This window comes from Panthera pardus, unplaced genomic scaffold, assembly GCF_024362965.1.
Source record: "Panthera pardus isolate Hobbes unplaced genomic scaffold, ASM2436296v1 HiC_scaffold_16, whole genome shotgun sequence".
NCBI classification, from domain to species: Eukaryota; Metazoa; Chordata; class Mammalia; order Carnivora; family Felidae; genus Panthera; species Panthera pardus.
In genome coordinates this window covers 58,976,255-59,984,462 of record NW_026526721.1, presented here as the reverse complement: position 1 = coordinate 59,984,462, position 1,008,208 = coordinate 58,976,255, and the positions used below count along the sequence as shown (strand labels likewise).

General features: G+C 39.8%; 12 protein-coding genes, 4 long non-coding RNA genes, 1 other non-coding gene and 3 pseudogenes across 57 annotated transcripts; 10 read left to right on the top strand and 10 right to left on the bottom strand.

Moving 5' to 3' along the window:
- Positions 1-5,058: 5,058 nt before the first annotated feature.
- QTRT2 (queuine tRNA-ribosyltransferase accessory subunit 2) lies at positions 5,059-29,656 on the bottom strand. Of its 3 annotated transcripts, XM_019448422.2 has the most exons (9): positions 29,466-29,656; positions 25,290-25,510; positions 23,516-23,571; positions 21,235-21,311; positions 19,171-19,383; positions 13,558-13,757; positions 11,264-11,415; positions 8,802-8,919; positions 5,059-7,211 (listed from the first exon to the last, which is right to left on the bottom strand). In XM_019448422.2, exons 2-9 carry the CDS (start codon positions 25,487-25,489, stop codon positions 6,980-6,982), a joined length of 1,248 nt encoding a protein of 415 aa, XP_019303967.1. In that variant the 5' UTR covers positions 25,490-25,510; positions 29,466-29,656; the 3' UTR covers positions 5,059-6,979. The 3 variants fall into 3 exon arrangements, with proteins under 3 accessions (XP_019303967.1, XP_019303970.1, XP_019303968.1); XM_019448425.2 differs by lacking the exon at positions 25,290-25,510; XM_019448423.2 differs by lacking the exons at positions 25,290-25,510; positions 29,466-29,656 and adding an exon at positions 24,007-24,724.
- Positions 16,371-17,374, top strand: LOC109266414 (60S ribosomal protein L7a-like; annotated as a pseudogene).
- Positions 29,657-29,748: 92 nt separating the features above from the next.
- Positions 29,749-118,996, top strand: CCDC191 (coiled-coil domain containing 191). 5 transcript variants are annotated; one of them, XM_019448413.2, is made up of 17 exons: positions 29,749-29,955; positions 32,066-32,104; positions 39,043-39,184; positions 42,738-42,878; positions 46,851-47,029; positions 48,686-48,909; positions 51,910-52,060; positions 64,087-64,277; positions 75,943-76,192; positions 82,749-83,206; positions 83,983-84,095; positions 86,211-86,293; positions 87,056-87,157; positions 97,733-97,876; positions 102,808-102,960; positions 103,480-103,625; positions 117,820-118,996. In XM_019448413.2, exons 1-17 carry the CDS (start codon positions 29,866-29,868, stop codon positions 117,962-117,964), a joined length of 2,751 nt encoding a protein of 916 aa, XP_019303958.2. In that variant the 5' UTR covers positions 29,749-29,865; the 3' UTR covers positions 117,965-118,996. The 5 variants fall into 5 exon arrangements, with proteins under 5 accessions (XP_019303958.2, XP_053759330.1, XP_053759331.1 ...); XM_053903355.1 differs by lacking the exon at positions 42,738-42,878; XM_053903356.1 differs by lacking the exon at positions 97,733-97,876.
- LOC109266415 (ATP synthase F(0) complex subunit B1, mitochondrial-like) lies at positions 89,280-91,221 on the bottom strand (annotated as a pseudogene).
- Positions 95,627-99,860, bottom strand: LOC109266417 (uncharacterized). The gene is made up of 2 exons (XR_002079707.2): positions 99,253-99,860; positions 95,627-96,706 (listed from the first exon to the last, which is right to left on the bottom strand). It is a non-coding gene; the product is annotated as an uncharacterized LOC109266417 (long non-coding RNA).
- An 838-nt stretch (positions 118,997-119,834) lies between the features above and the next one.
- Positions 119,835-131,674, bottom strand: ZDHHC23 (zinc finger DHHC-type palmitoyltransferase 23). 4 transcript variants are annotated; one of them, XM_019448419.2, is made up of 5 exons: positions 131,559-131,674; positions 130,807-131,078; positions 128,107-128,817; positions 126,463-126,630; positions 119,835-124,352 (listed from the first exon to the last, which is right to left on the bottom strand). In XM_019448419.2, exons 2-5 carry the CDS (start codon positions 130,956-130,958, stop codon positions 124,085-124,087), a joined length of 1,299 nt encoding a protein of 432 aa, XP_019303964.1. In that variant the 5' UTR covers positions 130,959-131,078; positions 131,559-131,674; the 3' UTR covers positions 119,835-124,084. The 4 variants fall into 4 exon arrangements, with proteins under 4 accessions (XP_019303964.1, XP_019303966.1, XP_019303965.1 ...); XM_019448421.2 differs by having other exon boundaries at positions 126,463-126,621; XM_019448420.2 differs by lacking the exon at positions 131,559-131,674 and adding an exon at positions 131,363-131,478.
- Positions 131,092-134,163, top strand: LOC109266416 (translation initiation factor IF-2-like). 4 transcript variants are annotated; one of them, XR_008422456.1, is made up of 3 exons: positions 131,092-131,741; positions 132,773-132,854; positions 133,492-134,163. XR_008422456.1 is itself a non-coding variant. In XM_053903363.1 (2 exons), exons 1-2 carry the CDS (start codon positions 131,239-131,241, stop codon positions 132,801-132,803), a joined length of 534 nt encoding a protein of 177 aa, XP_053759338.1. In that variant the 5' UTR covers positions 131,092-131,238; the 3' UTR covers positions 132,804-134,163. The 4 variants fall into 4 exon arrangements, 1 of the variants encoding a protein (XP_053759338.1); XR_008422457.1 differs by having other exon boundaries at positions 132,773-133,599; positions 133,926-134,163; XR_008422455.1 differs by having other exon boundaries at positions 132,773-133,599; positions 133,777-134,163.
- On the bottom strand, positions 132,576-234,755 carry GRAMD1C (GRAM domain containing 1C). Of its 4 annotated transcripts, none has more exons than XM_019448418.2 (18): positions 234,623-234,755; positions 228,885-229,034; positions 214,663-214,747; positions 206,506-206,609; positions 205,820-205,915; positions 192,855-192,935; positions 168,060-168,178; positions 163,969-164,101; positions 160,756-160,918; positions 154,072-154,209; positions 148,244-148,362; positions 146,526-146,668; positions 145,630-145,733; positions 143,900-144,076; positions 142,755-142,812; positions 140,679-140,789; positions 140,347-140,452; positions 132,576-134,295 (listed from the first exon to the last, which is right to left on the bottom strand). In XM_019448418.2, the coding sequence occupies exons 1-18, from the start codon at positions 234,647-234,649 to the stop codon at positions 134,215-134,217; spliced, it is 1,995 nt and encodes a 664-aa protein (XP_019303963.2). In that variant the 5' UTR covers positions 234,650-234,755; the 3' UTR covers positions 132,576-134,214. The 4 variants fall into 4 exon arrangements, with proteins under 4 accessions (XP_019303963.2, XP_053759336.1, XP_053759335.1 ...); XM_053903359.1 differs by lacking the exon at positions 132,576-134,295 and adding an exon at positions 139,780-139,887; XM_053903361.1 differs by lacking the exons at positions 205,820-205,915; positions 206,506-206,609; positions 228,885-229,034; positions 234,623-234,755 and having other exon boundaries at positions 214,663-214,679.
- On the top strand, positions 156,651-156,801 carry LOC128777544 (U2 spliceosomal RNA; annotated as a pseudogene).
- Positions 234,756-264,819: 30,064 nt separating the features above from the next.
- ATP6V1A (ATPase H+ transporting V1 subunit A) lies at positions 264,820-326,553 on the bottom strand. Of its 5 annotated transcripts, XM_019448409.2 has the most exons (17): positions 325,870-326,425; positions 309,249-309,300; positions 308,218-308,313; positions 297,875-297,969; positions 294,311-294,439; positions 291,043-291,257; positions 290,624-290,761; positions 288,013-288,164; positions 283,881-284,043; positions 283,236-283,344; positions 278,054-278,176; positions 277,582-277,696; positions 276,972-277,035; positions 274,937-275,140; positions 272,299-272,393; positions 270,304-270,475; positions 264,820-267,172 (listed from the first exon to the last, which is right to left on the bottom strand). In XM_019448409.2, exons 4-17 carry the CDS (start codon positions 297,957-297,959, stop codon positions 267,080-267,082), a joined length of 1,857 nt encoding a protein of 618 aa, XP_019303954.1. In that variant the 5' UTR covers positions 297,960-297,969; positions 308,218-308,313; positions 309,249-309,300; positions 325,870-326,425; the 3' UTR covers positions 264,820-267,079. The 5 variants fall into 5 exon arrangements, with proteins under 5 accessions (XP_019303954.1, XP_053759327.1, XP_019303953.1 ...); XM_053903352.1 differs by lacking the exons at positions 308,218-308,313; positions 309,249-309,300 and adding an exon at positions 326,539-326,553 and having other exon boundaries at positions 325,870-326,064; XM_019448408.2 differs by lacking the exon at positions 308,218-308,313 and having other exon boundaries at positions 325,870-326,424.
- A 128-nt stretch (positions 326,554-326,681) lies between these two features.
- On the top strand, positions 326,682-353,505 carry NAA50 (N-alpha-acetyltransferase 50, NatE catalytic subunit). 2 transcript variants are annotated; one of them, XM_019448411.2, is made up of 5 exons: positions 326,682-327,022; positions 348,400-348,533; positions 348,958-349,077; positions 349,506-349,572; positions 350,538-353,505. In XM_019448411.2, exons 1-5 carry the CDS (start codon positions 327,015-327,017, stop codon positions 350,713-350,715), a joined length of 507 nt encoding a protein of 168 aa, XP_019303956.1. In that variant the 5' UTR covers positions 326,682-327,014; the 3' UTR covers positions 350,716-353,505. The 2 variants fall into 2 exon arrangements, with proteins under 2 accessions (XP_019303956.1, XP_019303955.1); XM_019448410.2 differs by having other exon boundaries at positions 326,685-327,022; positions 348,397-348,533.
- Positions 342,597-342,699, top strand: LOC128777486 (U6 spliceosomal RNA). Its single transcript, XR_008422738.1, has one exon. It is a non-coding gene; the product is annotated as a U6 spliceosomal RNA (small nuclear RNA).
- A 5,785-nt stretch (positions 353,506-359,290) lies between the features above and the next one.
- LOC109266405 (uncharacterized) lies at positions 359,291-360,574 on the bottom strand. The gene is made up of 2 exons (XR_002079705.2): positions 360,490-360,574; positions 359,291-360,239 (listed from the first exon to the last, which is right to left on the bottom strand). It is a non-coding gene; the product is annotated as an uncharacterized LOC109266405 (long non-coding RNA).
- Positions 360,575-363,815: 3,241 nt separating this feature from the next.
- USF3 (upstream transcription factor family member 3) lies at positions 363,816-422,102 on the top strand. Of its 4 annotated transcripts, XM_053903349.1 has the most exons (7): positions 363,816-364,095; positions 395,922-396,046; positions 398,983-399,047; positions 400,176-400,204; positions 402,082-402,164; positions 407,297-407,393; positions 410,052-422,102. In XM_053903349.1, the coding sequence occupies exons 3-7, from the start codon at positions 399,001-399,003 to the stop codon at positions 416,516-416,518; spliced, it is 6,723 nt and encodes a 2,240-aa protein (XP_053759324.1). In that variant the 5' UTR covers positions 363,816-364,095; positions 395,922-396,046; positions 398,983-399,000; the 3' UTR covers positions 416,519-422,102. The 4 variants fall into 4 exon arrangements, with proteins under 4 accessions (XP_053759324.1, XP_053759325.1, XP_053759326.1 ...); XM_053903350.1 differs by lacking the exon at positions 398,983-399,047; XM_053903351.1 differs by lacking the exons at positions 398,983-399,047; positions 407,297-407,393.
- A 13,527-nt stretch (positions 422,103-435,629) lies between these two features.
- SIDT1 (SID1 transmembrane family member 1) lies at positions 435,630-545,765 on the bottom strand. 5 transcript variants are annotated; one of them, XM_019448399.2, is made up of 26 exons: positions 544,798-545,765; positions 503,668-503,789; positions 502,479-502,649; positions 493,540-493,585; positions 489,821-489,922; positions 489,119-489,202; positions 487,548-487,635; positions 486,276-486,347; positions 485,765-485,858; positions 473,946-473,989; positions 459,791-459,862; positions 458,367-458,512; positions 457,451-457,524; positions 456,140-456,206; positions 454,754-454,827; positions 453,217-453,340; positions 452,890-453,007; positions 449,985-450,121; positions 449,210-449,318; positions 446,323-446,337; positions 444,960-445,036; positions 442,406-442,452; positions 440,196-440,301; positions 440,011-440,121; positions 438,969-439,082; positions 435,630-437,561 (listed from the first exon to the last, which is right to left on the bottom strand). In XM_019448399.2, the coding sequence occupies exons 1-26, from the start codon at positions 545,005-545,007 to the stop codon at positions 437,499-437,501; spliced, it is 2,487 nt and encodes an 828-aa protein (XP_019303944.2). In that variant the 5' UTR covers positions 545,008-545,765; the 3' UTR covers positions 435,630-437,498. The 5 variants fall into 5 exon arrangements, with proteins under 5 accessions (XP_019303944.2, XP_019303946.2, XP_019303945.2 ...); XM_019448401.2 differs by lacking the exon at positions 459,791-459,862; XM_019448400.2 differs by lacking the exon at positions 446,323-446,337 and having other exon boundaries at positions 544,798-545,764.
- A 10,818-nt stretch (positions 545,766-556,583) lies between these two features.
- On the top strand, positions 556,584-622,054 carry SPICE1 (spindle and centriole associated protein 1). 12 transcript variants are annotated; one of them, XM_019448393.2, is made up of 18 exons: positions 556,584-556,704; positions 565,852-565,950; positions 569,430-569,477; positions 579,947-580,090; positions 584,161-584,263; positions 585,346-585,452; positions 588,086-588,201; positions 598,188-598,378; positions 598,538-598,675; positions 599,246-599,511; positions 601,694-601,825; positions 605,206-605,353; positions 606,241-606,465; positions 613,483-613,973; positions 616,610-616,793; positions 619,612-619,714; positions 620,709-620,796; positions 621,764-622,054. In XM_019448393.2, exons 2-18 carry the CDS (start codon positions 565,852-565,854, stop codon positions 621,815-621,817), a joined length of 2,637 nt encoding a protein of 878 aa, XP_019303938.2. In that variant the 5' UTR covers positions 556,584-556,704; the 3' UTR covers positions 621,818-622,054. The 12 variants fall into 12 exon arrangements, 10 of the variants coding, with proteins under 10 accessions (XP_019303938.2, XP_053759320.1, XP_019303940.2 ...); XM_053903345.1 differs by lacking the exon at positions 556,584-556,704 and adding an exon at positions 558,080-558,191 and having other exon boundaries at positions 584,182-584,263; XM_019448395.2 differs by lacking the exon at positions 556,584-556,704 and adding an exon at positions 558,080-558,191 and having other exon boundaries at positions 598,188-598,330.
- A 5,314-nt stretch (positions 622,055-627,368) lies between these two features.
- CFAP44 (cilia and flagella associated protein 44) lies at positions 627,369-778,944 on the top strand. 3 transcript variants are annotated; one of them, XM_019448383.2, is made up of 36 exons: positions 627,403-627,494; positions 634,217-634,292; positions 634,392-634,496; positions 639,116-639,271; positions 639,806-639,965; positions 643,826-643,988; positions 648,260-648,362; positions 653,080-653,296; positions 655,479-655,593; positions 659,345-659,509; positions 661,449-661,604; positions 662,516-662,563; positions 663,341-663,440; positions 663,976-664,070; positions 667,215-667,424; positions 668,070-668,180; positions 672,700-672,861; positions 689,349-689,585; positions 695,665-695,810; positions 696,823-697,093; positions 700,416-700,471; positions 700,625-700,787; positions 702,471-702,601; positions 713,546-713,742; positions 715,365-715,539; positions 738,712-738,889; positions 751,595-752,095; positions 754,601-754,804; positions 755,042-755,237; positions 765,496-765,606; positions 767,191-767,321; positions 768,598-768,714; positions 769,741-769,942; positions 773,665-773,825; positions 775,030-775,164; positions 778,348-778,944. In XM_019448383.2, the coding sequence occupies exons 3-36, from the start codon at positions 634,397-634,399 to the stop codon at positions 778,537-778,539; spliced, it is 5,565 nt and encodes a 1,854-aa protein (XP_019303928.2). In that variant the 5' UTR covers positions 627,403-627,494; positions 634,217-634,292; positions 634,392-634,396; the 3' UTR covers positions 778,540-778,944. The 3 variants fall into 3 exon arrangements, with proteins under 3 accessions (XP_019303927.2, XP_019303928.2, XP_053759318.1); XM_019448382.2 differs by lacking the exon at positions 634,217-634,292 and having other exon boundaries at positions 627,369-627,494; XM_053903343.1 differs by lacking the exons at positions 627,403-627,494; positions 634,217-634,292 and adding an exon at positions 638,567-638,636 and having other exon boundaries at positions 634,406-634,496.
- Positions 778,945-782,339: 3,395 nt separating this feature from the next.
- BOC (BOC cell adhesion associated, oncogene regulated) lies at positions 782,340-818,191 on the bottom strand (the record flags this gene model as incomplete). The annotated part of the gene is made up of 18 exons (XM_053903344.1): positions 782,340-783,084; positions 784,099-784,292; positions 784,750-784,826; positions 785,042-785,277; positions 785,979-786,200; positions 788,491-788,613; positions 788,943-789,048; positions 789,532-789,713; positions 790,050-790,256; positions 790,757-790,867; positions 791,308-791,467; positions 794,820-795,127; positions 796,244-796,516; positions 796,898-797,191; positions 798,848-798,991; positions 800,826-800,972; positions 817,083-817,361; positions 818,047-818,191. Coding segments are annotated over 18 exons (3,396 nt in total), but the record flags the coding sequence as incomplete, so codon positions are not given.
- Positions 818,192-903,394: 85,203 nt separating this feature from the next.
- Positions 903,395-915,033, top strand: LOC109266396 (uncharacterized). The gene is made up of 2 exons (XR_002079701.2): positions 903,395-903,460; positions 914,779-915,033. It is a non-coding gene; the product is annotated as an uncharacterized LOC109266396 (long non-coding RNA).
- On the bottom strand, positions 905,515-911,470 carry LOC128777254 (uncharacterized). The gene is made up of 2 exons (XR_008422452.1): positions 907,958-911,470; positions 905,515-906,203 (listed from the first exon to the last, which is right to left on the bottom strand). It is a non-coding gene; the product is annotated as an uncharacterized LOC128777254 (long non-coding RNA).
- Positions 915,034-1,008,208: the final 93,175 nt, after the last annotated feature.

Genomic DNA, 1,008,208 nt, shown 5'->3' with positions numbered 1-1,008,208 from the left:
CCCTTTTTTGCTCTGTTCCCAACCCCATAATGTTCCCGTGAGATGGAGTTGCAAAGACAGACAGAGGGGTAGGGGTGCCCCCTCTAATGAGGAGACCAGTTAGGTGCCCATCTGGCCATGTTCCCAAGTAACTTAGGTGATGCTTTGCAGTAGCGGTCTCAGCTTTGTGACTTAGGATCAGAAACGATTCCAATTTTGCCATAAACTGTATGCCGTTCACCACGGAATCACAGACAGGCCCACTCAGACTCCCTGGGCTTTTGGGGATCTTAAGGGTACCTGCCCATGGAGCCACAGATTCAGTCCCAACTGGAGGACCAGGTTGCACTGCACATTCACTCACACATTCAGACCAGAGGTTAATACATTCCCTCCCTGGGAATCCCAACCTGTGAGACCTCTGAAAGGTCTACAGGAGGTGATCAGGCTCTCCTTCCACCTTGACGGGTGGATCTGACCGGGTCAGGGGCCCTAGGCCTTACCAGTATCCGATGACAGGTCCAGGTCCTCACCTGCCAAGTCCCCTCGAGCCCAGCGGGAACAGCAGGGTGGGGCCAGCCTGAGGCGACAGAGTGGGAGAATGACGCATATCAGGCAGGGAGCACCTTCTCCACTGCGATTCCTCGTTCCATCATCGCCTCACCATTTTCCCAAACCGGTGGCAACAATGGGCCAGCGCGGTTGGGTTTCCTGGTCAGGGAACCGAATGTTACGGAACCTGCTCTGGATCACCCGGTGGAAGAACCAAGCGGCACTTGGGCATCTTGGAAGGCAGGAGGTTTATTTCACATCAGTGGGCTCAGAGGAGATTGTTCTCCAGAGGTCTGAGCCCCGAGCGCCGGAGCGCAAGCGTGGGGGACAATTTTTAGTCTGTTACTTCCGCATTAGTAGTAATTTGGCGCGCATGCGCAACAAGCAACGTAGGAAGAAGAACCCGGAAGGGGAGTCTTCGGATGGGGACTGGAATTTCCCTACCAGTCCTGTTGGCCATTTTATCATTTTTCCCTACCAGACTGACTAGAAGACAGAGGCCACTGACAGAGGTAAGGAAATTGCAGTGGAGAACTAGTGTGGTTGATGAGAGAGAATAAATCTGTTTTTTGACACGTGGGATTTGTGGTAATAGCTGAATGTTTGAGTGGAAAAGTAAAGTTGAACTGACTTTTTCAACATGACTATAAGCAACTTTTCTACTCAGACAACATGAAATTGGAGAGTCTAACCAAAATCAGACATAGGATAAAAAAAGAAAAAATCGAACATATTCTGTCACTCTCTTTTTTTCTCTTTTGATGTGTAAATTACTATGTGGGGAGAACTGAGGATATTTGCATAGCTTGTATTTTCTTCAGCATGGGGAATGATAAATGGAATTATGATGGAAATGTTATTGTTAAACCAAATGTTAAACCAAAATAAAAATAAGTAAGTAGGGAATAGAAAATGCTGGATTATGTGGGTAAATATTTTAACTTTTGGGGGCGTGATTTGAGAAACTCTTACATCTATTATGTCACTGGATCTTATGAATGGATTTATGGCTAACGCAAATGATACTGGGATGTTGCTAGACAAGATTTTAACTATTTGGAAGGAAAACAGATCCTCAGAGGGGAAACCATTTTTCCATTCCATCCGTAAAAACTACAGGAAAACTTCACCAGACTACTGGGTTTATAACGTTCAGTCTGGAGGGCTAATCTGACCTAATTTCTTCATACAAGAAGCCTCCTAAAGACGCTTGCCCTGTTTCTCAATTATTGGAGGATCCCTCACCCCCTCACCTTCTGGGTTCTCGCCACTTACTTTTATCTCCTCCCTCTTGTGCCTTATTGCTAGCAGCTATAAAGCAGTAGTTATGAAAGGGTTAGGAAATTTTTATTTGAAACAGAGATGAGTGTGTGGTTTGGGAGGGAAGGGAAAAAGGACTAAACAAAAGGAAGTGACTCTAAGCTGTTAGGAAAGAGAAGACCATTAATAGCAACATCTTGATTTTATTAGGAGGCGAGCTGAAGCCATTCGAAACAGGCAGGGAACTAGGTGATAATAAGAGAAAATATGCTTCTCAGACAAAGGAGCAGACAGCAGGGGACAGCAGTTCAGGGAAGGAGGCGAACATCAGGGACAGTGTGCAGAGAGGACGTGCTAATCCCTCTGAATCATACCGGCAGAACCACGGGTCGTTTGAACTCCTTGGCAACTTCAGCCTGGTCTCAAAGTGCATGGTGAGGAATGAGAACAAAAGAAAAGTTCACTGTGAGTTCCTCTTGTCAAAGCAGAGGAAATTGCTTTGAGGCCAGCACTAGGAGATGCTAATGGTACAAAGCGAACCAAGTAAAAGAAGGAAAAAAATGTGCCAGGTCACTGGGAGCCTGCCTAGCATAGAGAGACATAAAACCACCACTGATGAGACATTCAGCCTAGGTCCTACCACGCACTGCTGTGCGAGTCACTTCTAACCAGTGTTCAGCTGGCTACAATCCGAAGAGGATGCCTCAACAGCTACAAGAATATTCGTTCACTTGACAAACTGTAATTGCACCCTCACTGTGTTAGGCCTATTGCTATTAATGCCGGTAGGTGCAATAGGAGCCCGTATGTCCCGGTCCCAGCTGGCTTTGTGAGTCAGAATCATTGGAAAGTAAGTTCTGGGCAATCACTGCTGACCCTGGAAGGCCACCACTCAGCAGAAAATACAGGATGATGTAGGAGAGCCAAAGTGGTAACTGGAAAGAAACGTGTGTCTGTTTAAACTCCTTGAAAGACCGACTGACTGCTGGTCTTCGTTCTCCAGGGCTCACAGTTCTCATCCATAAAATTGTCTGAACAGGATGATGCTTTCTTTTCCCTTTGAGCAGATTTAGAATGGTGCTAGTTGTTCTCGGGGGATCCTGCCATGGAGTTGGGACAATGTGGGGATCTCTTAATCTGGGAATGTGTAATCAGCTGCCGGAGCTAGAAACCAGAGGTGCTTTTTCTGTATGTTTTGATGAGTCACTGAGAAATTTAAAAATGCTAAAGATGTCAAAGGTTTCCCTCCAGATTCTAAACCAGGGGCTGCAAACTCAGCACACCTAGGATTTGTTTGGCTAGCAGAATATTTTTAAAAAATGGAACCAGCATTTACAAATTGTGCGATTTCTGAAAATCCAGATTTGGGTCTTCGCTGAGACACTGGAAGATTTGACAGCAGTGGATCCACAGCAGCGATTGGTTAGAGGTGGGTAGCAGCTGTTCCAGTTTAGATGAAGCAAAGCACCTGCTCTCTGGTCTGACCATCTCTATCCCTCATTATGGTAACCATATAATTTGTCATCCAAACTAAGGCACTTTTGAGGGTAAAAGAGGGTGCCGTTGGTAATTATGCCTGGACGCACAGACACAAAACAGGGCTATTATGGGCAACAAGGATGTATGGTTACCCTAATTTACGTTGCTTACACTGGGTTCGATTTTTTTTCCCCCACTGTTATTTGGGTCATGTGGTCACAAGTCAGGGACTCTCCCAAGAAAGAAGGGAGAGAAAAGGTGTAAGTAAAATGAGGATGAGACCCAAACGCTGAAAAAAGGGAAAGAAATGAAAAAGAATATTAAAATGAATGCCAATTACACAAAACCTTCAGGTAAAGGCAGAGCCTTGCTGGTGGCTGGCTCAGCATGTAAGTTTGACCTTCCCGGCTCCCTGCCCTCCATTGCACTGTCAGTTTTAATAAGCTGTAATCCCATAGCTACGAGCGAGACTAATCAAACTGCAGAGAGCAGCCTGTTTCTAATCAGGAAGGCACAGGATAATCATTTAACTCTGTGGTTTCTCAGTGAGCTCCAAGCTGCCTGGACAGGAAAAAAAAAAAAAAAAAAAAAAAAAACCATCCTGGATAAGATAGTTGCTTACACACTCTAATCTTGACCTTTTGATGATCTTTGTTTGAAATTTTTATTAAAATGCTTTAATTACACAAGTATGTGGCTTAAAAAATATTTTAGAAGAATCTTTTCCCTTTATTCCCAGAGAATAACATATCGCTCCCCCAAGATATCTAGGACACCTCAGACTCTTATTGATTCCCCGAGTCCACTTGAACTGATCACAGACCTCAACCCTTTCAACGCCATTCAGGACGTGATTAGAGTCCCCAAACTGGGGGCTGAAGGAATTGGGGAACATGGAATGGCAACCCACGCTGAGCACCTACAGGTGCCAGCATGGGACTGTGGACTACATAGGCCGGTATTGGCCATTCCCCATTGGAGGAGTGGGAGCCAGGGCTGGGCTGCAGTGAAGCTCCAGAAGCACCCCATACATCAGGCCACACGGCCCTTCTATTCTCTCCTCCCTTCCCTTAGCCCCCTCAACCCAGGGGCAAGTCACAAGAAGCTATTTAGTGTAATGGTTAACCGCAGAGTTTTAGTCAGATGCCGCTGAAGTTTAACTTGGGAGCTGACTAGTGGTAGGCCCTTAGGCAAACTACTCAACCTTCCAGAAATGCCTGGTAGGCCCCCAGGCAGGCTACTCAACCTTCCTGAAACTTCGTTCTTAACAGATGAATAATAATACCAGCGCTTCACGGCCTCGTTCTAAGGGTCAACAAGATATATATGGAAAGCACTTACAAAGGTACCTGGTACATTAAAAATGCTCCCTAGGTCGTGGTTATTATTATTTTTATTAATGTGCTAGCATGGTCTTAAGGCCCCTAATTATATAATTTAAAGAGACAGGTACATTGTTGAATCTCCTTGGATTCTGCATTCAGCGTTAAGTGCCCTTAAAACAATGACTACACATGAAATAAATGTAGAAAAAAATCTTTTTTCCAGTGGAGAAAATTTCTAGTATCATGGAAATTTAATATTTTGTTCAATAGACTCACTACTATTTACAGAAAAGAAGACAGTATATTTTTTTAATTAAAAGTGTTTATTGGCTATTGACTTTAATAGACTTACATTAAAGGAAAGAAACATTTTTTTCAAATGTGCTAATAAGAAAAAGACCCAGAAAAATGAACAATGCTGGGGAGAATATTCAGTGTTTTGAACATAAATAAAACTCATAAATTTTATATGGATTCTGGGATATTTATTAATATTCCTCCAACGAAGGATTTGACATTGAACAGGAATACAAACATATGAATAAGTCTAATCTATTTCAAAGCAATCAGCTCTTTGAGAGCAGAAACTCTTCATAAGTACCCTTGCCATTCATGGCAGAGAGATTATAGGAATGCTACGAACCTTCCTAAACCATTAATAAAAGAAAAACATATAGATACCCAACACATAAACATATAGTAACCACATAATAATTAAACACAATGTTCAGTAATGCCCACTGAAATGAACAAACAGCAAAATATATTCTAATAATGTAAAACAAATATATTTCATGCTCCTATAAAAACAAAGGCATCTTTCTGGTTCTGTTGTTTTTACAAAAACTGTGTGTGTACACAAGTGTATATATATTCTTACAGAAAACATGACAAATATAGAAAAGCCTAAAGAAAATGAAAATTACCTGTCGCACCATCAACATGAATGTCACTCTTTTGGTGAGAGCAGAAAACTCATAGAATCAGAGATGCCCCAAGAAGATTTCACAGCCTCAGGATCTGATGCCAATTCACCAAGCACTTCAGAACTCACAGGCTAACCTCTTTCTAGGCTTGCAAACTTCTCTACTATTGCCCGATTCTAGCATTTTGCCCACTGCATTTTTCACCAGGCCAACAGTGATCAATAAACCAGGACACAAGAAGGCTGCCTCCAATCTAAAACTTTTTGTTCCCCAATCATTAGAGCTGGATGGAATTTTAGAAGGTCATGTGGTGCTATCCACCATACCTGCCCCTGTTTGTTCAGGAGGAAATAGGCAAGGGGAGGTTAAGTGATTTGCTCAGGTGTCACAGCTGAGTAGAAGTGAAACCCAATCTTGTAATTGCCAGGCCAGGGCTCCATCCAAGTGGGCACATAGTGAGTGATGTACAGTGATGGGGCTACACTTGTTATGTGCTTAGACTATTAATGAGCCCAGGGTAGACCATAGTGGATCTGTATGACCAGACAAAAACATCTGGGCAAACTTTTCGGCTCATAACAGGCCACTGCATGGACATAGACAAGTCACATACGGATAACGTGGTCAAATGAAAGAGTGTATCCTGGGCCAACTGATCATAGGAGAAATGTGTGAGCCCCACATTCCATGAAGATGTGAGCCTGGTTAAGTCCCAAGAACTTTTCTGATTGACTGCAGTACTGGGGCAGGTTGGAAGGCAGAAGTGTCCAAGAGGGCCCTGAGAATATAATTAAAACTAGGAAGCTCTTAAATCAGCTAGATGCCTTTTACAGTCAACAGCCATATGTCTACAGAAGTCATGCTGCTCATGACCAATCATCTCCTTTCCAGCTCTAATCCAATTCAACAAACCCACACAATCTCATCAACCCCACTTCAAGGCTGTCCCTTCTCATCTAAAGCTTTCGTCTTTGACTAAACGAATCTCCATTGACTAAAAGAGTTAGCACTGAGGGGCGCCTGGATGGCTCAGTCAGTTAAGTGTCTGACTCTTGATTTTGGCTCAGGTCATGATCTCATAGTTGTGAGATCGAGCCCCGTATCAGGCTCTGCACTGAGCATGGAGCCTGCTTAAGATTCTCTCTCTCTCCCTCTGCCCCTGCCCCCACATGCGCAAACATGCGCTCTCTCTCTCAAAAAAAAAAAAAAAAAAAAAGTTAGCATTGAAATATTAAAGGTCATGGTTTAATTCTTTCTGATCAGTTGGGGTCACTTAAGTCTTTATATGAAATCTCCTTTCTCATGGAGGCAGAGTTTGATACAAACATTCCTTATTTGCATAGACCTTATTCTCAAATACAAATAATTAAAGCTAAGATTGTTTCTCCTTCTCTTCTTCCTGTGTGACAACAGTGGGGCAGTCTCAGTGTGAAGAGTCTGATTTGTGTATGCCAGGTCTCAAGACGCTTGCCTGCAGATGAGCTCTTTCAACTGTGCCAGTCTGTCACTTCTTAGTGCTTCCCGGATGGAGTGGAAAAAACCAAAATAGTGTTCAAAGTTGTGCATCATAAGCAGGACTCCAGCCAATAGCTCGTTGGTCACCAGCAGATGGTGGATGTATGCACGAGTATGATTCTTACAGCAGTAACAGGAACACCCTCTCACAAGTGGATCAAAGTCCTCCTGGTACCTGAGAAAGGAAGTTACAACAATATTCCAGTAAGTGAGGAATATAAGAAATCTGCTATCTATTCTGCTGGTACATAACCAATAGTTAATAACATCACTGGCAAATGTAGTGCTAGTCACCTGCTTAAGATGACAACGAAGTGAAAAGTTAACACAGAGCATGAGTCAGGAGACTCGGGAGTCTTCTTCTGACAGATATAACCTCCTGGACTGAGGCTTACACAGGAGCATCAGGAGAGTCACATGATCACTCCCTCATGCCGAGCTTTGTCGTCACACTGCAAAGGCACACAATGATAGCAAACGCTGTTCTGATGAATGATACTTTTTTCCCACTCGCCACCAGAACTAGGACCCGAAGACACAATATGACCTTTCACTTGCATAGATTCCTGTGGTTTACAAAGCACTTTGACAAAGACTGTCTCACTTAATCTCTGCCGGAGGGGAGGGGTGGGGGGGGAGTTAAGAGGAAGGGCCTCAGAGCTACCACACCTAGGTTTGATGCCTTGCTCAACTCAGGCAAGTCATTTAACCTCCCTCTGTGTCTTTACTTTTTCATCTGTAATGGGAATAAGTGTAATAACAGTACCTACCTTAGAGACTTATTGCAAGAATTAAATGAGTTGATATAGCAAAGGATTTGGACACTGCTGGACACATACTAAGCACTACATGTGTCACTTTTTATCAGCTCTTAAGTTAAACAACTTGACCAAGGTCACAGAGTCAAGAGCAGTGCTAGGATCTGAACTTTAGGTCTAGTGCTGGCAATAAGAAAACTACAATTTCCAGTTAAATCTATAATGTAAGGGAATTTTAGTAGTAACCCATTTATATTACCCTAGCATTTTAAAAACAGAAATGAATCTCCTTGGCCATTTTCCAAGAAGTTAAATGTGGTAAACATCACCATTTCAGACCTACAATCAAGAAGCCCCTGTAGAATATAGATTAGACCTAGGATTTTCATATTCTTTCATAAATTTTCAAGTCTGTACTATTACTAGATAGACATAAGTAAGTCTGAATCCCTAGAGTGTTCCTTTACATAAGACCAAAAACACTCCAGCACAGAAGTGAGAGTACCAAACACAGAAAACCCCCTCACTGGTTCACTAATAATTACCACTTTAGGCCAAATACAAAGTTACAAGATCTTTTAGTTCATTCTTTATAGAGGGAAATCTTTTATTAAGATTTATAATCTGTATATAACCAAGATGACCTAAGTTCCTTAGAATTTAAACACTTTGTTGTTTTTTATCTTGAAATCTTTATCTTGCTCTGTCATTATTTAAAGTAATTGGAAAGAGTAGAAGACACCAGACAATGTATTTGGCCTAATGTTTCTGACAGCTCTTCTAAAACAACAGTTATCTAGCCTCGGTTTTCTGACAAGACAAAGTACACAAATTCATCTGCAGAAAAAAAGTTTTTCTGGAACTGAATTTGAGAAGGCCCAAATAATATCCAACTATAAATATTTTATGAAGTCATAAACTGAAAAGGGAACAGTTACATAAACTTTTAAAACAGACTGAAATTAAAAAGTCAGACATCAAAATCCAACCTTAAAAAAATTCCTTACTTTTTTTCCTTCAGATTAATTTCAAATGATGTAATTTCTTGGTTGCAACTGGTTGTTTTAATTTTCTTTGTTTGATCTGCGTGTTTTATTTCTTCCTGTGTCCCATTTTGTTGTGATACTAAAGGACAAATCAACAAAAAGTCTTGAATGAAAATCAGATAAAGAGTGGCCATTGGGAGATTTTTATTCTAGTTACTATTTTATGCCCTTTGACTCTGTAATTCCACTCATGAGAATTTATCCTAAGGAAATGACACAAGGAAAGTAGTAATATGGACCAAGATGATCACTGACATTCTCTAGATTATCAAAACTTGGAGATTCAACAATGTCTAAGCAAACTATGGTTACAAGTATGTAATATATAATCTTACTGTCAAGGAATGATTTTAAGAAAACAGGGAGTGTGTGTGTGTGTGTGTGTGTGTGCGCACGCGCGCGTGTGTGTGTGTGTTTGGAGGGGGGTGGAAATCTTTTTTTTTTTTTTAATGTTTATTTATTTTTGAGAGACAGAGACAGAATGCAAGTGGGAGAGGGGCAGAGAGAGAGGGAGACACAGAATCTGAAGCAGGCTCCAGGCTCCCAGCTGTCAGCACAGAGCCCGACACGGGGGTCGAACTCACCAGCTGTGAGATCATGACTTGAGCCGAAGTCGGAAACTCAACCGACTGAGCCACCCAGGAGCCCCTGGAAGCGGGTGGAAATCTATGTGTGTGTGTTGGGAGTTATGTCTCATCAAAATGTACATGCAAATTGTGCTTTGTAACTGCCTATGTTCCAAATAGATTAAAAGTAGAATATAGTTTTAATTTATGTATTCTGTATGGAGTCCCTGGAAGGAACTCAGATTATCCAGAACTAAATGGGGACTTGAGTTGTTCCCCTGAACTCTTTAGAAAAGAATGTTCCTGGATTTATAAGAGAAACACCAGTTACTATGCAAAGAGCCAGCTGTCTTGAACAGGGGCAAGCAGAGAAGTATTACTGGGAAGGAGTAGTAACAAGTTCAGGGTTGGCCCAAGGAGAATAAACAGATAGCACTAAGAAGATAATTTTGTCCAGATCAAAGGAAAGAGAGAAGTGACCTCAGCATTGAGGCTGTTATAATTTTGCTGCCATGAATTTGTATGCTGATGTGGAAAACTGCAACAACGCCCTGGCTTTTTGCAAAATTCTTGTCACTAGGGGGAACTATATTAGTTCCTATACAGGCAACTTACTCCTTTGCAATTGTCACTTTGTAATTGGCAAAAGACTTTAACTTACTATACACACACATACACAAATATGATTATTAATAATACTTTAATGGAAAACAAACTGTTTCAGTTTTCCTAATCATGAAGAAACACCTTTCTCTAGCCAAAAAGGAACTTGTGTGTTCCTGAGAATTCAGTATCGGGTTCTTTGTACAGTTTTACATATTCATGGTACAGAATAACAGTTATCCATGTCTTTATGGAAATAATTAAGCTTGTAAATGAACATTTATAGAGTTTGTGGTATGCTTTTTCATCAGCATACATTATATTCTGGTCAGTTTAAAAGACAGTAAAACTGACCTTCTATATATAAGAATTTGAACAAACCAATTTGTTTCCAGAATAATTCAATTTCGGTTAATGGTTAGTTTGCTTTATAAAACTATAACATCTTCTGGATGAAATTTTAATAACTTCTGGGGAATAAAGTGAACCTTTAAGAAGTCTCTGGCCTGAGTTCAATGTAAGGCTGGTGGTGACGGAGGAGCTCAAAGGACAGCAGGAAGCAGGAAGGGAGAGCCCCTTGCGAAGGCCAGCGGGCAGACTGGGCATGCAACAGCCACCTGAGAAACTGGGACCCCAGCCCGACGCCCGTAGCCCATATCCTAGTTCTTTTCCTACCGTCAGTTAAATGTCAGACTCTGGAACTGATTTTCTTGACTTCTAACTAAACAATAAAAGAAGATGGTGGTACTTCAAAGCAATATTAGCAGAGGAAAACAGCTTTCACATCTCTGTGAAAAACCCAAAAAAGCGAAAGTGACACTAGGATCAGATGGGGTAAGACTCTTCTGTATTTTGATAGCATGGCCTTGGCAAAAAGCAGACAAGAACTCTTTTGTGAAAAACTGAATTAACTTTTAGTAAGCAGTTAAAAGGTTTTCTGTTCTTAGATTTTCATCACTATCCACTCTGAATGTTCTTTTTTCAAATTGTTAATAGAAAGTGTTTTGTTTTTCTTGGTTCTGCTCACTATAAAATCACTTCCAAATAATTGATGAGCTACAGGGATAGCACTAAGAACCGACCGGGTTTTGTGTGCCAACATGCCAGAGCGTATAGATAAGAAACAAAAATGTAGTTTTATAAAAGGCTGATGTTACAGTATGCACATATCTCTGGCTTGTGACTCAAGCCAAAAATGAAGAGGAAATAGAAGATACTTGAGGCTATCACAGAGACTAACTTCAGAAAACCTACACGTCTCTTCAGGGTTCGGCTGGTAATCAAAGCTGAAAGTCAGGGCACATCCCCGCTCTGTCACTTGATAAGGGAAGAAACTCTCAAATAAGTCCACTCCTCTTTCAATACACTCGAGCACCTCATCTGGCCGGCTGACTCCACAGATGAGCCTGTGAAAACAACAGTAGGAACACTGACGTGAGGACAATGCCAGACTGTGTAGCAGGCAACAGATAATAAGGTGTGGTGGAAAGAATGCAGGACTTGGGCAGCAAAGGGACCTGGGCTCGAATCCCAGTTCTGCCCTTTATTTACTTACTGTGTGACTTTAGGGAGGTTTCTTAACCATTCTGGGTTTTAGTTTTCTAACTTTAAAAACAAAAGCATAATACATAGCTCACAGATGTGTTGCGAAGATTAAGGAGTTAACTGTAAAAACACACAGAGGAGTTTCAAGTCCCAAAGAGAAGTTCAGTAAAAGTTAGTTTCCTTCCCCCACCAATTCCTTCTGAACAGCCTCCCTAGTCTTCAACTGAACTTTACAGTCTATCTATCCACTACACAGATTTTTTTTAAGGGTGCAAAGCTATAGGTCAACTATACTTCACAATTTTTAAAAGATTAAAAAACAAAAAAAAGTACAAAGCTGTGTGCTTTATTTCCCCCTCAAATACTTTCCATGCCTTAACTGTATTTTACCTATAGTTTCTTTTTTATAATTGGTTCAACAAAGACATTTTTATCTGTTGTATTCTTCATAGGTTCATTTACAAAGCAACTCGCGCTCTCAGAATTTGAACTCTGCCCACAGGATCTAAAACTCTATTTGGCTTTATTCTTCTTTGTATTTTCTCCATTAATAAAAAGTCTACATGGAATGAGGTGGTATTTTCAGAGGTAATGGGTAAGGCATTCTGGGAGGGTTAATCATACTCAACCAGGTTTTGCCACTAAAACAAGAAGGGGAGACACCCTGGATCAGGGTTGGCTGGCTGGCTGCTTTTCTTTGTTTTTCTACCCACAGTCCCTTTTATGAACTGGCAGAGAAAAGCTAACAGACTCCCTGATTTCTAAGAGAAGTCCAAAAAAATCTTATGTAATATTAAACAACCAGAACATTTATATATATGACTACAGTTTCCTTCAACTAATGTTTTAGAACTCCTCTCCAACTAAAGATGGCATTTCTACACACATATAGGATGAAAAACAATCCCAGCACTCAAATCCTGTAACAGACATCTGTGAGCATTTAGCTCAAAGAAGTCTAGAAAATGACTGGAAATACTAGTGCTGGACTGTTATCTGCACCAGAACAAGATAATCACAGGAGGGAGAACAATGAACACAAGAGAACCAGGTTAAAACGATGGGGGAAGTTCTGGCTGCACTGGCAAAGGGTTGGTGGTTCTGGCTGTTCAACTCTGTGTTACAGGGCTGTATACATGTGTAAAAATTCATCACGCTGTCCATAAGATTCATACACTTTATTGCAAATTATCCTGGGATTTTTTTAAAGTGGTAAAATTTACATATACTATATAGCATCCAACAGTCCGAGAGGTATAAAGCAGCATCCCATAATCAAACCTCTAAACAGGTGTGTAGGGAAAAAAGCATAAATATTCACACCACGTTGGACAAAAAACTAGAGATTAAAAAGCAAAACAAAACAAAACAAAAAGAAAAATGGCGGTAGTATAATAAGAAAGACATCAGCTGTACTCAGAACCTTAGGATTTTTAGCTTTAAATCTTGTAGATCACCTCTCTACACCAGTACATACTGAATCCTGTTTATGGAAAGAACTAGCCCTATTAATGATGCCAGTACCCTTGATTTAAAAAAAAATGGCAGTTACTACATGCCTCAAATCTAAGAACTTCTTCCAGGTTCTTATTACTACAGCCCACCTTCGTTCTGCTAGGCACCCCCGATCTGTCCTTAACTTCCCTTGATTAAGGCCACAGTCCCATATGACTTTATTCCTGTCCCCAGGGGCCATGTTACAATGAAGAATATTTGCACTTGGCACAAAAATGAAGGGAAACAGTATAACACCTGCCCTCCCTTATGAGGATCAAATAAACTAGTTCACATGACAATTGTCCTCGTCTATATTCTGAAATCAAAGGCAGGACAGCTGTGATGGAAACTCTTCCCACAGTCAGCCTGAGCAGATTCAGCCCAGAAAAGGCATAATCAGTTCATCAAAAGACATGCCCATGTAGAGACTCGGCATAATACACAATCACCAGCACCCCTGCATTGAAGCCCACGAAACTTGGCCTGCGTCCTAACTGAACACTAGCCTGGGTTTGTCCTCCGGCAGCTCTGCAGTGACTGATGACAGCAAGTACAGTCTAGTTTCCAGGGTTGTGGGATTCCCTTGAAAGCCATCCAGAAGGAAGCCACCTACGGGCCGCTTGGCTGTCTCTCGTGCTGACCTCAGTCTCTCCTCCATCACATCTCCACCTTCAATCACACCAATGATGGTACTTTTCCGAAGGACCTATAGGAAGAAAAGACTGGATGCTTTAACTCTTTCCAGTAGTGGAAACCTTCGCTTACATGGACTATACATGGAAGACCAAGAGATAGAAGAGCTCTCAGTGCAGTTGCTACAGCTGAAGCATGAAAGGAGGATGATACTCCCTCCTCCCCAAGAACCTTTAGGGCTCCAAAAACCACAACTTGAAAGCCACCCAAATAAGTAAGAAAAGACTGAGTAGAAACTGAGGCAATAAGCACATATAGTCATGTTTGAGCTTAGATTAAATTAACACCGAGCAAGTACAATTTAGGTTACCTCCAAGTCTCTTAGAGATGACTTTAAGAACTTTATGGTTGGGGGGCACATGGGTGAGTCAGTGGGTTAAGCGTCCGACTTTGGCTCAGGTCATGATCTCACGGTTCCTGGGTTCAACCGCGTGTTGGACTCTGTGCTGACAGCTCAGAGCCTGGAGCCTGCTTCAGATTCTGTGTCTCCCTCTCTCTCTGCCCCTCCCCTACTCACACTCTGTCTCTCTCTCTCTCTCTGTCTCTCTCTAAAAAATAAACATTAAAAAAAGAAAAGAACTGTACAGTTGGGAACTAACTGTCCATTTGCGAAAAACTAAATACTTTGCACACCATCTTCAAAAACAAATCCCACAGGGCCCTATAATCTAAACATAAAAACAGAATCATAGAAGTATCAGAAAGATATATTCAAGTTTTTATAATCTTAGGGTAAGAAAGGCCTACCTAAGCAAGCTAAAGCTTACCCAAAAAGGCTAACATATTTGAGTACAAAATCATCAAAACTTCTCTAGTGAAGCATACTCTCAACAAAGGAGTTGAGAGGCAAAGGAGAACTCACTGCTTGTTGGAATAGATACCATACTATACTTATACCATAGAAAAGCCTCCAACAAACCTTCTAAGGAAATGACAACCCACAGACATCTGGGCAAATATGTGAATGTGAATAGGAACTTCTGAAAAATAAATGTGAATGCCCTGTACACATATGGAGAGCTAACTAAATCTCACCAGTAGGGAAATACAAATTGGCAACAATTAGGTACCGTTTTTGCCCATCACACTGACAAAATTGTTAAAAGACAGATAGTGACACAGTGGAGGAAAAAGTGTTAGAGAAATGACACATACTCTGATAACTAAAGAAGAGTAGAAATTAGTTCTGCTTTTTGGGAGGGCCAACTAAACAAAACTTGTCAAAATGTCGATGCTTTAATCCTATGTCCTAAAATTCCACTTATAAGAATCTCTCCTACGAGTATATTCATTCATAAGCACCAAGCTATATTCACAAAATGTTTAGAATAATGAAAAACTGGAAACAAGTATACATTAATAGAGTAAAGGCCTAAATAAATTATGATACATTCATAGTGTCTTCCTACTCAGGTGTTTTAAAAAGAATGCAGTGGATACAGCAACATAGGCATTGATAAGAAATGAAATTCTGAGATACTGCTAAACAAAACAAGCACACTTCTGAGCATATGACCATATTCGTGCAATAAGAACCCCATACAGTCATGTATGTATGTAAACACTATGTATATGCAACTAAAAAGTAAGGTTTGCATGGAAAAATGCAAATTGACAGTGGCTCTCTGGTAGAAGAGAGGAATGGGGAAGGAGCCTGGATTGCTGTGAAAAGGGAATTTCACTTCTCAGTTTAAGCAAGAGGGACACAAACAGAAGGAACACTTGGGCTGCTGTGTACAGAAATGAATTAAGAGTGAATATGGCTAAAGGATGGGTAGGAGGCAACTTTAATAATCCAGATGAAAGACCAAGAGGACCCAGACTAAAGCAGTGGCAGTGGGTGAAGGGGAGGGGCAGGATCTGAAAACTCATCAGAAGGTACAATCCACAAACTTGACCAATTAGTTGCCCAAGGAGAGGGGGAAAAGTCTGGGATGACTCCTAGCTCCTGTTTTGGAAGTCCAGAGAGAGGATGAGAAGAGCAAAGATAGAAAATTCTAGGAAAACAGTGGAGGGTGAGGCAAGATGATCATTCTGTTTTGTGCATTGTGAGTTTGAGGTATCAGCCGCTAAGTATACAGACCTAAAGTTTCAGACATGTGTGATACAAATGTGACTGCCCGGCTAGAACGACAGATGCCTGGAATGCTGCTGCCACTCCCCATGGCAGACATGGCTGACAGATAACTCTCTTCCTGCTGCACCCAGGCACAGCTCCAAGCACCTTGGGATGAAACCCATTTGCCATCCCTAGCCTAGGAAATATATAAAGAAAAGAATGCCAGCAACAGTATTTAAGTATTTAAGGGCATTCAGAATAACAGGATCCAGGGGTGCGTGGGTGGCTCAGTTGGTTAAGCATCCCACTTTAGCTCAGGTCATGATCTCACAGTTTGTGAGTTTGAGCCCCAGATTGGGCTCTGTGCCGAAAGCTCAGAGCCTGAAGCCTGTTTTGGATTGTGTCTCCCTCTCTCTCTGTCCCTCCCCTGCTCATGCTCTCTCTCTCTCAAAAATAAATAAACATTAAAAAAAAAAGAGAGAAAGAGGATCCAGTGAGGAAAAGAGGTATGCAGACATACAAAGTAGGCAGTTACACAGGCCTGCCCCTTTCCATGACTGACACAGCCCTATCTGGAAAACCTCCTTTCATGGATGTAAAAAGCATAATCATATAACTTACTATCTAAAATGGAACATAGGTGCTCTCTCCTCCAGCCATCCAAGATGCTGGAAGGAGAGAAGCCTAAGGGGAAGAAGGTGGCTCTGGCCTCTGCTGTCATGAAGAAGCAGGAGGCCAAGAAGGTGGTCAATTCCCAGTCTCAGAAAAGGCCCAAGAACTTTGGCATCAAATAGGACATCCAGCCCAAAAGGGACCTCACCCACTTTGTCCAGTTGCAACTATATCCAGTTGCAGCGGCAAAGGGCTCTTCTCTATAAACGTCTAAAAGTACCTCCCACAATTAACCAGTCCACTCAGGACGTTGGTCTTGGATGGCCACACAGCTACTCAACGCCTAAGCTGGCCCACAAATACAGACCAGACAAAGCAAGAGAAGAAAGAGATTGTAGGCCTGGGCTAAGAAAGCTGCCAACATAGGGGATGTCCCCACTAAGAGGCTGCCCGTCCCTCAAGCTGGGGCTAATACTGTTACCACGTTGGCGGAAAACAAAATGGCTCAGCTGGTAATGACTGCACATGATATGGGTCCCATTGAGCTGGTTGTCTTCCTGCCTGCCGTGTGTCCTAAGATGGGAGTTCCATACTGTATCATCAAGGGGAAGGCCAGGTGGGGCATCTGGTCCACAGGAAGACCTGCACCACTGTCCCTTCACACAGGTTAACTCAGAAGACAAAGGAGCTCTGGCTAAACTGCTGGAAGCCATCAGGACCAATTACAATGACAGATATGATGAGGTCCGCCATCACTGGGGAGGCAACATCCTGGGTCCAAAGTCAGTGGTTTGCATTGCCAAGTTGGAAAAGGCAAAGGCTAAAGAACTGGTCACCAAATTGGGCTAAGTGTGTGCTGTTGCTTTTCCTGTACATAATAGTACTAAAAAGTTCCCTTTCAAGAAAAAAATGGGACACATGTAAGAGTAATAACCATGTAATAATCATGTCAAGACAATAGCATGATTATAGGGATAGAGAGAGGGACCAACACACAGCAATAATGTGAAATGGTAAGGCTGACTAGCATGGAAGAGGGGCTTGAGGCTCATCCAGCTGTTCTAATAATCATGCTGTCACACTCCCTGTCCTCCTTTCTACTCATGGAAACATTACTCATCCTACAAGGATAATTACCAGCTCAAAACAATTGCTAGTGAGCAACGCTAACAATTAGGACCCACGGCAATGTCCCCACGCTGAACTCTTACTGCAGATACTGAGCGTTCTATTCAGAATGACAACTAAGGTCTCTTCTAATCATTTCATGTACACTAACGTTGGTAGCCAATTACATTTTTTATTGGTACACTTAAGATACCAATGTTCTTCAGACTCAATGCGCTTTGCCACAGTGGGACCTAACCACTGCTCAGGATTCCTCCACATCAATGGTGTCAATGCTTGAATTCTCCCCTGTGGTCACACCTTCTCTTCTCCCACTAGCTCTGCTCTCTCCTAGTGAACTTCATTCACTCTGCACCCAGGATCTCTGATTTCCTGCCACAGCTACATCCTCCCTACCCTGTCATACCCAGCTACCATCAACAAGCATTTATCGAGGGCTTCCTTATGTCAGGCATTCTGCTACATGATGGAGACAAAAATGATGCTCAGAAAATGAGTTTAAGGAGATCACAATGTAATAAAGACAAACACGTGAAGAAATCATTGTACTACAATATAACCTGAGCTATATAATATGGCCACATACAAATTAAAGGGGTGGCAAAGGATGAACAGAACTTCCCGGAAGGGTCAGGGACAGCTTCCTAGAACAATGAATGTAATGGAATGAGCTGGACCTGGAAGCAAGAGAAGGAATACGACTGGAGATAAGAAAAAAAGAAACAGCCCAGAAGGAAGCCCATGTACAGCGACAGCAGAATGACACAGGGTAACACTGCTGGGAACTGCAAGTGACTGAGAAGGTCCAGAGTGCCAGCTGCAGCCAGTCCTGAGCTGGAGAAGTGGGCAGAGGCCAGGTCACAGCAGGCTGTCCCTGCCACATAAGCACTGAATGGAAAGTCATTAAATTCTTTTCAGGAAGTTCTTATGGGCTCATATTCGTGTTTTATGAAGACTTCTCAGACAGCAGAGCTGAAGATGGATTGGATGGAAATGACACCAGAGACAGAGAGAATAATTAAAAGGTAACTGCCCATATAAGAGATGATGAGGTTATTCTGCCTCAAGGTAGTGATAAGGATGGGGAGGAGGAGGCAGATCCTAGAAATCAAGAAGGATTCCTAGGAATCAAGAAGGAGTGGACAGTCGGATATTAAATTGGGTATTAAACGAAGCCTTGAAAGACTCAAATTTCTGGGCTGAGGAACTTGGTGGCTGCTATAAACCGAGAAACAGAAGAAAACAAGAGGTTTGAGGAGATCAGATACTGAGTTTGGTTACTCTGAGTTTGAGGTGCATGTGAGGGATATTCTAATACAACTCGGCTAAAGTCCACTTTATACAATTCTGAAGCTAAGCAGAGTGATCTTGATTATACATGAAATTTCAGAATTATTCAGCAATTAAAACTAAGGGAAAGCTGCCCAGGGAAAAAATCCAGAGTGGGGTGAAAAGGAGCCTAAGACAGAATCCTAGAGAGCAAGAATAGTTATGGTTCAGGAAAAGAAAACAGGAGAGTAAAAGAGACCAGGAAGTGAGAAGCAGAGAAGCGGGAGGAGGAGCAGAAAAGGAACCTAAGTAAGGGACAGTTTCAAACAGAAAGGAGTGGTGAGCGGTACAGCCTTACCTCTGACTCTTCCTGCAGCCGGAGACAATTATCCAGGAATAGAAGTGATCGATCAACAGACTTTCTGGCTCTTTTTATGGAAGTTGCTTCCTCACAAGATGCCTCTCCATCTGAGAGGCACTGGAACCAGTCTGGCTGAAGGGCCTGCTGAATTGCCATGAACTTGGAAGCAGTCATTTCGACTCGTCCCCCAACACCCCACACCGACACAGACTGTCAGGGAACAAAATAATGAGGAATCAGCAAGAACAAAATGCAAATAAAAAGAATAATAATAAAATGGTAAAGCAATAGTGAATTTAATTCCTCTTTACAAATGGAGATATGGTAGCAATTCAATATCCTAGATATGGTGAGTAGAAGAAGCTTCCTGCACCATTTTCCAATTCTCCAAGGACCTTATAGCTCTTAGAGAACCCTTTGGTGGCCACACAGCCAGCTTCTGAGCTAGCCCCAAGAATTCTTTGTTATACTTCTCTAGTCCAGTCTTCTATTCTCTGAGGCCCCACCCCATGCATGCTGTTCCTAAATACACCACAGACTTCAATCTTTCTCTGTCTTTGATCACATTGTTCCTTTTGGCTGAAATGCCCTTCCCTTCTTCTCTGCCTGGTAAAATACTATGCATCCTTCAGGACAGAATTCAAATACCATCTACTGTATTGTGCTTCCCAAACCTATCTGAGCATAATCCATCACTCACTCTTCTAAGCTCTTACAGTAATTTGTACTTATTTCTTTCATGAGAAATACTTTTATAAGTACCTTATAAGTACTTTTATAAGTACTCTGACTAGAATATCTCAATTCATGTTTGTACCCCAAAAGCCTAGTCTAGACCCTTACATATTATTGAAGGTTAGTAAGTATTTACTAGCTTGAGTTAGATACAGATAAAAAAAGTAAGTCAGATAATACATAAGCATCTCTATATAATGTTCTTTTTTTGGTTACTCCTTCCTCTACAGTATCTTTCTTCTTAGAAGAGATTGACAAGGACATAAATGGGGAAGCCACATACATCTTTTTATTCTGGCCTAAGGCTTAATTAAGAACACTATTTAGGGGCACCTGGGTGGCTCAGTTGGTTGAGCGTCCAACTTCGGCTCAGATCATGATCTCATGTTTCGTGAGTTTGAGCCTCACATCAGGTTCTGTACTGACAGCTTGCTCAGAACCTGGAATCTGCTTCAGAATCTGTGTCTCCCTCTCTCTCTGCCCCTCCCCTGCTCACACTCCATGTCTCTCCCTCTCTCTCAAAAATAAACATTTAAAAAAAAACCAAAACACTGTTTAAATAAATCCTCTTTCTTTTACAAATGGGGTAGATAACAGAAGTAAAAATATCATCTTTTGGATTAAAATTACAAAATAAAGTTTAAAGCAGAAGAATAATTTAAAATACTTAGTCAAGATTAACAGATATTGTTGACATCAATAAAGTGGGTACAGGAAAAGTAATTGCATTTGTAAAGCAGCAGTATATACCGAGGCCTTGCCAGAATGTAGTCCTCAGAGACAAGACCAATGTGCCATGTCTCAGGTGAAAACTTGTAATGAAGTCCTTTTGATACTGTTCTTCACTAGCTAAAATCTCTGGCTGTGCACCCAGCTTTTTCAAATTCTGTTCTAAAAGCAAGCAGTATTACACTGAGACTCTACTATATATAGTTATACATGTGATAACACTCATCAGCAACTTCCCTAGCACTTCCTGAGGTTGTTAAAACTGCAAATAAAGCATGGCATAAAAAAAATTATTGCTTTCTATCATCATAGCAATTTTTTTTTTCGCCATGTACTTGACCTTCCTTCATCCCCCAATTTTTTGCAACAATGAAAATGCTGAGGATCTATATTCCTTACCTTAACTCCATCCACAGGCAGCCCTACTCTAATTCCTATAAACCACACCTCCCATTATATTCACAGAAATAAGGAAAAGGTATAAAGGGGTCAGGAATGGGATAGCAACCCAGACAGTGGGATCCAGCATTGGAGGGATACAATAGGCTGACTATCTGGGACAAAGCTGCAGCCTTGGAGGCCCTTCTGAGAACACACCTTGTTTGTTACATAACCGGCTGGGCAGGGGCTGACTGGATCATGCAGGGAACAGTACAAGAGCGATTCTGGCATGCCTGTATAGACATAGAAAAGAACTCTTGAAAGCACTTACATCAACAATTACACTGTGTTGTAACAGAGTGCAGCTTTATAAGTGTACTGCTGGATAAAGCACCTCTAAACATAGTAAACTGTTCATATCCGATCTCAGAATTATAAGAGGCCTGTCAACATGAATGAAAAAGTTACCTTTAAAACCTACTCATCTGAAAAAAGAATTAAAGGTTCATGTCCAATGACCAATGAGTTGCTACAAAAAAAGTACATCTTGAAGTATGAGATACAATAAGTGTTTAGGGCCACATTGACCCTACTTGATTTGTTTTGAAGAAAAATTTGATATCAAGTATGTTCATTCTAGGTACCATCCAAAGGAACTAGCTACTGGAAAGATAAAACAATATGGTCAAAAGGTAATCTCATTAATAAGCAAGCCATCCCACAACATGGGACCTTGAGGCAGAATTACAGGTAAGCTACAGGATATTGAAAATGGATCAAATTCTCAGTAAGTTTCATTGACTCAAGATGACAATTTCTTAGGTTGTTTACTCAAAAATATTGTCATTAAAAAAAATCCAAAAAAGTGCTTACTAAACCATATGTGCTTAAATTTCATATGCAACTCTGCATTTTACTTAAAAAAGGATTTCACTGAAAAAAGACCCAGAAAATAAAGCAAACTAAAAAATAAAAACAAAAACAAAAAACAACTCTGCAGTTCTCCACCTATTTCCATAATTTCAGTTAGTATGGTTATCCCTAGAAAGCTTATTTAGCTATTTTCACTCAATTATATATTTAATTACATATATAATACATATATATGTATGTATTTATACTATATATTTATAATTGTATACTTTAAAGCTGGTTTTAAATTGGTTTCGGTCTAGGGGCGCCTCGGTGGCTCAGTCAGTTAAGTGTCTGACTTTGACTCAGATCATGATTCTCATGGTTCTTGAGTTTGAGCCCCACGTTAGGCTCTGTGCTGACAGCTCAGAGCCTAGAACCTGCTTTGGATTCTGTGTCTCCCTCTCTCTCTGCCCCTCCCTGCTCATGCTTTGTCTGTCTCTCTCACTCAAAAATAAACGTTAGTGGAGCCTGGGTGGCTCAGTTGGTTAAATGTTGAATTTCAGCTCAGGTCATGATCTCACGGTCCATGGGTTTGAGTCCCACGTTGGGCTCTGTGCTGACAGCTCAGAGCCTGGAGCCTGCTTTGGATTCTGTGTCTCCCTCTCTGCCGTTCCCCCACTCATGCTCTGTCTCCCTCCAACTCTCAAAAATTAATAAATGTTAAAAAAAATTTTCTTAATAAACGTTAAAAAAAAATTAAAATTGGTTTCAGTCCAAGGAAAACATTACATAAATTCCTCTACGGAAATACAAGGCCTTGTGACTACCACCAAGTTATCATGAAGTTTCCCTCAGAAGCAGAGGACTGAATAACCGATGGAAACTAAATTTTCATTCACTTATGTGAGTCTTAGATATTGGGAGAAAGCTTCAGGAGAAAGTTGTCTACAGAAGAATGGATTCTCAAGCTGGCACTGCTAAGCTTCCCTACAAACAAATGGACACATACATTTGCATATAAAATCCTATTTCTGGAACAAAAGATAATAAATATTAACATGAAAATATAGCTATAGGTAAACACTTGGTCTTCTGCATTATGTTTTAGGCTCAAACATGCTAGACTGCTTTGAATCTTAGGTATGTCTCATGCAGCTTTTTACCTCTGGGTCTTTGCTCTGTGCCTGGTGTGTCTGCCCACACGTGTGTACTTCCACCACTGTGCCCACCTCCTGACCTGGGTAACTCCTACTTTTCCTGGACTCAGCTGAGATACCCCTTCATCCTCTTTCTCAAGAATCCTTTCTTTAGTCCGACCTCCTTCCACACGTACCCCCTACAGCAAATTATGTGCTCCTCTCTCTGGGCTCTCATGGTACATGTACATATTCCTAATACTGCAAATGCGGTCACTGCATCCTACTACAATTACCTATTAATCTTTATCCCAGACAGGCTCTGAGTTCCACTGGGGAAGCAACTGTTGCTATTCATCTTTGAATCCCAATGTGTGGTTCTCAGATGCCCAATAAGTGCTCATTAAATTAATGAATAAGTAAGTGTCTGAATGAAAGATCAGTCAACAGCACCTCCAAACTTCAAATTAATACATCACAAGACAAACACAAATAACAATTTTTACCTATAAACTTTCCAATTCCTTCCTTATATTCTGCCAAGACCTCATGGTGTTCTGCCCTATGAGCAAAACAGAAAAATACATAATGAATTGTCCTACAGATACTCGATGCAACAGCTGACAGTAAATGTAGTGTTGAACAACAAAGCATGCCATTATTCAAGAGTCCCAACTCATTAGGCTGTGTTCATTAGCCAGAGCATAGGTCTTCACTTTACAAGTGTTTCTGTGGGAACAGAAACTGGCAAAGATTAAGTGCTTCCAATACCCGGATTTCCTTCCTCCCCTATTATTAACACAATATTGCAGAGTTATTTCACCATATAGCATGTTCTTCAATGAAGGATAAAGTCAGTATGTACATTACATAAAATGATTTAACTCCATTAGTTTTGTTTTCATAAAATAGTACTAGTAAGTACATATGCAGATAAAGGGAAAAGTTTGAGGCTGGTACATGAAGACAGACTCTAGAGTCTAAGTTTAGTTCTTACCTAGCATTCCCTGCCTGTCACCTCTGGGAGTAATGGCAATGAAAGCCACCATACTGGCACGGTTGGATCAGAAGAATAGTGAAGCAGCTCTGGTATGTAGGTCTGGCCTGTGGCTTCCAGATTAGGGTCAGATAATGTATAATATTTGGTATCTCTGATTTCACTCTAAAAATCTACAAGTTTTTGTACATATAATCAAAAAAGTCTTTTCTCCCAAAAAACAAACAATCCAGGGAAGAAATGGGCAGAAACATGAATAGACATTTTTCTAAAGAAGACATCCAAATGGCTAACAGACATATGAAAAGGTGCTCAACATTGCTCATCATCAAGGAAATACAAATCAAAACTACATTGAGATACGACCTCACACCAGTCAGAGTGGCTGAAATTAACAACTCAGGAAACTACAGATGTTGGCGAGGATGTGGAGAAAAGGGAACCCTCTTGCACTGTTGATGGGAATACAAACTGGTGCAGCTGCTCTGGAAAACAGTTTGGAGATTACTCAAAAAATTAAAGACTGAATTACCCTATGACCCAGCAATAGCACTATTAGGAATTTATCCAAAGGATACAGGAGTGCTGTAGGGGCACGTGTACCCCAATGTTTATAGCAGCATTTTTAACAATAGCCAAATTATGTAAAGATCCCAAATGTTCATCAACTGATGAACAGATAAAGACAATGTGGTGTGTGTACACATACACACACACACACACACACACACACACACACACACACACACACACACAGGAATACTACGCGGCAATGAAAAAGAATGAAATCTTACCATTTGTAACAACATGGATGGAATTGGAGGGTATTATGCTAAGTGAAATAAGTCAGTCAGAGAAAGACAAATATCATGTTTTACTCATATGTGGAAGTTGAGAAACTTAACAGAAGACCATGGGGGAAGGGAAGGAAAAAAATATATATATAATTACAAACAGAGAGGGAGGCAAACCATAAGAGACTTAAATATGGAGAACAAACTGAGGGTGGAAGGGAGTGGGGGGTCAGGCATCAGGGGGGCGGAGAAAATGGATGCTGGCGATTGAGAAGGGTACTTGTTGGGATGAGTACTGGGTGTTTTATGTAAGTGAAGAATCATGGGAATCTACTCCCAAAGCCAAGAGCACACCATATACACTGCATATTAGCTAACTTGACAATAAATTATATATTTATATAAAAGTCTTTTCTCTTTGCTGTACTTTATTAAGGTATCTAAGCTGCTGCCAGAGTTGATACTTAAACGATCAGATCTAACACTTACAGTGAGGACAGTGTAAGCTGAGCCATGGCAGGAACCCCGTGGATAGCATGCAGTGTCTGATGGGTCAGGTGTGGGGCAGAGCCGGTCTTGGTGTACAGAAGGCAGGCTGGAATGTCCATGGTGCGGTCTCCTGTTTTGCCCAGGTTTTTTATTTTTCCTAGGCGACAGCCATTAACTACCTTGGTAAGACTCAGCTTCATTCTGGGGGATTCCTCTAGGTCCTGATAAGAAAAGAACAGTACATTCAGGGGTTCCATGACATCTAAAGGCTAAGCATTTTACAAAGAAAGTAACCTACAAGATGATGAATGACAGCATATTTATTACTACTTCCAGCCTACAACTGTTTTAGATAGCAGGAAGAAAGAAATGGGAAAAGACCTGGACAGAATAAGATACCTTCTCCAAGTCTTAAAGCAAAATGATGACATCAACCATATTTAAATTCAGTCACGGAATTTTTGTGCTGAAGAAAAGCAAACAAACAGAAGGACAGGAGTAAAGACTAATCATGGAAAGAGTGTGCACTTTTTCACCAAAGGCTAACTTTCAGCCTTTAAAATGTATATAGAGGAAGGCCACACTATGTAAGCCATACTGATTACTGATTTGATTCATTTTTTTCTTTTTCTAATTTGAGAGAGTGCTAAGCAACATAGCAATTTTTCCTAACATGTTGTTACATAAAGAAAGCAGGTTCCAGGGGCACTGAAGTGGCTCAGTCAGTTAAGTGTCAGACTTTTGATTTCGGCTCAGGTCATGATCTCACGTTCATGGGATCAAGCTCTCTGTATTAGGCTCTAGGCTGACAGGGCAGAGTCTGCTCAGGATTTCCTCTCACCCTCTCTCTCTGATCCTCCTCTACTTGTGCATGTGTGCTCTCCTCTCAAAATAAATAAACAAACACTAAAAAAAAAAAAAAAAAATGAAGAAGGCACATTCCAAATCAGCATCCTGGTGTTTATTAAACTACATGGAACAATATACATCAAAAGATAAACAGAGATAATCTCTGAGAGGTGAGATTATCTCCCAATTTGTTCTTATATTGCGTCCAAATAGAGGTGAGAAACCACATGGAGCATATATGCAATTCATAAGCAATTTAACACTACTTTTATCAGGGATCTTGGCGACTAGTCCCTGGTCCTTTTGTGTGGCAAACCCTGGAGCCTGATCTTGTCCACCCATCCTAATGATCAAAAATCGACATGTCACCAAAGAAAAAAGTAAACAAGGAAAAGTAGACAGCTACATTTAAGAAAAAGTATTGTAATAGATAAAACTGCTATTGTCAGTGATTCTCTGTATTGTGAGAATGGATACAAATATTAAGAATTCTAAAGAAAGCATTAGAGAATGACCTTCAGCTGGAAATCAACATTTAAAAAAATAACACACAACTTTGTCCAGAGCTGGAAGAAAAAGAACCACACCTTCCTTTTCACTGTTCAGTTTATGGTAATTTTTATAAGTGCATCCTTTTTCTAGGGGCTCAAATACAAAAAGTTTTTATTATGGAGTAATGTAAATACAAATACACACATATACATGTTCATATATATGTTTTTATTGTTTTTATTTTTTTTAACGTTTATTTATTTTTGAGACAGAGAGAGACAGAGCATGAACAGGGGAGGGGCAGAGAGAGAGGGAGACACAGAATCTGAAACGGGCTCCAGGCTCTGAGCTGTCAGCACAGAGCCCGACATGGGGTTTGAACTCATGGACCGTGAGATCATGACCTGAGCCGAAGTCGGACGCTTAATCCACTGAGCCACCCAGGCGCGCCCATATATATGTTTTTAAAAAATGCTTTGGGAGGGATATAATCCACCAAACCAAGCAAATTTCTCAAGAAACAAACCAACAGACTCCAAAATATCAACTGCTTTTTATTTGCCTTCATCACCCTTTCCGTGTGGGTCACTCACTGTAGGAATCTTCTAAGATTTGTGGTGTGATGCTTTTCTAAATATACATTCACACTTCACTTCTACAGAGTTCTTGGGAAAGTCTTAAGGAAAAACCATTATAAAAACCATTTGGAAATGATTCAAGGAAAAACCTTTATGGCTTTAAGGACAACTGATAAGCTGTCAATGGATCTGTGCCTTCACAAGGGCTAACAAAAATTCCCCACACCTCTGGCAGTACTATACCAGTCCTAATGCTTCCAGGGCCACACATTCCCCACACTACCCTCCACTGCTAGCATTCCTTCAGGAGAGAAGGGATTTCTAAATGTGTATTAGATGAATTTTCTACAGACTGTCATGGACAGATGACTGCAATACGCTGAGACAAGCTTAGGTGAGTACATATTTTTGTTAAAGAAAAATTGCATACATATTTATAAACACATATGTACACATACACTCTAAAATGTTTGTATATGCCTAGAAAAAATTCTGAAGGACTTCCAAACAATATGGTGCGCTGACTTGACTCAGACACACAGAAATGATAGGCTTTAAAATTCTAGAAAACAGTAACAGAAGATGAGACAGAGACTATTCAGAGGAAAAGTACCCTAAAATCCTTACACAATTTGGGAGGAGGGGAGAGATAATGAATAATGTAAAACTGTTAAGTATGTGTGTTAAAAATTTTTTAAGTAACCATTAAAAGATTAATGACAGAATGCATAATTTCTAAACTCACTGGGGAAGGATGGGAGATGATAAAGAAAAATTGGTTGCTATAAATAAAAGGCAAAAAAGAGATGAGACCAAAAAGCTCATCAAAAATAGAAAACACAAAATAAGATGGTAGAAGTAAACCGAAATATGTCAGGAATCACAATATAAGATAACAATTTCACATAGTAACTTCAGTAAATAACATTTACTGGGCATACACTGTCCTTTACATATTAACCCTGATAAAACGTACCATCATATCAACCTCATAAGACAGATGTGATTATTAAATGCATTTTACACATGAGAAAACTGAAGGCTAACGGAGTCACCATTTGCAAAGTGGCAGAGCCAGTACTTAAATCACCGAAGTCTGGCTTTAGATGTTGTACTCTAACAGGCTGGTAGCCTATTAGGAGTCCCATCTTGTCCATACTCATGTGCAATGTTCACACATTAACTGTAATGTTACCATACAATTTTATAGTCCTATTTTCCATTTTGCTATAGTGTTCTTATTATTGTCCTTGTTTTCCCTTCTCTTCCTTTATCCATTCTCCCAGCCTCTGCAACCTTTCTCCATACTCATAAGAACATTTAAACGTACTCATAGATGGGAGTGGATGTTTTTTATAAAAAATGGAAATACACTACACTGTATGCATTTCTCTGCAATTTGCTTTTCTCCCAGGAGAAAATGGGTATCTTTCCTGAAGAGGAGACACAGAATTAACTTACTCTTTTAAAATAACTACTTCATGATATTACATAGTTTGGATGTGACACAATTTATTCAACCATCACCCTTGTGACAGGCACTCAAGTTACAGAGCAGGCCCTATGATCTCTGCAAAAGTCTGAGGACACAGCTCCCCTAATCTCATTTCCACCATCTCTAATCTACTTTACATTATGTTTCCTGGCAAAGCGCTATGTTTATGTTGATTTTTCATCATTACAACGCTCCAGTGAGTTAGGTACTATCACTCCTAGTTTGCCGATGAGTTAATGAAGGGTCCGCGCTGTTTTAAACAGGTTGCCTGAGGTCAGCCACAAAGCAGGGTTCAAAGCTCCCATTGTAAGCCTACCACCCTGCCTGTATGAACCCATGTATCCTAGAGGGTAACGTCTCCGGGTACGTCTAAGTTCAATCAATAAGGATGGATTTTTCTTCACTCCATGCCTCCAGTGGCCTCAGACCTCGCGAAGCCCTGAGCTCAAGGATTCGAGATCTTCCCAACCCTCCCAAGTACCCTGTGCCGTCCAGGAAACATTTCCGGCTGAGAACTTCATTCTTGAACAGAGGGCAGTCGAAAGGAGGCCCTTTTCTCTCAGAGATGAAGTGAAGCTTACAGGATTTGGGAGAATCTGGATTTAGAGAAGCCAAGATCCATCAGAAGAGCCAGAAAAGGGAAGGAGAGACATGACAGAAGTACAACTACAGTTACTGCAACACAATCAGTGAGCCTCTGGGGGCGACGCGACTCAACCACCCGCAGTAGCCCCCATTCTTTCAGGGAAAGGGGGGACTTACCTGCACAACTCCCAACTTTTTTGGCCTTGAGACCCCTCAAACTCCTCGCAGTTCGTTACCACGTGTCCGGCTTGCAGGATTCTCGGACCCCTGAACCACCGCCTCCGATGTAGAGCCAATCAGGGAGCACTGCGTCATCACCGGGCGCCAGTAAAAGGCAAAGGTAATATTAAAGCGAGCTCCGGTGACTGTGAGGCCGCCGGACGGCTGCCGTTGCCATGGGTTACCGACCTAACTTGTTCCGCCTGAGCACAGCCTCCTGGGAGTGGTAGTTCGACGGCGCCCCACGCCTGCCTTCTTTGCGGGCGGAGGAACTACAACTCCCAGGGAGACCCGGAAGCAGCCTTGGCAACGGAGCGGTCTTTCCAGCTTTGCCTTGGTCCGGGCCTGAACCTGGAAAATGCTGCTGGCGCCCCAGGATATGTCCTCTTCAAGGAAGAGGACGGGGCCGAATCGCTGGAAACAATTTACCAGGAAGCCGAGTCCCAAGGTGATCCATCCCAATCGGGAGCTCTGGTGGGTGCGGGGACCGACCCCGTGGGCAGCCGAGCCGGGCTGCGCTTCCTCCTTCTTCCCCCAGGGGCATCCTTACTTGGCTCCCCCTTGCCTTGACTGCCCTGGAGCCAACATTGCCCTGGGGAAGGGGGCCTATGAACTTTGGGGTCTAGGTACCTTTTGGCTTTGATGGGCAGTACCGTGAAAGAACTGTTTCCATCAAATGCTTTTCACAAACCGGAGAGGTCTGGTAGCACCCATCCGGGTGAAGAGAATTCGCCAATTCCCTCGCCTCCCATTCCCACGCCCACAATTTTAGGGAAGTTCCCACACATTTCATTGTTTTAAAAAAAGGGGTTCCAATTTTAGATCTGTATTGGAAGGGGAAAGTCTTCACGTTAAGTCCTACGCCTCAGAGTCCTCCCCTTCTAATTTTACATAAATTATCAAAAATGAACTCAAGAATGCAAGTGGATATTGGACAGACCAATACTTGATTCACTTAAAAATTTCTGAATTCACCAACATTCAGAAAAATAATTCCTTTTTATATCTGTTACCTCCTTGGATGCATTAGCATCCAAAGACATGGATAACTGATAACCCCATTTTAAACTTGAAGCATACGCAAATGCCATGTGCAAAGTCGCAGTCACACGGTGTGTGCCGTCCACAGACTACCTTTTTAACAGTCACAAAAATAAATGCTTTAAATGTGAGAGTACTAAAATGGAGTGGCTTCTCAGCTTTCAGCTCCTGAGCAGTTTCACCAGCTGTTTTCACCCTCAAGTTACACTTTCTTAAAAAAATATATTCTATAGACAACGTGACCTTTCTTAGGGCTCTAGGCAATTGAGCTTGCAGTTTATTTTAAATATACTAGCTAAATAATGCACCGGACGTAGTCCACTTGGTGAATATCTTGCCCAGAATACGGGAGGGTGGAGGTAGGAGGATTAGAGAGACTTGGAAACAGAGTCTGCTCATATTGTAATGTAGTAGTTTCACAATAGATTGGATCTCAAATAGGTTATTGGTATAGACTTGATTATGAAAGGTAAAAACTTGGGTCAATTTCTTAAGACTCCAAAAAGGAAGGATTTTTGCTGCCAGTGCTCATTGTAAATGCCTGGAGGATAAAAACGTAAAAGCACGAGGGCTTCTTAAGGTTCAGTTGTTTTAATAGCATCAGCTCTTTGTTGCAGTGAAAAAGCCACTCAGTTGTCCAACTGCGTTGATTAGTTATCTTGAGGTGCTGTGAAGGTGACGTATTATGTGAGAGAGTATTATACTTTTCCTTCTTCTGTGTGACAGTATGTTAGTTGAGATATTCCCTTCTTTATTTAAAGACCCACCTGAATTATTAGCAAAGCAAATACTTACCTCTATTTGTTAAGTGACTATTAGAGGGAATTTTACAAGCTTCTAAGAGTTACAGAAAGTGAAGAAAGGAAGTGTCTTACTGGTCTGGTTTCTAATTTCATATTGATATCTGACTGACATGGGTAAAAATATTTGTGATCTTTACTTCATTTTCTGCTTTGTAAAACAGTAGAAGATTGCTTATCCCTCATGATATGCACCGCCTCCTCTCCCTAGTTGTTTTTGGACCAAATAATATTCCTGCTGTAGGTAAGATAGGAAAGCCCCTGGCTACAGGTCATTTTTGAAAAGAGGGGCCCAGGGAAAGGGGCATACCCTTCTCCAAGCAGATTTGCTTCCATGATATTTGAATGATTTGGCTCATGAATTGGCGCTTGTTTGGGTTTTTATAAGATATGATCATATCTATCATTCCTCTATTTTGGTTCTGGAGAGCTTTAAAAAAAAAAAATACTGACACCTGGGGCCTATTCCAGACCAATTAAATCAGAATCTCCAGGTGGGCCTAGGCAGGAGACAAAAACAGAAGATGTCCCAGAGAAGGCTCCGTGTTTTTTCCTCTGACCATCTCTGTGTTCTTTTCTTGCTTAACTTGCTAGTGAAATGCCTTGAGGAAAGAAAAAGGACACTTTTCCATATGCTTTAGTCAGAAGGATAGATTAAAAAGGCAAAGTTGATAAAGTTATTGCTGTGTATTAATATTCTGTATATATTATCTACAGCCTGCCTTTGACCCTGACAATGTGGAACACTGGATTAAGGTAAGGATATTGCACAGTTAGGATAGGAAGAGAGTTAAGAGTCAGACATAATCAGATGGAAAGGAATACTAATCTCCATTTTGCAGTTTTTATTCTCATGTTAACTACGTTGCCTTAGTTGTGTTTTTTTAAAAATTTTTTAATGTTTTTATTTATTTTTGAAGGAGAGAGAGATAGAGCATTAGTAGGGGAGGAGCAGAGAGAGAGGGAGACACAGAATTCAAAGCAGGCTCCAGGCTTTAAGCTGTCAGCACAGAGCCTGATGTAGGGCCCAAACTCACAAGCCGTGAGATCACAACCTGAGCCAAAGTCGGATGCTTAACTGACTGAGCCACCCAGGCACCCCTGTTGCTTTAGTTTTATATTCTTTAGTATTTTTTTTCATTCTGTTGCTTCTCATGAAAGTGTGACTGACAAGAAAATGAATATAGACATACTCTTTCAAATGCTGTGAGGATCACGTGAAGAAGATTAAAGGAGCAGGAGAGGAGAAGCTGTAAGAGAGGATGTGGCAGCCTTCCTAAGATATTGGAAAGACTGTCCTGTAGTTACATTGACCTATGGGACCAATGAATTAGGTGAAAGCTATGCATGCATCATAAGAATTTTCTAATGACTGGAGGGATCCAAACATGGAGAGGGCATTCTCCTAAAGAGATGTGTTTTCTTTTTTGTTTTTTAATGTTTATTTATTTTTGAGAGAGGGACAGAGACAGAGCATGAGCAGGGGAGGGGCAGAGAGGGAGACACAGAATCCAAAGCAGGCTCCAGGCTCCCAGCTGTCAGCACAGAGTCCAACATGGGGCTCGAACTCACGAACCGGGAGATCATGACCTGAGCAAAAGTCGGAGGCTCATCCGACTGAGCCACCCAGGCACCCCAAAGAGACGTATTTTCTATCAATGGAGGTATTCAAGTGGATTCTAAATGGCCACTTAATGTTAGACTAATGAAGAATATGTTTGAGCATTCTATGATGAGGGGATTGGATTAGGTAACTTTCTGAGCACTCTTCCAGGCCTGAAATGTATATTTTTGAATGCAAGTACCATTTAAGTTGAAAGTACCATTAAACTACTTCAGGTGCCTGCCTCTGAGTGTCAGCTTGGCAACTTGCCATACTCAATTCATTTGTGCAGCATATGTTTCAAAGTCATGCAGCATTTTCCTGGGAAAATATCATTCTGCCTGGTAGTATTTTGAAGAGCTATTACTTACCTAAATTGACAGGCATTATGAGCACCAGGCCAGATGGAACCTAGGCTAGATGTAATCAATGTTATTTATCCAGACAGTATTTATGAAGTGCCTTCTAGATACCAGTGCACTCTGTTGGACACTGAAGATAAAATAGTGCTTGGGGCAGGTACTCTCTGCCTTCCCAGAGTTAATAGTCCAGCAGGGGTTAAACAACTTAAAACTGTTGGGAGAATTAAAGATGTAATGGAACCATGTGGTGGGGGACACTAATATAGATGGGCCAGAGAAGGCCTGCTGGCTCCTGTGGAAGGTCTGACTTAGAAGACAGCTAAAATGGACCTGCCATTGTGGAGGCTAGCCTCTGGGAAGCCCACTCCTCAGCCTCATACTAGGCTTACTTAGTTTACATGTCAGTGCTGAGAGTTCAGTGCCAGACCCCTGCAGGGCTTAGTTGCACATTTAGTTACCGTCTCCTCCGGAGGGGAAGATTTAAGTGGCACAGAAGGATAAAATTGTGCTCTGACTTTCTACACCATTTTCCTCTTTTATGCGGTTGACAGCTTCATCAGTTAGATCTTTTATCATTCTTCTAAAACTTGTGCAGTAGCTCTGTCTCAGTTATGCCCTCAAATCTTCCATCTCAGAAAAACCCCCCAGTAAGTCCTTACTTGACCCTGCATTCCATTCTGATTGTGGTACATCTTGTTGTTACCTAGTGTCTTTGGGTGTATAGCCTAGACTCCCTGCCCTTTCATTTTTATTATCCTCTTGTGTCTACAGTAATTTCCCTCCCTGTTTCTGTTTCTCACCACAGAAATGGTTCTTATAAATGACTTCCTGATCAATCCTCTGTTATCTTCTTCATTCTCAAACTTTGTAAGATTTGTTTGATACAGTTATCACTTTTTTTATTCTAGAAATCCTCTCCTTATCTTTTTGTAACAGTCTTATCTTGCTTCTCCTATTATTTTTCTGTTCATTCCTGTCTTCTTCTCTAATTTTGTTCCCTACTGTATCCCAACTCTGGATGTACCCTAAACAGTTACAACCTCCGGACCTAAGACTTCAAATCCCCTTAAGTGGACCACCGTCTCAAAATCAGCTTAGACCTTGTTACATGGAAGAAGGGGGAAGAGGTATCTGGAAAGGGTGTGGAGCATAGTGAAGTTTGAGAAAGGGCTTTCTTCAGAACAGAAAAGATCACCAGGCAGCACTGGGGGCTTGGCTAAAGCAGGTAACTAAAATCTTATGTGATACCAAAAATTGACAGATCAGATTGATCCAGACTTAAAAATTCTCATTGGAGAGACAAAGATACAAGAGATTTGAGGCTTATATAAGACAGTAGCTGAATATCCATGCAGAGTAGGAAGGAGAGGACCTTTTAAAGGACTCCTAAGTTGGGAGGAGAAGACATATAGTGACTAAGGACTTGTTTAGGTGCAACACCAATCTAGTGGAGGAGGGGGAGCAAAAGAGGCCAGCAGACAGGAAGCTGATGAGGGGAAAGGGGTTATCAGCTTTGGGGCTGAACAGTGGAAAATTCTGTGTGATGTAGTGCAGGATGACCAAGTCAGTAGGTTGCTGAAGTACAATTGAGAGGAAGGCCATTGGAATATAGATCAAGCAAACTCTGAGGCTGAAATGTTGGTGAGTCTTCCTCAGAGATGTTGAAGTCACTTAGAATCAGGCAGATGCTTGAGTAGAACTGTAAGTTCTAGGGGAGCTCACCCAAAATGCCAACAGTTCACTATGATTTATAATTTATCCTCATCCTGATTTGATACACTGACTCATCTTTTTACTCCTGTGTATTCTGTTACTTTGTTACTTAAGCTTTCTGAACATTTTCATTGATTCTCTATTCTTGAACCTTCAGTGATTCTGCATGCCATCCAATGAAACTCTGTAAATTCTAGATGGGTGTTTAAGTCTCTCTGTCAATCTACCTGTAATATCAGTCAACCCGTAACAGCCCCTTTGCTGATACTCTGTGTGACTCCTGTCAGGCTGGTCTCCTTCCCATCTATCTTACCTTCACTTTGACTTACACTGATCTCCCCCCTCCCCCACCAGCCTGGAATATTATTCCTCTCTGGTGTGTGTGTGTGTGGGGGGGGGGGGGGTCAATCCAGATCCTTCCCTTAAAGTCAGCTTGAGATGCACCTCTCAGTGAATAGCTTCCCCTCACCCACCTCAACCGCCTAATCCCATTTTATCTAATACTTTTTTCTTTGGAATTATTTTGGCATTCATACACAACAGAAACAGCATCAAGCATTTGCTTATATACAGAGTGATGAAAAAAGAATTGGGCAGTTTCAAAAATATCTTACTCCTGAAACTATTATATATAAACATGCAGTTTGTACTTGAGGGTATATTAAGAATCTTGTGCTTGTACCTCCGAACGTTGAGGAAATTGGAGTCCATTGTAGCTGTTGTTTCTGCCATTGGGTGGACAATGGGATTGATGTGTGCTGTGGGACATGAGGAGCTCATATTGAGCATTTATAAGATCATGGGAATAATTGAGGTAGTTCCTTTACAAATTATATACTTGCATGTAACATAATTACTGAGTAACTTTACTATTCAAGTAACTCTGTTCAGGTTTTCAGGTTTTCTATGTAATCACCCTGTGTTACTTCAGAACTATGAGTTTTTTCTTGCACACATGGCATATGAAAAAATAGGTAGGTAGATGAAAGTGAACTCTCTGAAAAGTCACTTTTAGTTTTGTTTTCCCCTTAATGTCCACTAAGGTAGTAGGAACGAAGCTCGCCTTCAAGCCTTCAACCAACTTACTTAAAGAATAAGTTGTTGGGGCGCCTGGGTGGCTCAGTCGGTTGAGCGTCCGACTTCAGCTCAGGTCACGATCTTGCGGTCCGTGAGTTGGAGCCCCACGTCAGGCTCTGGGCTGATGGCCCAGAGCCTGGAGCCTGCTTCCGATTCTGTGTCTCCCTCTCTCTCTGCCCCTCCCCCGTTCATGCTCTGTCTCTCTCTGTCTCAAAAAATAAATAAATGTTAAAAAAAAAAATTAAAAAAAAAAAAAGAATAAGTTGTTAAGTTGACACTGTTTGTTTTAGTGAAATATAACTTAAGATAAACCTCTTCCATTTCTCACATATTTATTTTGAAAGAAATGGTAAAGATGTAATATTTTAAACAAGGAATACAGACAATTTCTAATCCTTAGTATCATCTATTTTTTCCCCAAATTTTCATTTTAAGTGATATCCCAAACACTTGCTTTGTCAGAGCTGAGCAGACATTTCTCTTTACTCCCTTCCTTGTAAGTTATCGGTCTGTGCCCTTCTTCAGTACCCAAATCAGTCTTCCCCATCTCCAAGTTCTCTACCTCCTTTGATAAGAATCTGTACAAATTCTAACTCACATGAGATGACATACCATACAGAGTTCTTTCTTTCATTCATAGCCTGAGGAACTGAGTCTATGATCTGGGTTTGTTTACTTTTTGTTTGTGAATGTTGGTTTAAAAACTGAAAGTTGATCTATTTTATTTGCACATTATTTACATATATATGTATATAGCATATACACACCTACAGAATATGTGAAATTCATCATGCTGTCTTAGAATGTTAAAACCTTAAAGGGAAGGAATATATGCCCAGCGAATTGTGACCATCTACTGAATGGCATATTGACCATCATAAATTTGGGCACATCAGAGACCAAGAAATAATGTGGGAAACAGATCTCTCCCGAGTGATCTCATAATGAGTGAATGATATTTTCTTTATTTTAACCCTGATTAGATCGTGTTTTCTTCTGATTCCTATCTTTTCCTGTGTGTTCTATTTTCCACATCTTTTTCAAATTACCTTTGGCTTTTCAGTTTTATTCCTCTGTTTCTAATTCAAACTTAATATATGAAATCCTTGAGAATTTAAATGGTAAAGTCCCTGGCAAATTTTGGCAGAGGTACTACCAGTTTTTCCATGAAGAGCAAGAGGAAAAATCATTTCCAAAATAGGTCAGGCAACAATATAAACTTTGGGAAAGTTTAGCTTTTTAAAATAAATCCTGCATGTATTCCTTTTTTCAACAAACATTTATGGGGCATCTGTTACATGTACTGGGGGTTTCATGCATGAAAAGGACAAAATGTCTGCTCACATTCTACTTAGGGGAGACAATAAATGGTAAAATATAAGGTCATAAGTGCTACAGAGAAAGAGCAGAGAAGGAGAATAGGGAGAGCCACAAGGAGGGTGGTTACCTTCCTTTCATGTAGTGTAGTTCGAGAAGGACTTAGGATGAAGGTGATATTTGAGTAAAGACTTGAGGAGGCAAGGGAAAGTGTTGTTTGGCTATCGAGGGAGAGCAGTTCAGCAGAGGGGGAACAAATGCAAAGGCCCTGAGGTGGGACCATGCTTGGCATCTGTGAAGAGGAATGAACCAGTAGATCAGTGTGGCTGAAGTTGAGTGAGCAATGGGATGTAGCAAACAAGAAGGTTGGAGAGCTCACCAAGGGCCTCATGGTACAGGACCATGAAGCGCATTGGAAGGACTTTGCCTTTTACTCTGAGTAAAATACAGAACAATTGAAGAGGTTTTTTTTTTTTTTTTTTTAATGTTTATTTATTTCAGAGAGAGCACGAGTGGGGGAGGGGCAGAAAGTGAGGGAGACACAGAATCCACAGCAGGCTCCAGGCTCCGAGCTGTCAGCACAGAGCCTGATGTGGAGCTCGAACCCACAAACCGCGAGATCACGACCCGAGTTGAAGTCGGATGCTCAACCGACTGAGCCGCCCAGGCACCCCAAGAACAATTTAAGAATTTTGAGTGGAGTTATGTTATGGCTTTCATTTTAAAGGGACTATCTGCTGTGATGGGAGACTATCACAGAAAACCTGTCAGGAAAGTGCAGTGCCTTGGACCAGGTGATAGCAGTAGAGGTGACCAGAAGGGGTCAGATGCTGGATATAGTTTGAAAATAGAGTCAACAGATTTCCTGACCAATTGGATGTGGGGTAAGAGGGAGAGACTATGTTCAAGGAGGACTACAGGGTTTTCATCCTGAAAACTAAAAAAGTGGAATTGTTACTACCAGGTGTGGAGGAAAGCAAGTCTGTGGGGAGGGGGAAAGTCAGGGATTTAGTTGTAAGATAAATTATTTTTTGTTGTGCAGATAAATGCAAATATGAACACAGTTTGCCCACCTCCACCAATCCCATGAATTGGGCCACATTTTACTGTTGAATTAAAACATTCTGGATGACTACCGTTCAGTGACTCTATCCCAATTTTATTGAGCCTATAGTTTGTTTAATATATGATGGGAGGTTCATTTCAGGGGTAGTAATTTAAGGAAGTATAGCTACTCTGCCTCTGGTTCATATTCGTATGCAAATCCTAGTGGCGTTGGAGCTAATAAAATATTCTATTTTTTATTTGAAATAAAATATCCAGGTGTCAGGATCCCATCACTAATGCTCTAAACAAAAATTATCTACAGTCTAAATAATCTTTTGTTCAAATATAAGCATTGTGAATACCTGTTAAAATTTGGCAACATATTGTTGTAAATTTCATGTTTAAAAAATGAAATTATTTGGGGTGTTTACACCTCAGAGTTCCTTCAAAAATGGAAAAATGGAAGTATTTTAGTAGTTGGTAGAAAATCAGTTCCATGAGCAGGAGAAAAATTCTTTAGCCCTGGACAAAGTTGTTGTCATCTTAATGGATTTCTTTTTTCTGTTATATTGAAGAGGGTGGAGAAAGCCTCAGAATTTGCAGTTTCAAAAGCATTCTCTGCTAGAAATTCTGATTTATCCAGAAGGCTTTGGAGCCATATCATAGATTTAGAAACACCGGAGCAAATAGAGGATCATGATGAAGTCTATGCAGAAGGTAAGAGAATACATTTTTTGCTGCAATGTAAACAGTTCTTTAGAATACAATTTATTAAAGCATAACCTGTAGTGCATTTCAAAGTACAGAATGGAAGCTTTTCTTTCTCTTGCTGTTAATTTTTGTGTCTTTCTATCTTCCTGAAACTAATCTACTCTGGAGTAAACTCCAGTGTTACAAGTAGTGCTCTATTTAAGGCCCATTTTGTCTCCTGAAATAGAACCACATTCAGAGGCAGTTTGATATGGCACAGCTAACTGGTGAGTGCTGTAAGGTATTAGTCCTGTTACACAGAGGGCAGCATGATAACTTCATCTGGTATTATGAGATAATTTGACCGCTAGTTTGTAAATCCACTTTATTCCTTATGAAGAGAGTCTAAAACTGATCTAACCTCCCTACCTTCCCAAAGCATTTACTCCTCTGGAATTTAGTATTTTAGTTTCTCATGCTCTGAGAAGCTCCAGCACTTAGGGATGAAGAGATCAGGAGGAACCAGCAAAGAAGACTGGAAAGGAGAGGCCACAGAGGTAGGAGGAAAGTCAGAGTGGCCATCTCCTGGAAGCCAGCTTCCATTTGGATTATCTATGTCTCCATTTATTCAGATTATGTCTTCGTTCAAAAAACATATATATAATTATTCCTTTATGTGTATGATTATTTGTATATCTATATAATTTATTTATAATGAAAATTTATACATTCGTAACAAAATATATATTTATTTTATATATTATATACATGTCAATATATATATACAATTAGTACTCTGAGCCAGGTACTATTTTAGATACTGGAGGAACAGGTTATGAACAAGAGAGGCAAAGCTCTTGCTTTCATGGGGTATATATTTTAGTGTAAGAATAAAGAAAACTGAAAGAATTATTAGGTAATGATAAATCATTCAAGTTTTCACCTGAATAATAAGAAGGAGCCAGCCAAGTGGTGATGGAGGAAGGGCATCCCAGACAGAGGGAAAGGCAGCATCAAGAGTTGAAGTACAGACAAGCTTGGTGTGCTTAAGGAACTGAAGGAAGAGCAGTGTGGCCGGAGCTTCCCAATGAAGATGAGCTTGCAGGAGTGAGCAGAAGACATATTACATAGGGCTCTTATAGGCCTGGGAAAAGAATTTAGACTTTATTCTGAGTATGAGAAGACATTGAAGGGTTTTAAGCAGAGGTTTAGCAGCACAGTATTTGAATTATATGAAGAATGGATCATAAGGAAGAAAAGGAGGGAAAAGGGAGACAAGTGGGAGGCTATTGCAGTGGTCTGGGTGAGCTGTAATGGCACTTGATCTTGGTGGTTGGTAGTATTGGAGATGGAGAAAGGAGATTGATTCAGAAATTGGCAAGGCTACATCTTGCCCACCCTATCTCCTAATCCACTAGTGGGAATGCACAAAATAGTGTTTACTTACCCCATTTCCCAAGCTCCCTTTACCATGAAACTCTTTTTATCCTGAAGTCCATATTCATATCTTGAAGAATTAGTGATACACATTAGAAAGTACTAGTATACAGACAGAACATGGTTTTCAAAGGTTTGTATCCTTTTTTCCTTTCTCATCAACTATCTGTTAATATTCAATAAGAACCAATGTTCTGAGGAACATTCTTTGAGAAATTCTGCTTAATGTAGCCTTAGAGCCTCTGATCCAATATGAGGTATTCCTACAGTTGAACCCTCTAAGAGAAGTTCCCTTTCTTTTTTCTTTTGGGGCACTTCATAGTAAATCCCTGTTTACTAATGAATGACATTTAGCAGATCTGAGTTAGTCTACACATAAATTATTATACACATAACTGCATGTATTACTGTACACAGGGTTACTCAGTAAATATCTGTCCCCTTTCTCTTCCTGCCTCTGAAAGCCAGTGATATTTGTTATGAGTATACTTTTCACACTTAGTTTCTACTACCTTGATTCATTTTTTTCTGTTTCATATGATATGCATTGCTAGCTGTATTAAATGCCTTTTGGCATCATTTCATGTAATAAACATTCCATTCTCTCAGAGCTGTGTGATAATGGTAATAACGATGGAGATAGTGGTGAAATATATACTTTTCCTTTTTGAAAGCCCTCTGACCTACCCATGGAGCTGTCTGATAATGACGACAGTGATGAAGGTCATGCTAAAGTAGACATTTTCTCCCATACCTATCTATTTAAGAAGATTTTCTGAATATCACTAGGAACTTGGCTGCCAGGATGTCACACTGTTTGATTTTCCTCTTACCTCAATGGGCCTCTCCTTCCTAGTCTGCTCTCCTGCTTCTGCTTCAGCTCTTTAGCCCCTAAACACTGGAGGTGTTCAGAGCTTATTCCTGGAACCAGTCCTCTATCCATCTTCCTCCTTCGGTGATCTTGTCCACTTCTATGGCTTTAAATACTGTCTGTATGCTGGCAACACCCACACTTATTTCTTCATCTTGGACCTCTTCCCTGAAATCGAGAGTGATATAGCCAATGCCTCTTTGACATTCTTATTTGACATTTCTTGTTTGTATGTCTCATAAGCATTTCAAACCAAACTAGTCTAAAAATGAGCCCCTGATCTTCTCTCCAAACCTGCTTTGCCCTTGGCCTTCCTTGTCTCAGTAAATGGCATCTCCATTTTTACAGTTGCTTAGGCCAAAAACCTTATAGATTTCTTTCTCTCAATTCCCATATCATATATCGGCAAACCAATTCCACCTCAAAGCATTACTTTCTAAAATTGGACCATTTTTAATACTTCCACTCTAGGTCCGGGCTCCTATCACTTTTTTCCTAGATTATTGCAATTGTCTTTGAATTGGTGTCGCCTACTTCTACGCAAGGGATTTTCAACCTCAGCACTATGGATGTTTTGGGCCAGATAATTTTTTTTTGTGGGGGCTGTCCTGTGCATTGTTGGATGTTTAGCAGCATACCTGGCCTCTGTTACCCCAGTTGTGATAACCAAAAATGGCTGTCGACATTGCCAAATGTCTCCTCGGGGGCAGGATCACCCCTGGTCTAGAACTACTGCTCTAAACCTGATCCCCATGTTACCTCTTTACTTTGTCTCCTACATTCCCCCTTCACTCACTCCTTTCTACACTGCCTCCTTGCTATTTCTCCAATACTCTAGACATTCTCTTCTGTGGGGCCTTTGCACTTGCTTTCCCTCTACATGGAATAATATTGCCTTACATGTCCATATAGCTCACTCCTTCACTTTCTTCTCTTCTTTGCCCAAATGTCTTCTCAAGGAGGCCTTCTTTGACCCCTTCCCCCCAGTTTAAAACTATCAATACCTACCTTCCATTTCTTGTACATCATTTCTCCTTTTCCTGCTCTGTTTTTCTGATTTACTTATTGTCTCTCTTCTCCAATTAGAATGTAAACTTCATTGGTGATAGGTTTTATTTGTCCTGTTTTGTTTGCTGCTCTATTCACAGCATCTAGTACAGTACTTGACACGTTAGATGCTCAATTAATATTTACTGAATGAATGAAAACAGTGAATGAAGAAAGTCTCTGAAGTAATTGAAATATTAAAAAGATTTTTTGTTTCACTGATAGCTCAGGAGCTAGTCAACGACTGGTTAGACACCAAACTTAAGCAAGAACTAGCAAGTGATGGTGAAGATGCTAAAGACACGGTATCAAATATCCCTTCTGTGCCGGAAGCCACTGGGCATTCGAAATATGACAGGTTTGATGGTAAGAACTTGACTGATTGTTTTAAGCTTTAACATCTAATAAATGTATCTAAGAAATCTTTTTAATTGTTTGGAATAATACATGATATATTATTTGACTTTTCTGTGTTTTTGCTTAGTTTTATAATTAGCTTTAATTTTTCTTGGTTCAATTTAAATTACTTACCTATATCCTCAGTAAATTCATAGTGTTTTTCAAATTAAAAGTATTGTTTGTAATTCTTCTTTTGATTATAATAGCAATGCATGCTATTTGAGTGTCTTCCCATGTATTGTTGAATGACTCCTTACTTTGATAGGGGCTACATTTAAACATTCTTGTATCATTTTTTAAAATTTTTCTATTTTTGAGAGAGAGAGAGCGAGAGAGTGCACACAAGCCTGGGTGGGAGGCAAAGAAAGAGGGCCAGGGAGAATCCCAACTGTCATCGCAGAGCCTGACACAGGGCTCAATCTCATGAACTGCGAGATCATGATCTGAGCCAAGATCAAGACACTTAACTGACTGAGCCACCCAGAAACCCCTAAACATTCCTTTATCATTTTATATTTATGAAATGCTTCATGTATCTTTATAAGAGAGCTTATTGTTGTGCACAGAGCCAGTTTGTGAGGGTTCCTCAAATGTACTCAGAATTTGATATTATTTTCCTCAGCATAAAGGTAGGCCTGGTGATGGTGGTGGCAGATCCTCATGTGTGACTCAGACACCCTGGGTAAACTCACCTGGCGGCATTTTTCTTGTTTAGGGCTCTACAAAATCAACAAAACCCCCAGCCCAGGAATCACAAAGTCATGAGCTCTTAAAGTTAGAGGAATCCTTCAAGATCAGTTAATCTGATCTCTCCTCTTCACCCCCTCAGACAGAGATCCTTCTATAGTATCCCTAACATGGAGTGATATAATCTCTGCCAGTAGAGGAATGCCTGGGTGGCTCAGTCGGTTGAGTATCCAACTTCGGTTCAGGTCATGATCTCACAGTTCGTGAGTTCAAGCCCTGTGTCAGGCTCTGTGCTGAAAGCTCAGAGCCTGGAGCCTATTTCCAATTCTGTGTCTCCCTCTCTCTCTGCCCCTCCCTCACTTGCACTCTGTCTCTCTCTCTCAAAAAGAGATAAACATTTTTAAAAAATATTAAAAAAAACCACAAAAAACTCTGCCAGTACAGCTCCCAGGATAGGAGGAGCCCATTTCAGCTGTTGTGAGGCTCTACTCCTCACACATTCTCTCTTGGGAATTTGTCCTCTATAACTTTTACCCTTTAGTACAACAGAAAATAATATCATGTTCCCTTTCCCAAGAAAACTGTTGTTTGTTTGTTTGTTTGTTTGTTTGTTTGTTTGTTTTGTGGGTGATATAATCATATCTGATCTCATATACTTCAATGTTCCTGGCTTAAATACACCAGTTCTCTCAACAGTTCTTTATGTCACATCATTTCTAAATCTCATTATCCTGGTTGCCACCTTCTGGATGTTTTCTAATTTATTAATGTCATTACTAAAGTGAGGCATTTCCAGACTTCATATTTATTCTGAAGCATATATGGAATATAGTGAAACTATTACTTCCTTTCATATGGTGCTAATAGATATAGTTATATTTCTTAGACTGGCAATTTTCATCTAGTATCATACCATCCCTCACACATCTTTTGCTTGTAGAGTGTTTTGTTTTCCTCATTTTTTAGATCAAAACTGAACAAAGGTATTATGGAGCCATTAAAGAGGATATTACCAAAAATATTGATTAATGTGATTATCTCAATAGACACAGAAGTACTTAACAAAATCTAACATCCAATCCTAATAAAAACTCTCAGCGAATTAGTAATAGAAGGTAAATTTCAACCTAACAAAGGTCATTTACATAAGATGTACAAAAAACAAATACCAAAATGACAAATATAAATCATATCTTGTCAGGAATTACACCTAATGTAAATGGATTAAATACTCCAAATAAAAGACGAAGATTTTAAAATATGAACTATATGCTGTCTGCAAGTTACACAATTTAGATTCAAAGACACAAATAGTTTGAAAGTAAAATTCTGGAAAAAGATATACTGTGCAATTAGTAACCAAAAAAAAGTGAGAACAACTTAGTAATATCAGAAAAAATAGACTTTAAGAAAAAAAATTGTTGGGGCACCTGGGTGGCTCAGTTGGTTAAGCCTCTGACTCCTGATTTCGGTTCAGGTCATGATCTCACAGTTTGTGAATTCAAGCCCCGCATCAGGCTATGTACTGGCAGTGCAGAGCCTACTTGGGATTTTCTCTCTCCCTCTCTCTCTTTCTCTCTCTCTGCCTCTCTAATGCTTTCTCTCTCTCTCTCTCTCTCTCTCTCTCTCTCTCTCTCTCTCAAAAATAAATTAAAAAAAACTGTTATTAGAGGGATGACTGGGTGGCTCAGTTGGTTAAGTGTCTGACTCGATTTCAGGCTCAGGTCATGATCTCATGGTAGTGAGATGGAGCCCCGCATCAGGCTCTGCACGGGGCATGGAGCCTGCTTAAGAGTCTCTCTCTCCCTCGCCTTCTGCCCCTCCCCCACTTGTGCTTGCTCTCTCTCAAAAAAAAAATTGTTACTAGGGACAAAGAAGGGAGTTTTATAACGATAAAGGAACAAGTATAAACATACATACACCTACAAAAAAGCCCCAAAATATATGAAGCAAAAACTGACAACGTTGAAGGGAGAAATAGATAATTCAACAATTCTCCAAATTATTTGGAAACCTCATACCCCATTTTCAATAATGTATGGAACTAAACAGAACATCAACAAGAACGATGTTCGCTATCCCTAGTCATCAAGAAAATGCAAATTAGAACTACTTTGAGTAACCACTACATACCTAATAAAATGGCTTGTATCCGAAGACTGATGACACCAAGTATTGGTGAGGATGTGGAGTAACCGGAACATTCCTGTACTGCTGATGATTGTGTGAAATTGTATAACCACTCTGGAAAACAGTTTGACAGTTTTTTAAAAAGTTAAACAGATACTTATACGATCAAGCCATTCCACTCCTAGGCATTTTCCCAAGAGAAAAGAAAGCATATGTTCATACAAAAACTTGTACACACATGTTTATAACAACTTTATTTGTAATAGCCAAAATCTGGAAACAACCCAAATGTCTATCCCTGAATAAATGAACAAATCATGGTATACCCATACAGTGGAGTACTAATCAGCAATAAAAAGTGATAAACTATTGATATAACATGAATCTCAAAAATAATTATGCTGAGTAAAAGAAGGCTGACGAAAAAAGTACAGAGTGTATGATTTAATTAATACAAAATTCCAGAAAATGTAAATTTATAGTGTGAGAAAGCAGGTCTGTGGCTGCCTGGGATAAGACAGAGAACGTGGGGAGGAGTGGGAGGAAGAGCTTGCAAATCAGCATGAGGATCCTTTTGGAGCTGACAGACATGTTCCTTATCTTGGTTTTAGTGATGGTTTTACTGGTAGATGTATATGTCAAAACTTATGGTAGGCTTTAAATATTTACAGTTTATTGTATGTCAATTATACCTCAATACAACCATTTGAAAAAAAAAAAAGCAACGGACGGGGCAGTTGGCTGGCACAGTCGGTGGAGCACATCACTCTTAACCTCAAGGTCGGGAGTTCGAGCCCCATGTTGGACGTGGAGCTTACTTAAAATAAAAAAATGTAAAAAAGAAGCAATAGAGTCTTCAAGGATGTTTAGACTGAAATAGTATCTTTTATGTTTGGCAATGAAGGAATCTTTAGTGACTTGGGGAGGGAAGATTCATCATTTTTCCTCTCAGCTGAAGGTAGTTAATTGCTGAGGGCTGTACTCACCCAATTGGAATTATCAGTTACTGTTTATTAAACACCCACAGCTTTATATTTTTGTTATACCAAGGTTATTTACTTAAATATGGAAATTGTACTAAATTTTTTTTCCCTCTTTTTGTTCTTGCTCTGTCTCCCCCAGAGTTATGTGGCTATTTGGAGGAAGAAGAGGAAAGTACCACTGTTCAAAAATTTATAGACCATCTGCTCCATAAAGAAGTGGTGGATTCTGGAATGTTGGAAGATCTTGGAATGAATGGAAACCAAGACAAGCAGCAGCAGAAGGATCCTCGCCTTACCATGGAGATGAGACATAAGCAGGTGGGAGGGAAAAACAAAATTAAAATGGGTAACAGGAAGCAATCTTTGTGTAGCACATTTAATAAGCTTAAATAAAGACTTAGGCTTTATTATGAAAAAGGGTGCCATCTGTGGTTTGGTTAGAAAGAATAAAAATAAAATATAAGAACTTCAGAAGAAAAATAATGCTCATAAACTGAGGACAGGAAACAATTTAAGAAAACCAAAAAAGAGAACAATTGATTTTGAACAATGGAGTGGTGAACTAAACTTTATATTAGTTTGTATGTGATATTTTCTATTATAAATATGTAGATTGGTTTTGCTTGAATTTGGTTTTTGAACTGTGACATCAATATATTAATATCATGAATATTCTAGTGAGTGTTATAATGATAATTCTTTTCCAGACAACTGAAAAATTCACTCATTTTGTGATTATAATTTGAAAGGGAGGACAGATCTGAATTAAATCTAGTTCAGCTGTTTTGAATTAGAAAGGCATATGGGAACTTTCTTTTCTTCAAAGGGAATAAATAGTGGGTTATAGGAAAAAGATGCATCTCCACTCTTTGTAGGGGAACTTTAGGAAATCAGAATGACCAAGTCTTTTCCACATGTCCAGAACTAAGACTGAACTAAAATAATTGCATATACATTTTATGCTACCTTTTTATAACTCTGAATTTCTGATTGTTTTAAATTATTAAGATGTGCCTAATCAGCACTGGAGATATTAGAAAAATGGGTAGAAGTATGATCCTTTTGGGTTTGTGAAAAAAGGGAGGAGAGAAGGTTTAATAAGAGATTGTCTTCTCATAAGTGGAGAGTAAGGTGAGGGTAAAGGTAAGTGACCTAGGAGGGAAAGGAGCACTCCTGTACTTACAGTTAGCCAAGCCTCTACAGAATCAGTATGCTTGAAAAATTGACTGTGCTTATTCAGAAATACCTGTGAAATTCATGGTTTTGATTTCCAAATAAGAGCCAGAATCATTGATATATTTAAATAATGATAAAAACGAATAAAGGGTAGGGGGCACCTGGGTGGTTCAGTTGGTTGAGCATCCAGCTCTTGATTTGGGCTCAGGTCATGGATTGAGCCCTGCGTATGACTCCATGCTGAGACTGGAGCTGCTTAAGATTCTCTCTCTCCCTCCTTCTACCCTTCTCCCCCACTCACTCTCGTTCACTCTCTCAAATAAATTTTTTTTTTTTAATGAATAAAGTGTGTGGTGTTCTTAAAGCAGTATATCACTGTTCTATCCTTCACAATGTAGCCTCCCCCAAATATCCATATTCTTTCTTAAATTATAATCAGCCTGCAGACCGGGCCCAAATGAACAGCAGTAGTGTATATCTTGGAAAACTTCAGGGGTCAGAAATTATTACTAAGTAAGCATCCAGAATGTGGCATCTGACCCATTAGATTTTCAACTTTTCCGTGATGCAAATCATTCCCAGACTCTTTGGGAGTCCTCCTACCTGACTTCATCTAGACTTTTGAATTGGTTTGTACCCAATAAACATGAATTCTTCCTATTTTTCTGATAAACAGTGGGCTTCTGGGCCAGAATTTTCAAACTGGGCATATTGTGAACTTGAAAATGTATTCTAAGCTTTTGCATATCCTTTTCTACTTGAAAGGCTGCATTTCACCCTTGTTGTATTCTCTTTAAGGTAAAAGAAAATCGCCTAAGACGTGAGAAAGAACTAGAGCGCCAGAGAATTGAAAAGACCCTGAAAAAATCAGCGTTGTTAGAGGCTCAGTATTTGGTGCAAGAAGAGAAGAGAAAGAAGGCTCTGGAGGCCAAGAAAGAGGAGGAGGAGATTCAAAGGGAGATGGTAAAGCTGCGGAGGGAGATAATTGAGAGGAGACGCACTGTGGAAGAAGCATGGAAAATGTAAGCCGGTCGTGGTGAGCAGTGTGGAGTTTTTTTGTTTAAGCAGTCATTTTGGAAGTACTCTAAAAAAAATGGACATTGTAATAGCAAAACACAAAGGAGAAATCACCCACCATTCCAGTATCTTAACAAATTATTTAACATTTTTCTGTTTCCTCTGGGTCTTGATCCCTTTACATACTTAAGGTACATTTAATTTGTTATTTTGCTTGTCATAATTAACATATTGCCCAGAGTCCTGAGATCTGTGTATTACCCCACTGAGTTCCTAGACCATAGTTTATGTAATGACCTCCCCGCCCAACCTGATAAGCATTTCAACTCTTTCAGGTTTGTCACCATGTAATAATGCAGTGAGCTTCCTTAAGCATAGAGCTTTTTATATTCTTAGGCATGTAATTACTGAGTTAAACGGTACAGGCCTTTTAATGACTCTTGAAACACTGCCAAATTGCTTTCGAAATGCGTTATACTTATTTACACTATTGCTGGCAGTGGGCCAGATTAGTACACTCTTCTCAGCATTGGGGAGTACTATCACTTTCAGTATTTTTGCACTTTTAATAGGTATTATATTAGTTAGTTTGTATTTCTTTCATTACCTGTATATTCGCTCACTGTGCCTCAGCCTGTGTGAATTGTGTGTCTTACCTTCTGATAATCCTACAGAATCCTCATTGCCTTCCAGCCACTGATCAAGAACGGGAATATCTGACATAAGAGGAAAATCAAAATAGTCTTCACTGGATGTAGTACTATTATGTACTATCCTTATGCAGAAAATGAGCTTCCTAAATGAAATACGTAACTAATGTATTTATTCTGAGAAACAGCACTGATGCATAAATTGGAAAAACCTTGGAGCAACATGCCTCAAGTGACTGAATACTCAAAACTCAAAGGCTAGAAAGACCTATTAGATAATCCCTTCCACCCCACCAGCCTACACAGCTTTTCCCCCTGTGTTCTTGATTGCTCTCATTCTACCCAATTTAAAACAGCTCGGCAGTGGATGTGGGCTTCACTCTTCCAAGTGCCAGCCTCAGGCTTCCTCCAGACGCCATTCCTTTCAGAAAGCAATCAATAGTGTTTTAGGGAGTTTCTCGCTAAGGGCAACCTTACTTTTCAGGTTGCTCTTAAACCCTGAAAAATCTAGGCAGACCTAAAATAAATTATGAAAACAGGTAACATTTGATTGTAACAGGATGCTCTGTTCAGAGTGGGCACTCATCAAATGTTCACTGACCACTCATTTCTTTTAAAAGTTAAAATCTTGTCCATGAGTCCAGCGATTCAGATAATATGCTCTACTGCTAGCAGATGAACTGATTTTAAACGTTCTAGAAAGTAATTTGGCAATAAACAACAAGAGCCGTAAAAATGGTGTTATCACTTGACCTGGGAGTTCCAGTCTTAGGAAAACTCTCCTAAGAAAATGATCAGAAATCCAGGCAAAGATTTGTGCACAAAGATTATTAATATAATATTATTTATGATCAACATTGATAAATATTAGAAAAATTGATAAAAATGGTGGTACAATCAGATATCACTGACATATTGTCAGTGTTTGTTTTCTGGGTGGAAATATGGATGGCTTTTATAGCTCTGGTGTTTCACAATGAGCAGCTATTACGTTCATAACATATTATAATGTTATTTTAGAAAATCAGATCCATTGTATTAGAACTGTATTTCTTTAAATGGCCACTATGATCTGCCTACAAGTGTCTAATATAACATTATTATGGCATCTGGAGAGAGTCAGTAAAATTCTATTATTGATAGACCTTTTTAATTTTTTTGTAAGCTATCCTAAATCTGCTTCCCTACATAGTTTCAAAGTATCTCCTCTAAGAAATCTTTAATTACAAAGGGAAAAATGGCAACTTTACACTGGAGAGGCCCCTTTAACCAAGTGATGGTCAACAGCACAAGTAATAAGATACAACATTGTGCATCCCCTGTATGTATAGGAGAATTAATGAGAGCATGTTTATAGAGTATTCTGGCATCCCTCTCTCAGTTTGAGTTTCCACAACTGTGAAGTGAAATTCAGAAAGACCTGAGTTTTCACAGCTGGTTTGTGGGCCAAAGCACATAAATCCTGAGTCCTGACTAGGTGCTGTGTATACGACATCATCTTACACACATACATGTACACGTACTTTAGTACATGCCAGTAAGAAAGCAGTGGCTGTGAGCTTGCTTGAATTGGCAGGTGAGAGAGAGATGACCTGGGTGAGAAAGAATAGATGGGTGAGACAGGGGATGACCAGAGACATGAGCAACACATTTACTGAGAGATTCCTGTCACTTGTTGAAGGCCTTTTATTAATTGTTATTCTATTTTTTTCTCTTTTCAGCTGTTTTAGAATTAATATAAATTCCCTTCCCTCTTTACTCAAGAATACCTGATTCTTTTATTATTTTTTCCCCTAGAAGCCTTGTAAAAGCCTTGGAGTAAAATTCTCATCCCTTTCTTACCTAAGGTCCTTTTTTGTCTCTCCCTCAGAAGAAAGAGAACTTATGTCTACAGTAGAAAACACCTAGGAGTTGTTAACTCTCAAATTTTGATCAAAGTATCGCTCAGTGGTAAACTCAGTAAAAATACTTTGCCAAAGGGGCACTTGGCTGGCTCAGCCCAGAGAATGTGTGACTCTTGATCTCAGGGTGAGTTTGAATCCCACATTGGGTGTAAGAGATTATTTAAATAAATAAATAAATTTTTTGAAAACTTTACCAAAATATCTATAGGGCCTTCTATTTTTCAGAGCATAACAGTTTTATTTCATTTAGTGTATATTTTATAAAGGAGTAAACTAAGGCTCACAAAAAAAAAAAAAAAAAGAAAAATCATCCTATTATGGACTTTTAGAACCAGATCTAAAAATCTGTCTTCTGATGGAAAATTCAGTGTTCGTTCCACTATGGTAGGGTGTAATTGCCCATTGTTAAGTCTCTTGTTCCTACATGTATTTTTAAAACTGTTATTAACAGAGAGAAGAAAAAGCAGGAAGAAAATTCTCAAAACAATACAGAAGAAAGCATCTTTCAAAGTGATCATATTCTGGATGAAGAAAAAATGGCAAAAGAAAGAAAGAAGAAACTGAAAGAGTTATTAATCCAGACTTTCAAGGAAAATCATCAGGTAGGAATTGTAACATACCTTTATTCAGCATAAATGACAGAGGGCTCTCTATCAGAGATACAACAGTGTCACACTAAGCCCAACTGAGGCCTCAATGCAAATACCAGAATTGCCCACACCACTATGCTGCCCAGCGGACTTAGGGCCTGGGGCAGTGCTCCATGGACCAAGAATTCCCTGGTCCCAGGGCTATTCTTATATGTACTCTGTGTGATCCTGGGAAGTCAGGTGTGAATTTGGGATGGCTTCCTAAATTATTACCCGTTTCAGAGTAGCATGGAACCACCAGTGAGGTCTCTGATAGGTTTTGAAAGCTCGGCTTCTACGGTCTTCTGGATTATTCAGAAGAATTACTCAGAAAGTCACTTGCTTTCTGGTAGCTATGATCTTAAAGCAAGATACACTTTTCCTTTTCATGGGTCTGCATTTTCTTTTACTCTTTTCTCCCTCTCTTTTACTTTCACTTTTTGTAAAATTAACTGGTCAATTTTTTATTGACAAATGAGCATCTTTTCCAGGCCATTTGAGCATAAATTTGTTTCAGTGAAGTGGGATTCACAATAGTGTGCATTTGAGGCTTAAAACATGTCAGGTGTGGAGCACCTGCGTGGCTCAGTCGGTTAAGCATTTGACTTTGGCTCAGGTCGTTATCTCACAGTTGGTGAGTTTGAGCCCCGCATTGGGCTGTGTGCTGACAGCTCAGAGCCTGGAGCCTGCTTTGGATTCTGTGTCTCCCTCTCTCTCTGCCCCTCCCCCACTCACACTCTGTCTCTCTCTGTCTCTCAAAAATAAATAAATGTTAAAAAAATTTTTTTAAAAACATTTCAGGCGAAAGGGATTACTTGGAGGATTTGTAAAATGAGAAGGTTGGATGAGAAAAGATAAACATGGATATATTTTATGTCTTTTATAACACCCACCTATGGCTTTAGACTTTGCTGAAATTCAGCAAACAGTAGTGGAATGAATGCAGGAATGCATGGATTTAACAAGAGAAAAGAGAATGTCAGGATGATATTGAGGAGTTTAATAAATGTAGGACAGATTTACAAAAGCCCTGAAAATCAGAAACAGGAATTTGAATATAATATTGATAACTAGGATATGAGCAACAAAGTAAAGGAGTGTAAGCAATTTAAAAAAAGAAAGAGGGGAGCACCTGAGTGGCTCAGTCAGTTGAGCTCCAACTCTTGGTTTCAGCCCAGGTCATGATCTCATGGTTCGAGGGTTCAAGCGCCACATCAGGCTCCACACTGACAGTGCACAGCCTGCTTGGGATTCTCTCTCTCCCTGTCTCTCTTCCCCTCTCACTTCCCCAACTGACGTGCTCGTTCTCTCTCAAAAAACAAAAAAACAAAAAAAACCTTAGACACATTTGATGGAGGCATTTTGGACTGATGGGCAAAAAGTCATAATTGTTGAGATATAAACCAACAAGATTTCTGGTTAGGGTTTTGGCTTTAGGAATAGAGAGGGTAACATAGTAGGAGGAAATATTAAGAATTGGGATTAACCTTTTGAGAAAGATTGGCAAGGACTCTTAGATGCTGCATCTTTCACAAGACAGATGGCATTGGTGTGTCCTCCTAAAATAACAGTTCAGATTTCTGAAGGAAAATAGGAAAGGAGATGAGTACTCAGGGGGCCACCTAGAGAATGTGTGAGGAAAACGTGCCATGGTATATTGTCCAACCAATGAGAGATTAATAAGACATGTGTTCTCTGTAAGCTTAAGTTTTAAATTTTATTGAAGTTCACTGTACAGGAAGAAATAATGTATGTTTTAGATAGAAGTGGCTAGGTATAAATTTTAGACATGTAAAGAGTTTTACGAAATTAATGGTCTACCTAAAATAGATTACTCAGGTTTTTTTTTTTTTTTTAAGTTTATTTATTTATTTTGAGAGAGAGAGAGAGAGAGAGAACGAGCTGGGGAGGGGCTGAGAGAGAAGAGGACAGAGGATCTGAGGTGAGCTCTGAGCTGTCTGCGCAGAGCCCCATGGGGGGCTCGAGTTCACAAGCCATGAGATCATGACCTGAGCTGAAGATGGATGCTTAACCGACTGAGCCACCCAGGTGCCCCCAGATTACTCAATTTTAAAAGGACCAGCCATGGGGTGTCTGGGTGGCTCAGTCGGTTAAGTGTCCAACTTCGGCTCAGGTCATGATCTGTGAGTTCAAGTCCCGCATCAGGCTCTGTGCTGACAGCTCAGAGCCTGGAGCCTGCTTTGGATTCTGTGTCTCCCTCGCTCTCTGCCCCTCCCCCACTCACGCTCTGTCCCTCTCCCTCTCTCAAAAATAAATAAACATTCAAAAAAAATTTTTTTAAAGGACCAGTCAGGAATTCCTGGGTGACTTAGTCAGTTGAGCATTGGACTGTTGATCTTGGCTCAGGTCATGATCCCAGGGTCATGGAATCAAGCCCTGAGTTTAGCTTGGAGCCAGCTTAAGATCTCTCTCTATCTCCCCCTCCCCCTCCCCCTCCCCGTCTCCCTCTCCCTCTCCGTCTCCCTCTTCCTCCCTCTCTCTCCCTCTCCCCCTTTACCCATCCCCCACATGCACACATATTCTCTCTTTAAAATTAAAAAATTAAAAAACGATCAGCCAGTATAATTTAAAAATTTGAGACTATGAGTAAATGATCTCTACTTCACACAGATTCTGCTTAGTGATCCTATACTTTATTGTTTTTAAGTTATTTTGAAATAATTGTAGACATACAGAAAAGGTTGCAAAAACAGTACACAGAGTACCTGAATACCCTTCACCCAGCTTTCCCCAATGTTACCATCTTATGTAAGCATAGCATAAATATCAAAACTAGGAAATTAACCTTGGTACACCACCATTAAATACATTAACTAAACCACAGACCTTATTAGGATGTCACCAGTTTTTTCACTAATGTCCTTTTTTCTATTCCAGGACTCAGTCCATAATTCTACATTAGGGAATACCTAGGAGTATATATACCTAGGACTCAATCCATAATTCTGTTTCATCTAGTTGTCACATCTTCTTTGTCTCTTCCAGCTTTGTGACAGCTCCTCAGTCTTTCCTTCTCTTTTATGACCTTGGCATTTTTTTAAGGGTACTGATCAGGTATTTTGTAGAATGTCTCTCAGTTGAGGTTTTCTGATATTTTCTCCTGCTTAGATTGAGATTATACATTTTTGGTGAGATTACTTAAAGAAGTGATGCTGTGCCCTTCTCAGTATCGTATCAGGATGTACAAGTGTTAATATGCTAGGTTTCTATACTATAAAGTTACTATTTTTCCTTTGCAATGTCTTAGAAGAAATATTGTAAAACTATGCAAATACCCTGTTTCTTCTTAAACTTTCACTTAATAATTTTGGCATCTATAGGTAGATAGATCTTGCCTGCAACATTAATGTATTTGTCTAATGATGATTTTGTATTTCCCTCATTTCTTTTCCATTTATTAACTGAAATTCTTCTAGAAAGAAAACCTGTCCTTTCTCCCCAATTTATTTATTTATTCAATTACCTACTTTTATCAGTATGGGCTCCTAGATAGGTATTTTATTCTATGGGTTATAATCTATTATTATCGTTGTTTACTTTGTACTCAAATTGTTCTAACTTTGGCCATTGGGAAATCTTTCAGGTTGACTTCTTTGTTCTTTCAAAATATTTCCATTGTTTTGGGGGCACTTGCTTTCTTTCTGGCACCATAGGACATTCCAGGCCCATCTTGTATTTTCCCTGTTCCAGCCCTGGAATGAACCACTTCTACACGGAACTCTGGTTTCTTTATTGGAGAATAGTATTTAGAAACCAAGATCTGAATAGTAGGTGCTCTCCATGCTCCTGGGGTGTCATTGCTTGGCAGACAGAGCTGGGAAACATATGTGTGTGTGGTAACCCACGCATGCACCCACATTATTTGTATTTCTGTGTCTGCCTATCTGTATACATACTAAAATTCATGAGTTCATACTGGTATCTCTAATTCCAGTGCAGTAACACAGGGGTCATGCTATTCTTCCCTCTTCCTTATTTATAACTTATTTCTATAACTGTCTGTATGTTTATTAAAATAATCATAAGTTCATAATGATACCTTCAACTCTAATCCAGCACCACGGGTTTCAGTATAGCCCCTCCCCCTTGCTGATTTAGAATTCCTTTTTCAGACAGTGAGAAACCTGACACCCATTATCAAAAATCTATTTACTTATTCTAATATACTATAGAAGTAGTTTCAGAATTGCCAACCCATACTGCTATGTAAACAAATATACTAACCAGAGTATAGTATTTGTACATTATCTTCATTTTCAATCTTATGCAGCCAGAATATTGTTACTTAGGTTGGTTTTGCTCTTCCCCTTCCCTTCTCCCTTCCCTTCAGTGTGATTATGTTGTTCATTTGTAATATTGTCAGTGAACCTGTAATTCTGATTTCTCCAGTGTATATGAGTATAACTGAGACATGGAGAGAATCCACCTACCAGACTCCTCCAGCTTTTACATAGACTTGGCTGGAGACAGGATAGGCCTCTGGTAAATGCCATGGAGTAGCTCATTACCTTGGCCCTAGTCCACATTCCTACCCTGGTTCTAAAGGAGCCTAAAGCTGCCCTTGGGAAATGAAACTTAAAACATTCAGCAGCCTAAATATGATCACAGGATAAAAAGGGGGAAAATGCCTAGCTGGCTTGCAGAGAGTGATTAGATAGCAGGAAACTCTTGTCAGCACCCTCAAAATGGTTCACTGGCACAAACCCAACAGCCAGCTATACAGAGTATTTACAGGAAGACTGGAAAGAATCTGTTTCTAGGAGTTGTTCTAGTTCAATCTCCTTTAATTCTTGTAATTCTTTGTGCTTTGACTGTGGATTCTATTTGTTCCCCCCTAAACAATCTCTTAACATCACATTTGGGCCAAGTTATTTAATAGGAGACTTTCTGAGAGAAACTGAGTGAGCCCTCTTATCCAAACAAAAGCTCAGGTGCAGCACTATGCATGCGTCTTTCCCACATACTTCATTGCCAGCTCTCTTTGTTTTATTAAAAACATCTGTTTTTGCATAGAAACTCTCTACTTCCATTTTCTCTCCTAGTTTCTCTTTGATCTTGCAGTGAAATCTCTTAGGGAGATTCAGCTGTCATTGCTAATTAGCAGAAACAACAAGGGATTAACTATGAAACTCATACTATTTGGAAAATGGCCTTCTGAATTCTTGCCCTATCTTGAAATACATTTTATGTCTTGTTAATAAGATAAGAAAGTCTATGAAACAAGACTTGGGAAAGTTGAAGAGAACAATGAAACATGGGTTAATACTAACTGAAATCTTAACTCTGTGGGGAGGGTTTTGGTTTGCTTATTTGGTTGGGTTTTTCTGTTAGAGAGTAAGATAATAGTGACCCCCTAAGAAATCATTGTTAATGTTATGCTTATGGCATAGCGCCTTCCAAAAGGCCACCCCAAACTAAACCAAGGGAACATGGGGATATATGGAAAAGAAGCCTAGATTTTTCTAACAAGATGATGAAAACAGTAGTTAAGTACCTCATTTATATAGCACAATTCATCCCTAGAGATCTTAGTTACATCGGGACTGCCTACACACCACTGAGGTAAAGCCATTTCTGAGCTGAAACATAGCAACCATCCTCTCAGCAATGTTGTCTGTGTTTGGGGAAAGAAATGAAGGAAAAGCCTTTTTGCAAATAAAACTGTAGGGAAAGAAATGTCAGGCACACACATGAAGGACATTGGCTCTAAGCTATTGGCGAAGACCATGTGTGGTATCATTTTAGGAGGGGTTTGAAACATTATTATGTTTTACTTCCTGTAGCTAACTCTGGAAAATATCCAAGTAAAATTTGATCGGTATTAGTAAGGAGGTTGTTTAGTTTGTTGTTCTGCTCTTCCTTACCCTCATCCTCTGAGTAACTAGGGTTTCCCATTCTCACAGAAGGGACAGTGAGAGTCCGGTTACCAAAATATCGTGCTGGGGTTTTGCTTTTCAAAATGCCATGAAGCTGTTTGATCCAGAGGTTCCAATTCATGTATATGTAATTGTCTTTTGAAAAAAGTTCTGATTAAATTCTGCTTTAAAAAAAAATAAGAGCTTTTGGCATAAATGGAGCCCATTCTATAAAATTTTATGAGTTGACTATCATTTCCCCTAAATGCTAGACATTTTGGGTGAATATATATAAGGATCTTGAGAACCATATTGGTAGAAACAAATGACATTACATCATTGTCTTACTGTCAGACTACCCTGGAGGTGAACCTAACATTTGTCTAATATATTCTGAGATGAGCTGTACTCTCGGCATAGTTTGAGGGTGTGTGGCTGGGGTGGGAGAATGCACAGGGAGTGGGGATTGGTAGGAGGGAAGAAATTTGGAAGAGGAAGAGAGAGGAAAAGAGAGAGGTGATGGGAAGCAGTGGGTCTGCCCTCCCTAAGACAGGAGGCCCTGAAAACTGGTCTAAGCTACATTGAGGAAGGAGCCTTATCCTAATGAATAGTCAGGTTATAGGCTATATCATGATCATTCTTTAAAAGATCCAGGGATATTTGTTGGTTAACAATTTACTGTATGAGGATGCCTAGGTGGCTCAGTCGGTTAGGCATCCAACTCTTGATTTCAGCTCAGGTCATGATCGTGGCTCATGAGTATGAGCCCCACATCTGGCTCTGTGCTGACAGGTGTGGAACCTGCTTGGGATTCTCTCTCTCCCTCTCTCTCTCTGCCCCTCCCCTGCTCGCACTCTCTCTCTCTCTCAAAATAAATAAATAAACTTAAAAAAAAAAAAAGAATTTACTATATGGTAAGACTAAGCAACTTCTTTCTGAAATTGTACTATTTCTGAAGAGAAGCAGAGTTAGATAATTAAAGCAACATTATTGCTTAGCAGAATTAAGAATTTACAAAATGCCCTAATGTTGGCAAATACAGTGACACATATATGTGTGATGTGATTTAATGTCTGATGTATAGAATTTATTTTTAAATACTCCAGGGGAAAAAAAAATGAATGGAGGAGACATAAAACAAGATTAGCAAAATGTTGATAATTTTTGAAGCTGAATGAGGGGTTTATTCTTCTACTTTTGGGTATGTTTAATTTCTGTAATAAGGGGTATTTTTGTGTGTGGGATTTTTTTTTTTAAGTTTAAAAAAGGAAGGAGAAAAAAGCTAAGTACAGAAGTTAAAAGAGCATCACACCTTCCAGGATATAACAAAAGTAGCTTTTTGTCTGTAACTGGTGTTAACATTTTGCACAGTGGTTTTGCACAGTGGTAGTTGTCCAATTGTAGGCCTTTGGGCTTCTCCGTGGAACCAGGCGTTGTCCAAGTCTCAGTGCTGTGGGCAGGGAACTGAATGTATTTTCCCTAATGTAATTAATTATAGGAGTATTTAACGTTGGGGTAGGGGACACAATGACTTCCTCTCTTTTCTTTGGGGCGTAATGATGAAAATCAGGAATAGGGTGCATCACAGGGTACTCCTTCCCAGGGGCATGCATTTTTGCCTGAATAAGGATCTTCCTTTCCCCACCCCCCAGGATTGCATAGGTTCTATGGGGCCTTTAGCCTAGCTCTATTGGTCCCCAAAAGGAAAATAGTTGAGGATTGCCTCCTGTTGTAGCTATAGAGTGCCTGTTCCTCTTGGCCAGGGAGCAGCAAGGGGTCACCTGGGGCCCCACAGAGCCTGTGGCTTTATTGCTAACATCGGAGCCTTGGTCAACTCCCATCCAGCACTGGTTGCACCACAGTTAGTTCAGTTCTGTTCAGCAGAAATAAACTGTAAAGTTGTTGACATTTTTGTCCTCTTTACAATGCATTGTTTATTTTTCCATGACTGAGAATTTTGATGCAATTATCACGGAGATTTCTGACAAAAGGGAAATAGCTGAGGAATTTTGATGAGTTCCCCACTTCATTAATCAGAACAAGCGTCTCTAGTGACAGGGTCAGAATTACAACGAAGATTAGATAGCAAATTGCTGTTCCACCTGATGCCAATCATTCCCCACGACAGTAGTGTGATTAAACGTCAGGGAAGAGCTTTTCTTGCCAACAAAATGAGGGCAACTCCAGTGCAGGTAATAAATTTAGCAGGGCGAGCTGTCATTTCTCCTCTTGAGTGGAGTCCTTAACGATCAGAGGATGTCTTATGGAAGATTTTGAGAGGATGAGAAGAATTTCCCTTAAAAACTTACTCAATTTCACTTTGTGTAGTATTTTATTTTATAAATTATTATAGATATGTATTTAGGAACAGTCTTTCCCACAGTGATTTTCTGTATTTTACTTACCTGTACGAAGCCTTAACTCTCACCACAACTACGTTAAAAAGATGTGCAAGTTAGTGAAAAGAATATATGACCGTAGTTGAAAATCTGTCAGAAACAAAACATGGTACAGAAATAAAGGAACTAAGTAAGAAATGGAGGGAGGTCAGAATAGTTGTCTGATGAGTTAAAACATTAAATTCTGAGGGGCGCCTGTGTAGCTCAGTTGGTTAAGCGTCGGACTTCGGCTCAGGTCATGATCTCACGGTTCATGGGTTCGAGCCCCGCGTTGGGCTCTGTGCTGACAGCTCAGAGCCTGGAGCCTGCTTTGGATTCTGCGTCTCCTTCTGTCTCTCTGCCCCTCCCCTGCTCATGCTCTGTCTGTCTCTCTCTCTCTCTCAAAAATAAATAAACATCAAAAAAAAAAAAAAACCATTAAATTCTGAAACCAAATTTATTGAATAATATGTATTAAACAGAATGTATTCCTCTTCCAACACAGTTGTGACTTTCAATAATAGTTCTTGTTTCAAAGAGCAAAAGGATAGAGCACTATTGTAGTGGCACTGAAGAGGAGAAGCAGGCCCGGGAACAGCAGGGACTCAGCTGGGGGGAGAGGTAATAGAGAGAATAAATAGATCATGACTATGGAAGTATGCCACTTCTCATTACTTCTAAATAAAAGCAGAGTGCTAGCATCTCCAGAGAAGACAGGACTGAGAGTATTTTCCTTTCCCAAATACTTCCCTCCAAGTACATTTATGGGAATCCTATTTGCCCGAATAATGTTTGCCATGAATCAAGAATAAGTAAGTGGCTATTTTTGATTCACACTTTTATTTATTATTTTTTACTTTAATGAGATTGCTCTTTTGAGTAGTCAATCACAAGTGAATTTCGAGAAAGCAGTTGCTGTGAGGGCTCCTGGGTGGCTCAGCTGGGTGAGTTTCCAATTCTTGATTTCTACTCAGGTCATGATCCCAGAGTTGTGGGATCAAGCCCTGCATTGGGTTCTGCTCTGAGTGTGGAGACTGCTTAAGATTCTCTCTCTCCCTATGCCACTCTCCCCTTCTCATGCTCTCTCTCTCTAAAATAAAATGTATTAAAAAAAAAGAAAAGAAAAGAAAGCAGTTGCTGTGAGTCTGTCACTTTGCTGTTACTAACTTTTATGTAGTGAAACTGAATCATAGATCGTTAAAACTGATCATTTTGCTCTTAAAGTCTAATCTTAACTATTTGACAGACATATAATGACAATAGCATTTATTAACACAAATTTTGCCCTTTTAAATTCACATATGTTCCAGCAGTGCTCTTCTACCATAGTAAGGTATATATTGCGTTTTTTCTCTTTCAGTATAAAAGCAGCAAAAAATTTGCCCTTCATTTTTAAAAAGAAGACTTTTTGCCTAATATAGATTGGGTCATCAGGATGCCAGAATATTTCAGTATTAACCTTAGGTATGCCACTAGCTTTTCACTCTGTGAATTTAGTGATTAACCCTTCTCTACTTGAAGTTTAGCTTTGTAAAGTAAATCATAATATCTGCAGTCTCTCCATTTGGTAATGATGGTCTACAAATTAATAAAACAGTGCATGTAATATTGTGCTTACAGCAATGCTTTGAACTTTGTAGACAAGGAATATAGAAATCCAAGAAGGACACTATTAATAGTGTTATTATTGTCCAGGTGGATTATGTTTATACTATTTCATCATTAGAAACATTCCAGGAGTTAAAATTAGAGATAGCTACACACAGAATATTTCATCAGATCGTTCAGGAGGAATATCTTAAATGAATCTGGTATTTTCTTTTGACAATGACACACAAGTTAACAATATATTTTTTTTCCATGGTCTATTTTGTGGGTTAGATAGGCGAATAATGCAAAAAGTATATCCCCTCAACTTGGTAGCTATGTGTCTTTTCTTTTTTATGACTGCAGGCATATCCTGTATTCAGCAAATGTCCCTTCCTCTCTCCCTCTCTTTTCCCTTCTTCCCTCTTTTCCTCCCTCCTTCCCTTCCTTCCATGGCATCTAAGGTAAACGTCTGCACAGTATTCCCTCATTTGACATAATGGAAAGGGAACAAGGGCTTTTTAAAGTTTGCCATGGTTTCTCCTGATAAATAACAATAGGGAAGATTTTGTAGTTTGTCTAAATGGAAATATAACTGAATTCTTGTTATTCCTGGACAAATGGTCTATTTCTAAGAATTCCAACATATGCTTCCTTCCTAATGTTATCAATCTTTCAATTTATATATCCTCTCTCCCTATAATCTCTCAAAAGGAGAGATTATATCTTAACTTTGTTCAGAGTTCCCAAATTTAAACGCAGTGGTGGTTGCTTACTAAATGTTGAAATAGTGAAAGATAAGTATTGTTACACAGATAGAAGCAGTAAGTACAGATGATCCTGGTAGAGCTAACAAGTGCTTGAAGCTGGTCATTAGGCATTCCCTATACTTCCCACAAAGTCACTTTCTATGAAGTTACTTTGTGTTTTATTGCTACCAACACGGATTTTCCATATCCATTCATGGGACCCACTCCCTTCCTTCTGGAGGCTCACAGTCTAGTAGAAACCAGTGAACAGGTGATTATAATACAGTGTAATGAGAGTTTTGATAGAAGAAGCAGAGGTTGCTGAGAACACAGTGGAAGGGCACTGAGATTTGCAGAAAGTAGTTGGTGATAGGAGAACTTCCAGGGAGAAGTGAGTCCTGAAGTATTCAGGTAAAGAGAGGGCAGAAATGGAGGACCAAGAAATTGGTATGAACATAGGAAGGTGTTAAGCAGTGTGGTTGATATAAGGCCAAGAGCTGAAAGTTACGTGATGTGGGAACATTAAGTTTACTGTGAAGGTGGAAGATGAAGGCGACGACTAGATCTCAGAGATTTTCTTAAACCAGAGAGTAAAGTACTTCTCTGGGGATATCTTTAGGGTCAGTGGAACTTGTCTTACTTGTTGTCAGATGCATGGAGTGGAAGATCACAAGTGTCCTGAGCATCTAGTCTCTCTAGACCTGCTCACCAAAGCTCTCCCATGGTCATGGTAGCCCAGCTGAAGCTGTTTTAGCTCTCCTGTTTCCAGACACCAGAGACCCCCATTCCATCCTCATGGGATCGTCTATATTCCTTTGTGTAGGATATCAGCAGGTGTTAGTAACAGAAATTAACTAATTGGTTGGTACTTTATTTTATTAAGTTTATTTTATTTATTTATTGGGGAGGAGGGCACAGAGAGAGAGGGAGAGAGAAAATCCCAAACAGGCTCTGCACTGCCAGCACAGAGCCCGATGTAGGGCTCGAACCCATGAACTGTGAGATCATGACCTGAGCTGAAATCAAGAGTCAAATGTTTAACCCACTGAGCCACCCAGGCGTCTGAATCAGTTGGTATTTTAAGCTCCAAGACAAGTTGGCCATCCTCCTAGAAGCAGGTGTTTCAAGCTTTTCAAACAAGTCCCTTAACTGGGGTCTTAGATATGACTGCTACTCCAGCTTCCCAAAGGACTGGTGCCTGAGAATGAGAATTAAGTACTATAGTTTAAGACATGAGCCTCAGCTGCATGACTTGAATAGTTATACTTGGTTCTCCTTCCATCAAGATGACAGTTGCTAGATTTGTTAGAAAAAGTATGAGGGGGATACCTGAGGTGACAGCTCTCAGTATTAGATATTACAAGCACTAGAGCCAATCAGTGGTGATTTTCCACATGTTTCCATTGCAGTGTCAAAAACGGTATTTCTCTGCCTGGCACAAGCTGATCCTTGATCATAGGGTCAAGCTGGGAAAAGCTGGGACCCTGTCTGACTGGAAGTTTCAACTGAAAGTCCTGCGGGCCTGGAGAGACTACACAAGATCCCAGAAGTTGGCACGGGAGACTCAAGCCATGGAAAATTACCTTAGGGAAGAAAACAGGTACTATTATCTGTACCATGAAAATCCTTCTGGTGTATTATAGGACATTTTTCCTCCTGAAGAATCCCAAAATAATCTAAAAATTATGTTCACTAGAATCATCTCATCCTTTATAAAATGTGGTAATCACTGTTTTTCTATATTACATCCCAAACTAGAAAATTTTAACTGAGGGGCACCTGGTGGCTCAGTCAGTTAAGCATCTGACTCTTGATCTCAGCCCAGGTCTTAATCTCAGGGTCATAAGTTCGCACTGGGCATGAAGCCTGCTTAAGAAAAAGAAAAAAAAGAACATTTTAACTGAAAAGTATAAGCAAAGATTTCATTAAAATATACTGATGTACATGCTCTCCTTTTGAAGAAAACAAGTACTATGTTTTTTCCTTGCCCTCTGGATGTCGTAGCATTGCACCTTGGACCATTTTACCAATTCAGAAGACAGAGTTTGGTTTATATGCCAGTAATTCTCACTGATGGAAATACCTGTCTCCACGCTGAATGTTAATTAGGAACACAGGGAACATCCATCTGCCAAGGTGATTCCCCCCACTCCTCTGTCTTCTGTCCCACACCTTATTTAGAGGTTTTTGACACCTTTATATCATCTGTCTCTTATGCTTGTGAATGACACAGAATTTGTCTTCAAATAAAACTTCCTTTGTTCTGTCATCTTAAAATTATATACATTTTCTTCTATTCATTTCCAAGTTTAGCTCTGCATCCTTGAACCAAAATCATGGGTATAGAAGGAACCATTTGTTTGTTTGGGGACAGGAGCAGTTTATGTGCTTATGTGTAATCACTTCTCTTACCAGCAACTCTTATTCAGGGTGAAAACTTGAATGAATTGTGTGTGAAACCATTGTTATGTAGAAGGAAATGCTGCCCCCTGGAGTTGTGCAGCTGTGTGACAGCATCAGGCCCTGGGGTGGATACACAGGAGTCTGAAGCCCTTTTATGAGGAAGACAAGATCTAGAAGCAGGACAGGGGCTGAGCAGCATCATAAACCATAAAGTGCATAAATCATCCCCTCTGCCACTGAGAACTTAGCAGAAGTAAGTGTCACACTGAGCAGGCTCCTACAGAGTGCCAGGAAGGGCTTGATCAGGAAGGTGGGTCTTGAGCCGGACTTTGTACCATAAATAGGATATTCCTAGGTGGGGATGGGGAGATGAGGTAATGGCACTTGGTGTTAGCCATTCAGGTTGGCCAGAGATCATCAAGCATGTGGTTTCTCAAGTTCATCAATTTGTGAAAGGCCTTGAATGCCAAGACAAGGAGTTTAGGAATTCTTTGGTAAATAAAGGTGAAGTCTTGATAGTTTTTAAGCAGAGGGATGACTTAGTCAATTTCCCTTTCTTTACAGTATGCTAGGGGGAAAAAAAAAAAGGTCAGCTTAGAAAACTCTTTCCCATAATTCATTTCTAAGTTCTTAGGACCTAGCGATTCATATAAGGAATTGGGATGATAGCTTACTGAAAAAGGAATAGCTAGCAAGATATGCTGGGTAAAGGAGAGAAACTGGAGGTGCTGTAAAAGGGAAGTGACATGAATGATGGTATGAAGGGAGTGGAAACTGAGTGTTGAAGTTAAACATGGCTGTGAAATTTACATACCAGAAGAAACTTGTAGAAGAAAAATATGAAGAACTTGAGATTTCATTGCAATTAAACTGCTTAAATATGAAATCACTAAATGGGGATTTCATAATAGCATTATGTGCCAATTTTTTTTTTTAAGATCTTAGAACGTCTCGTATCTGTGAATTATTTTCAGGTGTCTATTTTTAAACATTCAGAATGGGTACTACATTTTTTTTAAGTGCCAGAGTTAGAAAATACTTAACTTGTAATAATTTTTTTACTACAGAACTTTAGAGCAAAAAAATTTAGAGCAGAAAGCCACCTCAAGGATCGTCTGATCCTGCCTGTCATTTTACATATGTTAAAAGTAAGGCCTAGAGAGAGTAAACGACTCTCTCAAGGTCCAAAGGGCAAGAGTAGCTAGTCCAGGACTAGACTCTGGTCTCTTTGCTTCTGATCCAAATGCTCTTTCCTGTACCACACTGCTTCTGTACTAAATGTTATATAACATCTAGGTGGTGGTTCCCCAAGACAGCTGTATTTTTCATTTGTGTGGCAATTTACTTTAGATGGCTGCAGAAGAAAAATAAAGCAGTAATTAACAAATGACAAGACATGCTGGAAACACATTAGTAGTAAGAAGCTACTAGATACAAACCATCCTTTGTGCTGCTTTCCCAAATCCCGGGCTGTCTGCATGTTTTTCTTTGTTCTAGAAAGAAGGATGGGATATTAAAAGTGGGGAAAAGCTCTAAGTTAGCTACTATAAGCAGAAACCAAGAAACATTAGTGGGATTGAGGGTGTGTGGAGAGCTGGGTTCTTTTCTGTGTTCATCAGAGTTTCTCCTAGTATCTCAGTAGACACCAAATACACATTTGCTGAATAATAAGTGAGTCAATGAGGAGTTTATTTGCTTCCTCTTTTGCAATTTAACTTGACAGTGTTTTCAAGTATTTTTTTCCCCAAAGAATGAGCTCAAGGGATATAATGGGTTACTAACCATAGAAACTAAACACTTACCAGATTGGCAAAGCACAGGTGGTTCTGTGGCCCATCCACCTGGACATGGAAATTATTTGCCATGCCCGTTACTCAGATGTCAGCTGTGTCTTCATCCTCCAGCTCTTGCATCCGCACTTGTTTCTGACACCTGAGATTTCCCTCACTGGCCAGTTCCCCCATGCAAGGCCTAGCTTTCCTGGCTTCCTTCCTTCCTTCCATCCTTCCGTCCTTCCGTCCTCCCCTTTTTCCTTTCTTTAATTTTCTTTTGTTCTTTCTCCTATTTTTGTCTGTCTCTTTTCTTTTAAAAGTAGTTATGGTAATGGTGTTATAAAATTTCAATACAATATTATAATATAATCTCAACCTTAACAAATATTCCCAAACCTGAGAATTTACTTGCTTAGGTAATACAATAAAACCCTGGTGCACATGCTTAGTTAGACCCTTTGATGTGGTGGTGTTGGAATTTGAACTGTATTTTTACTTTGCTCAGCATGTTTACTTTTAAAAGCTGACTTCATTTCTTCCATTGCTCCTCTCTCCCTTCCTCTCTTAAATTTATGGCGAGCCCTAGACAAAATTAGGAAGGAGCGGGGTTTTCGACGTCTTCCACCAGCCCTTTTTGAGCCCCTGATTTCTCAGTTCTTCCCTGAGAAGCACCTCTGTTTTCCCCTCATTAACCTCTACATTACTTGCAGTCCTGCCCTCTCTTGTACCAGAGTTCTGGGCCTTTCCTGAAATATGCTTTTATCTCTTCCCTTTGTCCCTCAAGCCCCTCATGCTCTTTTACTGTAATCCTCAGTTGATGTTATCCCTCTCAGGAAACTGTGTATACTTTAACAGGCATGGTCTGGAAACAGTGCCCAATATGTAAGTGTTGGGGATTTGAGGGTACTGTGTGGCAGGCCAGTGGGAAAACTGGCCCTTTGACATCCCTCAAACTATGGTGTTCATTTGTTCACTTGTTCTTTCATTCTGTTTGATAGAATTTATTCTTTCAGCCAACCAGCTTTATTGACATTTACTGGGTACTAGGCTCTCTCCTAAGTACAGGGAGGAGGGACTTGAAAAAAAGTGTTAAACACTTGCCTTCTAGGAGTTTTCCATTTAAGTGAAGTTAAACATGGCACCCAACTACTAAAAATAATTGCAACAGAAGGCAGCATAAGATAAATACTCGAGAGTGACATGGACTTGGCTATCGTGCGTTATAATCCCCTGAGGAGCTTTTTAAAAATAGGAATTCATGGGCCCCACCTTCTGAGAGACAGAATGTGGCTAAGTAGAAGAGGGCGTTTTTCAGTTTGGGGAAAAACTGGTAAATCAGCACATAGCTGGGGTGAGCCCACATGCTAGCCTAGAAGAGGGGAGGCTGGGTTGAAAATAGACTGTCAGGTCCCCATTTTCCCACACCTCATTTGAGCTTTCTTTTGGGCAGTCACTTACAGCGCCCCTCTGTGAATCATGTTTGATGCCCTTCCCTCCATGCTCACCTGGTATGAAGGCAAGAGGCCAGAAATTGCGTGGCTTCTGAAGCTGGTCAGGCTCCTCATATGTCTGTCATAGAGGCAGGGGGCCCAGATTTGCACTGCCTGGCTCACTTTAAAACCCTTTCAGACAGAATTGTGTTATCTTCTTTTTCCCTGGGGGCTACCTGGTGCATTATTGAATGCATTAGCTCCTTCATTCCTGCTCCTATTCATCCCAAATGCGACTGCTTGCACCGCTGCTGTTTTCATGCGTCAGATTTCAGGACTCAGATCACTAGTGTGTGCTTATTTATTTATCATTTTTCATATCCTTTTAAAAAATTCAAGACACTTTTTAGATATCTAGTAGTTTTGCCCTGAGACACTGTTATCTTCCATGAGAATTTGTTCTCTATGTTTAGGGTGTGTGTGTGTGTGTGTGTGTGTGTGTGTGTGTGAATTAGATCTTTTTAAAAAAACTCCTGTAGAACAAGCAATGTAAAGCCTTTTTTTTTTTTTTTTTTTTAGGGTGATACCATTTTTAGGAGGAATCTGAGGCTTAGAAGCTTCCAGGTACTTATCTAGTCACCCCTATCTATTCAGTTAGTCAGTGTTCTCCTGATTTATAGGTTCTAGTTCATGCACTGATCACTAAGTATCAATTCAGGTGTTGTTATAAACAGCATGGTTCAGGGGCACCTAGGTGGCTCAGTTGGTTAAACATCGACTTCAGCTCAGGTCATGATCTTAACAGTTTGTGAGTCTGAGCTTTGTGTTGGGCTCTGTGCTGACAGCTCAAAGCCTGGAGCCTGCTTCAGGTTCTCCCTCGCTCTCTGCCCCTCCCCTGCTCATGCTCTGTCTCTCTCTCTCAAAAATAAATAAATATGTTAAAAAATTAAAAAAAATAAGAAACAGCATGGTTCATATTTAAACTCTTATTTAAACCCTAATAGTTTATTTTCTTTTTTTAACTTAAATTTTATTTTATTTTATTTTTACAATTTATTTATTTAAATTCAAGTTAGTTAACATACAGTGTAGTATTGGTTTCAGGAGTAGAACCCAGTGATTCATTACGTATATATAATACCCAGCGCTCATCCCAACAAGTGCCCTCCTTAATGCCCATCACCCATTTGGCCCATCCCCTCACCCACCTCCCCTCCAGCAACCCTCAGTTTGTTCTCTGTATTTCAGAGTCTCTTATGGTTTTCCTCCCTCTCTGTTTTGTGTCTTATTTTTCTCTTATTTTTTTTATTATTAATTTATTTTTTTGTATTTTTCATTTACATCCAAGTTAGCATATAGTGCAATAATGATTTCAGGAGTAGAATCCAGTGATTCATCCCCTACATATAACACCTAGTGCTCACCCCAACATATGTCCTCCTTAATGCTCCTCACCTGTTTAGCCCATCCTCCCACCCCAAATCCCTCCAACAACCCTCAGTTTGTTCTCTGTATTTAAGAGACTCTTATCTTTTGTTCTCATCTCTGTTTTTATATTATTTTTGCTTCCCTTCTCTTATGTTCATCTGTTTTGTATCTTAAATTCCACATATGAGTGAAGTCATGTGATATGTCTTTTTCTGACTAGTTTCACTTACCATAATACCTTGTAGTTCCATCCACGTAGTTGCAAATGGCAAGATTTCATTCTTTTCGATTGCTGAGTAATATTCCATCTTGTGTGTGTACGTGTGTGTGTGTTTACACAAACACACACCATATCTTCTTTATCCATTTATCCATTGATGGACATTTGGGCTCTTTCCATACTTTGGCTGTTGTCGATAGCACTGCTGTAAACATTGGGGTGCATGTCCCCTTCAAAACAGCATACCTGTATCCTTTAGATAAATACCTAGTAGTGCAATTGCTGGGTCGTAGGGTAGTTCTATTTTTAACTTTTTGAGGAAACTCCATACTGTTTTCCAGAGTGGCTGCACCAGTTCGCATTCCTACCTGCAGTGCAAAAGGTTTCCTCTTTCTCCTCATCCTTGCCAACATTTGTTGTTGCCTGAGTTGTTAATGTTAGCCATTCTGACAGGTGTGGAGTGGTATCTCATTGTGGTTTTGATTTGTATTTCCCTGATGTTGAGTGATATTGAACATCTTTTCATGGGTCTATTAGGCATCTGGATGTGTTCTTTGGAAGTGTCTATTCATGTCTTTTGCCCATTTCTTCACTTTTTTGTTTTGTTTTGTTTTTTGGGTGCTGAGTTTGGTAAGTTCTTTATAGATTTTAAATACTAACCCCTTATCTGATATTAGAAGATACTGCAAATATCTTCTCCCTTTCTGTTGGTTGCCTTTTAGTTTTGCTAGTTGTTTCCTTCGCTGTGCAGAAGCTTTTTATCTTGATGTGGTCCCAATAGTTCATTTTTGCATTTGTTTCTCTTGCCTCTGGAGATATATTGAGTAAGAAGTTGTTCTGGCTGAGGTCAAAGAGGTTTTTGCCTGCTTTCTCCTCTAGGATTTTGATGGCTTTCTGTCTTACATGTAGGTCTTACATCCATTTTGAGTTTATTTCTTTGTCTGGTGTAAGAAAGTGGTCTAGGTTCATTCTTCTACATTCTTCTACATGGCACTGTCCAGTTTTCCCAACACCTTCAGTTTGCTGAAGAGACTGTCTTGGTTAGCCCATTCATTCTTTAGTAGGATGGTCTTTAGTCTCCAATAATTTGTTGTCTTTCCAAATTTTTTTCTTGTGGTTGATTACAAGTTTCATAGCGTTGTGGTCTGAAAATATGCATGGTATGATCTCGATCTTTTTGTACTTGTTGAGGGCTGATTTGTGTCCCAGTATGTGATCTACTCTGGAGAATGTTCCATGTGCACTGGAGAAGAATGTATATTCCACTGCTTTAGGATGAAATGTTCTGAATATATCTGTTAAATCCATCTGATCCAGTGTGTCATTCAAAGCCGTTGTTTCTTTGTTGATTTTCTGCTTAGATGATATGTCCATTGCTGTAAGTGGGGTGTTGAAGTCCCCTACTATTATGGTATTATTATCAATGAGTTTCTTTATGTTCATGATTAATTGATTTATATATTTGTGTGTTTCCACATTGAGGGCATAAATGTTTATAATTGTTAGATCTTGGTGGACATACCCCTTAATTATGATATAATGCCCTTCTTCATCTCTTGTTACAGTCTTTATTTTAAAATCTAGATTGTCTGATATAGGTATGGCTACTCCAGCTTTCTTTTGGTGACCGTTAGCATGATAGATGGTTCTCCATCCCCTTACTTTCAATCTGAAGGTGTCTTTATGTCTAAAATTGGTTTCTTATAAATATCATATAGATGGATCTTATTTTCTTCTCCATTCTGATACCCTATGTCTTTTGATTGGAGCATTTATTCCATTAACATTTAGAGTGAGTACTGAAAGATAGGAATTTATTGCTATTGTGTTGTCTGTAGAGTTGGAGTTTCTGGTGGTATTCTCTGGTCCTTTCTAGTCTTTGATGCTTTGGGTCTTTTTTTGTTTTTGTCATTTTTTCTCCCCTCAGAGAGTCCCCCTTAAAATTTCTTGCAGGGCTGTTTTAGTGGTCATGAACTCCTTTAGTTTTTGTTGTCTGGGAAACTCTTTATCTCTCCTTCTATTTTGAATGACAGCCTTGCCAGATAAAAAATTCTTGGCCGCATATTTTTCTGATTCAGCACATTGAATATATCCTGCCACTCCTTTCTGGCCTGCCAATTCTATGGATAGGTCTGCTGCGAACCTGATCTGTCTTCCTTTATAGGTTAAGACTTTTTTCCCTTGCTGCTTTCATGATTCTTTCCTTGCCTGAGTATTTTGTGAATTTGACTATGATATGCCTTGATTGTCAGTTTTGTTGAATCTAATGGGAGTTCTCTGTGTTTCTTGGATTTTGATGTCTGTGTCTTTCCACAAATGAGGAAAGGTTTCCACTATAATTTGCTCACATAAAAACCTTCTACCCCTTTTTCTGTCTCTTCATCTCCTTGGACTCCTATGATTCAGATGTTATTCCTTTGTAATAAGTCACTGAGTTCTCTAATTCTTATAATGTGCTCCTTTGCATTAGTTTCCCTCTTTTTTACTGCTTCATTATTCTCTACAAGTTTATCTTCTATATCCCCCCCATTCTCTTGAAAAAGAAGAAAGGCTAAAATGGATTTAATATCAATCATAGTGACATGAAGCTTCCATAAAATCTCCAAAATACAGGGTTCAGGGAACTTCCGGGCAGGTGAACACATCCACATTGACACCCCAAATACACGGGGACAGAAGCTCTTGTGCTTAGGACCCTCCCAGACCTCACCCTATATATCTCTTCATCTGGCTGTTCATTGGTATCCTTCATCTTATATCCTTTAATTAACTGGTAAACATAAATGTTTCTCCAAGTTCTGTGAGCTACTCTAGCAAATTAATCAAATCCAAGGAAGGGGTGGTTGGAACTTACAGTCTATAGCCAATTGATCAGAAACACAGGTGATAGATAACCTGGTCTTGTGACTGGCATCTGAAGGTGGTAGGAGGAATGGGGGAAGATACTTATGGGACCGAGCCCTTAAACTGTGAGATCTGACACTGTCTTCAGGTAGAGGTGTCAGAATTGAGTTGAGTTCTTGGATACCCTGCTGGGTGTACAAGAATTGCTTGTTGGTGTGGGTAAAAACCTCCACACATTTGGTGACTAGAGTGCCAGAAGTGAGGTATTCTCTGAAAACGTAAAAAAGACACATAGGTGACAAACAGTGGGGAAAAACTGGATTTTTCCCTACATGGGAAGGAAAATGGAGTTTTTCCATTATATATGGTCTTTAGCCTTTCTGTGCATGCAGTTATGTAAGTATGATGCTCAATTTATACACTCGTGCCAGAAATTCCCATATTTCATCTTGGAAGCATATTGGGACTGGATGTTTTCCAAAGGTAACTCTGTCCTTCATTTTATGATTAATTGGGAACTGTGTCTGAAACCATTTCTTTTGGTTAGCATACCTAAGTATTGCATTGGATTGAGGTTTTAAGACATAAGTGATTTTTCAGTTTCAGAAATATTTATGTTTTTAGTGTTAATCTTTTAAAAAGTATAGAAATTAGCTTATTTGGACTATTGTCACTCTGCTGAGGTGAACTGCAGAGGAACGGGAGTAAAACCAGCCTTGTCTCTGGATCCCTGCCTTCTTCATGTCTACTCTTTCATCACAACCCTCAAATGTAGATATTTTAAACACACTTTGAAATCCCCTACATAGTCATTATAGAGTGGCCTCTAAGCACTATGGTGAACATGAAATTTTTACCCATTTTCTTACTGTTTAGTCTTTTTGTTATACTTGCAGAAATATTTTTCTCTTTCCCTTTTTATAGTGTCCAAATAACTTCTTCCATGACAGTCAGAATCCTAGATCACTTTTTGCTGTTTATGCTGTAAAGACATGAAATTAACACATCAGATAAATTTCACACTCCCCCCCCTTCCTGAGCAGATTGATGTAAATTGAATTTCACATTAATCAGACAGAGCAATATACATCTTCTATCCAGTGGAAATTTATGATTTTCACTTACTTAAGAAAAGTGCTATAGGCTTTCTATTTCTTTCACTATTTAAACATTGGTATTTTGGGAGCTTTTTCTTACCTGCATTGCTACCTGATTTATTATCCCTATTTCCTCTAAAATTTTTATTTCAAGGTTATTCTGTCTCATACTAGATAATTTATTTCCATCAAATTAAACTCCATGTATAAATGTTTATATTACCACCTATATTGTACTTTTATCACAAAGACATCAGTCTGTTAATCAAATATTGAGTACCTACATTAATACAGTAGAAGGAAGCAATTAAATACAATGAAATCCACTGTTGGCAGAGTTGTTGTTAGTGTTTATCCTGAATTTCATTATTTCAGTGGACTCTACTCTCACCAATTGGTTGTTTCATCCAATGCCTCTGACATAGGTTAAATTCTATAATACTAGAATAGTCTTTTTCAAACTAAGGGTTTTAACCCATTAATGGGACCTGAAATCAGACTCAAGATGAGCTATTTTTTAAAGAAATGGAATGCATCAGAAATGTCAGAATGCACCTCTGGTAGTAAGGGTAAATATTGTTTGGTGAAACTTTTGTTTCATTTAGATATGTTTTTGTTTCAAACATACACATATACCTATAAACTTGTATGTTGAGCCATGGTGTAACATTTTTCTTACTGTAGGTGCCAGTCAAAAAAGATTTAAAAGTCACTTAAACATTTAAGAACTCTAGAAATGTTCTCCTGACTCAGTGACTTAAGAACTTTATGATTTTTTTTTTTATGTAACCCCAAAGAGTCTTTGAGGAGTGTTAAGCATTATGGATATTCAACAGAAATGGGTATACAAATTGTATTCTAGAGAGCATATTCGAGTCACTTTTACAAGATAAAATCAAGTAGGTGTCTAGATAATAGATTTTAAACCTCAGAACTGACCCCTGATGCAATATAATAAGTTCCAAACTCTATAGCTTATTTATTCAGGGACAATAATTATCCACTTTTAGTGCTCAGAGACCTCCATGCTTGAATTCTCAAATGGCTGTCAGAAAAATGTCTCTTAATGGAGATCCCCTTTGGGAAGGGAGTGTAGCAACAAGCATTACCCAACTCCACTCAGTGATGTCTCCTAATGTCATGAAGTATCTGGGAATCAAAAAAAGGTCTTCCTTACAAAGAGAATTAACCAGACTCATTACTAGACTCTGAATGAGTTCCATGTGGGCAAGTGCCTTATCTCTGACACGTCTTTCACACTTGTCTAGTGTTTAGCAAGGCAGTGTTTTATTCATTCAGTTTAAGCATTTGGTAAATGAATCCTTCTCTTTAGAGATCCTGTGTCTGATCAAGTTCTTTCCTAAGATCCACCCTCCTGGTTTCATACTGACTTTTGTTAAGTTTTATACTTAATTTGTTATTGACAGTTCACTTGTTAAATCTTGTTCCGTTCCCTTTCTCCCAAACCTGTCTTCATTTGCAAGCATGGCTGAAATCTCCCTCATGCATTCATCTTTTTAAAAGTAGTTATTTAGGGGCTCCTGGGCGGCCCAGTCAGTTAAGCGTTCAACTCTTGATTTCGGTTGAGGTCATGATCTAACGGTTCATGAGTTCAAGCACCGAATCAGGCTCATGCTCACAGCACAGAGCCTGCTTGGGATCCTCTCTCTCTCCCTCTCTCTCTCTGCCCCTCTCCCGCTCACTTGCACGTGTGGTCTCTCTGTCTCTCTCAAAATAAGTAAACTTAAAAAAAATAAATGTAGTTCTTTATATGCCTGTTCTCTTTGCTCCCTTTTACTATTTTATGGTAATTTAGAAAATGTAGTATGTCTTTGTGACATGATAGAATTCCTTCTTCTGAGGTAATGTCTTAAGGTACTAATGCCCTCTACTAGCAGACCTTTTGCACCAGGGAATTTGATAAAGTGATTCCATTTTAGCTTAAATAAAAGGATAAACTGGAGGTAAGATGGAGTATTTCTGGGACTCCTTTAGACTTGTCTCATTTATATTATCAACTAACAAGCGATAAATGGCTTCTTCTTTTTAACGGAAGAACTTTGTTGCTTAGAAAACAACAACTGGCCACTGAATATAACCGGAAACAAGTTCTCCGACACCACTTTACAGAATGGCAGCATTGGCATCGTGCAGAGATCCTAAAGAGAGAGCTGGCGCAAACTAAGAAGGAAACCAGGAAGAGAATGAATGAGCTGCTGATGGCAGCATCACTAGGGAAACTCAGTGCAAATGGGTCACCTGGCATCAGTCTACTTGAGGAAGCAGCAGCCATGGTGGATGCACCTGTAAGAAATGGAGAGGTACAATGTTTTTCCTTTGCTTGGCCTTCTACTTATTAAACACTGGCATCTGAGCTCTGCACCTGTATAGCCTAGGATATATTAGCCACTGTCAGATTGCCTTGACTGGGCTATCTAAAAGATGAAAGCTGTTTATAGTACACAAAGGTTACCTTTCAGTCAGTGTTTATTTTCTTGAGCTGAATCTTGTTTTTATATATCACATATAAACTTTGGTATAGTTGAGACTCGGTAGGGACATAATATAGAGAGGGAATTTACAATAAATGAAAGACTCTTTCACAAATAGATAAAGATTGTTTATACCTTTTGAATTCCTCTTACTTGATCATCAGACATTTCCTTTCTAACTGAGCTTACAACATATATATATATATATATATATATATATATATATATATATATATGGAATTTTAAAGTTTTTGTCTAATAAGAAAATCATATGTTAATTATTGTAATTTGATAGGAGAAAATGAGAGAGGAAAAAGAAAAGTAGCCTATAATTCCATCATCTGGAGATAACCACCAGTAACATGTGGAAATACAGCCATATAGTCTTTTCTCTATTCATGCATATGTAAATTTTTCTCTTTAATATTTATATAACTTAACGTTTCTTCAAGTGACTGAAGATATCTAGTTTTTCATAATACAGAGAAAGTAAGGCCATTTTTTTCCTTCTTAATAACTATATAACTATGCTGTTTTTCTAAAAAAAAAATTCATAATTTTATAATATAACATGTGAATTTTCTATGCCACTAAATCTACTTCTGCAACAGTAGTTCTCAACTGAGACTAAACCACAGATGAGACCTGTTAAATCAGAATTTCTGGTTGTTGGGCACCTGTATTTTTTTTAAGTTTCACAAATGACCCTGATGAATACCCCTTGGTGAAGCACTACCATTCTGTACCATCATTTTGTAATGGCTGTGGATACTCTATCGTGAACCCTAAGCTAGGATATGTTTACCTTTTTCTCTATTGCCGGACATTTAAGTTGTTTCCAGTTTGCCGCTATTGCGAACAGTGCTTCAGTGCTTCAGTGAACATCATTGTAACGAAATCTTTGCACACATCCATTTTTACTTAAATGCTTTGTACTTAGGATAAATACCTAAAAATAGAATGCCCATTTAAAGACTTACCAAATTGCCCTTCCACAAAGGTTTTGCCAAAGAAATGCCTATTTTCCTGTCTAATAACACATTTTTCATTTTTGCTAAGTTGATAAGGTAAAATATTTTTATCTTATTATTGCTTCAACATTTGCATTTTTTTATTAGTGAGGTTAAATATTTTCTTAATGAGCTTTCTTTTTTTGTTTTATTTACATCCATATTAGTTAGCATATAGTGCAACAATGATTTCAGGAGTAGATTCCTTAATGCCCCTTACCCATTTAGCCCATCCCCCCTCCCACAACCCCTCCAGTAACCCTCTGTTTGTTCTCCATATTTAAGAGTCTCTTATGTTTTGTCCTCCTCCCTGTTTTTATATTATTTTTGCTTCCCTTCCCTTGTGTTCATCTGTCCTGTGTCTTACAGTCCTCATATAAGTGAAGTTATATTATATTTGTCTTTCTCTGACTAATTTCACTTAGCATAATACCCTCTAGTTCCATCATGTAGTTGTGAATGGCAAGATTTCATTCTTTTTGACTGTCGAGTAATACTCCATTGTGTATATATACCACATCTTCTTCATCCATTCATCCATCGATGGATATTTGGGCTCTTTCCATACTTTGGCTAATGTTGATAGTGCTGCTATAAACATGGGGGTGCATGTGCCCCTTCAAAACAGCATACCTGTATCCCTTAGATAAATACCTAATAGTGCAATTGCTGGGTCATAGGGTAGTTCTATTTTTAATTTTTTGAGGAACCTCCATACTGTTTTCCAGAGTGGCTGCACCAGTTTGCATTCCCACGAGCAGTGCAAAAGAGCTCTTTTTCCGCATCCTCACTGACATCTGTTGTTGCCTGAGTTGTTTGGACAGGTGTGAAGTGGTATCTCATTGTGGTTTTGATTTGTATTTCCCTGATGATGAGTGATGTTGAGCATTTTTTCCTGTGTCGGTTGGCCATCTGGATGTCTTCTTTGGAGAAGTGTCTATTCATGTCTTTTGCCCATTTATTCACTGGATTATTTGTTTTTTGGGTGTTGAGTTTGAGAAGTTCTTTATAGATTTTGGATACTAACCCTTTATCTGATAGGTCATTTGCAAATATCTTCTCCCTTTCCATCAGTTGCCTTTTAGTTTTGCTGATTGTTTCCTTCGCTGTGCAGAAGGTTTTTATTTTGATGAGGTCCCAGTAGTTCATTTTTGCTTTTGTTTCCCTTGCCTCTGGAGACGTGTTGAGTAAGAAGTTGCTGCAGCCAAAGTCAAAGAGGTTTTTGCCTGCTTTCTCCTCGAGGATTTTGATGACTTCCTGTCTTACATTGAGGTCTTTCATCCATTTTGAGTTTATTTTTGTGTATGGTGTCAGAAAGTGGTCCAGGTTCATTCTTCTGCCTGTCGCTGTCCAGTTTTCCCAGCACCACTTGCTGAAGAGACTGTCTTTATTCCATTGGATATTCTTTCCTGCTTTGTCAGAGATTAGTTGGCCATACGTTTGTGGGCCCATTTCTGGGTTCTCTCTATTCTGTTCCATTGATCTGAGTGTCTGTTTTTGTGTCAGTATCATACTGTCTTGATGATTACAGCTTTGTAATACAGCTTGAAGTTTGGGATTGTGATGCTTCCTGATTAGGTTTTCTTTTTCAAGATTGCTTTGGCTATTCGGGGTCTTTTCTGGTTCCATACAAATTTTGGGATTGTTTGTTCTAGCTCTGTGGAGAATGCTGGTGTTATTTTGATAGGGATTGCATTGAATATGTAGATTGCTTTGGTTAGTAGACATTTTAACAATATTTGTTCTTCCTATGTAGGAACATAGAATGTTTTTCCATTTTTTGTGTCTTCTTCAGTTTCTTTCATAACCTTTCTATATTTTTAAGTGTATCAATTTTTCACCTCTTTGGTTAGGTTTATTCCTAGGTATTTTATGGTTTTTGGTGCAATTGGAAATGGGATCAATTCCTTGATTTCTCTTTCTGTTGCTTCATTATTGGTGAATAGGAATGCAACCGTTTTCTGGGCACTGATTTTATATCCTGCAACTTTGCTGAATTCATGGATCAGTTCTAGCAGTTTTTTTGATGGAATCTTTTGGGTTTTCCATATAGAGTATCATGTCATCTGCGAAGAGTGAAAGTTTGACCTCCTCCTGGCTGATTTGGATGCCTTTTATTTCTTTATGTTGTCTGATTGCTGAGGCTAAGACTTCCAATACTATGTTGAATAACAGTGGTGAGAGTGGACATCACTGTCTTGTTCCTGACCTTAGAGCTGAAACCTAAAAACTGAGAGCTTTCCCCCATTGAGGATGATATTAGCGTTGGGTTGTTCATATATGGCTTTTATGATCTCGAGGTATGCTCCTTCTATCCCTACTTTCTTGAGGTTTTTTATTAAGAAAGGATGCTGTATTTTGTCAAATGTTTTCTCTGCATCTATTGAGAGGATCATATGGTTCTTGTCCCTTTTTTATTGATGTGATGAATCATGTTAATTGTTTTTGCAGATATTGAACCAGCCCTGCATCCCAGGTATAAATCCCGCTTGGTCATGGTGAATAATTTTCTTAATGTATTGTTGGATCTGGTTGGCTAATATCTTGTTGAGGATTTTTGCATCCATGTTCATCAGGGAAACTGGTCCATAGTTCTCCTTTTTAGTGTGGTCTCTGTCTGGTTTGGAATCAAGGTAATGCTGGCTTCATAGAAAGGGTTTGGAAGTTTTCCTTCCATTTCTATTTTTTGGAACAGCTTCAAAAGAATAGGTATTAACTCTTCCTTAAATGTTTGGTAGAATTCCCCTGGAAAGCCATCGGGCCCTGGACTCTTGTTTTTTGGGGTTAAATATTTTTTGTAATGACTATATATATATATATATATATATATATATATATGTATATATGAAAATGGATATAGATGTTTAGTGACTTGTCTCTTCATGTCATTATACTTTTTTTTGCTTGATTATATATATTTTTCTTATTTGTAGAGCTCTTTATATTAGACTATTGATGCTTTTATTATGACGTATTTTGCAAAATTGTTTCATTTTTTTTGTCCTTTGGGTAAGTTTTGGTGTTTGGTACTATACAGAGTTAAGTTTTTATAGATTTTTTTCTTTCATAATTATACTTGTCATATTTGAAAAGCCCTTTGGGGAAGGTCCCCTACCACCTCACCTTCACCCCAAACCCCTCCAATCTTTCACATAACACTGTTGAGCACTTAACTCAGACATGTAAAATAAACTGGGCACTAAAGAGGCCCCAGTCTTGCTTTTTACCCTGATTTCTGCCAGTAAGTAGGCTGGTTTTAATTTAAACCTAGTCTCTTAGCAAAGGGCTATCATGAGGATGCTTATTGGGACTTATGTAACATTTTGGTACCTTCCCCTAGGCAATTTATCAACCTTTATGTCAGCTAGATAATTTTACTTCCATTGAGACCCAGGAGAGTCCTCTATCTTAAGAAATAGCTGTGTGGAACCTTTTACTTTACAAAGTTACACTGTTGTTATCTTTAAATTTAGAAAAGACAACAAAGTATTTTTTATTTTCATAAAACAGAAAAGTTACTATGTCTAATTTTCTTACTATATGTAAGATATAAAAAGAAATAAAAGCCTTTAAATCTCTGAAATCAACTCTGAAAAAGATATTCTTAAAAGAATATTATAAAAAATAAAGCAAGTGGAAATAAAAGGATATAATATTCTGTAGGTTATTAGATAAACCCTAACTTTTTCCACAGTGTAGAATATAACACAAATAAAATATAAAATCTTTAGTAAGATGCTCACTAATAACACAATTAAAGTGACTAATGTACCACAGATGCATACATTATACCTTGAAATTTTTCAAAATTATCAGCTTATAGATGATTTTCGCTAATTACACCAGCCTGTTCAGTCCTGTTTCACCAAATACAGCAAGTACCGTTAAACTTTCTTTCATTCTTTTATTTTTACCTTGAAAAGTTACTGTGATCCAAATGAAATTTTGCTGTACCCAAGGCTTTTACAGTCTTGCTGGGTTAATAATGCACCATTATCACAAAGTTTAAAAGGGCCTAAAACGTATACCTTGCTTGATGCTAAATTACTTAAGCAGATGTTCTCACAAATAAATATCCATTGACATTTCTGAAGTAGAAGGTTATTTTTTAGTCTTTAACATGTCAGAGTTTCCATATACCGTATTTTTCACTTTAGCTGAGTCTATAGGAAATATTTCCATCATCGTGAAAAATATTTAGTATGGTACCCTCTAGCTAAAAGCTTCTAAGATATAAGATAGTTCATAGTATTTTTCTCCCTGTATCATCGCAGATGGCAGAATCAAAAACTGGTCAGACCTTAGGACACAGAACCTAGAAGAGACATTTTAACTATGTGTTATTTTGGTCAGGATTAGTTTTTCTGATTAAGAATTCTGTTTCCTCCCCCTCTATATAGAACTTATACGAACGAATAATAAGTATGATATCTCAGTCTGTTGAATGAGGTCTGTTATATGATAAAGCTTTAACTCATATGCTAAAATATTGTATTATCGATAATAGTATTATATAATGCAGATATTTGCCCAGTGGTCATGGGCTTGCAAATATTTCCCACAGATAGTCTGGGAATAGCTGGAGACTATAAACTTTAATCCAGGCTTTGATTCTGAAAATAAATGAATGAATAGGTGAATAAATAACATACATACATACCCTGTGATTAATTTATTTGTGGCAAGAGGGGCATTGAGAGAACAGAGCTATTATTCATTTGTAAAGGTATTTGCTAGTTTTCAAACATTCTTTTTCATTTAATTTTTTTCTGAAAGTTTGTTTATTTTTTAGAGAGAGAGAGAGCACAAGTGGGGGAGAGACAGAGACAGGGAGACACAGAATCCGAAGCAGGCTCCAGGCTCTGAGCTGTCAGCACAGAGCCCCACGCGGGCTCAGACTCATGAACCACGAGATCATGACCTGAGCCAAAGTCGATGCTCAACCGACTGAGCTACCCAGGTGCCCCAGTTTTCAAACATTCTTGACAGAGAGTATATCCTTTGCCACAAAATTCAGAGTTAATTCATGCAGATTAAAATTCCTGTAATATATATCTGGAATAATTCTGCCTAATTGACAAATGATCTATCCAAATTAGAAATTTCTAAGAGCACAGTTTTCTTATTGTAAATGTTCTGGCCCACGGCAGTGGTTTGTACAACTGTAGCCACTCGCCCACCTAGTTTCCATGGTGAGCAGCAGTGCACATTCTGAGAACAGCTCACAGATCTACGGCTGGTAGCCTCTGAGATAGCCAGGCCAAGAGCACAGGGCAGTTGTGCCATTGAACCAAACGAGGCTGACTAGATGAGGTTGGATCTCTTCAACATAGTCCTTTAAATAGCTGAACTGTAACATGCTCCTTCTTTCTCAGGTGACTGGTGGGCCGCCTTTGTGGGAAAAGCCTCCCTCAGGGAGCAGTGGTTGCATGCCCAGCCCCCACCTAGGAAGACCAACAAAGAGCAGCTTGCATTTTCCCTTCCAGCATGTCCCTTTGAACACATATGACAATAAGCAGCACGAGACTCAGGATGTTGAGCCGTCCCAACAGCCTGGCAGCAACAAGATCATCAGAACCACCAGCCAGAAAGCAGAATCCATGTGCATGGGTCATTTCCATAACCGCCATGTCTTCCAGCAACAATTGATTGAAAAGCAAAAGAAGAAACTTCAGGAACAGCAGAAAACAATTCTAGAGCTGAAGGAAAGCCAGCGGTTAGCAGAGGCTCGGTGGGCAGCAGAGAGGGCTGCAGCAGTCACAGATGCACAGAGCTGCCAGCTGTCAAACCCCAGAGGAAAAGAACCTAAAAGAACCTGCCAGGTGCTTCCAAAGTATGTCCATTATATCAGAACACTCTTTGGACTCATGATTTGGGTTTTTTCACCTAGTGTTTGAGAGGCCCCTGAACTTCTTTGCCCAGCTTCCAGACTCCATGATCTGTCCCTTTCTTTTATTGTGTACTCTCAAAAGAAAGAAGCCCCTTTCTCATAGATATTTGAGGCCACTAGCGACCTATGAGTTGTATAGTTAGCATTTGTGTTGTGGCTATCTTTGTCTGAGGAGCCCTGTTGCTATACCAGTAAAAGAGAATAATGCTTCCTTGCTTACTCTAACTTGATTTCTGGGTTTCTGATTATGTTTAGTCCTGAGAAGCCAGGTTGGACAATATCAGGTGCAAATAGAGCATCCCCTGGACTGGCTAGATACCTAGGTTAAATGTGTAGTTGGTTTGGATAAAAGTAAACATCTTTGAGCCTGAAATAAGAATCCAGATTTCTCAAAAGTGGTTTCAGATATGCTTGTGACATACTCAATACATGTGATAAATGGTAGGATAAGAAGTGGGTGATAGATACCTATTGATTTGAAGCCCTGGGATGGGAGTCTGAGCACCTGACTCACCTTGCAGACTGAGGACAGTCACTCAACCTTCCCATGCCTCCTCACACCAATTTATCGAGTGGGTATAATATGCAGTTATCTTAGAGAGTAAAGATTAATGAAAATTTGTGAAATGCTTTGAGTTCCTCAGGCTCAAGAGTTTTGAACAATGCTGGTTATTGGTCTGAATTCTTTCCTTTTTTTTTTTTTTTTTTTTAACCCCCAGCTCGCCTGTTGCTTCCCCTGGAACTGATGGTAGTAGAAGTGACTCCCAAAATTCTCTCTCTGGAGCCAGAAGGAACCCAAGGCAGCTGATGGCACCCCACCCCATACTGAAAGGCAGGGCGGTCTTGGTGGTGGTCTGGTGGGGGTTATCTTCCTTCCTGAAATAGGATATGCTGGGACTGAATCCCAGCAACTCCTGGGTTTTGAGACTTGGCAGAACCTGGTCAAAGATGTGAGGAGACCAGTGCACCAGAGAGTTCCACGGCTTTTTTCCTGCCCCTTCTGCCAAACTTTTTGGCCTTCCCACCCAATACAAAAAGAACAAAAACAAACTGAAAGATGCATCATCTTTCTGCAATATGAGATTTGGACTGTGGGAAAAAAATGGGACAGTTACACTAATGAGAAAACTCTGAGTAACTGCTAACAACAAACACTGATAAAGATCACCTGACATTATACTTTGTTAACCTTAAAATATTGATCCATTTACAGCAATCCACATCAAGTTACTACATCATCTTATAATGAGTTGTACCTTGATGGTGATAATAACATTTTGATGCATGTGGTAATCATTATTTAAACCAAATAATGCTATGAGAAGAAAAGCATTCTCCACCTAGTGAATCTGCTAATTGTTTTTACTGAATACTCAGTCATGCACTGTATATGTTTGTATGTAGAGGTAGGCACATTAGCAGTTCAGTTATATTGTGGTTTGTAAATCTGATTTTTCACCTATGGCAAGATAGTTGCCCTAATAAGAAGTGACGTCACCTGAAGGCACGCTGTGCCTGAAGTCCTTCCTTTTCATGAAGAAAGTAGCAGGCTTTGCATTGACTCTTTGCCAGGACGGCAATCTATGCCATCTTTGTCTACCCCTGAGGATGGTCAGGAAATGCCTAGTTCAGTGTGCTTGTTTTTAAAAAATTATTGTTTGGATCAAGCGGTTATCATATTTTAGAACTGCAGGCTCCTTTTCAAGTAGTCTTTAATGATTCGCTCTAGAAAACATGGGGAAAGCGCTTATTACCAGAGACTCTGCTCCTCAGGGCTCTTGCTTTAATCCTCTAGTCTATTTCTGCCTCCTTGAAGACAGCCTCACTGCCGCCATCTGCAGCTTTCCCACTATTCTTTTTCTAGGAAAGCAGACACTTAATATCTGTAAGAAATAGCCTGGTGAGTTTTTTGTTTATTAATTCTTGAAAGTTGGACTTAAATTTTTCCTATCACGGCACAAGGAACCAAAAGTAACTTGGCTGACTTAGGTGGGCAGAACTTGATACTCCTCCCACCCGTGCCCATCTTCCTGTAAAAGCCCAGCTGATGACAGAGTCATATTATCAGACCATCTTGCACATTTGCTTCTTTTGGATCGATATTTAATAGACTGTCAAGCACAGGAGTCTGACACTTGAATTCACTCAGATGCCAGTTCTCTAAATGCCTAGTACAATTCCATTTTCTGCCCATCTGGATATCTATTCATGCCTTAAAACTAAATTTTAATATATTCATCGTGACCCCAAACTTCAGTTTGTTGTTGTTGTTTCACCTACAGACATACTTACATGTATGTATGTAGTATAATGACTTAGGGAAAAAATAGCAGACCCAATGGGATTTGAAGACTGATTGTACTGTCAAAGTCTGTGTCAGATGTATTTAAAGTTTTCTACATTCGTTAAAGAAATGATCAAATTAAAATTCTGGTTTCTGGGGGCACCTGGGTGGCTCAGTCAGTTAAGCGCCCGACTCTTGATCTCAGGGTCATGAGTTCAAGCCCCGCGTTGGGCTCCATGCTGGGCGTGAAGCCTACTTAAAAAAGAATTCTGGTTTCTGGGTTTCATTAAGAAAAGTATCATCAAGGCACATTCTCTTATTTAAATCAGTAAACATTTATTCTAATAGAAAAGTAAACAAAAAAACAATTTGCAAATTGTTCATCACTGCTGAGGATAGGATTTTAGGTCTTTAACTTGTACGGGGTATATAAGTAACACATATATACTCATATATTTATAAATAGCAACTACAACTTCTATTTTATATGAATTTTTTATTTATATATTTACCAACAAATAAATAAATGTTTCTGAGATTGTAAACACCCAACCGGCAAGAAAACCCTAACAGTAACACTAAATTTTGCTATAAAATGTGGAGACATTTCTTTTGCAATGTTCCTTATATTTTTTATATCGGAGCTCTGTTACTATTTTCTAGCCATGGAAGAGAGAGCAGTTCAGCGAGCTGAACGTAGGCGGATCTTGGCAGAGAGGAAGAAAAAACAAGAAGAGGAGAAATTGGTAAATCAAGAATGAAACCCCAGGCAAGAAAAAAGATTCGTATAGGTCTTTATTTAAAAAAAAAAAAAAATGATCCTCATTTTTTTTAAACAAAAAACAGCTTGTTTAAGTGTTTTGAGACAAGAGAGCTAGGTCAACTTTAGAAATGGCTTTTTACCCACTGGCCTGAACTCTGAAAATTTTAGGAAAACAAAGGTAAAAAACAGAAACACCATTAGTGTAGCAGGAAGGAAATGTTATAAAAGTTGATGAGAGCCAGCAATTGGGAAGATCTGCACATTTAGATTTAGATGTCTGATCTGGTAAGCTGCAAAGGTGAGTAGTTCCTGTCATACAGAGTTGTGACCTAGACTGTCAAAAGTAAATTTTGTACCTAGTAAGAAAAAATAAATAGTTCTAACAGTTTGGGGTGGGGGGGGGTTTGAGTGTGAAATGAAAGAAATTTCCGACACTTTATAGAGTTTGGACTTAGTGTTTCACAGGTGAAAATAACTAAAAAGTAATTATTTTTTACTGAAAAAGTAATGTCCTTTTCTTGCTTAGTATCACCTTCCCAAGTAGAAGATAATTATTTTGGAGATACTTTTAAGTTACACAAGTGATCACCTATTTGTTGGGTTTTCTACTTTTATCATGAAGTATAGGCTTCTTCCAGGGACAGAGCGGGCACTTTGGTAGATACTTGACTTTCTTCAATATGAAAAATCTTATGTCCATACAAATATAGCATTCTTATTGTTTACTGACTCTAATGTTGATTAGGCCCAGTTAAAGGCCCAAGAGGAGGACCGTCAGAAGAGGGAAGCAGAAGAAAAGGAAGCTCAGCTTAAGAAAAAACAAGAAGAGAAGAGACTGCAGAAAATGGTTTGTAGCAAATGTTTGGTCAGCCATACATAGCACCTGTCTCTTAAAGCCTATTGTGTGCATTACTGTGGCCCTCTGCACCTTCTCCATCCCAGAACTTCCAACCAGAACACTCTTTTCACACCTCTACCCTTTTTTTCTACCTTAGTTAGTGAAAACCTGCTCATTCTTCAGCTTAAACAGAACTTCTTCCAGATTAGCCTTTCTTGCCTTGTACACTCTCTTCTCCACCCAAGGTTAAGTTCCCCTTAATGGACTCTGGAATGTGTTTTCTTCAAAGCATTACCAGGGCTTGTAATTAAGCATATGTTTTGTGGTTGTCTTATTGATTTCAGCATCCCCAACTAAACTGAAATCTCCTTGAGAATAAAGGGAGCAGTCTGGTGCTGCTCACTGTTGTTTTGGTTAGCAGTATAGTAGGCATATAGTAGGAACTCAGCAAGTGTGTTGAATGAGTGAATAGATGAATGAACAAATAAGTGAACAAATGGAGGAAAATACACACAGAAGAAATAAGAGCTGAAACTTTTACTTTCAAGATTATTAAATTCTGGTTGGAAAGATAAGGCCTAAAATTGCACACCTGTCAGACAATGTAGTCCAGCATATGCTGTCTTGTGCCTCAAAGTCCAAAGGAGATCAAGAGAGTCATATAAGGCAAGACCTATTAAGATTTGGGGGATATTATAGATCTTTTTGTAGGAAAGAGATTCAAATTGGAAATTGTATTAGTCATGATTCTACAGAGAAATGGAAGCAATAAGATATATGTATAAGGAAGAGATTTATTATGAGGAATTGGCTCACATGATTATAGAGATTGAGAAGTCCCACAGTCTGCCATCTGCAAACTGTAGACCCAGAAAAGCCAGCAATGTAATTCCAGTCTGAGTCTGAAGGCCTGAAACCAGGATAATTGATGGTATAGATTCCACATTAGGAGCAGGACAAGACCAATGTCCCATCTCAAGCAGGCAGCCAGAAAGAAAAAAGAGGCAAATTGTTCCTTGGACGATGCCATTTGGACATTTGGGAGGACAGTCTACAAAGTCCATAGATTCAAATGCTAATCTCATCCCAAAACACATTCACAGACCACCCCTAAATGTTTCATGTAGGCATCCTGTGGCACATTCAAGTTAACACATAAAATTAACAAGTCTACCCCTTATCAACTTGGCATCCATACATATCTTCTTAACTCACACTTGATCTCCAAATAAAGACAACAACAAGATCATAATTCTGCTTAACTTGATACAACTATCCTGCGTACAAGTGAAAGCATACTAGCTCCTTCCCCAGAAGAGGAAGTAAAGTTGTTGAGTGATGTTTACTCTTCTTGTTGCTGTCCCATAACTTAAATACCGTGATGTAAAATTAAAAATACTTAAACACAATGATACAAAGTCAATACATCTTATATTACTGTTCATTGCAGAACATTTGAGAATACCAAAAAAAAACTTTTTTTAAATCTATGAGCTCAGCACTAAGAGGTAACTATTTAATACCTTAGTATATTTACTACTTTTTCTCTAAGCATCTCTCTCTTAATAGACTGATAACCTGGGGTGGGGGAAGGGGCGGTGTATGTAGCTTTTAAGCTCCTTTTTTGCATTTCAGAGTCTATCATGAGTTTTTTCACTTGTCATTCACAATTCTTCAAAACCTATTATATGCTGAAGGTCATTTTTTAAGTTTTTAAATTAAGTTAGTTAACATAGAGCATTACTACTAAAATGTTAACATATTTGTTTCAAGTGTAGAATTTAGTGACTCATCACTTACCATACAACACCGAGTGCTCATCACAAGTACCCTCCTTAATACCCATTATTTTTAAAAAATAAACTTTTTCTTTTGGATAATTTAGGCTTACAAAAAAGTTGCAAAGGTAGTACAGGGAGATTTCCTACAACCCTCACTTAGTTTCAGTTTCTCCTTTAATGTTACCATCTTATATTACCATGGTACGTTTGTCAAAGCTAAGAAACCAACATTATTACATTACTATTAACACCAGACATTATTCAGATTTCACTGATTTTTCCAGTTTTTCTAACTTTTTTGCTGTGTCTTCACGTAGTGGAAAGAGCTAAGGAGCTTTGTGAAATCAGATTTCACCGATTTTTCCAGTTTTTCTAACTTTTTGCTGTGTCTTCACGTAGTGGAAAGAGCTAGGGAGCTTTGTGGGGTCTCTTTTATGACAGCACATCCCATTCTGAGGGCTCCACCCTCATGACCTAAGCACCCAAAGGCCCCACTTCCTAACACCATCACTTTGGGCACTTTGGTAGATACTTGACTTTCTTCAATATGAAAAATCTTATGTCCATACAAATATAGCATTCTCATTGTTTACTCTTCCCTTTCTGTATCCGCTAGCTCAGTCTGTAACCTTAAAGCCTTTGCCTGTGTGAGGTTCCCCCTCCACTTAGGTGAGATATGGGGGGCAAGTCTGGGCAGAGCTCTCTTCCCCCCCAGCTGCAGTAGCAGTCCACTAGTACACTGAAGTAGGGCCACTTGCAGATGAAGGCTTTGTTTCCCAAGGGAGAATAGTTTGGGCAGATTTCACAGTGACTGCTGTTACTCTCCCCGAGCCAGAACCATGGTAGGAACTTTATCTGGATTCCCTCGATTCTCTCTGTGACAGCCTGGCGGAGTTCCTAGAGCAAAAGCCTGCAAAAAGGTGGGAACCTCCCTATCACTATGACCTGCAGATAAAATATAACATTAGTCCAAAATGGTAGACCAAGAGATGTGTCATATAGACTAGTTTCCATTTAGTAAATCTACTATAGCTGTTTCAATAAAGATAGATGCATGTTCAAACTGTGTTTGAGCTTTCTTTGCAAGCAACTTCAGATCTAAAATACATTTGACAGTTGTCTCCTTTGCTTCTGGGCAGTCATGCTCTCCACAGTGTATTTCTCTACCCAGTTTATCATGAGGTCTTTTTCCTTCTGATGCATCATATTCTGCACAGGCAATTCTTTACCTCCTCGTGTACTTGATACAGCCATTCCTAGTAAGCAACCACCAAGGCCATGGCAGCATTATTCCTCTGGACAAAAAGATAATGACATTTCTGAACTAGTGCCTGCTATGACTTCTCTGAATCAGTCACATCCTGGATGTATTTGATGGGAGCCTGCTTCTCTTCTTCTAGTTGGGATTTTTTTTTCTTATTATCTGTTTACAGTATGAGGTACCATATTTTCTAATTACATAGATGAGCAACCCTACTGTTGATATGGTAGAGAAGGTTTCTGGGGCAGTCTCATGTATTTCTTCGGATAAGAAATACAAGATAAGTCCTTTGACATGTTTCAGGATAAAAGAACTAAAACAATTCCTTAGGGATAAGCCTATGACAAATTTGTCCTGTATATTCAGAAAGAAATGGTTCAGGGTTAAGACATGACTGCCCTTTCTGAAAGGGCCGACCTTGTTACCTACATTTTAGCTGGTGCTAGAAATTCTGCATTCTTCAGAGGAGGCCACTGTAGCTATGGCAGGAAGTATGACCTGGGACAGCATGGTCATTCATTGATGATCCAAGTGATGGTGGCTTAGTGTTTCTGTGTCCCTGACAGGGTAGCTTGTCAGATGTAGCAGTATGATGGCCACTTGTGGGTCTCATTCAGTGACCTTTTGAAAATAAAAATCTAGGGGTGCCTGAGTGGCTCAGTCAGTTAAGCATCCAACTTCAGCTCAGGACATGATCTCACAGCTCATGAGTTCTAGCCCCACATTGGGCTCTGTGCTGACAGCTCAGAGCCTGGAGACTGCTTTGGGATTCTGTGTCTCCCTGTCTCCCTCTCTGCCCCTTCCCTGCTCATGCATACACTCTCACTCTCTCTCTCTCTCTCTCTCTCTCTCTCTCTCTCTCTCTCTCTCTCAAAAATACACATTTTTAAAAAATTATAAAAAAGAAAAAAATCTAAACTTTAACATCCCATTGTCCATTTTTCTGAAAAGCTTACTTTCTAGTAATATTTATCAGGCAGTAACTTTTATGGATATATAAATATGTTTTTGATTAGTAGACAGTTGATGAAGTTTTTAAGTCTTCCATAATTGTGTAACAAGCATATTTGTTCACTAAACAAGTATCTATAGAGCCTCTACTATGTGCTAGGCATCATTCTAGGTATTAGAATAGAGCAATGGAGAAGATAGACAACACTTCTGCCCTCGCAAAGATTATATGCTACCTGGGGAGAATAGGAAGTAAACAAGGTAACAAAGAAGTAGGGAGGGAGAGGTAAAATGGGGGAATGAGGGAAGCAAGATGGAAAGGCTTCTCTGAGGAGGTGATATTTGAGCTGTAAGATGCTAAGGAGGCTTCTGCAAGGTCCAGTAGGGGCATGTTAAATGTGAGATACCTATTACACATCCAACTGAATGTATCAAATAGCTGAATATATAAGCCTGGATATGAAGATTGTAGTAAGGAACGTGAAAGTCAAAAACATGTCAATGTTATTAATGCTCTGGGAATGGATGAAATCAGCTTGGGAGATTGGTTGGAGAAGAAATATAAGGGTCCAAGACCAAGTCCTAGAGTGTATAAATAATTACTGAGGATGAGAAGCTAATGAGGTAGAAAGAGAACCAGAAGAAATTTTTGTCAAAAAAGCTGAGAGAAAAACCATTTCTGGAAAGGGGTTGATGGTAGTTAACTGTACTAAATAGTGCTGAGTTCAATTAAAAGGAGGACAGACTCTTTGATTTGGCAAGATGGAGCTCATTCATGACTATGAGTATAATCGGGGTCACATGGGATCAAAGAAGATTCTGTCATGGCTGGTGATTGTTTTTTCTGCCTTATTTTATTTTCTAAAGATGGGAGTTACATGTACATAGTTGCATAGCAATGGGAATGATCCAGTAGTAAGGGAGAAATTCATGATACCAGAGAGCAAAGGGTATAAATTATAGGAGTATATAAATGTTCCAGAATATGTGCCAGAACACAATGAAAGGGTGGCTTATAGTGGACAGAAGGCAGAGAGTTTGGGAATGGTGTTGACTGCCCTGTAGTCTTCTTACTTCTTGCTGTAATTTCTGGTCTTTCAAAGTAGTAGTGGTGGAGAAATATACACATGCACATATACACGTTCAGATTAGTCTTATTTTTTGCACATCACTTGTTGAATAATTTAAATCAGAAAGATGCCCTAATTTTTTATCCCTTCTTAGCCTGAGTGAACTATGCTATATGAAACCCCAATATAAGTGCCATCTCAAAGCAGACACCATCATTTCATGTAATCCTTTGTTTTATGTACAGGAAATGGAAAATATGGTAATATTAATGAAATACAGTGAACTCTTGAGGAATCCTTAATCAAGAGGTAAAATATATATTTAAATAATTTGCTGTGGAAACCGAATTTTGGCTCAAGCAGCTTTCTATTAAATGTTTTTCTATTTTTTTCATCGAAAAGTAAACTTCAAAGAAGGCTATTTTAATTTGCAACGATGTGGAAGGAACTAGGGTGTATTATGCTAAGCGAAGTAAGTCAAAGAAAGACAAATACTGTATGATTTCACTCTTGTGGAATTTAAGAAACAAAATAGATGAACATATGGGAGGAGGAAAAAAAGGAGAAACAAACCATAAGAGACTCTTAAGAATAGAGAACAAACTGAGGGTTGGTGGAGGGAGGTGGGTAGGGGATGGGCTACATGGGTGATGGGTATTAGGAGGCCACTTGTTATTGATGACCACTGGGAGTCGTATGTAAGTGATGAATCACTGAATTCTACTCCTGAAGCCAATATTGCACTGTATGTTAACTAATTAGAATTTAAACAAAAATTTGAAAAGAAAAAGTAATAAAGACTCATTTTCCCTGCTCCATCCAAAAATGGGTTTTCTTTTGAACCTACAACATCAGCCATAGAGTTGTAATTCTAGGAAAATATTTACACCATAACTTAGGTGTGTGTGTGAACAGGGTTGGTGAGACAGGATTTCTCCAAAGGCTTATTGTCTGTGTTGAATTACTGTCTGTAAGTTGCAACTGCCATCTCAATGCTGCAGGGACATTTCAGTGGATGTGAAAATGGCTACTTTTCTGTTTTCCTCCCCACATAACCCTCAGCTGCTCCTTGTTACTCATTAAGAAAATTCTTATAAATGATTTTTATTTCTGACCATTCAGTTCAATATCTCAAGTGTCTGGAATAAAGATTATAAAGATAATTTTATGTTAGTGATTTAGAGAATGTGGACATTTCATCTTAAGGAATTTGTACTGAAACCGGTAGTTTGGAATGGAAGATCAGGACAAATCTCCCTTCCATATTAGAAATGTTCCACTTGCTTCTCTAATTTTTTTTTTTTCTTGCATAAGACTCAGCAATGAAGCAGCTTGTCAGAATCAGCTAATTCAGCACACTTTTCCTCAAGTGAAATTGGGGGGGGGGGTAGAAAAAGAAGCTTAAATTCAATATTTTTATATTTACACTACATAGATGACAACTACTGTAAAGTCTTTGCTTTTGTTCTTGTGACTCTCGTAACGGGTATCAGTTGCTACCACTCACCTTTTTAAGGTAGTTTTTTCTCTCACTTTTATTATAGCTCATTTTTATTAAAAAGAGAAATACAAGAAATCCTAATACCTTTACAGTAAACCATTAAGATTCCGTCATCTTCCTCAGTCAGCCTCTCGGGGTGCAGTTCTTCTTTGAAGAGAACGGAGGTGTCTTTTCTCAGTGCATCACCACGGATGGTTAAGCTTTCTCCTCCTCAGAGAAGGGAGGGCTGCCTAATGATCATCAAATATTTTTAACTCTTTTTTGGACTTATTTGTTCATCACGTTTTTAAAAATCCCAGTGTAAGAATATTATTGTAGGCATTAAATGGAGTATAGAGTATCTTTAAATTTAAATAGGGTATTATTTACATATAAATCTCTACCCCATAATCCAAATGAAGGGACTGTATTGCTACATTTCCCATAATAATGAGGGGAAAATATTGATTGCTCTTCTAACTAGATGTTTTACTTTGGGGGAACTTAGTGACATGCAAATCATCTGTGAACAATACTGAATATATCTAAGAATATGTACAGCATTCATTCGTGTAGTACTTATGACCAACTTGTCCCCACCCTCTTGGCAGAATTGTTTCCCATGATGCTCCAGTGTTCTGTTACCATGATTAGCACACTGTTTAGTAGTTATATGTTGAAATTAAATTAATTAGTTATTTGTTGAAATTCATTAGTGTTTGGGTCATGGCATTTTTACTTATTTTTTGCAGCTTTGCTGAGGTATAATTCTTCCTAATGAAGTGACCCTTTTGTCATGATATAATGACCTTTTTTATCTTTTATTATAGATTTTGGCTTAATGTCTGATGTAGATATAACTACCCCTGCTCTCTTTCGTTTGCATTTGCATGGAATATCTTTTTTCCATCCCTTTACTGTTAGTTTCTATGTGTCCTTAAAGCCGAAATGAGCCTCTCCCAGGCAGCAGATGGTTGGGTCCTGGGTTTTTTTAATCCATTCAGCCACTGTATGGCTTTTAATTGGACAATTTAGTCTGTGTGCATTTAGGTTTTTGTTTGTTTGTTTTAGAGAGAGTGCAAGTGGGGGAGGGGCAGCGAGAAAGAGAGAAAGAATCTTAAGCAGGCTCTACGCTCAGCATAGAGCCTGACACAGGGCTCAGTCTCATAACCCTGAGATCATGACCTGAACTGAAATTAAGAGTCAGATGCTTAACTGAGCCACCCAGGCACTGCAGTCTGTGTTCATTTAAGGTAATTGATAAGGGGCACCCGGGTGGGTGGCTCAGTCACTTAAGCATCCAACTTCAGCTCAGGTCATGATCTCACAGTTCGTGAGTTGATGCCTCACATCAGGCTCTGCACTGACAGTGTGGAGCCTGCTTGGGATTCTCTCTCTGCCCCTCCCCTGCTCATGCGCTCTCAAAATAAATAAACTTAAAAAAATAAATAAAGTAAATGATAGGTGTGGACTTACTCTTGCCATATTGTTTATTGTAGTTTTGTAGTTCCTTTATTCCTTTCTTCCTCTCTTGCTTTCTTCTTTTGTAATTTAATGATCCTCTGTAGTGGAATGCTTTGATTCCTTTCTCTATCTTTTTTTGTGTACTTACTATAGGTTTATGCTTTTTGGTTATAAGGCTGACGTAAAACATCTTATAGTTATAATCGTCTGTTTTAAGCTGATTAAGTTTGTATACAAACTTCTACATTTTTATACTCTCGCTCCCAGTTTATGTTGATGTCACAATTTACAGTTCTTAATAGTGAGTATCCATTAACAAATTATCACTATAGTTATTTTTAATACTTTTGTCTTCTGACCTTTATACTGGAGTTATAAGTGATTCACCCACCACCATTACAATATTAGAGTATTCTGGATTAAACCACACACACACACACACACACACACACACACACACCCCTTTACCAGTAAATTTTATTGTTTTATAATTTAATATGTTTTCATGTTACTAATTAGTGTCCTTCACTTCAACTTGAAAAAGTCCCTTTAACACTTCTTGTAAGTCTGGGCTATTGGTAATGAACTCTTTCAGCTTTTGTTTGTAAAACTCTTTTATCTCTCCTTCCAATTCTGAAGGACACCTTTGCCAGGTAGAGGGTTCTTGTTGGGCAGTTTTTTTCTTTCACGCTTTGAATATATCATCCCACTATCTCTGGCCTGCTAGATTTCTGGCTGAAAAACTGGCCGATTGTCTTATGGGAGTGCTCTTATATGTAACAAGTTGTTCTTCTCTTGATGCTTTTAAGATTCTCTCCTTGTCTTTTAACTTCTGACAATTTAATTATGTGTTTTGGTGTGTGTGTCCCTTTAGATTCATTTTGTTTGGTATTCTTTGGGCTTCCTGGATGTGTATGTCTGTTTATCTCCCCAGGTGAGGGAAGTTTTCAGCCAGTATTTCTTTCAATAAGCTTTCTGCTCCTTTCTTCTCGAACCCGTATAATGGAAATATTTGTACCTGTGATGGTGTACCATTAGTGCCTTAAGCGATTCTTTGCTCTGTCTTTATGTTGGCTGATCCTTTCTTCTACCTGATGTAGTCTACTATTGAACCCCTCTATTGAATTGTTTCAGTTCAGTTATTGTATTCTTCAGCTGTATGATTTATGTTTGGGGTTGTTCTTTAAATATATTTTGTATCTCTTGGAGAAATTCTGTCTTTCCTCATGCATTGCTCTCCTGACCTCAGTAAGCATCTGTACAACCACTGTTTTGAACTATTAGGCAAGTCACTTATTTCATTAAGATTGCTTTCTGGAGATTCATCTTGTTCCTTTGTTTGAAAGATATTCCCGTTTCTCTATTTTTCTTGACGCTCTTGGTCTCTGCACATTAGATAAAGCAGCCACCTCTCCTAGTCTTAACAGAGTGGTCTTATGTAGATGAACCTTGTCAGCTTGGCCCAGGTTCTTGGTTGTCTCTCAGACCTCTGTGATCATTCAGTCTGCTGCCTTTGTTCTTAGTTCCCAGTAGTTGAGCCTGTACCAAGACCTGTCAGTGTTCCAAAGGGGAGAATCTCAGTCAGCACCTGGATGCAAGCTGATTAAAAACTGTACCCTCAGGCAGCAGCTGGAAATGTAGGTAACTAAGCCCTTTTGAGAGAAACTATGAGATGTGTCTTTGCCTGCTCCCTCTGCACTGAGCCCAGGTGTGTAGCCACAGGGGGAGAGGGATGCTTCTAAACCCATTTAAAAACTGCTTCTTTGTTACAGTCCTATAGGACCTGTGAATATAAGCTCCATTGGCTTTCAGAGCCGGGCAAACCAGGGTCCCATCCCTCAGGTGGTTGTCATAAATGTTGGGTAACCAGATTGTATCCACACTCCTTCCAGAGAGATGCTGGTGGTCTTGTTTTATCACTGGAGTGAGTTAGAGGGAGAGGACAGGGGAAGGCCCCATCAGACAACTTCAGTCTCTGGGGAAGACTATAGCCAACCCCTAAATGTGTGCTAAATTAGAAACTGGACCCTCAGGAATTAGCTTATAAAGTATGCCATCAAACTCTTTCAGGGAAATACTGGGAGATGGGCGTTTTTGCCTGCTCTCTCAGGGCTGAGCCCCACAGGGATGGCCGTAGGGAGTGCTCACACATCCATTAAGAACCATTTCTTGGTTTTGTGTATCTCATGGACACAGGCTCCACTGGCTTTCAGAGCCAGTTGTTTTAGGGGCCCTTCCTTTGGGTTGGTTATTTTAAAAGTTGAAATACTAGATGTGCAGTCCAAACCCTTCATTCCTCAGAGAGAAGTTCGGAGTTGGGAGTTCCCTTCCTGTTGTATGGTGCAGTGCCAGGGATGGGGTTCAGTCAAGAATGTGTTTCAGCCTTTCCTACCCACTTTGATGTGGGTATTCTCTCATTCACCTGATATGGAAGTCACTCAGCTAGTTTCTGGACTTCTTTTAGAGGGAAATGCTCCATCTGTGGCTATACACTGAGTGCATCCAAGGGAAGAGGGAAGTCCAGGACCTCCTAGGTCACCACCTTCCTCAGCAGTTTTACTTTTTAATTTTTCCCAGAAAGAACTAGAGAAGCAGAAGAGAATTAAGAGGAACCAACAGCTGGAAGCAGCAGCTAAAGAACATTATGAAAGAGTGTTGCTAAGAAAAAAAGGCATGGAGCCTTGGAAAAGATTGAGAATGCAAAGCAAGCAAAACATTCAGGTATAGTGTCACGAGCTTCCTCCCAAAATTACAAAATGAATAAATAGAATTTTCAAATAGAATAAACCCCCAATTAGGATTGTTTGTTTGGTGCTTAAAAGCCAGAAATATTATTCCAGACCTACTATTTGAGTATATGTATTTCTTTATTTGGGATAAGAGCTCACATTTGGTCATCAAAGATGGAGGAAGATTTCTGTAATTGGGTAAGTTGGAAACAAAGTGAGGTTTGTTTGTTTTGTTTTGTTTTTAGTTTTAGAGAGGGAGTGGGGGGGAGGGAGAGAGAGAGAGAGAGAGAATGAATGAATGAATGAATGCATGCATGCATCCCAAGCAGGCTTCATGCTCAGCATAGAACCCAAAGCAGAGCTCGATCCCACAACCCTGGGATCGGACCTGAGCCAAAATCAAGAGTCAGGCACTCAACTGAGCCACCCAGCTGCCCCAAAATTAGTAAATGTTTTTTATTAAAGACTTTCAAAGTAAGATAAAGAGAGGCCTTTCTCAATTTTAGCCATGTTTTTAATAAAGAGAAAATGACTACCATAAGGAATATTAGTCAGGTTTCTACTTCAATAAAACTGCATAACAAACAGCCCTCAATAATCATTGGCTTATTTCTTACTCACATGTCTGTGGCCCAGTTGTGGATTACATTCAGATCTCTCCAAAGCCTCTTTCTGGCTTCAGCAGTAATTTAGGCCATGCTTTTACCTGGTAGATGTCTGAGGTACCAAGACTAAACCCAAATATGTACACCAATACAAAGCCTCTGCTTGTATCACATCCACTAACATTTGATTGGCCAAAGTAAGTACCAGAGCCAAACTCAAGGTCATTATGGGAGAAAAAGGTTCCTACTTCATTGGGAGGCACTATGATATGACACACAAAAAGTATGGGTGTATAATCCTATTATAGGGACAATAATCTACTCTGCCACACAGAAATAGATAAAATCAAATAACATTAAACTTCAAATTTACCCACTACATAGGGCAGGACATTCTAAACTAAATGATCAGAAGCTCAAAATGGATAAAATGTTATTTTCAAAATGCTGTCTAATAATAAGCACAGTAATCTATACTAGTTATGACCACTCTTACACATTTGGCCAGGTTAATACTGAAAAGTAAAACTAGCATTTTTGATTATGAAAACCAAATATAATAAGAGTCCCACAAAATTGAGTAATGCTGTGGGTTATACCTCTGTGCACATGACTTAGGCTGTTTTTTTCCTCCCTACCTAATCTATTCATTCTTCATTCTCTTTGTTCTCTTCCTGTCTTTCACACTTTCTTTCTACCTTCCCAAGATGTCCTTCCCACTGTCTTTTCTCTGTCCCTGATTTTTTGCACTCAGCCTCCTTACCAGTGGTTCTGGAACTGTTGAGTATTCCAGACCTGCTGATGAAGTCATTTTGTGGTGATCAGGCCTGAGGGCAAGAGGATCCATCTGTGCCCTAAGCCATTGCTTTTTGCTTTGGCTTTTTCTTGTAATGAGATAGGAGGGCTGACTCCCTGGTCTTCTGAATGAATGAATCTGGAAATGAAATTTGAAATTTGAATTGAAATTTGCTTCTTACAATATACTACCAAATGATAAGTTGGTTATATCTGATAGTTTGCTATCCAACTGAATTTCTAGTTTTGTTTTACCTGGCTTTTGTATATTTTGGGGAGATTTTCAATTATTAATACACAAAGAAAAAGTAGACAGAGAGTGGAAAGACTCACTCTTATATTTTTATAAGCTCTTCTTTTGTCCTAATTTTTTACTAAACTAAACCAAAAAAGGTATAACATCTTGGAGGCTCCTGGGTGGCTCAGTCAGTTAAGCGTCTGACTTCAGCCCAGGTCATGATCTCACAGTCTGTGGGTTTGAGCCCTGCATCAGGCTCTGTGCTGACAGCTCAGAGCCTGGAGCCCTGCTTCAGATTCTGTGTCTCCCTCTCTCTCTCTCTGTTCCTGCCCCGCTCATGCTCTGTCTCTCTCTCTCTCAAAAATAGACATTAAAATTTTTAAAAAATTTTAAACATAAGGTATAAGATTTTGAAATGAAATTGAATCTATGGGTGAATAACCAAATGAAAAAAATTTTTTTTTAAGTTTATTTATTGGGGCGCCTGGGTGGCTCAGTTGGTTAAGCATTTGACTCTTAGTTTCAGCTCAGGTCATGATCTCAGTTTCATGAGTTCAAGCCCCATGTCAGGCTCTGTGCTGCCAGTGTAGAGCCTGCTTGGGATTCTCTCTCACTCCCTCTCTGCCCCTCCTCCACTTGCACTGTCTCTCTTTCTCAAAATTAATAAATAAACTTTAAAAAAAGTTTATTATTTTTGAGAGAGAGAGAGAGCACAAATAGGGGAAGGGCAGAGAGAGAGATAGGGAGACACAGAATCTGAAGCAGGCTCCAAGCTCTGAGCTGTCAGCACAAAGCCCCAAACTCATAAACTGTGAGATCATAACCTGAGTGGAAGTTGGATGCTTAACCAACTGAGCACCTAGGTGCCCCCAAATTAATTTTTTTTAATTTATTAGAATATAAAAATAGGAGTTTGAGTCCAAAAGGACAATTATAGGCTTTAAAAATAGAAAATCCCTAAATAGATTATTAAAAATAATAGTGATAATAAATGAATAATATAAAAACAAGAGGACAAAACATAAGAGACTCTTAAATATGGAGAACAAACAGAGGGTTTCTGGAGGGGTTGTGGGAGGGGGGATGGGCTAAATGGATAAGGTGCATTAAGGAATCTACTCCTGAAATCACTGTTGCACTATATGCTAATTAACTTGGATATAAATTTAAAAATAAATAATTAAAAAATAAATAAAAATAGAAAAGCCCAATTAAAATAAAAATAGGAAAACAGTTCTGAAACCAGTATTTCCAAACTTTTCTGTTCGTAAAACCTGTTTTCTTTTTATCTGGAGAACTTCTAAAAATGAACATTCCCTGGTGCCCCCTCCAGGTATTCTCAGTAGGACTGAGTTGTGGGCTGGTATATGTGTCAGGGAATCTGCATTTTTTAAAAGTAGCCCAGGAAATTCTGAGTGGTCTGAGCACCACATTTTAGGAATCACCTCTGCAGCTTATGACAAGAGTATTAGCTTCCTATTGTTGGTACAAAAAATTACCACAACTTTAGTGGCTTAAAACAACCCATATTTGTTATCTTAAAATCAGACTTGCGGGGCAAAGGCACGTTCCTTCTGGTGGTTCCAAGGGGGTATCTGTTTCCTTGCCTTTTTCACCTTCTAGCGGCCACCTGCATTCTACTGCCCCCTCCTCAAATCACTCTTCTCTCTTGCTTTCATGTCACATGTCCTGATACTGACCCCCCTCCCCCCCAGCCTCTCTCTGACAAGGATACTTAGAATTACATTTAGGGCTCTCCCACATAATCCAGGATAATCTCATTTAAGATCCTTCACTTAATCACATTTTAAGATTCTTCACTTAATCACATTTGCAAAATCCCTTTTACAATGTAAGGTAACATATTTCCAGGAATCAGGCCATGACTGTCCCTGAGGGGCCATTATTCAGTCTATCACAACAAGACAGTAGAATTTTAGAACATTAGCAGTCCTCTCCATCTCTTTCAATATGTAATAAGAGAACTGAGCCTTAGAGAGGAGAGCGGACGTGCTCTAAGTTACACAGCACATTGGTTACAAAGCTAAAGTGTGGCACCCGTTTCTGCCAGAAACCCTGCCCAGGTCTGGCACTGCTTTGAGCTGTGTAAGAATCAGAGTATTTGTGTAGACAACAACCACCAGCTGAAACTTAAAAAGTAAAATGAAGTAAAAGAAAAAGTTCTGGAGGACAGGAAAAGGAAGGGGTTGCTTCTTTACCCATCAGAGTTGGCTTCCAGAAGAGATAGAAGAAAGAAAGCCAGTTCAACAGTTCCTGGCTTATTTGTAACATGTTTTCAGAAGGGTTATTTAGCTTTTCCCTTAAACTCATATATGCTATATGCTATTTATTCCAACATCCATTTTCAGAATTTCCATGGGATTTTCTGATAATCTTTTTCTTCTTGGTTCTCTGTTTTCCCAGAGAATAAAAATCAGGGAGAATAGGAGGCTCCCCTTGCCTTTCGGCTCCCAGGCCAGGATGAGTGAGGACAGGCAGTGGTCTCAAGGGCCACAATGGCCTCCTGGATGGTTATTTTGACCAAGAAATATGACTGTCAGGAGATTCGCTTGGATCATTTACAGTGCTGGATAGCTAGACAAGGCTTGGGAAAATTTCTAATTGTCTGGACAGGATTGAGAGAGAAGGATTTTTCCCTCCTGCCTCTTAAAAGAATGTAACAGTTACCTTTTAAAACCCATAAACTCTGAGTTACATGTTTGTTTTGATAGAATGATGCTCTGAACCTTTTAAGTTGGTAAGACATTAAATTATTCATCATGTTATTTTCCTATCAAATGTTTTTGTGGTTTATTGATAATGTCTAAATTTCAATTCTGGTGACAGCTCATACTATAAAACTAATTGAAAGTATTGGCATTTCTTCAGTTAGATGGTGGTTAAGTACATACTAGAGAAGTTTATTATGGAGTTGCTGTCTAAGCTCCAGGAGAACAAACTGAGAATGTCAGCTACTCACTTCAAAACTCCGTGCAAGTGAAATATAGCTTTGGAGGTTCATTCCATTTCCCTAATAACCAGCCAGTCACTGTGGTCTTTAGGGAGTCATCGCTGAAAGACTATACATGATGTGAATCCAAAACCCCCATAAAAAAGGGTCAGTAGTCAAAGCTCTTAGGACATAGTCTGAATGTCCTTAGTATTCTTACCTCTACAACTACCTACATGTGTTTTATAGCATCGTTTGCTAAGGTGATTTGTGCTTTCTTAAATGATTAACCATATAAAGAATAATTTCCTTTTCTCATTTAAAAACTTCTCCAGGTGGCAGAAGAACATCACTCTTTGGCTCTACAGAGGAAATGCCTGTTGTCTTGGCTCCAGTATAGTCAGGAAAGCCTGGCTAGGAAGACAGCCTGGGCTGATCAATTTTATTGCCAGATACTGCTTAGGAGAGTTATCCGGAGCTGGCTACAGGTAAGGCCACAGGGAAGGAAGCTTTAAATACATGTCCCTGCTCAGTCCCATGTAAGAAAATCAGATGCAATCCAGATGTCCATAATCATTGTTTTTTCAAGAATATAGAATAGTCAATTCAGTTCCTTGCTTTGAAATGAATATGAAAATGTCAAATCAATTCTTAGTATAAAACATTTCACAGTTTCATAAGCTGTTTATAAAGTGTAATGTATCATTACATCAGCTTTTGTTTTTATACTCATTTCTTGTTTCTTGTCCCATAATTGCTCAAGTGATTTTACTAGAACCCTACCCCCATCCCAGGCTTATAATTGTTTCTACACCTCTGGTTCCATTATTGTTTAATACATTGCAGAGGATATTATCTTGGCTGCCTTGTTGTCTTTTTCTCCTTCTGCCTCCAGTGTCCTTTCTTCCTTTGTTTTGTGTTTGTTTCAATTCTCTTTTGTACTGCTTATTTGTTCCAATTCTTTATGATATTATTTGTCTCACTGTTATTCCTGTCCTCATCCCTAGTACATGACCGAACTGGAGGAAGACATACGAAAACTGTGTGTACATTTTCTTCAGAAGAAGATGTTCAGGGCCTGGTTTAACATGGTCAGGGAGGCCAAGACTGATTCCCAGAGCAAGCACAAGATTGCGGTGGAACATAGTGACAGGTGAGGTTCTGATTTCTGAGAAAATTCACTCAGACTTCACAGCTGCTCTGCAATATATTGTTTTATGTTTATTTATTTATTTTGAGAGAGAGAACATGAGCGGGGAAGGGGCAGAGAGAGAATCCCCAGCAGGCTCCACATTGACAGCATGGAGCCCGACCGATGTGTGACTAGATCTCAGAAATGGTGAGATCATGCCCTGAGCGTAAATCAAGAGTCAGACACTCAGGAGCCACCCAGGAGCCCCCCCGCCCCTTTTTTTTTTTATTATTTTATAGAAAGAAAAACAGCAATCAAGACACGAGTTGGAGGCAGAGAGAGAGGGAGAGAGAATCTTAAGCACATTCCACACTCGGCATGGAGCCTGACACAGGGATCGATCTCACCACCCTAAGATCATGACCAGAGCTAAAATTAAGAGTCAGATACTTAACCGGCTAAGCCACCCAGGCACCCCTGCTCTGGAGTATATTCTATGCCCAGAATATGTCTGAAAGATGAGGTGGGGGCTAGGAGAGCTGGACACTCGAAGATACCAGAGAAGGGTGAGAGTCCTAGCTTGCCCACTGACTACAAGGACGAAGGCAAGGCAGTGAACTCCTAGAGCTCCAGGGTCCCGGTCTTAAAATGAGGAGGAGGAGGATGCCTGCCCTCTCCACCTCTCTACCTCACAGGGGCTTCCCAGAGGATAAAATGATAGGAAATCCATGAAACACACCTGAGCAAAATGTATCGTATACTTTATTAGTCATAAAGGTTTATCTTTTTTTTTTTAATTTTTTTTTTTTTTTTTAACATTTTGTTTATTTTTGAGACAGAGAGAGACAGAGCATGAACAGGGGAGGGTCAGCGAGAGGGAGACACAGAATCTGAAACAGGCTCCAGGCTCTGAGCTGTCAGCACAGAGCCCAACGCGGGGCTCGAACTCACAGACCGTGAGATCATGACCTGAGCCGAAGTCGGCCGCCCAACCGACTGAGCCACCCAGGCGCCCCAAGGTTTATCTTTTAAGTTCAATTATTTTAACATTTATTGTGAAATATAACACAAATATAGAAAAATGTGCTTAATCATACAAATACAGCCTACTGAATTACTGTGAATTGGACACTCGTGTCATCATCACTCAGGTCAAGAAACAGGACATTGCTGGCCCCTACAAATCCCCACGGGCAACTTCCTAATTGCAAGCCCTGCCCTTCCCTCCTAAAGGTAAACTACTCTCCTGACTTTTAAATAATGAGCACATCCTGGGGCACCTGAGTGGCTCAGTCAGTTGAGCATCCGACTTCAGCCCCAGTCATGATCTTACCATCCATGAGTTTGAGCCCCACGTCGGGCTCTGTGCTGACAGCTGGGAGCCTGGAGCCTGCTTCGGATTCTGTGTCTCCCTCTCTCTCTCTGCCCCTCCCCTGCTCGCGCTCCATCTTTCTTTCTCTCAAAAATAAACATTGAAAAAAAATTTAATTAAAAAAAAAAACAAAAAAAAACAAGCACTGCCTTGTGTTTCTTTTCCCTTTAACCTAAGGATGAAGCCTTCAAGGCTATAATTTCATGTTGCCTGGTTTGGAACTTTATATAAGTGAAATCACATTGCCATATTTTTATAATACAGTGATGTTTCATTTAGTCCAGTGTCCTTGCAGAATAAGCTATTCTATGTAAGTTTTTTCTTGGTTTTCTACTTTCAGGCATTTTGGATAGAAATGTTCTAAATTTCATTACATACTTCCCTTTGAGAGTAAATAAATGACCTATGTTTTGGTGATCGGTTGTCATTGCTTATGAGCATAATGTGGTGGGCATATATCTCCAAGCTCTGAGGTGGCAAGATTGTTGTGTAGGTAGAAAAGTGACCCTTTCCTCATTACACCCAGATTCATTTTTGGTTGCTTTGTTTTCATTTGTGTGTATGTGCCTATGTGAGTGTATGGTTTTTATAAAAGTGTTCCTATCTTGTTGCTGCTCGGGTGCCCACCACCAACAAAGCCTGCTCACCCTTGTTTAATTTACAGGTTACTGAAATCTGTGGGCTGGGAAAACCTCAGTAAGTTGATTCTAATTTTGTCTAAAATAAAATAAGCAATGAGGGGCGCCTGGGTGGCTCAGTCGGTTAAACGTCCGACTTCAGCTCATGTCATGATCTCGTGGTTCATGAGTTTGAGCCCCAAGTCAGGCTCTGTGCTGACAGCACAGAGCCTGCTTTGAACATTTAATTTTTTTTTAACCTCTATTTTTGAGAGAAAGGGAGAGACAGAGTGTGAACAGGGGAGGAGCAGAGAGTTAGGGAGACAGAATCCGAAGCAAGCTCCAGGCTCTGAGCCATCAGCACAGAGCCCAGCGCGGGGCTCGAACTCACAAGCTGCGAGATCATGACCTGAGTTGAAGTCAGATGCTTAACCGACTGAGCCACCCAGGTCCCCAGCACAGAGCCTGCTTTGGATTCTTCCTCTCTCTTTGGAGTCTTCCTCTCTCTCTGTTCCTCCCCTGCTCGCATTCTCTCTCTCTCTCTCTCTCTCTCTCTCAAAAATAAAAAAAAGACTAGTAGATAAACTAATTAAAATAAAATAAAAATAAAATAAAATAAAATAAAAGTAAGCAATGAGAAAGGGTACTCAGAGGATTTGCCTTCGAATAAACACTTCAGTTTGAAGGCTGAAGTTTCCTCATGTGACCCTGGACAAATAACCTTTTGAAGCCTCCTCATTCCCTGTTTGTAAAATGAGAATAACAACAGAACCAATCTTAGGGAGTTGTTGAGAAGACTAAACAGGCTAACACAGTACCTCACTTAGTGCATGCTTAGCCCCAAATAATAGCTATGTTTTGTTTACTGTCATTATTAATGTGTTGTTATTAAACATGTTGTTTGTCCACTTTTCTTTCTGTTTCTCGGCTGCCATGTACAGACTGAGAGACTTATTGGGGCGGCCGCACAGGACAGCTAAGAGAGGGCTTTCGCACACACCAGAGGGTGGGGTGCAGTGTCAGTGTTTCCCTTTTCAGGCAAGGAGACTGAAGCTACAAGCAGGTAGGTAAACTGCCCAAGGCACACAAATAACAAATGGTGGAGCCTGGCCTCTGATTCAGGCTTTCTGACTCCAAACCATTCTCTTCTTGCTATATCCATCTCCTTCCCCAGTTTTCTAATTCAATCTAATTCAATGTAAACTATAAAATATAGTAGTAAAATAGTGGTCCTATTCACTGAATATTCAGTTATGAAATCAATGTGGGAATCCACACATTCAACAAGAAATAAATTCTCGACCAGTGTCTATTTGATATAAAAGCGTCGCAGAAAATTCATGGCTTCGCTCTTTGCTCCATTCCCCGGGCACCAGCCCCATTGACCTCCTGGTGTTCCTCAGACAAACCTCACGTCTGCTTCACAGTTTTCACATGACCTGGATCAATGCACCTCCCTGACCACCCCATCTCCTGTCTATCCACTGACATGCCCTGTTTTCTTCATAGCACTTGAGACTCTCTGAAATTACATAATTTATTGTTTACACATTTATTGTCTGTCCCTTCCAGCAGTGGAAGGGCCACATCTGGCTCACTACTGTGTTTTCAGTGTGTGACAATGCCCAGTACCCGGGTGCACAGTAGATACTTGGTACATAAATGAACGGATTTTCTTACAGGAATGACACTGTAATTTAGTCACGGGTCTTTTAAAAGGACCTTTAACAAGTTGATATTCAAAGTTCTTATTCAATGTTATATGAATGAAAGAATATTGTCTAGAAAAGCTGTGGGTGAAAGAGAAGGAAAGAGAGACATTTGTAAGTGTGAGGCCTCACCTTAAAGTTGCAGTAATTCTGTCAGATGATCCTAATAAGAGCATGAGGTGTAATCTTATATATCTGTATCAATTCTCAATATATTACTTTATAATTACATATAGATTTCTAATTTTATAAATCTGGAATTTTATACTTGGTGGGGATGAGATGTCAGCCAGACCTAAGTGTCTCATTATCACTACTTCCTGTGTAGTTCTGCAGTTAGAGCTCAGCTGTGTGCCTGTCCAGTGCCTCTCAGATGAACCGGTATATATTTATATTTTTATACTATAGATACTATTCTATTTGTTTTACATATGTGATGGCATTGGATAAGTGACATCTCCATGATTAAGCAATTATTGTTATCCTCATTGTTTTATTTTCTTTTAATTCCAGTATAATTAACATATAGTGTTAGTTTCAGATGTACAATATAGTGATTCAACAATTCTATACATTACTCAGGGCTCATAACAATAAGTGCACCCTTAATCCCCTTCACCTGTATTATCCATTCCCATACCCCTCTCCCCTCTGGTAACCACCAGTTCTTTATATTTAAGAGCCTGCAGGAGGGAGCTGTTTGTCTCCTTTTTTCTTTGTTTTGTTTTCCACATGTAAGTGAAATCGTGGTATTTGTCTTTCTCTGACTTATTTCACTTAGCATTATACCCTCTAGATCCATCCATGTTGTTGCAAATGGCAAGATTTCATTCTTTTTTATGGCCTTCATAAATATTTCATCATATATATACCACATCCTCTCTATTCATCTACTGATGGACACTTGTGTTGCTTCCATAATGTGGCTATTGTTTTTTTGTTTTTAAATTTTTTTATGTTTCTTTATTTTTGAGACAGAAACAGAGCATGAATGGGGGAGGGGCAGAGAGAGAGGGAGACACAGAATCTGAAGCAGTTCCAGGCTCTGAGCTGTCAGCACAGAGCCCAACACGGGGCTTGAACCCACGAACCGTGAGATGATGACCAGAGCCAAAGTCGGACACTTAACCAACTGAGCCACCCAGGTGCCCCCATACTGTGGCTATTGTAAATAATGCTGCAATAAACATAGGGGTGCATATAATTTCAAATTAGTGTTTTCACACTTTTGGTAAATACCCAGTAGTGGAATTACTAGATCATAAGGTAGTTCCGTTTTCAATTGTGGTAAGAACCTCCATACTGTTTTTCAGTGGTTACACTAGTTTGCATTCCCAACAGTGCACAAGGGTTCCTTTTTTCTCTACATCCTCGCCCATATTTGTTGTTTCTTGGGTTTTCAATTTTAGCCATTCTGACAGGTGTGAGGTGATATTTCATTGTGGTTTGGATTGCATTTCCCTGATAATGAGTGATGCTGAGCATCTTTTAATGTGCCAGTTTGCCATCTGTATGTCTTCTTTGGAGAAATGTGTCTTTCATGTCTTCTGTCCATTTTTAAATTGGAGTGTGTGTGTGTGTGTGTGTGTGTGTAATTGTATAAGTTCTTTATATATTTTGGGTACTAACCCCTTATTTGATATATCATTTACAAATATCTTCTCCATTCAATAAGTTTTCTTTTTGTTTTGTTGATTGTTTTCTTTGCAGAAGCTTTTTATTTTGATGTAGTCCCAATAGTTTCTTTTTGCTTTTGTTTCCCTTGCCTTAGGAGACATATCTAGAAAAATGTTGCTATGGCTGATATCCAAGAAATTACTGCCTGTGCTCTCTTCTAGGATTTTCATGGTTTCAGGACTCACATTTAGGTCTTTAATCCATGTTGAATTTTTGTGTATGGTGTAAGAAAGTGGTCCAGTTTCTTTCTTTTGCATAAACTGTCCAGTTTACCCAGTTTATTGAAGAGACTTTTTGCCATTGTATATTCTTGCCTCCTTTGTTGAAGATTAACTGCCCATATAATCATGGGTTTACTTCTGAGTTCTCTATTTTGTTCCATTGATCTGTGTGTCTGTTTTTGTGCCAGTTCCATTCTGTTTTGATTACCACAGCTTTGTAGTATATTTTGAAATCTGGGATTGTGATACCTTCAGTTTTGTTCTTCTTTTTCAAGACTGCTTTGGCTATTCAGTCTTTTGTGGTTCTATACAAATTTTTGGATTATCTGTTCCAGTTTTGTGAAAAATGCTGTTGGTATTTTGATAGGGATTGCATTAAATCTGTTTTGTTCTCCCAATTCAAAAGCATGGAATATCTTTCCATTTGTTTGTGTAATCTTCAATTTCTTTCATGCATGTTTAGTTTTCAGAGTACAGGTCTTTCACTTCCTTAGTTTATTCCTAGGTATTTTATTATTTTTGGTGCACTTGTAAATGGGATTGTTTTCTTAATTTCTTTCTGCTACTTCATTGTCAGTATATAGAGATGCCATGGATTTCTGTATATTGAATTTGTATCCTGTGACCTTAATAAATTCATTTATCAGTTCTAGTTTTTTGGTTGGGTCTTGAGGGTTTTCTATAGATAGTATCAATCATCTTCAAATAGTGAAAGTTTTACTTCTTCCTTACCAATTTTGATGTTTTTTATTTCTTTTTCTTATCTGATTGCTGTGACTGATTGCTTTTTCTTGACTGATTGCTGTGTTCAACAATATTATGTTGAACAAAAATGGTGAGAATGGACATCCTTCTCTTATTTCCTGATCTTAAGGGAAAAGCTCTCAGTGTTTCACCACTGAGTATGTTATTTGTGGGTTTTCCACATACGGCCTTTATTACGTTGAAGTATGTTCCCTCTAAACCTACTTTGTTGAGGGTTTTTATCATGAATGAATGTCCTGCTTTGTCAAGTGCTTTCTCTGCATCTACCAAAATGATCATATGGTTTTTATCCTTTCTCTTAGTGATATGATGTATCACACTGATTTGCACATATTGAACCACCCTTGCATCACTGGAATAAATACCACTTGATTGTGGTGAATTTTTTTTTTAATGTATTGTTGGATTCAGTTTGCTAGTATTTTGAGGATTTTTGTATTTATGTTCATCAGAGATTGGCCTTTAGTTCTCTTTTTTTGTATTGTATTTATCTTGTTTTGGTATGTGTTTAATACTGGCCTCATAAAATGAATTTGGAAGCTTTCTTTCCTCTACTATTTTTTGGAATAGTTTGAGAAGAATAGGTTATCAACTCTTTAAATGTTTGGTCGAACTCACCTGTGAGTTTGTCTGGTCCTGGACATTTGTTTGTTGGGAATTTTTTACTGATACAATTTCATTGCTGGTAACTGGTCTGTTCAAATTTTCTATGTTTCTAGGAATTTACACATTTCTTCTAGGTTGTGCAATTTGGTGGCATATGGTTTTTCATAGTATTATAATCCTTTGTATTTCTGTGCTATTGGTTGTTATTTCTCCTCTTTCATTTCTGATTTTGAGTCCTTTTTTTTTTTTTTTTAATGAGCCTGGGTAAAGGTTTATCAATTTTGTTGATCTTTTCAAAGAATGATCTCCTGGTTTCACTGATGTATTCTGTTGTGTTGTTTCTTGTGTTTTTGTTTTGTGTTTTAGTTTCTATGTCATTTATTTCTGCTCTAGCCTTTCTTATTTCCTTCTGGTTTGGGCTTTGTTTGTTCTTCTTGTTGTAGCTCCCTTATGTGTAAGGTTACGTTGTTTATTTGAGATTTTTCCTGCTTTTTGAAGTACGTCTGTGCTGTATAAACTTCCCTCTCAGAACAGCTCTGGCTACATCCCAAACATTTTGAACCATTCTATTTTCATTTTCATTTGCCTCCATGTATTTTTTGACTTCCTGTTTGATTTCTTCATTGACTCTTTCATTGTTTAGTAGCATGTTATTTAACCTCCATGTATTTGTGGTCTTTCCAGATTTTTTCATGTGGTGGATTTCTAATTTCATGGCATCGTGGTCAGAAAAGATGCATGGTATGACTTTGATCATTTTGAATTTGTTGAGACTTGGTTTGTGGCCTAACATCTGATCTGCTCTGGAGAATGTTCCATGTACACTTGAAAAGAATATGTATTCTGCTGTTTTAGGATGGAATGTTCTGAATATATCTGTTAGATCCATCTGGTCCAATATGTCATTCCAAGCTATTGTTTCTTTGATTTTCTGTTTGGATGATCTATCCATTGATAAAAGTGGGGGGTGTTAAGGTCCCCTACTATTATTGTATTACTATTGATTACTTCCTTTATGTTTGTTATTAGCTGCTTTATGTATTTAGGTGTTCTCTTGTTGGGTGCATAATTAATTGTTATATCTTCTTGCTGGATTGTTCCCTTTATGATTAGGTAGTACGCTTCTTTGTCTCTGCCATAACACATGGTAATTAAAATGGCAAAGAGTAGTGATAAAGAGAGTTTTAAAATCAGCAAAAGAAAAGTTACATTCAAGGAAAACCCCATAAGGCTATCAGCTGATCTTTTAGCAGAAGTATTGCAGACCAGAAGGGAGTGGAATGATACATTCAAAGTGGTAAAAGGAAAAAAATCTACAACTACCAATATTCTATCCAATAAGGCCATCATTCAGAATGGGAGAGATAGAGTTTCCCAGACCAAAACAAAAATTAAAGAAATTCATCACCACTAAACCAGCCCTACAAGAACTGTTAAAGGGAACTCTTTGAGTGGAAAGGAAAGACCATAAGCAGGAGTAAGAAAAGCAGGAAGCACAAAAGCAGTAAAATTAAGCATATCTATAAAAATCAGTCAAGACAGGCACCTGGATGGCTCAGTTAAGCATCCAACTTCGGCTAAGGTCATGATCTCATGGTTCGTGAGTTCAAGCCTCGCAGCAGGCGTTCTGCTGTCAGCACAGAGCCTACTTCAGATCCTGTCTCCCTCTCTCTCTGCCCCTCTCCCGCTCATGCTCTTTCTCAAAAATAATCATTTTTTAAAAATTGGTCAAGAGATTCACAAAATTAAAAAATGTGAAGTATCACACAATATACCTAAACCAAGGTGGGGTAGATAAAAATTTAGTACTTTTATTTTTTTTTTTTACTTGTATTCTTTTTAATGTTTATTTTTGAGAGAGAGAGAGACAGAGTACGAATGGGAGAGGGGTACAGAGAGAGTGAGACACAGAATCAGAAGCAGGCTCCAGGCTCTGAGCCCTCAGCACAGAGCTCGATGTGGGGCTTGAACTCAGGACCCATGAGATGATCTGAGCTGAAGTTGGATGCTTAACCGACCAAGCCACCCAGGTTCCCCTTATTTTTATTTTTTAAATTTAATGCTTTTAGAATGGGTTCTAAACTTAAGTGACCATCAATTTAATACAGACTGCTATATGCAGAAGATGTTATATATAAACCTAACAGTAACCACAAATCGATACCTGGTAATAGATATGCAAAAAATAAAGAGAAATGAATCCAAGTATGTCACTAAAGAAAGCCAGTACACCATGAGAGGAGAGCAAGAGAAGAAAGGAGCAGAGAAGAACTGCAAAAATAACCATGAAACAAGTAACAAAATGGCAATAAGTACATACTTATCAATAATTACTTTTAATGTAATGGACTAAATGCTCTAATCAAAAGACATAGGATAGAATGGATAAAAAAGCAAGACCTATCTATATGCTGCCTTTAAGAGACTCATTTCAGACCTAAAGACACTTGCAGATTGAAAATGAGGGGGTGGAGAAACATTTATCATGCAAATGGAAGTGAAAAGAAAGCCAGGGTAGCAATACTTACAGCAGACAAAATATAGTTTATTTTTTGTTGTTTATTTATTTTGAGAGAGAAAGAGAGCACAAACTGGGGAGGGGTAGAGAGAGAAGGAGAGAGAGAGTCCTAAGCAGGCTATGTGCTGTCAGCACAGAGCCCAGCATGGGACTCAAACTCATGAACCGTGAGACCATGACCTGAGCTGAAATCAAGAGTCAGATGCTTAGCTGACTGAGCCACCCAAGCGCCCAAAATAAACTTTAAAACAAAGACTGTAACAAGTGACAGAGAAGTACTTACATTTCTGATATTGCCTCAGTACTATAGCTCTGAAGCATTTTGGAATGATAGGCCCCTTCATAGGAATAACAGTCACAGACCTACTACACCCCCAGAAATGGGCATATGCACATCTCATACAATGTTACACAAAATGTCAAAGAATCTGTGGACCTCACGTTAAGAATTCTTATATTGGTGACTCACAACACATTTGTTAACACAATACATGCACATGTCATCTATCAAGACATACTTGCCAAGCATAAAAATGCCTAATAACATGGTGTCTGGCTCCCATAATTCAGCAGAAAATGAAGAGTAGATAGATACATGCTTACATACAGACCATAAATAAGTGCCAAACCAATGATTGTTACCATGTGCTGTAAGAGGAGTTCAGAGGAAAGAAAGATAAATGCAGGCAAAGATAGTCTAGGAAGATTTTTCTCGAGGGGCAGACCATTTCCATTAGGGCAGAACAGTAGGAGATAAAATGTACAAGTCAGAAAGGGGGGAGGGGAGCCAGGAGAAAGATGTGAACAGAGGTAAGAGTCGGAAGACAGGGTCGAGGCCTGGGTGGCCAGACAGCTGAGGACAGTAGATGGAGGACTGGATAGGAGAAGGAAGAAAGCAAATGTAGTTGCACTCCTTGAAGCCTTTTTGTGCTTAACTTCCACCAACAAAAATCACCAATATCAGAAAGAGCAAATAACCATCAGCCACGGAACTAATGGGGACTGTGATGCCTTCTAGGGTTTTGTGAGAGAGTCAAGAAGCCAGAATAAATCCCATCTATGCCTCTAGTTGTGAAAATATAAACTTAGCTACTCTGCATTTTTGTTTCCACAACATAACTCTATTTGTAATTCCTTCTACACACCATGCTGTTCTTGTCTCTTTGTCTTTACTCAAGACATGCCGTCTTCTAGAAAAGCCTTTTGTCTGACAAAAACTCCGTTCATTCTCTTTCAAAAATTTCAGATGCTTCTCACCACAAGACTGGTGGGTACCCTGTGCCTATCTGTACCATGGTAGCTCCTCACTGCACTGATCTGTTCACCAGGTTAACTCCCTGTGTGGGCAGAGACCATCTGGCTTACCTTCTCATTCCCAGTGTGCAGGTAGTTGTGTTATCCTAAAAGGCCACTGCAGGTCTCCCTAGATGCAACATGTGACCCTCCAAAACTGTGATTCCAGAAATTGGCATCAGGGTAATCTTTTCTCAACTGAAATTCAAGGCTGTTTTTGTTACTGGAGGTGATGTTACCAGTGGCCTTTTTAAACTATATACAGACACACCTCAGAGATCCTGTGGGTTCCATTCTAGGCCACTGCAATAAAGCAAATATCACAATGAGTCAAATGAATTTTTTAGTTTCCCAGTACTTCTAAAAGTTATGTTTACACTGTATTAAATATGCAATAGAATTCTATGTCTTCAAAAACAATGTACATACCTTATTTAAAAACACTTTATTGCTAAAAAAGGCTGACCATCATCTGAGCTTTTAGGGAGTCATAATCTTTTCGCTGGTAGAGGAACTGCCTCAATGTTAATGATTGCTGACTGATCAGGGTGGTGGTTGATGAAGGCCGGGGTGGCTGTAGCAATTTCTTAAGACAACAGTGAAGTTTGCTGCATCAACTGACTCTTCCCCTCCCAAACAATTTCCTCTGTGGCACATGATGCTGTTTGATAACATTTTACTCACAGTAGAACTTCTTTCAAATTTGGGGTCGATGGCTCAGTCAGTTGAGCATCTGACTTCAGCTCAGGTCCTGATCTCGCGGTTTGGGAGTTTGAGCCCCGCGCTGGGCTCTGTGCTGACAGCTCAGAGCCTGGAGCCTGCTTCAGATTCTGTGTCTCCCTCTCTCTGCAACTCCACAGCTCACGTGCACGCTCTCTCTCTCAAAAATAAGTAAGCATTAAAAAAAATTTTTTTTTAATTGGGGTCGATCTTCTGATCCCCTGCCACTGCTTTACCAACCAAGTTTATGTCCTATTTTAAATCCTTTGTTGTTTCAACAGTCTTCTTGGAATCTTTACAGGGGTAGATCCCATCTCAAGAAACCACTTTCTCTGCTTATCCATAAGAAGCAACTCCTCATCCATTAAAGCGTTATATGAGATGGCAGCAATTCAGTCCCATCTTCAGGCTCCACTTGTGATTCTAGTTCTCTTGCTGTTTCTACGCCATCTGCAGTTACTTCCTCCACTCAAGTCTTGAACCCCACAAAGTCACCCAAGAGGGTTGGAATCAGCTTCTACCAAACTCCTACAAATGCTGATATTTTGATCTCTTCCTGTGAATCACAAATGTTCTTAATGACCTCTAGAATAGTGACTCCTTTTCAGAAGGTTAATTTACTTTGCCCAGATCCATCAGAGGAATCACTATCTATGGCAGGTACAGCCCTAAGAAATGTTTATTTTTTGTTTTTTATTTTAGAGAGAGAAAGTGGAAGGGGCAGGGGGAGAGGGAGAATCTTAAGAAGGTTTCACACTCAGCACAGAGCCCAATGCAGGGCTTGATCCCACAACCCTAAGATCATGACCTGAGCCGAAATCAAGAGTTGGATCCTCAACCCGACTGAGCCACCCAGGCGCCCCTAAGAAATGTATTTCTTAGGTAATAAGACGTGAAAGTCAAAATTACTCCTTGATCTATGGGCTGCAGAATGGATGTTGTGTTAAGAGGTATGAAAACATTAGTCTCACTGTCCGTCTCCTTCAGAGCTCTTGGGCGACCAAGTGCATTGTCAGCAGTCATATTTTGCCAGGAATCTTTTTTTCTGAGCAATAGATCTCAACAGTGAGTTTAAAATATTCAGTAAACCATGCTGTTAACAGATGTGCTGCCGTCCAGGCTTCGTTGTCCCATTTACAGAGCACAGGCAGAGTGGATTTAGCAGAATTCTTACAGGCCCTAGGGTTCTTGGAATGGTCAGTGAGCACTGGCTTCAACTTCAAGTCGCCACTTGCCTTATCTCCTAACGAGAGAGTCAGCCTGTCCTTTGAAGCTCTGAAGCCAGGCACTGACTTCCTCTAAGAAAATCCTGGACGGTGTCTTCTTCCAAAATGAGACTGTTTTATCTACGTTGAAAATCTGTTGTTTAGCATGGCTACCACCTTCATGACTGATCTGAGTTAGACCTTCCAGATAACCCCCTGCAGCTTCTACATCAGCACCTGCTGCTTCACTGCACACTTTTATGTCATGGAGAGGATTTTCCCCTTAAACCTCAGGAACCACCTTCTGCTAGCTTCCAACTTTTCTTCTGCAGCTTCCTCATCCTTGTCAGCCTAACTAGAATTGAGTTAGGGCCTTACTGTGGCTTAAGCTTTGGCTGAAGAGAATGTCATGGTTGGTGTGATCTTCTATCCAGACTAGTCAGACTTTCTCCGTATCAGCAATAAGGCTGTTTTGGTTTCCTAGTATTCCCGTGTTCACTGGAAAAGCATCTTAATTTCAAGAACTTTTCCTTTGCATTCACAACTTGGCTATTTGGCAAAAGGCGCCTAGCTTTTGGCTTCTTTTGGCTTTAGACATGTCTTCCTCACTAAGCTTAATCATTTCTAGCTTCTGATTTGCAGTGAGAGGCATGCGACTCTTCCTTTCACTTGAACACATGGAGGCCAGTTATTAACTGACCTCGTTTCAATATTGTTGTGTCTCATGGAATAGGGAGGCCTGAGGTGAAGGAGAGGGATGGGGAAACGGCTAGTCGAGCAGTCAGAACACGCACGTTTATCACTTAAGTGTGCCGCCTTGTCTGTGCATGGGTTGTGGTGCCCCAGTTACAATGTTAGTATCAAAGGTCACTGATCCCAGATCACCATAACAAATACTGTGATAATGAAAATGCCTGAAATATTGTGAGAATTACCAACATGCACCATAGAAACACGAAGTATAAGTAAATGCTATTGGAAAAGCAGAGCCGACTGACTTGGCTCAGTGCAGGGTTGCTGCCATAAACCTTAAGTTTATAAAAAATGCAGTATCTGTGAAATGCAATAAAATGAAGTATGCCCATACGTCTAAGTGCCTGGGACTCAGTCTGTGACTGTGGTACTGCACTTGCATTTCCAGCATCTTTGCCTTGAGGTGTTTGGCTGCTGGAGCCCTCGGTCCACTGGTTCTGTCTTGAGCACAAGGTGCAGGCTGTGACCACATCACCCGGGAATGTCTCATGGCCTGCATTTTCAGAGGCCACTGGGTGCTCCACTCAAATGTCACCTCAGAGAGGGTTTCCCTGACCCCTGGATGAAAAATAAAAACCCATCAGTCACTCCATCCTGTTTCACTGCTTAATTTTCTTCATAGCACTTCTCACTGTCTGAATTCCGATTCTGATCTCCGTATTTCTTATATAACATTTTATTCAAAGAATTATTCTTCTACTGATGGAAAGTAAACTTTTCCCTTGGTGTTTTACCTTTTTTTACTTTTTATTTTTAAAGGAGGATTCTCTGGATCACATTTCAGACGTGGAAGAAGTTTGCAAACTCTATGAAAGAGGAAAGAATAAAAGAAGAAAGGCGAAAGCAACTCCGCAGGAAGGTAGCTGAAATTCTCCCGGACTTCCAGATGCCCGCACCACCGTGACTCCCATGGCAGCAGCAGACGCAGGCCTTCGTGTCCCAGGAGTCCTTGGGGGACGGTGTGCACGTGCAGTGCGGCATGTGGGATGGCCATCCGCACATACGTGCATATGCCTGCTTTGTGTTCTGTCAAATACTTCTTGGACTGGAGGAATTATCTGGGGAATTTTCACTTCCTTCTTTGACCCTTCTTGGATTGCTAATTCATTAAAGCATTTATCACAGCAGGAGCATTCAGAAGAACAGTCTAAAGCTCAACTGTTCAAATGTATCCTATATATTTTTAGCATCATAAACTTTAAAAGGGGACAAGTGTTTGCTTGCCTGAGTCTTTGAAGGAAAACGTGTTCTTATGGTTTAACATTGGTCGTTGACAAATGTACCTTCGATAGAATTGAAAGGTAGCGAGTATTTGGAAAAGGAGTCACAGGTGCTCAGTTATCTAGAAGGTCAGCATCAGCAACAGACATGCTGCAAGGCCCCATCCTTCTGCCCACCCCTGATGGAAGAGCACGTATCAGATGGACTTCCATGCAGCTGTGGCAAAGGGCCGGCAGCGGACCCTCATTTCAGAGAAACTGCGGCATCGGAGATCCCTCCTTTTGGAGCATCCTGACCAGCGTGAAGGGGATTCCAAAAGCCAACAGCTCCATCAGAAGCAGTCTGGAAGTTCGTTAACGTGTGTGTTCATGCTCACAGCTGCGGCTTCTAGGTAATACACCCGGTCTGTCTTCTAGTCTTCAGCTCAGTTTGATCCATGTACGGAGATACTTCTCTCTGATTCAAAGAAGGATTTACCTTTAAGGTGCAGAAGACTATAAACACTGAAAAATGCTCTCCTGTGGACTGTCTGAATTACGTGCTAGAAAAAAACACTTCCTCACAAACAACAGGTTTACTGTAACAAATCTAAGTATAATAGAGAAGGGCACCCAGTAAAACCAGAAGGCCCCTTGCAGCTCCGAGGTCACTACTGTTGTTTGGTAACTGGAAATTTTAAGCTGGTAAAATAAAACCGCGTTTGCTGTTCAAGAAACCGCTGTTGTCTCTCGCTCCCTAGAAGGGACGTGCTGTTGTGCCACCAGCACAGCCACCCCCATCCTTTGTCTCCGGAACACATGTGAGGATTTACTCAGAACTGACAAAACGCCCTCGACCGAACTTTATTTCTTCTACAGAGTCCCCGTCCCCATGCATCCTTTCCTTTCATGTGAGTATCCAGGTGTCAGCTAAAAACTCTTTTTAAGACCAATAGGCACCAAAGAAAGTGGGACTGAAACGAACTCGTGCTTAATCTCTTTCCAACCAAATCACCCTCCACCACCCTTGCGTGTGGTGCAGCCCAGAACCCTGGCGACCATTAGCACCCAGATGCCAAATATCAGCTTTAGGGCAGTGCCAGGCCTGCAGATAAGGAAGGATGAGCCCCTTAAGTCAACATGCCAAGGGCCCAAGTAAATCTCATAAAGCTTAGGTTTTCTCTCTTAAGCGTTCCTTTATTTCTCCTTCACCTCAAGCATCAAATTAGACAGTGAGTCTTTTAGCAACCCATATTGTGACTGGGCCAGTGAGGACTTTTTACCTATTTCGGGAACCTTCTAAAGACACACGGGAAAATCACTTTGTCAGTGACCTCTGCTTCTTGCTGGACTATCCTAAGACATTAGAAATATTACTGCTGACAGAATGTCCAAATAAGCAGGATGCCTGGCCTATAAAACTAGAAAATGTAACCGGCAGGAAAAGGACAGTCCAGGGCTAGGGGTAACTTAGGTCACAGGACAGGGACCCCTCAGTGGCCAAAGCAGCCGCCCAGCTCTGACACAGGCTTCCCTTACAGCAAAACAGTTCAGGAGACACACTAAGAAACACCATTTCCCTTAAAGAAAGCACTTTATTTTCTATTTAAGCAACTCGGTCACAGTACATTATTTTACATAAATGGCAGTAATTTTTTAAATCTCCACTTAAAAGGCCTTGTGTCTGAGTCTGAGGTGATAAGAGGATATGAACACAAGTATAAAAACAGTGCAAAACGTTTAGCCCGTAGCCTCCAGAGTTGGCGTCGGGAATCCCCTCGCATGTTGCTGGGCCAGTTACATTAAACATTGAATAGTAAACATTCCTGGGTGTCCTTTAGTCTAACATCAGACCCAGAAATGTAATCAAGTGAAATGGCTCCACCGCCCCCAACAACTCAAACCATCCAACCCCCCAGACCATAGGCCCGCAGCAGGTTGAGCTCCCAAGTTCTGTGACATGACGTCTTGGCAGTGGTGCCGTGGGAAGAAATACAGGATGTCTGTCGCACTGGGAACCAGAACAGACTAGCTCTGCTTTTAAAGCTTTGCCTTTAAAGTATGAATTCTCTAGGAGTAAAGGTGCCACCAGGAAGGCTGGAGTAGCAGGAAGTCAAAAGCCCAACTCAGAAATGTAGCCAGAAATGGCCACAACCTCTAAGAAAATTGTCTCCATTAACCACTGGGTCTTTGCTGCTAAAACTACAGTGAAGCACTTGGTGCCGACTGAAGTGAGATTAACAGCCCATGAGCAACAAGATTACATTTAGCTGATTTTGAAAGAAGTGTCTATTCACCACAGCAAACGCCGGGGAGAACATAGGGGATTTTATTCAGCACGAAGCACAGCTCTCATTCTCCCCCTGCATCACCTTGGCAGTGTTTGATATAACGTGGCAGAAAACCAGATTCCACACAGGTGCCTCAAGCAAAAGTCTCTACCATCCCATGCTTGAGGAAATTCTCTTTTTTTCAAATTCAGGGTACCAAAATATGGCTCAAATGAAGTCCTATAAACCCACTTACCTCATCTAAAGAGACCCTTAAAGCTCACAAAACATTGTTAAACATCCTGATCAAGACTGTGCTTCTAGATGTCGTATTTTTGCTTATATTAGTTTTGTAATAAAAAGCTAATTTCCTACCCAAAGGAAATTAGTCTATTAAGCAGATGGTCAGTATTCCAGCGAACCTTACTGGCATTGTTTTCTGGCAGTGGAAGATTCTAGTATAGAAAATTTTCTCTTACTAAAAATATTAGAAGTACCAAGGACTATTGCATAAGAGAAAGTTTGTAGCAGCCTTTCTGCTAGGCAGGTGGCACAGTGGAAGATAACAATTACTTCATTCACCAAAGGACAACACTACTTGAATGGCAAAGATTTCCAGCATCATAAGCAGACACAGAGGTGGCTGAGGTGAGGTGAGCAGCAGTGTCCCTAAAACTCACTTAAGGCTTATTAAAGGTCAGTTCATTTCAGGGGGCTCCGCCGTAACCACAAAGTACTCTCTGGGTATCATAAAAAACATTTTAAATACTGAAGGACTTTCTCCTTTCATGCAATCCCGATCCTTAACTACTTTTTCCCTTAAATCCTCCAAATGGACTCATTTCTCTTCCCTAGGAATGATACACAATGGCATGACCACGATTATAGAAGCTCATTTATAAAGCTCCATATCCAATATGTTCATTAACAGGCTGAGGATGGGAAGGGGGGCCTTGCCTCTATGGCCAACAAACTGCTGGTTTATAGGTTTGCAGACCAATTCCCCCACGGCCACTATCACCAAATGTTTCTCTGGAACCATTTGTTCACAGAGGCCTTGTCGTTTAAAAGGGAAAAAAAAAAAAAAATCCCTCAAATAGTTCCAGGTCATAACAAGATGTAAGAATCTAGGAGTGTAGACTAAAGGTGTATGAGGGCCTACAGAAACCCTGCTCACAAAGAGCCCCTTGTTTGCTGCTCCTTTTGGTGCAAATATTTCAGTAGGCTTTTACCCCCACTAAACCACTGAAGTTTTCAAAAGTTTGAGCTTTCTTCTGAAAAACACCAATCATGAAGATCTCGAGGAACTTAAAACAAGCCTCTTAGTTCCCACCAGCCAGAATAATATATAAGGAGCCCTGCAGGTGAGGGAGCCTGAGAGGCCCCATGCGGATAAACTCGAAGGCTGCGTGGTTATGAAGATGGCAGTCGCTCTCAATCCTCCCACATGACCCTGGTCTTTTGGGGACTACTCCTCTTTGTGTCTGGTTTTGATGGTTGTTAAAGATTTAGCAAGAGGCTCATATTACCGACTATGCTAACATTTCTATGAATTCTATCATCAACTGTTTAGACAATCAGTTGCCTACACATCTGGTGTTTAAGAGATGACAAATAGAGGTTTCTGGCCACATGTGCTGTCCCTGACATCATTACTCTCTCGAACTCACACAGAAAAGAATCAGTCCTATCAGATCCAACGTTAACTCCAAACGAATGCTTGACTCTGGGCCAGGGCAAGGGCATCACTGTAGAAACCACAGACTGCTAACATCCCCAGACTTGCTCTTTGGCTCGTCCCAGGGGAATACGGAGCCTCTCATTGGTTAAACAATCCATCTCTGGGGAGAGCAGCGACCAGCCTGATATAAAAATGTGGTGAGTGTCTTAAGGACAGCTTCGTTTCATGGCAGAACTAGGGACGGTGCCAGCTCCAGAGGAAAAGTTGCAGGAAGGAGCAGTATTTCCTCTCGACATTTATAAACCTCTTACTACGGCAGCATGCACAGAAAGACGGGAAAAGCTGGCAATATTTCCCCTATATGAAGCTATAAGCCAAAGCAAATTTAAGGATTCATGAATTTTCTTTGGGATTGCAAAATAAGTACACGTATAAAGCCAAATAATTCAAGATGGTATTTTCCCCATCCAAAATCGCCTTATCCTAATTCCATGGCAGAATAGACCCATTCTCTATAAGTACTTAATCTTCTGTACATTTTCAGTTTAAAGATACAATTAAAGAGACAACTTATTATTTTAGGAAGAGCTAGGGAGGAATCGTAGTCCATTAATTAATGGAAACCACATATACCCTGTTTCTTCTCTCCAAGTGAGATACTTTTGTCTAGGGAACGGTGAATGAGAAGTAATGTGCAAGTAGGAAGATGTCAGTCAATTCCTCAGAGAGGTCATGCCAGAAGAATTGTGAATGCCAGAAGACTGGTTTTTGCAACTGAGTGCTGTAACGACAGTGTCTGAATTACTTACATGAGAAAAAAAAAAATCAAGCCCTTGATAGTAACCAGCCACTCTACCCAGGAAAGAGGGTAAAATGCTCCCCACGGGGTGTCTGTTCTCCTCTTCCAGCCTCATCCTAAGTGCTCTAGCACCTTCCCAGGTGAAGCATGGAAAGAGGGGAAAAAACAGTAATGGCTATTGGAGTTTGGAGTTATGTAGAGTAAATCCAAAGAGAATAAATGTATAAGAAATAAGATGAAAAACAAGGACTCGTCACCTGAATTCAAGACCAGCGTATACTACACGACCAGTAATCGTAACTGTTATCAAGTGTCCCTTCAAGATCAGAAGATCGTGTAAATCCATCTGGTCATCCTCTACCCCGTTTGAGTAGTTAATGTCTAATACTTCAAAGAGAGAAGTTGCCATAACTGTACAATATGGTATTTCAGGATCTTTCTTCCATTCTGAAAAGCTGAAAGTGGATTACTCTGATACTTTTGGCTTCAGTATTCTGATCTATAAACAGTTTTCTCAGTCTTAGAACCTTCCTAATAATACTTCATACCTGTTGAGTGCTTTAGTCATTTTCCAGTGCTTTCCACATACCCCATCCCTCGCACGACCCTCACGACTGTGAGGTAAGCCAGGGCAGGTGCTATTAGTACCCCCACTTTACAGATGAACCTGAGACTCGGGGAGGTGACTCAACTAAGGGTCACATGGCTATCAGGAATTGAAAGAGGGACTGGAAACTACCCTAATCCAAACTCTTTCTCCCCTAGTAATGGATGGGAACCGCTTCTATCAATCTGTGCATTAGCAATCCACATCCTTTTCCACATGGTGACTGAGTTAGTTAACAAGGTGACTGGAAAAGAATGGCTCTACTTTTACTGCTTCGATAAAAAAATCTCTTAGGTTGAAGTCAGGAAACTTCATTTCTTCCCAGTCCAATGTCTAAACCTGAGCATGGCCCTATACAGCCTTTAGGAAACTGGGGATAAAAACGAACATCCTGTGTGAACACTGAAGTGTACAATGGGAGGGAGCAGAGGGAGGGGCCGCCCCTCGCAGAGCCACACAGAAGGCACTTCAGACAATGTCTTCGGCAGGGTGGTGGAAGGGGTGGGCACCCAGGGTGGAGAACTGGTACCAGTTCCGCAGGAAGCCCCGGTTGTACTGGCCTGTGTCCACGATGAGCCCACAGAGGAGCCGGCGCCCCGTCTTCTGTCGAAGGGCCTGCTGGACTTCCCTCTCGGTGACGTTGTAACTGATGTTTATCAGCTGGATGAGGAAGATGTAGGCCATGCCCGCCGTGATGATCACAGAGTACCACACGCAGGTGAAGGACAACGCTGAGCTGGGAGGAGAAAGGGCGGGTCAGGACTACCAATCTCTTCGGTGGGTAAGTGGCACCATTCTAACATTTGACACGCGCAGTACTCGTTACGAAGGACTCTGGTGCCTTCCCCAGTTATCCTGATTGGAAGATACTTTTCCACCCTCAGGACACCAGAACGCTTAACACAGAACTATTCCCATGTCCTATTTTATGCTATAATTATCGGTGCCTCTTTTTCTAGAATGTTGTTATTACAGTAGCAAGGACGTTTTTGTATTTGGTGTCCCCCATGCGACCAACACAGTGCCTCACAGAACAGCATCCCGAATCTATCGAATGAATGAACAATTCCAAAATCGTTCTTAACTGAGCAGATACTGCTACAAACATCCTCCAGGAAGCTGTGGGTGGGAACGCAGGAACAGTGCTAAGGCCCTGCATCCCCATTTTGTCAGTACGATCAGTACAACATTGATGGACACAAACCGCTATAGGTCCTGATGTCTATAAATCCAGCCTCCTCAAGCCAACAGAATCACACTGGACAAGAAAGCTCCTTTCAGCTCATCAGTCAGACTGCGAGGAGAGGCTACTGATTAATGTCTGCCAGTTGACTCTTTTCAAATATTTGCAAATGAAGGGTCAGCTGGAAATGAACCCATCCCAAGGAATCTTCATCTGTTAAGCTGAAAGTGACTCAGAGATGATTAACTCACCAGAGATGAGGAAAAGCAGGCTCAATGGGGTGACGTGAAGCACCTGTATGGAGGGTGAGTACCAACGGCGGACCATGTTCCTCATTCCATGTCAGTGGCCCCCAGAAAGCTCACAAAACTCATGCTTAGCAACACAAAGACGTGCCCTGCTTTGGGACTTTATCACCCACATTTCACAACCTACTAACACTCTCAGTACAGAAAGAAAAGGAATTGGCCCTGAGGAGGAGGACCAATCTATTCTACTAATGCTCACAAACCTCTAGATGGAGAATAGCAACAGGAGATCTGGCCACAAACTAATGTAAACAAATACCTCCACAGAGGCACTATGTAGGGAAAGCGGGGATTGTTCTGAAAACAAAGAGTAAGAAGAAAGAAAAGGAGGGTGCCTGGGTGGCTCAGTCTGTTAAGCATCCGACTTTGGCTCAGGTCATGATCTCACAGTTCGTGGGTTTGAGCCCCGTGTCAGGCTCTGTGCTGACAGCTCAGAGCCTGGAGCCTGCTTCGGATTCTGTGTCTCCCTCTCTCTCTGCCCCTTACCTGCACACACTCTGTCTCTCGAAAATGAAGAAAGAAAGAAAAGAAAAAAGAGAGAAAGAAAGACAGACACAGACAGACAGACAAGGACCATGGGGCAGAGCTGTCCTAGCTCAGACTGGGGACCACAGACCCCACACAGCATCCTCCTCAGAGGAAAAGGTGGAAGAGAGGACGCAAAGAACACAGGCAGGGGGCCCACAGCGCTCTGGGGAGGGGCTGGCTACGGCCAAAGCTGCAAAACCCCGGCTTCCCACAAAGCATGGAGATCTCCACAATATATAAATGTGCCCCAACCTAACAAAGGAAATTGTGACCTAGATACCACAGTAATCATGAGTGGTGATATTTTAAAAAGTAGAACAGGAAAAACCAATGGAGGTTACAAAGTAAAGAAATGTTACAGAAATTGTGAGCACACCACAAAAGGGTCAGAAGCAATAAATCCAGATAGGGCTAAAGAGCATGAGAAAGCCACAACAAAGGGAGGCAAGATTGTCTTGCCTTGACAATCTATGACAAAATAGACCACACACATACCCTGGGACCGCTCCTTTATGGCTTTAGTTTCACTACTGCTACCTTGGCCATGCACGTGGTCATCTATCTGACTCCGGACTTCCCTGCCTGAGCCCAGCCCTCCCTGCAGTGTACTAGTTCCTCAGTCTGTAAGGGCCAACGGTCAGCACCCTAGAGAAACACACCTGTCCACTGCACAATTCGGTTGGCAATTTCAAGGATACCCAGCATCCGATAATCTGTCCCATGTTTTGGTTAAAAACTGACGTGGCAGCAAATCACAGCCCCTTACATTAACGGCAACATCTGTTCCCTCTTCTACGGGCCTTTGTGCTACGGCAGCCACATCTCACCTGTAATCTGCGTAAACTCCAGGACAATAGAAGAGAGCTGTGAAGACACTTCTATCTCTACAAATGGTGTCCAAGGTCAGTGTTATCCCATACACCGAGGTTAGCAAGAAGATCGAAAGGGCAAGTATAAATGCTTGATGATTTGATTCTCCAACACAGCTATTTATCCTCAAAACAGCATAAGGGAAAGAAAAAGCAAACATTTTAAAAAGTTCTCGATACAGATGGTAGCTAGATTCATCATGGTGATCATTTCATAATGGACATAAATGCTGAATCACTACACTGTGCACCTGAAAGTAATATAACGTTGTAGATCAAGTACAGTTCAATGAAAAAGAAGGGGGGCCTTGCCTCTATGGCCAACAAACTGCTGGTTTATAGGTTTGCAGACCAATTCCCCCACGGCCACTATCACCAAATGTTTCTCTGGAACCATTTGTTCACAGAGGCCTTGTTGTTTAAAAGGGAAAAAAAAAAAAATCCCTCAAATAGTTCCAGGTCATAACAAGATGTAAGAATCTAAGAGTGTAGACTAAAGGTGTACAAGGGCCTGCAGAAACCCTGCTCACAAAGAGCCCCTTGTTTGCTGCTCCTTTTGGTGCAAATATTTCAGACTTGAGGTTCACTCCCAGCCCTCCTGGCCTTGCTGCACCCTCCTCCTCCCCTACGTCCCCTTCTATGGGCGAGGGGGCAGGCTACATGACCAGAATCCTCAGCATCCTAGCCATAAAAAGCAGAATTCCCTGACCACAAGTGCCTCGAGAGCTACAGAGCAGCAAACGCACTACTTACAGCATTCAGAATCAACTACACCATTTTAGATTCGCTCAGTGAAACAGCAACACTGTCTTCAAAAGTTGCACTTCATATAGTATGGGTGTCCTAGTTTGGCACCGGCCAGCTGGAAGGTACCAAAAAAGCCCAACTTTCACGGCACCTAGGTGGCTCAGTCACTTGGGTGTCCGACTCCCGATCTCATGGTTTGTGGGATCAAGCCCCACGTCAGGCTCTGTGCTGATGGCACTGAGTCTGCTTGGATTCTCTCTCTCCCTGTCTCTCTGCCCTCTCCCTGCTCTTTGTCTCAAAATAAATAAATAAATAAAACTTAAAAAAAAAAAAAAAGCGCCCACCACTCTACGAATAACAAAACAGGAAGGTACCTGGTACCTGGTAGGGCCTTCCCTCAACAATGCAGACCAGGAGTCATCAGAATGGTAAAGGATGGATGGTGAGGGGACAGGGTCACCTACAAATATGGGAACACTTTCTTGAGCTCTGTGTTCAAAAGGCACAGCACAGGGAAACGTGCCTATACGGATTCTGATCCCTTCTTTTTTTAAAAAACACCATTCGACTGCAGATACTTCTCTTGCAGGAAGGAGAAGGTAACAGAGGGGCAGCTAAGAAGGGAAAAGCAAAGTAGCAACACCACCACCACCCTTCAGGAAATGACTGAGGGGACTACATCTGTGAGACTGGGAAGCTGGTGACTCAGTGGGAATATCATGCCAGCACACAAATATCTGCAAGGTGTAAAGCTGGGAACGAGTGAGATTTTAGGGTGGCGCAAAGGAGGAGCAAACACAGCTAGAGTCTCACGTGAATTTACACTCTGCAAGCCACCAGATTTTCCCAACATACCAGACACAGTGATGATCCATTCTCCTCACACAGATGCCACAGATCCGGCAATGCCACGCCCGCGCTGGTCGCACCAGCTGGCACTTGGCACACCAGTCTTCCTTGACCTTGGTAGGGCTTCCAACCAACACCCTGGAAGAGCCCTTAGGCTCATCCTTCAGCGTGCGGTTGTTGAGACTACCCGATGATTCTGTGCCCGGGAACCCTTTGGTCTTCTCCTGCCCTTTTCTGGTCAGGCATTCAGTCTGGCCGCTGCTTAGAGGTCTGTCATTGCTTGCTGGATTTCTGAGGTAGCCTGGATTCTTCTTGGCTCTGTACAAGGCTAAGAGTATCAGAAATAACCCGCAGGTAAGAAGAGCCAGCTGAGTGGGTCCCACACGCCCTTTGGGGACCACTTCCTGCAGGAACACATAGTACATGTAGCCCAGAGAGAACAGTCCGAGGCTCAGGAAAAACAGAGTCTGTTCTTTCCTTCTGTGAGTGAGGTAGTAGTACCACAGAGCCAGCACAGGAAGGGAGGTCAAAACCACCCCCCCCAGGAGGAAATGCCAGGAAGCCACGCGGAGGAAGACGGGCAGTAGGACGAGCGGGGGAATGATGCTAATGTTAACTTTTTTGGCTCCCCTAAGCCAAGGAATTCGGAGGCGATCAGAAATAGTATCCATGATTCTTTCACAAGTCTCCGGCTGCACGGATTTACATGTAATCCATCTATTCAGAAGAGCACAAAAAGAAGGCACTTCACATGGGGTTTGCTAAACAAAAAAACACTCAACACCACAGGCCAAACAGCAAGATAAATGATAAAAGAGGCCAAAGGCCAAGTATTCTACTTCTATACTACTAAACATGAGCTTTTCGGATCACGTATCATTTTTTAATACGAAAGAGACTAGCTACCGTTTAGAAATGTAACAGTTAAAAACCACTTCTCCAGGAAGCAAATATGTAGGAATACACACATATTCTGTACAAGTACTGATTACGTTTGGGGGCGTATAGAGACTTAAGATCCTCAAAACAATTCACAATCTAGTTGCAAAGACAACATGGGAATTCAGGAAATCTCAGGACAAAGCAGCAAAATCGCCTAATGAACTCTTGTGGGCAAACACTGAGGAGTGCTCAGAGGAAACACTTCCGGGTGGAGTCTCTAGATGGGTCTCTGTGAACAAACGTGGGCTTGGCGCCTGATCTCCACGGCTGGCTGGCACTGGTGTGGGGAGCTGGGGGGGGACAGGAGGCAGGGAGGCCGCCCAATGCAGAGGCACATGTACAGCACAAACCTGTCCTGTGCCAAGGAGTAAACCTGTCCAGCAAGGCCAGGGGGCTGCCTAAGAGTGGAGATCAAACCGGTAAGAGAAAAAGGACTAAGCCTCGTGGACACGCAGTATTTGTACATATTTTTTGCACACTTGGGCTCCTAAGACAACGATCAGCTCAAGGAATAACTCTGACCGTAGACAGACAATTTGGAAACGTAAGGTAACACCTTGAACGTTGAGGGGAGATAACTACATGGGAGTGGTACTGAGCAGCAGGACAGTGGAAAGACCGGGAGCCTATCTCCAGAGACAGGTAAGGAGAGAATGCAGCAACAGCCCAGGTCTCAAGGGCTAGGAGAGAGGAAGAGCTGGAAGGTTAATGGAAGAGCTGTGGTCTCGACTGATGGAAGTTGTGGAAACAGCATCATTTTTCCATTCATTAAAGCAGAGTGCTCCATTTTCTCAGTATGGACTTTAGACTGAGTCCATTTAAAAACACCTGTAAAAAAGACTACAGACACTATCAAGGAAAAATTACAAAAGGACTATGGGGTCTTCAGGGCTCTAAACTACAATGTCCCAAGAACACTTTTCATGTCAAGATGGATGCACCAAGCTCTAAGTCAACAATGTGCCTCTGTGGTGACTTTTTTAACCAGATATAATTATTAAAGGGAAAAGCAACTTCCCAAACGTCCTTATTCTTTTCCCACATTATGCTTTCCATATGGCAACAGTTTTTAGATACATAATTATTTAGAAAATGGATAAAACCTGTTATTACTGTTGGGCACAAAATTTTTCTCACTGATGTTAAAAATCATTTTTTGGATAGTAATTTCCAACACTGGGCATTAATGGTGAAAACAAAATCCAAATACAATAATATCGGTCAAGACTGTGTTGCTGCCCATGCTGAAAACAGCCAGTCGGGGGAGGGAGGGCCTTCTGGCAAGACCAGTTCCAACAGCAGGAAAGTGATCCTTTGCCCTCAAGACCCTTTGTGGCCAGGTGCAGTCCATCCTCGAGTAGTTGGTCGCTAGATGCTGAGACCACTGAGAATGTAAGCACTTTCTGGTACTAATGTGTTCGTTTTAAATGTACGGATTCTGCGGGTCTGTACTTTATTTTTTTATACATTTAACTTGCCACTATCCCTTTATTTGCCTGTTCTCTCCATCATCTTCTCCCTTTAAAAATGAAAAAAATAATTATGTGCTACTAAACTGAGCCGAATAGACAGTTGTGCAGTTGTGCACTACCCAATAATTCATCTTTACAAAACCCTCACACTTGACATAAAAGACGACTATTTCAGACCCTTGGAAACAGCATCGGTAGCAAATTCTAGTGTTGTGGATGGCTAAGCTTAAAGTATGCATGGTAGTTCTCAAAACGGCCAGGGGGTCAGCATCAAGAAACACTCCGCCCTTACCTATCGCACCCTTCATCGAGATCTTGGCAATCGCACAAACAGGCAGCCACGTGGTTCTTTTCCCCATTTCGATCTATGTACTCGCAGCAGCACAGGGGCTCCAATTCAGGTTCTTCCGCTTTGTTTGTCTTCACTGGCTTCATACTGCCCATCTGTGTCACGATTTCCACCTGTCACCATGAGTGGTAAGAAGCCCTCAGAAGGTAAAGGTGGAAAGAACACAACTCATCTTGTAAACACATCCACGCCTCTCTCTGATTATCCGCCAACGCCTGAGAAATCAAAAATGAGAAGAAAGAGGGGGAGGGGGTGTCTCGTTCTCATCATGCTTTTCTCTCTCGGCTTGGCCAGACAGGGAGCTCTAAGGGCTCCCAACCGCGTTCACCGTCCCTTCCCACCAGGGCTGGAGCCGTCTGGGCACCAGCCGTTCCCATGGTGACAGCCGACCACACAGCCCAGGACAGCCAGGGCGCGGGCGGCTGCGCTCACCTGCCGGTGCAGGCTGGGGAGGGCCGAGCGGTCCCCGCCCAAAGACTGGGCGCAGGTGGAAACTCACCCTCGGGGCTGCGGCCGGCGTCTGCAGCCGGCTCCGGGGAGGCCACCAGGCGCCCGCGCAGCGCTCAGAGTCGCCGTCCAGCCCCACCGCTCCGGCTCCGCACAGGGCGCCCCTCTCCCGCCTCCGCCGACCGTGAGGACGTGGGCGGGCCGCGAGCGCCGCCCCGCCCGAAGAATGACCTTGGAAAGGAAGTTACCTGCGCTCCAGGGCCGAGGTGCGGCTGCAGCCAAAGAGGCCGAGGTGGCGGGGAGAACGGCCGGTTCCTCCCGAGGCGCGGACGCGTCTTCCCAGCTCGGAGCCGCTGGGCTCTCGGTGTGACTGCTGGAGTCTCGAGGACCCCGGCTCCGCTCCGCCGCGCCTTCGCCGCCGCCGCCCACCTGTGAGCACAGCCGGCCGCGGCCCGGGCAGTGCGCCCGCCTCCCCGCCGCCCCCCTGCCCGCCGGGCTCGGTGTGGCAAGTCCGCGCGCGCTTCCGGGTGCCCCGCCTCCGGCGCCGGGGATCCCCGCCCGTCCGCACGTGCGCCGCCCGCCGCCCCGCGGGGCCCGCCGGTGAGGCCCCTCCCCCGGCCCGCGGCCCTGGCGCCCGGAGGACGCGGGGATCCGAGGACCCGAGGACGTGCTCCCGGGCGCGGGCGCCAGCGGCGAGGCGCAGGGCTGGCCCGGCACCTCCGCCCCTCCCGGCCCCCGTGCGGCCCCGCCAGTGCCCGCGGGCGGGCGGTACGTGGGCGGGGCAAGCCCAAACCCACGGCCGGGGGAAGTGCCGACGGAAAGACGGGAACCCCGGGAACCCGGAGGGTTCCCAAAGTACTGGGGACTCGTGGGTGGGCCACCCTTCATTCAGACGCTGGCAACAGGCTTAGGGGGAGATCTCCACCGCGAACTGTTCCCGAGGTACCGCCCCCAAATTCTCCAGCCTTCCCTTAAAGGCCCATCGCCGTCCCTGAGCTGTTAATTTATAAAGCTTGTTCATTTTCATGATTTCTGGCAAGCAGATTCTACATTAGACCAGCAGGCCTACTAGTACTTTTGTTCCAACAGTCTGCATATTTGAAATGAAATTGCCCGAAGATGACCGTAGAGTCCTCTTTGGGTTTTATTTTTGCACAAAATTTTAAGAGTGTAGGCCCATATACACTTTTTCACTGTAGCAGCGTTTCTAGTTATTTTTGTTTGGGTTTTTTTTTTTTTTTAAACAGAAAAAGAAAAACTACAACTCAGACATTTTGGGTTTTATTGGTATCAATTTACATTAACAGGCTGAAATGCAATTAATTGAATTCTGCATGCATACATGTTCAATCTATAAAGCAACTTTGTTAATTTCCTTTGAGGTATGTTTATGAAGTACAAGTTTTAAATAACATCACAAGAACATTCAGCTTGCCACTGATCATTTTTGTGAATTTAACAGAGAACAAGTCTTCAAGTTTAATATCCAGTGACTCTTGCTCACAGCCAGACACTTCATAAATCCTTTTTTTCAAAAACCCCAGGTAAGTACACTGGTACCCCAATGTAGGTTTGTTGGGAACCACCCAGAGAAATCCATTTTCCCTGTAATGAAGTTAATACTTTCATTCTCTACAGGCATCTCAAAAATGACTTTAGCTATCTCATGTGGCTTTGGTGACTCTGGGGGAAAAAAGAAACATATAACTAAAGGGAAGTAATTGTCCAAACAGTAAGAATAGATACAAATTACTCGGCACTATCTTTCTCTTGTTCCAAAGACATCATATTGAGACATACATGCCTAAAAAATTGTTGTGAAAGAGCCAAGCTTCTGTCTGGCCTAGAAGTTCAGTCAGTGCACTAGGGATACAGTGCCCCCAAAAGTTTTTATTGAAGAGCTCAAGTTTGTGTCTGGTTATAACTTCCCAACTGAAACAAGCTACACACGTGAATGAGTAAGTGAAGACATATATGACTCCTGAAAAGTAATCCACAGATTATTTTCAACCAGGGGTTCGCTTCCACCATGAAAGAGTGCTAAGCTAAAGCCACACTTAGTTCAAGTATTCCTTTGATCGGCCACTAAGTGCCCAGATTTTAACATAATCCTCTCGTTTTTAAAATCAGCACGTGGTTCTTCATTTTGAGTGTTGGTACCCTACATGTCTCCTTTTCCAGAATTTACTCTTCCACCATTTGATACATGAAGAGGCAAGATAATCTCACCTCTCATAGCTCCTGAAACATCTATCTTCAAAAAGATACAACGGCTGAAGAACCTTTCAGGTAATAATTACCAAGTTGCAGATTCAGAACCTGACTACTGAATTCCCATGCTAAAGAAAAAATGAAGACACTGTAATATTTACAGTACACAAACTTAGAAATGTTATAATACATGCCTGAAACCTGGTCCTTCACAATTCATAATGATACAGAGGTTTATTCTTAAATTTTCTTTAGCATCTTCAGTGTATCTCAACTGGGAAAGCAGCCTGTCGAACACGTACTGATTCTGTACTAACAGATAAAGCATCAAACTTCAAATCTCACTGTAAAAACAAGGCCATACTACTCAGTTCGGAGTGTCTCATTTTCTTTTTGTATTGTAGAAATTCAAGTCCACAACGTATTTCACCTGAAATATCCACTGGAGAATACTTCCACTGGAGAAATCCACTGCTTAGAATTACGTATAAGAAGTGAAAGAATGGATCATTAAGGCCATCAGAGACTAGTCATCACATTAATGTTATTAAAAAGATTGTTCATATTAAAAGTACCAATAATGAGAAAATATGGAAATGTTCCTGTGACAATTAAAATCCTTCATCCTCTGGTTTTCTTTAAGACGTTTTCTTTTAGTTCCAAGTATCTCTACAGTTTCAGGCCTTGAGATCACTAGCTTTTGACAGTCATGCCAGTCTTGTTTTTATTTAGTAGATCAAAAGTTCTCTGAAGCATAACAAGTGAGCTCTTTAACTGCAAACAAAATTAATTTTCAAAATAAGATTAAGTTTCACCTGCTTATTTTTATGCCAAAAGTTTACATTTATATATTTGATATAGTTTTGTTTCTACTGATGCCCAGATAAAAGACTGAATTTATACAACAGCCAGCTGCTTCGGGTGTGTGTCAGTACGCCTGCTCAGGAGCTCTTCCTGTCCACTGTACCCCGCTCTTCTCCCCGCACTGTCCTGTTGCACATTCTGCCTCCCAGTAGGTTGTTTCCTTAAATGGTTTCTCAAGTGGCAGTGGTCTTGCCACTGTCTCCTGAACGACTCAAGTGCCACCTCCAGGCCTTTGCTTGCTATTTCCTTCACGCTTGTATTCACCCATCTAAAACTTACCCATCACCACCGTCTCCGTGTCACCTTCCCTAGTCATCCTGCCTTTAAACTCCCAAAGCATTACTATGTACTTAACACTTAACTGTGTACTTTTTTTTTTTAATTTTGAGAGACCGCACTGAGGGAGAGAGGGTGGAGGGAGAATCTCAAGCAGGCTCTGCTCCGATGGGGGGGGGGGGGGGGGTGGGAAGTGCGATTCCATGACCCTGCAATCACAACTTGAGCCGAAACCAAGAGTCGATTGCTTAACTGACTGAGCCACCCAGACGCCCCAACTTTGTATTTTTTTATAGTCTTTAACAATATATCTGATTTTTCTAATAAAATTATAGGCAACTTGAGAGCAAGAATTATTCTTCTTTGTATTCATTCCTTTGTTCATTCAGTAAATGTTAATTGCTTACCTCTCACATGCTGGGTTTGTACTAAGCACTGCATATACAATGGTGAACCAAATAGGCACCATCCCTGCTGTCCTAGAGCTGACAGACTAGTGAGGGATACAGGACTAAAACGTACCATCACATCTATACATATATGCTCACACAATGCACTAAATTTCTGACTGGAGGTTCATAGTGTCATTTTCTGAAATTACGTCAACTAGAGGAGAATCAGGCCTACCTAGCTCAGGATGAAAACTGAAGTCTGCTTTGGTCATGATCAATTTGTGGTGGCCTGTCAGTACCCAGGAGAAGATGCCAAGTCAGCAAGTGACCGCATGAGTCTGGAGCTCAGGGAAGAGGTTAGGGTAAGGGAAGTAGATCTGGGAGTCAATGGCACACATGGCACAACCTAGGGGAGTGGATGAGGCCACTTGAAGGGAAGGAGAGGAGAAGGGAAGAGAATCTAACGCAGAAAGTCTGGAGCATGGACCAGGAAGAGGTCAAGTCGAGGAGATAGTTTTAACCAGCAAAAAGTCATTTTACTTTATGCTCAGTAAAAAAAGCCAGTCACAAAAGACCATATAGTATATGATTCCATTTATATGAAACGTCCAGCGTGGGCAAACCTATAGAAATAAAAAGCAGATTAGTGACTAGAAGCTGAGAGAATGAAGCATGGTGAGAGGCTGCTAATGGATATAGGGTTTCTTTTGAGGGTGATAAAAATGCTCTGGAATTAGTGGTGATGGTTGTATAACTTTGTGAATATATTAAGAATTCTTTAAAAGGCGAATTTTATAGTATGTCAATTATATCACAATAAAGCTGGATTTTTTTTTATAGTTTTAAAGAAGGCCAGATTAGATACATTTCATGAAAAGAGTGGTCAGCTCTGTCAAATGCTTACACTGTAAGGTGAAAACTAAAAACAGCTATATTAATTTTAACAGCCAGAGCTCACTGGGGACTTTAGCCGGAGCAATATCAGTGGAAGATATGGGGAAGAAAATAAGGCAGGAGTGACCTGAAGAGCGAATACTGGCTTAAACACAGGCATCCAATTTTACTTCCTCCTGAAACCCACTAAAAGCACAATAAAGGGACTCTTTAAAGGCATACATCCACAAGGACAGGGAGAACAGAAAAGGCAAAACTTTGGAAACAAGAAAGCAGATGGATGACTTAGGAGACCAGAAAAAGTGAACTCCTAAGCGAACTGCAGAGAAAGCTGAGAACCAACCAAATCTACCCTGAAGGATCCTCAAAAGCCTCAGGAATTGACAGGAATCTCTGAAAGTGGGAATATAGAGGAAGGGACTAAGGTAATGACTGAATGGCATTTGTGCTCTTCTACTACCTGGTAGAGGTCTACAATTTTATCATCTGGAGAGGATCTCTGGTTGACCCAGGGACAATAAGACACCATTTAGGACAGTGGTACAATCCCCAAAATGGGGATTGTATAAAAGAGTGGTGAGACCATCTTCCTCTGCCCTGCCCTCCTCCATCCCTCTACTTTGGCTCTCCTCCTAAAATGCCAGCAGCCAGCCCTTAATCCTTTGGGTGGAGACTGGAAGACACTTCTTTGTAGAAACTGACCAATCTAAGAGGAAAGACCCAAAGACAGTGATATCAGGGTTTCTCAACCAACAGCCCAGCCAGATCTACAGAGAAGTTCAGGAGATACCAGCCCAACCTACATTACGAGCTTAACAACTTCTGATCCACACAAGCAGACAACCAAGGACTACAGACATGTAACGAAATCTCCTAACTTTAAGAACAGAAATCAAAACAGGAAAGGATCTTGATGGAAAATAAGTATGCAAGAAGAAGGGAAAAAGTTTTTAGCCATCAGTAATATGATCAGAGAGATGAAGATACTATAGTCATTTAAAAAGATCATAATGCCATAAAAAAAAATTCAGAGAAGTCTTTGGAATCAAAAACTTGTTAGCAAAAATTGAAAAAGGGACAATTTAGTGAAGATTAAGTTGAGGAACTCTGAGGAAGCAGAACAAAAAGGCAAAGATGGAAGCTGAAAAGAAAAAGTAAGATTAGACAGTCTGTCCAAAAGAAGGTAGACATCTCAATTATAGGAGCCGCAGAAAGTCAGAAAAGAGAGTGGAGGAGAGGAGATCATCAACTGTATAATTCAGTATTTCCTAGAACTAAAGGGCATGAGTTTCCAGATTAAAGGATGAGGAATGGTAATAGCTTCAGAATTTTCAATAGCAACACTAGAAGCAGAGAAACAATGGGGCAATGTCTTAAAAACTCTGAAGAAACATTGTTTCCAAGCTAGAGTTCTCTTCCCAGCCAAACTATTAATCAAGGGAAAGGATGGAGTAAAAAACTTGCACACAGATTAAGTCTTCAAATATTTACCTCCATGCTCTCTTTCTCAGGATGTTACTAGACAATATTCTCCATTAAAAGGAGGGAGTAAACCAGGAAAGCAGAAAACATTCTGGATATGGGAAACAGAGGAGGTGTTCAACAGGAAGCCCCAGGATGGTGGCTGTGTCCCTGCAGAGAGGACCCCTGGGCCTGACTGGACCCAGCCAGGAGGCTCCACCCACAGAATACCCAAGGGGAATGAAGGTTATGACAGGAGACTTACAAACAAACAGAGCTTTAGGAGATGACATACTTATAAATAATGGTTAATTAACCAACAGTAGTAAGACAATTTCAGGAATAAGAAAAAGCACAGAAAAGAAAAAGTAGTCCTGGTTTATTCCATCGCTCAGCTCAGAATAGCAAACTTTGTCAAAATAAACACTGGATGCTGATCATACCAAGATTATAACTTCTTTGGGAGCATGGGGGATCAGAAATGGAGGCAGGAAGAGGTGAAAGAAAACAAAACAAAATGTTTGTCTTCCATAATGGGTCAAATGATCATGTCTAAAACTGAAAAACCAAGAAGTATCAGTACATGCTTGTTGTTTATAAATATGGAGGTACACACCAAAAGAAACTAAAAGAGTTAAAGATTGTTGTATTTGGGAAAGTATATAGTGGGACTGCTTTTTTTCTGAGCGAGCCTGGTAGAACAAATTAACCATGTGAAGGAGTGACTTTGGTGACAATAAAACCTTAAAAAAGTGAACAGGTTATGAAGGATAAAGTAGTGGCAGCCACCACAGGCAACTGGGAAAGAGCCCGACTGTGAAAGGGAGCAGAGAGAGAAGGATGTGGATGGCGTGGGTGCTTTGATGTAGAAGAGACTAGAGCAGGGGCCATGTGCAGATGGGAAAGATCCAGTTGAATGAGGGAGACTGAAATGGGAAGCCTGAGGGTGATGGACGAACAGGGTCTCCCACTAGCACATGCTGGAACTCTCCTCACAGGCAGAGCGATGCTCTGACAGCTGTGGACAAGAGGACAGAGTGCAGCAATTGGAGGGTCTGTAGGTCTGGTTACGGAAGGAGAGGAAAACTCTCTTTTCTCTTTGAGGCACAGTCATCAGTTGAGAGTTGGGGAAACAGGAGGCTGAGGAGGAAAGTGCAAATATGACCTATTCCCACTGAGAGTGGGAGGGGAACGGCACCAAGAGCTGTAGATACCGCGCATGTGACAAATGCCTAGTTGAAGCACCTTTAAGTTGGGGCAACTTTAATGCCCCACATGGCATCCTGAGAAAAAAATGAATCTTCTAAAAACCAATGCCCAGAAAAAAGGGATGGAAGGAAACAAAATATTAATAGTGACTATGTCTGAATGCTAGAACTATAAGTTTTCTACTCTTCTATCATTCTCTTTTTTAAGCTTGAAAAGTACGCATGTACTATATTATGACAGAAACAGTAATCTTATTTTTCAAAGGGAATCCTAAGTTTTGACTCATGGAACTGAGTATCACATATTGATGATACTGTCTTCAAGAAATAAATCTTCAGGAGCACCTGGGTGGCTCAGTTGGTTAAGCGTCCAACTTCGGTTCAGGTCATGATCTCACAGCCCGTGAATTTGAGCCCTGTGTCGGGCTCTGTGCTGACAGCTCAGAGCCTGGGGCCTGCTTCAGATTCTCTCTCTCTCTCTCTCTCTCTCTCTCTTTCTCTGTCTCTCTCTCTCTCTCTCTCTCTCACTCTGCCCCTCCCCTGCTCATGCTCTGTCTCTCTGTCTCTGTCTCTCAAAAATAAATAAAACATTTAAAAAAAATTTTTTAAAGAGATAAATGTTTATAGCAACACATCAGAACAACCTAAATGTTTATTCTTTAATGGAGGGCTGGTAAAATAAGTAATTATGGTACACTTATACTGTTGAATTCTATGCACTTGTTAATAGGAGCTGCTTTTATGCTAATATGGAAGCATCTCCAAGATATATGGTGAATAGATAAAAACAAAATAATCAACAGTGTATACAGTGTACTTCTACAAAAAGTTAATATTAAGCATAAATTTTTATATAGAAGTATCAATAAAAAGAATGAGGTAGATGTATACAGTTGACCTTTGAACAACACAGGTTTGAACTGCGAGGGTCTACTCACATGTGGATTTTTTACAGGACAGTACTGTAAATGTGTTTTCTCTTCCTTATGATCTTCTTAATAACATTTTCTTTTCTCTAGCTTACTTCATTGTTAGAATACAGCACATAATACATGTAACATATAAAATATGTGTTAATCAAGGGGCACCTGGGTGGCTCAGTCAGTTAAGCATCCGACTTCAGCTCAGGTCATGATCTCAGTTTGTGGGTTTGAGCCCTGCGTTAGGCTCTGTGCTGATGGCTGGGAGCCTGGACTGGACCCTGCTTCAGATTCCGTGTCTCCTTCTCTCTCTGCCCCTCCTCCCTTGATCATGATGTCTCTCTCTCAAAACTAAATAAACATTAAAAAAATTTTTTTTAAATAAAATAAAAATATGTGTTAATCGACTCTGTTATCAGTAAGGCTTCTGGTCAACAGTAGGCTATTAGTAGTTAAGTTTTGGGGGAGTCAAAATTATATGTGATTTTCAACTGTGCAGTGCTCGGCACCCCTAACCTTGACATTATTCAAGAGTCAAATGTACATGCTGATATGGAAACATCTTCAAAATATATTACTAATTGTAAAATGAGGGTATGCAATGGTGTGTACAGTATGCTCCCATTTTGAAAAAAAATGCAAGTGACTATACATATAAAATGCATAATATAGAAACTGGCAAGGATAGTTGTCTCTAGGAGGGGGGTTTCTTCAAATAATGGTATGGTAAATATTCTCACACAACCAGAAGAGTAACTGCTTCATACTGGTATGAAAGTACTATGTAGTGTGGTACACAGAGTTGCCTACCTGTTCGAGCATCACGATAGAGTCTCGGAGCACTCCTTTTAAATGATGGGCCTGGTCTTTGTTCTTCTCAATACTTTCTGCTCTTGACAGCATACCAGAGGCTAAACTGAAAAAAAAATACCATCTGAAAAATAAGGGGAATAGCTTCTAATCTTGTCATTTCTAGAAATCATCAGTGTCCTATGAATTTGGAAACAAAGCAAAAAATTAAATTAAAAAAACCTTATGACTAAAGTATAGTTAGCAAACCAAAATCTCTAAACCGGAATTCAGTTTTCTGCAGCTAGAGAATTACTGAAATAATAACAGGTTGGGGGGAAAAAAAGACTTACTGCAGAGATTTCTCTTCTTGGAGGTGGAGACGGTAAAGGGACTGAGCAGCAGATTCTATCCTTGACAGCTTCAGAAACAGCGTCACATTCAACAGAACTAGCAACAGCAAACTAGGCAGAGCAAATTAATTGTACCTGGTTAATCCACTCTTATCCAGACCTAAAGCATTGCCATGTGCAGAACAGACACGCAAAACCTTTAAAAATGTACGTTGTCCAGTCCGTGAGTTCGAGCCCCGCGTCGGACTCTGTGCTGACCGCTCAGAGCCTGGAGCCTGTTTCGGATTCTGTGTCTCCCTCTCTCTCTGACCCTCCCCCGTTCATGCTCTGTCTCTCTCTGTCTCAAAAATAAATAAACGTTAAAAAAAATTTTTTTTAAATGTACGTTGTCCAGAGCAGTTTCCAATTATTGTTATTGTTTAAATCAGTTATCTCTATTTTATGGTATGAGGTAATTAGGTAAAAAGCGGATGGTGAGGAAAAAGTTAGAAGGTACCTAGAGTGACAAAAAGTCCTCAAAATGGCAGGTTGGGATTGTCCCTGACATCTCTTCTCTCTGCAAGGAATCCCAGCCAGTGCTGATGAGCGACCACCAGCTTAGAAATCTACCAGGTAACCTTGAGAGATCTATTTTTGGGTGCTTTCAGCTTAAGCAATTATACCCCCATTATGCTGCACTTCAAAAAGGAAATGATGATCAATATGGACTTGATCTTATGTAGATAGTCATGCACCTTATTCCCTGTGAAAGCCAAAACAAATTTTTGGAATTACTATTCAGCAAAAATCTCTTCTAGTTCAACTTAGACAAAGGAAGTATCAAATCCCAAATATGCGTGAATTGCATCATATATAAAATCTTACATGCTAAATGGATTTACTGTATTGGTTCTCACAGCAGCCTTTCAACTGAATGGAAGTATTTCTTATTACACATATATACAAATATATAGGTGACATCATATCTTTCCTATTCTGTTAAAATATTGACTTCCCTTAAAAATGCATAGAATTCATCTTTACCTGCCCAAAGAAGATTGTTTAAAAAAATGAAAACTAAGGAGGAACAAGGAAATCAAATCTATGAAATTATTGTGGCACTGAAATGGTATATAGATCAACATTTCAACCTCTGACTATAAATTTTCTACATAGTAATACAAAAGATCACTGCTAATATTTAATATTCAAAATTATTAGAGCAAACCGACTTAAACAGAATATGAAAGCCTTTCGTAAAGCTCAAAGGTATATCAAACATTTGTATGTTCTGAAAGTTATAATTAGAAAAAACAGAGGATATAAGAACTTCATTCCAAAGTATATTCACCAAGAGTGTATCACCCAGTCAGAACCAATTCAATTAAATCTAATGGACTACCTCAATATTAAAATACATCCATGTAGATAATAGTAGTCGAAATATGTCTGCCTAAGTAGATTCCTATAGAATACTCTGAAGTTCTTGCTCACTGCTCGAGACCTTCTGACCCAATCTCTGGCACTCAGGCATAGAAATCTGCATTTTCACAAGTGATCCTAGAGGGTAAGGATCATTGGTCTAATCAGATAGAGCAAAATAGCACTATTGGCATTTCACCAGCCTGCATATATAAATATTCTCTTTAAATCTATGGAACTTCCAGTAAAAACCTATGATGGTAGAAATAAATCAGATTAATTTTTGAAAAACAAAACATTTATTGAATGTGTACTTGGGGTATTCCCTCAGATTTAATAATTCTCCTGAAAATCATACATCAAAAACTGTCAGACTGAAGTATATAAGAGACAGAGCATGAGCAGGGGAGGGGCAGGGAGAGAGGAAGACACAGAATCCAAAGCAGGACTCAAGCTCTAAGCTGTCAGCACAGAGCCCCACGCAGGGCTTGAACTCACCAACTGCGAGATCATGACCTGAGCTGAAGTGGAATATTTAATCGACTGAGCTACCCAGGCGCCTCAAATAGTGGCAATTTCTACACAATAACATACAAATGCATTCAAATCCTTTTGGAAACCATTAAAAGATAAGTGAAGGCACAAGCAAAATAAGCATGCAAAACAAATACTTACAAAATACTCATCACCACAATAAGAGCAGTATTACAGATTTCCATTTCCTTTTTCTTTCCTGCAGATCACAAACACACAAAAAACTTACATTAGAACAGGATTGTGATTAACACTGGTTAAAATTTAACTTCACTTGAAAAAAAATGGAGAAGAAATTTTGTACATGAATTGTAAAAACAACTTGATATAGGATGAATTCCCAGCACCCTTTTTTTGATTTCTAATATCCTGACTAATGTGAAACTAATGTATGAAAAGAAAACCTATGTTTGGCCTACATTACAATTAATTTACTCTAAATAAACAAGCAATTCAATACATCACGTATGATCTCTAGTGAAGTTCCATCTCTGCAAATAATATTTGAACTGGGTTTATATACAATGCTTCCCTCCTTAATTTTTTTAATCACCCTCACCTGTTCTCTGTTGCCCAAACTTTTAAATTCCAAAACTAAAGAGCTTAAATTTAAATAGTAAATAAACATTCACACTAAGATATAAGCCTTAGAAGAGGATTTGATAATGTAGAATGAGGATGACAGTTTTATAGTTCTAAGAGAAAGGGAGTAAGAGTAGAGGCAAGATGTCTTCAAATTTGAGAATGGGGATAATAAGAGTCAAATTCCATCTTTGCAATTTGCTGGGTTGGACCTGACAGGTACAGAAGGACTGAAAGCATATCATCAGTTTAGTACTTTCAAGGGTTAGAAGTCAAATGTCTGTAAATGCTAGGTAGGAAGTTAACAGAATGAAGCAGCCAGCAGCCAGGGACAGTGGTGGGGACTGGTGACTTGGGAGCACATGCTCTAATGGCACAGCTTCTACTAAGCTCCAGCAACTGTTGCTGTGAAGAGATTTGGGTCCAGAGCTGTCAGATGTGAGTTTTTACATAAAAACTCCCACCTTTTAAAATATCATGTGGGCCAAATAAAACACCTCTATTGGCCATATGCCTGCCATTTTGCAACTGCTTCTTTACACTTACATATTAGTTATACTGAAGGAAGTCCGAGTTTGATAAACATGATCAGAAAAGGAGAGGAAAAAGGGAAACCTCCTTTCTGATGTGTCCTATAAACAAGAGATGTATACTGCTTCATAAGTAAACTAAAATCTTCCATCTGTTTACTACATAATAGCTACCTGAAATATCCCCTTTGGCATCCAAGCCCACATCTCCAGAAGAGCGCTGAGAAGAAAGTTTAGGAACTGTTTCTGCTGTTCGGTTGAATGTTCGCCTTCTCCTTCGTAAGCCACTAAGTTTTCCAGCGTCTTCAACGGACTGATTTAACACAGATTCTTCCATTAATAAGTTTGATTCTAAGAAGGAAAAAAAAAATCTTTAGACAGCAGAGAAACCTTCTTGACTATAAGATGTGAGGGTAGGGAGGGGATTGTTTTGTTTTCAGTTTTGTTTTTAATTTTTTTAAATTGTTTTATTTATTTTGAGAGACACAGAGAGCGTGAGCAGGGGAAGAACAGAGAGAGAGGGAGACACAGAATCCAAAGCAGGCTCCAGGCTCTGAGCCTGATGTGGGGCTCAAACCCACAAATCATGAGATCATGAACCGTGAGATCACGACCTGAGCCAAAGTCGGACACTTAACTGACTGAGCCACCCAGGCACCCCTTCAGTTTGTTTTTTTAAAGCCTTGGTAACTTTCTTTAACTATTACTTAGGCTCTTGTGGCCTAGATTCAAACCTTACTATTAATAAAAAGTTTTGGAGGATAAAGTGATCCTATAATGAGGCTTCACTATTCTAGGAAGAATGAACTGTATTAATAAATGATGGAATCATCAGAGCAAATTCACCATGTGCTATATTAAATATTAACATAATGATTTCAGTTATGGAAACAACAGGCTACCCACTTACACTGGATCATTAGAAGGATTTCCAAGAAAGACTGTGGTACTTGATGGTCAATATCAAAGGAAGGAGGAGCATATAATAGTTCTAGTTTATAAATGAGGGTTTGCAAAAAATAAGTACTGGTAAGAAAAATCTGCAAACAACCTAAAAACCTCATTTTTGTCTTTTTTTTTTTTGACCTTTCCTTCACCAGATTTTTTATTAGAAGCTCATTATCCAGTGGCCAAACTAATTTTTGAATAACATTTTCTTTGCTCCTGATTAGGAGTTTAATAATGAATAGCCAAGAGAGAAGAGCAAGAAAAATAACCAACAAACTAGATAATCAAGCCTTACTTTACCCTGAGTTGACTGACCCCAGCTTTTCTTTAACCAGAATTAATTATGTTTATGTATATATATATTTTCTTTCTCATGTTTTATTTTAAGGAATATCCAAACAGAACTATATCACTTCCCCAGTCTAGTCCCTGCCTCCACCAAATCCATACACGTACGTGTTACCATTGCTAAGTGGGCCTGCATAAACCCAAGGAAGCTGCATTGATAAGGATTGCGGGGTAGAGGTGAGGCCACCAAGGAACACCAAGTGCATATTTGTGATAAGTTATGCAGTTTCTCACTACAGTCAGCCTTCTTGGCTCCTTGCAGGGAGTGACAGCTCCTCACTGTGTGATCTTGGACAAGTCACTTAACCTCTCTCTCTGTTTCAATATTTATTCTTTAGTAAAATAGAAAAAAAAATAATAGTACCTACTGCACAGTATTGTAATAGGTTGATATTTATAAAGCATGCAGAACATGTCGGGCATATAATAAGCATAATATGAATGTTTGTTAGACCAATGAAAATTAAAGTTTCCAAATTCCAAGTCAGGTAGTTAGGATCACTTCAGTGGGAGTCAATTCAACGTCATCTACTGTGAATCCAAATGAGGTTATCAATCTGTTTTGTTAATATCTTTACAAAAATAGATAAACCAAGAAATTTACAAACCAAGCTGTCTGAAATAGTCCTCCAATGAACTCCAGGAATTCTTTTCAATTAGAGATTTGATAATGGCCCATGGTTGTTTTCTGTACTTCACATCTGTAGAAACTCTAATAAAATACGGAGGAAAACAGCTTACTTAAAGGATAGAATTTAGTTCTATTATAGTTGTATTTATAATCTAAATGTAAGATATGTCCACTGGAAAGCCAAAGGACTCAAAGTCATTAAGACTATGAAAGAAAATTTATGCACTGATGACAACTTTTTAGAAAATTACTATATGCTGCTAATAATTTCATGAAATTTTCCTTCTAAGTACTTGGCATTTTATTTTTTCCTTTCTCTAGCCCTGAATTTTCTTTGCTTAAACAGCAATAAAGGCTCAAAATAAATTCTAAGTTTTCTAAATGCCTTGTATAAAAAAATCTGTAGTGGTCATAAATTAGGTAAAAGTAACTACATTAACTAAGACCAGGCAAAGCACATGGTGGCACATCACTATCTTTAATACACCAACATTTCTTATTTCCATTGCAGCAATGTGCTCACCATGTGCTCCTCAAGAACTCACAGCTGCCTTGACATAAAACAGGGTCCTGTGACTAGTTTTGGCCACTGGACGGTGAACACAGTTCTAGAACTCTCTTTTCCTGTAGCAACTGAAACAACACATATTCTGGATGGTGCAGCTACAGAATGTCAAAGTGTTCATCAGCTTGTGGCCTTGAGTAAGGAGCTCCACCCCTCTGCTGACCACTGGTGGTCATATAATTTGAGCAAGAAATAAAGCTTGGTTGTCTAAGGCTACTGCTAAGATTTTAGGATTGACATGTTCCAGAATAAAATCTCACCTATCCTGACTAATATTTCATTTACGATATTCATTTACGATAGCTCACCTCAGCCGGCATTTCTGTTTTGAGGATCGGATGATATGGTATCTGTTCAGGGTATAGAAGTAATCATGGTAGGGAACATCATGTGTCAGTACTTCTGAATCTACCAAATAAAATTGTGCTTCCCGACTTTCTTTATACAGTGTCTGTCAAAATAAGATTAAACATTTTTTTTGCATGTTCAAGTTTAATATATCAAATTCCTTGCCAATTTAGAACACATATACTAAAATTACAAAAGACATGAGAAGCCTATATACAAACCCAGAAGAGCCTTCATGTTGGCTACGCAATCTATGAATTGAGAAGATGGGACCTGCAGAAAGAGTATTTTTTGCCTGTCATTTCATTGTACCATTATTTTTTCCTTCTTTTAGGTATGAGGAGGAAGTCTCTTATGTATGTCATTAGTTTATAAAAATTTTTAAATGTTCCTGATAGGGGAACAATTTAAAATTCAAACTGGATGAAGCAAAGACCCACCCCAAAATTCATAAAAATTTAACAATCACCCTTCACCAAAAAAGTGAAGGAAGTTTGGGGCACCTGGGTGGCTCAGTTAGGTGTGTGACTTTGGCTCAGGTCATGATCTTGTGGTTCTTGGGTTTGAGCCCTGCATCAGGCTCTTTGCCGACAGCTTAGATCCTGGAGCATTCTTTGGATTCTGTGTCTACCTCTCTCTCTGCCCCTCCCCCTCTCATGCTCTGTCTCTATCTCTCAAAAATAAATAAAAATGTTAAAAAAAAATTTTTTTAATGAAGAAAGGGGACAACCAAAGAAAACACTGCCTACCTTAACAGGATTTGGAGTGGTTACTGGCCAAACCTTCCTCATTTTAACCATACCCTTTCAACCTATCCTGTAACATTATCAAAGATTCTCCAATGTCAAAATACCAAACTTTTCTTAAATAAGTCCTGTTAAACACTGGACAAAAACCATAATAGCATAACTCGTTCAGATGTTAAGATATTTTCTAACTATTTGCAGAACAGATACACTATACCTCAACATAAATTGGTCAAACACAAACTCTACTATAAAGACAGTGCCACACTGGCCAGAGTAGAGCACTGAATATCTTATCATCTCTTCCCATACATCACAGCACCCCTCTAGTTATTTGGCTATAACTCTTGGCATGATCCCGTATATTGGATTCCAGTAGTGTTCTTTATTAAACCATTTATCATGGAAAAGTTAAAACATACACACGAGTAGAAATGAGGTATAATGAACCCTCATAAACTCAACAGGCAGCTTCAACAACGTTAACTCTTGCCCAGTCCTGCTTCATCTGTACCCCATCCCCACATTCCCTCCGTCTACCACCATGCTCTCCCTGGCTAGATTACTTTTAAAGGATACCCCAGATATCAGAATAATTTTATTCATAAATATTCCAGTGTATCTCTTTATTTCTTCAGTGTGTCTCTTTAAAAGATATTCTTTTCTTTAAAATACAGCTACAATACCATTAATATATGTAAAAAATTAGTAATTCCTTAAATCTCCTAAATATATTTTTAGTTGGTTTGTTTGAATTAGGGTTGGTTGATTTGGTTGATATGCCTCTTCAGTCTTTTTTAATCTGTAATAGTTTCTCCTCCCTTTTGTTTTGCCATTTATTTCTTAAAATTGTCTTGTTAACTGGGGACAGTGACAGGTTTCTCTCTTCCCACATATATGATTCTTTTGGAATACTGATGGAGGAAACATACCTGCTTTTCAGTGGCAGTGGTGCACTTTCCAGTAAGTGGATTATTAAGGATTATAGTGTAGGTCATGGTTCTCAGTTGATCACCTCCAGGTTCTATTTTCCAAGGGGTGGACACTACATCTAATCACAGCAAACGTAAAGAGTTGGTTCTAAAACTCTGAAGAGTATGACTTGAAATGGAATCAGAGGTAGGGCTTTTTTTAAGTATAATTAACATACAGTGTTGTATTAGTTTCAGGTGTACAAAAAAATGACTTAACAGTTCTATACTTTACCCAGTGCTCATCATGGTAAATGTACTCTTAATCCCCTTCACCTATTTCACCCATCCCCCCAAACACCTCCCCTCCAGTTACCACCAGCTTGTTCTCTGTATTTGAGTCTGGGGTTTTATTTGTCTTTTTGTTTTTTCTTTTGTTTTCTTAAATTCCACATATGAGTAAGATCATATGGTATTTGCCTTTCTCTGTCTTATTTCACTTTGCATTATTACCTTCCAGGTTCATCCATGTTGTTGGAAAGGGCGAAATCCCATTCCTTTTTTTATGGCTGGGCAATATTCCATTACACACACACACACACACACACACGCGCGCGCGTATACATACACACACACAGACACACCAACACCATCATCACCTCTTCTTTATCCATTCATCTGTTGATGGACACCTTGGTTGCTTCCAGATCTTTGCTATTGTAAATAATGCTGCAATAAACACGGGGTGCATATATCTTTTTGAATTGATGTTTTCATTTTCTTTGGGTAAAAATCCAGTAGTGGAATTACTGAATCAATGGTAATTCTTTTTTTAATTTTTTGAGGAACCTCCATACTGTTTTACATAGTGGCTGTGCCAGTTTGCACTCCCACCAACAGTGCACTAGGGTTCCTTTTTCTCCACATCTTCAACAACACTTGTTATTCCTTGTGTTTTTGATTCCAGCCATTCTGATAGGTGTGTGGGGTATTTCACTGTGGTTTTGATTTGCATTTCCCCAATGATTAATGGAAAGAAGTAGTTTTTAATTATTTAAATTTTTATTTTTGACCAGTCCTAATATCCTTTTGACAGTGTTATCATTTTAACATTAAAGAATAGTAAAATTAAATGTAAGGCCCTCTTCTTGTATGTGACATATTCCCCATCTTTGATCCATTTACTTCTAAATTGTTGTCTATTAACACACTTTCTTTTCTTTAGAAAAGAAAATTAAAAGTTGTTTCATCTGTAGGCTTCATTTTAAAGTCCCCAGTACCTGTGAAGAGAAATATTGGCACCAACCTTATTAAACAGAAACAGAACACTTTAACATTCCCATCATTGAGACAAACCTTGAAAGACATTTGCCATTATGCAACAATAAGACCTTGATCCCAACTTGTGGAAAAATCATGTAATGAGAAATCATGTAATGTTAATGGCTTATCTGTCAAAATCTTTAATCAAGAAGGGGGCTATGAAATGTAATGACATAACCTTTTCCAAGTTGAGAAAGCTATAGGATAATCTCTGTATTAATGGCAAGATCTTGTTAAAAATTCTCTCTTAGGGGCGTCTGGGTGGCTCAGTTCAGGGGTGGCCAACTTCGGCTCAGGTCATGATCTCATGGTTCATGAGTTCAAGCCCGGCGTCGGGCTCTGTGCTGACAGCTCAGAAGCCTGGAGCCTGATTCAGATTCTGTGTCTCCTTCTCACTCTGCCCCTCCCAGACTCACACGCTCTCTCTCTCTCAAAAATAAATAAACATTTTAAAAAATGAAATAATGTATATAAATATATAATTCTTATTTTCCTAATAACTACACAGTGAGTAAAAATAACTTTGAAGAGAAATATATTTTTAGAACATAGCATAGGTCATTTAACAAGGCAAAGACTACGTAGGTATAGGTAATGGCATCGTGAACTCTTTTGCAAAAATCTGACTAAATCACCTAATGCTGTTCACACAAATGGACTTAGGCAATTAGTATACTTGACTGCTATTTGTCAACATCTTAAAATATAGAAGACTTATCTAATCTATCAACCATCACCAAAAAATGAAGCAAAGCTTTGTGATATAGACAATTTTACTCAACTTCTTTCATACAGCTAGGCCTTGAGATTTTTTGAGGGACCCTGAAGCTGCATTTTGAGTATGTGGAAAAAAATCTTACAACTAAACTCAAAAGGCAGTATCACAAACTATAGAATCTACCCTACAGAATTATATATATATAGTTATTTAGTTATTTTTAATAATCTGTACACCCAACATGGAGCTTGAACTCATGACCCCGAGATCAAAAGTTGCATGCTCTTCCAACTGAACCAGCCAGGCATCCCTACCATACAGAATTTGCTGTAAAAAATAATTTATTTAATTGTCCATGAAAGAAGATACAAAATTTATTCTAAAATACTTTTCAAGCAATTATTTTGGTCCTATGTCAGTCTGTTTCAAAAAAATTATACAAATAATCCATTGTTAATTAGCAACATAATTTTAAGGTATCATTGGACTCTGCTATAAAATTGCACACTACTCAACAAAAAAACTATTAACAAGGGTAAAAGTATGTCTTCCACTTGTATTGTAACCAATGTTACCAACAATCCTACTGAATCATGTACCAGAACATCATATAATTAACAACATTTTGGACTAGTCAAGCCCCCCAATACCTAAGTAAAGCTCATCATGATATAAAAAATCAGGGATGAAATTATTTTTAAAATACAACAATGTACAAAGGACACATCAGCCACTTGATATACTGAATTAAAGTAATAAAAAGCAGGATCTGCAGAATCCTTTATGAATCCTTTGATGTAATAAAGTTTTAAAATTGGCAAACCTTCATTCCATTAGGATGGCTGTTATCACAAAGACTGAAAATAACAAGTGCTGGCAAGGATATGGAGAAATTGGAACCTTTATGCATTGCTGGGGAGAATGTAAAATGATGCAGCCATTCTGAGGGGAATGTAAAATGATGTAGCCATTATGGAAAACAGTATGGCCATTCCTCAAAAAGCAACCACAGAGTTACCTAAGAATCCAGTAAGTCCACTTCTACATATATACCCAAAGGAATTGAAAACAGGGACTCAAACAGATATTTGTATATCAGTGTTCACAGCAGTATTACTCACAATAACTAAAAAGTAGAAACAACTCAAAACTCCATCAATGGATATGAATGGATACACAAAATATGTATATACATAGAATGGAATGATATCCAGCCTTAAAAAGGAATGAAATTCTGACACATGCTACAAGGATAAACCCTGAAGACACGCTAAGTGAAATAAGCCAGACACAAAGGGACAAATATTGTATGATTCCACTTATTTGAGGTACCTAAAGTAGTCAAATTCGTAAAGACAGAAAGTAGAATGGTGGTCATTAGCAGTTGGGAGAAGGAGGAATAGAGATTTATTTTTTAGTAAGTACAGAGTTGCAGTTTGGGAAGATGAAAAAGTTCTGAATATGGATGGTTTTGATGATTATACAATGCCAATGTGCTTAATGCTACTGAAATGAACACTTAAAAATGGTTAAAATGGTATATGTTATGTTATATACATTTTATCACAACAACAAAAAAAATGGTGAATTTTGGGAATGGCTATATGGGTTTTATTATACTATTCATGCAACTTTTCTGAAAGTTTATAATTTTCAAAATTAAAAAGTGGAATAAAAAGACTTAAAACTGAGTTTTGAATTACAAAAGCAGTGTCATACAACTGCTAACAAAGATTTAAAAGAACACCTATTTAGAAGTTCCCTAATTTAAAAAAAAGATCAAGTAGTGCTGAAATTTTAGTTTAGTGCTGAAATTAAATTCATAAATAATTGACTATACAAAATCTTTTCATGAAAAAAGAAATACTTCTTAGTATTTTTAAAAAGAAGCCTTTGAAACCTATTCTCAAGAAATAGAACTTTGATTACCAGGTAACAACTTCAGAAGATAGCAGAATGGTATACAGTAAGCAGATTCTCTTTGGGGGCAAAACTTCTGATGAATTGTAGGTCTAAACAGCACCATTCCTATTACTGTCTATACTTGTAATTAGCCAGAAGCTTTTGCTTCCAAAAGCCATTTAAAACATCAGATAGCAAACACAGTCATCCATATTGAAGCTAGATAAATATCAGACACCTGGTACAGTTGTGAGTCAAAGAACAAACTTCATTTAGTACCAGCATGGAATAACCTACTAGTTCCTCGGGGGTCTTTGCAGCCATAAACATGACAGGGCAATATCAACAAGCATCATCTTAGAAAATTAAGAAAAATATTTTGAAATATCAAGTTCTCTAGGTAGACATAAATAGCAAGAAAATACAAAACAGATTTTGAAGAGATATAGTTAAATATAAGCTACTGCGTGAAGAGGAAAATTTATATTCCTCAGATATTCCACATTTTTAAAACTAGAAGAACAGAAAAAAATGATTTTTTAAACAGAGAGTTCTTAATTACAAGACTCAATTGCTATCAATTAGAAATCACTTTGCTATACTACTCTGAATAAGAATAAATTATTTTTTGTATCTAGAATCCATATCAATGATATAATCTATGAATACATAGAAGTTTCAAATAAAAGAATAATATCTAATGGTTAATAAAGTGGCTCAATTATAAACTATATTTAAAACTGACTGTAGAATAACTTTCTCTTTGACTATGTCAAATGATTAAACTTACATGAATCTCTGCTGCTGCTGTTTTATATGTTGTATAGCAATCTAAACCATGTGCTCCCACGGTTTATAAAATATTTTTGAATATTTAGGATAAATTCAGTTTCAAACTATAAGCTTATTTGAGATGTTTAGCAAAATAGAACTTTTAACACATAATCAGTGCAATCCTTTTTATGAGTCTAACTAATTTCCTAACTGGAATATTTTTTTTTTTGGTATTTTCATTGAGATATACCATAACCATTGCAATCTCAAGTGTATATCTAGCTCCATGAATTTACACAAAGAAAACACACATGTGTACCAGATCAAGATAGACTTTACCAACATCCCAAAAGTTCGCTCTCACTCTTTACCTGCCCAATTCTCCACACAGCAAATACTATGCTGATTCTATGTCCATAAATTAGTTGTGCCTGTTTTTGAACTTTATATAAAGAAATCAAAGTATGCACTCTTCTGTGTCTGGCTTCTTTTGCTTAACGTTATATCTGTGAGATTTACTGATATTGTTACAAGTAGCAATGATTTGTTTTGTTTTTTTTTTTCATTGCTAGTATAGTAATCTTTTGTGTGAACATACACAATTTGTCTATCCATTCTATTATCCATACCCACCATATATTACTGGTGGGTATCTGGGCTGTTTTGTTTTGGGACCATTATTAATAATGCTGCTATGAACACTGTAGCACATGTCATTCAGAATACACATACCTACTAGTAGAATTGGTGAGTCATAGAGAATTTTTATGTTCAGCTTACTGCCAAACCATTTTGCAAAGTGATTGTACCAATTTACACCCTACTAGAATCCAATTGTTCTGCAATAGAATCCTTTTAAATTAGGTTCAAATAACTGAACTGCTACATTAATAAATATATAGGGTTTTAGTTTTCAAAGGGTTTGAACCTCATTGTAGGTAGGATCTGACTAATTGAACAATTACACTGCTTACATGTAAAGTTAACCAAAACGCTTAAATATTAGTTTATCTATCACCAAAATAAAATCAAAGTCTAATTTTCCCCCTGACAACATAAATTAATTTATATAGGCTTAACTCTTAAAGGATAATAAAATTCTCCCAAATTTATCATTAAACACAAAACCAACCTATTATATTTCTAGAATTGGCAAATCTCTGCATGAAGCGTGAACTGGTGAAGAGCAATTCAAACATTCTCTCAGCACTGATATGAAAAACACGGTTGATATAAAGTCTTCCATGAAGATCTTTCTCAGGCATATTTTCTGGGGAAACAACAGCAAAAGGAAACAACAACAACAAAAAACACAGGACTGAAAGGGAAGAAACTAAGGAATGGTAATTTCAAGATTTCGTTTTTGTTTGTTTGTTTTGGCACAAAATGGTTTTTAAATGTGATTACAATGATCAGCACATTCCAAAACACTATTAAAACTCTAAATTGGCATTATATACATATGTACTGTATATAATTATACATAATATATATTTAATTAAACCATATAGATCAATATTTCAGTCATCAAAACCCTAAAGATATAAAAATATTTAACCTGAATGATATCAAACTCTTGTACTACATCACTCAAAAGAATACTTCAAAAATGATAAGGTTAATACTGGGATATATAGGGATATATCTACCACAGCAATTAGCAGGTCCTATTTCTGAATGGTCATACATTCAGTAGATATTAAGTCATGAGTGGCTCTAATATCTGCTGCACTCACCAACTTGGTAGCCTGAATAACGTTTCAAACCTGACTTAAAGCCACCTGCCCCAAGACAAGTCTTATCGTATTCACAACCTATTCTCAATACCATACGTTAAAAGAACTAAGAAATCCTTCTGAAAAGTATTCTTCAAAGCTAAGTAGAGCCCAGTGGAATATTTAATTTTTCTGGGAACCTGATAATGATGATGATGTTGAAAACTACCAGTAGCAAATGAAGAAGCAATATCTGCTCACCTCTCCTCATATTCCCTGGAAACATTATATAAAATAGCCCATGCTTATATGGTGCTTACTGTATATCAGGCATTGTGCTAAGCACCTTACAAGTACCCATTCATCTTATCCTCACAGCAATCCTGTGAGATGAGTGGTATTATCATCATCTTCATTGTATAGATGAGGAAACTGAGGCAATGAGAGAGAATTGCCAAAGCTCCATGGCTAGTGAGTGACTGAAATGGAATTTGAATTCACTACAGCTCCAGGGCAGCACAAACTTAACCTCTATTTTATTGCCAGGAGTTTAACTTAAAAGAATCAAAAAGGAAATTAAAAAAAAAAAAAGACAGCTAGGAATAAGAATCTGATAAAGGAAATAGAGTAAAGCAATCCAATATGAAATTTTAATGATTTCAGGATTAGGATTATTTATTATTTCAAGGATTATGCTCCATCAATACAGAATAAAAACTGTGACAAAAGCCCCCCATATTACAGATATCATGCTCTGACAACTGTCTGTGTAGGCCATCTGTCAATATTAAGCCATGGGAAGCAATCCGGTCAAGCAAAAGGCAGTAGTTTAAGAATCAGAAAAACTCTTCTAGTTCTGCCTTCACCCCAACTATTCCTTTTTCTCCCTCATCAAATGATTTGTGTTTCTCTATTTTGCTACAGGTGCAAAGAACTTAGGGATATCAGACGATATTGATTTACCTTCTCCCTGCAACAATACTTTGTGTAGGCAAAAGCTAGTCACAGAAATTTCAAATAATGGCTCCTTCCATAGAGAAATAAATCACTGAAACTAGGTAATATGCTAAGGTTTTCTGAGATAACTTCCCAATTAGGCTTGAGAAATAGCTTTTTCTGAAATAGAATGTATGTTCATCGAAAAAATTATTGATATATTCACAAAGAAAACAAACAAGTATAGATGATTCTATTAATCCTGTTCATTTCCTTCATGAACTTATCCTGAATTGTAATTATTATCTTTACTGGCCTGTTGACTTGTTTATTGCCTCTCTCCTGCATAAGACTCTAAGTTCCATCTGAGTAGGGATCATGTCAATTTTAAACACCTATATACATTATGTATTTGGCACATAAAAGTGTTAAATAACTATTTCTGAATGAATGGCTACTGAAAGTGCTTTTAAAAAAGTATCTTACGGTCAATTTTTATTTATAGGACTTCCATTTTGCAACCATATTTTTTAACTTTTTATTTTGGAATAATTTTAGATTTACAATCAATGAAGCTCGGTGTTATTGTTACCCTTTTCCAGTAATGTCCTTTTTTTGTACAAAGATCCAATCCAAAATACCACACTGCATTTCATTGTTTTATCTCCCTCATCTCCTCCAGTTGTGACAGTCCCTCACTCTTTCCTTGTTTTTTAATGGCCTTACATACTTGAAGAACTCTGGTCAGGTATTTTGTAGAATGTCCTTCAATTTGGGTTCATCTGTTTTTTCATGATTGTACTGGGGTTGTGGATTTGGGGAAGAACACCCACAAAGGTGAAGTCCCCTTCTCATCAAACTCTGGGGATCCAGGGTATCAGCATGAGTTATGATAATGGTAACCTTGATCATTTGGTTACGGTGGTGTCTGGCAGGCTCCTCCTCTGTAAAGTTACCATTTTTACCTTTCCATATTCTGTTTGTTAGAAATGTGTCACTAAGCTCAGCCCATGCTCAAGGGAAAGAGAATTAAGCTCCACTTTCTAGAAGGGGGAGTATGATCGCTTCTCGGCCTTTTGGCTAAGATCAAGTGTAGAAGGGGGAGTATGTATGTATATTATTTGAAACGCTGTAAGGAAGGCTTGTGTTTTGTCCCCCATTTACATATTTATTTGATTATTTGTATCAGTATGGACTCATGAATAGTTATTTTATACTTTAGGTTATAATCCAATACTATCATTATATATTTTGTTGCTCATTTTTTTTTTTTTTTTTTTTTACTTTGGCCATTAGGAGCTCTTTCAGGTTGACTCCTATGCCCTTTTGATACACCTCTTTTTTTTTTGAAGCATTTCTTTACTTCTGGCCCTACAAGAAACTCCAGCCTCATTTTGCATATTCCCCACCTCAGCCCTAGAAGCAGTCATTTCTCTAAGGAACTCTTAAACTGTAATTTTTCAAAAGTAAGTTTCCTATTCACATTTATGAAGGAAACAAACTATACTCACATAAACATTACATTTTCATATTTCATTTAAACTCAATTAGTTGATCAATGATTCTATATTATGACTGACAAAATGGAATTTGTGGTATTACTATCAGAAATTAATAATACCTTCTGTATGGAAATTAATTCAAGGAAGTAAGAACCTGAAATAAACTATTTCCATCTGGGATTATTTATGTATGACATTCACAGTACTTTAAAGCCTCCTATCCAAGTAAGATCACCAGTGATATTGCTGTGACATATGAAGCTAGCAAGTGGTATTTCAAGTAGGGAAGGGAACAGCACTCAACCTGAGAGCAGGTTACTATTTCCAATAAAGAAGAAACATCTCTTGAATTGAAAATATTCAAACCTATCAGTTTGAAAGTAGCCAGTGGAAAAGATGGGAAAAGTGAGTCAGATAAATAAATATGAGAGGGACATGGGCATGAATGAAACTAAAACCCTATGTGGACAGTGTTTTGAGAGTTCACGAAAAATGTACCAGATAGGTATGCAAGAAAAGCAGATGTGGAGTTTAATTAAGTAACTAAGGACGCACAATTTGTTTGGAGTTTAATTAAGTAACTAAGGATGCACAATCCTGAATCTTCTTAAAAACTGGTGACCTGCTGTCTTCTTGACATAGTTTGAGGGCTTTCTTTACATGTGAAAAACCAAGTTCAATTTGAGAGTGTTGTTTAAAAACCTGCCTCAGGTAACTATGTCAGGGTTACCTGGTTTAGTCTCATGGTGCTTCCCTGATGTGCTAGACTATTTCATGGCTTTTCTCTGCTTTCCCCAGAGACTTACTTGGCCTCACCTTTATTAATTAGCATCACCTGATATCTGATTCCTATTTTTCTTTGCATGAGTTTCCAATTCATCTTGGTCTGTCAGCTGTAGATCATGGATTCTAATTTTGTTATTCTTATGTGTCCCTCCCCCAGCCTAAATCTTTGCCTCACTTAGCTTCCATTCTCAACATAAGTGACTTTGGTTAGGGCACCCTGTCACACCAAGTTCTGATCTAAGCAATTAAAACTAAACTTAATTCTGTCATGACACAGCCCTGGTATCTCATGACATCAGCCAGTTTGTCAGCTTCCACTCAAGGCTCTACCTCCTGGGGCAGATGTTTCACAGACTATCCATGACACGCATAGAACAGGGCAGGTGAAAGAAGTAAACCCTGATAGCAACAGAAATGTTATTTTGGCCAAAAATACAGCCACAATTTCATTATACTTGTAGATGTGGATACATTGTGTCAACTCATCTTCATCTGCCAGGTAACTCCTAGCATCTTCTCAAATTCTCTGCACTCCTACCCAAAACTGAGCGTGTAGTTAATGAGCTGCAGAAAGCCTATCAGCAACAGCACTCTAGATAAACAAGGTTCTTCTACAGCTTATTCTATGAAATATTACATATCAAATTTTCAAGTTCATATATGGCTTAACAGATTAAAACACAATGCTCAGCATTTTGTTCAGGAGGTGGCAGCCCAGAACCCATTTCTGGAAGTACAGAAATATCCCTAAAAAGGCTCCCTTCAATCTTGGTGGGTGGCCTACCATAGCGTAAGAACATTAAAAAAAGAATGAGTCAAAGCAGATTCTAGGCTAACTTTTCCTATATGGGCTTCAGTTAAACTCCACATCAAAGGGAGCACACTAGTTTCAGGCCCCTCTGTAAGATATCTCATGAGGATACATGAGTCTAGAAGGAGTCTCTCCTTCAAAATGGTACTCTCCCAAAGATTACAATCTGTAGGTGGCAGAAGAGAGAAAAAAAGGAAATCCTCTCATTTCTCACTCAGACTGCTTACAATGGTAGATCAAAATACTATGATTTTAAATAAGATGATGTTTGGTTTAGAATACTCTGCCATCTACCTAACTCTCCCTAAACCCACACACAGATTTCCTGGGATGGTTTTCTTCTTTTGACCTTTCTTATTTTCCCCCCTTCACTGATTTCAAGTATCTTCATAAGGTCACAACTTCCAGAAAATGAAAAATAGATTCCTTATAATAGCCACTTACGGTAAGCCTGAAATTTTGAAATCTACTTAGGGGAAGCAACAGAAGTACTTGATTTGTTACCTAATAAGGAAAAAGTCATTACATGCACCTTAAAGAAAACCTCCACAAAAGAAGGCTAAATGTTACATGTAAAGTCTTACTGCTGTAAAACCAGTCTTTAAAGGGACATCAGCAAGAAGGAAATGTGACCAGGGCTAACATGCAATACAGCAACTACACTGCTGTTATTCTTTATTTCTAGATATGAACACAACTTCTATGAGATATATTATCCCTTATGTAACTTATCATTAATGTTAATTTTTTAGGACCAATAAGGAAGCTTCTTTTTGAGGACCATTCTTATAAAAGAGCAGGTGAGAAAGAAGAGGGGGAAAATTGTTTTGGTGTCACTTACCTATCTGGCCACTGGGTGCCAGAGTAGGTCTTCCTAAAGTCAGAGGTTCAGTCAGGCAGATTACTAATTCATACACACTGCAGCACACCAGATCATGAATGGTAAGGACACTAAGAGAGTCTAGTCATTCATGGAGCTCAATCCTCTTAAAAAAAACTCTCAATTATGTTTTCAAAAGAACTCAACAACTGTCCAAATGCATTCTATGATTTTTAGGAACTACTGAATTTTTATTTACATTTTCAAGATCATGGATTTAGTTTTCATTAAAGATACTTACTACAGTATTCCCAAACCAAAGTCTAACTTGATATGGATTTGGTTTTCAGAGATTGGGTCTTGGTTTGCTTTTGGATTTGGATTTGATTTTAGATTTGACTTGGATTTAGTTTTGGTTTTCATGGATTTGGTTTTCACTTACAGTAAAAGACTTCAGGAGATCCCATACCAGGTCTAATCTGAATAGTAACTGAACTAGCAAATATAGTCATGTCCTACAGATCGAAACCACTATAATGTCCCCATTCCCAATATTCTGAGCATTGCCAGATAGAAAGCAGATACAGTAAAATCCACTAGCTTTGTACCCTTTCCTGAAAGTGGAAAGTAGCCACTACTCGGTATCTTTCCCAATGTCTCCCCACTGACTTCAGATGTCAACAATCTTACAGTGAAAAAAAAAAAAAAAAAAAGAAAGATTCCTTAAAATGCCCACTTAATAAGTATGACAAGCCCCAGGTTTTCAGTATTAACTTAGAGAAAGTAGAAAATGGTTTTCTATAAAATTTCCTTTAAGCAGCTGGGTTTTATTTTTATTATATTCTCTACTTTTGCATCTCTCTCTTTTTCCTTCTTCTTCTTCTTTTTTTTTTTTTTTTTTTTTTTTTGGTAGTCAAAAAAAAGTATAATTATGGTGTCTGTAACACCATGCAGATTTTTATTCAGGTTTGCTTTTCCATTGCTACTGCTCCATCTCCATTGACTTCCGGCTTGGAATTTTAATAGCTAAATGTGATGGAAATCCTCACAATCCAGGCTTCTGAAAAGTGGAGATGGGTTAGATCTGGCAGCTTCTTTCCCCTATTTTCTATCAACTCCCACCATTCCTTTGGTTTTTTATAGAGTGAGAATGTGAATAAATTCTCAAACTGCACTCACCCAATACAAAGATAAACATTAAGAGATATAACTGAAATGTTATTAAAATTTATAAGAAATTCTTTACCTTCATCAACAGAATCTGAAGTGCTGCTTTTGTCCAGAGAAAGATATTCATTTTTATTCAAGTCCAGTGATTTTGATGGCACTCTACTTAACCTCTTCTCGGAAGTTAGTAAAGGACTCTTTTTGATCTGTTTCTCACTTGGGGGTTCCTCTTTCCCTAACCCCTAAAAGGAAAACAATCCAGTTTAAAAAAAAGATTATTGGCTTAGATTTTAAAGTGAGATCTTTAATAATAAAGACTCTTGAAAATACAGCTCTTTGGAAAATGTGTTTGTTATGTTTGCATCACATTTCCAATACAGTCCATAAATATTGGTAAACAATAATATATGATAATATATTCTGAAATCATCTTCTGACACAGTACTGAACAATAAATTTAGGAAGAACATCATATAAGAAGAACTCACAGTCAACATCATGTGAGCATCACTTGAGCAGAAGGGAAAGGGGAGCAGAGGACAACAATAATAGAGCAGTAGATTCTTTAGGGTGGGCAAGGGAGAGGAGTCAAACCCGATTAGTGTCCCCAGACAATACCTGCCCCATCATCTCAAGGAAGAGAACTCCCCCATTCTGAAGACCAGTAACTACAGGGGAAAGAGAAAGCAAATAAAGAGAATAAGAGTCACATAAGAGTACAGTGGAGGAAAGAGGTTCAACAGGAAACAATTTCACAGCAAACTCCTAAGAACACAGTTGGCTTTGCTGTTAAAGAACTAAGGGATTGGGCATTAAAATATATCCCATATATGATGTATCTATACTTTCTGAGAATGGTTTAATCAAGAGATGTCGTTTCTATAATAAATTTAATGTTAGGCATTAAAGTATGAATGCTATTGCTATGTTAGTATTCAAGTAGAACAGTATTAAAATTAGGTTTAATAGACCAGCATAAAAAATATCAACTACATAGCAAAGTACTTTCTTGCATTGAAAGAGAGCATATCTGTAATCCTTACACTTCCTGCCCCAGATCTTTGAGCAGCAGTGAAACTCCAGGGAGGATACGGGTTTCTATTGGCCACTCAGAGAACAGAATAACAACTGGGACCCAGGACACAATTTGTGAAAGGATTAAACTACCCTCATCAGAGAACTGATTCTTCAAGCAGAGATTACTGCTAAAATTGAGACTTGATTTATTTGGGAGTTCCACACTGCAAAGCAACATGCCTACTTAGCTGATCCAGAGCCTCTTTAGCAGATGCTGAGTAAGTTTACACACATATTTCTCCTGTTCTTTCAATTAAGGTATGGCTCCTATTATAAGGAATATAGACAAATACTTGTAGGAAAAGTAACAGTCACTATCTTTTCGTGGTTGACATTTGAACAGTTTTTATTTGTGTTCTTTTCTATATTTCCTGAATTTTTACAAAGAATATTAATTTTATAACTTAAGAAAGACCTATTTCATCTTAGAAAAAAAATGTTATTTCTCACTTTTTGTTATTTCCAACTTTCTTACAAGTAAAAAGGAAACAAAGTTAGTGACATATGATATTTTTTGCCATATGAGAATCTATCTCATCATACTGTTCTTGAATGCAAAAAAAAAAAAAAAAAGGACTGAACTATATTGTATCCCATAACCTGAAAATGACAATGAATGTATGACCAATCTTAAAACATTAAAATCTTCCTCTACATTCCATTCCCTTTCCTTAAATGAAATATGACCTCCCTCAGGGACAAAACTAGAAGGAAGAACCAATGGATTAACTATTCTAAGAGCAGGTACAGAAGACAATGTCAAGGAGGTTGTAAGAAAGACTCAAGATTAGTAATTTTGAGAATCCAATCCTCAAAGTCAGACTTTTATAAAAGGATCAGGAGACTGCAAGAGACCTCCTGTCCTGTTACCTCCCCAAAATTGAGTGGTTTGGTTTTCTCCATGAGAACATACAAAAAGATTAGCATCCAGAGTCACCTCCCTTACTACAGTAGTAAGTTCCTAAGGGTCTCTATATAAATAGTTTTACAAGAAATCCACATACAAAATCTGACTGAGATAGATGAATGATGCCCGAAACAAGCTGATAACTTGGTGGCCTTTACACATTCTATTCAAAGTTTTCCCAAATTTATTCACAGGAGATGCTGAGAGCTCCATCGGAGAAATAAGAAAAGGCCCATTGCTGGCCACATGTATATTCACCCTCAATTATAATAGCTTATGGTTACTGAATACTTAATATGTAATAGGGATTGTTTAATGCAATTTCACATATATTAATTCATGTCATCCTTATAAAAAAAAAAAAACCTGTGGAGTATTATAGTCCTCATCTTACAGTTGAGAAAACCAAAGCATAGAAATGTTAAGTAAGTTAACATTTAAGGGCATTCAGGTAGCAAGTGGCAGAGGCAGAATTTGAAACCAAAGCTCTGCTTTAAACCAAGAAATTCAGCTTTGGTCCCAGACTTACATCCCCAGTCAGCAGAATGAAAGCTCTATAGTAGGAGCACTTTCAGCGCTTACAGTGCGGTCTCTAAATACCATTCTTCACTAAGAACGATGGCCCATTAGGAAAATGGTTAATACTAAGTCTGGGACAGTAAGTGTACAAAGTGTGCCTGGGACATGTTGTTGTGCCAGAAAGAAAGGAAGCCATCAAAGATTATTGATCATTTCTAAAACACAAAGGAGCCCACCTGAAGGGGCTCCTGTTGCCAGAGGAGACAAACTGAGTATTAAAAAAAATAAATAATGGGGGGGGGGGAACAATGGGCTTATAATGATATTTGAAAAAATAAAGGAAGAAACTAACTAGTAATTAACCAGATGTGCCTGCTTTCATAGTCAGCTTACAAAGCATTTACTGTTACTCAAGCATGCTACTCAGGGTTCTCATCTCCCCCTTCAAAACAAATTCTTTTCACCACACACGACTTACCCTGAGAAAAATTCTGCTAACTACGAATTTCTCTATCATATTTTATTTTTAATGATGCCTATCCCCCTTGTAGACGGATGCTCAGGGAACTGTCTGGTAGTTTTGCATCATATCCAGCTCTGAACAGAACAATATATTATTCCCATATAACCTCAGTTACTTAAAGACTTAAAACCTTTTTCTTAAAATAAAGGAGCAGCCTGACATCCTAAACTTTAAAAAGTTTGTACACTTTGTTTTTATTTGATCTTACATTATGATGAACACATGACAGCATCAGATATATTTTAAAAGGGATATCATACACTAACCCCTTTCGGTGAATTTCCATCAATTGACTCTGTCTCTGAAACATGATTAACTGATTCTCGTGTAAAACTGATGGACTTGGAAAATTTTTCATCTCTCGCCCCACAATCATCCAAGCTGCTTCTTCCTGGACTTCTATAAGAAACACATCATTATAGAAATATAACCAAGATCAATTTCATACAAATAAGTGATTTAGTCTCCCTACTGAGGTCTTCTCTATTATACAGCATTTTGACAACAAATGGTTTTTTGTAATGTAACAAATAAGTCCTACTTATAACAAGACCATCTTCTTAAACCACCTGCAGATGACTTTATTTCTGAAAATAAGATGTGCTCATATGAGACATTATAAATGTCAGAAACCATTAAAAAATTAACCAAATACCAGCGGCAATAACAGCAAGTAACCCAATGAATATTATAGCTTGTTTGAATTTCAGTTGGGGACCGCCACAAAGCTTTCAAAGGTACAGACTAGATGTTTGGGTTGGATGCCAGTCAGCACCAGAAGGCAGCTCTGGATTTCCTTTCTTCTGACTCAGTTCCAGCTGAGGTGGTGACTCCCTCCCAGAAGGGGGTGCTCCTGATATCTGAGCACAGACCCCATTGATCAGTCCATGCCCCTTTTCTTGTTCTTCTTGTTCCTAAGGACCAGGTTTAAGGAACAGCTTTCAAATGGTCATAGGAACATGACTACAACAAATGTCCTGGGACTTGCTTTTCCTCTTTCTGGGAGGAGCATAAAGAAAGGAAAATCTATTAAATATAAAAGAAGTACAACTGATCTAATTTTCAGGCCTCAAACTTATTGAGCAATTAATATTCCTATGTAATCATTGCTAGATAGAGACTTAAAGCTCTTCTAAAATAAAGTAGCAGCCTAACATCTTTAGCTAGATTATCCTGAGGAAGGAACAGAAAAGCCAAAGGGCCTTTCATCCCTATTCTACCCCACCCAAATAATACTTAGGTCTGCCGCCAAGTCACTCCTGGCTAGGCAGAATGGCAAGGCTGAGGGGGACGCAACAAGAAAAATGGCCCTTTGTAGCAACGTGGATGGAACTGGAGAGTGTGATGCTAAGTGAAATAAGCCATACAGAGAAAGACAGATACCATATGGTTTCACTCTTATGTGGATCCTGAGAAACATAACAGAAACCCATGGGGGAGGGGAAGGGAAAAAAAAAAAAAAGAGGTTAGAGTGGGAGACAGCCAAAGCATAAGAGACTGTTAAAAACTGAGAACAAACTGAGGGTTGATGGGGGGTGGGAGGGAGGGCAGGGTGGGTGATGGGTATTGAGGAGGGCACCTTTTGGGATGAGCACTGGGTGTTGTATGGAAACCAATTTGACAGTAAATTTCATATATTAAAAAATAAAAAATTAAAAATTAAAAAAATTTAAAAAAAAAAATTAAAAAAAAAGAAAAATGGCCCTTTGAGACTAGCCCAGCAGCTGAGTGTCTGCATCTGAGGATTTTAAGGATGGGAGTGAGTTGTGGAGAAATACAGAAAGGAAAAAGGAGGAGAGAGAGTGATGGAGAGATTGAAAATGAAGACAAAGAAAATGGAACAGCTGAGGAAATAAAGGTTTGAGACAGATACACTTCTTTTGGAAATAGGAAGAAAGGGAAAAGGAAGAGAAGAGGAAATAAGAATCTGGCCACATCCTCTCTGAGAAAGCACTCAATTGCGAGAAGAAAGTTTTCTGGTGACCTCAAAAAGCTAGACCTTACAGTGTATAAAGCACTTGGTCAAAAATATTTATTCTCAGGTGCCTGGGTGGTTCAGTCTGTTGAGCATCTGACCTGGGCTCGGGTCATGATCTCACGGTTCGTGGGTTCAAGCCCCGCACTGGGTTCTGTGATGACAGCTTGGAGCCTGGAGCCTGCTTTAGATTCTGTCTCCCTCTCTCTCTGCCCTTCCCCCCACTCATGCTCTGTCTCTCTCTGTCTCAAAAATAAATGAACATTTAAAAAAAACTTTTTTATGGGAATACAAGCTGGTGCAGCCACTGTGGAAAACAGTATGGAGGTTCCTCAAAAAACTAAAAATAGAACTACCCTACAACCCAGCAATTGCATTACTAGGCATTTATCCACAGGATACAGGTGTGCTGTTTCAAAGGGACACATGCACCCTGCATTTATAGCAGCACTATCAACAATAGCCAAAGTATGGAAAGAGCCCAAATGTCCATCGATGGATGAATGGATAAAGAAGATGTATACAATGGTGTATTACTCAGCAATCAAAAAGAATGAAATCTTGCCATTTGCAACTACGTGGATGGAACTGGAGGGTATTATGCTAAGTGAAATTAGTCAGAGAAAGACAAAAATCATATGACTTCACTAATATGAGGACTTTAAGAACCAAAACAGATGAACATAAGGGAAGGGAAACAAAAATAATATAAAAACAGAGAAGGGGACAAAACCGAAGAGACTCATAAATATGGAGAACAAACTGAGGGCTACGGGAGGGGTTGTAGGAGGGGGGATGGGCTAAATGGGTAAGGGGCATTAAGGAATCTACTCCTGAAATCATTGTTGCACTATATGCTAACTAACTTGGATGTAAATTTAAAAAAATAAAATTAAAAAAAAATTTTTTAATAAAAAAAAATATTCTCTTCTTCACAAGAAACCCCTTGAGTTGGCAGGGACCTTGGAGATTATCTAGTTTAACTACCTCATTTCAGAGATGGGTAAAGTGAGGATCTGAAAGGCTAAGAGATTTGCTTGAGGTTGTGCAGATACTTGGTGGCCAAGTCCAGACAAGAATCCAGATCTTCTTTACCATAACCCAAGGCTCTCTGCATTATGTCAACTGTTTTTCTACCCAGCCCCAGTACCTAAGAGACACTAGTAAACTTTACAAGGAGAGTAGTACAATGGAAATTTTTAACTTTACAGAAAACTAATAAAATATGCATGTGCAACCACGTAAAAAAGTCTAAAATATTGATGCTGAGCTGAAACAGTATAAAGAGGATCAGCATAACTAGAAACTACCTAAATAGAAGAAAAAAAAAACTGTAAACATACTGAGACTTCTGAAAGATTTCCATTTTTAACTTGCTATAGAATTTTTAAGAGTTTTATTAAGATATAACTCACATTCCATAAAATTCACCCCATTTAATGTGTACAATACAGTGGTTTATAGAGTTGTACAGCCACAACCACTATCTAGGTTTAGAGCATGTTCATCAACAAAAAGAAATCCTGTGCCTGTTAGTAATCACTCCCCATTCTCCCTTCCTCCCAGCCCTTGGTAAATACTAATCTACTTTCTGCCTCTATAGATGTGCTCATTCTGGATTCCATTTCACATAAATGGATTGTACAATACGTGGTCTTGGGTAACTCACTTCTTTCACTTGCTTCTGTCACTTATAATGTCTACTATAGAATTTTAATGTATTATCCTTAATTGTTTTTATTGCTACGACCTCAATTACCATTGGACAAAATGCACTTTTACTTGTATAGGTTAATAAAAATATCCACTCTTCCAGTGAATCCCCATCAATCAAAAATAATCTCATCTCTGAATTTATCATATTATCTATTGCTCCTTTTGGCCTTTGTCATTTTCAACCCTGTATTATAAGTATTTGCATTCTCCATAGTACTATCAGCTCCTTTCATTAATGCATTCAGTATTTATTGAGTGTCAACTACATGTCAAGCACTATGCTAGGGTTTCCTTGAGGAAACATCATATCATCTTTGTATCCCTCAAAATACCTACCAGCTAGTTTATTTTATTGTTATCTACAAGCTCAGAGATGTCACTAGGTACTTCTTCAGACCCTTAATAAAAAGTTTTACTAAAACTATGCTTTAAGCAAACCCTAGATAACAGAGTTACAAAATTAACAGTTCCTTGTATGTCCTATATTTGCTTACCAATTTAGCAAACTATTCAATGTCCTCACCTTTCACTTCATTCCACTACAAAGACCAAAGAGGCAAATTCCACCCAAGGACAATTTAATAGAAATTCTAAATTGGTAAAGTCTAAAATAATTCTGCTTTAATTAATGATTAATAAGTTGTGATAGTTAACATTTTGCTCTACCTTGGCTGTACAGTATCTTCGATTGACAAAGACAAGTTTTCCATCTCTTCAGCATTTAAGCCTAGCTCATTACCATAGTTCTGCTGGAGCAGCTGCCAGAATTCCTGTCTGGTCAAGCTCTAAAATGACACAAAAATTACACTGAATATTGGAAAATATAAGATACTACAACATAGTGATACAAACATGAATTTTGAGGTCAAAATGACCTGTTGTGCAGATTCTAAATGTGAAAGTTTGGTAGTTATTTGGCCTTTTCAAATGACAGTTTTCTGCATGTATAAAAAATGGGTTAACAGGGGTGCCTGGGTGGCTCAATAGGTTTAGCGTCTTACTCTTGATTTCGGCTCAGGTTATGATCTCACAGTTCGTGAGATTGAGTCCCACCTCAGGCTCTGCACTGACAACATGGAACCTGCTTGGTATTCTCTCTCTCTCTGCCCCTCCCCTGCCCGTGCTCTCTCTCCTTCTCAAAATAAATAAACATTTTTTAAAAATGGGTTAACAAAACTTACCTGACAGGGTTGATACTGGGAGTAGATAAAATGATGACTTTAAAGTGTATAACATAATAACTACTGTAAATGAGAAGTAAGAGGTTTCAAATTGTCTCTTCATAAAATAATTTGTTCATAGTATTATTGGGCAATCACTAATCTGCAATTTAAATTCTACAATCCAGGGGCCCCTGAGTGGCTCAGTAGGTTAAGCGTCTGATTTCAGCTCAGGTCATGATCTCCCGGTTCATGAGTTCAAGCCCCACTTCCAGCTCTGTGCTGACATCTCAGAGCCTGGAGCCTGCTTTGGATTCTGTGTCTCCCTCTCTCTCTGCCCCTCCCCAACTTGTGCTTTGTCTCTCTCTGCCTCTCAAATTAAAAAAGAAATTTTCTTAAAAAAGAAATTTAAATTCTACAGTCCAATAAATAAATAAATAAACAAATAAATAAATAAATTCTACAATCCAACTGTCTAATATGACCACTGGTTCAGCATTCAGTGTTCTAATCATCAACTCAAAACCATTCTCTTAATCCATAATGTATCTGAATATTTTGACCATTTTTAAGACCTTATATATCAGTAAATTTTAAGTTATATTTCCCTACAATATAAAAGGCAACAGGATAGAATTCAGAGTATTTCCTTTAATTCATTTATAACAAAATCCATCTTGTTCTTTCTTTATAGGTAACATATCAGTGTTAAAATCATCTAAAACAAAAAAGTCATGCATGCACTGTAGAGCAAAACAAAAACAATAATAATAAGATAACCAATGGTCTGATTTCTAGAAATATTTTAGGTGGTTAATTACATGATTAAGCACAGTAGAGGGAGGCAGCATAACACCTGAGGCAACTGTTGGCAAGACTATTTCTCATTCATTTAGCAAATATTTATTTAGAACCTCCAAACATGTATCACTGCACTACATGGCTAAGAATAAACATGATATATACAAGTTAAGCTCCTTGTTCTCAAACAACTTATAATATAGTTGAAGAACCATGGGAGACTTTTAAGTTAAATATGACAGGCTATAATATTAAGTACTAAAGTACTGATACAATCAACTTACTATAAAAGTCTAAAGGCAAGGGTGCCTGGGTGGCTCAGTCAGTTAAGCGTCTGACTTCGGTTCAGGTCATGATCTCATGGTTTGTGAGTTTGAGCCCTGCGTAGGGCTCTGTGCTGACAGCTCAGAGCCTGGAGCCTGCTTCAGATTCTGTGTCTCCCTCTCTCTCTATCCCTCTCCGACTAGTGCTCTGTCTCTCTGTCTCTCAAAAATAAATAAATGTAAAAAAAATTTTTTTAAGTCTAAAGGCAAGAAATATTACTGTGGATTAGCGTGATCAGATAAGGCTTCACATTGGCTAAATGTCTTCAGCAGAGCTGAAGGAAGGACATGAATGGGGAAAATGGAGAGAGGAGGAAATTTGGAGAGAGAGAAACCAACACACAAATACAAAATAAATACATAAAGAACATAGGTAATGTCTGTTTTGCAGTCAGTTAATAGTTTATTGACCTAACTGGGGTAAAAAAAAAAATTAAGTTGGAAAATAGAGATAAATATAGGGAGATTTAAGGGGGCCAAATATATGCCTTAAATTCCTCCCTGATATTCCCCTTAACAGATGCCACTTCCTTTTTTCTTTCTCCTTGTTTCTTCTCCATGTCTAGTGGCTATGGAATCTTTGTTACATTACACTAGATGACCTGCACTATATTTGACAGAACCTCGAAGAAATTAAGAAAAAAACTTCTGCATTTTAGACCACTAGTTTCCAATTTGCCATACCCAGACTGGTAAGATTCCACAAGAGTAGCTAATGAAAATTCAGACATTACTATCAATATTTCAAAAAATAAAAAGTATCCAAACAATTACCTACAATAAAGTTATTCAAGCTAAGTAAAATGTCAGGCCCCTTTGAGGCTGAATTACATTAGCCTAGAGCAGTTATTCAGGCTCATAAGAAACTCTCATTGCGGGGCGCCTGGGTGGCGCAGTCGGTTAAGCGTCCGACTTCAGCCAGGTCACGATCTCGCGGTCCGTGAGTTCGAGCCCCGCGTCAGGCTCTGGGCTGATGGCTCGGAGCCTGGAGCCTGTTTCCGATTCTGGGTCTCCCTCTCTCTGCCCCTCCCCCGTTCATGCTCTGTCTCTCTCTGTCCCAAAAATAAATTAAAAAAAAAAAAAAAGAAACTCTCATTGCAAATAATGTTTGTCTAATAAACAATAATGTTCTAAGATTTTATTATTTAGTTATATGCCATTTGCTTGGTGGACAAGGTCTTTGGAAGACTAGTGTCCACAAAAGAAAAATAAAAAGGATCACTAGTGGTAGAGAAAGTTAAGGAACTTGATTCTTGATCCTAACACATTTCTTTTCTGATTCCCACTCCAAAAAAGCCATTTGTGTACAGCAGTTAGCTCATACTAATAACTCAATCTTTCAAAGACATTACCTTTGAAATACTTCTAGTGTCATAAGTGGATGGTTAATTTTATAAAGAGAAACAAGAAATATTTCAATATACTTGTGGAAGATTATTTTATAAAAACTTCTCTGAAATAATAAATATCAAACTATTCCAAAAACAGACTAAAAGAAGTAGATAAAACAATTATAAATATTCAGGTGACTTCCTACAACTGAATGACATGAAACTTAGACATAAAATATTAACAATAAAAACACAATTTTATTTGACTACATGAATGTTTTAAATACGTTATCAAAAACCATCAAGATGTGAATAGTTAATAGGGTAATTTCAATATACTTTTTCATTTCTGAGTTTATATATATATAGGAACTTCTATACAAAGTATAAAGTATTTATATATAAAGTATATGTTTACATATATAAATATAAATCTATAAAAATATAAAGTATATATATAAAGTATCTATGTATGTAGATTAGTGGAAAACAAAATAGAACTCATTTAATTCACCATCTTTTTTTAAGTTCACCATTTTATAGATCTGCTCATTTGTTAAAAACAAGTTTTTCCATAAAGTTGATCAGAAAAGACAAAAACGTGGTCATTTATAGTCATGTTGAATATTTAAACATTAAAACATATACCCAGACTGATATTCATAATTCTCTGAATAACAATAATTTTCTAAAGAGGTTGTTTTAAAAAACATCCTAAATTTTAACCAAAGGCTGACCACCTACCTGCAAACAATGAAGAGTCCTGGTTCAGCCTGCAGGGTACTTTAACAAAATAAAGATGAACCAAGCAGCAATCAGATACGACTCAAAAGTCAGAAGATCAATTTCTGGCCCAGAAAGCTTTGTATTCTAAGTATTCTGCAAAGTCTTTATCTGCAGCAGAGTTCCCAATATTTAATGACAACTACATAAAATCACTGTTTCAATCTTCTCTTTTTGTTATGAGAGGCTTTTCCTTATGAAAGACAAGTCCTACAGAGTTCAAAGCACATTATTTGTCACTTCCTGGTTTGTAGTATCAGCACTCTTTCCAAGGTTGCAGGTCAGAATGCAGAATTGGTAGTTACACCTCACTCTACAGGTTCCTAAGCCACTCCTACTAGAAGAGGATAGGTAAACAGGGTTTTATTAAAGGGACCGTTCTCAATTTCTTCTGTTACACAGAAGATTAGAAACAATAAAATGCAAATGAAAATATCTTGCTTATGCTCAATTACTATGTCAATCTCATTTTAAGGATTAAACATATCAAGGGCTAAATTTCTTCCTCCATGCTATCACTTTCTATTCATTTCTAGCAATGTCATTATTACTTCTTCATATGCCACTTCTTCAGTATTGATGTAGCACCTCATCAGACTCATGCATTAACCCTTTATCACTATCAAAGATTGAGTTCTTGAGTATTATAAATGGAACACCAGGAAATGGCACGAAGAGTGAGCTATTCAGGTCAAGCAATTCCAATAAGCCCTCGGCACATCATTCATCACTGAAAAGTTTACATCTTCATTACTCAATAGTTCTTCCCTTTAAAAATATTTTTTACTTTCTTCAGAATAATTTCCTGGCAGGGACCTGGGATATAATAAACACACAGAGAGTCTCATCTACCAATTCCAATTTCTTTCCTGAAGAAAAATGTTCCTCTAAATAAAAAAATCACAGCTTGCCCGAATTTCTACCTAGGTATTCCATTTAATTTAGTAAGGTGTTAGACAACATCAAATGCTACTCAATGAACTGCAAGGATATCCTTTTGGGGGGTTGCCAAAACCTAATCATTTAATGCAACAGCAGAATGAGGGACCAGAGCAACACTGGAGAATAGCACTCCCTCAAACAAAGAAAGCACACATGGGGGATACAGTACACTGTCTAAAAATCAATGCTTTTGGCATGTTATGGAAATTCTCATGGGTTGCAATTATAGATAGATATCCTTACTCTATTATGGTAACCAAACTGCTATGAGAAAAATATACCTTAGCTATACTGTAAATGATCATATATACTAAGATCATATATACTTATATGCTAAATATAAAAATTCCTATAGTAAACCATCAGTAAGTATTCAGTAAATTTAGTAGGTTTACAAGGGAAAACAGAACCTAAGACTGAGCCCCAAGAAAGCCTGGCACACAAAGGAGTGGCCAGCAAAAAAAAAGAATGAAGGAAATACCAGACAGGTAAGAGGGAAGTCCAGAAGGAATGATGTCATGGAATTCAAGGAAAGAAGGTGCTTCAAAATGGAGGGAGTGTGGAATGTTGCTGACAGATCAAGTACATGGAGAACATCCATGGCAAGTGCAAGCATGCCAAGGAAACAGCCTGGCAAGCCAGTTCACCAAGACTAGCAGGTGGAAGAAGGGAAAAGGGGGGGGGGGGGCGGAAGGAAGAGAAGGGAGAAGGAAAGAGTCAGTGGGGAAGAGGGAAGCAGCCAGGGCATGAGGGGCTTTGTATGCCATGCTGAGGAATATAGGGTTTACACTGTTAAAATATGAAAAGCCAGGGCACCTGGGTGGCTCAGTTGGGTTAAACATCAGACTTTAGCTCAGGTCATGATCTCTAGGTTCCTGAGTTCAAATCCCATACTGGGTTCTCTGCTGTCAGTGTACAGTCTGCTTCAGCTCCTCTGTCCCTCCCTCTCTCTCTCTCTCTCTCTCTCTCTCTCTCTGCTCCTCCCCAAGTCGTGGTCTCTCTCTCTCTCTCTCTCTCTCTCTCTCTCTCTCTCTCTCTCAAAAATAAACATTAAAAAAATTAAAATATAAAAAGCCACCTAATGGTTTCACATAGAAAAGTAAAAAGTTCAAACCTGGTTTTTGAAAGATACACTTTTAAAACCATTATCACTTTGGTAACAATCTAAAGGACAAATTACAGTGTTAAAAAGAGATATTTAGGAGACTATTGTAATGGCTCAAGGTAGAAATGATGAGGGCCCTGGTGAACAACACAACATGGTTGGGGAAGGAGAGGTAAGGAACAAGGATACATCCAGGTTTCTGGCTTGGGTGACCAGGTAGAAGGAGGTACACTTCACCAACTGAGGGAAAACAGGTGGAGGAGTTCTGCTAACCAACAAGGTAAAACAGAGGGAACAATATAAGAATACAAATACTTTTCCATTACCAGGCTATTATATAGAAAACGTGACTAAAACAGTTAGCAATTTTACACTTATTTTTTCAGGCAGGTTTGAATGTTGTACTTAGATTTATAGCACTACTGGAAAACTTCTAGATTTCCAAGTACAGGAATTCCAAAACAAGTGATCACTGGGGAGAGTCACAAGAAAGAATAAGGGGATTTGACAAGACTGAGGAGTCTGCAGGAGAAGGCTGGATGACACTCTTCCAAAAGGTCTCAGAATTTGACATTAACTTCCTAAACTGACCGCCTTTTGGAGAATGGCCCCAGCACTGTCAGTGGCCTGTAGTTGCACTCAGAGTGGCTAGCTTTAACAAGCCACACTCATATACTGCATATACTCTGTCAGTGGTAAATGCACTAATGCAAACAGGGGGACAGTCCTTTCTAGTCACTGGAAATCTTTCATTCCGCCACACAGGGTGCTCAACACCTTGTAAGTCAGGTATTACTAATCAGAAATTTGCATGATAAGCATGGGATCAGAGCAAAGGTAGACAGTTTAAAGGACCAACTGTGATGTTGGTGTGGACTGATGATTCATCTCTGTACATTTCTCTAGCGATCTCAGTTGGCCTCTGTAACTCTATTTTTCTGTCCTAAGTTCTTGGCCTAAGTCCAGCCAACCCCCCTTCAGACTGACATATTTGTTCTTTATACATACGAGTATAATCAACCAACTGTTTTATTTATTTTTAAAATGTTTATTTCTGAGAGAGAGAGAGAGACAGAGAGAGAGAGAGAGAGAGGTAGGGACAGAGAGAGAGGAGGAGAGAGGATCCAAAGCAGGCTCTGCGCTGACAGCAGCAAGACCAATGCGGGGCTGGAACTCATGAACTGTGAGATCATAACCTAAGCAGAAGTCAGATGCTTAACCAACTGAGTCACTCAGGCACCCCCAACCATTTTAAATCCATTTTTCCCCAACACACCTGAGGAATAGGACACCCTTTTGTCATTCTCCTATTAGCAATTCCCAAAACAGAAGCTGGAATGACATGAATCAAAATTTGGAGGGGGGGGGGGGTCTGTGTATATCAGAAGAGCTCCTCTCATCACCTTACCCCTAGTTCTGACACATGCCCCTGCTTCTGACCTTAGGAAATAAGTCAGAAAGCCAGTCTGTCTCTTTAAGCCTTAGAATTTAAAATGAGTGCAAATTTTTGCTCTCAGAGACTCTGGTTTTAAATAATCAGTCTCAAAATGTATTCTTAAATTTGCATGAAGAGCTGGCTTCATAGCAGCCCCCACATACTGGCAAGAGAGACCACCATTATCTCTCTGAGAGAAAAATAGTACAAAAAGAGCAATTTGACTCTATACACATCCTGCCTGTATTGGCAGGAACATGGAACATGAACACAAGGGACATGAAAGGATTAATATTGAGGCTTGAGCTTTAACCAAAAAAACTTTTAACTTTTAAGCTTTGTTAAAAGTAATAACCTTATAGGGGCGCCTGGGTCTCAGTCAGCTGAGCATCTAACTTCGGCTCATGTCATGATCTCACAGCTTGTGGGTTCGACCCCTGCATCAGGCTCTGTGCTGACAGCTCAGAGCCTGGAGCCTGCTTCGGATTCTGTCTCCTCTGCTCCTCCCCTGCTTGCACAGGCGTTCTCTCTCTCTCAAAAATAAATAAACATTAAAAAAATTTTCTTTAAGTAATAACCTTATATATTCATCCTGTTTTCTTGATAATTCAAGTATACAAAAGATAACGTTCCTTTGGCAACTGAGGATTCTTCAGTGTTTCCAAATAATCATTTGTTCTCATGTTGCATAGAGGTTTAAAAAACTGAGTTAAGGCATACCTTGACTGTTGTTTCTGTAACCAAATGCCTGTTTTCTCCTCATCCTTTGCCTTTTCCTTGAGCAGAGAATTGAAAAAGTCTTGTTATTTATTTTTTTTATTAAAAAAATTTTTTAATGTTTATTTTTGAAAGAGAGAGACAGAGCACGAGCGGGTGAGGGGCAGTGAGAGAGGGAGACACAGAATCTGAAACAGACTCCAGGCTCTGAGGTGTCAGCACAGAGCCCAACGCGGGGCTCGAACCCACAAATCACAAGATCATGACCTGAGCCAAAGTCCGACACTTAACCGATTGAGCCACCCAGGCCCCCCAGAAACAGTCTTGTTATTTAAATGTAATGATCATCTGGAGTCAAAATCATTAAAGTTTTTTACTAAACTGAATCAAAAAGTATTTATTGAGCATCTACTATGTATAATGTAACACTATAACTTATTGTCTACTCTTGAGAGTAAAGGGCATTATTGACAGAGTGCCAGACGATACTGAGTAAAACAAGATGTATGCCAAAGTTCTATAGTGAATACTGACCTGATGACTATGAACAATGAACACTATGAACAATGAACAAGACAGACATGGTCCTTATCTTCAGGGAGTTTATAGTCAAGCAAGGAGAACAGAAGTAGAACACAGAATTATATGTATAATGAACTTTACAAAGGAAAATTGCAAGATGTTATAGAAAGGTAAAGGAATGGACTTGACTTGGTCTCATTAATGAGTTCCATTTCAAACTAGGGGCGGGAAAGAAGCAGGCACAAAGACCATGCTTGAACACCTACTGTAGGGGGAGCGGGGGAGAAAGGCAGAACATTTAAGAATGGGGAGGGTGTGTTGAGATGAAGCTGGAATGGTGGGCTGGGGCCTGATCATGGGGTCACTAGATAAAATTTTAGATTTTTATTCCAAGGGAAATGGGTATTAAGCAGGAAGCTAATATTGGTAGGCATACATTTTAAAAAAGATAAATTTGGCTGTAGTATTGTTCAGAGGTCAAAAACTTCCTGTGAAAGGCCATACGGTAAATATTTTAGGCTTTGTAGGCCAGTCTCTTGCAAATACTCAACTCTGCTGCTGCAGTGTGAAAGCATCCATATAATAAATAAAAAAAAGAATGTGGCTATGTTTCAGTAAAATTTTATTAATGGACAAGGAAATGTGAATTTCATATAATTGTGCCATGAAATATTATTCTTCTTTTGATTTTTTTTAAAACAACTTAAAAATGGTAAGCCATTCCTACTTTGTGGACTATACAAAAACAGATGGCAAGATTGTTTGGCTCTGAAATAGAACATGGAAGGGGTAGGAGCTTTAAACAAAATAGCTGAGGATGGGGAAAGGCCTACAGTATTATCTTAAACCATGGTTGCACACTTCTTCACAAAAGACAGAAACCACCAATTGTTTGTATCAAAGAATGGAGCTGCCACTGTCTTTTGGCCCCACAAATTGCAGATACTCAACGTGCTGTCTATAAAAATGGTGCTGGGGAGCCTGGGTCATCATCTAATGGGTAATCATCTGACTTTAGCTCAGGTCATGATCCCACTGTACAGGAGTTCAAGCCCTACCTCAGGCTCTGTGCTGACAGCTCAGAGCCTGAAGCCTGCTTCAAATTCTGTGTTTCCCTTTCTCTTTGCCCCTACCCCGCTCACACTCTGTTTCTCTCTCAAAAATAAATAAGCATTAAAAAAAAATTTAGGAAAAGGTGCTAAGCTCAAAGGTTGTGAACTAAGCTGAAGTGCTATAAATTACTGCATGACTAACCATAGTGACAGGTTAAACACATGTCTACACACTGAGGATTTATGTTAAGCTAAGTCAAATATCTGAAATAAACTGTTCTTTCTGAAGCAATACATCAGACGAAGCTTATGAATGAAAAAAATGTACTTTTAAAAGCATTCTTTCTGAAAGGCATCGTATTTGCCTCTAGCTATTTTCCTTTTTTGTGGATTTATTTTACTGGAGAAATCAATTAAACACACAGAACACACACACACACACACACACACACACACAATTTAAAAATCATTTTGTTGGGGCGCCTGGGTGGCTCAGTCGGTTAAGCGTCTGACTTCGGCTCAGGTCACGATCTCACAGTCTGTGAGTTCGAGCCCCGCGTCGGGCTCTGGGCTGATGGCTCAGAGCCTGGAGCCTGCTTCCGATTCTGTGTCTCCCTCTCTCTCTGCCCCTCCCCCATTCATGCTCTGTCTCTCTCTGTCTCAAAAATAAAAAATAAAATAAAATAAAACGTTAAAAAAAATTTTTAAAATAAAAATCATTTTGTTGTATTTACCTTAATCTTTTTTCTAGATTAGTTTGCTTTGTTTTTAAGGCCTTGTCATGTAAGAAGTAAAACTAAGTAAGACATACTTACTCTTACTCTCAGATCCCCAGTCACAAGTAAACATAAATATAATATTCTGAACTTAAATTCTCTAAAAATATTTTGTAATTAAATTTTTTTTCATTTTACATATTTGAGAGAGGGTGTACATGGGAGAGAGGGGCAGAGGGAAAGAGAAAGAAAATCTTAAGCAGGCAACACGCTCAGCACAGAGCCCAACACAGGGGTCAATACCACGGCCTTGGGATCATGACCTGAACTGAAATCAAGAGTCACATACTCAACCGACTTAGTCACCCAAGTGCCCCTAAAAATATTTTTGGGGAAAAAAAAATATATATATATGTGTGTGTGTGTGTATGTGCATAATATATATATAAAATGTATTATTCAAATGGCTTAAGTTTTTTATAGAATTTTGTAGTTATACTGTATATTTTATGGATTTTGCTTTTTTGAAAGAATAGTATTATGAAAGATCAAGAAATCTAAGCAATGCGGCTTTATCACTTTCAAAAACTAGAAGACAACTGAAGTGTGTAAAAATTGCAGACAATACTAAAACTATACCAAGCACTTAGCATTATGCCTGACAACTAACACCTCATAACTGAGAATTGCTACAATTGTTACAGATATTAGTATGTTTTAAAAAACTGTTTTTCAAAGATCACTAGGAAAATACAGGAAGGGTGGTTTTGGTTTTGTTTTCTAGCTCCTTTTCCAGGTGAATTCCACAATGTTTAAAATTCTAGTGAGGTCAGTTTTATTTTTTATTTTTTTTTAATTATTTAATGTTTATTTTTGAGAGAGACAGAGACAGAATGTGAATGGGGGAGGAACATAGAGACAGGGAGACACAGAATCCAAAGCAGGTTCCAGGCTCCAAGAGCTCAATGCAGAGCCAGACACGGGGCTCAAACCCACAAACCCAAAAGTGAGATCATGACTGAGCCGAAATCAGACGCTTAACTGACTGAGCCACCCAGGAGCCCCCATGGTGAGGACAGTTTTAAAACTGAGATCTCACCTCCAACTTTAGTTGGAGTTTAAGTTCTGTATTGTATTTAACACACAATATGCTTAAACATTGATTTTGTTTTAGTATATAGCAGAAATGGTTACCATTCTGTTTATTAAAATGAGGGTATGGTATCCAATCAAGATAGTCACAAGTTCAACGTGAAAGAACCAAATAATCCAAAGATATAAAAAGCAAAACTACAATAAAGATGGTGACACTCCTTTTGTACACATCAAGAACACAGGTGACATCAGGATCTTTTCAAAGAGGTTTACATTTTACTCCCACCCAGTAAATGCTTTGGTGGCCTTAAAAGTACCATGGAATTACCTTTCTTCCTCCCACTTCAAAGAGCTTTTAAATTTTTTTTTCATTAAAGTTCAAATCTGTTTCTTCCTTGGCTCATCTGTAAACCTAAACTTTATCACTTCTCTGGAGTTGCTTGTTTTCATAAGGATGTATCTCAACTTTCTCACCTGTAAGTGCAAATGGTATGTGGGGAGGATGCACATAACCAAATGCAGGTTGCAATAGCAGTCTTTGGCTCCTTATTAAAATGAGGGATGCAACTGGGGGATTCCCAAAAAACTCAGAAAACTTGGCATTGGAGGGTAGCATTAGACAGGTCTCTAGGGCAACACTGGCGTTTTCAGCCCATACCAGTAAGAGCAGCCCAGTGTAATTACAACAAATAACCAAACATGGTGGGCCTAACATAGGGGAAACAGGCTTTCTGCAGCACAACGCTGAAAGGGCAACGCAGAGCTGTAGGGCAGGAAGTCTTTGTGCAGCTGCCCCATACTCCTGCAGGTGGCTGCCGCACACTACCAGACCAGGCATCCATGGGCCGCCACCCCTAGCATTGCCCAGGCCAAGAACATGGGTACAGGGTTCTGGGGAGCCTGGGTGCCCAAACACCAAAAAACACTTATGGGGACGAGGCGAGCTTGCACATGGTGCTTCACTGCCAGTCTTGTCTATTCACTTAAGGAGGGAGGAGGGGCTGGGCTCAGCAAGCTCCCCACCCTCACCCATGTCTCTCCTCTCTGCTCCAACTGGGGACTTCCAGGCCACTTCTCCATGTCCCCAGCACTCTGAGAAAGTGAAAGCAGCCAAGTGGGGCACTGTTTGGTAGACCGTAACTTCAGCAGCTGCCCCAAAGTTCGAAAACCATTCAACCCTAAGAGCCACAAAGGCCACAATTTGTCCACTCCAGTGAGTGGCTTAGCTGGAGAGTGGGGAGGAGAGGAGGTAAAGTTCTGGCCTCCAATGTTTAAGCTTCAGCTGCAAAGAAGCCTTTCTTACCAGCTGGAAATCTCTACACCACCCCCCAAGCCATTTTTTTTAAAATGACAGATTCATTGAGCTATAATTCACATATCACAAAATTTACTTTAAATGTACAATTGAGACGTTTTTAGCATATGCTGAGCTGTACAATTATCACCACTAAGTCTAGAACATTTTCATACACCCAAAAGATACCCAAATCCATTAGCAGTCACTTTTCATTTCTCCCTCCTCCTGGAAACAAACTTACTCTCTACTTCTATGACTTTGCCTATACTGGACATTTCATAAAAGCAGGATCATGCAATATATGTTCTTTGGGGACTGGCTTTTTTCACATAGCATAATGTTTCAAGGATCATCTATGTTGTAACATGTATCATTACTTCCCTCATTTGTATTGATGAATAATACTCTATTTTGTGAATAGACACTCTGTTTACCCATTCATCAGTTGATGAACATTTAGGATATTTCCACTTTTTGGCTTTGTGAATAATGCTAAGAACCTTCAAGTGCAAGTTTCTGTGTGAATATATGCTTTCAATTCTCATGCATAAAAACCTAGGAGTGGAATTGCTGGGTCACGCAAAAACTACGTTTAACATTATAAAAACTGCCAAACTGTTTTCTCAGTTTTCAAAATTTTAGAACCCCACCAGCAATGTATGAGGGCTCTAGTTTCTCCACATCCTTAACTGTTGTCAAGGTCTGCTTTTTATTTTAGCTGTCCCAATGAATGTGAAGTAGTATCTCGGTGTGGTTTTATGTTTCCTGAATGGCTAATGACATTGTGCATCTTTGCATGCACTTACTCGCCATTTGTAGATCTTTGCAGAAATGACTATTCAAATCCTTTGCCCATTTTCTTAATAGGTTATTTGTCTTTTTGTTGTTGTTGAGTTGTAATAGTTCCTTCTATGTTCTAGATATGAATGCCTTATCAGAAACATAACTTGCAAATATTTTCTCCTAGCCCTTGAGTTGTCTTTTCACTTTCTTGATGGATACCTTCAAGTGTAAAAGTTTTGAATTAAAGTCCAATTTATTTTTTTGTCACTTGAGGTTTTGGTATCATATCTAAGAAACAACTATCTAATCCAAAAGTCATAAAGATTCACAGCTACAGTTTCTTCTGAGAGTTTTATACTTTAAGATCTTACATTTAAGTCTGTGATCCATTTTGACTTAATTATTGTATACCATCTAAAGTAGGAATCAAAATTCATTCTTTAGTATGTGCTATCTAGTTGTGCCAGCACCATTTGGTGAAAAGACTTCTTTCCCTGTTGAATTATTTTGGTACCCTTGTCAAAAATCAATTTAAGGCTGGTAAGTGTAAGATTTTATTTCTGGACTCTCCATTCTATTCCATTAATGTATATGTCTAGACTTACACCAGTAAACTTACTGCCTTGATTATTGCAGCTTTACAGTAAACATCAAAAAAAAAAACAGTGCAAGTCCTCCAATGTTATGGACTGAATTGCATTCTCCTAAATTTTATATGTGAAGCCCTAACCCCCCAATGTGACTATATTTGAAAACAGGGACTTTAAGGAGAAAATTAAAGTTAATGAAGTTGCTATGGTTTGAATTGTGTCCTCCCCCCTGAAATTCATATGTTGAAGCGCTAACTCCCCATGTGATATTATTTGCAGGTGAGGCCTTTGGGAGATAATTAGGTTTAGATGAGGTTAATGAGGGCGGGACTCTCATGATAAGATTAGTGCCTTTATAAGAAAAGACACCAGAAAGTTTGCTCACTCTGGCTCTGGCTCTCTCTCTCCTTCCCTGCTATGTCAGGACACAATGAGAAAGCAAGAAGTATTCTCACCAGAACCCAACCAAAGCTGGCATCCTGATTTCAGACTTCCAGCCCCCAGAACTATGAGGAAATAAATTTCTGTACCTTTAGCCACCCAGTCTACAGCATGTTGTTATAGCAGCTTGAGCTAAGACAGAAGTCATGAGGGTGGGGCCCTAACCTAATAGGACTGGTATTTATATAAGAGGAAGAGATACCTTGGGGTGCCTGGGTGGCTCAGTCAGTTAAGCATCCAACTCTTGATTTTGGTTCAGGTCATGATCTCACGGTCCTAAGTTCAAGGCCCACGTTGAGCTCCATGCCCAGCATGGAGCCTCCTTAAGAGTCTCTCTCTCTCCCTCCCTCTGCCCCTCTCCTGCTTTCATGCTCTCTCTCTCTCAAAAAAACAAACAAACAAACAAAAAACCCACATAAAAATAATGAAAAAAAAAGGGAAGAGATACCAGGAATGTGCATGAACAGAGGGAAAACCAGTGAGAAGGCTGCAAGCCAATGAGAGGGGTCTCACCAGAAATTCACCCTGCCCATTCCACGATCTTGGACTTTCAGCTTCTGGAAGGGTGAGAAAATACATTTATGCTGTTTAAGCCACCCAGTCTGTAGTATTTTGTAATGGCAGCCCTAACAGACTAATTCATCTAGTTTTATTCTCCTTCTTCAAGATTGTTTTGACTATTCTGGGTACCTTGCATTTCCATATGAGTTTTAGGATCTGCTTGTCAATTTCTTAAAAAAAAAAAAAGCCAGTTGGGATTTTGATAGGGATTGCACTGAATCTGCAAATCAATTTGGGGAGTATTGCCAACTTAACAATATCAAGTCTTCTGATCCATGAGCATGAGACTCTTTTCACTTGTATTGTTTAATTTCTTCTCACAATATTTAGTAGCTTTCAGTGTTCATCTTAAAGTTCTTTTGTTAAATTTGTTCCCAAGTATTTTATTCTTTTTGATAGTATTATAAATGAACTATTTTTGGGGTGCCTGGGTGGCTCAGTCAGTTAAGCATCCAACTTCGGTTCAAGTCATGATCTCACAGTTCACGGGTTTGAGCCCCGTGTCGGGCTCTGTGCTGACAGCTCAAAGCCTGGAGCCTGCTTTGGATTCTATATCTCCCTCTCTCTCTGCCCCTCCCTCATTCATGCTCTCTCTCTGTCTCTCAAAAATAAATAAAAGTTAAAAAAAAATTTATAAATGAACTATATTTTTTTTAATTTTGGATTGTTCATTTTGAGTGTATAGAAATATATAATTGATTTTTGTATTTTGATCATATGTTCTGCAACTTGCTGAACTTATTAGTTCTAATGGGTTTTTATGGATTTCCTTAGAATTTTACATATACAAAAACATACTATCTACCAGTGGAGATAGTTTTATTTCTTCATTTTTAATTGGATGTCTTTTACTTCTTTTTTTTTTTTTTTTTTTTTTTTTTTTTGCCTAATTTCCCTGGCTAGAGCCTTCAATACAATGTTGAATAGAAATGAAAAGAAAGATTGTAATTTGGCCCAGGTCATGATATCAAAGTTCATGGGTTCAAGCCCTGCCTAGGGCTCTCTGCTGTCAGTGCTGAGCCGGCTTTGGATCCTGTTTCCCTCTCTCTGCCCCTCCCCAGCTCTCACGTGCGTGCACACACACACTCTCACTCTCTTTCTCAAAAATAAACATTAAAAAAAAAGAAAGGAAGAAAGAAATGGTAAGAAACTACATCCTTGTCTTGTTCTTGACCTGAGGTGGGAAGCATTGATCTCTTACCATTAAGTATGTTAGTTTTATTAGATCAAAGAAATTCCCTGCTAGTCCCACTTAATTTTTTTTTTTATCATGAAAAGATGTTGGCTCTTGTCACATTTTTTCTGTATTGATTGAAATGATCATGTCATTTTTGTCCTTTATTCTACTAATATAGTGTATTACACTGACTGAAATTCATAGGTTGAATCACCTGTATAAATTCTACCTAGTCACAGCATATAATCATTTTTATATGTGGCTGGATTTGTTTTGCTAAATTGGCTTGGATTTTGGTTTGGTTTTGTTGAGCATTTTTATGTCTATAATCATAGACAAAATGAACAGAGACACAATGAACATAAAAATTGTCCAGTAGGTTTCTTGTGATGTTCTTTGTCTGGTTTTGGTTATCAAAGGAACAGTGGCCTCAATGACTGAATTGGGAAGTATTCTCTCCTCTTCTATTTTTTGAAATACACTGTGAAGGACTGATGTTAATTCTACTGTAAACATTTGGCACAATTCACCAAAGAAGCCATCTGGACCTGAGATTTCCTTTGTAGGTAGACTTTTTTTTTTATTGCTAATTCAATCTCTTTTGTTGTTATAGGTCTATTCAGATTTTTCATTTCTACTTGAGTCAGTTGCAGTGTTTTATGACTTTCTAGTCACAAGTGTGTCCATTTCATTTAGACTAATTTGTTGGCATACAATGTTCATGGTAAGAATCCTCTTCATTTTGTTTTTTTTTTTTAAATATGAAATTTATTGTCAAATTGGTTTCCATACAACACCCAGTGCTCATCCCAAAAGGTGCCCTCCTCAATACCCATCACCTACCCACCCCTCCCTCCCACCCCCCATCAACCCTCAGTTTGCTCTCAGTTTTTAAGAGTCTCTTATGTTTTGGCTCCCTCCCTCTCTAACCTTTTTTTTTCTTCCCCTCCCCCATGGGTTCCTGTTAAGTTTCTCAGGATCCACATAAGAGTGAAAATATATGGCATCTGTCTTTCTCTGTATGACTTATTTCACTTAGCATCACACTCTCCAGTTCCATCCACGTTGCTACAAAAGGCCATATTTCATTCTTTCTCATTGCCACGTAGTATTCCATTGTGCATATAAACCACAATTTCTTTATCCATTCATCAGTTGATGGGCATTTAGGCTCTTTCCATAATTCGGCTATTGTTGAGAGTGCTGCTATAAACACATAGGGGTACAAGTGCCCCTATGCATCAGCACTCCCGTATCCCTTGGGTAAATTCCTAGCAGTACTATTGCTGGGTCATAGGGTAGATCTATTTTTAATTTTTTGAGGAACCTCCACACTGTTTTCCTGAGTGGCTGCACCAGTTTGCATTCCCACCAACAATGCAAGAGGGTTCCCGTTTCTCCACATCCTCACCAGCATCTATAGTCTCCTGATTTGTTCATTTTAGCCACTCTGACTGGGGTGAGGTCATATCTGAGTGTGGATTTGATTTGTATTTCTCTGATTAGGAGTGAGGTTGAGCATCTTTTCATGTGCCTGTTGGCATCTGGGTGTCTTCTTTAGAGAAGTGTCTATTCATGTATTCTACCCATTTCTTCACTGGATTATTTGTTTTTCGGGTGTGGAGTTTGGTAAGCTCTTTATAGATTTTGGATACTAGCCCTTTGTCTGATATGTCATTTGCAAATATCTTTTCCCATTCGGTTGGTTGCCTTTTAGTTTTGTTGGTTGTTTCTTTTGCAGTGCAGAAGCATTTTATCTTCATGAGGTCCCAATAGTTCATTTTTGCTTTTAATTCCCTTGTCTTTGGGGATGTGTCAAGTAAGAAATTGCTGCGGCTGAGGTCAGAGAGGTTTTCTCCTGCTTTCTCTTCTAGAGTTTTGATGGTTTCTTATCTCACATTCAGGTCCTTTACACATTTTGAGTTTATTTTTGTGAATGGTGTAAGAAAGTGGTCTAGTTTCAATCTTCTGCATGTTGCTGTCCAGTTCTCCCAGCACCATTTGTTAAAGAGTCTGTCTTTTTTCCATTGGATATTCTTTCCTGCTTTGTCAAAGATTAGTTGGCCATACGTGTGTGGGTCTAGTTCTGGGGTTTCTATTCCATTCCATTGGTCTATGTGTCTGTTTTTGTGCCAATACCATGCTGTCTTGATGATTATAGCTTTGTAGTAGAGGCTTAAGTCTGGGATTGTGATGCCTCCTGCTTTGGTCTTCTTCAAAATTACTTTGGCTATTCAGGATCTTTTGTGGTTCCACACAAATTTTAGGATTGCTTGTTCTAGCTTCAAGAAGAATGCTGGTGCAATTTTGATTAGGATTGCATTGAATGTGTAGATTGCTTTGGGTAGTATTGACATTTTAACAATATTTATTCTTCCAATCCATGAGCACAGAATCTTTTTCCATTTCTTTATGTCTTCTTCAATTTCTTCATAAGCTTTCTATAGTTTTCAGCATACAGATCTTTTACATCTTTTGTTAGGTTTATTCCTAGATATTTTATGCTTCTTCGTGCAATTGTGAATGGGATCAGTTTCTTTATTTGTCTTTCTGTTGCTTCATTGTTAGTGTGTAAGAATGCAACTGATTTCTGTACATTGATTTTGTATCCTGCGACTTTGCTGAATTCATGTATCAGTTCTAGCAGACTTTGGTGGAGTCTATCGGGTTTTCCATGTATAATATCATGTCATCTGCAAAAAGTGAAAGCTTGACTTCATCTTTGCCAATTTTGATGCCTTTGATTTCCTTTTGTTGTCTGATTGCTGATGATAGCACTTCCAACACTATGTTAAACAACAGTGGTGAGAGAGGACATCCCTGTCGTGTTCCTGATCTCAGAGGGAAAACTCTCAGTTTTTCCCCATTGAGGATGATATTAGCTGTGGGCTTTTCATAAATGGCTTTTATGATGTTTAAGTATGTTCCTTCTATCCCGACTTTCTCGAGGGTTTTTATTAAGAAATGATGCTGAATTTTGTCAAATGTTTTCTCTGCATTGATTGACAGGATCATATGGTTCTTATCTTTTCTTTTATTAATGTGATGTATCATGTTGATTGATTTGCGAATGTTGAACCAGCCCTGCATCCCAGGAATGAATACCACTTGATCATGGTGAATAATTCTCTTTATATGCTATTGAATTCGATTTGCTAGTATCTTATTGAGAATTTTTGCATCCATATTCATCAGGGATATTGGCCTGTAGTTCTCTTTTTTTGCTGGGTCTCTGTCTGGTTTGGAAATCAAAGTAATGCTGGCTTCATAGAATGAGTCTGAAAGTTTTCCTTCCCTTTCTATTTTTTTGGAACAGCTTGAGAAGGAGAGGTATTATCTCTGCTTTAAATGTCTGGTAGAATTCCCCAGGGAAGCCATCTGGTCCTGGACTCTTATTTGTTGGGAGATTTTTGATAAATGATTCAATTTCTTCGCTGGTTATGGGTCTGTTCAAGTTTTCTATTTCTTTCTGTTTGAGTTTTGGAAGTGTGTGGGTGCTTAGGAATTTGTCCATTTCTTCCCGGGTGTCCAGTTTGTTGGCATATAATTTTTCATAGTATTCCCTGATAATTGCTTGTATTTCTGAGGGATTGGTTGTAATAATTCTATTTTCATTCATGATTTTATCTATTTGTGTCATCTCCCTTTTCTTTTTGAGAAGCCTGGCTAGAGGTTTATCAATTTTGTTTATTTTTTCAAAAAAACCAACTCTTGGTTTCATTGATCTGCTCTACAGTTTTTTTAGATTCTATATTGTTTATTTCCGCTCTGATCTTTATTATTTCCCTTCTTCTTCTGGGTTTGGGGTGTCTTTGCTGTTCTGCTTCTATTTCCTTTAGGTGTGCTGTTAGATTTTGTATTTTGAATTTTTCTTGTTTCTTGACATAGGCCTGGATCGCAATGTATTTTCCTCTCAGGACTGCCTTCGCTGCATCCCAAAGTGTTTGGATTGTTTCATTTTCATTTTCGTTTGTTTCCATATATTTTTTAATTTCTTCTCTAATTGCCTGGTTGACCCACTCATTCTTTAGTAGTTGTTTAACCTCCATGCTTTTGGAGGTTTTCCAGACTCCAAAAAGTCTTGTGGTTGATTTCAAGCTTCATAGCATTGTGGTCTGAAAGTATGCATGGTATGATCTCAATTCTTGTATACTTATGAAGGGCTGTTTTGTGACCCAGTATGTGATCTATCTTGGAGAATGTTCCATGTGCACTCGAGAAGAAAATATACTCTGTTGCTTTGGGATTCAGAGTTCTAAATATATCTGTCAAGCCATCTGATCCAATGTATCATTCAGGGCCCTTGTTTCTTTATTGATCCTGTGTCTAGATGATCTATCCATTATTGTAAGTGGAGTATTAAAGTCCCCTGCAATTACCACATTCTTATCAATAAGGTTGCTTATGTTTGTGATTAATTCTTTTATATATTTGGGGCTCCCGTATTCGGTGCATAGACATTTATAATTGTTAGCTCTTACTGATGGATAGACCCTGTAATGGTTATATAATGCCCTTCTTCATCTCTTGTTACAGCCTTTAAAGTCTAGTTTGTCTGATACAAGTATGGCTACTCCAGCTTTCTTTTGACTTCCAGTAGCATGATAGATAGTTCTCCATTCCCTCACTTTCAATCTGAAGGTGTCCTCAGGTCTAAAATGAGTCTCTTGTAGACAGCAAATAGATGGGTCTTGGTTTTTTATACATTCTGATACCCTATGTCTTTTGGTTGGAGCATTTAGTCCATTTACATTCAGTGTTATTATAGAAAGATATGGGTTTAGAGTCATTGTGATGTCTGTAGGTTTCATGCTTGTAGTGAAGTCTCTGGTACTTTGTGGTCCTTGCAACAGTTCACTCACAGAATCCCCCTTAGGATCTCTTTGTAGGGCTGGTTTAGTGGTGATGAATTCCTTCAGTTTTTGTCCTTTATCTCTCCTTCTATTCTGAATGACTTGCTGGAGAAAGGATTCTCGGCTGCATATTTTTTCTGTTCATCACATTGAAGATTTCCTGCCATTCCTTTCTGGCCTGCCAAGTTTCAGTAGATAGGTCTGTCACTAGTCTTATCGGTCTCCCTTTATATGTCAGAGCATGTTTATCCCTAGCTGCTTTCAGAATTTTCTCTTTATCCTTGTATTTTGCCAGTTTCACTATGATATGTCATGCAGAAGATCGATACAAGTTATGTCTAAGGGAGTTCTCTGTGCCTCTGGATTTCAATGCCTTTTTCCTTCCCCAGATCAGGGAAGTTCTCAGCTATGATTTGTTCAAGTACACCTTCAGCCCCTTTCTCTCTCTCTCTTCCTCTTCTGGAATTCCTATTATATGGATATTGTTATGTTTGATTGCATCACTTAATTCTCTAATTCTGCCCTCATACTCCTGGATTTTTTTATCTTGTTTTCTCAGCTTCCTCTTTTTCCATAATTTTATCTTCTAATTCACCTATTCTCTCCTCTGCCCCTTCAATCCGAGCTGTGGTCACCTCCATTTTATTATGCACCTCATTTATAGCATTTTTTAGCTCCTCCTATTTCTTAGTCCCTTGATCTCTGTAGCAATAGATTCTCTGCTGTTCTCTATAATTTTTTCAAGCCCAGCGATTAATTTTATGACTATTATTATAATTCTTGTTCCGTTATATTGCTTAAATCGTTTCTGATCAATTCGATAGCTGTCACTACTTCCTGGAGTTTCTTTTGAGGAGAATTCTTTCGTTTCGTCATTTTGGATAGTCCCTGGGGTGGCGTGGAACTGCAGGGCACTTCCCCTGTGCTGTCTGGAGTAACTTGTGTTGGTGGACGGGGCCACAGTCAGACCCGATGTCTGTCCCCAGCCCACCACTGGGGCTACAGTCAGACTGGTGTGTACCTTATCTTCCTCTCTCCCAGGGGCAGGACTCACTGTGCAGTGGTGTGGCCCCTGTCTGGGCTACTTACACACTGCCAGCCTTGTGGTGCTGCTTTGATGGGATCTGGCGTATTAACCGGGGTGGATCCACAAGGTGCACAGGGGTGGGAGGGGCAGGCTCAGCTAGCTTTGCTGTGGGTCGTCCCCTGTAGCACCGGCCCTGCAGCACCGGGAGGGAGGCCAACCTGTCAGAGTTATGAATCCACAGAAGCACAGCGTTGGGTGTTTGCGCAGTGCACAAGCAAGTTCGGTGAACTGGTTCCCTTTGGGGTTTCGGCTGGGATGGGAGAGGGAGATGGCGCTGGCCAGCGCCTTTGTTCCTGGTCAGCAGAGCTCTGTCTTCCAGGGCTCTACACCTCTCCCTCTTGTTGTCCTCTCACCCTCCCACTCTCTGAGCAGAGCTGTTGACTTATAACATTCCAGATGTTAAGTCCCGCTGGCCATCAGAACTCATGCAGTCCGGCCCCTCCACTTTTGCAAGCCAGACTCAGGCTCTGCCTTGCCAGGCGGGCTGCCCCTCCACCGCGCTGGCTCCCTCCCGCCAGTCCGTGTAGCGTGCACCGCCTCTCCGCCCTTCCTACCCTCTTCCGTGGGCCTCTTGTCTATGCTTGGCTCCAGAGAGTCCATTCTGCTAGTCTTCTGGTGGTTTTCTGGGTTATTTAGGCAGGTATGGATGGAATCTAAGTGATCAGCAGGACGAGGTGAGCCCAGCGTCCTCCTACGCCGCCATCTTCCTGAATCCTCTTCATTTTGTAGGGTCAGTAGTAATGTTTCCAGTTTCACTTCTGAATTTAATAATTTTAATATTTTTTTCTTGTTCAGTCTAGCTAAAAATTGTCAACTTTATTGATCTTTTCAAAGAAAAATCTTTGGTTCTGTTGATCATCTTTTTGAAATCTCTTTTTCATTCACTTCTGTTCTAATGTTTAGTACTTCCTTACTTCTATTTCCTTTAAGTTTAGTGTGTTTTCTTTACTCTAATTTCTTAAGGTGAAAAGTTAGGTTATTCATTTGAAATCATTCTTCTTTTATAATATAGATATTTATAGTTATAATATCCCCCTTTTAGCACTGCTTTAACTGTACCTCATGAGTTCTAGTATGTTGTCTTTTTGTTTTCATTTAACTCAAACTATGTTCTAATTTATCTTGTGAATTCTTCTTGGACTCTGGTTATTTAGGAATTTTCTATTTAATACCCACTTTTTATGAATTTCCCAAACATCTGTTATTGAGTTCTAATTTCATTCCATTGTGGTCCACTGTATTATTTCAATACTCTTGAATTACTAAGGTTTCTTTTATGGTCTAGCATATTGTCTGTCCTGGTGAATGTTCCATGTATACTTGAGAAGGATGTGTATTCTGTTTTGAGTGGACTGTCCCTTAGATGTCTTTTAGTTCTAGTTAGTTTATAGTTTTGTTCAAGTCTTCTGTTTCCTTGTTGATCTCCTTGGTTGTTCTACACATAATTGAAAGTGGGGTGTTGAAATCTCCAACTATTATTGTTGAATTGTCTGTTTCCCCCTTCAATTCTGCCAGGTTTGTTTCATGTATTTTAGGGCTCTGTTATTAGGTGTATATAAGTTTATAAATTGTTATGGATTGACTCTTTTAGTATTATAAAATATTATTCCTTGTCTCTATTAATTTTTGTTTTACAGTCTATTTTGTTTGATACTACCGCAGTCACTTCAACTTTCTTTTGGTTACTATTTGTATGGTATATTTTGTTTTCATCCTTTTATTGTCCATCTGTTTGTATCTTTAAATCTAACATATTTCATATAGATAGCATATAGTTGGATCAAGTTTTTTTTTCATTCTTTCTGCCTACCTCTGCCTTCTGATTAAAGTGCTTAATCTTTTATGTTTAATGATTTAATGGCTATGTTTAATAGCCATTTTGCTATTTTTTTCTATGTGTCTTATATCTTGTTAGTCCCTCTATTCTTCCATTACTGCCTTCTTATGTGTGAAATAGATCTAGTGTACCATTTTAATTCCCTTGATATTTCTTTTACTATATTTTTAAAGCTATTTTCTTGGTGGTTACCCTGAGGATTTGCAGTAGTCCCTCCCCCCTTATCTACAAGTTCAGTTTCCCCAGTTTTAGTTACCCAAAGTCAATCACAGGAAGTAGACCGTCCTCCTTCTGACATACCATCAGAATAAGTAGCACAACAATACATCACAATGCTATGTCATTCGCCTCACTTCATTTCATCATGCAGTCATTTGATAATCTCATATCATCAAGAAGAAAGATGAGTATAGCATAATAAGGTATTTTAAGAGAAAGAAAGATACCACATTCACATAACTTCTATTATAGTATATTGTTACAATTATTCTATGTAGCTATTTTTATTAATCTCTTACCATGCCTAATTTACAAATTAAATTTTATCATAGGTATACACATATAGGAAAAAACATAACATATATATTAGTTTCAGTACTGTCTGCAGTTTCAGGCATCCACTGTGGGTCTTGGACCATATCCCCTATAGATAAAGGGGAGACTACTATACAGTCAACATCTTAACATAACTATGGATTCTATTTTGCTTCGAGTTTCTTCTTGGAATTTCAATAGTCTAGTCAAAATTAACTCCAAAAACATAAAAAGGAACTTTCGACTCACAAACACTGTTGAGGTACACATTGGGATGTTGCCATTATAATAAGTACCTGCCTCTGGTATGAACACTTACCTTGTCTAATAGTACATTCTGCCACAACCTAAAGATACTGAGGTAACTTCTGTCTCTGGCACCAAAAGATGTAAAGAAAAACTGCAAAGAAAAACAGAACAATGATTTTAGTGTCATTAAAAAAAAGTGGGAAGGAGTGTCATGAGGATCTGTTGGCACTTGCTATGGTGAAAGCAAACTAATATGACACCATTACCTACTTTATATTTAAAAAAATTTTAATGATTATTTTTGAGAGAGAGAGAGAGAGAGAGTATGGGAGCAGGGAAGGGACAGAGAGAGGGGGAGACACAGAATTCAAAGCAGGCTCCAGGCTCTGAGCTGTCAGCACAGAGCCCAATGTAGGGCTTGAACGCATGATCCATGAGATAATGACCTGAGCCGAGTTGGATGCTTAATCGACTGAGCCACCCACGTGCCCCTATATATTACTTTTGTTTCACTCTTTGCTAAAACAGAAGAAAAACAGGTAACTGGTACATGAACGAGGTATCTTTAAAAATTGTATCTTACAGGAAGTACAATTTTATCAATATTTACTCAGGAAAGGAGCTTGAAATAGGTAGATATTGATGTACATGTAATTTAACTATTAAAATAATCTTCTTAAAATTTTTTTTTACATTTATTTATTTATTTTGAGAGAGACGACACATCGTGCAAGCAGGGGAGGGACGGGGCGGGGGGGGAGAGAGAGAGAAAGAGAGAGAGAGAGAGAGAGAGAGAGAGAGAGAGAATCCCAAGCAGGCTCCGCACCACCACCATGGAGGCTGATGTGCGGCTCAAACCCACAACCAGTGAGATCATGACCAGATCTGAGATCAAGAGGCAGATACCTAATCAACTGAGCCACCCAGGTGCCCTATTTTAAAGATCTTAATTTCAAATAATATCATCTTTCATAGTCTTCTGAAAAATCCAGAAATAGTTAACTTCTACTAATTATATATATATATAACACTCCCATGTTAAAACTTAACTTTGGTTTGAATGCTATAGAAAAAAATAGCATGTTTCAATCTTTAATTCTATGTTTGGTTTTAGCTCTATCTCTTCCTCTGCATTTAATTGATTTTGCAAAGTCACGTTTTGAAATAGGCTTTTATGAGAAAATCTGACAAGTGACAGCACTAACGACAGTCTCTCAGTGTATCATCTCTTCCGACCCCATAGTTAGTGACTTTTCATGACTGAGTGGTTATTTTTAGGGATGAGAAAGCTCAGTTGTTGTTTGATTTGTTAAATAACATGTCAAACAAATAATGTTTTGGGTGTTTATACTTTTCATAGAAAGATTTTAAAGTGCTATTTTCTAGTTAGTAAATTGAAATGTTGCTATATATATACTCCATAAAGGAAAATTTTTCATAACAAGCATATATCTAGATTTTCCAAATATGATTACATACATAATATGTAACTTAACGATGACTACTTACTATCCTCTATCTCATTTTCTTAGACCCAAATCATTTTTTTTTGTATTTTTTGTATTGTAATAATCTTGCAACCTTTTTGTTCAGGTATATAGATAAGAAAAACCTCCTCATCTCTCTTTCACCACTGTCTTATGCTTACTAATTCCCACGTCTTAAACTAAATAACTTATAATCTACTTTATCCACTCATGCATACAATCTACCACTTAGTTCTACAGGTCTTAGTTCCTTGGGTCACTTTTCTTTTCCTTAGTTTCCTCATCTGCAAAATGGGAATAACTATAGTAGCAAACTTTTGTAAAAATTAAATGAGAAAATATATGTAAAGAACTTAACACAGTGTCTTAGAACAAATATATTCAGCAAATGCCAGTTGCTATTAAAATTAAAATGCTTGACCCTGAAATTTCACCAAATATGTGAGGAAAAGTCATACATGAGCTCTAGAAGGCATGGTCAGGCTGTTCACTGCAGCACTGGTGGGTAATAACAAAATATTGGAAATGAACTAACATTAGAACAAGGAAACCATGGTAAATTCATTCTATGAAATACTACACAGCACATGTATAAACAGAAATAGCTCTATCTGTATGTGCTAACCTGTAACTCCAAAAACTGTTAAGCTCTTTTTAAGAAAGGAAAACTGAAAAACAACATGTATAAGATAGAATTTGCTTTTAAAAACAAAGCAGAGGAGGATCCAAGATGGCAGAACAGCATGGAAATTTTTTCTGCATCTCGCTTCCATGATATACAGCAAGATCAACATTAAACTATCCTGCAAACCTAGAAAACTGATATGAGGATTAACACAACAATCTGCACAACCTGAACCACAGAACTCAGCAGGTACACAGCATGGAGAGGTAAACTGGGGAAGAGAGAAGCTGCGGAGGGCAGGGATCTGTTTTTGCTTGCAGAGAGAGGACAGAGATGGGAGGAGAGTATGGGAAAAGCACCCCCCGCCAAAAGCAGCTGGAAAGAAAGTGGAAACGTGGAAACAGCCTCAGGGATTGAACTATAAAGGGCGAAAGAGGAGGGTTTAAATTGCATTAAGACTCTACAAACAGGGGGAGCACAGAGTCTGAAACTCCACAGCTCAATACCTGGTGGTGCTCTGGTGGGAAAGGCGAATCCCCAGGAGCAGAGTGGACTGCAGGAGATCCTCAGGTCACACAGGGAGAAGTGGTCCCACTACTCAAAGGACATTTGGTAGAGGCTGTGCGACCACCCAGTCCCAGCAGACCCCAGGGAACGACCACATTCACTGGTGCCAGAACAAGGTCGTTAAGGGTGAAGCCTGGTGCCAGACATGTGTTGTGATTTTCCACAATCCCTAGAATGCTGCTGCTACACGATTGCGTGAACTTTTTCTGGGGCGGATTGGCACCCAGCAGCAGTCGATGGGCATCAGCAGCAGCATAGACCTGCGAACATTTCTGGATGTGGATGACACCTGGCCATTGCTCGGTGAGACACTCTCCCAGAGGATCTGAGAGGGTTAAAGCTGCAGTCCCTCAGAAGTGAGGGGTCGGGGAACAGAGCCACATCTGAGATAAAACTCAGGAGGGAGGTGCCTCCTGGCAACCTGATGGCTTGGACACAGACAGTGTAAAAGCAGGAAGTGGACAGAAGCCGGGGACAAAAGACAGGTGCACAATTACTGGTCGGGGAGACCACATAGTTCCGATACTAGAGACTGGTAGCTGGGTGACACCATTTTCACCCCTCCTGCGCATGCGCATACACACCTACAAGCGCCACAACAATCCACCCCCAGCAAGCTAAGTGGTGCCATCTAGTGGAGAATGGAGCCATTACACTAAGCCCAGACCAACTGGGCCAACCTCGCTCTTTAGGATCACCACAAATCTCTCCGCCTGCGTAGTTTATGGACTATAAAGTACTTCATACTTTGACTTCTAGGAGAAAACACGTAATTTCAATTGTATTTCAGTCTGTTTGCTGCTCCATCTATTCAATTGTCTTTTTTTTCTTTCTTTTTCATTTCTTTTCTTTTTCTTGAATACAGAAAGAGAAAAAATTTTTATTTTCAATTTTTATTAAAATATTATTTTTTATACTATATTTTTTACTTTTTTGTAAATTTTTCAAATTCTATTTTACTTCCATCATTTCATTTTATTCTATTTCACTGTATTCATTTTCTCAAATTTTCAAAAGTTTTCCTTTTTTTTGTTTTTCTTTTTTTATTTTCTTTACTTTTTATCTTTTTTCCCCTTTTTCTCTAATCTATCAAGCTCCTTTCAATTACCAGACAAAACATACCAGTATCTAGCATCATTTATTTGATTTGTGTGTTTATGTTGCTTTTAATGTTTCCATTTTATTTTTTTCACCTTATTAATTCATTTTCTTCCTTCAAAATGACGAAACAAAGGCATTTGCCCCAAAAGAGCAGGAAGAAACAACAGCCAAGGACTTAATCAACAGAGATACAAGCAAGATGTCTGAAGCAGAATTCAGAATCACGATACTAAGAATACTAGCTGGGGTCGAAAATAGATTATAATCCCTTTCTGTGGAGATAAGAGAAGTAAAAGCTAGTCAGAATAAAATAAAAATGTTATAATTGAGCTGCAATCTCAAATGGATGCCATGGCAGCAATGATGGATGAGGCAGACCAGTGAATCAGCGATATAGAGGACAAATGTATGGAGAATAATGAAGCAGAAAAAAAGAGGGAGACTAAGGTAAAAGAGCACAATTTAAGAATTAGATAAATCAGTGACTCACTAAAAAGGAACAACATCAGAATCACAGGGGGTCCCAGAAGATGAAGAGAGAGAAAAAGGAGTAGAGGGTTAGGTGAGCAAATCATAGCAGAAAACTTTTCTAACCTGGGGAAAGACACAGACATCAAAATCCAGGAAGCACAGAGGACTCCCGTAAAATTCAACAAAACCAACCATCAACAAGGCATATCATAGTCAAATTCACAAAATACTCAGGCGAGGAAAGAATCATGAGAGCAGCAAGGGAAAAAAAGTCCTTAATCTACAAGGGAAGACAGATCATGTTTGCAGCAGACCTATCCACAGAAACTTGGCAGGCCAGAAAGGAGTGGCAGGATATCTTCAATGTGCTGAATTGGAAAAATATGCAGTCAAGAATTCTTTATCCAGCAAGGTTGTCATTCAAAATAGAAGGAGAGATTAAAAGTTTCCCAGACAAACAAAAATTAAAGGAGTTCATGACCACTAAACCAGCCCTGCAAGAAGTTTCAAGGGGGACTCTCTGAGGAGAGAAAAGACAGAAAAAAAAATACCAAAAGCAACGAAGACTAGAAAGGACCAGAGAACACCACCAGAAACTCCCAACTCTACAAGAAACATAATGGCAATAAATTCATATTTTTCAATACTCACTCTAAACATCAATGGACTAAATGCTCCAATCAAAAGACATAGGGTAATGGAATGGATAAGAAAACAAGATCTATCTATGTGCTGTTTACAAGAGACCCACTTTAGACCTAAAGACACCTTCAGATTGAAAGTAAGGAGATGGAGAACCATCTATCGTGCTAACGTCGCCAAAAGAAAGGCAGAGTAGCCATACTTATATCAGACAATCTACACTTTAAAATAAAGACTGTAACATGAGATGAAGAAGGGCATTATATCATAATTAAGGGGTCTATCCACCAAGAAGACTTAACAATTGTAAACATTTATGCTCCAAATGTTAAGCACCCAAATATATACGTCAATTAATCACAAACATAAAGAAACTCACTGATAATAATACCATAATAGTAGGGGACTTCAACACCCCACTTACAACAATGGACAGATCATCTAAACAGAAAATCAACAAGGAAACAATGGCTTTGAATGACACACTGGACCAGATGGACTTAACAGATATATTCAGAAAATTTCATCTAAAGCAGCAGAATACACATCCTTCTCCAGTCCACATGGAACATTCTCCAGAATAGATCACACACTGGGACACAAATCAGCCCTCAACAAATACAAAAAGATCGAGATCATACCATGCATATTTTCAGACCACAATGCTATGAAATTTGAAATAAACCACAAGAAAAAATGTGGAAAGATAAGAAATACTTGGAGACTACAGAACATCCTACTAAAGAATGAAAGGGCTAGCCAAGAAGTTAAAGACGAAATTAAAAAGTACATGGAAGCCGATGAAAATGATAACACCACGGCCCAAAACCAAAGGTGATCATAAGAGGGAAGTATACAGCAATTCAGGTCTTCCTAAAGAAGAAAGATAGGTCTCAGATACACAATCTAACCTTACACCTTAAAGAGCTAGAAAAAGAACAGCAAATAAAACCCAAAACCAGCAGAAGACAGAAAATAATAAAGATTAGAGCAGAAATCAATGCTATTAAAACCAAAAGAAGCAGACAAACGAAAAAACAAACAAAACAAAACAGTAGAACAGATCAATGAAACCAAAAGCTGGTTCTTTGAAAGAGTTAACAAACTTGATAAACCCCCAGCCAGTTTGATCAAACAGAAAACGGAAAGGACCCAAATAAATAAAATCAAGAATGAAAGAGTAGAGATCACAACCAACACAGCAGAAATAAAACAAGAGAATATTATGAGCAATTACATGCCAATAAAATGGGCAATCTGGAAGAAATGGACAAATTCCTAGAAACATATAAACTACCAAAACTGAAACAGGAAGAAATAGAAAATTTGAACAGACCCATAACCAGTAAAGAAATCAAATTAGTAATCAAACTCTGCCAAAAAACAAGAGTCCAGAGCCAGATGGCTTTCCAGGGGAATTCTACCAAACATTTAAGGAAGAGTTAATGCCTATTCTCTTGAAGCTGTTCAAAAAAATAGAAATGGAAGGAAAACCTCCAAACTCTTTCTATGAAGCCAGAATTACCTTGATTCCAAAACCAGACAGAGCCCCACTAAAAAGAACTACAGACCAATTTCCCTGATGAACAGATGCAAAAATCCTCAACAAAATATTAGCCAACTGGATCCAACAATACATTAAGAAAATTATTCACCATGACCAAGTGGGATTTACATCTGGGATGCAGGGCTGGTTCAATATCCACAAAACAAACAATGTGATTCATCATATCAATAAAAGGAAGGACAAGAACCATATAATCCTCTCAATAGATGCAGAGAAAGCATTTGACAAAATACAACATCCTTTCTAAAAAAAACCCTTATGAAAGTAGGGATAGAGGATCATACCTTGAGATCATAAATGCCATATATGTAAGACCCAACACTAATATCATCCTCAATGGGGAAAAACTGAGAGCTTTCCCCCTAAGATCAGGAATAAGATAGGGATGTCCACTCTCACCACTGTTATTCAACATAGTATTGTAAGTCTTAGCCTCAGCAATCAGACAACACAAAAAAATAAAAGGCATCCAAATCAGCCAAGAGGAGGTCAAACTTTCACTCTTCACAGATAACATGATACTCTATATGGAAAACCCTAAAGATTCCACCAAAAAACTGCTAGAACTGATCCATGAATTCAGCAAAGTTGCAGGATATAAAATCAATGCACAGAAAGTGGTTGCATTCTTATACACCAATAATGAGGCAACAGAAAGAGAAATCAAGGAATCAATCCCATTTATAATTGCACCAAAAAACATAAAATACCTGGGAGTAAATCAAACCAAAGAGGTGAAAAATCGATACACTGAAAACTATAGAAAGCTTATGAAAGAAATTGAAGAAGACACAAAAAAAATGGAAAAACATTCCATGCTCCTGGATAGAAAAAACATTTATTGTTAAAATGTCAATACTATCCAAAGCAATCTATATTATCCAATGCAATCCCTATCAAAATAACACCAGCATTCTTCACAGAGCTAGAACAAACGATCCTAAAATTTGTATGGAACCAGAAAAGACCCCGAATAGCCAAAGCAATCTTGAAAAAGAAAACCAAAGCAGGAAGCATCACAATCCCAAACTTCAAGCTGTATTACAAATTTGTAATCATCAAGACAGTATGATTCTGGCACAAAAACAGACACTCAGATCAATGGAACAGAATAGAGAGAACCCAGAAATGGACCCACAAACATATGGCCAACTAATTTTTGACAAAGCAGGAAAGAATATCCAATGGAATAAAGACAGTCTCTTCAGCAAGCGGTGCTGGGAAAACTGGACAGTGACAAGCAGAAAAATGAACCTGGACCACTTTCTTACACCATACACAAAAATAAACTCAAAATGGATGAAAGACCTAAATGTAAGACAGGAAGACTTCAAAACTCTCCAGAAGAAAGCAGGCAAAAACCTCTTTGACCTTGGCCACAGCAACTTCTTACTCAACACGTCTCCAGAGGCAAGGGAAACAAAAGCAAAAATGAACTACTGGGACCTCATCAAAATAAAAAGTTTCTGCACAGCAAAGGAAACAATCAGCAAAACTAAAAGGCAACTGATGGAAAGGGAGAAGATATTTGCAAATGACCTATCAGATAAAGGGTTAGTATCCAAAATCTATAAAGAACTTATCAAACCCAACACCCAAAAAACAAATAATCTAGTGAAGAAATGGGCAAAAGACATGAATACACACTTCTCCAAAGAAGACATCCAAATGGCCAACCGACACATGAAAAAATGCTTAACATCACTCATCATCAGGGAAATACAAATCAAAACCACAAGTAGATACCACCTGACACCTGTCAGAATGGCTAACATTAACAACTCAGGCAACAACAGATGCTGGCAAGCATGTGGAGAAAGAGGATCTCTTTTGCACTGCTGGTGGGAATGCAAACTGGTGCAGTCACTCTGGAAAACAGCATGGTGGTTCCTCAAAAAATTAAAAATAGAACTACCCTATGACCCAGCAATTGCACTACTAGGTATTTATCCAAGGGATACAGGTATGCTGTTTAGAAGGGGCACATGCACCCCAACGTTTATAGCAGCGCTATCGACAATAGCCAAAGTATGGAAAGAGCCCAAATATCCATTGATGGATGAATGGATAAAGAAGATGTGGTATGTATATATACATACACACACACACACACACACACACACACACACACACACACACACAATGGAGTATTATTCGGCAATCAAAAATAATGAAACCTTGCCATTCACAAGTACGTGGATGGAACTATTATGGGTATTATGCTAAGTGAATAAATATATAGGGTATTATGCTATGTGAAATTAATCAGTCAGAGAAAGACAAATATTATATGACTTCACTCATATGAGGACTTTAAGAACCAAAACAGATGAACATAAGGGAAGGGAAGCAAAAAAATATACAAACAGGGAAGGGGACAACAACGTAAGAGACTCTTAAATATGGAGAACAAACAGAGGGTTACTGGAGGGGTTGTGGGAAATCGTTGCACTATATACTAACTAACTTGGATGTAAATTTAAAAAATAAATTTAAAAAATTTAAAAAAAAGCAAAACTATATGTGTGTATGTATATACATACATACAACTATATGTTTATATATACATACACAAAGGAAGAAAGTCTAAAAGATACATACCAAACTGGTAACAGTGTCTGCCTCTAAAAAAACATAAATAAATGGAATTGGGGGTTATGGCATGGACCAAGATGCTAGTTTAAAAACTGTTTGATGATGATTTTGTTAGGGAATGCAATGTATTCATGTATTAATTATAAAATTAAGACTATGCTTATTTTAGCTCTTCTTCTCTTCCTCAACAGCTCAGTCCTAAAGCTATTGGTGGAACAGAGAAAAGGAGGCATCCACACTGGAGGGGAGCGGAGGGAGAAAAGAGCTGCGGTAGCCCAAAACAATGTCAAAACCCGAAAAGAATGAGGAAGTTGTCCACATAGAAGGGTTGCCTTACATGGAGTATCAGAGACCAAGCAGGTAAGAAGGGCCTCCATATATGAGGGTGATCTGGAGCATGGTTTCAGAACAAGAACACGGTGAGGGGCCCAAGTCAGAGCCCATCAAGGGTGACCATGTAAAGAGGTAGACTGGTGTGGGTGGCAGAGCCCAAGCATGGCAAAGAGTGTGACCATGAACAGGAGCAGCCTACAAAAGCATGTCAGAGCTGAGCAGGTGAGGGTGACACAGCGTGATAGAGTCCATGAGGGTGGTTTTGTGCTGGGGAGTCAGAGCCTGAAGAGGTGAGGGTGGCAACCACACACAGTGACAGACTGGCACAGAATATCAGAGCACAAGCAGGGAATGGAGGGCATCCCTTTAGAGGGTTGACCTGGCACAGGGTAAAGTGAGTGCAGGGAAGGTGCTTGGCATAGGATGTCAGACCAAGCAGAGTGAGGAGTGCTTTCACATGGTGAGAGCACCTGTGTCGTGATGGGATGGGCAGCAACTGGACTGGAAAGTGTCAGAAACCAAGTCAGGTAAAAGGGCATCCATGTGGGGAAGGAGCGGCAAAGAAATGAAGTTTGATTACATAGAGGCCAACTGATCAAGTAAGTAAATATACTGAGGATAATGGGAGCCTGGCTTCTCACAGTCAGTGAAGAGAGTTACAAATATCAAAGGGAGGAAACAAAACTGGACTGTGTAGTGTTGGACAGGAATTAGAGATTTCAGAGTGAATTCTTGGTTTATGACAGATAAGTAGAAAGACACTTATGTACAAATGGCTATATATGTGTGTATATTATGTGTATGGGTATGTAATTATATATACATTACATATACCCTTATTCTTACTATTTAAAGGGCTCAGGAATATGACACCCCAATAGCAATGAATACACTGGCTTCTAAATATCAGTCTTCCCTTAGAAGAAATCACAACTGGGGCCTGGGGGGCTCAGTCAGGTAAGTGTCCTACTCTTGATTTCAGCTTGAGTCATGATCTCGTGGTTTGTGGGTTTGGGCCCCACACTGGGCTCTGAACTGACAGCATGGAGCCTGCTTGGGATTCTCTCTCTCTCTCTCTCTCTCTCTCTCTCTCTCTCTCTCTCTCTGTCCCTCCCCCACTCATGTGCATGTGCACACTCTCACTCTCTCTCTCTCTCTCTCCCAAAAATAAATAAACATTAAAAAAAAATAAGAATGAGAACTTTTTGGAGAAGTGACTGATTCCAGGGCTGAGGCAGAGAAAGCCTGGAACACCTTATGTCAAAAAGCAAGGAAATGCTCAAACAATACTAAGAATAGTCAGAAGGTCACCACAGCCACCTTAAGGGCCTGCAACTGTCCAAATCTGGGACAATTTGAGCATCAAAATAAATAATGCTAGTAATGGATTAGAACTCACTGAATAAAACAAGAAACTATGAGGACAGGCTGATATAAGTAAATGAATGAATAAATTTAAAGTTTGATGAAGAATTGTATATTTATATAGTTTCAGAGTAGCTTGCTACAAAATATTATTACAAAGGAAAACAGACTACAGTAAAGTCTGGCAGATTAACCATCTTAATCAAGTGATCCAAGTGAATATCACCAATAATGGTAGAAGCTGAAGTCATGGGCCATCTGATAGGATGCAGTGTAAAGAACAGAGTATCACTTTCATGTCATGTCTGTCAACATTGCATAACCTACATTTAGTTACAAGGAAATATTAAACAAACACAATTGAGGGATAACTTAAAAAATAACACCTGTAATCTTTAAAAGTATCAAGGGCACAAAAGTCAAAAAAGACTAAGGGACTATTTCAGAATAAGGAAATTAAAGAGCATGACAACTAAAAGTAATTATGTATTTCTAAACTGCATCTAATTGCTATAAAGGATGTTATTAGAATATCTGGGGGAACTGAAGAAGGTCTGAGGATTGAACAATGGTAATGATCAATGGTAATTTCTTGATTTTGATGGTCAGCTTGCGCTTATGCAGGAGAATCTCTTTGTTGGAAATACATGCTAGGATATTTGGTTTGCTGTCTGGAGTAATGAGGTTTCAGAGTAACAACTTACTCTCAAATAGTTCCAAGGGGATAAGTTCTTTGTACTGTACTGGGGAGTATTCTGGAAGGATAAGATTATTTAAAAATAGGGGCACCTGGGTGGCTCAGTCAGTTAAGCATCTGGCTCTTGATTTTGGCTCAGGTCCATGATCTCATTCATGAGTTCAAGACTCAATTTGGGCTCTGCACTGATGCCAAGGAGCCTACTTGGTATTCTCACTCTCTCCAACTCTCTCCGCCCCTCCCTTGCTCACACTCTCTCTCTTTCAAAATAAATAAATAAACTTTAAAAAATAAGTAAATAAAAATAAAATTTAAAGTGCATTTGAAAGAAACTGTAAGATTTAAAAGTATCATTACAATGATTCAATGTCATGATAGTGTTTCTCTCCCCTGCTTCTCTTTCCTTTCTTTTTCCTTTCATTGCCTCCCTTCGTTCCTTCTGTGGTTCCTTCCTTCTCCTTCCCTTTCATTCCCTTCTTTTCCCTTTTTCCTACTTTCCTTCTTTTCCTTCCTTATCTCTTTTGCTTTCTCAGCATTATGCTTTTTTTTTAAATATATGAAATTTATTGTCAAATTGGTTTCCATACAACATCCAGTGTTCATCCCAAAAGGTGCCCTCCTCAATACCCATCACCCACCTTCCCCTCCCTCCCACCCCCCATCAGCCCTCAGTTTGTTCTCGGTTTTTAAGAGTCTCTTATGCTTTGGCTCTCTCCCACTCTAACCTCTTTTTTTTTTCTTCCCCTCCCCCATGGGTTCCTGTTAAGTTTCTCAGGATCCACATAAGAGTGAACACATATGTTATCTGTCTTTCTCTGTATGGCTTATTTCACTTAGCATAACACTCTCCAGTTCCATCCACGTTGCTACAAAGGGCCATATTTCATTCCTTCTCATTGCCACGTAGTACTCCATTGTGTATATAAACCACAATTTCTTTATCCATTTATCAGTTGATGGACATTTAGGCTCTTTCCATAATTTCGCTATTGTTGAGAGTAGCATTATGTTTCTAATGTCACACACAGAGCCCTGATCAATTTTCCAGGTGGGTACAGAAAGATTCTTCATATATCCCCACTACAAAATGGCAGATATTGTAGGCAGGATCATAAAAACAATGGCAGTTAAAGATAACTGCTACCCTGACTGCCATCCTAAAAAAAATAGTATAATGATTACGTGTTTACTTGTATGCTACCCAAATCTCTCTGTTCACCAGAACCATTTGTTTTTATTAGTTGCTACTGTGCAGGTATTATTGACTACACAATATCATGGAATTACTAGGGCATTTAGAAATACTGATGTTTTGGTAATGTTTACCCTACCTACCTCTTATAAAGAAGAAATGAAAAATATGAGAGAAAGTTCTCTGTGAACTATAAAGCACAAAAATTGTTAGCAGTCATTTAATTATCAGTGAGTACTTAACCACACAGAAATTTAGTATTAAATACAATATATCTCTATTACAAATTCCTAACTCCAAGAAGAATTGCCTACATCACCAACACTGATGAATCAGTATGATGCAGATTTTCTCCATGTTACATAATAAGGCAAAGGTAGAAAAGTTTTTCACCTTTTCACTTTCTGTAACAATCTGGATAGCATTTGGGATGAGTCGAGCAGTTTTCTCCTTGGTCATGAAGGTTATGTTCTTTAATGCAATACAAATCTAAACACGTGAAAGAATGAAAAATTATTAAATGAATTTTTCTGAAACATATGCAGCACAAAATACGAAGTATGGCATCAATCTAATCCAGAATATTCTGTTGAAAAACCTGAAGGAGTTAATAACCACACGCTTGCATTCTCTGAGAAAAATAGGGTAAGCAGTCAGACGTTCTCCCCCAGCAGTAATTTCCTCCTCAGCTCTTATCTCTAACTTTAGGACAGAGTGTGAAAAGACATGTGGGTGTTCATGTTCCACATTAACACATACACACACAAACAAAATTCAGACAGTCTGTCACATCAGACATGATTTTGGCAGTCAAATGGATGTATGTTCAAGCTTTTTTCAACCTGAAATCTCTTTCTCCAACTGTATTAAATATGTACAAATGGAGCTTGATGTATTAAGAAAATAGATTACACACTTCTACGATACATAAATATATCACGCGCATATACAAGTACAGATATACAAATATATATAAATTTACTTCGGAATCTAAAGTACATTGTTTTTAGGAGGACTATATATATATTTCTATCTATGCAATTATTTGTATCAACAAGTCAAATCAAAATACATCTTACTGTAGTTTCCCATCTGAAGATGTTGCTATAGAAACACAGCCAGTTTTCTGAAAGATAGAGACGTCCCTGAAGCAAAATGTCCCTCTGAAGAGCACAAGCATAATCTAGATACACAAGGATAAGGAACAGCTTATTCACAAAAATCTGGCAACTTTATAACTTTATATTACTTTAACACATGAAAAGTCATCACTCTTTGTTCAATTGTTTGTTCGTTTATTCACTCACTCATTCAGATACTTTGGCCATCATACACCAGCTATTTTGCTGGAAACCAGGATTACCAAAAACGTACCCTGCCCGCATGGAACACAGTCTATAAGGGAAGGTATACAATGAAAGAATTACCAAAGGAAGTATAATGATCAAAGTGTAGAGAAAGCTATGAGAGAATATAACAAGGAGTACACAGGTATGGGGGGATTGGGCAGGGAGAGAGTACATCAGGAAAGTTCTCCAGAAAAAAAGTAGTCTTTAAACTGAGATCTAAAGATCAATAAATGGTCAGCTGGACCATAAGGAAACAGCATGTGTGAAGACCCCGTGGCAGAAAGAAACACAGCACATTTCAGTAACTATATAAAGATGTCTGAGCTAGAGAAGCTGGAAAAGCTAGATCATATAAGGTTCACAGACAACAGTAGACTGTGGACTTTACGAGAAGCCATTGATGAGTTTTAAGTAGAAGGGGCATGATCAGATGTACATTATTAAAGACTACTTTTTTCACACTGTGAATATGGATTCAGATAAATGAGTTGGAAGTCCAGGGGAAAACTGATGGTGGCTCAGACCAAGAAATGACAGTAGTAAGAGAAAGAAGTGGTTAGATTCAGAGATATTTAGGAGGTACTACCGATGGAAAATTGGTGATTAATTAGACGTTGGAAAAGGGTGAGGGAGGGGACAAGGGCTACTACAAAAATTATATACATTTTAAGTTAGTTTCAAAGTTGATCCTCACTGCCTCAGCGCTAAAATCCAGCAAAATCAAGAGTGTTCTGGTAAATGCTGCTATTTACCAGTAAGTTAATATCATAATTTAGATTTGGCTCTTTGGCTAATGTAAACAGTATTGCTAAATTATCAATAATTCAAGATATAAAGATCTGCTATGATATTTGGTTTACCTGATAAATTTTAAAACTATATGAAGTGATTAGCAATTTTAGGAAAAAGCTGTTAAGGTTATGAATCTCAAAATATTTAAATTTCATCATATTAAATTTCTAATTTAACTAAAATACTAAAAATTGAGCCAAGTAATTCAGTCTTTCAAAATGTTTCCTTCAGCAAAAGAAAACTGAGATGCCCCCAAAATCTTAGTAAATAATTAAGTAGATTAAGTTACTCATTACTAGTACACATCTCTAAAACAGGAATTGGGCTAAAGGTCACCATGAGGTGTCCTGAAATTTTTATATAAGCCACTGAAACATTTTATTAATTTAATGCTTCTCACATTTCAGATCAGAAATGCCTGGCAGACTTATTAAAACAGATTGGTAGGCCCCTCCCCAGAGTTTCTGATTAAATATGTTTGGAGTAGGGTGAAGAGTTTCATGTCTAACATGAGCCCAAGTAACACTAACATTACTAGTCTGTGCATCACGCTATGAGAACCAATGCACTATTTTACATTAACTATGTTCAAAGCCCTAGCAACCAACTGGATTATTTTAACCAAAGACTATTTGACACAGATTGACAGACTTTTTTCAGTGGTTTAAAAAAGGGTTTCCCTCGAGGCACCTGGGTGGCTCAGTCGGTTAAGCATCCAACTCTTGATTTTGGCTCAGGTCATCACGGTTCATGGGATCGAGCCCTGTGTCAGGCTCTGCACTGACAGCACTGGGCCTGCTTGGGCTTCTCTCTCCCTCTCTCTCTGCCCCTCCCCCACTCACATACACACACTCTCTCTCTCTCTCAAAATAAATAAATTTTAAAAAACTTTAAAAAAGGGGGGGCTTCCCTAAAACAGATGTATTTTATTGTAATAAACTTATACCTCAATAAAATTTATTTTTTGTAAAATGGCTTCTTAGCAATATGGCCTATGCAGGAAATGAAAAAAAAATTTAAGGCAGGAAATTTTACTTTTTTCTACTCCCAATTTCCCTACTGATAAACATGTAATTGTCATTTCAGAAGGCAATATTCTACCTGATTTGAGTCAAATGACAATCTGATTCATCTAGAATGGGATAAGAAAATGTTTATCAAAAATTGTTTTATGGATTTATAACTTTATAATTTGTGACTAGAAAGTTAGAATAAAATTAAGTAAATTAACCAAGCAACATAGGTCACTTTGATGTGTGTGTTAACATCAACTTACTAGCTATTACATAATCAATTTCAGAAAAATTAAATGGCTCCTATTCTTAAAGATTTATTTTAATAACTATAGTATAATGAAGGATACAGTGGAAATATGTACCAAGTGTTATGGAAATACAGATAGAGTGAATCAGCACCATATACTTCTACAGTAAGGTTGTACAATAAATAAACAAGATGTCCTATTATAGTTTTATCAAAGAATTTAGGCATATCTATCCATAAGGGAGGTGAATTAAAAGAATGTGTTTTTAAACAATCATGTCAGGAAACACACATCCCAAAGTATTCTTTGGGAGCCCCATAATGGGAACACTGCTTTTAAAAAGACTTTTTGGAGGCATCTAGAAGCTCAGCAGGTTAAGCGTCTGACTCTTGGTTTCGGCTCAGGTCAAGATGTCACGGCTCATAGAGCCCTGCATCGGGCTCTGTGCTGACAGCACTGAGCCTGCTTGGGATTCTCTCCCTCTCCATCTCTCTCTCTCTCTTTCTCTACCTCTCCATTACTTATGTGCACAAACACATGAGCACACTCTCGCTCTCTCTCTCAAAATAAATAACTTTAAATAAATAAATAATAAAAAAGAGTCTTTGGAATATTTTTAGGATTGCTTTCAGATTTAATACTTAAATTATAAAAGATAAGCATTCTCCTTTTTCACACTTAACATTTTTTATGTTGTTCTGTTTGCTTTTTACCTGAGACAACTGTAAAGGTAAATACAAATAGAAAAAAAATTAATTTTCCCTAATGCAAAAAGGGAAAAAGACTCCCTCCTCACTTCTCTTTGAGCATTTTCTTCAGAAAATTTGTAAATTCTTTATTGCTTCTTTGAGGTACATGTGAATCTTTTTAAAAACAAAATAAGCCCCTTGCCAGGTTTACAATCCAGGAATGTTTTCTCAAGGACTTAGGAGCCATCTCTTGGAAATGTAAACATCAAGAGAGATAGCCCCCTATCTCCCAGTTTCTGTAATAGGGTAGGAGCTTAACTTCGGTGGGCAACTTGCTCCAAGCTGCAAAATAAACTTTTGTCATAAAGATACGAGTTTATTTTTCCTTTGCATAAAGCCAGTTAACTAACACAGATAGTAGCCCCAATTATCAGGTGAATTTATGATGAAATTGTGTGTGACAAACAGTACTATCATGTCCTCTTACTTGAGGACTAGTTATCACTTATCTTTAGAACATGTGTAAAGGGTTGTATCTGCTTGGCTATATAAAAGGGTGAGATTTTCTTTCTGTCTCTCTTCACAATCTCTTTTACAGATTACCTGTGAGCATATCTCATTCCAGTTGAATGCTTATTCAATAATAAAACTGTTTTCTTTCTTTTCTACTTTTGTGAGAGGTTTTCTGGATTGGTAGGGTATTTTGTTTTTAATTGTATTTCTCCAACATAACATTTTCTTTGGCCAGGAATAAGAAGAGTAAGAATAAAGAAGGCACAAATGAATATTAGGAGTGAAAATGTGGACTCCAGCTAAAGTAGATGTTTAGAAATATTCTAGGGATAGTTAGTTGTTTAATCAGGGATTCATACTTGGGATAAGTCACCTAACAATTTAATTAGGACTACACTCCTTCAGGAGCTACTAGAAGCCCTTAGGCTACCTTTATTACTGTTTAACAACAAATGTTTGGCTAACTAGCAGAGACACAGAAAAGGGTTTTCATTAGCAAAATTAGTGGTTTATCAGCATACAGGATGTTAGACATGGGATCACACTGGTGAAATCAGTTGTATAACTATACATGGATTGGTTATCTTTTAAAGACCCTCTTCATCATCAGTATTTTATGTACAGAGAAAAAGAACCTAGTAAGCTCTTACCCTTAGGTATGGCACTTGTGTTACCTTGATCAGTGCTTCTCAAACTTTAATGTGCATATAAATTACCTGGAGATACCACTGAAGGGAGATTTGTGTCTTCTTCCCCATACGCTTAATTATTCAAGCATTTATTTTTATCAATATATACTCATGGATATTTTATTCTTCAGGTTATAATCCAATATTATCATTATTTATTTTATTGCTCAAATTATTCTCTCTTTGACCACTGGGAGTTCTTTCGAATTGGCTTTTTTTTTTTTTTTTAGCACTTCCTTACTTTCTGGCACTACAAGCTACTCCATAGCCACTCATATTCTTTTTTCACTGCCCCAGCCCCAGAATGGACCATTTCTTCAAGGAGCTCTCATTCCTTTTATTGGGGATGGTATTTAGAGACCAATATCTGGGTAGTGGACATGCTGACTGCTTACTAAGGTATCACTGTTTCTAGGCTTGAGCAACAGACAGAGCTAGGGAATAGATGTATATATGCTAACCCATCCTTGAGTGCAATATGTCACTTGTATGTAATACAGTTAGATTCTTTTCTTATTGATGGAATTTCAACCTGGGATCTCCTGATATTCTGGTTGACTTTTTCAACTTTTATACAATAAAGTTACCTCTGTAAAGGCTTCACAAATGCAATTATGTTACCACCACCCCAGTACCATATAGAACCATTCCATCACTGTAAAAATTCCCTTGTGAAACCACTCTCCTTTCCCAGTGTCCACAAATCTGCTTTCCATCCCTATATATTTGCATTTTTCATAATGTCAAATAAATGGAATCATAAAACATGTAACCTTTTAAGTTTTGTTTTTCTCACTTAGAAAATGTATTGAAGATTCATCCATGTTGCAATGCATATTAATAGCTTGTTCCTTTTTATTGCTGAATAGTATTCCATTATATGGATGTGCCACAGTTTGTTTATTCATTCACCAGTTGAATGACATCTTGGTTATTACCCATTGTTAACAAAGATGCTATAAACATTCACGTACAGGACTTTTGTGAACATCAGCTTACAGTTCACTTGAGAAAATAACTAGGATTGCCAGGTCATACGGTTAAGTGCATGTTTAACTTTACAAGAAACTGCCAACTTGCCTTTAAAAGCAGCTGCGCCAGCCTGCATTCCCACCACCAGGAGATGAGAGCCTTGCAGCCTCATCTTCATTTGCTGCTGTCCATTGTTTTGTTGTTGCTGTGAATTTTAGCAATTCTCACTGCCAGGTAGTTTACTTGTGCTTTTAATGTGCGTTCCCCTATAATTGATGTGGAGGATTTTTTTACATGCTTATCTGTCCTCCATATATATCTTGGGTAAAGTGTATTTACCCATTTTTTTAATTGGGTTGTTTGTGTTCTTATTGTTGACTTTTATTTCCATTCTAAATACAAGGATTTTTTTTTAATCAGATATGTGATTATCAACTATTTTCTCTCAGTCTGTGGCTTGGTACAATTAAACCTGGTTTTAGTTTTCTACTTTGTAAAAGTCTGTATTTTGCAAGTTTTATACAATAAACAGGTTCATTGTATCAGTGAGAGAAAACAAAAAAGTGTAAATTTTTTAAAACAAATTCACATACTGAAAAATACCTAGAAAGCTATACAAACAATATGAACTAAATTTATATGTAGGTGTTATGGTTACCAATACTTTTCAATTTTTTTCCTTATATTTTTCTGCAGAGCTTTAATGTTTTATAATGAATATGTATCATTACATTATCAGATTAAATTCTTTCAAGAAGGCAGTGATAAGTATGATAAATTTTACACAGGTTTCCTTGAAAAGTCACTTGATTTCAAGTGACAAACTGGAAAGAAACACTTGCAACACACATGAAAAAGATCTAATTTTTTAAACATCTAACAAGCTACTACAAATTAAGAAAAAGACAAAAAAAAAACAGAAAAATGGGCAGAGTTTACAAAATGTTCACAGAAAAAGAAATACAAATGGTTTATACATATATAAATAGATGTTCAACCTCCTTTATAATTAAAGACATGGCATATTTCAACAATGATTAAGTACCATTTCTAACTACCAAATTTTACTAAAGCAAACTTCCTGAGATGGGGCAAAACAGGTACTCACATACACTTCTGATGAAAATGCAAATTGGTACAGACTTTTTGGAGGGTAACTTGGCAACAGGAAACTTATTAAATACTTATTACCTTTTTACCACAATTCCACTTCATAGAATTTATCTTACAATGTATGTGCACATATGTGCTAAAACAAATGTAAAAGTTTCAATGCAACATTAGTGGAAATAGTAACAGACAGGAAGTGATCAAAATGTCCATCAATAAAGGATTTGTTAAATAAATTACAGTACAGAGTTCATTTAGTTGAATATGGGCAGGCATTAAAAGAATGAAGTAATTACTTAAGTAAGGCTACTAAAAAGAGCTCTAAACAAGGTTCAAAGAGTAAACACAGTATGTTCCCAATGAAATTCTCTTAGGCGGGGGATGCCTGGGTGGCTCAGCTGGTTAAGCTTCTGACTCTTGATTTCGGCTCAGGTCATGATCTCATGATTCCTGAGATCGAGCCCTGCATCGGGCTCCATGATGACAGCATAGAGCCTGCTTGGGATTCTCTCTCTCTCTCTCTCTCTCTCTCTCTCTCTCTCTCTCTCTCTCTCTCTGTCCCTACCCCACTTGCATGTGCGCTTTCCCTCTCTTTCTCAAAATAAATAAATAAACTTTAAAAATAAAAAGTAATAAAAAGAAATTCTGTTAGGAATATACATATATACCCCTTGAAATGCCTACAGAAAACTTCTCGAAATATACATAAGAAATTACTCTAAGTGGCTATACAGCCCAGAAAGTATGTTGGAATAGTCTTGGTTGGAAGGGCGACTCACTTCTCATTATATGCCCTTATATAGCATTTAAATATTTTGTCATGAGAATACATTGCTTTCAAATGTTCTTAGAAGTTGTTTTAACTCATTACGATATTTAAAGTACTGAGCTGAACTACAGAAATTCAGTTACATTGTGTTGAATACTGCCCAACAGTACCAGAAATCAGAAATTTCTATGAATAAATGGTTTAAATGAAATATATACTAAAATTAAAACCTAGTTGTATATTTTGATTATAAAAAAACATATTAAGCTTATATCAAAAATTAAGCACTTTTGTAAGAAAAATCGCTACAGTTTTCCTCTTCAAGTCTATTTAAACAAAATCTACCTGAAAGATTACATGAGGGGCACCTGGCTGGCTCAGTTGGGAGAGCCTGCAACTCGATCTCCAGGTCATGAGTTCAAGCACCATATTGGGTGTAGAGATTACTAAAAACTAAATAAATAAACTTGGGGCACCTGGATGGCTCAGTTGGTTGAGCAGCCAACTTCAGTGAGGTATGTTCTCACAGATCATGAGTTTGAGCCCCGCATCAGGCTCACTGCTGTCATCAGCACAGAGCCCACTTTGTATCCTCTGTCCCCCTCTCTGCCCCCTGCCCTCCCCTTAAACTCTTAAAAATAAACATTTAATAAATAAATAAACAAACAATTTTAAAAAGAAGGATTACACGAAAAAGAATATAGCCCCAGAAAATTTTACAAAATTGGCTCTATAATCTGTTAAGGAGTACCTTTTTCCGGGGAAAGTTAATATATATTGAACAGCAAATTTAAATTTTTCCTACAAAACCATATGAAACAAGCACCAGAAGAAATTGTGACAATGATTTCCTTTTAGTTCTATTTTTCTTAGCTAGTACTGAATATTTTTATAAGTCAGAAATCACTCCTCCCCAAATTATAACTTAGTTTTACATTGTCTAATTAGAATGATAACATGCTGCTTATCTTAAAAAATATTTTCTGTCTAGCACAAAGGCTCAAATATTCTACAAATATTGTCACTTGTCAGTTCTCTTTTGATAATGAGGTAGTAAAATGGTTTTTTGCAACTTCCTGTCTGTTTTACCTGCTATCAGCTTCTCTGTATCAGGTAAGTGTGTGAACTGTCTTTTGTATTCCTCATTCCTGTCTTTATAGGTGGCACTTGAAATCTGCAACAATAAAAAGATTAAATTTCCATTTAATTATAATCTTTATTAGATGAACTAAAAGGTAGTGTCTTGAACAAATTTAAATGGACTGTAAAATAACATGCTTCTTATGCAATATTTTGTACATTTTTATATGAAAAACTAGATACATAAACATTTCAAAAAACACCAAAAGCAAGCAAAGGAAGCTCCCAGCATGCTGGAGTAAGGAGTTTAGCAAATTCTCTCTACAAAAGCAAATAAAAAACTATCAAAAACATCATCTCAAATTATTGGAAATTGACCAAAGGCATGCAATAAACTGAGAAGCATTTTTTTCATGAAAATCTACCAAACTTAGAAGCAGCGGAAGTCTGTGGCACTGTTTCCTTGCCCAGTGGCCCTTACTCATCCTCCCCCATCGGTTAAATCACTGTGACAGTGTGACAGTTCCACGAGGGCAGTTGTGTAGGCTATGAAAACTAGCAGCTATGCTGAGCGAGATGACTGAGATGGTTCAGAGTGGAGAGCAGAAAAGCTATGCTCAGAAGTGAAAGGGAAAATTCTGAAGCTATCCACAAGAGTGTGAGGTTGTAGTCTCATTTGTGGCAAGAAATAAGCCCACTGGCAGATTAGCAGCAGACTTAACAAAGAGACCTTGGAGGAGAGACAGCCATAAATGGGGTTCATAAACTTCCCATGTATTCCTGGCTAAACAGAAGCTGCATGCATAGGTAGCAGAGACTACAGAGTTCCCATACTATCCACACATTCCTGGCTAGAAACGAGTCTTGGGGAAACATAAAAATTGGGACAAACTTGAAAACAGCCTGAACATTGAATACATTCCCCAACCTACACACAGATCTCTCAGCAGAAGAAAAAAGTCTTACTGGCTCTATGTATTTAAGCACAATTTCCAGGGCACCTGGGTGCCTCAGTTGGCTAAGCATCCAACTTTGGCTCAGGTCATGATCTCGCGGTTCGTGAGTTCAAGCCCCGCATTGGGCTCTCTGCTGACAGCTCATAGCCTGGAGCCTGCTTCAGATTCTGTGTCTCCCTCTCTCTGCCCCTCCCCTGCTCATGCTCTCTCTCTCTCTCTCTCTCTCAAAGAATAAATAAACATTAAAAAAAACTTTTTTTTTAAATTTTTTTTTTTTTAACGTTTATTTATTTTTGGGACAGAGAGAGACAGAGCATGAACGGGGGAGGGGCAGAGAGAGAGGGAGACACAGAATTGGAAGCAGGCTCCAGGCTCTGAGCCATCAGCCCAGAGCCTGATGCGGGGCTCGAACTCACGGACCGCAAGATTGTGACCTGAGCCGAAGTCGGACGCTTAACCGACTGAGCCACCCAGGTGCCCCAAAAAAAACTTTTTAAAAAAGCAAAATTTCTGACCAATCACTGGCTGACATAAGGGGTGACCACTAGGAAGCCAGCCTTGAAAATAAAAACAACATGGGGCGCCTGGGTGGCTCAGTTGGTTAAGCGTCCAACTTCAACTTAGGTCATGATCTCACGGTTCATGGGTTCGAGCCCCACATCGGGCTCTGTGCTGACACTCAGAGCCTGGAGCCTGCTTCAGATTCTGTGTCTCCCTCTCTCTCTGCCCCTCCTTCGCTCGTGCTCTGTCTCTCTCTGTCTCAAAAATGAATAACCATTAAAAAAATTTTTTGATAATAATAAAAAAAAATAAAACCAACAACAATACTAAGCTGAGCAGAGATAAGACAAATAGATTTCACAGATTTACTCTAGGCAAGTTACTAAACAAACAAAAATCATCAATAACAAGCTTTAGGGGTAGGGAGGATGCAATTAGAATCCACAGTTGCTACAATACATTATCTTAATAGTACAATGTTCAACAAAAACTATGAAACATGCCAAGAAACAGAAAAATGTGACTCATACTAAGGAAAGAGAAAAGCAGGGAGTAGGGTCTTTCAGGGTCCCCAAATACTACATTTATCAGACAAAGACATCAAAGCAATTATTACAAATATGTTCAAACAACTAAAGAGAATCATGCTTAAAGAATTAAAGAAAAACATGTCAATAGTGATTCAACAAATAGAGAATCTCAACAAACACATTTTTAAAAAATTTTTAAGGAAAAAAAAGGACATTCTGGAGTTGAAAACTACATTCACTGAAATAAAAAATTCACTGAAGGGGCTCAACAAAAATTCAATATAGCAGGGAAAGAATGAGTGAACTTAAAGATTATTAGCAAAAATTATCCAATTTGAAGAACAGAGATGAAAAAGATTGTAGAAAATGAACAGACTCAGAGACCCATGAGACAAAATTAAGCGATTCAAAATACACTCAGTAGGTTTGAGCCACCTAGGTCATGATCTCACTGTTTGCGGGTTCTGTGCTGACAGCTCAGAGCCTGGAGCCTACTTCAAATTCTGTGTCTCTCTCTCTCTTTCTGCCCCTCATCTGCTCACGCTCAGTCTCTCTCTCTCTCTCTCAAAAATTAATTAAAAAATATATATATACACAACAGAAGCAATGAAAGGTAAAGGGCAGGCAGAAAAACACTTGAAGAAATAATGGTTAAAACTTACAAAATCTGCAGAGAAATATTAATCTATAGATCAAAGAAGCTCAATTAACCAAGAAGGACAGGGAAATTGTTGGACAATTGTTGACAACTGAAGGACAGTTAAACTGTGAAAGACAAAGAAGAACATGAATGCAGCAAGAGAAAAATGCCATGTACATACAGGTAAAAACTAGTATAATTAATGGTGATTTGTCAACATAAACAATGGAGACAGCAGACCTGCTTCAAAGAAATGTGAAAGGAAGTCCTCAGACTGCAAAGAAAGGCTATAGTATGGTAAACTCAAATTCACAAGAAGAAATGAAGCACACCAAAAGTGGAAATATCAAAAGTAATTAATTAAAATATATCCTAAAAGATATCTGACACAAGATTATTTTAAAACTTACATGGAAGAGCTCCTTCCATGATGAAAACACTCAGCAAGAAAGCAAGAATGTGTAAAAACTGGATCACCCACACACTGTGGTAGGAATATAAAATGGTACCGCCACTCTGGAAAACAGATTGGCAGTTTCTTAAAACCTAAATATGTAACTATCAATGACCCAACAATTGCATTCCTGGGCATTTACCCCTAGAGAGGAAAGCTATGTTCACACAAAAACCTGTACATGAATATCTACAGCAGTTTTATTCATCATAGCCCTAAACTGGAAATAGCCCAGATATTCTTCAGTGGATATATGGTTAAAACTATGGTACATCCATACCACGGAATTCTACTCAGCATTAAAAAGGAATGCACTGGGGCGCCTGGCTGGCTCAGTCAGGATCAAGAGCATCCAACTCTCAACCTCTGGGTTGTGAGTTCCAGCCCCACATTGGGTATAGAGATTGTTTTTAAAAATAATAATATATATATACATATAATAATAGATATGTACATATTATATATGTACATTCATACATACATAAACTTTAATGAAATGTTAGTATACAAAATAGATGGATCTCCAGGGAATTATGATGAGTGCATAGCCAATATAAAAGGTTACATACTGGTGGCACCTGGGTGGCTCAGTCGGTTAAGCGTCTGACTTTGGCTCAGATCATGATCTCATGGTTTGTGAGTTCAAGCCCTGTATCGAGCTCTATGCTGACAGCTCAGAGCCTGGATCCTGCTTCAGATTCTGTGTCTCCCCCTCTCTCTGCCCTTCCCATGTTCATGCTCTGTCTCTCTTTGTTTCTCAATAATAAATAAACGTTAAGAAAATTAAAAGGTTACATCCTATATGATTCCATTTATATAATATTCTTGAAATGACATAATTATAGAAATGGAGAATAATTATAGGAATGGAGTGGTTGCTAAGGGTTGAGTAGGGGGAAGGGACACTACAAAAAGGCTGTGTCTATAAAAATAATTCTTGCTGTGATGCAAATGTTCTGTATCAATGTCAATATGCTGCTTGTGATATTGTCCTATAGTCTTGTAAGATGTTGTCATTGGGGGAAAACTGTTCAAAGAGTACAGGGTATCTGTATCATTTCTTACAACTCCATGTGAGTCTAAAATTATCTCAAACTAAAAGTAAAAAAAAAAGTAAAAGAAGAAAGTTCATAAGGTTAGAATAAATGTGTTAATTCTATGTAAAAGGGGGAAATGCTTAAAGTAGTTTTAAAGCTGATTCAGAGGTCATTCCCCATACTCATGTTTGTTCTCCTCCGTAACATTTTCACCAGAGAAATAACACAAGTAAAATCATTTAATTATTGAGCAAAATGTGACTAGTGTAATAGAAACTCACTCTTGTATGTGGCTCATGGGATCGATGTCATTGCTTTTAAGTTCACATCTCATGTCTAAGAAAAGGTTTTTTGGAAAGGTAGATAGAGAATGCTGAGCTAGAATTTTTGTATTATTTTAATTTGGTTTGCATGTGCTATTTAAACTTTCTCATCGTCCTACTCTCTCTCTCTCAAAAATAAAAATAAACTTAAAAAAAAAAAAGGAGGGGGGCGCCTGGGTGGCACAGTCGGTTAAGCCTCCGACTCTTGGTTTCTTTCAGCTCAGTTCATGACCTCATGGTTCATGCGGCTCTGAACTGACAGCAGGAGCCTGCTTGATATTCTCTCTCTGTCCCTGTCTCTGTCTCTCTCTTTCTCTCTCTCTAAGTAAAAATAAACCAACTTTAAAAAAATAAAATAAAATTTCTCATTGTCCTAGATAATCAAAAGGATATACTTAGGTTGAAGCCCTAATTAATAACCCAGTAACACATTACTATTTCAGTTACTTTCCACATTCTCCACGTCATTTATTTAAATATGCTAATTTACTGCTAATTTCTTAGTAGTCATGCTACTTTACCAAAATATTTTTCCATGTTGATATGGTCATCTTTAAAGAAGTATACATTGTTTTTAATGAAATATGAATTTTCTTCCTTCAGCCCTCTATTGCTTTGGATAATCAAATTCAAACCTTACAAAGGAAGATTAGGACAGCAGTCTAAAACCTAGTGCTTCAATCAGGTTTTTGCCCCCAAACTGTACTTTTTAATGTGACTAGAATCCTCTACTTTGCAAATCCAGTAGTCAATTTTCAGCTCTCATCTTATTCTACCTATCACAGTAGGTCACTGTGTCCTTAAAAGACTTCCATCATTTGCCTTTGAGGATGCCACACTTCCTAAGATTTTATCTCAGTAGTCAAATCGCAGTTTCTTTTGCTAGTTCCTGCTCCACCACCTGAGGTTCTAAACACTGGAGAGTCTACTTCTTTTCCCTATCCATATTTTTTCCCTAGGTGATCTCATCCAATCTTTATAAATCTGTTTTATTTTTTAATGTTTTTTTAAGGTTTATTTTGAGAGAGAGAGAGAGAAAAAGCATTGGTTGGAGAAGGGCAGAGAGCAGGAGAGAGAGAATCCCAAATATGCATCTCCAACTTCATTTTCCCAACTCCCAAAACTACTTCTTCCCCCTGCTATCTGCATCTTTCTCTTCTCCTAAGCGATGCTTCCATGCACCCCGTTGCACTGATCAAAAACCTAGAAATTATTATCCTTGATCTTTTTCTTCTTCTTCACTCACCATATCTGACTCCATAAGGAAACTGTCAAACAAGTCAATCTTATTCCCGACTCTTGCCTTCCCACAGAACCCCACTTCCATTTTCCTTTCTTCACATGGTTCATCGGTGTTCTTTCTTTGTCCCTCATAGGGCTCTCTCAAATGGCACCTCCTCAGAGAAGATTTCCCAGACCATCTTGACTGAAAATGCTACTCCCTTCTATGTGATTCTCTACACCTTACATGCTTCTATTATCTTTAGAGCTTCTATCACTACCTGACATAATATTACACATTTGCAAAGAGAGAGAGAGAGAGAGAGAGAGAGAGAGAGAGAGAGGCAAACCATTAAAGACCTTTAACTATAGAGAACAAACTGAGGGTTGCTGGAGGGAAGGTAGATAGGAACATTGGCTAAATAGGTAATGGGTATTAAGGAGGGCACTTGTGAAGAGCACTGGGTGTTCTATGTAAATGATGAATTACTAAATTCTACTCCTGAAACCAATATTACACAATATGTTAACTAACTAGAATTTAAATAAAAACTTGAAACAAAAAAATATTATACATTTGCTCAGGTGTATACTATCCATCTCCCAGTCAGCTCTAGAATGGCAGAGACACCTCCGAGTTCACTTAGAATAGGCTGGTGCATAGATGACACTCAAATGAATTATTAAGACTATTCCTGGGGGCCTGGCTGCCTCAGTCAGAAGAACATGCGACTCTTGATTTTGGGGTTATTAGTTCAAGCCCCATGTTGGGTGTAGAGTTTAATAAAAAATAATAATAAATACACTTTAAAAAAGACTTCTCCTATCTTAATTGATATACATCTACCTTTATCACTTATATAATAATTTCTCTGCTCATATATTCTTTTCATTTACCGTGTGAGAGACTCACCGTACCTCCTGATTCTGATGTCTTTCATCAAGAGTAGAACATTTTCAGCTATATTCTTTTTGAATGTTGCCTTTATGTTGATCTTCTGAAACTTCTAATGGAATCATAATGGACTCCTCTACTTTTCTCCTTATATCTCAAGCCATTCTCTTTAAAATTTTCTATCTTTATCTCTCAGTGGTACAGTGTGAATAACTTCCTCATATATATCCTTCAATTTGCTGACTTTCTCTTTATCTGGTATTTCCCACATCCACTGAATTTTTAAATTATTATTTCAATAACCATATTTTTCATTTCTAGAAGTTGAATTTGGTTGTTTTCCAAATCTGCCCAGTGTTTTTAAGAATGTCTTATCCAGGGGCACCTGGGTAGCTCAGTTGGTTAAGTGACCGACTCTTGATTTCAGCTCAGGTCATGATCTCATGGTTCGTGGGACTGAGCCCACGAACAGCGCCCTCTGTCAGTGCAGACCCTGCTTGAGATTCTCTCTTTCCTCTCTCTCTGTCCCTCCCCCAACTCATGTGCATGTGCACACACACACACACACTCTCTCTCAAAATAAATAAATAAATAAACAGACAAACATATTAAAAAAGAATGTCTTGGGGCGCCTGGGTGGCTCAGTCGGTTAAGTGTCTGACTTCGGCTCAGGTCATGATCTCGCGGTTCGTGAGTTCAAGCTCCGCGTCAGGCTCTGTGCTGATGGCTCATAGCCTGGAGCCTGTTTCAGATTCTGTGTCTTCCTCTCTCTCTGACCCTCCCCGTTCATGCTCTGTCTCTCTCTGTCTCAAAAATAAATAAACGTTAAAAAAAAATTAAAAAAAAAAAAAGAATGTCTTACCCACTTATTGCATGCTTAATTTCTTCTATTAAGTCTTAAATAATATCAAATAATGATTTTATAGTCTTTACCTAGTAGTTCTATCCAAAATTTTGAAGCAACTAATATGCTATTCATTGAATATCCTTCTGCTCACTCATAAAGTATTAAATTCAGGTCCCAAAACTTCATGAGAGATCAACTATAGTTGTGTACTCTCGGGAATATTTCCCTCCCCTACCACCCCAAGCCCAAGTTTAGACAAATAAGCTTCCTTGTCTTTAATGGGCAGATGTAGGTGGATTTTTTTCTTAGCCTACCTTTCACAGAATGTATAACTCTTCAAGAGTCATGGCTTTATAAGGAGTTCTCCGTTCTAATTCATACAAGTCCAAGACATGTCTTCTATCCCAGTGTAGCCATTAAAGTTTTCGTTACAGAGACTAATAAACTCCCCAGGGCTGCCTCAACATTAGCTCATGTGCTTACAACTCTGATAATCAGTTCCCTCTTCTTTTTTAGCCCTCGGGTAGTTCCCTTGTTATTCCGTGAGCCCAGACATTCAATTTATAAACATGTTTGTAACATTTCATACAGCATTTCTAGGTACTTTGTAACAGAGGAGTTTTTAAGTTAAATGGTCCTCTTTCCCAGCCTAAATGTCCATCAACTGATGAATGGATAAAGAAATTGTGGTTTATATACACAATGGAGTACTACGTGGCAATGAGAAAGAATGAAATATGGTCCTTTGTAGCAATGTGGATGGAACTGGAGAGTGTTATGCTAAGTGAAATAAGCCATACAGAGAAAGACAGATACCATATGTGTTCACTCTTATGTGGATCCTGAGAAACTTACCAGGAACTCATGGGGGAGGGGAAGGGAAAAAAAAAAAAAAAAAAGAGGTTACAGTGGGAGAGAGCCAAAGTATAAGAGACTCTTAAAAACTGAGAACAAACTGAGGGCTGATGGGGGGTGGGAGGGAGGGGAGGGTGGGTGATGGGTATTGAGGAGGGCACCTGTTGGGATGAGCAATGGGTGTTGTATGGAAACTAATTTGACAATAAATTTCATATATTAAAAAAAAATGGTCCTCTTTCCATATTGCCAGAAATGTTAGTTCCTATTCCTTTATAATTAAATCTAAAATTAATAACATATCTAGATTTTCAAACAAAATCTATAATTGAATATTAATGAATAAAATATTATTTTCAAATCCAACAGAAACTAGAAAATAAGTTCACTCTTTTTTATCAGCTACCAAAGTCAATGTCTAAAATATCCTTTTTACCTTGAATAAATTCAAGATATTCTGTGTGGAGGGCAACGTCTGATTACAGAAAACACCTTTTCTAAAGTTGCCGAAGTATGTTTCAAACATACTAATTAATCCTCTTGGGTTTTGTTTTTATTGTTATTTAACGGTATAACATTAATTAATCCTCATGGTGTACCTAATTCTAAATCATGTTTGTGGTAAGTTGTATCCAATAAAAAAGCTTACTTGTGAATAACATGACTATGATCATGCTTATTATAAGTCAATGATAAAGTACAGAGTCAAGACTTATGATTTCTTGTATAATTAGAAAAAAGTTTATTATGATCTACAAAATTTCAACTCTAAATATTTTCTACCAAAACATAAGTATAGTAGTTATTATTTGTACATATATAATGTTTCAAAATCCATACTTGTTTTATCCTTAAAATGTTTTAGAACAAAAATATTCTTAAAATGACAAATTTAAACTCTAACCTCTTTTAAAACTCTCCTATTCTTTCTTTTTTTCCCTGTCTCCCTTCCAGATTCAAAGATCTGAGGAATATGAGATTTCATATCTTCTTTATTCTATGTATACTTGCCAAGATTTTCAAATATACACTCAAAGGAAAACACCCCTAAACAAATTTTAGTTACACAATTCAGAAAACTTTATAAATGCCTCCACTTTTAAAATACAATTATCAAGTAAATCAGCTATTAAAGAAATAAGTATATACAAATGACAAATATTTTTAAAGAGAAATTTAATATTAATGAAATATCAACATAAAAAGGAATGCCTAAAATTAAGTACCTTATCCAAAGCACTATTATTTCTATTAGAAAGCCCAGGTAAGGAGTGCCTGGGTGGCTCAGTTGGTTAGGCATCTGACTTCGGCCTAGGTCATGATCTCACCGTTCCAGAGTTCGAGCCCCATGTTGGGCTCTGTGCTGACAGCTCAGAGGCTGGAGCCTGTTTCAGATTATGTGTCTTCCTCTCTCTCTCTGCCCCTCCCCCACTCACACTCTGTCTCCCCCCGCCCTCTCTCTCAAAAATAAACATTAAAAAAAAAAAAAGTCCAGATAAGTATGTCATTTCCTAAACATAAGCAACAGAAAATCTCAAATGCTTTTTTCTACTTTTAAAAGTTACTAGCTCAACATCATGAAGAGAAGTTACATTAAGTAAATGCATCTTCTGCAGACCTCTGAATGCTTTTCCTCTGGAACATTAATCTACCTGGAATCATCATTTTAGTCAGGAAAAAAAAAGTGTTTTTTTTGTTTGGTTGGTTGGATGTGGGGTTTTTTGCGGTATATTTTTACTAACAGTTAAAGGGCAAAAGGATAAATATTTGTTTGCCATTAAGTTTATTTCAAGTTTATTCTCTTCCTTTTCACATAATTATTGTTATACTGGGACTTAAAAGTTATTAATAAAACTAATTTCTCACACAGTAGGATTAAACATTTTCATTTTTAAATATAAAAGAAAATAAATATAACCATTAAGATTCCTATCTTTAAATTACAGGATTGAAATAGAATATCCACAGCTATTGATCTCACTGTCCAGTGCTATGGTAATTTGATCAAACTTCTTTAAAGTCCTACTGTCAGCTGCTAACTACCCTAGAAGTAAAACAAATAAGTCAATAAAACGGAAAAAATAAAGCGCTACTGTCAGAAAGACAATCACTAGCCAATCTGTCAAGCAGAACAAGATTAAATGCATAGAGTCTAGAAGAAACCAGCCTCAGCAACGACAAAAAAACTTAAACTTTGTTTCACTGTCTTGTATCCTTTTGCCAAGTTTTCACAATTTTTTATTTGGGGGGAATCATCAAAATATCCTTTCCAATATTACAAATAGCAGGTCCTCTCTCTTCTCTAGCACTTTTCACCCCTTTCTACCACTCTTAAGGAAAAGTGTTCCACATGTAACATACTCCTACTATATATGCCCAGAGTTTTTTATGACTGATACGCAGCTGCCAGAAATGTAAATTATGAGCACTTGCTAGCCAAACACCTCCTCCACCTTTTTCCCTATTGATTCAAGACACACTAATGTTGCAATACGAAGGCCCGATCTCTCATTTTAGAAATGAGGCGACTGACAGGTTGAACAACATAGTCAAGAGTACCACACAGTGAAATCACCAGGCACAGAGCGTACACACTCTATCCCAAATTTTTTGTTCCCAATCTCCAATTCATTAAATGATACCATGCTTCCCTGTAGATTCACCATTGTGGAACAACTGAGTTAGCCAGGCCAAAATATATGAGTTAATCGACACTAGTGAATTTTTCAGGTCCTGGGAGCTTAACTCTTCAAATAACAAAACTTTAAAAAGTTATCAATTCTTGGGGCACCTGGGTGACTCAGTTGGCTAAGTGTCCGACTTCGGCTCAAGTCATGATCTCATGGCGCGTGGGTTCAAGCCCCACATCTGTGCTGACGGCTCAGAGCCTGGAGCCTGCTTCAGATTCTGTGTCTCCCTCTCTCTCTGCTCCTTCCCCGTTCACACTCTGTCTGTCCTCAAAAATAAATAAACATTACAAAAAAATGTTTTTCATTCCTCAAAACAAAGTGCTTGTAATTAGCATATAGACCTAAACTGAGACAAAGTAGACTTTCAACACTCTAAACAAGTGCTTCTCAAACTTGAATGTTCATACAAATCTCCAAGAATTCTTGTGAAATAAAGACTCTAATTCAATAGGTCTGAGATTGGGCCCAAGACTCTGCATTTCTAATCAGCAGACAGGTGAAGCCAAGTCTGTTGGCCCCACATACTACAGTTGGAGTAGCAAAGGTCTAGAACACATACCTCTTTTCTTCCTCTCTCCTATTTCTAAATCCTCATTCCCCTGCTTGTTCCTTTTTTAGCTTTACCCTTCTTCTTAGGTTAAGCCTGCAAAGAAGAACCACAGTGACTATTTAGTCCTGTAGATAGCCCTTGGAATTACAAAGGTTTTCCAATCCATAACAAAGCTACACGATCATAGTGCAGAAGGGCCAAAACACTACAGTAGTCATAAACTGTCTCTGAATGAAACCAAGAATAATATAATCAATATAGATGACATGATTTTCAGGAAGTATAATTATTTGGTATATTTGTTAGCAATTAAACATTTTCCTTCAGATATGTTTTTAAAAAACTTAAGTTTCTTAATAGGAAGTCAGAAACTTATTCATGTTAAGATTCAATAACATTCACCGGACTTCAAGCTGTATTACAAAGCTGTAATCATCAAGACAGTATGGTACTGGCACAAAAACAGACACTCAGATCAATGGAACAGAATAGAGAGAACCCAGAAATGGACCCACAAACGTATGGCCAACTAATCTTTGACAAAGCAGGAAAGAATATCCAATGGAATAAGGACAGTCTCTTCAGCAAGCGGTGCTGGGAAAACTGGACAGTGACAGGCAGAAAAATGAACCTGGACCACTTTCTTACACCATACACAAAAATAAACTCAAAATGGATGAAAGACCTAAATGTAAGACAGGAAGCCTTCAAAACCCTCCAGAAGAAAGCAGGCAAAAACCTCTTTGACCTTGGCCATAGTAACTTCTTACTCAACACGTCTCCGGAGGCAAGGGAAACAAAAGTAAAAATGAACTATTGGGACCTCCTCAAAATAAAAAGCTTCTGCACAGCGAAGGAAACAATCAGCAAAACTAAAAGGCAACTGACAGAATGGGAGAAGAATATGTTATTTGCAAACAACATGTCAGGTAAAGGGTTAGTATCCAAAATCTGTAAAGAACTTACCAAACCCAACACCCAAAAAAACAAATAATCCAGTGAGGAAATGGGCAAAAGACATGAATACACACTTCTCCAAAGAAGACATCCAGATGGCCAACCGACACATGAAAAAATGCTCAACATCACTCATCATCAGGGAAATACAAATCAAAACCACAATGAGATACCACCTCATACTTGTCAGAATGGCTAACATTAACAACTCAGGCAACAACAGATGTTGGCAAGGATGCGGAGAAAGAGGATCTCTTTTGCACTGCTGGTGGGAATGCAAACTGGTGCAGTCACTCTGGAAAACAGTATGGAGGTTCCCCAAAAAACTACAAATAGAACTACCCTACGACCCAGTAACTGCACTACTAGGTATTTATCCAAGGGATAGAGGTGTGCTGTTTCGAAGGGGCACACCCCCCCCCAATGTTTATAGCAGCGCTATCAACAATAGCCAAAGTATGGAAACAGCCCAAATGTCCATCGATGGATGAATGGATAAAGATGTGGTATATATATACAATGGAATATTACTTGGCAATCAAAAAGAATGAAATCTTGCCATTTGCAACTATGTGGATGGAACTAGAGGGTATTATGCTAAGCAAAATTAGTCAGTCAAAGAAAGACAAATATCATATGACTTCACTCATATGAGGACTATAAGACACAGAACAGATGAACACAAGGGAAGGGAAACAAAAATAATATAAAAACAGGGAGGGGGACAAAACATAAGAGACTCTTAAATATGGAGAACAAACAGAGGGTTACTGGAGGGGTTGTGGGAAGGGGGATGGGATAAATGGGTTAGGGGCATTAGGGAATCTACCCTTGAAATCATTGTTGTACTATATGCTAAATAACTTGGATGTAAATTATAAAAAAAGATTCAATAACTGAGCTGCTAATTATGAAGAGAATAATGGTACTTGTACTAATCCTTATAACCTATTAATATTATTTCTTTTTTAGGCTACTGTAAAACTACAAGAAATTCTGCTACCACGTATACCTAAGAGTCAAGAGAGCAGCTTTCTAATGACTTAATATTTGAAGTACATATGTCTCATAATCTTCTATAAATTTCAGTTATAGTTGCAGTATACCAGATTCTGTCAAATATCTTATAACTCTGACAGGAATTGGTAGATTTGGAATGAGTCCTTTAAGATAATAAATGCTAGCATTCATATGGCAATAGAAATGTTGTTCCTACCAAAAGACACTATACACCTAATCATGAGTCTCAAAGCAGAAGTCTCATTTTACAATGGGGAAACTTGACCCACATCCCAGTTCTGCAACTAAGTACAGTGCAAAGAGAATATGAAACTCCTAACTTTAAAACTTAGCTTGTAATTACTATATTCTACAGGTCAAACATTGTTAAACTTCCTTTTAGGTATCAAAACTAATTCTTTAAATCAAAGTTATGTAAAATAGCTGGTTTCTCAGTAACATTTAGAAATATGGTTTCTGCATAATGTTAGTCTCTTGCAATATAGTGAACAACAACGTAGGTAGAATCCAATTCTGTGCTGTAGTTTTCTCCCAGGAAAACTGAAGCAGATAATTCCACTCCATCAAACCAGACAACAGTGCATTCTAGTGGCCAAAGAAGAGCATAATCAGAAATGTCTCAGACTCTGGTAAAACTTAACTGTCTAAAATCAAGAAGCTAATAAAATATTATAAACATTATATGAACTGCTATAAATTTAAAGAAAATTTGCATTTAAGATTTAAGTGAAAATATAAGAAAGAAAAAATATTACCCAAAAGCTCCAGTCACCACTCCAGTTATGTAAATTTGGCCCCTGTTTTTTTGCTGACACTGTATTATTCTCATCCGCAACTGGGCTAGGATTCTCCTCTAACTCTTCCTGTGGCTCAGGGGCAAAGCTTGAATCCCCTGCATTTATTGCCTGGAAACAAGTATCAACAATTTAAATTACTTATTGAGAAATGCTCATTTTAAAAATGAAAAGAGTTAATGTTCAAAATACACAAATTAACTTGAAAACAATATTTAAGCATTTAGGAAACAGTAATTAACATGTTTTTTCTTCTACAGTTCATATATTTACACATGTGACAAATATTCTCCAACTACTACTACTCATTAGGTAGTTTAATTGGCACTGGGAATTCAAAAATGAATAAAAGGAAGTCCTTAGCTTCCAGAAGTTCACAGTCAGCTAGAGGAATAATTAAACAGTAAAAAATACCATGTAAGGGGGATGATAATTAGTTCAACCTCTTTGGAGAATAATTTGCAATGCCTCCTCTGGTCTAGAATGGGTATAAACTAAAACTCTGTGCACATGGAGTCAACAATGGTTATAGTACTAAGAAAGTGGAAACAAACTTACTAACCATAATTTGTGGGAAACTGGTAAATTAACTCTGATTTATACAAACAATGTAGTTAAAAATCAATGAATCAGGCATTGACCCCCAATCTATGGAGCATTCTGGGGAAAGAGTACACTCTGTGCAAGAGATGGACCCATTTGGGCAGTCACTCATGAAAGAGAGTCATTTTGGAGTAAAAAAAGAGAGAGAGAAAAAAGAGCTGGGAGGAGGGAAGGGAGCAACCATTGTGAGAACACATGGCTCACCTGGACCCTTAAATACCTCTGTTGTTCCTGCTGTTGCCCTGCTGCCACTGGTACCTATGCCTCTATTGTAACAAAAATCCTGATCCTCCAGGTTACAGAGAAAAGCAGCCATGGAACCCATGTGGCACAGCAAAGGGGTAATTCAAACTCAGCTTCAGCTCAGGGTTGGTTTTTTTGTTTTTGTTTTTTAGTGTTTATTTATTTTTGAGAGAGAGAGAGAGACAGAGGGACAGAGAGAGAGACAGAGCATGAGCAGGGGAGGGGCCGAGAGAGAGGGAGACACAGAATCTGAAGCAGGCTCTGGGCTCTGAGCCGTCAGCACAAATGTGGGGCTTGAACCCATGAGCTGTGAGATCATGACCTGAGCTGAAGTCAGACACTTAACTGACTGAGCCACCCAGGCGCCCCAAGCTCAGGGTTTTTAAACTCCACAAAGTAACCACATACCCCTACCCCTGTAGGGGGTAACACTGATTTGAGGCTCTCTGGAGGATGAAATTTATAAATATGAAATGATAGGACTCCCTCCACTTGAAATATATTCACTCACCACCAAAAGAGATAGAGAAAAACAATAAACAAACAAACAAAGAAACAACAACAAAATAGAGAAGTCCACAATTTGGCCCAGTTGGAAATCCAAAATTTACTAAAATAATTTATACAACAAAAGGTAAAGATTGGCTTTTATATCTCTATAGCCCAGGTTTTTGAATTAACTTCAACATCTGCTGAAATGCCTTAAGTGGCAAATTTTCATGACTTTAATCAATACTGGGCTCAAACTACAGTTATACCTGGAGATCCCACTAAATTTAGGGAAATACTCAACATAAAATAGATAATAAATAGGTATGTCTCACTTTAACCACCAGAACTTCTGTCTTGCTGAAATTCTTCCAGGTAATGGTATAGTACACATCACCCTAAAATATTCCATATTGGCAGTGGATGCTCTGACCCAACAATAAATTTAAACAGAGTCTTTGGAGCATACAAATGGCTTTTTAAAAAGCCATGAACCACTCCCTCAACCCCTAGCTAAAATAGTAAATACAACTCAACTCAATATAACATTAAACAGGGCCTTTGAGGATTGGGATTTATTATAAAAGACCTAATTAGTGAAAGAGTGATTATCTCTATGGTTTCTCCATTTAACAGCCCAACATGGCCTACTAAAGTTGGAAAAATGAATGGTGCCTCACAGTTGATGACTGTGCCCCTGATGCTGTGTTCCCTCCCATGAAGGCCCCTTTACCACATACTATTGAAATTACTGACTCTATCCAATCAGAAACTGGTAAATATATGTTATAATAGGGGCGCCTGGGTGGCTCAGTCGGTTAAACGTCCGACTTCGGCTCAGGTCATGATCTCAAGGTTTGTGGCTTCAAGCCGCCCATCAGCCTCTGTGCTGTCAGCTCAGAGCCTGGAGCCTGTTTCAGATTCTGTGTCTCCCTCTCTCTCTGACCCTTCCCTGGTCATGCTCTGTCTCTCTGTGTCTCAAAAATAAGTATATATATATTATATATACATATATATATAGGTTATATATATAACATATATATAACCTATATATATGCTATAATAAATTTGGCTAATATTCTGTTCAGTGTCTCTTTCAACAAGCTCTCAGTCACATTTTGCCTTCATCTCTAGTAGGACACTATTAATATACCTTTACAGAGCTAGGCACAGCATACCTCAAAAGGCTTGCCCTTACATGCAACTTTTACAGGCAATATTGTAATTGTAATTATTTTGCTCCAGGAGCACAGGTATGACATTACATTGCTTACATCCTCCTCTGAAGACATTCTTTTGACATACCCATTCAAATATGCACAAAAGAGCTCACGAAAAGGGGATGGGCCATTGCCCCAAACACAGCATTAAGGCCTGCCACCTTAAATTCCTGAAAACCATTTGGTACACCAAAGGTCACTCCATCCCTGACAATGTCAAGAAATTACTATTGACCCTCTTAGCACCCATAACACTAAAATAAGCCCAACATTTCTTAGGAGTTTTGGGCATCTAGAGCAATATATTCCTCATTTACAAACTTTACTTAAGTCTGTTTACACTATTACTTGCAAATCAGTCATGCTGAATGAGGATCCTTCCCAAAAAAGACTCTAATATTTGTCAAAATCACAACAGACACTTCCATTAGTACTATTCCCCTCTCCCCCAAACACACACACACACACACACACACACACACACACACACACACAGAACTCTTCATTACAGAGACTTTAGCAGCTTCTTTCCATGACTCTTGGAGTCTCTCAACCACCCATGGTGTCTATAAGTTGTCTATAGGCTTCTAATGCAAGAAACTATCCCCCAGGTCCCACGTTATACACCATTAGAGCAGCAGTCACTGACAGCATACTGGACTCTTCTGGAAATAGAGGCTCTACAAACCCTGAGCCTGTGACCCTCCATACCCAGACCTTCTTAGGTCTTAGAAGCAACACCTTGCAAGCTCAGCACAACTACCAAGGCCTCCTTGCTCTGGGATAAAACCAAATCTGAGCCCCCTAGCATATCTTACCCGCAAGAGGGCATGCCCTCCCCTGTCCTCATTCTTTCATCAGATGTCATGGTGCTAGAAAAGGCCATCACTCTTCTGAACCCCTTGTTAACCTGAAGAGTGACTTGGGTTCAAATGAGTGAACAGCAGTTGGAGTCTGTACACTCTAAATTCCCATTTGAAGTCTGACAGACAAACCTACTGTTCAGTGAACAGCATTACCACCATTACACATGATGGAGCTCTCTGGATATCTACTGCTTTTCATCCCTTAACCAAGATGTCCCTGATAAAGGTAAGGACCCAAGGGTCAGCACAACTGGCTGAACTTCCCATAGTCATCTTAACACTGGATGCTCTGGCCAACAGTTGGCTCCATCTGCACATTTTTACAGACTCTTGGGGCACTGCCTCAGAGCTGCACCCTTTGGGATAAAGCACTCTAGAAATCTGTTTCACAGATACTCAAAATACAAATCAAGATCACCATGTCTTGGGGCACCTGGGTGGCTCAGTCAGTTAAGGGTCCAACTCTTTATTTCTATTCAGGTCATGATCTCATAGTTTGTGAGATGGAGCCCGAAACTGGGTACTGCACTGACAGCATAGAAGCTGCTTGGGATTCTCTCCCTCTCTCTCTGCCCCTCCCCTGCTCACGTGTACGTTCTTTCTCTCTCTAAATAAATAAATAATTTTTTTTTTTTAAAAAAAGATCGCTCGTGTCTCTACATATACTAAACCCATAATAAAAGACCTCACCAAGATACTCCTTATGCCTGTTAGAGTTCCAGAAGATTACTAATAGAGACCAAGGCACTCATTTTATTTCTCAAAACACACTGTTGTGCTCTTGAACAAGGCATTCCAGGGAACTTTCATTTTCCTTACTGGGCACAGGCTGGAGACCTAGTAGACAGCCATGATGGCTTACCTACACTAATTCAAATTCAACTAAATGAAAAATCGTACCTTTCAGTCATTAACCCAACATCTGGGTGAACTGTGATAAGGAGTCTCATTCAATTTTTTAATGTTTGCCTGCTGACAGATTTTAAGCCTCACCCGTCCTTTTTCCTCTTCTTTCCCCCATATGGGCAAGTGGGTGAGAAATTCTGGGTGCTCTCACCTTTGGTGTGGGTGAGAGAGTCAAACCAAGCAAGCCCCAGTCCACACACAGCAACCCTTACCCTGATCCCACCAGGGTAAAAACCTGGATTAAACTTCCTTTCCTTGTCTTTTAAATCATTTAGGATCTGCTTGAGAAGCCTGACCTACTTCTACTTTTTCATTACGTATTTAATAAGCCATTGTATATATAAGTAATAAGCCTTCTCATATATTCATGGTGCATGTGTGGCATAATTCTACATCCAAATCAGACTTTGTAGAGTGGCTACAACAGAATCCTATCTCTCTAACTTATTAGTTGTGTGGTCTTTGCCAGTCAATTTCTCTAAATCTGTTTTCTCCACTCTACAGTAGGGGTAATAACTCTCGGTAGTCTAAACTATAAACTCATTGAGAACAGGAATCATGTGTCTGTTGCTCACCATCTTATCCTAACACCAGTGCCAGGGACAGAGAATAAAATAACTGATTGGGTTCATTAACATGTATCATGCCTATTTCATTAAATAATGTTTCTGAGGCTCAGTTGAAATAGTACATTCACTTGTTCATTCAACAATTATTCGAATGTCTCTACCATTTTGTAACCTGTAAAATGCTACTCACATAAAAGGTATCGCACTGATTGCAATTCTCTAAAATATATACACCCAACCAACGTAAAAGAAATGAGCGTAGTGTTCATAAATGCAGGTAGCCCTGGAACAAAAGTAGGCTTTCACCCTGAAGGTTAATCAGCAAGATCTTCCGTTTATCAAATAAGACAGTGAGCAAAGAACAAAACTAGTTGGAACCAAAAGCTTGGTTGACAGCACAGTTATTTACGCTAGAGTCCTGAGCCCTTTATTCAAGAGCTGATAGTTTAGGGAGGCGGGTGAGACTGGATCAACGTGATGTCGGGTCAGAATCACGACAACGGAACGTGAGTCGGTGGGGCCTGAGGCTGAGACATCTGGACTAGGACATTTCGGGACCAAATTCCTGCTTTCCACGCCCACAGAGAAGCAGACTTTCCACCATCGCCGCGAGGGGAAGGCTCGCAGGAAGCACACGAAACCGTTTCCTTGGTAACAACTTTCCAAATTACTCCAAAGAGCACGGAGAAAACGGAAGGGAGGAATTAATTATCATAACCTGAGAAGGTTCAAACAACTATCGTGAAGAAAACTGCCGGGTGCAGCCACCGCTTGGGAAGCCGCCCCAGCGAAGAGCCGCTTACCTGGCGAACAGTCAGAGCGCCCTCCATCGCGGCTCCTTGGGCCGCAGCGGAACCGCGCACGCGCGCCCCGCGTGGGGAGGGGGCGGCCCGGCGCGTGCCCCGCGACCACCCCCGGCGCGCGCTCAGGACTCTGGGCCACGCACGCCCCCACCGCGACCTCGGAGGGCTACCTGGGATCCTGCCTGCGCGCCTTGCGCCCTCTGGCGGCAGTCGCCTTTGGCTAACTAGTGAGAATGTAATGTTAATTTGTTAGCGCGCAGACCAGTCTTTTACTAGCATCAAAATAAGCCCCCTGTACTTACCTACCTCCCAGTACCTACCTCCCAACCTCAAACTCCTGTGCCTGTCGTGAAACGGCTTCCGGGCATTAGTCACTCCTCACAAAGTCCCTCCTCAACCTCTTTCACACAATACATACTCTGCCCCAGGGTGCGAAAAGGTGAATTGCTTGGCAAAGTCTTGTTCCTTCAAATAAGGGCCTGAAGTTATAATTAATAGTTAAAAGCTATTGAGTGTTTTCACTCTTATGTGGATCCTGAGAAACTTAACAGAAACCCATGGAGGAGGGGAAGGAAAAAAAAAAAAAAAAAAAGAGGTTACAGTGGGAGAGAGCCAAAGCATAAGAGACTGTTAAAAACTGAGAACAAACTGAGGGTTGATGGGGGGTGGGAGGGAGGGAGGGGAGGGTGGGTGATGGGTATTGAGGAGGGCACCTTTTGGGATGAGCACTGGGTGTTGTATGGAAACCAATTTGACAATAACTTCATATATTGAAAAAAAATAAGATAAAATATTTTAAAAAAAATAATGTGACATGAGATGATAAAAAAAAAAAAAAAAATCTATTGAGTGTTGGGACGCCTGAGCGGCTCTGGTCGGTTGAGCGTCTGACTTCAGCTCTGGTCATGATCTCACAGTTCATGAGTTCGAGCCCCTCATCGGGATCTGTGCTGACAGCTCAGAACCTGGAGCCTGCTTTGGATTCTGTGTCTCCCTCTCTCTCTCTCTCTGCCCCTCCCCCACTCACACGCATGCTCTCTCTCTCTCTCTCTCTCTCTCTCTCTCAAAAATAAATAAAACGTTAAAAAAAAAAGGTATTGAGTGTTGCCAATCCTGGTTCCTTCCCCCCTCAAAATACAGCTATAAAAGACATTCTAGAACAATTAAGGAAGACTGAATGTGAAATATATATTATTTATATGTATAAATGTATTGATTAGTATATTAAATATATTTACGAAATAAATATATTTCTTCCTTGTTACAGAATAAATAACGGTTTGTGGATAAAATTATTGATATTCATTTATGGATAATTACTACTTGGTGGTTATGTTGGAGAATGTCTTTATTATTAGAAAATTCATGCTCAGGTGTTTAGGAATGAGGTGTCATGATGCCTACAACTTGATTTCAAATGCTTCAACAAATATAAATGCCACGGCTGAATGTGGAGTCCTCCCCAAATTCATACGCTGACATATAATCCCCTTCTACCATTTGAGGACACTGTTGAGAAGACTGCAACTATGAATAGGGTGTGGGTTCTCACCAGACACAGAATCTGCAGGTGTCTTCATCCTGGACTTCCCAGACTTCAGAACTGTGAGAAATAAATCTTTGTTGTTTACAAGCCACCTAACCTCTGGCATTTTTTGTTCTAACCGCCTAAATAAACTAAGACAACAGATAAGGGGAAAGAGAACGCAAAATAGCAAAATGTTAGCAATTATTCCATCTATGTGGAGGGTACACCACTATTCAGTTATTCTTTTCCTGTTTCTGTATGTTTGAAAATAATCATAATGGAAAGTGGAAGAGGGAGAAAAAGTCAACTCCGCTTCCACAAAAAGTCAGATATTGAGTATCTTTTTTAAAAAAGTATTATATATAAGTTATTATATATAAGTTATATATATAACTTATAAGTTATATACAATAAGTTATATATATAACTTATATATATATTATATATATAACTTATAATATATATATGTTATATATAATATATATATTATATATATAACTTATAAGTTATATATATATATAAGTTATTATATATAAGTTATAATATAACATATATTATATGTTAAGGAACAATTACCTAATAAGATAATCAAGAAAGGATATATTCTTGTTTTTGTTCTGCAAAACTTAGCATAAACTGTGTTTTTCTTCAATGTTGTGTACAAGAATAGGCTGAAGAAAAAATGCCTATTATTTGAACCAGAAGCCATGCTAAGAATTCTACTCTGGATTGAAAGAATTTAATATTGCCAATATTTTTTTAATGGTACAAGATGAATGTGGTTATTATGTAAAGTATTTTAAAACTAATATTTAAATTTTTTTAACTTTGAAACAATTTCAAACTTACAGAAAAATTGCAAATATATTACAATAACTTTTTCCCTGAGCCATTTGAAAGTAAACTGTCAACAGTGTGCCCTATAAACTCTGAATATTTAGGTGAATATTTCTTGCATACAAGGACATTCTCCCAAACCATCATAATATGACCAACAAAATTGGGAAATTAACATCATATTACTACATTCTAATTCTCACATCACACTAAAGTTCAACCAATTGTCCTAGTAAGATCCTTCATAGTAAGAGAATATAGCCCCAAATCACATGTTATCATCTGTTGCCATATCTCCTTCAATGTGCAATATTAAATGCCCCTTGCACAGGCTCCCTCCTCATCCATCCCACCCTAACCCCCTTGCCCAGCCATCATGGTCCCTGCATTCTGCATACACCCCTTTCCTACTCTGCTCAGGTTGTATAACCCCTCACAGTGCCACCCCCACTAAATTATTTAATTTTTTTGAAAAGGTGGAAAAAATGAAAATAATCTGATAAAGAAAGGTCCTAAGGTTGGGCTAGGTGAATCACTATTCAGGTTTTAGACCAATTTTAAAAGGGTGACATTGTTTTTAAATAGAGATTTCGAAGTTGAGGAGATAAAGAGGAAACAGCAAAGACTGAGAAGGAATGGCCAATGAGGTAGATAGAGAACCTCATCCTGAAGTCAAATAAAGTATCTCAAGGAGGATGAAAAAAATCAGAGATGTCAACTATTGCTAACAGGTCAAGTAGGATGAGAACTGAGAATAGTTCTATATCGCTCTATATTTATCAATCTGGAGATCATTCGTTGACCTTGACAAGAACAATTTTGGTTGGAGAGCAGATTCAAGAGAAAAGGAAAGGTTGTAGAAGGCAATATGTATAAACAACTACTTGGAAGAACTTAGCTCTAAATGAGGCAGTGAAATAGGACAGAGCTGGAGGGGAGATTTAGGGTCAAAGGAGGGTTTATTCTTCCGCTTTGTCTTTAAATTTTTTTTTTTTTATAAGATGGGAACAATAACAGCATATTTGAATACACATGGGAATGACCCAACAGACAGGTAAAATTTGTGGTTCAAGAGAGGCAGGGAGAGCTTTGGGAGTGAAGACCTTGAATAGATGGTGGGGTAGGCTCTACTATGTAAGTGGATGGGCTGGACTACAACGGGAACATGGACTGTTCATCCTTAGTATTGCGAAAGAATATATGGCACAGATGCAGGTAAGTGAATAGATGTGACAAGATGAGTCTGTGCAAGTTCTCTTGTGACTGCTTCCCAGCAGCCCCTGACAGCCAGAAGATGGCCTGGTGCTCAGAGCAGAGGCCATGGTGGTCTGTTGAACATGAAAAACTACACATGTCACTGGTGTTTTTTAAAAGCCACTTTGCAAGCATGATAGAGCAAGGGCAAAGGAAGTCCACTCCATATTCAGGTGTAAGCAGACAAAAATGGGGACATGGTTCAAACCACAAAAATGGCAAAATATCCCCTTATGCTGGCTAAGGTGAGTTAACTGCTGCTTCTTTCTCATTCACAGCTTTCACTGCATTTTGTTCCTCCCACCTTCTACATAAGATTTATTAAGATACTCAACCATACAATTACTACAGCTTTTGTCAACATATAATCCTGGAGAAAGCCCCACTTCTTAACTCATCCTCCCAGAATCACCAAAAACAGAAACCCAAATCCTATAGTAAATCCTCTCTAACACCGTTTGACTGAGATGTCCTCATGATTCTCTATGGTGTGTACTTTCGCCTTTGTTGCAATGAGTCAATAAACCCAACATTGCGGTCTTTGGCTGAAGGGCATTGCTATTTCGCAGTGAAATAAAACACAAGGCTGAAAGTGATTTATGGAGGACAAGTTGTTGGAAGTTTGAGGAAAGGAAAAATTATGAGATACTTGGGACCATAGGAAAATAAATGGAATAACATATTAAGAAAACAGTAGGATTGCCATAATACCAATGCCAAGCTGAGATTTGTGGCCATGTATTTAAAGTGAAATCACCCTGGGGTGCCTGGCTAGCTCAGTCAGTAGAGCGTGCAACTCTTTTTCTGGATCAATTTCTTTTAATTTACATTCTACTTAGTCAATATAGTATAATATTGGTTTTAGGAGTAGAATTTAATGATTCATTACTTATATAACACCCAGTGCTCATCGCAACAGGTGCCCTCCTTAATGCCCATCACCCATTTTAGCTCATCCCCCCACCCACCTCCCCTCAGCAACCCTCAGTTTGTTCTTTATAGTTAAGAGTTTCTTGGGGCGCCTGGGTTAAGTGTCCAACTCTTGATTTTGGCTCAGGTTATGATCTCACAGTTTATGGGTTCAAACCCTGCTGGCAGCACAAAGCCTGCTTCTGATTCTCTCTCCCTCTCTCTCTGCCCCTCCCCCACTCTCTCTTTCTCAAAAATAAATAAAATAAACTTTAAAAGAGTCTCTTATGGTTTGCTTCCTCTTTTTTTTCCTTCCCCCCTATGTTCATCTGTTTTGTTTCTTAAATTCCACATATGAGTGAAATCATGGTGTCTTTCACTAACTTATTTTGCTTAGCATAATACACTCTAGCTCCATCCACATTGTTGCATATGGCAAGATTTCATTCTTTTTGTTGGCTAAGTAATATTCTATTGTGTGTGTGTATATATATATATATATATATATATATATATATATATGTATATATATATATATATATACCACATCTTCTTTATCCATACATTAGTCGATGGACCCTTGGGCTCTTTCCATAATTTGGCTATTTTTTATAATGCTGCTATAAACATTGGGGTGCATGTGCTGGTTCTAAGTAGTATGTTTGTATCCTTTGGGTAAATACCTAGTAGTGCAATTGCTGGGTTGTAGGGTAGTTCTATTTTTAACTTTTTGAGAAACCTCCATACTGTTTTCCAGAGTGGCTGCACCAGTTCGCATACCTACCAACAGTGTAAGAGAGTTCCCCTTTCTTGAGTGTGCAACTCTTGATCTTGCAGTTGTGAGTTTGAGCCCCATGTTGGGTATAGAGATTACTTAAAAATAAAATCTTTTTAAAAAATAAAGTAAGCTGGAGCGCCTGGGTGGCTCAGTCGGTTAAGCGTCCGACTTCAGCTCAGGTCACAATCTCACAGTCCGTGAGTTCGAGCCCCGCGTCGGGCTCTGGGCTGATGGCCCAGAGCCTGGAGCCTGCTTCCGATTCTGTGTCTCGCTCTCTCTCTGCTCCTCCCCCGTTCATGCTCTGTCTCTCTCTGTATCAAAAATAAATAAACGTTAAAAAAAAATTTTTTTTTAAATAAAAAAAAATAAAGTAAGTAAAGTAAGATCATACTAACATATAAAGAGCTCCTGGAAATTAATACGGAAAGACTGATATGGAAATTGATCAACTAAAAAATTGTTAAGGTATATGTCAGAAGTTCACAGAAAATGAAATACAAGTGTCCCTTTTTAAAGTGCTCATTTTTACTCAGAATTTTAAAAAGTAGAAATAAAAAACACATGGAAATACTATTTTCACCTACAAGACTGACAAAAGTATAGTAGTTTGATAACACAATCTGTTTGTTGACAAGACTGTTGTTGACAAGTCTCATGGTGGGAGTGTAAGGTGATACAGCACTTGGCAATAGCTATAAATGTTACAAAATGCATACACTGTTGCAGCAATTTCATTTCTGGGTTTTTTTCCTATAGATTTATTTGCAGACATGCAAAATAATGTGCAAAGTTATTCACTGGAGAATTGTTTGCATTAGCAAAAAGTGGAAACAAATGTTCATCAATGAAAGCTTGGCTAAATAAACTATGTACATCCATCTATTGAAATTCTATGCTAGATTAAAAAAAAGAAGAAGAATGAGGGGCACCTGGGTGGTGCAGCCGGTTAAGCACCCAACTTCAGCTCAAGTCATGACCTCATGGTTCCTGAGTTCAAGCCCTGTGTCAGGCTCTGTGCTGACAACTCAGAGACTAGAGCCTGTTTCAGATTCTGTGTCTCCATCTCTCTCTGCCCCTCCCCTGCTCACGCTCCTTCTCTCTCTCTCAAAAATAAATAAACGTTTAAAAAAATAAATTAAATTTAAAAAAGAATGAGAGAGAATGACATCGACAAATAAGACAGAGTAGGAAACTCCGAAAGTTTGTACCTCCACAAAAGCAACAAATAAGTTAGCAAAAAAGGTCAGGACCTACTTATTTGGAACTCTGGAATCCAATCCAAAGCTTACAACAATCAGGAAATGCTTAATTAAGAAAAAACAGCTGAGTCTCAGTAAGAGAGCTTTGTGGCATTTTAATTTACCCTGGTACCATCCCCCACTCCACAATAGCCCACATTCCTGGTACTAGCTCCTGGCATTGGAAGGAGTAGCACAGAACTTATTAAAGAATTGGAGTTGCTTGCTTTGACCTGTCTGGTGGCTCCCTGATGGACCAGCTCAATGATCTGCCTTTATTTCACCTAACTCACAACTCTCCCAGGGATAGGGCAGATACTTTAAAGAGGAGGGGTGGAAGCAAACATTTGTGGGCAAATGATTTAGCCACTGCAATTTGGAGCAAAGGAAAACAGTTGAGGCAAACTGTGGGCAACCTGAAAAGTTTGGGAGGAAAGGCTGGGGAATAAGGGCTTTGAAAAGCTCCCACAAATTTCAGGGAGTCTGGAAAGTCACGCATATGCCCAGAGCTGGGAGCATGCACAGAAAAGACCTAAGAAGGCCCTAAGTTCTTGCTTAGGAGGAAGGAAGCACAGCAGGAAGGCAAAGCAAAGGCAGAGTTGTAAAGTCTTCATCCCAGACCCCAACCTCCCAAAGACTGGGAGGTTTCTTTTCTTTCTTTCTTTTCTTTCTTCTTTCTTTCTTTCTTTCTTTCTTTCTTTCTTTCTTTCTTTCTTTCTCTTTCTTTTTTCTTTCTTTCTTTCTTTCTTTCTTTCTCTCTTTTCTCTTTCTTCTTTCTTTTCTTTCTTTCTTTCTTTTCCTGGAGTTTAAAAATCTCTGCCAAATCACTAGCTGATCACTGAGCTAACAGAACAGAGATTTCTATGCCCATGCATGATAATGATCGTAAATTCACAAATTTAGTTCGGCTCATGAGTAGTCACATTTATAGAGACAGTAGAATGGCGGTTTCAAGTGGCTGGGGGTAGGGCACAATGGGGAGCTATTGTTTAGGTGTATGGCCTTTCAGTTTGGGAAGATGAAGAAGTTCTGAAGGGGGCAGTGGTGATGATAGCACAGCAACATGAATGTACTTAATACACGGAACTGTACACTTAAAATGGGTAAAATGGTAAATGTTATCTTATGTGTATATATATATATATATATATATATTTTTTTTTTTTTTATAAATTTTAGTTAACATACAGGGGCACCTGGGTGGCTCAGTCAGTTAAGCATCCAACTTCAGCTCAGGTCATGATCTCACAGATTGTGAGTTTGAGCCCCACGTTGGGCTCTGTGTTGACAGCTCTGAGCCTGGAACCTGCTTCAGATTCTGTGTCTCCCTCTCTCTCTGCCATCCCCTGCTCATGCTCTGACTCTCTCTGAAAAATAAATAAACATTAAAAAAATTTTTTAAAGAAATATCAAGCTTCTAAAAGCCAAGGAAAGACTGAATTATTGCTCCATATTAAAGGAGAAGACATACGGCAATAAAATGCAATGTGTGATCTTGAATTGGATCCTGAACTAGAATTATTTTTTTAATTGCTATAAAAGGACATTATTGGGACAACTGGAAAACTTTGAATAAAGTCTGCAGATTAGATGATAGTGTTTATTAAAATTAATTTCCGTTTTTGATAATTATACTATGGTGAGAATGTCCTTGATTGGGGGAATATATTGCTGTCTATTCATTTAGGTTTAACTGATGTATTTAGGCTTAACTCACTCTCAAATGGTACAGAAAAAAAATGTGCAGAGAGAAAGAATAAGCAAACAAATAAAGCAGACATGGAAATGTTAATAATTGGGGGATCTGAATAAGGGTTTATGGGAAGCCTTTGTACCATTCCTCAACTTTCCTTATTTCATAGAATTAAAAACTATTATAAGCTGTCAAAATAAATAGAGTGAAACACACCTGCACAGGTGTGTGTTTTTCTGCAGGGGCACAAGTTCGAGCGCAGAAAGGGCTGAGTTGGATTTAATTAGAGTTGATTTTTACCATGTGAACATGCTAAAGCAAGAGAGGCTCAAGGGAGATGAATGTGCATACAGGTGTGTGGGAGTAATCGTTGTCCTTAGAATCCAAACTGGGAAAGAGGCAAAGCAAAGGTTAGAAGTATGAAGGACAAATGAAAAATATTAGGATTAAAGGTTGGTAAATCTAGTTGGGGTTGAAAGATTGCTAGTGATTGCTACAATTAAGAGTTCTCAGTTCTATGTAGGGGCACCTGGGTGGGTCAGTCAGTTGAGGGCCCGACTTCGGCTCAGGTCATGATCTCACAGTTTGTAAGTTGGAGCCTCGTGTCTGTGGTGATAGCTCAAAGCCTGGAGCCTGCTTCAGATTCTGTCTGTCTGTCTCTCTCTCTCTGCCCCTCCCCGCTCGTACTCTGTCTCTCTCTCTCTCTCTCTCAAAAATAAATAAAACATTAAAAAAAATTTTTTTAAGTTCTCAGTTCTATGTAAATGATAACATGACAGAAAGAGTCTCAGAATGTTTCTTATCTGGCAAAATTCATAGAAATTTGGATAAGTACATTAATTTTTTTTAAGTTTTTATCTAAATTCCAAAAAGTTAGCATATAGTGTAATACTAGTTTCAGGTGTGCAATGTAGTATTTCAACACTCCCATATAACACCTGTGTGTTCATCACAACAACGTATAAGTGCATTAACATTTTTAAAGAAAAAAATTAGAGGTGACGAGTTGGAAAAATAGGAAGTGGTGCTTGTAATTGAGACTATGGATAAATTGCAATTATAATGATGAGTTCTCTTCTATGAGCCTTAGAGTGGGTGGCTGCCTAGAGCAGACAAGATGATGGGGGCAAGGTCACTGAACTAAGAAACCGGAGATTGGAGATATAATCTTAGTGGATATTGAAATCACCAAGTACTACGGTCTGAATGTGTCCCCCTCACCAAATTTGTATGTTGAATCAATCCTAACCCCAAAAGTGATGGTAGCAGGAAGTGGGGCCTTTGGGAGGCTCTCTGCTCTCATGAATGGAATTAGTGCTCTTATAAAAGAGACTCCAGGAAGCTCCTTTCTCCCCACCCCACCATGTAAGGACACAGACAGAAGGTGCCAGCTATGAACCAGGAAGAGGATGTCACCAAAACACAACCATACTGGCACCTTCATCCTGGACTTCTCAGCCCCCAGAACTATGAGAAGTAAACTTCTTTTTTTATAAGCCACCCAGTCTATGGTATTTTGTTAGAACAGCCCAAATGAACTACGATACCAAGTATAAAAATAATTGCATAGAGGAAAGTGACCATGAGCAAAGAACAAAACTCTTCAATAAAAAAAGAAACATGAATGAGTCTGTAGACAATTACAATAAAGACAGGTAGTCTGTGGCATTCTTTTCTGACATAAAATTCAAAGCTAGGGTTTTAGGGAGGAGTAAAGGAGAAGAGTCTGGAAGTAATAGAAGGAAAGAAGGCAATCACTTTTTCTCTGCAACCAGTCATGTTCCAGTTACTATGCTGCATGACACATCACCTAAGACCATAGTGGCTGAAAACAGCAATAATTATTCATTATCTCTCATGGTTTCTATGGGTCAAGGATTTGGGGACAGCTCAGTTGAAAAGTTCTGGCTCATAGTCTCTCATGAGGTTGCCCTCATTAGCCATGTGGTGCTCCAGTCATCCATCAAAAGGCCTGGTTGAATCTGGAGGATCCATTTTCAAGGTGTCTCATTTACATGACCCGCAACCTGGAGCTGCCTGTTGGTTTGGGACCTCAGTTCCTCTCCACAAGTGCCTCTCCAAAAGGCTGCTTGAGCCCTCATGGTATGGCAGAACCTTTCCTCAGAGCATGTTGTTGCAAAAGACCAAGCTGGAAGTTGCAATGCTTTTTATGACCTAGCCTTGGGAGTTGCACACTGTCAGTTACACCACCTTCTATTGGGCTAAAGGGTCAGACCTGATCCACTGTGGGAGGTGACTATACAGGGCATGACTCATGGGAGGCAGGATTGTTGGGGGCCTTCTAGGAGTGAAGCTCCCACAAGTGGTATGACAGTGTGGGACAGAAAACAGCCACCACTTGAGAAGGCTGTAGGGAAAGCAGTGTCCTCAGGGGGAAGTGAGATTTCAGTCACAGCAAAGTGAAGAGAAGTTCTAGAGAATATTCAGGGGGAAAAAAAAAACAAAACCCAAAACTCTGAGAAATTAGAAGATAGGGAGTTTTGTTAATGTTTGATCTTGAATTCCACAGCATACCAAAAAGGAATTTGAAAGTTGGGGATGGGGGAGAGGGCAAGGGGTTCGATAGAGCTGCACGGTGACAAGAGTCTGGGGGTGGGGGGAGCTGGAAACCTTGGGTGTCTTGTACTGAGTGACGTAAATAAAATTGTAGGGCATAACAAGATTAGTCTTGATGGCTATATTAGTCTCCAGGGAAACAGAACCAATTTTATGCATATGGAACAAACTACACAATCTGCCTTCTGCAGGCTGAAGATCCAGGAAAACCTGTGGTACAGTTCTGAGAATCTGAGAGCCAACCGTTCTAAAGTTCCGGCCCAAGAGGAGGAGAAGACTGATGTCTCAGCTCAAGCAGTCAGGCACAGAAAGCAAATTCTCCCTTCCTCTAACTTTTGTTCTATTCAGGAGCTCAACAGATTGGATGGATGATGCCCACCCACTTTAAGGAGGGCAAACTGTTTTACTCAGTCTGCAGATGCAAATGCTAATCTCATTTGCAAACACCCTCACACAGACACAGCCAGAAAGAACATTTAGTCAGATATCTGGGCACCTCAGGATCCAGTCAAGTTGACACATAGAATCAACCATCACAATGTATTTGAGGCAGATAGTTGTGGAGAAGATATGGGTGTTAAGGAGATAGATACGGGTATGACCAGGAGCATACAGGATCCTTGGACCACCTCTTTATTCCTTCTCACTGAGCCCCATAGGCCGGGCCAAAAAGGGAAAAGTGAAAAAAGAAAGTATGCCACTTTTTGCCCCTTTACTAAGTGAAACTTTCCTGAATGATAACTCTCTCACTTACATTTTATTATTAGAGCTTACAAACGTCACTCTTTCCACTTTTTTAATGTTCAGTATGATTGACTTTAGCACAGATCCCTCAAAAATACCATTCTTAATTTTTATGTCTTTTTCTAATGCTGCTAATCCATAAATGGTGAGTTAATGTATCTGTACATACGTATCTAATTTTGTTCCTTGCCAAAACTCATCAAAACCACAATAAGAGGAATTGTGGACAGATAGGGAGAACAGGAGAGGATACCAGAGCAAGAAAATTTCATAAGCTAGAAAACAATGGAACAAGGGGTAACTGATTTATAAAACTGAGCAAGCCAGGTTCTCAACTGATATTGGGGAAAACTGAGGACTCACCAAACTTATACCTCAGAATCCTGAGAAAACACAGGAATTGACACCACCAAAATAACCCTGGAACTGGTGATAAAGAAGGGGAGAGGGATTAGAATAGCAGCTAAAATAAGGAGAACGAGGGTCAAAGTTATTAGAAAACAGTTATGTGTCTAAATCATCTCTGTACGTCCAGGCTGCTGGGCAATTGTATGATTTTTTTAAAGGTGGTATTTTTCCATTGTTAATCTTTTATTTTTTCTTTTTTTGTTTTGAGTTTATTTATTTTCATAGAGAGAGAGAGAGAATGAGAGCAAGTGAAGAAGGAGCAAAGAGAAAGGGAGAGAGAGAATTCCAAGTAAGCCCCATGCTGTCAGCACAGAGCCTAATGTGGGGCTCCAACTCACAAACTGTGAGATCATGGCCTAAGCCAAAACCAAGAGTCAGATATTTAACCGACTGAGCCACTCAGGTGCCCCCAACTGTATGATTTTAAGATGTACAATGTCCCCCGGAATTTTCCAGCCTAAGAAAGAAGCTCCTGGAAAAGCTGCCCATTGAGAAACCAGTAAAGACAAAATGTAGGATACAAAAAACTGGAAATGGAACCACAAGACAGATGAAGGGAGCCCCTAAGTTGAGGCTGAAGGCAGATCCCAGAATAACAGCTGGGGATGGGATGTTGGAGGCACCATGTTTTATACTGGGGCTGTGCAGCTCAAGAGACAAACCAGCTGAGCACTGTCATCCCCAGGATCCTCCTTCTCCTCTTCCTCCTCCTCCCCTTCCTCCTTCTCCCCTTCCTCCTCCTCTTCCTACTTCTCTCCTCCTCCTCCTCCTCCTCCTCCTCCTCCTCCTCCTCCTCCTCCCTCTTCTTCTTTTTGTCATTTACCTTCTTTTTAGCTGAGGATGGAACCCCCCCCCCCACCACAGATCTTGCTCAGGTTCTTTTCTGTACTTAGCTTGCGAAGTCCCTATTCTTCCCCATGCTCTGCTGCTTTCTTCCATAGGTTTCTGCTTTAACTTTCTCCTGAGAGCTGGAAGTAGTCAGGGGAAGTCTAGAAGCAGAAAACACAGAGCAGTCCACTCTCTCTGACCATACTTTTGCTAAATGTCAGTATCTGGTCCAGGGGCCCAAACTACAGTGAGCCCTATGCTTTCCAGGATACCAGAAGTCCCTGCCACTGACTTCCCTAGAAACCATTTTGGTAAATGCTTGGGGAACCTGATGCCAAATCATGACGCATCGGCTCTGTTGAGTCGATTTTCTCCTAGAAGTCATTATCTGATGGTGGCAACGTCACTCTTCCTCATACAGAAAGATAGGTGCTTGCTACTTGGCTGTGCTTTTCTTCTCTCTTTTTATTTTTTAACTAAGAAATGTATTATTTAGGAATACATATAAGGTAAATCTATGAATTAAAACAGCAACTGATTAACACAAAAGAGTAATGTTTATCTTTAAAGGAAGGAAGATGGATGCAGTCAAAGGAGGGATGGCGGGTGGGGGGGGGGTGGGTTCTATGTTACTCAAATATTCTATTTCTTTTTTTTTTTTTTAACATTAATTCACTTTTTAGAGAGAGTTTGAGCAGGGGGAGGGAAGAGAGAGAGGGAGACACAGAATCCAAAGCAGGTTCCAGGCTCTGAGCTGTCAGCACAGAGCCCGACGCAGGGCTTGAACTCATAAGCAGTGAGACCATGACCTGAGCTGAAGTCGGACATTTAACCGACTGAGCCACCCATGTGCCGCTAAATGTTCTGTTTCTTATTCTAAGTAATGGATACATACATATTTATATTACTTGTTAAATTGTCCATGTAAATATTATATATTTTTCTGTATGCATGATACATTTCCCAGTATTTTTAAGTAAATAGAAAAACAATTAACAAAAATAATTTTACTATTATTTTAGTGTTACTCATTGAATATTAGATCAACAGAAAAGTCTTAGTGTTGATTTGAATAGTTTTTGTAAGGTGCAAGTGGCTGCAATATATTTTTCACCTAATAAAGAAAAGCCAACAGATAAGTTTAACAGAGAGCCAAAAGAGGTTTAAGACAGAGAAAAGGTAACATTTCCTGGGAGAGTAGGATGAGATCCCCTGGACAGAACTTTAGAGATTGGTCAAAGCGAAGGCTACATATGAACTAGAAGCTAGTTGGGGCAAAAAGAGAAAAGTGCTGAGAGACTTCCTACGTCATTTGCTAAAAGTATCAGGTTTCTAGATTGCATTTTATTACACTGTGAATTATTTAAATCCACCTGGAAGCCAGTTTCTGAAACGGAATGCCTCATATTAATTATCTAATGTGGCCCTGTAACTTATGATGTTAAATAAATAAACACACCTGAGGTTGACCTGCCATCCCTCACACCTGTCTCCTATCCCTGTGCCTTAACACACAGGGATATGTATAACTTCACAATGTTAGCATTGTTATTTTACGTAGGAATATTTGCTTTTACAAAGATATAGGCATATGCTTTCTAATAGACTATTGATAGTGTAATTAAATTTAGAGATCATCAAACATGTTGAGACAATGTTTTCTTTTATATAATATTCTTCCTGAAAGTTAGACATATTTAGAAACTACATTATCCATTTTATTGAATCTAACAGGCCACAGGAGTATCATTTTTTAAAAATCTCTAGCGAGATCATTAGCAATTTAGCAGTTATAATTCATGGATAAGTGTTCATTCTGCCTACTACAGATAAGAATAGAAACTGTGTTCATTGTGGTTAGAACTCATGCTAAATACATATAAATTGTAAAATATGTAGTATTTTTTAAGTTTATTTATTTATTTTGAGAGAGAGCGGGGAGAGAGAAACCTGAGCAGGGGAGGGACAAAGAGAGAGAATCCCAAGCAGACTTGGTGCTATCAACACAGAGCCCACTGTGGGGTTCAATCTCACAAACCATGAGATCATGACCTGAGCCAAAATCAAACACTGGATGCTTAACTGACAAGAGCCATGAAGGCACCCCAAATATGTAGTATTTTTTGTATAGCTATGTTTGTTGGAAATAGAGACTACTAATATCAGTGGGTAGCTTACCTTGGACCACACAATGGTGCATTTAAAAGTAAGTACAGGGGCGCCTGTGTGGCTCAGTCGGTTAAGCAACTGACTTTGGCTCAGGTCATGATCTCACGGTTCGTGGGTTCAAGCCCTGCGTCGGGCTCTGTGCTGACAGTTCAGAGCCTGGAGCCTGCTTTGGATTCTGTGTCTCCCTCTCTCTCTGTTCCTCCCTTGCTCATTCTCTGTCTCTCAAAAATAAATAAACGTTAAAAAAATTTTTTAAAGTAAGTACAGCCCCTTGGAAAACAGCATATATGTGTGATCCAGATCCTAGAACAGAAGAAAGACATAGAAGAAAAAGATGTGGAATTGAATTCTCAATTCCCTCGACATGAAGGCTACAGTGTGAAGGCCTTCTTTTAGTGAAAATTTCTCAGAAGATGCTTGCCTGACCATATTCAACATGGTTGGAAAATTCAGAATATACAGTTATTTCTATTCTGTGAGAATCTCTGTGGAGGAGAAAATGGAGCAGAGGGAGGAAATGAAGGTAATGTGTTTAGTTCAGTTACCTGGGAGTTGAGCTTGAGAAGAATCCTGGGAGTGACCTACTGAAGGGAGTGCTGCTTTGGAGACATGTTCAGGGAACCAGAGAAGCAGGAATGATGACAGATGTTTAGCTGGATCCCACAGGGAGCTCTGGAGAATGAATGTCATCACAGACTTGGGTCTCCTTGAGGCAAGAGGATTGGTCTTTTTAAAATTATTATTGCTATCATTAAAATGTTTTATTTATTTATTTTAATTTTTTAATGTTCATTCTTGATAGAGTGAGAGAGAGACAGAGTGTGAGCAGGGGAGGGGCAGAGAAAGAGGGAGACACAGAATCAGAAGCAGCCTCCAGGTTCTGAGCTGTCAGTCCAACGTTGGGCTCAAACTCACGAAACATCATGATCTGAGCCAAAGTCGGATACTCAACCGATTGAGCCACCCAGGCTCCCTGAAATGTTTTATTTATTTTTGAAAGAGGGAGAGAGAGAGGGAGAGGGAGAGAGAGAGAGAGAGAGAGATAGAGAGAGAGCAGCACGGGAGGAGCAGAAAGAGAGGGAGACAGAAGATCTGAAGTAGACTCTGCACTGACAGCAGGGAGCCCAATGGTGGCTCAAACTCATGAACCACCGTGAGATCGTGACCTGAACCGAAGTCAGAGCCACCCAGGTGCCCTTGAGGATTAGTCTTTGATACCCTCATATTGGCTTGTGACCACTGGGTGTGGGGGTTGGGGAGAAGCGCAGACATAGTGTGCTTAACCTTCTAGGCATTGCCAGATATGACACCTGCTGTGGGTTGAGGGCGAGTTTCAGTACAAATGTACTGTGAGTTCTTAGCAGCCAACATCCAGTTGGTCTGGTAAAGGAGCTATGGCCAGTTCACCAACAGGACAACTACAGGTACTATTTTTATTTGTGTCCTTTTTCCTTTTATCCTAACACCTCATCATTTTCTTCAGTTGCATATTTTAACTCCAGAACTTTTTTGGTAGCAGCCATTAATGCGTTAAAAATAGAACTGGAAAAAAAAGTAGAACTGGATTTTAATATTTAAACACCTTTTTATTTAGCCTCTGGGTTCAGTGCTAACTAATAATGTAAATAAGCAAAATAAAAAAAGTTAAATTACTTTTCATAAAGGCCACCAAAAGCCTTCAGTATAAATAAGGCATATAGTTGGGTGGTTAAGGGAAAAGCCTTGAGTAAAATAGAAGTGGGTTTAAATCCTGGCTCCGATGTCCACTAGCTGTGTGAATATATGCAAGTTTCTTCAATGTGCTTCATCTGCTTCTTTATCTTGGAAAAAAAGATAACCCCTCCTTAGAGTTGTGTGAGGTTTAAGGAATACAGGATAGAGTTCGATTTCTAATTTTGGAAATAGAGTGGGCCACATCATTGGGCCAACCTTCCCACTAAGCATAACTAAAAATACTTCATAAAATATTTTCAGAAATCTTGTGTAAATAATTAGAGAGCTGACAAGATAGTAAGAGTTATCAAGCCAATGTCTAAGGAACACAGAAAAATGAGTCAAGTAATGAAGCTGCTTTTGCCCTGAAGCTGCTTTTGCCCTCAGTTTTCAAGGCCCAGGGAGGAGAATGACAGAAGATAAAATCCCAGCATGGAGATTCTAACAAGAACCACATTCCCATAAAGCAGGGAATGAACTTGAAGACAACCCATCCCGTGTTCTCACCTATAAGAAACTAGAAGGTAGTTGGGGAGCACAGATCTGAAAGTTTGCAGTTATAAACCAACCATTATTCTGCTTTGCAGACCATATCCGCAAGACCTAGGTGGTCCAAAGAAACTTCAAGCTGTGAATTTAATTTAAAGCCATCCTGGGGGGCGCCTGGGTGGCTTGGTCGGTTAAGCGTCCGACTTCGGCTCAGGTCATGATCTCACGGTCCGTGAGTTCGAGCCCCGTGTCGGGCTCTGTGCTGACAGCTCAGAGCCTGGAGCCTGTTTCAGATTCTGTGTCTCCCTCTCTCTCTGCTCCTCCCCTGTTCATGCTCTGTCTCTCTCTGTCTCAAAAATAAATAAACGTTTAAAAAAATAAAATAAAAAAAAAATAAAGCCATCCTGGATGTCCTTTTTTCTAGGAGAATCTCAGCTAATAATTATAGAAGGGATGATAAAATTGGATATCACAAGTGTGAAATAATGGGCCTAGATTTATGGTCTCCAATAACCCTAACCACTAACCACAATTTGCTATTTCAATTTAAGTTAGTTAATATTACAGTTCAGTTCCTCAGTCACACTACTACATTCCAAGAGCTCAATTGACTTAGGTACCATACTGACAGCATCGATTTAGAACATTCACTCAACTGAAAGTTCTATTGGGCAGTCTCAATCAAGGCAATAATCACCAATGACTGCTAAGATCATTAAGTGGAATACAAGGCTGTTAAAGTCAATGGATTGGCTGACAAAAGGTAAACCCATGATCAGTTTTTTTAAAATATATATATTTAAATTTATTTATTTATTTTGAGAAGGAGAGAGAGAGAATGAGCGGGGAGGGGCAGAGAGAGAAGGAGAGAGAGAGTCCCAAGCAGGCTCCCCACTGTTAGTGTGGACTCAGACGTGGCGCTTGAACTCACTAACCGTGGGATCATGACCTGGGTGGAAACCAAGAGTTGGACTCTTAACCAACTGAGCCATCCAGGAGCCCCAAGGTCTACTCTTGATTAAAAAAGGCTTAAGAAGCATAAGAACTAAATGTGCTGTGTGGATCTCATTTACATTCTGATTTGAAGAAAATATATATAAGAATTTATTTAAAAACAATTGGGGAAGGGGTGCCTGGGTGGCTCAGTCGGTTAAGTGTCCGACTCAGGTCATGATCTCATGGTTCATGGGTTCCAGCTCTGTGCCGAACTCTTGCTCAGAGCCTGGAGTCTGCTTTGGATTCTGTGTCTCCTTCTCTCTCTGCCCCCCCTCTACTCACGCTCTGTGTCACTCTGTCTCTCAAAAATAAATAAACGTATTTAAAAACAATTGGGGGATGTAAATACCATCTGTGTATTAGCTAATATTAAGAAATTATTTTTGCTAAGCATAATTGTGGTTATGTGGTTATGTAACTGTCAGTTACTGTGATTAGGTAAGAAAAAAAAAAGCCCTTAATTTTTGGAGCTGGATTTTGAAATATTTAGTGGAGAAATGTCATAATGGGTATAGTTTGCTTCAAAATAGTTCAGCAAAAATAATAAATAAAATGTGGCAAAATATCAATAATTGTTCAACCTCATTAACCAGCGCATTGGGGTTTATTATACCATTATCTCCACTTTTCTGTATATTTGAAATTTTTCATGATAAAAATTTTATAAAAATTAAGTGCCGTGATTAGGGATGGGTTGGAAAGCAAAGGGCTGGTGGGAGGGAGGGAGGTATGGTTACAAAGAGTCAACAGCAGGGATCCTTGTGGTGTTCGAACTGTTTTGTAGATACATGAACCTACATATGTAATCAAATTGCATGGAACTAAATACACACACACACACACACACACACACGTACATACACACACACCAAAAGAAGGAAACCTGGGGAAATGGGAATGAGACTGCTGAATTATATCAATGATATTATCCTGGTTGTGATAATTATACTACAGTTTTGCAAGATGTTAACCATTTAGGGGAACTGAATAAGGATACATGTTTTTCTGTATTATTTCTTATGAGTGTATGTAAATCTACAACTTTCTAAAAGAAAGTTTAATTTAAAATTAAAATTAAAAATAAGTAAAAGTGAAATAAATAATGACATAGCCATGCAACATAACATCATTTGGCCTTTAGAAACAATGATATAGAAGTTTGTGCAAACAAATGGTTAGCTCTCCAACATGTATTAATAGGTAAAAAAGAAATCTGATGTGTAGTAACATGTATGTTATGCTTCTGAGTGTTTTTAAGTATGTATGTGTGTATGTGGGAAATTTCCAGAAGTATAAACAAAAAAAGTACTTTTATGAAGTATACCTTATGCTAGGGTTTTGAGGTGTTTTTTAAGATTTTGTTGTGGTAAAATATATATAACATAAAACTTAACATTTTAACTTTTTTTTTACTTTTTTAAAAAAATGTAAGCTCTACACCCAACATGGGTCTTGAACTCACAACCCTGAGGTCGAGTCACATGTTCTACCAACTGAACCAGCCTTAACATTTAAACTATTTTTATGTACAGTATACAATTTAGTGGCATTGAGTACATTCACATTGTTGTGCGACCATCCATAAGAACCATTTTCACCTTCCCAAACTGAAATTCCATAGCCATTAAACTATGACACCCATACCTCTTTCCTCAAACCCCTGGCAACCACCACTAATCTTTCTGTCTATTAATTTGGCTGCTGTAAGAACCTCACATCAGTGGAATACTACAGTATTTATCATTTTGTGACTGGCACATTTCATTTAGTATAATGTCTTCAAGATTCATCCATGTTGTAGCACATGCCAGAATTTCCTTCCTTTCTAAGGCTGAAGAATATTCTGTTGTGTGTCCATACCACATTTTATTTATCCATTTATCCATCAATGCACACTTGAGCTACTTCCAGGTTTTGGTAGTTGTGAACATAGGTTTATAAATAAATATCTGTTCAAGTCCCTGCTCCTTATGCCTCTTTGAAAAATATTTTTACAAGTTTATTTTGAGAGAGAGAGAGCGCAGGGGTGGGGCAGAGAGAGGATCCCAAGCTGACTCCACTCTGTCAGAGCCTGAGGCAGCGCTTGATCTCACCAACCCTGAGATCATGACCTGAGCTGACATCAAGAGTAGAATGATTAACCAACTGAGCCACTTAGGCGACCCGAAAAAAAATTTTTTAAGAGGTAAATACATGTTGGGCACCTGGGTGGCTCAGTCGGTTAGGCATCTGACTTTGGCTCAGGTCATGATCTCACAGCTCATGAGTTCAAGCCCCATATTGGGCTCTGTGCTGACAGCTCAGAGCCTGGAGCCTCCTTCAGATTCTGTATCTCCCTCGCTCTCTGCCCCTCCCCCGCTCACAATCTGTATGTGTGTGTGTGTCTCTCTCAAAAATAAATAAACATTAAAAAAAAATTTTTTAAAGGAGCTAAATACATGCATTGCTAAAAAGTATTAAATGCTTACAAATAAATGTCATAAGAATTGTACTGGGCTTCTTTAAAATTTTTTTAATCGATATTAAGAAACTTTAAAGAAGATAAAAATAGGGACGCCTGGGTGGCTCCGTTGTTAAGCCTAGGACTTGGACTCAGGTCATGATCTCACCTGAGATCGTTTGTGAGTTTGAGCCTCATGTCTGTGGTGACAGCTCAGAGCCTGGAGCCTGCTTCTGATTCTGTGTCTCCCTCTCTCTCTCTCTGCCCCTCTCTGGCTCACATTGTCTGTCTGTCTGTCTCTCTCTCAAATATAAATAAACATTAAAAATTAAAAAAAAAACAAAAGAAGATAAAAATAAATGGAATGATGTAGTATGTTCACAGATTGGAATACTCAATATTTTTAAATGTCAAACATCTCTCAAATTTAGATTAAATATAAGTCTAATTAAAATTACAATCTTGTTCTAGAACTGCAACGAACAGGCAAAATAAGAACAGCAAAGTGGTTAAGATTTATCCTATTACACATCAAAATTTATTAATAAAACTATAGTAATAAAAACAGAGTAGTAATAGGACAGAGATAGACAAACATAAACAATGAAAAATGGCAGGGACCCCTGAAATTCCTCACTTATGTGAACTCTTGATTTATGACAGAAGTGATACTGCATAGACATGGGGGAAGAATGGACTTCATAGTCACTGGTTCTGTGAATATAGGGCATATTCATGTGGACAAATGAAATTAGATTCTTATACCTTCCACCACACCAAAATGTGACAAATGATTTTTTTTAACTTTTTTTAAATGTTTATTTTTGAGAGAGAGACACACACACATGCACACACACACACACACACACACACACACACAGAGCGTGAGTCGGGGAGGGGCAGAGAAAGAGGGAGACACAGAATCCAAAGCAGGCTCTAGGCTCTGAGCTGTCAGCACAGAGCCCTATGCGGGGCTCAAACTCACGAACTGTGAGATCATGACCTGAGCTGAAGTCGGTCACTTGACTGAGCCACCAAAGCACCCCAACAGACAAATAACTTAACTTCCAGAAGATAATATTAGAGAATATCTTCATGAATTCCAGGATTTTCAAAAAAATATACAAAAATGTACCAATCATGAAGGATGAATACATTTGATGATATTAAAATTCAGAACTTTTCATGAATGTAGGAACAGATAATTATAAACAAATTCTTAACCTATGTGAATTTCCAGTGGAATATGTGAAATTCAGGCAGAATACAGGGTGATTTTTCATTCCTTTACATTTCAAAATATCTACATCTTTGGCCTTGCCCATTAAATGTCCCTGACCAAAAATTCCCCACTCAAAAAACACTCAAGTGCACAAACACACGTTCAGGGTGACAAATTTTATGTTCATTTTCATTTTATTTTTTATTTTATTTTTAAAAGAAGAGTAGTACCATTTTTTTAATGTTTATTTCTTTTTGAAGTAGAGAGAGCAGGGTGGGGGGGTGGTGATGAGGCAGAGAGAGAGAGGGAGACAGAAGATCTGAAGCAGGTTCTGTGTTGTCAGAACAGAGCCTGATGCTGCGCTTGAACCCACAAACCATGAGATCATAACCTGAGCTGAAGTCGGATGCTTAACTGAATGAGCCACCCAGGCACCCCAGGGTAAGAAATTTTAAAGACCTTCATAAATTTCCCCAAAACCCCTAGGGATGATGCCACCACCATTGAGAAACTCTTAACTTTGTCTTGGTTCATGGCTGCCTGGAATAAAGGTTACATCTCCCAACTTGTTTTACAGATAGGGCTTTGTAACTCAGTACCAGTCAGTTATGTGTTAGAAATGTCCTTAAAGGAAAAGGATATGTTATTCTTATTTCTGATGGATAGAATATGCTTTGTAGGCTTGATGGCAGGAGCTGGAGCAGCCATCTTGGACTTGAGGATGAAAGACACATATTAAGGATGGAGAAGAGCAAACATACTTGGGTAGCTGAAGATCATTATCTTACTCACATGTGCTTACACTTGTGTAAAAGAAATAAGCTTTGACCTATTTTAACCACATTATTTTGGATTTCTGTCACTCAAGTTAAACCTAATCCTAACTAAAACTGGTAGATATTTTCATCATCCCTATTTTACGGATGAGAAAACTGAGAGGTTAATTGTTCAGGGTCACACAGCTATCAAGTTGCAGAGCTGGTATTTGGAACTGGACAGTCTATCTTGAGATCTTATGCTCTTAGTGACCATGATATTTTGTCCCTGCTATCGGACAAAGAGGAAAGAGCCTACTGGAACAGGAGCAACTGGTGATAATTTAAGTATGAGATAATTGTTGGAGTGAAGTTCTCAGGAGATGATGAGGATGGTAAGGAGAACAGCTGTTTCAAAGCTCTAGTATGAAATACACATATACATACATTTAGTTAAACATTTTATGTAACTGTAATCCAGGAATTCTTTTTTCAAAAAGCAAGCCCATTGTTCTTGTCATGTTTGTGATATCACTTATACTTTGATCCATTTTGCTGTAAATTCAAGGTGTATCTCTCCATTTCGCTCAATATATAGACTCTATAGCCTGTGTTTCTGTTTACAAAGTTTCTAGGGATTAGTTTAATTTCACGAAAATGTGTTTTGAGAGGCACCTGGGTGGCTCAGTCGGTTAAGCATCTGACGGTTCAGGTCTGATCTCGCCGTTCACGGGTTTGAGCCCCATGTCAGGCTTTGTGCTGACAGCTCAGAGCCTAAGGCCTGTTTCAGATTCTCTCTCTCTCTCTCTCTCTCTCTCTCTCTCTCTGTCTCTCTCTGCCTCTCCCCTGCTCACGCTCTGTCTGTCTCTCTCTCAAAAATAAGTAAAAGCATTTAGAAAATTTTTTTAAAAAAAGGAAAATATGTTTTGAGGATATGGTAAAGTGACTCTTACTATAGGCCATTGAAAAAAATTGTATTCATGTATAATTAACATACAGCATTATATTAGTTTCAGGTATACAATAGAGTGATTCTACATAGGCCATTTTTTTAAATGGGCAAAGAATTGTGAATAAAATTATTATCTAATAAATGGAGGGCTCAAATAAATTGATCACTGAATTTGGGATAAAATACAGGCAGTGTGGCACATCCAAAATTCCTATTGGAAAGTCCAAAAGACACCTCCAAGAAACAAAACAGCTTCAGAAGTACATTGTGTTACTTCTTACTTGAGCAAGTCTGAAATAACAGGAATTTGGGGTGCCTGGGTGGTTCAGTCGGTTGAGTGTCCAACTTTGACTCAGGTCATGATCTCGCGAATGTGAGCCCTGCATTGGGCTCTGTGCTGACAGCTCAGAGCCTGGAGCCTGCTTTGGATTCTGTGTCTCCTTCTCCGTGCCCCTCTCCCGCTCACACTCTCTCTCTTTCTCAAAAATAAATAAACATTTAAAATAATGTAAAAAAAAAAAAAAGTATTTGGCAAGCACTTACATTTTAACAGGCACTAAACCGATCGGTCTGGTTTTTAACTTACAGGCAGTGTTGCTGAAGTTTCTGGTTTAAAGTCTACCTTCATGATTTTTGTTGTATCTTTTTACTGTCTATAACTTTCTATACTTAAGATTTGTCTTTAAAAATAACTCACTTGGGGTGCCTGTGTGGCTCAGTCGATTAAGCGTCCGACTCTCGATTTCGGCTCAGGTCATGGTCTCATGGTTTGTGAGATCAAGCCCCGTGTTGGGCTCTGTGTTGACAGTGTGGAGCTTGCTTGGGATTCTCCCTCAAAAAAAAAAATAAAGAAAGGAACTTAAAAAAAAAACCTCACTTAATGTTTACTGGTTTGGCTTCCTCCCTATGTAAATCCTTGAAACCTTGGATATGAAGTATTAAATGTTTGCCTCTTATACGTTAAAATGTATACTACGCATGTCTGTCTCTGAAAACCATCTCACGGACACAGAGCCATGCTGTGCAGATATCCCTTCAAGGAGGGACGTGTGACGTGTCGCTCCGCTGCCAGGAGAGTTCAGCAGTCTCCTGCTGTTAGCTCCTTCTGGGTCAGGTCTGCAGATGCCACCTCACCTGAGGTCATGTCTTCACAGGGCAGCCTCAACCTGGAGTACAAGGGAGGCAGGAAGGCCCAGCCATTTCAGCCAGATGCATGTCAACTCTCACAGGCAATATTTGCTCCAGACCTTCCCCGCAGGAGTGGTCAAGGCTTCGTCAGGCCTGCTTTGTATTTTGATTTCCACTATGCACACCCCGTTTTGCCCCTTCTTTTCTCAATGTTAATTCCAAAGGTACCACTCATACCCCCATCTCCATCTCAGTAGGTTTCCAATGAATCCAACCTGCAGCACCATGCTACTGTCCTACACTGTATTTTTAGGACAAGTGTCAAAGGTCTTTCTAATGACTTTAAAATAAAGCATGAAATTTATTTATTTATTTTTTAAATGTTTATTTATTTTGAGATTGGAAGAGAGAGAGAAAGCAAGCCGAGGAACAGAGAGAGAGAGATGGAGGGAGAGAATCCCAAGCAGGACCCGTGCTGTCAGCACAGAGCCTGACATGGGGCTCGAACTCACAAACTGTGAGATCATGACCTGAGCCAAAATCAAGAGTCAGACGCTCAACTGACTGAGCCACCCAGGCGCCCCAAGCATGAAATTTAAAAATAAGGCCATGAATATGATTTTATGTGATTGAAGGCGGTCTGGCTTTTATACAGGGTATCCAAAACTTTTAGTGCAATTTTAAGTCATCTAATCAATGCTTGATGTCATTGGCTCTTTGGGAGTTATAACAGGATAGGAGCTATTCAGATGATGGTTGAAAAATCAAACTAAAAAAATTGTCTTAGTGGATTTTTTTATTTAATTTTTTTTCTAATGTTTACTATTTGAGAGAGAGAGAGACAGAGCATGAGCAGGGGAGGGGCACAGAGAGAGGGAGACACAGAATCCAAAGCAGGCTCCAGGCTCTGAGCTGTCAGCACAGAGCCCGATGCAGGGCTCGAACTCACAAACAGTGAGATCATGACCTGAGCCAAGGTCAGACGCTTTACCAACTGAGCCACCCAAGCGCCCCTCTTAGTGGGTTTTGTTTTGTTTTTTAAAGAATTTGAATCCCAAGACAAATGCTATTTTTAAAAAATGGACTAAATTATATTCTTTTAGAATTATATTCACAAACTAAGCCTGTGTGCGGCAAAATTCTAATATGTCACAGAATTTTGATTCCCTTTTGAATTTTCCTGCATGTAAACAAATGCACAGGAGAGAAACAGCTGATGCATTCAGTAAATACCCACAACTACTATAACAATCCTGCTTGAAATCTGTACGTATAACAATTGCGGCTGTTGAAATGTCATGATTTAGGAACATTCTGTCCTACTGTCAGACTATTCTGAATCTAAATCAGTCAGAATACATGGAAATCAGCAGAGCAGTGTTTAAATTAAGGTCAGTAACAAGGGATGGTTCATAGGATAAAGAGTTCAACAAGATTTTGTAACACTGAGACTGTGGTAAACCTAGTTAACATTGGGAGAATACTTATTTAAGCCTCCTTTGTTACTTTTCATATCTAAGCATGAATAAAAATACTTGTTCCACAGAAATTGCCCATGGTAAGAATTACCTGGGACGTTTGTTAAATTGATTCCTATATCCTTTCCCTAGAATAGATTTCAACTCTGTTCATTTGGGGTGGGCCTGGAAATCTCTGTCATAAGTACAGCCCCATAGATTTCTTCAGAGTTTTAGAAATAGCTAATTAAGACACATGTGCTTACTTAAAACATCAAAACCTTTTAAAATAGTCATCCATTGCTGCTTTGAGGACCATGATATGTATTCAGGAATGTCTGAACACATACTTGTTTCATTTTTTTTTAATTCAAAATTTTTTTTATTTATTTTGAGAGAGAGAGAGAGAGAGAGAGAGAGAGAGAGAGAACGCGTGGGGGAGGGGCAGAGAGAGAGAGGGAGACACAGAATCTGAAGCAGGCTCCAGGCTCAGCTATCAGCACAGGGCCTGATGCGGGGCTTGAACTTGTGAACTGTGAGATCGTGACCTGAGCCAAAGTTGGACGCTCAACTGACTGAGTCACCCAGGCACCCGGGTACATGCTTGTTTGTGAGTGGCTATTGTATTTTATGATGGTGTGCTTCATTAGCTTCACTGTTTTGATTACAGACTGTTCCCCAATTCCTGGTCACCTGTGTGACAAATTAAGTTACTAGTTGCAAAGAGAATGGAAAGTTCCTGAATTGAAAGATTGAAATCTATCACCACTTCTACAAAAGTGCAAGTTTGAAAATTAAACAAACAAAAACATGATTTTATTATTAGGTAGAATTTAAAAGAATTTTATTATTATTATTTTAAGTTTATTTATGTAAGAGAGACAGAGAGTGCTTGTGGGGGAGGGGCAGAGAGAGGAAGAATCTGAAGCAGGCTCTGTGCTGACAGCAGAGAGCCTGAAGCAGGAACCGGGAGATCATGACCTGAGCCGAAGTCAGACACTTAACCGACAGTCACCCCAAAGCATTTAAACCCACCATATTATCTTAGTGCAAAACTACTTTAAATAAATAGAAATCCTTCAGTGTAAGCTTTTTTCTTTTGGTCACCTATTACATATGACATATATACAGAAAAGTGCGTAAATCCTGTGTGTGAATTTTTACAAAATGAACACCCCATGTAATCTGGACCCACAAAAATCAGAGCGTATTCAACACCCCAGAATTCCCCCACATCCTAGCCTCCTGTTGTAACATCCCCTTCCTTACCATGTGTGACTGCTATCCTGACTTCAAACACCATGTACTAGTTTTATGTTTTTGAATTCGATATAAATGGGATCATATAGTATATATTGTTTGGTTTCCTTAACTAAACATTGTATTTTTGAGATTCATGCACCTTGTTGCATTAACTCTGGTTTCTATAGAGTATTTCATTGTGTGAACATGCAATTTGCTTATCCATTCTTCCAAGCTTTGGGGCTTTTACAAATAGTGCTGCTATGAACATTTTGGTACATGTCTTTTGGTGAACATACACGTAATCATTTCCGTTGCATACAGACCTATGAATGGGATGCCTACGTTATTAGGCATTCCTAATTCAACTTTGCAGATACTACCAAAACGAACACACAGATTTATGTTCCCACGTGTGGCAGTTCTGGTTGTTCCTCAAACTCACCAACACTTGTATTCTCTGTTCTTTCCATTTTAGTCCTTTGGGTGGGTATGAAATGGTATCACATTGTAATTTTAATTGACATTTCTCTGGTGACGAGAAGCTAAGCATCTTTTTCATGTATCAATGCGCCATTAAGTGAGGAGCTTGTTCAAGTCTTTTATCCATTTATCTATTAAGATCTGTCACTTTTTTTTTTTTTTTTTTTTTGATTTGTAGCTCTTTATGTATTCTGGATACAAGCCCTTTGGAAAATATGTCATTGTTTATTCTTGTTCCTCCACACTTCGATGACTTCTTACAATTTTGATTAAAATGGTTATCTATTTCTAGACTCACCTCTCTAAACTCTGGCTCAAACTCTAACAGTTTCTCAGTCACATTTTCCTTTTTAAATAAGTGAGTCACCACACTGTCTATGACCACCTTGTTCGGCCAGTCATTTCTCCCTACTTTTCTTCTGGTTTATCTGTCTTTATGGCTCACATTTATTCATACCAACTTCCTGGTTCTGAATGAAACATACATACATAAGGAAAAATATATACAGTATGATTTAGTATAGACACTAAAAATCAGGAGGCCTGAATTTTATTAAGTAGCAGTGTGACATTGGGCAAATCAGTTAACCTCTCTGGACTTCAATTTCCTCTTTTGTGTTAATGAGAGGGTTGGAATAAATGACCAACATCCTCATTAATGCAAGAAGCTGCTTTAAACCCCACATCTATTTATAACCATACTTGGTGTGTATACTATTTTCACTTTAAAAAAAACTCTTCAAATACAGAGGCAGAATGTAGTGTGGTGATTAAGAGTATGCTCTCTGGAATCAGGCTGACTGGATTCAAAGTGTGTCTAGATCCTTTTATTGGGTGCTTCCTTATTTTGCAGAACAATGGCTTTTCAGTGACTTATTGAATGATCTTTTTCACCCTGGGTTCTTAAGAAGCCTGAAGCAGTTGCTAGCAGTGCCCATCTAAATCTCCTTGGCCATGACTACCATTTTGGTGCACACCAGCCCAACCTCCCCTAACTACCTGCACCCAATCTCTTTGCAGTGGTTTCTGTGGCCACCAGTGCCTGATCTACCTACATGCAAGTGCTGGGCATTGACTCTCCCAATCTTTGTGGGAACAGCCTTCACTGGATGACTGACAGGAGCTGGCTATCAGTCAATGACTGATGAAAGTCCCCCAGTTCTTTTGTACCACAGGTGGGATACCTGAGGTGCATATACTTCGGTTGTTCCCAGAATTCCCCAGCAGCATTATGCTTAATATTCTGAAGTGTTGACTTGCTTGATAATGAACTTTTACTGGCTTCTTTCAATTTTGTCTGAATTCTCTCCTCGCCTACTGGTGTGTCCTGAGCTCACATCCCAAATAAAACTCCCTGCACTCAAGCACTTGTCTCAGAGTCAACTTCTGGGGCAACACAAACGAAACGGAGGGCCTTAAAACAACTTCAGTGGCATTTTATAACAGCTCATTTGGGAAAGTTGCTTTCCTTCTTTGTGCTCTTATATTGTAGCAATATATTAAAAGAATAACCCAAAGATACTGGGATATTACCAAGTGGACTATAAATTATCCAAACATTCTATAATGAATATGCTTTCCTATGGATTTTTAAGTATTTCTCTAGATAAACTTGACACTTGGTAGTAATACAGAGTTGTTCATTTCACACTGTTTCTTTACTCCCTTGGAAGTTGTTAAAAATACATTTAAAGAAATAAAATAGGAGTGCCTGGGTGGCTCAGTGGGTTAAGCATTCAACTTCAGCTCAGGTCATGATCTCACAGCTCGTGGGTTGAGCCCTGCATTGGGCTCTGTGCTGATAGCTCAAAGCCTGAAGCCTGCTTTGGATTTTGTGTCCCTCTCACTCTCTGCCCCTCCCCCACTCACGTTCTGTCTCTGTCAAATACAAACAAACATATTACAAAAGTTAAAAAAAAATAAAGACATAAAATATGTCCCAGTAACATGCTGTTACATTGGATCTTAACTGATTTAGCTTGAAAAATCTATGAATGAATAACAAGGTTTTAGTCATTTGTCAAAAATAGAAATGAGTACAGTTGATCTCCTTTAATTTGTAAGTGCATTTTTAGAAACGATTCACTTTTTCAACTTAAAGTAATATTCAGAATGGCATGCGATTCTGTGTACTACATTTCCAAATCATACAGGTTATGATTATAGGGCTTTTTATAGTGAGCTTTATATAGTCTATAGTGAGAGTCCCAACTCAATCTCATGATCTTAAGGAACAATCTATAAAGAAAGGGAGAAACAAAAAATTTAAAAGTTCACACTGAGAACAATAAAAAAAAAATACAAGGTGGTATGTTTTTTAGCAGATCCTGCCACATGCACACACACACGAAAAAATGTTAATTTAAATCCACTTTTTATTCTTTCATAGATTTTAACAATTATACACAACTTTTAACATAAAGATAGTGAAATCTCAAGGATATGGAGGCAATATATATGGCCTCTTCTATTCGTTCTTCAGGATGGAAGGAAATTTCCAAAGGGTACAATGTGTGAGATTTAACACTGGAAAAATACATATGAAACTTGTTTAACTGGCTCCACTTAGGACCAGGCATAGCACAATAAATATAGAACTGCATCATCTTTTTAAAAGATTGTTGTAATTTTAACACATTCTTACTAAAGAAATACGATCAGTGACCAATTTGAAGTTCTACAACATACAGATGAAGGGACACTTACAATGAGTATCAGAGCATCTTCTGTCTCTAGCATCTTCACACCCATATATCGGCATTCTTCAAAGGGAGTAAGAATTACATTGCAAACTCAGAATGACAAAAAACAAACTTGGTCAAACTCTCTTCATCATATCACTCATTACTATCATAATCCTGGTTTGCTGGTAGATTTAAGGTAGGAATAGAACATTTTTGAAATCCTTTTCAATTCCACTGGTCTTCGGGCCTCTGGGTGGGAGGCCACATTGGAAGCAAACTGATTAAGCAGCACCATTAAGTCCACATCTCAACGAATCATTGCATAATTTTTATATTTTCCAATATTTGGAAAAGTTAAAAAAAAAACAAACCTACATATGGAAGAATATCTATCCTGAACAGCAAGCCACTGTAAAAACATGCAGTTTGCAAGACTGAAACAAACCACTGCTGAATTCTCTACTTTCCTTGACGGACCAAAAGAAATACATGACCTAAAAATTTAAATAATAATATACTGAGGCATAAAATAAATACTTTATTTACGCTATTACATTTGGGTATTTGAGGTTGTTAGGCATGTTCACATGCCCTTTCCTCTTCCTAAAGAGGAAGCAATGGTGCCAGCACTATTGGTCAGAAAGAATTAATGAGAAACTGTTGCTCTCAGAGCTGTTCTGCAGTGTGCCTTACACAAAGACAGAAATTATTACTTTAAAACATATACTTAAAAGACAGGATGAAATTATCTTTTTTTCACATGACCCAGATTCTGTTATTAGCAGATAAAAGAATTAATTTCATCCTTATTAAACCGGATGAAAACTGCTATGCTATTGTTACAGATATTCTGAAAAGTCTTTTGAGCCAGTAAGCTGGCAAACTGGTTGTTCAAAAGTTCACTGAGCAAACAAACATGCAAACACATGACACACATCATTATCTTGCAAAAATGTAATGCCACTCTGGCCCCAAGAATCACTACAGTCCAGCTGGTCCTTAATGGTGCAAACAGCCTTAACCACTACTGAATATCTTCTCTGTGGCATTTTACTGCCCATCACACTGCCACATGATTCTTAGAAGCTTCGGCTTCTAAGATGTTTGAGGAAAAGAAAAAGGGCACGAAGTGGATCAAGTTCCCCGTGATTGTTTTAAATGTGATTTTAAAAAGACTTTCCTAGTAATGTAGTAGGGTAGTCCTTGATACTGCATTTTTCATACTGAAATAAAATATGCTTTAACAAGATGATGTTTAAGTTTGACCACCTGGCTCCTTTTCCACTTTTTTAGAGGGTACTGATTCATATACTGTGCTGAGTCCCACAAATGCCTGTTTTAAAAACAGTAGAGTTCCCAACAGTTTCCTATAAACATTCCTGATTTATACTGGGGGAGGCAATGCATAATTGGAACATTAATCATTCATGGTTTTAAAAAAGCAATTATATCCTGCAAAGCAGCTACTTAGCAAAATGCTAAGCTGCAAATAACCTTACCACATAGATATTGAGTCATTTCACAGAGTACCTGTCAAAACGTGTAGAAATCTGGCCTTCCGCTCCAGATCTATTGCAAAGAGAGTACATGCAATAGTCCCATTTACAATTTAATGGTGATGAGGCAAGGGCAAACCTAGGACAAGGAGGCATGTCACCCTACATATGAGTTTACAGTAGTGTAGCCATTATATATCATATTTACTACATTCACCATTCGGAGAAAGGATCAGGGAGGCCCTTCAAACACTGGAACAAAGGAATGTTTGTTTCATAGAAGACCCACCAGATAAACAGGGGAACAAGCGATAACACACATAGGCACTAGTCTCAAAGCTGCACAACAAAGAAGCAAAGGGTTTGGAGATGAGAAATTTAGGAAACTATACACAGAGGAGAGACTGCTGAGGAAAAGAAGGAAAGAAATCACAGTTCTAATCTTCGAGGCTACGGAATGCGTTCTGCATGTCTTCAAGAAGTTGTGCGTAGTCAGCCTTGATCTTTGCTTCACCGTCTTTTACCGGATCCTGAAAAAAGACATTACAGAATTCAATTTACCTTTGGAAAAGAATTTTCAGAACAAGTAGTAAGTTACGTATGTTTAATATATTTTGAGTATTAGGTTAAGTGAGGTACACTGCTAAAACACAGGCAGGGGTCAAAATTATCCTTATTTTCCTATAAGAAGAGAAATGTATAAATGGAGTAATACTCCAACCTAACAGAAAGAAGACAAAATTTTAATTTTGTATTTTGCCTGCTAACTGTATTCAACGACCAATAGACGATTTATCCTCAACAATATGCAAAATATGGGAAAATTATGCAGTATCACACATTACATTCATTCTCTAGCATGTACAAGATAGTTGGAATTAATTTAGTCAAAACATAATTTACTGTTCAAGGTCTCATAGTATCACATTGGAACAAAGGAAGTAAAATTTCTAAAATAATCTTAAAATGTGTATTTTAAATCCTTATGGAAAACAACTTAATTGAGCAGTATGTATAAAAGAGGCTTTAAAATATTTAAGCCCTGACTCAATCATTTCACTTCTGGGAAGCTATAACAGGAAAATACACAAAACCAACTACATAAACAAAGCTGTCCATACCAACAACTGGAAATTTCCTATATACCTACCAATAGGCAAATATTATTCTCCAGCCACAAAATAATGTTACAGAAGAATATTTAATGACATAAAAAATTACGGAGGTATTAATTTGATACAATGTCCATGTAAATAGAAAAAAAGATATCACCTTGAATCACATGATCAGAAATCATCACTATATTATTTATCCTTGCATATATATATATATATATATATATATATATATATATACACATTTTTTTTTAAAGTTCACCTATTTATTTTGGGAGAGACAGAGAGAGCATGAGCAAGCAGGGGAAGGGCAGAGAGAGAGGTATAATCCCAAGCAGGCTCCATGTTGTCAGCGTGGAGCCTGACGTGGGGATTGAACCCACGAACTGTGAGATCATAACCTGAGCCAAGACGAAGAGTCAGCCGCTCAACAAACTGAGCCACCCAGGTGCCCCTTATCACATATATTTTTTATCCTCTTCCTATGAATGTATAATCTCATTTATTTATTTAAAGTATAACTAATATACAGTGTTATATAAGTTTTAAATATACAATTATAGTGATTCAACACTTCTATACATTACTCAGTGCTTATCATAGTAGCAGTGTGTTCTTAATTCCCTTCACCTTCCTTTCACCCATTCCCCCAACCCATCTCTCCTCTGACAACCACCAGCCTATTCTCCACAGGAGTCTGTTTTTTGGTTTGCCTCTTTTTTCCTTTGTTTGTTTGCTGTGTTTCTTAAATTCCACATATGAGTGAAATCATATGGTATTTGCCTTCCTCTAAATGACTTACTTCACTTAGCATTATACTGTCTCAATCCATCCAGGTTACAACTGGCAAGATTTCACCTTTTTATGGTTAACATTCCACTGTACATGTGTGAATGTGTCTGTGTATCACATTTTCTTTATCCATATGAATGTTTAATCTTTAAAAATAAAATTTGGATCAAATTACATATGGAATTTTTTTGCAACCTGATTTTTTTCACTCATTATACCATAAACATTTGCTCAGATCTTTGGATATTCTTTGAAAAAATGATATTGATGTCTTCATAATACTCTTGCTATAATGTACACACTATAATGTACTGTTGATCCTGTTTACCCTTGAATGACATTTAAGAAGTTTAATAAACAATCTTTGGGGTGCCTGGGTGGCTCAGTCGGTTAAGTGTCCGACTTCGGCTCAGGTCATGATCTCATGGTTCGTGGGTTCGAGCCCTGCATTGGGCTCTGTACTGACAGCTCAGAGCCTGCAGCCTGCTTCAGATTCTGTCTCCAGTTCTCTCTGCCCCTCCCCCGCTTCTGCTCGGTCTCTAAAATAAATGAACATTAAAAAAAAAAACCTTTTACATACATTCATATCAAAAGTCTCTGATTAGGTGCACCTGGGTGGCTCAGTCAGTTAAGTGTCTGGCTTTTGATTTTGGCTCAGGTCATGATCTCATAGTTTGTGAGACAGAGCTCTGTTGGGCTCTGTGCTATCAGTGAGGAGCCTGGTTGGGATTCTCCTTCTCCCTCTTTCTCTGCCCCTCCCCGGCTTGTGTGCTCCCCTCTTTTGGAAGGCACCTGGATGGCTCAGTCAGTTGAATGTCTGACTTGGCTTACTTAGGTCATGATCTCGTGGTTTATGAGTTTGAGCCCCACATCAGGCTCACTGCTGTCGGTGTGGAGCCTGCTTCAGATCCTCTGTCCCCTCTCTGTGCCCTCCCCTGCTTTTGTTCTCCCCAAAATAAACAAACATTAAAAAAATTGTTTAAAAAAATGTTTTTTTCTGATTATTGTATGTCAACTGTACTTCATTTAAAAAGAAATCTGGTTATTGGGTCATATGTTTTGAATTGAAGCGACAGGACTCATAGAGTGTGAATATTTTAAAATTCTTGTTACAGTGACTATTTTTACAGATTTACTTTCAACCTATAGTGTAAACAAACACTATATATATAACACACTTTCACAGAATCGTTCTCAATTTCTCTAAAGGTGATTAGTAAATATACTTGGATGTCTTAATTTAGAAATAATTAAATACAACCCAACTGATCAAATATTTTAAAAACAATCATACACATTTGGATTTCTACTGATAATCTCATTTAATTATCTATTTATGGCTAGAGTAATTAAAAAAAAAAGAATTCACCTCAAAGTTAGAAATGATGCGTAACAGGATACTTAGAAGTAAACAGCAGAAGTCATTTCAGGTGAGCATGGGGGTAAATTGGTAATAGGTACTTGAGGTTAAGTAATTGCTGCCCAGCTATGATTTTAGCTCTAAATTGCCCGGCAGTTAAGACAAAAGGGAAAACGTGTCAGCATTTATTTTAGACATGACATACTATAACTTTTATCACTAGAATTCTTATTTGAACATAACTTTAAGGTCTGTTCTGGTCCTGAGCATGTATGAAAATGATAAACCCAAGTTTCACACATCAGGTCTGTGGAGAAATAGATTGTTTGTAAATAGTTAAATAATTCAAAAGAAACATTTCCTACTAAAAAAGTTAAGTAGAAACAAAATATACCTTGAATTTCATGGAGGAAAGTTTATAGAGGATCTCCCCCATGTGCTCACGGATAATGGACCATGTGATTTTATTGTCACTCTGTGCAGTGGTTTCAACAGCTCTACGGGCCATATCATAAAACGCAATCATGTTGGACAGCATCCCTACTGTCTTGTAGAATGGGCAGAACCTAGGGTAAAAATGAAAGTCAAAATAATTAACAAAATAAAATCCAAAGCAGGCTCATATTTCATCTACAAAATACCAGAGCATTAGCTTCTTTATTTAAATATGCAGACTACTTACATTTATCAGATAATAAGGAACGAAAAAAAAAGTGGTAAACACTAACAACTATGTATCCAGAGTTTTTGGGTAGAGATGGGATATGGAGTGAATGCATAGATGGAGATATATATTCATTTATTTATCTTAAGGTGATGTTCTTTTTTTATCTATTAAAATAACTAAAGATGGGGTGCCTGGGTGGCTCAGTCGGTTGAGTGTCCGACTTCAGCTCAGGTCATGATCTCGCGGTTTGTGAGTTTAAGCCCCGTGTCGGGCTCTGTGCTGGCAGCTTGGAGCCTGGAACCTGCTTCAGATTCTGTGTCTCCTTTCTCTGCCCCTCCCATGCTCATGCTCTGTCTCTCTCTGTCTCTCAATAATAAATGAATGTTAAAAAAAAAATTAAAAAAAAAAAAAGAAAATAACTAAAGAGGAAGGACAATTAAACAGTACTGCTATAATCTAATGACTGAGTACTGCTATAATCTAATCTCTGAGGGTCTGTTTTCGTACAGTGCAGTTAAAGGAGTAACCCAAATGGTAAAATAACTGAGTTGCAAAGACTCCCTTGTGATAGTGGGGTGAAGGTTTAATGAATAATAGGAAAACAGAAAACTGTAATTTCCTAAAATGAACAGTAGCCCCTTCCCCCATTAATGTGTTCATTTTCACTTACCCATACCTTTTAATAATGAGGACACACACATTAATACTCAACTTGGATCACATGCATTCTTATCAACTTCCTGACACATTTAAACACACTTGTATGCACAATTTCATGAACATTCTGTATTATGCTTTCCAAAGAATTTTCCCCTGGTTGAGTTATTTTTGTATGGGTGGCCAGAACTTAACTTCCTGATACAGATTTTTGAGATTTATGTTATCATATTTTCTGCTTCTCCTACATTCTCATAATCCTCCTATTTGTTCAGTTCCTTCTTCAGTCCAACTATGATCTGAGGGAGAAAAGCTAGCCTATGATGAAAGGGCTCAATATTATCAAAGTTTAAAAGAAATGGGGACTTGGGCACCTGGGTGGCTCAGTCGGTTAAGAGTCTGACTTTGGCTCAGGTCATCATCTCACAGTTCGTATGAGACCCGTGTCGGGCTCTGTGCTGACAGCTCAGAGCCTGGAGCCTGCTTCGGATTCTGTGTCTCCCTCTCTTTCTGCTCACACTCTGTCTCTCTCTTTCTCTCTCTCTCAAAAATAAACAAACATTAAAAAATTAAAAAAAAATTAAAAGAAATGGAGACTTTAAATAAGCCACAGTAGATGCAGAGACAAATGGGACATCTAACAGAGACTGGCAGAAAGAAAGAGACTAAGTCTACTGGGAAATGAAGCACGAAAGTAGGACATACTTATTTAGGAAAAGAGTAGAAGAGGCATGGGCAGTTGTAAGAGGCATTGAGAAAAGCTTCTGAAGGAGGCAATGATCCCCTCATTCTGCACACTATGCCATAATCTAATCTACTTAAAGATGGCTGGGCAATGAGTGAAAATACTGTCATAACTGCACAAATAAGCAAAATCAAGACAAGGGGACATATTTGATCGTTAGATGTTTGTTATAACAATCCAAAGAACATAAATTGAGTCAGAGTTGCGTCTGCATTTGAAGAAGAAAAAAAAAAAAAGAATTCTAATGTGAAGGCAGCTCTTTCTTCAAAATCCAACAGAAAATCCTCAAATAAAAAAAGAAAATAATCAGGATAGGTTACCTGTCATAAGGAGTATACCCATTTTGTTGTAAGAAATCATCTTTGATAAGTTTTGCTACTTCCAGAGTGATTTTATCTGTTTCTGCTAGAGAAGCCTAAAAGAGAAAAAAATATATTTTTAAAAATTTACTTCCATAATGTGGGATCAGTGATTATAAGCAATTAAGCAAACAAAAACTGTATAATCAATACACAATCACCTATCATTAATAAATTCACTTTATAACTGCTTGTTAATTTTTTTTTATTGTGGTAAAAACCATTTAAGATAAAAATTTCCATCTTAACCAGTTTTAAGTGTAGTTCAGTAATGTTAAGTATATTCACATTGTTGTGAAACAGATAACCATAACTGGTCATCTTGCAAATCTGAAACTCTACATCCATTAAATAGCAACTCTCCTTCTCCCCCTCTCTCAGACCCTGGTAACCACCATTCTACTTTCCGTTTCTATGAATGTGACTGCTTTAGACGAAATCATACAATATTTGTATTTTTGTGACATATCCAATAGAGTAAAATCTCCCTTTTTATTATTCTTTTTTAAAGAATAGTATTTGTGATAGCAAATGAATTTTTGAATGGTTACTAATTTGTACAGAAGATGTAACCAGGAATTTGACTGGCATCACATCAAATTTATAGATTAAAGTGGTATCTACCTAATAAGTCTATCTAAGAGCTTGGACTGTCTATGTCTTCAGATTTTGTTTCATTTATTAGTTTTAAAATGTTTTCCACAGAATAATGTTATTTTTGATTAGTTCCTACATTCTCATTTTTGTTACTATTGTCGACACCTTATTTTTAGTTTTATTTTCTAACTGCTATTGCTAATACAGAAACATTTTCTTGATTTTTTGTTTATCTTGAAACCCTCACCAAACTTCTATTAGTTCTAATCGTTTCTCTATTAATTGTTATTTTTCTTATTATATAATGATATTTTAATTTCTTTCTTTACAAGTTTTCTCTTTTCTTACATCATTGATTAGGTCTTCTGGTATTTGAGCATTAGCAGTGATAGTAAGTATTCTTGTTTTAATCCTGATATTTAAACAGAATGCATCAGAAATTTTTCCTTTAAGTAAAATATTTACCCTGGGTTTTAGTCTATTACCTTTAACAAATTAAGGAAATTCCCCTCTATTCCTTGCTTACTAAGAGATTTTTAAAAACTATAAATAAGTAATGAACTTCAAATGCTTTTTCCGCATTGGTTGAGATATCCCTTTTTCATTACATTAATTACATTGGTGAGTTACAATAACAGATTTTGTGTTGAATCATATTTGCATTCCTGAGATAAACTTTACTTGTGTTATTTTATTCTTTTAATACCTTACAGAATCTAGTAAACAGTAATATTTAATTTAGGAATTTGATATCTATATTCACAAACAAAATGCCCCTGTGATTTTCTTTTCTTATATTGTCCTTGGTTCTGGAGGTCTTCTGTTTCTACTTCCTCTTAACCAGGGCCATAGTACTCATTTATAAAAAATGAGTATTTAATATGTGTTAGTTAGCTAATAATACTATCGGTTGTGGAAAAGAAATTAGGAGGTGACTTTATAACATATAATAAAAAGAACAGAGCCAGATAGAGAAACAGACATCCTGACTAGCACTGCATACCATCTGAGAAGTCATTCAACTCTGGAATTTAATCTGGCTAAATTTAATTATACCATCCTCCTTTGAAACATCAAGACACAGACACAAGAATACAAGTCACGTGTTTAAGGTCACACAGCTATTATAAAAAAAAACAAAAAACTAGCATCCAATCCTTCTGATTCCTAGCCTTGGTGCTCCTGCAAAAATAAAATTGATCCAAAGCACGGCACTTCTAATTTGGTTGGTGATGGGTATGTTCTATTTCAAGAAATAAAAGTAAATCCAGTGTTTCTTTCTCATCTACAATATAACCAGGACCATGCAAAGCACTATAGAGGTCAAAAAGAATATAAAGGCTCTAACAATTTAGTTTCTCCTTCTGGTTGACCATTTTGAAGTGCAAGCCCCTCTTCTTTAACCTAGGAAAGCTCTGTGCCTGCTTTGACCAGAACATAAAACAGAAGTGATAGATATACTAGTTTGGGGGCCCCAGCTTACGAGGCTGTTGGTTTCCACTTTTTTTCTTTTTATATACTCTGTCTGACAGCCCTAAACTGCCATGTGGAGACACTACATGGACGGAGAAATGTCCAGCTAACCCATAGCCATTCTAGCCATCCCAGCCCAGGCACTAAACCTGCGAGGGAAGAAACTTTCAGATGACTCCAGCCTCAGCCACCATATGACTGCAACTGTATGAGGGGCCCAAGCAAGAAAGTCCAACAGTCAATCAGCCCCGAAACTACGAGCAGTAAAACACTGTTCAAACACTCAAAAGTATTGGAGTGGTTTGTTATTCAATAGTAGATAATCAAAACAATAATCATCTTTCTACCTTCCATAACATAAATAGGACCCTCAAATATCTACTGGATAAAGGCTAAGCTAAAATTCCATTATTTTAAAAAACATTTAATAAGGACTCATTTTGCTAGGCAAGAATCCAAGGTTCTCTCTGTCCTTAAAACACACCAGTATAACTCCTGGATCTGTTCTCCATGGGGCTTAACCACTTACCTTTCCGACAAGTTGTACAATTTCTGCCAGGTCTTCTTCTTCCTGCAGAATCTCCTTAGCTTTGGTCCTCAGAGGAACAAATTCTGTGAAGTGTTTGTCATAGTACTCGTCCAACGCACGCATGTACTTGCTATAGCTGATTAGCCAGTTGACAGAGGGGAAATGCTTACGTTGAGCTAGTTTCTTATCTAAGCCCCAAAACACCTGATGTAAAAAAAAACCAAAAACAAATTCAATGATTTTTCTTAAATAAGTAAATAAATAAAGCCTTGAAGTATATTTGTTTGTTCTAAATATGCAATTTTGTAATTTTTTGGTCAAATTATCTTTTTAGTATATACCATGTGTAACTGAAATAGAATAAAACTTAGAATTAAAAAATATATTTCTTTTAGTTTCAGGAGAATTATAGTCAAATTCAAATTGTATCTGAATTTCCTCAATAGTATGGCAAATCTGATAGTAAAAAAAAAATTGACTCCTTTGAAGATTTATTATGGTACAATATAAACAGAGGAACCAGAAAATGTCTATAGAGAAAGAACAGATTCTTCCCTTTGATTAAAAACCTGGAAACATTCTGATTAACTTGGATTCCCTATCATGAAGGGTCAACTCAATAAGTCTACCAATCATTTTTCAAAGGCCAAATGTTCATGTATCTTTTAGTCATTTTTTAAAGTTTTCTACTACTTTTTTTTTTACAATTTTTTGATGTTTATTTATTTTTGAGAGAGAAAGAGACTGCCCGAGTGGGGGAGGGGCAGAGAGAGACAGGGAGACAGAATCTGAAGCAGCTCCAGGTGCTGAGCTGTCAGCACAGAGCCTGATATGGGGCTCAAATTCACCAACCGTGAGATCGTGACCTGAGCCGAAGTAGGCTGCTTAACCAACTGAGCCACCCAGGCACCCCATTTTGTTTTGTTTTTTAATGTTTATGTACTTTTGAGAGACACAGAGTTAGAGCCGGGGTGGGGCAGAGACAGAGAGGAAGACACAGAACCTGAAGCAGCTCCAGGCTCTGAGCTGCCAGCACAGAGCCTGATGCAACGCTCAAACACACAAAAAAGGTGTGAGATCATGACCTGAGCCAAAGTTGGATGCTTAACTAAGCCGCCCAGGAACCCCCTATATTTTATACCTTCTTAACTTTACTCCTCCTTTCCCGGCAATTTAAACTCAAAATGTTAGCAAAGGTTAAACACCTTGAGAGCTGTACATTTAGCCTGACATTTCTTTTTATCAGACACTGACAGAAATGTAAGCAAATATTCTTTTTCTCACATGAATAATACTTATGAATATATCAACATTTATTTTCTTTACTATAGTCCTGATTTGTATACATCTTTCACTTAGGCTTCTCTTAATGGCCAAGTTGGCTAGCTATCCACTACTATTCATGCCTTGTCACTGGGAGGCAGCTGCGTAGGCAGAAACTACACTTTCCAGCTTTGCTTTCATCTGGGTGTGGCTAACAGAATGAGTGGGGGATTGCACTGGAGCCCAAAGTTCACACAGTGGGTGTGCCTTCTCCACAGTTTCCCCATGTGGCAGCAAGATGCAGATGGTTAACAGTCTAGGTGATGATGGTGGAGCCCAAGCTGGAAGGACCTCTGGTCTGTGAATTATTAGTATATGGAAAAGAGCTGCCCTCTGATAGGATCATCTGCTTTAGACCATACTATGAGGAAAAAGAAACTTCTACTGGGTTTTTGTCATTATGCATTTTTAGGCCTATTTGTTTCTACAACCAGGGTTACTCTCATTTAAAGGGTAGTATTATTCTAACACTAATAAAACTTTGCTATTCCAGATATATTTTCCACTTACAAAAATTAAATTTCATAAATCTTCAGCAAAGAGCTAAGAAAGAATGGACAGAATAAAAACTCTCAGTGACAAGAATGTTCCTAAAACAAACCTTCCTACTGCCTACTTTTTAATGAGTAAATTTAATACTTCACGATGATTAGGTAACACTAGGGTAAGGGGGGGAAAGCTCAGAAGTTGACTATGCTAGGAAAAGGTATACCTGAACAATACCAAGAGTAGCGGATGTAACTGGATCAGAAAAATCACCACCAGGTGGAGAAACCCTAAATTTAAAAGAAAAAAAGTCATTAGAAAAGCTTAAGAAAACACAGCTGGTATATGAAAGTAAAAGTTTTTTAGAAGTTAATTTTAATGTAAATAACTTTAGAACTAACCTTTGAAAAGAAAATCTACATACAAATATTAATAAAAATCAATACTAAATTGCAAATAAGAATGGTAACTATTGAATGCCTTCAAGTGCAAAATATGAGAGACATAATCAGTTTCGTGACTCTAATCGAATACATGAAGCAGGAAGGAAGAAAAAACTCTAAGAACAAAGTATGGCTTTAGGTAGTGATCATGGATCTTCACTTTGTTTTTCAATACAAACATGTCTATAATTTTCTAAGTTACTCGTAAGATATTGTGACTTGAATATAAAAAAATCAGTGCAGAGATAACCTAAACGTGTACATTGTAAAGAGCTCCTCGGGTGACCCTGCAGTGGTTAAGAACCACTACCCTCGGAGGAAGCTGAGTATTTTCTCTTTAAAATATATGACTTTTTATTCTTCTTTTGAAGAGTAAATAGTTTAGGTGCTTACGCTCCTACAATGCTGACACTTCCTTCTCTTTCAGGATTTCCAAGACATTTCACCCTGCCTGCTCGCTCATAGAAAGAGGCCAGACGGGCACCAAGGTATGCAGGATATCCACTATCTGAAAAGCAAAAAGAAAATTTTTTCTTTAACTAAAAAAAAAAAAAAAAAAAAGAAAAAAATTTTAATGTTTATTTTTGAAAGAGAGAGACAGAGAGAGAGACAGAAAGAGAGCGAACGGGGGAAGGGCAAAGAGTGAGACACAGAATCTGAAGCAGGCTCCAGGTCCCATGCTGTCAGCATAGAGCTCGACGCAGGGCTCCAACTCAGGAACCATGAGATGACGACTTGAGTGAAGGTGGATGCTCAACCAACTGAGCCACCCAGGAGCCCCGTGAAAAGAAATTTAAGGGAGGTTCTAAGCCAGTCCTAAAAATCCTATCAGCCTTTTAATATAATAAGCAATACAAAGACTCACCTGCAGGCATTTCAGCTAAGCGACCAGAGATTTCTCTAAGGGCCTCCGCCCATCTAGAGGTAGAGTCAGCCATCATACTGACGTGATAACCCATGTCACGGAAATATTCTGACAGCGTAATTCCTAAATTGGGGAGAATATTACAAGTTATAATTCTATAATGTAGAATCCTGACTTTGTCATCATTAAGAAAACTTTAAAGCAATAAGTACATGAGGCAGACTGTTAGCTGTTCATCAAAATCCCCCTTCTTTTGTGCATAAAGCCAAATTATATTTCCTAGCTTCCTTTGTATTTAGATATGACCAGGTAACTGACCTCTAGCTAACAGAATGAAAGTCGAAGTAATGAGTTCCATCATCAGGCATGCCACACATCCTTCCATGCTCTTTATTCTTTCTGGCTTACTGAGATGGACAGGACTCCCAACAGCCCTGAAAGTCAGGAGTTGAAAACGGAAGAGTACTTTTCAGCCTGGGTCCCAGCCCAGAATGACAGAATGAAGAAGAGTCCCCCTAACCACTTAAAAAAACATCTGTTATCCTGAGCAATGACAAATTTGGGTTTATTTGTTGCCATAGCCTATTCTAATATTGTGTATTTAATTTTTTTATGTTTATTTATTTTTGAGAGAGACAGAGCATGAGTGGGAGAGGGACAGATAGAGGGAGACACAGAATCTGTGTCCAGGCTCTGAGCCTGACGCAGGGCTTGAGCCCACAAACCGTGAGATCGTGATTTGAGCCAAAGTCAGAAACTTAACTGACTGAGCCATCCAGGTATCCCAATATTGTACATTTTAAAAACCAGGAAAAGACTTTTTCTCTATTTTTTGTTGAGACAATTAAGTCTGAAATTAATTCCCATTGTAGCTTTTGTCTATCACATATACATATACCAAAAACCATCAACTAATTAGCTTATTTTTCAAATGCAACAAATGTTAACACAAGTAATATCTTAATTATCCAGATCATTCTCCTGTGTATACCAGGTTCTGTTCTGTTAAATCACTCAGAGTAAACCATTTAGAAGAAGCTAATAGACAGGAAGAAGTCCTGGGTTCTAGCTCCTGTTCTCTGATTAATCTCCACAACTAACTTCATTTCCCAGTGTGATTTCCTAATCTGTTAAAATGGAATAACTCTTGTTCTACCTACTTGTATATATTGGATGAAATGATATGTATAAACGCCTTTACTAAATTATAATAGTCTCAAAATCTAACGCCCTGATTCCTTTATTTTACCAGTAAAGAAAAAGTCTTATATAAGTAAAACAAAATAGTACTCGAAAATTCAGCGCTTTACTATTTATCATATTGTACTTTCAGAATAAGAAATCGATATCTGAGGCTTCTAAAAAAATGATTCCATGAACAAAGTCTTTAAAAAAAATATTGCTTCTCATTATTAAGTTTTAAAAAAAGGGGTGCCTGGGTGACTCAGTTGCTTAAGTGACCAACTCTTGATTTTGGCTCAGATTATGATCTCAGGCATTATGAGATAGAGCCCTGAGCACTGCGTGGAGCATGCTTGGGATCCTTTCTCTCCCTCTCTTTCTGCCTCTCCCCGGCTTGCACTTTCTCAAAAATAAACAAATAAACATTTAAAAACGCTTAAAAAAACAATAGTTATCACATATTTCAATCTGATGATAGGATCAGATCCTCACTTATATGAGCATACATAGCTGCACTTTAAGCCTCTGTGATAATGTATTAGGGAGACTTGGTGGAAGAAACAGATACATATAAGTAAACTTCAAAGAGTTTTCAGTGCCTACTAGTTAAAAAAAAAAAAAAAAAAAAAACCTCAGACAAAATAAAAAAATGAACAAACTGGGAAAACACTGGCCAACTCATGACAGATAAAAGACTAATTTCAAAGAGCTTTTATAAATCAGGGCTCAAACAAGTGAACCAAGAGATCGTGATCAGAGCTGAAGTCGGATGCTCAACCAACTGAGCCACCCAGGCGCCTCCCTGCCTTTTTTTTTTTTTTTAATGTCTTTTTATTTTTGGGAGAGAGAGCGCAGACTGAATAGGTATCTATAAAGCAGGGATAGTAAACTGTAAAATCTAGGTGCTGAGTACATCAGCGTTCACTGTATGTTTGATAATTATCATTAGGAAGCATTACAAAACATAGCACTGGTGAAGATGTGGGGAAACAGAACTCTTGTTCACTCATATCCTTTTTGAAGAGCTATCAATATCTAAGATCCACATTAACAGTTGTATGCTTAGCAATTTTACTTTTATAAACTTACCTTACAAAAATGTACAAAGAAACACATGCACAAAACATGAAAAGAAACTGTAAAAAACATACACAAGGATGTTTTAGTGAATGAAGGTTTGTGATAGCAACAAACAAACAAACAAACAAAACAAAACAAAACCCAAAACAAAAACAAAAAACAAACAAAAAAAACCTGTCAATAACTTATGTGTCTACCAGAAGGATGCTGGTAAAATAGATTATGATACACCCATACAGAAGGGATACTGTGCAGCCATTTAGAAGAAGTAGGTAGACTTCTTGTCTTAAAATAATAGGTGAATATATCTCTTTTCCCTTCTCATAAAAGTAGTCACCAAACAAGGAGAACAAGAAGTATAAAAAACACAAACTCTATTACCAAAAACTAGGGGACATGTTTAGCTACACAACAAAATAATGAGGAAAGCCACCTAAATGAGGTAAAACCCAAACAAGGATGTGGGAAGACCCCAAGAATTCAACTGAAGCTGAACATCTCAGATTATGCTTTTGTAAAACTGGGGCAAAGCCAAGAATCCTTTGTTTGGAACACTGCACAAGGGATACTGGGTACTGGCAGGAGTTCCATGGATCCAGTATGGCATCAAGCAGAAGCAGGGTGATGGGGACAAACAAAATGCAGGTAGGCACTCTTTTACAGTGAGGAAAAAGTGGGTGAGGCAGGGTAGAAGAGAAAGAATGCACTGTAAGTGACCTTGTGGCAGTAGATTTCTGTTGGCAGGAGAAGATCAAAGTAACTTACACAACTCCATGCCATAACAAACTCCACAGATTGCCATGAAGCAATCCTGTCTCCCTTCCCATCTCCTGCAGAGATGAGTAATAGTAACAATACATATCAGTATGGGAACTACAAAAAATACAAGAAGAAAAAGGACAGAAGAGCAAATACAATGATGGCCAAAGAACCTGCCAAGGAATAGGTGAAAACTGTGACCACGATAAATTAATGAAAGAAACTGTTAATAACACGTCCTACCACACAATAAAATCTCAAGGAATATACAGTAAGGTCAGAAAAGAGGTTTCATGAGCCAGCAGAGCTCAACAAAGAGCTGGAAGAAAAAATAAAGCCATTACAGAAATGAACGTTTCATTAGCAGCAAAGCAAAGAATAACCACTGAATATCCTGTGAGCAAATGAACAAAAGGCTAAATAAAAAGGATTAGAAAGGGTAAGATATATAAGGTAAACAGATAAAGGAGATCCAATATGTCTAATTTGAAGAAGATAACCATAGCAGAAGAGAAAAGTTTGGGAAACAGTTCTTGAAAATTTTCCAAAATGAAAGACATGTTCATAAGCTGAAAAAGTTCGTAAGTTGACGTTTCCTACGCCTCAAGAAAAATTTATCAAAACTATCAATACTGGCATATACCTTAATAAAGTTGTAAAACTTTTTTTTTTTTAATTTTTAATGTTTACTTATTTTTGAGAGACAGAAAGAGACAGTACATGATTGGGGGAGAGGCAGAGAGAGAGGGAGACACAGAATCCAAAGCAGGCTCCAGGCTCTGAGCTGTCAGTACAGAGCCTGATGCGGGGCTTGAACTCAAGATCTGTGGGATCATGACCTAAGCAGAAGTCAGACGCTTAATTGACTGAGCCACCCAGGTGCCCAAAGTTATAAAACTTTAAATTGAAAGAGAAATTCCTTTGGGGAAAAAAAAAAATCTTCCATAAAAGGAAAAAAAAGCAGGTTGGCTTCAGATCCCTCCCTTGTATTTAGTGCTACAATAAAAGTTCTCAAGGAAACAAACATTGATCCAAAATATTTTATACTCAACCAAACTACTATTAAAATTTAAAGGCAGTATTGGGGTGCCTGGCTGGCTTAGTCGGAAGGGCATGCGACTCTTGATCTCAGAGTCATGAGTTTGAGCCCCATGCTGGGGGTAGAGATTACTTAAAAAAACAAAAACAAAAACAAAAACAAAAACAAAAACAAAAACAGGTGTGCCTGCGTGGCTCAGTCAGTTAAACATCTGACTTAGGCTCAGGTCATGATCTCATGGCTTGTGAGTTCGAGTCCCATGCTGGGCTCTGTGCTGACAGCTCGAAGTCTGGAGCCTGCTTCAGATTCTGTGTCTCCCTCTCTCTCTGCCCCTCCCCTGCTCACACTCTTTCTCTCTCTCTCTCTCTCTCAAAAATAAACATTAAAAAAAAACAAACAAAAAAGAAAATTTAAAGGCAGTAGAAAAAAACAAACTTATGAAGAAATAAGAATTCATAGAATGTAGTTTCCCTGAGACTTTCTTGAGGAAACTTTCAAAAGTCAGATTTTAGCCAACCGCAAAATAAATGGAGAAATTATAGCCAAAAGAGTGCCTGTGGGGACTGACTCCGTTTTACTCTAGGTTTAAGGCTAATACGAATATTGTATGCATGGTTACACATAGAATGTGAATATCATAAATCTGAAAATGTAGAAATAAAAGTACCAAAAAGCGGGGATAGAAGTGGGAGCAAATATGGGAGGTAACACATAAGTGCACTGATTTTCTTATCTTTTATATCCAACCATCAAAATATACTAATCCAAAGGTCATCATTAAAGTTACAGACATACAGATTTATTTGGAGTTTAGAACAATGGTAAAAGATGTAATGAAAAAAAAAATGGTAGTAGAAGATAACATCGTTTTCTGATTATTAACAAGATTGAGACAATTCTAGAAATATACTGACATATCCTCATATGTACATAAGGCATTTTTTATTTTTATTTATTGATTTATTCATTTTTGTGCAGCATTTTTTAAAAGCTAGGAATATGGTTGTACACACAAAGTATTTTAGAATGAAAGGAAAGTTCTTTGGAAAAAGAAAAGGTTTGGTGCTAGCTTTAAACTTAAGAACAGATGTACACTGCTTTTATTTCAATTCATATACTCACCAGTATAAATAGAAGCTTCTCTAGCAGCAACAGGCATATTGGAGGTATTGGCTACCAAAGCTGTCCTCTTCATAATTGATTCCACCTTACCATCGACTTCCATCGTGAGCTAGAAGCAAACAATCGATTATGACCCTCCCATTTCCAAACAGAACATTTTAGTCCCCGCTTTTACAACTTACCCATATTTAATCCCTCTTATAATCAGTTTTCCCAAAGTAATAGTTCTCATCACTCCAACCTCTCCTCCCTGCCCCACTGTGCTGGAAAGAAGATAGGCATTATTTCCACTGCATAAATGAAATCCATTATTTTATGGAAAAAGGAATATTACTTTAGCAACCTAGTAGATCATATAAAGCCAATATAAAGTTCCCATCTACAAATATTTTGTCTATTTTATCTTTCTCCCAATAACTGAAAACCATCAGACCACAAATAGAAACTTTAAAGTATTTGAAAAATTCAAATTCCTTTCCTGGAATATACAAATTGAATCACACATATAATCAGAAAATTCTTTAAGAGATCCTTGACAAATCAGAGCATTGCTCTAGGTCCAAGACAAAGCTTTTTTAATTGCCAAAGGAAGTTGGTTAGTGGTATTTTCTCTAAAATAATATTTGAAGCTTTGTATGTACAGACCTCTGGGAAGTCCCGGAGGACTTCAGACATCTCATTTCCTCGTTCACCACATCCTACATAGATGATCACATCACTATTGGAATACTTGGATAGAGACTGCGATATCACTGTCTTTCCACAGCCGAAAGCCCCCGGGATTGCAGTAGTTCCTCCCTGTACACATCTGAGCGGAGAAAACAAAGTGTGGATTACTACACTTGCTAATTACTACTAACAAATAAAGTAGGTAAGTGACACAGAAAAACAAGTTGAAGAAAGGAAAGCACTTTGAAATATTTTCATCTGTATCTACATATATACACAAAGATAGATAAACAGATACAGTAATTGCTTCCGCAGCTGGTACCTGTAACAGTGTATGTTTTTTATTGTCATTAACCATCTCTACCACCTTTAATAGCTAGATTGGGAGGGTACATGCCATAAAGTACCTGGGGAAAAGGAATATGAAAATAAAATAGTACTAATGATACTTGGAATGTTTATATAAATTAGTTCATGTAAGCACAATATAGGAATTACAGCTAAAAGAAAAATTTAAACAACTTTTCTAAGTTGTCTTGAGGCAAAAAATAAGACCTAAGAAAATCATATCTTGCTATAAAGGTTAATGAACAAAGAATTTTGTTAAGGTGTTATGCCAATCCCCTTTTATACACTGAATAACTATTCATAAAGTACTTCCTAGGCACTAAAACTGTTTAAATTGCTGGAGAGACACCAGCAAATAAGATAGCCATGTTTCTGTACGCAGAGCTCACATTCCAGCGGTGTAAACCAAAGTCAGCTGGTGGTTATAGTGCCATTTAGCAGCTACATTCAAACTTTCCCTAAGAAGTGGCAAGAGAGAGTGAAATATCCTTAAGGGCAGGGCAAAGTGAATGGTGTGGTATGTGTCTGTGTGTGTGTGTTCACACGCCAAGTGTGCATGTAGAGCAGGAGGGTGTGGGCAGGAGAAATGAAATTTAATGCTAAGGGAAATTTCTTTGCAATACTGTTTTATTATAAAATTCACAGAAACATTATGACCTTAATAATAATGACAGACTTCTTCAAAATTAAACTAATACACATTAAACATTTTTTTTCTTCTTCAAACCTTTTTTTTCTTTTAATACTTATTTATTTTGGGGGGGACAGCACAGGTGGAAGCGGGGCAGATAGAAGGGGACAGAGAATCTGAAGTGGGCTCTGTGCTGACAGGCTGACAGCAGTGAGCTCGATGTGGGGCTTGAACTCACAAACTGAGATCATGATCTGAGATGAAGTTGGATGCTCAACTGACTGAGCCACCCAGATGTCCCTCTCCTTCAAACCTTTCAGTGACTCTGATAAACCACGAGGGCATGTCCATTCATCCTATAGCTTTGTATACCTCTCTCAAATCACTTTTAACTTGGATGGGGAGGCAGGGCTGGGTGTGCCCCAGTTTGGAAGTTCAGCAATTCAATGTGAAACATGCTATCAAGAGAACATCCGAGGTGCTAGGGGAAAACACAGGAAGGGGTCCAAAGTCTGACACTGGATTGGAGTAGGGTCAGGAAATCCTTCTGAAGGGAAGGACCTGAAAGGAAACAGAAATTAGCCAGACAAAGGGAAATAACATTCTAAGCAGAGGAAATAGCATATCCAAAGGTCCAGGGGCAAAAGGGAGCACTGCTTGAGGAACTAAAAGTCCTTCAGGATGCCTGGAAGATGATGCATAAGGAAGCTGGGCAGTCAAGTGGCTGACATGTTACTGGAAGGTAAGCAATAGCCAGATCACAGACCAGATGGTTTTATAAGGAGTTAAGGAGTATATATTTTTTTAATATTTATTTATTTTTGAGAGAAAGACAGAGCATGAGTGGGGGAGGGACAGAGAGAGAGGGGGACACAGAATCTGAAGCAGGCTCCAGGCCTGAGCCATCATCACAGAGCCCAACATGGGGCTCAAACCCACGAACCGTGAAATCATGAAGATAAAGAAAATGGCAAAATGATGAAGAAGTTGGACACTCAACTGACTGAGCCACCCAGGCGCCGCAGGAGGATTTAAGAGCAATAAAAAGCATTTTGGGGTTTCAAGCAAAACAGTATAGGACCAGTTATGTGTTTTAGATGCATCATTATGTAATATGGACAATCCTTTAGAAAGAAGGCAAGACTAAGGAGAAGTCTAATTAAATGTGATTATGGCAGGAACGAGGGTAAGATCCTTAATTAAAATCATGGAGTAGGGATGAAAGATGCAGATAAAAAATACCTGGGTAAGAGAATAAAAGCACTTCTTCAATAATTAGATGTGAGCAGGTAAGAATGATCCTTGAGAGAAATCATAGATTTTAGATTCAGCATTCACTGGATGGATAATGATAGCCGTTGAAACAGGCAACAAAAAAAGATGAACAAGTTTCAAGGAAGGGAGTGGCGATTAAGATGATGATTTTAGCTATGAACATACTGACTTAGAAGTACCCATTAGATGTTCAAAAGGAGAGGCATGATCAGAAGTGAAATGTGAGTCTGGAACTCACATAAGATCTGGGGGAAGATACAGATTTGGAAGTCATCATATGTAGAGGAAGATTTAAGTCATTAGAGTGGACAAAGTTATCCACATAGGGTAAGGGGCCCCAGAAAGGGAAAAACTCTAAGAAATATCAAAATTAAAGGAGAAGGAACTTGCAGTAGAGAATAAGGACTTGTGTATAGAAGCTAACAGGAAGAACAAAAACAGGGTATTTCAAGGAGGAAGGAATCAGCAGCAACATTCAACATTCAAAGTCATAGAAATTAAGGAAATACTAAAACTTATTTATTGAATTATCAGTATGGTAGTGAGTGAGAATGTTAGTGACAGTAGTTTCAACTGTGGGCAAGCCAGCTGGGCAGGCACTGTGAATTACAGTGGGAAAAGTGGAGATGGCTAATTTATTTTTTCAAGGAGTCTGGCTGTGAAGATGAGGAGACAAGTAGTGGAAGACAGAAAGGAGAAAAGGATAGAAGGTAGATATTTTTTCATGAAATGGGAAATAAAGGGAAGATAACCTACAGAGGGAGGTCCCTGAGGAGACATGAGGTAGGATAAGCTCCAGAAAGAGGAAAAATGAGAGGGGACGAATGGAAGTGTACATTAATGGAAGGAGTTTCACATGTGAAGGCTCTAGTATGATCATTTGTTGCTAATGAAGAAGGAAGAGTAGAGCCCAGGACCTGAGGCAGGTGCAGAGGTCTGAAACAGCTGCTGAGGAGAGCAGGAGAATGGGAAAGAGAGAAATGCAGTAGGATTTGGGACCCAGCAGTGAGATACCACCTTGCACTGATTAACTGAATTTCTCAGCAGCCTGTGTGTAGACTTGGGAGCAGGAGGTGGCTGGACAGATTCAGTTGGGATTTTGCCGGGTGAGTGTGACAGAAAACAAAGGAACAAGAAAATATAGTCTATTGGCCAGTATCCATAAGAGTGACAGACTATTAAGCTTAAGCTGGTTCCTGAAGGATATGGAAACAGGAGGTGCTGACTAATAAGTCACAGGATCGAAGATCTTGTGAGAAATAGTGAGAACAACTCAGAGGGTAGGTTTGAAGGGTTTAAGTGGGACGTATGTGGGTTCATGATTCAGAAGTTGAAGGAGTTACTGTATCACAGCTTCTGTCTTTTCTGTGAAATAAATGATGAAGTCTTTTTGTTGAAAGTAAAGCAGAGTATGGTAAAGTCTGAGATTTAAAGACAAGAGGTTTGAGGTTTTTAAGCAGTTCATGAAGAAAATGGCAAAGAGCAGACTATAAATTAAGAAAGATTCCTGGGCAGCACAGAGAGCCCAGTTGATTTTAGAAACCATATTTATAGTGACACCAGTCTACTAATTCCAGGACAGCTAAATAAAGACAGCTATATTGTTTGGGTACAGATTTTCTGGAAATTTTATTTTTTCAAAAAGTGTTAGAAGTAATGCTCTTTTTGCAACTGTGTCAATGATTTCACTCCATAATAAACATTGGCAATATATGAACATTTTTAACTAATTTACTATTATTTCTCCAGATAAAATTCATTATAGCATTAGCACATAAGATATTTATAAGGCAGGGAAACAATAACCACATATAATCCTCTGAGGAAAAACCACAGGACATAGCTCAAACTTACGGAAAAAGGGCATCAAGGACCCTCTGGCCAGTCAACAAGGGATGATTAGCTGGCAGCTTCTCAGTGACAGGCCGAACTTGACGTACAGGCCACACTTGGACCATGCTAAACTTTTCCTTTATACCTTCAAATTCAAGTTCCAAGACAACATCCTATAGAAATACAGTAGGATGTTAAGTACAGTCAAATTTATGAACATTTCTTCCTCTAACATCAAAGTAACCCCAAATTCCTCTTGGGGGTAGAAAGCTAGTATGTGGAAGTGGAGGAGATTTATATTTCTTATTGCCAATCTTTTTATATATATATGTTTATTTATTTTCAGAGAGAATGTGTGTGAGCAGGGAAGAGGCAGAGAGAGAGGGAGGGAGAGTATACCAAGCAGGTTCCATGCTGTCAGCACAGAGCCCAACGCAGGGCTCAATCCCATGAACTGTGAGATCATGACCTGAGCCAAAACCAAGAGGTGGACGATCAACTGACTGAGTGACCCAGGTGCCCTGCAAATCTTTATATACAGTTCTAATTTTTTTTAACCAGGTGCATTTATTAGTTTTAATGCTTAAAAAAATAGGAGTTGAGAAAGACCTATTTCAAATAATAGAAGAATAGTTAAAAAAAATGATATGGATATGCACAGGGACAGGTCTTAAAAAGATACAGAAGATACTCTTGGGACTGAGGGAGAAATGAAAGTTTTCGTATTACTCTTTCCTTTGTTTACTTTATTATAGTGCTCTTATACCGATTTAATAAAAAATACTTATTAAGAACCCTAAAATATCTAATAAAGTAAAATATTTTTAAATATTTACAAAAGCAAAAAGATAATGAGTAATACTCTAACATTTATGAACACTGAGATGGTTTCAACTACTCACAAATAATCCCAATGTCCACAGACTTATAGCAATCTATAATTTTGTTACTCCATGAATTTGAACTGTCTACCTCAGAGTGTTCCTTCCATGTGTGTGAGTCTTTAAGCTGGTAAGGCTAGCTGATTGCCCAGAATCCCAATCTAAATCTTTTGTTCTCTATATTTTGTAGAGCAAAGACTTACTCTTGAGAAATGACTAGAAAATTGTTTTCACTCACATTTTATCTGGAACAGATTATTTGTTACAATAGTCTTCTTAATAAAGTTATCTTCATACCCACAAAGACTATTATAAGTCTACTGTATTTTACTGGCTAGCAATAACATTAAAGGACTAAGTTTTAAACAACCTACCCAGAGTTAGAATTCATATAATCCATTATACAATTAATTATGCAAACATAGATTAACAGTTAAAATCAAAGACTACTCTATGCCTAAAGAATCAGGGCTTTAAGACGAGCATAAATTAAGAAGGAGGGAAAATGTTATATTAGATATTGCTTTCCCTTAAAAAAACAAAAACAAAAAATAACTCACTATGTTCTGCTTTTTGTATTCCCAAGCCCAAGTTCAAAAATAAAATCTTTATAAAAAATAATTATGGCAGTTATATACAGGAAACAACAGGTGTTGGCAAGAATGTAGAGAAAGGGGAACCCTCTTACACTCTTGGTGGGAATGTAAACTGGTGCGACCACTGTGGAAAACAGAGTAGAGTTTCCAAAAGTCTAAAAATAGACCTACCCTATGATCTAGCAATTGCATTACTAGGTATTTACCCAAAGGATACAAAAATACTGATTCAAAGGGACACATGCACCCCAATGTTTATAGCAGCATTATTAACAACAGCCAAATTATGAAAAAGAGCCCAAGTGTCCATCAACTGATGAATGGATAAAGAAGATGTGGTGTGTGTGTCCTAGCAAGAAGCTAAAACACACACACACACACACACACACACACACACACACACACACACACACAGTGGAATACTACTCAGCCATAAAAAATGAACTCTTGCCATTTGCAATGATGTGGATGGAGCTACAGAGTATTATGCTAAAAGTGAAAACAAATCAGTCAAAGACAAATACCATATGATTTCACTTATATGTGGAATTTAAGAAAAAAGCCAAAACACAAATGAACACTGGGGGGAAAAAAAGAGAGGCAAACCAAAAAACAGACACTTAACTATAGACAACAAACTGAGGTTTACTGGAGGGGAGGTGGGCAGGAGGAGGTGTTATAAATGGATGATGGGTATTAAGGAGGGCACTTATTGTGATGAGCACTGGGTGTTAGTAATGCATCACTACACTCTACACCTGAAACTAACATTATACTGCATGTTAACTAATGGGAATTTAAATAAAAACTTGAAAAAAATGAATAAGGGGATCCAATGTACAACATGATGACTGTACATAACAGTACAGTACTATATACTTGGAAGTTGCTAAAGAGTAGATCTTAAATGTTCTCACTGCACACACACAAAGGTTAAGTAGGTAAAGTGCTTTGATGGAAATGTTAACTAACCCTATGTGGTAATCATTTTGCAATACATAAAGGTATTAAATCATCATGATAAAAAAAATTATGGGAGTTAATTAAAACTCGCACATTAAGTATCATTTCTATGCCTATTTAGGACACTAAAACAGGTACTCTTGGGACTATCAGGGAGGGCCACACTATGAGATAAAGTGTATATATACTTACTGAGGTATCATAATTTCCAGGTGGAGCAATGTACGTTACAGTTCCTCTGTTTCGCGGGGGTAACATGATTTTGTGTTTGATGAGTGAGTTCTCATTGACAATTCCATAAATATCTCCACCAGTGATGTGACTACCAACCTAGAGAACAAACGTATTGGGTGTTTAATGTTCAAATAAACATCAAGCTGTTTAACATTCAAATAAATGTCAGGCAGATTCATCCTTGCTGCTATTACTTAAATCATTTGCTTCATTTATCAATAAAACATATTCTATAATTCTTCTAGCAGATTTAAAGAAAAAATTAAACTATACTTCTGTGGTCTGTTTTTATTAGACTAAGGAGTACAAAATAGGTCATTAAACATCCATTTCACATTCTTTCACCAATGTTAGAAATCTTGGTTTCAAAGACATACCCGCAGGTTTTTGCAAGGTGTAAAATCCCATTTGACATCTCTGCTAAGAGCAGACACATTTACTCCTCGGGGAATGTAGATACTTTGGGTCTGGCTGCTGATATCTGACAAAGGTCTCTGAATGCCATCAAAAATAGCTCCCATGATGCCAGGCCCAAGCTCTACTGAGAGGGGTTTACCAGTGCGGAGTACAGGATCTCCAACAGACACACCCGCTAGAAACAGTAGTTGAGGAAAACTCACTCTGAAAGTTTAGAGACTCTATAAAAAGGAAGTATCACAGTTTAACAGGAAATGATACTTAAGAAGCTAAAACAGAAATTCTCAAACTTTCTCAGTTCACAACATCCTTAGTGTTCCATTAACTTTTTCAGGCCACAGGTCACTGTGACAAAAGATGTATCTAATAATTCCACTTATTAAATAGTTCTATCCAAACAACTTAATAAATATGTATGTCCTAATAACTGAATGACACTCTGAGAGAAAAATATATAGACTGAGAGAAAAAAATATTTTAATTTCATTTTTAAACAACATCAATTCTTACAAATGGGATGTAAGTGCTTACTGGGCACTGTACCATTTTCAAACCTTGGAATCAAACTGAATACCTGTTCCACATTCATTTTTGTACAATACTTGCTTTTCAGCTTAGCAATCACCAAACACTCAGCTTCCCAAAGATATGACATCATTGACAAGAATACAGTGCGCCGAATAATGAAAGTGTTTATTAAACTGAAGCTACTGGTTCACGTGATGTCTGACAACATGTCTAATACTCCCGTGTTAACCTCAAAACTTTTAAATATCCTGGGGCATCACATGAGTTTGCTGCAGCTGCCCAGTATGCCTTCTGCACAGTCTGGGAACCACAGAGCTAACAACAGCAGCAATATATGGTTAATACATTGTTCCAACTCTCCTTAATACATGATTTCAGCTATACTACTGAGGAATATCAATCCCCTAGAAAGGATACTAGTAAGTGGCACAAAAACTTAAAATCTTAAGAATTAAGAAGTGGTTGTGGAAAGCAAAAGAATAAAACCTGCAAGTAAGCACACTGAAATCACATTGCTCTCACATACTTGCTGACAAGAGTAAAATCACTACAACTTTTATTGACAGCAATTCAGCAAAATCAAAAATTTAAATGCATAAATCTTGACCCAAGAATCCAACTTCTGTGAATTCATCCTATAGTTACACTATAACACTGTTTATAACACATATAGACTAGATACAACCAAAATTTCTATCATTAAAGAGATCAATAAATTATATATATTCATATGATAGAATTCTATGTAGCTGTAAAAAAAGAATAGGAGCTTCTATGAATTGCTCTAGAAAGATCTCCAAAATATATTTTCATTTCCATTATGAAACTTTTCAAACCTAGAGCAAAGTTCAGACTTTTACAGTGAACTCTCATATCTACCAGTTAGATCCTACCACTAACATTTTCCTATACTTTTCACATACCTATCCATCTTGCATAAAAAAACGTAGGGTACAGAACAGTGTATATAGTATGCTGTCTTCTGGGGAAAAAAGGGAAGAAAGGTAACATATTTATATTGGTTCATATATAACCTATAACCTATAAGGGTATACAATAAAAGGAATTAATAAAAATGGCTGCACGCATGCATGTGTTTTGAAAATTGGCTAAATACAGGACGACGATGGTCAAGAGGGTTGTCACTGTATACACCTTCATTTGTTTTTATCTTAAATCTTCAAACCACGTAAAAGATTGAATAAAAGATAAAGCTAACAATAGAAAAAGTCTTTTAAAAAAGTCTTTGATTAGTCATGATTTCATAGCTACAAAGACTTCTAATTTTATTTAAATTTCCAGATGATTTTGTTTTGATTTAGCACACCAGTACACACACAGAGAGACAAATTACCTGAAAAAATGTATTTTAGTATGACAAAAAAGTTGTACCAAATAATTCTTCGTAAAATAGTCAAAAAACTAATGCCCCTATATTTCTTGCAACATTATTTACAACAGCCAAATATGGAAGCAACCTAAGTGTCTACTGATAGATTTAATGGATGAAGATGATGCAGCATACCTGTGTGTATATATACATAAAACACTGTAACATATATGCATATGTGTATATTACACAAGAGAATATTACTCAGCCATAAATAAGCATGAAATCTTGCCATTTGCGACAATATGGGTGGACCTAGAAGGTATTATGCTACATGAAATAATTCAGAGAAAAATAGAGAAAAACAAATACCATATAATTTCATGTATATGTGGAATCTAAAAAATTAAACAAATGAACAAACAAAAACAGAGACAGATTCATAAATACAGAGAACTGGTGTTTGCCAGAGGGGTGAGGGTTGAGTGGATGGGTAAAACAGGTGAAGGAGATTAGAGGTACAAACTTCCAGTTATAAAACAAATTGGTCACAGGGATAAAAAGGTATAGCATGTGGAATATAGTTAATAATATTGTAATAACTTTGGTAAGATGGTAGCTATACTTATAATGGTGAGCATTTCATAAAGTATATAATTGTCAAATCCCTGTGTTATACACCTGAAACTAATATAATATTGTATGTCAACTGTACTTAAACAAAAATAATAATAATAAATAAGGAGAATTACTACTACCCTTAAGAGTCAATTTAAGTAAAACACATAAATTAAGTTGAAAAAAAAGTAGTTTCTCTTCACAAAGTTTAACACATTATCTCTTTTTCATAGAAAACTGAAAATAAATACTATGCCTAAAAGCCAAAATTATGATAATCAAACAAGAAGTAAAGATTTCCTAGTGCTAAAACCATAATGTAACATGTCATCTAGCATTATTTATTAGAATACAGGCAGACAGTAGTGACTGATTTATTTATGAATTCACTATTTTAAACAGAAATCATGACTGGAGAATTTTAACCATATAAATTGATATTGCTAATTCTGTTTATGCTTTCTTCTACAATATGTGTCACTCTTAAGAAAAATTCTAATTGGTTTCCCCTAAAGTTTGTGAACTACCAAAATACAAAGAGCAATGAACGTTCAGAAGATAATATTAATTTCTTAAAATAAGATCATTAATTCCTAGTACCTTTCCTCAAAATTCCTGTAAAGATCAGGTTTCTTTATAACACCAGCATTTCATGCGTCTGATATCATTGGTTGTTGCTACTTCCACCTTTGCTATAAATCCCTAAATTCTGACTTGTAGAAAGTGGCAAGAAATTGAACCAAAAAGGATACAGGTTTCTTCATACACCTGGATAGTAGCCATGTCACCCTCCAGTCGGATAATCTCTCCAACCAACTCACTGTGGCCCACTCTCACCAGCTCATACATGGCTGCACCTGCCATGTCACAGGCTGTAACCACTGAAAAGAACAAATGAGTGTTGTGAAAACTTAAGATCCTGTGAATAGTTACAGATAATTAAAATATCCGGTTAACCCAAATATACATCTCTCTTACATACTCATAAGAAAAAGAAAACACCCACTATGAAACATACATACAGTTTCACAAAAATATGCATTTTTAGCATCCGATATAGAGGTAAACAAAATGTATGTGTTAGGCTAAAGCTTGTTCATTTACATAATACAGATGAAAATTATTTTCAAAAAGTCCAAAGTTCTCTTTGGCAAACCTAGCAGCATCGAGACACACTTTGATCATGCCGGTTGCTATAATACATGGAATGATGGATTTGGGAATAAAAAAAAAAAAATGTTTAAACTAAAATTGGAACAAGAGCTGCACGGCAGAATGCCACACAAGTATCAGTTTGCTGTGTTGTTTTGAGAAACAAAACTGTTGTTTATTCCTTTGAGAAATAATATTTAAAACAACATCTTTACTTTCATTTCTAACACTTCCCATTAGTGGCTCTTAAAACTCTTCTGAGACAAGGACCTCTTTGATAAACTAATAACAGCTCTACCTAGAAAAACTCACATATGCATCCAAAAAATTTTTTTCAGGGGTGCCTGAATGGCTCAATCAGTAGAGCATGTGATTCCTAATATCGGGGCTGTGAGTTTGAGCCCCATATGTTAGGTGTACAGATTACCTAAAAAATAAAATCTAGAAAAAAAAATTGTCTTTCATAAGGATGTTTATAATTAGTCATTACCACTGGGTGAAGTCCTGATTAAGAATTCCTATTTCTTAAAATATATTTTTACTGCTTATTTGTTTTTGAAAGACAGAGACAAAGCATGAGCAGAAGAGGGGCAGAGAGAGGGAGACACAGAATCCGAAGCAGGCTCCAGGCTGTGAGCTGTCAGTACAGAGCCCGATGCGGAGCTCGAACTCACTAACTGTGAGATCGTGACCTGAGCTGAAGTTAGACGCTTAACTGACAGCCACCCAGGTGTCCCAAGAATTACTATTTCTTATAAATACTGAACCAGAATTTATACTTACTATTTTAGATCACATTGTCTAGTAAGTAAAAGTTACTTTTCTGGTAGGTGGGGAAAGTTGTACATTTTCAGATCTGTGTAGCAATAACTTTATTTTTATTTTTTATTTATTTATTTTTTTAAATGTTTATTTATGAGAGAGAGAGACAGAGCATGAGCAGGGGAGGGGCAGAGAGAGAGGGAGACACAGAATCCTAAGCAGGCTCCAGGCTCTGAGCTGTCAGCTCAGAGCCTGACGCGGGGCTCGAACTCACAGACCGCGAGATCATGACCTGAGCCGAAGTTGGACGCTCAACCGACTGAGCCACCCAGGCGCCCCATAGCTTTATTTACTTATTTTAACGTTTATTTATTTTTGCGGGAGAGAGAGAGCATGTGCACATGCATGCACACAAGTGGGGGAGAGGCAGAGAATCTGAAGCAGGCTCTGCACTGTCAGGGCACAGTCAGTGTAGAGCCCAATGCAGGGCTCAAACTCACGAACCATGAGATCATGACCTGAGCTGAAGTCAGATGCTTAACGGACTGAGCCACCTAGGCAGCCCAGAATAACTCTATTTTTGATGTATTTAGCCTCCTGATACAATTAATTAGAACCATGTACTAATATCCAAGGGGAAACTATTAAAGTATTAATATTTAATTAACTTGTGTTAGAACAATGAAGATTTGTTAATTTCATAAATATTTACCTCTATACCTACTATATAAGAGTTAAGATGCACTGAAATGTCAGAGATAACTAAAATTTTAAATCATATTTCATAAACCCAAAAGTATGCCATTTTTCTATCATTTTATTAAGTACTTAAGAATTAGAAATAGGTTCTAGGAGCAGTTTACTACAAGTTGCAGACAAATATTTTTACCTAAACTCTTTTGATGGTATTCTTTTTTGCCTTTTCCCTAAAAGTTCTTGAATATAGCCTGCCTTTCCTAAAGACACTTCTGATCATCAAGGGGAAAACTGTTACTTGGAAAGGCAAAAGAAACTGACAACACTGAAATGTGTTTTTGCCAATGAGTTCAAGCTCAAACACCAAGTTCTAAGCTATAGAAACTTCTTAGGGAGAAATAAACACTGTGACTTACTGACCTCATTTGCATAAACACCAGAAAAGGGTCATTACCTCCACTGTGATTAGAACAAAAAGACTATAGCATGAGGTTTATAAAAAGACATAAGGAGGGGCACCTGGGTGGCTCAGTCAGTTAAGTGACTCTTGATTTTGGCTTAGGTCATAATGCCAGGGTTGTGAGATCAAGCCCTGCACTGGGCTCCGTGCTAAACATGGGGCCTGCTTAAGATTCTCCGTCTCCGTCTCCTTCTCCCTCTCTCTCCCCTGCTTGTGTACACATACTCTCCCCTCTCCCCTGCTTGTGTACACATACTCTCTCAAATAAAAATTAAAAAAGAAAAAAAGAGTCATAAGGAAAAATAAGTATCCATGGCACTAAGGATTATAAATCAATGAGTGGCTTTTACCATGGAAACTATGAATCATATTTTGTAGTTGGAGTAAAATGAATGAAAACTAGAATGAGATATATTATTTAAAATGCAGTACCCCAAGTTTTGGCAGAATAAAACAAAGTTTTTAACTGCTTTCTATTATCATTCTCATGTCATAAAACTTCTTTCCCACAGATACCTAGTTATGTGAAAATGTAAAATAAACATCCAGAAGCATTTATATATTCAAAGAGCCAAGGTTGATATTGTTGAGAAATGCTCTGAAAAAAATTACTGACGTTCAAACCACATTAACATATATTGACTGAATGCCTATTATCTGCAAGGTGTTACATACTAAAAGCAATAAATTTTATATTATATAGTCTTATTTCACCTTACATTTAACAAAAAATTAAGACATATCTAAAACTCTGAACACCAATTACACACATACATAATAGATAGGATATCACAAATTAGTGCCCAATAATTATTAACTTAAGATAATGAATGCAAAAGGGGTGCCTGGGTGAATCAGTCAGTTAAGTGTCCAACTGTTGATTTCAGCTCAGGTCATGATCTCATGGTTCATGAGATCAAGCCCCACATCAGGCTCTGTACTCTGCTTGGGATTCTCTCACTCCCTTTCTATTCCCCTCTCTCTGCTCCTCCCCCATTCAGTTGCACACATGCTTTCTCTCAAAATAAATAATAAACTTGATTAAAAAAAAAAAAGGTAATGAATGCTAAAGCAGCTCTTATGATGGAGGTATTACCTCAGTCTTATATCAACTATGAAATCTTTTAGGGGCAAATAGAACTTCTGTGAGTGAACAGAAACTAGCGTTATTTTACCTGAAATGCCCTGAAAAGACATTAATTGAAGTTAGGAATCTTTACTATTGAGATTATTACATATTACTTACCAGGTCCTGAGACCCCATGCACATAACCAAATGTGCTTTCTTTATCTTCATCAAGTATTTTGGGTAGCTTGGAGAAATCCATCATGTTAATTTACCTATGGTTAAATAAAAAAAGTTTTAATTACAAACCATAAAACAAAAGAACTAAATTAACTCTCATCATCGGTATTCTTGAGTTATTACCACTTCTTCAGAGAAAATATACAGTTCTTAAAATTTGCCTAAAAGTACCTCATTCTTGGATGGTCTACAGTTATTATTAAAATTCAAAATTACATATTCCTATGCAAAGTACTCCAAGAAAATACCAAGGAGTGTAATAAACAATGTGAAGTCTTTCCAATGGCTTACCTAGTCCTACAATATCTTGTCCTCTCTGCCATTGCCATTGTGATCTTTCCAACTACTCTTCCCCTTAATCATTCTGTATATAATATATACAAACTATAAATATATATACATATATGCTTACATATAAATACATATACATATACACATACATACATTCTGCCCCAGGGTCTTTGCACATGTTGTCCTCCTGGCTGGAGTACTCTTCTCCCAGATAACCACTCCTATATTTCCTTCAGGTCTTTACTCAAATTTCACCTTCTCTGAGGGGCTTCTCTGCCTATCTATTTAAAATTGCAAGAAATAGGGACTCCTGGGTGGCTCAGTCAATTGGCTGTCTGACTTCAGCTCTCTCACAGTTGGTGAGTTTGAGCCCCACACATCCGGCTCTCTGCTGTGAGTGCAGAGCCCACTTCAGATCCTCTATCCCCCCGGCACTCACACGTGAGCACTCCCTCTCAAAAATAAACAAAACATTTAAAAGTAAAAAAGAAAATTGCAACTTCCCTGCTTTACTTTTCACCATCTGACACATTACATCTTACAATAAAAAAATATTAATGTATTAGCGATCTTTATCTTTACAATTTTTCTGGGAGCAATTTTCCTTTTTCTTCTTCTTCTTTTTGCAAAACACACAACAGTTTAAGAAATTCAGTTTGGCTTCTTTATTGATGTGCAATCTCAAAAACCCAAAAAATGAACAATTCAAATCCAAACAGAAAACTGATTGCGGATTCCAAAGTAGAAAGTTTATTTTTGACTGCTGGTCTCACTTAATAATTATTGGCAATTTAACAAGGGAGATAAAATACACATACATATAAAATCTAATAATGTCCCAAAACAACCATAAAGTAAGGGTCATGGATCAGTAAGTAATAAAGTACCAAATAACATATACTTATTTACTAAAAGTACAAATATTAGAATGATTAGGGAAGACTTCTTGAAGGTCAGGTAGAATTAGCATCAACTAAGAAAAGAAGGACAGTAAAGGCATTCCAGGTGGAGAAATAACAAGAACAAAAGAATGGAAATAAAAATTTCAGGAACAGTTAATAGACAGTATGAATGGAATAAAAGGTTTATATTAAGGCAACAGTGAAAAGTAAGGATGTAATGGTAGAGAGACTAATGTGTGGGTCTTGAAATGAATGCCAAGTGGACTTTAGCCTATAAACAATAGGAAAATAACCAAGGGAGAGCTGTTATGAGAAGAATGATGTTTAATTCATCTAACAGATTAAAGTAGAGGAGGGGATGGAGGCAAGATAAGAAGCTGGAAAGCTCTGGAAATGGTTATGGGTTGAATGTCAATGGAATTCAATTTATTAAATGTTTATTGAGCTCCTACCAAGGAAAAGGCCCTGTCTTGAACTTAGGGAATAGGATTGTGAATAAAAGGGGCTTTCACTGGCTTTAAACAAAGGACTATAAAGCAAAATGACTTTAGTATTCAAGATGACAACACCCTGGGAGCAGAGGAGAAACTAATTCAGATGTGGGAGAAGTGCAAACCAATGTAGATGAGGTAGGGGGAACAGGTAGCTGGAAAGAATACAGAAAGACAAAGGAAAAACAAACCTTGAGCTCTGGGAATTAATTCAAGCACAGCTGAGTTGTGTTTTTGTCTTTTGGAGCCATGAAGGATCACTACAGAACCATATACTCCATGGGACACAATTTGTAATCCATTAACCAAGATACCAAAGAATTGGGGAGGAGAGTATAACAATGAAGTCCTTAACAGTGAGTGGAGTTCTGTTGGATACACTTTGTGGCTTCAGAAGGGTAACAGTGGATACGGCTAACAAGGAAGAACCCAGTGATTAAAGAAACAAATATGAGTGAAAATAACGATGAAAACCACACGGAGATATGGGAGACCTTACAAGTGAGAGGAATACGATCAAAGGGGCAAGAAAGGTACCAAAAACTTGAAGATGGCATCAGTGATAAGGTAGAGACTATCATCAGGCTGGTGATTTATGGTTAAAGGTAGGTTATACTTCCACTCATTGGAAACAATGTAAGTGAATTAGAAAAAAATAAACCAGATACCACAGTCACAAATGTCACAATAAAAGAGCAAAGATTTTTGTGTTCTCAATAGGAAAATTAAATTAGAGGAAGGGCAGTTGAGGGAGGAAGTAATGAAAAGGGGAAACTGGCTCACTAGGATTTTCCAGCTTCCTAAAGATGCAGTAGAAGGGGCTGTTAAGTAATCAGGTATGAAACTGCAAAAGACTGGAATACAAAAAAGAGAAGAACAAGCTTTTCTAGAAACTACTTAGACAATAAGGGAAAAAACAAAGTTTAAAGACAAACATTTATTTGGGAAATGGGTTGGGCAAAGTCTTCAAAGAAGTAGTGAACAAACAAATGAGGTCAAATTTTCATCTTCAGAAAATAAGAAAATTTCAAAGTCAGAAAATAACTTGATAATCAGTCTTATTTCTTCCCCAAATATGAGTATTTCTTATATAGCTTGCATGATACATGGTCACTTGCCTATTAAAGTGGAAATAGCATGAAATCTTGAGTCAGCAGACTTCGGACACTTTTTGGATCTACCAGGGACATGCTGCAGGAGGATCTGAACAAATCAAAATCTCTTCATATCGTCATTTGAAAAGCAGGAAAAATTCTACTACCTACCCCAGAGATGTGGCTGAATTACAAATTTGTTGAATGTTCCTCGTGAAATATAAAATGCTTACAAGAATTTCATGAGTAATACCACTATTCAAACAGGGCTTGAATTTTGAAAAAGCCATTCTATTTTTAAAAATCTCTCCTTAGAAAATATCATATTCCACATAAATCTAGCTCCCCACTGCTTCTACCCTCTTGGCCGTTTCTTCCAACAGCTGTAGCCACAGACTAGAGACCTCTCCAAGGAAATTCTCTTTAGTGCCTTAACTCTCCAACAGTTTTTTTCAGATCTCTCTCTCTCCAGAGGCTACTCTTTTCTTTTCAAGTAGAGCAAACAAAATAAAAAAATTGCATTCTGAACATTTTATGAGTAAGTACTGAAGAATACTTTTTCACCCATCCTGGCTGCTTCTTTTTATCGAGAGAGACCAAGGCTTTGAGTCAGACAGATTGAGTATGAATTTTTAAGTTGCATCCTTGGGCAAATCACATTCTCTCAACTTTTTGAGTCTCATTTTCATCTATAAAATCTAATGGGGTTGTTGCAAGTCACCTAATGGTAACCCTAACAGAAAAATAATAGTGATGGGGCGCCTAGGTGGCTCAGTTGTTTAAGTGTCTGACTCTTGGTTTCAGCTCAGGTCATGGTCTCGTGGTTTCGTGAGCTCGAACCCTGTGTCAGGCTCTGTGCTATTAGCACAGAGCCTGCTTGGGATTCTCTCTCCCTCTCTCTGCCCCTCCCCACCCACACTGTCTTGGGTCTCTCTCGAACAAATAAAATGAAACTAAAACAAAAAATAGTGATGACTATCAACTTTATTCTGTTAATGCAAGTTAATCTTGCCTAACTTCCTAAAAAGTACCTAGTGTAACAAATAAACAGCACTTAGTGTATTCTTACCCTCTTGTTACTTGAACCAAATCTAGTCACTTGGCTAGTTTTTTTCTTAGCTATTATGTACACTTTACTGTAACTTTATTTTTTAAAACAAAATGGATTTTAAGCATCAATGATGTGTTGTGTGTTACAGGTTGAAAACAGAATGGAGTGAGAAGACACAATCTCTCCCCCAAGGAGCTTCTGGCCTGGTGGGATGGATATAAAGACAAATAGGTAGTTACAATAAGTGATACATGTGTTGTCATAGGAGCTGTGCAGGCTGATCTGGGAGAGCATAAAGCAAAGGTACGGAACCTAGACCTGGGCAGGATGGGAATGACTTAGAAGAGGCTGGGCTGAGACCTGCAGGATGAACAAGGAGACACTAGAGTATACAGCGGAGCTTTTTCACAGGTGATTCAAACTTTCTGGGGTTAACAAACGTATTCTGGAGAGTTCATAAGACAATAAAGGTTATCTGTTCTGATTTTTTAAAATAAGCATTTATATACATTCCCTTTAAAACAACAGTGACAGCCTGTAAGTGTATGAGCAATGATTAGCGGAAATCAGAGGGTTTATTCATGATTCAGCTACCATGTGGGTTTATCACTCAGCTGAATAATCCTAGCCACCATGGAAACTAGTGTTTCTATAATCTTTAACTTTTTATTTTTAGGCATATATTAATTTATGCCAAAGACAGGAGACCTTAGAAACAGTAACATCCAATTAGAGAATTAAGAGCCTAAATAATAATTCTGTAAGTTTACTTAGAGATGTTTTCACTAGATCCACAAATCTGTATTCATCTGATTAATATTCTTATACAGCAAATCAAGAGGATTCTACTTTTTAAAAAGTCAGTGTTAAGAGGAGAAAAAAATGGTAACAATTATGAGTAACTTAGCCTTTTCTATTCCGCTGAGTTATATGCAGAGAAGTGGTTGCAAATATATCCCCAGCTCTTAACACATCTTTCAGGATAAAATGAGAAAATTATGAAAACATCAGTTTTTGAAGTATAAAAAGCAGGAATTCCCAGCACTTTTCTGTCCATTTCTGATGTTTTAACATAGTTAAATTTTAATCTTGGCTCCAGCAACTCAGACCTTTACGCCTGCTGTGCTGCTGCCCGGAATGTGTTTTCTCACTCCCATGAACAGTCTCCCTGTTCCCACTGTCAGCCTCAATGCTCTTACCCTGCTTTTCTTCACAGCACTTATAAACTGACTACCTGAAAGAATATAATTTTTCTTTTTATTTCATTCTTTTACCATCTGTATCACTCCCTAGAATGCAAGTTTCATGACGGCACAGAAAACAATCCCTGGACAAAGAAAAGAAGCTCTCAGTGAATAGTTACTTAATAACTTCCAATACCACCTCCATTTTACAAATGGGAAACCTAAGGAATGGAGATTTAAGTAAGTTTGCCCATGATCACAAAATTGGAGAGAAGTAAAGGTGGGATTTGAATCTCGGCAAACTGACTCCAATGCCTCTGGGCCTTACGGCCTGTACTACTCTGCCTCCTAAATTCACAAGGCTGGTTTCTATTGTCTGCATCTAAACAATCTTATATGGTATGAAGGACAACAGTCTCTGCCTCAAGGCAATAGTTTTATCAAATTAGACTCAGGGGGAGCCTGGGTGGCTCAGTCGGTTGAGCATCAGACTCTTAATTTCAGCTCGGGTGGTGATCTTGTGGTCATGGGATCCAGTCCCATGTCACCTGCTTGGGATTTTCTCTCTCCCTCTCTCTGCCCTTTCCCAACTTGTGCTCTTACTCAAAATAAATACATAAGCATTTATAAAAAAATTAGACTCAGAGATGCAGCATCCAGACCCTCCTTCAAGAAAGGACAGTGGAATGTCATCAGTGGACAGCCAACAGCCGCCAGTCAACCCTTCAGAGTCTGCCTCAGTCACAGAGCTGCCTTGCCCACGTTCACACCCTTCACAGGGGAACCTGTACCTGGTGACTGAGCAAAACGGAGGTATAAAGACCCAGCCATGTCAACCCAGATGTGGGATACTCTTATAAGTAACATTCACTCCAGATTTCCCTACAGAGTCGGCTAAGGCTTTTCTAGGCTTCAATTGCATTTCAACTTCTTCCCTTCCAACTTGGAGTCTGTCTCCTTCCCTTCACATATGTGGATCCCTAACAAAGATCTTATTTATACAATAGACTTTCTAGGCATCTGATTCCAGAGAACCCAAAATGCTCACGTATTGAATAAAGTAAATAATTACTCCCTGGATAACTGAAACTTAGACTCACACTTGAACCACAAAGATCTCTGGCCTGTTTTCTTAGTTATCTTGTAACTAGTTATTCTGTGAAAAGGGAAGAGAGATACAAAAGTGGCTTTAGAAAGCAGAGCACTTAGGGTAATGTTTGGGCTAAGTCAAGCTACTGACACAGAGGTCAGGTCCCCTTACAACCAAAGCCTTAGTTTCTACAAGGAACTTGCTTTTTGTCCTTCAACAGAAACTTAGATAGAACCCATCAATAGTAGTTAGAGGAAAAGAAGTCCCAATTAAGAGTTTATTTAACTTCTAAAGTACTATTTTCTGATAGAGTTGGAAAATATGTTCTCCATGTCCAGAAGTTTTTGGCTCTGACTTCTTAACATTTAAACACTTTGAGAAACTTCCAAGGACTGGTCCAAGGAAATGGGCTCTTCTGAAAATTGAATTTTCAATTCCCACAGCACTGAGATAAGGGTTCCCAATGTACTTCTAAAATTTTTTCACCAAAGCACCCCAAGAAGAGAAAAACAAGTAAAGAGTGAATAAATACCCACCAAGCTCTTTCCAGTCCTGACAGAGAACAGGATGTTATAGAAGTCTACTGTAAGCAGGGAAATTTCTTTGTATGCTCTTGTACATTCTCTTATTCCAAGCAAGTTTTGCACTCCATCGTATACAATATCTATTTTATAAGATAAATAGGAAATTGCTTCCTTCCCACAAGTAAAATAAAAATTATTCATTAGATAGACATATTATATTCACTTGATCACTGAACAGGGCTGCTAATATAGCAGTTTGATAAGCATATTCATAACATACTACTTTGCACCCATTAATCACCCTTCATTGTTATCTATTAAAACAGTGAAAATAAAAATACCCCAGTATCCAATGGAAAAAAGACAGTCTCTTCAGCAAATGGTGTTGGGAAAACTAGACGGTGATATGCAGAAGGATGAAACTGGACCACTTTCTTACACCGTACACAAAAATAAACTCAAAATGGTTGAAAGACCTAATGTGAGACAGGAAACCATCAAAATCCTATAGGAGAAAACAGGCTGCAATCTCTCTGACCTTGGCCACAGCCAGCTTCTTATTAGACATGTCTCCAGAGGCAAGGGAAATAAAAGCAAAAATGAACTATTTGGACCTCATCAAGATAAAAAGTTCTGCACAGCAAAGGAAACTACCAATAAAACTAAAAGGCAACTGATGGAATGGGAAAAGATATTTGCAAATGATATATCAGATAAAGGGTTAGTATCCAAAATCTATAAAGAACTTAACCAAACTCAACACCCAAAAAACAAATAATCAGTGAATAAATGGGTAGAGGACATGAAAAGACACTTTTCCAAAGACATCCAGATAGCTAACAGACACATGAAAAGATGATCAACATCACTCATCATCAGGGAAATACAAATCAAAACCACAGTGAGATACCACCTCACCATTGTCAGAATGGCTAAAATCAGTAACTCAGGAAACAACAGATGTTGGTGAGGATATGGAGAAAGGGGAACTCTTTTGCACTGCTGGTGGGAATGCAAACTGGTGCAGCCTCTCTGGAAAAGAGTACAGAGATTCCTGAAAAAAATTAAAAACAGAACTATCCTACAACCCAGCAATTGCACTACTAGGTATTTATCCAAAGGATACAAAAATGCTGATTGAAAGCAGCACATTCATCCCAATGTTTATAGCAGCACTATCAACAATAGCCAAATTATGGAAAGAGCCCAAATGGCCATCGACTGATGAATGGATGAATAAGATGTGGTGTGTGTGTGTGTGTGTGTGTGTGTGTGTATGTGTGTGTGTGTATATATATATACATATATATGTGTGACATACACACATACACACACACATATATATATATACGTACACAATAGAATACTATGATCAAGAAGAATGAAATCTTGCCATTTTTAACAACGTGGATGGAACTAGAGTGTATTATGCTAAGCTAAATAAGACAGTCAGAGAAAAACAAATATCATACGATTTCATTCATATGTGGAATTTAAGAAACACAACAGATGAACATAGGGGAAGGGAAGGGAAAATAAAATAAAATCAGAGAGGAAGGCAAACCATAAAAGACTGTTAAATACGGAGAACAAAAGGTTGAGGACTGCTGGAGGAATGTTGGGTGAGGGGATGGGTTAAATGGGTGATGGACACTCAGGAGGGCACTTGTTGGAATGAGCACTAGGTGTTATACGCAACCGATGAATAACTGGGTTCTACTCCTGAAACCAATACTACACTGTATGAAAACTAACTTGAATTTAAGTAAATAAGTTAATTTTTTTAAGGTTATTATTATTATTTTTTTTTTTTTTGAGAGAGAGACAGAGTGCAAGTAGGGGAGGGGCAGAGAGAAAGGAAGACATAGAATCTGAAGAATTTAAGTAAATAAGTTAAAAAAAAAACCCACATTAAAATCTGTTTCATTATTTAATGCTTATGCCTCTACGTGAAAAAGCATAGGCTTTTAAAGATGTATAAGACAACATTTTAGGGGCATCTGGATGGCCCAGTTGGTTAAGCATCCGACTTTGGCTCAGGTCATGATCTCGTGGTTTGTGAGTTCAAGCCCCATGTCAGACTCTGTGCTGACAGCTCAGAGCCTGAAGTCTGTTTCAGATTCTGTGTCTTCCTCTCTCTCTGCCCCTTCCCCGCTTACACTCTTTCTCTCTCAAAAATAAACATTTTAAAAAGACAACATTTTAACTTGAAATAAGCAAATTACATCGCAAGTTACGTTACACTGAAAGTTAATCTTATCCCAAATCTCCATAATGTCCAAAATAACATGATATGATTTCATGCTACATTAAGTTTTATATGCTATTTAATAACTCCTTCCTATTACAAAATACAGCTATTCTTGCTGCTTTCCATCATTTAAAAAATAAAAGCATAGGGGCACCTGGGTGGCTCAGTCAGTTATGCGTCAGACTTCAACTCAGGTCATGATCTCACCATTTGTGAGTTCAGGCCCCCACATCAGGCTCTCTGCTGTCAGCACAGAGCCTGCTTCAGTTCTTCTGTCTCCCTCTCTCTGCCCCTTCCTTGCTGGTAGAAGCATGTCCTCTCTCTCTCCCCCGCAAAAATAAACATTAAAAAAAAAAAGCATGATATCTACCTTAAAAGCAACTGCTTTTATTAAAACAATGTGGTATACATGGTTGCACTCAGAGAAATCAACTCAACGATTACAAAAAAAACCTTGTCTTTACTTTCTCGATTCCTACTTTAAGGATAAAAAGTAAATGCAATTTACAACTAAGATTCCTATAGTCACAAATTGTAGGGTTTTCTACCCATATTTGTAAAAAATTAAAAACAAAACAAAACCCTGCTATAGAAGGGGAAAAAATCCAGTAAGTTAGCACAGGCAACCATCTGATCTAATGAGTCATCAGTCTCTCCTCCACACTGCAGAACAGTGCAGTAGCAAATCACAACACTAGAGGGTCACTTCTGTTTCTTCCATTTTATAAAGTTCTCTCTAAATTGCTACTGATTGAAGCACTATACCTGGTAATTTCATCATTCCAGAAATACTGGTGGCTAGTGGGGGCAAGTATGAAGTGTTATGTAAGGGCTAAATACCAAGGTTCCATGACAATGTTATTTACATATAAAATCCTGAGACACATACTACTTAATTTTGTACACAGTTTACCTTCTTAGAGAAAGGCAAAATAAATCAGGTTGATAGTCTTAATGCTTGGTCAAAAAGTTACAGAATAAGTCATAACAAAGTAACAGTAATAAGCTAATAACATTAACATAACAATAGCATAATAGTAATAAGCTAATAACATTATATTTCTAGAGTACAGTGTTAAATCATTTTGTGAAACACTTTCCTACTCATTCTACTTAATCAACCCACCTAGTATCTCCATTAGAAAGTCTTATGCACCAGATGACAATGCATAACTAGATTTCCATTTGTATCTTGCCAATAAAACCCTAAATTGGTTCAAATTTTGATAAGCCCATGAAAGTAATTCCAGTTCCTTTGCAAATGACTGGTGGGAAATGAGTGTGTAATGATGTTTTCTCTAATAAGAGGTAAGGCCAAGTCTGTTGAAAAGCTTGTGGAAATGATTTCTTTGCTCTTTAAAAGATACAGGTCATGAGAAACATTTTTTGCTTGGGATGTGCTCACCTGCACGGGACATGAGCAAACTTGGGACCTTGTAGGGAGCCAACCTAAGCAGACAGGCCACCTTGCATCTGGGTCTTTGTTGCTTTTACTGGTCTACTAAATTAATCAACATTAGAAGAAAGAGTTTTAAGAATAAATATTTTCATGTGTTACACATATTTCGTATTGCTATTTAAAAAAAGAACAATGAATAGACCAAGGGTTAAGAATAAAGGCAAACATAAGGTCATTACTCACATAGTTTACAAAAATTACTGAGGTGGACAATGAGGAAATGTGCAGACAAAAGTGGGAACCAAAGAGTAGAGAAGTACAAAACAATTACTGGTGGCAAACTGGACTAATGGAATCAGGTAAAATTTATTTCTATTGGAATGAAACTTTTGGAGGACATGCACACATGCCTCTCTCCATTTATCAAACTAAAGGCATTCCTGAAAAGGAATAGTAAAGATAAAAGCTAGGGTAGACACTTCAGTGGAAAACAGAATTCAAACTGTATCAGCTACGCTTTTGGTTTGTTGACAGGCCTGTCCATGAACAATTTTTATAGGATTTCTAGAAATAAACAATTAGATTCCTTTCACTTCAAATTTTTAATAAGTAAAACTGTACTATATTGAGTGTGATAGTCCAAAGTTTTAGCCAAAACAACCCCAAAATACTGGTGGTGCCTGAGTGGCTCATCAGTTAAGCACCAACTCTTGATTTCGGCTCAGGTCGTGATCTCACAAGTTTCTGAGATGGAGTCGCACATCGGGCTCTGTACTGACAGCATGAAACCTGCTTGGGATTCTCTTTCTCCCTCTCTCTCTGCACCCCCTCCCCCCACCCTAATTCATGCATGCATGTACACTCTCTCTCTCCCAAATAAACTTAAAAAATTTTTTTAAAAACACAAAATACTGTATTTACTGTATAAGTTGTATGGTATGAATTTATAGGCTAGAAGCCTATGATAAATGGTAAGCCATAACATGAACATATTTGAGTATTCCTGCCTTCAAGGAGCATATTTATCATTTTCTTACCCTTCCCTCCAAACATCAAAGTGCCTTGCACAGCAGTAACTTGATAAAATGTCTGAAATTAAAAACAGATAATATCAACTACTATTCATTAAGCACATATTACACTCCAGGCATTATGTTAAAAAATGGGCACATCTCATTTAACACTTAACAACAGTCCTATGATGATGGTATTGTTTGCTTAGGAAATAGGTTTTGAGACCCAAACAACCCACTGAAGACAACAGTGCTATAAACTGGTGAAGCACAGATTTAGTCCGATTTTAACAAGTAGGCATTTCATAACAAATAATTCAAAAGACCTTATATTACCAACAGTTTTAATCTTCATTACCTCTCTTTTTATTATTTTTTTAAATGTTTATTTATTTTTGAGAGAGAGAGCATGCAAGTAGGGGAGGGGCAGAGAGAGAGGGAGAGAGAATCCCAAGCAGCCTCCACACTGCTAGTGCAGAGCGCAATGTGGGGCTCGAACCCACAAACCATGAGATCATGACCTGAGCAGATATCAACAGCCAGATGCCCAACCGACTGAGCTGCCCAGGCACCCCTATTACCTCTCTTTTTAAAACCACGGGTGTCTATTTTCTATTAGTAACTGAGTCTATGTTAGAATTACGAAGGTTAATATTCTTGCAAAAGAAAAGAGATGAAAAAAAGATGACAGATCATTCAAAAGTTAAAGAGTAAGTAGTAGAACAACCAAGAATTGACTGCTCCTAAAATATCCATCTCCTAAAAAATTAATTTTTAAAGAACAATGCATAATGCCGTATTTTATTAACACTTAGCTTCATAACACAAACCTAACTGGTTATAACAGCAGGGAGAAAAAGTAAATATTAATGAACTGCAAAGTAAATGGGCATATCTCAGAGGAAAATAAGCATCTTTGAAGCAAGTAAGAATATTAACAAAAACAGACTCAATTTTGCTACTGTTAAAAGCAGGGAATAGTAGTGGAAACTTGCTGGTTAATAGACTCATAAATTTGGAACAATGAAGCTACCTAACTAGTACCTGAGTGAGAAATTCCATCTTATTTTTCTTATTTCTTAAACTGGAGGTACAAAGCTCTAGTGAGGCTAATATTAACATCCCATTTGACTTTTTGTGAATTTTTAGAACATTTTCTTAATTTTAGGTTCAGAAGAAATGAGTCCAAGAAGAAAGTCCCTTAATTTATATCCTAACTTACCTAAGATGTAAACAGCCAAGAAGAGAGCCAAATGATATAAACAGTAAAGAAAAAAAAGCCTTTAATACTTATACTTTTCTTTAAAATTTATTTTCAAAAGCAGTATGCTTGCAATTTTTAAAGTATCCAAGGGAAAGTCTCATCACTTAAATATTACTGACTTATCTCCTCATAAACAATTTTTGATAAAAATTGTAATCAATACTGTAATACATTTTCATATACTGTTATTCACAAGTATCATCTTAAACTGTGTAATATTTTATTAAATGGATACCATAGCTTACCTAATAATTCTCCTTATTGGGTACCTAGATGGCTTCCCATTTTTTGCTATTTTTATTTTTTACACTTTGCTAGTACACTTTTATTGATTTTAAGTTATTGATTAGAGGAAGCCAAGGTAAGGCAATCAACTAAAAGTCCATAAAGATACTCTTTATGGTGATGTCACCTAAGAGCAATTCTCACACACATACACTCCTACCTAGAAGTAATACCGTATTCCATCTAAGATACCATCAATTGTTACATACTCTTTTATTACACTGCAGAAACTGCAGGACAGGCATTAATTTCAGTTGCTAAAATGTGGGGGGGAGAAAGTATTTCCTAGAAACAATCATATATGGTATTAGAACTAAATACAGTGTAATAATATTTAGATAGGTCAGACTTGCCAACCCTCACTAGAACAAAGACTAAAAAACAGAAAAACAGATTTCTAAACCGATAAAATGATAGCCTTTGAGTTGCTACAGATTTCAAAAGACCTTCATACTGTCTTGTTGACTCAATTTATGCACAATTAAATTTTTTTAATCCTTTATTTATTTTGAGAGAGAGACAGAGTGTGAGCAGGGGAAGGGCAGAGAGAGAGGGAAACACAGAATCCGAAGCAGGCTCTAGGCTCTGAGCTGTCAACACAGAGCGTGACGCAGGGCAAGATCATGACCTGAGCCAATGTTGGACGCTTAACCGACTGAGCCACCCAGGTACCCCAATACATGCACAATTAAAAATTATTACTAATATTTTAGATCAGTGCAGATTTAAAGCAACAAAATATCAAATTATTACAGGGCTACACTCCAAGAATAAATAAAAAGTAGATAAAGAATGAGATGGTGAATTGATTAACGGTCATAAGGATGACCTATAACCAGGGTGCCTGGGCGGCTCAGTTGGTTGAACATTCATTCGACTCTTGATTTCGGCTCAGGTCATGATCCCAGGGTTGTGGGACTGAGCCCTGCCTCGGGCTCCATGCTGAGTGTGGAGCTTGCTTGGGATTCTTTCTCTCTCTCTCTGTCTCTGCCCCTTCCCCATGCACATGCTCCCTCTCTCTCTCTCTCAAATTAAAAAAGAAAAAAAAAGAATGACCTACAACCATCAAACAAAGGCCACTTTGGGTTCATTATTTTCTAAAAAATATGGGAAGCAATTTGGCAACTGCAACAAGGTCCTTAAAAATGTTCAAACTCTTTGATTATAAACTGAACTTCTGGGAATACATTTGACACATGGATAAGTATTTATTTCCATATGTATGTAATGCTGCGAAAGTGAAAAACTGGAACTATCTTTAAAATCTAACAACAAAAATGAAGCATTAGTTTATCTGAAATCCTACAGTCTTCCCCCAACCCCTAATGTATTTAATCATAATAATTAAATTTCTTGTGTTAAACAGTCTGCATGTCCAAGTTCACAGTATCAAGGACTGTCCTTAGCAAATTCTCTTCCAAGAGGATCCTTAACCTTCATGGTCTCTGAGCATTTTGGACAGGTTGTCTCACACAAACTGCAGATGAAGTGACTTTACCAATTAAAAAAAATGTCAGCAGTCATGCAAGAGAATTGTCCCCTTCAAAAGTAGTCAACCTAGGAAGTTCGCAACCACTTTAAAAAAAAACTACTGCTCAAAATACTTAGAAAATTCTCTTGACAACTGCCTACAATTACCATATCACTCTTCTAAATGTTAATTAATGAGACATTTTCTGGATTGCTTTGCCAAGAAAACATATCACCAACAGCCAAACTGGCCAACTAAAAACAATACATGTATTTAAGAACGATGTACATACAAGAGTCAGCACCAACAATGTTGCAGTGAAAATGCTATTACATTTGTGTCATAAAATGATGTTTATGTATTCAGATGGATCCATCTTGTCATTTATTTCATGGATTTGAATAGAAGGGATAGAAGGTTCACAAACTGTGCAAAGGCACATTAACCCAGTGTTTATAAAAAGCATCACCATAAACAGGTTCACCTTCAACTCAGGAATTCACAAAATCTCTATAATGAAAATATGACCCAGAGGATAAAGTGTGCACAGAAGGGAGAAGAATGCTGCCTAGTATAGGTGGAAAACATTTTCAACATGGATTTAAAGATATGACTTTAGTCAAAAGTTCACAGACATTTCCAATTCAGAGGGTAAGAAATCTGCATTTCTAGTGGCTTGCCTAGTATTCCATGATTAATAACAACCAGAGTTATTTAACTAAATTGTCTGTGGGAAGAGAAGGATTTAATTACAGATAGAGATTTTCAAAAGCACAGTTTGCTAAGGAATTAACTTCCTGGTATGTGCTCAACAGCCTTCAATATCGCTCCTTTGACATACTTGCTACCAGTATAATTAAAAATCTGTGAACAGAGCTGTTCAATATCTGTCTCCACTGCCAGTCTGTAAATAACAGGGAAACAGGGACCACACCTGCTTTGTTCGTTGAGTACCCCTAACTGCAAAGTAAAGCATCCTGACACATAGTAGGTAATTACTAAACATTGCTCAGTGACAATACTGGCAAAAGGTGTATGGGAAATAGGCAAGCTCATTCACTGAGTGAAAACTGATATAACTCCTTTGAAGTGCACTAAATACACATTCTGGCATAATGCCCAATGGCCAAGATCTAAAAAAAACAGTATTTAGCTGAGGCCAAAGCTGAAACAAGATATCATCATCAAAGAATGACCTTCTAATATAAAAACTTATGCTATAAGTTAAAAATGTTATACTGTTAGCAGTTATTTTACTTAATATTATGAATGCTAGAACACAAAATCATTCTACAAAGAACAGATAAAATCTCCACTGTTCTGTCTGGTATTATTAAAATTCTATAAACATTTATCAGCTCAAAAAGGCTATATAACACAGACGTAAATGGACAACTGACTTTTGACAAAAATACAAAGGCAAATCAGTGGAGAAAGTATAGTTTTTTAATAAGTGGTAGTAGATTAAGTCTCTATGCAAATGCAAAAAACAGGTACTTCAAGGGACACCTGGGTGGCCCAGTCAGTTAAGCGTCCGACTCGATTTCTGCTCGGGTCACGATCTCACTGTTCGTGGGTTCGAGCCCCACATCAGGCTCTTTGCTGACTGTGGGGTCTGCTTGGGATTCTCTGTCACCTTCTCTTTCTGCCCCTCCCCACTCACTATCTCAAAAATAAAATAAACATTAAAAAAATGTACTTCAAGCCATACCTTGTACCTTATTAAAAAAATAAGCTAAAAACGGATGGTAGACCTAAATGTAAAACCTTGCTTTGTGTTCTTGGACTAGGTAGATTCATTACACACAATACTGAAAACACAATCCATTAGAGAAAAAATTGATAAACTGTAATTCATGGACATTAAAAACTTTTTTGTTCTTCATAACATTGTTAGAACAAAAAGCCAAGTTCCATATTGCACGAAAATATTTGCAAAGCATAAATGTAATAAAGGACCTATCTAGAATATATCTTAAAACTCCCCAAAACTGGACTTAAAGAGCACAATTAAAAGATGGGCAAAGGGTTTGAACATATACTTCATCAAAAAAAATATATGGATGGTAAATAACTACATGAAAGATGCCTAACATCATTAGAAAGACAAATTAAAACAACAACAAAATGGCACTCTATACATAATAGAATGGCTGAAATTAAGAAGACTTACCATAGGAAATGTTGGTAAAGACACAGAACTAGAACTATCATATACTGCTGTAATGTAAAATGATACAACTACTTTGGGAAAAAATTTAGCAGTTTCTTAAAAAGTTAAACATACGCACACACGTGATCCAGTCATTCTACTTGGTATTTACCCATAAGAAATGAAAGCTTATGGGGGCAACTGCCTGGCTCAGTTGGTAGAACATGTGATTCTGATCTTGGGGTTGTTAAGTTTGAGCCCCATCTTGGGTGTAGAAATTACTTAAAAAAAAAACACAATCTTAAAAAAAAAAAATACTTAAAGGGGCACCTGGATGTCTCAGTTGGTTAAGTGTCCAACCCTCGATTTCGGCTCAGGTCATGATCTCACAGTTTGTGGGTTTGAGCTCTGTGTAGGGCTCTGCTGACAGTGTGGAGCCTGCTTGGGATTCTGTCTCTCCCTCTCTCTGCGCTTCCCCCACTCACTCGCACGTTCTCTCTCTCTCTTTCTCTCTCTCAAAATTTTAAGTGTCTTTGGATCACATTAAAGAATTTGGGTCAGTCAGCCTGCTTTTTGAATTAATAATAATTTTTTCCCTTTCTTGAAACAAATGAAATAGAGAACATTGAGCAGACGTATATTGTGTTTAAAACAATTCGTGGGGGTGCCTGGCTGGCTCAGTTGGTTAAGCATCCAACTTTGGCTCAGGTAGTGATCTCATCGTTCATGGGTTTGAGCCCCACACTGGGCTCTGTGCTGACAGCTCAGAGGCTGGAGCCTGCTTTGGATTCTCTCTCTGCCTTTCCCCCACTCATGCTCTGTCTCTCTTGCTCTAAAATAAATAAACATTAAAAAAATTTAAAAAAAATCTGCAGATGATGTAACTGCTCACTAAAGCCCCCCACTGCCTAATTCTGCAAAACCTAAGACTAGGACTTGCAGATTACTGAAAACCCATTTTTCACAAGAAAATATGTAATTATTTGTACATTTAACTATCACACTCTCAATGGTCTTAATAATTGGCAATCTGATTCCCTATTTAACTATTTGAAAGCACTTCCATAATTATTAACAATCATAGCATTTTACTTTTAATAATGTACATTGATGATTGCAGCATTTTGCTCTTTCAATGATATGCATTCAAACTACGATTTATAGCATTTCAATGTATAAATCACATAAACAGCATTTCAATTTATATCCAGAATACTTACCATTATTTGGAAGTAACAGGAAGTCCAAAGGTCATACCTTGTTCCCATACTGACATTGTTACATTGATTACACATGATAGGTTACCTATGCTATCACAAGATGGTAGATCACTCATAATTCAGGGATGCTAAATGTAAAGGCCTTTAGCTATTCAGCTTCCCAAAGACTCAAGCTAAATGATTTGGCAGGTTTTAGCACAATACCGAAGACAAATGTGAACTTCTGTGCATTGCTAAATTGGAGAGTAATTTGGCCATACACACCGAAACTTGAAATGTACATATCCTTTGACCCAGCTCTTCCATTTCTAGAAATTATGTGTACAAAGTATTCTATTAACAAAATATTTATTATAGCACTGTTTCTTACAACAAAAGATTGGAAATGTCCACTAAAATAGAGACTACATAACTTGTGGTAGGATAAGAGGCTATAATAATCAGTAGCATTAAGATAGAATCTCTGGAAAGAGACTCCCTGGGTTAAAATCCTGAGTCCTATTACTTACGAGCTGTGTGACACTGTTGGGCATTTAACTACCCCATCCCTAATTTGCTTCATTTGTTAAATGGGGGAAATGTAACAACCATCGCATAAGGTTGTTGTGAGGTTTCTATGAATTAATGTAACTCAAATGTTAAGTGCCTGGATCAGTAATAAGCTCTCAATAAATGTTACAGATGATAATGACGACACATTAGTACAATTTAAAAGAATGATGCAGGTTTACCTGAACGAATGTGGAAAGATCTCCAAGATACCCCTGTTAAGTAAAAAACGTAAGGTCCAGAATAATATGTATTCGTGAACAAATACATGTAAGAAAAGAATAAGGTCTAGGAGAAAAGGAGAAAACACACATATATATAAATACATAATTTTTACTCATTTGTACGTGTACTATCCATTCAACTTGATTAAAAATATTGTTGGATGATTCAGTGAGTGCCAAAACAATTAAGCCAAGTAATAAAACTACACTGTATATACTTAACTGAGCAAAGAGTACAGTAACTAATAATGACAAACATTTATATAAATCTTACTATGTGCCAATAGGCCTAATCACTTTTCTTATATTACTTTGATCCTCACAACACTTAATGAAGTAAATACTCTTATTATCTTTATTTTAAAGCTGAGAAAAATGCAGAAAGATAAAAGTAACTTCCCCAAAGTCACACTGTTTGGAAGCAGCAGAGCCAGGATGTGACCCAGTCTGTCTTCAGTACTTAGGTCCTTAACCTCCTTGCTGTATTGCCTCTCAATACTACTTGAAAATTACTTTTTATTTACATATAACCCAATTCTTTTCAAAAAGAATTTGTACAGTTTGCAATAAAGAACATATATACAATCAAGTTAATAATATTGGTAACAAAAAGAGGAAAACAAAGAGTATCAACCTAAGAAACAAATACAGATGCTTTATACATGCAAGGAATCCAACTCTAAAGCAGCTGCCATGTTCTATCACAGCCTGAATGATTTAAGTTCAGCCTCTTAAAAGAACTGAAATAAAGTATTAAATAATTGTAAATACTTTTAATTTTGCCTCTTTAAAGACATTCTTATTTGAGGGGCGCCTGGCTGGCTCAGTGGGTAGAGCATGTGACTCTTGATCTCAGGGTCATGAGTTCAAGCCCCACAATGGCAGTGAAGCTTACTTTAAAAAAAAAAAAGAAAAAGAAAAGAAAAAAGACATTCTTATTTGAAGCCTTCCTAAGGAGAATTACTCATGTACCTAGGGTTTTGTTTTGTTTTGTTTTTATTAACTAAAACAAAATGTTTATTTGCAACCCGATCTGTTAATGCCTATGATTTTCCTACACATTTTTAATGACAATTTCTTACTGGATACCCAATGGTTATCACATATACAAAATTAAGGAGAATTTATGGTGTTATCAGGATAAATAACACACTTTCATCTCAGACATCACACTAATTAAGGCAAAAAATATTTCAGACATTTGCCATTTCTGGTCAAGTGGTATTTCCCCCCTTATTGATTCCTTCTTTGACCTATCAGAACTTTTATTTTTTAAAATGTTAATAGTTTTGGGGCGCTTGGGCGGCTCAGGAGGTTAACTGTCCGACTTCAGCTCAGGTCGTGATCTCGTGGTTCACGAGTTTGAGCCCCACATTGGGCTCGGTGCTGACAGCTCAGAGCCTGAAGCCTGCTTCAGATTCTGTGTCTCCCTCTCTCTCTCTGCTCCTCCCCAGCTTTTGCTCTGTCTCTCTCTCTGTCTCAAAAATAAATAAAAACATTAAAAAAATAAAATGTTAATAGTTTTTTTTTCTAATAACAAACACTACATATTTGTTGTAAAAATAAAAACACATAATATAGGAAACTGTAAGGAAAAAAGTAAAAATCACCTGAAATGCCCATCCAACCACTCTGAGATGGCTGCTAAACATTCTGGTGACTATCCGTTCCTGTAATTCATCTTGTAGACACACAAACAGGTAGTTTTACATACATATGTTATTGTGGATACCCTTTTTTCTTTCCTTCTTTTTTCTTTTGCTTATTTCCTCCCTCCAATGTTAACAACTGTACAAGCATATACAAAACTCAAAGTGTTTTTCAACTGTTCTATAAAAATGGGATCTCATTATATACATTTCTCTAACTTTGCCTTTGTTACTTAAGATACATGATGGAGATCCTTTCAACTCATCAGTATAGATTTAACTCCCATTTTTTAATAACTGCAAAAATATTCCATGATATGCCTGTGCCATGATTTATACAACAATACCCTATTGACAGGCATTCCCTTTGTTCCCAGGCTTTTGCTACTACAAAACATTGCTGCAATCAACATTCACCTAAATGCATGCTTGGTTACTGGTATTTCTTTTTATTCTTTTTTTTATTTTTGAGAGAGGGAGGACCGAGGATTGGAAGTGGACTCTGCACTGACAGCAGTGGGCCTGATGAGGGGCTCCAATTCATAAACCATTAGATAATGACCTGAGCTGAAGTTGGATGTTCAACCAAGTGAGCCACCCAGGCACCCCTGGTGTTTTTCTTTTTTTTTTTTTTTTAGTTTTTTTTTAATGTTTATTTATTTTTGAGAGAGAGAGAGAGAGCGAGAGCGAGCACGAGCAGGGTGAGGGGCAGTGAGAGGGAGACACGGAATCTGAAGTAGGCTCCAGGCTCTGAGCTGTCAGCACAGAGCCCGACACGGGGGGCTCGAACCCACGAGCCATGAGATCATTACCTCAGCTGAAGTCGGATGCTCAACCAACTGAGCCACCCAGGCACACCTGGTGTTTTTATTTCTAAGGAAAAGATTCCATGGAGTGGGAATGTTGAATGGAAGAACATATATTTTCAATATTAACAGGTATTGCCCTAATTATTTACTAAAAAAAAACTTGTAACAATTCACATCTCCACTAGCATCTTATGAGAAAATCCTTTACCTAAGCAGAACCCTACGAGCAGTAGGTTTACCACATAATTTTTGCTAGTCATAAAATAATATTTCATTGTTAGCATATCAATTACTAGTGAAGTTATACATTTTCTTTTAAGTATGCTGAATGTTTGGATTTCTCTTCTATGAAGTTCTGGTCATATGCTTACCCATGTTTCTATTGTGTGGACTTTTACTTAACATGCAATAGGTCTTATAAGTGTTAACTCTTTATCTGTTACACTCTGTATTTGTTATTTCAAACATTTTTTTTTCAATTCGCCTTTTGTCCTTTATCTTTGCCACTTAAAACTACCACATCTAGACTATATGTATAAAGAAAATTCAATAGATTAATATTTTAAATATGTTATTGTTTACATTTAAGCTTTTAATCCCTCCAAAATTGTTTTGTGTGGGTATGCTGCAAAGCAGCAGCTCAATTTTATTTTCTTCTAGACAGACAAGTTATATCAGTTATATTTATTATATACGCACCATTTTCTCCCAGTGGGTTGAAATATCACTTTGTCAGATATTAAATTGCTTTATATGCTAGGATTTACTTCTGCTTTTAAAATTTTGCTGTGCTTATATAAGCCTAAAAATATGTCTGGACCCATAAAATTAAATAACTTATTCAGTTATCTGGATAAGTTGAAACATTTTCATTTAAGATATTCAGAGAATTAAGAAGAAATCATTATTTAAATGTCTTAATTCTTTATATCAAATTAAAAAGAAAATGCTAGTGCCCAAAGCAATAACTATTCATTGTAGAAACTCAAGTATACAAAAGGTAAAGTAATAAATTCTAAGTCTTTCTTTAATCTCCTAATCCAGAGATAATCACTTATTTTGATGCATTTTCTTCCAACTTTTCCAATAAGTATATACAATTACTACTACATAGTTCTTTTTTTAATCATGCTGTTTCTTGAATTTTATGAATATTTTCCAATGTCTTCTCTATTTTACTTAAAAAAAAATTTTTTTTAACGTTTATTTATTTTTGAGACAGAGACAGAGCATGAACAGGGGAGGGGCAGAGAGAGAGGGAGACACAGAATCCGAAACAGGCTCCAGGCTCTGAGCTGTCAGCACAGAGCCCGACGCGGGGCTCGAACTCACGGACCGTGAGATCATGACCTGAGCCGAAGTCGGACGCTCAACCGACCAAGCCACCCAGGCGCCCCTCTATTTTACTTTAAAAAAACACTCCATTGGGGTGCCTGGGTGGCTTAGTCAGGTTGAGTGCCTGACTCTTGATTTTGGCTCAGGTCATGATCCCAGGGTTGTGGGTGCTCAAGCCCCACACAGGCTCTGTGCTGAGTGTGGAGACTGCTTGGGATTCTCTCTCTCTTTCTCTCTCTCACTCACTCCCCTTCCCCTGCTCTCGCTTTCAAATAAAAAAGATAAAATAAAAAAATAATAAAATAACACTCCTATTTAAAAAATTTAACTAAGAAATAACTAAAACAAAACATAAAGTCTGGTTGCTTTTCAGCATTCAGACATATCTGGAGCTCTTCTGCATCATACCATTTATTTTCAATAAAATATGCTTACTTAATTTTCAGAAAAGAAAGAAAACATGACATGTTGTAGGTATAATTTTTAAAAAGGTTTATCACCGGAACAATAGCTTTTTTAAGTTTATTTGTTTATTTATTTATTTTGAGAGAGACAGTGCAAGTGAAGGAGGGGCAGGGGGGGGGTGGGGGTGGGGGACAGAGAATCCCAAGCAGGTTCCGCACTGTCAGCATGGAGCCTGACATGGGGCTTGAACTCACAAACTGTGAGATCATGACCTGAGCCGAAACCAGGAGCCAAGATACTTAAGTGAGCCACCCAAATGCCCCAAAAGAACAATAGTTTTTATAGGTAACATTAAGATTCAAAACTGAAAATTTTACTGTTAGAAGCTAGTTATATTGATACCAATAAAAACCAACAACAAAAATCGCAGGTTAAATCTGAAAATACCTATGAATACCAATTTTTAAAAATAGTCTAATGACAGTTGTGAAACTTATTAACTACAGATAACTACAAATATAAAAAGGAGTTTCAAATAAATTAATCATTAATTTCACTCACAGTAGTTAATTTTAAAAATGGCTTTGTGAGTTTCAAGTAAAAAGAAGAATCTATACTGTGAAAATATACATTCATTCCAGCTACCTTTATAAATACAAACTCACAAAAAATATATATGTATTTATTTACACTATATATAATATGTATGCACTACATACATAAAAGAATACACTTATACAAACCAGAGCCAGTTCCATTTCACAAGAGGAAAAAACAGAACTGTAAAACTTTAAAAGGTTCTACAAAAAGAAATTAAATGGAAAACACTGACAATTTATTTCACCAAATACAGAAGTTGACATTAAAGAAAATTCAATAGTCTCTTAATAAAATCTTTCCTTAGAACAAATGAGTAATAATTTTTCAGGATTAAGGTGAAACATAAACTCATGATAACTATACTTCAATTATTATTTAATTTACTGATATTTTTTTCCAATACAAAGCCACTAATCTTTGTGAATCATCAATGTAGAAGGGAGAATATTTCACTTCAGTTCATGTCTCCATTATATTCTCTATATACCTGTCTACTTCATCTGAGGATAAAAATAAGATATAAAAACATGTAAAAGGCAAAATTTTTAAACATAAACATAATCTCAAAGTCCCTGCTCTATAGCTCTGTACAAAAAAAATTTTTTTTTTAATTTGAGAGAAAGAGAGAGAGAGCAAGAATGCAAGCTGGGGAGGGGGGCAGAGGAAGAGAAAGCGGGAATCTTAAGCAGGCTCCATGCTCAGCGCACAGCCCGATAAGGGGTTGGATCCCACAACTCCAGGATCATGACCTAAGCAGAAATCGAGTCGGACGCTCAACCGACCAAGCCATGCAGGCACCCCATTAGCTCCATACAATTTTAACATATTTCTATAACACACTGTAGGACTAAAAATTTAGAAACAGAAGAACTACTTCCTTAAATTGATTCCAATATTAATAAACATAAGCTTTGGAAAATCTCTAAAGTATTAAGTCACTGCAGTTGCCAAAATAATGGGACTTATGTTGATATTTCTCAGCTTCTATTGATAAATCTGTTTTAGAATCTTTGCTGTAAGTACATTTTTCTTGGTCCTCTATTTTTTGGTAATAGCATCATTTCAAATTCTACTTGTTTCTCCACCCCCAAACCTGTTCCTGAATTTATAGGATGTCTTAAGTCTCCTTTAAAAATTCAATACATAAAACCAAGCCAGACATGAGTAAAGTTAACAAAATTTACAAAGTATGTACTAGGCTTCCTGCATTCATGATCTAATTTAATGGCACTTATGAGATAAATATAAGAAAATTTAAATTTAAGGGTTCCTGGGTGGCTCAGTCGGTTAAGCGTCCGACTCTTGATTTCAGTTCAGATCATGATCTTACAGTTTGTGGGTTCGAGCTCCTCATCGGGCTCTGTGCTGGCAGTGTGGAGCTTGCTTGGGATTCTGTCTCCCTCTACCTCCCTCTCTCAGAGTAAATAAATAAACTTAAAAAGAATATACATCTATAGAACACTTTAGCTTAAATTAAGTAAATTGTCCAAGGTCACACAGCCTAAAGTAGTGGTAGGGCCAGAACATGCACCCAGGTCTATATGATTGGGAAACCTATTCTCATAAAGCCTACATTATATTGCTTTACATTTAAATACCACCTAGTTTTTAAAATACTTTCACATAGATTATCTAGGATTTATGTCACTTGAACTCACAATACCTGTGAGAGGAGAATTCCTAAGTATAAAATTCTAAGCCCCTACTCCCAACTTTATTTAAAAAAAACATGTAAATAAAGCGGTAGGGCTGAATGATGATCTTCTGATTTTAACTCTAGTGCTATAACACTTGTAGCCTAACAGAAAACCATATTTTTAAGTACAACTCACTGTTCTTCCCTTCCCTTTCATACTTGGATGATAACCATACTTATTAGTAACCATATGCTGTGAAAATAAGTTGGTCAGTGCATTAATAAAACCTATCTGGTTTATCTCCATTCCTCTGACCATGATTTAGATGGTTATTATTACCAATTTATATTTGAAAACTAATACCTAGTGCACAACCTTAGAAGGAGCTATGATTTGCAACAGGTTTAAAAATAGTTTAATCTTCCCGTTCAATTGTCACTCATTCAATAAACAATTTACTAAGGACCCATCGGGTACTTCAGCATCCTGGTTCTGAAGACACAACTGTAGAGACACTATCCTTGAACTCCTAGGAGCTTTATGGTTTACTAAAGGAAAGCCCAGACAACAGTAATTAAATACAATGTGCTAAAAGTGAAAACAGAATAGAAAATATTGTGTAATAGTCTATAGGACCAAATGTCTAGTTCTGCCAATAGGGGGAGAAAACACATTCTTGGTGGTGGTGATAATCTACAAAGGCAGTGAAATATAAGAAAGACTTCAGAGTAAGCACACAAGCAGTGTCAGGGACCTTAACACAGAAACTCTTGTGGGTCATTTACTGTTGGACTACAGCACAATTCCCTAATGAATGTTAAGGCTTCTCCATGTAATACTCATAAACTGATAAAGCTAGTTTCAGATATGTCTTCCCAGCTTCAAATCACTTGTTTGTTTCTGTGTGAATTATGCATAATGTTAAAGCTCTTTTTCACATTCAACTTGAGGAGCAATTTAGTCACCAATTCCTGCTTCCAATTTCATTAGTGGTCTAAGCTACTGCTTTCATAGTTCCCTAAAATTGGGGAAATTGTGCGGTAAAATTGCAGACTCATTCACAACCTCTTTCATATTGACATTTTCTCCTCTAGTACTCAATGCTCTTTAGCTGGTTTTCTCTTTCCTACTTTGGTCTCACCCAGACAGGACTGGTTTGGACTTCTGGGGCTCTTAAAAAATGTGTCCTATTTGGTGGAATGTCACCTGGCCAATGAAGCAACACTGCTTATGTTTTTCTCTCCTCTAGAGATCAGGGAACTTCACTCTGGAGCAAATTAATGGATGGAACTATATTTATATTCGTAGCAGGCATGGCTACATAAACACACCAATAGATTAGGAAAATAGCACCAAATGCTGAAACTGTAAATCAGAATAGTGGTCTTCTTTATTACTTAGGGAAAGCAAAAAACATTTTTAAAGTTAAGTTTTCTAGCAAGAAGCATCCATAGATCAGTTTTTCGATTTTGAAATTACTATAAAAATATTTTGATAAATTAATATTATGCTAGAATTTTTAACCTTTTGTTCACTTTAACAAAATCAGTTTATTGTAGAGAATTTGGATGATATAAAAAACCAAAACCATTCACATCCACTACTCAAAAACAGATTCCATCTTTCTCACTTTTCAGCTTTTTAATGGATTCTTCCATTACACTGACTAGAAAATTACAAGGTTTAATAGAGAATATGACTTTTCAGATTTTAAAAAAGTGTAACTTAAATTTTAAAAATCAAATCTGTCATTTTTTGTAAGGCCTTTCAATTTAAAAGAACTAGAAGATTTCCTGAGTTTGAGGTGTAAATAAAAGAGTTTAACCCCAAACTGAAAAACACTCTTCCCTAAATCACACTGTTTGGGGTCAAAACACTGGTTACTACATTACATATGAAATGGGATTACATTGGGTTGGGCAAAACCTAAGCAAAATAGTTTCTGCATTTTCACAAAACACTATTCATCAAAATCTGAAGAAGTCCCTTGGAGTTACACAATAGGGAAAGCTAAGAGGGAATACAAGTGCTACTTAATATAAATTTATTACTGGTCAAGGAATTGATTGGGAGTGGCGATTAAGTAGGATTTTAGGGAGAAATGGCAAAAAAAAGAATGTCAAAGGTTGAAAATATGAAGTAAACAATATCTCGACTTAACCTCCCTACCTTTAAGTTTCAGGTCAAATACATTTGGTTTAATTATATTTCCAACCCATCAGTTTCTCAAGAATTACTTCCCGTTCGGGGAAACCTAGTCACTTTCCCATAAGCTAGTCTGGGTCTCCTGTAGAGCAAGAAGCCGCAACACCATCATCTTTCAACAACTCGCCATTCAATTGAGACTGTCGCATTACCAACACCTCCTGTTTTGAAGATAGTATATCTTTATTGTTTCAACTATTTTCTCCCTTCCTGCACCATAACATCAGAGAAGAGAAAGGTAAAAGGCCCTTCCAGGCCCAACCAAAGTACGTGAACATCTACAAAACGCCTCTCGCAGGGATGTCAGATAAAAAACTCAGAATGACTGAGAAAGCACATTCGGAAGAAAGCTTTACAGTGACTCCGCAGTGAGGGCCACATCAGTGACATTCTCTCCCAAGCCTGTCTCATCGGATACGCCTCTGCCTCCAGGGTTTTTCCTACCTCCCCGGCTCCCCAGCCGGCGGCTGAAGATACAGAGTAGGGCCTCTGCCAAAGAATGGGCTTTCGGAAACAGGACCTGAAGACTACTGCAGACCCTGAGAAATGGCTGAACCAAAACCACTACAGTAAGCCCCTGACTCCAAGTAGGGAACCATAATGGCCGCACTCATCCCCAACCCCAGGAAAGGTGGACATCTCACTCCTAGGATGCGGGGGCGACCACAGTAGGGGAAGCGAGGGTCAGGAGAACTGGAGAAAAGAGCTCCCAGTCAGTGCAGGATGACAGCGGGGAAGAAGCCCTGGACAACTGAGGCCTCCGTTCACACTTTCCCTTCTCTTCCTCTTCCCACCCCTTGTCCTATCCCCACCAGTCACCGATTACCGGTCGCCGCTCACCTGCCCGGGCGCGAGGTGCAGAAGCAGTACCGATCACGGAGCAGAGGCTCTGTCACTGCGGGAGGGGAAATCTTCAGCTGCAGAGAGGGGCGGGCCTAGACAGTCACGTGACCTCGAGCTCCGCCCCGCCGTCCCAGGCGGGCGTGATGCATTTTGGGGGCTTATATTTTTGCGGATCGTTGGAACATTAATGTTCTTGCGATTAGAGAAAAAAACACACAAAAAATCACAAAGACTACGTCGTAAACTGTAATGTAGCAGGCGGCGTGAAACAGGTTAAAGTGCATTGCTAAGGAAGTGACGTTTATGCTACGATCTAGGGACCGGAAATAGCGATAGCGTTGTCCCACAGTGGCTGGCCGGTGAAATCCCAGGTTTAATCCCAGGCGATCACATGATCTCAAAATTTGGATCGTGCTGGACGGAGGCCAAATTATCTGGCCGATTGTTAATTACGCTAGTCTTAAAAACATCTCATTAGTTTGAGTCTACCCCAGATTTCTTTACATTTAGAAGAACAATCTTTATAAAATCTTATTAGGAGACAGTGTTTGAAGGTCATTCTAGAGACTACCCACTGGAAGAACGGGGTCGAGAAAGGTAGATCTGGCTAAAGTGAGAGAAGAGAGGGAGGGGTGGAAAAATCCGGATTTTACCGCCAGGGCCTACCGGGCAAGCCCCACAAGTAGTGTCGTAAGGGATGGGAGGAGAAAGATGACGCGAGAAGCCACAGCCCAGTAGGAAAATGGAGGTCGTGAAGTAGAGGGGGAAGGGTGCACGGAGAACAGCAGTGCGGCTGCGCGCGAGGCGGCCGGCGCGCCGGCGCGCAGAGGGGGCGGGGTGAAAGGTCACAGCGCGGCGGCGGGTCTGGCTGGCGGCGGCCGCGGGCGGGAGTCGATTGCCCGGTGTGCACGTGTGGAGAAGCGGCGGCACAGCGCGGCGGCGGGAGACACTCCCGCCCCCTTCGGAGACGCAGGGCTGCGCTCGACTCCCGCGGCCTCCGTCATTCGCTCAGCTCCCTGCCCTAGGTGGGGAGGCCGGCTTGTGGGGGTTGAGTGGCCCGAACTGAGGGCGCAGAGAGCTCAGGGCGGCGACGACAACGGCGTTGATATCCGCGGTAACAACGGCCTCAGCAGGCGGGGAAGATGAAAGGGTGAGAAGGGCAGCCGGGCAGGGCCCGGCCAGCGGGGGGAGAGGGGCTGCGAAGGAGGGGAGAGACTCCGGGCGAAGACCCGGCGGAGGGAGATTTCTGGGATTCTCTCTGCTCAACGGAGGAGGCGGATGCTCGGCGCGGGCTCTTGGCGGGCTGAAGGGGCAGCAGGGGCAAAACGCGGGGAACGCAGGATGTCGGCCCGGAGGACGAGTGTGGGTTGAGCGGAGACTAGCAGCCGAGGGGGGCAACAGGGGAAAGCTCTTGTGAGGCTCCTTGGGCCTCCTACCTGGGAGCGGACGACTGAGCCACCCCCGGCCCGCCACTCCAAGTGGAGTGATCTGGTTGTCCTCTTTAGACCGAGGCTCAACGCTAGGAACTGCGGTCTTTGACACCTTTCAGTCTTATTTACACTTGAGAGCTGGACAGAACCTTCTGGAGGGAGAAGGAATTGGAATAAAGAGCATCGGATGAGTATTAAGAGCTAGTGACTCAACTGGATTTGGGTTGGGTCAGAGCGAGTGGAGGAGGGGGAGAGAGCGTGAGCTCTGTAGTGTTGGGGTGCCAAAATGTTTAAGGAAGTATTGCCGATCAGTAGGTGGAGCTATTGCTCCAGTAGTTTACTATTGCCCCCGTGCTGTGAGGGGGTTCTTGGTTACTCCTCAGAAGCTTTTTTCAGGTGATTAGAAAAATTAATACTCTTTCATAGTTTTCCTCTTGGATCAAATTAGGGTTTATATTGGTTCAACTCTTCCCATTTGGATGATGTCACCTTACTATTAAATTACATACTGTTAAAATATTAATTACGTAACAGTGTTTGAGAATATTTCCTAAATCAAAACCGTTTTTGAAGCCTTCCTTTTATCAGTTTTAAAAGCTTTCTGAGATTTTTTTCTATTGTAGCTAGTCAAAGAATTGTAACTATGTTCGAGCTTCCAAACTGTTCAGCCTTTTGGGTATGAAATAAAAGTCAACTTTCGAAATAATCTCATGCTGCCTAAAACAAGGCTCTGAATATTATCTTGGTATGTATATGTGTGTGGGGTCGAAGAGGTCCAAGAAAGTTTAATTTGGCCTTAGGTCTGTAATATGATTCCCTGCTCTGATTTGCTTTAAATATTGGAAATCCATTCTAATGCTTAATTGTATGGTTTGCACTAAAATTTAGGAATAATGAATTTTTTATAGTACCTGCACTATTTCACGTCAAATTCTAAAGAGTTCCAATCAGGATATTAATTGAGGTATGGGAAGTATTTGTAGTATTTGAATCATGAACTAGAAAGTTTGGCTATTTTATATATGATCCAATATAATTTAGTGAGATTTTTCTTTTTTTTCCCTTTAGTATGGACGCTGTTTCTTACTCATTTTTGTATTCTCATCAGCGAGCAATACTTCTCTTGTTCTGTTAAGAGTACTAAAAATGAGGCTGAATAGTTCCCACGGTTGAGACTCTGCATGGATTTATAAAGGAAGGCCTCCAAGAAATTATTCTGGGTGTTTAGAGCCAAAATCCTTGGTCTAGCTCTGTCTTGCTAGGGTGTAATGTTCTTTCTGATACCTAACTTGGCAATAGAAATGGGGTCAACCAATGATATTGTTCACAATCTTCCTTCAGTTAATACACTCATGAGGCAATTAGCTCTTTATTTAAAATGGTGTTTTATATGTGTAACAACATGATGGTAACAAATCCCGAGAAACGAGTAACTGGCCAAATTTAGAGAATGAAGAGTCCTTAAGTCTAGTTCCTATCACTTAAGATTGGGAGCTTAAAGTTGCGTTCCTCCTAATGGTAAATTTTTAAGATGATTTCACTATTCCTGTGAATAGTCCCTTTAACTTCCCAAATGAACTAACTCCCAGGTAAGATGGGACTTTAAAATGTTTTTCACTTCTAAGTCTTGATTTAAGGCACTGAACAAATGAAGATAATGGGCATTATTTGAAAGATTCTAAGATCCTTGAGTTCAAAGACTTGTATCATTATACACAAGGTGGTTAGCGTTATAGTCCTGACTCTTGAAGAACTTCTAATTCTAACTCAATCTACTATTTAAATGTTTTATATTGTTGCCTATATTCACTATCATTTTCAAACTTTTTAAAGTTACTATTTGATTTTTCTTCATATTTTTACTTAGTTTTTATTGGTAGTAGCAGGAAGACATTCCATTGTGTTGGCATGCATTTGCCTTTCCTCCGTAGGAAAGTAGATAAATTTCCAGTTTTTCATTACTGCATGTATTTATTTGCATGGTCTAGAAATTTGAGGTATATTACAAGATACTGTTTCCTTTTTATCTATTATTCCTCTCTATGGAAGGTGATATTTAAGCAAGAAGTCACAGCAATGACAGAGATGGCAATATAATTAGTATAATAGAAAGTAAAACTGAATTCATTTACCTTTCAATTGTAGCAAAGGGGTATAAATTCTAATAAAAATGTCTTTAACAAGGTGTGAATACATGCAAAGATGGGAAAGTAGATGACAATAATATAAGTATAGTATACAGAACAGTGTAGTTTACTAATTAAAATATTAAAATCAAAGATTCTGCAGTCAAAGGAATCTATGTTGAAGAACTCAGAATAATGATTATCTTTGATAGCACAAGGGAGTTTTCTGAAGTGCTAGAAATATTCTCTATCTTTACCTTGGATATTGATTGCATGGATGTATATGTATGTTTGAAAAATCATTGGACTGTGAACAAGATTTGTGCCCTTTACCATACAAATTCTGTACTTCAATAAAACAGGTTTTTTAAGGTTGTATTGCTGTTTTTGTTGGGGGACAGGCAGTGAGTCTGAAGGAGAATTCAGGAACCTTTGTAAACCTCCAATTTGTACTCCAAGCTTCTATGAAACCAATAATTTGTGGGATGTGGATGGAGATACTGGATTTTAAAATATTTTGTAATGTTCCTTGCTGTATTGAGATGAATTCACATAAAATATAACCTACCTGTACCATGATTTGTTTTAGAAAATCAATAAAATGACCTAACCAATATAAGGGAGAAATAAAGGGAAAATAAACTATAAGATTTCATTTTCAATAGGTAAATGACCAGGTACAACTACATCATAAGTCATGAGATTAGATGTTTGCATCTGTTTGTAAATAGCATCATTATATAATTTAGAAAGTAGATCTGTTACCAATACAGATGTGTGCACTGGTGACTAATGCAGTGTTGACATCAGTGTTGTGATTTTTTTCCCCAAAATCATGGACAGTTGTTGGTAAAATTCTGAACACACGAAGAATAATTAAGAATTTCTGGGTTGAAAAAGATTTTTAAAGGTTATCCATATAAAGCATTATCTTTCAAAGATAGTGCTTTTGCTGGACCAAACTAACATCTGTATTAACTTTCACTTTGCTTACGTTTTCAATTTTGGCCTGTGGAAATCTTTTGACTTCTGATTTTCTCTTCCAGGTATTAGCTATGGCTTCCAGCTTTGTGCCATCTAACAAGATAAAACTTCTCAATTCTTTATTTAAATACCTTTTTTTTTTTTTAAGCGCAACCTACAGAAACCATTAAATACCAGTTGCAACTGATAGAAACTTCCTTTTCATCATAGAAATGAAAATTGTGTGTATTACAGTTTAATAACTACAAAACTATGTAATTGTCCTATCATGAACACTGCTTTCTCTTGATCTGATCTCTTCCATCAGTTTCTATATGCATTCACTGCCTAACTTATTGGGAAAATGTTAGTCCTGTCTAATACAGTAGTGACTAGCTACATTTGGCTGTTGAGCAGTTGATATGTGGTGTGTGTTACTGACAAACTAAATTTTAAATTTTAATTACAATTTTAAATTTAAAAACTGATACTCAAAGTTGTTGGACAATTTTTTGGTATGTTTGGAACAATGTGGATATGTGAATCTACTATAAATTTTGTGAAATGTAAATATAAATAAAATATTTGAGAGGAAAATTAGCATCTGAATTGAGATATGCAGTGTAATACACACTGGATTTTTAAAAGACTTGGTATAAAAAAAGATTTTTTAAAAAAGGGAAATTAATAATTTCTATTTTGATTACACGTTGAATTGATTTCATCTGTTTTTTGCCTTGTTAATGTAGGTACTAGAAATTTTTTAATTACATCTGTGACTCTAATTGTATTTATTTTGGACAGTGCTGGACTAGACTCTGAAAATAAAAATTGTGTAAAACATGATCTTTTTCCTCAGGATCCAATTTTCAGATGGAGTTTCTAAATAGTAAATGTGCAGTTTGTGGGCCAACAGATAGTGTATGACTGGTTATGCCTCTGATGAAGGATTCTGAGGTCACTCTTGGTTTTAGATTAAAATATTGTAATCCACTTACTTTGTCTGCTATGGATGGAGAAGGGATAAATTGGAAGTATGCATTTGCCTTTCCTGAGCTAGGGTGATCTGTAATTCTGCCTCTATCATGGCTGAAGCTGTTAGTAGAAGACCCTTGTTTTTGAAGTCCAGAGGCTTTTTCTCAGTCCTCGATAGTATGGCAGTAAATGCTTGTGTATAAAACTACTTGATACACATTCTTATTTCTTTTGGATAATTCCCTAGAAGTGAATTTTTTGGATCAGAAGGTGCTGGCATTTTAAAATCTCTGATATTTGTTGCCAATTGACCTCTAGAAAGATAGTGGCAGTTCATACTGCCAATGGTGTGTGAGTGCCTTTTTCTTCTCCAAGGGCTAATGGGGAAGGGGAGGGGCACTTGCAGAAAATAAGGAAATGGAGGAAGATGTTTCATCCATCAGTGGTATAAATTACCTTTTTCTGGGATGAGTAGCATACGTTGAGCATTTGTAAAATGATTTCTTTACAGGTTGGATTTGGGGACATACTCGCTTAATAGTCTTAACTCTTAATTTTACTTTGCTGGTTAGATGATAAATGGTATTTCTCTCCCCACCTTTTTTTGTTACTGTTAATTTGATTACTTAGGTTGGACATTTCCCACTTTTACTGGCCATTTGTATATCTTTGCGGCTTACCTATTACTTGTATAGCTTATCAATTTGGATATTGATTGTGTTTTGACTTCAAATTACAAAACAGTCAAATATAGTATTTAGAAAATGGGGTTGAGACATTCAAATTAGTGAATATTGTCAGAGTGATGCCAGTTTAGGACCTAGAACATGAGAAGAAATTTTTTACAGAGCTTGCTAAACTAGTGTAAGCAAAGAGAATTGTACTTAGCAGCATTTTAAACATTTATTTCTCTTTCCAGAAAACTAAAATATATTTAAATATATACTTGGATTGCCTCCCCATCTGTATAGATTGTTATTCATAGCATAATTTATTTTCATAAAGGAGACTTATTTTTAATGCAAAAAACATTGAACTAAAAGCAACCACGTTTTATAGTTCAGTGTGCCATTAACAATAGTTAGCAGTAGGGTCTCTAGTAGGTTTTTTTTACCTCTGGGAGTTGGTTTCTTTGTCTTTAAAGAGAACAGCTTGAACCTGAACAGGAACAACTAAAGGTTGAAATTCATGTGCCCTTTCTAGTCTGTTGATAATATTTTATCAGTATTTAATCTGCTGATAGCTTTGATGAATTTTCAAATTGCCAAAAAAAAGTGATATCATTGACTATTAATATCTACCATGACTGCTATGGCATGTGTGTCACTCGTTTGCCATTCCTGGTTTCTTATCAGCTGTAACTTTTCTGTGATACCAAGAAACAAAAGTTTGGAATCATGGGGCATATTTGAACTGTTCTCTTTTAAGTCGCTTTCTTCATTTTGCTCTTGTGTCTGCCTTTTGAGACCTGCTGTCCCATCCCTCCCCCTCATGGCACTTTTACTTTTTTTTTTTTTTAATAGGTACCTAATACCAGACCATAGGTTCTCAATCCCACAATAGCTCTAAGATAGCACCCATAGTCTACTAATATATTTATAGGTATAGTATCTTTAGTTTACTAATGAAAAAACCATTACAGAGGTGAATCAAGAAGGCAAGGAAGCTCAGTGAATTCTGGAATTTTTGAGTAGCTTTATATGGCCAAAAACTGGTGGGAGAGAGGTAGGGTGAGGCCAGTGGCCATACGTAGGTGATGAGGGCTTTATTTGCAGTGCTATTCGAATTTCATTTGGCAGATTATATGCAGCTCTTAAAAGATCTTAAGCATTAGAAATAAAGTGATCATATTTGTATTTTCAAAAGATTATTCTGAGTGTGTTGTGATGGCTTTGTCTCCGTTCTAGTCTTATTTCCCTTAATTAAGCCATTAGAATTTGTGTTGAAATGATGCTCTGAAGCATACTGCTTAGAGAAGGGATATAGGTAAAAATAGGTTATGAAGATATTTGGCGAGCAGAATTAACAGGGATTAAAATGGGATGTAAGAGTACATCTAAAACTAAGTTTTTTATATTGGATGGGTGATGGGACTATTCCTAAAAATAGAGAATAGAGATATGTGTTCCAATTTCCTATAGAGGATGATGAGTTCAGTTTTCAATGTGTTGAATTTGAGATTCCTGTAGAGATAACTAGTAAGCAGTTGGGAATATGTGTTTGGATTCAGAGATTTGGAAGTAAAAACATTTAGGAGGTAGTAAGGGAAAAGCCATAGCTGGGAAGGAGTTCTCTTAATTGAATGTATGGATGGATGATCACAGAACATTTTTTCAAAGGATAATTTGGTTATTTTCAGGTTATTTAAGTTATTTCATTTCAGGTTATTTAAGTAGGTTATATCTGATGTGTGTTTAACACTTCTAGTATCCCAGCAAATAATTGCTGAGATTTTTGCACACTTGATTCTTGCACTCACACAGCTTGCAGAGCTAATCCACTCACCACCACTTTTTTGATACTTGTAAAACCTCCAAAATAGTGAGTCTCAAGGAGGGTCACACCTTCCCCCCTGCGAATCTGGTAATGTCTGGAGACATTTTGGGTTGTCATAATGGGGTGGAACGGTTAGTGGGTAGAGGCTAGAGATGATGCTGAATATCGTACAGTGCTCCACCACAGAGCCCCTCACAACCAAGAATTATCCAGCCCAGAGAGAATATCAGTAGTACTAAGATTGAGAAACTGCTCTAAAATCTAGATGAGAGAAAGCCCATCAGTTAAATTAAAGGCCTAGAGATTCTTGGACTTACTGGGAGTAATTCATCAATTCCTTGAAATATTTGAGGTCCTACCCTAAGTTCTATAGTTCAGTAGAAGAGGTAAGGTATAAAAATAAATGCTTAGAATGGTACAGAGATACTGTGCCTAGGAAGGGTACAAACAGTATAATATAGATGAGGTGGAAATCTCAGCGGGATGACAGGTTAAGACTTCTTGAACAATTAGTATTTAAGCTGTGCTTTGATAAATGCTCAGTGGACTTGTAAGTTAAAGGAATTTATCTTTTATGTGATTTATTTGAGTGTAGAACCAGATTAATGCTAGCTAAGGTAATTACCTACTCTAAGCCCAAGTTTTATGCAAATCCCTTTTATCATTAGTATACCTTAGATAAGTGTTTCAGGTTTGGTATTTCTCTCAACCTTGAGGAGTAAAAAGGACTCCTTTGAGGGGAGTCATGGGTGGCTGATCTTGCACTATAATGGTAATGTGTAGACATAGGCCTGGTTCTGGCTTTGTTGATAATTGGCTGTATAATTTACAGGTACATCTGTCTCTGGGCTTCAGTCCCATCATCTGTGAAATGAAGGGGAATGGACCCAGTGGCTTCCAAGTTCCCTTCCAGATCAAACACTCTGCACAAGAAATGACCAAGCAGTTAAAATTTTGTGCTGAGGTGTACTCAGTACTCATTTAAAATATAAATGGTTAGGCTTTAAGTTTTATACAGTTATTCATTTTCTCTTCAATGTAACTTAAAAAGTCAGACTTTATAGAGAAAGGCCTACTTTTGTGTAGTCATATCTCCATCTTGTGGCCCTTCAGAATATTGCCACTAAATTTTGTTTTTATAATTATGGGCATAATTGACATTACTTTTAATAGCTTAAAAACATTTGAGTGCTTATTATCTGATGTTGCTGTGCCAAATACTTAATATGCATTATCTCATTGTGACACAGTGTTTGTTTTAAGCCACAGGTAAAGTTTTGCTGCTACCACAGGGGCACCTAGTTAAGCATTTGAATTTCCATTCAGGTCATGATCTCCTGGTTCGTGAGTTCAAGCCTCATATCAGGCTCTACACTGACAGTGCAGAGCCTGCTTCAGATTCACTATCTCCCTCTCTCTGACTCTCTCCTGCTTGTGTGCATGCGCTCTCTCTCTCTCTCAAAATAAATGAAAAAAAAAAAAGGTTTTCTGCTACCATATTTTAAGTGCAAAGATGGTATGAGATTTGACAGAGTAACAGATTCATCTTCTGGTGCTGATACAAACAAATAACTAACAAGCTGTATAAAGTAGGAGGCCAGTAGCTGTGTTCCAAATCTAAGGACTTGATATACAAGGGCACTTTTGCTATATCATTCACCATCCTCCTCCCCCTTTTAGATCTTATTCTAAAATCTTTGGTATGAAGAAACATTGGGGTTTGTTACGGATTTGAAAAACAAAAAAATAACGTGTCACATGAATTTACTTGAGCCAAAAGAATAATTCAGTTTGTTTAATTACTACTATATTCAGTTTTTTACAGTTAGGGTTATAAACTAGTGCCAACAGGAACCCAGGAACAGGCAGATAAGGTAAATGAGTAAAAAAAAAAAAAAAAAAGGCCAGAAATGTAGGCTTTATGTAAAAGCTTCTGATTTAAATATTAGCAACCAACTTAAATTAAAAACAAACTGTTGAGTCTACTAGATGTAGCAGATTTGACTTTTAGTCCAGGAATTTGAGGCTTATCTACAGAATAGAGGTCCTAAACTGATAAATTAAGATAGTTTGTGTTGTTAAATTACATTGAAATCTTACCTGAAGTAAGTAAACAGTGTAGTGATTAAAAACCATTTTTCAAGAGTCAGGCTGATTTGAATTTGAGACTAGCTCTCAATACTAGCTATAGTGTAATACACTGTTAACTTACATAAGGAAAATGATTCCATATTTTATGTGAAATCCACTTCTCTGTGACCGTTAGCCTCTTTTTCCCTCACTGGAATACTTGGATATGGAAATTTACACATATGCAGTGCAGTGGGAAGTTTATTAACTTAGGTGGGTATTAAATTTGTGTGGTTGATATAAGAAGCTTTAATCATTAAAGATTCCATGGTGGGATGTGGAAATCTGAGTTTTTAACTGGCAAGGTGATTCTGGTGTATAGCCAGGTTTGGAATCCGTTCTTGGATTTTGTGACACTACTTCTCCAGACCTTATCCCTCCTCTCTTGAAAATTGTTTCTCAGACTTCTTCATGGGCTCCTGTTCGTTTACCCCTAAAGTTCAAGTATTTTTTTTAGTAGTTGTGGTTTTAAATGTTCTAATTCACTATGATACTTTTTTTGAGGAAGGGAAAGAAAGTGTGCATGAGCAGGAGAGGTATAGAGAGAGGGAGAGAGAGAATCCGAAGCAGGTTCCTTGCTGTTAGTGCAGAGCCCATACAGGGCTCTGTCTCATGAACCATGAGATTGTGGCCTGAGCCAAAATTGAGAGGCAGACGCTTAACTGAGTGAGCCACCTAGGTGCCCCTCACTATGATATTCTTGGTAATGTGATATGTTCACATAATCAGAGGATGTATATTATGCAGTATTTTTATTCCAGGAAATAACTCTCAAAGTGATGTGTTACAAAAGGGGATTTTTCCTTATGAGTTAAATTAATGGAAAAACTCTGCATGCATTCCCTCTAGTATCTGTTTTTATCTACCTAATATCAACATTGCTTCTAATCACATTAGGTAGCATTTAAACTACATTATATAGGGGCGCCTGGGTAGCTCAGTTGGTTAAGCGCTGGACTTCGGCTCAGGTCATGATCTCACAGTTCATGAGTTAGAGCCCCTCATTGTACTCTGTGCTGCTCAGATGGAGCCTGGAGCCTGCTTCAGATTTTGTGTCTCCCTCTCTCTGCCCCTCCCCCCCCCAAAATAAATATTAAAAAAAATTTTTTAACTACATTTTGTAAATAATTTTTCAAATGATAAATCTTACCAAAACAATGTTTGATAGTAGTTTTAATGGGGAAAAAAAATAATGTCAGAACATGTAGGCCATTTACACCAAAAGTAAAGACTGTATAACAGACTATCCTGAGACTTACGAATTTATAAGAGGAAGCCTATACCAGAATGGAAGGCTCATTTTCATCCAGCTCTCATTCAGCTTTTCTGCAAACTGGAGGCTTGGTACACCTGGCAGTTGAGGGGTTGTGGTTGTTAAAGGTTTGAAATTCTTGCCTTTTACTGTTTTTCAAATAGAGAATAAAGCATCAGATGCTTTCTGCTATGAGTTTTAGTATCAAAATTAGTGTTTGTTCTTTCTTGGACAGAGTTGGCTACAAAACTTAACATAAATGCAAAATATTACAGCTTGTAGTTCCTTATGTAATAAGTAACGTATGTTTGTTTTATTTTTTGTTACGGAAATTTTCAAACATCTTCAAAAGTAAATAGTGCATTGAGCCCTCAATGCATTCAGTTCCAATGAATAATATTAATTCTCATGTTCTTTCATCTTTTACTAGTAGTTTCCCTTTTTCGCTGGAGTACTTCAAAGGAAATTCTTGACATACTATCCCATTCCATCTGTAAATACTACTGTATGAATCTTTATCATGGAAGGACGTTTTTAAAAAAGTAATTCTAGGGGCGCCTGGGTGGCTCAGATTCTGTGTCTCCCTCTCTCTGACCCCCCCCCCCCACCCCTGTTCATGCTCTGTCTCTCTCTGTCTCAAAAATAAATGTTAAAAAAAAAATTAAAAAAAAAAAAAGTAATTCTAATACTGTTACATCTAATATCATCTTAAGATCTGACACCCAATCTGTATTTGCTTTTTCTCATTTGTCTTGTAAATGTCTTTTTCAAATCAAAATCCAAAAAGGTCCACACGTTTTCATTGGCTGAAATATCTCATAATCTTTTTTTTTTAATTTTTAGTGTTTATTTTTGAGAGAGAGAGACAGACAGAATGTGAGTGGGGGAGGTACAGAGAGACACGGCAACAAAGAATCCAAAGCAGACTCCAGGCTCTGAGCTGTCAGCACAGAGCTTGATGTAGGACTCGAACCCAAGGACCACAAGATCATGACCTGAGCCAAAGTCAGATGCTTAACTGATTGAGCCACCCAGGTGTCCCTTTATCATCTCTTAATCTGACAGTTCCTTCTTCTTTTTTAAAAAACAAAGTTACTTTAGAATAGTTTTTAGCTTTACATTTATGAAGATGATACTGAGAATTTCCAGTTCCCCCTATAAGTAACAGTTTACACTAGTATGGTACACTGTTAGAATGAAAAGGGAAGCCAAAAGTTGGGCAAAAATAGTTGCAAATTATATATCTGATAAAGGGCTTGTCCCCAAAATATATAAATATAAATAAATATATATATATATATATGATATAAAGAACTCTTACAACTCAGTAATCCAGTATAAAAATGGGAATTCTTTTATTAATTAATGTTAAAATTGTAGGTTTATTCTCAGGCCTAGACCGGGGACAAAATACTTAAATAGACATTTCACCAAAGAAGGTGTACAAATGGCTAATAACCATAAAGAAGGATGTTCTACAGTATTAGTCATTAGAGAAATGCAAATCCAGTGAGATTATCACTTCACACTAGTAAAATGGCTATAAAGAGACAATAAAAAGTGTTGGTGAGGATGTGGAGAAACTGTTATTGGTAGGGATGCAAATGGTGCAGCCACTTTGGAAAACAGTTTAGCAGTGTTTTCCATTACTACCATAACAAATTACTACAAACTTATTGGCTTAAAAGCGCAAATCTGGGAGCGCCTGGGTGACTCAGTCGGTTGAGCATCCGACTTTAGCTTAGGTCATGATTTCCTGGCTTGTGAGTTCGAGCCCCGTGTCAGGCTCTGTGCTGGCAGCTCAGAGCCTGGAGCCTGCTTCAGATTCTGTGTCTCCCTCTCTCTGTCTGCCCCTCTCCCACTTTCTCTCTGTCTGAAAAATAAAAATTAAAAAATTAAAAAAAAAAACCACAAATCTGTTACCTTGTTCTTGAGGTGAAAAGTCTGAAATGGGTTTTACTGAGCTAAAGTCAAGGTATTAGTATGAATGGTGATTTTAAATAGTACCCCCCACCCCCATTCATGTTTATTTGGAACCTTGGCACATGACCTTATTTAGAAATAGGGTTTTTGCATATGTAATTAAGATGGTCATACTTGATTAGGGTAGGCCCTAAATCTGATGGCCATTGTCCTTAAAGGAAGAGGAGGCGGGGCACACATGCACAGAGCACCATGTGAAGATGGAGAAATGCATTAGTTGTTACTGTCACAAGCCAGGAAACATCTGAGGCCACCAGGAGCTGGCAGAGGCAAGGAATTCTATCCAGTCCAAATCCAGAGAGCATGGCCCTGCTGGCCTGATTTTGGATTTCCAGATTCTGTAACTTCCATAGAATAAATTTCTTGTTTTTTGTTTTTTTTTTAAACGTTTATTTATTTTTGAGACAGAGAGAGACAGAGCATGAACGGGGGAGGGTCAGAGAGAGAGGGAGACACAGAATCTGAAACAGGCTCCAGGCTCTGAGCGGTCAGCACAGAGCCCGACGCGGGGCTCGAACTCACATACCGCGAGATCGTGACCTGAGCCGAAGTCGGACGCTTAACCGACTGAGCCACCCAGGCGCCCCTAAATTTCTGTTTTAAGCCATCGAGTGGTAATTTGTCAAGGTGGCTTTAGGAAATTAATACAACATTGTGTTTCTTACAGAAGTTCTAGAGGAGAATCCATTTTCTTGCCTTTTCAGCTTCTGTAGGCTACCTGCATTCCTTGTTTTGTGGCCCTTCATCTTCAAAGCCAGCAGTGTAGCATCTTGAAATCTCTTGCTTTTGCTTCTGTTGTCTTATACTTTGAAGGACCTCTGTGATTACATTTTGGGCCTACCCAGGTAGTCCTGGTTAATCTTCCCATCTCAAGGTATTAGTCACATCTGCAAAGTGCGTTTTCCATGTAAAATAACATAGTCAAGATTGCTAGGATTGGAACATGGACATACTTTGGGGGTTGTTATTCTACCTACCAAAGGCAGTTTCTTTAAAAAGTTAAGCATATTTGCCATACAACCCAGCAATCTCATTTCTAGGTATCTCCAGAGAGAAAGTAAATTTATGTCCACACACAGACTTGTATGCAATACTCATAACAGTGTAATTTATAATGGCCCATGAAGTAAATATTATTAAAATGGCCATCAAGTGGTGAATGCCTAAGCAAAATGAGGTATATTCATACAATGGAATATTGTTCAACTGCTGACACATTACATCATGGATGAACCTCAGAAACACACTACATGAAAGAAGTGCAGTGCAAAAGATCATGTTTATTGTATGATTCCATTTATATGAAATGTCCAGGAAAAACAAATCTATAGAAAGAAAGTAGATTTAGTGACTGACTTTGGGTAGGAAAGGACATTTGCTTCAGATTTGCACAAGGGATTTGGGGGGTGTGATGTGAATGTTCTAAAGCTGAATTGAGGTTATGGTTGCACATGTCTGTAAATAGTCTAAAAATCATTGAATTGTGCGCTTAAAATAACAATTTCAGGGGTGCCTGGGTGGCTCAGTTGGTTAAATATCCAACTCTTGGTTTTGGCTCAGATCATGATCTCAGGGTTTGTGAGTTTGAACCCTGCGCTGGGCTCCACACTGACAGCATGGCACCTGCTTGGGATTCTCTCTCTCCCTCTCTCTCTCTGCCCCTCCCCTGATTCACCGTGCTTGCTCGCTCGCTCGCTCGCTCTCTCTCTCTCTAAGCTTTAAGGGAAAAAAAAAAACCCATGAATTTTATGGTTTATAAATTATACCTCAAGGCTATTTAAGAGAAAAATAGGGGCACCTGGGTGGCTCAGTCAGTTAATTAGTGTCCAACTTGGGCCTGGGTCATGATCTTGCGGTTCGTGAGTTTGATCCCTGCATTGGGCTCTGTGCTGACAGCATGAAGCCTGGAGCCTGCTTCAGATTCTGTGTCTCCCTCTCTCTCTGCCTGTCCCCCACTTGAACTCTGTCTCTCTCAAAAATAAATAAAACATTAAAAAAAGTAAGATGTAAAAGGTAGGAAGGGGCCTCAGATTATTTGCAGTATACTAGCTTACAAAGGACATGTGTCCATAATACACTTGAAATCTACTTTTTTTTAATGGGCAAAAGATTTGAACAGCTCCTTTACCGAAGAAATTCTGCCAATGGCAAAGAAATACATGAAATAATGCATAATAATAACATCATTTGTTACTTAGAGACATGCAAATTAAAACCACAATGAAATGTCACTACACACCCATTAGAATAGTGTAAATTTTTAAAGGTTGACAGTGCCAAATTCTAGATGCAGAACAACTGGGACTCTGATACATTTATAACCAGTGTTACCTCTCTTTGGTATTTATTCAGAAGCAATTAAAAATTTATGTTCAGGGGCGCCTGGGTGGCTCAGTCGGTTAAGCGGCCGACTTCAGCTCAGGTCACGATCTTGCGGTCCGTGAGTTCGAGCCCCGCGTCAGGCTCTGGGCTGATGGCTCAGAGCCTGGAGCCTGCTTCCGATTCTGTGTCTCCCTCTCTCTCTGCCCCTCCCCCGTTCATGCTCTGTCTCTCTCTGTCTCAAAAATAAAAAAAATAAAAAAATAAAAATTTATGTTCACACAAGAACCATAGAGAAATGTGTATAACAACTTTATTCATAATCACCAATAACTCTAAACCTAAATGCCTTTCAACACAAGGATAAACCATAGTATATCCATACTATGGAATATTATTTAGCAATAACAAGGAATGAACTGTTGATAAAACAGTGTGGTAAATGTCAAAAGCATTATGTTGAATGAATGAAATCAAGCAAATGGCTATGTATTATGTAATTCCATTTAAGTGACATTCTTGAAAAGGCAAAGATATGGGGAACAGAAAACATTAATGGTTGTCTAGGACTGGTGGTAAAATTGAACTAGAGAGGGTCATGAGAGATTTTGGGGGTGATGTATCTATATCTTGAAAACTATCATTATACATGTTGTAAAAAGTAGAACTATACAGGAAAAAAGCGGATTTAATTTTATGTAAACTTTAAGACATGTTATTAAGTTTATTTGGGGGGGCGTGGTTAAGCAGAGAGAGGGAAAGAGAATCCCAAGCAGGCTGTGCATGGAGCCCAACACATGGCTCATCTGACAAAAGGTCATGACCTGAACCAAAATCAAGAGTCAGACAGACACTTAACTGACTGAGCCACCCAGGGGCCCATAATACTTTTTAAAAGCTGAGAATGAAAGTTGATCCCTCCCAAAAGGCTTGAAAAATAAAGAACAACTAATAGTTGTTACATACAGAAAATTTGCAAGCTGGTGGATTGGAATAGACTACATCAATAATTATATTAAGTCTGGACAGACCAGATACTTCAGTTGTCAAGTGCTTGCTTCGGCAGCACATATACTAAAATTGGAACGATACAGTGAGGATTAGCATGACTCAATGTGATGACATTTTCCCTTTTTTCTTTCATGCTATTTTAATAAGTAAAAGTAATACATGTACATTGCATAATATTTGAAGACTTATGTAAAAAAAATATACTCCAGTTGTCAAATTAGAGGAACGAAACTCTATAGTATATGCTGTGCACAAAAGAAACTTTAAATATAAGGATAAAGAGAGGTTGAGAGTAAAAGATGGTAAAGATACATGATGCAGCATTGATTAGAAGAAAGTAGTATGTCTGTATTGATGAATAGGGTAGACTTTAAGACAGGGAATATTACAGCAGTTCATCAACTCATAACAGTCCCAAATTTATGCCCTTAGTAATATAACTTGAAAATACATGAAGCAAACATTGACAGAACTGAAGAGTAAGAAGGAACACTTTGAAATTTTGTTCAAGGCTAAACATAATCTTGATTGATAAGAAAGCCTGTCAGGAATATAAAGAAATAAAAACAGGTTTGTCAGAATAAGCTTTCTTGGGGGTATCATTTAAATAAAGATTTAAAGGAGGTAAGAGTAGTAACCTGCAGCTAAGGATAAAGAGGCTATCGACATAGAAAGCTGCAGGTGACACAGATTTTGGGAAGATCAGAGATCTGGTTTTGGATATGTTTAATTTGAGGTGTCTACTACAGATGCTTTGGAGTTCAGGAGTGACCTTTAAGCCAGAGAGAGATTTGGAAGATGGCAGCATTAAAGCCATAAGATTATGATATTGTCAACCTAGAGAATAAGTGTAGATAGAGAAGACCGGCAAGTACCATCTTGATGTGCAAGCTCCTCATAAAATTGATTCTCCTTCCTCTCCAATCCCAGCTTCCACATTTACACAAAGCACACTTTTTTTTTTTAACTTTATTTATTTTGAGAGAGAGAGCGAGCGTGAGTGTAAGAGGGGCAGAGAGAGAGGGAGAGGGAGTCCCAAGCAGGCTCCATGCTATCAGGGCAGAGCCTGGCGCAGGGCTCAGTCTCACAAACCTGGAGATCATAACCTGAGCTGAAATCAAAAGTCAGACACTTAACTGACTGATCCACCCAGGCGTCCCTCCCCCCCCCCACTTTTTTTGTAATTTTATGGTTTTATTAACCCAAATGCGACATGCACATAAGCTATCTATTCATTTTCGTTGCTGCACAGCTTGGCTTTGGGATTGGTGGCTCCGATGGCCAGCTGGCTACTCTTTCCCCAATGGCTTTGTGGCTCTTGGGGGAGACATTGTAAGCAGTCTCTGCACAATTAAGATTTGTTGCCCATCAACAAGATTTGTTGCCCTTCAAGCTCCTTGACATTGTGACCTAGGAGCTTCCAGAAGCTACTAGGCAGCATGTGCTCTGTTTTCTTATTGCCCCCATTAGCAGTGTTGGGCAGCAGCATCTGGCCCTTGCACCCTATTGTCAGTGCTTCTGAGTTTCTGCCAGTTGCGCTTAATTTTGACACATCAGCTGACTGGCGCTGGATGAACTTCTTGGTCCACTTTTTAAGCGTCTTGGGCTTCACCAGAGGGTGGCCATGATGCCAAGTGGGAGATGGCTGCCACCTCTGCAGGCAATGCATTGGTGAGGAAGACTGTCACAGAGTACACACAGTAAGGTTTGTTTTACCAAATCAGACTGTCTGTAGTTTGGAGAATACATCGTTGCTATTTTGTTCATGTTCTATGCTCTCCTTAGAATTCATTTCTTACCCTCCTACAGAACAAACTCTTAAGTCACCCTTCACATCTGTTTCCAGGATCACTTTTATTCTAGTATTACTTTTGTACTGTGTGCAAGTGCTATTACTAAGATACTGTGTTTCATAAATATATATATATATATATATACATAATTATGTATGTATGTGTAATGTATGTATATATGTAATGTGTGTTAATATATGTGTGATCAATATATACATATACCTGTATTTCCTACTAGGTATAAACTCCTTTGCATTCCAGGTTTTAGCACATAGGTGTTCAAATATTTATTGAAATAGACCCGGTTTATGCTTTGAATAGGCAACTATTATGTTCATTAAAACTTTAGAAAATTTCAAATTCACAGAATTCATGAAACCTCTGTTTAATTTTCTAATAGAGACTTTGGAATTCCTTTTGACTTACTTTAGAAGTTCTTTTCACTTCTAAATCTTATTGTGTGCAGTCATGTTCTCATTTTCTTAACATTTCTGCATAGCACTCTATGCTTTTGATACACGTTCTTTGCTAAATTATAAATTGCTATTACTCTTGATATATTTAGAATATCCACATCTTAAAATAATTCAGAGCTGAGTGGTCAAGATTACAGAAATATTACATTTCAATCAGACATATCATGTTCATGAAAGTTAAACTGTATTTGAAGGTGAATTTTGCTGACAAAGTTATATTTAATAGATGCTTAAACAGCCACCAAACGATATTCATAGTATACCAATTCTGTTTTGAAGTGTGTACACACACACACACACACACACACACACACACACACACAGAGAGAAAAATATAGGGAGACTATATACATCAAACTTATTTCTAGTAGTCTTACAGGATTTTCACTTCCTGAGTAATTTCTATGGTGATGGACTTTTTTTTTTAATCAAGACATGCTATTTATTTATTTACTTGATTAGACAGGGAAAGATTAAGCTGGTGTTCCCTAATGATTTAATACAGTGTTCTGTATTTAAGCTTTTTCTGCCTACTCTGATGGAAACTTTTTTAGTAGTTAACTTTTATTTGGTTTAATTCTAGCACATTGTACCATAACCACCTTTTCCTTTTGTATGAAGTCAAGAAATACCTGGTTGTTATTTTAAAAATTATAAAGATGCTTGAAGTGTGGTGATTACCTAGAAATCATTCTTTTTTTTTCTTTTAAGTGTTTATTATATGTATGTATGAATTTATTTATTTTAATCTCTGCACACAATGTGGGGCTCAAATTCACAACTCCAAGATCAAGAGTTGCGTACTCTTCCAACTGAGCCAGCCAGGCGCCCCACCTAGAAATCATACTTAAACTTTGAAAAACACGTGGTCTTTCACTATAATTTAGGAGGTTGGCTTCCTAGGTTACGTTTTTCTTTATTGTTTACTATTAGACTTCATAATGTAGTTTTTCAGTGATTGTTTTAAAATACGGAGACTGACTCTTTGATTGCAATACTCAATTTGGGGTGTTATACTCAGTGAAAGAGTAGCATTCTGCTAAGTGAAATAAGCCAGCCAGACAATGGTATTGCTTACATGTGAAATCTAACAACAAAAAAATCAAACTCATAGAAACAAAGTAGATAAGGGGTTGCCAGGGTGGGGGGAATAGGAAGAGGTTGGTAGAAAGGTATAGACTTTCAGCTATAAGGTGAATAAAGTCTGAGGATCTAATGTATAACAGGGTGACTATAGTTGATACCACTGTGGGTATAATTGAAACTTGCTAAGAGAGTAGAACTTAAATGTTCTTACCAAAAAAAAAAAAAAAAAAAGTGATAGTTGTATTAATTATGGGAGGAATCCTTTTTCTAAAAAAAAGAATAGTGTAGGTAAGATGTGATCCCTGTATTTTAATGTTCTGTACTTTACAGCATAACACTATCTACCAGTAAAAAACCTGAGTGGTAGATGGTGGTAAGTGAGCCTAAGTAGGTTTTAATTAGAAGAGGACTTAGGGTGAAATGTTATTTCCTTCAGCCTTAAAGAAGACAAAGCCAGGGTGTGCTTTTATGAAGAGGGGAGTTGTTCTTAGGGAGATAAAACCTAGTTAAAGAACACCTGAATCTCACAGAGGGAAGTCATTTTAGTTATAAAATACTTAGGCCATTTACCTATATTTAATTATATGTCTAAAATTGGAAAAGAGTGTAACAGAGAAATCTCTATTTTTTACTGTGGTGTTGTCCTCTTAATAATTTGTGTGGCCACTAAGAAACTGTGTGCTCAGATCTTAAGAAAATATCAAGATACACAAGAGTGGTTGCACAGTAAGTAATAAAAATGAAATAATTGAGGCAGGAAGGCTAAAGTTCCAAATGAGCATAATGGTCTGTAGTAAAGTTTTTGTGTTATTAAGAACTATAATTTATTCATAGTTTCTGATAATCTGAATTGTAACATTTCAGAGAATAGTGTTTTTAAAATTATACACAATTAAAAAAAGTTTTTTTTAAAGATTGTATGTTTAAGTATAATCTTTATACCCAACATGGGTCTTGAACTTACAACCCCAAGATCAAGAGTTGAATGCTCTACCCAGTGAGCCACCCAGGCGCCTCTCACAATTCTGACTACACGTTTTTTGTAAATGCTTTAAAGCTTTTTCTGTATATTAACAAAAGCTATTTTATTATATGTTATATATATTTAGATTGTGCCCCTCCCTCCCCCCCCCCAAATAGTATATCAATGTTTTTGTGGTAATAAGATAAACATATCATGCATGCTTTATTTAATCAGTTCCCTGCTGAGGACACTTAGTTTTTTTTTGTTTTGTTTTTTTTTTTTAGCCATTTTAGAAGTGTGAAGATTAACATTCTCATTTAGTTATTTCTCCCAACAGTTTTCAAAACCTATGTACATATGATGCAAATGATCAATTAGGGTGTATTGTCTGTACTTCCCTGCTGTTGACTAATGCCATTGTGATCTGGAATTAGCACCCAGTGCGTAGGACCCACATTATCTAGCTGCTTGGTTGACATCAGATTGTTTTATTTTTCAACTCATTTTTATTTCAGTTTGATCTTCTTTTCTTTAAAGGATTTTATCATCTACTGTTGTGGTTTTTAAGAAGGCCAATAATGCATGTAGGCAACTCCACTAATGATACTGCTAGTGGTAATAGGAAGAAATAATATGCGTAGATGCTGTTCAGGTTTGTCTTGTCACATTTGATCAACCTTTAGCTTATGGTGGAGAAATGGACTTGAGCTATTAAAAAAATCCTTTTGTTGACAGAATTATAGGCAAAACAACTTTTTTACTATGAGCCTGAATCATTTTAGATTTAATTCCTTTTCCCACAGAACCAATTGTTTTGATTACATAATGGTTTTTCAGAAATGCTACCGTAGCATTCTTGATAAGTAGTTTTCAGATAGATTCCCCCCTCCCCCCTTTCCTTTGTTCCACTGCCATAGATTCTACCTCTGAATCTGTGGGGTGTGAGGTCTAGGAATCTGGATTTTGAATACCACCCCATGTAACTGATGTAGTGGTTCCTAGTTCAATGTATATAATTTTTGTCCATTTGGATTATTTTTCAGAATAAATTTCTAGAATAGACTTGGACAAAGATGTACCTTTCAGGTTTTTGATACATAGTACTAGATTGTGTTCCAGAGATACTGTATCTATTTACATTTTCACCAGCAGACTATAAGAATCCCATTTGCCACCCCCTTGTCAATATTTGGTCTCATCAGTCCTTTGGATCAGTAATAGTTGTCTAAAAACTGTAAACTACAAGGAAGATTTTGGCATTTGTGTAGATTATTAGTCTGGCCTTCTGAGTAATTATTGTTTATCATATTTGTCTCTAAATATATAATCATATGAATGCTACAAATTGAATCTGCATAGAATGGCTGGCAGAATCCTATAAATGGTAATCTTTGTAGGAATATAAAGTCAGTATGAAAGGTTGGATTTATCAATTATGTAAAAAAGACTTGGTACTAGTATGTTTATCTTAACAAATGAAGCTAATTATATTTTATTGAGTACATTTTGGTTTGTTCCAGTAGCCGGATCGAGCTGGGAGATGTGACACCACACAATATTAAACAGTTGAAGAGATTAAACCAGGTCATCTTTCCAGTCAGCTACAATGACAAGTTCTACAAGGATGTGCTGGAGGTTGGCGAGCTAGCAAAACTTGGTATAATAGTTTTTTCTTTTCTCATTTCATTTGTTTTGTTGGTGTTCTTGACCCTTAGTTTTTAATATTTGAGCAGAGTTAACTAATTTAATCTCTTTATTTTACAAGTGAGGAAATGGGGGTGATCCAGGTTTTGAGAAGGATCTCAGAGAAATCAAGACAAAATATTTGAATTTTAAAAGAAAATGCTAAATACCTTCTCTCTTATTTAGTATGTGCCTGTATGTTTCACATATATGTCTACTCTAGATGCTTAAATCCGTAAAAAGATGTAGAAAATTTTTGAGGCTTTTGCTATTCAGAGTAGTTGATAAAATTTAATGCTATGATAGCAGTAATTTAGCCCTTATAGAAGGGGAGGAAGATTCAATAAAATGTGTTATTCTGTCTTTTGAACTTAATATTTTTACATTTTCCATGGCAGCATATTTCAATGATATTGCAGTAGGTGCAGTGTGCTGTAGGGTGGATCATTCACAGAATCAGAAGAGACTTTACATCATGACACTAGGATGTCTGGCACCATACCGAAGGCTAGGAATAGGTAAAATTATTTGTTTTTTTGTGTGTGTGTGTAAAGAAGCATAAATACATCATTACTGTTTCTGGCCCAATGAGTGAAACCATTTCTTTTGAGAGTATTGGGAAAGAGTTACTGAATTATATAAGGCGGAAAATAACTTTATTTATTAACCTAATTCACCTGGAAGCCCTATATAGATTTGTCATCAATGTCCCTTTTGCTTTTTCTGTTTTCCTTTTCTCTGGAAGGACTTGTATGTAAAGGTTGCTTTTCTACTAGCAGTTTTTAACATATGTAGATAGTAGGGAGAGAACAAATTTTTCAAAAATCAGGTGGTCTGGTGTTTACCTCAAATTCTTTTAGGATTCAGTAAACAGTAAGATGGCATTTAGATGTGTAATATAAACATTATTTTTCTAAGATTACTTACTTGTTTGTCTTGTTAATAGGAACGAAAATGTTAAATCATGTCTTAAACATCTGTGAAAAAGATGGCACTTTTGACAACATCTATCTGTAAGTTAAATGATATTTAATGTTCTTATGTAAAGAATTTAATAAATTGGCAATAGAAATCTTTACTGGAAACTTTAAAATCTGGTTCCTTATTTCATTGCCTTTTGGAAAAAGCATGGAAGTAGTGGTTATGAAGTTTTTGTTTTGTTTCAATAATAGATCAGGAACCTGAGATAAAACTTTCTCATTTTGCTTTATTGTGTTGGGGTGGGAGCTTCTGAAGTCACAGGGATGAAACCAAGATTAAAATTATAGTCTTCAGAATTGAAGAATTAGTATCGTTAATACTATTCTTGTGCCATCTGTTTGCTTTCTGGGTTTTGTTTAAGGTTCTCAGTGACATGCTCATTAGTAGTAGAGTTTAATAATCAAAATCAAAGAGTATTTATCTGATAATACCAATGTTAAGATTATTCTCATTTTAACTTTGGCACTGGGAGAGATTAAATTATGTCATGCTGTTCTGAGGAGTAATTGACAAAGCTCAAATTTATTTTTAAAATAATAGCATTTTTTTTTTATTAGAGGCTATATTTAGGCATTTGAGACAATGTATCATTTTTCTGTCATTTTTTTCTGCATGTATTAATATGGTCATTGGATCATCCCTGTGGTTATTTACCCATTTATAATTCCAGGAATCCTTTCTCTCCTTGCAATGAAAAACGTTATGCTAGCTAGGATACTTTACCCTTTCTTGATTGTAAGAGTAAACCCTATTTGAGTCTCCTAAATTCAGCCAGCTGTCTTGAAGATGTAACAGGTTAAAGGTGTAAATTTGTCATCCAAGTTTTTCTGAAATGAATACTCAGTCTTTGTTGATATCTAGTAATTGTGAAGAGAATCTAACAAATGTCTGCAGTATTCCAGCTCCAACCAATATGAAGCTATTTGCAGAATACGCAAAAGCTGATGAATTCTTAATTTTTTTTTTTTTTTTTTTCTGATACCCTCTTATATCTTAGGCATGTCCAGATCAGCAATGAATCTGCAATTGACTTCTACAGGAAGTTTGGCTTTGAGATTATTGAGACAAAGAAGAACTACTATAAGAGGATAGAGCCCGCAGATGCTCATGTGCTGCAGAAAAACCTCAAAGTCCCTTCTGGCCAGAATGCAGATGTGCAAAAGACAGACAACTGAACAAATTAGAAATGAACTTTCTTGCACTTGCTTGTCGCCAAATAAAAGAGAGGCCCATTGATTTTTTTACCCCATCTTTCTTTTCCCCCTCCTACCTTGTTCTTGTTTGTCCTCCTTTCTTTCTTTTTCCTTCCTCTAAAAGGTTTAATACTTCCAAGGACTTTCAAAATTAATCATGTTTGGATTGTTTTAGTTTTCTTATTTTTGTGAGGTGGTTTGATTGTAGGAAGGAGGAGGTATAGATCTGTTTGGTTTCATAGTTAAGATATATATGGTCCCAAAAATTTGGGTGTCAGTGTCAATTTTTTTTTTTATGTCCTGCTTTCACATTGAAGGGCAGAGCCTACGAAATGTTGTATATATCAAAAGACGAAAAGAAACAGCAGCAATATCTTGTTCTCTAATTCAAAGACAAGTTTAGTGTGTTTGTGGTACTTTGGGTTTTCAAGACTGTGGGATGCTAATCCCTAGACATTGCCTTCACTCCACCTTTTGTCCTTCTGAGTGTTACCTCAGGAGTTGGACCATTGTTATCCTTGTAAGAAATACTAAGCTTATTTTGTTTTTTAAGCAGTCATTTCTTTCTTCCTTGCTGAGGGTGGGTGGGACAGTTTGGGTAGGTAGTGTTTTACTTTGGTCTCGGTATTTGAGTTACATGAGTGGGCTGGTTGTTGGCAGGTTTATTTTTCCTGCTGTTGATTGTTATTAGTGGCATTAACTTTTAGAGTGTGGGCTGGTGAGATTAATTTTTTTTAATATCCCAGCTAGAGATATGGCCTTTAACTGACCTAAAGAGGTTTGTTGTGATTTACTTTTTTTTCCTGTCCTTTTTCTTCAGTACACCCACAATAGTTAGTCTAACCTTAAAAATGGGAGTTGATGTCCTTATAGGTCAATACCCCTAAATAAATCTGAAGCAGGTATCGTCTCTTGGACATATTAAAAAACACCTTAAAAGGAAGCTTAGATGGATTTGTGGCACGATAAATGCATTTAATGTCAGCTAATGCGGACTTAAAAGTATGGCCACTGAGCATTTGATTATATAGGAGAGAGTATCTAGACAGTATTTTTGAGAATAACATAGCTGTGCTATTGCTTATCTGTTGGAGAACATCCCAGATTTGCTTATTTTCTGTGCCTATGATAATGAGTTTAAGGATTTGGGGGAGGGGGAATTGTTAAATAAATTGCTTCTATTCTTGGAAAAGTAGAAGTTTAGAAGTGTTAATAACACAGATTTCACTGTGACCTCCTCTACTGACCTGACTGGTTTATGCCAGATCATTTTCTGGCACATAGAGAGTGGCTTGGATGGGTTGATAACTTTTTGTAAGATAGGAGACATCTGAAATTTTCATGTTTTCCTCCATTGTCCCATATCCAATATTTAAAATTCTCTAGATTGCCAATACTGGTGGCCCATGAAATGTTCTCATTAGACTTTAAAACAATGCACAGGGCTTGAATTTTCTTGTCATTTGTCTTTAAAAGAAAGTTTGATTCGTAATATTTATCCTCATGTAAATTCTGATAATATAAGTCTCATCTCTCCAAATATATTAAATGACAAAATTATTTTACACAGTGTTTATGCACAGTTTGTAATCTTAAGTTCTTATTTGAGAATGTGAAAGTACAAAGTATAGTAGACTTCAATGGTCTTAATTGAGTGCCAAGAGTAATATAGAAAAGGAAGATAGCTGAATGAGTTTATAAGATTCTAATCTTAAGATAGTAAAAATGTAGAAAGACCATGCTGGTTTCTTGGGTATCAATTTCTTAAGCAGTCCAAATACAAGTTTAGAAAAAAAGGGCATTAAGCACCTTTACCTTCATGGATAAGCTTCAGCTTGCTCTTGCCAACAGAAGAGTGCTTGAGTTACAGAAGGCATACTTAGTTTGAAGAATTCAGCCTTTTTGTAAACTTCCAGATATCAAAATAGATTTTGATATATAAATGAGTTTTCTGAGATGACACTGCCTCTATTTCTATAACCATTTCACCTGGACTATCAGTCCAATGAATGTATCCCTAAATGTGGTTGTTGAAAACTGAATAGCTGCCTCATGACAATTAAGTACATGTTATTTAAGGAGGGGAAAAAAATTACATTTTGAATTGAGTGTGTAGGCTTCTTATCATCATACTTTCTTTTTCCACACTAGATAATGACTTTAAATTGTAAATGTTTGAAAAGGGTTAATTGTCCTACATCAAACTTGTATTAAGTAATTCCATCCATTTAAGGAAGAGGAGGATGTAGAAGCCGTAGGAGCTGGGCACTAGTTCATACACCTGTGAGTCGGTAAAGACTCAAATAATGTCCCATGTTGAGTTGGTTATTTTGGAACGTAAAAATTGTTGAGGTAAAACAATCCTATTAACTGGAAGATCAGAGAATATATCCATATTTTTTTGGACAGATAGTTTTTACTGTGGGGCAAATAGGTAAAAATTATCCTGTTTTGTTATTGCATTTGGGTCCTAAAGAAAAGAATCTGTAGAGAAATCTATGCAATATATAATTTGTCCAGATTAGTTTTAATTTGGGGAAAGAAGTTCTAAAATATCCCCAAAGCAATTTATTCATCAATTGAAAGTCCTCCAAAAATAGAACTATTGGGAAACTGGTTTGTGGGTGGAAAAGAAAAGCTCCCTCAGTTTTTTGGAGGGAATAACTTTAAAAATACTTAAATGGCTAAGTTTACTTGGTGCAGTTAAAAATTAAACTTGTTGATTTTAACATTGCTGTTACATCTGAAATAAACTTATGTGATGTTCTGGTAGTAATCTGTGATGTCTGATAAATGTCAAAGAAAACCCTGCACTGTGTTGAATACTGAGATCAGCAGTTTTACTAGTCATTGTTTACTTTTGGCCATACTCTTTTATTTACTTTCACATATCTTTAAGATCTAACTTAAAACATTAAAATAGGCCAAGGGCAATCAAGGCCTCCTAATTCAGACCTTTTGGAACTTGCTAGAAATACTGCTGACTTTCTGCAGTTCCGTCTCAATGAGAGAAAAAGTAAGATCCAAGGAGAGGTCTTACTTAAGTTGTGAAGTTTTAAATGTAGTTGTTGAAAACAACTGACACTTTTAAGCTATGGTCTAATCAGTAGTGTGCATTGACTACAGGTAATGTATATTTAAAATTTTTTTTGTTATGAAGGAGTTTAGTCATTGAGTTTTGGGAATTACTTAAATTCTTTCTGAGTACCAAAAACAAATTTAAAATGTTGTCGTTTAACTGTATTCATTGTCTTAGAAGTTGTAATTAGAATTTTGCTTATTCAGGAAACAGGGGTGATCTTTGCCCCATATGTCACAGTTATCGTTGTGTAGCCCATCATCCCAAAATTTAGCAGCCTAATCACTAATGTGTATAGTCACCCACAGTTTTCTAAGTCAGTAATCCAAGAGCATCCCAGCTGGGTGGTTCTGGCTTGCGGTATCATCAGGTTGCAGTGAAACTCAGCCAGGGTCGCATCATTGAAGGCTTGACTAAGGCTGGAGAAGCAGCCTCTAAGATGACTCGCTCCACCGAGTCACTGAAGGGACTCAGTTTTTCACTGTATGGGTGTCTCCATAAGACTGCCTGGGTGACAAGCGGTGCCTGCCTTCCTCTAGAGCAAATGATTCAAGAAAGTAGACACCATACTCTTGTATGACCTGTCTTCAGAAGCAACATATCATTTACTTCTGCCACATTCTGTTGGTCACACAGACCAACCATTGTACCATCCTGCTACAGTATGGGAGGGGAATACACAAGGATATAATTAGCAGGAGGTGGGGATCACTGTGGACCTCCAACCACATTATGCTTGGAGAAAATGTTGGGCTTTGTTGACAACCAAGGCAAGGTAGTTGGAAAGCTGCTTACTCTCTGAAGGGTTTAGTTTCCTAAATAGGGGTTAGAATGTACTGTAATTTACCATTCAGAGTGTAAAATAAAAGAGCAAGTGGGCCTAAAAGTTCTGTTAATGGTTGAATTTGGCAGGGGCTGGGGTAGGGGGGCGGGGTGTATAGTAATCTTCCTAGGGTGTGCTTTTCTAGCTGGGTGATTTGAACATTCCTAGAAGTTGGGTGCAGCAGTGATAAGGAGTGGTGAGCCTACAAGAATTTTCAGGGAATAAATCATGGCAGATGGTTCTGGATTGGATTTCCCTTATAAGGCTATACTGTAGGAATTAAGTCCCAGTTTATGATACAACCAAGTAACAGCCATATGGGGGAAAAAAGGCCTTGAGTCAGAGTTTTAAATGTTGATGTAGTTATCTTGATAGAACATTGGGGAATGTGAAGCCAGAAAATAATCTGTTATTGGGGAGAAATTCTCAACCTTTCCAATTCTCCAAAACACTGGATTCCTTAGGTAGAAATCATTTATCTAGAATCAAAGTCTACTCCGGGAATGGTTGGGAGCATAAAGTTATTATGAAGCAGTCACTACTTAAACAGCATAGAAATTACCTTTAAAAAAAAAAAAAAAGTAATCTCTAAAGAAAGTAATCACTAGACCCAACATGGGGCTCAAACTTAGAACCCAGAATTCAAGAGTTGCATGCTCTACTGAGCCAGCCTGGTGCCCCCAGCATAGAATTTAAATTGAAGAATTAATGGCCTGTTTTCTATTAATTTCTGATGAAAGCTTAAATCCACCATTTGGGAAGCTACCCTAACAGGAGGAAATACTTTGCAGTTTATGAACTTTGATATTCTTGATTTACTGAAACTAATTTACCACAAAGTTTTCTATAAAGATTTGAGCAATCATTCAAATGCTGTTTGTCACTAGCAGTCTCCTGAAATATGCTAAAACTCTTAGGTACCATATGCTTAAGTGAAATTTGAATACACAACTTGAAATTATTATATATAACAAAATCTGGTAGGGTGAGAGCTTTATAATAGCACCCTCAAAGCAGTTTCACAACTTTCTTTGTCCTTCTCTTCCTCAGTGAGAAAGCTATCTGCCTTTTGCTGATTAAAAAAAAAAAGTTACAAATTGTTCCTACTAATTTATTGAGCACCTACTATTGTAAGCTCTAAGAATATGTCAGTGAGCTAGGCAGATAAGACTTGGGGCCTCTAACAGGAAGTAAAATTCTAATTATTTGGAATTCATGTCTAAGTAGAGTCCTGCCTCTTTACTAAAATAATGATTAGAGCCTCCGAGGATGTTGACTTTACCTTAACTTTGGAAGGAACTTGGAGTGGAATATTTCCTTATACAGACTTGCTTTCTCATAATAATAATAGTTTAAATGAAAAAACAAAACTAATTCCCATAGAAGAGCCGAGACTAAAAGTATGAGAGGGAGTGCAAAAGACTAAAAGGAGGAGGAGTGCAAATTAGGAATATGCAACAGAAACCATCTAATTTACATTGTAGAGATTCTGCTTGTCTCCGTGGACTCAGCCTATTCCAGTCTCAACTTCCTGGAGGAAGCTACAATTTAGAAACAACAGACTAGCCCAGACTGGCATCTTAGCTGGAGATCATACTATCAGCCAAATTAGGCATGACCTTCCACACAGCTGACCTTTTGCACCAGACTCCTAAGCGGGAACTTCTGCATCCCTCCGTCTTCCTTCATCATTTGGTTTCTGAGTGTTAACACAGGCTTCTTCAAACCCTGATAACTGATGCTAGGAATGACCACCTATTAGAGACTTGATTCAATTAATTTATTTTACATATAAGCAAATCTACATGACCTTTGTTTACGCTTTGTGCGAGATTCCTCATACCTCGTCTTACATACTAGGTTGTAGTTAAAACACTGGTAACTCCTGCAGTTGTAACTACCACAACTATTCCATACTTACTGGCTTCTCTAGAGTTTGGGGGAAAATATTTAAGACAATTTGACATTGGTTCTCAATACAAAATGAATAATTATTGTTAATATTGTTCTTTTTGTACCTAAGTGTGAAAAAAAGCACTGTAAATGTTAAAATGCTTTGGAATTGAAAAACCCAAGATATCTGAACATTTCAATACAGAGCAAACTAAGTTTAATAAAAGCTAGATACAAATATAAGCAGCATTCTGCCTGCACTCACCAGCTAGAAAATGGAAAACTATCACAAAGGATGAGTAAATTAGTAAAATCTATGAGTTGTATATATACAAGACATGAAGTTCTTTGGAACTTAGTGAAAAAATTAATGGAAGAAAAAGTGATGGTATATAGCACATTCATGGATGTAAAGAATATAAAGTGCCTCTAAAAATGCAGAACAGGAAAGTCTAACAGGCATATTCAGGAAAATTCCGGAAATCACAAAGTTTTAAAAAAATACGGTCAGAGTGGAGCAGCTGGGTGGCTCAGTCACTTGAGCCTCTGACTTTGGCTCAAGTCATGATCTTGCAGTTTGTGGGTTCAAGCCCCTCATCGGGCTTTTGCCCCTTCCCCACTCGCTCTCAATAATAAACATTAAAAAATTTTAAAATATGGTCAGATTTAAGCAATTACAAATGTATATAGTAAAAAGACTGGAAAATGTTAGTTAAGAACTTACTCTTTAAAGAGCTCATATCTAAGAAAAACATTGAGATTTTGATAATAAAAACAATTTACAGAGGAAATTATCACAAAGGAAATATAACTGGGGTACCCAGGTGACTCAGTTGGTTAAGCATCCAACTTTAACTCAGGTCATGATCTCACGGTTCGTGGGTTTGAGTCCCGTGTCAGGGTCTGCTGACAGCTCAGAGCCTGGAGCCTGCTTTGGATTCTGTGTCTACCTTTGCCCCTACCCCGCTCATGCTCTGTCTTTCAAAATTAAACATTTTAGCGAATTTAAAAAAAAAAAACCCAAAGGAAATATAATTAATGATGGAAAGGGGAATTCTAATAAATAGGCAATTTATAAAACTATGCTTTATTTTACCTAATGCTGAGAATTTGGAAACATTTATGTCCTGCCAGGCCTAACCTACTTGCTTGCACTGGATTCACTCATTGCTTTAACACATATCGAAAGTTTACCATGTATCAGGCACCGATCAGTGCTCCGTATATCTTATTTAATTTACACAACAATCTTTGGTGGTAGGAAACTTTCATTAGCTTCATTTTACAGTTTTAGAAACAGGCTTAGAGAAGGTAACTTTCTCAAGGTCATAACTAGTTAATGAGCTAAGCTGGGATTAGGGTCCATGTTTTGTGACTCCAGAGCCCAAGCCATAACCACTCACAACTTAAGTTTGGAGAAATAAATCTTACTGACATAATTACCAAGTGGGGGGAAGTCACCTGTATAATAATGTTCACAATGAATAAGTGGAAGCCACCAAAATGCTGAATGATAAGGGTAAGTATGTCAATATTACGTAGCTTTTAAACAATATGATTAAAGTGGAAGAAGGCAAGATACAAAATTGTACACAATGAAGAATAGATGGGACAAATAGAAAACCAAGATGGAAAGAAAAGCCACATCACTACAGAACTTACTGACAGTAAAAGGATATTGCCAACAACTTTATTCATAAACAATTTAGGGGTGCCTGGGTGGCTCAGTCAGTTGAGCACCTGACTTTGGCTCAGGTCATCATCTCCTGGTTCATGAGTTTGAGCCCTGTGTCGGGCTCTGTGCTGACAGCTCAGAGCCTGGAGCCTGCTTCAGGTTCTGTGTCCCCACCCCACCCCCACGCCCTCTGCCCCACCCCTGCTTGTGCTCTGTCTCTGTCTTTCAAAAATGAATAAACATTTTAAAAAGTTAACAAAAATAAATTCAACAATTTAGACGACATTTCAAAATTTTTTGAAAGACACAAATCACTCAGGACACGTGAAGAAATCGAGTGTAGCAGTTCTGCAAAAGGTTAAACATAGAGTTACCATATGACTCAGCAATTCCATTCCTATGTATATACTTAAGGGAACTGAAAACATATGTCTACCCAAAAACTTATACATGAATGTTTATAGCAGTGTTATTCATAGTAGCCAAAGAGTAGATGAAACCCAAATGGCCATTAACTGATGAATGAATAAACAAAATGTACCATATCCCTATAATGGAATGTCAGCCACAATGGGTATATTGTATGGTATGTGAATTATAACTCAATAAGCTGCTTATATAGGTTATATTGCATATCACATATCTAATAAAGAATATGTATCCCAGGGGCACCTGGGTGGATCAATTAGTTGAGCAACTGACTCTTGATTTCGGCTCAAGTCAGAATCCCAGGGTGGTGGGATCGAGCTTTGCATAGGGCTTGGTGCTGACAGCACAGAGCCTACCTGGGATCCCCTCTCTCCTCTCTCTCTGCCCTCCCATGCTTATGCTCTCCTTCTCAAAATAAATAAATAAACCTAAAACTCTTGGGGTACCTGGCTGGCTCAGTCAGTAGTGCATGTGACTCTTGATCTCAGGGTCATGAGTTTGAGCCCAATGGGCTTGTAGACATTACTTAAGAAAAAAAAAAAAAAAAAGACTTCAAAAAAAAAACAACCCTTGAAAACTCAATAAGTAACAAAACTCAATAAAAATGGCCAAAGATTTTGAACTACAGTTCACAAAAGATACATGAATGGCTAGTAAGTACATGAAAAGATGCTCAGTATATTAGTTGCTAGGGAAATGCAAATTACAGTCACAATGACATACCACTACACACCTATCAGAATGACTAAAATTTGAAAAGAATCACCATACTAAGTGTTGACAAGGATATGGTATGATTCAGATTTCAAACCTGCATATTCTACTGGTGGGAACACAAAATGGTACAACTTTGAAAAACTGTTTGGCAGTATTTATGTGTGTATACATTTTAAAATTACTTTTAATTGCAGTATAGGTAACATACAATATTATAGTAGTTTCAGGTGAACAACATAGTGATTTGACGTTTATATATATTAAGAAATGCCCACCACAATAAGTGTAATACCACCTGTCACCATAAAAAAAGTTATTACTATATTATTGACTATATTCTCCATGCTGTACTTTACAGCCCTTTGACTTATTTATAACTGTAAGTTTGTACCTTTTAATCCCCCTTCACCTATTTCTCCCCTTTGCCCACCTACCACCCCTGTGGCAACCACCAGTTTGTTCTCTGTATTTTTGAGTCTGTTACTGGATTTTGTTGTTATTGCTGTTGTGTCACTTGATTTGTTTTTTAGATTCCACATTTAAATGAAATCATATGGCATTTGTCTTTCTCTGTCTGACTTATTTTACTTAGCATAATTCCCTCTAAGTCCATGTTGTTGCAAATACCAAGATTTCATTTTTTTATGACTAAGTTTGGCAGGTTTTTTTTTTTTTTAAAGATAACTTACCATCTGACTCAGCCATTCCACTGGATATTTACCCAAGTATTAGCCAAGGAAAATGAAAGCAAATGTCCCTAAAAAGATTTGCGCACAAATGTTCTAGCCTCTTTATTTGTTAATAGTCAAAAACTGCAAACAGTCCAACTGCTTTCCAACTTGAGTATATACAACATATCCATACAATGGAATACTGCTTAGCAACAAAACCTAATAAATTATTATTATTATTTTTTTTTTAATTTTTTTTTCAACGTTTTTTATTTATTTTTGGGACAGAGAGAGAGAGCATGAACAGGGGAGGGGCAGAGAGAGAGGGAGACACAGAATCGGAAACAGGCTCCAGGCTCCGAGCCATCAGCCCAGAGCCTGACGCGGGGCTCGAACTCACGGACCGCAAGATCGTGACCTGGCTGAAGTCGGACGCTTAACCGACTGCGCCACCCAGGCGCCCCAAAACCTAATAAATTATTGATGCACACAACAAAGTGGATGAATCTCAAAAAAAAAAACAAAAAAACAAAAAACAAGAAGAGGTATGCTGAATGAAAGAAGACAGACAAAAAAGAGTATACACTGAATGCTTCCATTCACATAAAATTCTAGAAAATCAAAGTGAATTATAGCAACAAAAAGCAGTTTAATGGTTGCCTGAGAACAGATGAGGGCGAGAGGAAGGGATTAAGGAGCATGAGGAAATTTGAGGGCATTGTTTTTGATTGTGGAGATGTTTGCAAAGGTGTTTACATACATCAGACTTATGTTGTACATTTTATTTATGTATTTATTTATTTTTAACATAAAAATAAATTCCAGGGGCTGGAACTCACCAACCTATAAGATCATCAATTGAAATCAAGAGTCAGGTGCTTGACTGACTAAGCCATCCACATGCCTCAAGCTATTTTGTTTTTAATTTGTAAAGTCACAGACTGGTGAAGATATTTACACAACACATATCTGAGAAGGGACTTTTATCCAGAACATACTGATTTAAAAGTGGGCTAAAGATCTGCACACTTTACCATAGATGCAACTGGCCAATAAACATGCAAAAATATTCTCAACATCACTAGTAATTAGAGAAATGCAAATTAAAATCAAGAGAAACCACATCTCACCCACTATAATGCCTAGAATTAAAAAGACTGACAATATCAAGGGTTGGAGATGATGTGGAATCTCTGGAATCTGCATATATAGCTGTTGAAAATATGAAATCTTGCAACCACTCTGGAAAATAATTGGGTAGTTTCCACGAGAAATACCGAAGTAGATTTCAAGAGATTCGCTTGCATCTCTGCCATTTATTGCTGAAACCTTCTAAAAAGAAAACACCAGCTTGAAGCTTCTCTTGCCCAGCGCATAGATCAGGGATCACGGCACCGTGGGAGACCCCATGCACCTGGCACGAGGGGGCGTGGGGCGCCCAGAGGTCTGGGACAAGAGGACAAGCACACTGCCCACGTTTACACCCCACCGGGCCCTGTACTCATTCCCAGGAAAGAGGCACATCGCACAGCCCCTACCTCGGGACTTGAAGGGGATAGGTGGAGCCTCCCCTCCACCCCGGGGCAGACCATGAACTCAGGCCTGGCTGTCAGCGCCCTCCATTCCTACTCCTACATCCCCACCAATAGAGAAAAAGAGATGTTAGAAAATGAAATTGAAGATGCCAGCGAGGGGCTTGTATGTCATGCAAATAGTCTTTCAGAGCCACCGAACGGTCTTAAGTATGTGAGTGAAAACCAGATTCACCCAGGCTGTGTGAAAAATGGACTAGGCCTGGAGGCAGGAAGACCAGTTTCACTTGGCCACCATATTTCATCACTAGTTTATGAACTGCAAACACATGCCAGCTAGCCTGAAAATTGGACTGGTGCTATTATTTGATGTATTCCTCTCATATCCAGTGTAGTAAACCAGTGTTGAATGCACAAAGCCGATAGAAAGATCTATGATTAGAATTTCAGCTTCAGTCAGGAATGAGGATGAAATTAAAAAGCTAACATTCAAATCTTTGGTCAAACAGAAATTTCTCTTATTTGATACTTCTCAATTATGTTAGAAAGGTATTAATGTGTTATTTTAAACAGTGGTCCAAAGAAACTCTTAAATTCTGTTTTCTGAACTATCCAAACTGTGTTATTTTATACTTGATAAATTGTAGTTGTTTAGAAAATAATACACACCCTAGATATGATATTTATTAACCAGAATAGTTTCTTTTTTTTTCTTAAGTAGACTCCATGCCTAATGTAGTGCTGGAACTTACCACCCGGAGACCAAGAGTCAGATGCTCCACCAACTGAGCCATCCAGGCGCCCCTAGCCAGAATAGTTTCTTAACAAGAATACTTTATACTCTGATCATAATGGAAATGATTTCCTACATCTGGACTTATTAATACTATACAATTTCATGGAGGTGCCATTAGCATTGCCATTAGGTTCTGTATTGTAGAGTCTTCCTCATCTGCAGCTTTGATTTCAGTGTGCTAAGTCCATCCAGAGGCTAATCAGAACTTCATACGCCTAGGTGGACGAGTTGAAGAAAATACCCAGTCTGTTTGTAGTGCCACAGTTTATAGGCAACGTGAAAGGCTTTCTGTTTCATCACACCTTTTAAACATTACCATGGAGTTACTGTTTAACTTCACACTTTTTCTCAATACAAGGGCAGCGTCTTCTGTGCACAGGCTTCAGTAATTCCCACTATGCCTTGCCCTGTGTGCATCTCCTGGAAGTTACCTGGTCTGGCCCACGGGCGTCTATAATCTGGGACATTTCCAAACCTGGTTGTGGAAGCGCTTGGGAATTTTTCACCACCACTAGGTGGAGGACACCTGTTTCCGGAGAGGAAGAGTTGTGAAATATGAAGCGAAAGGAGGAAAAGGGAGTTATGACCACGGTTCCAGGGCTCCAAGCCCATTTTGCAGTTAGGGGACCCGCAGGTCTCCATTCATGACCCGCGGCTCTACACCCCTCAAATCTAGGTCTCTAGGAACTCAAGCTTGAGGTTCCAAAATCCATCCCCCAATGCCCCATACTGTTTTCCCCCAGCTGGGAGGCCGCCAGAACATTTCTGAACACGGTCATCTCCAGTTCAGAGGAATCCATGCTTTGTTGTAAACGCAGTATAACAGATGACCGCAACCTACAAATTCGAGCAGCGTCAGGTTGGCAATGATCTTCCAGGGAAAGGGCAGTGTGAGACGTCTGGATTCTCTTCCCCACTTCTCGTGACGGAGGGATCATTTCCCTTCCTACCCTCTAGGCTAAGAGGAGCTCTCTAATCGTTCTTGGAAGACTTCCACACCCTCTTCCTTTTTAGTTTTTTCACTTCCAAACTATTGAAAGACGTGACAAGCAGCACAGAGAACAAGATATAAAGAAGTTTCTTAAAAATACCTCGTTTTCTAGGTTCTCAAGTCGTCCCCTTTAAGGAACCAGGCCCACCTCTCTCCCATTCACCTACTGGCTTTCCTTGCTGCCCATCACTCTACCTTTAAGAATATTTCCTGTTCCTTCAACCCAACTTGCACACCTCCGCCCCCCGGCCCTCCTCATTGGGCCGCCCGAGGCCCGTTCAGTCTTCGGTTTTCCCTCCAACTCCTCCCGCCCTCTAGCCTAGCGCAGCGGCGTCCCAGGTTCTGATTGGCCACCGCGGCAACCTCCCCGGGGCCGGGTTGGTGGGCTGAGTGGCAGGGGCGGGAGCGCGGAGCACCTAGGGTAGGCTGTTCGCTTGCGGAGCGGCGGCCGCGGGAGGGGCGGGGAGGGGCGGGGGGAGGGGGGCTGGGAAAGTTGAGGCCGCGCTGCCGCCGGGTCTCCGGCCTTGAGGGCTCGGGCTCGCTGCGGCGGCGGTGGCCGCAAGAAGAGGCGGCGGGGGCGGGGGGAGAGGAGGGCCTGGGCCCGCGCTCCCCCAGCCCCAGAGGAGCAGGCGGCGGCCGCGGACGGAGAGATTCGCCCGGGCGGTCGGACACCCCTGCCGTACCCGCCTGGGATCATGACCCAGGCGGGGGTCGCCGCCGCCGCTGCCGCCGCGGCCGAGACCGCGCAGCCAGTGGGTGAGTGACTGCGGGAGGGGGCCGCTGACAGCCGGGGCGGGGGGCGGGGGCCGGGGCTGCGGGGGCGGCTCCGGGGGGCGGCTCCGGGCTCTGCTCCACCCACCCCCTCCCGGTCCCGGAGACTAGGGCTGCTCGGAGTGTGTCTCCTTCCTGGGGACCCCTGAGTGCGGAGCCCGGTGGGGTGCGAGCGTGGGCGGTGCACCTACCCCTCTTCTCCCCGGTCTCCGGCGCCCCGCGCCCCCTGGTGCCGGGCCGGTGGGGAACTAGCGCTGCGGCCCGGCTCCCAGATGCGCGCGGGGCGAGAGAGGCTCCACGCTGCCCTAGGTGCATAAAGAGCCGGGCATCAAGGTTCACACCGGATGGCCTTTGCCTGCCTCCTTCACCTTTTCCTGTCTCCTTCATCCCCACTTTATTCCTTGCTCTCTGAATTTCTTCGGACCCACTGGTCCGACTCATGAGACTTGCTTGTTAAGTCTCACCCCTACAGTCAGAGAGTTAGGCTTGCGTTTTCATTTCAGAAGCCTTTCTTTTCCTTTCTTAATAGGATCGGCACACAAGCATATGGCCAACTCTTGAAATCTGGCTCCATATTTCTGAAGAAATATTTCTGGACTCTTTTTCATGTTTCACATTTTGATCATTGGATTTTCCAATACTCACTGTCCTCTCCCCGCCCCACGGTTACGTTGGGATATGGCCGTACGAGTTTATTAACTTTGTCTGGAAATAAGAGACTACACAAACCTGTGTGTGTGTGTAATCCCAGCTAAGAGCTTCCAATTTACGTTCTCATAACATTAAGTAGGTATACTGACCTAACACTACCAAAAATAAGACAGTTGTGGCTAACTTAAGTTTGCATCAAGAAGAAGGTTGCTTACCTATAGACAAAGTACAGATTTCTTGAATAAACACTTTGGTGAGTAACATGGAACCTGAAGCTTATCGGTACCTTTGCTTTTTCTTTAAAAACAAGTGAGCAAACAAACCAGCCTGCTTTTTGAAGGATCAACAGGCTGCCCTACTCTCTAATCATCTTATTGATTTTTACCTCTCACATAGGACACTTGTTCAATGTAGCACAGAGTTACTGTATGGGATACATTTGTTGTTTCCCTTTATTTGTAAAGGATTCTGAAGCAAAGTACTTTGTAATCATTGCATGTCTGTAACCAGAAATAGTATAATGTCTCCAGGTACTATAAGAATGAATGCTTAATCTCACATTTTGATCTAGTCTAAGTAACATGGCTCTTGTATATGTAGGTATTATATTCTATCTATATTTAAAAGAGGAGTTTTGTAAAATCCAAACATGATTGCAGCCTAGAACATTCCTTAATATGAAAGCACTTCATTGCAGGGATATAAGGGCAGCATAGGATTGAAATATTTATTTTCTCAGTTAGTTGTCTATAGGACATCATGGAAATGTGAACCAGTCATGTAAGAGAAATTGATGGGTTACATTGTCAACAAGGGAAAAGAAACACTAAGGAAACAATGTTCAAGGTTAGAAGATAAACTTCAACAGGTAATCAGCTCAGAATTGTTACTTATAAACAGAGACTGAATTCAAGCTTAGGTCTTAACCATACCTGTCATCTTTTACTTTTCTAGCCTCAAGTCCAGTCGTTCTGAATCTGGACTGTAGAGTAGAATCACCTTGTATGCTTTTACATTATCATGTCCATGCCACTCCCTCCAAAGATTCTCATACTTATTTATTTATTTATTTATTTTTTATAAAAAAAAATATTTTTTTTTTGCATTTATTTATTTTTGATAGAGAGAGACAGAGCACCAGTGGGGGAGGGGCAGACAGAGAAGGAGACACAGAATCTGAAGCAGGCTCCCGGCTCGGAGCTGCTAGCACAGAGCTCAACACGGGGTTCGAACTTACAAACCACAAGATCATGACCCAAGCCAAAGTCCGATGCTTAACCGACTGAACCCCCCCAGACGCTCCTTTTTTTTATTTTTTAATGTTTATTTTTGAGAGAGAGACACACACATAGAGTGTGAGCGGGGGAAGGGGAACGTAGAGCAGAATCTGAAGCAGGCTCCAGGCTTCACGCTGTCAATACAGAGCCTGATGTGGGGCTCGAACTCAGACTGAGAAATCATGACCTAAGCCAAAGTTGGACACTTAACTGACTAAGCCACCCAGGTACTTTTGATATGGGGTGAGCCCTAGCCAAAAACATAGTTTTTAAATTTCCCCAGGTGTTTCTATTTAGCAGTCATGGTTGACAACTACTGAGTCTAGAACAATGTCCAAGCTGCTAGGTTTGTGTTCCTGGCTCTGCTGAATCAGGCCTTCACTCATGTGTCCAGTTTTTACCCAGTGCTTCCAAACCTTTGGACCTCCTCATGGTCCCGCAACTCTGTAGTTCAGATCTCTTGCTTTTGTTAATGACATTGGTCATTCTTAGCACGTGGGCAGTCCTCCTTGTGCTCCTCCCCACCGACAATAGTTCTAACTCTACTTTTATAAGGGTTTTCCTAACAGCTCTAACTCTTAGCTATTTGTTCCCTTTGAACTTTTATGCCACATATTGTTAAAAACACTCCCTTTGTGTTTAATTTTTTTTTTTTAACGTTTATTTATTTTTGAGACAGAGAGAGACAGAGCATGAACGGGGGAGGGGCAGAGAGAGAGGGAGACACAGAATCAGAAGCAGGCTCCGGGCTCTGAGCTGAGAGCCATCAGCTCAGAGCCCGACGCGGGGTTTCGAACTCACGGACCACGAGATCATGACCTGAGCTGAAGTCGGACGCTTAACCGACTGAGCCACCCAGGCGCCCCAAGACTCCCTTTATGTTTATACCATATGGTGGTTTAATTGTATATGTGTTTTATTACTCTCAAGCTTAACAGCAAGGAGTACTTTACTTTTTGGCTCTTCTACAGTGATTTGCTAAGACTTGGATTGGTTTGCTTTGGAATCCTTCTGACACTGCTTGCAACCCTAGTTTCAGGTTTGATTCTGTCCCAGATGTTTGTGTTGTGGTAGCTTTCTCTCACCTTAACTTGCATTGAATTCACGTATGGATGTCAGTGTCTTCCATATCTTTTCCTGTTGTCTTCAGTAGGTTGGTTATTTTCTCCTCTGTGGCCCCATAACATCTTGTACTTATTTCTGGGATAATGCTGGTTATGTTGCCATAGTATGTGTTTATCTACCTTTTCTATCAGACTGCTCTCTAGAGCCTCCATGTTGAGCAACTCAATGAGGCATGTCTCATGTTGTATTCTTAATATCATTGCAGCATGGCAAAGTTAGAACCCCCCAAACATGGGAAGTGTGTTCTCTTTGTCCTTGTAATTTTTAATTTTTTTATTTTTTAAAGATTTTATTTTAAGTTTTATTTATTTTGAGAGAGAGAGAGTGCACACAGGTGCGAGCAGGGGAGGGGCAGAGAGAGAGAGAGAGAGAAAGAGAATCCCAAGCAGGCTGCATGCTGCTCAATCTCATGGTTTGTGAGATCATGACCTGAGCTGAAACCAAGAGTCTGAACTCAACCAACTGAGCTACCCAGACACCCCTAAAGATTTTATTTTTAAGTAATCTCTATACCCAACATTGGGCTTGAATTTACAACTCCAAGATCAAGAGTCACCTGCTCTACCAACTGAGCCAGCCAGGTACCCCCATCTTTGTAATTTTAGGACCCAACATAGCACTTGTCATTAGTAGGGACTAAATAAATGTTTGCTGAGTAAGTGACTGCCATGTTATATATTATGCAGAGATAGCCTTATACATCTTTAGCATAGGTTGATTTGACATGGGTTGATTTGCTATTAAATATTTTTATGACTTCTGTTATGGATTTGGTAAGGATTAGTGGAATTTAAGTAATTATGGTTGTGGCAGATCCCTTAAACATGTAATCTTCCTTCCAATATGCATGGGGATGTATACCTTGAGTCTTTTACTCTGAGCTCTAGAGGTTCACTCTTGTTATCCAGAAAATATTTGCAGAACTCTCACTAAGAGAAAAGCTTTTAACTGTCCAGTTGGATAATTTTTCTTTTTCTCATTAAATTTTCCATATGAGTACAATTGCACTACTTCAGAAGGCCAGATCTTTTAATTAGATCAGTAGAGCATGATAAGTTGCTCCTATTAATGTGCTAATACTGTGTTTTAAATTCAGTTCATCAAGTATTTATTGAGTGCTTACCATGTGCCTAATACTCATAGGTGCTAAAGAGAATACAGAAATAGTAAAAAGTGGGGACTCAGCTCTTAAGTTTTTAGACTTATTGGAAGGATTGAGGAACACTGTTTCAAATAATTAAGGGACTGAACATGGTACATTAGATGCAGATTTAAACATAAATACCCCAAATCTAAGATGCAATGATTAATACTATGGAAAATTAAGAAAGACCAGATATTCTTTCAGTAGAATTTATTACTCCCATATACTGAGTACTAATTGTTGAGGATACAAATATGAAAGATGTGGTTTCTACCATTTAGAAGCCTTACAGGCTAGTGAGGAAAACCGGGAAGCATATAAAGTGTATTTCATGTTAAGATATTGTGAAGTATTATGTCAGGATGTTTGGGACTAACCTGTAGGCATCAGAGAAAGTTTCAAAGAGGAGAAGTTAGGAATTTTCAGTTGGAAGATTGATATGAACATTCCAGACGAACTAACAGGTACAAAAGCATGGAAATGAGAGGGATCGCTTCTTGAGTAAGGAGCTGCAAGTAGATTGGTATCAGTAGAAACTGGTATGTTAAAGAACGTGGACTTTGGAGTCAGATACGTGGTTTGCAAACTTTTATTACTGGTAGGAATAAAAGACCCTTGCAGGTCTTGTCTGTGTAGGGTAGCAGTAATCTAGTGGTAACTTCACTCTTAGTGTTAATACAGAGAGGTGCCCCAGGATTCTCTGGTTTCCATCTATGCTCCTGTACCTCCCCTTTTAACTATTGCCTGGCTGTGTGTGGAGCCCCAGATAGCCTTGCCTCACAGTTAATGAAGCCATTATTGTGTCCCCTGGTGAAAGCATCTTTGCCTTAGCTACTGTAATTTCTTTAAATTTTTTTTTTCAACGTTTTTTATTTATTTTTGGGACAGAGAGAGACAGAGCATGAACGGGGGAGGGGCAGAGAGAGAGGGAGACACAGAATCGGAAACAGGCTCCAGGCTCCGAGCCATCAGCCCAGAGCCTGACGCGGGGCTCGAACTCACGGACCGCGAGATCGTGACCTGGCTGAAGTCGGACGCTTAACCGACTGCGCCACCCAGGCGCCCCATATAATTTCTTAAACAGCAGAAGCCACAGGGAAGGGGACAAAGAGAAATTTGTGGTGTAACCATGAGACATACCACTTCTACCTCTACTCTGATTTCTCTTTGGTAATGAGCAATAGAAATTGCCTTTGGCTAACTTAAGCAGAAACTTTATGGATAGATTTATGGGTAGATATTGGCTAAGCTCACAGAAGTGAAGGAAGGCAGAATAATCAAGCCATAGAAAGGCCTGGGTACAGCATCTTCCAGGATCCCCTGGGCCCATAGGGCTAACTGAGCCCCAGCGGCCTTTCTTCCTTGTGTGGTCTTATAGGTCAGCCCTGTGCCCACACCTCAGAGATAAGCCCATGTTTGATGGTCCTATCAGACCTCAGAAATCAGGCAGAGAAGCTCTCCAAAGGAAAAGTAAGCTATTATTGCCAGAAAGCTAAAAAACAACAGATATTTCCTACAGTGTTCATTGGATTTGATAGTGTGGAGATCTTTTGCAAGCAGTTATGAATAAAACCCAGATAATGGTGAAGAGTGGATGAGAAGTGAGGAAGAAGGGACGGTGAGTATAAACTACTGTTGAAGAAGCCTGATGGTTGGGAGGAAGAAAGAATGAGACCACAGGGAAGGAGTTACAAGATCAGAAAAAAAAAAAAAAATTTTTTTTTGCCTCTTAAATGAAAAGAAAAATTGAATAAGGATATATTTAAGTGGAAAAGCACTAACAGAGGAGGAGAGATTAATAATATACGAGCGAGAAGAGATATTACCTAATAAGATTACTAAGAAGTGAGAATGATAGAATCCAGAACAAACGTAGAGAGTTTAGTGTTAGCTAGAAATATTAGGGAAGATTTTAGAGAGGAGGACAGAATTGCTTTAAAAGGTTAATAGTATTTGAATAAGCAGAGCAAAGTGGAAAGGTCACTTCAATAGGCAAACAGCATAGATTTAGCAAAATATGAACTAGCTGATAAAGAGCATAGGGAAGAACCTGTCTGTATTGGAGAGAAGGGTAGATGACATGATTAGCTTGATACCCCTTCTCCTATGTGTATTGTATTAAGTGGAAAGTGGATAAGTGAGACTGGCCAGTGAAAAGATGGTGTTAGGTAGAGCCATGAAAGCTAGGACCCAAGAGTTTGGATTTGATACTGGGAAATAGTACTGTAGATTCTGAAGCAGGAGTACCGTAAATTGGAAAGATTCCTGAGGCACTGGCATATGAAACCTTTGAAGAAGAGGGGAAAGACTGGGAACTGAAAAGACTATTAAGACACATACATGTGGGGCAACTGGGTGGCTCAGTTGCTTGAGTGTCCAACTCTTAATCATAGCTCAGGTCTTGATCTCAGGTTGTGAGTTCAAGCCCTGTGTTGGTCATGAAGCCTACTTGAAAAGAAAAGAAAAGAAAAGAAAAGAAAAGAGCCAGACATGTAAAACAGGGCCTAATCTGAGATTGTAGGAATAAACAGGAGGAGATGAACATTGTGAAAAGAATTGATAGGATTTGGGGAGAAATTTTGAAGATTAATTTTGGGTTTAGAGCCTGGGTAAAGTTTTGATGTCAGTGATAAAAATGGAGAAATTGGAAGTAGGTCTCTTAAGAGGCAAGGCAATTCAACATGTTGTAAAAACCTGTTAATTGGTTTTGAAATGAAATATTCTGAAGAGAACTTGTCTAACCAAAAGTTTGGGACAAGATCTGTGTTGAAAGTTGGCTTTATTATAAGAAATAAATAAACAAATAAAACAAAACATAATGCCTTTTACACGGAAACAGTTTGAAACTTTGTAGAGAGAAAGCAAATAGAAGAGCAAATAGCATTGAGCCTTGGAAGTCAAAGTGAGAGACAAGGATTCATGTTAGAGAAGGAAAATGCATAATTGGGGAAGAGGAAGACAAATTGGGAGAAAAGGGAGACAACAGCAGCCTCCAATCCTGCAGAGAGAAGAGGGAAGGCAGAGAAAAGATCTCTGGTGTGGGGAAGAGTAGTCCAGACCTCTAAGAAAGCAGTTTTGGTGGGCAGGGACAATCAGAAGACTGCTGCCATGGGTTTAGGAGGGATTGACCAATGCAGGAAAGTGAGAAGCTTCAGAGGAATAGTAGGAAAGAAATGGAATGATAGAAAAGGCAGTAAATTTTTGTTTAATAAGTTCCGATTTTGGAAGCAAAAGAGAAAATGGTTAAGGAGGAAATAAAGTGCTAGAGAGAAAGGAATCAAATATAGAGTCCTTCTCCATAGATGGAAGAGTTATCATTGGGATGTTCTGGAGGGCTGAAAGGATGCATGGGCAGAGTCTGTTATGATATATGTAGGATGCAGTGAAGGGAGTCTTACTGGATGACCTCTGTCTTCCCAGTGAATTAGGGGGGAAATGGAAAAAAGGCAACTATCATGTACTGAGCTCTTGCCATGTACCAGATACATTGCGTGATCCATTAAAGGTATTATCATATAAAATCATAACAGTTCTCCCAGAGGTTGGTGATAGTCTCTTAATTTTAAATGTGAAGATGCCAAGACTTCAAGGAATACTTATTTTATTTTACTGTTTTTAAAGTTTTGAAAATTTATTTATTTTTGAGAGAGAGAGAGCATGTGTGTGTGTACACATGTGCGTAAGCATGTGCAAGTGGGAGAGAGGCAGAGAGGGGGAGAGAGAGAATCCCAAGCAGGCTCCATGCCGTCAGCACAGAGCCTGACGTGGGGCTCAATCCCATGGACAGTGAGATCATGACCTATTTTATTTTTTAATGGAGGAACTTTTTTTAAAGTTTATTTCTTTTGAGAGAGAGAAGGAAAGCATGAATGGGGGAAGGGCAGAGAGAGAGAAGGGGAGAGAGAGAATCCCAAGCAGGCTCCATACCAACCAGCACAGAGCTGGATGCAGGGCTCCATCTCACAAACCATGAGATCATGACCTGAGCAGAAACCAAGAGTTGGACGCTTAACTGACTGAACCATGCAGGCACCCCTCAGACTTAAAAAAAAAAAAAAAAAAAAAAAAAAAAAAAGATTATTTTATTTTATTTTTACAATGTTTATTTTTGAGAGAGCATAAACAAGGGAGGGGCAGAGAGAGAGAGGGAGAGAAAGGATCTGAAGCAGGCTCTGCACTGTCAGTGGAGAGCCTGACATGGGGCTCGAACCCATGAACCCAGAGATCATGACCTGAATGCTAGCCAGATGCTTAACCAACTGAGCCACCCAGACACCCCAGATTTTATTATTTTGACTTAAAAATTTTTATTTTAAGTAGGCTTTACCTCAATGCAGAGCCCAACATGGGGTTTGAACTCATGACCCTGAGATCAAGACCTGAGCTGAGGTCAAGAATCTAACACTTAACTGACTGAGCCACCCAGGTGCCCCTTATTATTATTTTTTTAAGTAATCTCTACACCCAGTGTGGGGCTCGAACCTACAACTCTGAGATCAAGAGTCACACACTCACTGACTGAGCCAGCCAGGCACCCCAGGGAATACTTATTTTAAAACCAAGTAGCTAGTAAATGTCAGCTTTTTGATTCTAGGTCTGATATCAAAGACTATTGCCATTCTCCTATACCATTCATTCATTAATTTGAGGTGACAGATACATGGGGTGTTAGTGATTATATTGGCTGTGCTTCAGAATTACTTTTGGGGTCTAAAAAAATTCCTGCACCCTGCACCAGTCATTCATTCCTTCACCAACATACTTTAAAAAAAAAAAAAAAATTATTTATTTATTTAGAGAAAGTGCGAGTGGGAGAGGGGCAGAGACAGAAGGGAGAGAGAGAGAATCCCAAGCAGACTCCGCATTGTCAGTGCAGAGCCTGATGCGGGGTTGGAACCTATGAGCTATGAGATCATGACCTGAGCTGAAGTCAGACGTTTAACTGACTGAGCCACCCAGGTGCCCCACCAACATACTTATTACCTACTATGTTATGGTTCTCCAGAGAAAGAGAATGAATAGAATGTATATCACAAGAGGAGCCCAAAGCATCATATAGCATCATATGGAGGTGGGAGGGAGGTGAGGGCTTGTGAAAAGGACACAGGAACAAGCCCAAAAGAGTGCCCAGTGGCCAAAGCTCGAATAATTTCAACAATAAAATAACTATAGCATTATATTTTAACCCAAAGGGTAAAATATTTGTTTGAGGCAATACTGATATAAATGAATTATTGAATAAATAAATTGGAGAAGAGACAAATCTTCTTTGCAGAATAATTAAAAAAAAATTTATTTAGATACTCCCTTCTCTAAGAGATGGAGATTAATTCCCCTCTCCCTGAGTATGAGTTAGACTTAGTACCCACTTCCAAAGACTAGAGTATGGAAAGGGAAAAATAGTAACATAGGAGTAATTACTGGAGTCATGTTAACAGGAAATTTAAGGAGGAAAGTTGGTGTGAAAGACTACATCTTTTATGACTTCAGTATGATCTAAGTAATTTAATATAAGGATGTTTTATTTGTATAGTGAAAAAAATCTAGTTAAGTAACAGAATTAAAAATAGGAAAGTAAATATACATCTTTATTAACATTGAAAAGCTGGTAAGGGTGTCATCTAAAGATCAAAAACACTGAGGAATTTATGAAAAATGCAAAGCATATGGAATCAGGTTGATGGCAAAACTATACAGTTTGGAGAAATTGCAACCCATTACAGACTTAAAGGGGAAACAGTAGGAAAGTGAGTTTTCCCACTGCAATTCTGGAAAATCCCAAAGCTTAGAGACTTTGCAAAGTAGGAGGGGCTTGAGGTTGGTTGTCTTAGTCCATTCAAGCTGCTATAACAAAATATAGACTGGGTGGCTTATAAACAACAGAAATTTATTTCTCACAGTTTTGGAGGCTGAAGTCCAAATCATGGTGCCAGTATAGTTGGATTCTTCCAGGTTGTGTTCTACCTACTTCATGCTGTAACCCCTCACGTGGGGGAAGGGGTAAGCAAGCTCTCTGGGACAGCTTTTATAAGGGCACTAATCCCATTCATCAAGGCTTTGCCCTCATGACCTAATCATTTCCCAGAGGTCCTACCTCCTAATACCGTCACCTTAGGATTTAGGATTTCAACATAAGAATTTTGGGGGCTGGGGCGCCTGGGTGGCTCAGTCGGTTGAGCGGCCGACTTCAGCTCAGGTCATGATCTCGCGGCCCGTGAGTTCGAGCCCCGCGTCAGGCTATGTGCTGACAGCTCAGAGCCTGGAGCCTGTTTCAGATTCTGTGTCTCCCTCTCTCTGACCCTCCCCCGTTCATGCTCTGTCTCTCTCTGTCTCAAAAATAAATAAACGTTAAAAAAAAATTAAAAAAAAAAAAGAATTTTGGGGGGACACATTCAGACCATTGCAGTGGTCAAAGGTAATTAATTAGCAGACTTCAGAACAGCTGTGACGGGACCAATTACAATACCTAATTACAGTTTTTCCTCACAGGCTAAAGTAGTAGAACATATTTATATAAATTGAGGGCATCTCCATCCTGGGCTTTAGGACCAGAGAGAGAATCAGGGCTATATTTTAGAGAACTTCCAGTTGTCACTGTGAATGTAGAGCTCCTTCCTTCAGAAGCCACCCACCTAGCTGTTCACCTCCTCCATCCATGTATGATACTTGTGATAGCCAGAACTTTTATGATTAGCATGCACATTCATGGCAGGGAGAAGAGTGATTTTTCACATATATTAAAGCATTGTTTCTTAGTGGTAAAAACACATTAAAATCACCGAGGGAGCTTTCTTTAAAAGGATAATTTCTACAGTGCATCCAGAATTGAAAACTACTATGCTGGGGAAACCAACTTTATCTGCCAATTCACTTAACGAATTCTCACTAAATATTTAAGGAAACCAATAGGATGAAAGAGTGACATCAAGCCGAACGAAAAGAGGAATTGATTTTTGAGAAAACAAATTGAATGTAATGGACAAAAGATAACATTTTTGTTTAAAAAAATTCTAAAAAATTTGAGAGCATGTGATTTCCATAAAATAGCAATGGGTGCTATGAAAAAGAACAAAAAAGTTTTTGGAAATTAGAAACATGTTTTCTGAAATACAAACTTCAACAGCAGGCTGAATAGCAACATGGTTGTAATATATGACTAATGAACCAGATAATCAAACCAAGGAATTCTTCTAAAATATGGTATGGGGCACCTGGGGGCTCAATCTCTTGAGTGTCAACTTTGGCTCAGGTCATGATCTCATGGTTCATGAGTTTGAGCCCCACATGGGGCTCGCTGCTGTCAGCCTGTCAGCACAGAGTCCACTTTGGATCTTCTGTCCCTCTCTCTCTGCCCCTCCCCTGCTTGCACTCTCCCCAAAATAAAGAAAATATATTTTAAAAATAAAAATATTTTAAAAATATGGTACAAAAAGACAAGAAAATTATGAGCTGTTGGACATGCAGGATAAATCAAGGAGGAGAATTAACCACTGGAGCCAAAATTCTACACAATTTCAGTAAGTGTGGCATGGGAGATGGGCAGTGGGCAGTTGGTGGGTAAGAAATAGAGTATTTTAAAACTTCTGTAATGGGGCGCCAAGGTGGCTCAGTCAGTTGAGCATCTGACTGTGGCTCAGATCATGATCTCACAGTCCGTGAGTTCGAGCCCTGCATCAGGCTCTCTGCTGTCAGCACAGAACCCACTTCAGATCCTCTGTCCCCCTCTCTCTCTCTCCCCTCCCCCTCTTGCATGTGTGCTCTCTCTCTCTTATTAAAAAATTAAACATTAAAAAAAACCTTTTGTAATGAGAGGGGAGGAGACCATAGATACTGTTTTTTTTTGTTTTGTTTTTTAATTTATTTTTGGGACAGAGAGAGAGACAGAGCATGAACGGGGGAGGGGCAGAGAGAGAGGGAGACACAGAATCGGAAACAGGCTCCAGGCTCCGAGCCATCAGCCCAGAGCCTGACGCGGGGCTCGAACTCACGGACCGCGAGATCGTGACCTGGCTGAAGTCGGACGCTTAACCGACTGCGCCACCCAGGCGGCCCTAGATACTGTTTTTAAGAAGAAGAAAATATATTTAAGTTGTAATATGAAGATAGGTTATCAATAAGCAATTCCTTTTCTCTCAGCTTTGCATTTCTTTGTGTGTCACTTTCATCCTCACACTGGCTTCTTTTTTTGCATGATGTCTGTAATGTCCATATTTGGAATTCTATGCATTCTCTTTAAAGTGGAAAAGGAAAGAGGATAGCTACCCATACCGTCAAGGAAAAGTCCTGAAGTTTGCTATATTTGTACCAATCTGAGACCAGTCACTGTGCCTCCAAAAAAGTCATTTGCCGAGACTCGCCAAGGTCCGCCACCGAAGCACAAAGCCTGGTTTAGGGGTACATACCTAAGTGAAAAATCAGGGAGTTCCATGAAGTGGAGAGGAGAAAATATCAAATGTCCACTGTAGTGTGTTTCTTAGAATTGCTAGGGAAATTCATAAATTGAACGGATGAAAGAGGAAAAAAGGTGTTGAGGAAAATAAGAAACAAAAAAATCAGGCAAGGAAAAGTAAAAAAGCATAGGTGGGAGGAGAGAGAAGAGAATATGACCACATGGGACAATATTTACAATAAATGTGACTGGAATAAATCCTCTCTTGTTTTTCTTTTCTTTCTTTCTTTTTTTTTAAGGCTCTTAGATTGTGTAGAACCAAATCTCCAGATTTGTGTTATGTCAGACAAATATAAAACAAAATAATGTAGACAGTTTAAAAATAAAATACACATGTACATGCCCCAGGCAATTGTTGAATATATTTCAAAGAGCAAACATTTTCTTTTAAAAATACTTATATAATGTTATACCTAAGTAGGTAATAATATATTCTTCTTAAATACTCATTTAAAAAAAGTAGGGAGGGGTGACTGGGTGGCTTCGTCTGTTGAGCATCCAACTTTGGCTCAGGTTACATGATCACGGTTCATGAGTTTGAACTCCACATTGGACTTGCTGCCATCAGCATGGAGCCTGCTTCGGATCCTCTGTTCCCTTCTCTCTGTCCCTCGCCCACTTGCACTCTCTCTCTCAAAAATAAATAAACATTAAAAAAGGTAATAAAAACTTTTTGAAAGGAGGGGTGTGACACCTGGCTGACTCATTTGTTAGAGTGTGCAGCTCTTGATTGCTGGGTTGTGAGTTTGAACCCCATGTTGGGTGTAGAGATTACTTAAAAGACAAATACTCATGTAACACTTAATAAAAATATATCATGTAAGAGGGCTATAAAAAATCTCAAATTCTAAAAATTTGACACTTCAAAAAATTTTTATTTTTAACATTTTTTTAAATGTTTATTTATTTTTGAGAGAGAGTGCATGAGCTGAGGAGGGACAGGGAGAGACAGACAGAATCTGAAGCAGGCTCCAGGCTCTGAACTGTTAGCACAGAGCCTGACGCTGGGTCTGAGATCATGATCTGAGCTGAAGTCAGACTTCTAGCCGACTGAACCAGCCAGGCGCCGCCTCCCTACCCTCCCCCCCCCCCCGCCCCGCCCCAAATTTTATTTATTTAAGTAATCTCTACATCCAACGTGGGGCTCAAACTCACAACCCAAAGAAGATCAAGAGTTGCATGCTTCACCGACTGAGCCAGCCAGGCTCCCCTAAAAATCAGATACTATTTATTGCCAGTCATAATGCAGGGAAACAGCACGTGTGCGTGCACGCACGCACACGCACACACACACACACACACACACACACACACACACACACAGAAATTAACAAAATGGGAACCAAAAAAGAAATATAACTACTTGGAAAGTTTTTTGTTTCCACTCAAGTCAGAGGAAATAAAAGTTGAAATTACAAGGAAGAAAAAGTCAAGATAATGAAAAGCTAATCACAGAAAAAGAAATATAAATGATTCATAACATATGAAAGGGTATTCAGCCTCATGAGTTATCAAGGAGATGCAAGTTAAGCAATAAGATATCTTTTGCCTTTTGGGATGAGAAAAGCTTAAGAGATGTTGATTGCAGCCTTTTTTTTCAGGATTGTTTTTAATAGCAAAAATAGTAAAAGGGAAAGAGAAAAAATGAGTATTGATCAATGGGGAACAGCTAAATAAATTATGGCTCCATGCTGCATAACACTATGTAGGTATTAAAAGAATAAGGTAAATTAATATGTACTTACCTGGAAAGATGTTCATAATGAATTTCTAGGTAAAAAGAAAGCATGTTTCAGGGTGACAGCATGATTTCATTCATTTTTATAAAAAATTTATGTGCATATGATAATATAAATATACATTATATATATTATATATAATATTATATACATATTATGTTATAATGTGTATATTATATGTATTTATATGTATATATGTATATGTATGTATACATATATATGTATACATGTATGTATATTATAATGTGTATATAATATGTATATATATTATATATATTATATTATATATGTGTATGTAATAACTCTGTAGAAAGATAAAGAAAATTGGTGTCAAATTGATTCCCAACTAGGGGAGAATAAAACTGAATATGTGATAGTGGGTACTCTAATTTTTCTCCCCCCGAAAAAGGGATGTAGTTACAGATAATATTTACTTTCTTGGTTTTCAGTATAGTATTTATTTTTTATTTTTTTAAATTTAATTTTAGAGCACATGAGTGGGAGAGAGGGGCAGAGAGAAAAAGAGAATCTTAAGCAGCCTCCATGTTCAGCCCCGAACCCAATGTGGGGCTTTGATCCCACGACCCTGGGGTCATGACCTGAACTGAAATCAGGAGTCTGATGCTTAACTGACTGAGCCACCCAGGGACCCCTCAGTATAGTAATTTAAGACATAATTTAAAATTTAACTGAAACTACATATTATTTAGGAATCAATGACTATTGAAAATACCACATATTAAAATCTATGGGCTGTCCTTGAGGAAATATTATAGTCTTAAATACATTTATTAGGAAGACTGAAAAGCAATTCATATTGTAGAAGAAAAAATGCATTCAGGTAGCAAAAGATTAAAATTCTGTATGAGGATATACAGTAAGTATTTCTTGTACCCTTTTCCCCATTCCCCTCTTCAAAGGCGATCCTTCCAGAGAAATTCTGTGCATTTGTCAACATACACATTTATGTTCTCCTCCCCATCCCAAAGGATAGGTATTATATATGTTTGTAATTTTTTAAGTTAAAAAAAATATATACTTATATAAGTATACACATATGTACATTTATACATATGCATATTTACATGTACATATATACATATGTGCGCATGTGTGTGTACATATGTATAGTTTGCTAGTGCTGCCATAAAATACCACAGACTTGGTGGTTTAAATAAGAAATGTTTATTTTCTTACAGTTCTGGAGTCTAGAAGTCCAAGATCAAGGTGTCAGCAGGTTTTTAAAAAAAATTTTTTTTTTTAATGTTTATTTATTTTTGAGACAGAGAGAGACAGAGCATGAATGGCAGAGGGTCAGAGAGAGAGGGAGACACAGAATCTAGAGCAGGGTCCAGGCTCTGAGCTGTCAGCACAGAGCCCGACGCGGGGCTAGAATTCACAGACCATGAGATCATGACCTGAGCCGAAGTCGGAAGCTCAACCAACTGAGCCACCCAGGTGCCCCTTTTTTTTCATTTTTTAAAAAATGTTTTTATTTTATTTTTGAAACAGAGACAGAGCATGAGCGGGGAGGGGCAGAGAGGGAGACATAGAATCTGAAGCAGGCTCCAGGCTCTAAGCTGTCAGCACAGAGCCCAATGCGGGGCTCAGACTCACCAACCATGAGATCATGACCTGAGCTGAAGTCAGACACTTAACCGACTGAGCCACCCAAGTGCCCAAGGTGTCAGCAGGTTTGATTTCTTCTGAGGCCTCTCATCTTGGCTTGTCGATAGTTGCCTTCTTGTGGTATCCTCATGTGGTAGTTCTCATGTCTGTGTGGTCTGTGTTTTAATCTCATTTTCTTATAAGGACACCAGGCAGGGGTGCCTGGGTGGATCAGTCGGTTAAGCATCTGACTCTTGATTTCTGATCAGGTCATGATCTCACAGTTCGTGAGTTTGAGCCCGGTATCAGACTCCATGCTGACTGTGAGGAGCCTGCTTGGGGTTCTCTCTCCCTCTCTCTCTGCCCCTCCCCTGCTCATGCTTCTTTCTCAAAATAAATAAATAAATGTTTTTAAAAAAGGATACCAGGGGCACCTGGGTGGCTCAGTAGATTAACTGTCTGACTTCAGCTCAGGTCATGATCTCACGGCTTGTGGATTCAAGCCCTGTGTCAGGCTCTGTGTTGACAGCTCAGAGCCTGAGTCTGCTTTGGATTCTGTGTTCTGTGTCTCCCTCTCTCTGTCCCTCCCCCACTTACACTCTGTTGTGTGTGTGTGTGTGTGTGTGTGTGTGTGTCATAAATAAACGTTTAAAAAAAAAAAAAAAGACACCAGTCAGATTAGGGCCCACCCTAATGACCCATTTAAAAAGATTTTATTTTAGGGCACTTGGGTGGCTCAGGTTAAGTGTCCAACTTCAGCTCAGGTCATAATCTCACGATTTGTGAGTTCGAGGCCTGTGTTTGGCTCTGTGTTGACAGCTCAGAGCCCGGGTACCCCTCTAATGACCCATTTTAACTTAATTACCTTTTTAAAGGCTTTATCTCTAAATACAGTCACATTCCAGAGTACTGGGGGTTAGGACGTCACCATATGAATTTGGAGGAGACACAATACAGCCCATTTTATAATCATATATATTATATATTTTATATATATAATATATATACACAGACATATATATTGTACATACATACATACATTTATATTATACATATGTGTACATACATATACATATATTTGGATTGAATGTTTAGGTATTATGATTCAATCTTTTATTTTTCAAGTTTATTTATGTTGAGAGAGAGCACGTGTGCACAAGCGAGCATGAGCAGGGGAGGGGCAGAGAGAGAAGGAAAGAGAGAATCCTGTGCTGTTAGAGCGTGGAGCCCAAAGTGGGACTTGAACCCACGGGCTGTGAGATCATGACCTGAGCCAAAACCAAGAGTCGGACACCTGACCAACTGAGCCACCCAGTTGCCCCTCAATCTATTTTAGATTGAACCATCTGAAATTATAGTTTCTAGAGGCAGAAAAAGTCAAATATGGGCAATTTCAGATGATTCAACATAATACTGTAACATATTTAATCATTCTTTTTTTTTTTTTTTTTAATTGTTCTTTTGATGAGCCTTTAGGGTGTTTCCTTGTCCTTTGCTACTTGAAACAATTTTATAATGAATATCCTTGAATAAATGTCCTGTTGCACATACATGAATATGACTTGTAGAGTAAATTTCTAGGAGTTATTACATCAGAGAGGTACATATTTCTGTGGACCAGATGTGGGTCCACAGTATGTTAGGAGGAGCTGGTCTGGGCACTCTCCCTTAGGCTTTCCATCACGGGCAGGACTACCTCAGCAGAAAGAGACTGGGCCCTAAAGACAGAGGCAGAAGTTGGGGGTGGGGGAGAGAATGTAAGAGACAGTGTGGGGAGAGGCATTACCTGCATCAGAGGAACTGTACTGAGATATTCTCAATGGATTGTTTGTGACTAAAAATAACTAGAGGATTTGTATCATATAGTCGTGATCAGTAGAGTCATGGGATCCACCCTAAATTTATCCAAGGAGCAGGATCACCCATGGAAGAGGTTTGAACTGAGAGTGGAAGGTATTTTGTACTATTTACATTTTATGTGTCCTACTCCTTCAGCGTAATAGTATGTACTAGTATGTATGTAGTATGTACGTAGGTAATTGCTTGGACTTATGTAGAGAAAATGTCTGGAATTGATACCACCAGACTGTTAAAAGCAGAGGGGCATTGGTACTTCATACACATCTCTGCTGTTTAAAATTTTTACAGAAGTTATTTTTGCAATTGAATTTTTAAAAACTTAATAATGGAATTTAGTTATATATTCTTAACCAGGAGTATTTATAGCTTGTATGGGAAGAGCAAAGGAAGGGTAAGAGTCTAACAAATTCTAAACTGTCCACAGTGGGTATTCCTGGAAAATATGATAGTAGAGCTGAGGAACTTTTCCATTTAACTTTATATATTTCTGTATTCCTTAAAAATAATTTTTATGCAAATTGGTTACTTGTGTAGTTCGTAAGTAAAAATTTAAAATCTTTGGCTTATTTCTTTTTCTTGAGATACGGTTTGACCCAACTTCACAGTGAAAGCTCCAGTGGCAGGACTTCCTTAATTTCCTTTTTGTATATATGACATAGTATCTCCAGGTTGGCATTTAGGAACCACCCTGACTGATAGCTCCAAGCAGGATGATGATGCGATTCACAGGAAGGAGCCAGCAATGTTGTTAAAGGATGTAGGATTTCTGTAATGGCAAAGGAAATTAGGACTTCTGATAGCAGTTATAGAAAGCAGAAGACAGCACAGCACACTCATAAATACGTCCTCAAGTGCCTGCCAAGACGGAAAGCTGCTGCTAAAACCAAACACTATGAGGAAGGATTCTTTGGGCTATGAAGAGTACCCCTGTGCTATCCCTGAACTCTAGAATACAGATGTGCCAGATTTCATGAGTTGAACCAGGTAGACAAGTAATAGGATGTTCTAGGTAGAGGATTATTAACCTAAAATATAGTAAAGATGATAAATGCACATAATGGTTCATATAGCAAAATACAGAGAGCAAAGATGCCTACAGCATTAAATAAGATAGAAATTAGAACGTACACATCCATGATGTTAAATATAAAACTATAATCACAATTTTGTATATTTAATGATAGAGAAATGCTCACCTTAAGTAAAATGCAGAATACAAAGTTACTTATGGTTTAACATTTGTAAAGTGCATACAAAAAAGAATTACAAAATCCACAAGAATGTCAATGATGATTCTTGTGTATTCTGGTTGGGTGATGTGATTGAGAGTAGTTTCATTTTTATCTTTATGTTTGGCTTTTCTAGGTATGTATTACTTTTACTATAAGGAAAACCTGTTATAAAGTGTTAAATAAGCATATAAAATGATTTATTTTAATTATACTAATGGTATAAATGGCTGCAATCCAGACCAGGGATATAAGCTTAGTTGTGTCATTATTTTCATGGTTCATACTCTAGTTCAGTGGGTTAAAGCATTTTGATTGGCGAGAACTAAGGATTTACTAGAGGTCTCAAATAAAGACATAGAACACATTTGAAAAACTGCCTATCTGTGTTCATCTTCCATAAACATTTTGAATCATTGTAAAATACTTAGGAATGCGTTAAGCAGCAAAAAACCAGAATTAAGTGTAGAGGTTGAAAAGATTTTCCTCAAACCATGGGCAAATATGTTTAAACAATGTGCCATAAAATGTTTTCAACTAAGACATTTTAATTCTAATTCGAAATTTGATGATAAGAATTAGGTTTTTCTCTTCATGATATCTAAAGACACAATTCATTTTATGTTATTATATTTATTAAAATTTTTTTAAGTTTATTTTGATAGAGAACACGCATGAGCAGGGGAGAGGCAGAGAGAGAGGGAGAGAGCAAGAAACTCAAGCGGGCTTTGTACTGTCAGTGCAGAGTCCAGTGTGTGGCTCAAACTCACCAACTGTGAGGGCATGACCTGAGCTGAAACCAAGAGTTGGGCACTTAACCGACAAGTGCCCCAAGACACAATTTAAATTAATCTTTACCATTAATTTGCTTCTTGGTGGAAAGAAAACACAATTTGCCCCTGAACAGTGAGACCTAGTTTTGTTTAATTTTTATTTTATTTTATTTTATTTTATTTTATTTTATTTTATTTTATTTTATTTTATTTTATTTCATTTCATTTCATTTCATTTCATTTCATTTCATTTCATTTCATTTCATTTCAGTTTAAGTTTATTTTAAGAAAGAGGGGAAGGGCACAGAGAGAGAGAATCCCAAGCAGTCTCTCCAATGTCAGCATGGAGCCCATGCTTGATCTCACCAGCCGTGAAATCATGACCTGAGCTGAAACGAAGAGTTGGATGCTTAACCGACTGAGCCACCCAGGCGCCTCTAGACCTAGTTTTTTAAAAAAATAAGTGCTAGTACTTATTTTCGGTAGCTTCACATTTTCTCTGTATTAGGAAAATTGGGGATGATTGGTAGCTAAATAGAATTTTATGTTGAAAGAAAACAGATGTATAAACTGATGAAAAAGATGAATGGGTAGAGAATTTCAGATTACCCAAAGAGACATCAAAAAATTTCTTTTTTTTTTTTCAAGGATGATTGAGATACAATTCACATACTGTAAAGTTTACATATTTAAAGTGAAATTTAGTGGGTTTTGGTATATTTGTAGACTTGTGCAACTATCACCACAGTATAATTTTAGAATGTTCATCATCCCCAAAAGAACACAGACCTCCCATCTAACCCCCCTCGTTTTCCTCAGGCCTGGCAACCACCAGTTTACTTTCAGTCTCTATAAATTTTCATGTTCCAGAACTTAAAGTAGATGGGATCATACAATATGCAGTCTTCTGTGACTGGTTTCTTTCACATTGCATAATGCTTTCAAAGTTCATCCATGCTGTAGCATGTATCAGTACTTCATTCCTTTTTATTGCTGAATTATATTCTGTTGTGTGAATATACCACAATTTATCCCTTCTTAGTTGATATACATTTGGGTTGTTTTCCTTTTTTGGCTATTATGAATACTCCTGCTATGAACATTCATGTGCAAGTTTTTGTGCGTGAACACTTGTTTTGAGTTCTCTGGATTATATCTCTAGGAGTAGAAATGCTTGGTCATATGTTAACTCTATGTGTAACATTTTGAGGAACTGCCAGATTGTTCCAAAGTGGCTGTACCATTTTTTTTTAGTTCCACCAGCCATATATGAGGCTTCTAATTTCTCCACATCCTCACCAACACATGTTATTATCTCTTTTATTTTAGCCTTCCCAGCAGGTATGAGGTCATATCTCACATGGTTTTTATTTATATTTTCCTAATGGCTAATGATGTTGAACATCTTTTCATGTGTTTATTGGGCATTTGTATATCTTCCTTAGAGAAATGTCTATTCAGATGCTTTGCCCATTTTTAAAACAAGTTTATTTTGAGAGTGAGAGAGAGAGAAAGCGCAAGCAGGGTAGGGGCAGCGAGAGAATCCCAAGCAGGCTCTGTGCTGTCAGCTGGGTGCCCAAGGCAGGGCTCCATCTCAAGAATGGTGAAATCATGACCTTAGCCCAAACCAAGAGTCAGACACTTAACCAACTGAGCCACACAGGCACCCCTCCCCCATTTTTAAATTAGGTTGTCTTTTAATTATTGAGTTGTAAGAGTTCTTTACATATTGTATATGCATTTCCCTTATTAGATATTTGTAAATATTTTCTCTTATTCTGTGGGTTATCTTTTCACTTTCTTGATGGTGTCCTCTGACCATAAACACTTAAAATTTTGAAATCTAATATATCTATATTTTTCTTTTGTTGCTGGTGCTTTTCATTTTGTATCTAAGAGTTTTAAAGTGTTCGCTATAATGTTGAACTGTGATATGATTCTCTCTGAGTTAATTTTTGTATGTGTTATGAGATAGGGGTCTAACTTCATTCATTTGCATGTGAGTAGCCCATTACCCTGGCGTCCTTTGTTGAAAAGACTGTTCTTTCTCCCATTGAATGGTTTTGGCATCCTTGTCAAAAACCAGTTGGCCACAAATTTAAGGGTTTATTTATTGGCTCTTAATTCAATTCCATTGATCTATGTGTCTTTCTTTATGCGAGTACCACACTGTCTTGATTAATGTAACTTGGTAGTAATTTTTAATATTGTGAGCTGTCTTTATTCTTTTCAGTCTTTCTAAACAGTACTGACAGGGGCGCCTGGATGGCTCAGTCGGTTAGGCGTCCAACTTCACCTCAAGTCATGATCTCGCGGTTTGTGGGTTTGAGCCCTGCGTTGGGCTCTGTGCTGACAGCTCAGAGCCTGGAGCCTGCTTCGGATTCTGTGTCTCATTCTTTCTCTGCCCTTGCCCCACTTGTGCTCTGTCTCTCAAAAATAAATAAATGTAAAAAAAAATTTTTTTACACAGTGCTGACAGTAGGCTTCCACTTTAAACATTTAGCACCTGTCTAAAGCAGATTATTTGAATATTTTGTTTTATGAAAAACCTATAAATCCAATTGCTTTTTATTTGCATATGGCTTCTGATTGATGTTTTTGTTTTCTTATGAGCAGGAGCCATATGAGAAAATAAGTTTTTTGGGCTAGATATTACCACTTAACGTATGTCCAGGACAATAAGATATATATTGAAATGGAAGGAATATAATAGTTGAAGACATGGTTTTGCTAAAATGTACGACAGTGTGTTTGCTTTGCTTTTTTTTTTTTTTTTTTTTTTTTTTTTTCAGGGGGTGGCAGAGGTGGGGAATCACTATGAAAATAGTTAAGGACTTGGGATCTGGAGTCAGATAGTAGTAAGTTGGAATCCTGCCTCACTATTTATTAGCTGTGTGGCTGTGGACAAATGACTAAATTATTTTAATACCACTTTATAAATTAGTGAATATCAGATTAGACTCTGTGTATAAAATAATTATATAATGTGTACAGATAATTATATAATTATGTGTCTTAAAATGATTTTTAAAAAGTGTCTACCACCATGGGGCACCTGGGTGGCTCAGTCAGTTAAGTGTCCAACTCTTGATTTCAGCTCAGATCATGATCTAATGTGTGTTCAAGCCCCACATTGGGCTCTGTGCTGACAGTGCATAGCCTGCTTGGGATTCTCTCTCTCTCTCTCTCTCTCTGCCGCTCCCCTGCTTGATCTCTCTTTCTCTCTCTCAAAATAAATAAACATTAAAAAAAATTTTTTTAAAGTGTTTACCAACAGAGCATTGATTAATCTGGAGATGTCAAGCATTTTCTATTCATAGCAAAATTTTTTGCTTTTGTCTTCATTTTTTGTTTGTATTTATTATTAAGATATAATTCACATGTCACAAAACTCACCCTTTTAAACTTTAGAATTCAGTGATTTTTAGCATATTTACAAAGTTGCATAGTCATCTCCATACAAGAACATCATCCCCCAAAGAAACCCATACCCATTAGCTGTCACCCTTGATTCCCTCTCTCCACTCCTAAAAGCACTAAACTGCTTTCTGTCTCTGTGGATTTGCCTGTTCTGGACATTTTGTATAAATGGAATATGTCACCTTTTGTGTCAGGCTTCTTTCATTTCCATGTTTTCAAGGATTACCATGCTGTAGCATGTATCATTACTCCATATCTTTTTATTGCTGAATAACATTGCCTTGTGTGGACATAGCACATTTTACTTATCCATTCATCATTCACATGGACCTTTGGCTTGTTTCAACTCACTGGCTGTTACGAATATTTCTGCAACAGACATATGTGCACAAGTTTTTGTGTGAACGTGTGTTTTCAGTTTTTTGGGGTGTATACCTAGGTGGCGTTGCTGGATCATAGAGTGACTCTGTGTTGTAACTATTTGAGGAATTGCCAACCTGTTTTCCCAAGTGACTATACCATTATACATTATACATTCCCACCAGCAATGTATGAGGAAATAGCACACTTTTGATAAACATATTTTTTCCAGCTTTATTGAGGTTTGATTGACAAATAGATACTGTATGTACTTAAGGTATACAACATGATATTTTGGTATGTGTATACATTGTGAAATGATTACCACAGCTGACCTAATTAACATATCAATCCACTCACATAGTTACTTTTCGTGGTAAGAACAAAAGATTTTAAGATATTCTCTCTTAGCAAATTGCAAATATACAATAAATTATTATTAACTGTAGTCATCATACTGTACATTAGGTCTCCAGAACCTATTCATCTTATAACTGAATGTCTGTACCCTTTGATCAACCTCTTCCATTTCCCCTATCTCTTAGCCACTGGTAACTACCATTATGCCCACTATTACCATGAGTCCAACTTTTTTAGTTTCCACATATTAGTGTGATTATGCAATATTTGTCTTTCTGCATCTGGCTTATTTCACTTAACATAATGTCCTCCAGGTTGATTCATGTTGTCACAGATATCAGGATTTCCTTCTTTTTAGAGGTGAATATTCCATTATGTACATATATTTGTCTATAAAATATATACATGTGTATATATGTAAATATATATTTATATATTTCATTATGTGTGTGTGTGTGTGTGTGTGTGTGTGTGTGTGTGTGTGTGACATTTTCTTTACCCATTCACCCATCAGTGGACACTTAGGTTGTTTCCATGCCTTGGCTGTTGTGAATAATGCAGTAATGAACATGGGATTATAGATAGTGTTTCCATTTCTTTTGGATACATAGCTAGAAGTGGGGTTGTTGGATCATACGGTATTTCTGTTTTTAATTTTGAGAAACCTCCATACTGTTTTCCATAATGGCTGCACCAATTTACATTCCCATCTGTTGTGTATGAGGGTTTCCTTTTCTCCATATCTTCACCAACACTTGTTATCTTTTGACTTTTTTTTTAAATTTTATTTTTTTTAAACTTACATCCAGGGGCGCCTGGGTGGCTCAGTTGGTTAAGTGTCTGGCTTTGGCTTGGGTCATGATCTCATGGCTCGTGAGTTCAAGCCCCACATTGAGTTCTGTGCTGACAGCTCAGAGCCTGGAGCCTGCTTCACATTCTGTGTCCCTCTCTCACTCTGCCTCTCCCCTGCTCATACTCTCTCTCTCTCTCTCTCTCTCAAGAATAAATAAACATTAAAAAAAATTTAAAAATAAAAAAAATAAAATAAAAAATAAATTTACATCCAAATTAGTTAGCATATAGTGCAACAATGATTTCAGGAGTAGATTCCTTCATGCCTCTTACCCATTTAGCCCGTCCCCCCTCCCAGAACCCCTCCAGTAACCCTCTGTTTGTTCTCCATATTTAAGAGTCTCTTATGTTTTGTCCCCCTCCCTGTTTTTATAGTATTTTTGTTTCTCTTCCCTTATGTTCATTTGTTTTGTCTCTTAAAGTCCTCATATGAGTGAAGTCCTATGAGTTTTGTCTTTGACTAATTTTGCTTAGCATAATACCCTCCAGTTCCATCCACGTAGTTGCAAATGGCAAGATTTCATTCTTTTTGATTGCTGAGTAATACTCCATTGTATATATATACCACATCTTCTTTATCCATTCATCCATCAATGGACATTTGGGCTCTTTCCATACTTTCGCTATTGTTGATAGTCTTTTGACTTAAAAAAAAAAAAAGTTTATTTATTTTGAGAGAGAGAGGGAGGAGAGAGTATCCCAAGTAGGCTCCATGCTGTCAGTACAGAGCCCAATATGGGGCTTGAATCCATGAACCATGAGATCATGACCTACCTGAAACCAAGAGTTGGACACTTAACCAACTGAGCCATAGAGGGCCCCCATTTTTTGATAATAACTCTTCTAATAGGTGTGAGGTGAAATCTCATTATGGTTTTGATTTGCATTCCCCTGATTATTAATGATGATGAACATCTTTTAATGTACTTGTTGGTCATTTTTATGTCTTCTTTGGAAATATATATTCTTTGAATGAATATTTTTGAAAGAAATTTCAAGGGATTGATTAAGTGGCAGGGACCTTGAGAGAGCCTTTTGAGGTAGTGTTCTGTATCTTGATCTTAGTGGTGGCTACATGAGTATATTCAAATATATAAATTTATTGAGCAGTGAACTTAAATTAGTGGCTTATTGTATATGTAATATGTCAATAAAAAAGAAAAAAAATCCGTACTTCATTGTACTTTTTATTGTTTAAAGTAGACCAGGGGAACTTTGTTTCAGAAGTGAAATCTGAGCATCCTTACTAGGCACAGAAAATTCGTTCACAGTCTAGTCCAAGTTCTCTTCCTGTCCGCACCTCCTGTTTCCTTCCCTCTCTCCCATAATTTTTATATTCCTGCTGCAATCCTCAGACTCACAAGACATTTTTAATGTTTCACTGCCTTTGCACTTGCTCTTCTGCTAACTCATATCCTTTCTTCTCTCCATCTTGACTGACAAAAATACTATGTATTCTTTAAAACCTAGCTTTCTTTGAGTCCCACAAGAAACATGCCTGATTCTGTGTTCTTTCATAGCATTTTATTAACAAATCTTTGAGGTAGCATTTACCAGTTTTTAAATTCACTTTTAAAACCTTTCTATTTTAAAAGAATTATAGACTCAAAAGAAGTTACAAAAATACTACAATGAATCCATGTACTGCTGACCCAGTTTCCCAGAGTAGAGATATGTAGCTGTAGGACAATAACACAAGTAGGAAGTTGACATTCATTAACCAATTTTTTTAAATTCATCTTCTTTTCAATTATTTTTTAAATTATCTGTGCTGCCCAATATGGTAATCACTAGCCTCATGTAACTATTTAAATTACTTAAAATTACATAAAATTAAAAGTTTGGTGGTCTCACTAGCCACATTTCAAGCATTTAATATACACATGTGACTAATGGCGACCATATGGACAATGCAGGTATAGAATATCTGCATTGCACAAAGTTCTTTTGGATAGCCCTGATCTAGACTGTGTTCTACTTGAGAGAAGACTTGCCTTTTCCATCTTTGTATCTGTAATTCCTAGGCAGTGGGGGCACTTGGTCTATACCTGAATGATTGAGTCTAGTCCTACCCTCTTGTTTTACATGTGAAGAAACTTGGGCCCTAAGCTGTGATAAGTAAAATGATGCCTAGCTTTTCAGTAGCAAATCTAGAATTAGAGCTCATTTTCCCAATTCCAAGTTCACTGTTCTTTCCAGGTGGCCTCATTGGTTGTGAGCTCACTGATTTTTATTAGTTTTAGAGGGAGAACAGTGTTAAAATAATGCACTTCTCAGACTTTAGGCTACAGAAAAATCAACTAGGAAGCTTGTATTTCTGGACTTGTCTTTCCTAAGATTCTGATTCAGTAGGTCTGGTGTAGGGCGTAGGAATCAATATTTTAAACGTATGCTTAGTATATGTGGTCATAGCATAAGGATAGCTCAGAAGAGAGAGCAACAGAACAGAGAGCCTGGAAATGGAACTGCACTAATATGGACATTTGATTTTTAACAAAGGTACCACTGAAGAAAGGAAATGTTTTCAACAAATGATGTTGGAACAACTAAATATCCATATGGGAAAAAAATGAACTTTAACCCCTACCTCCTGCCATACAGATCATTGATCTAAATATGCCAATATCATAAACTTTGTAGAAGCAATCATAGTAGAATATCTTGGGAATGAGTAAAGGTTTCTTGGACAGGCCACAAAAAGAAATAATCATACTTCATCAAGAACTATTGCTTACCAAAAGGCACAATTAAGAAAAGGCATAGGTAGGCCACATAGTGGGAGACAATATTTGCAAAATATGTTTCAGACAAATGACAAGTATGCAGAAGATATAAGTAACTCAGAATATATGAAGATTTTCTGTAAGTTAATCATAAAAGGACAAACTGTTGTAAACTCTTAAGTCTAAAGTTCTCTTTTGGCCAGCAAAAGAGGGGACACAGGATTAAAGCGAGAGACGGCTAATGTCCAGGAAAAGACAAGAGCCCTGAATAAGGGTCCTTGCCTCGTATTTATTCAGGTCAGAAGGCTTGCAAACGTGATGGGCATGTACAAAGAGACAAACTAGGAACATTAACTTGGGGACGTGAAGGAAAAGGGGGGTTTTGAAGATATACAGTGTTTGGGGTTTGGGTCAATATTAAACTCCCGGTTCCGGGCAGATGGATAGATGGTTGTTAACAGCAGACCGGAAGCACCGTGCCTATTTATCTTAGCTAGCCTAGGGGATGAGACAGATAGGGGGAATAACCACAGGGCTAATAAGGCACCTTTTCTTTTGTTCACCATCTCTGCTCTGGGCTGCTTTGCCTGCAGCACAGAGGTCCATAGTCCAATTCACCAATCAATTTACCTAACCTGGCTCTATTCTCCCGTGAAAGCAGCTTTTCTGCTATAGTACTAAATTGGGAGCATTTCCACCTTGAACATCTAATCTTGTTTATTTTCATATACCTATGTATTGGGCACCTTTGTGCCATTTCTATTTCAGGCCTTTGCCTCTCTCTATTTTGGGGGGTTCTGCAACCCCTCTGTATTTTGGGGTGCCTTCACACCTCCCTAATCCTGGCACCTTTGTGCCTCCCTATTTTCGGGGTATCTTTGCACCCCCCTATTCTTGGAGTGCCAATCTGGTTTACCCAAACTCCGGTGTAAGCATTTTATGACTTTGTATTTCTTTATCCCTTGTTAATCCATTTGGTGTAAGCCTGGAGGATTCCTAAGCTTGTCCCCTACAGTAAACAGTCCAATTAAAAAACTGGCAAAAAGATAGGGCGCCTGGGTAGCTTAGTCGGTTAAGCGTCCGGCTTCGGCACAGGTCCTGATATCACAGTTTGTGGGTGTAAGCCCTGCATCAGGCTCTGCTGACAGCTCAGAGCCTGGAGCCTGCTTCTGATTGTGTGTCTCCCTCTCTCTCTGCCCCTCCCCTGCTCACGCTGTCTCTCCCTTTCTCTCTCTCTCAAAAATAAATAAACATTAAAAAAAAAAAAACTGGCAAAAAGATATGAGCAGGCAAAACAAGATCTACAAATGGTCTTAAATTTTCTTCAATGTTTATTTATTTTTGAGAGAGAGAGAGAGAGAGAGAGAGAGAGAGCGAGCAGAGGTGGGGGAGGGGCACAAAGAGAGGGAAATGCAGAACTCAAGCAGGCTCCAGGCTCTGAGCTGTCAGCACAGAGCCAGATGCAGAGCTGGAACTCACGAACTGTGAGATCATGCCCTGAGCCAAAGTCGGATGCTTAACTGACTGAGCCACCTAGGGGCCCCCTACAGATGGTCTTCATATGCACATAAAAATTTATTCAATGTTATCAATCATCCAGGAAATGAAAATTAAACTATAATGAGATTCCACTATTTAACCACCAGAATAGTTGAAATTGATAAGCAGACAAAGCCCAATGTTAGTAGGATATTGAACAACCAGAACTCTTACATTTTGGATGGGAATGCAAAATGGTACTGTCACTCTGGGGAAAGTGTGACAAATGTTCTTACATAAGTCTTTTTGTGGATATACTTTTTTTTTATTTCTCTTGGGTAGATACTTGGGAGTGGAACTGCAGGGAATATAATAAGCATTTCTACTCCTGGGTATTTACTCAACAGAAAGAAAGACTATACCCATGAAAAATGTTGCACAAGAATATTCATGGAGAGCAGCTTTTCTTCGTGGTCACCAAAACACAGGAACAGGTGTTCATCAACGGAAAATAAACAAGCTATGTTATAAACTGACACACAGTTATACATTCATACTCAGCAATAAAAAGGAACAAACTACTGGATGAATTTCAGAAATAGCTGAGTGAAAGGTTGACAAAACAGAATTCTCAGTTAATGCATTGTAAAGTTCAGTAGAGAAAAAAATGAGAACACTGGTTGCCTCTGTGGGAGAAGGGGAAGGTATTGACTAGGAAGGGTCGTGAGAGAACTTTCTCTGGTAATAATAATGTTCTGTACCTTGATAGGGATTGGGTCACACAGGTATGTGCATTAGTCAGAACTCACTGAATTTTACACTTAAGATTTGTGCATTTTACTATACATAAGCTTTACTGCAAGAGGAAAAAGCAGTTTTAAAAGTTGTGATTTTGATACAAGTGATCTCAAAAGTACACTTTGAGAACCATTGGATTTGACTAATTTCAGAAATAATTCTTTCTTACCGTAAAATATAGTGATTCATAGATTATTAATGTAACATTTTGAATTTTTTCTTTAAAAATTAAATATTGTATTAAAAGTAACATTTCCTTATTAGTAGGTTAATGAGTCAGTGGACAAGCGTTTATGACATTATTATATAGTTCATTATTTCAATAAGTATTCTTTGTTTTAATAAGTGTTCTTTTTTAATGTGAGGAATGCAAGCTTAATATCAGGAGGAATAGCATATGGAAACAATTGTACACTGATAGATGTAATTGAATTTGTTAAAATGTGGTTTGAGATGGATATTTACAGTGATGTTTGGTAAACTGGGTGATGTACCTCTTTCAGTTAAACTCTTGCGTCTCACCCCCATGCGATGAGTATGTTTACTTATGTGATAGACCTCTAGTATCATTTACTTTAAGATTCTAGATGTTCAGAAGTTTAGAACTTTAACATCATGTATCTTACTTGTAACATGAATCTGCAAACTTTCAAAAGTGCTCACAAGTTTTACAGTTTCAAAACTGAAACTGTAATGTTAATGACCAAATGCTGACTCACCGGCACAAGGGACATCTGACCTTACGGGTTTATAGGTGAAATTATGTGTTCACCTGTCATGCCCTATCCCAAATAATCTCTCCTCCAGTAGGGTGTTGGTCAGATGCCAGAAATTCCACCAACTAAAGATACCTGCCTGTGTTTCTAAATTTTCCTGATAACAATCCCCTGGGGGCATTCTAAATTTCAGACTCCTCCCTTAAAGATTGGGATTCCTCCCTTAGAGACTGATTCAGGGTCAGGCTGACAGTGGGCTGACAATTCCTGTTTTTTAACTATTATCTTGTTGAAAATACAGATTCCTGGGCCCTACCCAGTACTTCTCATTTGTGTAGGATGAAGCCCCCAAATCTACATTTTTTGTAATGTTTGTATTTATTTTTTTTGAGAGAGCGTAAGCCAGGGAGGGGCAGGGAGAGGGGACAGAGGATCTGAAGCAGGCCCTTCGCTGACAGCAGCAATCCCGATACGGGGCTCAAATTCATAAACCGCATGATCATGACCTGAGCCAAAATCAGACACTTAATCCACTGAGCCAGGTGCCCCCAAATCTGCATTTTCTGGAGTATATTCAATGCACAGTTCTGAAGGCTGTCATCCTAGTGCCGCTGCCTTCGTGGAAGATCCTCGAGTAAGTTTTGTCACTCTCACAAGTGAGAAGAGGGAAGTGGGAGATTGAAGGAAGATAATTTTAGAATTGAGGACAGACCTTAGTGTAAGACATAGGTGGAGGACAATAAGAACTTGAGGGACAGTGAGCATGCCTAAGAGAAAGGAGAGAATCTCCTGGGATCTGTCCAGTGACTACAGTACTTGCTACCATTTTTGTGGGAGTGGAGCATGAGCCGCCTATTGGAGAGTGACTTTTTTTTTTTTTTTAAACATTTATTTATTTTTGAGACAGAGAGAGACAGAGCATGAACGGGGGAGGGTCAGAGAGAGGGAGACACAGAATCTGAAACAGGCTCCAGGCTCTGAGCTGTCAGCACAGAGCACGACGCGGGGCTCGAACTCACAGCCCTCACGGACCGCGAGATCATGACCTGAGCTGAAGTCGGCCACTTAACCGACTGAGCCACCCAGGCGCCCCTGGAGAGTGACTTTTTAAAGCAACTACGTTCATTAGCTTTCGGATCATTCTGTTTGCCACCAAAAATCTGCCTGCATGCCCTAAGTTGCCAGTTGTTTTACATGCTAATGGAAACCTAGCCACTGTAAACATTCATTGATTTTTCTCTTGTGTAGTAAGAAGAAAACATAACTTATAGACCATCTTCTGGCAGAAGATGATAGATTTGGATCAGAAACGGGAGGTGTTGGAAGCCAGGAATCAAAAGTGAAGAACTTCTGCAAGCCCTTGGGTGATAAAGGTGACAAGGACTTATTTACTCACATGTCCCGCATTGTCATTATGTAGTAACCTGATGTGAGTTTGTTGCTTTTAGGCTGATGTATACCATCACACATGTAGGGGAGAGTAAGCTGCTGGAAGTGGGACTTGAGTGCACATTTCTCCTCAGGCTGCTTCAGTCAGTACTTCCTGTCATTACCTTGTCTGCATTCACTTCTACTCATTCCCCAGGACCCTTCCTCCACCTTAACAGGGCTAGAGCCCAGTCTGAAATGGCTTCATTATTATTCATAGCTAACATTTGTTGAATTCTTTTTGCTGCTAGGCACCGTGCTGCTCTGCTTCCCTGCATTTGTCATTCCCTTCTCAAAACAACCCAATGGTCCAGATGCTATGATTTTGATCCATTTTGTAGATGAAACATCTGAGGTTCCAAGAGGTTATATATCTTGCCCAGGACCTCACAGCTAGGAAATGGCAGAACCAGATTTTATTTTATTTTATTTTATTTTATTTTATTTTATTTTATTTTATTTTATTTTACTTTATTTTATTTTATTTATTTTATTTTATTTCATTTTATTTATTTCTGTATCTGTTTTTTTTAATTTTTAAATGTTTATTTTTTTAAATTTATTTTTTTTAATTTACATCCAAGTTAGCATATAGTGCAACAATGATTTCAGGAGTAGATTCCTTAATGCCCCTTACCCATTTAACCCATCCCCCATCCCACAAGCCCATGAACAACCCTCTTTGTTCTCTATATTTAAGAGTCTCTTATGTTTTGTCCCCGTCCATGTTTTTATATTATTTTTATTTCCCTTCCCTTATGTTCATCTGTTTTGTATCTTAAAGTCCTCATATGAGTGAAGTCATATGACATTTGTCTTTCTCTGACTGACTAATTTCACTTAGCAGAATACCTTCTAGTTCCATCTACATAGTTGCAAATGGCAAGATTTCATTCTTTTTGATTGCCGAGTAATACTCCATTGTATATATATACCACATCTTCTTTACCCATTCATCCATCGATAGACATTTGGGCTCTTTCCATACTTTGGCTATTGTTGATAATACTGCTATAAACATTGGGGTGCATGTATCCCTTCAGAACAGCATACCTGTATCCCTTGGATAAATACCTAGTAGTGCCATTGCTGGGTCGTAGGTTAGCTCTACTTTTAATTTTTTGAGGAACCTCCATACTGTTTTCCAGAGTGGCTGTACCAGTTTGGCAGAACCAGATTTTAAACTCATGCTTTCTTTCTTTTTTTTTAATGTTTATTTATTTTTGAGAGAGAGCGCGTGTGAGTAGGGAAGGGTCAGAGAGAGATGGAGACACAGAATCTGAAGCAGATTACAGGCTCTGAGCCATCAGCACAGACCCTGACATGGGGCTTGAACTCACTAACCATGAGATCATGACCTGAGCCGAAGTCGGACGCTTAACCTACTGAGCCACCCAGGCACCCCTAAACTCACGCTTTCTGATTTCCGATTCCATACACAGAAAATGGTAACTGCACTTGCACCTACTCCAGTGTACCACAACAGCTATCCCAGTTGGACAGACCACTTTTGAAAGGCCAGGCCGTCAGTCCCTGAGATTTAAAAGCATTAAAGTTTTCATTATGAAATTTTTAAAGATCAGAGAAGAGAAAGAAACCACCTATAATGTTGCTGGCCTTACATAACTATGACTATTATCTTCATGTATTTGCTTTCAGGCTTTTTTGGCATATGAATATATTTCCCTATAGTATATATAGTATATATATATACTATAGGGAAATATATTCATCAAAAATATATATAAATATATTTATATATATAAATATATATATAAATATATATAAATATATATAAATAAATATATATATTATTTATTTATTTTGAGAGAGACAGTGTGTGCATATAAACTGGGGAGGAGCAGAGAGAGAGGGAGAGAGAGAGAACCACATGTAGGCTCCGCACTGTCAGTGCAGATCCTGATGCGAGGCTCAAACTCATGAATCATGAGATCATGAGATCATGAGTTGAGCTGAAGTCAGATGCCCAAGCAACTGAGCCACCCAGGTGCCCCAGTATCCTGATATTTTAATTTAATTTAATTTAATTTAATTTTATTTTGTTTTGTTTTATTTTATTTTTTTAAATCTTTATTTATTTTTGAGAGAGACAGAGACAGAGCAAGAGCAGGCTCCAGGCTCTGAGCTGTCAGCACAGAGCCCGATGCGGGGCTTGAACTCACGGACCGTGAGATCATGACCTGAGACAAAGTCAGACGCTTAACCGACAGAGCCACCCAGGCGCCCCTCCTGATATTTTAAATATAAGTAGAATTTTCCTACTCCTACCCAGGTATTAATGAGTGTCAAGTGATGATGTAAGACTTCTAGCAGTTTGAGAGAAGGATAGCAAGTGAGTGAATGAATGAATGAGCTTGCTTCCGTACAAGGAATATTCCTTGTATGGCTGTTTGTGTGTACATGTTTGTGTGCTTGTCACTTGTTTTTTCTGCATTCAGAGAGGAGAACCAGTGTTCTCATTTAAATTTTGTAGAACACTTCAAATATTATGAACAAAGAACATACTCTCCCAACTCAAGTATGTTTTACCTGTTTTTCCAGGTCTTGCTCAAATCCACACCCCCTTTTTAAGCCTTTCTAGATTTCTAACCTGATAATGATCTTTCTCTACTCCAGTCTTCTCAAGAACTTTCTGGCGATACCTCACATTTGACATTCACCATGCTCTCCACCTGCTAGTTATAATATTTTTTGTCCTGTTTTCTTATACCTTTTTCTATCCACAGCAGCTAATCCAGTGCTTTTTTGTGGTGTCACTTTTGTTTTTTTAGCATTTTGGTATTCAAACCAAAGTGCTATTAATTTCTCTAACATACTAGAATAACTTGAACTTTCTGGCGTGTTCTTCCATGCTGTGTAGGTTCCTATCACTGTAACCATGCCAGAAATGACAGAGAATGAGACTCCTACAAAAAAGCAGCACAGGTATGTAGTCCTGGTCCAGAAATAATATAGTTTGGGGAGATGAACAGCAGAATTAGTCCCCACTTTGTGAAATAGGCAGTCCTCAGGGAACTTTCATTAAATGCCTGGAAGACCATTATTCTTCAGAAATATGTGTGAATAAATAAATACAGGTTTACAGAAGGGAGTACATAGTTAAAATTTACCTGTCCTCCTTATTTTATGGACAGTGTAACAGAAATGACAATGAGCAATTAAAATTGTATAATACCAAATCTATCCTAAGTGTTTAGTTTCTCCTGAAACTTTTACTTGCTCACAGTATCACAGTCTTTGTAGATTGTTAAGTTCATTTAGGCCGAAGTCAATTTGAATAGACATTTTGTGACATTACAATTTTGTGACATTACAATATGCACGTCAGTACAACATTACTTCTGGTTCTTTGTATAAGCCCCCTTCTGAATTTCTAGCATTTTAGGCAGTGTTTCTGCTTAAAATTGCATGGTCAGTGCTTTCGTTAATATTAAAATCCCCATTCTCTTTCCTTACCAAATAACTGTTAGGGATTGCTAATGTATTGAGTAATTGTACATAAAAGGGAAATCAATGGTTTGAGTAGATTAGCTTTTAAGAAAAACTAAGAGTTTGGATAAGCTAAGGCACACAGATGCAAAAGATGGCTCAAATGCCAATTGTCTGTGTGTTGGTGCTGGTGGCTGCCATGGTTCCCCACCCCCGGGGATTAAAAAGTTCCTTTCTACTGTTGCTTGTACCCCTGACACACTCACCGCACCCCTTGCCAGGTGCCAGAGCAAACATCAGAAGTCACCTACTTGGTACATCACTTTGAGAGTTGACTAGCTCTTTAATTACATTTTTCAAATAGTTAACATTTTCAATGATTGATTCACTTCCCAACCATTGACTTTTGGGTATGGATGAATAGAGAATTGTAGAATTTGGAAATTGTAGATTCTAAATTTATACTGATGTACCTGCAGTTAGGTTTTCATACCATAATAAGATGGTTTCTTACTGATGCAACAAATACAAATTCATAAAATTTCTGTGGTTCTCAACATATAAAGTGGAGAAAATGTTTTCCTGTTATTTTCATGTTCCTTTTATCTGCACTTTTTGTTTCAGAAAGAAAAACCGGGAGACACACAATGCAGGTAGAAACAATTTCAATTGTATTTGTTAGCATTTTTGCATTCACAAAGAAATTATACTGTAGTCGATTGTAAGGTTTTATGTTACAAGCATAGAATCATTATTCCCTATGTTTTAGGAAAACGTTCCTTTACTTTGTTTGTTCCTTTATGGTTTAATTGGCAAAACACCCCTCGAGTCTCATGAAGATGGCTAGTTTATCATCTTCTGATTCATTGTCTATTTAGATAACTCGAGGACTAATACGCCTTTGGAACTAGTGTTTTAAGTGATTTCACCCACTGAGGAAATTGAGCTCTACTTCTCCCAAATGGGATAGAGAGAATGTGTCTGCAGAAGTTCCAGAGGGAGCTGGCTGCCCAGAGGAGCAGAGGAGAGATGAACAGCAGGCTGTGGAGCTTAAAAGTCCCTGAAATGTGAACAGTCTTAAATGAAGTTGTGGAGTCCTCAGTCACAGGAAGAAATGTAGAAAATAAATGTTTGATTTTATCTCAAATGTCCAGATTATAGGCCAAAGCCAGATAAACATTTATAGAAGTGATTGTGCCTACATTTATATTTTGGTACATTTTAGAACACTTTCTTTTCCAGGGGTTACAGTCAGATTGAAAACAAAATATTTTAGAAGTTAATGTCTATTACTCTATAACTGATATTCTTCCTTTCCCTAAGGAAAGGACCCTGGGGGAATTTTTGTCTATGGGAAGATGGGGTGAACACTGATGGAATATTGCTGTTTTCCAGAATGAGAATTTCCTGCCTTTGAATTCCCCTTTATCACTGTGGGTCTCAATGTTGGTTTTTTCTACCTCCATACATGAAAAAATCCACTCCTGGGTAATAACAAATACTGTTATTAGAGAATTTAGAAAAAAGGTGATATCATACTTTATTGTTTTCCCTTCTTTGGCCAAATGAATTAAATCTAATCTTTTTAGCCATAGGAGCTAAGTATTTTTATTGGAACCAACTCACATGGTGTCATAAATATGTCCTGATAGTAATTTATTATGAGAGAGTAATTAGATGTCATTGAAAATATGTCTTTACTGCTAGATTGTGAAGCAAAAAGTATGATTTTGCAAAACAAGAGCTGCTTATGGTTAATCTGAAAGATCACTGGAATCTTTTGTTAGGAAGGGAGGTTTTAGAAACCCTTCTGACAGTAAAAGCCAAGACTAATAATATTTCTACTTACAGTGTCTTATTGAAATTATTTAGATCATCTCATTCCCTCTTGCCCTTTCCATACAATCTTTAAAGTTGTGGCATGTAAGCCTGGAAGATTTCTCAGTTAATTTGGTTGAGATGTTGCCAGTTGCCCAGTTTCTTATGGGAAAAATCCTATGTGCCCAGAGTGAGTAAACGAGACTCCTAGAAATTTTAAGTCATAACTGATAGCTGTTCTATTTCAAAAATGCCTTCTAGACATCCTAAAAGGTGTTTGAAGGTTCTGTAATCTGTCTAAATAGGTCTCATTTGCCTATTTGCTATAAAAAGGCAGCTTTCTACTAACTTAGCTTGTTAGTAGGGGTTCTTAAAATTTAGTTATCACTAAAATGTCCAGTAATTACTTGAAACATAATAATGGCCTAACAGTAAAGTAATATTAGCATTTTCTGTTTTTAATTTGAGTTTAATTATTATAGATCACATTTTTAAAATGCTAATAAAAGTATTGCTTATATCAGTGCCCATAATGCTAGACTTATAATGCAGCATTCTTAGAAATTGTCTTGTAGTTATTTGTCTTCAGTAGATACTGTTTGATAAAATTTTGTTAGAGATTTCTTTACCTAAAATTTCTTTACCCAGGGAGAATAGTGAGCTATAGCAGTGTACCATAAGGTCTGATAAATGGATTTTTCCCCCTATCTAGTGGAGAGGCATAGAAAGAAGAAAATCAATGCTGGAATAAACAGGATAGGAGAGCTGATCCCATGTTCCCCTGCCCTGAAGCAGGTAAGAAGTCTACTCCTATTTTCATTCATTACTTGTGAACAGATAATTCCCTAAGTTGTTTCATTGCTCAGAGTGCTTATTTTTGTTTCCTGTCATTTTTGGTTTTTGGAGTTAATCATCGTCTCATTGTTTTTCATTTGCTTAATTTTCTATATACCTATCTTTAATTTTTCCCATACTGATAACAGTCTTCTAGTAGAGTATTCTACATGATCAAGTGGACCATATAATTTCTAGATCTTTAAGATCTTGAATTATTCAGTCCCACGATTACATTCATTTCTGTGCTACAGTACTTACCAGGCATTTCTTTTATTTTCTGCCAATGATATTTTTTTATTACCTTTAAATTCTTACCTAGAATCTTCCAAGGATCTCTGTTTTATTCTCCATGCTCTGTCAGCCTCCACTGGCACTTAAATCTCAGCTTATTAAAGTTTTCTCTCATGAAGATAGCTTTTTGTTTCTTCTGATAATGAGGATAAAGTGTGCTTACTGAAAACAAAACAAAATGGAAACAATATGGAAGTCATAAAAAGTTTGAAAAATAAGTTGACATCCTACTCCTAGGTTGTAACTACTATTACAAATGTTGTTACACATCTCTTTGGACATTGCTTTATGAATATATATGTATATATATATTTGTAAAATATGTTTCATATATATATTCATAAAACGTTTCATAACCTGCCTTGTCATTTTCACTCAGTCGTACATAGTAGACTTTTTTTCATATGATCTCCTTTCTTTTTAATGATTATATAGTGTTTCATGATAGTGAGATATCATAATTTGTGTTAGCCTTTTTTGGTTAATTGTTAGTTAAGTTAATATATAAACATAACAAATAGTACTAAAAAGCTTAAAACAACATTAGTCTCTGGCTTGCCTGCCTCCCACATCCAATACAGCAACTTAAAGGCATCCATTCTCTACTGTTTCTTTTGGCATTCACCTTTGTATTTTGAAATAATATGCGTATATTATTGTATCATACTTTTTCTATTTTAGATTTTATCTATTGACTTTCCCTTGTTAAGTCCTCCCAATATAATTCCACCACAACTTTTGATTAAATCAGTATTCAGTTCTTATGTTATTAAGACTGTAAATATTGTTTATGGTGAGCCAAAGATTAGTATTATTATGTTTTGTTTCATATGAAACTTTTTTGGGGGAGGGTTGGTAATTGCCTCATTGTTATCAGTTTATATATACCTATCTTTTTATTTATTTATTTATTTATTTACTTTAGATTTTTTAAATTTATGTTTTATTTTTTATTTTTATGTAAGCTGTACACCCAGTGTAGGAAGTCATGACCCCGAGATCGAGTCACATGCTCTACTAACCGAACCAGCCATGTGCCCCTCTATATACCTATCTTTATTTCTTTCCACACTTTCAACAGTCCCTTAGTAGAGTTTCTACATAGTCAAGTGTACCACATAATTTCTATTTTCTCCTTTTTCCTTTGAAACTTTCCTTCTGGAACCCTCTGCCCTTCTTCAATCTCAACTGGTTGGTCTTTTGCAACTCTTCTGTTTTCTTCCTTTCTTTCTTTCTTTCTTTCTTTCTTTCTTTCTTTCTTTCTTTTCTTTCTTTATTTTCCTTCTTTTCTTTTCTTTCTTTCTCTCTTTCTTTCCTTTCTTTTTCTTTCTTTCTTTTCTTTCTTCCTTTCTTCCTTTCTTTCTTTTCTTCCTTCCTTCCTTCCTTCCTTCCTTCCTTCCTTCCTTCCTTCCTTCTTTCCTTCCTTCCTTCCTTCCTTTCTTCCTTTCTTTCTTCCTTCCTTCCTTCCTTCCTTCCTTCCTTCCTTCCTTCCTTTCTTCCTTTTTTCTTCCTTCCTTTCTTTCTTTCTTTCTTCCTTTCTTTCTTTCTTCCTTTCTTTCTTTCTTCCTTTCTTCCTTTCTTTCTTTCTTTGTTTTAAGTAGGCTTCACTCCCAGTGCAGAGCCCAGGGCAGGGCTCTACCTCATGACCCTGAGATCAAGACCTGAGCTGAGATCAAGAGTTGGACGCTTAACCAGTTGAGCCACCCAGGCACCCCTCTAACTCTTCTGTTTTTAATTTCAGGTCTCATGATTTTAATTTCCAAGAGTCTTTTTCTTATTCTCTTTGTCCTTTTTCATGTCACATGTTTTGTTTCATGAATACAATACCATCATATCTCTGAGAATGTTATATAGGTTTTTTAAAATAATTTTTCTTCTGTTTTCCATATTGTCTTTCTTCTGATTTTCTTTTTTTCCCCTTTGTTTTGAGGTTTTGTTTTTCATTTTGGAGACTTTCCTTAAATGCTTGGTGATACTTAACCGTTCTCATATTTGAGAATGAGTCATTAAAATTTAAAAGCTGATTGAATAGGTTGATTTTTGGTGCCCTAACTATTGAGTGATTGGTGGTAAGCTAGTGTTGTTGTTTTTGTGGAACTGAAAAATATCAGTATCTTTTTATTTTGGGGGTAGCTGTTAACTTTTACCTTCCAGAGAAGAATCCTTCAGCCCCTGATCTAGGAGTGGAAAGGAGTTTAAAACTGGTTGCCATATTCTGGGAGCTGGGTGGGGGAAGGTGTGCTGCTTTAGGAGGAGAATTTTACTTTACCCTCCTGTCTTCACTGAGGAGTCTCATCTTGTCCACTTCTGTGCCATGCATCTCCAAGGCTGAAACTCTCTGGTTCAAATTTCACAGAAAACAAACTTGTCTCTTGTGGTTGGGGCAGGAATGAGAAGTCATGAAGCTGCATAGGATATGTGTGTGTGCTGAGGGTGGAGGGTAGTTTTATTACTGCGTAAGAAGAGTCTTTCCACCAGTCCCCTCAATTTTTATCCCATACCTCACCCCACCTTTTGTGGTGGCTAGAGAGCTTCCCAGTCCTGGATCTCCCCAGGCTTTCAGATGGCCAGATCAATTCCTTCTGCAGGATGGTACTTTTGTCTTGCATAAACATGTTATCTATCTATCTATCTATCTATCTATTTACTTAAAGTACTTTGTTTTCTTACATGATCGCAAATTTAAGGGCAGGCTCTATGTCTGCAGATTTTTTTTTTCCTCCACATCTCAATGTACAGTAGCTTCTCAGGAAATATTGATGTTTGCCCAGGAAAATCTTATTTTCCTGCTTTTGACGGTCATTCCTACAAGTTTCTCTGAAAGGAAACTATGATCATTTCACTTCCTTGGTGTCCTAGCATGTGCGGTGGAAGTCAGTATTTGGCTTCCAGAAGCCGAGTAGATTAAGATTTTCTTCACTATTGCTATGTGTCCTCCCTCAGCCCATCTGCAGTAGGGAGGCGGATGGGCATTATTATGTTCTGCCTTTGTATCAATTCTTCCTTTAAGAAAGAACAATATCGGGCGTGTAGGCGCTCAGTTGGTTGAGTGTCTGACTCTTGATTTAGATTTAGGTCATGATCCCAGGGTCATGGGATTGAGCCTTGTGTTGGGCTCTGCACTGAGCATGGAGCCTGCTTAAGATTCTCTCTCCCTCTTACTCTCTGTCCCTCTACTTCTGCCCCTCTCCCCTGCTCGTGCTCTCTTTAAAAAAAAAAAAAAAAAAATTTTTTTAATTAAATAAATAAACGAAATTTTACAAAAAGGCAATAACTATTTTTTTCTCTCTAGAGTAAAACGTTTCCTAGATTATATTGGGTCTCTGTTGGGACTCAGTCTAAGAAGCCCAGAATTGCAATTTTGTGAACCAAAGCCCTAAATCCCTGATTCCTACCTGAAAAGAACTATCTGATAAAGTACTGGGGATATTTAATAATAAGCATACTGGAATAGAAGTTAAACATTCACTGCAATATTAATAGCTGAAGAATAAGAAACCAAAATGCCTCTTGGTTAAATAGTTATCACACTATACTGGAAAATAAAATAAATACAGCCTTTAGAAAGTATAACATAGATATCTAAACCCTATATGGAAGTATCTCCAAGATATATTTGTAAATAGAAAAGAAAAATGTAGCATACTGCTTATAGTATCCTTCTATCTGTTTTTTGTTTGTTTGTTTTTAAAGATAGATCCATGTATCAGCATAGAATATTTCTGGGAGGATACACAAATAACTATGACTGTTGCCTCTGGAAAGAGGTATAGGGAGCTAAAGCCAAAAAGAATGTCACTTATGTTTTATTTTTAACAATTGTTCATAGGGTACAAACAATATTAAAGTCTAGAATCCTTACAGGGCCTTGAAGGCCCTCTCCAGCCTCTTCTCCTCCCACTCTTCCCCTATATACTTTAGTTCTGCTCACCTCACCAGGGCCCTCCAACGTGCCAACACAGCCCTGCCTAAGGGCCTTGTCCTTGCGGATCCTGCTACCTGGACCCTCTTCCTCCAGATATCCACAGGGTTTACTTCCTTCAGGTTTTTGCTTTGCCTCACAGAGAGGCCTTCTCCAGCCTTCCCATGCAAGATAGATTACAGTACAGTACCTTAGTTTGGGCTCCTATAAGAAAAATACCATAGACTGAGTGATTTAAACAACGGAAATTTATTTCTCATGGTTCTGGAGGCTGGGAAGTCCAAGATAGAGGTGCCAGCTGGTTTGGTTCCTCGTGTCTGCTCTTCCTGATTATGTCCTTGTGTGACAGGGAGTGCAGTCACCTCTCTCATGTCTTTTCTTCTAAGGGCACTGATGTCATTCATGAGGGATACACGCTCATGACCTAATTACCTCCCAGAGGCCCACCTCCAACTACCATCATATCAGGGATCAGGGTTTCAACATGAATTATAGGGGGACACAAACATTCAGTTCATAGGACAGAGTGACCTTTGCCATCTCTCTGGGCCCCTCTTTACTCTGTTTTATTTTTTCTTCCTAGCACTTAGCCCTACCCAACTGTATGTATGGAAAATACTCCTGAAGGTCAGGAATTTTCTCCGTTTTGTTTATTACATCCCCAGTGCCTAGAAACAGAGCCTGACGCATAGTGGCTGTTCAAATTTAAATACTTAGTAAATGAAAAATGAACAGCAGAAGCATTTGAATATGGCGCCCATTTTAAATTTTGAAAAGATACATATCACATATATGTGATAAAACCAAAGCTTTAAGTTTCTTCTGGCAAGTTCTTACTCTTCAGTGAAACTTTTAAGTGGTTAATTCTCTTTGGCAGAGCAAGAATATGATCCTGGACCAAGCCTTTAAATATATAACAGAACTGAAAAGGCAAAATGATGAACTCCTGCTTAATGGAGGAAACAATGAACAAGGTAAAGATTTGAAGATTCTTCATTTTTGTTGTTTTTTCAGTGTTCAGGTCTTCGTGTCACAGGGCAACTTATATGAGGATACAGAGGCTTTTTTTGACCAGACACATTGTTAAGATTGTCCATGCATTCGGTGGGCCAGAGAATAGTGTTGCAAATAAATTCATCTTAGTTTACCTCTTTTCCCTCTTCTGTGAGCAACTCTAATCTTGCAGGCATACATAAGTTTGATTTTGGACTCTTCCGTGCACTTCATATTTGCTGAACTCATGAGACAAATAATGCTGGATCGCTTTTATTCCACTTGGATCTTCCAGCTAGGGGAATCCCGTGAGAGGATATAGGGGAGAGTCCTGCTCAGTGTAACTTAAAAACAAAACAAAGACCTGCCTGGGCCAAGATTTAACTGTGACTTAACTCAAAAGGTCAAAACATTCCGTTCATAATTGTTTATACTGCATGTAATGTGTGTATCAGACTGCCTGATCATTTAATGAAATTTGATTTTTATTATTTTTTAGATAATTACATTAAAAATTAAGTTTTTATTTTAATTCCAGTACAGTTAATACATAATGTTATATTAGTTTCAGGTATACTGAAATTTGATTTTTAATTAGAAGTGACATTTTTATGCTATATAAGTTCTGTTTTTCCATTTGCACTAGAGAGATTTCCTTGTAAGAGCTGAAAAGAAAAATGCCAGGCAAGTGAAAAGCTCAGAATGGTAGGCAGTTTGAATTGTCCTTTATTTATGGCTCTGACAAAAACGGAGAAAGAATTTCCTGGGACAACTCAGTAGGTCACCTTAAAAGGAGAGGAACAAAGGTAGAATTTGCTGAGGTGGGGGCAGTGTTGGGCTACGTTTATTGTATATCCAGAAGGTCAGCATTCTGAATTCTCTTTGCTTGCCTTAAGTTAGATGACAGCTTACCCCCTCCCCCACGTCAGCTGTCTTTTACAGTCCAGGCCCTGTTTTATGATGCTGTTAGGTAGTTAGATTCATCATACATGTTTGGTAAGCACTCTGAGGCATCCCATAGAAGAGATATTAAGACTGGAATGATGTGTAGACTTTTCTAAGGAGAGCTTCTTTGGTTTCACACCCCAGAGGCTGAGGCAGTTGAGTTACATTAGGGAAAAGGGAACGTTTTGGAAAAATATAAGTTGCGTAGGGCTCAGGAAAGGCTGAACAGGTAGGCCAGGGCTTGGGGCAGCACCTGAGGCAGCTTAAGTCTCACTACATTGTCATCTCTGTCACCATCCTTTCTTTGGCTCTTTTTTGTGCATCTGCTCTCTTCTCTTTTCTCCTCCCAGAAACTTCCCACATATCCTCTGTCCATAAGACAGGCTGGGTCGTAGTCTGAGCAGCGGCCTTGGGAATCAGGCCCACCTGGGTTGAGTTTCATCTTCACTTATGCACTCAGTACCTGTGGCTATTTACTTCACCTCTCCGATCTCAGTTTCCCCATCTTAAAATGAAGATAATCACAGCACGTGTCTGGTTGACTTTAGACAAATTTATGTAATTACTCTGAGTCTGTTTCTCACATCTTAAAATACTGATGAGAGTAGGTAGTTCCCGTCTCATGGTTGTTATGAAGATTAAAAGAAATAATGCAGATAAAGTACTTTGAGTAAAGTTGGCATATAGTAATTACCATCATCATTGTTGTTATTATTATGAAATGAGACAATGAATGAAAAGTGCCAGGCATGTAGTAAGTGTGTAATAAGTGAGGACAATCATCATTATTATTTGGTCCATAAAAATTGTCCCTTAACTTCTGATGCCCATGGCACATTGGCATCATTCTTCTGTGTCTCTTATTTTAAATGTCTGAGAAAAAGAATCCATTAGTCTCAGCTCATCCTTGTCAGAACAGAACTTTTTATTTCAGGCCACTTCACAGGGCATTGGCTTTGAAGATTGGCTGCCTTTGGTGGATGGGGAGGGGAGAGATCTACCACTGTGGCAAGACAGATGGGATGTCTGGAGTCACAGAGCATAAATACCAACAGCAAAGGTTGCCCCAGTAGTAGGATCCATGGGTGAAGTTCTCTCCCTTAGAAAAGAGTAGGGCTGTGACGGTAGCATATGTCCATTGGCCCTGTCAAGGGAGATTGAAGTTCCATTATTGATGCTTTCTTTGGTGCTCTACTACTTTACCTTCAACCTGTTCCACTGTCTCTGGCATTTCAAAGAGTAAAATAGAAGTGAGTTTAAAGCCATTTATAAAAGAGATTGACTATTACCACCACAAGTAATGTTAGCTGTTATAGCATGTAAATGCTATTATATTGATATTCAGTGTTATTTTCCTAGCATGTGACCATGATATCAGTGTGCCTTCCCTTCTTTTACCTTGGTAGCTGCCCCATTGGGAATTTTTGAATTGGGAATTTTGAGATTTCTACATTATGAGTAATTTCTGACCTTACTTTTAAAGATATTTATTTTTAAAAGGATAGGATAGAGGCTTGTTACACCAATGTAAAAAGGAGAAAGAACTTGCATTAGAAAAGAACTGAAGATTCTCAGATGAGGTATTTCGAAATGCTAGAATTAGACTTTGGTAGTTAGCACACAGTTTTTTCTTAAGTTACTGTAAGTACTGACACTACCAGGTAATTGTTTCATTTTTATTTTTAATATTGTAGCTGAAGAAATTAAAAAGCTACGTAAACAATTGGAAGAAATTCAAAAAGAAAATGGCCGATATATTGAATTACTGAAAGCAAATGACATATGCCTATATGATGACCCTACAATCCACTGGAAAGGAAATCTTAAAAACTCAAAGGTCTCTGTTGTTATTCCCAGTGATCAGGTTCAAAAAAATATCATTGTTTATTCCAACGGGAGTCAGCCTTGTGGAAATAGCCAGGGAACAGCTGTTCAGGGGATAACCTTTAATGTTGGTCATAATTTACAAAAGCAGACCGCCAATGTGGTGCCAGTACAGAGGACTTGCAATCTTGTGACTCCTGTGTCTATTTCTGGAGTTTACCCTTCTGAAAACAAGCCATGGCATCAGACCACAGTTTCTGCATTGGCTGCCAACCAGCCTGTTCCTCTTTGTCTTCCTGCTACCATTCCTGCTCAAAATATTCTCGAGCTTTCCACCTCTGAAAGCGAATCAAGCGTGCTTGGTGCCACCAACGGCCCACTGATCGCAGTTCCCATTGGGCCTGAACCTCACCAACATCGTTCCGTGCACACGTGTCTAAGTGATCAAAGTTCTCCTGAAAATAAGAATGGGCAAGAGAGCCCCAAATTATTGAAGAAAACAGTCCCTTGTGCCACAGGCGTCCCCACCACTTCCTCAGCGACTGCCACTAAAGTGCACCACGGAAGCCAGTCCTGCCTGAGCATCCAGGATTTCAGAAATGATTTTCAAACCACCTTTGTTGTCTCAGTTACCACCACAGTCTGTTCCCAGCCTCCCAGATCTGCAGGTGATGCTTGTCCAGTGAGCATCAGCAAGGGTGCAGACTCGGCGAGTGTTACTGCAGCGGTGGCCCCTTCTGCCCCTGCAGGAGGGAAGACCACCACTCCTGTAAGCACTCTTTCTGCAAACCCTTTGGACAATAGTTGGACTCTTTCTTGTTCTTTGCCTTCTTCCAGTGTTAGTGCTTCGGATTTGAAAAACATTAATAGCCTTACCCGAATTTCCTCCGCTGGAAACACACAGACGACGTGGACTACTTTGCAACTGGCGGGAAACACTATTCAGCCCTTAAGCCAGACACCTTCTTCTGCAGTGACTCCGGTATTAAATGAGTCTGGTAGCAGCCCTCCCACGACCAGCCACAGTAGACATGTCGCTACGGGCATCAACGTGAATAATTCCTTTCCCGCAGATGGGCAGGTGGTTGAGCAAGTAGTTGTCACCTTGCCTTCTTGTCCATCTTTACCTATGCAGCCACTAATTGCCCAACCACAAGTTAAATCTCAGCCTCCAAAAAGTATCCTTCCATTGAATTCAGCAATGCAGGTGATTCAGATGGCTCAGCCAGTTGGGTCGGCTGTGAATGCAGCTACAGCTAATCAAAATGTTATCATTCTTCAGCCCCCCAGCACCACCCCTTGCCCAACAGTGATGAGAGCAGAGGTTCCCAACCAAACAGTAGGTCAGCAGATAGTGATCATACAGGCAGCTAATCAGAATCCTTTGCCGCTCCTCTCAGCTCCACCTCCTGGTTCTGTTCGACTCCCTGTCAGTGGAGCCAATGCTCTACTAGGGTCTAATAGTTCAGTGCAAAATGTTTCGACCCCCCAGACTTTTGGAGGAAAGCATCTTGTCCATATATTACCAAGACCTTCATCTCTATCAACATCTAGTTCAACACAAACTTTTTCTGTTACCATGTCAAACCAACAACAGCCTCAAACCATTTCTTTAAATGGACAGCTCTTTGCTTTGCAGCCTGTGATGTCCTCATCAGGAACTACAAATCAAACCCCTATGCAAATTATCCAACCCACCACCAGCGAAGATCCAAACACCAATGTTGCCCTGAATACATTTGGAGCTTTGGCCAGCCTCAATCAAAGCATATCACAGATGGCTGGGCAGAGCTGTGTACAGTTGTCTATTAGCCAGCCTGCCAATCCCCCAACTGCCGCAAGTAGTCAAACCATCCCAGTTCACAGTGTTTCATTAACAACAACGGTAGCATCTCCCATGACAACCGATAATTCTGCCACACTACCCAGTACTTATAGTCTGGTAACTACTCCCTCAGTGAACACTGTAGCTTGTTTACCTAATGTGAAGTCAAAAAGGTTTAAGAAGCCAGGTGCCAAGAAACACTTAGCAGCTCACAAGTCCGCATGTCCCCCGAATCCAGTCAGAGAGGTGGGCAAGTTAGCCTGCCCCGGCACTGAAGCCACAGCAGAGCCGTCATGTGGTGATGGACTGCTGGAAAGCCTCCCTGTCGTGTTACCGTCTGTCACCATGTCCCAGGCAAATTGTGTGAGTGTTTCTGGTTCACATTCTTTGGATGTTCTGAATCCTGAATCCGTGATACCCGAATCTGTCCCCAAATCTAAGTCAACAGAAGAGTCTAGCTCACCCTCCCAAGCATCTGTAACGAGTGAACATTTTGTAATGGCCCCAGCAAAATCCAAAGATTCTGCCCCCATTCTGCAGCAAGAGGCATCTCAGGATAAGCCACCAGCTAGTTTGACATTGTCAGATGCTGCCAAATCCTGCACTTCAGCCAGCGTGTTGATTCCATCTCCAAATGATCCCCACCTTTTGGTTTCTCAGGTTTCTGGGCTCTCATCCACCACTAGCACTACAAGCACTGACTGTGCTTCTGAGGTAGAAATCATTGCTGAACCTTGCAGGGTGGAGCAAGACTCATCAGATACGATGCAAACGACAGGTCTGTTAAAGGGGCAGGGTTTGACTGCATTGCTGTCTGGTCTTGCTAAAGAAAAAGACCCTCAGAAATTGTCTCTTTCGGTGCCGGTGGACCATCCTGACTTTCCTTCTGAAAATTCTAAAATGGCGGATTCAAGTGTCGATTTACATCCCAAACAGGAGCTGTTACTGATGAACAGTGATGACAGAGGTCCGGGGCAACACCACTCCTGCGTCCCTGATCAGGAGGTTATTAATGGCTCTTTGCTTGTCAGCAGGCAGGCCGACTCTCCCATGTCCACCAGCTCTGGCAGTAGTCGTAGTTTCTCAGTTGCATCCATGCTTCCTGAAACAACGAGAGAGGATGTCACCAGCAATGCAACAACGAATACCTGTGACAGCTGTACCTTTGTAGAGCAAACTGATATAGTTGCTCTTGCTGCAAGAGCTATTTTTGACCAGGAGAACCTTGAGAAGGGAAGAGCTGGCACCCAGGCTGATATGAGGGAGGTTACTTCAAAGCCTTCTGAAGCCTCACCTTTAGAGGGAGACCAGCCTTTCAAAACACAGATGTCTAAAGAGAGTGGCCCAGGACAGGCAGAAGCAACACCAAATGAATTTAATTCTCAGGACTCAATCGAAGCAACTGTGGATAGATCCCTCGGAAAACCAAGTTGTTCTGTAGGAATCAAAACATCAAATGCCTCTTTACAGGTTTCGACTTCTCAGCCACCAAGCATCACCAGTTTAAGTGTCAATAATCTTATCCACCAGAGCACCATCAGCCATCCTCTGGTCAGCTGTGCTGGTCTATCCCAAACTGCAGAGCAAGCACCTGTTCCGGCAACGGTTAATCTGACCGTTGCATCTAGTTCCTACGGTGGTCAGCCTCCCGGGCCAGCTCTGATGACCGAATATTCCCAAGAACAGCTAAACACCATTACTGGCACCATACCAAATCCACAGGTTCAAGAGCCACTCTTAAAGCCAAGTCAGGAAAGCCGCAAAGACTCTGCCAAGCGTGCTGTCCAAGACGACCTTTTATTGTCTTCAGCTAAACGTCAAAAGCACTGTCAGCCAGCCCCGCTGAGGCTTGAAGCTATGTCGCTGATGAACCGCACTCCGGACAGCATTTCTGATCAGACTCAGATGATGGTCAGTCAGCTCCCTCCCAACTCTGCAAACTCTGTTGTGCCTATTAGCAACCCAGCACATGGAGATGGCCTCGCACGATTATTTCCACCGAGTAACAATTTTGGGGCCCCTGCATTGAGACAAACGGAAGTTCAATGCAGTTCTCAGAATTCAGTTACCGAGCAGCAGCAAACCCAGGCCAGTCAACATCTCCAGGCCCTGCAACAGCATGTTCCAGCCCAAGGGGTATCTCACCTGCACGGTAACCACCTCTACTTAAAGCAGCAGCAGCAGCAGCAGCAGCAGCAGCAGCAGCAAGCAGGACAGTTAAGAGAGAGGCATCACTTGTACCAACTGCAGCGTCACGCGCCTCATGCAGAGAGCTCTGTCCACTCTCAGCCACATAATGTCCACCAACAGAGAACTCTCCAGCAGGAAGTCCAGATGCAGAAAAAGAGGAATCTCGTTCAGGGCACTCAGGCCTCTCAGCTTTCCTTACAACCAAAGCACCATGGAACTGACCAGTCCCGCCCCAAGAGTGGTCAGCCACATCCCCACCATCAGCAGATACAGCAACAGATGCAGCAACATTTTGGAAGTTCCCAGCCAGAGAAGAGTTGTGAAAACCCTTCGACCAGCCGGAGCCACCACAACCATCCCCAGAACCATCTCAGTCAAGATATGATACACCAGCAGCAGGATGTTGGAAGCAGGCAGCAAGGTTCGGGGGTTTCTTCTGAACATGTATCTGGGCATAATCCATTGCAGAGGCTTTTGACTTCAAGGGGCATAGAGCAACAAATGGTGTCCCAGCCCAGTATCGTGACTAGGCCTTCAGACATGCCCTGTACTCCACACAGGCCAGAGAGAAATAGAGTTTCAAGTTATTCTGCCGAGGCACTTATTGGAAAGACATCTTCTAACTCAGAGCAGAGAATGGGCATGTCACTTCAGGGTTCCAGAGTTTCAGATCAGCTTGAAATGAGAAGCTATCTTGATGTTCCCAGAAATAAGAGTTTGGCCGTTCACAATATGCAGGGTCGCGTGGACCATACTGTTGCCTCGGATATCCGCCTTACTGACTGTCAGACGTTTAAACCAAGTGGAGCCAGTCAGCAGCCCCAGAGTAATTTTGAAGTACAGTCTTCAAGAAATAGTGAAATAGGTAACCCGGTATCATCATTGAGGAGTATGCAGTCCCAGGCTTTTCGAATTAGTCAAAACCCTGGTCCACCACCAATCGACCGCCAAAAGAGATTATCTTATCCACCAGTTCAGAGTATTCCGACAGGAAATGCCATCCCACCAAGGGACAGTGAGAACACATGCCACCAGAGTTTCATGCAGAGTTTACTTGCCCCTCACCTTGGTGATCAGGTCCTTGGAAGCCAGAGGTCACTCTCAGAACATCAGAGGAACACACAGTGTGGTCCATCCTCTGCAATTGACTATAATTGTCCCCCAACCCATGAAAGTGTCCATATTAGAAGAGAGAGTGAGAGTCAAAACAGGGAGAGTTGTGACATGTCCCTAGGTGCGATTAACACCAGGAACAGCACCCTGAATATTCCTTTCTCAAGTTCTTCTTCTTCAGGAGATATTCAGGGTCGAAACACAAGTCCCAATGTGTCTGTACAGAAGTCCAATCCCATGAGGATAACTGATAGTCATGGGACCAAGGGCCACATGAACCCTCCGGTCACAACCAACATGCATGGGGTTGCAAGGCCAGCTTTGCCCCATCCGTCTGTGTCTCACGGAAATGCTGAACAAGGGCCTCCTGTACGTCCAACTAACTCTTCAGTTCCCCAGCGATCAAGGCATCCCTTGCAAGATAGCAGTGGTTCCAAAATTCGTCAACCTGAAAGGAATCGTTCCGGAAACCAAAGACATAGTAATGTCTTTGACCCAAGTCTTCCCCATCTTCCTCTGTCCACTAGTGGCAGTATGATTCTTGGACGCCAACAAGCCACTACAGAGAAGAGAGGAAGTATTGTTCGTTTCATGCCCGATAGCCCACAAGTACCTAATGATAACTCAGCGCCTGACCAGCATACACTATCACAAAATTTCGGTTTTCCTTTTATTCCCGAGGGTGGCATGAATCCACCAATAAATGCTAATACTTCTTTCATTCCACAGGTTACTCAGCCTAGTGCCACTCGAACGCCAGCTCTTATCCCTGTAGATCCCCAAAATACTCTGCCGTCCTTCTATCCCCCCTACTCCCCTGCTCATCCTACACTGTCTAATGATATTTCCATCCCCTATTTTTCTAATCAAATGTTCTCAAATCCTAGCACTGAGAAAGTAAACAGTGGAAGCTTAAATAACCGATTTGGATCAATTCTGTCTCCTCCTAGACCTGTTGGTTTTGCTCAACCAAGTTTTCCTCTGCTCCCTGACATGCCACCAATGCACATGACCAATTCTCACTTGTCTAACTTTAATATGACATCTTTGTTTCCAGAAATAGCTACAGCTCTTCCCGATGGCTCGGCAATGTCACCTTTGCTTACAATAGCAAACTCCTCTGCCTCTGACTCTTCCAAGCAGTCCTCAAACAGACCTGCCCACAACATAAGCCATATTTTAGGTCATGACTGCAGTTCAGCTGTTTAAATACTGATAGACTAAATGTAAATGTATCGGGTGAGATTACAAATGTGTTTGTGTGTGCATGCACACATAATGCACATGGTGAGGGAGGTGGTGTGTGTGTGTGTGTATGTCTTTGTGTTTGTGTAATCAGTTTCCAGTTATCTTCCGAATGTAGGGAAGCCACGTCAGAGATGATGCGAATACTGGGTTGCCAGCAACAAACTATCTTTCATTTTTAACTGCACGGTGTGCTTTTTAAGTTTTTCAAGCGGAGTTGCATTTTCAAGTTTGATTTGTAATCTTATATTCCCTAAATACTTACCAGCTGGAAGTTGGGGGAAAATCCCTTTGGCGTGTGTGGGGTAGTAGGAAAGAACCTAGATTTTAAATTTGATTGCTGATCATTTGTAAAATAGATAACTTGAGGTATTTGAGTTGCTCTCCAAAAATACAGACACTTCGATATAACGCAGTGGCTCATCACCAAGTGCTTGGCTGATGACAGCATCTAGAACGGTTTCTTGCCCCTGGCAGGTATTGAATTAATGTAGAATGAATGTCCATGGTTCAAATCAAGCAGTTAGCAAATAAATGAGTTGCTCGATCAGCCTTTACTCCCAAGGTTTGCTGTAGGTAGAGGCTTCTTTCTTAATGATAATAATGCCTAAGCTATCTGAATTTTAATGTCTCATTCTTCAAATTAGGGAGCCATGTTATCTTTCAGTGTGCCAAGATCCTGGAAAGCAAAGGTCTTCCTTACTTAGCCTTAAAAATAGCAATCTGAAAAGCAAAGTACATAGACTTTGTCCATTTTGTGCTTGCATTTTTGCATCAGGTCCTAAGGATAAAAGCAGTTGTATTGCAGAATTTTACATGTGTTTTGGCAAAGATTGTTGCTTCATCGGTGAACTTTGTTTTTAACATTTTCTTCATTCTATTTATTTGAGCTTGAAATGCTTTCTTTTATATTTGTTAATCATTAGGGACTGCTCAGTAAATAGTGTGTTTGGAATTTACACAGTTATATGAGCCTTACTTTTTAAATATTTCTGAGCAGAGTCTTAAGCTCTGTCAGTGTTTTCATTTATTGATATTTATATTTAAAAGATGGCATTGTATGTTACATTATTACCCCATATAGTAGAATTGTAATGAGAAGACGAATTTGTTCATTATTTTTCCTGATGGTAGATGTGAAATGGTGCTTCAAAAAATTGTCTCTGTATATGTCTCTGTGTGTGAGTGTGTGGGGGGAGGGGGAGAAGGGGGACAGAACACAGACATAGATTTGAAAATATAAACTGGTCCTTTAAAAATTGGCCTGCCATCTGGAAATGGAAATTGAGACCTGAGACCTGCTGAAGTATTGGAAAACTGGATGTTAGGGTTTTTAAAAGCCCCACAGAAGTTAATTAATTATGTACACACACACACACACACACACACACACACACACACACACACACTCATATATTGAATTTTGAAAACTTAAAAAAAACCTCTGAAAACAACCATATATACTCATATTCTCAAACCTATTACTTTTTGTTGTTGTTATATTCTGCCAAATATAGGATCAAGTGGGAGAGATACATATACATGGTTCTGTCTGCTCTGTTAATAAAGTAAACCCAAGAGCCAGCATTTTATTTTTTCCTCCTTAAAAATGCCTTCTCAGGCTGGGTCAGAGCTGTTAACTCTGGCGAATACCTCTTGTGAAGACTCAGTGGAAGGGTCACGTGTGCCTCTTGAACTGTTCTTACCAAACTTTCCTCCCTCCTCCTGCTGCTGACTGAAGCAGCCTCCTGGGAGCAAGAAAAAAAAATGTAAACAAGAAAAGCTTCTGTATTTTCTCCTTCAAAATACTCATGGGGAAGAATAGGAGTTACTTAAATAAGACAACAGATAAACACAGTAGTTAAAACTTTTAATTGAGGGGAAACATGAGATTTATGGCTTGTTTTTTAATTGAGTTTTAGGTTGTAACATTCAAGTTTTTCTCTGTACTTGAAAGGTCCAGCCTGCCAATTTCAAGAAAGGTAGTGTTCAATATGTTTGGTTATTCATTCTCCCTTCCTCCGTCTCTCTGTCTCTCTGTCTCTGACACACACACACACACGCGCATGCATGCACGCACGCACGCACAGCGTGGTGGCTATTGAGTCCTGAAGAACTGGGCACTGTTAGATAGAACGAAGGTAACAGGCTAAGGAGAAGATCAATTTGAACATTGCAATAGAAAGGCCTCAAAGCCTGGCACTTTCAGGTATTTCTCTGTTGCATTGATTTTATTTTTCTGCTCAGCCCTGTTCAGAGATAGCATTTACATATTTCAGAGCTTTCATTCCAAGAATGTACTTTGATCTCAAATGAGCCCCTACCCCTAAGTAAGGCTTATTTGACCCTCTGAAGAAAGATATGACTCTCTGCAAATAATTTGGCTCCTGCTTACATGTAGCTCTAATTATCTTACAGACATGTGCATATATATGTAAGAGATCATTGTATATATGGACTCAGTTCTGAAAGTGTTCAGAGAAGAGTAATCTTATTTGATTTAAAAGCATGAGTGTACAAGATTTATCAGCAGTATATTAAGTATTTGATAATTAGAGCTAAATGATTTGGGGGAGGAATTTTATTTAATATCTAGCAATCTCTGGATATAATTTTTGGCAAAGGTATGGCAGAAAACAAATAGTAAACTTTAATGTTATTCTTGGCTTGCTCATATATGACTATAGAATGTAAAACCATTTCCACAGATAATTTTGTAATTTATGAAAATACACAAACATACAAACCTATGAATCATAAATGAGAGTCATTGATTAAATTGTTTTTCTCTCTTTTAGTGTTACTGATCACATAGAATCAATTAGAGAAAGTAGTTGACTCTGACCATTTAACACAGTAACTTCTAATGAAGTGAAAAATTTCAGATACTTCATCCTGTATAAACTTTTAATATGTCAATCATGGATAAAAGAAATCAAGTTTGATGTCATTTCTCTTTTTGGGATATTTTATACCACTTCAGGAAATTTATTTTTGTTTATATCATAAGACCTTTTGGGGGGACCAGGGATGGCATCTTTTTTCTAAGTAAGGAGCCACATCCCCCAGTGATCATGCTTTATAAAATTTAACATATTAGAACTGTGGAAAGAGAAGAATGAGGAGGGAATATTCTTTTGCAGCAATTTCCATTTACGTATCAGGGTGAACTGCAATAAAGATCCATTTTTAAAAATCAGCCTTCTTAAAATACAAAATTATTTAAACATTTTAAAGATAATTAATTTGCCTTGCTCTTGCCTTCTAACATTATTCATATCATGGAAAGGCTGAAATTTATACTCCAAAAAAATGTGGAAACGTGTTTTAATGGAGGTAAGGTTGTAAAATTTTGAGAAAGGATAAAGACTCACTAATAAGCATCTTCTCAGCTTTGTCCTCCCTTTGATAGATAGGTACCGAGGCTCCTCTTTTCTTCCATCTGCTGCGAGTCAGCAGGTGGCAGGGAACCTGCTCATTTCCTTAGGATGATTACTTCTCTGCCTTGAAATGTTTATTGGGCCCACCAATCTACTGGATCATTGTGTGACAGTGAGTCGTGCTCCTAAATCAGTGAGTGAGTCCCAGTTCCTGGCTTTGGGAACCACTGTATCTCCTATTCTATCAAGAGGTAACAAGAATTTCTTGAAACAAAGTTAGTTCAGAATTAATTTAAGATACTGAATGCGCCATACAGTTAGTTCTCTTCCTTGTTTTGATGAGCTTGCTTTGGTTTTTGTTTTTGCTTTTCCTCATGGAGGAGTTTAGAAAGCTCAAAGGTGGTACCTAAATCAGATGGCTTTGGGTTGATACTTTAGGAACCTGGAGGTCGTACTTCTGTTGTCTGTATAAATTCTGCCTTTGCCTGGAGCTAATTGCCTATGGCTGTGTATATCCAGAGGGCAATAATAATAGCCAAATAAACTAGTGTGAAGTTAATCTGTGAGTGATGATTTTATGATACCTATATGCAAGTTAAAGGCCAGAAACTCATTCCTTCTTGAACTACCTTTTTTGGCCAAATGCTATGAACAGAAAAGAGTCCTTTTTTTTTTTTTTTTTTTTTTTTTTGACTTAACCATATTTTGTCTGCATTCTACACCTTCCTGTGTGAGCTTGACGGTGTTTTTACTGGAGTCTGTGGGAGACACCAAGTTTGGATTGGGGCAGTCCAGCATGAGGCCCTTCTTGGACACAGAGCTTCTAGTTCTGCCCACATGCCTCTATCCTGGTACTGCACTTTACTTGAAACTGTGCCTCTGGTCCTAAGACCAGCCATTGGAACATATTACCCACTCCTGTGTTACATAGCAAAGGACCAGTCGGAATGGTACGTGCTGTGTAGTCAAACACCTAGAAGACAAGAACAGCTGATGTTTCTCACTGTTGCCTTATCATTCTCTGAGCCATCTTTGATGCCGATCTTGTAAAAAGTGTACTAGAAGCAAAACTCCTTTTAAACTCAGAGCTTGTAGGTGGTGGTCATTCAACATCCTTGTTTCTGTATTTGCACAAACCCTATCCACCGCAGGGGTCTGGCGCACGCATGTGTTCAGATGCTTCCTAAACACGAGCCCACTTGGGTTGAAAGTGGATATAATATTCAAATTGGTGTTATTTTGGATGATAATCTGCATAATCTGTCACTAGAGATCTCATGAGACATAGAAGATAACTCTTCATTTGTAATTTAACACTTTTAAAGAAGATGATCATAAGTTGTGGGGTTTTCTTTATTTTTTTGGCTCAGTTGTGTATACAGCTTGGCACCATATGATGTCCCAGGAACTTAGAGCTTGCTCCATCTAACTCCTTCTTCACTTCTCTGGATCTCTTTACCCCCATCCCTCAAGTCTTAAAACCATTTTCATCTGTGAGGTCATTGAGGCACTGGACTTGACTATATTGGTAACCTTTAAGGGAGTTAAACTGTTGATCTTCCAAGAAGAAAGGGACCAGACAGTGTTGCTTAAGATGCTGCAGTTGTGTTACTGTGAAGAAAAGATTTGCTTCCACTTTCAGCAGGCTATATATATATATATATATATATATATATTCATTTTGGTAAAAATAGGTGGAAAATCGGAAGACATAATTACCTTCACAAATTATTTATAGATACACTGGGTGAGAGGCTTACTGTAGGGCAGTCGCCAGAAAAAGCTAACTGTAGTCTTTCAATAGTGTAATATTTGTATCTATTCCCATGCCAGCGATGTCTGCTGTGTACTGTGTCCTATTACTGTAAATCACCTGGTTTATAATACTAATGGGAACTAATTTGTTTTGTAATGGAATCCAGAGCAGATATGTATAATATGATCAGGATTGTCCTCCCTGTTGTAAATAAGAATAGGTCCTGTTTATTTTGACATCTTTTTACAAATGCATTGTATTAGGGTGTGAATATTCTGAACCATGCTCTTGTTTAAAGTTTTGAAATTTTTATTGGTAAATGTAACATTTTAATGGTTGTAATAATTATTTGTATAGATATGAATATAGTATTTTATTTAAGAAAATAAACTTTGCATTTTTGCATTGTGAATTCTGTCTTTTCTGATCATTGCCGCGTGCCACCTCAAACCTGGTATTAAAACAACTTGTCTTGTATACCAAAGTTTTCTGTTCAAGGAATCTTCCAGTATTACCACAATGTCTGAAAATGATACTGTGACCCACTTCCCCTGGGGACTGTGTTCCTGATCAAAGAGTCAGCCTCAAATAAACCAGACCAGTGCTATAGTGTTAGAGCAAACTATACACCTCTGTACTCATTGTAAAAAGTAAAATTAGAATCCCAGACCTGGAAGAGTATTGAGAGAAGATTCAGTTAAAGTCGCTATAGTGGAGGAAACTGAAGCACAGAACTTTGGAACCAGAAATGGGTCTTTCAGTATAGCTTCCCACATCAACTTGGTTACTGTTTACAACCATGAAGTTTAAGAGGAAAAAACAAGTTGCAGGGGAGCTCGAACAGCACAAAGTGATAGAAGTTTAAATGCCTATAAATGAAACAATTTCTTGCTTAGGGATACCAAGAGACGTGATAAAAATTGTAAATTAAGGAAATGACAAACCCAAAGTTCAGTACAATGGGTACTTCTTAGGAAAGGAGGGAGGGGGGTTGTATCAAGGATGGGTACATCAAAAGCACTGGTATGTTCCATTGAACCAAATAGTAGATAGGTGTTTGTCTCATTTACACCAGGAGATTTTGTTTTATAAATGAATAAACTATATTCTAATATTAAAATGGGTAAAATGAGGATGTTAGAGATCATTTATTCCCATATCTCAATAAAGCTCTTTTTAAAAAATGTTTATTCAGTTTTGAGAGAGGGAGAGACAGAGACAGAGAGCCAGTGGGGGAGGGGAAGGGGAGAGAAAGAGAGGGAGACACAGAATCTGGAGCAGGCTCCAGGCTCTGAGCTGTCAGCACAGAACCCGATGCGGGGCTCAAACTCACAAACTGTGAGATCATGACCTGAGCCGAAGTCAGACACTTAACCCCCTGAGCCACTCAGTTGCCCCAATAAAGCTGTTTTTTTTTTTTAAGGTATTTCCACAAAGAAAATTTCAAGTGGTTTTACTGGAAAATTACTTTAAATATTAAAGGAAGAAATAACACTGATCTACCATGACATAGAGAAAGAAGGGATCACCTACAAACTTGTTTTAGGAAGTTAACAACTTTGGTACCAAATCTGTCACATTATAGCAAAGGAAAATTATAGACCAATATCCTTAATGAACATAGATGTGAAAATTCTAAAGATGTCCACAAATTGCATCTAGTGATGCAGGGAAAGAATTGTGCATCATGACCAAACAGGATTTACTTCAGGAATACAAGGTTAACATTTTAAAATCAATTTAGGCATCATTGTCTCAGAATAAAGGAGAAAAAAAACTATATGGTAACTCAGTTGATAAAATTCGGCCTCTATTTGTGGTAAAAACTCTAAACAAAATGAGAAGGGAACATTCTCAATCTGAAAAAGCATATCTACAACCCAAACAAAACACCAAACACAGAACTACAGCTCATATTATACCTGATGATCTCCCCCTGAAGTCAGGAACAAGACAAGGATGATCATTATTATTCTGTCTATTCGACATCTTATTGATGTTCCTAGCCAGTGTATTACTGAAGAATAAAGCTCTTCACCCAAAACTATGAAACGTTGCTGGTAGAAATTAAAGGATACAAATATTAAAGCATTTTGTCGCACACCTGAAACTCATTTAACAGGGCAATTATATCTCAATAAAACCATTTAAAATTACTCTAAAGCTCTAACACTTCAAACAGTGTGATACTGGCACAAGGAAAGATAGTGGACTAATGGGAGGGAACAGAAATCTCAGAAATAGATTACACATTATAGTCATTCGATTGACAAAACTGCCAGTTGCATTTCAGTGAGTAAAAGGTGGTACTTTCAATAAATGTGGCTGTAGCAGCTATCAGTATGGAGGGGGGAAAAAGACCCTGGGCCTCCCTACTCCACACTATACACAAAAATTCCTTTGTAGTCATAGGCCTACATGTAAAAGGTAAAACACTGAAGCTTGTAGAGCAGTGGTGCTTAAAATGTAGTCCCAGAATCCTGGGGTTCTCTGAGACGCTTGCAGGGCATCTGTGAGGTCACAGTTATTTTTACGATACTACTAAGATATAAGATGCCTGTAACTGTATTGGCATTTGCACCGATGGGGCAAAATCAGTGGTGTGTAAAATTGTCGGTGCTTTAGCACCAATCAAGGCAGTGGCACCACTGCTGTGCTAATTGTCATTGTATTCCTTTTCTAAAAAATTTGAGTATAGTTGACACATGATGCTACAGTAGCTTCAGGTGTACAGCATAACATTTGTTTGTTTACTCATTCGCTTTTAGATTCCACACATGAGAGAAATCCTGTGGTACTTGTCTTTGACTTAATTCACTTAGCATAATACCCTGTAGGTCCATCTATGTTGTCACAAATGTCACAGGCTCATCTTTGTTATGGCTGTGTAAAATTCCTGTGTGTGTTTGTGTGTGTGTGTGTGTGTGTGTGTGTGTGTATCACATCTTCCTTATCCATTCGTCTGTCAATGGGCACTTGGGTTGCTTCTATATCTTGGCTATTGTAAATAGTGCTGCAATAAACATAAGGGTGCAAATATCTTTTTGAATTAGTGTTTTTGTTTTCTTTGAGTAATACCCAGTCATGGAACTATTGGATCATACGGTATTTCTATTTTTAATTTTTGAGGACTCTCCATACTGTTTTCCACAGTGGCTGCACCAATTTACATTCCCACCAATGGTGCATCCTCACCAACACTTGTTGTTTCTTGTCTTTTTGATTGTAGCCATTCTGACAGTTGTAAGGGGATATCTCATTGTAGTTTTGCCTTGTATTAGCCTGATGATTAGTGAGGTTGAGCATGTTTTCATATGTCTGTTGGCCATCTGTTTGTCTTCTTTAAAAAAAAATGTCTACTCAGGTCCTCTATTTTTTAATCAGATTGTTCTTTTGGTGTCGAGTTGTATAAGTTCTTTATATATTTTGGATATTAACCCCTCATCAGGTATATCATTTTCATTTCTCTTCTCTCATTCACTAGGTTGCCTTTTTTTTTTTTTTGTTTATAGTTTCCTTCTCTGTGAAAAAGCTTTTTATTTTGATGTGGTCCCCATAGCTTATTTTTGCTTTTGTTTTTCTTGACTTCGGAAAATATTGCTATGGCCCGTATCAGGGAAATTACTGCCTGTCTTCTCTTCTAGGATTTTTATGGTTTCAGGTCTCACATGTAGGTCTTTAATGCATTTTGGGTTTATTTTGTATATGGTGTTGGAAAGTGGTTGTTTCATTCTTTTGCATGTAGCTGTCCAGTTTTCTTGGCACCATTTATTGAAGAGACTGTCTCTTCCTCCTGGTATATTCTTGCCTCCTTTGTCGTAGATTAGTTGACCATATAAGCTGGGTTTATTTCTGGGCTCCCTATTCTGTTCCATTGATCTATGTGTTGATTTTTGTGCCAGTACTATACTGTTTTGATTATTACAGCTTTGTAGTATTTCTTGAAATCTGGAATTGTGATACGTTTAACTTTGTTCTTTTTCAAGATTGCTTTGGCTGTTCAGGGTCTTTTGTGGTTCTGTACAAATTTTAGTATTATTTGCTCTGGTTCTGTGAAAAATGCTGTTGATATTTTGATAGGGATTACATTGAGTCATTGTACTTTTAATCATCATAAACTTACAGTTAAAAAAAAGCCAATTTCATTTCAGAATGTTCTTGATTAAGCAGTACAGATTAATACTTTTGTTAAAACTTGGGTCATAAGTACACTTCCTCTTAATATTCTTTAAAAATTTTTTTTAAGGTTTATTTATTTTTGAGACAGAGAGAGATAGAGCATGAATGGGGGAGGGTCAGAGAGAAGGAGACACAGAATCCAAAACAGGCTCCAGGCTCCGAGCTGTCAGCACAGAGCCCGATGCGAGGCTTGAACTCACAAACCGCGAGATCATGACCTGAGCTGAAGTTGGCCGCTTAACCGACTGAGCCACCGAGGCACCCCTTAATATTCTTTTTAAACATTGCATTAATATGTAGTATTCTATGAGCACACGGAAAACAAACATAATGCGCTTCTGCTAGAAACCAAAGTATGGTGGTTGTGGTAGGAAAAGTTACTAGTGTGTGGATTATGGAATGAAATAGTGGCTTTCTTCATGGAATACTAGTTTTAGCTGAAAGAATTATTGAAATCTATGATTATTTGGCATTCTCAAAAATTAATGAAATGAGCTCATCACTATATCCAGTACTGTAAGTTTGAAAGGTTTCCATTAAGGACTTTCTGATGAAGTCAGTGGTAGTATCAATGAATTATTTTATATATATGTTTTATATATATATATAAACATAATACTATATATGTATTTTATATATATAAACAATAATATATATATGTTTATATATGTGTGTGTGTGTGTGTATACACACACACACACACACACACACACACATGGTTTTTTTTTTTTTTTAATCTGAGCTGAAATCAGGAGCCAGATGCTTAACCAACTGAGCCACCCAGGTGTCCCAGTATATATATTTTACATATGTATACATAATTAAATGTGCAAATGTTTGGAAGATTTCCACAATTCAGTGAGCCAAGATTTTCCAAACGACCAAAGGATGCTGTGACAAAACCGTGCATGGATAAAATGATCCATTCAAATTGCAGGCTAGACTGGGGTGCCTGGGTGGCCCAGTTGGTCAAGTGACCGACTTCGGCTCAGGTTATGACCTTGCGGTTTATGAGTTTGAGCCCCACGTCAGGCTTTGTGCTGGCAGCTCAGAACCTGGAGACTGCTTCGGATTCTGTGTCTTCCTCTCTCTCTGCCCCTCCCCCGCTTGTGCTCTGTTTCTCCATCTCAAAAATAGATGAACATTTAAAAAAATTGCAAGCTAGAACAATAGATTTTAATGTTGCAATACATGAAATGTTCACTGATGATAACTTCAAATTCCACATTGCAACTAATCTTTGGGAAACTACCATTTGTTGAGTTTTGGTGGAGTATAAAAGAAGAATATCTACAGTTGTCTGGAAAGACTACTCCCCTTTCCAACTACGTATTTCTGTAAGGCTAGATTTCCTTCACATACATACTTCAAGCAAAACACATACTTCAGCAGAGTGAAGGAAGAAATTATTAGGAGAATCCAGCCATCTTCTAGGAAGCCAGACATTAAATAGATTTACAAAGATGTGGAACACTGCTACTCTTCTCACAAGTATTTTTTGTTGTTGTTTTGGAAGATATAGTTATTTTTCATGAAATATGTTCTTTGTGTCATGTAATGAGCTTATTGTTACCTATTTGTAAATTTTCAATGTTTATTTCTGTAACGGCAAATATTGATAGGTGTAACTCAGAAATAAAACCTCTTTGGGGTCTTCAATAATCTGTAGGACTGTACATAGGTCCTGAGACCACAAAATCTGAGAGCTAATGTTCTAGAAGAAACCATAGGAAATATTGTCTGGCCATATCTATAAAAAATTGTTACTTGAGACTTCATTAAAATTGAGAGTTTTTCATCAGCAACTCACATACTGGCAAAGATTATATATCAAAAAGAAAAAGACTCATAAGCTGATTTGAAACATTGGCAAAGAATTTGAAAAAAGTCTTCACATAAATGACCAAGAAGTTTATGAAAAGGTGCTCAACTTCAGTCACCTTGAGAGAAATGCGAAATAAAATACAATGAGATACTGTTACTCCTCACACAGAAGGGAGAAAATGGAAAGAACTGACAAATGTCAAGTGTCGGCAAAGATACAGAATAATTGGAACTCTCCTATGGTGCTGATGAAGGCATAAATTGGTATAACCACCTTGGAAAACTGTTGGCACTATCCTCTAAAATTAAAAGATTTACCAGGGGCACCTGGCTGACTCCGTTGATGGGGTGCAAGTCTTCATCTCAGGGTAGTGAATTTGGGCCCCATGTTGGGTGTAGAGATTACCAAAAAAATAAACAGACAAACTTAAGAAAAGAAAAAAAATAACAACAACTGAAGACTTACCAACCCCAGGGCACCTCGGTGGTTCAGTGGGTTAAGCCTCTGACTTCGGCTCGGGTCATGATCTCATGGCTCATGAGTTTGAGCCTCACGTGGGCTCACTGCTGTCAGCGTGGAGTCTGCTTGGGATCCTCTCTCCCCCTTTCTCTCTGCCCCTCCAATGCTTGCACGCTCGCTCTCTTTCAAAAAAATAAATAAAACATTAAAAAAAAAAAAAAGACTTACTTACCCTATGACTCAGCAATTCCATAGTGCACTCTGTATATAGCCTGGAAGTAATGTTTGTGTAAGTTCACAATGGACACGTATAAGAATGTTCACAGAAGCTTTTTTTTTTTTTTTTTTTTTTTTTTTTACAGCAGCTAAAAACTGGAAATGACCCAAACATCCATCAGTAGGGGAATGGGTAAAGAAATGCTATATACTCACAAAAAGAAAGTACTAATACACATGGGTGAATCTCACAGACATTATATTGAATGAAAGAAGCCAAAGAGATTAAAAAGAGAAGCCACAGACATTATATTGAATGAAAGAAGACAAAAAGGAGTATCTACTGCATAATTCCATGTATGTGTAGTTCGAGAACAGGCAAAATTAACCTATAAGGAGCAAAGCCAGAAGAGTGGTTATCTCTGGGGTGGGGATTTAACTCGGGACAGGCACAAGGATATGGGAAATGTTTTCTATCTCAGTGTGGGTGGTGTTTACATTGGTGTGTATGCGTGTGTATGTGTGCACATACATGCCTTACTGAACATAGTTTATACATCCCTAAATAAAAAGGTTAAGAAAAAATTATCTACGGAAGTCTGAACTGATGTTAGTTTTCTCTTGATGAATTTCTAGAATTGGTAAAATCTAAAAGCTATTTTACTGTCATTCTTTAGAAAAAGAAAAAACAATGCCACTGTTTTGTATCTGGCTCTTGTTGCCCGGCTGTGTGACTTTGGGCAAGTCGTATAACTTCTTTGAATCTTTGTTTATTTGTTGGAACATTATCTATCCTGCCTCACAGGGCCGACATGAGGGACAAATGAGGTTTGATATTTGAAAGTATTTTCACACAGTTGCAAAGGAACATTTGAATGTAAAGTGGCAATTATTTTTTATGAAAATCCTCATTTCCATCTCCCCTACCTAGGAGACTGAAATTCAGGGAACACTAGAATACAGTTTCTTGGTCAATGTCAACAGCCCCTTTGACCTCTCCTTCTTTCTGTTGGATATTAAGGAGATAATGTTAATTTGCTACCTACATCAGTTCAGAAGTCTGGTAGGTTGGTTAAACTGGTATCAATGTGCCACTTAATTTTTCACATTATCAGGTAAGCTGCAGATTTGGGGGGAGATACGAAAATCCAGCTTTTAACTAAGTTTGTGCTGGGCAGGTCTGGTTTTGTTTTTGCACATTGTTTAATCATATTCAGATCTGTGGTTTGGAAAGAGGCTGAAACCAAATTGTGGTAGTGGAGAACTTACTGCTTCAGGGAAGTTTTCTGGGAACTCATGATTCAATTAAACTAAATCCTATTTTTTTTAAATGCTGCTGAGTGACGGATGTGCAAATTCACATTAAATATAAATATATGTATATATATAAAATATATATTATAACACACACACTATATATATATATATATATATATACATATATATACATATATATGTGTATATATATGTGTGTGTGTATATATATATATATATATATATATATATATAAAAGCCCAACAGATAGCTTAGTATAGGAGAAGAAAATTGGTTAGTATATCAGTGTTTCAAACCAAGTCATGTTCTTTTTTGTCTTATTTCTGGACACATTTAAAAACATTTACCACTATTATCATTATACTTCAAACGGAGAATTGTAATTCCTCAGTTCAATTGCGGCTAGTTCCTCTGCCTGAATTCATCAGGATGAAATCACTCCCTTGTATGAGGGGACAGCTGGGCACAGTCACCAAGTATGAGGATGGGCCAGCCATTGACACTAGTGGTAGATTCTACCTGATCTATTGGACCAGCAGAGATCAATCTTAGAGGTAGCTTTGGAAGACTTTTTGCCTTGACGATTTTTTTAATCTGCGAATTTTTTTTTAATGTTTATTTATTTTGGGGAGAAAGACAGAGTGTAAGTGGAGGAGGGGCAGAGAGAGAGGGAGACAACAGAATCCGAAGCAGGCTCCAGTCTCTGAGCTGTCAGCATAGAGACCAACATAGGGCTCAAACCCACAAACCGGGAGATCACAACCTGAGCCTAAGTCAGACACTTAATCAACTGAGCCACCCAGGCACCCCAAATCTGTGAATGTTTTTTAGGAAATAAAAACCTAGGACTATATTCCTGTACTTTCTCTCCATTGTTAATTTTGTTTCTGGAGCAGCAGGCTCCCAGTGGAAACCTGACACCTCATGTTACATATATTTTAATTTAAAATGAATCTTTGGACGTGTAGCCCTTTGCCAAGGACAATCACTGAATTTAGAAAAAGGACTTTGGTTCTTAACTTTTACAAGCTTAGAGACTGAAGCAACAGTCTTCACATGAATCCAGCTGTTCCAGCTTTATAGAGCCAAAGTGATCCAAAGCCATGATTTTATCAGTTTCATTGTTATTCATGTTTATATAACAGACACATATCTTCGGAATTTTGCTGAAACTTTCAATTTTTGTTAATCTGTTCAATAGTCATATAATTCTAGGCTCTGTTTTGCATGTATAGATACATGCGTAAATAAGAGTTGACCCTTCCTTACAACATAATCCGTCTTCTCTTTTCTCCGGTCTCGTTACCTAGGCTACTCCTTCTGACTGTCAATCCAGCTTTCTGCAGCAGTCACTTCATCTAGTGAACAGTGACTTCTTTAAGTGTCAGTTTCTCCATGAGGCAAATGTTCTAACAGTGCCTACTTCATGGGGTTGGGTGGTTCAAGATTAAATATGGTAATGCATATAAAACCCTTGACAGAATGCCTGATGACAAATGTTTGCTGTTTTAATGATCAATTCTGCTGACTTTAATGTTCTACAGGTCAGAGACGGGAACTGAGGACAACAGTTTCCAACAGGAAGACTCTACTAAAAGGGCAGATCGAAAAGCTCAGTGCCCTGTTTGTCCTCCAGCAGGGACGGGTTGTTGCAATTCCTCAGAATTAGGGAGTTGGAGCAGTTTTTGTTTGTTCAAGGATGGATTGAGATATCCCCACCCCAACTCTCTCTCTCTTTTTGGATCTCTGTTCTCTGCTAAGATCAAAATTGGGACTTTCATTTTTCTTATGAAAAATTGGAGGTGGTCATCAAAGTACCTCTCAATTTTTCTGACTTCTCTCCTTTTATCTGGGAAAGACACAATTATTCTCCTCTTCTGGGCATGACAGGGCAGGCTGTGAGAGTCCAGTAGGCTGTGGGCTTCCCTCTTAGTCCAAGTGTGATATTTTAAAATATTGTCCAGTCCTGTAGTCTCAACCCGGTGGAGCCCGGTGGTCTCTTTCACTTTGCTTTCAGTCGGCCTGAAAACAAGTAAATAACATCAAACCCACAAAGGTACCACGTCAAAACATGTCCCTCCTGCTTGGGCCCAGTCCTTCTCCATCCCTTCTTACAAGGTCTTCCCTAAAATGATGGTCCAGTAAGCTCTCTCCATCATGTGAGCCACCAACACCATTACCAGGTAAACAACTTTCTCTTTCTTCATGACACAAAGAAGCAGCTATCTTCCCCTCCACATCCCAACCAAGCCTCAATTTACCCTCTTGTGTAAAGCCTCTTGTATCTCCCCATATATAGCTTTTAGGGATGGTTCAGGCTGCCATCTGTTGCCTTCCACTTCTGCTTTCAGAGGACACTACTGCTTGAACCTGACCTTTGAATCTCAGCTGGGTCTTCCAGGTTTACATACCTTATTCCTGCCTCATTCTCAGTTTCCCTTCTCTTTCATGCTTCACCCACCTCTGCATTACATTGTTCTAGCACTCGCAGGCCAACTTGGAATTCTCAGACATCTTTGGTGTAGTTTTAGCAATAAGCCTCTTCTTTCCAAGTTACCCGTCGCTGAGAATAGCACCCACCTCTCTGATCCTGAGAAAGTCCCCTCTAATTATTTTATTTGTTTGTGTGGTAGGACTGGGAACCATAGAGGGAGAGAGCCTGCACCTCCGAAAACATCTCTTCTGGAGACCCAGCAAGTATCCTTTCCAAGAATTTGAGATGCTATGTTGTATCAGCAGCAAGTTTAGGGCTTCACACATGGGGATAAAAATTGCTGGTACCTATTTGGACTTTTTTCTGCTCTGCGCCTAATGATAAGATTCTCGGAAGGCCACTCTCTTCTTGGAGCTCTTTGCCCACTTAAAATGAACAAATTATGATGATGTGCTTCATGTCCATCTTCCTTTTTGGACCACAGATCCTGTGACGGAAGAAATTGTGTGCCTTTTGCGCATTGCTGGGTCCTGCTCCTTGTGGAGCCTGGCCCAAATACTTCTCGATTAACCATTAGCAGAAGCCGTATTTCTGATTCTGTGTAAACGGACAGAGAAGTGGACAGAGAAGTGGTAAGGAAGGAGAGGTTAAAAGAGAAATGGATCCCCTAAAAAAGTAGGTTACTTTATCAAGTATTTGATATTCAGATATTATATCAAGTATTTGATATTCAGAATATCAAATATTCAAGTATTTGATATTTGATATTCAGACAAGGTCTGAATTTGTGCTCTTCCTCGAAGGGACCTGCCTGGTACTGGGTACTGAACCTTGTGAAAGGCTCGGATAGGTGACATAATAAAAATCATAAAGTGCAAATCAGCTCTTTTCTGTGATGGCAATGTTATAGCCCCGTAAAAGAGACATCCTCTGAATTATTTTGGATTTTCTTCTGTTTAAATGACTTAGAGTCCTAATTCAAGAAGAATGTTAGAACATAGGGTAGATGAGGAGGCCAGAAGAAAGCCATACTACGATTGGGTGTCAGTCTTCTCTTGTCCTGACTTGAACATCTTTCACTGTTTCAATCTCTTATTTGCTAAATCAAAACTATACTGCTGAACAAGAGATAAAACACCTAGACTTTATTTAGCCCTTGACTGAGATGTGATATGACTTCAAGGCCATTCTATGTTAAAATATGGTGGTTAATTATTGTTCATCTCCAGAGAAATGGGTAAATCCTGAGATGACAGAAACTCTAAGGCAATGAAAAGGATGTAGGATAGAGCCAAGGAATTTTTTTAAAATTTGAAGTTCAGGAAAAGTTATGAAATCTCCTAATCCAGGGATATTTAGGAAGAGGGCAGAGTCCATTTCCCTAAGATTGGGGAGTAAAGGGGAATTCTGTGTGAACAATGGTAACCACTTAGCCTTCTTTGTGTTTCAATGACAATAGCCAGACCACACGTCAAGGAAAAGTGTAATAAGTCCTGCCTTGGAGTTCATAGAGCAGGGGTCTCTTCTTACAGAGGAGTCCCATCCAAGCAAAACTATTACTATGGCCTTTTAGAAACTCATGGTGAAGGCTGATCTTTGACTCCTGTGAAACTTTTTTTGAATTCATGTGTGTTAAGGCCGAAGATTTGACAGGCACTTTACCTCCTTGACAATGGTGCTTTAATATTGAGGAGACGTTAAAACCTAGTTACACAATACATGTTGTCTCCACCAAACAGCATTAAAAACAACAACAAAAACACCTACCATAAACCGGGCAGAATCAAGGGTTTTCCATTGCTTCAGGCAGAGGCAGATTGTATCTTTACTCACAATGCCTTTCCTTAGTTTCACCAGGGATATTAGTCATTTCAAAACCTGAGGGACATTCCCCTGCTTCTTTCTGGAGCCAGATTTATTTCCCATCTTCATGCAGGCTGAACATCCAGGCTTTCTCTACAGAACATTTGGGAGGGGGTAGGGAGGGGCGGGGAAACATTTGCCATGGCTTTTGCTGAACCACAGTAGTAACAGCTACTCGAGAAAGGGAGAAAATTCAGGTTTTCTTTGAGATTCCCAGGGCAGAGATGGCGGTAATGAGGTGTGACCTACACAGCCAGATTTTCCACTTGGCCCTAGATTTGGTAGTGATTTTTCATCTGGGTTGGGGTAAGAGTATTAAGGGCCAGAGGCAGTGACATGCAGCCATAAAGGGTGGGGTGGGTGGGTGGGGGGACACTGGGACTAGGAGGTTTGAGAACTCTGGGCAGTATCTTTGAAGGTGAAGAGGCCTCCCAAACCCTTCAGGGCCTCCTGGAACTGAGGACAGGAAACAGGACAGCAGATTTCAATGGAGAGCTTCTAGAGGAGAGAGATGCCAGCCCAGTGGAGAGACCCGCTCTTGCCCTGCCCCCCCCCCCATGGGATTCAAGAGGGACGGGGTGACAATCTTCTCTGTCGTGGCACTACTCCTGGTGCTCTGCACGTCTCTACTTTTGTCCCCTAATGTACTGTCAAGTGGGTGTGTTAGGCAAGGATCAGAGTGTTCCAGCAACTTGCCTGAGGTCACACAGTGAGCACGTGAACATACTTGTATGAAAATCTGACTCAAGAATCTTTCCAGGCTCCACTGTTCCTTCTGTGAATAATGTTTATCTCTGTTTCTCCCTTTCCCCTAAGTTTTACACAGAGAGACTATCTCCCAGAATGAGAAACATTTTGGATGTTATTTGATTTACCGACACAGGCATTTTGTGATCTCACAGAACATTCTGGTGGCTGCTCAGAGCTACAAAGGAAGCAGCTGCCACTTTCTTTGCACCAGGAGCTGGCTTGGTGATCTCCTTCAGTCATGGAAAGTCCCTTCCCCAGATAGACTCTGGTTTTCCACTGGCTTCTCCTGCTGCTAAAATAAAATCAGGCTAATCCCTCAACCATCCAACGTCAACAGGTGGACTTGCCTTTCCAGCATTCGTGAGAGGTGTGAAGAGGTCATTTTTTTATGCGCACAGCTTTGCTCCCCTGGCTGCCACATCTCGGTCCTGCTCCAGCTGACCTACTCCTATTACTTCTGTGCCTCGTCTGCCAAAAACCTCTTCACAGTGGCTGTTTTCTCCGGTTACCCTCTGGCTGAACTTGGCTTTCAGATTAATCTTCCCTTCTCTTTAAAGAGCGAAGTCCACGAGCACAGACAAAAGTTGCGTGGGCATTGTTCTACACAGGGACAAGGGACCATTCAGCTGGGAGGCTGCCCCCCTCCACCCCGGCATTCCTATCAACCACGGATGCAGTCGGACAACTTTCTCATGTCCTCCAGCCATGACATTCGTACTGTAGAGAGAAGTAGCAACAACTACATTTAGAATTGATAGTTGTAGGAGCAGGCTTGGTCTGGGTTTTTAGTCCTGCTGCAGAGAAGGGAACTGACCACAGTGTGTGAGTTTACAGCATAATTTAGACATGATGGGAATAAACGGTCAAGAACACCGCAGCACAACACAGTTCAGAGTCCCCTCCCCATTCCCACAGATACATTTCCAAACAAGCTGCTGGACCAGGTAACGCATCTCACAATTTATTCACTTTGGGCCACAGGGCCACTTGAACAGACTTTGTCCACATTTCCTTAGTGCACCCTTTTTTTTTTTTTTTTTTGATTGAAGCCATCAGTGCATTAAAATAAAAGAATTAGGTCAAATGAGCCATTATTAAATGGATTCGAAATTTGTTTTAGATGTTAGACTATCACAACCATTTTTATAGGTGGCCTTTATATAGCCTATGGAAGCCAACAGTTTTTAAGGAAGGAAGAATAGTAGAAAAGCAATGATAAGTTTGGGGACATTTTAGAAAAGAAAATCACAAAAAGTTTCATTAAAACATCTTTGTGTTTTTAAAATCTGGAAAAGTTTGCTATTGAAACTTCTGCAATGTGACTTTGAACATTATACAAATATTTTAGAGACAGTAATACTTTTTTAAACAAAAAGGACGCCTGATCCATTTCCCTAATGAACGATCAGGAAAGCAGAGGTGACAGGTGACTTCAACTTCACAGGCAAATATATATAGGGTGCACATTCATATGTCTCTTTTCTGATTACATCTTCCTCCAGGTACCACGGGTGCTTGGTCCAAATGGGGCGTGGCAGGGGCAGAGATGCCAGACGGTGGCAGTGAAGTGGGCTTTGCAGCACCTTACTGGCGAGAGAATGAGAATCCGGTGCAACCAAGAAGCAATCCTCAATCAGCTTGCTCTTTGCAACTCAAGAGGATGAGTAAAATGTGTTCATCCTGAGAGTTACTTCTAGAGAACTTCAGAGAGAAAATCTGGAGGCCCTAACCTGCCTCAAGTGACAGGTAAGGGGCTTGGTCGGTGGCAGAGGACCCCCAGTGCAGCATCTCTGGTTTGAACAATTATTTATTCCCCACAAGTGACATGGGCACAGAATCGAGCTGTTAGAATTGGACGCTCGAGGAGGCAATTTAAGCTTTGCTGCATGTGCTCTAGGCACCCACTTCCTTAGGGTGAGGTCTGTTTGCTGGAGGCTGATGTCACCAGTCTCTTAGCCCTGTCGGTCATTTCTCTCACTCCTTCTGCTGCTAGAAGAGTTTTTGGAGCTGGTGAGAGAACGCCAGGGCCTAACCCAGGAAAGCAGAGCCTGAGTTGTGGGGTCAACACACAGCGGTGGCATGAAGACACTAACAAGTAGGTGAGTACCCAAGCCTTGGTCCTGGGAACAGTTACCTGTTAGGACGAGTGCGTGACAGAGCCCAATCCAGAGCCCTTCTAATGGGGTCAGGAACCTGGGGGACACATACAGCGTTCCTTCCAAGGAGGTGACTAGCTGGTCCTACTAAGCCCTAGGACGTGGGTTCAGCCCTCCACCAGACTCTGAGGAGCTGTATCACCCCTGGACCCTGGAGAAGCGAGTTGGTGCTCTGGGATGTGTCAAGCAGCAGATACCGTGGGGGTGCGAAGGGGGCCCATCTAAAAAGTGTCTGGGCAGGAGATCTGAGCTGCTGGCCTCTCCGGGCCTGGAGGCAGCTGGACAGAAGAGGGCAGCATCACTCTGTCCTTGCCAGCGAGTCTCAGAGGAGGGCGGGAGGGGTCCCAAGACAGAGTTGACTTGGATGCAGCTTGTTGTCCACGTTTAGCTCAGGGCTGCAAACACAAGGGGATGGGTGTCTCTAGACTCTTCAGGGATTGCCTCTGTTCAGACCCGTGGCTTCCCCTCCACCTCCCTTCTTGCAGGCTTGAATCTCCGTCCTGCCCCTGTCCTCCCTGTGTGAGCGCACACCAAGTTGACCTGACGAGGTGAGTGGAGCTTTTGGCAGTGGTGACTTTGCTGCGGTCCCTGTATTTTCATGAAACAGCACCGAGATCGATTCCTCCCCCTCCCTTTCTTAGTGCTGGAGGCTCAGAAGACAGGGATCTGGTCCCTCCGAACCACGTCCAGGTCATCATCCAGGGTTAACAAAACCTGGAATGGGAGGGGCAGAGGAATGAAAGCAGTTCACGGTCACAGCCACAGTAAGCCCAACTTCCTCTCTGAGACTCACCTGGGTTGACAGCACAGCGCCTTCCTGTCCTCTGTGGCAGTCTGCAGTGCTGTGCTCTACATGGGCAATTCTGATCACCTAGTTCATCTATTAATTCCGATGTGTACCAAGGGCCTATTATGTGCTATTCTAGATGCCAGAAACAAAACTCCCTACCTTCTTGGAGCTTACATTTGAGAGAGCTTCAGACATGAAGCAAATGGGAACAATACAGCCATGTTAGTGATGTATACAAAGTCCAGTGTACTAGATAATAATATGTAATGAAATAGTAACCAAAATTAAACTATGGAGGGAGTATAGGAAGTATGGGGTAGGGAAAGGTTGAAAAAAAGTGCTGATGGGTGGCCAGGGAAGTCATTACTTAAGTCATTACTTAAAAGGGGACATGTGGCCCAAGATCTAGAGGAAAGGAAATCTTGTTGCATAGAGTATTGCTATACAAGCAATGTATACTCTGCCTCCATTTTCAGTTCCCTCTGCCACCACTCTCTTCACATGGAAACTTTCACTCCACTTTTGTGGTCTCTGTCTCTCTCATGAAGGTGTTGTTCATCAAAACTACACGTCACGGAGTGAGGTTTATACAGATTGTTGAACTTCCCCAGATGGCCACGAGGGGGCAGCCCCGCTCCACTCTCGAGGCCGTGTGGCGGCAGAGCCCGCTCACCGTGAGCAGTGCTGGGAGCACAGGTCTCCCAGTGTTGTTGCTTGCTACCTGTGCACAGGCACAGCGGACTTTTAATTTGGAAAAGTCTAAATTAGGATGAAAGGAAGCCAGCAGTGATCATCCATTGTTAGAGTATGCATAGCTTCTGGAAAGGTGTTTGGGCTACAAGAAATGGAAGGATTACAGGAGAGATCTGGGACAGACCGGTTAGAAGCAAGAGACCTGGCTGCTATCCCCAGCCGCTCCAGAAACTTGTAAAATATTTGTGGGATATTCAGTGAGACTGGAAGAGGAGGAGGAATGTGAGCACAAGAAGGAAGAATCTAATGTTTCTGAAATTTGAGTGAGTGCCAGAAGTGATTCCTGGGGCGATTCTGGGCATGTGAGTTCTAATAACCGATTCAGTCTAAACGTTGTGCCATTTAAGGAAAATCATTTTGTTAACTGTATCTTGAAATATTGGAGAGTAAAAGGAAAATGAAAATAAATATCTAGCTGAAGGATATAATGTGAAAAAAGATATAAAAGAATTTGTATATTAAATTATAATGAGGAATTAGAAAGAGAAGTTAGAAATACAAAAAAGTAAGGAACGCAGGGGAAGAAAGTACAGGATGTGAAGAGAGAAGAAATTGACAGACAGGTATTATAAACTCACCAAGAATGAGAAAAACAGGGCTGTGGCAGAGAGGAAGTGCCAGATGTCATGGTCATCAAAGAAATCGAGCAGGATACACTCCCGGTTCTTCTCCCGGGATTCGGCTGGGGTTCCCTGGAGGAAGGTGAGGCAGAATGTGGGTGAGCACTCCTACAGTTCAGCTGTTTAGAGGGCTGAGCGTCCAGAAAGCTACAAAAATGCTGTTGGATGCCCGGCCCAAAAAGTTAGCTTCCAAGAAAACATTAGTCCACACGAAAACTTGTACACAATGTTCACAGCAGCCACACTCATAAGAGCCAAAGAGTGGAAACCATCTAAATGTCCCTCAACTGATGATAGGTAAAATGTGCTGCATGCATACAATGGAAAATTATTCGGCAATTAAAAAGACATGAAGTACCAATATACGCTACCACATGGATGAATGGATAAGCTAGACTTCAAAACCACATATGGTATGATTCCATGTGTATGAAATGTCCAGAACAGGCAGATCTATAGAGACCAAAGATAGATTAGTGGTTGCCTGTGGCTGGTGGTTTAGGGAGAAATGGAGAGCGACTCCTAGTGGGCAGGCTTTCTTTCTAGAGTGATAACAAATGTTCTAAAATTGATTGTGATGGAGAGCTAAGGCTTCCTTTCTGCTACTCAATGTATCACTTATTTCCTAGGCCTCAGTTTTCCCATCTATGCAATGGATTTATAAACACCTGCAGCTGGGTATTTGTTTATGGATAGGATTATGAGAAGATACAGTAATGAAGGTTTGGCACACGTTAAACATCCATGGGCAAGAGAGTCATAATACAACACGTAATGAGCATCCAATCTGCTGTGTTTGGAGGGCTCACACCTTGACGAGGCCTACTCTGACAATGACGACAGCATGCCATTTATGTGTGGACATTAAACACCATCCCTTTTAGAGAAAGCTTTCATTTCAAAGACAAACAGCAACAAGCACACGGAGAGGGAAGTAGGAAGATCAAAAAGGCAAGAGGGAGGGAGAACATTTCCTCTGAAAAGAAAACTGCCCTCTTACCTCCCAGCTGCTGAGATTCTGGAAGAAAAAGTACAGGGCGGAGGCCCACACCACAGCCGTGGCCACGATGCAGAAGAGCGGGATGGGGAGGAGCTTCTCTGAGCTGCGGAGCTGTGGATGGAAAGCAGATGCAGCTCGCGGCCTTTTCGGACCCAGGGCAGGCGGCTCCCGGTGCCCACTCTCACCTTCATGATGATGTAAAAGGCCAGGTAGAGCAGCAGGTTACAGATGAAGATCCCCAGCATGTAGGAAGCGAAGTCCCGGGGTCGATAGATCAGTCCAAAGAGGGCGCTGGGTGCAGGGAGGGATTAGTATGTAGGCAACAAGCTGGGTTTGTAACAATGTTGGCTTTTTCACCTCCACTTTGGGGAGGAAGGGAGTTAAAGAAAAACCTCTAATGCAAGTAAATTACAACACCTCCTTCAGACCTGGCATTTTTGATGATTGTAAGGTTCCCATAAGTGGATGTACCACAATCCTCTTTCCTCTCTAGTTGAAATAGTTTTCCTTTTGCCTTGCGGCTTTTCATTACAAAGAACAGTGCAATGAATAAATCACTACCTTCAGACATATTATGCTTTTCCCTTTTTTTGCATTTAAGATTAATTCATTAGACTAGATTACTAGAAATAGAATTATCTTGAAATTGGCTTGCCACACATTATCAACAAAAAACTGTCTATGGTTTTTATTATTTATTTAAAAATGTTTGTTTATTTTTGAGAGAGAGAGACAGAGAGAGAGAGAGAGAGAGAGAGAGAGAGAGAGAGCATGAGTGGGGGAGGGGCAGAGAGAGAGGGAGAGAGACAGAATCCCGAGCAGGCCCCACATCCAGCATGGAACTGGACTCGGGGCTTGATCCCTTGACCATGAGATCGTGACCTGAGCTGAAATCTAGAGTTGGAAGCTCAACCAACTGAGCCACTCGGGCTCCCCTATGGTTTTTACATTAATATTGAAGTTTAGTTTGGTTGGGGTTTAGCACTGCTTTTTTCCCCCAAATTTCTTTTAAAATAACATTCAAGATTCACATGAAGTCACTCCATGTCTTGTAGTGTCCATGGGAAACTGAGGATGGAGAAACAAAGAGGAAGCCAACCCTCCACCAGGTTCCCATAGTGCCAGTGTGTTGTCACATCCCATTCATCCCTGCAGACCTTGCTGCCCAAAGAGCGCCTGTGTAAGAAAAGAGAGGCCATTTACCTTGTCTTGTGAGCAGATCGTGGGTTTGGTTTTGGTCATGGGAGGGGTGGGGACACGCCAGGTGTTTGTGAGCACTGGGGACATAGTTATCAGTTGCTCATTATCAAGGGGTTGGTCCCTTTTCTCCCATGAGCACCCTGCACCCTATCTTACAGAGTCATCAGGACTGTGGGGTCCTCCCTAAAAGAGAGGTCAAGAAGAGTGCCACAGGTGACCACTGCCAAGAATCACCCATCTCAACGTGTCTCTACATCAAGGAGGGGTCCTTCACAGGCATGGTGCTTACCCCGAGGTAATCCCTGGGTGACAACATAATGGGAAATTTCTTCCACAAGCATATGCCCCAAGTAAGATTTGAATTCTCAAAACCCGATTCTGGCTTTACCCGAAGGTACGCCTCTGTTTTCAATCCTTTCATGTCTTAAAGGGGGGCAGGAGTCATCTTTCTATCAAAGGTCACTGACCTTTTTAGCATATCAGCTAAGAACCACTAATAAAAGCAACTAAACTTACTGACTTGGGGGAGACTAATGAAACAGCTCACTTACTCACATTTTAAAGTTGAGAATAGGTTGTATAAAATAGTTACAGATAACAAAAATATACGTCTGTTGTACTGTTCTATTTTGAAGCCATCGGAGGGAAAAAAGCCCAGGTAATAATGAGGGAAGAGAAGAAAAGGGATATTGGTGCAGTAGGAAGATTGAGAACTATAGGGCAAGAAATAAAGAGGAAAGAGACTTGTACACACACACGCTCATGCACACACGCAAACACACACACATTTAGTAAGAAAGGGAAATGTCTACTGGGTAGCCTTGATGGAAAGATCTACAAGACTTTAAAACTATGCTTCATGTTTGTAACTTTTAGAATAATCTCTAGCATCTAACTATCTACATAGTCTATCCATGTAGATAACAGATTTGATGTTGGTCTTGTGGCACAAATGAGCTCAATGCATCAAGGTGCTGAACGCAGCACTTTAAAAGAGACCACCGTTGGTACACAAGGCTTCCTAGTGTGTTCTTTGTGGAGGAAAAATACCTTTCTTCCAAGTCCCTAGGGCAAGCACAGTCCTACACGCTCCTTAATTTCACATTTCTTTATATAAATGACAGCCAAGGAAAGCTAAACCGCCGTGTTACAGACATCAATAAAGAGAAAAACGTGTCTTCCTAAGACTACTTACAAGGACCAGTTAACCAGATTCCCCACGATGAGCAACACCATTCTATCCTGGAAAGAAAACATCAGATGAGAGACTGCACACATCTCTTTTCTTTTGACCTACTTGTAGGGGCAGCATCAATTATGGGGAAACAATTGCCTGGTGAAAAGAGTTTCCATGGTTCTAAGAGAGCTGTGCCTGCAGGCGGACACTAATCTCCTATGGGAACAAATGGCGAGGCCTCGGTCTGTGAACGGATGTGACTTTGTGTCTGTTAAAGAAAACACGGCGAGTAAAGCAGGACTCTTACTGTTTCCCCCACCAGTGTGTAGGGTAGCTGGGCACCCCGGCCCCACTTCTTGAGGAAGTTGGTGGTGTGTGCAGATTACTTGGTAGCGAAAAGAATTCTGCCGTTGCTGTAATGTAATCCAGCACTGTTTCCCTGCGCCGTTACTTAGCGAGCCACGAGGCAGCTCTCGGGCCTCACCCGTATGGCTCCCATTTCCTCTCCATTACTCTGACTCCAAGGAGGTCCTGCAACGCTCAGGCTCCCGGTCTCTAAACACACAGCCTTAACACTAAAGATGTTGGTGGTGGGTGAACTAGGAGAGGTCCATCTCAAAGGAAAGTTCCTCTGATAGAGATTAATTCACAACCTGGCCCTGCTTCTTTGCATACAATGTAAAACTTTTAGGTGGCATCTGACTGTACTTTAATTAGCATGTCCTCATGGACTATTTAAAAGTGCTGATTCTCTGTCTTTGTGGGTGATCCATCTAGCTTGGAGGAAATATCTTCCTTTAAAAAAATTAGCTCTGGGGCGCCTGGGTGGCTCAGTTGGGTAAGCGTCCGACTTTGGCTCAGGTCACGATGTCACGGTTTGTGGGTTCAAGCCCTGCATCGGGCTCTGTGCTGACAGCCTGGAGCCTGCTTCCGATTCTGTGTCTCCCTCTCTCTCTGCCCCTCCCCTGCTCACACACTGTCTCTCTCTCTCTCTTTTTCTCTCAAAAATAAATAAACATTAAAAAAAATAAAAGAAAAATAGTCTGCTAGAAAAAAAGACAGTCTGCATCACATAATGTGAGTAAACAAACAAACAAAACATTAATTGCTCCTCATGGCTCACAGCTAAGGCAGGCTTAACTCTCAAAATACTCACAGGTCCTACTGTTTTTTTTTTTTTTTTTTTTTTTAATATTTATTTATTCTTAGAGAGAGAGAGAGGGAGAGAGAGAACACAGGCACAAGCAGGGAGGGGCAGAGAGAGGGAGACATAAAAAACTGAAGCAGGCTCCATGCTCTGAGCTATCAGCACAGAGCCCAACATGGGGCTCAAACTCACAAACCACGAGATCATGACCTGAGCCAAAGTCGGACGCTTAACCAACTGAGCCACCCAGGAGCCCCAGCCCTACTGGGTTTTTAAGTTCTCATGTAAATAAAACCCTTCAGCCTCAGTCCCCTCAACAGAGTTCCTGCCCAAGCTCTAGAGGGTGAAAACATTCTCATATTCCTTTATGTCAATATGATCGTAAACTATTTGATCATAAATTATTAGCAGGTACTTCGTGAACTCCTGTGTGTCAGGCCCAAATAGTATCAGGAATTCTGACCACAGCATGGTGGAAAGGTTGGGGTAATGGCTTCCAGCATGTATGTGGCCTTCCTAAGGTCACTCACTGGCCAGAGAGCCAAGATATAGCTGGGACCAGGGTCCCAATCTTTCTGCCTAGTGTAGAAATGTATGATATACTGAAAATAGTGATGGAGAATTTTTAGAACTTGCATTTCAACCAGTCAGTAATAACCACAATTTTGAAGAAAATATCCTTGCTTACTGTAAAAATCAAACAATGTACACAAATCAAACCAGTGTATGGTGTGGCAAGTGTTAAGTTCTTTTTTAAAAAAAGTTTTTAATGTTTATTTATTTTTGAGAAAGAGAGACACAGAGCATGAGCGGGGGAGGGGCAGAGAGAGAGGGAGACACAGAATCTGAAGCAGGCTCCAAGCCCTGAGTTGTCAGCACAGAGCCCGATGCGGGGCTCAAACTTGTGAACTGTGAGATCATGACCTGAGCTGAAGTCGGATGCTTAGCCGACTGAGCCACCGAGGTGCCCCTGAAAGTGTTCAGTTCTTGATGAAAGCAACCGGAGTGACAGATGCCCAGTTTTCTTGGGACAAGCCTGGTTTATGCCTGCTGTCATGGTATAATTATCCAGTGAGTGCCCTTTGCACTTCCACAAGTGAAATAATCATACCTCTTTGGATGACACCCTGCCTTGATCCTTCCCCATAGCAACTGTCACTGTTCCGTAGTTTTGTATGTATACACAGATTTCTTCTTTAAACACTAGCAGTATTTCATGTATTAAAATGGATCTATCCCAGTCTGTTTTTTATGACCAAGAAGAAGAGTAAGGAACATGCTTCTTCCCCCTGCTTGGAGCTCAGCCACCCTGGGCCATCTGGCCTTCTTGATTTAGGGAACCTGAGTGTCTGCCCCGAGCCTGCCCCTCATACTGTTCCCCTTCTCTCTGGGACAAGGCCAAGGCACACAGGAGCACGCACGTACCATATACAGAGGCCGGCTGCACTGCTGGACGAAGTCCGTGTAGAACACCATAGCGGCCCTTCGGAAAATCCCCAAATCTGCCGATGACACAATTGCATAGTAAGGCTTAGTCAGAGATACTACAGAATACTCCCATACGGCCCAAGATTTTAGGGCCAAGATGATGTCGTCTTCACCTTATAAAAATGGTGCTTTGTACTTATTAGGTCAGCAACAGATGTTTGCTTTAAAAAATGGTGCCTGTGGGGCGCCCTGGTGGCTCAGTCAGTTAAATATCCAAATTTGGCTCAGGTCATGACCTCACGGTTTGTGAGTTTGAGCCCTGCGTCAGGCTTGCTGCTGTCAGTGCAGGGCCCACTTTGGATCCTCTGTTTCCCTCTCTCTCTGTCCCTCTCCCTCTTTCTCTCAAAAATGAAAAAACATTTAAAAAATTAAAATAAAAAAAATTGTGCCTGTACATGCCTGTGCTGTCCTGTAAGGTGTGCTGTATCCAGGCATCATACTGCAGAAACAGGCAAGTGAGGTGGACCCATGTGACAAATGCTCACAAATAATTTGAGTGGCCGGCCAGCGCCTCTATTGTCTCCATCAGCTAAGTTCCCCTTTGTGTACAGTTTACTGCAGAGGTGTTTCCTTTATAGCAGAGGTGTTATGGGGCCCCTCCAGGTACCTTAAAACATCTGCTCTCTCTAGAGGATGGGAAATCTTAGCCTGTAAAAATTCGAATCTGTATTTCTCCATGTGGTTGTAAGTCAGTAAGAATTGAGCCAAGGGACACTGAAGTCTATGGAGCACATTCAGAGAGTCTAAACTTGTACTGCAACAGTAATCAAAGGAATGCAAGTTACGATGGAGAGCAAAAGATCGGGAAGAATTTTTAAATGCGATCCTTCAAAAGCATAGAATGAAACACAGCACATGTGTGTGTTACAATTGTTCTATGAACAGAGTGAGGGTCACAGGTGGAGCTGTCTTTCTGTGAACAGTCTACACTTGTAGACATCACAGGCAAGGCTGAGGTCTGCTCAAAGCAAGCATTTCAACCAGGGCGGACCCCAGCTGTGTTGTGAATGCCATTCCTCCTCACATTTACCCTTGGGGTCAATTTCACCAGACTTCACTAGACCAGATATACTGAGGAAGGGAGGGGATGGGATGGGTCCATGCAATAGTCCAGAAGACGTGCAGGGCAGGCTGGGCTGGAGTGTATCCTTTCCTCTGAGCCTCTCTCTGGCCCCCTCCCCATAAGCTGATCCTGCCCAACCTGGAAGGGGTGTTCAGAGAGCCAGGCTGGCAGACAGTCACACAGGTCGCTGTGTTAAGAAAGCAATCTAGAGCCCTGGGAAGGGTGGCTGAACATTACCTGTGTCAGACACATCTGAATCGGTGGGAAGCAGGGAATAAATGAGAAAAGAAAATGATATAAGAAGGTAGCCAAACAGGTAAACTACTGGTCATTTTATTTTTCTCTCAAAATGATGACTTTAGTTTTATTTTCCAATTAAAAAAAGTAATGTTTGCTCACCATAAAGAACACAGAAACTTCCTGCCTGTCTCAAACGTTCAGACGTTTCCTCTTCTTCAAAGAGTGAATCAGAATCTGTCTCTCCCTATCTCCTTTATGCACCACTTGCATTTTGCAATCCATTCTCTCTCACAAGTGATCCCTGCCATCCTTTCCTTGGGCTCTGGTAGCAGAGTCATGATCTGGGCAAGTGGCTCTATGGTTTTCTGTCCTCCTTAGGAGATGCTCTGCCCCATTGCTGCTGCCTTTCCTGTATCCACGTTCATTTGCAGGTGCGGCCTGAGGGCCACGGAGAAGGTATGTCATTGCAGAAAGCAAAGGCAGCTTATGAAATAGGCGGAGAGGCTGGTGTTGTCTGAACCACTGTCCACTAACTCAGCTTCCTGCCTTTGGACTAAATTTAGATGCAATCATTGTCACCATAGAACAGGACATTTTCCTTTGGACTCTGGTAAGTCTGTGACCACCTCGGGAAGAGGTGGGTAGAGAAATTGAAAATACTCAGTAGTGCTATGCACTGGCTGTCTTCCATTTACCCTTGCAGACCCATTTGCTGCATCTCTGTCCTGCACCAGGCCAATGAGCCTGACTGTAGGACCACGTAAGTGGATTTGCTCACTCTCCATGGATTTGGACAATGGGAAGCCCCAGTAGGAGACTGGAGGGACACAGGAAGAAAAGTGAGCTCAGGGTACTTATCCACCTTCTGCCCTCCCTGTGAGGTTGCCTTAGACTGGCCGTGTCTTTCAGGGTGACTTCCTCTCCTTCCACATTTTGGTAACTACTTCCTTCCTGTCCTCTCCTTCCACATTTTGGTAACTACTTCCTTCCTGTCCTTTGGACTAATGGACATGAGAGTTTCTCTGCTACTTACCCCAGGTTGCCAGATGACCACGTTCATTCTCCTCTACCTTGACCTTGTCTTATGAACAGTCCCTTTGTGACTAAAACCTTCATCTTTGTGTGTGACATCTTTTTCCTGTTGAGACCCTACAGACTATTACATGGTCATAATATACTCCATTACATCTCTCCTTTTTCAGAAGGTAAACCAATACGGTACTGCAAAATTGTATGGGGCAAAAGTGGTATAGATATATTAAAAGTTCCTGTATGTATTATTAATGGTCACACTGTTACATACATCTGTATTCAAGTTTATTTTTCCAACTCAGGGAGCAACCAGAACAACCATGCTCCAAATTATTTTCCTTTTCAAAGTTGACTTTGTATGCCTTCACTCACCTTTGAATCTGGAGGATGGGGCATGACCAGAGCATCAAGCCAAATGCTCTGCACAACCATTTAATGATGCTTCCACTGGGCGATTTGGAGGTACATTGGCTCTGTTATTGCCACGGGCAAATCTACTGACTGTGCCACAGGGGAAAACTAAGCTGCCAAAATGAGAAATTGTTTTATTCAGCTTTCTAATCTGAAGGTTACTTGGTTATGTAGAATCACTCTTAGACCTGGCTGTATTTTAAAGGCCCTCATTCCCTAGTGAGTAAGGGGTCTGCCGGGCAAATGAATACTTCTAGGCCACATTCTGAATTCCCAGACCCCAGAATTCCCTGCCCAGATGGACCTGAGTCCCCTCGCAGAACCTGATAGCCCCCTTCCTTAGTCTACCTTCCTGAGGACAGATGGTACCCCTGGAGCGGGCACTTCTAGGGGCAAGGAAGGGCCAGCTGAGTGCTGGGCAAGAATATCCATGTACATACTTGTGAGACCCCTTAAGATGCAGGACAGAGCCAGCATGGGAAGAAGAGAGGGGCGGGGGCTGGGGACCAGCTCTCCGATACAGTTATGTTCTGGAGTGTCCTTCTGAGGAAATGACAATTTTAAATTTGAACCTGGACCTTCTAGGTTGTAATGAAGGCATATATATTTATCAGTTTGTTGGCCTGCTTCCCTGCCTTCCTCCCTCCCTTCCTTCCTTCTATCCCTGTATTTAATAGATTTTTAAGTCTGCTTTACAACTTAAATTTTTTTTTAGTGGGCTTTTATTTACACTCTTGCTTTGGGCTCTGCAAATACGAGGGTTCAGCCTGTGCTTATACACAATTATTTTTCTTGAAATATACAAAAGAATATTTAAGTGTGGCTTCCTGGACCTTAAACGGCCTGGGGATATTTAAATGCTCTAACATGACTTCAATCTATCTGTTCCTGTGCATGCTGACTGACAGCAGCAGGGCAGAAGCTGGTTCCATGGAGCACGCAGTGCTCTAATGTGATATGTTCACATTGTCGGGGTAGTTCAGCAGGTCACCCACCTGTTATGATTCCTAAGTCTCAAAACGCTCCAGTTCCAGGATTTGAAAACAATATAAAATTCATTCTTGATAACCATGTAGGCTACTTAGAGAAATGCTCGTTTTAAATGTTACAATCTGAAAGCTATTTCTCTAGGTGGAATGAGTGGAGTGCTGACCAACCATTCTTCAAACACACTTTCAAAGTCTGTGAGTTATAAAGCACTGGGTCTTGGGGCTGGGGGTCTGCTTCAGGTCTGAGTATGACCACCTTAGTTTCTCAGTTGGAATCAGAACAGTGGCAATAGCTCATTGTAATCCTACACAGAAGAGGACGTTATAAAATACCCAGAATTCAGAGCACGTGTTCATGATGACCAGCAACACTTCCATTTAGGGTGAGCGAAGACAATGCTTTCTTGAGGTAAGTTAATCAGTGTGTTAGTGTAGAGCAACAGGTGACTCACCTATCTTGAAACGACCCATGTAGTAGATCTGGGTGCTAAGGGCTAGAGATGCCAGGATATGGATTGCGGAGAAGATGATCCAGAACCACAGGTCGTTTTTCCCAAACACCTAGGAGTAAAGATGGAGGTTACCTTCATCCGGGGTTTTCCCCACAGAACTCCAGAAAATCATTCTCTCATGTATGCATAAGGAGTCAAAAACTGAACTGTGCATGCATTTTGATCCCCCCACCCCCAACTTCTGTGAGCTCACAGGGATCACACTGCACAAAAAAGAATGGCTACCTGGCCAAGCAAAAATGGAAGAAGGAGGAAATGGGTGAGGCACCGAACAACAGTGAGGGGCAGTAGGTCTAAAGCTGGGAGCTAATGCTCTGACAATGACTGCAGACAATGGACATGTGTCCCTGCACATTTAGAAAGCCGCTTCTGCTCTTTTAAGTCTGCCTCTCCCATCAGCTTGAACATCTCTATTCCATTCTCACATGAGTCAGGTCCCAGCTTTACAGTGGAACTCTCCAGGGGTAGTTTTACAGGTGCCTATTACATTATCAGAGATAAATAGCTAAGTAACTGAATAAAATGTCATGAATTGACTCATGATGGCCATGTGGCAGGAACCAAGGATTGTAATTAATTCAAACCTGTTCCCCTGAGGTCCACCAAACAAATAGCAACAAAACAAAACAAAACAAAACAAAAAACAAAAAACAAAAAAACCTCCCAAGGGGGCATGTTTGGAAAGCCGGGCTGAAGGCCACGGGGAGGGACGCACCACTCCGAGGACAGTGAGCGTGATGACCACCGCGAAGGAGGCGTAGGCAGCGTAGGCGCTGGCATTGATGTCTGGGTGGCGGGTCTGGTAGAGCTTCAGCATGCAGAGGCCGGCGATCATGTACATGAAGGAGGTGTCTGAGGGCACACAGGGGGAGCCAAAACAATCAGGATCCAGTAGGTGACAGACAATTTCTCTTTAGTCTTGAAAACCCCCTGCCTTCAGGCCCTAGAATATTTGCTGCCCTCAGTTTGTGTGGAGACCTCCAACATGGCAGCCTCCACAGGCACATTCTCTGGCCAGACCCCACATACTCCACTCACAGAAGAAAAGTATCTGATGATAGGATAAATAATTGACTACCCTGCTTGCAGGGGTATTTGCGTTTAAATGCTGGTGTTCAACAGCAACAGCAAGAGTCCATACTGGTGACAGTTAGGGCACTGTGACCATGGAAAGAATGCTAGGTGGGTGTGGAAGGTCCTTATCCGCATCCCAAAATATAACCACATTGATTGTTCAATATATAGCTCATATAATTGATTACTCATATATAGCTTTACAGCCTAGGGATGGAAAGTAGCTAGAAATTAAATGTGGCTTAGTTGTATGACAGTGATGGAAATGCAAACTGGAACAACAAGGCAATGTCCCATATTACTCAAGAGTGTAGCAAAACATTTCAATGTCTGATGGTAACATATTAGTGATGATATAAGGAAATGGGAACTCTCAGGCAGCTAGTGGGAGTAGGAATCAATACTCTGGAGAAACTTGGAAGTTCTTGGTAAAATGGTGACTGGTCCAGGTGACTCCAACATTCTACTTCTAGGTGTCCCAGGGAACCTCTCTCACATGTGCACAAAGAGAAGTATGTAAGGGTGTTCACTGAAGCACTGTCTACAATAGCAACATATTGGCAACACCTAAATGTTGTTCAGTAGAGGAATTGACAAATGTAGTATACATATTTTTATTACAGAAGATGACAGTCCTTAAAAATGGAAGAACTGGATATCTTTGATTCAATATTCATAAATCTTGAAAACATATTGTTGGACGAAAAAACGTTGCAGAACATAGTTTGATAGGTAAATATCAATTTACTACAAATGTAGTAAAATTATAAAAACTGGACTGATAAAATATCAAATTAGTCAAGCTGTTGCCTCTGAGGATGGAAGAGGGGAATAAGTTTGGAAAACAGTTCAAAGAACTCAACTTTGTCACATTTTCTTTCTTTCTTTCTTTCTTCTTCTTCTTCTTCTTCTTCTTCTTCTTCTTCTTCTTCTTCTTCTTCTTCTTTTTTTTAATTAAGTAATCTCCATGCATAACACAGGGCTTGAACTCATGACCCTGACATCAAGTGTTGCATGCTGTACCGACTGAGCCAGCCAGGCGCCCCACAACATGTTATTTCTTAAAAGGTAGATTTAAGGAAGGTATTTTTAAATGTTGGCATTTGTTCATTCTGAGTGGTGAATGATATTGTTCTCTGTAGTTTTCTCTGTTAAAAATGTTTCTAAATAAAAAAAAATTAAATGTGGCAGAGAATTTCTGTGGTGTTCTGGGCTCACAGAGGCTAGAGTACAAAGATAAAAATGACTTTTTAAAATTCTTCTCCTTGAGTGTGGAGGTCACTACTACTGGCACCCGTTCTCACCTTTCTCCTTCCTGACAGCATATTAGTAACTCAACTGTCTCAGCCCCATTTTCAATTCAGAAATGCATGCCTTTTTAGCCTACTGGTTTCAGCAAAGCTAACCCCACCTGTGGTGCGTCGGATGGTTCTCACTGGTCTAAAAGGTGATCTGCGTCCTTTGCCACCATGATTGATGTCCCAACCCAGGCTTGAGCTAACCAGCACCTGGAGAATAATTCTGGAATGGCTCATGACTATTTAAACTATTGAGGTGTGGAAGAATGTTATCTGGGTGGGGGGGGGGGGGGTTCGCAAAGAAGTTTCCTTGCTCTTTTGTTTTTTTTTTTTAATTTTTAAAAATGTTTTTATTTATTTTTGAGACAGAGACAGAGCATGAGCAGGGAAGGGGCAGAGAGAGAGGGAGACACAGAATCCGAAGCAGGCTCTAGGCTCTGTGGGGCAGAGAGAGAGGGAGACACAGAATCCGAAGCAGGCTCCAGGCTCTGAGCTGTCAGCACAGAGCCCGACTCGGGGCTCGAACTCACGGACCGTGAGATCATGACCTGAGCCGAAGTCAGACGCTCAACTGACTGAGCCACCCAGGCGCCCCAGAAGTTTCCTTGCTCTTAAATGAAGGCTCGTGGAAACCAGCTTGCTGTAACCACCAGACATCATGAAGTAGATAGAGACAGGAAGCCAGGACTCGCTGTAGCTATTTTTGCCATCATGAGTTTCCTGATAGCCTGAGGATAAAATCAGCCTGCAGGCGGCATAACCCAAGGGATTATGGAGAGTTGGAGCCAGAGCCACCAGATAAATCAACTGCAAGCCCTTTCCACCTTTGGACTTTCAGAAGGTGAGCTGATAATTGTCCTTATTATTTAATCCAGTTGAATTGGGCTTTCTATTACTTTCGACCCAAAGCAGTCTAGTTACTAAGTTAGGCCAAATTATACTGAGGAAACTTTCCAGGTGTCTGTTGAATTCTATCTGCCCTGCTGCCTAATACTTAGCCCATTGCCCACCTGCAAATCTAGTCATGGGATCATCATTCACTGTTGAGTGTTTTCTAGTCTGAAAGTGGTCAGAGAGAAAAAATGGTACAACATGTAGAAACCACACCCTGTGGGGAAGTGCCCTTGAATCACTTTAGCTCACATAAAATATTTAATTCTTGCATGCATGACCTTGGTATTTTGTGGAGGGTCCCAGGACCAGACTCCCATAACTTAAATTTGTGTGGTTGATGTAAATTCTAATTACCAAATTGGAAGTTGGAGTAATTAGGACAGACATGGTAACAAGCACTGAGCACTCCTTCCATCATCAACGCGATGCCCATAGCATAGAAAACACCAAAGTGTTTAGGAATCCCATAATCCTGAAAAAGGAGAAAGTGTTGTCAATGGAAAGACACCAATCAGTGACAGAACCACAGGATCTGGAAACCCAAGCTTCTGGCCTCCTGTTGTTCATTACACATAACCCATCACCACACCATCAAGCCAGATGTCCCTCCCCTTTGCAGATCCTTCTTGGAACCATGACCTTTCCTAGCTCCCACATCCAATTTACCCTCCCTCTCCTCACCATGGCAAAGATGTCCTTGGCTTCTAGGGCTCTGCGATGGAGAATGTCTCGGCGCAAGACTATCAGCAGGAAGAGGAAGCCCAGGAGCACGTGGCCCAGGTTACTGAGAATGTTGTTGAAGGCACTAAAGGAGAAGGAAACCATGAGAGAGTTGAGGTGATCCAAGATATTCAGAGAATGAATGAATGCTTGAATGAGTGAGTACACTCAGCACTCCATGTTTTCTACCTAGACTTTTCATAAGATTTCAGGACTAGCAAATCATCAGAGATGATCTTTAACCTTACTCCTCTATTTTAGGATGCCTAACCTGTGATCACGTGCCCATTTCCTCCCTGGGATGCCTGTGTGGCTTCCCCAACACCCACCCAATCCTCTTTTATCCTGACGACACTGGCATGGAATGAATCCCAGGAAACAGAGCTGCTCCAGAAATGGGCAGTTTGGCCAAGTGTTTCAGCTACACCGTGAGAGGGAATTCTCATAGATGGACCCATGCTATGTGTGTCAATATTCAGCTCTGTAATAGTGACGTGTCAGCCGGTCATGGTCAGTTGCTTTATTTCAGGAAACTGAGGCTGGTTCAGTTCTGGAACAAGAAGTCTGTTCTTTCCACTTCACTATGTTCTGGTGGCTAGACCATGGCCTTGGAGGCAGCAGGCCTGGGTTCAGGTCCTGGCATCACTAATAGTTGAGGGACCTTCTCCAAGTTCCTTTCTAAGCCTTAGTGTCTTCATTTGAAGATGGAAGTGATGCTAATCCTACCTATCTTATGGGGTTGTTCAGTGAATTAACATATGAGTAGCTCATGCCCGTGGATAAGTGTCGTCACAGCTAGGACCTGATGTTTTCAAAAATGTCCCTGTCTTCTTCTTAGGAATGTTTCCTGAGGCCCCTACAGGAATGAAAGGAAGGTATCTGGTCTCAACTTTTTGATTTCATCCCTCCTTACCCTTGACTTGGGTAGTAATCCATAGTTGTTTTTAGTATTTTTTTTTTAAATGTTTATTTATTTATTTTGAGAGAGAGAGAAAGAGAGCAAGTGGGGGAGGGGCAGAGAGAGAGAGGGAGCCAGAGAATCCCAAGCAGAACCTGCAGCTGTCAGCGCAGAGCCTGACAGGGGGCTCGAACTCCTGAACTGTGAGATCATGACCTGTGCTGAAACCAAGAGTCGACCGATTAACAGACTGTGCCACCCAGGCGCCCCAGTGTTTAGTATTTTTAAAAACTGAAATCGGGGGCGCCTGGGTGGCTCAGTCGGTTAAGCGGCCGACTTCGGCTCAGGTCACGATCTCGCGGTCCGCAAGTTCGAGCCCAGCGTCGGGCTCTGGGCTGATGGCTCGGAGCCTGGAGCCTGCTTCCGATTCTGTGGTTCCCTCTCTCTCTGCCCCTCCCCCATTCATGCTGTGTCTCTCTCTGTCTCAAAAATAAATAAACGTTAAAGAAAAAAAAATTAAAAAAAAAAACAAAACTGAAATCGCATCTCACAGAAAGGAATCTCTAAATGTCTCATGGGCAACCAGAGGCCAGGGCTCACCTCAGGACGCCCAGTGGGTGAGCACAGAGGAAGTTGTAGTAGCAGATGTCCTGATTGCCTGTGACATTCACCACCTGCAAAATCAAGAGCGAGAGGAGCAGATGCAGTTTTTCTCCCTCTACTGAGCCCACCCTGAAACCACAAAAGGCAGGCAATGCTCACAGTGATTTACCATATAACCAGTGTTCCTTCTCAGCAGGGGACGGGTCATTGTCTGCTGCCTTTACGCAGCACGGGCTAACTAGGACCGTCATGATATGTTCTATTTTCTGGATGCATGTTGGGAGGGTGTGGAGCTATCCCACTCTCTATGTGGAGTGATAACCACAGGGCATGTGGACGGGAGGAAGCATGTGTTCAGTTTTCCATTTTTCTCACCATCTCTATCATTAAGAACCTTCCTAGACCATAGCACAGCGGTATCTTCTGACAGGGCCCTGGAGTAGTAAGAGAGTATGGAGATTATAAGCAGTGGTGCCCAAACCTCATAAAAGTCCTTGTCCTCATCACATAGTGAGTAGGAGACTGGCCAAATTATTAGACCAATGGCTTTCAAACTTAGAAATCTGTACATTAGAATCACTAGGGGTCTAATCAGTACTGATGCTTGGTTCTACTCTCAGGGGCTTGGACCTAATTTGGTATAGGGTACAGCCTGGACACCAGGATTTCAAAGCTCCTCAGGTGATTTTAATGCACATCAAAGTGTGAGAATCACTGCATTAGAAACACCATCAGCCCCTTGTGCTTTCTACGTAGGCTTTCTTGCATAAAATAAGTGCTAGAGAAGGTCATTATGTGGTCTGGACCCAAGGTTCTATGAAGGCGCAATGGGGATTCTCAAGGTGTTTTAATTATTATCTTTGTTTATTTGTTTTTACTCTATTTCAGTTCTTATTTTATATTTTCTCAATTTTATTATCTTATTAGCTTTTTAAAAACTTATTACCTTTTTTTAAGAAGCTGTTTGTAGTTTTATAAAAAGTACCCTCAATGAGAGGGCACAGGCTAAATTAAATACCAGGTTTCTTTGTTTTGACTGGAACTTTATTTACTCCGCTCATTACCCCTTGATAATCAGAAGTTCAGACTGGTAAATAACAGATATAGTTGATAGATATTATGATTGAATGAGCTTACGGTAATGACTTCAGATTGGTAGACAAAATAATACGAGGTCCCAGGCCCCTCTGTGATAAAACAGTTGGGAACTAGATTTAAAGATTCATCAAAGATGAAGCAACGGAGATGTCTAATTTGAAGACGAAATCGGAAGTTAATTCTTGGACTGAGATCAAGTTATATAGACCTTTCTCTGCAAGTCATAGCAAAGATCTCTCCCTGCAGCACGAAAGCTGGGATTCTGGGGTTCTGGGCGGTACTCACTGTCTGGTAGGTGATGACCAACTGGATCACAGGCAGTGCATAAAACACAGCAAGGGTGATGATGTTCCTAAGCAGCCAGAAAGAACCGGAAATAGTTATTTCCAAATTAACAATGGAATTTTTGCTCAATTTTTTAACATAAGAACGCTTCCACTCCATAACTCTCTAATTAACTTGCAAAAGTAATCGGAAACTGATTATGCAGTTCCCGTTTCTTCAGCCTCCCACCCCTACAAACATTGGTAAAACTGTAAATGATACCTGCTTCTGTTTTAACCAAATTATTGATGAGGGCCTATTTCTTAGGTTGTTTTAGATTAGATGTTAGATGTTTTCGATTAAAAGTGACCAGAGCGCAAGTAACGGGAGATGGATCACATGAAAGGATGTGGCTCTGTTACATAACTCTTACTTCCAAAATGATGGTCCCACTATGAAATTCCATGGGGCCCCCACTGTCCCTTGCTTCCCTCGAATACCTGTATCCAAGTAAAAGGGCGTCCTTCAAGAGAAAAAAATGGAAAGAGCTATCACAGCATCAGCCTGGGATTTCTGAGGGGAGAGGGGTCCCCTGCTAGGCAGCTCAGCCTCTTGGCTTGGAGAGAGGCTGCATCAGGGTCTATTTAGCACTGGCTGTGGTATCATTTCCTTTCAGTGTGGTTCGCAGCTACTCTGAGACGCTGTAGACATCTAGTCCCTGAAATCATTGGCTTTTGTAAGAGCAAGTCTGGGTGAGAAGATGGAATGGCTTCAGTTTAGCGTGTCCCATGGAAGATAGTGACATGTTATTGTTAGGTTGCCTTTCTGGAAACGGATTGAGTGTGTTCCCTAAACATATGGGATTCTACTACTATTCTTATGATTATTTTTAATCACTATGAACACTTTTTTTTCATGTTTTTTATTATTTTTAATTTTAAAATTTTATTTAAATGCAAGTTAGTTAACATATGGTGTAATAATGATTTCAGGAGTGAAATTTAGTGATTCATCACTTACATCACTTACATATAACACCCATCCCATCAATATAACATATTACATATAACACTTATCCCAACAAGTGTCCTCCTTAATGCCCATCCCCCCACTTTACTACCATTCTTATTTTTACTTTTATGTATTTAATTTAGGGCTGGCTGCTTTTTGTAGTTTATTTTTGTTTTTCTTATAGAATGTGGCATGAATCCTTGAAGCATCTATATCTTTGCCTCATTAAACTGAAAGGTGTGCCATAAGTGATCATGGCTTTTACTAAGAAAATTTTCATTTTACTTAAGGGAACCATGGTCCTAGTGGCCACCTACTCACCAGAAATAAATTTTATATTTTTTGCTGACAATCCTCCGGTCCTTCCTGGACAGATCTGACAGGTAAAGGAACATCTAAAATATCAAATAAAAAAAGAATGCAAACATGTACTTGGCTTTTTTTTTGTGGAAGACACACAAAGGAAAGCTTTATAAATTCTCAATCCAATCCATTGCTAGGGATTAAAATTATTTAATAAACTTTTCTTTCAATTTTGTTTTTCCCAGAATACCCTAATACACACCCTAGTATTTTCTCTGAAATAGTAAGAATTGGCTGATGTAGAAAAACCTGTTGGGAGTCTCAACTGCTTCTTACATCTCAGGAACTGGTTTTGCCATTTTTGGAGATGTCCACTGTGTGGTTCTTGAATTATACGATTGAAACTGTGCAGTCCACTTTCATATCCCTTACTGGATACAACACAATATAATAATTATATGCCAAAAAGAAATGAGCTTTATTCCTGAGGGATGATAGGTACAGAAACAGAGAGTTTTCCCAGGTATACCCCTCATGAATCTTTTCTTTCATCTGGTGGATCCACTTCAGACCCTGAGTATTTTTTTTTTAAGTTTTATTTATTTAAGTGATCTTTACATCCAACGTGGGGCTTGAACTTACAATCCAGAGATCAAGAGTCACATGAATTACTGACTGAGCCAGCCAGGTGCCCCCAGACCCTGAGTGTTTTAATGCACTGCTCTCCTTAATTCTCTCACCTTCTTCCTCCAGAAAGAAATGCTAATTAGCAGGGTATTGCTTTTAGTCTGTAGTTATATTTTATCTAAAAAGCCCTCAGGGAAATATGGTTTCCCTTGAAGGGAAAAAATAAAGGAAACTGAGACCTTTGCTGAAGGTGTATTTGACTGTTGAACATTCTGCCCTTGCCAAGAGTACGGCCAGGCAGAGGTACCTTGGTCCGGATGATGTTCTTATCACTCTCAATGTCTGGCATGGTGTCGAAGTCACTCTCCTCCACAGAGCTGTCCGTGTCCGACTGGCATGGCTGCCCACCATCGGAGGAGGACATCTGCCTGCCAGGACTGGAGCTTGACTCCTCTGAAAGAGAGAAAACTCATCTGCCTTCCGAAGCTAGGAAGAACCCATGCAGTCTATCCCTCTCTGCAAAAAAGCAGTACTGACTCATTCTTGAAGATGTTGTGTTGGTAAAAACGAACTCCTTACCCACAACACATGTTCTTTCTCTTAATTCCTCCTCAATGGACTTCTACTTTGCCGCTTCTCCTATTTTTATATTTAAATTGTCTATTTCTAGGGCTGAATGCATATTAAGAACATAAAGGCAACTGCTCTGTTAACTACTTGGATGCAAAAAATAAGATTATGCTTATATGTCATGTTTCATATTTTATAATATGAACATAAATATATAAACATACACATGCACAGTTATGTATAGCATCGACCACAGACCCGTGTAAGCACACGCATATCCAGCAGCTATACATTGCTCGTGGGTAAAGTATTTGTACACTGAAACCCCCCACATGCCGCATCTATGATTATATAATGAGAACAACACTCTCAGGAAGAAGAATCCTTGTGTTCTCATGAATGTTTCCCAGAGCAGATGGGAATTTGTGCAGCTTGATGAGCACATGAGCTGAGCCTACCTTCTGTTTTATTGCTTCTGTTCAGTTAGTTAAAAAAAAAAAATCCTGTTCTTGCAGAGCCAGAAATAAGTAGCCTGCATGAAACCCACATGCTTCTCAAAGTTACAGTACACCAGAGTAGGAAGAAGGACTCCAGCCCATCTCCCTGACATATTAAGCAAACCATTCACAGACCCACAGGAATTCTGTCTCTTTCAGGCCACGCAATGAACATTGAGGGGTTGCCATGTGAATGACTAGGTTCAATTATGAAGTTAGCCAAAATGAACGATTGTCAGGCTACAGCCATGTTCACCTGCAGCACAGCCTTAGTCTTCTGATCGCCCTTACTCCACTGAAACCTGAGAATGAAAGAGCTCGTCAATTGATTTCGGGCTCCCTGACACCGGCTCTGACATACTGTTCATGCCCTAAACTCAGGCCGGGTATGAAAACATCCCCACACGGACTTTGGGAGTTGATGGCAACCATGGTAGGGAATTCTGCTCAAGTGTGGCTAGCACAGAATAACAAACTAGAGAAGGTTGGAGCTGGAAGGAGCCTTCCAGATCTTCCAACCAATTTCTCTTATAAAGAGAAGACAATCTTAGATGATGACTGCCTTGCCCACTCACACAGTTAATAGTGGCTGGAAGGCCCTTTTTATCCTATTCTCTGGAGAATTAAGAAATACTTCAATGAATGGACTCATAGTAGGCAATACCTATTGCCCCATAATTGCTTCCTTCAGGGGTGCTGGCAGCAATGGGATGTGACACCGCCATATTTCCAGAGCCTGTTAAAAAGAAAAGCAAACACTTCATGTCCAGTTGCTAAAACAACACAACTCTAAGTAGCTTGAATCATCAGTCCAATATAAAACTCACCAAACTGTGACCTACAGGCAAAATCTAGCCTGCTACCTATTTTTGTATAACCCTTTAACTAAGAATGGTTTTAGAATGTGAGACAGGAAACCATCAAAATCCTAGAGGAGAATACAGGCAACAACCTCTTTGACCTCAGCTGTGGCAACTTTTTACTAGGCATGTATCTGGAAGCAAGGGAAACAAAAGCAAAAATTATCTATTATGACTTCATCAAGACAAAAAACTTCTTCACAGTGAAGGAAACAATCAATAAAACTAAAAGCCAATCTATGGAATGGGAGAAGATATTTGCAAATGACATACCAGATAAAGGGCTAGTATCCAAAATCTATAAAGAATTGATTAAACTCAACACCTAATCAATAATCAAGTTAAGAAATGGGCAGAAGACATGAACAGACACTTCTCCAAAGAAGACATACAAATGGTGAACAGACTCATGAAAAAATGCTCACCATCACTCATCATCAGGGAAATACAAATCAAAATCACAATGAGATACCACTTCACACCTGTCAGAATGGCTAACATTAACAACTCAGGAAACAATGGAGGTTGGTGAGGATGCAGAGAAAGGGGAACCCTCCTACACTGTTGGTGGGAATGCAAACTAGGGCAGCCGCTCTGGAAAACAGTGTGGAGGTTCCTCAGAAAGTTAAAGATAGAACTACTTACTCTATGACCCTGCAATTGCACTAAGTATTTATCCAAAGGATACAAAAATACTGACTTGAAAGGGCACATACAACCCAATGTGTTACAGCAGCACTAACAATAGCCAAATTATGGAGAGCCCAAATGTCCATCAACTGATGAATGGCAAAGAAGATGAGGTTTATATATACACAACGGAATATTACTCAGCTATCAAAAAGAATAGCATCTTGCCATTTGCAATGATGTGGATGGAACTAGAGTGTATTATGCTAAGTGAAATAAGTCAGTCACAGAAAGACAAATACCATATGATTTCATTCATATGTGGAATTTAAGAAACAAAACAGATGAACATAAGGCAAGGGAAGGAAAAATAAAATAAGATAAAAACAGAGAGGGAGGCAAACCATAAGAGACTCTTAACTATAGAGAACAAACTGAGGGTTGCTGGAGGGGAGGCGGGTGGGGGGATGAGTTAATAGGTGATGGGTATTAAGGAGGGCACTTGTGGGGATGAACACTGGGTGTTATATACAAGTGATGAATCACTAAACTCTCTTCCTGAAACCACAACTACAGTATATGTTAACTAACCTAAATTTAGGTAAAATCTTGGACAGGAAAATAAATATTTTAAATGGTTGGGGAAAGAAATCAAAAGATTTCATGACAGGTAAAAATCACATGAAATTCAAATTTCAGTACTCATACATGAAGTCCTGTTGAAACACAGTCACAGCCACTTGGGTATGTCTATGGCTGCTTTTGGCTATGGTGGCAGCGTTGAGCAGTTGTGACAGAGATGATACGGCCCTGTGAAGTCTAACATATTTGCTATTTGGCACTCTACAGAGAAAAAAAAATCTTCCAGTTCCTGCGTGAAAGTATTGCAGAATCACAAGAACAAAAGAGCACAGGTCCTGAAATCACTTTGAGGAAGGTCACCACTGAACAGAAACACAGAAGTATCTGTCTGTCATTAAACCGCTGTAATGTGGAGGCTTTCAAAATAGCATTTAGCAGCACCTTAACCACTGGCAGGATAAGTCCAGATAGGGAGGAAATCACAGCACTCCTTGGAGCAATCAATGGTGAAAACTGAACTAAGGATATGGAAGAATATGAGATATTTTGAGAGATATTTCTGTATCTGTTGCCAAATTTTTGTTGGCAGTGAGAGATAAATTAAGATAATGTTCCCCAAACTTTTCCACTGAAGTAATCCTTGTAGCACAGGGAGTGAACTCATCCCTCTGTGTCTGGTGCAGTCATCTGGAGCCATGTCACCACCAATATCAGAGAGAAATAGCTTCCAACCTTCTCCTTGGTTGTTAGGCAAGATGCTATTCACTGAGTTTATTCACCTCCGAGAATTAGGTGGATCTGAACAAGGAGAGGAGAAACCACAATTAAGCAGGGTATCTAGGCAGTTTCTCTGACTCTGACTTCATGCTACAATATTTCCAGGAGCCACACTCATCTGCGGAGATGCTTGAAAATGTTTCTTACGCCTCCTGAGCTTTGTCAAGGATCTAGGATATTGTCAGGCTGGTGGGCATTTCAGTATAGTATCTTCCTTCTGAAGTGAGATCGCTTGTATCACATTACAGGCAGAAAGGTCTGTGTGTTACCCAGTCAGTCTCTTATTGCAGAGAAATAGATTTTCAGTGAAGACACATAACTGAGGATATTCTATGATACCCTCACTGTAAATGTATTTCCATTTCTTCATTGAAAATGCAGTTTGTTACAGTTTGCGTTCATGCTGCAGTATGTAACCCGCACAACGGAACCAAAAGCCTCACTGGTTCACCATTTACCACAGCCAGCTCTCCTCATCCACCTCTCAAACTTCCTTCCGCTGGTGGGCAGTAAAATCATTCACGGTTTTTCAGGCCAATTTGTAGGCTTTATCATATCTTTTAGTCTTTTTGTGTCCATTCATTTCCTTCATGAAGAAAAAGATTTAAGGGGCGCCTGGGTGGCTCATTCGGTTAAGCGTTAGACTCTTGATTTCTGCTCAGGTCGTGTTTTCATGGGTTCATGAGTTCGAGCCCCATGTCTGCTTGGGATTCGCTCCCCTCTTTCTGCCCCTTCTCTGCTCGTACTCTTGCTCTCTCTCAAAATAAATAAACTTAAAAGAAAAAAGAAAGGAAAATATTTAAATCCTGAGTTCAAAATATTTAGTCAGGTGATGAGAGATGGCCTTGGAGACTCAATTTCCTTCCTCCTTTTGGTAGCTTAGCCAAGAGCTGGCTCAGCCAAGGTCTTTAACTAACACAGCATTCCTGGCAGGCAGGGTTGTTCCCAGGCCCTCAGAGTGCAGACTCCCTGGCACTGTTCCTAGGCCTGGAGATTCCTTGACAGATTTCTCATCACTTCAAGAAAGTAGATGTACCTTGGCCTTTCTTGGGCTTACCCGTAAATATGGAACGTGGTTTCACCACCATCTTTGCTTTTCATCCAACTTCAAGACAAAGAAACAGGTTATTTTCAGACCCGTAAGTATGAGGTATTAAATTTTTTTGTGCCCAATAATAACGTCATGTGGAGATGTGTACAACTTGACTGACTCTTCGTTCTAGGACAGATTTGGTCGTAGTTACAGCACAGAGCTTTGCTGCTGGATACTACTGACAATAACAAGTACTACTTACTATGACCCCCACCTCTAGTACTGCTATGATAACTAACGCTCTCGCTGCTATTATATATTATAGAACTACTGCATCTCACTACTGTGGTTGTTGATGCTAGTTGATGTTTATGGAGAACTTACTGCATGTCAGACACCCTTTTAATTTCTTTTCAAGAATTTACTCATTTAAGTTTTCAACAGCCCAATGAGGTGGGTACTGTTCTCACCATTTTAAAATAACAAAAGAGAGGCACCGAGAGTGGTTTGTTGTATTAGTTTCAGTCAAAACTTATCTTCTTTTTATTTATTCATTTATTTATTTATTATTGTTTTTTAATGTTTATTTTTTATTTATTTTGAGAGACAGAGCAAGAGTGTCGGAGGGACAGAGAGAGAGAGAGAGAGAGAGAGAATCCCAAGCAGTCTCTGTGCTGTCAGCACGGAGCCCGATGTGGGGCTCGAACCCACAAACCCTGAGATCACGCATGACCTGAGCAGAAACCAAGAGTTGGACGCTTCACTGACTGAGCCACCAGGGTGCCCCAAAACTTATCTTCTTAATTGAAAAACAACACCAGGATTTTCTTCCAGTATATGAATAACTGGCAGCGAGCATGTTACTTTCATGGAGTATTCAAGAATATCTTTCAAAAAGACAAGGAGGTTGAGACTTGTTCTCATCTCCACTATAATAAGCTGATACTTTAAAGAAGCATCTAAGGGCAACATTTGCTTTTTAGGTTGTCTGCTACTGCTTACCAATGATTTTCTATTGGGTCATTTCCCTCAGTGTCTTTCATATTTGTCTCTTTTCAAGCTCAAACTCCCTCTTTTAAAGTTTTTAATTCAAGTGTAATTAACAAACAGTGTGATATTAGTTTCAGGTGTGCAACATGATTCAACAATTCTGTACATTCCTCGGTGCTTATCATAAATGTACTCTTAATCCCCATCACCTATTTCACCTGTAACCCCACCCACCTCCCTTCTGGCAACCACCAGTTTGTTTTCTGTATTTAAAAGTCTGCTTTTTTAATTTGTCCTTTTCTTTGTTCATTTGTTTTGTTTCTTGAATTCCACATATGAGTGAAATCATATAGTACTTATCTTTCTTTGATTGACTTATTTCACTTAGCACTATACCCTCTAGGTCCATCCATAGTATTGCAAATGGCAAGATTTCATTCTTTTTTATGGCTGAGTAATATTCTATTACACACACACACACACACACACACACACACACACCCTACATCTTCTTCATCCATTCATCAACCAATGGAAACTTGGGCTGCTTCCATAATTTGGTTATTGTAAATAATGCTGCAAGAAACATAGATGTGCCTAAATCTTGTTGAATTAGTGTTTTTGTTTTCTTTGGATAAATACCCAGTAGTGGAATTGCTGGATTATATGGTAATTCTATTTTTAAATTAAAAAAATTTTTTTGAATGTTTATTTATTTTTGAGAAGGAGAGAGAGAGAGAGAGAAAGAGCGTGATCAGGGCAGGGGCAGAGAGAGAGGGAGATACAGAATCTGAAGCAGGCTCCAGGCTCCGAGCTATCAGCATAGAGCCCGATGTGGGGCTTGAACTAATGAACCGCGAGATTATGACCTGAGCTGAAGTCAGATGCTTAACCGACTGAGACACCCAGGTGCCCCTATTTTTTATTTTTTTATATTTATATACTTTTGAAAAAGAGAGGGAGAGAGAGAGAGAACACACAAGTGGGGGAGGGACAGAGAGAGAGGGAGACAGAGGATCCAAAGCAGTCTCTTCACTGACCGCTTAGAGCCTGATGGGCGTGAACCTACGTAAGCTGAGGTTGGGTACTCAATTGATTGAGCCACCTGGGTGCCCTGATTCTTTTATTTTTTGAGTCACTTCCACACTGTTTTCCACAGTGGCTGCACCAGTTTGTATTTCTACCAACAGTGCATGAGGGTTCTTTTTTCTCCATATCTTCACCCACACTTGTTATTTCTTGCCTTCTTGATTTTAGCCGTTCTGACAGGTGTGAGATGATACCTCATTGTGGCTTTGATTTGCATTTCCCTGAGGATGAGTGGTGTTGAGCACTCTTTTCATGTATCTGTTGGCCATCTGTAAGTCTTCACTGGAGAAATGTCTGTTCATGTCCTCTTCCCATTTTTAAATTGAATTATGTGTTTTTATGGTGTTCAGCTATATAGGTTCTTTATATATTTTGGGTATTAATTCCTTAGTAGATATGTCATTTGCAAGTATCTTCTCCCATTCAATAAGTTGTCTTTTTGTTTTGTTGGTGGTTTCCTTTGGTGTGCAGAAACTTTTTATTTTGGTGTAGTCTCAATAGTTTATTTTTGCTTTTGTTTCCCTTGCCTGAGAAGACATAGCTAATGTTGCTAAGGCTGAGGTCAAAGAGATTACTGCCTGTGTTTTCTTCTAGAAATGTTATGGTTTCAGGTCACACATTTAGGTCTTTAATCTATTTTGAGTTTATTTTTGTGTATGGTATGAGAAAACAGCCCAGTTTCATTCTTTTGCATGTAGCTATTCAGCTTTCCCAACACTATTTGCTGAAGAGACTGTATTTTTCCCATTGTATATACTTGCCTCCTTTGCTGTAGATTAATTGACCATAAAAGTGTGGGCTCATTTCTGGGCTTTCTATCTTGTTCCATTGATCTATGTGTCTTATTTTTTTTTTTTTTTTTTTTTTTTTTTTATAATTTTTTTTTAATTTTTTTTTTTTTTCAACGTTTTTTATTTATTTTTGGGACAGAGAGAGACAGAGCATGAACGGGGGAGGGGCAGAGAGAGAGGGAGACACAGAATCTGAAATGGGCTCCAGGCTCTGAGCTGTCAGCACAGAGCCCGACGCGGGGCTCGAACTCACGGACCGTGAGATCGTGACCTGGCTGAAGTCGGACGCTTAACCGACTGCGCCACCCAGGCGCCCCATATGTGTCTTATTTTTATGCCAGTACCACACTGTTCTGATTACCACACATATATTTTTTTAAGTTTATTTATTTATTTTTGAGAGAGAGAGAGAGAGAGAGAGAGCAAGTAAGGGAAGGGCAGAGAGAGAGAGAATCCCAAACAGGCTCCTCACAGTCAGTGCAGAGCTCCACATGGGGCTTGAACTCACGAACTGTGAGATCATGACACGTGACCTGAGCCGAAATCAAAAGTTGGATGCTTAACCAACTGAGCTACCCAGGTGCCCCTGGTTACTATATCTCTATAGTATATTTTGAAATCTGGGATTGTGATACCACCAGTTTTGTTCTTTTTCAAGATTGCTTTGGCTGTTTGGTCTTTTGTGTTTTCAGACAAATTTTAGGATTATTGTTCCAATTCTATGAAAACTACTGTTGGTATTTTGATAGGGATTAAATCTGTAGATGTAAGATCTACATTACATATAAGTTCTACCATTACCCTATGTCCTTTTATAAAGATGTAATTTTAAAATTATTAAATGTGTAAATAAGAAGTGAAGAATGACACTAAAATCATAAAATTCAGAATTTTTGGCATTTTGGTGCTACTGAGAAGCCCTCTACCACGAGAGGCAGAAGTGTGCATAGGAAAGTGCTTGAGTTTGGTTATGACAGGAGGTTGAAATGGTTTGTGGGAGGCAATGTTTTTGTGGGTGTAAACAAAGGAGAAAAAAACCCACAAAACCTAAAATCAAAGCTAGTGAGCAAACAAAAACAATCGCTGTTTTTTTAGGTGACACTTCATTAAAAAGCAAAAGCCAGCTGTGTGGGTCTGTTCAGACTTGGATGTGTCGCTGATTTCTGTACTTAGCTCTGGCTCATGATTGAGCAAGCTGTGATTCTAATCTGGTTGTTAGCCATTTTCACTCTGAGGCATCTGCAACATCACTAATTCTAGGATGGACAAGAGAACCAAGATTTTCACGGGCAAGACAAGTGCCAGAACATAAAGATGTTTTAACTTTGTGGACTTTTTTTTTTAAGAAATGTGCTCTTAAAAAAAAATTTTTTTTAACATTTATTTACTTTTGAGAGACAGAGCAAGACAGAGCATGAGTGGGGGAGGGGCAGAGAGTGGCGGGGGTGGGGGTGGGCAGGTAGGGTACACAGAATTCAAAGCAGGCTCCAGGCTCTAAGCTGTCAGCACAAAGCCCGATGTGGGGCTGGAACTCATGGAACGCGAGATCATGACCTGAGCCGAAGTCGGCCGCTTAGCCGACTGAGCCACCCAGGCGCCCCTAACTCTGTGGACTTTATAGGCACAATTTAAATATGAGATTGGCAACTTTGTATAACAGTATTCTGTTAATTTTTCTAATGTTTAAGACCTTCTCAGAATGCAAAAAACCAGAACATTGGCTCCCAAACTTCAAGTATGCTCCCAGAAGGAGAGTTATATTTATATTTAACTCTATGGTATTTAGAAAGAATTAAACACAAAATATCAGTTTATAGGACAGACCAAGATGTTCTGGCTGGGAATAAGTAAACATATAAAGTTGTGAATGAGCTCATCTTAATGAAGAGAGTTATTCTGGCATCTTTTTCTCTGAGCATGAGCCCTTTGCCATCTGTTTACTTACACTGCATAAGATATGTTTGCATGTTGGCTTTTAATATTAAATGCTCAACATGAGGAGAAAAACTTTACTTCATTTTGAGCATGTTTGGATCTTTCAGATTTCATATTTATAATTGTCTTGCCTTCTGTCTCTGGACTCAGGAGGTTGGAAGTTGAAGAGGTAGTCAGAGATGATGGGAACTAGCTGCTGGAAAATTTCAGTTTTATGCCAATAGGCTACCTATCCCAACTAGTCTCAACAGATGAGGAGAGAGTTCCAGTCCAAGATGGCAACATGGGAAGACACTGAGCTCACCTCCTCCACGGACACACCAAATCTACACCCATTTATAAAGCAATTCCTCCCGAAGAACCTAGGGCTGCCTGAGTAGCTTCTGTGCAAGTAAAGATAGAACAGCAAGAAAAACAAAGACATGGTAAGGAAGGGCACTATGGGAACTACAGTGGGAGGGACCATGAACAGATCTGTGTACCTTGGGGCGCTGACAAAAACCACGGTTTAAGAGGGCAACTAGGGGCACCTGGGCAGCTCAGTTGGTTAGGCATCTGACTCTCTTGGTCTCGGCTCAGGTCGTGATCTCATGGTTTGTGGATTCAGGCCCGAGATGGGCTCTGCACTGACATCTCAGAGGCTGCATGGGATTCTCTCTCTCACTCTCTGCCCCTCCCCTGTTCACATGCACACGCACATTGTCCCTCTCAAAATCAATAAATAAAAACACTTAAAAAAAATAAAAGGGCAACTCGAATATGAAAGATCCGGCCTTCAAACTCCAGCAAACGGTGGGAGAGCTACTGGAACTCTCTCTGCTGGGAGGGTCTGGCCAGGGTCTTGGTTCGTTGTCCCCCTCCACCTGGATGGAGTACAGGGGAGCATGGCCCAGGTGTCATAGCTGGCCCACCTCCTTAGTGCACATTAGTTTTAGAAGTTCTCTCTGCAGAAAGATGAATAAACTTTAAATATAAACCATATACAGTGAAGCCTTTCTACTCTAGTAAAATTTTGCCACCAACGTTAAGCATATCTATTGAAGAGAATGTTTCTGAGGGGAAAAAAACAAAAGGGCAGGGATCCTGAGTCCCCAGTGGCAAATTGAGTAAAATCTCTGTTTTTGGCACTCCTTGTAACCTATCAGTACTCCATGGCCACATTCCAGATTCCAGCATGGAGAGGAAGAAATACACGTCATGTTTAGCTGGTCACTTTTTCCTCCCACCATCCCACTGGGCTCAAAGAAGTGGCCTCATTCTCTCTTGCAAGAGTTTCTCTGCCTTGTCTTCTTGCTGTGGTAGCCTTCAACCTCTCCCCTTCTCTGGGGTCACAATGGCACGTGCAGTGGGGTAAGATAAACAAAGTGAGTCTGGAGGTTTTTGTTTTGTTTTGTTTTTAAGTTGAGAGAATGAGGAAAACCACAAAAATGAGATTTCTCTTAAAGAAAAAGTGGCAAGAAAAGCCAAGAAAATTTGTAAAAAGAAGCATCAGGACTAGAGTTTGAGACCCATTGCCACAGAACCTGATGGTGGCCTATGCTCCTTGACTCCTCCAAACTCACACTGCTTGTCTTCATTCCCTCTGCACCCTGCTCTTTGCTAAGAGGCTGATTTGGTAATGGCTCCATGGAGGGAAGAATTTGATTGGCCATTGGATTCTTAAATCTAACAACTTGTCACATTTGTTAAGCTCTCTCACTTGAGACAGTAACACTCTCTTACCCTCAGGTTCCATGCTGATAGCTCATGTGGTCCCAGAAGCCTGTGAGACATACTTCATTCACCTTTCTCTCCAGTTGTGGCTGAATTTCTCTATAGGTTCTTTACAATGATGTGAAATGTGGGATTTTTCACTGACAGGGCCACTAAAGGTTTTTAGAGCACAGAGCCTTTCCTAGTACCCCTCACAATACCCCAGAGGTCCCTGCCTTCAGTGCTAAGTGATGAGTGGGGAATACAGTAAAAAATGCCTTCATGGCCTCAAGAAAGTCTTTACAAACACTATTTCCAATTCACCTGGCTCCACGAAATTATCTCCATCTTTATCCCATGAAGTATGAAAGACATCTCTTTGTTTTAAGCACAATCGGAACCAATGTCAATATTTTTCAAAGAGAACTTAAAGAATGGCAGGCAAATGAAAGAAAAACAAATACAGGGGAGCTGACAGATACTCCAAATGCAGCCTTCCTTTTGTTATGTAACTAAAACAGGGCTGCCACCAATTTGACAGCCTGTAGGGACCTGGCTCCATGTTTTCTGCGTGAAACACAGGCAAGGTGAAAGCATCAGGCCCAGCTCCTCAGATGTCTAGGTCCACACTGATTTGGGTGGACACCATGCCAAGCCTAATGGGATCCTCCTTCCCTTTCAGACACTGCTCCTAGCATTTTCTCTGATTAGCAGCCCCCCAGGGCATTTCCTATAGCTCTGAGCTCCACTGAACTTCCTGTAGCCCCTAAAGTCACACTGATCCTGGCCCTTGGGAGAGAAAGAAATATTTTTTAACTTTTTACTTTTATTCTTATCTTGAGAGAGATAGCATGCACAAGCAGGGGAGAGAGGAAGACAGAGAACGGGAGAGAGAGAGAGAGAGAGAGAGAGAGAGAGACTTTTTTTCTTGTAATGTTTTTTAATGTTTAGTCATTTTTGAGAGATAGAGACAGAGCATGAATGGGGGAGGGGCAGAGAGAGAGAGAGGGGAGACACAGCACCAAAGCAGGCTCCAGGCTCCAAGTGGTCAGCACAGAGCCTGATGCGGGGCTCGAACCCATGAACTGCGATATCATGACTTGAGCCGAAGTCGGGTGCCTAACCGACTGAGCCACCCAGGCGTCGAGAGAGAGAAAGAGAGAGAGACAGAGAGAGAGAATCTCAAGAAGGCTCCATGCTCAGTGTGGAGCCTGACATAGGGGCTCAATCCCATGACCCTGGGATCACAACCTGGGCAGAAATCAAGAGTTGTATGCTCCACCCACTGAGCCACCCAGGGGTCCCGAGAAAGACATTTCTATATCCTTGCTTCTCTGCAAACCTTCCTCCCCTGAATGTCTCACATTCATTTCAGTGCCCTTCACTTGCTTGTGTCTCTTGCTCCAGGCTGCTTTCTCAGTGCTCCACTGGATATGCTTAGGTTCTTTCCTAGAGTAGAGTGTGCCTGCTCTGCTCTTGTCTCCCACATCTAGGTCTCATTTCACTTGTCATGTCCCTTCTCTCCCTGTAGCCTGTCCACATAACAAAGGTGCTGTATTTCCTCCCTATTTCAAAGTCCTTTGTGATGAACACTCCTAGTCCCTACTTCCTAACTTAGCTGGGATTTTGTCCAGGTATCCTCATCAGGCAGTCTGTGTGTTTAAGTCAGTGATTCCCAATTGGGGGTAGGGGTGGGGGAACCATTTTGCCCCCAAGAGAACATTGTCTAGGGACATTTTTAGTTGTCACAAGGAGGGAGTGTACTACTGGTTTCTAGTAGGTAGAGGTGAAGAATGGAGTTAGACATCCTACAATGTACAGGACAGCACCCCCCCCCCCCAACAAATAATGATCTGGCCTGTAATGTCAATAACGTTGAGTTTGAGAAACACCAGTCTTAGAGGAAGATGATCTCATCCTAGTTCTGTAAGGAGGCTTGATTGATCTGTAGGTAAATCTATTCCTTTGCGGTGACTGGTTTAACAAGCAAATGATCCACTCTATGCCAATGAAACATGAGCAGTTACTGGGTGCTTCTGAAAAAGTCCTTCCCTTTGGACATTGTCAGGTGAGGGTGTCAAAGTGATTCATCTCACCACTGGCACTGGAATTAAAGCAGAGCCAAGGGAATGGCAGGGGAAAGGACCAGGGCCACCAGACTCAGTCAGTCCTAAGTGCACCCTTTTGTTCAACTTCCAGGGAGACGAGCATCTATATTGTTTAAGTGTGGTTTGAGATACAATTTGTTGTTATTTGCAGCTATGTGATTCCTAACTGATGCATCTTTACTCTTATCTTCTTTCCTTCCCTCCATCTCTCCCTCCTTTCCATCTTCTTTCTTTTCTTTTCTTTTCTTTTCTTTTCTTTTCTTTTCTTTTCTTTTCTTTTCTTTTCTTTTCTCTTCCTTTCCCTTCCCTTTCTTTTCTCTCTCTCTCTCCCTTCCTCCCTCCCTCTCTCCCTTTCTTCCTTCCTTCCTTCCTTCCTTCCTTCCTTCCTTCCTTCCTTCTTTCCTTCCTCCCTCCCTTCCTTCCTCCCTTCCTCCTTTTCTTCTTTCTTTCTTTTCTTGTCACTCATTCACTTCTGCTTGCCATCTGAAGGGTCCCTTCAGAGCTAATTTTCAGAGCTTTCTTGATCTTAGATAATGATCTGAGCTAAAGTTTCAGCTCTGTCTACCTACACTTCACTGTTCAAGAAACTCTTCTGAACACGGAAATTCTTTCAATTATCAATACGGTAATAAAATACTTCATTGATACAATAAAAATAACGGACCATCCCTTCACAGAGCACCAATGGGATTGGACTAATCAGGCTTTCTAAGTTCAACTGGGACCTAAAATAAGAGCAAAACTTGGAAAGCACTAGAAGAAAAAGGATGAGATCCAGAGAGAAGACAAATTCATTTAAACATTTTACGAATAAAAGAGAAAGTAGCACTTAGTATTTTAAAGACCCTAGAGCAGGTGTCCTTTGATAGTCTTTCATATTGCTAGTTGAATGTTGTCAAAACCAATTGCCTGGGTGGCTGGAAAATAAACATGCTGACATTGAGGAAGACAAAAGTCAAAGGAAGGCAGGAGAAGCAGAGTGAGAAATGCTCCTGGTGGGTGGGTAGGGGATCAATTTGTGTTTCTCTAAGACTCTGTGGGCTCAGTTAAGTACAGAAAACACAGAACTGAACATCTGCTGCATGTGACTTAAAAATCAAGTCTCATTTCATCGTTCCTTTTCTAAATCATCACTCTGTGCCAAATAACTTATGAACACTGAGTAACTCATGCTTAGACTTTTTAAAAATGAGGATATTTACAAAAGGTGTAAACCTCCAGTTATAAAATAACTAAGTCCTGGGGATATAAGGTACAGGCTGGTCATTATATTGTGTATTTGAAAGTTCCTAAGAGAGTAGATCTTTTTTTTTTTAATGTTTATTTTTGAGAGATAGAGAGAGACAGAGAGAGACAGAGTGCGAGCAAGGGAGAGGCAGAGACAGAGTGAGGCACAGAATCTGAAACGGGCTCCAGGCTCTGAGCTGTCAGCACAAAGCCTGACGAAGGGCCTGAACCCACGAACCTCGAGTTCGTGACCTGAGCTGAAGTCAGATGCTTAACTGACTGAGCCACCCAGGCGCAACACCCACCCCCTGCCCCCGCCCAAGAGAATACATCTTAAAAGTTCTCATCGCAAGAAAAAATTTGTAGCTCTGTGTGGTGATGGATGTTAACTAGACTTAATCGTGGTAATCATTTTGCAATATATACAAATATTGCATCATTGTGTTGTATACTCAAAACTTACAATGTTACATGTCAGTTATTTCTTGATTTAAAAAAATGAGGACATTTAATTTTTAAAAAATTTTTATAAAAAGATCAGGTAATTGAGTTTCTTTGTTCAAATTATCAGAGTGGAGGAAAGGGCACATTACAATGGTCAAATAATCAATTATTCTGGATTTCCCAAAGTTATTACACTTGTTAGTCTCAAATAATTCAGGTTTTTAGCCACTTGAACAATAACAAAAAAGCCTCTATTTCAATTTGGGAAAATTGAACTGTGTATTAGAGTTGAGACAATAAATTCTTATTGTTCGCAAGTTGGCTTTGGGATGAAATAGGTGTGAACAATTTATATCCTATAAAAGATTAAACTTCTAAAGAAGATGAATGGCTGATAAATGAGCCATGGACAATTGCAAGGGACACTCTAAGCAAAGGGTCTTAGTAGGAGCTCCATATCTCAGTACTTACCAACTCTGAAAACTGGTTCTCACTAGCTCTGCTTTCTCTAGAAAGACTGTAGATTAGATTAGTCCGTGGGATAGGAACCAAGGGAGGGTTTGGCAATGATGAAAGTCAGAGAGACAAAAGTGCTAAATGGGATGTTGCCGCACACTCTCTATCATTCGAACTGACTTTTCTTACCAGGGACTTTTCTTACCATCACTGGAACCAAAGCTTCCCTCAATGGATTTTCTTTGAAATCTGTAAACAAGAACATACACATGCTCCTAAGACCGTGAAAACTTCAGCATTTTACATTTGTTGCAGATTTGTCTGCTAGGATCTCTTAAAACAAGCCTTTGCATGTGGAGAAATTGGAACTCTGATATGTTGCTGGCAGGATTGTAACATGGTACAGCCACTTTGAAAAACTCGAAAGTGAAACAGACTTACCATCTGACCCAGCAATTCTGCTCCTAGGCATGTACATACATACATAAATTCATTTACTTATTTTCAGATTCATTTATTTTCAGATAATTCATACATCATAAAATTCATCCTCTAATGTGCACATTTCAATGCATTTTAATATGTTCACAAAACTGTAACCAGAACATTTTCATCACCCCCCCCCCAAAGAAATTTAAAACCTATTAGCAGTCACTCCCCATTCCCCACTCCTACACTTTCTGACAACCATGAATCTACTTTCTGTAAATTTGCCTGTTCTGGAAATTTCACATAAATGGAATCATAGCATATGTGGTCTTTTTTTGACTGGCTTCTGGTTCATCTATGTGGTAGGATGAATCAATACTTTGGTCTTTTATGTATAAGTAATATTCCTTCATTTTATTTATTACTTTATTTATTTATTAGTTTATTTATTTATTTACTTATGTGAAAAAATTTTTAACGTCTATTTTTGAGAGAGAGAGAGAGAGAGAGAGAGTGTGAACGGGGTGGGGCAGAGAGAGAGGGAGACACAGAATCTGAAGCAGGCTTCAGGCTCTGAGCTGTCAGCACGGAGCCCGACGTGGGGCCCGAGCTCACAAACCGTGACATCATGACCTGAGTCAAAGTTGGACACAATTGAGTGAGCCACCCAGGTGCCCCTAAATAGTATTTCTTTGTATGGATACACCATGTTTAATTTATATGTTTACATTTGGTGGACATTTGATTATTTCCACTTTTTGGCTATCATGAATAACACTGCTATGAACATTTATGTACAAGTTTTTCTGGGTATATATGTATTAAATTCTCTTGGGTATACACCTAGGTACAGATGTGCTAAGTATGAGGTAACTGTTTTGTGGGTTTTTTTTCCCCAAACTTTTCCACAGAAGCTTTATAGCAGAAACTATTTTATGTTCCTACTAGCAATGTATGGAGTTTCAATTTCTCCACATCATTACCAACTCTTGTTGTTTTCCATTAAAAAAATATTATAGCTAGCCTAGTGGGTAAGAAGTGGTATCTCCTTGTTTTTTCTATTTTCATTTCCCTGATAGCTAATGATGTTGAACATCTTTTCATATGTTTATTGGCCACTTGTAGATCTTTGGATAAATATTTATTCAAACTCTTTGCCCATTTAATTTATTTATTTATTTTGTATCACTGGCTTGTAAGAATTCTTTATATCATGTGGATACTAGACTCTTACCAGATAGATATATGAGTTGCAAACATTTTCTCCAATTTTATGTGTTGTATATTCACTTCCTTGATAGCGTTCTTTAAAAGTGTAAAAATTCTAATTTTGATTAAGTCCAATTTATCTAATTTTTTTGTTACATGTTCTTCTGGTGTCATATCTAAGAAATTGTTGCCTAATTCAAGGTCACAAAGATTTAAACCCAAGTTTTCTTCTCAGAGTTTTATAGATTTAGCTTCTATATTTAGATCTTTAATCTGTTCTGAGTTAATTTTTCATATGGTGTGAGGTAGGGGTAAAATTTCATTTTTTTCAGGTTGATACCCAGTTGTTTCAACACATTTGTTGAAAAGAATATCCTTTCTCTGTTGAATTGTCTTGGTACCCTTGTCAAAAATATATTGATCATAAATGTAAGGCTTTATTTCTGAACTTTCAATTCTATTCTATTGATTTATATGTCTTTCTATATGTCAGTGCCAGAGTTTCAATCATGTAGCTTTGTAGTAAGTTTTGATATCAGGAAGTGTAAGACCTCCGCTTTGTTCTCTTTTTTTCATGAGTATTTTACCTATTCTGGGTCTCCCCACCTTGCATTTCCTTATGAATTTTAGGATCAGTTTGTCAGTTTCTGTAAGAAAGTCAGCTGGGAGTTTGATAGGGATTATTTTGAATCTCTAAGTCCATTTGGGGAGTGTTGCTATGTGTTTTAGTTTGTATTGTTGCTGTAACAAATTATCACAAACATAGTGGCTTAGAACAATACAAATTTATTATCTTATAGTTCTGGATGTCAGAATTCCAAAGTACATCTTCTGTGGCTAAAATCAAGGTATGAAGCAGGGCTGTATTCCTTCTAGGGGCTGCCAGGGGATTACCCTTTCCCTTGCCTTGTCTAGCTCCTGGAGGCTGCCTGCATTCCTGGACTCATGGCCCTTTCCTCCATCTTCAAAGTATGTTGCGCTGGCCCTGCTTCCATCATCACATATCCTCCTTCTGCCCTAGACCCTCTTGCCTCCCTCTTACAAAGACCCTTGTGATTAGATTATACCCACATGGATAATCCAAAGCAATCTCCATAACTTTATCATATCTGTAAAATCTCTTTTGCCATGTAAAGTAACATATTCACAGGTTCTGGATATTAGAATGTGGACACCTTTTAGGGGCCATTATTTTACTACACCATCTTAATATTAAGCCCTCCAAACCATGAACATGGGATGTCCATTTACTTAGGTCCTTTTTAATTTCTTTCAAGGATGTTTTGTCATTTTCAATGTACAAGTCTTTAATTTGTTAAATTTATTCTTAAGTATCTTATTATTTTTGATCCTATTGTAAATGGAATTGTTTTCTTAATTTTATGTTTGGATTAGTCATGGCCAGTGAATAGAAATAAAACTGGCTTTTGTATATTGATCTTGTATCCTGTAATCTTGATAAAGTCAGGGTTTCTTTTTGGAGGTGATGAAAATTAGATAGTGGTTTTAGACAGTTGTGCAACTGTGAATATACTAAAATTAGACAGTTGTGCAACTGTGAATATGCTAAAAGTCATTGAACTTTATACTTTAAAAGGGTGAATTTTGTGGTCTGTGAATTAGATCTCAATAAAACTATTACTAAAAAAGCCAGATATATCATTTGGGAACATCTATCAAACATTAAAATGTGAATCACTGTCTTCTTGCAAAATGAGCTTCCCTTTTGGATGTGAGGTTGGTCAGGGAGGAGGAAAGTTAGGGATTAGATGTGTTTGTGCTTTCATACATACTCTTACTTCTAGACAGAGACTCTAGAAATTGCACACCCCAGATCCTGGTATGTCTGGTGGAAGAACTTCTCTTTATACCTCTTTTGTTCCTAGAGACAGCAAATTCATCCCTGCCACAGGGCCTTTGCTCTTTTTCTTTTTTTTTTTTTTTTTGAGTGTTTTTTTTTTTTTAATTTATTTTTGAGAGACAGAGCACAAGTGGGGGAGGGGCAGAGAGAGAGGGAGACACAGAATCTGAAGCAGGCCCCAGGCTCTGGAGCTGTTGCACAGAGCCCAACCCACAGCACGGACCTACCAACAGTGAGATCATGACCTAAGTCCGAGTCGAATGCTCAACTGACTGAGCCACACAGGCACCCCAGGGCCTTTGCTCTTGTTCTCTGCCTGGGCCACTTTCTCCCCAGATCCTCACATGGCTAGCTCCTTCTTCCTATTAAAGTCTTCCTTCTGAGATATCTTCCTTGCTGAACAAATCAAATCTAATGTAGATTCCCAATCCAACCATTCCCTCTCACACTACAGTGTTTTTTTCCCTCCTGTCACTAGCTGAAATTATTTGCTTTATTAATTACTTGCTTGCTTATATGTTTCCCCTCTGTACAATGTAAAGTCTGTTAGAGCAGGGATCTGGACTGTCTTGTTCACCACTGTATCCCTGAATGCTAGGACAGAGCCTGGCACATAGAAAATGATAACTAAATATTTGTTGACCCAGCAAGGCAGATTATTAAGAAGGGTTACAATTTGGCCTGACTGTTCTAGCTGGCAAATGAGGCTGTGGTTGAGTCCCTTTTGGTAAAAATTAAGCTTTAAATTTAATTCCAGTACAGTTAGCACACAGTGTTATATTAGTTTCAGGTGTACAATATAGTGATTCAACACTTCTATACATTACTCAGTGCTCATCACGTTAAGTGTACTCTTAATTCCCTTCACCTATTTCACCCATCCCTCTACCTGCCTCCCTTCTGGTAACCATCAGTTTGTTGTCTATAGTTAAGAGTCCGTTTCTTGGTTTGCCTCTCTTTCTTCCCCAGCCCCTTTTACTTGTTTGTTTTGTTTCTTAAATTCCACACAACAGTGAAATCATATGGTATTTGTCTTTCTCTGACTTATTTCACTTAGCATTATACTCTCTAGCTCCATCCATGTTGTTGCAAGCAGCAAAATTTCATTTCTTTTTTTATTTATTGCTGAATAACATTCCACTGTATATATACCATGTCTTCTTTATCCATTCATCAGTTGATGGACACGTGGGCTGCTTCCATAATTTGGCTATTGTAGATAGTGCTGCAATAAATATAGGGGTATGTGTGTCCCCTTTTTTAGTTTTTATTTAAATTCTAGTTAATGTACAGTGCTATCTTAGTTTCACGTGTACAGTACAGTAATTCAACACTTCTATACATCACCCTGTGCTCATCACAACAAGTGCACTCCTTAATCCCCATCACCTGTTTCACCCTTCCCTCACACCCTCCCTCCTCTGGTAACCATCAGTTTGTTCTCTGTAGTTAAGAGTCTGTTTCTTGGCTTGTCTCTGTCTCTTTTTTTCCCTGTTTGCTCATTTGTTTTGTTTCTTAAATTCTACACGAGTGAAATCATATGGTATTTGTCTTTCTCTGACTTATTTCACGTGGCATAATACTCTTTTTTTTAAAAAAAAAACACCTTATTTTATTGTTTTATTCTCAAGTTAGTTAACATACAGTGTAGTCTTGGCTTCAGGAGTACAACCAAGTGATTCATCTCTTACATATGACACCCAGTGCTCATCCCGAAAAGTGCCCTCCTTAATGCTGGTTACCCATTTAACCCAGCCCACTATCCCCATCAACTGTTAGTTTGTTCTCTGTATTTATGGTCTCTTATGGTTTGTCTCCCTCTCTGTTTTTACCTTGTTTTTCCTTCCCTTCCCCATGTTCATCTGTTACATTTTTCAAATTCCACATATGAATGAAATCACATGATATCTGTCTTTCTCTGACTTATTTTGCTTAGTATAATACCCTCCAGTTCCATCCATGTTGTTGCAAATGGCAAGATTTCATTCTTTTTCATTGCCAAGTAGTATTCCATTGTATATATAAACCACATCTTCTTAATCCATTTATCAGTTGATAGACATTTGGGTTCTTTCCATAATTTGACTGTTGTTATTAGTGATGCTATAAAACATTGCTATAAAAATTTATCTTTGGATAAATTCCTGGTAGTGCAATTGCTAGGTCATAAGGTAGTTCTATTTTTAATTTTTTGAGGAAGCTTCACACCATTTTCCAGAGTGGCTGCACCAATTTGCGTTCCTACCAACAGTGTAAGAGGGTTCCCCTTTCTCCATATCCTTGCCAACATCTACTGTTTTCTGACTTATTAATTTTAGCCCTTCTGACTGGTGTGAGGTGGTATCTCATGGTGGTTTTGATTTGTATTTCCCTGATGACGAGTGATGTTGAACATCTTTTCATGTGTCTTATTAGCTATCTGGATGTCTTCTTTGGAAAAGTGTCTATTCACATCTTCTGCCCATTTACTCACCAGATTATTTGTTTTTTGGGTGTTGAGTTTGTAAGTTCTTCATAGATTTTGGATACTAACCGTTTATCTGATATGTTATTTGCAAATATCTTCTCCCATTCCATCTGTTGCCTTTTAGTTTTGTTGATTTTTTCCTTTGCTATGCAAAAGCTTTTTGTCTTCATGAGGTTCCAATAGTTCATTTTTGCTTTTATTTCCCTTGCCTCTGGAGACATGTCAAGTAGGAAGTTGCTATGGCCGAGGTCAAAGAGGTTGCTGCCTGTTTTCTCCTGTAGGATTTTGATGGTTTCCTGCCTCATATTTAGGTCTTTCATCCATTTTGAATTTATTTTTGTGTATGGTGTAAGAAAGTGGCCTAGTTTCATTCTTCTGTTTATTGCTGTCCAGTTCTCCCAGCACCATTTGCTAAAAGAGTGTCTTTATTCCATTGGATATTCTTTCCTGCTTTGTCAAAGATTAGTGGGTCATATATTTGTGGGTCCATTTCTGGGTTCTTTATTCTATTACATTGATGTATGTGTCTGTTTTTGTGCCAATACCATACTGTCTTGATGATTACAGCTTTGTAGTACAGGCTAAAGTCTGGGATTGTGATGCCTCCAGCTTTGGTTTTCTTTTTCAACATTACTTTGGCTATTCAGGGTATTTTGTGGTTCCATATAAATTTTAGGATTGTTTATTCTAGCTCTGTGAAGAATACTGGTGCTATTTTGATAGGGATTGCACTGAATGTGCGGATTGCTTTGGGTAGTATTGACATTTTAACAATATTTGTTCTTCTAATTCATGAGCTTGGAATGTTTTTCCATTTCTTTGTGTCTTCTTTAATTTATTTCATAAGCATTCTATAGTTTTCAGCATACAGTTCTTTTACCTCTTTGGCTTAGTTTATTCCTAGGTATTTTATGGTTTTTGGTGCAATTGTAAACGGGATCAATTCCTTGATATCTCTTCCTGTTGCTTCATTATTGGTGTATAGAAATACAACCGATTTCTGTACATTGCTTTTATATCCTGCAACTTTGCTGAATTCACGTATCAGCTCTAGCAGTTTTTTGGTGGAGTCTTTTGGGTTTTCCATGAAAAGCATCATGTCATCTGCGAAGAGTGAAAGTTTGACTTCTTCTTTGCCAATTTGGATGCCTTTTATTTAGTTTCATTGTCTGATTGCTGAGACCAGGTCTTGCAACACTATGTTGAACAACAGTGGGAGAGTGGACAGCCCCATTGTGTTCCTGATCTCAGGGGAAAGCTTGTAGGATGATATTAGCTGTATAAAGCTGTATAAAACCATATATGACTTTTTTGATGTTAAGGTATGTTCCTTCTATCCCGACTTTCTTGAGGGTTTTTATTAAGAAAGGATGCTGTATTTTGTCAAATATTTTTTCTGCATCTATTGACAGGATCATATGGTTTTTATCCCTTCTTGTGATCCCTTCTTTTTATCCCTTAATGTGATGTATTATGTTGATTGATTTGCAAATATTGAACCAGTCCTGCAGCCCAGGAATGAATCCCACTTGATTATGGTGAATAATTCTTTTAATGTATTGTTGAATATGATTTGCTAGTATCTTGTTGAGAATTTTTGTAGCCAGGTTCGTCAGGGATATTGGCCTGTAATTCTTTTTTAGCATAATACTCTTCAATTAGTGCGTTTGCACTTTTTGGGTAAATACCTAGTAGTGTAATTGCTGGGTTGTAGAGTAGTTCTATTTTTAACTTTTTGAAGAATCTCTATACTGTTTCCACAGTGGCTGTACCAGCTGGCATTTCCACCAACAGTGCACGAGGGTCCTTTTTTCTCCACAGCCTCACCAACACCTGCTGAAATCCCTTTTTAAAACAATCCTTGTGAGATTAAGTGGCAAGCAATTATATGCACTCATAAAAGATGATGTGTTGGGGGCACCTGGGTGGCTCATTTTGTTGAATGTCCGACTCCAGCTCAGGTTATGATCTCACAGTTTATGAGTTCAAGCCCCACATCGGGCTCACTTCTTTCATGGAAGAGCCTGCTTCAGATCCTCTATCCTCCTCTCTCTCTATGCCCCTTCCCCACTTGTGCTCTTTCAAAAATAAATAAAACATTAAAAGAAAAAATGATGTGTTTGTGCTAACAGGCTGTACCCACATTTGCTATAGATTTAGGAGCTGATAAGATTCTTCAGTAGAGGTTAAATGATTTAGAAAGCTAGGCTGAGGCAAACTGTATTCAGTGAGCAAAGGAGAAGATCGTAAATGAGAACTCTCCTAGATTGATTGCAAAATGGCTACACCTCATCTTGTATTTAGCTCCTTAAATCAAAAGGTGGAGTTAGTGTGTTCACCTCTTGAGTCTGGACTGTCCTCATACTTGTTTTGGCTAATAGAAAGGAGAAGTGATATCATGCCACTTCTGAACCTACATCTTAAGGAGGCCTTAAAGTCTTCTATCTCTCTTGGAGATACAACAAACAAGGGCTAGCCTGCTGGAATTTGGGAGACCACGTGCAGCTGAGGCTGGTCTAGAAGAGTCAGCACCTAGCTCACTAGGTGATAGCACTCTATAGCCACACCCAACTGCGACCTCTGAGCCCGGTCTGGATTAGCAGTGTCATCCTGCTGGCCCAGAGATTTGTAAGTAAACTTAACTATTTCTGTATGCCATTGGAGCTTTTATGGTTGATTTTTATGCAGCATTATTGTGGCCATAGATAACTGATGCAAGAATCAAGGGAGGGATGAGTACTCAGGGTTGTGCAGTTTGAACTCAATGTCTGGTAGGGTGGTTGAAAGAAATGAATAAGAGAACGTGTATCCAGTGTTTGGCCCCGGTCCTGCACATTTATTGTAGTGACTCCTTACATACTTGCTGAATGGATTGTGGCTGGCAATGGGAGGGGGATGGTGTTTAGATTCAAGCCAGTATAGCTAATACTTTGGATTCTTAGCTTCCTGAGAGCAGGGCCATGTCTCTTATCCATATTTTCATCCTAATTTCATAGCATGTACTACAAATCCCATGTGTATTAATAATAAAGTACAGAGAACTTATCAAGCAAATGGCATTATGCTCCAGGACTAGTTTCATTTGGTTTTGTAGAAAACTTTGTTATTTTTGCTTAGTTCAATGAGAAAGAGTTCTGTTAGCATTTTTCCTCAGTCTATTATTTTATTTAGAATGCCAAATGGTTCTTATGTCTCCAGATTTCAATTTTCATTTTCGCTATATTTGGGAAGAATCTATGCTTGTGCGATTGACTATAGCAAAATAATCTGGCAGCCAGAGGTTTCAACAAAGCCTTATACCACAGCTTTCAAAACCTGTGCTTCCTGCTGTAGCTGCATGACAATGTCAGGGACATTGATATCCATCTCTACTTTTTTTGTCTGTATGATGATTATGCATGCTAGCTAACTAAAGAAGTGAAATCCTATTTTCTAAAATCTAAAACATCAGGAGTAGAGACAGTCTTCCTAAGAGAGCATAAGAGATGAACTTCTTTTTCCATGATCTGGGAGTTCATCTGAATCCAAATTGACAGCTTTTGGGATCCTTTTCCATTCGAATCCATGCTGGGGTACCAGGCTTTTGGTCTGGCCCCCTTGATCAGGACTGCCCTCTCTCGCATGCCCTTACCACTCCAGACCTGTATTGACCAGCCTGCTTCATAGGTAAGGCTCTGGAGCCACGTTGCCTGGAAATCCAGGCAAATCCCAGCTCCCTCATTTACTGGCTGTGAATTTGTGGTCAAACTGCTTCACCTCTCTGTGCCTCAATTTCCTTAACTGTCAAATGGTGATAATACTAGTGCTTGTTGTAGGGCATCAATTGAGATAATCTCAGATAATCACGGTGCCTAGTAAATGTCAGTGATTATGATCTAATAAATTAAGTGGGCTGATAATCAGTTAATGTATATACTTTCAAGATATATTTGCCTGTGAACTGGGGTTTTTGTTTTTAATTTCTTATTAGAAAATAACTTCAAATTTACAGAGAAGTTGTAAGAATAAAATATAGAATACTCACATATGCTTTATCTAGATTCATTTGTTAGCATGTTATCCCATTTGCTTTATCATTCTGTATGTGTGTATATGTATATAACTACATATATGTTATATATAATTTTTGGACCATTTGAAAGTAAGTTGCATATGTCATGAACTTTTATTCTTAAATATTTCCGTTTTTAAAAAGTAAGCTCTATGCCCAATGTGGGTCTTGACTCACAACCCCAAGATCAAGAGTCACATGCTTTACTGACGGAGCCAGCCAGGTGCCCTAAATACTTCCAAAGAATAAAGATATTCTCGTGCCTAACCATAGTATAGTTGTCAAATTCAGCAAATCTAACATTGATAAGATACTCTAATCTGTCTGTATTATAATTTTGTCAATTGACCCAATAATGTCTGTTATAGTATATTCTTCTAGTAAAACATCCAATCTGAGACCAGGTGTTGTCTTTAGTTGCCCATATCTCTTTAGTCTCCTTCAATCTGGATCATTTGCACAGCCTTTCATTTGTCTTTAATAGAATGCTTGTCATTTTGGGTTAGTTTGATTTTTCCTCAGGATTATATTCAAAATATGTATTTCTGGCTGGAATACTGCATGAGTAGTGCTGTGTCCTCAGATTGTCACATGTGGAGGCACACAGTGTCTTACCTTCCCCGTTGCTCACATTAATTTTGATCACCCAGTCAATCCTTGTCTAAGTTCTCCATTGTATAGTTACTATGTTTTCCCTTAGAATAACTAAGCAACTCGTGGGGATACACTTTATGGTCATGCACATATTTTGATTTTCATCAGATTTTCCTCTTAGTTTTAGTATCCACTAATTATTCTTAACCTGATATATGCAAGATGATGATTTTCCAATTCCAGCACTCCCTCCATTTTTTCCAGTCAGCTTTTGGCATTCTTATGTAGGCAAGCTGTGTGCATTTGCTAATGACTCGCTTCCTCAATGTATACCTGTTTTATTGACTTTGGATTGTATCTGGAGATATTTAGGTCCTTCCTTCCTTCCTTCCTTCCTTCCTTCCTTCCTTCCTTCCTTCTTCCATCAATATGGATTCATGAATTTCTACTTTTCTCAATGGTTTATAATTTATTACTCTCCTTAAGTATTCTGATGCTCAAATTGTTCTAGATATGGTTAATGGTAGTCCCAGGGTTTTAAAATTCAATTTCTCAACTGAAAAGCTTTGTAAAGTCACAGAAGAGAATTATTTTTTTCTACTGATGCTGTTAAATTGCCCAATAGTCTGAAAACTCTGGGCTGGCTTTGTTTTCTTCAGATGTTCAAGAGGGGAAAGAACATTTGTTTATTGTAGGCCTTCTGCCATTCTTTTGTAGTTGCTTCACAGAGACCACAACAAAGTACAGAATTTTCAATGTTTGGGCCTGCTCAGAGACACCAGGAAAAACTGGAGCTCTTTTTATTAGGGGCTCCAATCTCTTGGGAAGGGAAATTGTCTTAGTCAAATTACAATATAATCATTTCCTTTTTTTTCCCTTCAAGGGACATTTTACTGGAAAATTGATGCTATAATAGTAAGAAAGCACTTGGCAATGCAATATCAAAGCACATCACTCCTGCTATTTATTATACCTCAAGGTTTATTTTAGATATTAAATTTACTTGTTGATGGAATTTTTAAAGCTGTTCCTAAATCTCCATATTAGGAAGAACTCCTCATTTCCTACATTCCATAGGATTTACAGTATTTCCTGATCCAAAAAAATACCCAAGCTGTCTTTCTGTTGAGGTTTTATTAACTATGAAAATAACTAATACTCTAAACAGTACTCACTCTGTGCAGGACATTGACGTAAACACTGCAGCTATACAATTCTATGAGGTAAATTATTATCTCATTTTTGAGGAGGAGGAAACTGAAGCACAGAGAGGTTAAGTAACTAGCCCAAGGTCACACAGTTAGTGGTTGAGGTAGAGTTGAATCTGGTCAATATGGCTGTAAAGCCTAATGCTCTACTCACCACACAGAGACAGGCAAAGGGGGTTAACATTTCTTGATACTCTTGACCTACCTGATATAATGAACAAACGCAATAAGCAGGCATCCCAAGTAGAAGGAGAAGAAGATGAGGAAACTGAGAAGGATGGATTTCACATAAATAGTTTCTGTGGGAAGAGAAACAACTTTGGTCAGGGTGTCCTCAGGAAAAAAGAGAACCATGTTTGGGACAGGATGGCTTCAAGGGCTCATCTCCATCACACCCACTCTTAAGTCCTAATATAATTCCATTCAAAGCAGCAAAGCTACTGGAGGTCACCCAGACATTCTCCACAAATGGCTACCTATCACAGTGATGACTTCCCAATGGAAGCCAGGAAGGGACTTCCTGTATACAATGTCATAATTGAGTTCCCTTTCTTTCTGGAAGAGATTTAACAACATGCTTTGATTCTCTCTTCTGTCTCCAAGGTAAATATTAGTTTTCTTATGATGTTTCTCTGGAAGGATGACATTAGTGTTGAAGCATATGATTGCCTTCGGACATAGAAATCTTTCCATGGAATCCTAGAGCCAATACTGACCTTTAATGGAAGGAACAATGGTCACTTTAAGGTTCTTTGCTCGTTGTAGATTCCAGGTTTGGTTCTCCTTTTCTGGTAAAAAAGAAAAAGGCAAAATAGATCAGATACTTGGTTCTTGGCCTTTCATCTAAACAGTTGTTCAAAAACTGTCCACAATTAGCTCTGGTTGTTGAATTTTCTTTTAGCAAGAACTAGAGGAAAACCTAACTCCCAAAGCTGCAAACTATCTAATATGGCTTTTGGCTAAACTTTCACAATAGCCTTTGCCTCACTGCATTTTTGGTAGTATTGAAGAAGTGAGACTGTAGCCTCCCTTCTTGAGTAAAGAAAGCTTGACTCATCCTCTGATATCCATGTGGCCCAATATGCCATAGACATCTGAAGAAAATGGCTACAAAAATAGAAAGCTGTCTTGTCTTTTGCTTTGCATTATTCTAGCCAATGAAAAAAAATTTTTTTGTTACATAGTCATAAAATGACTTGTAGTTTGCCAAAGAACATTGGACACTGGCAAAACTCTAGAGTTAGGTAATCAAGAGATTAAAGAATACATGAAGAATACATCTCACCTGAATATCAAGAGAACCATATTATACTGAACATTAAACACCCTCTGTGTTGATCACATGTGGCTCATCAGCTGCTGGGGGTCTGTGTTTTCAATCAATAGCCTCTTGCATTCCCACAGTAGTGACTGGGTAGTTAGCCATAGCCATTTGCACTATGCCTAAGGGTATTACACACAGTCCCTGTCATTGGGATAAATGGTCCTGCTTTGCTTTTTTACTGTCTTGCAAGGCATAATTTTGGCAACTGAAATTGAGAACTCTGAATTTTCCTTGTATGTCCTTCTGGAAATGAGGACTACTGATTAACACAAATGGCTCCATTACTGCTGGCTACCAAACCAGTCTTAGACAGTGGACCTTGATATGCTACATAAAATCATTATTTCACAACAGCAAATATTTGTTGAGTAAAAGGCAAACTGAGTGAATATACCTCACATGGTCTGATAGAGCCCAAGACTTTGAAAAGATGTAGTGCACTAAATGACATTTTGTAGTATCAGTAATCCTTTTAGATTTATCATTTTCTACTCTATGTTTTTTTTTTTTTCAAAGATCTCTCAGACTGCCTTGCAAGTTACTGCTGATGATCCCCAATGAGAATTAGAGATGGTAGTAAGGGGCCATGGGGAGCTTTTGGCTTCCCTTCTCTTCCATTTCATTAGGTTTTTCTAAGTCGCAAACATTCCTCACTATCTCTTACCCTGGATAAAGAAAGATCCTCCACAGGCATAATCTTCAGGCTTTATCACAAATACCACGAAGAACTGCTCGCCTGGAAAATCCTTCTTCTGCATAAGACATAACAACTTATGATAGCAAGAAAGGATAGCAAGAGGGGAGAAAGTCCATGGTGGTGGGGGTGGGAGCAGAAAGAGATGAAAGAGAAGAAAAGTAAAGTTCACCCCTGCTCCTAGTTTCTTAGAAAGAACTTTCAGATACCTATGATCTACTCCAGAGTTTAGCCACAATCAAATAATTGTTAAATCCAAAAAATTAAACAGGTACACTATTCTAATCTCAATCTATCTTGTGCCCACTTATGTGCTTAGAACTGTAATAGGCCCCATGTAAAAAAATATGTCAACAGCCTATGTTTAATAATAATACTTGTACTTTATATTTTTAAAATTAACATACTTTATTTTTAGTGTGTTTTGGGTTCACTATGTTCAGGTTTTATTATTTGAAAATCCAATGATACATGACTTTCCTAACAGTCACACAGTCACAGTTAAATAATTTAGGTTAGGGATGCAAAAGTGAGACCTGCGTTATAGTCCTGGCTTTGACTTTCTCTAAGTGTGCTTCTCTGTGCCCCAGTCTCCTTATTCATGAGTGAACAGGAGCAGAGATGTGGGATTATCAAAACTGAGGCACTAGGAAATCAAAGCCTAAGAGAAGTTTTTACATTTGATAGCTAAATCCTCATTTTTTGTTCTTTTTTTTTTAATGTTTACTTATTTATTTTGAAAGAGCAAGAGTATGAGCAAAGGAGGGGCAGAGAGGGAGAGAGAGGGAATCCCACACAGGCTCCACATTGATGGCGTGGAGACTAATGCAAGGCTTGATCCCCCAAACCGAGAGATCATGACCAGAGCCAATGCCAAGAGTTGGAAGCTTAATCGACTGAGCCACCCAGAAGCCCTCATTCTTTGTCCTTTAGTAGACAGTATCACCTTACTTTGGAGAACAGATGAAGTTGTAGGTACCTTAAGTAAATACCACCTTAAAGGCAGGGACAGAATCTTTTTGAAAATCATTTTTGCTACAAAATTACCATTGAAATAATTTAATTACAAATAACAAAAGGGCAAATGGCTGTACACATGAGGTCCATATTCCTTTGAACCTATCCATTCTGTCCAGAGTTGAAGTCCTTTTCTGGATACTGTTACAGGTATACAGAGTATTAGAATATGTTTAATTGTCTTAAATGTATCAGATAAACTTTACACTAAATTGGCATCTCCCAATAAGTACACTGGCATCTCACCTTACCTCTCTAAGCAATCTGTCAGATATATGTCCCACTGCATCATGGGTTCCCAAGACCCCCTAAGGGGAATGGGGCCCCTGGCAGAGCACTATTGTCCACCATGGCATGGTCTTTGATTTCATGAGAAGGAATCCTTGTTTTAAAGCCAATCATAAAGGAAAGAGATCCAAGGACACAGTGAATGACAATGCGTTTTGAATGCTCGTCCAGCAGGTAACCTGACTATAAACTGTGCATCGTCTTTGACAATAGTGACCACCAAAGTGATGTCTCACCTGCAGTGTAATGGCAGCTTTCTTGGTCATGGACTGATAGACACCATTAAATTCCACATTGTGGTCGAGATCATACACTGGGCACTACAACATGCATGAAGGATAAAAAGGAAAGCATCACTAAAGCCATACTACACACAACACACATTCTACCCAGAGGATCACAGAGCAAGGGGTTCCTTACTAAGCCAGAAAGCATGAAAAGTTTTCTCTGAGGAAAGTCATGAAACAGTCCTCCTAAAGCTTAGTGCCTTGCCTTCTAAAGTCCTCTAAAGGTCACTTTATATCAAAAAGAACTGAAAAGATGGTCTTCAAGTATATAACACCTTTCCCATTTTTTATTAACACATTTGAGGCAGAAAAGGGCCCATTGTTAGAGTAAGACTTTTAAAACAGAATAAATGATAGGTTTCGATATTTCTTGTGCAGCCCACAATTTGGTCTTCCTTATTCTTTGTCATAATCCTCCCTCCCTTCTTTCCATTGCTTATTTTGGTGAGGAGTCAACTATTCTCTATCTCCCCAAATCAATGTCTCCAAACAGACAATCCACTTGTGTGCACAAGATACTGTTTTTATTATTTAACAGTTTTGCAGGAGATACATAGTAAGAGGACGACATAGTCCCCACCCTTCTCTTTCATTTACCCTGTGACAACATAATGCTCCATATTGAAAAACTGACAAGTTATTAAGACTCACCATGATATTCTGGACTGAGACAACAGAACATGGATAAGCCATTTCAGACCTGACTTTAATAATAACTGAGTCCACATCATCAGGAAATTTGTATAGAAAATACTGAGAATAAGAAAAAAGAAAGACATGATTTGTTAATACTAAGTAATGTTTACAGTTATGAACTCAAAACTAGATTTACATGAATAGGATTGTTTCCTTTCCAGTACAAGGCACAAAGTTCAGATGTAAATCTCCATTCATTCCATCAGCCATTCATCTCATACATATTGAGCAACTGCTCTGGGCAGGGCTCTGGGTTCTGTGCCAGATTATTAGGGATAAGCAGTGAACAAAACAAGGTAGCCATTTCAGACAATGTCATTTCATTTGCTAGCATTTGTTTCCCAACTAAACTTGGGTATACTTCATTCCAGTTTCTGCTTAAGAAAATCCCTCCAACCCTTTGAACTAGGGATATTCAAGATGTAATCTGAGCCAAGATTTACTTCCATGGGATCATTTTGAAATAGGAAATTCCACTTTGAAAAGCAGACAAGTGGTTCTTCAAGATTCTTAACCACCTTCCTATAGGCGAGAATTACTACCAGGCCCACTGGGCCCCTAGACTTCTTGCTAAAGAATCTGTTTCCTGGCTGGAATATAGAGAGACAGTATTTCCATTCAAAGATCAAGGGCTACATCTATTCCCTGAAATATGTTCACAATTTTGAGCAGGCTGAGATATTGTTTAAAAGTATTTCTCAGATATCGTAAGAATCAGGAAATCAGAAGTTATACCATTTACCTAGATTAGATTATGAATCCACCATTTATTAACGCTGAGTTTTAAACATATTGCTAATAAATGAAGAAAGGGGACTTTTGTCAATAATTATAAATGTGGTAGCTGGTTGAGAAGCTTAACATTAAATATCTGATTAAGATTTTGAGGATACCAACTAAAACAAGCTCAATATCCTAAGACTCTAATAAATCTATCAGGTTTTTTTTTTTTTTTAAATGTTTATTTGTTTTTGAGAGAGAAGAAGAAAAGAGAGAGCTGAGGGGAGGGAAGTAGAGCTGGGGTGGGGGTGGGGGGCAAAGGATCCGAAGCAGGCTTTGTGTTGACAGCACAGAACCTGATGTGGGGCTCAAACTTATGAACCTTGAGATCATGACCTGAGCCGAAGTTGGAGGCTCAACCGACTGAGCCACCCAGGCGCCACAAATCTATCAGTTTAAAGGAGAGGCAAAACATGTAAAAACTTAATTTTGAATTCTAACATCCTCTTTACTAACCTTATTCTGAGAATCAGAGAATAAAAATAGAATATTTTTCAATAATCCAAAGACTTCTGATGGGGAAAAAAATAACCTCAAGATTAAGGAATGTCATTAACATTGCTGTTTGGAAGTCTGTTCACACCTTGTCACAGATGGCAACACTTCTAAGAACCCACTTCATTTTGACCTTTCATCTTGGACCCTGATTCAATACATGTAAGACAGAGGTCTATCCAAAGGCGAATGGTCTGGAATTCCCAAGAGGTGTTCTTGGTTCCTAGGGAAGCCAAACTTTGTAACCTAAGAGCATTGTTATGATTACTGTTAGCAATAATGAGTATCATATCTATTTCTTTTTATTATAGGAGTTGGTTTTGTGCAAAAATCAGACATCTACTGAAGCTTTCTCTTTTTGCCAAAATATTATCAGTCTTCTTTATCTCTAAATTACCATAAACCCCAAATAAATACTTTTGACCCTTGCCTCGAGAATCTACTTTAATCAGAAAGAAGCAAATGACAAGTACCCAAAGCAATGGCTGGAATTTAGGCCACAAATCACCATCTTGGGTCTTCATTACCCACCCAGTTTCTGTAACCTGCTTCTATCTGATAATCAAGGTTCTGTAAGAATGTGCAGTCATTTGGGTGGTTTTATATAAATAGAAAATCTTTCCTACAGTTGAAGGGGATATAAAATCTAGGTCAAAATGGGAACAGTTAATAGTAAAGTAAAACTTTCATAGACATCAAATAATTTCTATTTTGTTTTTTAGTTCTAAGTATGTTTTACTCTAGTTTGAGATTTATATACAAACTACTTAGAATTTCATATTTACATACCTTTTTTAAAATGAGAGAAAGCTATAATATATAATCCTCACTGATTTTCTTTTTTAAAAAAAAATTTTAATGTTGATTTATTTTTGAGACAGAGAGACAGAGAGCGAGTGGGGGAGGGACAGACAGAGAAGGAGATACAGAATCTGAAGCAGGCTCCAGGCTCTGAGTTGTCAGCACAGAGCCCAATGTGGGGCTCAAACTCGTGAATCGTGAGATCATGACCAGAGCCAAAGTTGGACGCTTAACCCACTGAGCCACCCAGGCGTCCCTCATCACTGATTTTCTACAAACTGAGAGTGCATTTCAGCATTCAGTTAGTTACCATATTTAGTATATCTCCATACAGCACTATTACACTATATTCTTTGTGTGGTTGGGATGTAAGTTTTTCCTCTCTTTTCAGATATCTCCCATTGCACCTAGCAACTAGTGTTTTCACATATTTCATGAATTAAGTGGCCAATAAATGTTGAGGGCAATTCATGTGGGCCTGTAGTCCTCTTTTGTCACTGGGTGGCAGTATATATGCACTGTGGAGGCCTTCACTGATGGGAAATTGAAGTCTTAAAAGATGCATGGGAGTTGGCCCACACAGGTTTGGGGGGCTGATTGTGCACATCTCATCCCAACTCTGTATTCAAGGGCATCATGTTGGCAGCTTAAGATTGGCCATAATGGAGGTATTTACACCACAGAAATGGGCAAATGCTACAAATCAGGGGTTTCTCTCTGGGAACTGGTTGTTAAATATTTACTAACACATAAGTGTTTGTAATAGATTTAAACAGTATCCATGTATTGTGTTAATTCCAGTTTTAATACATTTAACGCAAAAATTAAGTAGCCATTTATGACCTAAGCTGTATTACAGCCTACAGAAGATTTACAATAAATATCGGGACATTAAATAAATCTGTGATAAGCCTGCTATTGCATAGACTTAACTCTTTCAGAGGCTGTGAAAAAATAAAAAGGTAGCTAGAAGTGTCCATGGAAAAGCAGCTTAAAGTTTTCATGTATGTTTTTTCATGTATTTATTCTGCTTATGATTATGGTTTAATGGAGGGCACAACACAAATATCTAATTCTTCTAATGTCAGCATTCCTGTTCTCTCTTTATGACAGGAGAAACTATTATACCATAACACTCTAGAAATTAAAGTATGTCCCATTTTTATTGTATTTCTCAGTTGATTAATTATTTGTGTACCTGTTTTGTGTTTGGCCTTCCACTCTCTGTCCCTCCCCATTTTGATAATAAGGTTCATGACGGCAGGAGTTATATCTCCATCTTCTTCATATCATATCCGCAGCACCTAGTTCAGTCTAGTACTGTCCTTGGTGCATAATAGATGCACAGTTTGCTGACAGTTGAGCCAAGGAACATCTGAAAACAAATGGCACGCCTCTCATTTCACACCAGTTAAGGGGATAAGATCGAATGTTGTGTCTAAAGTCCCAGTAATATGAACGACATTCCAAAAATACAAATATATCTCAAATTGTGAAAGGTCAAGGGCAATGCCACATGCTGACTCTGCCTATTACCATGGGTTTGTTGGGTAATGTCAGTAGGTAGAATCATGATAACCTTGAAATGCTTCACTTACCTGAGGTTGAGAGGGGCTGGCAGTGAAGTGAAAGGCAATATTTGTCCTGAGAAATGTAAGTGGGAGAAAGAAAAGGGGGAAAAGTGAGAGAAAAAGCTAAGTTAGCAAGCAAAAAATATTTATGTAAAAGAAAACCACCCTAAACTAGATGCAAGGAGAGCCTTACTCTTTGTGAAAGGAATTCTAGTCCTGTCAAACTGACCAAGTAAACTGCATGGGGACTTGGTTTCAACTCTCAAGAATGATCAAACTGGGGAGGGATCAATTTTATGTCTCTATATACCCATGATGTCATGCCTATGGAAATAATCACTTTGTTTGGCCTGAATTTTGGGGAACCTGAGCCCGAACTTCTTCTGGGGCCCTTCCCAGCTTCATCCCTCGGTGCTTTCTAACAAGTCTTTCTTCCCACTGCTAGTTTTCCTTTTAAAAAAGTAAAACAGTTTTAAAAACCTTATTAAAGATTCCTTTATAAAGGACATGTCAAGACATTTAACAAGAGGTTTATAATTGGAGGTGTTGTTTAGAAGTCATAAAACTTGAGCACTGTTTCTAAATTTAACGACCAACGATTTTAGGCTGTTGGCAGACTGGGCTCAGAATTTAACAATGGGTGCAATGTGTATGTATTTACTCTCAACAGATATTATCAGTGTCAAGGATTCATTCTGCTGAAGCACAGTGGAAAACTTGTGGCTCTAAGTCAGCTAACGAAGCCAAATCTAGTTGTGTGTTTGATCCTGAGATTCCACAACCAGAGTCAGGACCCTGGTGGCGTGCGTGGCTGGGTAGTGTTGTGTCATCTGCTATTACCAGGGCAACATGGGGCCTTCAATTCTGTTCGTTGCCAGGTCAGGGGAAGGAAAACGACACTGATTTTCTTGGCTAGCAACAGACAGCATGAGATTTCCAGATGCAACCAGTATTCTTTGGCCAGGAATTTCTTTTTTATACTCTGAAAGTATGGGCATCGATATGATTTTTTCCCCTTGTCCTTTATGTTTTCTTTACCAGTATAATCACATACAAACTTCCAAAACATTGTTTTCTTTAAGACTATCACATTTAAGTCCTCTCTTTCTCATAGAGTCAACAGTGTGTGTAAAATAAACATCGTGTCTGTTGCAGATGAAACATTTTGCTTCCTTCCCCATGGGTCCTGTCAGAGGCTGGGGGAGGTTGAATTAACCAAGAGTCGTTAACCAACAGAACAAAGCTAACTGAGACTCTCGTATACCTCTAGAGAAAGAGGTATAAACATTTCAACTTATTTGTTTAAAAAAATTCAACACAGGAAACAAAGGTTTATTTGATAAATAAAAACTAAAAGCTGACTTTGTTCCCCTGTTTTGGTTAGTTTGAGGGAGGGGGGAAGAGAAAGAGACCAGATGGTGTCAAGAGAGGTGGGTGTGCAAATAAGGGAGGCAGGAAAAGAAGAGGAAGAGAGAGGCCCATGGAGAAGGTAGAAGAGAGAGGAGAGATACATACAAAAGAAGAAAAAAAAAACAGAAGAAAAAAGAAAGGGGGTTTGGAAGAAAGGGTAGGTGGGAAGACAGGCAGGGACAAAAGCTAAGTAGTTTTTGAGGTGGGTACCAGAGAGGACTGTGAGATACACGACATCTTCTTCATCTTAGGATAGCCAGCCCCTGGCACAGAGCCCAGTGGGCGTGCAAAACCCCCACTTTGTTTGTTGAAGGAAATTATGCCCTATTATTCATTTGGACTATGGACTTCAGAATATCATTCCCTGTTATCTCCTTACTGCCATCTGTTATGAACTCCCTTCGCTCACCCCAACCCTTCCACCCACCTTCTGGTCATGTGTAACCCTCTACCTCATCACTCTGGTCTCAGTAGAAGTACAAACTCTGAATGGATGTGCTACATCCTATCCTTTCTTCCCTCCTCTTGGACTCTGCTTCTACAAAATTCAACAGTCCTATAAATTTTATACACTCTTGGTTTATAAATATACTAAAATCTCAACCACTTTCAAAATAAATAGTAAACAAAAACGCCCCAACAAAATGCCTCCCTTTTTCCTATATTTTGCTCCTTTGATGTCATTTATATCCTCCCTCTCCTTCACAAACTAGCTTCTTAAAATAGTATTCCGCTCTCATCCCTCATTTGTTTTTTCCTCTCCCCACTGCCATCAGGATTCTTTTCCCACCATCCCCCTGAAGTTGCCTTTGCTGAGGGTAAGTCACCTCCTAACTGCTAAAGCCAGTGACTTCATCCTTAACTTTACCTCTCTGTGACATTTGACTCTGACGACCACTCCCTCTGCCTTGAAACTTTCCTCCCTTGGGCTCTGTGACACCTGCTTTCCTTGGGTTTTCTCCCACACATTTGGCTATGCCTACTCAGCTTCTTCTGATAGTTCTGTTTCTCAGACGACCCCTTACATAAGTACGTTCCCCACAGTCCCATTCTTGACCTTCTCATTTTCCTTAGCCACGTACATTATATATCTATACAATATATAATGGCAATTAAATATTATATATTACATATTATATTTAATACTTTGTCATTAATATAATAGTAAACATTATATTTAATTACTATATATTAAATGTATATTCAATTGCCACAAAATCCATACAAATGTCAGTGAATCTCGGGTTTCCATGTCCAGCCCAGGGCTATCACGTGAACTCCAGTCATGGAGGAGTAATTATCTGCTGGGCTTCTGCACATGGCTATCCCTCAAACATTCAAACTGCACATAATCAAAATGGAATGTGCTGTAATTTCCCTGTTCCTGAGCCACTAGGTCTCTTTGGTAGGAAACCTCACCAGACTTCTGACATCATTGCTGGAGTCATCTTGGACTCCCTTTTTATTGACTTCCACATTTGATTCATCACCAAGTCTTACTCTTAGTGTAAATGTAACCTGGATGCACCTGACCCACCTGAAGCACTATCTTTGCCCAATATAGCATTCACTAAGAAAACAATTGGAAAAGTAATGGAAATCATTACTGTGGTCTACCCTCAAATACTTAAGGGTGATTACCTAGTGTGACACATGACCAAATGGTCTAAAAGCCTCTTCACTTACCTATTTTCTCAAAAAAAATCTACCACTTTCACAGCTTGGTAGCTGAACTATCTCACTCAAAACTCTCTCAACACAGACTCAAATCCTTGATTAGAAGACTGGAGGAGGGTCAAAGGCTGCAGGTACTCATATAGGACTATATATTTTTTATTCTGCCACATGTATTTTTTGAATTTGTGAATTATCCTTATGTATATTACTTAACTCCTTTTCTCCCTGACAACTTTATTGCTGCTATAACACATTCAGTCCCTAATCATTGTTTATTCTTCTCTACTCAAATAACTTTTCATTTGTCTATATGTCTCTGCCCTCTCCTCTCTCCAGTTCATCTTCCACGTGACTACTAAATTCATCTCTAAAAATCAAATTTGTTTATCTTATTCCGTTGCTTGAAATCCTTTAGTGGCTCCTGTAACCTGAAAGGTGAAGTCCAAACTTCCTGGTTAAGCATAGAAGATCTCAAAATCAAGGATTGGGTACTGCTACCCGTGTCTCCACCCTGTCTCCTCTTACTCCACTTCAGGCACCGTGGGCCTGCCTCCTTGAAGCACTTCTACTCAGGCTGCTGTCTGTAAGCCAGACCTTGCTTCTGAGCATCATGCTGCTGTGTGTCCAACACCCTGCCAAGCATCTGTACGTCACGTTCAACATGTCCCAGAGTGAACTTATCCTCTCTTCCTTCCTTCCTCAACATCTCATTTTCCCTTAGTGACCTTTTATGGGGTAGCAGGCCACCCTCGACTCTCCCATTTCCCTTACTCCTCATACCCCATCAAGTTTTGTCAATGTCACCTCTAAATTCTTCCATTCATCTCATTATTATCTTGACTGCTGCATCCGCCTTCAATTTTCTGCATCCAGTTTCGTCCCCTTCAAATCCTCCACGCAACCATTCCGACTTAGACAACTACCAGAATTTCTTCACGCTCCTTCTGAGCTCCGCCCAGCCCATGATCAGGTGCCTGCCTGCTCCGACGGCCTCCTGCTCCTTCCTGTCTGCGACTTCACACTCCGCAACATGAGTGAGGGATAGTTGGATGGCAGGGAGTAATGTTTTAAGACAGAATTTTATTTTTAAGACTCAATTGAAATAAATGCTTCATGGAATTGAGAAAGATATTTAGGGCAACATAAACATTGGGAGGACAGCTTTAAACACAAAGTAGAAATAGCATATTATAGTGGCAATTGCTCAGAGCTGGGAGTCAGAAGTAGCATCTAGTCCTGATTTTATCCTTTCCTAGCTGTGTGTTTGGATTAGCCACTTAACCTCTCTGGGCACCAGTTTGCTCATCTGTAAAAATGAGGTGAGTGGATTCAATTTCAAAAGTTCCTTTCATTGTTAAAATATATGCTTCTAGAAAAAAATCCTGAAACATGGTTCATATACCTTCTAGTGTGCCACTCAAAAACTTGCAACAGAAACTGCCATGTTGGGAATTTTTGAGTTGATTTTTCAGCATCTCTCCCAACACCTAGACTTCAGATCTCACCACAGTCCCCAGCTCCTGCTTGTTATCATCATCCTCTGGATTTCTGAGTCACCAGCAAAGTTGGTGTGGGACAAACCAGAGCCAAGGAGAAAGAGACATACATATTTCAGTAACCATCTCTTCTCAGACTTATCTTATTCTCATAAAAACCCTAGTAACCATACAGTTTGAAATGCTCTGAATGTCTGGTTGCTGAGGTCATCACATGATAAGAGGTGGAAGCAGAAAACAACACGAAGGAACAGATTTGCAGTTCCAGCAGCATGCACATCATTCATTAACACTTGCGCAGACCTGTGACCTTATGATTTCAGTTTCACAGAATTCAGTTCTCCAAAGGGTCTAATTAGCCTCACAGGAAAACCAGCCCTAGAATTCAAGTACACTGCCACCAGATGACAGTCACAGGTCGAAGACACAGAGACCAATCAGTAAATGCGATGCTTCCCTGAAGTTCAAACTGTACTCTGTTCAAGTAATGTGCGACAACCTCCTTCAAACGTATCACCGTGAATTCCCACATTGTTTAATATCATAAATAGTTAAGTATTAAAATCATTAAATGTAAGCACCATATTTAGAAATTGCTTAGAGGTAGTGGTTCTTAGCTCTGGCTACACATTAGAATCACCAGGGGAACTTTAAAATTATATATACTAATGCTCAAACCTCCCTCCTAGAAACTCTGACTTAGTTGATCTGGGTGGATTTTGTCTACCAGAGAAACTTTTTCTGTCTTTTTTGGGAGGAGGGTGGGAGTGAGAGTTTTTTGCTCTTGAAATTACCATGTCACTTTTTTCTACACCAAAATTAATGGAGGGACTTGGAAAAAATGTTGTGACCACTCCTCCATCCTTCTAACCATTCACTCCTCCATCTGTCCATCCATTGCTATGGGCACACATTGTCAAGAGCTGCACAGAAGACCAAGGTAAATATCCGATTCCTATTAGCAACTCTACTGGCTATCGACTTCTTTATAAACTGCCTTAGAAAAGTTAAGGTGAGATTTATAATAGAACAAAACATTCTGATTACAAAAATAAACTGCAGAAGTATTATATACTATTTGTAAATATTCTGACTTAAAAAAATTAATCTTTTCATTGAAGCATAAAAAAACATATGAAAAAAACACAAGTCATAAATATGTATCTGAATGAATCCTCACCACGTAAACAACCATATACGTCCTCTTTCCTCTTCAAAGTTACCACTATCCTGACTTCCAATATTGCAGAATAGTTTTGCCTGTTTTTAAACTTCATATAAATGGAACAAAACAGTATGTATTCCCTTTGTCTGGTGTCTTTTGCTTAACATTGTGTTTGTGAGAGTTATCCATGTTGCTAGGTACGGCAATGGTTTGTTCATTTTTATTGTTGTAGAGTATTCCCTGGGATGAATAGGACAATTATATATTTAGGAGTTGGATTTATAATAAGTAGGTGTGAAATTGCATTGTCAGTCTTTGCAAATTATAGAAATTGGTACGTGTAGGGAAATCTCCTTATAGTTTTAATTTGGTAGCTGATAAGGCTGGGTTTTAGGACCATTTGGATACCTTCTTTGGTAAAGTGTCTGTTAAGCTCTCTTCCTTATTTTTTTTCCAATGGGCTTGCTTTATTATATTTTAAAAAACAGGTATAGAAATAATACAAGTCATTTCAAATAATTGACTTGTGATTTGGTTGGTTCTGTCCACTGTTGATTTGTTCTCTATTTCATTGTTTTATGCTCTTATTTTATTACTTTCTTTTACTTTCTTTGAGTTTTATTTTCTAACTTCTTGAAATGGACACTTACCACACTGATTTTCAGCCATTCTTCTTTCTTAACATATACATTTGAAGCTATACATTTGCCTCTAAGCAGTGCTTAGTTGCATCCCAGAAGTTTGGATATGTCATATTTTCATTATCATTTTTTTCAAAATATTTTCTAATTTTTACGGTAATTACTCTTTGACTCATAATTTATTTAGAAGTAAGCTACTTAATTTCCAAACATTTGGAGACTTTTATAGATATCATCTTGTAGGTGATTTCTACCTCAATTCCATATACAGGATTTCAGTTCTTTTAAATCTATCTATCAAGACATGCATTAGAGCTTGGCAACTGGTAAATGTTGCATGTGCACCTGAAAAGGTTAGGCTTTCTATCATTTTGAGATACAGTTTCTTAAATACATTAATTTGTTCAAGCTTGTTGTTCATATTCACTTGCTCCTTATATCTTAAAGGGCTAGATAGCAAATATATTAGGCTTCCAGGCCATAATGCCTCCAAACCAACTACTCACCTTTGTCATTGTAGTATGAAAGTAGCCAGAGACAATATGTAAATGAATGGGTGCAGCTATGTTCCTGTAAAACTCTAGTTACAAAACCCAGTGGCCAGTCTGCAGGCCACAGATTGCCAATGCCTGTTCTATCTAATTATGTTTTGGTCTATTTATTCTATGATCTATAGAGAAATCTCTGCAATTGCAAATTAGTCCAATTATTTTCATTCTGTAATTTTTGTTTGTATATTATGAAGTGATGTTAGCAGGTGCATATAAATTTAGAATTGATTCTTTTAGAAATATGAACTGTCCCTCTATCTTCAGTAATGCTTCTTGCATTAAGGAATATCTTGTAAATATGATACACTACAAATATGATATATACAAATATGATATATATGATATATACAAATTTATTTAACCAAAATTTCTCTTGGTTAGTATTAGTATATTTCTTTTACTATCCTTTTATTTACGTTTATATATTCTTTTTTTTTTTAATTTTTTTTTTTAACATTTATTTATTTTTGAGACAGAGAGAGACAGAGCATGAACCAGGGAGGAGCAGAGAGAGAGGGAGACACAGAATCGGAAGCAGGCTCCAGGCTCTGGGCCGAGGGGCTCGAACTCACGGACCGTGAGATCGTGACCTGAGCTGAAGTCGGATGCTTAACCGGCTGAGCCACCCAGGCGCCCCACGTTTATATATTCTTTTATTTAAGATTGTACTCTTGTAAGCAACACATAGTTTCCTTTTTTTTCCTAAATCTCATTGACATTCTTAGTCTTTTTCTTGGCATATTTGAGTCTGTTTATATTATATATATATTTTTCATTGGGTAAATGTAAACATTGATTCAATTCCTGAGACTCTTCACTCTCTGTTTCAAAGTTCTAGTGAGAAGTCTAGGTCACAGGATTTTTTTTTTTCTCCAGTATAGTTTCTGCCCCTGAGATCTCCTCATTTTTTTCTTAGAAAACATATTGTTCCAGTGAAGCTGAGTCTGGCCCTATGGGCATACAGGCTTGCACACACCTGGGTGCCAGTCTCCATCTTCAGCGGTACCCAAACTCATCAGTTCCAAGAGTCTTCCCTGTAAGAAGCCAGAACCACAGAAGAGGTGATAATGGGGGGAGGGGGAGCAGGCAAGAGCTTGCCTGTTTTTTTCTTATTGATTTGTAGAAGTTCTTTATATATCCTGCTATGAACCCTTTACAGTTATGTGTCTTTTAGTCTATGGTTTATCTTTTTGTTCTCTTAGTGAAACATTTTGATGAGTAAAATTCTAATTTTAATATAATAAATTTAACAATATTTTCTTTTAAAATTTATTTAAAACAGAGAAGAGGAAGTGGTCTGAACCCTTGAGAAGGCTTAGTCTTAGAAGAGAATGAGGCAGAAAATCCCTGAACTTTCTGGCCTTATTAAGGAATGACCTTAGTCTTTCTGTTTAAGTATTCACACAGATTTATGCAATATTTTACAAAAGCTACCTTTGGAAGAGAACAGATCCCTTGGAGATAATTCCCCCAATTGACTTTATTATATGTATGTCTAAGATGAACAGTTTGAGATGGTGAATCCCAACTGGTTTTGGTTTCAAAGGATGGTAGTGCAAGGAGAAGGAGGAAATTACCATGAGTTTTTGCACAAAGGACAAAGCCACATAACATTATTTTCTACCTGTACACATTCCTACCAGTAAGGACAAGAAAAATAGGTTAAGGTATTCCTTAGAATAAAATCCTTCAGGAGAGTGGAACTGATGCATAATGCAAAAGTACCTGGTCACCAGGGCCTCTTTCTTGGACTACAGACAAACGGGGTCCTCACAGACCCCTGAGAACAGATACACCTATGATGTCAAGCACTGTTCCACTCTGCGCCAGTCCCTACTGCTTCCCTGTTGCACAGGTTATGGCCCTGCTGCCCAGCTGTGAGTAGGTGAGTTCAGAAGGTTCTCAGACAAGACACCAAGTGCATAATTTCCTTCTTGAGTGCTGACTTGGAAAGTGGATTGAACATGCCCAAGCACAGCAGCAGCAGACAAATGAATAGAGAAAGGCCACAATAAGTCCTGCTTACTGTAGCTGGAAGTGCTGAATCTTGGTAACCAGCAGTTTGTACGGAGCCCCCAGGGGTGCCATGGAGGCTACATCTACAAATATCAGTTGCTCCAGAGGTCCTGTTTCATTGGTTGCTTCGGAGGGACATAAGGTGCGGCTCACTTCCTGGTAGTTGTAACTCCTCTGGTATCTGTAGCAGCCAATGGAAGGAAAAACCAGCAAAAACAAGAGAAAGAGACTCAGTGAACATGCAGGGGAAAAAGCCGATCTTATTTCATTTCTCTCCAAATTTGTTTTTGAGTCCTTATGTTTTGAATTTCAGACTGGACCTATTGATAGTGATTTAGAACTAGTGTCTTTGGCATAAGCTTGTGTGATGTGATAACAGGGATTTGAGTACTTCTCAGTGCTGGCCAGTTCAATTCAGTCATGCCTACATGATACTCAATGATCTTCCTAATTCAAGGAGGAAAATATACCACATTTTGAAGGGGAAACTGTCCTGGTAAAACAACCAGTTGATTTCATATTTCTACTCAAGCTTTCACTGAATGGAACATAAAAAAAGCGCCCCAGAGCCCAAGTCAAGGCTGTGAGAGTGACTATTTTGATTCTCAAATTACTCAGCCACTAAAAATGATTTAACACCATACTATGTATATATGTCTGAATGTCTTCTGGTTTTTTTCTTAGTAGTGCTATATAGTACCTTACATAGTTTCTCTGCAAAAATATAAACTTCCTGAAGGCAGGGATTTTGTTTTTCTTCCCCCCACCTCCCACTGCTGTATTCTTAGCTCTAGAACTTAGTAGTGCTTAATAAATACTATGGAATGAAGAATGCATACTCTGTGGGCATTCTGAAGAATGGAGGAGGTGTTACTCATTTACGTTGACTGATGAGCCTAACCCTATCCTTAGTGGATAATCCACTGACCCAGAGCTATAGAATATTCTGGATATAATCAAAATGCTAAAAGTTCTTCCGGTGCTACAAATCTACGCAGAGTGTTTATCTGAATTCTAAGGGGATGGAAGTTAAACATGCTCGAAATGGTCAGGCTATGTGCCATGATCATTATTTGCCCTTAGCATACAATGTCAGCATTCCAAAAGCCTGATTTGTCTTTACTAGGGAAAATGCCAATTAAGATCTAAATCACTGAAAGAAACCAAATGTAAAATTGTCCAGGAGAAGATCCACTTACAGTCCTTGGAAGAGCAGAGGAACCTGCCAGGACAGCACCGCTTTTTGCTGGCGAACCACAACGAGGACTGGGTAGTCGAGGTTCTCGGAGGAACTGTTCACATATACCCGCACAGCATTCACCTGGGAGCCAGGGCAGAGAGGGGGATAAAGTAAATCACACACACACACACACACACACACACGCACACACAGCATATGCATCATAGCTGCTACCTGACATCATCTTGGGTGAAACCAGATTCTGGAAGCTTCAAATGGCAGGCTGAATATTTCGAATTGGGCAGTCAATACAAGGTTTTGGGAATAAGTCCACAAGAGAAAAAGAAATTGAATATAAACACTACAGATTCAAATACCTTAAAAAAAAAAAAAAGACCTACAAGCTCCTCAATTGCTGACAAACTTTAATTTTGTTTTTGGAAAATCATTCTGTGCTTTAATCCAAAATGTTGTTGCCACGTTTTATTCAAGCCTAGCAGATGGCCTGATGCTCCCCTAGCAACAGATACCATAGGGGCTGAGAATTCTTCTCTTTGCCCTGCTCCGAGGCATAAATCAATCCCTGAGACAAAATGCTTTTCTACATCAGCAGCTCCATGGTTCCTTCTGAATACGCATTTCAACCCAAGGATTTAACACTATCAATGCTGTTTTAAAGACAGAAAATTGAATTGAACTGTGGCCCTCGATCTAGATAGTTTTGGTGTTTTCCTTCAGTTTTTATAATACCATAGGCTAAATGGAAAGAACAAAATAGAAAAAAGACAAGGTAAGAAAGAAAAAGTAAAACTTGATCTTTCACATGAGACTCCCCCCACCACCCCAATGTTGTATGAAAGCCTTAGTGTTCTCTTGAAAGCTTCTTTATTGGGAAGAAGAAATGAAACAAGAAAATCTTGCATTTAAGCCCTGAAGAACTATACATATTGAAAACAGAAACTGAGGGGCACCTGGGTGGCTCAGTTGGTTTAATGCCAGACTCTCAGTTTTGGCTCAGGTCATGATCTCACAGTTCGTGACATGGAGCCTTGAACTGGGCTCTGTGCTGACTGCAGAGTCTGCTTGGCATTCTCTCCCTCTTCCTCTTTGCCTCTTCCCTTCCCATGCACACTCTCTCTCTCAAAATAAATAAATCAACTTGAAAAAAAATGAAAGTTGAGGGGAAGCAGAACCACATGGATATCATATGCTACTCTTTGGTTCTCTTATATCATTCTTCATTAAACCACTTTGCTATTTTAATGTTGAAACAGTCCAAGAGTAATTACTTTGATAAGAAGCACTTGCTCATGAAGGGAACATTTCCTTGTGCCTAAACTCTACATGTTTCCATGGAAGTTATGGTGCAGCCGATAAATGCCAACACCCTACCTCTAATGCAGACCTCCTTCCTAAGTTCTGGATGTTCCATAGGCACCTCAATCTCAACCTGTCAGAAATGGAATCTATCATTCTCTTCATCTTTAATTTCCTCTAAATTTCTTTGCTTCTTGAACGGCCTCAGCATGCAGCCATTTCATCTAATGACAACCATTAGATGAGAGTCATCCTTGATTCCTACTTCTTTAGCTTTTCTCAGTCAATAGGTCATCAAGTTTTATTGCTTCTACCTCCTTCACTGTGTCCATATCCAGACTCTCCCCGCTACATGATGCTGTCATAGCTCTCGTAGTTTATCTCCTCATCAACAGTACCTTAGCTAGTGTTATCCCCAGGACTCTGCCCCCTCAGATGTCAATTCCATCTTGGCATCCTCCTATATGAAAAGGCCTTTAGTGGCTCTGGGAATTTTCTGATTTACCCCAACACCTGGATGTGCAATTGGCATCTTTTTTTAAAGTTTATCTATTTTGAAAGAGAGCGCACATGTGAATGTGCATTAAATCAGGGGAGGGGCAGAGAGAGGGAGAGAGAGAATCCCAAGCAGGCTCCACACTGTCAGGGCAGAGCCCGACCCAGGGCTTGATCTCATGAACCGTGAGCTCATGACCTGAGCCAAAATCTAGAGTTGGATGCTTAACCAAATGAGCCACCCAGATGCCATGCAACTGACATCTTAAATGAGGCGATGGGCAGCCTTGTGGGACTGAGCCCTTAACCTCTGAGATCTGATGCTGAAACCAGCTAGACCTGAACTGAACTGCAGGACACCCAGCTGGTGTCACAGTGTTACCTGATGTGTGGAAAATCCACCCATTTGGTATCAGAAGTGTTGAGTAGAAGAAAATGGAAGTGAGTTTTCCTATAGACAACAACAAAGCATTTTTGTCATGTAGTCAATTATTATTTTTTTCTTGGACACTTCTTCCATCACTTTTAAAATTGAGCTATAATTCACACACCACACAACCCACTCTAAGGTGTACAATTCAGTATTCACAGAATTATACAACCATCACCACTATTTACTTCCAGAATATTTCATCACTCCAAAGAGAAGCCCTGTACTCATGGCAATGACTCCTCACTCCCTCTTTCCCCTAATCCCTGGTAACTATTAAACTGATTTTTATCTCTATGAATTTACCTATTCTGGACTTATGGCATATTATATGCTCTTTTGTATTTGGCTTATTTCACACAGCATGATGTTCTCAATGTTCTTCCATGTTGTAGCATGCATCAATGCTTCATTTCTTTTATTGCTAAATGATATTCCATTGTATGCATATCCCACATTTTTTAAATATATTTTTTAGTTTATGGACATTTTGGTTGTTGCCACCTTTTGGCTGTTTCGGTTGTTACAAACAATGCTGCTATGAACATTTATATACACGTTTTTGTATGAATATGTTTTTAATTCTTTTGAGTGTATATCTAGGAGTAGAATTGTTACATGACATGGTAACTCTATGTTTTACTTTTTGAGGAGCTGCCAAAATGTTTTCCAAAGAGATTCATCATTTTACATTCTAGCAATTTACATTACTGGTAATATATAAGTGTTTCAATTTCTCCACATCCTTGCCAACACTTGTTACTATCTTCTTGCCTATAACTCTCCTAGTAGGTGTGAGTACCTCCTTGTAAACCACATGGTATTTTAACTGTTTACCTGCCTAGCTTTTTTTTTTTTTTTTTTTTTTTTTTTTTGTGCAAAAAGATGGTTTTATTAAAGCATGGGAACAGGAACTGTGGGCACTGCACTAGGGTTTTGAAGACTAGTTATATACTATAGAGTTGGGGGAAGTAAAGGCAAAAGGGAGGTCTCCAAAAGGACTTTCATATGCTAAAGAGTACTCCTAAGATACTGGACGCCTTGCTATTTTCCAACTAAGGATGTTTTCTCTTTAGTACGGCATTAACATTAAGACAGGAGGGAGTTCCTGGAGAAATGTTATACTTTGTGTTTGTCTCAAGTATTTGTCAATGGGATGCAGGTTATAAGGAAATTTAATGTTATTTAAATTTTATTCTTGCCTTTGTTCCCCACATCATATGGAGGGGAGGATGATACTAGGGGCTCCAGGAAACAGAGTATATAGGTCTCTGGAGACTAGGCTGTTGATAAGATTGCCTTTTTCTTGTAATTTACTAAGACATATTGTAAACTGATGGAGACTCCAGTCCTGCATGACAGTGATCTCTATCAGTTAATCATTTGTTTTCCCCTTTCCTTTGTTCTTGGGCAGCCAGGAGTGCCTGAGGAACGTCACACATATCCCACCTGGGGGGCTGGGGGAGGGTGTTGCTTGTGCTTTGCCCTCATCTTACCTTATGATCCCTCATCCTATCCCCCCTGAACAATTTTGACGCTTAAATCTTTAAAGTTGCTGGAGGCAGAAGGTCTCATCTTCTGTAATTTCTTCCTGCTGAATGGGGGCATAAAGACGTCCCTACCTATGGGTCAACATTAGCCAGTCTGGGAATGTATAGGGGAGTTTCGATAGGCGATAGGCGGAGGCAGCTGAATACATCCTGCACTCTTTTAGGAAGGTGCAAACTTTATGTTTGGTATCCCTAGTGTTGACAGAATGAATTAGCTCAGAAGCAAGCTCACTTTTGTGGTGCATAATACGAACACTCACCAGCATTATGCATGCAGCACATGATTTAAAAGCACACTTTTAGGCTGGCTTAAATCTACAGCAGTCAGAACTGAGGTACAACCTAAGGAAAGCTGTGAACTGGACAAGCTTCATCTTTAGCCTGTCTGCTCCCCTTTCTGGACCTAGAAATGCAGCCTCCTCTTCCCTTCTTAGGTACTTAGTACCAGAAGGGATTTCCCTCCATTGTTTTTTCACACTTTAAGACAGTGATTCTTAAATTTTAGCGTGCTTTTTTTGGCATTCAAATCCCTCAAGCCCACCCCTATAAATTTCTGATTCAGCAGATCAAGAATAGAACTTAAAAGTAAGCATCTTAAGCATGTTGCGGGATTCTGATGCACATGACTTGGAGCCTACACTTTGGGAAGTACTGTTCCAACGAAACCATCTAGTGGATGACCACGTTTGTCAGCAACTTGCCAACTGCCCATTATTATGATATGCACAACCCTGAGACCACCAAATGTCACTAGCATGTCTGGAAGCTGGTGTCGTCTGGGGCTAAAACTGGGTTGGAAGGAAGGAAGTCTGTAGGGAGAACAGATGTATCACCACCATGGTTACCCCATTCACTGCTCATTGCCACACCCTAATTTTATTCCTTGTCTGGCTCTTGTAATCCACTTACTTTTGTATTATTTAATAATGATCTTACTAATTATAATAAAAACAAACTCAGAGATACTGACATAATAAATTGCAGAAAAATATATTAGAGTAGGAGATCGAACTGGGCAGTTTTTTTTTGAGACAAATAAATAACGCATTACCCCCAGGAAGGGATAAAGAGTCCTGTTGAAATTTTGCTTTGCTTTTTCAGAGGCTAACACACAACTGAGAAGATTGGATTATATTTGCAGCAGTGAAATACGCCATGTAAAGGCAAAAGTGAATGAAGGACAGTGTTGACCATGCATAATGGATCGTGACACCTTGTAACAGACCATTCTTAAGAGCCAAGATTTTCCCTCCTATTGCTTTTTTTTCTGTTGTCATGAGCACCTAGCAGTGCTCCCCCCTTGCCCATGGGGCCTATGTTCCAAGACCTGCAGCGAATGCTGAAAACTGCAGATAGTACCAAACCCTATTATAGCATCTTTTTCCCACACATACACACTTATGATAAAGTTTATACATTAGGCACAGTAAGAGATTGATAACAATACCTAATAATAAAATAGAACAATATAACAATAATTGTAATAAAAGTTACATGAATATGGTCTCTCTGTGACTCAAAATACCCTACTCTACTGTACACACCCTTCTTGAGATGATGTAAGAGGATAAAATTCTCACATGATGAGATTACTTGACACGAATGACATAGGCATCATGACATAGTATTAGGTTACTGTGGACCTTCTGACCATATGTCAGAAGGAGAATTATCTGCTTCTGGACTGTGGTTGACCGTGGGTAACCAAAATTGTGGAAAGTGAAACCACAGATAAGGGGGGGGGGTTCTGTATGTATGTATATGTATATGTGTATATATATATATATATATATATATACACATACATATATACATATATATATATATACACATATACATATATATACACACACAGTATATATATATATATATATATATACAGTATATACATATATACAGTATATATATATATATACAGTATATATATATATCTTCTTTCTATGTTTTTTTTTAATTTTTTTTAACGTTTTATTTATTTTTGAGACAGGAAGAGACAGAGTATGAACAGGGGAGGGTCAGAGAGAGGGAGACACAGAATCTGAAACAGGCTCCAGGCTCTGAGCTGTCAGCACAGAGCCCGATGCAGGGCTCGAACTCACGGATGGCGAGATCATGACCTGAGCCGAAGTCGGCCGCTTAACCGACTGAGCCACCCAGGCGCCCCTCTTTCTATGTTTTTTACAAGTAAGGGGTTGTGTTATAGCTAAGGGAGAAAAATTATTTAAGTATTCTCATTACTGATATTATATAGATCACAATTATGAAAGATCTTAAAGCTTTGAGACTCCCAATTTAATCTTTTGGAACATATCAATAGGGGAAAGTTCAAAATTATAAGTAATATAATTCTGTTGCATAAAGAGGATGAAAATGAGTTTAATTTAAAATCTGGTTTGGTTTTGCTAAATTAATGAGGCTGTAGGCTCTATTAGTTGGAACATCAGATTATAAATCAGAGATTATTGGTTTCCATTATTAAGCATGGCCCTGTTTTCCTGTGTGATCTTGAAAAACAGAGTCTACTTATAAAATAGCTAAAATAGAATTTGCTTTTCCTAATGTGTGTTGTTTTAGTAACTATGTTATTTTCAGAAGGTGTTTATCTTGGGAGTGTTTAGGTTCTTTGATCTTTCCTTCCTTCCCTCCTTCTTTCCACCCTTTCCTGTTATCCTTCCACGATCTCTCCAACATTCATCAAACATCCCCTGAGTTAAGAGCACTGGGATATGAAGTGGGCATACTAAAGGCAATCTTTTTTTTTTTTAATGTTTATTTTTGAGACAGAGAGAGACAGAGCATGAATGGGGGAGGGTCAGAGAGAGGGAGACACAGAATCTGAAGCAGTTACCTTTTTTTTTTTTAATGATTATTTTTTTTTTATTTTGAGAGAGCGAGCCAGGGAGGTGCACTGAGAAGAGGAGAGAGAGAATCCCAAGCAGACTCCACACTGTCAGCACAGAGTCTGATGCAGGGCTTGAACCCAAGAAACATGAGATCATGACCTGAGCTGAAACCAGGAGTCAGATGTTTAACCGACTGAGCCAGCCAGGTGTACCTTGAAAACAATAATCTTAAATTTGGTGCTTATCACTTCTGTGTATGTATATTTTACTACAGATGGATGATAGGTAGATAGATAGGTAGATAGATAGATAGAAAGAAAGGTTTTGCTTGTTTACAAAGTTTATGTAAATGAGATCACGTAGTATGTATTCTTCAGCAACCTGCTCTTTCTCTCAATTGATATTCTTCAGTGACCCATACTGGTCCATATCATAGTTTATTTATTTCATTCTTGTTCATAATTCCTTGTGCTTATGTAAGAGGGTTCTTCTTGGGTATAAACTTAGTGGAAATGCTGGCATGTAATGTGAACCCATATTCAGCTTTAGCAGAGATTGCCAACTTGCCCTCTGAAGTGGTTGTACTAAATAACATTTTCATAAGCGATATGCAAGAGTTCCTGTTTCTCTGCATCCTTGAAAATGTGGTATCATACTTTTGAGGCTTTACCTTTCTGTGAGTGTAGAGGGCTAAACATCTTTACACATATTCTTTGGTCATTCTTCACCTCTGCAGTTGCTCTTCATATAGGCTTTACCTATTTTTCTGTTGAGTTGTTCTGTTTTTCTGTGATTTCTATATGTTCATGCTCCTGATGTTTTGTCTGTTATATATGTACCAATAACATCTCCTATTCTATGGCTCATTTCTTTCCTTCATTCATGGTGTTTATAGTTTCTTGATTTCACAGTGAAACAATAGGAGAAGCCTATATCCATAGTGGTGCTCAATGGAGTCAGGGATTCAAAATGGTGATAATACCATGATCTGACCAAGCACTGTGTGCAGACTGGGATGCAAGAAGCTTGGGTTCCAGTCATGATTCTTCCATAGCTGAGTATCCCTGGGGAAGTCACACCACCTCTATGTTTTGGGCTCCTCATCTGTAAATAGTATCTTGGGACTAGATCATCTTGAGCACCTTCCCAGATACAATAAATTTCTCTAATGAGTCAAGGTCATGTGCACAGGCAGGCAATGACAGGACCTATGTGGACAAGTCCAACTTAACTACAGTTGGGGGAATGACCAACCAGCTTCTGTGCTGTATTGCCTGACTCCCCCACACAGATAGCCACTTTGATCCTTGTGTGCCCACAGTACCTGCTTACATTGCTACCACAACATCATCACATTATGCTGTTGGTGATAACATCATTTGTCTCTCTGACTAGATCATGAACTCCTCAAGGACAAGATTATCTTTAGGGGCACCTGGGTGGCTCAGTTGGTTAGGAGTCCGACTTCGGCTCACGTCATGATCTCACAGTCCATGAGTTCGAGCCCCGCGTCGGGCTCTGTGCTGAGAGCCTGGAGCCTGGAGCCTGCTTCAGATTCTGTGTCTCCCTCTCTCTCTGCCCCTCCCCCACACATGCTCTGTCTCTCTCTGCCTCTCAAAAATAAGAAAACTAATAAAAATAAAATAAAATGAAATAAAGGTAATTGTTTTCAAAAGCTTTGAAGGAGCTGAGACTTTATTTACCCCCATTGCCACAGTTTCATTGATACTATGGAAGACAGACTTCTGGGTTAGGGACAAAGGACTTTATTCCTCTTGTCACAGCAAGCAGCATGAACATCAGCACATTTGCAACAGTTCCTCTTGCCATCAAGTACCACTAAGGTGATGTGAATGGGCCCAGATTGCTGCCCATATATGGGTAGGCTGCACAACAGAAGAGGAACCGTGAGCTTAGGGAATGCATATCTTTTAAAATGGGCAGCAAACCTGCCTCACCTTTGCTCCAGAGACTAACACTCTATCTTCTGAGGCTGTTTGCTATACAAATATTCTTGAGACAATAGTATAGAAAAAAATTCAGTCAGTGTCTCCCTGTAAGATGTGCAGAAATCAAGAGACCCATGAAGAACTGTCTCCCCAAAATGATTACTCTGGGGGATGAAGGACATCTGAGGACAGTCTAGAATCTAGCTACTTTAGGGTGGGGGCAAATAGAGAATTCTAATTGTCTTTTTGTTTCTAAAAAAAAATTTTTTTTACTTTTATTTATTTCTGAGAGACAGAGATAGAGCATGAGTGAGGGAGGGGCAGAGAGAGAGAGAGAGAGACAGGGAGACACAGAATCCGAAGCAGGCTCCAGGATCTGAGCTGTCAGCACAGAGCCGGACACGGGGCTTGAACCCACGAACTGTGAGATCATGACCTGAGCATGAAGTTGTATGCTTAACTGACTGAGCCACCCAAGCGCCCCTTGTTTTTTTTTGTTGTTGTTGTTTCTTAAGCTGAGTTGTGGGCACACAGGTGTTGCGTTATTTTCTATACTTGTTTACATATCTAAAATATTTCATAATAATAAAAAGGAAGCCATGATGTTTTACCCATTTCTGAGGGACAGCCCTCAGTTTATGTGGTCTCTTTGTTGTTCAGGGATGCAGCAAACACTCAGTTACCAACACACTCTTGTTGCTCTTCTGGCTTATTTTGTTATAGTCTATCCTTATTTTAGTGCTGGACCTGCTTATGCTAACTTCACTGATTTCTCTCTCTCTCTCTCCCTCCATTTCTCTCCCTCTCTCTCTCAGCTAGCTGCAGAACTTTGCATTGTCTTTGCTCTAAATAACACAGCTCATTTCCCCTCTGCTTTACCCTGGAAAAGAAATATGGTCAGGCCCATATTGCCCTGATGAAGCTAGCACTGCCCTAAACGGTAAGCTGCCTAACCTAGATTCTGTACCAGGCATACGAATTTCCTAGGTCTGCTATAACAAAGTACCACAAATTGGGTGGCTTGAAACAACAGGAAGGAGGTGGCCTGGAGTCTGGAGGCCAGGAGTCTGAAATCAAGATGTCAGCCAGGCCACATTACCTCTGAAACTCTGGAGAGAATCCTTTCTTGACTCTTTGTACCTTTTGCTGGTGGACATCAATCCTTAGTACTCCTTGGCTGGCAGCTACATCACCATAGTGTCTGCCTGTTGTCACATGGTGCTTTTGTTACAGAACCAGGCTGGAACGCTGGTGGAAAAACCAAGCAGCACTTGGAGATCTTGGTGGATTGGAGATTTATTTAACATTGGCAGGCTTAGAGGAGACCATTTCCTCCAAAGATCTGAGCGCCGAATCCAAGTGGGAAGGGTAATTTATAGCTGTCAGCCTCCATATATGGGCGGGGTGGGGGGGTTCATGCACATGGCAAACAGGGTAAGAAGAACCCGGAAGAGGGGTTTCTAAGGAGCTTGTTTTAGTCCCATCGGCCATCTTTGGCACATTATTCATTTCTCCAACATTCCCCTCTTTGATGCCTTTTAAAAAACTTTCAGTAGGCATCACCTTTCAGTTTTACAGGTTGTACTCTCGGAAGGCTAAGATACGTGCTGCAGTTTGGCGAGCAACAGTGTTTTCAATAAAATGTACCAGGGTATTTAGTATGCAGGAGCCAATGGTCACAAGTAAAATTGTGGAAAGGAGGGGCCCTGCCAGGGCAGGGAGCCAGGGTGCCCAGTCTGTGAGATCCCATCTTCTCCACTGACTGATATTTTCCTGTTACCTATGTTGAATTCTTTCCTTGAGTTCCTTAACTTTAGTCCTGACTGTTCCTGATTGGTTTACAAATTAGCAACATTCTTCCCCCAGAAAGATACAAGTCCCTCCTTTTTCTGAAGTGAGGAGATCGAGGGCTCGCCTATTTTGGAGGGACACTGCTGCCAGGGAGTTTATTTGGCTTTGTCAGGTTACCAGGGAGTCTGCCATCCGTTCCACGTCCAGCTTGTTGGTGCAGTCTCTCTCAGTCCAACAGCAAGAAGCAAGATCAGGGCTATGACACCAGTAAGGGGCAAGGGCTGGCAGAGTTGCATCCGAACCCCTGGGCTCAGTCCACACGTTGATTCCTCAAGCTTCTGCTGTGCACAGGCCAGCCAGCTTCTGGGGTGTGGCTGGAGCAGGGCTGGAGATCTCAGGGGCCAGTGTCTTTTTGAGGGTCAGTTTAAGTGGGTTCAATGGATCTGGATCACTTCTCCAGGTTGTGGGTTCCTCTGAATTGGCCTTCTTAACTCTGGAGTGATGGACCCATGGGGTGATAACCTGAAACTGAATCCTCTATTTGGTTGTATATCTGTAAAGTCCACCTCCAAGTCTTCGAAAGGGGCGGGTTTCTGATAACTGTCAGATCAGGTTTAGGGAAGATATGGTTTGCATATTTAGGGATCCATCCTGTTTTCTAGTTGTTTAAATAATCATATGCCCATGGGGTCTTATTATTATCCCCACAGAATAACAAGCACAGATTGTCTATACATGAAATACTGTGACAATTTTTCTGCAGTTTACCTCAAGTTGTCTAGTTTAGGTAAACAACAAACATTTAAAGACAGTCACAACTAGAATTTAATATCCATAATGGTGCATTGTTGAAACATAGTTTTTCTCTCTAAAAACCCCCCTTTCCAGAGATAGCCAAATTGAGACCAATGCATTTGTAGAACAAGTCCAGTCTTAACAAACCTGGCCTAATTATTTATATAAGCCCAGCAAGAATAGCGATTGATCATGAGGATCTTTTGAAGTTTGCTTTTCTGGAACCTTTCATAAGGAATCTCCAGGTTGAACTTTTAGTAGCCTCTCCAGGCCTTAGAAGCCAAGCCAAATACTTGCCATCAGACAGGCCTGCAATACCTGTAGAATTGGGCGAATTCCTCTTCATGAGGTCCCCAAGATATCCTGAGGTTCCTGCATCTGCCAGGAAGTGACCTTCTTTCCTCACCTGGTGGGGCTGCTGGGAGCTCTGTAAGCAAGGTATCAGGCCAACATTTCCAAGGATCTTTATGGCTCCATGTTTCATAAAGCCAACCTTAGTTCCTTAAAGTTGTCTGGTCATATCTGAGTCTATGAATGTCACTCTCAAATATGACCTTCCAGTCAAAACTTTGGTAAAATAACCAGTATTTCCAATGGTGACCAGTTATAAGATGAACAGATTCTTATTGAACTTATGCAAACAATTGTAATTGTCAGAAAGAAAGAATACTCAGAGAGTTTTTGAATTTCAGGGGAATTATGTAGAGAGAAAAGATGAATGCTTCAGTTCACAAATGAATACTTTATGACATTTTTGTATATCATAGATATCTTGAGAGAAAGTTTCCTTAATCTGTAAGAGGAAACATTAGAGAACCAGCAATATTTTTAACAAGAATCACAAAACTATAATCTTCCTCAGTTCATTTAATCACCATGTTCTTAATCCTTGTTCAATTAGAATGTAGCTTTTTAGTTCTGGAAATTCTTACCCATTATAGTACTAATCTTAAAGGTGTCAAATACCTGTATTTGTCCCCAAAGTCCTTTTTATAAATCTCCTTGAAGAAGAAACATGTTTTGGTGAGAGAATAAGAACAATTATAAATAACAAAATCTCAGAAATAGACATTGTTAAAGATCTGATGAAAGTTCATTATGATGCAATTGACAAAGAAATTCAGTTATTTCCGTGATGCATAACACTTCAAGTAAGCAGAATATTAAGTGATGACATTATACCAAAACATTAAAACTTTAGGAACTGCATATATTTGGACAGTTACAGCATTTTTACCTGTGCAATACAACCTAAGGGTTACCATTGTATGACAGTGCTTTTCCAAGTAACTTAGCATCCCAAATAAAAGGGCCCAATTGGTCAAAAAGACTTCACCTGCCATTCAAATCCTGGGAAATTTGTTAAAACCCCAGGATGTCATAAGCACATCCTAAATAGGATTACAGATCATTACAGATCTTAAAATTTTATTTACTCAACCAAGGTGGCAATAAAAGATCCCAAAGGTGAGTGTATAGCATTATATAGTTGCTACCAAAAACTAGCTCCTTTAACATTGAGAAGTTTTAACTAAGTAATCAAAGACCTGGTAGAAATGAAACCTAAAACTTTGGCTTTCCCAGAAGACAAACCTTTGTTTGCATTGTCTTATCAAGAGCAGATCAACGGTCCAAGAAAACTTTGTAATTTGAGCACAGAGAAAAGCAGAATTTCAACCTTATGCCAGTGTACTTGTAAAATTCCATTCATCTCAACCTTAGTCCATCCTGAGCACACATAAAATTCCTTTCCAAAGATTTCCCTTCATGAACCTTCTACAACTTTGCCTTCAAACTTTGTCCCAAAGCCATTTCTCTCCAAATAACCAGTCTCATTTAGAACAAAAGTACTTTCTTCTACCCTCAATAAAACTGTATTTCCATTCCTTATATCTCTTACATACCTCCTACTTTCCTACATACAGGATTGCTTTCTTTATTTCCACCAGTCTTAAGTACACTTAGCAGGATTTTAACTCTTAGGAAACCTTAGTCTCCAACTGAGGACTTAGTAACCAACTGAGAGGTGTTTACATCAGAATTTTTTTAGATGGTAAATTCGTGAACCAATTAAATACAAAGCATGTTTTCCAATAGGTATGAATAGCCTTGATTTCTTAGCAATAAGAAGTTAAAAACACAAACCTATGTTCAATAATCAAAGCTTTAGCATTCCATCCTATTTGGAAAGTTTCAGGTAACCAAGGACCTTGAAAGTTATGTTAACAATTACCCATGAAAACTTTGAGACAGACAAAATTAACTATCATTAACAAATCGCAACAGAGATAACATGAGCTTATTTGACCTTTGCTGATAACTTTAAAGATAGGTCCAACAAACTTAAATTAAACACTGAATATGTTTCACCTGTGTCCACCTAAAAGTCAATCCATTTTTCCCCATTGTCAATTTTCACCTGGGGCACCAGTGGAGGTATCTGAAATGGGTGGTCCAAGGGGGTGCACTTTGCTCCTTGACCTGGAGGGTGGGAGGAGGAACCAATGGTGCCTGAGACACTGAGGATTGTATAGGACCACACCCAAGTTGGTACAGAAACGTGAGGGGGAGGGGAAGGCAGAAGCAGCAACTGCTTGGGAATATTCCTTAAAGTCCCTGTCCCGAGGTAGACTAACCACATTTGGCTCCAATTATAGCCGTTAACCTGGGAAATGAGGGAGAATCCCTCACATCTATTAGGCAGAGGAACAGGGAGAGAGAGTCAGTGTCCCCTTTAGTCTGATTCTATCTTGGCTAGACCAATAAGGTCCCCTTCTTGGGGTTCCTCCTGATATCGGCTGGATTTCTGGGACTTTCCCTGGTTGGGACACTTATTCTTTTTAATGTCCTTCCCTTGCAGTAGGTTCATTGACCACTTGCTAAGGAGGTTCTGGGCCTCCCCCCTTTTGGCGGCTAGACCTTCCCCATCCTTTTGTCCTGGCTCTTTTGTGCATCTGGAGCAAACAGGGTTTAAGCCTCGCAAAGTCTCTTATAATAATGCCAGGGGCATGGGGGGAAATCCCCTTGCTACTAGGCATATTTATGGGCTTCTCAGCCCCTGCTCTGGTCTCTGGTCTTGGTACCAGCACATGTGGGAGGGGAAGAGAGATGGGCAGCGGTGATGGAGAGACAGGTGGGGAGGAGTTTCAAGCTCAGGGGCAAGGGGGAGGGACCCTGATGAGTCATAAGGAGGAAGAAAGATGATATCTTCCTCCGTCTCCTGTAAACACTAGGGGAGCGGTGGGTCACTTCTTTGGCTCCCTGGGTGAGTTTCCAGGTAAAGTGGCCAAAACTCCTGCCTGGCTCCACCCGCCATGGACAAATCACACCCAAGGCAGAGCATTTCGGGAAATTTCAAGCCAGGAGTTGATGCATGGAATTTGATCAGGCTGACCTGGGTCTCTGGAGACAATATGCCAGATGCAACGGACCATCGGGACATCAAAGGTTACCCCAGAGGGCCCCCACACACACCAAAAGTGGGCCATTTCAACTCACACGGGCCCCCAACATGCCAGGGGCTATCCCAATTCCAGTCTCCCCAAAACCCCTTCCTTGCTCCGTCCTGACCCCACAATGCTTCCGGGAGGCAGAGTCGCAAAGACAGACAGAGGGATAGGGGTGCCCCCTCTAATGAAGAGACCAGTCAGATGCCCATACGGCTGTGTCCCAAAGGAACTTAGGTGACGCTTAGCGGTAGCGGTCTCAGCTTTGTGACTTACAATCAGAAACTATTCTGATGCCGCCATAGACTGTGTGCCATTCACCATGGAATCACAGATAGCCCACTCAGACTTCTTGGGCTTTTGGGGATCTTAAGGGTGCCCGCCCGTGGAGCCACAGAATCGAACACAGCAGGCAAGTTAGACCGAGTCACACATTCACATTCACATACACACCAGAGGTTATTACATTCCCTCCCACAGAATTCCTACCTGTGAGACTTCTGAGGTCTCCGGGAAGTGATCAAGTCCCCTTTCCACTCTTGCGAGTGGGCCTGACTAGATTGGGCCCCAGCCTTACCAGTTCTGACATCGGGTACAGGTCCTTACCTGCCAAGTCTCCTTGAGTCTGGCGGGGATGGTGGAGTGGGGGTCAGTCTGAGGCAACCTAGAGGGAGGCTGCCAAAATTCGGGCAGGGCGCGCCTTGTCCCTTGCGATCCCTCATTCCGTCACCGCCTCGCCATTCTCCCAAACCGGTGGCAACAATGGGCCAGCGCAGTTGGGTTTCCCAAGCAGGGAACCAAATATGTTACGGAACCAGCGGAATGCTGGCAGAAAAACCAAGCGGCTCTCGGAGATCTTGGTGGATCAGAGATTTATTTAACGCCAGCAGGCTCAGAGGAGACTGATTCTCCAAAGATCTGAGTGCCGAATGCAAGCAGAAAGGGTAATTTATAGTTGTCAGCCTCCATATTTGGGGGGAGGGAGGTTTCGCACGTGTGGCAAACAGGGCAAGAAGAATCTGGAAGAGGGCTTTCTAAGTCAGAGACCAGAGCTTGTTTTAGTCCCATTGGCCATCTTTGGTGCATTACTTTATTCATTTCTTCAACACTCTGTGTGTCTGTTTCACAAGCTGATGCCCTTTCTGTGCATGTCTGTATCCAAATTTCCCTCTTCTTAGTGCAAGAAATAAAATCTAGGTCTACATATTTTTCTTCACTATGGCATAAATTTACAGAAGATAGTTTTCTAAGGCTGATTCAGGAATAAGGAATTTTAAACAGTCACATCAATAACTATAGAAATTATTTTAATGCTTATCTCTCTTTTAAAAAAATCCAGTGTGATTTTTTTCCAGGGTCCACCTGAATGACCTCATCTTTACTTGATTACAGCTGCAAAGACCCTACTTCCAAATAAGGTCACATTCATAGATTCCAGGGGTTAGGACTTCAACATATATTTTGGGGGGGGAGGGAACATAAATCAACCCTAACATTAGATTTATAGGATTTTTAAACAATGAAGTCATTCTCCAAGACTGAATCTCTCCCTGACCATCACTATCTTCAACTTGTACCCACCTGCCAAGACCCTTTGAGCTGAGTGAAGCAGGCCTGCTGGGAGGGTCCATTATGTGACTATTGTATGAAAACAGCTTCCCCTGAGCAAAGTGGCCTTGCAGTTCTGAATCCCTTTCTTTCTTTTTTAAATTAATTTATTTTAGAGAGAAAGAAAGAAGGAGGTGGGGGGGGGGGGACAGGGGCAGAGGGAGAGAGAATCTTAAGCAGACTCCACACTCAGTGTGGAGTCCAACATGGGGCTTGATCCCATGACCCTGGGATCATGACCTGACCTGAAATCAAGAGTCTGATGTTCAGCTAAGTCCCCCAGGCACCCTATGAATCCCTTTCTTATTAGAGGTTAGAAAGTCCTATTAAATGAAGCATTTCATCCCCAAATTTTCATAACTACTAGAAGGAATGAAGTTACTTTAATCACAGATTATACCTTTTTTTTTTTTTAAAGAGATAAGCATTAAAATAATTCCTATAGTTATTGATGTGACTGTTTAAAATTCTCTCTGCCTGATTCGGCCTTAGAAAACCATCTTATGTAAATTTATACCATAATGAAGAAAAATATATAGACCTAGCTTTTACTTCTGGCACTGACATCTACTATCTGGGTGACCTTGGACAAATCACTTAAATTCTCTGGGCCTCAGTGTCCTCAAGTGTAGAATGGGAACAGTAACGCCCAGGCTATCCACCTCCATAGACCATGGGCAACAGTATTCTGTGACCTGCAGAGCACCAGGCCCAGCAGAAAGCAGAGGTGTCCCACCAGGGCTTTGGGTTGGGCAGTGCTTTTCCGCTTTCACGGACACACCAATCAGTGTTGATGTCTTTCATGTGTGCAGACACACTTGTAAGTCCAATTGTCCCTGGCAAAGGAGAAGTTTATATGGTTCATCTCATGTAAGATATTAATTTCCTCTCACCATTTGGCTTCTAGCTTTCCTGGAACAGTGTATTCATCTTGTTGAAAAGAGCAGTTTACCCTTGGGAGCTATTTATTCTCTATAGTTGTAGATTCTCAGCATTTTGCATTCAAAGCACTTTTTTCTTCTTATTTTATTTATTTATTTATTTATTTATTTATTTATTTATTGAGAGAGAGAGAGAGAGAGTGCGCATGAGTGCGCTAGGGGCAGAGAGAGAGGGAGACACAGAATCCAAAGCGGGCTCCAGGCTGTGAGATGTCAGCACAGAGCCCGATGTGGGGCTCGAACTCATGAATTGTGAGATCATGAACTGAGCCAAAGTTGGACACTTAACTAACTGAGCCCCCAAGGTGCCCCTCAAAGCACTTTTCTAAGCACCATGATTTACATACCTCATCTCACCAATTTCATTATGCCAACAATAATCTACACACAAATATATATATATAAACTTTCCTCTTTAGGCTTATGATTTAAATTTTATATTGAGCATTTCAATTCCAATAAAAACATGGGAAACATTAAAGAGAGGTATAATAATTGGCAGGCCAGGAGTACAGAACAATACACAGTCTAAATTCCAGCTGCTTGGCAATGGACTTTGTTCATTCATTAAATATTTGACTCCCTGTCCTGTACCAGGCATTGCTCTGGCACAGGAGATACATTACTAGGCAATGTTGATATAGTGTGCCCTCATTGAGATCACAGGTTTGCCTACGGAATGCCAATTAAACAAGGAATTGCATTAATATTTAAGTTCCTGTAGAAGTCCATGACATAGATTTTCAGGTTGAGTATTATCCTAACGAGTGAGTAACATTAACCAGAACAAGAGAAATGTCCAAACAAAGGGAACAGTGTAGTAGGTATGAGGAAGGAGGGAGGGAAGGAAGGAAGGAGAAGGCAAGAAGGAAGTTTGAAAAATTAAGAGAAAATCAGTTTGACTGAAGCTGACAGTGTGTGAGGAATATTACAGTCCCGAAGAGTCTTAAAGCCATGTGGGAGAGGTTGGGGCTTTACTCTAAGGGCAACAGAAAGCCTTTGGAGGGTTTTAAGTGCCACCACCCATTGCCATGGCCATTTCTGGAAACCAAGGTTGCCTCTGTTGCTGCTGAACAGCTGCTTCCCTGCATCATTTGCCCCCAAATCAAAGTCTGGATTGGTAGTACCGAGGCCACAGGCCATGCTTGAATTTGGTGTGTGTGTGTGTGTGTGTGTGAAAGCAGGTGCTGCTGTTCCACTTGTGTACAAGAAGGAGCTCTTGCTCCAGCAGAGACTTATGAAATGAGGGATTTCCCCAAACATATAGGAATGGAGCTCAGATGTTAGGCAGTCAAACCATGGCCAAGTTGGAAAGTCTTTTACATGGAACACCAAGACCACTCTATACAACAAATATTCCACACAGCACACTGGGAACTGCTGTCCTACATATTTTCTTCACAAGAATGGGTGTCAAGTATATCCCAAAGACCGTAACCTATAAAACTTATGGACTGTATTACCCAATTTTATACTCAATTGTATCATTTTTTCCATGTTTTATATTTGGTCATTGTTCCATGCATTTGTTTTGTCTCTCTTGGAAGATTTTATCTATGACATATTTGGGATCTAGCAATGTATCTGACAGTACATACACTACAAGTATTTACCTTTTTTAAAAAAAATGTTTATTTATTTATTTTGAGAGAGAGAGAAAGAGCACAAGTGGGGGAGGGGCAGAGAGAAAAGGAGAGAGAGAATCCCAAGCAGGCTCCATGTGCTGTCAGTGGAAAGCCCCAAGCGGGGTTTGATCTCACGAACCATGAGATCATGACCTGAGATGAAATCAAGAGTCAGACGCTCAACCAATTGAGCCACCCAGGCGCCCCAAAATTTCCTGTTTTTATGTGAGTGGGGATAGTCCAGCTAAGCTTGCAGCTTTCAACAAGCCCTAAGAAAGCACTCCCACGATGTTGAGTAAGTGGCTGTTATTAATTCTTCAGCATTATTTCTACAAAGATTTCTTTCTCCCTATTTGTTTTCTTGTAGGGCCTCTATTATGTTGATGTCATGACTGGGTCTGCCCTCCCAATTTCTTAATTTTTCTGTTGATATCCTACATCTCTTTAGGTAGATCCTCCAGTTCTCTAATCCACTGTTCATTCTAATATCCAACCCATTGCTGAGTTCTTTATATAAAAAGTGTTATTTTTAACTCTGAGGTTTCCAGTTGGCTCCTCTTTATAACTGTAACCTGCTTTACTTTAACAAAGCCCTTCTGTCCCCATCTCTTTCAGAATATTCACTTTGCTTAGTTTAAAGTCTTATTCTTCTTGTTTGTTAATTCAGCTACATCTGGTAAAGGCCATCCAGTTTAACATCTCTCAGGTAGCTTCCTTCTGCAGATGTGTTGTTATTTTATCCTATGAGCTTGAATTCCCTGGGGTATCAGCTACCTGTGGCAGTACTGAGAACCCCAGAAGGGAGGTGTTAAACATCAGGGGGTTTAGAATAGAGGGAGGTTCAGAGAAGGAGAAAGAGGGAGAGAATCCAAAGCAGGCTCCATACTCAGCATGGAAACTAATGTAGGGCTTGATCTCATGACTGTGAGATCATGACCTAGGCCAAAATCAAGAGGGACTGGAAGGAAAGCCCCCTTAGGGTAGACAGCCTCTGAGTTGACCACACCCCTTTTACCCCCACACACGGGTCCAGTCTGTTCCCGCTCCATATAATTTTACTTCTACTCCCCATCCACACACTGTTTTGCTCCCATTGTAATAGGCCAGCCCATGAACTGTGAAGGGGGTTGAGGGGAAGGAGGGAATGCTTAGAGACAGCAGGTGGACAGCCACAGTGGTTATCCTCTGCACTCAAGCAGGCCCTTGCAGACCTTAGCTCGTGGAGCCCAGCCAGCCCTGGGCTGGGGTTGCTGGTTTTCTCTCTCACAAGGGCACTAAGGCAGGGCAGGTGGCAATCCACCTAGGCCAAACTGAGGGAGGCAAAAAGCACAACAAAAAAGCCTTCCTTCAACCTATTCCTCACCAGTGGCCTCTTACATTGTGGGCTGCCATTTACCTCTAACTCCAAGAGCTAACCATATTCTGTCTCTCCAGGGTTTCTCATAGACTTTGAATTAGTTCCTCTGTCCCCTGACCTTCCTCCGACTTTAGGCATCTCCAGACTTGCTTCCTGGGAGACAACTCCCAGGTATCGGGATCTGATAATCTCTTCTGCATGATCCCTTTTCTCCTCTTTACCTTTCCTGTCTTTTTCTATCTCCCACTTAAACTCCATCTCCTTATAATTCCCTCACTCTGGAGTACAAGTGGAGAGGGTTGAAGAGGGAAACATAATTATTTTATGGTTTGAGGCAGAATTCAAGGATCCACTCCTTAGATTTTATTTATATGCTGAGTGATTGCACTGCAGGCAAGTTTCATCTAGAGCTATTCTGAGGCCTAATTAATTAATGCTTTGAAGATGGGAAGGCACTAGAAAATTATTGTTATGGTTGTCAGAGTTATGATCTGACACTTATAAGCAGTTTTTTTCTGTAGTGGCATTAAATTTATTTTATTTATTTAAAATGTTTGAGAGAGAGAGAGCGAGAGCGAGAGCGAGAAAGAGAACATGCAAGCAAGGGAGGGGGAGAAGGAGAGAGAGGGAGAGAATCCAAAGCAGCTCCATACCCAGCATGGAACCCAGTGTGGGGCTTGACCTCATGACTGTGAGATCATGACCTCGGCCAAAATCAAGAGTTGGATGCTTAACCAACTGAGCCACCCATGCACCCCTGTAGTGGTATTTATTGCTAGACCAGTGCCATTTATAATTTTAAATAAGTATTGTCAGGATATAATTATTACTTATAGGAAACTGCTTTCTAAACAAGACAAAACTGATCGTCTGCAAACATCTTCCGAAAACAAAATTTCTTGAGGTTAGCAGAAGAGGCCTCAGGGAAGGCCATGTTTAAGAGATGAAACTATTTGTAATCGGAATGAACATGGTGACTGGGATGCTATATGCTACTTGAAATTCTCTGATGCTCAGATTAGATGTTCCTCTTTAATGGGCATAGATAGAATGCTATAGCACCCATTTTTCTGCCTCTCACATCTTGGTCCCTGACCACGTCTGGATTCATATAGCTGTCTTTGAACAAATGCCCTTGCTTGAGAAGACTGCATGAGAAATTTTGGTGGAGTTGACTCGGGGCCTACCCAGCATCCAGATCCTTTGCATGTTTTAGAGGAGCTTCCTCTACCCTATCGAATTGTGTGAGTTTTGTGGGAGGCAAGGCTGCTGCTGAATGCCAAGGGAGCCAAGAATACCACCTATGCTCAGATAGTTGGATGCTTCCACTTGGTATGTTCAATGATGATTACATGATACAAAGATGAAGGGAGAGTTTAGAATTCACTGGCAATACAGACACCAGTAGTGTCCATGGCAGCAGGGTCCAGGGGTGACCATATCTAATGGTAGAGGAGGTGGTGGTTCCCAGTGGAGCATCTTGATGAAACCATTCTATAGCGTGACTGTTGCTACAATTTCCTACAGTTTAGTCTCTTTTGGTCTCCAATCATAGTCTGAGTCTGGCATCTCAGGTTTGTGAGCTACCTAATATCCTTCTAATAAGTTATTTTTCTGGTTAAGTTAGCCATTTGATTTCTGTTGCTTGCAACTAAGAACTTTGCCTAATCCTATATTCTCTTTCCTTTTCTACTTCACTCATACTGCAGCTATTTTGGAAACTTACTGTCCACAAGCCAAACCCCCTCTGCATACCCAAATGTCATCCTATTTGCCTCTCCTTATCCCCCACTTTTTGTCCCTTTATTATGCAGATAAACATTGTCTCTGTCCTAGAAAGCTGTAATTGCTCTGCTTTGGTGAAAATGGTATGGGGAGAGAGTGGGAACAAACATGGAATTTCTTTTTGCAAATATTGGAAAGGACAAAAAAAACCTATGAGCATTTTCATGTCAATTGAAAAAAAATTTTTTAACGTTTATTCATCTTTGAGAGACAGAGAGAGAGATAGGATGAGTGGGTAAGGGGCAGGGAAAGGGGGAACACTGAATCCAAAGCAGGCTCCAGGCTCTTAGCTATTAGCACAGAGCCTGACACAGGGCTTGAACTCACAAACTGTGAGATCATGACCCGAGCCGAAGTCAGACGCTCAACCGACTGAGCCACCCAGGCGCCCCTCATGTCAATTTTTAATATATTCTCCCAGTTTAGATAACTAAAATGGTTATGAGTCAATTTGTCCACAACAGGGCAGTTAAATCTAGAGAGACAGAAACAGTTGGTCATTCCTGTTTGCTATGGCTTATCTTCATGGCTGTTTAATGGAGATCCAGAAATACCAGTTCTCAGGATTAATCCTGTCCTTGAGTGACACATAGGCTAACTGCTTGGGTCTCCAAGCTGCCCTGTGTCTGTCGCAAAGGAAACCAGCACTGATAAAAATCAACCACCAAAGAGATGAAGCTCAGTCCTCTGGGTCCACAGGGAGTCCAAGTAACATCATGGTTGGTGGGTGGCTACGGCTCTGAAACACTGAAGAAAATCTGCCAACTTCTACATTTTACTTAGTGTCAGTCCTGCTGGCCTGACTCAAATAGATGAAGGAAATTGTAAGGGAATCCAACATAAAGCATGATCAAATGACCTGACTGAAAGCGTGACTGTGGTATTTTAAATTATTTGTTTTGTTGTTGCTAAGTATACAGATGTGTTCTTGTGGGAGGGAGAATGGTCTAGTAAAAATATCTTGAAGAAATATACTCGAGAACTGGAGTTATGTTCCGGGATTTGCTTCACACTAGTTACATGATTGTGGACAAGTGACTTATTTCACTGGCTTTCAGTTTTCTCTCCTGTTGAGAAGACACTGGGTGATTTAAAAGGTAGTTTTAGCTCTTAAGTTTTAAAATACAATTATCCCTGGGGTGCCTGGATGGCTCAGTCAGTTAAGTGTCAGACTCTAGTTCAGGTCATGATCTCGTGGTCTGGTCCGTGGGTTCAAGCCCCACGAGCTCTGTACGGGCAGCCTAGAGCCTAGAGCCTGCTTTGGATTCTGTGTCTCCCTCTCCCTCTCTGCCCCTTCCCTGCTCGCACTCTGTATCTCTCTCAAAAATAAATAAACCTAAAAAAAATTAAAAATAAAATAGGGGCACCTGGGTGACTCAGTCAGTTTAGCATCCAACTTCGGCTCGGGTCATGATCTCATGGTTCATGGGTTTGAGCCCCGAGTCAGGCTGTGTGCTAACAGCTCAGAGCCTGGAGCCTGCTTCAGATTCCATGTCTCCCTCTCTCTCTGGCCTCCCCAGCTCGAGCCCTGTTTCTCTCTCTCTCTCAAAAATAAATAAACATTAAAAAAACAATAAATAAAATAAAATAAAAATAAAATAAAATAAAATAATCCCTTTCCATCCCAATTGTTTCAAGTGATACTTTATATGTTTCTTTTAGTGATAGAAAAAAGAACAGAAAAAAGTCTCAAATGCAAGCTTAGTTACGCTTCTATAGCCAAAAAGACTTGACAAGAAAATCCTGTTGATGTAAACAAAGGAAATAATGGCACACAAAGTCAACACAAATATATACTGACTTTCCAAATAGCATATGTTCTTCATCCTCCACTATTGGTATTATTAAAAAAATTTTTAAAAATGTTTATTTATTTTAGAGAGAAAGAGGCAGAGTGTGAGCAGGGGAGGGGCCAAGAGAGAGGGAGACACGGAATCTGAAGCAGGCTCCAGGCCCTGAGCTGTCAGCCCAGAGCCTGACGTGGGGCTCGAACTCATGAACTGAGAGATCATGATTAGAGCTGAAGTCAGATGCTTAACCCACGGAGCCACCCAGGCGCCCCTTCACTATTGGTATTACTCAAATTCTATAGCAAAACTTTAAAAATCAGGAGACCAGCTCTCTAGTAACTGAGATTACCCACCATGGCTTTGAATGAGGAAGTAAGAAACAAAACAAAATGAAGAAGAAGGAACGTCCTTGCCAGTAGCAAAGCCTCAAACAAGAGGAACAGCCAGAGAAAAGAAAGAACCTTGAAGGACCAACAGTATTCGTAAAAGATTTGCAAGACAAAAAGGATGGGAGAAGCAGGCAGCAGAAGATACACAGAAAAAAGTAGCAACAGAGAATGGTAGAGATTAGAGGTGGTGGCAGCAGAATGGAAGGCTGGGAACGATGACAAGAATAATGAGCCCCAGGTAAGGAGCTGCTTCAAACTCTTTGGTCCAAGGTGGGCTATAAATGTACACACACACACAACACTGTAATACTAAAAACATAGGGTTTTCTTTTCAACAAATGGTGCTGGAACAATTAGATGTCATATATCAAAAAAAAAAAAAAAAAAAAGATTCTAGACAGAGACCTTATACCTTTTACAAAGTAAACCTAAAATGGATCATTAACTTAAATGTAACATTCAAAGCTATGAAATTTTCAGAAGATAACACAGGAGAAAATCTAGGTGATCTTAGACTTGGTGACAACTTTTGAAATACAACACCAAAGGCACGACTCATGAAAAAAAAATTGGTAAGTAGTACTTTCTTAAATTTAAATACTTTTTTATTTATTAAAAACTTTTTTAATGTTTTTATTTATTTTTGAGAGAGAGAGAGAGCACAAAGCAGGAGAGGGGCAGAGAGTGAGAGGGAGACACAGAATCCAAAGCAGACTCCAGGCTCTGAGCTGTCAGCACAGAGCCAAAAGAGGGGCTCAAACTCACTAACCGTGAGATCATGACCTGAGCTGAAGTCGGACGCTTGACTGAGCCACCCAGGCGCTTGAGTACTTTCTCAAATTTAAAAATGCCTGCTCTGGTAAAAAAAAAAAAAAAAACCAACACTACTTTTTTAAAGCTTAATTTATTTTGAGAGAGAGAAAACCCACAGATGTGGGAGTGGGGAGGGGCAGAGAGAGAAGGAGACAGAACCCCAAGCAGGTTCCTCAATGTCAGCACAGAGCCCGATGCGGGGCTTGAACCCACAAACTGTGAGATCATGACCTGAGCTGAGATCAGGAGTCAGATGCTTAACCAACTGGGCCACCCAGACACCCCATTTTATTTACACGTTTAATGGTCCAATCAATGGTAAATACTCCAGGTAGCCAGAGGGTACTTTTACTCAGGACTACATGCTACTTGATGATTTAGATAAACTTTAATTTTGCCACCATTTTCAGAAATAAAGTATTTTATTTAAACACTTATGAGTTTAGCCAAAACAGGTGGTCTGTACCTTCAAAGAAGCCAATACTTTCATAATTACATATAGATACCCCTGGCCAGCCTTGGGATCAACTGTAGAAGGCTGGGTCCCAAATAAACTTCCTTAAAATTATGGGCTGAGAACTAGTTCTTGAAAAGCTTTTCAGTGGAACAGAGGGAAAATTTCCCAGTTCTTGGGAGCTATGACAGGGAAATGGATTCCTATAGATTTCCTGTCAGAAAAGAAGGCTTACACTCAACTTTCTTTGGACACATTTTTCAATATAAGATACCTTCAAACCAGTTTCACTCTTCTTATCCAACCCATTGAAAAATCCCTTGTTCCATCTTGTATAAAATCAACATTTGCATATCCTTCTTTCTAACAGCAAAATCAATTTATTTGTCTATTATTGTCACTTCAAATAAACTGAGGGGATAAGGCAAATGAGAATTTGAAGTAATTAATTACTACAGCAAATCATTTCAATTAATTTTATTATTAATAACATTTAATATGTAATGTACATTTGCTATATGACACTCAGCTTTGCTTTTTCTCTCTCCAGGAATGGAGCACTATCTTTTGACAGGTAAATCAATTGTTTCTCCTGTATCAATAATTTTACACATGTTCTTAGAAACTCATTACATATGAAAGCAGAAGGATCTCAGACTGAGGACTTAAGGGTTAAGTCGGACAGTTGGTTCTTATTGCTGACCTTAGCTTTATTTATTATTATTTTTTTAATATTTATATTTTTGATCGAGAGATAGAGCACAAGTGGGGGAGGGGCAAAGAGAGAGGAAGACACAGGATCTGAAGCAGGCTCCAGGCTCTGAGCTGTCAGTACAGAGCCTGATGTGGGGTTCAAACCCACGAATCATGAGATCATGACTTGAGCCAAAGTCAGATGCTTAACCGACTGAGCCACCCAGGTGTCCCTGCTGACCTTAGTTTATTTTGAGCAAAATACAGGTCCTTAGGGTTTGTTTTGGTTTTGGTTTGCATAGCCACTAAAATACCTCAAAAAAAGACCTTCAAATTTTCCATTTTCACATTATCCAAGAAAAGAAAATAACGTTTAAAAATGTATTTTTTTTTTTTTTTTGGCAAAACAGAAAGGACTGTGATTCTATTGCCTGAAGCATCATGATATGTTTGATATTTTCCTTAGCAAATGAGCAGAAAGGATGGTGAGGCCCCAATTCGAACAGCTCATTAGATGTGCCTTTAAATCATTAATGCACCATCTTGGTGTGTTGATGTGGAGCTTCTGTTAGCCCCAGAGTTAAACAATGTAGGAAGAGCTGGCTGTCAAACTCTGGCTGCTGCATGGCAACGTGTGATAATTATCAATCAGTCTGAAAGGAAAAAAGAAATACTGGCATCTTCTTGAAGCAAAGAAGTTTCACGGTTTCACAAGTATTAAGTCCCTTGGTCTTTTACATTCAAGCCAACGGGGAGAAATGACACAGGAGACCCTTCAGGTAACATGTTGAAACCAAAGCGGGAAAGGAACGAACACTGAAAATCCCTACATATTGTATCAGATACCTTAAAATACCCCTTCAGAAGGGGGCAACACAACAATATCATCAAAACGAAATAACAACCAAAAAACGAAACCCAAAACTATAGCAAGCCTACTGACATGGCACTCAGGAAGAAACAAATGGAATGTGAGAGAGAAACAAAATGGAACTTTAATACAAGCTCAGCACTGGTGGCAAAGGTGGAGGTAAAAGAGGGAGACAAAATAAAACACTTCCAGGTGGTGGAGCCCTACGGGAAGCCTCTGAAAAGAAAAGAAAACCAACCAAAGGAGAAAAGAGTAGTGTTTTAGAAACAATAATTTAAAGATTTCATTTACTGGCTTTTATAAGACAAGGAGTTAGAAATGATCTTTTTGGCAAGAAATTTCTCCTACTTGTCAATAGTTAAGAAAAAAATTAGGGATGCCTGCCTGGCTCAGTTGGCAGAGCATACGACTCTTGACCTCAGGGTCGCAAGATTAAGCCCCGCATTGGGCAGAGAGCTTACTTAAAAAAAAAAAAAAAAAAAAAAAAAAAAAAAGTTGTATACATTCTTTACATTCTTTACACTCATATGTGGAATTTAAGAAACACAACAGATGAACATAGGGGAAAGGAAAGAAAAATAAGATAAAAACAGAGAGGGAGGAAAACCATAAGAGGCTGTTAAATACAGAGAACAAACTAAGGATTGCTGGAGGAGGTGGGGGGGGGGCGCTAAATGGATGATGGGCTTTGAGGAGGACCCTTGCTGGGATGAGCACTGGGTGTTGTAAGTGATGAATCACTAAATTCTATTCCTGAAACCATTCTTACAGTATATGTTAACTAACTTGGATTTGAATAAAATAATAAAAAAAATATAAAGCCAAGAATTAAAAAAAGGGGCGGGGGGCACCTGGGTGGTTCAGTCAGTTAAGTGTCTGACTCTTGATTTCAGCTCAGGGCATGACCTCATGGTTTGTGAGTTCAAGCCCTGATTCGGACTCTGTGCTGACAGCAGGGAGCCTGCTTGGGATTCTCTCTCTCTCTCTCTCTCTCTGTCCCTCCCACAAGCACACACTCTCTCATTCTCTCTCTCTCAAAATAAATAAATAAACATTAAAAAAAAATTACAGTCTCACACATGGTTAAAAAAAAGAGAGCACTGAACTTTAGTGCTTGAATAAAGATAAAAGATGTAGTTTTCTCTTCTCAGTGGGAGGAAATAAAGCTCAGAGAGGAAATAGGATTTGCTGGAGGCACACAGATTGTTAAGGAGATAAAAACACACATTTTCTGGTGCCCCACACAGTGTTCTTCCCCAATACTGCTCAGCCTGTCAGTGTTTTGTTGTCCTTGCCTTAGGAATGTAAAACATGTTTTTTTGTGTGAAATATTTAGAAAATACAGGAAAGACCATTAAAATTCACCATAATCTCACCACGTAGAGACAACGTAAAGTTTATTGTATTTCAAAAATCCCTAATGAAAACCTACATTTAAAAAAACATACTGAGAACTCCATAGTCAAGGACTTGAAATGGATAAAATTTTGAAACTGAATTCAGGCACTCAGATATTCTAGCTGCAGTGATTACTTATATAATTTGTTTCACTATTCTGGCTTTCAGTTTCTCATGAGTAAAAAATAATTATATGCTTATCCTTTTAACTGCAAATTCAAAACTGAGGATCACTATACTTATTAAATGGTCTAGAGACAGATTTGCTTGGAACCCAACAGATAATCTGGATAATGGGTTGCAATAGATGCCCTAGATGATAATTGATGATGTCATCTTCCCTTGTGATTCCTTAAAAGCCACTGAAATATTATTATTTTGCTAGTGATGGAGAAGTACAAATCTGCACCCCCCGTTACAGTATGTGTTTTTCCCACACCACCAAAAGATTCTCAGACATTAGCTGGGTGATCTGCAACTCAACTCAATTCTGACACTCTCTACTATCTACTTGGAGATAGTGTCAGATCCGCAGGTTAAGAGTTCAGTTCTAGGAGACTACCTCTCCACTTCTTCCCACCTTCAGATGCCAATCACAAAGTCCAGGTTGGGGGTGCCTGGCCAGCTTAGTCAGAAGAACATGCAACTCCTGATCTCAGGGTGGTGAGTTGGAGCCCCAGGTTTGGTGTAGAGATTACTTAAACAAACAAAAAAATAAACTTAAAAAAAAGAAAAAAGTCCAGGTTGTCACCTGACTAACCAGCTATAGATCAAAGATTCCAACAACCCCCTTCTTGGGTTCAATTAATTTACTGGAGTGGCTCACAGAACTCAGTGAAACATTTTACTTCCAAGATAACCTGTTTCTTATTACAAAGGACATAACTCAGGAATAGCCAGATGAAAGAGATGCACAGAGCAAGGTATGTGGGAAGGGGTGTGGAGCTTCCATGCTTTCGGAGCGCACACCTCTCCCTGAATCTCCACGTGCTCACTGAGAAACTCTCTGAGCTCCATCCTTTAGGGTTTCTATGGAGGCTTCATTACATAGTAAAGATTGATTAAATCATTGGCCATTGGCAATTCAAACTCCAGCCCCCTCCCCACCCAGGAGGTCAAACGGGGATGGACTGAAAGTTCCAACCCTCCAATTATATGGTTGGTTCCCTCTGGCAACCAGTCCCATCTTTAGGGTCTTTCCAAAAATCACTTCATTAACATAAACTCAGGTGCAGTTCAATGATAAGATATCTTTATCACTCTTATCACTTAGAAAATTCCAAGGGTTTTAGGAGCTCTGTGCCAGAAACTGAAAACCAAATATATATATATATATATATATATATATATATATATATACACACACACACACACATATATATGTGTGTGTGTGTATATATATATATGACTTGTTATAATCATGATATTACAGGAGCAAAGAGAAGAAACCTACTTTCTGGGTTGGAGTTAAAAGAGAGATTCCTTAATATGCCCACGATAGACAAGGAGTGCGACTGACTTGAAGAGGAAAAAAATCACCTGTTATCCATAAAAATTTTTTAAGAAGAATAAATAAATAAATGGGAGAGAAAGAAAAGCTCTTTCTTATAGTAGAATATCAACCGATAAATGTGGAATGATGAATTAGGAAATGACTAGTTGGAAACCACTATGGTAATATCTGATTTAGACAAGAATAATCAATGGATGTTAAAACTGGTGCTTGAAAGTTTGATGAGGGATAGAATATTTATAGTCTCAAGGTATTGCTCCACAAGTTACTTTTTTGATTACAAAAGGAAAATAGTAACTTTACAGTGGAGAAACCTGGGAGAGACCATCCTAACCACGTAACCCACGTTACCACAATAACAATAGGAAAGCTTAATATCATGTGCCTCTGATATGATGCACTAAGGATACAATATCACTTGTGTGATGATATACTGAAAATGTATACCCTGAATCTAATCATGAGGAAACATCACACAAACCCAAATTGAGGGACAATCTATAAAATAACTGTCTGGGGCACCAGGGTGGCTCAGTTGGTTAAGTGTCTGGCTCTTGATTTCAGGTCAGGTCATGATCCCAGGGTCATGGTATGGAGACCTGCTTCAGGCTCTGTGCTTAGTATGGTGCCTGCTTAAGATTCTTTCTCTCTCTTCCCCACTTGGCTGTGCCCCTCCACTCATCCCCAACCTACCCCCAACTCATGTGCTCTCTCTCTCTCTTTAAAAAAAAAATATTGAGCAACATTTAATAAATACATACATACATAAAATAAAATAAAATAAAATAAAATAAAATAAAATAATATAACTGGCTGTACTCTTCAAAAACATTGAGGTCCACAAGGTAAAAAAAAAACAACCCAGATTCTTAACTATAGAAAACAAACTGGTGGTTGCCAGAGGGGAGATAGGTGGGGGGATGGGTGAAATAGGTGGAGGGGATTAATTTAATTTAATTTAATTTAATTTAATTTAATGTTAATTTTCTGATTTTCATCATTATTCCATGGCTATATAAGAAAATATTCTTGTTCATAGAAAACATACACTGAAGTATTTAGAGACAAAGGAGCATCATATCTGTAGCTTAGTTTCAAATGTTTTGGGGAAAAATTTGCTTATGGGGAGGGAGACTGATAAAGCAAATTTGGCAAAAAAAAATGGGATATTTGAGTGAAGGGCATATTGGAGTTCTTTATATGGTTCTAACTTTTCTGTATATTTGAAGTTATTTCAAAATTATAACTTACAGAAAAGAATGGAGAGAGGATTCTGAGAAGATGGTGTCAGTAGCAGCAGAGAATTTAAATCTCAAGTGTGCCTTGTGAAAATAGGGCAACTGGGAAGACAGAACAAAAATTTCATGGAGAACATTTACCAAGATAAGGTACCCTGCACAAACTCCAAAACATGACTGGGTGGGAAAAATTACCAACAGCTTCAACACCTGTGTGGTATCAGCAATTGTGTGGGTAGAATCAGAAGGAAGCATGGGGCTCTGCTGGCTCTGAGAATCAGAGAACCCAAAATCCATCTAAAAGTGCTCCCTAAAAAGATGGGAGGGCCAACCTGAGAACAGTAGTTGAACCTGGAGGCAGCTTTATAGGCTTCAAGTTGTGAGTAGGTGTAAGAACACTTGAGGAAATCCAGACCCTTCTGGAGTAGTCTGGGCCTCATGGATTCTCAAAACTAATCAAAACTCCTTTCCTAGAAAAAATTCTGCCTGACGAAAAGCTGTGGGAGTGGAACCCAAACTGAACAGGATGAAGCAAGAACAAAGGAAAGAGGAAGTCTCCATAAAATGGGGGAGAGGACCTATGAAACTTCTCAGAAAGAAAATCATGTTTTGATCACCTCACCACGATAAGAGAAGAAAGCTAGGAAAGCTATCCAGGTCTATCTTTCCCTTCTAAAGTAAGAAAAACTCAGGGTGCCTGGTGGCTCAGTGTATTGAGTGTCCCACTCTTGATTTCAGCTCAGGTCATGATCCCAGGGTCGTGAGTTGGAGTCCTGAGTCAGGCTCTGCACTGAGAGTGGAGCCTGCTCTTTCTCTCCCTCTGCCCCTCTTTCCCACTCATGTTCTCTCTCATTCTCTCTCTCTCTCTCTAAAAAAAAAAAAAAAAAAAAAATATATATATATATATATATAAGTTAAAAAAATAAAATAAGGAAAACTCATCTAGAGTAAAGATAAGCAATAGACAAGGACTGCAATTGAATCCCACACAAAGTCATTGCAAGTCAAAGGGAATAAGGAGGAGAAAACACCATTTCAGATGGTGAAGGTATGCCAGAAAGCTGTACCTATAAAACAGATGGAAAGCATAGCCTAACATTTCCAAATTTCAAATTATGAACATTTTAAAATCTATGAAAAAAGCCATAAATCAGAATTTTAAAAATTCAGAAATGAGGTTATTGGAGAAAATGAAGTTTTAAAAAAGAAATGGCAGAACTCAGGAAAAGATTACAAATAAATTTTAAAATTATGTTATAAATGAATATTTAGTATGAAGGAAATAAGGAAAATAGAAGATGGAAAGGAGAAAAAATTTAATCTGGGCAGGATGTAAAAAAACAATTCTAGAAAAATGGATAGCTATAGGAAACAATAAAGAAGGGCCAACATAAGTATAAAGGGAATTCCTAAAGAAGATAACCAAGCATTGGAATAAACGAATGTTAAAAACTGTAAAGAAGGGTGCCTGGGTGGCTCAGCCAGTTAAGCATCCAACTTCGGCTCAGGTCATGATCTCACAGTCATTAATTCCAGCCCTGCTTTGCGTGAACTCGAGCCCCACTGCAGGCTCTTCACTCTATCTCCCTCTCTCTGCATCTCATGAGATTCTCTCTCTCCCTCTCCCTCTGCCCCTTGCTCACTTGTGCATGTGCTCTTTCTCTCAAAATTAAATACATACATACAATAAAAACTATAAGGAAAATTTCTGGAATTAAAAAAAGATCATTGAAGTTATATATTGAAAGATTACATCACATACTTGGGAAAGACTGACCTACCAGACCCGGTCTGTTAAAACTATTGTATTTCAAAGAAAAAGGAAAAAGAGTCAGGAATCCAGGCAGAAAAATGAAATTGCTGCAAAGGGAAGAATCCCTTTTATCATCAGTTTTGCCAGAAGCCAAAGGAATAATATGGTTAAAACTGAAGGAAAAAAAACTGTAAGCCAAGGGTTTTATATTCAGCTAAACAGTCCTATAAATACAAAGGCTGTGGACAAAGCGTTATAAACCTGAAAGGTTCCTAGAAGATCCTAGAGAATAAACTTTAGAGAAAAAAGGCTGGAGGACATTAATATAAGGACGAGTTGTGTATTTTTAATATATAAGTACCTGTAGAGCTAAAACTAAATGTTGTTTGTAAGGAAGGTAGTCTAGCTCGTAATGACGATATGCTTTGACAATATAGATAAGTACCACTAACCAAAAATGGGATGAGAATGGGAAGAATAATGAAATAATGAAGTTAGATGAAAAGTAGATAAGTTAATTAATTTTTTATAGGTATTAACTAGGGTTTAGATTTTGGGGTTGGAAAAAGAGATGGAGAAGAAGATACCGGCTAATTTCAATATTGCTCATCACAGAGAACTAAGAGATGAAATTGGAAGAGGCTAATGGCATTATATAAATATATTAGTAAAGAGGAAACTATTAGAGCAACAAAAACCTGCTTTATTTGTGTTTAAGTTTATTTATTTTAAGGGAGAGAGGGAGCAAGCGTGCACATGAGAGAGCTCAAGTGGGGAAGGAGCAGAGAGAGAGGGAGAGAGAGAATCCCAATCAGGCTCTGCACTGTCAGCAGACCCTGGGATCATGACCTGAGCTGAAATCAAGAGTCAGATGCTCAATCAACTGAACTTCCCAGGCACCCCAAAACTGCTTTAGTTTATAGGCTATAAAATTTTAAATGGCTACCTATAGAAGAACAGAGGGAATGAGATGCAGGGAACAGAGGTAGAAGCTGGACTTCTGCAAATATATCATGTTTTATAGATTTTTATTTGTTAGTTTTCAAACAAAATTAAGAAGCATCCCTGAAATTCAAACATAAAAGGACACAAATGAACCTAACAAGTTGATAACATAACTGCCCTGAAAGGGTAACATGACTGTCCTGCTACCTTACTTTAAAACATAGGAATTTGTCTCGACATCAATTATGAAATATGCCCTAAGGTAAAAGGAACTGTAAAAATAAATCTTTAACTGTTGCCAGCAATCTTATTGTTTGTGGCAATATTAGTAGTTATCTAAAACTGTTGTGTGTATATTAAAGCAAATGAGTAAGTTGTTATCATCGAGAAACAGGGTTTTTGGCACAGGAGAAAGGAAATACATACATGTGTAAGATGGATGAGGTTAAGTAAAAACCCTGTGTTTCTGAATTTGAATCAGAAGTACTAGTATGAACTCACGATACGGTCTCTCCTTTAGCTCCATCTATTGAAAAGATTTAGAAAAAAACTTACCAAGCCATTAGCAATACTAATGGCACTAGCAGACTGACTACTAGCATACTGTGGTCTCTATTTGCTACTCAAAGGAACCTGACCTTCTGGAAAAATGGCTGATTCCATGTTGGCGACAAGAACTGAATGTGACGATGGGGTGCCTGGGAGGCTAAGTTGGTTAAGCATCTGACTCTTGATTTCAGCTCAGATCACGATCTCACAGTTGGTGAGTTTGAGCCCTGAATCAGGCTGTGTGCTGACAGTGGGGAGGCTGCTTGGGATTCTCTCTCTCTCTCTCTCTCTCTCTCTCTCTCTCTGCCCCTCCCCTGTTCACGCTCTATTTCTCTCTCTCAAAATAAATAAAATAAACATAAAAAAAAAAGAACGGAACCTGATGAATCTGGAATAACTTTTCATACCAGAAAGCAAGGAAGATGTTAGAGAGCACTTGGATTTTATCAAGAGAATTCAGGCTCCAACTCAAATTGGCTTTCACTGGCCAAGGAACAATTTGAACATAAAGTTAGTAATGACAATGGGTCGAGGCAAATCAAATAGGTTTAAATTCATGAGCTCATGATTATGCTAAATGAAATCTCATTGATCATTATTATAGGATGCTAGGAGACCAACTCATTATATTGAAAATTGCTAAATAAAGGTAAAAAAATGAAGACTTTATCTCATGTTTGTTTACATACAGTAGCCTAAGGTGCCCAAATAGCTGATGAGGAGAGGTTTCTTATTATAGAACTATTCCAGCTCTTTGGGGCGCCTGGGTAGCTCAGTCAGTTAAGCATCTGACTCTTGATTTCTGCTCAGGTCATGATCTCATGGTTTGTGAGATCAACCCTGTGTTGGGCTCTGCCCTGACAATGTGGAGTCTCCTTGGGATTCTCTCTCTCTCTCTCTCTCTCTCTCTCTCTCTCTCTCTCCCCTTCTCTCTTTGCCTCTCTCCTGCTCACATGCACATGCTCTTGAGAGAGAGAGAGAGAGAGAGAAAGAAAGAAAGAAGAAAGAAAGAAAGAATAAAAAATGAAGAAGTATTCCAGCTCATAAACAGGGGTGCCTGGGTGGCTCAGTTGGTTGAGCATCATCCCACTTTTGATGCTCTTGATTTCAGCTCAGCTAGTGGGATCCAGTCCCACGTTGGGCTCTGAATTGAGGGTGGAGCCTGCTTAAGATTCTCTCTCCCTCCCTCTTCCCCTCACCCCTGTCCACACTCTCTCTCTAAAATAATTTTTAAAAAACTTCACCCATTAAAAAAAAGAAGAAATATGTGATAATTAAAATATTATCACCTTGTTGGGGCACTAGGTGGTTCAGTCAGTTAAGCATCCGACTGCTGCTCAGGTCATGATCTCATGGTTCGTGAGTTCAAGCCCTGCGTCAGGTTCTGTGCTGACAGCTCAGAGCCTGGAGCCTGCTTCAGATTCTGTGTCTCCCTCTCTCTCTGCCCCTCCCCCAATGGTGCTCTGTCTCTCTCCCTCTTAAAAATAAAATATTTAAAATATATCTATATTATCACCTCGTTCCTAATGAATTCATGAAACTAGGCAATAATGACCAAAGGTGGCTATCATCACAAAAAGAGACAACCAGACACTATGTGCCTCCTGGTAAAATATACCACCACTTTCAATGTAGTATTGTCAAAACAGAAATCTGATCTATGTTTCCATACCTGAAAGGCCTTTCCCCTTTCTTTCTGCCTATCCAAGTTCTGCTTATCCATTATGACCTTTCCAAGCTTCATTTCCTCCAACAAAGCTATCTGTGGGATGAATGACTTCTCTAAGCTTCTTGTAGTACTCGGAACAGTGCCGTCCAAAGAAAACATAATATGACCCACATACGTGTTTTTAAATTTTCTAGTGGCTACTTTAGAAAGTACAAAGAGGGGTGCCTGAGTGGCACAGCTGGTTAAACATCTGACTCTTGATTTTGGCTCAGGTCATCATCTCACGGTTTGTGGGATTGAACCCTATTGTCGGGTTCTGCCCTGACTAGTGCAGAGCCTGCTTGGGATTCTCTCTCTCCCTCTCTCTCTGCCCATCCCCCACTTGCTCACATGTGCTCTCTCTCTCTCTCTCTCAAAATACTTAAAAAAAATAGTACAAAGAAATAAGCAAAGTTAGTTTTATTACTATATTGATTTAACTTAATATATCTAAAATATTATCATTTAAACATATAATCAATAAAAAATATTAATTACACATTTCATGTCCTTTTATACTGTCTGAAATCTGGTGTGTAATCTATACTTACAGTACATCTCATTTTGTGACTGGCCACATTTCAAGTGCTCAATAGCCACATGTAGATAATGGCTACCATATTGGACATCACACACTTACAGAATCCATTATATAATTTAGCACATGACTGTCAGGTCTAGGCAGGAAGAAGATGGGTTCTTTATAAAATCAGACCTGTAACTGAAGTAATGTCAGCCCCTAAACATCCTTATAATATGTTGATGCTGCGTTTTCAGACACACAGAGGAAATTGTGGGAGGTGACTGCTATGGACTGAATGTGTCCCCCTCTGCCACCAAATTCATGTTGAAGCCTAATCCCCCACGTGACAGTATTTGGAGGGGAATTAGATCATGAAGTTGGAGCCCTCATGATGAGATTAGTGTCCTTAAAAATGACGGGAGAGAGCTTGTTTCTCTCCCTGATCTCTGGGCCATGAGAAGACACAGCTGTGAGGCACTGTCTACAAGCTAGGACGCCAGCTGTCACCAGGCACCAAATCTGCTGACACTGTGATCTGGGACTATCTAGCCTCCAGAATTGTGAGAAATGAGGTCTGTTTTTTAAGCCACCCAGTCTATGGTATTCTGTTCAGCCAGATAATGTGCTAATGAGATGATTTCCTCCTCACAAACAAGCAGGTCAGTAAGAGGAAGTATGAAGTATGAAGCCAGCAGAGGGGGCTTCTCTGCCTCAGTATGTAAGGAACACAGGAAGAGTACATCTCAGACTAGGGGAGCTGAGGCTATCACATCCAAGGTTTTAATTCTTTTATGTAACCAGTAACGTGTGGTTAGAAGTTACTACTGGAACATCTTGATATGTATTTCATCGTTCATGAGAATTGGCTAGGCTTTTGGAATCTGGATCCAAGAGGCAGTATAACTGGTTCTAGATCTGCAACTACTGGTTGATATGAATAAAGCCAAGGATTGTTCCTTGGGCATAGAAAAGCATATGTCATTAAAAGATACATGTCTCCATGTCTCCATTGAATAAACAAAAGAAGTATTTCCAGGGAAACATTTCAATTTTAAAAATCTATGGTGACCAATGTATTCTGTTACTGAAAGCCTCCAAGAAGACATCTTGCTGCATGGTAGTTTGATTTTTATTTAAAAGCTCCTTATCAGCATCTAGCCCAAGTTTAAACATTTGATTATTGCCACCACCTGTCTCTACAAGAGTATTCTCATTTCTCAATAAACCTGCTTTTGTGCCCTCTGTCCCAGTCAAACATATGCCTGGTGACTTTCTCAACAAGGTGATTTCCTTCTAGTTTAGTTCCAGCCCTGTAGTTCTAGAACACTCTGTTTGCCAAAGTAAAACCCTACTCCCCTGGAAAGGAGTCTCCAGATACTTGCCCTCCAGGGAAATGAAATGACTCATGACCTTGCCTAACCTGTAACTTGATCTTTATTTTCATTTTTCTTCTTTAAAGCAGTCACTCCATTCTTTCAGTTTTTTTTTTTTTTTTAATGGCAGCTTCATATTTACATTACTCTGCCTAGAAGGTCTGTGAGACCTTTCCTGATGCTGACCTCAGCTAATTAGCATGACAAATGCTTGGCTAAATAGTTCCTTGGGACAGTGTTTGGTAAGGGAGATGCAGTGGCTGACAGGAAAGATTAGGGCCAAAGGCTCCCAAAGCAGCTTCCTCTCCTCCCCAAAGCCTAAACTGAGAATAGCTTTTCTCCTCCAAACTGAAGAAAAAAATAAAGGCAAACAGAACAATGGCTTGATGAGAAAAGGAAAAAAGATTAAAACTCACAAAATTATACTTTATTATGTCTTTTTCTAAACCAAATTCTTTGTGGCACTGAAGAGCAATTGGTGAGAAATGACCCCTACAGGGAAGGAATCCCTGACCAACACTTTGTCAGATTAAAGGAAAAAGGTCCTGGCCAAGCTTTTGCTCTTGGGTTCATAGATCTTCACTTAGCAGACCCCTTCAGTAATGATGGCAAAACTGCTTCTCATGAATAACAAGAATTTAGAGTGGGAGGCTAGCATTTGGGGTAGGGAAGTAGCCAATAAGATGGTGATAAGGCAGGGCCTAAATAGTAGTGCCACCATCTTGAAATTTTCCTTGGTGGGGAACAGTCGGTAAACATTATGACAGTATTGCCTAGATTTCTGCTTTCATCTATCACTTATCCTGTGCTGTTCTGTAATTCCATTATGCTATTCCAAACCTTCAATGAAATCCTGCTATCTCCAAAAGCATTGTGTTCATGTTATCGTAAGGTGGGATTGCTAGTATAAACACTTGAGTTATCTACCAGTCCCATGGTTCCCAAATGTATTTCTCAGACTAGTGAACTTTTAGGGACTGCTGGGGTTGTCAACTTTTTATTGTATTATGCAAAGATATTTTAAAAACTAATTTTTCATAAAACAAAAGGTATTTATTTAATAAAGGTACCATTGTTTCATAAAATAAAAGGTATTTAAAAAAATTTTTTTAAATGTTTATTTTTGAGAGAGAGAGAGAGAGTGTGTGTGAACAAGAGAGGAGCAGAGAGAGAGAGAGACAGAATCCAGAGTAGACTCCAGGCTCTAGCTGTCAGCACAGAGCCCGACATGGGGCTTGAACCCACAAACCATGAGATCATGACCTGAGCTGAAGTCAGATGCTTAACCAACTGAGCCACCCAGGTGCCCCAATAAAAGGTATTTAAACATGTAGAGAGGCACCATGGAAAGGGCCTAATTTCATAACAACTGTTAAAAATGTTTTTATCTGGAATGGTCTCACACTCTGAACCAATTAAAAAGTACATATTCTATTTTATTTAGTTTTATTCCAGGTTCCTCAAATCTTTCTTTACTTATTTATTCACTTTTCAAAGACATTAGTAAACCTCTCATGTGCCAAGCACTGTGCTAGGTACTGGAATATGGAGATGAACGTGACTCTGCTCTGTCCTCAATCTCTCACACTGTTCTAGGAAAGTCAAGCAAGCAGTGCACCTGTGCTGTGGTAGAGAAACTCACGAAATATTAAAGGCGAAAGGCCAAGCAACAGTTAAAAAAGTCAATCTATTTCTTTTATTTTAATGTTTATTTATTTATTTATTGAGAGAGAGAGGGAGGGAGAATTGATTGAGGGAGGGGCGGAGAGAGGGGAGAGAGAGAGAGAGAGAGAGAGAGAGAGAGAGAGAGAGAGAATCCTAAGCAGGCTCCTTGCTGTCAGTGCAGAGCCTGACATGGGGCTTGGTCCCATGAACAGTGAGATCATGACCTGAGCTGAAATCAAGAGTCGGACGCTTAACCAACTGAGCTGAGCGACCCCCCAGGCGACCCCCCAACACGGTCAATCCATTTCTAAGCAGAAGTGCAAGGAACTACTAAAGCCTGATGTCAGAACTTTGCACATACCATTTGAGTTTCCTTACTGATGATTTAGGGGGAAACTGACAGGATACCCCAGAGATCACGGAATTTTTTTCTGATCAAATTATAGGGCTAGTAACACAACTCATGTGCATGTCAGCTGGCCCATACTGCACACTGGACAGGAAGAGATGAGTTGTATGGAACTGGGGCGATAAAAGCTGCCCCTCCTACTTGTTCACAATAGAATGGCTCTGCAGAGTCACCCTGCTCACTTCAGGACATACAACCTGAAGGTCAGCAGAGGACAAGCCAGGGTCAGGGCTCTGCTGCCACGGTGACAGCACCTTAGGATTTGGTGCCAGCCTGGGGCAGGTACACTGGGGAGTTTTTGTTGTTGTTTTTTTTCTATGCCCTAGAGGGTACCATATTAGAAGGAAAGACCTAACTGTGCATTTTGTTTTTACATTATATAATCAGAATATATGTGTCAAAGGGATAGTTGCTGTGACAGTCATTTCCTCCCCTTGTGTCACCTCCGTTCCTGACAGAAATAGGTCTAGAACTTTCAGACAATTACCCACCCTTATTTCACATCAAAACCTCCATAGATCAGCTGCTGGCTGCAGTTCAGACATCTCTGGCCAGGTCTTGTGGCTTTCTCTGAAGTACATACGTGTGACAGTAGTACAAAAACACAGGAAATGACTATTGAACACACAGAGGCTCGGCAGGCAGCTTGCGTCCATTCTCACACATTCCTATTTTAGATTCTGAGCAGCTCTCCCTCCCCATGCGCTATGAAATAGAAGGGTCTGGCCGAATCATCCAAATGAAATGAGGTTCCTTCTGAGAACCGCAGGGGATTAGAAACAGCGGTGCGGACCTTTCCCTCCGCAACCCTAGAAACCTTGAGTTTCCTAGAGAAAGGCCCACCAGGGGGCAGGAGCCACGGAAGGTGCAGGGAACCTGCGCCTCTACAAAGCCCGAAATGCCAGGGGACCAGGCCAGGGAAGGTGCGAGATGAACCGGAGTTGTCCCGGAGGCCGGTTGCGGGGGATGCGGCAGCTCTGGCAGGGCAGTGATTGCTTTGAAGAGAAAAGGGAGCGAGGGTCCTGTGGTCCCCAAGGGCTCCCGAGGTCAATTCCCGGGGGACCCAAAGCAGCGACGGGGCTCTGAGATCTGGCAAGTTCCTGGGAGTCGAGCGAGGAGAGCGAGTGTCTTACCTGGCCAGGCTGGCTGGTGTAGTTGAAGGAGTAGATGTTCTCGGTGCTGAGGCTCACCACCCCGCTGTAGACGCGATCGAAATCGGCGCCCCTGGCGGGGTCGCGGGGGTCTCCGCGCGCCAGGAGTTGCGCGGGGCGCGGGGATGCCGCCGCCCGCAGGAGCCAGGGCAGCAGCGCACAGAGCAGCGCCAGCCGCGGGCAGCCCCGCATGGTGGGCGCCGCGCCCCTGCCGCGAAGCAGAGCCTCCCTGGCGAGGGGGCGAGCGCAGAGCTGGTCCTTTCAAAGCCCCCTGCGGGCCCCGGCGCTACAGCGCAGCTCGGGCGATGCCAGGCAAGCCCCACCGGCGAGTGCTGGCAACGCGCGCGCGGGCGAAGGGTCGATCAAATATTGATGCAGCCGCCTGGGGTCTCCGCGGGAGGTCGCGGGCCGAGAGTAGTGGAGGCGGGGGGTAGGGGGGTCTCGGGCTGCTGCTGTGCTCTCCGGCTTCTACATCGTTTTCCTTCCCCCTTTCTCATTTCTGAGAATCCCCCACTTACCCAGCTAGAATTTCAACAGATCTCTTCCCTACTCAACCTCAAAAAAAAAAAAAAAAAAAAAAAGGCATAAGATACATTAGAAATGTTCACTAGTCTTAAAGAGTCAACCTGACCAGCCACCGAACAGGAAATAACAGTCTGTCTCAAGTAAATGTGTACCCTGGCTGCAAGAGAAGAAATAGAAAGCAACAGAGCCTGTCCCCAAAGAGGGTGCACGAGTTCGCTTTTCCTGTCTGCTACCTGCAGAGAACTCCTGCCCATCTGAATGATGGCTATTAATGCTCAGTTCTTCCTTCTCTAACAGCAACCCTTCCCAGACACCTGTTTTATTTATCATCTTCTCTTCTCCAGGAGTGCCTCACATCATCGCTTTCTCTCTCCCTCGCTGTATGTAGTAAATATGTACAGTCATAAAAGCAATGAATAGACAGGGTAAAGGAGACAATTTCGAACACCGCCTGAAGTCTGTTCCCGGAAGTTGTCAAGGACGACTCAGAGCAGCAAGGCTTATGCAGTGGGCATTTCTTTCCGCCCCAAGTTCTTGCCTACTTTACCTCTGCAATGATTTCTTAAATTCTGGGAGAATCCCTGGGATTCGGGATTGTTTTTCAAAAGAGAGAAACCACAGTCCATCATTAAAAGGAAATACCCTTCTGGCAAAATTTAGGGGATTCAATTTGAACACTTGAAGAGGCAGATGAAGGGTGAGGTGGGCAGAGGATCCCAGGGAAGTCTTTGTGGAATGTCGAACAATCACACTTCAGGTGTAGAAGAGGACTTACTGTTTTATTTTAGCTTCAAGTTATTTGTAAACTAGAAAATAAGATAATTGCATTGAACCTGAAGGATCATTTAAAGAGAAGCCACGAAGAAGAGATGATGTTCAAAGAGTTAAGTTACAGATTGAAATCCTAGCATTTACTGTTCAAAGGAAGGTTTTTTTTTTTTTTAAATTTAAAACTTCATTGAATTCCTATAACTTACTAAAATACCAAAAATTTGTTCCAAACATTTGGTATAATGTTTTATAACTGTGCAATCAGAAACCAATACTGATGGAAGATTGAGTTAGAGACTCCTTATTAGGATAATTTTCACTTAAAAAAATAAAGTTTAAAGTGCAGCTCATTGTTTTGAGAAATATAATAATTTCATCCAGAATTTGAATGATATTAAACCGCTGTATTTCAAATGTCTATGCCTCTTTTTAGGATTTAACAAAATTTCATAAACTTGAAGTTTCTAAAGTTCTTCCAGTTTAACTGGACTGGCCAGTTGAGGCACCCTCTAAGGGATAGGGTCATAGAGTTCTGCTCAATACCACAAGAGGTAAGGAACTCCTTATCCTTCTTTTGGGGGCAAGTGGCTACTTATTAGAATGATATTTCACATTCTAAATTGGAATCTGCCTCTCTTCCACTCACTGGCATGAATTCTGCCCTCTGGAGCCATAGGAATAAACCTAATCCTTCTTCCACATGACAGCCTTGTAGGTATTTGGAGGAGCTATGACCCTAACTGTAAGTAATGAAATTAGAAGCGATGAGAACAGATCCTTTATCTTAGCAAAGAACCCAAAATATTTACTTTAAAGCCATTATAGATGATATATATATACTAATTTGAATTACATATTACAAATCACTCTATACTGTGATCTAATCGTCATTCCACAGAATGACCTTAGGTAATTAACCTCCCAGGATCACAAGGGTGCTGTAAGGATAAGGGGGGTGGGAAGAAGAACGTATTTGACATTGTATTAGAAAGTTTAAAATGTCATATGGCCAAATATTGTTATTGTATGACTCCTAGTTCAACAGCTAAAAAGTTAAATATGGTCCATCAGCCAGGCTTGTAAAATATCTAACAATCCCAAGCTTGCACTGTGAGAGGCTAAATACACAAACAGATCATGACCAGACCATATATGAAAATAGACCTCTGACCCCAACCTCTACAGCAACTGGTCCTGGAAGACAAAACACAGTCTCTGTAGCAAATGGCCCAGAACAATCAGGACTTGGTCAGTGACTGCCAGCTTCCCCAGTTTTTGCCTCTGCTTCCAGCTCAGGATCAACTGGAGGAAGCTAAATATGCTCTACAAACCATAAAATGGCCCACTTCTAGTTAGCCTGCTCGCAGCTTCTCTGTGCTACCGAGGTCCAATCAGAGTATTTCTGAAACCTTCCCTTTTTTTTTCATTATAAAGCTTTCCCAGTCCCCTGCCTGCCTTTGAGTCTTGGTTAACCACAAGTGATGGTGGCTTGCTACAGCAAGCTCTGAATAAATAACCTCTGTTTTCATTTGAGTGGTTTTTGTTTATGTCCCTAGTTTTCCTTGAAGGTTCCGATGAGACGTTGTCTGCACTGCCTGTCACCGTGGACTCCATCCTTTAACCAGATGTGATACACACCAAGGCCCCTGCGCCTTACCCCTCGCAGTGTTGAGTGTGTGTTGACATGGTAAGTGAGCTTTTTGTCTGAGCTCCCCTTTCCTCGCTTTTGAGTTCTGTGGCTACCTAGTCTCAGTTGGATACATGGGTTTTGTTATTGGTTCCCATTTGTTTGGCATCTTTGGTGGAGTCAGGCTGTTCTTTTTCATCCCTTTTTACTCTCTCTTCTGCTTCTGTTTTGTGCTATGTTGTCTAAAAGTATTGTTTGTCACAACGTAGAACACTGGGCCAGCATTCTTTTGGACAAACTTTGCTTTGGATCACCTATCCTTTGTTTCATTTGTTTTGTCCTTAGAGTTTGGTTTTGATCCACAGAGAGCATTCTGTTTTTCCACCTGCCTTCAGGTGTAGGTCGTTGGGTCTACATTTGGAGGCAGCTACCTTCAAGTCGTGATCTCAAGACTCAAAGTGCACAAGCATCGTTTTCAGTTGCCAGCTCTTACAGGCTCAGCTAAGTCTAATTTTTCTCTTCCTTTTGGAGAAGTTCCTGATAAGTGTCTGCTCACTACAGTTCTAATTATTATTTTTTAATTAATTAACTTATTTTGAGAGAGACAGAGATAGTACAAGTGGGGGAGGGTGAGAGAGAGAGAGAGAGAGAGAGAGAGAGAGAGAGAGAGAAAATCCCAAGCAGACTCCATGCTGTCAGCACAGAGCCCAATGCAAGGCTCGAACCCATGAAGCCATGAGATCATGACCTGAGCTGAAACCAAGAGTTGGACGCTTACCTGACTGAATCACCCAGGCCCCCCTACAGTTCTAATTCTTACACCTATGTTTCAAGTGACATAACTTCACCAAGGATGACCTGGGCCTTCAATGGCCACTCTGTGGGACACTAGACTTGAACAAAATCATTTGACAGGTGTCTTAAAAAAGAAAAGGAACGAAGTTTTCTCAGATCCAATGGGGCCTACTTTTTGACTGGTTTGCAGAGGCCTTCAAATGAAATTTTGTGTTCAAAAATTGTTTCACTAAAATATTCTTTGGTCAAAGCTAGTGAAAAACTTGGCAAACTTAAACAATAATCTAGATTCATTTCCATAGTAAGCCTTCCCCCTCCTGGTCCTCCAGTTGCCTTCCTGTGGCCCCCTTCCCTCTAATATTCCTCCTTCTGCACCTCCTCCTTCCTCTTTCCCTTGTCCAGACCTCCTATCTTTTCCCAACAATTCTCTAAAACCTCCAAATGCTAATTGCCTCCAATGGTCTATCCCTCCCATAAGCCAGGTATGCAGATGACTATAGAATTTAAACCTCAGACCCAAGATGAATTAAGAAAGATTTTCCTAATCCCAAACAAGACTAGCAAAGATTCATAGAAGAATCTGTAATTCTTTGGGTGCACATAACCCAGAGTTGCCTGACCTATATCAATTTGTATGCATGTTGATCAGAACCTCCAGTGCTAAATCCTGGATAACACAAGCTGATTGGACCAATCTGGAGAGGGACCTACAGGATTCCTCTCTCCACAAAAAGCCTTAGGGTCAGGAAATGGGCTTGAAAAATAAGTCAAAATCTTCTTAAAGCCATACCTGAAACATTTTTAATAAAAGTTGATTACATCATAATTCAATGGTGTAAACACAAGGATGAAACTACAGGAGATTTCAGGATAAATAAAAATGGCTTTTGCCGGCACTAATCTTGCTGTATTAAATCCTGTCATCTTTGCTTAACTTCTTCTTTGGAGAAAATATAGAACACGAGTGTAAGTATTTCAGATAACTCAAAGATTTGTCCCTATCTCCCAGCCCTTAACTATAACTCTTGGGTCCTTGATCAAAAAACATCGTTTCCTGCTCTGTGATACCATATCTACAAATTTATTAGCGAGAGATATACTTCACAAATAGAACTGTAATATTAAAAACGGACACCAGAGGGACTATTTCTTGAGGTTTCAGAGGACTTGTCAATTCCTCATCAACTTGTGTCTGTTCTATATAATCCTTTCCTTCTCCACTATACTTAATGTATACTCCAGATACAGATCTTGAGATTGTACTTGACACTCTATGGGCTAATGTTCCCATGGACATAGGAAAAATAATTGGAACAGAATCTATTAAAGTTCAGATAGATATTACCAAACTGTTACCCACACATCACCAAGGGTAGAAACCTAAGCCAAAAAGTCTTTACGTTTTTAGTTGAGGGCCTTATATTGAGAGTCCTTTCATAACGTGCACTAATCCTTGTAACATTTCTGTCCTGCCAGAAATGGAAAGAATATATTGATTTATTCAAGATCTCAGGATATCAATACAATTGTTATCTTTCCTTCCCCATTGGTACCTAACCCAAATATCATCCTGTCATCAGTTCCTCCCCAAGCCACCTCCCTCAACGTAGTGGATCATTGCTGTGCCTTTTCGGGGTGTATCCCTACACTGAACAGTCAGTATTTTTTTTTGCCTTCATCTGAGAGGACATGGATATACATGGATAGCTAGGCCCTAAGGGTTTTTTGAAAGCCCCCTCCTATTTTCTTAGGTCCTTAATCAAGAACACAAAGATATGAGTTTCTCTTGTGGTTTATTTCTGATATAATATATAGATGATTTCCTACTTTGTTCAGAGAAGTCTATAGCTCTCAGTCTTAGCAGAAAAAAGGCATAATGTCGCAAAAAAGATAAATTACAATTTTGTGAAAACATAGTAGTATATTTAGGGTAGGGAGGGAAAAACATTCTCTCATGACAGGGTAAAGACAATCCACGACTATCATGGACCTTTCACAAAACTACAACTGAGATGATATCTGGGTCTCACTGGATATTTCAGACAAGGGGTGCATTTTTTTTCTGAGACTGTGGCACCTCTTTATGAAATGGCTAAGTCTTCAGTAAGATCCACTGTCTTCTGGGGTCCCAGGTTTTACACAAGCTTTCTTTAACCTGAAGAAGGCTCTTTGACAGTCTGCTTCTCTTGACATCCATAACAAAAGAAACCCTTTTGCTTATTTGTGCATGAGTGTTCTGGGGCTTAAAGCCTTGGAGTTTTAATTCAACTTCATGGAAACCATCAAAAACCCATCACTTGCTGTAGCCTCACCCTCACCCCATTGCAAAGGCTGATACCCTTTGTGTTATGGCAATACTGCCACTGCAAAACTTGTCGATGCTTCTGGGGAATTAGCTCCAGGTTCCCTGTTAGACTTTATGGTTCCTCATGCAGTACAGACTTTACTGCTGACTGAAAACACACAACACCTTTCAGTGAGTTGATTAACCTCTTATGAATTTCTGTTGACCCTCTCCCCCTTACATTACTATTGCTGCAACACCCTAAATCCTACCACTCTTCTGCTCTGAAGAAGAGGAACCCCATAACTGTGTTACTTCAGTGATGGGACTTTTCTGTACTTTGCTTGGCTTTATTAGAGACTTACACTGAGAATCTTGACCTAATATTTGTTCATGGGTCATACTTCAAAATTGAAACTGAAGTTATCAAGCTATCTCTAATGCTGTCACTAACCTAAACTGTCCTTTATAGGATAGTCCTCTATCTGAGGTAAAGTTAGTCCATATGGCAGAACTGATAACACTTAGAACTTGTTAACCAGCCAAAGACAAGATAGTAAACATGCATGCAGATAGCAGGTATGCTTGTGGAGTAGTACATGATGCTTTTAGAAACAAAAAGGTTTCCTCACCTCTGCTTTCCTCACCACCCCATCGAAAGTGGACAACAAGCTCAGGAATTTTTAGATGCATTTCTACTTCCTAGTGAGACAGCTATTGTAAAGATTGAGGCCCATGGTAAAGATTGAGGCCCATGGTAACAGAGATAATATGGAAGTTAAAGGACATGCTTTGGCAGATCATTTTGCCAAGAAGCCAACAAGCTGTCTTAACCAAGTTTATGATACTAACTAAACCCCCAAAGGATAAATCTCTGGATTGAGTCAAAGAGGCTATCATCAAATACTCACATTTAGCCTCTGATTTGGAAACAGAAGAATGGAAAAATGCAGCATACCCTTCACTAAGATAATCCTCAGCATGCTCAAGAAGGCCATTTGGTGGCACCAGAAGATTTCATGGATATTAGCTGAATTTCTCCATGAAGCTACTCATCAGGGTAAAGACAAATTGCTTACTATTTCAAACCAACACTGGTGGGAAACTTTAAAAAGACAGTGGAGATTATTTGTGGGTTATGTGTTACTTGTGAACAGCATATCCTGGAAAAACTGTAAAGATGAGGCATGGTAGGAACCAAAGCCTCAAGGATCCTTTGAATACCTTCAGATGAATTTTATCCAGCAATCACTCTCCACAGGATTTGTTTATTTTTAGGATGGGTTGAAGCATTTTCTTGCTGAAAATCTTGGCTGAAATTTTTTTCAGTCTCTGAAAAGCTACTTGATTTTGTTTCCAACCTGGGACATACCAATTTTTATATTAAATGACCAAGACATGATTTATATGAATCCTTTTAAAAGAACTTTGTAAGGCATTACCCCTTCTCAAAAACTGTGCTGTCCTTACCACCTACAAACTTCTGTAAAAATCCAAAGAAACATGGTGTCCTTTAATTAAAATTAGCAAAACTGTCAGAAATACTCGAGCTTCCTTGGGTAAAAGTACTCCCACTAGCCCATATGGCCATCTGATCCATTTCCTCAGGGACACATTGGTTATGTTCTTATGAACTGTTAACAGGAAGGCCCATACATTTAGAAATTATATGCCTGATATTAGACTCTTCTCTGCTGCACGGATATGTGGCAAAATATTGTACTATACCCAGTCCTATCATGAACAGCTTAAGCCCAGCTTCCCACAACACTTCTAAAATAGGCTCCTTATGGCCATTACCCAGAAATTTCATGTTGGAAGAGACATTGGATAAAAAAAAATGCTCTTAAACCTCACTGAAAGGTATCTTATCAGATATTATTACAAATCTTGCCAATATGAAGAAGAATCAATGTCATTAAAAGATATAAGCAGTTGTGGAAACAAAGTCAACTGGTATGAGAACAAACAGACTATTTATTCAGAACTTAATATAGGGAGGATTTCGGCCACTATCACTTGCATTTGTCAGAGACTCAAAGACAGGAGGGGAGTGGAAAAGGTTTATAGTGAAGGGAAGGGAAGACTTCAAAAACACTGATTCGAAGTTGGAATGGGGAAGCTGGAGGTAGACTAAGTAGAAGCAGGATATCTTATGGTTTGGGGAACACATTTGGCTCACATTTGGACCACCCAGAGAAAGCTATATAAACAGCTTTCTTAGTATAACTGACATATTTCTTAGTATAACTTCACATATTTAAAGCACACATATCACCTGTGTTATATACATACATATCCATGAAACCATTATCTATATATTCATTACTCTCTAAAGTTTCCTTCCTCCTTTATATCTCTCTCCTGCTTCCTTCCTTGTTTCCTTTCTATTCCCAAGTGACAGCTGGTCTGTTTTCTGTCACTATATTAGTTTTCATTTTCTAGAGTTTTATATGAATGGATCCACACAGTATGTACTTTTTTTTAGTTTGGCTTCTTTCGCTCAGCATAATTATTTTGTTAGAAGAGTTTTGTTAAAAATTTTCTAAGAATTTTTACATCTATATTCATGAGAGATATTGGTGTGTAGTTTTTCTTTTTTTGCTTGTTTTTTTTTTTTTTTTTTTGCTTTTGTTTGTTTCTTTTTTTTTTTTTTTTTCTTTTTTGTAATGGTCTGGTTTGGGTATCAGGGTAATGGTGGCCTCAGAGTGTGAGTTGGGAAGTATTCCCTCCTTTTCCATTTTTTTTGAGATAGTTTGTTTAGAATTGGTGATATTTCCCTCCCAAATGTTTGTAGAATTCATCAGTAAAGCCATCGGGGCCTGTAGTTTTCTACGTGGGAAGGTTTTTTTGTAACTGGAATTTAAATTTCTTTAATAGATACAGAGCTATTCATTCAGGTTATGCATTTTTTTTTTTTGAGAAAGCTTTGGTAATTTATGTCTTTCAGGAAAGTGGTTCATTTTATCTATATTATCAAATGTATTACCATACAGTTGTTCAAAATACATTCTTTGCATCTATAGAATATTTCACCTTTCTCATTCTGATATTGGTAGTTTATAGGTAATTTTCCTGATCAATTTGTTTAGAGGTTTAGCTATTTAATTAATCTTCTCAAAGATTCAACTGTCAGTGTCATTAGTTTTATTATTTTTGGCCTATTTTATTGATTCAGTTTTAATATTTATTATTTTCTTTCTTCTTACTTTGGATTTAATTTGTTTTATTTATCTAATTTCTGAAGGCAAAAGCTGAGATCACTGATTTGAGATCTTTTCTAATATAGGTGTTTAGTGCTATATGTTTCTTTTGAAGTACTATTTGAGTTACATTTCACGAATTTTGTAATGCTGTATTTCATTTTCATTTAATTCAAAATACATTGTTTTGATTTCTTGTTGACTAATGGCTTTTTAATAAGTATATTATTTTTCCCCAAATTTTGAGGGATTTGACAAGAATCATTATATTACTGATTTCTAATTTAATTACATTATAGTCAGAGAATATTCCTGGTATGACTTGAATATTTTTGAATTTATTGAAATTTGTTTTATGGTCCAGATTATTGTCCATCATGCTAAAATTTCTGTATATACATGAACGGAATGTTGTTCTGGTTGTTATTCTTCTGGTTGTTAGAGTAGTGTTCTATAAATATCAATCAGGTCAAAACGATTGATAGTGTTGTAAAGCCTATTATAACTTTGCTGGTTTTCTGCCTACTTGTATTATAAATTATTCAGTGAAGGGCATTGAAATTTCTTAAAAAAGTTTTTTTTTTAATGTTTATTTTTGAGAGAGAGAGAGAGCGCATGCGCGCGAGCATGGGTGGGGGATGGGCAGAGAGAGAGGGAGAAAGAATCCGAAGGAGACTCCACATTGTCAGCATGCAAAGCCCCATATGCGGCTTGAACGCAAGAACTGTGAGACCATGATCTGAGCTGAAGTCAAATGCCAAACCCACTAAGCCACCCAGGCACCACAGGGCATTGAAATTTTTTACTATAATTATGAATATTTTATTTTACAATGCAGTTCCATCAGTTTTGCTGCATTTATTTTGAAGCTCTCTTATTAAGTGAATAAATGTTTAGGATTTTTATATATAGGATATATATATTGGATTTTTACATATTTTTGATTGAATGTCCTTTTTGCCATTGTGAAATCATCTTTAAATTTTTTTTTTAATGTTTATTTATTTTTGGGAGAGAGAGAGAGAGAGTGAGTGGGGGAGGGGCAGAGAGAGGGGGAGACACAGAATCTGAAACAAGCTCCAGGCTCTAAGCTGTCTGCACAGAGCCCAATGCAGGGTTCAAACTCACAGGCCGCGAGATCATGACCTGAGCAGAAGTCAGCCGCCTAACTGACTGAGCCACCCAGGCACCCCTGAAATCATCTTTTTTTATCCCTGGTAATATTCTTTGCTCTGCAAACTAGTTCATCTAATACTGATAAAGCCATTCCAACTTTCAATTAACTAATGTTAGCATGATATATCTTTTTCCATCTTTGTGCTTTAAACTTCCATTTTTATATTTAGTGTATGTTTCTTCTAATAGGCATCAATTAAAAAAAATACAATCTGACCATCTCTGCCTTTTAATAGTGGTATTTAGACCATTTGCAATATTTATTTATTTTTAAAGTTTATTTATTTATTTTGAGAGAGACAGAGACAGCATGAGTGGGGGAGGAACAGAGAGAGAGGGACAGAGGGAGAGAATCCCAAGCAGGCTCCACAATGTTGGCACAGTGGGGCTTGAACTCATGGAAACTGTGTGCTCATGACCTGAACTGAAATCAAGAGTCGGACATTTAATCAACTGAGCCACCCAGGCAAACCTAGACCATTTACATTTAATATAATAATTGATATGAATCTATCATCTTGATATTTATTTCCTATTTCTCTAGCCTGTTGTTTCCTTTTTTTGTGCTTTTTCTGCTTCTAGATTAATCAAATAAATTTTAGTATCTCTTTTGTAATGTCTTTTTTTATAAATATCTCTTTTATTATTTTAGTGATGGCTTTAGGTTTATGATGCACATCTTTAACTTATTACATCTACCTGCAAGTAATATTATATATGTCAGGAATAATTTAAGAACCTTACAATAATAGACTTCCACTGGTCTACTCTGGCCTTTATACAATTGTTCCTGTGCATTTTACTTTTACATATACCATAAACCTCATAATACATTTTTATTATATTTATTTAAGTAGTTAATTACTTTTAAAGAGATTAAAATTATAAGAAAAATAATTGTATATATTTATCCCTAAAGGTATTTCTAGTGCTCTTCATTATGTAGACTCAGATTTCTATCTGGTATTATTTTCCTTCTGCTTCAAGTATTTACTTTAACATTTCTCATAGTGAGGATCTCCTGGTGATAAATTGTATCAGTTATGTGTGGAAGCAGTTATGTGTGGGAGCATTCTCATTGAAAAAAATATTTTTGACAGAAAAGAATTCTAGGTTAACACCTTTTTTCTTTCAATACACTTAAATGTTCTATGCTGTCTTTTTGCTTACAAAGTTCTAATGAGAAATAAAATGTTATCCTTATTTTTGTTTCTCTGTAATGTTTCTCTCCGGCAGCTTAAAACATTTTTTTAAAAATTATTATTACTGGTTCTGAGCAATTTAATTATTATGTACACTGATGTAATGTTCTTCATCTTTCTTTTGTTTAGGTTTTGTTGAGCTTCTGGAAGGCAGATTTGTGGGTAAAGATGTGATAGAAGGACTGAATTAGCAATGGGAGCTTATGGAAATTCTCTTCAGATTGCTTCAGTGTTATCAATCAAGTAGGAAGCAAGGTCACTGGCTAAGACTGAGGACAGAAGAAGATACGTTGGCCATGACAGAAGGTATAAAGTCGTCCTGTAGGAAGGTGGGAGAAATCACTGGGGCATCTTTTTTTTTTTTTTAATTTTTTTTTTTAACGTTTATTTATTTTTGAGACAGAGAGAGACAGAGCATGAACGGGGGAGGGTCAGAGAGAGGGAGACACAGAATCTGAAACAGGCTCCAGGCTCCGAGCTGTCAGCACAGAGCCCGACGTGGGGCTTGAACTCACTGACCGTGAGATCATGACCTGAGCCGAAGTTGGCCGCTTAACCGACTGAGCCACCCAGGCGCCCCTACTGGGGCATCTTTAATATGGTCTTCAGGCATCTTTTAAGGGCACACTTAAAATTAGTAATCATGAATTTAAAGTTAGCATGTTGGGTGTTTTTCTCCTTCCAGTTTCAGCTGCAAAGATGCAGGCACTTAGGAGTTTTGCAATGGCCAGAACTGTGGTTTTGCCCAGAATTACAGTAATTCAGAGAGGGGCAGGGACTTGAGAATGTATGCAGGGAGTGATTATATTGATTGACCCGTCAATATATGTACATAAAATTTCCCCAATCAGAGTGGAAACTGTTTCAAGGTAGTTCTTTGCATCTAGAAGGTGCTGAAGATGTATTTGCTGATGATCCCTGTACGGATGTGTCTTAACAGTAGAAAACCAGGGACTAAACGAAGTTGTCTTACTGGAGCAAATTAACTCCATTTTCAAATAAAATGCTTTGTAAAGTCCTTACCATAGCCTACACAGCTCTTCCTGTTCTGGGGCTAACCTATTAAGTCAGCTTCTCTAACAAGCTCCCACTGCTCTCTGATCTCCAGATATACTGAACTTCCAGTTTTTTGTTTTTGTTTTTGTTTTTTTTTTTTTTTATTGCATTTGCCACACAGCTTTGCGTATGTGGCTCCCTCTGCAGGAATGTTTTATTCTTTCTTGGTAGCTGACCCATGCTTTTCAGCTTTCCTGAGTAATTCCAACAAATATTCCTATAAATTTCGTATCTAGTTAGTATCTTCTAGCACTTGTCACAGTCCTAATTTTACATTTGTGTCTGTTGACAGCTGTTTACTACTATGCAGTAAGCTTTCTGAAGACAGGGATCTTGCCTATTTTTAGATCCCGCAGGACCTAGCATTAGTCTATGGCACATTGATAGGCGGCAATATTTCTGGAAAAAAAAAAGGTGAATGCAAGTCAAGCTTCGTGTGGAGAGCGACATCTTTCTCTTAGAGAATTCACGAGAAACTGGCTAATGCTACATGCCTACCCTCGAAAGCTTTGCCCAGAACCTTGCACAGAGCACACGGACGAGGGACTGCCTCCACCCACCACACTCCCTGCCAGCCTTTGGGACGCGCCTGCGCTCTGGCCCCACCGGATGTACGGCCCTCGGGTAGCCTAGGCAACATTCCGGAAGTGGCGGGCTGCGTTAACCTGTGGCGGGCCCGGCAGTTCTGGAGCTTGAAGTTTTAGTGGCGGTGGAGGCAGCCGTCGGGAAACGGCAAGGCAGGTTGCGATGACGTGGCGGAGGCCTTCAGCCTGCAGCCCGACCGAGTCTTAGGGACCGGGCTACAGGGCGGAGAGAACGGTGGTGGCGTCTCCCTTCTGTTCCCTAGAGCTCCGGGCGTCTGGGTGGAGGATCTTTACTACGGAAAGCGCACGGCGACTCTGTGTTTTGCTAGTGTGTGTGCGTGTCAGGTTGCGTGTCTGGGTGTGTTGCTGTCTGGCACGCTCCCCTTAGGCGTACCCTGAGTGTGTGCACCGCTGTCGGGCACTTGTGCGCAGAGCTGAGAGTTGGGGCTACCCTGTTGTAGCTTTTAAGGAGTTTACAGTCTAGTAGGAGACAGACTGACTACCCAGGGTACTTGGGGACTGGGAGGGTCATTTAAGTCGACTGATGGCCGGGAAAGAGTGTATCAGGAGGGGCAGCTTGAATGAGTGGGAGTTAGCCGCGTGGAAGGAAGGGAGTGAAAGTGTGAAGGGTGTTCCACGCGGAACGTAAAGAATGGGTGGAACTACTCGTGAAGACGAGAGCTGAATGTATGGGAGATGTGAGGAGAAAAGACTGGAAAGAAAAGTCAGCCGGGCCGCAAGGCAGGGAGAGGGTCCGAGTGCCTCCCTGCGGGAGGGAGCAGTAAAATCTTTTGGGGAAGAAAGCAAAGGGCTGAGAGCTATATTGTATTCTTACATCTGGGTAGAGGATTGATTGAAAGGACAGTGTTTGGAAAGGACAGCGTTTGGACTTGTTTCCCTTTCATCAGTTTTCCACTAGTCAAATCTCATCATAATTTACCTTATCTAAAATCCTCCAGTGACTTCCTATGGGTTCTTTAGAATAAGTGTTCAAATTACTGTAGCTTACAAAGCCATGATCTGGCCTCCGCCTTTCTTTTTATCCTCTTTTTAGCCTCTCACCTCAAATCTGTTAGTCAAACTGCTCAAACCACTTGTAAATGCCTTTTCTGCCACCGGAAACATTTTTTTCCCCCACTTCTAGCTTTATTCATACATTAGCTCTCAGCTTAAACATTTTGGGGGCAATTAGAGGAATGCAGTGGTCTTTTCTTACTTTGTAGAGTAAGGTATTTCCATGACACTGAATTTACTTTCTGTGTTACCCATTTTTTGTAATTACTCATTTAATTGTGGTCTTCTGATAAACCCTAAGCTCTGTGAGGGTGCAGCCTATTGTACTTTCTTTCTGTATCTCGTGACTGGCGCTTGGCAGGTGCTTTCAAAATATTTGTTGAAATAATGTATAATGAAATGAGCAAATGGGTGAAAGGGAGTTCAATTAGGAGAAATGAGAGCTTGGACAAAAACGGTGGTGGTAGAAATGAAGTGGGGATAGGGGAGAGACATATTTCAGGGAAAGAGTGAATAGATCTGTATCTGATTGGAACAGAAGATGATGCTAAGGTTTTAAACCGGAGCAAACAGAAGGATGGTAATTCTGTAAGTTCGGAGCACGCCAATTGTATATCAAGAACTAGAGGTTGGTGGGGAGGGAGGAGCATGGATGATAAGCTGTATTTTGACTACACTGTATGTGAGACATTTGGAAGATGTGCCCAGAAGGCAGTTGGAAATGAGGTGTGTTGAGGAAAGGTGTGGAGCCTTGATTTGTGCTTGTTTGCTCAGTGCATTTGTAGTTTTGCTTAAGGGTGTGGGTGAGATCACTGAGGGAAGAGGTGAACTGCCTATTGGTGATCTAGCAAACAAGCTGCATAAGAATTGGCACCGTATTAGACCTGTTTACTATTTTATCGCCAGTGTCATCCAAAAAGAATTATTGCATGAAGAGAGAGGGTGTCCAATGGAAAGACAAGAGGATTGGGATACAACTGGGTGAGGCTTCTTGGTTATGTGGTATCTGAGGAGGCGCCAACAGAGCCTGCAAAGAAAGGGATAGATGAATAGGAGAGAAACCAGGAGGAAGAGTGCCATGGAAGTCAAGGGAGGGGAGGGCTTCCAGGAGTGGGAGTCTGTAGAGTTGGAAAGGGCTTGAAAGGTAAGACGACACCAATAATTTTATCTGTTAGGAAGCTATTGATATTTTAGATTTTCTCCAAACAGGCCTAGATTTTCTGGGCTGTGCTGATTTTGTACTCCTTAGTACTACAAACCGTCAGAATATCTCTACAGTCTGACATTTCAACATGTAAACTATAGCTCCCGTATGAAATCTGATTTCTCTGAGTAGCACAAGAATCTCTCTGTCAGACCATAGAGTCTGATCCTGGGTTAAGAAAAATATGGTCATCTTTATTGGTGATGTTCAGGAGAACACTTTTCAGTGCAAAGGTGGTTCCCATGTTACAAAAGTTTGATGTGTAACTGTGGGTTAGTACATAAAAGTGCCAAAATATGCCTCTCCTTCATTCCTTCATGAAATTTGTTGGTGGAAGGAAGTCCATAGGTGGGATAGCAGCTTAGTTCTACCTTTGTGATCTTAGCACACACAGGCTGAACTTAGAGTTGGCCAGTACATTAGTCTCCTGTGCTGTGTTACAAATTACCACACACTTAGTGACTTAAAACAATACTCATTTATTATCTCACAATTCCTGTGGACAGGGTACCATGCTTAGGGTCTCACAAAGTTGTGATTAAGGTGTTGGTGGTCTGCATTCTCATCTGGAACCCAGCTTGGGAAAAATCTTCCTTGAGGCTCACCTCACTTAGGTTGCTGGCAGAATTCATTTCCTTGTGTCTGTATGCCTTGTATGCCTTGGGAGGGGGGCGTGGTGGTCTTCATACTGACTTTCTGCTGGGGGCTTCCCACAGTTGTCTGAATTCTGTGCCATACGGCCCCTCCCCCCTTTTTAAGTAGGCTCCACGCCCAGTGTATGCTCTGTGTGGAGCCCAAGGTGGGACTTGAACTCATGACCTTGAGGTCAACACCTGAGCTGAGATCAAGAGTCAGACGCTCAACCAACTGAGCCATCCAGGCACCCTCCCTTCCCCCACCCCCTGCCCCCACCATATGGCCCTTTTTACAGACAGTCACAGTGACAGTTGGCTTCTTCAAGGCCAGCAGGAGGACTCTCTTGCTCTACTCTCCTTATATAACATAAGGCTTATATATAAGACTTATAAGACTATATATAAGACTTATATAACGTAATGTGATCAAAGGAAGGATATCTCACATTTGTCTTGTTTTACTGGATAAAACAAATCACGGGGGAAAAAAAACTAAATAAGCCATGGATCCTGCCCAAACTCAAGGGTCAGGGATTATACAATGGTCATGATTCATTGTGAGTTGTCTTAGAGTAACCACAGCCAGCTTTGCTAGGCTAAATTGAAGTGAAAAAAAAAAAAAAAAAAAGATAACAGTTGTATACTCAGTTCATTCAGACTTTCATAACAAAATACTAGACTAGATAGCTTATAAATGAGAGGTTTTTTTCTCATAGTTCTGGAGGCTGGGAAGTCCAGTATCAAGGCTCTAGCATGGTCGTGTTCTGGTAAGGCTCCTCTTCCTGGTTCATAGCCAGCATACCTTGCTGTGTCCTCACATGGTGAAAGGGGTTAGAGATCTCTCTGGAGCCTCTTTTATGACGGCACTAGCCCCATTCATGAGGGCTCTGCCTCCCAAAGACCCCACTTTCCAAAGGCTCCATCCATCTCCTAATTCCATCACTTTTGGGGGTTAGAATTTAACATGAATTTGGGGGGGACACATTCAGACCATAGCATATCCCTTCATTTCACCACTGTTTTCGGCAGTGAATATGGAGGTGTTTTGAACCTAACATTTTCTTATGCTAAAATTGATAACTGTTGATATTTCCACAAATAATACTCAGGCATTTGATCAATTGTTTATATTAATTTCCTTGTCTCTTTGCTTAAGAAAAGTTCTGTTTGAATACATTATATTTATCATCAGAAGTCACCATTAGTGTACAAATAGCTATGATTTAAAAAGTACTGCTTTTCCTAAATTTCAAATATTGTGATGTTGAGGGCCTCACGAATGAAAGAAACAAGTACCTGGGCCTTTTGACTGCTCATAAGTTTTTGCATACTTCAGATTCATGGTAGGTTTTTCACAATTGAGGCTTGTAGAATTTCAGCCCCTGAATAAGTATAGGATTTTAAATAATGTAACATGAAATGAATTATCTTAGGAGTAACCTGGGTTCATTGTAGAGAATTTGGAAAATATAGAACCAATCAGACATAACACAGTGTTGGTACCATTTTCTAGGCGGTGCATTACATTTAGACCTGGTGTTGAATGTCACCTCCAAGCTGCCCATTATTTGTGACTTTGAGCAATATAATATACGTAATCTCTCTAAGCCCCATTTTTCTCATTTGAGAAATGGTTAATAGCTACCAGTGACATCATCGTCATTAATCCTAAATAGAACTTAGTATGTGCGAGGCAGGGGATCTAAGCACCTTATGTATTTAATTAGTTCCATTTTACAATTACTGGCAAAGCTGGGATGTGAACCCAGACAGTCTGGTTTCAGAGTGTACTCTTTTTTTTTTTTTTTTTTTTTTTTAAATTTTTTTTTCAACATTTTTTATTTATTTTTGGGACAGAGAGAGACAGAGCATGAATGGGGGAGGGGCAGAGAGAGAGGGAGACACAGAATCGGAAACAGGCTCCAGGCTCCGAGCCATCAGCCCAGAGCCTGACACGGGGCTCGAACTCACGGACCGCGAGATCGTGACCTGGCTGAAGTCGGATGCTTAACCGACTGCGCCACCCAGGCGCCCCCAGAGTGTACTCTTAACCACTGTGCTGTATTGTCTCTCAAGAAAGTATGTGCCTCATAGCGTTGTGGGATTAAATGTGAAGTGCTTAGCATAAATAAGTGCTTATAAGATATATTAATCAACAATTAATTAATAATGTATGTATATCCCATTATACTGTATATATGCAGTGGAATATTACTTGGTGATGAAAAAGACTGAAATCTTTTCATTTGCAACAATGTGGATGCAACTAGTGTATGATAATAAGCGAAATAAGTCAATCAGAGAAAGACGAATATCATATGATTTCACTCTTATGTGGAATTTAAGAAACATAACAGATGAACATAGGGGAAGGGAAGGAAAAATAAGTTAAAAACAGACAGGAAGGCAAACCATAAGAGACTCTTAAATACAGAGAACAAACGGAGGGTTGATGGAGGGGAGGTGGGTGGGGGATGGGTTAATTGGGTGATGGGCATTAAGGAGGGCACTTGTGGAATAAGCACTGGGTGTTATATGTATGTTATGAATCACTGGGTTCTACTGAAACGAGTACTACACTATATGCTAACTAACTTGAATTTAAATAAATTAATCTTACAACTAAATCACTAATTCAATACATTATGATACACATGCTTAGCTTTTTTAAATGTTGAAAAAAATTAGTGAAACAATTCCACTTTTAAAAAATATCAAGTATGGGGCGCCTGGGTGGCTCAGTCGGTTAAGCGTCCGACTTCGGCTCAGGTCATGATCCCACGGTTCGTGGGTTCGAGCCCCGTGTCAGGCTCTGTGCTGACAGCTCAGAGCCTGGAGCCTGTTTCGGATTCTGTGTCTCCCTCTCTCTCTGCCCCTCCGCCACTTGCACTCTGTCTCTCTCTGTCTCAAAAATAAATAAAAATAAATAAATAAATAAATAAAATTGGAGTATTTGTGTTTCTATTGTTGAGTTGTAAGGTTTTCTTTTTTTTAAAATATATTTTGGATCCAAGTTCCTTATCAGATATGAATTGCAAATATTTTCTCCCATTCTGTTGGCTGTCATTTCATTTTCTTTCTTTCTTTTTTTAATGTTTATTTTTTTGAGAGAGAGAGAGAGAGCATGAGCAGGAGAGAGGCAGAGAAGGGGAGAGAGAGAATCTGAAGCAGGCTCCATGCTATCAGTGTAAAGCCTGTTGTGGACTTGAACCCACAAACCGTGAGATCATGACCTGAGCTGAAGTCAGATGCTGAACTGACTGAGCCACCCAGGCGCCCCCTCATTTCAGTTTCTTCATGGTGTCTTTTGAAGCACAAAAGTTTTAGATTTTGATGGAGTCCACTTTATTTTTTCTTTGGTTTCTTTAGTGTTCTATATTTAGTGTTATATCTAAGAAACCATTGCTTAACCCAAGGTTCATGAAGATTTATGCTTACGTTTTCTGTTGGGAGTTTTGTACTTTTAGCTCTTACACTGAAGTTGGTAGTTTAAGTTAAGTTGTATATATGTTGTGAGGTAGAGGTCTTAATTCATTCTTTTTTGTATGGATTTCCAGTTGTTCCAGCACCATTTGTTGAAAAGACTGTTCTTTCCCTATTGAATTATTTCTCGGCACCTCTGTTGAAAATATACTGATTGTAAATGTAAAGGTTTGTTCTGGACTTTTAGTTCTATTCTATTCCACATTTTTAAAATGGTATTTATGGTTCTGCCACTTACTGTGTGACCTTCACAGTTGGTTAACTATTTGTCCCTTGGCTGTAAAATGAGTGACAAATAGTAAGTACTTAATGGAATTATTGTTAGAATTAAAGGAAGTACTGTGTAGGAAGAGCTTACTTGGAACACTACCTTGTAGACAGCATGCACATAATATGTGTTAGCTAATGCCATCATTATCACCATCTTCACTGTCCTCATCATTATCAGCATGATCACTATAACACAAGTTAAAGATTTTTCTCTAACTTGTAAAAGCCAGGTTTCTCTCTTTGCTGGATTGTAAAACCTGAAAATAGATAACATGTTTGAGGAATGAATATGATGGATTAAGACAGAATGCAAAGAGGACTAAGGAGAAGCCTATGAAAATACTTGCATTTAGGTGTTTTTATTACAGTCGACTAAATAATTTTTTAAAATGTACATAAGGAAAATACTACAGTCTTTTGTTTTAAGATAATTTGGAATAAGGGGGTCAGCTGGAAAGTTCTGTAATTATTTAGCTGTGTAATGAAGTTCATGTATATGTGTTGCTTGTTAAAAGTCATATATACATATTGTAAAATCCTAGTATACAGAGACTATGAGTCTTTTTCAAATTTTGTGTAATGTTTAGTCCAGTATCCTTAGCATTGCTATTTCAAGTGCCAAGCAAATGTTGGCAATTTCCAAATGCTAGTTTAGTATCAATAGTCATCCCCATTTAGTATTATGTGGAAATATACTAGAAATGATATAACTCACTTGTTTTCTAAACTTTGGCCACCTTTATTTTAAGTAAACACATACATATCTGGTAGTGGTTTTGAATGCTAGAATGCTTAATAAAGAACTCCAACTCTCTGCCTTTTTCCTTTTGCTTTTAGATTGTTAGCATGTTGACTGACATTTTCTCTATTAATGGTGAAGTTTAACTGATGACAAAGCTTGTGACTACTGCCATAGCTCTGTTTTAGGTCATAATTCTTATTCCTGGAGTTCTTTGTTAAGCAAATATACATAAGTTATTAACTTGAAACCTGATTTCAAGTTAAAACCTGTTTTATTATAGTTATCAGTACAGTTTTCTAATTGTGAAGTAAAAGAACCAAGTATTTTTGGTAGGCTGTTCCCTTCATAATGCTTAAATTTTTCTACTGACACTTTATTTTCTTAGATGTCTTTGTTCCCATCTGGTGATACCTAATTACCACTTTGTCTTATATTTTAAAAATGTGGTATGATTATTACTTCTAGATGTCACTTGTCAGAGTGAACCGTTATGGTACCCGAGGAGGAGGAAGGAAAGCGCTGAAAGTAAAGAAGAAGAAAACGTCAGTGAAGCAAGAATGGGATGTAAGTCTAGGCGGGATAATAAACCTGTAAGATTGCTCTGGAGGAATAGATGTGATGACATGAACCTAGTCTACACAAGACAGTGCTTTAAATGTAATAGGGCTCAATAGATTTCTGGGAGTGTTTAAGAGCAGAATCCTTTGGGGATTTTTTTAAGAATACACATGCGAGGCTCGTAACCTCTACCTCCTTTGAAGAAAGAATCTTAAGAGAGTGGGGAGTGTTTTTAAAAATCTCCCCTCCCGAACTTTGTTTTTTTTTAATTTTTTTTTTTTTAACGTTTATTTATTTTTGAGACAGAGAGAGACAGAGCATGAACGGGGGAGGGGCAGAGAGAGAGGGAGACACAGAATCGGAAGCAGGCTCCAGGCTCTGAGCCATCAGCCCAGAGCCTGACGCGGGGCTCGAACTCACGGACTGTGAGATCGTGACCTGAGCTGAAGTCGGGCGCTTAACCGACTGAGCCACCCAGGCACCCCTCCCCTCCTGAACTTTGAAAACTCACTGCTTAAGGCAACTGTAGCTAACCTGTGTTGCTGAAGTCTGAATTTTTTTGGTACTTTTTTTAGATTTGCCCATGGCAACCAGTGACATCATAATCATATGAGTGGCATTTTTGGCTGATAAAATGGGTGATTCTTACTCTCTCTCCTGAATTGTTTGTTTTTCACCTCCCGAGGCTGGTCAGTTTCAGTAGAAAGGTTCTGTTAAGATGTAAGACAAGTCTCAAGTACTTGGGACATGTGATCCCTGGCTTCCACTCTGATACTGTTTGGTATTATCAAGGGGATCTTTATCTTGTGCAGCTTGGTACTTTAGTTTGGACCATAACACTTTAGGTTCCTTTTCTTTCTAGTTGTGGAGAGCAACTAGTCAGGGACTACTTTGGATCTCTGGGATTCTTTTGGACTTGGAAACTTCTGGGCAAACTGACAGCCTTTTTGAAGTGGGTCAGGGGGACTTATCTGTGTTTATATTACTTTGTTGTCATTTGATTTGCTATAAGATATTATAAGGGTGTGACTCTAAGGTAATAAATGAAACTGATTAAAAGAAAAAAAAATACATGTGATAACTTAAGTTGTCTACTTCAGAGTGGTTACTGTGGGAAATTTAATATTTGTTCTGATATGCTGCTATTGCTCAAAACATAATCGAAACCCACCATTTGAAATTACATTCAGAATGTTCCTCATTTGCTTTTTTATTATCTCTAGTGCTGGAAAAATCTGTTTTTTGTAGACTGAACTTGAAAGTAGTTTTAAGTCATTTGGAGTAAATGGTGAATGAAGGAGGAGAGATCAAACTGAATAATACTGTTTTGATAAAAATAATGAGATTTTTTTGAAATGGCTTATAATTTATATATAAAGGCAATTTCAAAAGAAAATAGTTTTAAGCAATGGTAGTATTAATGAAATTATATTTTCTCCCATGAGAACTAAATCCATGCATATAACTTATATGCTTGAATTTTATTATGATTATTAAGAATAATTCTCAAGATCTTATAGTTATATCTTGTACTTTTTTTTAAACTCTTTTTTTAAAGTTTATTTTTATTTTGAGAGAGAGCGAGCATGCAGCATGAGCGGGGGAGGGGCAGAGAGAGAGAAGGAGAGAGAGAACCACAAGTAGGCTCCTTGCTGTCAGCACAGAGCCTGACTCCGGGCTTGAACCCATGAACTTTGACATCGCTACCTGAGCCGAAACCCGGAGTCAGACACTCAACTGACTCAGGTACCCAGGTGCCCCTGTCTTGTACTTTTCTAAATTAATATGAAAGGAATGGCAGTTTTAGTATAGAGAACGCTTGAGTTAAGTATGAACTGTGACCAAAAAGTTAGGTCTTTGAATATATCCATCTTCTAATATAAGCCATTTCACCAGACCCAGTTCTATTTCTGTTAGAAGTAGAACTCTAACTTGTTTTATTTCCTGCCTTACCAAATCTGTATGACAAAATGGCTGAAGTCATTTTGAAAAGGGCCAAATGGTAGGGCAGCTACTTAAAGTTGTGTAGGCTGTGCATAGCTTAGTTCCAAGGGGGTACTTTTACATGGACTAGAGTAATAGCGGGAGTTCCTGGAGTTGTGCAGTGTGGTAGGCCTGCCATGTAGGTTTAGTACCTTTTTACATAAGTGACTATTTTCATATTTTATGAAATTATACAGTGCACTCAGACTTTATCCCTTATTATGTGTGACAGATTCTATGCTTAAGTTGTTTGCATGGATACAGATTTAACCTCTCTGTAGTGGTCACAGTTTATCTTTCAGGAATCTTGAGAGGTGCCTCATTCCGGAGTGCATTTTGAAAACTACAATTTTAGTTAAACTTACTCATTTTGAATTACATACTACCCTGTTTTATTTATTGTTTTAATGGAATGTATGACTGCTTGGTAAATACACTGCTTATTTTCTGTAAGACATCTAAAAATAGCCTGTTATTTTTTAACCAAGACAACTAACAATAATCCATATTAATATTTAGATTGAGGATACTGGTTCCTGGACAGAAATTCGTTTTGGTCCCAGGAGTTTGAATCCATTTTCAGCCATTAAAATCCAGTACATACTCATACCTAACCAGACATAAATGAACAATATAAGGTCATAGGTGTGATATAACTTTCTGGAGGATGTGAAAAAATGTGATAAGAAGTTTGAATAATAAAACTAACATTTTATTTTAATTTAAATAAACACATTTGTTTTATATATTGAGAATATAAATAATTTTATTTATTTGTTTATTTACTTTGAGAGTGTGTGAGCAGGGGAGAGGGGCAGAGAGAGAAAGAGAGAATCTTAAGCAGGCTCCTTGCTCAGCATGGATCCTGATGTGGGGCTACGTAGGGCTCAATTCCATGACCCTGGGATCATGACCTGAGCCGAAACCAAGAATCAGAAGCTCTACCAACTGAGCCACCCAGGTACCCCTATTTCAGTTTAAAATAGCAGTTTTATCTTGCTAAAATGAGATGATCAGACAAATCCCTTAAGTCTTTAAAGAAAGGTTTCTTGGAGGTTAGCTTGCTTATTTAGTTAAGTACATAATCTTTTAACTGAGGCCCATCTGGCATATAGGAGAAAAAAAGGTACAGAAGGCTTAAACTAAGAAAAGGAGATTTTTGAGGGGCGCTTGCCTGGCTCAGTCAGTAGAGCATTCAACTCTTGATCTCAGGGTTGTGAATTTGAACCCCACACTGAGCATAAGGATTACTTAAAAAAAAAGTTAAAAAATAAAAAAGAAGGTTTTTTTAAAAAAGGAAAATGAATTTATCAAAAATAAACTAAAATTGATTTTAAATGTTTTTTAACCTAGTCTAAAGAAAAATTTTCCTGTAAGAAAATAACCCAAAGAAAGTTAATAAACATTTAAGTCCTATTTTTTAAAAAATCCAATATATACTAATATTTTGCAAGAAATCTTTTTTTTTGTTGTTTTTAAAGAGAGGTCCTCTTTTTTTGCAGAATACTGTGAATGATCTTACAGTTCATCGGGCAACTCCTGAGGATCTGGTAAGTTTAATATCAAAAGTTAAGATTTATTCAATGTTTCATTTAGTATTTGGTTTCTGACATTCAGAATAGAAACCAGAGACACTTCCTGGAAGTTGTTTAGTTTTATTTAATCTTATGTCTATATAAAATTGAAAAGCGTATCTTCAGTATTTCCTGAATTTACCTAGGAATGTCACTTAGTGTGTATTAAAATTTTATTAGATAGGTTTGGTTTACAGTTCAAATCTCTGTGGTCAGTATTGTCCTGTACACATCATAGATATCTCTAGCTTTATTTTACTTCCCTATACAAACGTACTGGTCTAGTCAATGTACTAATTTATTCCTTGAATATGCCATGTATATTTCCACATTTGAGCCTCAATTCATGCCGTTTTCTTTACTTGGAACAGTTTGTCTGCCTTTTTGTGTGCATGTCCAAATATTACTTTGCTTTCTTATCCTAGTTCAAGGCTTACTTTTAGAAAGGTTTCTACTGTAGATTTTAAAAAAAGCAGCTTTATTACAATACAATTCACATACCATAAAATCCACCATTTTAAAGTGTACAACCCATTGGTTTTCAGTATGTTCATAGAGTTATATACCTATCATCATTTTCTAATTTTAGAAGATGTTCATCACTCCCTAAAAGAAACCCTGTACCCATTAACAGTCACTCTGTATACTCCCCCTCCTTCTAATCCCTGTCAACACCTAATCTACTTTATGTCTCTATGGATTTGCCTATTCTGGACATTTCATATAAATGGAATATAATGTGTGTCCTTTTGTGTCTAGCATAACGTTTTCAAGGCTCATCCATGTTGTAGAATGTATCAGTTCTTCATTCCTTATATTGCTGAATACTGTTACATCATATGGATATGCCATATTTTATTTATCCATTTGTCCATTGTTGGATATTTGGGTTATTTTCACTTTTTGACTATTATGAATAATGCTGCTATGAACATTCATTTACAAGTTTTGGGTGAACATATGTTCTTAGTACTCTTGTGGTATACCTGGGAGTAGAATTGCTGGGTCATATGGTGCCTCTATAGTTAGCTTTCTGAAGAGCTGCCAAACAGTTTTTCACAGTTTTTCACAGTGGCTGCACTATTTACATTCTTTTTTTTTTTTTTTAATTTTTTTTAATGTTTATTTAATTTTGAGGCAATGCGAGAGACAGAGTGCAAGCAATGGAGGGGCAGACAGAGGGAGACACACAATCTGAAGTGGGCTCCAGGCTCTGAGCTGTCAGCCCAGAGTCCAACGCGGGGCTCGAACTCACCAACTGTGAGATCATGACCTGAGCCGAAGTCGGACGCTTAACCGACTGAGCCGCTCAGGTGCCCCTGCACTATTTACATTCTTATCATGCATGAGGGTTCCAGTTTTTCCATATCCCTTGCCAACACTTGTTATTATTGTATTTTTGGTTTTAGTTTTCCTGGTGGGTGTAAAGTGGAATCTCATTGTGGTTTAGATTTGCCCTAATGACTCATGATGTTAAGCATCCTTTTGTGTGCATATTGGCTCTTTGTATTATTTTCTTCTTTGGGGAAATGTCTATTGAGATTCCTTAGCCAGTTAAAAATTGGATTACTTGTGTTTTTATTTTTGAGTTGTAAGAGTTCTTTACACATTTTGGATCCAAGTTCCTTATAAGATGTATGATTTGCAAATACTTTCTCCCATTCTGTTGGTTTTCTTTTCATTTTCTTGATGGGTATTTTTGAAGCACAAAAGTTTTTAATTAATTAATTAATTAAAATTTTTTTAAATTTTAACTTTTTTAATGTTTATTTTTGAGACAGAGAGACAGAGCATGAGCAGGGGAGGGGCAGAGGGAGAGGGAGACACAGAATCCAAAGCAGGCTCCAGACACTGAGCTGTCAGCACAGAGCCCGACGTGGGGCTCGAACCCACAAACTGTGACATCATGACCTAAGCCGAAGTCATATGCTTAATTGACTGAGCCACCCAGGCGCCCCTAAAAGTTTTTACTTTTTTTTTTTTTCTTTTTTTTTCTTTTTTTTTTTTTTTTTTAATATATGAAATTTACTGTCAAATTGGTTTCCATACAACACCCAGTGCTCATCCCAAAATGTGCCCTCCTCAATACCCATCACCCACCCTGCCCTCCCTCCCACCCTGCCCTCCCTCCCACCCCCCATCAACCCTCAGTTTGTTCTCAGTTTTTAACAGTCTCTAATGCTTTGGCTCTCTCCCACTCTAACCTCTTTTTTTTTTTTTTTTCCTTCCCCTCCCCCATGGGTTTCTGTTATGTTTCTCAGGATCCACATAAGAGTGAAACCATATGGTATCTGTCTTTCTCTGTATGGCTTATTTCACTTAGCATCACACTCTCCAGTTCCATCCATGTTGCTACAAAAGGCCATATTTCATTTTTTCTCATTGCCACGTAGTATTCCATTGTGTATATAAACCACAATTTCTTTATCCATTCATCAGTTGATGGACATTTAGGCTCTTTCCATAATTTGGCTATTGTTGAGAGTGCCGCTATAAACATTGGGGTACAGGTGCCCCTATGCATCAGTACTCCTGTATCCCTTGGATAAATTCCTAGCAGTGCTATTGCTGGGTCATAGGGTAGGTCTATTTTTAATTTTCTGAGGAACCTCCACACTGCTTTCCAGAGCGGCTGCACCAATTTGCATTCCCACCAACAGTGCAAGAGGGTTCCTGTTTCTCCACATCCTCTCCAGCATCTATAGTCTCCTGATTTCTTCATTTTGGCCACTCTGACTGGCGTGAGGTGGTATCTGAGTGTGGTTTTGATTTGTATTTCCCTGATAAGGAGCGACGTTGAACATCTTTTCATGTGCCTGTTGGCCATCCGGATGTCTTCTTTAGAGAAGTGTCTATTCATGTTTTCTGCCCATTTCTTCACTGGGTTATTTGTTTTTCGGGTGTGGAGTTTGATGAGCTCTTTATAGATTTTGGATACTAGCCCTTTGTCCGATGTGTCATTTGCAAATATCTTTTCCCATTCCGTTGGTTGCCTTTTAGTTTTGTTGGTTGTTTCCTTTGCTGTGCAGAAGCTTTTTATCTTCATAAGGTCCCAGTAATTCACTTTTGCTTTTAATTCCCTTGCCTTTGGGGATGTGCCGAGTAAGAGATTGCTACGGCTGAGGTCAGAGAGGTCTTTTCCTGCTTTCTCCTCTAAGGTTTTGATGGTTTCCTGTCTCACATTCAGGTCCTTTATCCATTTTGAGTTTATTTTTGTGAATGGTGTGAGAAAGTGGTCTAGTTTCAACCTTCTGCATGTTGCTGTCCAGTTCTCCCAGCACCATTTGTTAAAGAGACTGTCTTTTTTCCATTGGATGTTCTTTCCTGCTTTGTCAAAGATGAGTTGGCCATACGTTTGTGGGTCTAGTTCTGGGGTTTCTATTCTATTCCATTGGTCTATGTGTCTGTTTTTATGCCAATACCATGCTGTCTTGATGATGACAGCTTTGTAGTAGAGGCTAAAGTCTGGGATTGTGATGCCTCCTGCTTTGGTCTTCTTCTTCAAAATTACTTTGGCTATTCGGGGCCTTTTGTGGTTCCATATGAATTTTAGGATTGCTTGTTCTAGTTTCGAGAAGAATGCTGGTGCAATTTTGATTGGGATTGCATTGAATGTGTAGATAGCTTTGGGTAGTATTGACATTTTGACAATATTTATTCTTCCAATCCATGAGCAGGGAATGTCTTTCCATTTCTTTATATCTTCTTCAATTACCTGCATAAGCTTTCTATAGTTTTCAGCATACAGATCTTTTCCATCTTTGGTTAGATTTATTCCTAGGTATTTTATGCTTCTTGGTGCAATTGTGAATGGGATCAGTTTCTTCATTTGTCTTTCTGTTGCTTCATTGTTAGTGTATAAGAATGCAACTGATTTCTGCACATTGATTTTGTATCCTGCAACTTTGCTGAATTCATGTATCAGTTCTAGCAGACTTTTGGTGGAGTCTATCGGATTTTCCATGTATAATATCATGTCATCTGCAAAAAGCGAAAGCTTGACTTCATCTTTGCCAATTTTGATGCCTTTGATTTCCTTTTGTTGTCTGATTGCTGATGCTAGAACTTCCAGCACTATATTAAACAGCAGCGGTGACAGTGGGCATCCCTGTCGTGTTCCTGATCTCAGGGAAAAAGCTCTCAGTTTTTCCCCGTTGAGGATGATGTTAGCTGTGGGCTTTTCATAAATGGCCTTTATCATCTTTAAGTATGTTCCTTCTATCCCGACTTTCTCAAGGGTTTTTATTAAGAAAGGGTGCTGGATTTTGTCAAAGGCCTTTTCTGCATCGATTGACAGGATCATATGGTTCTTCTCTTTTTTTTTGTTAATGTGATGTATCACGTTGATCGATTTGCGAATGTTGAACCAGCCCTGCATCCCAGGAATGACTCCCACTTGATCATGGTGAATAATTCTTTTTATATGCTGTTGAATTCGATTTGCTAGTATCTTATTAAGAATTTTTGCATCCATATTCATCAGGGATATTGGCCTGTAGTTCTCTTTTTTTACTGGGTCTCTGTCTGGTTTAGGAATCAAAGTAATACTGGCTTCATAGAATGAGTCTGGAAGTTTTCCTTCCCTTTCTATTTCTTGGAATAGCTTGAGAAGGATAGGTGTTATCTCTGCTTTAAATGTCTGGTAGAACTCCCCTGGGAAGCCATCTGGTCCTGGACTCTTATTTGTTGGGAGATTTTTGATAACCGATTCAATTTCTTCGCTGGTTATGGGTCTGTTCAAGCTTTCTATTTCCTCCTGATTGAGTTTTGGAAGAGTGTGGGTGTTTAGAAATTTGTCCATTTCTTCCAGGTTGTCCAATTTGCTGGCATATAATTTTTCATAGTATTCCCTGATAATTGTTTGTATCTCTGAGGGATTGGTTGTAATCATTCCATTTTCATTCATGATTTTATCTATTTGGGTCATCTCCCTTTTCTTTTTGAGAAGCCTGGCTAGAGGTTTGTCAATTTTGTTTATTTTTTCAAAAAACCAACTCTTGGTTTCGTTGATCTGCTCTACAGTTTTTTTAGATTCTATATTGTTTATTTCTGCTCTGATCTTTATGATTTCTCTTCTTCTGCTGGGTTTAGGCTGCCTTTGCTGTTCTGCTTCTATTTCCTTTAGGTGTGCTGTTAGATTTTGTATTTGGGATTTTTCTTGTTTCTTGAGATAGGCCTGGATTGCAATGTATTTTCCTCTCAGGACTGCCTTCGCTGCATCCCAAAGCGTTTGGATTGTTGTATTTTCATTTTCGTTTGTTTCCATATATATTTTAATTTCTTCTCTAATTGCCTGGTTGACCCACTCATTCGTTAGTAGGGTGTTCTTTAACCTCCATGCTTTTGGAGGTTTTCCAGACTTTTTCCTGTGGTTGATTTCAAGCTTCATAGCATTGTGGTCTGAAAGTATGCATGGTATAATTTCAATTCTTGTAAACTTATGAAGGGCTGTTTTGTGACCCAGTATATGATCTATCTTGGAGAATGTTCCATGTGCACTCGAGAAGAAAGTATATTCTGTTGCTTTGGGATGCAGAGTTCTAAATATATCTGTCAAGTCCATCTGATCCAATGTATCATTCAGGGCCCTTGTTTCTTTATTGACTGTGTGTCTAGATGATCTATCCATTTCTGTAAGTGGGGTGTTAAAGTCCCCTGCAATGACCACATTCTTATCAATAAGGTTGCTTATGTTTATGAGTAATTGTTTTATATATCTGGGGGCTCGGGTATTTGGCGCATAGACATTTATAATAGTTAGCTCTTCCTGGTGGATAGACCCTGTGATTATTATATAATGCCCTTCTTCATCTCTTGTTACAGCCTTTAATTTAAAGTCTAGTTTGTCTGATATAAGTATGGCTACTCCAGCTTTCTTTTGGCTTCCAGGAGCATGATAAATAGTTCTCCATCCCCTCACTCTCAATCTAAAGGTGTCCTCAGATCTAAAATGAGTCTCTTGTAGACAGCAAATAGATGGGTCTTGTTTTTTTATCCATTCTGATACCCTATGTCTTTTAGTTGGCGCATTTAATCCATTTACATTCAGTGTTATTATAGAAAGATATGGGTTTAGAGTCATTGTGATGTCTGTATGTTTTATGCTTGTAGTGATGTCTCTGGTACTTTGTCTCACAGGATCCCCCTTAGGATCTCTTGTAGGGCTGGTTTCGTGGTGACAAATTCCTTCAGTTTTTGTTTGTTTGGGAAGACCTTTATCTCTCCTTCTATTCTAAATGACAGACTTGCTGGATAAAGGATTCTCGGCTGCATATTTTTTCTGTTTAGCACACTGTAGATATCGTGCCAAGCCTTTCTGGCCTGCCAAGTTTCAAAGGAGAGATCAGTCACGAGTCTTATAGGTCTCCCTTTATATGTGAGGGCACGTTTATCCCTTGCTGCTTTCAGAATTTTCTCTTTATCCTTGTATTTTGCCAGTTTCACTATGATATGTCGTGCAGAAGATCGATTCAAGTTACGTCTGAAGGGAGTTCTCTGTGCCTCTTGGATTTCAATGCCTTTTTCCTTCCCCAGTTCAGGGAAGTTCTCAGCTATAATTTGTTCAAGTACCCCTTCAGCACCCTTCCCTCTCTCTTCCTCCTCTGGGATACCAATTATGCGTATATTATTTTTTTTTAGTGTATCACTTAGTTCTCTAATTTTCCCCTCATACTCCTGGATTTTTTTATCTCTCTTTCTTTCAGCTTCCTCTTTCTCCATAACTTTATCTTCTAGTTCACCTATTCTCTCCTCTGCCTCTTCAAGCCGAGCCATCGTGGATTCCATTTTGTTTTGCAATTCGTTTAAAGCGTTTTTCAACTCCTCGTGACTGTTCCTTAGTCCCTCGATCTTTGTGGCAAGAGATTCTCTGCTGTCCTGTATACTGTTTTCAAGCCCAGCAATTAATTTTATGACTATTATTCTAAATTCACTTTCTGTTATATTATTTAAATCCTTTTTGATCAGTTCATTAGCTGTTGTTATTTCCTGGAGATTCTTCTGAGGGGAATTCTTCCGTTTGGTCATTTTGGAGAGTCCCTGGCGTGGTGAGGACCTGCAGTGCACTTCCCCTGTGCTGTGGTGTATAACTGGAGTTAGTGGGCGGGGCCGCAGGCCGACCCGATGTCTGCCCCCAGCCCACTGCTGGGGCCACAGTCAGACTGGTGTGTGCCTTCTCTTCCCCTCTCCTAGGGGCGGGATTCACTGTGGGGTGGCGTGTCCCGTCTGGGCTACTTGCACACTGCCAGGCTTGTGTTGCTGGGGATCTGGCGTATTAGCTGGGGTGGGTAGGCAAGGTGCTGGAGGGGCAGGCTTAGCTCGCTTCTCCTTAGGTGATCCACTTCAGGAGGAGCCCTGTGGCAGTGGGAGGGAGTCAGATCCGCTGCCAGAGGTTTGGCTCCGCAGAAGCACAGAGTTGGGTGTTTGCGCGGAGCGAGCAAGTTCTCTGGCAGGAACTGGTTCCCTTTGGGATTTTGGCTGGGGGATGGGCAGGGGAGATGGCGCTGGCGCCTTTGTTCCCCGCCAAGCTGAGCTCTGCCGTCCGAGGGCTCAGCAGCTCTCCCTCCCTTTGTCCTCCAGCCTTCCCGCTTTCCGAGCAGAGCTGTTAACTTATGACCTCCCAGACGCTAAGTCGCGCTTGCTGTCGGAACACAGTCTGTCCGGCCCCTCCGCTTTTGCCAGCCAGACTCGGGGGCTCTGCTTGGCCGGCGAGCCGCCCCTCCGCCCCGGCTCCCTCCCGCCAGTCCGTGGAGCTCGCACCGCCTCGCTGCCCTTCCTACCCTCTTCCGTGGGCCTCTAGTCTGCGCTTGACTCCGGAGACTCCCTTCTGCTAATCCTCTGGCGGTTTTCTGGGTTCTTTAGGCAGGTGTAGGTGGAATCTAAGTGATCGGCAGGACGCGCTGTGAGCCCCGCGTCCTCCTACGCCGCCATCTTCCGGAACCCCCAAAAGTTTTTACTTTTGATGAACTTGTTTATCTATCTTTTGTCACCTGTGCTTTTAGTGTCATATCTAAGAAACCATTATCTAACCCAAGAGTCATAAAAATTTACTTCTGTTTCCTTTTAAAAGTTTTATAATTTTAGTTCTTATATTTAGGTCTTTGATCCATTTTGAGTTAATTTTTGTATATAGTGTAAGATAGGGGTCCAACTTCATTCTTTTCTAAATGAATACCCTGTTGTCCTATGTACCATTTGTTAAAAAGACTGTACTTTCTCCATTGAATTATCTTGACACCGTTGTTGAAAATCAATGGTCTGTAGGGGCGCCTGGGTGGCTTAGTCGGTTAAGTGTCCGACTTCGGCTCAGGTCATGATCTCACGGTCCGTGAGTTTGAGCCCCGCGTCGGGCTCTGTGCTGACAACTCGGAGCCTGGAGCCTGCTTCGGATTCTGTGTCTCCCTCTCTCTCTGACCCTCCCCCGTTCATGCTCTGTCTCTCTCAGTCTCAAAAATAAACATTAAAAAAAAATTAAAAAAAAAAAGAAAAAAAGAAAATCAATGGTCTGTAAACATAAGGGTTTGGTTTGGACACTAAGTTTTATTCCACCAATCTATATGTCTATCCTTATGCCTCACTACGTTGTCTTGATTATTATAGCTCTGTTCTAAGTGTGAAGTTTTTTGAAGCTGCCCAACAATTGGTATCTCCTCTGAACTGTGGTTGTACGTACTGTGTATGAGGCATTGAGTATGTGCCACCTAATGCATATCATTTATTTTTACATGTACAGTTGGCGCTTGAAGAGTGTAGGAGTTATGGGTGCCAACCCCCTGCACCGTCAAAAATCTGTTTATGAGCTTTGACTCCCCCAAAACCTGACTACTAATAGCCTACTATTGACAGGAAGGCATACTGATAACATAAACAGATGATTAACATGTATTTGTATGTAATATGTATTATATACTGTATTCTTACAATAAAGGAAGTTAAAGAAAGGAGAATGTTACTAAGAAATCATAAGGAAGAGAAATTACATTTATAGTACTGTACTGTATTTATTGAAAAAAGTCCATGTATAAGTGGATCCACGTAGTTCAAACCCTTGTCATTCAAAGGTCAGCTGTATGTTCCCAATCTCCCTGGGCAGATTGTTAATGCTTTTGAGGGATAGGGGCTGCCTCTTATATGTCTCTGTGGACCTGGGAATCTTAATCCTAGTAGATACTCATTAAATATTTGTTGAGGATAGTAATGATCCCCTGCTGACTTAAATTTTTTTATTATGAAAAATTTCAAATTTATGTGAAAATGGAGACAAAAGTATAAAGATCACCCATACAGTGTTCACCCAGATATAATAGTTATTAAAATTTTGCCATATATGCTTCATTTTTCATACCCTTTTCTTCCTTCACTGTAGCATTTTAAAGCAAATCTCAGAGAACGTGTCATTTTGTGCCAACATATTCAGTTTGCATTTAAAAAAATGCAGATATTTTCTTATATAACCACAATGCTGTTATCATACCTAATAAAAGTAACAATAATTTTTTGGTATTGCCTAATTCCCAGTCCATATTCGTATTTCCCCAGATGTCTCAAAAATGTCGTTTTCATTTGTTTTTGGTCTTCAGAATCTTTGCACGGTATTTGGTTGTTGCAGTACGTTTTATCAGATGCCCTATAGATCTTGTTCTCTTCATAGTTCTGAATACTAGAGTGCTTGTGAAGCCAGTATCTGCTCCTATTCCTTAGCCAGCTCTGTGAACTCTCCTCTAACTCTTAAGTTGTGGTTCAAATCTCTGCTTCTGCTTCAGCAATTCTACTTTCTTGGAGTTCTGCATCTCCAGCGACCCTCTTCCACATGCAGCCTTTGCAGGGCTCTAAAAAATAGTGCATTGTTAGTTTTTGGTAGTGATGTGAGTATTATGAAATGGGTGTGCCTTTGCCAAAGGTGACTCAGTGGGCTTTGTATCTTTTACATTGTGGTTAGTCACTGTGTGTGTGTGTGTGTATGTGTGTGTGTGTGTGTATGTAATTGTACATATACACACATACATAACTGAAAAGTTTAATAAAACACAGTTTTTAACTTTATTAAATGTGATGCACTCTTAATATTTTCTATTCTATATTCTATTTTATTTCAAAAATGTTGATTTGACCCATGAATTGATTTTGCCACTCATTAAATTAGTCTTCACCTGCAGTTTGAAAAATAGCAGTTTATTGAATAGTCTTGTACAAAGGAGGTAAAAATTGATATTTTTTTTCATTTTGTCTTTTTGCTAGGTCTACTAGTTCTAGAGACTTCTTTTTTTTAATCACTTTTGAAAATGTAGAAGACTGTGAAAATTTTGGTTGTGAATATGAATAAATATATATGTGTTGGACCAGAAAAATATTTTTAATAGATGAGTTAGATTAGGTGTTCTCACCATCTGAATAGGTAACATCTTTGTTCCTGAAACATTCTTTTATATTTTTTTCCTTTTGTACAGATACGTCGTCATGAAATACACAAATCAAAGAACAGAGCATTAGTACACTGGGAACTGCAAGAAAAAGCTTTGAAGAGAAAATGGAAGAAGCAGAAACCAGAAATTTCTCATCTTGAGAGAAGGAGATTATCTATCATGAGGGAGGTAATGCTGAGCTGCATAATATTAGAGAAGAAAGTGATAAATGGGGTTCTCTCTTTCCCCCTAAATTTGTTTCACATTGGAGAAGGTCTGGCAGATGATTGCGTCCTTATACAGTGATCTACACATGGACTTTGAAAAAAGCAGCAGAGTGACGATTAGTCTAGTTTGGAGGTTTGAATTCCTGCTCTGCAAGTTACTGTTTGTGTGACTTGTCTGACTGTATTGTTAAGAGATTTTCATGATATGTAGTAATAAAGGGATTAGGACAGTCCTTGGCACATAATTAGTGTCATATATATAATTACTTTTCTCAGTTCACACAAGTGATGTTAGATTGATTACTTTGCAAAGAAAAAATGTGTTAGCCATTTGTCTTTGGCTTAATCTTTTGACAGATGTAGGGTGTTTGGATAAGTGATCAGATGTATAGGAATAAACAATATGGCAAATAAGAGGAAACCACAGTAAAAAATCTTTTATTTGGGATGATATCACTGTAATCATTGTAAAAGAAATGTACTTTGTCGTGTTGCTTCTTGTTCATTATTGAAGCTTATGGCACTTGGATGTCTGGGTGACCTTTCACTGCAGCTCTAAATCACTCTGTCTTTTGAGGAATCCATTAGGCTTCTTAGTGAAATGTAAAAGTCTTGATCTTATATATCAGCAGGAAGAATTCTAGCTCCCAAATAAATGTTTACATGAACTTATAAAAAGAACAGTGGATGGAGGGAATATGGTTCTTTATAGATAAGTATGTTTTGGTGATCTTGGACCGTCATGCATATTTCAACGTTATAGGGTAATTCTCAGTGACCAGGAAACAAGGCAGCCCCTTTGAGGTGGCTCTGGGCTTTTGTGTCCCATCTCTTGTGGCTCCTGCTCGGGTTCTGAATTGCTTCTACAAGGAATAGGTATGGTAGAAGTAGGGATCAGAGGAAGAGCCGTGAAAGAGGGTGTGTGAAGTCTCTCTGCCTCCACTCCAGGGCCGCTCCTCAGGCTCTGGTGTCGTGGTTCTCAACACTCACTGCACAGTAGATCAGGGTTGAGAACTTCCATTAAATAATCACCACATTTGGACCAAGATGTAGCTATACAAGGATATTCTGATTTAGTGGACCTGTGATGTGGGTATTTTTTAGACAGTTTTTGTGTAATTTTAGTACATTGCAGGATTGAGAACCTCTGCTGTTAGTAGGATTCAGGTACTTCCATTTAACCATATATTTTGGAGGTTATCCATGTCGGTATGTAGAAATCTACCTTTTCTTTTTTTTTTTTTTTGGCCAGATAGTATATAGATGTACCACAGTTTATTTATTTACTGCTTTATTTGTGGGCACTTAGGAAGTGTACTGGAGTAAAGCTTAGGTTTCTGGAAGAAGAATGACTCCAAGATACAGTGGTTTAAACAAAATAGAAATCTATTTCTGTTTATAAAACAATTGAGAAGAAAATGGTAGTTGGTTGGGACGCTGGGGCCCTTTATTCCAGGACTTCCACCTCTTGAGTAGAGAATGGCTGTTCCAACTTCCTTCAGCTGTATTCCAGCCAACATGAAAAGGGGAAGAGAATGCATGCTACTCCTTTCACATACTGCCCAGAAATTCTGGCTTGTCTCCCATTATCCAGAAATTCATCACATGACCATTCTCACCTGGAATGATGGTCAGGAAATCTAGCTATGTACTTGGCTAAAACTTGGGGATTCTGCTGTTGAAAGGAAAATGGAAAGAAAGGAGATTGGTGGATAAGTGGCAGGTCTGTCACCCACAGATTATTACCTGTCTTGGTTCTACAAATAATACATTGAATATCCTTGAATGTTTTTAAGTACATGTAAAACTTTATTTATAGGACAAATTCTTAAAAATGGAATTGCTGAGTCATCTGTTATTTCAGTGTTCAATTTGTAATGTCTCTGTTCAGGGATGTGAAGGGATCAAATGAAGAAGGCTTGTTGAGAATATTCATGTAGGCAGTTATCATTATGTATTAAGAGCTACCACTACCCGTCCAGCCCCCAGGGCTGGACTCCTGGATTAACAAAAATTCAGAGAAAAGCTCTTTGGCATTTGCTGTAGGATGCATTCATGTTATGGGAATCAGGCAAATGAGGGTCCAGATTCAGAGAGAGGGAGACTTTGATGAAGATTTTATAAATTCTAAAAGTATAATAACTTCCCAAGTCTCTCTGCAATTTCCTATTTCAATCTGGTTTTTATTATCAGAGAACAAAAGTGCTAGGATGGGATATTTTTTATAATGTTTTTGAAGGAATCTTGGACAGTCCTTTGCAAATCCAGGCTGTGTACCACCATTCATAACTTTGGCCTTGTGTTCTGTGAACCCATCTGGGAAAGTAATGTATACAGATGGGCTTCCAGAGATTGGCTTACCTATCAAGAGGATGAGTTTTAACCGAAAGAAGCGATAAGTAAATCTAGAAAGAGCAAAAGAAAGCCAATACACTGATCTCTGGTCTCTCAAACCATCTGTCCCTAGAAGGCTGGGCAGACTGGCAGAGTACAACAGGGCAGCAGCTTTACTGGAGACTTCATTATAATTAATATCAGGTCTTGATATGATAAAGTTATTCCTCTGTAATCTGCTTCTGTCAGTTATATCTTTTTATTTTGATGGAAGGTCAGTGATTTTTTTTTAAAATAGTAATATCAAACTGCTATTAGGAAATATTCTGTGTGTAGTTTTCCTAGTTTAAACGATAGATTATAATGTTCCATTTACTTTCTTTCCTAAGCTCTAATTGCATGTATTGTATGTACTTGCAAGATCGCTAACCAGGGACTGAAATTTGGTTCATGGGATAATACACTTTAAGTTGTAACAACATTGTCAAATATCTCTAGAATGATACAGGTTTTCATTGTGTCTACATCCTGATAATACCCCTTTGGGTTTGGGGAAGGTGGTGGTATTTTCATTTCCATATTAACAAACTAAGTTTAGAGAGGTTGGATTTTGCTTAGTATCCCTTGACTGGGCCTAGGATCCCAGTCTTCTCGCTCCAAATGTGCTCTTTGCCTTATAGCATTCCAAAGCTTACTCTTTGTGGAAGGAACAAATTCAGGACTTTATTCTCATCTAGTGAGCTAGCCAACATGGTTGGCTACAGCAGGAGAAGAAGGGAAATAGAATTTTATTCTTGTTATATTTGTCAGTGCCCTAAAACAGTAACTAAGGTTATATTATATACCTGTTTCCATGGGCTAGAGAGATTCTGGTAAGAGCATTTGTTGCCAGATGCTTTATTGTTTTGAATCATTGTTGGAAACTGTGGGTCGTTTCCAATTTTGTGACTCCTTTCAGTTTAAGAATGCCATCTGGCGGTGGTGGCTAGAGTTGACTTGCCTGCATGTCCTTGCTTGTAATTATGAAAGTTCCTAAGTTGAAAGTGCCTAATCAGAGGCACTACTGTAATGGTATTGTTTTGGTTCTCATCCCCCCATGATAAAAATCCATCTTGTTTATAAATACAGAAGCATCACTTTGTTTGATGCCCTAAACCTCATATCTTAGCTCATATTCTCTAAGTTGTTGATCATGATCCAATAGTAGGTTATGAAATACACTTTAAAGGTTGAAACACCTCTGAATTTATGGCTCAGAGATTTATGTCTTTAATCAATGTTTTTCAAACTGTGGATCGCAACTTTTTAGTGGATTGTGAAATTGAGTTAGTGTGTTGTAGCCATTATTTAAAAAAATGAAATAGGAGCTAAAAGGAAAATTTCAGAGTGGTTCTCAAAGAGTAAGGTTAAGTAAAAACTTTTATTCTGTTATATATTTACATTTGTTTGTGTGCTGGTTCGCAGTTAAATAATGTATTTCTTACTTGGATTGTGGCCAAGCACATGAAATCTATTAATTATTGTAATAGCCCCATCTACTGGTACTTAAGGATATTGTCACTGAAGGATTTTAGAAAGGTAGTGGCCTTTGGTTATTTTTATGCCTGCTACCTTTGTATGGACTTTTCCTTTGTGATTTCATAAGTATATGTATATATATTTTTCTGAGTAATATATTTATCATTAACACGTATCTAGATTCTTTCTGATCAATACCAGATGCAGGATGTTTTGGAAAAATCTGATCATTTGATGGCTGAAGCAAAAGATCTATTTGTTGATTTTCCTCGTAGGCGCACAGGTAATGTATTCAATTCAAACAAAAACTTCTTTTTCTTATTAACCATAGCCCATAGCTGGCTATTTGGAAGAATTTTAAATCATTTCTCGGGCACCACTTTATTTATTTATTTATTTATTTATTTATTTATTTATTTATTTATTTATTAATTTATTTAAGTTTATTTATTTTTGAGAGAGACAGAGACAATGCAAGTGGGAGAAGGGCAGAAAAAGAGGGAGGGAGAGAATCCAAGCAGGCTGTACGTCATCAGTGCAGGGCTCGACACAGGGCTTGAACCCACGAGGACGTGGGATCATGACCTGAGCTGAAACCAAGAGTCATCTGCTTAACTGACTGGGCCACCCGGGTGCCCCTTGGGCACCACATTATTTATATCACAAGTATTCTAGAGTGGATAACATATAAGAGTTGTTAGGCATAGACTCATTATAATTTGTTTTTTTTCACTAAGAATATTAACTATTACAAATTACTGAGCTAAGCAAAGGTAAATTGTTATTATTTACTAGGATATTTTATAGGGCAATATACAAGATTTTATAATTTAAAATATGACTTAATTTCGTTTATTAATATTAAGTTACCATATAAAGTATTTGTATTTGTGTAACTTGAGTAAAACTTAATTTGAAGTCTAAATCTACTTCAGTCTCTCTCTAAAAGGGACTTTGCCTCTGTTCAGATACATAGCATCATTCACTTTAATGTGTATGTAATCTATTGTTTAATCCCTAAAAATAGATCATTAGTTTTTAGTGTAAAGTTTCAATCTTGGCTTAGCCATTTATTAGTGTGACTCAGGGCCATTTGCTTCATGTCTCTGAGTTTCAGTTTACTGGTCTGTAAGATAATACTAGTAACAATCTCATCAGATTTTGTGAGGGTAAAATGACTTAATATATGTAAAAGTACTTGGAACAGCGCCTGGCATATAGTAAGTGTTTATATGAATGTGAGCTGCTATTATTATTATTTAAGATTTTCATGTGATAACAAACTTATTAGGGCAATGTGTATTGTTTGTAAAGTCAATTTAACTAAATGAAATAAAATCATCATTACTTATTTTCCTTCTGCAGGGTTTCCGAATGTAACAGTGGCTCCTGATTCCTCTCAGGGTCCCATCGTGGTAAATCAAGACCCTGTCACCCAGGCCATTCTTAGTGAATCTGTCATAGAGCCTCAGGTAATGTGCTATTCTCATAGCCATCATACTTATGTGGAAATTAAGCTTATGTAGGTATTGTGGTAAACATTTCAAAAGCTTAAATATCAACAGATATCTAGTTATGGTTGTTAGAATTGTTCTTACTGAAGCATATTGCACTCTCTGTGAGTAATGTTTGTACCAAAGAAGACAGGACTGGATAATGATAGCTACCTTTTATTGAGTACTTACCTACAAGGTAAGCTATTATTATCTCCGTTTAGCAGAAGAAAAACCTGAGGTTTGGAAAAATTAAGTGCCTTGTCCAAGATCACATAGCTTGTTGGCATCAGAGATGGCCTTCAAGCTGGGTTCCATCTGCCAGTATGGAAGGAGTGGGGAGTCTTTTCACTTGCATTTTGGAATCAGGTGGATCTATGTTTGTATTCTATTACTTACTAGCTCTTTGATCTGGAGTTGATTTCTTAAGGTGTCTGAATTGGCTCAGAGTGTTTTTGGTTTTTTTGTTAAATGGGAATAGAATATACTTATTATGGTTGTTGTGAGGATCAGCTGAGATGACTTATGTAAAATGCCTAGCATAATTCCAGATACTAGCTCTTCATTAAATGTTAGTCCCTTCTAATAGTGTGTTTAAAAAGTAGCTACCCAGGAAACTTGGGATATATTGTCTAGTTAGATGGGAAAATTTATTTTAGTAGTAAAATGTTAATTAACCATATCCTAAGCTAATTGAAACCATTAATTAATTAATGATTAATTCATTAATGATTAACTCATGAATCAAAATGTTTAGAATTTTGAGATGGGACACATTTTTTAAAAGCACTTGAAGAATTTAATACTAAAATAAAACAACTTCGTAGAACTGATTAGGACTCAATACCTGTTTAATGCAATTTCCTAGGTTATGTATATGTCCTATGAAGAAAAGGAGAATCATCAATTAGAGGGTTGATCCTAGGGAATTATAAGGTCCAAAATCATAAAAAACCATGTTAAGTATTGTTTTCTATTCACAAAGGCAGTTAAGTAAAATTACACGTTTTAAATAGCCAACACCCATTAGCCGTATCTCTAGCCAAAAACCATTGTTTCGGCATTTACTAAAAATGTTAGCTTTCAGATATCATGGTCTCTTTTATGGGGATGGGGAATTGGCAAGAGGTGATATTAGAGAGACAGGGAGGAACTAGGTAGTGAAGGGCTAAGGAACCAGAAAGTAAGAGTAGAGCCACCAAAAGATTATAGGAAGAGTAGAGTCATGATGAAGTCGACTGTAGAGTGAAAGATGGGTTTGGGAGGGAGGAGACTGGTGAGAGGATCTGATTAGAAGACTCAGGATAGAATTTATTTACGTATGTATGTATGTATGTATATATATTTATTTTTGAGAGAGAGTGTGAGCAGGAGAGGGGCAGAGAGAGGGAGACAGAAGACCCAAAGCAGGCTCCACACTGGCAGCAGAGAGCCTGATGTGGGGCTTGAACTCAGGAACCGTGAGATCATAACCTGAGCTGAACTTGGATGCTACCCAGGTACCCTAGGATAGAATTTTAGTGAGAAGTAGTGGGAGCCTAACCTAAGCAGTGGCAGTAGAGAAGGAGGTAGGGGGGAAAAGGGATAAATTTGAGAGATTTTAAAAAGGAATAGAATTGACAGGATTTGGGAGCTGATTGGATGTGATGTATGAGAAAGAAGGATACCTCCCAGTTTGCTGGCTTGAGCATATCAGTAGATAGTGATGCTGTTCATGGTCTTAGGTAATATGGCAGGAACAAGGCTTCTGGAAGAATAATAGGAGAGGCTTAGGAAGATGACTAATTTGGGACATGTTTATTATATGTATATAGGATGTCTACTAGGGATATCTTTTAGGCAGTTGGATATAATTGCCTAGGGCTCCAGTGAAATCTGGGTAAAGGTAGAAATTTGAGAATTCACAGTATTTTACTTGTGATTGCAGCTTTGGAACTACAATCATTCAGAAAGGGAATCAGACGAGAGGAGAAAAGGTCCAAAGGGAGGACCTTGAGTCCCATTAGATATTAAGAAATAGTAGAAAGAAGAACCAATAAAGGAGATTGGGAATAGAGAAAAAAAAAACAAAAAACAACAGGGAAATCTGGTATCATGCCAATTAAAAGGAAGAGTGTATCAAGAAGATCTTGAAGGGAAGAAAGGAGTGGTAATTAATGTCTAATGAATCAAAGAAGTAAGGGAAGGCAGAAACTAAAAAAAAATAATCTGTTTGATCTAGGAACAAATCAGAAGAGGATGTTGACCTTGTAGAGACCAGTTTGAGTGGAATGGTAGGGCAGAAGCAAAGTTGTAGGGCACAGATGGTAAATGGGAAGTGGGGGGCGACTCTTTCAAGAGGTTTGGTGGTGAAAGGGAGAAGATACAATGAGAGAGACTTGTTCACATTTAAATGTGGATGAGCTGAAGCCTGTACAGAGGGAGAGGTTGGAGAGGCAGGAGATAGAAGGTCATGGAGTAGAATGGAGGTGAGAGGGTTTAGGTTCTAGAGCACTTGTGGAGATGTTAGCCTTAGAAGGAGGGACCTCTCAATTGTTACGATAAAAAGAAAGAAAGGATGAGTGTATATATAACCAACTTGTATTTTTATTTTTATTGTTACCTTGAGAAAGGCTCTTAATGAAGTAGATGATGAAGAAGAAGAAGGAACTGTTAACAGCCAGTCTGGAGAAAGTGAGAATGAATTGGATAACTCTATCAACTCTCTGTCAAATACGAATGTAGACAGGTATGTATATGTGGCATAAATCTCTACAGTGCTTCCCTTTCTTCCAAGTATACTTCTTTTGATTTTCAGCTTTATTGAGATATAATATAATATTATATATATATTGACATATGTTATTGACATATTATAATATTGGGTCTATTTCTGGATTTACTATTCTAGTCCATTGGCCTTGTCTCTCTAGTTATGCTCTAATACCACACTATTTTAATTAGAGTTTGTGGTGTTTGAATAGACTTGCCTCGTAGCTGTTTTTTAATTCAGAGTTTTCTTAATGATTTTTACATGTTTATTTATCCATGTGAACTTTAATATCAATTTATCCAGCTTCATAAGAAAAGATTATTGGTATTTTTGTTCTTTTAATAAATTAACTAGGCAGGGGCGCCTGGGTAGCTCAGTCAGTTGAGCGTCCGACTTCGGCTCAGGTCACGATCTTGTGTTTTGTGGGTTCAAGCCCCTTGTCAGGCTCTGGGCTGACAGCTCAGAGCCTGGAGCCTGCTTCTGATTCTGCGTCTCCCTCTCCCTCTGCCCCTCCCTCCCCCTTTCCCCCTCCTTCCCCTGCCTCAAAAATAAAGATTAAAAAAAATTTAATAAAAAAATAAAATAAATAAACTAGGCAGAACTGACATCTTTATTATGTTGGGTTTTACTATCCAGGACAAAGTATATTTTTCCATTTGTTAATGTCTACATTTTTGTTTTTGCAGTGTTTTAATATTTTTCTTATATAGATTTTGCTCATTTTTTGTGGTTTATCCCTAAGTAGTTAATGTTTTGTTGTTGTTGTTATTCTCTCAAATGGGATTTTTCTCTTCCATTATACCTTCTAAGTAGTTGTTTGTGTTTACGAAGCCTGTTGATTTCAGTGTGTTATCTTGATATTCTGCTAACTTATTGAATCTTGGTTGAGTTAGTTTTAGCATTGTTTTTCTAGAGTTTTCCAGGTATTCCATCATGTCATCTGCAAATAGACATAGTTTTATATATTTTCTAAGTGTTATATCTCTAGTTGGTTTCTTTTGTATATTGCAGTAGCTATAGGACAGTATTAAATAATAGTGGAAATAGTGAAAAAAAAAAATAGTGGAAATAGTGGGCATCTATGTGTTGTCCCTGATCTGTGAAAGTGACTCTTTTGTTTCCTCTTAAGTAAGGTGCTGGTTTTAGAAGTGAAGTTTTTGAAAAAAAAAAAAAAAAAAAAAAAAAAAAGAAGTGAAGTTTTTGTTGTTTTTGTTTTTTGTTTTTTAACAATGCTAAGGAAAGGTCTATCAGTTCTTATTTTGAGGTTTTGTTTTTTTTTTTTAAAATCAGGAATGAGTGTTGACTTTTTCAAGATCTATAGAGATAATCATATAAGTTTCCTGCTTTAGATCTATTAATATGGTGCATTAGATTATGGATTTTTTAATATTGAACTATTCTTGCATTACTGAAATAAATTCCACTTGGCCATGGTGTATTCTTTTCATTATTGTAGTGTTGGATGTTGTTTGTTAATATTTTATTTAGTATTCTTGCGTTAATATTCTTAAATAATATTGTCTATAATTTTTTAAATATGTAATATCAGATTGAGGTAACAATATTATACTTGATTTCATTAGAAGCATCCAGAACATTTTCTAATTGTTTAAGTCCTAAAACAATTTATGTAGTTTGGGACCCTGTGTTCTTCAAAAGGTTTGTAGAATTTCCCTGTGAAACTATTTGAATGTGGTGCTTTTTTGTGGTGAAGTGTCATAATAACTTTTCTTCTTCCATGGAGAGTGGATTAAACTTTCTACTTCTACTCAAGTCAATTTTGGTAAATTATATTTTCTTAGGAAATTATCCATTTTTTGTAGGCTTGTCAATGTATTTCCATAGAGGTGTACAAATAATTTCTGTACTTCTAAAAAATGTCTTTTGCTTTTGTGCTTATCTCCCCTTCTTCATTTCTTTTTGTCCTCCCTCCCATGTTTTACAATTAGGTTAGTTAGTGGTTTGTCTATCTTGTTAAATTTTTAAAGAACCAGGATTTCGATTTATTAATTAGAGCTACTGTTTTTCTGATGTCTTCTTATCAATTTTCACTTTTATCTTCGCTTCTTTTAGTTTTCTTTCATTTACTTTGCTTTTTTCTACTTTGCTTTCTTTTGCAGTTGGTAATTTAATATATTTATTTTCATACTTTATTTTTAATTGATAAATACGTTTAAGGTTCTGAATTTTATTCTGGTCTGTGCTTTAAATGTGTAACATATATTCTAATACGTAGTGCTTTATTATTTTAGAAATTAGGTAATTTCAGTTTATATTTTTTCTTTTACCTAAGAGTTGTTTAGTAGAAGGTTTTTTTTTTTTAATAAATTTTTTTTTTTTTAACGTTTATTTATTTTTGAGACAGAGAGAGACAGAGCTTGAACGGGGGAGGGTCACAGAGAGAGGGAGACACAGAATCTGAAACAGGCTCCAGGCTCTGAGCTGTCAGCACAGAGCCCGACGCGGGGCTCGAACTCACGGACCCTGAGATCATGACCTGAGCCGAAGTCAGACGCTTAACCGACCGAGCCACCCAGGCGCCCCGTAGAAGGTTTTTAAAAAATGTTTCCAGACAGAGGGGCTTCTTTGTTTTTGGTTTTCTTATTTCTAGTTTTATTATACTCAGAGGGTGGTTTATGATATTTCTACTTGTAGAGCTTAATGATGTTTTCTTTGTGGCCTAATATATGATTAAATTTTTGTGAATGCTCCATTTGTGTGCTTGAGAAGAAGGTAGATTCTGTATTAACAAGGTGTAAAGTTCTATATGTATATCCATAAAATTTACTTCATTGATTATGTTGTTTACTTTTTCTGTGTCTCATTTTTGCCACAATGTTATATATTGAGAGTAGTGTATTAAAGTCTCTGTTAGTGTTTTCTATTTTTCTTCGCATTTGATGTTTACGTATATTTAATTCTCTTTGTAGTTGAATACCTTCATCCTTGTATGGGTGACTGCTGTGTTTTTTGCTACATGGATATCCAGAAGTCTTGTATCTTCATTGTGAAGTATGGCTTTTAGCATTATGAGTGTCCTTTTTCATATTTAATACCTGTGGCTTCAGTTCTACTTTGATATCAGGAGTGAAATCTCTGCCTTCTTGCTTCTAATTACCTGGTTCATCTTTGCTCATCCTTTTATTTTAGCCTTTCTAAATTGTTGGGTGCTGGGTGTGTCTTTTATTTTCAGCATAGAGTTGGGTCTTGCCTTGTTAGCCAGTTTGAGAATCTTTTTTTCTTTAATTAGTAAAGTAAGCTTGTAATATTTATTAATATGGTTGATGTGTTTGATGTCAACTTTGTCAGATTATTTTATAGTACTATGGTGTTATACTGTAATTACGGTTTTCTTTCTCTTTGTGATGTTTTCTCTGTTCTCTTTTTTTTTTTTTTAATTTTTTTTTTTTTAACGTTTATTTATTTTTGAGACAGAGAGAGACAGAGCATGAACGGGGGAGGGTCAGAGAGAGGGAGACACAGAATCCGAAACAGGCTCCAGGCTCTGAGCTGTCAGCACAGAGCCCGACGCGGGGCTCGAACTCACGGACCGCGAGATCATGACCTGAGCCGAAGTCGGCCGCTTAACCGACTGAGCCACCCAGGCGCCCCTTCTCTGTTCTCTTAAAAATTTCTGTTGATGTCTAGGAAGTTGGTAATTTTGTTCTGGTTGGTTGCCTTTATATCTACCTTTTATAGAGGGTTTCAGTCCCCTATTTTCTTTAATCTTTTGTTGTCTGGTGTGTTGGCATTAAGTGGTATTTTGACTTCTACCTGCTTCCTGTACAACAAATAAGTTATTCTGTATTCTCATTCTTTCCCTTTTCTCTCAGGCCTTCTCCTCTTTTAGCTGCATATTTTTTGCTTTGACAGAACATAAAACATATTATTCTTCCCTGTGTATTGCCATTTTGGTTTTAGTTTTGGAGCTACAATTAAATATAGTAAATGGTCATCATTGGTCTTTTTTTGATGTTTCCCTAGTTAACTCTTGGTTGGATCTGTCAGGGCTCATGCTATAGCATTTGTGAATATAGTATTCCTTGAGTTCTTGAAAGGCTTAAAAGTTTGAGGGACAGCTTGGCCAGATAGAAAATCTTTGATTGATGCATTGTTTCTTTGAATTTCCCCATTTTCTTGAAAATGTTCCTCCATTCTTAGTTTGCTTTGAATGTTGCTTTGACAAGTCTGATGCTCGAATAATGTTCTTGCCCTTATAAATAATTTGGCATTTTTATGTAGGTACTTAATTTCCTTTATATTTAAATTTTGTTTCTTCTGTCTTTAAAATTTAATATTGCTAAGCTGTGTCTTGGGCTTACCTTTCCAGGTCAGTTTTTCCAACACAGCTGTCCTTTTTGTGTATAGATTCAGTTCTTTTCTTTCTTTCTTTCTTTCTTTCTTTCTTTCTTTCTTTCTTTCTTTCTTCCCTTGGATTGTAGTTTCAAATATTAGTTTGATATCATTGTTTTTCTTTTTCAGAGCCTCCTTTTATATACATAAAATGATGTTTCTTGTCTTCTATTTCTAGTACTTTCTAACCTTTATTATTCTTCTATATATTTTTTTGTTTTCCTATAATTCTTCAGTCTTCCTTATTAAATGTTTATTTAGCAATTCTCCATTGGATGCATTGTAATTTAATCTTTATTTCTGAGTTTTTCTTTTTCTTCTTATTCTTTCCTGAGTTCAGTCACTTCTTATTTTGTTTCTTCTTGGATTTTGTCCATATCTGGTCTTAGTGTTGGAATTTCTGATTAAAGATACATATCTCCAAATGCTTGTTTAAGTATATTTAATTCCATTTAAAGTGTTTTGTCACAGTTTATTTTCTGCTTTTTCTTTGGAGGGGAGAAATTTTTATTAGCTGGAATATTTCAATTAAATTTTCTGTTTTGTTATATTGTCTTTGTATGGATATAGACTGTTTTAGTTTGTGTATTTTGTGGAGAGGGTTGGGGGTTTGGGGTAGTTTTTCTCTCAGTTACAGTGAAGCAGAGTTATTTTAAAGGGTGCTTTTTTTTTTTTAAGTATCAGTAGGTGGAAGTTGGTTTGTCTTCCAGTACTGTTGTTCTTTTTTGTCTTAAACCGTGCTCCCTAGTTAAATGTGTTAAGATAATACACTTCTTTTTGCCCTCAGCACTCACCTCCTAAGAACACTTCTTCCTTCCTGTTCACATCAAGAAGTGATGCCCTTCCAAGATAGACCACCTTGGGTTCCTTACACTTCTTAGTAGTATTATGATGCTTAGGTTTGGGGTTTTGTGTGTGTGTGTGTTTTTCTTTTCTTTTTAAGTATTTGCATACCTAGAGTATTTGCATATTTTCTTTTTGGAGGTAATTTTGTCACCATTAGGCTCTCAGCTTTCTTCTTTGTGCAGTCGTTTTGAACTGTCCTCACATCCAGCTAGAGTTTCTGACAGGAACTCAGGAAATATCTTTGCTGGAACTTGGTGTGTGTTTTTCTACTAATAAGTAATTTGAAGTTAGTAGTATTTTCTGTATTCCAGTAATGTAGAAGGTATGGGTTATATGCTGTTTTTGCTCTTCCTGTTGCCTTGTCTCGTGGGTTTTGGCATAGAGTGATTCAAATTTAGCTGGTCACCGTTTTCTTAAGGACACCTGGAAACATGTATCATCTTTTAAGCAGTTTTTTCTTTCAGAACCCAAATACAACTAATCTTATACAAATTGCTTTTATTCTTTACATTTGAATCAAATTACTGTTTTTTATTTGGGCAAGGTTAGTTTTATCTCATCAGTTGTGTGAATAGACAGTTTCCATTTTTTTTTGAATACCTAATATCTCAAAATGTTACTTGTTAACTATTAAACATGAGGTATCAGAAGAAGCATTAGACTTGGAATCTGGAGGGTAAGCCTTGGGTTATTTAACAGTTGGATAATCTGTAAGTTTGTATTTCCTCACTTGTAAAATATGAAGGTTAGAACTCTAAGGTGCCTTCTGGTTTGAAAATTTCTGTAAATATATGTTCCTGTGTGGTGTAAAACAACAGAAATTTATTCTCTCACTGTTCAGGAGGCAAGAAATCTGAAATCAGTTTCATCGGACCAATCAAGGTTTTGGCAGGGCTACATTCCCTCCAGAGCTCTAGAGGAGAATCTGTTCGTTGGCGCTTCTAGGGTTTTTTTGTTTTTGTTTTTTGCTTTTGTTTTTGTTTTTTTTATTATTTTTAAAAAATGTTTTATTTACTTTTGGGGGGGGGGGCAGACAGATGATCTGAAGTAGGCTGTGAGCTGACAGCACAGAGCCCCATGTGGGGCTTGAACTCACAAGCCGTGAGATCATGACCTGAGCTGAAGTTCAATGCTTAACTGACTGAGCCACCCAGGTGCTCCTGCTTCTTCCGGGTTTTGATGGCTGTTGGTCTTCCTTGGCTTGTGGCTGCATCATTCCAATCTCTGCCTCTATCTTCTACCTTCCTCTCTTTGTATGTTAAAGTCTCCCTTTGCCTCTCTTGGACATATCTTCAGGTTCTACCATAGTGCCCCCAGTGAACCACATGCAAAATTTATAATTACCCTCATTCCAGTATTCCCCGGTGTCTCAGCATGAACTCAAGTTCAAAATCTCCTCTAAATGTTATCAACTCAAACCAAATCTTAGCATTTAAAGGAAGTATGGGTGAGCTCTGAATAAGAGCCATCCTGGGCCAGTATTCCTCTCTGTGGATGATCCTGTGGAATTAGAAAACAAGCTATCTGCTTTTATTTATTTATCTTTAAATGTTTCTTTATTTTGACACAGAATCCCAAGCAGGCTCCATGCTAATAGCACGGGGGTCGATTTCATGAACCACGAGATCATGACTGGAGCCAAAATCAAAAGTCAGACACTTAACTGACTGAGCCACCCAGGCACCCAAACAAGTTATCTGCTTCTCAAATGCAATGATGGAAGAGACATAGGATAATTATAGACATTGCCATTTGAAAATCCAAGGAAGAAAGGGGTCACCAGTCCTAAGCCACTTTGAAACTCAGCAAGGCAAATTCCATTAGGTTTCAAAGCTGGTAATAATCTTTTGTGACTTGAAGCTTCACCCTTTGGGTCCATGGCTCTGTCCTTTGGGCCTGTGGCTCTGTCCTTAGCCTATGCACGCCTTTATACCTGCAGCTCTGGCTTTGAAGTCATTCTTCATTTTCCTTGAAGCCCATGCTTACACCAAGTAATTTTATCAGCCTGTTTGCTGACTATAGAATTTTGGGAGTTTGACACCCTTCCTTCACTTTATCCTATCTCTGTCCCTTTCAGTCCAAGCTGGCAGTATTTCTGCAGGTATAACATTCTCAAGAGACTTTATGGGTCTCTTTTGTATGTTGTATGCCATTAGATAAGAGGCCTTCCAGAGATCTTTCCTGGATAATCCCATCTATATTGCTGGCCTCTGTTGAGATCATTGAGGGGATCCATGAGTCAGATGCCTACTCTTTTCATATTAGCAAAGCATCGTTCAGCCATGCACTTGACCTTCTGTCCAGGGTATGCTTTCCTAATAGTGTCTCCTAATTTGAGCATCTTCTGCATTCTGGACAGGCTGAAAATTTCTCAAATCATCAAGTTCTGGTTCCTTTTGGCTTAGTAGTTCTTCCCTCAATGTATTTATTTCCTCCTGCATTTCACTCTAAGTAGCAATAGGAAAGCAGGCTGTACCTTCAACTCTGCTTAGAAATCTCCACAGCTAAATATCCAAGTTCATTGCCTACAAGTTCTGCTTTCTACACAACTCAGCTAAGTTTTCTGCCATTTTATAATAAGGATTGCCTTTCTTCCAGTTTAATAACATGTTTCTCATTTCCTTCTGAACCCTTCCTCCAGTGGTAGGGTCTTTAATAGTCATATTTCTACCAGTATTCTGTTATGATGATCGAGGCTTTCCCTACCATGTTCCTCACTTCCTCCTGAACCCTCAGTGCTGGGGTCTTTAACATTCATATTTTACAAATAGCCTATTTAAGGCAATCTAGGATTTTTCTGTCATTCACCTAAAAATTCTTCCAGCCTCACTGTTTTCAAATTCCACAGCTTCTTTCACATTTTTAGTATTTTGTTACGCTAGCACCTCATATCCAGGTACCAAAGTCTATATTAGTTTTCTGTGGCCACTTTAACAAATTACCATAAACTTGGTGACTTAAAACAACAGAAATTTATTCTCTCACAGTTCTAGAGGCCAGAATCTGAAGTCAGTTTCACTAGGCTGAAATCAAGGTGTTGGTATGGCCACATTCCCTCTGGATACTCTAGGGAGAAATCCAATCCTTGCCTCTTCCAGCTTCTGGTGGCTGCTGTCCTTCCTTGGCTTGAGTCCACATACCTCCTGCCTCTGCCTCTGTCTTCACATTACCGTCTCTGTGTCAGAATCTCTACGTTTCCCTCTTATAAGTATACACTTGATTTCATGTAGGGCCCATCCAGATAATCCAGGATCATCTCTTTTTCTCAGGATCCTTCTTAACTTAATCACATCTGCAAAGGCCCTTTTTAGTCAGATAAGGTAACATTCATAGGTTCTGGGGATTCAGTTGTAAGTATCTTTGGGGAGGCCATTCTTAAACCTACCATAAGTAGCATTGTATCATTTTTCTTATTATTTCATATAACCTGACTTTTAAAAGTATAAACATTAGAGACAGTGAGTTCAGATTGGTTTGGACTTTCCTAACTTGTGCAGAAATCTCATTACAGCACTTTTCTTAGGATTTATCCTGAAGGTTGGACTTAGAGCTAATACTGTTTTACAGAGAACTCTTTCTGATGCTTTGATAACTAGCCCCCTTTGAATGGATTGCATTATAGGCCTTTTGCTAAATATGTTTTGTAGCAACTAATGTGCAATGTGCATAATTTGCTTGAAGGCAACTCCCTTAGGTTGACATTTGTGGAGCCACTAAATAAGATTTCCCTTTTCCTCTTTTTTTTTTATAACAGTTTTATTGATTTATAGTTCACATACCATACAATCCACCCACATAAAGTATAATCAATGATTTTTAGTATATGCAGAATTGTGCAACCTATAGTCAATTTTAGAACATTTTCATTACCCTAAAGAAACCCTATATTCTTTAATAGTCAAACCCCATTTCCTCCCAAGCCCTTTAGCCCTGTCTGATCTATCAGATTAATCTATTTTCTATCTCTATATATTTGCCTGTTCTGGACATTTCATATATATGGAATCATTCAATATGTGATCTTTTGTGTCTGGTGTCTTTTACTAAGCATGTTTTCAAGATTCATCCATGTTAGCATGTATCTTCGCTTCATTCCTTTTTATGGCTATGTAATACTCCATTGTGTGATTGTAGTACGTTTTACTTTTCCACTCATCAGTTGGTGGACATTTGGGTTGTTTCCACTTTTTTGTCTCCTGCCTCTTCTAAGCCTCCGTCCAACTGAGAAAAAGACAAAGGAATCAGGTGATTGGAGATAAAATATCAGCCTTATCAGTACTAAAGATGATTATAGCAAAAGGCTTAGTGCTCTAACTCCCTGTACTGCAAGCTCTTCCATTCCTTCCCCTGCTCCCAGAGACTCAGGGCAGAGTCTGCTCCAGTCCCTTCAGTTCAGCGATGAGCGGAGGCTATGTTCTGAGGATAACCTTCACAGGAGAGAGAAAATAGAAAAGACCAAGCCATGTATTTTCTCTGGGAAAGAGGGAGGAGGATGGGGCCCATATCACCGAAGTCCAGAAAGGGCAAATTGCTCCTGTGATTAGGAGCCATGTAGGTAGGAAACTGGGAGGAAGATGGAATGATTTCTTCTAACACTAAGAAGACTGGCATTTTAGTCATCTGTCTTATAAGTTGAAGAAAATGTATTTTTTCTTTGATTATGAAGTATTAAAAGCTCCATCAAGCAAATATGTAAGCAGTTGAACAGTTTAAATGACAGCATTTATTAATTTTAATGTAGCTTGTTGTCTCATAATTTATAGGTTCCTCCACCAACTAAAGGAAGATAATTCTGACTTAATTAAAAAATTGTGGACTGATATTCAGCAGAAAATAACAACACAGTCACAAGTAACAACCCTTCCAGAAACTCCATCATCTGCTCCTCCATCAGGGGAACAAAACGGTTTGCTCCCCCATTGTCTTACTTCTCCCAGAACAGTGACTTGTTTTAGTATGTTCTTTTTTAAACATAGCAATTTTTAAAGCAATGGTATTTAGTCTTGACTGTCTTTACCTAATTGAATAAGATACTGATAGATCTGTTAATTGGAATGCTTAAAACTTTTTTGTTGTTCACTGGAGATTCTTTTGGAAATACTTTTTCTTTTAGCTGCTCTGAATGCTACCAATGCTGTCAAGAGAATCCACACCAGGCTCCGATCTGAAGAATCTACTGAGACTCTAGACTCAAGCTATGTTGTGGGACAAGTGCTGAACTCAAGGAAGCAAAAACAGTTGTTAAATAAAGGTTCAATCCCTTAATTTGCCAAGATGAATTAGTAAACACATAACTTGATACAACTTCTTTAATCTCTTAGTAAAGTTTTTCCCCTTAAACTCATCCAGTCAGAGCCAACTGATTAAGACTTTGTTGAATGGTGGCTAAGAAATGTTCTATGCCATGTAACTCTGTAGAAAGATAGTTTTAGTGACTTTGTTATACACAGTGTAAACCTGTATGGATTTTTATGACAAAATGGTTATAACTTCTATACAAACCTTTTATAGGGGCGCCTGGGTAGCTCAGTTGGTTAAGTGTCCAACTCTTGATCTCGGCTCAGGTCATGATCTCACGGTTTCATGAGGTCAGGCCCCACGTTGGGCTCTGTGCTGACAGCATAGAGCCTGTTTGGAATTCTCTCTCTCTCCTCTTTCTCTCTGCCTCTCCCTGACTTGCACTGTCTCTCTCTCAAAATAAATAAATAAACATTAAAAATTTTTTGTTTATAAATTGTGAATAACAGTCAAAGGTTTCTCTAGTAGCTTTCTGGTATAATTTTTCTTGGTCTTATAATAGAATGACTTCTCTCATTATCAGTGAAAGGAAAACTGGATTCTCATGTTCCTTCCAAGCAGAAAAAGAGCATACTAACAGCTAGCACAGCCTCCACAGACTTACCAAATAGCAATAATTCCAGCCTGGATGTCCTCAAACACATGATAAATGAAGTGGAACATGAAATGGAAGAATATGAACGGTGTACAGGACGTGAGGTCAAGGGACTGCAAAGTAGTCAGGGTCTCACAGGCTTCACTCTGTCTCTGGTGGGCTCCCTCTGTCGCCTGGTTCGGTACCTTAAAGAGGTAAGAGCAAGAAGTTATTAGAGTCTCCTCTTCAGGGTGCGGGTAGACATGCTTAGAGTTGTTGTTTTTGTTTTTGTTTTTTTTGTTTTTGCTCTACCCTTAATTTATTGCAGTCTCCAAATGAAATATAGTCAAATCTGAATAGCTTTATTTAAAATATCTCCGCATGGGGCGCCTGGGTGACTCAGTCGGTTAAGTGTCGACTTCGGCTCAGGTCATGATCTCGCAGTTCGTGGGTTCGAGCTCCGTGTCAGGCTCTGTGCTGACAGCTCAGAGCCTGGAGCCTGCTTCAGATTCTGTGTCTCCCTCTCTCTCTGCCCCTTCCCTACTTGTGTTCTCTCTCTCTCACTCTCAAAAATAAATCTTAAAAAAATTAAAAAATAATAACTAAAAAATAAAATACCTCAGCTTTAGATTATCTGCAGTGAAGTTTTATCCTCTTAATTTTCCTCTGCATGCTGATTTATGTATCATCTAATATACTGATACATGGTCAGCTAAGTGATGTTGATTTTAATATGAGCTTTAGTAAAATATAATTAGAGGGGTTAATCTGCTATAAATAAGATCATGTCTTATGCTGATATTGAATATTATTGTTTGGCAGTATTAGATTCAGTAGAACTACTCAACGTGTCCTCCTTGTGATGCTTTTTCTGCTTCCTACTCCCACTTTAGTTGAGTTTGGAGAGCGGCATACCTGTAATCTATAGACACAGATGGGGAAAGTTCTTCATGTTATCTGTGTGACTAACTCAGGCTTTGCATTAGTGTCTGAAGTGGGAAATATTTTGTTGTTGTGAAAATAATTTATAAAACTAGCAGGAATTGTTTTTTAGTTCATTTGTGAATAATCAGTCTTCAGAATGCTGTGGAATTAGAGTTGGGTAAACATTTCATCTTTCAAAAAATCTATTTAAACTATTATTTTTTTATACATTTAAATTTGTTAAATACAACAAAAATGTTCAAGGACATTTTATTATTAAAATTGTTGGTTCATTGCTCTAATTCAAATTTTTTTAAATGTTTATCCATTTTTTGAGAGAGACAGAGCACAAGTGGAGGAGGGGCAGAGAGAGAGGGAGACACAGAATCTGAAGCAGGCCCCAGGTTCTGAGCTGTTAGCAAAGAGACTGACGTGGGGCTCAAACTCATGAACCATGGGATCATGACCTGGCCGAAGTTGGATACTCAACTGACTGAGCCACCCAGGCGCCCCAGTCTCTCTAATTCAGATGTTCCAATTTCTCTGGAGATGTCCTCCTAAAATTGCTTTTTAGTGAAATATTTATTGTATGGTCAGACTTAGGAAAGTCTTCACATTCTTCCACCCTTAAGTTAGGAATCTCTAGGAGTGTACTTTTGGCTCTCTGAAAGTATTACAGGTTTAGAAGCATATACTTTTTAGCTAATCACTTGCTTTATGAAGTTAAACCATTTAGGCCTGTCATTTATTTTTAATTTTCTTTTAACAAACTTAATTTTTGAATTGGTGATGCATTCATACAGTATGAAATTCAGAGAAACAGAGATACAGATAAAAATTCTAATTCTCACCTTTTTTTTTTTTTAATGCTTATTTATTTTTGAGAGAGAGCGAGTGTACACACAAGAGGGGGAGGGGCAGAGAGGGAGACACAGAATCTGAAGCAGGCTCCAGGCTCTGAGCTGTTAGCACAGAGCCCCTCGCAGGGCTCAGACCCACAAGCAGTGAGATCATGACCTGAGTCAAAGTCGGATGCTTAACCGACTGAGCCACATAGGCGACCCCTAATTCCCGTCCTTAACTTCCATTTAATGGGTCTGCTTCCTCGGCGCCAGCTCTGACGACCAGGTGTGAGTGTGTCCTTCTAGAGATGCTCTGTGTGTATTCAACCAATATGTATATGTACTTCCCCTCTCACTTCATTCTGCAAAAGTTGTAGTCATTTAATTCCGCATACCATTGTGTTTATTGTGTTCTATTTAAAGAAGGGAAAAGGATACAGTATTTCATTTTAATGAAATATAAACCTTTTAATAAAATATTTCATTCTCATTACTGTCACATAATATATACTCTGTAAGTATTTTTTTGACAGCTTTGAGTAGAAACTTTCAGTTTTCAGTACTTGATGCTGTTGATAGTAGTTTAGTTTTGGATGGGAGTTTTATTGATGGAAGTGGATTTTTTTTGTAGAGTGAGCTCCAACTGCGTAAAGAAGTGGAGACAAGGCAGCAACTGGAACAAATGTTAGGTGATCATCGAGAGCTCATTGATGCTCTTACAGCTGAAATTCTTCTTCTCAGAGAAGAAAATACCGCGACCCAGGTACTTAGATGCAATCTCAAGCTTTTCTGTGTTTAGTATCATAAAACGTCTAAGGATATATAAGATTCTCCAATGGGTGTTGTATGGAAACCAATTTGCCAATACATTTCATATTAAAGAAAAAAAAAGAATATATAAGATTCTCTTCTAGTTGCCTTTGGTTTTGTTATGCTGATGTGATTACCTCTCACTTCTTTATTATCATCAATGGTAGCTTTTATTGAACATTTATTACATTGGAGGTACTATAGTAGAAACTTGGACTTGAAATACATATAGAATAAATCTACTGTCTTTAAGAAACATATTATTTAGTGGGGAAGACAGAATCTACATTTAAATGGTAACTACCAATATTCTAGTAGTTGATCCAAAATGTGAAATAAAAAAATGTTATGATAGCTACTTTTAATTTCAAAACATCAGGGGATACCATTTGAGGAAGCTTGCTGTAATCATATGCCATTTAAAATTGTTTACAGTATCTTCACATTTATTATAGAAGTCCTCTTTGCCACTTGTCTGGATAATTGCTTTTTTTTTTTTTTTTAAACGCTTAGACAGGGGGTGTCTGGGTGGCTCAGTTAGTGAAGCATCTGACTGTTGGCTCAGGTCGTGATCTCATAGTCGTGAGAATGAGCCCTGCATCAGGCTGTGCACTGACAGCGCAGAGCCTGCTTGGATTCTCTCTCTTCCTCTCTCTGTCCCTCCCCTGCTCATGCGTGCTCTCTCTCTTTCTCAAAAACAAAACCAAAAAACTGAAAATAAAAAAAATTTACACAGTATTTCTTCTAGGAAATCTTACTGCCTCAATGCTATGTTCTTCATTTGTGCCTTTTGGATATTCTTTGGATATTGCTCTCCACTCTGTGTGTCTATAGATTTGCCGAATGTGGATATTTCATATAAATGGAATCTTGCAATTTGTGATCTTTTGTGTCTGTGTTTTTTTTCATTTAGCATAATGTTTTCAGGGCTTATCTATGTTGTAGCATGTTGTCAGTAGCTCATGACTTTTTTTGTCCACTAGTATTCCATTATGTGGATACACCACATTTTGCTTATCCATTCATCAAGTGATGGATTTTTGAATTGTTTCAACCTTTTTGTATATTATGAATGAATAATGCTGCTGTCAACAATCATGTACAAGTATTTGCGTGAACACAGGTTTTCAGTTCTCTTGGGAAAATGAATGGTTTTTAAATGTACTAACTGGCTCAACAAATCTTTATTGATTTGGGCCTGGCACTGTTCTAGGTGTAGGAAGTACAGTAGTGAACGAAGAAGAAATCTTTACCCTTGTGGAGTTTATATTCTAAATAAATCCTGGGGAAAAAAAAAAGTGGAGTATATTGTAAGTTAGATGGTGGTATGTGGTATAAAGAAGAATAAAGCAGGTAAGAGGCATAGCAAGTACCTAGGATGGGAATTGTAATTGGGGTGGGCCATGCCTGTGAGGAAGGCCTAAAGGAGGTGAGGGAGCGAGTGTGCAGGTAGCTAAGAGAAGAGCAGTCTCGGCAGAAGAACAGCAGGTGCAAAGGTCTTGAGGTGAGAGCGTGGCTGTTGAGCGCAAAAGCATGAGGACCAGAATGTCTGGAGTCGAGTGTGGAAGAGTAGTAGGAGGCAAGAGCCAATAGATAAGCTGTGTCATGAGGGCTTGCAATCTGGGTAAGAATTTGGGTTTTTATGTTGGGTGAGAAGGGACACCACGGAAGGGTTTTGAGGAGAGAAGAGATGTGATGGGATTGAGGTTTTATGAGGATCACTGTGGGCGGCTGTGTGGAGACTAGATCAGAGATCACTGCCCTTTCTCGGTTCATGGTGCCCTTATTATCTCAAGATCCCCGTAGGCTGAAAGAAATACCCAACAGTTTCCTTTATTAAGTAGTTCGGCTCAAACTACTTAGTAAGTATTTATGTCTCAACAACTTAGATGCTGTTTGGAAAAAAACCCACAAAATATCAAAGTATTGATAGAAAAAGTTCTATTTGTATTCATGATTAAATAACCACAATTATTTACTGATGGGATATGTCTACCTGCTGGGTACTGTACAGCTTCTCAAAGCTTGGAATCATTTTGGATATTGCCATTCTTATTTCCTATTCCACAGTAATTTTTATGCAGTGTTGCTTTTTATCATAGCAGCTACTGACAGCCCAGCTTCATGAAGATACGACATCATGAAAAGGAATGTATTTTGATCTAATATGGAAGCTGTGAACCACCTCAAGCTAGGAGTTCACTGGTGCCTGACAGATGTTGAGCAGCAGTGTTTTCCTTAAAAATATAAGATGTCCTGTGGTGCCCCTGTGGAGGCCCAAAGTGCTTCAAACCTTTTGGGGAACAGTATAGAACTAGACTCTAGGTGGTCAAACATGGAAGCAGAATGTTACAGACAGGAGTTAATGAAATAATCCAAGTGAGACATGGCAGCCTGGTCTAGGTTGGAAGTGGGAGAGGCTGTGAAAAGGGACTAAATTGTGAATGTATTTGGAAGGCAAGCAGTAGGATTTGCTGATATGGGGCCAAGGAGAGGATGTGAGAGAAGAGTCAAGGATGATTCCAAAGCTATGGACTGAATATTTGGAAGGATAGAGGTGCTGTTGATGAGGTGGGGGTGTTCAGGGAGAATTTGGTTGCGCACATGTAAAGTTGGAGCCTATGTGAGTTCTAGGTGGAGATGCTGAGCAGGTCATTGGAGAGGAGTGTGGAATTTGGGAAAAAATTTGGGCTGGTATGAAATTGTTTAGTAGATTTCATTCACTAGTCCTACCAATAATACTTCTGACTTCTGGCCATCTCTGATTTTTATCAAATGTCTGTACCTCTTGGATATATACATATATATATATATATATATATATATATATATGTATATATATATATATATGTATATATATATATGTATATATCTATGTATGTATCTCTTCTCTCTGTATATATTTTCTCTTAGCATTATTTTATATACGTTACTATAAACACTTACAGGATCACGTTTTTTTCAGTTTAAATGCCCGTATAATATTCTGTTAAATTTCCTGCACCTGATATACTTGCCTCTTGGGGTAGCTTGAGTCAGTTGATACCATCTATATAAAAGAGGTTTTATAAATCAAAAGCCCTATAAAAGGTTAATCCTTATTATTCTGGCAGTGTATTTATTAATAATATTCTGTGATACATTTAACCATTCTTCTATCATGAGACTTTTAAAATATTTATGATTACGTGTTCTTACAAAGGCACTATTTTAGTGTTTGAATGGAAGTTCAAAGTTCCTAGACTATTTAAGATAATGATATGGTTATACATATCTAGGTGATGATTTGATGTCTGATATGTCAATGATGTTATTTAATTCTTTTTTCTCCAGGCAAGGCTTCAGCAGTACATGGTCACAACAGATGAGCAACTTATATCGCTCACACATGCCATGAAGAACTGTCCTGTGATAAAAAGCAATGAAGAAAATCAGGCATCAGAAAGGGGATCTACGAGTAGGAAAATTATAGACAGTCCAGGTAGGTGTGGTCTTATTACCCCAGGTTGGTATTAAAACACTGATAGAGTAAACAAGACTGTAAACTTACGTGGAGTTATTGGTTGTTGGTACATATGCAGCACTGTCACTACTTTGTCAGTATGGCAATGGCCACTACTATTTTCAGCTAATATTTATTGGGTTATTGCTGTATGCCAGGCACTTTTTGAGTGTTTTACATGTGTTATCTCATATACCCCTCATAATAGTCTTATGAGGTAAGTATCTTTGTTATCCCCATTTTCTCCATGAGAAAACCAAGGCTTAGAGAGAACTGGTAACTTAGCAAGATCATACAACTAGAAAGTAGCAGAACTTGCTTCCTATACCAGTGGGGCTTTCGTGCCAGCACTTTTCATCACTGTGCACCAGGCTCAGGAGGAGAGGAGATGGTCTTGGAAAGAAAAAGAAATACCGGGTTTTAGAAATTCTGATGGTTTGAAAACCTTTCTTCACTTTGTGTACCTTCATATGCCACAGGCTGAATAGGGCATTTAGGCCTTTTCATGTTTTTTGCTTCTAAGTAATATCTTGATGAGTGTCTTGTGTGGAGAGTGTTTTATGTATGTAGGAGTGTTTTCTCATGAGGGATTCTAAGAAGTGGCTGAGTAAAATTTGACTTGTGTGAGATACACTCAATGGCTAGGGCAGGCCTAGAGGGCTAGGGGCCACCAGTGCTTTTCTCAAAAACGGCCTCTTCTTCCCGGTGCTGCCCCCTCACGAGTTACGGCTAAGGAGGATGTGGCCTAGAAAGTGAAGGCTCTAGAATCCATGTGATTTTACCTTTTATGGAAATGCATGTAAGTATAAACACCTGCAGTGTGTCCATGGTTTCTTTAAGTGCTAATGGCCTCTCATCTTCTTCAGAGGGCCCAGCTGTAAATGCTGACGTCTCTGTGCCGTTGGTGTTCCGAGGGGAAGAAGTGGCTGCATTGGCACAGGAAGACTTGCCTGTTAAACTGTCTCAGGTGCCAGCCCCTCCGGGTAGTGCGAACGTGGCCACCAGTTTTCCGGCACATGTATTTGAGCCAGCTGTGTTGTTGACACCACCCAGGCAGAAGAGCAGCTCCGGATTCTCTCCCTTGCAGGAAGGTGAGCAGGCTTCTTCTAGAGTGGTGTGCCTGTTGCCTTTTTATGCCTTAAAAATGTAACACTGTGTCCATTTTTACCTGATGAACTGAATTTTGAAAGCTGTTGATTGCCACACATAATCTTTAAGCTGGAGGAGGATTTTTCAGGGTTGTTTATATCATGTGTGTTGTTACATCAATGGTGAAGTATCATGTTGAATTTCATTATGTATCTGTTGTGTTGGACATTGTAAATATTAAATCAGATCAAAGGATCAAAGTCCTCAGCATTAAAATGCCGAGTAAGGGAAATCTTCTTTTCCCTATGTTCCAGGAACATAGGAAAGGGTAAGAAACAGGAGGAGATTATCCTCCAGAGAGTAATGAAAGCTTAACCAAAGAAGGGTAAGAGCTGTGACTTTTAGGCATTTGTAATTCAGATGTGGTTAACATCTTTCTCATGGAAAGTGTTTAGCTTATTAGTCAGTTGAGGTAATTTTATAATGAAAATTAAAAATAGCTTTAGAGCCACTTTTTGCAGGACATATATAAAGAATAAAAACATTTAAATTTAAAATTAGGTCAGAGATTCTTCACTTGGGGGCTCATGGATGGTCTTTAGAAGTTCCATGGAATGCTTCATTGTTTGGAAAATTATATTTATTTGTCCACCTGTGCATTCTTCTAGAACTATAGCCTTTTTTCCCCCATTTTCAGAACAGTTCTTTAATCAAAAAAGTACCTTAGACTCTTCTCCAGTGTTTTTAGAGAAATATTAATTCAGCCTTGATTTGCCTACATTTTTATTTCTTTAAAAAGAGTGTTTACATTCTTGAATAGGGGAACAGAATAATAACTTTTTTTTTTTTTTTTTTTTTTTTTTTTTTTGAGAGAGAGAGAGAGAGAGAGAGAGAGAGCATGAGCAGGGGAAGGGCAGAGAGAGAGGATGCATGCAGTGACAGTGCAGAGCCCAGCGTGGGGCTCAAACTCATGAACCATGAGATCATGACCTGAGCTGAAATCAAGTATGGCGTTTAACTGTCTTAACCACCCAGGCGCCCCCACAGTAATAGCTTTTGTTGTCACTGGGACTTACAAATTTTGTCAGATTTTCTGTACTTTTCAATAAAGGACAGGAAGAGGCATTAAGGTTAAAGAAAATGGCAAATCCTTACCATTATAAAATTTGTCTTGGCATTTAATATGTGATTGCAGAATCTGTCAGATCTGCGTGGCGTAGGGAGACAGTGCTAGACTGAGAGTCAGAAGTGCTGAAGTCTTGGCCAACCCAATGACTAGCCGTGAGGCATGCATTTTCTGCATTTCATTTTCCTAGCTCTAAAGTGAAAGATTTTTCTTTTATCTTTAATGTTCCTCGAGCTCTGTAATTCTGTGATTCAGTATTTCCTCTTCAGAGGCTACAGAGTATTGTTAAGTCTTGTTAGATTTAGGAAATATGATTTCAATTCTGATTTCTGTTCAGGTTAGATTTTCATTCCTTAAAGTAATCTTTCAAATGTTTACATGGTATTAGTAAGCTTGTCTAATGATCTCTTTTGAGATATTCTAAATTATTTTCCATTGGTGATAGTAAAATAGCTTGAAATTCTTTTAAAGAAATAATGACGGTAAATATTTTTACTCTGATTACAAATAATACTAAATGTTTACTAAAGCAAATTATTTGGGGACTATTATAGACAACACTTTGTTAGCAGGTTTGCACTGAAAATAACATTATACATTTCTTTTACAGTGTGCAGATAGGATAACCTTTGAGTGTGTATTGTTAGTTGAAGTTTTATCATCATATTTTTCAGCATTTTGTTTAGAATGCTCGCATGTAAAGAATTGTTCAGTTAAACTGAACATGTGGATAAAGGTAGGAGATACATAGGGCCCTTGATCAGCATTTAGTTGTGCTCTAGAACAACTCTGCCTGATAGAACATCCTGTAGTGATGAAAATGTTCTATGTCTTTTCCATTCAGTATGGTAGCCACTAGCCTCAGGGGACTGTTGAGCACTGGAAATGTGGCTAATATTACTGAAGAACTGAATTAATAATTTTACTTAACTTTAATTAATTTGAATTTGAATTTGAATAGCTGCATATGCCCAGAGGCTATCATAATGGACAGGCTCACTCTAGAATTTCCTGTCAGAGATATTTTCCTTTAGCTACTAATCGACTTCTACTTACAGCCACACTTTTTGAAAGAGTAGTATATTAAGCTGTTTTCATTTTCTTATCTCCCATTCGTTTTTTACTTTCGGATGTTAATTCTAATTTATATTTCCATGTGCTTAAAAAAAAAAGCACATACAAGGGTCTCTTCCTCTTTCATCTTTAGGCCTGTGCTAAGAGGGAATCATTTTTTTCCAATTTGATTTCTGCTTATCTTGTGGTGGTCTCCATAATTAATATAAAATATTTTTGTATTTCTTTGCTTAGATGTCAGTTTACACAATAATTATAGACTCTCCTTTATTAAAGAAGAGGGTTTAAAAATTTTATTTTTTATTTTATTTTTGAGAGAGAAAGAGCGCCAGCAAGGGAGGGGCAGAGAGAGACAGGGAGACACAGAATCCAAAGCAGGCTCCAAGGGCTGAGCTGTCTGCACAGAGCCTGACTTGGGGCTCGATCTCACGGATGGTGAGATCATGACCTGAGCTGAAGTCAGACGCTTAACCGACTGAGCCACCCAGGTGCCCCGTATTAAAGAAGAGGTTTTAATTAACATTAACCTACTTCTCTAATTTGGAAGATTACATTTTAATTTTTAATTCTTCTGTTGTTTAACTTTGTGTTTTCAAATACTTTTTATTTCTTCTTGGTTCACTTTAGGCAGTATATCTCAGCTTTCTGCTATGTAAGACAAGGATCCTGGCTCCCCTTTCTGGCTCTCCTTTGCTTCTACTTCCCACCTTCAGTCAGCCTACCTTTCCTTTTACAGGATCACAGTTGGTAACATTTACGTTGTTCCATTACCACACTTACGTCTTCTGTGTCTTGTCTACAGATGGATACTGAAAGTTGAAAACAAATGACAATTATTTTTTGTTTTGTGATCCATTGTTACTATCAATCCTTGTGCCACAGGAAGGAAAAAGTTCTTCTGAAGATCAAAGTGAAATTTGTGTGTGTGTGAATTTCTTTATTTCACTTCATCAGTTGCTCAGAATCTTTAAGCTTGCTCTGCATTTATGGTGACTTTCTTGCTCAGTTTTTGTTTTGCCTGGAATTTCAAATTGCTCTTACCTCTTGTTTTCACAAGAATAATGTGCTTTACACGTGAATAATATCTTCTGGTCCTTATACTGTCTGTGGCATGGAATCCACTTTCATCTCAGAGATACTTTGCAAAAGCTCTTCATCCCCTGGTCTGGTCTTGACTGATTGCTCGCTGGGCCCACTGCACGCCTCTTATCTTGGGAATTGCTAACATTACACTCCTGGATTGCATCTACTATTTCCTGGATGCCATTTCTTCTTCTTCTTTGGTTTTCTCCCTCAAGTTTTTGAAAGAAATCATCAGAATGGGTATATAGAAGGTAAACCCTAAGTTCTTAAAAATTAGAGAATATTTTTACTTTTCTATTATACGTGGTTGATAATTTGTCTAGATACAGAATTTTAGGTTCATATTCGTTTCCCCCTGAGAAATCAAAGGCATTGTTCCACTGATTTTTAGTATCTGGTGTTATGGTTGAGATGTCAGATGCAATATCTAATTTTTATTTCTTTGTATTTGACCTACTTTTTCTCTGTGGAAGCTTTAGGGTTCCTTTGTTGTAATTCTGGCATTGCATAATGTGTGTCTAAATAATAGTTTTTTGTTTTTGTTTTTTTTTTTCTCATTGCACAAAGAGGCACCAGTGAGACCTTTTGGACTAAAGACACATGAATTTCTGCAGTTTTAGAAAACTGTATGTTGACCTTTTGGATTATTTTCTTATGTATTTAGCTTTATATCTTCCTTCTTATATTCTGGAGGATTTTTTTCATTTTGTGTTCAAACCTGTCTTTTAGATTTCTTTAATTCACCAAATTGTATGTTTAATTTCTAAGCAAGAGCCCTTTCTTATTGTCTAATCTGTTTTCATTGATGCTTATTACAACTGCATTGTCTTCTAGAAACTCTCTTCTGAGTAGACCATTTAGAATTTTGTTACATTATCTTCTGTACCTGGATTTTCCTTCTCTTCCTCTTAGTCTCTTGTTCTGTTTACCTATCCTGGTTTTTCTCTTTGTGCTGTCAGTTTTCCTCATATGTCTGGTGTTACTTCATGGCCCATGATAGTTAAGAATAAATGACATGACTGAATGTTATAGGTGGTTGGCATACATTTGCTCTTCTGTGTAGGTGAGTCTTGGTCTGTTTTCCCAGTAGGCTTTCCCTTCGGCAGTTACTTTGTATATGTGGACATGCTCTGTTAACTGCTGGCCTCCTTTTAGGGTATGCAATATGCAGGTAAGATCGAGCTGTTCTACTGGGGCTACCACATTTACTTTCCCCAATGCTGTTTTGTTGTTGTTGTTGTTTGTTTGTTTGTTTGTTTGTTTTTGCTTTCAAGGATGGGTGGGGGTAAGTAGTGAGCACAGCCTGACTAACATAACCATACAGTAGACGAACTTCCAAGTTATTCTCCAGTTTTCAGTCCTACTTCTCACTTTCTCCCTCTGTACTGTCGTCTTTGAGCTAACAGCCTTTTTAGGGTTCCCCCAGAAAGACTGGCTTTTACCTGTAGCTTCCTTAGAATACATATATGTGTTCAGCACCGTGTCTTCTGCTCAATTTCATTCTTTCACATCCTTCTCATCTACTTTCAGTCTTTCAGAAATGTGTTGAAGTGTCTCATTTGCTAATGACTCTCTTCCTAGACCATTATCTTTACTGATGTGGATTTTAAAATTTTTTAAATTTCATTTCCTTGTTGTCAGTGAAAGGAAGCGAGCCTATGGTATTGAACTAGGAGCATCTGTCTCCCCAGTTCACTCCCTATTAGGTCATTTCACCTAAACTACTCTTGCTAAGAGCTCTGGTGGCCTCCACATTAATAACTCCAGTGTATTTTTCTTCTGTCTTTGTGTTCTAGTTCTTACAGTAGCATTATATATGATTAATATATAATCATACCACATTTGTTTCCTTCATACCACATTCTTATAATATTTCTCTCTCCTTTCTGGCTGCTCCATTTCAGTCTGCTTTGTTTTCTAGCTTCCCCTCCTTTTTTTTTTTTAATTTTTTTTAATGTTTATTTTTGAGACAGAGAGAGACAGAGCATGAATGGGGGAGGGTCAGAGAGAGAGGGAGACACAGAATCTGAAGCACGCTCCAGGCTCTGAGCTGTCAGCACAGAGCCCGACACAGGGCTCGAACTCACGGACAGTGAGATCATGACCTGAGCTGAAGTTGGACGCTTAACCGACTGAGCCACCCAGGCGCCCACCCCCCCTCCTTTATGAAGCTCTAAACACTGACTTCCTTCTTTGTTGGTATTGGTTTCTTTTCTGACTCTATTCTTTTTCTCCAGATAATCTTGGCTTCTAATACTATGTATATGCCAGTGACTTCCAACTTTGTATCTTAGCCTAGATGACTCTCTTGAGTTCCTGACCCATGAAGAATCCATCTGCTTGGATGGATATTGGGATAAATCATAAGGCACCTTAAACTTATCCTGTTCAAAATGGAATTCTTTTTTTTAAATGTTTATTTATTTTTGAGACAGAGAGACCAAGCGTGCATGAGTGGGGGAGGGGCAGAGTGAGAGGGGGACAGAGGATCCAAAGCACTGACAGCATGGAGCCCAATGTGGGACTCAAACTAACGAACCCTGAGATCGTGACCTGAGCCGAAGTCGGTTGCTTAACTGACTGAGCCACCCAGGTGCCCCCAAAATGGAATTCTTGGTAGCTTCCGTTCCCCCAAATCTAATCTGTTCTTATCTTCTCCATCTCTAAATTGTATCACTACCCACTCAGCTGTGCGTGCCATCTTGATCGGTGTTTCCTTTACTCCCCACTTCTAGTTCATCACTCTTAGTTATGTTGCTAAAATGTTTCTCAAATTTATTCACTTCTCCATCTTTGTAATCAACATACCTTCATCAGAGCTACTGTCATCTTTCTTCTAGACTACCATGGCTTACTGGTCTCCCTACTTCCATTCCTGGGCCTTCCAAATAACCACAGCATTTATGAAATATAAATTGAGTCGTTGCCAAACCTTCTCCAGGTTTCATTGCTCTTTGATTAAATTATAAAATTCCAGGGGCACCTGGGTGGCTCAGTTGGTTAAGCGTCTGACTTCGGCTTAGTTCATGATCTCACGGTCATAGGTTTGAGCCCTGCATCGGGCTCTGTGCTGACAGCTCAGAACCTGGAGCCTGCTTCAGATTCTGTGTCTACCTGTCTCTCTCTGCCCCTCCTCTGCCTATGCTCTGTCTCTCTGTCTCTCAAAAATAAATAAATGTTAAAAAAATTATAAAATTCCTAACATGGCTTAAGTTTCTGTATACCTCTCCAGGCTCATATTTTTCCAGTTCTCCCTTATTGCTGTGCTATGCTAAACTCGCCTCATTTCTTTGCTCTTTCCTATTTTGGGACCTTCACATATGTTGTTCTCTCTGCCTGTAATGTTTTCGCTCTGCTTTCTGCCACATACGTAACCATTTAAAAATTTTACTTCTTCAGAGATGCCTTTCCTGACCATCCTCAGTTTACATTAGGTATTTATACTCTCCCTGCCCCCAGGATTCCCTGGTATGAATTAATACATGTATTAAAATGTGAACTTGGCAGGTTTTTTTTTACAAGGATACTGACGAAGCCTTAAGGAATATGAAATTGTCTGTGATTTGATTGTTAGAGGTGGCATTGCTGAAATATTCCCTGCTGAAATAATTCAGGCATTCAGAAGCCAAACCTGTCTACTGAAATACATCTCTAACTACCATGATGAGTAATGAAAAGATTATAGTGCGAATCTATGGTTAAATGATGCATGTTTATTCTGTTATTTTATCTACAGTATTGAGGAGGACTGTTCAAACTCGCCCTGCTCCACAAATTCCTCCAACTGTGGAAATAATTGAGAAGGAACAAAATTGGGAAAGGAAGACTTTACCTACTGGCACAGACAATCAGAATCCAAATGAAGAAAGTCACCTCTTCACTCAGAGGTGGAGGGTCTCTCACATGGGGGAAGATCTGGAGAACAAAGTCCAGGCTCCTTTTGTTAACCTCTCACAGCCCTTCTATAGTTCCCATTCACACACTCAGCAGGCCAGAAACCCCGAGTTCTCAGAAGAGCCCCCGGTACTGGGAGAGGGGCAACAGCTTAGAGCAAATGAGGCGTTAATACAAAGAAAGGACATCATGGCCCGGATTGCAGAGTTGACACTGCAGAACTCAGCTATCAAAGCACATCTGAATAATATTATTGGGCCAGGAGGAGAGCAAGGGGATGGACTTTGGGAATTAAACAAACAAGAGACCAGTCATGCAAGTGACGTGGCTTCAGTGAGTACCAGTTAAGGATTGACTAGTAACATTTAGGAGTTTAACTATATTGCTGGAACATCTTAAGGGCCTCCTTTCCTGAAGTGATCCTGGATATCTTTGAGGCTGCTACTCGAAGGTTTATACTTAGTCATGTCCTCATCACAGAGTAAGGAAAAGTTATTTATCAGTTTATTTAACACATACAGTAAAAGAGGATAATATAAAATAGAACACAAGGAAAATGAATGAGGAAAATAGGACAAGGTAAAATATGAAAGAAAGCCAAAATTAAACTGGGAATGAAGTTGTAAATATAAAATGTAGAATTAGTATGAATTGAAAGTCTGCCACACAGCTACATTTTAATTGAAAGCATTTCTGCTCTTAATTTTTTTTTAATGTTTGTATATTTTTGAGAGAGAGAGAGATAGAGCATGAGCAGGGGAGGGGCAGAGAGAGAGAGGGGGAGACACAGAATCCGAAGCAGGCTCCAGGCTCTGCGCTGTCAGCCCAGAGTCCAACACGGGGCTCCATCCCATGAACTGTGAGATCATTACCTGAGCTGAAGTCGAATGCTTAACCAACTGAGCCACCCAGGTACCCCAAAAGCATTTTTACTCTTAAAGGGGCTTATACAAGAGAATTATGTGTAGCTGGCCCTCAACTCATGAGCAGTTAATTTTTTAGGATGCAGAATACATTTTCCTATAGAAATGATGTTTTAAAGGATTATTAAAGTGAGACTTTAATGTATGTATGAGTCATCTGGAGATTTTTCTAAAATGCAGTTTCTGATTAAATAGTTTTGAGATAGCACCTGTGCATTTCTAGTTAGTTCCCAGATAGTAGACTGAGGATTCTACTTTGAATAACAAAAGTCTGCTTATTATAGTCCAGGAGTTTTGTAAGTTAAATAAACTGTAGGCTAAGCTGGTAACTTAAAATCTTCATTTTCTTGTTTGTGGGGAGAAAAGGAATTCTAAGTTCCAACTGGTAAGTGTTTATACACACATGTTCTCATGCTGGTCCCAGTGATGGGGGAGACTTCCTTTTATCCCTTCATGAGCCAAAGTGGCTCCTGTGAGGGTTCTGATAGGGGATGGGATAGTGTTTTGGCAGTGGGAAGGAGCTGGGCACCTTTATGGATTAGGGGGGCTCCAGAGGGGATTGCTTCTATAAAGAGCTTTACCAATGTTAGATTTGGGGCTTCTATGAGGAAGTTCAGAAAGGGGCGGGGGAACAAGGGCCACTTCTGTCAGCGCTGGCTCCTGGGAGATAAGGGCAATGTGAGTACGGAGTCACTGAGTTATTACTCGGTCAGAAGGGACTAGCAGAAGAGGAGAAAAAAATTAGGAGTGAGCAGGACATCAGTGTAGATGTGTGTAAGTACAAATTGCCTTAATTTTGAGTCACTGAAGGTGTTTCTATGTTTACAGAGTTTTGACAGTTATTCAAAACAGGTTAACTAAGTCTTGGTTTTAAAAAGGCAACAGAGTTAAAAATTGAATTTGCCTTCTTGTCTAATTAGTATATAGATCGGGCTAGTGGACACAGTCTAATATTTTTGTTTTCACCACCCTCTTTGTCATAATCAGAATTACAAAATGATCTTTACATTGTTTTGCTTATCTCTCTCTTTTTTTTTTTTACTAATGGGCATAAGCTACAAATTAGTGATTTCTATTAGGAATTGTTTTTTTCCCAAAGGGACATATTTAACTAAATGAAATAAGAATGACACATATATTCCTCTCAGGAAGTTTCATACTAAATGTAGTTATATTCCACATGTATATGTATATGTATATGTGTTTTTTTTCACTCTACCTCCCATATTCCTTTACAGTCATCACCTTTCTCAAATTAGATCTCTGAGGCCAAACGTGGCCTGGGGAGGCTGACCTGTGGTCAAGGAGAGCGATAAGATTCCTAGAAATCTTTGCCAAATAACTCATGGTACATGTATGAAGATTGGGGTGACAGAAGCATCTCTCAAGTACAGCAGATCCTCTTTTGTATGTTGCGATTCAAACTGCACATCTGTCATTACAATTATTCAGAAGCCAGGTCACTAGCAGTACTGTCTTTGCTCATGTGATCTTTTGTGCCCCTCAGCAAACGTGAAGAGATACAGGAAAGCTTTGCCTTACAGTACTCCCCATGGAGAGAGGGAGTAGAAGGTCTGTGTGGTACCAGTAGCAGAAGGATTCATATCCCTTTCCGTTAGCCCTAGTTTTTCTTTTTTTTTCCTTTTTTTTTTTTTAATGTTTGTTTACCTTAGAGACAGAGAGAGAGACAGAGCATGAGCAGGGGAGGGGCAGAGAGAGAGAGGAAGGCGCATAGTCTGAAGCAGGCTCCAGTCTCTGAGCTGTCAGCAAAGAGCCCGACTCTGGGCTCGAACTCACAAACCATGAAATCATGACCTGAGCTGAAGTCGGACACTTAACCAACTGAGCCACCCAGGTGCCCCAGCCCTAATTTTTCAATTAAATGACTTGTAGATTTTATTCTTTGCCTACTATTCAAGTTTACATATAGCAAGGGTGGTGAATACTAACTAGCTGGCTTTTAGTAGAAGAGTTTATGTTTACAAACAGTCAAAATTGTTTGGATTATTTTTGATATGGAATTTGTGCCTTTTTTTTTTTTTTAAGACTTACCCAACAACACAGCCTTTCACACCAAGTAGCATGGAGGAACGGATTGCAGAATTGAATCGGCAGAGTATGGAGGCTCGTGGAAAACTCTTGCAGTTAATAGAGCAACAGAAACTTATTGGTTTGAATCTTTCTTCTCCACCAGTATCACCTATTCCATCACCTCTCAGAGCATGGACTGGTTGGTCACAAATTCATGATTTAAAAGCTAGACACATGAGAGTTTTCACTTTCTTGATTTTGAGCTGAAAGAAATCTCAGAGCATATATTTCAGTGCCTTCAATTTTACATAGAAAGAAATAGACCTGAGTCATGTCAATTTTACATAGAAAGAAAAAGACCTACGTCACAGAATAAGTAACAGAAATAAGACTAGAAGGCCAGTCTCTGGGTAGAAAGCTATTCCATGGTGCCTGTAGGTAATCTTTGGTGTCTGAGTTCCTAAGTTGCCCTATGTGTAAGTGGGATTCATTAAAGTGTATGATTCACTTAGGATATTTGCTGTGACTAAGTGTAAAACATAAGGATTGGGGTGCCTGGGTATCTCAGTCAATTAAGTGTCCGACTCAAGTTCAGCTCAGGTCATGATCCCAGGGTCATGGGATTGAGCCCCATGTCAGGCTCCACACTGAGGGTGGAGCCTGCTTGAGATTTTTTATCTCTCTTTCTCTCTGCTCCTCCCCGCCCTGCTTGTGCCCTTCCTCTCTCTAAAATAAATTAAAAAAAAAAAAAACCAAAAACCCTGAGCATCAAAATGATTTAGAGTTTCATCAGCAACAAATTACAAGTTATTTTGTTAAAACTAATTAAAACATTTTTATTTGTAAATTAAACTTTCCATTCTGTTATTACTTTTAGGAATGTGAAAAACCAGAGGGGGTTCTAAATAATAGAACAGCAACTAAAAAATTAGTTGTCATAATATTTATATTCAAAAAGGTACTGATGAAGTGGCTCTCAAGTTGTTCTTTAGGCAAAAATTGAATTACTAAGACCCTCAAGAGGGTCGAGCTGTGTGAAAGCTATAGAGAAACTAATTTTGGCTCAGGATAAAAGAAGGACAATCTTTATATCAGTAACTGGTATTTTCCCTAAGGTGCTCAAGCATCGGTGTTTTAGAGGGATTCATATGTCCTGTGGTGGTTGAAGAAGGAAGGCTACCTTTAAGGTATCTGCCAATAAGACTTTTAGAACATTTTTATTCCAGTGTAATCATCATACAGTGTTACATCAGTTTCAGGTGTACAATATAATGATTCAGCAATTGTATACCTTACTCAGTGGTTACCACAACTAGTGTACTCTTTTTTAAAGATATTTATTAATTTTTGAGATGAGAGAGAGAGAGAGAGCACTAGAAGGGTGGGTGGAGCGAGAAGGAGAGAGAGGATCCCAAGCAGGCTCCAAGCTGTCAGCACGGAACCCAATGCGTGGCTCAAACTGACAAACCTTGAGATCATGACCTGAGCTGAGACCAAGAGTCAAATGCTTAGCCAGGTGCCTGCTGGTTAGTGTACTCTTAATCCCCTTCACCTGTTTGACCCATCCTCCCACCCACCTCCTCTTTGCCAAAAAGAATTTTCCTTTCAGCTACAAATCATTTCTGTTTTGAAACTTCAGACCAAGAGAGCAGACTCTTGAAAATTACTGGAAAATGACGGATAATCCGTTTCCTTGGGGATCTTTCTTTGTTTAGTCTAGGCTTCTTCACATGACAGCTTTGTCTGCTGTTCTTCATAGTCACGAAGCCTAGAGACGACTTCTGATTAGAATGAGTACATTAAATCACTCAATAAGTCTGAACATCTATTACCTGCCAGCCTGTTCTGGGCCCTGGGGAAACTGCTCCAAACAGGACAAATCCCTGTCCAGCTTGACTACTTTAGCATTCAAGTTGGGGAGCAGGCAGGAAACAAAGAAGCAAATAAGTAAATAATGTTAGTGCTAAGTGCAGTGAAGAAGAATAAAGCAAATCACTCTTAAGAATAATTTTGTAATTACATTAGACATCTGTGTGTCAATAGTTCCTTAAGGTTTAAAGTACTTTCATTACTGTTATTTAGTCCTCAACACATCCTGTGAGTAGATAGAGCTGATATTATAGCTATTTGCTACCTGAGTAAAGTGAGGCAAAAGAGGTTAACTGATTATCTAAAGCAAATTGGTAAATTTGCAACTGTGTTCTTTTCATTCCAGTGGTTATCTCCAAGATATTCTTTTTTAAAGTAAAATTCGTGCTTTCATGAGAACCTTCGTGCACTATGATGATAAAGATAAAAATAAATCATATGCCATGCAAAACCTCTTTTGTTTTCTAGAGTAATGGAGGAATATGTTATACAATTAAATATGTATTAAGTATGTAAATATTAAAGCCCAGAAATCTTTGGTGTTAAGTAGTGATTCATAGGAGTCTCTGAAACTGGGGGTAAACATTAAGTCTTTCATTAGTAGATAGTAAATATTTGTTAATTGATAACCTTCTTGTGAAATACTGAAAATGAACACAACTATACTTGCCATTGGCCATGTGATCTCCTCAGCTGCCTTCCCCCTACATAAGTTGTCTTCAGAAATCGAATAATGTAATAGATTTAGAAGATTTGAAGTTTCACTAAATGACTTCAGAAATTTTCCTTTTTCTTTTTTCTTTTTGAAAACTTGAGATAAGCTGTTTTGACAAAAATCACAAGTTTTTTAGGGCTAGCTCTTAATTTCTGTTTTTCACTTCCAGATCTGACATGATACCACTTGTCTGAAGATTCTGGCATTGTATGACCTGGCATGCTACTGAATTGATACTAGTAACTAAAGTTTCTTGTCTCACAGTTCATTTTGAAAAAAAATTCTTCCAGTGTGTCTGTGGGTCATATTGAAAATATAGAAAGAACCCCCAAATTTATAATGTGAAATTTTATAGTAAGATAGAAATCAAGTTAAATTTTTGCTTTTATTTTAATGAAAGTTAATGAAACGGATATTTATTTTTATATTTTAGAAGGAGGAAAGAGGACGATTGAAGTATCCATTCCAGGAGCAGAAGCCCCAGAAAGCTCAAAATGCAGTACTATCTCTCCTACCAGTGGGATAAATTCAAGAAGGTAAGGTTACAATGTGAAAATAGTTACTTAAAAAAATCAAGAAAGCGATTAAGTGTATTCTCTTTGGGGGAAAAAAGAAAGTGCATAGTATCTGACTTAGGTTCAGGCAGACTCTGTCTTGTAGAGAAAATAAAGTAATGGGAGAAGAGAATTTCTGGGGGGGAAAAGGAGTGAGGACGAGCTTTAAGTAGAGCAGTGTGGGTTGTTACTAAGAACAAAAATAGGATAGTAGCACATATATGGAGCTCTTGGTAGGTTACGAAATTAGGAGATCACATATGACAGGGTGAGTAACTGAACAGTAGTATTTTTCTCTTTTACAGTAAATGAAACTGAATCTCAGAGAGCTAGCTGATTGGGTGGTTTTTCTAGACGGGTCACGTGGTTGGTAAATGGTGGCACTGAGGATGGACCTGGCTCTTCTGTCAGCACTCTCTGTGCTTACCATGACACTGTGCTGCTGATCCAAGGCTCGTTACTCTTCCACCCCCTGGCCTTTTCCCCCTCACCCCCACACATGCACATGCATTTTTCCCCTTTAATATTAAAAATGTTACAACATGATACTGTCACAATGGATGCCCTCATTATACATTTGTCCAAACCCATAGAGTGTATAACAAAAGCATGAACCCTAATTTAAGCTATGGATTTAATTAATAATAATGTATCAACAGTATCAATTGTAATAAATGATGCAAATGATGCAAGGTGTAGGGGAAACTGGGCAAGGGAGGTGAAGGGTATATTGGAACTCTCTGTACTTTACACTTAATCTTTCTGTAAACCTAAAACTACTCTAAAAAAGAAAGTCTATTATTTAAAAAAAAAAAAGACTTAGGTTGGTAAAAATGTTGTAAATAATTTGGATGTAACTCAGCCAATCTTTTTCAAACTCTTGCCAATCCTGAGATTTGTCATTCTTCTATAATTCAAGGTTAGTAATGGTAGATCACGCTCCCACCCTCTTTTATTTCTCATTTCTCATAAATAGGTCTTCAGGGGCTACTAGTAATTCTTGTTCTCCATTAAACGCCACCTCAGGAAGTGGGCGATTCACTCCTGTTAATCCAAGAGCAAAGGTATGTGATAAAATGTAATTGTGAAATGTGTGTAAGGGTCAGGAGAGTGAGGGTGGAAGGTGGCCGATTTGGTGATTTCCATTATTAATGTGACATGAAATTCTCAGAAGAATTCCTAATTCACCTTTGCTAAAAAAAAAACGAAACAGCCATACAGTTTCTTTTGTGTTCTGGGGTAGCTAAGGAGCAAGGTGAAATTCAATAGGATTTCAACATAGACTGGAAATTACTGGTTTCAGGCAGAGCATTCCTACATGGCACGACATACAGGTGTGCCTTGAAGTAGTAGGTATACCGAGATACTGGTTCCCTCAGTGCTTGCTGTGGCTGTGTGGGACTTGGGATACACAGAGCCCTGGGGCCACTTTCCTTGTCCCTTTACCCCAGTGTGCTGTATCAGAGTGTGCCACTAGTTAGAGAGGTTACGGTGAATCAATGTTGTACATATTCCTCATGTGTTCTGCTTTGTTCTAGATTAGACCAAATAGTGAATGCTTCAGTAAACACTGAGTATTTATAGCCCAAATTAATCGATAGGCTCATATCCCAGTTGCCTAGCACTAGAAGATTTATCCTTTATTGTTTCCTATATCCTAAAAAAGTTATAAATTATTTTATTTAATTTGCCCTTAGTTTCTGGAATTTAGTAACAGATTTAGTTTACTAAGATCAAATACCTTTGTTATTTTAAGAAGTTGCACATACAAGTTGTATAAAACACTGGATTTATCCTTTATTTAAAAATTAGGTTCCCTCAATCAATAAGGAGATATGTTGACCAGGGAATCAGTTATTTGGGAATTTCTCTATTGGAGAATTAAAATTACCAGCAGCAATTTAATTTTCAGTACCATTTGATGGAATAGGATAACATGATTCTGTGTACTTGATCTAAATAATTGTAAACCTGGAATGGGCTTATGTTTCTGATTACTTTCTAAATCCTTTTTGCATCTTTGTTCAACAGATTGAGAAGCAAAACGAAGAAGGCTGGTTTGCTCTTTCTACCCACGTGTCATAAATGAAGTTAGTTGTACAGTTTATTCTTGGTAGCATGTTCTTGAACTTCCATCCCCATATCCCTGCCCCTGCTTGCAAGTTTTCATGTCCCTTTAGATAAAACCTTCAAAGATCTTGTGACTTAGTACTTATGGAACAAAGAATAAAGCAGTTATTTCAGTTTGGACCTTTGCAAATAAATTTCCAACAACTAACCAACGTACAACCTCCTTTGAATAAAATTTTGACTATAGGAAAATTGAAGTTTTATATTCTGATAATTTCATAACTAAGGTTTTTCTAACACAGTTTTACCTTTATCATCTTTATTCAATAGTTTTTTTTCTTTTTGTCTTAGTATATCTTAAATGATGTATTTCTTTTATTTATTTTTTTTCTGAAGAACTAAGTTGCTTTGCATATAGCTTACAATAAAATGGGCTGTGGTAGTTAATGTCTGGCTTTCGGAAAAATTTAACACTCCCTTTGATCTCTTTTTGGGAGGGAAGTCACTGTTGTTCATCACTTTCCCATCAAGTGGAATGTACAGCTTTAAAAAATAGGTGTGGGAACATTTGCTTATATTTACTTACACAGGTAAGAGTGGTTGTATGAATTATAAAATTCTTATATAGTCTTCTAATGTGAAAATGTCATCAATAATGATAGTGCACATCAAATAGATAGTGATCATAGAGCTTATGTTGAAACAGAAATGAGTACAAAAAGTTGCAGTCAACTTTCCCAGCCCTGAATCTACTACACGTTCAAAGTAGTTTTCTTCAAGGCACCTGTTTGGCTCTCAGACACTGGTTTTTATTTTAAAATTACTTTTTAAGTTATTTCTGTCCTTTTGCTGTATGATGAGAATCCTCAGCTTGGAATGGTGGGAGTGGGGTTGGGGAAACACATTGGAACTACTTGGGGAACTTTTTCAGACAACGCTGTCCCTTGTCTTGCAGTTATAAACCACTGTTCTAGGAAGTGGCATATGGGCTTCATCATTATGGTGACAAAAATAAAAATTTTTTCTAGTATCACTGAATGTATTTTCATGAAGTCATCTGACCTCATTTGCATTATTGCAGATTCTTCCATCTGTATTGTACTTTTTGAAACCTGGTATTTAATAAGTACTATCCCTGCCTGGAATATAAAACCATTTTAGTACCATTCCTTCTGTTATTAAATGTCAAGTTATCTGCTTGGTTTGTGAATGAATTCTTTTTTTTTTTTAATTTTTAAAAGTTTTTACTTAAATTCCACTTAGTTAACATGCAGCATAATATTATTTTCAGGTGTACAATATAGTGATTGAACACTTCCATACAGCGCCCTGTGCTCATCACAGCGAGTGCACTCCTTAATCCCCATCCCTTATTTAACCCATCCCCACACCCACCTCCGTGCTGGTAACCATCAGTTTGTTCTCAATAGTAAGCAGTCTGTTTCTTGGTTTGCCTCTTTCTCTTTCTTTTTTGCCTTTGCTCGTTTGTTGTTTCTTAAATTCCACATATGAGTGAGATCATAAGGTATTTGTCTTTCTCAGACTGACTTATTTTGCTTAGCATAATACTCTCTAGTCCATACATGTCATTGCAGATGGCAAGATTCCATGTGAAGGCTTTCTTTTGACATACATTTTTCTTTTTCTTTTCTTTTTTTTGTGTTTATTTATTTTTGAGAGAGAGAGAGTGTCAGCAGGGAGGGGCAGAGAGAGAGGGAGACACAGAATCCGAAGCAGGCTCCAGGCTCCAAGCTGTCAGCACAGAGCGCAACGCGGGGTTTGAACCCACAAACCATGAGATCATGACCTGAGCCAAAGTCAGACATTTAACTGACTGAGCCATCCAGGTGCCTCTGGCATACATTTTTCTTAATATTCTTCAACTGGTTGGCTCTTTACTTTTTTCCTTTATAACTCTTTAAGCTTCAAAAGCCATGCTTTTCAACTTGGGGAGCACTGAAAAAAGACCAAACTGACTACCTGGGGAGTGAGTCCTTGGCATGACATTTTAAAAAACTGCTTAAGATGATTTAATGTGCAGCCAGAGTTGAGAACCAGTGCTCACAAACCTCCACAGGTTTGTGGAGCTCACATTGAAGTATCTGTCCTGCTAATATTTGTTTTTGTTGATAAAATACAAAAGTAGATTGAAAATACTCCAATAATAACAGATACAGAGAAAAGAGCTTTATTAGGCTTTCTAAAGCAGTGCTTCTCAACTTTGGCCACCATTCATCACTGAGGAAACTTCTAAAATTCCCACTGCCCAACTCTCACTCCAGACCAGTTAACTTATACTCTGGGGGCAGGACACAAGCATCAGCATTTTGAGAAACCTCCTCAGATGATTCCAGTGTATAGCCAAGCCTGGGAAACATTATAAAGATTTGTCATCCCTAAATCATAAAGTGGTGCATGTTTGGTTTTAATTAACACTACCTTGTGCCCTCTTTATTAGCTTTCAGAGCCAGCTGCACCTGTATGAACCCTGACCAGCACCATCAGTAGGATCACCAGGGGTACTTGTTAGAGATGAAAATTCCTGAGCCCTACCCCAGACCTATGGATCGGAAACTCTGTTTCTGTTTTAATAAGCCCCTCCTGTCATCCTGATGCATGCTCAAATTTGGGAACCATTGGATCTATGGCATCACAAAGCGTGTACTCTGCTATATTTGATGATTTGTATTTACTTTTACAGTTCAAACTCAGAGTACTTGTATTGCTTATATATAGATTCATGTTTTTGGTCAACACATGACTTCTCTAGAATGCCCCAGAAAGCTGCTAAGCATTTGCTAAACTTGAGTAAAATTGTCCATTTTCCGTATTACAGCTTGGGAGAGAAACTAGATTGATAATCAAATCCACAGTTAATGATATAATCATTCCTATAGTATATAGTGGAATTCTTTAAGTTAGCAGAATTTAATAATAGTTTATGGTTTACTAAATGCCAGATAGTGTTTTAGCCACTCTTCATGATTTTATGACACCTTTATGAGGTAGATCCCATTATCCTTACTTTGCAGATGAAGAAACTGAGGTATGAGAAGTACCCTCTCAAGGTCACACAGCTTGGGAATGGTGGCCCTGGGATGGGACATAGGAAGTCTTTCTACACAGCCTAGGCCGTGCTGCCATCTTACAGTGAATATGGTGTTGGAAACCCCATAATAGCAATAGCTATCTTTATAGAGTTGTAATTGTGGTGGGCACGGTGCTGAGCTAAAAGTAGCTCCATTATTTCAATAAAACTGTGAGTTAGAGGTGTTTGAATGCCACCCACCTCCCCATTCCAGACGAGGAAATTGAGCCCCAGAGGTGAAGTAAGTTGCCTAATGTCGGAATGTATGAGGTAAAGCCACGACTTGAGGCTCTTTTGAAAAAAATTACTGGACTTCTCCTACTTACGAGAAATAGCTAATTTAGCACAGTGGCTAAGTCTGCAAGTATTGCAAGCAGAAAGCTTGGATCCAAGTGCCATTTCTGCCAGTTGGGCTGTGTCCCTGGGCAAATTAATCTCATTTTTCCCATTTGAGAGTCAGACATGATATGTCTTCTAGGATTGTGAGGAGTAAGTGAGGTGAGTATATGTAAATATGTTAAGAACAGAGCCCGACTCACGATAAGCATTCAGTAATGATGACTGCCAGTTTTTTGGTATACAAAAAAATACACTATTTTCTCTGTGCTTCCAGATTTTTAAAGATGTTAAATAGTGAATTTATAGTGGTTTTCTCAGATTAACAATTGGACCCAGTGCTTTAAATTTAGAGTTTATTTCACCTGAAAAGATATTTGGAAGTTGAAAGAAAACATGTTGAGAATTTTATTTGAAAATGTAACTAATAAGCTGTTTAATTTTTTCCTGTTTTCTGGCTTTTCAGACACCCTGCATATGCCATTTATAATTAAGAGCAAAGATAATGATCCTTTTTTTTTTTTTTTTTTTTTTAAGTCAGGAGACTTTAAGTCAAGAATAATTGACTAAAGAAAACATTTCAATATTACCAACAAATGCATGGTATAAAGGTTTTGGAAAATTGTTGTGTAACATTATGGAAAACAATAAACAAAAATAGAATATAGCCTTTTAAAATAAACTATTGAGAAATAATTTATATGCAATAAACTACATCCATTTAAAGAGAATAATTCATTGACTTTTGGCAGACAAAACAACCACAAGACACATTTCTTTCATGTCTAGAAGATTCCTCCTGTCTCTGCAGTGCGCCCCACCGTTTGCTCCAGCCTTGGGCAACCACTGATGTGCTTTTTGTCATCATAGATTGGTTTACATTTTATCTAAGTGGAATCATAATTGCACTATTTTGTGTCTGGCTTCTTTCACTCACTATTGAGATTCATTCATGTGTGTGTCAGTTTCTTCCTTTTTACTTCTGAGTAGTATTCCATTGTATGAATGTTTATCCATTCACCTGTCAATGGCCATTGGCTTTCTTTCCAATTTTTGGCCATTGTGAATATAGCTGCTATGGACATTTACATTCAAGGCTTTGTATGGACATAAATTTTTGTTCCCTTGGGTAAATACCTTGGACATGGAATGGCTTGGTATATATTTAACTTTTAAAGAAACTACCTTACAGTTTTCCAAAGCGTTGTGCCTTATTACATTCTTACCAGCAGGGCATGAGAGTTACAGTATCTACACATCTCCCACGTTCGGTGCTGGCAGTTTTTGAAAATTTACCCATTCTGGTAGGTGTGGTGTATATGCATTGTGGTGTGCATCTCCCCGAGGACTACTGTGAAGCATGTTACCATATGTTTACTGGCCATTCATACCGCTGATACGATGAAGTAGTCAAAGTCCTTTGCCCATTTGAAAAATTAACTTGTCGGGTTTGTTTTCTTATTCAATTATAAGAATCCTTTATTCTGGATACAAAGTCCTTTGTCACTTATTGCAATATTGTAGCCGTTTTAATTAAATTCCAGTTAACATACAGTTTATTAGTTTCCGGTGTGCAATGTAGCCATTTTAAAATGATATTTGTAACCAGTGACTTTAGGTACTTAAAATTCAATACTGAGCGCTGCCTGTACCACAGACCGGCTGAAGAGCAAACTGCTAAACCGAGATCTGTCAAGGTAGCCCTATACTTTGTGTGCCCAGCGTCAGGAGGCCAAGGATCCCACAACATACAATCTGTTACCGTAAAAGCCAACAGAGATAACAGCAGAAAATAAACAACTACTAAATAAGCCTTGCGATGTAGCTTTGCGGATGATAGTGCGCAATCAGGGCTCCTTTGGACCATTTCTTTTTCTTTTCTTTTTTTATTCCTGGGCAGATATCTAAGAAAGTATTCAAAAGTCACTTCGTTTATCAATATACCATTCTTAGGATAATTATAATATAAACTGTATATAAAATTAAAAATGGGATGATAAACTCATAGAATGTTGGGCTTTTCTGTTTGTCTCCAACTTGGGTCATGTGGCACGAAACAGCTGGGACCAAAGGGCGAGTGACATTGAGGGTCCCAGTGGCACCGCCGCGGGATCTCCCAGAAAACCAGCTCCCGGTGGCGCATGCGCCTCGTGGCCACTCGGCTCCGCCCGCCGGGAGGCGAGGCTTCGTTGCCGTGGTGACCTCTGTAAACGGAGACCCGGGGCTGACGCCGGGACTAGAAATGCGTGGCGGCTGTCGGTGCCTTGGGTAAGTTTGGAGCCTGGCAGCAAGGCAGTTCCCGCGAACTCGTCCTCAAATCTGTTAGGGAGTCAGGGAGCAGCTGAGCCTACTAGGGTTTCTCTTAGACTGAGCCAGCGTTGTCCAGGCTTGCTGAGACGTAGTCCTTCGTCCTTGCTACGATCCGTTCAACAAACATTGAAACGGCTAGTATTGGCAGGCATGGAGCTAGACACTGTGGGTACAAAGTGGACACGGTTCCTGCCTGCAAGGAACTCCTAATCCGGCTGGGGCGGAAGACAGCAGACCCAGGAGTGCCAGTTAGACCGGGCTAAGCCCAGGCTCCAGAAGCAAGGAGTCTGGTGGGAAAGTGCCTGGGTTCTGGGGTCACGCAAACCAGCCCACACCACACTTAACTGTGTGACACTCGGCACATGGACCCCTCAGCGCTTCAGCTTTCTACTCTCTGAAAAGGAAGATGATAATGCTTATTTCATGGGGTTCTTGTTACAACTAGATAGGATATTACAGGTAAAGTGAGTAGCACATTCATGGCATGTAGTTGGTACAGAGTAAATACTTGTTGCATACAAGTAGATATAGTAGCATATGAGTAAGTATTCAGTGTGTCTGGTCAATTGTGAGTTGTCCCAGATGGCTACTAAGACTTTTGAGAAGGAGAAGGAGCTAAGGAGGGACCAGGAAAGGGGAAAGTGACAGGCGATGAGCTGCAGACCTGAAGATGAGGGACCGTTGTGCCATGCCAAGGAATCTGAGTTCTTATTCTGTGGCAGTGAAGAGCCATTAAAGGTTCCAAACAGGAAGAGTAGCACACTAAAAGCTGTGTTTTGAAACTACAAGAGGCAGGTAGAAATGGAGTAGAGAAGAGAGAGAGAGACAAGGTATGAGACTGCGGTAATGGAAGAGGTGAGACAGCATAACCAGAGTAGGGTACTGGCAGTGGGAATAGAAGGGAGAGGGTGAATTCAAAAGGCTTAATAACTGTTTACTTGGCAACAGAACATCGAAACCAACTGCATGAGTTGAGTGAGAGGGAAGACTTCAAAGAGTAACTGCTCTGCTTTCTCATCTGTAAATTGCACTTAACTCATAGAGTTGTTTTGAGAAACATGTGAAACAGTATGTGCTGAATCCTTAGGACGGTGCTTGACACATGGTAATCATTCAGAAAACATGGGCTATCATTATTCTTTCCACAGTGGTATTTCACATTGTAAAGTAAAAACTGAGCATCTGTTTTATATGACAACCTCTGAGTCTTAACATGGCCAGCTCTGGCACGCTGCTGCGGAGTGTTTGAGCTGGTGAGACTGAAGACTGACCCTAGAATGTGGTGGATGAATCCAAGTAGTGCCATCTTGGGGACCATTCTCTCTGGTTTCCAGCCAACCTCCTTCTAACAACACATGCCTTTGCACCACTGTGTAACCATGACTCTTTTTTTTCTTTCTACTTCCTCAGGATTGTCTCAAAACTTGACAGTATACTCAATGAGTTGGTTAACAGAATGAGTCATAGGCTGGATCAATGACCCTGAGTGTAATAAAAGAAGATTTAAGATAGTTCTGCAAGTAGACTCCTAAACCTAGCTACTTCAGTTTTACGAGATGGGATATGGCTGAGAACACACAAATACGGTGTAGTCATTCTGGTTGGTTACAAGCTGATTATGATGAGTCAGTATATGATGAACCTACCACCTCCCCACCCCAAAAAGATAATGTAATATCAGGCTGCCTTAAAGGAATACAACATTACCACCAGATAAAGTAATAGTTTATCTCTTTTGGAAAATGCCTGGATCCTTCAAAGAAGATACAAAATTGGGAGGGATATTTAATGCATTGGGAAGTAACTTCCTGAGCTATAAGGATGCTGAAAAGAGTTGAAACCAGGTTAGTGAGGAATAATTGAAAGAATTGGGATGCTTTAGCTGGAAATGAGAGGGTCTAGGGAGACAAGTAAAGTTGCTACAATTATTGGTTATGGTACACAGGAACACTTGTATGTGTCCCCAGAAGAACAAGGAGCAAATGGATCTAAATTGCAGGGAGGCAGATTTCAGGTGAGTATAAAATGAACTAAGAACTGGAACTGAGCATTAACCTGCTTACCTGAAATGTTTAAATTGAAGCTGACTGATCATGTTCCTTCATTTTTCCTTTATTCAGGAATGAATACATTTATCCCTTCAATCATTTTATATACTGAGTACCTATGTGCCAGGCACCACTGTTCTTTTTTTTTTTTTTAAAGTTTTTATTTAGTTTTGAAGGAGAGAGAGACAGAGCATGAGCCGGGGAGGAGCAGAGAGAGAGGGAGACATAGAATTTGAAGCAGGCTCCAGGCTCTGAGCTGCCAGCACAGAGCCCGACGCGGGGCTCGAACTCACGAACCGTGAGATCATGACCTGAGCCGAAGTCGGACACTCAGGATGCTCAACCGACTGAGCCACCCAGGTGCCCCCAGGCACCACTGTTCTTAAAACTCTACTGTATTAACTCAATGAGGTCTCAGGACAACCTTATGAAGTAGGTACTAAACTTTGCAGATGAAAATACCAAGGCACAGAGAAGTTAAATACCTGTTGAACACCTCACAGGAGGAGTAAGAGGAGAGCCAGGCTGTAAGCACAGTCAGACTGTAGCCAATTCTCAGCCTGGCCAATACACCAACCTACTTTTCTAATGGTACTGAGCTTGATGTTGTAGATGTGTGATTCTCACGAGTGGGAGGTTGGACTAGATAAGACCTCTTTCAACTCTGAAGATTTCGTGGTCACCTTTATTGAGCCCTGGCTGTATTAGAGGGAATTTGTAGTAATTATGGTAAAAACAACTACGATTTTTGAGTACCTACTATGTGCTTTATATGAACCCCTTGTCCTTAACCCAGGTTCTTCTCTTTGGTTACACAAAAGAATTACATAGGGAGTGAGACCTTGAGAATGCCATGCTGTGAAAGTTTTCCGAAGTGATTCTAAAGTGCAGCCAGAGTTGAGAACTATAGGTATAAAAGATCTCATTTAATACTTAGAATGACTCTGCCAGGCAACCCCACAGTCCCCATTTTACATATAAAAGGACTAAGGGTTAAGCGATGCTGGGGACTTGGCCCTTGGCCAAGCTAACCTATACCCTTGGCCAAACTAGGATGTGGACCCAAGCCTTTCTGGCTCCAAAGCCTCATCAGGTTACAGTACAACTTCCCAATCCCTTTATTATAAACAACCCAAACCTAACCTAAGAAACAAATAAAAACCACCTTATTCCATCTCAGCATTTACACTGCTAATCTCCACATCAGGACCCTACTCAGTTGCCTTTTACAGGTTCTTCAGCCACCCTTTCTGAAACAACAACAACAAAAACTAAGAAAGGATCTCAAATAGTTTAATTTTTTGTCCAGTATTGTTAGTTCAGAACACTGGGAAAATTGCTTGGCTTCCAGTATTTTCTTCCATACTGTAGACAACTTGATATTAACTGTGTTTCTGATATTAAAATTTATTGCTTGGTAATGTTAACCACTTGAGGAGTATATTGTTTGTAACAGAATAGGATAAAGAGTGTACTTTTGTCTTGATACCAATTTACCTTTGATTGTGGTTTAAATCCTTTGTTTACAGAGTGATGTTACCATGATTGTTACTGTATCTGTTACCATAATTGTTTACTATAATTGTTTCTTTCCCACTTTATAATTAACTTGTAAGTAAATTTATTAGGTCTTATAAGCTCTTTATTAGAATATATGTATCCAGGTAATGTTCAGTTACAGTATGGTAAAAATAAATGTATTTAGAAAAAAGAAGACTCAGAAAATGATCTCATGAAGCTTTTATTGGTAGGAAGCAGAAAACTATGATATTTGTTTATTTATTTGCTTAAATTTTTAAAAAGTTTCTTTATTTTGAGAGAGTAAGCAAGTGGGGGAGGAGCAGAGAGAGAGAGAGAGAGAGAGAATCCCAAGTAGGCATCTCACTGACAGTGTGGAGCCCGATGTGGGGCTTGATCTCATGAACCGTGAAGTCATGACCTGAGCCGAAACCAAGAGTTGGATGTTTAACCAATTAAGCCACCCAAGCGCCCCCAAAACTATGAGATTTAAGTCATTGAGAAGTACATGACCTACCACTGCTGGCTTTGAAGGGGGCCATGAGCCACGTGGCCTCTGGAAGCTTAGAAAAACTCCTAGCCTATAGTCAACAAGGAAACAGGGACTTTAGTCCTACAACCATATGGAACTGAATTCTGCCAACAACCTAAATAAGCCTAGAAATAGATTTTCCCCAGAGCCTTCAGAAATGAAGGCAGCTCCGCCAACACTTTGTTTTTGATCTTGTGAGACTCTGGGAAGCAGCGAACTGTGCCTAGATTTCTGACCCCCAAAAGTGTGAGGTAAGAAATGGGTGTTATTTTAAGCTGCTAACTTTGTATGGTGGCAATAGGAAACCAGAGAAGTACCTGTTTATAGACTGAAATGTTATTGAAATTTGCAGACTAAAAGTTATCTTTTGGTTCTTAATTGACTAGCAACAATAGAATATCAGTTTACTTTTGTCAGTAAACCCAATGACTGCTTTGCTCCACTTATTTGGAGCCTGCATCACATGGCAACTTAGAGGATAGTTTATTTTCATTGAAATAATTTAAATGTTGTTTTTTTTTTTTTATCAAGGATATCTTTAGCTATAGTCAGCCTTCATTCAGGACTTTCAGACCATCCTCTTTCTAGTCAGCCTCGGATCTGGAGCAGTGGTTTAGAGAAGTGTATTCGAAGACTGTCATAAAAGAGAATTGTCAACTTTTTCTTAGATTGTAAAGTATTTAAGGTCAAGGGCTCTATATTGCTCATTTTTGTATCCTCCGCAGTGACTAGAATACCATTTGCATATAAATGTGCTTAGTAGTTTCAAGAATTGAATTGATTTACAGTATGAAGAACCTTGAAATGGAGGGAGAAAATGGCATTTAGGTATGTTTGTAGCTACTACCTAAAGAAATTTACTCAAGGTGTATGATAATCTGCAACCAAGCTGCAATAACCAATATGACCTTGCCATATCAATTTTTAAAAATTCTTTATTATAATTAAATATTTATTTTCAAATCATCAACTTGTATAAATGTAGAAAGCAGTCTGCATATCCAATCTGGAAGGGAAGGGAAATTCACTGGATCATTGAATTTGGATTTTAAAGATCTTGCTATGTAAAATGTTTCTATCATTTGATTCCTACACACCTCCCAACCCCAGTAGGCTTGTGTTTCACAATCAGGTGAGAGGAAGGAAGGAAGAAAAGGAAGAAGGAAGAAAGAAGAAAGGGAGAACAACTTAAAAAAAAAAAAGGAACACACGACATACTTTTTGAAAAGTAAAACGTCATCTTAATAACCCAGAAAAATGGCTCCAAAGTACTAAACACAAAATTTAATAACATAAGTGTCATTTTAAGACCTATCTTTCTTGATAATAGCTTTTAAGGAAAACATTTAGACCCTGCTCTATTGTCCCCCAAATCAAGACAGGGCATCATTATGATGTCACTGCCGAAAACAGATGGAATGACCCCCAAGGTCCAAAGGAAGAGAGGTGGGGTTCATACTGCACTCTCAGCTGACCATGTGGTGTGTATCCTATCTGCTCTGGGCATCCAGTCTTTTTTCAGAGACCAGGAAGGGATAAAGATGCACTAGTTCAGTTAATTTTCATAGCAGTCTTGTAAGCCTTGTAAGTTGTTTCTTCTTCGTTATCATTTACAATTGAGGAATTAACGTAAAGGATTATTAACTAGTAATATGGCAAAACTGAGATTCAAACCTGAAATGAACCACAAAATCTGATTCAAATAGAGCTGCCAGCCATGCCATAACAGAATGTTGAGGAAATATGTGATGTTTAGTGTGGAGAAGCGAAGACCTTAGAAGGAAGATAGAGCAGTTGCTTTCAAAGACGTAAAGAAGTGCAACTGAGAGAGCACAGGGAAAACCTGCTTTGCCACTCCCCTCCTTAAAACCTTAAGGTGGCTTTCAGTTGCTATAGAAATAAGTTCTAAACTTCTTAGCAAAACTTAGAGATAGTTCTACAATCTGCTACCGACTTCCTCCTCACCGTCCATTTCACTCTCCCACTCTACAACAGATTGCTTTCAGCCCTTCACAGACACAACCCTCTTTCTGAACTTCCCCCTGCCTAAAACACTCTTTCCAATCTATGCCTGATCAACCTTTACTCACCACCTCCTCCTTAACCCCAGGACATGATTTAATCATCTGGCTAGGCATGCCTACAGGACCCTATTCTTTCCTTTTTGTAACACTGATTGCATTTTAATTGCTCATTTAATATCTTTCTTTCTAAACAACAAGTTCCACAAAGTTAGGAATCACATCTCTAGTTCAGTACTGTAATTTAGTGCCTACTGTAAGACTTGATACATAGCAGGTGCCCTGAACAAATATTTTTTAATTGAAATTAATTAGTAACACCAAGGGGATTAAATGATGGGAAGAGGAAATGGAGGGATGAGCCAAAAAAACAAAAACAAAAACAAAAACAAAAACAAAAAAACCAAAACAGGTGGCAGAGGTTTAACTTTAATGATGGAATATTCTGAGGAAACATGGACTGGCGTGACATTTCACTGTGGACTTCTGAAAAACCAGAGGGAAGCATGGTAAGTTTGCCTAGAGAAAGGGACTAGCTGACTATATTCTGCCATTCTGCAGGTCTCTGCTGGCTGCTCTCCGTCCTGCTGGTGAAGTCATCTCAGATACTGTGCATACATAGTGATCAACACACATGGTATTTGGTGCTTGTGGAATTTGTTAGGTGAGAAATATCTGTAAAGGACTTTTATTTTATAGCTGTGTCCCTTTCTTTTTCTCAATTTTGTGCTTACAGGGGAAATGAAGGAACCAGGTGATCAGGACACTGATGGGGGGAAATTAGATGGATCAAAGAGTGATGGAAGGCAGTCTCAGAGCTCCTCTAAATCTGCATCAAGATGTAAGTAAAGATTATAATATACCCTTAGGCTTTTACTAAATTTAGGTAAAACCATTTTTAAAGAGTTTTTAAGTTTATACAACAGAAATGGTTTACTTGTTTCGTTCTATTGCTAAATTCTAAGTTCTTTAAAAGGGCAGAGACTGTGTTTTAACCATTTAATCTCCAGAGCCTGACACATAGAAGTTACTATCATCTCTATGTTGATAATGATCTCTCTGCAAACCTGGTCTTGCTCTCTCCTGTGAGTCTTTACTGAACTTTTCTAATACAGTATAGTAGAAAGAGCTGGACTTTAGGTTTGAGGCCTGGGTCTACCACTTAGAGACACTTGATCTGGAATAAATTATTTTACCTCTTTGAGCCTCAATTTTCTCACCCATTAAGATGATAATTGTGAGTAGTTTGAGGATTAAATTGGATAACATATATAGAAGAATATCATATACTGCAAATAAAACAGAAATACCCTGATACCAAAACCAGACAAAGACATTACAGAAGAAGAAAACTGCAGACCAATATCCCTGATGAAACTAGACGTGAAAATCCTCAACAAAATATTAGCAAACCACATTCAGTAATACCTTAGAAGAATCATTCACCAGGATCAAGTGGGATTTATTCTCAGGATGTAAGGATGATTCAATATTTGCAAATCAATTAACGTGATACATCATATTAACAAAATGAAGGATGAAAATCATATGAATACCTTAATAGATGCAAAAAAGCATTTGACATCCAGAATCCAACATCTCTCAACAAACTGGGCTTAGAGAGAACATACCTCCACATAATAGAGGCCATGTATGAAAAAAATCCATGGCTAACATCATATTCAATGGTGAAAAACTGAGAGCTTTTCCTGTAAGATCAGGAACAGGATGAGGATGTCCACTCTCGCCTCTTTTATTCAACATAGTACTGGAAGTCCTAGCCACAGAAATTATACAAGAAAAAGAAATAAGAGACATCTATATTGGTAAGGAAGAACTCAAATGGTCACTATTTGCAGATAACATGATACTATACATAGAAAGCCCTAAAGATTTCACAAAAAAACTTTTAGAAGTAAAAAATGAATTCAGTAAAGTGGCAGGATGAAAAATTAATACCCAGAAATCAATTGTGCTTCTATACACTAATAATAAAATAGTAGAGAAATTAAGAAAATAGTCCCATTTACAATTACACCAAAAAGAATAAAATACCTAGGAATAAACTTAACCAAGAAGGTAAAAGACCTGTACTTTGATAAGTATAAAACATTGATGAAAGAAATTGAAGAAAACTCCAACAAAAGGAAAGATATGCCAGACTCTTGGATTGAAAGAATTAATATTGTTTAAATGTCTACATTATCCAAAACATTTTATAGATTCAATGTAATTGCTATCAAAATACCAACAGCATTTTTCACAGAACTAGAACAAAAAATACTAAAATTTCTAAGGATCCACAAAAGACCTTGAATAGTCAAATCAATCTTGAAAAGAAGAAAGCTGGAGGTATCACAATTCCAGATTTCAAGATATACTACAGTAATCAAAACAGTATGTTACTGCCACCAAAATAAACACATAGATTAATGGAACAGAATAGAGACCAGATATAAACGCATGCTTTTATGGTCAATTAATCTGTGATAAGGGCAGCAAGGATAGACAATGGGGAAAACACAGTCTTTTCAACAAATGGTGCCAGGAAAACTGGACAGCTACATGCAAAAGAAGGAAACTATACCACTTTCACTTTCTTACACCATACAAAAAAATGAACTCAAAATGGATTAAAGACCTAAATGTGAGACCTCAAACAATAAAACTCCCAAAAGAAAATAGAGACAGTAATTTCTTTGACATCAGCCATGGCAACGTTTTTCTAGGTATGTCTCCTAAGGCAAGGGAGACAAAAGCAAAAATAAACTATTGGGACTATATCAAAATAAAAAAAACTTTTGCAGAGCAAAGGACACCATCAAGAAAATCAAAAGGCAACCCACTGAATGGGAGAAGATATTTGCGAATGATATATCCAATAAAGGGTTAATTTCTGAAATATATAAAGAATTATACAACTTAACACACAAAAAAACCCAAAACAACCTGAAGACCTGAATATTTTTCCAAAGAAGGTATACAGATAGCCAACAGATACATGAAAAGATGCTCAATATCACTCATCACGAAGGAAATGCAAATCAAAGCCACAACGAGATAGCTCCTCACACCTGTCAGAATGGCTAGACGCAAAAAGATAAGAAACAAGTGTTGGCAAGGATGTGGAGAAAAAGGAACCCTTGTGCACTGTTGGTAGAAACATAAATTGGTACAGCTACTGTGGAAAACACTATGGAGATTCTCTCCACAGAGACTCTCAAAAATTAAGAATTGAAATACTTATTATCCAATAATTCTACTACTGGGTATTTACACAAAGAAACCAGAAATACTAATTTGAAAAGATCTATGCATGCCTATGTTTATTGCAGAATCATTTACAATAGCCAAGATATGGAAGCAACCCAAGTGTCCATTGATAGAGGAATAGATAGAGAAGATGTGACACACACACACACACACACACACACACACACACACACACACACACTGGAATATTACTCAGTCATAAAAAGATGAGATCTTGCCATTTACAACAACATGGATGGACCTAGGGGGTATAATGCCAAATGAAATAAGTTAGAGAAAAAAAAAGATCATATGGTTTCATTTATATGTGAAATCTAAAAAGAAAACAAATGAATAAACAAAAAGAAGAATCAGGTGATCATATGATTACTATAGCTACAAGGTATAATATAATGTCTTATTTAAATCTTATGAATTTGAATGTTTTTAACACTAACTTTTCCCAGTAAGGTCCATTATGAAACCAGAAAGTAAATGAATAAATAAAAAGCAGAATCAGACCTATAAATATTGAGAACAAACTGATGGTTGCCAGAAGGGAAGTGGGTGGGGAATGGGCAAAATGGGTGAAGGGGAATGGGAGATACAGGCTTTCAGTTTTGGAATGAATAAGTCACAGGAATAAGTCACAAAAGGCATAGCATAAGGAATACAGTCAATGATATTGTAATGGCATTGTATAGTGACAGATGGTAGCTATATTTGTGATAAGCATAACATATAAAATTGTTGAATCACTTTGTTGTACACCTGAAGCTAATGTAACACTGTATGTCAACTATACTAAAAAAATAGAATAAAATGTGAGGAATTGTGTAAAAGAATTTTTAAAAAATGGCTTGCTCTTTCTGACAGGGCATCATGGTGTTAGGTGTCATAGGGGAGTCTTGACTTTTGTAGCTCTAATCCTAAATACAGTTTCAGAAATATAATTTTGATTATTCACCTAGAGGAGACCAGGTCCTGGGGAAATCAGTTCATTCACAAAATTGACATTACACTATTTCAATGTATCTGAGACATATCTGGTAAATCCATAATTTCTCCATATCATGTTTTATTTGAGGTGTTTATCTCCTCTTGCTTGGACTCAAGCCTTTCTGTTCAAGTCTCTCTCCATACCACCACTATAATTATCTTTCCAAAAAACATGGTTATATCACTGTCTTCGAAACTGTTAGTCTGCTTCTTGATTTTCCATTTCCACTTTTCTCCACTCCCTAATTTCTGACCCAGGATTGTCTACCTTTTGGTGTCCAGTCCTTTGCAGCATTTTCCTAGGTGGATGGATTTAATAATAATGACCCTTTGTCTAGCACTGCCTCAGGATCTCCCCTTCTATGTCAGATCCTTACAGGGGATGGCCTGTCAAGTGTGGTCTGACCTTGCACCCAGCTCATAAATTAGTTCATATATTGTGGTTCTTAGTATCCCAAATGATAACCTGAAGTAATTTGCTGGTATCCTGAAACCCTTTTTCTTGGTCCTGTGAGAAGAGGTATCTCTTCTGGTTTGGCCACATTCCTGATAGCTCCCCCATACACGCTTTTTTTTTTTTTTTTTGGCCTGGAGACCTGACCTTGTTCTCAGGCTTGCTAAAATATGAGCAACTTCTTACCCTTTGGAATTCTCATGCAGAGTGAACCAGTTTCTGGGTTGTTCACTAAGTAGAGAGATTAAAGTTGACTCTTCCCATACTCAATAAGAGGTAGAGTTTCTCCGTTTGGTAATAGAATGATTTTGGTTTTGCTAATTTTCTCTATTGTTTGCTTGCCTTTTATTTGATTGGCTCTTGCTTTTATTTTTATTATTTCTATGACTTCTATTTTCTTTTTTGCTTTTTCTAGATTCTTGAGGTCTGAGTTTTGACTTTTCTTCTTTTCTTATATGTACAAAAACTATAAATTTCCCTCTAACCATAGCCTTAGCTGCATCCCACAAATTTGGATATGTTATATTTTAATTATAACTTAGTTTAAAATATTTTTAAATTTCTTTGTTGGTTTCTCCTTGATCCACACATTATTTTTAAATGTTTGATTTCCAAATATTTGTAGGTTTTCCAGATCTTATCACAGTTTATTTTTAATTTACTTCTGTTGTGATCAGAAAATATGAGCTACTTTGGAAATAAGAAAATGTTGAATTCAAGATTTAGAAATTATTAAAACAAATTACTTTTAATAGCTGCTATGAAAGAGGATTACAAACTTTTAGAAGATGCCACAGAAGAAACATTTACCGAAGGGAGAGAATCACGTTTAGGCGATGATGATTATTCTATGGAACAATTGGAAGGAAGTTCAAGTTCATTTCAAGATGACTATGTGGAGAGCATTGCAGGTAAGTGTTACTAGTTTCCTATCTGTAATTGTCACTGTTTTAAAGACAAATTGCCCCAAATGAACAGTTATAAATCCATAGAAATAAAAATTTTCAGGATATTTTGCAGTGATAAAAGTAAGAGCTTGGAACATATTCTAATAGGGTAGCATCTCTGGAGCTGTAGATTACATTTCTGAGGATCACATACAGGACTCTCATACTTGGTTTTCTGGGGGTTGGATGATCTCAGGAGTGCTCTACCCTGGATTAGTGAATTATAACTCTCCTTTGGAACTGATTGGGAGTTGCTGTTTGAGACTGCAAAACCATGACCAGAGTTCAGCATTCACCTTTTGTTGATTTCTCTTCCTCCCAAGCACAGGGCCATGTTGGTTCCTCTTCCCATGCTCACTGGTAGGTAGCATCCCATGTTCAGGCCACTTGTAGTACTGCTAGAGTATTGCGGGGTACATATATTCCTCCTGTCTTTGTGAAATACAATTTTAGGACTCACCAGATGCTCTTTTTAGTTAAAATATTTTATTTTTTTAGAATCTCGGTATATGGAAACCCCAGCTCCAGACTCAGAAAGGGCAGAGGAGGAAGTTAAGAAGAAAATATCAGAAAACTTCTTCTATGATTATGCAGAGCTGATTTCGATGCCTTTTGTGACTCCGGATTCGAACATACCACTGGATCTTCTCACACTTGTGTATCCACTCCAGTTACATATGTATAATTTTTGGATTTCAATTTCTTAGGTCAGGGATCGGCAAACTGTAGCCCATGGACCAAATCTGGCCTCCGGTCTATTTTCCTAAATAAAGTTTTATTGGAACACAGTAATTCTCACTCATTTTCATTTTATCTGTGGCTGCCATCACACTACAAGGGCAGAATTAAGTAGTTATAACAGAAGTCACCTGGCCCACAAAGCCTAGAATATGTACTATCTGGCCCTTTATAGAAAAAGTTTGCCGATCCCTGTCTTAGGTAATTCTAAGAAGCTTGGCCCTTAGAGAAGCTGAGACAGAAATACGGGACCTTAATTTAAACTAACCTTTCGTTGATGCTAAATAACCATAAAGAGAAATGATACTTTTCTGGCTGTTCTCTCATGAGACATGATGTAAAGGAGATCAAAAGGCCTCTTATCCTGGTTTACATCCTCTACCAGGCTGGCATCCCTTTCTCAATGCCTACCAAGTTAAAATCATTGATTTCTTAAAACACTGATACAATTGTCAGACATTAGTACTTACACATTATTTGTCAGATGAGTATCAGAGAAGACAACCCTGAGGAAGTAGGGCACAAAATAACACACTTTAATTGGTCTGGAGAATAAGAGTCCATGAAGAATTGTAAAGGTGGGGATGATTAACAAGGGGATTTAGGGTTTGCTGTCACTGTATGATGTTAGGTTTGTAAGGTGGTTAGGAAAATATTTCCATTAATGCTCTTGGCTAGCAGTTTGGTATGCCTACCTTCAGATGACCACCACATGGCCTGAAACACTGACTGGCCTCTTATAAAAGTGTGCTTAAAGAGGAGGGTGGTGTACTCACTGACTCAGTTTTGGTTTTCATATAAAAATAGAACATGTTATTATAGCTTCTGTTTCAATCCCAGGTGTAACTAGAACTAATTCACCTTGAATCTTATAACCTGGAATTTTCTCTTCTGAGGACTTCTTTCGTATATGTCATCTTTGGACAAGTTGTTGATAGAAGTTATGCTGTTGCCTTCCTTCTAGCCTATTTGTTTCAAATGAGGTGGTTTAGCAGTCACCTGGAAGATTTTCCTGAAATACACATGCTCTGATACCTTTCCTGGACCTACTGCATCATTTCTGTGTGTAGAGGGACTTGGGCACATGTAGTCTGAAAAAGTTTACCAAGTACTTTTGATTGTGTTGCCCTCTCCCAGCCCCCAACACTGGAGACTTGTTGCTCCAGGATACAGGGATCTCTGTATTAGAGAGATATGCTGCGATTCCAGATAACAAGTCAGAGTGACCTTGACTTTTGACTCGATATATGAATTACCTCTACTGACGCTGGATGAGTGGCTGTATCTGCTATAGACTTTTCATGAACACTTTCAAAGCTAAGGAAGTCACAAATTCTGGATAGCTCACATTATTAGCTCTTGCAGGCCTTGAATCAAAAGCTGCCTCTCTGGAACATCTTGCATTAGACAGTTCTACTCTCCAGGGTTGGAACAAATATGATCTCTATTTCTTGTGAGAAGCTCCAAGGAGAAGTTAGCTGTCATGTATCCCCTACACAATCCTTTATACTTTATTAATTCAATTGAGTCAACTTCAGTTTCAAAGTTCAGTGTCTTGTAAGTCAAGAAATGTGTCATGTATTACATATTACCTAAACCATAGCATAATTTATACAAGATGTATTTAAACACAATTTTAAAGTGAGGGTCCTAGATGCTCATGAACAGACAGTGAAGGCCCTGGGTCTCAGATAGGAAGTTAAGAAAATGCAAACCAGAAGACAGGGTGGGATAAAGCAGAAAGGAGTTGAAGGTATAGCAGAACACAATTTAACATCTTCAAAGCTCTGGTTAGGGGATCCGCTGTCATCTGGGGTTAAAAGGGAAGGATCAGACTCTAGTTATACATTAATTAATTCATTAATTAATGCATCCAAGAAATGTTTATTGAATGCCTCATAGGCTCAAGACACTGCACTAGGCATTCTAGGAAGTAGAGATGAGCTATGAGAAGAAGCAGGTTGTAATTTGGAGGGGGAGAGTTTGGGAAGTTACAGTCTCACCCATTCTGCATTTGAAAGGGCCTTTGATCAGAACAGCAGCAGGTAAAAGGGAGTCCTACTCTACCCTGAAATTAGAGATGTTAATACCAGATAAGTGATTTCCAACTGTCACCCAAGACAGTGAAGAGATGGTAGCCATTTCCACTCTCAGTTATTGACACACTATTAGCCCTCCAAGTGCTACACTGGCACTGGGAAAAGAGGAAGGAAGAGGAGGAAAGAAAGGTGAGAGCAGCAGTTTGGGGAAAGGGAAAAGGAAGGTAGGGGAAACTTCCTGCCCATACCAGGAAGATAAGGAACATGTGGATCCCATTCTTTATTTGTAAGGAGGCCTCAGTACCCATGAGATCTGAATAGCTTCATCAAGATCTTTGGATCACATGTTCATTTGCATTTCTTTTTTTTTTTTTTAAGTTTTAAGTTTGTTTGTTTGTTTGTTTGTTTATTTATTTAGAGAAAGAGCATGAACAGGAGAGGAGCAGAGAGAGAGAGGGAGAGAGAGAGAATCTCAAGCAGGCTCTCCTCACTGCCAGTGTGGAGCCTGACATGGGGCTCAAACCCACAAACTGTGAGATCATGACCTGAGCTGAAACTGAGAGTTGGACGCTTAATTGACGGAATCACCCAGAAATTATATATAAAAATTAATTTTAGGTGTTCGTGTCTTTAGTGAGTTGATAAAATTCCCTTTTCTTGAACAGATAAAAAAGCCCTGAAATATTCTGTCTCTTTTTCAATTTAACTCTTAGACAATGAGGTAAGTATAGTTATGTATAGTTGGTTAATAGTTTGTATATACCTCACAATTCAAATTGCATTAATTAAAATTTTCTCCTTTTTTACATTCTATATATTCTTGCTAATAATTCTACATAGTTTTTTCTCTAAAAGTATTCACTTACAAATAAAAATAATCCTCTAAAATCAGAATTTATTTTTTTAAACAAGGGCAAGAAATAAAGATTTCTCCAATGATCCTTTAACTTTTGTGTTCAACGGTAACTCTTAGAAAATAAGAAACCATCTACTTAAGATATACTATGTAATATGTTTCTTTTGCAAACTATAATGTTTTGATAGATTAACCTCATTTAACTTACTTATTACATTTATATCTTAGGTTATATTAATTTGAACTTGAACTTGAATTAATTTGAACAATGTACATTTAAAAGATGTCTTATAAAAACTTCGATTATTTTAACCTTTATTTTGAATTAGTGCAGATTTACTGTATAGCATTAATATACACACACACACACACACACTCATCTATACACCTATACATATTAATGCACTCAGAAAGGAAATGTTAGCATATTTATTATATATACTTATATACCATATACTATTTAGTCCATTTTCATAATTCATATGAATTAAATTTCAATTATATTTATGTAGATTTATTACAACATGTAATATTACTGGTGTTTCAGGATTTCAAAACGTGTCAGAATTTTAAACAGCTGGTCTTTCAACATCAAGAGGCCTTTTTGATACTTTTACTTTTATAAAATTAATCTGCTTTCAGGATTTCCCTGGGAAAATTAAAATATTGACTAAATCAGAGTATGAGGATTTTCACTTAATTTGAAAGCAAGGTTGCATTAGTGACAAATAAAAAACTCTTGAGTTTCAAAGTAAAATGCAACTACTTCAACACTGAGTCTTTATTGAAGGGCACAGAGTTTAAAGACATATTTATTACATTGCATTTCCTGTCTCTAGAATGGTTACTTTGTGTCACTTCTTTTCCTTAACAATATTCCCTCAGTCATTCCTTTGGTTATGACTGTAGAAAGCGGGCCAACCTAAAACTTCTGGACAGCAGTACTGTGATGTACATCGCTGGGAACCAGCTGATCCTTTTGAATTTGAAAACCAAGGAACAGACCTACCTGCGAAGTAGCAGTGGTAGAGGAATTGGTGTTATTGGGGTACGCTGTTAGCGACTTCGGAAAAAATTCCATCCTTTTGTTTGTTTCTTCTGTGGACCAGCCAGGCTGTCAGATGCCAATACCATGGGCAGGATGCCACAATTGCAGGAGATGCAATTCTAAGGCATTTTCAAGTCAACAATTGCAACCACTCCATTCATTGACATTGTCTCTGTGCAGTATCATACTATCACATTAATAATACTATCATTTTACCAATACTTATGTTGCAGATAAGGACACTGGGGCTAATAGAGGGTAAGTGGCTTCCCACAGCCATCAAGTTTTTACATATTAATGCTATGTTGCTATTCTGCAAAAATACTCAAATGAATGGCACAGATGATAATTCAAATAATAAATAGAGATAAGTGCCAGATAAGATATAAGTATATGGTTGCACATTAAGAGATCAAGTATAGATTGTACGTTCAATAATTTTGAGCAGCTGACAGAAGGACTTGTATGTGATTTGAGGCTGTCTCTTCCTTCCTCTTCAGGTGCCTGTCTCCATCAGTCACCTTTTTTCTTGTACCTTCAGCCTCTACTTCCTTAGGGTTTTCATCCTCAGCATTAAAGCACACTAAATCAACTTGTTCTCATCTTAAAAGTCTCCTCTCTAACCATGTATTCTCTTTACACTGACTTGATCTTCCCTTCAAAGCCAAGCTTCTGCTGTCTTTTTCCCTATCACCGCACTGAAATTGGCCTTACTAAAGTGACCAATGGCCCTGAATAGCCAAATCTGAAGAATACCTTTCTAACTGTATCTTATCTGACCTCTCAATAGCAATTGGCCCCATGATTGTGCTTTTATCTTGACCTTTTGCTTTTTACTCTGATTCTTAAAAGTAGGTGATCCTTAAAAGTCCCTAGACCTTCTCTCACCAATAACAGCCTGAGAAGCACATCTTGGTGTCTTTAGAGTCATGAGAGGGCACCTGTTCAGATTAGGCTGCGTGAGACATGGAGAGGAGGAGAAATATGCAGGATTTGGGGCTCATACAAGCTACACTTCCGTAGCAGACATTCAAAGGGTTTTTAGAAGGATCATGAACCAAATAGAAGTCTGCCCTGCTCTTGCCCTGCCTGTCAGATGTGAGCAGCCCATTCAGAACTAGAAGGTGTAGGGGTGACATCACCGTACCCTGTGGAGGTGGAGGGCTTCTGGCAGAAAGGCTGATGCAGCTCCAACAGAGAGACTGGGCCAAGCTAGCAGGGAGTAGTGGGAAATGCTCTTGAGTAGACTAGATGGTAGGGTAGCTTACCTGGTAGGATATTTAGACTAGAAGTGGAGATGAGTGGAGAGGTTTGGAAGATTCTTGCTCTGAGAAGCGAAGCAGGAAGATGAATGGGAATGGAGAAGGTAAGGAAAATCAGAGATCCACAAATAGAACTTAGACTGGCTACGGAAACAGGAAATGGTGCGATGGAAGGGTGAAGGAGAGTCCCATGTTTCTGTCTTCCTTGATCATCTATGTATATATAGCAAGTGTAAATAGTAAAGTCCCTGTCCTCGGCAAGAATTTATTATACTACATTGTGAGTCCAACACTAACTCAGAACATGCAGGGATTTAAGTGAAGAAGCGTTCGTGACCTCTATGAATTCAAAGAGTTCAAAATCCACCCAAAGAGACAGGACTCATATCAAAAAGCAGAAAAACCAAAAAACTAGAGGCATAAAAGTACATGATCCTGTGGCACCAGCTGTATGCAAACACAGGCCTAGCATTAGGGTCGCAGGTTCCATGGAGGGAAGTCAGTCAGGGGCCACTCTGAGGTGTCCTTAGCCCTGAGGTCCACATCATCTGCAGAGTACGGAGAAACGGGGAACTATCACTTGTTTTTCTATCACTTTATGGCCAATAGTAGTTCTGAAGTTTCTATTTTGTTATACAATAAGTTGGCCTGAGGTCAGTAGTTAGAGGTGTATTGTGGTCAAGAATGTTAATCCTAATCCTCATCGGCGCCTGGTCTCTGGGCAGTTGTATGTCCACAGGGACTTTTCTCGGAGTGTGTTGAAGCCTGGATAGGGGTGGGGATTTTCCTCAACTGGCCTTGTCAGTTCATTCTTTCTGAAACAGTTATCTATTGTGGATGAGAAGCACTCTCGCAAGGCAATGGGAAATCTGTGAGAAATGTGTTCTGGGGGCATATCAACTGTCAGAAGATAGGGTGAATCTGTATGTTGAGTATAAAGTAAATGACTCATTAGTTCCTAATAATTAGTTCCTTATTAGTTCCCCACTAAAAATAAAACACCAAACTCAACCCCACAGAGCTTCTGATCTGAAAGGGCTGAAACTTTTTCACTTACTATAGGCAAGATGCAGAAGAGCAAAAGATTTGCCCGAATTCTCATTCAGATTTCTGTGACCACATATCCTATACAATATTCTCCCGTAAATAGGCATCTAGAAAAACATATACCTTAACACATTTCCCCCTAAGTTCTTGGTAGCTACTGTTTTTAATTTTTTTTTTTTAAAGATTTGTTTTTAAAAAGAGAGAGTGAGTGGGGCAGGGGCAGAAAGGAAGACAGAATCCCAAGCAGGCTCTGTGCTGTCAGTGCAGAGCCTGATGTAAGGCTTGAATTCACGAACTGTGAGATCATGACCTGAGCTGAAATCAAGAGTCGGCATTTTAACCACCTGAGCCACCCAAGTGCCCCAGTAGCCACTGTTTTTTTAGTTCCACTTTCTTTTTGGCTCCAACACCTGGCTTGAATCCTACCTCTCACATTTGCCAGCTGTATGACTTTAAGTTACTTAGCCTCTCTGTGCCTATTTCCCATTGGTAAGATGGGAATGATAATGGTATTTGAACTTACAAGGTTGATGTAAAATTTAAGGGGATTAATTAATATAAAACTTAAACAGTGTCTGGCATATAATAAGCACCCAATAAATGTTGGTTATTCTCTCATTGAGTGTCCATCCTATAAACCCAAGCCTTGTTTCAAGCTGAAGGGATGGATGGGTGTTTACTTGACTGGAAGAATAAAAGACCAGTTGTCAGTAAGAAGACAGCTTATATAGGTCTTTTGGCCCCATGTGTGGAGAGAAGAATGTTATCTTGGGTACCAGAATTTAGAGTGCAATCCTCTAAGGGAAGCTCCTGGCCCCTAGGTAGGTATAAAATCAGGAGTTGCAAAATGGTAAGTGAAAATAAGATTCTTTTAAAATCTATTTATTTGTTTGTTTATTTATTTCTTTTGAGAGAGACTACACAAGCAGGGGAGGGGCAGAGAGAGGGAGAGAGAGAGAGAGAGAGAGAGAGAGAGAGAATCCCAGACAGGCTCCTCACTGTCAGCACAGAGCCTGATGCAGGGCTCAGACTCACAAACCATGAGATAATGACTTGAGCCTAAACCAAGAGTTGCATGCTTAATCGACTGAGCCACCTGGCACCCCTGAAAATAGAATTTTATAAAGCACAATATGTGTCTTAAATAGTTTGTTTTCAAAACAGCCTAGTTTTATTTTTAGGCTATCCATTTACTCTTCCTGCACATTGGCTTACCAATGAACAAAAATAACAAGAATAAACATACACTTCACAATTCATATGGCTGTCATTCGAAATGCTAAGCAAATAGTTTATCCACAAATATTTACTATTTTTTTCCTCTGCATCTGGCTTGGAAATATAGTATCTTTCTCACTTTTAGTAAGTTTATATCCATTTGTGGTAAATTTGTCCAAGGTGAAATTTTTTAAACTGAGATGGAACTTACTCTGGAAACATGAGTTTTTCTGTACAAAAATTTAGGTTGATTTATTTATGCAGGGTAAACAATTCATCTAACTTGGTTGTTCTCAAAGAGTGATTCCCAAGCCGGCAGCATCAGCATCACCTGGAACTTGTTAGAGACGTAAATGCAAATTTTGGGGCCCCCTGGCCCTCAAGTACTGAGTCGGGAACTCCGGTGCTAGGGCTTACCCTCTGTGCCTTCGCGAGCCCTCCCTGTGGTTCCGACACGCTCTAATGATTGAGAACCACTGTTCTAGCTCTCCTGATGGCAGTTAAAATAATTGCAGATGTAGAGATGACTTTATTAACAAAAGCAAAACTTAAAATGAATATTCGTAAAGGCTTCAGTTTAAATCACATCTGTTACCAAGTATGTATCAGATGCCCATTTTTTTTTTTTTAGTTTTCTGTTGGAGTGGATCCTAATAAATGATAAAATCACAGATACTGCATTAATAGGGCTATTTATAAGAAAATCTTCCTTTTATTATTTAAGTGAGATTTTACTTTTTATAGGTTCATCCTGATAAAACTTACTTCACTGTCGCTGAAAAAGGAGTTTTCCCAAAGATTATCATCTATGAATATCCTTCTTTGAGGCCCTACAGAATCCTTCAAGGTGAGCCCACTACAACTTTTGAAATATTCCATGTTCAAGGTTAATGATATTCAGGGTCTTCCAGAGAAACCGAACTAGGAGAAGACAGAAGAGAGATTTGTTCAAAGGACTTGCCTCGTGTACTTATGGGAGCTGGCAGGTCTGAAGTTTGTAGGGCAGGCTGGCAGGCTGGACGTTCTTGGGTAGGGGTTGATGCTACATGTTCAGGTAAAATTTCGTCTTCCTCAGGGAAACTTCAGTTTTGACTTTTAAGGACTTTCAACTGATTGAGGCCCACCTAGATTGAAATAGCCTCACATAAAATTAATCACCACCATTTTCGTATAATTTTGTTTTCCATATAATTAATTTTAGTAGTTAGTTTTTTAAAAAGACTGCTTTTTGGAGCAGTTTCAGATTTACGGTAAAGTTAAGGGGAAGGTTCAGAGATTTCCCATATCCCTCCTCTCCCACACATGCATAGCTTTCCCCATTATCAACATCACTCACCAGGTACATTATTTACTGAAGATCAGCCTACATTAGCACATCATAATCACCCAAAGTCTATAGTGTCCCTTGGGGGTTACTCCTAGTGTTGTATTCTATGGGTTTAGATAAATGTATGCATCAGTATATCATACAGTGTATTTTCACTGTCCTAAAATTCCTCTGTGTCCTGCCTATTCATAACTGTCCCCACCTTGGCCACCACTGATCTTTTTATTGTCTCCCCAGTTTTGCCTTTTCCAGAATGTCGTAGAGTTGGAATCATACAGTACGTAGGCTTCGCAGATTGACTTCTTTCACTTAGTAATATGCATTTAAGATTCCTCCCTGGCTTTTCATGGTGTGGTAGCCCATTTCTTTTTGGTGCTGAAAAATATTCCATTGCCTGGATGTACCCCAGTGTACATTTGTGTATTGAGGGGCATCTTAGTTGTTTCCAAATTTTGGCAGGTTGTAAACAAAGCTGCAATAAACATCTGAGTGTAGGTTGCTGCTGTGTGAACATAAATTTTCAACTACTTTGGGTAAATACCAAGAGCATAATTACTAGATCCTATGGTAAGAGTACGTTTAGTCTTGTAAGAAACTGCCAAGCTGTCTTCCAGAGTGGCTGTACCATTTTGCTTTCCCACCAGCAACGTATGAGAGTTCCAGTTGCCCCACATCCTCATCAGCATTTGGTGTCCTCAGCGATTTGGATGTTGGCCATTCTAAATAGGTGTGTAGTGGTACCTCCTTTTTTAAGTTTGTGTTTCCCCGATGATGTAGAATGTGGAGCATCTTTTCATATGTTTCTGTGTTATCTGCATATTTTTGGTGAGGCTACATGTTAAGGCCTTTGGCCCCTTCTGTAATTGAGTTGTTCATGTCTTATTGTTGAGTTTTAAGAGTTCTTTGCATATTTTGGATATGCATACTTTGCATAACAGTCCTTTATCACATATGCTTTTGCAAATTTTTCTCCCAGTCTGTGACTTGTATCATTTTCTTGACATTGCCCTTCTCAGAGCAGGTTTTCATTTTAGTGAAGTTTAGTTATTAGTGATTTCTTTTATGGATCATGTCTTTCGTGTGGAATCTAAAATGGCATCATGATACCCAAGGTCACCTAGGTTGTCTCTTACATTAACTTCTAGGAATTTTACATTTTTTGCATTTTATATTTAGGTCTGTGATCCATTTTGAGTTAATTTTTGTGAAAGATGTAAGGCCTATGTTTTCATTAATTTATTTGTTTGCTTGTTTATTTTTTGCCTATGGATGTCCAGGTGGCCCAGCACATTTGTTGAAGAGACTGTCTTTGCTCTGCTATATTGTCTTCAGGCCTTTGTCAAAGATCAGTTGTCTGTATTTCTCTGGGTCTATTTTTGGGCTTTCTATTCTGTTCCATTTGTCTATTTAGTCTTTCCCCAATGTCATACTATCTTGATTACTGTAGTTGTATGGTATATTTTGAAGTCAGGTAGTATCAGTTCAACTTTGCCCCTTTCACTCAGTATTATGTTGACTAGTCTGGGTCTTTTGCCTGTCTGTATGAACTTTAAAATCAGTTTGTTGATATCCCCAAACTAATAATACAGTTGTTTCTGCACATTATTAGATTCGATTTGCTAATATTTTGTTGAGGTATTTCACATCTATGTTCATGAAAGATACTGTTCTATTGTTTTCTTTTCTTAAACAAACTGTTATTTGTTACATCAATTAAGAATAGTAAAAATAAAAGTTTTTTATTTTACATTCACTTACTCCTTATTCAGTGCTCTTCATCTCTTTATGTAGATGTGTGTTTCTGACCTATATTATTTTCCTTCTGTGCAGAGAACTTCTTTTAACTTTTCCTGCAAAGCAGGTCTCCTGGCAACAAATTCCCTCAGTGTGTGTCAGAGAAAATCTTTGTCACTTTTGAAGGATAATTTCATGGGGTACAGAAGTCCAGGTTGGTGGGTTTTTTCCCTTCAACACTTTAAATATCTCAGTCCATTCTTCTTGCTTGTGTGGTTTCTGAGGAGAAGTTGGATATAGTTTTCATTCTTCTCTAGGTAAGGTGTTTTTCCCCTCTTGCTTTTTTCAGGAGTTCTTCCTTTATCTTCATTTTCTGTAGTTTTCTGGGCATTTATTCCAGTTAGTATTCTCTGAGCTTCTTGGATCTGTGGTTTGGTGTCTGATAGTAATTTGGGGGAAATTCTCAGTCGTTATTGTTTCACATACTTCTTCTCTTCCTTTCTCTTTTCTTCTCCTTTTGGTATTCCCGTTACACATACATTGTATCTTTTGTAGTTGTTCCATAGTTCTTAGATATCGCTTCTGTTTTGCTCTTCAGTTTTAAAGATTCTATTGATATATTCTGTAGCTCAGAGATTTCCTCAGCTGTGTCCAATTTACTAATGAGCCCATCAAAGACATTTTTCATTTCTGTTACAATGTTTTATGTCTCTAGCCTTTCCTTGTTGTTCTTTCTTAGGATTTCCATTTTTCTGCTTACATTGTCCATTTGTTCCTGGATATTGTCTGCTTTATTCCCTTAGCATATTAATCATAGTTGTTTTATTTATTTATTTAATATGTATTTATTTTTGAGAGAGAGATAGAGAGAAAAAGCGAGAAGCAGAGAGGGAGACAGAGGATCCAAAACAGTTTCTGTGCTGACAGTACAGAACCTGATGTGGGGCTAAAACTCACGAACCATGAGATCATAACCTTAGGTAAAATTGGATGCAACTGACTGAGCCACCCAGACACCCTAATCATAGTTGTTTTAAATTCCCAATCTGATATTTCCATATCTGTGCCATGTCTCGTTCTAATGCTTGCTCTGTCTCTTCAAACTGTGTTTTTTGCCTTTTTGTATGCTTTGTAGATTTTTCTTGGTAGCCAGACATGGTGTAGTGGATAAAAATAATTGCTGTAAATAGGCTTCTTATAACATGGTGGTAAGGTGTGGAGGGAGGGGAAGTGTTCTATGGTTCTGTGATTAGGTCTCAAATTTTTAGGGAGCCTCTCTTGACCGAACTTCATAAATGTTTCTTAGCAGTTTTCCCCCCTCAGGTGGGACGGGATGGCTAGAGTTGAGTATTTCCTTCCCCAGGTTATTTAGGTTGGTTAGGCTTTTGTTAATTAGTTTCTCCTGAGGACAGGCCTCATTAAGAGGAGCAGAGTGTTCTGGTGTATTTCAATTTTTTTAAAATGTTTATGTATTTGAGAGAGAGGGAGGGAGGGGGGAGGAGCCATGAGAGAGGAAGACACAGAATCCAAAGCAGGGTCCAGGCTCTGAGCTGTCAGCACAGAGTTCGACACGGAGTTCCAACTCATAAACTGTGAGATCATGATCTGAGTCAAAGTCAGATGCTTAACTGACTGAGCCGCCCAGGTGCACCTGTTCTGGTGTATTTAAAAATGGTTCCTATTCCCCTCTCCCTGCTGAAAGCCTGAGGGTTTTTTCTAGGTGTTTACTGTGGGGACCTGGTCAAGCTCCTGGAGATAAAGTTCACAATATTTTGAGGGCCATCTTATGACTAGGCCTTCCTGGAGTTTTTAACTCTCGGATTTGTCCATGCTGAGCCTCCAGCAATTCATCAGTGGTAGTTCAGGTTTTACTACCTGGCTCGGATATTTTGGCTATTTCTGCTGTGAGTCCCTGCTATAGTAAGTTGCAAATGCTCGTGTTCCCCTGTTGTATCTCTCCAGTCTCAGGAGCAGCCGTTTGCCCTGTGTCCTTCCCTCACTTATGAATCCAAGAAAAGTTGTTGATTTTTTAGTGTGTTCAGCTTTTTATTTGTTGTTAGGATGGAATGGTGACTTCCAAGCTCCTTACATGCATAACCAGAAACCTGAAGTCCTTAATTTTTATTTGGTGAATTTTCCAGTGGCAAGTTTCTAATTATAGATTGATTTCTTTCTGCTATCTCACATGATTTTGGGTCCCCCTGCCCCCATTTCATAAACTGGAATGTGTTCTCAAAAACAATCAAAAGTGTTTTTCTCTTGCAAAATGTGATTAAGATTTCTTCACTCTCCCCACTCACTTAATATAATTCATTCTAAAGCCAAGGGTGATGAATGATTTTGGATTGTTTCTTTGGGGATTCTTGGCATTCTTTCGTCAATGCTTATCACCAAGGATGCTTGCTTGCTCTCTCTTTCTCTCCTTTTCCTTTTCTAAAGAATACACTTTAGAAAATGAGATAAGTGTTGCCTCTGTTCATTGGCCTCCCATTCACCCTTTCAGATGGGACTGAGCTGGCTTATGCTTACGTGGATTTTAACTACGATGGTACCTTGCTAGCCTCTGTTGGCAGCAGCCCTGATCACACGCTGACCATCTGGAACTGGAAAGAAGAACAGCCCATACTGAGGACAAAAGCTTTTTCCCAGGAAGTTTTTAAGGTTACTTTCAATCCTGAAGATGATGAGCAGCTGACTACATCGGGATCAGGCCACATCAAGTAGGTTGTGTGACTGATACAGGTGCTGGTAGATTATCATTAATGATATTTTCTAAGAGGTGACCAGCTGGAGACATCTTTGCTGATGTTAACATTAGGATAATTTTTAAATGTGTTACCTTTAACTGTAGTGCTGCTTTTCTAATTGGATATGGGGATTTTCTTACCAGAGGGGCACCTGGGTGGTTCAGTTGGTTAAACGGCCAACTCTTGGTTTCGGCTCAGGTCATGATCTCACCACTTCGTGGGTTTGAGCTCTGCATCAGACTCTGGGCTAACAGTGTGGAGGCTGCTTGGGATTCTCCCTCTCTCCCTCCCTCTCTGCCCACCCCCCACTTATGCTGTCTCTGTCTCTCTCAACATAAATAAATAAACTTAAAAAAAAAGACACTATAGATAGAAAGAAGGGCTATTTTATTTTATTTTATTTTATTTTATTTTAAAGAAGGGCTTTTAAATGTAGCCTACTGCCTTATAGGCTTTACCACCTCAAAGGGTTTGTATAATGTCTTACTAACATGGCATGTTGACTTTTCAGACCCACCATTAAACTTGTAGAAATACTGTATGATGGATAAGTCATTTTGACTCTGAACTCAGTCTTCATCTGTAAAATAAGAATTATAACAGAATCATTCCTAACCCAGGGCCCTCAATACTAAATTGCAACAGAGTCTACTGTTGATCTCAGTCTCTGGGTCTAAATTTCATGTCGTTTTCACTTTATCATACTCCGCTCTATTTTCTAGGATGGAATGGTTTTGTCCTGTTCTGTCTTCATTCTACCTTGTCTTAAGCATTTATCTAACAATCTTCTACCACCACCCTTGGACTGCTCATAACTAGATTTCCAGCGTCCTTTTTGAGAAAGACATTTTTACCTAAGTTTCTCTTAATTCAATTTAAACCTGGCCCTATTCTTATTCATTCATTAGAAATATAGAATAATTGAACAGATTTTATTTAAAAAAAATTTTTTTAACGTTTATTTATTTTTGAGACAGAGAGAGACAGAGCATGAACGGGGGAGGGTCAGAGAGAGGGAGACACAGAATCTGAAACAGGCTCCAGGCTCTGAGCTGTCAGCACAGAGCCCGACGCGGGGCTTGAGCTCACAGACCGCGAGATCATGACCTGAGCCGAAGTTGGCCACTTAACCGACTGAGCCACCCAGGCGCCCCTAGAAACTTGGGGGAATTCTCAAGTAATCTTCTGCTAGCTATAGGCTAAAAATGTCCAATTCTTTTACATTTGCCCATCATTTAGTAAGGTGCATATTTTCTATGTACTGTGTCTTTGTAGAGAGATGGAAATGGAATAATTTCATGTGTGAAGTGCTATGAAAGAAACAAAGCATATGGAAATGTGTGAACAGAGGACCTACCATAGCCTTGGAGAAGGATGTTTGTTATTTAAGCTTTTGGCTTCATATTGGCTTGTTGATATCATCCATTATCTATTTTATATCTAGTTGGTAGACCAGATTCTTTTTCCTACATGGTTTTCATCATCTGACAGTTCATTGCTTAGACTATTAATAAGAAATATTAATGAATAAATGTTGATTATTACTGCTTTTATGTGCTAGGCACTGTTCTAAGCATTTCTCAATAATTTTATGAGGTTGGTACTAATATGGTCACTGTATACATGAAGGAATGAGGGCACAGTGTTATTTAGAAACTCACTCTTAAGTTACACAGCAAGAAATTAGAATTTTTTGGAAAACTTTTACATGTTATAAAATGGTAGTATCCAATAGAACTTTCTGCCAGGATGGAATGTTCTGTGCTATCCAACCTAGTAGACACTAGCTACATGTAGCTATTGAATACTTGAAATTGGCTGCTCTGACAGAAACACTGAGCTTTAAATTTTATTTAGTGTTAATTTATTAAGTCTAAGTTAAAATAGTCAAACTTGGCTACAGTTGACTGCATAGGACAGCATGAGTCTCAGATATAATATCCACAAAGGCAGGGAGTTTATTTTGTCTGTTTTGCTCAATGCTGAATTCATATTGCCTAGAGCTTTCCTGACAGGTAGTTGATACTTAATACATATTAGATGAATGAATAAATGAGATAATATGTGACGATGAAACATGTAAATGCTTGGGTGATAATAAAAATAAATAAAGCCTCTTTGAGGTACATTCAGTCACCTTCTGGTTTGTTTACAGGTTCTGGGAAATGGCTCTAACATTCACTGGTCTCAAACTTCAGGGTTCATTGGGTCGATTTGGCAAAACAGCCACTACTGATATAGAAGGTTACATGGAGCTCCCAGATGGGAAGGTGAGTGTAGCTACTATTCTACAATAATAAGATTATGTTTCCAAGTGATGAAAATAGATGAAAGCACATTATACATTGTGAAAAGCACTGCCAATGTTAGTACTAATGAATACTATAATTGTGAATATAATGAACATTTCATTTTGCTTCTTCAGATTATCAATTTTAATTAATATACTTCCACAGAATTGTTCTAATCCACATATAAATATTATTTTTGTTTTGTGTCTACTAAATATTATACAAACGCATAACATATTTAACATATTAACATAGTGACATATTGTCGCTTTTTATTACGTCATGGAGTTGCAGTGTTTATAATGTTTATCTTTCCCTCCTCTTTTGTCATGATGGTCCAAGAGGACTTCCTGGCTCAAAGTTGTATATAGTCTTGCAGCTTTTGTTTTTATTGTCAGATTATTATTTAGGAAGATTGAACCACCCTATAGTGGCTCCTACAGACCCACTGTGCCTGTTTATTCTGTAACATTGTTAGTTTATCTTCTCTCTTCCTCTTACAAAATTTATGAGCATCTTGCCTATAGGGTCAGTTCTGCATTAATGATGCATTTGGCTTCCTATTAGGATGAGTTATATAGTATTATTTGTGAATGTCTCCGTTATAAGTAAATGCCAACATACAAATATAATTTTGAGGAACAAAATGGGATACCTAGTAGATATTCTCTACCTAGTATCTACCTAGTAGATATTCTCAATCTGAAATCATGTTGTGTGGGAGGAAATAACAATTCTTGGATGCTGGTTAAATACATATCCAAACCTATAAAATGATCATAAGTCATTTTAGCTTCAAATTCTGAATCCTACAAGAATTAAGCTAGGATAAAGATGGTTAAAACATGCCACAAGATAGATCTTTAGAAGGTTCCGTAGGATTCATGTGTATGTAGGGAGAAAAGAAGCCATTTTATTTATTTTTAACTTGTTTTATTTTTTATTTTTTTAAATTTATATCCAAATCAGTTAGCATATAGTGCAACAATGATTTCAGGAGTAGATTCCTTAGTGCCCCTTACCCATTTAGCCCATCCCCCCTCCCACAACCCCTCCAATAACCCTCAGTTTATTCTCCATATTTATGAGTCTCTTCTGTTTTGTTCTCCTCCCTGTTTTTATATTATTTTTGTTTCCCTTCCCTTATTGTTCATCTGTTTTGTTCTTAAAGTCCTCATATGAGTGAAGTCATGATTTTTGTCTTTCTCTGACTAATTTCACTTAGCATAATACCTTCCAGTTCCATCCACATCATTGCAAATGGCAAGATTTCATTCTTTTTGATTGCCGAGTAATACTCCAGTGTGTGTGTGTGTGTGTGTGTGTGTGTGTATCACATCTGCTTTATCCATTCATCCATCGATGGACATTTGGACTCTTTCCATACTTTGGCTATTGTTGATAGTGCTGCTATAAACATGGGGGTGCATGTGTCCCTTCGAAACAGCACAACTGTACCCTGTGGATAAATGCCTAATAGTGCAATTGCTGGGTCGTAGGGTTGTTCGATTTTTAGTTTTTTTGAGGCACCTCCATACTGTCTTCCAGAGTGGCTGCACCAGCTTGCATTGCCACCAACAATGCTAAAGAGGTCCTCTTTCTCCGCATCCTGGCCAACATCTGTTGTTGCCAGAGTTGTTAATGTTAGCCATTCTGACAGGTGTGAGGTGGTATCTCATTGTGGTTTTTGATTTGTATTTCCCTGATGATGAGTAATGTTGAGCATTTTTTCATGTGTCGGTTGGCTCTCTGGATGTCTTCTTTGGAGAAGTGTCTATTCATGTCTTTTGCCCATTTCTTCACTGGATTCTTTGTTTTTTGGGTGTTGGGTGTTTTGGGTATTTTGTTTGTTGGGTCTGGGTGTTGGGTGTTTTGGGTGTTTTTTGGGTGTTGTTTTTGGGTGTTGAGTTTGATAAGTTCTTTATAGATTTTGGATACTAACCCGTTATCTGATATGTCATTTGCAAATATCTTCTCCCATTCTGTCAGTTGCCTTTTAGTTTTGCTGATGGTTTCCTTCACTGTGCAGAAAAAAGAAGCCATTTTAAATGAGAGACACACAAAAGGAAATGTTTAGAGTTAGGAATAAATAGCTAATATTCGGAATTCTACTTAGGAGGGAGCATTTATGTTGGGAAAGAGTGGGAAACTAGGTTGAGAAGTATGGTTGGGTCCTAGTTAGTGTATGAGGAGATTAACAGCCAGCCAGAACTACTATACATTGGAAGAGTAGAGTTGAAAATGAAGTTATGTATTAATCTGGCCACAAAATGCCAAATGAGTTGGAGGAAGGAAAATCTGGAGTCAAGGAGATGACCTAAGAAGGAAGATATTACTTTCATTTCATTTTTCAGGACAAATGGAAAAAGAAAGCTAGACGTGAGTGACATTTCAGAAGGGAAAGTCTTCCAGGTATCAGTGGCTTTGGGTGGTTTTGTCACTGGACAGAAGAAAGCAAGTCGAGATAAAGATTATCCAAAGTTAGCTGAGGTTTAATAATAGGTAAACCAGGTAGAATGGATAAGATTAGTAGACTGGGGATGTAGAAAAGATGGAGTAAATTACTTGGCATGAAGGAAATGGGGTGCAGAACGCTGGAGCAGGCAGGCAAGAATTAGATCCGAGTTTCCCCAAAGGTGTTTCATGGAATATTAGCCTGCACAGAATCTCTGTAAAAATAAGACTTTCCTGGTCAAATTCCTTTGTATCTAGAAATTTCTTTCAGTGACCTATATTAAAGTTTCCAGGGGATCCTAAAGAAAAGAAAGTTGTCTGATTTTGTTTATCCAAGCATATGTCTTCTGAGTTAATGTTAGTCAGAAGAGGAGCTTTTGAGCCAAGGTTCCTGGGTGAAAATCCTGATTCCTATTGGTATTTTGTGCAAGCCACTTAACTGTTCTGTTCAGTTTTTTTCTTTGTAAAATGGGAATAATAATAGTTAGGACTCCTATTGATCCATATGATTCCCTTGTGTGAATGAGGAAAACTATGTTTTCTGGGAAAATAAAGTGGCCAACCTGCATAACTGTACATGGTACCCTCAATAAATATACCTAGTTCATATGAGGTTTTAAGATTAATGTATGTAAAGTGCTCAAGTATCACTTGGCACAGAATCGATACTTAATTAGTATGTCTTATTATGTAATACCAGTTAAAATTCCTAAGAACTAGTGTTTGGCGGTACATACTTGGATGTGCTGGATTAAGTGGATTAATAGGAACTGGTTCCAGATGATTGTTCTTGTTTGAAATTGGATATTATTATGCTATAATCTTCTGAGTTCAGTAATTTTTCTGAGTTCACAGTTTAAAAAACTTGTAACATTTGATATTATCACTCTTAAAAAGTAGAATCTCATCTATCGAGAGGTTAAAAATGTCTCTAATTTTTGACTCCGTAATTCCACTCCTGGATTAGGCCCTTAAGAGCTAGGCAAAGAAGGCTATTTCAGATATATTTGAAAAATTACCAGCAACTTAGAGCGTAATCACGGTGATGTAACACTGTGCATAATGCTAGGAGGAAACCCATCGCAATGTGATTAGTGCTTGTTTTTGAAGTAGTGAATTTTCATTTCTACATTTTCTTATTTTTCTATACTTACTTTGCTTCTCTTGATTATGTAAGTACAAAATCTTTGAAAATAAATTTCACCTGAATGTGAGGCATAAATATCCATGTTTGTCTGTTTTAATGCACATTCCTCCCTTTCTGCATCCCTGCCAGGTGCTCTCAGGGTCAGAGTGGGGCAACATGCTGGTGTGGGAAGGCGGCCTCATCAAAGTTGAGCTCTGTCGAGCTGCAAGGAAGTCTTGTCATCAGGGTCCCATTAACCAGATAGTGCTGGATGAGGGTGAAGTCATCACTATTGGGGCAGATGGATGTATTAGGGTAAGTTTTCTTGACGCTTGGTCAGGAGCGCCCACATCAAAGACTTACAGATCGCCCTACTGGTGTTATCAGATTTTTACTTCTCACAAAGTTCACTTTATAAAGGACATCTGTGGTCATTTACTCCTACGGCCAGCGCACTTAAAATCATACTTTCCTTGTGGTAAATATTTAAATTCTAGTCAAAATTAATTTATAGCATCTTAGCAGTGAAATTTTCTGAGGGGACCTTTTGTTATTTTGATTCTCTGGTTGAAATAGTAGTTTGGGAAAATGAAAACCTATTTTAGCAGACTATAAACAGTGGACACAGGTGTCCTTTCAAAACACACAGTGTGAATGGGTCATGTTTTAGGGATGAAAGTACCAAACATTCTTATTTTTGACTGAGGTTACTAACTAGAAATACACTCAAAAGTGAGCTGATAGGGTTTGCCTGTGGATACTCCCCTCTCTTTTCTCTTTACACTGGTGAACTCACTTGTCCTCCCCTGTGGACACTATCTTGCCCATGGTGTGGGCTAAGCTGGAACATTGCTCCAGCATCTAAGTCCCCCTAGTAGTTATCAGACCACTTCTCCCACCCACCCATGTATATGGACCTTGCTGCTGCTGGCAAACCTGGAGGCTTATGATTTGCCCTGTGGTCCTTTTGGCACATATTCCTACTGGTGCCTTTCCAAGAAAGTGGTAGTATTCTCTGGACTTTCCTTAGGAAGTATTATTTTCAGAAGTAAGACTGTATTTTAGAAAATAATCTCATCACCCTGTTGACATATATTGAGATTACAACGTCTAGCTATATCTCTCCCAGTCTGTCTTCTTACCATTGGCTTTTTGAACCCAAGTATAAATTTTTGCGTTTACCATATTAAATTTAATTTTGTTAGATTTTACTAATTGCTCTGGAAATTTTTATGTCCTTTCTTTTGTCATATAGCATATTTACTGTCCATCTAAGATATAGGTCACCCCAAAATGTCAAAATACCAACTGAAGGGAAATCTCAAGATTAAAGAAATTAAATACTTCACAGATGGTCCTTTAATGAACACCACTAATTTCTAAACTGGCTTCCTTTTTAAATGTCACCCTAGTCTCGTTAGTCTTTTATAGTAAATCTCTACCTCTAACCCTTTGGGAAAAACCTAGCCCAACTCCCAGGAGTCCATCTGACCTGTGGATCTGGGTCTCTCCCCTGTGGGGCTAGTCTATGGGACAGCACCAGTCCTCCCTGAAGTTACTTTCCCTAAGGGTGAGTTATTGAGTATGGGTTAACGGGGTGGGGTATGTCAACAGATCCATCCAGGGTGGGCTCTGGCACTTTGTGCAGGAAGTCCTTCTCAATCTCTCTGCTGTGTGAGGTGAAACTGCTCCCTCATGCTTTCCATAGTGTTCTGTTGTCTGTCCCAGAACAGCAATCCTTACCTGAATAGTACAGTCTAAATCAACGATTAAAAACACTTTCTCATGACAACCTCATCTACACACCTTTTCTCTGCTTGTAATGAGGATTGAGTATGGATCATGAAGTCTATTTCCCCTTTCCAGAGGCCCACTGGTAAAATCAAAACAGGGCTCATTATAGTGTCTTGCCAAATAACCAAAGCATTTACTCCAAATGGCCACTTTACATGCAGAAAGACCTGATAGACCCCTTGACATCAAGTTTACTCTGGGCTAATTAGAATTTTTATTCAGGCTGAGTTTTCTCACTAAGCTCCATCCATACAAAGGAAACGATCATAATTTATTATCCTCCAGTTGGAACCAATATCCCAGGGGTTGAGTTTTGGCTGGTGTTGTCATTACCCCTACTCACTAATTTGCATGCAACAAGAAGAAATGACTTTTGGGAAAAAAAAGTCAGAGCCTTTTCTTACAGAAAATGTAAATTCAGAAACAGCTGATTGATTGAAATATTTTCTTATTTTATAAGATCTGGGATTTTGAGACCATAGATACTGCTGACACTATAGACGAGACTGGATTGTTAGAGATCGAGCCCATTAATGAGCTTCAAGTAGGCAAGAATGTCAAACTCTTCTCTATGATAAAGATGAGCGACATGGGAAATAACATTTGGTTGGCTCAAGTAAGTTGCATTCTTCCCTCTTGGCTCTTTAAAGTTACCTGCACGTAAAATTAAAGTAGTAACAATTTATTGCCACTGTGTTACTAAGTCCATTTTACTATTAAAACTACTATTGATATATCCTTAATTTTGGTATTTGCTGCCCTACAAGCAATTCTCTACAACCGCATTGGAGATGTAGGATTCATTATAGCCACTGGTAAATCTGCCCAGTTTGGCCTGCACCCATGACTTCCATCTGCTATAGAGAAACCTACACCCATCTCCGCCCTATTCTACTCAAGCACCACAGTAGTAGCTAGGGTCTTTCTATTAATTCACTTCCATCCACTCCTGGAGCACAACAAAACCATTCAAACACTCACACTATACCTAGGAGCTATCACAACCCTATTTACAGCAAACTGTGCTTTAACACAAAATGATATTAAAGAAATCGTTGCCTTTTCTATCTCAAGTCAATTGGGACTTCTACACAGAAAACCACTTAGCATTCTTATTATATTAAACTATTTGTAATACGAAAATGCTTCATTTATTTTGTGTTCTAAGATATATAGAAGTTGCTTTTGTTAAATTTCAATCACACTTTATTTTTTATAAATGTTTATTTTTGAGAGATAGAGAGTGGGGAGGGGCAGAGAGAGAGGGGGACAGAGGATCAAAAGCACTCACAGCAGCAAGCCCAATGTGAGGCCTGAACTCCCCAACCTTGAGACTATGACCTGAGGTGAAGTCGGATGCTCAGCTGACTGAGTCACCCAGGTGCCCTCAATCACACTTTAAAATATATGTAAACTTTTGGTATTACTGTTTGTCCTTTATTTTAACTAGATCACAGGAAGAAAATTTCTTTTTATTTGATAAAAGTTCAAAATGATAAAACTATTGTTATGTATTTAATTTTTTAGGATGCCAATGGAGCCATATGGAAGCTTGACCTTAGTTTTTCAAATATTGTAAGTTGCCTATTTTTCTTTTTTCCTAATTCTTATAATAACAATCTGTTATTCTTCTTTAAAAGATACTTTATCTTTCTCCATATTTGATCATTGTTCCCATCAAAAACTTGTCCAACATGTCCTGGTCCTGAGAATTTATTATCTCTCTCTCTGATTTTATAAAAAAGAAAAGGAGGTATCTCCTATCAAAATCCACCAAAAAAGTGGCAATTGACAATGCCTAATGTTATCAAGTGCTTTACAGTTGTCATAAACTTATGGCATTTTCATTTATATGATCTTCTGTAACCCTCATAGTTACCCTGATGAGCAGGTAGGCTTTTGCTATTACCTCATTTTACTGGTGAAGAAATGGAAAGGCTGCAAGTACAATTCCAATACTTGCTTTTCCTAATTCCAAGAGTCCAGCACTCTATCTAACTTATGCTTTTAAAAATTTCTATTCAGATAAAATCACACATGTGTTATAGGGTTATATATATAAATCTATTATTTTTTTAATGTTTATTTTAGAGAGAGACAGAGTGTGAGTAGGGGAGGGGTAGAGAGAAAGGGAGACACAGAATCTGAAGCAGGTTCCAGGCTCCGAGCTGTCAGCACAGTGATGGACACAGGGCTCGGACCCACGAACCATGAGATCATGACCTGAGCCGAAGTTGGACGCTTAACCGACTGAGCCACCCAGACGCCCACCTATGTATATATTTTTTAAACTTGACCTTAATTTGATGTTAACTTACCTTTGAGCTCTGATAGGGTCTCTTTTATTATCAGACCCAAGATCCAGACTGCCTCTTCTCCTTCCATTCTGGAGCTATCGAAGCCTTGGCAGTCTCTCCTCTCACTTATCTCATGGCCACTACTGCCTTGGACTGTAAGTAGAACTCTAAATGAAAATATAGCTGGCCTCTTTTGTTTTGTTGTCCACATAAAATTTTCTATGTGTTTGATGAAAAGCACTTGACAGTTTTTCCAAAAGGAAGCCTCTTGCTGCAAGAGAGGTGAGTTTTTACATAGGGGAGAGAAACTGAAGTGCAGCAGCCTTGGTTATTGTGAGAGATTAAGGGTACAGTAAGTTGCTCATGAAGATGCTATTCATTTTGGCATTATCCACATTCGTGCTTTTCCTATTTATTTTTCACCTTCGTTCTTTCTTCCTCATGTATGGTGAATCTATGTGGGCTGTGCAAGGTGAACTTGATCAATAGTTGTTTTCTTTATTATCCATGCTTGCAAATTACCTGGTTGAAGATATACATGTAAAATTTTGACTAAAGAAAGCCTATTAGATTATTGGTTGATTGAACTATTTGTGAAATTTCTTGTTATAATGCTCAACATGTAAAGGAAGCCAAGGTTATTTCAAAAGATATATATAATTTATTTCTTTTAAAACTGGTTTTCTATAGGCTCTGTTCGAATCTATGATTTTGCTGGCAAAACTCCTTTGGCTCAGATGAGATTCAAACAAGGAGGTACCGCCCTCACCTGGGTACCCCGACTGGTGAGTTTATTATGATGATCTTCTACTAAGATATATTGGTAAATATGACCTATCAGTGTTATTTCTTGGAAATCTATTTTATACCCTGGGTTTTAGAGGAAAACAAAAATTTTAACTTAGTTTATTCACTCATAATGCAAATCTAGTTCAGATCTAGTGACAGAGATCATATCATTACCTTGCTTTTGTGGTTATGGTCCTGTTTTAATAAAAATCTATTTTTATGCCACCTGCAGGTTAGTAATCATTCCATGTTACAAAATTATTGCCCAACAGAACTTTGGGTATCTATCCTCTATCAGACTCTGATTTCATTCGTTCTAGTTATATTCCTGGTGTGCCTGCAGTGTGCTGGGGCTTGTTCTAGCTTCTGGGAATGTAACAGGGAAGAGAAAGACAAAAATACTTGCCCTCATACACCTTATGCTTTAGTGGGAGGGAGGAGGCAGAAATGGGCAATAGAGAAAAATAAGTAACATACGTGATAATGATAAGAGCTATGAAGAAAATTAGGCAGAGGTAGGGAATTGTTCTTTATCCATTACAATGCAATAAACTACCGTAAAGTGTAGTGGCATAAAACAGCAAACATTTTATTTTGCTCACATTTTCTCTGGATTGGGAAATCATGGTGTCTGGGGGCTGGAATCACATAAAGTCTTCTTTATCACAAGCCTGGCATCTGGGCTGAAGGCTAACTAAGCTGGGCGGTCAACAGGAGTGCCTGCTTAATGGCTTCTCCTTGTGGCTTGGGCTTTACCACAGCAGGGTGGCCTCAGGACAGCCACATACTTCTTACATGGCAGCTAATGACTCCGAGATCTAGTGTTTCAATAAAAGGCCGAAGCTGCTGGCCTTTTATGACCAGTCTCGGAAGTCACATAATGTCATTTATACCATACTCACTTGAGTGAAGCTGTCACAAGCCCCACCCAGATTCAAGGAGGGGATTTCTCCGTGGGAGGCATATCAAAGAATTTGCAGCTGTTTTTCAAAATATCATGGGAGTATTTGGGGAATGTTTTATCTTTACTGTTTTGGGTTGAAGTCAAAGAGAAAATGTTTCAGGACCAAAATAAATGTGGACATGGCTAGAATGGAGGAGAATTTAGTGACAGAATCAAGACCAGAAAGACAACTCAGGCCAGGGAATAGAAGCAGAACAATGATGAGGTTTAGAACAAGTAGAAACCACAGAGTATTTGTCTTACCAAACCTGGCTCACTCTATTCCATTTCATTTACACTCTTACCTGAAGTATTTAAAATACAGCTATATAATTAAATAATTTATCAGATGGTCATTCGATTTCCATAGAATGTTTCTCTTTTTTAGTCTCATATCCAAGTAATGATCATTGGATATCATGCTGGAATTGAAATGCCTTTTCTCTATGCCCTCTCGCTTCTCTAGAAAACTCTGTCTTTATGACTCAGCTTAGGTCAAACATCATCTCCTCTACATAGCCCTCTGTGACCCTATCTTCTAGTAGAGCTAGGTACTACTTCCTCTGATTTTTTTTTTTTAAAGCGCTGCTTATATACCAATTTTATGACACTTATCATATCACAATGTACTAAGATAAACTGCTTTATTGTATCTTTCCCACCAGACTGTTCTTCATGGTGACAACCACACTTTATTCTTCTTTGAACCTCCAGTTCCTCTGTAGTACATTTAGACACACAGTATATGTTTATTGAATGAACAACATTCAAGGAATTGGATGGAGTACGGTTTTCTTATTACCAAGATTCTCATAACTGCCTGGCCTCAGGGATGATCGCTCTGCTCTAAAGAACAGCAGGGCTCTTGCCTTTCTCCTGAATGCCTTCCAAGATAGCAGATTTAGTATATTCAGACGTTGCTAGATTTCTGTCTCCAGCCCATACTTCTTGGAGCTGCAGACCATGTGCCATCCTCATTTTGAGTTTCCCAGGGGACCTCAATCCCAATGTGTCCAAGACTAGATTCATGATACTCTGTTGGCCTCCCACCAGCCCCCCTCCAAAACAATAATGGCAGCAACAAACCACACACACACACACACACACACACACACACACACACACACACACACGTGCTTGGCTTCCTCCTAGTGTTACCTAGCTCAGTAAATGTCTCAGTAATCCCTCTGTCCTCCTCCCCCATATTCAGTTGTCACCAAATAGGACCATTATAACTCTCTCTAAACTATGTCCATATCCCTCCTCTCTGCAATGCCACCTCAAACCCAGTGATCATAATCACTCTCCTGGAGTAAGGTAGCCATCTCTTCAAAGGTCTCCAAAGGTCTTCCTGCATCCTATCTAGGCCATCTCGGTTCTGTTTTGCACAATGCATCTAGGATGACTTTTCTGAAATATCAAGTCTGGTCACATCACCTCCCTTACCCACACATACCCAAGCCCCCAACTAAAAACCTTTTAATGGCTTCCCACTGCTCTTGGGATGAAGACTATCCTTATAAGCTACTTTTTGACCTGGTGCTTGCTTATCCCCCTCTCTGGCCTCTTGTGGAAGCCCTGTTCCCTCACTCAGTCTGCTGTAGTCAAACTTTTTCCTGAGTTACGTTCTTTCCTGCCACATGACCTTTCCACAAGCTATGTCTTCTCCCAGGAGTGTTTCTCCCACCTCCCTAGACTTAGTTAATTTCTGGGCATCTTTCTGATCTCTGCTCCACCATCTCTTCTTTAAAGAAGTCCTCAGTCTAGGTCAGCTTTCTTTGTTATATGCTCTCCGAGATCATTTCTTTCCTTTAGTGTTTATTGCTGTTCAGAATTTAACACTCATCTGTGTGATTAATGTTTGTCCTCCCACTAGATCCTAAATTCTGTGAAACCAGGGACAAACTGTTTATGCACACCCTTGGGTAGCTGGTGATAGGTGCCTGGCATGTGGTAGAAGGATGCGCCGCCAACGTTTGCTCCAGTGCTTGAATTGCCATTATTTACCTCTGTCTCACGATCAGCAATGATAAGGAGCTGTTCTAAAATAGAGGTTACCAGAAAGTGATATAAGGAATTAGCAGTGAACAGTCAATATTAAATTACTTAGCTGAATAAAATACAAAGTTATCTGTTATGTAGCACAACTTTCTGAATCAACTAATTTCACATTTGTTGCATTTAATTTTTATCCAAGGTAAGCTACACTGGAGCACAGATTATCGTAGGATTCGAAGATGGAGTTGTTCGAATTCTTGAACTTTATGATCCAAAAGGGCTCACAGTTTTTGCAGGACGGAAGAAAATTTCAGATGCAGATATTAATTTGAAACAGGTTTTCAAGCCCCATACTGCTCGTGTCACTGCCTTAGCTTATGAACGTGATGGAGAAATTCTAGCTACAGGGGTAAGTGGTAGATTTCCTTTTGTTTCTTATTGAGCTTTCATGGTTCAACTTGTCTTATCAGTCTTCCTACTTGATATAACGTATTTGCTGAGGTACACTTTTTTTTTCTTTTTGCTGATGTGCAGTTTTGAGAAAAATGCAGTTTGCTTTCTTTGTGTTCATATTCTTTAAGTGTAGTCAGTGCATGACATTTCAAAATTTTCTTGCAAATTGAGTTCTAATGCTTATTTTAAATGAATGGAAAATTTCAACTGGGAATTATGATCAGTGTTATGCATAATCAATATTCTATCATATAGGTATGTTCGTATATAAAATTGCCATAAGTGAAGAGAATATGTAAATTTTTCATGCATTGATAGGGGAGCATATGCTTTGTGGAGCTTTTGGTGAGTTAATCTATGTACAGGTATGGTGATCGTTTTTTTCAGAAGGATATTGCAACACTTGGTTTGTCAGACATTCTCATGGGGGACATGAAGCAAATACTTGAAATGTGAATTTTCCCAGCATAATCTGGGATCTATGATTATCATAGGTATAAATATACAGTGGGTATACTGTAACTATTAAATGATACTCTATACTCTGTGGGATAGATTTCAAAAAGAATACATATTTGATGGGTATTTCTCTTTTTCTTAGAGTAGAGATCAAACCGTCTTCTTCTTCGAGGTAGAAAAGGATTATAAGCCAATTGGTTATATTACTACTCCTGGACCTGTTTGCCAGTTAGTGTGGTCTTCAGTTTCCCATGTGAGTAATTATTATTTGTCTTCATGCTTAAATCTAAATTACTGTATAATGAAGTGATCTGGAAGATAGAGAATAGCAGGTGGAATGATTAGTCCCACTCCTGGGTCCTGCAGTGAGGGGTCAGGAATGCTTCTTAGCTTGGCTAGTAGTGTATCACTGAGGAGCCCAATGTCCTACTCACTATCTCCTCTCTCTTCCATGCTCTAATTAGTTGGTCATGATCCCCTCTGAGAACATTGGGGTCTATCAGGCTTTGCTTTAGTAACAATGGTGACTCTATTGAGATACATATGTTGTAATGTGTTGGCTTGGATCTGTCAGTCTTTTTGACATTCAGAAGTTCAGTTCGAAGGTCTGAATGTACTTGCCCTCATCTTTAGCTCTTTACTTCTCTTCTACCCCCCTTCTACCTCCATTTTGTCTTCTAATCTCCCATTGACACTTTCCTAACATCAGCTGGTGATTAGGTATTGACTATTGATCTTATTTAATACCTCTAATTTCCCTAAGTTCAAGCATAGGATAATTCAGTTGTCTAAATATTGATTGAGTGTCTAAACCAGGTGCTGTACTGGGTTCTAGGATAATAATAGTGATGAACTGGGATGCTTGGGTGACTCAGTCGGTTGAGCTTCTGACTTCAGCTCAGGTCATGATTTCATGGTTCATGGGTTTGAGCTCCACGTTAGGCTCTGTGCTGACAGCTAAGAGCCTGGAGCCTGCTTTGGATTCTGTGTTTCCCTCTCTTGCTGCCCTCCCCTGCTCACACTCTGTCTCTCTATCAAAAATAAATAAACATTAAAAAAAATTAAAATAATAGTGATGAACTGCATGGAGGTGTTGTCAGGATTATTGAAGTAACATGTGTAACCTACTTTAAACTCTTCTAAAGAAAAGGGCTATAACAATATAGTGGTATATAGAAAAAACTTTTTTTTAAGTTAACATACTCATTGTTTTCATCTTTGCTAGGCACTGATGTATTCAATAAGCAGTATAAAAACAATCTCTTTTGAAAGAGAAAAAAATGCACCTATTTAAGAAGTGAAGTAACTATCACAGAACAATACAAGGTTTCACAAGGGAATTGGTGACTAAAATATCAGTGGTATAGACAATATGTGCTCTGAATATGGAGCAGGGAAATGTCAAGAAGGGGATAAGTTAACATAACTTATTTTGTACTATTTTATCTTAATTTTGAGAAATTGGTAGGATGTGGGCATTTGGAGAGAAGGTAAGTGCAGATGGTTTAGGTGAAGGAAACAAAAGCTGCCGAGGGAGCTCTGTGTTAAAGCATGAACACAACATGTGGTATTATGTACACCCTTTAATCATTTCCCTTAGATTCAAAGTAAAAAATCCAAAAAAGTTAGGAATGGTGGGTGGGAAGATGGTGGGTGTGACTATAGAGGGGCCTCTTGAGGAAGATCTTTATGGTGATGGGATAGTTTTGCATCTTGATTGTGGTGAATGGTTACACAAATCTACACCTATAAAATGACCTAGAACTCTACACACATTCTATATTAATGTCAATTTCCTGGTTTCCATATTGTTGCCTAAGAAGTCACCAATGGGGAAAACTGGGTGAAGGATACATGGTTCCTCTCTGTACTATCTTTGCAACTTCTTGTGAATCAAAAATTGTTTTAAAATAAGAAGCTAAAATTTTTTTTTTAATAGGCATGAGACGAAACCCCCCCAACATAATTCAAAAGTTATTTCAGGCAGTGCTGCCAATTAGTGCTTGTATTTCTAATATTATTTGGGAATTACTAATGTCAAAGAAAATTACCCTCATTTCACAATATATACATGTATCAAACCATCTATCGTTATATTTCAATAGAGATGTGGAAAAAGGTAAATGACCATACGTAGCTGATATCCTGCATACTTTAGTTGTCTAAATCGCCATAGATGTTAGCTTCCACTAGCTCTCAATGGTCAGACCTCCTGCCTTCCTGAATGCATTAAACTTCTGTGCATTATTTATAATTTGTGTTTCCAATAAGGAAACGTGCACAGAGAATCATTCGGCCTGCCGTGGTCACTACCGTGATCACTTTGGGCAGATGAGAGGCAGATGGGACAATTGGGCAGCTGTGTTCCAGACATGTGACCAGGGCATGAAATACTATGTGGACGAGAGCTATGTATGAGGTAGAATTGACAGAATTTGGTGATCTTTTGAATTTTGGGGGTAATTTTGAAGTGTCTAAATGAAACTCCTTAGTTTCTCTAAGACATGTTCTTTTGCCTACATTATTCTGGGGCCACTGTTCTCTGTTGCTGAAACCAGAAAATCTTGAGAATCATTCCAATCTCTTCCTTACCTCTAACCACCCTGCCCTTCAGTGGTTCACTAAGCTTCTTTGATTATGCATCCTAAACATCCCTGCCTTCTCTTCGATATCCTAGATGTAAACATAATACTGTACATAAAAGTAAATAGCATTCAAATAAATGAAAGTGAAGTGAAAACTAATGGACCATTTGGAGGAAATGAACAAACCCTGTACCCACGCAGTTTAGAGGTGTAAATGCTTTACGGCAAAGGCCCAGCAGAACGTCAGGTTCACTTTGCCGCATTTCCCGTTTCGCTGGAATCCTGTCCTCTCAAGTCCTAATTTGTTTGAGTAGCTTTGAACTTCAGCTTTTGTCTCTTCATCTCTGAGAGAATGCCCAAAGCTCTAGGACACTGCCTTGTGTTTGGCTTCTAGGTCTCATGCAAACTGTTGGCAATTTGTCCTTAGGAGGCAATTGGTCCTTCCTACTATCCGACATCGATTCCTGTCTACCTCTGCACCTGCCTGCCCTCTTCCCTTTTTTATAATAGAGGTGCCCTCTTCCTTCCCACATGGAGCCAATTCTGAGTCCTGTCCTTTGGATTGTACTCTCTCCCACTTTTTTTCAAGATTTCATATTACTTATTTTCTCTTTTCTGTCATATAAGTTTAGCCTCACCTGTTTACTGGATCATTTCCATCAGCATTTAAATATATTCAAGTATCTCCCATGGGGAAAAAAAATTGCTTGACCTCCTGTTCTCCTCTAGCTGCTGCACCATCTTTCTCCTTCTGACTTTTCTAAGAGGATTGATTATTCCTATTGACTTTTGCTAGTATCTACTCTCATCATTCTACCAAATCAGCTCCTGTGAAGACACCAGTGATATCCATCCATTTAACATTTTCCATTCTTCTCTTTCTTGACCTCTTAGCCTCATTTGAACCTGTTGACCCTTACTTTCTCTTTTAAATACCACTTCCCTTTGGCTTTTGTGACCTTATGCTCTCCTAGTTCCCTCGTCTACATCTTGTCATTCCTTTTCAGTCTCCCTCACCCAGTTCCTAAGTATTGTTTCCCTAAGGCTCTGTCCTGATCTCTCTTCTCACTCCCAAGCCCATAAATTCCTTAAAAGCCCAGATGTGCCACTGGATATTTGCAGATGGTATATCCTTTGTATAGCACACCCTTCAAACCTACCCACACCTTACTCTGTAATTGTCTTCTGCTCCTCCTTCACCTTGAAGCTTAGATACCACCTTCTCGGGAAGCCTTACACAGCCTCCTTTATTCTGGTGGCACTCCTGCAACACTTGTTGCGGTTACAATTTACATTTATTTATAGGATTTGTTGAATGACAGGCCCTCTCATTGGAGGTAAACTCCATCATGCCAGACACTGTATTTATTTTTCTTATAATTTTACCCCTAGTGCACTACAAAATGCTAGATACATAGTCTATACATAATAATTATAGAATGACAGAGTGAATAAAAATTTTGAATAATGTGTCTATGGAGTATCAAGATGGGCCTCTGTCTCCCCCCCCACCCCGTTCTTCCCCCACTTGCACTCTCCCTCCCTCTTTCTCAACAATAAATAGGCATTAAAAAAAGATGGGGATTTCCCATACATGGTTAAATATGTGATTTTGGAGCTCAAGGGAGAGGTCTGGCCTAGAGATAGATTCACTCAGAATTTAATTGTGCATGAATGGTAATGAAGCTTTGGGTTGCCTATAAGATTTCCCAGGGAATGTTTATGGAGTGAGAGGAGAAGAGGGTACAGGACAAAAACCTTGGAAATGTCCACAATTAATGAACTTGGGCAGATGGAGGATGATCCATCAAAGGAGGCTGAGACTGTATGTGCCATCCACACACTGCATGTTTCCCTTGGCATTCCTAATTTCAACATTCTGCCCTTTGGGCAAACATATTTTGCAACTGCATTTTTGGCTCAGAAAATATGTTATGGCATCTATAAGGGAAACAAATATAAATCTAATTTTAACACTTAGCTTATTAATAGTAATATAATCGATATTAATAACTGTACATAGTGATTAGTAAGATGATTTATTACTGAAGTGAGGAATTAAGTATTAATTTTCAAAAGTGTACAGTATATATAGCAATGATATTTTTCCTCATTTATAATCTTTTTGAGCTATGCTTCTGAAAACTTGCCTAAATGTAAATGATATATTTAATCTTTCTTTTTTAGCCTGAAAGTACTTTACTGATTTTCTGTGAGAATGGCTATGTTCTTGAAACTCCACTTCCAACTATAAAGGAGGAAGAAGAAGATCATGATGCAGTTTCCTATGAAATCAAAGACATGCACATAAAATGTTTTCATTTCTCAAGTGTCAAATCTAAGATCCTGGTATGTAAGATCCTTGAAGCATTATCTTCTAATATGTTTTGTCTCAGAATACAAAATGTCCTATAAAAGTGCTGGTGAAGTACAAAGAAGAATAAGACCTATACCCTGGCTTTAGAGAGCTTGTAAGCTGGTAGGAAACAGCTGACTGTATTAGAAGGCAGTAGTGAACAGATGTCAAAATCAAAGTGCAAAGAAAATAATTTTAGTGGTGTGCAGTGCAACAAATATGCTTTTAATGGAGAGATAAGAGGAGATCAGAGATGACTAGATGCAGGTGACATTTAGTCACTTAGAAAATAGGAAGGATTTTGAAATACAGCATCCTGTCTTGATAAAAACCCTCAAGAAAGTAGGGATAGAAGGAGCATACCTCAAGATCATAAAAGCCATATATGAACGACCCAACACTGATATCCTCAATGGGGAAAAACTGAAAGCTTCCCCCCTAAGGTCAGGAACAAGACAGGGATGTCTACTCTCATCACTGTTATTCAACATAGTATTGGAAGTCTTAGCCTCTGCAATCAAATAACACAAAGAAATAAAAGTCATTCAATCAGCCAGGAGGAGGTCAAACTTTCAGTCTTTGCAGATGACATGATACTCTATATGGAAAACCCTAAAGATTATACCAAAAAACTGCTAGAACTGATTCATGAATTCAGCAAAGTTGCAGGATATAAAATCAACGCACAGAAATCGATTGCATTCCTATACACCCACAATGAAGCGACAGAAAGAGAAATCAAGGAATCGATCCCATTTACAGTTGCACAAAAAAACATAAAATACCTAGGAATAAATCTAGCCAAAGAGGTGAAACATCTATACACTGAAAACTATAGAAAGCTTATGAAAGAAATTGAAGAAGACACACACACAAAATGGACAAAGATTCCATGCTGCTGGATAGGAAGAACAAATATTGTTAAACTGTCGATACTACCCAAAGCAATCTACATATTCAATGCAATCCCTGTCAAAGTAACACCAGCATTCTTCACAGAGCTAGAACAAATAATTCTAAAATTTGTATGGAACCAGAAAAGATGCCAAATAGCCAAAGCGATCTTGAAAAAGAAAACCAAAGCAGGGGGCATCACAATCCCAGACTTCAAGCTATATTACAAAGCTGTAATCATCAAGACAGTATGGTACTGGCACAAGAACAGACACTCAGATCAATGGAACAGAATAGAGAACCCAGAAATGGACCCACAAATGTATGACCAACTAATCTTTGACAAGGCAGGAAAGAATATCCAATGGAATAAAGACAGTCTCTTCAGCAAGTGGTGCTGGGAAAACTGGACAGCGTCATGCAGAAGAATGAACCTGGACCACTTTCTTACACCATACACAAAAATAAACTCAAAATGGATGACCTCAATGTAAGACAGGAAGCCATCAAAATCCTCGAGGAGAAAGCAGGCAAAAACCTCTTTGATCTTGCCCATAGCAACTTCTTACTCAACATGTCTCTAGAGGCAAGGGAAACAAAAGCAAAAATGAACTACTGGGACCTCATCAAAATAAAAAGCTTCTGCACAGTGAAGGAAACAATCAGCAAAACTAAAAGGCAACAGATGGAATGGGAGAAGATATTTGCAAATGACGTGTCAGATAAAGGGTTAGTATCCAAAATCTATAAAGAACTTATCAAACTCAACACCCAAAAAACAAAGAATCCAGTGAAGAAATGGGCAAAAGACATGAATAGACACTTCTCCAAAAAAGACATCCAGAAGGCCAACCAACACATGAAAAAATGCTCAACATCACTCATCACCAGGGAAATACAAATCAAAACCACCATGAGATACCACCTTATACCTGTCAGAATGGCTAACATTAACAACTCAGGCAACAACAAATGTTGGCGAGGATGTGGAGAAAGAGGACCTCTTTAGCATTGTTGGTGGCAATGCAAGCTGGTGCAGCCACTCTGGAAAACAGTATGGAGGTTCCTCAAAAAACTAAAAATAGAACTACCCTATGACCCAGCAATTGCACTACTAGGCATTTATCCAAGGGATACAGGTGTGCTGTTTCAAAGGGACACATGCACCCCCATGTTTATAGCAGCACTATCAACAATAGCCAAAGTATGGAAAGAGCCCAAATGTCCAGCAATGGATGAATGGATAAAGAAGATGTGGTGTGTATATATATATATATATATATATATATATATATATATATATATATATACACACACACACACACACAATGGAGTATTACTTGGCAATTAAAAAGAATGAAATCTTGCCATTTGCAATGACGTGGACAGAACTGGAGGGTATTATGCTAAGTGAAATTAGCCAGTCAGAGAAAGACACAAAAATCATATGATTTCACTCATATGAGGACTTAGGGAGACAAAACAGATGAACAATGAGGGAAGGGAAACAAAAATAATATAAAAACAGGGAGGGGGACAAAACAGAAGAGACATAAATATGGAGAACAAACTGAGGATTACTGGAGGGGTTGTGGGAGGGGGGATGGGCTAAATGGGCAAGGGGCACTAAGGAATCTACTCCTGAAATCATTGTTGCACTATATGGTAAGTAATTTGCATGTAAATTTTTTAAAAAAGTTGTAATAAAAAGTACGAAGGATTTTGAGAGGATGAAAATGGAGAGGAAGGCAGTAAGAGCTGGAATAACATCCTGAGGGAAGGCAGAGTTGTAAGAATTTGTAGTGCTTTCAGAAAATGAAGAATGGAATTGCAACAGAGGGATGCAGTATGTGGGAGGGATGTGGCAGGAATCTGTGAGCTGCACATGGGCTCCTTAAATACCAGCCAAGATGTTTCAGTGCAATTCTAGACCATTGAGATCCATTGTGAGTTTTTTTCCTCCCTATTCTCTGAAGAAATTTGAAATTATTTGACTAGTTGACAAATGTGACATCAGTTTCAGGTATGCAACATAGTGATTTAGCAAATCTATACATTATGCTCTGCTCAGCACAAGCGTGGCTACCATCTGTCACCATAGTTGTTATGATACCACTGACTATATTCCCTGTGCTGTACATTTTGTCCCCGTGACTTATTCATTACATAACTTCAAGCCTGTACCTCCCACTCCCCTTTACCCATTTTGCCCATTGTCCTGCCCCTTCTCATCTGGCAACCATTAGTTTGTTCTCTGTATTTATAGGTCCGATTCTGCTTTTTGTTCTGTTTTTTAGATTCCACATATAAATCATACGGTAATTGTCTGTCTGATTTGTTTCACTGAGTGTAATACTCTCTAGGTCCATCCATGCTGTCCAAATGGCAAGATCTCTTCCTTTTATTTATTTATTTATTTATTTATTTATTTATTTATTTTTTAAATTTATTTTTTTAAATGTTTATTTATTTTTGAGACAGAGAGAGACAAAGCATGAACGGGGGAGGGTCAGAGAGAGAGGGAGACACAGAATCTGAAACAGGCTCCAGGCTCTGAGCTGTCAGCACAGAGCCCGACGCGGGGCTCGAACTCACAGACTGTGAGATCATGACCTGAGCCGAAGTCGGACGCTTAACCGACTGAGCCACCCAGGCGCCCCAGTTCTCTTCCTTTTAAATAGCTGAGTGATATTCCATTATATGTCTACACCCCATCCTCTTTATTCTTTCCTCTATTAATGGACATTTGGATTGATTCCATATCATGGCTGTTGTAAATAATGCTGCAATAAACATAGGGGAGGGACTTATGTTTTTTTGAATTAGTGTTTTTGTTTTCTTTGGGTAAATACCCAGGAGGAACAACTAGATCATATGATATTTCAATTTTTAATTTTTTAAGGAAGCTCTGTCCCATTTTCTGCAGTGGTCACACCAATTTACATTCCCACCAACAGTGCATGAAGGTTCCTTTCTCTTCATATCTTGCCAACACTTACTGTTTTCTGTCTTTTTGATTCTAGCCATTCTGACAGCTGTAAGGTGACATCTCATTGTGGTTTATAAAAAAGAAAAATAAATGTCTATTTATTTTTGAGACAGAGAGAGAGAGAGACAGAGAGCACATGAGCAGGGGAGGGGAAGAGAGAGGAGACAAAATCCAAAGCAGGTTCTAGGCTCTGAGCTCTCAGCACAGAGCCTGATGCAGGGCTCAAACCCATGAACTGTGAGATCATGACCTGAGCCAAAGTCAGGCACTTAACCAACTGAGCCACCCAGGTGCCCCTCATTGTGGTTTTGATTTGCATCTCACTGATGATGAGTGATGTTGAGCATCGTTTGCGTGTCTGTTGGCCATCTGGATGTCATCCTTGGAAAAATGTCTATTTGGGTCCTCTGCCCTATTTTTAATTGGATTAATTAGGGGTTTTCTTGGCGTTGGGTTGTATGAATTATATATTTTGGCTGTTAACCCCTTATCAGATGTATAATTTTCAGATATTGTCTTCCATTCACTAGGTTGCCTTTTGGTTTTATTGATGGTTTCTTTTGCTGTGCAAAAGCTTTTTATTTTGATGTAGTCCCAATAGTTTATTTTTTCTTTTACCTGCCTTGACTGAAGAGACATATCTAGAAAAATGTTGCTGCAGTTGGTGTCAGAGATATTACTGCCTATGTTTTCTTCTAGAAGTTTATGGTTTTAGGTTTCATAATTTTTAATTTTTAATGAATTTATAATTCATTTTTGTGTATGGTATAAGAAAGTGGTCTAGTTTCGTTTTTTTGAGTATAGCTGTCCAGTTTTCCCAGCACAATTTGTTGAAGAGACTTTTTCCCCACTGTATATTCTTGCCTCTTTTGTCATAGATTAGTTGACCATATAAGCATGGGCTTACTTTTGGGCTCTCCATTCTGTTCTATTGATCTACGAGTCTATTTTTGTTCCAGTACTATTCTATTCTGTTTTGATTATCACAGTTGTAATATATCATGAAATCTGGGATTGTGATACTTTCAACTTTGTTCTTCTTTCTCAAAATTGCTTTTTGCTATTTGATGTCTTCTGTGGTTCTATACAAATTTTAATATTATTTATTCTAGTTCTGTGCAAATTACCATTGGCATTTTGATAGGGATTGTATTGAATCTGTAGATTGCTTTGGGTGTATTGGAAATTTTAGCAATGTTAATTCTTTCAATCTATGAGCATGGAATATCTTTCCATTTGTTTGTATTGTCTTTAGATTCTTTTTTAATCAATGTTTTATAGTCAGAATACAGGTATTTTATCTCCTTGGTGAAGCTTTGTTCCTAGGTAATTTTATTCTTTTTGGTGCAATTATAAATAAAATTGTTTTCTTAATTTTTCTTTCTGCTATTTTGTTCTTAAGTACACAACCAATTTCTGGGTATTAATTTTGTATCCTGCAACTTGACTGAATTTATTTATTATTTCTAATAGTTTTTTGATGAAGTCTTGAGGGTTTTCTATGTATCATATCATACTATCTGCAAATACTGACAGTTCAACTTCTTCCTTACCAGTATGGACGCCCTTAATTTCTTGTCTGAGGTGACCAGGACTTTCAGTACTATGTTGAATAAAAGTGGCAAGAGTGAACATCCTCATCTTGTTTCTGATCTTAGAGGTAAAACTCTGTTTTACCATCAAGTATGATGTTAGCATGGACTTTTCATATATGACCTTTATTATGTTGAGGTATGTTCTCTCTAAACCCACTTTGTTAAGAGTTCTTATCATGAACAGATGTTGAATTTTGTCGAATGCTTTTTCTGCATCTATTGAGATGATATGATTTTTATCTTTTGTTAATGTGTATCATATTGATTGATTTTTGAATATTGAACCATTCTTGCATCTTTTTTTATTGCTTTTTTTATTTTATTTTTTAATTTGTTTATTTTTTATAAGATATTTATTGTCAAATTGGTTTCCATACAACACCCAGTGCTCATCCCAACAGGTGCCCTCCTCAATACCCATCACCCACCCACCCCTCCCTCCCACCCCCCATAAAGCCTGGAGCAGCAGGTTTGTCCTCAGTTTTTAAGAGTCTCTTATGTTTTGGCTCCCTCCCTCTCTAACCATTTTTTTCCTTCCCCTCCCCCATGGTCTTCTGGTAAGTTTCTCAGGATCCACATAAGAGTGAAAACATATGGTATCTGTCTTTCTCTGTATGACTTATTTCACTTAGCATAACACTCTCCAGTTCCATCTACGTTGCTACAAAAGGCCAGATTTCATTCTTTCTCATTGCCACATAGTATTCCATTGTGTATATAAACCGCAATGTCTTTATCCATTCGTCAGTTGATGGACATTTAGGCTCTTTCCATAATTTGGCTGTTGTCAAGAGTGCTGCTAGAAACATTGGGGTACAAGTGCCCCTATGCATCATTACTCCTGAATCCCTTGGGTAAATGCCTAGCAGTGCTACTGCTGGGTCATAGGGTAGGTCTATTTTTAATTTTTTGAGGAACCTCCACACTGTTTTCCAGAGTGGCTGCACCAATTTGCATTCCCACCAACAGTGCAAGAGGGTTCCCGTTTCTCCACATCCTCTCCAGCATCTATAGTCTCCTGATCTGTTCATTTTAGCCACTCTGGCTGGCATGAGGTAATATCTGAGTGTGGCTTGATTTGTATTTCCCTGATGAGGAGCGACGTTGAGCATCTTTTCATGTGCCTGTTGGCCATCTGGATGTCTTCTTTAGAGAAGGTTCTATTCATGTCTTCTGCCCATTTCTTCACTGGATTATTTGTTTTTAGGGTGTGGAGTTTGGTGAGCTCTTTATAGATTTTGGATACTAGCCCTTTGTCCGATATGTCATTTGCAAATATCTTTTCCCATTCCGTTGGTTGCCTTTTAGCTTTGTTGGTTGTTTCCTTTGCAGTGCAGAAGCTTTTTATCTTCATGAGGTCCCAATAGTTCATTTTTGCTTTTAATTCCCTTGTCTTTGGGGATGTGTCAAGTAAGAAATTGCTGCGGCTGAGGTCAGAGAGGTCTTTTCCTGCTTTCTCCTCTAGGGTTTTGATGGTTTCCGATCTCACATTCAGGTCCTTTATGCATTTTGAGTTTATTTTTGTGAATGCTGTGAGAAAGTGATCTAGTTTAATCTTCTGCATGTTTCTGTCCAGTTCTCCCAGCACCATTTGTTAAAGAGACTGTCTTTTTTCCATTGGATGTTCTTTCCTGCTTTGTCAAAGATTAGTTGGCCATACGTTTGTGGGTCTAGTTCTGGGGTTTCTATTCTATCCCATTGGTCTATGTGTCTGTTTTTGTGCCAACACCATGCTGTCTTGATGATTACAGCTTTGTAGTAGAGGCTAAAGTCTGGGATTGTGATACCTCCTGCTTTGGTCTTCTTCTTCAAAATTACTTTGGCTATTCGGGGCCTTTTGTGGTTCCATATGAATTTTAGGATTGCTTGTTCTAGTTTCGAGAAGAATGTTGGTGCAATTTTGATTGGGATTGCATTGAATGTGTAGATAGCTTTGGGTAGTATTGACATTTTAACAATACTTATTCTTCCAATCCATGAGCATGGAATGTTTTTCCATTTCTTTATATGTTCTTCAATTTCCTTCATAAGCTTTCTATAGTTTTAAGTATACAGATCTTTTACATCTTTGGTTAGATTTATTCCTAGGTATTTTATGCTTCTTGGTGCAATTGTGAATGGGATCAGTTTATCTGTCTTTCTGTTGCTTCATTATTAGTGTATAAGAATGCAACTGATTTTTGTGCATTAATTTTGTATCCTGCGACTTTGCTGAATTCATGTATCCGTTCTAGCAGACTTTTGGTGGAGTTTGAGTTTTCCATGTATAATATCATGTCATCTGCAAAAAGTGAAAGCTTGACTTCATCTTTGCCAATTTTGATGCCTTTGATTTCCTTTTGTTGTCTGATTGCTGATGCTAGCACTTCCAACACTATGTTAAACAACAGTGGTGAGAGTGGACATCCCTGTTGTGTTCCTGATCTCAGGGAGAAAGCTCTCAGTTTTTCCCCATTGAGGATGATATTAGCTGTGGGCTTTTCATAAATGGCTTTTATGATGTGTAAGTATGTTCCTTCTATCATGACTTTCTCTAGGGTTTTTATTAAGAAAGGATGCTGAATTTTGTCAAATTGTTTTTCTGCATCAATTGACAGGATTATATGGTTCTTATCTTTTCTTTTATTAATGTGATGTATCACATTGATTTGTGAATGTTGAACCAGCTCTGCAGCCCAGGAATGAATCCCACTTTTGATCATGGTGAATAATTCTTTTTATATGCTGTTGAATTCAATTTGATAGTATCTTATTGAGAATTTTTGCATCCACATTCATCAGGGATATTGGCCTGTAGATCTCTTTTTTTACTGGGTCTCTGTCTGGTTTAGGAATCAAAGTAATGCTGGCTTCATAGAATGAGTCTGGAAGTTTTCCTTCCCTTTCTATTTTTTGGAATAGCTTGAGAAGGATAGGTATTATCTCTGCTTTAAATGTCTGCTAGAATTCCCTAGGGAAGCCATCTGGTCCTGGACTCTTATTTGTTGGGAGATTTTTGATAACTGATTCAATTTCTTCGCTGGTTATGGGTCTGTTCAAGCTTTCTATTTCCTCCTGATTGAGTTTGGGAAGGGTGTGGGTGCTTAAGAATTTGTCCATTTCTTCCAGGTTGTCCAGTTTGTTGGCATATAATTTTTCATAGTATTCCCTGATAATTGCTTGTATCTCTGAGGGATTGGTTGTAATCATTCCATTTTCATTCATGATTTTATCTATTTGGGTCCTCTCCCTTTTCTTTTTGAGAAGCCTGGCTAGAGGTTTATCAATTTTGTTTATTTTTTCAAAAAACCAACTCTTGGTTTCGTTGATCTGCTCTACAGTTTTTTTCTATATTGTTTATTGTTTTATATTGTTTATTTCTGCTCTGATCTTTATTATTGCTCTTCTTCTGCTGGGTTTGGGGTATCTCTGCTGTTCTGCTTCTATTTCCTTTAGGTGTGCTGGTAGATTTTGTATTTGGGATTTTTCTTGTTTCTTGACATAGGCCTGGATTGCAATGTATTTTCTTCTCAGGACTGCCTTTGCTGCATCCCAAAGTGTTTGGATTATTGTATTTCGATTTTCATTTGTTTCCATATTTTTTAAATTTCTTCTCTAATTGCCTGGTTGACCCATTCGTTCTTTTTTTTTTTTTTAATATATGAAATTTATTGTCAAATTGGCTTCCATACAACACCCAGTTCTCATCCCAAAAGACCCATTCATTTTTCAGTAGGGTGTTCTTTAATTTCCATGATTTTGGAGGTTTTCCAGACTTTTTCTTGTGGTTGATTTCAAGCTTCATAGCGTTGTGGTCTGAAAGTGTTCATGGTATGATCTCAATTCTTGTATACTTATGAAGGGCTGTTTTGTGACCCAGTATGTGATCTATCTTGGAGAATGTTCCATGTGCATTCAAGAAGAAAGTATATTCTGTTGCTTTGGGATGCAGAGTTCTAAATATATGTTAGGTCCATCTGATCCAATGTATCATTCAGGGCCCTTGTTTCTTTATTGATCCTCTGTCTAGATGATCTATCCATTGTTGTAAGTGGAGTGTTAAAGTCCCCTGCAATTACCACATTCTTATCAATAAGGTTGCTTATGTTTGTGAATAATTGTTTTATATATTTGGGGGCTCCCATATTCGGCACATAGACATTTATAAGTGTTAGCTCTTCCTGATGGATAGACCCTGTGATTATTATATAATGCCCTTCTTCATCTCTTGTTACAGCCTTTAATTTAAAGTCTAGTTTGTCTGATATAAGTATGGCTACTCCAGCTTTCTTTTGACTTCAGTAGCATGATAGATAGTTCTCCATCCCCTCACTTTCATTCTGAAGGTTTCCTCAGGTCTAAAATGAGTCTTTTGTAGACTGAAAATAGATGGGTCTTGTTTTTTTATCCATTCTGATACCCTATGTCTTTTGGTTGGTGCATTTAGTCCATTTACATTCAGTGTTATTACAGAAAGATATGGGTTTAGAGTCATTGTGATGTCTGAAGGTTTCATGCTTGCAGCGATGTCTCTGGTACTTCATCTCACAGGATCCCCCTTAGGATCTCTTGTAAGGCTGATTTAGTGGTGATGAATTCCTTCAGTTTTTGTTTGTTTGGGAAGACCTTTATCTCTCCTTCTATTCTGAATGACAGACTTGCTGGATAAAGGATTCTCGGCTGCATATTTTTTTCTGTTCATCACATTGAAGATTTCCTGCCATTCTTTTCTGGCCTGCCAAGTTTCAGTAGATATATCCGTCATGAGTCTTATCAGTCTCCCTTTATATGTTAGAGCATGTTTATCCCTAGCTGCTTTCAGAATTTTCTCTTTATCCTTGTATTTTGCTGGTTTCACTATGATATGTCATACAGAAAATCGATTCAAGTTACATCTGAAGGGAGTTCTCTGTGCCTCTTGGATTTCAATGCCTTTTTCCTTCCCCAGATCAGGGAAGTTCTCAGCTATGATTTCTTCAAGTACACCTTCAGCACCTTTCCCTCTCTCTTCCTCCTCTGGAATCCCAATTATACATATATTATTTCGTTTAATTATGTTACTTAGTTCTCTAAGTCTCCCCTCACACTCCTGGATTTTTTTATCTTTTTTTCAGCTTCCTCTTTTTCTATAATTTTATCTTCTAATTCCCCTATTCTCTCCTCTGCCTCTTCAATCTGAGCTGTGGTCACCTCCATTTTATTTTGCAGGTCATTTCTAGCATTTTTTAGGTCCTCCTGACTGTTTCTTAGTCCCTTGATCTCTGTAGTAATAGATTCTCTGCTGTTCTCTATGCTTTTTTCAAGCCCAGAGATTAATTTTATGACTATTATTTTAAATTCATTTTCTGCCGTATTGCTTAATTCGTTTTTGATCAGTTCATTAGCTGTCGCTGCTTCCTGGAGTTTATTTTGAGGAGAATTCTTCCATTTCGTCATTTTGGATAGTCCCTGGAGTGGTGCAGAACTGCAGGGCTCTTCCCCTGTGCTGTCTGGAGTAACTTGAGTTGGTGGGTAGGGCCGTAGTCAGACCTGATGTCTGCTCCCAGCCCACCACTGGGCCCACAGTCAGACTGGTGTGTACCTTATCTTCCCCTCTCTGAGGGGCAGGACTCACTGTGGAGTGGTGTGGCCCCTGTCTGGGCTACTTGCACACTGCCAGGCTTGTGGTGCTGGCTGCTTCAATGGGATCTGGCGTATCAGCCGGGGTGGATCTGCAAGGTGCACAGGGGCAGGAGGGGTAGGCTCAGCTCACTTTGCCTTTGGTGGTCTGCTTCGGGAGGGGCTCTGCGGCACCGGGAAGGAGGCAGACCCGTCAGAGGGATGGATCCACAGTGTTGGGTGTTTGCGCGATGCAAGCAAGTTTATGACAGGAACTGGTTCCCTTTGGGATTTTGGCTGGGGGATGGGTGAGGGAGATGGCGCTTCACAGTGCCTTTGTTCCCCGACAAGCTGAGCTCTGTCCTCCAGAGCTCAACAACTCTCCCTCCCATTGTCCTCCAGCCCTCCCACTCTCTGAGCAGTGCTGTTAACTTATAACCTTCCAGATGTTAAGTCCTGCTGGCTGTCAGAACACACTCAGTCTGGCCCCTTTGCTTTTGCAAGCCAGACTCGGGGGCTCTGCCTTGCAGGGTGGGCTGGCTGCCTTTCCACTGCCCCGGTTCCCTCCTGCAAGTCCATGTAGCATGCACTGCCTCTCCGCCCTTCCTACCCTCTTCTGTGGGCCTCTTGTCTGCGCTTGGATGTGGAGAGTCCGTTCCGCTAGTCTTCTGGCAGTTTTCTGGGTAAATTAGGCTGATGTGGGTGGAATCTAAGCGATCAGCAGGGTGGGGTGAACTCAGCGTCCTCCTACCCCATTCTTGCATCTTGAGGATAAATCCTACTTACTTGATTGTGGTGAATGATCCCTTTAATATATTGTTGAATGTGGTTTGCTAATATCTTGTTGAGGATTTTTGCATCTATGTTTATCAGGGATATTTCCCTGTAGTTTTCTTCTTCTTTTTTAAATGATCTTTATCTGGTTTTGGTATCAGGGTAATGCTGGCCTCTCAGAATATACTTGGAATCTTTCCCTGTTTGAGGGGGAGAGGTATTGACTCTTCTCTAAATGTTTGGTAGAGTTTACCTATGAATCCATCTGGTCACAGGCTTTGCTTTTTGGTAGATTTTTGATTACTGATTCAATTTTATTACTAGTAATTGGTCTCTTCAGATTTTCCCTTTCTTCCTTATTCAGTTTTGGAAGATTGTATGTTTCTAGGAATTTACCCATTTCTTTTAGGTTGTCCAATTTTTTGGTATATAATTTTTCACAGTATTCTTTCATAATTCTTGTATTTTTATGGTGCTGGTTGTTACATTTTCCTTTTGTTATTTTATTTATTTGGGTCTTTTTTATTACTGATGAGTCTGACTAAAGGTTTATCGATTTTGTTTGTCTCTTGAAAGAAGCAGATCTTGATTTCATTGGTCTTCTTTTTCATTGGTCTATGTGCCATTTTGTTCTGCTCTGAGCTTTATTACTTCCTTCCTTCTATTTACCTAGGACTTCATCCTTTTTCTAGTTCTTTCATGCGTAAAGTTAGTTTATTTGAACTTTTTCTTGTTTCTTGAGATAGGCCTGTGCTGCTATAAATTTCCCTCTTAGAACTGCTTTCAATGCATCCCAAAGATTTTGGACAGTTGTGTTTTCACTTTCATTTGTCTCCATGTATTTTTTTTTTCATGTATTCTTTGATTTATTCATTGACTCACTGGTTGTATGTTTAGCCTCCACATGTTTGTGGTTTTTTCTTGTGATTGTGAGTTCTAGTTTCATAGTGTTGTGATTGTAAAAGATGAATGATATGATTTCAGTCTTCTTAAATTGAGACTTGTTTTGTGGCCTAATGAGAATGAGAATGTTCCACATGCACTTAAAGAGAATGTGTACTCTGTTGTTCTTGGATGGAATGTTCTGTATATATTAAGTCTATCTGGTCTTATATGTCATTCAAAGACACTATTTCCCATTGATTTTTCTGCCTGAATGACCTATTCATTGATGTAAATTAAGTGTTAAAGTCCCTTACTATTGTGTTACTGTCAGTTCCTCCCTTTATATCTATTAATATTTCCTTTGTTTATTTAGGTACTCCAATGTTGGGTACATAGATATTTACTTGTTGGATTGATCCCTTCATCATTATATAATGCTCTTCTTTGTCTGTTATTATAGTTTTTATTTTAGAGTTTAAAGTCTATTTTATTTGTTATGAGTATTCCTCCTCCAGCTTTTTTGCTGCTTCCATTTGTAGTGGAATATCTTTTTCAATTCTTTCAGTCTCAGTCTGTTTCTTTAGGTCTGAAGTGAATCTTTTGTAGGCAGCATATAGATGAGTCTTTCTTTTTTTCTGATTTGTCACCCTCTACCTTTTTATTGGAGGATTTAGACAATTTACATTTAAGTAATTATCGATATGTATGTACTTATTATCATTTTGTTAATCGTTTTCTGATTGGTTTTTTTTTTGGAGTTCTTAGTTCTTTTCTTACTCTCTTTTTTTGTGATTGACTTTCTGTAGTGTCATTATTCCTCCCCCCCCCCTTTTTTTGTGTATCTATTATAGGTTTTGTTTTAGGATAGGTTTATAGTTACCATGAGGTTTGTATATTGCTTCCTAAGTATATAGCAGTTTATATTAAGTTGATGGTCATCTAAGTTCAAACACATTCTAAAAAACTTATTTTTTATACCCCTCTCTCCACATTTTATGTTTAGGCTACCATATTTTACATATTTTTATTCATAATTTTCTTCTAATTATGGGCTTTTCTTTTATACTTAAAGAAGTCCTTTTGCATTTTTGTAAGGCCAATTTAGTGATGATAAACTCCTTTAATTTTTGTCTGGGAAACTCTCTTTCCTTTTATTCTGAATGATAACCTTGCCAGGTAGAGTATTCTTGGTTGTAGTTTTTTTCCTTTCAAGACTTTGAATATGTAGTGCTACTCCCTTCTGGCCTGCAAAGTTTCTGCTGAAAATCCAACCAATAGCCTTATGCGCTTTCCTTTTATACTTCTCTCTTGCTATTTTTAAAATTCTTTTTTTATCTTTAACTTTTGACATTTTAATTATTATGTCATGGTGTGGACATTCTTGGGTTCATCTTATTTTGAACACTCCGTGCTTCCTAAACCTAGATATCTATATCTTTTTCCAGATGAGTGAAGTTTTTACTAGTATGCCTTCAACTGAGTTTTCTGCCCCGTTCTCTCTTTTTCCTTCTGGGACCCCCATAATGCAAATATTTGTTTGCTTGATGTTGTCTAAAAGATCTCTTAACTTATCCTGCTTTTTTTATTTCCCCCTTGCTGTTCAGCTTGGGTGATTTCCATTACCCTCTCTTCCAGATCACTGATCCATTCTTCTATATCTTCTAATCTTTTGATTCCCTCTAGTGTTCTTTGTTGTTGTTTATTTGTTTGTTTGTACTTAAGTTATTGTGTTCTTCATCTCTGGTTCTTTTTTATATTTTCCATCTCTTGGTTGAAGGCTTCACTGAGTTCTTTCACTCTTTTCTCCAGCCTGGTAAGCATCTTTATGATCATTGCTTTAAACTCTTTGTTAGGCATATTGCTTATTTCCTTTTTACTTAGTACTCATTCTGAGGTTTTGTCTTTTTCTTTCTTTTGGAACATACTCCTGTTTCCCCATTGTTATTGACTTCCATGTTTATTTTGATGAATTAGCAGAGCAGCTACCTCTGAATTTGAAGAAATGGTCTTGTATCTGGTCGTCCCCTGTGTATGCTTGGCGACTTCTGCTGGCTAGCAGGAGCTGTGGTTGGTGTAGGCTGGGGTTGCAGGGCATTCCATGCTGTGACTGACCTGGTGAGATGACCATAGCTGAAGTGAGTGCAAGTGGGAGGTCCTAGGGGTCTCCATATAGTAGACACCCTGACAGGACAACTAAAGCTGAAGTGGGTGCAAGTTTGAAGGATCCTGGGCCCTTATGTGCAGAGGTGCCCTGGCAGGACAGCTGAAGCTGAAGTTGGTACAAGCTGGAGCGTCCTGCAGTGCTCATTGCAGGGGGTGCCCTGATGGGGTGATAAACCCAGGCCAGCACAAGCCAGTGTGTTCAAGGGGATTCTTTTCAGGGATGCCCTGGCAGGTCAGCTAAAACTGAAGTGGATGCAAGCTAAGGGAGGGTGAGTGGGGGGCTGGACCTTCCATACAGAAGGCACCTTGGCAGGACGGCTGAAGCAGAAATGTGTGCAAGCCAGGGTATTTAGGAGCGTTCCATCCTGAGGATGCCCTGGCAGGACAACTGAAGGTGAAGTAGGTATAAATTGAAGGGTCCCTGAGTGTGCAGCAAAGGGGGGTGCCATTGTGGGGCAATGGAAACCAAGGCTGGTGGAGTCCAATGTGTCCTGGGATGCTCTGTACAGGGGGCACCCTGGTGGGACAGCTGGGCCAAACAGACATCAGCCAGGAGGTCCTAGGGTACTCTGTGTTGATGGTGCCTAGCAAGCTGAAGCCAAAGTGGGTATGGACCTGGAGTGTTCAGGTATGCTTCGCACCTGTGTCACCTTGGTGCAACAGCTGAAGCTGTACTGAGTGCTATCAAGGGGTGTCCTGGTATATACCGCCCTAGAGCCTCCTTGGTGGGATTGCTGGGGCCAGGTGTCTGAGGCTCACTGACGTGGTAGGCTGGTTAGGGTGCTCAGACCCTCTCATCCCATTGACACTGTCATGGTGGAGGGGGAGCATAAACTGGGGTGCTTGTCAGCCCTTCTAACCCAGAGAGAGTTCCAGCAGCTCCCTTTAGTTTGGGAGGGTTTTAGGGCTGGTTCTTTTACATACTAGTTGTTCTTTTAAACCTTGGCTTTTTTCCCCTGTGTTCCAGGGCAGATGATTCTGCTCAGGATGTCTCAGTAGTATCCCTTCCCACTGCAGTTTATGGCATTTGGGATTGGAGGTTCCCTTCATTACTGTGTCTCCACCTCTTTTGTTTTGCAGAAGCTTTTCAGTCACTCCTCCCATTGTGAGATTTTGAGGAGGAGATTGATGTGATGAAATCATATAAATTAGGAAGTAATTCTGAGGGATAAAAAGAATAAAAGATGGGAGATAGGGATGCTAGTGTTAGGTGACTTTTGAAATCACCATTTGATAGATGTGGAAGGCCTAACTCACAGTTTTGCTATTACTATTTTAGTATCTACTAAAATAGAAACACCTTTCCTCCATGGTTATTTTGGTCTACCTAGTTCATGGGTTGATGGAGATGGACTCTGAAAGAAAATGTATTTAGTTTCTCTATTAGGAAAAAAGAAAATAATTTCTATAAAACTAGGATCGAAGCAGGTAATACAGAAATGATTTGAAAAGTTTAAAGATATACCCCCAAATTGATTTATTTTTAAATGACACTATTTGTTACATCAGAGCTGTGAGTTCTTCCTTCCACTTTCTTTTTCATCCCATTACTGTAAATGAATGAATGATTTACAGTTTTTTATCTTAATGTCTCTTGCAAAAGAGATTAATAGAAATAGAAAAGAGAAAGAAACAAAAGGAGTTGAAGGAGAAGGAGAAGGAAGAAAGGAGGAAGCAGCTAGCAGCAGAGATGAAAGAAGATGGAGAAAAGGAATTCCAGGTGGAGGAGGAGGAGGAAAGAGAGGAAGAGGAGCCATTACCCGAAATCTTTATTCCATCAACCCCCTGTCGCATCCTCTGTGGATTTTACTCTGAGCCAGGGAAGTTCTGGGTTTCTTTGGTGAGTAATAATGTAATACATAATTTTGATTAAATAGTTTCTGATCATGAATTTCCAGGCCATTCTTACTTTCTCTTATGGTGAGACCATTTGTTAACTACTATTGAATAAGTTGTGAATTTTGATGAATGAATGTGACTTACAGTTTTTGTGTCATCTTAATATATTTTATGTCTGCTTATAATATCTGCTATCGTCTATAATGATCATTCATATTTCAGGGGGTCAAAGAGAAGAAGAATTAAAGGTAGAAGGAAGGGCAAAGGGCTAAAGAGTCTTCTGGCTGTTTCTATTGTTTCTTTAATTTGAAACTAATTGACATTTTGAAAATAATGGCCACACTATCCTGCAGAGTTTTGTTTGCATTTTGTTATCTGCAGCTATGCTGTGTGGCCACGTGGAAGTCTGGGAAGATGACTATTTTTAGATGGTCACATTGTCACCCTGAACAAAATTGGAACTTGGCTAATATGGAAGAAGAGAAAAATAGATATCAGAGAGTCAAAGACAGAGGACTGTCACAAAGTTGTGATAATTACATTCTCTAATTATATCTTTTCTACTATCATGAAACAATTGATTGCAAAACAAGATTTCCTTCGTTATAAATTTGTCACAAACTTCAGCTCCATTAACAAAAAGACTAATAATTGACACGATTTTATTATACTTCACACATACTGTGATTGTCACAAATTGAAGGTTTGTGGCCATCCTGTGTTGAGCAAGCTAATCAGCATCATTATTTCTACAACATTGGCTCACTTCATGTCTGTGTGTCACATTTTGGTAATTCTTGCGATATTCCAAACTTTCTCATTATTATTGTTATGGTGATCTGTGATCATTGATCTTTGTTACTATTGTAATTGTTTTGGGGAGCCATGAACCACACCCATATAAGACAGCAAACCTAACGATAAATATTGTGTGTGTTTTCACTGCTCCACTAACTAGTCATTCCCCCATCTCTCTCCCTCTCCTTGGGCCTTCCCTGAGATACAAGAATATTTAAATTAGGCCAATTAATAACCCTACAATAGCTTCTAATTGTTCACTTGAAAGGAAGAGTCACATGTTTCTCACTTTAAATCAGAAACAAGAAATGATTAAGCTTAGTGAGAAACGCATGTCAAAAGCCAAGGCAGGACAAAAGCTAGGTCTCTTGTGCCAAATAGTAGGCCAAGATGTTAATGCAAAGGAAAAGGTTTTTTTTTTTTTTAGTAGGCTCCATGCCCAACATGGGGTTTGAACTCATTACCCTGAGATCAATAGTCACATGCTCTATCTCCTAACCAGCCAGATGCCCTCCAAAGGAGAAGTTCTTGAAAGAAATTAAAAGTGCTATTCCAGTAAACACACAAATACCGAGAAAGCAAAATAGCCTTATTGCTGATATGGAGAAAATTTCAGTGGCCTGGATGGAAGATAAAACCAGCCACAACATTCTCTTCAGCCAAAGCCTAATGCAGAGCAACGCCCTAACTCTCTCCAATTCTGGGAGAGGTGAGAAAGCTTCAGAAGAAAAGTTTGAAGTTAGCAGGGGTTGGTCCATGAAGTTTAAGCAAAGAAGGAAAGAAGCCATCTCCATAATAGAGAAGTGTGAGGTACAGCAGCAGGTGCTGATGGAGAAGCTGCAGCAAGTTATCCAGAGGATCTAGCTAAGATTAGTCATGGGGTGCCTGGGTGGTTGTCGGTTGAGCGTCTGACTTTGGCTCTGGTCATGATCTCGCGGTCTGTGAGTTCGAGCCCCGCGTCGGACTCTGTGCTGACAGCTCAGAGCCTGGAGCCTGCCTCAGAATCTGTGATCTCCCTCTCTCTCTGCCCCTCCCCCGCTCATGCTCTGTCTCTGTCTCTCTCTCTCTCTCTCTCTGTCAAAAATCAATAAACATTTAAAAAAAAAAGATCAGTCATGAAGGTGGCTACACTGAACAATAGATTTTCTTAAAAAAAATTTTTTTAATGTTTATTTTTGAGAGAGAGACAGAGTGCAAATGGGGGAGGGGCAGATAGAGAGGGGACACAGAATCTGAACTAGGCTCCAGGCTCCGAGCTGTCCACACAGAGCCAGACATAGGGCTCAAATTCATGAACCATGAGATGACTGGAGCCAAAGTCAGATGCTCAGTCAGCCACCTAGGTGCACCACAATAGATTTTCAATGTAGACGAAACAACCTTCTACTGGATGATGTCATCTAGGACTTTCATAAAGGATATGTCAATTCCTGGCTTCAAAGAATAGGTTGACCCTTTTGTTAGGGGCTAACGCAGCTGGTGACTTAAATTTGAAGCCAGTGCTCATTTACCATTCTGAATATCCTAGGGCCCTTAAGAATTGTGCTAAATCCCTACTGCCTGTGCACTATAAATGGAACAACAAAGCTGGGAGAACTGTTCAGAAAAAAAGAAGATTCCTTTTAAAATATTATTGTTCATTGACAACATAGCTGGTTACCCATGATTCCTGGAGACCTATGATGAGATTAATGTTGTTTTTATGCCTCCTAGCACAACATCCATTTTGTAGCCTGTGGATCAAAGAGTAAAGTAGACTTTCAAGTCTTATTATTTAAGAAATATTTTGTAAGGCTATAACTGCCATAGAGAGTGATTCCTCTAATGGATCTGGGCAAAACCAACTGAAAACCTTCTGGAAAGGATTTACCATTCTAGATTCATGGGAATAGGTCAAAATATCGACATTAGCAGGAATTCTTGGAAGAAGTTGATTCCAACCCTTATGGATGACTTTGAGGGTTCAAGACTTGAGTGGAGGAAGTAACTGAAGATGTGGTGGAAGCAGCAAGAGAACTAGAACTCTGAGTAGAGCCTAAAGATGTGACTGAATGTCTACCATCTCATGATACAACTTTAACAAATGAGCAGTTGCTTTTTATGGATGAGCAAAGAAAGTGAGATGGAATCCCCCCCCCCCCCCCCCCCGCCGGTGAAGATGCTATAAAGACTGTTGAAATGGCAGCAAAATATTTAGAATATGGCATAAACTTAGTTACTAATTAGTAGGGTTTGAGGGGATTGACTCCAATTTTGAAAGAAGTTCTACTGTGAGTAAAATATTAACAGCATTGCATGCTACAGAGAAATTCATGAAAGCAAAAATCAGTTGATGCAGCAAACTTGACCACTGTCTTATTTTAAGAAATTCCGCAGCTACCCCAACCTTCAGCAGCCACCACCTTGATCAGTCAGCAGCCATCAACATCAAGGCAGGACCCCACCAGCAAAAAGATTAAGGCTTTCCAAAAGCTCAGATTATGGTTGGAAATTTTGGGCAATAAAGTATTTTTAAATTTAAGGTATGTACACTGTTAGACATAATGCTATTACACACTTAATAGTCTATGCTATAGTGTAAACATAATTTTTATATGTACCAGGGAACAAAAAAAATCATTTGACTCACTTTATTGCAATATTAATTTCATTAAAGTATTCTGGGATTGAACCCACAACATCCCATATGTGAAGAAAGACTATCACTAATTCATAGTTTGTCCCAGATCCCAGTGTCCCAGGATGCTGACTAGCCAAGGATTGTTGCTACAAGAAGTAACGAGCATTAACTTTTCCCCTGTTCAACTTTTCCTAGAAATGCATCTTTGTTAGAAACTTCTAAGGAGACAAGCAGCAAGAAGAATAGAAAGTAGTGATGGAGGCACCTAGGACTCCACTTATTAGTGCCTTTATACTTTGTCTTTGTTTTATGAAACAGTTGTTGATGACTATAATTGTGTGGGGTTCTAGGGTAAGGGATAAATAAGACATGGTTCCTGACTTCAGGAGGGAGAGAGGCATAGAAAGAACTTCGTATCACGAGGGAGAGAGGCATAGAAAGAACTGTAATACAGTGTAGTAGAGTTCTAGTGTCCTGGAAACATGCAAAAAGTGTTATTTAACAAATATGAGAAAAAAAAATTTTCCTTGTCTTGTCTCAAACAAATCTAACATTCTATGGGGATCCATACGAGTCTTGTCTGCTTTTGTCCACTCTTAGAGTTGATGAATAGTCTCCTGCAATTGTCCAAGGACACTTTCCCCAAAGGCCCTTTGATCCCACCCCTCTCACATCCTCCAGTATTTTGTTCTACAATAAACCACCTAGTCTCCTGTATTATCCACTTCCCTCTGTTTACTCAGTTCTTAGCAGCACATAAACATGCTCTACCACCTAACTTGAAATTTTTCCTTCCTTTCCACTCCCTCTTTTAGAGGTGATCCTAAAGATTATATTATGTACCTTTAACTTCATATAGTTTGACATAAATTTACTCTTCTAATTACAGAGAAAAAGATCATAGAGTACTTTAATGCCATGTATCCTCCCCCTCTCCATTGCCATATATTTTCTTTATATATATATATATATATATATATATATATATATATATATATATATATATATATTTGTATTCCTAAAAGGTATTTTACTATTTTTGTTGTTGTTGATATCATTTTGGTTTGTCCTTTTTCTTACTGTTAATTTCTTTCTATATCTTTGTAGTTGCAGAAGATTCTGCCTAAAAATGTATGTGTATTTAGTGTAGGTCTGCTGGTAACACATTCTCTCAGTTTTGGGAGCTTTTTGGGGGGTTTTGGGGTATCTTCATTTTGCCTTTTTAAAAAAATCATATTTTTGCTGGATATTTTCTTTGCAAACTTTGATGTCTTTTAATCTTTTGTCCTCAATTCTGCCAGCTGCATCTTTTTATTGTTGTTTCTTCGAAACCTGATGTGTCTTTTTCCTTGGTTGCTTTTAAGATTTTGTGTTAAAAGGTATAATTTCTTCATATTTCTCTTGAATGTGTTCATAGTGTTTCTTGAATCCCAATGTAGTTTCACTCAGTTTTTGAAAATTTTCAGCCATTATGTACCACAATATTGCTTCTGGCCCATCTTTGTCCTTGTTTCTTCTGGGATTCCAGTTCTATGTACATTAACCCTTATCACTATGACCCATAGATATTTTACACACACGCTGCCCTTGCTTTTGGTATTTGTCATCCTTCTTTTCTTTCTCCTGCTTTGGTCTGACTGCTTTATCTGATCTCTCTTCCAGATTCATAATTCTAGCTGTGTCTAGTTGCTTTCAAACTAATCTATTGAATTTTTGTCATTTTATTTTTCAGTCCTACAATTTTATTTTTTCCATTATTCACTTTCTTTACAGATTCCAGGTGACTTCTTACCTTTTTCATAGTGCCTTCAAGTTCCTTAAATATATTAATCTTGGTTACTTGAAATCCATTTTATAAACACCTCTCATGATTTTTTCTTTGATCTGTTTGTTCTTTTGATTTTCAATCAAGTCTTGTCTTAACAAGTATGCATAGGGTGTTCTTTTTAATTGAAAAATTGACCTTGTATATGAAAAGCTGTAGCATTAGCTTGAGAATCTGTATATTGCCATTGTCTCCTGGGAATTTATTTTTGTTCTGGAAAGCAGCTAGAAATCCTAGATCATGTTCATATAGTCAGTGACTGAGATGACTCATACTTGTAGGGTGTAGTGTTCTAGGGTTGCAATGGAAAGCCCCGTGGAAGGTGTGTTTACAGTGGCTCCTTCTCCTTGGATGACCTTGGGAATTCTTTCCCTCTCCCTAAGCCCATGAGACAACAGATTGCTGAATTTCAAAGCCTCTCAGATGGCACTTTCAGAGCTGGTAATTGCTTCAGGGAGAAGAGCAATGCCCTAGACTCAAAACTAGCTCTGAACAGCATGACCTACAAAACTGTATTAAATACTGTATGTGCAGAAGAATACTTGAAATAAAATGGAACTCAGTAGGTAGTCAGAAGTGATATCTTCCTTGTATTGACTTTTAAATGGAAGCAAATTATTGTAAGGTGTTTTATTATTGCATAATCATATAGTTCCATATAAATGGACAATGAGTTACTTTATAAAACCTATCTATAATAATAGAAGTCATATAAAAATAGATGTGTTAAGACATCTATTTTTGGTTTTAAAATTTGAAGAATAAAAAAAATCCTTGTGTGGTCATATGTATCTTATATTCAAGTACTACCTTCAATGTTATTTATCTCTTTTCCAGGGTGGCTATGATTCTGGTTTTCTATATCACTGTGAGTTCCCCCCATATAAGAAAAGTATCAATGGCACAGAAAAGAAGGATGAACCTTTTGATTTTCGTTTTCTTGAAGATACAGAGGATAATCCCATCCATACTATCACTTTCAGGTGAACAAAATTTCAGAAAGCTTAAAAAAAAACCTCATTTGTGTCTCTGTTGTTGTCCATTATGAATATTGTTCATTTTTAAAGATGTGTCCGAATGGAGGGGCACTCAAATATTTTCTTTTTAAAAAAATTTAGTGTTTATTTATTTTTGAGAGAGAGAGAGAAAGAGAGAGAGGGAGGAGAGAGAGAGGGAGACAAAGAGTCTGAAGCAGGTTCCAAGCTCTGAGCTATCAGCACAGAGCCTGATGTGGGGCTTGAACTCATGTACCATGAGATCATGACCTGAGTTGAAGTTGGACGCTTACCCGACTGAGCCATCCAAGTGCCCCAAACATTTTATAGTTAAATAAACTGAATGAATAAATAGAATCAAAGCTAGTCATGAAACACTATTTCAAGTCCCTCTGTCAAATATTCTGTCAGAATTTCTGTTTATCACACAATAGGTTTGTATGGACTTACTTTCTGTTACTTAGGATTCTCCTGCATGGTCAGATATGGAAGGTTCAGTGTTACAGTGATCCTGCAGAAATCACAACTTGAATCCTTAGTCCTTTAATAATTGATAATTAAGCATTTATGTTAGTCATTCTTTTGAAGATCAAATATAATAGCTCTAAATTTCAAATTGGCTTTTTCCCCTCTGTTCTTTTGCAGTAGTTTGTTAGGGCTTAAAGATATGTACAGTGGGGGTGCACAATGAAGTCCATAACATCTTTGTTATTAAAATTCAGTCATGTGTCATTAATTTAAAATTATATATCTGGGGTGCCTGGGTGGCTCAGTTGGTTGAGCGACCAACTTCTGCTCAGGTCATGTTCTCGGGTCCATGAGTTTGAGCCCTGCATTGGGTTCTGTGCTGACAGCACAGCAGCTGAAGCCTGCTTCAGATTCTGTGTCTCCTTCTCTTTCTGCCCCTCCCCTGCTCATGCTCTTTCTCAAAAATAAATAAATGTTAAAAAAAGGTATAAAATTATATACCTAATTAATATGAACAATTTATGTTTCATAGCATTAACCAAGATCTCATGTTCTGTGGAATGCAAAATGGAGCAATTCGAGTCTATATCCTAAGTCAGAATAATCCTTCGTTGACAAATATGGTGGACTACTGGCATTTCAATCTGCATGACAATAATTATGGATGTGTTAAAGGCATATCTACTAGTTTTGATGACCGTTTCTTGGTGACCACTGGAGCAGATAGTAATATCTTTGTTTTCACCATTTTTTCTGAATTTGAACTAATGAAAGCCATTAAAGCCAAAGTGCCATCTCCAAGGGTATGCAACTAATAACAACGATAAAAAATATTTTAAAATAGTAATGTTAAATTACTCATTCTTTAAAAACTGAAAAGTCTTGGGGCAGCTCAGTGGCTCAGTCGGTTGAGCGTCTGATTTTGGCCCAGGTCATGATCTTGTGGTTCATGGATTCGAGCTCCGTGTTGGGCTCTGTGCTGACAGCTCAGAGCCCGGAGCCTGCTTCAGATTCTGTGTGTGTCTCTCTCTGTCTCTGCCCCTCCCCCCTTACACTCTTTCTCTCTCTCTCAAAAATAAATAAACATTAAAAAAAACCCCAAAACTCTTTAGACACTTTTACCTTATACTGATACCTTCCTATCAGTATTAAAATTTTGACTTTCTGTTGCTTCTATTAAATGTTAAAGTCATTGAATTTCCCTATAACACTAAAGGTATAGAATTCTCCAAATTAAAAAGACTGAGTTAATTTTTCTATATCAATCACTTTCTTGATCAAAATTTCTTTGTTTTCAAAATGTACAATTTTGCAGATATAGATTTTGCTTTTAACTTATTCACTTGTTGAAGGGGCATACATGGGAATGTATACCATAATTTGTGTGTTTGAAAGAGTTGTAAAAATATTAGTCTTTGTCATTAGAATATGACAATGTGGATCATGACCAAAGATTCAGTTAAATTATTCTGTCCTTAGGCAGAATGTATCATTGGTTTTGTAATGAAGATTGAGGGTTTAGATCCCCAAATTAAATCTGTTTGCCCTACCACAGGACCTGAATTTTCTATTATCAAAGTGGTTCCTTTGGATAAAATCACTAATAACAATTAGAATTGCTCCTAAAGAATAAGGAATTGTATTGGAAAGACCATAATTAAATGGGATGTCAATGTGTTCTTAGGAATTTTAACAGGTAACCAACTTCAAGATAACATACAAAAAAGGTAGGGAAGATTTGAGCAGGTAAATTTTCATTTTTATTCATGGAAGCAAAATTTGGAGAATAGACTGCTGTCAAAAGAGATCCAGCTTAGGAAGAAGAATTACAGAAGGGAAAGTGTATGAACAAGAAAATCTTGATCTTTCTATCTAATGCCAGCTCTCTCTATGGAAATCTATATTGGGTAGAAAAAATCCATTCTACATATGTATATTGGCATCCTTTTATTTGTGACTTCAGTCAGTATTTCTTATGTCATTGGCAGAATCTGCTTTCAAGAAGGCAAAATCAGAAAGAACTGAATCAATAGAGGTCTAAGTTCTGCATGCGTCTGAGATTCTTACTTTAGAACCGGCTGGGAAATGCTTGAAAGTACAGATGCCTGAGCCCCCTCCAAGAGCAAATAAATCAGAATATCTGAAAGGGAGGCCCATGTATCAGTATTTTGTAAAATATCTTCTCCCTTCCCCCAGCCCCCAGGATTCTAAGGTGTAGCCACAATTGAGAACAATTGGCATATATTTGGGCACTGTTGAAAGTAACTCTTTAATTCAAATTTACTGCAAGCAGCTGAGGCCAGGAGACGGCTGAATATCAGTATCAAATCTAGGAAATCACACTGTTAATGGAGAACCAAGGGGCTTTTCTCTGGGCAATAGAAGAATTAAAAAATACAATTCTATCAAGTATAGAATCAAGTATGTTCTATCAAGTATGTGATTAACAGTAACTACAATGTATAAGCCATCACTGTCTCTTGCATTGGTTATGTCTTATGACTTCTTCTAAAGTCCTAAACCTTGGGGCATCTGGCTGGCTCAGTCAGTAGAGCATGTGACTCTTGATCCTGGGGTTGTGAGTTGAAGCCCAACCTTGGATACAGAGATAACTTAAAAATAAAATCTTAAAAAAAAATTCTAGGATTGCCTGGGTGTTCTAGGAGTGCATGTATTTCTCTCTCTCTCTCTCTCTCTCTCTCTCAAATAAACCTAAAAAAAAGTTCTAAACTTTATCTTACACAAAAGTATGTAGATTTACATATATGTATAAAGACTAGTACTGTAATAAAACAACTTGGCCAAAAGAGAGTCCTTATTTCTTTACAATGAAGGACGGCAAAAGAGAGACCTATCTTATGAAAAAGAATAGAGCATAAATTCAATTTTATTTAAGAACTGATTATCTAGCAACCTAAGATTCGGTTTGGTTCACTGGATTATAATTCTTTTTCCTTAAATTTTATGGCATAGCATAGTATCTGAATAAACAAAGTAATTTTAAGTGATTTATTTCATAGTTCCCTTAATTTAAATTACTGTCCTTTCTAAAAGGGGATTCATATTTCTGATTTCCTCTTTCTCAGAGAGAGGAACTATATTCTGTGCCTTTCTCACTGCATGTCTTTTTTAAACAAGATAAATCGAAATGCTTAAAGTTTAAAAAAAACTACATGTCAATTATACTCAAAAAATTTTAATTAAAAAATATTTTTAGTTTATTTTATTTTGAGAGACAGAGGGTATGAGCATGGGAGAGGCAGAGAGAGAGAGAGAGAGAGAGAGAGAGAGAGAGAGAGAGAGAGAGAGAGAGAGAATCCCAAGCAGGTTCCATGCTGGCAATGCAGAGCCTGATGTGGGGCTCAATCCCATGAGCTGTTAGATCATGACCCCAGTCAAAATTAAAAGTCAGAGGGGCGCCTGGGTGGCTCAGTCGGTTAAGCGGCTGACTTTGGCTCAGGTCATGATCTCACGGTCCGTGAGTTCGAGCCCCGTGTCAGGCTCTGTGCTGACAGCTCAGAGCCTGGAGCCTGTTTCAGATTCTGTGTCTCCCTCTCTCTGACCCTCCCCTGTTCATGCTCTGTCTCTCTCTGTCTCAAAAATGAATAAACGTTAAAAAAAATTAAAAAAAAAACCCAAAATTAAAAGTCAGATACTTAACCAACTGAGCCACCCTGTTGCCCCTAAAAAATATATTTTAAAACCTTCCTGTATAGACATAAGGTATTGGGGGGAGAATTAAGCATATATAAAAGGGGATATGCTAAAAAAATAGCATTTTAAAATAAATGACCTAGGAAATTTTGCATGTATCCTTTGTTAATAACACATGATATTAGTAATTCACATTTTGAAGGGGAATTATGGTGATATTAACATTTTGCATGCATATTAGGTTTTAAGACTTTTTCTATGTACCTCTTTAAATCAAGCAGAAACAAATAAATTTAGTCAACTACAATTTTCCCCCTAGTTTTCCCTGGATTATTTCCTGTGAAAGTACCTTGCAAGCCTATAATTATTAGAAATTGGCAGAGGGGGGAAAAAGCTCAGTTTACTTCCTATTAGATATTTTAAGAGAAATATGCAATTTAAAAGTGTTAACCATTTCTCCCCTTTCTACAGTTTGGAATTGAAGCAGAGCCAATTCCAGAAGATATTGAAGATCCCAAAGCCTATAGGTATGAGAATTTTTGATAAATACTAGCCTTGAGCTGTTGCAAAACAACATTTTATAGAAGTTGATCAAGCCAATGGAATTTCCAAATTATTGAGTCCTGATTCCTCTTATGCTGTTTCTGGATCTTACTATCCTTTTAAATTTCTGTTTTCAGTATTGAGAATGCTAGAAGAAAAAGAGAACATGATAAGTTAATGAAAGAAGTGGAAGAAATAAAAGCTGGGAAGAGAGAAAAACTCAAAGCTTTGAGGAATGAATTTCAGCAACTTCTGGAAATGAATAAAGAATTACCAAAGCATATGCAGTTTAAGCGAACAGTAAGCCTTAATTAAATTTGACTTTTAACATACACTATTTCTTTGGATCAAGACTACGATTTTTCTGATAAATAGGAACACTTAAAAAATCTTTAAACTTCCCTTTATCTGGCCAGTGTGTTGGCAGCAGCTAAAATACCGTAGAATTTGACATACAACTTGGTTTGGATATAGAAGAACCTCTTTATATAACAGAGTTTACTTCTGGATTTAGGTACTTCACTTTTCTTTTTTCTTGTGGTGACAAGATATATAAATACAGGTTTGAATCTGGTTTTCAACCCTTAGTGTACCTAGCCAAGATATCTAATCTTTGTATAAGTACGCATATATTTTGATTCTCTGTGATTCCATTTCTATAAATCAACAAATCTATCAAAAAGATAGTACCTGGTTGTCCCACAAAGTTTCCGAAAAATGACTTAGTGTAGTTGTAGCTATGGGGACGATTAACAAATTATTTAAGCTAATTTTGTATTAATGTTTTTCTTTTCTGACTTATCACAAAGCTTCCATCTATGTGTTAGTGATTTTTTTCCACTGTGTACTTCTTCCTAAGTGGAATTGCTGTCAAGAGCTAATCAAATAAATAGCCAGAATTTATCATCCTATGACCTATAATTCTTGAAGCACCTAGTCCATTCCATGTGAAAAATGCTCTGGTGAAATCATAATGGCTAACTCATGGTATTGGTTAAAAGACCAAATCATAATGGTTAAAAGATGTTTATGCTATTTTACTAAGAAAAACCTGGACAGGGGCACCGAGGTGGCTCCGTTGGTTAAGTGTTCAACTTTGGCATAAGTCATGATCTAACGGTTCATGGGTTTGAGCCCTGCATCGGGCTCTGTGCTGACAGTGTGAGCCTGGAGCCTGGTTCGGATTCTGTGTCTCCTTCTCTCTCTGCCCCTCCCCTGCTCATGCTCTGCCTCTCTCACTCTGTCTTACAAAAATAAATAAAATGAGAAAAAGTTGACATTTACAGAATATGGGTAACATAATTCAAAATAAAGAACACCTGAGGTGAGTTCTATGGCTAAGCATTTTTACATACATCATTACTTAAAACAGATACACCCTTGGAAAGAATAACTACTACTTACAATTTAGTGTGAATGAGGGCCCTGGTATTTTTCCCGGGGTACAGGTAAAAAACATGACCCTCCCCCTCCCATAAGTATCTTTATGGGAGGAATGGCTCCCCCCGTGACAGACATTCAGCTAGAATTTGGTGACCTCAAGAAGACACCAAAGACTTAGCTGTCTTTCCTGGGTGGGGTCACATGGGAAGTGGTGCCATGAACTTCTACCCTGTGCCCTGCTGGTTATATACCAGTAGTGGCTTTGGGGTGGTGGAAGTTTTTTTAAAAAACTCTGTATACTCTCCAAATATTCTGTTATCATTCACTGCTTTTACTGTGGGCAAAATCTTTTAAGATACAACTTTATTTACAGTATTGTCAATGATTTCTGAGAACTTTTCTCCATATTTTGTGGAAGTAAGATGAAAAGTATGTTCTTTTCTTTTTCTAGAACAGAGAGAATTAATGATGTCTGGGAGCAAATTATAATGCAACATGAAATTGAGTGCAAAACTGATTCTGTATCTGTGTATGAAATAGGATTGATAACGCACATTGATGAAAGTACCCATTTCGATGAATAAATCTACTTATTTGCAGGATTTTGATCTAGATTCCAAAATTCGTGCTGAGATTGGCAGAAAAACAGCTCATAAGATTCAACAAGTGGAAAAAGAATTAGCATGGGAAAAAGAGAAACATCAACTTGGCCTCATGAAGCTACAGAACAGGTAGGATCCATATTTCCTGCAAGTTAAGATGTTTGAGAACATGTATTTGAATGAAGTTGTTCATAGTGGCTTAATTGAAGTGGTCAGGTAAGAAATACCCTGAGTACCTTCTAACTCTTGAAGTCTCCAGGAATATTCCTGTCACTGCTACTGATATCTTCTTGAGCTTTCTGGGAAATTTGTTTAATTATTAGATTTTTGAACTTGACACCCAAAAAATGATTTAGAAATGGGCAGAAGACATGAACAGGTATTTCTCCAAAGAAGACATCCAGATAGCCAACATGAAAAGATGTTCAACATCACTCATCATTAGGGAAATTCAAATCAAAATCACAGTGACTTGAAACTAACTAACTAACTAACTAACTAACTAACTAACTAACTAACACTGTATGTTAACTAAATAGAATTTAAATAAAAACTTGAAACAACAACAACAAAAAGAAAATGCTACAGAAAAACCAAGTTTCTTCAACAAATACATTGCCTGAAGAAACAAGAGGGATGGAGTAAAAGAAACTTGAGAAATATACCAACAAACTATCCACCAATGTGCGGATCTTATTTGGATTCTTATTCAAATAAATCAATTGTAAAAAAGCATTTTTGAATCAAAGAATATTTGAACACCAAGTGGATATTGGATATTAAATATTTACTATTAATTTTCCTAGGTATAATGATATTGTGGTAGTTACTTTTCTAAAAAGAATTCTTATTTGAAGTATTTATGGGTGAAATATGTTTTGATATTCCAAGAAGGAAAAAACCAAAGGGATAGATACATAAAATTGGGGGATAAAAGTTGATAATTTTTTAATATGATTTGATGAATTTGTAGGAATTCACTATATTATGCCCTCTACCTTTATGTATGTTAAAACTTTTCATAATAAGAGGCTTTCTTTTTAAAAATATATTCAAGGGGCGCCTGGGTGGCTCAATCGGTTGAGCGTCCAACTTCGGCTCAGGTCATGATCTCACAGCTTGTGGGTTCGAGCCCCGCGTCGGGCTCTGTGCTGACTGCTCAGAGCCTGGAGCCTGTTTCAGATTCTGTGTCTCCCTCTCTCTGACCCTCCCCCGTTCATGCTCTGTCTCTCTCTGTCTCAAAAATAAATAAACGTTAAAAAAAATTAAAAAAAATATATATTCAACATACCCATATCAAAGAACATTTACTTCTGTTTTTTAATATTAAGTAATATGCTTTAATGTACCTACATATATATATTGTTACATACTAATGCTTTCTTTTAGTTCTACAGAGTAGACTTTGAAAAGTAGAATTGCTAGACCAAAGGCGTATATGCATTTTTTAATTTAAAATCTGTTGCCATATTTCTTTCCAAAAAGGTTGCAACTTTTTACATTTCCATCAGCAATGTGTATAACTTTATCCTGTCATTCTTACCAACATTTGAGGCTAACACTATTAAAGTTTAAATCTGATGGATGTAAAATAATATAGCTAATTGTTTTTTTTAATTTGCATTTTCCTTACTACTAGGGATGTTTAGCACATTTTTAGTGTTTACCAGTCAATTAGATGTGCTCCTTTGTGAATTGCATTTTAATATTCTTATAATTTTTCTATTGGGATATTTTCTTGTTACCAATTTAGAACTTCTTTGTGTAATAGACATTAACTTGTTATTTATCATGTGTGTTTCAAATATTTTTTATTATCTATAATTTTCCTATAAACTTTGTTGATGCTATATTTTTCTAAGCGATATATGTTAATGTATATATAGCTAAATATGTCTCTCTTTCCTTTAATATATTTTGGGTTTCCCATCTTGGCTAAAAATTTCTCTCCAAAGCCTAAGTTATACATAAAGTCTTCAAATTTTTCTTCCAAATTTGTATTATTTAATCTTTATTTTTATTTTTTTAAAAGAATTTTTTGATACATATTTATAGTGACCCCCACTAGGTCAAGGTGAGGTAAGGAAGGTGTCCTCTTTCTCTTTTTTGTTTATTTATTTTTGAGAGACAGAGAAAGAGCATGTGTGCATGCATGCACAAGCAGGGCAGGGGTAGAGAGAGAGGGAGACAGAGGATCTAAAGTGGGCACTACACTGACAGCAGAGAGCTCCATGTGGGGCTAGAAGGGACCACAAGATCATGACCTGAGCCAAAGTTGGATGTCCAACCAACTGAGGCACCCAGGTGCCCCATATTACTTAAATCTTAAAAAAACAACACATATTGAGTATATCATCAGGAAGGTATTAATCAAGCTTCTAAAGGACTTACTTATTTTATTGTACTTTTTAAAAATCAGGTTTTGGACTTATTTATCCTATTTTTAATTCTTTTTTTTCCATTTCATTAATTCCAATTTTAGCTTTAAGCATTCCCTTCACCTATTTTCTTTTGATTTTATGTCTGTTTTTAAAAATGCCTTGATGGGGCGCCTGTGTGGCTCGGTCGGTTAAGCGACCTACTTCAACTCAGGTCATGATCTTGTGAGTTTGACCCCTGTGTAGGACTCTGTGCTAACAGCTTGGAGCCTGGAGCCTGTTTCAGATTCTGTCTCCCTCTTTCTCTGCCCCTTCCCCACTCATGCTCCAGCACTTTCTTCTCCTCCCCACCTCCAGAAATAATAAATAAACATTGAAAAAATGCCTTGAGATGGATATTAAGTTCCTTTCTTTATACTTTTAACTACAGGGACAATTACGTATATTCCCTTGAGGATTTTTGCAGTGTTCCCTAGGTTTTGCAATTTTTAACTTATTTCTGGATAGTCGGTAATTAAGCTTTTATTCCTTGAGCTAAGAATTATTTAAGATATATTCCTTCATTTCCAAGCAATTAAGGTTTTAAGGTAAACATTTATTATTTATTTCTAATTTTATTGGATTATAATTATAGAATGTATGATAAAAATTTCTCAAAAAAGTGCGTTAAGGTTTCATTTGTAACCAAGGAGAGATTTGTTTTTGCAATTTTTTTGAACTTGTGAAATTTTTTCTTATAAAGGGTCTAAAGTTTACATATATGTACACATATGTGTATTTATAATCAACCTTGTTGATTAACTGCCTTAATTTTTCCATGGCTATGCATTTTCTTTTAGTCAAATTTCTGGAAAAAATGTGTACTAAAAATTTTCGTTGTAAAAAGGGAAAAAACCCACAATGAGCTATCCCCTCACACCTGTCAGAATGGCTAAACTAAAAAACACAAGAAACAACAAATGTTGGTGAGGATGTGAAGGAAAAGGAACCCTTGTGCACTAGTGACAATGCAAACTGGTGCAGCCACTGTGGAAAACAGTATAGAGGTTCCTCAAAAAGTTAAAAATAGAACTATCCCATGATCCAGTAATTGCACTACTGAATATTTACTCAAAAGATACAAAAATGCTAATTCACAGGGATAAATGCACCCCTGTGTTTATAACAGCATTATTTACAATAGTCAATTATGGAAATAGTCCAAGTATCCATCAACTGATAAATAGATAAAGAAGATGGAATAGTATTCAGCCATAAGAAAGAGTGAAATCTTGCCATTTAAAATGACATAGATTGGAGTTAGAAAGTATAAAGCTAAGCTGAATAAGTCCGTCAGAGAAAGACAAATACCATATGATTTCACTCACGGAATTTAAGAAACAAAACAAATGAGCAAAGGAAAAAAAAACAACAACCAGACAACCCAAGAAACAGACTCAACTATGGAGAACAAACTGAACAAACTGGTGGTTGCCAGAGGGGAGGTAGGTGAGGGGATGGGTGAAACAGGTGATGGGGATTAAGGAGTATACTTATGATGAGCATCGGGTGATGTATGGAAGTGTTGAATCACTATATTGTACACCTGAAACTAATAGAACACTGTATGTTAACTCTACTGGCATGAAAATTAAAAAAAATAATACAATAAAAATTTTTTAATAAATAAAAAATTAGATTTTTTACAAACCAAATTATGAAATACATATTTATTTTCTGTTTTTGGCAAATTATTTTTTTTGGCAAATTATTTTATATCTAGTTAACACATGAGCATATACATCTTAAAATCAAAAATAAAATCTAAAGACTTATAATGAAAGCCAACAACTTCCTGTCTAATCTCTCTCATGTACCAATAAGACTGTTCAGAGGAAATTGCTTTTTCTTTGCCTTTTTGAGATGTAATTTACATTCAGCAAAATGCATAAATTCTAACTGAACAGCTTAATAAATTATATATATGCATATATATACATATATATGTATGTGTGTGTATATATACATACGTATATATCTATATCTGTCTATATCCATATATATATATATATCTATTACTCCAATTAAGAACATTTATAGCACTCCAAAAAGTTACCTTTGACCCCCTCCCAGTAAATATCTACTCTCCAGAGATGAATGTTTATCACATTAGTTTGGTCTGTGAACTTCATACAAATTGAATGTTGCAGTACTAAATCTTGTATTTGGCTTCTTTTACTTAGCATCATGCCTAAGATTGTCTATGTTGTTGCAGGTAGCAGTAGCTTATTCTTTTTCATTGTTTTGCAATAGTCTTAATGCTTATACCATGATTTATTTATCCATTCTACTGTTGATGCATATTTGAGTTATTTCTACTTCTTGGCTATGATGAATGTCTATGACCATTCTTGTGCATGCTTTTTGGTGGACATAAACACTTATTTGTTATATAATCAGGAGTGGAACTGCTGGGTCAAGATTATATGCATGTTTGGCTTTATTAGATACTGCCAAATAGTTTTCCAAAAATGGTTCAACCAATTTTTATACCATGATTATCAGCGTATGAGAATTCCCATTGATACCCATTGTGTTAGCTTCTTAGAGCTTCCATAACAAAGTACAACAGACTGGTTGGCTTAAAATAACAGTCAAAAGTTATGAAGGCTGGAAGTCCAAAATCAAAGTGTTGGTTAAGTTGGGGTGCATTTTCTTGGAGGGGAGATATGTTTTATTTATCTATTTATGTTGAAGTATAATTGGCATTTGATGTTATATTAGTTTCACATGAACAGCATATCGATTCAACAATTCTATGTAGCACTCAGTACTCACCACAATAAGTGTAGTCACCATACACTATTACAATGTTATTGACTATATTCCCTATGCTATACTTTTCATCTCCATGACTTATTTGTAATTGGAAGTTTCTAATTGCCTCTTTTTTTTTTTTTTTTAAGTAATCTTTACACCCAGCAAGGGGCTCAAACTCACAATCCCAAGATCAAGAGTTTCATGTCCTACCAACTGAGCCAGCCCAGGCACCCCTATTAATCTCTTCTTAATCCCTTTTGTCTATTTCACCCATCCACCCACCCATCTCCCCTCCAGTTTGTTCTCTGTATTTGAGTCTGTTTTTGTTTGTTCATTTGTTAAAAAAATTCCATATGTAAGTGAAATCTATGGCATTTGTCTTTCTTGTCTGACTTATTTCACTTTGCATAATATCCTCAAGGTCCATCCAGCTTGTTGGAAGTGGCAAAATCTCATTCTATTTTATGGCTGAGTAATATTTCATTGTGTGTGTGTGTGTGTGTGTGTGTGTGTGTGTGTGTGTGTGTAATATACACATACCACAACTTCTTTATTCATCTATACATGGACACTTGAGTTGCTTCCATATCTTGGCTATTACAAATACTACTGCTGTAGCATAGCATATATCTTTTCAAATTAGTGTTTTTGTTTTCTTTGGGTAAATAGCCAGTAGTGGAATTACTGGGTCATATAGTAGTTCTATTTTTATTTTTTTGAGGCACCTCAATACTGTTTTCCACAATGGTTCCACCAAATTACATTCCCACCAATAGTATGTGAAGCTTCCCTTTTTTCCACATCCTCACCAACACTTGTTATTTCTTTTTGATACTAGTCATTCTGACAGGTGTGAAGGAATATTTCATTGTGGTTTTGATTTGTATTTCTCTGGTGATTAGTGATGTTGAGCGTCTTTTCATGTCTGTTGGCCATCGCTTTGTCTTTGAAAAAATATCTATTCAGGTCCTCTGCCCATTTTTTAAAAAAGTAAACTCTATGCCCAACTTGACGTTTGAACTCTCATCACCCTGAGTTTAAGAGTCACATGCTCTACCAATTAAACCAGCCAGGTGCCCTATCCTTTGCCCATTTTTAAATTGGACTGTTCGGGTTTTTTGGTGCTGAGTTGTATAAATTCCATGTGTATTTTGAATGTTAACCCCTTATCGGATAGATCATGTGCAAATGTCTTCTTTCATTCCCTGGGTTGCTTTTATGTTTTGTTGATTGTTTCCTTTGTTGTACAAAGCTTTTTATTTTGTTGTAGTCTCAACAGTTGTTTTTGCTTTTGTTTCCCTTGCCTCAGGATAAATATCCATAAATATGTTGCTGAGGGTGATGTCCAAGAAATTACTGCTTATGTTTTCTTTTAGGAGTTTTATGGTTTCAGATCTCTGTTTAGATCTTTAATCCATTTTGAGTTTATTTTTGTGTATGGTGTAAGAAAGTGGTCCAGTTTCATTCTTTTACATGTAGTGTCCAGTTTTCCCAGCACCGTTTGCTGGGCAGACTGTTTTTCCCATTGTGTATTCTTGTCTCCTTTGTTAAAGATTAATTGACCATATGAGCATGGGTTTATTTCTGGGCTTTCTATTCTGTTCCACTGATCTATGAGTCTATTTTTGTGTCAGTACCATACTATAGCTTTGTAGCATATCGTGGAATCTGGGATTGGCATACCTCCAGCTTTGTTGTTTTTTTCTCAAGATTGCTTTGGCTATTGGAGGTCTTTTGTGATTCCATACAAATTTTAGGGTTATTTGTTCTAGTTCCATGAAAAATACTATTTATTAGTTTCTTCTGAGACCTGGGTAGGAGAATCTGTTCCATGCCTCTTTAAGCTTCTAGTGATTTGCCAGCAAACTTTGGTGTTCCTTCCTATAGATGCATTATTCCAAATCTTCTGCCTTTATGTGGTGTTATCTCTCTTTGTTTTCCCCACATAATCTTTCCTCTGTGCATGTCCAAGTCCCCACTTTTTATAAGCACAGCGACATGTTGGATTAGGACCACTCTAATGATCTCATTTCAACTTGATTATCTCTGTCCAGAACCTATTTCCAATAAGGTCACATTCTGATTGACTGGGGGATTTCAAAGTATCTTTCTGGGTAGACGCAATTCAACCATAACACTCATGCTTGCCATCACCTGATATTCTCATCTCTTTAAATTTCAGCCATTCTATCATAGTATCTCAGTGTGATTTAAATTGGCATTTCCCTGGTGAGTGATTATTTTTAGCTCCTTTTCTTATACTTCTTGGTTATTTGTGTATTTTCTTTTATTAGGTATTTTTTGAAGTTTTTTTGTTTTTAAAACTGGATTGTAAGAGTTATTCACATCTCCTAGATAGGAGTCTTTTGTCTTGTAGATAAATGACACAGGTATTTGTGACACTGTATATATATGACACATTGTGTGCATGCATGTAAAATATCTTGCTCTAATCTGTGGTGTTCCTTTTCATTCTTTTAATGGTGGCTTTTTTTGAGCAGAAGTTTTTACTTTGATAAAGTTCATTTTATCAATATTTTCCTTTATGGTTGGTGCTTTTATGTTGTAACTAAGGAATATTTGCCAATTCCCAATTCATGAACTAATTCTCCTATGTTTTATTCTAAAAGCACCATTGTTTTGCCATTATCTATATTGATTTTCTGGGGGGAGGTTTAAGATGGACATCATGTGTCATTTGTTTCTATATGGATACTCAACTGGCCTGGTATCATTTGTTGAAAAGGCCATCCTTTCCTCACTAGATTGCATTGATAGTTTTGTCATAAATCAGGTCAATACATATATATATAATATATCTCAGAACTTTTATTTTAATTATTCTTGACATTTGATATTGTAAATCCTGTGGCTTTGTTCTTCACCTTCAATACTGTGTAGGTCCTTTAAATAGAATCAACTTGTCAATTTTCATCAAAAAACCCTGCTAAGATGTTGACTGAATTACATTGAATCTATAGATCAACTTCAATATAAGAGATTTTGAAAATAAATATTGAGTCTTTCAATCCATAAATATGATAGATCATGAAAAGAATACACTTTTAATATCTCTTCTAGTGGTTACAACCATACATCTCAATAATCTATTTCCATGAATTTATTAATCATTACTTACTGATTTCCTAGTATCACAGGTAAGGATTTTGTTTACCTTAATACACTCATGTTGGGGTGCCTGGGTGGCTCAGCTGGTTAAGCATCCCGCTTTGGCTCAGGTCAAGATCTCATGGTTCGTGAGTTCAAGCCCCACACTGGGCTCTGTGCTGACAGCTCAGAGCCTGGAGCCTGCTTTGGATTCTGTGTCTCCCTCTCTCTCTCTCTCTGCCCCTCCCCCACTCATGCTCTGTCTCTCTTTCTCAAAAAAAAAAAAAAACATTAAAAAACATATGCTCATGCTTTCCCCTCTACTGTCCTGAGCATATAAAATGTAACAACTGATTTAATGTGCTTGTCTGCTAGATAGATAGGTAGATAGATAGATAGATAGATAGATAGATAGATAGATGATAGATAGGCAGTCTTCTGGGTCTGTTTCTATTAATTGAAAATTTTTGTTTATTTTGTGTTATATTTTTCTGCTTCTTTGCCTTCCTGAAAAATTTAGATTGGATGCCAGACATTATGAATTTCACAATGTGGGTGCTCGATATTTTTTATACTTTTAAATATTCTTGAACTTTGTTTTGGGATTCAGTTAAATTACTTAGAACTAGTCTGAGTTTTTGAGGCTTGCTTTTAATCTGTGTTAGTGGGGGTCAAGCAGCCTTTAGAGCTGATTTTTCCTCACTACTAAGACAAAATCCTGAGTGGACAAAATCCTATTCCCATGTATTATTGGGCTTCTGGGAAAACAAGCTATTTCGACCTGTGTGAGGTCTGGGGATTTCTCTGTGTTCTCTTCTGGTGATTCTTTCCCCAGCCTCAGGTAGACTCCTTACATGCATGTGGTGATCAGTAATTACCTGAAGGCTAGAAGAGAGACGTCTGCAGATCTCCAGAGCTCTCTTCCTGTGCAGCAGTTTCTTCTCTGAAACTGCTCTGTGATTCATGGCTTGTTACCTGATATTAAATCCATGAATATTTGAATCTTGGAATGGTATCTAGATGACTACCTATCAAGAGATGAAAGTACCTTATAAGTTCTCTCAGGAAGAACCTTCGACATAGTATCCTATGTTTGGCTTTAATAAATATGCATACTATATTTGTAAGTGTATATATATTGCAAGTATGAATCTTGACTCAAACCAGCGCAGCTCATTGTCCCAGGCTGCTTGCTTCTTTCATTTGTTTGATTCTATGGCCTCTGTGCTCTGCTGGAGCAGGCAGTTTTTGGTGAGGCCAGAAACTCCTGTTCCCAGAATCGAATGCACATGCAACCATTATCCTTGGGAACTTTTGTTTCCCCAGAGGCTGTTGGAAGCAGGGAATATGTACCCACAGCTCTAGGACCCAATTTGCCCATCCTCTTCCTTGTCAGGTGGAAGCTCTTCCTCCCCAGTCTTCTGGCCCTCAAATACTTGTTTCCTTAATTCCTGGCATTCCCTTCCCTTCCAGGCTGCATCCTCCTTCCTCAGCTTTGCATCTTCAACAAACATATGGAAGGAAACACATTATCTAGATATCTGATGGGATTAGGGGAGAGAATAAAGTGGTACCACTGAGTAACACTGGGTAGTACCAGTGTTTTCATCTTCACCAATCTAATAGAGCAAATGTGATAACTCTCGGTTAAATCATTTGCATTTTTTCTGATTATTGGTGAAGTTAAGCACTTCTTTTCATACACTGATGTTCTTCAGAGGATTAGTCTTCTGAACCTTTCTTTTCGTATGTTTATAGTTCATTTATATTTAATCTTCAGAGGAAGATTCCTTGTTCATTTTCCTTTGAGTTCTGATTTTCTTCTTAATTTGATTCACTACTTCTGTATTTTTCTTTTATACATATTGCAAATGCTTTATCCTACAATGCCATTTGCCTTAAACGTTGTTCGCATTTTTCTAACTGTGCATAAGTTTTATATTTTTATGGGATCAAAACCATGCATACTTTCCCTTCATGTTATCTGTGTCTCATGAAAAGACTAAAATTTAAAGAGTAAAACTCCAGTGGGCAAGAAAATAAAGTTTTATAGTGATGAGAAAGGTACTATGCTATGAGGGAAAAGGGAAAATCAGAAATAGTAAGCCATTTTAAAAGAAGAAATAGAGTTAAAAGGATTGCATTAGAAAAATAATAAGAAAGATAAACTAGGAATAATTACTATATACATAAGTTAAATTCTAAAATTAAAAGATGGGAAAATAATTATGAACCAGTGACAAAAACATAGCAAGAATTAAGCATTAATTGATAAAGAACAAATATCTTTGGGCTATAAAAGAAAAGTGAACTGGAGAGTAGTATGAATTTGAGTTTAATATTTTTTATAGAAGCAAATAGGGTAACATGTGAGATATATATATATATATATGTATACATATGATAATAGGTATCTCATGAGATAACAGGCAGTAGAGTACATTTTCTTACAGTTTAAGATCCATTTACCATTAAATTACAGTGTACCTGAAAAATTTTTGTTTTTCTACATATTAGCCAAACAATGGCATTATATACTAATAATGAGTTGTTTAATATTTTAATTAGAAAATTCTACTTGCTCTTTAACAAAGTCCTATGCAACTTCTATCACATTCTTGTTGGTTAATGCATTTTCCAACTTTGGATCCACACAATATAGTATCATTTATAAGCATAGTTATTGTGGTCCTATTTTATTACTTAATCATGCAGAATGATTAAAATGGTATAATTAAATGATTAAAATGGCTATGATCGCAAATACTTGTTCTATTTTTTTTTTCAGATTTCGTGATTCATTGGAAAGTGATACAATTGTGGTTCACGCTATACAAAGTGATCACAAGATATCCTCCTATAGGCTTGTGAAGCCCTCTAAGTACTCCAAGTCCAAACGACCAAGTCAATCAGAAAGAAGAACAAGCAAATTGGAGAGATTTGAAAAAGAGGGAGCTGGAAGAAAGGATAGCCAGAAGGATACAGGTAGCTTAAATGACAGAAAGTCTTTGAATCCTTATTAAGATTTCAAAACTGAATAATATTTTTATGGGCAGAACTTTCAAACCCTTTCTGGTTCTGGTGACTTGAGCTCACTCTGTTATTTCCCTTTCCTTAGTCCCTTGGATAATAATCAAGAGAGCTAGATGTGAGTGGTTTGGCTGAGGATGAGAGGCCATGTTCCTCCAGCAAATGCTTCACACCAGGTCTTTGATGCAGGCTGCTAAGGAAAACCCACCCTGGTTATGTGACTGAAGTGGGTAAAGAATACCTAATGCTGCTAATTTCTTACTTCCCGCTTTTAACTCTTCTTAAATCTAAGATTTCCCCAGTTGCTGGTTTCGAGGCAGTGTTTCTTTACAGATTCTTGGGCTCCATCCCAGAGAGTGGGGGTAGAGCATTTCAAACCAGCTTCTAAGTGCTTATGCTTTAAACTGATGAGCTGAGAATTCAGGCGTGAAATGTACTTAATCTCTGTGGCCTGCCTGTTGTAACTGCCTTCAGGGTGACTGCAGATGAGTAAGAGGAAGACAAGAATTCTGGGAATGACTTGTAGAGCCCAGTCAAAAATAAATAAAAGGCACTGCAACTAGTCCCCATGATACGGTACTGACATTAATACTGTTTATCCTCTTTATTGAGAAAACGCTACTGGCTCCTTTCTGCCTCTGGGATAAATTCTGAAATCATTATCCTGGTATTTAATCCTTCCACAGTATATTCCTATTCTGTTTCCTACAAATTCTGTTTCCTAGTGCATTTTCATACTGTTCTACTGGTGTTTTTAGCCTATTGTCTTGCTTAATGCTCCCTAAATATGCCAGATACTTTTAGACCCAGGCTCTGACTGGAATGACCAATTCACTCCTCTCTTCTCTGAATTCTACCAGTTCTTAGAGATTCCAGATTGAATTATACTTTTGTTATAAAGTCTTTCCATGACCACCCAAGCCACATTAAACTCTTCCTTTTCCATATTACCATATATTTGAAATATGAAAAGTGAAATGGTGAGTTATAACTATATGACCATCCCATATTATTGTTTAACTTTCCCCCCAAAGTATCTCTAGAGTATATTTCTTCATAGCTTGAACATGAATTAAGAAATTGCCTCAGTAGACATTTAATTTAAAAATTTTTAAATCATAGGTTTGATTGTGTGTTCCTGACTACTTTTTTAATTGGCCACAGACCACTGTAATCACTATAGGTCACCTCAAATTACATACGTCAAATAGGACTCGCTGATTCCTCCTTCTCCCACCATATCACAAGCGTTCCTACCCAACTTCCCAGTATATCTATCAGTGCCCCCTCATTATTTACCTTGTTTTCAAATTACTTGATATATGTCTTATCTTGCCAACTTTTCAGTAATGTACATTAGAGAAAATATCGTGACTTATATCTCTTTATTATGGTATTCTAAAATACATATTATGGGATTGAATTCATGGTAGTTGTTTAACAAATAATGTGATTTACAGATTCAGTGTATTCTGTTTGTTTTAATGTGGCAGGGTTAAAACATATTTGAGAATTTCATTTTGATGTTTCAAAAAAATTGAAAAAAAATAAAAGAAAAATGTTGACTCTCTGTACAGGTGAGAGTATTAATGTACCAGAAGAACCAATTATAGACAAAGGGAAGAAATTTCGGCCTAAAACCTTAAGTGAAATTATGGTGGAAAATCAAATTGAGAAAACGAGGAAACTTATATTAAAAGCTGAAAGGGCCCAACTTAAGATTCAGCAGCGAAGAAAGGAATGGGAGGAACTGTAAGTTTTCTTTTTTTCCCCCTAAACTCTTTCATTTTAATATGAGTTCCAAAATATTTTTGAATAGAAACAGAGATGGAGATATTGAAGACAGATCAGCTGGATTTTTCAGAGTGGTGATACCTTGGTGGAACTTCTATGATTCTTAGGGTTTGGGGTCCAGGAATTCCATTTTGTGAATACACTCAGGGATTTTTTTAAGGATTGAGGAATTCTTTTCAATCCCAACAAGTTATTTTTCCTTATGTTCGTCTAACATATAGTTTTTAGCTTTCATTTTTAGATGTCTAGTCATCTTAAGTTGACTTTAAAAAAACTCTGGCATGAAGTACTTTTATTTAACAAGCACATTTTTTACATTTTTTTTTGCCACCTACATATATTTTTGATGAAATATCTCTTCATGTCTTTTGCCCATATTCAAATAAGATTGTTTACTATCTTACTGTTAAGTTTTGAGAGTTCTTCATATATTCTAGATATCAGTCCTTGGTTGGTTACGTGGTTTTCAAATATTTTCTCCCAGTGTGTAGCTTGTCTTTTCATTCCTTTAACATGGTCTTTTGCAGAGCAAAAGTTTTTATCTTTTTAAAGCCAATTTATTAATTTTTCCTTCTATGAATCTTGTTTTTGGTGTCAAGTCTAAGAACTCTGCCTAGGCCTAGTTCCCAACGATTTTCTCCTATTTATCTAAAAGTTTTATAATTTTACATTTTACATTTAAGTCTATGATCCATTTGGTGTTCATTTTTGTATAAGATGTGAGCTTTAGGTTTTTGTTTGTTTTGCCTGTGGATGTGCTATTTCCCTAGCACCATTTGTTGAAAAGTCTCTCTCTCTCCTCCATTGAATTTGTTTTGCAATTTTGCACCTTTGTCAAAAATCAGCTGGGCGTTTTGTGTAGGTCTACTTCTGGGTTCATAATTTGACTATTAAGTGTCATTGATCCCTTTGCCAATAACACACTGTCTTGATTACTGTAGCTATGTAATAGGTCCTAAAATTGGTCCTCTCAATTGTTTTAACTATTCTAGTTACTTTGCCTTTTATATAAATTTTAGAATAATCTTGTCTGTATTTACAAATAAAGTCTTGCTGGAATTATGATAGAAATTGTGTTAACCTGTGTTATCAGTTTGGGGGGTGGAACTGATGTATTTATTATGTTGAGTCTTCTAATCCATAGACCTGGTATGATTCTCCATTTATTTAGATCTTTGAATTTCTTTCATCAGTGTTTTGTTTTCAGTCCTACACATATTTTGTTAGAATTAGACATAAACAGTTTACTCTTTTAGCAATTGTAAATGATATTGTGCTTTGTTATTCAAAGCATGTTCATTGCTAGTATACAATGGATTTTTATATGTTTATCTGGTATCCTGTGACCTTGCTGAAGTGTCATATTCTGAGAGTTTTTTTGGTAGGTTCCTTAGGATTTTCTGTGTAGACAATCTTGTCATCTCTTAATAAGAACAATTTTATTTCTAATCTAATTTGTTTGCCTTATTTCCCTTTATTTTCTTGTTGGACTCATTAGAATTTCTAGTATAATGTTGAAACAGGGAAAGCTGGCATCTATAACTTGTATCCGATCTTGGGGGGAAAGAATTCAGTATTCGAACGGTTTTCATGCTCTTCAGCCTACCTATATTATTCAGTTTGAAGTTGGTGTTTTATTGGCAGTATATAGTAGAGTTATGTTTTTTTAACCTACTCAGTTAATCTCAGTTCTTCAATTGTTGTATTTAGCCACTTACACTTATATGATTTACACATGTATTTACTTATGTATTTACACATGTTAGTATTGATATTTCAGGCTTATATCTGCTATTTTATATTTTGTTTTCTGTTCTCTGTTTTTTGGTTTTCTGTTTTCTTTTTCATGCTTTCCTGTGGTTTACTTGAATACTTTAGAGTTTCAAAGTGATTATAGTGTTTTTGAGAATATCACTTGTACAGCTTTTTAGCATTTACTCTAGGTATTACATTATGTACGCACAACACAGTCCACAAGTTGACATTTTATCAGCTTGAATGAAATGTAGAAACCTTACCTGCATTTATGTCTCGTTACCCCTCCCATTGCTGCTTGTTTCCTTTGTTTATAATATAATTGTATAAATATTTTCTCACACATTTTAGCACTACATCAGAGGGTGTCACAGTTTTTTAAACATTAAACATAACTTAGACAATAGTAGATGTAAAATGTTTTTGCCAATATTTTCACCATTAACATTTTAATCTCTTCCTTCTTCATGTTCCAGAGTTCCCTCTTCTATCATTTCATTTATGGTTAGAAAACTTCCTTTAGTCATTCTTTTAGGGTTGGTATGCCAGTGACAATTTCTTAGTTTTTCTTCATCTGTGAATAGCTTGATTTCGTCTTCATTCTGAAAGGATATTCTTACTAGACATAAAATTCTGTGTTGACAGTTCTTTTCAACATGCAAAAAGTGTTGTGCTTCTTTCTGTCGGCCTGGCCTCCATGGTTTCTTATGATCAATCTTCTGTCATTCAAATTGTTTCCCCCCTTCATATAAGGTATTATTTTTCTCTTTTTGCTTTCAAGGTTTTTTTTTTTTTTGTCCTTAGTTGTCAGAAGTTTGACCATTATGTGTCTTGGTACATCTTTTAATTTATCCTTTTTGGGATTCATTAAAACATCTTGAATCTGTATGCTTGTATCTCTGACCAAATTTGGAAGGTTTTCGTCTATTATTTCACATAGACTTTTGAAGCCCTGTCCTCTTTTTCTTTCCTTTCTTGGATTTCAATATCACAAATGTTAGATCCCTGAGGCTTTGTGTGCTTTTTTTCTTTTTAATTTTTGTTGTTTATTTGTTTGTAGTGTCTTTGGGGGGGGGTTCAGATTGGGTAATTTCTATTGTTGTATCTTCAAATTCATTGATTCTTTCCTCTGTATCCTTCATTCTGGTGTTGAGCCCATTCATTAAGTTTTATTTGGTTACTGTACTTTTCAGTTCTAAAATTTCTATTTAGTTTTTCCTTGTATCTTTCATTTCTTTCTGAGACTCTATTTTTTCATCTGTTTCAAGCATCTTCCTAATCAGTTGTTGAAGCACTTTATGATGGCTGCTTTAAAATCCTTGCCAGATTATTCTAACATCTCTATCATGTTGGGGTTGGCAACTAGTAATTGTCTTTTCTTATTCAAGTTAAGATAATCCTGATTCTTTGTATGACAAATGATTTTTTATTATACTATGGACATTTGGGGTATTATGTTATGAGACTCTGAATCTTATTTATACATTCAGTTTTAGCTGGCTTTCTCTGACTTTAGCAGGATATATTCTATATTCATAATGAGATGAAGTCCTGTTCCCAGGGCTCACCTTTAACACCATCCCTGTAGGGGTTGTGTTGCCTTGTTAAAACCTGGTGGTGGTAAAAGTGTAGAGTCCCCACTTGACATTTGCTGGCAGGGCGGAGGTAGGCCACATTTGTGTGTATGTGTGCTGTGTGGCTAGAGTTCAGAACATTTATTATCTAAAAGTTTTCGGTCTTACTATTCTTTTCTTTTATTGATCCTGTAGCTAGGAAGAGCAAGATTTTGTTGGGCTTTTATTGTCTAAACCCCATGGTGTTTCTAGTTGCTATTTTCTTTAGCTCCAAGTTGAGATATATAAGGCAAAAAGAAAGTCTAGAGATCTTACCATCATATACTTCTTTGGGTCCTAAGGTTCTTTGTAGTCTATCTTCTTTTCACTTTTCAGAAACTTATCTTTTAAATATAATGTTTAGGGGTTTTATTTACACTTGCCAGGAAAAATAAGAATATGTAAGTCTATTCCATCTTCCTAGAGGTGGAAATTCTTTCCACTGATTTTATTATATTTATCTTAATCCAGTGATCTTGCTAAACTCATTTACTAGGTCTAGTAACTTCATGGTCATGTTGTATGTGAGTAAAACAGATTCTTCCTTTCCAATCTCTGTCTTTTATTTTTTGACTCATTGTGCTGTCTAGGATATGCACTACAATGCATATGTACAATGATATTGTACAATGCATACAATAAAAATGGTGGGGTAAAAACATCCTTGTCTTTTTTCTAATCTAAGGAGAAACATTAAGTCTTTCTTTATGAAATGTGATATCAGCTCTTTAGAAGCACAGTATCAGATTGATGAAATTCCCTTTTGTTCTTAGTTTATTGAAAAAAAATTAATTTATTATTTTTATCAAGGATAAGTATTGAATTTTATCAAATAATTCTTATATGCATACTGAGATGATCATATGCTTTACAATTTTTATTCTTTAATATTGTGAGTCACTGTTACTGATATCAAATGTTAAATCAGCATTCCTAGGATAAATTTCACTTGATCATGGTGTATTCTCCTTTTAAAAATATTGCTGGAATTTTTTTTTTTTTTTTTTTTTGTAGTATTCTTGTCTGGTTTTGGTATCAGGGTAATGCTAGCCTCATAAAAAAATTGTAACTCTTCCCTCCTCTTTTCTTATTTTTGGAAGAGTTTGAGCAGAATTTTTATTAATTCTTTAAATATTTGACAGAACTCATCATTGAAGCCATATGGTCCTGGGCTTTTGTTTGTGGGGAGGTTTTTGATTACTGATTCAATCTTTTTACTAGTAATTGATCTGCTCAGGTTTTCTGTTTCTTCATGATTTGGTCTTGATAGGTTGTATATTTTTAGGAACTTCTTCATTTCTTTAGGTGGTCCAATTTGGTGGTGTATAATTATTCATAGTAGTCTCTTAGGATCCTTTGTGTTTCTGTGGTATCAGTTGTAATATCTCCTTCTTGATTTCTGATTTTATTTAAGTTCTTTCTTTGATGAGTCCAGCTAAAAGTTAGTCAATTTTTTTATATCTTAAAAAATACCCCACTCTTAGTTTCATTGATCTCTCCCACTGTCTCTTAAATCTCATGTCATTTATTTCTGCTCTGAGTTTTGTTATTTCTTTCTTTCCATTCACTTTGTGCTTTTTTTTCTAGTTTCTTGAGGTATAAGGTTAAATTGGTTATTTAAGATTTCTCTTGTTTCTTGATGTATGCATTTATCACTATAAACTTCCTTGTTAGAACTGCTCGTCTTGAATCCTGTAAGTTTAGGTATGTTGTATTTCTATTTTCACTTATTACAAGGCATTTTTGATTTCTCTTTTGATGTTTTCTTTGGTTGTTCGGAGTGCATTGTTTAATCTCCAGATATTTATGAATTCTAAAGTTTCCTTCTTGTAATTGATTTCTAATTTATACCGTTGTGCTTAGATAAGATATTTGATATGATTTTAGGTTTCTTAAATTAATTAAGACTTGTTTTGTGGCCTAATATGATTTATCCTAGGGAATGTTGCATGTGCATTTAAGAATGTGTATTCTGCTACTATTGAATAGAATGTCTGTAAATATGTGTTAAGTCCATCTGTTCTAACATGTCATTTAAGTCCCATATTTCCTTATTGGTTTTTTTGCCTGGATGACCTCACTGTTGTTGTATGCTTGGATACCTTCTCTTTATGCTGTTTGTATCTATTATAGGTTTTTGCTTTGTGGTTACTGTGAGACTTAACATAAAACATATTGGTGTATTTTAACCTGATAAAAACTTTGAACACATGTTAAAAATGTATGTTTAACACCCCCCAACACTTTGTTTTTAATATCACAGTTCACATCTTTACCCTATATATCCATTAACAAACCATTGTAGTTATTGTTATTTTTTAATATTTTTTGTCTTTTAACCTTTATACTAAATTGATAAGTGATTTACCTACCACCATTAAAACATTAAAGTTCTGAATTTAACTATATATCTGCCTTTATCAATGAAATTTATACTTATATATGTTTTCCTATTACTAGTTAGTGTCCCTTTACTTCAGGTAGAAGAAATGCCTTTAGCATTTCTTAAAAGGTTGGGCTAGTGGTGATGAACTTCTTCAACATTTCTTTGTCTGAAAAACTCTATTTCCCCAATGCTGAAGGATAACTTTGCTTGTTAGGTTATTTTTGGTTGACAGTCTTTTTCTTTTAGCATCTTGAATTTATCCTGCCACTCCCTTCTGGCCTACAAAGTTTCTGTTAAAAATCTGCTTATAGTCTTATAGGGCTTCCTTTATATGTAAAAATTTGTATTTCTCTTGCTGTTTTAAAAAGATTTTCTCCTTGTCTTTAATTTTTGACAATTTATTATACTGTGTTTTGGCATGGGTCTTTTTGGATTTATTTGTTTTAAACTTTCTGGGCATCCTGGATCTGGAGGTCTATTTCTTTCCCCAGGTTAAAGAATTTTTCAGCCATTCTTTCTTTCTTTTTAATTTTTAAAGTGTATTTATTTATTTTGAGAAAGAGCACAAGTTGGGGAGGGGCAGAGAGAGGGAGAGAGAGAGAGAATCACAAGTAGGCACCTCACTGCCAGTGTAGAGCCTGATGCAGGGCTCCAATCCATGAACTGTGAGATCATGACCTGAGCTGAAGCTGGATGCTCAACTGACTGAGCCACCCAGGTACCCCTCAGCCATTCTTTCTTTGAATAAGACTTCTGCTCACCTTTCTCTTTTTGGGACCCCTATAATGTGCATATTAATTTGTTTGATGATGTCTCATAAGTCCCTTAACTTATCTTTACTCTTTTTAATTCTTTTTTCTTTTGCTCCTCTGATTAGATGAATTCCACTGCTCTGTTTTTGACTTTATCAATCTTTTCTTCTGCTTGATCTAGTTTGGTGTTGAACACCATTTGTAAATGTTTCAGTTCAATTATTGTATTCTTCACCTCCATGTTTTCCATTTGGTGCTTTCTTATGTTTTCTATCACTTTGCTGAAATATTCACTTTGTTTATACGTTGTTTTCCCGACCTCGGTGAGTGTCTTTATAAACATTATATTAAACTCTTTATCAGGTAAATCACTTTTCTTTATTTCATTAAGGTCTTTTTCTAGAGTTTTATCTTGTTCTTTTGTTTTGGAACATATTCTTCTGTTTCTTCATTGTCCTTGACTCCATGTGTTGGTTTCTGCACATTAGATAAAACAGCCATCTCTCCCAGTCTTTATGGAGTGTCTTCTCATGTAGGAGATGTTCACCCTGGTCTAGACTCAATCTCTCTCTCTCTCTCTCTTTTTTGTTTTATGTTGAGGTGGGTTAATTGACATGGAAAGATGTTTACACTATATTATTAATGAAAAAGCACATAGGGCAGCAGTATAATTTGGGAGTGATAGGATTATGGACCTTACAGGTGTTTTTTTCTTTTTTCTTATCTGTATTTCCTAATTTTTTATAGCAACTTTATGGAGATATAATTTACATATGATACAACTTGCTCATTTCCTGTCCAATTCAATGTGGTTTTTTTGTATATTCAGACTTTCATAACCATTATCACTATTTTCTAATATTGTTATCTGCCCCCCCACCCCACAAAACCCTACTCATTAACATTCACTCTCCATTTTCACAAACTCCCATTCTTAGCCCTAAGCAACTACTTTTTGTCTCTATAGATTTGTCTATTCTGGAAATTATATATATAATGGGTTCTGTGGTCTTTGTGACTGGCTTTTTTCACTTAGTACATCTTTTTATTTCATCCATGTTGTAACATGTATGCCTCACTCCTCTTTTTTAATATTTTTAATGTTTATTATTTTGAGAGAGCGGGGAAGAGGGGCAGAAAGAGAGGGAGACAAAATCCCAAGCAGGCTCCACACTGTCAGCACAGAGCCTGAGGCAGGATTTGAACTCTCAAACTGTGGATCATGACCTGAGCCAATAATCAAGAGTCAGACACTTAACTGACTGAACCACGCAGGCACCTCAATACTTCATTCCTTTTTATGAATAATAAATAATCCATGTCATATTTATCAGTTCATCAGTGGAAACACATTTAGGTTATTTCTACCGTTTCACAATTATGAATATTGCTACTGTTAACATTTGTGTAACTTTTGAGTAGACATGTGTTTTCAATTCTCTTGGATAGATACCTAGGAGTGGATTTGCTGGGTCTGATATGCTAATTCTGTTTAATCCTTATTTTTTACCTGAAGTGTGGTTGACACACTCCGGTGTACAACATAGCGATTCAACAACTCTATACATTATGCAGTGCTCATAGGTGTAGCTACTATCTGTCACCATACACTATTACAACACCATTGACTGTATTGCCCATGTTGTAACTTTCATCCCTGTAGCTTATACATTCCATAACTGCAAGCCTGTACCTACCACTCCCATTCACCTATTTTCCCAGTTCCCTACCCCTGTCTGCTCTGGTAACCATAGTTTGTTTTCTGTACTTATGGACCTGTTTTTGCTTTTTTGTTGTTTTTTGTACATTTGGTTTTTAGATTCCACATAGAAGTGAAATCATATATCTGTCTTTCTCTGTCTTACTTATTTCATTTAGCATAATACCTTCTAGGTCCATCTGTGTTGTTGGAAATAGCAAGATCGCATTCTTTTTTATAGCTGAGTAATATTCTCTTGTATGTGGTGTGTGTGTGTGTGTGTGTGTGTGTGTGTGTGTGTGTGTGTGTGTGTTTATATATATGGTACCACTTAATTAATCCATCATCTATGGATGGACACTTAGGTTGCTGCCATAATTTTTTTTGTAAATAATACTGCAATAAATTTAGGGGTGCCTATATCTTTTTAAATTAGTGTCTTGTTTTCTTTGGGTAAATACCCAGTAGTGGAATTATTTAATTATAAGGTATTTCTATTTTTTTTGAGGAACATCCATACTATTTTCCACAGTGGTTGCACCAATTTGCGTTCTTACCAAGAGTGCATGATAATTCTTTTCATTTACATCCTCATGGAGTGTTTTCTTAATTTCTCTTTCTGATAATTTGTTATTAATGTATAAAAATGCAACAAATTCCTCCATATTAATTTTGTATGCTGTGGCTTTATTAAATTCACTTATTACTTCTAATAGCTTTTGATGGAGTTTTGAGGGTTTTCTATGTATAGTATCGTATCATCTGAAAATAGTGACAGTTTTGCTTCTTCCTTACCAATTTAGATACATTTTCTTTTTTCTTATATGAGTGCTGTGGTTAGGACTTCCAGTACTATGCTGAATAAAAGGGCTGAGAGGGGATATCTCTCTCTCTTGTTCCTCATCCTGGAGGAAAAGCTCTCAGTTTTTTACCATTGAGTATGATGTTAGCCATGGCTTTTTCATATATACCTTTATTATGTAAAGGTATGTTCCCTCTGCAGTCACCTTGTTTAGAGTTCTTATCATGAGTGGATGGTGAATTTTGTCAGATGCTTTTTCTGTACCTATTGAGATGATCATATGATTTTTATACTTTATTTTGTTAATGTGGTGAATGACATTGATTAGTTTGTGAATATAGAACCATCCTTGCCTCCTCAAAATAAATCCTACTTGGTCTTGGTGAATATCCTTTTAATGTATTGTTGAATTCAGTTTGCTAATATTTACTTGAGGATTTTTGTATCTGTGTTCATCAGGGATATTAGCCTGTAGTAGTTTTTATTTTCTTCCAAGTTTTTCTTTAAATTCCAGCTGGTTAACACAGTGTAATATTGGTTTCAGGTGTACAATATGGTGATTCAACATTTACATACAACACCTGGCACTTATCACAACAAGTGTCCTCCTTAATTAACCCATTAATCACCATTAATGCCCTCCTTAATCCCAATCATCTAATTAACCCATCCCTCCACCTACCTCCCCTCTGGTAACCATCAGTTTGTTCTCTATAGTTAAGAGTCTGTTTCTTGGTTTTCCTCTTTTTCTCACCTATGTTTGTTTGTTTTGTTTGTTTTGTTAAATTTCTAGCCACAGCAGTCAGACAACACAAAGAAATAAAAGACATCCAAATTGGCTAGGAAGAAGTCATACTTTCACTATTTGCAGATGACATGGTAATCTGTATAGAAAACCCTAAAGACTCTACCTAAAAATTTCTAGAACTAATATATGAATTTAGCAAAGTTGCAGGATCAAAAATCAATGTACAGAAATCTGTTTCATTTCTATATACCAATAATGAAGCAGCAGAAAGAGAAATCAAGGAATTAGTCCCATTCACAATTGTACTAAAAACCATAAGATACCTAGGAATAAACCTAACCAAAGAGGCAAAATATCTGTACTCTGAAAACTAAAAACATTGATAAAAGGAATTGAAGATGACACAAAGATATGGAAAAACATTCCATGCTTATGGATTGGAAGAATAAATATTGTTAAAATATCACACTACCCAAAGCAATCTACACCTTTAATGCAATCTCTACCAAAATACCACCAGCATTTTTCACAGAGCTAGAAAAATTCTAAAATTTGTATAGAAACACAAAAGACCCCAAATAGCCAAAGCAATCTTGGGGAAAAAAAAAAAAAAAAAAAAAAAAAAAAAAAAAAAAAAGCAAAGCTGAAGGCATCACAATTCCAGACTTCAAGTTATATTACAAAGCTGTAGTGATCAAGACAGTATGGTACTGGCACACACACACACAAAAATAGAACAGAATAGAAAACCCAGATATGAAACCACAACTATATTGCCAATTAACATTCAACAAAGCAAAGTTCCCTTTGTTACTGTGTCTTCATGTCTCTTGCTGTTCTCTGTGTGGTATATCTTTTATTGTGTAGAAGCTGTTAAGTGAGTCCTCAGTTCTTCTTCAGAAGGAATTGCTTTATAAGTAAGTGTAGATTTGGTGTGTCTGTGGAAGATATGGGTTCAAGGTCTTCCTCTATTGACATCTTGGACTATATCAACCTGGCCTGAGCTCAGTTGTCTCTCAGAACTTTGTGCTTGTGCAAGCCATCAAAAATCATATAATCATCTCAATAGATGGAGAAAAAGCATTTAACAAAATTCAACATCTACTCATGATAAAAATTCTCACCAAATTTGATATAGCAGAAATATATCTCAGCAAAATAAAGGCCACAATATAACAAGCTGTCAGCTAACATCATACTCAATGGCAAAAATCTGAAAGCTTTCCTTCTGAAATCAGGAACAAAGATGTTCACTCTTGCTACTTGTTTTTAACACAGTAGTATAAGTCATAGTTAGAACAGTTAGGGGGAAAAATCAAAATTAGGAAGGAAGAAGTACATCTTTCTATTTGCAGATGAAATTATATATCTATATCTATATATCTCTATCTCTATCTATCTATCTATCTATCTATCTATATATCTCCTAAAGACTCCACAAAAATACCATTAGAACTAATAAATGAATTCAGTAAAGTGGCAAGATACAATAAATATATAAAAATCAGTGTTTCTATACATTAACAATGAACTCTCAGAGAAATTAGGAAAACAATTCCATCACAATAGCATCAAAAAGAATAAATACATAGGAATAAATTTAACAAAGGAAATGAAATATCAGTACACTTTGAAAGAAATTGAAGAAGACATAAATAAAGGGAAAGATATTTCATGCATGAAGCATCTTAATATTGTTAAAATGTCCATACTATCCAAAGGAATTTATAGCTTCAGCAATCACTATCAAAATTCCAAAGGCATTTTCACAGAAATAGTAAAAGAAATCCTAAAATATTGCACGGAACCACAAAAGACCCTGAATAGCCAAAGCCATCTTGAGAAATAAAAACAAAACTAGAAATATACTCCTTGACTTCAAACTATATTACAGAGCTATAGCAATCAAAACAGTATGACATCAGCATAAAAACAGACATTCAATTAAATAGAATAGAGACCAGAAATAAACCCATTTGTATGTGGTCAGTTTATGACAAGGAACCAAGAATATATAATGGGGAAAGGACAGTCTTTCCAGTAAATGGTGTTGGGAAAACTGAACTGCCACATACAAAAGAATAACACTGGACCAGTGTCTCTCACCATAACATGAAAATCAATGAAAAATGAATTAACAACTTGAATGTAAGACCTGAAACCATAAAACTCCTAGAAGAAAGTCTAGATGGTAAGACCCTCAACATTGGTCTTGTCAATGATTTTTTAGGTTTGACACCAAAAGCAAAGGCAACAAAAATGAAAATAAATAAGTGCAACTACACCAAACTAAAAAGCTTCTCTACAGTGAAGGCAACCATCAAAAAAATGAAAGGGCAACTTAGGGAATGTATTCACAATCATACATGTGATAAGGAGTTAATATCCAAAATATATAGAGAACTCTTACAACTTAATAACAACAAAACAAACAAACAAAACAAAACAACAACAACAAAAACCCACCCAAAACCCAAACAGATTTAAATGTGGGCAGAGGACTTATGTGGACAGTTTTCAAAAGAGACCTACAAAAGGCCATCATATACATGGAGAGGTGCTGAACATCACTAATCATCAGGGAAATGCAAATCAAAATCACAACAAGATATCACCTCACACCTGTTGAATACCTATTATCAAAAAGATAAGAGATAAGCATTGGCAAAAATGTGGAGAAAAGGAAAGCTTGTACACTGTTGATGAAAACATAAATTTGTGCAGCCTCTATGGAAAACAGTATGGAATTTCCTAAAACAATTAAAAATAAGACTACCACATGGTCCAGCAATCTCACTTATGGATATATAGCCAAAGAAAATGAAAATTGGACTTTGAAGAGATATCTGCACTACCATGTTTATTGAAGCATTAATAACAATAGTTGAGAAACGGAAACAACCTAAGTCTCCTTTAATGGTTGAGTGGATAAAGAAGTTATGATACATATATATGATGGAGTATTATTTAGCCTTAAAAAGAGAGAAATGCTTCCATTTGCAATGATACAAATGGACTTTGAGGGCATATACTAAGTGAAATAAGTCAGAGGAAAATAAAAACTGTATGATCTTCCTTATATGTTCAATCTAACAAATCTGAACTCATTGAAACAGGACAGATTGGTGATTGCTAGAGGTGGGGAGTTGGGGATGGAGAAATGGATGAAGGTAGTCAAATGGTACAAACTTCCAGTTATAAGATAAATAAGTTCTGGAGATGTAGTCTACAATATCATGACTGTAGTTACCAATAGTGTATTGTATATTTGAAAGTTGCTAAGAAGGTAGGTCTTAAAAGTTCTCATCACAAGGGATGCCTGGGTGGCTCAGTTGGTTAAGCATCTGACTTCAGCTCAGGTCGTGATCTCACGGTTTGTGAGTTTGAGCCCCTAGTCGGACTCTGTGCTGTCAGCTCGGAGCCTGGAGATGTTTCAGATTCTGTGTCTCCCTCTCTCTCTGCCCCTCCTCTGCTCACACACTCTCTCTCTCTCTCTGTCTCAAAAATAAATAAAAACATTTAAAAAAAAGTTTTCTTCACAAGAAAAAAATTGTAACTGTATGGATCAATGTTAACTTACTGTGGCAAACATTTTGTAATAGATACATGTATGAAATCATGACATTGCACACCCTAAACTAATACAATGTTATGTGTTGATCATATCTTAATAAACAGGAAAATAGGCTTTTGATATTTTCCAAAATGCATTTGATTTGCTGGCATTTTTAAAGGGCTTTTGTGTCTTTTTAAATGAAGAATATTGGTCTCTAGTTTCATTGTTACGTAATATCTTTTCTGGTTTGTTATCAGGATAATACGGTTTCATACAATGAGATGAGAAGCTTTCCTTCTATTTTCTGGAAGACTTTGTGTAGGCTTAATATGATTTATTTCTTAAATATTTGATAGAATTTATCAGTGAAGGCATCTAGACATGGAATATTCTTTGAGAGAACTTCATAAATGCAAATTCCAATTTTTCATTGTTATAGTGCTATTCAGATTTTGGATTTCCTCTTGGATCACTTTAGGTAATTTGTGTCTTTCAAGGAATTTGTGAATTTCATCTAGGTTATCAAATTTTTTGGCATAAAATAATTCATACTGTTGCCTTATTATTTTAGTTTCTTTAGTATCTGTTGTCCCCTGTTTTATTCTTGATTTCATGAATTTGTATTGTCTTTTTCTTGGTCATTCCAGCCAAAGATTTATCAATTTTATTAATCCTTTCAAGGAGCTAACTTTTGGTCATAGATTTTTAGAACTATTGCTTGTCAGCTTTCCATGTCATTTCCTTTATTCTAATTAATTTGGGCTTAGTTAATTCTTCTTAAAGTTTAGGCTATAAGCTTTGATCTTATACTTTAATTCTTTTATAATTATGAGCATTTACAGTATAAATGGAAGTATAAATTTAAAGTATAAATGAAACACTGAGCTACATTACTCCAGTTCTGATGTATCTTTACCATTATTCATTCCAAAATATTTTCTTTTTTTTTTTATATATATGAAGTCTATTATCAAATTGGTTTCCATACAACACCCAGTGCTCATCCCAAAAGGTGCCCTCCTCAATACCCATCACCCACCCTCCCCTCCCTCCACCTCCCGTCAACCCTCAGTTTGTTCTCAGTTTTGTTTTTTTTTTGTTCTTTGTGTGTGTGTGTGTGTGTGTGTATGTGTGTGTGTTCTCAGTTTTTAAGAGTCTCTTATGCTTTGGCTCTCTCCCACTCTAACCTCCCTTTTTTTTTTTTTCCTTCCCCTCCCCCGTGGGTTTCTGTTAAGTTTCTCAGGAACCACCTAAGAGTGAAAACATATGGTATCTTTCTTTCTCTGTATGGCTTATTTCACTTAGCATAACACTCTCCAGTTCCATCCATGTTGCTACAAAAGACCATATTTCATTCTTTCTCATTGCCACGTAGTACTCCATTGTGTATATAAGCCACAATTTCTTTATCCATTCATCAGTTGATGGACATTTAGGCTCTTCCCATAATTTGGCTATTGTCCAGAGTGCTGCTATAAACATTGGGGTACAAGTGCCCCTATGCATCAGTACTCCGGTATCCCTTGGGTAAATTCCTAGCAGTGCTATTGCTGGGTCATAGGGTAGGTCTATTTTTAATTTTTTGAGGAACCTCCACACTGTTTTCCAGAGTGGCTGCACCAATTTGCATTCCCACCAACAGTGCAAGAGGGTTCCCGTTTCTCCACATCCTCGCCAGCATCTATAATCTCCTGATTTGTTCATTTTGGCCACTCTGACTGGCGTGAGGTGATATCTGAGTGTGGTTTTGATTTGTATTTCCCTGATGAGGAGTGATGTTGAGCATCTTTTCATGTTCCTGTTGACCATCCAGATGTCTTCTTTAGAGAAGTGTCTATTCATGTTTTCTGCCCATTTCTTCACTGGATTATTTGTTTTTAGGGTGTGGAGTTTGGTGAGCTCTTTATAGATTTTGGATACTAGCCCTTTGTCCGATATGTCATTTGCAAATATCTTTTCCCATTCCGTTGGTTGCCTTTTAGTTTTGTTGGTTGTTTCCTTTGCTGTGCAGAAGCTTTTTACCTTCATAAGGTCCCAGTAATTCATTTTTGCTTTTAATTCCCTTGCCTTTGGGGATGTGTCAAGTAAGAAACTGCTACGGCTGAGGTCAGAGAGGTCTTTTCCTGCTTTCTTCTCTAGGGTTTTGATGGTTTCCGATCTCACATTCAGGTCCTTCATCCATTTTGAGTTTATTTTTGTGAATGGTGTGAGAAAGTGGTCTAGTTTCAATCTTCTGCATGTTGCTGTCCAGTTCTGCCAGCACCCTTTGTTAAAGAGACTGTCTTTTTTCCATTGGATGTTCTTTCCTGCTTTGTCAAAGATGAGTTGGCCATACGTTTGTGGGTCTAGTTCTGGGGTTTCTATTCTATTCCATTGGTCTATGTGTCTGTTTTTGTGCCAACACCATGCTGTCTTGATGATGACAGCTTTGTAGTAGAGGCTAAAGTCTGGGATTGTGATACCTCCTGCTTTGGTCTTCTTCTTCAAAATTACTTTGGCTATTCGAGGCCTTTTGTGGTTCCATATGAATTTTAGGATTGCTTGTTCTAGTTTCGACAAGAATGCTGGTACAATTTTGATTGGGATTGGATTGAATGTGTAGATAGCTTTGGGTAGTATTGACATTTTGACAATATTTATTCTTCCAATCCATGAGCACGGAATGTTTTTCCATTTCTTTATATGTTCTTCAATTACCTTCATAAGCTTTCTATAGTTTTCATCATACAGATCTTTTACATCTTTGGCTAGATTTATTCCTAGGTATTTTATGCTTCTTGGTGCAATTGTGAATGGGATCAGTTTCTTTATCTGTCTTTCTGTTGCTTCATTATTAGTGTATAAGAATGCAACTGATTTCTGTACATTGATTTTGTATCCTGCAACTTTGCTGAATTCATGTATCATTTCTAGCAGATTTCTGGTGGAGTCTATCGGATTTTCCATGTATAATATCATGTCATCTGCAAAAAGTGAAAGCTTAACTTCATCTTTGCCAATTTTGATGCCTTTGATTTCCTTTTGTTGTCTGATTGATGATGCTAGAACTTCCAGCACTATGTTAAACAACAGTTGTGAGAGTGGACATGCCTGTCGTGTTCGTGATCTCAGGGAAAAAGCTCTCAGTTTTTCCCCATTGAGGATGATATTAGCTGTGGGCTTTTCATAAATGGCTTTTATGATGTGTAAGTATGTTCCTTCTATCCCGACTTTCTCGAGGGTTTTTATTAAGAAAGGATGCTGAATTTTCTCAAATGCCTTTTCTGCATCGATTGCCAGGATCATATGGTTCTTATCTTTTCTTTTATTAATGTGATGTATCACGTTGATTGATTTGTGAATGTTGAACCAGCCCTGCATCCCAGGAATGACTCCCACTTGATCATGGTGAATAATTCTTTTTATATGCTGTTGAATTTTATTTGATAGTATCTTGTTGAGAATTTTTGCATCCATATTCATCAGGGATATTGGCCTGTAGTTCTCTTTTTTTGCTGGGTCTCTGTCTGGTTTGGAAATCAAAGTAATACTGGCTTCATAGAATGAGTCTGGAAGTTTTCCTTCCTTTTCTATTTTTTTGGAACAGCTTGAGAAGGATAGGTATTATCTCTGCTTTAAATGTCTGGTAGAATTCCCCAGGGAAGCCATCTGGTCCTGGACTCTTATTTGTTGGGAGATTTTTGATAACTGATTCAATTTCTTTGCTGGTTATGGGTCTGTTCAAGCTTTCTATTTCCTTCTGATTGAGTTTTGGAAGTGTGTGGGTGCTTAGGAATTTGTCCATTTCTTCCAGGTTGTCCAGTTTGTTGGCATATAATTTTTCATAGTATTCCCTGGTAATTGCTTGTATCTCTGAGGCATTGGTTGTAATCATTCCATTTTCATTCATGATTTTATCTATTTGGGCCCTTTCCCTTTTCTTTTTGAGAAGCCTGGCTAGAGGTTAATCAATTTTGTTTATTTTTTCAAAAAACCAACTCTTGGTTTCGTTGATCTGCTCTACAGTTTTTTTTAGATTCTATATTGTTTATTTCTGCTCTTATCTTTATTATTTCTCTTCTGCTGGGTTTAGGCTGCCTTTGCTGTTCTGCTTCTATTTCCTTTAGGTGTGCTGTTAGATTTTGTATTTGGGATTTTTCTTGTTTCTTGACATAGGCCTGGATCGCAATGTATTTTCCTCTCAGGACTGCCTTCGCTGCATCCCAAAGCGTTTGGATTGTTGTATTTTCATTTTCATTTGTTTCCATATATTTTTTAATTTCTTCTCTAATTGTCTGGTTGACCCATTCATTCTTTAGTAGGGTGTTCTTTAACTTCCATGCTTTTGGAGGTTTTCCAGACTTTTCCCTGTGGTTAATTTCAAGCTTCATAGCATTGTGCTCTGAAAGTATGCATGGTATGATCTCAATTCTTGTATACTTATGAAGTGCTGTTTTGTGACCTAGTATGTGATCTATCTTGGAGAATGTTCCATGTGCACTCGAGAAGAAAGTATATTCTGTTGCTTTGGGATGCAGAGTTCTCAATATATCTGTCAAGTCCATCTGATCCAATGTATCATTCAGGGCCCTTGTTTCTTTATTGACCGTGTGTCTAGATGATCTATCCATTGTTGTAAGTGGAGTGTTAAAGTCCCCCGCAAGTACCACATTCTTATCAATAAGGTTGCTTATGTTTGTGAGTAATTGTTTTATATATTTGTGGCCTCCCGTATTCAGCACATAGACATTTATAATTGTTAGCTCTTCCTGATGGATAGACCCTGTGATTATTATATAACGCTCTTCTTCATCTCTTGTTACAGCCTTTAATTTAAAGTCCAGTTCATCCGATATAAGTATGGCTACTCCAGCTTTCTTTTGACTTCCAGTGGCATGATAAATAGTTCTCCATCCCCTCACTTTCAATCTGAAGGTGTCCTCAGGTCTAAAATGAGTCTCTTGTAGACAGCAAATAGATGGGTCTTGTTTTTTTATCCATTCTGATACCCTATGTCTTTTGGTTAGCGCATTTAGTCCATTTACATTCAGCGTTATTATAGAAAGATATGGGTTTAGAGTCATTGTGATGTCTGAAGGTTTCATGCTTGTAGCAATGTCTCTGGTACTTTGTCTCACAGGATCCCCCTTAGGATCTCTTGTGTGGCTGGTTTAGTGGTGATGAATTCCTTCAGTTTTTGTTTGTGAAGACCTTTATCACTCCTTCTGTTCTAAATGACAGACTTGCTGGATAAAGGATTCTCGGTTGCATATTTTTTATGTTCAGACTTGCTGGATAAAGGATTCTCGGTTGCATATTTTTTTCTGTTCATCACATTGAAGATCTCCTGCCATTCCTTTCTGGCCTGCCAAGTTTCAGTAGAGAGATCAGTCACGAGTCTTATAGGTCTCCCTTTATATGTTAGAGCACGTTTATCTCTAGCTGCTTTCAGAATTTTCTCTTTATCCTTGTATTTTGCCGGTTTCACTATGATATGTCATGCAGAAGATTGATTCCAGTTACGTCTGAAGGGAGTTCTCTGTGCCTCTTGGATTTCAATGCCTTTTTCCTTCCCCAGATCAGGGAAGTTCTCAGTTATTATTTCTTCAAGTACACCTTCAGCACCTTTCCCTCTCTCTTCCTCCTCTGGAATACCAAGTATGCATAGATTATTTCTCTTTAGTGCATCACTTAGTTCTCTAATTTTCCCCTCATACTCCTGGATTTTTTATCTCTCTTTTTCTCAGCTTCTTCTTTTTCCATAATTTTATCTTCTAGTTCACCTATTCTCTCCTCTGCCTCTTCAATCCAAGCCGTGGTTGTCTCCATTTTATTTTGCAGCTCATTGATAGCATTTTTTAGCTCTTCCTGGCTGTTCCTTAGTCCCTTGATCTCTGTAGCAAGAGATTCTCTGCTGTCCTTTATACTGTTTTCAAGGCCAGTGATTAATTTTATGACTATTATTCTAAATTCACTTTCTGTTATATTGTTTAAATCGTTTTTGATCAGTTCGTTAGCTGTTATTTCCTGGAGGTTTTTTTGAGGGGAATTCTTCCGTTTCGTCATTTTGGATAGTCCCTGGAGTGGTGCGGACCTGCAGGGCACTTCCCCTGTGCTGTGGTGTATAACTGGAGCTGGTGGGCGGAGTCGCAGTCAGACCTGACGTCTGCCCCCAGCCCACCGCTGGGGCCACAGTCAGACTGGTGTGTGCCTTCTCTTCCCCTCTCCTAGGGGCGGGATTCACTGTGGGGTGGTGTGGCCCATCTGGGCTACTTGCACACTGCCAGACTTGTGGTGCTGGGGATCTGGTGTATTAGCTGGGGTGGATCGGCAAGGTGCACAGGGGTGGGAGGGGCAGTCTCAGCTCACTTTTCCTTCAGAGATCCGCTTCAGGAGGGGCCCTGCAGCACTGGGAGGGAGTCAGACCCGCCAGAGGGATGGATCCACAGAAGCACAGCGTTGGGTGTTTGCGCAGTGCAAGCAAGTTCCCTGGCAGGAACTGGTTCCCTTTGGGATTTTGGCTGGGGGATGGGCGAGGGAGATGTCGCTTCCCAGCGCCTTTGTTCCCCGCCAAGCTGAGCTCTGTTGTCCAGGGCTCAACAACTCTCCCTCCCATTGTCCTCCAGCCCTCCTGTTCTCCGAGCAGAGCTGTTAGCTTATAACCTTCCAGATGTCAAGTCCTGCTTGCTGTCGGAACACACTCCGTCTGGCCCCTCCGCTTTTGCAAGCCAAACTCGGGGGCTCTGCTTGGCCGGCAGGCCACCCCTCCAGCCCGGCTCCCTCCCTCCAGTCCGTGGAGCGCGCACCGCCTCTCTACCCTTCCTACCCTCTTCCGTGGGCCTCTCTTGTGCGCTTGGCTCCGGAGACTCTGTTCTGCTATTCTTCTGGCGGTTTTCTGTGTTATTTAGGCAGGTGTAGGTGGAATCTAAGTGATCAGCAGGACGCGCCGTGAGCCCAGCGTCCTCCTATGCTGCCATCTTCCCAGGATCTCTATTCCTCCCAAAATATTTTCTAATATCTCTTGTGATTTCTTGTTGGCTGTGGTTTAAGTATGCTGTTAAATTTCCAAATATTCAGAGGTTTAAAGAAATATTTTTTATTTCCAATATAATTCTTTTGTGGTCACAGAAAATAGTTTGCATGATTTAAATTCTTATAAATTTATTAAGAGTTGTATGGGCCTGCATAAAGTCTGTCTTCATGAAAATTCCATGTGTGCTTGAGAAAGAATGTATATTTTTGTGTTCCTTGGTGTAGTTGTATATAAATGGCAATGAGGACAGAGTGATTGATGACACTGTCTAGATCTTTTATTTTTCCCACTTTGAAGGCATGACTTTTTAAAGGATCTCTACTGAATGTTCCCTACCTTACAAGGTCTCTCCAGCTGATGAATTCATGAGTGATTTCCAGCAATGTGTAAATTATGAGAATTATTTATTTCATAATTTCCCAGTAATTGTACTTTCCCTAGATGTTCTTTACTTATCTTTATGATGTTTTACATTACACATGTATAGGTTAATACTTGGCCAAAAACTCAAGAGAACTCTATGTGAATTTCTGAAGGCATTATTTTGTTTGTAGCTCTAATATTTTTTCCACAAAATTCTAACCACTCTGGCCTCTCTGAACTCTGAACTTTGTATCCTTAATCAGTGAGATTACTGGACTAATATTTGGGATCTCAACACTATTCCATAGTTTGCTAATTTTCTCCATGCAGAAATAGAGACAGCAAGGATTGGCTATTTTGTTTCACTTTTTGCATGTAGTCCTGTGCTGCCTATCCTTCAATGTCATAGTTGTTCCATAATTTTTGTTCAGTTTTCTAGTTATTTATAGCATGAGAATAATAATAATTTATAGCATGAGAATAATAAATAGGCCATGTTTCCCTCACACACAGCCAAAGCAGAAGTATCTGGTTGTTCTTTTCTTTTTTCCTTTCCTTTCCTTTCCTTTCCTTTCCTTTCCTTTCCTTTCCTTTCCTTTCCTTTCCTTCTTACCTCATTTCCTTCCTTTTTCTTTCCTTCTACCTCTCTTTCTTTCCTTTTAAAAATTTTAATCCTTCCTTTTAGTGCTATTTTACACAAAGGAACAATTGTCAATTAATACTTTAGATAATATGTGTTTTCTCTGTTATTGTATATGTTTGTTTTCCTAAGGGCTGACTGCAAGCTCTGTGTACATTTTCATGTTGACTGGCAGACTTCACTTTAAAAAATTATGTAGGTTGGGGTCTTCCAATAAAGATCCCTACAATGGTGTGCCAACCCCTATCCTAGGTGCACTAGCAGTTTCCAAGCAGGGAGATCAGTTTCTATAGAGATTTGTTCTTCAGTTTAAAAACAAATGCGTTTTTTTTTTTTTAATTTATCTTGGGAAGCAGGGAAGAAAAGAGAGAGAGTGAGAGAGAGAATCCCAAGCAGTTATCACACTGTCAGCTTGGAGCCCTTGCAGGGCTTGATCTCACAAACCGTGAGATCATGACTTGAGCCAAAACCAAGTTTCGGTCACTTAACCATCTGAGCCACCCAGGCACCCCTCATTCTTCTAGTTTTAATTGAGGTGTAAAAGTTGCTACTCATGTTTATGTGTGGAAATGAGAAAAGTGAGAAGAAGATTAAATTGGTTCAGGAATTCCTTTTCAATCCTTTAATTAATTTTGCTAAATAATGTCTAATATTCTATTACCTGCTCCATACCTGCCCGCTCTGTGCTTGGGGCCTCCTAGGAGTCTATGATCTACTAATAAGGTCATATCAAATCCTTTTTATAACCTTACCTTAGGGATATTCTGGGCCACAGTTTTCTCTGGTCTTTAAAATTACTATCACTGGTTTATTCATGGCTTTCTATCTTATTCTCAGCCTTACTGATTTATTCCCTTTAATACCTCTACCCATCATTTTCATGGAACGGGGGGGGGCGGACAGAGAGGCAAGTATATATGCTCATTATATCATTTTTAATTAGATTCTCTTTTTGATAATGTAATGACAATCACTTAGGTTATTTTTTAAAAGGTACATTAACTTTTAGTGATTAAAATACACCCACTCCATCTCTATGGTTTAATGTCTATTGAGGGAATAAATAACCATCTTGATATAGATCACTTAGAAGTGAACCAAAGCCTAAGAATAATTCAGATTATTTCAGCACCAATTGGTAATTGGTTTTTATTTATTTCATTGTTACTTTGTTTGGGGTGCCTTAAGAATACAGATCATCCGCAAGTTTTGATTGTTTGACTCATGATTTTTTGGCTTTACAATGGTGTGAAAGTGATATGCATTCAGTAGAAACTATACTTTGAATTTTGATATTTTCCCAGGCTAGTGATGTATGCAGTATGATACTGGTCAGAAGCAGTGAGCCACAGCTCTAAGTCAACCACACGGTCATGAGGATAAGCAATCAGTACATTTACAACCATTCTGTTTTTCACTTTCAGTACAGTAGTCAATAAATTACATGAGATATTCAACACTTTATTGTAAAATGGACTTTGTATTTGATAATTTTTCCCAACTGTAGGCTAATGTTTAAGGTGGGCTAGGCTAGACTATAATGTTAGGTAGGTTAGGTATATTGAATACATTTTCAATTTATGGTATTTTCAACTATGAGTTTACTGCTACATAACCCCATTGTAAGCTGTTGAAGGTCTGTAGTCATTAACTTAAAAAAAATGCTTGGGCGCTATGGACAAAAGTAGTACCACACACTCAGAATTATACTTTTGCTTGATGCCTGAATTTGATTATATACATATAGTGGACAAACTGAATTTTATTGTTAAGTTTGTGGCTGGGTTGCCTTTTTTTCTGATAGGTACAAGAGTAAACCTCAGGATGACTATGAAGATCCCAAAGATGTTCAAGCCATCAAAGAGGCCCAGTTGTATATGGGAGACTTCAATCTGAAGACAGCCCCAGACTACAAGATACCTGAGCACATGAGAGTAAATGCTGCCAAGAAGGAAGAGGAGCTGGGACATCTAGACTCCATGGTACTTATTACTCATTGCTTACATGACAATGAGAGGCACCCTTGAGTTTTTAGTGGTATTCTGTGCTGAAACCACTTGTTTCACTAGATGGTCTATAGGTCTATAGGAATATATAGTCATAGAAACTTAGAACTGAAAGAAGATCTTCATGATTATTTAGAATAATGCCCCCTTTTTACAAATGAGGAAACTGAGGCCCAGAGAGGACAAGGGATTTATCTGTGATTATTTAGTTAAAATGGCAGAACCAGCCTTCAAATTAATTACTTGACTCAATATGTTTCATGGGGTAAAGCTCTATATTTTAGAGACTTTGAATTTCTGAAATTCAAACATGCCCTTGGCTGCTGTAGACTTCCAAAGACTTAGGGGAAAAGGCCATTGTTTGACTTTTTTTTTCCAGGACTTATAAATTTTTTAAGTGTCTCTATAATAACCTATTAACATATTCCTTTTTAAAATTTTTATCTACATTCTGCCAAACTGCTTCCAATTATCCTGATTTCTCATCCCCCCTTTTTTACTAAAGTCTCCTCTCTCTGTCATGGTAATTCCTTAATTTGGACTGACAAGTGACTTTTCACATTTAGAGACTCAGAAAGTATCTGAGCTACCATTTTGAGGAGAATGTGGTACATGGCCACCTACTATGGCCATGCAGTTTGGACACTGCAAGGCATCCCATTGGAGAAAGTGCCAATCATACCACGGATCTAACATATTAGAATATTTTATAATTTTCTGACAAGTGGCAGTAAAGTGTCTTCAGGAAAAAAAAAGTCTTTCAGTTTCACCAAAAATTCTATATGTGCCAGAAGTAGGAGGATCCTGGTATGGCAAATAATATCCATAAATAAATGTTCATAGCTCATAACTATACCTTTCTGTTTAAACAGACATTTTGAACATTTTCTTAGTGACCATTTAGATTGTTTCTCTTTTTTTTTACATGAAATTTATTATCAAATTGGTTTCCATATAACACCCAGTACTCATCCCAACAGGTGCCCTCCTCAATACCCATCACCCACTTTCCCCTCCCTCCCACCCCCCATCTACCCTCAGTTTATTCTCAGTTTTTAAGAGTCTCTCATGGTTTGCTTCCTTCCCTCTCTGTAACTTTTTTTTCCCCCCTTCCCCTCCCCCATGGTCTTCTGGTAAGTTTCTCAGGATCCACATAGGAGTGAAAACATATGGTATCTGTCTTTCTCTATGACTTATTTCACTTAGCATAATACTCTGCAGTTCCATCCACGTTGCTACAAAAGGCCATATTTCATTCTTTCTCATTGCCACATAGTATTCCATCGTATATATAAATCACAACTTCTTTATCCATTCATCAGTTGATGGACATTTAGGCTCTTCCCATAATTTGGCTATTGTCCAGAGTGCTGCTATAAACATTGGGGTACAAGTGCCCCTATGCATCAGTACTCCGGTATCCCTTGGGTAAATTCCTAGCAGTGCCATTGCTGGGTCATAGGGTAGGTCTATTTTTAATTTTTTGAGGAACCTCCACACTGTTTTCCAGAGTGGCTGCACCAATTTGCATTCCCACCAACAGTGCAAGAGGGTTCCCGTTTCTCCACATCCTCGCCAGCATCTATAGTCTCCTGATTTGTTCATTTTGGCCACTCTGACTGGTGTGAGGTGATATCTGAGTGTGGTTTTGATTTGTATTTCCCTGATGAGGAGTGATGTTGAGCATCTTTTCATGTGCCTGTTGGCCATCTGGATGTCTCCTTAGAGATGTGCCTATTCATGTCTTCTGCCCATTTCTTCACTGGATTATTTGTTTTTAGGGTGTGGAGTTTGGTGAGCTCTTTATAGATTTTGGATACTAGCCCTTTGTCCGATATGTCATTTGCAAATATCTTTTCTCATTCTGTCGGTTGCCTTTTAGTTTTGTTGGTTGTTTCCTTTGCTGTGCAGAAGCTTTTTATCTTCATGAGGTCCCAATTGTTCATTTTTGCTTTTAATTCCCTTGCCTTTGGGGATGTGTCAAGTAAGAAATTGCTTCGGCTGAGGTCAGAGAGGTTTTTGCTACTTTCTCTTTTAGGGTTTTGATGGTTTCCTATCTCACATTCAGGTCCTTCATCCATTTTGAATTTATTTTTGTGAATGGTGTAAGAAAGTGGTCTAGTTTCATTCTTCTGCATGTTGCTGTCCATTTTCCCCAGCACCCTTTGTTAAAGAGACTGTCTTTTTTCCATTGAATATTCTTTGCTGCTTTGTCAAAGATTAGTTGGCCATACTTTTGTGGGTTCAATTCTGGAGTCTATTCTATTCCTTTGGTCTATGTGTCTGTTTTTGTGCCAATACCATGCTGTCTTGATGATTACAGCTTTGTAGTAGAGGCTAAAGTCTGGGATTGTGATGCTTCCCGCATTGGTCTTCTTCTTCAATATTACTTTGGCTATTCGGGGTCTTTTGTGGTTCCACACAAATTTTAGGATTGCTTGTTCTAGCTTTGAGAAGAATGCTGGTACAATTTTGGTTGGGATTGCATTGAATGTGTAGATAGCTTTGGGTAGTATTGACATTTTGACAATATTTATTCCAATCCATGAGCACAGAGTGTTTTTCCATTTCTTTGTATCTTCTTCAATTTCCTTCATAAGCTTTCTATAGTTTTCAGCATACAGATCTTTTACATCTTTGGTTAGATTTATTCCTAGGTATTTTATGCTTCTTGGTGCAATTGTGAATGGGATCAGTTTCTTTATCTGTCTTTCTGTTGCTTCATTATTAGTGTATAAGAATGCAACTGATTTCTGTGCATTAATTTTGTATCCTGCGACTTTCCTGAATTCATATAACAGTTCTAGCAGACTTTTGGTGGAGGCTATCAGGTTTTCCATGTATAATATCACGTCATCTGCAAAAAGCGAAAGCTTGACTTCATCTTTGCCAATTTTGATACCTTTGATTTCCTTTTGTTGTCTGATTGCTGATGCTAGCACTTCCAACACTATGTTAAACAACAGCGGTGAGAGTGGACATCCCTGTCATGTTCCTGATCTCAGGGAAAAGGCTCTCAGTTTTTCCCCATTGAGGATGATATTAGCTGTGGGCTTTTCATAAATGGCTTTTATGATGTGTAAGTATGTTCCTTCTATCCCTACTTTCTCGAGGGTTTTTATTAAGAAATGTTGCTGAATTTTGTCAAATGCGTTTTCTGCATCGATTGCCAGGATCATATGGTTCTTATCTTTTCTTTTATTAATGTGATGTATCACGTTGATTGATTTGTGAATGTTGAACCAGCCCTGCATCCCAGGAATGACTCCCACTTGATCATGGTGAATAATTCTTTTTATATGCTGTTGAATTTTATTTGATAGTATCTTGTTGAGAATTTTTGCATCCATATTCATCAGGGATATTGGCCTGTAGTTCTCTTTTTTTGCTGGGTCTCTGTCTGGTTTGGAAATCAAAGTAATACTGGCTTCATAGAATGAGTCTGGAAGTTTTCCTTCCTTTTCTATTTTTTTGGAACAGCTTGAGAAGGATAGGTATTATCTCTGCTTTAAATGTCTGGTAGAATTCCCCAGGGAAGCCATCTGGTCCTGGACTCTTATTTGTTGGGAGATTTTTGATAACCGATTCAATTTCTTTGCTGGTTATGGGTCTGTTCAAGCTTTCCATTTCCTCCTGATTGAGTTTTGGAAGCGTGTGGGTGCTTAGGAATTTGTCCATTTCTTCCAGGTTGTCCAGTTTGTTGGCATATAATTTTTCATAGTATTCCCTGGTAATTGCTTGTATCTCTGAGGGATTGGTTGTAATCATTCCATTTTCATTCATGATTTTATCTGTTTGGGTCCTTTCCCTTTTCTTTTTGAGAAGCCTGGCTAGAGGTTAATCAATTTTGTTTATTTTTTCAAAAACCAACTCTTGGTTTCATTGGCCTGCTCTACAGTTGTTTTAGATTCTATATTGTTTATTTCTGCTCTTATCTTTATTATTGCTCTTCTTCTGCTGGGTTTAGGCTGCCTTTGCTGTTCTGCTTCTATTTCCTTTAGGTGTGCTGTTAGATTTTGTATTTGGGATTTTTCTTGTTTCTTGACATAGGCCTGGATTGCAATGTCTTTTCCTCTCAGGACTGCCTTTGCTGCATCCCAAAGCGTTTGGATTGTTGTATTTTCATTTTCATTTGTTTCCATATATTTTTTAATTTCTTCTCTAATTGTCTGGTTGACCCATTCATTCTTTAGTAGGGTGTTCTTTAGCCTCCATGCTTTTGAAGGTTTTCCAGACTTTTTCCTATGGTTGATTTCAAGTTTCATAGCGTTGTGGTCTGAAACTGTGCGTGGTATGATCTCAATTCTTGTATACTTATGAAGGGCTGTTTTGTGACCCAGTATGTGATCTATCTTGGAGAATGTTCCATGTGCACTCGAGAAGAAAGTATATTCTCTTGCTTTGGGATGCAGAGTTCTCAATATATCTGTCAAATCCATCTGATCCAGTGTGTCATTCAGGGCCCTTGTTTCTTTATTGATCCTCTGTCTAGATGATCTATCCATTGTTGTAAGTGGAGTGTTAAAGTCCCCTGCAAGTACCACATTCTTATCAATAAGGTTGCTTATGTTTGTGATTAATTGTTTTATATATTTAGGGGTTCCGTATTCAGCACATAGACATTTATAATTGTCAGCTCTTCCTGATGGATAGACCATGTAATTATTATCTAATGCCCTTCTTCATCTCTTGTTACAGCCTTTAATTTAAAGTCTAGTTTGTCTGATATAAGTATGGCTACTCCAGCTTTCTTTTGACTTCCAGTAGCACGATAGATAGTTCTCCATCCCTTCACTTTCAATCTGAAGGTGTCCTCAGGTCTAAAATGAGTCTCTTGGGGCGCCTGGGTGGCGCAGTCGGTTAAGCGTCCGACTTCAGCCAGGTCACGATCTCGCGGTCCGTGAGTTCGAGCCCCGCGTCAGGCTCTGGGCTGATGGCTCGGAGCCTGGAGCCTGTTTCCGAGTCTGTGTCTCCCTCTCTCTCTGCCCCTCCCCCGTTCATGCTCTGTCTCTCTCTGTCCCAAAAATAAATAAAAAAAAAAAAAAAAAAAAAAAAAAAAAACGTTGAAAAAAAAAAAAAAAAAAAAAAAAAAATAAAATGAGTCTCTTGTAGACAGCAAATAGATGGGTCTTGTTTTTTTTTCTCCATTCTGATACCCTATGTCTTTTGGTTGGCGCATTTAGTCCATTTACATTCAGTGTTATTACAGAAAGATAGGGGTTTAGAGTCATTGTGATATCTGAAGGTTTCATGCTTGTAGTGATGTCTCTGGTACTTTGTGGTCCTTGCAACATTTCACTCACAGAGTTCCCCTTAGGATCTCTTGTAGGGCTGGTTTAGTGGTGCTGAATTCCTTCTGTTTTTGTTTGTTTGGGAAAACCTTTATCTCTCCTTCTATTCTGAATGACAGACTTGCTGGATAAAGGATTCTCAGCTGCATATTTTTTTCTGTTCATCACATTGAAGATTTCCTGCCATTGTTTTCTGGCCTGCCAAGTTTCAGTAGATAGGTCTGCTACTAACCTTATGTGTGTACCTTTGTATGTTAGGGCCTGTTTATCCCTAGCTGCCTTCAGAGTTCTCTCTTTATCCTTGTATTTTGCCAGTTTCACTATGATATTTAGTGCAGAAGATTGATTCAAGTTACATCTGAAGAAAGTTCTCTGTGCCTCTCAGATTTCAATGCCTGTTTCCTTCCCCAGATCAGGAAAGTTCTCAGCTATGATTTGTTCAAGTACACCTTCAGCCCTTTCTCTCTCTCTTCTTCTGGAATTCCTATGATACGGATATTGTTCCGTTTGATTGGATCACTTTCTCTAAGTCTTCCTTCATACTCCTGGATTTTTTTTATCTCTCTTTTTCTCAGCTTCCTCTTTTTCCATAATTTTATCTTCTAATTCACCTATTCTCTCCTCTCCCTCTTCATTCCATGCTATGGCCACCTCCATTTTATTTTGCACCTCATTTATAGCATTTTTCAGCATTTATAGCATTTATAGCATTTATAGCATTATAGCATTTAGTATTGCACCTCATGACTATTTTTTATTCCCTAGGTTTCTGTAGCAATAGATTCTCTGCTGTCCTCTATGCTTTTTTTAAGTGCAGCGATTAATTTTATGACTATTATTCTAAATTCTTCTTCCGTTATATTGCTTAAATCAGTTTTGATTAATTCATTAGCTGTCGCTACTTCCTGGAGTTTCTTTTGAGGAGAATTCTTCCATTTCATCATTTTGGCTAGTCCCTGTGGTAGCTCTAAACTGCAGGACACCTCCCCTGTGCTGTCCGGAGAAACTTGTGTTGGTGGGTGGGGCCACAGTCGGACTGGTGTGTACCTTCTCTTCCCCTCTCCCAGGGGCAGGACTCACTGTGGAGTGTTGTGGCCCCTGTCTGGGCTGCTTGCACACTGCCAGGCTTGTGGTGCTGCTTCGATGGGATCTGGACAGGGTGTATTAGATGGGGTGGATCCACAAGGTGCACAGTGGTGGGAGGGGCAGTCTTAGCTAGCTTTGCTGTCAGTGGTCCCTGTGGGAGAGGCCCTGCAGCACAAGGAGGGAGACAGGCCCATTGGAGGAATGAATCCGCAGAAGCACAGTGTTGGGTGTTTGCGCAGTGCAAGCAAGTTCGGCGTTGGGAACTGGTTCCCTTTGGAATTTCAGCTGGGGTATGGGAGAGGGAAATGGTACTTGACAGCGCCTTTGTTCCCCCCGCTGAGCTCTCTCCTTCTGGGACTCAACAACTCTCCCTCCTGGTATTGTCTCTGAGAGCAGAGTTGTTGACTTTTAACATTCCAGGTGTTAAGTCCCACTGGCTGTCAGAACTCAGGCAGTCCAGCCCCTCTGCTTTTGCAAGCCAGATTTCAGGAGCTTGCCTTGCCCTGTGGGCTGCCCCTCCACTACCCCAGCTCCCTACCGCCAGCCTGTATAGCACGCATGGCCTCTCCGCCGTTCCTACCCTCTTCCGTGGGTCTCTTGTCTATGCTTGGCTCCAGAGAGTCCGTTCTGCTACTCTTCCGGCAGTTTTTGGAGTTATTTAGGCCAATGTGGTTGGAATCTAAGTGATCAGCAGGATGCAGTGAGCCCAGCGACCTCCTACACTGCCATCTTTCTCTCTTGTGTCTAGATTGTTTTTCTAGCTGTTCCTTTAAGATAATTCTTGTTTCATCTATCACGTCTGATCCATCATCATAGAGAAATGTTTTTTGAGTACAATTGCCAGTCATCCAACCTGAAATTTCATGGTCTAGCTAGAGATGATGGACATGTATCATGTCTTGAACTGAACTGCATTACACTGAAATCCATTTTATTAAAACAGTGTAAATTAATGTGGAGCACGCTATTCTACAAGTCAGAAGATCAGAGTTCTGTTTCCATCTCTGCCACTTAATAGGCACATAAACTTTGCTAGTCATGTAAATCTCCCTAAGCCTCAGTTATATTGTCTGTTAAAAGAGTATTAATACCAATTAACAACAAAAAAACATATCTAGTCTGCCTCACAACGTTAATGTGATGGTCAAAGTCAACAAATGGTCATTACTGTCATGGCTAAATTAAAAATTACTAACATTTCAAGTTTTTTTGGAAATAACATATTATATATCCCACTTCCCTGTGGCCAGTATTTAGGTATGTGTGGTATTTGTAAAACTAAAAAGAAAATATTGGTATGTAAAAAGGGTTCTTCAAAGAGGCGAGCCTTACAGTCATCAGGCTGGCTTAGAATTGTTCTTTTAAGCTTAATTCTTAGTCCTCCAGGTGCTTCAAAGTGGTCCACCATTCACAGAAGTGCTGGATTTTGAGTTTTACTTTAATGCTTGAAAGGTTTGTTCTTAAGAATATAAAAAAAAAATCTCCTCTATTTTGTTATAATGTTCTTGGTTCATAGGTGGTAATTATACAGGTAAGTTTTCTAAGACTGCCTGGAGAAGTGCTTTTTGTTTTTGAAGTATAACATTCAGTGTTATATGAGTTTCAGGTAAACAATATAATGATTCATCAAATCTGTACATTACTCAGTGCTCACCACAATAGGTGTAGTCACCATTTGTTACTGAACAACATTACTACAATCTTACTATATTCCCTATATTGTACTTTTCATTTATGTGACTTACTTATTTTCTAAATAGAGGTTTGTACCTCTTAATCCTTTTATCGATTTCACCCATCTCCCCACCCCACCTCTGGCAACCACCAGTTTGTTCTCTGTATTTAAGAGTATGGATTTTTTTTTGTTTGTTTGTTTCTCTGTTTGTTTTGTTTCTTAAATTCCACATACCAGTGAAATCATATGGTATTTGTCTTTCTCTGACTTATTTCACTTAGCATAATATACTCTACGGCCATCCATGTTGTCCCAAATGGCAAGATCTCATGCTTTTTATGGATGAATAATATTTCATTGTATGTATATACCACCTATTTATCCATTCATCTGTGGATGGACATTTGGGTTGCTTCCATATCAAGATTGTAAATGATGCTGCAATAAACATAGGGGTGCATAGGTCTTTCAAACTAGTGTTTTCATTTTCTTCAGATAAATATTCATAAGTGGTATTATTGGGTCATATGCTAATTCTATTGTTAATTTTTTGAGGAGCCTCCATACTGTTTTCCATAGTGGTTGCACCAATTTATGTTTCTACCAACAGTATACAAGGGTTCCTATTTCTCCACATTCTTGCCAACACTTGTTATTTCTTGTCTTTCTGTTACTAGCCATTCTGATAGGCATAAGATGATATTTCATTGTAGTTTTGATTTGTATTTCCCTGATCATTAGTGATGTTGAGAATCTTTTCGTGTGTCTGTTGGCCATATGTATGTTTCCTTTAGAAGAATGTCTATTCAGGTTCTCTGCCCTTTTTTTAATTGGATTTTTTTTTTCATGTCGTTTAAGTTCCTTACATAGTTTGGATGTTAACTCCTTATTGCATATATCATTTACAAATATCTTCTCCCATTCACTGGATTTCCTTTCAGTTTTGTTGCTGGTTTCCTTTGCTGTGCAAAAGCTTTTTATTTTGGTGTAGTTCCAACAGTTTATTTTTGCTCTTGTTTCCCTTACCTTAGGAGATAAATCTAGAAATATGTTTCTATGGCTGATGTCAAAGAAATTATTGCCTGTATTTTCTTTATTTTTTTTAAGTTTTTTAAGTTTATTTATTTATTTTTGAGAGAGAGAGAGAGAGAGAGAGAGAGAGAGAGAGAGAGAGAGAGAGAACAAGCAGGGGATGGGCAGAGAGAGGGGGAGAGAGAATCCCAAGCAGGCTCCATGCTGTCAGCACTGAGCCCCATGTGGGGCTCAAACTCATGAACTGTTAGATCATGATCTGAGCCAAAACTAAGAGTTGGACACTTAACCAACTGAGCCACCCAGACACCCCTGCCTATGTTTTCTTTTAGAAATTTTATGGTTTAAGGTCTCACATTTAGGTCTCTAATCCATTTTGAGTTCATTTTTATCTATGGTATAAGAAAGTGGTCTAGTTTCATTCTTTTGCATGTAGCTGTCCAATTTTCCAGCATCATTTGTTGAAGAGACTACCTTTTTCCCCATTGTATATTCCTGCATCATTTATCATAGATTGACTCTATAAGTGTGGGTTTATTTCTGGGTTTTCAATTCTGCCCATTGATCTACATGTCCGTTTTTGTGCTAGTACCATACTGTTTTGATTACTACAGCTTTGTAGTATATCATGAAATCTGGGAGTGTGATACCTCCAGTGGTGTTATTTTTTCTTAAGATTGCGTTAGCTATTTGGGGTCTTTTGTGATTCCATACAAATTTTAGAATTATTTGTTGTAGTTCTGTGAAAAATGCTTTTCATATTTTGATAGGGATTGTATTAGATTTGTGGATTACTTTGGGTAGTGTGGATATTTTTACCAATACTAATTCTTCCAATCCATGAGCATGGACTATCTTTCCATTTATTTGTGTCTTCTTCAATTTGTGTCACCAATGTTTTATAGTTTTCAGAGTACAAGTGTTCACTTCTTTGGTTAAGTTTTGCTAGGTATTTTATTTTTGTTGGTGCAATTGTAAATGAGATTGTTTTCTTAATTTCTCTTTCTGCTACTTCATTATTAGGATATGGAAATGCAACAAATTTTTGTATATTAATTTTTTTATTTTGCAACTTTACAAAATTAATTGACCAGTTCTAGTAATTCTTTGATGGTGTCCTTAGGGTTTTTTCTATGTACAGTATCATGTCATCTACAAATAGTGACAATTTTACTTCTTCCTTACCAATATGGATGCATTTTTCTTTCTTTTTCTTGTCTGATTGCTGTGGCTAGGACTTCTAGTATTATGTTGAATAAAAGTAGTGAAAGTGGACATCCTTGTCTTGTTGCTGATCTCAGAAGAAGAGCTTTCAGTTTTTCACCATCGAGTTATGATGTTAGCTGTGGGTTTTTTATATAAGGCCTTTATTATGTTGAGGTATGTTATCTATAAACCTATTTTGTTGGGAGATTTTTTTATCAGGAATGGTTGTTGAATTTTGTCAAATGCTTTTTCTGCATCTATTGGGATGATCATATAGTGTGAATTCTTTCTCTGATTAATGTGATATATGACATTGATTTCCAAATATTGAACCACCCTTGCACCCCAAGAATAAATTCTACTTGATTATGGTGAATAATTTTTTCAATGTATTGTTGAATTTGGTTTGCTAATATCTTACCGATTTCTGTGTCTATGTTCATCAGAGATATTGGCCTGTGGCAGTAGTAGTAGTTTTTGTTGTTATTACTGTGATTTTTGTCTGGTTTTAATGTCAGGGTAATGCTGGCTTTATAGGCTGTACCTAGAAGCTTTCCTTCCTCATATATTTTGGAAGATTTGGAAAAGAATATGTATTAACTCTTCTTTCAATATTCGGTAGAATTGACCTATGAATCCATCTGGGCCTGGACTTTTGTTTTTTGATGATTCATTCAATTTCATTGCTAATAATTAGTCTGTTCATATTTTCTATTCTTCAGTTTTGGAAAGTTATATGCTTCTAGGAATTTATTAATTTCTTCTAGGTTGTCTAATTTCTTGGCGTATAATTTTCCATAATATTCTCTTATAACTCTTTTATATTTCTGTAGGTCAGTTGTTATTTCTCCTCCTTCATTTCTGATTTTATTTATTGAGTCTTCTCTTTTTTCTTGATTAGTCTAGCTAAATGTTTATCACTTTTGTTTATCTTTTCAAAAACCAGGTCCTGGTTTAATGATCTTTTATTGTTTTGTTTGTCTCTATTTCATTTACTTTTACTCTAATCTTTATTATTTCATTCCTTTCACTAGCTTTTGGCTTTGTTCTTTTTCTAACTCCTTTAGGTGTAAGATTAGGTTGTTTATTTGAGCTTTGTCTTGTTTCTTGAGTAGGCCTCTACCACTATAAACTTCCTTCTTAGAAATGCTTTTGCTGTATTCCGAAGATTTTGGACTGTTTTTTTCATTTTCATGAGTCCCCATGTATTTTTTTTTTTTTTACTGCCTCTTTGATTTCTCAGTTGATCCATTCATTATTGAGTACATGTTATTTAACCTCCATATATTTATGTTCTTTCTAATATTTTCTTGTAATTTATTTCTAGTTTCATACCACTTTGGTCAAAAAAGATGCATGATATGATTTCCATCTTTTTAAATTTATTGAGATTTTTTTTGTGGCATAACATGTGATTTATCCTGGAGAATATTCCATTTGTACTTGAAAAGAATGTGTATTCCATTTTGAGATGGAATATTTTTTATATATCTGTTAGGTTCATCTGGTCTAATGTGTCATTCAAAGCTACTGTTTCCTTATTGATACTCTATCTGGGTCATGTATCCATTGATGTGAGCTGGCTGTTGAAGTTCCTGAATAATACAGAATTACTGTCAATTTGGAGAAGTATATTTTGATTTTTTTTTAACCTGTATATTTATGCAAAGTAACTCTTAATAGCCTTTGGACCATCTTGTTACCTAATTGTATACAGGATTAGGGTGGCATGTGCCTACAGGCTCTTGTAAGAACATTTTGAAAACAAAGAGTGGGGAAACATCTTGTAATGAGGGAGCAATGGCTCCTGTGGCTTGAGGTAGGGGCCACAACTTGGCTTAGATAAGTGGATCAGGAACAAAGGAAGTATCCTGGAATCTCTTGGTGTGCTATGATATTGGAATTCAGGGTCATGACATTGCCTGCACAAGAAATAACAGTAATAATGTGGCCAAAATACAGAAGAAATAAGTAGGCAACCATAAATGTGTCTCAGCCAATGGAATTTGAGTTTCCATCTGGGAAGGGCAGTTATGTGTGTGTGTTCCTGACCAGAGAATGAGCTTTTACTGTCTAAGTTTTGGCTGAGTACAAGCCTTCAGGAAGAACTTCCCCTGGGTGGTGGGAAGAGAACAGCAGAACTTAGCCCTACAGGCCAGCCGAGGGATACCAGAGGTCACATCCATACTGTCTTCCTCTTTTGGAGAAGCTAAATTGGAAACAGCCTAAAAGTTAGACAAAAGAGTAACTTAGTAGAGAATAGGAATAATCCTGTATATAATTAGATAACAAAATTTTTATTTTGGCTTTTTGCTAGGGATACCTGTCAAGGGACAGAAATCATATTTCAAACTGGGTTGTCATTTTGTTTCCTTCTGTTCTTTTTATTAGGCCCATTCAAAGAAAATGCACATGAACAAATGCATCCTCTCTCTTCGAGATCTTAAAGTGGCTGTTATTGAGGAAATACAGTGCCTGGTGCAAGAACTGAAGAGCATTCAGTCAACTCTTCACATATCCAAGCACATCCCTATTCCTGAAATCCCTCAGATACACCCAGAAGAAGTTCCAGAAAAGAGATTTCACTATGATGAGGAAATTCTCCTAAATTTTAAGCAAGAGCATATGACGATTCAGGATGAAAAGCCCTCTGAACTGGAACAGAGACGGTCTACAGGCGCAGGTGGAGGATTTCTCAAACTCTCTTTTGGAAAGGATGGTGATTTGACAACAAGAGATTCATTGTCTAGATCATCAAGGGCATTAGCACTAATTGTAGATACTCCAAAGTTAATGGAATTTGAAAAAGCAGATCCAATTGATCTAGAGCTGGAGATTATGAAGAGAGACGAGATTAAGCATGTGTACATGCAAGAGTATTTGACCAACAGGGTAAGGGGTGAAACTATGCCTTTTTAAAGCTGAAAGAGGGGAGAAGGGAAGAACTAGATCTATTATTTGTGTGTGTGTGTGTGTGTGTATACACACTCTCTATAATAATCTTTCTCACTGACCAGCCCACTGAAGGCTTGGCTTCCTCCCCATCTCTGGCCTTCTGGAACCCATTGCCCTCTGCCCAAGAACATTGGAGCTTTTAAACCTTTTGCTTTCTGCAAAGCTAAGAATTAAGAGCAAATCCATGTTAATCAGCATCTAACTCAAGTCTTGGTAAAGGGCAAATGATGGAGCAGCTTTCAGATGATGGATGGAACATAATTTAAAAACTTTCCAGAGAAAATGGGGCTCCCTCTGCTTTTCACCTCCTTCTCTTTCTCTAATGTGTGATTTGCCTCATTAGTGGGAGTGTTCATGGTGATGACTGGCTTCAAATTTGTTCTGGAACTGGAATGGCACCTATTTTTTTTTTTTTCTAGGAAACCAGATCAGGTTGGGGCCAGTTGTATAGGAGGTGCTCTGAATCTGGAAGGAAAAGAACCTTTCCCAGATAGACAGCTCTCTGCTGCCAGCAGCATAGAATTTTGTTCCTAAATGTCTGTCCAGCTCCACCCTGTGAAGGCACCCCCGAAAGTTTCCCAAACGTATTCTTCACTCAATATCTGTACTTCATCCAGCCTTACTCTTCCTCCCTCTCCCTGCTTCTGTTCCCCACCCCATTCTCAGTTTTATATTTGCTTTTTCCTTTGTTATCTCTTTCTACTTGCATTGCTTTCCTTTCAAATGTGAGTCATCATTCAAAACTCATCACAGTTCCAAATCTTCTCCAGAACCTTCTGTCCACATTACATACTCATCTTTTTTCTAAGCTCCAAGTGCATCTATAAGTAGCACCTCAGGTTTTGCACTTATTTTTCTTGCTGTTTTATGTGTATTCTTTGTTTTATTGAAGTATAATGAACACACAATATTGTATTAGTTTCAGGGGTACAATATAATGATTCAACAATTCTGTACATCACTCAGTGCTCAAATGTGTTATTTTTGTCTTGCAAATTAGATTTCACAGCTCTTGAGAGAAAGGCCACATATAATCTTTTGATTTGCCTACAGTGTCAAGGAAATGCCAGACCTATGGTAGATATTCAATAAAGAGTTTGATTGATTTCATTGTAGCTAATGTATTAATGGTATTAACATATGCATTGGACATTCTTTGCGCAGGAGTAGTGGTAGTTAGGTAGTAGGGATGTAACAGTACTCTAGCCAGACATATTCTCTATCCTAATTAAGCTTATAGACTATCAGACAAGTGACAGCAAAACAAGTGTGAACCTCATGAACTTAAGTGGTACAGTTCCAGAATGGTGTTACACTAAAATAAATACAGTCCTGCCTTGAAATAAATATCAAAATAATTCAAATTTGTTGAACAAACATTAAAGAGGAGCCCACTTAGTCTACAACCATAGATAATTAAAAGGTTTCTTTTTTTTTTTTTTTTAAGTTTATTCATTTATTCTTTCTGAGAGAGAGCACAAGTAGGGAAGGGGCACAGAGAGAGGGAGACACAGAATCTGAAGCAGGGTCCAGGCTCTGAGCTGTCAGCACAGAGCCCAACACAGGGCTTGAACTCACGAACTGGGAGATCATGACATGAGCCGAAGTCAGACACCCAACTGACTGAGCCACCCAGGTACTCCTCCTTTTTTTTTTAAGCTCTCAAATTCTCTAGCAGTAGTTTCACTGTTCCCAAACTACAATCTCTTAATTTTTTTTCAGCCATGTGCTGGGCCCTCACTCATTACAGGTTTTTGACTGTTGAGGTTCCCCATGATTCACAGACTGATGAAAAACATGGAATGGTTTGTCTTCTACCTATGGTACTAGTTTCCTCAGGAGAACCAGACCTTGGGACTCTCTCTTGATGTCTTCCTCTCCTTTGGGATGGGGTGAGGAGGAAACTGTGCCAAAATCAGGAAAACCAAGCATTTAAAATCATTGGGATGGCCGTGGGATAAGGTTTAGACCAGGGCTTGGGGAGTACTTTGTTCTCAGCCCAACTCTATAAAATTAAATCACCTTTAAAATGTTTGAAAATTTTCAGAATAAGAAGTTGAGGGAAATATTTAGTGCTTCCTGTATGAGAGGCACTGTAGAGATACTGTCGGGTAAAGTGGAGGCAGATATAAACACTATGCACAAGGAGCTCATAGTCTCCGATTTAAACCATACAGTACAGAAAGAAGGGCATTCTCAATTAATGGCTTAATCAATGGTAAAGAAACAGCTGGAAGGACTATAGTTACAGAATCCCTACCACTTAAGTTGATTTGTAAGACTTACACATACATGCCACATGAGCCCATATAATTATTTCTCCATAATAACGGTATAATGAGAAAATGCTTTTACCTAAACAAACTGGTATTTTTAGGTAGTTTTAAAAATAGTTACCTGGTCTTAACTTTTCATATACCCTCAAATCTTTTTCCACCTCAGATCAAAGAACTGATTGTCACCTTTGATGCAGAGCTTCGTCTTCTGAGGCACCAGAAACTGAAACTAGATATTCAGATGAAATTATCTGACCTTCACCATGTCACATTATTTCAAGAAATGCTTCTCCTCAAGAATTTTGAAAAACAGGAGAACATACTTCAAGAGCGTGTTAATTCATTAGACAAAGAAGAACAGGATATGCAAGTATGAACAGACAGGAGAGTGCTGGCTGGCTGTATCCTTTAGTTATGGAGGGGATTTGATTCTTCTTTTCCTTCTTCATCTTCTCAGCTTAATTCCCTCCATTGTTCTAATCCTCCTCTCTTGTCTTTTCTCCCTCCAAATGTTTGTGAATTGTAACCTTACATTGTAATATACCTTGTTCTCTGAGCCTGGTTTATCAGAAATACTCTATCACTTGTTCTGTTTTTGTTCATTTAGTGGAAAATAAATGAAACTCTTAAAGAGATGGAAGAGAAAAAGAATGAAATCACCAAGCTCCAGGACCAAGAAAAAGCACTCTATGCTGGTTTCCAAGCAGCTCTTGGAGAAAACAATAAATTTACTAATTTTCTCATGAAAGTCCTGAAGAAGAGGATTAAGCGGGTGAAGAAAAAGGAGGTTGAAGGAGATGCCGGTTTGAATTTCTTTCTAACATATGATCTTATCTTTTTTCTCGTTAGCATGAAATGGAGAAGTAGCTAAGGACATATTTCTCACCTTTTATTCACTACAACATAGACAGAGGTGCTCTGAGGTTGAAGAAGAGATTATAAACCTATAGGTCTCTAACCATCTGGAGTTAACTTGTGTGTGTGTATCTGGTCCAAGGCAGCTTTAGGGTAGTTTCATTTAACAAGCACATCTTCTCATTTCCCAATTGATTGTCATCTTTGATAAAATATCTCTTCATGTCTTTTGCCCATGTTTGAATAGGATTTTTGCTTTTGTATTCTTGAGGTTTAGGAGTTCTTTGTTATGGTCTGGATACTAGTCCTGTGTCAGATGCTTTGCAGATATTTTTTTCCAGTCTGCAGCTTGTTCTTTTCATTCCCTCAACAGGGTCTTTGACAGAACAAAAGTTTTATTTTTTGTTGAGGTCCAATTTATCAATTTTTCTTTTTTTTTGGATCTTGTTTTGGTGTCAAAGTCTAGGAATTCATGGCCTAGCCCTGGGTCCCAAGGATTCTCTCCTATTTCTAAAATTTTTATAGTTTTACATTAAAGTCTGTGATCCATTTGGGCTTAATTTTTATATAAGGCGTGAGACTTAGGCCAAGGTCTTTTTTTGCCTACTGTGAATGTCCAATTGCTCTAGCACCATTTGTTGGAAAAGCTTTCTCCCATTGAATTGATTTTGATCTTTGTCAAAAATCACTTGGGTGTATTTGTGTGGATCTATTTCTGCGTGTTTGGCTCTGTTGATCAATTTGTCTCCTCTTCACCAATACTACAGTCTTAATTACAGAGGCCATTGAGTTCTGAAGTCAGGTAGACTAATTCCTTCCATTTTATTCATCTTCTTCAATATTATTTTAGCTATTCTACTTCCTGTAACTTCCCATATGTTAGAATATTTTTTTATATCTACAAAAAATCTTGGTGGAATTTTGACAGCAATTGTATTAAACCTTTATATCAGTTTGGAGAGAACCTGCATCCTTACTACATTGAATCATCCAGTGAATGAGCACAGTGTGTATTTAGAGCTTTGATTTCTCTCATCAGCATTGCATCATTTTCAACATAAAATTCAGGTTCATGTTCTGTTAGATTTATACCTAAGTATTTCCTTTTTTAAAAGTGATTTTAAGTGCTATTTAATTTTTTTAGCAGTAGAAATATTTTATTAAAATCTCATACAAAATCCTAGAAAGTGAAATAAGTGGGATACTAATAATACACATTAGTACAATTTTATAATGCTGTTTTATTTTTATTTATTTATTTATTTTTATTTAATTTTTTTTTAAATTTTTTTTTCAATGTTTTATTTATTTTTGAGACAGAGAGAGACAGAGCACGAACAGGGGAGGGTCAGCGAGAGGGAGACACAGAATCTGAAACAGGCTCCAGGCTCTGAGCTGTCAGCACAGAGCCCGACGCGGGGCTTGAACTCATGGACCGCGAGATCATGACCTGAGCCGAAGTCGGCCGCTTAACCGACTGAGCCACCCAGGCGCCCCTATTTATTTATTTTTAACATTTATTTATTTTTGAGACAGAGAGAGACAGAACATGAACGGGGGAGGGTCAGAGACAGAGGGAGACACAGAATCTGAAACAGGCTCCAGGCTCTGAGCAGTCAGCACAGAGCCCGACGTGGGGCTCAAAATCACGGACCGTGAGATCATGACATGAGCCGGCTGGACGCTTAACGACTGAGCCACCCAGGCGCCCCAATGCTGTTTTATTTTTAATCTTGGTGTCACATGTTCACACTGGCATATAGAAATACAGTTGCTTTGTAGATATTGATCACCTAACTTGTGACATCACTTAGTCTAGGAGTTTTTGATAGATTCCTTGGGATTTTCTATGTAGACAATAATTTCATCTGCAAATATGTTCAGTTTTATTTCTTTCTTTCTGATCTTTATGCCCATTTTCTTTTATTGTCTCATTGCACTGATTAGAACATCCAGTATTATATTGAAATAGAGTGCCAAGAGCTGACATCCTTGCCTTATTCCTAATCTGAGGCAGACAACATTCAATCTTTCACCATTAAGTATGCTACCTGTAGGTATTTCATAGATACTCTATCAAGTTGAGGAAGTTCCCCTCTGTTCCTAGTTTTCATTATGAATGAGTGTTGATTTTTTTCAGATGTTTTACTGCATTGGTTGATGATTATGTGATTTTTTTTTTCTTTAGCCTGTGAATATGGTGGGTTATACTGGCTGATTACTGATTATTGAATCAGACTTACACCCTTGAAATATCCTCTCCCTATGTTACATAATTCTTTTTATATATTGTTGAATTCTATTTGCTAATATTTTATTTAAAAATGTTGTGTCTAGGGGCGCCTGGCTAGCTCAGGCAATAGAGCATGCAACTCTTGCTCTTGGAGTTGTGATGTAAGCCCCACGTTGGGTGTGGAACTTACTTAAAACACACACACACACACACACACACACACACACACACACGCACAGCAAAAATACCTAAACCCCCCAAAAACAAAAAGAAATTTTATGTCTAAATATTCCTGTGGATCATTGGTCTGTAGCTTGCTTTGTTTCTCCTTTTTGTACTGTCTTTGTCTGGTTTTAGTATCAGGATAATATTAGCTTCAAAATATGAATCAGGAGGTCTTCTCTTTGATTTTCTAGAAGATAATGTGTATGGTGTTAATCATGTAAATGTTTGGCAGTGTTCTCCAGAGAAACTATTTGGGCCTATAGATTTCTTTAGGGTAGTTTTAAAATTACAGAGTCGATGTTTTTAATAGTTCTAGAACTTTTCAAATGTGGTAATTTGTATTTTTGTATGTATGAAAGTGGTCTGTCTCATCCAAGTTGCCAAATTTATGTGTGTAGGGATGTTCGTTGTATTTCTGTTATCTTTTTTAATGTCTGCAAGGTCATTAGTAATGTCTGTAGTAATATCACCTGTTGCATTCTTGATACTGGTAGCTTTTTTTCTTATTTCCCTATTTTTTTAGACTTGCTAGAGGTTTCTCAATTTTATTGATCTTTTTGAGAACAAACCAGCTCTTTGCTGAAGTGATTTTTTTTTCTATTTTTCTGCTTTCAATTTTATTGATTTCTGCTCTTATCTTTACTATTACCTTCCTTCTGCTTGCTTTGGATTTATTCTGCACTTCTGTTTTTAGGTTTCAAAGTGTGAATTATTGATTTAAGACTTTTTCTCTTTTCTAATTTAGTGCTATAATTTCCCTCAACACTGCTTTAGCTGTATTCCACACATTTTGGTAAGTTTTTTTTTTCATTTTCATTCATGTTAATGCAGTTTTAAAATTTGCATTGATCTTTCCTCTAGGTCCCATGGATTATATAGAAGTATGTTGTTTGGGTCCAAGTGTTTTGAGATTTTCCTGTTATCTTTCTGTTTGTGATTCCTAGTTTGATTCCATTGTGGTCAGAGAACACATTATGCATGATTTCAGTTCTTTTATAGTTGTTGAAGTTTGTTTAATGGTCTAACATATGGTCTGTCTTGGTGTGGGTACTTGAAAAGAATGTATATTCTGCTGTTTTGGGTTAAGTCTTCTATTACTGTCAATTAGATCCTATTGGTTAATGATGCTATTAACCAACTTCTGTAGTCTGATTTTCTGTAGAGTTCTAATCAAATGCTGAGAGAGGCGGTGTTGAAGTCTCCAAATATAATCATGGATTTATCTATTTCTCTTTTCATTTCTGTCAGTTTTTGCTTCATATTTTGTAGCGCTGTTATTTTTATGCATACACATTTAGGATTGCTATGTCTTCTTGGTAGATGGACACTTTTATCATTATATAAGGTCTTTCTCTGTCTAGAGTAATTTTTTTTTGCTCTGAAGTCTACTTTATCTCATGTTAATATAGCCACTCTTGCTTGGCTTTGGTTAATATTTGCATGATATATCTTTTCTTTTACTTTCAATTTGACTATATTATTAGAAGTGAATTTCCAGCAGATAGCATATAGTTAACGTTTTTCACCCACTCTTTGTCTTTTAATTGGTATACTTAAACCATTTACATTTGATGTGTTAGGGCTTAAGTCTGTCGTTTAATTTTTTTTTTTTTTATTCTCTCTGTTTTCTATCTTCTACATTTTCCTGTCCTCCTATGGGCTACTTGAACATTTTTTAGAATTCCATTTTAATTTTCTCTAGTGTTTTGAGTGTATCTCATTGTGCAACATCTTTAGTGATTGATTTATAAATTGCATTATATATACATAATTTATCCCAGACCACCAGTGTCATCATTTTACCAGTTTAAGTCATGTATAGAATCCTCATCTGCCTTTAAATCCCCCAAACGGAGGAGGGAAGCCTATTATATTTACCTATAGTTTTGCTTATCATATTTATTCTTCCTTGATGTTCCAAGTTCCTTTAAAAAAAAGAATTTTCCTTCTGTTTAGAGAATTTCCTTTATCTGCTCTTTTGGGGTAGGTATACTAGTGGCAATTTTTTCCCCCCTTAATCTGAAAGTGTCTTGATTTCCTCTATTTCAGAAAGACATTTTCCCTGGGTATAGGATTTTAGGTTTACTTTTTTTTTCTTTCTGCATTTGAAAAATATTGTGCTACTTCCTTCTGGCCTCCATGGTTTCTGATGAGAAATCCCCTGATATTCAAATTGTTCATCACTTATAGGTGAAGAATCACTTTTCCCTCACTGCCTTCAAGATTTTTTGTCTTTAGTTTCCAGAAGATTGGCCATGAGGTGCCTTGGAGTAGATTCTTTGGGTTCATACTGATGGGGCTTCACTCCTTTTATCTGTAGGCTTATGTTTTGCCAAATTTGAGAAGTTTCTAGTCATTGTTTCTTCAAGTGCTTTTGAGAACCCCCTCTTTCTTTACTCCTTTTGGGACTCATGGCATGACTGTTTGACACTTCGTTATAGTCCCATAGGTCCCTGAGGCTCTGAGGCTTGGGATTTGTTTTTTTTGTTGTTGTTTTGTTGTTGTTGTTGTTGTTGTTGTTTTACTCTTCTTTCTGTTTTTCAAACTGGCTAATTTCCATTGTTCTCTCTTCAGGTTTACAGATGCTTTTCTGTGTCTCCCTCCATTCTGCTGTTGAGCCCATTCACTAAGTTTCTGTTCTTGTTATTGTATTTTCAGTTCTAAAATTTCCATTTAATTCTTCTTTGTATCATTTACTTCCTGATACTTTTTATTTCTTTGAACAGGCTTTGTATTTTTTTATTTGCTTAAAGTGTGTTCATTATTGGTCATTGAAGAATTTCATTATGGCTATTTTAAATATTTTGTCAATTAATTCTAACATTTCTGTCGTCTTAATGTTGACATTTATCCATTGTCTTTTCCCATTCAGATGGAGATCTTCCTGGTTCTTGGTATGATTAGTAACTTTCAATTGAAACCTGGAAACTTTCATATTATATTAGGAGACTTTGTATCTTACTTAATTCCTCTGTTTTATTTGGCTTTCTCTAACACTGCTCTGACAGAGAAAGGGTATGTGTATATTCCTTATTGCCAGGTGGAGGTACTCAGCCTTCACTGTGACTCAAGGGAAGGAGGATCTCTTTGTTCTGGAGTTCTGATTCTCCATGTAGTCTCTACTGACAACATAGTGGGGATGGCCTTGGTACCTGTGGGCAATTGTGAAAGTCCTGACTCTCAACTAGGGTTCTTCTTCTTCCTCCTCCTCCTCCTTCTCCTCCTCCTCCTCCTCTTCTTCTTCTTCTTCTTCTTCTTCTTCTTCTTCTTCTTCTTCTACTACTACTACTTCTACTTCTTCTTCTTCTGCTGCTTCTGCTTCTTCTGCTTCTCCTTCCTCTTCTTATTCTTCCCCTCCTTCTCCTTCCTCTTCTTCCTCCTCCCCCTCCTCTCCTCCTCCTCCTCCATTAGGTTTCTTCTAATGTGGCCTGTGTGGGAGGAGGAAGTGAGTCTTATTGTTGCCAGGTGAAAGTAGAAATACAGGGTGCCCGTGTGGTCTCCACAGACATCTTGGTGGGGGTTGAAAGCATGGCTGGTTACCAGCCAGCAGGAACAAATATCCCGGTTCCCTGCTTGGTCTTCTCTGATACCATCCTGGGTGGTGGGAATGTGGGGTACCTGACTGCAGCTTTGCAAGGGTGAATGTCTAGTTTCCCCACTTCACCTTCACTTATGGGGGTGGGAGTGGGACCACAATTTTTTTTTCCTGTGGTGTTTATTTAGAGTATTATCTAAAAAATTTGTCTTGTTAGGCTTCCTCTTTCTTGGCTGTTTGGCTAGAGAGAGCAGGCTCTTGTTGGGCCTTTTTATAGCTGTATCTACTGGTATTTCCAGGCCACTAATTTATTCATTTCTAAGTCTGAAATATAAGAGGAAAAGAAGACCCAAAAAATTCACCACAGTGTTGTTTCTCAGGTCCTGAGGTTCATATTTAGTCTGCCTTCTTTCCATTTTTCAGAATCTTCTGTTTATTTTGCATATAATGTCCAAGTTTTAGCTGTATTTTGCAGGAGGAATAGGAAAAAAATAGACCTAATTCATCTTCCTCAAAATTGAAATCTATGAAAAGAATTTTAGTCTAATTTTAAACTCTGCTGATTTATTTCATAAAATGATACAGACCACCTAAAATAATTTTAAGGAGATAATAAATTCAAGAAATCTTCTAGAGAGTATGAGGTGCATGTCTTATTTCTAACTTGATGTTCCATAAAATAGAAATTGCCAATTGGTGATCTATAGCTCATAAATCGCCTCAAAGTGTTTAAAAAGAAAACAGCATAGAGTGGGAATCTACAATCGCTTATCTAAAACTCTTGGGGGCAGATGAGCTTTAGTATTTATATTTTTTTATATTTTATAAAAACTTTGTATATGGCACTGTTAAAGAAAAAATGATTCATGGCACTTGTTAAAGAACAATAAAGCAGACTTTATTCAGGGTCACTACTACAAGGGGATTTTATTTTATTTTTAAAATTTATTTTTGAGAGAGAGCATAAGTGGGGGGAGACAGAGAAGGGACAGAGGATTAGAAGTGGGCTCTGTGCTGATAGCAGTGAGACCAATGTGGGCGTGAACCCACAAACCATGAGCTCATGACCTGAGCCAGAGTTGAACGCTCAACCCACTGAGCCACCCAGGTGCCCCCAGTGGGATTTTATAATAGGGGAGAGAGATCAGCACAGCTTTGAATATAACAAGGACAAGTGGAGAGTTATAGCCAAGGAACAGGTTGGGAGTCAGTGGGTGGAAAATTACTAAGAGGTAGGGTAATTCTTTGCAAGACTGACCTAACAGGATTCTTACTGAAGCCTGGCCAGAGTAAAAAGATAGTGAAAGTAAGGAATAAGGAGGAATCTGATCAAATATCAAGAGTGTGGGGATTTTACTAAATTGATGCTGCAGGATTCTTGCTAAAACTGGACAAATGGGTCAATAGCCAAACCTATGGTCCACTACTTGTCAGAGAGAGGACTCAGAGGAACCTGACTCAAGTTTGGTCAAAGAAGAGAGTCTTTGTCAACTAACACCCCCAACAGGGGTTAGTGCAGGATCTCTAAAATCAAACACCTTAATATTTTTGCAGCAAGACAAATATTCACACTAAGTAGGTTAAATAAAGATTATAAATAGCATTATTTCAGGGAAGTTATGAAAATATTCTTTTCAAGGCACTCTGATTTAGTAATTGTGGACCTATAAAACCAAGGGTGTGTTAGGTGCGTCACAGCATAAGCAGTTTGGCAGCTTGGTCTCAACCCTCTTTGACTCAATGCATTGAAATTAATTGCACAACACTCTGCAGGCATTTGAGCTTATGGTCTCTGCATCCTCAACCATTTATTTATTTTTTGTGTGTTTTTAATTGGTTATTTTATTTTGTAGAATTTTATTTATTTAAAAATAATTTTTGGGGCACCTGGGGGGCTCAGTCGGTTAAGCGTCCGACTTCGGCTCAGGTCATGATCTCACGGTCCGTGAGTCCCAGCCCCGCGTCGGGCTCTGTGCTGACAGCTCAGAGCCTGGAGCCTGCTTCACATTCTGTGTCTCCCTCTCTCTCTGCCCCTTTCCTGCTCATGCTGTGTCTCTCTCTGTCTCAAAAATAAATAAAGATTAAAAAAATTTTTTTTTAAATAAAAATAATTTTTGATTGAAGTATACTTGACAAACAATATTACATTAGTTTCAAGTGTACAACATAGTGACTCTATGTTATACTCTGCTTGCCACAAGTGTAGCTACCATCTGTCACCAGACAACACTAGTACAGTACCACTGACAATATTCCCAATGCTGTACCTTTCGTCTCATGACTTATCATCCATAACTGGAAAGCCTATACTTTCTACTCCCATTCACCCATCCCTCTGGCAACCATCAGTTTGTTTTCTCTATTTATGGCTCTGCTCCTGCTTTTTTTTTCTTAGTTCATTTGTTTTTGTTTTTTAAATTCCATTTATAAGTGAAATCACATGGTATTTCTCTTTCTCTGACTTACTTCACTTAGCATTATGCCTTCTAGTTCCATCCATGTTGTTGCAAGTAGCAAGAGCTCACCTCTCTTTTATGGCTGAGTAATATTCCATTGTGTATATATGTGTGTATTGATGGACACTTGGGTTGCTTCCATATCTTGGTTATTGTAAATAATGCTGCAATAAATGTAAGGGTGCATATATCTTTTTGAACTAGTGTTTTCATTTCCTTTTTTTTTTTTTTTTAATTTTTTTTCAACGTTTTTTATTTATTTTTTGGGACAGAGAGAGACAGAGCATGAACGGGGGAGGGGCAGAGAGAGAGGGAGACACAGAATCGGAAACAGGCTCCAGGCTCCGAGCCATCAGCCCAGAGCCTGACGCGGGGCTCGAACTCACAGACCGCGAGATCGTGACCTGGCTGAAGTCGGACGCTTAACCGACTGCGCCACCCAGGCGCCCCTCATTTCCTTTGAGTAAATACCCAATAGTGGAATTACTGGATCATATGGTAGCTCTATTTTTAATTTTTTGAGGAGTCTCCATACTGTTTTCCACAGTGGCTGCACCAATTTGCATTCCCACCAACAGTGCAAGAGGGTTCCTTTTCCCCTGCATCCTCACCAACACTTGGTATTTCTTGTCTTTTTGATTCTAGCCATTCTGACCAGTGTAAGGTGACACCTCATTGTGGTTTTGATTTGCATTTCCCTGAAATATGAGTGATGTTGAGCATCTTTTCATGTGTGTCTGTTGGCCATCTGTATGTCTTCTTTGGAAAAATACCTATTCAGGTTCTCTACCTGTTTCTTAATCAAATTATTTGTTTTTTTTTTTTTTGTTTTTTTTTTTTGGTGTCATAGAAGTTCCTTATATATTTTGGATGTTAACTCATTGTTTATATCATTTGCAATATCTTTTCCCATTCACCGTGTTATCTTTTTGTTTTGTTGATGGTTTTCTTCACTGTGCAAAAGATTTTTATTTTGGTGTAGTTCCAATAGTTTATTTTTGCTTTTGTTTCTCTTGCTTTAGGAGGAATATCTAGAAAGATGGGGGTTTTTTGCCAGTGTCAAAGAAATTACCTCCTATATTTTCTTCTAGTAGTTTTATAGTTATAGGTCTCACATTTAGGTCTCTAATCCATTTTAAGTTCATTTTTGTGTATGGTATAAGAAAGTGCCCCCCCCCGCCCCCCCCCCAAAGAAAGTGCTCTAGTTTCATTCTTTTGCATATATCTGTCCAGTTTTCCCAGCACCATTTGTTGAACAGACTGTTTTCCCCATTGTCTGTTCTTCTCTCCTTGGTCACAGATTGATCATATAAACGTGGGTTATTTCTGGGCTCTGTATTTTGTTCTCTTGATCTAGGTGTCTATTTTTCTGCCAGTGCCATGCTGTTTTGATTATTATAACTTAGTAGCATATCTTGAAACCTGGGATTGTGATACCTCCGGTTTTGTGCTTTTAAGATTGTTTTGGCTATTCAAGGTCTTTTGTGATTCCATACAAATTTTGGGATTATTCATTCTAATTCTGTGAAAAATGCTATTGGTGTTTTGATAGGCATTGCACTGAATCTGTAGATTGCTTTGGATAGGATTGTCTTTAACCATTTTAAACTCTTCCAAACATATTGACTAAGTGCCTGATTTCTCTGTTACTTTCCTAATGACCAACTCATTGGAAAAAATACTTTTTTTTAAAATCTGGGATTTAGCTTAACACAGGAACTTCTCTGCTTATTAACAATGCCTTCCTCTCAATTTAGATGAAGAAGAAGATAGTGATGAATCAAGTGAAGAAGAATCCAGCCTAGAGAGTGATGAAGATGAGTCTGGATCTGATGATGAGGTTTTTGATGATTCTATTTGCCCAACAAGTAAGTTGGAAAAAGCCATGTGTTCTCTGTGAAATGTGGAGATGGATTGACCATACCAAGGGGGTCCTTTTTTGGTTTCTCAGTTGTCTCATAATAAAATTTAAGGCAAGACTGGTTTAAGTTGTATGAAGTATAGTCAATGATTATTTATTTATTTTTTTGGCTCTCTGGATGATTTATTTTCTTTTCCCTTAGGCAGCCATTAATTAATGACAAATAATTTGCAGATAATTTATAGTTTATTCACAAATTATGCATCAATTTTCATTTTATAGAGAAATGATCGATTGTACTGTGTGTGTATATTTTTAATGAAGCTTTCCCATTTTGACAAACCCATTCAAATTTTCTTTTTTTACTTTTATTTTTAATTTAGTTTATTTTTAACTTATCAATATATCATGATCATTATTTTTTAAGCCTATTTTTGTTTTTTTAAATGTGAAATTTATTGTCAAATTGATTTTCATACAACACCCAGTGCTCATCCCAACAGGTGCCCATTCAAATTTTCATATTTAAAATCTGCTTTGTATAAGGGTACTTTGTACCAGTTTTGTGGAGACACTTAGCAGTTTATATTCACTGTTTTCCCTGGTAAAAGCAGTCTGAAGCAGCTAGACCAATATTCTTACAGTCTCAATAGATGAATAGTCCAGTGCAGGAAAAACAGTTTCTTTTTGGTCTGAAATTTATCTTCCTAGCCATTTTATATAAATTTTAAAGTTTCATTTCAAATAAAGTTTAAATCTTGTTTTAATGTTGTAAACAAGAGACTTCCTAAAATCACATGCATGAGTGAAATAGAGTTCAAAAGATTAAATACAACTTCTTTTACAGCAGGATTAAACGGTCTGAAAAAAGTCTCACAGCTCATCTATTAGTGGTGGAACTAGGGTCAGAACTAAGGTTTCTAAATTCTATTGTAATACTCTTATTTTCACATTCTTTATCTATTGCTTGGTGTATAAATGTGGCTGTGATGTGATATAGTGGAAATTAATAGAGAGATAATGTGAATCCCACCGTGTCACATATCAGTTACATGACCTCTCTGAGACTTAGGGTCCTCACCTATAAAGTAGGAACAACAGTTTCTACCTTGCAGGGGTCTACGAGCTTTGAGTGAGATAATGTGCATAAAGGGCTTAACAGAAAGCCTGGCTCATAGTACTGCTCAGAATGTCAATACTGTATCATAATTGCTATCATGATTACTTATACTATTAATAATTTCCACCTGGAACAATGGAGCCCTAAGTGTAGTCATTATTAATTCTTTATTTTTAAGTTTATTTATTTGGGGGGGGGGCACAGAAAGAGAGAGAGAGAGAGAGAGAGAGAGAGAGAGAGAGAGAGAATTCCAAGCAGGCTCTACACTAACACCATGGATCCCAAAGTGGGGCCCAATCTCATGGACCATGAGATCATGACCTGAGCCAAAAACAAGAGTCAGATGCTTAATCGACAGAGCCACCCAGGCATCCTGGTCATTATTAATTCTGAAGCTCCAAAGTCTACACTTCTAAACTTACCACATTCTGTAGCAATGGGGCTTCTTTTTAATTTTGACTTTCTTTTCAGATTGTGATGTGGGTCTTTTTGAACTGGCCCTTCAACTTCGAGAGAAAAGGCTGGACATTGAGGAGTCCTTAGTTGAAGAAAAGAAAATTATCGATAACCTCAAAAAGGAATATGATACACTATCCAAAAAAGTATGGTTGTGTGCCTACTTGTTTATCCTTTCCCAACATGCTGTTTTTGTCCTTCCAGCTGCAGTACTGCCATGTCATAGCAATGACCTAAGTTAGGACTTCTCTCCAGAGAAGAAACATTTTAAGTATTACATTTTAAGTGTTTCCTCTTCAAGTGTATTTGTGGTGGCAGCTGTTGCTCTTTTGAAGACTGGATTCCTTTATCTAAATCACTGACCTCTAAACTTTTTTTAATGTTTATTTATTTTGAGAGAGAGAGAGTGCATGTGCACATGTGTGCCTATGAGTAGGAGAGGGGCAGAGAGACAGAGGGAGAGAGAGAATCTCAAGCAGGCTCCATGGTGTCTAGGGGTTTAAGCCCACAAACCATGAGATCATGACCTGAGCTAAAAGCAAGTCAGATGCTTAACCAATGGAGCCCCCCAGGCATTCCTAAACTTTTGTTTACTACATACTTCTATATGTAAAGAAAATTGTGGAGCATGTATCCCCACAATAAATGTACATTTATTTACAAATTATATTCATGAATTACTGTACTAATATATTTTGTACATTAGATAACATTCACAAACACAGAAATGAAAAAGAATAAGATAAAAATAAATGGGAATGGAAACTGGTCTTTCTGTACCCTATTACATCACTTTGTTGACCCTCTGGGGTGCGTGCATCCCATGTTGGAGACCATGCAGCTAAACTGGTATAATTATGTTGAGGGATGTCTGCCTTATTTGCTCATTTTCCCTCTTAGATACTCTTTTCTAGAGACACATTGCTTAAATCATATTCACAAATATTTTTAATAGATTGTTTCTCTTCTTGCAAATAGGAAATAATTTGGAGGATTTTCAAGTTTTTTAAATGAAGAACATGCTTTATGAATGCTTTAGTTAGTAGTTTTGTTGCTTTAAATGGGCTTTTTTCCTTTCATATATTGAGGTCATTATGGCCAAAAGAGATTCCCACCATTTTGACAAAGACATTCCATACCAAGTGCTGCTTTTCATGCAGTAAATAAAGGGAGATGAGGATAGGCCTTCTGAATTTGTATTCACAACACCTTTACAACCTTGGGGATATAGGAATGATTGAAAAAGTGGTGTGTATCATGACTTAGCAGAAAGGAAATAACATACATTTCTGGGCTGCAAACTGGGATCATTCATTTAATCACAGCCCAGGTCCTACTCATCTCCCAAGATGTCCTCCTTTATCACCTGAGGTATGTGTTTGCTGGTTCTTGCCCACATTTCACACATGGGGCTTTCCACAGGTAAAAATTGTGGCAACTAATCTGAATGCAGCAGAGGAGGCCCTGGAAGCTTACCAACGAGAGAAGCAGCAGCGTCTGAATGAACTGCTCGTTGTGGTTCCCCTCAAGCTCCACCAGGTGATGGGTCTGGAGTGGATGCCCCACCCCATCTGAGCAGAAAAGCCACCACACCCAGGGTTTTCCAGGAAAGATTCACAGATCACTAGTGGGAAGAAGTGCAGTCCTTTGCCAAGAATTCTGTCTGAATAATGACACCCTAACTTTTCTTATCCATTCTCAGATTGTTATGAAAGAGTAATAGCCAAACACAGGTATTTCCCTATGGCCCATTATCACTTCAAAAGTCCAATTAATTGTTTCAGTCTGATGAAATGAGCAGCCTATGACTCAATTTTTTTTAATTTATCTTTTTAGTTTATTTATTTTTCTAGTAACCTCAAACCCAATGTGAGGCTTGAACTCACGACCCCAAGGTCAAGAGTTACATGCTCTTCCGAGCCAGCCAGGTGCTCCGAATAGCCAGCCTATGACTTAAGAAAGAAACGTCTTAGAAGTTGAAATCTTGGATCTTGTGTACAGGTCACTTTTCACACCATCTTTAAGTAGACAAGAACTAATGGTGCAAGAATTATCTTAACAGCTGCTTGTTAATGAGGAAGGGCAAGACAAAAGAAAAACGTCCTTTTTCTTTTTTCCCTCTTTGCCCATTTCCACACTCTATTTGAATTACAACTTACATTTAAATGCAAAGATACATATCAGAGAAAAGGCCTATCAGGTCTTTTGTCAGGTAAAGAGGGAAAGCTGTATTTTAGAAGGGAAGCCTTATATCAGCCTCACATACATTTTGTGTAACCTGACCCAAACTAGATTAGCCATATAAAGCAATTTGTCTAATATCCCCACCCTGAAATGCTTGTTCCTTGGTTATGCAGTAGACATTAGGCATAGTCTGTGGGAAGATTTGCTGTCTCTAAAGGGACATAATGTGGCTTACCATCTGAAGGCAACTTCCTGCTTTCCTTTACTCAGTAGTGGGAATGATAGAAGTCCAAAGGCAATGACCTAAAACAAGGGACAGAGAAGGAAGTGCTTTCTGTGATCTTACATTTAATTCGGTCTTTGTTTTTGTTTGTTTGATAGATAGAGCATATAGTGTTTGGAGAAATACCTAATGATCTTTCTGGAACCTTGGTCTTTTCTAACCATTCCTTGGGACGACTGCAAGAGCGAATCAGACAGCTTCATGAGGAAAATTCCAAGCAGCAAAAACTCAACAAAGAATTCCGGGAGAGGCGTAAACAGCTTATCCGAGAAAAGAGAGAGATGGCAAAAACTATAAGCAGTGAGTAACTAAGCCCATGGTTTATCTAGCACTATCTATTGATAAGAGAAGGAACTATTAAGTGACCATCTCCAACTCTGAAAACAGTAATAATCACAGAATCATAACCACTGAGAGCAAGGAAACACCTTCTCGTCTTCCTAGCTGCCATCTCTCCTCCTATCGCTGAAGCGTCCCCCTCTTGTTTTAAAAGAATGAGTCTTTTATCATAGAAACTATTTCTCTTAAGTTTAAAAGGTTTTTTGCATGATGAAATATAGAATAACATGGTAACTGTGTGCTAACAACCAAGCTTAAGAAATTAAAACACGGAAGGGACAACTTAATCCCCTTCTCTTTCTGATACTATCTGCTATCCCCTTCCCCAGGGTCAACTGGCAGGTAAGTACACATGCATATCTATGTATCCACACATAATATATGGAATCTTGTGCATGTTTATAACTGTACTATATTGTTCATATCATTTTTCAGTTCACTTTATTAAACCAATTTTTGAGAGGTATCCATATTGCTATAGATAATTTATTCACTTTAACTGCTGCTACCATATTCCATTATAGGACTTGGAAAGAATTTATTTCTTCAATCTTCTGTCGATGGATATTTGGGGTATATCTATTTTTTGTGATTACGGAGTTAAACTTTCTTGTACACCTCTCCCTGCCCATGTGAGAAGGTGAATCCCCAGGACCGGGGTCTCTGGTTTGTAGGGGGATTATGCATTTTCAGCTCTCCTATATATTGCCAAGTTGCCCTCTAGGGTGGTTGTACCATTTTATCTCACTCCTGCCTCTCTCCTCTTCCCCAGCACTGTGTGAGAATTGTCTAGACTCTTCTCAGGAACATTTGATGCTGTCAAGTGTTAATATTTTTTTGCCAGCCTTGTGGATGTTAAATTGTGTTTCACTGTGGTTTTTATTCATGTTTCCTGGATTCTGGTGAGGTTGAACATCTTTGCATACATTTATTGCCATTTATTTGTGTTTCCTTTTCTGTAAATTGTCTGTTATATACTTCGCCTATTTTTTACTTCTATTTCTTGTTTTCTTATTGATTTTGGGGAGTTCTTTCTGTATTCTGTCTTTGTCCATTAAGTGCATTTCAAATTTCTTCTAGTTTGTGAGTTGATTTTTTTACTTTGTTTAGTGTATCTTTTTTGGGATATAGACATTTAAAATCTTAATATAGTTAATGTTATCAAAGTTTTTTTTTTTTTTGCATTGTGTCTATGTGTAGGTCTTAAGAAATCCTTTCCTGTTTTGTGATCATATTTTGTCTACGGTTTCCTCTATTACTAGTGTTCTTCATATTTGCATTTTTAATCTATCTGGAGTTAAGGTGGTTACTATAAGATGTACAGTATAAAGAGTACTATCCTTTAAAAAATACTTTTTGTCGTATTTGATATATGGAACATGAGTGTAAGTTGTGAATTTTCCAACTTTAAAAATAACAATATTGCCAATACTTTACTACTTTAATGCCACAGAACTGTACAGTTGAAAATGATTAAAATGATACGTTTTTCTGTTGTGTATTTTACCACATCGGAACTATATTTATATTTTTTAATTTGAAAAAGAAAAAATGGGAAGACTATGGTGGTCAACTGGTCAACCAATCCAAGTTGCTTGGATTTGTAGAGGCCAGTTTCCAATGAGTGTTGATGGTTCTGCCTTCATGGGTGGCTGGATTATAAAATTAAAAAAAATACACATTAAGACTCCAGGTTTAAATAACACTTATTTGAGACACAGAGTTTTCTTAGGTGTAGGCCTTCTCATGTACTTCACATTCCTCTGGCTTCTGTAGCTCATGAATATTGTTTATATTTGAAAGTGCTATTCATCAAACCAAGGAATAAGCTAGTATAAAAACAAGGAAAGAAGCTTGTTTCCCTTTGGGTAACTCTCAGTTTGGGAAAATGTGTGAAGATGAAATGAGGTATTCAAATTTTCAGAATGTGAATGGAAATAAAAGGGAATAATCTGTGTGATATAAGGTTTTTCAGCAACTTTCAGTTCTTCTCTCACCCATCCCCCGGCCCATTTTCTGAAAAGCAAGTTGTGAGTCTGGTTAAAGACTGATCTGAATCTGAAAGTAGAACTAGGAATGGGTTCCTTTTCTGTAAGCCAGCAAGCAAAGGCTTAACAGTGATGAGAAACACCACAGTTGGCTTGTTGTTGCCTTCTTTCCCCCCCAGACCCAATGGGCAAGAAGAGGGGAGTCTAGAACATGGTGATGGGAAGAGGTAAGTTCATTCACTCCATTCCAAGGATGACACAGCTCTAAGCCATGGGGAATGCATGTGGTAAATATTCCAGACAGTTTTATGTCTCTAGTGAACACTAGCTGGCCTGAGTAGGAGAAAGGCATAGGCTGGTTCCACAGAGAGAATGGCAAGGACCAGAGTCCGTGTCCTAGTACATGAGGCTGTCCTGAGAAAGGGCATTAGCTGAAGGGAGTCAAAGTTCTTACTGAGAGGCTAAGCAGGCAGCCACAGGCTAGCACACATGTGCAAATGTTCTAACCTTAATTTTTGTATCAATGATTATCATGACCACATTACACAAGTCACTGGGAACCCTACTCACATAGAAGTGAATAACCCCTCCCTGGATAGGGCACAATGGCAGCCGTGGTTACACCATTATATTCAGTCATAACAATGATACCAGAATACAAACTTCTGCACTGTAGCAGAATTGTATCATCTCATTATACTTTCGAGCCTTCAGATTTAGGGGACAGTCTGGTGACTGAGAAAGTCTTGTTACAAGATTTTATTTTCTGGGGGAGCTCAGACCCCACAAATGGAATTTTCTCCAGATGTTCCAGTGTTCTCATGTTGAGAAAAGGCAGTAAACAAAAGTAAAATATATTGCATGTTAGATGGAAATCATTGCTAAGAAGAGAAATTAAGAAGGAATTGAAAGGAGAGTGCTCAGGTGAGTAGGGGCCAGGAACTGCTCCCTGGAAACATGGCTTACCTGGTAAGGTGTGGTTTTCCCTGGTTAGAGGATGAAGACCTGCTCTTGGTTACCACTTCAGGACTGAGTGTATTGGAAATGAGCCTTTTACCCATCTCACAACTTGCTTTCAGAAAATGGGCTGGGGAGAGGGATCCATGTGGTTATTTGGGAAGAGCATTTCAGTCAGTGGGAACTGAGAAGGAGTGAGCCTGGAATGTTTGAGAAGCAAACAGGAGGCCAGTGTGTCTGCAGTTAATGAGGAGAGAAGTATAGGGCAGGTGGTGGGGAGAGATCACAGGGGCAGGACAGACCTTGTAAGGCCTCATGAACCACTGCAGTGACTTTAATTTTTACTTGGAGTAGGATGGAACTTTTCCTCTAAGTGCCTGCTCTGTTCCTAACACTAGATGCTATAGAGATCAGTAATTAAAAAAAAAAATCTGAAGCATCTCTAGTCTAGTTGGGGCCCATTAACAGTCTGCGGAGGGACACCTCATAGCATGTAAGCCAGCGGGGAAAGCTGAGTCTGCTTTACACAGGATTTTCAAGTAGGTGAAAACACAGGAATGGGCATTGTAGGTGAGCAAAGGAGCAGGTAAAGAGTCACAGGAAAAATCAACTGGTAACATAAAATCCTTTACCATCCTCTTGCAAAAGTTGTTCTATAGAATGTTGTTGTTACTGGTATTGTTCATTTAATAACCATGAAACTACTGAACAACCTAAGACAGTGATGTCTTCTTTTAGAAATGGAAGAAACAGTCCGTCGGCTAATGATCAGCAAGTTTGGCCGTGTGATAGACCTAGAAGCCCTTCAGACACTTTCTGTGAATACAACGCTTGAAGAGCTAAAGATCAAAAAACTTCGAAAGGAGCTATCAAATGCAAAGGAAATGAAGATGTGGGAGGTAACGGATGGGAGGACAGGTGACCCAACTTGGTCGAACTTGGGTTGAGGCAAGAAATGCTGTCAGTGGTTCCCGTGAAACATCTGTGCAGCCAGAGATGATTCTGTGAGCCCCACTTGGCTCCCCCATGATATTAAGCCTGTCTTGCATCCTTACCATTCATTTAGTTTAAGGGACTTGCCTATCTTGTGCTAGTGAAAACACCAGCACTGGGTTTTGGGGTCTTAAGTACATGGACATACGATGACAAAATGGCATGGATGATTACAAAGATGCCACTTTGAGGTCTACATTAATGTATACATATATTTTCTGGCAGTGTTAGAGATGGAACTGCTCTGCTCTGAGGGTCCCAATTATATTATTCCCTATTGCTTTTGCATGCTCTTAGTATCTGGAAATTAGAAAACATCTCTAAGTAATAAATTCTATAACCAGGTATGGACTATTTAGCTGGTAGGATCTTAGAAGATGTTAATGCCTACATTGTTGCCTGAGCTATGAGATGAGGCAGTGCCCCAGTTATAGCCAGATTCAAACACAGGAGCTTTTATAAAAATTTGCAAGTCCCCAGATCACTGTGACTTCTCCAGTTTCCAGTTTTACCTCATCCATAGACAGGGTAGGAGAAGAGGTTCCTAGTGCTATCTTGTCTCATCTTTGCTATCCAAGATTCACCACAATGCTTTGAAGAAGCAAATTACTGGAGCGTTCATGTCAATGGGACTGGTTCCTTTCAGGGGAATGCTGGAGATAATAGGGGCAATCTAAAATAATTTTTTGAAGCAGTAAGAGAACAAAGAAAGCCATTAGGAGACCTATGGCCATTCAAGCTGGCTACCTTGAGGATCATGGGCCAAGACTGGGAAAAGAACAGTATATGAGAGCTTGCTGTTTCAATTAATGTTCTTCCTTTTAAATAATGAATAGCAGCATTCAGTATGCACACTCATTTCATTCTTCAACAATAAAGCGGTATCTATCTTATTTTTACCTACTTTGATCCTTGAGCATACCTACATTCTGCTTTTCTCTAATCAAACCACAGACAAAGCAGTTGGCCCAGGTTGCATCTTAATATTGATTTCTGATTAAATTTTTCCATATGCATGTTTGTTGAATGGTTTTGACCAAATCTGGACATGCATTTTTCTAATTCATCTCTTATTCACTTAATCCATTTTGCATCTTCCTGCCCTGGCAGGAAAAGATTGCTCAAGTACGATGGGAGCTGATGATGAAGACAAAGGAACACACCAAAAAGCTTCATCAGATGAATGATTTATGTACCGAAAAGAAGAAACTTGATTCTCGATTGAATACACTACAGAACCAGCAGGTATGTTACTTCTTTTCAGACCCTTTATCAGAGTTGGGGAAACTCTATAAAGGTAACTATTCACAAGAATATCAAGTACTGGCATTTAAACAAATTTTGATCTCAAGACCACGTCCAGCCCACCTGGGTCCCGGAGGACATGAAGTTGCTGGTACCTACTATATAAGTGAGTCTGAGGGACTGGCTTTATTGTATGCCATTTGGGTGCCGTGAATTTACATATGTATTAACCTATGGGGTTTGCCTTGGCCCTGGTGAGATGAGATTTAGGTACAAATGACACCAATATAATCCCTAAATTTGGTGTTAAATACCCATTTCCAATATTTATTTCATTTGATTTAAAGTGGGTATCTTTAATTGTAGGATCTCACATTACTTTATTAAAACACTTGTTACTTTGTATGGCTTTCACCTTGTTCTTACATAATTCTTATTCAGCCTGACATAATACATAATATATGGTAGATAACTCTTATTTAATACAGGTTCACCTGATTCAAGGTTCACCTAGGTGAGGTACCCTCTAGCAACCTAACACATACATGACATATTTTGATTTTTTAAATGCTTTTTATTTTTTAAAGTTTTTTATTCATTTTGAGGCGGGGAGGGGCAGAGAGAGAAAGAGAGAATCCCAAGCAGGCTCTGCACTGTCAGCATGGAGCCTGATGTGGGGCTGGAACTCACCAATCACGAGATCATGACCTGAGCTGAAACCAAGAGTCAGACACTTAACTGACTGAGCCACCCAGGTGACCCATAGGACATATTTTAATATATATGTCATATTCTTATAATAGTATCTGCAAAAATGCCCATTGTTTCTCTTGGTTTTCTTTGTTTTGTTTTCTTTAAGCATACTGGAAATTGTTTAAGCCAAGGGCTCTCCAAGTGTGTTCCCCTGAAGAACAGTGTCAACATCACCTGGGGAATTTGCTACAATTGCAGATTCTTGGGCCCCATCTGCAGATCTACTGAATCAGCAGCATTGGGGGAGGTGCCCAGCCAACTACATTAACAAGCCTTCTAGATGATTCTGATGCAGGCTAGAGTTTAAGAATCACTGGTCCAAGCACAAATCTAGAAGAAAGAATGAGTAAGAGGACTTGGGAGGCTAATAATTGGAGATTCAGTATGAGAGGATGACTGGAATCTGAGTATCAAGGGCCATTTAGCCACACAAGACTTTTTGAGTGAAGAACAAGATAGTGTTCCAGAAGGTTAATGCCTAAACAAGACCTTCACAGAATAAGCAGTCATAAACATTTTGTTGACTTTATGTGCTTTGATAAGTCTAGACATGTTGGACAGAAAAGAGTTTGAAGAGTTTGAGTAGAAGATTGGTTGAATGGGAAAGGAAATTAATAGTATATGTCTCTTTACATAGCATATACATATCTTTATATACATATTTTTACACATAGGTATACATACAGCAATAAAGTAATACATTGTACATGTAAATGTACATTCTCTTTACATAAGCTGTCTCATACTACTACTCTCAAAATATTACTTTCCTAAGCTCAGAGTAGTTAAGTAACTAGCTCAGAGCTAATGCATGGTGCTTAATTTCTTGGTTTGCTTTTTTGTTTTTGCATGGTGCTTAGTTTTTAAACCAAGGACTGTCCACCTCCAAAGTTGACTCCATTGCTATCATTCTTCCAACAATCTAGGCATGAATTGGGATATATAGATGGCAAGAACAAAAAAGTGTCAGAGGACATTTCAAAGTAAGAATAGCCATACTTTGAGTGGATACGGTGAGAAAAATGAGGGAATGTTAAGGTGACTTCAAAGTGACTATGTGGGGTAACACCAGGAGTGATGACAGCATGAGCTGGTGCATAAGTTTAGCTACAAGTGGCCCAAAGCCCTCATGGAGAGTAGCTGAAAATAGGGGCTCTTTTCCTCACTTAACAAGAAGTTTGGAGAAGACATCTGAGGGTTTTAGGCTTAGTGGATCTGTAACACCAGGGCCAATACCTCTGATTCTTTGTGATTCTTTGAAGTTTCCTTCAAAGTCACATGATGGCTGCCTCAGCTCAAAGCTTCACGTCCGAATGCAAATGTCAGCCTTTCAGGTCCCTTTCACTAAGAAAGCAAGTGTTTTCTGCTTATATCCATGTGGCCACCCCTAGATGGAAGAGAAACTGGGGAACGCATATTTAGCTTTTATAGCCCATAGAGTGAAGGTGGGCAGGGGAGAAGAGGCAGAAGGTATTGGGTAACAGTAACCCCCACTTAGCTATGAAGTGAGTCCGTAGAGGTAATGGACAAAGCATGGGCTTTTGGCTTCCGGTAACCCAGTTCTCACCCTGCTTCAAATCCTTAGGAATATAGTGACAAGGCCCAGTTTAATGAATCTCTTGGTCTAGTGTCCATATCTGTGAACTGGAATAACAGCTTGTTCAGAGTTGTGAGGGGTACATGAGATAGCACATGGAAAGCACTGGGCACAGAGTGGACACTAGAGAATTGCTATCTTCCTCCCTTTAATGTGCCTTCAAAATCTATTGAGCCCATACTTCTATAACAAACTCTGGGACGAGTGGTGGGTAGTGAGATCGAGGCCCGCCGGCCTTCTCTCTTACAGGCACAGGATCTTGCAAGACAGGCATCAAACAGGCATTTAGGTCGAACTATATGAAACCGCTACTTTTTGAATCCTAAAAAAGGAGTCTCAAATAGAAGTTTCAGAAGGTTCAATGTCATAGTCACAATGATATAGGAAGGATGTTCTGAAAGAACATAGAACAAGAAGTCTTTATCTAGTCCACAGGATAAAGGCCTCCCTAAAAGTGATGTCTGAAGCATGAGCAGGAGTTGGCTGGACAAGGGGAGGAGTCAGATGAGGAAATAGAGATTTCCTTTTTGGAAAACAAAATATAGGCTGTATAAAAAAAGGAAGTGCCTTGTCTTTCATGGTTGCAGTGCTGAGCCCTCCTCAGTAGGAATGATGGATAGCTAGCTTAATGGGACTTGCATTTTAACAGTTACTCATTAGGCCAAAGAAACACATTTCTAATGGTGGAATTTCAGTGGAGGACTTGAAGGCCCCTTAAATTAAGGAGCAATGGTGTTTAAATGGATGGTAGGGTCTGCACTACTAACATTAGGATGGGGAATTTTTCACACTCCAAATGATGCTTAAAGCAGGGAGGTGTTTTCTTTCAACAGGGCAATGCCTTCCAGGGCCCTCGGAAAGCAGACATTGTGGCAAGAAAGAAGGTCACTGAACTTATCCAAGTCCAGGCAGAAAGGATCTTGGCCTTAAAGGAAGAGATCGCTCTTTTGCGTAAGAAAGGTGGTTTTATCCTCCCACCCATTCAGCCTCCACAAGAGAAGGAGATGAAGCCCATGGGCCTTTGAGTTTGCTTTTTTCTCCAATACATCCCAGATTTCTGACATACAACTTACCAGAGAAGTTCCTTGCTGCCTGCAGCAATCCTATTATTTTAAAGTCTTATCTAAAAGTCTAAGACCAGAGCCAGTTATATAGTATGAATAATTTTTCTCCAATTTGGTTAGCTTAGCACAGATGACCGCAGCCAACATCTTATTTCCCATGGAACTGAACCATTTTAGATCTGTTTGGAAACTACTGGATTGAATATGGAGTCTCAGAGAAGGCTGTATCTCAGCATCTGCGATATATCCTGTTTTGGGAAATTTGTTTGGTTATCTGAATTTTTAGCCATCAGCAAGGAAAAACTAGCAATTTGTGAGAAAATCTGTGTTTTTCAATCCTTGGAAAATAAACTCTGATGTTAAGTATTCTCTGAGAGGATGAAAAAAGAAAAGCACAAACTATTCTGCCAACAGTATTTTAGCATAAGAAATGCAAATTAGGATTCTGACATTGTTAACTTCACAGAGCAGTTATTTGGGAGCTCAGGATGCAGGAAATGCAGACAGACAGAACAGATCCCTCTGGATTGGCAGGAAGCAGGAGACTGCCCAGCTTCCTGAATCACCCCTCGAGTCAGCAAACTCCTCAGCTCTGAATGGAGAAGAGCGGGTTTTGCAAAATGGTCAACAAGGCGGCTTTTCTCTGTAGATGTTTGCAGCTCTAACAGTATTCTAGGTATGCCCATAGCGTCTCATGTCCTATGCCATTTTTCCTATTTCTGATGTAGATCCAGAAGTAAGGAATGATTACATAATGCTGAAAGACCATCTCTAACAATCACTTTTGATTGTGCATAATGTTCTGAACTAATTTGAGAGTGTCCTTTTCCGTTTGGGGGTAAGTGGTAATGGGAATGTATGGCTGTACCCATCTAAGAATGATGTGATATTTGGATTCCCATTAGTAAGAGGGAGAACATAGCACTTTAGATCCAGTGTTCTGTGGGTCCATGTTAATGAGCTATCCCATTGAGCTGTCCCAGAATAGAAGTTGGTCACAGAGAAGGAACAGTGAGGAAGGCAGTATTGCATCCATGCAGATGGATCAGCAACATCAAATCTTCCTAACCTGCGACTAGCCTGATCTGTCTCCCAAATTAGATAGGGCTCCTTTCCTTTCAAAGATTCTTTCATGTTCCTATTTAAGAGACACGAATAGTCTGTGCTTGTTGTCTGTGGGGTAGTAGCTTATCTACTGGAGAGCACCCTCCATCATTTTCTCTGCTGTATGCCCTAAACTGTGTGCGCCTTTCAAGCATTTAAAAAGTGCTACTCGTGAGGGTTTTACCTGTTTACTGATGCATGAAAATTTCTCCCCCAGACATTGCTTAAAACTGCTTATCTCACCCAGTTTCTGAGGGTCAGGAATCTGGGAGCTGCTGAGCGGGCTGTTTTGGGCATGGAGTCCCTCAAGAGGTTACGGTCAAGCTGTGAGTTGGGGCTGCAGCCATCTGAAGCTTGGCTGAGGAGGCAGGGCTCCTTCCAGCCTCACTTGCTTGGCTGTCTGGCTGCGGGCTTCCGCTCCTCACCCAGCTACCACAATGAGCAACTGCCTGGATCAAGTGCTTGGTCTCCGAGGAGACGCCATGCCCTAGGTGGTAGTGAGGGCCAGGGGAAGTTACGTAATTTCCTGGGCCTCATTTTTATTATCCAACAAATGAAGGATTGGGATAAGCTCTAAGTCTCTTTCCCATTCTGAAGTTCTGTGATTCTAACTGCAGCAAGAATGACTTTAGAGTCTGTGGGAGAGCCATGGCAAAGATTCCATGACTTTTTCGACTCTGTAAAACCAACCAGGATCATTACCGTTTTTCCCAAATCAAACTGGACTAAACCATCACTAAGTCCACAATATTCAGGCGTTTATCCAGTAGGCAGTATAGTTAACCCTCAGTTTTTATTTTGAATTGGACAAGACCTATAGCTAGCTTTAGTTTCATTTCTACTTGACTCCAGACTCAGTCTTGAATCTATAGTTATGTATAGCATCGGAGTCTTTGGGAAGTTCAGCTTCAGCTGTGGGTGAATAACTTTCCATTCACTCCTGTTTCCCTGATCGAACGGTTCTCTGCCTCTGCCTCTCAGAAAAGGCTGCCTTATTTCTGAGAGTGAGGCCAAAATCTGTCCACACTGAGTCCAACTGCTAATGTAACTTGGCAATTTTGAACCCTCGTCCATAGTACCATCACAAACCAAAACTGGGAGAAAAAGCAGCTATAGAGCGCAGCCCCTCCATCACAGTTACCCACTGCTGCTCAGTCTGGCTGTCTTGTCACAGAGGACGGCCATGCCTGGAGAGGCCTGTCGGCCCTGGGCGGGGCTCTGCACCCCTACTAGCGCCTGCCCTCTAGATCTTACTCCTCCTTTAGTAAATTATACAGCCTCTGCGGGGTGAATCAGACTTCTAAAAGGCACTATAATAATTAACCTGAAGAAATAGATATTGAATTTCAGTGTATTTTATAAGCTACTTCATTTTCTAGGCTACAATTTAGAGGCCTCACAGCCTTTCCTCTTTTCCTGCAGCTGGCTGAGGCAAATACACATATTTATCTCATTTAATGTGCCTTGCAAGTGTTTTTTCTTTCCTAGGACTTTTTTGGGGAGCTAAAGTCATTCAGTATTGTTATGGTTCCAGGGCTGCATAGAAAGCAATTTTATGTATCACTTCCATAAAGTTCACCAAAATTCACTTTGACAGCTATTTGGGATCATCAAGGAGAGAAAAAAAATTAAGCCACTAAGCTAGGAGGTGAGTTACAGTCCAGATCTGAGAGGCCCTGGACTGAGTAAAGATGGAGAGCACTGGCTCTGTCCCACTCTGGGAAGTGACTTCTATGTCCTCAGTGAAGGTTGTGGCTGAACTTACATGCTAGTTCTTCTATCATTTCCATGTTCCTTATAGGCCTTCACTTTGTTTCTTAAAATATTTTTTAAATACAGCTTTTCTGAAGATCATGTTGCATCTCGATGAGAGCTCTTTATCCAATTTAGCTATTGGATGGAAAAAGCATGCAAGCTAAGAGCAGGCGCACTATTTCTTCCGGCCAGCAGAGGGTGCGCTTGTCCTAGAATCTTGTCTCTCCCTCTGGCATCTACTAGAGCGTGGGGAGTCTGGCTCTGGGACTCTTAACCAGATTAAGTGTCTCAAGCCGCATTTCATCTGTAACTTACCTTCAATCTAGAAAATACTTTTCCCTCACGAGAACAATCGGAGTGCTAGCGCTTTCACTGCAAAGCTTCAGCCCCCATCTAGTGCCAGTTGCACGTATCAAGGTTGGTCCCAGGGTTGTACAGAAGTAAATCTTGACTCCCTGGTTGTTTAAAAATCAACTCCTCTGGCAATGTTGGTCTATTGTAGGAAAGAAGGAAAGCGGATCTTATCAGGCACCACGCATGCATGTGCAGCCTAGCACTTAACTAAATGGTATTTTGGAGAAAGTAGTCTTCCACACGTATCTATAGAGAAAAGAGAAGTTTCATTCCTCCGATAAGACCAAAGCCTCCCCTCGAGTCCAGTCAGTAAGAGACTGCGAATCTGTTTCTCCTTGCCTCCTTCACACAATTTCCCTCTTGGACGAAACACTTACTGACACAGTATTTTAAAAGACAAAAAATGAAACGTCTCCTACCTCTTCCAGATCTCGGCTCTGTCTTGACAGAGCTAAAAATGTCACGAGTGGAGGTTTTCTTCAAATATTCAAAAAGTGTATCCTAATGTTTAAAGAGGATGCTGACTCATATGTGACTAAGCTGAGCGGTACAGGGAAGACTAAACATTTATTTAGAAGTTACAGTGTTTGTTTTTACAGAGATATGCTGCCACAGATTGATTCTGGAAGGTCTGTTAATGCTTGTAGGACTATACACATCTTAGTCCATTCTCGTGGGCATCTTCTGAAAACATCTCCTGTAGTACCAGCTCCAGCCGTCTTCACGAGTGTCTCTAGCCTGTGATAGCGGGGCCCTTGCTTTTCCTTCATCGTTGTCACGAACAGTGTGCTAAGATTCTTCCTTCCGCAAGCTTCTCTGGGGGCCTTCTGCAGCCTCCTGGGCAGTGACAGAGGCTCTAGGGAAGGGCTGCCTTCTCAGTCTATGTTACTCTTTCCTGGTTGAATCCTGTATTGGGGCTTCTTTGATTCCCTTCTCATATCTCAATGGGTAGGATTCCCTACATCTCTCCAGAATTATAAAAACACATATACATTTATTTACAAGTGCATAAATATATAAATATGACTATTATAGAAAAATAAATACCAATTTTCTGTCTCTTTTTAAAAACAATATATAGTCTTTCTGGGATATTGGTTTCTGCCTAAATTGTAGGAGGTGGTGTTTCAAAAGATACATGCAATGGTGGGCTGGGGGAGAGCCGTATCCCGAGCTCCTGCCCTGTGTAGGCTCCTTTGGGGTGCTGGGAACACCAGTCTCCACCACCCACTTGGCAGGAGTTAGGACTGTCCACCTCTTCAACTGGGACAAGGCCCAAGCAGCACGGGGGCCCTGAGGGGAGAGAAAAGTGGGAAACATTAAAATCCAGACTGATCAGGAATCAGTGCTCAGTGGTACTGGGTCAGTCTCTCTCTGTGATGGGAGTTGGTTATACTACCCCTAAGAGAAAGACAGAAACAACTGTGACAATGACATTTATGCTCCCTCTAAGGTCTCAGAGACATGGGGTGGGCCACTTGTTGCCCATGTCCCACCTACACATTTCAGTGGTGGGACCACAGAGACTCTCGACTACTTAGCCTGTAACCTGGGGTGGATGAAGTCAGCTGAGCCATGAAATGTGGGAGAGAGCCCTGTTCTTTCCAGATTCAAGTGGCTAGTCTACTTGTATGGTAGAATTTCTGGGCATAATCCCACCCAAGATGGTGTCCAGTTTTGATGATGCCGGTCTTAGAATTTTATCTCCCAGAGACGGTGTCTAGGATCTGCATGCGAACGGACCATTCCTACCATGGAAGCTAAGAAGCGTTAGCCAACGGAACCAGCCTCACTGCAACCAGCGTGTGCTGATTCCCAAGAGCCTGGCACGAGGGAAGATGGTAGGACAGGGGTCATGCATGGAGGCTCATGGAGAAAAAGTTCTGTGGAAGCAGAGTTATGATGATGTGAGAACTCGGCTTCCTAATGACTGATATAATCTCATTCCTTAATTAAGAGACAAGACCCAACAGAGCAAGGTATTTGGGGTGATTAGGGAACGCCTCTTGGTGTGAGGAGAGGCAGCTGGAATTTGTGAATGGTCGTGAAACGCAAGACCGAAAGGGCTTCTTTCTCTGAAATGGGAGCGTGTTCTCTTCTCGGCCTTTGAGGACACAGCTTGCCAAGATGGACGTGGACCCAGCTGGTTCATCCGCATGGATCTGTGGGGCTGTGTCTCCCCCACAGAAAAACTGTGGATGACTCTACTTCAGGCCACCTCTCTAGGACACTTCTGGGTTGTGGACGCCTGCCTCCCTCAGGTCATTCCCAACCTCGTCAATTTCCAGCCCTGCCCCTGGCACCAACCTTGGTGAAAAAGAGGGTCCCACGTTGCTTCCAGCCCAGGACCCTGGGGTACGCTCCTCATGCCTGACTGGCCTGTGGGGGCGGGCTGCTCCTGGAGGTGGTGACAGTCTTGGTGGGGCTGGAGCAGCTGGTGAGTGGAGTCATCAGGCAGTGTATATAAGAAAGAGCCATCCTCTGGGCTAGACTTGGGACCCCTGCAGGCACGAGACCAGATGGAGAGGTGAGGTGGGGGTGAAGTGGGCCTGTATTCCCAGTGCCTGGCTGCTGCCCTGAGGCTGGTCAGGGCTCAGATGGGGCAGGGACTAGTGCCCTTTGAACATGAAGATGTTGTCGTATCGCAACTTCTCTGGGTGATTCTAGTCTATTTCCATTTTATTCCATGCAAGTCCTGAGTGCATGAGAGGACATGCAGTCAGGTGTCCAGAGGCCTGGGGACAAAGCCAACTCCATGTGTGCAACTCTGGCCTGCCAAGTGAAGGACAGATTTCTGGAGGCCAACCTATGCCTCAGAGCAGAAAGGGCATTATAACTGCAAACACAACACCTTGAGAAGAGTCCAGCTGAGCAGGTTGTCAGATGTGGGTCCCCCGTCTCCTCTCAGTGACTGAGGTTGGGTTTGAGGGGAAGGCAGGGATGGGAGGGTCCAGTTACCTAGGAATCTGGTGACTGGGGGGGTCATATCCAGTGCCAAGAACGGTCTGCTTCAGCAGGCTGCTGGGGTCATCCCGCTGCTCAAAAGAAAGAGTAACGAAAAGGTCACATCACAGTCCGAGTAACTTTCCTGTTCCGTGTTCAACAGAATGAGCTGCTCCTGACTAAAGAAAGCCAGACACAGCAGTCCAGGATTAAAGAGTAGGAGGGAGGGAGCCCCAGGAGGCAGCCCCCCACCAATGCCCCCGTGTGGGCCCGCACCTGTTTGTCTGCGTTCCCAGGACTACGTTACCTGCCGAAGCACCCCTGGGCAGTGTTGCTGAGGTTTCAGGCCTGGGTAGCCCATGGCAGCGGCAGGGCACCCCCTGTTCACATGGATCCCATTGGCACAGGCCCGTCCACTGGTGCCACTGAGGTAGGGCTGCCCACTGGCTCGGTGGCCTGGGAGTCCTCCCAGTGGTACCATAGTGTATTGGCAGGAGGAGGACAGAAGGGCACTTCGAGGAAAACCCAGGTCTGTTGTATGTTCTGGAAGGACAGAAGGACAGATGTATGCTTAGGCCAAGGAAGCTCAAGGCAGCCTCCAATACCATAGAAATCTCAGAAAATTTCTGACCACATAGGGATGAAAATATTTTCTCTCAGAACATATTCTTCCAGTCACCCACTTCTCCTAACATCTAGATTCTTTTCTTCATTGGGGAGAAAGGTGAGGAGACAGAGGGGCACAGGTTTGGGGAAGGAAGCGGTGAGCCAACAGAAGAAGCAATGTTTGAATGAGACAAGCTGGCCCGATGTGTTGTCATCTGAAGCAGAAATTAGCAACAGGACAAGAGGGAAAGCTCAAGGCATCTACAGACCGAGAGAGGAGGCAGGGAAAGTGTGGGGTGCATTTTCAACTTGAGCAAGTGGTCAGAACAGCAGCTTCAGAGTTTAAAAGGAGTTGAAGCCAGACAAGTACTGAGTTCCAGAAAAGAGAGGACAGACCACTTTCCACTTCATACTTTGCATCCACCAGGGTCCATGAGCTGGGAGGAAAGGGCCCAGGCTTGATGTATTCTTATCTCTCCGAGCTCTGTGGGGGACCCAGGAGCTTATGCTCTAGTGCATGTGAAGCAGGGCATCTCCAACCTGCCCTGGGTGGAGGCCTCCTTGGCCTCTTGGGAGGCCCCCTCCTCCCCTCCTCCCCTCCCCAGGCTCCTTCCCCTTGGTGCTGAAGGGTCACTCACTTTGCTTAGACCAGGCCCTCCACAAACAGAAGGGGATGAAGGCGACGATGATGAGGACGACAGAACCCAGGACGACCCCGACAATCAGGTAGGGCAGGTCGCTGGAGCGTGCCACCATGGCCCCGGTGCCCACTGGCCGTTCTATGGTTTCAGGGGGTGGCAGCTGAGGTGGGGCCAGAGTCGGGGGTGGGAGCCGACCAGGATGGCCAGAAGACTTCCGGGCTGTAATTGTGAACAAGACCCTTCAGCATCGATTCCTTCACATTTCTCTCACAACAAACAGGAAACATCAACAGACCTGATTCCATGGGTGTGGGAAATGGGGTCAAACTCATAAGGCAGGGCCTCAAAACTCTGTATTAGATGAGTGTGGTATCCAAGCTCAGCTTTGAACTGGCCTCTGATGGGAAATTTGTTACTGCAGAAGGCATCTGAACCTTCTACTTCAAAATACAACCCAAACACTGGTCTCAGAATGGGTCTTCTGGGCAGAAAAGGTATAGGGCTTTTCTCAAAGAACAGCTGGTGAACTTTTGGAAGAAAATCTAAAAACAGGATGCATGAAACCAGCAAAAGAACTGGGAATGGAAGATCCTACCCATGGTTTTGCTATTCCTGGGCAGATTAAGGGATGCAAAGTGCCAAGTCTGAGCCTGGGCCTAGAGCAAGGAGATGGAGGGACTCTCTAGCACAGCCGGTAGTTGGGAAACACCAACTCAGTGACAAGACGGTGACTCCTCCTCGGCGTTGTGCTATTGTCCGGGTGTGCCTGACCTTGAGAACTCCCTTTCAGAGCCGTCTTCCCCCTGGGTTCTCCCACAGCACAGGCGGTGACTTCCCGCTACCTCTCCGAAGGCTGCTGCTTACATTTTTCTGTCTTCTCAGATCTGCGAGGGTTTCTAATCCCTTCCAGGCTCTATCCTGTATTCTGTTCTGTTCCTATGACTTCAGCCTGTGTCCCAGCGACTGCCAAATACTCCAGGGCCCTCCCCTGCTGGGAGACCTGCTTGTCTCTCAGCATCTCGGAAGAATCTGCTGCAGGAAGTCACCGAATGGTTCCACCTTGTTCCTTTCTCGTGGACTCTGCTTCTCTTCTGGCTTCCCCAGTTCAATAAATGGCAATATCACCCATGTGTACATTATGCTGGACACCTCATGGTTTGCTTTGAACTCTCTTCATTCTCTCCCAGCCCTGACATGCTAGCAACCCCTGGTCCTACACACAGCCTCAAAAGAGACTAAAACTCGGGGCGGCTGGGTAGCTCAGTTAAACACCCGACTCTTGATTTCAGCTCAGCTCATGATCTCACGGTTCATGAGTTAGAGCCCTACACCAAACTCTTGGAATCCTCTGTCTCTTCTCTCTTTCTCTAAATACATAAACTTAAGAGACTCAATCTCGTCCCTTCTTTCTACCTTACCTCTCAGCTCTCTCCCATCTGCCCACGCCTGCAGAAATACCTGTGAGCTTTCTCAACCTCACAGCCGCAGAATTCTCAATGACCAGAGTGCCCACTGCCATCCCTGGCCATTCCCTGAGCACTCTCTCTCTCTCTCTCCTCCTCCTTCCCACACCCTCCAACCACCTGGAGCTGTGTGCAGGCTTGCCCTGCCCCCGGGTTACTCCCTTCTCAGTCACCTGAAGAGTCAATCCCTCCAGACCAGTGCGAAGCCTTTGTGAAGCCTCTCTTTGCCCTGGGTACTCTGTGTGAGTCCCCTGATACATGCACAGCCAGAAGTCCTGTGTCTACCCCCTCCCTTCACTGTGCACAACAAAAGAGGTTAGGAGTGCACACAGGAGGCACTGAGTATTTGTTGAGTAACTGACTGAAAGAGCATAAAGCTAGAAAGAGAATCTTGTCCACATAAGGAAAACGGGTTCTTTTCTTCTCTCTGTTCCTATTCCTTTGTAATCTTCTCTTGATGATGTTCTTTGCAATATACTCGGGTTATACACTTGGCAGTATTTGCAAAATGGAGATGGTGGTATCTAAACACTTGACCAATGTGGAAATATTAAGCTTTTCAGTGAAGATGTTTAACATGTTTTAGTGCAGGAAAGAATCTGGGCTTATAGTTAGATAAACTTGACCCAGAGTGTGCTCAATACCCCTAACTGGCTAAAGGACCTTGGTCAAGATACATCAATTCCTGATGCTCAGTTTCTTTCCTAACTCATGGGGTTGTAATTAAAATAAGTAAACCAATCAATGTAAGTACCAAATTTTATAGGAATATAGTGTTTATAGAAAGTTCTAACCTTAAGAATGGGTTCTATTCCATAAGTTCATGTATGAGTTAATTCCCAAGCTCCCTGAAGCCATCACCATGGCAACCTAATTCATACTTGAGGCACAGGCAAATAAAGAGTTAAAAATGACAAAGTTTAGGTGTATTTGGACAATAAGGAGTCTTCATGGGGAAGATATGACCAGCATGTCACATGGAGCAGTGACTTTGTCCTGGTGGGCTAAAAATAGCAGGGGAGAGTAGAGAGCCTAAAGAGAATCACCTTTGGTTTCACAGATCATCACGTTGCTGAACTCACTCTCTCCTCCTTCGTTGAAGCACTGCATCTTGATGTCGTAGGAGGTCTCTGGCTGCAGGTGGCTGATGGAATGCCAGTATCTATCCCCTGGAAAAGGCAGCAAGAGAGTCAGTCACACGTGGTGATGTGTACCACCTAGTCCACTTGGAAGCAATCGCAGTCAGGCTTGGACAGGGGTGTGTGTCTGGGCTGGTGCCATGAATGAGGTGGAGGAGAACTATTGGAATTTTTTAGGTGCCACCCAAGTTCCTGTGGTCCCATCACCAAGGGAAGGAAGCGTGTGGATTTATGAACTTGATGACCCCACGCATGGCAGGAGTCAATGATATGGACCCAGATGCCCAAGTTTTAAACTTTCATCAACACCTAGACACCCTTGCCAACAGAGAAAACTGCGTCCCCAAAGTGCTTCTTACCTTCCACCATATCCTTCTTGTAGTCACTATCGTTGTCACTGTCTGTGGGCCGATAATAGATATAAAATCCATGGATTGGGGTGTTGTTGTTACTTGCTGGAATATACTATAGGGAAGGGAGAAGAAACAAGTTGACAATGGAGCAGAGAAGTCCTCATGTGAGCAGACCCACTGGTGGACAGAAATTTTACCCCAGCCTGGATTTAAAAATTCACTGCAGGAGTCTGGCAAATACTTCTGATGATACTCCCCAAGGCTTTCTGGGGAATGCTATGAAGGTCACTTGTTATTTAGCCTAAAGGTCCCCCAGCTTCTGGAGATAAGGAACAGACATTTCTCCAAATATATGAGCCCCCTCTGAACCTGCCTGGGTACTGTAAGGATAAGTCAGTCTGGCGCAATTCCCAGGTACACGGGGGTTGGGAGGTGACCACTTACAGGAAGGCTTTGTGAAAAAATACAGGAAGGGGTCTTAGAAGAAGGGCAGTATAGAAAAGTGATTGCTTCCTGCCCCCACTGCAGCAGCCAGCTCTTGTCATCATGAAGCTCAGCCCCCTCTCCCCTTTGCAGTCTGTGAAAGGTCACTTACCATCCACTTGAGCATGATGGTGGTCTCATTGACAGCATCCGTGAAGGTGATGTAAGGGCCTGCCACAGGCCTCTCATACACGCGGCCACTATAGCTGGACACCACATATGGCCTGGAAGGGGCACTGGGCTCACTCTCCCCCAGCATGTTCAGAGCCCTGACACGGAACTTGTAGGAGGTGCCTGGTGAGAGTCGCTCACTTGAACCCAGGAGCTGGGAAACACTTCTGACCCACCCACCCCAGCACACCCAGGGTAGGGTCTTTTGGGTAGCTCCCAAAGGACACAAGAACTCCCATCTTTTTTGGAAAGGAGCCGCAGAGGGGATAGCTATGGACCACTATGGAGAGACAGAGAAGGAAGGACTTGTAGGATGGAGGGGACACCACCAAGAGCATCCAATGTGAGCAAGATAGCAGGTGGAGGACCAGCACAGAGTAGAGCCTCCAAAGCTCTGACTCTCCTCTGAGTGGTGGGGGACAACTAGGAGACCAGGTAGGACAGTGGCCGGACCCCTACCTTTCTCTAGACCAGTGATCTCCACCGAGAGCCGGGAAGGAGGGATGGCGCTGGTGGCCAGAATCCAGTCCCCCACTTTCTTTAGCTTCTTGTACTCTACACGGAAGGACTGGATTGGGAAGCCACCATTCCCACGGGGAATCCAGGTCACATACACAGATGTCTCAGAGGCCATGGAGATAGTGGGCCTGTCAGGGGCTTCTGGGGCTAGAGGAAACCAGACATGAGGGAGGAAGGAAGCAGGAGGAGGGACATGATAAGGCGATGTACTGTGACTGGACTCAGCCTGCTCCTGACTGGGACCTATTTCTCCTCCCAGCCCTTGCCCTCTGGTGGCTACATCAGATCTTCCAGGGCTACCTGGGTCACCCTCTCCCAGAAGTCCTTCAGCTAGAACCCCTAGAAGCCATGCTTCTGCAGTGTCAGAGTGTGGAGGACCGAAAGTCAGCTGCTCTCCATTCTGTATTCTCTGGACCCACAGGGCCAATGCTCCCTCCCCATGTCAGACTACATTTTACTTGAAAAACTCCAATCTACGTTTTCTCATGGGGTTGGCTGGGGAGATTCCAGGAAAATGTCACAAGGCCTCCCAGACCCACAGAACAAGACCCCATTCCGCCTGCAACAAAGAACCTTGGGAGGGAGTGAACCTGCTTTCAGTTCTGACCGCTGCTCACCCTGCCCCCCTGAGCCGCCGGGGGGCTTACGAGAGAGGCGGCCGTGGTCTGGCTGGCTGCTGCTTTGGGGGCTGGCTCCAGGGTCGTCTCTCTGTATCTGCTGCTCCTTGCTGGCCATGATTTCGGGTTTGGGCCGCCGTCCTGGATGGAAGTAGGTGGAGACCAGCAAGAGGAAGAGTGTGGATTAGGTGTCCCTTTCCAGACAGTTCTTTCTGCCTGAGACTTTGCAGGGGGTGGGGATCTGGCAGGGTGATACAAATAATATAGGACACCGGCTGTGTGGACTGATTCCTAGCTCTGCCTAACCATCATGGTATTGTGCCTGACACTAGTGTGTGTGTTGGCGGGGTGGGGGTGGGGGGGTGGGGTGGGGAGCAGGGCAGAGAGGCCAGCTGGCAGCTCTCCTCATGAGAGCTGGGACCCTCAGCCTGGGCTCACAAACCAAGGTGAAGCAACAGTTGAAAGGAAGATAAAGTTCAAGGTGACTAGTGGGGCAAGGTGAGCAGGGCTTCTCACCTGAGCCTGGCAGGATTTGCTCAGGCCCACAAACCCCCAAGCTGGGGGCAACATCTGACCCTCACCAGTTCGGAAGGTGACCATGGCTGTCTGGCCTTCGCCTGCACAGTTGTAAGCTGCCATCTCCACTTCATACAAGCTCCCAGGGTCAAGTCTGGTGAGGGTCAGGCGGTGCTGGTTGGCTGCAATGCTGGAGACAGTCCAGTTGTCAGAGGAGTTTGTGACCTGCTGGAGAAGGTAGCTGGTTTCAGCACTGGCATCTCAGCCTGGAGCTACCGGTGGCTATGGTTCACATAAGAAGCAGAATGGAGTCCAACAGGGCAGGAGGCAGGGAAGGAGAATGGGCTGGGTTTATGCAGGGCGTAAGCTGGTCCTGCCAGCTCTGGGACAGCGAGGTCAGCTCCCTGGTCCCTCACCTAACCGGCCCATCAAAGAACACTCAGTGGGGAGGGTCAAAAGGCCTGACATTGCTGAGTTTCTCCAAAGACCTCCTCTCTGTATTTCTGAAAACCTCCACATTTAACTTTCTTTCTCCTTGATTTAAACCAAATAAACACAGTCTCTTCATACTATGGGATGACGATAATGATGATAAAAGCCGCAGTACCAATAGAAAGAGTTTTGTCTGATGAGTGTTTACTATGTACCCTATAAAGTGCTTTCATGACAACAGCCCAAGAGACAGGTGTTAGTTTTGTTCCCGCTTCACGAAAACTAAGGCTTGGAGAGCAATTTGCCTAAAGCCACAACACTAGTGAGAACAGAAACTGTGACTTGACTCCAGAGAGCACATTCATAATCATATGTAACTCCTCCTAGAAAGAAAAAGAGTCTGGGAGCCAGGAAATCTTGGGTTTAAGTCCCGGTTATGTCTCTTACCAGCTGTGTAACCCTGAGCAAGTTCCCTAACCTCTCTGATCCCTAATCTTTTCATCTCTAAAATGAGGCAAATAAAAGCTCTCAGCTTATTCTGAAGATTAAACTAGATCATTCACATAGTGTCAAGCACTGAACTTGGTACACAGTAGGTTCCCAGCAAATGCCTGGCCCCCTTCTCTGGACTTTCCCCACACCCTCCATTCAGTAGGTCTCTGCCATTTCAATCCTCCTTCTTCTGCTCCTGCCTTCACTCCTTTCTTAGTACTTAAAAACTGTGGATGAATTATATCTAGTATGGATCTTTAATGGCCCCACATTTCTAGCTCTTTAAAGAAAAAAAAAAAATACAGGAGTCCAGGCTCCCTCCCCAAAGGGCGATGCTGGGAGGCTGCTTCCTCTCACCTACCCCAACTCTCAGGACAAAAAGCTTAACTGCCAACTGTGCACATCTCCCAGTCTGCTGGAAGCCAAAGCCGTGGTTTGCTGAAGAATCAAACAGCTGGTAGAAAAAGCCCTAATCCCCAAGCAGAATATTCCAGAGTAGAACAAAACCTACTATTCAAGGGACAGGGATGGTCTGGGCTCATTTATGTCAGACTTCCAGGATTTGTTCCAAGGGGAGAAGTTTTCACAAACTGAGAATGCTCAGTAGTATTGGAAACCCAAACACAGTAGCCCAGGGTCTGCAGATGCAGCAGGAAATGGAACCGGCTTCCCGAACAAGAAAAAGTGAAAATGAGAGGAATGATTCCCAATCTCCTGCAAGAGAAAGGGTTGTACACACAGCCCAAACACTGATTTTTCACTTCAGAGTCCTTTCTTGTGAGATGATCTTTAAGACCCGTCAGTCCCTCAGGAATGGAACTGCTTGCAAGACATCATTTCTCTTTGGTGGCATCCACCTAGCAGCCCCAGTGCCCCTCAGGCCGGAGCCTGACAGAAGCCAGAGCCGGATGGGGCACGGTCCTCTCCCTCTCCCTGTGCCCCTTTCTCCCTTGGCCCTCCCAGCATGGGCCTCACTCACACTTCCACTGGGCTCAGAAACAAAAATAAGAACTAGAATGGTCGTTAGTCACTGTCTCACACACACACACACACACACACACACACACACACACACACACGGTGACGGTGGCCTCAGCCTGGCATTTCCAGATCACCATGCACCGCCTTTGCCAGCCTGCCTCTTGGTGAGGCAGGTTCATGGCCACCTATTGGCCTGAAAAATATGATTCTTGTTCTCATTGCTGGCTCTTGTCTAGCGGGGACTGGGAGCACTTAGCCTGCCCTGATCTCTGTCTACAACTCTGAGATGGAGGTGTCCGGTTACATGGGGAAACAAGGATTAGGACCAGGGCTGCCCCATAACCCAGTCTGAACAATGAGCTTTTTGTTAAACAAGTATTCACCCCCTTTGCTGACTGTCTACAAAGAGGCCAGGGGGCCAAGGGTTAGTGAGAAACTACCCCCCGGCCCCCACCTCGTAGGCAGTTTCGCCTCAGGTGTCTTTCTGAGGCCCCGTATGTCTGTGAACTTGTCCTCACCCAAGGTCATGAAGGGAAAGAACAGAATGAGATTGCTGGCAGGGTCCAGGGCAGGGGAATGGCTACTGTGTGGCCAACACTTCGCACCACACAGGGCTGGGTGGGTTGGTTGGTTGGTTTTGGCGGGGGGAGAAGAGTTGATAAATACTTTCAGTTCCACAATCACATATTTTTCAATACTTTCTACTAAGTGCACATAGCACTTTAATAGGCAAAAATAACAATGAAGGTATAATAAAATACAGCATTTATAATACATCATCAAATGACACTGTTAAAAATCCATTTAAGAACGATAATTTTCTACCATCTAATGGCCTTAGGGGGAAAAAAAAGGCACACACCTGGGATGAACAGAAATGCTCTTCAAGGACATTTTCTTAAAGGAAATCTCACGTCCTTCTCCCCAGGGGGGTAACATCAGGTGAGCGCTCAGCCTCGAATGAAGGGGGCAGGCTGGGGGCCCTGTCCTGCCTCACAGGACATTGTGTCCAAGAGGATGGCCTAACTGGCTGTCCCCACACCCTGCCAGGGCCTGAGGTTCCCCCTGCTGACAGCTCCTGAAACATCTACCCAGACAGGCTTCCTTCTGTCAAAGAGAAGTAGCTGAGGTCCGAACAACACGATGTGCTTTCAGCTCAAATGCCTGCTTGTCAAACCTGAGCCATGGTTGAGTCCCCAAAACCGAGGGGGTATTTTATAGCCCTCAGAGAAAACACTTGTTCACAAATATTTGTTTCCCTGGCCTTAGAGCTGGCTTGCCGTGCAGAGTTCTTGCAGGGATGTACCCACAGGAGCTTACTTTGGTTAAAAAACAAAACAAAAAACAACATCAACAACAAATGACAGAGGGAAGAGGGGAGGGCAGGTGATGGTTACCAGGGAGACTGTTCACTCTCCCTAGAGAGGAGAAGCTGGTGGTGTTAGCTCCTGGGAAGCCAGTGCACAGAGAACCCGAAGGGGCACACATGACTTTTTCCTGGGCCTCTTAGGTTCCCAAATGCCTCAATCACAACCAGTTTCCTGGGAGGTGGTAGGAAAGTTCAGTGGAGGAAGGTCAAGGTCAGTGGTAGGGATTGCAGGAACTCAAGGGGAGGTGGCCAGCAGGCAGAAACCCACACCCAGCCTCATGGAGGGGAGGTCAGGCACCATACCTTGCGGTGTTTCACCACATAGTAGAGGATAGGAGCCCGGCTGCCACCCTCGTGCCGAGGCCGCCACACCAGCTCGTATGAGTCAGTCTTGGAAGTCCGCGGTGAGCTGAGGATGATGGGCGCCTCAGCAGGAGCCACCTGCCCCTTCTCTCCAGCGCACTGTGGGGAAGCTGGCTGCATGGACGTCAGGGGTTTGGGGAGCCCTGGGCGTCCCCTCAGCATCTGCTCAGGGCTTCCAGGTCTTGAGGGCGGCATGGGAGGTGTGGCAGTGTCCAGCTTAGCATCCCGCCATGGCCTCAGGGTCGTGCCTGGAGGACCAGGAAGGAAAGAGAAGCGGAGGAAGAGGATGTTGGTTCCCTTGGTCATGGGCTGAGTTGCTGCCTCGAGGGAGGAAGCAGAGAGAAGTCAGAGAGGAAACCCCTGGGGCGGGAGCCTGAGATGACCAGGGGCCCAGTCCACACATGGCCGGGCTCTGTGGGAGGAGACAGGGCTGTACTGCTGCCCTGCCGGGAGAGAAGGGCAGGCTTGGGCCTTGTGCCCAGGCATCTCGCCGCGGCCCAGGGCAGCAGGCAAGCATCTCTGCCGTCTGCTTGTTTCCCTGAGCCCATGGACTAGCCTCACCTTGCGTGAAGGTGTTCTCCTTACTCCTGAGGAACCCTGCACCCTCCTTCTCATGCCTACATTGGGGGAAGGACATGTCCCTTCACTGCGGGGTCTTAGCACCACGCACACTCTGGGCCTTTTCCTACTCCACTGCAGCCACCTGGAATGTGAGATGTGAAGACACCTGTAAATCACCTGTGAAGTCACCTCTGAGAACTTGAGAGCCCAGGACAGGCAACCCTTCCTTTCGGAAGCATCTGCAGAATGTGCCCACGCTAGTTTCTCCTCTAGCTGACCTCTGAACCACAGACGGTTAGCATCTGATCCTGAGGATTCAGCATTATTTGTTGTCGCATTTTCCTCAGATTGTTTCCTTGGTGAGTTTTGTCTCCTTGATGAGCAAGCTGGGTCTTTGTTATGTCTTTCTGCACCCTACCCCCACACCCCGCTGCCCCGTCTAGTCCAAGACTGAGTATGTAAGTAACTACTCAGTCAGGGTAGATGTCAGCTGAAATGGATCAAGCTGAAAGGGGCAGATTTGCTTTTCTTTACTCTAGAGCACTGGTTGTTGAACTGGATTCCATGGAAACCTAGCAACTCACAGATCTAAAGCATTTTTAAAAATACAATAGTAAGATCACTTCTACTAGTAAAAATGTACACCTCTGACTTTTTAATAAGTTAATGTGAACTTGCACTCATAACTAAAAGCCACTTTTATCTCATTTATAATAGTGGGGTTCTAAATTGGATTTCACTTGAGGAAAGGGTTCTGTGAATGTTCAGCTGAAATCTCCTCCAGCCTTTTGGGCGACACCTACCTGGCCTGGCGGTCCTCAGCTGGACCACAGCATGGGCACTCCCAACTTCATTCTCAGCCATGCACTGGTAGACGCCTTCGTCCTCAGGCCCTACGCTGACCACCCGCAGGGCCCTGCGGGACAGTCGGAGGCGCTGGCTGGAGGCCAGGGGCACGGCATTCCTCAGCCACAGCACAGATGGCGGGGGGTTCCCACGCACTTCACAGGTGAGCTTGGCGCTCTGGCCCCATGGGATGACCAGCTGGGACAGCTCCATGGTGACCTCAGGGGGCTCTGCCAGGAAACCGGAGCAGGGGTGACAAAGGGCCTGAGTCCTCCCATTTAGGGCTAGACAGGCCCTGGGGGGGGGGGGGGGGGACTGCAGTCAGGAATGGTTCCCTCCTTCCCTGTGACTGTTGATAGAGGGAAGGAAAGGTCCTGTGTCTCTTCTGTCAGAGTCATGCCCGGAAAGGAACCGGAGAGGGCGGTCAGGCACATACACCTAGACCCTGGGATCTAAGCACCTCCATCTCTCTCCTCCTCCATTACTCACTGGGCATGGGACCTCTCACAAGGCACATGACCTTATCCAGGGCTTAGGGTTATGAGCATCTAGAAAGGCCACACTGACCAAAGAGGAGGCCAAGGAGAAGAAAGTCTGCAACAGACACTCACCAAATACCTGGACGTTGTAGAGTATGACTGCTGCCCCAGGCTCCCCGACCCCATTGTCAGCCATGCAGCGGTAAGTCCCCGAGTCCTCCTCACTGGTGGCGTCAATGAGGAGGTTGCTCAGCAGGAAGCGTGTCTTATTGTAGCCAGCGACACTGGACCCATCCTTGGCCCAGGTGACCCGCGGGGGTGGAATCCCACTGGCCACGCACTCCAGGATCAGACTCTGGCCTTTGGTGACAATGATCGTCTGGGCCTCTGGAGGGTAGATGATACGAGCAGCCTCGGCGGTGGAGCCTGGAGGGGCCAGGAAGTGAAGAGCAATGCGTGCGACCAGGACTCAGTGCAGGGGAACCCCTCCACCCCGCCTTTGGCAGCCAGGGCCCAGGAAACAGTCCTCCGGGCATTTGGCATCAAACAGCCCTTCAGGGGCTTGAGACCTACATAAAGTGACTGAATTCCCCTGGGCTTGGTTTCCTTGTCAAAGACAAGGACCTGCCTCTGCAGAGAGCTATTGTAAGAGATGAGGTAATATATCGGAGCAGCAGCACTGACCCAACATATGCATGGAGAACTACGCATGTTGGCAAAGAAAAAGATGAGGCAGACAGAGAAGCAAAGTGCACCCCAAGTCCGAGGATGAGCTAGGAGACAAGGATCCGAGGTAACCCCCACACACCACCCAGAGGTCTCGGTTCCCAGTGTCCCTGACAGTGCGAGCACCTCACTGAGCTGAGCAGGACCCACTGTTTAAAAAGATGCATTTCTTGCACAGTATTACAGGTCCCCAAAGCAAATCAACTACTTTGTCGGCTGCTCAGCTAAGGAAGGCGTGACCTCTTTTCAATGCTGGGGAAGAAACCGCACAGCACTCATCAGAAGGCTGGTTGCTCTCCAATGTGCCACTCTCTTCCACGTGGACTATGTGTGATTTTACTTTATGAGCTAACCAGGGGGAGAGCCAGCTTTTATAAGACCTGAGAGCTTGGGAGGCCTTCTTTAAGAAATAGAATGTAGGCGCCTGGGTGGCTCAGTCAGTTAAGTGTCTGACCTCAGCTCAGGTCATGATCTCACAGTTTGGGAGTTTGAGACCTGCTTCGGGCTCTGTGCTGACAGCTCGGAGCCTGGAACTGCTTCAGATTCTGTGTCTCCCTCTCTGCCCCTCCCCTGCTCACACTCTGTCTCTGTGTCTCTCTCAAAAATAAGTAAAAAACATTAAAAAAAAAAAAAAGAAACAGAATGCAAAATCATGGACACAAAAACTCCATGAGGGAGGGAGTGCTGAAGCTTGGCTTCCTTAGCTTCACAGTACATCTGCCTCTGGTGCTGACTCTAAGACCACACTCTGCATGAGATGTCCCTCCAGTGAATAAGTGGGAAGGCTGGAAAAAGGCCTGGCACACAGGAGATCCTTGGCAAAGGCGAGTGTTGTTCTCATACGACTGGGGGAGTGTGTGGGCCTCCACGGACCATCCCCAGAGTGAGGTGCTGGGCACACTTCAGTGAGCAGCAGTGTAGGCACAGCCTGGCCTTGTGCCAGGCAGGCCCTGTGGCCTCACATGGGCACAGGCACACCATCATCTCTCCCATGCACGTGCCGTCAGCTGCTGAGCACCAGGCCGTCCTGCCCCAGCAGACACGCCCCAACAGATCCCTGCTATGAAAGTCCCACAATGAAGGGAAGCTCTCAATGGGCAGGGGAAAGGGACCAGCAAGCACAGCCACCCCCCAGAATGAGGCAAGGGCCTACGGGAGGCCGCGAGTGGCCGGCTGGTGGGGAGAGGACCCCCGCTCTGTCTGAGTCCTGGATGCTCCGCTGGTCCAAGCCCCCCAGGTCCCACCCCCACTGCAGAGACCACAGACCTGGAGCACAGACTGTGCCCACCCCGAGTCCCCCCCCCCCCTCAGCCCGACCAGCCTCTTCCATCAGTGAGACACCCTGTTGCCCCTTACGGCGCACGCGGAGCCTGTCACTGGAGCCCGAGGTTTTCACTTCTTGGGTCACCGGGTTGTAGGCAGCACACTTGTACGTTCCCTCATCCTCCTGGCTCGCGTTCACAATCTGGAGGTTTCCTGATGGCATGATCAGGTAGTTATCTGAGAAAAGGGGACACGGGATGAGTTTGGGTCCAGAAAGCTGCAGCCGGCACCTCCCGGTGGGCAGGCAGGGCAGGAGCCGTGAGCTGTACACCTGAATCCCCACAGGCCCACACTGAAAATGCTGTTCTCCCACCAAAACTTCGAATCAAGTGGGCCAGAAATGCTGAGGAGTAAACCTGACCAACTAGCTGACAAACTGGCTAGCTGGCGGACTCCCCTGAGTTAGCACATAGGTCTACGGAAGAACGCTTTATACTTTCAAAGGAGCTGGAGTAGGGTGGAAACGAAGCAAGGTCTGGGGTCTGCCAGACCTGGGCTTACGCGTTGGATCTGCCGTGGACTCTGTGATTCTTGGCAAGCTGACTGACCTCTCAGATACCGTTTCCTCATTTGTAGAACGGTACGACATGTGCCGCCTCAGAGCCTACTGTAAGGACTGAAGGGCCCATGCTGCACATGCAGGTGATGAGATGATCATTCCTGCAAGCCACCAGGAAGGAGGGAAATGCATAGGACTTCCCGTGGGTCTCTGTCATGGTCACAGCTCTAAGCCACCTCACTCCTGAATTTCTGCAACCAGGGAGGAATATTCGCACTCCCAACCACCACCTTCTCCACGCATGTCACTGAAACCCTTCCCTCTGCATCGTGGGTCTGCCACACTTTGTCCGCTTCTGGTCCAGAGGTGCCGTGGGGGTGGGCTTCCTGTCTTTCAACAGGAGACAGATTCACAGCTTCTGGACACCCCACTGGCTGGGGATGGTGTTCAGTCGGCTTCCTGGCAAGCAAAGCACTGGCCCTCAGCTCTAAGCTTTCTGGTGGCCTGGTCTGCCATGGTGGTCCTGGGGTCTCTGAAATCCAGGTTCACTAAGCCTGGTGCCTGCCTGTCACTGGGCTGCCCCAGGTAAGAGCAGCTTAGGCAAGTGCCTGACAGAGAAAACGCCTCGACCCCTCCTATGGAACAGGCAGGCTTCCTCCAGAGGGCTATTGCCAAGTGTCTGCTGGGGACAAAGGAGAGTTTTGCTCTATTCCTCGCACTCTCCAGTGATTTCTGAGCGGCAGGATCAGGGGTTTTACCCTTCCAAAAAATAGTTTTCTACATTTCCTGTAGTGAACATATATACATTCCTTATAAGAATATAAGAACATATCTTCCCTTCATAACCAGAAAAAGTTGATGAAAAGGTTTGAATTCTACAGGATATTTTAAAAGGTATACATTTTGAGCTGTGGGTTGAGTCATGTAGGGTCTAGCTGGCATTGAGTGAAGGGTCAGCTATGGGAAGTAGCTGACTTCATCTCGGGAGATATCCCTACTCCTCACAGGCACTCTGTGGACCCAAGCTTGGCCCCCCCGGACCAGTATGTCGTGGCCTGAGCAGGAGCTAGGTCAGCTGAGACAGCCGCATCACCAAGAAGATGGGGAGAGGGAAAAACCCAAGTCCCACTAAAGAGATTCCCCTGATGGGTGGGGGGTGAGCTCCACCGCCCCCCGGGGAATGCCGCAGCTCCACCAATGGCTGGGTTCATCAGGCGACCTCTCGGTGTGTGCCTGGGGGCAAGGAACACTGTGCCGACAGTCTTGTTCAAATGGTGGAAGCTCAGCAACGTCTTCCAGAGCCTCAAAGGATGAAGAGATTCCTCGCAACAGGGCAGAAGACCTCCATTTTGGAAGTCTAGCATCCTACAGGGCTAAATAGCAAGGTAGAAGACAGCTGACCGGTGTGAGGAGGGGACTGCTGGCATGTGGATGGGGGTTCGGGAGGCGGTAGTTGGAGGTGGTCAGCTTCCCTCCTGGCCTTGGCCTCTGGGCTCCTGCTTGCTCACTCACCCCGAGATGCCTCCAGCCACTCTTGCTTGACACTGTATCGGACCTGAGCTTTCGGGTGGCTCTCAGGAAGGTGGCAGGCAATGACTGCTGTGTTCCCCTCATCTACTTCAATCACATGCTGCACATCCAACTTGAAATCCTGGAGATCTGTGGAGAGAAGAAAAGGTGCCAATTGGGCATTGATGGAGGACAGAAACAAAGTGACATTTCCGGGTAGGTTGATGCCTTGGTGTCTTCAGTCACAAGAAACAGCTGCAGAAGCCTCACCTGCTGGGGGCTTTCTGGGAGTGGTCTAAGTCCTTCCTCCAGCTTTCTGTTGTAAGAGTTTGAGGATGGAATGTGTGGCCTTTATCACTACATGGGAGTTTAACTTGGTATATATAAGCTGGAGGGTGGGACATACGTACAGGATTCCATCAGGAGGTGCCTGCGATATCTCACCTCTTCTCATATCTCACCAGCCTCTTCTGTTACAATGAGACATGGGGGCAAGTTGGCCAAGCCCATTGGCCCTACTGAACCTGGCTGGAGATGGGTTATGATCAAGGCATAAGTGCCCTGGCACAGCTCAGTGAATGGAGACTGAAGGGAATGATGAAAGAGAATTGTGATTTCTTTTTTTTCCAGTTCAATCAAGTTCCCTGGCTTTTCTTTGTCATCCACAATAAAAGCGACAGGCCCAAGATTCTGCTTAGTTACCAACCATGGTTATAACAGGAAGGCTGATGGTACCCACGAGCTATACTCCATGTCATGGCTGATCCTTCCTCAGGGCTAGGGGTGGGGGATCTGTGGACACTCTAAGGGCTTTCTAAGGCAAAGAGGGATCTCCCCAGTGTAGCTGACGGCAGTGGAATGTGGGAGAGCTGAGGGTCCTGACACCAGGCTGTAGTGTCTGTAGCATGGTGGCTGTCTCTTCTGACTTGGCTTGGTGGGAAGACTGGAATCTAAACTGGGAGAGGATGGAGATCCATCTGGAACAAGAGCAGGATGTTTCCCAAACAATCTAACAGTTCACACAACAAAACTCTCTTTGCGTGAGCCAAATCACCGAAGTTGCTGAACAAAACGGGATACTTGTGCCATAAGCCACGTGCCAAATTTATTTTATCAGGACTGCAGCTGAATTGAAAAGAAGACATAAGATAAGAAAGATGAGACTAATTTACCCAAACACTCCTTCGTAGAGCTACTTAGCCCTGGAGGCACCCTCTCTGAATGCTGTCTATACCAAATTCTGTGAGCTCCTGAGAGCGGACACCCGCAGAGCTTTTACCGCAACTCCACTGCAAGACTCCACCAGCCTGTGTTGTTTTCCCTGGAGACCCAGAGAAGGCAAGAAGGTGACGGGAGCAGGTGGGAATCAGGTTTCTCACAGAAAAGGCAGTTAGTTACCAAAAACAAACTACTGTCACTACAGGAGAGCACAGTGATCAAGGCACGTAGTGAGGTCAGAAGGTTTCCCACCTGATGGAACTTGCCAGAAGCTCTTAGACAAGCTGTGACAGGACAGGAAAGCCCTTTCATTTCTATGAAAGGATCACTGTCCCTCTGATTATAACAGTAGGACTTTTCAGGGGCAGGGGCCAAGTCTAAACCTACGCAGGGCCTGATCTCATTAGATGCTCAGTAAATGCTGAATGACCAAATGAGGGACTATCTCAGAAACTGGGGCCCTCAAATCAGGTACCAGATACCCATTTATGTTGCCTATGAACTCAAATTTCCTAGTTGTGTCTCACCTATACTACAAGCTGAAGGACAAAGTCCTACCACAACAAATTTTCTATAAATCTTTTCTCTACTTATGGCCAAACTTTTATCAAAGTATGGCTATTTTTAAAATAGAATGTTTCTTAAGAGGTCACTTCCAGAGTCACAGAAAAGATGTGACATAGGTCTCATGAATGTGGAGTAGGAAATACATGCTGTTCACAAGCGGGTGACAAAAGCAAAGGCAGACTGCCTGATTGATTTCTACTGCCCCCTTTTACTTTCTGGGGTAAGTAAATGCCTCAAGTGAGGCACATGGGTCAAGGGGAGCTCTCACTCAAGGATTCCTTCTTTTGGGTGGGTGTAGAGCCTTTGGGGATGTTAAAGAATTTTCTCATCATTATTTAATTTTGTATATGTGATATCTGACTCCAGCTAAATTGGAAATTCCTAAGGGGCAGCCTATTAATTTTGCACTCCACGCCCCAGCCCTAAGCCCCACTGCACAGTATGCAGGATACAGCAAATTCCCTACAAATCCTCGTTAAATGAATGAACAATTTGAAAGGTTGAGCCCCAGGCCCGCTTCATGGGACTGCCATCTGTATAGCTGAATGTGGCTCTGAGCCTGGAAGGGGCCAGCACTTGGCTCAATGCTCTGCCATCACCATCTTCAAATTCTTAACGTTTGCACAAAAGACCCCACATTTTCATTTTGCATTAGACCCCCAAAATTATGTAGCCCAGTCCTGGCTGAGCTTCTCAGCCAAAACAGCGGATGTGTTTTTTTCTCGGAGAGGAAGGAGATACGGACTACGGGAAGGGGTGGATGGTCTGGGCGCAGTGTGTTCTGGCTAAATATTACTAACTGCTTTTCAAAAGCAATGCACTTAAACAATGCAAAAGCCTTAATCCTCCTCGGCACAGTGCGTGCTGTACCTGCCAAGTCAGGAGGATCTCCACAAAGAGAGCTGTGAGCGACTGTCAGCTCAGGGGCATCTGGAAAATTCTGTCATCAAAAAGTAAATCTAAAACTACTCCACCAAGAGATTGAGTTTTTTTCCTCCTCCTCCTCCTCCTCCTCCTCCTCCTCCTCTTCTTTATTTCATTCCAAGGAAATTTGCCTCAAGCAAGAATATACTTAAACAGATCATTTTACAAGAAAGGAGTTTGGCACCAGAATGCCATCTCCACGCTAATGGCCCAGGCTCTTGCCATTGTAACTGAGAGTTTATCCAGGCACAGCTCATGTCCTCCTCCGTGCACCCACCTCACTGACCCAATACTAGAAAACATACGCACCCCCACCCCCTCCCTCAGTCCCTCTTGGCTCCTTCTGCACCCTGTGACAATTGCTAAGTCGGAGACAGAAGGCCGTGTGGTGGGGAAGGCGCAAAGCTGGGCACCGGTCAGCCATGTGGCCAGACAGCCCCTCTGTTCCGATGCCAACATGTGCACAACAGCTCATGTGGGCAGGACCGAGGACACCCCAGCTGGGCATCCAGCTCCCCACAAGGGCCTACTGGCAGACCAGTCTTCCTGGCTTCAAAAGAAATAAGGAGTAGTTAGGTCCTTGGCCCTGTCCCCTCCTTGTTCCTCCCAAGCTTAAGCCTTAGCTGCTGCTTCACTAGACAAACACATCCAATTTGGCTGCTGGAGTAAAGTTGAGTTTCACTAAGGGATCAAAGGCAGAGTAACAAAGTGATGATGGATGTGAAAATCAGAGCACCCTTCTCTAGTGTTTTTAGGCAGGAAGGAGACTGGGGGTAGGGGCGGGGGTGGTGTGGAGACATCATGATCAGTAATGGCCTAAGCAGCCACCAGATGAGGCAGATGCAGAGATCTGGTTGGCTGCAAGTGAAGGAAACCAGTCTGTTCCCAGGCTCCTTTGTCTGCAAAGCCGGTTTCCTGGCCAGTCCCCGGGGCTGCTCAGGGCACCTCACTGGGACGGGGCTGGGGGGGGGGGGGGGGGGGCAGGCCCTTGAGTTTCAAATGGGGTTAACAGGCCTCACTGCAGAATGATGGATCGGGTTTCATGGGGAAATGGTTTGACAGGACACCTGCCCTTGCCTGTTGACTGGTGTGTTTGAGAAATCCATTAGAGGAATGTTTTTGCAGCTTTAATCCTCTTACCTTCCCCCAGACCCCTCTTGTGCATCCTCTTTGTGTATTCTTTCGGCTATTTTATTAACTTGTCTGCACTAATCAAATGCCAATAAGCCCAACTCTTGTTCCTCAGCTCTCAACAGAAGCCCTGGTCTTTAGGGCCATCTCTGGATTTATAGAATTTCCTTCTCACAGAATTTTGTGCTAAGAAAGCCCAAAATAGTTTAGGCTCCATACAGAACCCTGCCTAGTTCCCTCTTTTCTAAGCCCTCAGTTTCTTAATGGAAGATGTATCTTCTGATACATTACTGCCATAGGGCTCTTAGGTACACAGATTACAGGGCTTTGTTCAGACATAAGTCATGTGATAGGCTCAGTGTTTCCTCTTCACATTTACAGGGTACATCAGGCACTTACCTTCTGAGCCAAGGGAAAATGGGGAGGAAAACAAGAACTTTTAGAAACCTATCTATCTACAAATAGACAGGTTTTATGTTAAGTCCATTTGAACTTCTTATCGCCTTCTAGCTTGGATCCTTCCTTTGGCTCAGCAGAACTATGAATTAAATTACAATATTTGGGTTATGTTCATGAATTCCCATGACACAAAACTGTCAAATCTTAATTGTAGGCTCATCCTCCCGATTTTTATACAGTTGACACATCCAGTTAGAGGGTGCATTGCATCACAGCAGAATGCCTCTGGTGTAATCCGTAAGGATCTTCAAGGCATTTGCTCATCTGGGCCTCCTCTCCCTGAGATCTCTCTTAGGCTGCAAGTCACAGTTAAGAAGTCAGGCAAGACAGCGCCTTTGTCTGGAAGCCACAGGGGGTCACCGACATCCCCATCTCTGTGAACTCTGCGGAATATTTATTTAAAAAAGTCATCTTCTACCCATCCAGGCATTCTTATGTAGAGTCAGTGCTGTCCTTTCCCCCTGCATAGGATAAGCATGTACTTGACTGCTCAGGTTTGGACGGGACCCACCAGATTCTGGGGGTGTCATATTGGGCTCTCTTGGCAATGCTGCCAGGACAGCTTAGCAGCCTCTTGGCCAGTGGCAAGTTTCCGGGCTGATGATTCTACTGCCTAACTCTTGTGGCCTCCAGGCCTCAACTGGCCCTGCGGTGGCTTGCTGTGCCTATGGCTGATGTTACGAAGCATAGAAAGATTTTGCCCTAATATCGCACCCCTCATGCTGACCCGGCCCTTCTCTGCGTCTCGATTGGTTTTTGAAAGATGGCAAAGTTTCAAAGGAAGTAAAACGAAGAGCTTTCTCTGGCAGAACCTGTGGCTCACCTCTCTGCAGGATGGACTTGGGGGCAGAGTTTGAGAAGGTGCAGGGTCCTAGGCGTCGCCTTCCTATGTGGGCTCTGGCAGTGCAGGGGCGCTCCCATGCCCCATACTGCTTCACTGATGGGCAGAGAATCACAACACTACTCTCATCCTCCAACTCACCTGAGGACCCATGCCTTGGCATGGCCCCGAGATGAGCCCTCTGAAATCAAGCGCTCTGCAGGTGGGAAACCATGGCAACCAACTACAGAAACAGAGGAAGCCTGGAGCAGAGCTGGGCTTCCATTAGGCCAGAAAGCCCGGCGCCCGGAAAGGATGGGGTTTACTGCGGGATGGGCGAGTGTCTCAGAAGCCACGCGTTCTGGGTAGTGACTAAGCCTTTTGCCAGCACATAGCCCTGTCACACAGACGGCTGAAGCCAAACCCAAATATAGCCCACAAGGCTGGGCAAAATCAGCCTACTCGATAGTAGGCATTTGACACACACCATGCCCTCCAGGCATCACTGATTTATTCATTCAGCCAGGAGCTACAGAATTGTCTAGTAAGCCCTGCACTGCAGAAGATATCATGAAGACAAAAATGCAGTTCCTAACCTGAGACCTGTACTTTGATAGATGAGACAGGTCAAAACAACACGCAAAGCAGGGTACGATAGCTTGCAAGAGTCGGGTCGGCAGGCTTAGTCCCTACCACCTCCACGAGCATCCCAACCTAGGTCAGGTGGCCTTGAGCTCCCGAGCAACTTAGAAAGGGCAAAGGGAATTGACAGAGGGAGTACTCGTCCTCCCTCCACAGGCCGCGCAAGTGGATGAATAGATTTCCTTTCATTAGGATTTTTTTCTGCCTGTCCAATTGCACAAATAATTTTGGCTGCAAACCTCTCTCCTGAGAGCCATGGAAACATGACATGAAATTTCTCAAACACACTCTCTGATGAAAGCAAGGCATATGCTCTCCCTTATTTAAATAAAAACAGTCTCCACGGGTGTCTAAAAAGGCCTTGGCAGATGCCAAATACACTAGTTGTTCAATCTTGTGTTTCTTTCTTTCCCCTTGAGTTGAGGTGGAGTTTGCACTCAGATTTGAGCAGTGGGAGAAAGCTGAGGGCAGAGAAGAGATGAAAGAGCCACGAGAATGAGGGCAGAGGATCAAAATCAAGACTGGAGGTGGGCAAGAGAGGAGAGAGGATATAAAGGGAGGAGTGGGACAGAGAGAAGGGAAAATAAAAAGGACCTAGTTGGCAATGTCATTAAAACGATGTGCAATAAACTGGCCTAATGTTTCAGGAATTTCTTGGCTCGAGTCATTAAAAATCTTCTTTACAAAAGAAATAAGAAAATGGGAGATGTGATTAATCCTTGAAGACAAGGCAAGGATGGGAGCCACGTCTCCACCGAGTCTGGCAGCCAGATGCACGGAGATGTCTGTAGACCATCTCATTTATCTGACTTCAGTTCTGCACTGAGGTAGGGCTGGTTAGTGGAACTTGGGAGTTTCTTTTGGACCAAATGAAGGAATGAAATGGTTTGAAAAAACACACTTAAGAGAAAGAGAAGGGAAAAAAAAAGATTTAGTTGCCAGTAACCCACATCATACATATTTCTCTGATCAACGAAATATAAACTATAAACTTAGCAATGGGAAAATTAATGTGAATCCTGGTGGTCTGGATCATGAGAGCCAGAACTGGATCCTGACAGAGCGTCTGGCAGGCTGGCAGCCTGCACAGGAAGAGGGAGGGGAGAGAAAACGGGAGGCCAAGGCACTGGGGAAGAATGGAGATGAGCACTTCAGCATGGTCCTCACATACAGAACTCTGGGTCGGAGAGGCAGGGGTGCTGCCCTAAGGCCACTGGGGCCCACAGTGGTGCTACTTTTTCTGCCCACACACCTGGAAATTACATATTCCTACAAGCAGTGGTGGCTACTGATGCCAACCACCCACTACCTCGGAGAGTGTCCCATGAAGTGTCTCATAGGATGTGGAGCCACATTCACTGGTATCTCCCTTCAAAGTTTCCAGAGGTTCCTCCAAACATCTCAATTCCTTGTAAACAGACCTTTAGACTTCTGACATCCATCAATTTTTCTGAGCCCTCCCTGAATCTACTTGTGTCTTCAACCTGTTTATACCCAGAGTTCTTACTTCATTTTTTTTTTTTAAGCCTTTTAATATGTCAGGATTTGGTGAAGAAATCTTTGTTCACCTTTTGCATGCCCTTCTTGGCCTTCTGGACTTCAAACATGTATTATCTAGGAGTCTTCCTCTTTCTAGACATTCCCTAGAGGCCTACTCTGTGCCAGGCCCTGTGGTCACAGAGATAAATGACAAAGTCTCTGCCCTCCAGGCAAATGAGAGGGCTACAGAAGTAAAGACAGGATGGTAAGGAAGCTGGGAAGAGGAGACCCCACTCCATACTTGGGAAGTTGAGGGTGTCAAGAAAAGATCCCTAGAGAAGATATTCGCATCTGAAAAACTGAGAAGGAATTTGTTAACCCAAGGGAGACAGCGATACTCTGGGAAAGGGAGTAGAGAGGACGGTGTTGCAGGTAGATGGGGCACCATTCCCAAAATAAGGGGAAAGTGCAAGATGAGATGAGGAAATGGCAGAGTCTGGTGGGTCCAGAGGGGAGGCCGAGAGACGGGCTGGGCTTATGGGCTATGCCACAGCCCGAGTCCTATTCCGTAATTCCTGGAGTCTTCACAGGTTGTTAAGTAAAGGAACACAGTCATTCAACATTAAACATGATTCTCCCTCACCCCCCAAAACGCTGGTTTTGCCTCAGCTAGCTTTTTTTCCCCTTTGCCTACATTTTTTTTTTCTCACTATTCAGTGATAGTCCTTTATCTTAGATGGGAACACTGACCCACCTGCAGGGGTTGTACTGTTCTCAGGGTTATTACCAGATTCCAGGAAGGGTTGAAAGTCTAAAAAAAAGGGCCAAAGTAGAAATTCCTAAATTTTCCCACACTCAAAAAAGGGGGAGCCAAGGGATTCATCTGCTGTCTTGATTTTTTTATTTTTTTTTTAAATCATCTTGCATCATGTTCCTTAGAGGGCTCCAGGGATTTCAAGTGAGGTAATCAATGCTTCCCTCGCCTTCCTGTACAAAAGGCTTCTCAAAGTCTGTTCTGGCTCATTGAATTTATAGGTAGTACCTGCTCAACAAACTGGAGGTCCTCCCCTTCTCTCTTAGATTAGAAGGTGGACCTAAGATTTTACTTAAGCATGTGGCTGTATGGGCAAAGAACAGGCTGAGGAGGGGAAAGGGTAGGAGTTCTAAGCGTGCCCTCGGTAGAAGACGCACCGTGGACTTGATATCTTCTTTTGGTAAATTCTGACCATTGCTAAATAGAGAATTGGAACCCTGGCTATTTGGGGTAGACAGTTACTGCCATGATGCACTGGGCTGAGCTCACATCACATGTTTGTCTCAGTACTTATACCAGGCCTGATGGGATTAGTGTTGCCAATGTCATTTAGAGATTTCTTTAGAATATCAGAAAATTCTTCTGATATTTAGAATATCGGATACCGCCTATATCCAGTACAAAACAGAAAAGGTTAATAGGATTTCGGTTTAATACTGTAAGGTATTCCTTAGTTATTTCCTATTTAGATATTCCTGCTTAGCTCCTTTTGGGTTGAAGCTGTCAATAATTTTCTTGTCCAACTGGCAAAGCAAAACAAACCTTACAGTATAAAGCAGCTGAATTTCACCCTTAGGCTCATTCTCCCTTTCCAACGGTGTATTCCCCACCATAGAGCTGCCTCAGTCTCTCCCACTCAGCCTGCCAGTACCGCCAGCCCAGCTTTCAGTGGCAGACTCCCTCCCCCTCCTGGACCAGCTCAGGAGGCCACCTGTGTTTCCTTTCCCTCCCCAGCTCTTCTTCCTGCCACCGCCCCTTCACTGCAAAGCAAAGGGCTTGCACAGGATTCCCCAAGATGCCTAAGCTAACAACAAATGTTTTTCTAACTTGGAGCGAATGGTTCCTTCTTGTTTTGTCAAGGACTCACCAGCTGGCTGAAGCAGACTGGCGGAGAGGAATGGCATTGGAGAAAATGCCCTGAAGTTTCCTTTCTTAATCACAAAACATACATTCCCAAAGGGAAAAGAGAAACGGTGAGAAATGGGAGGAGTTACGGGGGAATCAGATGGGGTAGCAAGAGAGAGACAATCACTTAGTAGCTACTTTTAGGATTTGACTGAACTCCCCATGGAATTACCTCACTCTGGAAATTAAAGTCGCCATGGAAGTGTCTGCACCATCCCAGAAAATACACTGGGCTTAAATCCAGGTACACGATGCTAAGAGTTAAATTCAGTTGTAGGTCTGAGAAAGGTAGGAGAGAACTCAAAAAATGAGGAAGGTTGTCCCACACACATTCTTGAAGGCTCAACTCCCAAGCCTTCCTCAATTCCCTGAAATGGAGATGAATCACGGTTAGCCTGAGCTCCCAGTAAAATCTGTTTATATCTCTGTCAAGGAACTCATGGGTTTGACTTGCTTTGTGGCTACCATGTTACTGCAGTCAATCTTCTCCATTAGGTTAAGAGCTCCTCAAAGGCAAGGGTTAGGTCTTACGGTACTCGGCTGGAATTCTGAACACTCCCCAATTCTCAGGACACCAATCTCCAAAACACCCACACACTAAACTCAGTGCTGGAGAATGAGTGCTGTTCTCCAGTGGGACTTCCTCACCTCCAGACTGCTGGCTTGCCCTGTGAATTTTGGACTTAACAGCCTCCACAATCATGTGAAGCAATTCTGTAAAATAAATCTATTTTTCCTTTTATTTCCTTCTCCATATATCTAGGCAGGCATGCCTCATTTTATTGCACTTTGTGGATACTGGGGTTTTTGTTTGTTTTTTACAACTTGAAGTTTTTTGGCAAGCCTACATAGAGCAAATCTATCAGTGCCATTTTCCAATAGCATTTGCTCATTTTCTGTGTCACATTTTATTAATTCTCACAATATTTCAAATCCTGTCATCATTATTATGTTTGTTATGGTGATCTGTGATCAGTGATTACAACTCACTGAAAGCTCAGTTGATGGCTAGTGTTTTTAACAATGAAGTATTTTTAAATTAAGGTATGTACTTTTTTAAGTCATAATGCTATTGCACACTTAATGGACTACAATATAGTATAAATATAACTTTTATAAGCACCAGGAGACCAAAAAGTTAATTTGACTCACTTTCTTGTGAGTAGTCTGGAACTAAACTCGAATTATCTCCAAAATATGCCTGTATGTGTAACTGGTTCAGCTTCTCTGGAGAGCCTGACCAAACCAGGGATAAAGGAAGCTAGAGGTATTCTATTTATTGTTTGTTTTTTTTTTTTGTTTTTTTTTTTTTTTTAATATTTGAGGTGGGGAGGGGCAGAGAGAGAGGGAGAAGGAGAGTGAGAATCCCAAGCAGACTCTATACTGTCAGTACAGAGCCCAATGAGGGGCTCAAACTTGCGAACCATGAGATCACAACCGGAGTTGAAATCAAGAATCGGACACAACTGAAAGAGCCACCCAGGCACCCCTAGAAATACTGTAATAAAGACATGTCCACAGTGGTCCTTTATGGCCTATTCCAGTCCAGGGTCCGAGCCTAGAAGACCTTAAGGAAGTGTCTGATGGGAATCAGAGGTGGGGGAAGCTGAACAAAAGGAAACACAGCTTTCTGTTTGTGGAATCACTGTCCCGAGGGCCAGGGTCAGCCCTGCCTGCCAGCACAAACCAGCGAGTACCTGGTTAGAAGAACAAGCAGTGGTGAGCCAGCAGAAGCAGAAATGGAGTAGCTCTGTGGGCTACGGGGACAGCACGCAGTGCAGGGACACCATGGCTATTCTCCAAGGCAGCTAGGAGGTAGGAATCTGGGTTGGAGAGCGTGTGTATACAAAGAGCTGAGAAATTCGCAGGAGGTGGGGTAGTTAGTTCTCTCTTCCCAACAAGCTAGCCCTTTGTCTTGGGTCTGGTAGGAGTGAAGGCTCTGCCACTCCCTGGACTTGGTCTTCTGAAGACTGTTCCCAGAATGGAGCTGGGCAGCACATGGCTGGCCACAGGCCCCAGAGCCTCCTGCAGGAGGGCACTCCACAAAAGTTCACCAACCTAAGGGGTGAATGAGGAAAGCCCAGAATTTATAAAATGTTTCAACATATTACTAGCATATCATCCAATCCTTAAAAAAAAAAAAAAAAAAACCCCAAAAACAAAAAACAAGAAAACTCAGGAGATGGATGCTGTAACTATCACTGTGCTCACTTCATAGTTGTGGTAATCTAAGTGATTTAGTGACTTGCCCAAAGTCACACCGACTTCTAGGGGCAGAGTTAAAACTTAAACCCAGGGTTTTGTTTGTTTTTTTTAACTTTCTTCTCCTCCCACCCGCCATATTAGTTTGTCTATTCATTTTATTCACGGGTTAAATTATGGTGACAAAGGGCCCTGTCACCTTCTGAGCATTCCTCAGAGCCAGTCATAGAGACAGCTGCCTAAGGGGAGCTCCTTCCTTTCCTGTCAGCAGACTCACCTTCTAAGATCTGAGGGCAGAGAGAGGATAATTCATGTACATGCCTGGGTCTTAGTGCTTAAAGGCCTTATAGAGGGGTTACAGATCCAGTCTCAATTAAACCAGCATCAGCTTAAGACTCCACATTAGCTTGAGGACTCAAGTTTCCAGCTATAGGATTACTACCCAGTGACCACCTGTTGTATTTCCCACAATGAAGGGGACCTAGGGGTGATAGGATAATTGGCAGAATTAAAGGATAAAAAAATGGGAGAACGTTAAAAATGAAGAATTATGTAGGAGTTTAGTTGAATTATTAGAGGTAAGGGATAGAAAAGAGCTTTCACACTGTATGCCAGCTCTGATGAATTGTGACTCCTTGCCAGGCTGTGTTGAGAACAATTCTAAGGCTGAATCAGAATACAGAAAAAAGGAATACGGTGTTCCCTGGCAAGGTCTGCTGTTGGTTCAGGTGCAGAGTGGGAACACTTGAGCCACGTAGTGTGGCTGACCTCCTGGCGTAAAGCTTATAAAAAAGGAGAAAGGAAGAAAGGAGACCAAAGTGAAAAGTATTTCAAAATTCAAGAATTAGACAAGGTGGTCTGAGGTGAGGCATCAGCAGCAAGAGTGAAGTCTACCGCAAAGTCTAGGTTCAATAGGAAAACAAGTTCTGTGCAGAGGAGTGGGATGGACACCGCCACATGGAATGAAGATGGTATTTACCCGTGTGGGTTCCATTTTACCTGAAGACCAGAAGCCTCAGGTCAACAGCCAGGGGTGAAGTCCAAGAGTACCCCCAGCCTCCAGCATCTAAGTAAAAGAGATGTGTACCAGGAAAAGGTCTGCCGGGGGGCCTCTTCCCCACCCCTGAATCCTCAAGCCAGATCCCAGCCCCCAATACGGAGAGGTCTCATCGATCTAGGAGTTCACTAAGACAGGGGAGGCGACATCTTGCTAGGTAGGCCGAACAGCAAGTGCTTTGTCTCAGGATGGACATCTGAACGCATGCAAAAGAGGCCAGAGGAAAAGGAAGCCTTAAGTGGCCAGTGTGGGCGGGTGTGTGTGCGTGTGCAGGGGCACGCCACTGCCTGGCCTTCCCTCTAAATGCAGACCAGGCCTCGGTAATCCCTTCGCCGCTCGGCCGCCCTCCATCAGCCAACCAGCAAAACACAGCCCCCATTCTGCTCAGGAATGTGCTTTCGGAAACTTAATCTAACTGCCGGGTCTGGGCCAAATCCCCCATGGCACGAACCCAAAGACAGCACCCCGTTCTGCCGCCGCTCCCGCCTTCCCGCTGCCTCCTCCAAGCCCGGGAGGCTGCAGTTCCACCCCACTGACTCCCTGTTCTCCGGGATGCGGCCCCTCGAAGCCCGCTCTCTCCATCTCCAGCGCTTCTCGGGCCCTCTGGTCAGCCCCAAACATGTCACTTCTGATTCATGTCTCAATGACGAGCCAACAGCTCTTGGCTTTCAAGCAAGACTCTCTGGGCTTCTGCACAAGCCTCCTCTTCTCTCACTGTGCCTTCTGGGTTGCAACGAAACCCTCCCCTTTGTCCTCACTGCCAACCGCAGATCCCTTCAAGCACCAGAGAAAGAAGTGGCCAGGAATTCTTTTTACAAATAAAGGCTAAAAATGGTCTCTCCTCACACAGATACACCTTGAAGCAGAAGGAGGGATCCACCATAAATCTTCAACTCTCCAACTATCCCTTCCTCCATATAAAAGGTTCAGGCTGGCTCCTAATTAGGCCGAATGAATGGTTATGGAGTTTCCTGAGTCTCCACAGACACGTGCTGACCATTTGCAGATGAGCAATACTTGTAGATGAGCAGGATTATCCTTTAAAGGCGCGAACACGGCTAAAAGGCACATCTTACTTGTAATAAGAAACCAGTGGAAGCGACCTAATTGCACACCAATAGAAAAAGTGCTCAGTACATATGACAGAGTCCCTCAGAGGATGTTCTAGGGCCATCAGTAACTATGAACCTGCTCTGATGGGGGTTTAAGGTAGGGGGGCAGGTTAACTAGCGAAGGGCATGGACAAACCTTCTAGAGTGATGGCCACATAGTTGTATACATATGAAAAATGCATCAGGCTATTCACTTATTAGTGCACTCTGTGTACTTTACTGGATGCATTTTATACTCAATACAAAAGAACAAGTAAATATGGTCATACAGCCAATGGAAAAATGCTGATCACACAATGTCAAGGGGGAGAGAATAAGGATAGAAACTGTATATTCACTAGTATCATTAAAATAGTATGAAGGTACGGGCATGCCATTATGCTAATAGAGTAAGTCAGAGACAAATACTCCATGATTTCACTCACAGGTAGCATCTAAAAAATAAACAAAACAAAACCCAGACTCATGGATACAGAGAAGAGAGTGCTGGTTGCCAGAGTGGGGAGGTTTGGGGTCGGCGGGGGTGGGGATGGGAAAATGGGTGAAGGAGATCAAGAGGTACAAGCTTCCAGGTTATAAAATAGGCCATGGAGATAATAATGTATAGCACAGGGAATACAATCAGTAACAGTGACATTGTATGGTGACAGATGGTAACGAGACTCATTGCGGTGATCATTTCACAATGTACACAACGTATGCTATACACCTGAAACTAATATTGTATGTCAATTATATACTTCAGTAAAAAAGCAAGTATTGGTATGGACAAAGACTGGAAGTGCACACTCCAAAATGGTAATGGTTGTGTGATGACGGTGGGGTGAGGGGAAATGGTATCTCCTATGAATTCTGTACTTTCTGTAATGCAGTTTTCATTACAATTTAAAAACATGAAAGAGGATATGATAGAAGAAGTGTAGCTCTGACCTCAGCCCTTCTTATAGGATGAGATAACCCCTCCCTGTCCACTACCCTCCTCACCTACATCAGCCAGCACCTTCCTTGCACCCCACAAGCACAGTGAGGGTCTGCCTCTTTCCCGGAGCATGCAGAGTATGCTACCCTGCTTCCCAGAGACTTAGAGCTCACATTCAATAGGTGTTCCTTCTGCCACCACAGCAAATGGCTCTCACTGTGTGGGGAGGCTCTGAGATGCAGTCAGGCTCCTCCCAGTCCCCTGGGGAGACAGATGAGGAACCCTCCCTGCCCTCTCCTTTCTCCGGGGGAAAAGGGTGGGGCTGCCTGATGCTTTCCAAAAGAACATGAATATTGCCTGCGGGGTGTCTCTGTTCTGTTCTCTCTTGGAGTGAAGTCCCTCCAGGGACCTGGGAACCAGGGCGGGGTCTTTTATCCCCTGCTTTTCTGCTTCACCATCTCCTCCCACTTTCCTCCCAGGCCTCAGGCCTCACATACCCCCAGGGACCCCAACCAAACTTTAATGAGCGAAGCATTTCCCAAGTTTGCTGCTTTGGCATGACTCCTAACATACTCAGGAGGGTGACAATGATGGTGACATGGAAGTCCAAAGCAAGGCTGTCAGGAGTAAGGGGACACTGCTAGGTCATGAGCAAACAAGCTCTGGACATCTCAACATTCTAATACAAATACCACTAAAGTCTCAACAAGGCTCCCTATTCCCCATACTTCAGGCTCCAGGAAAGAAGAGGTCATTCTTAATATATCCTGGCTACAGACTCCACATTAAGAACGGATGTTGGGGCTGCCCTGCAGCCTTCTGAAGTTTATTTCGTCAGATAAGTCTGGTCTCTCATATGTATACAATGGGTAGAAAACCAGGTAATGTGTGCTTTGCACCTGGGTACCATAATATTCCCAAGTGGTAATTACATATTAAGAGGAGCATAAACCCTTCTCCCGGCATCCCCCTTGGACCAAACCATCCCCAATCTCATCCTCTTTTCTGTTCGTTTTACTCTTTGTCACACAGTTTCCTTTTTGTTGTGCTCTACTATTTGTATCCCAGGCATGTGGACCATGTCTGCCCCTGAAACAGGAGGCTCGGTGTGGGACGGGCAGCTCTGCTCAGACCCACACATGGCCGTGTAAGTGCTCTGACAGTAACCACCATGAGGATGGAGTGTGGGGGATGAAGGGACAGCTGGCACAAGCACCCCCAGATAACCACGTAGAAAGGCACGGCCACATAGTGTGGCCCATTTCTGGGGCCCACACACACAGTTCAACCATGCTGAGTTCCCCTCTTTCTAGACACCCTCTGCAACAGTGTCCCTACTCAGAGAAAACAGCGTCCCCAGGGCACAGTGGTCCCCCACCATCGGGAACTGCTAGGCAGCTACCACTCTCTGATTTGAAATGTCAAATTGTAAGGCCTCCTTTTTTTAAAAAAAAAATTTTTTTTTAACATTTATTTATTTTTGAGACAGAGAGAGACAGAGCATGAACAGGGGAGGGTCAGAGAGAGAGGGAGACACAGAATCTGAAACAGGCTCCAGGCTCTGAGCGGTCAGCACAGAGCCCGACGCGGGGCTCGAACTCACGGACCGTGAGATCATGACCTGAGTGAAGTCGGACGCTTAACCGACCGAGCCAACCAGGCGCCCCTGTAAGGCCTCCTTTTATATGAAGACAAATGACATGGGGTGTGAAGGGCCTGGGGGAGAGAGCGAGAACGGGAGAGAGTTAGAAAGAGGGCACCGTGGCAGAAGGACAAAGGAACAGTACTCACTGGCTAGTGTCACAGTGGCTGGCACGCTGGCCACGGCTCCTGCAGGCATGCGGGCCACACACTGGTACCGTCCCACCGTGTGGTTGTTGAGGGCAGTGACGACCAGCGTCCCGCGGGTGATGAGGATGCCCAGAGCATCATCCGAGCCATTCAGCTCCTTCCCGTTCAGGCGCCAGGTGGCATTCATCCACGGGGGCTCCACCACGCAGCCCAGGATCACAGTTCCTCCCAGCTTCTGGACGGTGGAAGAGGGCTGGACAGTGACCTGGGGGACCTGGTCTGGAGGAAGAACGGGGACACAGAAGTGAACGGACAACCTTCACGAAACCAATAACATGACCTTTTTAGAAGCACAGCCCCCAGGCAGCCTTTCAGAACTGAGCAACCCAGAGGGGTTGGTCTTTCTCTGAAGAACTCTACTGTCCTTGGTCCGTTCTCCAACCTGTGCTCGTTCTCAAAGGCAGACTGGAGTGGCAGCATGATGTAGAGGCAAGAGCTTAGGCTCTGGGGTTGGACGGACCCGGGCCCCCATCCCAGCGCCACTGCTTCTGAGCCAGGTCACTTTTGCCTTTTTGTGTCTCCATTTCTTGCCTACAAAACGGGGCTAGTAATACTCGCTTCACAGGGTTGTCGTGAAGCTCACAACTAATGCACGTGAACTGCCTGCCATAACCTCATGTACGTCCTCAATAAAAGGCAGTTGTTAGTATTCATTCTCCTCTGGTATATATTCGAAATGATGATGATACTAAAATATAACTGATACGGTCTTGCCAAGATGATTTGTCATCTTGTATTCCTGAGTGTGTCCCTGGAGGCCAGTGGGAATGAAGTGTTCTTCGAAATCCAGGAAAGGGCAGGCCTTTTTAAACGGTTGCTACTGAATGTGTAGTATTTCTACTTGACACGAGGGGCAAATGTTCTTTGAGACGGGCAGGCTGAGAAAGGGAAGGAAAGCACTCACTCAAGTCAGCGAAGCAGCCTGCTGTGGCTAAGAGGAGGCAGGCGAGGGTGACCGCAGGCCTTTTTTCTCTCCGGGTCGTCATCATCCCATGCAGCACGGTGTCACAAGGGGTCCAAGCCAACGTCCCATAAGCCACTGGAGTCACTCAGATGGCTACTACAATCCCCTGCACCACTCTGTCGTGAGAAAGAGAGAAATGGCTGCGGTGAGTGACGATGCTCGGGATGCCACTGTGATAGCCACAGCGCCTGACTTTGTGCCCTTGCCCCCTGCCTCCATCACACGTGCTGGCAACATTCAGAATGTTGACCTGACCAGCTGCTGGAAGACCAAGGAACACGGTCATGTCACTTCTCATCTAAAAGAAGCTTCTTTTAAGTAGACCCCTTGAGCTAGAAGGGGATTTTATTGTGGTACAACAGCGAAAGCCTTGCCCAGCATACCAGCAGCAACAAGGGCAGGGGAGCCCAGGACTAGAGGGGCTGGGCTCGGCAGCCACGTTCAGGGCTCCAGGCAGTGAGCGCCTCACACACATGCTGGAAAGGATGACGTGATCTTTACCATTTGCTTGCAGAAAGCCAGATGTCCACGGCCACACGGCATGCCATTCCGCTGGTACGAGACCTGTAGACAACACCGTCATGCATGCCAAACCCCTCCTGTAGGGGATGTTACTAATGAATCCTGAAGTCTCAGAGATTCCAGGAAGATCTCCTGTTTTGATTCACCCCTGGCTCTTCACCTATTTTCCTATCAACTCTCCCGATTCCTGGGATCAGCCTACCCTCCTCAGCTTGTGTGTAACCTCTACCCCCCAAACACAAACACAGACAGAAGTCACACATCACCAAGGCCCCTCGCCTTCTCTTGCCCCTGGGTGCTAGAATCCTAGTGTTTTCCATCTCTACAAAATTTGTACTCTTAACCATTGTCCGTGATGCATCCCCACCCCTGGAACAACGTTACTTTGAGGCTCTACGCTACACTGTACCTCCAGCTACTGGATGGCGCGTCTCCGCTCTCAGCCGCCCTCTTACTGCCTGCCTGGAGCTTTGACTCTGCATCTTCCACAGCAGTAATTCCTCATGCCTCCTTCCTTAAGCTATGGTCCTTAAAAGATTCACCAAAGTCATATGCAGGCAAGTGTACATTGTAACACATACCTCTGTCATGGCTTAAATCAAGATTTGCGTCTATTGTCGTGGTACTTACAGAACTGTCGTACTTACAGAACATTAGGCCAACAAGGCCAACATCCTTATTAGGTAGGGAGGCATTAGAACGAACTTCAGATAACATCAAAGGTAACATGTCAGTGATCTAGACAGTGGATGCATCTTCCTGAACCATGCACATGTGCCAATACAAATGGTAGATTTCCAGGAGGGTGACCTATATTCAAACTGTCCACTCTCTTGGACCCGTTTACCTAACCAGGGACCCCATCAAAGGCCTATAGTCACCACTGAAAAGTGAAGGGAAGTAGCTAAGCTGCCCAACGGAGAGAAATATTGTGCTTACCAGTCTCCGGAATTCTGGGCACCTGTATAGTCTGCTGTAAGAGCCCGTCTTCAGCCCTCCAACCCCATCACTCCCAACAGGCAGATGGAAAGCTGGCCTTCAAGACTCTTGCTCTGTGCCAGGAAGTGCTTGGGATTTGCCTCAACTTTTCCCTTCTCTAGGCTCCTTTGGTTTTTTTTTTTTACCTGGCTAAGTTAAGAGGGTCACATTTGCTCTGTCCAACAAGCACCCCTCCAAACCAGATCTGGGCCCTAGCCCCACACTCACGTTCAGAATGTTTTCCAAGGCAGAGTCCTTTTCCCTGGATTCTTAATCCCTCCCTTTGCTTCATGTCTTGGACAACAAAGGACCCCCAAGACTCCTCCACTGCCCTGGAAAGGACAAGGGGGCCTTTTCTGGAGGTTTGAAAGAAAATTTTTGAGGAAGCTTTTCATGTTTTTCCTGTCAAGTTACAATAATCTCCTCATGATGTAGAGAGAACTTTTACTCTTTCTCAGACAACCCAATAAGTCATGTTATCAGCAAAGTGCAATTAGGGAAAAAGCAGCAAAGGGGGAGTGTGGCTGGGGTGGCAGCAATGTGGGAGGGAGTCTTGCTAAGCTCTTTGCACAAGTCTTCTTTCAATCTTCATACAAACTCTACAAGGTGAGGATTGTTATCCTCCATTTTACAGGTGAGGCAGCTGAGCTCCAGAAGCTCAGTAACTTGCCCAAGGTCCCAGAACCAGAGACTGGGAATGAAACCCAGGCTGAGCTCTTTTCAAAGCTCTGTACTTTTAACCCACAAGAGGAGCCTTTTCACATTTTTTTCTATCTGTGCTCTGCACCTGGTGGGTGCTTAGCAGACAGAGTTGGAGAAGGTGTGCTGTAGAATGGGGAGGGATTTTAACAGTGATTTCTAGAGGAAATTTACATTAATAGATTCATAAACTAGTATCAAAACGCAAGCTTTTGGTGTCCTCTGAATTTTCCAGCTACTTGTTTTAATTCTCTACTTTTCCCCAATGAAGTAACATTTATCTAGAACACTGCATGAATTACCAGTTAGAGGACTGTAGGGAACTTGGTCTTGATGTGTTCCAGCTTCCTCAACTCCTTAAGAAGATTGTTCACACCTGTTCCATCTCTGCCCCAAGAAAGGAAGGAGGGGAAAGAAGGAAGGAGGAGGCAAGGACGAAGAATATGAATATAAAGCAATAAAGGGCAAAGAGAAGACAAGCAGACAAAGAGGACAGGGGGGCTGTTTCTTATCTGAGCACAGGGAGGGGGGGCTCCAGAGGTGTTTGGGTTGTAAAGTCGACAAAGGTTTTACGGAGGAAATTCAGCCCAGACCCCCTCCTGCTTAATGAGGACCAGCCAAACAATTACTGTTACTTCTTCACCCTTGGTAATTTATAGGATTCAAAATGGAAACAGACCCCACTTTTGCTGCCGGCCACCATCCTGCTTTTATAAGCAACCAGGAGAAAAGAATGGATTTGGGGAGCAGGAGAGAGTGAGAGGAAGCAGGTATCTAAAGAGGGAGAAAGGAGTTAGTTAACTCATTAATCCCCACTACGGAGTTGTGAGCAGATACCACTTAATGACCCCAAAGCAGGTCACACGGAGCCTCATTCACAAAAAGCAGAACTCTGACAAAAATAGGGAAGCAGGGGATCACTACAGCTGTGATGCATATATTTAGCAGCTAGGAAAATTGAGTTGCTTCCTGGACCAAGTTACCTAGTGAGCTTGGTCTAGAAAGATAATTCCAGAGACCTAAGTTTCTGAGAATTTTGTGGTGATGATAAAGATAAAAGGCAACTAAGGCTTATTTGGAATACCTAATTGCAGTGTAACTCTGTCCCACTGTGAAAGGAACAAGGTACAATTTCAAAGTTGGTTGAAGGCAACAGTAAGGCCTGTTATTTTTCTTGGCAATGCAAACTGCATCTAGATCCTTCTCATTTTCTATGCATTTTCTCAGAAAAGGGGGGAGAAATCAGAAGCTGAGGAAAGGGAAAATAAATTATTGACAAGAATTCCTGACTGCGGCTTAGGTACTTGCTAGTTTTGAGCGTTATTTGGACAAGAAGAAGAAAAGGTATCTTAGAAATTTAACTGCTGACATACATGTTCCCACTGAAACAATCTCCACCAAGCAGACGTTTTTAAACTTTCCAAAAACAACAACAACAGAATATACTTCTGGGGTTGAGACCAATGAGAAATTATAGCCTCGGAGTATTTATTTTGTGAGAAAATTACAAACAACTGAGAATCGATCAAAAGCAGGAGGCAGCCAGCTCCACCTTCTCCCAAGAGGACTGGCTGGAGCACAAGTGAGACAGAGGAACGGGAGGCCACAGCTCATCCTTGATCCCCCAGGGCACTGCAGCCCTCTCTGGGAAAGGAAGGGAAGCCTTCCTGGTCTTAAACACAAAACCCACCCATTGGATATCCTATGGCCAATAACCAAGATGAGCTAAAGAGAAGAGCATGTGATCTAACAGATACCATAGAGGGACCTATTTCTAAAAAACAAAAACAAAACATTCTTTCAGTGACAAGAACAAGACATGACAAAGTTTCGTTCAGGGGAGCTAGCTACATGAAAAAATAAACATTTTTTTTTAATTTTTTAATGTTTATTTTGAGGGAGAGAGAGACAGAGTGCAAGCTGAGGAGGGGCAGAGAGAGAGGGAGACAGAATCTGAAGCAGGCTCCAGGCTCTGAGCTGTCAGCACAGAGCCTGACGCGGGGCTCCAACTCACAAACCGTGGAGATCAGACCTGAGCTGAAGTCAGATGCTTAACTGACTGAGCCACCCAGGCGCCCCGGAAAAAAGAAATATTTCTGACCTGAAATTATTATTATTATTATTATTATTATTATTTATTATTTTTTTTTTTTGCAAATTCCCAATTCTGTAGAGTAAGATTCACTTTTCCCAAAGGTCTTTGAAGGCAGGGAGAAGTTTTGCTCATAAGAGATGCTCCCAACTGCCAATGGGGGAGAGCAAAGAGTGGAAAGGGGTGAGTGCTGGCAGCCACCCCCCTGCCTCAAAAAGAGGGTGTGCTCCTGCTCAGAGGAGTAGCATCGGGGAAATCTCAGGGAAACAAGTGATTCTAATTCTCAGAGGGCTGAAGATGTGAGTTTAAATAGACTTAGGAGAACGGTTTAAGAAAGGTCATTTTTACTTAAAAAGTTGTACTTTTACCCACAGACCTAATTAAAAAGAAAAATTTTTAATTAGGAGGGACCTCAGAGAAAATGAAATAATAGCTTAGAATAACACCTATGGGTATGGAGTATTATAAATGAGAAAAGCAAGGGGCAGAGAGGCTAAGTGATTTGCAGAAGGTCTCTCAGCTACTTAAGAGAGATTTAGGACTCTAAGTCAGGCCTTCGGACTGCCAGTCCCAGGCTTTCTCTACTGTTCCAGTACTGCCTCCCAACAAATGGTTTCTAAGGTCATATTTACCAACTTCTTGGAACTACTTTTAGAACTAAATTCGGAATATTTTTGAATCTACTTTCTTATGCAGAAAAATGATGTCATCTGGATCATTATCTATAACTTTCTCTGTGGTTATTTTCATTCTTTTACCATTTACATCCTAATCTAGAACACTCTCTTACTGTTGTTCACAGATTTTCTGCAATGGTGAAAATATTCTGTATTTGTACTCTAAGCGCTAGTCACTAGCCACTTGTGGCTATCAAATACTTGAAGTGTGGGTAATGTGACTGAGGAACCACATTTTTAATGTAACCAGATAGGGCTGGTGGTTACCCCATGGGGCAGTACAGTTCTAGACTGAGATCTAGAATAACTACCCAGACCACTCTGATGTCAAACAGGAGGGAACAGCAAAGATTTGATATTCTTAAGTTTGAGCCATGTTCTAGCCAGTCTCTAAATATAATTCTAGCTTCTTTCTTGTCCAAATTTTGTCTATTAAAAAAAATTATGTATATTATGATTTCACTATTATCAGGTATGAAAAAATAATACTGTGATCTACCATTGAAGACAGCATGCAAGTCCCTGTACTAAAAGATGGATTCTGTCCTGAGTAACTTACAGCTTGGGGGATTAAGTCAGCCAGTGTTCAGCACATATCCATAAGCTCCTCATTACCCAGCTGCCTCTGCAGCTGGCTTAGAGCCATGTGACTACTGCTGGCCAATCAAGTGTAAGTGAACATGTCAAGCGTCACTTCTAGGCTAAGGCTGTTAAGAGCTACAGAACCAGAGCTCTGCTTCCATTTCTCCTTTTCTCTAGTCCTGGTGACCATCACAGGTTCCAGAAAGCATAGCTACAAGATGAAAGAAGTCAATGCAATCTAGGACAGGAGAAAAAATAAACCATTGTTGCAAAAAACCACTGAAATTTTGGGGATTCCTCTCATGTAACAACTTTAGCATTCTTTACTCTAAAACCTTACTTAACTGATTACAGTGGCAAGTGAGAGCAGAGGGAAGGGAGCATTTTCAATATTGGGTCTTCAGGAAAGGTTTTCTGCATAAGGGGTTGGGAAGGCCCCTTGGGATATGCATATGTAAAGAGCTGAGGGCAAGGCTGGTGGGAAAGATCTGTCTGGAGGACAGTTCATGGAGCAATTTGGCTGTTACAGAAGGCTTATCTGAACAGTGGTCACCACACTTTTCTGATCTTGCTTTCTTATGAGTAAAATATTCTGGGCAAATATCCCCACTACATTCACGTTTATTCATAAATTAAATGCATGGGCTGCCGAACTAAAATTTAAAAAGAGTAGGTAAAAGTGAACGGGTGTTTCAATGACTTATTGATCATGATTATTTTATAATATAATTAAAGCTAATAGCTTAAAAGTGAAATAAGTCAGGCAGAGAAAGACATACCATATGTTTTCACTCTTATGTGGATCCTGAGAAACTTAACAGAAACCCATGGGGGAGGGGAAGAAAAAAAAAAAAAAACGTTAGAGTGGGAGACAGCCAAAGCATAAGAGACTCTTAAAAACTGAGAACAAACTGAGGGTTGATGGGGGGTGGGAGGGAGGGGAGGGTGGGTGATGGGTATTGAGGAGGGCACCTTTTGGGATGAGCACTGGGGTGTTGTATGGAAACCATTTTGACAATAAATTTCATATATTGAAAAAAAAAAAAAAGCTAATAGCTTAAGACAGAAAAGCCTATTTAGGATTAGGTGTGTCCCTACCGATATGGATGTAACCTCTTTCAAACAGTGGCCCCGAATGTTAAATATTTTGCTAACTTCTCATCAGATAGGGTTCCATTATCATTGTTTTTACTTCCTTATGTGGCTTGAAGAGGGTCAGCTCTGCTTTGTACTTCCTGTGAGCGTGTGCTTGGATTATTTGCATATTCTTCCGCCATAGTTTCTTTGAAGCAAGCTCTTTAAGCCACCTTGTCCTTTCATGAGCATTATTTTAGTTAAAACTAAATTCTATAACCTGTAAGTCCACTTAAGAGAACAGGAAAACTGGGGAGTGAATAAGCAAGTGTGGTCCCCACTGTCACACCATAGAGATCTCTTGCTACTGTTGTGCACATTACTGTGATGTACAGGCTAAAGGTACCAGTGTCAACGCTTAATATTAAACATCAGGAAAGCTGAATTTCTTTCCTATTCCAATGGAATTTCTTGTATTTCCCTTGTGGAGCGCACTCTATTTTGAGACTTCCAGAAGAATGGAAAAGAGGCAAGGTAGGAAATTGAGATCAGGTCATGTTGCGGAAGCCTAGGGAAAAGAATTTTAAATTAACACCACAGACAGATGGTTTTTGAAGAGGGAATATATAACCAAAGTGGCATTTGCACAACCTGGGCTCCTCATTCACTGAACCCAAAATTTACAACAAGCTGCTAACCAACATGTTCAGAGTCTATTTCCACTCAGGTAGGCAAACCGCTTTACCACCCATGGAACTGGAAAGGAGGAGTCTGGAAAGGAGGAAACCAACATACCATCTTGGTTCTGCAGAGGAATTCCCCCCACAGAGAGAAGCCACCTCTGCCTTCTGAGGAAAGGGACGATGTGGTCTCTTGATTTGCCCACTGGAAAAATCTAATTTTCTCCCACCTGCACCACTTGAGGAAAACGTTACCAGGGAAGTCACCTTTCTTTGTCACACATACCCCTTCCTTCAATTTCTCTTTAAGAAAAATTAAAAAATCTAGCCATAAGGGGGGGGGGAGGAACCCACAAACTTTAAGAGAAAAGGAAAACCACTTCCTTTCTTCTCCACTCCCTTCTCAATTCCCCCACCCTATTCCATATAAATTCAATTTGACAACCCTGCTAATTGGATAAACGCAACTCCTACACTCCTAGAAAGCCATTCCCTTTTCTTTTTTTTTGTTTTTGGAGGGCTCAAAACAGGGTGATTGTGCCCTTCTTTAACAGGGATTCCATCTGCTTTATTTCTCCCTCTCCATTCACCACTCCTCGTGAATATTTATGAGGTCTTCCCTCCCGGCCTATCCCCCTTCCACACCACCTCCACCCCACCTTCCTCCGTCAACCTCCCTCTACCCACCCTGCCTCCAGCCTGCTCTCCCTCCTCTGAGGGACAAAAACCTTCCAAAGGCACCCCCCCTCCTTGCTTTAGATAAACACAGGCAGTGTCAAGTGTGAGGAGTAGGGGGAGGTGGGAGGGGGTTCAACTGCCAGTCAAGCCCCTGGCCTTCAATGAGGCCCAGGGGCCTACCCTAATCTGCTGCATGCTTGCCATATGGGGGCTGTGTTGCCCTGGGAAACACTAACAGGCAGAACGGAGCTTAATAGAGTCCATATTCATTGTAATGCAGTGAGATAGCTCAAGGCACCACTGCCCCTTCGGTCCAGTTTCATTCTTCTGCTTTCCTCTTTCTTTCTGGTTTTCCTCCCTTTTACTTTCTTTCTTCCTTTCAAAAGGAAAGGGCCCCCAGAGAGCTCTAACCTGGAGAGGTCTCAGCTGGCAGAAAGGCTGGGCTTTGGGGTTGGGAAGGACAGTGCTGGGGTGGGACGTGGAGCTGGTGGGGAGAGGGGAGAAGTGGGGCTCCCAGGGCGGTCGAGGGGGGAGAGAGGTGCGGCACCTGCAAGGGGACGCGTGCGCTGGCTAGAGTGTAAGAGAGCGTGTGGTGGGTCGTGGGTAGATATGGCCCATCGGGGCCTTGGAGCAAAGAAACCTTCTCATTTATTCTGCTACCTACGCCTAGGTCTCCCAACATCACCCCAGTCTCCAATGCCAGTCAATTTAAGGTCATTAAAGCCAGTGGCATCTACCTCCCTGAGGTGTCAGGCCTTCGGCCAATTCCCGGCTCCCCACAGTTGCCTTGAAAAGTCACAGGTGACGCAATGGGATGAAACCACTTCAAAAATAAATAAATCCCTATAGGGGCAGAGGATCCACCAGCCTCCCGTGCTGCTGCCCACCTCCTCCTCTGGCTGGCTGGCACTGAGGAAAAGGTGGCAGCTGTAGTCTGCCAGAGCCAAACTAGGGCATACAGGGCCCTTTGCACTGGGGGAGCGGGCTCTCTAGCAGATTAAGCCTTGTCATAAGTATATCTGCCGGAAGTGAGACTTGGGAGTCCTGGAGAGCAGAAGTGATCCTTCCTCAACGCCTCCAAGGGAAGGAGGCCTGATAACGTGGGAGGGGAAAAGGATGCATTTCTCCCAGTTTCTTAGAAAAGATATGCTTTAGCATAGTCACAAATTTAAAATCGAGATAGAAAATAAAAGCAAAGAAAAGCTATCGAAACCTTCGTATACACCCCTATGGCTAAAACATTAACTCTGTGGTGTCTAGCATGTAGAAAGAGACCAGTAAATGGTTGCTGAATGAAAAAAACACATATTTGCTCCTATAGGTTCACCACTGCTGACAGAGAACTTGAAACTCTTTATTTATCCAACTGATGACTACAATCAGGGTTCAGATAGGGAATAGTGCTTTAGCAGAAGCATAATGCTCCTAGCAAAGGTACAGCAATGCCATAGTGACAGTGCCACAGTGCCGCCAGTATCTACCAGGAGGCCTTTTTGTTATCCACATCAACCAAATGCCACAGTCAGGCAGGCTAAGTCACATGAAACTTCTCAAGCAAGGCAGATACCGGTGCCTGTTGCGGTCTAGTTTTTGCCCTCCAAACCTGGTATCTTCCACTTGCCTTGCTCTTACCCCACTGAGATGCATCCAAAATCTGTGGTTTCCTGAGCTCAACCCAGGGGAGACCAACAGTAGGAAAGTACATAAAAGTCCTTACAATTTTTCTTTGCTTCTTTTAGCTTGATTTTAAGGCTGTATTACCTAACAACCCTCCAAGAAATGGTACAGTGGGTACTTTAAGAGCCAAGGTACAATTTCAATTCCTGGCTAGAAAACCTAAACAGCATGTGGTTATCTGAAATGCCAGCCTCAGCATCAAACCCATTTATATCCACGAGGGACCCATAAAGGTGATAATCCTTCTTCCCTGGGGACTCTACACCAGAGAAGGTGAAGACATGCAAAAGAACAGGGTTGTACGGGACTCAGAGCACTTATCCTCTCTACAGAGGAAGCCTGCCCCTCCCACTTCCTTTTTTCTGCATGGTTTCATTCCCAGTTGTTTGACCCCAGCATACTGCATGCGTTACAGAGAGGTGTTCCACAGAAGAGCTAGTGGGGATGCCTGGAGCGTCACTGAAAGCCACTCCTGAAGCACTCTGGGAGCTCAGCAGAGCAGTCACGCTCTCCCCAGGCTTCCCTGCAACGGACACTCTGGTCAATAATCTTACCACTGACGTGCGTGATGTGGTAAAGGCCAGAACGGCCACTCGGGGAAAGCGGAGATAGCTTCTCCGGTCTACAACAAATACTTGCTTTTCATTTCACTGTTCAGAGGACACCCACTAGTTTGAGCATACACACATATACTCCACTTCACCTTCTCCCATCTTTCCTATCTATGATCAGTCATATGGATTCAAAGCAGCCGGAGAGGGGCACCTGGGTGGCTCAGTTGGCTAAGCATCCGACTCTTGATTTCAGCTCAGGTCATGATCTCATGGTCGTGGGAGCCACAGCGTGGAGCCTGCTTAAGACTCTCCCTCTCTCCCTCTGTGCCTCCCCCCACACGCGTGCGTGCCCTCTCTTAAAAACAGAAAATAAAAATAAAGTACCAAAGGCAGCCAGAGAAACACAACACAAGCCGCATATGTCATTTACAATTTTCTAGTAGACACATTTTACATCAGGTGAAAATAACTTTTAATATCTTTCAACACAATATACCCCAAAGAGTATAATTTTAATAGGTAATATAAAAATTAATAAGGTGTTTTATATTGTTTCATACTAAGTCTCCTAAACCTAGTGTGTATTTTATATTTACTACACATCCCAATTTGGACAACCCACATTTCAGGTGCTCAACAGTCACACGTAGTAACGGCTACTCCTGGACACCACAGGCCTAGAGCCCTCCAGCTGGCTCCCTGACGCTCTCCTCCCCCCATCTAATCTGCCTCCCCATCGTCACCTACCTTCCTTCTAGAACATCAAGCTCAGCCAATCAGTAAAGATGATAATAAATGGTAGCTACCACCCACTGAATACACAATTATGAATTGTGGCCTGTCTCCTCCAGGCCACACTTCATAATTCATCTAATTTGATATAATCCTCCCAATGGCCCTGTAAGGCCGGTATATATGATCAACACATTTTATAAATGAAGAAATTAAAACTCAGAGCGGTTATATAGTTTGTCCAAGATTATACAGATGGTAAGTCAGTCAGGATTTGAACAGGTTCTAACTCTAAAACCTTTTTGGTTCTTTTCCCTCTAGTGCTTTAAATAAAGTATAGCAAAATAATTGATGGATTGTTATGCAGCCATTAAAATGGTAACTACAAAGGTCAAGCAGCAACATGAAAAATGTGTAAAGAATGTTAAGGGAAAAACATATCATTTTGCCATAAAACATGTAAGCAGTTGGGGGAGGCCTAGAAAGGAATAGGAAACACAAGCAGCTGATTTGAAAATGTGAAGGAAGTAGGAGTGATTTTTTTCTCTTTTCAGGTTGGTTCAAAACAAAGCAACTAATAGACCCACCTTCCACAATTTCCTATCTAAGTATGATTAAATGAAGTCCAAACTCCTTTGCACAACCTTCCGGGTTCTTTGTAAGTGGGCTACAGTCAACCTTTTCCAGGTCTTCCTCCCACAAGCCCCCAAATCTGGACAAGCTGCATTTTTACACTCTCTCTTCTAGCAGAACCACCTCCCCCTTCTCCCTTCATTGCATCAGGGAAATTCTTAATTGTCCTTCAAAACTTATTGCAAATGTCACCATACGATGCCTCCAATGACTATTCCACAGTGTTTTGCACATTATAACATTTCCATAATAATTTATGGATTTGATCATGTGTACGTAATGTGCCTCTGATATCTACCCTCTAAACCGACTACAAACTTCCTGAAGGCAAGGATGTGTTAACTTTATCTTAGTATCCCTAGCATCCAGAAAAGCTTTGGCACATCACAGGGGCTCAGCCAATGTTTGCTAAACTGAAGGGTTGTTCAGATTAGAAATTTGAGATTGAGAAGGACTGTCATCTGACCTTGGACCTATCGGAAAAATGCATAGAGAAGGGTTATCAGTGGTGGGACCAAGGGGTTTTTCTACAGGAAAAGGACTATAACCATGGCCCTTATTTTCCAAAACCAAATGACCCTTAGAACAGTGTAGGCATCCCTGGAGGGGAGGGCCAAGTTGTTTGACAGAAGTCAGTGCCTCTGCAGACACTCCTATGGCTTGGGGTCTCATTCAAGAACCTTCTTGGTTTTCCTTATCTCTCTTCCCAAAACAAACACCCTACCAAGCTTGAGACATCTGGCTTCCTGCAGCCACTGAACTGCAAGGAATCTAATCTAGGAGGATATTGTGAGTAGGTAATATCTAGCCATTATCAATATGACCCTAACCTTGAGGCCAGGGTGGAAGGAGATAGGCACGGAGACATGGGAGAAGAAGAAATCAGAACACTGTTGAGTCAGAAAGAAGGATGGATTCGGGCCTGAAGAGAAAGCATGGGGAAGGGAGGAGGAACAAGAGCAGAGATGTGGGAAAGGCAGCTAAATGTGTTGAGCTCCAAGCCGGTTGCTGGGGGCTTCAGGTACTTGATCAGTTTTAATTTCCACAACCCAGGGAGTGTTACTGTCCCCACTTTACAGATGGAGGGAGAGGTTATCAAAGCCCTTCTCAATGCTTTAGCACATTACGGTTTTAGGAGTCATCTCAAATTTTTATTATAGAATTGCTCTTCTGCTAAGTGACGATGTTGGGACTCAGCAAGATCAGGTACTAAGAAACCATTAGGCTGGGGTTTAGATATGAGCTGTACCACTTCTCTCCCTTGGTAGACGGCAGCTTTGGGTAAAGTGCTTAATCACCGAGTCTCAGTTTACTCTCTGTGAACATGAAAATGTTAACACCTGCTTTTCTGAGCTGCTAAAAAGAGTTAACGAGATTGAGTGTGAAAGCAGCCTGGCATATAGCAATCACACAATAATTTGAAGATGTCCTGGAACTTTCCTGCTGAAAGCCATTCACTGGAGGTCTAATTTCATACAGTAGCACTGCCACCGAGGGGGCTTTTCAATGAATGTCCTTTAAGACTTAAAGATGTTGCATTTTAACAACTCCAGACACATGTGGTACCATCTCTGCTTGTTCCTTATGGGCTGTCCAAAATTAAGCAATGGCCTGATTTTGCTGCACTACACACACACATCACAAGTTCAAGAGATAGTCTCTGTTGAAAAATAAAAGCAGTAATACCTATATCCTATATAGTGTTTTACAGAGCTTCACAATAGCCCCTTGGGGCAAGAAATCCGTGGACAGTGCTATAGTGTTCTCAAGTTTCTGGCAAGACTTGGTTTCCAGCCTCTTATCCTCCATCCAACACTAGCCCACATTTACATCACTGAAGCTAATAACTGCTCCCCACCACCTCTCCCTCACCCTATTTATGCCCTCTCTCTGCACTCTCTTGATGATGATAATGATGATAATGATCATAATTTCTCTGTAGTGTCTCTACATGTTCACAGAGAAAGGGGAAAAAATCCTCATCAGACAATAGGTCATTTGGGACAAGAAGTTACAAAGAAGTGTTTATAGAGAGGAAAACATTCCCCTGATCCCTCCCTCTAACCCCCCTCCCAGCCCCAGAAAGGAGCTCACCTCCAACCTCATCAGCAAGCGAACAAAGCCACAACAAAGCCACCTGCTCTTTTCCACCTACCTGTTTCTAATTACAGCCCACGGCCAGGGCTATATCCACACAGGTAAACAATGAAGTAAAATGGTAGCATAGTGACTGGAGAGGAAACAGGAGCATCCACTCTCAAACCTTCTGGTGCTCATGGCAGACAAAAAAGTCAATGTAAAATGCATTAATTAGAGTCCAGATAGAAAGCACAAACAGGGTATATAAACAAACCTGTTCCAGGACCTGAGCACTTAAAGTAGATCTTAACTGCTTAATGTTCTCTCTTAGGAAAAAGGAAAAATGATCCCATTTAAGTGATCAGTGTGTTAACACAAGCCTTGCTACCTAAGGCCAGGACTCCACTCCATCTGAAAGCATCCACTGAAAGCAATGGAGCCCTCAGAATAGGAAGTATAATGCCTGGAAGCACACCAGAGAGCAAGCACTGCTCAGTCTGCACATACACAGAACCACAGAGATAGCATCTTCCCCGAATCATCAGGAGCAGTAGCAGGATTTGCCTCAGAAGCACAGAAAGACAAACGAGGGCATTCCACAGAACCATCGCGATCGCGCTAAGAGCAGGCAGTGCGGCTGGCAACCCCAAGTCACACCTGATGAGAAGTACAGTCCCTGGGGCAGAATTCAGGTCAGTTCAGCAAACCCCCACGGAGTACCCACTAGGTGCCACACACTGCCAGAGAGTGGAGGCAGCCTCCTACCCTTAAAGAACTTGGAACCCAGTCAACGTTCAGCTTTGACAACATCTTTCTATTACACCAAAATTAACATGCATCACGACCTCAGGAAAAGATCAAAGATAAACCATAGATTTTACTCAACACAGGCAAGGAACCAGACCCACTAACAAAGGCATTAGGGGATTGACAAAAGAAATGGGTCACACAGCTGAGCGTGCACACGTGCACGCACACGCACATTCCCAGGCCCTGCTCAGTACAGAAGGTCAGTCCTCCAATAAAGCCCGTTTCTATCATCCATGTTTATTCCTAGCGTAGTCCTAGAAGATCACAGTACATCAGCTAAGGTAGGATAGAGGCTTAGAGCTAATAGAGGTCAACAAGGATCTCTTAAGCCTCAGCTTTGTCACCGTCACCTCCCACAGTGTATCATAACCTGTTTACAAGTCTCTCTTCTGGACACATAGTAGGTGCTCAGTGAATGTTTGATAAGCTATAAAGACCTACTTCCAAGGGCTTTTCCAAGTCCAACTATTGGATCCTTGGAGTCTGGCTCTGACGAACCCCCAAAGGTGCTCTCACTGCAAAGCAGAACTTGCTTGAGTTGGGGAAGATGATGCTTGAGTGTCTGATATCCCTGTTCCCATCTCCCACCAGGATCTGGTCTGGGGTTCTTATTAAGTGGAGAAGGCAAGCATGACACAGATCCTTCCTGTGGTGGCATCCAAGCATGCGGTGGGTGGGGGCAGGCTTGCCAAGGAGGAGGTGGGGCAGAAAATGTGAGGAGAAGTATGCACCTGAGGAAATGCTCTTCCGTTCAAGAGGCAGGTCCCCGGCACCCGCTGTGTGTCAGGCAGTGGTTTGGAACCCAGCTCTTATCCCCCTAGAGTCCTGCATTTCCCCTGTGCAAGTACCATCACACTATTTTCAGTCTGCCTGGCTACTAGAACAAAGGCTTCAGGGATCAGGAATGGTGAGGATATTCACAAGGGCACTGTCAATGCGTAAAACAGTGCCAGGTATTCAGCAAATACCTGTTGAGTGCACCAATAACCACCTGAGACACAAAGGTCATGGCAGAGATAGGAAAGAACTCTAGTCACCTAGTCAAGGAGGGAGCTTTTCCTCAGTAGGAGAAGCTGGACATTTAGGAAGCTTTGGGGCTGAAAAGACTTTGATTTACTCTGCTAGGTGACATAATCACCACCAACTCCAATTTAGCTGTCAGCTACAGTCCTTCTCCATACACTCTCCTCCTGATGATTAGGCAACCAATGCCACCAGGTGCATATCCACACCCTCCACGTGACTCAAATCCAGACTCAGGTTCTGGGACCCAGAATGAATGACCATCAGGCTGCTGCTTTTTGGTCTATCTGGCTCCTGGTTCCTAGACTGATTCAACCAAATGCTGGGCAAGAGCAGCCCCAACCCCAACATACCAACACATACACTACGCTCTAACAGGCTCATGCGTGCTGACAGGAAATCCGAAGTGTTCAAATGAACAGCTAAGCCTCGGAGTAAAATAGCCAACCTTAGCTGAAGTCAGGGCCAAGATGGGACATCAGGAGCTACCGGTCTATAGTTGGCATCTGACTGCACAGTGACAAGGACAAGGTCTCTCCTAGACTTTTCTGCGAGCCAGAAACTCTTACCCTGAACTTAGAAGGAACGACTTTGATGTAGGACAATAAAACCTATCACACACGGGGATGATGAAGAAAAAAACACATTAGTAAATAATCTAGAATAATGACTGGTACAAAGTAGTTGCTCAATAAGTGACAACCACTTATTAAATTTGAATAATTCCCTTTAGGGTTACTTTCCCTTTAGGAATTCCCCTTAAGAAAACTTTTCATTAGTCTGATCCTCATTGCAGATTTATCTCTCGTATCTCAACAAAGGAGTCTTACGAATAGGTAATATCTCAGGGGCCAGACACCCCCACTTGCTCTCTGGGCATATGCATTCACAACCTCTAAAACAGAGGTGCATACACACATGTGTGTGCACACGTGTGCCCACACAGCAAACAACTCCAGTTCCAACTGGGAAGTGTGCTTCACAACCATGACAGTTTACTTTCTTTCCCATCTGACCTCATACAAACCCACTTTCTTCACCATTTCCTTGACCCCCAAATATACACATTTAGTCCGCAGCCCACCCCCACTTTTTCTCAATTACAAAGCTCTTTTAAATCACCTAAAATGTAAAATAAATACCCATCTGGAAACCTGAAGCACGCCTCGGTCCGTCTGTCAGTTCCTGCTTCTGCTGGAAGCCCCCTACCCCATCTCCCGTCAGTTCTCCCCAACTTGTAAAGCACAGTGGCCTCAGTGCAGGGCTGGCACATGCAGAGTAAGCAAACACATGGAGTCTTGCCAGCTGGGTCAGGCATCACTATTTATAGCAGGGGCAGAGAGTGGGGAATTGGAGCAGCGTGGTGAAGGGTCAGGAGCAGCGGGGGTGGGGATAATTCTAGCCTGCTATTCCCGGGCTCCAACAGCTGCAAAGAGTATCCCCTGCCATTCCCAGGTGCAAGCCATCCTGGTATGACTAATCCCATCACCGCGCAGGCGGGAAACTGAACGCCTTTGAGGGCAGAGAGCCTGCTATCTTGCTCATGATTGTGTCCCCAACATGCATCTCAATGCTTGGCACATAGTAGGAGTGCAATCAGTATTTGCTGATTAAATGAATAGATGAGCTCCTTTCTTCCTGCCTACCCCAAAAGATTATGCCACAGAGGGAAGAGGGAAATAGGTGAAGGAGACGTTAGAGAGGAATGCCTAAAAGGGCACTTTTAAAAACCTACTGGATGTTAAAATGTGATAGAAAAAATAATCTAGGGGGGCACCTGGGTGGTTTAGCCGGTTAAGCATCCAACTTCGGCTCAGGTCATGATCTCATGGTTCATGAGTTTGAGCCCCGCGTCAGGCTCTGTGCTGACAGCTCAGAGCCTGGGGCCTGCTTTGGATTCTGTGTCTCCCTCTCTCTCTGCCCCTCCCCGGCTCACACTCTGTCTGTCTCTCTGTCTCTCTCTCAAAAATAAATAAACATTAAAAAAAACTTAAAAAAAAAAAAGAAGAAAAAATTTAGGGAAATGCTATGTTACGAAAAACTAATTAGCTTTCTTTTTTTACTACAGGCCTTTTCAGAGCCTTTAATATGCTGTTATGTATCATGAATCACCAAGAGGGGGATAGAGTATGCACTGAAGTCTGAACTCACTTAACCACAGGCCTGGACTTACATGACCACAGGCCCGGACTTATTTGACCACACTACTCTTTTTTCTCAGAGTACCATTAGTGAGGAGAATTTCACCAAATATACTTTGGGAAATGCTGGCCTAAGAGGTTCCTGGAAGATATCCCAAAAGCAACTTGTAAAACAGTATGATTCCATTTTTGTAATTTAAAAAATTGCATTATGATACGTGGTGTATAGTTATTTGGAGGTCATGAGACACTTAAATGTTAACATCATTTATGTTTGAAGATTAGGGGATTTGTACTTTTTACATTAAATGTTTCAGAAATATTCAAAGTGGTTAGCTATGTAGTTATCACTTCTGTAATTCAAAAGATAAATTTGAAAAAAAAAAAAGCTATATCCAAGTAGGATGTGATCACTGCTATTTAATGTTCCCACAGGCCGAGGACTTCAATACCCAACAACTCCTTGGGCCATAAAAAGACTGCTCTTTGTCTCATTGTCGTATCCAAAGAGATTCCTGTGTCTATCTCTAACAATCAACTCCTTTGGTTTGTAAGGTATCCACCAAGAAGTTGGTTTGCTGAAATTGTCGTGTTGGGCACATGAACATTTCAAGACTCTCTTTTCCTCCTAAATTACTGATTTCCTAATTTAACTGATTTGTGAATGTAATCAAAATTCATTGAGATTTAGTAAATGGAACCTACCAGGTGTGTTGCAATATGAGATTAAGGCAGATATTTACAATTAGAAGAAATCATCAGTCAGTGTAAATCAAAGAAAAGTACTCGACCATCTGTTGAGTTACTCCATGTGGGACCGTGTACACATGCATTATCTTGTCTAACCTCTAAAAACCCTATCAAGTAGGCCGTACTTCCATCCCTATTCTACAGATGCAGTGATTGAGGCTTAGAGAGATTAAGCATCTTGCTCAAGCGAAGGCTTCAAAGCCAGGGCTTTTCTCCTTCCTCTGACTGTTGGGTCTTGATGTTCCCGGTCACTTCAAGCAGACAGACAATGAACCGTTTTCCAAAGAAGGAACTCAGAAAGGCTGGAAAAAGCCAAAGTCATTCTGAGTCGGAGTCATGCTCTAGCTACTATGTTTTCAGAGGGAGTGGTTTGGCAGGTCCCACACTGCACGCTGCATCTGCCTCCTCCTGAAGACGCGTCGCCCCCAACCCCACTCAGAGTCAGCCCTGAGGTCTGAGTGCCTGAATCTCATCCAAAAGTTGGCAGCAGTGTTTTGGGTCTGGATCCAAGTTCTATGCACCAGCATGCAGCAAGAGATAATAAAACTCTTCCACTTCTTAATCTGGCCTCTCTCATCTTCCTCCTGTTGTTACACAAGCATTAGATCGAAGGTTGCCAACTCTGGCTGCATAGAAGAATCATCTGGGGACACTGAAACACACCAAGGCCTTGGAAGCACCTCACACAAATAAATATAAACCCACCGTGGAGGCGGGGGCAAGGCATCAGTATTTCCAACCTCCTTCCTGGAAACTATAAGGTGCAGCCAAGCTGGGGAACCACTGGGTGTTTCTGCCGTGGTTTGGGGGACCATTTTGATAAAGAATGTCTATCAGAAATGCCTTGGTTACATTAGATGCCGTCGTTGGAATTGAGCATTTTGTATAAAAATGTTCCTTACTAAATTATTTTAAAGAAATTCTTGTAATTTTTAAAGCTAATTTTTTTTTCGATTCCAAAAATTGAGTATCTTAATATATTTTTAAGGAATAAAACATTTTCTCAAAGTTTCTCTTAGATTCCCTCAGATATTTTCTGGACTTTCAGATTCTTAGTTTTCCCCTCTTCACCCAGAAATAACAACCCAAGGAGAGGCCACCACTGGAAAGAGCACCTACTCTGGGGGCCAAGAGAGCCTCCGCGGTAGAAAGTGAGATTCAAACAGGTTCCTGGGCCACAGTAACCCTTGCCAGTCTGGGGCCATCACCACTACTTCTGGGGCCTGGGACGTTACCAGAAGACAGGAATTTTTCAAGCACAAGCGCATTCTAGTGTTTGTACATCGGAACCTGAAATAGCAGCGAGGACTCCCTTCACAAAGCAGAGCAGTCTCCCGGGGCTCACAGACCACCAGGAAGTGGGACAGGCGTTGACCATCCAGGGCTCCCACATTGACTTAACACCATACTGGATCAGAGGGTTCTGGCTCCACTGGAACTGTCTCGTTGATGTCCAAAGGGTTAACAGCCTCTAGCTGCCGGCCTTCTCCAAAGAGGACAGGATTTTCAGTATGGTCCCTACCAGAGGAGGAGACAGCTCCCCACCCCAACCCCTCCCCCTCCACGGCCCACCCACTCCAGGAATGAAGCTGCTGCTGCCCAACATATACCCAGACTGGTTTCATCTCCTTCCAAATCCATCTTGTGTCTTAACTTCTGCCAAGAATAAAAATTAAAACACTAACACACACATCATGCGTGCATGGGAGGGGAGGACAGGGCTGGGAGCTTAAACTGAAAAAGAGCAGGCGGGGAGTGGGGCGGGGCAGGTCACTGATGAAAGTCAGGGCCTGGAGAGTTTCCCTGGGGTCTGCTGTAGGCCTTCGGAGGCCCCCCCGCTGGCTACACCCAGGGTTGGATCTGAGAGGGACGTGTTTGCAGCATCTGCCCTCATGTTCCTCCAACACCCCATTTCCTATCCACTGACGTCCCCAGCCCTGCCCAGAGGGGCACAGAGCCGCGGAGCTGCCCAGCACTGCAAAGGCTGGAAGTGGACTCCATTCCCCACACTCGAAGGAGCCCCGTTCCTTGCCAACTCCACAGTAAATAACACAGCACTTGGACTGACACGCAGGCCTGGTGGTGCAGGCGGCTTGTGGGCTGTTTGTGGCCACCCAGAGAAACGGGTCTGGGGCTGGAGCCTCTGTTCCCAGAGCCCGCTCCACCACACCCACAGCCCGCAGGCTCCAGAATCCGGGGGCCAGGCAGAGAGAAGCCTCAGTCCAGCTCTCTCGTGTTGTTTCTTGTTGCTGCATTCTTCTTTCCCTCTTCCTAGGCAAAAGCAGGAGCCCCTTCCCTCTAGAATGATGATGTCTAACCCTCCACACGCTCAGGATTCCCCAGGTTCAGATAATCATGCCTTATCCAATTCTGAATCCTACCATCTGCCCACTTTGGGTGAAGTGCTCCCCAAACGGTGAACTAAGCACTCACATGACTTGCACCTGCCCAGATGGAAGCCCCCCTCCCTCCCTCCCTGTCTCGCGGAATGACTTGCCTTACAAGTCAGTCAATGTTTACTGAACGCCCATTCGATCCTAGGTCCTCAGAATCCAGAGATAAAGTTCGGGCTCGAAGAGCTCAGCATCTGGTAGGAAGTCACACAGAAACATCTCAGAGCCCACGGAACAACTGGGAATCATACTTGATTGCCCCAGGCTGGTGTTCCTTCCTTTCCCCACCACTGTGAGGCAGGTGGGGACACTGGATCACACACATCTTCTTGAAAGAGCAATCTTGTGGCACCCATCCTTGTCCCATCTGGCACATAGGATAGTCATGAAAGCAAACTAAAGCAACTCTTTGTCCTGAAAACGGTGATGATCTAGATGACGGGTAGATGGGGTCCATGTGCTTTAGTTTTAAATAAACAAATAATAATGAAACTTTTTTTTTTTTCGAAGGATAACTAGAACTTCTCAAACCTTCCCAACCCCACACTAACTTCCAGGAACCGCCCCCCCCCCCGCCCCCCACCTAGCCACTAACCTCCCAATGTCCTCTTGGTTTAACCAAACAGCATTTTCAAAAGCAGGTTTCAGTGAGTGCTCAGGTTCTGGTGGGGGAGGGTTGTTCTTTTTGACCTTGAAAGTCTCCCCAGTATTGGGCCAAAGAGGCAGCCCTGTCCCTGAAAGGGGACCGCTGGCCACAGCCACGGGAGACCTGCAGAGCCCATCTCCCTAGCTCTCTGGTGCAGAGACCCAGAGCTCACTGACTATCCCCCCATCCCCATGCCCTCTGTCTCCTTTCTGGGGTTTTCTGTCCAGAATGTGCCCTCACCAGCAACACGTCCCCAACTTCTCTGGCTGGCTTTTCTCTGACTGCAGAACTAACCAAGTGCAGACGCCTCAAGGTCCAGGTAAAAGACCATCAAGAAAACTGGCTTGAACTTCTGAATCTATCACTTTTCTCTGGGCCTCCATTTCTTTCTCTACTATAAAATTCCCAAGCATACCATAATTGACAAACTCTTCTAAATAGCCAAATGCTCTAAGAATATTGGCTCTTGGGTAAGAATTCCAAATTGGCCATTTATCTCAAGCCAAAGTAATAACGATGATGATGATAATGGGGAGGAGGAGGAGGAGAGGGAGGGGAAGGTAGAGGAGGAAGAGGAGGAGGGGAGGAGGAGGAGGAGGAGTAGGAGAATCAGGAGCATCCAGCATGTACTCAGACCAAGCACTTTTCTAATGAGAGAATGAGGATAATGCAATTCAATGTGAAATGACCTCTTGTCTGGATTTCAGAGATATTCATAATCTAGGTTAGAAGTGTCTTGTGGGCAGCAGGCTCAGTGCTCAATAATCTGTTGACTGATCAACTGAAACTTAGGCCACTATTTCATGGTTTTGAACGTGTTTTGGGCCTACCTGGAAAGTGCCTGAAGAAGCATAAATACGACTGCTCTCAAGCAAGGCTTACTGCTGGCTGTATGAAATGAAACCTTAAGCGACTGAAGAGAAGCAGTCTGTGGGCATCATGAGGTCCAAAGGATGGCATGCTTCACACTAGGGAGACAGCTCAGACCCTCCATCCTGGGGCAGCGAAACATACCCCATCTTGTCTGAGATACAAAGAAACAAGGTCTCACTGCCTTTCCCCCATGCAGACTGAGGATGTTAGCATGGAATTTTTGTTCATTTCCCATGCGGGGAAAATTAGTTCTGCCTGCTTAGGATTCCAGCTCAATTTGGCATGCTATTCCTCTATACTTTCTGACTCTGAAAGCACAGTTAATAAGGAGCCTCCCTGTTCCACTACCATTGAGACTGGCTTTTTCTAAAGAGGGGAGGAGAGTGGCAGTGGGTAAAACTGGGTTTCTGCATATTGCTCTGGAAAGTACTAGAGAAGACCCAGACTGCACCAGAGACTTTCTTCCATGAACACTTCCTGAAGCTCCCCAAATTGAGCAAAGCCCATGCTGTGCCTCCTTGAGCATCCCGTACTAACAGGTAATCACATCTTGGGAGGTCCTGGCATGATCCCCACTGTATAGAATGCCATTCCTTATCCTAAAGGTGATTTTTAAAAAAAAATTTTTTATCAATGTTTTTATTTATTTTTGAAGGAGAGAGAGACAGAGCGTGAGTGGGCGAGGAGCAGAGAGAGAGAGGGAGACATAGAATTTGAAGCAGGCTCCAGGCTCTAAGCTGCCAGCACAGAGCCCGATGCGGGGCTCGAACTCACGAACTGTGAGATCATGACCTGAGCCAAAGTCAATACTTACCCGACTGAGCCACCCAGGCGCTGCAAGGTGATTTTTTTTTTTTTAAATGCATCATAGGGTTGCCTGGGTGGCTCAGTCGGTTAAGGGTTCGACTCTTGATTTCAGCTCAGGTCATGAGCTCATGGTTTGTGAGATCGAGCCCCACATTGGGCTCTGCACTGACAGCATGGAGCCTGCTTGGGATTCTCTCTCTCCCTTTCTCTCTGCCCCTCCCCTGCTCTCACTCTCTAAATAAATAAATAAATAAATAAATAAATAAATAAATAAATAAACTTTAAATGCATTGCATTTATAAATTTATATTTTAGTAAAGGCTATAAAATCAACCTTCCTGAGATTTCCTCCACCCACAAATCAGTAGGAAAAAACCCCAAAACCCAAATGCTTTAGCAGATCAGATATTTATCTCTTGGTTCAGGAAAAGTGCCCCAGCTACTAGACACTCTACTTAGCATGTACCTACAGAAGCTGCTCTGGGATTCTTTTCCTCAGGACTCTCACTGTACCTCCTGTGGGGACAGAATGTTAGGAGGGAAGCAGGGGTGAAGGCTGGGTTTGGTAAGGAATATGGGGCCCACACTAACATGACTCAGCAGCTCTCTGTCGTCTGCCTCTTTGGGCAAACTGAGGCAAGGGCCAAGGGTCCCCCTGTGTTGATGGTCAGTAATCACTGTCCCAGCCTCCTAGGCTCTGGAATGAGACCCAGGAAGACAAAAGGCCAGGATGCTCTACCCTGAATCCATAGTTAACAACAAAGTCAAGGGCAGTTTGCCTGTAGAGAGTATCCTACACTCCATTGCAATTGTGCTCACAATCTTAGTGGCAAACGTGGGACCGGCACTATTAGCCTCGACTTGCACCGGGACAACTCGGCAGAGCCAATGTATGGCAACCTGGGGCTCTTTAGTGAGTCACTGATCAGGATACAGAATGGAAGGTGGCGGACTGGGTGAAAAAGGAAAAACCGGAGGAGGACGGGCTACGGGCATGGACCATCAGCATGGAATTTCCATAGTCCAAAAGCTGACCTTCCAGGGGAGCCAGACTCTTCTTGTTCCTTCACTGTGAACTCTGACACACCTGGCTGGAGTCCTTCAGCACGAGAGAGTTCTAGCTGACCTCAGCTCGGTGTTTATTCCAGACAGGAAGCAACGAAACCTGGGGTCTAAATTTCACTTCCTGTTCCCCAGGGTTGTAACTCTCTGTACCTAGTAACCGCCTTTCCTCAGTCCCTGAAACTTCTCAGCCAAGTTCAACCAGATAACCCACAAGACCCCATTCACATGTGCTTTCCTTCCCCTAGCTGGGGCCCTGGTTTGAGTGGGATTTAAGGGGCTCCCTCCTTCTGCTTCCATTACAATATCCATCATTACCACTTATTCCCCCAGAGCGCCTTCCTGTTTGGAGTGACTGGTGAGTGCACGGAATACTGAGGTTCCTGCCTCCAGCTCCCAAGGAATCCTGGCTTGCCAGGCTGACTCAGGAAGGAAACCTCTCTGGGCAGGGAAAATGTTCTCAGTCTCTCTGCTCCCTACCCATCTTCCTCCCAAATGACCACAAAACAGGCCCCAGTGCTTGCTCTCAGGGCTCAGCGCAGACACGGCTGGGACCTGTGCAGGGCTGACAGCAGCAGAGGCTGGGGGACGTGTGGCCGGCCAGCGGATGTGGGTGTGAAGGAGTGCTGCCTGCCTGGGGGAAGCTCACTTCCCCACCCTCCTACCCGGCTCCAAAGCAAGTAAAACAAACTACCGAGGAGGAAGACAAACAGCCCCATGTGCTCCTCCTGCCTCTACTTAGGAATGGGACAGGAAGGTCTGCACAGCTGATACTTCCAGATGTGGAACCCAAACACAGGCAGCTCCTGACAGTTTACTAGCCTGGGCTAAACTCCGGTAGCACCAGGGCCAGGCATGTTCACTGGGAGATGACGAAGGGATAGGACCCACTGGCTCTGGTCAGCTGGGTATCAGCACAGGCTTTGGAACCCTCCTCTGCCAACCCCTCTTACTCCAGACGCATGAATGTACATGGGGGAGGGGGAGGGGACAGAAGGTCATGTTTAGAACTGGAAGAGTTTGCCAAGTAAAAGAAGCCGACCTGGAAACACTATACATTGTGTGATTCCAACTATATGACAATCTGGAAAAGACAGTAAAAAGGAGCAATGGTCACCAGGGATTGGTGAATGGAAGGAGGGAGGGCCTCATGAGTGGAGCACAGGAGATTTTTAGGCAGTGAGACTTGTATCCCGTATGACACTGTAATGGTGAATAGTTGGTCACTATGCATTTGCCAAAACCCATACAATGTATAATACAGTCGACGTAAACCATGAGTTTTAGTTATTAATGATGGATCTAGGTTGACTTATCAACTGTACAATTGTAACAAATGAATTGTACCAACATCTGATGTCAATAATATGGGCACTGTTCTGGGGGTGAGATGTATGTGGCAACTCTGTATTTTTCACTTAATGTTTTCTGTAAACCTAAAATTGCCATTAATTTTTCAGAGTTAAGAAGTTAAGGGGCACCTGGGTGGCTCAGTCAGTTAAGCGTCTGACTTCGGCTCAGGTCATGATCTCACACTCTGTGGGTTTGAGCCCCATGTCGGGTTCTGTGCTGACAGCTCAGAGCCTGGAGCCTGCTCCAGATTCTGTGTCTCCCTCTCTCTGCCCCTCCCGGACTTGTTCTCTCATTCTCTCTCTCTCTCAAAAATAAATAAACATTAAAAAATGTTAAAAAAAAATTAAAAACTAGGGGAGGAAGCTCAAGCCTTCAGTAACCTGAGATGCTGCAGATGTTGGGTCTGGGGATCCTGATAGTGTAATTTCTCAGGCACATTTGTTGTCAGCACAAGACCTTCTGGGATCTTTATCCCTATTTTTATTCTTCCTCAAGCTTCTAAATCTAGAAGCAAGTCAGAAATGACTGAGATGCAATTTGAAGTCAGAACTATCTCCCTCTGGGCAGACACCCAAATCATGCTGTCCCTTGTACATGGCTGTCAGCTCTCCAGCAGAGGAGACCATCTCTGTGGCCTGAGTGCCTAGCATGGGGCCTGACACCCACCAGGCCTCCTGTGTGTAGGGAACAGAACTATTCTCAAATTCATCACATGCTCCTCATGTCCCGGGCTTGTGGTTCCAAACCCGATTCAACAGAGCTCCAATTCAACTCTGGTCCCTGTGCTACTGGAAGGGAGCGGTAAAATGGATTGTCCGGGCACACTTAGGAAATCCCAGGTGAACAACTAGACTGTAGAGCTCTTGGTGGGATGAGAGAATGAGCTGGGCTTCTCCGCATCTCCTAGCCAGGCTTAGCACAGTGCTAGGCATAAAGTACACACTCAACAAATTCTTGTGAAGTGAGTGATGAGGAAGGGAGAGGAGACAGCCATTCTTATGCTCCCCTTACAGCTGGCACCTGTCACACCCATGGACCATACTGCAGTCCATCGCCTTGAGGAAGAAAAAAGAACTGGGCTACTTCTGCCGTGGCCTAGCACACAGCTCCCTGGTATTTCTGAAACAGACACCCAAACAGTATTAGAATTCTCTGCATCACTCTCCCACACACTCCCCTATACGTATACCCAGGATGTATTTTTCTTATATAAATCCATATGTAATTATTTACTTTTGTTTAAAACTCGTATTGCACTCCTTTCTAAAAAGCCCTGCAGACTAGTGGTGGTGGTCGGAGGTGGGGAATTGGGGGGAGAACACAAATTACATACTCAATTCCATTCCAGGCACTTGGAAGACAGTGGGGAAAAAAAGTCCCTGGCTTCATGGATCTTTCATTCTGGAGGGGAAGTAGGCAGTAAGCAAATGAACAAATGAACACCTGTCGGGAAGTGGTAACTTCGAGGGAAAATAAATTAGGTTGCAGGGAGAGAGAACCATGAGTTAATAAAGGGCAGCTAGGTTCAGGTTCATTGCAGAAGGCAAAGCAAGTTGCTCAGCTGGGGGGGGGTGGGGGGGGGGCACGCGCGCGCGGGGGAAGCAGCAAGGAGGCCCGGGTGGGGTGGCTACAGAGTGGGCTGGGGGAAGGTGAGGGCAGAGCTGCAGGGGGTGGGTCTGAGGGCACTGAGGCTTTAGTTTTCTCTGAATTAAACAGGACTCCCTGGAGAGTTCTGAGCAGGGAAGTGACCTCCTCTGGTTGCTCTGGGCTGCTCTGCTCTGCGGGAAGTTGAGCTGGTGGACAGACTAAAGTGTAGCAAGGTCGGGCATGGGAGTGGAAGCAGGGAAAACCCCGAGGAAGCTACTGTAACAGCCCAGGTAAGAAGTGATACAAGACCAGACCGGGTTGGTAAGAAGTTGCAGGATTCTGGATACATTTTCAAGGCAAAGCCAATATTATTTGCCAATTTAAAGTGCAGTGTGAGAGAAAGGCCAGAGTCAAAGAGGACTCCAAGGTTTTTGGCCTCACTGGTAGCATGGAAGGTGCTGAATTGGAGAGAAGCAGAGGAGGCAACTGGGTGAGGATTCTGTTCCTACTGACCGGGTCTGAGGACTGGTACCTAAGGGCCTTTCCCTATCGTGGGCTCCTCTGTCCCCATCTTCTCATTCCTGTATCTCTGCAGAGCCTTCAGCAGTGGGCCTTCCCTCAGTGCAGCCCTTCTACCTACTCACCCTTCTACCCGCCCGGTTCCTCAATAACCCCCACTTCCACTGCTCCTCTCTCCTATTCTTTCCCTTCCTCCTAAGAGCCGCCTTCTACTGAATGCTCACAATGCAGTTAATATGCATTATATGCCATATCTTGCTTCCTTTCCACAACCTTAAGAGATTGGGTTCTCAGGGTCTAGATAACTAGCCCAGGGTCATACACCTAGAGATTGGCGAGGCCAGGATTCAAACCCAGGCCCGTCTGGTTCCAAGGCCCACACTTAACCAGGATGCCACACATCTCCAACCTGGAAGTGGCCCTGAAATGCCGCTCCCTCCTGAACAACCTTCTAATAAGATTCTCCTCTGTCCTCTTAGAGGGGATGCCCCAGACACTCCCCAGACTCCTCTGTTGTTCCTCTCTCAGGAAGAATGGTAATCAGGATCCCCTGGCCATGAGATCTTTTCCTCTCCCAACTCCCGCCAGACCCTGAGACCCCCTCATTGCCTCTTGTTGCAAGAGGGGGAAAGACAGCTTGTCCGGAGATGGGGAAGGCTTTCTGGTAATAGGATGAATCACCTCTAGTCCAGGCTCCTGCCCTCAGAAAACAGAAACCCACCCAACCCCAGAAGCAGATGCAGCCCATAGGCCCACACTCTGGCCTCTGGCCAGTTCCCAGCATGCCTTGTCTCCTAACTCATCTTGGGAGAGCACAGATGCCAGGGGACTTGGGATTTTGATGTGAGCAGAAACATTCTCAATCCCAAGCGCTCTCTTGTGCTCTCTCTCTGCATCCCAATAGTGCTCTAAAAGGCAGCTCTGTGGGGACAGAGGAGTAAAGTTTCATTCAGTTTCTGGGACTCCTCTCAGTTACCCGACAAGTTGGTCACATAATTGTTTCTTTCTTTAAAAAAAAAAAAAGTTTATTTATTTATTTTGAGAGAGTGAGCAGTGAGCAGGGGAGGGGCAGACTGAGAGGTAGAGAGAGAATCCCAAGCAGACTCTGTGCTCTCAGCACGGAGCCCAACGTGGTGCTCGATCTCAAGAACTGTGAGATCATCACCTGAGCAGATATCAGGGGTCAGATGATCAACTGACTGAGCCACCCTGGTGTCTTGCATAATTGTTTCTTAAACCCAAGTGTCTTGTGTCGTTCCTCCTCCCCCCTCCCCTGCCCCACCTGGCTTCAGGCTATCCACATTTGTTAAAGAAAAACAAGCAACTAAGAGCAGCTATGAGTCCACAGCCAAATCTCCACCACTCCCCTCAGCCAGTAGGGAGAGGTCTGTTGTGCTCTCCTGCAGGTAACTGCCTGTAGAATTCTTTCCGCTGGCTGTCCTGGGAGTATTTGCCTGGAAGGTACCATCTCCTGTCAGTTACCTGTCTGTCAGAGCTGCTACCTCCTTCCCCAGGCTATTTTTCTGTACAAGCTGCCACTTCTCCTGACCAGTAAAAGTATCTGCTGGGCCAAGCACCTTCTCCCCCTCTCCCCACTGAGGGCACAGAGGGCCTGCTTGATCAGACTTGCAGAAACCCAGGGAGCAAGTGGGTTCAGCCGGCATCTACAATGGACACGGAGGCTCAGACAGCCAGTTCAGATGATGTCCTGCGAGGGGGGCGGGGGGAGGGGATGCGGGAGAGGCAGGAAACATGTTCGAGATGAGACCCAAGTGCAGGCGGCTTTCAGAACTGTCTGCAAAGTCTGACGGGAGCTGCGTGACAAAGCGTGGCTTCCCCTGTGCTGCCGCCCCGGTCAAAACCTTCCAGCTGTGGTCCCAGGTTTCAGTTCGTGTCTCTTAAAGCAAGTCTCATAAAGGCACCCACCTGCCCCTTCCACTTTGTTAGTTGAAAAGGAAACAGCCCCAAGCTAAGGGGGCTCTGCTTAGGGGGAGAGACTGGGCATTTTCTTTTCCCGCAGAGCCTGAGTTTTAAATTTTTTTTTTTCAACGTTTTTTATTTATTTTTGGGACAGAGAGAGACAGAGCATGAACGGGGGAGGGGCAGAGGAGCCTGAGTTTTAGAGACAGCAGTCTTGCAACGAAACCTTGGCTCTGCCACTTAATGGCTGTGAGGGCAGAACAAGTCACTCCAGTGCTTCAAGCTTTGGCCCCTTGTCTGCAGAACAAGATCACACTGCCTGTCTCCACAGGACAGTGGGGTGGGGGGGTGGGGGGGGTGGTGCAGGGAGAATGCCTATGGACTTAGCACAGGGCCTGGTACACAGGGCCCACTAAAGGCAGCTATCATTCTCCACGTCTCCGGAAGGACGGGAGAGGCAGGTGGGGCTGCCTCCTTGGCACTGGCCTTCAAGGATCTCAGCCTGCCCTCTAGGCCCAAAGCTGATTCCCTGAGTGCCGAGGTGAGAATAGTAATTCTCCCCTCCTGTGATAAAGGGTACCTGCCACTGTGTGTGCTCACCCTCTTGAGGGGGTCTCACTGCATAAACGCAAGGCTCCGTCTATAAAATCAGGGGGGACAAAAATGAACTCCTTCACAACACCGCCCTCAGTAACCTGTTCCATTTTATTCACCACTGCTCAAGACTTTGGTGGTGTTTTGGTGACGGGGCATTGGTTGCCAACCTTCTTGTTCCCCTTTGGGCAGGAGAGCTGAGCTCCCCCACTCCTCCCCTCTCCCATTGTCAAAGACCACCCAGTGAAACTTGCTGGCAAACTGCCACAGTCCAGACAGGCGAAAGCTGGGCCCAACCACCCAACCTCCATCTTTGCAACACAAGGCTACAGAATGCAAAGCACCTGACCGTGAGGCTTTCGCCTGAAGCTAACGCAGCCTTCATGATGGCAGACCGCCAGTGGTCTCAAGGAAGGTTGCAGGTGATTGCTTGGAGGGCCTGCACACTGGAAGGGTCATTAGACTCTAACTCTTGGCTATATGACACAGTGGATTTTTATGTAACTTGTTCACTACAAGACATCCACTCATAATGACAGAGGTAAACAACTGTGAATTTCCATTGCTTTATGTGGTCTCACTGTGCTGACTGACTGCATTATGAAATCCCCCTCACGTGGACACAGGTACATAAAAAAGGCAGAGCTACCATAGCACTGCTGTGGGCTGACAGGCATTGGCGAGCAGAGAGTCAAGTAGCAGGGATGATCTGGGAAAAAATTAAGAGCAGCCTCTACTTTCATAGAAAAGTAATAAACACAGAACCCCCCAATTTTCCTCTCCAATTAACTGTGACCCATACCTAATAAACCTGCTGTGATCGTAATGTTAGGTAAACTCAGACTAGTAAAGGCACTTGGCTGGGACTACTCTGGAAAAATCCTGGCAGGACCAGGGAAGGTGGGGGAGGGTTCTGTTCAAGAGTCCAGTCCAGCCCTGCCTGGGGGGGACCTCCAAGGTCAGCCACCTCCACAGGCCCTCTTCTTCTTACCTGTAGCTCCCATGCTTATGATCGTTACCTCTCTGCAACCAAGGAGGTTTTTATTTGTCCCTAAAACGAACACTTCCTCACTGGCTACTCTGGGAGTGATTTCAGAGTTAGCAAACCTAGTGCAGACAGTAGAATAAAGGGCAAATGAAATTCAAAGGTAAAAAGCTGAGTTCAGGCATGTGTTTCTAAAATTCTCAGCGGAAATCTGACATAGATGAGAAAGAAAAAAACAGATCACACGTTTCTCCTTTTCCCCCCGAAAGCTATTCCGTAACTGGTTTTACAAACTTGTCTAAGGCTCGAATTTCTGAGATTTGTATTCAATGAAGAACTGCCTGTTTTTAACTTTCCTGAAACTAACAAAACTACCCTGAACTTGCCATCTCCTGTCTCAAGACTACTTCGGCCTATCATCTGCTGAGGAAAACTGAGTCTTCAGGGAGAAAATAATGAACAGCACCTACAAGCAGAGGTCACAGATGGCAGACCAGTCCCATCTCCGCCTTTAAGACATCATCTGAGAGGCTGACTTTCCTCCCTCAAGAAGCCTTTCTTAACTGACCCTGTCCAAGTACTGTAACACTACAGGTTGCACTGCAGCGTTGCTTTCCCTTCAGTGATGGAATTCTGGACAGCGTGGGCTCCAGTACTGATCCCAGGTACACAGCAAGTACCCAATAAAAGCTTGCTGAGAGGATGAAGGCTCCAGCCTACACACACATCATCACCCTCGTCTTGTCCAATGCCATCCAAACTCATTTTAGAGAAGAACAAACATTCTTCTGCCATACTTTCTGCTGTTCAGCTCCTTTTGAGTTATTTTTTTATTCAGCCCCACTTACCCTGGCCATATTATGTGCTTTCCTGTTACTTACCAGGAGGACTAGTTGAGACTTTCCTCAACATTTTCTCTGGCAACCAAATGAGGTTGACTGTGTATTATTGGCTCTGATCTTTCTCTTATGATTTCCTCTACTGCCCAATAATCCTATCCCAAACATCAAAGAGCTTCTTTGAAGATAAGGCCAAATTCGCCATTAGGAAAGGAGAATTATTATTTCCTAACCTTATTTCAAAAGTTGGGATGACACAGAATCCCTCTGGGTTTTGTGAGATAAACACTGCCCAGTACAGCAGATCACAAGGCATTCGCTGTAATATCACTGACAGAGACATAAACACAGGGCTCTCCTCACCCAGACCTAAGCAGGACTTCTCCACAGGAGCCTCAGACTCCAAACTCCATAGTAAATGGTTTGTGGCCAACATGTCAAACAGAGTTGCCTCAAGGAAAGGGAGCTTCACACAGCCACTCCAGGGGAAAGAGGTCCCATAGGCTCTGACTGAAAAAGCATCTGAAATGAACTAGCACTGATCTGTTTGGTCCAGATTCCACTCAGAGCCAGACCCTTCCTAATACTAAAGGATGGAGAAGTACTCTATCCTCAAGTGGCAACACAAAACATGAAAAAGTATGACTGACCCGATAGGCCAGAGGTATTAGACCGTGGGCAGAAAACCTCACCTGCTTCTTCTACTTCATGGCTGCTACCCTCAGATGGTGTGAGTGTTGACAAGACTTCATGGGTCATGGGTTCCAGGAAGTTCGTGCTGGGACTGGGGAAAAAGAGAAGTGTCTTATCTTTTGAACAACAAAATAAACAGCTCTGGAGTACTGGCTTTTCATAAGGTGCGGTGCTATAAAGCATAGTGTTTCCTTATTAATCCCTTTTATAAATAAGAAAACAGAAAAAAACAGTTTTTCTAAGACCCTAGTCTTCCTTAAGTCTCCAGTTACCTGGCCCCTTGTAGAAACGAAATGAACAATGGATCAAAGGATAATGATCACATTGAAAAAAGTCTGATCTTCTAAAACCATTACCTTTGCATCCGGCAATCCATTGTTATCAATACTCATAAACACCTCTCAAGAATACATTATTAGGAGGTCTCATACAAAGTAAGGTGGGCTTATAGGAAAGGGGTTTGGGGTGTTAAGGCAGCAATCAAGGAATGAGTCCAGCAAAAATCAAGGGTCAGCTACTAGATAGGTTTGGGCTGGAGCAGAACGTTCCTAGTAAGGTATTAGTATCATGAGGTGGGACAGAGCCACGTGTGAGAGGGCTAAGAAATCTGGATTGTAGACTTAGGCTGTTTTTAAGCTGGGTGGTGACTTGTTTATGGGACTGATGGAGGACGGATGGTGTGATAGGTTGCCAGCGGGGAGTCTAGCACCAATGGTCAAGGGCAGGAAGAAGGATGGTGGTAGCAGGCATGGAAAAGAGGCGATAGATGGGCAAGCTTGGAGAGGGAGGCTAACACAGTGGCAGCGGGGATGCAGGGATCCATTAGTTGGTTCAGTGGTTTGAGTCAGTGTGAACGGAGTCCACAGGAAGAGCCAGGGCTCCCACCCAAGTTTCCTAATCCCCAGGGCAGTGCCACTTGAGATGGATCCTCTAACCCCTACTTCCTGCCCTTCTCCTCCCCTTCTCTACCCATTACCAACCCTGAGGGCTCCAAGGAGGCAAAAGCCCTATTTAGGGAGGCTTTCTGTAAACACCGATTTGTAGATTAAAAACACCCTCTTCCATTCCACCTCCCTCAGTCCCAGATATTTGATTCAGCCTCATAAATGATGAAACTGCTACACGTTAAAGACTCCATGTGGGAGCACTCTTAGGATTTAGGTTGTTCCCACCAATGGAGAAGTGGGCTGGATATATCTGTTCTCTGTGAGTCTTTGGACAAAAATCTCTAGATGCTTCACCGTTGACTACAAAAAGGTCTATACTTTTATCACAACTGTGTGAAAAGTATGTATGCACATGGATGAAAATTGAGTTGTGCTATTGTATAGGAATGCGGGTCACTCAAAAAACCATTTTTTAATTATTGGTAGATGCTGTGCAATAAACAAAAATCGGGGGCAGGGGGAGGATTTAGTTTGGAGAAATACCCTTTGACTAAGAAAGTTTATTCTCCTGGGACAAGAAAGCTCCCAGCCCAGGGTCTGGTATATTTAGAAATGTTTGCTGAATTGAAGTATGGAGATGACAGGAAGTTCTAAATGATAAAGTTATTAGATTTTTAAAATGTAACAAATCACTTTCTTTCCTCTGCCTTCCCAATTTCCATTCCCTTCCCCTTTCTCTGATTTCCCCAGAAAGCAGACTTCAAATGTATAATATCCTTCGATGCCAAGTTAATACTTCCTTACTCAGAGGCCAGAAAGTACTGGACATCAATTAACTGGTGCATTTGGCTCTTCTTCAGCTTCTTCCTACTTGTTTGAAAGACAGACAGAAAACCCCTTAATCATTAACCCTATCAAGGACTTTGCTGAACCCAGCAAAGTTTGCTGAACCCAGACCCCATAGGGTCTCGTGGAATACTGTGACCACCAGCCTCGCTTCTTGTCTTCTTGCTTAAACCCTGGGGGTCCCTGAGGAAGTCCACTGAATTATTTAATGAGTAAAGTCCCCTGTTCCTTCTTAGGGAATGGAAACCACAGATAAGTTGCCGAAGAGAGGTAGGAGCCCAAACACTTGAAAGAGCACTTCAAAGAAAGGAAAATCTCCAAATCCATTTGGAGGATGGAAAGGAACATAAATCACCATCTTATCACAAGCTGGCAAACCAATCAACAGCTAAGCAGGGTCCTCTGTCTCCCACCCACACCTATGGCCAAGGAGCAATCAATCACCACCGCCTCTAGCAACCTCTCCAGAGTAAAACCAATGCCTGTGTCTTGGGCAATTTCTCCTGAGGAAATGTCTCTTGCATTCTCAGATCTCTTGAAAGAGGATGAAAGGGACACTGTCTGAGTTCTCAACCCTCAGATTTCATAGGAATAGACAGCCTCCAGTCTCCTGAAAGGGCCAAACTGAGTAATAAGGGGGGGGGGGGGGGCAGTGTCAGCAAAGTGGCACAGTGAGGCAACTCCTCTTTCATTTCTACCTCTTGCATAAACTCACTGTAAAACTCATCTGGCAGGAAAATCATAACTCCACTGCTGTTTCCACCCTGCTTCTGTCCCACTGACCCCAAGGTGCTTCAAGATTACCACGGGAACCTCCTGGGTTTCAATTATGAGACCATTAAAAAGTGCCAATTATAAGACCTCAGAAACGTTCTTGGGAAACCTGGTACACACCTCAAAACAGCGAAGCTCTTGCCTCAGATTCACTTTAAGTAAAGTTCAGAAAACAGGGCACCCAGATGTATAGGTGCCCCAGCCCCCACCTCAGTCCAACAAGACTGTGTTATAATATCATCCATGGTGACCTTGAGGAAATGGAGATTGATTTATTGGCTGTAACCAGAGGGACGAAAAAACCATCACAGAGCTGAGCGGTTTAGGGCCCAGTTGTGGAATCAATCAAAAATATTTGCATAGTCAAGAATTTTGAGAATCCCATTTATTCGATGTCCAGCGTCTGCAAAGTTCTGGACAACAAAGAACTAGGTGACAAACGTGAGCCGGGCACAGGGGAAGGGGGGTGGCCCAAGGGCCTGGAAGTCACTCAGTCCAGTCAAAGAGGTAACTGAGTCAAAAAGTTCTTGGAACCCATTTGAACTTGCTCAGAGGGGGTGGGGGAGCGACAGAATACCCCACCACGCCCATGAAGTGCCTGCTTAGGATTGCTGGTGTGTGGTTTGGGTATTCTTAGCTCCACTGCCACATCTCTGGAAGGACTCAACAACCTTCCCAGTAACCCTGCCACTGCCACCCCCATCCCCCAAACAAAACAAAACAAATCCCCCAAGTCTGTCTGCCCCCTGCCCCTCCAAACTGGCCCATCCCCTGAAAGAGCTAACTAACACTTGGCCCCCTGAAGCTAAGCCAGGCCTTCAAAACCCCTGCAGAAACTCGTGCCTGGGTTGCTCGGCCCTCCCTACGGCCCCTTCCCACCTGTTCCAGAGGTTCATTTCCCCACCTCTCACAGTTACACCGACAAAACCTAGGAGCACTACCCCAGGCGGACGCCGCGCGCGAGAAGGAACGCTCACGCTCCCCACGCCCAGCCCGGGACACCCCTACCGCAGCCTCGCCCCTCGCGCCCCTCCGCCGGCGATGCTCTCCTGGGGCTGTTTCGCTCGGGTCCGTTCGGCGCCTCGTTTCAGTGTTCCTGGCCAACGCCCAGAGGATGACCCGCTCTGCCGGACAGGCCACCGGCTTCTACCGCGGGTTCTGCTTCTCGCCGTGGCCGCCCGGCTCCCGGAGCAGGAGCCCGGGTGTCAAGCCTCCTCGGGGCAAGTTTGGAGGCGGTCCGGGCCCCGCTTCCACCCGACAGGCTTCCGGGAACGACGGCCACACCGCCCCGCAGGGAGCCAGATGCGGCTGCCCGGGCCGGGTTGCGGCAGTCCCGCGGCCCGCCTCGCCCCAACTCCTGAGTCCCCGCGCCCCGCGCGCCCGCCTCGGCCGCAGCCCCCGCGGGGACCCGCTCCCGCCGACGGCGCTCCCTGGGGTTCGCCGGGCCTGCGGCCGCCTCCCGCACCCCCGCCCCCACCAACCAGGAACACAACTTTTTGCGAAAAGAAAACAAACTTCCGCGACGTGACTCACCTCTGGTGCGGCAGCTTCTGGGGAGGGCGAGCGGCGTCCGGGGCCGGCGTGGCGGGCGCGGAGGGAGCCGCACAGCACCGCGCCGAAAGGACACACAACCCGCACGGTGACACCCGGGGACTCGCAAAACCGGAGAGCGGCCGCAGCGGGAGCAACAAAGGAGCCCCGGCCCGAGAAGTTGCCGGCGGGGAGGGAGGGCGCGTGCGGGCGCGTGTGGCTGTGGCGGGCGTGAGTGTGTGTGTGTGTGTGAGTGTGTGTGTGTGTGTGTGTGTGTGTGCAAGGGTGAGTGTGCGTGCGCGCGCCCGGAGGCTGACACCAGCGGGCCGGGGCTCAGGGTCCCTGCGGCAGGAAGCGGGGGTCGCGGCGGCGGCGGCGGCAGCAGCAGGAGGACAAGGCAGGGGACGCCGCGCCCGGCGCACCCGGTCCCTCCATATGGAAGAAGCTTTTTTGGATGACTGAACTCGCAACAATTCCTTCTTTTGCTTCTCCTGCCTAGGAGCCTCCCATTGCCGCGCGAGGCGGGGAAGGAGGGGGAGCAGAGGAGGCGGGGAGGAGGGGGAGGAGCAAAATGGAGCAGAGAAAAACTCTTGGAAAGGAAAGGAAGCTGGAAAAAAAAGTCCCCCAAACTCAGTTTTTCTCCTAACGCCTATTTTCTTTCTGTTGAGCTCCAGCCCGGAGCTCTTCCCCAACGTCTCTCTTTCCCATTCCAAGAGGCAATGTCCTGTGCCTTCCTCCCACCCCCCTGAACCCTCATTTTCTCTTTAGCTTCACCTCAGACCCTTGCTCTCATATGCTTTCTCTTCTCTCCCCCAGGCATTTCTCTCCAAGACTTTTTCTGACACCCCTCTCTCAATAGTCTTCATTCTGCAAACTATTGGATAAGTCAGTAAAAGCAAACATTCTGCAAACTATTGGATAAATCATTAAAAGCAAACTTTGTTATTAAACGCCCCGCCCCCACCCCCCCAAGTGGGGCAGTGGTTGTCAAGAAATGATAAAGAAACCAGTTTTGGGGGAAGCCCCAACGCCACCTACGCCGACCCACGACCCACCGGGTGGGGTTGGGAGGGAGGGATTGCAGCGTCCTGCGTTGACAGCGCCCTGCCCTGACCTCCATCATCATCCCAGGATGATGAAGCAGGAAAAGGATTCCGGGGAGGCGGGGGGGGGGGGGGGGGGGGGGGGGGGGGGGGGCGGGGGGGGGAAGGGAGGCATAGTGGCGGTAGAGAAAAGTTGGTTACCTCTGTGTGTGTGTGTGTGCAGGAGTGTGTTAAACCCTCGCTTTAGTGCTGGGCAGAAAACAATTCAGAGTAGCGGTTCTCAAACTTGAGCTGCATCAGAGCCTCCTGGAGGCTTCTTAAAACAGACTGCTGGGCCCCGCCCCCAGGTTTCTGATTCCGTAGGGTCTGGGGTGGGCCTGAGAACTGGCATTTCTAGTAAGTTCCCAGGTTCTAGTAAGTTCCTACTGCTGCTGCTGCTGCTCTGGGGCCACATTTTAAAGACACCCTTCTAGGGAATGGGCAGGTCAAACATAGGCTGACTTGCTGGCAAGCAGCTGAGGGATGCAAACAGAGATGGTGTAGGGCCATTCGCGGCCATACGTTATGCTGCAGCTGAAGAAACCAAGATCCAGAAAGGCTGAGGCATTTGTTCAAAGTGAACCTCAAGTCTGTGCCAACGTGGGAAGGAAGCTGCCTCGGAGGTGGTGGCGCAGGCCAGGAGTGGGAGTTTGAGGGTGCTGCTGCCCCTCTGGCAGGAGAGCTGCCCTGGGAGTCAGGAAGTCACGTGTGACTTTGATAAAGTCCCATAACCTTAAACCTCTCTGGGCCTCAGTAAAAATACATACTTTACACTGAGTTTATGACTTTAATAGAATCGAATCAAAAGGTGTTTAAAAGGGCAACATAAACATTTTATTCACTATGCTGTACTGCTTCCCCCCCCCACCCCCCCCATGTATTTGGTAATTCAGGCAGCCAGGCTTTTGTTGACTTATCTGGTACTTTCAACAATGTGTGCCTGGATTCTTGGGCCTGTCCTGGTGGCAAAATGAAAAACGGGATGATCCACCTTCAAACAAGAAGGTGAAAAATACAATGAACTCCCTCTTTGAAGGGTGCACCTGTATTCTTTCCTCTTCTTTCTTCTCCAATTCCCTCCCTCATTTTTCTTCTCCTGTAATCTCCAACATTCTCCCCCAAGCTTTCTCCAAGACCTGTTTTTCTCCCCACTCAATGACCTTGTTAGCTTCCACTCTTATTGTCCTCCTCCCAAAGCACAATTCAGGACTACAAGGCCTGGAGTCCGCCCTGGGTACACAACTCTTAATTCCCCAAGGGGAATAGGTCAACAGCCTCCACTGCACTGGAATGCTCCCTCTCTCCTAGCCCCAGGCAGGGTATCCAGCTATCTGTTTTTCACAGATGACTCCAAGTAGTACCATTTCCACTGGCATTGTGGGATTCCAATGCAAACACCATGCACGAAGTTCTCAGATCGATTCTTCTATATTTCTATACATACTCTTCATTGCTCAACATCTCAAAGATGTCCCTTATCCCTTTACATTGTCTTCTTCCTCAGACTTTCTTCTAGCATTCTTCATTCTCCTCTCTGGGTCTCGCGCTGAGCTCTGAGTCAACAAGTCAGAGCACAGCAGAAAACAGAGAAGATCACAGTCCCTACCAACAGTATTTAACCAGGATAAAGACCCTTGTACTTCCTTTCATCCCAGGCTGTTCACATGGCTGCTTGTCTTTCCCAGAGTTTAGACAGAATGTGGATCACAGTTTAACTGAGAGGGTTTAATTCTGTAGCAGCACCAAGCACATTGTTGGCACCTAAAAAGTGTTTATTGTTTTCATGGTTCTTTGTATTAACATACTTATGTTTATTATTATTATTCCTGTAAGAACATTGAATCTCTGACCTCTCCCCCTTTGCCTGGAGCAAGTTCCTTGTCTAATTCTCTCCTCCCCTCTCTGTTAGTTTCCCTATGCTAACCCTCCCCACCAACGCTAGCTCCCAGCCATCTCAAAACAGAGTCTGGGCCGCGTAAGGTGCTTTCTGCTACTCTCCAGTCCGTTCATGGTGATTTCCCTTTGGCATCTTGCTTTCTTGCGGGCTTTCTGGCCTCCATCACTTTCATTTAGCATGAAAGTGATCATCACATTTATTATGTTGGTGAGAAGCAGGCAGGGACTATATCTATATACAGTATCTGTATCTGTATAGTACTGTCTCTATATAAGTCACTATATGGCTAAGACTGTTCAGAGTGGACTAGAAGGAATCCCATTGAGTGACATCAAGAGAGGGGTGTTCCTCTGCAGTGTGCTACAGAGTCTCTACCCGTTAACATACAAACAGAGAACTCCTAGGTTGTGAAACATATCTGGAGAGGATTGTACTGAAAAAATTACTAAGATGTAGACAAATAGGGACTAATTTGTAGACAAATGTGATAATTTCCCCTCTTTTAATATAAATCTGTCTTCCTGAGTATAAACTATGTTCATTGAAGAAAATTTGGAAAATACAGAAAAGCACAAAGAAGGGGGAAAATCATCTTAAACCCACTACCTAGGGATAACCCTGTTAACAGAGTGAGGTATTTTTTCTGGTCATTTTTCTCTCTTGTTTTTCTTTTTTTTCCCTCATCAATACAAATACATACTTTTCTATACTGAGTATATGATTCTAATTGATCAGAATTGGAAGATATTTAAAAGGCAACATAAAAGATACCTGTATTCAACATTTTATACTTTTTTTAAATGCATTTGGTAATTTAAGCAGGAGCCAGTTTTGCTGTTGATTTATCTGGTCCTTTCGTATCTTACAAAATTGTGTTTATTGTATATAGAATTTGTTATCCTACTTTTTAAATTTAAATTCTAGGGGTTCCAGGATGGCTCAGTCAGGTAAGCATCTGACTCTTGACTTTGGTTGAGGTCATGATCTCTGGTTCATGAGTTTGAGCCCCGCATCAGATTCTGCACTGACAGTGCAGAGCCTGCTTGTGATTCTCTCTTCCCCGCCCCCCGCCCTTCCCTTGCTTGTACTTATGTTCTCTCTCTCTCTCAATATAAATAAAAAATAAACTTTAAAATAAATTAAATACATAGATAGGTAAATAAATAAACTTTAATGGTCTATATGATTAAATCTTCTCCAAAGTTCAGCTTTAACAGCTGTGTAATATCCCACCAAAGAGAGACATTGTTATTTATTCAACCACTATCCTATTGTCATATATTTAGATTGTTTCCATTTTTATTATTATAATGCATCACAGTTAACTAAACATCTTGTCATAAATCTTTATTTATAATTCTGATTATTTCCTAAGGGTGAATTCCTACGAGGAGGCGCTTTGGATCAACAGAAATAACATTTTAAACACTTTTGGTTGGTATTGCAAAATTGTCCTCTAGTGGCTCCAATGTACATTTTCATCTCTCAGATCTCAACAACAATGAGATCATCAGACACAAGGCCCCAAGTGGAGACCTGATTGAATTATCCAGTTTGGGTGACTGCACTAACCAGATAAAGAAAACAGCTGCCAAATATTCACTACACTGGAGACAGCACTCAAGTGGGAAAAGTTGAACAATAATTGCTTACTGTGTGAGCTCAGTTATATTTATGATCTTATTTAACCTTTCCAACAACCCCTTGAGAAATAAGGTAACATTTACTACCTCTCACAGCCTCTGTGCTTGATTCTGTGTGTACATATGACCTTGAATCTCCACAACAGCCCATTTTACAGATATGAACAATTAAGTAACTTGCCTAAGATCCCCAATAACTAATTAGTGGTACTAATTCCTAACCCTGAAGTTTTTCCAGTATGACATTTCCTATAACTGTTTCATGAGGTATAGGCTACTTAGTGGGGTAAGAAAAGCATATTTAGAAGATGCTTGAATTTTGTTAAGCTATTAAAGAATCTCTTCTGGGCTTCTGAATGACTGATTTTTTTAAGGGCATCCAAGTTCATTCAAAAAGCTAAGGTAATTCACAAACTGTAATTGATAGAAAACTCCAAGGAGTGTATACCTTAAGAGCATGCAGCTCTGAGGTAGGAGTTAAGATTAAAGGCTAGATACTAAAATTCATAGTATTAATAGTAATTCGTAAACTGGCTTTTGTATACATTCCTATTCTCAAAGCTAATGTTTGGATTAACACTTTTTATCTTGATCAGAGGTGTCAGAAATGAAATATTGGATCCAACTTCCTACTTTCAAATTCTAGCTGTTGAATGTATAAAGTCTTTATTTATTAAGGGAATGTCCCCAAACATTTTGAAAATAAATACAAAAACTCATTAGTTTATTACTAGGAAAATTAGCCCTCATTTGCTTGTTAGTGGGCCATTTACCTTCCTCTCCATGCTGAATATCACAAGGGCTGCCAAAGAAGAAGTGCGCACAGTTGCTCCAAAATATTTGATGACTGAATGATGAATGCAAGTATAAGATTGACCTCTGCAACAATTAGTAAACAATGCAAGACAGCATGTAATTAAACTCTAAATTGCATGGTTCAGGCAGAATTACAGGTGAGCCTGGTACAGTGCCATCTACTCCCCATACAAGTTGAGCTGGCTGGGACTGACTTCTCTAGTCCAGTGCTGCCAACTCAGGCATTCCTACTCACCAGTGTTCTCCTGACTTTAAGGAATCAGTCTTCAGATCCCCTTGAGGCTGCCTATGGATGAGGGTACCCTAGAGGGAGGATGACATTTAACAAAGCAAAATTCTGCAATCAAGACAAATGTAGGTTTGGATCTGGTCTTTAAACAAGCTTGTGAGCTTAGACACTCTGAATCCCAGTTCTTTCATCTGTGAAGATTAGAAATATATATGAAGTATCTCTCTCAGTATATGATTGTTAGTGGGTTATCTGACACAACTATACCAGTTGCTTATGGCTAGCATTTGTTATGATTGGTCATGCAATGTCCAATATTGCATATATATATATATATATATATATATATATACACACACATACACATATAACATATGTTGCATATATACATATGTAACCTTTAGTGGCACTCCATAAACGGCAGTTATATTAGTAAAAGTTTGAGTCAGAGGTGAAACTAGGACAGAGAAATGGAAAACAGGATAATCCAAGGCCATTTTTGTGACCCATGCTGCATGCTTGATTTGCACACTCCTTAAGTCTCAGACAAATAGAATCTGTTGACACTGAGCTCTAAGAGATTCCATTTTTCTAAGCTATCAGATTCTCTGAAGCAAGCACAGGACCCATTTAGTCCCACATGATACCTCTACCTTCTACAACTCTGTCTGTTCTCCTACCCTCCCCCCCTCCCCCACACACAACGTGTTAGGCTGAGAAACTTGGATCCTGGAGCTACCCAGACTCCAGCTGTTTGATATTGTGCGGGCTGATGGCAGCCGAGGGCAGGGGGCTAGAGACTCCAGATGAAAGCAAAAACTCAAAGAGAACTGGACCTCAGAGCTTTGATACCAAACTCAGTGGGTAACAGCCTCCGTTAAATTTGTTCAGTCAGCCATTTAAGAGGGAAGGAGTTTCTCACACATCCTGTAAGGGTGTTTAGCGATGGGATGCTTCCACGGAGGGGAATCAATGTTCCGGGGACTGAGCAGGGCAGAATCAAATGCCAAAGCTGCTGTTGCAAGCTTAGAGATAGGTAGTGTGCTGCCTTGTTTTGCTCCCACTATATTTTCTTTCTCCTTCATGAGGTACCAGGGATTCACTAAGACTTTTGGCCATAGCAACAGAAAACCAGCTATGCCCCAGCCTACTTCACCCCATGCCACTTCTTTAGGTTTTGGGGAGCAGCCCTTATGGTGGAGGCCACAGTGTAGGAAGAGGAGTTGAAAGACAGAGATACTGAGGCTCCCTACTCCCTACTACCTGTTCCACTCAGATTCAGGAACCAATTTCATCATCGTTGCCTTCTGTTGGTTCATTGATGAGGAAATGGAATCATTTGAGGCGTGATGGACCCAATTTGACAAGTGCCTTACCTATGGACCTTGCCTAGGATAAGGAAGGACTAAAAAAATTTAATCACACAGTCCACTCCACTGATTTCCTCATTCCTTTAAAAGAAAAAATAAGAACAAAACACCAAATCAAACAAAAAACCCATGAACCTTGTTTTTACTTATCCAGGACAGATGTAGATCAGATCACATCACATCACATCACTCACTACCTTAAAGTTCTTTAGTGGCTCCCAGTTCCTTTAATATAAGGGACATGAGCTCCCTGCTCCGGTCTAGCCCACCTCTCCAGCCTGGCCCCCCAATGGCCTACCTACCTGTGTCTTGTGTTCCAGCATGTCTTTTCTCTTCCTCAAAAGATCATACTTTCTCATGCTTCCCAACCTGCCCCATTTCTGTCCCTCTGACTCAAACTCTTCCTTTTGCAGTCATCTACTTCCTATTTACTCTTTAAGACTTCCTCCTAGCATCACCTCCTCTAGGAACACTTGCCTGAACCTTCCCTCCCCAACTCCAGTTGTCTGTCCATGGAACCCTCTTCTCTCCTTTATGACAGCATCCATCATGAACATCGTAGTTGGGACTGTGGGTCCATCTGACTTCCCTCAGCCAGAATATCTCCAACTGAAAAGGCAATTCCCGATTCATCCTTCCACCCCCAGTGCTTAGCATGATACCTGGCACATACTTGGTGACCCATGTATAAAATATATCAAATGGATGAATGAAGAGTTAATAAAATCAAGTATCTGTCATAGTAGTTGAAGCTTAATTGGATCCATGTGGGCTGGAATGCTGAAAGGATACCATAACCAATACTGAACCTGGGGTAGAATCATAGTTTTAAAACCAAAACCAGATCTGTGCCTAAAGCAAGTGATGACTGATATGTCTTAGATACAAAGTTGGATGGCTATCATACAGTATTCTGCATGTAGATGCTAATGGTATATTTGAAATGACATGGGGCGCCTGGGTGGCTCAGTCGGTTAAGCGTCCGACTTCAGCTCAGGTCACGATCTCGCGGTCCGCGAGTTCGAGCCCCGCGTCGGGCTCTGGGCTGACAGCTCAGAGCCTGGAGCCTGCTTCCGATTCTGTGTCTCCCTCTCTCTCTGCCCCTCCCCCGTTCATGCTCTGTCTCTGTCTCAAAAATAAATAAACGTTAAAAAAAATTTAATGAAATGACAGCATATGACTTTCAGCTCTATTTCTTTTTTACTTTTTATTTTGAGATAATTATAGATTCACATGAGTTATAGGAAATAATACTGACAGTTCCCATATACCTAGTGTCTCCCTAAATACAACACAATACCTAGCCTAATTATAGCATAGTATCTTAATCAAAGATGTCTTAATATCTTAATCGAGTTTGATACAGTTATCAACCTTATTCAGATTTTGCCAATTTTACTTGCATATTCATTTGTGTTCCATACGACATAGTTGTATGTTTTGGAAATGATTTGTAGGTTATTGTGTCTGTGCAGCCTAGCCCCTGAATGTCTGGCCACAATCAGTAAGAGTCAGGATCATGCCCAGCTGGCCCCATAAAGAAAGGGCTTGAGTGTCTCCCAAAAAGCTTATAGTAACAGGATTCATCCCTGATCAAGTCTCTGCTTTGCACTCTCTGAAACCCCACTGTAGAATGTCTTATTCCTCCTCTGACAGGACAAGAAAGGAGCCAGTCTTCCTGGAAGATCCATGAGGAGTTGGAACAATTCCATCCACCCTTCTCTGCCATCAGCCAACATACCCAGGGTAGGCTACATATTTTGCAGAGTCCATTACAAAATAAAAATGCAGAGTCCCAGTCAGGAGTGGGAAAGTAAATATCCCTTTTTTATACCCACAGCAGATGGCTAAACCCCAAGGGATTGTAATGTCCATACTAAGATACTCTAGGAGATGGGCTAGAGGCCCCTGCCCAGATGCCTACCAAAAGCACTGTGAAACTGCCAGCCATGGTGGGGGGAGAGCCACTGCCTCACCCTTCCCTGAAATGCAATGGGGTACATGCCCTAGATCAACCCTCTCCACACTTATGCCCCCATCATCATGGGCAGAGGGTGACTGAAGCCAAGGAGCAAGTATATGGTGGGAAAGGCTGGGGTATCAGGGGTCAAGGGAGTGGATAGCTGAGCCCCTATCCCAAAGAGGCAGTGGGAGGCAGGACCACATGTAAGGTGAGACTCCAAAACTCCAGTGCATGCTCCACCGTTCAGTTGAACTTCCCTTACAAAACACAAATTCAAAGAGAAAAATATCAAGATAGCAGCAGAGATTTAAAACCAAGTGTGAGACCTTTCTGAGTGCAAGGCTCTGTGCAGCGGCACTGACCATACACCCATGAAGTTGCCTGAATACACCAAACCCAAACCTACCTGAAAGTGAAAACTTCTAGTCTCTCTGGGACCAGGTCTTCTCTTTTATTCTCCAGTAAAATCTAGCAATGATGTCTTGGAGCAGCGAGACTCTCATATCTGATCCCTCCTCAGTGAAAATGAGTAAATTAGCAAAGCCCCATTTATTTATCAGAAAAACACAATCTATTTACTTCTTTCTTTACATCTGATGTAAAATTTAAAAAGTCTTAAATCAAACTGCCTCAGTGAGTAACACCACGATCTACCTAGCTGTCTGAGAAAGAAACTTGGAAAACATCCTTGATGCCTTTTTTCTTCACTCTTTTTATTCAGTGGTCACTAACTCCTATAGTGTCATATCCAAAGTCGCTCCAGAATTCACTAATGCATTCATTACTCTGCAATTGCCCTAGTCTAGACCTTCATCATGTTTTTGTGTGTGGAATATTGCAAAACCCTCTTTATTAATCGCCCTACCTCCCATCTGATCCATTTTCCACATTCCTGTCTCCTGATGGAGACATCTTTAGAAATGTCAAGTTTGATGAGGCCATATCTCCCCCCTCCACCTGAAATTGTTCAATGACCTCATCACTTTTGGATGAAATCAAACTCTTAAGCAAAGAACGTGAAACTTTTCACACCAGTCCCAAACAAGTATCTCCTGAATGTGGTCTCCCATCATTCCCCAACCTGACCCTGTTCCCTCCATTACTTTACAGAACTTCTTCAGAAAGTCCTAGGATCATTCATGTCTCTGGACCTTTGTGTACATGGTAACCTTGCTGGAGCAAGGTTAACCTTGTTTCATCTTTACTGCCTGCCGCACCAAGCTCCTACTTGTCCTGCAAAAAATGAGCTCAGTCGTTAGCTTCTCTGACCTTCCTTGCCCACCATACATTCCCAACATGATAGGGGGTTATTATCCAAAGGCTCACATATCACGTGGTGTTTACCCTTATTATAGCACCTACTGCATTGTTTTGCAATAAAGTATTTTAAGCGGTCATGTTTCCGACCGCAGGGGATGCCATTCACACTGTAGTGTATTTTCAATTTTCCCCTACTGATGTGATCCCCTTGAAACCCCTGATCACCACTGTAGCCCTAATGCCTTGCACAACTTCTGGAATAAGGTAGGCAGCAGGCAGTTGTTTGCTAAAGAAAGGAAAGAAAGGAGAGAGAAAAAGAGGAAGAAACGTAGCTGCCAATGTATAGTATTTCTTTCTCTCCCAGCCCTGGTCCCACTTAGTCTCCCCCTCCCTCAGCTGTTTGATGTCTTAGGAGTTAATATAGATCGACAGCACAGCCAATCTGATTGTGCAGGCACAGGTGGCTCAGGTGATAGAAAATAATGATTTGACCAAATTTGAAGCAGTGGCTGTGTACAGGCAGTTAACTCGCCCCTCAATTTGGGGTCTTTTGATATCAAACATAGAGATACTGATACTTATCTTCCTCAAGAATGACTAATTCATAAAGTTGTCATGCAGCATTTTGAAAAATAGAAATTGTTGAAATATCCAAGGCGAGAAAGAAATGTTTTATGGACAAAGAAAAATAACTTAAAAATGCATAACATGCAATTGTCAAAAGTTATAAAACTATACTCCACAAAGAGAATGTTACTATATTCAATTTTTTTTTTTTTTACAAATTAACCAGGATGAGGGGGATCCAAAATATAACACAAACTGTAACAACTGAACATAACTATATAATACAAATTAATAACCCAGTGATAATGTAGAGGGGGGAAGAAAAGAACTAAACCAAGTTTCTTTGGAAACAGTGTTTGATTAGATATCATAAGGCTAAAAGCAAAAAAGATAAAAACAAAAAACAAAAACAACCCCCCAAAAAACAAAAAAAGCTACAACCCACAAAAACCACTGTACACAAAGATGGTATTCTAGTTAGAAATTTATTTCTCACAGTGATATGGATTAGGAATTCTGAAACTATTGTATGCATATGCTAGGGTTGAACAAATAAATACAGTGGATAAATGTAAAATTTCATTGTAGAAATGAAAGCCAAGCGTTTCACTGTCAGAGAAAGACATTACAAATAAGGAAAAGGGGAAGTTTAGAATGAATGCTGTGATGTTAAGTAAGAGTCAGAGGTATCGGTATGAACTTGTGATTTATGAAGTGTATATATAGGGAGACATGTACAGAAATAATCGTAGATGTGTGCACGCACCTAGTATGCTCCTAGTATTCATATATACAATTTCCTAGCTTTATCTGCTGAGAGGGCCTAGCAGCAATGACATCCCAGTAACTGAAAACACCCAGCACTCAAATCTTGGTTTCTATATACCATTCTCCAATAAAAGGAATTAGAGATTCTTGGGAAAAAAGTGTTTGATTCTAGGGCTAGGACAGGAAAAATACAAGGTGAGCCAGTAACATCTCATGTTGCCAGAAAGAAAGGAAGTACTAGAAAAAGGGTGAGAGGATGTGGCAAGGGCAAAGGAGCCAACCTGCAGCTAAAGCTGGATACAGTTTCAGTAACAAAATAACTAGCACTTGTATTGGATTATAACCCATAGAACAAAACAAGTATCCCTGAATCCAAACTAATATATATAATTGAATGAATGAATGAACAGAATAGAGTACAAGGGGAATCTCTTTATTACAGAATAATTCCAAATAATAAATGAGGAGTTAGGAAAATAGAAAATATTTATTAGAACACCACATCAACAGTATTTTAGGATGCTTAACTTTAGTGGGCAGAAGTATTTGCATAGTCTCAAAATATCACCTCAAGATATTTATGAATCACAAAGTTTTTTTTAACTGCCTTTACTGTGAAGAAACAGAGTAGGCACCTCCTCAACCAAATGACTCATGTTGACATCACTAATAATAAGATATATTGATGTTATGTACCCCCAGTATGATACATTGAGAAAGACATCTCACTTCTGTGGTATTCTTGCCCTAAATTGGAAAACATCAGACAAATTGAAATTAAGGGGCATTCCACAAAATAACTAATAACTCTTCAAATGCGTCAAGGTCAAGAAAAGACTAAGGAACTATTAAGACCAATAAGCCAATGAGATACGACAACTGAATGCAACATGAAATACTGGATTGAATTCTACAACAGAAAAAAGGCAGCAGTGGAAAAACTGGTGAAATCTAAATAAGTTCATAGTTTAGTTAATAGAACTGTAATGACATTAGTTTCTTAGTTTTGATTATTGGACTGGGTTATTAATGATGATAACAATAGGAGAAACTAGGGGAAGGGTATATGAGAATTCATTGTACTATCTTTGCAACTTTTCTGTAAAGTTACTTAAAATATAAAATTGGAAAAAAACAAGTGGAGATCATGCAGGTAAAATGGGAGAGGGGGACAAGAGAGGAAAAGGGGGGAAGGCATGTTTGAAATCCTCTGAGAGAGGACAACATGCACTTTGGGAATGAAGGAGAATTCAGAATGGCTCAGTGGAGCAGGGAGACAGAAATATTTTTATTTTTGTTTCTTGTTTTTCTTTTTTTCAAAAAATTTTGGGGTGCCTGAGTGGCTCAGTAGGTTAAGCGTCTGACTTAGGCTCAGGTCATGAACTCGTAGTTTGGGAGTTCAAGTGTCGTGTCGGGCTCTGTGCTGACAACTCAGAGCCTGGAGCCTGCTTCAGATTCTGTGTCTTCCCCTCTGTCTCTCTCTCTCTGACCCTTCCCCACTCGTGCACTCCCTCTCTCTCTCAAAAATAAATAAGCATTAAAAAAAATTTTTTTTAAGTGTTATTCGTTTTTGAGGGAACGCAAATGGGGGACAATGAACATGGAAATAACACAACAGGGTTAAGGTCCAACGTTGACTGGAGTCTATTACTATAGTGAATATGTCCACGCCACTAGGCCTACATGGGTCAAATCATTAGGCCATAATATCTCCTCAGCTAACAAGAGCTCAAGTGGGTCCTGAAACATTTGTTTCTGGGATGACCAATTCCCCCTTCTGTCTGCCATATTATTTTTTAGACACATTAAGATATCCATTCAGATAATCACACTTCACAGGTCTGGAAGCTAGTCTACCTCTCACGTGACCTGGAATACCTTTTGTTAATCTTTTGTTAACTATTAGAGTTAACGTTATAGTTTCATTCTCCTAGTTAATCTTGTTTCCAATCTAGTCAACCACCAACATAGACATGGTGCACATGATCTTATCCACCTCTCTCACTGTCGAGGACACCTGGAATGAATAAAATGTTGAGGCATCTGCTATGAAGCTGAGCTGTGGCCCAGTGTTGAGGTGTGAAGGGGATAAATGATGTATCTGCATTCCCACTGATTGCCAGGGTTCCCTCAGCCACCTTAAAATCACGGATGTTGGGATCAGAAGACCTCAGATTGGCCCCTTGGAACCACGTGTTTTCGAGCTGTATGGCTTTTTACAAATCACTAACATTTACAGCTTGTCTTCTGATCTGCAAAATGGGATAGTGACAATTACCTATCTCACATGATTATTTTGAGAATCAATGGAGATATTACATGAGAAAGTACTTTTCAAAGGGTAAAACACTTTACAAATGTTAATTTTAATTTCACTGTCCCAACACAATGACACATATGGCATTTCTTAAATGTAAAAAAAAAATACCCACAAGGCACAAATTTTTAGAAACAAATAATTTCAGTAAAACAATCCATTTTTTAAACCTAAAACATATTTTTCAGCACTTAGCTATGCAGCAAGATGTGAGACGTAACAATTCTTTTCTGTAGCTTCTTTAGCAGTGAGCCAGTCTGGCTGCCAGGACCATAAAAACAGAAGGCTGTTGATCATTAGTCTGTGTAAAACAGAGCACTTGGGCATCTCGCTTGGAACTCGCTTTTTAACTTGTTTCAAGAGGTGGCGCTTAGAACTGAAAAGAGTATTGTATGGCTGAATGAGTGCACCAAAACACCAGGCCAGACTGGGGTGTGGGCACCCACTTATGTGTGCAACTGCCTTTTTACCTAATTAATCCTCTCCTTGCAAGCCTGAACGGGGCCTGTGAACTTCACATTCCACTGGTAACTGGAACTCTGGGTCCTACAAAACCTGGAGGCTTTAATGGAACATTATTTGTTCAGGGCCCTTGAAGCAATGATATCTAATGGAGCAGAAGCAAAGAGAAAATGCCCTGAGCGTTAGTAAGAACAGTTGATTTCCATCACAGACCTGGCCCTGTCACTCCCCTGCTTAGAAACCCTGGAGGGCTCCCCTTCTGGATAGAGTCCAAACTCTTCTCAACCAACCCTGGTCTCATCTTTCCACACAGTCATGCCACTCCCACCTTCTCCCCACCCCTCCCAAATCTCTGGGCCTGTGCTTCTCAAAGTGCACCTTGCAGACTCCTAAGAAAATAAACTGACGGTATCTGTTTAAGGTGCAGCTATCCTTGCTGGACCTCGGGGCTACTGAAACAGAAATTCTGGGTGTAGAGACCTCAGGACTCCGCATGTCAAAACTAGCTCCTCCAGCAATTATTACAAACACAAATGGTTTGGAGACACTGATCGAGCCATACTCAGCAAACTGTTCCTTGAATTCAACATGCATTTTACTTCTCAGTCCCCCTGCCTTACTCTTCTTTTCGTCTGCATGAACTTACTGAGTTTCCTTTATTGAGTACCTTCTGTATGCTAAATGCAGCCTGTACATTAAGGTTTCAAGGCCCAGCTCACATTTATGGATTCTCTGATGCTTTCCCTGAATCCTTTGAAACAATCAACAAAATTAACTGAGTACCTACTAAGTATCAGGTTCAATGGGCAAAGAGGAAATAGAAATGAACTAGGTTCAGTCTGTCTTCAAGCGCTCACTCAGAGTGACAGAGATCTCATGTCTTTGTGTCTCAGAACCATAGCACCGGAAGAGATTGAAGTGTCAGTGGGTCCAGATGGGAAGGCTCTTTGTGACATTAAGATGCACAGGCACTGTAATAACTGGAGTTCATTGTGTGCCAAGCCAGCCGTCCTTTTCCTTCTAGAATGACTATTACAAAGGGGATGCTGAGGTGCTTTTTCTAACAGGTTTGATTTAGGTATAAGCTTTGCACAGGGAAAACCGAGGCTCTGATGTATTAAACTTCCTTCTCTACATTACAGAGTAAGCTTATGGCAGAACTGAGTACATGAGAACTCCCAAGTATGTGCTAGCATGGGGCCCACACATAATAGACCCTCACTAAATGTGCACTAAGGGAAAGAATGAATCTGTGAATGATCGATCTGCTTTATAACCTTCTAAAAATAATAAACCACTTATGACAGCACTAGCCTTGCAGCTTGAGTCTCTCTGCTCCAATACTGAATGTCGCTCACATTCTGGGGCTTAGAGTTTACACCCCCTTTTTTTCATTCCTTTGTTCTCTTTTCAGACCTTTGCCTTTAATTTGTCAAAACTGTATTTCCCTCTGTTTTTGTAAATTAATTTTGCTTTTCTTCCTAGGTCTGTCACTTGGTACTTACAAAGTTTCTTTTTATCCGCTCACTTTATTTCCCTCCCCTCCCCACCCCCTGCCTCTCTGTCCCACATCCTGAGTATGAAGGCAGGCGGGATTAATCCAGGGAGGAACATGATGTCTGCGAGCCATGACAGACGCAATAAAGCGTGCAGTGGTGAGAAAAGGCAGCTCTGATGGGCTCTGCCAGGAATCCCTCAGGAACACGGAGGGCAGTATTTGCTAACTAACCCCTCTCCTGGCTCCAGCCCCCAGGCCCCACAACAGAATCATACCTAGTAAAGCCAAGGGAGAAAAGTGGTGAGACAAGAAAGTCTCCTTCCCCTCCTGGCACCCCACTCAAGAGACTTTTCCCCAGAGCCCAGATTCTCCTGCTCTTCATCTGGAAGGGCCTGGCTTAAAAACTATGAGTGGCCACAAACGCTGGTTTAAACGCTGGGTTGTTCAAAGAATACAGTAAGGCATTGGGACAGAAGACTGTATGACCTACTTCTGGCTTGCAAGGAGAAAGATGAGTGATGTGAAAAAGATCCCTTTAGTGCTGTGTCTAATCCAATATCCCTGATTGTGTGGGTGTGTCGCATGCACAAACATGTATAAACATACAAGCATACCTATGCATTTAGCTTCTATTTCTCCTTCAAGTCCACCCAAGTAATAATTTCTGAATTATTATTATATGCCAACCACTCTGTTTGGTCACAGAGAAAATGGGGTTAGTAAGGCAGGTCTTTGACCTCAGGAAGCACATACATGTCTTTGGTAACAGATGCTCAGAAAGAGCCTTAGCCTGTGTTCTGGGAGAGCCCAGAGTTTGGGGGAATGAGAAAGAGCCATGGGGAGGAAGTAAAAAAATTAATGAAGTCTTCCAGAAGGCAGTAGCATCTTGGGTAGGTAACCTAGGGAAGTGAGCTATGGTGTGAATAAAGGGGAAAGAAAAAAACAAACAAAGACTTCCAGCTACAGAGATGGGAAGTAGGAACATTCTAGGAGGACAAAGCAATCTGATAAATGACATAGAGACAGGTTTACTCAGGGAACAGATTGTTAGGAACTTTCAATGCTTAGCAAATTTTAGGTTTCCTTTTGCAGTCAATAGAGAGCATTAAAGGTTTTTGAGCATGAAAGTGACATGATTTATGTTTTATGGAAAATCAAGTTAGAGTGACTAGTTAAGTAGCTATTATAACAGCCTCAGTGGGATACAGTGAGTCAGAACTGGATAGCAGAAATGGGAATTAAAAGAATAGGCAAATATGAGAGATATTAATTTCTAACTGATGTGTACTATAGACAGTAGTAAAATCATAATTGAGGTTTAGAGAGTAATGATATTAAGACAGAAAACTTTGGTTCAAGATGGTTGATTGGTCATGCACATTTATGTATTTTCTTCCAATAATATATTAAATGATACTGAGGAATAATAAAAAATTATCAATCCTCTTTCACCAAGATGGAAAGTAGGGGCAATAAGGCACAAAAGATTTCAATATATTTATGCAAGACTAAAAGTAGATGAAAGAGTAGTGATTGGTGAAGCAGTGTGGAGGAAGCAGACCTGAGAACATACACATAGACATGGCTGTAGCCAAGGAGGAAGTTGGTCTGTCCTGCAGAACCCTGGAGAAGCTCAAGAGCTCAAGAGGCCAGGGCCAAAGGAAAGGAAGAAAAAGCAAGAGTCTATAGATACGACAGTCAACTTTCAACATATCCCCACCAACTGTGTGCAAACATGCCAGGCAGTCAGGTGCCAACAAATAGAAGAAAGGATAAATTTACTCTAAAGAAACAGAATAAACTATTTGGGAAAAGTTAAGGGAACTACTATGGAAATTGGCACCTCTGCCATTTAGGGATCTCAAAGCATGAGGTCCTATTTACTGTCCCCTCACTACTAGAGTAAACACCCTCTTTTGATCTGCTCTACCTGCATATACAGAGCTCACAACCTGCTTACCTGTTGCCTTATATTTAAATGTAAATGAAGAACCCAAGATCTTAAAATATGAAGAAGAAACATAGAGATAAGATAAAAGGAAAAGACTAAAAGTAGAAAAAAATTTAGAGAATGAAAACTGAATTATAAAAAGAATGTATGAGTCTTGCATTCTGAATGCCATAGTTTTCAAATTACTCTGAGGATATAATAATTTATAATAGCTTGAGGTAAGACAAGAATAGTGTGCTATTTAACGACACTTAAAACTATGGATGACTGAAAAATCAACAATGATAATAAATTTCTCTTCTGGGTTGGAAAGTAAAATATAGAGGAAATTTCATAGAAAGTAGAATTTAAAAAACAAAAATATCTAAAAATGAGAAAAAATTTTCTTATAAACGATTAATAGAAATATCAAAATCAAAACCAGAAAAATGGGAAAAATTATAAAAGAAATAAAGGAAAAAATTTCAAAGAGCAGTAGGACACAAGTCCTCATATTTAAAAGTCCCATTAAGGACCAAGCACAGTGAACGAAAAAGGTGCTCACCTAGACATCTAGAAGCTTCCAAGAAATGGAAATTGAACACTTACCAAAAACTAGGATCATACATGGGGCAGAAAACTTACTTGAAGAAATAAAAGCTGAGAACCTCCCTAACCTAGGAAGGAAAGAGATATTCAGGTTCAGGGAGCACAGAGTTCCAAACAAGGTAAACCCAATGAGGTCTACACAGTAACACATAATAATTAAAATGTCGAAGTTTAAAGATAAGGAGAGCATTTTAAAAGCAGCAAGAGACAAGGAAAGGCTACATATAAGGGAAACCACATAAGGCTATCAGCTGACTTTTCAGCAGAAACTGTAGGCCAAAGGGAGTGGCATGATATATTCAAAATGCTGAAAGGTAAAAACTTACAATCAAGAATCCTCTACCTGGCAAGATTATCATTCAGAATAGAAAGAGAGATAAAGAGTTTCCCAGACAAAACAAAATTAAAGGAATTTACCACCACTAAGCTGACTTTATAAGAAATATGAAAGTAACTTCTTTTTCTTTATTTTTTTATTAAAATTTTTTTTAATGTGTATTTATTTTTGAGAGACAGACAGAGACAGAATGTGAGTGAGGGAGGGGCAGAGAGAGAGGAAGACACAGAATCTGAGGCAGGCTCCAGGCTCTGAGCTGTCAGCACAGAGCCCGATGTGGGGCTCGAACTCACAAACTGCGAGATCATGACCTGGGCTGAAGTCAGATGCTTAACCAACTGAGCCACCCAGGAGCCCCTTAAAGTAACTTCTTCAAGTGAAAAAAAAAAAAGGCCATAATTACATGTAAAAAATTATGAAAAAAAATGTAAAATATGGAACATATACCTAAAATGTGGAAATGGAGAGTAAAAATTAAAGTTCTTTTGGAATGTGTTTGAATTTAAGTGACCATCAACTTAATATAGACTGCTATATACTTAAGATGTTATATATAAAGTTCATGGTAACCACAAACCCAAAACCTATAATAGTTTCGCAAAAATAAAGAGAAAGAAAGACAAACATAACACCACAGAAACTTATCAGTTAAAAGACAGCAAGAAGAAGAAGCAAGGAACAGAGAAGAACTACAAAAACAACCAGAAAACAAAGTGGCAATAAGTACACACCTATCAATAATTAATTTAAATGTAAATGGTCTTAATGTGCCAATCAGAAGACATAGCATGAAGGAATGGATTAAAAAACAAGACTGATTTTTATGCTGCCTACCAGGGTCTCACTTCAGACCTAAAGACACATACAGACTGAAAGTGAAGGGATGGAAAAAGATAGTTCATGTAAATGGAAGTGAAAAAAAAAAAAAAGGTGGGAAGGCAATACTTATAGCAGAAAAAATAGACTCTAAAACAAAGACTGCAACAAGAAACCAAAAAAAAGGCATTACATAATGATAAAGGGACTAATCCAACAACAGGATGTAACAATTATAAATATCTAGGTACCCAACATTGAAGCACCAAAATGCATAAAGGAAATATTAACAGGCAGAAAGGGGGAAATTGACAATAATACAATAATACTTCAACACCTCACTTACAACAGTGGAGAAAGATCATCCAGGTAGAAAATCAATAAGGAAACAGTGATTTTGAATGACACATTAGACCAGATGTACTTGACAGATATATACAAAACATTCCATCCAAAAATAACAGAAAACATTTCTTTTCAAGTGTACATGGAACATTCTCCAGGATAGATCACATGTTAGTCCACAAAATAAGTCTTAATAAATTTAAGAAGACTAAAATCATATCACGTGTAGTTCTTGACCACAACAGTATGAAACTAAAAACCCATCACAAGAAAAAAATTGGAAAAAAACATAAACATGTGGAGGCTAAATAACATGTTACTGAACAACCAATAGGTAAATAAAGAAATCAAAGAAGAAAGTTTTTAAAAAAAATTTTTTTAACGTTTTTTCATTTTTGAAAGAGAGAGACAGAGCATGAATGGGGGAGGGGCAGAGAGCGGGAGACACAGAATCCAAAGCAGGGTCCAGGCTCTGAGCTGTCATTACAGAGTCCCACGCAGGGCTCAAACTCACAAACCTGTGAGATCACGACCTGAGCCAAAGTCAGATGCTTAACCGACTTAGCCACTCAGGCCCCCCACAAAGAAGAAATTAAAAAAAAACCATGGAGACAAATGAAAATGAAAACACAATACAGGGTGCCTGGGTGGCTCAGTTGGGTAAGCATCTGACTTCAGATCAGGCCATGATCTCACGGTTCCTATGTTTGAGCCCCACATCAGGCTCTGCGCTGACAGCTCAGAGACTGGAGCTGTTTTGGATTCTGTGTCTCCCTCTCTCTCTCTCTCTGAAAAATGAATATATATTACCAAAAAATTTTTAATAAAAAAGAGAGAGAAAGAAAGAAAGAAAGAAAGAAAGAAAGAAAGAAAGAAAACACAATGGTCCAAAATCTTTTGGATGCAGTAAGTGAAGAGAGAGAAATATACAGTGATACAGGCTTACCTCAAGAAACAAGAGAAAGCTTGAATAAACAATTTAACCTTACACTTAAAGAACTAGAAAAATAAGGACAAACAAAGGCCAAGGTGAGTAGAAGGAAAAAAACAATAATATAGATCAGAACAGAAATAAATGACATGGAGACAAAAAAAAGAAAAAGATATCAATGAAACCAAGAGCTGGTTCTTTGAAAAGATAAACAAAACTGATAAATCTTTGTCCAATTCATCAAGAAAAAAAAGAGTAAGGACCCAAATAAATAATGTCAGAAATGAAAGAAAAGTAGCAACTGACACATCAGAAATACAAAGGCTTATAAGAGAATACTATGAAAAATACCAACAAACTGGACAAGCTAGAAAAATGTCTACATTCCTAGAAACATACAATCTTCCAAAACTGAATCAGGAAGAAATAGGAACTATGAACAGACCAATTACTAGTAACAAAATTGAATCAGTAATAATAATAAAAAAATTATCAAAAAATGAAAGTCCAGGACTGGATGGTTTCATGGGTGAATACTATCAAACACTTAAAAAAGAGTTAATACATATTATCCTCAAATTATTCCAAAAAATAGAAGAGAGAGGAAAACTTCCAAATACCTTCTATGAGACCAGCACTATCCTGATACGAAAACCATACAAAAATACCAAGGAACTACAGGGCAATAATACTACAGGCCAACATCCTTGATAAAAACAGATGCAAAAATCCTCAACAAAAAATTAGCAAACCACATTCAACAATATGTTAAAAGGATTATTTATGATCCAGTGAAATTTATTCTAGGTATCCAAGGATGGTTCAATATTTGCAAATCAACCAATGTGATATACCACGTCAATAAAACAAAGGATAAAAATCATATGATAATCTCAAAAGATGAAGAAAATGTATTTGACAAAATTCAACATCTATTCATGATAAAAAAATCTCAACAAAGTAGGTTTAGAGGGAATATACCCCCAACATAATAAAAACCATATATGAAAAACCAATAGCTAATGTCATCCTCAATGTTGAAAAACTGACCTCTAAGGTCAGGAAAAAGACAGGGATATCCACTCATCATTTTTATTCAACATAGTACTGGAAGTCCAACCACAGCTATCAGGGAGGAAAAAGAAATAAAAGGAGTAAGTTTAACTGTCTCTATTTGCAGATGACATGATATTATACATAGAAAACCCTAAAGACTCCATCAAAAAACTATTAGTAGTAATAAACAAATTCAGTTAAGTTGTAGGATACAAACTTAATATCCAGAAATAGGTTGCCTTTTTATACACTAAAATTGAAGTAGCATAAAGAGAAATTAAGAAAACAATATTATTAACAATTGCACCAACAATAATAAAATACCAAGGAATAAACTTAACCAAGGATGCCAGAGACCTGTATTCTGAAAACTATAAACCACTGATGAAAGAAAAAAAAAACACTGATGAAAGAAACCAAAGACAACACAAATAAAAAGGTATTCAATGCTTATGGACTGGAAGAATTAATATTGTTAAAATGTCCATATTACCCAAAACAATGTACAGATTTAATGCAATTCCTATCAAAATACCAACAGCATTTTACACAGAATTAGAAAAAACAATACAAAAATTTGCATGGAACCACAAAAGACTCTGAATAGCCAAAGCAATCTTGAGGAAGAAGAACAAAGCTGTAAGTATCACAATCTCAGATTTCAAAATATGTTACAAAGCTGTAGTAATCAAAACAGTGTGGTACTGGCACAAAAATAGACATAAAGATCAATAGAATAGAGGCCCCCAAAATAAACCCACACTTATATGGTCAAGTAATATATGGCAAAGAGGCAAGGATATACAATGGGGATAAAATAGTCTGTTCAACAAATGGTGCTGGGAAAAAGGGAAGCTACATGCCAAAGAATGAAATTGGCCACATCATCCACAAAAATAAACTGAAAATGGATTAAAGACCCAAATGTGATATCTGAAACCATAAAACTCCTAGAAAAAAACATTGGAGGTAATTTCTTTGACATTGACCTTTTTTTCTAGATATGTCTGCTAAGGCAAGAGAAACAAAAGTGAAAATAAACTATTGGGACTACACAAAAATAAAAGGCTTTTGCATGGTGAAGGAAACTATCAATAAAACAGAAAGGGCACCTGCTGGATGGAAGAAGATATTTGCAAATGATATATCAGATAATGGGTTAATATCCAATATATATAAAGAACTTATGCAACTCAACACCAAAACAACAAATACTATGATTAAAATGGCCAGAGGACCTGACAAAGAAGACATACAAATGGCCAACAGACATGGGAAAAGATGCTCAACATCACTCATCATCAAAACTGCAAATTAGATATCACCTTACATTTGTCAGAATGGCTAGAATCAAAAAGACAAAAATTAAAAGTGTTGGTGAGGATGTGGAGGGAAAGTAACCCTCTTGCATTGTTGGTGCAGCCACTGTGGAAAACAGTATGGGCATTCCTAAAAAATTAAAAATAGAACTATCATATGATCCAGTAATTCCACTACAGGGTATTTACCCAAAGAAAACAAAAACAATAATTTGAACAGATATTTATACCTCCATGTTTATTGTAGCGTTATTTATAATAGCCAATATATGGAAGCAACCCAAGTGTCCATCAATAGATGAATAAAGATGTGGTATATTTACACAATGGAATATTAGCCATAAAAAAGAATGAGATTTTGGCATTTCCAACAATATGGATGGACCTAGAGAATATTATTATGTTAAGTGAAATAAGACAGAAAAGGGCAAATACCATATGATTTCACTTACATGTGGAATCTAAAAAACAAAACAAACAACAAACAAAAAGCAGAATCAGATCTATAACTACAAAGAACAAAATGGTGGCTTCCCAAGAGGAAGGGCGTGAGGGGATGGGCAAAATGGATGAAGGGGAGTGAGAGATACAGGCTTCCAGTTATAGAATGAGTAAGCCATGGGAATAAAAGGTACAGCATAGGGAATATAGCCAATGGTGTTGTATTAGTGTTGTATGGTGATAGATGGTGGTTACGCTTTTGGTGAGCATAACATATAAAATTGTTGAATCACTATGTTGTATACGTGAAACTAATATAACATTGTATGTCAACTATGCAAAAAAATGAGAATCAGATTAGAATCGGCATCAGATCTCTTAAAAGAAATCACTGAATATATAGAACACAGCAATGCCTTCAGATTATGAATAGAAAAATGGTTTTTAACTTGTTGTATACCCTGCCAAACTATCAACTAAGTATGAAGGTTGAAAAGACATTTTCCGATATAAGAAACCAAAAAGTTTAACTCCTGTAATCCCATCTTTTCGATAAGATGTTATTTGATGAGAGAGAAAGGAATATAAGGTGCCCCGAAAACAATGGATCCAAACCAGATCAGTGGAGTGCCGTACAACAGCTATGTAAGCAGCCTGCCTAAATCAGAGCAGGAGGGCATATCTAGAAGAAATATCTTCCAGAAAAACAAAGTAAGTGGTATCAAAGAAGTAATGCTATAATGAAGAGGTTTTGTTAAATGCAACTCTAACAAAGGCAAATAAAAAAAAGAGGGGAACCCCCATGCCAGCAATTAGAAAGTCCAGAAAAAAAATCAAACAACTAAAAAAGTAAGGATTATAATTACTGCGAGGCACTTAGTACTGCAGTAAATAATTATTACATAGCCATAATATAGTTAATATAGTTTACTCATTTTAAACTTTCAGGGTCAGTCTACATATAAAGGAAGACAATTTTGGCTGAAGACAGAATATAAATGTTACCAATTTTGACAATGTAAAAGTAAAAGGACAGATGACAAAAGCTGAGAGATGGAAAATGGAAAAAGGTAAGCATGCTAATATCCTTATTTTCAAAGCAAGAAGTCAGAAAGGCAGTCTGCAGGTGACAGAACTATACTTACAGGTGTTATTTATAATGGAAACAGGGGCATCTGGGTGGTTCAGTCTGTTGAGCTCCCGACTTCGGCTCAGGTCATGATCTTATGGTTTATGAGTTCGAGTCCCGTGTCAGGCTCTGTGCGGACAGCTCAAAGCCTGGAGCCTGTTTCGGATTCTGTGTCTCCGTCTCTCTCTTTCTCTCTCTTTTTGCCCCCTCCCACCCCCGTTTGTGCTCTGTCTCTCTAGCTCTCTCTCAGAAATTAAATAAACATTAAAAATTTTTTTTATAATGGAAATAAGCAGGAGAACTAAAAATAGAAGTGGTAGATGACATAAGTGATCTAACTTCTTATTTGCCATAACAGGAAGTTTTCCTACCACCAACACTGTGAAGTCTTCTGGATCATATGGCAAAGAGGTTGCTTGCCCTACAGCATGGACCTGCTGCAAAGCCCTTTTTCTGCTCTGAGTTTTACTCAGACCCCAGAGAGGCCCATTAGGCAGTTGGCAAGATTTTCCAATGAGGAGGGCCCTTTATGCTAGGGGATGTAGGTGCAGCAATTAGTCTTTTACTCTGGAAGGCTTTTCCCAACACATACTTCATCACTGGAATCCTAAAAAACTTTCCAGAAATAGTAGGTCCCTGAATCTTTATAAGATTGATCTTCCATTTTCTAGAGCGCAATTTACCAAGACTTCCTGTGAACTAACTACATTGTTCTTTCTGCTCAATCAGCATGGTCATCCATGGAAGGGATGATATTCTTTGAGATGGTCTAGTAGTATAGACCTCTTTGACTATGTTATGACAGAAGCAGGAGAGTTAACATAGCCCTAAGGCAAACTGTAAATGAATATTGCTGTTTATTTCACATGAATGCAAATAGTTCCTGATTCTCTTTTCTCATTGGGATTGAAAAGAATGCATTTGCCAGGTCAATGGCCACATGCCATGTACTTATGTTGTGCCCATGTTAATCTATTCTAGGAAAGATATCAGGCCTATCAAAACAGTTGCAGTTGGGGCTACAACTTGGTTGCCCTTTCAGTAGTCCATAGTCATTCTTCAGGATCCACCAGTTTCTGCAGGGGTCAGAATGGTGAATTAAATGGAGATACGATGAGGGCTACCACTTCTGTGTCCTTTGATCTTTAAAACTGGCAGTAATCTCTGCCACTCTCCTTGGGATGCAATATTGGTATTGATTTACTATCTTGGCTTGGCATTGGAGGTGGTTGGGGGAAGTTTCAGAGGTTTCCATTTGGCTTTCTCTTCTATAATAACTCTAACTCAACAGGCTAAGGACTCCATGAGGGGGTGACTCCAAATGCAAGCATATCATTTACAACTGTACATTTGGACATGAGGAAATGACTCCGTGGTGTATCCAGAGACCCACTGGGTATACCCTGAGCCAGACTTTAGCCAAGACTCCTTTATTACTTGTTTTCCATAGTCCACCATTCTAATGGGGGTAGGAGGCATGATAACGCTTTGGGTCTCCAGGTATCAATGTCTACTCAGATGCTGTATCCATTAGTCCTTAAAATATCTGGGTATCCTCCTTTCCACAGCATACAATCACCAGAGTAAATGGCCACAGATCCCTTTGGAGAAGGATAAAGGAAATGTTCACAGTACATACTTTCAATATTACATCTTATGACTCAGTGGGTTCTAGATCTTAAAAGTTGCTCAGTTCAGGAACTGAGCAAGAGATCATGACTTTTTATTAGGGCGAATGCCCCAGCCTCCTTTTCCTCCATTCTTGACTTTTTTTTTTATTTTAATTATAGGCATTAAGCAACATCCTTACTGGCTGCTGATGTACTTTGTCACTATGTTAATTTAGGTCTTCTGAGGAAAGATAGGGTTAGATGTGCAAGAGATTTATTAGGGGACATCTGTGAGCAATGTGGGGGGAGACACAGGAGGCTGGCAGATATGATGCAGGTCTGTGAAGGAAGGAAGGTTGAGCAGGAAAAAATCTTAGATAAGGAAGTTTCAGCAAAGCTGATGGGCAGTTCTTGGATGAGAGCTGCCTTTTGGAGAATTCCCACTCCTCCCAAGAGCAGGCCTGTCTTCGTATCCCTCCTATGCTTAAATTGTGGCCTCTTCCATGCTTATGGATTTCAGAGCATGGCACCTAGGACCCTTGGTCAATAAATCAGACATCTGAAAAATATGTTTTCATGAAAGCCATAGATAGTTAATTTTTCACTTTGGGATTTTTTTTTTACCATGTGCACATTTTATTTAAAAAAAGAAGATAAAGGTGATATATGCATATTATCATTGATATGGGAATAACCACCAGAAGAAAACATTCAATAGTTACTTCTGTAGAGCAAGGTTAGGTTTGGGAAGGGTGGAAGGAGTGATTGGTGCTTTTTATGATCTCTCTTTAGCACCATTTGTTTTTTCAACCATGTGCATTTACTACTTTGGTAATTTTCTTTTATTATTAAGAAACAGAAAGAGGGACATAAAGAGAAGTCAGGAAAAATAGGATTGGGGAGATAAGCTTAATTCTGAAAATAATAAGACTTATACATCTTATTATCACTAATCCTTGAAACATCTCCAAGAGGTAGAAAATATCCCCATTTTATAGATAATGACACCGAGATTTAGAATCAAGTTTTAGGCACAGATTTTGCTAAAGACCACACAGCTAGTAAGTGGCATCAGGATTTGAACCCAGGTCTGGGGTCATGCTCTTTCCACAAGTAAATGAGGATGAGCCGGCTGATGGATGGAGGCCACCTGGGGGTGAGCCATCTGATCACTGGCCCATAGACCAGCCTAAACAATGCCTTGGCCCAACAGAGTTCCCAGGGAGCAGAGGGGCCAGTGTTAGTCATTGTTTAACTATACTATACATATTTAGCCTTTTAAATCTTTTCTGAGAAATCATTTCATTCTATCCCCTTAATCATCCTTGAATATCATCTTATAATAAAACAATGTGGAAGAACATGCCTGTGGCTGAGAGTCTGACCCTCTCTGGAGCAGGACTGGAAGCTGGATGAAGTCAGCAGCCTGTTTTCTCCAGAGGTGGACAGAGCACACACTACCAGCTCCGTGCAGACGCCCTGTGCAGGGACCAGCCCAGAGGGCAGCCAGCGACTCCCTCTGTTTATCCTACAGTCTGAAAGAGACTCTTTGCAGACAAGTGTAATCTTTCTTGATAAACATATTAGTTTTCTGTCTCAGCTCAGTGGAGACAATCCCTAGGTCTGTGATACAAACTCTAATAATATTTTCTTTTTCTATGATGACTTCTCCTGGATTGGCTTAGACCATAGAGGAGAAAGTCAGAGGGGACCAGGGTCCAAAAAACAGCAGCCTTTGGCCTCGGGGCAAGTGAGATCACAATGTGCTATTCCACTGCTACTGCTGGGCAGGTGACTGCCAAGCCGGCCAGGCTTATGTACAAAGAAGCTTTGCAAAGATAGAGTGAGGGGCAGAGGAGCGGAGTCTGGGGGTCTGTAAATGTCCTAGCTAAGCTGACTGGTATTTGACTGACACCACCTCATTCAGCTCAACTGACTGCTAGTGACTCCAGTATCTCTGAGCCAGTGTGGACAGTAAGAATATCCACTTGCAGCACTAAATGATAAAAGGCAAATTAAATACTTAGCCAGTGCCTGGCAAGCACTTACTGTATGTGAACTGTTTCTGTTAAGAAACCTCCTAGTGAACCTATTTTATGCTCAGAGGATGAACTTAATGTTGATGGAACTTTTAAAATAGAAGAGTTTTGAATCTGTATGCAGTTCGATCCACTAATTTTTTCCTTTCTGTTTTCTTTCTTGGCTTTTTTGCTTTTCCTCTTCTATTATATAAATATATACTGTATTTTCTTAGAGTCTTTTTATGGTTTATCTTTTTTATGTGTGCCTCTTTAATCCACCTGGAATGTATTTCACTATATGGGATGAGGTAAGGAGATCATTTTGTTTCCTAATAAACAATTTTCCCAACGCCATGTATTGATTTAACACTTCTATACTGAATTTACATATTTTGAAGCCACTTCTATCCTAACATTTCTCAATAATTTAAAGTTAAAAATAGAGGATTTCTATTTAATAATTAACATTTTGGGGCACCTGGGTGGCTCAGCTTGTTGGGCATCCAACTCTTGGTTGTGGCTCAGGTCATGATCTCACAGTGCATGGGTTCGACCCCTGCATCACACTCTGCACTAACAGTGCAGGGCCTGCTTGGGATTGATTTCTCTCTCTCTCTCTCTCTCTCTCTCACACACAAAATAAATAAATAAACAAAAAATTACAGTAGTTAACATTTTGAAATCCTGCTCAAATAATTACTGCCTCTGGAACGGACTCCATATGATGAAAGAGTAGTATAGGCCAACTTTCTAGAGAGAAATTTGGTTTGGAAATGTTCATCCACCAAATACTTTTTCCACTCCTGGCAATTTCTCCTAAAGACAAGTAAAAAGTTCAGGCAAATATTTATGTATCTATGTATAAAGCTGCCTAGTCTACCATTATTTATAAAAGCAAAAATCTGGAGACATTATTTTTTGAAGGGTATAGTCATGCATATTATAGTTATAGAATGGAATATTATAAGCCATTAAAACTATGTTTTTGAGAAAAAACACAGGAAATGCATTTTTATATTAAGTGAAAATACAGTAAACAAAATCTTTTATGTAATATTATCTCATTGTTTTGGAAAACAAGCTTTAGTCACAGGGTCTTCCACTTCCCTGAACAAACTCTTTCCAGTCTCGGGAACTTTTCACATTCTGATTTCTCTTCTGGAAAGAATTTCTACCTGGTCTCTCTAAGGCTGGCTCTTTTTTATTCTTTACATCTTTGCTTACATGTATAATTTCAGAGAAGCTTTCTCTAACTAGCATGTCAAAAGATCAGATCCCCTCTCCAACTAGTCCCCATGTTGAAGTATCTAATTATCCTTTCCATACGGGTGAATTCTGTCTTTCATTTGGAAGGTCTGCACCCCAACATCTAAGATTATATTTTTCTGTTCTGTCTCTAAGTTGCCCACTCCTGTGATCTGAACACAATGATTACTCACTAAATATTGACCATCCACTTTTCCATTTCCTAAGGATTTTAAATCACCTTTATACCCTTAAAATAACCCATATAAAAAAGAATGAAACTGGATCCTTATTTTACACCACTCACAAAAATTAACTTGAAATGGATTAAAGACTTAAATGTAAGACCTGAAACCAAAAAACTCCTAGAACACAGGGAAAAAGTTCCTTGACATGGATCTTGGCAATGAGTTTTTGGATATGACACTAAAAGCACAAGTACCAAAAACAAAAATAAGTGGGACCACATCAGTCAAAAGAGCTTCTGCACAGGAAAGAAAACTGTCAACAAAAGGAAGAAAACATTTCCCAATCACGTATCTGATAATGGGTTAACGTACAAAATACATAAGTCATACAATTCAATAACTGAAAAACCAAAAATCAAAAACCACACAAATAATCTGATTGTTAAAATGGGCAAAGAACCTGAACATTTTTCCAAAGAAGACATACAAATGACCAATAGGACCATGAAAAGATACTCAACATCACTGATCATCAGGGAAATACAAATCAAAACCACAATGAGAAATCACCTCACATCTGTCAGAATGTCTAAAGTCAAAAACACAAGAGATAACGTGTTGGTGAGGATGTGGAGAAAAAGGAACCTTCTTGGTGGGAATATAAATTGGTGCAGCTACTCTGGAAACCAGTACGGAAGTTCCTTAAAAAATTAAAAATAAAGCTACCAAATGATCCAGCAATCCTATTTCTGGGTATATATCTGAAAGAAGTGAAATCATTATCTGGAAGAGATATCTGCACCCGTTTTATGCACAACAGCCAAGACACGAAACAACCTAAGTGTCTGTCGACAGATGAATGGAGAAAAGGTGATACACACACATGCACGCTGGAATATTATCCAGCCATAAAAAGAAGGAAATCCTGCCACGTAAGACAACATGGATGTTGAACCTTGAAGGCATTATCCTTAATGAAATGTCAGAGAAAGACAAATAGTGTATAATTTCACTTACATGGAAATCTAAAGAAACTGAACTCACAGAAACAGAGAGTAGATTGATGGTTGTCTGGGCGTGAGGGTGAGGGTCATGGAGGGGGAATGTGGGAATATGGTCAAAGGGTCCACACTTCCATTTATAGGATGATTTAGTCCTGGGGATCTAATGTACAGCATGGTGACTACAGTTAATGATGTTCTAACAAAAACAAAAACAAAAAACAATGTTGTAACATATACTTGAAAATTGCTAAGAGAGTAAGTCTTACAAGTTCTCACAATACACACAAACACACGCAAACGTAACTATGTGAGGTGATGACTGCCTTAACTAACCTCACCATGGTAATTATTTCACAATATATACATATATCAAACTACTACATTGTATACTTTAAACTTACGCAACGTTATATGTCAATTATATCTCAGTAAAGTTGGGGGAAAATTAGCAGCTTGTGTGGACATTGTTACCAGGATGAACTGTACAGAGAAGTAAGTTGCTGGTGATCAAACTTAAGGCAGATGTAAAATACAAAACAGTGATAGGTTTCTAGAAGGCGTAAATCAATAGCCAGGGCCCCCTCTGCCACCCGTATTCCTTTAAATTCATGTCAGAAAGAGGATGAGTGTCTGGAGAGAGTGAAGTCAGGCTGGGAATCGGAGCCAGATGCGGTTCTTCTTCTAGGTAGATGGGCCCATAGATAATTGGATGCAGGTGCCTGGGAGAGGGGCCCCAGAGCTTTCAAGGTGTAATCAAGACTCTTAACGAGCGATTATAAACAGCATGTGTCCTTCACTTGTCAGAGTTCTCTGGGCCTCAAATCTGATAAGAGTCTCCAGTCCCTCCAAACTAATTCCTCCTATCCCCCTGCTGCTTGCCACAGCCCAGTTCCCATGGCTTTTGTCTTCCTGCTGCTGACAGGGTACTGCTTCAATTCCTTTTCCCAGTCCCAGAATCAACCAGGTCAATCTCCAGCCCGTGAAACCCAGTAGCAAGGATTCCTGAAATACGGCTCCAAATAGACATAGAGGCAGGACCCAGGCCTGCTACACAGATGGGGTTTCCCCATGGCAGTCAGTCCCAGTACAACACAAAATCATGGTGACTTCCCCCCACCCCACTCCCTGGCAGACTTCACAGTGACTGCTAAGCTCCTAGCACAACTCCAGGCCTACTGTAGTTCATCAAAATCGTACCAAGGACTTATCACAGCCAACGCTGGATGTTCACAAGTTAAACGCTTGCAGCTTTTACAGTTCTGGTATTGGAACCTTTGGAACCTATGGAACCTATGAAATGTGTCTGTCATTTTCCTGAGACCCAAATTTGAATTTCTTATGTGTGTGGCTAATCCATGGGATCTAACGATGGAGCTAAGTCAACGGCTCAGCATTCAGATTTCAAAGCAACTTTGTGTATTTTCTTGTATCACATTTGCAGTGATAGAAATTCTCTGTAGGGGACAGAGGGACTCTACCATTTTCAGTTATACTCTTATAATGTGTGGGGCAAGTTGTGCTTTAGAGGTATGTACAAAAGTACAGATCCATGAGGTGATCCTTCTGATTTTCACAAGGCTGTTATGGTCCTTGTTTTCTAACTCTTCCCTAGGTTCTAAGGTAAAGCAAGATAAACTCCATGTCCTTACACAGAGAAGGTTAATTTGGTGTCTTCAGGCTGTCAGAAGACCAGTGAAGGGGCTTGGAAGAGTGTCCATTTCACAGACCTTGGCCCCAGAGGTGGGCAAACCAGTGACATGCCCTCGAACTGTGTCTGCGGGGTCACCATTCCTACCCCAAAGCGAAGGAAGCTCCTGTTGTAGCCTCCTCAGGGGTCAGCTGCAGGCAACACAGGGCTGGCCTCGAAGGCCCCTGCCCCCTTCATGTGGGGGTGATTAATGCAGGGCCTCCCCTGTGGGGAGTTAATTAGAAATGTTACACTTCAAGAGGAAAAACAAGAGTAATGGAAAAGGCATCTGTGTGTGACCAAAGCTTAACTGAAAACAGGCTTTCTCTTCTCTCAGTCTGGGAAACCAGGGAGCTTCAGCCAGGAAGAGATGGGGATGGAATGACACAGGCGGCTGTGTGTGTGTGTGTGTGCCCGTGCACGAAGAGGGGGAGGCATGTGAGGGGAGGAGCTGGGGGAGGGTGGTGAGAGGAAAGGCTGGTGTGAAGAATATGGAATGAAACAAGGCTGTGGTGGGTGGTTGAATAGAGGAGGGGGTTTCAAGAAGGGGGAATACCTTTTCTACTTTCTTTTGGAGTTGGGTCATGAGGGGAGTGATGGAGGTCGGATAAACTAGAGTTGCATCTGGTGGCACTGGGGCTTTTGGGACACCTGTGTGGCTCAGTTGGTTGAGTGCCCAACTCTTGGTTTCGGCTCAGGTCATGATCCCAGGGTCATGGGATCGAGCCTCGCATCAGGCTCTGTGCAGAGCATGGAGCCTGCTTAAGATATTCTCTCTCTCTCATTCTCTCCCCCCCCTTCCCTCTCTCTCCCTCTGCCCTTGTCCCCTATGCTCTCTCTCTTTCAAATTAAGAAAAAAAGAAAGAAAACTGGGGCCTTTGGTTAATTAACTACTTAAGTAATTCAACAGATATATACTTGGTATTGCTCTACTTATCTCCTACTGTCTTTTCAATGCTTTCCTATCCAGATAAGCCCACCCCTTCCCAGCCCCCTCCCCATTGCTTCTCTTGGCTGCCCTTCTGTTAGCCTCTGCCACACTGATCTTATATTATAGTCATTTTTTTCTCAAACCAAGCTTATGGGGGCTTTAAGTCCAAATGTTAGAAATGGGGACTCCTGGCTTGGTATGGCTCTGGGCCCAGTCTATTGTTTTCAAACACATTAGTTTCATAAACTTTTACTGAGCCCATTCTGGACCACAAATGGTGCCAGGCATAGGAAATAGGAAAGACATAGTCATCTTCCTATATACTAGTGAGAGACAGGTAAATGAGCAATTGGAATACAAGGTAATAGAAAGATCCAGGAAATCTCAGAAGGACCCATGGCTCAGTCTTAACAGATGACATCTGAACTGAGCCTTGAATGGTGAGTGGGAGTTGCAGGCACAGAAGACTCACTTCAAATCCCAGCATTTCATGGGGCGCCTGGGTGGCTCAGTGGGTTAAGCACCTAACTTCAGCTCAGATCATGATCTCACAGCATGTGAGTTTGAGCCTTGCGTTGGGCTCTGTGCTGACAGCTCAGAGCCTGAAGCCTGCTTTGGATTCTGTGTCTCTGTCTCTCTCTGCACTGCCCCCCCCATCCCTGCTTGTTCTCTCTCTATTGAAAATAAATAAACATTAGAAAAGAATTTAAAAAAATAAAAATAAAAAAATCCCAGCATTTCTTCCCAGTTAGAGGAGCCTCAGGTTGGTCATCAGTGTTATGTCTCTAGTAACACCTACTCCATTGGTGGTTATGAAGATTATAAAATAACACAAGCTAATCAGTGCTATGTAGAGCCCAACCTTCTGGTTTCTCAGTCCCAGTGGCCTTCATCTACATTCTCTTCTCTGTCAGCACCCATCCCAGTGACTACACCACAAACTTCTTAGCGCTCAGCTCCCCAATCTCTAAGATCCCAAAACAGGAAAGTCCCTGTGCCCAAAGCTCTCACCTTCCAATCTCGCCCTGTCATGCCAATGTTGAACTGGCTCTGTCTCCCTTTGTGAACTTCAGTCCCTTGATCTCCCCACCACCCCCGCTTTTTCAGTTTAATCTGCCCCCATGACCTTATTGGTCTTTCTCCCCACAAGGTCCTCACATTAGCCAAGAAGTGATTCTCTTTGGCTTCATCCACCCTATTGCCTTTTGGCTTCCACCCTGTATATCTGCAACCCTTGCTCAACTGCACTGTCTTCAGATTCCTGCTCCTGGCATTTCAGCATACTGGAGAAAATCCAGACTGTGTAGTTCCGTTACATTTGGAAGCTTTCTAATCTCCACTGAGTCCTTGCTACTTCTTAGCTATCTTTTTCTTTTTTTTATTAGAAAAAGAAATTATGTTTATTTTTGAGAGAGAGAAAGAGAGAGACATACAAAAAGCAGGGCAGGGGCAGAGAGAGAGGGAGACACAGAATCCAAAGCAAGCTCCAGGCTCTGAGCTGTCAGCACAGAGCCCGATGTGGGGCTTGAACTCACAAACCATGAAATTATGACCTGAGCCTAAGTCAGAAGCTTAACTGACTAAGGCACCCAGGCACCCCTTTTAATTTTTTTTAATGTTTATTTATTTTTGAGAGAGACAGAGACAGAGACAGAGCATGAGGAGGGGAAGGGCAGAGAGTGAGGGAGACACAGAATCTTAAGCAGGCTCCAGGCTCTGAGCTATCAGCACAGAGCCCGACGCAGGGCTCGAACACACAAACCATGCAATTATGACCTGAGCTGATGTTGGATGCTTAATTGACTGAGCCACTCAGGTGCCCCTTTATTTATTTCTCTGAAGTCAATGCATGTAGAGGGCCTAGCACTTAGGCTGAAACACAGGAGCCCCATATGTTTACTTCTCTTTCCTCTTCCCCCAGTTCCTCATCCATTACCACTGGTGCCGAGTCCAAGCCTCTTCCACTCTTCTTACACCTCCGATTTCCTTCAGCCCTAAGCGTTTGCCATCTCACATAAGCTTGTCCCACTTTCCTAATTCTCAGCTTGTGTATAATAATTCAGAGCACAGTATTTCTCTCTACCACCCACCCACACTCACCCATAAATCTCTTAAAATCTGGCATCCACCCTCAGCAGTCAACGAAGCCACAAATAGCTTTCTTAAAGATCACTGACCTTTTCTTTACCTTTAGCCTTCTCATCTCTGTAGCATCCTTTGATGCTGGCCACTCAGTCTTTAAGGAACTCTTCTCTTTTGGAGTGCTTGACTCTCTTCTTTCCCAGTTGTGATCTGCTCCCTCCTCTCTGACCACCCACTTCTGTTTCCTTGTCTGGCTCCTCTTTCTCCTGTACATACTTGAACGTATATGCTTCTAAGAATAGGGCATCAATCCTCCTTTTTTTTCTTGCTTTACACTATCTCCCTGGACAAACTCATTTGCTTCTATGACTAACAGTTGCCCTGATGATACCTCTCAAATCTTCATCTCATTAATACAACAACTTTGAAAACCGCTTAGGCATTATCTTGAAGAGTTGAACATTTGTATGCTGTATGACCCAGCAATTCTACTCCTAGTTTAGGCCCAAGAGTAACTCTTACATATATGCACCAGGAGACACATGGAAAAGGAAATGTTCATAGTTCACTGTTCAGAAGAGCAAAAACACTGGAAACCACTCATATGCCCAATGACAATAGATACATAAACTGAATTTTCACACAACAGAATGTTATATAGTAATGAAACCCAATGACATTCAGCTATACATATATAAATCTTAGTGACATGAGGTTGAGAGACAAAAGCAAGTTCCAACAGACATTATAGTATTACCTCTTTATAAAGTACAAAAACAAGCAAAACCAACTTATTTTGTAGACAAGAATGTATATGTAATAATACAGAAAACAATGCAAGGGAATTATAGACAAGGATTCAGGATCACGGTTTCCTGTGAGATGGAAGAATGGGACGTGGATTCGCGCCTCAGTAGCTGTGGGTTATTGGTGGCGGTTAGTTGGGTTAAAGGCCCCTAGTGTTCATCATGTCGTTAAAGGCAAAATATAATAAGGTAGGGTCATGCATGGATCAATGATGAAAAAATCTAGTTCTAACCTCTCTCCTAAACTCCATTTCATTTTTTCATCCTGCCTACTTGGCATTTTCATTTGATTATTTCATTGGCTCTTGGAACTCAAAATGTGAAAAACTGACTTGATATTCATCTTTAAATTTGCTGCCTCCTTAATCTCAATTTTTTAAAAAAAATTTTAATCTTTATTTTTGAAGAGAGAGAGAGAGAGCATGAGCAGGGGAGGGGCAGAGAGAGAGGGAGACACAGAATCCAAAGCAGGCTCTGCGCTCTGTGCAGCACAGAGCCCGATGTGGAGCTCAAACCTGCTGACCACGAGATAGTGACCCAAGCCAAAGTCGGACGCTTAACCGACTGAAACACCCAGGCACCCCAATCTCAAATTTTTATAAACAACCATCACCTCCTCCAAGGCAGTTTGGCCTATGCCTAGACTTCTAAAAGGCTCTTTGTGTCCCCTTATTCAGCTACTTGCCAAGTCTTACTTTAATCCCCAGTAACACGCATCTAAGAAGAGGCAGAGCCAGAATTTTGACCCATATTATCTGTTGTCACAGCCTGCACTTTTAACTACCTCTGTATAGGTGATACTGGATCAAAGTGCCCTGGGGCAATGACCTCTGGCATTGAGGCCTGATGGTTTATGTGCCCTTTCCAGCAAGGAAGCTGAGGCACCAATCTGCTCTTTTCATAGCCGCTACCTTCTGTTGAGCTCTTGCCTCTCCAAATTCAGGCTGCTGAGCACCCAGACCCACCCCCTGAAGTCCTGCCCAGTGTTCTGGCTTTGACAAAATTTGCCAGTCCTGCTGGACAGCTCTTAAGGCCACCCTGTAGGGAGGAGGGCTACACTAGGCTCAGTGTTGGTCGGAATAAACAGCTCTTGTGAGCAGCTGGGATCAAGGTGGACCCAGCCAGATGGAATCTCTGGCTTTTTCTTTTCTCAGGCCCTGCCATGCAGCAATCTCCAAGAGCAACCATAGAGGACAGCCTCAATGGGTTCTTACAGGAGTGATGGCGAGGCTATGCTGGGGCCTGGAGAGAGGAAGGAGGTCACGAGGACAGCGTCAACAGCCACTTCTCTGCCTGGAGAGGTGATTATTCCTAATAAGGACACAGCGGTTCCTGTTTACAGCTGTTCCAAACATCCCTCACACCACAACCCATTGCAAAATACATGCCAAGGCCCAACAACCTTTTCTGTTTAAAGGCTCCTCTGACTTTACAGCTGGTTAGGTCTGTGACATTGCTGGATTCTGGCCTCTGCTCCCTTATAGAATAGAATAGGCACATTTTCTCCATGCCATGCCTCTTAGCCCAAATTCTCTGCCTTCTATTCCTTCTTTTGTGTCTACCAGCATGACTCCCATTGTGGGCTTAAGCTCATGAGCAATGAACACCTACAGATGTCTGGCGAGATCATTAGCATTTCTTCAGATGTCTGGTCATCAAACACAAGAATTTTTCAAAATGCAAAGTAGACAATTCCTAAGAGATTACCTATAGAGAGAAATTATGTAATTCAAATCCTACAGCTTCATGTTCTGTGAGAGAGGTTTTCTGGCTGCCTCTGCTGTGCATGAGGGAGTAGATTCAGCATAAAAGATGAGGGGTTGCAGGATATAGAAAGAAGAAACCTTCTCTGAGAAAGTTTTCCTTCTATAGGCAGTTTGGAGAAACCCTGTTTCTTAGTGAAACACTCAACACACACTTATTAAGAGTCTACAGTATAAAATAGTGCTGTTTCCAGTACTGTTGTCTTCTTGAGGTTTTTAAAGAACTAGATTCTTGGTTGCTAACTTATTCCCTTCTTCTTACCTCCCCTTTACTTTCTTCATCAAAGGGACCCAGATTACACTCTAAGGACTGGACCATTTAAAAGTACTTTTGATGGCAGGAGTGCCTGGCTTGCTCAGTCGGAAGAGTATGCGACTTGGGGTTATGAGTTCAAGCCCCACACTGGGTGTACAGATTGCTTAAAAATAATCTTTTTAAAAAATGTACTTTCAGTGGCAATGAAGGAATAGAAAGCTGCTACAGTATCCTCTGTGATAGGAGCTTGGGCTCTGGAGTCAGCCAGGTCTTGTGACCAGGTCTTGTGTCAGCTCTGCAGATAATTAGTTCTGGCACCTTGGACAAGGGGTGAAATTCTCAATGTCCAGTGTAGTGACCAAAATAGTTACCTCATAGAGTAGTGGTGAGAATTAAACCAGATAATGTATGTAAAATGCTTAGCATAGTTAGCATTCTAATGATTAATAAGTGATGGCTATTATTATTAATATCATGACCTCATTCATCTGGAACTCAGCCCCAAACCAGAAAGTCAAAAGAAAAAGGTTTCTGAACAGCTAAAATTAATGTTTTTGGGCTGAAACAAAAATATGTTATTCACAGATGAGATTCTCATGTTGAGCCTGTTTAATACTGTATATAGAACTATATCGAGGTCACAACATATAAGGAGCATCAAACTAAAGAGGGAAGCATGCGGAGAGCGGTGAAGTGTGAGAGCTGAATTCTGATGATTAGTAACCAGAGCTACAGAAACAAGACAGAAGAATTAGAATCACACATTTTTGTTAATGTCATTTATTTATTTTTGAGAAAGAGTGCAAACACACATACAAGTGGGGGAGAGGCAAAGAGGGTGAGAGAGAATCCCAAGCAGGTTCCACACTGTGTGAGGAGCCCAATGCAGGGCTTGATCTCACAACCATGAGATCATGACCTGAGCCGAAATCAAGTCAGATGCTTAACCGACTGACCCACCCAGGTGCCCCAACCACTCGTTATTAAGGGGTATTTAGAATAGGGTAATTTATTGAGAACCCACTGGGTGATGAATAATCTATTGGGTGTATTGGAAATACTTTGTAATTTAATCCTCACAGCAATCTTCTGCAGCATGTATTTTTATCCCTAATATTACAAAGGTAAACATGGAGGTTCCTAGTTTAAGAAATCTGTCACAAAGTTAGGAAGGAGGTATGACCTCAGAGCCTGCCTGCCTTTAAAGCTTCCACATTTCTGATACTCCCCACTCTCTCCCATACAGCTGTTTAGATCTCTAAAGGTCCTGAATCCCTCTGTCTTTCTTTCCTTCCTTCTTCTTTCCCTTCCCCCTTCCTTTTTTCCTTCTTCTATCCATCCACTTGATAACTGAAACAGAATCCCTCATCTCAGGGTACTTAAAAAAAACCCAAAAACTTATTTTGAATGATTTTAGACTCACAAAAAGCTGCCAAAATAGTTCCCAGGTATCCTTCTCCAAGCTTCTCCAACAGTATCATCTCACATAAGTAGAATCCATTATCAAAGTGAGGAAATTAACATCAGTAACAATATCATTAAATAGACTACAGACCTTTGGATGTCACCAGTTTTTGCATGCACTTCTCAAGAAATGTGTAGTCTAGTACATCTCTTATTATAGCCTAGTTTGTGAATGGCCTTCTTTAAGTGAAATTAAGTTCCCATGTAAGAAGAAGTTCCCTATGCCTTAGGGAAAGATTTCACTCAAGATCACTGAAATAAAGTTTCGGCACTTAAAGTTTTGGCACTTTGCTCTCTGGAACATTAAGCTCTTCAAAACGATGAATTTGCCAAAGCATTCTAGGTAGCCAGAGGTGATAGTCCATGATTACTCTTCAGAAAATGATGGAATCGGTCAAGTCCTTAGTGATGTAAAAATCTTGTAAAGAATATAGTCCTTGTTCAGGGCATCCATATTTAACTGTGAAGAGGTTTTCCCACCATGTCATGTTGCAATTCGGTTTCCAAAATGCATGAGGACGCCATATTGCACAGTGTGGGTGGAATATTTGTGAATTTGGCTATCTCCTCAATTCCTTCCATGTGTGCCATGGAATTTAAGTGCTGGAGTCAGGCATTTCTGAATATAATTTTCCACATGTAGATTCACCACTACCCACTGAAAGCACACACATCTGATCCATTTAATGGGGTGTGAGATTACTCTTCTTTCATCCTGAGAACACTTAGAACACTTTCATCCTGAGACAGACTGGTGTGTTAATTCTGATCTAGGCATGCCCAGGCCAAGAGAACCAACTGTTTCTACTGGTCTTTAGGTGGTAGAACAGTCAAGAATGGAGTCCCTTCGACAAGGGCTTTCATGTTCATTCTCCTCTCCTTTTTGGTGCTGGTGTATGAACCTTCTAGGCAGCCATTTTTTTTTCTTCCAAAATGAAGAAAGAAAGGCCTCCCTAGTGTCATTTTAGAGAGATGTCTCACTAGACTTAGCCAGTAGGTTTCAAACTGACCCTGGCTCTTCACTCTCAACTGCTTTTCCCCTCTACAGTCTCCATTTTTGCTAGAATCACCACTACCCTCTGAGGGACTGAGACCTGAAACTCTAGTGATGTCCTTAACGCGGACTTTTCCTTTGCCCCTTACATCTGTTCAGGCTATAGCACTGTCAATTCCATCTCTTGCTCATCTCTCCCTCTGACCTGCTGTTTCCATTCACACTCACTTGAATTTTGGGCAGACAGGAAGAAGCCGGCAGCTCGCCTTTGCTAGACTGTGCACTCTGAGTGGGGGGATTGCATCTTAGCCACCATTGTGGCTCTGAGATGGCTATGCCACGCCTGACAGATGGCAGGCCCTTCCGTGATATCTGCTGAGGGGTTAACTCAGATACTGAGTATCATTCCTGGGAGACTCATTCTCCAGGCAGTGCTCTGCTTCTTTTAGGCTGAGCTCCAAGGCTTCAGAGGAGGGAGGGTAATGAGGAGGTAGGCCACGTGGCCTGGGGAACATGGGCCTCCCTCCGCCTTTGCCACTTGCATAGGCGACTGCTACCTGCCTAGCAGTGGTTTCCTGTTCTCCTGTCACCCCAAACTTCCATGACCCTGCACTGGAACAGATGAGAAGATTATTTGAGTTGGCAGCCGTGAACACAGATTTCCCCTTATGTGTTCTCAGCAATATGCAGTCACTCCGCATTCAGTAACTATTCATTGAGTTTCTTCTTGGTGTTACACACACTGCAATTTTTCTTCCACCAGAATCTCTTCTATTTTCTATTCCTCACTCATTATGTTTCTACATTACGTACAAACACTGTGTGTGTGCGTGTGTTTGTACTTCAGCATTGCTGTGAAACTAACCCACCCCATCCATTTCACCTATAAGCGAACCAGAACTCAGAAACCAAAGTGGTAGCTCTCAGATTTTAGGGCCGATTTTGGACAGGGCCTTAACAGACCACATGGAGCATCCTACATTTCCTGCCTCATGTCCCACCCAGAGATCAGTCAGATCACTGAAAATCCACACCACAGAATCACATCTTTGAGCTGCATTCTGGTGGATTTCCTTGCCAAGTACTTTCAAACTTCAAAAGTTGTCTCTAACACCCTGAGATTTATGCCTTATCTGCTTAAGAAGATAATCAAGCCACAGCCAGGAGTTTTGCAGGAATACACATTGAACATGCATCTAGGGTACTGATTGTAAAAAAATACCTGGAAGTCTCCAGACAGATTAAGCTTTGTCACCGTTGGGTATTGGAAGGGTCACAAATTCCAGTCAAGTGTGGCAGCCTGTCTCTGCCAAGCCTGGGACTTCCAGCTATGCTTTGATTCACTGAAGAGACAGGGATGTGAGCTAGGGCTCTACTGGCTCTAAACCCCTCAAGCCCTGCAAAATTAGGATTCTGGAAAAGCCTTCAAGCCTTTTTGTGTTAAAGGCAATGTGTTTTCGGAAAAACACAACTTCCTGTTTTTTACCCTGGAAGCAAGCTTTTTAAACTTCCAAATAATGCTCATAAAGCTTCTTAGACATCAAACAGGTCTTTCATAACAATATTTTGATGATCGGAGTGTAAATAAATAAAAAACACATGCATTAAATGTCCCTTAAAATACACACATTTTAAGATTATGAGGGGAAAGTACTTGACAAAGACATACTGGGTGTCATGAAGCCCTGAATGTTTGAAAAATAGTTAGGACATTCGATGAATTCTGAACAAAATCAGATTTTCCTATCTATGGCAGAATGCTGTGAGCCAGTTTTCTACATTTCCCGGATAAATGGTCTGCCTAATCCTAGAAAAGAACAGCCCCCACCCCTATAAGTAAAGCCTTGCAATGTGAGCCATCGTTTTCAGTGGAGAAAAGAGGAGTGAGGTAATGGCCACAGCTGTGCAGTCAACCCTCTGGAGTGGCTTGATTTATAACTGCTTTGGGAGCCTTACAATATTACATCTCTTGATTTTGTGTACACATAATGTCTCAGCCTTCCCACCCCATGAATGTGTTAGGTAGTATTAAAGGTTTTTCCACTGGGGCATGTAAAACCTTGGCATCGGGCCCAGCCAAAATTCAGCCACCCCTTGGGCATTATAATTGAGGTCTAAATAGAATTTGGCATCATCCTAGGGTCTCTCAATCAACTAACATTAAATGCCTACTAGAGAAAGCCAGTACTAAGATGGGGTGGGAGTGGGGGGATGGAGGAGGAAGGGCATTAAAAAAGTTCAGAAACTGAGAAGGCAAAGTTTCAGCTTCAAGCAGCTGAGGGGCTAAAACACATGGGAAATTGCCAAATGCCACCGGGCAGATACAGATAAGGAATGCTGATCTAGGAAGGCCCTTTGAAAGAAGAGAGCCCTTGGTGCACCTTGAGGACTGAGCTGGTTCGTTCACTTGTGAAATGTTTACTGAACACCTACTATATGCAACACACTGAGCTAGTACAGGGGATGCAGAGGTGAGCCAGACAGGCCTGGTCCCTTCCCCTGCGCAGCTAGCATTTGAATTGGGAAGATGGGCATCCAACGGCTAATTACATCACTTATCATTAATTATAATCGTGAGTCCTAAAAGGGAGCAGCACAATACTGGGAGGGGCCTCTAGCAAAGGCTTTTGACCAAAGCTACAAGAGCTGAACTGTCCTAGACCCTTCGTTAAAGTGTGGTTTACCCACCCGTTTGTTGTAAAGGGAGAGTCTCAGGGCCCTCCCCAGTCCTAGCGCATCAGAATCTGCATTTTTAACTCAATGCCAGGTGATTCTTATAGCACATTAGATCTCCAGCAGGACCAAGATACCAGTGTGAAGATGGTATCTTCAGAAAACTCCTGGTTTAAACGTCTGGATTAAATGGAATAGATACCCCTTTTACCCAGGTGACAGTTGTATACCTGAGTCGAAGGTGGAGCAGTCTGTATCTCTTGCATAGATGCTGAAGGATCCCCAAGGTCAGTTAACGGGCCACTCATCTTTGTTTCTCATGAGGGCCTCTTTGTCTCTCTGTAGCTTATTTCCAGTTATACTTCTACTGGGTCAGGATGCTTTCATGTTCCCAAATAGGAGATCTATTCTGTTTGGCATCAATAGTTCCCTCCTTCCACCCTCAGTGCTGGCTAATGCTTTCCAGATGAGGTGTGAGCAGCTGCTAATTGTACCCGGATCAGTCTTGATTTGCGTTTCAGTCAGCAAGGCACCTCACTAATGGGTCTGAAACTTGGCAGTGGGCCTGGGACCAGTGTCAAAGGAAACAGATCCGAAAGACACACGGAGAAAGGCAAAGAGACAGGGAGTGGATAGAAAAAGTTTGGAGGATGAAAGGAGGGGAGGAAATCAAAGGGGCAGGAGAGAACTAGAGAGCCTTTGGGGGAAGTCGGCAGAAAAACAGACCTGGGAAAGCAGGGGAGTGTGGAAGAGGGGAGAGAGGCAACCCCAGGGAAAAAGTGGGGAGGCAGAGGGGAAAGGGACAGTGGCATCTGTATCTCTGAGAGGTGGCAAGATAATCACACTGCTTTTTGTGATGAGATCCCAAACACTGATGCCTGTGGTTGCTCACACTGACACTGTACATGGGGAGTGTCACATGGGGTAGCCCCCGCATTTCTGTAGGCAGTAATCCGATGCCTGGCTCTTCTCTGCAGCCCCCAGCTTTCCGAGGGCTTGGCAGGGAGCACTGAACTCTGACAGCAGCCAGCAAGTGAAGGCTCAAGTTCCAAGTCTGACAGAGTCGAGGGGCCCAGACACACCTTGGCTTTATGAGCTGAGGCCTGAGGAAAGGGCCTCTCCTGGCTTGAGTTCTTGGAGCCTGCTTTCCTGGAATTGAGTTGGAAAGGGGCCTTGTTAGGGGAAGCTGAGAACTGAGGCTGAAGGCCTTTCTGAATTAGACATATTCATTGTACTTATTTAAACAAAAATCGCCTCTATAAGAGGGAGGGAATCCACTTGCCAATAGGAATGCCAAATTGTTTGAGTGGGGTATCACCCAGATACAAATGTAAATTTGTGCAGGGAAGAGAGAGGATGGGAGACAGGGAAACAGATTATCAAGAGGCACAAGAACAGGGAACAGCCAGTGGATAGGCTGAGCTTTGCTTAGGGCATCAGAAAAAGAGTGGCACACCCATCCCTGCCCACAGCAAGAAACAAATAAATAAGCCAGTGTTTGGAGAAAATAATTAATACTTCAAAAAAAAAAAAAAAAGAAAGAAAAAAAGGAACATTTGTATTCAAATGTTCAAGTTCAAAAACCTGTAGTACACAAATGTTCACAGCAGCACTATTCACAATTGCTAAAAGATGGAAACAACCCAAATATCCATCAACTGATGAACGGATAAACAAAATGTGGTATATTCATATAGCGGGATATTAAGCAGTCACGTAAGAAATGCATGCATGCCGAATGAATGCATCAAAAGTGCTGATGCATGCTACAACTTTAACAAAACATGCTTGAAAACATGCAGAATTAAAGAAGCTAGACACAAAAGGCCACATATTATACTTTATTTACATGAAATATCCGGAAATGGCAAACCCATAGTGACAGGACGCAATTCAGTTATTGCCAGAGGCTGGGAGAGGGGAGAACTGGTGTGACTTCTTAATGGGCATAGGGTTTCCATCTGGGGTGATGCAAAAGTTCTAGTTCTGGAACTAGAGAATGGTGACAATTGCACAATATTGTGAATATACTTAATGTCACGGAATTATGCACTTTAAAATGGTAAATTTAATGTTGTACGTGCTTTACAATAAAAATGCAAAAAAAAAGAAGCACTAAAATAATCATCACTGTGAAAATCTGAAACAAAACAAAACAAAACAATTTGTTTTTCCATAAACTTGTTTTATAGTTAGGAACTGCTTTTGAGTCCCATTTGGAGGGGCATTACTATAATGTCTATTTTACTATGACTATGAGAAGGAAAGAGAATAAGAAGTTGGTTTTAAAAAATGCTTATTTCTTTATTTTGAGAGAGACAGAGAGAGAGAGAGAGAGCAGGGGAGGGGCAGAGAGAGAGAGAGAGAGAGAGAGAGAGAGCAGGAGGGAGGGAGGGAGGGAGAGAGAGAATCCCAAGTGGGTCTTGATCTCAAGAACTGCGAGATCATGACCTGAGCTGAAATGAAGACTCTGATGCTTAACCAACTGAGCCACTCAGGTAGCCAGAGAGAATAAGAAATTTTAATGAAGAAAGGAAAAAGGGTGATGAAAATAGAACAGGATGTGTCAAAGAAAGCCAGTTGCATACAGGGTAGGAAATAAAAGCACAGGGATGGCTGAAGAAAAGTGGCCAGGATGAAGTGGGGAGAAATAGGCTGATGATGTTTCACCTAAGAGAGAAAGAAACCACAGACATGAAAAGGGAGAAACAGAGAAGCAGGCAAATCTTTGAGTGGTGCCAGACAGCATGGAAGAGAAACTAAGATGAACAAAAAGAGATTCTTTTTTTTTTTTTAAATTTTTTTTCAACGTTTTTTATTTATTTTTGGACAGAGAGAGACAGAGCATGAACGGGGGAGGGGCAGAGAGAGAGGGAGACACAGAATCGGAAACAGGCTCCAGGCTCCGAGCCATCAGCCCAGAGCCTGACGCGGGGCTCGAACTCACGGACCGCGAGATCGTGACCTGGCTGAAGTCGGACGCTTAACCGACTGCGCCACCCAGGCGCCCCGAACAAAAAGAGATTCTTAAGACAACAGAAAAAGTGACATGAACTTCTATTCTTTATCTCACATCCCCTTTTATTTCCCATGAGCACTTAAAGCTGTGGAGTACCATAGATCTGGGGGCTAGAATCTGAAGGTAGGAGTTTTGGGGGTTAGATCCTTCCTGTCTATAGGGTGGACCTCCTTTAATGAAGGCCATTGTCCACCATTCCTGCCCCGTGGCCCCCATCCCCGACGTGACCAAGTGGAGACTGGATGAATCCCAGTCAGGGACGCAACAGAGAGAGTCATGCACTGAGAGGGCAATCAGGCAAGATCATTTCTAAAATCTTTCCTGGTTCTGTGCTCTTGTGTATGCATGATTCTAAGCCACGTGCAGGTGCCTAACAAAAGGAGGTTGGTCAGTGGGTCAGAGGATCAGTCCATGAATGTTTACTACACACATGTGCCCTATTTAAAAAGGATTTGCTGGCAGGCCTCAGAAGGCCCTGCCTTCTGGAGAGCTGTTAGATGAAAAGAGGTTGAGACTGCGACTTTCTGACATTATTTCCAGGTAGTTGGCACGTACAAATTTTTAAAAAAATATTTATTTTAATTTGAAAATGGACATGAAAAAGATAGAAATAAAAATCAGTCACAATGCCACCAACCACTTTGGTGGAAATATTTATGCATGTTTAGCTCTACTTAGAACACACACACGACTACACTGAACATACTGTTTTGTGTATGTATCTCTCTTAGATCATTAAATAACCTTTGACAATATTTTAATGACGTGTGTGTGTTCAAGAACTTTCTGATAAAAACAAAACAGGGAGATGGGAGCAAGATGGTGATTTGAGGCAGGCAGTATGGGTTTATTCTGCAAAAGAAAGCACAGGGTTCCATCCTGTTTTGCAAAAACCATCAGTGGGAAGTAATTCTGATGAGGAGGAGAAGTATGTTGCACACAGGGATTATGCCTTCCAGCCTCAGTCCTGGAATGAACACAGCATGGACCTACAACCATCCGCAATGGACATGTAGCATGAGCAAGAAATAAATCTTTATTTTGTAAGACACACACACACACACACACACACACACACACACGTAGAAATAGCAAGACCGCCTACATTTCCTAAGGCTACAAGGAAGGGCACCTGTGAAAGAAATCAGCTTCTGGAATCTGGGCTCCTTTGTTGTGTATATCTGCTAATATATTTGAATCATATGTGGGGTGCAGAGTTTTCCCAAATGAGTCTATAAACTCTGCAGACAAAGCTTATTCTTTAAGTGTGTGGGGAATTAAGGGGATGCCTCACTTCCTACGTAAGGAAGAAGCCTGGGAAGGCCTACTGTACCTTGCTTTGGGCAGAAGAAAATGGACATAGCAGGTGTCTTCCAAGGCTGTTAAGCAGAGGGCTGGTCTTTGGAGAAGCTAGGAGGAAGAATTCAGGGATGAGGAAGCAGAAACTGTTCTGAACACTGGAGTGCCGGCCACGTCCTTGTGCAAGATACAACTCAAGTAGGAGGTCAAGGCAACCCCCATCCACAAGGCCGCACCTGTAGCTACCACCATCCAGATAGGAAGGCTTTGCCCAAGCAGCCTGAGATTTGCAGCCTTTATGTCTTTCCCCCTCTTTAGGCCCCACTGAGGCCCAGAAGTACACAATTGGTGGCTAAAGGGCACAACCATTTTCCCCAAAATTGGGGTTTGGGAGACACAATCTTTCACAGGTAAGTACAGCACTGGGCAATCATGATGGGAGAGTGCCATTCAGGCCATCCGGAACTTGAGGAATATATGCTCTTTCAGTGGCATCTCACTGCACTCAAAATAAATTCTTAAATCTTTATCATGCTCTTCAAGGCCCTATGTAGCCTACACCACGACGCTTCTTCCAGCCTGTGATCTACTCTTTGATGATGCCACACTGACTCCCTTGTTTCCAGCCACCCCCCACCCCACCCCCCGCATATTCCTGCTTGTCCCTGGGCTCACTATGCCCTTTGCCTTGGACACCTTTCCCTCTGTGTTTACATGGCCCCCTCCTTCACTTCATTCTAGTTCTGCTCAAATGTCACACCAGAACCACTGACGCATTCTGTGGCCACCCTACCCAGAATAGCATCCTCCCTCCGTTACTCATCTATTGGCAGTAGGGGTAAGTACTAACAGAGCCAGCAACAGAGACAGATAGGGATGGAAGGAGGGGACATAGAAATATAGAAATATGTATTTAAAAAATACATATAGATCTTGTTTATCATCTGTCACCATCACTAGAATATGGGACAGGTACCATGAGAGCAGGGACTTTGTTATTTTCACTACTATATATCCCTGTCACCTAAATAGTATCAGGCACCCAGGGTGCAGGGAACAATGGTTGAATGAACGAATGGCCACTCTTTTCCTTTCATATTGATTACCTTTACCCTTGAGTCTACAACTTAGAGCCATTTCTTTTCAGACGCTTGATCTCTTCTGCACTTAAGTCTCAAGTCACTGCCATAATTTCAGATAAAAAATATCCTCAAACCACTTAAATCCCAATTCATGGAACAATGGAAGGAACTGTCTTTGGAATTCCTTTGGATATAGCTGCTTGCTTCTCCATTTGGGCTCAGCATTGTCCTCATCAATCCTGAGTCCCTGATTCAAATGAATCCTCTCTTGTCCCTACCCAAATTTAAGAGAGGTGGGACTCTCTTAAAACCAGTAAGGCTAGCCATGTCTCATCTGTGTGGTAACTTATGCCCCAAATGTTTGGGTTTTTTTGGGGGGGGGTTACATATTTTATTTTATTTTATTTTATTTTATTTTATTTTATTTTATTTTATTTTATTTATTTTTTATTTATTTTGAGAGAGAGACAGAGAGAGAGAGGGAAGGGGAGGGGCAGAGAGAGGGAGGGAGAGAGAGAATCCCAAGCAGGCTCCGTGCTGTCTGTACTGAGCCCAAAGGTAGGGCTTGGTCTCACAAATCATGAGATTGTGACCTGAGCCGAAACCAAGAGTCGGACGCTTAACTGAGTGAGCCACCCAGGTGTCCCTACATATTTTATTTGTAAGTAATTTCTCTATCCAGTGTGGATGTAGAATTCACAACACAACGTCAAGGGTTGCGTGCTCCACCAACTGAGCCAGCCAGATGCCCCACCCCAAGTACTAAAGGACTTTATCACATATCCAACTGGTGACAGTTCAGAGCAGCAGATGAGCACCTCTAGGCCTGTACCCATCTTGGCTCTTACACAGAATTGTCACTAAGAGTATAATAAACCTACTCTACCCCTCAGCCCTCACTTCTAACTCGGCCCCAAGATTCTATGTCTATGACACAGATACAGTCTGTGACACTGACTTGAATTGATGTGGTCTCCTGGCACCCAAATCTCCTAGTTCTGATTTCTGTGGTTCCCATCACTCTGCTCTTTTGGACCCAGGTAGCTCCATCATTCATGTTCCTCCAGCCCAAGTCCCGGGAGCACCTGATGACCGAGGCTAATATCCTTAGAGTGGCCTACTGTGTATGACCCAATGGCAGCAGAGCTTCTGGCCACTACTCTCAGTTTAGAACCTTGTGCAGCAAGGGAATTGTTTCAGAATGCACTTAAAACAAGATCAAAGATAAATCTTAAAAGCCTGAGTGGTGCTCCCTGCAAGTAAGTCAAGATACTTTGGCTCATATGTGAAGTTTAGGTTCATATGTGGCCAGCCTCTCTGCTCTTCTGGTGCTGTAAAGACACTGAGAAAGGGGCTGTTGCTTCTAAAAATTTGGATGCTGCCATCTAGAGAACTTCCCTGCCTGGCTGGTGGAGGTTTTCCAATCCTGCAGGAGGGTGGCTTTTTCTACTTCAGGTGCCTGTCTGGGACTGTGGCCTCATCTGAAGGAAGGAGCTGGGACCCTTAAGGCTGGGAGGCTGTGCCTGGGGAAGATGGGGGATGGAAGACGCAGGATGGCCCAGCTTGTTAATAGAGGCCTCATTACACACATGCCTGAGTTTGGCTCTCTCTCAAGCGCCGCTCAATCAAGAAGTGCACATACTGACTGACTCTGTTCCTTCTGCTCTTTCAATGATACATTTTCTAAAGCTGTAAGAGGTTTTCTGTACTTCCCATGCCAGAATCTTCTTCTCTGAGGACAAAGAATAACATTAACATATGCAGACACCCAGCATATAGATGTCCAGCAAGATATGACACTGTGATATGCTGAGATGAAGAAATTCACATGTTTATGCACACATGTCACGAAAACATTTTAACACCCTCCTTTCACATACACTTAGCCTGCAGAGCTGTGGGCACGTTCACTCACTCACAGCAGATTAAGTAGGTGGGGTGGATGTCAGAGTCAGTCCAAGCCCTCATGCCTAGCAATACAACCAGAAGTAGAGAAAATATGAATTCGGGTTCTCACTCACTTCCTCCCACCAATGCTTTGATTCCTGATCACTAACTTGTACCAGTGACATAAGAAACAACTCACTGACATTCAATATAATGTATGATTAAGAAGGTAATAAAAAAAACCCTCCCCTCTTATCAGAAGGCCTTTCTAAATACGAAACAAAACCTAAAACCCAGAAATGAAAAGATTAACATGTTTGACTATATATAAACTAAACAACCTTCCAAGGTAAAAATACTTGATAAGCAGAATCAAAAGACACATGACAATACTGGGGGAAAATGTGCATCTTATATCACAGATGAATGTTTAATTTCTCTAACAAATAAATAACTTGGAAAATATCAATTAAAAAAACTACCAACCTAACAGAAGAAACAATAAAGGACTGGGGCACCTGGGCAGTTCAGTTGGTTAAGCATCTGACTCTTGATCTCAGCTCAGGTCTTGATCTCAGGGTCATGAGTTCAAAGCCCCATATGGGCTCCATGCTGGGTGTGAAGTGTACATAAAAAATTAAAAAAAAAAAGTATATCAATAGATATTTAACAGAAAGGAATTGACAAATAGCTCTGAAATGTGTAAAAGATGAAAAATCTTATTCATAAGAGGAACTAATTAAAAATATACTGACAGGCCATTTTTCACTGATCAAATTGACAAAGTCCACGAAGTTTGATAAACTGAGTTGGTGAGGGTTTAGAGAAATAGGCATGGCCATACACTGTAGGTGGGAGTGGGAAACAGTATCTTTTATGAAGAGGAATTCGGCAATACTCATCATAATCACAAGTGGTTCCACCATTTGGCTCCCTTCTATGAATTTATCTTAAAATACACTCTTCTTCTGTGAATGATTCATATACAATGCTATTTATCACGCCACTATTTAAAATAATAAAGGTCAGACACAAATTTTCCATTAATAGAGGGTTAAATATGATACATTTATGCAAAGGAACATTTTTCAGGTTTAAAAAGAATGAGAATGCTTTTTCATGTGCTGATATGAAAAATTTTTAAGACATATTAAGTGAAAAAAAATAGAGGTACAAAAAAGTATGACCATCATTTTGCAGAGTGAGGCAGGGAAACAGGTGTGGGTATTTACTTGTGTATAAAATAGCTCTGCAAGGATACAGAAAAAGCTGGTAATGTTGGTTGCCCTGAGCAAAGGAGCTAGGTGGCAGATGTGAGGGAGATACTTCATGTATGTTCTTTCAATCCTCCCAATTTTTTTTTTTTACCGGGTTCATGTATTCTCTCTTCAACAAAAAATTTAAAGCAAGTTATTTTGTTTTTTGTAAGATATCAATTAATTCAATCATCACCTTCAAGAATTAAAATCCTCGATAAAAATCCTCTCGATAATTGCAGCAAATAACCTTTTAAAAATTCATTACTCTTAATGGATGATTGGATAAAGGAGAGAGAGATGGCACGTGAGGCAGTGGGAGAATAGATGCCATCCAGGAGACTCGCGAGGTATGATGGGGAGTAGGGCAGGACGAGCCAACGAGGAGGCTGCAGAGGGAGAGAGAATCACAAAGCAAGGAGACAGAGACAGCATTTGCTGAAGCGGGGGCGGGGGGGGGGGTAAAATTGAGCTACTGTACTTTGGCCATTCACCTCGCAATGTGCTTCAGACCAAACTGCTCTTTGAGACGGAGTTTATTTTTCCATGGACTTCTTGGGGTTTCTCCTGTGTATAAGGAATTGACAAAGGTTTGAGAAATTTACTTAGGAAACATGGAGGTCCTCTGACCCCACCAGAGAAAATAAACAAGTGTAAAGTGGTGCTTAAGGGAGGGTAAAATAGCTGTGACTTCATGATTTGGCAGATTCTATCAATAATATGAATGGTGGATATTCAGTGGGTATCAGATTTACCTATAACTGCACATGCATATACAGTATGAGAATAATTTAGAATTCCACACAATTTATCCCAGTACATTTTGCTTGTTAGTATCAATGACGTTGTTCCCACAGTACTGTAAACAAACCTCCATTTTTGAAAACATTGACTACGCTCTAATGGTTTGCCTATGTATCATCACTCATGCACAAGTTTGTGAACTTTTTGAAGGAAGGGGGTTTCTCATCTTTGTACTCCCACACCTAGCACGTAATAAGTAATCACTGCTGAATTGAACTGAATTCATATTGCCATCAGTTAGGGGTTATGTTTGGCTGCAAGTAACAAAGACCCAACACACAGGAGCTTAAACAAGATATGACTCACATAATACAAAGCACACAGGTAGCAGGCCAGGGTTGCCGCAGTGTTTGCTGGGAATCACCAAGGATCTGGGCAGCTTGGGTACCTCTGCTTGCACGCCTGACGTTCAGTGATGCTTCTCATGGAGAAGGTTGGTGGCCGGACGTGTGCACTAGTGTCTGGAAGGGAAGGGGAAGAGCAAAAGGCAAGAGGCCAGAGCGGTGCATTTGCCCCAAGCCCGACCCAACTGGTTCCTCTCCCATCTCATTGGCCAGAAGTGGATCACCAGGCCCCCCCCCCCTAGCTGCAGTGGCATCTGGGAAGCTGAGTGTTTTAACCTGAGAGCACCGCTGCATCCCATAATAAAATTAAGGTTCTCTTAGTAAGGAAGCAAGGGAAAGGAGTAGCAGTATCGGTCACAAGTGTGTAAAAGCCAAAGACGCAAACACATTTCCAACTCTGAAACTTCTCTCTCATTCCTGTATTTGTCCTGTCTGTAGAGTGGCCGTGGTGAACGTCCATTCTCTTGCAAATCCCACCTGGTTCAATTAGATGATAGACCACCAGAGACCACGCATTACCTTCCTCCTACCACCCTGCTCCTTCCGGGGTGATGTTCTTGGCATATTCTAAGACTCTAACTAAAATAACATAATTACGCGAGGCGCAGTACAGTCCCTAGATTCCACAGGCGGTCTTCAGGGTTGGGATATTCCCCAGGGGCAGAATTGGATGCAAATTCCTTCTCCCTCTTGTTCTGCTGCATTTCTAGCCTCTCCCTACAACCCAGCAGTCCTCTGTGGATTGTATCATGGGATTGTCTGTATCAGTGGATTTCTTACAAACATCTGGCGGCAGAGCCTCGCCTGTTCCAATCCTCTGAGTCCTCTCAGACCACAGGCGTTCTGCTGGATAGTAAAATGATCTTTCCCCTGAGTCTGAGGAGGAAATTTGTGCTGGTCTCCTGTACTTCTCTCCAAGCAGGGAAAGGTTGTTTGTTCCTCATAATTAATGGACAGAGAAACTGGGCCTAATTTATTTTCCTCATGGGAATGCAAGTGTGTTCTTTCTAGAGAAGAATGTGTGTCTTTGCCTCACCCAATCCGACTCACAATTTCCCGTAAGGAGTAGACACACTTAAGCCAAAGGTGAGGGCAAGGAACAGTTATCAAAAACTCTGAAAGAGAGACTAAACACATTTTTAAAAGAAATCATGTTTCTGCTTTGGTCATATAATCTTAAGTATTTTGTATGATCATGTAAAATTATTATTAAGAGGCATTTAAGAAAGGCATTTAATGGGAGCTATGCATTATTACAGACTGGATTTCTGTGGTATTTAAGAATTTTCTAGCTCTTCAGAGTCATTGGCCTTTAATTTATCTTGAACCAAGATTATTGAATTTTGCTTGCACATCCGAAGCTAAATAGAGAACGGCACATTTCAAATGCCTGCCTGCTGTATACAGCACACTAGGGACAGCGATAAATTGCAAAGGCTGCGGCTCTGAGACCCCATCAAACTGCATTTGTAAAATTCTTTGCAGATGAGTTTATGAATTCTTTAGAATAGATCCACAGAACTGACATTTTTCTCATTAATTCCCCACCAGTGATAGTCACATGTCTATGTAGAGGTAAAGGGAGAGAATGGAATGAAAAAAGCATGGCTTTCAGATTCGGGCCTGTGTTTGGATTCTGGCTCTGCTGTTCATACTGGGGAAGTGATCCCTAGCAAGTCACATCAGCCCTCTTTGCCCAGTTTCTTCGTCTGTAATCTTGCCTTGCAAGATTGTTGTTACCGAATGCAAAGCTCTTGACTCATGACGGATGGTAGTTATAATCAATATACAAAGCATTTTGCAGTGTTTAACCTCCCTGAAACCAAGGTGGACATTGGCCTTAGCACTATCTCCCATGACATGAATCGTGTTGTCATTGACTTGGTGCGCACCTGACCTACCCCACATCCTCCCATTTACTCTTGTTAGAAAAATTTCTCCCAGCCAGACATCATCTCAGTGCAACTTCCATTGAGTGTCAGGATGGGGTTAGGCACCTGACTGCTCACACAGCCCCCTGGGCTCACCTCTACTGACAGTGTTCTCAATGTTTGCCTGTTCCGGGAATTAGGTTTTGCTTTGTTTTGACAGTGCAAGGGTCATGGTAGCCACTCTTTTTTAAAACACTCAATTGAGGTATAATTTAAAAACTGTAAAATCAACTCATAATCAGTATACAATTCAATGGGTTTTCAGTAATTTTACAGAGTTGTGCGATTATCACCACAATCTAGTATTAGAACAATTCCATCACCCCAAAGAGATCCCTTGTGCCCATTTGTAGTCGCCCATTCCCCAACCCCAGGCAACCACTGTCTATGTGGTTAGATTTGTCTTTGCTGGACATTTCATATAAATGGAATCATACAACATGTATTTTTTTGCACCTCCCTTTCACTTAGCATGAAGCCTTTGAGGCATGTATGCATTGCAGTTTGTTCCTTTTTCTTTAGGTATAGTATTCTAACACATAGATACACAGAGATGGTGTTCTGTGCACTAGTTCAGTGCCTGCACATTACAGTGAATGTTGTGAAAATGTTGCTTGAATTAAGTTCACACTGTGATAATATTACAGTCTGACAATATTACTGCACACAGTAACAACAGACAAGAACATGCAAATACCCGTGACGTGTTTTGGCAATGTCAAGTCCTTACCCGAGGAGACTCCTCAGTAGCTTCTTACCTTGCCACTTTATGTGGCTGTTTAAAATTCTGAAGTGAGAAACACCCCTCCCTTCTACCCCCAGCTGTTTTGACCTTACTTTCGTCTCCTTCATGTCAAAACTGAATGCTCATATTTGTCCCAACACAAGGAGGCACCTCATACATATTAAGTGATGATTTATTCACTCATTCAGTTCACTCAACAGTATTGAGCACCTACTGTTTGCCTGGCATCATTTTAGGTGCTTAAAATACTTGAGTGAACAAAAAAGACAAAAATCTCCACCTTACTTCCTGATGACGAATGTACTCACATTTGGGGATCCACTATATCAGTAGTGTGTTAAGAATTTGGTCCACAAAAGCCTTAATATGTTTTTCAAAAATCATTAGACTTGAGGTCAAAAGACATGAATAAACTATCCACAAAGGAGGAAATATGGAATACAGAGCACATAAACAGATCAGTCTCAATAAAAAAAATGGAAGAAATGAAAATATAAACAACTTCACTGAAGTTACTAGAAACATTATACAGTTTTTAAGTCATCAAAAAGGAATAAAAATTATTATATGCAAGGTAGATGAGTTAAGGAAAACAGAAATGCCCATCAACTGCTGGTGCCATTATGAACTTATTGGGTCTTTTAGAATCTGATTTAGAATCACTTTCAGAATGACTGATTTAGAGGGGCTCAGTCAATTAAGCATCCGACTCTTGATTTTGGCTCAGGTCATGATCTCACAGTTCGTCAGCTCAATCCCCTTGTCGGGCTTTGCACTATCAGCATGAAGCCTGCTTGGAATTCTCTCTCTCTCTCTCTCTCTCTCTGCCCCTACCCCATTCATGCTCTCTCTCTTTTTCTCTCTCAAAATAAACAAATAAATTTTAAAAAATTATTAAAAAATCACTGATCTAGAAATTACTTATTTTATGAATGTCCAAAGGAATTCATTAGGGAAAATATTATACCAGAGCTATTAATAAAAGGAAAAAGAGTGGACATACTCCAATATTCCACTATTTGAAAGTAAATGAGTAGATAAAAAAATAAATTTAGCATAATAAGATGGAGTGCTCTTACCCACTAAAAGAATTAGAAGACTATACACTTTGTGATATACAGAATGTATACATCAAACAGCATTAGTTAAAACAAAGAACGAAAAATATTATGGATGAACTGATTATAGCTATGTAAACTATCAGAAAAGAGCATAAAGTGATACATATATTTGTATTTGACCATTTTTTTGTGACATGTATAATGATTCTTTAAAATCAGTAGCCACTCCTCCACCCACACTGCCCATCCACCAAAAAGTCTTGTTTCCTTGCAAAACACAGTCTCCACCCCTGCCTCTGCCTTTTCCAGTTCTTTGCGTCAGTAAAATGAAAGGGATACTATTCTTAGGTGCTGCACCCATGACTAGTCCATCAGTACAGATTCCCATGAGCTGTAGAGCAGCAGGGTTAGAAAGGATCTAGGGGGCACCTGGGTGGCTGTCAGTTAAGCGTCTGACTTCAGCTCAGGTCATGATCTCACAGTTAATGGGTTTGAGCCCTGCTTGGGGCTCTGTGCTGACAGCTCAGAGCCTGGAGCCTGCTTCGAATTCTGTGTGTGTGTCTCTCTCTGCCCCTCCCTGGCTCACACTCTGTGTCTCTTTCTCTCTCAAAAGTAAATAAACATAGAAAGAAAGAAAGAAAGAAAGAAAGAAAGAAAGAAAGAAAGAAAGAAGAAAAAGGAAGGAAGGAAGGAAGGAAGGAAGGAAGGAAGGAAGGAAGGAAGGAAGGACGGACCTGGAAGTTAATTATCCATCCTCTCACTTTAGAGAGGCAAGAATTGACAGCCATAAAGGGGGAACGTTTTGCTCAAGTTCCCCCAGCTGTTTAGTGCAAGGATGGCATAAAATGTAAGTCTCAATCACTTTCACCAACTGACATAGTCTCCAGTATATAGTAGGAATTCAAGAATATTTGTTGAATGAAATAAGAGTTTCTTCTTCTTCTTCTTCTTCTTCTTCTTCTTCTTCTTCTTCTTCTTCTTCTCCTTCTCCTCCTCCTCCCCTCCTCCTCCTCCTCCTCCTCCTCCTCCTTCTTCTTCTCCTTCTTCCTCCTCCTCCTCCCCTTCCTCCTCCTCCTCCCCCTCCTCCTTCTCCTTCTTCTTTTTCTTCTTCTTCTTCTTCTTCTTCTTCTTCTTCTTCTTCTTCTTCTTCTTCAGTAGGCTCCACACACAATGTGGGGCTTGAACTCACAAACCTGAGATCTAGAGTTGCATGCTCTACCAACTGAGCCCACCAGGCTCCACTTACTAGTTTCTTTTATAATAGAAAACTGACATGCCCACATCCCGGGGTGTTTCTTCTGGGTTCCCAGCTGAGAGTCAACATCTGAGTATGAAAAATTTGGACTCATAGAGCAGGACCAAAAAACAAAACAAAATGAAACAAAACAAGAAAACAAAACCAAAAACCAAACAAAAAAAGAAAAAAGAAAAAGAAAGGAAACCTAAAGCAGTGTTCTGCGTTGGTGGGAGGCTGCTGTTCAACCTAAAATACTTGGAACAGCCCTAATTTTCATGGGTGTGCCTGCTGTTTTGCAGATCTAGGTCCTGGACCAATTAAAAGCTCTGAGTTTATTTTGGTTTATTTTAGGCAGCCCGCTGTGGCATCTTCCTGTTGTGGTTGATGACATTGTGTGGTTGGGTAAATGCTTGGACTCCAATTTTTTTTTAAACGTTTATTTATTTTTGAGACAGAGAGAGACAGAGCATGAACGGGGGAGGGGCAGAGAGAGAGGGAGACACAGAATCGGAAACAGGGTCCAGGCTCTGAGCCATCAGCACAGAGCCCAACGCGGCGCTCGAACTCACGGACTGTGAGATGGTGACCTGAGCTGAAGTCGGACACTTAACTGACTGAGCCACCCAGGTGCCTCTACTTGGACTCCAATTTGAACTAGAGCACAATGCTCATTATTTTATTTCAAAAGGAAGCAGAGCTAGTATAGGAAGTCTATAGAGAGTTCTGGAGAAAGGTGGTATCTCTCACTGCAGAACTGGGGCAATACAGAAAAAACTAAGATGGCAAAGAGTATCTGGCCGCTTGTGTTTACTTTGGAGGCAGTCCAGGCAAGGGGGAAAGATCTCTGTTCTAAGAGGTGATCATGGGCAAGCCACTCTGGCCTCAGTTTCTCCAAGGGTAAATGACAATTCTGATTAAGAGGTTCAGAGAGGGTAACAAAGAAAGGATTTTGAAACATAAAGTGTATACAAACTAGCAGTCATGATGATGGTGGTTGAGATTGAATTCAGCATGAGCAAGAATTTAAAGACAAAAGCAGTTGGCGTGATGTAATTTCTTTTGAAATGACAGCAAGTAGGAGTGAGTGATCAGAGGAGGCCATGCTCCTAGGGAATGATGGAGGTGACTACATGGCGGGTTTTACACGACAGAGAGAGTGAGAAACATTTGGGACCAATTTCCTCTTGTCCCCTCATCTCCCTTCCAGCCACCACGAAACACCAAACAGTTGTGGACCTTGACCAAGGTTTATCCGCCCTCTTTCAGCACCCTTTCCTTGTCAGCACACTTCTTATCTGGGACCCCGAAAACAGCTGAAGCTGAACAGAAAGGATAACAGATTCCAGAACTTGAGTGTGGACCTGAGTTATCCCACATGTTAGCTGTGTGACCTGGAGAAGGTTTTCTTGTGCTCTCGTTCCCACTCTCCTCATCTGTAATATAGGAAGGACACCTGTTCAACCTACATATAGGGTGTGCCCAGATGAAATAACATTCTCAAAAACTGCAAATCTGCACAAACTGTAAATTCCTTAGTCTCTTTTTGTCTCAGTTTCCACATTTGTAAAGTAGTTGCCATGTCTCACCAGGCTACTGTGGCTCTCTGTGAGGGCCCTCTGCATGTAAATCTTATATTATAGCTTACCCCAGATTTATAGACTCCTGTTTCTCTACCACATACTGGAATATCTATTTCTAATCTGACATTCTTTCTATTTCTGTGTCCAAGTTCACCCTCAGAGAGCCTGCAGTTTACTTGGGAAGCTAAGACCCTCCCATGGTTGACCTGACCACCCTCTCTTTTTACAGGAGCCTGCCACTATGGGAAGCTGGGACCCACATTTGACACAAGAGGACACTCCGGCCACGCTGAGGAGAGGGAGCCCCGGGATGAAATAGCTGGAAGAAACCGTGCCACTCAGAGTCCCATGGACACCATGTGACAGGAGGGGCTGTGTCCATCGGGCCACTGCCTTGTCTCACAAACAGCCCCTTCCATTCACTTCCACATGTGTCTGTTTTCTGCCTCTTGAGTGGGTCCGAAACTGGAAAACATCTGCACTAGTTTCGTCTGGGTGTGATTTATAAGGACTCCCCATGGTCCCCTCTCTCCCTTCTCCTCCTCTTCACCTCTGGTGCTTGGGGGTTTCGTGGTTTTTTGTTTTGTTTTGTTTTGTTTTAAACAGGCTAGTGTTTCTTGAGACTGGGTCACCTTGATTTATTATGCCCTGGACTCATTAACAAAAGACTCTGGGACAGGTCATTTATTTTCTGAGTGGTGATTTCCTGTCCTACCCCAGCCCTGCTCGGCAGGGGCCTGGTGGAGCACAGACTTATATTAGCTGCACTGTCACCATGGGAGAACGGAATCAAGCAAGGAAGGTACAGAGGGCAGAAAACGTCTCTTTTCTTAAGAGCTTTCTCCTTACTTTAATGATTTTCTTCAGAGTCCCTTTTGGTAGTTCTTTCTCTCCTCCCTCAGCAAATGAGACAAGTTTAACAAATAAGATGTGGGGTTGCTTCTTAAAGGAACAGACACAGATCTGTTTTCTCTATTTCACATTTGAATAGCCTAACATTTATATGCGTATTTATGGAGGGTTATTAGTGGACACCCAAGCTGAGCATGAAGTAGGTGAACTCAACGTTATGTGCACTACGGTCAACTATTTTGTCAGGTCCTTATTAAAATAATGCACTCATGTTTGGGCACTAAAACCTGAGATGCTAATAATTTAGAGGGAGGTCACAAGGCAAAAGTGAAATTATTCAAGATTTTCAGATAGGCTCTCTGGAGGAAGATTAAAGAAATTGGCATGGTTTAGCCTGAGGTTCAAAGGCTGAAGAATGATTTATTAACTGTTTTCAGGTCTCTGGGAGGTAGTTTTATGTAGGAATGATGGTGACCAACTGTTTTCTGACTGCACTAAAGATAGAATCAGAGGAAGTAGAATTAAATTGTAGCAAAATTACAGAATAGTCATAAGGTGAGTAGCTATGGCTAAAGTCTATCGAGAAAAAGATGAGATATATCTGTAAAGTTGTAACGCTGTTACCCCATTTTAAAGAGTAACAAACAGAGGCTCAGAGAGGTTAAGTAATTGCTGAAGGTCACAAAGTGAGGCAGAACTGGGTCAGAACAAAGTGACAGAACTGGGTCTAACTAATTCCACAGTGTATAGAGTGTATAAATAGGTCAAAGAAATAGCAAATATATGTATATTTTTTTAATAAAAATAAATAAAAAAATAAAATCATATTATAAAGTTCCCAATAGTCTAGATTGATTTATGTTCAGAGAATAGGGGATTCAATTCTGTGGACTTAAGACCTTGGGATTCTGTGCTCCACTTGGTTCTGAGCTGGGAAGGCAGTCTTCTTCACTCACCTTCAGCCTAAGAGACAGGCAGAGTGGGCAGACCCAGCACCAGCACCCTCTGAAGCAGTCTGAAGACTGGGCTCTGGGCTGGTCATTTTTGTCACTTGTCATGGGCCATACTCCCAGGCAAAGGCTTTGGTCTCAGGAAGGCTATGGAGTTGGTGGGTGTGGATGGTTGAGGCTCAAGAAAGGCACCCCTACTGCCCACTGTGCAGGTCTCCTCGAAGTCCCTCCCACCATGGAAAGGCCAGTTAAGGAGTGTCTGGAGTGTGTTTCACTGTGAGGATTGGGATTGATCCAGAACCACCAAAGTGGCTGGACTCCTGAGAAGCATGCAGAAGTGGGAGAAGCAAAGCCCAGCTGGATTATTGCCCTGCACATGGGTCAGTTTGGAAATGGCCATGAAGGAGGAGCAAGACTGTAAGAAAGATTTCGTGGGTGGGAAGGAGAGCAAACATCTACTGCACACTTACTCTGCCAGGCACTGGTGAAGAGTGACGGACTACGTGAGGTCGTTCGATCTCTGCAACAACACTGTGACGTCAGTACTCTTACTATCGTCATTTACAGAAGGGGAACCAGCACAGAGAAGTAAAACACTGGTCGACGCTCCACAGTGAGGAGGAGTTAGAACTCGAATCCAGACCTAAAAGACCGTCTGACCCCGGAGGCTGCATTCTTAACTGCCATGACTCGGATGAGGTACTTGCAGGAACTTCTGCTCTTGGGTCACTGACTCAACAATGACATAGCTTCGTGCTGCCTGGTTTATCAAAAGTACTAACAATTGTAAACATTGTTCTAATTGAGGGATTTTACATTCATTCTTTCTCTGCTTCTTTATCTTAAGAAGAAAACATTCATCGAGAAGCAAACATTTTACACTCCCCGACTCAGACCTCAGACATTTAAGGGTTAATTCTTCTCTAATTGCTCAGTTAATTACTTGGAAGGTGTAGGAGGCAGTAGAGGAGGAGGGCAGGATTTTCCACAGGGGACCATACTGGAAGGGGCAAGAGGAGAGAACCAGTACCTGCTGAGTGCAGACTTGAGCTAAATGTTTTCCCATTAGTTACTTACTTCATTTCACCCTCCTAGCAGTCCTTTGAGGTAGGTGTTATCAGCACGACTTTACAAATGAGAAAGGTTATGTAACTTGCCTGAAGTCACGTTGCCTGTGCACAAAGAGACTGGCATCTTAACCCCAGAATGCTGCTCTCCAGGGCTGTACCCAAGACACCATATAGCAGCCAGTGATAAGCACAAGGTAACCTTGACAGAGGGCTCAAGGGGCTCAGCCAGGAGCACAATTGAGAGCACAGAGATGGGGTGACCCTGGCAGCATCCTCTAGTTCAGGCTAAGCCCAACCCTTCTGCTCTTCTGGGAGGATTCCCACCTTCGGTGTGTGGAGCAGCAAACTAGACAAACAAGAAGCCATCATTTCTGGGTTCTGCTCTGCCAGAGGCCTGGGGCATGACAAGATGGTTAATGCAAAGCTTGGCATGCCTTCCCTACTTAATTTAGGCCTCCTCCCAGGAGGGAGCCCAGAAGCGGGGAATATGAGAAAGGGAAAGGAAAAATTATTAGAGATAAGTGAAAAAAAGAGAATATTTATAGGGCTTGGAACATCTAATGGAAACCAGCTGCTAGAGGGTGGGGGTCTCTAATCTTGCCTGCAAGGGATTATTAGGCCTTTTCTTACACATACCTGTGTGTGGAGAGATGTCTGGGCAGAGAGAAGGGAGGGTAGTTTGGGAGGGAGATTGGGAGCATGAGCGCCAGCCTGGAGGCTTGGGGGAGGACTGTGCACTCAGTACATTGGACAGGAGCGAGCTGATATCCTCTCCTGGCCTCGCTCCACCCCCACCCCCTTCCTTCATTTGAAACTGGAGCTGATTCAAACCTGCTGCTCTTGGAAAGAGGCCATCAGTACAGGCTCCAACAGAAAGATGATACACCAGGGGATATGAGTGTGAGAGAGTGGGGCAATCAGAAAGAATGAGAAAATGAGACAAGGGAATGGAAAAGGTGAATAAACAGGCGACGATGAAGGAGGGAGAGAGATGGAAAGATTAAAATGCTGGCCCACATGGGGAGCCCAGAGAGAAGGGTGTGACTGTAAGTTTGGAGCTGGAGCAAATTCAGAGCTGATCCTTGTGGGCTCCATTTTCTTTCCCACAGATCTGGAGGGTTCCAATAAAGATGTATGTGTCTGTTTGAAATTTTCCAGGTCCCTCTCCCATAAATCTGTGTTTCTTCTTAACCAAGGTCTTCTGGACCAAAAGTGTCATCCAAGAATTGTGTGAAGCACACTTAAAGATAGGAGGATGTATCATCAATGCGAAAAAGTATGATAATCAAGGCCCAGACTCTGGGGCACACATTGTGAGAGACAGCAGTCAACAACAAGGCACTTTGCAGAAGGCAATTTGTCCTGAAGCTAAAGCCTTAAGCCTCAGACTCTACCTTTTATTTCTAGCTCTCACTTAGGTTCTTATGTGAGAATATGTCCAGGAGTCGAGCCCTAGTATATATTTTTTAAGTTTATTTTGAAAGAAAGAGTAAGAGAGAGCACGAGTGAGGGAGGGGGACAGGGGATCTGAAGTGGGCTCTGTGCTGACAGCAGAGAGCCTGATGCAGGACTTGAATTCATGAACCATGAGATCATGATCTGAGCCAAAGTCAGAGGCTTAACCGGCTGAGCCACCCAGGTACCCTGAGCCCCAGTATATTTAATTGGCATGAATTCAATGATATGTGTCAGGAAAAGGGGAAAAGGGAAAGAAAGAAAGAAAGAAAGAAAGAAAGAAAGAAAGAAAGAAAGAAAGAAAGAAAGATTAGAGAGCCATTTAACTAGTGAGGATACTCTGTCCATCTTTCAACTAAATGAGCAGTATTAGATGAGCTGAGGTGAGAGATGTGAATCTATTCTTCCCTTGGTCCCTTTTGGTCTTGGTCCCAGACAGATCTCACGATATAAGCTGAATTGCATGTAAAGAAACAGGAGTTTATATGAAGTGATCCTTTAAATAAAAGTCTAGTACTTTATCTGTTAACCAACTGAAGGAAAATACCCAACACACTATGTTGTTTGTTGAAAGATGGTGTAAGAGTGAAAAATGGTGAAACAGGCAATTTAAGGGCTTTCAAAAGTCATTTTAATTGGACTATTTTTAATTTTAAAATGCAGCCTTCAGACTTCATTGTCCATTGAGGTTGGTGTGTGTGTGAAAATGTTGAGTATTTGGACTTATGGTTCATGAATTGACTGCTCTCTCCTGAGTATCCAGCAAGTCCACAGGCATATAATAAGTTCAGAAAGGTTCATAGACCCTTAAACTCCGGCAGAGCCACAAGAGGGTGTGAGTATGACTGATGTGGTAGAAATTCCCTCCTTCAACTGTGTCCTTCCCTCTTGTTTTATTGTATTCACTCATTCCTCTCAATTTAAAACAAGTGGTTGCCTCACTATTCTCCGGAACCATCCTATATGTTATAGTGGGTCCTGTGCACCATAAGCAACATCTCACTGACAAAGACAAGTCTCTCATCCCCTAATTATCTCAATGCTGTTTACTCTTAAGCTCTTCTATCTCATTCAAATATTGACCTTCTTCATTAACTCAGAAACAAGTCTCTGTGTCAGAAGGATTAGAGAGAAAGTCAGTTCAAAGATCATGCTAACAAAAATGTCAACTGTCTTTTAGGAAATCATTATTACTACTGTTTCAAGAACTTCAGGGGAAAAAAACAGACCCTCTGCCACCCCCCCCCCAAAAAAAAAAGGCAAGGATGTTGTCCCCTTTGGGAAGAAACTCTCGACCAAATTGTCAGATGGGTTCTGTCACCGATAATCTCATCAGACTGGCAGGTTACAGCTCTGTGGCAGCCTCATCTTGCCCCTGGAAACATCCCTCTTTTAAGGGAATGAAGACTTTCCCTTGCGCATCAGCAGTCCACATGCTCTTGTGACTTGTGAAAACTTCTATCCCATTAACTCAACCAGAAATCCCAAGACACTGGGCAGAGAAGGGATTTCAAGACATTTAAATTTCCCTACTTTGACTTCTAGGTCAGACTACTGCTGGGTCCTTAGTCCTCAAGACCCATCAGGAAAGCAACTATTAAACTTTCAAAGTAATGCCAGAGAAAAGATGCTTCAGCACATTACAGTTTCATGCCCTGGACTCTGCTGCTGGTTTGGTACTTTTTTGGTCCATGAGGTTCCACATTTCCAGGTCATTCTTTAGATTATGTATTCTTGTTTGTTTGTTTGTTTATTTGTTTTAGATTATATATTCTTTTCAATTTTTATTTATTTCTCTATGGATCCACTGCCTTAAAACAAAACCAAAAACAATGAGCCATCTCTATTTTGTTCTGAAGAATTATAAAAGACAGTCTCCCAGCACTCCTACCATCCTACAACCAGTACTCTCCTCTCTTTCTACTGTTGTCTTCTCATTTGCATGTATTTTACAAAGAATGCTAGATGTGGGTCAATCACTATGATTGTGTTGATCAGTGAGTGTTAGTAGGAAAGTATAATACATATTTTTCAATGGCAAGAACATTATGTGGGGCACTGGCATTTGAACTTCTTATTCTTATCACATGAATCGGTCTCAATGGAAAAATGAATCTATCTAAATGGTCTAGCACACCCAAATGTCATTTTGAATAATAGGTGTCACTACTCCATAACTAGAAAACATAAGTGTCTCACATCTATGTGAAATGTATAGGACCATGGTTTTCCATGGCCTACATTTAGGTCCTGTAGAAAATGGATTGCCTTTAAGGTCAACAAGTACCTCTAACTGTGACAACTCATACCATGGGAAACTCCAGGGGTACTTTGATCTTCGTATGTGACAATAAAAAAAAATTAAGTTTAGTTATTTATTTTAAGAGTGACTGGGGGAGGGAGTGGAGACTGAGACACACACACACACACACACACACACAGAGAGAGAGAGAGAGAGAGAGAGAGAGAGAGAGAGAGAGAATGAATCCCAGGTGATTCTCAATGCAGGGCTCATATCATGAACCATGAGATCATGACCAGAGCCAAAACCAAGAGTTCTATGTTTAATTAATTGACTGAGCCATCCAGGCACCCTGGTATGAGGTGACTTTAAAAAAAAAGAATTCACTGCCACTTCTACTGGGTAAGTGACCAGCCATAGCAATGGGAGAAAACATTAGCAGTGGCAGATTTGGGGGTAAGAAATGAATATAGTTTTGGTCCAGTAATTGAACAGCTCTAAGTTTATTTAACTATACTTTTATCTAGACAACTTTTCTCCATTGGGTTTAACAATTTCATAGAGGTTTTTCCAGATTCTTTGCAGATTAATCTTTTACAAGCATCCCTTAATCTACCAGCCTCAAACATGGAATGCTCACTCCTGTCTAGAGACTCCCAAACAATCATGAGTGGAGCTGAGATGGTGCATGGAAGCCAGAGGTTTGTGGGAACTGTTGCACTGAACGTTCAATTTCCTTAAAAGATTCATCCAGTCTGACTCTTCCTCACTTTGGTTCCTAACATGCTCTCACATTCTCTTCTCCCTGGGTAGTCTCTTCATCTTGAAATTCTCTCACCTTCTCTTTGTGTAACTGAGATCTGTTCATTCTTTAAGACTCAAGTTCATTTCCTCCTCCTCTGTGAAGGCTTCCTTGACTATGAAGTTCACCATAATTTCCCCTCCAATAGCTTGTAGTACCTATCCTGTCTTCTTCCTTAGGTTTCCATACCATCCAATACTTTTGTTAGGTTTCTCTACTGTCCAGTACTTAAAAAAATTTTTTTTAATGTTTATTTTTGAGAGAAAGAGAGAGACAGAGAGACAGAGAGACAGAGTGTGAGTAGAGGAGGGGTAAGTGAGAGCTAGGGTGACACAGAATCTGAAGTAGGCTCCAGGCTCTGAGCTGTCAGCACAGAGCCCGAGGTGGGGCTCAAACACATGAACTGCGAGATCATGACCTGAGCCAAAGTTGGACACTCAACTGACTGAGCCGCCCAGGCGCCCTTGTCCAGTACTTTTTTTTATTAGGTTTCTGGGTGTTTGAGAGCCACTGAGCTAGGATTCCTCGTGGATGGGTTCCAGAACTACCCTGACAGGGTAAAACTGTGGAGTAATGGTGTTAGACATGGAAGAGATAAATTGTAGGGCAGGGAAGGAGAGGACTAACAATGCAAATGGACAGGTGATATGCTCTTCTTTGGGGCAAGATATTTAGCACAGATAGCATCCTTCTTTCCCTTCTTCCTTCTTTCTCCCAGAGGGAGGAATGAGGATACCCAGACTTGAATTCAAGGAGACAAGACTGGCCTAGATAAGGAAAACTGGACTGATCTATAGTAAGGAGTTTGCCGTTTATAAACAAGTCCTGACATCCCAACTTGGGTGTTGGCAAACAATGTCATCAGCCTAGAGAAAATTCTCAGAGATACACCAAGGCCCCAGGCTAAACTGCAAAGTAGGCAAAACTCTTCCCTACCCCTCCTTCACACCCACAGTTCCCCAACACCCTGGCTACCCTCCGCCCTCATACTGCTTTCTTTGGGCCTTCCATTTCTGGTCTCTAATGGCCCTGATCATCATAAGGAACCCATATGATAAAGTTAGCCTTTCCTCCTTCTCAACAGGTACTGATCTCTTAAAACCAGATGTGGGTAGTCAATTAGCTTTATCTTTCCCAGAGGTATTCTGGACTAAACTGGTGTAATTTGGTAAGGTAGATATTGAGGGGCTAATGGCTTTGTCTATCTCTATCAGCTGCCCTCCCCTTCCCCAAACTAGACTTTGAATAAACTACCTTGATCATGGATTCTCTGACTTAACATGTGGCTTCCTTTCTCCTGGACCTCCTCTGTCCCTTTCTCTTGCAATGGGCCAAAGAATCACTCTTGTGGGGAAGACTAAGAGTTGGCACAGAGACTACTGGGAAACACAGGTCATCCCAAAACAAAGTATCTCCTGAATGTCTTATTAATGCAAACTTCTTAAGGATTATCTTTCGGAGGTTCCTGGAATCTTTGAAAGGGACCTTCACTCTCTAATCTTATACCCAGCACAGGATAGCCTTCTACAATGTCTACAGTTGGCGGCAGCCAGCTTTAGATTAAATACTTCATCTGACAGGAAGTTTAGTTTTTTCTAAGGCACTGTCCCATTGCCCAATTATACTTGTTGGAAAGCTCTTTTTATATAAAGCATAAATTTCCAGTTTCACCTTTTAAGGGATGTGGAATACAGCTCCTCTTCCCCATGACAACTCTTCAAATTACTGAAAGGCATTTGTGGTTCTTACTACCCCCTTCCCTCCTTCTCTATTCACCCCCCCCACCCCTCCCACACACATGCACACACACGCACCTCTTACTCTAGACTGGACATTTACATTCCCTAATGCTCCCCATATGATATGGTTTCAAGACCCTACTATGCCTGATTCCCTTCTCTTCTCTGGACTTTTGACTTTGTTGATATCTCTTTTAAAGTTGCTCCTCAGAATTGGGTATGTTCCACTTCAGAAATGGTTTGGAGTTGAGACTCTTACTTCCTATGATCTTCATTTGACTGAAGTATTTATTAAGCACTAATATGTGCCAGGCCCATATATTAACAAGGAGCCTGTCCTCAAGGAAATTTTCACGCACTGGGTAACAGTAGTTCAAACTTAGACTGTTAGCCATTAACAACCCAGATCTTCATCTTTCTCTGAATGACTTATTTCACTTAGTATAATAGTCTCTGGCTCCATACACATTATTGCATATGGCAAGATTTCATTCTCGCCCCCTCTTCATTCTCATTGTGTTCTCACATGGTGAAGAGAGAAAGAGAAAAAGAGAGAGTGAGAGAGAGAGCACAAGAGTTCTCTGGTATTTTTTTCTTATGTTTTTTTTAAAGTTTATTTATTACTTTTTGGGAGAGAGAGAGAGAGAGAGAGAGAGAGAATGAGCATGGGAAGGGCAGATAGAGAAGGAGAGAGAGAGAAGGATCCGTGCTCTCAGAGCAGAGCCTGATATGGGGCTCAAACTCACAAACTGTGAGATCATCTGGTATTTCTTCTTACAAGGATATTAATCCTGTTGAATCAGGGCTCCCAACACTTCTGACTTCAGTTAACCTGAATTACTTTGTTAGAGGCCCCATGTCCCAATACAGCCACTTTGGGGGTTAGGGATTCGGATTCAACATATGAATTTTTAGAGGACAAAAATATTCAGTCCACAACAGGCATGCAAAATGGAAAGAAGGAGATAAAATTATCATTACTGAGTCATGATATTATTGTGTATCCCCCAAACCTAAATGACTGTATCACAAATAATATGAGAATTCAGTAAGGTGGTGAGATACAAACTGGGCACAGAAATCCAAGCATTCATATGTATGTATATATAAGAGCAACCACTTAGAAGAGATAGAAGGAAAGATCTGCTGACAAAAGCAGCAATGATTATAAAGATGTTAAGGTATAAACTTAAGAAGAGATGTGTGAACTCTGTATGAAGAAAGTATCCAATTGCTCTTAAGGAAAGAAATGAACCCTTTATCAACTGAAAAGCATCTGTAAAGAGATCCAACATCATAAAGATATATATCTATTCTCCCTAAATTAATCTATTTATTTAATGCAATTCCAATAAAAATTCCTAAATATTTTTTTGGGGGGACAAAACCTGACTCTAAAGCTCATAAGGAACAGAAAACAAGAATTTTCAGAAGAATTCTGAAAAATAGAGCAATGAAAAGGGCTGCCTGGTGAGGGTGCAGAGAGACAGGCACTCTCATACCTCTGGGGTATGACCTCTAAAGACAGTTTTACAATATTTATTAAACTTACAAATGGGGTGCCTAAGTGGCTCAGTCCATTCAGCATCCGACTTCAGCTCAGGTCATGATCTCACAGGCTGTATCAGGCTCTGTGCTGACAGCTCTGAGCCTGGACTCTGCTTTGGATTCTGTGATTCCCTCTCTCTCTGCCTCTTCCCTGCCTGTGCTCTTTCTTTCTCAAATATTAATAAATAAACATTTTAAGAAAAACTTACAAAGGCACCTGGGTGGCTTAGTCGGTTAAGCGTCCAACTTCGGCTCCGATCATGATCTCAGGGTTCATGGGTTCAAGCACCGCATCAGGGTCTGTGCTGACAACTCAGAGCCTGGAGCCTGCTTCAGATTCTGTGTCTCCCTCTCTGTCTTTGCCCCTCCTCCAGTCACGCTCTGTCTCTCTCTCAAAAATAAATAAATAAACATTCAAAAAAACTTACAAATGCACGTGCCTTTTAATCCAGAAATTCTTGAAATTTATCCTTCAGACATACACCCATATGTACAAAATAACATACGAACAAGATAATTTGTGGCAGAATTTTTTGTAAATAGCATGCAACTGGAAACATCCTCACTATAATGGTTTGGATAAATAAATTATGGGCCCTCCATACAACATAATACTCTAAGTCTGTGAAAAAGAAAGAGAAAGTTCTTTCCGGATTTATATAGAATGATCATCAAGATATATAGCTAACTAAAAAAAGAAAACAGGGGGCTTTTGTATAAAGTATGCTATGATTTGTGTAAGAATAAGGAAAAATAAAGAAAGTATACATATATATATACACACATACACACATATATACACACATATATACGTACATTCATATACCTCTGCATACACACACATATAAATATATATGTTTACATATATATGCATATAATATCTCTGAAAGTATTTATCAGAAAATAGTAGCATCAGTTGTTTCCAGGGAGAGCTGTGTAGGAGAAAGGGTAAGAAGAACATTTTTACTCTTTTGCATCTTTGGAATTTTGATTCACATGAGTGTATTTATCTTAAAAAGTAAGTTAAATAATTAAAAAAGCAATTTATTTCTGATTTTTAGCAATATCATGGAATTGAATAAGCTTTTTTTTTTTAAGTTTATTTATTTGAGATAGAGAGAGCATGAGCAGGGGAGGGACAGAGAGAGAGAGGACAGATAATCCCAAGCAGGCTCCATGCTGTCAGCACAGAGCCTAAAGCAAGGCTTGATCTCACAAACCTCGAGATCATGACTGGAGCGGAAACCGAGAGTGGGAAGCTTAACCGATTGAGTCACCTAGGCACCCCTTGAATGAACCTTTAAATCGAAGACCATGAAAGAGCAATAGTAATTTGAATTGTTCTAAATTAATGTATTCCAAATTCCCTTTCAGTTAGGAGAGATTGTGGGAAACAGAAGGGAGAACAGGGAGCCCATGGGGATGAGACTGAGAGTCAGGAGTCTGGGAGCCATCAGAGGGGGAGAGAGCCAGAGAATCAGGGAAAGTGGCGAAGCAGGGAGGTGAATGGGCAATCTGTAAGTTTTAGGGTGAGGACAAAGACTTTGAGGACAAAGTCAAGTGAGACTTTCTTGCAATACTTTGCGACCCACTGAGGACATGAGTTTGGGAGCAAATTTCCCTGTTCCACTGGCCTTTGAAATTATTGTGTGTAAACAAAAAGTTTATTTTCCCATTGATACCTAAGCGTTTTCTCCCCTGTGGATGGAATTAACAAAGGAGTGTCCCTTTGACATTCAAAAGCAGTCTAATTGCTTTATCTTTGTTGTTTGACAGTTAGGGTAAGACTCACTTAATACTGCCAGGAGGTTATATTTGAACATAGCATTTACTTCACTGTTTTATGCCTCCCATCACCACAAATAAATCTAATTTATGGGACTATAAATGATTTTGCCACTATATCCATTTTTTTTCAACTAAAACCATCAGACTCTTAGAGGACCCTCCCTTGGAAATCTGAACACAACAGCAGCTCAGTCAGGAAAAGGTTATGTGTCTCCCTAAAGCATCTAAGGCTTGAACAATTTCATCTCATAAAATGCTAGTGTAATGCAGTGGGAGCTGAAGCTGGGGCTCAATCAAGTTCTGATGGTTCCCAGCTCTGGTTTATAAAATAATACAAATTTAATCTTTTGGGATACACAATTACCTCTATTGCCACCTGCTGGTAAACTTATGTGTCATTTACTTCAGTGAATGGCTTTGCCACTGCTGATAAAACACATTTTGGAACACAGAGATAGATTTATAGCAAAAGAACTTCTGCTGCTTCAGGATTGGTCACTAGTTTACAGATGCAGCAGCTGATGCGAGGGGAGGGTGAATCACACTGAGTCATGTCCCCTCAGCATGCAGGACAGTGAATGACAAGGCTGAACCAATAGAGGAGATGGACGGTTTCCTCTGGCTGTGCCACGCACCCTATCAAGTTTTTAACTTTGTCCACTCTTTTGTTTTTTTTTTAATATTTGTTTTCATTTTTTGAGAGAGAGAGAGACAGAGACAGAGCACAAGCAGGGGAGGGGCAGAGAGAGAGGGAGACACAGAATCTGAAACTGGCTCCAGGCTCTGAGCTGTTAGCACAGAGCCTGATGTGGGGCTTGAACTCACGAACCACGAGATCATGGCGTGAGCTGAAGTTGGACGCTGAACCGACTGAGCTACCCAGGCGCCCCAAGTTTGTCTACTCTCTTGAGCTAATGAAAATATAGGGTTCTCTACCTCTCACACAAAAAACATCAATTTTTTTAAAACTCAGTGATTTTGAGTATTAATTTTTTAAAAGTTTAATCAAACATGTACACATACACACAGGCAGTTGCCTCTCTTGGTTCTGGAGTTGAAGCCAACACTGACAGAGACTTTCGTTTATTCTACATGCAGACTGTCTCTTACTTCTCTCACGCACATACTTGACCCCCTGCTCTGTCAAAACCTAGACTTCATACTCAGAGCTTACACACTTAGATCTAACGTACTCATACACACACTGTATAGCTAACACAAGCATCAGTGAACAATCGACACATTTTCTTCATGTTTGTAGTAGCATCAAATCCTTACACTATCTGGAATCTTAATAAGTAGAAGAAAACATATGGCAATTTTCCTTCTTTGATTCCACCTCATGATACTAATTGATTGGAAAATTCCCCCAAAGTATTGTCAGATTCTGAAGTAGCTTCTGTGCACCCATTTACCTGGTGAAGGATGTTTCTGGTGTTTCAAGTTTTTGGTAATTATAACTAGAGTCACTATAAACATGTATGTACAGGTTTTTATGTGAATATATGTTTTCATTTCTCTATGATAAATATCCAGGGTTAGGATTTCTGGGTCACATGGCTTGTACATGTTTAAAAGAAACTGGCAAACCCTTGTCCACAGTAGCTTGGCCATTTTGCATTCACACCTGTGATGCATGAGAGTTCCAGTTCCTCCGCATCCTTTTCAGCACTTGACATTGTCAGTACTTTTTCTTTTAGCCATTCTAAGTGCACGACAGGGGAGTGGGTGCCTGGGTGGCTCACGCCATTAAGGGTCCAACTCTTGATCTCAGCTCAGGTCTTAATCTCAGGGTCGTGACTTCAAGCCCTGCATTGGGCTCCATGCTGGACATGAAGCCTATGTTAAAAAAAAAACTGTGTACAATGGTTATCTGTCTGGTTTTAATTGGCATTCCCCAATAACTAATGTTGTTGAACAACTTTTTATGTGCTCACTTGTCAGCCAGATACCTTCTTGGATGAAGTGCCTGTTCAATTATTTTACCCACCCCTTATTTTGTTTTGCATTAGGTTGTTTGTTTTCTGTGATGTTTTGAGAGTTCTAATATATTCTAGATGTGTCTTTTGGTGAAATAATTTTTTTGAATCATCAACAAGTGTAAACATTTAGGGTCTTTCAGTGCAAATTTATTCTGTTTACTTTTTAGTGATTCACATATGCAATAGAGTTGAGTCTATAAACTACAAACATTTTTATAACTACAACTGTGGGTACTTTGAATGATGAGCTCTCTAAGGAGGCCCAGAGAGAAAGCTGATGAGCTGCCCTGATCAGATTCTAGACAGGTTCATTCTCCTTGGTGGATTCACCAAAATCGAGAGTGTAGCCTTAGGCTTTGAAGGTTTAGAAATGTGATTTGGCCAGTGTCCCACCGGAGAACACTTATTCATGCCAGTAAGCTCTAAAGAGACCAGTGTGCAAGGCCAAGGGGGCAGCTAGTGCAGCAAGGTAGCCTCAGGTGCCTTCTTCTCCTATAGATTCATATGATAGGAGCTTCCTTAGTGAGTTTGGACTTGGACTAAGGGACTTGGGCACATCAATGGTGGTGATTAACTTTTCACTGGGCCACGATGAAAAAAAATGAGCATAATTTAATTAATTTTTCTTATTTGGCACAATTTAAAGGACTATCTTTTATTCAGAAGTTACCTTCTTTCTACGACTTTGACAAATTCTGCATTAATGTTTTTCTCTAGGGAATAGCTATGGCTTGTTGGCCTAGCAGATGTTCTGAAAGTGTTGTTCTCTGCTCTAATGTTACCCTCATCTCCTACATTTCTGAGACCCTAGGAGGTACCTCCCTGCCCCTGCCCTAAGTCAACTGAATCTGACATTAAAGATTCTGTACAATCTGACCCCTAGCTTTCAGCTTCATTTCAATACGCCTTCCTATGTGATTCTTCTCCAGGGTAAACCAGTCTCCTGGTTTGTCATGCCTCTTTTTGCCCTCTGGATACTCGCTGTTCCATTCCTAGACCATGTATTCCCTTACGCCTATCTTCCTCAGTGTCTTCTGGGCCAGAAGTGAACATTGACTTTTCTGAATTCCTATACTACCTATCTTCAGTATCACTCCTAAAGCATATTTCCTACAGTATCTTTCAGTGTGGGTGACTTGTGTATGCTTTAATGGACGATCAGAGGGACTTCCATCAGACAGGAAGCTTTCGAAGGGGAGGAGTAATGGCCTGTTTTAAAAGAAATCTCAGGGTCTCACAGCAAAGAGCACAGTACTTTTTACGCTAGGTGCTCAATTAAGGTTTGCCAAATGAAAGAAGAAAGAATTGAGTGTATGAGAAATAGTATATTTAAATTCTTGCAACAGGAGTCCTCTTCTTACCCACAGTTATCTGTGCGTTTTGGTACTTGAGGGCCCTCATGTACACACCTCCTACATAAATACACAGTTCAAGGGCTCCCTTGGGAGATATCCTCAGATGCATGAGTCTGTGAGTGTGGCCTGCACATCAGCATGCCCAGGCAGAAGGAAAAACAAGCAGACACTCCCCACTGGGGAAGTCATTTGCAGCTCCTCCCATTATTACTGGCTGAATCTTCTTATTTAAAACAAACAAAGAGCTAAAAGCAGCAATTCAAGTGGCTGGCTATTAGCAAGTTCAGTTATCAAAACACAGACCTAGTATTTAAACATATAAAATAATCAAGCCCCAAAGTCCAGTTCTGACCTTTAGCATCTCTGCAGCCAGAGCCTCCCCTAGCATCTCCCTTTTGGACCGTTAGGGGTCGTGTATTCTTACCACATGGAGGCTATTTTTAGATTTCACTTGACTGAGAGGACTTGCATTAATCTCAAAGAGACTTTTCTCTCCTTCCCTTTTCTTCTTATCCCATAGGACATGGACGGTCCGCATAGCAAACCAGCTACCATTTTGCAGTCGGTCTGTGGCTGGTCTTGGGGCTGCAGAGAGGGCAGTCCTGAAGTCCAGATCCCAGGGACAAGAGGGCTACTGCGGAGCTGGTGAAAATGACCAAAGGAGGAAATCAGAACACGGTCCAGGCCACAGTGGGGAGATGTGGCTCATTTCTTGTCTCTGTAGTCTGCTGAGTGGTCCCATAATCCGGGCTACTCACACGCTGGCCTATGCAGGCACAAGCCAAGGGATGGAAGTGTAGTTAACTCCCTTCATCTGTGATGCTTGTGAATCATCACTGTGGTCATCATCATGGACACCAGTCCTCACTGTCCAAGCACATGGAAAGGGGTGGAAAACAGAAGAGAATTCATGGTGACCACAGGCTACAGCCTGGCAGTGTTTTGTTTGGGTTTTTAAAATAAATCAGATCTATCAGCATATTTGTTGTCTTTTATTTCTTTCCCTTAAAAAAAAAATGGAGTGCATTAAAATACTGGTTGCATAAATATTCTCATTATTTGATTAGGTAATGCCTACTTTATACATTTAGATAAAGAAAGAGACAGTTTAATTAAAACCATTCGGGGGGTGCCTGGGTGGCTCAGTCAGTTAAACATCCGACTGTGGCTCAGGTCATGATCTCATGGTTCATGGGTTCAAGCCCTGTGTCAGGGTCTGTGCTGAAAGCTCGGAGGCTGAAGCCTACTTCGAATTCTGTGTCTCCTTCTCTCTCTGCCCTTCCCCCACTCATTCTCTCTCTCTCTCTCTCTCTCTAAGTAAATAAACATTAAAAAAAATTTTAAAGTATTTTGCACTGTGCCAAGCATATAGAAATAGTAAATAGATGGCAGCTATTATTATCAGCTCCTGAATTCTTATAACCAAAGACTTTTGTTATATTAGAAATGCCCACTGAATTCATTCTTGGTCTTCTAAAATGTAGCGTTAGATACTGTTTAGTATGATATTAACTCCATAATGAAAAAGAAAGAAAAAAGACCTGAAGGAAATATACTAAAAGACTTAATATGATTGACTCTGGGTGGCAGAATTATGGATGATTTTTCCTGCTTTTTTATACTTTGCATTACTTTCCAACCTTTCTACAATGAACATTTACTATTTCGATGACCTGGGGCTGTACTACATTTTAGAAATAAGATTATTAGATGCTCAGTATGTAAAGGTTATTTTCAACCAAATTTATTTTTCAGAGGCTTTGCCACTTTCCACCTGCATGACCCTGGGTACATTACTTAATTAACCCTTTGGATCTTGTCTCCTCCTAAACAGTTGGTGAAAAGAAGCACTTCCTTCAAAAGTCTGTCTAAAGATCAGGCAAGAAAACATAGGGCAGTCACCTCACACACAGCCTGATGACCTACGGGTCCCTAATAGTTGGGCATCAAGACCTGTGAAGCAGTACCTCCCCTCCATAGAGTCAAACAACATTAGGGTCCTATTTGGATCAGTATTGAAAATGGAATGAGTCCACTTACTTACTGCCACCGTCACAGTCTGCCCTCTGCATGATTTCTGGCTTTTCTCCGGCTATGCCTGAGAACGGCCTAACCCAAATTTCAGAAGAGTAATGCAGTCCTAAGGGTAATTGCATGAGTGTAAATAATGGAACGATGTGGTAACACACAGGCACATGTGCTTTGGATTTGAAAAGACCAGAGTTTAAATTTTACTAATTACTAACTGTGTGATCTCGGGCGAGGGACTTAAGTTTTTGGAGTCTTGATTCTAAATAACATCCATTGAACCCTTACTACATACCAAGCAGTGGGCTAAGCATTTTGCATATATCATCTCATCTAATTAACCCACCAACCGTGTGACATGTAACTATCATTCCCATTTTACAGATGAACAAGTGGTAAAGTAAGTTGCCTGAGGTCAGATAGCTCATTATTGCTAGAGTTCAAACATTTTAATTTTATTTATTTATTTTTTTTGGGAGGGGGGAAGGGGACAGAGAGAGGAGAGAGAGGACCCGAAGCAGGCTCCATGCTTTCAGCACAGAACCTGATATGGGGTTCGAACCCACGAACTGCGAGACCATGACTTGAGCTGAAATGAAGACCCAGACACTTAACCAACTTAGCCACCCAGTTGCTGCACGAGAGTTAAAATTTTAATCCAGGCAGTCTGACACCAGAGCCTATTCTCTTACCCACTCTGCTGTAAAGTCTCCCATGCATTAAATGGGCATGGAAATATGAGCCGATGGGCTCATCACAACGATTAAATGGAATATTACATGTGAGGTGTCTGGGCATAGTAGGCATTCAATCAAGGTCTGGGATTAGAGAAGGCATTCTAATCCTAAAAGGTATTTAGGAGTGCGTGTAGAGGAATTTCATACATAGCATGTATCATACTACTGGCTTCTCTTGTGTGCATCATTGTTGCTACTCACGCATATCTCTCTCCTACATTCTTTTTCTTGACAGGTAGTAGAGCATCTCAAGGAAAGGTAACTTTAAAGTATCCTTCAGATTTGCTACATGATTTCTCTCAGACATTGCAGTGATAATTTACTTATTATTCCAATCCTAACACCAAAAATAATGGTGACCGCTTATTGAATACTAAGGGATTTACATGATTTATCTCAGTGTAGCCCAACAATAAAATTGGGAGTCTTTTCTACAGGTGAGGAAACTGTGAATTAGAAAAGTTAAGAAACTTGCCTGAGTTGACATGGATAGTAAATGGCGAACCCAGGACTCAAATCCCAATTTGCCTGGTTTTGAAACCTCTTTATCTAATGGTCTCATGACTGTAGCCCCACCACCACCCTTATCTCCATGTTTTTGGCGTGTCTATCTATATGGCTGGAGAATGGCATGAAGTGTAACCCTGGGATCAGACCATTCTGGAAACTTAGCAGTAGTTGCGATTTTCCTATTTTTCTTTGAGGCTGAGGAAACAGAATTCGCTATAGTGAGGCTGAAATTGCCCAGTGGCCTAGCATCTTAGGGCTTGGATAAGCATCGATCAAATCCACTACTCACTATTCTGGTGGTCACTAGTGCTATTTGACAAATATTCCATTTTCCTCAGGGTTGAATCTCCTGGCTCCTTTGGAATTGGATGGAGCTTTGTAACTAGGTGCAGCCTTTAAATTTTGTGTAGAAGTGACATGTGACACTTCCAGGCTAGAGCATGGAGCCTGTTTTTGAGATTTTCCAGAACCTTCTTTCCCTTTTGGTATAATAACCAGCAACATTCAAGATGGTAGCTGCTCCATCAGTTGTGTCTCTAAGTAAATACAAAAAAGCAAAGGATCCTGCCAATTTATGATGACTATATTTCTTGAGTGGAAAATAAATCTTTCTTGTTTTAAGCCACTAAGCCACGAAGCTTTCAGAGTTGTTTGTTACTACAGCAGAACCTAGTTTATCCTGACTGATACAGCCATGTAGCAAATTATGGATCATACAAAGCAGTGCCTGGTTGTCAGTGTCATAGCTGCTAACACACTCTGCCATGACTAACACCAGTGTGAGGACAGAAAGAAAGTGGGGGGTGAGGGGCGCCTGGGTGGCTCAGTCGGTTGAGAGTCCAACTCTTAGTTTTGGCTCAGGTCATGATCTCATGGTGTGTGAGTTTGAGCCCCGCACTGGGTTCCGTCCTGACAGCTGGAGCCTGCTTGGGATTCTCTCTCTCTGCCCCTCCCCCACTCACTCTCTCTGTCTCTCTCTCAAAAATAAATAAATAAAACTTAAAAAAAGAAAGGGGGGGGTGAAGGTTAGAAAAACAGGAGGGGGGAACACACACACACACACACACACACACACACACACACATGCACACAGAATGAGAGAGAGAGGGAGAGAAAGAGCATTTTAATTCTGGCAGAACCTCTAGGAAGCTATATTTTTTACTTTGAAGAAACATCCTCAAGGAACCATGAGGGTTGAGACTGTGTCTTGTGCACTATTTCCAGGGCTCAGTAAGATGGCTAACACCAAATACTTGTCAAATGCATAATATGTTGGATTATCATTTTATAAACAATAGAGTAGGTAGGGATGACTGCTCATGGAGCACTTCACTTGGTTTTGGAATTTTCTTTACCTAAAACGAATGCAACTCTCCTAGCTAGCATTTTAAACCAGGCTAGTTTACTTGCTTTTTCTCACTCATTAGTCCAAGGTCTCTAACCAAAGTCCTGTAGGACGGGGGTAGATGTATTTTTAAAAATTAGCAATATCCTTGTGCTTTAAGAAAGAGTGTCGAAGCTCATTCATATTCAAATAAAAGTTTTCATTCCTTAACCTCTTTAAAATAAAGAAATAAATCAGTCCAAACTTAAACTTGATCTAAAGATCCCTGTTCCTTTCATGGAGGGGGCCCTGCTGTGTGTGGGGTGGTGGGTGGGAATGACTCAGCCTGTAAAGCAGTGGCCACAGCCCTCAGACGGGCCAACAGCCAGACTCCACAGGCCAAGAGGAAAGAGTGGGAGGGCAAGGAGAAGGAAGAAGAAGGGGAGCAGTGCTGCTGGCACTGAAAAACAGCCTTGTGCTGGCTGGAAGAACTGCAAGGTTGAATGCGTCTCCAGGTAATTCCAAAGGTTCCTTCTCCTTCTTGCCAGTCATTATCCCATAACTTATTCCAGGAGCCACTTGCCAGTAAGCCAGTGTTTCTGCCATCATTAGACTGTGAGTTCCTGAGTGCATTCACTGTGTCTCACGCATCCTTTACTCATCCTATGCCCATACTGCCTGCCTGGCACTTTGGAGGCTACCAGCAGGTGTTTGCTGAGCAAGTGATTCTTCAGGACCTGGGACTGTTCTGAAAGCTACAACTAATAGCCTGACTCAGAGAGAGGAGACGTGTTGCCTCTGCCCTATTCTGGGGCATGGGTTGCTAACTTTTCAGTTTGTATGAGCATTCATTGGCAGCTGCTGCTTTTATCTCTTGCTTGCTTCCTCTGCTGTTCACGAAGTTGCTGTTAGGGGACTCAGCCAAATATCATTCCAGCTCTCTATGTGCAGTGTGGGAAGGATGTCTAGAGCTGGCTTCACTGAAGAGCTGAAGGCTGCTCCTGAATTCAGAGGAGGGATAATAAACAGGATACACCAATTCATTGTCTATCTCTGCCACCTATAAGCTATGATTTGGGGACAGTTTGCTCCTACCAACCAATCACAGGCTTAGGAGACACAATAGGGCCTAGAGGCCACAATGAGATGTAGTCTAAGACTTTGGAAATACAGTTCACTGTAAGAGTTAAATTACCAAAATCCATACACAGTGGATGTGATTAGCCATCTGTGGAAGTATGCCAGGAAATCATTTTAAATGTGTGGGTCAAAGGCTTGGGAATACATAATGTCCAGTGAAGATGAACTAGGAGAAATCTCAGGGAAGCAGGAGGGACAGTGCAGAGAACCCAACCAGTGGAAGCACACTGTTTGAAGAATGCTTCTGAATATGTCTGTCTGGCAGTGGGGTGGATGGAGGAAACTATCAGCTATAAGAGTAAAGAAAAGGGGGGTTTGCAAAGGCAAACACTGGTACACCCACTCAGGTACTCTTCCGGACAGAAGTTATCTGGGACCCTGAATGATGAGAGAGCACCAAAGCTTTTTTACCAGAGAGGAATTTCTGAAACTCCACTCCCTCCCTCCATTCTGAGACAGTGTCCTGAGCAGGCCAAAGTGAACCACCAGCACTCTTATCTTACTTCCTGGCAAGACTATACTTTTCTCCAGTGCTCTCAAAGTTTTTTAATTGGCCAAAGGCACTATGGCTCATTTCTATTGTAAGAAGATCCCTCCTCCACACAGACATTTTAATCCTTTCAAGGATTCACAAGGCAGGTCCTCATAGCCCATTGTGAGCCTTAGACCACCCTCTGAAGAACGCCATCCCAGATGCAGGCCAAGCTCTAGAGGAATTTTTCAGCAGAAGGATGCCATCCCTTTCTTGGCAATCTGTTCAACTCTGCCCCCATATATACTGTGCCCACTGTGTGCCAGTGGTGCAAAACACCTCCAGCCCCTTCTCATGAAAGATGCCACCAAGGCAGGAAGTAACTTTGGAAACGGGGGGGATCAGCTTGAGGGATTGGCCGGTCTGCAGAGGTTGCGTTTTCACTTGGGAAAAGCATTGAGCAGGAAGGCCAGATGTGTGTTGAAGAAGGAGCCTGGAGGTTTCTGGATAATTGCACGCACACTACTGAGAGTGGAAGGGGAACTATTAGGAAACAACAGGGCTGCCAGAAGGTCTTTCTCCACAAAAAAACCTTCAGAATACTTTACAACTGCAGCAGCTTCCTCTGCTTTGCTTACAACCAAGAGCTCTGGTCCCCTCTGTGATGTGGAGAATGGAGGTCTTAAGATGCCAGACTCCATTCATGATCAGACCCTTCATGAGGAGTTTGAGAGGACTGCTGTGTGAAGGCTCTTTGACCCCCAAAGTTCTCTGTTCTGGAGACAATACCTGAAATTATCCAATTATCAGGAAGTCATATCTGGACTAGAAAATCAGGACCTTGAGCTGGAAAATAATGATGAAGGCAGGGAAATGGGTTTGGTCCTAAGTCAGGGACACTGCTTAGGGGAAATACCAAAGGGTAGAGTTATACAAGAACATCCTGATGTAATGACAAGGGCCCCCTAATTCATAGGTAAGAACAAATCACTAGCAGGGAGAGACGCACAGAGCAGAAAAGTAGCTGAACCCAAGAGAAAGATACACCTTTTCCATAGTTTTTCCTACCCTGTTGTGGCCACAGCTATCATATTTTAAAGAAGAAACCATGCCCATCAGCCACTGGTCATGGTCACTCAAGAGTGATTTTTAACCCCACGTCTCTTACCCTTTCCTTATGGAGAATAACTGAACATAATAAACTATATTCTTTGCTTGCAAACTTCTTCCATTCATTTTAATGTTAGACTTTTCAGCCAAAAATATTTGCCCTAAAGCTATTTAGTAAACATCTTTGTTGAAGACCCACAAAACACTGCTGACAGTGTCAGCAAGCTTTCAAAGACAATGCCCATTCACTATAATACATACTCATGTATGCAAACTTCCTCAGACTTGCCTTCAGAAAGATGCAATTTATGATAGTACAGGGCAGCAGAAGGTTCAAAAACAAACAAGCATGTGTATACAAAACAAAACAAAAACAAGTAATTAATTAATTCTGTGAGTCATCCTAATCAGATGATCTCTCAGATACTTTCAGCGTCTGACAATGCCGAGTGTGGCATTGAAACTAGTGTGGAGGGGAGTAGCATCACGTCTCTATTTCCAGGGGAGTTACTGGTTGCTGCGTGTGTGGTATCCTGACTGCCCGTCCTCATTCTGGTACTGGCACTTACCTTCCGAAGGGCAAGGACAGTCTGCTCATTTGTACCGTCGTCAGCTCAGGGACAATGATCACGCCTGTTGATGAAGGTGGCCCAGGTGATTACAGCAGCATACCATAGACATAATAGCAGCCATAAGAAACACAACCTCAGTTTTCCCACTTATAAAATGGGGCTGTGCATAATCTCAACCTACTTTACTAGAAGGATGACAGAATATTAAAAAAAAAAAAAAAAAAAAAAAAAAGCCTAGCTAGATACCCTATGGAAAGGTATGGTACAAAGCATCACAACTGCTATAATATGGTAGAAGCTTAACTCCAGGACCCTAAAAGGTTTCACACGGAAGTCCATGCAAGAGGTTCATTTAAACGTCATCGAAGTGTTCCTTGATTATTATGTGTAAAAAGGATCTTAATTGTTTTTTTTAATTTAAACTCTTAGCATTCCTAGAGCATGGTCTAAAACGTAGTATTAAAATGAGGCTCTTGTTCAATCATAGCAGCTATCACCTAATTCCTCAGGTGTTTTGCTTCTTTGTTCTCCCCTTCCTTCTGGAACCCTGTAACCCCTCAGTCTATTTGGTGTGTGTGTGTGTGTGTGTGTGTGTGTGTGTGTGTGTGTAGGCCTGCGTGCCTTGCTGGAGCCAGGGGGCTCAGGTATCAGGAAGATTGCAGAAGCTATGTCTCGATTGCCAAGTAAAGCTTTGATTTCTTTTGTTCCTACTGCTGGAGCCTCCTTGGCTGATTAAGTCGGAGGCTTCTCCCAGGTTTTGTTGGCCCATGAATGGAGCCTCTTCAGTGCTCACTGGAGTGCAATATCATTGATACTTCCTCTCCCAGCCTGGCTGAGCTGATGGATTAATCCTGCTGTGTACTTGGAGGGCTCACTGGCAGAAATGCAAGGTAAGGTGGAAAAAGAGGGCTGGGATTGGAAGGGACCACAGAGACCTTCTTCCTAGCATCAAACCCCCTAATTTTGCTTAACTGAGGCCCAGTGTGGAGCAGTTAGGGGCCTGGCCCAAGCCTAGCAGCAGCAGGTCAGGTAAGCCTTAACTTCCGGGGCCATCTACTCTTCCCACCACAGACACTTCTGAGAGGGCTCTGTGGCTCTCGCTGTGGAACAGTAACCCCACATCTAGACACATCTTTCCCCAGTCTACAGCCAGGTGAAGGAACTGGTTACTGAGATCATGAATCTTTATTAGGAGAAAGAAAGGGGTTCAGAGTAGTAAGAGTCAGAAAGCTGCCTTGTTTGCTAGTGATTTACCTGTGATTTTTATTTTCCTGCCATCTCCCTCAGTCTCACACACATGCCCCAAACCCTTGGGCCTATACATCAACTATTCCCAGCCCAAGAAAAGACTCTGGCTCCTGACAAATCTCCTCATTAGAGACAACACTTCATAGCATTTATTACTTTCTGATATCATGTTACACATTTATTTGTTTGACTGTCTCCTGTGACTGTTTTGTTCAGTGATGTACCCCTCTCCAGTGCCAATAATGCTGTCTACATCATAGTAAGCACTCGAAAAAATCATTTTGTAGTATGAATGAATGAATGAATCAATGAATCAATGAAAATTACATCCCCAGGCACCAGCACAGAAGAAGAAAAACAGATGGGGAGGGAAAGGACATGCGTCTTCTTTCTTCTTGGCTTGTAGTCCCTCCCCACCCTTCCCATCCCCAACTCCAATCACTGTCTCCTGCCTCCCTCTCCTTCTCCTCCTCAAAATAATGTGGTTCCTCATCTTCACAACAGAATAAAAATAGCTGATAGCCATTTAAAAGTAACACCTTTCAAGGTCATTTAGAAAAACTCTAAGACTTAAGCCAAAAGTGGTAGAATTACAGATATTGGCCAATAGGTGGGAAAGGGGTAAGAGGTAATGGACCTTCATGAGGCTCCTTATAAACCAGCACGCTCACAGCCTGCCATGCTTCTAGCCAGTGAATTGAAATTCCAGAAAATCTTTAACACTGAACATGGAATAGTAGCCAGAGTGCAGCCAAATCTCATCAGCAAATTCACTCTGTTGGAAAGAATCTGAGAAAAGTAGGGCATTTGTATGGTGACGTCTCTGTGTAAATTAGCAAAACTTTTAAAAATGTAATTTGGTAATACAGAGTGAGAACAAAAAATATTTAAACCATTTGATGCAGACATCTTACTTGTGAATTTATTTTAGGAACATAATAAAAAATAAGAGATGGGTGTCTGGGTAGCTCAGTCGGTTGAGCGTCCCACTTTGGCTTCGGTCATGATCTCACCGTCAGTGAGTTCGACCCCCGCGCTGGGCTCTGTGCTGACAGCTCAGAGCTTGGAGCCTGCTTCGGATTCTACGTTTCCCTCTCTCTGCCCTTCACCTGCTCGCACTTTGTCTGTCTCTCTTTCTCTAAAATAAATAAAACATTAAAATTTTTTTTAAAAAAGAGGAAAGCTTTATGCACAAAACGTACATTGTCAAATTATTTCCAGTAGCTAAAATTTGGAAGCAAAACAAAAACAAAAACAAAAACCCTAAGTGATGAATAACAATGAGGAAGAAACCATAATGTAAATTACACCACAGTAACAGATCTGACTTAACACTGCATCTGAGTAATGTACTACTCATAAGAACTTGGGTATATTATGTAACATCTCCAAGGTCCAGTCTCCTTGTCTGTAAAATTCCTTCTTTGTATTATGTATGTTAGGTATCTAACAATACCTAATTCATGGAGCCCTGAGGATTAAATGAGATCATTGTTATCAATTACTTCTATTATTATTATTTCAAAAGGTGGCATTATATCTTCATGGAAAGAATCAGTGGACCTGAATCTCCCAACACTGTAGTTAAATAAATATTACAGGAAAACACACTGAGGCCCCAGGTCCCCTTACAAGTACACATCTTCTTATTAGTATGGGTTTGGGATTTGATTCCAAACAGGCAGGACTTGAAGGTATCTTTGCCCAGGGGTTGCCTCACATTTTTACCCCCAATTAACCAAAAATAACTTGGCTTTGGAGAACAGGGCAGATAATCCCTTTTCTTTCAACTGTTCTGCCTGGGTACATTCTGTGGAGGGATAACTGGGCAGAATGGAAAGGACAGAGGTGAAAGGGTCCAATTAATGAGATAGCTTCTTCTAAGGCTTTTCAGCTGAACTTGCATTTAACCATGGAGCCACTCACAAAGCTTTGACCTGCTCCCCTCCTCTCAACCCCCGACTTCGTTCTCAAATCTGATGTTATTGCTGGGTTGTGTAGATCTGGAACCCCTCAAAGAGCAGGGGATGCTTAATTGAGGAAGCCCTGAGAGCCATCATTAATGAGCACTCTGGTCTTGGACCTTGAAAAAAAAAAAAAAAAACCAATGCATTGACTCAATTTGCACAGCTTTATCCTTTTTCCCACCCCTTCTTGCCCCTTTATTTACCTACCGCAGATTGGCTCCAAATCTGGGATTTTCCTCTTTTTAGCTGTTCATGGGATGGTAATTAGATCTTCTTGGCTCTTTGTCTATTTGTCTTATTGTTGAAGTGTGTGTGTGTGTGTGTGTGTGTGTGCGCGCGCGCGTGTGTGTGTGTGTGTGTTGGTGAATATGTGTACTGTGAAGTTCCTAGGGCTGCCCTGGTGGTTGTGAATTTACGCCCAGGGACAAGTAGGGGTACACAGTTCTTGGATATAGCTTGTGTATCTGGAGTTTAAGTATCTGTTCACATTTGTATATCAGAGTATTAGGACACATTTGTATCAACTTTTATGTCAGCCAAAGAGAACAGCCTGCCAAGAGAAGCATATGTTTCCCACTTAAGGATTTCTAGAATGATATAGTTCTCCAAATGAATGAGACAGGAGGCGATGCTATACAAGGATCGCAATTATACACCCTAAGCTTTCCAGATTATTTAAGAAAGCCGGCAGGGCCACATGTGATTTTCATGCGCCCCAGGTACTTTTGCCTACATGTGCCCCTTCTTCCATATGAAATTATTACAAGTTACCTTTTATAACCCCAATAGTATACATTATGTTCATTTTTTCTTGTGGTTTTAAAATACATTAAAACATTTTCACAGATTTCACATTTCATAGGGTTGCAGGTTCCTGGCTCTGGGCCTGCCCTACCTAGGGGGTGTTGGCATGAGTCTGGGACATGGCTAAAGGAGGGACTGCAGCAAAGGGGACCCAAGGTCCTTCCCACAAAAGCTCCATTGCTGTCACCTCCCATAAAAATATCTGAGGGGTGGGGCTCCTGGTGGCTCAGTCAGTTAAGCTCCTGACTCTTGGTTTCTGCTCAGGTCATGATCTCATGGTTTATGAGTTTGAGCCCTGCATAGGGCTCTGTGCTGATGGCATAGAGCCTGCTTGGGAGTCTCTCTCTCTCACTCTCTCTGCCCCTCCCCTGCTGGTGCTCACACTGTCTCTCTCAAAATAAATAAATAAACTTAAAAAATATATCCAAGGGGTTAGGGATTTCTCATACAAAAGCTATGACTGACAATTTTCGTTACCAGCAGGAAGTAAGATATTGTAGTAGCTCTTGCATTCAGTCAGACTTGGAAGTGAATTCCAGTTCCACCACTTACTAGCTCTGTGAACTTGGGGGCAATCATTTATCCCCTCTGGGCCTCAGTGTCCCCATTTTAGTATATGGAAAATAATACTGCCCTCACAGCATTGTGAGCATTTAAGGAAGTGACGGAGGTAAGATGCCCCAGCCCGGAGCCTGGCACTCTGAGTAAGCAGGCACCACGTAACGGCTGTTGTAATTTCTCAGTTCTCTTGGGGGGAATTTAGTTACTTGGCTTCAAGTGAAATTAAATCATGGGGTGGACACGTATGCAGGTGAGTGACAGTCTGGTGTTCTTAGTGGGAAAACTCACTTGATGCTTGAGACATCCTGATACCCAATAAACAGTATCCCCAGGCTGGTTCGCAACTTTTCTGGCTGAACCTTGTACCATCCTTTAACTCCAGAGAGCAGGCTTCTTGCTATAGCTCAAGACAACTGCTTTAGAGGCTCCAGCCTTCCCTGGGACCTTGAAAAATCACAGCCTACCATCAAGAGTCCATCTTTCACACTCTTCTTTCTCTCACTACTTCCCGCTCCCAGGGTAAGGCTTTCGACTCTAGCTCTACGCCCTCCCCAAATCTAAGTTTCTTGTTTCTCCCAATATTTCATGTTTCCAGTTCATCCCTGCATGTCTCCACATATCCTTTTCTTGCCTTTCTATTTCTCCTGTGCCAGCCAGGTGCTACACATGCCATGTCTCATTTAATCTTCCAGATAAAGCTGCAAGGTAGTCATGGTAATCTTCATTTTTACAGATGAGGAGACTGAACCTTAGAGCAGTTAGGCAACTCCCCCAAATCAGCCTGATGGGATTTGAATCTATAGCCTTCTGGTGCCAAAGGCCTAGTATGTTTTTTTTTTTTTTTCATGAATTAAGTCCACAATCTCTCATATGCAATTTTTTGCATCTAAAAAAAAAAGAGCTCTAAATATCATAAATTGTTTTTTTCTTAAAACTCTTCTGGTTAAGAAAAAAAAAAAACCTGGGATGGACTGCTGTGAGGCTGGTTATAATATTCATTTATGTCAGTTGGTGTGATCAACAACAATATAACTTCTTTTTCTGCTAACCATGTTATTACTTACCGTTTAAAGGAGAAGCAGTAAGCCCCAGACCAGAGTATTCCCCTACCAGCCTGAGTGGCGCAGGGCCCCTTGTGTCCCAGCAATGACCCTGTGGAGTAAGTGAAGACAAGAGTGTTGGAACTCTGAACCATAATCCTGCAGCTAAGCCAAAGCAATATTCCATGTGGGCTGATACTAGATTTCCTATCCAGGTCCCAGCAGAGCTGAGGCACATGGCTAAGCAGCTCTTCCCAATAAGCAAACTTGGGCCATAGCATAGCAAAATAAATCTCCCAACTTGGCTATCCAGGGGAGAAGATTGAATCCTGCTGCTTGCAAAGGGGCCCACGGGACAGCTCATGCAAAAGGCAAGGGCAAAACAGCCAGTTGAGTGTCCTTTGTTTAGGAGAACAAGATGTTCAAATTACATGAGACGGCACATGCATGAACGTCTAGTTGAGCAGCCCTCAGTAAACAATTCCTACCTTACCCTTTAAAGCACGGGGATACATGGGTATACTGGGTGTTCAAAGTGGAGCTGTTTGGGCAAAAGAGGACACACAGAAGAGATACCAGCTCTGAGGACCTGAGCCTAGGACCTGAGATACTTGGTCCCCAGAACTTCCCTCTGCAGTAAGTGGTGTCCTTCACCTCTTGATAAGAGGGAGCTGGAACTCAGCCAAAAATATAGTCTCTCCAAGGTCTCTGAGACTGGGAAACCTGACACAGATGTGACATGGGAAGAAGCAGATAGGTGTCAATGTGGAGACTGCTGGTGGAAACCTACTGCCAAACTGTCATCTGTGAGGCCCAAGAAGGGCTGGTCTTCCTTAGGGAGCTGTCAGAGGTGAATCCCTGTGAGGCTGCTATAGACGGACATGCACTAATGACCCTTTCAGACAGTGGCTGTAAGCCAGCACGTCTGCAGAAGCTCATCCAGTGGAGAGAAAAATAAGTGGGGAGTGAGCATTTAGCCATAAAAGCTCTCAGAGCAACTCCCAACTTCATCTCGCACTTCTCCAGCCTTATTCAAGAAATGGCTGAGGAGAGACCTTTGGCTTCTCCCTGTTGGAGTGATGTCATTTCTGTGAATGGACTTCACCTTGATGAAGATGAAGATATATCCCTCATCAGAACAGGGAAGATAACAGTTTTCAGGCTGGAACAGAACTTAATCTATCACACTTTTGGGCTTTGCAAAAGTATACTGAGTACCCTATCTCTTATTTCTGGGCATTGTCTCATGTGAGGGTGGGAGGAGACTGGGAGAGGTGGTTCGTATGAAAGAAGACAACATTGAGTGTGGTTCCTTGGTTATTCATTAGGTTCTCTGGTCACTGAGATGAAAAGGTACAAAGAATAGCCCATTTCCAGCATCTTGGTACTTAGATGCCAGCAGGGGCAATTGCTAATGATAAGTATTCACAGTTGGAGAATTATAGCTTTGGAAAGAGTCCTGGACATCATCAAATACTACTCACATTAAGGAACGAGAACACAGATGCCAAGAGAGGCTAAGGAACATTCTTAAATGATGGAAGAAATACAGATTAAGAATTCACATGGTTCACCTATGGTGTCTTGGCATGGTCCAGGCATTGGTGCCACTAACTACATCTATGCCCTGTTGATAAAAGGGAAGAGAATCCCCACATACAAACTTCTCTTTTCTCATATGTAAAATGAGGAAGCTGGATAATGCCAAGTGTTGGCAGAGACGTGGGCACAGAATACCTTCATACGCTGCTGGGGGAACGTGGACAATGCAGCCATTTTGGAGAGCAATCTAGAACTACTGAGTCAAATTAACATTTAGAAACTTAGGAGCCAGCAATTTTACTCCTAGAGGTATTGTCCCATGTGAAACACTTACAATATTCCATAGGGGACATACACAGGAAGTTTATTCCAGTGCTGTCTGTGGTGTCAGGGAGTCGGGGCCAACCTGGCAGTCTTTGGGGGAGCATTGATAAAGTATGACAGAGGCCCACACTGGAGTGCTAGGCTGCAACTAGAAGGAGTGCTCATGACAGGAGTACATGACAAAATGCACGCTCTTAAACTGACACCCTGGGAGGGGGAGGGGAGGGAGGAAACAGGATGCGATATATATCACGTCTCTCTCAAATCTAACTACCATTTACTGTACTTTGCACCATTATTTTATGCTTTGACTACGAGAGTACAATCTCTGCCAATTAAGCTGTGAGAGACCACTGATTGCAAGGTGCATCCTGATGTCAGAGATTAAAATGTGGAAAAACATGTTGTTTTAGAATCCATTTATGTAAATAAAAACACATGCACAGGTTAGTCTCTTTTGCGAAAATATCTTTTTTTAAGTTTTATTTATTTCGAGAGAGGAGACAGAGGCAGAGAGAGAGCAAGTGGGGGAAGAACAGAAAGAGAGAGAGAGACAGAGAGACAGAATCCTGAGCAGGCTCCCCACTGTCAACGCAGAACAAGATATGAGGCTTGAACCCATGAACCGTGAGATCATGACCTGAGCCTAAACTAAGAGTTGGACCCAGGCACGCCTGCTAAAATATCTTCAAAAACATATTGAACATGTTGCCTGCGGGCTATGGCAGTGAAATGCGAGCAGCTCTGGGGATAGAGGGAATCAACAAATGAACGGGGAAGCTTTGCACAGACTACAGATGATAAAGTGGTTAACTCAGAGCAGCTGTGGATTACAAAGTGTGAACGTGTGTACTAACATCAGCTTCAGGGGGTTGTGGTGAGAATCCCTGATAGGCACAGGGCACAGCATAAAACAGGGCTCATGAGTCATTTCCACTCACCCTTCATCTTTGTGTTTAAAGATGCTGCCCAGGATAGGAGTTGAAGGGAAAGGTTCAATGTCCCAAGTGTCATTTACTTCCTTAAAGTCCAAGTACGGTAAGCTTGGGTTTGCTCCAGGACACTGTCAATAAACGTGGAAAACAGCAAGCCGTCTTGCTGCTATAATACTGGAAGTCTATTTGATTATTTGTTTATAAAGAGATATAAATGATAAGGGCAATGATGATAATGAATAAAAACCAGTGTTTCAGCAATGCTTAATTTCCAGAAATTCTTTGGATGGTTTCCCAATTTCTCTGGAAGAACAGTACAGAATCAAAGCAATAAGCAAATAATATACAAAGCCTCTGCTGGGGGCTGCTGGGAAACGGGTTAACTTCCCAGAAAGTCTCACACACTCGTGTATTAGTAACATGCTCAACCTGAAACATGAAGCATTTTCTAGAAGGAGCATTAAGGAAAGGAAGTACAATGCTTAAGATGTCCTGGGAAGTAAGAGAGAGGCCTTAGGGAGGCTCAATGAAAACGATACAAACTGTGGCTGCCAGAAATGTCTTCCCCTGAGATTCCGGAGAGGAGAATAAATTCTCTGAGTGAATCCATTAGATCACTTATGAATATGCTGAAGAACTATCTCCCCCCCTCCCCACAAATGAGGAAACGCTCCTAGATTTGAGGTAAAAAAAAAAATGTATCTTGGTCTTTAAAAATTAGACAGTGGCAAAGTAAACATTTTAGTAAAACTGGACAAGGAGAGCCATGCGGCAAGCTTGCTGAGACTGGAGACAGTCTCTGCGACCCTGCTGGCCACAGTGAGAAGGGCCATTTTCTCACAGCAAAGGGCACTGCTCCAGATTTTGCGCTAATGGAGGTTGAACAATAAAGGTTTGCCACTCGCGGTGGTAAACATTAAGAGATAGGAGGGGAGGGTGGCTGGGAGCTGGGTGTCTGCCCCCTTACAAGAGGACAGGGACTGGAGAAAGAAGCTATAGAATCTCCAGGTTTCTGGATGTCTTCTTTCTTCCCCTTCCTTTCCCTATCTCTTCAATTTTAGCTCTTCCTACCCTTTGTCGCAGAGGCTCCACTGCACAGAGTGACCATCTTTACCTTAGGAAGCAAAGCCTTCAGGGTTACAGCCTGCAGGGTTACTGTGTAAGGAGACTCTAGAGTCCCTCTGAGTTCATGTGTGTGTGTGTTTTTTTTTAATGCTTATTTATTTTTGAAGGAGAGTGTGTGAGCAGGAGAGGGCAGAGAGGGAGACACAGAATCTGAAGCAGGCTCCAGACTCTGAGCTGTCAGCACAGAGCCCGACGCAGGGTTGAAACTCACAACTGTCAGATCACGACCTGAGCCAAGATCATGACCTGTGTCAAAATCCGATGCTTAATCGACTGAGCCACCCAGGTGTCCCAGTTCATGTGTTTTTTGATTTAATATCTTGCACACAGTAGATAACAATCTTTCTCCCCATCTCCTATATTCACAAAGTCTTGTTGGAAAAGTCAGGAAAAACTGTTTCCCTTAAATTTCTAGACCAAAGACATTGGGTGCAAGTTAACAACCAGGATTTAAATCCAAATAATGACCATTTCTTCGGTTTTGCATTATTTCCCCCAACTCTGAGGCCAGGAATAGCTGGTCCTAAGTGGGCAGTCCAGCCAGCGGCAACTCTGCTTTTCAGGGAGAATATTCAGGGGGCGCTGAAAGGAGGGGCAAATCCAAGTAATTCAGGACTTACTCATTCACCCTCAATTTTCTAGACTTGGAGAATTTTGACGCTGGGAAGGGTCTCACGCATCATCTGGTCTCCAGCTCCCAAATTGTGGAGATGGGGGTCCTCAAAGGTAAAAATGTGACTCAAAAAGCTTTTCTACAATGACTTTAAAAGCTTAAAAGGAATCATACATTTAACTTCCAACAAACTCTCCAACTGATTATGCACCAAGCAATTCAGTTGTTAGCACTGATAGCACAAGAAGATTTCGGGCTCTGGTTGGCTGATGATGACATCATTGCAAGAATATAGGAATGGGCACCTTAGTGGTGACAAAACTGGGAACCAAGGGTCAAGATTAAATTTTGTTTGGTAGGTTTGGTAACTGAGATTCTCAGTGAGTATGACAAGTTATTACAGAAGGACTGGGGTGGGGGAGCTTTTCAGAAACTGCAAAGGGCAATGAACTTTCTGCCTCTCAATTCAAGGAAAGCCTCTGAATGAATGAAGCTTTTAATGCTTGTCTAGTTCAAGATTAGGGTTGAATAAGTAACATTTTACTTTTTCACATTTTTATTCTGCTCAGGATAGGATGCTGGAGAAGGAACTTGAAACAATATAACCTGCTTTCCCAGTTTTTCTTGGAGACCCTGCATTTGACCCAAACCTTAGGGCAGAATGCAGAAATGGATCGACTCATTCTCTCTTGTTTTTTTAGGAACAGAGTAGACACCAGCCCCCACACCTGAAATCCTATTTGTTTAAGCAGTCTGTTACTGAGGTATTAAATGGTAGCTTAAGATTTAGCAGTTTCCTTCACCAATACTAAACAAGCTACTAAACTAAGAGCCACATGAAATCCTTAACCATGCAATCTCACGAGACGGAAGTGTCCACAGAAAACAATACTGTCGAACGCTAAGAAGTTTTCTACGTGCGTCTAGGAATGTGTGGGGAATGTGTGGGGAAGTAGGTTCTCAGTGGACACAGAAGTTGGAAAAGAAGGAGAATCTACTGCTAGATTTTGTCTTTCTCCTTTGTCCCATCTGAAAAACTATTTCTGCTCATTTGAATGCCCTTGACTGTCAGGGAAAAGAAGGTGTGCCATAAGAGCACTTCTAGACTAGCAGAACTCAAAATCAGGTAATACTGCCATCAGTTTCCTAGAATTTCTCTGATGCTTGATAATCTGGTGGCTGGGATCATGTGAGGAGGTTCACTAGGGAAGTGATTCTCTTCCTCGGGACATTCAAGCATGAAAAGTTTTCACAGCTCCTAGAGAAATGTTCAAGAGGAATCTGAGCCCTTCCTACTTGGCCGCCTCATTTTTGAGATCTGACCATTGTTGGTCTGACTTAGACTTCAAGAGAATCTGAAAATCCAAGAAAGACTTGATAAAGGCTTTTTAAGGTAATTGTTTTGTCCTTATGTTCTGAGAAGGAGCAAAGAGATGGGAAGAGGACCTGCCATTAAGTACATTGGAAGGGAAGTGCTCGTCATAACGGTTTGCTTCTCCAAGGTGAGAGCTTATGTTTTCTATTTATTTGATGGAGATATGACAAAATTCACCATTTTAATGTGTACAATTCAGCAGGTTTCAGTATGTACACAAGGTTGTACAACTCTCACCACTATTCCAATTCCAGAACATGTCATTGCCACTAGAAAGAAACCCTGTAGACTTTGGCATCTTACAGGCTTGCAAGTATGTAGGTCTGCCTTAACTACACAACATTACTCCTTCACTCAACAAACGCTTGTTGACCCCTTACCTAGCTCTGGGCATGGGATAACGTAAGCCCACGTTTTGTCACAGAGGCTCCACAGCACAAAGTGTCAAACTTTACCTTAGGGAGCAAAAGTCTTCAGGGTTACAATAGACTGCACAGGCGTGAGAGCATGGCAGGTAGGGGTGGGTCATCTGCCAGCGATTTGTCAATCACAGTCAGGAACTGTGGTTGACAGCTAGGATGCAGAGGAGTTCTGTGTTCTGCAGAAAGCTCTACTCTGCTGCTTAGGTCCTTCAAATACCCACAGTCTCATGGCTTTTGGGAGTCATCACCTCCCAAAAGGAGGTCTGGCCGCCAAACCAACCCCACGCATTTCCAGACTCCTACCCCTCACATCCACATTTCCCATTCAGTCTATGTCCAGCAGCAAAACCTGTTTCCATCTTTAGCAATTTCCATTTTCTTTTCTTTCACTTAGTTTTCTTTTGCATGTCTTTTGTCAGTTTTTGCCCCCAGAAACCTCTTTTGATTGTATCATCTTTTTTCTTTCACGTTTCCTTTTTCCTAGACTTTCCCCTCACACTCCACATACCCAGCAGGCTTGGGCCGGTGAGTTACCATGGAGGGGACTGTTCAGAGCTAAGAAAGAAAGTAGGTCTCTTCTCCATACACGCTGACATTTAAGAACATAAGAACTCGACTCAGTGGCCTCTCCCTTCCTGCAATGCTGTTATTTGTAATTATAGTAATATAAAATAACAGCACTTACTGTGAACTGGACACTGTACTAAATTCTTTACAGGCGTTACCTTCTTTAATCCTCACAGCAATCCAATAAGGTAGGTGCTGCTATTATCCCCAGTTGACGGAGGGGAACCCCCAGCTTTAGAGTAGTTAACTCACTTGTTTAATATCATAAGCTAGTAAACAATGGAAAGTCACCCACAGCCAGCTCTGTTTGACTGCAGAACCTGGGTTGTGACTTTATAATGCCTGACTTACTTTCTGGGCTTCTATCTTTCTTCCGACCCACCTCCCACTGGAGCTGGCTCCCTCTCTTTTTCTAAAGTGAACTTTGCAGGAGACTTGGCCTCTCTCCAGCTTCAGCAGGCTGGAGGATCCTTGGCCTGAGCTTAGCTCTGAGCTCCATGGAGCATTGTAACTGCTGGTATTGGGGTAATAAAATCTTAACGGTCTCCAGAAAAGACGGCCGTAAATTCTTCTGAAGTCCCACTTTGGGTGTAAAGGTTCACGCCTCCCTTCCCCCTCCTCCTCTTCTTCCTCCACCCCCACCTCCATGAACTCTCCCGGGTTTCATGAAAGGGGCCATGCATTAAAACAAGGCACAGAAATCCCAGCAGTCTCCAGCTGCAGCCAGGGTTGTGTTTTGTCTAAAGAATGTTCTTTTAAAAAAAAAAAGTTTGGAATTAACTTTGTTCAGGATCATAGACACATAGTTTATGCTTTGGGGAGCAGTACAGAGAGAAAAGAAGAGACAGAGGAAAATGGCCAAGAAGGATAAGAGAAAGGAAACAAGAATAACCCTGAGCATGTAAGGATGCCCAGAAAAAAATCTTTGTGAAAACAACACCCAAGGGCTTCTGGGATTGTTCCTCTCTTGATTATTTTTAATATTGTTACCTGGGCCCTGACAAGCCAGCTGTGGTCTTTCTGAAAAATTCATTAGACTGTTTGGAGCTCAGCTGGGAAATAAGTATCAGAGGAAGCCTGAGAGGGACTCAGAGCTCATTTCTTCCTTCGGGGGCAAAGTGAGCAGATTCAGAGCACCTGGGGGGACGAAGGAGCTGATGTAGGAAGAGTAACAAAAGGGCCCCTTTTAGAGTTCCCTTGCCTTCACCTAATAACTGACACACTCACATTTAGAGAAAGTTTGAAAGTTGGACAATGACCTGAGAAAGTCACCACTGGGACAGATATCTTGGGAGCCATGTGACCTAAGTCCCAGCCATCAAACATCACCACAAGGTTGCTTTGACTTCTCTCCTCCAGGGAAGAGGCAGTCCCAAGTGGGGGCATGGAGGGCTGAGCTCAGACTGAGAATGTATGTGCATGTCAAGGATGGGTGAACCCAGGGGGCCCTGGCTCTTGATAAACACCACAAAAAGGTTTTATGTGTCCTGTGTGATAAAACCCAAATGTACTTGTCCAAATCCTGCTTCCCTCTTACTTTCTAAACCCTAGTGCATTTCACAGGAAATGAAATCTGTGTTTGTCAGATTCCTATACCCCTACCTCATTGAAAGGAGGGTAGGTTGGAGTTGGCTTCTCTACCAGACACTCTCAGATTTGTTTCTTTAATTAACTTCTAATTCTTTTCTGATCAAGATCAGAATACAGTGGCAGGGCCAGCAGCAGCTAGGTCTGTCCTTTGTTAGCCAGCTGGCCAAGGACATGATTGCTGCTGAAGAGTGTGTGTGTGTGTGTGTGTGTGTGTGTGTGTGTTGGTGGGTATACACATGCACATGTGCGTGTGCATGTAAAGGAGGGGGTTGGGAGTGGATAATTTGCGTTACCCCTGTTTGCTGAACACCACATCTCAAATTTGAGTCAAGTATTTAAAGAAACTTTGGGAGTTGTTTTGTTCTTTTTGTTTCTTCAGATGTCACTTTAGGAGGAATGTGCAAAGTTCTTCCATTTCTCCTGTATTTCTTTCAAGTCTCCTTGAGGGCAGGGATTTCCTCTTCTGCATTTCTCTCTAACAGAGTAGCTGGCACCCGGTATTTGCTCAATTCTTGTTTGTGGAAAGGAGTAGAAATCTTTAAGAGAGCATTTCAGCCACTCTCTTGAGCTCCTCCTTGTGTGTCCTTTTCCTTCTGTGGGCCTCTTATAGATCTGAATATGTTGTTTCTCTCCGAAGCCCCCAGACTTTGCTTTCTCTCTGCTTGTATTTTTAATACTTAAAAAAGTGCCTTTATATAGATGACTTCCAAATCCCTCTGTTCTCACCGCTCCAAACCACCATACCCATCGCCTATTTCTGGCTCTCTGGGAACCTTCTCTCCTCTGGGAGAAGGAAAGCACTAGGAAGAAGACACCCTTCTGGCATCTCAAAGCAGCTGAGTGCTCTTCTGTGAACCTTTTCCTGGCAGCGCCCCCCTCTTTGCACAAACCTAGAGCCTTAGACATCTCTGCTGCTCTCACCTGGTGCCCCAGTGGGGTGGTGCAATCTGCTGGCATCCCAGAGTGAGATGGGGCTGGAGGTCCTGGGCCCTGGAGTCTGGGGAGGGGTGGGGGTGTGGGGGAGAGAAGGCAGTCTGTGCTTGTGAGGTCTGAGATGCTGTCCCTGCTCCAGGCCTCAGGGCTCCTGGTGAGATTCTCATCCTTTGGTTAGACACTCTGACTGCAGTCCCTCTAAATTGCCTTTCCTCCCAAACTCACAATAGTGTGAGACATCTTTGTCTCAGTTTCCTATATAGACAAGGAAGTCCTATTTCTTCCTTTACCACAAAAGTAAGACCCTAAAAAGCTTGACCCTAAAAAAACTTCTGTTTGCTAAGCCTCCAGCGTGCCTACTAACCTGTGGTTCTCCAATTTAAGCATGGTTCAGAATCACCTGGAAGGCTTGTTAAGACATGGGGTGCTGAGTCCTACACTCTGAGCTTCTGTTCAGTAGTTCTTCAGTGGATCCTGCGATTTTGCCTTTCTAACAAGTTCCCAGGAGATGCTGATGCCACTGGGGAGACCCCATCAGTCCACCAGGCCCACTGACACACTCTTCAGAAGCCACTCAGCCACAGTTTCCCTCAGTCACAGTAAGTGCTACCAATTACTGAGCTTGCTTTCTGCTTAGCTTTTTAGATGCTTTTATGTCATTTAACCCTCACAACAACCCTCTGAGGTAGCTACTGTTGATATTCCCATTTTAAAGAAGTAACTGAAGCACAGAGAGGTTACACATCTTGCCTAATGTGAGTGGTGAAGCCGAGTTTCAGAGCTGAGCAGTATTGACTGAAGCTTGTGTATTTAATCACTCTGCCATACTGCTTTAATGGTCTAAGGATATTTTTTTCCTAATGGATGTCTTCTATCTTAGAAACATGGGGCTTTGCAAACAAGGTGCTCTTTCATTCTGAATCTCCCCTCCCCAAATTTCTCTTTACTGCTGGCTAAGTACAGCAGGAGAAAGCACACATTTAATCTCCATTAAGACCTTCAGACTTTTGGGAGAGGAAGTCTGACTTGGGAAAGAAGGCTGAAATTTTTAAAGAAAGGCAGTTTTATTGCCTTCAATAACACATGGTAATACAAATGAATGACTAAAGGAGGATTTCCAAGAATTCCTCTTAGCCTTTTAAAATAAATAAATGTGGCTCATTTGCATACAAACTACTGTGTTAAAGACCAGGGGCTTATTATTTGAGTTCTGTTTAAAATGGTTTAAGAATTTTGCCACTGATTTTTTTAGAGGTTCAACCTGAATTAACAATCCATGTTTTGGAACATGCAACCTTTAAGATCATGTCCTCAAATAATTCCTTTCCTTTTGCTTCTAGATTTGGGTTTTGGTGTCTCAGGAAATCTCTCTGGCAAAATCCACAAACAGGCAACTATTAAGTCAAGGCAAAATATGATCCATAACAGGCAGGCTAGGATTTGATTTTAAATCAAGACAGTTCAAACATCTTGGTGCTTTGCCTCAGTTGGGGTTCCTACACTTACTGAGAGTTTGTGTAAGTTATATATATATTTTTTTTCAGTGATTCTATTGTACAATGTGTCTAGAGGAGAGCAGAGAATCTGCAACATGTCTAATTTCAAATATTACTTTGTTCTTTTTTCTTATCAGTGTTTCTTTCTCCTGCCTATGCAATTCTAATGCACCAGACTTTGAGAAACACTGCCAGGGTGTGGCGGGAAGCCAGGACTGGGGAGTTCTAGACACTTTGGTGGTTCCAATGCTAACTTCACATTGGACTCACTTGCAGCTCTGCTAAAAAACACCAATTCCTGGAGCTCTACTCGAGCCAAAGAAAGCGGAAGTTTTAGAAGTGGACCCGGACAGTGGCATTAACAAAAAGCAAAATAAAAAAGTCCCTGGGTGAATCTAACGTGGGGGCTGGCATTGAAATCCACTAAATCTGATTTGGAGCAACACAACTAGCGGTATATTTAGCTGAGGGTAAAAAGTGGAAAAGTAGAAGACAGGATATGCTGAATGTATGGGTGTGTGTCTTTTCCAAACTAGAACGAACTCCTGTGATCGAAGACCCCAACTTAGGAAACAAGGTGTTGCCCAGTTAAGAAGCTTCTGTCAATCCTTCCTCCACCATGATTCATTCCATCCCTATCCTGAGCATGGTGCAGGGCCATTAAGGGAGCCCATTGGCCTAAGGTGCCTTGGGCAGGGACCTCATGCTCACTCCTGCTGGACCCTGCAGACACTCCCCCCTGTGTCCTGGGCTGCTCTCTGCTGCTCAGATCTGGCGGCCACACAAACCACTCGGTGGTTTCTGAATGATATCCCTTCAGCTGCAGCCCAGGGACTCTGGCTGGCTTTTCTGTTTGTTTTCTTTTTTCTTTCTTATTTAAGAAGCTCAAGAGAACTTAAAAGCAGACCCTTGAAAGCTAAGCATTTCTAATCACATAAAGGTGTCTCTGCAGGGCCTGGGCTGAAGAGGGTTTGTTTGGGGGCTTTCATCTTTCTGTGTATCCCCTTCCTTCTTCAAACACTCTGCGCTCTTATCCACCCAGCTTCTTTGCTGGACGCCTACCCCCATCACCTCCGTGTTTGGGGCCCAGAGGGTAAAGGAGGGGAGGGGGTGGCTGAGGGCCTGAGGGGGAAGGGAGGAAGCAGTCGGCCCCCATGCTGGGTCCAAGGAGACTCTGTGAGAAAGGCCCTCTCCATCTGCAGCCCAGCCCGGTGGGAGTCAATTAATTCTGAATAACCTAAACCGACAGAGGTATTTGCATTCACAACCTGACTGATGACCGTATAAAATTGATTTATGAATTAAAGTGCTTCCCCTCCCTTTATCCCAATTCAGGCTGTAATTGATTATACGTGCTGCAGCGAAATTAAAGAAAAGAAAATTAAAAAGAAAAGAAAAAGGAAAGTGCAAAAAAGAGAGGCCCTTGCTTGGCAGTCTGGCCTTCTCAGGGCTCCTCAGGATTAGCCATTCTATTCATCACTTATCATTTTTTATTTAAAAAAGTTACTTCCCCCTTTGTCTCCACCCTACCGCATCCCCCCACCCCCCATCTCTGCTATTGCCACATTCTCTCTGGCCTCCTCTCACTCCCTGATCCTTTGGGGGATAAGGAGCCAGTTACCCTCCCTGCTTCCTGGACAGGGAGAAGTAAAGTGGGGAAGGGCTTCTCCCAGGTCACACCCTGCCCACAAAAAATGAGGAGCAAGCAAGGGTGTCTTCTATCTTCCTTTGTGTTACTCTCTCACCTTGTCCCTTTTCTGACTGCCCCATGATCCTCATGCACATAGTGAAAATTTCCTTGTTGGGAATTTTCTCCTAAATATGTTTTCAGTAAGGAATGCATTAATGACAACCCTTTTTATGGCTCATTCCTCTCAGTTGCCAAAGAATAAAGTGTTGGATAAAGAAATACATCTCTAATCGAACATTTTCAAGCTCCTTCTGCCTGGGGGAGGACCATTTCTTGGTGGGAGGAAGGTCTGGAGTAGGGGACTAGGAGAGCTGGACTTTAAACCTCCTATGCAGCATGAGAACAGGCTTCGGAAACAGTTGGATGAAGACTGAAAATTATGAATCATGTGTCCTTATGCAAGTCACTTAACCTTTCTTGCTTTCATGGACTCTGCTTTAACATAGAGATAACAGCCTAAACTGAGGTAATGTATGTAAATCCCCTTGAAGGGGGTTCAGAAAACATGGCGGGTACTGCACAAATATTAGAGCCTACTTCCTTGCTCAGGCCCCTTATGAAACAGGGCAGCGCTGACTCAAAGAGTTCTCTGGTAGTAGGATAATCAATGGCTTTCTCTCACCTCAAACCCAGTGTTGCTATTTGAACGACAAATAGAGAATTGTTTTTCATTGCCAAGCCAGTCTTGGGAGCAGACTGCTTTATTTCTGTATCCTCAGAGATCCCGGTGCACAAAATACATCATAATTAAACTCTCCCACTCAATCCACCTCACTGCTTCTTCACCCTTTCTCTTCCTCCTTCCACCTCAGGACTGCCAACATTGGATCCCCAGTTCCTGCTCCCTTTCCTGCCATAATTGCTGTCCCAAAAACCCCCATTGTACTGTCCTCCCCTTCTTGTCAAAAGGCATGGTGTCGTCCCCTCTCCTCTAACGAGTTAATGTGCGGTGTTATGGGTGCTCTCCTGTGAAGTGCAGCTGGCCACATTTCACATACAGTTAAACAAAGTGGGGAGAGTTTGCATGGGCCCGGTCAGAAGCAGCCCACTTTGCTGACAACCAGCATGATGATTGGGTTCTCCAACTAGAAGCTCTTCCACAAACAGATCTCTGAAGATGAGTGTGGAGTGTGAACTCCCCCAAAGAGTCACCAAGAAAAAACTGAAAAGTGGATCCTCTTCGGCGAATGTTCTAAAGGTGAGCCATGCAATGAGAACGTTTCTGAGAAATATTCAGGCAGCTCAAAGTGAGGTGCTAACCTGAGAGGAGGTTTTCAGTGGCCGGGAAGCCCCTTCTCAACATCTCAGGAGAGCCCAACCGCTGCACCTTGAGGTGGGATTAGGTGTCTTGAAACTTCACGTGACCACTCAGCTGCTGGCGGACCTGCAAATTCCCTTCTTGAAATGCAATAAGGGAGGCAAGGTGCTTCTGCTATTTTCAGCCTTTCACCACTGAGCATGAAAAGAGGAGAGGGCAGTCTGCAGAGACAGACCACCTCTGTGACTTTGTGCCACTTCCACAGAAAATCCCAATGCGCTTTAAAGTATGTGGGAGTCAAGAGGACAGGAACTTAACACAAAGAAGAACCCAATGGAAGAAATCTAAAGTGGAGAGTTCTAATTAATCAGAACCTCTCTTTTTAAGGGAACAGAGAACTTTCCCTGAGGCTAAAGCAGGGAACAGGTGGAAAAGCGTTAGGGTGGGGTATGAGGAGAGTATCCAGCCAGCTGGGGATTGGCTTCAGAAGATGAAAGCTTTCTGTCTGTGACATGTGACCAGAAATGGCATCTCCTAGTGACTTCTAGGACACAAGTCTAAGTGTCATGGGCCAGAAGCCCTGGTGGTAACGGGCTCCTCCGGCTCAGTCGAGATTGTCTCTTCTCCACAATGGTGACAACTTAGGGCTCATTTCTCCCTGGTCTGGGATCAGACGTTAGGCAATTTGGATGTAACTATGCCCTTAACTCTGCCATGGTAGGCTTGGAGGAGGACCAGGAGCAGTTGTGAGGAATCAGGAAGTCACGAGGGACCAGTCAGTCGACGAGGCAGATGGGGAAAGTGTGGAGATACAGAATTCTGGGAGGCTTGCCTGTCCCTCAGCTTCCAAATGAGAAGAAGCTACACACGGATGTTGACAGCAGCTTTATTGACAACTGCTAAAACTTGGAAGCAACCAAGATGTCCTTCAGGAGGTGAATGGATAACCAAACTGGTACTTCATACGGTAGAATATTATTCAGTGATAAGAAGAAATGAGCTATCAAGCTACAAAAAGATACAGAGGCACCTTGAATGCTTATTACTAAGTGAAAGAAGTCAATATCAGGCAGTGTGGATGGTTCCAAGTACATATATGAAATTTTGGAGAAGGCAAAAACATGGTGACACTAAAAATATCAGTGAATGGCAGGGGGGAGAGGGGAGAAAAGAAGGGATGGATAGGTGGAGCACAGGAGGTTTTAGGGCAGTGAAACTACTCTGTTTTGACACTGTAGTTGTGGATATGTTTCATTAGACATTTGTCAAAACCCATAGAATGTACAACACAAAGAGAGACCTCTGATGTAAACTATGGAGTTTAGTTAATAATAATGTATCAACATTGGCTTATAGGTTGTAAGAAATATACCAATACCAATGCAGGATGTTAGTAATAGGGAAACTATGGAGGAAGGAGGTAAGGGAATGGAAAGGAAGAGAGGCTCTATGAGAACTCTCTGTACTTTCTGTTCAATTTTTCTGGAAACTTAAAACTGCTTTAAAAATAAAATCTATTATTTAAAAATAGAGAGAGAGCACAAACCCTTTTTTCAGTATTGACTTTTAGCAGCTTGTTGGGAAGGTCCTACATAAATGCTAATTTATACTATCATTCTTAATGAAAGGCAGAAATGACTTCTGAAGACATAAAAACAGCTTGCTAATAATATATAGAAAAAGATACAGGTTGAAAGAGTAAGACTGAGGCGCATCACTGCCGTGGTGCCATGTCCCAAGCTCAGCCTCCTCCACGTGGTGCTCTCCCAAGCAGAATCTGATTGCCTTTAAACAATGCTCCCCTCTGACCTTCCAAAGACAAAGCGAATGAAAGATCAAAATTCCCACTCATGAAAAGAAGGGCAATCTGCAGAGAACGGATGAATAGTTGTTGAAATCACAAAAGTGAGATCCTGGAATCAGTTTTGTCATAATGGCCCAGTTGAAGACTCCTGCCAAATCACGCAGCCACATCGATGCTTTTCTCTGAACATCTTCACCTCTGGTGTCACCTCTGGTTTGCTTGCCATTCACAGGGCAGATGCTTCTCCTGAACTCTTGCCCACAAATGGTACAGTGGATGTCCTTTCTTTTGTTTAGAGAAAATCCAATCTTACTTCTAAAACCACTCCATCTTCCAAAAATCCAATCTTCTAAAATCACTGCATCTTCCAAAATTCTGGACAGTCTTCCTGGACTCCTGTCCTGAACTAGGATTATCTTCCGACATGCCAGACTCTAGCCCATGCCACACCAACTTTTCTCCTATTCTTGCTGTAAGATTTTGTCTACTTGGCCTAGTTTCCCAATCAATTCAGTACTCTTATCCTCAGCAATCGGACTCCAGGGAAATATGTCATTTATATATAGCACTCTCTTGAATTCAGCTCAACAAATCTGTCTGACCTACAAAACAAGACAGCAGAATCTGCAAAGAAAAAGAATAGTTCTTTTCCTGGGAACCTGGTTCTGAAGCTAAGATATATGTAAATTAAGTGACTAGAGATGGGTTCCAAGCCAAGATAATAAACAAAGGCTTGGCGGTGAGGCACTATCTGTATATGTAAGTGCCAAGAGGATTCAAAGACAGGAATAGATACCTGTGGGAAAGCTTTGTCAGTGAAAACTTTTGGGAAAAACTGCTATGTAAGATCTAAAAGGAATCTTGTTTGTTCTAATGTACACATTTTTGTTGGCCCAGCAAAGTGATTAAAAACAATTGTGGTTTGGGTATTCGGGAAAAGACATAATAAAATAGTAAAACCAACCTGGGAGAACAGAGGAAACACAAGGAAAAAGTAAAAAATTTCACCGACCATCTATTTTTTCAGTTTACTTATTCAGTATACTTTCTCTACTTTATATGATTACGAAGCCTTAAACCCAGGTGATTTCAGAACACTTCCTATATTATTCTTTTTCTTCTCCTTTTATCTTGATTTAACTTCTGGTGGTGTTGGAATAGGAAATTCATAGGATAAAAATTAAAACTTTACCAAAAGTTAAGTTGCCAAACATAACTCAGGGAGTCTCAAATAAGAAGTTGTAAGTAGTGTCAAGTTTGGGGTAGACCTGGAGAAAATGAGGGGAGGGAAAAGGAAGAGGAAGAGCCATATTGACTGTGTTGTAAAAGACAAATCACTTGCAACTCTGCAAATGAACAGGCCGTCAGAAAACCTGATGTGTGGCCATCACCTCTGAAGGCTGAAAACAACCATGTCCTTGGAACACTGTTTATGTCATTAATATTCTCCCTTTGGAAAAGGAAGTTAATAGTACTTCAGAGTATTGTAATAATTAAAAAAACAGATGCATATAAAGCATTTAGAACAGTGCCTGGCACATAGTAAGTACTATAGTATTAAATTTTATTATTCATATGTGATAAATAAACACAAAGGGTAAAAAAAAAAAAGCAAACAAAAACCCAGTCACTCTTAACATTTGGTTGGTATATTATTTTTAAGTAACCACATATTTGCTCTTTCCAAAATAAATGATATCTAGGACGGAAGTGAGACAGTTTAAATGAATGTTGGTCTGGGTTTAATAACAGATTCATGTTATTGTTCAGATGAGGAAATAAACCTTAATAATTACATTAAAATGACCTTTGAATGCCTGATGTTAAGATGTCCAAGACAGGCAAATGTTCAGACTATTTAAAAAATATATATATTTTTTTCTGATTAAAAACTGGTTTAAGAGGATAAGCCAATATCACTAGAAATAGAGAGGTCTGTTACATCAAAAGAATCTCTTTTGACCTTGGAGCCAATGCTCCAAGCCTGCTGGGAGAGTGAGTCGTCCAGTTCCTTGGGTTTCTCTGGTGGCCCCCACGAGTCCTGGTGCCACACCTCAACTCTGCTCCATCTGGATGGATGTCCTCACCATATAATGACCCCTGCTGATCTAGCTACCTGCTGGAAGATAGGCCCCTGATGTGTTCCTGCAAAGCTGTGCATTTGGTGGAGGAAAAGACCAGCTGGCTGGAGAATTCAGCCATCCTGGCTATCTGGAAAGGAACATCTCTAAAATTGCCTCATTGAATTCTTCCTTTCTTCCATGAAACTGAAAAGTGGGAGTACACAATATCTTAGCTCTCTGGATGATGTCTCTTCCATTTCTTCCAGCTGTCAACATCTATGAGTCTAATAGATTGTCCTAGTCCTCACCTCCTCATGGTCACTTTGGTGAGGGAGACCCTTCACATCACATGTCAACCCCCAATCTTCTTTTAAAAAGACACATTTCGGTGCCCCCAAATTACTTTTTCTCAAAGAACAAGAATTTTGCTTATCTAATCCCTAGAGATATTCCACAGGAATATTCCGGAGGCAAATCTTCCATCAAAAGATGCGGGACAACAGAGCAGAAAGCTGGGTAGGAAATAATCCATACTACTGCATGGACATAACTCATCTCTGTAGAAGGTCATGGACGATTTGAGGTGAAGTGCAATTTCAGGGAAAAGTAGTCTGCTAAGAAAAATGTGCAGAAAATTTATCCCTAATGTAAAAGGCCAACATTAGTCTTAAAAGTTTCTTTGCATGTAAAAATATTATTTTTGAAATGAACAAGTGCAGAAAGGCAAGGCCAGCAATAAAGGAAAAGAACTCAAGGTCAAAATCATCAGTTCATAGATACCTGATAAACAATTCTGGTTTGGAAAACAACATGGAATTCTTAAAGGTATTTCAACATATACAACTTCTTCTGATGTTTATAGCAGAGGTAACTGATTTCGTTTTTATCTTGAATATCCTTACTATTGAAGACTATGTTCTTTATGGTATGAATTTTTAGATTATAAAAGTCCTTGGGAGATAATTTACTGTGGGTCTGTAAGTCATTCTACAAGGTGTGATAATGGTGTATCTTTCCAATTTTCTATTTGGGCTAAGCAATTTCCGCATGTAAACATCATTGTTCATGGAAAAAAAAAATAAACGTCCCCTCTAAAAACATGAGACTGCTCAATAAATGAAATCTGTTGTAAGATTAGAAATTTGATTTCAACTCTGAGGATGGAGTTGTAAAAAGTTGGCCACTTTTGATTCTGAAGTGGGCCTTTGTAGCTGTTTTCTGAACCCCTGGAATAAAGAGGGTTGATTTGCGATGGAATCTCCAAAGCCTGCAGTCATATATTACAATATGTTGTAAATCCAGAGGGTACAATATAGATTTCACAGGGGGCCTTGGGGTTAATTGAAATTCCATCTGTTTCTTCTCTGTGGCAAACTTAGGATCCTGGGATATTAACTCAGGATAAGATATGACATTTACAACTTTTTAATTTTTAGGCTAAAGTAGAAGTCTGTCTAAATCTGCTCCTCTCTACTTTCTACCTCCTACCTTCAATTAAAAAAACAAGTTTACAAGACAGCCTTTATTTTCCCCACAGCTGCCCCCGAGGGAGCCCCCCTTCTTTCCAGTGCATGCCGGGCAATGCCATGTATTCTTAGACTCCCAATGGCCCCCATTACTGTCAATTAGTTACGGAATGCTACAGGGATTCATGCCTGACAGCTCGAGTAAAGGCAGGAGAAATGGGCCCAGTAGGGAGCGAGGGGCCTGATTCTTTTTTGTGCACAAGAAATACCTTTCTCAGCAAAGCTTTTAATGGCCTTCCCTTCATTCTTTCCCTACGCTGTAGCGCCGCGCCCCCCATGATCCCAACACATCATATACACATGCGCTCCTATATTCACACACTGATGTGTTTGTGTGAATATCACCCAGGACTGTGAGAACTCTCTGAGCAGGAGGCTCTGAAATGTCCTTTATAGCCTCTGAAAATCACGGAGGTTTGAAATTCCAATATATATCTTTGCTACAGTTTGATTCCTAACTTCTTCAGAAGACTTCTTGTTACCAAGTGCCTCTTTTGCCTCTGGCTTTTAGCGTATTTTTCTTCTGCAGCTATCCTCCTCCCAAACAAGAAATGCACTCCCTCTGGCCACCGACTCTGGGTCTGGAGCCCACTACACCATTCATGCGGTCACTGAGTTGGGCGGCGGATTGTGCTTGGCATCTCCTGCCACTCCCGGGTCTTTCTGACTTCTTTCTCCACCTCGTGCCTTCCTCTCTTCTACTTTCCCACAATATCCCCCTTTCCCCCCTCCTATCTGTGCCTAGATCATTCTGTTTACTCTGAAGACTTGAGGCCAGGGGTTTTGTTTTACTCATTTTGTTCTCTCTCTTCCCTACCTTACCCACCCCAAATATTTATCACAGCAAGATAAAAGACTTTGTTTTGTTCACCAATAGAGCTGTACTCCATAGAATAGCACCTACCACAAGCAGGAGCTTGGTATCATGGGCTTAAAACGAAAAATGCATAAAAAGGCATTTATTTAATGCCATTGGTGTTACTCAGGGTTAAGGAGACCCCAGCATCACATCAAAACTGGTCTGCCTGTTGCTGATCTGCTGGCTTTGCTCTTTTGTAGGAGTACCAGGCTTTTCTTACCATTCAAAACAAAGATAGATATGATTAGGAAAAGCCTACGAGGAGAAAAACAGGTCCCCATTGGAAATAAATACAATGCCTAAGGTCACACTTCTCTGGTGGGTTTGAAAAGATGACAGAGTTAAGGTAGGAGACAACAACACACTTGAGAAAAACATTCTCTGGGGCATTTCCTGCATGGGTTGTACATTGTTCCAGGCCCTTCCTCTCCTGAAGCCTGGCCTAGTGCAGGGTGTCAAGGAGTCACCCAAGGGCAGTGGCAGGAAGACACGTCCAGCCTGTTGAATCCAGACATCTATAGAAGGGCAGAGGAAAAATCCAGAAGAGGGCAATGTGATGGAGATAAGTGAGGAAAGCAAACATTGGAGGGATTTCCTGAGCCCAAGAGTAAGGCTGCAGGCATCTCTTTCAGGGCTCCTACAGTCTCGGGCATTACTGGGTAGGCGCTGCCCAGAGCAGGATTCTAGTTTGCAAAATGCAGCTATTTTATATGGCCAACCCATCACGACCCACATATTGCTTTAAGATTCCTGCAGATTCTTCAAGCTTCATATTTATGCCATCTGAGATGTATTTCCAATGCTGTTTATCAAGTCTGCTTTCCTTCAGTGCTTTTCAAATGTGAATGTGAATGTGAATCACCTGGCAATCATATGAAAATGCCCATTCTGAGGAGTGTCCTGGGATTCTGCATTGCTAATGAGCCTCCAGGTGAGGCTTTATTGCTGGTTCACTGATGCACTGAATAGCAAGACTTGACTCCATCATCTTGGCAAGAACTAGAGAGGGCTTTGTAAAGATAGAGTGACTCTAGCCTGAATTAAAGAAGCCAAAGTCTCGTTAATAAAGATTTTGATTCCTCAGATAAGAGAGAGAGAGAGAAAAAAAAGATGTGTTTGTGATTCTCATATCTTTCCTTTTTGGTAAATGAGTGTATGGGGTGCTTGGAAATAGTCAATGAACTCATGAGCTAGATATGCTAATGCTGTTTTTCCAGTGTAAATTTCATTTTTTTTTCTACGCACTTGAATAAGATTCTATTACAAAGTCTCGGTTTTGTTTGTTTTTGTTTTAAACAGTGGAGTTACTTCATCATGAAGGAAAAGATGAGTCATTGTATGATACTTGGAAGAGAGTATGATTAGCTGTCTACCTTGCTTCTTTCCTACATGCTAAAGAAGAGGCAAAAAGAAAAATCAAGGTAACTGTACATACATACAGTTCCATGGGTAGCCAATAAATACAATTTTGATTGGAAAGAAGTACAAGAGAATATCCATGCCTGCATATAGTTAATCCTGCCCAAAGTATCTGCTCTCATAAACATACAGGCTTGAGACTCAATATACAAGGTCAACTTGTATTTATAAATCTACAGTAATTCAGGAGAGAACAGCTAATGTGTACTAAATCTGGGCTAGGTGCAGTTAGGGGTCCAGATCCAAAAGGAGCGGACACTCTCATTAGGAATATAACATAATGAAAATGAAGCAATAATTTAAAACGTAAACTATAATTTTACATTATTCCATAAGGTAAATAAATTTACATAAATTTACATTATTCCATAAACTTCCAGGCATATATGGGAGTTAAAGGGAGTATATGGGAAGAAGAGATTTACTGAGATTGAGATGGTCAGGGAAGGTCTTCTGAAAGGTAAGATATGAATTGAATTTGAAGGGGGGTTAGGCCAGGAGAGATGGGAACAGAGTGAAGAATGCATCGGGAAAGACAGACAACTTTGTGGAGACAAGAGAATATAAAGTGTGTGGAAGCTTATGGGCAGAGCAGTCTGCTGGAGTGATTGATCTATTTGAAGGAAAATATGGTAGAGAGAGAAATGTGGGAACAACAAAGTTGTGATCAAATTAAGAAAGGTCTTGATGGGAATGCAAGCTGGTGCAGCCACTCTGGAAAACAGTATGGAGGTTCCTTAAAAAACTAAAAATAGAACTACCCTATGACCCAGCAATTGCACTACTAGGCATTTATCCACGGGATACCGGTGTGCTGTTTCGAAGGGACACATGCACCCCAATGTTTATAGCAGCACTATCAACAATAGCCAAAGTATGGAAGGAGCCCAAATGTCCATGTATGGATGAATGGATAAAGAAGATGTGGTATATATATATACAATGGACTACTACTCAGCAATCAAAAAGAATGAAATCTTGCCATTTGCAACTATGTGGATGGAACTGGAGGGTATTGTGCTAAGTGAAATTAGTCAGAGAAAGACAAATATCACATGACTTCACTCATATGAGGACTTTAAGAGACAAAACAGATGAACATAAGGGAAGGGAAACAAAAATAACATAAAAACAGGGAGGGGGACAAAGCATAAGAGACTCATAAATATGAAGAACAAACAGAGGGTTACTGGAGGGAGTGTGAGAGGGGGGATGGGCTGAATAAGTAAGGGGAACTAAGGAATCTACTCCTGAAATCATTGTTGCACTATACGCTAATTTGGATGTAAATTTTTAAAAAATTTAAAAAAAAAGAAAAGTTTTGAATGTTAGCCTAAGAAGGTTGGACTTGATTCTGTTAATAATAATAACAATAATAGTAGTAGTAGTAAACCATTGGATGTTTTGAGTAGAAGAGTACATTTTAACCAAAGCATATTAATAAATTGATTTCAGTAGCCCAAGTGTAAAGCATAAGGGACAGAATTAGGATGGTGACAAAGGAAATTGAATATGTGAGGTAGAAGGGTTGATCTGAAGGAATTGTAGACTTTAATGACTGATTATAGTTAATGGACGGGCAGTGACCTTGAGGCTTGAAGTTAGTAGAATAGAAAATAAACAGTGTGGGATGGAGGGCATTCAATTTGAGATATTTTAAGTTTTAAGTAGTAGGACAGATGAGTGGGAAAATCCAATAGATAACTGGAAGTATGTCATTGTGACCCTGCTGAGACATGGTGATAACTGAAGCCTTGGTAGTGAAAGGCATCCCCAAGGAAAAACATGCAGAGACTGAATCTTGGGAAATGCCCACATGTGTGGCCTGGATGGAGAAATGGCAGTGGGAGGAGAAGCAGAGGCACACAGAGGGTGAAAGAAGAGAGGGAAAAAGACAGGGTGTCAGGCCAGAGGCAGGGGCCACAGCATCGAATGTTGCAGAGGAGCCCAGCATGACCAGATCAAAGGAAGGTCGTTCGAGGCTGCTGGTACCTTTCCCAGTGAACGAAGTGTAGGGTGGAAACCAGATGACAGGAGATTAAGGGTGAGTAAGTCATAACAAAGTTAGAATTTACGGACTTCCCTTTAGATAAAAGGGAAAATAGAATGGAAACTGAGGGGGAAATTAAGACAAGTGCTTTTGTTGCTTTTTCATTTATTATCATGGTGACACAGGTTTCTCTGCTTATTGATTAAGAAAAAAGGAAACAATGGGAGGGGGGAAAATCGTATCTTAAAAATTGCAGAGGGACAGGAATTTGAGGTGGTAAAATCCTGAAGGAGATAGGCCTCCTGGTAAAAGGGTGAACCCTATAAATGGCAACAAGACAAAACAACACTAAACCAACCCCAACCCAAAAACTTTCCCAAACAACCGTGCCTCAGTGTATTTGAAAGGAAAGCAGTGCAGGCTCCTGGGGGTCCTATCACCTCAATAATGTGAGACTGTTTTCAAGTTCCAGGTATGGAGGTAAAGTGGAAGAATGGGAGAATGTTTGGAAGGGCCATTGTATTAGGAAATACACAAAAGGTAAATAGAATGCATTGTTTTTTGTTGTTTTTTTTAACATTTATTCATTTTTTGAGAGACAGAGACAGAGAGTGAGCAGAGGAGGGGCAGAGAGAGAGGGAGACACAAAATCCAAAGCAAGCTCCAGGCTCTGAACTGACAGCACAGAGCCCGACGTGGGGCTCAAACTCACAAACTGGGATCAGGACCTGAGCTGAAGTCGGATGCTTAACCGACTGAGCCACCCAGGTGCCCCTAAAAAGCAGTGTTAAGCAACAGTTGAAATGAACATTGATTTGCCAAATAAGCACAAATACGCACCCAAAGACAGTAAACAGCGGGCATGACTCAGGGATGTGGGAACAACACAACAGACTGGGGACAATGAAGCACCAGAACACAAGATGTTGATGCAGACAACATCAAAGTGGCTGGTCTTTGAGTCTCCATGGGGTTAATAATCCAGGCTGACATGATCCAGAATCTGTAGCATATCAACAAGAGGTAGATGATGAAGAGTCCTGGACAAGAGCAACTATTTAAAAAAAGGCTATTTCAAAAGCACTTGTTGGGAATCAAACAAAAGACAATAAGTTACTGAGCAACGTACACTCAGCCCTCGGCTTGGGCACATTGAGGATACAGAAGAATCACCAGTGTTCCTGCCCTCAGGAGCTTCAGCATAGGTGGACAGCGGGGATGAGCATAATTGACCCCCATGAGCACATCCACGTTGTGCAGTAGAGATAGGCCTTTAATACCAGGACGAAGAGTTGGTTGGAGCAGAGCCAGTTGAGAAGTAGCTAGGGTGGCAGAATGGGAGTCGTCCCCTATCCTACGTTCTTCACATCCTCACCAATAGTTACAGCCAAGCCATGCAGCTGTACCTTCAAGAGATTGGAAATGGAGCCAAGGAAAGGGTAACTGATTTTCTTATCATGTGAAGGAGACCTGAAAGCTATATTCTCCCTGCTCAGAGAAAGATCTCAAAGCAATGCTCATCTCCATTCTGTGCCTAGTGTGGGGCGCTCTGCTCAGCAGAACAAGCTGTGTGAAGAGGAAAAAATGAGATTTGGGAGTGGTGAGAAGTCTGGAGTCCTTTTTTACAAAGTTTTTAAATTAATCACCCCCCCCAGTTTTATTGAGATATAGTTGACACAGAACATTATTTATGCTTAAGTGTACAACACAATGATTTGATATATGCATATGTTGCAAAATCATGACCACAATAAGATTAGTTGACACCCATTACCTCATATAGTTACATTTTTCCCCCTTGTGATGAGCAATTTCAAGATGTATTCTGTTTGCAACTTTCAAACACACAATGCAATATTGTTCAGTATAGTCATCATGGAGTCTCTGATGAGAAGGCAGCTGCCAGAAGCCATTCCACAGCTCAAAGCTGCCAAGTGGATGCACAGCCCTTAGGAACATTCCTATGGGCTGTGGTGGACACTGCTTCCCAATGCTCCCACTCCCCCACTCCCCTCCCTCCACTTCACAGAATGCTCTTCAGATCCTGCAAGCCTAGGGGGGAATTCTGGCCCTGCCACTTAGCTGCTGTGTGGCCTGGGGCAAGTGGCTTGAGACAACTGAATCCCTCCAATGGGGTAATAATTCTTGTAGGAAAAGTGTGTGGCACTACGCAATTGCTTGATTGTCCCTTTCAATTACTCTCTCCTTCCCTTATCTTTATTGTTTGGTAATGAAAATGGTAGTTTCTTCCTTCCTATTCCTTTCATTCAGCCACACTGCTTGGTAGCTGAGAGTCTTTCCCTGGTTGGATGGATCCAGCTTGAGCAGCAGACCATTTGCCTGGCACCAGACCAGTGCCTGTTATTTGACCAATACCCCTCTGACCTGACACACACACACACACACACACACACACACACACACACACACACACACACAAGGTGAGGCCAGGAATTCATATTTTTAAAAGCTTCTACTCCTGATTAAGAATGATATACCTATTGGGGCACCTGGGTGGCTCAGTCAGTTAAGCGTCCAACTTCGGTTCAAGTCATGATCTCACGGTCCATGAGTTTGAGCCCTGCGTCAGGCTCTGTGCTCACAGCTCAGAGCCTGGAGCCTGCTTCAGATTCTGTGTCTCCCTTTCTCTCTGCCCCATCCCCACTCATGCTCTGTCTCTCTGTGTCTTAAAAGTAAATAAAACATTAAAAAAAAAAGAATGATATACCTATTCAGACTCAGGTACCCCATGAGAATACATAACAATATTGTTTGAAAAATAGATGAATTATTTTCTATCAAGCTGAGTAAGTTCAGAGGCAGCAGCTGCCTCAATCACAGACTTAGGAATAAATTGAAAAGGACTTGTCTAATTGGGGACTTAACATCTCAGAGGAGTCTACCAACAAAAACAACTTTTTGTTGTTTGCTGCTTTCTAAAACAGTCTGCTATTCAAGCTTAGGTTTGCTCCAATATTTTATTTTTACATTTTTGGGTTGAAAATTACCATCACTCCACCGTGGATGTTTGCTTTACTTGTGATCATGTGACTCACGTCTTTATAAGGAGTCAAAGACCGAGGCATCCGCCTGAGGAGGAGAGAAGTGCACAACAGACGATGGAGGGAGCAGAGGCTGAGTGTGGGGTGGTGGGAGAAGACAGGCAGTGTAGTGGAGGGCACTGGCTGTGAACTGAACAGCCCATGTGTACTGTTCTGGCAGGTGGATGTAAAGTTCAGCAAAACTGACCCAAGGAAAAAACATTTTCAGATGTTTCTAAAGTCTTGCCCAGTGTCCCACACTTTTAGGTGTGTGTGTGTGTGTGTGTGTGTGTGTGTGTGTGTGTGTGTGTGTGATGGGGGTGGGGTGGTTGTATACTGAGAGTTGAAAATAAAAAAGCTCTCTCTATTGACTCCTGAATGGCTGAGATAAAGAGAACCACATGGGACTCATTGTCAGAAATGAGAGCTCAGAAGCTGGCCTCCTTTTTCCCATTATTGTGCCATTCTCCTCCTTCCCCCATCCCTCCCACCTCAAAATGTTTCCCCAGCCCCCACCCAAACCCCCCACTCCCCCCCTCCCCAATAGCCCAAAGACCCTCTTTTCAAGCTCCCACTGTTGAGGCCCCTCCACGGAGCCCAAGACCTCCATTCAGAGTCACTGGTTTGGGTAAAATCCCTTATTCACCCCCTACCCACCCCCCTGCCCCATCAGCTGAGCCTCAGTTCAGACCTCACAAAACAAAACAAAACCAGCCTAGAGAATTGATGGTTGCTGCTGGAGGACCCCCCTCCACTTGGTCCCCCAGGGGCTCCTGCCCAGGCAGCTTCTATTCTCCATGGTTCCCTCCCTCCCTGCCCCCAGTCCTGCTGGATTTTTGTAGTTAACAAGCACACACTGTTATTATTGTGCCCCCTATCATATTTATTCCCTTTCAGAGCGGATCTGCACTTTTGTCAGAGGCAACTGAGGCATCTTTTGACATTTTAGCCTTTCTGTCTGCCGGGGAGTGATGGCAGTGGTGGCAGCAGGGGTGACCCATGCTTCTAAGATGGAGCAAGCAACGCAGAAATGAGGAAGAAGAGAACAAAACCCCAAAACAACAGGGACTGGAGAGGAAAAAGAAAAACATTGTAACTTGTTAGTGACCCAATGCGAAAGAGGTAAGGGGAGGAGGATGTTAATGAGTTTGATGACAGTTGTATTTTAAAGAGTTTTATTTCCCAGCAAGGCTGTGAGGTGGCTAACTTTGTGATAACTCTCAACTGAACTTTCGTGTTCACAAGTTACCCAAACTTGAGCGAAATAAGACAAGGAAAAGGAAAGAGTGAGAAAGAGTGAAACCCAGAGAGATTCAGAGAGAAGTATCATCAACAACAACAAAGACAACAAAAAGAAGAAGGAAACAGGAGAAAGAAATAAAAATTTCTTTTTGGTGTTCTTAAATACACAATTGAAAGTGGCTAATAGATCTGGCAAAAGTCCCTTGTGCCTTTTGTAAATGGAAAGCTAGGAAATGTCAACAGAATCTCAAAACTTTGGTGATTAGTTAACTTCCCAGATTCATTCATATTCATTTTCAGTAAGAATTTTGTGGCCAGGGAGCCTGGGTGGCTCAGTTGGTTAAGTGCCTGACTTCTGTTCAGGTCATGATCTCGTGGTTTGTGAGTTTGAGCCCTGCATAGGGCTCTCTGCTGTCAGCACAGAGCCTGCTTCGGACCCTCTGTCCCCTTCTCTCTGCCCCTCTCCCTCCTCTCAAACATAAATAAACATTAAAAAAAAAGAATTTTGTGGCCATGGGATAGAAGTAATGTCTAAAAGTGTTGTTCCAATTAATGACTGCAGAGAGTACTGAAATGTCAGTGGAGAGAAACTTCAAGAAAACACAGCTAATTAGTTTTCACTTGACCTCACAGAGAGGGGCATTTTTATTCCAATGGTACATATGTGGAAAGGAAATGGAATAGCACTGTGATTTGCATAAGCCCAAGGTAAAGCAAGGGATAGAGAACATCTGACTGCCGGGCCGCAGCCAGCTCCTTGCAAAACCAGTCTTCATTTTTCACTATTATATTTCTAGGAAAGAATGCATTTGTACTGATGAGGAAATCTGAATGACAAAATTCCAACATACTCCTATAGGAGAAGAGTGCGTGTCCAGAGAACATTAATGGGGAAGAGATTAGTTTGTGATGTTAGTCATCTCCCAACTAGATTTTCTTTCCTTATAAGACAAGGAAGGAGGAATCTCATGAAAAGACTACATAGAGGGAGATGTTCCGAGTGCTCTCTGATCATGTTCTTTCACTTTTCTAAATAATCCATTGTATTCTTAAAGACTTTGTCCTTCCAAATTGCTCAAAGCATTTAAAACATTAATCAGTCTCAGGACAGTTGTAGGTGAAACTCTGCTTTCAGACAGAGAAACAGGTTTAGAGAAATGAAACTTCTAGTGCAAGATCACTCTGAAAACTCCACAGTAGAACAAGGTCTAGAATTCATCATTCCTAGGCTGAAATCCACCCATCTTGCTGTGAGATGAATGTCATCCAACATGTCCCCCAGCAAAATCTCCAATACCATTTTCTTATTTTTATGCCCAAGATTTCCCCTTATCTCCTCCTTCTGCAAACTTTAAATGGTACCCATAACACTTTTATAATCTCTCCTGAGATAGGAAATCAAAAATTCTCACAGGTTTTGCTTCAGAACAAACCGTTCAACCTTTATTTTATTCTCCCATTGTACAATTTCTACTCACCCTAGGCTTGACTCACTTGTATTTGGAGGAAGAGGCAGGATACCTACCCCAGTTTCGCTTTCTCAGGAGTACAGGTAACCCAACTGGTATTAACACTAAAATAACTGCTCCATGATATTTGTACAGTGCTTCACGGTTCATAAAAAGGTTTCATTTAACCTTTCAGTTGAACTTTGCTACAGTCCTAAGAGTTTTACAGACAAGGAAATTGAGTCAGGCTTAAAGAGGTTATATGTCCAAAGTCACACAGCTAGGAATTTTGTGTGGGCGGTTGGCAGGCTGTGGGAAGACAAGAACCCAGGTCTTCTAGGATGCAGGTACAGAATATTTTATGTTAATATTGGAGAGAGTGACTGGATAATGAATTTTCTGTTTATACTGAAGAAGTCAACAAGGACAATATAGTCTCTGAAAAATAATTCAGCCCCAAAGACAATTTGCAGGTTTGACTGAGTAGAGTATTCCTCAAGTGTTACTGAGGAACCTAGAACCACTACTTGAAAACCTGAAACACTACAACGAACGTAAGGTAAACTGTAATCTATTTGGATGCAGGGACCTGAGATTTGGTTGACATTGAAATGTTCTACATTGTGGGGATAATGCATTCAGGTAACCTCTCAAGTTTTGGGGTCAGAGTTATCAGCCATTTTAGGAAAGAATGTATGTTCTGTAGATGCATGAAATGTTTTAAAATATTAATTAGGTCAAGGTGGTCAATAGTGTTGTTCAAGTCACTTATGTCTTCACTAATTCTTGTCTAGTTCTATCCATTGTTGAGAAAGTGTGTTAAAATCCATCACCATGACTATGGACTGTCTATTTCTCCCTTTAATTCTGTACATTTTTGCTTTGTATATTTTGAAGCTCTGTTATAAGGTACATGCTCATTTATTATTTTATGCCTTCCTGATGAATGGACTCCTTTATCATTATGAAATGTCCCTTTTTATCTCTGGAAATACTCTGTCTTGAAGTCCATTTTATCTGATATTAATAGAACATTCCACTCTTCTTATGCTTATTGCTTGCATGGTTTATGTTTTCTACCCAGTTGCTTTCAATCTGTATCATCTACTCAAGATCAAACACATCTAAATTCCTGTTTATATAAGAGCTTTTGTGAATTTTATTAGTTTTATTAAGGTACTGAGACTATGATCATCTCTGGATGAATCAATAAGAGGAAATTTATGAACTTAGCTAAAAGGTTAAAATCAGGTGCATGTGGCCCAGTGGACAGAAGTGGCCAGCTCCATGACCCATGTTCAAAAATCATCATTTGAACTCTCCATGTCTTTTTCTCTCTTTTCAATCAGACTTCCCCCAAGTCTTCTCCCACTTCAGACTGGCATCTTTCCCCCTTTCTCTCCAGAAGGTAAATTCTCATCCATAACCTTGTCAATTCGTCCATGATCATTCAGGTTTCCTTAACTTGGACATCCCTGCCTCTCATCTCTTCGACCAAAAGATGCAAGCAGGTTGTCTCATTGGACATCTTCCTCTCCTGAGACTCTCTCCTCAATGCTCCTTCTGTTTCCTTTTTAACCCCATTGGTTTGGTAACCTTTCTTGTGTGCCCCTTGAAATAGTTCACCTTTTTTTTATGCTCCTTTATCGCTTTTCACATCCCTCCATAAAACTTACTTCTTTTTTTTCCATCTCAGTTTTTTCCTCCTTCCCAGCCACATCAACTCAACCAGTTGTCTCCCTGTTTATTCAGTGTTTTGTTTAAGCCTAAATCAGACAGTCAACGCCTTAAGGCTGAGGTTTCATTCTCAGAATTCTGTGCTTTGCAAAATGCCATCTGCACTTACCACACCCCACAAATAATAAATAATCAGACCAAAGAATCAGAAAACTGCTGCCAGATCACTGATTAGCATAAGTACTCAATACATAGAAAGAGCTGCTGCTGCTGCCACAGAAACTTTTCCTCCAAGACAAAGAGAGCAGTGAACAAGAACCTTGGAAGAGATACTTGGTCACAATTCAATTTGGATGAGGTAGACAACAAACTGACTGTGGAGGGGAAGGCTCCCGGGGCTCCTTCTCACCCTCTCTGTGTCTTAAGGAACTATGGCCTGAGAACTCTCTCTAGGTCTTATTCTTCTTCTGTACCCAGCCTCTGGCACAGTGCCCATCATGAAGGAGCCACAGAATAAACATATTCTTGAATTGTTGACTTGAACTTAAAGAATTAGGGGGACATTTAGCTCATTCCAGTGCCTGGCTATAGAGTTATTCTTTCCGACAGAGCCTCACTCTTGATTAATTTGTAGACATCCAGTTGCTATAGGAACTGGATTACTACATTAAACCATATTTTATATTTATAATTTGATGTTCAGGCAGAAAATTATGTGCAATAGGCTCTGGTTAAGAAGGCAGATCTCACATATACAACATTTTTATTTGCTATATACAAGTATATATAGTAAATGAAAAATATATAAAGTGTACATAAAAATGAATATATCTATATTCATATTTTCAAAATAGTTCAATGAAAATATTTGATCCTTAAAGGGATGCATCCTCAGCTATATAGAAAACTCACATTAGAAAAGACTTGTAATGAAGGTCCCAGTAGGTGGGGTCTGATATTTCAGTTTATTGTCATTATATATCCTAGCTGTATACCAAGGGATATACCTTTCTATCTTGCTCTAGAAACATATGTACTATATGTTCTCATATGAGGAACAGAGTTGGGGTTCTCTAACTACTATGTTGTAGTGTTCAGGTGCTCTGGGAACTGATAACCTCAACAGGGTTGAGAATGAACCCTGTTCATTAAACATGCAACAGGGTTGAGAATGAACATTTTTCCATTCATTCAGGACACGTTTCCTGAGCTCCTTCAATGAACCAACTCCTTCATGAGTAAGATGAAGTGCCAGCCCTTTAGGAAGACTATGGCAAGGCCTTCAAGTCCTGCAAAAGTTGGAAGGTTCTTATGATGTAGCTTTACTTTGGGATGGGAAATGAAGTTGAGGCTGATAAAGATTTAACACTGATGCTCTAGGTACCTTGCCTGTATCTTCCCAATTCCAAATATAAAAGACTCCTCTTTCATCTGGGACAAACTTGCCACTGACTGGGCTAACAGACAAAAACTTAAGGGAAAAGACAAGGCAGAAGCAAAAGAGAGACTGAGAAAACTGACAGATGTGGAGGAGAGGAGGCAGAGACAAAGTAAGATACGCTGTTTCTTGAGACAACTATCATATTTCAGCATGCAGCAGAAGTGTTTCATAACTACTTCTCATTTCATTACACAGAATGTTAAAAAGATGTGCATTCAAAGAATAAAACCTAGTACAATTAATATTATTACTGCTTCATCCAAGGATATCCTTTAGTGCAATTAATATGTTCCTTTATATTATGAGTGTGTGGCAGTGAAGATTATAATGATGACTGGTATAGTTTGGTGATCCTGCTGGATTCTTGCTGGCACACTAGCAGCTTTACCCATATTTGGTTTTGCACCATCATTGGAACTATCAACATAGTGAGAAATGGAAATAACATCTTAGTATCATGAAAATAGTTTTGGTCTTACAGACTCTGTGAAAGGGTGTTGGAGACCCCCAGGGCTCAGTGGACTACACTGTAAGAACTGCTTTACAGGGTATCAAGGAAGTTCTGGCATTTTCTTTCTTTTTTAAAAAATTTTTTAAATATTTATTTATTTCTGCGAGAGACAGAGACAGAATGTGAGTGGGTTAGGGGCAGAGAGAGAGGGAGACACAGAATCCGAAGCAGGTTCCAGGCTCCGAGCTGTCAGCACAGAGCCCAACACAGGGTTTGAATTCACAAGCTGTGAAATCATGACCTGAGCCGAAGTCGGACGCTCAACCGACTGAACCACCCAGGTGCCCCAGTTCTGGCATTTTCTTTAGGATAGGCCACCTTTGCATCCAGAATTCAATCAACCAACCCATGTTGGAGCCACTCCTAGCTGCTTTTGGCTCTAGAGCTAGTACTTTGAATCCAGAATCTCTGGTTAGTGCACCCAATATCAATGAATTTGGCTATGTCCAACATTATATTCCTTCCAACCTGACCTATCACCTTTAGGATCTATGTAGGATTCCCATACATTTCCCCCATGGTTCTGTCAGTGAAAATGGACAAGACTGTGCAATTTTTTGTGTGTGTATGTTGTACCTTCTCATGGATCATCAGTTCTGTACATTACCCTTTGGGCCTGCTGGGAGTTGAGTCTGGTTGTAGGTCTAGAAGCAATGAGAATGCATGAGGGAAGGTCTAGAAAAAGATCATCAGTCTCCTGCAAGGCCACTACCTCAGGATTCACCATTTCAGGTTTTTCAGGTGAGGGGAGACTAACCCCCACAGACAGGAGAGGAAGGAATGCTACTTTCTGCAAAGAAGGCTCAGCTGACTTTAGGGGGTTAAGGCCAGTATTTGCCCATTTGTCTTCATTAAAATATGAGTTGGGAATTTGAAGACCTGAACTCAACATTTTCTTTCTCTCAAGTTCTCCATCATACTACGAAGCATCTAACTAGCTCCTTTATACTCCTTATCTTTACAAAAATATTTTATGACAATATCTGCTTTGTCACAAAAAGCCTTGACTTCTGTTGACAGTTGATTATGTATGTTTGCAGGTAATAGGTGATAACGTAAGTTTTGTATCGGCATGACATAGACTACCAGTATCCCATTTACCACTGGCAGTAAGGTAATTAATACCTATAAATCTAATCAGATTAAAGGAACAATTCCAGAAAATCCAAAACTAATTCAGAGAACCCAACCTTAAGGCTCTGTTTCTATAAAATCACTTCCAGTACTAATTTCTGTTATCAGTAAGGATTTGCAGAGAAGCAAAGCCATGAATGACATAGAGTAAGGGGCATTTAATAGGGATTAGGCCTTGCACAGCAATGGTTAATCAGTCTACTTAAGGCCCATGCATGCACCACATCTCATGTGGTATCCAAAGTCACCAGGACCAATAGTCAGGAAAGGAAATTAGACATAAATTGGGGAGAGAAGATATTCATTAAATGCTTACCATTATGTGCCCTCTGCTCTTCTGGGCCCCACAGTGGTGTCCTTTGTTCACCTCATCACTACTGACCTTGCTGGCACTCATGGCTAATGTCAGCAGCTGGTGTAGTACTTACTTAGATCCCTTTTGGTTCAGCTGGGAATAGTAATCATCACTGGCAGTCTTGCCTCATATGAAGACCCCTCTGGAATTGAGCTAAGACTTATATTTGGCCTTGGTCCAAGTGGTCTCCTCTGCTGAGTATAACCCCATGCCGGGTTGGCAGGCCATCTTTGGCAAGTTCTACAGTTAGACACTCAGACTAATTTGAGTTCTGCATACCTTGGGTAACTGAAGGTGGCTTGGACAAGCTAAATTTATATGTCTTTCTCTGCTCCACTGCACTATAGCCCTGGGTTTGCATTAAAGGAACACACCCCATGTTGATCAATGGCAGCAAAGGAAGTAATCTTCCCGAGCCCCAAGTGATGAGTCAGAATAAGGATTCTTCTCAGAATTCACTTGATTTAATTGGGTGCTTCTAAAACACCCTGCCATTTCAGCTCATGGTCTGTGTACATTCGTGTATGAATGGGGGTGGGAGGAGACAGAGAGAGAATGAATTCTATGGATCTAATAGTGTGTTGGTCATCTGGATCTTTGAGGGGGAAAAACCCTGGTTTGTAGTGTTTGCTGATTTCTGTGGTATAAATATTCCCATCATGGGAATATTTCAAGGTACCAATGATTTCAAGGTACCAATGATTTCAAGGTACCAATGATTTAGCAACCTGCTCAGAAAATTTTTGAATATTTAAAAAGTGACCTTACTAGCCAGTATAAACTGACTCTAGCATTCGGCTGCCTGGAACCTTCCCTTATCTGCCTTTGTTTCCTTCTTATTTATCTATTGTCTCTTCTTACAACTCCACAGACAGAAAAAGTGGGCTTTGTTTTATTTCCATTATCCTTCTATTATGGGGTGGTATGCCTCTTGGCTGGGAGAATCATATAATTTATCATTCAAATCAGGACTTTTTTGAGTGAAAGGGAGCACTCTTAATTATTCATAAGAATAACAGGAATAAACCAAGACTGTCCCAGAAAACTGGTATATATGGTCTCCTCACTCATGACCTAGTCCTCGTAATCAGAAATTATATCTTTAATAAAATATGGGGATCCTCTATGATCTGAGTTCCCTATGCTTCCTTCCCAAAGAAATTTAAGAAATCTTTTACATCCAAAACCTCGTTTTTAGCCAGTTGTCTTGTTAAATAGGCCTCCAATGTGAAGGGCTACAGGGTAACATCCATCATCTTAATATTTTCACCCTTTCTCTGTCAATAAATATAAATCTCCTTACAGATCATTGAAAGAGAAGTCCTGTCTTTGACATCAGACTGGGATACAAATTCAGGTTTTGCCATCATACAGTTTATGATCTTCAGCAAATTTCTTAATTACTTATAGCATCAGTTTTGTAGAGAGTTTTGGGAGATGGTAGAACTGGAGTTTGATGGTTACAAGCTCTTCCTGGTTCCCCTGAGACTATCCTGATTTTAAAACTAAAATTCTATATCTCAGGAACCCTCCCAGTCCTGGGCAGACTGGGATGGCTGGTCACCCTGAAACCCAGAACAATTATTATGAAGCTCACATATCATGTAATAGTGCATCTGATCTGGATGGAGCTGTTATCCTCAGGGGAGGGTGAGTAGTCAGAGGACAACTACCTAGCAAATGTTTTCAGTTTTCCTTTATTCTGTGTCTCTACAGTTCTACTTTATCGCCAACTATTTGTGGGGGGGGGGGTGTTATTTTCCATTTGGTGGACATATCTATGGATGATGGGTTTGTCTTTTAATTTTTTTTTAATGTTTATTTTTGAGACAGAGCATGAGCAGGGGAGGGAGAGAGAGAGGGAGGGAGACACAGAATCTGAAACAGGCTCCAGGCTTTAAGCTGTCACACAGAGCCCAACGTAGGGCTCGAACCCACGAACTGTGAGATCATGACCTGAGCCGAAGTCAGACGCTTAACTGACTGAGCCACCCTGACACCCCTGATGGATTTGTCTTTTAAGTCATCTCAGTAATACAAGTAATTATTAGGCACAAAATAAGCATTTTGAAGACTGATCTGAATAATCCTTTCCCCAGACTAGCCCCTAAGTAACTCTTTAAAGAAAACCTCTGTATTCCTCTTGCCAAGGCAAGTCTATGTTGCCAATGGTGGACTTTATTCTCCTGTTAATTCTTTTGGAATGATCACTGCAATCAGAGAAGCAAAGGATCAATCAAGCCATACATTCCATCCACCCCTCTGGGGACCAGCATGGAACTGTTCTCTCACAGAAACTTTATTTAGACTGGCTTAATAAGAGCCTTTCTTTTAAAAAATATAATGTTAGTTTAATACCGATGACAGGGGCTGGACGGCAAGTGCAGAACCAAGTCTTCTATTCCCTGAGAAGGTTCAGCTGGTGTAGCTACAGCACAAATTTCTCTCCCCAAGTCTGAGAACTACAACACTCTCAGGTAGGAAGTAGCTCTAGAGGGGCCTGTTTGGTCTCAGGGACTCATTCCAACTGTAACACCTTGGCCTCAACTGCCCCATTATGCCGAGCAGAATAAATGACTCTCGCAGATGCAAGGCTTGGGATGACATCAATCTTTTTCCATCTGGAAAGAATTGAAATCATCAGTTCACTTTTGGTAGTTTCCTATGGAGCAAGGGTTGTGATTTAAGGAATTATGACTAGGAACTCAATTTGGGACAAAAGATGCTTTTTTCCACTTACACTAGATGGTATATGCACAGCACCTTCATTATCATCTCTTCAAACACACCCCTTTTCTTTCTTTCTTTCTTTCTTTCTTTCTTTCTTTCTTTCTTTCTTTCTTTCTTTCTTTCTTTCTTTCTTTCTTCAATATATGAAATTTATTGTCAAATTGGTTTCCATACAACACCCAGTGCTCATCCCAAAAGGTGCCCTCCTCAATACCCATCACCCACCCTCCCCTCCCTCCCACCCCCCATCAACCCTCAGTTTGTTCTCAGTTTTTAACAGTCTCCTATGCTTTGGCTCTCTCCCACTCTAACCTCTTTTTTTTTTTTTCCTTCCCCTCCCCCCATGGGTTTCTGTTAAGTTTCTCAGGATCCACATAAGTGATCACTCACATAAGTGAGTGAGACCATATGGTATCTGTCTTTCTCTGTATGGCTTATTTCACTTAGCATCACACTCTCCAGTTCCATCCACGTTGCTACAAAAGGCCATATTTCATTCTTTCTCATTGCCACGTAGTACTCCATTGTGTATATAAACCACAATTTCTTTATCCATTCATCAGTTGATGGACATTTAGGCTCTTTCCATAATTTGGCTATTGTCCAGAGTGCTGCTATAAACATTGGGGTACAAGTGCCCCTATGCATCAGTACTCCTGTATCCCTTGGGTAAATTCCTAGCAGTGCTATTGCTGGGTCATAGGGTAGGTCTATTTTTAATTTTCTGAGGAACCTCCACACTGCTTTCCAGAGCGGCTGCACCAATTTGCATTCCCACCAACAGTGTAAGAGGGTTCCTGTTTCTCCACATCCTCGCCAGCATCTATAGTCTCCTGATTTGTTCATTTTGGCCACTCTGACTGGCGTGAGGTGATATCTGAGTGTGGTTTTGATTTGTATTTCCCTGATAAGGAGCGACGTTGAACATCTCTTCATGTGCCTGTTGGCCATCCGGATGTCTTCTTTAGAGAAGTGTCTATTCATGTTTTCTGCCCATTTCTTCACTGGGTTATTTGTTTTTCGGGAAACACACCCCTTTTCTAATTTGGTAGGGCCTTCATGGTTGGTGTTAATAAACCCAATTCTTCTTGAAATAATACATATTCCATGAGCTGGCTGGGAGGGAAGGATTAGCAAGGTTCTGTTCCTTTAATTCCAGTCTTACTCCCCTTCCTGTGAGGAAGTCATACTGGAGGCAGCAGTAGGAAGAGCAAGAATTAGGAAACATCACAGTGGTTGGCACAGAGTAGGGATAATGGATGAGACCTGGTTGCTGGCCCTGCCTATGGCATCAACTAGTTGTATGACTTACGAGTTATTCCATCACTTTGGCTCTATTTCCACAACTTTAAGTGAGGGGTTGGGTTAGGTCATCCTCAAGCCCCCTCTCATCTCTAAAACCCAATGAATTGTATGCTTCAGCAGCTTTTCTAATTTCTCCTTCTTTTACTAGTTTGTTTTCCTCCCCGCCTCTCCTTAGAAACTGAGTAGACTGATGAGATGGCCCTTGTCAGGGATGAGGAGGGGGTGGTGGTTTCCTAGATTGGCTAGGAAAAAAAAAAGGATATTTCTTTTATATACCATACTAAAGTCCTGCTTTCAACAGGAATCTCCCCAAGGAACCAGATGGCTCTGCCCTCCTCTGGACACTGGCTTCATAGAAGGCATCTTTTCCTCTCTCATGTCAGTCTTCATATTCCTGCTAACTCTACAATCTCCGACTTTGGGGAGTGTCCCTGTATGATACTGGCAATATGTGCTGGTAAGCTGACTCTCTGAAAACAAAGTCCGAATTTATAGTATTTGTCCATTTTCATGGTGTAAGTGGCTTATTTCAAGCTAACAATGGCTTAACAAACTGCTTGAGAATTTCCTGAATATTTAACACTGTTCTCATGAGCTTATATGAGCCAATTCCAGTACACCACTTGGCCTGGTGTAGACTGTAAAGAGAAACCAGACCTACTTTTTTGATTAGTCTATGGTGTCAACACAATCCGGTGCACATAGCAGGAACACAAGTGAAGCCATTGGTTGACAGAGCCTCTTCATGTCTTGATAAGTACAATCATCCTTACTTTCTGCTGTAGACTAAAGGTTTATATCCTCCCAAAATTCATATGTTGAAACCTAATCCTCAGTGTGATGGTATTAGGAGGTGGAGATTTGGGGATGTGGTTAGGTTATAAGGGTGGAGCCGTCATGAATAGGGATTAGTGCCCTTTAAAAGAGACCTCAGAGAGCTCTCTCATCCCTTTCCACCATATGAGGACACAGTGAAAAGATGGCTGTCTATGAACCAGGAAGAAGACCCTCACCAGAGACCAAATCAACTGGTGCCTTGATCTTGGACTTCTCGGCCTCCAGAATTATAAGAGATGAATTCCTGTTGTGTATAAACCACCCAGTCTATGGTGTTATGTTATAGCAGCCCAAACAGACTAAGGTACCTTCATAATCTTTCTTATGGAAAGTACCTGTAATAATTTTCCAAGCTAGTTTTGGCCCTAGACCCTAATTCATTTTATTTATCATGGTTATCTTTTCAGGTTACAAATTAGTCTGGCTTGCTTTTATTTCTGTTTCTTTCCTCTTCTGGTACTTTGATATTTAATGCACACATACACATTAGTGAAAACAAAATCACCTTTAAGCTTCCCTGTTTGTATCTTGGAAAAAGAAGGTGCTCCTAGAGCTACATGTTAAGCCAAGTTAACTTTATCTCACACTGGAGTTTTCTTGGGGTCCATGGCAGTCTGTGAGTTACCCAAGGATTCCTTCTTGAAATCATGGTGATCTCTGGAATGGACCATCAGGTCAGAGGAAAATTTTAGAGACTAACCTATTATTAGCAAATCAGATACTGACTACACAAAAGCTTTAATAAATTAAAGAACTGCCTGCCTCTGTTAGGTTCTTTCTCCTTTTAGTTCTTTCCTTGTTTAACTTTTGCCCTAACTTTGTTGTGAAAGCTTACTTTGTAGGACTGTGCCAGTTGTGGCTCTGGGACAAAGTGTTCCTTTTTTCAGGCAGTGATGTTTCATCTGGAGCCAGCCTTGACTTTTCTTTCAGCCATAATGTAAGCATGAAAATATGAAAATGAACAGCACAAATAAGGTTTTATGGCTTTCTCCAACAACGTAGGAAGCCAGGAAAGGCAATAACAGAATTCAATCCTTCCTCCTCCTTTCCTATTAATTTGATTTCAATTTCTCTTCCAGAATAAATATTCAACGAATTTCTTCATTAGTGTGGAGCTGGAGGAAGTGCAGTAATTTTGGCTCAGTCATGTCAATACTGTTCTTCTCTGGCAGTTCTGCTTTGTGGAGTTTAGTATTGGGTTTATGATTTCTACCAGGCTATATGGCAAAGACTAAATAAAGAAGGGGATGAGGTTGTTGAGGAGGGGTCCAAGGCTGGATCAGCCAAGAGCAGATATCATAGGTCAAGGGTGAGGTGTGTTGGCAGAGATGTGCTCAAGACTAAATTGTGCATGCGCTAACTATACTCATGCCCAGGAGTGCAATCCATTCTCCAAAGTGGAAAAATACAAGAAAAGTACTAGAAATAGAGTAAAGCCTTCAACAAATTAAAAGCAATCATGTTCTTCACAGACTTCAGGAATCAAAGCATTAGGAGGTCAATTGCAAATTAGATTAGGGAGCAGTAACACATGTGCACATTCCAAAAGGGGTACATGAGATAATTTTGAGAAGGCATATTATGATTTCTCTTGGCATCCCCTACTTTTGCTGTCCTATCATCTTATCTTGCTTCTAAAGTCTCAAGACTCCCCACCCTTTCCAGGGGCTTTCCAACTCCTACCCATTCAGTGAGACAGTGAATTCTAGCTAAAAAAAAAAAAAAAAAAAAGGATGCTTCCAGGAGAATGCCATATTGGGGGGGGTTTGATAATTTGGGACTCAGGTTTAGATGTAAATATCATCTTCCTATCCCAATGATGTGCATACCTGCATGCAAACTTAGAATAGTTTGGGAAGCCTTTCAAAATATCAATCCGTTCCATTCCCTTCTCATTTTCATCCAAAGAAGAAGGGCAGTAAGGGAATAGTGGTATTATGATGATGTGGTGGGAAGCAGCCTGATGGTTGAGGAACAAAGTAAGATGTAGAGGTGACAAATGGAGAAGGAAGCTGGAAGGCTGGGGATTGGTTACCCTTAGCAAATAAGTTAAAATAAGTTAATTGCCTGAGCAAATAGGTAAATATATTGAGGATAGTCAATCCATATTCCTCACCATCTGAGACAAGATTTTAAAACATAGAAATAGAGGAGGCTAGAAAGATCCTGAGGTATTGGATTGAAGTTTGAAGTATTGGTATGAATTCATGAATTTGTAAATAGATAGATAGATAGATAGATAGATAGATAGATAGATAGATAGAAAAATAATTTGAATATACCATGTCCCAGGTCTTGCGTTTTATATACTTTTTCCACTAAAAGGAGCCAGGGATCCTTGGAGGAATGACTGATTGTAAGGCTAGGGCAAGGAAAGAACAAGAAGAACTTGAATCATCCTGTTGTAACAGAAAGTAAAGAAATGCTCTAAGAATGATGGGGACATATCAATAAGACATATAAGTCAGCTTGAAGAGCTCCCATTGGCCAAATCTAGGACAACAAAAGCATCAAGATAAATAAAAACATTGGGAAGCCAAGATGACGGAACAGCATGGAAGTTTTTTTTGTGTCTCATGTCCATGACATACAGCCAGATCAACACTAAACCATCCTGCACACCTAGAAAACTGATTTGAAGATTAACACAACAATCTGCACAACCTGAACCAAGAACTCAGCAGGTACATGGTGTGGAGAAGTGAACTGGGGGAGAGGGAAGCCGTGGAGGGCAGGGAGTTGTTTTTGCTTATGGAGAGAAGACAGAGATGGGGGGGAGAGTACAGGAAAAGCACTACCCCCCCCAAAGCAGCTGGAGAGAAAGTGTTAAAGTGGAAACAGTTGCAGGGACTGAACAAAAAAGGAAGAAAGGAGAAAGGAGAAGGTTTAAATTCCATTAAGACTTTATTAACAGGGGGGGCACAGAGTCTGAAACTCCACAACTCGCTACCTGGTGGTGCTCTGGTGAGAAGGGTGAATCCCCAGGAGGAGAGTGAAGTCCAGGGATCTTAGGGCCACATGGGGAGAAGCGGTTCCCCTGCTGAGAGGACATTTTGTAGGGGCTGTGAGACCTCCCCAAAGGCAAAGGTCCCAGTGAACACTGGAGAACAACCACATTTGCTGGTGCTGGAACAAGGTCGTTAAGGGTGAAGCCTGGTGCCAAATGTGTATTGTGATTTTCCATAATCCCTGAAATGCTGCTGCTACACTATCACGTGAACTTTTCCTAGGGTGGGCTGGCACCCAGCCACAGTCTCTGGGCGTCAGCAGCAGCACAGTCCCGTGAACATTCGTAGGGGCAGCTGGCACCCAGCCATTGCTCGGTGAGACCCTCCCTCAGAGGGGCAGAATGGGTCAAAGCCACAGTCTCTCAGAAGTAAGGGGTCTGGAGAAACAGCCTCATCTGAGATAAAACTCAGGAGGGAGGTGCTGCCTGAGGCTTGGTCACAGACAGTGTAAAAGTGGGAGTGGACAGAAGCCAGAGACAAAGGATGGGTGTGTAATTGCTGGTTGGGGAGAACAGATTTCCAATACTAGAGACTGAGTAGCTGGGTAACACCATTTTCACCCCTCCCACGCATGCGCATACACACCTACAAGCACCACAATACACCCCAGTAAGCAAAGGAATGCCATCTAGTGGAGAACGGAGCTGTTACACTAAGCCCTGCCCAATTGGGCCAATCTCACTCTTCAGGAACACCACAAGGCTCTCTGCCTGCTAAGTTTACAGACTATAAAGTGCTTCATAGTTTGACTTCCAGGGGGAAAATGATGTAATTTCAATTGTACTGCAGTCTGTTTGCTGGTCCATCTATTCAATTTTCTTTGTTTTTTCTTTTTCATTTCTTTTCTTTTTCTTGAATACAGAAAGGGAAAAATTATTTTTATTTTCAATTTTTATTAAAAATATTTTTCTTTAATTTTTTCTACCATATTTTTTACTTTTGTGTAAACTTCAAATTCTATTTTACTTCCATCATTCATTTTATTCTATTTCATTGTACTCATTTTTTCAAATTTTCAAATGTTTTCATTTTTCCTTCTTTTCTTTTTCACCCTTTATCCCTAATCAATCAAGACCTTTCAACACCCAGACCAAAACACACCTAGGATCTAGCATCACTTATTTGATTTTGTGTGTGTGTGTGTGTGTGTGTTGTTTTTAATTTTTTAATTTCAATTTTTTTAAATTTTAATGTTTTTTACCTCATTAATTCCTTTTCTTCCTTCAAAATGACAAAATGAAGGAATTCACCCCAAAAGAAACAGCAGGAAAAAACAACAGCCAGGGACTTAACCAACACAGATACAAGCAAGATGTCTAAACTGAAATTTAGAATCACGATAATAAGAATACTAGCTGGAGTTGAAAATAGACTAGAATCCTTTTCTGTGGAGATAAAAGAAGTAAAAGCTAGTTAGGATGAAATAAAAAATGCTATAACTGAGCTGCAATCTTGAATGGATGCCATGGCCGCAAGGATGGATGAGGCAGAACAGCGAATCAGCAATACAGAGGACAAATTTATGGAGAATAATGAAGCAGATAAAAAGAGGGAGACTAAGGCAAAAGAGCACGATTTAAGAATTAGGGAAATCAGTGACTCATTAAAAAGGAACAACATCAGAATCATAGGAGTCCCAGAAGATGAAGAGAGAGAAAAAGGGGTAGAAGTGTTATGTAAGCAAATCATAGTGGAAAACTTTTCTAACCTGGGGAAAGACACAGACATCAAAATCCAGGACCCCTATTAGATTCAATAAAAACTGACCATCAACAAGGCATATCATAGTCAAATTTACAAAATACTCAGGCAAGGAAAGAATGATGAAAGCAGCAAGGAAAAAAAAGTCCTTAACCTACAAGGGAAGACAGATCAGGTTTGCAGCAGACCTATCCACAGAAACTTGGCAGACCAGAAAGGAGTGGCAGGATATATTCAATGTGCTGAATCATAAAAATATGCAGCCAAGAATTCTTTATCCAGGAAGGCTGTCTTTCAATATAGAAGGAGAGATTAAAAGTTTCCCAGACAAACAAAAATTACAGGAATTCCTGCCCACTAAACCGGCCCTGCATGAAATTTTAAGAGGGATTCTCTGAGGGGGGAAAAGACAATAGATAAATACTTACATACCTACATACACACATACATACATACATACATACATACATACATACATACATACACAGCAACAAAGACCAGAAAGGACCAGAGAACACCACCAGACCCCCCAACTCTAGAAGAAACATAATGACAATAAGTTCATATCTTTCAGTACTCACTTTACACATCAATGGACTAAATGCTCCAATCAAAAGACATAGGGTAACAGAATGGATAATAAAATAAGATCCATTTATATGATGTTTACAAGAGACCCACTTTAGACCTAAAGACACCTTCAGATTGAGAGTAAGGGGATGGAGAACCATCTATCATGTTAATTGTCGACAAAAGAAAGCTGGAGTAGCCATACTTACATCAAACAATCTAGACTTTAAAATAAAGACTGTAACAACACATGAAGAAGGGCATTATATCATAATTAAGGGGGCTATTCACCAAGAAGACCTAACAATTGTAAACATTTATGCTCCAAATGTGAAAGCACCCAAATATGTAAACCAATTAATCACAAACATAGAGAAACTCATTGATAATAATACAATAATAGTAGGGGACTTCAACATCCCACTTACAGCAAAGGACAGATCATCTAATAAGAAAATCAACAAGAAAACAATGGCTTTGAATGACACACTGGACCAGATGGAATTAACAGATATATTCAGAACCTTTCATCCTAAAGCAGCAAAATATACATTCTTCTCTAGTGCACATGGAATGTTCTCCAGAATACGTCACATACTGGGACATAAATCAGCCCTCAACAAGTACTAAAAGATCGAGATCATACCATGCATATTTTCAGACCACATGCTATGAAACTTGAAATCAACCACAAGAAAAAATTTGGAAAGGTAACAAATACTTGGAGACTAAAGAACACCCTACTAAAGAATGAATGGGCTAAACAAGAAGTTAAAGAGGAAATTAAAAAGTACATGGAAGCCAATGAAAATGATAACACCACAGCCCAAAACCTCTGGGACGCAGCAAAGGAGGTCATAAGGGGAAAGTATATAGCAATCCAGTTCTTCCAAAAGAAGGAAGAAAGGTCTCAGATACACAACCTAACCTTACACTTTAAAGAGCTGGAAACAGAACAGCAAATAAAACTGCAAACCAGCAGAAGGTAGGAGATGATAAAGATTAGAGCAGAAATCAATACTATCAAAACCAAACCAAACCAAACCAAACAAAACAACAACAAGGGGCGCCTGGGTGGCGCAGTCGGTTAAGTGTCCGACTTCAGCCAGGTCACGATCTCGCGGTCCGTGAGTTCGAGCCCCGCGTCAGGCTCTGGGCTGATGGCTCGGAGCCTGGAGCCTGTTTCCGATTCTGTGTCTCCCTCTCTCTCTGCCCCTCCCCCGTTCATGCTCTGTCTCTCTCTGTCCCAAAAATAAATAAAAAACGTTGAAAAAAAAATTAAAAAAAAAAAAACAACAACAAAAAACACCAAAAGCAAAAAGAAAACAAAACAACAACAAAAAAACAGTAGAACAGATCAATGAAACCAGAAGTTGGTTCTTTGAAAGAATTAAGAAAATTGATAAACCACTAGCCAGTTCGATCAAAAAGAAAAAGGAAAGGACCCAAATAAATAAAATCAAGAATGAAAGAGGAGAGATCACAACCAACACAGCAGAAATAAAAACAATAATAAGAGAATATTATGAGCAATTATATGCCAATAAAATGGGCAATCTGGCAGATATGGACAAATTCCTAGAAACACACAAACTACCAAAACTGAAACAGGAAGAAATAGAACATTTGAACAGACCCATAACCAGTAAAGAAATAGAATTAGTAATCAAAAATCTCCCAAAAAACAAGAGTCCAGGGCCAGATGGCTTTCCAGGGGAATTCTTCCAAACATTTAAGGAACAGTTGAAGTTGTTCCAAAAAATAGAAATGGAAGGAAAACTTCCAAACTCTTTCTATGAAGCCAGAATTACCTTGATTCGAAAACCAGAGACCCCACTAAAAAGGAGAACTATAGACCAATTTCTCTGATGAACATGGATGCAAAAATCCTCAACAAGATATTAGCCAACCAGACCCAACAATATGTTAAAAAAAATTATTCACCACAACCAAGTGGGATTTATACCTGGGATGAAGGGCTGGTTCAATATCTGCGAAACAATCAATGTGATTCATCACATCGCTAAAAGAAAGGACAAGAACCACATGATCCTCTCAATAGATGCAGAGAAAGCATTTGACAAAATACAGCATCCTTTCTTGATAAAAACCCTCAAGAAAGTAGGGATAGTAGGATCATACCTCGAGATCATAAAAGCCATATATGTAAGACCCAAAGCTAATATCATCCTCAATGGGGAAAACTGAGAGCTTTCCCCCTAAGGTCAGAAACAAGACAGGGATGTCCACTCTCACCATTGTTATTCAACATAGTATTGCAAGTCTTAGCCTCAGCAATCAGACAACACAAAGAAATAAAAGGCATCCAAATTGGCCAGGAGGAGGTCAAACTTTCACTCTTCGTAGATGACATGATACTCTGTATGGAAAACCCAAAAGAACTGGGTTCTAGAACTGATCCATGAATTCAGCAAAGTAGCAGGATATAAAATCAATGCACAGAAATCGGTTGCATTCCTATATACCAACAATGAAGCAAGAGAAAGAGAAATCAAGGACTTGATCCCATTTATAATTGCATCAAAAACCGTGAAATACCTGGGAATAAATCTAACCAAAGAGGTGAAAAATCTATACATTGAAAACTATAGAAAGCTTATGAAAGAAATTGAAGAAGACACCAAAAAATGGAAAAATATTCCATGCTCCTGGATGGGAAGAATATTGTTAAAATGTCAATACTACCCAAGGCAATTTACATATTCAATGCAATACCTATAAAAATAACACCAGCATTCTTCACAGAGCTAGAACAAACAATCTTAAAATTTGTATGGAACCAGAAAAGACCCTAAATAGCCAAAGCAATCTTGAAAAAGAAAACAAAAGCAGGTGGCATCACAATCCTGGACTTCAAGCTGTATTACAAAGCTGTAATCATCTAGACAGTATGGTACTGGCACAAAACCGACACTCAGATCAATGGAACAGAATAGAACCCAGAAATGGACCCATAAACATATGGCCAACTAATCTTTGACAAAGCAGGAAAGAATATCCAATGAAATAAAGACAGTCTTTTTAGCAAGTGGTGCTGGGAAACCTGGACAGCAACATGCAGGAAAATAAACCTGGACCACTTTCTTACACCATACATAAAAATAAACTCAAAATGGATGAAAGACCTAAATATAAGACTGGAAACCATTAAAATCCTTGAGAAGAGAGCAGGCAAAAACGTCTTTGACCTTGGCCACAGCAACGTCTTACTCAACACGTCTCCAGAGGCAAGGGAAACAAAAGCAAAAATGAACTATTGGGACCTCATCAAAATAAAAAGCTTCTGCACAGAGAAGGAAACAATCAGCAAAACTAAAAGGCAACTGACGGAATGGGAGAAGATATTTGCAAATGACGTATCAGATAAAGGGTTAGTATCCAAAATCTATAAAAAACTTATCAAACTCAACACCCAAAAAATAATCCAGTGAAGAAATGGGCAAAAGGCATGAATAGACACTTCTCCAAAGAAGACATCCAGATGGCCAGATGACACTTGAAAAATGCTCAACATCACTTATCAGCAGGGGAATACAAATCAAAACCACAATGAGATACCACCTCACACCTGTCAGAATGGCTAACATTAAGAACTCAGGCAACAACAGATATTGGCACGGATGCGAAGAAAGAGGATCTCTTTGGCACTGCTGGTGGGAATGCAAACTGGTGCAGCCACACTGGAAAACAGCGTGGAGCTTTCTTGAAAAATTAAAAATAGAATTATCCTACAACCCAGCAATTGCACTACTAGGTATTTATCCAAGGGATACAGGTAAGCTGTTTCGAAGGGGCACATGCACCCCAGTGTTTATAGCAGCATTATAAACAATAGCCAAAGTATGGAAGGAGCCCAAATGTCCATGTATGGATGAATGGATGAAGAAGATATGGTACATATATATATATACAATGGAGTATAACTTGGCAATCAAAAAGAATGAAATCTTGCCATTTGCAACTATGGATGGAACTACAGGGTATTATGCTAAGCAAAATTAGTCAGACAAAGACAAATATCATATGACTTCACTCATATGAGGACTTTAAGGCACAGAACAGATGAACACAAGGAAAGGGAAGCAAAAATAATATGAAAACAGGGAGGGGGACAAAACAGAAGAGACTCTTAAATATGGAGAACAAACAGAGGGTTACTGGAGGGTTTTTGGGAGGGGGGTGTGCTAAATGGGTAAGCGGTACTAAGGAATCTATTCCTGAAATCATTGCTGCACTGTATGTTAACTAACTTGGATGTAAATTAAAAAAATAAAAATTTTAAAAAAGATAAAAACACTGGATTGAAATTCAATGAATAAAATAAGAATCTGTAAGTTCATGCTGATATAAATAAATATATAAATAAGCAAATGAAGGAAAAGAAGTAGCTCTTCCTCACAGTACAGTACCAACTATTATAAGTGCAAGTTTGATGGACAGCATATTGGTGTAATACTGGACTATCTCTCCACAAAATACTAATCGAATACAACGAATAGTGGTGATTTTGCAGTGGAGAACTTGACAGACATAAATTTGGCCAGATGATCAAGGTTAACATCACCAGTGTGGGACAGGCTACAGTGTAGCCTCCTAATATATGCATTGAGAAGAGCATAGCATCTCTTCTCCAATTTTTCTGCCAAGAATGCATGGCTTGAGTATAAGGAAACATCTGACTGATTGAAGTTGAGGGTCATCCTAATGAATGAGAAGTCTGTCTCTTTAAGACTATTCTCGAGGACACAGAATCCGTTCCAGAATGAAGGAGAACAATAAGCCAATGGGTGTTCTTGGAGAGGAATGTGAAAAAAAGAGACATTCAGACAGTTGGAGAAGTTTGAATGCGGTCAGTGGATTGGGAGTTGGTGTTGTGTTAATGTTGATTTTCAGATTGGGACAGTGGTCTGATGGTTCCAAACAAAGTGTTCTTGTTTTGTGGAAGTAGACATGGAGTCTTTAGGAGTCATGAGTCATAATATTGGAAAAAAGACAGACTTATTCTCCCCCTCTGTGTACACACACACACACACACACACACATCTATATAAACAGATAAGCAAATAAAAAGGATGCATCTCTTATTAATAAATTTATAAATATACCTTACATATATATGTGTATGTGTGTGTGTGTTAGAGTTACTAAAATTAGCAGAAATACATAGAGCCCTAGGAGAATAATGGAGAAAAAAAATGGTAACCTCTAATATTTTCCCTACCTTTACTTGTCATCATTTGGATCAAATGCACACAAGACATCATGGGCCCATCTGACCTCCTCAGAGTTCATGAAATACCCCTTTGTAGTCATCATGTTAGAATAAAAGTCTATGACACTACACTAGTCATTAATTTATGCCAATTTAAAAAAAAAACTTTTTAAGTTTAGGGGCACCTGGGTGGCTCAGTAGGTTAAGCATCCAACTTCAGCTCAAGTCATGATCTTGCGGTTTGTGACTTCGAGCTCCACATCAGGCTGTGCTGACAGCTCAGAGCCTGGAGCCTGCTTCAGATTTTGTGTCTCCCTCTCTCTCTGCCCCTCCCCTGCTCATGCTCTATCTCCCTCTCTCTCAAAAATAAACATTAAAAAATTTAAAAATATTTCTAAGTTTATTTTGAGAGACAGAGACAGCATGAGTGAGTGGGGGAGGGGCAGCAAGAGAGGGAGAGAGGGAATCCCAAGCAGGCTCTGTGCTGCTAGCACAGAGCCCAATGTGGGGTTTGAACACATGAAGCTGTGAGATCATGACCTGAGCCAAAACCAAGAGTCAGATCCTTAATCAACTGAGTCACCCAAGCACCCCATGCCAATATTTTACTAATCCTTCAAAGCCACAAGTAGCCTTCATTCACACAGCAAGTATTTAATGAGCACTTACTATGCCCCAGGCCCTGTTCAGGTGCTTGGACTCATCGTGAACAAGAAGGAAGAACCCCCTGCCTTTGTGGCGCTTCTACATTACATGGTGATTCGTGTGTGTCGTCCATAACCCAAGGACAGGGGTCATCTGGTGGGTACCATCTCACCAAGTTGTGACCACATCATAGCAGTATTAGGACATGCTGTTTATTCTGACTGAAAATGGAAACCGTTCAGACTGCCTACTGGCAAAACCTTTCCATAATACCGGGAAACTGAGAAAAGCTCTTTTAGGATATAACCAGGTTTCCTTGGTGATCTGTGTGCACCGTACCTCTTCTCCCCCGGGCGGGGGGGCACACATGTGACCTTCAATACAGTCAAATGCTTCTCAGCACCAGCTCTCTCATGTGTCTGAGGAAAATATATGTTTTCTGGAAATCAGAGAGCTACGTCTTCATTACTTTAAATTCCAAATGTGTGGGCACGGAAGAGGTGAATACAAACCTGTCTTAACCCGAGCGCAGCTCTGACAGGCTCCGCTGACTGGGGTTAATGTGTTACCAACTTAGGAGAAGCAGATATCTATGCCTCGGACCCCAGAGGAAGACTGGCAATGCCAAAATGCTTTCTCTTCTCTGGGTCAGCTTTGGTGGAAGCCCCAGCCTTGGCCTTGAGCCTGGCTTCCCCCTGGCTGCCCTGGCAATGACCCCAGCCTGACCTGGCTGAGCTAGCCTCCCTCTGCTAAGAAAAGCATGTCAGGGAGGCTGGGGCAGGGCAGAGGGGCGTTAGGAGAGAGACTCTGCTAAAGGTTTTTTTACCACAGTGTAGACATTGTGGTTTTGTCAAAATCACATTTAGGTTTATGTGCATTTGGTTTTATGAAATGCCCAGGGCCATTTGCCCAGGAGTGAAATGAGTTGACCCAGCTCAGCCACAAATGACATTTTGGCTGGAGATAAGCTCCCATAGGGAAGGGGGAAACCTTCCTTCTCTAATGTTAAAGGTTCTCCAGGGGACAGTGTGGTGAGGGAGAAAGAATAGGGGGATGTGGGTTCTGCTGCTGCTCTCCAGCAATCAGCTGTGCGACTGAAGGCAGGCCATTTCTCCTCTCTGTGCCTCAGTTTCCTCATCTTTAAAATGCATGGAGGTGGAACTCATGACCTCTCAAATCCCTTCCAGCCCAAACATTCTATGATTCTGTTCAGGGCTGCCTACATCATTGCAGGGTCCAGAACAAAAGCGAAAATGCAGGGCCCCTTGTTAAAAAAAAAAGTATTAAGAATTTCACGGCAGCAACAGCAGACCATGAAGGGAAGCACGGCGCCGTCCGAGGGCGGGGCCCTGTGCACCTCGCTGAACACTGTGCCCATGAAGCTTTGATTCTCCGCATGTCCCCATCACTACCCTTTACTGATTACATCTGATGGAGCATGTGCTTAACACAGTGGAAAGAATAGGAGCTTTGTGGTCAGAAGGACTTGGTCTTCCATGTTGGTCCTGTGTGCTAGCGCCTGATCTTGGGTTACTACCTAACCGCTCCTTGCGAGAGAAACAGACGGAGCGCCCCGCCTAGCAGGAACATTGTGAGGGATCAAGACAGACACGCTGAGCACGCGGTAAGGGTTCAGGAAGCAGCGGCACCAGTGCACCACGTATTCACTTGAATGGAATCCCAGCTGAAAGATGGTTTCAGGGAGCGACTGCTTTTTAAAGCAAGGTGATGTGCTGCTAGAAAGATAGATTCAAAACAGACTTTATTTTTGACCAAAAAAAAAAAAAAAAAAGAGTCACGAGTGGTTTTTTTACAGTAAGTGCGTCCGCGCTGTCCTGCTTTCGGGACCACACACTCTATTATTTAGGAAGTCATACCATTCCCGATTGTAAATTCTCTCCTGGGCCTGTTACTTTTTCCACTCAGTTTGCCATCCTCCCACTCTTTCCCCTGCTCTTCAGGACTGCATATGGCTTTTGAGAAAACCATTTGAGTTTCACATTTATTTCATGGCTATTATTCTTGTTTGCTTTACTTCATGTGCGTCCACATGTGCCCTTTTCCACTGTTCTTGTGTAGCCAGAGACAACTAGCCTCTCCCCAGGTCTTTCTCTGCTCTGCTTAGTACACGGAGCACAGGTCAGCTTCCATCAGGGAGGGAATTTCATTCATTCATTCATATGTTCCTTCCTTCCTTCCGTCCTTTCCTCCTTCCTTCCTTCCATCCTTCCTTCCTTCCTTCCTTCCTTCCTTCCTTCCTTCCTTCCTTCCTTCCTTCCCTCCTCCTTTCCTTCTTTTCTTCCCTCCTCATTTTTTTAGCACTTAATATGTGCTGGCCATGGTGCCAGGTACTGGGACTATAGAGATGAATTATGACCTTTAAGAAGCTCCAGAACTAACTGGAGAGACAAATGAGTAAACATAAAACCTGAGCTACAACAAGGCAAATACCTTCATAAGGGTTGTGGGTGGGGCTGGGGAGGGAATGACTCCATGAGTTCAGTTTCCACCTGGCTGAGTCAGAGAAGGGGCCATTTTGAGCTGGGTCTTGAGGTAGAGGTAGGAGTTTTCCAGGAAAAGATGTATCCGTCTGAAAGGAACCCTGAAACCTCACTACTGCTTTGCCATCCTTTAAATCATCTCTTGTCATTTCCCTGAAACATCTGTCTGAGGATCATCCTTGTGGAACCGCAGGTCTGCACACTGGGCAGGCCTTGGCACACGCTCTACCATCTTGCCCTAGCAGAGGAGAATGTCTGGAGGTGAGGTCCCTCCACTCTCCTCTTTACCTCAGTGGTGTAAGTGCTTCACTCCTCCCCGTTTCTTTCCTTCTCTCTCAGAGGAAGAGGTCCTTTCTCCTCCCAGAGACAGCTGTTCCTAAAGGACTCCAAGCCAATTTTGACAGAGAGAAATGAGAATAGAACTTTCCAGGTGAGGGAAAATGATCTCAACAACTGTGTAAAGATGGGAAAGTACCATGCATGTTTGGAAAATAGTGAATAATCCAGATTTGCTAAAGCTATCTAGTCTAATTTAATCTACTTGGTGAGTATGAAAATCTACATATTCCTTTAGGAAGTAGAGAGTGAACGGCATAACTTAGGACTTTGGCTGATGCTTCAACAAAAACATTTGTTTGAGTCCTTTATATTTTTGTTAGTGCACGCATGTGTGTACACACACAAACACACACATATAAGACCATGCTGGGTAGTGTAGATACGCAGACCTTGCTCTTGAGGAACTCATAGTCTCTTAGGGAGGAGGGAATAACAACTTCATATGGTAAATACTATAAGTACTAGCAAAGATGTGTGCAGTGTCTCTGGCAGCCAGAGGAGGGAAAGGAAATTAAGTTGGCATGGATTGTGAGGAAAACAATATACATATTTACATTTTGATTTAGGCCTTCAAGAGTAAGTTTGTCAATGAAAAAGGGAAAAGTAGGGTGTTTCAGGCAAAAGGAATAGGAAGAAAGGTATGTGTGAGTGTATATATGGTGGGGGACAGTGTGTGAAAACATGTTCATAAAAGGGCATGTTGTCTCATGGGCTAGAGCTGTGGGTTCTCAATGGAGGCGAGGTGGTGATCCCTGGTGGTTCTCAATGGTACTGATTTTATGCCCCAGGAAACATTTGGCAATGTCTTTGGATATTTTTTGATCATCATGACCTTGGGGTGGAGTGCTACTGGCATCTAGTAGGTAAAAGCCAGGATTGATGCTAAATGTTCTATAATGCACAAGACAGCCCTTTATAACCAAGAATTATCCCATTCAAAATGTCAACAGTGCTGTCTCAGAAACCCTGGGGTAGAGTATGGCAGTCACAGAAAGAAGTGGCAAGAGATGAGGTTGGGAAGATAGAATAGTGTTAATTTGTGAAAGTTCTTAAATGCCATATAATATAATATAATATAATGGAGGTTTCTAGAAAAGCAAGAGTTTTATTTTTATTCATTTGGTTGGTTTCATTTTACTCAATTTATAGTAGAGTTCAATTAAAGGAGGTAATGTTTACAACTGATAAAAGAGCATTTTCTGGATAAAATTCTAAAAGCTTTGAGATCATTTGAACAAAGATTTTCTTATGGAAAAGTGTTCATTTGTGTCCCCTCCCTCACTACTAGCTAGATTCCTTTGCCCCATGCCACTTCCTGCCACTATCTCCCCACCCCCACCTAAGGTGTCCAGGGTTATCTTCTGAACCTTCCTGTTAAGCTGACCCATTAAGTACAAGGGCTGAGCTCAGGGTAAAGGTGGACCTGGTCCCTTTGAGACTGTGAGTGAACTACTCACTTGTTTAGAATTACAGTTAGGTATGGGTTTTCAAGAATGATGGGCTCTGAACCAAGACTAATACTGGATGTTTGAGAACAGAAGTCTGAGGGTCACTTTTTCTAAGCCTTATTTATATCAGAAAAGCTGAGTTCATATTATCCTCACTTAATTCAGTACTTTCCCCCACATTCTTGCATTATGAATCCCTGCCCCACCCCCAGAATTGGGTATTAGATCCACTCCATTATTAGGAAGTTGACAATTAGCTGGAAATTCCTTAGGAAACAGAACTTCCTAGGCCTAGTTTCAACCTTCTAAAATAAGGTATCTACCCAGAAAGTATTTCCCAAAGTATGGGAGATCAAGAAGGTTACAGGGTAGACCCTTCATTCAGATCCAAGAAGACTGATTAAGGCTGTGTACAAGTGGTTCTCCAAACTCTGAGGCCAGAGGAAATTTTTAAGCACTGCAATTTTCGATGACACACTTAAGGGGATTAAATGGGATCTACTGTTAGCACCATACGATGATAGCATTCATACATTGAAGTTAAAACGATGCAATCTATGTGCCCAGAAAGGAAGAAAGATCACAAATTTTAAAAGTCAGACAATTCCCTCACCCTTCTGCTCCAGAAGTATATGCTCCAGAGTAGGAGTGCCAGGTAAAATATAGGATGCCCAGTTAATTTTGAATTTCAGATAAATAATGAGTATTATTATAGTATAAATATGTCTCATGATAAATTCATTTATCTGAAATTCAAATTTAGCTGAGCACTCTGTGTTTTTATTTGCTAAATCTGGCAATCCTACCCCAGAGAGAGAATGAGATGGGAATCTTCTATTTACTCAGTCCACATGTGTGCCCACATGCTTCTCTGGGGTGAGCAGCTTGCCTCTCTGAATATTAATGAGAGACACCACATGGGCCCTTGACCCAAGACAACTACTTCTACCTAGTGTTCAACTGAAGAAATCATAGTCTGCTTTAATGCTCGAGGTGGAGAAAAGGCTGTCTGGAGAGGGCTTACTCAGAGATATTGGTCTCTGATGTGGTACATTTCTTAAGTATTTTCTTCATTTGACAAATATTAATTGAGCATACTTAAGAAAGTATGTTCTTGTGATACCTATCTGCTTATGGGGGAAGAGTTTTAATACTAATCTTAATATCCTTAATTTATTTCCTACAGTTGACCTGAATTAGACATGACTCCATGTACTGGCTTTATCACACTTTGGTTCCTTGTCACTATTTGAGTACATCTGTTTATGGCCCTGTTCATGTTTTCTTATATACTTCTGGGACAAAATTCCTGCTAAGTGACATCTGTCACAGTAGATTTTATGAGAATAAACAGTGATATATACTGATGTGAAAAAGAAAGCTTTTAGGGAATGACTATCCTGAGAACTTCTTGTTTCTTGAAGATGTATATGTGTGTATGTGTGTTTGTGAGTATATCTGGGTGAACAGATTGGGGGGAGGTCTCTTGAAAATGCTGGGTGTACAAAGACTATCTCCCTTCTGAGTGAACCTTAGTTTTTAAAAAACATTTTCTTGACTAGTTTAGTTGCAAAAGCAAACACTTGGAAGATTCCAGTAACAACTTCTTGGGCAGGAAAGATGGCTTCTGCTCAGAGCTTGGTTGAGTAGCAGACACTGAAATGTGGCTTGGCTCTGTCCCCTGGCATAGTAGGAGAGTGTTATGTTCCACTAGAGGCCCTGCTACCTTCTCAGAAACCTGCCAAATCGGGCACAGACTTGCTAGCCGCCACAACGGAGGGATCCTACTAATCCATGCCCAGCTCTCAGGAGGTAACTGGCAAGAGAGAAGAAAGCAAAACAAGCAATCAAATCCCTACACACCTTATAAATTTGCCTTGGAAATTTTGCCCCAAGGCTGTCAAAAAGTAGAAATAATGATTCCCAGGCCAGATCTTGGGCATTTAGTCTTTAATGTAGAAAAAAACCCCAAAATATCCAATTATCTGATTATCAACTTGTTTTTTAAGTCTAGCCATTCCCAGGATCAGATGACTCTGGTCTTTGGAAATAAACCTAGGTTATGCTACCCCTGGCCAAAGCAAGGGGCTAAGCCTTGAAATCATGTGCATCTACTTTGCCTGTGAGATGTTTCCTTGATTATCTGAATCTCTCTGCCAGGGAGGGATAAGATGATTTGTCTCCATTCTGTCTGAGGTTGCAGAGCTAGGATTCCCTTGGAGGAATGGAATGTAGATTAAATTCCCCTGCTTGGCTTTTGACCAAAGCCAGAATGAGCAATTTAGAGACAGCAATCTGGGTACAGCCTTTTGCTGCCCTCTGATGGAAAACATGGGTATTGAACTAGCCATAAAGCCTCAATGCCTGAGCAAACGCTATTAAGGCTGTCCATGCCAAGGTCCAAAGGGAGGGATTATACCTAAAGCTATTAAGTAACACTAGAATGTGAATCTACATGTCACAATAGAAAGATATATTAAACAAATGGAGTTTGAAAGGCTTCTCTATAAGAGTCTGATTTCTCAATAATGGGAGCTTTAATACCATCCCCTTTTCCTGTTTGCTAGGAACTTGTTTCTCATTTTTCTCTCTAAATTCTTTTTTTTCTTCAACCATTATTTCATTTATCTTGAGATAGTTATAATAAGTTATAAGTTCTATATATGTATAATATAATTTATTATAACATATATTATATATATTTATATATATAATATGAGTTATAATAAGTCCTTACTCTTGTAAGGAGTTACCTTTAAACATTTTTAGAAAGTGAAAACCAGCATTTGATTGAGAAAAATTGTAATTCTTACACACTCCAAATCTTAAACTGGGGTTTATACCTGTATATTCAGATCAAAATCCAAATGAAAATTCACCTTGAGAATTCAAGTGAATCATGTTAGTCTTATACCGAGAATCCCTCAATGCAAGTGTCAGACTATCTCTTTAAAGACTTTTGCAAGCAAATTACATTTTGAAGGAAAACATACTTTCTTTTTAAGCCCTAAAAATGCCAAAATTCTCAAAAACTATAGACAGGTAGAAGCATGCAATTTAAATTGAAATCTATGACAGAATACATTTTGAATCAGGAAAATTTTTGGAGACTAGTGTATGGGATATTAACACATTATGCATAATAGTGAGTGTATGGCTGACCCTTCAAATATGTTCTAGTGACTTCTAGAGCTATTATGTTTTTTGTTTTTTTGAATTAAGAAATGCTTCATGGAGTGCCTGGGTGGCTCAGTCAGTTAGCATCGGACCCTTGATGTCGGCTCAAATCATGATCTCATGGTTGGTTGTGAGATTGAGCCCCATGTTGGGCTCTGTGCTGAGTGTGGTGCTTGCTTGGGATTCTTGCTCTCCCTCTCTCTGCTCCCCCCCACACACATACACTCGGACACATGCAGTCTCCCTCCCTCTCTCTCTCTCTCTCAAATAAACTTAAAAAAAAATACTCAACACCCCCAAAAAGCAAATAATCCAGTGAAGAAATGGACAAAGATATGAACAGACAATTTTCCAAAGAAGACATCCAGATGGCTAACAGACACATGAAAAGATGCTAACAGGGGTGCCTGGGTGGCTCAGTCAGCTAGGCATCTGACTTCAGCTCAGGTCATGATCTCATTGCTTGTGAGTTCAAGCCTTGCATTGGACTCTCTGCTGTCAGTGCAGAGCCTGCTTAGGTTCCTATCTCCCTCTCTCTCTACCCCTCCACAGCTCATGCTTTCTCTCTGTCTTAAAAATAAATAAAAACATCAACAAAATAAAAAAGAAAAGAAAAGAAAAATGCTAACACCCATCATCAGGGAAATACAAATCAAAGCCACAATGAGATACTACCTCATACCTGCTGGAATGACTAACATTAACAACTCAGGAAACAACAGATGTTAGTGAGGATGTGGAAAAAGGGGAACCCTTTTGCACTACTGGGGGAATGCAAACTGGTGCAGCCACTCTGGAAAACAGTATGGAGGTTCCTCAAAAAATTAAAAGTAGAGGTACCCTACAACCCAGCAATTGCACTACTAGGTATTTATCCAAAGGATACAAAAAATGCTTATTTGAAGTGGCACATGAACCCCAATGTTTATAGCAGCATTATCAACAATAGCCAAATTATGAAAAGAGCTCAAATGTCCATCGACTGATGAATGGATAAAGAAGATGCGGTATATAAATACAATGGAATATTACTTGGCAATCAAAAAGAATGAAATCTTGCCATTTGCAACAACGTGGTTGGAACTACAGTGTATTATGCTATGTGAAATGTCAGCCAGAGAAAGACAAATATCATATGATTTCACTCATATGTGGAATTTAAGAAACAAAACTGATGAATATAGGGGAAGGGAAGGAAAACTAAGATAAAAACAGAGAGGGAGGCAAACCATAAGAGACTCTTAACTATAGAGAACAAACTGAGGGTTGCTGGAGGGAAGATGGGTGGGAGATGGGCTAAATTGGTGATGGGCTTTAAGGAGGGCACTTGTTGGGATGAGCCTGGGTGTCATATGTCTAGTGATGAATCACGAATATTAGCACTAAATTCTACTCCTGAAACTATTATTACACTATATGTTAACTACCTTGGACTTAAATAAAACTAAACAGTAAGTAAATAAATAAATAAATAAATAAATAAATAAATAAAATGCTTCATGCCAGGCTAGCACTTGGTTCTTATGGGAAGGCTTATTTATGTATGAATTAATTCAGTGTTGGTTCAGCAAGCATTTACTGAGCATCTACATGCCAGGAGGTTGGAGGATAGACACCCTCTACCTGGAGGTGCTTACAGAACTGAGCACAAGTGTCTCAAGAACAAGGCCAACTGTGGTCAGTACCATAAGAGAGGTAGGGATGAAGTGTGATGGAAGACCAAGTCAGAAGAGATGAGTGCCAGCCTGTGGGGTAGGTGAAACAAGGTTCATCTGGACTAGGAATTAAGGAATGAATAGGATTTGGAATAAAATTATTCTACATGGCAGAAATTTGGAAATTTCTTCTAAAGGAATAATTTTCCTTAGGAAAATAAATTATTGGCAATGAGTTCCATAGCAATAAACTTTCACCCATTCAGGTGACTTTTGAAATGTCAGAATTAATAAGAAGTCATATACTGTCAGTTCTTGATAGACTTCCATCCCCTACATATGAGATTTCTGCTTTCCTCCTCAAAATACTCCTCTTTCTCCTGACTAAAAGCAGTAAAACAAGAGAGGAGGAATCACCGTTTTATTCCTTCTCTCTGTACCTATCTTTTCCTTAAGTCACCCATGCTACTCATTTGATATTTGGTGTGCACTTACATGTCAGATATTCTGCTAACTACTGGAAGGCAAAAATTAACAAGCATACATGATCCTTTTTCTGAAAAAGCTTTTGCTGGATGGAGACAGCCAAATAAGCCATAGAATAAGAACTCTTAATGTACAATAAGAAAAGCAGTACATACCAGAATTCAATAACCTGTCTTCTGGTATAAGGCAGTCTGGATTCCAACGTGGGCTCGATTGACATACTCAATCATGTGACCTTGGGCTATTTACTCAACTTTTTTTTTTTTCACTTCAATTTTTAATAGAAATATATCCCTAGCACCTAAAAAGTCCAAGCAGGTGTTCCTGGTGTACAATGACTTTCCACCAGGCTACGATTCCACTTTGTGACTCTGCCATCCTCTAGGGCTTCGCTGTAACTAGTGAACAGGAAAGAGAGAGTGTGGAAGAGGCATAGTTACTTCTTAAAAGCACTGGTCTCGGATGGCATCCAATGGCTAGAACTCTGTGACATGGTCACCCTGAATTCAAGAGATGCTTGGAAGAGTAGCCCAACTGTGCATCCAGGAATAAGAAGAGAACATTGATCTTGTCGAACAGCTAGCAATCTTTGACACACACTTTGTATGTCATGTTAACACATTCAGGCTTTATCATGGACTTAATACGCCATTGATAACAAAGGAGTAACATGATCATATTTTTAATTTTATAAAAGTCATTCTATCACCAGCAAAGAGAATGGCATGGCTGATTGACCCAATGACCCAATGGAGAGAAATGTTATTCAGTGAAACACAAGAAGAGGTGCAGGTTTTCAGGGAAGGTGTGTTCAGTTTGGGATGTATTGAATATGAAGTGCTTTGGCATCATCAGGGAGAAAATACAAATACATGCTCTAGTGACCTGCTTGAAGTCTAAAAGTCAAGAAAGAAATCTGAGCTGCAGATGGGGATTTGTGTTTTCAACTTGTGAATGTAGCAATGGGACCATGTGGAGAACACCATATATAAGGAATGGACAGAGGGAGAGGGACTAGCAAAGGATACTTGAGTGGCAGCATCCCAAGCAAGAAGGGAAAATGGCAGAATATGATGTCAGGGATGCCACAGGAAGAGATTATTTCAAGTAGGCAGTAGTTTACAGTGTCTAAGCAAGACACTGGATATTTTGAAAAAGAGGCTGTGTGAATGTGTGGGCTATTCTGTTTACCCATCCTTCTCTCCCCTTCTCTGTGCTTCAGAGGCTGAGCCTGTAGACTTTATCACTTGAACTCCTTTGCCCTCTGGCTTCCAGTTGAGTTTGTCCAATGGCAGGTCAGAAAGCAGAAGAGGACAAGATATTTCCCCCCATTCCCTCCCTGTTTTGGTGTCTGGTCTCAGAAAGTAGGTACACCCCATGTTAACTTCAGTTCCCACCAGGTTTCCTGTTCTCCCTGGTTCTAGTTCTCACTATTACAGTTTCTTTCCCCATTTCTTCAGCCCCAGGAATGATAATGGCTTACCACTGTCCCTACTCCCCAAGTGCATCATCATCACATGTTTGCTGCCTACATCTCTGTAAGAAGTCAGAAACCAAATTGCCATGGGTTGAAGGTTGAGTAGGTGGTAAAAAAGGAGTTAGACTTTCAAGGAGTTTGACCATAGAATTAATTTCTCTCTCCTTTCATTGTGAAAGGGAAGGAGAGAGAGAGAGGATAACCAGTATTAACACCCTGAAATGGAGGGAGGAGTTTGTTCTTTCCAAGATGAAAGAGGCTCATTTATGTTTAAATGCTGATGGGAAAGAGCCAATAGAGAAGGGTATATTGTTGATATTCAAAAGTAGGGGGTTCATCTATTGCCTAAAGTGTCTGAGAAGGCAGAAATATTTGGGACATGAAACACAGATGGGGGACTTGCCTTAAGTGAGGGGAGGATTGCTTTATCTATTGTAACTGGAGGGATGGAAGACAGGATGGGTAGGAAGGACAAGTAGGTTTGTATGAAGTTGACAGAATTCTTGTCTGAGGACTTGTTATTTTTCTGCAATCACAGAAACTTCAGAGAGTAGACTTAATGTAGGGTTAGGCATTTGCCAGGTGGATATCATAGAAGTATAATGAGGTGAGGGAATTGAGAACATTGATGAGTGATGGGCTGGAAGAATCTAAGCTGTGTACAAATCAGAGTGCAGGTGAAAGGGTACCTGTGGGGAAGGAGAGAGTTAAGGACTGGCACTTCAATTAGGTCTAAGATCAGATTCATAAGGAGTGACCTGAGTAAGAAAGTTGAAAAGATACGAAGCTGATATGAGAAAGGAAAATGTCCGAATTTATGACTTCAGAGATGGAACAATTATGGATGACAAGATTTAGGAAATGACCCATAGGAATACCCATAAGATATTCAAAATCACTACTTCAATGAAGATAAAGTGAATGGAAAAGCATTTCTTCCCCATTCTCTGAGTCCCTAGAATTTTCCTCATCATCCCAATCTGTCTCTCCCTCAGAATCCTGGGTCTCATATGATGATGCCACATGGTAACCCCTGCCCCAGGTCTAGGACCCAGCTTTCCCCTCCACCTCCTGTCTCCCACCACATCAGGGGCTCACTGCTGAGAGTTCTGGCTCCTACTTTCCATATGGTGGATAAACTGGTTCTGGGGATACCACAGGGTACAAGCTCCAACTCTGGCTGCTGGAACTTGGAGGGGGTGAGAGGTGACACAAGTTGAGTAAAGATGTGCTCCTGCTATTTTAATCTCTATCATGGAAAGAGCTTTTCTGTAACAATTCTGGGATCCATAGTTGGCCTCTATAGAAACAATGGCAGGGATATCATGTATGTTGAAGTAAAGTACCTTTGTAGAGCTGGTTCTGGATGATAATCATTATTTTTTTTTAAGTTTATTTATTTATGTTGAGAGAGCAAGAATGGGGGAGGGGCAGAGAGAATCCCAAGCAGGCTCTGCGCTGTCAGCACAGAGCCCAATGTAGGGCTCAATCTCATGAACTGTAAGATCATGACTTGAGCCAAAACCAAGAGTCAGGACACTTAACCCACTGAGCCACCCAGGCACCCCACTCACTCATCATTATTCTTTTGTTTTTATTATTTACATCCAAATTAGTTGGCATATAGTGCAACAATGATTTCAGGAGTAGATTCCTTAATGCCCTTTACCCATTTAGCCCATCCCTCCTCCCACAACCCCTCCAGTAACCCTCTGTTGGTTCTCCATATTTAAGAGTCTCTTCTGTTTTGTCCCCCTCCCTGTTTTCATATTATTTTTGCTTCCCTTTCCTTGTGTTCATCTGTTCTGTGCCTTAAAGTCCTCATATGAGTGAAGTCATATGATATTTGTCTTTGTCTGACTAATTTTGCTTAGCATAATACCCTCTAGTTTCATCCACATAGTTGCAAATGGCAAGATTTCATTCTTTTTGATTGCCGAGTTATACTTTATCCATTTTTTCCATTCATCCATCGATGGACATTTGGGCTCTTTCCATACTTTGGCTATTGTTGATAGTCCTGCTATAAACATTGGGGTGCCTGTGCCCCTTTGAAACAGCATACCTGTATCCCTTGGATAAATACGTAGTAGTGCAATTGCTGGGTCATAGAATAATTCTATTTTTAATTTTTTGAGGAACCTCCATATTGTTTTCCAGAGTGGCTGCACCAGCTTGCATTCCCACCAGCAATGCAAAAAAGATCCTCTTTCTCTGCATCCTTGCCAACATCTGTTGTTGCCTGAATTGTTAATGTTAGCCATTCTGATGGGTGTAGGTGATATCTCATTGTGGTTTTGATTTGTATTTCCCTGATGAGTGATGTTGAGAATTTTTTCATGTGTCAGCTGACCATCTGGATGTCTTCTTTGGAGAAGTGTCTATTCATGCCTTTGCCCATTTCTTCACTGGGTTCTTTGTGTTTTGGGTGTTGAGTTTGATAAGTTTTTTATAGATTTTGGATACTATGTCATTTGCAAATATCTTGCATTTGGAAATATGTCATTTGCAAATATCTTCTCCCATTCCATTGGTTGCCTTTTAGTTTTGCTGATTGTTTCCTTTGCTGTGCAGAAGCTTTTTATTTTGATGAGGTCCCAATAGTTCATTTTTGCTTTTGTTTCCCTTGCCTCTGGAGACGTGTTGAGTAAGAAGTTGCTGTGGCAAAGGTCAAAGAGGTTTTTGCCTGCTTTCTCCTTGAGGATTTTGATGGCTTCCAGTCTTACATTTAAGTCTTTCATCCATTTTGAGTTTACTTTTGTGTATGGTGTAAGAAAGTGGTCCAGGTTTATTTTTCTGCATGTTGCTGTCCAGTTTTCCCAGCACCACTTGCTGAAGAGACCATCAGTTTTTTTTCTGTATTGATTGGTC

Excerpts from the sequence above, each read along its gene's own strand:
- USF3 (XM_053903349.1), top strand. The coding sequence starts at position 399,001 with ATGCCAGAAATGACAGAGAATGAGACTCCTACAAAAAAGCAGCACAG. Across the intron at positions 399,048-400,175 it reads CCTACAAAAAAGCAGCACAG|AAAGAAAAACCGGGAGACAC; the intron begins GTATGTAGTCCT and ends TTTTTGTTTCAG. Across the intron at positions 402,165-407,296 it reads GTTCCCCTGCCCTGAAGCAG|AGCAAGAATATGATCCTGGA; the intron begins GTAAGAAGTCTA and ends TCTCTTTGGCAG.
- NAA50 (XM_019448410.2), top strand. Across the intron at positions 349,078-349,505 it reads ATACCGAAGGCTAGGAATAG|GAACGAAAATGTTAAATCAT; the intron begins GTAAAATTATTT and ends TCTTGTTAATAG. Across the intron at positions 349,573-350,537 it reads ACTTTTGACAACATCTATCT|GCATGTCCAGATCAGCAATG; the intron begins GTAAGTTAAATG and ends CTTATATCTTAG.
- LOC109266416 (XM_053903363.1), top strand. The coding sequence starts at position 131,239 with ATGGTGACAGCCGACCACACAGCCCAGGACAGCCAGGGCGCGGGCGGC. Across the intron at positions 131,742-132,772 it reads TTCGCCGCCGCCGCCCACCT|AGAACAAGTCTTCAAGTTTA; the intron begins GTGAGCACAGCC and ends TGAATTTAACAG.
- SPICE1 (XM_019448393.2), top strand. The coding sequence starts at position 565,852 with ATGTCACTTGTCAGAGTGAACCGTTATGGTACCCGAGGAGGAGGAAGG. Across the intron at positions 585,453-588,085 it reads AATCTGTCATAGAGCCTCAG|GCTCTTAATGAAGTAGATGA; the intron begins GTAATGTGCTAT and ends ACCTTGAGAAAG. Across the intron at positions 599,512-601,693 it reads TGGTTCGGTACCTTAAAGAG|AGTGAGCTCCAACTGCGTAA; the intron begins GTAAGAGCAAGA and ends TTTTTTTTGTAG.
- CCDC191 (XM_019448413.2), top strand. The coding sequence starts at position 29,866 with ATGCTGCTGGCGCCCCAGGATATGTCCTCTTCAAGGAAGAGGACGGGG. Across the intron at positions 29,956-32,065 it reads CCAGGAAGCCGAGTCCCAAG|CCTGCCTTTGACCCTGACAA; the intron begins GTGATCCATCCC and ends TATTATCTACAG. Across the intron at positions 103,626-117,819 it reads GCGGTGGAACATAGTGACAG|GAGGATTCTCTGGATCACAT; the intron begins GTGAGGTTCTGA and ends TTATTTTTAAAG.
- ZDHHC23 (XM_019448419.2), bottom strand. The coding sequence starts at position 130,958 with ATGGGCAGTATGAAGCCAGTGAAGACAAACAAAGCGGAAGAACCTGAA. Across the intron at positions 126,631-128,106 it reads ATGGATCATCACTGTGTCTG|GATAAATAGCTGTGTTGGAG; the intron begins GTATGTTGGGAA and ends TGCTGTTTTGAG. Across the intron at positions 124,353-126,462 it reads GGAGTTTACGCAGATTACAG|CTCAGCGTTGTCCTTCACCT; the intron begins GTGAGATGTGGC and ends TTCTCCTCCCAG.
- SIDT1 (XM_019448399.2), bottom strand. The coding sequence starts at position 545,007 with ATGCGGGGCTGCCCGCGGCTGGCGCTGCTCTGTGCGCTGCTGCCCTGG. Across the intron at positions 489,203-489,820 it reads TCTCAGTCCAGAATATCATG|TGCCCAGTGTATGATCTCGA; the intron begins GTGAGTCTTAAT and ends TGCATGTTGTAG. Across the intron at positions 440,302-442,405 it reads AATCTGGTTAACTGGTCCTT|CGCCCTCTTTGGACTGATCT; the intron begins GTAAGTAGTCTT and ends CCCTGCACCCAG.
- CFAP44 (XM_019448382.2), top strand. The coding sequence starts at position 634,397 with ATGAAGGAACCAGGTGATCAGGACACTGATGGGGGGAAATTAGATGGA. Across the intron at positions 752,096-754,600 it reads AAGAGTATTTGACCAACAGG|ATCAAAGAACTGATTGTCAC; the intron begins GTAAGGGGTGAA and ends TTTCCACCTCAG. Across the intron at positions 754,805-755,041 it reads AAGAAGAACAGGATATGCAA|TGGAAAATAAATGAAACTCT; the intron begins GTATGAACAGAC and ends TTGTTCATTTAG.
- ATP6V1A (XM_053903352.1), bottom strand. The coding sequence starts at position 297,959 with ATGATGGATTTCTCCAAGCTACCCAAAATACTTGATGAAGATAAAGAA. Across the intron at positions 291,258-294,310 it reads CCAGGTGTATGAAGAAACCT|CGGGTGTGTCTGTTGGAGAT; the intron begins GTATCCTTTTTG and ends TACTGTTTCTAG. Across the intron at positions 288,165-290,623 it reads CTGGAAATTATGATACCTCA|GATGTTGTCTTGGAACTTGA; the intron begins GTAAGTATATAT and ends GTATTTCTATAG.
- QTRT2 (XM_019448422.2), bottom strand. The coding sequence starts at position 25,489 with ATGAAGCTGAGTCTTACCAAGGTAGTTAATGGCTGTCGCCTAGGAAAA. Across the intron at positions 23,572-25,289 it reads CAGCTTACACTGTCCTCACT|GGCAGAACACCATGAGGTCT; the intron begins GTAAGTGTTAGA and ends TTTTGCTCATAG. Across the intron at positions 13,758-19,170 it reads GGCTGCAGGAAGAGTCAGAG|GTCCTTCGGAAAAGTACCAT; the intron begins GTAAGGCTGTAC and ends TTCTTCCTATAG.
- GRAMD1C (XM_019448418.2), bottom strand. The coding sequence starts at position 234,649 with ATGGAGGGCGCTCTGACTGTTCGCCAG. Across the intron at positions 154,210-160,755 it reads TTCAGATTCTGTTGATGAAG|AAAATATGCCTGAGAAAGAT; the intron begins GTAAAGAATTTC and ends TTGTTTCCCCAG. Across the intron at positions 142,813-143,899 it reads TGCCAAAGGGGATATTTCAG|GAAAGAAAAAGGAAATGGAA; the intron begins GTAGCTATTATG and ends TGTGATCTGCAG.